Source organism: Pristis pectinata, chromosome 38 (assembly GCF_009764475.1).
Source record: "Pristis pectinata isolate sPriPec2 chromosome 38, sPriPec2.1.pri, whole genome shotgun sequence".
NCBI lineage: Eukaryota > Metazoa > Chordata > Chondrichthyes > Rhinopristiformes > Pristidae > Pristis > Pristis pectinata.
The window spans coordinates 9,062,598-10,216,030 of record NC_067441.1 but is presented as its reverse complement, the minus strand read 5'-3'; the positions used below and the strand labels follow the sequence as shown (position 1 = coordinate 10,216,030).

At 48.1% G+C, this 1,153,433-nt stretch overlaps 5 protein-coding genes across 10 annotated transcripts; 2 read left to right on the top strand and 3 right to left on the bottom strand.

The window, feature by feature from the left end:
• Positions 1-148,252: 148,252 nt before the first annotated feature.
• LOC127586939 (uncharacterized) lies at positions 148,253-186,914 on the top strand. Its single transcript, XM_052044969.1, has 5 exons — positions 148,253-148,383; positions 151,255-151,415; positions 154,644-154,757; positions 160,426-160,559; positions 186,665-186,914. The coding sequence occupies exons 1-5, from the start codon at positions 148,253-148,255 to the stop codon at positions 186,779-186,781; spliced, it is 657 nt and encodes a 218-aa protein (XP_051900929.1). The 3' UTR covers positions 186,782-186,914.
• Positions 186,915-196,838: 9,924 nt separating this feature from the next.
• Positions 196,839-209,334, bottom strand: tmed10 (transmembrane p24 trafficking protein 10). The gene is made up of 5 exons (XM_052045066.1): positions 209,005-209,334; positions 203,482-203,602; positions 200,397-200,470; positions 199,904-200,030; positions 196,839-198,350 (listed from the first exon to the last, which is right to left on the bottom strand). The coding sequence occupies exons 1-5, from the start codon at positions 209,329-209,331 to the stop codon at positions 198,229-198,231; spliced, it is 771 nt and encodes a 256-aa protein (XP_051901026.1). The 5' UTR covers positions 209,332-209,334; the 3' UTR covers positions 196,839-198,228.
• A 39,279-nt stretch (positions 209,335-248,613) lies between these two features.
• On the top strand, positions 248,614-1,108,220 carry LOC127587059 (pyruvate carboxylase, mitochondrial). 5 transcript variants are annotated; one of them, XM_052045229.1, is made up of 22 exons: positions 248,617-248,659; positions 297,094-297,182; positions 344,548-344,683; positions 353,785-353,969; positions 355,941-356,106; positions 358,445-358,590; positions 360,858-360,975; positions 364,957-365,108; positions 386,586-386,704; positions 487,865-488,027; positions 616,532-616,714; positions 889,776-889,920; positions 908,126-908,215; positions 1,005,274-1,005,495; positions 1,032,938-1,033,094; positions 1,040,507-1,040,747; positions 1,056,128-1,056,377; positions 1,074,774-1,075,018; positions 1,077,012-1,077,191; positions 1,083,566-1,083,814; positions 1,102,847-1,102,987; positions 1,107,685-1,108,220. In XM_052045229.1, the coding sequence occupies exons 3-22, from the start codon at positions 344,548-344,550 to the stop codon at positions 1,107,931-1,107,933; spliced, it is 3,537 nt and encodes a 1,178-aa protein (XP_051901189.1). In that variant the 5' UTR covers positions 248,617-248,659; positions 297,094-297,182; the 3' UTR covers positions 1,107,934-1,108,220. The 5 variants fall into 5 exon arrangements, with proteins under 5 accessions (XP_051901191.1, XP_051901189.1, XP_051901192.1 ...); XM_052045232.1 differs by lacking the exon at positions 248,617-248,659 and adding an exon at positions 343,828-343,961 and having other exon boundaries at positions 297,095-297,182; XM_052045231.1 differs by lacking the exon at positions 297,094-297,182 and having other exon boundaries at positions 248,614-248,659.
• On the bottom strand, positions 742,503-783,094 carry LOC127587061 (leucine-rich repeat and fibronectin type-III domain-containing protein 2-like). Its single transcript, XM_052045234.1, has 3 exons — positions 782,551-783,094; positions 764,510-765,974; positions 742,503-751,477 (listed from the first exon to the last, which is right to left on the bottom strand). Exons 2-3 carry the CDS (start codon positions 765,889-765,891, stop codon positions 750,643-750,645), a joined length of 2,217 nt encoding a protein of 738 aa, XP_051901194.1. The 5' UTR covers positions 765,892-765,974; positions 782,551-783,094; the 3' UTR covers positions 742,503-750,642.
• A 21,136-nt stretch (positions 1,108,221-1,129,356) lies between the features above and the next one.
• zgc:101765 (uncharacterized protein LOC450036 homolog) lies at positions 1,129,357-1,136,810 on the bottom strand. Of its 2 annotated transcripts, none has more exons than XM_052045305.1 (2): positions 1,134,309-1,135,114; positions 1,129,357-1,132,634 (listed from the first exon to the last, which is right to left on the bottom strand). In XM_052045305.1, the coding sequence occupies exon 2, from the start codon at positions 1,132,612-1,132,614 to the stop codon at positions 1,131,760-1,131,762; it is 855 nt and encodes a 284-aa protein (XP_051901265.1). In that variant the 5' UTR covers positions 1,132,615-1,132,634; positions 1,134,309-1,135,114; the 3' UTR covers positions 1,129,357-1,131,759. The 2 variants fall into 2 exon arrangements, with proteins under 2 accessions (XP_051901265.1, XP_051901264.1); XM_052045304.1 differs by lacking the exon at positions 1,134,309-1,135,114 and adding an exon at positions 1,136,684-1,136,810 and having other exon boundaries at positions 1,131,518-1,132,634.
• Positions 1,136,811-1,153,433: the final 16,623 nt, after the last annotated feature.

The window sequence follows — 1,153,433 nt, the reverse complement described above, 5'->3', positions numbered from 1 at the left end:
CGATGATTACCCCTAAACCACAAATATCTTTGTTTCTACAAAGAATGATTGCATTATTTGGAATGTTTTCACCTTGATGCCATTGACCAGGTTTACCAGGTCATGTTTTAAAATGTGGTCTTGAAATAAAGACCAGATACTGTCATGTTACTGCACCGCACCCGATGTCAGCTCTTTAGCCATTGTTTGCGGCACGGCTGTGATAACCATGGGAGCCTTGTGGTTGTGGCTATACCCAACCCAGGCAATGGTGATTTGAGGAAAGATGAGGAAGTGTCGCCTGAATGCACAGCCCATGAACATTCATAATTATCCTGATCATTGTGAGTGGACTCTGCGTGATAACAGGAAATTGCTGTGCTCTGCTTTTGTGAAGAGACACATCTGGACAATTATGGGGTCGATGTCAGTGTGATCACTGTACTTTGTCCAGAGGCTAAGGTCATTTTGAGCACAGGCCTTCAATAACGTAGCGGGAATGTTGTCTGATCGCGTAACGTTTACTGCATTTCCAGCACCCAGCAGTGACATGAATTAAATCAAAGAAACTTGACTTTTCTAATGCTGGTGACCCAATGGTCAGCTGGTCAACATATTTGCACTAGAATGCTTCAATTCCCGGTAAGGTATTCACATCTGGGGCAAAACCACTTGTGATGTTGGGTATGTTTTGAAGCCTTTCCTTTCTTTTATGTTCCAATGTCCACTTCTGGTGTGCCGGAACCGCAGAGCTTTGTTTCGATATGTTGATACCAGGTTTATCTCTAATGTCAGGGGGTGTTAGCTAGATTTTCTCTTCTTGGATATCGTCATTGCTTAGTACATTTGCTGTCCAATGTTACTTCTCACCTGTCAGCACATGCCACTGTATTATCCTGGTCTTTATACATCTAGATGTGGACTGCTTCGGTATTTGAAGTGTAGTGAACGGTGCTGAAGATTGTGCAATCATTAGCAAGCAACATTATTTCAGATATTACGATTAAACGTAGATCATGTGTAAAGCAGTTGAAGATAATTTAATGGAGGATACTACGCTGAGGAATTCCTGAAATGATATCCTGTAGCTAAGAACATTTGCCCCCAATCACCACAATCATCTTCTTTAGTGCTAGGTGTGATTCTAACCAGCGGATTCTCGTTCCCATTCATCCAGTTTGATTCCCATTGGTCCAATTTAGTCAGGGCTCCTTGATGTCATACGTGTTCAAATGTTGTCTTGAATTCAGGGACATTAGTCTTACTTACTGTCTGCAGTTAATTTATTTTGCCCACATTTGGAGCATGACCAAGAGGTTTGTAGCTGCGTGGCGTTGGTAGAAGCCAAGCTGTGCGTCTGTGAGCAGCTTGTTTCCAAGCAAGTGTCGCTTGATAGCACCATCGATCAGCCCTTCCCTCGCTTTGTTGCTGATCGAGAGTAGACTGGGGCGGTCATTGACCAGGACATACACACGTATCTTTCGACATTTCCCGGTAGATGCCAGTGTTATAGCCGCATTGGAACAACTTGCCCAAGGTCGCGGCAAGTTCTAGAGCACATATCTTCAGCAATTTTGCTGGAAAGTTGTCAGGGCCCAGAGATCTTGCTGCATGCAATGCATGTGGTTGTCTCTTAATATCACATGGACGGAATCGAATTGGCTGAAAACTGCTATTTATCATGCTGAGGATGGGTCATCCACTCGGCACTTCTAACTGAAGTTTCTTGCAAGTGCTTCAGTTTTCTATTTTGCATTCATGTCCTGGTCTCGCCTATCATTGATAATTCTGTCTGATTCCAGTATCTCTTCCAGCAGTGCCTTCAGTTATCAACCATATTTGCACAAGAGACTTTAATGTGGTTAATGCACTGCTTTTATCTAAACAATATTTTTACAACATCGTGAACAATATTCAAAAATTCAACATATTTTACGCTGCAACACATGATATTGCCCCTGTCATGGCCCCTCAGGACCTTATATGTTTCACTCAAATTACATCTTACTCCATTAACCACAGTGTGTTGTCGCGCAACTTGTCTGACCTTTCCTCAGAGGAATAGCCTTCCCTTCATCAAAAATACGGGGTGCGATGTGTTATGAACGTGATTGGTACAGGAGAAATATTAAATATCTCTTCAGGTGTTGTGCGAAAATGCAAAAACGACACACAGAGACCCAAACTTTCCCCAGTTTCGTCTGCTACATGTGCACGTGTCAGGATCAGCGCACTGGCGATTGAACAATGTAGATGTCCTCTCGGAAGAAAATGTGTAGCAATTGAAACAATTCAATCAGCAGATGCTGGGATCTGGAAAAAAAGGGAAGGCTGGAGTAACTCAGCCAGTAAACAGTGTCTATGGAAACCGAAAACACTTAACATTTCAGGTCAAAGACCCTTCCTAAACTGCGAAACACGGGATTCAGCCTAATTTGTAATTAACATAAATTGCAGAGATGATCGGGGATAACAATTGGTGGACCAAAGAATTAGTGCAACAGGGGGAATTAATAACCGTTGAAAGCACAATTCAACTCATTTGCCTGCATAATGTGTCGGAACGGTTGTGAATTCCGAATGCTGCTTTATTGTCTGGCCTACTGGGATGTGGTAGGAATACCAAACCATACGGGCAAAAGGCAAACAAAAATGAAAAGAATGCATGAATAAATGACAGGCGATGATACCAGAAGAAAGAAAGAACAAGTTCTTTGAAGTTAGATAATTCAATATAAAGTCCTGCAGGCGGTAAATTGTAAAGTCTGAGTCTGTTTCTGGAACTGCGCTGTAAAGGTGCAGCGAGCTACAGACAGAGAGTTCAGAGTGGCAGTGGGTCGGTGGAATAAAATGGCAAGCAAGCGGAACTTCTCGGTTCCTCCTGTGGACTCGGCTCAGGTTCTTCACAAAGCAATCTCTTACATTGCGTTTGGCTTCACCAATGTCGCGGAGGCAAAGTTGTGAAAGGAATGCAGTACACAAGGTAAGAAGAAGTGAAAGTCAATGGCTGATTTACCTCGAATGACAGTTTGGGTCCCTGAATGGCGGGAGAGAAGAACTGAAAGGACATGTTGCCTCTTCTTCGGTTGCAAAAGAAGTGTCAATTGACGGGAAACAGTAACTTATTTTGCTAACTGAGGAAAATAATCCAATAACCCGAATAGGAAAACACGGTACCCAGAGAATGGACAAAGGCTGTAAACAGCTTCAGTTGCAAGTAATTAATTTAAAGGAAAGTTTGATCTTTCAGGGAAATGCAACTAAACAATTGGGCTGAAACATCATAGTTCATGTAGGAATTAGGATTAGAAAGTGATCGCGTGGGGCCTTGAAACACACAGAAGGAACAAATTATGTACACCTGTTATTACATAATTTTTAAAAGAGCACAAATTTGATGACGTCAATTAATGCTCCCCAGAAAATAATTCGGCCATAACGTGTTGAAAGTGCGAACATTAATTTTCCGAGCATGGATGCCTTTATCATTCCTAACCCTTTCCCAATATGTACAGTCGTTGAAGGTCAGGTTTATCAATGTTAGAATTAATTCGTCGGTATAGTTACCCTATTAATCCCACAATTTATACTGTTTTAACTTCAGCAGTGGGATACTGATTGCCAACTATCTGCATTCCTGGGTTTGTGGAATGCTTACAAACACTAGAAGGCATTAAGAATATGTATTTGAAAAATCAACCAAGTTGCATTAAGATGGCATTCCTGTTATTTACAAAGCAATCCATTTAATGTCAATACATACTTGACTCCATTTTTCAGCTCCTCCCTGAACTTCCTCTGTGTCAGTCCATAGATGCAGGTGTTGGTGCAGGTACTGAGAGACGTTAACATAGTACCACAATTTTGAAATATATATATCGGGGTATTCATATTTTTGTCTGTGTAGGAATAATTCACCGCTTGCCAGTTCATAGAGTGTATTACATAGGGCATCCACAATAATATGAAATTGCCCGATAGAGCGAACAACAAAATAATCGATTTTCTCCGGTTTTCTACCTCCGAATCTTTTTGATTCTCACTTTTACTCCGGAGTCCCCTGCGAACTCTATTTGCAGCTATTATGTGCCTGGCTGTCAAACCATTAAATAGAAGAATTAAACAAATTGGTAATAACGGTGTTTTGATGCTGTCAAACAACTCGTACGCCTTCCACACTGATGATGTAAAGTATTCAGGTATAAAGACGCAACGCCAAGGCACATTGTCAATTATTACATAAGGCTCAATTGCAATGTAAAATGGAATGCACCTCACACAGCCCACAACACCCACTATTACGATAACGACAGTTGCTGCTCTCTCAGTACAATATCTTTTCCGAAGATTTTGACAGCAAATCGCGATATAGCGATCGAAAGTGAAAGCAACAGTCAGCCAGACGGAGCAATCCAGGCTTGCAACTTTAAAGAGAAGCGTCAGAGCACAAATCGGAGTTATTTGCAAGAAGTTGGCGTACAAGTAGAGATTATTAATCTCCTCCACAATAAAAGCAATAACAACCACTATGAAATCCGTCGCTGCCATTCCCACCAAGTAACGAGTGATACATTTGGAGAGTCCACATTTTCCACGGGACAGGATCACAATCGCCGTTAAATTGACTGCAAGGGGAAAGGAAATCAGAGCGTTAGCTTCACAAACGTTTAGCCGAATCAACTTCACTTGATTGACAAACGAGAAAGATGCTGAGGGCTCTGCGCACGCGCTGATGTCTGGAATCGCCGCGTTCGGCACCAGATCGCCTGCACTTACCAAGTCTGGATGCAAATATCATATGTAACTAATACTCCGGAACGTGGAGCTGGGAGACAGAGGGTGAAAATATTCACTGGCAGGAACGCCTTCACGTAAATTCTGCACACACCCGCAATGAAAGAAGGAGTTAATGCTGGGTCAGGTAGTATTTGTAGATCAGGGATGACGTTCCAAGTCGGTGACTCTTCTGCAAAACTAGGAATGATGGAAAACAATTTGGTGTTGTGTTGCATCGATAATGGGATGGGATGTATGGAACAAATGGATTGTCTCTGATAAGGTGAGTACATTGCTGCCGTGGGGAATAAACATCCCCACCTGGTGGAAGTAATAATATCGGTAATTATTTGCCGACACCATGTTGTTTCCTCCTCAGGGGCGTTGAAATGGAGCGACAAAATGAAAAAAAAAGTTTATAGGAGTTTCATCATTCAGAGTTTCCGGACTCACTGGGAAGGTGAGGTTGTGCCAATGGAGAGAGAAAAACATACCCAATATAACAGATGAATGAGCTGCAGCAGACCAAGGTGGTTTCTGTACGGGCAGAGAGGGTGAGGTGTCTAAAGTTAAAGAATTCCCGTCGAGGCCAGAAGGCTGCAAAGTTCCAGCCGGAGATGAGATCATGTTACTCAAGCTTGCGTTGGGCCTCGTTAAAATTTTTCAGGGGCCACAGACATAGAATTTCAGACAGGGAGTGGGATGGAGCAATAAAGCAGAAGGCAGGTGAAAGCCCAGGTTCTCCGTAAAGCACTCCTCCGATTTTACTTGCTTGCGGAGCTCATTTGAAGAATTATTTGATTCCGTCTGCAGCAGAACGGGCCAGTCATCCATCTGTGACATCAGGTCAGTTTTCCTCTCTCCATTGGCATAGAGTTACCTATTGGACACATGCTGCAGCTCTACACCTCACAATTCTTAGAGCTATCTGATTGTGTTCTCACATTCTAATTGTACAGTTTCGTTGATGTTATTTTATAAGATCAACGTTCTCTCTCTCTGCAAGGTCCTATGAACCGAACCACCAGATAACCTCATTTACAGCAGCCCTGATGTTTCCCTTATGCAGAGAGACCCTTTGTCCTATCTTTGCTTCCCTACCCTTCCGGCAACAAACATGTTTATCAATTGCCCAGTGCCGAATTAAAGTCTTCGACCTCGAGCGTTAACTCCATTTATCTTTCCACAGCTGCTGTCTAATCTGCTCTGCGTTTCCAAACTCCTGTGTTTTTATTCCAGTCTGACTGCATGTGCACTGCTTTGATTTTCATTTATAATCGTTATGGGGTCACTGACCATTGGGAAGCGTGGATCCAAACTGCCGCTTTTCCAATTTTGGTGTCCTTGCAATATCGCCACTTTATTTAAGTCCAGTCAGACAATTCACTGCAACTTTTTCCAAAATAAAATCCCGTTCCGTCTGCAGAGCAGTTCACATTTCAACAGGATTAATCTGATCTAAGAGACCGGATAATCCTGGAATGTGTCTGATGGAAACGCCGCCCGTGATTCCTCTGTACCCGCATTGAGAGAGTGAAGTAAGGTCAGAGTCAGGACCGAAGTCAACATTTCCAATATTTTAAATGGTACAATTAGTGAGTGGACAGCAGACAGAACAACCTGCAGTTAGCACTACAAATAACAGAAAGACGGAGCCAATGAAATAGTAACCAGATGCAGTGCCTTACCGGTAATGCCAACAGCTGCAAGTATCGGATAGTAAATGCTCGCTACGTCGTAAACCCTTACATATGTCATTTTCAGCGAGGAGCTGCCAGCAGTTTTTCAAAACGTTCCAACTATCCCAAGAACTGGCCAATGGTTCAAGAATCTGTTATATAGGGGAGGGAAGATCCACTGGGACAATTAATGGAACGCCTCCACACACATCAGTCACAACCCATTGAACAAGCACTTACAGTGAACTATTTTTATTCATTGTGCTATTATGCAATGCATTTAATTCCTCAATGGATATTACAAGCATTTGTTTGTGCAATTTGTTCGAATATCATGATGCAAGTTTAGTCCTTCGGACACGAGGTTCGAGTTGCTTCAATACAGCTTTTTCCTGGCATCAATGATATTTAGAACATGGATAATCACCTTCAAATAACCATCGTTATTAGATTAGGCGCAGCACATGGACCGTACAATGAGGGAAAGGGGTTCAATGTGACAGGTAAAATTACTGAAGTCCAGCGGTGGCATATTCACGTCGCCCACATCCCACACGGACGGTTTTAGTCCTGAAAGTTACCGCGACGAAAGAGATTTAACAAAACAACTTTTTTCCCCGTACGTACTTTTCTCTGATGGCGTAAATCCGCCGAAACTTCTATTTTTAATGGTTTTTCATGACACACAATGAAAGTCTGTTTGCGTGAAGCCAGGTTGAATTTGTAAGCAGATCATGCAGTACTCTCCAGCATTTAGACGCCTTCTACTTTAAAACCTGCTCGGCGAGACCTCGTTGTTGATTTTTGATGTACTCTCTTGCATCATATATTTTCAGAAATTCAGCTGTATTACATTTGCAGTAATTCCTTCTCTAATGTTACTGCGGTTTCTGACAGCTTACTTCCTGCATAAGAGCTCCCCCTATTTTCCTACATCCCGAACAATTCAGCATTGAGCAGTAACATTATTTTGCCTTATCTGCGTATGTGCAACTGAGGTTTTCTTTAAAACTACACCACAATTCATTGGTCAGATGTGTTGTCAATCACCAGAAGCAAATGTCCTTTCTTCTTCCGACTAGTCGCTGCATCAACACGTGATTAGATCTCTGCTGTTATAAGAGAAGCATGTCGAGGATAATCTTAGCCACAGTGGAGAAAATTCCACTATTCATATTACAATTTCACCAGTCAGTCTTTGAATCCTCGGGATACAAGTCATCGATTGTTTGCTGTACACTAATTTCCAACCGCAATGGATGAAAAGCTACTGTTTATGTCAGTTTTCCAGCATTATTTGTTTTTATCCATGAGAGGGTACACATAGAAAGTTGGCGGTTGGACGTTCTTTTATGCAAGGAGATAATTGTCTGGAACTATTGTGGCGTAATTATCAGTTGGAGTCACATCCACCCCAGAAACTGTTCTTTGGTCCACCGTGTACATGCTAACCACCAAGTACTGATTAAAGTAATCCGAACAGCACTTAATCAGTAGCTTACTGTGCCTTAAAGGTTCACTTGTTTATCCAAGTGCTTCTTATTGTTGAGGGATCACGTGCCTCCACCATTCCTTCTAGCAGGGCGTTCCAGATATCTGCCATCTCTGGCTAAAAGAAATCTTATTCAGATCCCAACTGTCCCTTATTCCTCGCCTTAAACTCTCGTCCTTTAGTCTTAGACACTTCTTCTACGGGAAAGGTTTGCTGCTGTTCTTGCCACCTGTGCCTGTCATAAATGTCTACACCAGCAAGCACCCCTCGGCGCACTCTGCCCCAATGAAAATAAATTTTGTTTATCCGGTTTCTACTCATCGCTGAAGATGTCCATCCATGGTAACATACTGGTGAAAATCCCCTGCACCCTCCGCTGTGGAATCACGTCTTTCCTTTGTCGTTGAGATCAGACATACTCAGAATGTCGCAAGGGTGGCCTTAACAAACTTTATGGAGTTGGAGCGTAAACTCGCTGCTTTTAAAAATGGTGTCCCGGTATTGAGAGTGAGCATACCGCATGCATTTATCAGAACCCTGGTGTTTCCACCTTCAGTAGTCGATGTACTTCTACATAAGGGCTTGTTAATTGCTCCCCAAGTCATGCAGTTTATGGGATATGTCCTACCCGAATAACACGCCACAGAATAGAACACTTCGCACTTATCGGGATCAATTTCCACCTGTTACTGTCCCGTGAAACCTACGAGCAGAGCATGTGATCACAACTGTACACAACACTCACCATGAGGTCACAACAATGCCTTATATAACTGCAACATAACTTGCCAACTGTTATACTCAGTGATCCGACTGATGAAGGCCAACGTGTCAAACACCTTCTTCACCACTCGATCTACCGGTGACACCACTTTCAGTGAACAACGTACTTGCAACGCATGTTCCATAACACACACACACAGGACCTTTTAATGCACTGTATGTCATAAAATTCTTTGATCTCCCAAAATGCAATACTTCACATTTACCTGGATTGAAAGCCATTTCCAATCCTCAACAGACATAGCTAGCTGATCAAAATTCCCCTGTAATTTTTCATGACCTTCTGCACTAGCTACAACACCATCTATTTTAGGATCATTTACAAACTAATTAACTGTGTCTTGTACATTCACCTCCAAATAGTTTACACAAATTACAAACAACAAAGGTCTCAGCACCAACACCTGTGGAACACCAAGCCAGTCTGAGAAATAACCCTCTACCATCACCCTATGCTTCCTACCACTGAGCCAATTATGAATCCAATCAGTTCTCTCACCCTGGATCTCATGCGATCTAACCTTGCAGACTAGCCTGACATAAGGGACCTTTTCAAAAGCCTTGCTAAAGTCTGTACAGACAACATCCACTGTCCTACCCTCATCTATCTTTTTGGGTACCTCCTCGACTAACTCAAAGATATTTGTCAGAGACGACTTCCCACACACAAAACTGCGTTGACTGTCCCAAATCAGGCCGAATATTGGCAGATCCTGTCCCTCAGAATCCACTCCAGTAATTTACTTTTTACCTATTTCAGTCTGACAGCACTGTATGTTCCTTGCTTGTTTTTGCTACCCTGTTGAAATAATGGTACCACATGAGCCATTGCTCTATCGTCCGGAGCCTCACCTTTGGCCAGAGATGAAGCAAAGATTTCTGCAAAGCCCTCGGCAATTTGTTCTCCAGATTCACACAAAGTGTAAGAATGCACCAGGTCGGGTCCTGGTACTTATCCACCTCAATGCACCTTAAGGCATCTGATACCTCTTCCCTGCTAAATTGTATATTGTCGAAGACAACACAACTGATTTCCATAATTTCCTTGAACTCCATCGTTTGCTCCGCGGTAAAAACTGAAGAGAAATATTCATGAAAAGCCACTTTAATTTACTTTGGTTCCAAACACTGACGGACATTCTGATCTTTCCCACGTAGTGAAGGGTTGGGTAGTGTAGGGTAATTTGTGAAAACAGCAGCGGATGAGACGTGTGTGATAGAATAGCAAACTATATATCGATATCGAAACTGGGCAAACCAAATTTGCAGTAATAAGGTGGAGAACAAATTTCGGAGGGTCCCTTTGAGACATTTAGCAACAGAGAAGAGAAATGGCAGGTTATTTTAGACCAAGTATTGTGTAATAAGAGAGGGTTGACTGATGATTTGGTAGTGAAACAGCCATTAATGAAAAGTGAGCATAATATGAAAGTATTTATTTTAACATGAAACAAGGAAATTGTATCTGAATAAACAAACATGGAAGGTATATGGAATGTTGCTGATAGTATGTTGTGTATTATGTTGAATGAGCTTTGATTTTCATCTGAAGATTTGTTGGATAGTAGACAAATAATAATATAATTTAAGATCTAATGGAAGCAGAAGTGTGATCCTGCAGTGGCTGTCAACAGAAGATAAAGATATCTCCAATATTGCTCCCAAATGTTCTTCGATTATTGGCCAACAAAGAGCTTCCATTCCAATTTGTTGTATCTGAGCGTTAACGTTCATAGAATCATAGGCAGGGATTAACTGTTAACTGTGAATTTTAATCCCTCGCTTTTTTCTGAAGAGGAAATCTATAATATAATAAACGTTAACACACATTAGAATTCAGCAAAGAATCTTGACATTGTGTGGCAACGAGAATGTAAAGAAAAAGATTCATGTCAAAAATATAATAACCGACCTGAAAAACATTTTACGGATTTGAAAAAAAGGAAATCTGAAGTGATCATCGGTCTGCTGCGGAATGAGAGAAGAGAAACTAAAATTAGGGCTGCTTGTTGTAAAGTGAGTGATCGCCCATTTAAGGCACAAGTAATGTGATTTGTCCTCCAAGATGCCCCTAGGTCTTCGAAGCTGTCCTCTTCAGAGGAGGATGCAAGCAGGTTTTGAACATTTAAAGGCAGCTGTCGATACATTCTTGATAAGCAAGGCGTGGGGTAGTGACAGAGGGTAGATGGAAACCAGGAATTGATGTTACAAGCAGATTAGTCCTGTTCTAGTTAAATAACGGAGTATGCCTGAGGTCCCTCAGTAATCTATTCTAGAATAATGCAAAATTTCGTAATTAACTGAGACTAGTCAGTATTACCTGATTATCAAACTTCACTTGTTAGTAACATTGATTTCTATCCGGACTGTTTCACCGGGAGTTTCTCATTTACCATTAACTCACTTGAGTAATGGGAAAGGCAGCATTTAATGCAAGGACAAATTCCCCATCCACAGGGTGGTCTTGAAATGTAAACAACATCCATGTTCAGTACTTTATTCAAAGGGAATCTTAACCATTATTTGGCATCCGAATAAAGACCACGAAAGAGTGGGAAATAATCATACATGAATGAATAAATGTGTAAAGGAATTGTACTCCGCTTTGAAATCAGAATTTGGGCTATATTTATTGTCTCTGGGATGAGGGGATTTTGGGGTGGTATCCCCCCAGCCTGAAAACAAAACTGTAGTCAGCGGTATCCATTATAAGGAATATCATTGCTTTACTACGCCACGGGCGTACTTTTGATACCAGCTCCCACCACAATCAACTGATAACAAACGTTGCAAAGCATGACCAACTGCATGTCAGAAAAGGTTTTATTTATTCAGGCCTTGTTTACTTCAGATGTATTTAGAACGTTGAATTTCCTCACTGAACCAGCATTGCCCAAGGTTGTGTGCTATATCTACGAAAACCCTTCAGAGTCCGTCTCTGCTTATCTGATGCCAATTGATTTCTTTAATTTATCAGTTAATTTTTCCAGCTTCCACAGGAGGATGAACACTCATGTCCCATGGATCAACAATCAAGTGAATTTCATTCTACCGATGGAACAACCAGCACTTAATTCGTCGGACTAGTTTCCCCATTTAACCAAACTAATGTTGCTTCCTGCGGTGAAATTAGCAGCCTCCTGACTGTTACCACACACTTCCATTGAGTTATGGCATATTGGCCACACCTCTGAATGATTTAGGCCATTTATTTGAGAACTCGAAGAACATTGCAACAGGACTGACACGTCATTTACAGAGTTCCCAATTTGATGTAAGCAGACACGTCACTCCATTCTTCAGCTCCTCCCTGAATTTCCTCGGTGACAGTGTGCAGATACAAGTGTTGGTGCAAGTACAGGGAAATTGCAAAATTATCCCAAATTTTTGCGGGATATATGTCGGGGTACTCAAATATTTGTTAATGTAAAAATAATTTTGCGGTTACCAGTTCATGCAGTGAACTACATAGGGTATCCACAATAAAATAAAATTCATTGATAGAGCGAACAACAAAATCACTGACTTTCTCCGGTTCTCCACCTCTGGATCCGTCTAATTCTCGCTGTTGGTTCCGTAGACTTCGGCGGACGGTATTTGCCGCTATGATATGTCTGACGGTTAAAACATTGGACAGCAGGATGAGACAGATTGGCAATAACGGTGTTAAGATACTGTCGAATGACTCATAGGCTTTCCACAGGGATGATGTATGATGTTCAGCTTTGGCGATGCAACGCCACGGTACGTGATCAATGATAACGGAAGGTTGCACTGCAAAGTAAAAACGGAACACACCTCGCACAGCTCAATACACCCGTGATTGAGATAACCAGAGTCGCTGTTCGCTCGCTGCAGTATCATTCCCGCAGGTTTTGACAAGATATTGCGATAAAGCCATCGAAAGTGAAAGCAAGCGTGAGCCACACGGAAGAGTCCATGGTCGCGATCCTCAGGGCAAGTGTCACAGCGCAGATCGGAGTAATCAGCAAGGCACTACAATACATATAGGTATTACTAATCTGCTCCAGTACAACAGCAATGACAACACCCAGTAAATCATCCGCTGCCATTCCCACCAGGTAGCGAGTGACGCATTTGGAGAGTCCGCATTTTCCCCGAGAGAGAATCACAATTGCTATATAAACTAACTGCAAGCAATGAAAAAGAAACAAAGAGTTAATTTCAAGTGCAAGAAACCCAATGCGCTTTACTTGATTTACACGTTGAAATAAGCCCTGTACCGGGCTGGATGATTCCCATTTTTCTTATCCTATACTGGGTCTGACTGGATGAGAGTGGAAATTCAGTCCTTCCTGCTCTGCCGCTGCATTCTAGCTAGACGACAACGGCGGAACGGGGTGACATTTGCGTCGACAAATCCCCAGCTCTTTACAACCGGGTCTCTGAAGTCCACGACACTTACCGATGAGCGCCTGAATTCCTCAGTAATCGAGACTTAGTCCATCAATGGAGCTGAAAATACTGACAGGAGCATTGATGGTGGTACGAAAATAGACTGAGAGGGATCACATCTTCAGGGATAACATTTCTGGAAAGTAGAACACAGATTTAAAATAAAAATAAAAAAATGGCAGAAGAATCCCAAAGGGGAAAGCGGGGAGACCTTTCACGATGATATTTCAACTCGAGACATTTGGGCAGGTGTAAAAAGGAGCTCTTATTAGCTGCATAATGACTGAAATGAGCCTGGAGTTCTTTGCAACAACAGCGCCGATGGGCAGGATTGCCTCTTCGTTCCTGCAAGTTCTAAGTTTCTGTACTAATGCAGACTCACACGTTGAAGTACTTAGACCGGTAAATCTTCGGAAAGTCGATGTCAGTAAAATGTTGGCAACAGTGCCAACATTTACATTAACTGAAGTGATGTTATTAACAAGAGAACTCGAAATCAAAACGATCAACAAACATGAAAAAATACAAATGCTTGTAGTCTGAAAATCCTTGAATCACTCATCTTGCTGATGCAACATCTGTGCAGGGTGTCAACTCATCTGTTCTACAGTGCAGCTGACGCAGCAGGAATAGGGAAACATGCAATCAGTAGCCAGCTCCAGTAACTTACCAGGGATACCAACCGCTGCAAGTATAGGATAGCAAGTTGTAAATTGCTGGATATCCCATTTTTCTGTGTGAGGCAGCGATAAGTTGTACAGAAACGTTCCAACTAAACATATGAACTGGAGACTGCTTTGACAAACTCTCATTACAGAAGAGAGGGATTGTCCAGAGAGCCAAGTAGTACGGCCACTTCATTAGGTACAACCCAGTGAACAAACAACTGGAAACAATTTATACTAATGGTGTCGTTCCTCGATGGTTTATTACAAACAATTAATTTAAATCTTGTTCGTTGACACTTTAAAAGAGACTATTGAACATTCTATTTCTTTGATACCATGTCTGAGCTTCAATCATGTTCAAATAAATATTGTTTTCTGCCATTAAGCGTAACACCCTGGGTTGGCAAAATCAGAATTAAAGCTCAGTTTCGGCAGCTGAAGTTATGCATACGACGACGAGAGATGAGGGCCGGTATGCTCATTTTACAATGAATGGACAAGTCTGGCAGACTTGGGAAATGTTAGTTAACGAGGAATACCGAGGGACTGGTCAGGAAAGAGAATGTGTATGTCAGTTATTGGTAACTGGGATCTAACGAATCCCTTGACAGGAACAAGGGATGTAGGAGAACACTTAAGTGGGGGCATAAAGAGGGCAGAAATATAACGTGAGAGTTCTTTGGGCAGATTAGTTAATGGAGAATCCTTACAGATCCTGTAAGTATTTGAAGAGCAAAAGGATAGACAAGGAGGTCTATTCAGATCAATGTGATCATCTATGCGTAGAGCCACACGAGAGGAGAAAACTCAATATTTTTCGTCTGTAGTTATCGTGTAGAAGGGTTACGGAAGCAAAGGAATTCAGAGAAGGAAATAATGTCGCCTTTAACCATATCTACATTGAAAAAGATCAGGTACTGGAGGTCTGAAAGTGCATAAACATAGAACATAGAACAGTACCGCACAGTACAGGCCCTTCGGCCCACAATGTTGTGCTGACATTCAATCCTGGCCTAAGACGATCTAACCCCTTCCTCCCACATATCCCTCCTATTTTATATTTCTCTATATGCTTATCTAGTAGTCTCTTGAATTTGACCAATAGTACCTGCCTCCACCACCGCCCTAGGCAGCGCATTCCATGCTCCAACCATTCTCTGGGTAAAAAAAAACCTTCTCTGATATCTCCCTTGCACTTCCCACTCATTACATTAAAGCCATGCCCTCTTGTATTGCGCATTGGTGCCCTGGGAAAGAGGCGCTGGCTGTCCACTCTATCTATTCCGCTTAATATTTTGAACACATCCATCCTGTCTCCTCTCATCCTCCTTCTCTCCAAAGAGTAAATCACTGGCTCCCTTAGTCTCTCCTCATAATGCATACTCTCTAAACCAGGCAGCATCCTGGTAAATCTCCTCTGCACCCTTTATAACGGTTCCACATCCTTCCTATATTGAGGCGACCAGAACAGGCCAACAGTACTAACCAGAGTTAATCTAACCAGAGTTGGTCTAACCAGAGTTTTATAGAGTCGCATCATTACTTTGCGGCTCTTAAACTCGATCCCTTAACTTGTGATATCTAACGCCCCATAAGTTTTCTTAACTATCTTATCCACCTGTGAGGCAACTTTCACCGATCTGTGGATATGGACCCCCAGATTCCTCTGGTCCTCCACGCTACCAAGAATCCTGCCATTAACTTTGTGCTCTGCCTTGGAGCTTGTCTTTCTAAAGTGTGACACCTCAACACTTCTCCGGATTGAACTCCATCTGCCAATTCTTACCCAGCTTTGCATCCGACCAATGTCCCTCTGCAATCTTAGGCAATCCTCACACTATACACAACACCAGCAACCTTTGTGTCGTCTGCAAACTTGCCAACCCACCCTTCTAACCCCCTCATCCAAGTCATTACTAAAAATCATGAAAAGCAGAGGTCCCAGAACCGATCCTTGTGCGACACCGCTAGTCACAGCCCTCCAAAATGAATGCACTCCCTCACCACAACGCTCTACTATCTACAGGCAAACCAATTCTTGAATACACATGGCCAGCTTTCCTGGATCCCATGCCCTCTGACCTTCTGAAGAAGCCTACCATGTGGAACCTTGTCAAATGCCTTACTAAAATTCATGTAGACCACATCTACTGCACTACCCTCATCAATCTGCCTAGTCGCCTCCTCAAAGAACACTATCAGGGCTTGTGAGACATGATCTACCCTTCACAAAGCCATGCTGGCTGTCCCTGATCAGACCATGATTCTTGGAATGCCCATATCTCCAATCTCTAAGAATTCTTTCCAACATTTTGCCCACCACAGACGTAAGGCTCACTGGTCTATAATTCCCTGGGCTAACCCTAATACCTTTTTTGAATAAGAGGACAACATGTGCCCACACTCCAGTCCCCGGGTACCATTTCCGTGGACAACGAGGACTCAAAGATCCTAGTCAACGGCTCAGAAATCTCCTCCGTCGCCTCACGGAGCAGCCTGGGGAATATTCCATCAGGCCCCAGGGGACTTATCTGTCCTAATATTTTCTGACAGCTCCTACAAATCCTCTCTCCTGATATCAACATGCTCTAGAACATTAACCTTACCAACACTGTCCTTAGGGTCATCAAGGACCCTCTCCTTGGTGAATACTGAAGAGGAAGTATTCATTGAGAACCTCACCCACTTCCACAGCTTCAAGGCACATCTTCCTTCCTTTATCCCTAATCGGTCTTACCTTTTCTCCCGTCATCCTTCTGCTTGTCAGATAAGTGAAATTTCCTCGGTGTTTTCCTTAACCCTATCTGCCAAGGCTTTTCATGTCCTCTCTTGCTCTCCTCAGCCCCTTCTTAAGTCCCTCTCTTGCTACCCTATATTCCTCAAGAGACCTATCTGATCCTTGCTGCCTAAACCTTATGTATGCTGCTTTCTTCTTCCTAACTAGATGTTCCACCTCCCTTGTCAGCCATGGTTCCTTCATTGCCATTCTTCTCTGCTTCAACGGGACAAATTTAGCCCTAACATCCTGCAAGATATATCTGAACAACGACTACATCTCCATAGTACATTTCCCTTCAAAAACAACACATCTTAATTCTCACCACGAAAGTTCTTGCCTTTTAGCTTCAAAATTTGCCCTTCCCCAATTAAATATTTTCCTGTCCTCTGTGTTCCTATCCTTGTCTATGACAATGCTAAATGTTAGGAAGCGGTGGTCACTGTCCTCCAAATGCTCACCCACTGAGAGATCTGTCACCTCACCCGGTTCATTACTTAACAGTAGATCTAACATGGCATTCCCTCCAGTCGGGCCCTGTCAACATACTGTGACAGGAATCCGTCCTGGACACCGTTCACAAACTCTGCCCCGTCGAAATCTTTCTACTAATCAGGTGCCAATCAATATTTGCGAAGTTGAAGTCTCCCATGATAACAACCCTGTTATTTTTGCACCTTCCCAAAATCTGCCTCATGATCTCCTCAGTATTCTTCCTGCTACCAGGAGGCCTCTAGAACACTCCCAGTAGAGTAACTGCTCCTTTCTTATTCCTAACCTCGACCCATACTGACTCTAGAGAAGATCCTGCTAAATTATCTACCCGTTCTGCAACTATAATAGTATCCCTGACCAGTAACGCCACCCCTCCTCCTCTCCCCATCCCTCCCTATCCTTTTAAAACACTGAAATCGGGCAATATTCAGTATCCATTCCTGCCTCGTGACAGCCAAGTCTCTACAAGAGCCACAATATCATAATTCAATGTATTTATCCAAGTTCTCAGTTCATCACTCTTATTCCTGATGCTTCTGGCATTTAAGTAAATGCACTTTAACCAACCACCTTCCTACTTTTAAACGCTATACTCTGCTTCTCCTACCTCAAAGCCTCTATATATGTTAGATCTAGCTTTACTCCATGCCGTTCTTCCACTGACCTATCCCTCCGGTCCCATACTCCTTGGAAACTAGTTTAAACCCTCCCGAACTACACTGGCAAACCTGCCTGCCAGGATATTGGTTCCCCTCGAGTTCAGTTGTAACACCTCAATCTGTTCAGGTCCCACCTTCCCCAGAAGAGATCCCAATGATCCAGAAATCTAAAACCTTGCCCCTTGCACCAACTCCTCAGCCACGCATTCGACTGCCATCGCCTCCTATTTTTACCTTAACTATCATTTGGTACTGGCAGCAATCCTGAGATTGCTACCCTTGAGGTCCCGTTCTTCAGCCTTATGCCTAGCTCTGTCAACTCACTTTTCAGGACCTCATCCCCCTTCCTACCTATGTCGTTGGTACCTACATGTACCACGACTTCTGCTGCTTTCCCTCCCGTCAAAGAATACTGTAGACCTGATCAGAGTCATCCTGGACCCTGACGCCTGGGAGGCAACATTCCATTCGGGATTCTCGCTCATGTCCACAAAAACTCCTGTCTTTTCCCCTGACTATCGTGTCCGCTATCACTACTGCCCTCCTCTTCTCCCTTCCCTCCCGAGCAGCAGGACCAGTCCCAGTGCCAGAGCCCTGCCTACTGCCGCTAGATCCCTGTCGGCCATCCCCCTCCAACAGCAATCCAAAGCGGAATACCTGTTTTTGAGAGGAACAGCTCCCGGGTTCCCTCTGCTCTGTCTGCCTGTTTCCCTTTCTCTTTCGTTACTCTGGCAGCCACCCATCTATCTGCCTCCCGGAACCCTAGAAGTACCTGTTCTAATTGAGATGATTGTTTGGATAACGTTTGATAAACGTTGATATATCTTTCCAAGTGTCTCCAAGGACATTGTGGGTAGAAATTTCTGGGGCCCTGGCTTGTTGTATCATCGTTAGCTACGGTTGAGGTATTGGAAGACGGGAAGATGTCTGATGTTGTTACTCTATTTGAGAAAGGCTGTGAGGACAATCCGGAGAACGACAGACCGGTGAATCTAATATCAGTGGTGGAAACGTTATGGGAAGGGATTCTGAACACAGAATCTCCTTGGATTTGGAAAGGCAAAGGATGACTATGGATAGTCATCATGGCTTTTTGCGTGGGAAATCGTTCCTCACAAATTTCATTGAGTATCCTTTGAAGAGGTGACCAAGATTGATGAGGGCAGGGAAGTGGACGTTTTCCAGATGGACTTTGACAAGGTCTCGCATGATAGGCTGGTCTGGAAGTTTAGATCATTCAGAGTGAGCTGTAAGATTGGATAAAACTAGCCTTGGTGCCAGAAGGCAGAACGGTGGCAGTGGAGTTTTGTTTTTCAGACTGGAGGCTTGTGACCAGTGGTGCATCAGATGGATCCGTTCTGTGTCCTCTTTTGTTTGCTTTCTATGTTAACGATTGGACTAGAATGTCGATGGCATGGCTGGTAAGTTTGCAGTTTGCAGTATTCGTGGTATAGTACACAGTAAAGAAGGTTATCTAAGTTCACCCCAGAACCACATCAACTGGGAAAGTGGGTCAAGGATTGACAGATGAATTTTAACTCGGATAAGTGCGATTTGTTACAGGTTGGTAAGTTAAACGCGGGCAGGACTTGCACCGTAAATTGTCGGGTGCTGGAGAGGATTGTAGAACAGAGAGACGAAGGATGGAAACATATTTTTTCCCCTGAAGTTTACAGACGGGGAGAGATGGTTCGGAAGAAGATATTTGGTATGCCTGTTAGAGTAATTACTGCGAGATTGGACATCACTTTACATGGCTAGAAGACGGTGGTGAGACTACACTGGAATATTGTGTACAGTTCTGGTCCTCCAGCTGCAGGGACGGATGTCATTAAGCTGGAAAAAGGTGAAGTAAAGATTCATACGATGCTACTGGGTCGGGGGGGACGGCTGCATTACCAAGAAGAGAGGGAATAGGCTGAGGCGTCCTTTCCTTGACCGTGGGAAGCTGAGGGGTGATCTTAGAGAGGTACATAATATCATGAGAGGGCAAAGAAAAAGTCCAGCTTTAATTGATTTTTTCCCCAGCGCTCGGGGAGTATAAAATAGAAAAAATTAGGTGGTAGAGGGAAAAAGTAAAAGGGACACCAGGGACAACTTTCTCTAGAGGATTATGGTTAGATGGAACAAGGAAGCCGTAGAAGCAGGTACAATTATAGTCTTCAAATGATGCAGGATGGGAGACGGGAAGGATGATCGGTAGTGCGGAGATGTGATTTTTTTTTGATGAATGGTTATTGACATGAAACATTAAGCTGTGTAAGTTCTCCCAGCGTTACCTGTTGGATTCGAGAGTTCCAGCATCTGTTGTATTTGATGTAAGAGTGTTGTGGATCGGACCGTTAATGGCCACATGTTTGAATGGAGCAAAGTGGTTCCTGCTTGAAATTTGGGATTGTTCTTTTGTGCAGTGGGAGATGCAATTCCCAAATGATACGAGGAACAGAACTCCAGCGAGCAAACTAGTGAACGAATGGAAACAGGGAATGTTGTTGATACTTTGGACTGAACTCGCGGTCGGCTTGTTTTAGAATATATGTATTTTAAACATAGCACATATGAAATGGGAAATTGTATCTGAATTTATAGTGAGAGTAAACACATCCATCATTTGGCCTTCTCAACTTCAGTCCGGCTTTCTGTCGCATTGATTTTTATCATTGATTGTTTTTGGCCAAAATTCAAAGCATTGTTTGGCCAGCAAATGCCAGAGGAGACAGTCCTTTTCACCTCCGATATTACATCAGGCACGAAGTACACAACCTGTCTGAGTGAGGTAGGTGGGAGGGTCTGTGGTAGACAACAAAATTTAATGAAGTTTCCTCTGTTACACAAAACATTGGGTTCACTGCTTCTCAGGTACGGTGGGTATTACAGGATTTCTAAAGCCCTAAATCAAATTTAACTTCAACACAGAACATTGAAAACGCCTTTCCTATATATTCAAAATGCTCGTTGGACTCGGACCTGGACTCCTTGGTGTGGCCGCCATCTACGTACCGTCTGATCTCTCTTTGCACTGTTCCGATCCGAGGTGTTATCTACATCTTCGAGGCAGCTTTCCCGCAGAGCAGATCGTGGAAAAAACACCACTGCAGCTACTATATAGAGAAAGTAAACGACCTGTTTACTTTTTTCCCAAACTACTTGGCTTCTGGGTTGTGCCTTTATTTGTCACTGAATAACATAACTTTACTTGACAAAACACTAGTTCCAGGAAAAGCTCAGGTTGAACCAATGAAAAGCAAGGGGCTGTTGAGCAAACGGGAGGAATGGGTTCACCGCTACCCGCAGGTATGAACATGCATCAAAAAAATACTGTGATGTTGAACCTTCTGCTCTACAGTTGACATGAAGATAGTGATGGACAGCGAGCTCCCTCCAGATCTCTTATTAAGCATTGTCTCCAGTTATAATTGGCTACAACCTCTTCAGATTGCAAGAATCTCACAACTGACCTATTGCAGTGAAATAGTCGCAGGTGTACCACCCGGACTGCCAGATAGTGGAATTCCGGATGTCAGTAAACTCTCCTCATTTCTTGTGCCACAGTGATGTTGTGTCGTGGGGACACGCAGGAGTTTCTGAGATGTACTGAAGGGGAAAGTGTTCCAAGAAGAACTGAGGCCCAACATTATTTGTTCTACCATTTGCCTGTCACATAAGGCTTTGAGACTTTGCCAAATTCTGTTCATAATACAAAGTTCCAGTCTTAAAGTGGGAGGAAGGCTAGAGGTGGCGAGGTTTATGATTCAGGTCCTTCTCCAGAGGCTCTGTCCACTTTGAATCATCTCTCACTATAGTGGTAGACTGAGGAAAATGAGCACAAAGGAGTGAACTGAGATGGCCTCTACATCAATTTCCTTAACTTCCGGTAACCCAGCCCCTACTTTTTCTTACCCACTCCCCAACTCTTCTGTCTTTAGTTATTCAGGTGGTTCCCTTCCCTCCCCCCCCCCCCCCGCCCGATGACCTGTCCATCTCCTCTCCTCCCCCCGCCATCCTTTATTCCATGGTTCACCGCCCTCCTACCGACTCATTCTTCGTCAGCCCTTTGCCTCTTCTACCTATACCTCTCAGTTTATTACATCTTCTCCCCTCCGCCACCCACCTACCTTCGCCTCTCACCGGAACTCGTCTGTCACCTGAACTCACCTACCACCTGCCTACGTGTGTTTCTACCCTCTCCCACCTTCTTATTCTGGTTTTTCCCCTCTTCCTTTCTGGTCCTGATGAAGGGTCACGGCCCGAAACGTCGACTGTTTTTTTCCCTCCAGGGATGCTGCCTGACTTTCTTAGTTCCTCCAACACTTTTTGTGTGTTGAACTGAGTAAATGTTGTGTTGCAGGCGATTTTCCAGTTGGGTTTTCGCGAACTAATGTGAGTGAACGGCGCACTAGTCATATCGGCGGAAGGGCCGGAAACATCCTGACTGCGTGGCAACAGACTACTTGGGCTCCTCGCATGTAGAATGAAAGAAATAGATCAATAAAGTATGTAAATAAGGCGTGAAATTTCCTGTGAAAAATAAGATGGAAGTAGCAACGTTCCTCCTCAGTTATGTGTCTGTGGTTGACAACATGTATTCTGAAAGATTGGCATGAGAATTTTGTTTTAAAAACAGAACGGAAAGAAAAAAAATGTTCCTCGTTTGTTCCAAGTCGTCCAGAGTTATAGGTTCATCCAGCACGGAAGGGGGTTCTTCAGCCCCAACAGGTCCACGCCGACCAGGATGCCCCATCCAACAAGAGTCATTTGCCCGCCTTTAGTCCATATTGCCCTGAAATTTTGTCTTAATGTACCTGTCCATGTACCTTTTAAAAGTGTTTCATGTGCATGAATAAACCAATTTCTCTGGCAGCTCATTCCACATATTGACCAGCCTCTGAGTAAAAAAGTTGCCCCTCTGGTTCATATTAAATCTCTCTCCTTTCACATCCCCAATGCCATCTAGTTCTTTTTTCCCCAACCCAGGAAAAAAATTGAGCGCATTGACCCTATCTGTGCCCCTCATAACCGTGTACACCACAATAAGATCACTCCTTATTCTCCTATGCTCCAAAGAAAAAAGTCCCAACCTGCTCAAACTCTCTCCGTAACTCAGTCGCGCACGTCCAGCAATATTCTTGTAAATCTGCTTAGCACTCTTTCCACTTTCTTACTGCAGGGTGACAAAAACGAACAAAACATTCCACATGCGGCCCTCACAAACGCATTGTACATCTGCAAGATAACATCCGAACTTCCATGTGATATGTTCCTGACTGAAGATGGCCAGTTTTTCCTGAAGCCTTCTTCACCATCCTGTCGACCTGCGAAGCCACTTTCAGGTAAATATGTTCTTGTACACATATGTCCCTCTGTTCTGCCAACACACCGCAGTCCCCTGCCGTTCACTGTGAATGCCCTAACAAGATTTGTGTTCTAAAATGCAGCATCTCGACTTATCAGAATTAAACTCTATATGCTATTCCTCAGCCCACTTATCCAGCTAATCAACGTACCTCTATAAATCCCGATAACCATCCTCACTGTCAACGACACGTGCAAACTTACGAAAATACCTTGTACATCCTCATCCGAAACATGTATTCAGATGTCAAGTAGCAATACACCAAGCACGAACTCTCGGGAACACCATTTGTCACAGGTCTCCAGTCCGATAACCAACCTTCCACTATCACCCTGTGCTTCCTACCATCCAGCCAATTCTGTATCCAGTGAGCAGTTCTCGCTGCATCCCATCCTTCATAGCTTTCCATTGCAGCCCACCAAGCGGAAACTGATTTAAGCGCCTGAATGAAGTCCATATCGACCACATATAAACGCCTTGCCTTCATCTATCCTCTTGGACACTTCTTCATAAAACTCAATCAAATTCTTGAGACATGTTCTCCCACGCATCAAACCGTGCTGACTATCCCTCATCTAACCCGACTTTCCAAATGCTTGTATATATTATCCATCACAGAGTCCCTTCTGGTAACTTACCAACCACGCATCTTAGGCTTACTGGTCCATCGGTCCCATATTTTTCTCTGCAGCCCTTCTTACATAAGAACACAACATTTGCAACCCTCCAGTCTACCGGCACTTCACGCGTGGGTAATGATAATTAAAACATCTCAGCCAGGGCTCCGACAATATCTTTTCTAGCTTTCCATAATGGTCTTGGATATACCTGACCAGGCCCTGGAGATTTATTTATTTTCATACGATTTAAGACATCCACTACCTCCTCTTCTCTAATGCGGACTATCCCCAAGATATGACCCTTAAGTACCTCAAGTTCCGAAGTCTTCATGTCATTCTGCACGGTGAACATAGAGGAGAAATATTCATTGAGGACCTCACTTGTTGCCCATGCTCCACAAAATATGTCCACTTTGGACTTTGAGGGGCCTTATTCTCTCAATATAGTTACTTCTTTTCCTCTGATAAGTGTTCTTTGGATTCTCCGTTATATTACTGCACAATCTCTTTCATGCCCCATTTTTTCCCTTCTGATTTCTTTCTTGAGTATATCCCTGTATCTCCCATACTCATGCAGGGATTCATTTGATTCCAGCTGTCTGTACCTGATCCAAGTGTTCTTCGTTTTCCTGACAAGATTGTCAATATTCCTCGGTCGCCGAGGTTCACTACTTCTGCAAGCCTTGCCTTTCACTTTACAGGATGGAGGAAAGTTCATCTGCAGAGTAACACGGGGTTAGATTACTGTTTTCTTGTTGAAAGGTTTGCTCGGACCGCGGATGGCGTTGCAGACTTAACGTAATATCTGACTGCATTGGCAATTTTACCAAAGGTAACGAAAGTAACTAAATGATATTTAAAGACCATGGCAACATCAACCAACATCTTCCGATCACCAAACTACATAAGATAAAGCTATAATCAAGCTTCAAGTCCTGGCCGTCAGTACCTCTCTCTGCAACTGGATCCCCGACTTCCTCATCGGCAGACCTCAGACAGTGAGGATTAGTAACATCTCCTCCCTGATCATCAACAAATGATGCAGCTCAATGTCGTCTGCTTAGCCCTCTGCCCTACACTCTATACAAACATGGCTGTGTGGCTAAGTACAGCTCTAATGCCAGATACAAATTCGTGGACGATACCACTAATGTTGGATGAATCGCAGATGGTGAGGAGTCAGAGTGCAGGAGTGAGATAGATCATTTGGTTGAGCGGTGCCGCAACAAGAACCTCTGGCGCAACGTCAGCAAAACTAAAAAATATCAGGTCTTGACTTCAGGAAGGAGAAGGAGGGAGAACATTCTCCGTCTATAATGGTGGATCAGCGGTACAGAGGGTCAGCAGCTTTAAATTCCTGGGCGTTAACATATCGGATGACCTCTCCTGGGCTCAGTACGTAGATGCTATCACAAGGAAGGCACGTCAGAGTCTTTATTTTCTCGGAACCCTCTAACAAAATTCCACATAAGTTCTGTTAAAGTATCCTGACTGGTTGCATCATGGTCTATTATGGCAATTTGGAATGCGCAGAATGTAAGACGTTTCAGAGAGTAATAGAATCAGCCCAACACATCACGGCATATTCCTCCCCACTATCGAAATTGTCTACATGAGATGTTACCTCAGGGCGGCAACATCTATCATCAAAGATCCCACCATCCGGACCATTCCATATTATTGCAACTACCACCCGCAGGAAGGGTGGAAGCCTGAAGTACCGCACGACCAAGTTAAAGAATAGCTATTTCCAGTCAACCGTTCGGTTCCTAAACCTAACTGCTCAACCCCAGTCATTACCTCAGTGTCGCAACACCATGAACAATTTGACTACTTTGCACTTCAGTGGAATTTATGGTTGTAATTTTGTTCTATCTTGCATTTTTGGGGTAGTGTACGTTAATTTGTTTTTCTCTGGATGCTGTGTCTCTAAAAAATGATGTGGCCGTGATGCTGCTGCAAGTATTTTCATTGCACCTGCGCATAAATGTACCCGTGAATAAAGTAAGTAACTGGACCTTCGATTCACCTTTCCATTTTCGACGAGTTGCTCGGACCCTTCAATGGGCAAGATCCAATATATCCAGGACGATTTATCCCTCATTGCACCTGCGGAATTAACCACCTTTTCCTTTATTTTGCAAGCCTGTGTAACACAACTATTGCTGTTATTAATGCGTGTTTGAAAGATGCAGCGCTTGTTTTATGGAAGAACAAGAGCTGTCTCTTTCTAACACGTATTAATAACGAGTTTCGTGGCTTTGTTTCGGCGGCTGAAACCTCATGACAGGGAACAGAATTTGTAATGTTATCTCCTGAATTTCTGTCGAAATAACATGGAATCAAATAGTGTGTAATATCCCTCAAAGAGTTTAATATATTACATTGCGACACAAAGAGCAAATATATATCACCATAAGTGTTTCTTCAGTGCTTTGTGGCTAATGTGATTGATGAGCGCTCTAATTAGCTTAAAGGAGTAATTGGCTTAATTTCTTGTGTATAAGAGCTCCTTGAACCGATGTATATGGGAAGTTGTTAGGTTTCATTCAACTGACCTCTGCTTCCGACGGAAAATGGGATATCCAGCAATTTACTACATAGCGAGCATCTACTATCCTGCACTTGCAGCCGCCGGTATTCCTGGTAAGGTACTTGATCTGATCGATTACTGTGTCTCTGACTTTATATTACTCTCACTGAAACGTAGATTACCCGTGTCTTGCTCTCTGGTTCCTTAGTCTATTGCATCATTAGAGTGAGTGGCTATTGCAAAGAAAACACATTGATACTATTTCGTCTTTACAATATAATTTATGTTACTATAGTGGCCTGATTCTATATGGGAATCTGAATGATATTTTCAATGCATTTACATGTGTTAATTTGTTATCCATATAAGCATATAATAGAAATCCAATGCCGTTATCTATGCCGCGAAGTACTAGAATATTCCTGCAAGCTTGCAAACTGCAGTCCATCAATTCCACACCAACATAACCTCCTGTCAAATGCAGTCAGGATTCACGGCGCTGAGGCCTGGTCACTGCTGATTCTGTTCGGTGGCATGATACCCTCTGGTCCCAGCACAGTTGTGCCCATAAGACATTGAAGGTTTGGGGGAGAACGCAGCGGGACGATTCTTGGCCCCGCTCGATTATGCCCCAAATTATCGACATCTTTTCTGGTCTCTCCCTTCAAATGAAGTTCGTCCTTTCTAGTGTTAACCGAGTTGGGAACGACAGATGTATCTAGACCATGCAGGTCAATGTCGGCTCGGTGTAAGGAGAAAAAATCACTGACCTGAATTATGTTGTCAGGGAGAACACACTGAATTCACCCCGTCGGGCCAGAGGGAAAATAACTATGGCTGTATAATGTACCATCCTTTTCCGTACAGTCCGATGACGTACAATGTTACAGTCATCCAAAGTACCTCTGTTGAATGTTTTCCGTGTGTTACCTTAGTATCTGTCATTTGGTGTTCTATCAACCACCATGACCTACTTTCCTGGGTCCTCCCTGATGGTGGAAAAAAAATACAATCAGACCAAGAAAAGAAAGATTTTAATAAGATGTCGTCTACCTGCCCCTTATTTATCTGCAAGAACAATGTTGTCCTCGCAAGCAGTGTCTGCATCCGTTTCCCCACCAGCGACTTTGCAATTTTCAATCGCGAACTTCAGCTTTTTTCCCCTGAAGGAAGAGGGAGTATACTTTGTGTCCCATTACATTATTCTTTCCTTTTCGTGGTTGCTTTTTTTTTTGTTTTCCACCTTTAACCTCGAGCTAAATTATTAGTTTCTGGTTTGCAATTTCTTGCGGATTTTCTTTGAACGGGATTGTTTCTATAATTGTCTCACTGATTATGCTTGTCCCGGCAATTTCGCCTTTCACCTCCAGGGCAGTGTCCGTTCGCAGGATAATCTCTTCCGTCCTGGGGCTCCCATGTCCGGGACGCTTCGCTGATACCTGTGTTCCGAGAGGCGTTGCTGTCAGAGAGTAAGGGCCCGTTTCAGCAGGGATGATGTTCCGCCTACCCTGGAACCGGATACCCCCATGTGTTTCTTTGACATCTCGTGAGGCCAGGAGGCATCTCGGTCTCTGACAAGCATTTCCCGTATCAGGTTTAAAGACTTTGCGTTTATTAAATAAGTAATTATGCAAGAAATCTGTTTCAACAGGTAGAAGCAATGAAGGAATATCATTTATCTCAATTAACGATTAGTCGGAATACAGGAAAGAGATAGTGTGCCTCGAGACATAGTGGCAATGACAACAACGTTTCCTTGAATGTCAGCAAAACAAAATCCCGCTCGTTGACTTCAGGAAAGGGGGCCTTGCACATGTCCCTGTTCAGATCACCAGTGCTGAGGCCGAGAGGATTGAGAGCTTCAATACTTATGGGTGAATATCACCAGGAATCTGTCCTGTTCCAACCAACTGGACACCACGGCCAGGATATCTCACCAGCTCCTTTAGCCCCTGAGGAAAGCTAAAGAAACGTGTCGTGTCCCCTTTGAAACTCAGCAACTTTATCGATACACCAGAGAAAGCATCCTATCTGGATGCATCACGGCTTTGTATGGCAGCTGCTCTGCCGGACACCGCAATATACTGCAGAGAGTTGTGGACACAGCCCAGCACAACGGAAACCAGCTTCCCTTGGTGGATTCTGTCTATACCTCTCGCTGCCTTGGTGAAGCAGCCAGCATAACCAAGGACTTCACCCACCCCGGACATTCTCTCGTCTCAACTGTCCCATCGGGCGTAGATATAAAAGCCTGAAAGAACATACTACCAGGCTCAAGGACAGCTTCTATCCCGTTGTTATAAAACTATTGAACGGTTCCTCGTTATGACCTTGGACCCTACTGTCTGCCTGCAATGCACTGTCTCTGTAACTGTTACACTTTATTCTTCACTTTGATATCGTTTTACCTTGTACACTGAATGCACTGTTGTAATTAATTGATCTGTATGAACGGTACACAAGACAAGATTTTCACTGTACTTCGGCACGTGTGACAATAATAACCTAATTTACCAATTTAAAACAATATAATTGCATCAAGTAAAATGAACTTAAAGCAAACTACTGCAATGCAGTTTCTGTTCTCCAAAGTCGCTAACCCCATTAAACAACTGAGAACACCGCTGGATAGACTGAACTTCGGGCCAGATACAAATATATCCGACCATCTGTTCAGTCCTTGGAAGAATTTCCCGAAGACGCTCGGCTCTTATTAAAACAAGGTTCCGTCACTGGATATCCTTCCTGTTGGATCACTTCACGGAGCCAAACTGGTTGATTCTCGGATATACATCGCCAGAAGGAGTGCCAGTTTTATCAGCGACCCGTTTCCCATCTCGGTTAGCGCATGCGAACTGGCACCCTGCAGGAGGCTCCAGAGGGTGGCCCAGTCCGGACTATTATACTTCGCACTGATCAGTGTTAGCTCGCTTGGTATTATTTTTTTTTTTCTTATGTCTTTTAGTCAATTTAACGGCGATTGTGTTTCTCTCTTGGGGAAAATGTGGCCTCTCCAAATGCATCACTCGCTACCTGGTGGCCATGGTGGCAGCAGATCTGATATGCGTTGTCGTTGCTGTTATACTGCAGCAGATCAATTTTATCTTTATGTTTGCTAATTTCTTCTTCATAACTCCGGTGTGTACTGTGACACATGTTCTGCGGCTCGCAACGACCGACTGGTCCGTTTGGTTGACGGTGGCTTTCACTTTCGATCGTTACATCGCCATCTGCTGTCAGAAGCTGCGGCAACGATATTGCACCGAGAGAACGGCGACTGTGGTGATAATAACAGTGATTGCAGCGGGCTGTGCCAGGTCTATTCCATTTTACTTTTCAGTGGATCCACGGCGCTGCGTTGCCTCAGCCTCATCATCGGCATGGAGCATATGAGTTCTTTGACAGTATCATGACTCCGTTATTACCAATATCTTTAATTCTGCTGTTTAATGCTTTCACTGTCAGACACATAATAGCGGCAAATAGAGACCGCCAGGGCAGTGAGCGTCAGAAGGATCCAGAGGTGGAGAACCGGAGAAAGTCCATGACTTTGCTGTTCGCTATATCAGCCATTTTCATATTATAATGGATACCCTATGTTGTGCATTCCATGAACCGGCCTGTGGAAAACTATTCCTACACAGACAGATATATCAGCACGCCGATAGATATCCTGCAACAGTTTGGATGTATGTTGCAGATGCTCAGTGCCTGCACCGACACGTGTATCTATGCATTGACGAGGAGGATCTTCAGAGAGGAGCTGAAAAATGGAGTGAAATATCTCTTCACATTAAATGAGCCGCTATGAAAATAAAATTTAATTCGATTATCACTTTATTGAACTTGAATCAACTAATGAGAAGGCTACTTATATTTTGATTTCGAACTCATTCCGTCCAATTTATTAGTTCAACGAGAGAAACCAATTCAACACATTTGGCAGCAGCGATATTATTATCATTTTTACAGACGACAGGATTAAATTCCACTGTAGTAAATGAAAGAGAGACTCAGAACTGACAATATGAAACAGATCTATCGAATTTCTGTAGCTTAAAAACGATTGACCAATGTCTTTTCCGTAAGGAAACTCTCACAAAAGCACAACTGGTTTACCAAAAGAAAAGTGAACACAAAATATTCGTCTAATCGGAAATTGTTTTGTTTTTCAGAGTCTGTTTGGCCGGAATTGTCTGTTTTTATTTCTTTGTTTTCTTCGTGTATGATATTTCCAACATTTGAGTTTTGATGTTTATAGATTCGTCTGTCTTCTGCCTGCTGTTCCATTGTACCGAATTCCTGATAATCCATCTTCATTATAAACAGGGCTGCGCCCCAAGTGTTGGAAGATGCGATTCCTCTGGCTGCCAATTAATAAACAGAGTAGGAGAGGATAGTGCGAATGGTCTCTTCTTATGTGTGCTCTGTCAGATCCCCATTGTTCAACAACGTGTGATTAAAGAGCAGGGAAAATGTTTACCCAATTACACACAGTGCTGTCGGCATTCCAGTGCACCCGAGTTCAATCCGAAGGGGAAACCCTCAATGTCTCGTGGCTTCTACTTCAATTCCCCTTCCTACACGCAGTCTGACCAATCGATTTGCACCCAAAATGCGCTTGAATATCCCCCTGAGCACTTTTAGCCCAATGTGGAATTTTGATCCGTATCAGAATTGATCATTTTTGTCTCTCGGCCATCTGTGACTTTCGTTCAGTTTCCTCTCATTGCCATTGTATAATCTGTTGCACTAACATCTCTCATGCTGTATATATTGAACAACAGGTAAAGCAAAAAAAGCGCGATCATACTGAGAGCACCACATCAATGGTTTTATTCTCACCCTATCAGAGATATTCACTTTCCTTCACCCACTCCCCCAGCATACTTTCTGAAACTAACAACGGACTTGTCAAGGGCCTTCATGCTGAAACGCAAACTCCGTTTCGGTACAACGTTCCAGTCGGATAATTCGTTCCGTTCATTCCAGCAGTTGGATCTGTTTCAAATTATTAATTTGGCTCCCTCACTGTGGGCCTGCAGCCGTGCTATCAGGCATTTTGCTGATCTTTCTCTGGGTCTCTTGCGATTTTTTAATATTTGTCTCCGGGATTCAACTTTTGGGGTCAACTGCAATGTTGAGAGCAGCGGATGACCCGAGGAACATTTGGTATCGTCCCCGGGGCTTCTTGCAAATTATTATGTTTCCTCCACATCTACAGGTTCATGTTTGTCGAATTCTGAGAACTCATTCATTTCCTAATTTTGTCAATATTATTGAATGAGTGTCAGAATTCCTCCAGCCCTGAGGAGACAACAGCTTACGTTGATTCATTGTGAAACTTGTCTGCTGACTTTGCAAACACATCAGCTAAATATTTATATATTTGAATTGGAAGTACATAGCCTCTCATGAAAAGAGAAAATAGGAAATGGCGGAAAAGCTCGGCTGTTGAGAGAGAATTAGGGTAAATATTTCAGTTGACTGGCCCTTAATAGATAGTTTCAGTCTCAATCTGAATGACTAAAGACCGAATGCCTAAAGTAAACCAGGTCAGGAAACACATTGAAATGCAGGGCACTGGGTTGCGTTGTTGATACCTTGTACATAGCTCCCGGAAAATAACAACACAGCCAGGTCGAGTGACGAAGAGTTCGCATGGCATAGTTGAATTCATCGGCGTGGCACTGAGTGCAAAATTTGGAATATCACGTTGTAGCAATTCAAGTAGTTAGTGTGGTCGCAATTGGAGCTTTGTATACAGCTTGGAGCATTCTGTGCGAGGAAACATCACCACCTGCGAGTTCCCGTGCAGTCACACGCTACTTTTATCTGCAAATATATCACTGTCTCTTCATTGTTCTTCGGTCCAAGTATGTCCATACACCACCAGCAGAGAGCAGCTCACCACTACCTTCACCGGGGTAATTTGAGATTGGTAATAAATACTGCTTTGGTAGAAACTCGGCTATCCCAAGTAATTCAATAAATAACATCAATGTGAGCGGCCCAATGTTAATCAAGTATCCCGGTAGGGCGAATGAAGGTACTGCCGACTAGAAGAATGGGGAGTAGGAATCAGGATGGAGAGCATTCGGAACAAGTGGGAGATGTTCCCACCTTCTGGGTCAAAGCAATTCACAGGAAAGGAGTCAAAAGGAAATGTATATCTGGCAGAGAGCAACACACTTCCATGGTGTTCAAAGGCTGCGAACGCGTAGTGTCCATGGTGGGGCCTTCTCCAATGTGCCGAGGGCTGTAGATCAGTGCGGGTTAACCAGTGAATGCAGAGTGGTGTATTGCATTAGGAAAACAAAATGCTCTTGACAGCTGCTGAAGCAGAAGTAAAGTAACTTGAACAGCTCCGCAGCTCTGCAATGCAATTTGGTGATGAATTGGAAAGCGAGAGGCCATTGAATGGCGAAAGCGGCCCGAGATGGCTCGTGTTTATGAGACCCAGTGCCTCGTGGACACAATGTGGGATTGTAACCTGAAAACAAGTAAGACTGGCCCGGGAAGGTATCATAGACGTGTAATCAGGGCGCGGTACTTCCAACGCAAGTACAGCGCGGGAGTGATACGTTGTCACTTTGTGCTGTTTGTTTTGTTGACTGCTAATGCGGTTCGATAATTATACAGGTGACGATTTGAAGAAAAGACACCTGAAAGTAAACAAGGAAACAGTATCAGGTCTATCTGGTGCCGAACGAGAGATCAGCGGAGCAAACAACGGATGGATCGTCGATATGAGCTAAGGCAGGCAACAAATGGCCTGTTAAGAATTGAAGTAGTATAAGAACCTGGACAAAACTAACAAAACCCATAGCGATAAATGTCTGAATCTGGAAAAAGTGAACTGCAACAATCGCCCACGTGCGAGGGGACGTGGTCAAGTCTCTCAGTGGGATAGATGCGGATGCTTCGGACCTAACGGCCCATACTGTGCTGGAAAATGTCGGTCTTCCACCGGTCCAGTTTTGTAAATAAGGATTCCGTGTGTTTATCTCAAGTGACTCCAGTATAAGTATGTCTTCTGGGGTAAGTCAATAGAGTTTCTTTTTATTACGTTAAATGTCCTCAGCTGTTTCCCTGAATTCCAGCACGAAAGACTCACGAAAGTCAAAGGGTGGAATGAATCTACCCCTTCGAGGAAGACGTGTCCTTCATTTCACCCGCCAAAGTAATGTCTTTCTTAATGTCGGAAGCCTAGTGTGCTCCGCCTAATGTTAAGAGTGGTGCCTATTTCAAGCTGAGTGTTCATGTCATAAATAATACTGATCCAATAATTATTCTATTTCAGCTACTTAAACCTTGTGTTCAAGAAACTGAATTTGCAACATTACCCTTCAAAAAAGGTTGCCGTATTTTATTTTTATAATTCATTACTTGTAATATCCCTTGGGGAACCACATTCATTACGCAGTGATACAATGAGTAAAATTATTTACCGTGTGTTTGTTCAATGGGTGTGCCTGATGTGACTGAGGAGGTGGTCACATTAATTGTCTCAGTGGAATTTACATCTCTTGTATAAGAGTTTGTTAAATCAATCGGTACACATGGGCAGTTGGAAAGTTCTGTGCAAACGGATCGGTGCCACGGAAAGAAAATGGGATATCCTGCAATTTATTACATCGCTAGCTTTTTCTATCCTTCACTTGCAGCAGTTGGTATCCCTGGTAAGATACTATAGCTGGTTTACTATGTGTGTGGTTTCCCTTTGGACTATACCTGCCGCACTGTAGACTAGTCATCTTCATGCCCGGCACAGATGATGACATTACTTGACGAGTGTTCCCAGAAATGAAGACGCTTCAAGCATCTGATTGTTTTGTTTTTTTTTATTTTAGCGTATTTTGAACTACTTGATGTCAGTTTATTTAGTCAATGAAATCAGTGCTCATTTTTACATTGGTCCAGCATTCTACTTTCCTTCCTTTTCCGATGCGTTACCGATATATGCTGTTCTTGGTTGGAGCCTGAATCAGGAGAGAAACTTAGAAATTTGCAACAACAACCTGGCAGCTCTTTCAGTGAACTTTCCAATTTCTTTTTGACAGACATGCCTTTTCTGCCATGTGTCATCAAATCAGAACACGTGTTTTATATCTGTCTGTATATCTCCTCAAGATCAACAATAAAGTGAAAGATGTCCCGGTTGTCACGCTGCTGATCTTTTACATTTTTTTTAATCTGTGGTTTACTTCACAAACATATTATGCCCGAAGGGACAGTCTCCCTGGATCCATTTGTTACCACTGCCAATGCTCCCTTCAATATTTCAGCTCTAGTAATGGACCAAATCTCGCTGACTGGGGCGATCAGCGGCTCACAGGTATGTTGTGGACTTCAAATCACCCGCTGTAAACTGCTGGAGAGTTGCCGACGAAACTGTCACTCCTATCCACCTCTTGTCCTCCAGATGGAGTGCAACGGCGAAGCCCGGACGTACTGTATTTCCTCGCTAAGATTCTCAGACAGCCGTTTTCAGCATAGGATCAGAGGAAGGGGAACCATTCGGCACGGTCCAGCGGATTTGACAAATGAAACCGATCCGTTTTTTCGTGTTTGGAATAACTCTTTTTTTTGCTTTGCAGTTAATTTAACGGCGATTGTGATCCTGTCTCGGGGAAAATGTGGACTCTCCAAATGCATCACCCGTTACCTGGTGGGAATGGCAGCAGCAGATCTAATGGTGGTTATTGTTGTTGCTGTTGTGGAGCAGACAAATTATATCTATATGTATGCCCATTTCTTGCTCATTACGCCGATTTGCGCCCTGACAATTGTACTGAGGGTTGTAACCAGGCACTGTTCCGTTTGGCTCACTGTGTCTTTCACTTTCGATCGCTTTATCGCAATTTGCTGTGAAAAGCTGAGGGAACGATACTGCACCGAGAGAAAAGCGACTGTGGTTATATTGGCCGTGGTTGTTGTGGCCTGTGCGATATGTGTTCCGGTTTACTTTATGGTGGAGCCTGAAGTCATAACTGACAACGTTCCATGGCGCTGCGTCTATACGGCCGAATACTCGACTTCATCGGCGTGGAAAGCATACGAGTTATTAGAAAGTATCTTAACACCGTTGTTACCAATCTGTTTAATTCTGACATTCAATGGTTTAACAGTCAGACACATCGTAGCGGCAAATAAAATTCGCAGGGGACTCCGGAACAGTAGTGAGAATCAGAAGGATGTAGAGGTGGAGAACCGGAGAAAGTCAATGATTTTGTTGTTCGCTATATCAGCCAATTTCATATTATTTTGGATACCTTATGTAGTGTCCTCTGTAACCTCGCAAGCACAAAATTATTCTTACACAGACATATATTTGAATACCCCGACATATATCCTGCAACAGTTCGGATATATGTTGCAAATGATCAGTATATGCACCAACACGTGTATCTATGGACTGACACAGAGGAAATTCAGAAAAGAGCTGAAGAATGGAGTGAAATATCTGTTTACATTAAATGGGCAGTTGTGTAGATAACTGACAAATCTGGTTGCAATTTGGCAGAGCATTGAAAATTAATGTTGTAAAACATCAGTGGGTTTGACAGATATGCCACTGATTCATAGAGTCATAGATTCATTGGGTTACAGACGGATACTGGCCCTCCGGCCCAACTCGTTTATACTGGCCAAGATATCTATCTATGTTAATGCCATTTGCCTGCGTTTCGCCCATAACCATATGAAAATTTCCTATCCACGTACCCGTCCAAATGTGTTTTAAACATTGCAATTGTAGGCGCCCCTACTTACCTCTGTCAGCTCATTGCATATGCCCAGTAAATTTTGTGTGGAAAATCTGTCCTTGTGATTGCAGTTAACCTGTTAAATCATAATGTCGATATGTTTCAGGATATCACAGTTTCCTCCCGGAACTCAGCAGATTCTGTGTCCTTCTCCACAGTAAATACAGGTGAACAATAAAGTCACGTTGCCGAAACATTGGTGCCTGTTATATTCACCAAAGGATTCACCATTCATTTAGTTACTTTGGAATGCAGGTGCAAAGAACTAAATGCTTACGATGAGCGTTTTGTTATTTTATCCCTGGGATAGAACTGCACATCCTTCGGTGGTTACTGGATAAATTTTCACACAGGAAACGAAAATTCGGTGTCAGGGCAACGTGTCTCTGATCCATTGCTCTCCATAGATATAGTACACAAGGATTTGACGAACGCACTTAACGAAAATAGGGTAGGAAGGAGCTTGAAATTGCGAGGTCTGTCTGAGCCAGAGATGGTTGTGTTTTACAGTTTATTTGCGAACATGTGCCGTGGGGGGGTGTGGTATCAGAATGCGCTGGTCACGTGAAAATTAAGGTTAGACATCGCAATACGGTATTGCTGGTGGAAGTTTTGTTGATGCAATCATCTCAGCGGTCGGAGTTTTTCTTTGTGGTATCTTGTACTTGAGGCAGGAATCTGGGCCAAAATATTGGTCTCAATGCGCCGCACGATCTTTCGCCTCTACGGTATTTTATGAATAAACATTTTCACTCCCTTCCCCTCAAATATGAAGACATCCTTTGCATTAATTACTTATCATTGATAGCTGTTTTCAGGCAATCACCAATCTCTGTATGAAGTGTTTGTATACCGGTTTCTAAGAATCTGGTTAAAGACCTTCTAAAATCCCCGTAGATTCCATCATAATTTTTGCCCTTGGTTCTTTAAACAGCCTGGAATAAATTTCATCCAGACTTTGTGACTCAACCTATAACATAACTGCTGACCTTGTAATATTTCAACAGTCATCCTTCTAAATATTTCACGTCTTTTTCAACTAGTTTTCCCAACCTCCGCTCTACTGAAGACGCCGTTGTGTACTCATTGAAAAACTTCTCCACACCCCAGCTTTCTTCCTTCCTAACATGCTCGACCTTGCCTTCAAGATCCTCTTTTCCCACATGTATAAAACCTTTCATAAGACAGGTGGATTTTCTTTCATTAAACTTGACCAGGTTTTCTCATGCACTTTACGTTCCTGATTTCTGTTCCAATATCGCTAGTGCACTTTTAGTATGATTGAAGTCTCCATGCTGTATTAAGCTTTACGTTCCTAACTCAACTTTTCCTTTATTGTGGTATCTTACCAATTCTACACCTTGTCATCCATATGGTTGTAAAGTTTGCCGTTAGGAATCTTTCCTTCGTTCATGCGAGCCACCAAACCAAACTCATTGTATCTTGATGGAGGCTCTCGATCCAAAACGTCGTGAATTCCTTTCCCCCGTAGATGCTGCTCGATATGCTGTGTTCCTCAAGCAGATTTGTTTGTTGGACCACATTACAACACCTGCAGTTTCTTGTGTGTTCATTGTATCATGCCTTTGATTCACTAGCATTACACAAAGACTGATATTTTGAACAGTCACTTCCAGCACAAATCACCTTCAAATATTTAGAATCTATTGTTTTATTATAAATTTGCCCTTGTGAATGAATACTTGAGATTTAACGGACATAGGTTAAATATAGAGTATGGACACAGAAAAAAATGCCCTTCGGCCTACCTAGGAACACAAACCATGCTTTCCTGCAGTAAACTCTTGAATGTTATGCAAATCATTAGAAGGGAGGAGATGAAACGGATCCTCGTTTTCAGAAAAGTTGCATGCAAATATCTGCCTTACTGGTTGTCGGAAAGGGAATCAGTTCGTTCTTCCAAAGAGAAACCAAAGGAACTCAGGCGAGAGGATGGTCTTCGGGAAAATGGGTAACATGGGATTCCCTGGATTGCGCTGCTCAGAACTGACATGAACTCTGCGGGGCGAATGGCCTCCTTCTCTGTCGGCAACCAAGAAATCAGTAAGGAGAGAAAATGTGAAACATGAAGATAAGATAGCGAATTATATCTAATAGGATACAAAAGCTTTCTTTTAGGTAGGTTAGGAGTAAAAGAGAGGAAAGGGTGGACATCGGACCGCTGGAAAAGGACGCTGGAGATAGTAATGGGGAACAAAGAAATGGCGGACGAACTGAATAAGTACTTTGCGTCTGTATTCACTGTGGAAGACACCAACAACATGCCAGAAATTTGAGAGAGTCGGGGGGGGGGGGGGAGTGATTGTGGTAGCTATTACTAAGGATAAGGTGCTTGCGAAGCTGAACGGTCTGAAGGTAGAGGGATCAACTGGAGAATATGCAATACACCCAGGGTTCTGAAAGAGGTAGCTGAAGAGATTATGGAGGTATGAGTAGTGATGTTTCAAGAATTGCTAGAGTCATGAATAGTTACGGAAGACTGGAATATCGCAAATGTCACTCCAGAGTTTTCAGAAAAGAGGGAGGCAAAAGGCAGGAGATTATAGGGCAATTAGCCTGACTTCAGTGGTTGGTAAAATGTTAGGGTCCATTATTAAAGACGAGGTTTCAGGATGTTTGGAAGCTCATGATAAAAGTCAGCATGGTTTCCTTCAGGGGAGATGTTACCTGTTGGAATTCTTTCAGGAAGTATCAGGCAGGAAAGACAAAGGAGAGCCAGTGGATGTTGTTCAGTTGGATTTTCAGAAGGCCTTTGACAAGGTGCTGCACGTCAGACTGCTAAACAAGATAGGAACCCATGTTATAACAGTAAAGGTACCAGCGTGGATAGACGATTGGCTTACTGGCAAAAGACAAAGAGTGGGAATAAAGGGGGCCTCTTCCGTCTGGCTGCTGGTGACTGCTGGAGTACCGCAGGGGTCGGTGTTGCGTCCGTTACTTTTCACGTTGTATGTTAATGATCTGGATGACGTAATTGGGGGCTTTGTTTCCAGGCTTGCAGATGATACAAAGATATGTGGTGGGACAGGTAGTGTTGAGGAAAGAAATGGCAGATGTAATACAGAGTCGGGAAGTGTATGGTCATGCACTTTGTTAGAAGGAATAAAGGCGTAGGCTATATTTTTAAAAGGGGAGTGAATTCAGAAATCGGAGGTCCAAAGGGACTTGGGAATCCTACTGTAGGATTGCAGGTTGATTCGATAGTAAGGAAGGCAAATGCAATGTTCGCATTCATTTCGAGAGACCAGAATATAAAAACAAGGACGTAATGCTGATACTTTATGAGGCGTTGGTCAGACCACAGTTAGATTACTGTGAGCAGTTTTGAGCCCATATCTAAGGAAGGATGTGCTGACATTGGATAGGGTCCAGAGGATGTATACAAGAATGATACCTGGAATGGAAGGGTTAACGTATGAAGAGCGTTTGATGGCTCTGGATATGTACTCGGTGGAGTTTATAAGGATAAAGGGGGATCTGATGGAAACCTACGGAATGCTGAAAGGCCTGGATAGAATTGACATGAAAAGGATGTTTCCAATGGTGGGATCGTCCAGGAGCAGAGGGCACAACCTCAGAACAGAAGGACACCCCTTTAGAACAGAGATGACGAGGAATTTCTGCAAGCCAGACGGTGGTGAATCTGTGGAATATACTGCCACAGACGACAGCGGAATGCAAGTAATTGGGTACACTTAATACGGAGGTAGATAGGTTCTTGATTAGTAAGGGCGTCAAATGTTAATAAATAGATTCTAACACTTATACATGGCTCTTTGTGTGTCTATTGTTGCTGGTACATAACAAACTTGGTGTGTCCGGGATTGATTCCAAGATTGACGAGAGTGTTCCGAAATCAAGACTGGTACGAGAATCTGGTTTTGAGACAAATTGGGGTTATTGGACGACTGATCGCTGGTCGGCCTGATAAATTTCTTTCTGATTGGTTTGTGTGTGTGGAACTAGCAGCAGCAATAAATATTGACGCGTTCATGGAATCACCAACCTTTGAGGGTGTCACAAAGTCAGACGAAGAGCGAGATCGCAGAAGAACCACATGCGGAACACAGGAACGAGACTGGAGTCGGGATGCTTCCTCGGTACCAAACGCAGAAAGGCGAACAGAAGGAATCTTGCCTCGGGATTCCGACACGGAAACAGGGTTTTCTAGGAGATACCGCGAAACCGGGCCTGCTCTAGATTTAACGGCTCGAAGCAGCCGGGAGAAGAAGTATACCTAGAGACAGACCAATAATCTGGCAACCAATGTTTGTGAAACCAGGGTTCTTGTACTAGTCTCCTGATGGAACTCAGGTGTGTGTCATTCCGCAAATAGTACTGCATGGAAACCATGTGCTGCACAACAAGGCTCCATCAGTGTGAATAAGGGACAGAATCGAGAATCAGCTCTCGGAGCCATGACAGAGAGATTGAAGGTGGTGATAAAGGAAGAGTTGTTGAACATTGATGAACAGTTAAACCTTGAAGCAGTAAGGCGGTCTATGAAAAAAGCAGGTACAGTATTCATAGAATAGTAGTTCGCTATTATTTAGAATTGGGGGGAATTTGAGGTGAGTGAGTTATAACAGTTTCCTGAGAGTAAACCAGTGATTTCTGAAGCCCAGGTACAACTGGCACAGAAACAGTTAGAACACAGGAGACTAGGGATGGAACATAGGAGGGTGGAGTTACATAGGGAGGAACCGGAGAAACAGCGACGGCATGCGTTAGAAATACTGAATCGTGGGGGTTCTGTTTCTGGTGGTGGTTTCATGGCCAGTAGGGAGGTTAAATTAGTCCATCCATTTGAGGAAGGTCAGGTTGATCGATATTTCCAACATTTGAAAACGTTCCTGAGAGTTCAAAGTGACCACTGGCCAGATGGGGTCTTATGTTACTGAATGTGATTAAAGGTAAATCTCAACAAACTTATTCTGCGTTGTCTGTTACTAACGTAGCTGATTAGACGAAGGTAAAACAAGCTGTGCTTAAAGCTGATGAATTAGTTCCTGAAGTTTATAGGTAAACCTTCAGGGACCTGAGGAAATCTGCGGACCAGACGTACATGGACTTTGTGACTGAAAAGAGTGTGTGTTTTGAACGATGGTGCACGGCTCAAAATATAGTTTAGGATTATGATAGACAGAGAATTGACTTTTGTGGGAGACATTAAAAATTGTGTCCCAGTTGAAATAACAATGTATCTAAACGAGAAGGAGGTGGAAACTTTGCAAGAAAAGGCAAGGTTGGCAGATGAGTTTGCCTTAACCCACAAGTCTAAGTGGGGAGCAACAAAGACCTTCCAAAAGAGTTATAAGGAAATCCAGATAAACTGGAGGTTAAATTGGGGAGTAGTCAAAAGGGGAAGGATGATCGGCAGCTATTGCTGGGGAAATCTGCTGAACGTACTTGTTATTATTGTAAGAAACCTCGTCATGTGATAGCCAATTGTTCCCTCTTGAAAAAAAAAGAAGGGGGGTAAAGTTTGTTTGGACAGAGCCTTGTTTGGAAGCATTTGAGAAACTGAAAGATATTTAATGTTACCAACCTGTGCTCAAATCACCTGACTTTGAAAAGTCATTTTCATTAGCAGCGGATGCCAGTGATGAAGCTGCAGGAACTGTGTTGTTGCAGAAGGGTGACTATGATGATATGGACCATCCTGTAGCTTACTTTTCAAAGAAATCTAATGAGCATCAAAAAATTATTCCACCATAGAAAAAGAATTATTGTCGCTTATTATAGCTTTGCAGCATTTTGATGTGTATGTTTGCACAGCTCAGAAACCACTCACTGTGTAAACAGATCATAACCCAATGGTGTTTCTTGGCAGCGTGAAAAACAAGAACAGAAGAATGTTAAACTGGAGTTTAATTTTACAAGAGTATGATCTCATGATAACTGACATTAAAGGCGAATATAACATAATTGCTAATTGCCTTTCCAGATATTATGGAAAATCTTTCTTTACTAATGCAATTTTATGTAATCGTGTCGTATGATAATTGTAAACCATAGTTTTACTAATTTTATACGCAGTTAAAAATTTTGCTCTTGCAGATCAGTATTTTTCTTGGGGGGGGGGCGATGTCCCTTTAAGGCACCTGGACAGTCGTGGAGTAGCGTGTGTGTGTGGTGTTATCGAAGGACTGCAAGATTATAACTGGAACGTACTGTCTGTTTGCACAGAGACAGAGAGAGAGAGACAGAGAGAGAGAGACAGAGAGAGAGAGACAGAGAGAGAGAGACAGAGAGAGAGAGACAGAGCGACTGCCAGTCTATGAATCTATGGATGAAGAACAATAGCTGTGTCTGTCACTGTACAATCCATGTATGGATTTCTGAAGCAATCTGTGGAATCCACTTTGTCGTAAACCTGTACTGAAAACCAGGTATTTCTGTAAGTGGCCACGTATCGAATGCCCTCGGTGTGTCTGATACATCGGAACACACTTGTCAGATACTTCGGTGATTGAGGTGTCATGTGGGTTCCATCGTGGACCATGTGGATTTCGTAAATTCTCTTTACATTCCCTCTACAATCTACTGTGGTTTTGCAAAAACCTTTGCTCATTGTTCTACCTTCTGACTTGCTGAACTGAAACTTAGAGAACTACTCCTAGATTTGTGGTTTGGGAATTTGCCACACACACACTTCAAGTTTATGTTTGGGGTCAATGTTTAATATATAAAGTTTTTTACTTTTCCTATTTTTACAGGTAGTTATTAATAAGTAGATTTTAACACTTATACACGGCTCCCTCTGTTCCTATTGTTGCTGGTACGGAATAAAATTCAATATCCTTTGCTGCTGGTTTCCACACACACAAGCCAATCAAAAAGAAATTTATCAGGCCGACCAACAATCAGTCGTCCAATGACCCCAATTTGTCTCATACCCAGACCTCTCGTTCCAGCTTCGATTTCGAACCACTCTCGTCAATCTTGGGATAAATCCCGGACAAGCCCTCAATCTTGTAACGTACCAGAGGTTCGTGGGTTTCGCTTCGGCAGAGGTCGGGACTTCGGGACAGATAAGTTTTCCTTCTTTTTTTTTGCATAGAGTTTTTATTGTAAGTTTTAGTTGAGTAAGCTTCTGTTTTATAAGTTTTTAAATAAGTTTTAGTCGGTAATAGTGGGAACTGGACTGTGCAGGCGCGTGACGTCAGCAGGTAAGGCGCGGGCAGTTTAAAAAGCAAACCGCCATATCCAGCGGGCAGCGGAGTGAGAGGGAGCAGAGTGTTCTGGGCTTTGGGTCAAAAGGTTCTGCTTAAAGGGGCGAGTAAAGGTTGGGGACTTGAGTTAAGGAAGGAGTATGAGTGCGGTTTCCTGTACTTTGTCAGATGTGGGAGTTCCCGGAGTCTCCCTGCCTCCGAGAAGGCTACGTCTGCTCCCGGTGTGACGAGCTGCAGCTTCTGAGGGACCGTGTTAGGGAACTGGAGATGTAGCTCGATGACCTTCGTCTGGTCAGGGAGAGTGAGGAGGTGATAGAGAGAAGTTATAGGCAGGTGGTCACACCGGGACCATCGGAATCAGGCATTTGGGTCACAGTCAGGAGGGGGAGGGAGAATGGGAGGAGTCAGGTACTAGAGAGTACCCTTGTGGCTGTACCCCTTGACAATAAGTACTCCTATTTGAGTAATGTTGGGGGAGACAGCCTAGCTGGGGGATGCTAAAGTGGCAGTGTCTCTGGCACAGAGTCCAGGCTGTGGCTGAGATGGGCAGGGAAGGAGTGAGGAGGGAACTAGTTATAGGAGACTCTATAGTCAGGTGGCAGACAAGCTATTCTGTGGACACAGGAATCAAACTCAGAAGGTAGTTTGCCTCCCAGCTTCCAGGGTCCGGGATGTTTCGGATCGCGTCCAAGATATCCTGAAGGGGGAGGGAGAACAGCCAGAGGTCGTGGTACATATTAGTACCAACTACAGAAGTAGGGAAAAGAATGAGGTCCTGAAAAGAGACCACAGAGAATTAGGAAGGAAGTTGAGAGCAAGACCTCAAAGGTAGTAATTTCCGGATTACTACCCTGTTCTAAGTGACAGTGCGTATAGGAACAGAATGAGGAGGTGGTGAAATGCGTGTTTGAGGGATTGGAGTAAGAAGCAGGGATTCAGTTTTCTGGATTATCGGGGCCTCTTTTGGGGCAGGTATGACCTGTGCAAAGAGAACGGGTTGACCTTGAATCCCAGGGAGACTAACATACTGTCAGGGAGGTTTGCTAAGGCTGCTGGGGAGAATTTAAACTAGAATTGTTGGGGGGGGGGTGGGATCCGTACTGGAGAGACTGGGGAAGAGGTGTTTGGCTCTCAGATAGAGGAAGATAGGAGTAAGTACCATAGGCAGGTGATAGAGAAAGGGAAATGTTCAGACAGGCTTGAGATGTGTCTATTTTAACGCAAGGAGTGTTGTGAACAAGGTGGATGAGCTTAGAGTTTGTATCAATACTTGGAGATATGATGTGGTGGCCATTACGGAGACTTGGATGGCTCCGGGGCTGGAATGGTTGATTCAAGTGCCGGGTTTTAGATCCTTCAGGAAGGACAGGGAGGGAGACAGGAGAGGTGGGGGAGCGGCACTGTTGATCAGAGATAGTGTCACGGCTGCTGAAAAGGTGGACGTTGTAGAGAGATTGTCTACAGAGTCTGTGGGTGAAGGTTAGGAACAGGAAGGGATCGATAACTTTACTGGGTGTTTTTCTCAGCCGCCCAATAGTGGCAGGGTTATTGAGGAGTAGATACGGAAGCAGATCCTAGAAAGGTGTGAGAATAACAGAGTTGTTGTGATGGGGGATTTTAATTTCCCAAACATCGATTGGCATCTCCAGACAGTGAGGGGTTTAGATGGGGTGGAGTTTGTTAGGTGTGTTCAGGAAGGGTTCTTGACACAGTATGTCGATGGACCTGCAAGAGGAGAGGCTGTGCTTGATTTGATATTGGGAAATGAACCTGGTCAGTTGTCAGATCTCTCAGTGGGTGAACATTTTGGTGATAGAATTGTGATCACTATCTCCTTTACGTTAGCACTGGAGAGAGAGATAGGAGCAAACAGACTAGAAAGGTGTTTACTTGGAGTAAAGGGAATTATGAGGCTCTCCGGCAGGAAATTGGAAGATTAAATTGGGAACAGATGTTCTCTGGGAAAAGTACGGAAGATATATGGCAAATATTCAGGGGGTATTTGTGTGGAGTTCTGCATAGACATGTTCCGATGAGTCAGGGGATTCACGAGAGGATACAGGAACCATGATGTACGAAGGCTGTAATAAATCTAGTCAAAAGGAAAAGAAAAGCATACAAAAGGTACAGAGAGCTAAGGTAATATTAGAGATCTGGAAGAGTACAAGACTAAAAGGATGGAACTTAGGAACGAGATTAGGAGAGCCAGAAAGGGACATGAGAAGGCCTTGGCGGGCAGGATTAAGGAAAACCCAAGGCGTTCTACAAATATGTGAAGAGTAAGAGGATGAGATGTGAAAGGATAGGGCCTATCAAGTGCAGCAGTGGGAAAGTGTGTATGGATCTGGAAGAAATAGTGGAGGTACTTGTTACGAACCAGCAACAAAAGAAACACACTGAGTCATGATTCAGTGTTAAAAACTATTTTATTAATCACTAATGATAATAAGAAAAATAAAAGTAAAAATGCTAGTATGTTAGAAGTAAAAATGTTAAACCTTGAACATTAACCCCAAAAACTAAACTCTTTGTGTGTGTGTGTGGCAAAGTCCCCAAACTCCAAGTCCAGGAGTTCTTAAAGTTCAGTTCAGCAAGCCGTAAGGTGAAACATGAGCAAAGGCTTCTTCAACAACCACCGTTGTCTGAAGATAAGACGTAGATGTAGAGAACATAGAGAGAGAGTAATCACGAAATCCAAATGTTCCACGATGGAACCCAAACGATGCTTCAGTGTTTACTCGGTAGTGACTTCCTCACCCGAAAAGCATCCGAATCATGGTCGTCCACACAAATACCTGTTTCCTTCTACAGGTCAGCAACAAAGTGAACTCCACCGGATTACTTCCAGTTTCAAAACGTGGATTTCAGTGGCAGACAGAGTTATTGTCTCTTATCCATCGATAGAGAAACTAGCAGGCTGGTGTCTCTCTCCCTTTTATCTCTCTCTCTCCCTCTTTGACTTCGACTGACTACTCCAACAACGTCATTACGTCCTTTATCTTCTGTTGACGTAAGCATGCGCCCCCCCCCCCCCCACACACATACACAACTAACTATATCTTAAAGGGACATTCACTGAGTCCATAACACAAAAACACACTAAGACTGCTAGAAACACACTACATCTAACGGCAAAGGAAAAAGACAAAAACAAGCTAAAACGGGCAAAGACGCACTACAACTGACGGTAATGCAAAATTACCCCATAAAATGGAGAGAAACGTAGAAAAACATGCTGAGTTGGCCGGAAACGCACTAGAACTGACAGCAACACAAACATACTAAAACGGCCAAAAACGCAGAAAATCTGAAAGCAACGGAGAATAACACAGGAACACACTAAAACAGCAACAAAAACGGACTAAAACTGAGGGCAACGCAGAATAACAGAAAAACACACTAACACGGCGATAAACACAGTAAAACTGACGGCAATACAATATAACACAAAAACATTAAAAAGGCAAGAAACACACTCCAACAGACAAAGAAAAAAGGCAAAAACAAACTGATACAGCCAAAAACACAGCAAAACTTACGACAACGCCAAATAACACAAAAACACACTAATACTGTCAGAAACAGACTACATCTGACGGCAAAGTAAAAAGACAACAAACTAAACGGGCAAAAACGCACTAAAACTGACGGCAATGCAAAATAACACCATAAAACAGCGAGAAACACAAAAAAAAACGCTGAGACGGCCAGAAACGCACTAAAACTGACAGCTACGCGGAATAACTCAAATACAAACTAAAACAGCCAGAAACGCACTAAACCTCACAGCATCGCAGAATAACACGAAAACACACAAAACGGCCAAAAACAGCAAAACTGACGGAAACGCAAAATAACACAAAAACGGCAAAACACTCACTAAAAGTGACGGCAACGCAGAACAACAGAAAACCAGTACAACGGCCAAAAACGCAATAATGCTGACAGCAACGCGGAATAACACAAAACCACACTAAAATGGCCAAAAACGCACAAAGTCTGAAAGCGAAGCAGAATAACACAAAAACACATTAAAAAGGCAAAAAACTTATTAAAACTGACGGCAATCCAAAATAACACCATAAAACGGCGAGAAACGCAGAAAAACACGCTGAGACGGCCAGAAACGCACTAAAACTGAGAGCAACGCGGAATAACACGAAAACGGCCAAAAAACACAGGAAAAACTGACGGCAACGCAAAATAACACAAAAACACACTAAAACGGCAAAAAAAACGCTCTAAAACTGACGGCAACGCGGAATAACACAAAAACACGCTATACCGGCCAACACACAAAATCTGAAAGCAACGCAGAATAACACAAAAACACACTAAAACGGCCAAAAACGCAATAAAACTGAAGGCAACGCAGGATAACATAAAACCACACTAAAACGGCCAAAAACGCAATAAAACTGACGGCAATGCAGAATATCAGAAAAACACACTAAAACAGCCAAAAACGCACTAATGCTGACGGCAACGCAGAGTAACACAAAAACACACTAAATCGGCCAAAAACGCAGAAAAACACGGTGAGATTACGAGAAACGCTCTAAAACTGACAGCAACGCGGAATAACACAAAAACACACTATAACAGCCAAGAACGCACTAAAACTCACGCAATGCAATGTAACGCAAAATCACACTAAAAAGGCGAGAAACACACTAAAACTGACATCAACAAAGAAAACAGAAGAAAAACACACTAAAACGGCCAAAAACACGGGAAAACTGACGGCAACGCCAAATAAAACAAAAACACACAAACTGCCAGAAACACACTACATCTGACAGCAATGGAAAAGACAACAACACACCAGAACGGCCAAAAACACAGCAAAACTGACGGCAACGCAGAATAACACAAAAGCACACTAAAACTGACAGAAACGCTGAATGACAAAAACACAGCAAAACGGCCAGAAACACACCAAAGCTGACAGAAACACAGAATACCACAAATACAGAGCAAATTGGCCCGAAAAAGACACTACAACTCACAAACGCAGAATGACACAAAAACACACTGAAACTGCCAGAAAAGCAGAAAAACACAAAAACACACTAAACCTGCCAAAATATCACTAGAACAGCCTAGAACACAATAAAACTGACAGAAACGCAAATCACACAAAAATATACTAATACTGCCAATAACACACTAAAACGGCCAAAAGCGCACTAAATCTGACAAACGGAGAATGACATATACTTGGAAACACAACAGGAGATTAAATACATTATAAAGGAGCTCAGAAGTTGTAGGATCATCAACGAGAAACAATTTGAATACGTGACAGGGACACAAGCTTAGGCAAGAAAGGTTTACATTCTCCCCAAAATACACAAGTAGCCAGACACTTGGACCGTACCTAGAGAAGTATATCCAGAAAGGCCCATTATATCTGACTGCCAGTGAGACCTACATGACAGCAGAATACATTGACTCCTTCCTCAATCCACTGTCACAGAAACAGCCCACCTACATCAAAGACATGTACCACTTCGCCCAAATAGTCAATTCCCTCTCAGTACTCCCTGACACCATGGACATTGAAAGCCTATACACAAATATAGAAAAAGACAGTCAGAGAGATCCTGCTGAAATACCCAGACCTAGAGACGGCAGACAAGGCAAAGTGGGAAGAGACAGTTTTCCTGAAATGTTCCAAAAAACCCATGTGCTTCTACCGATATCTAGATGACATCTGGAAGGGTCTAGACACATTTTGAGAGAGAGTTAGAAGAATTTATCCAAATCTTAAACACATATCACCCCTCCATAAAAGTGAAGGCCATCACAAGTAGAGAGAAAGTTGATTTCCTAGGCACCACCGTTTTCAAGCTAGCAGCAGAAAATGGTAGGCAGAAACTAGCGACTAAAGTCTTTTTCAAGCCAACAGACACCCATACCCTCCTGCACACAGCGAGCCATCACCCAAAACACACCTTCAGGGGCATCGGCAAATCACAACTGACCCGTTTCCACCTCATTTGCACCAGGGAGGAGGATTTCAACCAGGCCACGGCTATCCTGTACATTGCACTGAAACAGAGGTTACAGTAAACGCAGACTCAGATACATCAAATCAGATTTCTTGAGATGACTCAAACCCCAGGCCACAGAATAGGGCAACATCCAAGCTACCACAGATGACAGGGTACAGTAGGATGGCCATCAATATCCACACTAATTGAGACCTATTTCCAACAACTGAAAAGGCAGCTGAGCTCACTAGGACAATACACAATAGTGCCAGCTTTGAAAAGGGCTAAGAATCTAAGAGACCTATTAGTTCGTACCAAACTGTGCACTGCTCCAAAATGTGGTGGGAGACACTGTAGAGCATGTAAACATTTAAAAATAGCAAAAAACATACACAACAGAGCGACAGGAAAATGGGCACAGATAGAGCAGAGGATAACCTGTGGCCAGCAGAATCTCGTCTATGCAATTCAGTGAAAAGAATGGCACATCTTATACATAGAAGAAACAGGTAACAGCCTGAGGGTTAGACTCACAGGACAACTCAGTACGATTATAGGGCAAGACCAGAGCAGACCTCTCAGCAGGCATTTCCAGCAGCACGGGATACAGTCTTGAGAGATCCTGGGCCTGGAAACTAACCTAAACTGGTCAACCTCTCAGAGAAAGAAAGCAGAGAAGAAATGGATTGGGTTATTACAAACCCACTCCCCAAACGATCTAAAAGTCTTTTAAAAAAGCTAATTAAAAAACTAAAAAACACAATCATGCCTAGTAAATTAGGCTTAGAAATATGAGGGTCACACGTTTCCAATTAATTTGACTCTGACTGGGGACCCAATCCCAAGAAAGTTCTTCTGCCTCACCCGACATACACTTTCATATACTCCCACACACTCACGCCCTGAGCCAGACGGACCCACTCCCAATAGACCAGCTGACATGTACCACACCACGATCCCAAATACATTCCTATATATTTAAGTTAGGGTCCAAAACAACTTTTCCCCCAACACAGACCAGGCAATACTCATCCTTTCGGACCACACATACACTCCCGAACATTCCCCCGGAACACTTACACCTGGGTCTCAGCCGGCTCCCCCAACACAGCATATTACACGTTCCACCCTCCGCCATCCTACATACATCTCAATACACATATCCAAAATTCTCAGACAGCTTCCTCACACAGGGCATCCAATTAGGCACCCTTTCTGATTCCACACACTCCTGTACATGTCCCCCAAACACTTAGACCCGGGTCCCAAATTCACCACCAGCACCCCCAGCCCCTTCCCCTAATCCTAACATCCCACAACCCTTGTCAACTCCCTGACCAATCCCATCAAACTCTCCGTCCCACCCAAGCCAACTCCCCAACAAACCCTAGCTAATACCACCACATACCAACCCTCCGGAATCACAGGTTAACCCCCCACTCCCACCATACATACACGACTAAAATTTCTGGGACCCCTATCCCACGCCATTAAGCGATCGAGTCTGGAATAAGGTACAGATAGCAATAAAAGTGAGTCGAGTGGGGCCAGGTTAATGAAGGCGTGAGGCAAATTAAAGTGGCAGTGTCAAGTGAGACTGAATCTCCAGTAACGAAATCAATGAACACTAGAGAGATAGTTTTCCCCACTGCCCACTAACTCAAAACCTAACCCTAAAGAGCTCAGAAGTTATGGGCACATCAACCAGACAATTTGAATACCTGACAGGTACACAAGCCCGAGCAAGAAAGTTTTACATTCTCCCCAAAATACACAACCAGAGAGACACTTGAACTGTACCCAGTGAAGTACCTCCAGAAAGGCCCATCGTATCAGACTGCAGCAGTGTTGATAGCAGAATACATTGGCTCCTTCCTCAATCCACTGTCACAGAAACACCCCAGTTACACCAAAGACATATACCACTTCGTCCAAATAGTCAATTCCCTCTCAGTACCCCCTGACAACATACTTTTTACCATCGACTTTGAAAGCCGATACACAAATATAGAGACAGACAGGGGCATGGAGGCAGTCAGAGAGATCCTTCAGAAATACCCAGACCCAGAGACAACAGACAAGGCTTTAATCAAACTCCTCCAGCTGAGCCTGACAAAAAATGACTTTAAATTCAATGATGAATTCTACCTACAGGCCAAAGGCATGGCAATGGGAAATAAATTTGCCCCAGCCTATGCCAACACATACATGGCAAAGTGGGAAGAGAGTCTTCCTGAAATGTTCCAAAACAAAAACCATGTGCCTCTACAGATATCTTGATGACATCTGGAAGGGTCCAGATACATTGACAGAGAGAGTTAGAAGAATTTATCCAAATCTTAAACACACATCACCCCTCCATTAAAGTGAAGGCCATCACAAGTAGAGAGAAAGTTGACTTCCTAGACACCACCGTTTTCAAACTAGCAGCAGAAAATGGTAGGCATAAACTAGCGACCAAAGCCTTTAAGCCAACAGATACCCATACCCTCGTGCACACAGTGATCCATCACCCAAAACACACCTTCAGAGGCATCGGCAAATCACAACTGACCCGTTTCCACTGCATTTCCACCAGGGAGGAGGATTTCAACCAGGCCACGGCTATCCTCTGCACTGCACTCAGACAGAGAGGTTACATAAACAGTCTCAGACACATCAATTCAGACTTCTTAAGAGGCCTCACAAACCCCAGGCCACAGAATAGGGCAACATCCAAGCTACCTACAGTGTACAGTAGGATGACCATCAATATCCACACACTAATTGCGACCCACTTCCAACAACTGAAGGGGCAGCTGACCTCACTGGGACAATACACAATAGGGTCAGCTTTGAAAAGGGCTAAGATCCTAAGAGACCTATTAGTTGGTACCAAACTAAACACAGCTCCAAACTGTGGTGGGAGACACTGTACGGTATGCAATGGGCACAGTTGAACCTGTGGCCAGCAGAATCTGGTCTATGTAATTCAGTGTAAAGAATGCCACGTTGTATACATTGGAGAAACAGATAACAGCCTGAGGGTTAGACTCACAGGACACCTCAGTACTATTACAGGGTAAGACCAGAGCAGATCTGTCAGCAGTCATTTCCAGCGGCACAGGATCCAGTCTTTAGAGATCCTAGGCCTGGAAACTAACCTGAACTGGGCAACCTCCCAGAGAAAGAGCAGAGAAGAAATGGATTGAGTTATTACAAACCCACTCACTCCCCAAACGGTCTAAACAAAGTCTAAAAAAAAATCAATAAATATCTAAAAAAAATAAATCACAATCGGGCCGAGTAAATTAGGTTTAGAAAAACTAGGGTCACAAGTTCCCAATTAATTTCACTCTGACTGGGGACCCAATACCAAAAACGATCTTCTCCCTCACCCAACATACACTCCAACACACTCACAACATGACCCAGACAGAACCCACTTGCCATAGACCAGCTCACATGTACCACCCCCCCCAATCCCACTTACATCCCTATACATTTAGGTTAGGGTCCAAAGCAACCTTTTAGCCCACAACACACAAGATCACACATACAATCCCGAACATTCCCCCAAAACACTAATACCCGGGTCTCAGATTGCTCCCCTGACACAGCACATTACACTACCCCCCAACCCCACCGCCTCCCACCCGCAACCCCCCCCCCCCCCACAGCCATCCTACATACTTCCCTATATACATTTTCCGGTATCACAGACAACTTCCTCACAGACTAGACAATAGGCACCCCTTCTGATCCCACTTACACAACCCTGAATTTTCCCTGTTAAATAACTCCTCGACAAACCCTGGCCAACACCACCTCAAGCCAAAACCCTCCACAATCACAATTCCTAAAATTCACCATCACCCCCAGCCCTTTCCCTAACCCTAACATCCCACAACCCTAGTCAACTCCCAGTAAAAATACTAGGCCAATACACAATAATGTCAGCTTTTAAAGGGCTAAGAACCTAAGAGACCTATTAGTTAGTTCCAACCCACACAAAGCTACATACCCTACATTGAGAGACACTGTAGGGTATGTAAACATTTAAAAATAGCAAAATGCATACACAACAGAGCAACAGGTAAATGGGAACAGATGGAGCAGAAGATAACCTGTGGCCAGCAGAATCTGGTCTATGCAATTCAGCGTAAAACATGCCACATCGTATACATTGGAGAAACAGGTAACGGCCTAAGGGTTAGACACACAGGACACCTCAGTACTATTACAGTGCAAAACCAGAGCAGAACTGTCAGCAGAAGAGGAGAAGAAGCAAAACTGGATCCCTTGATGAAACACAGGAGCAGTGAAACTGGATTCACCCCCAGTCGGGAGAGAAAGCTCCAGCCAAGGACGCGAGCTGATCGACCCCAAGAAAACAAGCATCACAATAAAGGCAAGTGGAGTTGGACAAGGTTAATAAAGGCATAGGCCAGATCAAAGTGGCAGTTGTTTGTGACTGAATCTCAAGTAAGAGAGTAACAAGCACAATAGGGATCATTATGCCCCTGCCCGCAAACGCAACACCTAACCCTAACCCCAACAAATCCTAGCAAATACCCTGAAACCATAACCAACACCCCCACAAGCCAAAACCCTCCACAAACGCAATTAATCCCCCCCCCCCAACCTCACATACAGGACTACAACACCTGTAACCCCTATCCCACTCTATTAAGATATGGTATAAGGCACAGATCCCAATAAAGGCGAGTGGAGCGGGACTAGGATAATGAAGACGTGGGCCAGATCAAAGTGGCAGGGTCCAGTGAGACTGAATCTCCAGTAATGAAATCAATGAACACAGGAGGAATATTTTTCCCACCATCTGCCAACTAACAACCTCACCTTACCTGGTCAATCCCTCATAGAAAGAGAGCAGAGTAGAAATGGATTGAAACCTATTCACAAAACGGTCTAAACATGTCTAAAATTATTTTTTTCAAAAAATAAAAAAAATCATAGTTTGGTCTAGATAATTCGGCTTAGAAGATGAGGGTCATATGTTCCCTATTAATTTGACACTGACTAGGAACCTGATCTCAAAAAGGACCTTCCCTCTCACCCAACATACACTCCCATACACCCCCACACACTCACACCCTGACCCAGTCAGAGCCCACCCCCAATAGACCAGCTAACAAGTTCCAGCCCACTTTACCACATGCATCCCCAAATATTAATGCTGGGGTCCCAGGCACCGTTTTCCCCCCAACGCAACCAACCCTTCTGACCCCACATACACTCCCATACATTCCCCCTCAATACGTACACCCGGGTCCCAGTCTGCTCCCCCGATACAGCACATTACACGTTCCACCCACCCCCATCCCTCAGCCATCCCTGTCAACATGCACTGCGGTCATAGACACCTTTTCCCTTACAAAGACTAGTCAATCAGCACCCCCTACCCAACATGCACTCCCATACGTTTCCCCTGCGCACTTACCCGGGTCCCAATCAGCTTAACTATCACGGATCAGTACATGTGGTACCACACCCCACCTTTTTTCCCCTCCTTCCAATACACGTAAACTGAATCAACTTCCCCTCACACAGAACAGACAACAGGCACCCCTTCTGATCCCACATATGCTTCAGTACATTCCCTCTATACATCCACACCCTAGTCCTAGGGAGATCCCCTGTACCACCGCCCTCCATCCCACATACATCCTACATACTTCTACTGGTGTTTTGTACAGCTCCCCCCAACACACACCAGGCAACAGACAACCACATTACCCTACACACACTCTCATACATACCCCCACACTTACCCAGGAACCAAACAGCTTACCCAGTACAGATAATACACTACTGCCACACTCCCTCCCACTTTTTAACATACATCTCAATACACTCAAAGAGGGGTCCTATACACCTCCCCCTCACACAGACCAGATAAGAATCACCTCCTCTGATACCACATACATGTATTCCCCCTGTACACTACACGCGAGTCCCAGGAAGCTCTCCCTACCGCGCACTTCCCACAGACGTAGCCATCGGGGAGATCATGAGGTTTCCTGACACCTTACATCTTACAGGAGGAGAATACTACTGCCCTACCATCCTGCATATATTGAATCAGGGACAAAGGATCAACAACAAAATAAAATCTTACTTGTTCTTACCGGTTTCTCCTCACTGAAGTCTCTTTATTTTAAAGAGCTGCTGTCACTCCAAATACCTGGGGCGATTACTCTACCTGTGCACGCCGAAGCCACTTGAGGTAAAGCCTCAATTCTCCAGTCTAACACTCCATGAACGGCATCTACAGAATCGTTGCTCTGCAACTTCTTTTTATTGGCCGCTGTCAATTAGCCAATCAGCTATTAACCAACAATTTACAACTGTGGTTCTTTTCATTAAGAGAAACTCACCAGAAAGTCCCGAGACTTAACTCTTTTAAATCCTCGCAGCTCTCGCTCCAAGTTCCTGCTCCTGTTCAGTGAAACTCACCAGAAAGTACCAAGGTGCTACACTTCGGGAGGTGAAAGGAAAAGGTATACAGTGAAGTTATAACCCTTAATAGCATCGAGACGCAGAGGGACCTTGGGGTCCAGATCTATAGTGCACTCAAACTGGCCAAGCAAGTCGGTAAGGTGACAGAAGGCATATGGAATGTTTGCCTTCATTGGTAGGGGTGCTGAGTATAAGAATACTCATTTTGGTTTCATGCTTGATCTAGAAAAAAATGTAGTCAGACCACACGAGTGTAGTTCTAATTACCTCATTACAGGAAAGATATGGAGGCCGTGGAAAGGGTGCAGAAGAGGTTTACCAGGATGCTGCCTGGATTAGAGTGCATGAGCAGAAGGGAAAGGTTAGACAAACTTAGCTTGTTCTCCTCGGTGCTTAGGAGGCTGAAGAGAGACTGACTGAGGTTTTCAAAATTATGAGAGCAAAAATAGTGCAGGCAGTCAGAATCTTTTCACCAGGATAGAAATGTCAAACACCAGAGGAACTACTTTTTTAGGTTGGGAGGAAGTTTAAAGGCATCCCGAGGGGAAAGTTTATTTATGCAGGGTGTGGTGGATCCCTGGAATATGTTACTGGGGTAAGAGTGGTGCGGGCGTTTGGTTCAGTTTCAGAGACATTTAGATAGACAAATCAATATGATGTCCTCTATATGGACTTCAGTAAGGCATTGACAAGGTCCGCATGGCAGACTGATCTGGAAGGTTACATCGCGTGGGATTCAAGGGGAGTAGCGAGGTGTATTCAGAATTGGCTCGGTGATTTTAAGCAGAGGGTGCTGTTTGAAGGTCGATTCTCCAACTGGAGTCTTGTGACTAGCGAGATGTCCCGGGGTCAGTATTGGGACCCCTGTTATTCATCAGGTATGTGAATGATTTGGAAATAGCATGATTAGCAAGTTTTCTGACGATACAAATTGAGGGTCTTGTTGACAGTGAAAGCAGGTTACAATGAATTGCAAAGAGTTCTTGACCAAGTTAGGATTTGGGCTGAGGAATGGCAAATGCATTTCAACTCAGATAAGTGTGAGGTGATGCATTCTGGAAATTCAAGCCCGAGTAGGACTTATACAATGAATGACAGGGCACTGACGAGTATTGTGAAACAGAGGTAACTGGGAGTGCAAGTGTACAGTTCGCTGAAAGAGGCTGTGTTAAGTAGACAGGATGACAAAGGCGACATTTAGCATAATGGCCTTCCTCAGTCAGGGCATAGAATTTAGGAGTAGGGACATTATGTTACAGTTATACAAGTTGTTGACAAGACTGCACATAGAGTATTGTGTACTACTGTGATCACCCTGTTATAGTAAAGACTGGAGAGGGTGCATACGAAATTAACCAGGATGTTGCTTGGACTAGAAGGGCTGAGGTGTAGGGAGAGGTTGGCCACGTTGGAATCTTGTTCACGGAGCAGAGTAGTACGAGTTGGACCTCAAAGGAGTTATGAGGGGCAAGCATAATGTGGACAGTCGTGAGGGTACCGATACAAGATCGGAGGTGAGAAATTGAAAAGAGACCTGAGTTGTAACTCTTTACACAGAGGGAAGTGAGTGCATGGAATGAGCTGCCAGAGGAAGTTGTTGAGGAGGGTACAATTGCAACATTTAAGAGTCATTCAGATGGATAGATGGGGAGGAGGATCTTGGAGGGTAATGGTACGAACTGGGACTAGAAGGGAGGATGCTGTGTTCGTCATGTACAAGGTGGTCCAAAGGACCAGTTTCTGTGCAGTGAAGGGCCTGTCTCCGTACTATGACGCTATCAACGGAATAGAGGGATATGGATAATACACAGGAAGAGGACATTTAGTATAAATTGCCATCAAGATCGGCACAACAATTATTCCAAACAGATGATTGTCTCTGTTGAGCTCCCCAGGGGGAAATGGTCGAGCTGATGTGGGCTTCTCAGTTGCATTACAGATGGAAAAGTTATTCAGGGCTTGTTCAATTCTCGAACACATTAACGTTGGACAGGAGCAAGTATCAGAAACCCAGCCCTCCACTTCCTCTTCGAAGTAATGTATAAACATCACAAAGAGCAGTGGTTCCAGAGCAGATCCCTGTGGAACACCACTGGTCTCCGACCTCCAGGCAGAATACTCTCCATCTGCTGCCACCCTATACCTACTGCGGGTAAGCCAATTCCAAATCGATGCAGCCACATCTCCTAGATCCCATGCCTGTTGGGCTTCTGGACGAGTTTACCATGGGGGAACATTGCCAAAATCCATATTCACCACATCCGCAGCCCCATCTTCATCAATGTTTTGTTACCTCAGTTCAGCCCGTGAGGCACGACCTGCCCCTTAAAACCATACTGACTATCCCTAATAAGACTACGTTTCTCCAAATGCTTGTAAATCCTGTCCCTAAGAATCCTCTTCTATAGTTTGTCCACGACTATCGTAAGACTCACTGCTCTATCATTCCCAGGATTATGCCTATTACTTTCCATGAACAACATCTGCCATCGTCCAATATTCTGTTACCTCTCCTGCGTCTGGGAAGGGTGCAAAGATGATAGTAATCGCCCCAGCAATCTCTTACCTCGCTTCCCATAGTAACGTGACGTATACCCCCTCTGTACCCGGGGTCTTATCCATTCTAACGTTTTTTTTTCAGAAGCTCCAACTCTGTCTCTTTTAACTTCGACATTCTCCAGCGTATTAGCTTGTTCTACGCTGACTTCACATTCGTCAATGTCCCTCTTCCTGGTGAACACTTAAGCAAGGTATTCATTAACGATCTCCCCTACTTCCTATGCCTTCAGGCACTTGTTCATCCCTGAGCAGTCCTGCCCTCACTCTGGTCATTCTCCTGTTCTTCAAGGACGTGTAAAACGCCCTTACATTTTCCTTAATCCTACCAGCCAACGCCTTCTTATGTCCCCTGATGGCACTCCTGTCGCTTCTTAAGCTCCTTCTTGGCTGCCTTATAACCCTCAAGAGCCCTGTCTGATTTTTGCTTCCTCAAACGATGCTTTCTTCTTTATCTTGACTTCCATTTCTCTTGCCAACCTTACATCCTTTCCGTCTCAGTGTAACAAACCTATCAGAACCCCATGCAAGTGGTCGCCAAGCAACCTCCACAATTCTGCTGTACATTTCCCTGAAACATTTGTCCCCAATTTACACTCCCAAATTCCTGCCTAATACCATCGTAATTAGCCTTCCCCAATTAAAAACCTTCCCATATTATTTGCTCCTATCCTTGTCTGTGGCTATGCTAAAGGTCAGGGAGTTGGTATTGGACAGGGGGAGGCATCAGATGGCCAGCAGACTTCAAGTGGACATATGCCCAGGGTCTGATGCAGTCAGACGGTCCGTTTCTTCGTGCAAGTGTCATTAACTTCCTCAGTTACTGGCAGTATGTACCCCGGTACTGCCCACATATATGGAAAGCTTGCACTAACACTGACTAATATAAAACAGAAAACAGTAACCTCACCTCTGAATGAAGACGTTTGCTGAGATAAAGAGATCGTCAGCGTTAAGTTTGCAGATAATACAAAGATTTTAGATTGTTGTGGATAGTGTAGAAAATTGCCAAAGCATACAGCGGGATATAGATCAGCAGAGAAATGACAGATGGAGTTTCACTCAGCCAAATCTGAGGTGTTGCAACTTGAGAGATAAGATATAAAGTGACAGTACACGGTTAATTCCAAGACAGCAGTGTTGATATACAGAGTACATAGCACAGAGATGTACAGACACCAAACAGTGTTGATATAATGGGGACGTTATCCATAACTTCCTGAAAGTGTCTGCATAGGTTGATAGTGCAGTAAATAAGGTTAATGGAATTCTTGCTTTATTAGTTGAGGCACTGAGTTCAAGAGTCAGGAAGTTATGTTGTAGCTTTATAAAACTCACATCTGGAGTATTGCATTCAGTTCTGCTGGCCCCATTATCGGAAGGAAGTCGCGACTTTGGAGGGTGTGCAGAAGAGGTTTACCAGGATACTACCAGGATTAGGGGGCATGTGCTACAGGGAGGTTTGGACAAAGTTGGGTTGTTGTCTCTGGAGCTGAGGAAGCTGAGGGCAAACAAGGTAGACATTATGAGAGGAGTAGGTAGAGTAGACAGCTAGTATCTTTCCTCCAGGTTCCAAGTGTCAAAAACTAGAGGGCATGTATTTAAAGTGAAAGAGAGAGAGGGAGAGCGATCAAGGGGGAATGGTCGAGGCAATGTTTCAGGCAGAGAGTGATGGGTAACAGGAATGTGCTGCCAGGGGCGGTGTTAGAGGCAACTATGATAGACGAGTATAAGAGTCTCTTAGATAGGTATGTGAATGTACAGGAAGCGGAGGGATATGGACATTGTGTTGGCAGGGGGATTACTTTAGGTCGGCATTCAATTATGGCAGCACAAAGTCGTGGGCTGAAGGTCCTGTTCTCGTGCTGTACTGTTGTATGTTCCATCTCATGAAACCTCCGAAGGTCCAGCCTGGAAACCAAACCTTACACAATCTCCCTGCCACTTATTGTCTTTTATATGCATGCAGTATTTGACAATTTAGGTTTATGGGAATCAAGTTTGGCTACATCGTGTTTCCATTTCTTTTTCTGTTTAATGATTCTGCACTTAAATCATTACCAAATGTTCTTTTAAGCCATGTCCTATTTTTGCATTACTCAGACAGTTCTCTCTATTTATTAATCAGACACTACATGGATGTGGATTTGAGCTTGGCTTTTAGCTCAGTGAGTTGGTTAGTCCAAGAAAGACTGTTCCATCACCTATGATTATTAATAGGCAAAAGCTTCTCAGACAAATATAACAGGTATCTGTACAGCAGTGTATCATTCTGACCAAGGAGCTCAACAAGGATAAGTTGTACAATCAAATGAATGGTACCTGTCACAGTGTCAAGCGAAGAGCAAGCTCGGGGAGAACCCAAATGAGGCACACTGGTACGAGACTGGAGTCGGGATGCTTCCTCAGAACCAAATACAGGCATCAACCAGAAGGAATCTTGCCTCTGAGCTCTGAGGTGGAGTCCCAACACAGAAACTGGATGTCCTAAGAGGAACAGTGAAACCAGGACAGCTCTAGATCTGATAGCTCTAAGCAGTCAGGAGATAAAGTACACCCAAATGTTGACCAATACTCTGGTAACTAGTGCTAGTGAAACCAGGGCTCTTATGCTAGTCTCCTGATGGGGCTCAGGTGTGTATCGTTATGCGATTAGTAGTGCGTGGAATCCATGTGCTGCACAACGAGGCACCATATGGAGCCGAATCGAGGGCCAGCACTCGGAACCATAACAGAACCAAACGATTCAACACCATGAAATGCATAAAGAAGTATAGCTTCCAGAAAGTATGGTGCAGATAAGTAAAGCTGCAAAAAGAACAATGGTACCTCAGGGAACGTAGAACAAAAACAACAGGGTACCAGCAACTTAGACGCAGCATTGATTTAGCAATAAGATGCTCTTTGTAAGTTGAATGTGTCATTTGGAAATGACATTAAATACTTGGGATAGATCCCATTGCTGTCAGGTTTGTGAAACTAATTGAGGAAAGAATTAATCTACTGGGACTGTGGTCAGCAGAACAGAGAAAGCTGAGGATAGATTGAATTCAGCCTCTTAATAATCTGCTAAAGACGTTTTGTATTTATTCATGGGGTTCGTGTATCAAGTTTAATTTTGATGTCATAGGATACTTAAGGCAGTTACAAGTCAATGATAATTGAGAGCAATTAAAGTTGTGAGCTGGCCAGACCTGGTGAGGATTGTGACTCCAAGTGTTTAAACTAACCATTGAAAACTTACTCATCTGACCACATAATGCCTACAAGTGATTTTAAAGCTAATTGATAAACCACATGCTGTTGACAGTCGACGAGTAGCCTCTTGAGTGACATATTAAGAGACCTCAAAATCTCTTTACCAGATATGTTGCAGCTGTGTTTCAGATGTTGCCTTTGAAATAGAAGGTTGTAGCTTTAACCTGTGCTCTAGAGTCTTCAGTAGATAAACCACACAGGCATGTCTCGGGGTACCGAGGGAGTGCTTCACCATTGCTCTGCTTCCTTACAGAAGTACGCTAACATCCCATGCCAAAACTCCTGAATCATCTGATCTGCGTTTTGCTGACAGCAATTATCTATTCTGGGAAGAAAATCTATGCAAAGAATAGATTTCTATTAGTAGAGTTCCAGGTAGATATTAATTCTGAAGTAATTGTCTGCGCAGTAAATGAATTGCTATTTTAGAGTGTATCTTATCGCTGTTATAAATTATGCAATTTTGCTACCATAATGGATCTACAAATATGTTCGCCATCATTATCTTTTTAGAGGGAGGATAGGCAGATGATAGAGAAGGGACGTCCTCAGCCCGGTTTGAGATGTGTCTATTTTAACGCAAGGAGTATTGTGAACAAGACGGATGAGCTTTGATAAGTACTTGGAGCTACGATGTGGTGGCCATTACAGAGACTTGGATGGCTCAGGGACTGGAATGGTTGCTTCAAGTGCCGGGTTTTAGATGTTTCAGAAAGAACAGGGAGGGAGGGAAAAGAGGTGGGGGAGTGGCACTGTTGATCAGAGATAGTGTCACGGCTGCAGAAAAGATGGACGTCATGGAGGTACTGTCTCCGGAATCTCTGTGGGTGGAGGTTAGGAACAGGAAAGGGTCAATAACTTGAATGGGTGTTTTTATAGGCCGCCCAATAGTAACAGGGATATTGAGGAGCAGATAGGGAAGCAGATCCTAGAAAGGTCTGATAATAACAAGAGTTGTTGTGATGGGATATTTTAATTTCCCAAATATCGATTGACATCTCCAGACAAATGGGGTGGAGTTTGTTAAGTGTGTTCAGGAAGGATTCTTGACACAATATGTAGATAGGCCTACAAGTGGAGAGGCTGCACATGATTTGGTATTGAGAAATGAACCTGGTCAAGTGTCAGACCTCTCAGTGTGAGAGCATTTTGGTGATTGCGATCATAATTCTATCTCCTTTACGATAGCACTGGATAGAGATAGGAACAGACAGACTAGAAAGGCGTTCACTTGGAGTAAAGGGAATTATGAAGCTCTCAGGCAGGAAATTGGAAGCTTAAATTGGGAACACATTCTCAGGGAAAAGTACAGAAGAAACGTGGCAAATATTAAGGGGATATTTATATGGAGTTCTGCATAGGCATGTTCCAATGAGGCAGCGGAGTCACGAGAGGATACAGGAACTGTGGTGTACAAAGGCTATTGTAAATCTCGTCAAAAGGAAAAGAAAAGCTTACAAAAGGTACAGAGAACTAGGTAAGGTTAGCGATCTGGAAGAGTATAAGGCTAACAGAAAGGAGCTTAAGTAGGAAACTAGGAGAGCCAGGATGGGACATGAGAAGGCCTTAGCTGGCAGGATTAGGGAAAACCCCAAAGCATTCTACAAGTATGTGAAGAGCAAGAGGATAAGATGCGAAAGAATAGGGCCTATCATGTGCAGTAGTAGGAAAGTGTATTTTGATCCGTAAGAAATAGCAGAGGTAGACTGAGGGATGACATTATTTTGGTATTTAAAATCATGAGAGGTACATAGAAAGTGAATGGTCATATTCCTTTCCCAGGTGAGAGGAGGTGAGGTAACCGGGACAGGTGAAGGATCTATTGGTGGGTGAGCATTTGGGGGACAGTGACCATTGCTCCATAACCTTTAAAATTGTCATGGACAGGGACAGGTGCAGACAGGACAAGAGGTTTTTCAATTGGGGAAGGGCTAACTACGAGGCTATAAGGAGAGAACTTGGGAGTGTAAATTGGGATGTCCTTTTTGAAGGAAAATGTACCATGGAGATGTGGTCGATGTTCAGGGATCTTATGCAGGATGTTAGGGATAAATATGTCCCGGTGAGGCAGAGAAGGAATGGCAGGGTGAAGGAACTGTGGGTGACGAGAGAGGTGGAACGACTTGTTTGGGAGAAGAAGGTAGCATACGTGAGGTATAAGCAGCAAGGTTCAGACAGGGCCCGTGAGGAATATAGGGTAGCAAGGAAGTAACTTAAGAAAGGACTGAGGAGAGCTAGAAGGGGACATGAAAAGGCTTTGGCTAGTAGGGTTAAGGAAAATCCCAAGGTCTTTTTCAAGTACGTGAAGGGTAGGAGGATGGCTAGGGTGAAGGTAGGTCCGATTAAGGACAAAGGTGGGAGAATTTTCCTGGAGGCGGCGGAAGTGGGAGAAGTTCTCAATGAGTATTTATCTTCGGTATTCACCAGGGAGAGGGGTCTTGATGATGCGGAAGGGAGTGCTGGTAGGGGTAATGATCTCGAGGTTGTTGATATCAAGAGGGAGGATGTGTTGAAGTTGTTAAATAATATTAAGACAGATAAATCTCCGGGGCCTGACGGGATTTTCCCAGGCTGCTTCGAGAGGCTAGGGAGGAGATTGCTGAACTGCTGGTAAGGATCTTTGAGTCCTTGTTGTCCACGGGGATGGTGCCGGAGGATTGGAGGGTTGCGAATGTTGTCCTCTTGTTCAAAAAAGGTAATAGGGATAGGCCAGGGAATTATAGACCAGTGAGTCTCACGTCTGTGGTGGGTATGTTGTTAGAAAGGATTCGAAGGGATAGGATTTATGAACACCTTGAGAATCCTGGATTGATTAGGGACAGCCAGCATGGCTTTGTTAAGGGAAGATCTTGCCTCACAAGCCTGATAGAGTTCTTTGAGGAGGTGACCAGGAAGATTGATGAGGGCAGTGCGATGGATGTGGTTTACATGGATTTTAGTAAGGCGTTTGATAAGGTTCCTCATGGTAGGCTTCTTCAGAAGGTCAGAGGCCAAGGGATCCAAGGAAGCTTGGCTGTGTGGATTAGGATTTGGCTTGCCTGTAGAAAGCAGAGGGTTGTGGTGGAAGGAGTGCCCTCGGATTGGAAGGCAGTGACTAGTGGTGTCCCGTAGGGATCGGTTCTGGGACCTCTACTTTTTGTGATATTTATAGATGACTTAGATGAGGGGGTGGAGGGCTGGGTTAGTAAGTTTGCAGACGACACTAAGATAGGTGGTGTTGTGGATAGTGTGGAGGGCTGTCAGAGTTTACAGAGGGATATTGATAAGATGCAGAGCTGGGCTGAGAAGTGGCAGATGGAGTTCAATCCGGAGAAGTGTGAGGTGGCACACTTTGGAAGGACAAACTCCAGGGCAGAGTACTGGGTGAATGGCAAGGTACTTGGCAGTGTGGAGGAGCAGAGGGATCTGGGGGTTCATATTCACAGTTCATTGAAAGTTACCTCACAGGTGGAAAGAGCAGTTAAGAAGGCCAATGGTATGTTGGCTTTCATAAGTCGCGGGATTGAGTTTAAGAGCCGCGAGGTGATGATGCAGCTTTACAAAGCTCTAGTTAGGCCACACTTAGAGTACTGTGTTCAGTTCTGGTCGCCTCATTATAGGAAGAATGTGGAGGCATTGGAGAGGGTGCAGAGGAGATTTACCAGGATGCTGTCTGGATTGGAGAGTATTGAATATGAGGAGAGGCTTAAGGTGCTAGGGCTTTATTCACTGGAAAGGAGGAGGATGAGAGGAGACATGATAGAGGTATATAAAATATTGAGAGAAATAGATAGAGTAGACAGTCAGCGCCTCCTTCCCAGGGCATCAATGCTCAAGACGAGAGGTCATGGCTTTAAGGTTATGGGTGGGAGGTTCAGGGGAGATTTCAGAGAGAGGTTTTTCACCCAGAGAGTGGTTGGTGCATGGAATGCATTTCCTGGGGTGGTGGTGGAGGCAGATACATTGAACAGGTTCAAGAGCTTGTTGGATAGGCACATGGAGGAATGTGAGTTAGAGGGATATGCGGGAGGAAAGGGTTAGATAGTGTGAGGGTGGTCTGATGGACAGCACAACATGGTGGGCCGAAGGGCCTGTTTTGTGCTGTATGGTTCTATGGTTCTATTTAATGAATACTTTACATCAGTATTCACTGCAGAAAACGATCCGGGGGATTGTAGTGTGGACTTGCAGCAGGCTGAAAAGCATGTAGATATTAGGAAAGAGGAGGTGCTGGAAATTTTGGAAAGCATCAAGTTGGATAAGTCGCCGGTGCCGGATGGGATGTATCCCAGGCTGCTGCCGGAGGCGAGGGAGGAGATTGAAGAGCCTCTGACGATGATCTTTTCATCATTGATGGAAACGGGAGAGGTTCAAGAAGATTGGTGGGTTGCGGCTGTTGTTCCCTTATTCAAGAAAGGGAGTAGAGATAGCCCAGGATATTATAGACCACTGAGTCTTATCTCAGTGATTGGTGAGCTGATGGATAAGATCCTGAGAGGCATGATTTATGAACATTTGGAGAGGTATAATATGATTAGGAATAGTCAGCATGGCTTTGTCAAGGGCAGGTCTTGCTTTACGAGCCTGATTGAATTTTTTGATGATGTGACTGAACACATCGATGAAGGGAGAGCAGTAGATGTAGTGTATATGGATTTCAGCAAGTCATTTGATAAGGTACCCCATGCAAGACTTACTGAGAAAGTAAGGAGGCATGGGGGCAAAGGGGACATTGCAATGTGGATCCAGAACTGGCTGGCTCACAGAAGGCAAAGAGTGGTTGTTGAAGGGCCATATTCTGCATGGAGGTCGGTGACCAGTGGTGTACCTCAGGGATCTGTTCTAGGATCCTTACTCTTTGTGATTTTTATAAATGACTTGGATGAGGAAGTGGAGGGATGGGTTAGTAAGTTCGTGGATGACACAAAGGTTACAGGTTTTTTGGATAGTTTGAAGATAAGAACAGACAGACTAGAAAGGCATTTAGTTGGAGTAAAGGGAATTATGAGGCTCTCAGGCTTAAATTAGGAACAGATGTTTTCAGGGAAAAGTACAGAGGAAATGTGGCAAATAATCAGGGGAGATTTGTGTGGAGTTCTGCATAGGCATGTTCCAATGAGACGGGGCAGTTACGATAGGATACAGGAACCGTGATGTACAAAGGCTGTAATAAATCTGGTCAAAAGTAGAAGAAGAGATTACAAAAGGCACAGAGAGCTAGGTAATGTTAGGGATTTTTCTTTAAAATTTTATTTACAGCGTAGTAACAGGCCCTTCCGGCCCAACGAGTCCGCGCCGCCCATTTTAAACCGCAAATAACCTACCCGTACGTCTTTGTAATGTGGGAGGTAACCGGAGCACCCGGACGAAACCCACGCAGACACGGGAGAACGTACAAACTCCTTAGGACTGCAACAGCAATCGAACCCCGATCGCTGGCGCTGTAATAGCGTCGCGCTAACCGCTATGCTAGTATAAGGCTAACACGAAGGAGTTTAAGAAGGAAATTAGGAGAGCCAGGAGGGTACATGAGAAGGCCTTGGCGGGCAGGATTAAGGAGAACCCCAAAGAAGTCTACAAGTATGTGAAGAGCAAGACGATAAGATGCAAAAGAATAGAACCTATCAAGTGCAGCAGTGGGAAAGTGTATATGGATCCGGAAGAAATAGCAGAGGTATTTAATGAATACTTTACGTCAGTATTCACTATGGAAAAAGATCTGGGGGATTGTAGTGAGGACTTGCAGCGGGTTGAAAAGCTTGAGCATGTAGATATTAGGAAAGAGGAGGTGCTGGAACTTTTGGAAAGCATCAAGTTGGATAAGTCACCGGGACCGAATGAGATGTACCCCAGGCTGCTGTGGGAAACGAGGGAGGAGATTGCGGAGCCTCTGACGATGATCTTTGCGTCGTCCATGGAGACGGGAGAAGTTCCAGAGGATTGGAGGGTTGCGGATGTTGTTCCCTAATTCAAGAAAGGGAGTAGAGATAGCCCAGGATATTATAGACCACTGAGTCTTACCTCAGTGATTGGTAGGCTGATAGAGAAGATACTGAGAAGCAGGATTTATGAACATTTGGAGAGGTATAATATGATTAGGTATAGTCAGCATGGCTTTGTCAAGGGCAGGTCCTGCCTTACGAGCCTGATTGAATTTTTTGAGGAGGTGACTAAACACATCGATGAAGGGAGAGTAGTAGATGTAGTGTATATGGATTTCAGCAAGGCATTTGATAAGCTACCCCATGCAAGGCTCATTGAGAAAGTAAGGAGGCATGGGATCCAAGGGGACATTGTATTGTGGATCCAGAACTGGCTGGCCGACAGAAGGCAAAGAGTGGTTGTTGAAGGGCCATATTCTGCATGGAGGTCGGTGACCAGTGGTGTACCTCAGGGATCTGTTCTGGGACCCTAACTCATTGTGATTTTTATAAATGACCTGGATGAGGAAGTGGAGGTATGGGTTAGTAACTTTGATAATGACACAAAGGTTGGAGGTATTGCAGATAGTGTGGAGGTCTGTCAGAGGTTACTGCGGGACATAGATAGGATGTAAATCTGGGCTGAGAAGTGGCAGATGGAGTTCAACCTAGTTCAGTGTGAAGTGGTTCATTTTGGTAAGTCAAATATGATGGCAGGGTATAGTATTAATGGTAAGACTGTTGGCAGTGTGGAGGATCAGAGGGATCTTGTGGTCCGTGTCACAAGATCACAAGACAAGGGAGCAGAAGCAGGCCATTCGGCCCATCGAGTCTGCTCCAAGGAAAGGGAAATAGAAATGAGAAATGGGGAATGGGGGAAGAAGAAGAAGAAAAAATAACAACTATTCTAATCCCAATTACCGGCCTTATCCCCATATTCCTTGATATCCTGACTATTTATATATCTATCTATCTCCTCCTTGAACGCCCCCATTGATCTGGCTTCCACTGTTGTACGTGGCAAGGAGTTCCACAAATTCACCACCCTCTGGCTAAAGAAATTTTTCCTCATCTCTGTTTTGAAACTGTACCCTCTAATTCTAAGTATGTGCCCTCTGGTCCTGGACTCACCCACCGAGGCAAACAGCCTAGCCACATTTACTCTGTCCTTTCCTATCAATATTTTAAATGTCGCTATGAGGTCCCCTCTCATTCTTCTGTACTCCAGAGAGTACAGTACAAGAGCCAACAAACGCTCCTCATACTTAAGCCTTTTCATTCCTGGAATCATCCTCGTAAATCTCCTCTGAACCCTCTCCAACGTCAACACATCCTTCCTAAGATGTGGGGCCCAAAACGGCGCACAATGTTCCAAATGAGGCCTCACTAGTGCCACGTAGAGCCTCATTAACACTTCCTTACTTGTTTTCAATATACCTCTCGAAATGAATGCCAACATAGCATTCGCTTTCTTTACCACCGATCCGACCTGGTGGTTAACCTTTAAGGTATCCTGCACGAGTACCCTCAAGTCCCTTTGTACTTCCGTGCTTTGGATTTTCTCTCCTCCTAGATAATAATCTGCCCGCTTATTTCTGCTTCCAAAGTGTACAACTGCACATTTCCCTACATTGAATCTCATCTGCCATTTCCTTGCCCATTCTCCTAAACTGTCTAGGTCCCTCTGCAACCTTCCTATCTCTTCAATACTCCCTACTCCTCCCCCTATATTGGTGTCATCCGCAAACTTAGCCACGAAACCATTTATTCCATCATCCAAATCGTTAATGTACAAGGTAAAAAGGAGCGGCACACCACTAGTAACCGGTGACCAACCAGAACGAGATCCTTTTATTTCCACTCTTTGCTTCCTGTCAACCAGCCAATGCTCCACCCATTCTGTTATCCTACCCGTAATTCCATGACCTCTCATCTTATTAATCAGTCGCTTGTGAGGCACCTTATCAGGGCCTTTTGAAAGTCTAAATACACAACATCTACCGCCTCTCCCTTATCCACCTTCCCTGTGATTTCTTCAAAAAACAATAGGTTGGTCAGGCAGGATCTTCCCTTCACAAAACCATGTTGGCTAGGACCTATCCTGCCCTGCGCCTCTAGGTATTCCGTAACCCCGTCTTTAAGGATAGATTCCAATAACTTTCCCACCACTGACGTCAGACTAATAGGTCTGTAATTTCCTTTATGCTGCCTCCCTCCTTTCTTATACAACGTAACTACATTTGCGACTCTCCAGTCCTCCGGAACCACGCCTGAATCTATCGATTTCTGGAAAATAATCACCAATGCCTCCGCTATCTCTAAAGCCACCTCCCTCAGAACCCGGGGATGCACCTCATCCGGTCCGGGAGACTTATCAGTCTTTAGTCCATTTAGTTTTCCTCGCACCTTCTCCCTAGTAATCTTAACTGAACTCAATTCCATTTCGTGAGACTCCTGACTAACCGGCACATTGCTGATGTCCTCCACGGTGAAGACCGATGCAAAATATTCATTCAATTCCTCTGCCATCTCTCTATCGTCCATTATAATAGCTCCTGCACCGTTATCAATTGGTCCTATATAAACCCGTGTCTCTCTTTTACACCTTATGTATTTAAAAAAAACTCTTAGTATCCTTTCGAATGTTATCCGCCAACTTCCTTTCATAATTCCTCCTTTCTCTCCTAATGACCTTCTTAGTTTCTCTCTGCAGGACACTCAAAGCAGCTGCACAGGTTGACTCTGTGGTTAAGAAGGCATATGGTGTATTGTCCTTCATCAATCGTGGAATTCAATTTAGGAGCCGGGAGGTATTGTTGCAGCTATATAGGACCCTGGTCAGGCCCCATTTGGAGTACTGTGCTCAGTTGTGGTCACCTCACTACACAAGGATGTGGAAGCCATAGAAAAGTTGCAGAAGAGATTTACAAGAATGCTGCCTGGAATGCGGTGCATGCCCTATGAAAGCAGGTTGAGGGAACTCGGCCTTTTCTCCTGGGAGAGACGGAGGATGAGGGGGGGACCTGATAGAGGTATATAAGATGATGAGAAGCATTGATCGTCTGGATAGTCAGAGGCTTTTCCCCAGGGCTGAAATGGTAGCCACCAGAGGACATAGGTTTAAGGTGTTTGGGAGTAGGTATGGAGGAGATGTCAGGGGTAAGTTTTTTACTCAGAGAGTGGTGAGTGCGTGGAATGGGCTGCCGGAAACGGTGGTGGAGGTGGATACGATAGGGTCTTTAAAGAGACTTTTGGATAGGTACATGTAGCTGAGAAAAATAGAGGTCTATGGGTAAGCCTAGTAATTTCTAAGGTAGGGACATGTTCGGCACAGCTTTGTGTGCCGAAGGGCCTGAATTGTGCTTTAGGTTTTCTATGTTTCTAATAAAGATTCAACAGGACCAACCTCTCCCGATAACGCAGACCCTTTACTCCAGGTAGAATCCTCGTAAATCTCTCCCGTACCTTCTCGAGCTTGGCAATGTCTTTCCTATAAGGGCGACCAAAACTGTACAAAAAATCTCCAAGTGTAACCTCTGCAACGTATTGCTGTACTCACGACTGCTATACTCGATTCCCTTACTGATGAAGGCCAGCATACTAAACGTCTTCACCATCCTCTACCTGTCCGGTCACTTTCTGCGAACAGTATACCTGTAGTCCCAGATCCCTCTGTTCCACAGCACTTGTCAGTGCCCTGCCATTCACCGTAAAGGTCCTACACTGGTTTTAATGTCCAAGATGCATCACCTCACACTTATCTAAGTTGAAATCCATTGGCAATTCCTCAGCCCATCTCGTTAACTGATCAAGATCTCTTTGCAATTTATTGCAACTTGGTTCACTATCAACAAATTTCCATAATGTAGTATTATCAGCAAACATGTTAATCATACCTTGTACAGTCATATCCAAATCATTTACATTCATAATGAATTATAGATGTCCCACAACTGACCCCTGGGGGACCCGACTAGTCACAGGCCTCCAGTCAGAAAATCGACATTCAATCATCACCCTCTGCTTCCTATTATCGAGCCAATTCTGAACCGAGCTCGCTAGTTCCTGCTGAATCCCATGCAACTGAATCTTCCAGATCAGCCTGCCACTAAGGAACTTTTCAAAGGCCTTACTAAAGTCCATGTAGATAACATCCACTGCCCTATCCCTTAGTTATCTCTTCGAAAACCTCCAAAAGAATCTTCAAACATGACCTCCCACGTACAAAAAAACTTCTGACTTCCTAACCAGGCCTTGACTATCCAAGTGACGATAGATCTTGTCCTTCAGAATTCATTCCAGTAACTTCCCTTTAACTGAAGTCAGGCTCTCCGGCCTGTAATTTCCAAGGCCTGTCCTTGCTACCCTTATTGAAGAATGGGACAACTTTAGTGTCCCTCCAGTTTTTTGGAACTTCGCCAGTGACTAACGACGAAGCAAGGATCTCTGCAGGGGCCTCTGCGATTTCTTACTTGGCGTCACATAAGATCCAGGGGTGCACTTGTTCAGGCTCTGGAAATTTACTGACCTTAATGTGCTTCATGATTTCAAATAACTCCTTCCTAATAAGCATATGATCCAAAACCTCACAACTTATTGCTTTGGCATCCATGATTTTCTCCTTCGTAAACACAGAGGAGAAATAGACATTAAAAGTCTCATCCAGCTCCTGTGGCTCCACACATAGGCAGCGCTGATAGTCTTTAAGAGGACAGATTCCCTCCTTGGTCACCCTTTGACTTCCGTCAAAAAAACTGTTGTCAAGAAAAGAACTTCTTGGGATTATTGTTAGCCCTGCCTGCAAATCCATGTCATTGTGTTTCTTGCCCTCCCGATTGCCCTCTTAAAACTGGTTTCAAACTTCTTATATTTGCTGAGGAATTCATTCGTACCCAGCTGCCTAACACAATATATGCTTCCTTCCTTTTCCTGACCAGAAACTCGATATCTCTCGTCATCCAGAGTTCCCTGAACTAGGTATGTCTACCCTTCACCCATAAAGGAACATGCTGTCCTGGACTCTTGATGTGACCCTTTGAAAAGCTTCCCACTTGCCAACGGTTCCTTTGCCTTTAATTAGAATCGCGCAGTCAACCCCAGCCAGATTCTGCCTAATACCTTCAAAGTTGGCTCTGCTCCAGTTCAGGACATTAACCTGTGGACCAAGTCTATAATTTTCCATGATGATTTTAAAACTAATAGAACCAAAAGTTCCCCACTGTATCCCACTGCTCCCCAACTGCCACTTCAGTGACATGGCCCGATTCATTCCATAAGAAGAGGTCCAGTATTGTTCATTCCCCAGTAGATTCCTCTATATATTGCGTGAGGAAACTGTCTCGGACACACTGCACAAATTCTGCCCCACCCAGCCCTTTGCACTCTGGGTGACCCAGTCAATACCGGGAAAATTGAAATTTCCCACTAGCACGACCCTACCATTCTCACAACTACGTGAAATTTCTGAACATATCTGCTCGTCAAGTTGCCGCCTACGACAATACTATAGCTCTGCCAATATGACCATTCCCCTCTTATTTCTAAGTACCCAAATGGCCTCGTTAGGTGACTGCTCAAGAATATCCTCTCTAAGCCCTGCTGTTATGTCCCACTTATCATATAAGCAAACATCCCCTCCATTCATACCTGTTCTTCTGTGAAACTAAAAGCATCGATCTCTTAGAACATTGAGAGGTCAATCCTGCCCTTCTCTCAGCCACATTTCCGCTATAGCCACAATATCCTAGAGTCAATCCACGTCCTCAGTTCGTCCGCCTTACTTCTAAAGATACGTGCATTGAAATAAATGCAATTTAAAACAGTGGTCCTATCTGCCCTGTTACTATAAACCTCGCTATCTTGATTGCTGGGATTACACGCATTGTGTACGTACCCTTGATTCTCACTGAATTCATTCTCTCCACTCCCATCCCACGCCCAATCTAGTTAAAACCCTCCCTTGTGGCAAAAGAAAATGTCCCCGCCAGGATATTCGCCCCTCTCTGGTTCATGTGTAACCCATCCTTCTTGTCAAGTTTGCCTCTACCCCGAAGATATCCCAAATGATCCAAGAACCAGAATCCCTACACTGCCACGCATTTTTCTGGCCTATCTTTCTATTCCTGGACTCACTGCTATGTGGTATCGGGAATAATCCTGAGATCAGTGCTTGGTATTTGTATGCGTTCATTATTGTCACTTGTACCGAGGTACAGTGAAAAACTTGTCCTGCATACCCTTCGTACAGATCAATTCATTACACAGTGCAGATACATTGAGTTAATACAGAGTGCATTGAGGTACTACAGGTAAAAGCAATAACAGAGTACAGAGTAAAGTGTCACAGCTACAGGGAAGTGCATTGCAGGTAGACAATAAGGTGCAAGGTCACAAGAAGGTAGATTGTGAGGTCAAGAGTCCATCTCATCGTATACTGGAACCGTTTAATAGTCCTATCAGCGTGGGATAGAAGCTGTCCTTGAACCTGGTGGTACGTGCACGCAGGCTCCTGCCTGATGGGAGAGGAGAGAAGAGGGAATGACCTGGGTGGGCGGGGTCTTTGATTATGCTGGCTGCTTCACCAAGGCAGCGAGAGGGGTTTGGAGTCCATGGAGGGGAGGCTGGTTTCCATGGCACGCTGGGATGTGTCCACAACTCTCTGTACCCTCAAAGCCCTGCATTTTAATGTCTTTCCTCACTCCCTTTACACATTCTGCAGGACCTCATCCCTTGTTCTGCCTGTGTCGTTTGTACCACAACCTTGTTTATGACAACAACCACTTGAAGTTCGCCCTCCTCTTGTTAACCTTCTGCAGCTGCTCAAATACACCCTTGACCCTGGGACCCGGGAGGCGACACACCATCCTGATATCTCTTCTGCAGCTACAGAATCTCCTGTTTGCCCCATAACTACTGAGGCTTCCATCGCCATTACCCTGTCTGACTGTACCCTTTCCCTCTCAGACTCAGAGCCATTCACAGTGCCTGAGACCGAGCTGCTACTGCTACACCCTGAAAGAACATCCCCTTCAACAGTTTCCAAAGAAGTATACCTGCTTGTGAGTGGAGTGGCCACAGGGGAACCCTGGACTGATTGCCTACTGTCCTGGAGATCACCAATCTAGCTGAAGCCTGCACCTTGGGTGTGATCACCTAGCTCTAAACTCACCAGAAAGTCCCGAGGTGTTGCATTTTGGAAGGTGAAATGAAAGGAGAAGCTATACAACAAGGTTAGGCCCCTTAATAGCACTGAGGTACAGAGGGGTCTTGGGGTCCAGGTCCATAGTTCACTGAAAGTGGCTGCACCAGTCGGTAAGTTGATTTTTAAAAAAGGCATATGGAATGCTTGCCTTCATTGGTAGATGTGTTGAGTACAAGAGTAACGAAGGCATGCTGCAGCTATCTGAAACTTTAGTTAGACCACACGGAGTATTGTGAGCAGTTCTAATCGCCTCATTGTAGGAAAGATGTGGATATTGTGCAAAGGGTGCAGAAGAGATTCAGCAGGATGCTCCCTGGATAAGATAGCATGAGCAAAAGAGAAAGGTTGGGTAAACTTGGCTTGTTCTCCAAAGAGCGTCGCAGGCTGAAGAGATCTATAACAGGTTTTCAAAATTATGGGAGCATAAATAGGGTGGTCAGTCAGAGTATTTTTACCATGATAGAAATATCAAAGATGAGAGGAACCACTTTATAAGTTGGGGGTATCTTTAAAGGTGACCTGAAGGACAAGCTTTTCATGCAGATGCCTGGAATAGGTTACTGGGGCAATAACAGTGCAAGCAGTTTGGTGCAGTTTTAGAGGCATTTACATAGACAGTTGATGTTGTCTATATGGACTTTCTTAAGGCCTTTGACAAAGTCCCACATGGCAGGCTGATCTGGAAGGTTACATCGCATGGGTTTCAGGGGGAGCTCACGAGGTGCATTCAGAATTGGTTCGATGATAGGAAACAGAGGGTGTTGCATGAAGATCAATTCTCCAGCCGTAGTCGTGTGACTAGCGGAATGTCCACGGTCATAGAACATGGAACTCTACAGCACAGTACAGGCACTTCTACCCACAATGTTGTGCCGACATTTTATCCTGCTCTAAGAACTATATAACCCTTCTTTCCCACATAGCCCTCCATTTCTCTATCATTCATGTGTCTATCTAAGAGTCTCTTAATGTTCCTAATGTATGTTCACTCACAACCTCTGCAGGCAGTGCATTCCACACACCCACCACTCTCTATGTAAAATACTTACCCCTGATATCCCCCTTATATCTTCCTCCAATCACCTTAATATGTCCCCTCGCGTTAGCCATTGTCGCCCTGGGAAGAAGTCTCTGACTGTCCACTCGATCTATGCCTCTTATCATCCTGCACATCTCTATCAAGTAACCTCTCATCCTCCTTCTCTCCAAAGAGAAAAGCCCCAGCTCGCTCAACCTATCCTTCATTCGTATATGAATGTACGTGGCGCGATTAGCACGTTTTCAGATGATGATAAATCAGGTGGTCTTGTTGATAGTGAAACAGGTTACAATGAATTCCGAAGAGATCTTGATCAATTAGGGATTAGGGCTGAGGAATGGCAAATGGATTTCAATTTAGACAAGTCTGAGGTGCTGCATTTCGGAAATTGAAACAAGGCTAGTACTTATACTGTGAATGGCAGGGCACTGATGAGTGTTTTAGAACAGAGGGATCTGGGACTTCAAGTGCACAGTTCGCTGTAAGTGACCGCATAAGCAGACAGGGTGGTGAAGAAGATGTTTCGCATGCTGGGCTTCATCAGTTAGGGCATTGAGTTTTGGAGCAGGAACAATATGTTGCATTCGTTAATGAGGCCACATTTGGAGCACTATGCACTGTTCTGTAATGTTATTCTGTCATAGTAAGGATATCGTCAGGTTGTAGAGGGTACATAACAGGTTTATTAGGATGATACCTGGACTAGAAGGCCTGAGATATAGGGAGAGCTTGGCCACGCTGCATACGGTGGAGCAAAGGAGAATGAGGGGGGACCTCATAGAAATTTATAAAATCAGGAGGGTTAAGGATAATGTGAACGGTTTGGAGGGCACCGATGCAAGCTAAGAGGGGAGAGATTTAAAAGAGACATGATATATAACTTCTTTATCCAGAAGGAAGTGAATGTATGGAATAAGCTGCCAGAGGAAGTAGTCGAGGAGGGTATAATTGCAACATTTATGTCATTTAGATAGGTACATGGGGAGGAAATTTTGGAGGTATTTGGATAGTTATGGGCCGAACGTGGGCAACTGGGCCTGACAGGGAGGATGCCATGTTCGGCATGGACCAGTTGGGCCACAGGGCCTGCTTCCGTGCTGTATCACTCTATGACACTATGAAGGGAATGGAGGGGTATGGATGATACACAGGAAGAGGACATTTGGTATAAATTGGCATCAAGATCGGCACAACAAATATTCCCAACAGAGATAACTGTCTGTTGAGCCCTCCATCGGAATGAAAAGTGGAAATGACAAAGATGATATGGGCTTCTCAGTTGCATTAAAGTTGGATAATTCTTTCAGGGCCTGTGCAATTCTCGAACACATTAACTTTGGACAGAAGTAGGTATCATAAACTCAACGCTCTACGTCCTCTTCCAAATCATTTATAAACATCACAAAGAGCAGGGGACCCAGAACAAATCCCCATGAAACGCCACTGGTCTACGACATCCAGGCAGAATACTCTCCATCTACTACCACCATCTGCCTTCTGCGGCAAACAAATTCCGAATCCATGCAGCCAAGTATCCATGGATCCCATGCCTGATGACTTTCTGGGTGAGCCTACCATGCGGAACCTTGTCAAACACCCTACTAAAATCCATATACACCACATCCACGATCCAATGTCCATTAATTTGTTTTGTCATCTCAATTAGGTTTATGAGGCACACCCAGCCCCTCACAAAAAGATACTGACTATCCCGAATAAGATTATGCTTCTCCAAATGCTTGTAAATCCTGTCCCTAAGAATCGTCTCGAATAGTTTGCCCACCACTGACGTAAGACTCACTGGATGGTGGGCGGTAAAGGAACGGCGGAGGATGAGGGCAAACGAGATAGACGTTTATAAGATTATGAGCGGAGTAGGTAGACAGCTGGTATCTTTTTCCACAGCTTTCAGGTGTCTCAGAATGGAGGGCATGCATTTACAGAGACAGAGAGGGAGAGAGGGGGGCAATGTTTCAGGCAGAGTGTGGTGGGTGTCAGGAATGTGTTAGAGGCAACTACGACAGTATAGGAGTCTCTTAGATAGACACATGAATGTACAGGGATCGGAGGGCTCTGGACATGGTGTTGAAGATGGGGTTAGTTTAGGTCAGCGTTCAATTATGGAGGCAGAACATGGTGGGACGAGGGGCCTGTTCTTGTGCTGTACTGTTGTGTGTTCCATGGCATGAAATCTCCGAAGGTCCAGCCTGGAAACCAAGCCGTACGCAATCTCTCTGCCGCTCATTCTATTTTATATCCATTCGGTAATTAACAATTTATGTTTACGGGAATAAGTCAGATAAATCTCCGGGTCCTGACGGGATTTTCCCCAAGCTGCTTCGACAGGCGAGGGAGGAGATTGTTGAACAGCTGGTAAGGATCTTTGAGTCCTCGTTGTCCACGAGGATGGTGCCGGAGGATTGGAGGGTGGCGAATGTTGTCCTCTTGTTCAAAAAAGGTAGTAGAAATAGTCCAGGGAATTATAGACCAGTGAGTCTCACGTCTGTGGTGGGTAGGCTGTTATAAAGGATTCTAAGGGATGGGATATATGAACACCTAGAGAATCATGGACTGATTAAGGACAGCCAGCATGGCTTTGTGAAGGGAAGATCTTGCCTCACAAGCCTGATAGAGTTCTTTGAAGAGGTGACGAGGAAGATTTATGAGGGTAGTCCGGTGGATGTGGTCTATATGGATTTTAGTAAGGCGATTGATAAGGTTCCTCATGGTAGGCTTCTTCAGAAGGTCAAGAGGCCAAGGGATCCAGGGAAGCTTGGCTGTGTGGATTAGGAATTGGCTTGCCTGTAGAAAGCAGAAGGTTGTGGTGGAAGTAGTGCCCTCGGATTGGAAGGCAGTGACTAGTGGTGTCCCTCAGGGATCAGTTCTGGGACCTCTACTTTTTGTAATATCTATTGATGCCTTAGATGAGGGGGTGTAAGGCTGGGTTAGTAAGTTTGCGGACTACACTAAGATCGGCGGTGTTGTGGATAGTGTGGAGGGCTGTCGGAGCTTACAGAGGGATATCGATAGGATGCAGAGCTGGGCTGACAAGTGGCAGATGGAGTTCAATCTGGAGAAGTGTGAGGTGGTACACTTTGGAAGGACAAACTCCAGGGCAGAGTACTGGGTGAATGGCAAGGTACTTGGCAGTGTGGAGGAGCAGAGGGATCTGGGTGTTCATATTCACAGTTCACTAAAAGTTGCCTCACAGGTGGAAAGAGCAGTTAAGAAGGCCAATGAGGTTAGCTTTCATAAATCGTGGGATTGAGTTTAAGAGCCGCGAAGTGATGATACAGCTTTACAAAACTCTAGTTAGACCACACTGGGAGTACTGTGTTCAGTTCTGGTCGCCTCATTATAGGAAGAATGTGGAGGCATTGGAGAGGGTGCAGAGGAGATTTACCAGGATGCTGCCTGGATTAGAGCGTATGGAATATGAGGAGAGGCTTGAGGTGCTGGGGCTTTATTCACTGGAGAGGAGGAGGTTGAGAGGAGACATGATGGAGGTACATAAAATATTGAGAGGAATAGATAGAGTAGACAGTCAGCGCCTCCTTCCCAGGGCACCAATGCTCAAGACGAGAGGGCATGGCTTTAAGGTTATGGGTGGGAGGTTCAGGGGAGATGTCAGGGTGAGGTTTTTCACCCAGAGAGTGGTTGGTGCATGGAATGTACTGCCTGTGGTGGTGGCGGTGGAGGCAGATACATTGGACAGGTTCAAGAGTTTGTTGGATAGGCATATGGAGGAATGTGAGATAGAGGGATATGCGGGAGGAAAGGGTTAGATAGTGTGAGGGTGGTTTGATGGACGGCACTACATGGTGGGCCGAAGGGCCTGTTTTATGCTGTATGGTTCTATGGTTCTATGGAATCAAGGTTCGACACGTTGTGTTTCCATTTCTTTTTCTGTTTAATGATTCTGCACTTAAATCATTACCAAATGTTCTTTTAAGCCATGTCCTGTTTAATCATTACTCAGACAGATCTCTCTATTTATTAATCAGAAACTACATGGGTATGGATTTGATCTTGCTTTTTCGCTCAGGGATTTGGTTAGTCTAAGAAAGAGTCGGTTCCACCACCTATGATTATTAACAGGCAAAAGCTTCCCAGACGAATATGACGGGCTTCTGCACAGCAATGTATCATTCTGACCAAGGAGCTCAACGCGGACGATCAAAGTCCTGCTCTTGATACTTGGAGCCTGGGTGTTGCTTGGACCTGCCACTGCACATCAGCCGTCTCCGACTGAGATGTTAAATACTAGAGGTAAACACATATAACAATTTAGCAGAACTTTTGCCGGAATCATTTACTAATGGTTCAATACCGCGTTCAGAGAAACGAGACTCTGTTCCAATATCTGAATCCAATTTCCCAGCCCGCATTGTATGGCCTTGTGAGCGACACAGCACCGAACGAGAAAAAATTCTACCTACACTCGACCTTCGGGATGTGAATCGTGGATCCCACGGAACTTCAGGGTAAAAAGGAAACATCCCCTTTGCTACTGCTGCGTCTGATTAACAATGTCGTGTCTTTAAACTGGTTATTCAACGCCCTGTACGGGAACAGTTTTAGATCTTAGTCAATCCATTCTATGTTCCAGCTAAACTGCCCTTCCACCTCTTACGTTGGAAGTTAAAACGATGAGAATTCCTTTCGCTCGAGCGTCTTGAGTTTTGAACCCGAGAATGATGCAGACGTTGAATCGCTGCATGATTCCCAGAGTTGTAGAAATTCGTTTCGAATGTCAGACAAATGGAGTTTAAAACATTGAGTGAATTTCGAGTTATAGTAATGGGCAGAAAATGAATGGGGTGGAATACCAACGATGAAAATAAACAAAGATTTGGTTCAGGAAGCCGAATGATATCCGAGTGTAGTACTTCTAATATTGCTGATTCTCTCCTGTGTTCAATTTGGACATTCTCCTTGTTTTCTGGATTTCAGGTGAATTTTTTGGATGCTACAAAAACGGAGGAAAATGCGTACTTGGCGAATGCCTCCCGCGACAGAAGGCTGTTTTCGAAGTTTGCCTTTGGGGCTACACATGCTGCACGCATAGCCCATGAATCCCTCCGATGGACGGACGGAGCAACCACCTTTAATTTAGGCTCCCCGTGATTTGAAGACCATGTGACCCAACCCTCTTAAAATATTTCTGAATCATGAGAATAAAATGAATGCACCACACACCCCTTGACGTCAGTGATTTGTTTCTTGTTTGAAATTAAAGGTTTTGGTTGTTACGACGCGCGTTCGCTGGGAGGAAGGGATCACAGCCCTAAACAAACATTTTGGGCCACCTGGGTGCAAATGGCCTGGCATGCTCAACCATTCACAGCTACTTGAGTTTTAATTGTTTTAACAGTGAATGTGTTAACTTCTACTGGTGTGTCAGTTTTCTGCTCGTATCCCATTTCACTCTCGAGACTTTCCCTGCTGTCGCTTCGGATCAGTGTTACCCATCTCTCACGCTTTATCCCAAGGACAGAGATGGAGCCATGGGTGGGGGTTATTTCGAAAGGAGAAGGGGGATGAAGAGATCGAGAGACAAGTAAAGAGATAATTTAGAATAAATGGGTAGTAAATGGGAATGTGATATGCAACAGATAAGCATTAAACAAGGTGACGAATGATCAGGGACACTCGCACAAGGTTAGGGAGGTAAAAGGTTAAACTATGCAGAGCATTGCGCACATTTCTTGCCAACATGCCCCTCTTGCTCCAAGCAAGCCCTTATCACCGTTCATACTTGCCTACTGTATTCGGTGCTCACGATGTGGCCTATCTACTTCGGCGAGAACAAATGCAGACTTGGCAACCGTTTTGCGGAGCACCTAAGCTCTGTCCGCAGTGGCCACCTGAGCTGTCGTTTTCATGTCACTTCAATTCCCATTTCCATCCCCTCACTGACCTGTCCATCCTCGTCCTTTTCCGTTGTCGGGGTGGGATCCAACGAAAACTAGAGGAACAACAGATTATGTTCCGCAGGGCATTCGCCAACCCGATGGCATGAACATTGAGTTCTCCAATTCGAGCAACGCCATCATCCTCTGGGGTTTGCCCCTTTCTCCACTCTCTTTATGCAATTCGCCTCTGGTCCTCACTATTTTGTCCCCTTTCCCAGTCTCGCATCAACCATCTTCATCCCTCGCCCCCTCCACTCACCACCGCACACAAAATTCACCCATCACCTTCCTATTCCCTTATTGATTCTGTTCCATCTGCCGTTACCCCCTCCCCTAGTGGCTCCAATTTTCACCCCCTTTAACACTCAGATTCCAGGACTGGCAGCCCTTTGTGTTCATATTAGTGACCATCTGGTAGTTGCCTCACAGTTTGTCCTTGTCTACCTCCATCTGCCTCTGTTTCCCGGCTCCACGCCCTCCCCTTCCTGGCCCAACCTGCCTCTTGCCTCACACCCCTCCTCAATCAAGAATCACTTCGTACTGCTGTCTCACTACTCCCCTTCTCCTCCTTATGCTGGCCATCTCCCCTCGACCAATTCCAGTCCTGAATCAGAATTGCGATACGGTAAGTCCACAATGCCTTTCCCCAACAGTTGCTGCCGCACCGGCTGAGTTCTTCCGGCAGAATGGATGTTGATAACAATGACGAGACCGTTTCTATGCCGAAATATTTGCTGCCTCCGTATGTTCCCTTTCAGTACTTTTTGGGCACAGATCCAATCACTTCTCAACATCACAACGTTCAATCACTCACTGTTTAAATACTGTCCCGCGTTTCTCTCAGTCTCCACGTTATATACCATCTGTCGTGCAAAGACATTCACATTTACATACTCCTGAAGACTAGTTCCATCATCTGCAAAGCACACATTGTTACCTAGAAACTGTCACACAAAAACTTGCACATTTTATTGCCTCATCCAATTCAATGATATCAACACCAAAACCTTGTATCAGCCGAGTTCTCCTATCTCCCAAAACCATCAACACCCGCGTTTCGTCCTGTATGTTCAAGTATCATCAATGCAGTTTCCAAAGAAAACAACTTTTAATGAAGTTTCCAAAGAAAGCAACTGCTGTGCCCCATTGATGACCTTGCCCTCGATACCTAAGACACGCTACCTAATGATTCCGCCTTATCATGTCTCTAGGACACAATCTGAAAAGTATCCAACGGATTTGTTACATGTGGTTTCCCTTTTCCAAAATTCTTGTAGAATCGAGCCAGGTCCACTGTTGCTGATTTTTATTACGTCCTTGTCCTGTAAGGTTCAAATTTCTCCAAGATTTTCTGTGAGTATGTGCGTCCCCATCTCACTCTTAAATTGGCATTCTCCAGCTTCAAGATTATGAGTCATTCTCCCACAGCTATCTTTTTCCCTAGCTTGCTGTAATTACTTTGAGTTTTAAATGTCCGAATCAGCTTCATTATTTTGTGCTCTCTATTAAGTTTTAATCTGTTCCTCTTGGCTATTCTTCTATATTTGGGACCACATTCATTCTGTTGCACTAAGTCCAGACCCTTTGTTTTCCAAACCAGCATCTCCAGTGCTCTTCGGATGCTTCACGACGAACTAAATCCTGTCAATATTCTCCGAAGGAATGATCTTGTTCCTGGAATTCTTTAATCTGATATCGTTCCCAGAGTAAATTACAGAGATCATGAAACGTGGCATTTAATCGAACAAATCACTGATACAGACGAAACAACGAAAAAGGTTGAGTTGAGGCTAAAACCAAATCATCGTCAGATCTGAACTCATTGAGTGAACGAGGAGGCTCCAGGCTGTCTGCAGCTTCACGAGTAGAGTCATTATTCAGCTTGTTCTGTATAGTAAGAGAAAGACTACCCAGGAGAGATATTTGAGGTTCATATCCCGATAAATTTTAGCTCGAGGACTGAAGAGGTTGGGAAAGACGACAAATAGTGAGAGTCGGGGGTGAATCAGAGGAATAGAGCGGGGAAAGGGGAAAATAGGGAAAATCGCACCGGAGGATAGCTCTACCTTCTCAGGATTACCTCCTACAAAGAACTACGTTAGAACAAGTTACTGTCTGAAGCTTTGACGAAGCTTTGTGATACCGTTGGCGTAAACTACTCAGGATTAAGCTGTACAATCAAATAAATGTTACCAAGCGATTGAATACAATGAAATACATAAAATAATGCAATTTAGAACAGGTTACTGCACAGTTTTATTCCAGAAAGTGGCCAGAATATGAATTTATCTCATTTATCTCAATTTATCTCCATCAATCTCGTGACTGAGCTGTACAATCAAACGTATGTGACGAAACGATTCAGCATCATAAAATACAAAACATTAAATACTTCAGAAAAAAGTTACTTCATGGTTTTACATTAGAAAGGTGCAGCAAAATAAATCCATACGGTCTACATTGCAAGCACCCAAGTTTGGATGTATTCTGAGATCATTGGCACTGACTTCTCCTTATAGCACATGCCTTCTAACACTGGCACCTGAACTCGAGGGGGACCAATATCCTTGCAGGTAAGTTTGCTGGTGTCGGTCGGGAGAGTTTAAACTAATTCTCGAGGGGGATGGGGGCCAGAGGGTTAGGTCAGCGGAAGAAGTAAAGTCATATCTAACATATAGAGAGGCTTTGAGGAAGGAGAAGCAGAGTATAGGATATAAAGGTAGAAAGGTGGATGGGCAGAAGTGTATTTACTTAAATGCAGGGTGATGAACTAAAAGCTTGGATAAATACGTGGAACTGCGATATTGTGGCTCTTGCAGAGACTTGGCTGTCAACAGGGCAGGAATGGATACTGAATATTCCAGGATTTCAGTGTTTTAAAAGGGATGGGGGGGGTGGAAGAAGAGGAGAAGGCGTGGCGTTTTTGTTCAGGGATACTATTACAGCTGCAGAAAGGGTGGATAACGTAGAAGGATCCTCCCTAGAGTCAGTATGGGTGGAAGTTAGGAACAAGAAAGGAGCAGTTACTCTACTGGGCTACCCCAGGGTGAGCGGGGACAAGAACTGAGAGTCTTGCTCTGGACCATTCCGGGAGTGTCTGGGTGGAAAGGCCCCGTTCCCTGCGATGCTCATCCGATGATTCTGTCCAATGGAGCTCCCAGGGTAGGTTCATTTTGGGCTGGACTCAGAATAATAATCCAAGTGCTCTCGAATAAAGCTGTCTCGCCTCTAAACACTCCCTGCAAGGGAATGAAAATAAGGCATTAGAATGAAGACGCAAGACATGGAGCAGGAGCACATTCTCTCTTTAAACAGTTCTTGGTAACCCTTTGATATTTCTGACCTATCTCAGAGTCTTTTTAAATACTGGTGAACATCCTTAACCCTCTAAATTTTTTGTTGTACTCTTCCGGGCATTCATTATAGGGTAATGTCGACGTAACCTCTGAAATTTCAGGCACACCCATTGCAGTTATACCTTCGAGAATATTGCATTAGTCAGGGTGAGTCAAAATTGACCACAAATCGACCAAAATTCATTCTCCAAAAATGTTGTGGGGATGGCAGTGTCAAGCATGCGGTAACCTGGTAAGGAAATACCGAAGGATTTGCTGACACAAATACAATCTTTTCGCTGGGCCACTGCCGTTTGACAATTGTCTCAGTTCCCAGAATATAAAGCCAGTTACTGCCCTCTGATGATGCCTGACCCGCTGAGTCCCTCCAGCAGATTGTGTGTTGCTCCAGATTCCAACATCTGCAGTCTCTGCTGCCTCTCGTGCCTTCTTTCCCTGTTGCTGCCCATCTCTGGATATGAAGGGGTTAAATGTTTCTTCATAGCTGTTAATTAATGTTAATCTCCACGGGCCCCAGTTGTGTCACTTGAGAATTCCCTCTTACACAAATAAGGGTTCCTTTCCCTGCTCTATCGCACGATCAGTGAGAGCAGCCCCGCCGGTACCGGCGGAGATCGGCAGCTTCACAGCGATGCAAACGGGTGGTCCGGCTTTGGGTACAGAAGTTGCCGGAATGGGCCGGAATGTCTTCTGGGCGTCTCACTATATTTTTGCAAATTATGATTGGCTGACATTAGATGATCGGATCTATTGTGTACTGCGGACCATTCAACCAATTTGCTATCCAATACTCGCTATCATTGCCGTTCCTGGTAAGTCTAGTTATCCAACTTGGTAATGCTACGAACCATGTTTAACTCCATTTCTTTTGTTATTTCTACCCCCTCCTTGATTCTGTCTTTCCTGATATGAAACCCAACGCAGGTATTGATTGGACACTCGTGGTTTACAGTGGAGTCAAGGCCTGAAATTACTACGTTCGGAAATGTGTCAATTTCTGCTATTGTGCCAGACGCCGCTATCTGTTCCCCATCTCCTTAAAACTTCCAATAATGACCCGCACATCCCCCTCGCTGGTATATGTACCAACGTAGCACTGAACATTTCTCTGCATACTCTCGCCCAACTCTTGGCGTTCTGTCTCAGTCTCCATAAATTTGCCCATGTAACCGGATGCGTGCCAATCTTGGTCTAGCCCATTGCAATGTACTTATCGGATAAGTGCGCTTTATCGAGAAGTTTGTGTAACTCTGTAGAACGGAGAGAGTAGCGATAATAAACAAATGGAATGGTGCCGAAGACAAGGGTGTCACCTTCGACCCCTTCACAAATTCACCGAGGCTCAGTGCGTTGCTTCTTTCCACCCCAAGTCCCCTGTTCATCCATTTCCCCCGTGGAAGCTGCAGTTAGATTTGTCTGACCGAGTTATGAGGGCAACACGATTCACCACAAAACCTTCGGCGCTTTTACAAATGATCTTCAGCTTCTGGCCTCCGGCTTTCCTTCTTCAGTGGATAAGTTTTGTGTTTCTTAATTCATTCCATCTACACGCTTCTGTTTCCAGCTCTCCCCGAGACCAGGGAATGATGCGGGTTTCTCCAGTCTGCCCCTGCGCCGCACTCCCCGTTCAATTTCTATTCCACTGAGACACTTTTACAGCCCTCTCCCCTCCCCAGTAGCGTCTTGCCAATCCAAAGCCCAGGCCATTGGACGTTAACCGTGAGTTTTAACCCGTCGCCTTATCAATGCCTCCTGATCTCTGTCTTCCGGTTTTGTTTTTGACATTTCAGAAAATACAAGATCACGTTGGATTTTCCAGCTGTTCTGTAACCTTCAAAGGATTTTGCACATACATTCCAGTACCTTTGTGTTTGGACATTTAGAGAAATCTAATGCAGCCTCTCACTCCGTTTGATGCACTCCTATCTTTGCCAGTTTTTGTAAATTATTAAATCCGGCTCCACGCCAAAGCACGACGTCAGGTTCTCCCTCCACGAGTAACTACTGCTTTATCCACGCTGTCGGCCAGCTCCATCAAAGTGCATGGTGACACCCTGTGAAAATGTGTTGGATTCCGCTCCACCGGTGGGAAACTGTGCAGCTCCAAGGGGGCTGCAGGGGTAAAGATTGTCCATGTTGTAACCGCGATTCCTCTGGGATGTTGGTTTGAACTACAAAATGCTGGGATTCAGTTCCAAATATAATTCGGTGCCAACGAGTCAGGGTCAGGAGCAACATGTGGACGGACATGCTCACACTTACCCAGGGTCGGTCACTGGATGCTGACCAGAAGCTGGAACCTGGGCTGTTATCCGCCCACCAACCCGGGTCACTGGGGAATAATCAGGAGCCGGAACATGAGCTGATTAGTTTGCATTAATTCCCACTCCCACAACTGAAGCCTAACTCAGGCGGTATTTACTTCGTGCTGCGCCAGGTTTTACTGAACCACATGTCCAACCATCAGCGACATCTTCGTTTCTGATCACTACACGTTACCCGACCTCCAGTGGACTTCTACTTTCCATCTCCAGGATGATTCCATTGAATGGTATACCCGGTTTCCAGAAGATAACCTCTATCCCGAATGCAATGATTTGCTTAAAACTTCGAATATAGAGGAGAGGTTTTCACATCTCATTTCCTCCTCAGTGAAACTGTTAACTTTGCTCCGTCTGATCTGCATCGTATCTGTTTACTCTTTTCACAGTGAACTTGGTGACCATTGTGATCCTGTCACGGGGAAGGTGCGGCCTCTCCAAGGGTGTCACACGCTATCTGGTGCTGATGGCGACGGCGGATCTTCTGGTGGTTATCCTCGACCTGATATTGAGGCAGATCCCCATTGCTTATCCGACAGAGTTTCGAATAATGCGCACTATCCCCGTGTGTAACGTCCACGCCATCCTACTTTACGCAGCCACCGACTGCTCTGTCTGGTTCACCGTGTCCTTCACCTTTGACCGGTTTGTGGCCATTTGTTGCCAGAAGCTGAAAACTAAGTATTGCTCTGAAAGAACGGCGGCCGTGGTTCTGGGGACAGTGACCGTGCTGAGTTGTTTAAAGAACATCTTCTGGTATTTTCTGCTCAGGGGATGGTATTATCTTCTTAATAACCCATGGTTTTGTTATGGTAGAAAGAATGTTCTGTATTCACCATTCTGGGGAACCATTGAATTCCTCCATTACCTCGTCACTCCTGTGATCCCGTTTATCCTGGTCCTCCTCCTCAATGCTTTGACCATCAAGCACGTTTTAGTGGCGAGCAGAGCCCGCAGACGTCTCCGGGCTCCCAGCAATGGGGAGAGTCCCAGAGACCCGGAGATGGAGAGCCGCCGGAGATCCCTCGTTTTACTACTGGTCATTTCCGGCAATTTCATCCTTCTGTGGGCGCTCTTTACGATTTACTACGTTTGGGCCCGGCTGCGGTACTTGGGACCTGTGACTGTGTTTCCACCTTGGTCCGTGCGGGAACTGGGCTTCATGCTTCAGCTGCTCAGCTGCTGCACAAACACCGCCATTTACGCCGTGACACAGGCGAAGTTCAGGGATCAGCTGAAGGATGTGGTGAAATCGCCTCGCACCCTTCTGATAAAGTGCGCTCACTGCTCACAGGACCTGAGAAATCCTGCGCATTGCTTCGGCTGACACGGCCCCTGCTCCCCATCTCCTCGGTGTGGACACACTGCGCTCCTGTCCCTGGCTAGAGTTCCTCCCATTCCCCCGCTTCACCCCGGCTCAACCCCCTCACCTACAAATGGGAGAGGGGAGAATAGGATCAACCACAAAATAAAACCTTACCTGATCTTACCCGTGCCTCGTCACCGAAGCGTTTTTAAAGATCCGCTCTAACCCCCAACACATGGGCCAGTTACACAGCCTCTTCATGCCGAAGCCTCTTGAGCCAAAGCATCAGCTCCCCGCTCTGACACTGGCCAGCTCTCACAATATCATTAGACCTGTAAAACTCAACGTAATACATTTCAGACAAAGGAGGTCAAACGAAGGGTCTGTATTGTGTTGTATTGTTCTATGGTTCTATCGTTCTATGGAATCTGTAACAGTAAAGCAACTTAGACCAAGTATGAATCATCACGATGATTTAGTCATGTTAAGAAATTCAAAACAATTCAGCATAGAGTCATGGATTCATGTAGCACAGAAATAGGCCCACAGTGTCTCTGCCGGTCAATGAGCATTTATCAGCAGTTGGTCCATAGCCTACTCTGCCTTGCCGAATCAAATGCTGGTGCTGATGCTTCTTAACTGCTGTGTGTACCTGCCTCCACCATCCTGTTAGGCAGTGCCTTCCAGATTCTAACACTCTGGGGTGAAAAATATCTTCCTTAGATCCTCTCGAGATTAAACCCATGGCACAGATACCTCTTCAAAGAGGGAAGTGTGCTACTACCTACATAGAACACAGAACAGTGCAGCACAGAAACAGGCCCTTCAGCCTAATTAAAATAGTAATTAAATCCCTAACAAAACTTCTGCTGACAAAATAAGCATATCCAATCATTCTCTGCACATTCATGTCCCTATCCAAGAGCCTCTTAAACCCCTCTGTCATATTTGCCTCCACTACCACCCCTGGCAGCACATTCCGGGCACTCAGCGCTCTCTGTGTAAAATCCTTGCCCAGCACATCTCCTATAAAGGTAACCCCTCTCACCTTAAATGCATGCCCTCTGGTATTAGGCATTCCAAACCTGGGAAAAAGATACAGACAGTCTACTCTATCTGTGCCTCTCATAATTTTATAAACTTCTATCAGGTCTCCCCTCAGCCTCCACGTCAGGAAAAACAACCCAAGTTGTCCAACCTCTCCTTAAAAAGCATGGTGACCCGAACTGCACGCAATACTCCAAGTGCGGTCTGACTAAAGTTTTATATCGCTGCAACATGACTTGAATACTCCTATATTCAACACCCCGACCAAAGAAGGCAAGTATGTCATACGCCTTCTTTACCACCTTAGGCACTTGGGTAGAGTGCAGAAAATATTTACAAAGGTATTGCAAGGACTTGAGGGACTGAGTTATAAGGAGGGGTTGGACAGGCTAGGACTTTACTCCTTAAATCACTGAGAGGTGATCGCATGGAGCTGTATAAACTCATAGGGTGAATGCACTCAGTCTTTTCACCAGGGTTGGGGAAGCAGAGACGGGAATAACTTTTAAAAGACAGTTGGACAGGGACAGGATAGGAAAGGTTTAAGGGATATAAGCCAAATGCAGGCAAATGGGACTAGCATAGATGGGCACCTTGGTCAGCATGGACCAGTTGGGTCAAAGGGCCTGTTTTGGTGCTGTATGACTCCGTGAACTCTATACACACCCTCTAAAACCTCCACATGTTTCCAATTGTGGGGTAACCAGAATTGAATTCTATTCTCCGGATACGGCCTAAACAGGATTTTTTATATAAAGCTGCAACATACAGTAACTTCCTGACACTTCAACTCAATTCTCAATGAATAAGGGCAAGCATGCCATTCTACTTACCACCCTGTCAACCTGTGCATCCACTTTCAGGGACTCCAAGATCCCTCTGTAAATCAACGTTGTTAAGGGTCCTGCATTAACCATGTTCTGTCCCTTTATATTTGATCTCCCAAAAGTGCAACACCTCACAATTGGCCAGATTAAACTCCATCTGCGATTTCACTGCCCATATCTGCAAATTATCTATATCCCACTGTATCCTTTGGCAACTTTCTACACTATCCACAACACCACCCATCTTTGTATCGTCTGCAAACTTACCAAGCCACTCATCCCCATTTTCATTCAGGTCATGTATGTATATCACAAACAGTCGAAGTCTCAGTCCAGATCCCTGCAGAACACCACTAATCGTGGACCTCCAGCTAGAATAATTCCCTCTTTCTTTCTCTGAAATTTCCACAAGTGGGAGAGTATTCCCTTTCAGTGGGAGAACATCTAGGGAACAGTGACCACAACTCCTTAGGTTTTAAGATAGCTATAGATAAGAATGAGGATGGACCTTGCAGGAGAGTATTAAATTGGGGCAGGGCAAATTACAAGAGTATCAGGCAGGAATTAGGAAGAGTTAATTGGGAACAGCTGTTTCTGGGCAAGTCCACATCTGACATGTGGAGGGTGTTTAAAGTCCAACTACACAGAGTACAGGCCAAGTATGTTCCAGTCAGAAGTAAGGACAAGGATGGAAAAGTAAGAGAACCTTGGATGTCAAGAGAGGTGGTGAATCTATTCAGGAAGTAAAAGGACGCGTATGTGAGGTTGAGGAAGATAAAATCAAATGAAGCCCTTGAGGATTATAAAGAAGACAGAAAAGAACTCAAGAAGGAAATTAGGAAAGCCAAGAAGGACCAGGAAAAGTCCTTGGCAAGTAAGATTAAGGGAATCCCAAGACATTCTATACCGATATCAAGAGCAAGAGGATAACTCAGGAGCGGGTAGGACCACTCAAGGGTAAAGGAGGCAACATGTGCTGGGAGGCGAAGGATTTGAGCAATGTCCAAAATGAGTACTTTGCATCGGTATTTACCAAGGAGAAGGATGTGGAAGCTAGTGAGATCAGTGTGGAGTGTACTATTATGCTGGGGCATTTTGAGATAAAGAAGGAGGTCGTGTTGGGCATCAAAGAACATTAAGGTGGATAAGTCTCCAGGGCCTGATGAGATATACCCCATGTTATTGAGAGAAGCAAGAGATGAGATTGCTGGGGCCTTGCCCATGATGTTCGTGTCCTCTCTATTCACAGGCGAGATCCCAGAGACTGACGAGTTGCTAATGTTGTTTGGTTAATTAAGGAAGGAAATAGGGATAACCCTGGAAACTATAGACCTGTGAATCTCACGTCATTGGGAGGGAAGCTATTGGAGAGGATTCTTAGTTATGTGTATTTGGAAAACCATGGCCTAATTAGGGAGAGTCAGCATGGCTTTGTGCAGGGCAGGTCAGACCTAGTAACTTCCTTGAGTTTTTCGAGGAGCTGACAAAGGTGACGATGGAGGTAGAGCTGTGGATGCTATCTGCATGGGATTTTAGTAAGGCATTTGACAAGGTCTCTCATGGGAGGCTCATCCAGAAGATTAAAATGCATGGGATCGATGGTGAATTGGCCATTTGGATTGATGGGACTTACTCTGTCCATAGGGATCTGCACTGGCACCTCTGCTGTTTGTGATGTATATAAATTACCTGGATGAAAATGTAGATGGGTGCGATGGTAAGTTCACAGATGATACAAAGATTGGTGATGTCGTGGACAGTGTAGAAGATTGCCAAAGGATACAGCAGCATATATATCAGTTGCAGATATGGACAGAGAAACGGCAGATGGATACTAATCCAGCCAAATGTGAGGTGTTGTAATTTGGGAGATCAAATGTAAACAGACAATACACAGTTAATGGCAGGACCCTTAACAGTGTGGATATACAGAGGGATCTTGGTTCCAGAAAGTGCTGGAGGAGCTCAACAGGTCAGGCAGCATCCATGGAGGGAAATAAGCAGTCGATGTTGCGGGTTGAGACCCTTCATCAGGAGGCATGTGGCATGTTTGTCTTTATCGGTCTAGGCATTGAGTTCAAGAGTCAGGAAGTTATGTTGCAGCTTTATAAAATTCTAGTTGGGCCATATCTGGAGTATTGCATTCAATTCTGGTCGCCACATTATAGGAAGTGTTTGGAGGCTTTGGAGAGGGTGCAGAGGAGGTTCACCAGGATGCTGCCCGGATTAGAGGGCATGAGCTATAAGGAGAGGTTGAACAAACCAGGGTTGTATTTTCTGAGGCAGCAGAAGCTGAGGGGAGACCTGATAGTAGTTTACGAAATTATGAGAGGCACAGATAGAGTAGTCAGCCAGTATCTTTTTCCCAGGGTTGAGATGTCTAATACTACAGTGCATGCATTTCAGATGAGATGGGGTAAGTTCAAACGAGGTGTGTGAGTCAAGTTTTGTACACAGAGAGTGGTGGTTCTGGAATGTGCTGCCAGGGGTGGTGGTGGAGGCAGATACGATAGAGGTGTTTTAGAGGCTCTTAGATAGGCACATGAATGTGCAGAGAATGGAGAGATATGGACATTGTGCAGGCAAAAGGGAATAGTTTAGTTTGGTCTTTAATTACTGCTTTAATTAGTTTGGCAAAACATTGTGGGTTGAAGGATCTTTTCTGGTGCTGTTTTGGTGGTGTGTTCAATATTTGGATTCAGAGTTGGCTTGCCCATAGAAAACAGATAGTAGTGGTGGAAAGGTGATAGTCTGGCTGGAGGTCTGTGAGTTTATGGACCCGTCATGGCAGGTTAGTCTGGAAGGTTAGATTGCATGGGATCCAGGGGAATATAGCAGATTGTATTCATAATTGGCTCAGTGGTAGGAAGCAGAGGGTGATGGTCGAGGTTTGTTTCAGACTGGAGGCCTGTGTCCAGTGTCCATGTACGGAGGTATCTTGGGGTCCGAACCCATATCTCTCTGAAAGTGGCTGCACAGGTTGCTAGGGTGGTAAAGAAGGCATATGGCATGTTTGCACCTTGATCAGTCGGGGCTCCGAGTTCAGGAGTTGGGAAGTTATGTTGCAGCTTTATAAAATTCTAGTTCGGCTGCATCTGGAGTATTGCATTCAGTTCCTGTTGCCTCATTGTAGGAAGGACATTGAGGCTTTGGAGAGGGTAGAAACATAGAAACGTAGAAAAACTACAGCACAATTCAGGCCCTTTGGCCCACAAAGCTGTGCTGAGCATTTCCCTAACCTAGATATTACTAGGCTTACACATAACCCTCTATTTTATTCATCTCCACGTACCTATCTAACAGTCTCTTGAAAGACCCTATCGTAGCCGCCTCCACCACCGTTTCCAGCAGCCCATTCCACGCACTCACCACTCTCTGAGTAAAAGACTTACCCCTGACATCTCCTCTATATCTACTCCCCAGCACCTTAAACCTATGTCCTCCTGTGGCCACCATTTCAGCTCTGGGGAAAAGCCTCTGACTATTTACGCGATCAATACCTCTCATCACCTTATACACCTCTATCAGGACCCCTCATCCTCCATCTCTCCAAGGAGAAAAGGCCAAGTTCCCTCAGCCTCCTTTCATAAAGCATGCTCCGCATTCCAGGCAGCATCCTTTTAAATCTCCTCTGTACCCTCTCTATGGCTTCCGCATCTTTCCTGTAGTGAGGTGACCAGAACTGAGCACAGTAAGGGTGAGAACAACTGAGGGTGCAGAATAGGTTCGCCAGGATGCTGCCTGTATTAGAGGGCATGAGCTGTAAGGAGAGGTTGGACAAACTTTGGTTGTTTTCTCTGGAGCGGTGGGGTCTGAGGGGAGACCTGATGGAAGTTTATAACATAAAGAGAAGTTTGATGAGTTGGTCAAGCCTCTGCTCTTTTTTGTTTCTACTTAAAGTTGCTTTACTACTTTCATCGTTGTACGGGTCTCATCTCTTCTTAGGTCAACCCCGTCATCCTAACAACCTCATCAACGTGATCTGCACTCCCTCCAACACACGTCTAACATCCCATAAAGGTGGATAAATCCCCAGGGCTGGATGAGATTTATCCCAGGCTGCTATGGAAGGCAATGGAAGAGATTGCTGGGTCTCTGGCTGAGATTTTTAAACTTTCGCTGTGAAGTACCAGATGACTGGAGGGCAACAAATGTGGTCCCCTTTTCAAGAAGGGCAGCAGGGAAAAGCATCCTAACTGCAGGCCTGTGAGCCTAACATCAGTGGCAGGGAAGTTATTGGCGAGAAAAATGCTCAAAGGACAGAATTAATGATCACTTGGAAAGGCAGGGACTAATCAGAGAGAGCCAGCACTGCTTTGTCAAAGGCAGATCCTGTCTGACCAATCTCACTGTTACCTCTTCAAATAATTCAATGTTTATTGATGATGGCGGGGTAAATCTTTGACAAGGTCTCACTTGGGAGACTGGTGCAAAAAGTTACGGCCCAAGGCATCAGGGTAAATTGGCAAATTAGATGCAAACTTGGTTGGTAATGGGAGACAGGTGGTACAGAGTTGTTTTTGTGACTGGATGCCTGTGACTTGGGGTGTTCCACAGGGATCAGTGCTGGGACCCTTGCTGTTTTGTGATATACAGAAACAATTTGGATGTGGATGTCGGAGGCTTGATCAGTAAGTTCACAGATGACAAAGATCGGTGGAGTTGTTGACAGTGTGGGGGCAGTCTTTGGCTACAGGGTGACATCAATGTGTTACAGAGGCATAGAGTTATACAGCATGGAGATGGGCCCTTCGGCCCAACCCGTCCATGCCGACCAAGATGTCTATCTGAGCTAGTCCCATTTGTCTGCTTTTAGTCCATATCCCTCTAACCCTTTGCTAACCATATACTTGTTCAAATGTCTTTTAAACGTTATAACTGTACCCGCCTCTACCCCTTCCTCTGGCAGCTCCTTCAATATACCCACCACCCTCTGTGAAAAACATACCCCTCAGGTCCCCTGTATATCTTTCCCCTCAGTGCCCTCTGGTTTTAGACTCTACAACCCTGGGAAAAAGACTGACCATTCACCTTATTTACACCCCTCATGATCTTATATAACTCTGCAAGGTCATCCCGCAGCCTCCTTTGCTCCAGGGAAAAAAGACCAAGCCTGTCCAGTCTCTCCTTACAACTTAATCACTCCAATCCTGGTAAAATCCATGTGAATCTTTTAGAACATGGAACATAGAATAGTACAGTACTGGAACAGGCCCTTCGGCCCTCAATGTTGTGCTGAACAAATTGAACTGGTAATTAAATGCATAACTAAACTAATCCCTTCTGCCTACACAATGTCCACATCCCTCCATTCTCTGCAAAATCATATGCCTATCTAAGAGCCTCTATCGTATTTGTCTCCACCCCCACCCCTGGCAGCACATTCCAGGCACCCACCACTCTCTGTGTAAAATACTTGCTCCACACATCTCCTTGAATACCCCCCTTACCTTAAATGCATGCCCTTTCGTATTAGACATTTCGACCCGGGGAGAAATATACCAACTGTCTATCTATGCCTCTCATAATCTTATAAACTTCTATCAGGTCTCCCCTCAGCTATCACTGCTTCAGAGAATACAACCCAAGTTTGTCCAAACTCTCCTCATAGCACATGCCCTCGAGTCCAGGCAGCACCCTCTTCTGTAGCCTCTCCAAAGCCTCCACATCCTTCCTATAATGGGGTGACCAGAATTGAATGCAATACTCCAGATGTGGCCTAACTAGAGTTTTACTCTAAAGAGCTGCCACAGGGGGTGGTAAAGCAAGGTAAAATTCAATGTTTCAAACATTGATTTAGACAGATACATGGAAAAGGTTCAGAGGGATATGGGTCAAACACAGGCTAATGAGATTAGCATGGACAGGCAAGGCCGCTTTCTGTGCTGTGTAACTCTATGAATCTATTAGAAATATCTGTTCCTGTATCTCCTGCTGACTATTGGGAGGTCTGTAATACACCCCCAGAGAAGTGACAACACCCTTTTTGTTTCTAATCTCTACCTACGTGGCCTCGTTTGAGGAACCTTCTAGGATATCCTCCCTCAATCCTGAAGTAATGCGATCCATGACTAACAGTGCAAGACCACCTCCGCTCTCACATCTCCCTCTGTCCCACCTGAAAATTCCGTAGCCCGGGATACCGCGTCATCAGTCCTGCCCATCCTTCAGTCACATCTTAGTGATGACAACAATCGGCCCACGTCTGACCTCCTCTTGTTCCTATGCTCTCTTGTTGATGGCACCGGAACCAATCCAGAGATTACAACCTTTGAGACCCTTGCTCCTCAAACTCATGTTGTAGGACCTCCTCTCCTACCTATGTTGTTAGTACCAACATGTACCACACCCAGCGGCTGTCCACCCTCCCCCTTCAGAATATCCAGCAGCTGCTTCGTGACACACTTGACCCCAGCACCAGGGAGGAAAAATAGCATCCTGGAGTCTCCACGATATCTAAAGATAGATCTAATTGCTAAGTCTGATGATCAATCCACAAAGTGGAGCCAGAATGTATACTATTCACCTGTATACACTGAGAAGATAGATCTTGTGGTTGGAGATTTAGTTAGGGTGGTGAAATTCTGGAGCATGTTAAGCTTAAAATGGAGAAAGTATTAGATATCTTTGTGGGTAGACAGGCAGGTAAGTCCACAGGTATCCCAGACTGCTGTGGGAGGCAAGGGAGGAGATGGCTGGGGCCTTTGCACAGATATTCAAATTGTTGCTGCCCACGGTGAGGTGCCACAGGACTCGAAAGCAGCAAATGTGGTACCTTTATTCAAGAATGGTGTGCAATTCTGGTCACCCCATTACAGGAAGGATGTGGAAGCTTTGGAGAGGGTGCAGAAGAGGTTCACCAGGATGCTGCCTGGATTAGAGAGTATTAGCTATAAGGAGAGGCTGGACAAACTTGGATTGTTTTCTCTGAAGCGTCGGAGGCTGAGGGGTGACCTCAGAGAAGTTAAAGAATTATGAGAGGCATAGATTGGATAGACAGTTAGAGTATTTACCCCAGGGTAGAAATATCAAATACTAAACGACATAGCTTTAAGTTGAGAGGGGGAAGGTTTCAAGGAGATATACAAGGAAAGTTCCTTACACAGGGAGAGGTGGGTGTCTGGAATGTGCTGTCAGGGGAGGTGGTGGAAGCAGATACAATAGCAAAGTTTAAGAGGCATTTAGACAGACACAATGAAGAGGCAGGGACTGGAGAGGTACAGACTGTGTGCAGGCAGATGGGATTAGTTTGGATTGGCATCATGGTCAGTACAGACATGGTGGTCGAAGGGCCTGTCCCTGTGCAGTACTATTCTATGTCCGATGTTAAGAAGACCAGCACAGATAAACAAGGTAATTATAAGTAGATACTCTAAAATCAGTGAAAGTGAAATTATTCAAAAAAACTCAAAGGGACAGGATTAATCTACACTTGGAGAGGTACGAATTCACTGGAAACAGCAGCATGGATTTTCCTGACTAATTTAATTTGGTTGTTGGAAGAGGAAACTCAATGTATTGATGAGCAACATGTATGGTCAACATGGTCCGCATGGACTTCAGTAAGGATTTGACAAAGGTCCTTGCCGAAGAATGGAGGGATACAGACCACGTGCAGGCAGAAGGGATTACGTGTCATTATCTAAATTAGTTTGGCACAACATCATGGGCCGAAGGGCCTGTTCCTGTGTTCTAAGTGTGGTCCAAATGGTTCGAGCCCATGGGATGCAAGGCAATTTGGCAAATTGGTTCCAAACCTGGCTGGGTAACAGGAGACAGGGGTGATGGTAGAGGCTTGTTTTGTGAGTGGAAACCGATGAGCAGCAGTGGCCACGATGTTCACAGGGATTAGTGCTGGGATCGGGGGCAGGATGTCTGAGGTTACAGTTGATCATCTGGGAAGTTGGACAAGGGCAATGGCGGAAGGAATACGTTCCTGGTAAATGCGAGTTGATACATCTGGGTGGTCAAATATAAGTAGGTAAGGCTCAAAGGAGTGTTGAGGAACAAAGGGACCTTGGTGCACAAGGCCAAAGATGGTAACAAATGTAGATAGGGTGGTAAAGGTGGCATACGGGACACTTGCCTTCATTAGTCGGGGCACAGAGTATAAAGGATGTCCTGGTACAGCTTTATAAAACCTTGATAAACAAAGGACTGCAGATGCTGGAATCGAGATGAAAAACACGATGATGCTGGAGGAACTCAGCAGGCCAGGCAGCATCCGTGGAGAAAAGCAGGCAAGCGGGTCAGGACCTGCCTGGCCTGCTGAGTTCCTCCAGCATCATCGTGTTTTTCATTTACGAAACCTTGGGTGGGCCACAACTATGTCAATGAAGATCTCGCCCACGTGCTGTGGCTCCTCACAGATTGTCCCTTTGGTACCCTAATGGGCCCCATTCTTTCTCTCGTTACCCTCTTACTTTCAAACTTTACCCTCAAAATTTTTGTAAATAGCTGGGGTTCATACAGCACAGAAACAGGCCCTTCGGCCCAACTGGTCCATGCCAACAAAGATGCCCCATCGAAGCCCCATTTGCCAGCATTTGGCCCATATCCCTCTAAATCTTTACAACTTTTATGGGCAGGCACGATAATGTAGCAGTTAGCGTAACACTTTACAGCGCCAGCAACCTGGATTCCAATTCCGGCCGCTGTCTGTAAGGAGTTTGTACGTTCTCCCCGTGTCTGCATGGGTTTCCTCCGGGTGCTCCGGTTTCCTCCCACATTCCAAAGATGTATGGGTTAGGAAGTTGTGGGCGTGCTATCTTGGTGCCAGAAGCATGGCGACACTTGCGGGCTGCCCCCAGCACACTCTGCGCAAAAGATACGTTTCACTGTGTGTTTTGATGCACACGTGAATAATAAAGATATCTTATCTTAACCTTTCCTGTCCATGTACCTGTTCAACTGTCTTTTAGAAGTTGTTATTGTACCCACCTCTACCACTTCTCTGACAGTTCATTCTACATAGTTACCAACCTTTGTATAAAAAAGTTGCCCCTCAAGTTCCTAATAAATCTTTCCCCCTCACCTCAAACCTATTCCCTCTAGTTCTTGATTCCCCACTGTGCATTCACCCTATCTATACCCCTCATGACTTTATACATCTTTCTAAGATCACCTCTCATTCTCCTGTGCTCCGAGGAATAAAGTCCTAGCCTGTCCAAGCTCTCCCTATAACTCTAGTCTCTCAAGTCCTTGTAAATCTTTTCTGCACTAGTTTTAGCTTAATACACCCTTCCTATAGCAGAGAGACCAAAACTGAACACAATACTACAAGTGAGGCCTCACCAGCATCCTGTAGAACTGCACATGGGTCTTTTTCCCTTCATATACATAAAATCTCTTTGGATTCTCGTTAATCTTTTCTTTCAAAGCTATCTCATGCCCATTTTTGCCCTTCTGATTTCCTTCTTGAGTACAGTCCTGCATCCCCTATACTCTTCCAGGGAGTATTTGATCCCAGCTGCATGTACCTGACCCAGGCCTCCTTTTTCCTGGCCAGGGTCTCGATATCCCGCATCATCCAGGTTTCCCTACTCCTACCAGCCTTACCCTTCACTCTAACAGGAACATGCAGTCCTTGAACTCTCACTCTCTCACCTTTAAAGCCCTCCCACTTGCCTGTGGTCCATCTGCCAGCAAACAACCTACTCCAATCAACCGTTGAGATCTCCTGTCTCATACTGTCAAAATTTGCCTTGCCCCAATTTAGAACTTGAACCTGTGGACCAGTTCTGTCCCTTTCCATAACTAGTGATGATGCAGCTTTACAAAACTCTAGTTAGACCACACTTAGAGTACTGTGTTCAGTTCTGGTCGCCGCATTATAGGAAGGATGTGGAGGCATTGGAAAGGGTGCGGAGGAGATTTACCAGGATGCTGCCTGGATTAGAGCGTATGGAATATGAGGAGAGGCCTAAGGTGCTAGGGCTTTATTCACTGGAAAGGAGGAGGATGAGAGGAGACACGATAGAGGTATCTAAAATATTGAGAGGAACAGATAGACAGTCAGCACCTCCTTCCCAGGGCACCAATGCTCAAGACGAGAGGGCATGGCTTTAAGGTTATGGGTGGGAGGTTCAGGGGAGATGTCAGGGGGAGGTTTTTCACCCAGAGAGTGGTTGGTGCATGGAATGTACTGACTGGGGTGGTGGTGGAGGCAGATACATTGGACAGGTTCAAGAGTTTGTTGGATAGGCATATGGAGGAATGTGAAATAGAGGGATATGCGGGAGGAAAGGGTTAGATAGTGTGAGGGTGGTTTGATGGACCGAAGGGCCATGGTGGGCCGAAGGGCCTGTTTTGTGCTGTATGGTTCTATGGTTCTAGTTTAAAACTAATAGAAATCTGGTCACTGTTTCCCAAGTGCTCGCCACTCTCACCTCAGTCACCTGCCCTATTACCCAAGAGTAGGTTGAGCTTTGTCCTCTCCCCAGTAGGGCCATCTGTATATTGCCCAAGGAAATTTCCCTAAATGAACTTAACAAATTGCACCCCATCCAAGCCTTTAACACTATGGCGGTCCCAGTTTATGTTAGGAACATTAAAATCCCCTACCATGACAACCCTGTTATTCTTACAACGCTGCACAATTTCCCTGCATATTTGTTCGTCTAATTTCTGTGACTATTTGAGGGCCTACAATGTGATCATCCCCTTCTTATCTCTGAGCTCCACCCATAAAGCTTCACCGGACGACCCTTCAGTAATTTCATCTCTGATTGCTGCTGTGACATTCCCCTCAATCAAAAATGCAACTCCCCCTCCTCTCTTTCCTCCACCTCTATCCCAATTAAAGCACCTGAACCCCAGAGCCAGTCCTGTCTTATGGCCATAATATCCCAGTCCCACGTAGTTCTCCAAGCCCTAAGTTCATCCGCCTTACCTGTCCGACCTCCTGCATCGTATTAAATGCAATCCAATCCCACAGACTTTCCTCGGTCCCTGCCGTTGTCCTGCCTTCATACATATTCAACTTGCTGTCACTGACTTCTACATCACTTTCCAGCCTCTCATTTGCCTCGCTGATGCTTGGGATCCCACCCCCATCCCCGCCAAACCCTCCCTAGAAGTACCAGTAAATCTGCCTGCCAGCATATTGTTCCCCCTCCAGGTTGGGTTCAACCTGTCCCTCTTGTACAGGTCACCTCAGCCCCAGAAGAGATCCCAATGGTCCAACATTCTGAGTCCCCACACCCTACACCAATTTTTCAGCCATCCATTCATTTGCCATATCCTCCTATTCTTACCCACACTAGCACGTGGCACTGGAGGTAATGTGGAGATCACTACCCTGATTTTTAACCTGCTAGCTCCCTATGTTCACTCTGCAGGACTTCAGCCCTTTCTTTACCTACGTGATTTGTGCCAACATGCACAATGACTTCTGGCTGCTCAGCACCCTTCACACCCCTACCCACCTACCCCCGAAAGAATATTTTGCAGCCACCCCGAGACATCCTGGAGCCCGGAACCAGGGAGGCAACGTGCCATTCCGGAGTCCCTTTTGTGGCCACAGAATCTCCTGTCCGTCCCCCTAACTATCGAGTCCCCTATCACGACAGTCCTGTCTGCCTTCACCCTTCCCCACTGAGCCTGAGAGCCAGTCCTGGTGCCACAGACCCAGCTACTGCTGCCTTCCCCTGAATGGTCATCCCCCCCGACAGTGTGCAAAGCGGTGTACTTGCTTTCTAGGGCAATGGCCACAGGGGAATCCTGCACTACCTACCCTTCCTGGTGGTCACCCAACTACTTTCTGCCTGCACCTTCGGTGTGACCATCTCGCTAAACCTCCTACCTCGATGATCCTGAGTGCGTCCAGCTCCAACGCCAGCTACTCAGGGGCACTGCCAGTCTCCCTGGTCTCCTACATCCTACAGGAGGAGGATGCCACTGCCCAAACTGCCGTCCTGACGACTACAAAGGGAAACTTAAAAGAACGTCACCGCGCCTCTGCTCGCCGAAGCCTCGTGAGCCAAAGCCTCCTGACTTACCACTCAAACACTGCGCCACTCTCAGTCTGGCCGCTCCACAAAAGCTGCTTTAATCGGGCTGCTTTCCTTTTATTGACCGATGCATCTCACAACTAACCAATCAGGAATGCTTTACCAAAAAAAACTCTTTCAGCCAATCAGCAGGGCTCTTTGTTAAGCTTCCCAGATGTTGCTCCACCCTCCCAGCTCTCAGATCCTCGGAAAAAAAACATTTCCTTAATCTTAATCTGCCAGTGATATTTCATGGCCCCTCTTTGCCTTCCTAATTTCAGTAATTAAGAACCCTGCTGCACTGTCTGTATTTGATCAAACTCTTGATATCCCTTGACACCTAAGGTTCCCTGGATTTGTAATCCTCACCCTTACTGGAACATGTTGGACCTGAGTTCTTGCTACCTCACTTATAAAAGACTTGCACTTGCCGAATATGGATTTACCTGCAGGCCGATGCTCCGGTCTGTTTGTTAGGTTCTGTCTGATGATCGTGAACTTGACCTTCCCCCCAATTCAGACACTTAGCTTGCAGACTATCCTTGTTGCCTTTCAAAACAACCTTGAACCTGACCAAATTATGGACACAATCCACAGAACATAGAACAGAACAGCACAGGAACAGGCCCTCTGACCCATTATGTTGTACCGAACTAATTAAACTAGTAATTAAACACCTAACTAAACTAATCCCTTCTGCCTACACAATGTCCACATCCCTTTCATTTGCCTCCACTACAAACCTTGACAGTGTATTCCAGGCACCCACCACGCTCTCTCTGTAACAAACTTTTCCCGCACGTCGTCTTTGAATTTACCCCCTCTCGCCTTAAATGCACGCCCTCTAGTATTAGACATTTCAACCCTGAGATTTCCCCTCAGCCTCCAGCACTCCAAAGAAAGCAACCAAAGTTTGTCCAACCTCTCCTTATGGCACACGCCCTCTAATCCAGGCAGCATCCTGGCGAACCTCTTCTGCGCCTTCTCCAAAGCCTCCACATCCTTCCTGCAATGGGGTGACCAGAACTGCGGCCAAACTAGAGTGTAACATAAGCTGTAACATAACTTCCCGACTCTTGAACTCAATTCCTCAACTAAAAAAGGAAAGCATGCCATAAGCCTTCTTTACCACCCTATCAACTTGTGCGGCCACTTTCAAGGAACTATGGACTTGGACACCAATATCCCTCTGTACATCAACGCTGTTAGGGGTCCTGCCAGTAACAGTGCACTGTCCCTTTACATTTGATCTCCCAAAGTGCAACACGTCACATTTGGTCGGGTTAAACTCCATCTGCCATTTCTCTGCCCATATCTGCAGCTGATCTATATGCCACTGTACCCTTTGGCAATCTTCAACACTATCCAGTCTTTGTATCAGCTGCAAAACTATTAAACCATCCATCCATGTTTTCATCCAGGTAATTTATATATATCACAAACAGCAGAGATATGTCACAAACCACAGATTGCAGAGCAACACCAGCAGTCAAGCACTTCCAGCCAGAATAAGTCCCATTGACCGCTGAGGGAATATATAAGGGAAAGCCAATTCTGAATCGAAATGACTTAGTCACTGTGGATCCTATGCAGCTTAAGGCTATTTGTGATATACACCTCAATGAAAACATAGATGGGTGGGTTTGTAAGTTTGCAGATGATACGAAGATTGATGTACAGAGGAATCTGGGGGTCCAAGTCTATAGCTCCCTGAAAGTGGCCGCACAAGTTGATAGGGTGGTAAAGAAGGCTTATGGCATGCTTAAGGGAGGATGTGGAGGCTTTGGAGAGAGGGTGCAGAAGAGGTTTACCAGGAGGCTGCCTGGATTAGAGAGCATGTGCAATAAGGAGAGACTGGACAAACTTGGGTTGTTTTCTCTGGAGTGGCAGAGGCTGAGGGGAGATCTGATAGAGGTTTATAAGATTAGGAGAAGCACAGATAGAGTAGACAGCCAGTATCCTTTTCCCGGGATTGAAATGTCTAATACCAGAGGGCATACATTTAAGGTGAGAGGGGGTAAATCCATGTTCTGGGGCTAGTTTTTCTTTAAACAAAGAGTGGTGGGTGCCTAGAATGGACTGCCAGGGGTGGATTCACCAATTCACCTTGGATCCCATGCATCTTAATCTTCTGGATGAGCCTCCCCTGAGGGACCTTGTCAAACAACATATTAAAATCTGTCACAATGTCACACAAGATCACAGAGAACCCAAATGCAGAACCCCAGTACAAGACTGGAGTCAGGATGCTCCCTCAGAACCGAGTGCAGGCAGCAACCAGAAGGAATCTTGCCTCGGGGCTCTGAGACAGAGTCCCGATACGAAAACAGGATTTTCAAGCAGACACAGCGAAACCAGGACTGCTCTAGAGTTGAAAGCTCCAAGCAGTCAGGAGACAAAAGATACCCTGAGATGGACCAATACTCTGGCAACTAGTGCTAGTGAAACCAGGGTTCTTATGCTAGTCTCCTGATGGGACTCAGGTGTGTCATTATGCAATTAGTGGTGCATAGAATCCATGTGCTGCACAACGAGGCACCATCAATGGGACCGAATCGAGGGCCAGCACTCAGAACTATGACAAAAATCCATGTCAACAACAACCACATCTCTGCCTTCATCAGGCACCTTCATCACCTCCTCGAAAAATTCAATCAATTTAGTAAGATATGACTTTCCCTGCTCAAGCACACGCTGACCCAACAAGATCTCTTTCTTTTTTCTAAAAGCCCTAGCATTTTAGCACACTCCCCAACCCCCACATCCCTCGCCTTGGTAAATACTGATGCAAAGTAACAATCGCCCATGTCCTCCAAGCACATGTTCCCTCCTTTATCCTTGAGTGGTCCTATCCTCTCCCTAGTTATCCTCTTGATGTACGTATAGAATTCCTTGGGATTCTCTGTATTCCTACTTATCAAGGACTTCTCATGGCCCCTCAAGGCTCTCCTAATTCCCTTCTTGAGTTCCTTTCTAGCTTCTTTATAATCCTCAAGGACTTCATTTGATTTTAGCTTCCTAAACATTACATACGTTTCCTTTACCTTCTTGACTGAATTCACCACCTCTCCAGACATCCAAGGTTCTCTTACCTCGTCCTTTCACCTTACTGGAACATACCTATCCTGTACTCTGCCTAATACTCTCGTAATTTGCCCTGCCCCAATTTAATACTCTCCTGCAAGGTCCATACTTATCCTTATTCATAGCTACCTTGTGGTCACTGTTCCCTAACTATTCTCCTACTGAAAGGTCAGTCACCTGGGCAGGCTCATTCCCCAACACCAGGGCCAGTACGGCCCCTCTTCTTGTTGGACTATCTACACACTGATTTAAGAAACCCTCCTGCATGCACCTAACAAATTCTGCCCTGTCTAAACCTCTTGCACTAAGGAGATCCCAGTCTATATTGGGGAAGTTGAAGTCACCCACGACAACAACCTTGTTGTTTTTGCATCTTACCCTCATCTGCCTGAATATCTTTTACATGATGAAATGTAAAACATATTTGACAACTTTTCTCGAGCAGAGCTGATAGCTATGCCTGTAGATAGAGTGCATTTGCATTTCTAGAAGACATTTGACAAGATGTTGTATATGGTGCAGTGAATGGATGAAACTTTGCAAATGGAGTTTAATGTGTGGTTATGCACTGCAGTTAGAGGAATCAAAAGGCACTGTTGTCTGAATAGAGAGAAACTGCAAATACAGAGGGAATAAGGTATGCATAGAACGTAGAACATAGAACAATACAGCACAGGACAGGCCCTTTGGCCCGCCATGTTGTGTCAAACTAATTAAACCAATGACTCCTAGTTAATCTAATCCCTCCTTTTTCTGCATATTCATGTGCCTATCTGAGTCTCTTAAATGCTCCTGTGCTATCTGCCTCCACCACCACCCCTGGCAGCACATTCCAGGCCCCCACCACTCTGTGTAAAAAACTTGCCCCGTACATCTCCTTTGTACTTTCTCCCAATCACCTAAATCCATGCCCTTTAGTACCAGACTTGTCAACACTGAGAAAAAGATACCGGCTGTCTACTCCGTCCATGCCTCTCGTAATTTTATAAACTTCTATTAGGTCTCCCCTCAGCCTCCGCTGCTCCAGAACAAAACAGCCCCAGCTTGTTCAACCTCGTAGCACACGTCCTCCAAACCAGGCAACATCCTGGTGAACCTCTTCTGCACCCTCTCCAAAGCCTATAATGAGGTGACCTGAACTGAATGCAATGCTCTGAATGTAGCCCAACAAGAGATTTATAAAACTGTAACTTAACTTCCTGGCACTTGAACTCAATGCCTCGACTAATGAAGGCAAGCATGCCATACGCCTAGCAACCTGTGTGGCCACTTTTAGGGAGCCATGTACCTGGCCCCCAAGATCCCTCTGTTCATCAACGCTGTTAAGGATCCTGCCATTAACTGTGTACACTTCCTTTATGTTGGATCTCCCAAAGCACAGCACCTCACACTTGGCCGGATTAAACTCCACCTGCCATTTCTCTGCCCATATCTGCAACTGATCTATATAGAACATAGAACATTTCAGCACAGTACAGGCCCTTCGGCCCACAATGTGGTGCCGACATTTTATTCTGCTCTATCTATCTAACCCTTCCCTCCCACATAGCCCCCTATTTCTCTATCATTCATGTATCTATCTAAGAGTCTCTTAAATGTCCCTAATGTATCTGCCCCCACAACCTCTGCCGGCAGTGCGTTCCACGCACCCACCACTCTCTGTGTAAAAAACTTACCCCTGACGCTCCCTTTGTACCTTCCTCCAATCACCTTAAAATTATGTCCCCTCATGTTAGCCATTGTCGCCCTGGGAAAAAGTCTCTGACTGTCCACTCAATCTATGCCTCTTATCATCTTGTACACCACTATCAAGTCACATCTCATCCTCCTCCTCTCCAAAGAGAGAAGCCCTAGCTCGCACAACCTATCCTCATAAGACATGCTCTCCAATCCAGGCAACATCCTGGTAAATATCCTCTGCAGCGTCTCTAAAGCTTACACATCCTTTCTATAATGAGGCGTATCCTGCTGCGTCCTGTGGCAATCTTCTATGCCACTGATCTTTGTGTCGTCTGCAAACTTGCTCACCCACCCTACCACATTTTCATCCAAATCATTTATATATAAGGCAAACAGAGGTCCCATAACAGATCCCCTTGACTTAGAAATGCAGTTATAAGTGTACTTATGAATGAATCACAAAAAGTTAGCAGGTTAATGCAGCAAGCAGTTAGGGATGCAAAATGGCACTTTAGAACATAGAACAATACAGCACAATATAGGACCTTTGGCCTACAATGTTGTGCCGACCTTTAAACCTCGCCTAAGACTATCAAACCCCTTCCTCCCACATATCCCTCTATTGCAAGGGATTTGGAGTTTAGTAAAAGGGAAATATTGTTACAATTTTACTCTGTATTGGTGAGGCCACACCTGAGGTTTTATGCACGGTTTTAGTCCCCCGAAAGAAGAAAAAATATACTAGCCTTGGATGTAGTCCAGGAGAGATTCACAGGGCTGACACTGGGATGAGAAGTCTGTCCTACAGGAGGGTTGGATCTACATTCTTTGGAGTTTAAAAGATAGGTACCCTCATTGAAATACGTAAGATCCTAAGGGGGCATGATAGGGTAGATTTTCAAATGTCTTTCACCACTGGGAAAGTCTTGAAGAAGGGGGGCATAGTTACAAAATCAGATGGTGTCACTTAAAACTGAGATGCGAGGTAATTTTTTTTTGCAGAGAGTGGTGAATCCCTGTAATTCACCACTTCAGTCAGATCACTGACGGTACTTAATGGGGAGGTAAGACACATCTTGAAAGATCAGAAAATTCAGGGCCACGGAATCAGGACTGGAAAGAGTTGAGGCCTTGGGCACATCAACCACGATCATATTCAATAGCAGGACAGGCTTGAGGGACAGAATGGCCTTCTCCTGTTCCTATTTTCTGGTGTTCTTGAGTACAGAGTTGGAGTGAGTTGTTCGGTTACACCAGTACAGGGATTACATTCACATAACCTGTTCACCTGAGCCTGATAACCAATACACAAGGAATGAAGTTGCATTTCATTGCAACATTTGAGAATCTATCGACAGTACAAAGGTTAATAATAGCACAATGGCGCTGCTGGTAGAGCTGATGTCTTACAGCTCCGGTGACCTAGCTCAATGCTGCCCTCTGGTGCTATCTTTTGGAGCTTGCACCTTTTTCAGTGACCTCCTGGATTTGCTCTGGTTTCACCTGAGCTCCTCAGAAACCCCACCTTCAGTCACCTTCTGCAGAGACCAGCAGCTTCAGAGCCACAAACTACAGCTTACCGCCTGCCATCTGATCTGAAGTGTTGGAAGTCCTGGGGAGTTGAGGGGTGATAGACAAGTCTCTTCGTATCTTACAACATCAGATGTCAAAAGTCCAAGTAAAGTTTATTGTCATATGCACAAGTCCATGTGTGCACAGCTGCAATGAAAATCTTACTTGCAGCAGCATCACAGGCACAGAGCATCAGATAAACAGCATGCTGCAGGAAGGGTGGATAATGTAGAAGGATCCTCTCTAGAGTCAATATGGGTGGAAGTTAGGAATAAGAAAGGGGCAGTTACCCTCCTGGCAGTACTCTATAGGCCCCCGGTCGGTAGCAGTAGGGATACTGAGGAGCAGATTGGGAGGAAGTTTTTGGAGAGATGCAAAAATAACAGGGTTATTATAATGGGAGACTTCAACTATCCAAATATTGATTGGCACCTACTTAGTGCCAAAGGTTTAGACGCGGCGCAGTTTGTTAAGTGTGTCCAGGACGGATTCCTGACGCAGTATGTTGACAGGCCGACTAGAGGGAATGCCATATTAGATCTAGTTTTAGGTAATGAACCGGGTCAGGTGACAGATCTATCAGTGGGTGAGCATTTGGGGGATAGTGACCATTGCTCCATAACCTTTAGAATTGTCATGGACAGGGATAGGAGCAAAGAGGACGGGAAGATATTTAATTGGGGGAAGGCAAATTATGAGGCTATAAGGCGAGAACTTGGGAGTGTAAATTGGGATGACTTTTTTGAAGGGAAATGTACTATGGAGATGTGGTCAATGTTCAGGGATTTTTTGCAGGATGTTAGGGATAAATTTGTCCCGGTGAGGCAGAGAAGGAATGGCAGGGTGAAGGAACAGTGGGTGATGAGAGAGGTGGAACAACTAGTTAGGAAGAAGAAGGCAGCATACATAAGGTGTAAGCAGCAAGGATCAGATAGGGCTCGTGAGGAATATAGAGTAGCAAGGAAGGAGCTTAAGAAGGGGCTGAGGAGAGCAAGAAGGGACATGAAAAGGCTTTAGTGAGTAGGTTTAAGGAGAATCCCAAGGCTTTTTTCTCGTATGTGAAGAGCAGAAGGATGATGAGAGTAAAGGTAGGTCTGATTAGAGACGAAGGTGGGAAGATGTGTCTGGAAGCTGTGGAAGTGGGTGAGGTTCTCAATGAATACTTCTCTTCAGTATTCACCAAGGAGAGGGGTCTTGATGATGCTGAGAACAGTGTAGGTGAGGGTAATGTTCTAGAGTATGTAGATATTAAGAGAGAGGATGTGTTGGAGCTGTTAGAAAATATTAGGACAGATAAGTCCCCGGGGTCTGACGGAATATTCCACAGGCTGCTTCGTGAGGCGAGGGACGAGATTGCTGAAACGTTGGTTAGGATCTTTGAGTCCTCGTTGTCCACGGGGATGGTACCGGAGGATTGGAGGGTGGCGAATGTTGTCCCCTTATTCAAAAAAGGTAGTAGGAATATTCCAGGGAATTACAGACCAGTGAGCCTCACGTCTGTGGTGGGTAAACTGGTGGAAAGGATTCCAAGAGATAGGATCTATGAGCATTTGGAGAAACATGGACTGATTAGGGACAGCCAGCATGGCTTTGTGAAGGGAAGATCTTGCCTCACAAGCCTGATAGGGTTCTTTGAGGAGGTAACCAGGAAGATTGATGAGGGTAGTGCAGTGGACGTGGTTTACGTGGATTTTAGTAAGGCGTTTTCAAGGTTCCTCATGATAGGCTTCTTCAGAAGGTCAGATGCCAAGGGATCCGGGGAAGCTTGGCCGTGTGGATTCAAAATTGGCTTGCCTGTAGAAAGCAGAGTGTTGTTGTGGAAGGAGTGCATTCGGATTGGAGGGCTGTGACTAGTGGTGTCCCACAGGGATTGGTTCTGGGACCTCTACTTTTTGTGATATTTATTAACAACTTAGATGAGGGGGTAGGATGCAGAGCTGGGCTGACCAGTGGCAGATGGAGTTCAATCCAGAGAAGTGTGAGGTAGTACACTTTGGAAGAACAAACTCCAAGGCAGAGTACAAGGTAAATGGCAGGATTCTGAAGTGTAGAGGGGCTGAGGGATCTGGGGGTTCATATCCACAGATCACTGAAAGTTGCCTCACAGGTGGATAGGGTAGTTAAGAAAGCTTATGGGATGTTAGCTTTCATAAGTCAGAGGATCGAGTTTAAGAGCCGCAAAGTGATGATGCAGATTTACAAAACTCTGGTTAGGCCACACTTGGAGTACTGTTTCCAGTTCTGGTCGCCTCATTATAGGAAGGATGTGGAGGCGTTGGAAAGGGTGCAGAGGAGATTTACCAGGATGCTGCCTGGATTAGAGAGTATGGATTATGAGGAGAGACTAAAGGAGCTAGGGCTGTTCTCATTGGAGAGAAGGAGGACGAGAGGAGACATGATAGAGGTATACAAGATATTGAGAGGAATAGATAGAGTGGACAGCCAGCACCTCTTTCCCAAGGCGCCAATGCTCAAAGCAAGAGGACATGGCTTTGGTATTGGGTGGGAAGTTCAAGGGCGACGTCAGAGGGAGGTTTTTCACCCAGAGAGTGGTTGGTGCATGGAATGCGCTGCCTGGGGTGGTGGTGGAGGCTGATATGTTGGTCAAGTTCAAGAGGTTGTTAGATGAGCATATGGAGGAATTTAAGATAGAGGGACATGTGGGAGGAAGGGGTTAGATAGTCTTAGGTGTGGTTTGAAGGGCGGCACAACATGGTGGGCCGAAGGGCCTGTATTATGCCGTATTGTTGTATGGTTCTCTGGAATTTGGAGGGGATCTGAGGGGGACCTTCTTCACCCAGTGAGTGGTGAGGACCTGGAACGCACTGCCTGAGAGAGCGGTGGAGGCAGAGTCACCGACAGCATTGAAGAAGTGTCTAGGCGGGCACTTGAAACACTCAGGTATAGAAGGCTACGGGCCAAGTGTTGGAAGATGGGATTAATGTGGATGGGTCTGTACGGACGTGGTGGGCCGAAGGGCCTCTTTCCCTGCTGATGACTCAATGGCTTGATAACTTTGCTTCTATTATCTGTTTGTATCTTCCGAAGCTGCAAGCAATTGACTGTGAGTATATGCAAAGTGTATTAGCTTACACGCGCAATTGGGTAAATTACTTGAATATATTATCGGCTGTGAAGCTGAATGGAGCAACATTCAGTCTCTGGATAATGCTAAGCATGGGACTTAGAGTCTCGATGCATGCACCCCACCCTGCCTCCAATTTGGGGCAGGGTCACTGGTGGGCTGATACCTCCCACTAACCAATGGTCATGGGGTAATTATCAGAAGCAGAACTGGGTCGGTACCTTCAAACTGACACAAGATCTTGGGTCACAGAGTTACAGGCTGGTCAGCCTGACGTCAGTAGTGGGGAGGTTACTGGAGGGAATTCTGAGGGACAGGATCCACCGGCATTTGAATAGACAGAGTCTTGACTAGAAGGAGTCAGCATGGCTTTGTGCGTGGGAAGTCGTGTTTGACGAATCCTTTAGAGCGTTTTGAAGAGGGAACCAAAAGGGTAGATGAGGGGAGGGCAGTGGTTGTTGTCTATTTGGACTTTAGCGAGGCCTTCAACGAGGTTCCACATGGCAGGCTGGTCCGGAAGGTTAGGTCCCATAAAAATCCAGGGAGAGCTAGTTAGGTGGATTCAAAATTGGCTCGGAGGTAGGAAGCAGAGGGTGGTGGTTGAAAGTTGTTTCTCGGAATGGAGGCTGGTGACTAGTGGTTTGCCACAGGGTCGGTGTTGGGACCTTTTTTATTCCCTATTTATATAAATGATTTGGATGCAAATGCACAAGGCTTAGAACATAGAACATTGAACATAGAAAACCTGCAGCACGTACAGGCCCTTCGGCCCTCAATGTTATTCCAAACATGTCCCTACCTTAGAAATTACTAGGCTTACCCATAGCCCTCTTAGTTTTCTCAGCTCCATGTACCTATCCAAAAGTCTTTTGATCCGCCTCCACCACCGTTGCCGGCAGCCCATTCCATGCACTCACCACCCTCTGAGTAAAAAAACTTTCCCCTGACATCTCCTCTGTACCTACTCCCCAGCACCTTAAACCTGTGTCCTCTTGTGGCAACCATTTCAGCCCTGGGGAAAAGCCTCTGACTATCCACACGATCAATGCCTCTCATCATCTTATACACCTCTTTCAGGTCACCCCTCATCCTCCGTCTCTCCAAGGAGAAAAGGCCGAGTTCACTCAACCTGTTTTCATAATGCATGCTCCCCAATCCAAGCAACGTACTTGCAAGTCTCCTCTGTACCCTCTCTATGGCTTCCACATCCTTCGTGTAGTGAGGTGACCAGAACGGAGCACAGTACTCCAAGTGGGGTCTGACCAGGGTCCTATATAGCTGCAACATTACCTCTCGGCTCCTGAATTCAATTCCACAATTGAAGGACAATATACCATATGCCTTCTTAACCACAGAGTCAACCTGTGCAGCTGCTTTGAGCGTTCAATGGACTCGGACCCCAAGATCCCTCTGATCCTCCACACTGCCAAGAGTCTTACCATTAATACTATATTCTGCCATCATATTTGACCTACTAAAATGAACCACTTCACACTTATCTGGGTTGAACTCCATCTGCCACTTCTCAGCCCAGTTTTGCATCCTATCTATGTCCCGCTGTAACCTCTGACAGACCTTCAAACTATCCACAACACCTGCAACCTTAGTGTCATCCACAAACTTATTAACCCATCCCTCCACTTCCTCATCCAAGTCATTTATAAAAATCACGAAGAGTAAGGGTCCCAGAACATACCCCTGAGGTACACCACTGGTCACCGACCTCCATGCAGAATGCGACCCTTCAACAACCACTCTTTGCCTTCTGTGGGCCAGCCAGTTCTGGATACACAAAGCAATGTCCCCTCGGATACCATGCCTGCTTACTTTCTCAATAAGCCTTGCATGGGGTACCTTATCAAATGCCTTGCTGAAATCCATATACACTACATCTACTGCTCTCCCTTCATCGATGTGTTTGGTCACATCCTCCAAAAATTCAATCAGGCTCGTAAGGCAAGACCTGCCCTTGACAAAGCCATGCTGACTATTCCTAATCACATTATACCTTTCCAAATGTTCATAAATCCTGCCACTCAAGATCTTCTCCATCAGCTTACCAACCACTGAGGTAAGACTCACTGGTCTATAATATCCTGGACTATCTCTACTCCCTTTCTTGAATAAAGGAACAACATCCACAATCCTCCAGAACCTCTCCCGTCGCTATTGATGATGCAAAGATCATCACCAGAGGCTCAGCAATCTCTTCCCTTGCCTCCCACAGCAGCCTGGGGTACATCTCATCCAATCCCGGCGACTTATCCAATTTGATGCTTTCCAAAAGCTCCAGCACATCCTCTTTCTTAATATCTACATACTCAAGCTTTTCAGTCTGCTGCAAATCATCACCAAGATCCTTTTCCACAGTGAATACTGGTAAAGTATTCATTGTACCTCTGCTATTTCCTCCAGATCCATACACACTTTCCCACTGTTGCACTTGATAGGTCCTATTCTTTCACATCTTATCCTCTTGCTCTTCATATACTTGTAGAATGCCTTGGGGTTTTCCTTAATCCTGCCCACCAAGGCCTTCTCATGATCCCTTCTGGCTCTCCTAATTTCATTCTTAAGCTCCTTCCTGTTAGCCTAATACTCTTCCAGATCTCTAACATTACCTAGCTCTCTGAACTTTTTGTAAGCTTTCTTTTTCTTCTTGACTAGATTTATTACAGCCTTTCTACACCACGGTTCCTGTACCCTATCATTACTTCCCTGTCTCATTGGAATGTACCTATGCAGAACTCCACACAAATATCCCCTGAACATTTGCCAAGTTTGCAGGTGACGTGAAATTAGGAGGTGTTGTTGATAATGAAGGAGGTTATCATAGATTAGAGGGGGAACCTGATCAACTGGGGAGGTGGGCTGAGGAGTGGCAAATGGATTTCAATACAGGCAAGTGTGACGCAAGAGACCACAGATGCTGGAATCTGGAACAACACACACAAAGCGCTGGAGGAACTCAGCAGGTCAGGCAGAATCTATGGTGGGAAATAAACAGTCGACGTTTCAGGTCGAGACCCTTCATCAGGTCTGGAAAGGAAGAGGGCAGAAGCAAGAATAAGCAGGTCAGGGTAGGGAGAGGGGGAGGATCACAAGCTGGCAAGTGACAGGCGAGTCCAGGTGAAAGGGGGAAGGTAGGTGGGTGGGGGAGGAGGTTGAGATGTGAGTAGCTGAGAGGTGACAGGTAGAAGAGGCAAAGGGCTGAATAAGAAGGAATCCAGATAAGTGTGAGATGTTGCATTTTGCAGAGTCAAACCAGCATAGGACTTGTACTATGAATGGTAGGGCACTGCGGAGTGTAATGGAACAGAGGGACCTAGGAGTACAAGTGCATAGTTCATTGAAAGCGGTGTCACAGGTAGACAGGGTGGTGAAAAAGGTGTTTAGCACGCTGGCCATCATCAGTCAGGGCATTGAGTACAGGAGTTGGGACATTATGTTGCAGTTGTATAAGTTGTCGGTGAGGCTGCACTTGGAGCACAGTGTACAGTTTTGGTTACCTTGTTATAGGAAAGACGTGGCTAAACTGGAAAGAGCGCAGAGAAGATTTACGAGGATGTTGCCAGGACTGGAGGGCCTGAGTTATAGGGAGAGGTTGGCCAGGCTGGGTCTTTATTCCCTGGAACGTAGGAGAATGAGGGGCGACCTTATAGAAACGTTTAAAATTATGAGAGGCATAGACAAGGTGGACAGTAACAGTCTTTTTCCCAGGTTAGGGGAGTCCAACACTTGGGGGCAAAGGTTTAGGGTGAGAGGGGAAAGATTTAAAAGGGACCTGAGGGACAACTTTTTCACGCAGAGGGTGGTGAGTGTATGGAACGAGCTGCCAGAGGAAGTGGGTGAGGCAGGTACAACAGTATCATTTAAGAAGGACTTGGATAGGAACACAGAGGGGCAGGGCTTGGAGGGATATGGGTGAAACACAGGAAATTGGGACGAGCTGGGTGGGTACCGTGGTCGGCGTGGACTGGGTGGGCTGCAGGGCCTGTACCTGTGCTGTGTTGCTCTATGAATCTCAATGACACTATAACAGGAACAGGCCTTTCGGCCCATGATGTTGTGCTGAACTAATTAAACTGGTACTTAAATGCCTTACTAAACTAGTCCCTTCTGCCTACACGCGTCCATGTTCCTCCCTCCCTCCATCACTGGGTAAGGATCAGGAACGGGGAGCTGAGTTCCAACCACACTAGCCCAGGGTCACTGGGTAATGATGAAGAAAAGGATCCTCCGCTGACTCTATCACACTCGTTCAGGTTCACTCGAGCAGGAAACACCCCTGATGTCCCCCCAACCAACCCATGAGAAGCAGGGACCTGGAACGATGCTCCCTCACTAACCCAGGGGGCAATGATGAGAAAGTGTAACTCAGGCTACACAGTGTTTAGTATTTGCTATAATTATCTTTGTTGACTGGAACACATCCCCGTCCAAGCATTGGTATTTTATTTCTGATTATTAACGTGATTATTTTCCTGTGTTATTCCTGTGGTATCTGGGCCCCAAACATAAGATTATCTTCCATCTCCTGCTTGGACTCATTGAATGGTAGCCAATACCTCCAGCAGTTAACCACCGGTGCAATAGTCAGTGTCCATCTTCAGACACAGGAGCACGGAACAGAAGATTCTCACTTTCTGCCCAGCCTGATGTGCAACGTTCCAGTTTCTTTCCCTCCTCACAGTGAACATGGTGACATTTGTGAGCCTGCCCCAGGGTAAGTGTGGTCTCTCCCAAGCTGTCACTCACTACCTAGTTGCCATGGCAGCAATGGGTCTAGTGGGTGGTTTCCTTGGCCTGATATTGAGGCAGATTCTGACTGTTCATCGGATCCCTTTTGAATTCCTGCCGCCTATCCCCGTGTGTAATACCCACACCGTGCTGCTTTCTGCAGCCACCGACTGTTCTGTCTGGTTCACCATCACTTTCACCTTTGACCGGTTTGTGGCCATTTGTTGCCAGAAGTTGAAGACTCAATATTGCACCGAGGGAACAGCAGCCGTGGTTCTGTGGACAGTGACCCTGCTGAGCTGTTTAAAGCACCATCTTCTATTTTTAACAGGGTTAAATCTTCTCAATTTCAATTGAATTCCTCCCTGACACCCTCACCTCTGTCGTCCCATTTCTCCTGGTGCTTCACCACCAGTCACGTCTCAGTGACCGGAGGCTTCAGGATCCCAGCAGACGCAGAGAAGGAGGACCGCAGGAAATCCCTCATTTTACCGATCAACACCTTGGGCTATTTCATCCAGTTATGGGCGCTGTTTACAGTGTTTACTGAATACATACGACAGGGCCCCTGTGCATGACTCCAACTGCAACTCTTCGAAAGGAGGCTTCACGATGCCTCGCCAAAACCCTACAACTCAGACTACGTTCGGGGAGCAGCTGAAAGAGACTGTGAAATCTCCCCTTGTACTAACTCACTCACACTCGGTGCTGAGTCTCTCTCCCAATCCCCAAACAACCTGGATGCACTCTGACCCTTGAGGCTCCCTGCGATCCTACTACCCTTCGGATTCAAGGGCTGATCTCTCTCCAAGCAGAGTCAGACTGGCCCATTGGCAGTTCATTGCTTCTGTCTGTAAGATATGTCACACTAAAGATATTTCAAACTTTTAGAACAAGGTAACTAAGTACAGATCCACAGCCCCTTGGACCCAACTCATCCATTTGCCCATATCCATCCAAACCGTTCCAATGATCCAAGTTCAATCCTGGCCTCCTGTGTGGAGTTTGCACTGTGACCGCATGGGTTTCCCCTGGGGTGCTCCGGTTTCCTCCCACATCCCAACAACTTGCTCAGTTAATTGGCTGCTTCTGTAAGTTTCCCATCCTGTGTTGGATGGAGGTCGAATCTCGGGGAGAGGGGGAGTTGATGAGAATGTGGGAAAATAAAGTGGTGTTAGGCTGGGGTCAGTATAACTGGGTGCTTGTTGGTCGATGTGTTTCCATGCCACTGTTACCTCTAAATGTCTGAAAACAAAATGGCACTACCAACATATAAAGATCAATGACAGTAAAACACCTAGGAATTATAAAGCACTTTAAAATAATATTGCACCTCAGACCCTAAAACCATTTCAAAATAACACAGCTTCGAATTAAAAATGTTCAAGTCTATATGAAACTTCAGAGACTTCCACAAATTCCAAATAGAAACACTTTGAACTGGAAAGAATTACAAAATATTGCTGCACGTTATCCCTATAAGTTACAGAAAATAAAACAAATCTCAGACACGTAAGACACAACAGAACAAAATCCGGCTCCCCAAGGCAGCACATCTACGTCCTGTTGAGCACACAACATAACACAACAACTCAGGCTGCAAAATTAAAGCAACTGCAAATGATATAAAAATAACACAGGACCAGCCCTGAAAGCTCCCCAAAATAACATAACACACAGAGATCAGTAAAACATCCCAAAATAAACCAGCACATCAAACCTACAGATTCCCTCTAAATATTGTGGGACCTCCGACGTATAAAGCTCCACATAACACTATCTCAACTCACACCAGTCATGCATATCAAAACATTACATTTGCTCAGCCTTCTAAAACAAAACAAATGAGGCTAGGACATACACCATGAATTGTAGGACCCCAGCGAGCATTGAAGAACAGAGGGATCTTGGTGTACAAATCCATGGATCATTGAAGGTGCCAGTGCAGGTAGATGACATAGTTAACAATGCATATGGGACGCTGGCCTTCATTAGTCAGGACACTGAATACAAGAGCAGGGAGGTTATCCTCCAACTTTATAAACCATTGGTCAGACCTCAGCTGGAGCACTGTGTGCAGTTCTGGTCACCACACAAGAGGAAGGGTGTGATAGCACTGGGGAGGGTGCAGAGGAGATTCACCACAATGTTGCCTGAGATGGAGAGATTCAGTTATGCGGAGAGGCTGAGAGATGCAAGAGACTGCAGATGATCTAATCTGGAGCATCAAACAAACTGCTGGAGGAACTCAGTGCGTCAAGCAACATCTGTGGAGAGTTGTTTCAGGTTGAGACCCTGCGTCGGAAGTGGACAGGGTTCTCCATGGAGCGGAGGGGTTTAGGAGGGGGCATGACTGAGGTGTATAAAATTATGAGGGGTACAGATAGGGCAGACTGCAGGAAACCTTTCCCCAAATCAGAGGGAGATAAAACCACAAAATTTAGGGGAAGGGGGAAGAGATTTTGAGGGGATCTGAGGGGGACCTCCTTCACCCAGCGAGTGGTGAGGACCTGGAACACACTGCCTGAGAGCGCGGTGGAAGCAGAGTCACTGACAGCATTTAAGAAGCGTCCAGACGGACACTTGAATCGTCCGGGTGTAGAAGGCTATGGGCCAAGTGCTGGAAGATGGGATTAATACAGGTGGGTGCCCACTGGTTGGTTTGGACATGTTGGGCTGAATGGCCTGTTTCCGTGCTGTATGACTATGACTCTATACAAAATTGAGTCACAGTCATACAGCACGGAAACAGGTCCTTCGGCCCAACTGGTCCATGCCAACCAAGATTCCCATCTAAGTTAGTCCCACCTGCCTGCGTTTGGCCCGTATCCCTCGAAACCTTTCCTATCCGTGTACCCATCCAATGTTGCTAATATACCTGCCTGAACCACTTCCTCTGGCAGCTCGTTCCATATACTGACCACCCTCTGGGTGAAAAAGTTGCCTCTCAGCTTCCTATTAAATCTCTCCCCTCCCACCTTAAACCTGTGCCCTGTAGTTCTTGATTCCCCAACCCTGGGAAAAAGACTAAGTGCATTCACCCTATCAATGCCCCTCATGATTTTATACACCTCTATAAGATCACCCCTCAGTCTCCTACGCTCCAGTGAATAAAGTCCCAACCTGCTCAAACTCTCTCCATAACTCAGTGCCTCAAGTCCCGGTATCATCCTTGTAAATCTCTTCTGCGCTCTTTCCAGCTTAAAGGCATCTTTCCTACAGCAGGGTGACTGAAGCTGAACACAATATTCCAAATGCGACCTCACCAACATCTTGTACAACTGCAACATAACATCCCAATTTCTACTCAATGCCCTGACAGATGAAGGCCAGTGTGCCAAACGCCTTCCTCACCACCTGGTCTACCTGTGACCCCACATTCAGGGAACCATGTACCTGTACTCCTCAGCCCCTCTGTTCTACAACACTCCGCAGGGCCCCACTGTTCACTGTGTAAGTCCCAAGCCTCATTTGTCTTCCCAAAATGCAACCCTTTGCACTTATCCAAATTAAACTGCATTTCCATTCCTTGGCCCACTGACCAGGCTGATCAAGATCATGCTGTAAATCCTGATAACCACCTTCACTGTCAACGGCACCACCTATTTTACTGTCAGCTGCAAACTTACTAAGCATGCCTTGTACATTCTCATCCAAATCATTGATATAGATAACAAATAGCAATGGGCCCAGCATCAACCCCGACACACACCACTAGTCATGGGTCTCCAGTACGAGAAACAACCTTCCATCATCACTCTCTGCTTCCTACCATCCAGCCAATTCTGTATCCAATTATCCAGCTCTCCCTGGATCCCGTGCAATCCAACTTACCATGCGGAACCTTAGCAAAGGCCTTAGTGATATATAGACTATGTCTACTGCCCTGCCCTCATCACCTTCAAAAAACTCAGTCAAGTTCGTGAGATGTGATCTCGCGCAAAGCCATGTTGACTATCTCTAATCAACCCCTGTCTTTCCAAATGCATGTATATCTTGTCGTTCAGAATCCTCTCTATTAACTTACCTACCACAGATGTTAGGCTTACAGGTCTATAGTTCCCAGGTTTTTCTTAAATAAAGGCACAACGTTAACCACCCTCCTGTCTTCAGGCACTTCACCCATCGCTAACGAAGATGCATATATCTCAGCCAGGGCTCCCACAATTTCTTCTCTAGCTTCCCAGACTGTTCTTGGATATATCTGGCCAGGCCCTGGAGACTAATACACCTCCATACATACATAGAACATAGAACTGTACAGCACAGGAACAGGCCTTTCGGCCTATGATGTTGTACCGAACTAATTAAACGTAATTAATGCCTAACTAAACTAATCCCTTCTGCCTACGCAATGTCCACCTCCCTCCATTCTCTGCACATCCATGTGCCTATCTAAGAGCCTCTTAACTGCCTCGATATGTGTAAAGACATCCAGTCCCTCCGCTGCAATGCAAACTGTCCCCAAGACATCCCCACAAACCATCTCAAGGTCAGAAGTCTTCATGTCCTTCTGCACATTTAAAACAGAGATGTATTTATTGAGGACCTCCCACACCTCCACACAAAGGTGTCCTAATCTCTTCCTTTTTCCCTTAATATACTTATAAAATTGCTTTGGATTTTCCTTAATCTTCTCTGCCAAAGCTATCTCATGCCCCCTTTTTACCCTTCTGATTTCCTTCTTGAGTACACTCCCGCATCCCCACTAACCTTCCCGGGATTCAATTGATCCTAGCTGCCTGTACCTGACCCAGGCCTCCTTCTTTTTCCTGACCAGAGCCTTATCTTCCAGGGTTCCCCACTCCTGCCAGCCTTGCCCTTCACTCCAACAGGAACATGAAGATCTTGAGCTCTTGATATCTCAATTTAAAAGCCTCCCACCTGCCAGATGTCTCTTTGCCCAGAAACAACCTACTCCAATCAACTTCTGAAAGTTCCTGTCTAATACCGTCAACACTTGCCTTGCCCCAGTTTAGAGCTTTAACTTGCGGACCAGATCTGTCCCTTTTCCCAACTAATTTAAAACTAATAGAACGATGGCCCACTGGTCCCAAAGTGCTCCCCCACTGACACCTCAGTCACTTGTCCTGCCCTATTACCCAAGAGTAGGTCAAGCTTTGCCCTCTCCCTAGTGGGGCCTTCAATATATTGCATGAGGAAACGTTCCTGAATGCACTTAACAAATCTCACCCTCACACTATGGCTGTCCCAGTTTAAATTAGGAAAGTGAAAATCCCCTACTATGACAACCCTATTATTCTTGCAACTTTCTGCAATCTCCCTGCATATTTGTTCTTCTAACACCTGTTGATTATTTGGGGGTCTATAGTACAATCCTAGCAGGATCATCCCCTTCTTCTCTGCTTCACCCATAAACCTTCACCGGATGACCCTTCAGTAATTTCATCTCTGACTACTGCTGTGACATTCCCTGACTCATAAATGCAACTCCCCCTCCTCTCTTTCCTCCACCTCTATCCCACCTAAAGCACCTGCACCTTATTTTCACACTCCGGAAAACACACTAAAATAGTAAATCACCTCAGACCCAGAAAGAGACCTAAAATTGCATACTCCGCAGCCAAGTACAATATAACGCGGCAAGTCAGGCACAGCAACCACTGAAGGATAAAGCAATACCTCGGACACGTCATGCTCCTGAAATAATATAGTTTCAGACTGTAAATCTGATCAGAAGTTCAGAATTCCAGTTCATGAAGCATTAAATTACAACACTTCAGACCCACAAAACACCTCAGATAATACATCACCTCAAATCGATAAAATTCCTTGAAATATTATGACATGGTAGACTCTGAAAGCAGCCAATGATTTTATAGAACCTCAGGACCCCTACAGCACCTCACAATACCATGGTATCGCACAATTCCTCAAACACAGCACAACATCTCAACGGTAAGGGAACAGAAAGATTGTGAAGCACCCAATAATGATGTAACCACTCAGACCCATAAAGCATCAAGCACTTCGTCCGTGAGGAATGACAATAATCTTCAACAAAACAAAACACAACAAATGTCTCCAAAACAATGTTCAGTGTTCATAAGCTGCCTCGGTTCTATTACACACAGCACAGGAACCCAACACCACAGGATAATAAAGTGTCATAAATGGATAAGCGAATGAAATACTACATCGAACATAGCACAGGAATAGGCCCTTCAGCCCACCATGTCTGTGCCGACCATAATGCCAATTTAAACTAATCTCATCTACCCGCACATGGTCCACATCCCTCCATTCTCTGCCTGTCCATGTGCCTGTCTAAATGCCTCTTAAATACCACTATCGAATCTGCTTCCACCACCACCCCTGGAAGTGCGATCCAGGCACCCGCCACCCTGTGTAATTAAAAGACTTGTCTCAAACATCTCCCTTAAACTTTCCCCCTCCCACCTTAAACCTGTGCCCTCTAGTATTTGACATTTCCACCCTGGGAAAAATACTCTGTCTGTCTACGCCTCTCATAATTTTATAAACTCCTATCAGGTCTCCCCTCAGCCTCCGACACCAGAGAAAACAACCCAAGTTTGTCCAACCTCTCCTTATAGCTCATACCCTCTAATCCAAGAAGCGTCCTGGTGAACCTCTTCTGCACCCACTCTAAATCCTCCACACCCTTCCGGTAATGGGGTGACCAGAACTGCACACAATACTCCAAGTGTGGCCTAACCACAGTTTTATACAGATGCAACATAACTTTGTGACTTTACTACACAATGCCCCAACCGATGAAGGCTCGCGTGCTATACACCTTCTTTACCACCCTATGTACTTGTGTTTCCACTTTCAAGGAATTATGGACTTGCACCCCAAGACCCCTCTCTACATCAATGCTCCTAGGGTCCTGCCATTTACTGTGTACTTTTCTCTTACATTTAATCTCCTAAAATGAGACAGCTCACTCTTGTCCAGATTAAAATCCATCTTCCATTTCTCCTCCCATATCTCCGCCTGATCAGTATCCTTTGATGACCTTCCTCACTGTCTAAGACTCCACCAATTTATGTTTGTCCAAATAATTTGCTTGTACCACAAACAACAGAGGTCCAAGCACTGATCCCTGCGGAACACCACTGGTCACAGAACTCCAGCCAGAGAATCACCCCCCACCCCCCCCACCCCCCCCACCACCACTACCCTCTGTGGCCAAGACATTTTTGAATTCAATATACCAAGTCTCTGTGGATCCCATTTGTCTTAATCTTCTGGATCAGCCTACCATGAGGGACCTTGTCAGGTGCCTTACTAAAGTCCACGTAGACAGCATCCACTACCCTCCCCTCATCAATCATCTGCGTCACCTCCAAATAGAATCATAGAAACAGACAGCACAGAAATGGGCCAATCCGACCCAGCCCGTTCATGCCGACCATCTGCTCCCATTGGCCTATATCCCTCAACACCTTTCTATCCAAGTACCTGTTTGAGTAGCTTTTAAATGTTATAATCGTATCTGTCTCCACCGCCTCCTCTGATAAGTCGTTCAAGATATTCGCCACCTTTGCGTGAAAAACGGATCCCTCAAGATCTCAGCTCAGAGTTACACAGCACAGAAACAGGCCCTTTGACCCAACTCGTCCATGCTGACGTCTATCTGAGCTAGTCCCATTGCCCACATTTGGCCCATATCCCTCCAGACCCTTCCTATCCATGTACCTGTCCAAATGTCTTTTAAACATTGCAATTGTACCCGCCTCGCTGCAGAGGAAGTGGTGCCCACCATCCTCTGTGCGAAAAAGTTTCCCCTCATGATCTTTTTAAAGCTTGCCCCTCTCACCTTAAATCCTTCAGTTTTAGATTTCCCCACCCTGGGGAAAAGACTGCGACCTTATCTACACCCCTCATAATTTTATGAACCTCTATAAGTCCCTCGGCTCTGAAACTCCAAGGAAAACAGTCCCAGACTATCCAGTCTCTCCTTATAACTCACACCCTTGTGAATATTTTCTGTACCCTCTCATGCCATCCTTCTGGGTGACCAGAACTGCACACAATACTCCAGGCGTGGTCTCAGATGCATCTTCAGATGCAAATTGATGTCCCAACTCCTGTACTCAATACACTGACTGATGAAGGTAAGCGTGCCAAATGCTGCCTTCACCGCCCTGCCTACCAGTGTCGCCACTTTCAAAGAACTTTATACCTGTTCTCCTGGATCCCTCTGATCTACAACACTCTTTAGGGTCCTACCATCTCCTTTAAATTTCTACCTCTCACCTTAAACCTGTGCCCTCTAGTTCTAGACACCTCTACCACGAGAAAAAGACTGACTATCTACCATACCTATGCCCGCCTTAATGTTATAAACCTGCATCAGGTCACCGCTCAGCCTCCTATGTTCCAGTGAGAACAACCCCAGCCTATCCAATCCCTCCTTACAACCACTGCTCTCCATTCCAGGCAACATCTTAGTGAATCTCTCCAAGATATCGGTATTGGTATTGGTTTATTATTGTCACTTGTACTGAGGTACAGTGAAAAACTTGTCTTGCGTACCGATCGTACAGGTCAATTCATTACGCAGATACATAAAAAGCCACCAAAACATAACCTTAAAATACCTCAAATCATTTTGCACACTCATTACCAAAGAAGTATGTTACAACAAATTTCACAACATAAATCAGTGATAACAAACCTGATTCTGATTCTGACTTCAGAGTCAAGAAGGCCTCACAAAAATAACAGGGAACCTAAGAACTAAACAACATTAAAATCACGAAATATCTGATGCCCATAAAACACGCATCACCTCTAAATCATCTCAAATTGTGCAATAGATCAAGATCAATAAATGCCTTAAAATGGATTCATTCTATGGACTGATAATTCACTTCAGCTTTTTCCCAGCAAACAGACCTATAAATCTCCCCAGACATGCACCACCCCCCTCAAAAAATAAACCAAGTTTCGGAAGTGTATCAAAATAATACAACCTCAGACCAATAAACTTCAACTTATGTAGCTCCACAATCTCACTAAAACAGAGCTCCATCCAAAGGCTCCCAGGCATCGATAATACACGTCGAACCCAGAAACACATAAATACTTAATACCAATGAAACAGGTCAAGATAATATTACACCTGAGACCCACAGAGCACCTTACAACAGCATGGCTCTTCTGACCGATCAATAATACAACTCCCTCTTGTATTAAGACTCCTTAGTGCTTCGAAATCAATGACCCTCAGGCTCAGAATACAGAACCCATAAAGTACCCTAAATAAGACAACCTATCAGGTGCGTAAGAGACAATAGAACAGTACAGCACAGGAACAGGCCCTTCGGCCCGCCATGTCTGTGCCGACCAAGATGCCAAATTAAACTAATCCCATCTGCCTGCACATGATCCATAGCTCTCCATTCCCTGTCTATCCATGTGCCTTTCTAAATGCCTCCTTAAACACCACTGTTGTATCTGCTTCCACCACCAGCCCTGGCAGCCCGTTCACCACTCTGTGAAAAGAAACTTAACCCCAAACTCCTGCTTAAAGGCTCCCCCTCTCATCCTAAACCTACGTCCTCTAGTATTTGACATTTCTACCCTGGAAAAAAGGCTCTGTCTTCCCTATCTACGCCTCTCATAATTTTATAAACCTCTATCAGGTCTCCCCTCAGCCTCTAACACTCCAGAGAAAACAACCCAAGTTTGCCCAACCGCTCCTTATAGCTCATGCCCTCTAATCCAGGCAGCGTCCTGATGAACCTCTTCTGCACCCTCTCCAAAGCCTCTGGCAATGGGGTGACCAGAACGGAGCACAAAATGTTCTTATGTTCTATGTTCTCACACTCCAAATGTGGTCTAGCCAAAGTTTTATCCAGCTGCAACATAACTTATTGAGTAGAAGAGACTTCTACCACTTCCCTCCGTCACTGGTACGTTCCTGCCTTTCTCTCATTTTTTCTCTCCATGTTTTCCTTTCCTCTCTCTCTCTCTCTCTCTCTCTTCTGTTTTCTTCTCTTCTTTTTGTCCCATTTTTCCACCTCCTCCCTTTCCCTCTCACCGTCGCTTTCGCTTCCCCCTCTCCGCCCTTCCCCTCCTTCCTCCCTCTCTCTCTTTCCTCTTCTCCTTTTTACCCCTCTCTCTCTCTCTTTTCCCCTCTCTCTTTCCTCCCTTTCTTTCCTTTTCTCTCTCTCTCTTTTCCCTCTTTTTCTCAGTTTCTCCCCCTCTCCTTTCCCCTTTCTCACTTCTTTTCCTTTGCTCTGTCTGGTGACTTTTTCCCCCTCTCTTTCATTTCCCTTCGTTCTCTTTCCTTTGCCCCTTTCCAGTACCCAACTATTGTCTACAATAGTTCCCAGTTCCCATCTCTTCCTTTCCCGCCTCGCTCTCTCATTCCCTGTTCCTCCTCCCTCTCCTCCCCTTCAGCCTCTCTCTCCTTCTCCCTTTTAGCTGTCTCCTTTCTTTTTGTCACACTCTCTTTTCCCTCTTTTGTTCCTCCCGTTCTCTCTTTTTCCTCTCAACCTCTTTCCAGTCTTTCCCTCCTCTCTCTCCATCTCCCCATCCCTCCCCTTTCCCCCCAAACTCTTTCCTTTTCCCTCCCTCACCTCCCCCCATCGCTTTCCCCTCTTTCCTTCCCCACCGTCTCTTCCTTCTCTACCTTTTACTTTTTTCACTTCCTCTACCTCTTGATTTTCCCTTTACTCGTTCATTCTCTTTTCCCCCTCTGCTTTCTCACGTCCACCCTCTCTCGTTCATTTTCCGTGTTCCTATCTCTCCCCGCTCTGCTGATATCTTATTTTGCCCTCTCATTTTCGTTCCCCTCTCTCCTCTTTTCCCCTTCCTTTCCTTTTCCTCTTTCTTCTCCCTTCTCTCGCTCTCTCTCATTTTTCCTTTCTCTCTCTGCTCTCTCTCCACACTCTCTCCTTTCACTCTCAATACCTTTTTACCCTTTTTTCCTTCTGTCCCTCTTTCCCTTTCTGCTTTCCCTTTTCTCCCACCCTCTTCCTCTATCGCCTGCACTCTCTTTTTCTCCCCCCCTCTCTCATCTCCTTTTCCCTCATTCCCAATTTCCTATAATTTTTTTTTAAACACGGAGAGTGGTGGGCGCCTCGAACAGGCCGCCAGGGGAGGTGGTAGAAGCAGATACTACAGCAACGTTGAAGAGGCATTTAGACAGACACATGAACAGGCAGGGGACGGAGCGATAAGAACCATGTGCAGGCAGCCGGGATTAGTTTAAATCAGCTTCATGGTCGGCACAGACATTGTGGGCCAAAGGGCCTGTTCCCGTGCTGTTCTATCTTCTATCTCTTCTTTCTTTCTCCCTCCCCTCTCTCTCTCTGCTTTTGCCTCTATTTCACTGCCCTCCCTCTCCCCCCACGCTCTTTCCCTTTCCCCCATCTCTGCTCGCTTTTCGTCCTCTCATTCTTTCCTTCTTCCCCCTCTCCCGAACTCCTTTGCTTCTCTTTCTTTCCATTTTTCTCTCTGCTTCTTACCATTTCCCCTCTCGCTGATTTTCCTTGCTCACTCTTTCCTTTCCCCTCTCACTTCTCTTTCATTTTCCCGCTCCCTCTATTCTCTTGCAATCTAAACCTTTCTCCCTCTTTCCTCTTCCAACTGTGCCAATCACCCTCGCTTTCCTCAAGGAAGGATGTGGTTGCACTGGAGAGGATGCAGAGGAGATTCATCAGGATGCTGCCTGGATGGAGGACTTTAGTCCTGGGGAGAGACTGCTTTCCCTGGAGCGAAGGCGGCTGAGGGGACACCTGACAGAAGTGTGCAAGAATCTGAGAGGCGTAGAGAGACAAAATCTTTCTCGTTCCCTTCCATCACCCTCACTCTCACTATTTCTTCTTCCTCCCCCTCTCCTTCTGTCTCTCTCACCTTTCACTCTGCATTTGCTCTCTCCCTTTGCTCTCTTTCTCTCTCTCTTATTTCACTTTTTCCATCTCTCTTCATTTTTCTCTCTCTCCCACCTTCTCCTTTCCTTCTCTGTCCTCCCTCTCTCTCCCTCTCTCCCATTCTCCCTCTGCTCACTCTCTCTCCCCATCCTCGCCCTCTTTCCTGTTACCCCTGACTCTGTCCCCTTCCCTCTTTGCTCCTCTTTCCAATCTTCATCTTTCTAATTCCTCTCTCTTTCTTTCTGCTTTCTCTCTCTCCGTTCTCCCCTTCTTTCTCCCTCTTTTATTCCATCTCCCTCTTTCCCTTTTCCTCTCTCTCTTTCCATTCTTTTTCAGAATCTTTCCACTCCTCTCCCTCCTCTTCTTTCCCCATTTCCTTCCTCTATCTCCTCTTCCTTCTCATTCTCTCCTTTCTCGTTGTCTCCAAATCAATCTCACACCCCTTTCTCACTCTCTCTCCTTTCCCCGTTTCTCATTCCATTCTATCTTTCACACTTCTCTTTTTCTTTCTCTCTCTCTCTCTCTCATTTTCACAATCCCTATTTTCTTTCTCCACTCTCTCAAAGGCATCAACCTCTCCATTTGCAACGTTCATTTGTCATGTTTGGCTTAACTTCCAACCAATGGTTGTACACTACTTCTGCTAACGCAAAGAGGAATTTGAGAGCATTTTGAAATGTTTTGTCTCATTGCAAGGTTTAACGCTTTCAGTTTGTGGCCATTCTCGTTCGTGAAGCTCTCGATCTTATACATAAATACCCAACTTTCTTCAATGTTCATTTGCAATAAAGTCATAGAGTCACACAGCATGGAAGTAGCCATTCGGCCCATTGTGTCCGCACTGACCAGCGGGCACTCACCTGTACCAATCCCGCTATTCCAATGTTCATCTAGAACTTCTTAAATGCCAACAAAAACTCTGCTTCCATCGCTCTCTCCAAGCAGTGTGTTCCAGGTACTCACCACTCTCTGGGTGAAGATCCCCTCTAAATCTCCCGGCCCTCATCCTTAATCTATGTCCCCTAGTTTTATCTAACTCTGTATAGTTAATAATCTTTGTAGCATAATCTACTCTATCTTATCAAAAGGCATCTCACCAAGAGTGTAGAGCAATCTCAGCACCTCATTCACAGTCTACAAAATTATTTCAAACTTCTGCTGCGTGACAGTTTGTCATCTACTGCCCTTCATATAAAGAGCAATCCTGGGCTGCCTGGAAGATTTTAAGTCTGTTCATTTAATAACCTTTGTACTATAAATACTCCATCTAAATCAAAGGCATCTAACTGACAGGATAATACAATCTTGTTTCAAGCTGTGAAGTAACTACACATTTTATGATGGATTATAATCTGCTTTTGATTATGTGAAGTGCATGGCTGGTGTACGGATACATTTATCTCATTGTATGACACAAGTCTGTTAGTTTGCATCTAACTGAGAGTGTGGTTTCATCTACAAACCTCATTTTCAATGGATGAAGTAACTGCCAAGAACTGTGTGGTGTAACAGACTGTTCTTTGAGGAGGTGACCAGACAGATTGATGAGGGTAGTGCAGTAGATGTGGTCTACATGAATTTTAGTAAGGCATTTGACAAAGTTCCACATGGTAGGCTTCTTCAGAAGGTCAGAGGGCATGGGATCCAGGGGAACTTGGCCGTGTGGATTCAGAATTGGCTTGTCTGTAGAAAGCAGAGGGTTGTGGTGGAGGGAGTGGAGGGCTGTGACTAGCGGTGTCCCGCAAGGATCGGTTCTGGGACCTCTGCTTTTCAGGATTTTTATTAATGACTTGGATGAGGGGGTAGAAGGGTGGGTTGGCAAGTTTGTAGATGACACAAAGGTTGGTGGTGTTGTAGTGTAGAGGATTGTCGAAGATTGCAAAGGGACATTGATAAGATGCAGAGCTGGGCTGAGAAGTGGCAGATGGAGTTCAATCCAGAGAAGTGTGAGGTAGTATACTTTGGAAGGACAAACTGCAAGGCATGGTACAAAGTTAATGGCAGGATTCTTGGTAGTGTGAAGCACCAGAGGGATCTGGGGGTCCATATCCACAGATCCCTGAAAGTTGCCTCACAGGTGGATAGGGTAGTTAAGAAAGCTTATGGGATGTTAGCTTTCATAGGTCAAGGGATCGAGTTTAAGAGCCATGAGATAATGATGCAGCTCTATAAAACTCTGATTAAACCACACTTAGAGTACTGTGTCCAGTTCTGGTCGCCTAATTATAGGAAGGATGTGGAGGTGTTGTAAAGGGTGCAGAGGAGATTTACCAGGATGCTGCCTGGTTTAGAGAGTGTGCATTATGAGGAGAGACTAAGGGAGCTAGGGCTTTACTCTTTGGAGAGGAGGATGAGAGGAGACATGATAGAGATGTACAAAATATTAAGAGGGATAGATAGAGTGGACAGCCAGTGCCTCTTTCCCAATGATCAATACAAGAAGGCATGGCTTTGAAGTAATGGGTGGGAAGTTCAAGGGAGATATCAGAGGAAAGTTTTTTACCCAAAGAGTGGTTGGGGCATGGAATGCACTGCCTGGGCCGGTGGTGGAGGCAGGTACATTGGTCAAATTCTAGAGATTACTAGATAAGCATATGGAGGAATTTAAAATGGAGGGATATGTGGGAGGAAGGGGTTAGATAGTCTTAGGCGAGGTTTAAAGGTCAGCACAACATTGTGGGCCAAATGGCCCGTATTGTGCTGTACTGTTCTTTGTTCTATGTAATCTGCTCTTTTTTGTGGAGAGCAGTATTTGAAAGTGTTTATCGCATTGTAAGTTGTAACTCCATTGACTTAAAAAGCTTCATGGAAGAAAATGTTCTCTCTTATTTAAAGACATTGAGTGAAAGTGTCGTACCGTCTGCAAACCTCATTTTAAATGAAAGAAGTAAATTCCATCAATGGAATCTATTTATTTTATGATAGACTTTAATCTACTTCTGTTTGTGTGAGGAGCAATTCTGGAGTACATGGAAGTATTTAAGAAGTGTAAAACATCACTGTTTAGCCAACATCCATTGTAGTATAAAATACTCTGCATTATCTTATTATCTACATAATCCAGAGGCATCAAAATGAGAGTATAATACCGTCTGCACCCCTCATTTGCAATGTACAATGTTACTGCCATCAACATAAGATATTTAGAGTCATAGAGTTGTACAGCATGGAAACAGGCCCTTCGGCCCAACTGGTCCATGCCAACCAAAATGTCCCATCCAAGCAAGTCCTATTTGCCCTCATTTGGCCCATAACCCTCTAAATCTCTCCTATCCATGTACTTGTCCAAGTGCCTCTTAAATGTTCTTATTGTACCTGCCTCAACCACTTCCTCTGGCAGCTCGTTCCATATACATATCACCCTTTGTGTAAAAAAGTTGCCCTCTAAGTTCCTATTAAATCTCGCCCCACATTTGTCACATGATGACTGCAATTTACTTTTCTTTATGTGAAGAACAATGCTCGAGTATCTGGAAATGTTTATCTCATTGTCAGACTTAACTCCTTTTTTAGTTAATAGCCTTTGTAGCATAAAGTACTGTACATATCTTATCAAAAGGCACGGAACTGAGAGCGCAGTACCATGTGCAAACCTCATTCACAATGTATGACGTACCTTTCATCAGCTCTACCTATTTGTTGAATGACAGGTCGTAATTGACTTCTCCGCGCAGAGCAATGCTCGAGTGCCTGGAGATGTTTATCTCATTGTCTAACCTAACTCAGTTTAGTGAATAGCCTTTGTTGCATGAAGTACTCTATCTTATCCAAAGGCTGAGAGTGCAGTACCATCTGCAAATCTCATTTGAAATGTACAATCAACTTCCATCAACTGGATCTATGTTGTTGTACAATGAATTGTAATCTTCTTTAAGTGAAGTGTAGTCAGCAAAATATCTTCCAGCTACTGAATCTTAATTTCGTATGGGAGATTCAATGCTTCTCTTGGTGTAAAGAGCATTTCTGGAGCATTCAGAACTGTTTATCTCATTGCAAGCATTCACTCTGTGGAATTAATCAACTTTGTAGTATAAAATACTCCATCTTCTCCAAAGGAATCGAACTAAGATTGCAGTGCCATCTCCACATCTCATTTCCAGTTACTGAATCCTTTTGTTGTATGACAGACTGTCATCTACATCCCTTCAGGTGAAGAGAAATTCTGGGCTATTTGGAAACATTTATCTCTTTGGAAGATTTTCATCTATTTGGTTATGGCCTTTGTACCATAAATCACAGCATCTTTTCCAAAGGTATCTGACTGAGGGTGCAGTACAATCTGCCAACTTCACCCTCAAGTTACAAATAGAATCGAATAGTTTTTTGATGGATTGTAATCCGCTTTTCTTTACATGAAGTGCATTGCTGGTGTACATGGTATTATACTGACGGTATTATACTTACCTCACTATAAGACGTAGGTATGAGTTAAAACCTTTTGTAGTATAAAATTACCATTTCTATCCAAGGGCAGCTAACGGACAGTGTGGTACCACCTGCAGTCCCAGTAACCTTAGCAGCACAGGGGAAGAGCCAGCAATGTTTAGAAGTTGTTTGCGGGTAGTATAAAAGGGAGGCAGGCTCTAGCAGAGCAGCCATTTTGGGGAGCAGTCGTGTTTGAGAATAATTGCAGAGGCTTTGGAGCATGGGGCTTAGGTGAGAGGAGGCTCAGCAGAGGAACAGGTAAGAGCAGGTAACGTTTTCCTTCGAATTATTCTTCCTGTTGGAGTGGCTGGGATGGCATAGGGCAGTGGTAGGCTCCTCCTGGAGGATATGGGAGATCAGGGAGAACCCCAGTGTCCCCGAGGACTACACCTGCAGGAAGTGAGCCCGGCTGCAGCTCCAGACTGACCACGTCAAGTAAGTGGAGCTGGAGGTGGACATACTTAGGATCATCTGGATTGCTGAGAGCATCATAGACTAGAGTTTTAGTGAGGTGGTCACACCTAAGTTGCAGGCAGCAGATAGTTGGGTGACTACCAGGAAAGGTGGAGGGAGCAGGCAGACAGTGCAGGGTACCCCTGTTGCCATTCCTCTCAGCAATAAGTCAACCCCTTTGGATACTGCTTGGGGAGGGCTGGTGGGGGGTGACCCATCAGGGCACAACAGCAGCAGCCAGGTCAGTGGCACTTTGATTGGCTCTGAGGCTCGGGGGCGGGTGGGGGGTAGGTTAAAGTTAGGCAGAACAACTGTAATAGGAGGCTCGACAGTTTGGGGGACAGACGGGAGATTCTGTGGCTGCAGGAGAGACCGTGTGTTGCCTCCCAGGTGCCAGGATTGAGGATGTCTCAGAGAGGCTGCAGAATATTCTCAAGGGGGAGGGTGAGCAGCCAGAGGTTGTGGTGCACATTGGCACCAATGACATAGGTAGAAAGGGGGAAGGGGTTCTGCGCAGTGAGCAGAGGAAGTTTGGAAAGAGTCTGAAAAGCAGGACCTCGGAGATAGTCATTTCTGGATTATTCCCGGTGCCACCTGCTAGTCAGGGCAGGAATAAAAAGATAGAACAGATGAATGCATGGCTAAGAAGCTGGTGCAGGGGTCAGGGTTTCAGGGTCTTGGATCATTAGAACCTCTTCTGGGGCAGGGGATACCTCTACAAGGGGGATGGGTTGCACCTTAAATGAAGGGGAACCAATATCCTGGTCGGGAGGTTCACTAGTTCAGGAGGTTTTCAACTAGTCTGGCAGGGGGATGGGAACCAGAGCACCAGGTCAGACGTCAGGGCCAGTAAGTCTGTAGGGAAGGACAGGCAGGAGCAAGGTAATCGACATGGTGGGACAGATGGGTTGAAGTGTGTTTCAGGAGTATGAGGAGGAAGGGTGATGAACTTAGAGCATGGATCAGTACATGAAGCTATGATGTTGTGGCCATTACAGAGACTTGGTTGAGAGAGGGACAGGACTGGATACTTAATGTTCCAAGGTAGCAGTGTCTTAGAAAAGATAGAGGGAGGTAAAAGGATGGGGGGGGGAAATCACTCAGATGGAATCATACTACAGACCCCCCAATAGCCACTGGACCATTGAGGAACAGATATGCAGGCAGATTCGGGAAAGATGTAAAAACAACAGGGTTGTCAGCATGGCTGACTTCAACTTCAACATAGAGTGGGATCTCCTTCATGCAAGAGCTTTAGATGGGGCAGAATTTGATAGGTGGATCTGGGAGGGTTTCTTAAATCAGTATGTAGATAGCTTAGCGAGAGGAGCGGCCGTACTGGACCGTAACGAGCCTGGGCAGGTGACTGACCTTTCAGTGGGAGAGCAGTTAGGGAACAGTGGTAATAGCTCCCTAAGTTTTGAGATAGATATGAATCAGGATAAGTATGGACCTTGTGGGAGCGTATTAAATTGGAGCAGGGCAAATTACGACAGTATTAGACAGGAACTGGGGAGAGTTAATTGGGAAGAGCTGTTTTTGGACAAGTCCGCATCTGACATGTGGGGGGGTGTTTAAAGACCAACTGCACAGAGTACAGGACAGGGATGTTCCAGTAAGAAGGAAGGACAAGGTTGTCACTTCTGTCAACTAAATCTATTTCTGATCAGGTCCATTCCAATCTAAACTTCACATTAAGAACAATACTGGATGAATTAGAGAAGTTTATCCCAATAGAAGCATTCTATTTTGTTTAGCAGTGGGGAGACAAGATGGCCAACTGCAGAGGTCATTGCCCCCTGTGCTATAACTTCGACCAAATGAATGCATTTGGAATAAGAGGGTATCTTGAAGGCAACACGTGTTCACTTGCTGGGAGTTCATATAAGTATAACAATATAGCGGGATGTGGCTCTGGTAAAAAGTTATTTTTGTATAAAGCACTTATTCTAAGGGGTCCAAAGGAGACAAAAGCCATCTGCAAAGCTCACTCCCGGTGTGTGGATTAACTTCCATCAAGTGAATCAATTTATACTGCAAAGTTCTCTCATTCTCTTCTTCGTGGGTGGCCCAATACTGGATTCATTACAACTGTGTCCTTCAAAGTGGGATGTGACTCTGCTTTGTTCAGAGTATCTATACTGTGTGCATGTTATCTCATTCAAAGCTTGTGGAAGTTTAGAACCATAGAACACTACAGCACCGAGAAACAGGCCATTCGGCCCTTCTAATCTGTGCCAAAACTTTATTCCGCTCGTCCCAATTACCTGCACCCAGTCCATAACCCTCCAGACCTCTCCCGTCTATGTATCTATCCAATTTATTCTTAAGAGTGAGCCCACATTTACCACATCAGATGGAAGCCCGTTCCACACTCACACCACTCTCTGAGTGAAGAAGTTCCCCCTAAGCCTTTCCCCCTTCAGCCTAAAGCCATGTCCTCTTGTACTTATCTCTCCTAATCTAGGTGGAAAGAGCCTACTTGCATTTACTCTGTCTATGCTCCTCATAATTTTATAAACTATCAAATTTCCCCTCATTCTTCTGCGCTCCAAGGAATAAAGTCCTAACCTGTTCAATCTTTCCCTGTAACTCAACTCCTGAAGACCCGGCAACATTCTAGTAAATCTCCTTTGCTCTCTTTCAATCTTACTGATATCCTTCCTATAGTTAGGTGACCGGAACTGCACACAATACTCCAAATTTGACCTCACCAATGTCTTATACAAGCTCACCATAACATCCCAACTCCTATACTTAATACTTTGATTTATGAATGCCAGGATGCCCAAAGCCTTCTTTACAACCCTGTCTCCCTGTGATGTTACTTTCAGGGAATTATGTATCTGAACTCCCAGATCCCTTTGTTCCTCCGCACTCCTCAGTGCCCTACCATTTACTGTGTGTGTCCTACCTTGATTTGTCCTTCCAAAATGCAACACCTCACACTGGTCTGCATTAAATTACAGCTGCCATTTGCTGGCCCATTTTTACAGTTGGTCCAGATCCCTCTGCAAGCTTTGAAAGCCTTCCTCACTGTCCACTACACCTCCAATCTTAGTGTCATTAGCAAACTTGCTGATTCAATTTACCACATTATCATCTAGATCATTGACATAGACAACAAACAACAATGGCCCCAGCGCAGATCCCTGAGGCACACCACTAGTCACAGGCCTCCAGTCTGAGAAACGATCATCCACTATCACTCTGTCTTCTCCCACACAGCCAATTTCGAATCCAGTTTACAACCTTTCCATGGATACCTGAACCTTCTGAACTAACCTCCCATGTGGGACCTTGTCAAAGGCCTTTCTAAAGTACACGTAGACAACATCCACAGCCTTTCCTTCATCTACTTTCTTGGTAACCTCCTCAACTAACTACAAGATTCGTTAAACATGATCTACCATGCACAAAGCCATGCTGACCATCCTTAATCAGCCCTTGGTCGTCCAGATACTGGTATATCCGATCTCTCAGAACAGCTTCTAATAATTTACCCACTACTGATGTCAGGCTCACCAGCGTGTAATTATCTGGTTTACTTTTAGAGTCTTTTTTAAACAATGGAACAACATGAGTTACCCTCCAGTCCTCCGGCACCGCACTCGTGGCTAAGGACATTTTAAATATATCTGCCAGGGCCCCCACAATTTCTACACTAGTCTCTCTCAAGGTCCGAGGAAATATCTTGTCAGGCCCGGGGGATTTATCTACCTTTATTCGCTGTGAAGCAGCAAGCACCTCCTCCTCTTTAATCTCTATATGTTCCATGATCCTACTGCTTGTTTCCCTTCCTACCATATCCTCTATGCCTGTTTCCTGAGTCAATACTGATGCAAAAAAACTGTTTAAGACCTCCCCCATCTCCTGAGGCTCCACACATAGACAACCACTCTGATCTTCTAGGGGACCAACTTTGTCCCTCACTATCCTCCTACTCTTAATATACTTGTACAAACCCTTTGGGTTTACCTTCACGTTATCTGCCAAAGTAGCCTCATGTCTTCTTTTTGCCTTCCTGATTTCCTTCTTTAGTATTTTCTTACATTTTCTATACTCTTCAAGTACCTCATTTGTTCCTAGTCGCCTATACCTGCTATACACCTCTCTCTTTTTCTTAACCAGCTCACCAATATCCCTTAAAAACCAAGGTTCCCTATGCTTGTTAACTTTGCCTTTAATCCTGGCAGGAACATGCAAACGCTGCACTCTCAAAATTTCGCCTTTGGAGGCCTTCCACTTACTGAACACATCCTTGCCAGAAAAAAAATTATCCCAATCCACTCGTCCTTGGTTCTTTCTCATTTCCACAAAATTGGCCTTTCTCCAATTTAGAACCTCAACTCAGGGACCAGACCTATCCTTATCCATAGTTAGCTTGAACCTAGTGACATTATGGTCACTGGACCCAAAATGTTCACCTACACATACTTCTGTCACCTGACCTGTCTGGTTCCCTAATAGGAGATCAAGCATTGCATTCTTTCTCATTGGTACCTCTATATATTGATTTAGAAAAGTTTCCTGAGCACATTTGACAAACTCCAAGCCATCCAGCCCTTTCACAGTGTGGGAGTCCCAGTCAATATGTGGAAAGTTAAAATCCCCTACTATTACAACTTTCTGTTTCTTACATCAGTCTGCTATCTCTCTACAGATTTGTTCCTCCAATTCCCTCCGACTATTGGGTGGTCTATAATACAACCCTATTAGTCTGGTCACACCTTTCCTGTTCCTCAGCTCCACCCATATGGCCTCTGTAGACGAGCCCTCCGGGCTGTCCTGTCTACGCACAGCTGTGATATTTTCCCTGACTAGTAACGCCACTCCTCCCCCTTTCATCCCTCCACCTCTATCATGTCTGAAACGACGGAACCACGGAACATTAAGCTGCCAGTCCTGCCCCTCCTGCAACTAAGTCTCACTAATAGCAATAATGTCGTAATCCCACGTGCCAATCCATGCCTTAAGCTCATCTGCCTTACCTACAATACTCCTTGCATTGAAATAGATGCACCTGAGAACATTTCTATCATGCACAAACCTTTGATTTCTGTCTATACCTGCAGTCCTCACATGACCTTTTCCCTTCTCTACCTTACTATCTGCTCTAACACTCTGGATCCCCTACCCCGAAAATCTAGTTTAAACCCCCCAGAGCAGCACTAGCAAACCTACCAGCAAGTATGTTAGTCCCCCTCCAGTTCAGGTGCAAACCGTCCCGTCGGAATAGGTCCCACCTTCCCCGAAACAAAGCCCAGTTATCCAGAAACCTGAAGCCCTCCCTCCTGCGCCATCTCCTTAGCCACGTACTTAGCTGCATTATCCTCTTGTTTCTAGCCTCACTAGCACGTGGCACAGGTATTAATCCTGAGATTGCAACCTTGGAGGTCCTGTCCTTCAACTTTGCACCTAATTCTCTAAACTCTCTTTGCAGGACCTCCTCCTCTTTCCTACCCACATCGTTGGTCCCTACGTGGACCACGACATCTGGCTGCTCACCCTCCCTCCTGAAAATATCGAGAATTTCATCCGAGATATCATGGGCACTGGCACCAGAGAGGCAACAGTCCATCCGGGATTCTCGATCTCTCCCACAGAACTTCCTATATGAATCCCCTATCACTACTGCTCTCCTCTTTTCCCTCCTTTCTGAGCTGAGGGTCCAGTCTTGATGCCAGAGACGCGACCACTACAACTTGTCCCTGGTAGGTCATCCCCACGAACAGTATCCAAAACGGTATACTTATTGTTGATGGGAACAGCCACAGGGGTGCTCTGCTCTTTCTGTCTATACCCCTTCCCTTTCCTGGCAGTCACCCAGCTACCTGCCTCGTGACTGTTAGGGGTGACTATCTCCCTGAAACTCCTGTCTATTTCTGCCTCTGGCTCACGAATGATCCGGGGTTCATCCAGCTCCATTTCCCTAACTTGGTTTGTCAGGAGCTGCAGCTGGATGCACCTTTTCCAGGTGTGGTCATCAGGGACAAGTGTGCCATCCCTGACTTCCCACATACTGCATACGGAGCACTCGACTGCCCTAACTGCTGCCTTCATTTCCTACTCCTATGTTAATTAAATTAATTAAAGGAACTTACCCGACCTTACCTCACTGGGAGCAAGCTCGTCCTCGGCCCCTGCTCGTCGAAGTCTCTCAAGCCAAAGCCAAAGCCAAAGCCAAAGCCAAAGCCAAAGCCAAAGCCAAAGCCAAAGCCAAAGCCAAAGCCAAAGCCAAAGCCAAAGCCAAAGCCAAAGCCAAAGCCAAAGCCAAAGCCAAAGCCAAAGCCTCAAAGTTCCACTCTTACCCTGAGCCACTCACACACTGGCCGATCCTCACTAGCTGCTCCTCTTCAGTTACTTTATATTTGTCCCTGCCAATTATCTCAAGTGCTCACTCCCTCTAATCAACCAATCAACACTCTGTTTTAAATACTCAGCCCCTACCTGAGAGGGACCCGCTGCTCTAACGGCTCCTGGGCCGATTCTGTAAGGGAAAAGCCTACGGAAAACACGCTACTTTTTAAATACTCAGCCACTACCTGAGAGGGACCCGCTGCTCTAACGGCTCCTGGGCCGATCCTGTAAGGGAAAAGCCTACGGAAAACACGCTACTTTTTAAATACTCAGCCACTACCTGAGAGGGACCCGCTGCCCTAACGGCTCCCGGGCCGATCCTGTAAGGGAAAAGCCTACGGAAAACACGCTACTTTTTAAATACTCAGCCACTACCTGAGAGGGACCCGCTGCCCTAACGGCTCCCGGGCCGATCCTGTAAGGGGTCACTTGGGCTGACAAAGTGGGTTATGATTCTCCATGGCCGTTACCCCAGCTCCCGTCACACTTTGTGAGGGTCACCCATGAACTGTGGCCAATTAGTTATCCATTGTAAGTATTTACAGAAATATAATAGGTCGAAGTCTGTAAGTGGTGGTTTAAAATGATGTAGAATCTTGAGTCCAGGTAACCATTCAGTTGCATCTAATTCAAACTCTGAGTTGGCTCACAACAAGGCAGTGCAATGCCCTGGATCTTCACTCCGAATCAAGGAAATAGTCAGCAGAATAGCGGCAACAGAAAATCCAAGTGGTGTCGGCTGTGACTAGTGACTCCTGGGTTTCCCCGTGTCTGGAGGAGCCTTTGTACTTTCTCCAAACGCTGTGTCCTTAACGAAGCATGCGTTCCTGATGGATAAGCATTCTTTACTGTTTCCCTGAACCACTCTGCTGTGAACCCACACACACTTCCCCGGATGATGGCTGCTATTGCAACAAGACTACAGCCCGGATGGATTGCATAACTGATATAACCCAAGGGGTAAACTGAAAGTCGTCTTGTTAGTTATGTATCAAATATATTGAGGAGTTACAGGGCCCACTGTTATATTTGTGTTGATTCCAAGCCAACATTTGCTTGACAGATGCCTTGGTCAGTTTGTTTCCCTGGAAGAAGTGTGGAGTTGTTGATGGTCCCTTCTATGTCTTGGCAATTGAAGTGCTCATCTCGATAATTCCTAAATAGAACCATAGAACCATAGAAAAACTACAGCACAGAAGAACAGGCCATTCGGCCCTTCTAGTCTGTGCCGAAACATTATTCGGCTAATCCCATTTACCTGCCCCCAGCCCATACCCCTCCAGACCTCTCTCGTCCGTGTATCTATCCAATTTGCTCTTAGAAGTTAAGAGCGAGCCTGCATTTACCACATCAGATGGCAGCCCATTCCACACTCCCACCACTCTTTGAGTGAAGAAGTTCCCTCTAATGTTCCCCCTAAGCCTTTCCCCTTTCTGTTGTGAGATTACTTGTTTCCATCACCCCCTCAGACACTGTTCCAGATTCAAAATACTATCTACGCTCCCCCCCTCATTAATTTTCTACAACTCTGTCAGGAACCCCCTCAGCCTCCCCAGCCTATCCAGTCTCACCTTTTAACGAAACTGCTCCATGCCAGGCAACATTCTGGAGAAACAACAAACCACCGCTGGAGGAAATCAACCGGGAAGTGTCTGTGGCGGGAAAGGAATCATCAATGTTTCAGCTGTACCCGAAACATCGACAATTCCTGCAGTCCGGATTCCAGCACCTCCAACATCCTGGTGAATCTCCTCTGCACCCTCTCCAGTGCAACCATATCTTTCCATAGTTTGGTGACCAGAATGGAACACAGTACCCCAGCTACACACACAAAATGCTGGAGGAATTCAGCAGGTCAGGCAGCATCCGTGGAGGGAAATAAACCGTCCACGTTTTGGGCCGAGACCCTTCATCAGGACAGGTGGCCTGTTGCCAGTCCTGATGGAGGGTGTCGACCCAAAATGTTGACTGGTATTGGTATTGGTTTATTATTGTCACTTGTACCGAGGTACAGTGAAAAACTCGGCTTGCAAACCGATCGTACAGGTCAATTCATTACACGGTGCAGTTACATTGAGTTAGTACAGTGCATTGAGGTAGTACAGGTAAAAACAGTAACAGTACAAAGTGTCACAGCTACAGAGAAAGTGCAGTGCAGTAAGATGTGAGGTCACAAGAAGGTAGATCGTGAGGTCAGAATCCATCTCATTGTATAAGGGAACTGTTCAATAGTCTTATCACAGTGGGGTAGAAGCTGTTCCCTCCATAGATGCCGCCTGACCTGCTGAGTTCCTCCAGCATTTTGTGTGTGTGTTGCTCCAGATTCCAGCATCTGCAGAATCTCTTGTGTCTCAGTACACCAGCTGCGGCCAAATGAATGTTTTATAAAGTTGTACAATAACCTGCCTGCTCATAAACTTTATGCCCTTAGAGAATGAAGATAAGTTTCTCATATGCCTTCTTCAACACTTTATCTAACTCATCTTCAGGGATAATTGGTCCTGCTATTCCTCAATAAGCCCCAGGGTCCTACCATTCACGGTGCATGTCCGAGCATTATCAGTCCTCTCGAAATGCATCACCTCAGATTTAACAGGATTAAACTCCATGTCTCACTGCTCTGGCCATCTCTCCTTTCTCTTTCCTCTCAGTCCTGATGCAGGGTCTCGACCCAAAATGTGGACAGACACTTTTTGCCTCCACAGATGCTGTTCAACCTGCTGAGTTCTCGTGTTCTGTTTTTTTGTTGCAGACTGCAGCATCTGCAGTCTCCCTCGTCCTGTAGCCTAATTACCCTCCTCAATGTCAATAACACTATAATGTTTTGTCACCTCCACACTTGGTTAGATAGCACTGACCCCTAACAAAGCCATGCTGGCTGGATTAATGCTTGCCTTTCCAAGCATAAATTAATCTTGTTCCTCAGACTGTTTCCCAATAACTCACAGACCTGTAATTTTTAGGCTTTCTTGAACAAAGCCATTTCCTGCTGCCTTTCTTGAATACTTGCTGTCCTGCAGCAGCCACCATCTCACCTGCAGCCAGTAAAGATTGGAACATTTCTGTCAGAACACTAGCAATCTCTCCCTTGCCTCCCACAATGGACTGCGATACATCTCCTCAGGCACAGAGGGTTCAAAGGGAGGAGCAGAAATTACATTGGGCTTTGGTGATCCTGCCCTTTGAGTATAGTTTGCAGTTTTGGTCTCCTTATCTGAGGAAGATGCTCATTCTGTGGAGGGTACTGAGCAAAGGTTCATCAGACTAGGATGGTGAGAGTGACTTATGAAAGGAGATTGAGTCAGCATGGCTTCACATATTCTCCCGAGTTTAGAAAAATGAGAGGGGATATCACAGAACACCATAAAATTCATAACAGGACTGGACAGGTTAGATATCAGAAGGAGATTCCTGATGACCAGCAATCACTGTCTAAGGATGAGATTGAGATGAGGAGAATATTTTCTCCTGGGGCCTGGTTAACCTGTGGAATTCTCTTCAGCAGAAGGCAGTTAAGATAAGATTTCTTTATTAGTTACATGTACATCGAAACACACAGTGAAATGCATCTTTTGCGTAGAGTGTTCTGGGGGCAGCCCACAAGTGTTGCCACGCTTCTGGCACCAACATAGCATGCCCACAACTTCCTAACCCGTACATCTTTGGAATGTGGGAGGAAACCGGAGCACCCGGAGGAAACCCACGCAGACACGGAGAGAACATACAAACTCCTTACAGACAGCAGCCGGAATTGAACCTGGGTCGCTGGTGCTGTAATAGTGTTGCACTAACTGCTACCCTACCGTGAAGCCAACATTAATAGGAGTTAAATATTGTTCTCAGGAAGTTGGAACAGGGGCCTGAATTTGGACTGTACTGAATGGTGGAGACCACCCCACGAGTTCTATCTTTCTATGTTTCTGTCTTTAAACCTGCTGAGAAATCAAACACCTTTTTACAGAATTTAACGTCCTTTGTCCTCAGTGAATGAAAATGAGAAATATTCATTGAAGACCTCACCTATGTCCTCTCGCTCCATGCACAGCCTGACCCTATGGTCCCTCTTGAGGAGCTTAAGCCCTCAGTATATTTCTAAACTGCTTTGGGATTTTCATTAATCTCATCTCCCGATGGTACCTCATGTCCCACCTTTGCCCTCCTATTTGTTGTTAAGTCCTCCCTACACCTCGGATCCTCCTGAAGGGCCTTTCCCTTCCTGCAGTTCTCTGAACGTGCTACGTGGTTCCTTTTGTCTCTTTATCCGACACTGAATATCTCCACAGGCCGGGTTCCTTGAATTTGTTGCCCTTACCTTTCACCCTCATTGGAACACACTGGCCCTGAACGCTCACTATTTCACTTCTAAATGACTCTCTCTTGTCAGATGTAGACTTACCTGCCAGTAGCTGTTCCCAGACTATCTTTGTTAGGCTCTGTCTTAATCAGTCTCCTCCAATTCAGGACCTTAATTTCCAGCCCATCCTTATCTTTTTTCCATAGTAACCTTGAAACTTACTGAGTTACAGTCACTGTGTCAGCATAGAACAGTACCGCACTGGACAGGCCATTCGGCCCACAATGTTGTGCCGATCTTGATGCCAATTTATACTAAATGTCCTTTTCCTGTGTGTCATCCACATCCCTCCATTTCCTTTATATTCATGTGACCATCTAAAAGCCTCTTAAACCCCACCAAACTGCCTGCTCCCATTACTACTGGTAACCCATTCCAGGCGCCTGCATAAAAAACTTGCCCCTCACATCACCTTTAAACTTCGCCACCCTCCGCCCCCAACCTTAGAAGCATGTCCTCTGGTGTTTGACATTGCTACCCTGTCTGAATCTACAGGTTCTGACCGTCTACCCTTCCATAATTTTAAAAACCTCAATCAGGTCTCCCCTCAGCCTCCGACGCTCCAGAGAAAACAACCCAAGTTTGTCCAACCTCTCCTTATAGCTCATGCCCTCTAATCCAGGCAGTATCCTGGTGAACCTCTTCTGCACCCTCTCCACAGTCTCCAGATCCTTCCTGTAATGGGGTGACCAGAACTGCACACGTACCCCAAGTGCGGTCTGACTAAAGTTTTACAGAGCGACAGCATGACTGACTTACTCTTGTACTCAACACCCCTACCAATGCCGGACGCCTTCCTTATGCTCTGCCACAGGCACTGAAGCACTTAGGGAGATGCTTTACCACGGACAATTGAGCCACTTGCCTGGCTACACAGGACATCAAATCGACCCCATCTCTCCACTGAAACAACTCACTGGTTTCACTTACTAGCTCTCCCTCCACAGCCTTGCTAATTTTTCCTCACCAGACATTTATTCAATTCCCTCTTAAAGGTGACAACAAAACCTCCCTCCAGCGCATGCGCCTTCCGACCATACTGTTTACAAAGTTCTTTCCCAAGTCCTTTTTCATTCTTTTCCTCGTTATTTTACATCTGTTGCCCGTCCACCGACAAGAACAACATTTCATCTCCACTCCTTCCATCAAACTCCCCTCAGCCCTCCCTTCTCTGAAAAAATCAGACCCAGCCTCTTTAATCCATCCTTGTAAATGTACTCCCACATCCCAGGAGCCGTTCCCTTCAATCTTTTCTGAACCCTCTCTTTGCCTCTACACCATTCCTATAGCGAAGAAAAACACGATGATGCTGGAGGAACTCAGCAGGCCAGGCGGCATCCGTGGAGAAAAGCAGGCGGTCAACGTTTCAGGTTCCAGCCCTCTTCTTTCACCTAGACTCCCCCACCAGGCCTGTCACCATCCCTACACCTATTCATAGTTATCCCCAAAACATTGACCGCCTGCTTTTCTCCACGGATGCTGCCTGGCCTGCTGAGTTCCTCCAGCATCATTGTGTTTTCATCTGGATTCCAGCATCTGTGGCCCTTTGTTTCTCCTTCCTGTAACACTGCAACCAGAATGAACACAATCTTGAAGTTCAGGCCAAGTAAATGTTTTATAAATACTCCATGCCTCCATTGTTAAAGCCACAAATTGTCTCTTCACCTCTTTCTCAACCTGCCCTGTAATGTTCAATGCAGCAGACTATCTGCTGAAGGAACCCGAGCAGCATCTGTGTGGGGGGGGAAAGGAATTGTCGGAATTTCGAGTCGAAACCCTGCGTCAGGACCGGTGCCAGGAATTCGTACTTCCCCCTCTGCCCCCACCCACCCTCTACCCCAGAGATGTGGCCCGACCTGCTGTTGTTCCCGATCCCAGCATCAGCAGTCTCTCGTGTCTCCCTGCCATTTTCAATTCATCTGGCCCACAGACCCCTCGGTCCTGCTGCTCCTGCACCCCATGTAGAAGGACATCCTTTATTTTTCCTACAAAATTGCATCACCTCATGTCTCTGCGCTCAACTTCACCTACCCATTCCAGCAGCCTGGTTACATCGGCTGCAATATATCACAATTCAAAATGCTGCCAAGTGCTGGGTCATCCACACAGAGACTGCAACGAACCCGCGTTCTGACTGTAGATCAAAGAGGAATGGCCCCAACCCTGATCCCTGGTTAATTCCACCAATCATTTCCCTCTGGTCTGAAGAACAACCAGTGCCTCCCACCCCCGTTGTCTACCACTCAGCCAACATTGTATTCATGCTACAATGCCATGTGCTTCAACCTTAATTCTCAGCACGTATCTTTTTACGTTCAGGTCTGGTGAAAAAGGCCAGTCCTTCTTGTTCATCTCTAACTGCCTTGAGAAGGCGGCGGGGAGCAAAGGAAGGTTGAAGACCCAAGTGGCCAACTCTGGCTCCCAATTCACACCGAACTGCTGCAGTCCTGGTGAAAGTGCCCCCAGAGCTGTTGTTCCAGGATTTACACCCAGTGATTATATACTGGCGATTTATGGGATGTGCTTCCAGTGTCGTCTGGGCCAGTGACTGCAGTGAGTTTTGTCAATGAAGCACACTGCAGTACTGAGCGCTGTGACAGGGGGTACAAATGTCAAGGTGGTGAATAGACTCTGACCACTGAAAAATGTTCCCGGTAATGCCCACCAACTCCGATACTTCAGGGCTCCTTCTTGCCTTGAGGTCACCCTCGCCTCACCTCAACAATGAGCTGATTGGTCCGTGTCTGGGCCAAGGCTGGTATAAGGGCTGGAGCTGCCCAATCAAAAATCACATTAGACATTGGTCAGCCCCGTATCGCTTGACAAACACCACTTGAAAGCACTGAGACCAACACCTTGCATCACTTTGTTGATGACTGAGAATAAACTGGTTGGGTGGTAATGAGCGGGATTGGACAGCTGGCTAGATCAATGCAGAGTTCTTATGGGACGGAACAACCTGGCTCCCTTGGAGCACACATTTCCAGTATAAAGCCGGGATGTTGCCCGATTCCACGGCCTTTGCCCTCTGCTGTTTCCTGATACCATGTGGACTGAATCAATTGCCTGAAGACTGGTTTGTGTGCCGTCTTCTCACAGCTACCACCGGGCAGGAGGTACGGAAGCCTGAGGTCCCACACCACCAGGTTCAGGGACGGCTACTTTCCTTCAACCATTCGGTTCTCGAACCAGCCGGCACGAGATCATTTGAGTTTAGCAAAACTATGACCATTTTGATCACTTGCACTATAATAGACTTTGGTTTTTTTTGGCTCTAATTGTGTCCTTTCTTACAAAAATTGTATTTTATTTGTTTAACTTGTGTTTTTCTTGTGAATGCTGCCTATCTGATGCTATGTGCGTGTGATGCTGCTGCAAGTGAGTTTTCCATTGCACCTGTGCACACATGGACTTGTGTGACAGTAAACTCGACTTTGATGCAAGAGCTGAGGGGCTGGTCCACTCGTTACTTTGGACTGAGCGTGGCTGTAAATGCTTCAGCCTTCCCTCCCACGCTCACCACATTTGGAGATGGGGATATCCTTGGAATCCCCCTCCTCCTGTTCACTGCAACTGTCCACCGCTGCTGACCGCTGGTTGTGAGGTTGCTTCGTCCTGTCTGTGATATGCTACATTGCTGCTTGGCCTTAGCTGTGTCATCGACCCACCCAGCTTCATTTGGTTGGCACCTGGCTGATTGGGATGCCCAGCCCAGCTCCCAGCATGCTCTTCCCTGCTCATCATCGGAAGAAGCTGCCAACAGTTGCACTTTCCGGGCTCGAACTGCTTTGAATCAGGGGCACGCTCAGTGTCCCTGAGTGTGAGATCCCTGTAATCTTATTTTGACTCTGCTCTGGCACTCGCTGTGTTTAGTCTGGCCGCCCCACACCTGCGAGGCTGGGGAGTTGTCCTCCACCCGTCAAAGCACTAACGCTTTGAGTGAGGGTCCAGCACAATGGGACCATGTGACCCAGTCTGCTGCCTCCCTCAGCTTCACAGAGAAATGTCCGTATCCCAAGGTCAGCTTGGTGTGCGGCAGCAGATAAAGCTGTTCCCAGGCTGAACACAGCAACACCCACCAAAGTCTGGTGAGCATTCCCACAGACGGGGCTGGCAGGGTGAAGCAGCTGATCCCATCACTTGCTGGGGACCTGTAATCTCCATTACTGTTTGCTTTCAACGTTTATCTGTGTGCGGGAGTTATCGGCCAGGTGTGACCTTGTGAGACGGTTCTGATTGGCTTCACTTGAGCATCGGATCAACATGCGGCCTCTTCCTATCTCCCTGCTGATCTTCCTCTCTTTGGCCCCCCTGAGGACATCGCGTTTCCTTCCAGCTCCTGAGCAGCGCTCAGGCCGCACCCCCGCGCCCTCCACCGCATCCACCACAAACAGGTAAACGGATCTTCATTGCATTGTCTGCAGTCAGTGTGCAGCTGCTGGGCTGCCTGTCAGCCAGTCACCTGCGGTGTACCACAGCAGTAGGCACCAGTACTGTTTGATGTGCGGAAGGAGTGCGATCTGTCCCTGTCCTGCTCCTGAGCTCCACACCCCACCCAGCAGCCTGAGATCGCCCTTGCCCCCACTCCAAACCCACCTCCCCGCGTCCCCCACCCACGTGACGGGAAAGTGCCCTGAGGTCAAATACACAAAACAGGGGTTCAAATACAAGAACTAGGAAGAATGGTGACCTGACAGAGGTTTATTAAATCATGAGAGACGTAGGTAAGATGGAGGGTCACAGTCCTTTCCCCAGGGGAGGGGAGTCTGAGACTAGAGAGCACAGGTTTAAGGTGAGAGGGGAGGAATCTAAAACAGACCTGAAGGGAAACTTTTTCACACAGAGGGAGGTAGGTACATCAAACGAGCCGCCTGAGGTAGTGCCATAAAGTCATGGAGTCATACAGCACAGAAACAGGCCCTTCGGCCCAAATGGTCCATGCTGACCAAGATACCCATCTAAGCCAGTCCCAATTCCCCGTGTTTAGCCCATATCCCCCTAAACCTTTCCTATCCATGTACTTGTCCAAGTGTCTTTTAAATGTTGTTATTGTACCCGCCTCAACCACTTCCTCAGGCAGTTTATTCCATATACGGACCACTCTCTGCATGAAGAAGTCGCCCCTCAGGTCCCTTTTAAATCCTTCCCCTCTCACCTTAAACCTGTGCCCTCCAGTTCTTGATTTCCCCAACTCTGGGAAAAAGACTGTGTGCATACAGCGACCTATGGCCCTTGTGATTTTATACCCCTCTATAGGGTCGCCCCTCAGTCTCCTACGCTCCCGGGAACATGTGGCGTGCATTCCAGTCCCAGCAGACTGTGGAGCAGAGGGGAGGAGGCAGCAGCATTTTAAAAGCTGTTTGCAGGTATAAAAGGGAAGCAGAGCGGAGCGGCCATTTTGGAGCGGCCGTTTTTGGCCGTGTTTGAGCTCTAAGTGCCAAAGCTTCGGTGAGCAGGTAAGTGCGGGTCAGGTTTTCCTCAGAAACTCCACTCCCTGCTAGAGCAGCCGGAGCGGCAGTTCGCGCAGTGACAGGGTGTGAGAGATTCCCCATCCTCCCCCTCACACCGCCTGCTTCCTTGTCTCGTGCCACACTCCCACTCGCCTTCCTCATCCGCCCTCAACACTACGGACCACCTCTTGCACTCCCATGGACTTGTCTCTGATTGTGGTTTGTTTTATATTGCTGTTTTTCAAGTTTTCAAGTTTTGTATAATTTATATACAATTTATGTATCTATATACCTGGTGTGTGGTACCTCTGCGCCTGTTATGCCACCGCAAGTAAGTTTTTTATTGTACCTGTACCCCACCGCACTTGTGCACAGGACAATAAACTTGACTTGACTTAACTCCCATCTCACACCCACAACTGCTGGTCCCTTCCCACTCCAGACCCAGTCCCCCCTCCCCCTCACCAGCCCCCCGCTCCTCCCCGCCTTTCTCACCTTCCCATACCCGAGTACTCAATACCCTTCACTAACTTCCATTCACTCACTCTCCGTTCTCTCAGCCATGACCCCATTCCTTCCCCTCCCCTCCCCTCTCTCTGACCTGCCATCCCCACACCATGCTGTGCCTCTCCAGCCCGCCCTCCCTACAACCTAAACGTACTTGTTTACTCACTTTTCCAGTTCTATTTCTCTCCCCACAGATGCTGCCTGACCTGCTGAGTGTTTCCAGCAGATTTGGATCTCCAGTCCCTTCAATGACTCCACAGTCCCTGTCACCTCCACCCCCCACCCCACCCACTCACACACCCCTCCCTCCCCCTCACTCTCTCAGCACCCACTCACAACACACCCACTCCCTTGTCAACCCTGTCAGCTCTCCCATATACCACCCCTCTTGTCGCCAAAACCCCCATCCCTACCCTCACTCACCCCCCCTACTCCTGTTCCCCTGTCCATGCTGCCCAGTTGCCCCACCGCTCCTGGTCCTGTGGTTACTCCGCACCTGGAGCACTGTCGACAGTTCTGGTCACCACACTGCAGGAAGGATGTGACCCTGCTGAAGAGGGTGCAGAAGAGAGTCACGGGATGACTGCCGGGAGCGGAGGGCCTGAGTTACAAGCTAGACAGGCTGGGATTGTCTTCCCCGGAGCGAAGGAGGCCGAGGGGTGACCTCAATAAAATTATAATGGTCACAAATAAGGTCGACGGTCAGTCTTTTTCCCCAGAGTAGTGGATTCTAAAACCAGAGAGTTTAAGGGCTGTCCCAACAATTTCACACAGGGGGTGGTCAGTATATGAAACGAGCTGCCAGAGGAAGTGGTTGAGGCAAGGACAATTACAACATTTAAAACACATTTGGACAGGTACATGGACAGGAAAGATTTAGAGGGATATGGGCCAAATGCAGGCAAATGGGATTAGCTTAGATGGGCATCTTGGTCGGCATGGACCAGTTGGGCTGAAGGGCCTGTTTCCACGCCGTATGAATCAGAATCTAAACCATTCCCACATATGCACCCAGTTGACCCTGGCCCCTCCATTCCCACCCACCTGGCCCCTCCTCCCCTCCCCACAGTACCTCAACACCCCCACGCCCTCCCTCTCAGCCCATGCCAAGCACACACTTCATCCCCCATAATCCAGGACTTCCCCACACTGCCAGCCCCGCACCCACTCTCTCACACAGTGCCACAGTGGATGGAGTAATGGAGGTGAATCAGCTCAGACTGTGGGGAGGTTGCAAGGCATCGGCAGCCCATGGAATCCTCTGACCTTCACTCCAGTTTCCTTCATGAAAGCTATTTTTCTTTACAGAAGCAATGAAAGGACAGTGCAGCACATAAAGCACCTCCTCCTCCAAGCCTTGAATCTCCAGCACATCCCCAGAATCCACACGGAGACAGTGAAGCAGCTCCGGTCGATGTGGAGAGCAAGACTCCAGGCCATGTCCCATATTTCAGCAAGCGGCCACCCAGGCAAGTTCAAGGGCGAGTGGTGAGAGCAGACAGGAATGTGTCGGGAGTTCAGGAGAAACCCAGAGGGTTGAGAGGAAACAGCGAGAGAATAAATGAAATCAGGGAGAGAGAGGGAGGGAAAACCACGTGAGAGTCAATGAGACCAAAGACGGCTCCACTCCCTCACACCGACTCTCCTCGCACTGTCTCCCCACAGACGCTCCCAACGCACACACAGCCCCCTCAGTTCTCTGGGGTTCACTGGCTCTCGGCTCCACCTCACTCCCCCGCTCCCATTCCCTCTCCTCTCACCACCCCACACTAATTACACCTGAAACCACGTCTCCACTCGGCCTCTCAACCCTTCCCTACAGGTGTGAGAGTTTACTATCTGAGTGTGCTGTAATGTGAGTGTTTACTATTTATAGTAGAGCAATACAGCACTGAAACAGGCCCTTCAGCCCAACTGGTCCATACTGACCAAGATTCCCATTTAAGCTAGTCCCATTTGCCCATGTTTGGCCCATATCCCTCGAAACCTTTCCTACCCATGTATCTGTCCAAGTGCCTTTTAAGGCAGCTTGTTCCATAAACGCAGTAACCCTTGCATGATGTTGCCCCTCGGGTCCCTTTTAAATTTTTCCCCTCTCAGCTTAAACCTATGCCCTCTAGTTCTTGATTTCCCTGGGAAAAAGACTGTGTGTGTTCACCCTACCTATGCCCCGCATGGTTTTATACACCTCTATAAGGTGTATAAAACCATCTCCTACACTCCAAGAAATAAAGTCCTATAACTGAGGCCGTCAAGTCCTGGCAACATTCTCACATATCTTCGCTGAACTTTTTCCAGCTTAATGGTGTCTTTCCTGCAAGAGGGCGACCAAAACTGTACACAATACTCCAGGTGTGGCCTCACCAATATCTTGTACAACTGCAACATAACTTCCCAACCCCTACATTCAATGGTCTGATTGAAGGCCAGCGTGACAAATGCCGTCTTCACCACCCTATCTACCTGTGATGCCACTTTCAGGGAACCATATACCTGTACTCCCAGGTCCCTCTGTTCTGCAACACTCCCTGGGGCCCTACTGTTCACTGTGAAAGTCCTACCTTGGTTTGACTTCCTAAAATGCAATATCTTGCATTTACCTGGATTGAACACTATTTGCCATTCCTCGGCCCACTTACCCAGCTGATCAAGATCCCCTTGCAACTTTTAATAACTTTCTTCCCTGTCTATTTTGGTGTCATCTACTCACCTATTTTGGTGTCATCTGCAAGCTTACTAGCCATGCCTTGTGTACTCTCATCCAAATAGATAATATAAAAGACAAACAGCACTGAGCCCTGAGGCACACCACTAGTCACAGACCTCTAGTCTGTAAAACAACCTTCTAACTTCATCCTCTGTTTCCTACCATCAAGCCAATTACAGAGTCATAGAGTCATACATCACAGAAACAGGCCCTTCAGCCCAACTGGTCCATGCCAACAAGATGGCCATCCAAGCCAGTCCCATTTGCCCGCATTTGGCCCATATCCCTCCAGACCTTTTCTATCCGTGCACCTGCCCAAGTGTCTTTTAAATGTTGTTATTGTCCCTGCCTCAACCGTTCTGGCAGCTCATTCCATTTATGCACTAGCTGTTAAACCTCTCCCCTCTCACCTTAAACCTATCCCTCTCGCTCTTACTTCCTCAACCTTGAGAAAACAATTGTGTGCCTTCACCCTGTCTATACCCCTTATGATTTTACATACCTCTACAAAATGATAGGCACAGATTTATGGTAGAGTAGACAGCAGGAAACATTTCCCCAGAGCAGAGAATGATAGAAAAATAGAGGGCTATGTGGGAGGGATGGGTTAGTTAGATCTGAGAGCAGGATAAAATGTTGGCACAACATTGTGGGCCGAAGGGCCTGTACTATGCTGCAATGTTCTATGTTTTATGTTCTAAAACCAGAGTGTATAGATTTATAGCAAAGCTTAGAGGGTACTGAGGAGGAACTTTGTCTGAGAAGCTGGAGGCAGAGACTGTCATAACATTTAAGAAGTATCCAGAGGGTAGAGAACATAGAACAGTGCAGCACAGGAACAGGCCATTCGGCCCATGAATCTATGGTCGACCATGATGCCAATTTAAACTAATCCCATCTACCTGCACGTAGGAGGCTGCAGACCAAGAGTCATGGAGCAATACAGCACAGATACAGCGACCATTCAAAGTGTAGAGGGGATGACATGTTGTAGGAGTGCTGTTGTGAGAGGACTTGTTGTGGGTGTGGTAATATGATGGTTTACGGAGTGACTGTGCCGAACTGTAAGGTTTATAATGTGAATGTGCCAGGGTTTGTACTCTATTATGTGAGTAATTGGATCGCATTGATTTTTATGGAATTCTTGGGCCAAGGTTAAGATTCCGTCATCATTCCAGCACGGATGTTGGGAAATTCATTCCCATTCTCCGGCTCGATGAGTATTCACTGTCCTTGTGGTTTACCTGTTACTGTCCACATTCTCACCAAATTCCACCTGGGTATCCAATTCTTTAATTCCTTACAACACAGGAAGCCACTTCAGCTCATCGAGTCTATGTCAGCTCACAGAACAAATTCAGTCCCTAACTTTTCTGTAATGCATTCTCCCTGCTTTTCCATCAACTCCCCCCCCCCCCCCCGCCCCCCAGATTCTACCCCTCACTCACACACTAGAGGGTAACTCACAGCGGCCAATCAACCGACCAACCCACAATTCCTTGGAAATGTGGGAGGGAACGGGAGCACCCGGGGGAAGCTCACGCGGTCACAGGGAGAACGTGCAATCTCCACACAGACGGAGACAGAGGTCGGGATCAAACCCAGGTCGCTGGAGCTGTGAAGAACGTAGATCATAGAATAGAATCATAGAACAGTACAGCACAATACAGGCCCTTCGGCCCACCATGTTGTGCCAACCTTTAAACCTCTAACCTCTTCCCCCCACATATCCCTCTATTTTAAATTCCTCTATATGCTGATCTAGCAATCTCTTGAATTTGACCAATGTATCTGCCTCCACCACCACCCCAGGCAGCACATTCCATGAACCAACCACCCTCTGGGTGAAAAATCTCCCTCTGATATCACCCTTGAACTTCCCACCCATTACTTTAAAGCCATGCCATCTTGTATTGAGCAAGTGGCTCTAATTGCTGCACCACTGTGTCACCTGATTTGCACTGTATAATTCTGTAATATTATTTTACAGCCGGGACTGAGACACATTCTCAGAGTGAGGTGCCTGTCACCGGGACCAATGTATCCACAACACCAACTTCACCGAGACACTGCTGCCAAACTGCAGCCCAGATCTCCCTCACAGGTAATGATCAACTTAACACCGGGAGTCAGTTACTGAGACACGGGGCATCTCGGTGGCCAGTGTGTGATTCACCGAACGCCAGTAACAGGTCCTGCAGGTAACTAGGAGATACAAGAGACTGCAGATACTAGAATCTGGAGCAACACACAAATACGCTGGAGGAACTCAGCAGGAGGGAAATGGACGGTCGACGTTTCAAGTCAAGGCCCATGATGGAAGGTCTCAACCCAGAACATCGACTGTCCACTTCCCTCCACAGATGCTGCCTGACTTGCTGAGTTCCTCCAACACCTTTGTGTGTTGCTACAAGGAATTAGGAAAGCAAACAGAATGTTATTGTTTATTGCAAATGGAATTGAACACTGAAGTAGCAATGTTATACGTCCATTATAATAGGGCATTACTAAGACTACATCTGGAGTACTTGTGAAGTATTGATGTATCATCATAGAGTCTGAGAACGATACAGCACAGAAACAGGCCCTTCTGTTTAACTCATCTATACTGGCCAAAGTTCCTTCCTGTGCTGGTCCCATTTACCTGCACTTGGCCCGTATCCCTCTAAACCTTTTTTATCGATGTACCTCTTCAAATGTCTTTAAAACGTAATTGTTCCTGCCTGCACCACTTCCTCTGGCAGCTCGTTCCATATACCCACTACCCTCTGCGTGAAACTCCTGCCCCTCAGATCCGGATCCCTTTAAATCTCTCCCCTCTCACCTGAAACCAAAACCCTCTAGTTTTCGACTCCTCTGCCCGAGGAAAAAAAACTGCGACTACCAGCCTCAAATCTCCAGAGACCCGGGTTCGATCTCGACCTCTGGCCTCAGTTCAGAGACCTCAGTCAGCATGTGTGCGGTTTGCACTTTCTCCCTAGGACCAAGGGGTTTCACCTGGCTGCTTTGGCTTCATTCCCACATGCCAAAAACGTGCGGGTCGGTGAGTTAATTAGCCACTGTAAATTACCCCGAGTCTGTGGGTGAGGGGTAAAATCTGGGGGGAGTTGACGGAAATGTGGGGAGAATAGGTTACAGGGAACTTAGTTGGAAGTAGGTTTGTTCTGTGACCACACCTCATGATATTTTAAACCTCTAAAAGGTCACAACTCAGCCTCCTCCATTCCAGGGAAAAGAGTCCCAGCCTGTCCCGTCCCTCCTTACACCTCAAGCCCTCCAGTCCCGGTAATGTCTCGGCACCCTCTCCTGCTTAGTGACATCCTTCCTGTAATATGGTAACCAGAACTGTACAAAATACTCCAGGTGTGTCTCACCAACACCCTCTACAAGCTGTAACCTGACCTCACCAACACCCTCTACAGCTGTAACATGGTCTCACCAACAGCCCCTACAGCTGTAACATGGTCTCACCAACACCGTCTACAGTTGTAACATGGTCCCACCACCACCCTCTACAGCTGCAACATGGTCTCACCAACGTCCTCTACAGCTGTAACCTGACCTCACCAACACCCCCTACAGCTGTAACATGGTCTCAGCAACACCCTCTACATCTGTAACATGGTCTCACCAACACTCCCTACGGCTGTAAGGTGGTCTCACCACCACCCTCTACAGCTGTAACCTCTCATCAACAGCCTCTACAGCTGCAACCTGACCTCACCAACAGCCTCTACTGTTATAACAGTTATTTAAGGAAGGATGTTGGAAACAAGTTCGGAGAAGGTTTACCTGACTGGAATGAGCAGGTTTTCCTGTGGGGAAAGGGTGGAGGCGGAGAAGATGTTTTGTCCTTTGTGAGAATCGGGATCCTGGGTTGTCCATCTGAGTCCCAGTCAGAGTCATTGAGTCATACAACAGGGAACAGGCCCTTCAGCCCACCAAGTCTCTGCCCACCATCAACCACCAATTTGCATCAAACAGTTCTGCATTAATTCCTATTCTCCCCACATTCCCACCGACACCCCGCAGGTTCTACCTCTCATTCACACACTGAGGCGCAATTTACAGCAGCCAATTAACCCACCAACCCCACACATCTTTGGGATTTGGGAGGGAACCGGAGCACCCAGGGGAAACCCACACGATCGCAGGGAGATACACACACACACACACACACACACACACACACACACACACACACACACACAGCAGAGGTTGGGATCGAACCTGGGTTTCTGGTTCTGTGAGGCAGTGGCTCTACCAGATGCACTACTCTGCTGCCTCACAGAGATGTGGTGAAATTTTGTATCTCAGAAGGTGGAGAGTCTTTGGAACTCTTTTCCTCAAACAGCGGTGGAAGTAGAGCAAATATTTTGAAGGTAGAGAGATACTTGATAAGGAGAAGGTGAAACATTATCCCGGCTGGATGGGAATGCCTTCTAAAATGATGGATCAGACCTGGAGAACTGAGTGTCCACATCCTGCACCTAATTCATACCTAGCACCTGCAAAAGGTGCTGGGATTTGGCTTGACACCACACTCTGGGGGGGAAAGCAGACCGTATGGTTAGATTTGGCAGTGAAAGGGGCAGTTTGGAATTGATTGGACCATGAGGTATAGGGGAAGCATTAGGCCATTCAGCCCATTGAGTTTGCTCCTCCATTGAATCATGGCTGATATTTTTTCTCAACCCCATTCTCCCTCCTTCTCCCCGTAACCCTTAACCCCCTGACCAATCAAGAACTTATCAATCTCTGCCTGAAGTACACCCAATGACTTGGCCTCCGCAGCCCTCACCAGTTTCATCGCCCTCTGGCTGAAGAAATTCCGCCTCATCTCAGTTCAAAAGGGACATCCCTTTATTCTGAGGCTGTGCCCTCGGATCCTGGACTCTCCCACTGATAGAAACATCCTCTCCACGTCCGCTCTATCCAGGCCTTTCAGGTTTCAATGAGATCCCCCCTCATCCTTCTGAACATCAAGTACACAGGCCAGAGACATCAAACGCTCCTCAGACATTAAGCCTTTCATTCCCAGGATCATTCCTGTGAACCTCTTCTGGACCCTCTCCAGGACTAACACATCCCTCCTTCGATACAGGGCCCAAAATTGCTCACAATATTCCAAATGCGGTCTGACCAACGCCTTATAAAGCTTCAGCAGTACATCCTTGCTTTTATATTCTAGTCCTCTCGAAATGAATGCTAATATTGCATTTGCCTTCCTTACTACCAACTCAAACCGCAAGTTAAGGGAACTCTGAGCTGGGACTCCCAAATCCCTTTGCACTTCTGATTTCTGAATTCTCTCCACATTTAGAAAATAGTCCACACCTTTATTCTTCCTACCAACTCCTTACATTTCCCTATGCTCCTGCCACTTCTTTGCCCTCTCTCCCAACCTGTCCAAGTCCTTCTGCAGGCCCCCTGCCTCCGCGACACCACCTGTCCCTCCACCTATCTTGGCATCGTCTGCAAACTCGGCCACAGTGCCGTCAGTTCCTTCACCTAGATCGTGGAGCAGGTGGGTTCATTGAGATCGGGAGGGAGAAGGGCCATGGGATTAGTTCAGCATTGTCATTGGTTTTGGATTGATACAGAACCATGGGGAACGTGGGGTAGTAGAATAGCTTCACACTAATACAGGTCCATGGACAGAGAATGGAGCAACGGGATCAGTTTAAGGCTGACACAAGGCTCTGGGGACAGAGCAGGGTGGTGGCGTTTATACGGTGGAGACGCTGTAGCACTATAGAAGAGAACTGAGCAGTGGGATGAGCTTGGGACTGATGTAGGGAGTAATAGGAAAACCCTGGAATTGGATCAAAACCAATCCCACTCCCTCAGCTCAATTCTATGCAGCCGCTGGAACCTGGAACAAAAAAAAAACAGAACGCTGTAAGAGTTTGGCACTTCAAACAGCATCTGTGAAGGCAAGAGGTGTAAGTCAATGTTTCGGGTCCTGCAACTGGAGTCCCGATTCAGGATCACAACCCAAAACGTTGACTTACACAGACGCTGCTTGGCTGCTGAATTCCTCCAAAGTCCTGTCGCTTAATCAGCTCCAGCGTAAATGGATTCAACGTTTGCCTCGGCCGAACACCAGCTGATCACTCGGACCCTTTCCTTCCGTCTGTGATAAACTTCCCAGGAGCCTTTCTCCACCAGAACCACTGACTCTCTCCATCCTGTTGTACTGTGGCCGCAGAGTGCATCAGGTGTAACTTGATCACGTGTAACACTGCACTTCCTTCCCAAGGTTTCTTCACTAATATCCCCCAAACCTGAAAAGGCAAGAGCAACAGCAAGGTCCCCCAGTCGTGCTGCTGCTGCCTTGGAAACTGTCACATTCCTTCCTTCCCACCAGAGTAAAGCCCACATGTGAGGGCGGAGCGCACACTTTGGATGGGGATTAAGTAGGCACAACAGCCAGGTCGCAGCTTAGAATCAAAGAGCACGTTGTGCCTGTACAAGCTCAGCCACTATTCCTGCCCTCCTGCCTGTTTTCCTTCTTTATCTTCATAGATTAAAGAACAATAATAATAAATACTGGCAGGAAAGAAACTACTTCTCAAGTCGGAAACAACCTTACACCAAGGCCATAATTCCAGCACGTAAAGATACCATTCAGCCCATTGATCCTATACTGAGCCCAGTAGTATAACCTCATCAGTCCTACCCCCTGGCGCTCTCCCCATTTGACACTCACCAACCTTTACTGATGCATCACAGCTTGGTACGGTACCTGCTCTGCCCGTGACAAGGAACTGCAGAACTGGACACAGCTCAGCACATCACGGAAACCAGCCTCCCCTCCATGGACTCTGTCTACACTTCCCGCTGCCTCAGTAAAGCAGCCAACATAATCAAAGACCCCACCCACACTGGACATTCTCTCTTCTCTCCCCTCCCATCAGATAGAAGATACAAAAGCCTGAAAGCACATACCACCAGGCTCAAGGACAGCTTCTAGCCCACTGTTATAAGACTATTGAATGGTTCCCTAGTAGGATAAGATGGACTCTTGACCTCACAATCTGCCTTGTTATGACCTTGCACCTTATTGTCTACCTGCACTGCACTTTCTCTCTAACTGTTACACTTTATTCAGCATTCTGTATTGTTTTACCCTCTACTACCTCAATACACTGTGCAATGAATTGATCTGTATGAACAGTATGCAAGACAAGTTTTTCATTGTACCTGGGTACATGTGACAATAATAAACTAATTCTAATTCCAATACCCCTGTTGATTATCCTCTCTCCAGTTCCCATCCAGTTCCCTTTTCAAAGCCCTGACTGACCCTGTTTCCTCCCCCTTCAAGCAATGAGCTCCAGACCATCACCACTCTCTAAATAAAAAGACTTTCCTCACATCGCCTTGTAGCATTTCCCTTTCAATTTAAATCTGTTCCCCCTGGTCCTTGAACCATCTGCCAATGGGAGCAGCTTCTCTTCACCTCCCCTGTCTAAACCAGTCCTGATTTTGTTCCAAACTTCCTCTCAACCTTCCCTGCTCCAAGGAGAACAACCCCAGCTTCTCCAGTCCAACCCTGGAGCTGAAATCCCTCATTCCCTGAACCGTTCCTGTAAGTCCTTTCTGTAACCACCCGAGGGCCGACACAACAGTGTATTCCCAGTTTAAACCTCTCGCAGGTATATTCAGAGTTGAGTTTACCTTTGCTGTATTCCCTTTTCATGCTCAGAGACAGATATGGGCTTGCAGATTGTAACATTTCACCGCATTCATCCTGTGTTTATCTCCAGATCTAGGTTGGGAACATTGGATTCTGTACCCAGAGCAAATTACTTACGTGCACTGTGCCAGCTGCAGACACCCACGCGATGTGTCCATTCGCTGCCACCAGAACCAAACGTCCTCGAGCACAAGAGCTCACAGGGTAGGTATCGGACTCCTGCAGGATCCACAGCCTTAGTGTGACAGCAAGGGCACCGCCAGGGGTTGACTCTTGGTGTTTGAGATCAGCAAATGAGATGTTGCGAAGCCCTTCTGATTCCCCATGTGGGTTGACACTGGGAATGGGTGAATTAGTTATAGAGTGAAACAGCAGGGAAACAGGCCCTTCAGCCCAACTCATCTATGCCGATTGTTTTGCCCAGCAAGCTGGTCCCATCTGCCCACATTTGGTCCATGGTCCTCTTAACCTCCCCTATGCATGTACTTAACTAGATGGCTTCTAAATGTTGCTGATGCACCCGCCTCAACCATTATTTCTGGCAGCTCATTCCAAACACGCACCACCCTTTGTGTGGTGCCCCTGATGTCCCTTTTAAATCTCTCGCCTCTGATCTTAAACCCTCTTGTTTTTAGCTCACCCTCCCTGGCAAAAAGACTATGTGCTTTCCACCCTGTCGATGTCCCTCATGATACCTGTATCAGGTCCCCCCTCAACCTCCTACGTTCCAGGGAATAAAGTCCCAGTCTACACAACCTCTCCTTGTAACTCAGGCTCCCAAGTCCAGGCAACATCCTGGTAAATCTTTTCTGTACTCTTTCTAGTTTAATATCATTTTTCCTATAATATGGTGACCCAAACTGTACAAAATACTCTAAGTAAGGTCTCACAAATGTCTTATATAACTGCAACATAACATCCCAACTCCTGTACTCAATGCCCTGACCACTGAAGGCCAGGGTGCCAAATGCCTTCTTCACCACCCTGTCTACCTGTGACACCGCTTTCAGCAAACTGTGCATTTGCACTCCATAGTCCCTCTCCAGGGTCTCCCCAGGGCCCTATCATTCACTGTATAAGTCCTATTCTGGTTTGATCTCCCAAAATCCAAGAACTCACATTTATCTGGATTGAAAGCCATTTGCCAGTCCTCAACCCACATACCCAGCTGATCAAGATCCCCCTGTAATTTTTCATAACTTTAGTCATAGAGTCACAGAGTGCTACAGCACAGAAACAGGCCCTTCGGCCCACCTAGTCCATGCCGACTTGATCTTCTGCCTAGTCCCATCTACCTGCACCTGGACCACATCCTTTCAAACCCCTCCCATCCGTGTACCTATCCAAACTTCTCTTAAATGCTACAATTGAACCCACATCCACCACTTCCGCTGGCAGCTCGTTCCACACTCGCACCGTCCTCTGAGTGAAGAAGTTTCCCCTCAGATTCCCCTTGAATATTTCACCTTTCACCCTAAACCTATGTCCTCTAGTTCTAGTCTCCCCCAACCCGAGGGGAAAAAGCCTGCATGCATTCACCCTATCTATACCCCTCATAATTTTGTATACCTCTATACGATCTCTTGCGCTCTGGGGAATAAAGTCCTAACCTATTCAACCTTTCCCTATAACTCAGGTCCTCAAGTCTCGGCAACATCCTTGTAAATTTTCCCTGCACTCTTTCGAGCTTATTGATATCTTTCCTGTAGGTAGATGACCAGAACTGCAAAACAATACTCGAAATTCGGCCTCACCAATCTCTTAAACAACTTCAACATAACATCCCAACTCCTGTACTCAGTGCCCTGAAGGCCAAAGTGACAAAAGCTCTCTTTACGACCTTATCCACCTGTGATACCACTTTCAAGATGCCACTTATGGATCTGTATTCCCAGGTCCTTCTGTTCTACCGCACACATCAGAGCTCTACCATTCACTGTATCAGTCCTACTCTGGTTTGTCCTCCCAAAGTGCAGCACCTGCATTAAGTTCTATCTGCCATTTTTCAGCCCATTTTCTTAGGTGGTTAAGATCACTCTGCAAGCTTTGATAGCCTTCCTCGCTGTCCACTACGCCCCCAGTCTTGGTGTCATCCACAAACTTGCTGAACCAGTCTATCACATTATGATCTAAATCATTAATATAGATGATAAACAACGGGCCCAGCACCAATCCCTGCAGCACACCACGAGTCATAGAACTCCAGACAGAGAAACAACCATCCATTACAACTCTCTTCCTTCTCCCTTTAAGCCAACGTTGAATCCAATTGGCTACTTCATCCTGAATGCCAAACGACTTAAACTTCTGGACCAGCCTCCCACGTGGGACTTTGTCAAAGGCTTTGCTGAAGTCCATGTAGACAACGTCCACCGCCTTTCCCTCATCAACCTTCTTAGTAACCTCCTCAAAATACTCTACAAGATTCGTTAGACTTGACCTACCATGCACAAAGCCATGTTGGCTATCCCTAATCAGGCCCTGTCTATCCAAATACTTATATATCCTGTCCCTTGGAGTACCTTCCAATAATTTACCCACGACTGACGTCAGGCTCACCGGCCTATAATTTCCTGGCTTATTCTTAGAGCCTTTCTTGAGCAACGGAACAACACTAGCTATCTTCCAGTACTCTGGCACCTCACCCGTGGTTAAGGACATTTCAAAATATCTCTGCCAGTTTAAGTAACCACCACTTATTTTCATATCATCCACAAACTTACTAACCATGCCTTGTACATTCATATCCAAATCGTTAAAATAAATTACAATCAACAAAGGCCCCAGCACCGACCCTTGTGGCACGCCACCAGACACAGGCCTCCAGTCTGAGAAACAACCCTCAACCATCACCCTCTGCTTCCTACCACTGAGCCAGTTACGAATCCAATCTGCTATTCCCCCTGGACCCCATGCAATCTAACCTTCCAGACTAGCCTGCTGTAAGGGATCTTCTCAAAGTCTATAAATTCACAGACCTCCAGCCAGAATAACATCTTTCCACCACTACTATCTGTCTTCTGTGGGCAAGCCAACTCTGAATCCAAACACAGAGTACAGTACTTAGAATAGCACAGCACCAGAACAGGCCCTTCAACCCACAATGTTGTGCCAAGCTAATTAAAGTAGTAATTAAACACCAAACTAAACTAATCCCTTCTGCCTACACAATATCCATATCTCTCCATTCTCTACATGTTCGTGTGCCTGAGAACTTCTAAAACCCCTCTACCATATTTGCCTCCACCACCACCCCTGGCAGCACATTGCAGCACCCACCGCTCTCTGCGTAAAATACTTGACCCACACGTCTCCTTTGAACTTACCCCCTCTCACTTTAAGTGCATGCACTCTTGTACTAGACATTTTGACCCTGGGGAAAATGATACCTGCTGTCTACTCTATCTGTGCCTCTCATAATCTTATAAACATATTAGATCTCCCCTGAGCCTCCACTGCTCCAGAGAAAACAACCCAAGTTTGTCCAAACTCTCCTTATAGCACATGCCCTCTAGTCCGGGCAGCGTCCTGGTGAACCTCTTCTGCACCCTCTCCCAACCCTCCACATTCCTTCCTATATCGGGGCAACCAGAATTGAATGGAATACTCCAAATGTGATCAAAGTAGAATTTTATAAAGCTACAACATAACTTTCTGACTCTTGAACTCAATACCTCAACTAATGAAGGCAAGCATGCCATACACCTTCCTTACCACATTATCAACCTGTGCAGCCAATTCCAACGAGCTATTGACTTGGGCTCCAAGATTCCTCTGTACATCCACATTGTTAAGGGTCCTGCCACTAACAGTGTACTGTCCCCTTACATTTGATCACCCAAAGTGGAACACCTCACATTTGGACATATTAAGCTCCACCTGCCATTTCTCCGTCCATATCTGCAACTGATCTATATCCTGCTGTATCCTTTGGCAATCTTCTACACTATCCACAACACAACCAATCTTTCTATCATCTGCGAACAGGAGAGGTCCCAGTATGGATCCCTGCGGAACACCACTAGTCACGGACCTCCAGCTAGAATAAGTCCCATCGACCACTACCCTCTGTCTTCTATGAGCAAGCCAATTCTAAATCCAAACGGCCAATTCACTGTGGATCCCATTCATCTCAATCTTCTGCATGAGCCTCCCATGAGGGACCTTGTCAGACACCTTACTAAAATCCATACAGACAACATCCACAGCTCTACCTTCATCAATCCTCTTTGTCACCTCCTCGAAAAACTCAATCAAGTTAGTAAGACACAGCTTGCCCCACACAAAGCCATGCCCCCTGTCCCTAATTAGGCTATGGTTTTCCAAACGCTCATAAATCCTATCCCAAAGAATCCTCTCCAGCAGCTTCCCTACCACTGACGTGAGACTCACCAGTCTATCATTTCCAGGACTATCTCCAGTTCCCTTCTTGAACAATGAAACAATGTTAGCTACTTGCCAGTCCTCTGGGACCTTATCCATAGCTAGAGAAGACACAAAGATCTAGGTCAAGGCCCCAGCAATCTCATCTCTTGCCTTTCTCAATGAGGTGTATAGAGTCATAGAGTCTTAGAGCAATACAGCATGGATACAGGCCCTTTGGCCCAACCTATCCATACTGACCACATTGTCCACCTAGCTTGTCACCATTTCCTGGGTTCGACCCATATCCCTCTCCATGTACCGATCCAAGTGCTTTTTAAATAATACTGTTGTACCTGCCTCACCCACTTCCTCTAGAAACTCGTGCTCTGCGTGAAAAAGTTGCCCCTCAGGTCCCCTCTCACCTTAAACCTATGCCCCCTAGTTTTGGACTCCCCTACCCTGGGGAAAAGACCACAACCATCCACCTTATCTGTGCCTCTCATAATTTTAAACACTTCTCTAAGGTCTATCCTCACTCTCCTATATTCCAAGGAATAAAGACCTAGCCTGGCCAACCTCTCCCTGTAACTCAGACCCTCGAGTCCTGGCAACATCCTCATGAATCCTTTCTGCACTCGTTCCAGATTAACCAGGGTGACCAAAACCGTACACAGTACTCCAAGTGCAGCCTCACCAACGACTTATACAACTGCAACATTATGTCCTATACTCAATGCCCTGACTGATGAAGGCCAGGGTGCTAAACACCTTTTTCACCACCCTGTCTACCTGTGACACCGCTTTCAATGAACTATGCACTTGTACTCCTAGGTCCCTTTGTTTCACTACAATCCCTAGTGTCCTACCATTCATAGTATAAGGCCTGCACTGGTTTGACTTTCCAAAATGCATCACCTCACACTTACCTGTATTAAACTCCATTTGCCACTTCTCGGCCCACTTCCCTAACTGCTCAAGATCCCCCTGTAATCTACAACAACCTTCTTCACTATTAACAACACCTCCTAATTTCGTACCATCCACAAACTTACTGATCAAGCCTTGTGCATTGACATCCAAATCATTTATATAAATAATGAATGACGAGGGTCCCAACACCAACCCCTGTGGCACATCACAAGTCACCAGCCTCCATTCTGAGAAATAACCTTCACATGAGGTCCTGGGGATCCACCTTAATGTCCTTCAAGAGTCCCGACACTAATTCTTCCTTAATCTCAAAATGCCCAGCACATCTGCTCACCCCACACTGACCCTCCATGTCTTTCTCCTTGCTAAATACCAATGCAAAGTATTCAGTTAGGACCTCACACACAAGATGCTGGAGGAACTCAGCAGGTCAGGCAGCATCTATGGAGAGAAATAAACTGTCGACGTTTTGGGTCGAGACCTTTCATCTATCCAAGACCTATTCTGCTGCCACGTTGAGGCCAGACGCAGGTCGGAGGAACAACACCTCATATTCCGCCTTGGGAGTCTCCAACCTGACTGCATCAACATCAAGTTCTCTATCTTCCCGTAACCTCTCCCCTCAGTTTTCACTCCCCCCCCCCTTTGTTTGCCCTCATTGCTGTGGCCCCCCTCACCCCTTTTCTTTCCCTTCCCTCGCCCTCATGACCTCCCTCTGGTTCCCCACCTCCTTCCCTTTATTCCATGGGCTATTGTCCTCTCCCGTCAGATCCCTTCTCCTTCAGCCCTTTGCCTGTCACCTCCCAGCTTCTCACATCACTCCCTTTCACTCCCCCCCTCCCCCACCCACCTACCTCCCCCCTCTCACCTGGACTGACCTATCCCCTGCCGGCCTGTGCTCCTCCCCCTCCCTCTTTATTCTGGCTGCTGCCCTCTTCCTTTCCAGTCCTGATGAAGGGTCTCGACCCGAAATGTCGACTGTTCATTTCCCTCCATCGATGCTGCCTGACCTGCTGAGTTCCTCCAGCATCTGCAGAATCTCTTGTTTGGATCTCACCCACATCCTCTGCCTCCAAGAACATGGTCCTTCCTTTATGCTTGAGTGGTCCTACTCTCCCCCTAGTTATCCTCTTGCTCTTAATGTAGGCGTAGAATGCCTTGGGATTCTCTTTAATCCTACTTGCCAAGGACTTTCCATGGCGCCTCCTGGCTCTCCCAATTCCCTTCTTTTCCGGCTTCTTCATAATCCTCAAGGGCTCCATTTGACTTTAGCTTCCTAAACGTTACATTAGCTTCCTTTTTCTTCTTGACTAAATTCACCACCTCTCTCGACATCCAAAGTCCCCTCACCTTGCCGTCCTTATCCTTCCTTCTTACTGGAACATCCCTGTCCTGTTCTCTGTGCAGTTGGTCTTTAAACACCCCCCACATGTCAGATGTGGACTTGCCCAAAAGCAGCTGTTCCCACTTAACTCTCCCTAGCTTGTGGCTAATGCTCCTATAACTTACCCTGCTCCAATGTAATACTCTCCTGCAAGGGCCGTACTTATCCTTACCTATAGCCATCTTAAAACTTAAGGAGTTGTGGTCACAGTTCTCTCACTGAAAAGTCGGTCACCTAGCCAAACTCATTTCCCAACACCAGTATGATCCAGCACGGCCCCCTCCTCTTGTTGGACTATCTACATACTGATTTAAGAAACCCTAGTGGATGCACCTAACAAATTCTACCCCATTTGACCCTCTTGCACTAAGGAAATCCCAGTCTATATTGGGGGAGTTGAAGTCACCAACGACAACAACCCTGTTGTTTTTACACCTTTCCCGAATCTGCCTGCATATCTGTTCCTCAATGTCCCGGTGGCTATTGGGGGGTCTGTAGTATAATCCCATCAGAGTGATTGCACCTTTCTTATTTTTGAGTTCTACCCATATAGACTCAGTGAATGAGCCCTCCTTTATGTCCCCTCTGAGTGCAGCTGTGATATTATCCCTGATTAATAGTGCATCTCCCCCCCACACCCCCCACCTCCCTCTCTATCTTTTCTAAAACATCAAAACCCTGGAACATTAAGCATCCAGTCCTGTCCCTCTCTCAACCAAGTCTCTATAATGGTCACAACATCATGGTTCCATGTATTGATTCATGCTGTAAGTTTATCACCCTTACCCCTAATACTCCTAGAATCAAAATAAACACCGTCCGACCCACTGTGTCTATTACCCTGCTCTTGCTGGTCTTTCCTTACAGACTTACTGGTCATGACATCTCGCTTCCTCTCAATCCCTCCACTTTCTGACCTGGTGCTCTGGTTGCCATCCCCCTGCCAAATTAGTTTAAACCCTCCCGAGTAGCACTAGCGAACCTCCCGGCCAGGATATTGGTTCCCCTCCAGTTGAGGTGCAACCCGTCCCTCTTGTACAGGTCACCCCTGCCCCCTGCACCAGCTCTCAAGCCATACATTCATCTGTTCTATCTTTCTATTCCTGCCTTGACGAGCACGCATTCAGCCTCTTTCCTAATTCCCTGCACTCACCGCACAGGACCTCAAGTCACTGTGGATCCCATGCATCTGAATCTTCCTGATCAACCTACCATGAGGGGCCTTGTTAAACGACTTACTGAAGTCCCTGCTGACTGTCCTTAATTAGCCCTTAATTACTATTGTCACATTACCGAGGTACAGTGAAAAACTTGTCTTGCATACCGATTGTACTGGTCAATTCATTGCACAGTGTATTGAGGGAGTACAGGGTAAAAACAATAACAGAATGCAGAGTAAAGTGTCACAGTTACAGGGAAAGTGCAGTGCAATAAGGTGCAAGGTCATAACAAGGTAGATTGTGAAGTCAAGAGTCCATCTCATCGTATAAGGGAACCGTTCAATAGTCTTATCAGAGTGGGGTAGAAGCTGTCCTTGAGCCTGGTGGTACGTGCCCTCAGGCTCCTGTATCTTCTGCCCGATGGGAGAGGGGAGAGGAGAGAATGACCCGGGTGGGTGGGGTCTTTGATTATGCTGGCTGCTTCACCAAGGCAGCGAGAGTCTATGGAGGGGAGGCTGGTTTCTGTGATGTACCATGAGTTCCAATAGTTTATAAATAAATGCTGCGCTCCCCCCAGTTACCGATTGCATCATGTGGACTCTTCCACATGCGTCCAATCTGCTTCACACAACAGTGTTGGTAACCTGGATGAGGTTGAAGGGATGGCCACTCACTCTGGCCCACTGCAGGGTTATCACCATTCAGTTATAACGGACTTATTTGCTGAAGTATATTCCTTTCGCAGGGTGACCTGCTCAATCACCAACAGAAGTTAATTTAAAAATCTATATTTTGCAAAACAGCGAATGTCAATCCAGAGGGGTAAAATTCAGTCTGCTGAATAATTTAAACGTGAATAATCAGAGGAATCTCAGTGGGTACGGGATTTGTTGAGCTGGAACGATACAACAGGGCAAAATGGGAAATTGAGAAACTGAATTAAATGCTTGGATTATAGAACTCCTGCACTATACATCCCACCGCCACTGTTCCCTTTATAATTGTCAGACTGTTTTCACCATTTATACTCCTGCTTTTAAAATCAGAAATAACTCCTTCATACCCTCCTGTGAATTGTACTTTACCATCTCTATAAGAGAAAAAATAGTGAAGGTCTGTAGTTATAGAGCCATAGAGTCATAGTTATACAGCATGGAAACAGGCCCTTCTGCCCAACTTGTCCGTGCCGACCAAGTTGCCTATCAGAGCCAGTCCCATTTGCCTGCATTTGGCCCATATCCCGCTATACCTTTCCTATCCGTGTATCTTTCCAAGTGTCTTTTAAACATTGTAACTGTACCCACCCCTACAAATTCTTCTGGCAGCTCGTCCCACACACCCACCAGCGTTTGCTTTCACCTCTTTCTAAAATACAGTAAAATTCCAATAAACCAGCACGCTTGGTGGGTTCAGACCAACAGGTTTTCTGAATTATTGGATGTTACTATTAATACCCCAAAGCAATTTTTATTCACTTTCTAAACGAAGATGTCACTCAGCATTATAATATCTTTTCCAGTGAACCTGGCAAATTTAAAGGGTGTGCATAAACCAGGGTCCCAGGAGGTTTAGAGGGAGCGTGAGAAGTGGGGTCCTGGAGGGTTTAGAGGGAGCGTGGGAAATGGGGTCCCGAAGGGTTTAGAGTGAGTGTGGGAAGCGGGATCCCAGACAGTTTGGAGGGAGCAGGGGAAGTGGGGTCCCGGAGGGTTTAGAGTGAGCGTGGGAAGCGGGGTCCCGGAGGGTTTGGAGGGTGCATAAGAAACATCAACCAGTGAGCCAGGGGCCAAAGCATCAGGATTCCCAAATGTCTGGTCAGCAGATTCTTGCGTTTTTTTCAGGGAGTCATGATTTCTACAGGCTGTTGCAACCATTCCAGAATCACCAAATCTTTGGCAGATGGTAACCACATCTCTGCAGCCACCTCTGTCAAAACTCTGGGCTGTGGATTTTCAGGACCTTGGGATTTGTTGATTTTTAGGCACATTAATTTCTCTAGAGGTACTTCCTTGTTAACTCTTATTTCTCTCATTCCCTCATTTGCATTAGGCCTTTCGAACACCAGTATTTCTTCCCTGGAGACCATGTCTTGATTTAATTCCTCTGCCATTTCCTCATCCCCCACTATAAATCTTCCCGTCTCTGTCGGCCCTGGACCCACAATCGTTCTCCTTAGTCTGTTCCTCTTTATATATCAAGAGAAGCTCTTCATATCCATTTTTATATTTTTCAAACTGTTTACTCTTCATTTTTTTTATTTTCCCCTTATCTTTATCAATTTCTTGGTCAGCCTTCGCTGAATTTTAAAACTCTCACAATCATCGCACTTACTGCTTTTTCTGGCAACTTTGTAAATAGAGTCCTAGAGTCACAGAGCATGGATACAGGCCCTTTGGCCCAATCAGTCCATGCCGACCACTGTGCCCACCCAGCTAGTCCCAATTTCCTGCCTTTGGCCCATATCCCTCGAGCCCCACCCCTCCATGTACCGATCCAAGTGCTTCTTAAATGATACTGTTGTACCTGCCTCACCCACTTCCTCTGGCAGCTCATTCCATACACTCACCATCCTCTGCGTGAAAAAGTTGCCCCTCAAGTCCCTTTTATATCTTTTCCCACCCACCCTAAATCTATGCCCCCTAGTTTTGGACTCCCCTGTCCTGGGGAAAAGACTACAACCATCCACCTTATTTCTGCCACTCATGATGTTATAAACCTCTATAAGATCACCCCTCATTTTCCTACACTCCAAAGACTTAGCCTGGCCAACCTCTCCCTATAACTCAGGCCCTCCAGACCTGGCAACATCCTCGTAAATCTCCTCTGTACTCTTTCCAGTGTAACCACGTTTTTCCTATAGCAGGGTGAACAAAACTGTACACAGTGCTCCAAGTGCGGCCTCACCGGCGACTTATACACCTGCAACATAATGTCCCAACTTCCCTACTCAATGCCCTGACTGATGAAGGCCAGCGTACTAAATGCCTTTTTCACCACCCTGTCGACCTGTGACGCCACTTTCAACAAACTATGAATTTGTACTCCTGGGTCCCTCTGTTCCATTACACTCCCTAGTGCCCAGCCATTCACAGTATAAGCCCTACACTAGTCTGACTTTCCAAAATGCCTCACCTCACACTTACCTGCATTAAAATCCATTTGCCACTCCTTGACCCACTTCCCTAACTGATCAAGATCCCCCTGTAATCTACAATAACCTTCTTCACTATCAACAACACCTCCTAATTTTGTCATAGAATCGTAGAGCACTACAGCACAGAAACAGGCCCTTCAACCCATCTAGTCCATGCCGACCTGATCTTCTGCCACGTTTCATCTACCTGCACCCGGACCATGTCCCTCAAAACCCCTCCTATCCATGCACCTATCCAAACTTCTCTTAAACGTTACAATTGAACCCACACCTACCACTTCTGCTGGCAGCTCGTTCCACACTCGCACCACCCTCTGAGTGAAGGAGTTCCCCCTCAGATTCCCCTTGAATATTTCACGTTTCACCCTAAACCTATGTCCTCAAGTTCTAGTCTCACCCAACTTTAGGGGGAAAAGCCTGCATGCATTCACCCTATCTATACCCCTCATAATGCTGTATACCTCTATACGATCTCCCCTCATTCTCCTGCACTCCAGGCAGTAAAGTCCTAACTTATTCAACCTGTAACTCAGGTCCTCAAAGTCCTGGCAACATCCTTGTAAATTTTCTCTGCACTTTTTCAAGCTTATTAATATCTTTCCTGTAGGTAGGTGACCAGAACTGCACACAATACTCTAAATTTGGCCTCACCGATGTCTTTTACACTTCAACATAACATCCCAACTCCTGTAATCAATGATCTGACTTTTGAAGGCCAATGTGCTAAAAGGTCTCTTTACGACCCTATCTACCTGTGACGCCACTTTCAAGGAACTATGGACCTGTATTCCCAGATCCTTCTGTTCTACCACACACATCAGTGCCCTACCATTCACTGTGTAAGTCCTACGCTGGTTTGGCCTCCCAAAGTGCAACACCTCACACTTGTCTGCATAAAATTCCATCAGCCGTTTCTCAGCCCATTTTCTGAGCTGATCAAGATTTGTGTCATCCATAAACTTACTGACCAAGCCTTGTGCATTCACCAACAAATGATTTATATAATCATTTATATAAATAATGAATAACAAGGGGCCCAACACCGACCCCTGCGGCACACCACTAGTCACCGGACTCCATTCCAAGAAGCAACCTTCAACCACCACCCTCTGCTTCCCACCTCCAAGCCAATTTTGAATCCACCTAACTAGCTCTCCCTGGATTCCATAGGACCTAACCTTCCAGACCAGCCTGCCATGTGGGACCTCGTCGAAGGCCGTGCTAAAGTTCAAATAGACAACATCCACAGCCCTACCCTCATCACCTTTTTGGGTACCTCTTCAAAAAACTCTGTAGGGTCCATCAAGCACGACTTTCCATGCACAAAGCCATGCTGACTCCTCCTAACCAGACTCTGTCCATTCAAATGCTGATAGATCCTGTCCCTCAGAATTCCCTCCAGTAACTTCCCCACTACTGATGTCAGGCTGACCGGCCTGTAGTTCCCTGGCTTGTCCTTGCTACCCTTCTTAAACAACAGAACAACATCAGCCACCTTGCAGTCTTCAGGAACTTGACCAGTGCCTAATGATCAAGCAAATATCTCCTCAAGGGCCTCTGGAATTTCTCCTCCAGCCTTCCACAGAGGCCAGGGATGCACTCGGTCAGGCCCTGGGAATTTATCCACCTTAATGCGCTGTATGGCTGCAGATACCACCCCCCCACACTTTAGGTAATACGAATGTCCTCCAAAACATCTCCACTAGTTTCCCTAATCTCTTGAGCAACCATGATATTCTCTTCAGTAAACACTGAGGAGAAATATTCATTAAAAATCCCACCCATCTCCTGTGGCTCGAGACGTAGGTTGCCCTGCCAATCTCTAAGGGGACATACTCTCTCCCTAGCCACTCTTTTACTCTTAATATATCAATAGAACCCCTTGGGATTTTCCTTAATCTTACCTGCCAGATCCAGCTCATACCCTCTCTTTGCCCTCCTGATTTCCCCCCGTGTATTCTTAATCTTTCTATAGTCATCAAGGGATTCACTCATCACTGACCTCCTAAACCCAATGTATGCTTCCTTCTTTTCCCCGACCAGAGCCTCAATATCTCTCATCAGCGAGGATTCCCTAACCTTGCCCCAAGTTTACCCTTCACCTTAACAGGAACATGCTGTTCCTGGACTCTTGATATCACACTCTTAAAAGCCTCCCACTTGCCATTCACTCCTTTCCCTTCAAACAGACTCTCCCAATCAACCTCAGCTGGATCCTGCCTAATTCCCCCAAAATTAGCCCTGCTCCAGTTTAGGACCCTAACCTGTTGACCTGTCCTATCCTATTCCATCACTATCTTAAAACTAATAGAATTATGGTCACTAGAGCCAGAGTGCTCCCTGACTGCCACTTGTTACCTGCCGTATCTCGTTCCCTGACAGAAGGTCCAGTATTGCACCTTCCCGAGTAGGGCCCAAATCCAGGAAAGTTTCCCGGACACATTTCACCCCATCCAGGCCCTTAACACTCTGGGTAGTCCAGTCAATACCTGGGAAATTAAAATATCCCACGAATACATTGTGTGCAATTCTGGTCACCTCACTATAGGAAGGACGTCGAGGCTTTAGGGAGGGTGCAGAGGAGGTTTACCAGGATGCTGCCTGGATTAGAGGGCATGTGCTATCAGGAGAGGCTGGACAAACTTGGGCTCTTTTCTCTGGAGCAGCAGAGGCTGAGGGGGGATCTGTTGGAAGTGTATAAAATTATGAGGGGCATAGATAGGGTGGACAAGCAATATCTTTTTCCCATTATTGAGTGATCCAATACCAGAGGGCATGCATTTAAGGTGAGAGGGGGGTAGGTTCAGAACAGACGTGAGGGGTACATTTTTTACTGAGAGAGTGGTGGATGCCTGGAATATGTTGCCTGATAGGGTGGTGGTGGCAAATTCAATGGGGGCTTTTAACAGGGGCTTGAATGGGCACACGAATGAGAGGAAAATAGAGGGATATGGGCACTCCGTAGGTAGGAGGGAATAGCTATGTCGGCACAACATTGTGGGCCGAAGGGCCTGTTCTGTTCTGTACTGTTCTATGTTCTGTTCTAATACAACCCTATTACTCTTACAACTATCAGCAATTTCCCTACACATCTGCTCCTCAAGTTCCCACTGACTAGTGGGGGGGGGGGGGGGGGGGGTGGGGGGAGGGGGGTTGATATAACAGCCCCACTAGAGTGACCCTCCCCTTCTTGCTTCTAAGTTCTACCAGTATGGCCTCACTGGATGATCCCCCAAGAATGTCATCTCTAAGTCCTGCTGTTACGTCCTCCCTTATCAAAAAGCCAACACCTCCTCCTCGCTTACCTGTACCTCTGTCACGCCTGTTGCATCTGTATCCTGGAATATTGAGCTGCCCGCCTTGCCTTTCTCTCAGCCATATTTGTGTTATGGCCATAACATCCCAGTCCTCAGAGTCAATCCATGCTCTGAGTTCATCCGCCTTACCTGTTAAACCTCATGCACTGAAATACATGCAGTTTAACTGAGTACGCCTCTCCCTGCCTTTACTGTGCCCCTGGCTATCCTGATCACTAAACTTGCTCTCGTAGGCTACTGGTTTATCCCGTGAGTTGTCCCTGCTCAGTCCCACCCTTCTGCCAATCTAGGTCACACCCTCCCCTGTTGCATCAGCAAATCTTTTCCTTAGATTTAATATTATCAGTCTTTAATTTCCCTTGCAATCTGAAGTTGGACCACGTTCCTTTACGTTTTTGTGCCTTAATGAATATTTATTGCAAATCACCTATCCCTTCTCTCAATGCTGTCCATTGCCTCTCCGTCAGTCTGTCAGTCTACTAACCTAAGCCAACCCCTTACAGCTTTGTGGTTTTGTTTGGATTGAAAACCATGGTTTTGGATTGAATGATGTCACTTTTGAACAATGTAAAATTCTATCACGTTAGGGGCACTCTCTCCCAGGGACCACTTTACAACAGGGTTATTAAACAATCCTTTCTTCTTGCACAGCACGAGATTTAAAATGGTCCTCAACACACTGATTGAGAAATCCATCTGAGATACAATGCTGACTAACATTGTCTACATGGTTAAAACTCAAAGAATTTCCCAGTATGGGTACAGTAAAGTCCCCGATGATTACTGAAGAGGCACCTCTAATCCCCTCATTTATACCATGCCCTATATCTCGACTATTCAGAGACCTAAAGACAACTCCCACCGATGGTTTCTGTCCCCTGCTTCAACTACACCTAACCCGATTCTAATTCTATACCATAACCCACTGAGCCAAGATCCTTTCTCATGACTGCAATGACGTCACCTGTTATCAACCGCACGACTCACCTTTCCTTTCTTTGACTCTCTCGAAGCCAAATATTTATTGGAACTCCTCACTCCAGCTGCTTGCAGGACATCCACATCTTTTCTGAAGTCCGGTGACCAGAACTGGATGCGATACTCCAATTGCATCCTGACCAGTGTTTTAGCAGGGTCAGTGTGACCCCACAGTCTCTGCGCAATCCCGATTGCAATACTAACCATGCTCCCAACATGCCCAGTGACCTTCAAGGGTCTGTGTGCAGGTACACCAAGCTCCCTCTACTCCCACTAACTCTGTGGAAGTGCGACGTTAGGCACCATTTCTTTTCCATAACATATCACTTCACACCTCCTTGCATTCAGCAATCTCTCAATGTCCTCCCCGTCTCATCTCTTCCTCTAATTTTACCACACTTCCACGTTGGTGTCAACTGAACACTTTGAAATTTCATCCTGCAGCCACCTATACGAGACCGTGGACATCTCAGCACTGACCTTTGGGAATGACCATCACCAGCCATCCTGTGTCCCGTTTCTCTCTCAGTGCTGCCACTGACCCTTTTATTCAATGAGCCTCAAACTCGCTTATTGTCTTTTTCTGCGGGACCTGGTCAAACACCTTCTGAAAATTCACATGGATATCCACTGTTACCTCAGTAACAGTATTTCACCAGGATAATCTAACGTGACTTGCCGTGAAGAAATCTGTGTACACTCTCCCTTATTAAAGACTTCCTCAGACATTTAACTTTCCCTTGATTATTGTTTCTGAAAGCTTCCTTGGCCTTGAGACTTTACTGACCAGCATCTCAGCTGACCATGCCTCCCATCGTGGTTTTAACAAGGGGCACTAGATTAGTCCTCTGGTACCTACCCTGTATCTAGGGAGGAGTGGAAGATTCTAGGAAGCCCCTCTGCAACCTCCACGCAAAGCTCCCTCAGCAAACTGGAATGCATCCCACCTGGACCGGGTGACTCACTTATTGTAAGAGCAGCCGGCCTTTCTAGTGCCACCTCCTTGTTAATCCTCAGTTCATCTGGTATCACGACTGCTCCCCTTCAGATGAGTCCTTGCCAGCATCTGCTTGCATGCTAAAGATCAACAAAAACCACATACAGTATCCCACCAATACATCACCCCCTCCTCTTAGAGTTACAGAGCACGGAAACAGGCCCTTTGGCCCAACTCGTCCATGCCAACCAAGTTGAGTACCTGAGTCTCCTTGCCTGTGTTTGGCCCAAATCCCCCTAAACCTTTCCTATCCATGTACCGGTCCAAATGCCTTTTAAATTTTGTAGTTGTACCTGCCTCTACCACTTCCTCTGGCAGCTTGTTCCACATACCCACCGTTCTCTGGGTGAAAAAGTTACCCCTCAGGTCACTTTTAAATCTTTCCCCTCTCACCTTAAACCTGTGCCCTCTAGTTTTAGACTCCCCGACCCTGGGGAAAAGATGTGACTGTCCACTTTATCTACTCTCCTCACAATTTTATAAACGTCTACAAGGTCACCCCTCAGCCTCCTTCTCAGCCTCATCACTAACAATGAGTGATGCAAGTTTCAAGCTCTGTATTGGAAGTGGCATCGATACCAGAAAACGAGGTGAGAGAGTGGTCCCAGGTAGGACTGAAACAAGCGTTGTTCCCCACACACCACCGGTTCAGGCAGAGCTTGGGCCACAGCAGTTGTCCAGAGCTACACCTCTGATTTGGAGTAAATGAGTGGAATTAAAGGAAGAGGCCGTTCAATGTGAGAACAAGTTTAGCCTGGCAAAGGAGGGGTGGTGGTGGAAGGGAACTGGTTCAACCTTTGTTTCTCCACATTTTTTACAGACATTAAAATCAAGAGCGTGACTAGGGAGAGGGTAGGAGCGCTCAAGGATAAAGGAGGGGATTTATCCTTGGAGTCAGAGGATGTTGGCAAAGTACTAAACTGAACAAGTACTTTGCATTGGCATTGGTATTCACCAAGGAGGACGACATGGACGATAGTGAGGGCAGTGTGGGGTATTCTAATATGCTCAGGCATCTTGACATCAAGGTGTTGTGTCTCTGGGTGGATAAACCCCAGGGACTGATGGGATCAATCTGAGGTATTGAGAGAGGCGAGAGAGGGAGGTTGCCGGGGATTTGATGAAGATCTTCGTATCCTCTTGAGCCATGGGCGAAGTCCCAGAGGACTGGAGTAGCCAGTGTTGTTCAATAAGGGAAATAGGAATAATCCAGGAAATGCACGCCAGTGATAGAGAAGCTATTGGAGAGGATTCTTAGGGATAAGATTTACTCACATTTGGAAGAACATGGGCTAATTAGGGACCATCAGCATGGCCTTGTGTGGGGCAGGTCATGTCTTACAACCTTGTTTGAGTTTTTTGAGAAGGTGACCAAGGTGATAATGAGGGTAGGGCAGTGGATGTTGTCTGTGTGGACTTTAGGAAGGCATTGGACAAGGTCCCTCATGGTGGGTTGATCAGGAAGATTCAGATGCATGGAATCCACAGTGACTTGGTAGTGATTCAGAATTGACTTACCCGTAGAAGAGAGAGGGAAGTAGTCGAAGGGTTCTGGGCTGGAGGTCAGTGGTGCGACCAGTGGTGTTGCACAGGGATCAGCGCTGGGTCCTCTGTTGTTGAAAGAAAATGTAGATGGGCGAGTTAGTAAGTTTGCAGATGACACAAAGAGATGTGGACAGTGAAGGTCGTCACAGCAGGAAATGGATCAGTCACAGATATGGGCGGAGAAATGGCAGGTGGAGTTAATCTGGGGCAATGTGAGGTGTCGCACTTTGGGGGGTCAAATGCAAAGGGAGTGGCAGAACTCGAAACAGCATTGACTTACAGAGCTCCCTGACAGTGGCCACACAAGTAGACAGGGTGGTAAAGAAGGCGTACGTCATGCTTGCCTTCATCGCTCGAGACGTAGAGTATAAGAGTCAGGAAGTCACATTGCAGCTGGATAAAACTTTGGTTAAGCCACATCTGGAGTATTGCGTGCAGTTCTGGTCGCCCCATTACAGGAAGGGTGTGGGGGCTTTGGAGAGGGTGCAGAAGAGGTTCGCCAGGATGCTGCCTGGATTAGAGGGTATGAGCAATAAGGAGAGGTTGGACAGACTTGGGTTGGAGTGTCAGAGGCTGAGGGAAGAGTTGATAGAAGTTTATAGAGTTACGAGAGGCATAGATGGGGTAGATTGTCAGGCGGGCAGTTGAGGGTTCAGTCCAAGCCGGGCTTACATCTGCGCCCAAGTGTCCTTGGAGAGGGAGCACGCGGTATCCACGGAAACTCTGGAAGAATTCCAGGATGGATCCCCACCCCCACCACCCCCCCCCCCCCCAGGGATCGCGTGTGCTGTAGACAGTGTTAATGGTATTTGAATTTGAAATGGTGTGTTTTTCTGTAGTTTAGTTTGCATCTGATGTAGTTACACATGTGTATAGTTCTTTTTGTTGTAGTGCTTATTGTAGTAGTCACTGTAGTTATGCAATTATATGTCTTTTTGTTGAGCTTTTATTGATAAACTTTTGTATTGTTTGTGGAAAAAAAAGGGTAGATTGTCAGAATCATTTTCCCAGGGTAGAAATGTCAATACTAGAAGTTATAGCCTTAAGGTGATGGGAGAAAGATTAAAGGGGATGTGTTGGGCAAGTTTTTTTTTACACAGAGAGCACCTGGAACGGGCTGCCAGGGGTGGCGTTGGAAGCAGATACGATAGTGGCGTTCAAGAGGCTTTTAGACAGACACATGAATCTGCAGGGAACAGAGGGATGTGGACCATGTGCAGGCAGAGGAGATTTAGTTTAATTTGGGAACATGCTCGGCACAGACATGATGGGCCGAAGGACCTGTTCCTGTGCTGTACTGCTCTGTGTTCTGTCTTACCTCCTCAAAATAAAATCCAATCAAATTTGTCAGGTAGGATTTCCCACGATGTCCCTGATCAATCCCTGACTTTCCAAGTGAAGATTAACCTTTGTTCTCAGGGACAGAATCTGAGTTAGGAGAGCGGGAAAATTCAAGACTTCTGGATCCCATCTTATCTTAACAGCATATTCTCTCTTTGCCCATCGTCTCTTCTGTCATCTGTTCCATCTCTGGCCATTATCTTTGCTTCAAATGGCAATGGTCCCAGCCTGTACCTGCTGTTTAAGGGTTCTGTGCTTTTACTCACCAGTAAGTGGCTGCCCTGGCCAGGCCACCTCCCACCCCAATGAAGGCCCCTCCTCCAGGTCTGAAGTTCAACTTTGGACGTCTTCTTGCCCTCTCCATGACCAATCTAAACTTTACGGTCTGAAGCGGGACCCGTCGGCCCTTCGAACTCCCAGATGCAGCAATGCCTCATCCCTCTGATCAAGCAACTTCTGCCGAACGCATTCCAGAAATTCCGCCCCTTCTTTGTCCTTAATTCTGTTAACCCATTCAGTGCTGCGGTAATGGAAGTCCCTGTGTTACCAATCATCAAATTCTCTGCAGATTTGTTTTGTACAACTCCTTCTCATTACTTGGTGGCCAATAAAGTATCCCGGAGGAAGGGTGTTCCTGTTGTTCTGAAATTCTAACCAGATCAGTTCTGTTCTGAACAGCTCTCTCCCTGCCAGCCGTCTCCATTCCTTCCTTTTCTACCCTCTAACAAGGAATAATCTGCCACCTGCTCTGTTTTGAGACGTTTCAGTTCCCCAGCTACGTCACACACCCAGCTATTTGTACCTGCAGCACTCCCATCTTCTTCACAAAGGTTTGTGTGTTTTCAAACAGGCTTCGTCTTCCTGGTGTCTGTCAGCTTATTCCAACTGACACTGCCACACTTACTCGCCTGCTGTCTGACATTCCCGTTGGTGCATCGCGTTCCTCCTGCTATATGTCCATCCCCTGACCACTCCTCCAACACAAACTAGTTCCACCATGACCAGCAGTTCCTGAGGCTAATGGTTCCTGAGCTGGTACTAGTGCTGCTGCACATTCTCCCTTCAAACAGGCAACCATATTTTCCTCCCCACCCCTTTCCACCTTCCCTCCACAGCTCCCTGGTCAGTTCAACCCTCCCCACCCACCCCTCCCTGACCCCCAGCAACCGGAACAGGTGTAACACTTGTCCCTACCCCTCCTCCCTCGCCACCAGCCAGGGACCTAAATGGTCCTTCCAGCAGAGGTGGAGATTCACCTCACCTCGCCTCGCCGAAGCTGGTCTCCTGCATTCGCTGCTCCCGACACGGCCCCCTCTACATCGGCGAGACCCAGGCGCAGATGAGTTGACGCCTTCCCGTTCCCACATCAACCTGTCCCTGTTCGATGTTCTTCACTGCCAGGGTGAGGCCCAACACACACCGGAGGAACACCACCTCACTCCAGTGGTACGAACACTGAATTCTCCAATTTCAGGTCACCCATGCCCCTTGGGCTGTTTTCTATCCCCCACACCTCTCCCTCCCTCCCTCCCTCTCTCCTCCGGTCCTCCATTTCTTCTCCCCTCGAGGATCTCACCCCTTCTCCTGGTTCCGCCCACCAGCTCCCCCATCCTCCCACTCCCCACTCCTGGTTCTGGTTCCATCTGTCTCTCCCCCCCGGAATGGTTCCCTTAAATATCAGATTCCAGCAGTGGGACCCTTTGTGTTCTTGCTTATCTCCCTCCAGCTTCACCCTTTCCTCCCCCCACCTCACTCCAGTTGCCTCTCCGTTTTTCTCTGCCTCCATCACCCACATGTCTGTCTCCCAACTCCAGCCCTCCTCCCCCCCCCCTCCGCCTCCACCTTCCCTCGATCTGCCCGTCGTCCTTCACCCCTCCTCAGTCCAGCCCTCCCTCGCTGGTCATCTCCCTTCTCAATCCTGATGCAGGGTTCTGACCAAAACAACAGACGCTGAGTTCCTCCAGATCACCGATGCACCGATGTTTGTTGTTCATAGTTGTGTGACCCGGTCCCAGTGCACACCCACTTCCGTGTAAATACAGGTGGCACAGTAGCTCAGCCACTGCCCCACAGCACCAGAGACCCCAGGTTCAGTCCTGACCTGTGTGTGTGTGTGTGTGCGTGCGTGCGGAGTTTGGACGTCCTCCCTGTGACCCTGTGGGTTTCGTCCCACATCCCAAAGGCATGCGGGTTGGTAGGTTAATTGGCTGCTGTGAATTACCCCCAGTGTGTGGGTGAGGGGTAGAGTCTGGGGAGAGTTGGTGAGACAGTGGGGAGAATAAAATGGGATGAATGTGGGATTAGTGTGAATGTGGATGGTCAGCACGGACTCAGTGGGCTGAAGGGCCTGTGCCTCTGCTGTATCTCTCTCTAACTCCATGAATACTCCCAGAGACATTCACAGAATCAAGAAGAGAGGAAAGTGATCTCAGAGATCTGAGTTCTGCAGTCCAACCACATCCAGTTGGGAATGTGGGTGGACTATTAAATAGGTAAAAGGAAGAGGAGGCTCCAAAAATGTCCTGGTCCTCAGCAGAGGCTGGCGTGTGACCTGTGAAGATATGGCTGAAGTGCTGAGTGGCCGATCCATCTCAAGTTTCCTCCCGGGATCTCCTTTGTGGCACAAGGCAGTCTCCCGCCAATCCCATTCACCAGGAAGCAGCTGAGGGCATGGGAGACAGTGAAGAGATGCGACCAAGCAGCACCCCAGCTGTCGTACTGAAGACCTGCACACCGGAGCCAGCGGTGCCTCGAGCCAGTCTGTTCCAGTCCAGTTCCAGCACTGGCATCTACCCAAGAACATGGGAAACCACTCAGTCACTGAGAGATACAGGCCCCTCGGTCCACTGGCTCCATGCCGGCCATCCAACCACTCATTTCCACTAAGCCTACGATAATCCCATTATTTTGATTCTCCCACGTTCTCAACCCAGATTCCGTCCCTCACCGACAAGACGAGGGGCAATTTACAGCGACCAATTAACCTTCCAACCCCCGCGCCTTTGGGATGCGAGAGGAAACCGGATCATCCAGAGGAAACCCGCAGTCACAGGGAGAATGTGTAAGCTCCACAGTCAGGGCCCAAGGTCGAGATTGAACCTGGGTTTCCGGCGCTGAGGGATAGCAGCAATACCAGCTGGGCCACTGATGGCCCAGGTTCATGCTGTTCACAAAATGCGTCAATTCAATGCGGCTAATTGTTGCCCAGTCGGTATACCTTCAATCAAAGGGATGGAGGGTAACTGACAGAGCTGTCAGTGACACACTAACTCGAGACCTCTCCACAGCCTTGATCCAAGTACGTCCCGAAGATCTGAGTACCAGAGGTGAGGCGAGAGTGGCTGCCCTCTATGTGGTAAATCACTCCAGTGATCAGAGTCATGGCTCACAGAGGAAGCTGGTTGTTGTTGTCGGTGGTGGACCACCCTAACCCCAGAATATCAGCACGGGACCCGGGGCAGCGTCCTGGGCCAATCTTGTCTTCCTGCAGGAGGTTCGCCCCACGTCTCCCCTCTTTGACCGAGCGAGGGTGGAGAGAGCCCCTTCTGTCATTGATGTTCAAACTAGCTACGGCCACCTGCTTGTCAAAGCTACGTTAAATCCAGTCACCACCACCCTGGAGAGGGAATGGAGTCGCTTTATCCCTGTCCACTCCTTTCACAACCCAGTGAGGAACACTTGAACCAACGTCGGTCATTAGAGCCATGCCCAAGTCCCTCCTCCTCTCCAGGATGCCAGTTCCCATTGACGGTGTAACACAGAGGGTGATATGTGAAGTGAGCTGCCAGGGGAGGCAGTAGAGGCAGCTCTGAAAAGCACTTGGACAGGTACATGGATGGGAAAGGTTTAGAGGGATCTGGGCCAAACGTGGGCAAATGGGATTAGCAGAGAAAGGCACCTTGGACAGCATGGAGGGGCAACGGGAAGGGCCTGTTTCCATGCTGTACGACCGTGACTCAATGGCCTTCCCTAGGAAGTCCCAGAACTCCCTGGTGAGGTTAAGGGGAGACTTGGTAGGGGCTACAAGGGTATCCAACACCCTCACTGACTCCGAACCTCCCACAGAGTCCCCACCCTCCTCCAGGCAGTCACCCCCAGTGACCAAGACTCCCACCCCACCTGGGCAGCCGAGTCAGTTGACCCACCTCCAGTCCCACTCCCGGATCAACGACAGGCGAACCCTCACTGGATTTCCCCAGGGGTCTCTGGGTCAGCAGGTGGCGAGGGGGACAGGCAGTTTTGGGCTCCTTATTTAAGGAGGGTGCAGTTCTCGGCTCCTTATTTAAGAAAGGATGTGCTGACGTTGGAGAGGGTTCAGAGAAGGTTCACTAGACTGATTCCAAGAATGAGAGGGTTAACATATGAGGAACGTTTCACGGCTCTTGGGCTGTACTCCTTGGAGTTCAGAAGAATGAGGGGGGACCTCATAGAAATATTTCAGATGTTAAAAGGCCTGGACAGAGTAGATGTGGCAAAGTTGTTTCCCAAGGTAGGGGGGTCTAGTACAAGAGGGCACGACTTCAGGATTGAAGGGCGCCCATTCAGAACAGAGATGTGGAGAAATTTCTTTAGCCAGAGAGTGGTGAATCTGTGGAATTTGTTGCCACGGGCGGCTGTGGAGGCAAAGTCATTGGGTGTATTTAAGGCAGAGATTGATAGGTCTCTGAGTAGCCAGGGCATCAAAGGTTATGGTGAGAAGGCAGGGGAGTGGGGCTAAATGGGAGAATGGATCAGCTCATGATAGAATGGCAGAGCAGACTCGATGGGCCGAATGGCTGACTTCTGTTCCTTTGTCTTATGGTCTTATGAACCCCAGCATCAGGTCAATGGTCCCACTGTTCTCAGCTCTGGATTCAGGCAGAGGTGCTGAGGTAGGGAGGGACCACTCTCGCCTATCCCTCCAGGGCTGCAAGCTGAAAAGTGAGGGGAAAAATTTCAAGCATCAATTTGCCCTTTAGTTCATGTCGGGTCAGGCAGGTACCCTCAGGAAGGACAGTGTGAGCTTCATCAGCCGTCCCCTCCTTGCCCCCTCCGCCTCCTTTCCGTCTGCCCAGAGGAGGGGTCAGGGATTCCCCATTCGCCTCATCCCGGGACAGAGGACACATCTATCCCCCCCCCCCCCACCACCCCCACGTCCATGGTGGCACAGGTCAGGCACCCACTGCAGGGAGCTCCCTGGACTTCAGAGTCCTCAACCTCAGTACCTTCCTTCACCTTGAGGAGCGATGCAGTGCTCCAGAGACCTTCACCATCTCCAGCCTGTTCCCGTCCAGCTCCCTTGGACCTTGGCTCAGCTGCGGGGTAGGTGGGCTCCCCGGGGCTGGGCCCCGCGAGCAAGTTTGAGTTGCTCTTGCCTCTCCTCCTCGTCTTCCTTCTACCCCAGTGGTCCCTCCCCTCCTGCCAACCCCGGCTTCAGGCGTGGAACGGAGGGGGCAGCACCTCCTAGAGCTGCCCAGGCGGAACTGGTGGCCTCCCGTGAACGTGCCGCGTCTCCTTGCAGACGTGGAACCGCGTCCCGCTTGAGGGCCAGAAGACTCCGGAGGCTGGCCCCTGGAACGGGACACCGAAATGTTCTTGTGTCCACAGCGCTGGCAGTGGGAGAACACGATATCAACTGCTGCCCTGAGACCAAACAGGACTGGGGCAGTCCCTAATGACGTCACCCCCTGATGGTGCGGATGGGAGGGGGGCAACTCACCGGGTGTGAAGGACAGGGCACTGGGCAACACAACCCGCTGTCCCCCTGCCCAACCCCCAGGAACATCAGTCCCACAGTGAGCCCCTTGCTCAGCGACATAGAACAGTACAGGAACAGGCCCTTCGACCCATCATGTCGTACCAAACTAATTAAACTAGTAATTAAAAACCTATTAAACTAGTCCCTTCTGCCTACACAATGTCCATCTCCCTCCATTCTCTGCACATCCATGTGCTACGTAAGAGCCTCTTCATCGTCTCTATCGTATCTGCCTCCAACCCCCACCCCTGGCAGCACATTCCAGGCACCCACCGCTCTCTTTGTAAAAAACTTGCCCCCACACATCTCCTTTGAACTTACCCTCTCTCACAAATGCATGCGCGCGCGCGCACACACACAGACGCACACACACACGCACACATATGCACAGCCTGCCTGTGCACATGAGAGGCTGTGGAAATGACCAAGAGGCCAATAACTTCAGCCATTGCTTTTCCACAGGCCCAGCTGTCACACTGAGGTGGCCGTAACCCCACTTCTTGGCGTATCAGTATTGCTCCTGCTGCAGAACTGCACCAGGTCCTGACACCCAAGATGACGGTATGGCCATGGGCCCCACGAGCAGACACCCACCCAAGGTTAGGGATAGCGGAGAGGACGTGGGTGCAGAAGGGAAAGGAAATCCAAAGTTGGTGTTAATAACTATACAGTTTCTCTGCTGAATCTCCACCCAGGTCGGCTGAAACACGGCTGGACTTTAAAGATCATAAACGTCCTTCAGCCAGGCTGCAGTGTGGGGGTGGAACTTTGCTAAGATGAAGGCAGCAGAGTTTACCCCTCCCTCAGGAACCAGCAAGCCCACCCCTCCGATATTTGTCTCCCTGGCCTTCCTGCACAGCCACCAACCTTCCAATAGAAAATGGCCTTTTGCTTTCCCAAGAATAAAAGCTCGTCCTCTCCCGCCAGGAAAAGACATTCTAAACAACCCCTCCTCCCTCCCCTTTGTAACACACTCATGGCTGCAGCTCACACCGACTGTGGAGCGATGTTGCTAAATCGCAATCGACCAACATTGCACTTGCCCAGCGAGTGTTTGATGGGGTTTGCACCGAGGTGCTTTCCCCTGTACCTCACTTGTCCCGGAGTGTTTGATGGGGTTTGCACTGAGGTGCTTTCCCCTGTACCTCACTTGTCCCTGAGTGAAGACAGGACAAGATGGAGAGACCTTTACTCTGTTCCTGACCTGAGGGTGTTTGACCAGGGCAGGCAATTTGATGAAAATATATTTAAGCATAACTTGCTCGAATGTCAGTTTGATGCACACCCCACGTGTGAGACTGTCGACAGCGTCTTAGTTCCTTACCTGAACAAAGTTAACCAGAACAAGGTGTGAATCAAGTTTCTGCAATTAAACTCTGACTGATGATCTCCTTTCCATTCCAGAGGCACTGCTGTAAGGCAGTGAAGACTGTTTGGATTCCGATTGTGTACATGGATGAAGATCTGTCCTTGGTCATAAGCAACATTCCCCTGACCGAGGAATGTGGAGAGGAGCAGTGAGATGGGTTTGCAGAAGACGTCCATCCCCTGCACAAACATAAGTTATTCCAAATATCTGCGTTCTGATCAACTGGACTGCATCCAGGCACTGACAGAAATAACTATTTCACAGTACATTTCCTGCAGAAAACTACCCAAATGAACTCAGAATGTGTGGCTTCTGGGACAGGGGTGGGGCTGGGTGATGAGGGGGGGGGGGAAGGGGGGTGTGGGAGTCGATAAGTAGTGGAGTGCGTGGGAGTGAGCTTGTTTCTGTGTGGCGAGGTGGGAACCAGTCACTATGTATGGAGTACACTGAGAAATATTTACTTTGTGCACAATTCCTGAAAATCTGGAGTCAAAATTATTGTCTGCACAAGGGGAGGGTTGTCTGGTCAAACCACACGTGGAGGGCCACTTTCCTCGGTTGTTTCCACAGCCTCAGCTGCGGTCTCTGTGTCACTGTCATCCTCTCAGGCCTGCACTCCTCCCCTGCTCTCATCCTCCGCCCCGCAGCTCACTGTGGTCTCAGAAAACTGTAGTCTCACCCCTGTTTAACGAAAAGCCACCTTCACTCAACTCTGGTCAAATTTAGCTCCAACCTGACGTGTAGTTGATGGAAACGACACACCCCTGCCCCTACATTGTAGATATGCTCCTTACTTTCCTGTCCATACCACACAGGGCCTAGGTGTGGGAAGGACAAGGCTGAAGCGCACACAGCCATCCTCAGCTGGGGATCAAGCTCATTTCCTCGACTCCCTGACAGAGAGTACACGCCACCAAGCAGAGCGAAGGGAGGTGGCTAAAGCATTCAAGAGCATCGGATACAGCAAAGGCCGTGGGACCTGACAAACGTAACGCTGAATTATTGTGCTCCGAAACCTTCCACCTCCAGTCCAGTTGTGTGTCCGCCAGCATGGCTTTGTGTAGGTCAGGGTCTCACAAACTCGACTGAGATTTTTGAGGTGACGAAGATGATTGCTGTGGGTAGGACAGTGGACGTTAGTGAGGCATTTAACAACATTTTAAACAATAGCAACATTTTAGGTGCATTTAGATATTCATTTGAACAGGCAAGGAATAGTGATACAGTCCATGTGCAGGCAGATAGGACTGGGTTTAATTTGACGCCATGGCCGGCATAGACATCGTGGGCTAAAAGGGCCTGTCCTTGGCTGGACCGTACTGTTCTATATTCTATCCACCGAACCATGTGGAAAATCACCCAACTATTCCTGATCATAAACAGCAGTACAGATGCAAACTGGATGATTATGGACATGGTCTGAAGTTGGACCAAAGAGCTTAACTGAATAGAGCACCAGAGAATTCCAGAAAACTTGTCAATAGGCAGAGGGAAAACACTGACTAGAGTTATATCTTGAAGAAAGGAAATAGCCTTAGTTGTTGGAGGTCAATTATCCCAGGTTTGGGACATCTCTGTGGGAACCTCTCAGGACAGTATTCTGGGTTCAACCACATCCAGCCTCTTCACTAATGATCTTCTCTCACTCATTACAATTGCCGTGGACATCCTAGCTGAAGATTTCATTCAATTCCATTCCCAACTCTTACACAGAACATAGAAATTCAGGCCCCCTCAGCCCACAAAGCTGTGCCGAACATGTAGCTACCTTAGAACTTACCCATAGCCCTCTGTTTTTCTCAGCTCCATGTATCTATCCAAAAGTCTCTTAAAAGACCCTATCGTATCTGCCTGCACCACCGTTGCCGGCAGCCCATTCCACGAGATCACCACACTCTGAGTAAAAAACCTATCCCTGACATCTCCTCTATACCTACCCCCCAGCACCTTAAACCTGTGTCCTCCTGTGGAAACCATTTCAGACCTGGCAAAAAGCCCCTGACTATTCACACGATCAATGCCTCTCATCATCTTATACACCTCTATCAAGTCCTCCGTCGTTCCAAGGAGAAAAGGCCGAGTTCCCTCAACCTGCTTTCATAAGGCATGCTCCCCAATCTAGGCAACACCCTTGTAAATCTCCTCTGCACCCTTTCTATGGCTTCCACATCCTTCCTGTAATGTGGCGACCAGAATTCAGCACAGTACTCCAAGTGGGGTCTGACCAGGGTCCTATATAGCTGCAACATTACCTCTCGGCTCCTAAGTTCAATTCCACGATTAATGAAGGACAATACACCATGTGCCTTCTGAACCACAGAGTCAACCTGCGCATCCCCTTTGAGCGTCCTATGGACTCAGACCCCAAGATCCCTCTGATCAAGAGTCTTACCATTAATACTATACCCTGCCATCATATTTGACCTACCAAAATGAACCACTTCACACTTATCTGGGTTGAACTCCATCTGCCACTTCTCAGCCCAGTTTTGCATCCTATCTATGTCCCACTGTAATCTCTGACAGTCCTCCACACTATCCACAACACCTCCAAACTCATCCACAGATTTACTAACCCATCCCTCCACGTCCTCATCCAGGTCGTTTCTAAAAATCACAAAGAGTAAGGGCCCAGAACAGACCCATGAGGTACACCACTGGTCACCGACCTCCATGCAGAATATGACCCTTCAACAACCACACTTTGCCTTCTGCGGGCCAGCCAGTTCTGGATCCACAAAGCATTGTCCCCTTGGATCCCATGCCTCCTTACTTTCTCAATAAGCCTTGCATGGGGTACCTTATCAAATGCCTTGCTGAAATCCATATACACTACATCTACTGCTCTCCCTTCATCGATGTGTTTAGTCACATCCTCAAAAAATTTAATCAGGCTTGTAAGGCAGGAACTGCCCTTGACAAAGCCATGCTGACGATTCCTAATCATATTATACCTCTCCAAATTTTCATGTCCTGCCTCTCAGGATCTCCATCAGCTCACCAACCACTTAAGTAAGACTCATTGGTCTATAATTTCCAGGACTATCTCTACTCCCATTCTTGAATAAGGGAACAATATCGGCAACCCTCCAATCCTCCAGAACGTCTCCCGTCCCCATTGATGATGCAAAGATCATCACCAGAGACTCCACAGTCTCCTCCCTCGCCTCCCACAGTAGCCTAGGGCACATCTCATCCGGTCCCGGCGACTTATCTAACTTGATGCTTTCCAAAAACTCCAGCACAACCTCTTTCTTAATATCTACATGCTCAAGCTTTTCAGCCTGCTGCTAGTCCTCACTACAATCAGCCAGATCTTTTTTCCAAAGTGAATACTGATGTAAAGTATTCATTAAGTACCTCCGCCATTTCTTCTGGATCCATACACACTTTCCCACTGCTGCACTTGATAGGCCCTATTCTTTCGCGTCTTATCCTCTTGCTTCTCACATACTTGTAGAATACCTTGGCATTTTCCTTAATCCTGCCCGCCAAGGCCTTCTCATGTCCCTTTCTGCCTCTCCTAATTTCCTTCTTAATAGTCCTGTTAGCTTTTTACTCTTCCAGATCTCTAACGTTACCTAGCTCTCTGAACCTTTTGTAAGCTTTTCTTTTCCTTTTGACTAGATTCATTACAGCCTTTGTAAACCATGGTTCCTGTATCCTATCGTAACTTCCGTCTCATTGGAACATGCCTATGCAGAACTCCACACAAATATCCACTGAATATTTGCCACATTTCTTCTGTACTTTTCCCTGAGAACATCTGTTCCCAATTTAAGCTTCCAGTTCCTGCCTGAGAGCCTCATAATTCCCTTTACTCCAACTAAACGCCTTTCTAATCTGTCTGTTCCTCTCTCCAATGCTATTGTAAAGGAAATAGAATTATGATCACTATCTCCAAAATGATCTCCCACTGCGAGATCTGACACCTGACCATGTTCATTACCCAATACCAAATCAAGTGCATCCTCTCCTCTTGTAGGCTTATCTACATATTGTGTCAAGAAACCTTCATGAACGCACTTACCAAACTCCACCCCATCTAAACCCCTTGCTGTATGGAGATGTCAATCAATATTTGGGAAATTAAAATCTCCCATCACAACCACTCTGTTATTCTCACACCTTTCCAGGATCTGTTTCCCTATATGTATTTATATAGGGAAACAGTACACACACACATACACACAGTGTATATAATATTTATGTATAAAAGTGTGAAGTGGTTCATTTTGGTAGGTCAAATATGATGGCAGAGTATAGTATTAATGTTAGGACTCTTGGCAGTGTGGAGGATCTTGGCGTCTGAGTCCATAGGACGCTCAAAGCAGCTGCACAGGTTGACTCTGTGGTTAAGAAGGCATATGATTTATTGTCCTTCATCAATTGTGGAATTGAACTTAGGAGCCGGGAGGTAATGTTGCAGCTATATAGGACCCTGGTCAGTTCTGGTCACCTCACTACAGGAAGGATGTGGAAGCCATAGAAAGGGTGCAGAGGAGATTTACAAGGATGCTGCCTGGATTGGGGAGCATGCCTTATGAAAGCAGGTTGAGGGAACTCGGCCTTTTCTCCTTGGAACGACGGAGGATGAGGGGGGACCTGATAGAGGTGTGTAAGATGATGAGAGGCATTGATCGTGTGGATAGTCAGAGGCTTTTCCCCAGGGCTGAAATGGTGGCCACAAGAGGACACAGGTTTAAGGTGCTGGGGAGTAGGTACAGAGGAGATGTCAGGGGTAAGTTTTTTTTACTCAGAGAGTGGTGAGTGCATGGAATGGGCTGCCGGCAACGGCGGTGGAGGACGGATACAATAGGGTCTTTTAAGAGACTTTTGGATAGATACATGGAGCTGAGAAAAATAGAGGTCTATGGGTAAGCCTAGTAATTTCTAAGGTAGGGACATGTTCGGCACAGCTTTGTGGGCCGAAGGGCCTGAATTGTGCTGTAGATTTTCTATGTTTCTATATATCCCTCAATATCCCTGTTACTATTGGGCGGCCTATAAAAAACACCCAGTAAAGTTATTGACCCCTTCCTGTTCCTAACCTCCACCCACAGAGACTCCGTAGACAGTCCCTCCATAACGTCCACCTTTTCTGCAGCCGTGACACTATCTCTGATCAACAGTGCTACTCCCCCCACCTCTTCACCTCTTTTGCCTCCCTCCCTGTCCTTTCTGAAACATCTAAAACCCAGCACTTGAAGTAACCATTCCTGTCCCTGAGCCATCCAAGTCTCTGTAATGGCCACCACGTCATAGCTCCAAGTACTGATCCAAGCTCTAAGCTCCTCTCCTTGTGTTAAAATAGACACATCTCAAACCGTCAGTCTGAGCACGTCCCTTCTCTATCACCTGCCTGTCCTCCCTCTCGTACCTATTACTAGCTTTCTCTATTTGAGAGCCAAACGCCCCTTCCCCAGTCTCTCCAGTTTGGTTCCCGCCCCCCAACGATTCTAGTTTAAACTCCCCCCAGTAGCCTTAGCAAACCTCCCCGCCAGGATATGGGTCCCCCTGGGATTCAAGTGCAACCCGTCCTTTTTGTAAAGGTCATACCTGCCCCAACAGAGGCCCCAATGATCCAGAAATCTGAATCCCTGCTCCTTACTCCAATCCCTCAGCCACGTATTTAACCTCCACCTCATTCTGTTCCTATACTCACAGTTGCATGGCACAGGCAGTAATCCTGAAATTATTACCTTTGTGGTCCTGCTTCTCAACTTCCTTCCTAACTCCCTATAGTCTTTTTTTCAGGACCTCATCCCTTTTCCTACCTATGTCATTGGTACCAAGATGTACCACAACCTCTGGCTGTTCTCCCTCCCTCCCTCTGCAGGATATCTTGGACGCGATCTGAAACAACCCGGACCCCGGCACCTGGGAGGCAAACTACCATCCGAGTTTCCTTCCTGCGTCCACAGAATCGCCTGTCTGACCCCCTATCACTATTGTCTTCCTCTCCCTTTCCCTACCTTTCTGAGCCACAGGGCCGGACTCTGTGCCAGAGGCACTGCCACTGTTGCTTCCCCCAGGTAGCCTGTCTCCCCCAACAGTACTCAAGCAGGAGAACTTATTGTCAAGGGGTACAGCCACAGGGGTACTCTCTAGTACCTGACTCTTTCCCTTCCCCCTCCTGACAGTGACCCACTTGGCTGTCTCCCGTGGCCCCGGTGTGACCACCCGCCTTTTACTCCTTTCTTTCACCTCCTCACTCTCTCTGAGCAGATGAAGGTCATCGAGCTGCATCTCCAGTGCCCTAACGCAGTCCCTTAGGAGCTGCAGCTCGACACACCGGGTGCAGATGTGGCCGTCCAGGAGGCTGGGAGACTCCAGGAGCTCCCACATGACACCGAGCACAGAAAACCGCACTCATACTATTTCCTTTCCTCACTGAGCACCTACATCGCCTCGCCCCGTTACCGCCCAAGCCCAATCACCCTGCTACCTCTCACTCCGCTGCCCGCTCCGAACGCTGCCCGCTGGATATGGCGGTCTTCTTCAGCTCGAGCAACATCTGGACAACATTCTGGCATTGGCTGGAAGTTGCATTACACAAATGTCACAATGCGTCAGCCACACGTGGTGTTCAGTGGCATTATAACCACAAAATCTACCGTCGACATACTCAAGGTGACCACTGATCTCAAGATCAGTGGACCAGCCACATCAATGGCCTGCCTCAACAGCCACACTAAAGTGTGTTGTCCTGCATCAAGTAACTCAGCTACTCGACTCACCAAATCCTCAACATCTACCTCCTAAAAGACAAGGAAATGCACCACACCCATCCACCCTTCCAAGACGGACTTGGAAATATATCACTGTTTCTTCATTATCATTATGCCAATGAAAAGACCCTGACAAGTAAGATTGAAGCGAATCCCAAGACAATTGATAAATGCATAAAGAGGATAACTGAGGAGAGGGAAGGACCACTCAAGGATAAAGGAGGGAACATGTGCTTGAAGGTAGAAATGTGGATGAGGTCCTAACTGAATACCTTGCGTTTGTATTCACCAAGGAGAAGGACGTGGAGGGTAGTGAGATCACTGTGGAGCGTGTTAATGTGCTAGGGCATTTTGAGATCAAGGAGGAGATAGTGTTGTGTGCAGATGGGATTTACCCCAGGTTATTGAGAGACAAGAGATGAGATTGCTGGGGCCTTGACTAAAGTCTTGGCGTCCTTTCTAGCCACAGGTGAGGTCCCAGAGGACTGGTGAGTAGGTAATGCTATTCCATTGTTCAAGAAGGGAAATAGGGTTAATCCTGGAAATGATAGACTGGTGAGTCTCACGTCAGTGGTAGGGAAGCTACTGGAGAGGATTCTTGGGGATAGGATTTATGAGCATTTGGAAGACCATGGCCTAATTGGGGACAGTCAGCATGGTTTTGTGCGGGGCAAGTCATGACTTACTAACTTGATTGAGTTTTTTTAAGGTGACAAAGGTGATTTGATGAAGGTAGAGCTGTGGATGTTGTCTACATGGATTTCAGTAAGGTGTTTGACAGGGTCCCTCATGGGAGGCTCATGCAGAAGATTAAGATGCATGGGATCCACAGTGACCTGGCCATTTGGATTCAGAATTGGCTTGTCCTCGAAGACAGAGGGTAGGGTCGATGGGACTTATTCTGGCTGGAGGTCTGTGACTAGTGCTTTTCCGCAGGTATCTGTACTGAGGCCTCTGCTTGTGATATATATCTACAGTATATAAATGACTAGAAGGAAAACGTGGATGGGTGTGTAAGGAAGTTGGCAGATCGGTGGTGTTGTGGATAGTGTAGAAGGCTGCCAAAGGATACAGTGGGATATCGATCAGTTGCAGATATAGCCAGAGAAATGGCAGATGGAGTTTAATCCCACCAAGAGTGAGGTGGTCGCACTTTGGGAGGTCAAATGTAAAGGGACAGTACACTGTAAATGGCAAGACCCTTAAACACCTTTGATGTACAGAGGGATCTTGGGGTCAAAGTCCATAGCTCCCTGGAAGTGGCCACACAGATCGATAGGGTGGTAAAGGCAGCGTACGGTACGCTTGCCTTTATTAGTCAAGGCACTGAGTTCCAAGAGTCAGAAAGTTGTGATGCAGCTTTATAAAACTCTGGTTAGGCTGCACCTGGAGTATCGCATTCAGTTCTGGTCGTCCCATTACAGGAAGGATGTGCAGGTTTTGGAGAGGGCGCAGAATAGGTTCACCAGGATGCTGCCCGGATTAGAGAGCATTTGCTATAAGGAGAGGTTGGACAAACTTGGGTTGATTCCTCTGGAGCGGCGGAGGCTTAAAAGTTTATAAAATTATGAGAGGCGCAAGCAGAACAGACAGCTGGTATCTCTTCCGCAGGGTTGAAATGTCTAATACTAGAGGGCATGCATTTAACAGACTAGAAAGTTCAAAGGAGATGTGCGGGACAAGTTTTTTTTTAATTATACACCAAGTGGTGGGTGCCCAGATGGGCTGCCAACGGTGGTGTTGGAGGCAAATGCGATAGGGGCATTTAAGAGTCTCTTCAATAGGTTCACGAATGTGTAGAGAATGGAGGGGTATGGACAACGTGCAGGCAGAAGGGATTAGTTTTGTTTAATTAGTTCAGCAGATCATGATGGGCTGTGGGGCTTGTTCCCATGCTGTACTGTACCATTCTATGCTCTATCACTGGATCCAAACCATGGAAACTCCCGGTTTGTGTGGCAGCAACCACAAGGACTGCAGTGCACACCTTCTCAAAGCCTGGAGATGGGCAATAAATGCCGGGTTGACCAGCAATGCCCACACCCAAACCCGAACAGAACAGGAAAGCAGTCACCCCATACTACACACTGAGCCTCGGACATTGAGAATACAGGCGACGCCACATCACAGCTGCTCGGGCAATGGAAATTCACTGAGAGTTCACAAATCACTGCCCAGAAGTTTGATACATGGCATAAAATTCACTCAGAATTTGTGGGGAAAAAAATCAATTTTTCTTCCTGCTCATATTTCTTCACACAAGCACAGGTGACACAGCTTCATGCAACCCCCTCCCCCCCTCCATAACTCTGTGTCCACCTGTATCAGTCTCAGTCCTGCCTCTGGCCTGCATGGGATCACTCATCAGTAAACACGTGGCAAACTCTCGCTGCTTCACACGTTGTGCTATGTCCAGTTTGAAAATGTTCAAAAGACTTATTGGCATCGTGACCTCCCAAAAAGCTTCAATTTTCTCCCATGGTCCTCAGCCAGCTCCTATTGGTTCAAAGCCTGCCTCAACCACTTCCTCTGGCAGCTCATTCCATATACTCACCATCCTCTGCGTAAAAAAGTTGCAAAAAATATTTCAATTCATTTTAAATGAAGCAACACATCGAGGGCAAAGGAATCTGCAAATACCAATGGGAACATAATTTCTTTTCCTTACAAATCCAACAGATTGTCTTAATAAATGTTTAGTGTCTAAAACAATCTGTTGTTATTGTGTGGGGGGAAAAAAAATCACATCCTGACCCTCAGAGGCCTGTTTAGATGTGATATTTAGCTCGATGTCAAAGGCTGCCCCCATAACACTCTACGCAGAAGATGCATTTCACTGTGTGTTTCGATGTACCTGTGACTAATAATATCTTATCTTAAAGTCAGCAAAACAATTACGAGAAGTATCCACTGAAATTGCCTCAAAAGGCAGGATTGGGACATGCCAATCAGCCCCTAACCTTCCACATTTTGCCAATTCCAAAGGCAATAATATTCACTTGAACGTTTGTTCTGCGCTCAAGGTGCTGGGGGTGATTGTAGAGAAGGATGCTGTCCACTTACAGGAAACCAAAGCAGTTTCTCCTGTATCTGAAGACAAAAGGCATTCATGCAAATTAAGATCTCTCTTATCAAATGCCTCAAAGACAAGGCCTTCTGAAATCCAGGTCCAAATCCTGGAATTCCCTCCTCAACAGAGCAGGAGAGCATGATTGGAAGGCAGGTACATTACCAACATTTAAAAGGTACTTGGACAGGTACATGGATAGAAAGGTTTAGAGGGATGTGGGCCAAATGGGACTAGCTTAGATGGGAATCTTGGTCAGCATGGAGCAGTTGGGCCAAAGGGCCTATTCCGTACTGTATGACTCTGTGACTGCTCTTGCCCATTGTAGCACAAGTACCATCAACCGTATCTCCCATCGTCCCCTCCACAGCTCACCACATGGTCCGCCATAAAATAGGCCCAAACATCACATCCAATTAAAAGAGAATTTTATTCTTACAATTTCTGCACAAAACTATTCCCAAATAATCAAACGTTTTACAGCGGAAGACCACAGACTGACCCCGGAATGTCGCACGTCTGCAGACCCCGGTCACTCCCACCAACTAATCACACAACAGTCACCCGCAGAGAACATACAAAACAAGTGGTCAAGCAAATCAAAAGCCTCTGGCGCAGGTCTCCCTCTTTCACCAGCTCAAATCCCTGGCATCGAATCACTCAGAATCCACTCCTCCACGGGAGGGGAACCTCCATGTCTCACATTCTGGGCTGGATTGAAGGGGCAGCCAAACTTTAGTACAGTATAAATTTTGAGAAGAAATAACCCCCTTTAGCTCAATCCCTCCATACGAGCCGTGAAGGTCAGGAAGTGCCGTGCCCGTCGACTCACATAACTCCAGACACGAGGCAGTCAACCACCCTGGAGCTCAGTTTAGTCTGCTTACATCAATCTTTAAAATTCATACAGCATTATTGCAAATGGGATTAGTGTACAGTGGGTGCCTGATGGTTTGCATGGATTCAGTGGGCGAAGGGCCAGTTTCTGTGCTCCGTGACTATGATAGTATCTCAATAAAAAGAGAAATTCAAACCTCCTTGGCAGCCAAGCAGCCTCCAGAGTGTGTGGCCAGGATTCAGGGGATAAATCGCTACTTATTCCCACGGGGTTGGAGACCAGGGAGGTGGAATTGAACAGAAATATTTGACTTGAGGAAACCAGGTCACTTCTCAAAACAAGTCAAAGGTGCAGTGACCCACTGTGACTGATTCAGGTGAGACTGTACCTTCTTGAGAATTATTTTCCTGTTAAAAGGCTACTGCAGATTTTCTCTTGGACACTCAAGATGACAGCACCTTTCTTGCAAGCTATTCGTAGTTCCAGAAGATGAGAAAAAAAAAATCAAAAAAAAACTGCAGACGTTGGAAATCTAAAACAAGAACATAAAAAATGCTGGAAAACCCATTGAAAGTTTCTCTCTGCAGAAGCAGTCTGACCTGCCGAGTTTTTCCAGCATTTTCTGTTTTTGTCACAAAGTTTCAGCCTGTGGAGGTAAATTTCTACAGAACAGTTGTTGTCCAAGGAGTTCCTGTGGTCATCTTTGTCCTGGGGAGTGGTCCAAGTCAATCTGATGTAATCCTGATAAGAGGAAGCTTATTTGACTGTTCACAAGACTCAGTGGTCTCAAGCCCTGACCGTGGGTCAATTATCAACTCCAATGCTGCAAATTAAAACACAGCCCTTGTTCAAATACTTAAAGCACTCCATTTAATACAAAGAAACAATGGTAAGTTATCACTCACACGCGCCCCCTCCAAACTCAGACGCACGTACACACTCACACACACATTCTGATCACCATTATTCAATGAGTTTCTTGGCTTTGAAGAAGCGACGCAGGTAGAAAACCTGCCAGGTGGCCAGTCCAACCAGACAACACATTGAAAAAATGCTGAAGTACAGGACGCGGGCACTAGTCGACTCTGCGGAAAGAAAGGAGCTGGTCAATTGTGGCAGATGGTTCGAGGTCTGTGCTTTCAGTTTAATCATACTTTCATTAGGGCCATTTCCCTGCTGCAGGATTAGCTGAGACTGTCAAATCTTCAGCTATCAGCCTAAGCACCATTTACACTTTAAATCCCCTCCAAAATGATCAATCCTGCAAAGATCCCTTTTGCCTCTTCCCTGAATGCATTCCCTTGCCCAAAATACATTCCACAACTCTCCCCTCTGGTGTTAAAGGGACTGCACTGACTGACTGGTTGTTCAGTCCGCTGCCGAGCGCCAGGTAGAGTCCAGAGGAAGAACTAGAAACCCCATTCTTGTCGCCAAATTGGAGATCAGCAAAAGGGCAAGTTGCTTAATCTTTTCTAATCCATAGTTTTAATGCTGTTAATGATTTGTTAATGCTCCAATATGTTTTAATCAATTATTTTGCTTAGTTTTGTTTTTAAAAATTTATAATTTTAATAGGTTTAAATGATTCAGCATATTACACAGTTTCTCTCCCCACTCTTGCTTCTTGCCAAGGGCAGTCAGGGGATTCAGGAATCAGTGGTACACTTACACGAGACCTCACTCTGCCTTGCGAACCAGCGCCAGGGTGGAGAGTCAGTTTGTCCACACCTAACCAGAAAGCTGTAGGTGTGGGAAGGCAAACCCAGGTTCACTCAGTGGCATCACTCCCACCACCCCCCCCCCCCCCCCCCCCCCGAGATCCTGTGATCTATACACCCAGATCTCACGCCCTTGTGAACAGGATCACAGATCCTACTGGGCTGAAAGCCCCTCCAAGCAGAAAACTCCAAAGACGTGATCAGTTTAGGACGTGGCAGGTCCCACACTTGCAGAGACACCCACTCCCCTACACTTCCATTTTCCAAAACCGATTCAGCGTCTCAGTCATCCCCAATTTTAAAATCAAGAGACCGCAGATGCCAGAATCTGGAGCGACAAACAAGCCGGAGGAGTTCAGCAAGTCAGGCAGTACCTGTGGGGAGAAATGGACAGTGGACATTTGGGGTCGAGACCTTTCACCTGCACTGGTCCTGACGCAGTCCGGATGAAGGTCTTGACCCAAAGTGTCGACTGTCCATCTCCCTCTATAGACGCTGCCTGGCCCAATAAGTTCCTCCAGTGTCTTGTCTAATCTCTCCATCACTGGGATCCAAGGCCCTCCAAGCTCAGCTATTTATTTTCCTAAACCACTCCACATCTCCTTCCAATTTTTAAGACATTACTTAAGATCAACTGCTCTGCCCAGGGCAAGGGTCGCCTTTGCTGAGAAATTTTTCTGCGGCCAGCGATCATCTGAGTTAGTTGTGAGCATTGCTGCCAAGGCTGGCACACAGCACCAACAGCGACATTTTGTTCCGCACCTCTTTAGCTTTGAAATGGAAACTTCACCAGTTATCCAACTGTTATGAAGCAGAGGGAAGCGCTCTCAGGAAAATTACACCCCGATACAACAGTGACCGAGAAACAACCGTGCACGGGTCAGGAATAATGCAGCTTGTCTGAGCCGCACTGCTCTCACCATTGGTGTCCCTCATCTCTTCCTCTCGCTGCTTCATGTAGGCAAAGTCATTGACAATTGACTCTGACAGGTCCTCCAGCCGCCTCAGCTCCACCTCGAGGGGCTTCAGCTTCTCCGCCTTTGCGATCTGTCGGGAAGAGAGACTCTCAGAGACACAGCCCGACGATCCCATCCACCCGCAGAGAGTGGATCACCGAGCCCTACCACAGTACCCACCCCCCCCCCACCCCACCCGTCCATCCGCAAGACCAGCCCCAGCCCCAGATCCCATGGGTACACAAACGCAGCCTGCACCAGCCCTCCCGACACAGGAACGTGAACCCAGCCCCAGACACCAGCCTTCTGTACACGCACACCCCACGTGGGCCAGAGAGATCCCTCCCTTGCAAGTTCTTGCCCCACCATCACCCCCCACCCCAGCAAACATGCACACGCCCCTCCACTCCCCCTGTACCCTCACTCATGTAGAAGATAGATCTATGCAGGAACTTACATCTTCATAGTTCTTGGCTTCAACTCCATGTTTGGTGTTGAGAATGATCAGCTGGTCAGGGACCCGGAAATGGCCTGGGAATGAGAGAAAATGATCAGGCTCCTCTAAGCGGGGACCTTGCAATCTGGCTGGAGTCACCAATGATAGGCACAGTGAGAACCAACGCTGTTGGCGAGGTGCAAGGGCAGACGCTTTGGCTCGAGAGGCTGAGCAGAGGGAAAGGGGAGATCTTTTACTTACCTCCGTAGACTCAGTGGTTTAAAGGTGGCAGCCACACATCCCACCTACAGGGAGTGGGAGATCAGGGGACACCGCCGGTGCCCCTGGTGACTCCTGCAGAAAGTGTGTCCGGCTGCAGCTCCCGACTGACCACAGCCAGCGGCCTCCCTCAGGAGCATCTGTGATGCTCAGGGCATCGTAGACAGGAGCTTTAGTAAGGTGGTTACACTTAAGGGGCAGGCTGCAGGTAGTTGGGTGACCACCAGGAAAAAAGGGAGGGAGTAAGCAGAGTGTGCAGGGTTCCCCTGCGGCCACTCCCCCCAGGAACAAGTACACCCATTTTGGATACTGTTGGTGGGGGTGGCCTTTCAGAGAGCAGCAGCTGCCATGTCTGTGCTGTAGTATCTGGCTCTGATACACAGCAGGGGAAGGTGAAGACAAGGAGAACTGTAATGATGGGAGACAATAGTTAGGGAGTCAGACAGGAGATCCTGTAGCTGCGAACGAGACTCCGGGCTCGTGTGTTGCCTGCCGGGTGCCAGGGTGAAGGATGTCTCTGAGCAGTTGCAGAACATTCTCAAGGGGGAGGGTGAGCAGACAGAGGTCTTTGTGTACATTGGTATCAATGACGTGGGTAGAAAGAGGTTTGAGGACCTGCGGAGTGAGTAGAAGGAGTTAGGCAGAAGATTAAAAAGCTGGACCTCAAGGGTAGTAATCTCTGGATCCCATGCCACATGCTAGTGACGGTAGAAATAGGAAGATAGTGCATCTGAATGCGTGACTGAGGAACTAATGCACGAGGCAAGGGTTCAGGTTCTTGGACCATTGGGATCTCTTCAGGGGCAGAGGTGACTTGTACAAGAGGGACGGGTTGCACCCGAACCGGACAGGGACTGATATCCTGGCAATGAGGTTTGCTAAGATGCTACTCAGGAAGGTTTAAGCTAGTCTGACAGGGGGTTGGGACCCAAACCAGCAGTGTGGCAGATGGGCACGTTGAAGCAAACATAAATGTTAAAGCCAGCGAGTTCAGTAGACAGGACAGACAAGGGCTGGACAGACAGTGAAGAAAGGTTTGACAGACTAAGGAGCACTTATTTTGAAACATAGAACAGTACAGCACAGTACAGGCCCTTCGGCCCACCATGTTGTGCCAACCTATATAAACCCACTCCATGATCAATCTAACCCTTCCCTCCTACACAGCCCATAACCCTCCATTTTTCTTACATCCATGTGCCTATCTAAGAGTCTTTTAAAAGTCCCTATTGCATCAACCTCTACCACCACCCCCCAGCAGTGCGTTCCAGGCACCCACCACTCTGTGTAAAAACAAAACCTACCTCTGACATCTCCCCTAAACTTCCCTCCACTTACCTTAATCTGATGTTCTCTGCCACCCTGAGGAAAAGTTGCTGGCTGTCCACTCTATCGAATGCCTCTCATAATCTTATACACCTCTATCAGGTCGCCTCTCAACCTCCGTCACTCCAAAAAGAAAAGTCCTAGCTCGCTCAGCTTCTCATTAGATGTTCACTAATCCAGGCAGCATCCTGGTAAATCTCCTCTGCACCCTCTCTAAAGCTGCCACATCCTGCCTATAATGAGGCGACCAGAACTGAACATAATACTTAGTGTGGTCCAACCAGAGTGTTACAGAGCTGCAACATCACCTCAAAGCTCGTCATGCAATTTTAATGCAAGCCTGACAAGCAAGGAAAATGAACTCAGGGCACGGATTTGTACGTGAGACTGGGATATTATAGCCGTAACAGAAACATGGTTGAGGGAGGGGCGGGACTGGCACCTCAGTGTTGTTAACATGGTTACTAAGTTCGCAGATGACACCAAAATAGGTGGTGCAGTGGACAGTGAAGGAGGTTACAAACAAGATCTAGAATGAAATGGGAAAGTGGGAACGGTAGTTGGACTTTAACTTGGACAAGTGCGAGGTGTTGCATTTTGGTACGCGACACCAGGGCAGGACTTGCACAGTAAATGGTCGGGCCCTGGAGAGTGTTGTAGAACAGAGAGACCTAGGGATACAGATACGTGGTTCCCTGAAAGTGGCGACACAGGTGGACAGGGTGGGGAAGGAGGCGCTTGGCACGTTGGCCTTCATCGGTCAGGGCACTGAGTGTGTGGAGCCTGACAGAGAGCAACTAAATACTAATGATGTCACCTTGTGACTGTACAAGTCGTTGTTGAGACCACACCTGGAGGACTGTGTGCCGTTTCGGTCGCCCAGCTATAGGAAGGATGTCATTCAGCTACAGAAAAGATTCACGAGGATATCACCGGGACTGGAGGGCTCAAGTTATGAGAAGATGCTGAACAGGTTGGAACTTTTTTCCCCCGAAGCATTTTGCCCCAGACGCAGCCTGGTGCCGCCACAGCAGAAGTACGGAGACAAAGGATTGACGGGTGGAGGGAGAGGGGACATAAAACTCAGTGGGGTGGAGGTGGGGTGTGAGGTTACAGAGGCAGGAGAGGGTGGGAGAGAAGGCTTGCCGAGAAGGTGAGGGGGCAGGGAGAGTGGATGGAGAGACAGCCAGGGGTGGGAGGGGCATGGGTGGATGAACAGCCAGTGGGGTGGGTGGGAACAGCCGAGGGAGGGAGACGTCGCTCCTGATGCACTTCTATCATAAATAAAAATTGGAAAGAAAATACTGTGCAATTCCTGATCATTCTCTTTTCTATTTTAGCCTTCAGCACCGGCTGTACTTTGCCTGTGAACTTCCATCAGTTGACGTGTTGCATCCAATATTCCAACAAAATTTCGGATTGATACTTTGCTCGTCCCCACACCCCAGACCCTCTGCAGCCCAAACCACACCTGCACAATCTCTTCCCACCGTGCACTCACCTGTCGGCAGCCGACTCTCAAAGCAGATCTCAAACATGTCATAGTCGTCAGTGGTGAAGGCAAACTTCCCCTTGGTCGCCTCCTCCTTGGAGTACAGAATGTGGCCGGAGGAGTCTGTCACCTGGGAGAGGGTGCACAGAAGGACTTGATACCCTGGTTCCAGCACCATACTCAGTGGTCCACACGACAGCCCCACTCAAATCCTCCACAGCACCAATGGCCACCCTGTTCCTTCTCAACTGAACCCATCAGCTAGTCCCAAACTCCCAACGTCAACCCAACCTTGCCCCTTCCATAGCAGTCCAAATCCCTCCCAGGATCTCAGACTGACACCTTGATCCAAGCCCCACTCGTAAACTCTCAGTTCACCCAGACAACCCCTCCACACAGGCCCCACGCACTCTCCCCCACCTCCACTCCCGCCATCTACCAGAGGGAAACCCAAATATCAACAAGCCGTATTCCAGAGCAACAACAGGCTGCCCAACGGCACCGTGTGTAGTGTCGCTGCCTCAGAGCTCCAAGGACCTGGATTCAATCCCTACCTCAAACACTGTGGAGTTTACATGTGCTTCTTTTGACTGCCATTGCCCCAGAGACAAGCTAGTGGGCAGCTACATATCAGCTCTTAATGACAAAATCAATCAGAGCATGGGCATGTGTGAGAAAGAAAAAGCTGCAGGAAATGAGAGGAGCTGGACTAACGGATAAGCTCTCCTGCAGCCACCACGGACCCTTTCCCCACTTCAGCCTGAAAGGTCACCCGTCGCTCTTCCCACGTGTGCAGCCAGGCCTACGGAGTGTATGCAGCATTTCCTGTTTTCACATCTTAAATAAATGCTTTTCATGTGTGTTATTTTCATTTTCACTGAAGGGCCACGCAGTCGGAGAATTCGGGAAGGGAGATAATGGGATTCAAGAACAAATTACAACAAGAGACATTAGATGTGTTAGTGAGGCAGATAAATCTCCAGGGCCTGATGTATCTGATGAAGGGTCTTCGAGCTGGCTCTCTCCACAGATGCTGCCTGACCTGCTGAGTTCTTCGAGCATTTTGTGTTTCTGTTTCACATTTTTGCAGGGTTTTTTTTTCATTATCTCCTGATGTATCCCAGGCTACAAGGGGAGGCAACAGAGGAGATTGCTGAGGTTCCAGATGACTGGAAGACAGCGATTGTGGTGCCTTATATAAGGAGGGCAGTAGGAATAAGCCAGGTAATTACAGGCCAGTGAGTCTTACGTCAGTGGCAGGGAAATTATTGGAAAAAAATTTCTGAGGGACAGGGTTTGGAACAGCAGGGATTGATCAGGGATAGTCAGTGCGGCTTTGCAGTCCAGACTGACTAATTTGGTTGAATTTTCCAACAAAATGACTAAATATGTCAATGATCGTACAGTTGATGTTTCCTACTTGGACTTCAGCGAGACCTCTGACAAGGTCCCGCATGGGGCACTAGTCTGAGAGGTAAAAAGGCTATTGGATCAAGGGCAGTTTGGCAAAATGCTTTGATGATCAAAAGGCAGGAGTTGTTGGTTTGCGATCGGAAGCCTGTGACCAAAGGTGGATCACAACACGGGTAGTTAAAAACAAGCCAGGAAACTACCAGCCGGTGAGTCTGACATCAGTGGTGGTGGAGGTGATTCTGAGGGACATGACCTACCAACATTTGGAGAGACAGGGTCTGATTTGGGACAGTCAGCACAGCTTTGTGCATGGGAAGTCATGTCTGACAAATCCCCTGGAGTTCTACGAGGAGGTAACCAAGAGGGTAGATGAGGGTCAGGCAATGGATGTTGTCTATAAATCTTTAGCAAGGCCGTTGACAAGTTCCCTCATGGCAGGCTAGTCTGGAAGTTTAGATTGCACGGGATCCAGGGGGAGTTAGCAGTATGGATTCATAACTGGCTCAGTGGTAGGAAGCAGAGGGTGATGGTCGAGGGTTGTTTCTCAGACTGGAGGCCTGTGTCTAGATATGCCACAGGGGTTGAAGCTGGGATATTTGTTGCTTGTAATTTATATAAACAGTTTGGATGTGAATGTACAAGGCACGGTTAGTAAGTTTGCAGATGATACTACAACAGGTCGTGTTGTAGATGGTTTAAGAAGGTTATGAAAAATTAAAGAGGGACCTTGATCAGTTGGGCACGTGGGCTGACGGTTGGCAAATGGCTTTCAATCCCGATAAATGTGAGGTATTGCATTTTGGGAGATCAAACCAGGGAAGGACACATACAGTGAATGGTAGGGTCCTGGGGAGTGTGAAGGAATAGAAGGACCTAGGAGTGCAAGTGCATAGCTTGCTGAAAGTGGCGTCACAGGTAGACAGGGTGGTGAAGAAGGCGTTTGGCACGCTGGTCTTCATCAGTCAGGGCACTGAGTGTAGGAGTTGGGAAGTTATGTTGCAGTTGTACAAGATGTTGGAGAGGCCACACTTGGGATACTGTGCACAGTTTTGGTCACCATATTACAGGAAAGATGTTATTAAACTAGAAAGAGTGCAGAAAAGATTTACCAGGACATTGCCTGGACTTGGGGGCCTCAGTTATAAGGTTAGGTTGCTTAGACTAGGACTTTATTCCCTGGAACATAGGAGATTGAAGGGTGACCTGATAGAGGTGTATAAGATCATGAGAGACATAGGGTGAAAGCACAGTCTTTTTCCCAGGGAGGGGGAGCGAAAAACAAGAGGGCAGAGGTTTAAGATCAAAAGCAAAAGATTTAGAAGGGACATCAGGGGCAGCTTCTTCACACAAAGGGTGGTGCGTATTTGGAACGAGCTGCCAGAAATAGTGGTTGAGGCGGGCACATCAGCAACGTTTAAAAGCCATCTGGATAAGTACATGGATAGAAGAGGTTTAGGGGGCTGAGGGCCAAACGCAGGTGGATGGGACTAGCTCGCTGGGCAACACAGTTGGCAAGGACGAGTTCGGCCGAAGGGCCTGTTTCCATGCTGTGAGACTGTGACATAGGGATCAGTGCTGGTACAAGTTAATGATCTGGATGTGAACGTAGGAGGTATCATTGGTAAGTTCGCAGATAACAAGTAGATTAGCAGTGCTGTAAATAGTGAGGAAGGGTCTTCGTAGATGGGCACAGAAATGTCAGATGGAAATTTAATCCCAAAAGATGCAAGGTGATTTATTTTTGGAGGACTTAAGGCCCGGATATACACAATACATGGCAAGTACTGAGGAACAGAGCAACCTTTGTGTACATGTTCAAGGATCCACAAAGGTAGCAGCACTGGTAGATACGCCAGAGTCCCGATGCAGGGCTTCAGTCAAAAATATCGACAACTCCTCTCTCTCACCACCCCACCCTCCGCACCCACACCAAAGCTGCTTGACTTGCTAAGTTCCTCCAGCAGATTGTTTGCAGCACTGATAGGTAGTTGAAGTGTGCAGGATACTTGCCTCCATTAGCCAAGCTATAAAGTACAAGAGCAGAGCTCAGTGAGGCCAAATAAATCATTAGTTAGATTACAGGTGAAGTACTGTATCACGTGCTGTTCACATTGTAGAAATGATGCAGGTGTACTGGAGAGGGCAGAGGGGAGATTCCCTGGAACACTGCCTGGATCGGAGAGACTGTTTTCTTCATAGAGAAGGCCAATAGGTGACCTGATTCAGGTATACAAGATTATGGGTATAAATAGAGTAGATCGTGAGGAACTACCCCACAGCAGAGATGTCAATGACCAGAATGCACAAGTTCAAGGGAAGGGGTTGACTGGATTTGAGGAAGAGTTTTTCCCGACCAGAGAAGGCTTGAAATTTGGAAAGTATTGCCCAACGGGTGGAGGAGGCAGGTACTCCATTAGCACATAAGCATTTAGATGCATAATTGAAATACCATAGCTAAAATGCTGTGGGCTTGGAAACGGGATTAGTTTTGGTAGGTACATGATGGCCAGAGACACAAGAGATTGCAGATGCTGGAATACGGAGCAAAAAACAAACTGCCGGAGAAACTCAGCAGGTCAGGCAGCATCTGTGGAGAGACATGGACAGTCAACATTGCAGGTTCTTGCTCCACCACTTTACACTGGTGATCTCCCCTCTACCTTTCAGTCCAGCTGAAGGATCTCAAACTGAAACAACGACTGTCCATTTCCCTCCACAGATGCTGCCTGACCCGCTGAGTTCCCCCAACGGATTGTTTTGGTTCTACGAGGTGGCCAGCACAGCGGGCCGAAGGGCCTGCCTCCGGATGGCATGACTCTTCTGGCTGAGAAAAACATTTAGCAGTGAAAAGGTGCACGGGTCCTCATTGCAACATCTGACTCCTGCCCCTCACCCACCAGATTCTCTCCCCCATTCATTCTATCCTGTCCTCCCACAACTCCCTCACCTTCTCCCCTCAGCCCACTCCCCTCCCTGTTCCCTTTCCCCGAAACTCCACCACTCACTCGGTCATCACACCCCTACGCCTTTCCCCATACCCCCAGTTCCTTTCCCCTCACCCCCTTCCCCCCACCCCCCTTTCCCCACACCGCCACTTTCCTTCCCCACACCCCCACCCCTTCCCTTCCCCCCAACAGCCCCCTTCCCCACACCACCACCCCTTCCCACACATGTACCCTTCCCCCCACCCCCCACACACAGACCCTTCCCCACCCACACACACGTACCCTTCCCCCCCCAAACCCCGTTGCGCAGCCACACACACACACCCTTCCCCACATCCACACCCCCACTTCCCTTCCCCCCCACAACCCCCTCCCCCTCATTCCCGCCACACACATACCCTTCCCCTCACCCCCCTCCCCTTCCCTTCCCCCCCACAACCCCCTCCCCCTCATTCCCGCCACACACATACCCTCCCCTTCCCTTTACCCCCCTCCCCAACCCTTCCCCTCACCCCCACCCTCTCCCTTCCCCTCACCCCCACCCTCTCCCTTCCCCTCACCCCCCCTCCCAACAACCCTCCCCCTCACCCAACCCTTCCCCTCACCCACCCTCCCCCTTACCCCCTCTCCCCCCTCCCCCCCACCCAACCCTACCCCTCACCCCCCCTCCCCCCACCAAACCCTTCCCCTCACCCCCCCTCCCCCCCACCAAACCCTTCCCCTCACCCACCCTCCCCCCCACCCAACCCTTCCCCTCACCCACCCTCCCTCCCACCCAACCCTTCCCCTAACCCCCCCTCCCCCCACCCAACCCTTCCCCTCACCCACCCTCCCCCTAACCCACCCTCCCCCCGACCCAACCCTCCCCCTCACCCCCACTCCCCCTCCCCCACCCTTCCCCTCACCCACCCTCCCCCACCCTTCCCCTCACCCACCCTCCCCCTTCCCCTCACCCCCCCTCCCCTAACCCTTCCCCTCACCCCCCCTCCCCTAACCCTTCCCCTCACCCCCCCTCCCCTAACCCTTCCCCTCACCCCCCTCCCCTAACCCTTCCCCTCACCCTTCCCCTCACCCCCCAACCCTTCCCCCCCTCCTCCCCCAACCCTTCCCCTTCCCCCCACCCCTCCTCCCCGCCACACACAGACCCTCCACCCCCCCCTCCCCGCTCTCCCACCTTCAGGTCGGTGCGGCCGCCCGGCTGCTCGCTCAGCTCGTACTCGCCGGTCACCAGCACGTCCTTGTGGATCTCCTCCCGGAGACACTTCCTGGCGTTGGAGGGGAGGTGGAAGGAGATGGCGCGGGCGCCGAGGACCAGGCCGAGGACGAGGCCGAGGACGAGCGGCAGGAGCGGGGCGGCGGGAGGCGCCATCACCGAGCGCTCGGGAGCCAGGCTTCCGGCTTCGCTGGCCCGCGGACGTGGCGCCGTCCGATTGGCGCTGCCCGCCCCACTTCCTGCAGCGCCGCGCCTGCGCGCTGGCCCCGCTCCCCCGTCGCCGCGCATTGTGGGACCGTGGAGGACCTGAGGCTGGAGAAGATGGTGGACGGTTGTTCCTCCCAGTCCGGGCGGCCGGTGCGGGGCGGGTGTCGGTGTCACAGGTGTTCTCACCGGGCGAGGGGGCCGCTCCGTCCCCGCTGTCCTTCCGAGACCAACTGTACCCTGGAGCAGTGAGCGGCCTGTCCCGGCCCCAGTCCTCCCCCCTCCCTCCCCCCTCCCCCCCCCTCCCCCCTCCCTCCCCCCTCCCTCCCCCCTCCCTCTCCCCTCCCTCCCCCCTCCTCCCTCCTCCCTCCCCCTCCCTCCTCCCTCCCCCCTCCCTCCTCCCTCCCCCCTCCCCCCTCCTCCCTCCTCCCTCCCTCCTCCCCCCCTCCCCCCCCTCCCCCTCCCCCCTCCCCCCCTCCCCCCCTCCCCCCCCTCCCTCCCCCCCTCCCCCCCTCCCCCTCCCCCCTCCCCCCCCTCCCCCCTCCCCCCCTCCCCCCCTCCCCCCCCCTCCCCCCCCCTCCCTCCCCCTCCCTCCCTCCCCCTCCTCCCCTCCCTCCCCCTCCCTCCCCCTCCCTCCCTCCCCCTCCCTCCCCCTCCCTCCCCCCTCCCTCCCCCTCCCTCCCCCTCCCTCCCTCCCCCTCCCTCCCCTCCCCCTCCCTCCCCTCCCCCTCCCTCCCCTCCCCCTCCCTCCCCTCCCCCTCCCTCCCCTCCCCCTTCCTCCCTCCCCTCCCCCTCCCTCCCCTCCCCCTTCCTCCCTCCCCTCCCCCTCCCTCCCCTCCCCCTTCCTCCCTCCCCTCCCCCTCCCTCCCCTCCCTCTTCCTCCCCTCCCCCTTCCTCCCCTCCCCCTACCCCTCCCCCTTCCTCCCCCCTCCCCCTCCCCTCCCCCTTCCTCCCCCCTCCCCCTCCCCTCCCCCTTCCTCCCCCCTCCCCCTTCCTCCCCCTTCCTCCCCCCTCCCCCTTCCTCCCCCTTCCTCCCCCCTCCCCCTTCCTCCCCCTTCCTCCCCCCTCCCCCTTCCTCCCCCTCCCCTTCCCCTTCCTCCCCCCTCCCCTTCCCTTCCTCCCCCTCCCCTTCCCCTTCCTCCCCCCTCCCCTTCCCCCTCCTCCCCCCTTCCCCTTCCTCCCCCCTTCCCCTTCCTCCCCTCCCCCTCCCCCTTCCTCCCCCCCCCTCCCCCCCCTCCCCCCCTCCCCCCCCTCCCCCTCCCCCCCTCCCCCCCCTCCCCCCCTCCCCCCCCTCCCCCCTCCCCCCTCCCCCCCCTCCCCCCTCCCCCCCCTCCCCCCTCCCCCCTCCCCCCTCCTCCCCCCTCCTCCCCCCTCCTCCCCTTCCCCCCTCCCCCCTCCCCTTCCCCTTCCCCCCCCTCCCCCCTCCCCCCTCCCCCCCCCTCCCCCTTCCTCCCCCCCCCTCCCCCCCCTCCCCCTTCCTCCCCCCCTCCCCCTCCCCCCTTCCTCCCCCCCCTCCCCCCCTCCCCCCTCCTCCCCCCCTCCCCCCTCCTCCCCCTCCCCCTCCTCCCCCCCTCCCCCCCCCTCCCCCCTCCCCCCCCCTCCCCCCTCCCCCTTCCTCCCCCCCTCCCCCCCTCCCCCTTCCTCCCCCCCTCCCCCTTCCTCCCCCCCCTTCCTCCCCCCCCCCCTTCCTCCCCCCCCTTCCTCCCCCCCCCTTCCTCCCCCCCCCTTCCTCCCCCCCCTTCCTCCACCCCCCCTTCCTCCCCCCCCTCCCCCTCCCCCCTCCCCCCTCCCCCCTCCCCCCCTCCCCTTCCCCCCTCCCCTTCCCCCCCTCCCCTTCCTCCCCCTTCCCTCCCCCCTCCCACTTCCTCCCCCTTCCCTCCCCCCTCCCACTTCCCTCCCCCTTCCCTCCCCCCTCCCCCTTCCCTCCCCCCTCCCCCTTCCCTCCCCCTCCCCTTCCCTCCCCCTCCCCCTTCCCTCCCCCCTCCCACTTCCCTCCCCCTCCCACTTCCCTCCCCCTTCCCACTTCCCTCCCCTCCCCTTCCCTCCCCCTCCCCCTTCCCTCCCCCTCCCCCTTCCCTCCCCCTCCCCTTCCCTCCCCCTCCCCCTTCCCTCCCCCTCCCCCTTCCCTCCCCTCCCACTTCCCTCCCCCTCCCCTTCCCTCCCCCTCCCCTTCCCTCCCCATCCCCCTCCCCTTCCCTCCCCATCCCCCTCCCCTTCCCTCCCCATCCCCCTCCCCTCCCCTCCCCTTCCCTCCCCCTCCCCCTCCCCTTCCCTCCCCCTCCCCCTCCCCTTCCCTCCCCCTCCCCCTCCCCTTCCCTCCCCCTCCCCTTCCCTCCCCTCCCCCTCCCCTCCCCCTCCCCTCCCCTCCCCTCCCCCTTCCTCCCCTCCCCCTTCCCTCCCCTCCCCCTTCCTCCCCCCCTCCCCCTTCCTCCCCCCCTCCCCCTTCCTCCCCCCTCCCCCCTCCCCCCTCCCCCCCTCCCCCCCTCCCCTTCCTCCCCCTTCCCTCCCCCCCACTTCCCTCCCCCCTCCCACTTCCCTCCCCCCTCCCACTTCCCTCCCCCTCCCACTTCCCTCCCCCTCCCACTTCCCTCCCCCCTCCCACTTCCCTCCCCCTTCCCTCCCCCTCCCCTTCCCTCCCCCTCCCCTTCCCTCCCCCTCCCCCTCCCCCCCCCCCCCCCCCCTCCCCTCCCCCCTCCCCCTCCCCTCCCCCCCCCCCCTCCCCTTCCCTCCCCCTCCCCTTCCCTTCCCCTCCCCTTCCCTTCCCCTCCCCTTCCCTCCCCCTCCCCCTCCCCTTCCCTCCCCCTCCCCCTCCCCCTCCCCTTCCCTCCCCCTCCCCTTCCCTCCCCCTCCCCCTCCCCTCCCCTCCCTCCCCCTCCCCCTTCCCTTCCCTCCCCCTTCCCTTCCCTCCCCCTTCCCTTCCCGCCCCCTCCCCCTTCCCTTCCCTCCTCCCCCTCCCCCTTCCCTTCGCTCCTCCCCCTCCCCCTTCCCTCCCCCCTCCCGCTTCCCTCCCCCCTCCCGCTTCCCTCCCCCCTCCCCTTCCCTCCCCCCTCCCCCTTCCTCCCCCCCTCCCCCTTCCTCCCCCCCTCCCCCTTCCTCCCCCCCTCCCCCTTCCTCCCCCCTCCCCGTCCCCCTCGCCATTCCTCCCTTCCCCCTTCCTCCCCCTCCTCCTCTCCCCCACCCCTCTCTCCCCCACCCTTCTCCCCCTCTCATTTCCCCCCCCACCCCTCCCCCTCTCTCATCTCCCCCCCACCCCTCCCCCTGTCCTGACCTGCTGAGTGTTTCCAGCATTTTTTGTTTATTTCAGATTTCCAGCATTTTTCTTATAGAATAAAGAATGCTCTTCTAAAGGGGTTCAGGAGCAGAATGAAGTTGAGTTTATTGTCAGGTACAGGTGCAGTGAAAGTCTTGCAGCAGCATCACAGGTGAGTAGGTAGAGACAACGCACACAACATAAATTATACATAAATTGTACACGAACTATGGAAGGCAGTGAAGAAGAAGACTCTGCAAAACAAGAGATTTGTGCAAAAACGCAATTAAAAACAAGTCTATGGGAGTGTGGCAATACGGACTGTATATGAGCAGGTGCAAGTACACGGAGTATATGGGCGAGTAGGTATACAAGAGGACGGGTGTTGAATTGGATCCCAATTGAACATATTTCCTGTCCCATCCTTGGATCCCTATGACCCAAAATTTCATCCTGCGGTAAGGAGCAGGAGTCTGGGACTTACAGGATTGCTTTACTGGGAGCCAGCACAGACTCAATGGGCCAAATGGCCTTTCATGCCAAAAGAAATACAACGGAAATGGGGAAGGTTGTATCTCTCCCAGAAATACACAGACATGTGAACTAATGGGGACTGGGCTGTGAGGAAAGAGCCAAGAAGTACAACTGACCCATCGGAACCTGCCGTGACCATGTCCACCTCTATCAAACCTCCTTTCAACCATGTGCGGCTCCAAGGAGAGCAAGCCCAGTTCCCCAGCCTGATTGAACAGCCCCCTGGAAGAGCCAGTACATGCGGAAGGAATGAGTGGCAGCCTTGTGTTCTGTGAATCTCTGAAAAGCATTGAGTAGTGGTATTGTTCATGAAACACAAGGGCACAACAATGTAGGGCATCTACTCCATGTCAGGTGGAGACAGTGGCTGACAGATGATCTCTCCAATGCCTCAGGGTCACCAACACCGATCTCGGTCCCTTAGATCGTCACACGGAAAGTTTTGACACAAAGTAATTCCATCCACGTCGAAAGACTCTGTTGATATCCTGCAAAGATTCAAGTTCAGTCATCGCAGGAGGAAAGCAAATAAGATTGCAGAGGCTGGAATCTGAACCAAAGCCAGAAATGCTGGAAGAACTCAGCCAGTCAAGCAGCATCTGTGGAGAGAGAAACCAGTCAAGGACCCTCAGCACTGAGGGACAAAGTTCTGATGAAGGGTCTTCTACGTGAAACAAACGGTTTCCCTCTCCACAGATGCTGCTGGACTGGCTGAGTTCTTCCAGCATTTCTGTTATTGTTTCAGTCCGAGCAGTTAAAGCTTGTGACTCGGTGAGTTAACTAATGATAAATCCCAGCTGGGTGACCGGCAGAAATGGCCGGTTCTGGTACAAACAAAGCTGGGCAATGCGATATCGGTCCACACTTGCCCACCCATCCCATCTTCTGCGCCGGACTTCTACAACTGCCTGCATCCGGACCTACCTGCTTCCCCACTCACCTGCTCACACACCGATCTACGTCCGCGGTTCTCGACATCTGCCACGCACCTCACATACCTGTTTGTTTCTGCACCCCCCCACTTCCACAACTGCCCTATCTCCACACCTTTGCTTGTACACACACCACACCCGCCCTCTTGCAGACCTGCCCACCCATACACTGCCCGTATTCTGCGCCTAGTAACCAGCCTGCGCATTATAGCGGCCACATTCTACGCCTGCCACTTCGTTGACCTGTTCATTTCTGCACCTGTTCACCCACCCGACACTCCGAGGCAATTCAACACCCGTCTCTTGTACACCTACTCGCTCATATACCCCCTGTATTTGCACCTGCTCGTACATATGTCTGTCTGCTCATATACAGTCTGTATTCTGTACCTACTCACATACCAGCCATGCTCTGCACCTGCCTGTTCCTATGCCAGCCAGCTGTGACACCATCTGCCCCTCCAACACTCGCCTACCTCTGCACTCGCCCTCTTGTATACCTGCACGCTCCATGCACACCCACCTCCCACAATGCCTGTGACTCCTGCCTGCTTCTACATCCAGCCACCCACAGCTGCCCGTTTGTACACCTGTGCCCTGCTGTATCCATCTGTCCCTACGGCCAGACTCCTGTACAATCTGCCCTTTCACTTCTACCACCTGTGAGCTTCAGTGCCCACCTGCCTGATTCGACAGCAAACTGCTCCCACTCAGAACAGAGAGAACGTTACAGCAATGGACAAGCCATTCGGCCCACAATGTCGTGTCGATCTTGATGCCGATTTATACTAAACGTCCAGTATCATCCCCATCCCTCCATTCCCTTCGTATTCATGTGTCTATCTAAAAGCCTCTTAAACTGCACCAAACTGCCTGCTTCCACTGCCACCCCTGGCAATCCACTCCAGGCACCTACCACTCTTTGCGTAAAAAAGCTTGCCCCTTGCGTCACCGTCAAACCTCCCCCCTCTAAACTTAAAAGCATGTCCTCTGGTGTTTGACATTTCTACCCTGGGAAAAAGACTCTCCACACGATCTATGCCTCTCATAATTTTATAAACTTGTGTCAGGTCTTCCCTCAGCTCCAATGCTCTAGGGAGAATAACCTAAGTTTGTTCAACCTGTCCTTATAGCTCATAACCTCTAATCCAGGCAGCAACCTGGTGAACCTCTTCTGCACCCCCTCCACACCTTTCTTGTAACGGGGCGACCAGAACTGCACAGAACATTCCAAGTGCGGTCTAACTAAAGTTTTACACAGCTGCAGCATGACTTCCTTACTCTTGTCCTCAACACCCCTGCCAATGAAGGCAAGCATGTCGTACGCCTTTTTACCCGCCTTATCCACTCACGTGGCCACTTTCATTGAACAATAGACCTGGACCCCAAGATCGCGCTGTACCTCAGTGTTATTAAGGGGTCTACCATTAACCCTACATTTGACCTCCCGAAGGGCAACACCTCACACTTGGCCAGATTAAACTTCATCTGCCACTTTTCTGCCCATATCTGTAACTGATCTATATCCTGCTGTATTCTCTGATAGTCCTTTATACTGTCCATAACTCCACCAATCTTGGTATCATCTGCAAACTTGCTAATCCACCCATCTACATTTTCATCCAAATCATTGATATATATCACAAACAACAGAGGTCCCAGCACCAATCCTTGCAGAACACCACTGGTCACGGACCTCCAGCCAGAATAACAGCCTTCCACCCCTACTCTCTGTCTTCTATGGGCAAGCCAGTTCTGAATCCAAACTTGCAACTCACCCTGGATCCCGTGCATCTTTATCTTCTGAATCAACCTACCGTGAGGGACCTTGTCAAATGCCTTACTAAAGTCCATGTGGATAACATCCACTGCCTGACCCTCATCAAGCACCTTTGTCATCTCCTCAAAAAAACTCAATCAAGTTTGTGAGGCATGACCTACCCAGCACAAAGCCATGCTGACTGCCACGCCTTTCCAAATGTGCATAAATCCTGTCCCTCCAATCCTTTCCTATCTCCAATAGCCTCCCGGCCACTGACCGGGCACAATGGCCTATAGTTACCTAGATTATCCCTATTTCTCTTCTTGGACAAAGGCACAACATTTGCTACTCTCCAGTCCTCTGGGACCTTGCCTGTTGCTAGCAAGGACACAATGATCTTCGTCAAGGCCCCAGCAATCTCCTCGCTTCTTTCAATATTCAGGGATCTAGGCCACCAGGCCCTGAGGACTTATCCACCTTGATGCTTTCCAGAAGACCCAATACAACCTCCTCCTCAATCTCAAAATGTCCCAGCACATGAGTGAGCCCCACTCTGCTTTCAGTATCCTCCAAATCCTTCTCCTCGGTAGATACCGACGCAAAGTACTCAATTAGTACATCAGCCACTTGCTCTGACTCCAAGCACAAATTCCCCCCTTTATGGACTTACCCTCTCCTTAGCCATCCTCTTTTTCTTAATATGTATACAATGCCTTAGGATTCTCCTTGATCCTGCTCGTCAGGTCCACACTGACCAGCGGGCACCCATCCACACCAATCCCATCTTCTAGCACTTGGCCCATAGCCTTCTAATCGCGGGTGATTCGTGCCCGTCTAGACACTTATAGGATGCTGTCAGTGACTACTCTTCCACTGCTCTCCAGGCAGTGTGTACTCGCTACTCCCTGGGTGAAGAAAAGGTCCTCTCCAGATTTCCTTAAAAGATCTCTTTTCTAAGAGACTCTCTCTGCTTAGCAAAACTTATCCCATATGGATTTCAACTCAAGTCCCACCCTTCCCATTTCAGATGCACCCAGGACCACAAGTACGTTCAAACTACCACCTGCTCTTTACCTCTCGCAGATGAACACCAACTCACTCCGCCTCAAAGCTGTTGATGTCTGTCATCCCAGTCTGTTCTTTCCCTCCTTCCGCGCCGCACCAGGTGACTATACCTTCCTTTCAGATGTCAAAGATCACAAACTTCAACAGCTCTTGGATTCCAATAACCCCCCACTTCACTTTTCTCACCTCCACCCCCCCGCCCTCAGTTCTAACCCCGCCACGTTCCTGATCTTCCCGCCGATCCTGAATGATTCATCTGCAGCAGGCTCCTCATCTCTGCCGCCCTGCACTTTCTCATCTCAATGAACTCCAATCCCAACACGACGTTGAACTTTCCTTCCGCTGCTTTCGCCTCCATGCCCATTCCTTTTGCCAGGAGTCCCCTCCTCAGATTGCAGACCCTTTCTCCTCCAGAATTCCTCTGGCCTCTGACCCTCTCGAGATCTATTCATTGCCAACTGACCCTCTGTGATTTTTCCACTGCCCTCACTCTAACCCACCCGCTGCTGGATTTGCAATACTCCACTTACCCAGCGCCAACCCTGAAGTCAGTCAGTCACCAGCCCTGCCAACAAGGGTAGTGCTGTTGTGATCTGGCGAACTGACCTCCCATCTCTCAGACGCTTCCCTATACCTCCATCTGGACCATGACATCACCCCCCGACCCCCCACCCCCCCCCCCCCCAGTCAATTATCAGACCATGGTCTTCCACACAGTCCTGGATCTAATTTCCTCAGGAGATATTTTTGTGGGATATGTGGAATAGTCTTTGTTTTAATGCCGTCTTGGCCCATTCCCTCAGTTCTTTACCCAGTGCATCATTGGTGCTGCCTCCTGCACTGAGAATCACACTGACGTCTGCTGCCAATTTGCACCCTGCTCTCAGCCTCACGGGTCCACCTCTGATTCTCCCCCCTCCCTTTCTGGATGTCCCAGAGGATAGGTGAGCCACAGACATCCATTCAAGCCTGCGGACTCACGCAACTGTATGGCTGTAAGGACTCCATTCCATTCTCTTAGTTCCTGCATCTCCGCTGTATCTGCTCCACTGATGAGCTGCGTCTGAAATGTTTTCCTTCCTCTGGATCCATGCCTTCCCCTGTACTGTAGTGGACTGAGCCCTTGGCTACTTCTCAGCAAATGTGATACCTTTATTCAAGAAGGGCAGCAGGGATAAGCAAGGAATTTATCGGCTATTTAGACCAACGGCAGTAGTAAGGAAATTCTTCGGGCAGGATTAATGTACATTTGGAAAGACAAGGATTGATCAGGGATAAACAGCACGGATTGATCAGGGATAGACAGTGCGGATTGATCAGGGATAGACAGTGCAGATTGCTGGAAGATCCTGTCTGACTAACTGAGTTTCTCGAAGAGGTAACTTGGTATATTAAAGAGTGCAGTGTGGTCGATGTGGTTCACCTGCACTTCTGTAAAGCCATTGACAAGGTCCCACATGGAAGGTTGAACCAGAAGATTGGAGGCCCAAGGCAAGTCAGATCCAAAATTGGCTTGGTAGAGGGAGACAGAGGATAATGCTTCTGTGACCTGCGGGAACCACAGGGACCGTTGCCGGAACCCTCGCTGTTTGTTATTTTCATAACAACTTACTTACCAGTGCGGAAGGTATGATGAGTAAGTTTGCATATGACACAAAATCAGTGGTGTTGTGAACAGTGAGGAGGGTAATCTGGGGCTACAGAATGATAAGTTGGGCAGGGTAATGGCAGATGTAATTTAATATCGAAAAGTCTGAGCTGAAGCATTTTCGGATTCTAATAATGGCCAGACGCATACCATGAGTGGTGGTGCCCTGGGAAAAATTGAGGAACAGGCCCTTCAGCCCAACTCATCCAGGCAACTTGGCCTTCCTGCGCTGGCCCCAATTGCCTGCGTTTGACCCATATCCTTCTGGACCTTTCCTATCCGTGTCCCTGTCCAGGTGTCTTTTAAACATTGTAATTGTTCCTCTGGCAGCTCGTTCCATGTACCCACCACCCTTTAACTGTGACACTTTATTCTGCATTCTGTTATTTTGCCTTGTACTACCTCAATGCACAGCACCTCGGTTTTGTGACAATAAGGTAAGATATCTTTATTGGTCACATGTACATTGAAACCCACAGTGAAATGTGAAAAACTTACTTCTCAGGACTCCTTTAAATCTTCTCCCTCTCACCTTAAACCTACACCCTCTAGTTTTAGACTCCCTTACCCTGGGAAAAAAGGACTGTGACCATCCTTATGAAGAAGTCATGCAAGTTGTTGGCAAGGACAAATTTAGAGTATTGTGTGCAGTTCTGGTCACCTACCTACAGGAAAGATGTCAATAAGCTTGAGAGAGTGCAGGGAAGATTTGTGGGGATGTTGCCAGGACTTGAGGACCTGACTTGCGAGGAGGGGTTGAATGGGTTGGGACTTTATTCCCCAGAACGCAGGAGAATGAGGGGTGATCTTATAGAGATATACAAAAGTATGAGGGGTATAGACAGGGTGAATGCACGCAGGCTTTTTCCCCTCGGGTTGGGTGAGACTGGAACTAGAGGTCATAGGTTTAGGGTGAAAGGTGAAATATTTAAGGGGAACCTGAGGGGGAACTTCTTCACTCAGAGGGCGGTGCGAGTGCGGAACGAGCTGCCAGCGGAAGTGGCGGATGCGGGTTCAATTGTAACATTTAAAAGAAGTTTGGATAGGTCCATGGATGGGAGGGGTTTGGAGGGATGTGGTCTGAGTGCAGGTAGATGGGACTAGGCAGAAGATCAGGCAGCATGGACTAGATGGGCTGAAGGGCCTGTTTCTGTGCTGTAGTGCTCCATCTGACTGTCTGTCTATCTATCTATCTATCTATCTAACAAAGGGACCTTGGTGTACAATTCCAAAGATCCCTGAAGGTGGCAGTACAGGTAGATAAGGTGATGAAGATATCATAGCACGCAGGATGCTCGCCCTCTTCAAAATGGCCATAGATATAAGAGCAGGGATAACTGGTATAACTTTGTAAAACGTGTGTTAGGCCCAGCTGGGTACAGCTTGCGTGCAGTCTGAGACGCCATGCCGTAGGAAGGATGTGATTGGACGGGAGAGGGCGCGGAGGAGACTCACCAGGATGCTGCCCGGGATGGAGTGTTCCAGTTACATGGAGAGACTGGACAGGCTGGGATTGTTTTCCTTGAAGCAGGGGAGCCTGGAGGGGTGGGGGGGGGGGGGGGGGAACTGATGGAGGGTACAAGATTATGAGGGGCATAGGTAGATAATAGGAAATTGTTCCCCATGGCAGAGAGTGTAAGGCACAGAGGGCAGAGGTTTAAGGTGAGCACTCAGAGATTTAGATGTGATCTGAGGACGAATTTTTCACCCGGAGAGTGTTTGGAATCCGGAAGGCACTGCCTGAGGAGGCACTTGATGCTTGGCATAAACACGGTGGGCCGAAGGGCCTGTTGTTGTGCTGTTCTGTACTCTGCGACACTGTTCACTTTCATACTTCCCGCAGTTACATCCGCTCACTTCCACAACTGCCCCGTTACAGTTGCTCACGTCTATAGCTGCCCGCTGTAACACCGGCACACTGCTACACCGGCACACTGCTACACCTGCCCGCTGTAACACCGGCACACTGCTACACCGGCACACTGCTACACCTGCCCGCTGTAACACCGGCACACTGCTACACCGGCACACTGCTACACCTGCCCGCTGTTACACCGGCACACTGCTACACCTGCACACTGCTACACCGGCACACTGCTACACCTGCACGCTGCTACACCGGCACACTGCTACACCTGCCCGCTGTTACACCTACCCGCTGCTACACCGGCACACTGCTACACCGGCACACTGTTACACCGGCACACTGTTACACCTGCTCGCTGTTACACCGGCACACTGCTACACCTGCACACTGTTACACCTGCTCGCTGTTACACCTGCCCGCTGTTACACCGGCACACTGCTACACCTGCCCGCTGTTACACCTGCCCGCTGTTACACCTGCACACTGCTACACCTGCACACTGCTACATCGGCACACTGCTACACCTGCCCGCCGTTACACCTGCACACTGCTACACCTGCCCACTGTTACACCTGCACACTGTTACACCTGCTCGCTGTTACACCTGCACACTGCTACACCTGCACACCATTACACCTGCCCGCTGTTACACCTGCACACTGTTACACCTGCCCACTGTTATACCAGCACACTGCTACACCTGCCTGCTGTTACACCTGCAGAGTGTTATACATGCCCACTAGCACACGGCCTCACTTCCACACTTGCACACCAATGTCGCTGGTCAGGTGGAGGGACTGACAGTGGTGGGGGGGGGGTGCATTTTGGAGATTGTTACCAATACTCCGTACATTTTAAAGCGGTTTCGGAAGAGGATAGGGACGGACAAGTCTTAAATCGCAGGAAGGGCAATTTCATTATGTAAGTCAGGACCTGGCAGAGATGGACTGGACCATCTATGTGCAGGTAAGTCCACATCTGGGCAGTGGGAAGCATTCAAAGGGGAAACAGGGAGAGTTCAGGGCTGTCACGTTTCTGAAAGGGAGGGGGAGCAAATACAAGGAACTCTGTATGTCCGGGGATATTGAGGGTTGGATCAGAGATAAAATGCTGCCTATAGCAGGTACAATGATGGGGGAGTCCCGCCATGAGTATAAAATGTGTAGGGTGATGCTTCAAAAGGAATTTAGGAAGGCAAGAAGGGGTCACAGTAAGGTGGACTGGATCAAGGTAACTATGAAGTTGTTGCATACATTAAGGGCCTCAGAATAAGTAGGCGCATCAGAGCCAGCAGGGGCAATCTATGTGTGGAAGCAGAAGGTGTTGGTGAGGCCCGAGATGAATACTTTGCATCAGTATTCACAAAGGAAACGCATTGTGTAGTTGGAGAATTCAGCGATGGGGAAGGGGAAATTCTAGCGCAAGTCTCCATAAATTAAGAGAAGGTACCCAGTCCCTTAAAGATGGATAAATCCCCAGGGCTGGTCAAGGTTTATCTGCCAGTTAAAGGGAAGAGATTGCTCGGGCTCTGACCGAGATTTTTAAACCTTTGCTGCCCACAAGTGAGGTACCAGATGGCTGGAGGACAGCAGAGGTGGTCCCCGTTTTCAAGAAAGGCAACAAGGAAAAGTCTGGTGACTACAGACCTGTGAGCCTAACATCAGTGGTAGGGAATTTATTGGAAGAAATTCTAGGGGAGAGGAAGGGACGAATCAGAAACAGCCAACGTGGCTTTGTCAAGGACATATCCTGTCTGGCCAATTTGACTGAATTCTTTGAAGAGGTAACAAAGTGATGTGGCACTGCAGTAGGTGAGGCCTTTGACAAGGTCCCACATGAGAGACTAGTTCAGAAGGCCCAAGGGATCCAGGGCAAATTGGCAAACTAGATCCAAAATTGGCGTGGCAATTGGAGACAGGGTGATGGCAGGGTGCTGGTTTTGTGATTGGATGCCTGTGACCAATGGTGTTTCTCGGGGATCAGTGCTGGGGCCCTTGCTGCTTGTAATACACATTAATGACTTGGATGTGGATGCGGGAGGCAGGATCAGTAAGTTCACAGATGACGTGAAGATTGGTAGAGTTGTTGATAATATGGAAGGTCGTTTTAGGCTGCAGAGAGATGTTGATGTGTTGGTGAAATTGGGAGTATTGATGAGGCTAAGACATTCAGCAAGAATGGTAGGTTCCTAGGGAGCATTGAGCATAAATCTATAGATCCTTGAAGATAGCAGCACAGGTAGATAAGGTGGTTAGGAAGGCTATGGGACACTGGCCTTCATCAGTTGTGACGTGGAATACAGAATTAGGCAACTTTATAAACCATCGGTCAGACATCAGCTGGAGCACTGTGCGCAGTTCTGGTCACCGTACTATGGGAAGGGTGTGCCGGAGAGGGTGCAGATATTCACCCAGCTGTTGCCTGGGATGGAGTGTTTCAGCAATGAGGAGAGACCAGAGAGGCTGGGTCTGTTCTCCCTGGGGCCCAGGGGGTTAGGAGGGAATGTGGCTGAGGTGTATAAAGTTGTGAGGGGTACAGATAGGGCAGAGTACAGGGAACTTTTCCCCGTATCAGAGGTAAATAGAACTAGAGGACATAGATTTAGGGTAAAGGGGAAGAGATTTCAAGGGGATCTGAGGAGGACCTTCTTCACCCAGAGAGGGGTAAGTACCTGGAACACACTGCCTGGGAGAGTCACTGACAGCATTGAAGAAGTGTCCAGATGAGCACTTGAATTGTTCAGACATAGAAGGTCTATGGGCCAAGTGTTGGGTGATTAAAACAGAAGGGTGTCCAGTGGTCAGTGTGGACAGGTTGGGCCAAATGGCCTGTTTCTATGGTGTAAGATTCTGACTCTGACTCCTTGACAATGACCACATCTCCAAGTTTGTAAACAACACAAAGCTGGGGGAGAATGTGAGTCACAGAGTCATACAGCACAGAAACAGGCCCTTTGGCCCAACTGGTCTATGCTGACCAGGATTCCCCTTTGCCCACGTTTGGCCCATATCCCTCTAAACCGTTCCTATCCATGGAACTGTCCACGTACCTTGTAACTGTTGTTAATAAACTCAGAGTGAGCTGTGAGGAGGATGCAAAGAGGCTCCAGTATGATCAAGACAAGTTGAGTGAATGGGCAAATATGTGGCAGATGCAGTTTAAGGATAGTTAGGTGTGAGGTTATCCAGGGTGGTTCTCATCTCAGATTGTCATCTCAGAGGTGAGAAACTGGGAAGGGGGAGGGTGCAACGAGACCTGGTGTCATTGTACGTCTTCAGTGAAAGGTGCTGCAGGCAGTTAGGAAGGCATTGCAAAAGGATGAGAGGTCAGTAACAGCAATGTCTTGCTGCAACAAGGCAGGGTCTTGGAGAGACCACAGCCAGAGAGTTGGCAGCAATTCTGGATGCCTGGTCTTCAAACGAAAGGAATGGTGTCGGGGGAGAATAGCTCAAAGAGCTTAGAGACCATCACCCCCACTCCATCTCCCCACGTCCATCTCGCCATCCTTCCCCCCCTCCATCTCCCCCATCATCTACCCCCACCATCTTTCCCCTCCCCTCCATCTCCCCATCTCCCCTCTCCCACCCTCCCCCCACCATCTCCCCCTCCATCTCCGCCCCACCATATCCCCTTCCATCCCCCCACCATCTCCCCCACCATCTCCCCCCCACCATATCCCCCTTCCATCCCCCCACCATCTCCCCCTCCATCTCCCCCCCACCATATCCCCTTCCATCCCCCCACCATCTCCCCCACCATCTCCCCCCCACCATATCCCCCTTCCATCCCCCCACCATCTCCCCCTCCATCTCCCCCCCACCATATCCCCCTTCCATCCCCCCACCATCTCCCCCTCCATCTCCCCCACCATATCCTCCTTCCATCCCCCCACCATCTCCCCCCACCATCTTCCCCCTCCCTCCCCATCTCCCCTCTCCCTCTCCTCTCCATCTCTCCCCCACCATCTCCCCCAACCATCTCCCCCTCCGTCTCCCCCCCACCATATCCTCCTTCCATCCCCCCACCATCTCCCCCACCATCTCCCCCTTCCTCCCCCCACCATCTCCCCCACCATCTCACCCCTCCATCTCCTTCCTCCATCTCTCCCCCACCCTCCCCCTCCCTCCCCACCATCTCCCCCCTCCCTCCCCCCACCATCTCCCCTCCATCTCCCCCACCCTCCCCCTCCATCTCCCCATCCATCTCCCCCCCTCCATCTCCCCCCTCCGTCTCCCCCACCATCTCACCCCCACCATCTGCCCCCCGACTCCATCCACCCTTCCATTTTCTCCGCTACATCTCCCCCTACTATCTCCCACCACTCAGTCATCCCTTAATCCTTGACTTCCTGACCAACAGACCAGTCAGTGAGGATAGGCCCCAACACCTCCGGCGCGATTATCCTCAACACTGGTGCCCCACAAGGCTGCGCCCTCAGTCCCCTACTCTACTCCCTATACACTCATGACTGTGTGGCCAGATTCTGCTCCAACTCCATCTACAAGTTTGCAGATGAGACCACCATAGTGGGCAGAATCTTAAATAACAATGAGTCGTAGTACAGGAAGGAGACAGAGAGCTCAGTGACATGGTGTCATGACAACAACCCTTCCCTCAATGTCAACAAAACAAAAGAGCTGGAAATTGATTTCAGGAAGTGGGGCGGTGTACACCCTCCTGTCTACATCAGTAGCGCTGAGGTCAAGAGGGTTTCAAGCTTCAAATTCCAAGGAGTGAACATCACCAATAAACTGTCCTGGTCCAATCACGTGGATGCCACAGACAAGAAAGCTCACCAGCGCCTCTACTTCTTCAGGACGCTAAAGAAATTTGGAATGTCCCCATTGACCTTTACCAATGTTTATAAATGCACCACAGAAAGCATCCTATCTGGATGCATCACGGCTTGGTATGGCAACTGCTCTGCCCAGGACCGCAAGAAACTGCAGAGAGTTGTGGACACAGCCCAGCGCATCATGGAAACCAACCTCCCCTCCATGGGCTCTCTACATTTCTTGCTGCCTTGGTAAAGCAGCCAATATAATCAAAGACCCCACCCACCCCGGACATTCTCTCTTCTCCCCCCTCCCGTCGGGCAGAAGATACAAAAGCCTGAAAGCACGTACCACCAGGCTCAAGGACAGCTTCTATCTAGTGGTCCAGTTGTTATAAGACCACTGAATGACCCCCTTGTCTGGTCAGATGGACTCTTGACCTCTCAATCTACCTCGTCATGGCCCTGCACCTTCTGGTCTGCCTGCACTGCACCTTCTCAGTAACTAACACTTTATTCTGCATTCTGTTATTGCTTTACCCTCAATGCACTGATGTGATGAAATGACCTGTGTGGACGGCATTGCAAAACCAAGTTTTTCTCTGTACCTCGGTACAATATAAACCAATGTACCAATGTAGTTTACTGGTTCTGTCCTACTCAAAGAGACATAGAGTCATACATCATGGAACAGGCCCTTCGGCCCAACTGGTCCATGCCGACCAAGATGCCCATCTAAGCTAGCTCCATTTGCCTGTGTTTGACCCATATCCCTCTAAACCTTTCCTATCCATGTACCTGTTCAAGTGGCTTTTAAGTATTGATAATGTACCTTCCTCAACGCTTCCTCTGGCAGCTCATTTCCACATACCGACCCCACCCACTGGGTGAAAAAGTTGCCCTTCATTCCTGTTAAATATCTCGCCTCTCACCTTAAACCTCTGCCCTCTAGTTCTTGATTCCCCAATGCCCCTCATGATCTTGTGCACTTCTATGCACCCCTCAATCTCCTGTATTCCAAGAAAAACAGTCCTGGCCTGTCCAACCTCTCTTTGAGTCCTGGCAACATCCTTGTAAATCTTTTCTGGACCCTTTCCAGCTTAATGACATCTTTCCTGTATTAGTGTGACCAAAGTTGAACACGATACTCCAAGTGCAGCCTCACCAACATCTTGTAGAACTGTAACATAAAATCCCAACTTCTGTACTCAGTGCCCTGGCTAATGAAGACCAGCGTGCCAAAAGCCTTCTTCCCCACCCTGTCTACCTGTGACATCACTTTCAGGGAACCACGTATTTGTACTCCAAGGTTCCTCTGTTCTACAACACTCCCCAGGGCCCGACCATTTACTGTGAAAGTACTGTCTTGATTTGACTTCCCAAAATGCAGCAGCTTGCACTTATCCGAATTAAACACCATTTGCCATTCCTTGGCCTACCTACTCAGCTAATTCCCCTGTAACTTTTGATAACCTTCACTATCAATGATACCACCTATTTTAGTGTCATCTGCATACTTACTAACCATGCCTCTCACATTTTCATCCAAGTCATTGATACAGATGACAAGCAACAATGGGCCCAGTACCGACCCCTGGGGAACACCACTAGTCAGGGGCCTCCAGTCTGAAAAGCAACTTTCCACCATGACCCTCTGATTCTACCATCGTGTATCCAATTGGCAAGCTCACCCCGGATCCCATGCAATCTGACTTTCCTTAGCAGCCTACCATGCGGAACCTTATCAAAGGCATTAATGAAGTCCATATTGACCAGGTCTACTGCCCTGTCCTCATGAGATATGATCTCCCACGCACAAAGCAATGCTGACTACCTCTAATCAACCCCTGTCTTTCCAAGTGCTTGTACATCATATCCCTCAGAATCCCCTCTGGTAACTTATTTACCACAGACGTTAGGCTCACTGGACTAGAGTTCCCAGGTTTGTCTTTGCAACCCTTCTTAAATAAAGGCACAGCATTATCCACCCTCCAGTCTTCCGACTGACAATGATGCATATATCGCAGCCAGGGCTCCCATAATTTCACCTCCAGTTTCCCACAGTGTTGTTGGATATCAGGCCCTGGAGATTTATCTACCTTCATACATTTTAAGACATCCAATACCTCCTCTGCTGTAATGCAGACTATCTCCAAGACATTCCCATCAACTATTTCAAGTCTCCATAGTAAAAATATTCACTGTGGACCTCACCCATCTCCTGTGGCTCCACACAAAGGTGTCCCCTTTGGTCTTTGACGGGCCCTAATCTCTCCCTGGTTACTCTTTTTTTCCCTTAATATGCATAAAATCTCTTTGGATTCTCCTTAATCTTCTCTGCCAAAGCTATCTCATGCCCCTTTTTGCCCTCCTGATTTCCTTCTTGGGTACACTCCTGCATCGCCTACACTCCTCCAGGGATTCACTTGATCCCAGCCGCCTGTACCTGACCCAGGCCTCCTTTTCCCTGGCCAGAGCCTCAATTTCCCTCATCATCCAGGATTCCCTAATCCTGCCAACCTTGCTCTTCACTCTAACAGGAACATGTAGATCTTGAACTCTCGATATCTCACCTTTAAAAGCCTCCCACTTGCCAAACATCCTTTTGCCCAGAAACAATCTACTCTAATCAACTTTTGCAAGTTCCTGTCTAATACCATCAAAATTTGCCTTGCCCCAATTTAGGACTTTAACTTCTGGACCAGATCTGTCCCTTTCCATAACTAATTTAAACTTATGGTCTCTTGTCCCAAAGTGCTCCTCACTGACACCTCAGTCACTTGTCCTGCCATGTTACCCCAGAGTAGGTCGAGCTTTGCCCCCTCCTTAATGGGGCCCTCTATATATTTCCTGAGCAAACTTTCCTGAACACACTTAACAAATTCCACCCCATCTAAGCCCTTCGCACTATGGCAGTCCCAGTCTGCATGAGGAGAGTTAAAATTCCCTACTATGACAGGCAGGCACGGTAGTGTAGCGAGGAGCATAGGGTTCAATTCCGGCCACTGTCTGTAAGGAGTTTGTACGTTCTCCCCGTGTCTGCGTGGGTTTCCTCCGGGTGCTCCGGTTTCCTCCCACATTCCAAAGACGTACGGGTTAGGAAGTTGTGGGCGTGCTATGTTAGCGCTGGAAGCGTGGCGACACGCGGTTCCCCCCCAGAACACTCTACACGGAAGATGCATTTCACTGTGTGTTTCGATGTACATGTGACTAATAAAGAAATCTTATCTTATATCTTACCCCATTATTCTTGCAACTTTCTGCAGTCTCCCTGCATATTTGTTCCTCTAATTCCCGTTGACTATCAGGGAGCCATTAGTGCAACCCCAATAATGTGATTATCCCCTTCTTATTTCTCAGTTCCACCCATAAAGTCTCCCTCAGTAATGTCATGTCTAACTGCGATGTTTTCCTTCGTCAGAAATGTAACTCCCACTCCTCTCTCTCCTCCACCTCTATCCCACCTACAGCACCTGCACCCTGGAAAGTCTTTTAAAAGTTGTTATTGTACCTGCCTCGACCACTTCCTCTGGCAGCTCGTTCCACATACATACCACCCTTTGTTTAAAAAAAGTTGCCTCTCAAGTTCCTATTAAATCTCTCTCCCCTCACCTTAAACCTATGCCCCCTAGTTCTTGATTCCCCAACCCTGGGAAACAGACTGTGTGCACTCACCCTATCCATGCCCCTCATGATTTTTTCTACTTCTATAAGATCATCTCTCTGTCTCCTGCAAGCAATGAAGTCCTAGCCTGTCCAACCTCTCCCTGTAACTCAGTCTCTGAAGTCCTGGCTATATGCTTGTAAATCTTTCCTGCACTCTTTCCAGTTTAATAATATTTTTCCTACAGCAGGGCGACCAAAACTGAAGACACTTCTCCAAGTGCCCTGACTTATGAAGGCCTGTCTGTCAAAATCCTTCTTCACCACCCTGTCTTACTGTGACTCCACTTTCAGGGAACCAAGGTCCCTCTGCTCTACAACACTCCTCGGGTTTCTGTTCTGTATCAACTTCCAGTCTCCCCGTCTGCAACAGAGCTGGCTGCTGCTTTCTCCTGAACGGTCATCCCCCCCCCCCCCCAACAGTATCCAAAACAGTCTACTTGTTTTCTAGGGGAATGGCCATATCTGTCTGCCCCCTCCACCTTTCCTGGCAGGCACCCAACTACCTGCAGCCTGCACCTCAGGTGTGACCTCCTCACCAAACCTCTCATCTGTGATGCTCTCAGCATCCCGGATGATCCTAAGTACGTCCAAGTCCAGCTCCACTTCCTCCACATGGTCAGTCCGGAGCTACAGCCGGGCGCACTTCCTGCAGGTGTAGTCCTCGGGGACACTGGGGTCTCCCCGATCTCCTACGTCCTGCAGGCGGAGCCCACCACTGCCCCAGCTGCCATCCTGAGGCCAGCTTTGTACTCCCTCCCTTTCCATATGCTGCCACCTCTCCCGCTGTCCTATGACCCTTGTCCTCTTCGACACCAGTTGTCCCCCACTGTTGCCCACTTCCACCCCTGACAGATCGCACTGCCACTCCCAGCAGCTCCTGTCAACAGCCTGCTCCAATCTCCTGACCTTGGCACCGTCTCACCACGAACCCCTGTGCAGCTTGTCGGCAGATCTTTCTGCTTCTCCCTCACACGCAGTTGAATATCCTCCCATCTCCAATACGAGCAAGTAGGACCCTGGTCCAGTCCCCATCTGTGAACTGACCAGGGACGCCCCAGGGGCTGACTGGCACTGTCTTCCTGGGCCAGTCAGATTAACCCTGAGGGCTTACAACCATTCAGAGTTCTGGTAGTCCCACGAGGTGCAGTGACCGCCTACCTCTCCCGATTTCCTCACTGTGTTTTTCCTTCTCCTCACATCCTTCGCCTTTCCCTTGCTCCCTTGTTGCCCTCTCAGCAGCAGTTGGCTGTCATCACTCAGAGCAGAGAAGTGGCTGATCTGGTCGGAGATCTTTGGCTGAAGACCTTGAGTCTGGTTGACATGGTGTCGGGCACACAGAGACCCTCCGCTGCCATGCACCTCTCGGTCCAGCGCAGGGGTAGATCCCCTGCCAGTGTTCTTTCTCTCCCGTTTGCTCCTGGGAAACGTTAGGCTCCTCCAGGTGTGCAGGGTTGAACCCTTCTCGGCTTCACCGCAGTCCGGGAGGAGCTTGGCATCTTCCCCCTCACTTTCAAGGGGGCAGCTTCCCACACCTTCCGGCCCAGTGTAGAAGGCATGAGGTTCATCCAGAGAGCAGCGGGACACCTGAGAGCATACCCCACAGTTATCCTCTCTGCCCGGAGCCATTAGCTCACGATGGCAGCTCATACTGTGGCTCCTGCAGCACTTTGTAACTTTGCTCACCACAGTCATCCCCAAGGTATTTTATCAGGAGGGTCCAATGTTCAATTACACCTGGAGCACGTCAGCACAGACTACGTGCAGTTCACACTGCAAGGGAAGGACTTCTCACCTCGCCGTTTCGCACAGCAACTCAGTGCCAGTGAAATCCAGTTGCAGGAAATCCACAGCTTTAGCTTCACGAGTCCAAACGGCCGACAGCTGTACAGAGGGAGTGCTGCTCTCTCAGCGACTGCAGTACGGAGGGAGTGCTGCTGTCTCAGTGACCAGTACGGAGGTAGTGCTGCTCTCTCAGTGACTGAAGTACAGAGGGAGTGCTGCTCTCTCAGCGACTGCAGTACGGAGGGAGTGCTGCTGTCTCAGTGACTGCAGTACGGAGGTAGTGCTGCTGTCTCAGTGACTGCAGTACAGAGGGAGTGCTGCTCTCTCAGCGACTGCAGTACAGAGGGAGTGCTGCTGTCTCAGTGACTGCAGTACGGAGGTAGTGCTGCTCTCTCAGTGACTGCAGTACAGAGGGAGTGCTGCTGTCTCAGTGACTGCAGTACAGAGGTAGTGCTGCTGTCTCAGCAACTGCAGTACGGAGGGAGTGCTGCTGTCTCAGCAACTGCAGTACAGAGCGAGTGTTGCTGTCTCAGCGACTGCAGTACGGAGGGAGTGCTGCTGTCTCAGCAACTGCAGTACAGGGGGAGTGCTGCTGTCTCAGCAACTGCAGTATGGAGCGAGTGTTGCTGTCTCAGCGACTGCAGTACGGAGGGAGTGCTGCTGTCTCAGCAACTGGTGTACAGGGGGAGTGCTGCTGTCTCAGCAACTGCAGTACGGAGCGAGTGTTGCTGTCTCAGCGACTGCAGTACGGAGGGAGTGCTGCTCTCTCAGTGACTGCAGTACAGAGGGAGTGCTGCTCTCTCAGCGACTGCAGTACAGAGGGAGTGCTGCTGTCTCAGTGACTGCAGTACAGAGGGAGTGCTGCTCTCTCAGCGACTGCAGTATGGAGGGAGTGCTGCTGTCTCAGCGACTGCAGTACAGAGGGAGTGCTGCTCTCTCAGTGACTGCAGTACGGAGGGAGTGCTGCTGTCTCAGCGACTGCAGTACGGAGGGAGTGCTGTCTCAGTGACTGCAGTACAGAAGGAGTGCTGCTGTCTCAGCGACCAGTACAGAGGGAGTGCTGCTGTCTTAGCGACTGCAGTACGGAGGGAGTGCTGCTGTCTCAGTGACTGCAGTACAGAAGGAGTGCTGCTCTCTCAGCGACTGCAGTACAGAGGAAGTGCTGCTCTCTCAGCGACTGCAGTACGGAGGGAGTGCTGCTCTCTCAGCGACCCGTACAGAGGGAGTGCTGCTGTCTCAGCGACTGCAGTACGGAGGGAGTGCTGCTCTCTCAGCACCCAGTACAGAGGGAGTGCTGCTGTTTCAGCGACTGCAGTACGGAGGGAGTGCTGCTCTGTCAGTGACCAGTACAGAAGGAGTGCTGCTCTCTCTGCGGTACACTTTTGGATCTGATGTCAAACTGAGGTCCTGCTGTTCACTCCCATGGATGTAGATTGGGAGCATTACAAAGAAATGCGGTGTGTTTGTCCTTGAGTTCTGCTCAGCACTGATTACAAAGACCAAGACAGATTACCTGGTAATTATCACACTGCTGTACACATTGCTCCGCTGCATTTCCTTCATTACGAAAGTGACTGATCTTCAAACTCCAAACTACCGGTCATGAAATTTCTTGCGATGTTCTGAAGCGTAAAGTAGAAATTCAGGTCTTTGCGTAACCACATCCTCGAGGTCTCAGCAAACTCTTCATTCCCAAAATAATATTTCTAATTTTTCCCGATAAATCCAAGGAACAAGGGCTGAAGATTTTGAAGAATTCTCTGCGTAACTGCTACCAACACATCACCCGCAGCACTAGAAGTCCCAACACACTCAACCACTACTGTGCCACCAGTAAGTCTGCCGACCGCTCCATCCCTCGCCTACACTTTGGTAAATCCGACCACCTGGCTGTGCTTCTCTCGCCTGCGCTCAGACAGAGACTGAAGAGCACGGCACCAGTGAGGAGGATGACGAAGAGCAGGACAGCAGAGGCAGAGGAACGAGCTCGGGATTGCTTCAAGTTGGTGGATTGGACCACATTCGAGGATTCATCAGTGGACCCAAAGGAATACGTCACAGTCGTCTCTGACTTCACAAGGACCTGTCCAGACAAGTGCATGCCCACAAAAAGACTTCCCTGAGTCTTCCCCAACCAGAAGCCGTGGATGAATCAGGAGATTCATAATCTGCGGAGGGTGAGATCTGTGGTGTTTAGGGCTGGCGACCCAGAGTCATACAAGAAGTCCAGATACGATTTCCGGAGGCCATTGCAAGTGCAAAGAGGCAATTTCAGACTAGACTGGAATCACAGATGGACGCTCGACAGCTGTGGCAGGGCTTTCACAATATAACTTCTTACAAGGCTAGATCGGGTGGCGTACGTGGCAACAACCCGTGACTCCTGGATGAGAATGCCTTTTCTGCACGGGAGAATCATGTCACACCCACGCCAGCCCCTACATCTCTGGATGACCCTGTAATCTTAGTCTCTGAGGCCGACGTCCGGGCATCCTTCAAAGGGTGAATCCACAAAAGGTGTCTGGTCCAGTCGGTGTACCCAGCCGAGTGCTAAAGATCTGTGCGGACCAACTGGCTGGAGTGTTTACGGACATATTCAACCTCTCACTTCTGCAGTCTGAGGTTCCCACCTGTTTCAAAAAGGTATCTATTGTACAGGTGCCCAGGAAGAGCGAGGTGACCTGCCTCAGTGACGACTGTCTGGTCGCGCTTACAACAACCGTACTGAAGTGCTTTGAGAAGATGGTTATGGAGCGAATCCAACCTCAAGAGGTGACCTGGATCCATTCCAATTTGCCTCCTGCCACAGCAGGTCAACAGCAGATGTGATTTCTCTGGCTCTTCACTCTGCTCCGGACCATCTGGGCAACAGAAAGTCATGCGTCAGGCTGCTGTTCATCGACTACAGCTTGGAGTTCGACACAATCCTCCCATCCAAATTCATCATCAAGCTTCAAGAACTGGGCCTCTGCACCTCCCTCTGCAACTGGATCCTCGACTTCCTCATTGGCAGACCTCAGTCAGTGAAGATTGGTAACAACATCTCCTCCTCACTGATCATCAACACAGGAGCACCTCAGGGCTGCGCGCTTAACCCCTGCTCTACTCCTTATTCACACATGACTGTGCGGCTAAACACAGCTCCAATACCACAAACAAATTCATTGACGACACCACTGTTGTTGGACAAATCACAGGTGGTGACGAGTCTGCGTACAGGAGTGAGCTGGGACCCCTGGTTGAATGGTGCCTCAATAACAATCTCACACTCAACGTCAGTAAAACTATAAAAGCTGATTGTTGACTTCAGGAAGGGGAGGGAGGGTGAACATGCACCGGTCTACATTGGAGGATCGGCGGTGGAGAGAGTCAGCAACTTTAAATTCCTGTGTGTTAACATCTCGGACGACCTGTCCTGTGCCCAGCACATCGATGTAATCACAAGGAAGGCACGCCAGAGTCTTTACTTCCTTGGAGGGTTAAGGAGGTTCAGAAACCTGAAGTACCACACCACTAGTTCACCTTCCACACCTGATTCCTATTTGGGACTTTGTCAAAGGCCTCACTGTATCCAACAACTCCACTACCCTCACGGATATACTCAGTTACCTCTTTGGAAAAGCCAATCAAATTAGTCGGATGGAATCTTCCCGTACAGAGCCATGCTGGCTTTCATTGGTTTATTCAGCATGTTTTCCCGGGAATTAGACTCACTGTCCGAGCTCGGCTCAGCTGCCCTTCCCACACAAAGGAATCACACCTCTGTTCACCTGGAACCTCAGGCCTGGAGGTGTCAGCGAGATGGCAGCACCTGTGGGATCAGCGGCAGGTAGAATGGGAGCGGCCATCCTGGGCCATGGAAGTGCTGGGGGTGAGGTCAATGCGGCTTTGGTGTGGATCGGCCTTTGGTGGGGAGGGTGAATCATGACAAGGGGAAGGGTTCTCTTCTCTTTCTTTCTCAGTAGAAGGGACTGGAGATAAACGACATGGAAGTTACGCAGTGGTGTGCTCCTCCTGTGGTAGAGTCATAGAGAAATACAGCACGGATACAGGCCCTTCGGCCCAACCAGTCCATGCTGACCACTGTGCCCGCCCAGCTTGTCAACATTTCCTGCCCATATCCCTCTAAGCCCCACCCCTCCATGTACCTATCCAAGTGCTTCTTAAATGACATGGTTGAACCTGCCTCACCCACTTCCTCTGGCAGCTCGTTCCATTATACCCACCACCCTCTCCATGAAAAAGTTGCCCCACTTAAATCTTTCTCTTCTCAGCCTAAATCTATGCCCCCTAGTTTTGGACACACCTACCATGGGCAAAAGACTGTTACCGTCCACTTTATCTCTGCCTCTCATAATTTTATAAACCACTTTAAAGTCGCCCCTCATTCTCCTACATTCCAAGGAATAAAGACCTAGGCTGGCCAACCTCTCCCTGTAACTCAGGCCCTCGAGTCCTGGCAACATCCTCGTAAATCTTTTCTGCGCTCCTTCCAGTGTAACCATGTCTTTCCTATAACAGGGTGACCAAAACTGTACACAGTGCTCCAAGTGCAGCCCCACCCCCTCAGGGGATCGCGTGCGTGGTGGACGAGACGGATGCGATTCTGGTGTGAAGTGTCGTGCGTTTTGCGGTTGCGGGCGTAGTGTTGCGCGGGTATTGGTTTCGGCCGGGTTGTTTCTTTCTGTACTCGACGTAGCGTGTTTGCTGTTGGTTGTTTTTGTAGTGTTTTTTTTAACGAATAAACGTTTTGTACAAAAAAAGTGCGGCCCCACCAACGACTTATACAATTGAAACATGATGTCCCAACTCCTGTACTCACTGCCCTGACTGATGAGGGCCAGAGTGCTAGACATCTTTTTCACCACCCTGTCTATCTGTGATGCCGCTTTCAACGAACTCTGCACTTGTACTCCCAGGTCCCTCTGTTCCATTACACTCCCTAGTGCCCTACCATTCACAGTATCAAGCCTACGCTGGTTTGACTTTCCAAAATGCATCACCTCACATTTATCTGTATTAAATCCCATTTGCCCCTCCTCAGCCCACGAGCTGCTGGAGGAACTCAGCGGGTCAGGCAGCATCCGTGGAGGGAAATGGACAGTTGACATTTCGGGTCGAGACCCTTCATCTGGACTGAAGGGGAGGTAGTCGGTATAAAGTGGTAGGGGGAAGGGGTGGGGCAGGGGCTGGCAGGTGATGGGTGGATCCAGGTGAGGAGGGGTGATAGACGGACAGAGGAGGGGAGAGTGGGGGTGGCGACAGAGGCTGGGAGGTGATGGGTGGAGGTGACAGAGGGCTGCAGACGGTGGGATCTGATAGGAGAGGAAGGTGGAGCGTGGAATCAGGGAGAGGAGGGGACCCAGTGGGAGGGGTGTGGGGGTGACGGGCAGCTGGAGTGTGTGTGGAGGAGGGGGTAGAGACAGGGTGATGGGGCTGGGTGCATCAGGAGGAGGGAGTAAACAGACAAAGGGGGAGCAGGTTACCTGAAGTTGGAGAATTCAGTGTCCATGCCGTCGGGGTGCAGGCTGCCCAGGGGGGAATACGAGGGGCTGTTCCTCCAGTTTGCGTTTGGCCTCACCCTGGCAGTGGAGGAGGCCGAGGACAGACAGGTCGGTGTGGGGTTGGGGAGGGGGAATGGCTGGTAACCGGCAGCTGCAGAGGTAGGTGCTTGGCGAAGCGGTCGCTCGGTCTGCGGCCGGTCTCACCGACGTAGAGGAGGCCACATCAAGAGTACCGAGTGCAGTAAGCGAGGTTGGAGGAGGTTCGTGTGAAAGACTGCCTCAGCTGGGAGGGCTGTTCAGGTTCCTGGATGGTGGTGAGGGAGGAGGTGTAGGGGCAGGTGTTACACCTCCTATGGTTGGAGGGGAAATTTCCTGGGGATGGGTGGACCTGGGAGACACTGAGAGTGGTCCCTGCGGAAAGGGGGAGGGGAGAGGTGAAGATGTCGCTGGTGGTGGGAGCCCATTGTGGCTGGGGAAAATGTCAAAGAAGGATGTGCTGGATGTGTAGGCGGGTGGTGTGGTAGGTGAGGACCGGCGACTCTATCCCTGTTCTGTCGGGGTGGGGGAGGGAGGGTTGGGGTAAGACCAGAAGTGTGGGAAATGGAGGAGATGTGGGTGAGGGCTCCATCAATAACAGCGGCGGGGGAGAGGTGTTTCCTAAAAAAAGGAAGACATCTCGGATGTCCTGGAGTGGAAGGTCTCATCTCAAGGACAGATGCAGCAGAAACGGGAGGGTCTGGGAGAAAGAAATGTCATCTGTACAAGTGACAGGGTGGGAGGAGGTGTAGTCGAGGTAGCTGTGGGAGTCAGAGGGTTTGCGGTAAATATTGGTGGGTAATCTGTCTCCTGAGATGGAGACGGAGAGATCAAGAAAGGGGAGAGAGGTGTTGGAGATGGACTGAGTGAATTTGAGGGCGGGTTGGAAGTTAGCAGTGAATCCAATGAAATTGACAGGTTCTGCACGGGTGCAGGAAGCAGCACCAATGCAGTCATCAATGCAGCGGAGAAAGTGTTGGGGAGCGGTGCTGGGGTAGGTTCAGTGAGTTAGTCATGACATAAGGGCAGGCAGAGAGGAGAAGGGTGACCACCAGCGAGGGCAGTCAGGGCAAGCAGCAGTGCAGGAGTACCCTGGGTCATTCCCCTCCCCTGGGTCATATCCTGTTGTGTACTGTTAGTGGGGGTGGGGTGGCCTCCCGGGAGAGAAGAGCCCAGTTAGTGGCACCAGGGAGGACTTTGCTGTGCAGAAGCGGAGATGTAAGACTGGGAGGGCGATGGTGGTGGGAATTCTGTCGTTAGGGGGGCTGCAAACCGGACTCCAGGTTGGTCTGTTGCCTCTCTGGTGCTGGGGTCAAGAATGTCTCGGAGCTGCAAGACGTTCTGAAGGGGGAAGGTGAACAACCAGAAATTGTGGTACGCGTTGGTACCACGACAGAGGAAGGAGAAGGGGTGAGGTCCTGCAACGTGAGTTTGGTGAGGGAGGGAGAGCACAGGGCCTCGAAGGACCTCAAGTTGCTTCCAGTACAGAGAGGGAATACAGGAACAGGAGAGGTCAGATGAATGTGTGGCTGAAGCAATGGTGCAGAGGAGTGGACTTTAGGTTCCTGGGTCACTGGGACAGTTTCTGGGGAAGGTGGGACCTGTGCAAACAGGACGCATCAGACCTAAACTGGAACAGGACGGACATCCTTGTGGGGAGGTTTGCTAGTGTCGATGAGGAAGGTTTAACCTGAATTTCAAGGGAAGGGGGCTGGGAGTAGGTGTGCAGGTGGGGAGGAACAGTCACCGAGAGGAGAAAAAGTTAATGTCCAGAACAAAGAGCAGGCGGGTGCATACGAGGGGAATACAAAGCTAAACTGCATCTATTTTAATGCAAGGAATCTAACCAGTAAGGGAGATGAACTCAAAGCTTTAATTAACACATGGAACTACAATATTGTTGCCATCACTAGGACATGACTGAAGGATGGGCAGGACTGACGATGCGGTATTCCAGGGCATGGAATTTTCAGGTGGGACAGAGGGAGATGTGAGAGCGGAGGTGGTCTTGCACTGTTAGTCATGGATCGCATTACTTCAGGATTGAGGGACAATATCCCAGAAGGCTCCTCAAACAAGGCCACTTGGGTAGAGATTAGAGGCAAGAAGGGTGTTGTCACTTCTCTGGAGATAGAGGAACTGATATGTAGGCAGACATCAGAGAGAGGGAATAAAAAAGGCTGTGTCTCTTTAAGAAGTTGTGTGACTATATGAGTGTGTGGGGGCCTCATCCATTTGTCTTTTCCTTCGTCTTGTGTTAAAGTTTTTCACTGCAGAAATTGACTCTTTATTCTAAGTTTTCCAGTTATTTGCGAAGGTTCTCAACAAAGACGGGTTTAAACATGGATTTCTGTTTTGTCTTGTCTGTGTTTTCAGTTTGTGTTCTTCTATTTGTTTCCCCTGGAATAGATATGGGAGGAAGAAAGAGGCCCAGATTCCCCACCGGCCACATGGAATCCAGGTTAGGGTGTCAGAAATCTGATGAAGCTTGCTCTTCTGTATTCAAAATTCTGCTAGACAATAGAAAGTCTAGTTGGTATCATGTTCACCAAGCAAAAGCTTTCGGCTCTTGACACAATTGTCACCAGCGGTACGTCCTGCCCTGACAGAGCCTGAGTTTAATTCAGAGTCTGAGTGTCCGAGCTGTTGTCATCAAGGCAGACATAGACACGGATGGTGCTGCAAAACAGGCAACCAGTTATCCCGTGATCTCTCACTTGCAGAAGCAACTAATGCTTTTGTCTCTTCTCACTCTTTACGGTGATGAATAAAGTTTAAAGATTTAATTCTAAACTGTACATATGAGGAAAAACTACACTTCTTTCTTTTCCAGATTTACCTCGGGAATATGCCCTATTATTCTGTTATTATTACATTGCTGTTATTATTACTGTTACCTTATTTGGTTAATTACTACTGTCACTTGTTGGAAGAGAAATTACTCGGCAGTTATGTATAGCATTCAAACTACTTGTTGATTAAATCTGTTCACTGAATGTATATCTTTTACTTGTACCACAACTTCTAATCGCTCATCGCTGGTGTTCGGATTTACCTGCTGAGATAACTTGTTTGATCCATTAATTATATCGATGCAGGGGGCAGGGTTTCAGATTTGTGGATCACTGGGATCTCTTTGGGAGAAGGTATGACCTGTACAAGAGGAATAGGTTAACCTGAACTCAAGAGGGACCAAAGTCCTTGTGGGCAGGTTTGCTCGAGCTGTTGAGGAGGGTTTAAACTAGGTTGGCAGGGGGATGGGAACCAGAGTGTTAGGTCAGACGATGGAGCAGTTGGTGTAAAGGTAGATGCAATGTGCGGAGAGACTGTGAGGAAGGACAGGCAGTGGACAGGGCATAAATGCAGTCAGTTGGATGGGTTGAAATGTGTTTAATTTAATGCGAGAAGTATTAAGAATAAGGATGATGGAGCATGGATCAGTACGTGAAATTACGATGTTGTGGCCATTACAGAGACTTGGCTGTTGCAAGGGCAGGATTGGCTGCTTGATGTTCCGCGGTTTAGGTGTTTCAAAAGGGATAGGGAGGGAGGTAGAAGGTGGGGCTGGGGAGTGGCATTGCTAATCAGAGATGGTATCAAGCTGCAGAAAGGTAGGACATCACACAGGGATCGTCTACTGAGTCAGTGTGGGTGGAAACAGGAAGGGAGCGATCACTCTATTGGGAGTATTCTACAGACCTCCCAATAGCCACCGTGACACTGAGGAGCAGATAAGCAGGCAGATTTTGGAAAGGTGCAAAAATAACAGGGTTGTTGTCATGGGAGACTTCAGCTTTCCCAATATTGATTGGAACTTCCTTAGTGCAAAAGGTTTAAATGAGGCAGAACTTGTTAGCTGTGTCCAGGAGAGATTCCCAACACAGTATGTGGACAGGCCAACCAGAGGAGAGGCCATACTGGACCTGGTACTAGGCAATGAACCTGGTCAGGTGACAGACCTCTCAGTGGGCGAGCATTTCAGAGATAGTGACAACAACTCCCTGACCTTTAGCATAGCCATGGACAAGGATAGGGGCAGACAATATGGGAAAGTTTTTAATTGGGGGAGGGCTAATTACAATCGTTTTAGGCAGGAACTTGAAAGCATGAATTGAGAATAGATGATCTCAGGGAAATGCACGCAGAATGTTGAGGCTGTTTAGGGACCACTTGCATGGGGTTCTGGATAGGTTTGTCCCACTGACACAGAGAAAGGATGGCAGGATAAAGGGACCATGGTTGACAAGAGAGGTGAAACATGTAGTCAAGACGAAGAAGGAAGCATACTTAAGGTTTAGGAAGCAAAAATCAGGCAGGGCTCTTGAGAATTATAATGTAACTAGGAAGGAGCTTAAGAAGGGATTTAGGATAGCTAAAAGGGGACATGAGAAGGGTGAGTAGAATTAAGGAAAACCCCAAGGTGTTCTACACATATGTGTAGGACCACTAGGTGGATGACTAGAGTGAGGGTAGGACCACTCAGGGATAAAAGGGAAACATGTTCCCGGAAGCAGAGGAGGTAGGGGAGGTCCTTAATGAATACTTTGCTTCAGTGTTCACCAGGGAGAGGGACTTTGATGAATGTGAGGTCAGTGTAGACCAGGCTAGTGTGCTGGAGCATGTTAAGGTTAAGAAAGAGGTAGTGTTGGAATTTGTACTCCAGGTTACTACAGGAGGTGAGGGAAGAGATTGAGATTGAAGAGATTGAAGAGGGTGACGATGATATTTGCCTCCTCCCCAGCCACAGGAGTGGTACGAGAGAACTGGAGGATGGCTAATGTTGTTCCATTGTTCAAGAGAAATACTAGAGATAATCCTGGGAATTATAGATCAGTGAGTCTTGCACCAGTGGTGGGCAAGCTATTGGAGAGGATTCTTAGGGACAGGGTTTATGAGCATTTGGAGAAGCATAGTCTTACTAGGGACAGTCAGCATGGCTTTGTGAGGAGCAGGTTGTGCCTCACGAGCCTAACTGAGTTTTTTGAGGAGGTGACAAAACAAATAGAATGGACTTTAGTAAGGCGTTGAACAAGGTTCCCCATGGTAGGCTCATCCAGAAAGTCATGAGGCATGGGATCCATGGAGATTTGGCTGCATGCATTTGGAATTGGCTTGCCCACGGAGGGCAGAGGGTGTTTAGTAGATGGAGGGTATCCTACCTGGAGGTCAGTGACTAGTGGTGTTCCACAGGGATCTGTCCTGGGACCCCTGCTCTTCGTGATTTTTACAAATGACTTGGATGAGGAAGTGGAAGTATGGGTCAGTAAGTCTGCAGATGACATGAAGGTTGGAGATGTTGCGGATAGTGTGGAAGGTTACAACAGGATATAGACAGGATGCAGAGTTGGGCGGAGAAGTGGCAGATGGAGTTCAATCCGGAAAAGCGTGAAATGATACACTTTGGAAGAAGGAACTTGAAGGCAGAGTACAAGGTTTGTGGCAGGATTCTTAGCAGTGTGGAGGAACAGGAGGATCTTAGGGTCCAAGTCCCTAGATCCCTCAAAGTTGCCGTGCATGTTGATAGGGTGGTTAAGAAGGCGTATAGTGCGCTGGCCTTCATTAGTCAGGGGATTGAGTTCAAGGGCTGTGAGGTAATGTTGTAGCTCTATAGATCACGCATAGAGTATTGTGTTCAGTTCTGGTCACCTCATTATGGGAAGGATGTGGAAGTTTTAGAGAGGGTGCAGAGGAGATTTACTAGGATGCTGCCCGGATTAGTGAACATGTCTTATGAGGAAAGGTTGAGCGAGCTAGGGCTTTTCTCTTTGGAGCGACGCAGGATGAGAGGCGACTTGATAGAGGTGTAGAAGATTATGAGGGACATAGATAGTGGACAGCCAGCACCTTTTCCCCAGGGCGGCAATGGCCAATACCAGAGGACATCAGTTTGTCAGAGGAGGAAAGTTTAGGGGAGATGTCAGAGGAAGGTTTTTTACACAGAATGGTGGGTACCTGGAACGCACTGCTGGGGGTGGTGGTAGAGGCTGATACAATAGAGACATTTAAAAGCCTCTTAGATAGGCACATGGGTGTAAGAAAAATAGGGGGTAATGGGCTGTGTAGAAGGGAAGGGTTAGATCGATCATGCAGTAGGTGTTTATATAGGTCATGGGCCAAAGAGCCTGGACTGTGCTGTGCTGTTCTATGTTTTAATTATGTTGATCATGGATCAACGGGGGGGGGGGGGGGGGGTGGTTGTAGCAGCCAGAGCGATGTCAAGTATCCCATCAGGCTTTGGGAGGACACTCTGCTGCCTGGGAAGAGATGTTGGGAACCAGAGAACCAAGAGGCACAGTGAAGGAAGGTCAGGTGATCAACGCCTGGCCAATCTCAAGTGACAACATCATGGAGACAGCTTCACAGCCCTGTGGACCACCCCATTGTAAACACCCCACTGTGAGCTTTCTGGAAGGCAGGAGAAGTGGGGGTGTTTGGGACCTGACATCCTGCGGAAAGTGGCAGATGACAGATTACAAACCTCAGATAACCACTCCGGTAACTTGGGAACCAAATGGTTAAAGTAGTTGTTGGATGGTACCAGCAGCAGTTTGTATGTAAGGAAACAGATAAGGAAAAAGATAAGAATTAAAGATGTATAAAGGCAATAAAGAACTAAGCCATGTTTGGGCGGTATGTGAAGAAATATATAAAATGGTGCCTTTAGAAATGACCAGCAGCGGTGACCCTGGAGACCAACCACTGAGGGATACCCTGAGTCAGGGACACAGAGAAGAACTCGCTGGGATCGAACCCCAGCCGGGTTCATCAAGCGTGGGTGACATCTGAACACGGCTGGTGGGTTTGGGAAGCCATGAAAGTAAATCAAATAGTTGTGTAACTAAAGAGTTGGTGCCTGGAATGCGCTGTGGTGGAGGCAGATATGATAGAGGCATTTAAGAGGCTCTTAGGTAGGCAGACGGATGTACAGAGAGTGGAGGGATATGGACATAATGCAGGCAAAAGGGATTAGATTAGTAAGGCGTTTAATTACCAGTTTGATTAAGTTGGCACAACTTCGTGGGCTGAAGGGCCTGTTCCTGTGCTGTACTGTATTCTAATGAGTTGTGGAATTAAAGGGTTAAAGAGTCTTGTTTGAACGTGTAGTGAACCTTTGAATTAATTGTGATTAGTAAAGTCTACTCGTTGGGCAAAGGCCAACTCGTTGGCAAAGGCCAACAAAGTCTACTCGTTGCCTACTTTATCAATGACGATTAGTGACCCTGTTCGGCCGAATGGCTGACACGTTGCTGAGGGTCGAGATGAGCTCTCGGGCCCAGATCTCAGCTCCTTCTCCATTAGCTGCTGGCTCCATTAGCGGAGCGGCAGGTCAGAGATATCACCGTCTGATGCCCGGATCGCCAGACGGCATACGGTGAGGTTGTCGGAGGCTGGCGTCTTTGTCCATTTCTCTGTAGCTCCTTCTCTCTCCATACACACTGACTGGACAACCAAGTATTTTGTTGCGTTCCCAGTCCTGCACTGTGTCTGTTGTTCCTGTGGTGGGAAACCTCAGGTAAGGTTGGTTCTGACCAACTCCATACTGCTCCTGGTGTGTCTCTCCTCCTTTTTGGGCAGACCTTCAGTGTGGACGGTGACTTGAATCTACTTCAGTTCAGGGGTGATCGATATGGCCACTGTGGGCACCACAGACTTTGACAGTGCTTGGCAGAGCAGGTGGGTGATTTGGAAGGCAGTGTGCAGGCTTCCACAGGGAGACTTGAGGATGTTGGTGCCATCTCAGATGGTTCTGAGCAACTGAGTTCCTCCGTGTCAGAGATTCCCCCAAGTTCGTCAGAATGTTCTGCTTTGGGAACACCCCTTAAGTGTTTTCTCCATCTTCCTGGACATCATCTGTCATAAGGTCATAAGAAGGTGCAAAGGGACTTGGGAGTCCTCGTGCAGGATACCCTAAAAGTTAACCTCCAGGTTGAGTCGGTGGTGAAGAAGGCAAATGCAATGTTGGCATTCATTTCTAGAGGAATAGAATATAAGAGCAGGGATGTGATGTTGAGGCTCTATAAGGCATTGGTAAGACCTCACTTGTGTGCAGTTTTGGGCTCCTTATTTAAGAAAGGATGTGCTGACGTTGGAGAGGGTTCAGAGAAGATTCACCAGAATGATTCCAGGAATAAGAAGGTTAACATATGAGGAACGTTTGGCAGCTCTTGGGCTGTACTCCTTGGAGTTCAGAAGAACGAGGGGGCACCTCATAGAAACATTTTGAATGTTAAAAGGCCTGAACAGAGTAGATGTGGCAAAGTTGTTTCCCATGGCAGGGGAGTCTAGTTCAAAAGGGCACAACTTCAGGATTGAAGGGCGCCCATTCAGAACAGAGATGCGGAGAAATTTCTTGTTGTCACGGGTGGCTGTGGAGGCAAAGTCATTGGGTGTATTTAAGGCAGAGATTGATAGGTCTCTGAGTAGCCAGGGCATCAAAGGTTATGGTGAGAAGGCGGGGGAGTGGAGCTAAATGGGAGAATGGATCAGCTCATGATAGAATGGCGGAGCAAACTCGATGGGCCAAATGGCTGACTTCTGCTCCTTCGTCTTATGATCTTATGGTCTTATAATGGAGCTTGGAGTAGGTTTCAGGGAACCTCTGTTCTGGTCGCCTCATTATAGGAAGGATGTGGAAGCTTTAGAGAGGGTGCAGAGGAGATTTACCAGGATGCTGCCTGGATTGGAGAGCATGGCTTATGAGGATAGGTTGAGTGAGCTAGGGCTTTTCTCTCTGGAGAGAAGGAGGATGAGATCTATCATGTTGGTGGGTTCCAATCATGTCATGCTTCCTCCGCCTCTGGGAAGATCATCAGTCATCCGAAGACCCACCAGTCCTGATGGACATCAACCTCGATTCCAAGGGATGGCTGACAATGAGTCAAATGGTATCCTGATTCAAATCAGTCACTCTCACCTCATGTCTGAGTCAAAGGTTTACTTCCGCGGTCTAAGTTTGAACCAAGGCTGTAATCACCTGCAGTTGAGTGGTGTTGGTGAAACCCAGACTGAGCATCAATGAGGAGTTATGGATGAGAAATGCAGTTGGATAGCACCCGAGGATGTGCACATTAATTGGTCGTGACCAATTGCTCCTAGTGTGTGGTAGAGTGGTAGGGCAGCATAGTCTCACAGCTAGATAAGCTGCTGCCTTTCAGCTCTTGGTCCTCCTGTGATTCCCAACCTCCAGCACTGTGTCTGCGTGGAGTCTGCACCTTCTCCCTGTGACCGCATGGGTTTCCCACGGGTGCTCCAATTCTGCCACCCCCCCACCCCCCCCGCAACATCCCAAGGTCTTGTGAGTTGATGGGATAATTCGCCAAAGCAAATTATCTCTAATGAGTGGGTGAGTGTTACATTCTGGGGGAAGTTGAGAGAATAAAGTTGGAATAGGGCAGGATTAGTGTAATGGGTGTTTGAGGGTCCTTCGGGCTTACCATGACTGTTGGAACAATCATTAATGGTACATTCCTTCACTTTGCTCGAAGAGGCAGTTGACAGTTATAAGGAGTTGTTTGTTGGCTGGGTTTGTTCTCACTGGAATGTAGGAGACTGAGGGGTGACTTTCCAGAGGTTTATAAAATTATGAGGGGCATAGGTAGGGTAGGATAGGAATCTTAGGGCAGGGGAGTCTAGAACTAGAGGGCATGTTTAAGGTGAGCGGAGAGAAGTTCGAAGAAGATCTGAGGGGTAAGTTTTTCACAGAGGATGATGGTTATCTGGATTGAGCTGCCAGAGGAGGCGATGGAAGCAGATACATTTACAACATTTAAAATGTGTTTGACAGATACTGGGATAAGAAAAGCATAGACGGAAATGGGTTTAATGTGAGCAAATGGAATTAGTGCAGACAGGCATCACAGTTGGCATGGACAAGGTGGGCTGAGAGGACCTGTTGCTGTGCTGTACAGTTCCATAATTCTATGATAGTCCTGTCAATTGGCACAGTCCTCGAAAGGGAATATTTATGTATGGAAATTATTTGATATGGAAGTCATAAGAGAATGGAACTGAAAGGAATTCTGAAATTCAGCAATTTGGGGCGAGGGATCATGGCCAAGTCAGTAAATAGGCAGAATGTGATGGAGTGGTGACCTGCAAGGATCTGCCTCCGGCTTCAGCCATTCATTCTTGGTAAATGACTTGGGTCAAAATCCAAGTTTGAACATAGAACATTACAGCACAGTACAGGCCCTTCAGCCCCCCACCATGTTGTACTGACATTTTATCGTGCTGTAAGATCTATCTAACCCTTCCCTCCCACATCGCTCCCCATTTCTCTATCATTCATGTGTCTATCTAAGAGTCTCTTACTGTAAATGCCCCTAATGTGTCTGCCCCACAACCTCTGCCGGCAGTGCATTCCATGCACCCACCACTCTCTGTGTAAAAAACTTATCCCTGACATCCCCCTTATACCTTCCTCCAATCACCTTAAAGTTATGACCCCTTGTGTTAGCCACTGTCGCCCTGGGAAAAAGTCTCTGACTGTCCACTGGATCTGTGCCTCTCATCATCTTGTACATCTCTGTCAAGTCACCTCTCATCCTCCTTCTCTCCAAAGAGGAAAGCCCAAGCTCGCTCAACCTATCTTCATAAGCCATGGTCTCCAATCCAGGCAGCATCCTGGTAAATCTCCTTTCTGTTGATGCAATAACATAGGGGGGCAAAATGGAAACAGTAAAATATGAAGAAATACTAACTGGGGAGAAAAGTGGTGAATGCCATTCATCATAGGCAAATGTCACCTGAGGATAGAGAGCACCTGGAGCTCTGAACATTGGCATGTTGGGTGCAGGGACATCATTGTAATGTCGTGGACAGGTGTTGGGATTACTCAGTGAAATGCTCCCGTGTGGATGTAGAGAGCTGGAGTTCAGCACTGGGGTCCTTGGTGTGGAGACAAAGACCATTGTAGTGGGAGGGGAGGTACTCAGGGCAGGGGTCAGTGACCTGGGGGAGGTGTCAGTGTTGTGGCGAGTGACCCAGTGGAGGGATCAGACCTGGGGAAGGGGTCAGTGTTGTGGGGAGTGACCCAGGGGAGGGGTCAGTGTTGTGGAGAGTGACCCGGGGAGGGGTCAGTGACCCAGGGAAGGGGTCAGTGTTGTGGAGAGTGACCCGGGGAGGGGTCAGTGACCCATGGGAGGGGTCAGTGTTGTGGAGAGTAACCCGGGGAGGGGTCAGTGACCCATGGGAGGGGTCAGTGTTGTGGAGAGTGACCCAGGGGAGGGGTCAGTGACCCAGAGAAGGGGTCAGTGTTGTGGAGAGTGACCGGGGGAGGGGTCAGTGACCCATGGGAGGGGTCAGTGTTGTGGAGGGTGACCCAGGGGAGGGGTCAGTGACCCAGAGAAGGGGTCAGTGTTGTGGAGAGTGACCCGGGGAGGGGTCAGTGACCCATGGGAGGGGTCAGTGTTGTGGAGAGTAACCCGGGGAGGGGTCAGTGACCCATGGGAGGGGTCAGTGTTGTGGAGAGTGACCCAGGGGAGGGGTCAGTGACCCAGAGAAGGGGTCAGTGTTGTGGAGAGTGACCGGGGGAGGGGTCAGTGACCCATGGGAGGGGTCAGTGTTGTGGAGGGTGACCCAGGGGAGGGGTCAGTGACCCAGAGAAGGGGTCAGTGTTGTGGAGAGTGACCGGGGGAGGGGTCAGTGACCCATGGGAGGGGTCAGTGTTGTGGAGAGTAACCCGGGAAGGGGTCAGTGACCCATGGGAGGGGTCAGTGTTGTGGAGAGTGACCCAGGGGAGGGGTCAGTGACCCAGAGAAGGGGTCAGTGTTGTGGAGAGTGACCGGGGGAGGGGTCAGTGACCCATGGGAGGGGTCAGTGTTGTGGAGGGTGACCCAGGGGAGGGGTCAGTGACCCAGAGAAGGGGTCAGTGTTGTGGAGAGTGACCGGGGGAGGGGTCAGTGACCCAGGGGAGGGGTCAGTGTTGTGGAGAGTGACCCAGGGGAGGGGTCAGTGACCCAGAGAAGGGGTCAGTGTTGTGGAGAGTGACCGGGGGAGGGGTCAGTGACCCAGGGGAGGGGTCAGTGTTGTGGAGAGTGACCCAGGGGAGGGGTCAGTGACCCAGAGAAGGGGTCAGTGTTGTGGAGAGTGACCGGGGGAGGGGTCAGTGACCCAGGGGAGGGGTCAGTGTTGTGGAGAGTGACCCAGGGGAGGGGTCAGTTACGTGAGACGTAACCAGGGACGGGCTGATATATGGAGGGTGTGTGTCGGGGCGGGAGTCAGTGACGTGAAGGGGCGCGACTCGAGGGGGCGGGGCCAACGACGGGAGGCGTAACCGGGGGCGGGATCAGTAAAATGAGGGGGGGGTTGGGGGCGGAGTCAGTGACGCGAGAGGGGCGTGGCTATTGGGGGGCGGGGTCAGTGACGTGAGGCGTAACCGGGGGGGGCGCGGTCAGCGTTGCGGGCACGAGCTCTTTAATTCACTCTCATTGAACACGTCACATGCTGCAGGACCCGCCTTCTCAGTGATTGGCCGCCGTGTTCACCAATCGGACAGCCCGGCGTTTGGCCGCGGCCAATCGGCTGGCAGTGGGGGCGGGGCGCGCACACGCGGAGCAGATCGGTGGGAGCGGCGGCGGCAGCGGCGGCGGCGGTAAGTGGAGCGGCCCGGCCCCTCACCCGCCCCTCAGGGGCGCCTCACTGGGTCCGGACCTTCACCGTCCCCTCACCTCACCGGCCCCGTCCCCTCACCATTCCTTCAGGGGCCCCTCACCGCTCTCTCACTGGTCCCTCCCCTCACCGGCCCCCCCCCCCCCCCCACCACCCAATCCCGGGCTGAACGGCCGCTCAGTCCTTCAGACCAGTGCTGGGGAATCGGAGCAGCTGGTGTGGGGTCGGGGTCGGGGTCGGGTCTGTGCCTGGGGTCCGGATGTGGGGTCGGGGTCGGGTCTGTGCCTGGGGTCCGGGTCTGGGGTCGGGGTCGGGTCTGTGCCTGGGGTCCGGGTCTGGGGTCGGGGTCGGGTCTGTGCCTGGGGTCCGGATCTGTGCTCTGTGAGTCCCGTTGCCGGCGTGGCTGGGGATGCTGCTCTGGATTGTGCCAGTTATGGTCCAGGTGCTGGCGGTGGTCCAGGTTCTGTCCTGGTGCACAGCGGATCCGGGTCCTGAGCCAGTCTGATGCCGATTCAAACTTGGACTCATCCTGACACTTTGTTAGACCCAATTTATAGCCAGTGCTGTTTGGATCTGGTCTTTAGTTCTGGTGCTGCTGTGTGGACTTTGCTATCGTCCTGGTGATAGGGATCATCATCATCCAGTCAACTCTGGCGGAGTCCCTGGCATGATCTGCGTGTAATTATAGTCCTGGTTTAAGTTCTGGTCCTCGGGCAAGCCTGATTCTGTTAAAGATCTGATATAAACCAAATTCAGTCTTAGTCTGAAATCAGCGAATCATTTGGGGAAAGTATTGCTACAAAACTCTCGCATTAAAGTGTCCCCTCTCTCAATGTTATCATCCAGCATGTGATACATCTGATATTGAAAGTTCTTAACTCCCCCCCCCACCCCCCCCATTAAACATTGAGGAACCAAAGCCCCTGCCACAAATGCATTTACTTCACCAACAGCACCTTGTGTGCTGTCTGAGACTGACTCGAATGTTTGCAGCCCTATTTGATCTTGAGTTTCTCACAATCTTTTCATCACCAAGAGTACCTGTTTCCAGCACTCTCACATCCAATATTTTTGCTGTTACCACTGTTCATTCTGGGACTCAGCAGGTCAGGTGGCATCTGCAGAGAGAGAGAGAAATAGCCTTGTACCTGAGGTTTGTGATACTCTGTGATGCACCCAAGGCATTGACTGTGCTTCATTCCCTGCAGGTGTGTCTGGCCTGCTCAGTACTTGTAGCATTTTCACCTTTCATTTCAAATTCCCAGGATTTGCAGTTTTTCGTTCTGGAATGCACCTCCTTTTGAGAACGGAATCAGTCAGTGTCTTCAAATGGCATGAAAGAGAGAAGAATTTGCAGAGCTATGACGAAGGAACTGGGGAATGGCATTGACAGGGTTACTGGTCTCAATGTATCACAAAACATCAACCTCTGCTCTCTGATTTCATAATTGCTGTGAAAAAAAATTTCTGACTTCCCTTCTTGATACTATCTTTCTTTCTTTCTTCTATTCTATAAATAGTGTTTTTTTTCCCAGTAATTTGAGCTTTAGAAATTGACCAAGGAGGACCAACATATTGATCAGGAAAGATGAGTTAGAATCTGTGAATAAACCAGTAAGGGACATAAAAACAAAATATAAGAGATGGTTTAAAATAAAAAGGAATACTGTGTGTGTGTGGGTCCCTTGTTGAGGAATTAGGCAACTTCTTCTTCATAAAAGAAGACAAACCTGCCAGAAATACCAGAGAACCAAGGGTCTGGCACGACTGAGAACATGAATTAAATAGATATTAATGAAAAGAAACAATAGCAGAGAGGTTAGTGAAGCTAAATGCCGATAATTCCAAGGACACGATTGATGTACATCCTAGAATTTTGAGGGAGGTGGTTTCAGAGATGGTGGAAGCTCGGTTGTCATCTTCAATAGTTCTATACACTCAGGGTTCTCTCTGGATACTCTCCCATGGATTGGGCGGTAGCAAATGTGACCCCACTATTCAAGAGAGGAGGGAGAGAGAAAACAAGGAACCACTGATCCATTTGTCTGACATCAGTGCAGGGAAGATCTTGGAATCTATAACATAATATACTCTGTATTCTGTTATTGCTTTTACCCTGTACTACCTCAATGCACTGTGTAATGAATTGACCTGTATGATTGGTATGCATGTCAAGTTTTTCATTGTACCTTGGTACAAGTGACAATAACAAACCAGTACCAATGCCAATGATAGAGGCACAAGAGATTCTGAAGATGCAGTCTGGAGCAACACACAAAATGGTGGAGGAACTCAGCAGGTCAGGCAGCATCTATTGGAGTGAAATAAACAGTTGACGTTTCGGGCCGAGACCCTTCATCAGGACTGGGAAGGAAGAGGGCAGAAGCCAGAATAAAATGGTAAGTGGTGGGGAGGAGCACAAGCTGGCAGGTGATAGGTGAGTCCAGGGGAGAGGGGGAAGCACTTTGCCTCTTTCACCTATCACCTCTCAGCTTCTTGCATCATTCCCTTTCATCCCCCCTCCCCCACCTTCCCCCTCTCACCTGGACTCACCTGCCAGCTTGTGCTCCTCCCTCTCCCCCCTGCCTTTTCATTCTGGCTTCTGCCCTCTTCCTTTCCAGTCCTGATGAAGGGTCTTGACCCAAAACGTCGACTGTTTATTTCCCTCCAGAGATGCTGCCTGACCTGCAGAGTTCCTCCAGCATTTTGTGTGTATCTATAACATAGCACCTTGAAAAGAATAATAGGATTGAATGGAGTCGATGTGGATTTATGAAATGTAAATTACATTTGACAAATCTGTTGGAGTTCTTTGATGCATTAGTTAGTCGATTAAGGGGATCCTGTGAATGTGGTTTGGGATTTTCAGAAAACTTTCAGTCAGGTCCCACTTCAGGAGTATGGGCAATAAGATCAGAGCACACAGAGTTGTTAATATTGCTGAAGTCGATTGAGAATTGTTGCTAGACAGTGTGGGAATAACGGGATCCTCTTATGTTGTCAGGTTGTGTGGTTGCTTTGGCCACAGCTGTTCACTTACTACAGATGGAGGCCATTCAGCCCTTTGAGGCTTTGCCAGTTCCCAGCAGAACAATCCTATCAGTCCCATTCTTCCCTGTATTTCCCTGTATCCTAACCTCTCTCACGTGCTCATCAAGTCCTTGATTCTCCTGCCATCTACCTACACTATGGAAAATTTACAACGGCCACTTAACCTACAAGTATGTCTTTGAGGTGCGAGGAGAAACCGGGGAAGCTGGGCAGTTCCAAGTGGGTCACAGTGAGAATGTGCAGACTCCACCCAGTCAGCACCTGCCGTCAGTATGAAACCTGGGTCGCTGTCACACCACCATGTTGCACATGATCAGTATCCGTGATTTGGTCAAGGGGACCAAATGATTTCTCCAAGTTGTTGATAATACAAAACTGGGTGGGATCGTGAGCGGGGAGGAGGATGTAAAATGGCCTTGTCGTGATATCGAATGGACTAAAGCAAAGCAGCTGCAATATGATCTGGAACAGATGTGAAGGGGAATTAAACAGAAAAGCGGTGTATTTCTTAAATGGACCAAAAAAACAAACTGCAGGTCAGGCAGCATCTATGGAGGGAAATGGACAGTCGACGGTCTGGGTCAAGACCCACCATCTGGCTTGAAAGATAGAGGGGAGGTACACGGTATAAAAAGGTGGAGGAAAGGGGTGGGGTAAGAGCCGGCAGGCGATAGGCGGATCCAGATGAGAAGGGGTGATAGGCAGGTGGAGGAGGGGAGAGTGGAAATACTGACAGGCTGGGAGGTGATAGGAGGAGGCTGACAAAGGGCTGCAGATGATGGAATTTTGAACTGGCTATCTCCATTCTATTCTTTCAGTCAGATGAAGGTTCTCAGCCTGTAACATCAACTGTCCACTTCCCTTTACAGATGCTGCCTGACCTGCTGAGTACCTCCAGCAGTTTGTTTTTTTACTCCAGATTCCAGCATTTGCATTCTCTCGTGTTTCTGTTTCTTAAATGGTGAGAGATTGGGTACTGATTTTCAAAGAGACTGAGGTGACCTTGTACGCAAGTTACTGGAAGCCAATATGCAGGAGCGGCAAGTGAAAAGGAAGGCAATTGCCCTTTATCATCGAATGACAAAACGGTCACAGCACAGAGTGAGGCCATTTGGTACAATGTGTCTGCGCCTACTCTCTCCCACTGCCATTTTCTCTGCAGCCTTGCAAACTTTTTCCCACCAATTTTCTCTTGAAGGCCACAATGGGACCTGCCTCCACCATTCCGCAGGCAGTGCTTTCCAGATTCTAACCCCACATTGCGTTTAAAAATTGTTTTCCTGACGTCACTTAGTTCTTTCCCTCTTTATTTTGATCCGTGACCTCTAGTCCTCGATCTTTCCACCAAATGGAACAGCTTCCCTTTATAACATTCTGTCCAGACTGCTCATCATTTTATGTATTTCTGTCTGATTTCTCAGCCTTCTCTTCTCCAAAGAAAACAGTCCCAGCCTGTGATCTATCTTGTAATTATAGTCCCTCATCCCTAGAACCATTCTCGTAAATTATTATTGTACCTTCTCTAATGCTCTCACATCCTTGTGAAAGTAAGGTAACCAGAATTGAACACAATCTTGCAGTTAAGGACAGGTCATTGTTTTACTAAAGTTCAGCATAACATCCCAGCTTTTACACTCAGTACCTCTATTGATAAAGCTCAGAACTGTGTACACCTTATTAACTGCTTTCTCTACCTGCACTGGCACTTTGAATGATTTGTGCCCACACAACTCATTTAGGACAGTGTCGAAAAACAAACTGCTGGAAGAACTCAGCGGGTCGAGCAGCATTTAAGATTTAAGATGTCTTTATTAGTCACATTTACATCGAAACACACAGCGAAATGCATCTTTTACATAGAGTGTTCTAGGGGCAGCCCGCAAGTGTCGCCACGCTTCCGTCGCCAACATACTGTAGTATGCCCACAACTTCCTAACCCGTACGTCTCTGGAATGTGGGAGGAAACTGGTGCACCTGGAGGAAACCCACACAGACACGGGGAGAATGTACAAACTCCTCACAGACAGTGGCCGGAATTGAACCTGGGTCGCTGGTGCTGTAAAGCGTTACGCTAACCGCTACACTACCGTGCCTGCCCCGAAGAAACTGTTGACGTCTCAGGTCGAGACCCTCCATCGGGATCTGAAATGTCGACAGTTGCTTTCCCTCCACAGATGCTGCTTGATCCGCTGAGTTCCTCCAGCCGTTTGTTTTTTTGGCTCCAGGTTCCAGCATCTGCAGTCTCCTCTTTTGAACAGTGTCTTCATTCATCTTCATCTTCCTACCAAAATGCATCACCTCACATTTCTGCACCTAGTCTTTCATGTACCATATGTCTATCACAATACTTTGTGTCTCACAATACTACCAAGTTTTGTGCCATCTGCGTACGTAGAACTTGTGACCTGAACCCACAAGTCCAGGTCATTAGTGTAGATTGTAAAAGCAGTGACTCCAATGCCAGTCCCTGGGAAATGCCACTTTTCACCATCTTCCAGTCTGAAGAACAGCCAATCATCATGTTCCTCTGATGTGTCACTTGGCCAACTTCATACCCATGCTATCAACCTGACGTTATCTTGCTTCAACTTTGACAATGAATCTGTAATATGGCACCTAATCAAAGTCCTTCTTGATGTTCATGTGCACCAGATTGACAGCATCTGTTACCCCATCAAAAAATTCTATGAAATTAGTTAAACACAGTTCATCCTTAACTAATTCGCCTTGGCTTGACTTGATTTATTCATTTTCCTCCAGGTGACTATTAATCCTGTCTCCGAAAGCTTTCCCACCATCACGGTTTAACCCACTGGCCTGTAGTTATACTGTTAGGCTTATCCTTATTCTCTTTATTACAAAAGGACTTGAGTACTGGAAGGGGCTGTAAATTGTCCCTTGTCCAGGTGGGCAGCTCTCCTATCACCCACATGGACAAGGGGCAATTTACTGCAGCAATTAACTACCGACCAGCACATCTATGTAAGTAAGTCTTTCGTTGCACCTGTGCATGCATGTACCTGTGTATATGACAATAAACTCGACTTTAACAATGTTTTACAGCAATTCTCTAGGGCCTTCATGAGATTTCATACCAAAATAAGGATATCCTTGCCACAGAGAATTCACTCGACTGGTTATGGAATGGCTGTATGAGAGATTTGCTGTATGATTATCCTGATCTCTGGTGCAGTTCCTGTGAAGATTGCACATTCTCCCTGTGACGATGTTAGTTTCCCCTGGGTGCTCTGGTTTCCTCCCATATCCTAAAGATATGCTGGTTGGTAGTTAATTGGCTGCTGTAAATTGCTCCTAGTCCAGGTTGGTGGCAGGAGAACTGGGGGAGTTAATGGGCATTGAGAGAGAACAGGTCACAGGAAAATGTGTGGCAATGAGATTGATGGGATTGCTCTTGGCTGGCATTGACTCGCTGAGCTGAATATCTGCCTCCTGTGTCCTAAGGAAATAAGAGACTTAATAGACTAAGCCTGTATTCGCAGCATTAAGATAAATGAGAAGAGATCTCATCAAAACTCTTAAAAGGTGTCAGGAACAAAAGTTCACAGTCACTAAATAAGGGGTAGACCATTTAAGGCTCGGATGAGGAGAAAATGAAGGTATGATTGTCAAGTCTGCAGATGACATGAAAATTGGTGGTGCTGTTCATTGTGATGAGCTTAGTTGCAGGCTACGGGATGGAACAAAGGTAGATGGAATTTAATCCTGATAAGTGCAAGGTGATGCACTTTGGGAGAACAAATAAGGGTAAAACATACACAATGAATGGTTGAGCCCCGCAGAGAATTGAGGAACAGAAGGACCTTGGTGTACGTGACAGCCAGGTAGATAAGGTGATGAAGAAGGCCCATTCATTAGCTGGGCATATGGTACAACTTTATAAAACGTTAGTTAGGCTACAGAGAGAGTACTGTGCATAGTTCTGGTTGCCACACCATAGGAAGGACATGATTGTACTGGAGAGGATGCAAAGAAGATTCACTGGTATATTGCCTGGGATTGACTGTTTCAGTGATGAGAGACTTGGGTAAGCTAGGTTTGTTTTCCTTGGAACACATGAGGATGAGGGAAGATCTGACGAGGTACAGTGAGAAACTTTTCCTCATAATAGAGCTATCTAATACCAGAGGGCTTAGGCTGAGCATAAGGTGTGAGAGATTCATGGGGGATCTAAGGAACAATTTTACGTGGTTGCAATCTGGAACATACTACTTGAGTAGATCATCAACGCTCGTACTCCCACAACATTTTACGTAGTGTCTAGCTGAGCACTTGAATGGCTGAGGCATAGAAGGCTATCGATCAATGCTGGTATATGCGATTAGCGAGGGCAGGTACTTGATAGCTGGCATGGCCATGGTGAGCTGAAGGGTTTGTTTTGGTGCTGTTTGACACTGACTCCATAAATCTCTCCAGGCAGAGGGTGGGAGTATTTGGAATTTTCTATCCTGAAAGGCTGTGGAGGCTTAGTCATTTGTAGATACTTAAGGAATCAGAAATATCGGGGTAATGCAGGAAATAAGCTGTGTGATAGAAGCAGAGCTGACTCAAAGGGCCAGATAACTGGCTTCTGTTCCATTTTTTTGTTTTAGCTCCTGTCCTCTTACTGCCTTCCACCTCCAGAGACATGACCTCAACTAGAAATATCCAAACTGGCACAAAGGTGACATTAGTGGAGGAATGGCTCCGTTAATTAATGATGCTCCTAGCTCAATATAGAGAGATGAACTAAGTTTAGGAAACCAGGATATAGTTTAGGTGCAGATAAGAAATACTAAAAGGTGGTTAAGGTGCTAAAGAAGGCATATGGTGTGCTTGCCTTCATTGGTAGGTGTTTTGAGTATAAGAGTAAGGAAGTCATGCTGCAGCTATCTAAAACTTTAGTCAGACCGCACTTGGAGTACTAGGTGCAGTTCAGGTTGCCTCAGCATAGGAAGGATGTGGAGACTGGAAAAGGTGCAGAAGAGGTTTACCAGGATGCTACCTGGATTAGAGGGTATGAGCTACAAGGACTGGTTGGACAAACTTGGGTGTTCTGCTTCGAGCGTCAGAGGCTGAGGGGAGACCTGAATAGAGGTTTTTAAAATTATGAGAGGTTTAGACAGTCAGAATCTGTTCCCCAGGATAGAAATGTCAAACACCAAACGTGCTTTTAAGGTTAGAGGTGAGAAGTTTAAAGGCGATGTGAGGGGCAGGTTTTTTAAGCAGAGAGTGGTAGGTGCCTGGAATGGGTTACTCGGGGTAGTAGTGGAATCAGGCAGTTTGGTGGAGTTTAAGAGGCCTTTAGATAGGCGCATGAATATGAAGGGACTGGAGGTATATGGATGATAAACAGGAGGAAGACATTTAGTATAAAGCAGCATCAAGATAGGCACAACATTGTGGGTTGAATGGCCTGTCCAGTGCTGTACTATCCTCTGTTCTAAAAGCGGTAATTCACTTGTGGGATGGGTGTTCAGGCCCCCTGACAGTAACTACAAAGTGATCTACATATTGATTAGAAAAATCAGATCAGGTAGGTGGCCCAGATGTTTTCAGGATCGTTTTCGTAGTGTTTTCAGAATCGTTTCTTACGACGGTATATTTTTCAGCCAACTCAAGAGCAACTTACGACAGATATGGCATTGTGCAACACGGTAGGATTAATTAATAGCTGCATTGTGAATGCACCCCTGGGTAGCAGCAATCATAATATGATTGAGTTTTGAATTCAACTTGTGAGGGAGAAGAATAAGTCCAAGACTAGTGTTTTAAACTTAAATAAGGGCAATTATGAGGGCATGAAAGCAGAGCTAGCTGAAGTGAACTGGCAAGTTAGGTGATCGGTCAGTCGTGATGCAGTGGAGGAATTCCAGGGCACAAAGGGTTCAGAATACAACAAAAGGATCCAAAGGGAAGACCCACCATCTGTGATTAAATAAAAAAAAACAAAGATAGTATCAAACTTAAAGAAATAGCATCTAATCATGCAATGGAGAGTGGGAGGTTAGAAGATAGGACAGAATGTAAAAAGCAACAAAGAATGATGAGAAAATTAATGAAGAAGGAAGAATTAGGTATAAGGATGAAGCTTGCCAGCAATATGAAAAATATATTTGGAAATTTTATAGATATTCAGCAAAGAAAGATTAACAAGGTGCAGGTTAGATCCTGAGTCTGGGGAATTAATAATGGAAAACAAGGGGATGGCAAATGAATTAAGCAGATATTGTGCATCAGGTTACAAGTAACATCCAAGTAATAGCTGCAAATCGGGAAATGGAAGAGAGGGAAGAACTCAGGAAAATTACGCTCACCAGGGGAGTGACACTCAGCAATAGTTGGGGCTGTGATCTGAGAGTGCTCTGGGTCCATAGCACCATAGAACAATACAGCACAATACAGGCCCTTCGGCCCACCATGTTGTGCCATCCTTCATACCACACCTAAGACTATCTAACCCCTTCCTCCCACATATCCCTTAAATTCCTCCACATGCTTATATAACAATCTCTTGAACTTGTCCAATGTATCAGCCTCCACCACCACCCCAGGCAACGCATTCCATGCACCAACCACTCTTTGGGTGAAAAACATCCGTCTGACATCTCCCTTGAACTTCCCACCCAATACCTTAAAGCTTTGACCTCTTGTTTTGAGCATTGGCGCCCTGGGAAAGAGGCACTGGCGGTCCACTCTATTTATTCCTCTCAATATCTTGTATACCTCTATCATGTCTTCCCTCATCCTCCTCCTCTCCAATGAGAACAGCCCTAGCTCCTTTAGTTCTCAGTGAGAACAGCCCAAGCTCTTTCATCCTTTATTGTTAGGTGTTTTGAGTATAAGAGTAAGGAAGTCATGCTGCAGCTATCTAAAACTTTAGTCAGACTGCACCTTGGACTTCATTCAATGGTTTTAAAAGAAGTGGCTGTTGAGAAAGTTGTGTTAATTGTAATGTTTCCAAAATTCCTCAGATTTTTGTTATGTTCCATTTGATTGGAAAATGGAAAAGGCAGCTCTTTCATTCAAAAACAGGGAGACAGAAAGTGGGAAACTACAGGCCAGTTAATCTCTGTCATAGAGAACATTTAGAAATTTGAAGGTGGTCTCTTGAAGTCAGCATGGATTTATGAATGGAAAATCATGTTTGACCAACTTATTGGAGTTCTTTGAAGAAGTGACAAGAACTATAAGTAAGGGGGAAATGGTGGGTGTGCTGCATTTAGAGAAGACTTTTCTGCATGAAAAGTTATTATACAGAGTAAAAGCCCATATTGCTGTGGATGGAACATTGAGTGGCTATCAAGTAACAGAGCCGTAAATGGGTCTATTTCTGGTTGGCAAGCAGTAATGTGTCACTGAGATTAATGCTGGGCCCTCATTCTTTTACAATTTGTATGCAGACACCAAGGGTTGCTAAATTTGTTGATGACAGGTAGGCAGAAAAGTAAGCTAAGAAAACAACAAGACTAACAGATAGATTAAGTGAGTGGGCAAGAATTTGGCAAATGGAGTATAATGTGCAAAAATGTGAAATTGTCCATTTTAGCAGGAAGAAAAACAGCTTATTATCTGATGGTTTTCAGAGAGCTCCATGGAAGGATCTGGGTGTCTGAGTGATTAAGAAATCTAACAATGTTATCATTTATTGCTGAAAGAATCGAATACAAATAAAATAAGGTATCTTTGTTAGTCACATGGACATTGAAACACACAGTGAACTGCATCGTTTTGCGTAGAGTGTACTGGGGGCAGCCCGCAAATGTCGCCACGCTTCCGGCGCCAACATAGCATGCCCACAACTTCCTAACCTGTACGTCTTTGGAATGTGGGAGGAAACCGGACCATCCAGAGGAAACCCACATGTGGTGTTTCAGTTTTACAAGGCATTAGTGAGACTGTACCTGGAGTACTATGCACAGTATTGGAAGGATATTAATGTATTGGAAGCTATTCAGACTGATACCTTGTCTTCTGAGGAAAGGTTAGACTTTATAGAATCATAGAGAGATACAGCACTGAAACAGGCCCTTCAGCCCATCAAGTTCATGCCAATCATCAGCCACCTATTATGTAGAAGAGGGAGGGGGGATGATTCAAACATCTGAGGTCCTGAGTGGTGTTGACAGGATGGATGTGGAGAGGATGTTTCCTGCTGCAGGAGAATCTAGAACTAGGGGTCACTGCGTACAAGACAGAGGTGAGGTGATGTTTCTTCTCTCAGTGCTGCAAGTCTTTGGAATCTGGCCCTCAAAGGGTGGTGGAAGCAGAGTATTTGAATATCTTTTAAGGTTGGAGTAGATAGCTTCTTTATAATTGAGAGGATGAAGGGTTATCGCAGATGGGCAGGAACATGAAGTTGAAGTTTTATTCAGATCAGCCATGATCTTATTAAATGGCTGAGCAGGCTTGAAGGGCTGAGGTGATCTGCTTCTCCTAATTCGTATATTTGTATCTGAGAACTGACATTGTTCCTGAGTATCTGGTGGACACAATTTTCATCGGCAAGGTATCAAACAGCGAATGATTTCTCTAGCTACTTGTGGGGTCAGAGGAAGCCACTCAACCTGCTGCATCCGTGCCAACTTATTACAGGGTGATCTGATTTCATATCATACCATATTGCCTTAGAAATTAGTCCAAGTGCATGGCCAATTATATTTTAAAAATTCCTACCAAACATGATTAGAGTCACAGAATCATAGTAATACAGTACAGAAACAGGCCCTTTGGCCCAACTCGTCCATGCCAACCAAGTTGCCTGCCTGAGCTAGTCCCATTTCCCAATGTTTGGCCCATATCCCTCTAAACCTTTCTTATCTGTCCAAATGTCTTTTCAGTGTTGTAATTATACCCGCTTCTACAGCTTCCTCTGGCAGCTTATTCCATATACCCACCACCCTCTGTGCGATAAAGTTGCCCCTCAGGTCCCTTTTAAATCTTTCCCTCTCACCTTAAACCTGAGCCCTGTATTTTAGACTCCCCTACCCTGGGAAAGAGACTGTGGCCATTTATCTTATCTATGCCCCTCATGATTTTATAAACCTCTATAAGATCAACCCTCAGCCTCCTTCGCATCAGGGAAAAAAGTCCCAGCCTATCCATTCTCTCTATGTAGCTCAAGCCAGTAACATCTTCGTGAATCTTTTCTGCACCCTTTCTAGCTTAATGACATCCTTCCTCTCCCCAGGAGACGAGAACTGTACGCAGTATTCCAAGTGTGGTTTCATCAAGTGTGGTGGCAGCACATCCACCATTTCACTCTTACTTATAGTTCTTGCTACTTCTTCAAAGAAATCCTAGAAGTTGGTCAAACATGATTTTCCATTCATAAATCCATGCTGACTTCAAGAGACCACCTTCAATTTTTCTAAATGTCCTCTATGACTGAGATTACCTGGCCTGTAGTTTCCCACTTTCTGTCTCCCTGTTTTTGATCCAAAGGAACATTGCAATGTGGATCCAGAACTCGCTGGCTCACAGAAGGCAAAGAGTGGTTGTTGAAGGGTCATATTCTGCATGGAGGTTGGTGACCAGTGGTGTACCTCAGGGGTCTGTTCTGGGACCCTTACTCTTTGTGATTTTTATAAATGACCTGGATGAGGAAGTGGATGGATGGGTTAGTAAGTTTGCGGATGACACAAAGATTGGATGTGTTGTGGGCTGTCAGAGGTTACAGAGGGACATAGATAGGATGCAATGTTGGGCTGAGAAGTGGCAGGTGCAGTTCAACCCAGAAAAGTGTGAAGTGGTTCATTTTGGTAGGTCAAATATGATGGCAGAATATAGTCTTAATGTTAGGACTCTTGGCAGTGTGGATGATCAGAGGGATCTTGGAGCCCGAGTGCATAGGATGCTCAAAGCAGCTGCGCAGGTTGACTCTGTGGTTAAGAAGGCACATGGTGTATTGTCCTTCATCAATTGTGGAATTGATTTTAGGAGCCGGGAGGTATTGTTGCAGGTCAGACCCCACTTGGAGTACTGTGCTCAGTTCTGGTCGCCTCACTACAGGAAGGATGTGGAAGCCATAGAAAGGATGCAGAAGAGATTTACAGGGATGCTGCCTGGAATGCGGAGCATGCCTTATGAAAGCAGGTTGAGGGAACTCAGCCTTTTCTTCTTGGAGTGACGGAGGATGAGGGGGGACCCGATAAAGGGATATAAGATGATGAGAGGCATTGATCAGGTGGATAGTCAGAGGCTTTTCCCCAGGCTGAAGTGGTGGCCACAAGAGGACATAGGTTTAAGGTGCTGGGGAGTAGGTATAGAGGAGATGTCAGGGGTAAGTTTTTTTACTCAGAGAGTGGCGAGTGTGTGGAATGGGCTGCCGGCAACGGTGGTGGAGGTGGATACGATAGGGTCTTTTAAGAGACTGTTGGATAGGTACATGGAGCTGAGAAAAATAGAGGTCTATGGGTAAGCCTAGTAATTTCTAGGGTAGGGACATGTTGGACACAGCTTTGTGGGCCGAAGGGTCTGAATTGTGCTGTGGGTTTTTCTATGTTTCTGTGTTTCTATCAACGTCTTGTACAGCTGTAACATGGCATGCCAACTCTTGCCCTGACCAATGAAGGCAAGTATGCCAAATGCCTTCATCACCACGCTGTCTACCTGTGTCTCCATTTTCAGGGAACTATGGACCTGTACCCCTAGGTCCTTCTGTTCTACAAAACTTTCCAGTGCCCTAGCATTTCCTGTAAAAGTCCTGCCCTGGTTTAATTTAACATAGTGCAACCCCAGTCTTTCATGTGGTTCCATAATTTAGCAGTCTTTTGTGGTGAAGTACAAAGCATAAATGTTGGAAAGGTCACTGGGTGAAACAGGGTCAGTGCCTGGATTCATTCTTACCTGAAAGCCACGAGGATGTTGCTTGGTTTGGAGGGTTTCAGTTAGGAGAGAGACTGGATAGGTTGGGTCTATTTTCCTGGAAGTGGAGAAAGCTGGGACGGGGGAATGGTCAAAGTATACAAAATTATGAGGGACAGAGATAGGGTAGATGGAAGGAAACTTTTCCCCACAGCAGATGTATCTAAAATTAGAGGGCATATGTTTAGACCTGGGGTGAAAGAGGAGGAATCTGAGGAAGAACGTTTCCACTCAGTGCTGGTGGCAGTCTGGAGCATTTGAGTGTGTGGTGGAGACAGAGATTCTCAGAACATTTAAGTATTTAGATGAGCACTTGAGTTACCAAGGTTACGGACCAAGTGCTGGTAAGTGGGATTAGTGTGGAAAGGAACTTAATGGTCAGCATGGACATGGTGGGCCAAAGGGCCTTTTTCTGTGCTGGATAACATTATTGAGATCCTGTCAGCCTAGATTATTGGCTTGAACCGTAGTCTGAATCTGAGATGAAAGTAATACCGTGGGAGCTGAGCTAACACGAGTTTTCCTGGAGGATCGATTACCATGCCACCTTTATTTGGTATCCATTGACACCCATCCACAGATCATTCTATCGATCCCCAAAGCAGAATTGAGCACTGTACTAAACTGTGGTTAATTAAAGTGTAGCTGCTAGTCATCGGAAGTACTGAATGTGTTGAACATGTTCTTACAAAGCAAAAAGCAGGTTCTGAGCCAGAGTGAAATTGTAGCTTTTATTAATCTAGTGTGGATGAACTATTGTAAATATTGACTTAGGGGGCTTAGAGTGTCTTTTCCACATTGGCAGAATTGAATGGATATCAGATGTTCAGTACACATTATTCCCACTGAACACATGTTGCATGATTGCATTCAGTGAGGCGTGAGCCTAGGTTGCCACCCAGTCCCATGAGCAGAGTCACAGAGCAAAACCGCACGATACAGGTCCTTCAGCCCGACTAGTCCATGCTGATCATGGTGCCCACCCAACTAGTCCCGATTTCCTGTGTTCAACCAATATCCTTCAAAGACCCTCCCCTCCATGTACTATCCAAGTACTTCTTAAATGATACTACTGTACCTACCTCAACCACCCTCATTCCATTTACTCACCACCCTCTGCGTGAAAAAGTTGTCTCTCAGGTCCCTTTTTAATCTTTCCCCTCTCACCCTAAATCTATGCCCCCTAGTTTTGGACTCCCCTACCCTGGGGAAAAGACTGCTACCGTCCACCTTATCAATACCACTCATGATTTTAGAAACTTCTATCAGATCTCCTCTGGTGGTAGAGGAGACTGTTTGACCTGAGGGATAATCATTGACAGGGGCACTTGGGATGAGCTCTGAAGTCGGACTTGAACCCATAACAACTTCACTCAGGGAAGGGTCTTAAAGACACATCTGACGAATATTAGCACCTGCCAATACTGGCTGTATTGAGCCAGATGGTATTTCTAATTCTGAATTTGTAATTCCTTTCCCTGACCTACTCAATCTTTCCAGTGACCACAGCTGTCGAAAGTTGTAGTTTGAAAAAATAATACAGTTGACTCTCACAGTGAAAGGCCCATTTGGTGCTAGTGCATCTCACGTTCTATGGCTTTGAATTGTGGCTGTGGAATTGAAACCAGCAATCAATTCCTTGCTTTAGTCAGGAAGCACATTTCTCTTACTGATCTCATATCTTCTTTTTCCAGAAGGCTGAGACAGGATTGAGACAGACAATTTAATGTTAAATGAGCGTATATATTGATGTGAAGTGCACTGAGAAGCAGAGATCAGATCCAGGTTTTTGAAAGTATGTATGGTTTAGGCAGAAGTGGTTGGGAGAATTTCTTACCCCTGGCAAAAGTGCCAGAATTGCACTGAAATTCTAAAATCCAAGGGGAATTTTTTTTGATGTAGAAAGTTTTATTCCAATAGTTTCATACTGGGGTTGTCAAAAGATTTTTTAAAAACATAATCATAATTAATTGATAGATTAAAATAGTTGTGATTAGTCAGGGTTTTATTTACATTATTGAGTAAAATACTCAATAATCAATAATACTGAGTAAAATAGAGGGCTATGGGTAAGCCTAGTAATTTCTAGGGTAGGGACATGTTCGGCACAGCTTTGTGGGCCAAAAGGCCTGAATTGTGCTGTAATTGTTCTATGTTCTATGTTCTATGTTCTATTGAACAACAGTAGAATAAAATATTTGGATAATCAATTAAGAGTCGTAAAGTGATAGCGTCGTACAGCACAGAAACAGGCTGCTTGGCTCACCATGTCCATGTCAATCATTCTACTTCTGTATACCAGTCCCATTTACCTACATTTAGTCTACGGCTTTCTCTGCCTCGGCAACAAAAGTGCTTGACTAACTGCTGCTTAAATGTTGTCAGAATCTCTGCCTCCACCACCTCCTCAGCCAGTGTGTTCCAGATTCCACTCTGTGTGAAAAATAATCCCCTTCAGATCCCCTCTTAACCACCAATCTCTCATCTTCTGCCTCTGCCTTCTTGTTTTAGATACCCCCACTATGGGATAAAGATTCTTACTGTCTGCCCTATCTATCCCCCTCATAATGTTGTGTATTGGGTCCCCCCTCCGCCTCCTCCACTCCAGGGAAAACAAACCCAGCCTGTCCATTCTCCTTAAAATGCTCAAATCCAGACAACAGCATGGTTAATCTCCTCTGCACCCTGTCTAGTAGAATCACATCCTTCCTACTGTGTGGCATATACAGCATTTGTGGAGAGAGACAGCATAAAACAGGCCCTTCAGCCCACCAAGTCCTTGCTGACCATTAACCACCCAGTTAAGCTAATTGTACATTAACATCATTTTTTTATTCTCACAATATTCTCATCAACTCCCCCCACCCCAGATTCTACTACTCACCCAGACACTTTACAGCAGCCAATTAACCAACCAACTTTGGGATGTGGGAGGAAACCGGAGCACCCAGGGGAAAGCACACAGTCGCAGGAGAACACAGAAACTCCACACATATAGGACCAGAGGTCAGGATTGAACCTGAGTCTTCAGGGCATCAGCTCTACTAACTATGTCACGGTGCTGCCCAAAAGGATGAGGGAAGTGTAGTGTGCTTTGGTGTCATAAATCCTACTTAAAAGCGGTTCAAACCAACGCTGACACCATAATATATGGTGCATTGGCTGGGAATTGAACCCAGGCCTCCTGTGTGACTGCAACAAATCTACCTCTGAACCACCCGTGCTGTCAAAGAACCAAATGAGCACCTCCTCCTCTCCTGTAATGATTCTATGATTGAATAATTCATCAGTTCATGCATTCAGTAAATCGGATGGGGACAACCCAAATTTATTTCATGCAGCTCATTCTAATTAAAGACATGATTGGATTATATTTTTTATATTTTACCTAACAAATTACTGATGTAACAAGGTAATTATTTTTAATCTATTGGATTCTTTCAATCCAATAGTTGCTAGAGGGGTAATAATGGCAGTCAATGGAGAGGTGTGCTCCACTTGTGAGATATGGGAGGTCAGGGAGAAGTCAAGCGTCTCTGACGACAATACATAGAATATAGAACATAGGACAGTACAGCACTGGACAGGCCATTCGGCCCTCGATGTTGTGCAGATCCTTATGCCAATTTATATTAAATGTTCGTCTCCTATGTATCATCCGTATCCCTCCATTTCATTCATATTCGTATGTATATCCAAAAGCCTTTTAAAACTCCACCAAACTGACAATTCCCCTACCCCACAAATGCTGCGTGACCTGCTGAGTTCTCCTTGAAAAGGGAATTAAGGTAGAAAGTTAAAAAGCAGGACATGTAGAGTTATAATCTTGGGATTACTCCCTGTGCCACTTGCTAGTGAGGCAAGAAATAGGAAAGTATAGATGAATACATGGCTAAGGAGTTGGTGTAGGAGGGAGGGCTTCAGGTACCTGGATCATTGGGATCTCTTCCAGGGTAGGCAGGACCTATATAAACTGGAGGGAAACCAATATTATTACAGGGAGGTTTGCTTAGTGCCACTCAGGAGGATTTAAACTATGTGGCAGGGGGGTGGGAACCAGAGCAGTAGGTCAGCAAGTGGAGTGATTGGGAAGAAGGCAGAGGTTAAGTCAGGTAAGTCTAATGGGAAGGACAGGTAGGGTCAGGTTAATGAGCACGATGGGACTGACGTCTGAAGTGTATTTATTTTAATGCAAGGAATACAGTGGTTGAGGCAGATAAGTTTTGAGCCTGGTCCAGTACATGGAACTGCAGTGTTGCAGCCATTATAGAAACGTGGCTGAGGGAAGGGCAGAACTGCTCCAGGGTTTAAGATGTTTCAGACCTGATAGAAAGGAATGTAAAAGAGGTGGGGGAGTTGCATACTGATAGGGAAAATGACACAGTTGCACTTAGAGAGGATGTCTTGGAGGACTTATCCAGCAAGGCCATATGGGTGGAATTCAGCAATAATAAAGGTACTGTCATGATGATAGGGTTATAATCTAGGCCCCCAATAGCCAGCGGGAGACAGAGGAACAGATATGCAGGCAGATTATGGAAAGATGCAAAAACAACATGGTTGTTGTAGTGGGAGAAAGGGTGGTAAAGAAGGTGTGTGGCATTGAGTATAAAAGTTGGTAAGTCATATTGCAGCTGTGTAAAACTTTGGTTAGGCCACATTTGGAGTATTGTGTGCAGTTCTGGTCCCCTCACCATAGGATGAATGTACGGGGTGCAGAGGTTTACCAGAATGTTGCCTGGATAGAGCGTATTAACTGAGAGGTTGGACAAACATGGATTGTTTTCTCTGGAACATTGAAGGCTGAGGGTTGACCTGATAGAAGTTTATAAAATAATGAGAAACATAGATAGGGTTTCTAGTCAGTCTTTTTCCCGGGGTGGACATGACTAGAGGGCAGAGGTTTAAGTTCAAAGGAGATGTATGAGGCAATTTTGTTTTACACAGAGAGGGGAGGTGCCTGAAGCATGCTGCCAGGGGAGTTGGTAGAAGCACTTACAATAGCAAAGAGGCATTTAGATAGACGCATGAAGAGGCAGGGAACGGGAGGGATACATAGCATGTGCAGGTAGGTGTGATTAGTTTAGATTGGCATCATGGTTGGCACAGAGGTGATAGGCCGAAGGGCCTGTTCCTGTGCTGCACTGTTCTATGCAATAATTAGGTTCACCTTTTATATTCTTAAAAGTCTGAGAACAATTTGAAAAGTATTAACTTCCTTCTGCTGTTCAAATTTTTTCAATAAACTGAATGTTTTAAATTATTTGGTTATTATAATATTAGTAACTTCAAATATTCATGGCTTTTTAGGTGTCAGAACCAAAGCAGAACTGTGGATAATCTGACAAGTCCCTCATTTATCATCAAGGTTAGAATTGGTGATGAATAGCACAATGGCAGATATATTCACATTTATTCAGTAGTCCATGTTAATTGTAATGTTTTCATGCCGTGAGCCTTTGCTAATCAACAGATGGAGGCAGTGAGGGTTTGCTTGCCTTGTCAGATTGCTCAGTGGTGCAGCCATTGTGCATATTTTTAAAGCAGTCAGATGCTGTCATTCCATTCAGCTGTCAACCTGATCTTGGTGATATTAGCTTCCAGTTAAAGCAACTTGATTTAAGCCAATTGCACATAACCAGCTTCATTTCACATTGAATTACGGCTGCACTGTTGGTGACTCTATCTTCTGCTGGCAAATGCCTGAGCTCTAGAGTTCTTCCCTAAAATCTCTGCCTCATTTCCTTCCCTTGCTCCTTTATTGAAACCCTTTAAAACCTTTGACCAAGCACTTATAATAGAGTCGTAGGGTTATACATCATGGAAGCAGGCCCTTCAGCCTAACTCATCCATGCCAACCAAGTTACTGAGTTAGTCCTACTTGCCTGCTTTTGGACCCTTTCCTATCCATGTACCTGTCTAAATGTCTTTTAAATGTTGTAATTGTACCCACCTCTGCCACTTCCTCTGGCAGCTCTTTCCACATACCCACCATGCTCTGTGTGAAAAATTGCCTCTTAGGTCCCTTTCATATCTTTCTCCTCTCACCTTAAACCTGTCCCCACTGGTTTTAGACTCCCCTACCCTACTCTGAGAAAAAGACTGTGACCAATGACTGCTGTAACATGACATAGAAACTCTTCTACTTAGTGCTCTGACCAATGAAGGCATGTGTGCCAAATACCTTCACCACCCTGTCTACCTGTGTCATCACTTTCAGGGAACTATATACTTGTACACCTGTTCTACAACACTCTCTGGGGCCCTGCCATTTACTTTGTAAGTCTTGACGTGGTTTAATTTCCCAAAATGCAGCACCTTGCACTTGTTCTAGTTAAATTCCACCTGCCATTCGGTGACCCACTTTCCCAGTTGACCTAGATCCTGTTATTATCTTCATCGTCCACCATACCACCAATTTCGGTGTCATCTGTAAACTTACTAACCATGCCAACTATATTCTATCCAAATCATTAATATAGATGACAAACAACAGTGGACACAGCATCAATCCCTGTGGCACACCATTGGTCACAGGTCTCCAATCTGAAAAACAACCCTCCACCACTGCCCTCTGACTCCTACATCAAGCCAATTGTGTATCCAATTGGCTATCTCACCCTGAATCCCATGTGGTCTAACCTTCAGGACCAGCTGACCACCCTACAATGCGGGATCTTGTCGAAGGTCTTGCTAATGTCCATATGGACAACATATATGTACCTCCCTGCCCTCATCATTCCTCTTGGTCATCTCTTAAAAAAAACTCAGTCAAATTCATGAGGCATGATTTCCCAGGCACAAAGCCATACTGACTATCCCTAATCAGTCACCTTTCCAAATGCAGGTAGATCCTGTCCCTCAGAATCCCCTCCAGCAACGTTCCCATCTGCCTGTTCACCAGTCTGTAGTTCCCTGGCTTGTCTTTGCAGCTCTTCTTAAATAAAGGCACATTAACCTTAATGTTTTCTTGTCAATACTCAATGTCAAACTTTCTTTGGAAACTAATCTGGCTAAAATGTGGCACACATTAAAGTGGCTATATAAATCCAAATTGTTGTTGGATGTTGATCCCCAGTTTTCCTCTAGCTAGAGCTAGACAGTGTGTTCCAGCATGATCTGTCTTCATCCCATTCATCCTCTGTGAAGTCTGTAATTTGTCTATAGGCAAGCTGTGAACATTTCTGAGTATGTTTGAAGTATTGCAGATTTCATCTCTGTTCTGTCAGCCAGAATTGGTTGTTTATTTGTCTGATGCTTGTATTATTTTTGTTACAGATTTCTTGCACTTCTATCTTCCACAAAATGGAGCATTATTCTCTCTCTTCCATTATAAACGTCCACCTCACAGGGCTGATTTATAAAGCCTTGACTTTTATCTAGTGCCTCAGAATACCATGCAATGAGAACTGAATTCACACATCCAGCAAACTGGGATTAGTGGCTTCAGGATATAAACAGGTTGGTGGAGTAGGCAGATGCATGGCAGATGATGTTTAATGTGAAGTGAAACATTTCAGTAGGAAGAATGAAGGGAGGCAATATAGAATAAAGAATACTTTACTAAAAGGGAGCAGAAGTTATTAAAAGTGGCAGGGCAGCTTGAGAAAGCAGTTTATGTTCTTTACCAATTGAGACATGGAGTTTAAAAGCAGGGAGGTCATGCTGAACCTTTAAACACACTGGCTTCACCTCATCTGGAGAACTGTGTTCATTTCATTACAGAAAGGACGTGAAGACATTGGAGATGGTCTGGAAAAAATTTCTGAGAGTGGTTCCTGGAATGAGGGACTACAGTTACAAGGACAGGTTAGAGAGGCTGTGATTACTTCCTTTAGAAAAGAGAAGGCTGAGGTGACACCTGAAAGAAGTACATAAAATGATAATGGCCAGGAGAGTGTGGAGAGTAGGAAGCTCTTCCTGTTGGTGGAGGGATTGAGGACTTGAGGTCACAGGTTTAAGATAAAGCAGAAGAGAATTAGGGTGACAGGAGCAAAATTATGTGGTCTGTGGTTGGAATCTGGAATGCAAAGCCAGCAGATGTGGCGGAGACAGGTTCCGCTGTGGCCTTCAAGAGCGAATTGGATAAATATAGGGTGAGGGAATTTCTCCCATGGGAGGGCAAACAGCCAGAAGTCATTGTACATGTTGGTACAAATGACATAGGTTGAACATGGGATGAGGTTCTGCAGAATGAGTATAAGGAGTTGGGTAAGAAGTAGAACCTCGAGGGTAGTGATGTCTGGATTACTCCTGATGCCATGTGATAGCGAAGTCAGAAATAGGATAGGCCAGATGAAATCGTGGCTGAGGGGCTGGTGCAGGGGGCAGGGATTCAGGGTCTTGGACCATTGGGATCTCTTCTAGGGTAGAGACGACCTGTACAAGAGGGACAGGTTGCACTTGAACCAGAGAGGGACCAATATCCTTGCAGGAAAATTTGCTAGTGCTACACGGGAGGGTTTAAGCTAGATTGGCAGGGGGGTGGGACTCTGAGCAGAAGCAAGTCGTAGGATAAAGCAGTAGCCAGCAAAGGCAAGTTTAGTAATCAGGATAGCCAGGGGCACAGTAAAGACTGTGAAAGGAATACTCAGTTAAACTGCATGTATTTCAGTGTATGAGGTTTAACGGGTAAGGCGGATGAACTCAGAAAGTGGATTGGCCCTGAGAACTGGGATGTTATGGCCATAACACAAACATGGCTGAGAGAAAGGCAAGACGCGCAGCTCAATATTCCAGGATACAGATGCAACAGGCGTGACAGAGGTACAGGTAAGCGAGGAGGAGGTGTTGGCTTTTTGATAAGGGAGGACGTAACAGCAGGACTTAGAGATGACATTCTTGGGGGATCATCCAGTGAGGCCATATGGGTAGAACTTAGAAGCAAGAAGCGGAGGGTCACTCTAGTAGGGCTGTATTATAGGCTTCCCCAGTAATCAGTGAGAACTTGAGGAACAGGTGTGTAGAGAAATTGCTGATAGTTGTAAGAGTAATAGGGTTGTATTAGTGGGAGATTTTAATTTTCCCGGTATTGACAGGACTATACAGAACGTTAAAGTCTGGACAGGGTGGAATTTGTGAAATGTGTCCAGGAAAGTTTCCTGAGCCAATATATAGAGGGCCCTACCAGTTGAGGGGGCAAAACTGGGCCTCCTCTTAGGGAACGAGATAGGGCAGGTAACAAGTGGCAGTCAGGGAGCACTCTGGCTCTAGTGACCATTATTCTATTAGTTTTAAGATAGTGATGGAATAGGATAGGACAGGTCCACAGGTCCACAAGTTAGGGTCCTGAACTGGAGCAGGGCTAATTTTGGGGGAATTTGGCAGGACCTAACAGGTCGATTGGGGGAGCCCGTTTGAAGGGAAAGGAGCGAATGGCAAGTGAGAGGCTTTTAAGAGTGTGATGTCAAGAGTCCAGGTCAAGCATGTTCCTGTTAGGGTGAAGGGTAATCCTGGCAAGTTTATGGAACCTTGGCTGACGAGAGATATTGAGGCTCTGGTCAAGAAAAAGAAGAAAGCGTACATTGGGCTTAGGAGGTCAGTGATGAGTGAATCCCTTGATGACTATAAAAAGATTAAGAATATTCTTAAGAGGGAAATAAGGAGGACAAAGAGAGGGTATGAAATGGATCTGGCAGGTATGTTTAAGGAAAATCCCAAGAGGTTCTATCGATATATTAGGAGTAAAAGAGTGGCTAGGGAGAGAGTAGGTCCCCTTAGAGATCAGCAGGGCCACCTATGTCTCGAGCCGCAGGAGATGGGTGGGATTTTTAACGAATATTTCTCCTCGATGTTTACTGAGGAGAAAATCATGGTTGCTCAAGAGATAAGGGAAACTAGTGGAGATGTTTTGGAGAACATTCGTATTACCAGGGAGGAGGTATTTGCAGACTTACAGCGTATTAAGATGGATAAATCCCCAGTGCCTGACCGAGTGTATCCTATGCCTTTGTGGGAGGCTAGAGGAGAAATTGCGGAGCCCTTGAGGAGTTATTTGCTTCATTGTTAACCACTGGTGAAGTTCCCGAAGCCTGGAATGTTGTTCTGTTGTTTAAGAAAGGCAGCAAGGACAAGCCAGGGAACTACAGGCTGGTCAGCTTGATATCAGTAGTGGGGAAGTTACTGGAGGGAATTCTGAGGGACAGGATCTATCAGCATTTGGATAGACAGAGTTTGATTAGGAAGAGTCATCATGGCTTTGTGCATGGAAAATCATGCTTGATGAACCTTTCAGAGTTTTTTGAAGAGGTAGCCAAAAAGGTAGATGAGGGTAGGGCAATGGATGTTGTCTATTTGGACTTTGACAAGGTCCCGCATGGCAGGCTGATCTGGAAGGTTAGGTCCCATGGAATCCAGGGAGGTCAATTTAGGTGGATTTAAATTGGCTCGGTGGTAGGAAACAGAGGGTGGTGGTTGAAGGTTGTTTCTCGGAATGGAGGCCGGTGATTAGTGGTGTGCCGCAGGGGTCAGTGTTGGGACCTTTGTTATTCATTATTTACATGAATGATTTGGATGCAAGTGCACAAGGCTTGAACATTAAATTTGTGGATGACATGAAATTAGGAGGTGTTGTTGATAGTGAAGAAGGTTATCGTAGATTACAGGGGGATCTTGATCAGTTAGGGAAGTGGGCCAAGGAGTGGTAAATGGATTTCAATACAGACAAGTGTGAAATGATGCATTTGGAAAGTCAAATCAGTGTAGGATTTATACTATGAATGGTAGGGCAGCATGCAGTGTAATGGAACAGGGGGACCTAGGAGTACAGTGCATAGTTTGTTGAAAGTGGCGTCACCGGAAGACCGGGTGGTGAAAAAGATGTTTAGCATGCTGGCTTCATCAGTCAGGGCATTGAATATAGCAGTTGGGACATTATGTTGCAGTTGTATAAATCATTGGTGAGACCGCACTTGGAATACTCTGTACAGTTTTGGTCACCCTGTTATAGGAAAGATGTGGTTAAACTAGAAAGAGTGCAGAAAAGATTTATGAGGATGTTGCCAGGACAAGAGGGCTTGAGTTATAGGGAGAGGTTGGCCAGGCTAGGTCTTTATTCCTTGGAGCATAGGAGAATGAGGGGTGACCTGATAGAAATTTATAAAATCATGAGTGGCAGAGGTAAAGTGAATGGTAGCAGTCTTTTCCCGAGTATAGGGGAGTCCAAAACTAGGGGGCATAGATTTAGGGTGAGAGGGGAAAGATTTAAAAGGGACCTGAGGGACAACTTTTTCACCCAGAGGGTGGTGAGTATATGGAACGAGCTGCTAGAGGAAGAGGTTGAGGCAGGTAAAATCGTATTATTTAAGAAGTACCTGGACAGGAACATGGAGGGGTGGGTCTTAGAAGGATATTGGCTGAACACAGGAAATTGGGACAAGCTGGGTGAGCACCACGATCGGCATGGACTGGTTGGGCTGAAGGGCCTGTATTCATGCTGTATTGCTCCATGACTCCATGAAAGATTTGCAAGAATTGAGTGGATGGAACTAGTGAGTTCCTGGTACAGACATGATGGGCTGAATGGCTTTTTCCATGCTGTAAATATTCTTCAGTTCTTTGTAGAATTGCCAAAGTCTCAATGGGGTACATCAGATGAACTTCCCTGATCAACCCTCCCTGTTACCTCAAAAAATTCAATGGAGTTTGTCAAACATAACATTTCCTTAACAAATCCATATTGATCGCCCCGATTGAACTGAGCCTTTCTAAGTTAAGGTTTGTGCGGTCTATTAGAATGGATTCCCAATGCTACAGCTTGTCTGTAATTACTTGATTCTTCACATGTTAAACGGCATAACCTACAGTTTCCTCAGTTATCCTTGTGCTCTTTATGTATTTAAAAAACAATATTGGATGTTCTCTGATTTTATTCTGCACGTCAAGGGTAGGCGCTTTTACTCTTCACATTCAGTTCCCAGCTATCAATATCTGTGGAGTCAGCATTGGCCAGAAACTCAGAGAACCAGCAACATAAATACTGTTGCTGTTGGAGCAAGTCAATGTTTGAGTATCCTGTGGTGAGTGACTAACCTCCTGACACCCTAAAGTCCTTCTACTATCTACAAGGTAGAAGTTAGGAACATAGAACAGTACAGCACAGGAACAGGCCCTTTGGCCCATAATGTCTGTGCCGAACATGATGCCAAATTAAACTAAACCTCTTCTGCCCGCACATGATCCATATCCTTCTATTCCCTGCATATTCATGTCTATCGAAAAGTCTCTTAAATGCCATTCTTTTATCTGCTTCCACCACCACCTTTTCCATCCCTCCCCACCCCCCAACTTCTCGTTGTTACTACCGTTAACCGAGACTCATCACCCTCCCTCACCTGGTACCATCTGCGCGTCACCCACATACCTATCTACCTGGGTTTCTTTTGTCTTGGTTCACCTTTCCATCTGGTTCTATCTGCCCATCATCCCTCTCTTATCTGGGTCCACCTATCACCTACCAGCCTACGTGTCACCGCTCACCGTGGTCGGCATGGACTGGTTGGGCCGAAGGGCCTGTATTCATGCTGTATTGCTCCACGACTCCATGAAAGATTTGCAAGAATTGAGTGGATGGAACTAGTGAGTTCCTGGTACAGACATGATGGGCCGAATGGCTTTTTCCATGCTGTAAATATCCTTCAGTTCTTTGTAGAATTGCCAAAGTCTCAATGGGGTACATCAGATGAACTCCCCTTATCAACCCTCCGTTACCTTAAAAAATTCAATGGATTTTCTCAAACATAACATTTCCTTAACAAATCCATATTGATTGCCCCTGACTGAACTGAGCTTTTCTAAGTTAAGGTTTGTACAGTCTATCTTCCCTCTATACTCTCAATCCCGATGCAGGGTCTCGACCCGAAATGTCGACCATCCCTTTGCCTCCACAGATTCTGCTTGACCTGCTGAGTTCTTCCAGATTTATTTTTTGCTCCAGATTTCAGCATCTGCAGCCTCTTGTGCCTCCATCCTAACCATTCATTCTTTCCACTGTGTGTACCATCTTTAATGTACTTGCAGTTACTGGTCAATGCTACTTTGCTAACACCTCCCAGACCTGAGACTTGTATCTCCCAGAAGGCTTTGGGTGCCTGTGATGATTTACCACTAGTTCTTTGCTCTGTGTCCCATGGCCCTAACATGGTTTATGTCCCCGCACACCAATTGTATTCTGTTCAATGTACTTCTTTCTATTAAATTTCATTTCTTTTATTTCTCAAAATGCATTGCCTTGCAGTTTTTCTTCTGAAGGTACCACTGACAGATGCCCAACTGCTCTCTGATCTGGGGCTTCCTTACTCTTTCTCAGTCCCTACCACAGATGTTGAGAAGGTGTAATACATCATTTTGCCAAATGCAACATTAGATTACCACATAACTTTGCTCTTTTGGTTGGCATTGCCATTATTCCAAAGTTTCGGGAACTGTTCCTTGGGCAGTGCTGCCAACAGCGTGGAGGAATAGGACCTCACTTGGTGGCTTGTACCTTCCTGGCTGGATAGTGTTTAAGGCTCATGAGTTCCACATCTACCTGGAACCACAGAAACATACGAAAATAGGAGCAGGAGAAGGGCATTGAGCCCTTTGAGTCTGTTCGACCATTCATTGTAATCAGGGCTGATTCTCTATACCATATTCTTGCTCTCTCCCCATATCCTTTGATGTCTTTTGTGACTCAAAGTCTATCCTTCAATTTATTCAGTGACTTGACCTCCACCACCGTCTCGGTAGAGAATTCCACAAGTTCTGAGTGAAGAAATTTCTTCTCACCTGAGTCCTAAATGTCCTAGCCATTCTGATTCTGTGATCTCCAGTCACAGAACCACCAGCCAGGGGAGACATCCTTCCTGCAACCAGTCTGTTGAACCTGGTCAGAATTTTGTATATTTCAACGCAATCTCCTCTCATTCATCTAACCCCTAAGTAAATACAGACCACTTTAATCCAATTTCTTCTCATACAGCAGTTCCAGAAATTAGTCTGGTGAATCTTCTCTGCACAATAGCAAATATATCTCTTAGGTAAGGACATCAAAGCTCCAGGTGTTGGTCGCATAATAATTGTAGTCAGACATCCTTGCCTTACACTCAAAATATCTTGCAATCAAGGCCAACTTATCATTAACTGCTTGCTGCATCTGCATGTTTGCTTTCAGTGACTGGTGTACAAGGACACCCATATAGCTTTGTACATCAATATTTCCCAAACTACTGCCATTTAACTAATTCTCTTCATGGTTTTCCTACCCAGGTAGATAGTTTCATATTTATTTCTGTGAAACAGTATCTGCCATTTATTTTCCCACTCATTTGACTTGTATAAGTCACCTTGAAGCCTCTTCGCACCCTATTCTCAACTCACAATATGATTCCACTGAGTTTTATCTTGTCAGCAAACTTCAAAATATTACTTTGGTTCCCTTACCGGATAATTGATGCAAGTTGTAATTAAGTGGGATCTGAGCATGGATTTCTGTGGTACTGAGCCAGTCACTCACCATCACTGCAGAAGACCATTTATTCCTACTGTCTTAAAGAAAATGCTGGAAAGCCTTTGCAAATCAGGCACTCTCTGCAGAAAGAGAAACAGAGTTAACATTTCAGGGTGAAGACCCTTCATCCAAACTAGGAAAGAGAGAAAACGTTAGTTTTAAGTTGTAGAGAGGGTGGGAGAGGTATGGATAGGACAAATGCGACATCCCTGATAAGGTGAGGCCAGGGTTGCCATTGGAGGGGATAAGTTGTAGATGAAGTTACCGAGTTGATCAGTTAATGAGGGCTGCTGCAGAACCCTTTACTGTATCTCACCTATTTCCCACACCTCTATTCTCAACCCCTCTCCTGTTGGATAAAGCAAGGATAGAGTTCCCCAGAGGCTAACCTTCCACCCCCACCCCAGTGTCCACTTTCAACAGATCACTGCTGCAACCTTCAGTGAGATTACTGATTACCTTCAACGGATATGCCACCTGACACCTCCTTCCCTCCGTCCCCTCTCAGTATTCTGAAGGGGTTGTTCCTTTTGCAACTGTGGTCTGTTCTTCTGCTCCACCAACTAGTTTCCTTCTAATGGCACTTTCCCATGCAACTTCTTCCCTTCCATTGCAAAACCATTCCAGTTTTTCCAGCTGAGGCAGTGATTCACTTGCACTTCTTCTAATCAAGTGTATTGCGTTCAGTGTTCACAGTGTGCTGTCCTCTACGCTGGAGAAATCACTCACAGATTGGGTGACTACATTGAGGAGTACTGCACGTACACCATCATACGACCCTGAGCTTCCGGTTGCCTGCCTCTTCAACATGTCACTCCCACCCTGACATATCTGTCTGTGGCCTCCTGCACTGTTATGAGCTCCAACACAAGCTTGAACACCGCATCATCTTCCATCTAGGTATGCTGCAGCGTTGCAGACTCAATATTGAATTCTACATCTTAGAACAGAGAACAGTACAGCACAGAACAGGCCCTTCGGCCCACAATGTCGTGCTGACGTAGCTATTCCCTCTTACCTACAGAATGCCCGTATCCCTCTATTTTCCTTTCATTCGTGTGCCCATCCAAGCCCCTCTTAAAAGCCCCCTTCAGATGTCATTTCCTCTGTCTGTATCAGAATTGGCCAGTTGCGCTATAGGTCATCCATCTCATAGTCATTGAGTTATGCAGCATGGAAACAGGCTCTTCACCCCAACTCGTCCACGTCAACCAAGATGTCTTTCCAAGCTAGTCCCATTTGTCTGTGTTTGGTCCACATCCCTCTAAACCTTTTCTGTATGTACCTGTCCAAATGTCTTTTAAACATTGTAATTGTACCCACCTCTACAGCTTCCTTTGGCAACTCGTTCCATGTGCCCACCACCTTCTGTTTCCTGTTGTCTTTCTCTTCTCTTTTCATATGGTGGGGTTTTTCCACCCTGCAGTCCACAGCACCCATTCCAAAAACTGTAGAATTTTTGAAGACAGTTCTGAAGCCTAATTTCAGCAGATGAAATGCGGGCAGTCAGAAGTGCCAGGCTGCCCAAAGGATGAACACTACATGGCAGGAATGTCAATTTTCTACCATTTGGGTGAGATGCACCTTTTATTTAAAAACTGCAATTCTCACCTGATGCCACAAGTCATGCAACTTTTGGAGAAAAGTACTGATTAATTTTGTCAAGAAATGTGGGCAAATGGGATTAGTGTAGATAGGCAAGTGGTTGGCATGGACATGGTGGGCTGAAGGGCCTGCTTCTGTGCTCCATGACTCTAAGAAGTGACCATTGAATCTGATGGATCACATTCTGAAGAAGATATCTGAAGAAAATCAGGGCAACTCTGCCCCATTTCCCATCAACATTTTCCCCCACCTGCTTCAGTCATTATCCCCATGGTCCTTTGGTCATTATCACGTTACCTTTTGTGGGAGTGTGATGTGCACAAACTGGTTGCTGTGTTTCTGACGGTGATTGTATTCCGTTGGATGTAAAGCACCTTGTGGTATCCTCAGGTTGTGGAAGGCACTTCAGAAATGCAAGATTTTTACTTGTGATTTGCACTGAAAGTGGTCTAGTGTTTAGCACTAAGTCTGCATCTTGCAGTTGTTACAGTGAGGTTAATGATACTCCAAGCGGTTTCATTACCTTTCGGATGTTGAGTCATTGAGTGCTGTTATTCATCCTGTGATTAGCGTAGTCTCTTTATAATGTCTTGGAACAGTGTGATCCTGCTTAATTTGATCATAACCATGAGTCTTCAAAACCCTTTTTTGTTTCATGTACATAACTAGGCATTTTTCCAAGAAATAGCTGAATCAGAATCAGAGTCTGAAATTTGTTGTTTTGCGGCAGCAGTACTGTGCACAGACATAAAAATTACCATAAATTTAAATAATAAATAAATAGTGCAAAGAAAGGGAATAATGATGTTGTGTTCATGGATTGCTCATAAATCTGATGGTGGAGGGGAAGAAGCTGTTCATCAATTGTGAGCCTGAGTTTTCAGGCTCCTGTACCTCCTCCCCAACGGTAGTAACAAAAAGAAGGCATGGTGAGGGTCCTTAATGATGGATGCTGCCTTCTTGAGGCACAGCCTCTTGAAGATGTCCTTGATGGTGGGGAGAGTTGTGCCCATGATGGAGCTGGCTGAGCCTACAACCCTCTATAGCCCCTTGCAATCCTGCGCATTGGAGCAATATTGAGAAAGTAAACAAAGTTACAGGGGTTAATCACAATGGGGTGAATTCTTGTAATAAGCAGAATCCTAAATGGGCACATGAAATACCCTTTTAATATTTCAGTGTGACACGAGATTTTTCAACAAAATACGCAATAGGATCAGGAATACACTATCCGGCTCTTCAAACCTGCTCCACCATTCATTGCTAATCTTTTGTCTCACACCATTTTGCAGTGTCATCACCATGTCCCTCGATTCTCTTAATATTCCGAGATCTATTGATCTATTGAAGAGGTTGGACAAACTTGGATTGTTTGGAGCATCTGAAACTGAGGGGAGACCTGATAGAGGTTTATAAAATTATTAGAGGCATAAATAGGATAGACAGAGTCATATTTATTATATTTAAAGCAGAGCTTGATAGGTTCTTGACTAGTAAGGGCGTCAAAGGTTACGGGGAGAAGGCAGGAGGACGAGGTTGAGAAGAAAAATTAAATCAGCCATGATCGAGTGGTGGAGCAGACTTGATGGGCTGAATGGCTTAATTCTGCTCCTGTGTCTTGTTTGGTACAGACATCATGGGCCAAAGGGCCTGTCCCTGTGCTGTACTGTTCTATGATCTTTGAAAATCAAAAAAACAGCATTCGCCAGAAATCTGAAATAAAAACAGAAAATGCCGGAAACAGTCAGGTCAGGCAACATCTGTGGAGAGAGAAGCAGGGTTAACACTTCTGGTCCGAGCCTCCTTTTCAAATGAGGACATTTAGACCTGGGACATTAACTGATTTGAATGAACACAGCCACTGAGCCTCCGCGACGCTATGGGGTAGAGAACTCCAAAGGTTCACCTCCCTCGGATTTCTATTCATTTCAATTCTAAATGGCCGAGCCATTATTCTCAAACTATGTCCCCAGGTCCTAGGCTCCTCATTTGGGGGAGACACCCTCCCTACATCTATCCTGTCAAGCCTTTTACCCCTTTCAGAATTTCATAAATTTCAATGAGATCCTCTCCCATTTTTCTGAACTCTACAATCAATACTTAAAAAATTGATAATAAATGGTTAGGCCAGAAAATGGTCAGTTGATTCTATGTCATGTGATCAACCTTCCAGAAATACAATTGTCAATCATACAGTAATTTTGTTTCACAGACCCAATTCGCCTCACCTCCTTGGTGACATTATTGCCCCCTCCTGATGAAAGGTCATTAACCTGAAACATTGACACGGTTTCACTTTCCACTGATGCTCCTGACCTGTTTCCAGCATTTTCTGTTTTTATTTGAAATAACCTTCTATGTTTCCAAGATCTGCTTTTCGGTCGATTATTTTTGACTTCTTTAAATCAGTGTGGCATTGTAGAAGTTCACGCACAGCCACAGGTAACGTGCATATTTGGATTCTAATTAGTAAAGGCCTTGAGCTGCCTCGGAAATTGTATGTGAGCTGATGGAATTCACAGAATGTCTGTGAAGACTGGTAGAACTCAAACACTGATAAATCCCATACCTTTACTGGAAAACAGCAGGACAGAAACTAAAATACCTCAATTTAGGCTGCAGTGGTCAAACTGGATTTTTTTATATGTAATGTAAATCTTAAAATTACATTGAATGGTAGATGCACTGATGTCATTTTTATTGTGACAATCAAAGTTAAATGATTAATAATTTTCACTTTGTTTGCTAACCTTTAATATGCTGTGGGTTTTGCAGTACATAGGAGAGAACTATGATGATGTTTGAAAGAGGGTAAGAGGTTTGTTTATATTCCACGGAGAAAACAGATGCGGTTATTCCATAAGCCAGTTGAAAATTAATCAACATCATGTTGGAATGTCAGTCCTCCTTTTGTGCTGATACTTCTGAAATTGATTTGAACCCACATTCTTCTGACTTGGAGCAAGAAAAAAGAACATAGGACTGAATACAGCACTGGACAGACCATTCGGCCCATGAAGTTGTGCCGATCTTGATGCCAATTTATCCTAAATGTCCTCCTGTGTATTGTCCACATCCCTCCATTCCCTTCATATTCATGTGTCTATCTAAAATCCTCTCAAACTCCACCAAACTGCCTGCTTCCACGACTACCCCGGTAACCCATTCTAGGCACCTACTGTAAAAAAAGACTTGCTCCTCACATCACCTTTAAACTCCCCCGTTCCCCCCCCCCTCCCCCCCGCCAACCTTAAAAGCATGTTCACGGGCGTCTGACATTTCTACCCTGGGGAAAAGATTCTGACTGTCTACCCTGCCTATGTCTCTCATAACTTTGAAAACCTCCATCATGTCTCCCCTCAGCCTCCAACGCTCTCGGGAGAATAACCCAAGTGTGTCTCCTTGACCAACATGAAATTCAAAGGAGCATAATAAGTTGTGTATTTTACACTTTAGTTTATTAGTTATAAAAATATCGAAGAAGGGTATATTAAAAATGACTGAAAATGTTCAGCAGGAAATGCTGGAAATGTTCAGCAGGTCAGGCAGCATCTGATGAAAGACATAATATGTCAGGTCGAAGTCCTTTGATTGGAGCTAAGAAAAGTTACAAAGCGGAGGGATGGAGAGAATAAAGTGGATGTCAGATGGGGTGGAGATCAAGAAAGACTGAACATGAAAGGAGGTGATGCAGGATGAGAGGTCGGTGAAGGCTTGTTAATTGCAGCTGATCTGTACAGAGGAAATATAAACAGAAGGAGATGAATGAGAACGGAGAAGGGAGAAATAAAGGGTCCTGGAACTGTGAAATATACAGTGCTGCAGTTGCTAGACATGTGAGATTAAAGAGAATGCTGGAAATGCTGGTGTCGTGCAGCACCCCCTTTTAACATCTGATAAGAAACCGGGAAGGCCGGTAATGTGAAGTGGAGTCCTAAGGGCTGTAATGCATGTGATCAGAATAGAGACATTGTTGGAATGGTCAGAGGCCAGAAGCAGAGAGGTCAGAGTGTGAATAGGATGGAGAAGTGATGGGTGACCCGTGTGGGCCGAGCAAGGTGATCTGCAGAGGAGTCACCCAGTGTAGTAAATTGGAAGAAGTACAGATGAATTGCTGCTTCACCTGGAAGGAATGTTTGGGTCCCTCGATGGAGTGAAGGAAAGAGGTGAAAGGGCAGATGTTGCATTGTCCGTGATTGCGAGAGTGGGTGCTTTGGGAAGGAGAGAGGGTGTTGGTGGAGGGGAAAGCATGAACCAGAAAGTCATGGAGGAAGAGTCATGGTGGTCCATCTGGAATGCTGAAAGTTGAGTGGGCAGGGGGCGATGCGTCTGGTGATAACATTGTGTTGAAGCTAGTGGAAATTACCGGGGATGAAGTTGAGGACAGAGACAACCCTGTCCTTGCTCTGGGTGGGATGAGTGCAGGTGAGAGCAGAAATGTAGGAAATGGTGCCGATGTGGTTGAGACATGTCTATGGTGGAGAGGAAGCATCTTGGAAGATAAAAAGAAGCATCTTGGACGCACCAACATGGAACGTGTCACCATCAATCTCTTTCCTTCTCCAGCTTGACCCAAATCTGCACCTGTCTCAGCTCATCTGTTCATCCAAGCCCTTATCACCCCACCACTCCACTGGCTGGGCTTCCACCTTGCATCCTCTGTAAACTGCTCATCATTCATTATTAGCTTGTACTCAGATATTTAGACCTTAATTTTAAAATTCTGCTCCTTGTGTGCAAATCACACCGTGAATTGTCCTTTTTCTATTCCTCTGACCTTTTCCAGCCTCAAAACCCACCGCAACCTCTTCACTCTTCTAATTTCTGTGTTCTTAAGCATCCATAATTTTCATCTTTCCAACCTCGTCAGCTGAGCCGTTTAGCATAGGGTGGCCAGGAACACCATTCCAGTAAACTGCTGCAGTAATGTCCTGGAACTAAGTTAATTGGCCTCCACGTCCACACCCTTTGTGTGAAGTATGATCCCAGCAAGTGGAGACTGCTTCTTCTAGTTCCCAGTTTTACCTGTGCTTTGGATGCCCCCGTTAGTCAGGTGGTTTCCTCATTCAAGGGCAGCCACTCTCACCTCACCTCCTGAATTCAGTTCTTTGGTCCAAATTTGAACCAGGTCTAATCATCTGTTGCTGAATGGACCTGCAGTGCTGAGGAAATGCAGCTTGATGTTTCATCACTTTGCTGGAAGAGGCAGTCGTCAGTCTTATTGACCAGCGCACCCTTGGACAGGGAAGTGTCTGCATACGGGACGCTGTGAGATGTTTGATGGAAAGACTGGAACTGAAAGGAGTTCAGGGGGAGGGATCATGGGCAAGTAAGTGAATAAGCAGATGTGACGAGTGGCAACCTGCAAGGATCTGCCTCGGAACTGCAACCACGCAATCTTGGCAAACAACTTGGGTCAAAAGCCAAGTTTGTTGATGCATTACCATAGGGAGTTAAAATGGAAGCAGTAGATTATAAAGAAGCATTAATAGGTTGGGCAGAACAGTGACAAATCCTTTCAGTGCAGGCAAAATGCAGATGAGCTGTGAGAAGCTAGAAGAAGAAGCACCAAACATTGGTTTATTGGGTGTATGGAGATCATTGTAATGTCTTTAACAGGTGTGGAGATACTCAGAAAGATCAGTGAGGTACTCCCTATAGATCCAGAGAACTTGTGTAGAAGCTGCAGCCACAGGAACTCTGGTTAGATTCCACCTGGAATACTAGGAGCAGCTTTTTTAGAAGTTAGAAAAATATGTTAGCCTCAGATGGAGTGGAATTATCACAGTGCAGGAGTAGGCCATTTGACCCATCAAGTCTGTGCCTGCTCCAGGTGGAACAATACAAACAGTTCGTTTCTCCTGCTCTTTCCCCACAGCCCTGTAAGTTGTCCCTTATGTCTATGCAGTTCCCTTTTGGAAGTGGTCCAATGTGATCCCACCACCAATCATTCCCCACCCCCCCCCCCCAACTCCCCACTTCCGCTTTCCGCAGGGACCACTCTCTTCATTACTCCCTAGTCCACTCATCCCTTTATACTCATCCCTGCCTGTTCCCAGGAACTTTCCCCTGTAGCTGTAGGTGGTGTAACGCCTGTCCCTGCACCTCCTCCCTCACCTCTGTCCAGGGACCTAAACAGCATTTCCAGGTGAGGCAGATGTTCACCTGCACCTCTTCCACCTGGTCTACCGTATTCGGTGCTTGCGATGTGGCCTCCTCAACATAGGTGAGACCGAGTGTTGACTAGACGACAATATCGCCGAGCACCTGCGCTCTGTCTCCAATGACCATTTCGAGTTTCCAGTTGCATGTCATCTTAACTTTCCTTCTCATTCCCACCCCGACCTGTCTGTCCTCTGCATTCTCCACTGCCACAGAGAGGCCGAACAACATCTCATGTGCGATGTTCATACCATTAGAACCCAATTCCCCAATGGTATGAATATTGAATTCTCCAATTTCAGGCAACTCAGGTAATTCAGGTGAATGCACAAGGCTTGATCAGTAAGTTTGTGGATGATATGAAATTAGGAGGTGTGGTTGATAGTGAAGAAAGTTATCATAGATTACAGGGGGGTCTGGATCAGTTAAGGAAATGGGCCAAGGAGTGGCAAATGGATTTCAATACAGATAAGTGTGAGGTGATGCATTTTGGAAAGTTATGGCAGGACCTAGGAGTACAAGTGCACAGTTTGTTGAAAGCGGCGTCACAGGTAGATAGAGTGGTGATAAAGGTGTTTAGCACGCTGGATTTCAGTCAGGGCACTGAATATAGGAGTTGGGACATTATGTTGCAGTTGTATAAGTGATTGGCGAGGCCATACTTGGAGTACTGTGTACAGTTCTGGTTACCCTGTTATAGGAAAGACATGGTTAAACTGGAGAGAGTGCAGAAAAGATTTATGAGGATGTTGCCAGGACTAGAAGGCCTGAGTTATAGGGAGAGATTGGCCAGGCTAGGTCTTTATTCCTTGGAACATAGGAGAATGAGGGGTGACAGGGTGAGAGAGGAAAGGGACCTGAGGGGCAACTTTTTCAGGGAGAGGATGGTGAGTACATGGAACAAGCTGCCAGAGGAGGTGGTTGAGACAGGTACAGTAGTATCATTTAAGAAGCACTTGGATAGGTACATGGAGGGGCGGGACCTGGAGGGATATGTGCCAAACACAGGAAATTGGAACTAGCTGGGTGGATACCGTAGTTGGCATGGACTGATTGGGCCGAAGGGCCTGTATCCGTGCTGCGCTGAATTGCTCTATGACTCTAACTCTCAACCCCAGTGATCTCCTCCCACACACACACATCAGCCCATCTAGTTTTCTTCTCCCTTTGTTCACCTTTCCCCCCGCCCCCACCTGGTTCTGTCTGCCTGCCATCTCCTCCCCATCTGGTTCCACCTATCACCCACCAACCTCTATCCCAACCCTCTTGTACTGCTGTATGCTGGCAATCTTTCCTCTTACCTCTCAGTCCGACCCCAAAATGTTATCTGATACTTTTTGCCTCCGCAGGTGCTGATTGATCCGTGAGTTCTTCTAGCTTTTTGGGGGTTTTTTTGTCCACTTTGAAAGTCTTCGTTGGTCAGAATGATTTATCGGAATGATGCCTGGGGTTAAATTATGAGGAGGGATTATACAAATTAGGTATCTCCTGGCATTTAGAAAGTTAACAGGCAATTTGTTTGATGTTTTCCATATATGAAGGGGAACTGTTTCTATTGATTGGGGTGCCCAGGATTAGGCATAACCTAAAATTTGGAGGCAGATTGAAATTGGGAAATAAACCTGTATCCAGAGAATGGTAGAAATTTGGAACTTCTCACAATTAACAATGGTGGCTTGGTCAGTTTTTAATTTTCTATCTGGTATTGTTAGATATTTGATAATAAAATGCGTTCGAGGTGTGAGGTAAAGACTGGTACATGGTGTGAAGTCACAAATCCACCACAGTCTCTTCAAAAGGTTGAAACCGACTTGAGCAGGTGAACGGGTTCTGCTTCTTCTACTTGTCGAATCTCGCAGTACTGAAGGAGGCCATTTAGCCCAGGTGGCACAGTGGGGTAGCAGTGAGTCTTGCTGCTGCACATCTGCAGTGACCTGGCTTCAATCCTCAACTCAGAGATTCATAGAAACATACAGCACTGAAATGGGTCCTTACTGCCTACCTTGTCCGTGCTGACTGTGACGTCTGTCTAAAATAATCCCATTTGCCAGCATTAAGCCCAATTCCCTCCACCATCCAAATGCCTTTTAAGTGCTCTAATTATATCTGCTTCCACCACCTCTTCGAGGAGCTCATTCCAGAAGTTCACCACCCTCTGTGTAAATTTCTCCCCTCTATCATCTTAAACCTGTGGCCCCTGGTTCTAGATTCCCCTGCCCTGCGCAAAAGCAATCTATCCTATCTATGCCCCTCATAATTTTATAAACCTCTATAAGGCCACCCCTCAGCTTCCTACATTCCTGTGAGAATAGACCCAGTCTACCCAATCTCTCCTTGTAACTACAGCCCTCCATTCCAGGCAACATCCTGGTGAAGATTCTCTATTGCTACTGTGTCCTTCCTGCTATAGACCTATACAGCATAGAAACAGGGCCTTGAGCTTACCAAGTCAATGCCGACCATCAACCACACATTTACACCAATCCCATTTTATTCTCCTCACATTCCCATCAACTCTCCCCAGATGCTTGCAGTCACCTACACACCAGGGGCAATTTACAGTGATCAATTGTCTTTGGGATGTGGAGGAAACTGGACTACCTGGAAGAATCCCACACAGTCCCATGGAGAACATGCAGACTCCTCACAGACAGCATCGGAGGTCAGGATTGAACCCAGATTCCCAGAGCAGTGAGATTGCAACTTTATCAGTTGTACCACTGTTCTGCATGACCTCCCAGTGACCATGTGGATTTCCCTGGGTGCTGCAGTTTCCACCCATATCCCAATTCTATTCCCACCTATCTGCACTTGGGGCAATTTAACGATTGGTTAATTGGCTATATGAGAGAAAATAGATTGCAGAATAGAGGCCTGCTATGTTGTAAGAAAATATGGAAATATGAGAAATGCACATGCCAGCTTTCAGGAGTATCCTTGCAAGTGTTTCCTTTGCAAGTATGTAAGAAATACATTTTTGAAAGTTTCCATTGAATCTGATTACATTTTGTACTTCCAGACCATATGTAACTAGAAGGGATCAGATCCTGCAACATGTGTTTCGGGAGCTAGGTTTAAAGAGCAGTACGTCAAAGGTTGTAATCTGTGGATTGATTCCAGTACCACGAGCTTGTGAGTATAGGAACAGAAGGAGTGGTCAGATGAATGCGTGGCTGAAGGGATGGTGCAGAGGGATGGGCTTTAGGTTCCTGCATCATTGGAACAATTTCTGGGGAAGGTAGGACCTGTACAAGTGGTTGGGGACCAACATCCTTGTTGTGGGGGGAGGAGTGCTGGTTTGCTAGTCCTGATGGGGAAGGTTTAAACTGAGTTGGCAGAGGAAGGGGCCTCAGAGTGGATGTTCAGATGTGGAGGAGCAGTCACATAGAAGAGAAAGTGTCAGTAAATCCAGTTGGCAGAGCAGGCAGGTATACGTGAGGGGAATACAAAGCTACATTGCATCTATTTTAATGCAAGGAGACTAACCAGGAGGTGAACTCAAAGCTTTAATTAACATATGGGACAATGGTATTGTTGCCAGCACTAAAACATGATTGAGTGATGGGCAGGACTGATAACTCAGTATCCCAGGATACAGAATTTTCAGATGAGGCGGACGGCAATGGCATTGCATTGTTAGTTAAGGAATGCATTACTTCAATATTATGGGACAATATCCTAGAAGCCTCCTCAAATGAGGCCATGTGGGTGGACATTAGGAACAAAAAATCCTCTTAACAATCAACAGGAGATTGTGGAATAGATATGCAAGTAAATAGCGAAGAAATGTAACAAAAATAGGGTTATTTTGGGTTTTCAATTTCTTTAAAAGGATTGCCTAACATAAAAATTCAGAGGTGGCAGAATTTTTGCAGGGTGTCTAGGAGAGCTTTTGGACACAGTATGCAAATAGATCAACGAGGGAAGGAGCATTTCTGGACCTCATCTTGGGGACTGACATGGAGGGCGGGTCAGTGGGGGAGTATTTTGGAGATGATGACCATAACTCCATCTATTTCAAAGTGGTTATGGAAAAAGACAGGGATGGGCCAGAAATAAAATTCTTAAACTGGGGGATCCAAGTTCACTAAAATAAGACAGGACTTGGCAAAGGTAGACTGGGAGCATCTGCATGCAGGTAAGTCTATGTGGGAAGCATTCAAAGGAGTAAAAGGAGAGTTGGGCCAATATGTTTCTGTAGGAGTGAAAACCAAGGGTAACAAGTAGGGGAAACCCGGTGTGAGCACCAGAAGTGGATGGATGCTGGAGAAACTTGCCTGTATGTGAGGACAGTGGGGTGGCCAGGAGAGTGATATAAGGGGTTAGCTGTTTGGGCAAGAAAGTGTTTGTGCTCTTTCTGCTCTCCAGTCAGAGATAGATTTCAGGGGCATTTTTGGCTGATGAAAACATAACCTCGGTAATGCTTGGTCTGACAGTGCAGTAGACGAGACACAACAAGGTGGCACAGGCTACAATCCTTGAAAGCTGAAGTATAATTGCTGAAGTAAACTGCCATCTGGAGCTAAAATTAAACCTGTCCAGATATTTAGTCGAGAACGGAAAAGTAACTACAGATAATGTGAATATGGATTCCTAGGGGAGCGGAGAGATTCCGTCCCTGGTCTCTGTCTGGCTTGTTGCACGTCTTCTGTGGTCAAACAGGCTGCCCCCACCCTCCCCACTCCTCTCCCCAACCCTTGTGTAATATGACTGGGTTGTAGGGAGAGATTGAACAGGCTGGGACTTCATTCATTGGAGCCTAGGAGACTGAGGGGTGACCTTATAGAAGTATATAAAATCATGAGGGGATAGGGTGAATGCACACAGTCTTTTTTTCAAGGTTGGGGAACCAAGAACTAGAAGGCACAGGTTTAAGATGAGAGGGGAGACATTTAATAGGAGCCTGAAGGACAACATTTTCACCCACTGGGTGGTCAGTATATGGAATGAGCTGCCGGAGGAAGTGGTTCAGGCAGGTACATTAACATCATTTAAGAGGCACTTAGGCAGGTACATGGATAGGAAAGGTTTAGAGGGATGTGGGTCAAACGCAGGGAAGTGGGACGAGCTTAGAAGGGCATCTTGTTTGGCCTTGACCAGTTGGGCTGTAGGGCGTGTTTCTGTGCTGTGTGACTCAGTGACTCTGAGTGAAACGTGATGCTTGATTCCAGCATGCTGGGAAGGTTTTCGACACAAAAAATTACATATTAAAAGGTGTGGAGAGTTGAGTTGACTTTAAATTTGTTATAGCATGTTTTATGTCACAAAATATCCATGGATAGTTATCAAATAAAAACAGAAAGTGAAAGCATTCAACAGGTCAGGTAGGACTGTAGAAAGGGAAACAGACAACGTTTCAGGGCAAAGACACATGAATGATAGAGAAATGTGGGGCTATATGGGAGGGAAGGGTTAGATAGATCTTAGAGCAGGATAAAATGTCAGCACAACATCTTGGGCCGAAGGGCCTGTACTGTGCTGTAATGTTCTATGTTTTATTTTAATGCACGCCAGACGAACGGGGGGTGTTGATGGATGTGGTAATGTGATATTGTTACTATCACAGAGATATGGTTGAAAGAAGGGTAGGATTGGTAACTCAACATTCAGGATAAAAAACCTTCAGGTGTGATGGGAAAAGTGGGGAATGTAAAAGAGGAGGTAGCAGTATTAATGAAGGAGTCCATTACTCCATCAATGAGAACGATATCTTAGGTAGGATCATGTGGGTAGAGAAAAGTGGGATGGAGTGGGGGTTGCACTACAGGTCTTGTAACTGTTAGCAGGAGAAAGGATGGCAGATATGTAATCACACAGAAGTTTAAAAATAGGTAGGCAATAGTAGTAGGGGATTTCAATTCCTCCAGTATAACTGGGGTCATTTTACAGTGTGTCCAGGGGAGCTTTTTGAGCTAGTATATAGAAAGTCCAACCAGAGATATTCAACCTAATCTTTGAGAACATAGCTGGGTATGTGGTGGGAGTGACTGTGAGAGAGCATTTTGAGGATAGTGATCTTTGAATTCCAGGGCAGTTATGGAGAAAGACAAGGTCCAGAAATTAAGGATCTGAAATGGGAGAAGGCAACCTCAATGTGACAAGGAAGGACCTGGCAGAAGTAGACTGTGAGCAGCTACTTTCAGGGAAGTTGTGAGTGTGACCAGGGGACTTATTCAAAATGAAATAGTGAGAGTTCAGGGCAAATGTGTTCCCTAAGAATGAAATGCAAGGCCAACAGGTCTAAGGATATTGAGGGTCAGATAAAGAAAAAATGTAGCTTATGGAACAGAAAACTGAAAACAGAAGAGGCTTACAATAGTGTTGAAACTTTAGGGGTAGTACTTACAAAAAAGAATTTGGAGAGCAAAGAGGGGGCATAAAATATCACTGGCAGGCAAGATTAAGTATGTTATGGGCTCAAGACTAACCAGGGAAACCATTAGGGAGGGAGTGGCAATCTTCTGTGAAAGCAATTAAAAGGAAGGACAAGATTGTACTGGAGGGGGTGCAGAGGAGATTCACCGGGATGTTGCCTGGGGTGGAGTTTTTCAGCTGTGAGGGGTGTTTGGATAGGCTGTCTGTTTCCCTTGGAATGGGGAAGGCTTAGGGGAGACCTGATTGAGGAATTCACAATTAAGAGGGGCAAAAATAGGGTAGGTAATTTGCAGATGTGTATGTGTCTAGAGAGCATAGATTTCAAGTAAGGGGTTGGAAATTTAGAACACAGAACAGTTCAACACTGGACTGGCCATTGACCCACGATGTTGTGCCGATCTTGATGCCTATTTATACTAAATGTCCTCTTCCTGCGTATCATCCATACCCCTCCATTCCCTTCATATTCATGTCTATCTAAAAGCCTCTTAAACTCCACCAATCTGTCTGCTTCCACTACTACTCCTGGTAACCCATTCCAGGCGCTCACCATTCTCTGTGTAAAAAAACTTACCCCTTATGTCGTCTTTAAACCTTCCCCCTCTAACCTTAAAGGCATGTCCTCTGGCGTTTGACATTTCTACCCTGGGAAAAGATTCTGACGGTCTTCCCCTATCTATGTCTCTCATAATTTTAAAAACCTCAATCAGATCTCCCCTCAGCCTCTGCTGCTTCAGGGAGACCAACCCAAGTTTGTCCAACCATCCCTTATAACTCATACCCTCTAATCCAAGCAGCTTCGTGGTAAATCTTTTCTGAACCCTTCCCACAGTCTCCACATCCTTCCTATAACGGGGAGACCAGGACTGCACACAGTACTTCAAGTGTGGTCTGACTAAAGTTTTATATAGCTGCAGCATAACTTCCATACTCTTATACTCAACACTCCTACCAATGAAGGCAAGCACACCATATGCCTTCTTTACCACCTTACCTACTTGCATAGCCACTTTCAGTGGACTATGGACCTGGACCCCAAGTTCCCTCTGTACCTTAATGCTATGAACGGGTCTACCATTAACTGTATACTTTCTTCTTTCATTTGACCTCCCACAGTGTAACATCTCACACTTGGCCAGATTAAACTCCATCTGCCACTTCTCTGCCCATATCTGTAACTGATCTATATTCTTTGATAGTCCTTTACACTTGTCCATAACTCCGCCAGTCTTGGTGTCATCTGCAAACTTGCTATCCTCTCATCTACTTTTTCAAACAAATCATTGATATATATCACAAACAACAGAGGTCCCAGCACCGATCCTTGTCGTACACCACTGGTCACGGACCTCCAGCCAGAATAACAGCCTCCCAACCCTACTCTGTGTCTTCTATAGGCAAGCCAGTTCTGAATCTAAACTTGCAATTCACCGTGGATCCCGTGCATCTTTATCTTCTGAATCAACCTACCATGAGGGACCTTGTCAAATGCCTTACTAAAGTCCATGTGGATAACATCCACTGCCTGACCCTCATCAAGCACCTTTGTCACTTCCTTAAAAAACTCAATTTTGTAAGACATGACCTATCCTGCACAAAGCCATGCTGACTGAGAGAGATTTAGAGGAGATTTGAGGATTTTTTTTCCATTCTGAGAGTGGTTGAATGCTACACCATGCACTGCCTGAGGAAGTGCTGGAGGCATTTAAGAAATATTTTGATGCCAGTAACTCCTAGCTATGCCATAGAAGGCTGCATGCTGGAAAATGTGATTCACTCTTGTTGGCCAGCACGGACACAGTGGGCTGAAGGGCTGATTTCCATGCTGTGTGTGACTCAGTCAGTTGCGTGGGAAAGTGCCAGTAGAAGGGGAATGGTTGGTTTAGGTGGAAGAGTGGACCAAGGAGTTGTGAAAGGAATGGTCCCTTTGGAATGCAGAAAGGAAAGGGAAAGGAAGGATGTGTCTACTGGTAGAATCTCATTGAAGCAGAAATTGTGAAGGAGCCATTGAAGGCAGAGGTGGTTGGGATGGAAAGTAAGGGCCAAGGGACTCTGTCCTTGCTCTCTTCAGGAAGAAGGGATGAGCGCATAGATGCAGTCAATGGCTCTGTCAACTAGGAAAACATCTCAGAGGCTCCTGTCAGAGCAGATGTGACAGAGACAGAAGAACTGCGAGGATGGAATGGAGGCCGCATGGGAGGATAGTTATGGGAAACTGTGGACGTGATGGATTTTGTTGCTAGCATAGGTCCTAAGATTGAGGCAGAGATCCAGAAAGGGGAGAGTCAGAGATGGATCAAGTTGAGAGCAGGGTGGAAATTGGCAGCAAAAGTGATGATACTTTTGAGTTCTGAGTGTAACAAGCAGAACCAATAGAGTTACTGATATACCACGAAAAGAGTTGAGAGAGGGTCTCTGAAGCAACAACTGTTCCACTTATCCCACAAAAAGACAAGTGTACCTTGGGCATGTATGAGTTCTCAGGGCTGCATTTTTGAGCTGGAGAACGTGAGTTGAAGGAGAAGCTGTTCAATGTCAGAGACACAAGAGACTGCAGATGCTGGAATCTGGAAGGAATTGCCTGGTGCTGAAGTGTCGACAATTCCTTTCCCTCTGCAGATGCTGCTCGAACCACTGGGTTCCTCCAGCAGTTTGTTTCTTATTCAATGTCAGAACGAGTTCTCCAGATGTGTGAGTGTATTGGTGGAGGGGTGCAGATTGGGCCTTTGTTCAATGAAGAAGCAGAGGGCCCTCACAGGGTCCTGGTGTAGGATGGTGATATACCTTTCTGTGGTAATGATTAGCTTGAGAAACAAAGGACTACAGATGCTGGAATCTAGATGAAAAACACGATGATGCTGGAGGAATGCAGCAGGCCAGGCAGCATCCGTGGAGAAAAGCCGGTGGTCAACGTTTTGGGTCAGGATCTTTTTCAGGACCAGCGATGGGCTTGGTTGGTACCGGGGAGTTGGGAGAGGTCACGGATGTATGCGGGAAGTGTTTGGGCTGGGGAGAAATAATGGAGTCTCTGGTAAGGACTCCATCCCATTCTCCTCGTTCTTCTAGCTTTGTCATATCTGCTTTGATGATGAGACTTGGCAAAGATGCCTTTGGGATAACTACTGGTTTCTCCATCATAATTGGCAGAATCCTTGATCACATCTCATTTATTTGCTGCATCTCTGCTCCCATTCCTGGACAGGATGCAGGCGCTCCGCAAAATAGTTACCTAGTCTGTGCTTGGTTTCTTCTTTGAACTGCTTTCCAATGCCTTTGAATAACGAAACCAAAGCTGTATGCATTATTCCATGTATCATCTCACTACAGCCCTATGCAGTTGTTATAAGGCTTGTACATCATCCTCATTTGCAATAAAGGACAAACTCCCTTGCCTTCCTACGCTTGCACATTAACCTTGAGTTTCATGAGTGGGAATTCCCAGATCACTCTCTGCAGCAGCATTCCATAACCGCTTCCTTTTAATAATATTCTGCTTTTCTGCTCTTCCCACTATTTCCCCATGACATAATTTTTCCATTAATTTAACCTACCTGTATCCTCTATGCACTCCTCACAATTTGCTTCTGCCTCTATTTTTGTATTGCCAGCACATGTGGTTGCAGTACACTCTGTCCCTCCAGCTGAGCTATATTTTAAGTAGCTGAGCTCCCACCCTGGTTCCTGCGGTACATTTTGCCAACCTGAAAATGACCCACTTATCCTGTCTGTATTCTGATAGAAAATCCTTATATATTACACACGCTAACAAATTATGTGGCACCTCATCAAAAACCTTTTGGAAATGTAGATACACTACATTTGTTCCTTTCCTTTTATCCACCCAGGTCATTGTATCTTCAGGAAATTTGTCAAACATGATTTTCCTTTCATTAAGCCACGTTGGGTCTGGTTAACTGTGTTATTTTCTAAATGTTGCCCATTCTCTCAATGAAAATGTTATATCTTCCTGCTTTCACCATCCCTCCTCCTAAACTCCAGTAGGCCCAGTCTGTTTAATTGTAACTCGATCACACATAGAATTGACCTGGTAAACACCCTCTGCACTAACTCCAAGGCAAACATATTCTTCCTTAAATAAGGAGACCAGTGATAAGTCAGTGACCAGCTCCTTCGTTTTGCTGACACCTCCCCTCCCAGGAGCCATGGGCAGATGTCAAGGTGACCTTGGGCGAGGGGTAGAATATGGGAAGAGTTGGTGGGAAGAAAGTGGCACTGGTGTGAATGGGTCGGCACGGAACTGTAGGGCCGAAGGGCCTGTTCCCGTGCTGGTAGGAACTACAACAGAGACCAAAACGGTATGCAGCATTCCAGAAGTTGTTGCAACAACAAACTTACTACAAAGTTTAAAAAGTCAGTTGGTCACAGAATCCTGAACACACCCCTTCTGTTCATAGCCCAGATTTCAGACACAGTGGCGGTGCAGTTGTTAATTACCTGCCTAGTAACGCAGGGGCTGGACTAATAATTTGAACTCCGGTCTGGAATGTGGTTATCAGCTTTTCGGAATCGGAGCGTCTCGGGAGGTGAGACAATCCAGACTTCAGTTCAAATCTCATCATGATTTAAATGCAGTTAATAATCTGGAATTTAACAAAAAAAACCACATTAGCAGTGATGACAACAAGACTACCAGATTGTCATGAAGACCCATCTTCAGGAGAGGAAATCTTCCATCCTTATCCAGTTTGGCCTATGCAGGATCCAAGGCCCTCCAGTGTGGTAGACTCTTAAATGTCCCTGACAGGTCCAATGTGGACGCTTGTTCGATGACATTTAGGGACAGGTAATAACTATTATCCTTGCTAGTGACACCTAGATCCTGAAATATGAATTAAGATTGTGCTGGTGGGCCTTGTCTTGCTTTGAAAGAGAAGAATTCTGACTCCTTCACTGCACTGGGCGATTTGGCACAAATTTCTGGTCTTATATCTCTGGAGTAGGACTTCAACCCAAAACCAACTCAAGGCTGAGAGAGTGTGTTACCTGTCGGTCACAGTTGACACCTATCAATGATGCAGTAGTGAAATACAGTGCAGCATAGGGTTGAGGAGATACTTTTAGCTTGGGTGGTTGCCGTGGTGAACTGCGAATCAGAGGCCGCTCTCCCTTTCCTGAGCAAATACTTGGAAGAGCTTATCAACTGGCTTCACAGTGGAAGGAACACTGGAAACAGGACAAAATGTGGAAGAGTGAAATATGATAAGTGATCTACTAATGTAGTACACTGTGAGGGATATCTGACAGCAGTGGACTTTCACTCTCTAAAGGCATCTTGGACCAGTAATCTGCTTCTAGGGCGGCCCATAACATCTTGCACAAGAAGAGAAGATTGCTGCAAGTGTCCCTTACCTTGCAGTAGATGGGAAGAAATCTGGTCTGTTGTGATGATGGCAAGGAGCGAAGAGTTTATCTGCTGGGTGTGCACTCTTGTCAGACAGATGGCTCTGAGCTGAGTTTGAGTTGAAATTTCTCTTCATCCATGGGAACTGCTTCTGTATATGAGCTTAGTGGCTGTATTAGCTGCTATAATTTTTTGCAAATTTCTGTTCTCATATGTTTTACAGTTCATTCTTCTGCAGCTTTTGTGAGGATTTAGTAATCTGCTCAGGTCAGTGTTTTGATCAGCAACTTGAAGGGACTGTTTCTCTGCTGTATGACTGACTATTTGGACGAGTACATGGATAGGAAAGGTTTAGAGGGATATGGGCCAAATGCAGGCAAATGGGACTTGCTTAGGCGGGCATCTTGGTCGGCTTGGACAAGTTGGGCCGAAGGGCCTGTTTCTGTGCTGTATGACTCTGTGACTCCATGACTTTGAATAACTATGACTCTATGACATTTGTGTGCTTCAGTGAACGAGTCGAGGTGATATGTCATCTGCATGCTGCAGCTCGATGACTGAAGTTGGACCAAACTTGGTTCTGGAGTGAAGGCAGCGGAGGTAGGACAGTTTCCCATTTGCCCTGTAGATTAACTATGATCCATTGGGAAGCTTGATGGAGGTATGACAAGAAAGACGGAAGACTGTCAAGGTGATGACCCAGTCTGCACTAAGGTTGGCTCTGCTGTGGACCTTTCGGGCTTGTGTGCCATCATGGAGCAGATGTCAGTTGAAGATGAGTTTCTGCTGACAGCTGAATTTGAGGAGGATGCTCCACCATTGCTCTCAATTGATTTAAGTGACGTCAAAAAAGGCCGTGTACAGTTGTTGTTGCTGCTCTCTTGGCACTGTCACGAGGTGAACATCATGCCCATTGAGCCCCTGGATGGAAGGAATCCGCACTACGACTGGTCACCAGCTCTCGGGCCAGTGGGAAGAGGCAATCGAAAAGGACCCTGGCATTGACTTTCCCTATGGCAGATGGGCCTGTGTAGATACTGAAGTTAGATTTATCTTGTTTCTTGAAGATGCTTGCGATTGTGGAATCTCTGAGGTCTCCAGGCAGTTCCTCCTCTTCCCAGATATGGGAGATGAGGTTGCAAATTCGTGACTGAAGTACCTCTTCACTGAGTTATAGAACTTTGGAATGCTCTGAAGGCCCTGTTATTTTTCAGTTGGCCTATGGCTTTTCTTGACTTGCTGACTGGACTGGATAGTTTGTTGTGGAATGGACTCAAGGGCGCTTATGTCAAGGACAGAGGCACAGTTGAGGACATCTTTGAAGTGTTTCTTCCAGTGTGCACCGAGCACTTCTGTGTCATTGATAAATTTATCTTTGTATTTAGGCAAATATTTATCCCACAACCAATATCATTGAAGGAAATGATTTGATCATTAGCACAGTGCTCTTTGTGGGATCCTGGGTGCAATTTTACTAACTGTGTTACAACACTGACACTTTAGAAGTGCTTTATTGATTGTAAAACCATTTATGATGTTTTAAGATCAGGAAAGATGTTGTACAAACACAGTACTGTCTACCTTTTTCCACACAGTACCAATGTTAAGGGTATGAGAATGTCCTCACCACCAAAAATTATTGAACATTAAAAGGGCTTGCATTTTTAGAGTGGCCATTATTAATCTCATGATGCACCATATCACCTCGTAGTCAATAAAGTTCAGATTGCCAACTTTATTTACTAGTTACCATCATCACAGTTGCTGTTTTGTCTTATTTCCAAATTTATTTAACTAACTGTCTTAAATCTCCCAACCACTGAGTGAGATTTGAACTTCAGCCTCTGGATGATCAGTCCAGTTACATAACCACAATACAACAGTCCGTCACTTTGACCATCTTGCATTGATCTGCTTTATCCAACTTGACCAGTTTTTAACCTTTCCTGTTGTCAGCCCTTCCATTGTTCTTTAGAGCATCTCCTCTGCTGACCTTGCCTGACACCTATGAATCTAACAGTAGGCTGAGCATCTCTCTCCTTCATCTCATTAGCCCATCAAAGATCCATTCTCTTTCTCCTGCTGAGTTTGACAGCACCATAAGTAGATATGATAATTGTGCACCTATGTTGATAATAGTTCCAGCTCTCTACCACGTATCTTTGACTCCACCAGTGTCTGGTCACAGATGAGGTGCAGATTCCTGCACCTGTCATCTTGCTGACAGAATTAAAGAAGTGTCCAGATGGGCACTTGAATCACCAAGGCATAGAAGGCTACGGGCAAAATGCTGGAAGATGGGATTAGTTCCTCCGGCGACACAAGGGACTACAGATGCTGGAACCTGGAGCAACAACCAAGATGCTGGAGGAACTCAGCAGGTCAGACAGCATTTGCGGAGGGAAATGGACAGTTGACCTCAAGGGTCCAGATAAAGGGTCTCGACCCGAAACGTTGACTGTCCATTTCCCTCCACAGATGCTGTCTGACCTGAGTTCCTCCAGCATCTTGTTTGTTAATTCCCCTAGCAGTGCATTCCAGGCACTACCACTCTACGCGTAAAACAACTTGCCTCGTAAATCTCCTTTAAACTTTACCCCTCTCACCTGAAACATACTTCCTCTAGTATTTGACATTTATATCCTGTGAAAAAGCCTTTGACTATCTACCCTATCTGTGTCTCTCATAATTTTATAAACTCCTATCCGGTCACCCCTCAGCCTCCAACACTTCAGAGAAAACATTCCAAGCTTGTCAAACCTCTCTTTGTAGCTAATACTCTCCAATCCAGGCAACATCATGGTCAACCTCCTTTGCACCCTCTCCAAAGCCTCCATACCCTTCCTGTAATGGGGTGACCAGAACTAGACGCAGTAGTCCAAATGTGGCCGAACCACTATTTTATCCAGCTGCAACATGACTTCCCAACTTTTATACTCAGTCCCCTGACCAGTGAAGGCAAGCATGCTATATGCTGCTTTGCGAACCGATCTATTTCTGTTGCCATTTTCAGGGAGCTATGGTCTTGCATCCCAAGATCCCTCTGTACATCAGTACTCTTAAGGGTCCTGCCATTTACTGCATACTTTCCTCTTGCATTTGACCTCTAAAAATGTACTCCCTCACACTTCTCTGGATTAAGCTCTATCTGCAGTTTCTCTGCCCACATTTACAACTGATCTATATCCTGCTGTATCCTTTGACAATGTTCTTTATCCACAATTGCACCAATTTTTGTTTTGTCTGCAAACGTATTAATCAGGCAACCAACATTTATATATTTTACAAACAACAGGTCCCAGCACTAATCCTTGCAGAATACCACTGATCACAGACCTTCAGTCAGATAAACGCCTTTCTACCATTACCCTCTGTCTTCTATGGCCAAGCCAATTTTGAATCCAAACTACCAAGTCACCATGGATTCTATGTGACTTAATCTTCTGTATCTACCTACCGTGAGGAACTTTGTCAGAGTCTATGTAGACAATATCCACTGACCTTCCCTCATTAATCATCTTTGTCACTTCCTCAAAAAACTACATCAAGTTTGTGGGACTTCAGTGCTCTAATTACTCAAACAAACTTGGTTTATTTGGTATCCCTATGTCTTGTACTTGTCTAATACTTGTGAGAATGTATTACATTGAAGCAGGACAAATTACAAGAGTAGTAGGCATGGGCCAGGGAGAGTTAAGTGGGAACAGCCGTTTTTGGGAAGTCCACATCTGAAACGTGGAGGGTGTTTAAAGACCAACTGCACAGAGTACAGGACGGGGATGTTCCAGTAAGAAGGAATACAAGGTAATGGAACCTTGGATGATGAGAGAGGTGGTGAATTTAATGAAGAAGAAAGGAGCATGTGTAAGATTTAGGAAGCTAAAATTAAACAGGACTCTTGAGGAATATAAAGAAGCCAGAAAAGAACTCAAGAAAGGAATTAGGAGAGCCAGGAGGGGCCATGAAAAGTCCTTAGCAAGTAGGATTAAAGAGAATCCCAAGGCATTCAATACATACATCAAGAGCAAGAGGATAACTCTGGAGAGGGTAGGACCATTCAACGATAAAGGACAGGACATGTGCTTGGAGGCAGAGGATGTTAGCGAGGTCCTAAATGAGTACTTTGCATCAATATTTACCAAGGAGAAGGACATGGAGGAGAGTGAGACCAATGTGGAGTGTGCAGAAGTGTTACGGCATTTTGAGATAAAGAAAGAGGTGGTGTTGGGTCTCTTGAAGAACATTAAGGTGGATAAGTCCCCAGGGTCTGATGGGATTTACCCCAGGTTATTAAGAGAGGCAAGAGATGAGATTGCTGGGGCCTTCACCAAGATCTTTGTGTCTTCTCAAGCCACAGGTGAGATCCTGGAGGACTGGCGATCAGTTAATGTTGTTCCTTTGTTCAAGAAGGGAAATAGGGATAATCCTGGAAACTATAGTCTCGCGTCAGTGTTAGGGAAGCTGCTGGAGAGGATTCTTAGGGATAGGATTTATGAGCATTTGGAAGACCATGGCTTAATTAGGGACAGTCGGCATGGCTTTGTGCGGGGCAAGTCACTAACTTGATTGTGTTTTTCAAGGAGGTGACGAAGGTGATTGATGAAGGTAGAGCTGTGGATGTTGTGTACACGGATTTTAGTAAGGTGTTTGTCAAGGTCCCTCATGGGAGGCTCATCCAGAAGATCAAGATTCATGCGATCCGTGGTGAATTGGCCGTATGGATTTAGAATTGGCTTGTCCAAGGAAGACAGAGAATAATGGTTGATGGGACTTATTCTAGTTGGAGATCCGTGACTAGTGGTGTTTCACTGGGACCTCTGCTGTCTGTGATATAAATGACCTGGATAAACACGTGGATTATTAAGTTTGTAGACGACACAATGATTAGTGGTGTTGTGAATAGTGTAGAAGGTTACCAAAGGATACAGTGGGATATAGATTAGTTGCAGATATGGGTGGAGAAATGGCAGTTGATGCTTAATCCGGGCAAATGTGAGGTATTGCACTTTGGGAGATCAAATGTAAAGGGACATAGTTAATGGCAGGACTGTACATAGTTAATGTACAGTGTACAGTGTTGATGTACAGAGGGATCTTGGGGTCCATAACTTCCTGAAAGTGGCTGCACAGGTTGATAGGGTGGTAAAGAAGGCATATGGCATGCTTGCCTTTATGAGCCAAGGCACTTGAGTTCAAGAGTCAGGAAGTTGTAAAGCAGTTAGGCCGCATCTGGAGTTTGGCATTCAATGCTGGTTGCCCCATTATAGGAAGGATATGGTGGCTTTGGAGAGGATGCAGAAGAGGTTTACCTGGATGCTGACTGTATTAGAGGGTACGTGCCATAAAGAGAGTTTGAACAGACTTAGGTTGTTTCCTATGGAGTGGCAGAGGCTGAGGAGAGACCTGATATAAGATTATAAGATTATGAGAGACAGGGTAGGTAGTTGGTAGCCTGTGTCAAAATGTCTAATGTGAGAGGGCATGCATTTAAGGTGAGAGGGGGTAAGTTCAAAGGAGGTGTCTGGGGCAAATTTTTTACGCAGAGAGTGGTGGGTGCCTGGAATGCGTTGGGTGGTGGTGGAGGCAGATATGATAGAGGTGTTTAAGAGGCACATGAAATGCAGAGAATGGAGGGATATGGACCATATGCAGGCTGAAGGGATTAGGTGTCATTAGCTTAATTGGTTCAGCAGAGCATCATGGGCCGAAGGGCCTGTTCCTGTGCTGTACTGTTCTATGTTCATCAGAAGATTATACATTCTGATCTCGAGTTCTGAGTTTTCAAGCCAACTAACCTTCCCATTGCAATACCAAGGAAGTACTGTGGTGTCAGAAGGGCTGTCTTTCTGATAAGATACTAAGCTGAGGCCCTGTTTATCCTCAACCCAAAGTTCTAAAATGAATGCATTAGCACAAACATAGAGTTTCTCTGTCCTACATTTAGATATGCTATGTTTTTTTTGGGTTTCGCTAAGCGGGGAAGTGGTTTGTCCACAGAAACTAGGGTTTTGATGATTGAAATAGACTTCAAATAGAGCAGAGTGATCAATGGTTTCTGCTGAGATAAGGATGGAGAGAAAAATTGTGTGTGGAAAGATTACCATCTTTATATGTGGCAAGGTCACCCTGTTATAGGAAAGACATTGTCAAGCTAGAGAGGGTGCAGAAGAGATTTAGAGAATGCTGTCTGGACTAGAGGTCCTGAGTTATAGGGAGAATTGGCCACGCTGGATCTTTATTCCCTGGAGTGCAGGAGAATGACGGGTGACCTCATAGTTTATAAAATCATGAGAGGTATGGATAAGATGGATGGTCATAGTCTTTTCTCCAGGGTTGCAGAATCCAAAACTAGAGGGCACAGATACAAAGTAAGAGGGGTGAGATGTGAAAGAGCCCCGAGAGGTAACTTCTTTACACAGAGGGTAGTGAGTACCTGGAATGAGCTGATAGAGGAAGTGGTCAAGGTGGGTACAATTGCAACATTCGAGGGGCATTTGGACAGGTACACGGAGGGGAGGGGGCTTGGAGGGTTATGGGCCGAATGCGGGAAACTGGGACTAGCAGGGAGGATGCTGTGGTCGACATGGACCAGTTGGGCTGAAGGGTCTGTTTCCGTGCTGTATTACTCTATGACTCTATGATTATCACATCCAATATTTCCTTGATGTGCATAGCACAACTTGAAGAATAACTGGGGATTCTTCCTCATGTCCCAGGTCCAGATCTTATCCCTCAATAGGCATCGCTAATGTGGTCAGATATTAAATGCATTACTCTTTCTGAAGGAGCTTGCTGCTTGCAGATTGTTTGCTATGTTCCCCTATGTTATGAGAGTATTACAAGCTGCTCCAAGTGTACAGGAGACAAATGGCGTTGCAGAAATTCACCCTCACAGAATTCCTAAATCACTACTCAGAAACTTGAGACACAGAATAAAATTTGCTCTGATAGACTTCATGTGAAAAAAGGTAAGTAAATCAACACAAAATTCAGTTTTGTTAACTTGCATTTCTTCATGTATGCCCAGATTATGTGGTGTTACGGGAAATCATGATATGGACTGTTTTCTGGGAACGCAAACCCCCCCGCCCTCAGTAACGCAAGAGCACCTGTACTTAATTGGCAGTAAAACTCTTGAGACATCCCTGAGTGAAAGCCTCTGAATCCATGCAAGCCTTTTACATCATCACCTTGTGCGTTTGCTACCTCAAAGTAATTTCTTGCTTCCTTCATGTGTGAGCTAAGAATGTGAAGGAAAACTACTAATGGGGCACCGTTTTTCTTCAGAATCATACAAATTTTACTCTGCAGATAGTATGACCATTCTGCCCACCTATTCCATGCCAGCACAATGCAGAACAATCCCGTCAGTCCCACTTTTCACATAAGCCTGCAAGATATTGTCATCCAGTGGTTATCCTTTAGAAGGCCCCAATTGACACCATTTCCACTGCCATGCACTGAATTCCAGGGTCAACTACTTTCTGCTTCAAAAAAAACTTCCTGCTTCAAAAAAAACTTTTTGCTCTCATACCCCTTGTATCTTTTGTCCTAAATTGTAGATTTGTGTGAATCATTCACAAATGGAACAGCTTCTCTCGATCTACTTATTTAAATCAGTCATGATCTTGCCCAGCTAAATTAAATCTTTGCTCCAAGGAGAACAACCCCAGCTTTTCCATTCTAACTTTGCTGCTGAAATCCCTCAGATTTGCAGCTATTTGAATAAATCTCTCTTGCAGCCTCTCAGAGATTTTCATGTTCTTTCTCAAGTGAAGAGCAGCACAGTGACGCAGCTGCGTGTGCAGCTTGCACATTTTCCCTTGTCCTTGTGGGTTTCTTCCTGGTGCTCAGGTTTCCTCCCTTATTCCAGAGACCAGGAAGTTGGTGGATTAATTGACTACTGTAAGTTGTTCCTCACGTGCAGGAGTGGTAGAATTTAGTAGGACTACTCAGTGGGAATGTGGGAAGAATGTGGAGGAACAAAGGGATCTTGGGGTCCACATTGATAGATCTCTCAAGGTTGCTGCGCAGATCAATAGGGTTTTTAAGAAGACGTATGGAGTGTTGGCCTTCATTAGTTGGGGTATTGAGTTCAAGAGCTGCGAGGTCATGTTGCAGTTCTATAGAACTCTGGTCAGACCACACTTGGAGTATTGTGTTCGGTTCTGGTTGCCTTATTATAGAAAGGATGTGGAAGCTTTAGAGAGGCTGCAGAGGAGATTTACCAGGATGCTGCTTGGATTGGAGAGCATGTCTTATGAGGATAGGTTGAGCGAGCTAGGACTTTTCTCTTTGGAGAGAAGGAGGATGGGAGGTGACTTGATAGAGGTGTACAAGATGATAAGAGGCATAGATCGAGTGGTCAGTCAGAAACTTTTTCCAAGGGCGACAGTGGCTAACATGAGGGGGCATAATTTTAAGGTGATTGGAGGAAGATATAAGGGGGATGTCAGGGGTAAATTTTTTACACAGAGAGTAGTGGGTGTATGGAACGCACTGCCAGCAGAGGTTGTGGGGACAGGTACACTAGGGACATTTACAGTAAGAGACTCTTAGATAGACACATGAATGATAGAGAAATGGGGAGCTATGTGGGAGGGAAGGGTTAGACAGATCTTAGAGCAGGATAAAATGTCGGCACAACATTGTGGGCCAAAGGGCCCGTACTGTGCTGTAATCACAAGATCACAAGACAAGGGAGCAGAAGCAGGCCATTCGGCCCATCGAGTCTGCTCCAAGGAAAGGGAAATAGAAATGAGAAATGGGGAATGGGGGAAGAAGAAGAAGAAAAAAAAACTATTCTAATCCCAATTACCGGCCTTATCCCCATATCCCTTGATATCCTGACTATTTAGATATCTATCTATCTCCTCCTTGAACGCCCCCACTGATCTGGCTTCCACTGCTGTACGTGGCAAGGAGTTCCACAAATTCACCACCCTCTGGCTAAAGAAATTTTTCCTCATCTCTGTTTTGAAACTGTACCCTCTAATTCTAAGATTGTGCCCTCTGGTCCTGGACTCACCCACCAAGGGAAACAGCCTAGCCACATTTACTCTGTCCTTTCCTATCAATATTTTAAATGTCGCTATGAGGTCCCCTCTCATTCTTCTGTACTCCAGCGAGTACAGTCCAAGAGCCGACAAACGCTCCTCATACTTAGGCCCTTTCATTCTTGGAATCATCCTCGTAAGTCTCCTCTGAACCCTCTCCAACGTCAACACATCCTTCCTAAGATGTGGGGCCCAAAACGGCGCACAATATTCCAAATGAGGCCTCACTAGTGCCCCGTAGAGCCTCATTAACACTTCCTTACTTTTATACACTATACCTTTCGAAATGAATGCCAACATAGCATTCGCTTTCTTTACCACCGATCCGACCTGGTGGTTAACCTTTAAGGTATCCTGCACGAGTACCCCCAAGTCCCTTTGTACTTCCGTGCTTTGGATTTTCTCTCCTCCTAGATAATAATCTGCCCGCTTATTTCTGCTTCCAAAGTGTACAACTGCACATTTCCCTACATTGAATCTCATCTGCCATTTCCTTGCCCATTCTCCTAAACTGTCTAGGTCCCTCTGCAACCTTCCTATCTCTTCAATACTCCCTACTCCTCCCCCTATCTTGGTGTCATCCGCAAACTTAGCCACGAAACCATTTATTCCATCATCCAAATCGTTAATGTACAAGGTAAAAAGGAGCGGTCCCAACACCGACCCCTGCGGCACACCACTAGTAACCGGTAACCAACCAGAACGAGATCCTTTTATTTCCACTCTTTGCTTCCTGTCAACCAGCCAATGCTCCACCCATTCTGTTATCCTACCCGTAATTCCATGACCTCTCATCTTATTAATGTTCTATGTTCTAATAAAATGGGATTAGTGTAGGATATTAATAAATGGGTGCTTGATGGTCTCATTGGGCCAGAGGACCTATGTCCATTCTAGATCACGGTATGAAGCTCTGTGACTCGGAAGAGCCAGTGAACTGTCATGATCAGAACTAGGCACAGTATTCCATTTGTGCCTTACACCGCTTCACCATACCACCTACTATTGTACTGTGTGTCCATTATTGAATCCCAGGATCCCTGATCCTTTTCTCTCTCTGACACTTTCAGGAAGACCTAATACACATACAGAGCCAGGTCCCTCAGGTGCGCAACCTGTAATCTAGTTTTTATTGCCTCCCTTTGTTCTTCTTGTAGCACTTCACACTTCTCTGTATTATGTTTTCATCTGCTACTTGTCTGTCCATTCAGCCAGTCTATCTGTGTGTTTATACACTCTGTTACATACATTGATCACTATATACTGCTCTTCCAAGCTCCATGTCATCCACAAATGTGCAGATTTTGCCCAGAAGCATTTGTAAGTTAAAATGAAAGTAGTGGTCCCAGTTCTGGCTGCTGGGGAACCCTATCTTCCACTCTAGAAAAACAACCTGTTTACCATGAAGGGTCCTGATGAAGGGTCTCAACCCGAAACGGTGACTGTTTATTTCCCTCCACAGATGCTGCGTGACCTGCTGAGTTCCTCCAGCATTTTATGTGTGTTGCTTCATTTGTGTGCAGCATTTCAGCATCTGTAGAATCTCTTGTGTCTCCGTTTACCATTGCTCTCTACTTTGTTTTTATCCAGTTCCCCACTCTTGCTGCAACTAATTATTGGACCTTAATTTTGCTCTATCAGTTTCTGTTTGGGATTTCAGAAGGTGTGGCTTGAATTCAGGATTGTAGATAATTCACCCTTACCTGTTTATTAATATTTCTACCATGTCATTTCCTGTCAAAGGTTGACTAATGATTCCTTGCAGAGTGTGAGATTCATTTCGTGTAGAGTTTTCATGTTTGAATCCTGAACTTTGCTCTCATCCTCTGCCTCTCTTTGTCATTGACCAGAACATGCGTGCTTGCTGTATCTGTGCAGTTATTAACAATGATAAGATTTCTCATTATGGGCATGAAGGAAACAGTGTTTGATAGTCTTTCCAGAATGACCTTTCTTTCCATCCTTATCTCAAATACAGCTATTGATCGCTCTGGCCGCATTGTAGATTATCATCAAAAAACTTGCTTCTGTACACAAACTCCTGATCCACCCCTTCCCCCGCAAGTAAAACATGGTGTATCCAAAGGTCAGAATGAAAATCCATTGATGTTTGTGCCAAAGTACTTATTTTGGGACTTGACTCCTTTTTATCGGTGACAAGGTGAGAATATTTTACAGGGAGTTATTCAACCCTGAAAGGAGTAAAGTTGATTAGGTGGAGGAATTTGTTGCTGAGTTTCTCTTGACCTCTTGGGAGCAGGCTAGATTCAGGCAGCCTGAGCAATAGCTGGCAGGGGTGGGAAATTGCTGGTGATTATTCTAAGGCTCAAAACAATCTGCTGGAGGAACTCAGCAGGTTGAGCAGCATCAGTGGGGGGGGGGGGGGGGGGGGGGGGGGGGGGGGGCGGGGGGTAGTGGAAGGAATTGTTGACGTCTTGGGTTGAAACCCTGCATTAGGATGAAGAGGAAGGGTGAGTGGCGAGACTTCTCTCCACCAGTATAAAGAAGAGAGCAGGAGTGGTCAAACCTCTCACTACTCCCCCTCTCCACTTTATACTGGCTATTTGCCCTTTCCACAATTAGTCATGATGCAAGGTCTCGATCCCAGACGTTGACAATTCCTCTTCCCCCACAGATGCTGCTCGACCCACTGAGTTCCTCCAGCAGACTGTTTGCTGCTCCAGATTCCAGCATCAGCAGTCTCTTGTGTCTCCATTACTCTAAGGCTAACAAACCCACTTTCTTTGATCTGAATTTTAAATTTCTTTTCCCTGTGCGACTTTCTGGGGCAGCCTGAGGAAAAGCGATGTACCTGGGTGCTGCCTTTCCCCTGCGTGATTTAACTGCTTTTGTCTTATGAGGACATGTTAGACAGGCTTGGCTGGTATTTGCTAGACTTTCAACTTATTTAAAAGATGTGAGTAATTAAGTAAATAAGCTGCTGAAATTAAATTTTTCATTTCACCTGTGCATACATGTATTTGTGCCTATGACAATAAACCAGACTATGACTATGACCTGAGGGGATTTTAACGGGGTGGTTATCAAGAGGGTGTTTCCTCTCCAGAAGGATCTGGAGCTAAGTTCTCTGTTTAAAAATGAGTCAACTATTTCAAGTGAAGTCAAGTCGAGTTTATTGTCCTGTGAAGAAGTACATTGAGGTACAGGTACAGTGAAAGTCTTGCAGCAGCATCACAGGCACGTAGGTACAGACAACACACAGAACATAAATTATACATAAATTGTACACAAACTATGCAAGATAGTGAATAAAAGTGTGCAAAATAATTCATTAGTATAAAAAGGATACAATCAAGAGACAAGTCCATGGCAGTGCAAGAGGTGGTCTGTAGTGTTCCGTTGCTGAGGTAGGGGTAGAGTATGTGGCGGTCGGTTCAAGAACCTGATGGTTGAAAGGAAGTAGCTGTTCCTGCACCTGGTGGTGTGGGACTTCAGGCTTCTGTACCTCCTGTGCAACGGTAGCAGCGAAAAGAGGGCATGGCCCAGAGTGGGGGTCCTTGATGATCCATGCCACCTTCTTGAGGTAGCGCCTCCTGTAGATACTGTCAGGTGGGGAGGGCTGTGCGCATGATGGACTGGGCTCTGTCCACTACTCTCTGCAGCCTCTTGTGTTCCTGTGCGTTGGAATTGCTGTACCAGGCATGATACAACCGTGCATTTATAAAGGTTTGTTAGAGTATTTGGTGACATGGCGAATCTCCTTAAACTTCTAAGAAAGTAGAGGCACTGTGGTGCCTTCTTTATGACTATATCTATGTGCTGGGCCCCGGACAGTTCATCTGAGGTGTTAATGCCTGGGAATTTGAAGCTGCTATCTCTCTCTACCTCTGACCCACCAATAAGAACTGGCACATGGTCTCCTGACTTCCCCTTTCTGAAGTCAACGGTTAGCTCCTTGGTTTTGTTGAAGTTGAGTGTGAGGTTGTTATTGTGGCACTGGGTGTTCTACCTCATTCCTGTATGCTGACTCATCACTACCCATGATTCGGCCAGCAACAGTTCTGTCATCGACAAAATTGTAGGTGGCATTGGAGCTGTGCTCAACCACACAGTCGTGGGTGTAAAGAGAGCAGAGCAGGGGGCTAAGCACGCAGCCTTGAGGTGTACCTGTGCTGATGGTCAGAGAGGAGGTGATGTTGTTACAGAGCCTGACGTACGCATGCCTAGTGTCAGGATGGTTCAGAACAGAGTGGAGAGCCAGTGAGATAGAATCTGCTGTTGACCTTTTGTGGTGACAGGTAAATTGAAGTGGATCTATGTCATTTCTGAGGCGGAGATGAGGTGATTGTTTTTCCCTCAGAGGCTTGCGAGTCTTTGGAGCACATTCCTTCAAGGGATGATGGAAGCAGTGTCTTTGAATGTTTTTAAGGCAGAGGTAGATAGATTCTTTAGAAGCAAGGGAAAAAACAAGTTATGGGGGCAGGAATGTGGAGGTGAGGTTACAGTGAGGTCTATTCCTGCTCCTAATTTGTAGGTTGGACAAATGTTTAATGAACTAAAACACTCTGGGTTGTTCATGGGATTTTCAAACTGGATTTGACAGCAAATGAGACATTAGGGAAAATGCAAAAAGTTTGTTGAAGGTGGCAGGTCATAAGGGGAGGGAGGGAGAGAGATGATGTGAGAGGGAATTCCAGACATTGGCACTGTATTGGCAGGGATGAAGGCTGAAATGAAAACCAGGTGTGTAAAGAACCTCAGAATTGGAAAAGCTGGACATCTCGGTTGGGGAGTTGGTCTGGAAGAGCTTATAGAGAAGAAAGAAGGAGGCCATTGCGGAATTTGAAAACAAGGAGTCTTTTGAGGTGTTACAGGATCAGGAACCAGTGGTCTAGTATGGCTTGCAGCACATTGTCATTGAGCTCTGGTTAACCAACTCTCTGGCAGATCTGAAGAAATCATTCTCACAGAAAGATAACATTTGGTCTTCCAGAACACATACACACTCGGCAAGTGGATAAAGGAAGTATTTTATTTCTACAGCACATTCAGCATTTTAGTGACTTGGTGTTTGTGGCAAATACATGTGCTGCCTCATGTAAGTTCTCTGCATGTGTTAACAGGGAAATGAGTGGAGGAATGGGATTGCTCTGAGAACTGGCATGGACTTGGTGCAGTGAGTGTCCTTCATAGAATCGTACAACATAGGAACAGGTCCTTTTGGCCCACCTTGTCCATGTCAACCGTGATACCCATCTTTATTCCAGGAAAAAAGACCTAGCCTGACTAATCTCTCCCTATAACTCAGGCCCTCTTGTCCTGGCAACATCCTCATAAATCTTTTCTGCACTCTTTCCACTTTAACTATGTCTTTCCTATAACAGGGTGACGAAAACTGAACACAGTACCCCAAGTGCAACCTCACCAACGAGTTATACAACTGCAACATAATGTCTCAACTCTAGTGTTAAATGCCCTGACTGATGAAGGCCAGCATGCTGAATGCCAGTTTCACCACCCTGTCTACCTGTGAAGCTGCTTTCAATGAACTATGCACTTGTACTGTAAGGAGTTTGTACGTTCTCCCCATAACTGTGTGGGTTTCTTCCTGGTGCTCTGGTTTCCTCCCATATTCCAAAAGTCGTATGGGTTAGGAAGTTGTGGGCGTGCCATGTTGGCACCGGAAGTGTGGCGACACTTGTGGGCTGCCCCCAGAACACTCTATGCAAAAGATGCATTTCACTGTGTGTTTTGATATACGTGACTAATAAAGATTTCTCTTATCTCTCAAATTGGCCGAGGACTTCCGAAAAGCTAGGTTTTTTTTCTCACGATTCGGGGATAGAAGGGATAGACTGCGCAGGCGCGTGACGTCAGATGGTAGCACGCGAACAGTTTAAAAAGAAGACCGCCATATCCAGCAGGCAGCGTTCGGAGTGGGCAGCAGAGTGAGAGGCAGCTGAGTGATTGGGCTTTGGCTCAACAGGCTTAGGTAGTAATGGGGTGAGGGGAGGTAGGTGATTTGAGGAAAGGAAGTAGTATGAGTGCGGTTTTCTGTGCTCGGTGTCAGATGTGAGAGGTCCTGGAGTCTCCCACCCTCCCAGACGGCCACATCTGCACCTGGTGTTTCGAGCTACAGCTCCTAAGGGACCACGTTAGGGAAGTGGAGATGCAGCTCGATGACCTTCATATGGTCAGGTGGTCACACCGGGGCCACGGGAGACAGGCAAGTCGGTCACAGACAGGAGGGGGAAGGGAAAGAGTCAGGTACTAGAGAGTACCCCTGTGGCTGTACCCCTTGACAATAAGTTCTTCTGCTTGAGTACTGTTGGGGAAGACAGCCTATCTGGGGGAAGCAACAGTGGCAGTGCCTGTGGCTCAGAAGGGTAGGGAAGGAGAGAGGAGGGCAGTAGTGATGGGGGGCTGTATAGTTAGCGGGGGCAGACAGGCGATTCTGTGGATGCAGGAAGGAAACTCGGATGGTAGCTTGCCTCCCAGGTGCCGGGTTCCGGGATGTTTCAGATCGTGTCCAAGATATCCTGCAGAGGGAGGGAGAACAGCCAGAGGTCATGGTACATACTGGTACTAATAACATAGGTAGGAAAAGGGATGAGGTCCTGAGAAAAGACTCTAGGGGGTTAGGAAGGAAGTTGAGAAGCAGGACCACAAAGATAGTAATTTCAGGATTACTGCCTGTGCCACGCGACAGTGAGTATAGGAACAGAATGAGGTGGAGGTTAAATACGTGGCTGAGGGATTGGAGTAAGGAGCAGGGATTCAGATTTCTGGATCATTGGGGCCTCTTTTGGGGCAGGTATGACCTGTACAAAAAGGAACGGTTGCACTTGAATCCCAGGGGGACCAATATCCTGGCGGGGAGGTTTGCTAAGGCTACTGGGGAGAGTTTAAACTAGAATCATTGGGGGGTGGGAACCAAACTGGAGAGACTGGGGAAGAGGCATTTGGCTCTCAAGTAGAGAAAGCTTGTAGACAGTATGAGATGGAGGATAGGCAGGTGATAGAGAAGGGATGTGCTCAGACTGACAGTTTGAGATGTGTCTATTTTAACGCAAAGAGTATTGTGAGTAAGGTGGATGAGCTTAGAGCTTGGAGCTACGATGTGGTGGCCATTACAGAGACTTGGATGGCTCAGGGACAGGAATGGTTACTTCAAGTGCTGGGTTTTAGATGTTTCAGAAAGGACAGGGAGGGAGGCAAAAGAGGTGAAGAGGTGGGGGGAGTAGCACTGTTGATCAGAGATAGTGTCACGGCTGCAGAAAAGGTGGATGTCATGGAGGGACTGTCTACGGAGTCTCTGTGGGTGGAGGTTAGGAACAGGAAGGGGTCAATAACTTTACTGGGTGTTTTTTATAGGCCGCCCAATAGTAACAGGGATATCGAGGAGCAGATAGGGAAACAGATCCTAGAAAGGTGTGAGAATAACAGGGTTGTTGTGATGGGAGATTTTAATTTCCCAAATATCGATTGACATCTCCATACAGCAAGGGGTTTAGATGGGGTGGAATTTGTTAAGTGTGTTCAGGAAGGTTTCTTGACACAATATGTAGATAAGCCTACAAGAAGAGAGGCTGTGCTTGATTTGGTATTAGGAAATGAACCTGGTCAGGTGTCAGATCTCTCAGTGGGAGAGCATTTTGGAGATAGTGATCATAATTCTATTTCCTTTACAATAGCATTGGAGAGAGATAGGAACAGACAGATTAGAAAGGCATTTAGTTGGAGTAAAGGGAATTATGAGGCTCTCAGGCAGGAAATTGGAACCTTAAGTTGGGAACAGATGTTCTCAGGAAAAGTACAGAAGAAATGTGGCAAATATTCAGTGGATATTTGTGTGGAGTTCTGCATAGGCATGTTCCAATGAGACAGGGAAGTTACGATAGGATACAGGAACCGTGGTTTACAAAGGCTGTAATAAATCTAGTCAAAAGGAAAAGAAGAGCTTACAAAAGGTTCAGCGAGCTAGGTAACGTTAGAGATCTGGAAGAGTATAAAGCTAACAGGACTATTAAGAAGGAAATTAGGAGAGGCAGAAAGGGACATGAGAAGGCCTTGGTGGGCAGGATTAAGGAAAACCCCAAGGCATTCTACAAGTATGTGAAGAGCAAGAGGATAAGACGTGAAAGAATAGGACCTATCAAGTGCAACAGTGGGAAAGTGTGTATGGATCCGGTAGAAATAGCGGAGGTACTTAATGAATACTTTACATCAGTATTCACTATGGAAAAAAGATCTTGGTGATTGTAGTGAGGACTTGCAGCAGGCTGAAAAGCTTGAGCATGTAGATATTAAGAAAGAGGTTGTGCTGGAGCTTTTGGAAAGCATCAATTTAGATAAGTCGCCGGGACCGGATGAGATGTGCCCTAGGCAACTGTGGGAGGCGAGGGAGGAGACTGCGGAGCCTCTGGTGATGATCTTTGCGTCATCAATGGAGACGGGAGAGGTTCCAGAGGACTGGAAGGTTGCAGATGTTGTTCCCTTATTCAAGAAAGGGAGCAGAGATAGCCCAGGAAATTATAGACCAGTGAGTCTTACTTCAGTGGTTGGTAAATTGATGGAGAAGATCTTGAGAAGCAGGATTTATGAACATTTGGAGAGGTATAATATGATTAGGAATAGTCAGCATGGCTTTGTCAAGGGCAGGTCCTACCTTAGAGCCTGATTGAATTTTTTGAGGATGTGACTAAACACATCGATGAAGGGAGAGCAGTAGATGTAGTGTATATGGATTTCAGCAAGGCATTTGATAAGGTAGCCCATGCAAGGCTTATTGAGAAAGTAAGGAGGCATGGGATCCAAGGGGACAATGCTTTGTGGATCCAGAACTGGCTGGCCCGCAGAAGGCAAAGTGTGGTTGTTGACGGGTCATATTCTGCATGGAGGTCGGTGGCCAGTGGTATACCTCAGGGATCTGTTCTGGGACCCTTACACTTTGTGATATTTATAAACGACCTGGATGAGGAAATGGAGGGATGGGTTAATAAGTTTGTGGATGACACACAAAGGTTGGAGGTATTGCGGATAGAGTGGAGGGCTGTCAGAGGTTACAGTGAGACATAGATAGGATGTAAAACTGGGCTGAGGAGTGGCAGATGCAGTTCAACCCAGATAAGTGTGAAGTGGTTCATTTTGGTAGGTCAAATATGGTGGCAGAATATAGTATTAATGGTAAGACTCTTGGCAGTGTGGAGGATCAGAGGGATCTTGGGTTCCGAGTCCATTGAACGCTCAAAGCAGCTGCACAGGTTGACTCTTGTGGTTATGAAGGCATATGGTGTATTGTCCTTCATCAATCATGGAATTGAATTAGGAGCCGAGAGGTAATGTTGCAGCTATATAGGACCCTGGTCAGACCCCACTTGGAGTACTGTGCTCCATTCTGGTCACCTCACTACATGAAGGATGTGGAAGCTATAGAAAGGGTGCAGAAGAGATTTACAAGGATGCTGCCTGGATTGGGGAGCATGCCTTATGAAAACAGGTTGAGGGAACTTGGTCTTCTCTCCTTTGAGTGACGGAGGATGAGGGGGGACCTGATAGAGGTGTATAAGATGATGAGAGGCATTGATCGTGTGGATAGTCAGAGGCTTTTTCCCAGGGCTGAAATGGTTGCTACAAGAGGACATAGGTTTAAGGTGCTGGGGAGTAGGTACAGAGGAGATGTCAGTGATAAGTTTTTTACTCAGAGAGTGGTGAGTGCATGGAATGGGCTGCCGGCAACGGTGGTGGAGGTGGATACGATAGGGTCTTTTAGAGACTTTTGGATAGGTACATGGAGCTTAGAAAAACAGAGGGCTGTGGGTAAGCCTAGTAATTTCTAAGGTAGGGACATGTTCGGCACAGCTTTGTGTGCCGAAGGGCCTGAATTGTGCTGTAGGTGTTCTATGTTTCTATGTTTCAAATCATTTATATAAATAACGAATAACACCAACTCCTTCAGCACACCACTAGTAACTGGTCTCTATTCTGAGAGACAACCTTTAACCACCACTCTCAGCTTCCTACCTCTGAGCCAGTTTTGAATCCATCTAACTAGCTCTCTCTGGATTCCATGAGATCTAACCTTCCAGACCAGCCTGCCATGCGGGACCTTGTAGACAACATCCACTGTCCTACTCTTTTGGTTACCTCTTCAAAAAACATCTAAAAGATTTGTTAAGCACGACTTTCCACACACAAAGCCTTGCTGACTCCCCCTGATCAGACTCTTGTCTATCCAAATGCTGATAAATCCTGTCCGTCAGAATTCCCTCCAGTAACTTCCCCACTACTAATGTCAGGCTGACCTGCCTCTCGTTCCCTGGCTTGTCCTTGCTCCCCTTCTGAAACAACAGAACAAGATTAGCCACATTCCAGTCTTCAGGAACTTCACCAGTGGCTAACGATGAAGCAAATATCTCCGCAAAGGCCCCCCATGAAGTTTGAATATGTACTCGGTCAAGTCCTGGGGATTTATCCACCTTAATGTGCTGTAGGCTGCAGTACCTTTTCCCTGGTAAAGTGAACTTTCTCCAAAACATCTCTACTTTTTTCCCCTTATCTCTTGAGCAACCATGATTTTCTCCTCAGTAAACACTGAGGAGAAATATTCATTAAAAATCCCACCTCTCTCCTGTGGCTCAAGACGTAGGTGGCCCTGCTGATTTCTAAGCGGACCTACTCTCTCCCTAGCCACTCTTTTACTCTTAATATAGCTGTAGAACCTCTTGGGATTTTCCTTAACCTTACCTGCCAGATCCATCTCATACCCTCTCTTTGCCCTCCTGATTTCCCCCCAAGTGTATTCTTAATCTTTTTATAGTCATCAAGGGATTCACTCGTCACTGACCTTCTAAGCCCAATGTATGCTTCCTTCTTTTTCTTGACCAGAGCCTCAATATCTCTCATCAGCAAGGATTCCCTAACCTTGCCCCAAGTTTACCCTTCACCTTAACAGGAACATGCTGTTCCTGGACTCTTGATATCACACTCTTAAAAGCCTCCCACTTGCCGTTCGTCCCTCTCAAGTTTTGAGACCTTAACCTGTGGACATGTCCTACCCTTTTCCATCACTATCTTAAAACTAATAGAATTATGGTCACTAGAGCCAAAGTTCTCCAGTGACTGCCACCTCAGTTACTTGCCCTGCCTTGTACCCCAAGAGGAGGTCCAATCTCGCACCCTCCTGAGTAGGTCCCTCTATATATTGACTCAGGAAACTTTCCTAGACACATTTCACAAATTCCACCCTGTCCAGACCCTTAACACTCTGGGTAGTCCATTCAATACCGGGCACTAATTCAACCCTGTTATCCTTACAACTATGAGCACTTTATCTGCACACCTGCTTCTCAAGTTCCCACTGACTATTGGGTGGTCTATAATACAGCCCCACTAGAATGACCCTCCCCTTCTTGTTCCCAAGTTCTACCCATATAGCCTCACTGGACGACCCTCCAAGGATGTTGTCTCTAAGCACTGTTGTTACGTCCTCCCTTATCAAAAAGGTAACAACCCCTCCTCACTTACCTGTACCTCTGTCATGCCTGTAGCACCTGTATCCTGGAACTGTGAGCTGTCAGTCCTGCCCTTCTCTCAGCTGTGTTTCTGTTATGGCCATAACATCCCAGTCCTCAGAGTCAATCCACGTTCTGAGTTCATCCACTTTACCTGTTAATCCTTGTGCATTGAAATAAAAGCAGTTTAACTGAGTATTCCTTTCCCGCCCTTTACTGTGCCCCTGGCTATCCTGATTACTAAATTGCTTTCAACCAAACTGTACACAATACTCTGGTGCGGTTTAACCAATGTTTTGTACAGCTGCAATATGATGTTCTTACACTTATACTCAATGCCTTGGCCTACAAAGGCAAACACACCAAATACCCTTTTCACTACCCTGTCCACCTGTGCCACCACCTTCAGGGAGCTAAGGACTTGCCTCCTTCTTATGTTGTAAGGAAATATGCCAGAGAATGTATGAATTTTATTTGCTTTATGTAAAATACCCTATCTGTCTTTTGTATTTGCGGTAAAAGTGTAGAAATTATTTGACTGTCACACAGAGACAAACAGCAGGTTTAAGTGTCTGTGGTCTTTTGTCTGAAAATCTTGTTTTGACTCCAGCCATATTCCTGAATTTGAGAAATGATTCCAGGTTGATGCTATTAGAGCAGGAGTTGGCCCAGTCCTGTTCCAGTCAATATTTATCCTTCACTTAATGTGACTAAAAACAGGTTAAACGATTATTATTCCACTGCCCTTTGTGGGAACTTGTGCAAATTAGCAGCTGACTTCCTACATAACAAATAAGAAAATATGATGCTGGAAGTACTAAGAAGGTTAAGCAACATCTCTGGAAATTACAGAGATGCAAGAGACTGCAGCTGCTGGAATCTGGAGCAACACACAAAGCACTGGAGGAACTCAGTGGGTCAGGCAGCGTCTGTGGAGGGAAATAGTCAACGTTTTGGGTCGAGACTCTTCATCAGGACTGGTCTAGAGGGGAGTCCAGCTGAAGGGTCTTGACCCAAAACGTAGACTGTCCATTTCTCTCCATAGATGCTACCTGAGTTCCTCCAGCGCTTTGTTTGTTTCTCTGGAAATTGTATCTTAAAAGGACTTCATTGGATGTTGAAGTGCTTTCGTAGTCCTGAATGGAATGTGTGAGGTGCTATAGAAATGTTTTTTTAAGCAGAGCAAGTTCTTTTCATTGGGTCAATGAAGGATTATTGATCTGTGATATTAAGTGATTACTACCAGCACTGCCTGATCAGCTGAGCATTTCCAGTTTCCTGTTATTATTTTATTCCTTGATACCTGCCGTTTCATTTGTAGTTGATGATCTGGTTTGTATTTAGAGTAACTGATCAGCTTTTCAATCAATTTTGTTGTTACCGTTTGGAATATTAAAAGACCCATGTACACAGCAACTTAGAAAATTCTTGATCTGTTTTTGTTCATTAATATGATTTGGCGTTGGTGACAAGAAAGGCATTTATTGCATTGTGGGAATAATCTGAGTATTCGCAAAATGCTGGGACGATACCATTCATAATCATTAGGTCTAAACACAGGATTCAGCATGTATTTAAAAAGGCTTAGTCCTGCAACCGTGAGTTTTGTTCATAGTGCTGAAAGAAGGTCCTTCTCAAGGAAGAGCCTGTGCAACTCACTTTGAGATTGATTGTGTTCCGTCAAACCAGATGGCCAAGTTCTGGACTCCAAAGCCAGGTCCCCAGTCCCCATCCAGCGATCATTTTCTGGATGTTGAGGGATGAATGAGTTCCAACCCTCACTTCCCACGCTGTCCACCCTGGAACATCCAGCAGGTGTCCGGTGAGGTGGAGCAGGATCCAAGTCAGGCTACATCTCTTAGCTTCTCTCTTTAGGGTCATCAGCTCTGGTTGCCCCCACTGGTCCTCCCACCTCCAGCTGCCCTCATTCTCTCACCTTTGGTCTCCTGACCTGTCCATCCAGACGATGCTGTGGCTTTCCAGGTTAACTGGGAAAGAGCACTCCCTGGTTGGATGAAAATCAAAATCACTGCAGACGCTGGAAATCCAAAATAAAAACAGAAAATGCTGGAAAAACTCAGCAGGTCAAGCAGCATATGTGGAAAGAAAAACACTTAACTGTTTCTCTTCTGTTTTTATATCTGATTGGAAGATTTTTTGACTAGTAGACAGTCAAGTTTGAGATTACATGTAAAGCCCTTCCTTAACTGTTGGGATAGCTAAGGTTACGTGGTTCAGATTCTAATGCCAAATGTGGATTGCAACATCAGTCCAGTATCTGAATGGGACCAAGTCCACATGATTGACCAGAATGTTCTGGAGCTGGCCTGTAGTGTCCTCTCATCCTGTCCTTTCTCCAGAGGGAAAGGTGAACTGACTCTCCACACTTGACGGGCTCCAGCAAGGAGAGTGAGCTCTTGAGCAGCAGATGGACACCGTGCTGCCTCTCTGGAGGCCAGGGACTGGCTCCACAGCTGTGAAAGGCTTTTTCAGTGTTTCTCTGATCGAGACATTGGAAAACCATTGGGATAATTAAATAAAAATTTCCATTCAAATTAATTTTAGTACATTTTAAACTCATTAGAACACAAACTGAACAAAATAACTTGTGAAATAAGTAAAACAGCTTCCCTTTTCATCCGCCTTCGGGTTGAAAAGCTGAGGGTTGAGTGTGAAGAACGTCTGGTTGCTTTCAATCTGCCACTGGTCTCAATGGTGAGATGTGCTGGTAACAGAGCTGATGGCTGGCAGTTAGTTCCTGGCAGCTGGCCTAGTCCAGCCCAGTATCCTTAAGGGGTAAAGATGCTTGGAAGTAAACAATACTACTGTGTGGGTGCTCCCTGGTTAGAGTCATAATCCAGTTCCTTTCCAACCTTGCCTTGTTTTATGCTGTGTTTGAGAAAAGCTTGAGATTTCTTTTTGGTTTGTGGTTCACAACCTCTAGTCTGTGTGATATGTGATTGTGAACCAAAACTTCCTAAAAGCTGTATATCATCTACAACAGTCAGTGCCAGTTATTTACACTGCTGCGTTTATCCACACTACCCAGGAACCATTTCCCAGTGAGGCTGTGAAAGCAAGTCAGGTGCCAGGAGGCTGTGCATCTTGTTGTTTTGGCAAGCAACCAAACCACCGTATCAGCTGAAGCACCCTTCAGACTCTGTATCCAAGAGCATCCTCAAAATAAGCAACGTTTAACCCTCCCATTGACAAAAACAAAAAGAACAAGCCATGTGGGCTGTGACTTGGGTTTCCAGGTTACTGAGTGAGACGTGGGTGGGCTAATTTCAGTTAAGAGTTGAAAACCAACATTAGCAGAGAAATTGGAAGAGATTTGGGCTTTGAGCGCTAAAGTGTGCTGCGTCTTCTTGCATCTGAAGGATTGCTTGAGGTTGGACAGTGATGCACCATCCAGCAGCTGTGGCATTCACCAGAAAGAAACAAGAAGTAGGAGTGGACTATCCGGCTGCTCCATCATTTCAAGGAGACCATGGCTAATCTTCCACCCCAACATCATATTTCAGAACCAGTACCATATATCTTGATTCTCTAGATATTCAGAAGTCGATCAATCTGTTGTGAATGAACATAATGACAAAATCGTAGACAGTTCCAAAAATCTACCACACTCTCAGTGAAGAAATTTCTTCTCATCCAAATACCAGACAATATGCCCCTTATTCTCAACCTTTGTCCCCTGCCTCTAGATTCCTCAGACAGAAGAAGCATCCTCCATGCATTGAGCTGTCACCCTTTAAGTATTTTATAATATTCTGTAGAAATATTGTCAGCCTACATTAAAAAAGGAAAAGGTACATACATGTTTATAAGATAATTTATATAGTTGTCCTTGTTTCGAAGCTCTTGAATCGTCATCTCACCCCCACCTAAAAGGTAACTAAAATTGGAAGTGCTGGAAATACCCAGCAGGTTAGGCACCATCTGTGGTGAGAGAAACACAGTCTTTCATCAGGAAAATGAAGTGCAGGCACTGCAGGTGGCAAGTGTCATCACCAGGCCTTCTATGTCACCTGCTTTAGATTCATTGCTTCAGCGTTGTTTTGACACACTGAGTTTCTTTTAACACTGAATATTTTAAAGTTATAAGGAGTGCACAGTCAGTGTCGGTGCTCTGCCACTCCCCCTGCTCACTTATCACTGGAGTCACAGAGTGCTACAGCACAGAAACAGGCCCTTCGGCCCAACTAGTTCATGCTGATCTGATCTTCTGCCTAGTCCCATCTACCTGCACCGGGACCATATCTCTCCAAACCCCTCCCATCCATGCACCTATCCAAACCTCTCTCAAACCTCTCTTGTTACAATTGAACCCGCATCTACCACTTCCGCTGGCAGCTCGTTCCACACTCACACCACCCTCTGACTGAAGAAGTTCCCCCTCAGATTCCACTTATATGTTTTACCTTTCACCCTAAACCTATGTCCTCTTGTTCTAGTTTTGCCCAACCTTAGGGGAAAAACCCTCTGTGCATTCACCCTATCTATACCCCCCATATATCTCTATAATAAGTTCCTTTCCTTCTTCATCCCCACCTAATCTAAAAATGAAGACTTAGTTTCTGTAGCAATTACTAATTCTGGAAGTATTTCCATTCCTCATTCTATTCTGTTCTCAGTTCTCAATTTCCTACCTTTTAAATTAGTAACTATGACCTTTTGCTATTGATCCTTCAGTCATCTGGTTCTATCTACTATCTACTCAAACCATATTTTAATTATTATGCAGCTGATTTACTAATCTGACTATTTGAAAAAATATTCCAGCTTCTCAAGTCTTCATCTTGCACTACCTCATAGAAAGCAATAAAATAATGAATCTGTGTTGCCCCATCTCTGAAGGCTCACTGGGGAGATTCTCCGATGCAGAATGCTGCCTGGATGAGAGGGTATGAGCTTTAAGGAGAGGTTGTCCAAACTTGGGTTGTTTTCTCTTGAGCGATGGAGGCTGAGGGATGACCTGATAGAAGTTTATAAAATTTTGAGAGGCACAGATAGGGTAGACAGTCAGAATCTTTATCTCAGGGTAGAAATGTTGAATACTAGAGGGCATAGCTTTAAGGTGAAAGGGGGAAGGTTTAAAGGAGATGTTCAGGGCAAGTTTTTTTACACAGTGGTGGGTATCTGGAATGCGCTGCCAGGGGTGGTGGTGGAAGCAGATACAATAGTGGCATTCAAGAGACTGTTAGATATGAATATGCAGGGAATGGAGGGATATGGATTATGTGCAGGCAGAAGGGATTAGTTTAATTTGGCATTATGTTCAGCGCGGACATAATGGGCCAAAGGGCCTGTTCTTGTGTGGTACAGTTTTATGTTCTTTGATCACGAGCCACTTGCTCTTGGCATGCCTTCTAGTTTAGTCTTCTGCAGGGAACCGAGCTTGTCAGCATGGCAGAGTACACCATTGTCAGGGAACCATGCTGTGATCTCCCCTTGCCGAGTGAGTTACTGTTCGTAGCAAAGCTGCTGGCTTGGTTTGCTCAAATGAATCATAGCTCCTAGAAACTTTTGTATAGTTCTACAGAACAGAGGTCCTGGTTCAAAGAGATGGGCTTTTGCCTCAAGCCAGAGTTGGAGCGCTGCTGATTTCCTATGAATGGGATAATTACCAGGGAATACATGGAGCAAAGAATGCCAAAAATATTACTTGTTTTCATATGGAGAAGGGGCAGTTTTTTCAACTAAAGAGAGAAACACTCTATTACAAATTTACAAATCAAAAGATTTTTTTGAATCATTCTGCATGGTTCTTGTTTAATGTAGTAGCTCAATGGAAAAGATGAAATAAAACATGAAGAAAGTTGTTGCCTTAAGAATTGGTAGGCACTTACTCTTGCTGTGTAAGGGAACATTCTGCATACTTCAGCATCCAACCCAGGAACAGATCCACATTGTTTAGCACTATCATTCAATCTGATAATGTGGAGATTTTGGATTCAGTGAAAGCAACTTGGAGTGCCTAGTGTGTCACAGGTTTCAAGTTCCAAAAACTTCTGGTTCTTTGGGCTGATTGCCAGTCAACAACTGAATAACGAGGGCAGGTTTGTGCCAAAGTCCAGATGCACAGTTGGAAGTTTAATGCAAATGACGATTAAACTTGGAGAGCTGTGGTTTCTCCTGTCATTCCAAGCATAGTATCAGGAAACATAGCAAGCACCAATTTCTGAACCATTTATGTCTCCAAGATACCGGAATTGCTGTGTTCAATCCTAAAACAGTAACCCGGATATTCTGCTGTTGCTGCTCCCTAAAGTAGGCGGAGTGACTTACATGTTGAAAACGTTGAGGATGTCCCATAGTGCTATTATGTTGTTCCAAACTCTCATCACTTTTTCTACTATATAAGAATTATCTGGCTAACATGAGCGCTGTAAGCTTGAAATTGCCCAGATAACTGAAATAGTCAGATCACTGATTTTAGGTCTTCAGTGGGGATAAAAGCTGACTGAGCAAACTTTTCTGCTCTTCAAAAGCGTGTTGTTGATCCATTACAACATATGAAGGGACTGATGATACCTCAGTTCAACTTCTCATTCCAAAGAGCACCTGCTTTTTCAACAATGCATTTCTTTGTCGTCACTCCTACAGTGCAGCTTTCTCACATTGCTACCGCTCTGGTAGTACAGCTGCCTTCAATACTGCAGCATTGCAGAGTTAGTACTGTGTCTCTGAGGATGTGTGGCATTCCTTCAGCACTGCCCTCCCACAGTACAGTACTCCCTCAGTACTGCCCCTCCCACAATGCAGCGCTCCCTCAGTACTGCCCCTCAACACAGTGCAGCACTCCCTCAGTACTGCCCCCCCCACAGGGCAGCACTCCCTCAGTACTGCCCCTCCCACAGGACAGCACTCCCTCAGTACTGCCCCTCACACAGTGCAGCACTCCCTCAGTACTGCCCCTCCCACAGTGCAGCACTCCCTCAGTACTGCCCCTGCCACAGTCCAATACTTCCTCAGCACTGCCCCTCCTACAGGGTGGGCTCAGGTGGGCACTGGAGCTGTGTGGCGGCAGAACTAGCTGCTGCTCCAATGCATTGGCCAATTTTTATTTATTAATTTCTCACGATGTTGGTTTCGTTGGCAAGGCCAGCATTCAATACCCAATGTAACTGCTCTATTGAATTGCTGCAGTTTTGAGGAGGTAACTAGGAAGGTTGAAGTCAGCAGGGTGGTAGGTGTCTGTGTGGACATTAGTGAGGCTTGACAAGGTTCTGCATGGTAGGCTGGTCCAGCACATGAGATCCAAGCTGACCTAGCAAGTTGGATCCAAACTTAGCTTGGTGATAGGAGGCAGAGGGTAGCGGTAGAGGAATGCTTTCATGATTGGAGGGCTGTGACCAGGGGGTACCACAGGGATCGGTGCTGGGACTCTTGTTGTTTGTGAGATACGTTAAGGAATTGGATGTGGTTGTAGGTCATATGATTAGTTAAGTATGGAGATGACATGAAAATTGGTGGTGATGAGGAAGGTTGCCTGAGGACACAGCATGGTGTAGATCAGATGGAAATTTGGGTGGTGCATTGACAGATGGAATTTACTCCGGACAGGTGTGAGGTGATGCATTTTTGGAAGTCAAATAGGGGTAGGATTCATGAATAGAGAGACCTCGGGGTCCAAGTTCATAGTTCCCTCCCTGAAAATGGCAACATGGTTAGGTGGGTGGTGAAGAAGGCATAAGGCATGCTTGCCTTCATAAGTTGGGGCATAAAAGGTAGGAAGTTACATTGCAACTTTATAAAACACTAGTTAGCTTGGAGTTTTGTGTGCAGTTCTGGTCACCACACTATAGAAAGGATGTGATTGCACTGGAGAGGGCATAGAGGAGATTCACCAGGATGTTGCCTGGATTGAACGACTTGAATTATGTGGAGAGATTGGATAGGCTGGGCTTGTTCTCCCTGAAGTGAAGGAGGCTGAGCAGTGACAATAGACTGTGAGAAGCATAGATAGGGTGGGATAGTCAGAGTCAAAAACAAGAGGGCATAGGCTTAAGGTGAAAGAAGGAGTTTTAAAGTGGATCTGAGGGAAAATTTTTTTACACAGATAGTGATTGATATCTGCAATGCACTGCCAGAGAAGGTGATGAAATCAGATGCAGTCACTGTGTTTAAGAGGCATTTAGACAGATACTTAAATAGGCAAGGGATGGAGGGATATGGACCTAATGTGGCAAATGGGATTAGTGTAGATCGGAAAAAAGGCCTGCATGGAGATAGTGGGCTGAAGGACCTGTTCCTGAGCTGTAGAACTCCATGACTTGGTCCTTCTGGCGAAGGTGCTCCCACAGTAGTGTTAGAGGAGTGCTAGGATTTAGACCCAACAATGATGAAGGAATGGCAGTGTATTTCCAAGTCAGGAAATGTTTAGAGGGATATGGGCCAAATGGGGCAAGCGTAGATGGGCTTCTTGGTTGGCAGGGGTGAGTTGCACCAAAGGGCCTGTTTCTCTCCTGTATGACTCTATGGATGGCAATCTGCAGAGGGATGTGTTCCGTTGTGCTTTCTGTCTTTGTCCTCAGTGGTAGAGGTTGTGGGATTGAGCAGAGCAATTGGAGTAGCCTGGGCAAGTAACTGCAGTGTATTTTGTAGAAGGTACACACTGCAGCCACTGTGCGAATGAGTGCTTATGGTAGTGGATGTGCCACCAATCAAGTGGAATGTTTGTTCTTAATGGACTTGAGTTTCTTGAGAACTATTGGAGCTATAGTCATCCAAGCGGATGGAGAGTATTCATTACACTCTTGACTTTGCCTTGTAGATGGTGGAAAGATTTTGGGTTGTCAGTCTCTGGGTGGTTCCACTGAGTCAGTGGTGACTTCAGAATGTTGAAGGTTGGGGACTTGGAAATGGAAATGCCATTGAGTATCAAAAGTATATCTGTGGCCACTTATCAGCCCATGCCTGAAAGTCTTGCTGCATAAAGGCATGGGCTGTTTCATTTGCTGAGAATAGACACATGGAATAGGTATATTAGGCAATTATTAGCGAACATCTTCACTTCTGAGCTTATGATGGAAGGAGGGTCATTTATGGATCAACTGAAGGTGGTTGGGCCTTGGATGAACACCCAAATGGACGTCCTAGGACTGGATGATTCATCTCTGACAACCATGGCCACCTTTCTCTGTTTGAAGTATTACTCTGGGCAGTGGAAAGATTTAAAAGGGAACTGAGGGGCAACTTTTTTACACAGAGGGTGGTAGGTATATGGAACAAGCTGCCACAGGAAGTGGTAGAGACAGGTACAATTACGACATTTAGAATATAGAACAGTACAGCACTGGATAGTTGTTGGTCATTTATATTAACGATTTGGATGAATATGGAGGTGGCATGGTTAGTAAGTTTGTGAATGAGACTAAAATCAGTATTATTGTGGACAGTGAAGATTATAATGGTGTCTTGGCCCAACTTGGCCAGTGGGCTGAGGAATGGCAGATGGAGTTTAATTCAGATAAATGCGAGGTGTTGCATTTTGGTAAGACAAACCAGGGCAGGACAGTAAATGGTGAGGCTCTGGGGAGTGTTGTAGACAGAGACACTCGGGGTGCTGGTACAGAATTCCTTGAAAGTGGCGACACAAGTAGACAGGGTGGTGAAGAAGGCATTTGGAACATTTACCTTCATCGGTCAAGGCATTGAGTACAGGAGTTGGGACGTCATGCTACAGCTGTACATTTGGAGTACTGTGTACAGTTCTTGTTGTCTGGCAATAGAAAAGATGTTACTAAACTGGAAAGGGTGCAAAAAAGATTTATGAGGATGTTACTGGGATTGGAGGGTTTGAGTAAAAAGGAGAGACTGGATAGACTAGGACATTTTTCTTGGAGCATAGGAGGCTGAGGGGTAACCTTATACAGATTTATAAAATCGTGAGGGCCACAGATAAGGTGAACAACCACTGTCTTTTCTCCAGGGCAGGGAAGTTCAAAACTAGAGGGCATATGATAAAGTGAGAGGGAAAAGCTTTAGAAGGGATCTGAGAGGCAACTTTTTCACACAGAGGGTGGTGGGTATATGGAATGACCTGCCACAGGAAGTGGTAGAGGTGGGTACAATTACGACATTTATAGCATAGAGCAATATAGCACTGGACAGGCCATTTGGCCCACAACGTTGTGCTGATCTTGATGCCAATTTATACCAAATGTCCACCTCCTGTGTATCATCTATATCCCTTCATTTGGTTCATATTCATTGGTCTATCTAAAAGCCTCTTTACACTCCACCAAACTGCCTGCTACCCCTGGTAACCCATTCAAGGTACCTACCATTCTCTGCATAAACAAACTTGCCCCTCATGTTGCCTTTAAACTTCCCCCCTCCAACTTTAAAAGCATGTCCTCAGGTGTTTGACATTTCTATCCTGGAGAAACAATTCTGACTGTCTACCCTTATCTATGCCTCTCAAATTTTAAAAACCTCTATCAGGTCTCCCCTCAGCCTCTGATGCTCCAGGGAGAACAACCCAAGTTTGTCCAACCTTTCCTTATAGCTCTAATCCAGGCAGCATCCTGGTAAAACTCTTCTGCACCCTTTCCACAGTCTCCACATCCTTCCTATAATGGGGGTGACCAAAACTGCATGCAGTACTCCAAGTAGCTGCAGCATGACTTCTTTATTCTTATACTCAATACCACTGCCAATAAAGGCAAGCCTCTTCGAATTGGGTGGGCATTTATAAGACATTTGGACAGGTTAACGGATAGGAAAGGTTTAGTGGGATATGGGCCTTGCAAACGGTTAGCAACTTGGTCGACATGGACGAGTTGGGCTGCAGGTCCTGTTTCTGTGCTGTGTAACTGTATGACTCTATGTAAAGAGATGATAGAGGTGGACAAGCTCATGATTAGTTTCTATCGGATAAAAAGAGATAAGTTGTTCCCCTTGAGGGGATGGTTCATGGGCCAGAGCCATGGATTGAAAAGTTTTGACCAAAAATCATTTGAGGATTTTTTTTTAAACACAGTGTATTTATGATTTGCTGCCTGTGAAGATGGTAGGAACAGATTAGGTCCAGGCCTCCAAAGGGGAATTAGATTTGTATTGGAAGCTGACAAAATCTTGTCAGGCTGAATGGCCTCCCCTGTACTGTGGAATCATTGAATCACTGAATTGTTAGAACATAGAACAGTACTGTACAGGAACAGGCCCTTCGGCCCACATTGTTGTTTGCCTATGAGTCCACATCATTAGGAGGGAAGTTATTGGAAAAAATTTGTGGGACAGGATTAATCTACCCTTGAAACAGCAGGGGTTGATGAGAGATAGTCAAGTGTGGCTTTATTAGTGGGAGATCTTGTCCAACTAATTTGATTGGATTTTTTGAAGAAGAAGCAAAATATACTGATGAGAGCAGAATCAGTCAGAATCAGGTTTATTATCAGGAAATTTGTTGTTTTGTGGCAACAGTACAGTGCAAAACATAAAGGCATAAAAATTACTATAAGTTACAAAAATAAATAAATAGTGCAAAAGAGGAATAACGAGGTGGTGTTCATGGGTTCATGGACCGTTCAGAAATTTGATGGCGGAGGGGAAGAAGCTTTTCCTGAAACATTGAGTGTGGGTCTTCAGGCTCCTGTACCTCTTCCCCGCTGGTGGTAACGTGAAGAGGGCATGTCCTGGTTGGTGAGGGTCCTTAATGATGGAGGCCGCCTTCTTTAGGCACCGCCTTTTGAAGATGACCTCAATGGCAGGGAAGGTTGTGTCTGTGGTGGAACTGGCTGAGTTTACAACCCTCTGCAGCCTCTTTTGATCCTGCACATTGGAGCCTCCATACTAGGCGGTGATGCAACCAGTCAGAATGCTCTCCACCGTACATCTGTAGAAATTTGCAAAAGTCTTTGGTAGAGTGCTGGCATGCCTTCTTCATGACTGCATCAATGTGTTGGGCCCAAGATAGATCCTCTGAGATGTTGACGCCCAGGAACTTGAAACTGCTCACCCTTTCCACTGCTGACCCCTCAATGTCTACTGATATGTGTTCTCCTGACTTCCCCTTCCTGAAGTCTACAATCAATTCCTTCATCTTGCTGACGTTGAGTGTGAGGTTGTCGTTGTGACACCACTCAACCAGCCGATCTATTTCACTCCTGTATGCCTTCTCATTGCCATCTGAGATTCTGCCAACAACAGTGGTGTCATCGGTGAATCTATAGATGGCCTTTGAGCTGTGCCTAGTCACACAGTCATGAGTGTAGAGAAAGTAGAGCAGTGGGCTAAGCACGCATCCTTGAGGTGCGCCTGTGTTGATAGTCAGTGAGGAGGAGATGTTATTTATTACACATTCGCACTGACTGTGATCTCCCGATAAGAAAGTTGAGGATCCAGTTGCAAGGGGAGGAATGGAGGCCCAGGATTTGAAGCTTGTTGATTAATACTGATGGGATGATGGTGTTGAACGTTGAGCTGTAATTGATAAATAGCAGCCTGACGTATGTTTTGCTGTTGTCTAGGTGCTCCAAAGCCGAGTGAAGAACCAGTGAGATTGCATCCGCAATAGGCGAATTGCAGTGGGTCCAGGTTCCTGCTCAGGCAGGAGTTAATTCTAGCCAAGACCAACTTCTCAAAGCACTTCATCACAGTAGATGTGAGTGCTACCGGGCAATAGTCATTGAGGCAGCTCACCCTGCTCTTCTTGGGCATCGGTATGATTGATGTCCTTTTGAAGTAGGTGGGAACCTCCGACTGCAGCAGTGTGGTTGACGTAGTCAGCATGGATGTCTGTCCCACGTAGGAGGCTGGTCCAAAATATTTGAGCCCATCAGAACCTTTGCACGTTGGCAAATTGGATCCAAAGCTAGCTTGGTAACAGTAGACAGAAGATTATGGTGGAGAGTTACTTTTGTGGTTGGAAGTCTGTGACCTGTCATGTACCGCAGGGATCGGTCCTGGGACCCTTACTATTTGATATATACATTAACAATTTGGATATGAATGTTGCAGATGAAAATTTGTGGTAGTGTTGATAGTAGGTCAGAGAACAATGTTGGTTAGCTGGTAATTCAGCAGTAGACTGGGAGATGAACTTTAATCCCGATAAGTGTGAAGTGATGCATTCTGGGAGATCTAATAAAGATAGTCAACACCTCATTGGCAGGTGCCATAGGGGGTATTAAAGAACAAAGGGCATTCAGTTCGATAAACCTTGACAACACATTGATGGCAACCAGTAAGGTGTTGAAGGAGCAGTATGGGATATTAGCCTTCATTAGCTGGGACACAGAATATGGAGGTCATGATACAACTTTGGTTGGGCCACAGCTGAAGTATTGCGTGCAGTTCTGGTCGCCACATGATCGGAAGGACGTGGAGACCCAAGAGGCTTCAGATGCTATAACCTGGAGCAAAAAACAAATGACTGTAGGAGCTCAGTAGGTCAAGAAGCATCTGTGGAGGCAAAGGGATGGGTGAATGTTTCAGGTTGAGACCTTGCATCAGGACCAAGAGTAGAGGGGAGATGGCCGGTATAAAGATAAGATATAATAAGATAAGATGTCTTTATTTGGTCACATGTACTTCGAAACACACAGTGAAATGTATCTTTTTGTGTAGAGTGTTCTGGGGGCAGCCCACAACTGTCGCCACACTTCCGGCGCCAACATAGCATGCCCACAACTTACTAACCCGTACGTCTTTGGAATGTGGGAGGAAACCGGAGCACCCGGAGGAAACCCACGCAGACACGGGGAGAACGTACAAACTCCTTACAGACAGCAGCAGGAATTGAACCTGGGTCGGTGGCGCTGTAATAGCGTCACGCTAACCGCTACACTACCGTGCCTGGGCACAGTGAGAGGGAGGGGTGAGGCAGGGGCTGGCAGGTGATAGGTGGATCCAGCTGAGGAGGAAGATGATGGGCAGATGGGGACGGGGGAGAGTGGAGGCGGGGACAGAGGCTGGTGGTTGATGTGGAAACAAGAGGCTGCAGATGCTGGAATCTGATAAGTAAGGAAGTGGAACCAGGTAAAGGAGGGATGAGGGGCAGATGGAGCCAGGCGGTGGAAGGCAGTGAAACTGGGTGACAGCAGTGGAGGGGGGGGGGGGGTGGGAAACCAGAGGAGAAAGAAGGAACCGCAGGGAGGGTGGGTTACCTGACATTGGAAAATTCAATGATTATACCGTAGTTGTCTGGGTAGTTGTCGACTACCCAGGCGGGATATGAGCTGCTGCTCTTCTAAATAGGAAGGATGTGATTGCACTGGAGAGTGTACAGAGGAGATTCACCAGGATGTTGCCTGGGATGGAATGCCTCAGTTATGAGGAGAGACTGTACAGGCTGGGTTTGTTTTCCTTGGAGTGGAGGAGCCTGAGGTGGGATTCGAAAGAGGCATACAGAACTATGAGCGGCAGAGATTGGATAGAGAGAAACTTTTCCCATAACAGAGACAACTAAAATTAGAGGGCGTGGGAGAAAGAGGGTTAGAGGGCATCGGAGGAAAACCTTTCTTCACCCAGAGGCTGGTCGCACTGCTTGACGAGGTGCTGGAGGCAGAGCCTCTCACGGTATTTAGAAAGTATTTGGAGAAGCTTGGAATTGACGAGGTGTAGAAGGCTACAGACCAAGTGCGAGAAAATGGGATTAATTTAGGTGGGTATTTGACAGTTGGCATGGACATGATGGGCTGAAGGGCCTGTTTCTGTGCTGTGTGACTGTCTCACTCTGTGACCTGGAATTGCATACCTGTCACAACTCCTCTCACATGTTGTGACGGTGTATTTCTTCTACCACATGGCCAAGCGCACTTTTAGATGCTGACCTGCTGCTCATAGTTCTTTAAAATGTATTTATTCATGGGTTGCGGATGTTGCTGGCAAAGCTGGCATCGATTGTCCTTCCCTGATCTCTCCCAGTACCTTGCTGGTTGTTGGGTCGGCAGTCATGTAGCCAAGACCAGGAAAGGAGGAAAGATTTTCTTCTCTAAAGGAGAACACAGTTGGTTTTATGAATGGCTTCATGGTTACCATCCCCAGCACCAGCTTTTACTCCACACTTATTTAGTGACATCAATTTAAATTCCCCAGCCACTGTGGTGGGATTGGAACCCATCACCAGTTGTACAGGCCTGTGGCTAATAGTCCACTAGATTAGTGGCTTTGCTGCCAGGCCTACAGGCTATTTAATAGATGAGTGTTTTTCATCACTTCTGTTTGATTTTGAACAGGCATTTTATGATTTCCTCGAATCCCTGGAACATATATAATGGCTTTTTCTCTTTGACAGTTTGATTATAAAGTCTGCTCAGCTGCACTACTAATTATGATGTGTTTAGATGGAGTTAGAGATAACAGGAAGCATGATAATGAGAAATACTTCACAGGAGTGACGTGTTGTAATTAGCATTGTAGTATCTGAAACAGTGATGGAAGCAGGTTTAACTGTAAATTGTAAGCACTTGGAGGGCCTGGAGGGAAAATCAGGGGAGTGCAGTGACTGGACAAATAACTGTGTACAGTGATCATCAGCTAAATGGGATCCTGGTTGTCAAAGGTTGTGATACTGTCAAAGTCCTGCTCATTCAATGAAAGTAAAACAATTTGAGTCTAATTCCATCATGCACCATTGTAAAATTGATCATGAAGAAAAGTTAAGGGCCTACAGTGAGCTCCACCAAATTCCTTCTGAGTTTAATGGATTCCTTCTGGGATAGAGAGATCGGCTCTGTATAGTTCATCCAACAGTGAGCAGCCTGTGTCAAGACACCACTTCCGCAAGTTCAGGTAACATCCATGGTCTGTGGACTGCTCACCAGGTATCTGAGGCCAACTACCACGTATCTGAGGCCAACTACCACGTATCTGAGGCCGACTACCACATATCTGAGATCGGATCAAGTGAATCCCTGGATGCAGGAAGGAAATCAGAAGGGCAAATCAGGGGCATGAGACAGCTTTGGCAAGGTACCACAGTGAAAATTAAGGAGAATCCAAATTAAGGTGTATTAAGGGAAAAAGAGTAACTGGAAAGAGAATAGGCCCCCTCAAAGTCCAAAGTGGACATCTTTGTGTGGAGCCACAGTGGGTGGGCAAGGTCCTCAATGAGCATTTCTCCTCTGTTTTTACTGTGGAGAAAGACATGAAGACTTTGGAACTTGACATAGTTAATGGCGATGTCTTGAGGATAGTCTGTATTACAGCAGAGGAGGTACTGGACGTCTTAGAGTGTACGAAAATAGATAACTTCCAGGGCCTGATAAGGTATATCCAAGAACACTCTGGGAAGCTAGAGGAGAAATTGTAGTCGTCCTGGCTGAGATATATACATCAATGTTAGCAACGGGTGAAGTGCCTGAAGACTGCAGGATGGCTAATGTTGTGCTTTTATTTAAGAAGAGTTGCAAAGAAAAACATGGGAACTAAAGACCAGTAATCTTTACATCTGTGGTAGGTAAATTACTAGAGGGGATTCTGAGGGATAAGATATACAAACATTTGGAAAGACAGGGGTAGGTCAATGAGTGCAGGACAGCTGATGTAGACTGTATAACTTCAGTAAGGCCTTTGATAAGGTTTCACATGGTAGGCTGGTGTGGAAAGTTAGACTGCACGGGATCCAGGGAGAGCTAGCTCATTGGATACAGAATTGGCTTGATAGTAGAAAGCAGAGGGTGATGGTGGAAGGTTGTTTTTCGTACTGGAGGCCCATTGCTATGGTTGGTGCTGGGCCCATTGCTATTTGTCATTTATATCAATGATTTGGATGAGGATGTACAAGGCATAGTTCATAAGTTTGCAGATGACAGTAAAATAGGTGGTGTTGTTGACAGTGAAAATGGTTATCAGGATTTACAGCTTGATCTTGATCAGCTGGGCAAGTGGGCCAAGGAATGGAAATGGAGTTTAATTTGGTTAAGTGCAAGCTGTTGCATTTTGGGAAGACAAATCAGGGTAGGACTTTCACAGTGAACGGTAGGGCCCTGGGGAGTGTTGTAGAGCAGAGGGCTCTTGGAGTACAAGTACATGTTTCCCTGAAAGTGGTGTTTGCAGGTAGACAGGGTGTTGAAGAAGGCATTTGGCATGCTGGCCTTCATCAGTCAGGGCGTCGAGTATAGAAATTGGGATGTTATGTTGCAGTTGTACAAGACGTTGGTGAGGCCACATTCCAGATGTCAAACTGTTCCTGAGTCCTGGTCTTCTGTTCGATAACAGAATCAAATTTAACATTTTTGTAAAAGAAGCAACTCAAACATTGCCAGATAACCTTATGTGGAAACATCTAACCTCTGCACAATAACTTTGGAAATAAAGATAAATAGTTATGAGTAAACTCTAACCAATGCCCTGGATTTCATGACTGAAAAAGTGAATGACTGTGAACATTTATTTAAATGCAAGCTTTTGTTTTAGTGTGGAGCATCTGCAGTTCTGGGCCATTATTACTTCATGACCAAGAGGTTTCATAATGTGTTCTCATATACTGTATTACTATTCTGACATTTGCATTTTCTATTGAGAAGTGTGCAAGGACTTCTATGGGAATTTCAAGGTAGAAGTGAAGTCCCCACCCAGACTACTTATATTTTGATTTAATTATTTAAATCTATTTGAAGAGGTTTAAAGTGAGCATTGACCTGGCATTTTGGCTTTGGTGTCAATGGACGGGAAGCAGCTGATTCGTGGGTGCTGCCCTGGGTAAGGAAGGCTCAGGAGCTCCATTCTTCTTCCCCCCACATTTCCTGTCCAATCTTATGGATAAAGAACAGGGAACATGATCAGACATATTTTACTTTAAACAATCAGTGCATCGGCACAGTGGAACAGCACAGTGGTGCTGCTAGTAGAGCCACTGCTCATAGCTCCAGCAACGCAGGTTCAATCCCGACCTTCGGAGCTGTCTGTGTGGAGTTTGCATATTGTCCCTGTGACCACATGGGTTCCTCTAGGTGCCCTGGGTTCCTCCCACAGTAGATTGCCTCTGGCATGTAGGGGATTGGTAAAATCTGGGAGGAGTTGATGGGAATGGGGGGAGGGGGAGGATAAAAATGGGTTAGGGTAGGATTAATGTGAAAATGAGTGCTTGATGGTCAGTACAGACCCAGTGGACCGAATGGCCTGTTTCTATGCTGTGCTATGACTAGAATATCAGGCACTTCTGCATTTTGCCAACAATCTGTAGGTACTGTTGACAGGATTTCTGATGTCGGTCTGATCCCTGACTTGTACCATAACTCTCATTAGTGCGTTGGAGTAGCCCAGTTATAGGCACACCTCTCAGCAGGTAAGCTTGTTATCACTTTGCATGCAGGTGTGGAGAGACGGCATGTAACAGCAACTCAAAACCTCAGGCAGTGCACAAATTTGAGATCAAACACTGCCTTTGTACTGGCAGAGTGCAGCTTGTTAAAGAGAGACAAGGTAGAGCCCTACTGCATACTTGGCACACATGAACCATTGCTCATGCTGGTAATGAAGTTGGGGAGGTGGGATCATAATATTTTGCTTTGGTGTCCTGAATGCACTGGGGATCATTTGTTTGCTGCACAATCATGTGTGAACTTTGACGTAAGTGGACCAGGGGTGGCCTCATCATGACATTATTGCCGGAGAGCAAACATGTTCCGTAAATGTTTTGTGGAGGTTCTCTTGGCAAATAGAAATGGCATCATTATGTCTCCCAAAGACCTACTGCCTGGTGGAGCCCGTGAATGTTGACACTTAATGAGTACATATTTAGTGGGTGTGGTAAGCCAGTCAGCCAATGGGGAAAGGAAGGTGTCATCTGCAAAGTAACAGGGTGGGGGGCAGTCGGCACTCACTGAGCCATGAGGGGGGAGAGGTGAACTGTAGCACTATACAGTGGCGGTTAGTTCAAGTCAGAGTGGGGAGATGGGTTGTGTCTAATCTGATCGCCTTTAAGAGAGGAAATGCTGAGTAACATTTAAAAACAAAAATAAAAATGAGAAAAGTGACCTATGTTTTTGCTGCATGTGTACAAAAGTTATGGTAAACAATTATTATGCTAAAATTAAATAGCACAGTTGTGCAGCAGGTAGTGTTGCTGCCTCAGTTCCAGTAGCCCGGGTTTGATCCTGACCTTGGGTGCTGTGTGTGTGTGTAGTGTGTGTGTGTGTGTGTGTGTGTGTAGTGTCTGTGTGTGAGTGTGTGTGTGTGTAGTGTCTGTGTGTGTGTTTGTGTAGTGTGTGTGTGTGTGTGTAGTGTCTGTGTAGTGTCTGTGTGTGTGTGTAGTGTCTGTGTGGGGAAGCTGCATGCTTTCTCTCTCACCGCATGGGCTTCCCCCGGGTGCTCCAGATTCCTCCCACATCCCACAGGCATGGTGGTTGGTTAATCGGCCATTGCATGTGTGGAACTGAGGGCATGTGAGAGAGAATAGGTGGCAGGAAAGTAAGGTGTGGAATGGGAATCTCTGAGGGCCCCAAACCTCTGGCCGAGTGACCTCCTCCTGTGTTGCAGGGAAGTATGAGGGAATACAAGAGAACAGAAGAAAATCAAGATACCAGGTTGACTCATTATTTGCTCCAGATAAAGCTGAGGTCTGTTTGGCTAGTTGACAACAGATGCGTGTACTGAGCCCATATAGTGTGCTCCATAGAGGAGGGTGGGAGCTGTTGTTCAGAGTTCACATGTGGCTGAACCTCTTTATATATTACTGACCAACATTTCGCTCTCTACTGCTGGCTGAGACTTTAAAGTTCAGAGTAAGTAAAGAATATCATCTGCTGCCACTGTCTAAAGGTTATAGAAGTAGAGGGTTGAAATTGGCCTGTTGGATTGAATTGCTGAATAGCTGTGTATTAAAACTGACTTTACTTGTGATGCACGAAATGAGTACATTTGACTGAACTGGTTGACCTTGATTGCAACTTTGTGGGTATTTTGGCACCATGCTTTTGTAAAGGTCTTGGAGAGTGTCAAAGGAAATTTATCAGGTATGAGGAACTTAAGGATGGAGAGTCTGAAGGTTAAATCAGCTCAGCAAAAAATGTTTAAAGGGAGTCTGAATAGTTGTGTGCACGTGTGTGTGAGTGTGCTTGGGTGTGCATGCCTTTATTGTGTTCTTTTTGAATGTCTAAAGAGGATGTCCAATCTTCCTCTTCAGGCTTGCACAGACTATTGTGTTCTGCTCCTGATTATTTCAGTTCTTCCTGGTGTGGCATACTTGTTGTTATTCCCAACTTTCCTGTGTAAATTAAAGTCAAACATCCCTAGTTCCTCTCCTAACTCCCTTTGACCCCTACCCTCGGTTCATCTACTTCACTTGACCCATCTTCAGGTCTCTTCACCCTATTATCTCTGAAATACAGACTGTTGGAAGGAACAGGAGAAACCATTTGTCCCCTTGAGCGTACAATGCCACTCGATTCCATCCAGGCCAAGCTATGTCTTAACTCTGTTCAGCTCCCTTGATTCTGTAATGACCCTCCACACAACTATCTGATGTAAACGTATAAATCTCAATTTTGCAATGTTCAATTGATCCCCAGCCTCTGTGGTGATTTGAGGGGGAATTCCGGACACCCCCACCCTGACTCCCCTTTGCTTTTGCTCCCCCTTGTTCTGGAGCCATCCCTCCAGAAGAAATAGTTTCCATCTAACCTAGCAATTTCTTCAGTGACCCTAATCAAAACATCCTTTCCTCACATTGATATTTTAAGCTGATGCTTCACCTCCAGGACTGCCTTCCATTCTTTTAAATCTGCAATGTCAACCCTCCTGAAAAAATTCACCTTGGTGCATCTGTCTTTGCAAGGAAGTGTCAGCTGGGAGGGGATAGCAATGGATCCACAAAGTGATGATAAAACACCACTGGAAGAACTCAGCTGGTCGAGCAGCATCCACGGAGGCAAAAGGTGGAAGTCGACGTTTCGGGTCGAGGCCCTGTATCAGGACTGAGGGAAGAGGAAAGATTGCCAGTGCATAGGAGTACGTGGGGGGGGGGGGGGGGGGTGGTGTGAATAGAGGCTGCCAGGTGGTAGGTGGAACCAGATTGGGAGGGGATGATGGGCAGGTGGAATCGGGTGTAGGGAGGGGATGGGAGGGATGAACAAAGGGAGAAGAAACGGAGTGGATAGGTGCGTGTTGGAGGTGTGCAGTTTAGAAGGAGAAGAAATCTCACTGAAACAGAAGATTTTGGAAAAGGTTGATAGACAGATGCTGAAAAGTGTTTCTTTGGACAGGAGTCTGTTTCCCATGGTAGAGGTGTCTAAAACAAGAGGGAAGAGGTTTTAGGTGAGAGGGAGAAAGCCTAAAGGGGATCTGAGGGGTAAATTTTTCACACAAAGACTGGTCAGTATCTGGAATAAGCTGCCAGAGGGGGTGGTGGAGGCAGGAACAGTAACAACGTTTAAGAGGCATCAGGACAGCTGCTTGAATGAGCAGGGCATGGAGGGATATGGAATTAATGCAGATGTGGGATTGGTGTAGATAGGCGTGATGGTTGGCATAGATGCAGTGGGCCGAAGGGCCGATTTCTATGCTGTACAGTTCTATGACCCTCATAGAGTCTGGAACCTGGGATAAAGATTCAGGATTAGGGATCAGCCTATGTGAGATATGAAGTTTCCTTACTCAGGAGGTTATGATTGGAGCTGAACCAAGCTCTTAAGGCAGAATCAAACTCATCACAAACACAGCTTCCTGTTTGGCCTAAACTGAGCTGCCAATCCCATATCTTTCTGCGTAAAAGATCACATGAAGAGTAGTTAAGCGCTCCCCAGTACCCTGGCCAATATTTATACTTCAATCAATATAATAAAGGAGAAACCATGTGCACTAAATGGCACTGTGAAAAAATGTTTGTGCATATATCTTTGAAATGCAGGCATATTGGTAATTGGTTTATCATTGTAACATGTACCGAGGTACAGTGAGAAACTTTGTTTTGCATGCCATCTATACAGATCATTTCATCACATCAGTACATCGACGTAGTACAAGGGAAAACAATAACAGAAAGCAGAATAAAGTGTTACAGTTACAGGGAGAGTAAAGTGCAAGCAGACAATAAGGTGCAAGATCACGACGAGGTTGATTGTGAGGTCAAGAGTCCATCTTATTGTACTAAGGGACCATTCAATAGTCCTATAACAGTGGGATAGAAGCTGTCCTTGATCCTGGTGGTATGTGCTTTCAGGCTTTTGCACCTTCTGCCCCATGGGAGGGGGGGAGAAGAGAGAATGTTGGGGGTGGGAAGGGTATTTGATTATGCTGGCTCCTTTTTGGAGGCAGCAGGTAGTGTAGTCAGAGTCCATGGAGGTGAGGCTGGTTTCCATGATGTGCTGAGCTGCGTCCACAACTCTCTGCAGTTTCTTGTGATCTTGGGCAGAGCAGTTGCCATGCATCTGGATAGGATGCTTTCTATGGTGCATCTGTAAACATTGGTGAGGGTCAACAGGAACATGCTGAATATCCTTAGCCTCCTGAGGAAGCAGAGGCGCTGGTGAGCTTTCTTGGCCGTGACGTTTACGTGGTTGGACCAGGACAGGCTATTGGTGATGTTTATGCCTAGGAAACTGAAGCACTCAACCATCTCCACCTCAGCACCATTGATGTAAATGGGAGTGTGTGCACTGCTCCACTTCCTGAAGCCAATGACCAGCTCTTTTGTTTTGCTGACATTGAGGGAAAGGTTGTTGTCATGACACCATGCCACTAGGCTCTCTATCTCCTTCCTGTACTCCAACTCATCGTTATTTGAGATCGGCCCGCTATGGTGGTGTCATCTGCAAACTTGTAGATTGAGTTAGATGGAGTATATTCAGAGGCTGGGTAGCAAAACATATGGGGTCCAGGAATTCAGGGACAAAGGTAGAGGGCACAAAAGCAAGGATGTTATGTTAAACCTGTCCAAAACACAAGTTAGGCCACAACTAGACAATTCCTTTCAATTCCAGTCTTTAGGAAGCACGTGAAGGTCCCTGAGAGACTGAGAAGTAGTTCCAGGGAGGAGGGATTTCATCTCTCGGGTTAGACTGCAGAGGCTGGGATTGTTCTCCATGGAACAAAGATTGAGGGGAGATTGGAGTGAAGTGAACGTGACTGGTTTAGAAGGGTAGGTAGAGCAAATGTAGAAACAGGAGTTGACCAATCGGCCTCTCAAGCCTGTTCCACCATTCGGTAAGAACATGGCTGATCGACTCTTAGCCTCAGCACCACATGCCTGCTCTCTCCTCATCCCTCAACTCCCTTTTAGTTCAAATGTCTGTCAGTCTGCACCTTAAGTGTATTCATTGACTCCACCGTCACAGCTCTGTGGGGCAGAGAACTCCAAAGTCACAGCCCTCTGAGGGGTGTCCTCATTTCCCTCAGAAATGGGCAGCCCCTTTTTCTGGAACTTTTCCCTCTCTTTCTAGACACCTTCAGCAGGGGAAACATCCTCAGAGCAGCAGTCCCCCTCAGCTGTTCCCATTAGCAGATAGCTGAAGGATTAAGGAACACTGATTCAAAATTCTGGAAGAAAGATACTCAGAAAACCAGAACGAACTCTCTGCCTGTAGAGTGGGGGATAGAATGTCCTACTAGGAGCTAGCATAGACTTGGAGGGCCAAATGGCCTCCTGAACTGTAGAATTGTTACAGCGCAGTAGGAGGCCATTTAACCCAACAAGTCTATGCCAGGGACTCACCATTTATTGTGTTGTATCTTTTATTGAGTCCATCTTATTCTGTGCATGAACACATTGTGGTCACAAGATCACAAGACAAGGGAGCAGAAGCAGGCCATTCGGCCCATCGAGTCTGCTCCAAGGAAAGGGAAATAGAAATGAGAAATGGGGAATGGGGGAAGAAGAAGAAGAAAAAAACTATTCTAATCCCAATTACTGGCCTTATCCCCATATCCCTTGATATCCTGACTATTTAGATATCTATCTATCTCCTCCTTGAATGCCCCCATTGATCTGGCCTCCACTGCTGTACGTGGCGAGGAGTTCCACAAATTCACCACCCTCTGGCTAAAGAAATTTTTCCTCATCTCTGTTTTGAAAACTGTACCCTCTAATTCTAAGATTGTGCCCTCTGGTCCTGGACCCACCCACCAAGGAAAACAGCCTAGCCACATTTACTCTGTCCTTTCCTATCAATATTTTAAATGTCGCTATGAGGTCCCCTCTCATTCTTCTGTACTCCAGCGAGTACAGTCCAAGAGCCAACAAACGCTCCTCATACGTAAGCCCTTTCATTCTTGGAATCATCCTCGTAAATCTCCTCTGAACCCTCTCCAATGTCAACACATCCTTCCTAAGATGTGGGGCGCAAAACGGCGCACAATATTCCAAATGAGGCCTCACTAGTGCCCCGTAGAGCCTCATCAACACTTCCTTACTTTTATACACTATACCTCTCGAAATGAATGCCAACATAGCATTCGCTTTCTTTACCACCGATCCGACCTGGTGGTTAACCTTTAAGGTATCCTGCACGAGTACCCCCAAGTCCCTTTGTACTTCCGTGCTTTGGATTTTCTCTCCTCCTAGATAATAATCTGCCCGCTTATTTCTGCTTCCAAAGTGTACAACTGCACATTTCCCTACATTGAATCTCATCTGCCATTTCCTTGCCCATTCTCCTAAACTGTCTAGGTCCCTCTGCAACCTTCCTATCTCTTCAATACTCCCTACTCCTCCCCCTATCTTGGTGTCATCCACAAACTTAGCCACGAAACCATTTATTCCATCATCCAAATCGTTAATGTACAAGGTAAAAAGGAGCGGTAGAGTTAATTGCTTTGTTGCCAGAGTGGTTCATGGAAAGGAGATCGAGAACTTCAGGCATCTGCACCCATTGATTGTCCAGCTTGATATCAAATACTGTCAACTCTGATAGTTCATTTACTTATTTCATAGCTTTATGTATCACAGGAGAACGCTGTTTGGCCCATCAAGCCTATGCTGGCTCCCGGAGCAGTCCCATCAGTCCCATTCCCCCATGGATTTCCCTGTAGTCTCCTCTCTCTCTCATGCGCAACAATTCCCCCTAGCCGGTCCTGCCACACAGCCACAGCTGCGACAACTTACCATGTGGGAGCAGGCACGTGCGACCATGGGAAACCCATGCTGTCACTGAGAGAATGTTCAAACTCCACTCAGACTGCACCTGAACCAAGGATTGTACCTGGTCACTGGAGCAACTTAAACAATTCCCATGTGTTGTCAATTTGGATATCAAATCCAAATCTACAGCCAGAAAAGCGGATTAACCTTTCTGTGGGGTCAGACACTTCAACGTGCTTTACTCTGGCATATGCAACTGTCTTCATGTGAGTCTGACCAATCAGTTCATTGACCCTCCAAATACTTGCAAGCCCACATTAATTTTAAACACATTAGGCTGCCCCCTTGTGTCTGTGCCTCAACTTGTAGTTTAAACCCTCCATCGAAAAGTTTAATCAAGGAGCGTTCATGTAATCAGGTCAAGGTAAGATTTCATGCAAATTGTGGAAAGTATTCCAGCCATTGCATAATGTGTCTGATTGTGATTTGTTCTCTTTCCCTCTCTCAGAAACACACACACACACACACACACACACACACACACACACACACACACACACACACACACACACACACACACAAAACAGACACAGCACGCGTTCATGCACCACACACATCACACTTCATAAGCACCTCTTCAGCACCACAGTGCACCCACAGCCCACACTCCCCAAACCTCAAACACCACACAGTCCACAGCCGACACTTCCCAAACTTCAAACACCACACAGTCCACAGCTGACACTTCCCAAACCTCAAATACCACACAGTCCACAGCTGACACTTCCCAAACCTCAAACACCACACAATCCACAGCCCACGCTCCCCAAACACCACACAGTCCACAGCCCACACTCCCCAAACCCCAAATACCACAGTCCACAGCCCACACTCCCCAAACCCCAAATACCACAGTCCACAGCCCACACTCCCCAAACCCCAAACACCACACGGTCCACAGCCCACACTCCCCAAACCCCAAACACCACACAGTCCATAGCTGACACTTCCCGAATTCCAAACACCACACAGTCCACAGCCCACACTCCCCACACACTGGAGGTGGCACAGTGGCACAACTAGCAGAGCGTCTATCTCATGGCTACAGAGACCCAGGTTCAATCCTGACCTTGCGTGCTGCCTGTGTGGAGTTTGCACATTTTGCTTGTGTGTTGGTAGGTTAATTTGCCACTGTAAATTGACTCTAGTGGGTAGGTGAGTAGTAGAATCTGGGGGAGCTGATGGGAATGTAGGGAGAATAAAATGGGATTACTGTAGCATTAGTGTAAATGGGTGATTGATGCAGAACTCCAGCTTCTGTCCGAACCTGTTTTTTGTACAGGTTTAACGTAACACTATGATAGTGTTCTGATGTTCACACAGTCTCTTTTCCAAGGAAAGGTAACCAAAAACTAGAGGCATAGGTTTAAGATGAGAGGGAAAAGATTTAAAGGGGAACTGAGGGGTAACTTCTTCACATAGGGGGTGGTGCGTACATGGAATGAGCTGCCAGGGGAAGTGGTAGAGGTGGGTACAATAACATTTAAAAGACACTTGGATAAGTACCTGGATAGGAAAGGTTTAGAGGGATATGGACCAGATGTGGAAAAATGGGACAGCTTAGGTGGGCACCTTGGTCAGCATGGATGAGTAGGGCCGAATGGCCTATTTCAGTGCCGTATTACTCTGACTCTATGACTAAAGATCCCTTATTTGAAATGTTGACTCTGTTTCACTTTCCACAGGTGCTGCTTGACCTGCTGAGGGCTTCCAGCGTTTCCTCCTTTAGCTTTGCACTCCCGCCATCTGCAGCTTTATGCGACAATTACTAACCAACATAAGTTCTCTGCCTTTGAATCCTAAGCCTCTATTTTAAAGGGTAATACCCCATGTACTTCGCTGACTTTTATCACGATATCCTGCCACATTTAAAGGTTTTGGACACATCACCATCCAGATACTAACAGCAGTGAGAGACAGAGGTTGCCATTGGACAAGAGAAAAAGACCACCCCTCAAAGAAACCTAACTCTTGTCTCCTACCTGTCTCAGATGGCAAGAGAATAATTAATATTAGTATTTTTTGCAGAGCATGGTCAGATACATTGTTTGCACAGTGATCATCTGTTTGCTGAGACAGTTAATCTTTGTGATGGTGTTTGTCGTCCAATATTTCTCTCCAGTTTGACTGCCAGTGAATGGGTCCCAGCAGGTTTCTGAAAATGGCTCAGGATGATTATTATTCTCCCAAGTTTATATCACAGGGATCAACAATTTGACATTCCTGCCTGTGGAACATATTCACTCTGCACTCTCTCAAAGCCTGTCTTGTAGCTGGCTGACTTTGAGTCTGTAATTGGTAAACATTTGTATTAATAATAACTGAGATGCAATATCTCATGGCTGCATTGCAGGAGTTGGAATGGAATGTTAAATATTTGATGCATTGTCTGTCTTTGATTACAGATGCTTCAGCTGCGAATTATTAAAGGGGGCTTCAGCCTCCTGGGGGTGAAGCAGATTACAGTACTCAATGCTCGTTTTCAGAGCACTCGAAGTGTGGACTACAAGCCCATCAAAAAAGTGATGGTGGCAAATAGAGGTAAGAAGGGAAACCTTGTTATGAGGACTAGAAAGAAGCAGTCATCTCCGAGGCCCAAATTATTACCGCCAACATACAATTGAATTAAGATATTGGAGAAAATTAAAGAATTCAATAACGTCAATGAAAAAAAAACATTTTTGGTACGGGAGTTCAACATTTGGGTGCATAACTTTATAATTAATGGTTGGGTTAAGGAGCTGGAGAAGTTACATGGAGACCAGCCATTATCGATTAGATACAACAGTGGGAAAGGGGTGAATGGCTTCCTCCATTTCTTCCTAATTTGCTTAATTCGGGATGGAGGACGCAGCAAATTCTGTGCAGGCATTCAAACAGACAGCAACTAAGAGCTGAAGGCTAGCCAGCGCTGTGGCTCAATTCCTGTGGCCAGATTAGGGACCTTGCTCCATGATGATAGTGGAGATATGAATATAAACGCAAACAATTTTATCTGGTGTGAAAAGATTATGAGGGACATAGATAAAGTGGACAGTCGGTATCTTTTCCCCAGGGTCAAAATGTTTAATACTAGAGGGCATGCATTTAAGTTGAGAGAGGGTAAGTTCAAAGGAGATGTGTGGGGCAAGTTTTTTACACAGAAAGTGGTGGGTGCCTGGAATGTGCTGCCAGGGGTGGTAGTGGAGGTAAATATGATGTGGCATTTAAGAGTCTCTTAGTAGGCACATGAATATGCAGAGAATGGAGGGATGATGTGCTGGGGCTCTGAATGAAATTCTCAAATCTTCTCTGGCTACAGAGGCTCGAGATGCCTAATCTGAAAGTGGTTGTGTACCCTGTTCAAGGAAGGCAGCAGGGATAAGCCAGGTGATTAAAGGCATGTAACATCAGTGCTAAGGAAATTGTCTGAACAAATTCTGAGGGACTGGATTAATCTGCACTTGGAGAGGCAGGGATTTATCAAGGATAGTCAGCATCGCTTTGTTAGGGGGAGATCCTGTCTGACTAATTTCACTGACTTTTTCCAGAGAGGTAACGAAGTTTGCCGATAACAGTAGTGCAGTTGATACAGTTTACATGGGCTTCAGGAAGGTCCCATGTGTCAACTTGGCAAATTGGATTTGAAATTGGCTTGGTGATGATGAGGGTTATATTTGCCATTGTAAGTCAGTGGCATATTGCAGAGATTGGTGCTGGAACTCTTGCTGTTCATTACAAGCATTATTGATCTGGATGTGAATGTAGGAGACATTAAGTCTGCAGATGACACAAATCGGTGGCATTGATGATTGTGGGAAGGATCATCTCCAGCTACAGAACGATATTGAAGACTTGGTAAGATGGGCAATCGCAAGTGGAAGTTCATCCAGAAAAATGTGAGGATAAATAAGGCAATGAATATGATCACAAGATCACAAGACAAGGGAGCAGAAGTAGGTCATTCGGCCCATTGAGTCTGCTCCAAAGAAAAGCGGAAAAAGCAAGAAAAAAGAAAGGGAAAAAAAAAGAAAAGAAAAAGAAATGAGAAATGGGGGGAAAAGTCTGCTCCATGAGCAAAAAAAAACCTATTCTAACACCAATTTCCGGCCTTATCCCCATACTCCTTGATACCATGACTAATTAGTTATCTATCTATCTCCTCCTTAAACGCCTCCAATGATCGGGCCTCCACTGCTGCACGTGGCAAGGAATTCCATAAATTCACTACCCTCTGGCTAAAGAAATTTCTCCTCATCTCTGTTTTAAACCTGTACTGTCTAATTCTAAGATTGTGCCCTCTGGTCCTGGACTCACCCACCAAGGGAAACAGCTTGGCCACATCTACTCTGTCCAGTCCTTTCAACATTTTAAGTGTTTCTATGAGGTCCCCTCTCATTCTTCTGTACTCCAGCGAGTACAGTCCAAGAGCCAACAAACGCTCATCATACGTAAGCCCTTTCATTCCTGGAATCATCCTCGTAAATCTCCTCTGAACCCTCTCCAACATCAGCACATCTTTCCTAAGATATGGGGCCCAAAACTGCACACAGTATTCCAAATGAGACCTCACTAGTGCCCCGTAGAGCCTCATCAACACTTCCTTACTTTTATACACTATACCTCTCGAAATGAATGCCAACATAGAATTCGCTTTCCTTACTGCCGATCCGACCTGGTGGTTAACCTTTAGGGTATCCTGCACGAGGACCCCCAAGTCCCTTTGTACTTCTGTACTTTGAATTTTCTCCCCTTCTAGATAATAATCTGCCTGTTTATTTCTGTTTCCAAAGTGTACAACTGCACATTTCTCAACATTGAATCTCATCTGCCATTTCCTTGCCCATTCTCTGAAACTATCTAGGTCTCTCTGTAACCTTCCTGTCTCCTCAATACTCCCTACTCCTCCACCTATCTTGGTGTCATCTGCAAATTTAGCCACAAAACCATTTACTCCATCATCCAAATCGTTAATGTACAGAGTAAAGAGATGCGGCCCCAACACCGACCCCTGCAGAACACCACTAGTAACCGGTAGCCAACCAGAACAGGACCCTTTTATTGCCACCCTTTGCTTTCTGCCAACCAGCCAATGCTCCACCCATTCTGTTATCCTACCCGTAATTCCATGACCTCTCATCTTATTAATCAGCCTCTTGTGCGGCACCTTGTCAAAGGCCTTTTGAAAGTCTAAATACACAACATCTACCGCCTCTCCCTTATCCTCTCTATCTGAGATTTCCTCAAAAAACTCCAATAGGTTGGTCAGGCAGGATCTTCCCTTCATGAAACCATGTTGGCTTGGACCTTCCTTGCCTTGCACCTCTAGGTATTCCATAACCTCATCCTTGAGGATCGATTCTAATAACTCCCACCATCAATGTCAGACTAATAGGTCTGTAATTTCCTTTATGCTGCCTCCCACCTTTCTTATACAGCGGAACTACATTTGCGACCCTTCAGTCCTCCGGAACCATGCCGGAGTCTATCAATTCCTGGAAAATTATCACCAGTGCCTCCATGAATGGTCAGAACCGAGGAAGAACTGAGGAACAGAGAGACCTTGGTATACATGATTAATGGACCTCGGGCCTTTCCCGAGACCTTTATCTGCCATGCTTCCCCAGACACACATGACTGCCATGTGAAATGGCCTGGCAAGCTACTGAGGAAAGGCATTACATGCCAGCCTTGCCTGCAGTCTCCACATCATGTCAATGAGGAAGCCTCGGATTATGTACAAAGGAGGAGGCCACGGAGTCCATGCTGGCTCCCAATGGAGCAATTCCATCTGTCCCTTTCCTTCTCTCATTATTTCCCTGCATCCCTGTATTTTTTTTCCCCTCTCACATATGTCCAACAACTCCCCTCTGAATCTTTTGCTACTTACCTATACTTTACAGAGGCAACTAACCTACCAGCCCATTTTTGGATAAGCCCATGATTTTCCAAATCCAAGTAAATCCTGTCCCGAAGAATCTTCACCAGCAACTTCCCTACCATTGATGTAAGACTCCCCAGCCTATAAGTTCCTGGATTATCCCCATTGCCCTTCTTAACAAAGGAGCAACATTGTCTGTTCTCCAGTCTTCTGGGACCTCGCCTGTGGCTAAAGGGGAAAATAAATGGGGGAATAAGACTTATAGTATTAATGGTAGGACTCTTGGCAGTATGGAGGATCAGAGGGATCTTAGGGTCCGAGTCCATAGGACGCTCAAAGTGGCTGCGCAGGTTGACTCTGTGGTTAAGAAGGCATATGGTGTATTGTCCTTCATCAATCGGGGAATTGAATTTAGGAGCCGAGAGGTATTGTTGCAGCTATGTAGGTCCCTGGTCAGATCCCACTTGTGCTCAGTTCTGGTCGCCTCACTACAGGAAGAATGTGGAAGCCATAGAGAGGATGCAGAGGAGATTTACAAGGATGCTGCCTGGAATGCAGAGCATGCCTTATGAAAGCAGGTTGAGGGAACTCGGCCTTTTCTCCCTGGAGAGACGAAGGATAAGGGGGGACCTGATAGAGGTGTATAAGATGATGAGAGGTATTGATCAGGTGGATAGTCAGAGGCTTTTCCCCAGGGCTGAAATGGTAGCCACAAGAGGACACAGGTTTAAGGTGCTGGGGAGTAGATATAGAGGAGATGTCAGGGATAAGTTTTTTACTCAGAGAATGGTGAGTGCGTGGAATGGGTTGCCGGCAACGGCGGTGGAGGCGGATACGATAGGGTCTTTCAAGAGACTGTTAGATAGGTACATGGAGCTGAGTAAAATAGAGGGCTATGGGTAAGCCTACTAATTTCTAGGTTAGGGACATGTTCGGCACAGCTTTGTGTGCCAAAGGGCCTGAATTGTTCTGTAGTTTTTCTATGTTTCTATGTTTGATAGAAATGCTGTAAGAACCAGCATGGATTTGATGGACTGATTGGTCTCTTGTATTGGAAGAATATTTGAAAAATATGAGCACTGCAGAATGACAGAGAATACAGATGTGGTGCAGATGACTTTAATGCCCTTGAGACAACGCTTATGGGTTGTGAGAAATACGGAAATCATTCAGCAGTGAACCGGTGGCACAGTTGGATGCTGAGCTGGTGGTTTTCCCCTACTGTCTCTGGCATCCCATGGTCACACACTCACCTGGCCTTCCTCAGCTCTTGTTTCCTTGGAGCAAAACTCAAGCTGCTGGAGGAACTCATCAGGTCAGACAGCATCTGTGGAGGCAGAGGGATGGTCAATGGTTCGGGTCGAGACCCAGCATCAGGTGGGGATAGTGATGGACAACTGATGAAGGAATCTTCCCTACAGCATTTTCTGGAGCCAGCTATTTGACTCTGAAATTTGCACTCAAGAGATTTTTGTCATCTTTTATTCCTTCATCTGCTTTCATCATGTGCTGGTGTCCTGCAATCAACTTTCTCGTGCATGATTAACCTTCACAGTATCTGGATGCATCCATGTTCTTGATGTCCAGAAGCATTTGCTTGAACTTAGAACATAGAGTATGGAATGTATATTGCTTGAACATAGAACATAGTACAGCAAAGGAACAGGCCCTTTGGCCCACAATGTTGTGCTGAACTAACTAAGCTAATAACAACTAATCCCTTCTGCCAGCACATGGTTCATATCCCTCCATTCTCTGCACATTCATGTGCCTATCTAAGAGCCTCTTAAATGCTTCTATCATATAGGCACCTCCACCACTGCCCGTCCAATGCATTCCAGGCACCTAGCACTTTCTGTGTAACAAAAAAACTTGCCCCATACATCTCCTTTGTACTTTCCCTTTCTCACCTTAAAATGCATGCCCTCTAGTGTTAGAAATTTCAAACTTGAGAAAAAGATATCAGCTATCTATGCCTCTCATAATTTTATAAACTTCTATTAGGTCTCCCCTCAGCCTCTATTGCTCCAGAGAAAACAACCCAATTTTGCCCAACCTCTCCTTATAGCACATGCCCTGTAATCCAGGCAGCATCCTGGTGAACCTCTTCTGCGCCCTCTCCAAAGCCTCCACGTCCTTCCCGTAATGGGGCGACCAGAATTGAATGCAATACTCCAGATGTGGCCTAACCAGAGTTTTATAAAGCTGTAACTTCTCACAACCTTTTGCACTGCACTGACTGCTCACTGTGTGGCATCCTGTACATTGGGAAAACCAAACCCAGATCGGGTGATCATGGAACACCTCCATGCATCCACACTGGTGACCTCAAGCGTCCAATTTCCTGTCACTTCAGTTTTCCAACCAACTCTCTCTGACTGCTCTCTGCCTCCAGTACTCCCAACACAAGCTCAAGGAACAGCCTCTTGTTTTTTGACAAGAGGGCACATTGTATCCTTATGGACAGCACTGAGTTCAACAATCTCAGGTTTTGCATCTCACATTTCCGACAGTAATGGCTTTCTTTCCTCTTCTCTATCCTGTTGGTAATTTCACCTGTTCATTTGCCTTCACTTTACACCTTTCCTTATCAACTGGTGCTTTTACTGGACTCCTTCACCCTGCCCTCATCCCTTTCACAGAAGCCCACCATTTGTTTTCTCCTCTTCCCCCCTTGCATTATCAACTGGTTTTCTCTAATTTTTCCAGATGAAAGCTCATTGAGCTGAAACAAATGCTTCCCTCTCCAGAGATGCTGCCTGAACTACTGAATATTTCCACCATTTTCTGTTTTATTCGAAACCTCCACCCCGTCTTAAACATAGAAACATTGAAAACCTACAGCACAATTCAGGCCCTCTGGCCCACAAAGCTGTGCTGAACATGTCCCAACCCTAGAAATTACTAAGCTTACACATAGCCCTCCATTTTTCTCAGCTCCATGTACCTATCCAACAGTCTCTTAAAAGACCCTATCGTATCCGCCTCCACCACCGTTGCCGGCAACCCATTCCACGTACTCACCACCCTCTGAGTTAAAAACTTACCCCTGACATCTCCTCTATACCTCCTCCCCAGCACCTTAAACCTGTGTCCTCTTGTGGCCACCATTTCAGCCCTGGGGAAAAGCCTATCTACCCTATCAATACCTCTCATCATCTTATGTACCTCTATCAGGTCCCCCCTCATCCTCCATCGCTCCAGGGAGAAAAGGCCGAGTTCCCTCAACCTGCTTTCATAAGGCATGCTCCGCATTCCAGGCAGCATCCTAGTAAATCTCTTCTGCACCCTTTCTATGGCTTCCACATCCTTCCTGTAGTGAGGTGACCAGAACTGAGCACAGTACTCCACATGGGGTCTGTCCAGGGACCTATATAGCTGCAACAATACCTCTCGGCTCCTAAATTCAATTCCCCGATTGATGAAGGACAATACACCATATGCTTTCTTAACCACAGAGTCAACCTGTGCAGCCGCTTTGAGCGTCCTATGGACTCGGACCCCAAGATCATTCTGATCCTCCACACTGTCAAGAGTCCTACCATTAAGACTATATTCTGCCATCATATTTGACCTACCAAAATGAACCACTTCACACATCTGGGTTGAACTGCTTCTGCCACTTCTCAGCCCAACTTTGCATCCTATCTATGTCCCTCTGTAACCTCTGACAGCCCTCCAAACTATCCACAACACCCCCAACCTTTGTGTCATCCGCAAACTTACTAACCCACCCCTCCACTTCCTCATCCAGGTCGCTTATAAAAATCACAAAAAGCAAGGGTCCCAGTACAGATCCCTGAGGTACACCACTGGTCACCGACCTCCATGCAGAATGCGACCCTTCAACAACCACTCTTTGCCTTCTGTGGGCCAGCCAGTTCTGGATCCACACTGCAATGCCCCTTTGGATCCCATGCCTCCTTACTTTCTCAATAAGCCTTGCATGGGGTACCTTATCAAACGCTTTGCTGAAATCCATATACACTACATCTACTACTCTCCCTTCATCGATGTGTTTAGTCGCATCCTCAAAAAATTCAATCAGGCTCATAAGGCAGGACCTGCCCTTGACAAAGCCGTGCTGACTATTCCTAATCATATTATACCTCTCCAAATGTTCATAAATCCTGCCTCTCAGGATCTTCTCCATTAGCTTACCAACCACTGAGGTGAGACTCACTGGTCTATAATTCCCTGGGCTATCCCTACTTTCTTGACTAAGGGAACAACATCCGCAACCCTCCAATCTTATGGAACCTCTCCCGTCTCCATCGACGATACAAATCATCGTCAGAGGCTCTGCAATCTCTTCCCTCGCCTCCCACAGCAGCCTGGGGTACATCTCATCCGGTCCCGGTGACTTATCCAACTTGATGCTTTCCAAAAGTTTCAGCACCTCCTCTTTCCTAATAGCTACATGCTCAAGCTTTTCAGCCCACTGCAAGTCCCCACTACAATCCCCCAGATCTTTTTCCATAGTGAATACTGACGTAAAGTATTCATTAAGTACCTCCACCATTTTTGCCGGATCCATACACAGTTTCCCACTACTGCACTTGATAGGCCCTATTCTTTCACATCTTATCCTCTTGCTCTTCACATACCTGTAGAATGCCTTGGAGCCTTCAATCATTGATTATGTTGCTGACCCGTTTGTTGCATTGTCAGTGATACATATCAAGTGAAACAGCCAGTCAGTCCCCAACTGAAGTAAATGTGTTCATTTCTGAGTTGCACCTCCCAATAGACATTTTGGCCTTTGAGGAGACCGAGGACAGATTCACCTGGCTTATACTGGCGTTCAAAGAGTTAAATCCTAAGGATAAGTTTTGTGCTCCAGACTTTCATTTCTGAACTATGAGTTAGTCTAATTAATACATTTGTGATAAATGAATAGAAACTACTACTGGCAGAAGAATCCAGTCCTAAAATTAGTCATGGAGTCATTGAGTAATACAGCACAGAAACAGGACCTTTGGCCAAACTCTTCCATGCCGACCAAGATGCCCATCTAAACTAGTCCCATTTGCCTGTATTTGGCCTGTATCCCTCTAAACCTTTCCTATCCATGTACCTGTCCAACTGTATTTTAAATGTTATTTTACCAACCTCAACCACTTCCTCTGGCAGCTCATTCCATATATGCATCACCCTCAGTGTGAAGAAATTACCCCCAGACCCCTTTTAAATCTCTCCCCTTAAACCTATGCCATCTAGTTTTAATCCCTTTTCATGGGGAAAAGAGTGTCTGTATTACCCCTATCTATGCCACTTCACCTCTATACTGTTACCCCTCAGTCTCCTATGTTCCAAGCTCTCCCTTTAACTCAAACCCTTAAGTCCTGGGAACATTCTCATAAATCTCCTTTGCACTCTTTCCATCTTAATGATATCTTTCCAATAACAGGGTAACCAAAACCATACACCGTACTCCAAGTGTGGCCTCACCAATGCCTTGTAGAACTATAACTTAACGTCCCAACTCCTATACTCGATGCCCTGACTGATGAGTATAGTGTTTCATGAGTTTCAAGCATTTCTCCACACAGTCGGCAGTGGACCTAGCTCTCCAAAAGCTGCTGAAGTCAAGGTGGTCAACAGCATGCTTCAGAACTGGGACTGATAGATTCTTGTCAGACAGGATATAGAAGGTTTTGGAGCCAAGATGGGTTGAGGGCCTTCAGTTCGGGGTAATGTTTAGATAAGATACGATTAAATGGTAAAGCAGTTTCCTACCTAACGACATGCTGTGCTGCCTGATGTTTCTCCCTGTGATTAGGTGAGATTGCGATCAGGGTCTTCCGAGCATGCACCGAGCTTGGGATCCGCACCGTGGCAGTCTACTCCGAGCAGGACACGGGACAGATGCATAGACAGAAGGCCGACGAAGCCTACCTGATTGGGAAAGGACTGCCTCCTGTTCAAGCCTACTTGCACATCCCTGACATCATTAAAGTGGCCAAGGCAAGTATCGTCTTCACCACTCAATGGCCATGTCCTACTCTGGTAATGCCTTGGACGTATTGAACTACAAGCTGTTTCAGTTACTTGCTGTGATAGTTCTGTACAAAGAGCATTTGGTCCCGTTAATCCCAACCATAAAATGACTGGATTGTCAATCTAAGAATAACATCTGGTTCCCTGATGTCCTTTAGGAAAAGAAATCTGTGGCCTGTACCAGGTCTGGCCCATACATGACTCCCATCTCAGCAGTGTGGTTGTTTGTTATCTGCCTCCTTAACTCAGGGAGAATTAGGGATGGACAATTAATGATGGTGTTGCCACCAGTGACTGTATCTCTGTGAATGTACAAAATAATTAAAAATAACAGTATTCATGCACGTAGCCCAATGGCCTCCAGGCACTCAAAGGAATCCTAGTGACAAGGATGGGGAGATTAACTTTCCTGTCAACCTCCGACTGTGGTTTGTACCTTCTTGCACTGACCGGGCGGTCTAGTTTGAGAGGTTCTGGTACAAATGGTGGGGCTGGAGAGTTGAGTGGTGGCAATGAGGAGAAATGGCAGGAGCTCATTACAGTTCCATTTCACATTCAGCGGCTGTCGAACAAGACAGGCAGGAGTGTGGGGGCCATGGCTTCCTTAGGAATGAGGAGAGGGGAAGACCAGGAGACCAGGGGTATGGTGTGGAGATGGAGGGGATAAGATGAGTGCTCAGGAAGGGCGAAGATTGGATCAGCTGGGATGCGGTGGGAGGAGGTGTTGGGTCTGTGGTTTAGTGGGTAAAGGGAGGGAGAGGTGATTACAGGGCGGGGTGGGATGTTGTATGGTGGGGGGGAAGAGGGTGATCAGGAGATGGAAAGGCATCCACTGGGGCTGTGGTACTTTTTGAGTGGGTGGGTTGGGGGAGAGGGACGGTGTAGAGGCTTGTGTGGTGTAGTCTGGGGAGAAAGAGAGGCTGAGAGTGTGGTGTGGAATACGGTTTGGTGTGTTGTGGGAAGTGGGCGGGGGTTGGCAAGGAGGGAAAGGCCAGAGATCAGGGCTGAAGAAGTGACGTGGAGGATGGGTAAGCAGCAGTTATGGTGTAGGGATGTGCACAGTGAAGGAGAGAGCCAACTGGGAGAAGGATGTCATGACGCTGAGGCTCAGGGGAAGGGAAAGATGCAGGTGGTGGCGACTAGGAATGCACGGTGTGGTCCTGTGATGATCTGCTTCATCACTGTGAAATGATTGAAAGAAATTCATCATTCCTCCCCTGTGGCAGCTGCGAAGATGATATTTCCCCTGGCGATGTGACTGGAACTAGGGCCACAGTCTCAGAGTAAAGGGTTGGCCAATCAGGACAGAAATGAAGGGAGATTTCTCCACCCGAAAGGCACTGAATATTGGAACTGTTGACCCAGAAGGGCTGTGGAGGCTCTGTTGTTGAGTACATTCGCGGCAGGAATTGATCCCTGTCATATGCATGAACAGAGGCTTTTTCCCTTCAGGTTGGGTGAGATTAGAACTAGAGGTCATAGGTTTAGGGTGAAAGGTGAAATATTTAAGGGGAACCTGAGGGGAAACTTCTTCACTCAGAGGGTGGTGCGAGTGTGGAACGAGCTGCCAGCAGAAGTGGTGGATGCGGGTTCAATTATAACGTTTAAGAGAAGTTTGGACAGGTGCATGGATGGGAGGGGTGTGGAAGGATATGGTCTGAGTGCAGGTAGATGGGACTAGGCAGAAGGTTGGCATGGACTAAATGGGCTGAATGGCCTGTTTCAATGCTGTAGTATTTCATGACTGCATGACTCTATATCCAACAATATATCAAGGGACACAGAGTGAGTGGGTGCGAGTGGTGCTGAGGTAAAAGCTCAGCGGTGTTGTACTGAATGGTGGAGCTGACACGAGGGGTTGGTTTCTTTGGTTTAGTGAGACACACTTCATTGTTTGTTCAAACTTCTCATTTACTCCTTGATGCTGACCGCTTTCAGGAGAATGAAGTGGATGCGATTCACCCGGGCTACGGATTCCTGTCAGAGAGAGCGGACTTTGCACAGGCCTGCGTGGATGCTGGAGTGCGCTTCATTGGACCCTCCCCCGACGTGGTGCACAAAATGGGTGACAAAGTGGAGGCTCGTGCCATTGCCGTCGAAGCTGGTATCCGTCACTGTTCCCTTCTCTTTTCCTGGCTCTCGCTCTGTTAGTGTTCTTGTTTCTGTCTTTACCAGCTGTACACAAGTGGAATTATTCAAGGATATTAGTTCTAGTTTTTGGGAAGTTTGAGGGCAGTCAAAGCAGTTTTCCTTCGGCAGCATTGATCCTCACCATTGCATGGTGGTTGCAGTGTTCATTGGGGAAAAAGTCTCAAGCTGCAGCTTTGTAGGCAAAATATGTACTCGCAGTTCACTGACGACACAAGGATTGGCAGAGTTGTGCAGTATGGAATATCCAGGGTTATATCGATGTGTTGGTGAAATGGGCTGAGAAATGGCAGATGGAGTTTAATCTAGACAAATGTGAGGTGACATGCTTTGGGAGTAATAATGAGGCTAGGACATACACCATGAATGCTTGGGTCCCAGGGTACTGAGGAACAGAGGGACCTTGGTGTACAGGTCCAGATACCCTTGGAGGTGGTAGTGCAGGTAGATAATGTCGTTAGGAAGGCATATTGAACACTGGCCTTCATTAGTCAGGATACTGAATACAGAAGCAGGGAGGTTATTCTCCAACTTTATAAACCATTGGTCACACCTCAGCTGGAGTACTGTGTGAGTTCTAACCACCACCCTATAGGAAGGATGTGACAGCACTGGAGAGGATACAACAGAGATTCACCCAGATGTTGCTTGGGATGGAGTGTTTTAGTTATGAGGAGAGACTGGAGAGGATGGGTCTGTTCTCCCTGGGAGTAGAAGAAGTTGAGAGGACATGATTGAGGTATATAAAATTGTGGGGTATAGATAAGGTAGACTGCCCATATCAGAGGTAGATAGAATGATAGATTTAGGGTAAGATGGGAGAGATTTAGATGGGATCCAAGGGGGACCTAATGCTGGGAGATGGGATTAGTGGGTATGGTTCAGCATGGATATGGTGTGCCAAGTGGCCTGTTTCCATGCTGTGCGTCTCTGTGAACCAGTGTTCACCATTCCTTTATTGTGATCTGTGGTACTAATGTGGTTTCCTGATTTGTACCTGCTGAAAACATCCCAAGCCTGGAAAAAACTTGTTCAACATGTACATTCAGCCTCAAGTGCATTATTCCGGTTTATGAGCAGGGTGGTGTGCCAGAGCTGTACCTGCTGGGGCATGTGTCTCTCATGTAGTTAAGTCTTTGTGTGCCTCTATATACTACAGACCCCCCAGTAGCCACCAGGATATTGAGGAAAGGATATGCAGGCAGATGAGGGAAAGGTGCAGAAACAACAGGGTTTTTGTAGGGGGTGACTTCAACTTCCCCAATATAGACTGGGATCTCCTTAGTGCAAGAGGGTCAGATGGGGTAGAATTTTTAGGTGCATCCAGGAGGGTTTCTTAAATCAGTATGTAGATAGTCCAACGAAAGGATGGATCATACTGGTGTTGGGAAATGAGCCTGGCCAGGTGGCTGACCTTTCAGTGGGGGAACATTTTGGAAACAGTGATCACAACTCCTTAAGTTTTAAGATAGTTATGAGTAAGGATAAGTATGGACCTTGCAGGAGATTATTAAATTGGGAGAGCTGTTTTTGGGCAAATCCACATCTGACATGTGGAGGGTGTTTAAAGACCAATTGCACAGAGAACAGAGTTCCAGGAAGAAGGAGGAACAAGGATGGCAAAGTAAGGGATCGTTGGATGACGAGTAAAGTTGTGCATTTAATTAAGAAGATAAAGGAAACATATATAAGGTTTGCGAAGTTAAAATCAAACAGGGCCCTTCAGGCATATAAAGAAGCCAGAGAAGAACTCAAGAAGGGAATTAGGAGAGCTAGGAGGGTCCATGAAAAGTCCTTGGCAAGTAGCATTAAAGAGAATCCCAAGGCATTCAATACATCAAGAGCAAGAGGATAACTCGGGAGAGGGTAGGACCATTCAACGATAAAGGACAGAACATGTGCTTGGAGGCAGAGGATGTTAGCGAGGTCCTAAATGAGTACTTTGCATTGGTTTTTACCAAGAAGAAGGATGGAGGAGAGTGAGGTCAGTGTGGAGCGTGCTAATGTGCTGGGGCTTTTTGAGATAAAGATGCATACTATCCCATATACCAGGTCCGTAGCCATCTACGACTTAATGATTCAAGTGCTTGTCTAGATACTTATTAAACGTTGTGAGAGTCCCTGCCTCCACCACCTGCTCAGGAGTTGTGCATAGTGCTGCTCTGATGCAAAGCTCTCTGATAGCAAGTGTCAGACCAAGTTATCCACTTTACCCCTTGATGGCAAACATACCAAAGGGACAGGCACAAGAAAAGACCATGTGTGAGATGCAACACTATCCTTTCACTTTCTAGGTGTTCCAATTGTACCAGGATCCTCAGCGCCTGTAACATCTCTGGCTGAAGCCCAAGAATTCGCCAACACATATGGCTACCCAATCATGTTCAAAGCTGCTTATGGAGGTGGTGGCAGAGGAATGAGAGTGGTCCGTGACTATGAGGTAAGGTGCTCTCAATATCATTGTGTGGGTCAAACATGAGAAACATATTTGGGTTCAGGGGCAAAATTAAAAAGCAGAATAAGAAAATGGCTGCGGTATTAAGCAAGTATTCTGTATTTGCAAGCACTGTAGAAGACACAGTAAATAGAGGAACTAAAGGTCGAATGAGAAACCAAATAGTAAAGATGTAATAGTAGATTCAAAGCAACCAAAGATTCAAAAGGAGGTGTCTGAGGTGATATCAGATGCGTTACTGGCGACCTCCCAAAGTTCTTGAGATCCTGGAGAAGTCTGTAGGAAGATAGAAAAGAATGGAAAAAAGGGGAAAATAAAGAACGATAGTTATTGATCCAACATTTGTGTGGAAAGTGCTGGAATTCATTACTGGAGTGGGTAATAGGGCATGATAGATCTTATGAGGATAAGGCAGAGCTGGCATGATTTCATGAGAGAGACAATCTGATAAATCAAGGAGAGTTTTTGGTGGATAGAACTAACAGGATAGATGGGCCACCAGTGGATGGAATGTATCTGGCTGATCATGGGAGATTAACCCACAACTGTTGATTGAAAAACAGCTGAAATATCAGCTATAGAGCCTTAAAACAGTAGAGAAACAGGCCCTTTGGTGCACCATTTCTACGGCAACCATTAAGTAATCCCATTGACCAGGTTTGGTCCATAGCCTACTGTGCCTTGACTATTGAAACGCTTGTCTAGGTTGTTCTTCTGCTGTGAGAGTCCCTTCCTCCACCACCACTCAAGCAGTGTGTTCCAGATTCCATCCCTCTCTGGGTGAAGAAGTTCTTTATTTTGTCCTCTGTCAACCTCTTATCCCCTTAAATTAAAACTCTGGTTTTACACATCTCAGTTATGGGGGAAAGTTTCTTACTATCTACCCTATCTATGCCCCTCATTTTGTACACCTGTATCATGTCTCTCCCTCAGCTTCCCTCGGTCCCAGACTATTTGGTTGCTCCTTATAACTAAAGCCCTCTACTCCTGGTGACAGTCTTGGGAATCTTTTCTGCACCCTCTCCAACTTAATGACATCCTTCCTATTGCTAGGCAACCAGAACTGCACACAATACTCCAAGTGTAGTCTCACCAATAACTTGTTTAATTGTACTATGATGTCCCAGCTCCTGTACTCAATACTCTGGCCAATGAAGGCAAGGGTGCGAAAAGCCTTCTTCACCACCCTGGCTACGTATTGCCACTTTCAGAGAACTGTGTACCTAGGTACTGGGTGTCCCTATTCTACAACACTCTCCAGAGCCCCACCATTTACTGGGTAAGTTCTGCGACTGGGTTCAATTTCGGCCGCTGTCTGTAAAGAGCTTGTACGTTCTCCCCGTAACTGCGTGGGTTTCCTCCGGGTGCTCCGGTTTCCTCCCACATTCCAAAGACAAACGGGTTAGGAAGTTGTGGGCATGCTATGTTGGCACAGAAGCGTGGTGACACTTGCGGGCTGCGCCCCGAGCACTCTACACAAAAGGTGCATTTCACTGTGTGTTTCGATGTATATGCGCCTAATAAAAATATCTTATCATTATCTTACCTCGCACTTGTCTGAGTTAAATTCCTTCTGTCATTCCTTGCCCAACTTGCCCAGTCCATCTAGATCCTGTTGTAATCATAGGTAACCTTCTTCACCCGTCCACTGTATCACCAATTTTGGTGTCATCCGCAAATTTACTAACCATGTCCACTACATTCTCATTAATATAGATGACAAACAGCAGGGGACCCAGCACCAATCCCTGAGGCACACCACTGATCACAGGCCTCCAATCTGAAAAGCAACCCTCCACCACGACCCGCTGACTCCTTCCACCAAGCCAATTTTGGATCTAATTGGCTGTCTCATCCTGGATCCCATATAATCTAATCTTTCAGACTATCCTACAATGTGGGACCTTGTCAAAGGCCTTGCTGGAGTACGTGGGAAGTTATTGAAAGAGTGGAGTGAAAGAGAGGGAGAGAGAGAGGGAGTGACAAGCAACAGTGTAAATAAATCATAATGAAGGGTTGCATCCCTCTGGCCTCACAGTACTTCTGCCAATTCAATTTTATAAGAATACCCATGGGATCCAATGGGCTGGATGCTGGTTTTCAGTGGGGACTGGGTGCCGGAGGCAAGTCCCCGCAGAGAGAGGAAAGCACAAAACACGCCTGGAAAGAATGTGGTCATGGCTTGAAGTCAACTCCTTAAGACTGCGATAAGTTCAGCATTTTAAATTTTCTGTGATTGCTGTTTTCTGTAGGAGCTGGAGGAGAACTACCAGCGAGCTTACTCTGAGGCCCTGTCTGCTTTTGGAAACGGAGCTCTGTTCATCGAGCGGTTCATCGAGAGACCCAGGCATATTGAAGTACAGATACTCGGTAAGCCTGATTTAAGAATAAACAAATTCTGAGCAGCCTTTGAGAGAGAAGATGGTCAAAAGTCACATTTTTAGGCTTTCATAGGCCTCATAGATGCCATATACCCTCTATAAGTGACTGGCTAGTGAGAGACTCTTGAATGAGGGGACACAGATACAAGGTGGGGGGGTGGTCATTTGGAACTGAGGTGTGTGGGAACCACTTCTTGCAGAGGGCGGCGAACCTCTGGAAATCTGTACCCCAGATGGTGATGGAGGCTGGATCACTGGAGAGATTTAAAGAGGAAGAACGTAGATGAGGAGATGAAGCCTTAGGTAGATCAACCGATCAAATTGAATGGTGGGACAGCCTTGAGGGGCCGAGTGGCCTGCTCCTCCTCCTGGTTTCTGATGTTTTGATCTTCTCTCAAGCTGACCCATGTGAGTATTTCCCATGTTCAATGGTTGAATTGTAAGGGAAGCCAGATATTGTGATATTTATCACCCAAAGGGAAGCCACAATCCAAGAGCAAGCACAGCTTCTCCACTTCTCCCTCCTGTAGAACTTTTTAGTGGCAATTGTAGTTTTATTGCTCAATTCAATCCAACATATTAGGTTTGAGAAATTCGTCCTGTGTTTAAATCCTCCAATGGCCTTGGCCATTCCTGTCCATGCAACCTCTTACAGCCACCCAAGATTCTCCAATTCTGGCCCCTAAAAAGCTCACAATTTTAATTGTTGTCCCTTTGACTGCCTAGGCCTTGAACTCCACAATTCTCTCCCTAAACATCTCCACCTCTATTTCCTCCTTTATGACACACAATAAACCCTGCCTCCTCGACCAAGTTAATATTCTTCTTGGTTAAGACTGCGACGTGCATTGAATGGAGATGAATTTCTCCAGGCATCCAAGTTTGAGAAGAATGGTTTGTCCTGATTGATGGAGTCAAAGGCTGTTATGAGGTGAAAGATAGGTCATGTGTAGTGGGTGTTGTTGCATTCTGAATTACTGTTGGGCTAACTTGTCCACAACAGACCCAATCTCAATGCAGGCTGATGTTAAGCAAGGCTGCGTCACAGCCTCACACAGTTACTTGGGGCACATCTCACCAGTTCCCAGAATTTTATCCACCTTTAAGCCCACTAATTCCTCTTCCTTTTTAAAAATAACATTTTAGAATTTCACTGTCTCCCTCCCTTCTCCTTCCCTTTGGTGAATACAGGTGAAAAGTTTTCACTTAAGATCTCTCCTACATCCTCTGGCTCCACACACTTTTGTCCCTTTTGGGCCCTAACCTTTCCCTGGTTACCCCTTGCCCTATATGTACTTACAGAATGCCTTGGGATATTCCTTAATCTTGTCCTCTAATGATATTTGAGTCCCCTCTTTGCCCACCTGACTTCTTTTTACGTACCCCACCCTGAAGGGTCCTCCTGCTTTCAGTTCTCTATACTTGAAATACTTGGAATATGCTTTCTTTTTGAAATTTATGCAACCCTTGATATCCCTTGACATCCAGGGTTCCTAGACTTGCCATCCTTACCTTTCACCCTTAAGCAAAATCTTTGGCCCTGAGTGCATATTGTTTCATTTTTGAATGTCTCCCACATGTCAGATGTAGACCTGCCTGCTTTAGCCAGGTCCTTCCCCCAATTCAGGATCTTAATTCTTGAAACATCCTTATCCCTTTCAATAATTACCTCGAAGATAACAGAGTTTAGGTCACTGTCTCCAAAATGCTCTCCTACTGACATTTCAACCACTTGCCTGACTACATTCTCTCAGAATAGGTCCAAAACTGCCCCTTCTTTAGTAGGGCTATCTACCTACTGGCTCAAAAAGAGCTCTTGGACACAATGGAAAAATTCCTGGCAGAGAAGGTGAAGGAGAATCTCAATTTATCTCACATACATTCAGAACAGGAGGATAATCAAGGAAAGAGGAAGCCACCTAAGGGACAAAGGGACATGTGTGCCAGGGGATATGGATGAGGTCTTAAATGAATACTTCTCATCTGTATTCACTAAGGAGAAAAACACAGTAGTTGGAGGGTCGAGGGAGAGGTTTGGTGATATTCTGGTACATGTTAGCATTCAGGAGGATGAGTGAGATACTTTAGACCATATAAAGATTGATCAATCCCCAGAATCTATGGGAGACAAGGGAGCAAATTGCTGAAGCCCTTACAGGAAATGTTTGCATCTTCATTAGCCTCAGGTGAGGTAACTGATGACGGAAGGTTAGCAAATGTGATTCTTTTATTCAAGAAGGGCAGCAGGATAAGCCAAGTAGTTACACCCAGTGAATGGCAGGGAAACAATTAGGATTTATTTCCACTTGGAAAGGCAAGGATTGATTAGGGATAATCAGCACGGCTTTATTCATCGAAAGTCCTGCCTAAGTTGATTGAATTTTTTGAAGAGGTAACCAAGTATATTGATGAGGGCAGTGCAGTAGATATTGTCCATATGGACTTTAATCAGGCCTTTCACAATGGTAGGCCGATCCAAAAGATTAGAGCCCATGGGATCCAAGGCAAATTAGCAAATTAGATCCAACATTGAGTTGGTAATAGAAGGCAGAAGGTGGTAGTGGGTTGTTTTTCTGAACAGAAGTGTGTGACTGATGGTGTACCACAAAGCTCGGTGCTGTGACCCTTGATGTTTGCGATGTACATTCATGACTCAGATGTGAATATAGGAGGTATGATTAATAAGTTTGCAGATAACATGGAAATTGGTAGTGTTGTTTATGGTGAGGAGGGTGGCCTTAGGCAATAGGATGATACCAATCAGCTGGAAAGTTGGATGGAGCAATGGCAGAGGAAATTTAATTCTGACAGGTGTGAGGTGATACACTTTGGGAAGTCGGGTAAGGGTAGAAGATGCCAGTAAATGGTAGGGCCCAAGGGGGTGTTGATGAACAGAGGAACCTTAGGGTACACCCATAGGTACCAAGTGCTATAGGTACCAACTAGCAAGTGGCAGCACAGGTGGAGAAGATGGTGAAGAAGGGCACATGGGATTCTTACCTTCTTCATCAGCCATGGACCAGAATGTAAGAGCAGGGATGTTGTGTTACAACATTATAAAATGTTGGTTAGGCCGTACTGAGTACTGTGCACAGTTCTGGTCGCCGCACTGTATTGCACTGGATAGAGTACAGAGGAAAGTCACTAGGATGTCGCCTGGATTGGACCATTCTGGTTATAAGGAGAGATTGGATAGGCTGGGTTTGTTTACTGTGGAGCGGAGGAGGCTGAGGGGGACCCGACAGACATATACAAAATTATCATGGGGATAGACAGGGAAGATAATAAAAGTCTTTTCCTCTTGGTGAGGTACCTAAAACAAGAGGACATAGGAACAAGGTGAGAGGTAGGAAGCTTAGAGGGGAGCTGATGGGGGAATTTTTTAACACAATGTTTGGAATCTGGAACACATTGTCTGGGGCGGTGGTGGAGGCAGAGGCTCTCACAACATTTAGGAAGTATTTAGATAAGCATAGAAGGCCAAGGACCAATTGTGGGTAAATAGTACAGTCAACAGTCAGCATGGACAAGGTGGGCCGAAGGTTCTCCTCTGCTGTGTGACCCCGTGACTCTGTGGTGCATTGCTGACTCTGGAGGGAATTGACAGCTACAAAGTGAATAACTCACCGGCAGTTCTCGCACTCCAGCATGAGAAGACCAGACTGTCCGAGAAGTGCCCAATGACCGCCCCTGCTCCCCCACCCACCCCTGCTCCCCCACCCACCCCAACCCCAGGACAGGGTGGTCCGAGTTACCTGCAGTGTTGTGACAGGAAACCACCAGGTTTGCAGGAGTGCAGGATGCAGGAGTGACTCACAGTCAAGTTTCTGGAGCGACCCGAAATCCAGCAGAAATGGTTAATATCAGGTCTCACTTCCTGCAGCTCCCCAGCACTGAGAGTACAGCATCATACCATCGAATTTCTTGACACAGATCTGTCTGATCATTCGAACTGTTTTTACTCCTCTAGGCGATAAGTACGGGAATGTGATCCACTTGTACGAGAGAGACTGCTCCATCCAGCGACGTCACCAGAAGGTGGTGGAGATAGCCCCTGCGGCTCAGCTGGACCAGCATTTGAGAGACCGGCTCACCTCCGACGCAGTCAGACTGGCCAAACGGGTAAGGGTTGTGATTCAACATCTTAAGGGACATCGATGTTGATAACCTCCGGCACAGTGGTGCAGCCAGTCGATCTGCTACCTTGCAGCTCCAGTGACCTGGGTTCAGTTCTGACCTTGGGTCTTGTCTGTGTGGAGTTTGCACGTTCTCCCTGTGATGGCGTGGGTATCCCCGCCCAGTGCTCCAGTTTCCTCCCACATCCCAAAGATGTGTGGCTCAGTAGGTTAATTGGCAGCTGTAAATTGCCCCTCGTGCAGATTAGTAGTAGAATCTGGGGAGAATTAATGGAGCTGAGAGAGAATAAAATAGGATTAGTGTAAATGGGTGCTTGATGGTTAGTGTGGGCTCAGTGAGCCGCAGAGCCTCTTTCTGTGCTGTCTGACTGTATGACTACTCGCATTTGAAAAGGACAGACGGACAGTCAGCATAGCTTTGTGTGGGGGAAGTCACGTCTCACAAACTTGATTGAGTTTTTTGAGGAGACGATGAAGGTGATTGATGAGGGTAGATCCGTGGATGTTGTTTACATGGACCTCAATAAAGCCTTCCACGAGGTTCCTCATGGTAGCTTGATCCAGAAGATTAAGTCACATGCGATCCACAGTGAGTTGGTAGACTGCATTTAAAATTGGCTTGGTCACAGAAGAGAGAGGGTGTTTGACTGGTGGTCTGTGACTTGTGCTTTTCTACAAGGATCAGTGCTGGGACCTCTGTAGTTTGTAATATATACAAATGATTTGGACAAAAATGTAGGCAGGCTTATAGTAGTTTGCGGACAATACAAAAATGGGTGGACATGTGGATAGTGAAGAAGGTTGTCAAAAGATTCTGCAGGATATAGACCGGTTGGGAATTTGGGTGGAGAAATGGCAGGTAGAGTTTAATCCGGACAAGTGTGAGGTGTTGCACTTTGGGAGGTCAAATGCAAGAGCAAAGTATACAGTAAATGGCAGGAACTTTAGGAGCATTGATGTACAGAGGGATCTTGGGGTGCAAGTCCATACATCTCTGAAAGTGGCAACACAAGTGGATATGTAGGTTGAGTATAGAAGTTGGGAAGTCATGTTGCAGCTGTATAAAACTTTGGTCACATTTGGAGTATTGTGTGCAGTTCTGGTCACTCCATTACAGGAAGGATGTGAGGCCTTTGCAGAGGATGCAGAAGTAGTTCACCAGGATGTTGCCTGGATTGGAAAGTATCAGCTATAAGGAGGCATTAGAGAAACTTGGATTATTTTCGCTGGAGTGTTGGAGACTTGATGGAAGTATATAAAATTTTGAGAGGCATAGAGAGTGTAAGAATATTGTTTCCTCAGTGTGGAAATGTCAAATACGAGACGACGTAGCTTTAAGGTGAGAGGGGGAAAGTTTAAAGGAGATTTACAAGGCAAGTTTTTTTCTTCACAGGGTGGTAGGTGCCTGGAAGGTTCTGCCAGGGAGGTCGTAGAAGCAGATGCGATAGCAATGTTGAAGAAGCATTTAGACAGGCACATAAACAAGCAGGGAATGGAGGGATACACACCATGTGCAGGCAGATGGGATTATGAATAGCATCATGGACAGTCCAGACAAGATGGTCTGAAGGGCCTGTTCTTGTGCTGTACTGTTCTATCTTGTTCTCTTCAATGTTATGACTCTGTCCAGTGAGCATTTGGTGCACAAGTTTAATTATTGGTAAGCACCAAGATATATTTTTGCTTCCGGAATTATGCAGTCTCCATTTAGTTGCACTGAAAGCTTTGAGCCTGAGGCCCAACTGGGGTTTGCATGGTTTCAGTGGAAGCTGATGCTTCGCAGCAGGGAGGCACCTGGTGAGGCGTAATGAGCTGGCAAGTAGGTCTCCGGTGGCAACTGCTAAGGCTCTTCCCCTGAACATCCCGATGGCCCGTGGCAGAAGGCGAGGCTCAGTCAAAGCCTCGCCTCCTGTCAAACCTGTCAAGACTTGTAAGAATTTTTAAATGTCTCATTCAAAAGCCATTCACATTCTTTGAATAACTAAAATAAAATTACATTTTTAATTGATTCAAAAATATAATTAAAGATATTAAAAGTAAGTAAAATGAATAAGGAAAATGTATACACTTTTTTTCTTCCAAATCTGTGGATCAGTATTTCCCGTTCAGGATCCCCAGCCAGGATTCTGGTGCTGTGTCACATCTGGCTGATGCAAGGTGCAGTAACGTTGGGCAAACCCAGCAAGTTTAAGGTCTGCTGTAAGTTCAGGACTTACCTGTGAGCAGGTAAACATCAGTGATTCCCCTTGGGACCAGCAACTGTGGCCGGCACAGTCTAGCCACCAGCAACTCCATCTCACCATTACACCCCTTGTTCAGGCAGAGTAGCAATTCTCATTTGTGGCATCATATTTCAGCCTGAGCTACATTTCAGCTGAATATCCTTTCCTGGAGTCCTTGAGCAATACAGCACAGAAACAGGCCCTTCAGTCACGTAGATCAACCATCCATTTTTCACTAATCCGACACGAACCCATTTCATTCTCTCCACATTCCCATCGACTACCCCTGTGGGTGCAGTTTACAGCAGATAATTAATCTACCAACCCAGATGTCTTTGGGATGTGGGAAGAAACTGGAACACCCAAGGGAAACCCAGACTGTCACAGGGAGAACATGTAAACTCCACACAGACAGCGCCGGAGGTCAGGATTGATTCCAGGGTGCTGGAGCTGTGGGGCAGCTCTTCCTACAGCACTGTCTTTTTGTCTGTAGATTGTCGTACGATCAATGGAATAGTGTGTTAGAACATGTTATCTAAGATTACAATGGGATCTTGTTCAACTGGGCCAGTGGGCTGAGGAATGGCAGGTGATTTAATTTCAAAAAATGTGAGGTGTTCTGCATTTTGGTAACATGAACCAGAGCAGGACTTGCACAGCGAACGGCAGGGCCCTGGGGGATGTTGTAGTACAGAGGGTAGAGGTACATAATTACTTGAAAGTGACAACACAGGTAGACGGGATGGTGAAGAAGGCATTTGGCATGCTGGTCTTCATCGGTCAGAATATTGAGTACAAGAGTCGGAATGTGATGTTACCACTGGACAAGGCACTGGTAAGGTCACATTTGAAGTACTGCATGCACTTCTGTTCGCTTTGCTATAGGAAGGATGTCACTAAACTGGAGAGGGTGCAAGAAAGATTACGAATATGTTACTGGGACTGGAGGTTGTAAGGGTTGTAAGGAGTGGCTGGATAGGCTAAGATTTTTTTCCCTGGAGCGTAGGAGGCTGAGGGGTGACCTTAAAGAGGTCTGTGAAATCGTGAGGGGCAGAGATAAGGTGAATGGTCAGTCATTTTGCCAGAGTAGGGGAGTCCAAAACCAGAAGGCAAAGTTTGAAAGTGAGAAGGGAAAGATTTAAAAGGGACCTGAGGGGCAACTTTTTCACACAGAGGTGGGTACGTGGAATGAGCTGCCAGAGGAAGTGGTAGAGGCAGGTACAGTTACAATATTTAAGAGACATTTGGACAAGTATAGGGATAGGAAAGGTTTGGAGGGACATGGGCCAAACACAGGCAGATGGGACTATCTGAGTTAGGCTATTTCTTTAGCACAGACAAGTTCGACTGAAGGGCTTGTTTCCGCGCTGTGTAACTCTATGCCTCTAGCTCTATGTAGGACATAGAACACTACAGCACAGTACAGACCCTTCGGCCCACAATGTTGTGCCGATATTTTATCCTGCTCTAAGATCTATCTAACCCTTCCCTCCCACATAGCCCCTATTTTTCTGTCATTCATGTGTCTATCTAAGAGTCCCTTAAATGTCCCTAATGTATCTACCCCCACAACCTCTGCAGGCAGTGCGTTCCACGCACCCACCACTCTCTGTGTAAAAAAGTTACCCTTGACATCCCCCTTATACCTTCCTTCAATCACCTTAAAATTATGTCCCTTCATGTTTGTGTTGGTCATTTTTACAACAGTAGCTTCCATTATGTAGCTCCTTTATATAGTAAACAAGTCGGTTCACAGGAGTGTAAACAAATAAAATTTGTTGGCACTGACCCACAGAAGGACACAATGGGGCATTTGACCAAAAACATGAATGGATCTTAAGCAGCTGTTTCAAGGCAGAAAGGGAGGCAACAAGAGGGACAGTTTTAGGATGGGAATGATGGGGCAACTAAACGCAGGGTGAACAAGACCGTGAGAAGTGCAGCTATCTCAGAGCTGTGGGGGTGTGCGGTTACAGAGAATGGGAGAGGACCAAGTAATGAGGGACTTGAAAACAAGTGTGAGAATTTAAAGGTCAAGCTGCTGCTTAGCCGGTAACCAGTGAGGCTCAGTGAATGGAGGCGATAAAGTATGAGCAAGACTTGGAGCTAGTTAGGAACACAGATGGTCTTCAGTCTACAGAGAGTAGAACGAGGGAAGCTTGTCCAGAAGGTATTGTGTTAAACAAATCACAGAGATAAAGGCATGGTTGAATGTGCCAACAGTACGAGTTGAGGCAGGGATAGAATCTGACTATTTCATGGAGATGGGACCAGCCATTCTTAGCGACACTTGGATTGAGTTCCAAAACCCAACATGTTGGTCATAAGCAACACCAAGTCTTGTTCAGTTTCAGACAGTTGTCAGGGGGAGTGGAAGAAAGTGGAAATGGGACCAAAGTGAAATCATTGACATTCCTGAATGTGCAATGGCAAAATATGATTGGTTAGATATGTTCCCTTATTATTTCAAGGTCACTGAGTACAGCTCCTCACAGTGTGTCAGCAGACTGGGTTTACTCCATAATCTGTGTGAATTAATTCAAAGCTGCTGTTTGATTTAAATTAGCTGCTGCTCTGAATGACTTAGTTTGTAGAGAAAACATTTGTACTAATCCACTTTGATGCAGTTTGTTTCAGCCAATGTTAATCAGGCCTGCAGTGACATGGGTGAGTGTCGATCCAGCAGTGTGCATTCTGAGCCACAGAGAGCCTGGTCACAAATAGGACTGACAGGCACAGCTCACTTTCACTGAGTCAGAGCATGGAAACAGCGTGTCCATGCTGACCAGTGGGCATCCCTTTGTATTAATCCCATCTTCCAACACGGCCTGTTGCCTTCTATTGCCGAGGCACTTCAAGTGTTCATCGACAGACTTAAACGCTGTCAGCGACTCTGCTTCCACCACTCCCTCAGGCAGTGTGTTCCAGGTCCTCACCGCTCTCTGGGTGAAGAAGCTCCCCCTCATATCCCTTCTTACCCTTACCCTGAATTCATGTCCTCTAGTTTTATTCATCTCTGACTGGGATTTCCATAGTGCAAGAAGCTTAAAAGGGGCAGATCTTCTTCAGTGCATTCAAGAGGGTTTCTTGAAACAGTATGTGGATAGTCCAACAAGAGGAAGGACAATACTGGACCTTGTTTTGGGAAATGAGCCTGGCCAGACGACTGGCCTTTCAGTGGGAGAGCATTTTGGGAACAATGATGACAACTCCTTTTAAGGTAGTTAATAAGGATACGTCTGGACCTTGCGGGAAAGTGGTGAGCTGGGGGAGGGCAGATTACGACGTTATTAGACAGGAGCTAGGGGGGGAGGGAGTTAATCGGGAGCAGCTGTTATCGGGCATTGCCACTTCAGACACGTGGCGGGTGTTTTAGGATCAACTGATCAGAGCTCATGTCCCAGTAAGGAGGAGGGACAGGGATGGCAAGGTAAGGGAACCTTGGATGATGAGAGAGGTGGTGAATTTAGTCAAGAAGAAAAAGAAAGCATCTGTAAGGTTTAGAAAGCTAAAATTAGACTTGGCCCTTGAGGAATATAAAGATAGCAGGAAAATGCTCTGGCACGGGATAAGGAAGGCCAAATGGGGTCACGAAATATCCTTGGCAAGTGGGATTAAAAAGAATCCCAAGGCATTCTATACATAGATCAAGAGCAAGAGGATAACTAGGAAGAGGGTAGGATCACTCAAGGATAAAGGAGGGAATTTATGCTTGGAGTCAGAGGATGTGGGGGAGGTACTAAATTAGTACTTTGCATTGGTGTTCACCAGGGAGAAGGATCAGTGTGGGGCATGCTAACAGGCATTGTGAGATCAAGGAGGAGGTGTTGCTGAGTCTTTTGAAGAACATTAAGGTGGATAAGTCCCTGGGGTCTTATTGCATAATATCCTAATTAATTGAAAGAGGCAAGAGAGGCGATGGCTGGGGCCTTGACAAAGATCTTTGTATCCTCACTAGCAACTGGCGAGGTCCTGGAGGACTGGAGTGTAGCCAGTGTTGTTCCTTTGTTCAAGAGGAGAAATGTGGATAATCCAGGAAATTATAGGCTAGTATAGACAGTATAGAGGGCTGTCAAAGGATATAGCAGGATGTACTGGAGATCAGTTACAGGTATGGGCGGAGAAATGGCAGATGGAGTTTAATCCGAGCAAATGCGAGGTGTTGCACTTTGGGAGGTCAAATGTAAGGGGAAAGTAGACTTAATGACAGGGTGTACAGAGGTATCTTGTGGTGTAAGTTCATAGGTCCCTGAAAGTGGCCACGCAAGTAGATAGGGTGGTAAAGAAGGCATATCAGTCTTGTCTTCAGTGGTCAGGGCACTGAGTATAAGGAAGTCATGTTGCAACTGTATAAAACATTGGTTAGGCTGCACTTGGAGCATTGTGTGCAATTCCGGTTGCCCCATTACAGGAAGGATGTGAAGGCTTTGAAGAGAGGGTGCAGAAGTTTACCAGGATGCTGCCTGGATTAGAGGGTACGAGCTATAAGGACAATCTTGAGTTGTTGGACAAACTTGTAGCATCGGAGGCTGAGGGGAGATCTGATAGAAGTTTATAAAAGAGGCATAGATAGGGTAGACAGCCAATATTTTTTTTCTCAAGGTAGAAATGCCAAATACCAGAGGGCATGCATTTACGGTGAGAGGAGGAAAGGTCAAAGGAAATGTGTATGGGAAGTTTTTTTCCACACAGAGTGGTGGGTGCCTGGAACGGGCTGCCAGGGGTGGTTGTGGAAGCAGATACAATAGAGGCTGTTCGATAGACATATGAATATGCAGGGAATGGAGGGACATGGATCATGTGCAGGCAGAAGAGATTTAATTCAGCATCGTGTTAGCTGCAGACATGGTGGGCCGCAGGGCCTGTTCCTGTGCTGTACTGTTCTGTCTTCTATGTATGTTCTATGTTTCTTGCAGTCGACCCTTCATAATCTTACATGCCTCAATCACGTCCCCTCTTAATCTCCTCCACTCCAGCTTCTCCAGTCTCTCCACCTCAGGCACATCCTGGTGAATCTCCTCTGCACCCTCTCCAGCACTATCACATCCTTCCTACAGTGTGGTGACCAGAACTGCATGCAGTACTCCAGTTGAGGTTTGCCCAACATTTTATAAAGTAACCTCCCTGCTCTTGTATTCAATGCCCCGTCTAATGAAGGCCAGTGTCCCATGTGCCTTGCTAACCATATTATCTACCTGCCTTTCCCACACTTCCCTGCTCACTCATCCTGCCCGACAACGTCCCTCGACTGCCCGACCTCGCCCCGCCACCTCACTGCTTTGCAGCCTCATCCACAACTCCCACCCACTGACCCCTCACTGGCCTACACCCTGCAGCTGCCAGTCCCCTATTTCCACTCACCACTGCAATCCCATGCTTTTGCTGTTCCACACTCCTACTGCCCCTGCACATAGACGCCTCCCAAACTGCTCCAGCACCCCTCACTACCTTCCACCCTCCACTGAACCCACATGTTACCCACTGCCCCACACCTCCCCCAGCACTCACCTACACCGTCCTGGCTCCCCACCTTCACAACACTACTCTCACTGCAACACCCTCATGGTTCTGCACCCATTGCAACCTCACAATGGAATAGCTGCAGAGTAATCACAATGCTGCCTCTCTCCCACCACTGCCCACGGCGTTGGGTTTGAGCCAGATCACTGTGCTGACTACATTCCTTGTTCTGTGACTCAGAGATCATGGCTTAAATTCATTTACCTGCCCATTAAAGTCCTGGCTTGCAAATACCTTTCCATCTCAAAATTAAAACTATGAATTGAGTTAGTTAGCTTCTACTTTTCTGGGAAAGCTTTCCACTTTTCTATCAACTGTGTGTGTTTCCGAGTTTCTCTCCTGAAAGGCCTGGCTCTGATTTTGTTTTGTTGCCTTATCCCAGATTTACCTAGCAGCAGGAAAAGCATTCTCCCATCAATTCTTGTCATATTCTGAAAATCCCCCTTAGGCTTCTGTACTGCAGACAATATGAGCCTCAATGATGTAATGTTTTCTCCTAATCTAATCCCCGGAGCCACAGTAATTTTCTGGATAATCTGTACTGCACGCCTTCCAAAGCCAGTAGATCCTTGTTAAGGTGCACAGTATGTCAGATATACCATAAGCAGAGCTTTGAAAAGCTGCAGACAAACTTTCTTTATATTCTAACAATACTGAGTGAGTCAAAATCTGGTTCAGATTGTAAACTACATCATTCCATAGTGGCTAAAATAGGATGATGGCATTAATAAGTTGCTCAACACAATTCGTACAACAGCGATTAAGAAACTATAAATCACTTGGGCATAAGAACATTCGTCCTCTTGAGCTTGCATTATCCTGGTTCCATAACTCTCTCGATTTGCCTAAAGATCTCTCTATTCCAGTGCCAGCACTCTCAGCTGGGTCATGTGCACAGTCTTCTGATTGGGGCAGTTGTACTCAGCTGAATTTAGATGTCTTTTTTCATCATCTGTAGTCGGAAGGCAAGCAAGGTTTGACTGTCCGAGTCTTGTTGCTGAAGCTGGTGATGGGTCTCTTTGCACACTTGATGAAGGTCCTCACAAGGGATTGTTAGCAAATATGAATGCTCATGGAATTAAAGGTATCCTTTTGACTTGATGAAAAACAAGATGATGCTGGAGGAACTCAGCAGGCCAGGCAGCATCCGTGGAGAAAGACAGTCAACGTTTCGGGTCAGGACACTTCTTCAGGAAAAGGGGAAGGGGAAGCCCAATGTATAGGAGGGAAAAGCAGAGCAGTGATAGTGGACAAAAGAGGGGACAAAACAGTGGACAAAAGAGGGGAGGTGGGGTGGGCACAAGGTGGTGATAGGTAGATGCAGGTAAGCGATAGTGATGGGCAGGTGCGGGGGAGGAGGGGAGAGCAGGTTCACCGGGGGATGGGTCAGAGGTAAGGAGAGAAAGGAGAAAAAGGTAGAAAAAAAGAGGCTCGGAAAGGGAAGAAGAGAAGAAGCATGGTGGGGGTTACCTAAAGTGGGAGAATTCAATGTTCATGCCGTTAGGCTGCGAGGATCCAAGGCAGAAAATGAGGTGCTGTTCCTGCAGTTTGCGCTTGGAATTCTCCTGGCAGTGGAGGAGGCCGAGGGCTGACATATCAGTGATGGTGTGGGAGGGGGAGTTGAAGTGACTGGTAATGGGGAGATGCAGATTGTGGTTACGGACAGAGCGCAGACATTCTGCGAAATGGTCACATAGTCTGCGTTTGTTCTCACGAATGTAGAGGAGGCCACACTTGGAGCACCGAATGCAGTCGATGATATTAACGGAGGTGCAGGTGGATCTCTGTCTCACCTGAAAGGACTGTTTGGTCCCTGGATGGAGGTGGTGTAGGGGTAGGTGTTGCACCTATGGCGGGGGCAGTGGAAAGTTCCCGGGGTGGGAGCAGGATGGGTGGGGGGGGGGTAATAGTGAACTAGGGAGTCATGGAGAGCGCGGTCCCTGTGAAAGGCAGAAAGGGGTGGGGACGGGAAGATATGCTTAGTGGTGGGGTCCCGTTGGAGATGGCGGAATTGGCGTAGACTGATGTGTTGGATACGTAGGCTGGTGGGATGAAATGTGAGGACAAGGGGGACCCTATCCCCCTTGGGTCTGGGAGGTGTGGAGGTGAGAGCGGAGGTGCGGGAAATGCAGAGATACGGGTGTGAGCACTCTTGACCACAGTTGGGGGGAAGCTGAGTTCCTCCAGCATCATCGTGTTTTTTATCTGGATTCCAGCATCTGTAGTCTTTTGTTGAATTGGAAGTTGATTGGGACGTAGGAGATAAATTGTGTGGATACTTTCCAGGGATATTTATTACTGAGTTTTTTATTGTCACCACCAGATCAACCAGTAAGTTGGGGGTGCACCCAGGGGAAACCCATGGTGTCACAGAGAGAACACTGTCCCTGTTGTTCATTCTTCACCAAGACTTTGCCTGAAAAATGTTCACTCTTTCATATCTTTAGCCATTCCTCGTAACCTGATGCACCTTTCAGAAAACTCCTGATGCACCATCTTGACTTGAAACATTGACCATCCCTGACCCACTGAGTTCCTCCAGCAGATAGTTTGTTGTTCCAGATTCCTGCATCTGCAGTCTCCTGTGTCTCAAAAAACTCCAACCACTTCCCTGCCATGTTTTCTGAATTTGTAAATGGGTATCATTTATTGTCACGTTCTTTCCAAATTTAACACAGAAAAACTTTGCGTTTAAGATGTATCTAGATGAGCACTTGACTCGCCCAGGCATAGAAGACCAAGTACGGGGAGATGGGATTACTATGATTGGGTGCCCAGTGGTTGGAGTGGACGAGTTGGGCCAAATGGCCTTCTTCCATGATGTACAATTCTATGACTGTAACATGCAAACTCCACACAGACAGCACCAGAAGTCAGGATTGAACCCAAGCTCTTCCAGCAGTGCCACTGTGCTGTCCTCACTAAACAGAACTACCTCAGAAACTTTCAGTTAAAGTTCTCTACAGCTGTCCACTGAAGACTTGAGTTATTTTAGCTGTGAGGAACTTGCAGCAACACCAAAGAATTAAAAAAAGCAGTTGCAATAATCTCTTTGCTTCCAAAATAGATCTGCGTTATTAATGTTATAGATCATAGGCTCTTCCTCAGTGTTGATAAGAAGTCTTCAAGCTGAAATGTTAGCTCTGTTTCCCTCTCCATAGAACCATAGAACAATACAGCACAATACAGGCCCTTCGGCCCACCATGTTGTGCCGACCTTCAAACCTCACCTAAGACTATCTAACCCCTTCCTCCCACATATCCCTCTATCTTAAATTCCTCCATATGCTTATCTAACAATCTCTTGAACTTGACCAACACATCAGCCTCCACCACCACCCCAGGCAGTGCATTCCATGCACCAACCACTCTCTGGGTGAAAAACCTCCCTCTGACATCTCCCTTGAACTTCCCACCCATTACATTAAAGCCATGCCCTCTCGTATTGAGCATTGGTGCCCTGGGAAAGAGGTGATGGCTGTCCACTCTATCTATTCCTCTTAATATCATGTCTCCCCTCATCCTCCTTCTCTGAGTAAAGCCCCAGCTCCTTTAGTCTCTCCTCATAATCCATACTCTCTAATCCAGGCAGCATCCTGGTAAATCTCCTCTGCACCCTTTCCAATGCCTCCACATCCTTCCTATAATGAGGCGACCAGAACTGGACACAGTACTCTAAGTGTAGTCTAACCAGAGTTTTGTAAAGCTGCATCATTACTTCGCGGCTCTTAAACTCGATCCCCTGACTTATGAAAGCTAACATCCCATAAGCTTTCTTAACGACCCTATCCACCTGTGAGGCAACTTTCAGTGATCTGTGGATATAAACCCCCAGATCCCTCTGCTCCTCCACACTGCCCAGAATCCTGCTGTTTACCTTGTACTCTGCCTTGGAGTTTGTCCTTCCAAAGTGTACCACCTCACATTTCTCTGGATTGAACTCCATCTGCCACTTGTCAGCCCAGCTCTTCATCCTATCAATATCCCTCTGTAAGCTTCGACAGCCCTCCACACTATCCACAACATCACCGATCTTTGTGTCATCTGCAAACTTGCTAACCCACCCTTCCACCCCCTCATCTAAGTCATTAATAAATATCACAAAAAGTAGAGGTCCCAGAACTGATCCCTGTGGGACACCACTAGTCACAGACCTCCAATCTGAATGAACTCCCTCCACCACAACCCTCTGCTTTCTACAGGCAAGCCAATTCTGAATCCACACGGCCAAGCATCCCTGGATCCCATACCCTCTGACCTTCTGAAGAAGCCTATCATGCGGAACCTTGTCAAATGCCTTACTAAAATCCATGTAGGCCACATCTACTGCACTACCCTCATCAATCTTCCTGGTCACCTCTTCAAAGAACCCTATCAGGCTTGTGAGGCAAGATCTTCCCTTCACGAAGTCATGCTGGCTGTCCCTAATCAGTCCATGATTCTCTAAATGCTCATAGATCCTATCCCTTAGAATCCTTTCTAACAGCTTACCCACCACAGACATAAGGCTCACTTGTCTGTAATTCCCTGGACTATCCCTACTACCTTTTTTGAATAAGGGGTCAACATTCGCCACCCTCCAATCCTCCAGTAATATCCCCGTGGACAACGAGGACTCAAAGATCCTAGCCAGTATCCTCCACAGATATTGCCAGACCTGCTGAGTGTTCCCGGCATTTTGTGTTTGTACTTTCCCAGCTTTTTTAGTTTTTTTGACTTTTACCCATTGTTGAAATATGTGGACAGTTGAACAACTAACCAAAGAGGATGTCCCCCTCATCCTCAACAATGGTCGGGCCCAGCAAGTGAATGCAAAGACAAGTTTGAAGCAATCTCAGCAATGTTCAGCCAGAAGTGTTGAATGGATGCCCCATCTTGGCTTTGTCCTGAGATCCCCACCATCACCAACGTCAGTTTGATTTACTTCACAAGGTACCAAGAAACAGGTTGTAGTTGTAGAGTCATTCAGCACAGGAACAAGCCCTTTGGCCCAGCAAATCTACGATGACCATCAAGTACCCGTCTGTACTAGTCCCCTTCACCAGCACTTGATCTGTAGCCTATCATTCCTTAGTGAGTCAAGTGCTTTCCCAGATGCTTCTTAAATGTTATGAGAGTCTCTGCCTTCACCACCCCCTCAGGCAGTGCGTTCCAGATTCCAACCCCGCTCTGGGTGAAAAAATTCTTCCTCAGATCCCCTCTAATTCTCACCTTAAACCTATGCCCTGAGTTCTTAAATACCTCTGCAATGGGGAAAAGTTTCTTACAATCTGTTCTATCTATGCCTCTCATAATTCTGTACACCTCTCTCAGGTCCCCCAGAGCCTCCTCTGTTCCAAGTAAACCAAACCCAACCTATCCTGTCTCTCCTCAGGACTGAAACCGTCTATCCCATGCCCTGGGTTTAGGTGAATGCTGGAATCTGGGACGGAGTAGGTAGGAACGTGGTGGGAATAAACTGGGATCAGTATAAGATGGTGGCTGATGGTCAGAACAGACTCAGTGGGCCGAAGGGCCTGTTACCATGCTGTCTTCTGAATCTTTTCTAACTTCATATTTGGGATAATTATTTTTCCAGGTTATGGCACATGTTTTTTCTGAGCTGGTTTAAAAGTAATTGGTGTTTGGGATTTTCCTCAGGGTGGAACCTGAGTTTATCGCAAAGCTCCACACATTTTCTCCTTTATCTGCCTGTGACCTGCTGCTCAAGCAGCTGATACCAAAGGGCTGCTGCACTGAGGATTAGCTCAGGCCCGATCCGAGGCAGGATTGCTGCAGGTTCACTTATTAAATTGTTCATTAAGATTATGCTTAAAAGGCTCTAATTGATTGACTTGAAGTAACTTAGATTTAATCACAGCACAAAACTGAATTCTATGTGGAATTTTATTTGAATTTAAGAATACTCATTTAAAAAAAGATTGCATTTTTATGTAATATCTAACCTCAAGGTATCCCATAATGCTTGCCACATCGAACAGACTTAGACTCAGGAAATGAAACCTGTCATCCCCACTTGGATTGGCTTGTGTGTGACTCCAATGGTATAGTGTTGTCAGAGCAACAGGTGAATGGGCAATGAATAAGGAGCCTGATGGAGAGTAACTAAATACTAAAGATGTCACATTACAACTGTACAAGTTGTTGGTGAGACTGCATTTGGAGTATTGTGTGCAGTTCTGGTCACCTAGCTATGGGACCAGAACTGTTATGGATGTCATTGAACTGGAAAGGGTGCAGAAATGATGTTACTGGGATTGGAGGGGTTGAGTTATCAGGACAGACTGGACAGGCTGGGACTGTTTTCCCTGGAGTGTAGGAGCCTGAGGGGTGACCTTATAGAGGCTTATAAAATCATGAGAGGCAGAGATAAGGTGAATGGTCACAGTCATTTTCCCAGGGTAGGGGAGTCTAAAACTAGAGGGCGTAAGTTTAAGAGAGAGGGGAAAGATTTAAAAGGGACCTGAGGGGTAACCTTCACACAGAGGGTGGTGGGTGTATGGAACGAGCTACCAGAGGAAGTGGTAGAGGCGGGTACAAGATTTCCCTCTTTACAATATTGCTATTGAATCATGAAAAAAAGTACAGAGTACATGCATCAAGAAAGAGAATAAAAATACTACTGAGTATGTTGTATTAAATCATACTTAGATTACAATACTCTAAATTAATAATCACGTATAGTAGTTAGTTAAAAAAGGAAGAAAAAATTGAAATATTTTATTATTAAAAAAAAATCTACTCCCACTACCAAAACCCGAAGCTGTTAAATGGAAAAAACAACAAGGGAAAACTTTTAAAAACGTAACCGTGTCAGTCAATATCTACATTTTAGTCCCCAAATCAGAGATTTTGAAAATAATTCAAAAAAGGTCCCCACAGGGTTTGAAAGTCTAGGTTAGGTTCAAAAACTGACCAGCGAATCTTCTCTAGATTCAAGTATGACGTAACATCCCGTAACCATTGAGCATGAGTAGGCGGAGTAACTTCCTTCCATTTAAGCATCACAGCCCTCCTGGCTATAAGAGAAATAAAAATCAGAAGCCTTCAAAGATATATCTTTTTCTCCTACAATCCCAAATAGTGCAAAGGATTAAGTTTAAAATTTATTTTGAAAAGTACAGAAAAAGTATGAAAGACCTCTGTCCAATATTTTTTTAAGACTCTGACACGTCCAAAACATGTGAATTAAGGAAGCCACTCTGTTATTGCATTTGTCACAGTAAGGAGATATGTCAGAATAAAAATGGGATAATTCATCTTTAGACAAGTGAACTCTATGGACCACTTTAAATTGAAGGAGAGAATGACGAGCACATAATGACGAAGTATTAACCAACTTGAAAATTTCATTCCAAGTTTCCTCAGAAACTGACATCTGCAAATCTTGTTCCCAAGCGTTTTTAATTTTATCTAGTGGCACCTTACTCATTCCTAGTAATCTGTCATAAATATTAGATATTGAGCCATCCTGGAAAGGTTCCAAATTAAAAATTACATCTAATAAATTCTTATCAGGACTCAAAGGAAAAGATTGTAATTGAGATCGAAGAAAATCTCTAATTTGTAAATATCTAAAAAAATTGAGTTTTTGGTAAATTATACTTGGTAGACAATTGTTCAAACGAAGAAAGGTTTCCTCCAACAAACACATCTTGAAAACAAGTAATACCTAATTTGTCCCACTCTTTAAAAACTACATCAGTCATAGAAGGTTTAAAAAAGTAATTAAAGAAAATGGGACTGGACAAAGAAAAACTCAATAAACCAAAATATTTTCTAAATTGTAACCAAATCCTCAAAACATGTTTAACTGCTAAATTATCTGTTAGTTTATTTAATGATATTGGAAGTGAAGAACCTAACAAAGAGATAATAGAAAATTTTTTAACAGAATTAATTTCTGAAGAGACCCATACTGGAGCAGCCTCTTGATTAATGTAATGTAACCAAAACATAAGATTTCGTATATTGACTGCCCAGTAATAAAATCTAAAATTAGGTAAGGCTAAACCTCCGTTCTTTTTAACCTTCTGAAGGTGAACTTTATTTAGTCTAAGGTGTTTATTATTCCATATATAGGAAGAAATAATTGACTCATGAGAGTCAAAGAAAGATTTGTACAAGATTCAAAAGACATTTAGCTAGGTTAATGGATAGAAAAGGTTTAGAGCGATAAGGGTCAAACACAAGCAAATGAGACTAGCTTAGTTAGGCAACTTAGCATGGACGAATTGGGTCGAAGGGCCTGTTCCTATGCTGTATGACACTATCACAGTATGACTGAGGCAAATTCTTCCTCAGAATGAGTTCTTGAAATCCAGGATGGTCATGCCACCCTGATCCAGGCAGCAGATAGCCTCCTCTCTGCCAGCATTTTGCCTGTTTTAAAGATGATGACAGGGACTTTATCAGATTTCAATCACAAGCTGTGATCTGAGGACATGCCCCTACATTTTACCAGAGGCTAATAAGAGCCCAGCAATGTTCCAGCTGATTCTTAGGCCCATCACATCCCCCCTCCATTAGTGGTGCTTTAGACATCCACAAGCCCCATTTAATCAAAAATATGTAGTTCTGCTTCTCTTCACTGTGTGGAGCTGAAGGCAAACTCTGGCATTCAGTTGTGCTGTGTCAAGGATGTGCTTTTTTTGCCACTGGGTGGGAGTGTACTCCAAAGAAACAAAACAAGATCTAAAATGTGAAACAACACAGAGTGGAGAGAAATGGTGGAGAAACGTGGCCGGCTTCAGGTGGAGATGGTTCATGAACAGAATCAGATGTAACAGTGAACATTAAGCATGGGAGGGGTTGTGGGGTGAGGACAAGAGTAAGGTATCAGAGTCCTTCATCCTCATCCTCATCACCATTGGCTCTTTATCCTTACCTCCATCCTCAGTATCACTTTTTACAGAGTTACAGAGTTATGCAGCATGGAAACAGGCCCTTTAGCCCAACTTGTCCATGCTGACCAAGTTGTCTACCTGAACTAGCTCCATTTGCCCACGTTTGGCTCATATCCCTCTAAACGTTTCCAATCCATGTACCTGTCCAAATGTTGTTATACCCCCAGGATTCTTTGTTCTGTGTCTGTGTGTGTGCATATGCATGCATCAGAGACGGTGCATATGACCCGTCCTGGGCCCAGCACATAGATGCAATCACGAGGAAGACGCACCAGTGTCTTTACTTTCATAGGAGGTCACGGAGTTTCAGCTTGTCACCAAACACTTTAACAAACTTCTACAATGTACTGTTGAAAATATCCTGACATGGTCTGGTACGGAAGTTCAAATGCACAGGAACATAAGAAACTGCAGAGAGTAGTGGCCTCTGCCCAATACATCATGGGCACATCCCTCCCCACCATCGATAGTATTGATAGGAGGCACTGCCTCAAGAAAGCAACATCCACCAACAAAGATCCTCACCATCTGGGCCATGCCATCTTCTTGCAGCTACCATTGGGCAGGAGGTACAGAAGCCTGAAGTCCCCACACCACCAGGTTCAGGAACAGCTACTTCCCTTCAACCGTTAAGTTCTTGAACCAACCAGCAAAACCGTAATCACTACAGTTTAGCGACACGATGACCACTTTGATCACTTTGCACTAAAATTAACTTTTGTTCTAATTGTGTTCTTTCTTGTATAAATTGTGTACAGTTTATCTCTAATTTATGTCTTTTTTGTGAATGCTGCTTATATGCTCTGTGCTTGTGGTGCTGCTGCAAGTAAGTTTTTCATTGCACCTGTGCGTATGACAATAAACTCAACTTTGACTTTGACTCTGCAGGGCCCTACCACTTACTGAGTATGTCCTGCCCTGGCTGAACCTATCAAAGTGCAACACCTCACGGTTGTCCAAGTTACATTCCATCTGCCAATCCTTGGCCCACGTTCCCAGTTGATCTGGATCCCATTGTAATCTTAGATATCCCTCTTCACTGTCCATGGTGTCATTCGCATCTTGTTCTAACTCTTGGTGGCACTGTTCACACCTTGCCTTCCACCTTGAGCAAGGCATTTGATGGTACCCTCACCACTCTGTCTTGTTCTCTGCCCACTCGCTGTCACTCTCGATCCTGTCCTCAGCTGCCCTCAACCTTGTCTTCAGAAAAAGCCTTTAAGATGTGAGTGTGTGTAGTCATTGAAAATGTTCTCCGGGTATGTACACTGAGGCCATTGGCAGACAGATCAACTGTGGAGCTACAGTCAGAAAACAAAAATCCTCAGATGTTGGAAAGCTGCAACAAAAGAAGAACATACTGCAGATACTGAGCATCTGAGGGGTTAACTGTTTCTCCCTTCACAGTTAGTTCAGTCCTGTCCTCACTTAATGTCCATTTCTTCAACTGTTGTCTGGGACAGGCATTTAAGAGAGAGCTTTGGCTTGTAACTTGGATATAGCAGGATTGTACTCCCTTGAATGTTGAGAAGCAGAAGCGGCTGATCGAAGTGTTTTGGGTGATGAAGGGCAGTTCTTTGAGAGGCAGTCCAGAACAAGGGGGCATGAGCTTTAAATCACAGGCAGACCCGTTCTTGGGGGGGTTGGGGCATGGATGGAGTGTCAGAGGGGAAGGGAAATCTAGAACTCTTCCCCCAACCTAGAAGTGTGGAGGCTTGAGGGTTCATTAAAAATCTCAGCACTGAAATTGTAGGGTAAGAATGCACTGGAGAAGGTGCAGAGAATATTGCGTGGGATGGAGTGTTTTAGTTACCTGGAGATGCTGGGTTTGTTTTCTTTGGATCGGAGGAGGCTGATAGAGGTGTATAAAATTCTGAGAAGGATAGATAGGATAGGTTGTACGAAAATGTTCCCTATGACAGAGGCATCTAAAACTAGAAGGCATTGGTTTAGGGGAAGGGGTAAGAGGTTTGATGGGGATCTGAGAAGTTTTTCGCCCAGAGGGTGGTTAGAACCCAGAATGCAGTGCCTGAGGGGCTGAAGAAGGCAGAGACTCTCACAACATTAAGAAGTATCTATCACTTGAATCACCAAGGCATAGAAACCTACAGAGTAAGTGTTGGTAAATGGATGGTTGGCATGGACATGGTGGGCTGAAGGGCCTGTTTCTGTGCTGTGTTTCTACGACTGAGAGTATTGAGGATAATGGCACTGAGACGGACAGAGGTACTTGAGGCTGAAAGATTCCTGTTTACTTGTACACCCTGCCCACAATCCCCCACCCTCCAGCATCCTGTGATAAAGGCTAGCACTTCTGCACCATGTTCTGAGGAGATGAATTGGTCCCTGTACAGTAGAAGGCAATATCTTTCCTCATGTACTTCTCAACAAAGTTCTTTAATATATAACTCTTAATTTTCACTTGGTTATTTAAAGGTCATGACGTTCACTGTAACGAGTATTCAATTCTAACACCCTGGTTCCACGGTGTAAATAAGGTTAAAGTGTAGGGCGAAATAAATTGGATCAGATAGTTCAGTGAGATGGAAAATAATCCTGGTCATGTCATAAGTGCCTTGAGGTGCATCGTGGTTGTTCCCTCTCTCTAACAGTTTTATTATTCATAATGTACAGTTTGGTAATTGAGGGATTCTTGCCTTTATTCTTTCTGTGTTCTCTAATTAGCTGTGTCAGCGATTGCTAAGTGGAATCACTTTTATGAGCACTCCAGGGCTTGCACAAAGTCCAAGCCAACACTCCTTGGGGCAATACTGAGGGCTTCTGCACTGTGAGAGGTGTTGTTTATGGAGGCCCGTTTCCCTCACGAGTGGAGCACAAGATTCCACGGCACAAATTCATAAAAGAGCAGGATGGATGTCACTGGAGAACCACCAGTATTTATCCTGCATTCAGCATTTCTAATCGGTCCTTATCACATTGCTGTTCCTGGGAGCTTGCTGCGTGCTATTTTTCCTACTTTACAGCAGTAACCAAATTTAGAGCACTTTGGGATGTCTTGAAAGGGAAGTGAAAGTTTCTTCGTGAGTACTTTAATTCCTCTGTTCCTCACTTTCACTAGACGCTTGGTTCCCTACTATTTCTGGCCTGTTCTTTGTTTCTCCCAACTGCAAGGTCAGGTATAAAATATTCATTTAGCATCTCTGCCATTTCCTTCTTCCCATTGTAACTTTCCCATGTGTGTGACCCAATTATACCCACTTGCTAATCTCTTTTTTGCATCCCTGTTAGAGCTCTGTTTTTACAATTCTTGTCGAGTTACTCCACCACTCTATTATGTCCCTCTCCTGTATATTGCAGTGTACAGATTAGAATGCCACTTCATCACAAACTGTACTGTACTGGATATTGTGAGATTGTGAACAATACTATATTAATGCAAGCTTTTCTTCTTAATTCCTGGAATTTAAAATTAATCTGATTAGCCTGTAAAGATTATACAATTAAAATCCACAGTCTAATGACCCATCAATTTTCTGTTGACAGACTCTTCATGTGATTACAGTTATCCACATTTAATGCCATCGTTCATATGTCCCAGCTCTGCAGAGGTCTCTGTAACTCTTCTGAACTGTCAGTGATGAAAGATGCACTGAACAAAGCTGTATGCAGGGTGTAGAAAGGCATCCTGTGGCTTGCACCAGCAGTGCCTGGGTGTTGTACAGTACTTTTGAAATTTAGTTCTTTTGGGAGATAGTGCAGTGCACAGGCTTTGCTATGTGTGAGGGTTCAGTGCAAGCAACTGTGGACAAACTTCCAGCTACTCAACTACTCAACCCTCCAATCCTTCCTCATCCAAATCTATCAGCGGAACCCCATTTTCTCTTTTCCCATTTATGCTTGTACAGATTCCTCTTTAATGTATCTATACCATTTGTCTCGGCCTCTCCCTGTGACAGTGAACCACTCTTACTACTCTTTAGCTGAAGAGATTTCTTCCAGATTCCCCAATGGATTTTTTTTGATGGTAGTTTTAAATTTGGCAAAAAACAACTGGGCAAACTGTCTGAAGATGTTTCATGAAAGCATCAATGATGAATGTTGAGATGGAGCTCAAGAGACACAAGGTGCTGAAAGGCAGGTCAAACACTAATCTTCAACGCACTGACACAGCAAGTAGAGCCACTGCCTCACAGCTCCGGCGACCTGGGTTCGATCTCAACCTCTGGAGCTGTCTGCATGTGGAGTTTGCACATTCTCCCTGTGGGTTTCCCCCAGGTTCTCCTGTTTCCTCCTACATCCCAAAAATGTGTGAGTTGATAGGTTAATTGGCCGCTGTAAATTGCTGTGAGTGTGTAGGTGAGGGGTAGAATCTGGGGGGAGTTGATGGGAATGTGGGGAGAAATAAATGGGTTAGGGTAGGATTAGTGTTAAGAGTGGGTGCTTGATGGTCAGTGCAGACTCAAAGGGCTTGTTTCTGTGTTGTATTTCTCAATGACTAATAAGGCAGGGAGGTAGACATGCCTGGGATAAAAATTCCTTCCCTTTGGGCCTGGGCAGTTGAAGGCACAGCCAATAACAGTGGGGCAAAAGAAGCAGGGGACAAGCAAAAAAGAATTGGGGGAAATGAGAAATGTTGGAGGTTGGATTCCTAGGTTGGGTGAGGTCACAAGGGAAATAGAATATATGCGCAGGAAATTTGAAAGGGACCAGCCAGCGAGCAGAAGTTATTTGTGATCAGGTCTTGGGCTGAGAGGAGGGATCTTGATGTTTTCATTGGGTTTGTGAGGGTGCGCAGATTAACTCCCATGTGTGTAACTGCAGTAAAATTCATTCTTTTTGTTTCCCCATATCCAGGTGGGCTACGAAAATGCCGGCACCGTGGAATTTCTCATCGATAAGCATGGCAAGCACTTTTTCATCGAGGTCAACTCCAGGCTTCAAGTCGAGCACACTGTTACTGAAGAAATTACTGAGTAAGTGGTTCATCGCTAATTAATGATAATGGCTAACTCTGCAAGCATTTTAGGTGGAGTTAATGAGGTGATTGTATCGCCATGAGCCACTTGAGGAAATAGATTCTGTGATCACAGTGCAGCAACATGAACGCAATCAACTACAGCTCATTTCTCCTGGGAGAGCCCTATATGTAACACTGCTGCTCAGGCATTTTGTTTTTCCTTTGCATATGTCTTTTTTTTTAAGAATTGAATGTTTGCTAGCAGGCAAAATGAAAGAACAGAATCAGGAATTTATTTTCCTGTTTAGGTGCTAAACATTTAATTATATACTGTGATTTCTTTTCCCTCTTCCATTGTCTGGTAAATGAACACAGCCACACTGTTCCATTGGCGATAAATGGAGCTGTCTGCTTGATAGCTATGTGTGTTTGCTTGTTCTGACTTATTAAGCAGCTTGTACAAATTTGCAAATTAGTCTGTATGTCAGGAAATGTGTTAATTTTTGCAACCAATGAATCACTCGCCTTGAAAAGTTTACCAAGCCAGTTTGAGCAGCGTTTTTGCCATTTCTTCTAAGTGGGGCTGTGGTAACACGGGCAGATCAGAGAAGCAGGAATTGGTCTCCAAGAAGGTTATGTGGACATTTAATGGATGCTCTTGAAATTATTGTCGAGTAAGTGAGGAACTCCTTCCTATTGCACAGGAGACAATAAACAGAGAATCCTTCCAAAGTAATTGGCAAAAGGACTCAAGGCAACAGAAGGAATTTTTATGCAGTGTTGTGAATGTGTTGTCTGAAAGAGAAACACATTCAATGGTAAACTTTGAAAAAACAATCACAACAAAAGAACCCTTCTCATCAGTTCTCCAGTTTTTTTGTCAACTACATTGAACCTGTGTTCTTTGGCAGGACCCTTAACAGAGGGATTGGGGTCCAAGCCCATAGCTCCCTGAAAGTGGCAACACAAGTAGATTGAATGGGAAAGAAGGCGTACGGCACGCCTTCATCGGTCGGGGCATTGAGTATAAGAGTCAGGAAGTCATGTATAAAACTTTGGTCAGGCCACATTTGGAGAATTGTGTGCAGTTCTGGTTACCCCATTACAGGAAGGGTGTGGAGATTTTGGAAAAGGTACAAAGTGATTTACCTTGATGCTGCACGGATTAGAGGGTATGAGCTATAATGAGAGGTTGGACAAACTTGGATTGTTTTCTCTCAAATGTCAGAGGTTCAGAGAAGACCTGATAGAAGTTTATAAAATTATGAGAGGTATAGATGGGGTAGACAGTCAAAGTCTTTTTCCCAGGGTAGAAATGTCAAATACTAGAGGACATAACTTTAGGGTGAGAGGGGGAAAGGTTAAAGGCAATGTGTGAGGCAAGAGAGTGGTGGGTGCCCAGAATGTGCTGCCAGGGGTGATGGTGGAAGCAGATACGATAGTGGCATTTAAGAGGCTTTTAGATAGGTACATGAATATGCAGAGAATGGAGGGATATGGATCACGTGCAGGCTGAAGGGATTAGTTTAATTTGGCATCATTGTCGGCACAGACATTGTGGGCCGAAGGGCCTGTTCCTGTGTTGTACTGTTCTATGTTCCATGTTCTGCTTTTGGCCTCAAATCCATCTATTGTTTGCTTATTAGATTACACCCAGATTTCCTGGAATGGGTTTAAATTTCCACAGTTTAGCACCGGGATGTCAGAAGCTGCCCTCTGCCTCCTGTGGAATAATTTCAACTACTCTGGCTTGAAATTAGCCACTTAACTCAGGGTGAACGTGCACTTGGATTCAGGTGGCTGGTGCAAGGCTGGGAACTGAAGCCGGGGAGTTGGATAGAGATGTTCCCGAAAGCTGCAGCTGGGAGGGCCAAATCACGCTGACCACCAGCTCTCAGCTGTCAGGACTTCTTAGGTTGCCAAGCCTGTGGGCCAGTTGCAGAATTCTTGGAGGTGCTGGAAATAGGTGCATCTCCCTGTCCGTTCTGTTGGTGGACTGATGCCCAACAGCAGAGCAGTGATTTGCTGAGGACAGGGTCTGAATGCACTTGGCATTTGGACTCTGCTAAGGCACAGTGTGGCTTGGCACAGTGTTTCAGCAGTTTGCATTGACTACGATGAGTGGATTTTAGTGAGAAATAATTGACTTAATTCTAAATATTCATTTGTTGGGTTTTGCTGTTAGATTCTATTACGCTTTTGTTTCTTAACCATATGCTTTCACTTCCAGTGGTAAGCAAAAAGTGAGGAGTTGCACACCAGTGGTAACTATGTGTGCAAGGTAACCTTGCAAGGTTAACTAGGTAACCAAGAACTGGTTAACTGAAGTTACTGTCAGATGACTCAGAATATGTGGTACCTGAGAAACCGTGGGTTCTGCTAAAACGCAGTGTGTACAGTGCCCAATGAATGCAGTATCTGTGGTCTAGAGGAGTAAGGGACTTTGGCGATGCAAGTGCAATGGTGCAGTTTTATATTTAAATGATTAATTAAAGGAAATAATTCTGGTTTCTGCTTTGTGAGCAGACACCCCAGACCTGTGCAGTGTATATCCTCTGCCATGTGGGAACTCCAGCATGCTTTCCGTGTCCCGGGCAACCACGGGTGCAGGAAAAGCTCCATGCCACGGTAGTGTAGCAGTTATAGCGTGACGCTGTTATAGTGCCAGTGACCCGGGTTCAATTCCGGCCACTGTCTGTAAGGAGTTTGTACGTTCTCCCAGTGTCTGCGTGGGTTTCCTCACACAAAGGCATACAGGTTAGGAAGTAGTGGGTGTGCTATGTTGGCGCCGGAAGCGTGGCGACACTTCCAACACCCTATGCAAAAGATGTATTTCACCGTGTGTTTTGATGCGCATGTGACTAATAAAGATATCTTGTCTTATCTTAATGTGAGCAAAAGCTGACGATGCTGCGGTCCATCAGTGAGGCTGGTTGTTTTGTAGACAGCATGTAGACAGCAAGGGGGTGGTCACCCTGCAGCTCCAGAGAGTGTGGTCTGAGAGTGAAAGGATGACTGCTAGACAGACAAAAAAGTGTGGGCAGGTAGCTGAGGAGACCTCTGAAAGCACCTTGCTCTCCATTCAGTATTCAGTTAATTCAGAGCCAAAGCCATAACAGCATGGCTGGCTGAGTTGTACAGGGAGGGAGGAATGTCAAGAGAGTGACACATATAGGCAATCCTACACTTGGAGGAGGAGTTGGTCTACAGTTGAAGATGTGATTCCAGGACGGTGCAGTGCCTCCCTGGTACAAGGGTCAGTCGCAGAAACTTTGAGAGGAGGCCAGAGATTCTGGTGTCAATACTAGGTAAAGAGATGAGGTCCTGCAGGTAGTTTCTCAGGAATTAGAAAAGAGATTAGGAAGCAGAGTAATCTTCACTCCCAGTACCACACACTGCGGAAATAGGAGAACAGCGCTGGTGAATATGTGGGCGAGGAGATGGGGCAGGAGAGAGAGCTTCAGGTTCCTGGGCTATTAGGAACTGGTTCTCAGAAAGGCGGGACTGGAACGGGCCTGGCTGTTTCCACGGCAACAGGACAAGGCCCAATGTCCTCACAGGCAGATGTACAGGCTGCTCTGGGGGTAAACCAGGTTGGCAAGGTGATGGGAGGCTGAGCAAAGATTCAGAAACGAGCAAAACAGAGCCAGAAATGGGAGGGAGGAGATTAACCAGGGAATTTGAAAGGCAGTGAATACCAAAGTTAGAAGGAGATTAGTTGGCATGTGGAACACACTGCTCGAGTGGGTGGTGCAGGCAGGTACTCTCACAATGTTTAAGCAGCAGCTGGACATGTATTTGATTTGCCAAGGCATGGAAGGCTATGGGCCAAATACAACTAAATGGGAATAGTGTAGATAAGTACAGGTCCTAACTCTTTCTGTGCTGTACAGCTGTATAATATGCTGGAAGGACCATCAAATGAGGCTATATGGTCCTCATTTAAGGAAGACATTAATACATTGGAAGCAATTCAGAAGAGGTTTGCTGGACTGATACCTGGAATGAGTGGGCTGTCAAGTGAAGAAGTTGGAATGGCTATGCTTGAATACAGCAGGGTTTAGAAGATTGAGAGGGGACTTGATTGAAGATAAAAGTTCCTGATGAGTGGTGACAAGGTGGATATGGAGAGGATGTTTCCTCCTGTGGGAGAATCTGGAATAAGGGGTCACTATTTAAAAATAAGGAGTTGCCTAATTAAGGCAGATTAGATGGAATTTTTTCTCAGAGGTTTGCAAATTTTTGGCACTCTCTTCCTGAATGAGCGGTGGACAGTCTTGGAATATTTTTATGACAGAGGTAGAGAGGTTCCCGATAAAGAAGGGGGTAAATTGGTTTATTATTGTCACATGTACCAAGGTACAGTGAAAAACTTTGCTTTGCATGCCATCCATGCAGGTCATTTCATTACAAAACAGTGCACTGAGGTAGTACAAGGGAAAACAATAACAGAATGCAGAATAAAGTGTTATAGTTCCAGAGAAAGTGCAGTGCAGGCAGACAATAAGGTGCAAGGGCCACGACGAGGTAGATTGTGAGGTCAAGAGTCTATCTCATCGTACCAGGGGACCATTCAATAGTCTTATAACAGCATGGGCAGTTGGGACTATGGAGCTGAGTTTGCAATCGGATTGGCCAAGTTTTACTAAATGACAGAACAGGCTTGGGGTGCTGTGACTTATTTTTGCTCTGAATTTGTAGGTTTGTTCTTCAATCACCCAAATTTGAACTGGGATATCACAAATGTATGGAGGGCACAGAATTCCTCAGTTGCAATCAGAAGAAGTATTTTTTAGCCAGTGTGTTGAAAGCCCTCAGAGGATCTGGGACAGTTCTGGACATGATTCCAAAGAATGAAGCTGGGCAGATGGTGGAGTGTCAGTGGGAGAGCAGTGATCATAATTCAGTTAGATTTAGCTTAGTTATGGGAAAGAGAAAAGATGAAATAGGAGGAAAGATTCTAAATTGAGGCCTGACTGTGAAGTGATTTAATAAAAATGGACTGGAACCAGCGAGTTGAACATAAATCAGTCTCTGTGCAATGGAAGGCTCTGAAGAAGGGGATTCAAGGGGTTCAGGGTAAACATGTTTCCACAAAGATAAAGGGTAGGACTGCCAAATCTAGAGCCCCTTGGATAACAGGGTGTATAGAGGAAAAAAGAGATGACTATGTTAGGCATTGAAAGGTTAATATGGCAAAAAGCCAGGCTGTTATAAAAAAAACATGAGGGAAATGCACAGGTTCTGACTGCTATTTTTCAGTCCATTTGGCTACAGGAGTGGTATCAGAGGATTGGACAAATGCTAACATCGCACCATTTTGGAAAGGGAGGAAGGGATATACCAAGTTACTACAGGCCAGTTAGTTTCATTTTTGTGGTGGTTAAATTAAAAAAAACACAGATTAATCAGGTACAGTCAGCTAGGATTTGTTAAGGTAAGGTTGTGTCTGACTAAATTGATTGACTTCTTTGAGGAGGTAACAAGGAGACAAGCGTATTTGATGTCACCTCGGTTGATTTCTGCTTTTGACAAGGTCCCACATAGTAGAGGAGATTCATCAGAATGTTGTAGGGATCGATAATTTCAGTTATGAGGAGGGACTGGACAGGCTGAGTTTGTTTTCCTTGGAGTGGAGGAGGCTGAGGGGGAACCTGACAGAGTTGTATGAAATTATGAGGGGCATAGACGGAGTGGATAGTGAGGAACCTTCCCCTTTGTGGAGACATCTAAAACCAGAGTGCATAGGTGAAGAGTTTAGAGGGGTTCTGAGAAAATATCTTTTTCACCCAGAGAATGGTTGCAATTTGGAACACACTGCCTGAGAAAGTGGTGGAAGCAGAGATTCTCACATCATTCAGCAGTAACTGGACAAGAACTTAGCCATAGAAGGCTGAAGTCATGGTAACTGAGATTAGTTGGGATAGTCATGATGGGCCGAAGGATCTGTTCCTGCGATGAATGTCTCTATAACCCTATGATAGCCTGGTCAAAAAAAAGGCCCATGGAATCTAAGGGAAAGTAGCGAAGTGGATTGTAAACTGGCTCATTGGCAAGAAAGTGGCTGGTGGGTGATTCAGTGACTGGAAGGATGTTAGCAGTGGTGTTCCACAGGGCTCTGTATAAACTAATGGTTCAGACCTAAATGTAGAAGTTTGCAGATGATACGAAGATGGGTTGTAAGGTTGATAGTGAAAAGGAAAGCTTTAAACTGCAGAAAGATATTTAGAAGAGAATTATGCTTCTTTGTCTGTGTCTTGTGTTGCTAATAGCAAGCTGGACTATACTGGAGGAGAGAGAAAACTGAGCCAAAGTCACAGACGGATAACTGGCAGAAATTCTGAAATAGTTCTGAAGGAAAGTGCTGACCTAAAGTGGAGAAGAGATTTAGTTCAATTTGGCATTGTGTTCAGCACAGACATCGTGCGCTGAAGGGCCTGTTCCTGTGCTGTACTGTTCTATGTTCTATATCAGCAGATACCAGTCTGGTCAGTTGGGCACAAAGCTGGCAAGTGGAACTTAAGCTAATGCATTTGGACAAGTGCATGCAGCAAGGTAAGAGGTTGTTGTGGAGGAACAGAGGGACCTTGAAGTGTATCCTCACAGATCCTGAAAGGCACAGAGCAAGAAGGTAATGCTAGATCTGTGTACAGCACTGCCTACAGTCCCCATCGCCACATTGCAGGAGAGACGTGAACATCAGAAAATACTGCAGATGCTGAAAATGTGAAATAATAGGGGCGGCACGGTAGCGTAGTGGTTATCACGACACTATTACAGCGCCAGCGATCGGAGTTCGATTCCCTTCGCTGTCTGTAAGGAGCTTGTACGTTCTCCCGTGTCTGCGTGGGTTTCCGCCGGGTGCTCCGGTTTCCTTCCCACATTCTAAAGACGTATGGGTAGGTTAATTTGGGGTTTAAAATGGGCGGCGTGGACTCGTTGGGCCAGAAGGGCCTGTTACCATGCTGTAAATAAAATTTTAAAAAAAACAGAAAATGGTAGAAACACTCAGAAGGTCAGGCAGCATCTGTGGAAACAGAAACAGAGTTAATGTTTATGTCTGACACCTTTGATCAGGACTGGAAAATAGAAAAAAAATGTTAATTTCAGTTACAGGGAAGGTGGGGGAAGGATGGGCAGAACAAAAGGAATACCTGTGACAGGGTGAGACCAAATGCATTACTGTGGTAGATAGAGGCACATTTTGCTTCTTTATTTGTTGCTAATAGCAGGCCAGACTATACTGAAGGAGAGAGAACATTGAGCCAAAATCACAGATGGATAACTGGGAGAAAATTTGAAACAGTTCTGATACAGACTGAAGGAAAGTGCTGACCTAAAGTTGTAGAATTCGATATCGAGTTGGGAAGGCTGCAACGTGCCCAGTGAAAGACAAAGTGGTGTTCCTCAAGTCTGTGTTGGGCCTCATTACAGTGCAGGAGGCCACTGATGGGTAGGTCAGACTGGGATGGAGTGAAGTGGCAAACAAATGGAAGATCAGAGTCATGGCCGTAGACTTAAAAGTCATTCGCGAGGCAATCACTCAAAGAGGAAAGGTGTAATTGCTCTGGATGGGATGCAGAAGAGATTTATGAGGATATTCCGAGGACTGGAAAATTAAGGATAGATTGGATAGAGTGGGATTTCCTACTTCACGTACAGGTGGGTGGGGAGAATCATTCGAAGTGTTCAAATTATGAAGGGCATGGTTAGAGTAAATAGAAAGGACCAACTTCCCTTAGCAGAGGGATGAAAAGCCATGGGGAGTAAGTTTAAAGTCATGGGTAGAAGTCACGGGTAGCAGCTGAGGGAACCCAGAGTTCCCGAACTCACTGCCTGATAGACTGGTAGAGGCAGAAACTCTCAGTGCCTTTACCAGTAGTTGGGTATGAACTGGAACTATGACCTGCAGGAGTGCTGACCCAGTATTGGAAGGTGGAATTAGACTGGTTGGTTCTTTTGTGACTGGCGCAGGCTGACTGACCTCCCCTTGGATGATAAATATTCCATGATTCTGTGAACCGTCAGCTTTAGCCAGGGGCGGTTGGCAGAGCAAAAGCAACCTTGTTCATTGGATGGGACTACTGACACTGTGACACTGTGGAGAAGAGTTATTTAACTTCAGATGAACTTTGTAACTATTTGATAACTTGAATGGTACCCATAATTAAATTCAGCTTTTTTCAGTAATTTTTAAGAAAATATTTAGCTCTATTTGCATAATGTTAAGTTGACTATCAGAGGTGTTGACAGTTTAAGAAACATTTCACTGTGGCGAGTCAGGTTGATCTAGGTCAGGGCCTCAGGATCCTGTGCCTGAGGGTTGCACTCTGCTCGCAATCCACTCCATTCCCAGCTCACCACCTGGGTGTGAAGGGTTACCGCATCTGCATCCAGAGAAGAGCAGTAGGCTGAGTCCAGCATTGCACAGTGAACTATTGAGAGAAAAGTGAAGGGGCAGGTTGTTGCTGGGTCAACAAGAGTTTTCCTCGTTCTGGTTCTGAGTGCTTCACAACTAGATTCACATTGGAAGGTCCCTTGAAAGCTGTATTAATGGTTCTGTGTGTACTTGGACAACGTGAATATGTATTACAAGACATAAAGCCTTGCATTTGCGTAGTGCCTTTCCTAAACTTGGGGTGGCCCAGGGTGCTTGACCAGACAAAGAAATAGTTGTACTGTAATTGCTGTGGTGAAATAGAAAGCACTATTACCACAAAGTCCACTACAGCACACCTTATTAGTGAAATAGTTCATGTTGATGAAGGGTTAAATATTGGCCAAGGCACATGTCCACATGTATAAGAGATTTACCTCTGAAAGCAGGAGAAACATTATTGCACATGGTTGAAAGGCTGTGCAGTACGCTGCTGGAGTTGGTCATTGAAGCAGAGACCAGGTCAGCCTCTTAGAACAGGTTAGGTAAGTGATTGAAAGAAATGCAGGAACAGGATGCTATTAAGATGTGCAGAATAAACCTCATGCCTCTTTCCAACTAATTATTAGGTTTCACAAACTGCAGGCTAAAAATTCTGTACGGTTGCTACTGTGGTGAACCAATGAATTTTGACTAAGGGACTCTCACTCCAAGTTTCCATGGTGCCCAAGATCCAGGACAGGGATGAATGATTGTTGACCCTGCTGGGACTTTAAATTAATTTTTAAAAAAAATTAAATTAAATTTTATTTACAGCGTGGTAACAGGCCCTTCTGGCCCAACGAGTCTGCACCGCCCATTTTAAACCCAGTTAACCTACCCATACGTTTTTGGAATGTGGGAGGAAACCGGAGCACCTGGAGGAAATCCACGCAGACATGGGAGAACATACAACCTCCTTACAGACAGCGACGGGAATCAAACCCCGATCGCTGGCGCTGTAATAGCATCGCGCTAACCGCTACGCTACCGTGCCACCCTATAGTTGGGTTCTAGTTGGCATTGCAACACTAATAACTGGTTGTCCCAGGAATAACAGTTACTGACATGACCCATGCTGGGAACTGCCAAGTCAAACTCTGAGAGTGGAACAAAGTGACATTTCACTCCATGGTAAGTACAGTTTTATTCATCTAACTCTGGAATGAACAATGTTAATGATTATGTTTAGAGCCCTTCACTTTCTGTAAGATTGACTCGGAGGTAGAAATGAGTGATGCAGTAACAGTTTAGCATTATGTTCCTCCTCCAAAACTCAGTGCCATTGATTTCAACAAAATCAAATTTCACAAGCAACTATAACATGCATCAGCTACTACATGGTAGGTTTAGTGCTTACAACCTGGGATAAATATCTGCCCCTCTGTTTCCATCGTTCCAAACCACCTCGGGTCATCGGCTGATGCAATGGATTCTGAAACTCAAGGTGTTGATCAAATTCCAGAATCAGAATCAGATTTATTATCACTGACATATGTCATGAAATTTGTTTTACGGCAGCAGTACAGTGCAAGACATAATGACATAACATTTACTATAAGTTACAGAAATAAATAAATAGTGCAAAAGAGGAACAATGAGGTAGTGTTCATGGGTTCATGGACCGTTCAGAAATCTGATGATGGAGGGGAAGAAGCTGTTCCTGAAATGTTGAGTGTGGGTCTTCAGGCTCCTGTACCTCCTCTCCGATGGTAGTAACAAGAAGAGGGCATGTCCAGGGTGGTGACAGTCCTTCATGATGGATGCCACCTCCTTGAGGCACGCCTCTTGAAGATGTCCTCGATGATGGGGAGGGTTGTGCCCATGCTGGCTGAGTCTACAACCCTCTGCATCCTCTTTCAATCCTGCACATTGGACCCTCCAGTGATGCAACTAGTCAGAATGCTCTCCGCTGTACATCTGTAGAAATTCGCAAGTCTGGTGACATAGCAAGTCTCCTCAAATCCACGTGGCTTGAGAAATGGAATTTGATGGATATGGGCCAACTGTGGGCAAATGGGACTAGCTCAGGTAGGCGTCTTGGTCGGCATGGACAAATTGGACTGAAGGGCCTGTTTCCATGCTGTATAACACTATGACTCTATAACCTCCCAGGACAGACAGTGGCACTGGACTCTGGGTTGAATTAACATGGGAAACTCAGCCCTTTCCTCTAAATCTGGCAGGGTCTCAGCTGCTCCAGCTAACCTCACTTATCTGTTACTGCCTGAACCTTCTTAGCCTCCCTGTAAACACTGGAGGCAGTATGTCCAGTAGTACAGTAATCAACAACTTAATTGGATGGTAGAGCACCTAGCCAACAGTGCTGTCAAACACCATCTTTACCCTGAACCACGTCCAGCTTGCAGGTCCTGGCACAGAGATGCTGAGGGTAGTGCAGCTGTCTCACAGCACCAGTGACCTGGGTTCAATCCTGACCTTAGGAGTTGTCTATGTGGGTTTGCACGATCTCCCTGTAATTGTGAGGGTTTCTCTGGGTGCTCTGGTTTCCTCTCACATCCGAAAGATGTGCTGGTTGTCAGGTTAATTGACCATAGTGTGGAATATACCTGTGGAATAAGTAGCTGTCTAGAGAATTAGTGGGTGTAAATGGGCATGTGCACTGGAATAAATTACAGGGAAGTACATGACCTCCTTCCAATGTAGTCAGGAAACATGACAAAAATCTCAGCATTCCTCCAATTCTTGCTCCCAGCTCCAATGTCCTAAATTCTGGGATTCCTGCCCTAATCCACCTTAAAACCTGCCTCTTTGACCAGAATTATTAATGTTATCTCTTTATGTACGCTGTTGTCACTTTTTATTGCTATGTTAAGGATGCCGTATAAAAACAAGTTGTGGGTTTGTTGTTACTCTGCCCCACTGCACCAGTTGAGAAACAGTCAGGTGCTGAGTCAACAGGGCTTCTTGGCCTTCAAAGAAGAAATTTCAGATATAGAAGAGAATAAACAGTTTGGAGGTGTGAATGACATTGCTTCCAAACCAGTGTGTGACTCAGTTAAGGGGGACAGGTTTGAATTGGTATGGTTAGGACCGGATTCAGGAAGATCTTCCTGTGGTTACACGCTCAGCTTGGCTGTCTTTGATCTGAGCTTGATACCAGTTTTCTTTTAACTCAGTCTGCAGGATGTGGACTTGTGTGGCAGAGATAGTACTTATTGTATATCCACAATACTTCACTGGCTGGTCCAGTTAGGTTTGGCATCAATGGTGTGCCAAGATGTTGATGACGGGGCCCTCAGTGATGGTAATGCCACTGAATTGCTGCATATCTATTTATTTTGGCCCCACACACTGAGATTCAGTCCCTAAACTTTACCACTCTTCTCACTTCAATATGTCCTTTCTGGCCTCTGTCCCAGAGGGTATTATTCTTAGAGGAACAGAGGACCACAGATGCGGGAATCTAGATGAAAAACACTACAATGCTGGAGGAACTCAGCAGGCCAGGCAGCATCCGTGAAGAAAAGCTGGTGGTCAATGTTTCGGGTTAGGACCCCACCTCAGGACTGAAGATAGGAAAGGGGGAACCCTGATACATAGGAGGGAAAAGCAGAGTAGTGATAGGTGGACAAAAGAGGGGAGGCGGGGTGGGCACAGGGTGGTGATAGGTAGATGCAGGTAAGAGATAGTGATAGACAGGTGTGGGGGAGGAGGGGAGAGCAGATCCATCGGGGGATGGGTCAAAGGTGAGGAAAAATGGGGGTAGAAAAAAGAGACAGAGGCTAGGAAAGGGAAGAGAAGAAGAGCCATGGTTGGGGGGGGGGGGGTGGGGGGCAGGATTTGTGGTGATTACTTAAAGTGGGAGAATTCAATGTTCACGCCATTAGGCTGCAAGGTTCCAAGACGGAAAGTGAGGTGCTGTTCCTCTAGTTTGTGCTTGGACTTGTCCTGGCAGTGGAGGAGGCCGAGGACTTACATACCTAAATTATTCCTCCTGTCCCATTTCTGTAAAGAGCTGTGGAATTTTTTTTCTTTGTTCACATCTTTACAAGGAGTCCTTTGAGGGTTTTCTTCTTGTCATGTTTCCTGTCTGAATGTAATTAAATGTGTGTAATGAAGCCACTGTCAAACTCTGTACCCTGATTGGTAGGAATGTGCCCTTTATTTTGTAAGTTCTGCTTTTCTCTGCATTACCATCCTGTGGAGAATTGTATATCACAGAGCACAGGCATTCAGTTTATTTGCTAGTGCTGGCTCTTTGAAAAGATATCCAATTTATCCTCTTACACTGCTTTTTTCCTGGGGTCAGAAGGTTACGGATTCAAAGACCTCATGGATTCAAGTGCACCATGTATCTGGAACTCCATGCAGTACCAAGGGAGCTCAGCATTGTCAGAGGCTTTCAGACGAAGCATTTACATCTCTGGTAGATGTACAGAATTGCTTGGTGCTGTTTTAAGAAGAGCAGGGAAGTCTGTTTGATAGCTCAGCTATCCTTTCTTGCTCAGACAAGTGTATTACCTGCTTGTTCATTTTGTCACAACTAATGGGACCTTCCCGGGTGCAAATTAATGTCCTGTTTCCCTGCACAGATGCACTGCAGGCATTGTCGGAATTCTAAATGAGTTAATCCTTGCTCACTGTCAGTTCCTGGGCACAGACAAACAATTGACACATGTTCAGTTGCACAGCTTACTGTGGTGCTATTCCTTCTCAGAGGAATGTAAATTGTACCTTTTAAAGAGATTTTTCTGCCTCTTCAAGTGATGATGTAGGATCAACGGCTTTTCAGACACAAATCATTAGTTAAACCCCACTACCAAACAGAGAAAAAACTAAAACGGAAGCTTTTTCTTTGTTCTACCCCAGTCACCTCTCCTGGTACCACCTGCACCCTTCCCTCACCACAATGCCTTGAGGCCTTTTGTGTACTTTCAGGTTGTAAGTTAATAATGCAATAGAAAGAGAACTGAGGCAAGCATCTGAACGAGTCTGCTTTTGATCCTAAGAATGCTGGAATGTGGGCTGGGTTGTTAAAGCTACCAGACCCATCACGTGTTCATCCTGTGGGCATCAGAAGTGCACTGAGTGTCCCCTGGGAAATGGGGTCTAATTGGAGGAAGCTGCCAATATCTCAACGGGAGCAGAGATAATGGACGGGGTGAAAATTAATGAGGAGGACGTCTTCCTTTGGTGGTCCCTCGGAGTGGAGATAGAGTTCCCCTAGCCTTTGCTTTTCACCCTACAAGCCTCTGCATCCAGCATATCATCCTTTGCCATTTCTGCCAGCTACGGAAACCCGGGTGCAGGGTAATGTGGAAGCGCATCACGGACACCAGCCTCCCCTCCTTGGACTCTGTCTTTACCTCTCGTTGTCTTGGTGAAGCAGCCAGCATAATCAAAGGCCCCACCCACCCGGGACATTCTCTCTTCTCTCCTCTTCCATTGGGCACAAGATACAGGAGATACAAGATACAAGATACATGTACCACCAGACTTAAGGACAGCTTCTACCCTACCGTGATAAGACTATTGAATGGTTCCCTTATACGATGAGGTGGACTCTGACCTCACCATCTACCTTGTTGTGACCTTGCACGTTATTGCACTGCACTTTGTCTGTAGCTGTGACACTTTACTCTGTACTGTTATTGTTTTTACCTGTACTACATCAATGCACTTTGTACTAACTCAATGTAACTGTACTGTGTAATGAATTGACCTGTATGATTGGTTTGCAAGTCAAGTTTTTCACTGTACCTCTGTCCAAGTGACAATAATAAACCAATACCAAATACCAATACCAAGCTGGTGCACTCCTCTGGCGGTTTCTGGTGGACCTCCATCTGCTCCCAATCCATGGGTTTCAGCTTCTCACCGCCATCCCAAATGGTCCTCCTCCTCTTTGATAATGGGCCAGGGATTTCCCAGAGTTGGTGCGTTATTTTATGGATGCTTTGAGAAAGCCCTTAACTTATTTACTCTGCCCAGGTAGATGCCTGGTGACCTCTTGCCACGATGGAGCTCGAAGCGGAATGCCTGTTTTGGGACCATTGTTAGGGATTAGAGCTGGCTGAGGAAAACAGGACCTTGATGCTACCAGTGCTTCAAGTCCCTGCTGTGGGTGGTCCATATTTTTAGAAGCACATGGGAGGCCAGAGATCACTGCTGTGTCGTGACTCTTAGCTTTGCGCTGTGTTTGAGGTATTGATCTTTGAGCACTCTTTTCAAATGGTCAAAGGCTGTGCTGGAACACTGGTGGTGATAGTGAATTTCATCATCAGCATCTAAGCGATGTCTCCTGAGATATGGGAAGTGGTTTACTTTTTCCAGGGTCTCCTCTTGGACACTTTATTGTTCTGGGACATCATTGTGCAGTGAGGGCAGGTTGGTATTAGGACCTTTGTTTCACAAACTTTGAATGTAAAGCCCACACTCTCATGTACTTCATTGAACACAACAACATTAACTTGCAGCTCAATCTCTGAATGTACACATGGAGTCACAGAGTCACACAGCGTAGAAACAGACCCTTCAGCCTTACTCGCCCATGCCGACTGTGTTGCCCAGCGAGCTAGTCGCATCTGCCAGTGTTTGGTCCATAGCCCTCTAAACCTCTCCTACCCATGGATTTATCCAGATGGCTTTTAACTGCTACTAATGTGCCTGCCTCAACCACTATTTCTAGTAGCTCATTCCAAATACACACCACCCTTTGTGTGAAGAAGCTGCCCCTGATGTCCCTTCTAAATCCTTCACCTCTGACCTTAAACCTATGCCCTCTTTTTTTTTGCACCCCCTCCCTGGGAAAAAGATGATGTGCTTTCACCCTGTCTATGCCCCTCATGATCTTATATACCTCTATCAGGTCCCCCCTCAATCTCCTGTGTTCCAGGGAGTAAAGTCTTTGTCTATGCAACCTCTCCTTGTAACTCATGCCCTCAAGTCCGGGCAACATCCTGGTAAATCTTTTCTACACTCTTTCTAGTTTAATAACTTCTTTCCTAGAACAGTGCGACCAGAACTGTACACAATACTCCCAAGTGTGGCCTCACCAATGTCTTATACAACTGCAACATAACTTTCCAACTACTATACTCAATGCCCTGAATGATGAAGGCCAGCGTGCCGAGCATGTGTAAGCATTACCTCCTCACTCCAACACAATGGCTGAGGTTGAAGTTACCATGGTTCTAGAGTTGAGACACTGTAGGTAGAACAGTTTCCCATTTGTCCTGTAATTATTTCCACTCCTACAAGAAGCATGTTGGATGGGAGGTGCTTTGTTGTGGCGAGAAATATGAAGAAAGATATTGGAGCGACGATGTAGTAGAGGGGGAATAAATGGATGGGGTAGCTGGACTTAACATGCACAAGTCACCCGGTCTGGATACATCCAAGATTGCTGAGGGACAGGTGGGGCTAGAAGTTGCAGGACGGTGTGCCATAATCTTCCAATTCTGCCGGGATACAGAGCGAGTGTGAGAGGACAGGAAAATGGTAAATGTGACACCTTTGTTCAAAAGGGGGTGTAAAGGTCTTCCCGGCAACCACAGCCCCATTATTCAACCTGTGCTGAGAAAGCTTTCAGAGACAGTAATGTGGGGGGAAATAATAAGTATCTGGAGAAGTCTGAGTTGATGAAAAATGGAGTACACAGACAGGAGAATACTGTAAAAATCACTTGAGTGTAACTTTCACAAAGCAGAAGTCTCAGATCAAAGGCTTGTTTCCAGAGTGTTCAGTGGCAACATGGATTGATGACAGAAACCAAAGGGTCTTGGTAAACAGTTGCTTTTGAGACCGAGGGATGGCAGACATTGGTGTTTCCACAGGTCAGCGCTGGGACCATTGATTTTTTTAAATGTATTCCAGTGACTTGGACCTGGCATGTAGGGTAGCGAGAGTTCAAATTTTACAGGCAACACCAAACTTGGAAGTGTGGAAAACAATGAAGTTAGCAAAAGACTGCAAGAGGACTTAGGCTGTTTGTGACAAATGAAAATGAATACACAGAACGACAAAGGGAGTGACACATCTTAGCGCAAAGAATGGGGAGAGACAATAGAGGTGAAATGGTAACAGATCCAACGAATGTCAAGGAACTGAGGACCTGAAGGAAGCAGGACATGTTGAGAGAGTGACTAAGAAAGCTAAGTGGATGACTTTGTGCCAGAACAGGAAAGGCTGGTAAACCGAAATTGTCAAATTCAATATTGAGTCCCGAAAGCTGCAACATGCTCAAAGGGAGATGAAATGCTGTTCTTTGAGCTTATGCTGGGACACTTTTGGAGGCCAAGGGAAAGAGAGATCAGAGTGGAGCTGGGATGAAGAATTGAAGTGACAGGCAACTGGAAGTTTTGCGTTCTGCAAAGTGGTCACCCAGCCTACGTTTGGTTCCTCCACACTGTGAACACCAAAGGTAATGCACTAAATTAGAAAAGTGCATGTGCTTTCACCTGAAAGCAGTGTTCACTCCCTGGATGTTGGAAAGGTAAGTGTTGGGGTAAGTGCCCTGAGGCATGGATTGCTGGAGATGGAAGAGTATCGGGGAGCAGCGGAGGGAATGATCCCTTTGGAATCCTGAGAGGGGAGGGGAAGATGTGTCTAATGGTGGAATCTCGTTGAAAGTGGCCAAAATTACAGAGGTGATCTGTTGAATGTGGAGGCTGAAGGGGAGGAAGGTAAGGACAAAGGGCACATTATTTACTGTGGATGGGAGAGAGGGGATAAGAGTCAAGGTGTGAGGAATCGAGCGGACTGTGTTGAGAATCCTGTTAACTGTGGTAGAGGGGAGCCCTGGTTAAGTGAAAAGAAAGACATCTCAGAAGCCAACTGGTGTAGAATAGTACAGTTATTATGGAGCAGAGAAACTGGGAGTACAAACAGAAGGGAAGATATGTTGAGCCTGTATAAAACACTGGTTAGGCTACAACTGAAATATTGCATCCAATTCTGCTGCTTGCACTTTAGGAAGGGGGTGAAAGTCCTTCAGGGTACAGGAGAGATTTCTTTGAATGGTTCTGGGGATGAGGGATTTCGGAGTGGAGAAGCTGGAGTTGTCTTTAGAGCAAAGAAATTTGAGAGAAGATTCGAGAGAAGATTCGAGAGAGGTGCTGAAGGTCATGATAGACGTAAGCTGAGAGAAATTGTTCCTGTTAGCAGATGGTTCGAGGATCAGGGAACGTGGACAAGTAACAAGGGGGATGTGAGGAGAATAGCTATCATCTGGTACTGTCTGCCTGTAAGGCTCTTGAAAACAGAATCAATCGGAGATTCCCAAAGGCAACGGGGTTGGTACAGGAGAAAATAATTTTCAGGGCTGTGGGGAAAGAGTGGGAGTGTATAGATTGCTGAACACAGAGCAGGGTCTCGATGGACCAAATTGCTGTTGTCTCTGCCGTTAGGATTCTGTATGACAGCTATTTCCATTTAATTGATTTGCAATCCTTGACAAATCTGTTTGAGAATTTCAGCTGTTATGTGATGTCCTCGCTAATGTTTACAAACTGCGGTTTGCTGCTGTTGGGTGATGTGAGAATGGCAGACGTGATGGTGTCACTGGACTGGTGCAGCAAGGGGGGAGTTCTGGACAGAGGGGCAGCTGTGGGGCTGGGACAAGGGCAACCACACAGAGAGGTTAAACTCATAGAGTCATACAGCACAGAAACAGGCCCTTCGGCCCAACCTATCCATGCTGACCAAGATGCTCATCTAAGCTGGTCCCATATCCCCCATCTCTGAAGCAACCTTCCCTCTTTTACTCGTACTGCATTACTGAAGGATAAGTGTGGAGAAGTTCCAAACATGGAAATTCTCATTTCAAAGGCATGGGTCCATTTAATGAGAGACAGGGATGGAAGGTGTGCTGAAAGGGTGAGTCTCAGCACAGCACATTGGGGCTCACTCCCTGCATACTCCTCTGTATACTCAATGTCATGCTTTAACCCAGAGTATACTGACCACCCCACAGGAGAAATTGTTGAGTTCCATTTTGATTTTGAGAGTGTGTGTGTGACACTGCTGGTTGTGCCATAATTCAGAGTTCTGGGCTCCCTTTACTCTTTCGAAGAAACTTTCTAATCCAGCATGACATCAGAGAGCAGAGATACCTAACAGCTTCCTTTCAGTGAGACGGAGAGGATACCTGCTGTCCCCTCCTGAACCCCTGACGGAGGTGAGGTACTGATGTCCTTTATTTTAACCAACACACAAGAAACTGGAGGAACTCAGTGGGTCAGGCAGCATCTGAGGAGGGAAATGGACAGTGGACATTTGGGGTCCAGACCCTGCATCTGGACCTTCATTGTAATATTTTTTTTATTTTTTTAAATTTTTTTTATTTACAGCGTGGTAACAAGCCCTTCCGGCCCAACGAGTCTGCGCCGCCCATTTTAAACCCAAATTAACCTACCCGTACGTCTTTGCAATGTGGGAGGAAACTGGAGCACCCGGAGGAAACCCACACAGACACGGGAGAACGTACAAACTCCTTACAGACAGCGACGGGAATTGAACCCCAATCGCTGGCGCTGTAATAGCATGGCGCTAACCGCTATGCTACGGATCTGGACGCCACCAGAAAGGCCAGCATTTATCCCCATCCTTCACTTGCCCTTGGAAAGATGGCAGCGAGCAGCCTTCCAGAGCAACAGCAATCCTTCTGGTGAAGCAACTCCCACGGCACTGTTGGAGAGGGCGTTCCAGGATTCCAGGGCAGGCATGGTAGAGGGCAGGCACGGTAGTGTAGCGGTTAGCGTAACGCTTTACAGCGCCAGCAGCCTGGGTTCATTCCTGGCTGCTGTCTGTATGGAGTTTGTACGTTCTCCCCATCTCTGCGTGGGTTTCCTCCGGGTGCTCCGGGTTCCTCCCACATTCCAAAGACGTATGGGTTAGGAAGTTGTGGGCATGCTATGTTGGCGCCGGAAGCGTGGCGACACTTGCGGGCTGCCCCCAGAACACTCTATGCAAGAGATGCATTTTACTCTGTGTTTCGATGTACATGTGACTAATAAAGATATCTTAAAGATATCTTAGATATCTTGGTTCCAGTGACAATGAAGGAGCAGCAGTGTATTTCCAAGTCGTGATGGTGTATTCTTTACCAGCAAGATGGAGACCATTTGTACATTTGCCTCTCGGCCTGCCCCCCCACAAACTTTACCTTGCTCTTTGTTGACCTGCTTGCACTAGGTCCCCCTCTGTCCCAGTCCTGAACCTGAATCTTACATGTATCTTTCATCATGCTCTTTCCGACTGTCTTGTATCTGAAACCCACCTTAAGCTCAGCTGTGAAGTTACCTCCCTGAACTCCTCTCTGTCTCTCTTTCTCCTTAACAGTGCTTCTAAAACTGACCTTGGTGACAATGCTTTGGCCACCTTATATGGGACAAGTGTTATCCTGAAAGGGGCCTTGGGATGCTTTGTCAGATTTAAAGCAGTATATAAGTGGAGATTGTTCCTGCACTAATGACACATTCCTGTGATTTGGAACCTCCACTGAAGTCATGGTAAGTTTTATTTCCACTGGGAGAGCATGTTTACTTTTCAGGCATCTCAGATAATCTGCAGGCAGAGGTTGGGATATGGTTCTATTAATTTTTACAACCAAAGCAGGCACTGCTGTAAGTACATGGTACACAGTGTTGTCTGATGCTTAGCACCTGCTGTGTGTTTATTTTGCTGCAAGAATGGCAAACAGTGAAGCTTGTGTTTTATTGAACTGGATGGAAGCTGCTGGTTGGAGCTAACGTGCTTTCTGTTGGAGATTAAAGAGGAGTTTTAAACCCAGTGTTCCTGGGAGGAAGCTGTTGCTTCCACTGTCTGTAATGTGCTATGTGTTTCTCAGCAGTTCTGTGAGCACTTTGGTGTGGGGCATTGATCTTGTAGTAACTGTGAATGCAAAGACAGAGAGTAGTACACATCATCCCCACATCATGCTGGCTGATAGCTAGTCGTTGTGTTCAAGCCTCAGCGCATCTGCGCATTCACCGTGGAAGGCGGGAGTCTGAAACGAGCTGGAGGTCAGGTGCTGGCACATGCGACTGTCATCTTCATCACTGGACTCACCAGTGGGCCCAGCAGGGGAGCACTGATACACTCGAGGATCTGGATGTACTTCCTACTCATCCCTCAGCTTTATATCAGGAATGTCCGGCCTATGAATGGGGTCAGCCACCCTGTGGAGAAGTATAAATGACTTTGTTTAATGTGCTTTGGCTTTTCTTTTAATATTTAAAATAATTTTTGGTTAATGATTTGAACAGTTCTTAAATATTTCTATCAGAGATATTTAACAAGTCCTTGTCAGCCAGTGAGCTGTTCAGAATCCCAGGCGAAGGTGTGAACTCCACACAGACAACAACTGAGGTCAGGATAGTACCTGGGTCGCTGGAGCTGTGGGGCAGCAACGCTAACTGCTGTGCATCGTGCCACCCTTTCAGAAGAGAAAGTTGAGGAGAAATTTAGTAAAAGCTTTTGAAATCATGAGAGATTTTGACAGAACAAATGAACAGTTTCACTGGCAGGAGAGTCAATATCCAAGTAGGTTAATTACCCAAAGAGGAGGGGTGAGGAGTGGACCTCTTTTGTTAAAGCATCAAGTTGTGATCCGGAATGCACCACCAGAAAGGATGGTGAAAGCAGATTCAATAGCAACATTTCAAAGCAAACTATAAATGGAAATAAATGATAAGGTAATGAGGAAAGAGCAGGTACGTGGGATTAATTGGACTCTATTTTTTCAACTTGAAAAATAAAGTTTATTCATAAAAATATATATGAGAAATACAAAACAGTACATGGCTTTCTTCACAGTCATGCTGTCAAGTCATGGTGTTGTCAATACATTTGTCATCTCATCAAGTTAATACATTCTGTGTACAAAGCACCTATGCCACTGTGAACATTGAATTCTCCCACTTTAGGTAATCCCCACACCCCTTCCCCACAACCACCCCCCCCCCCCCCCCCCCCCCATCCACCATGCTTCTTCTCTTCTTCCCTTTCCTAGCCTATTTCTCTTCTTTCTACCTCCCCTTTCTTTTCCTTTTTATTTCCTTTCTCTCCTTCCCTTTGACCCATCCCCCAGTGGGTCTGCTCTCCCCCCCTCCCCCACACCCACCTATTACTATCTCTTGCCTGCATCTACCTATCACCACCTTGTGCCTACCCGACCTCCCCTCTTTTGTCCACCTATCACTGCTCTGCTTTTCCCTCCTACATATTGGGCTTCCCCTTTTCCTATTTTCAGTCCTGAAGAAGGGCCCTGACCCGAAACGTTGACCGCCTGCTTTTCTCCATGGATGCTTCCTGGCCTGCTGAGTTCCTCCAGCATCATCATGTTTTTCATCTGGATTCCAGCATCTGCAGTCCTTTGTTTCTCATACCAATGCCACTCACGTAGCCTCTTTGAACCATACACCTTTCAAGTGTTTGTGGGGCTGTTAGATGGGAACTGGCCTCTTGGTGTCCAGTGGCAGTGGGACCTTGAGCTGCAGTTCTTCCCCACAAAGCCTTTGCGTTAGCTGCACCAAGCTTCAGTTGTTCTTTAGCACATACTCCTGCAGCCTGGAATGTGTCAGCCAGCAGCATTCCCTTACGGACATCTCAGTGTACTGGAAGACCAACGTTTTGGGCAGACTAAGTCCGTCTTTCACTAGCCGATGATACTCCCAGTGTGCATCCTTGGCATCAGACTGTAGACCAACGTCCTCTGTATGCAGCTGCTCAGGATGAACCTCGAAAAGGACCCTTGTGTCCTTTTCCAGATCTTCTTTGCAAATGCACAGTCCACAGAGAGATGGACAATTGTCTCATCTTCATCCCAGATGTCTCAAGGTTAGCGTGTATTGGGAGTGAGACTCTGACCGTGCAGGAAGAATCTGACAGGGAGAGCCCCTCTCACTGCCAGCCAAGCAAGGTCTCAATATCTGTTGGTGAGTTCTGGCAATGAGGCACTCTGCCAAATGGTTTTGACGGGGAACCATCCCACTGGATCCATCGTGTCTGTCTCCTGCAGAGCGTTCCATGCTGACCACTGACTGGTGGACTTGTGGTCAAAGGTGTTTCCCTGAAGGAGCTTTTCTGCGAAGGACAGGTAGTGTGGCAGTGTCCAACTAAATGGAACATTGTGCGGCAAAGAGGGCAGTCCCATCCTTCGCAACACCGGGGACAGGTAGAACCTCAGCACTTAGTGACACCACGATTCTACAGGCAGCTTGATGCAGCCCACACACAGAGATAGCCATCAAGACAAGGGTAATGTTGGGCACGCTTCACCCCATAAGGATCGGTTTGTAATTCAGGTGAATGATAAGGATGTGGCTGTAGGAGGCAGGATCAGTATGTTCGCAGATGACATGAACATTGGTGGAGTTGTTGATGTGTAGAGAGTAGTCTTAGGCTACAGGGTGATATCAATGTGTTGGTGAAATGGGCTGAGAAATGGCAGGTGGAGTTTAATCCTGATAAATGTGAGGTGATGCGTTTGGGGAGAACTCATGAGGTCAGGGTATACACCGTGAATAGTAGAGTCCTCAGGAGTATCGAGGAACAGAAGGACCTTGGTGTACAAGTCCATAGGTCCTTGAAGGTGGCAGTGCAGGTAGATAATGTGGTTAAGAAGGCACATGGGCTACTGGCCTTCAGTGGTTGGGGCATTGGGTGCAAAAGTAGGGAGGCTACGCTCCAGCTTTATAAAACATTGGTTAGATCTCAACTGGAGTACTGCATGCAGTTCTGGTCACCACCCTGTAGGAAGGATGTGATAGTGCTGGACAGGGTGCAGAGGAGATTCACCAGGATGTTGCCTGAGGTGGGGCAGTTCAATTATGGAGACACAAGGGACTGCAGATGTTGGGTTCTGGAGCAACACACAAAATGCTGGAGGAACTCAGCGGGTCAGGCAGCATCTGTGGAGGGAAACGGACAGTTGACATTTCAGGTCGAGACCCCTCATCTGGACTCCAGCGTTTTGTGTGTTGCTCCAGTTCAATTATGAGGTCTGCTCTCCCTGGAGTGGAGGAGATGGAGAGGGGACATGATTGAGGTATATAAAATTATGAGAGGTATAGGTAGGGTACAGTGGGAAACTTTACCCATATCGGAGAGAGGTAAGACTAGAGAGCATAGATTTAGGGTAAAGGGAAGAGATTTAGGGATCTGAGGGGGACCTTTTTCATCTGAAATACAAAGCCTGAGAGAGTGGTGGAAGCAGAGTCGTTGTCGGCTTTGAAGGGGTGTCTGGTTGAACACCTGAATTGCCAAGGCATGGAAGCCTGTTTCCATGCTGTATGTCTCGCTGACTCCACTCCAGATATGGCCTTACCTAAACTTAAATAATGAAAACGTAACGTCCTTATGTCTGTATTTAACTCTGGCAATAATGACAACTTCCCGTTATGTCTCCGAATTACTTGCTGTATCTCCATGCTAGCTTTTTGGGAAATATGCACTAGGACTCCCAGTCCTAGCTGTGCAGTATCTCACCATGGAAATAACATGATTTTTTTATTATTGTTCATGTTTTCTAACATTATACTCCATTTTCAGCACCTTTTGCCCACTCAAGTAACCTATCTAAATCCTTTAATAGCCTCCCTGTGCCCTCTCCACAACTTCCCACCTATGTCAAATTAAGCCTCTGTACCTTTGGTGCCTTCATCCAGTTATGTGAATTGTATAAGGTTGTCATATCAGTCATTGCATCTTGAAAAGGACTTAATTACGCCTCGAGTCATGGAGTCACAGAGGTATACAGCACGGAAACAGGCCATTCGGCCCAACTCGTCCATGCTGACCGAGTTGCCGAATTGAACTAGTCCCATTTGTCTGCATTTGGCCCATATCCCTTTAAACCTTTCCTATCCAATAACTGCCCAAATGTCTTTTAAATGCTGTAATTGTACCTGCTTCTACCACTCTCTCTGGCATCTCATTCCACATACCCACCACCCTCTGCGTGAAAAAGGTTCCCCTCAGGTCCCTTGTTAAGTCTTTCCCCTCTCACTTAAGTTTTAGACTCCCCAACCCTGGGAAAAAGACCGTGACCATTCACCTTATCGATGTCCCTCATGATTTGATAAACCTCTTATAAGGTCACCTCTCAGCCTCCTTCGCTCCAGGGAAAACAATATCCAGTCTCTCCTTATAACTCAAGCCCTTCAGTCCTGATAACATCCTTGTGAATCATTTTTGCACCCTTTCCAATTTAATAACTTCCTTCCTGTAGCAAGGCAACCAGAACCATACACTGTACTCCAAATGTGGCCTTATCAACATCTTGTACATGACGTCCCAACTCCTGTACTCAATATCCTGATCAATCAAGGCCAGTGTACCAAGCGCCTTCTACACCACTTTGTCCCTATCTGTGCCACTATTTTCAGGGAACTACACCCCTTGGTCTCTCTGTTCTACAACATTCCCCAGGGACCTCCCACTTACTGTCTTAAGTCCTGTCCTGGTTTGCATTACCAAAATGCAACACCTTGCATTTATCTGAATTAATCTCTATCTGCCATTCCTCGACCCACTGGCCCAGTTGATCAAGATCCAGTTGTATTCGGCCTACTTTCTGTTTCCTTTTGCTGGTCTGCTGTCCATACTGTATGCTGCTTGCTGCACCCTGACCTTTTACTTTCTACAATAACCTTTGATATGGCACCTTATCAGTTGCCTTCTGGAAATATCAGTCCATCCACAAGTTCCCTTTAATCCACAGAACATGTCACTTCTTTAAGGAGCTTCAATAAATTGGCTAAGCATGATTCCCCTTTCACAGAACCATGTTGATTTAGGCTGATTACCTTGATTTTTTTCTATGAACTATAATGTCTTTAATAATAGCTTCTCACATATGACAGACATAAAGTAACTAGCCTGTCATTTCCTGCTGTCTCGCTCTCTTTTTGAATGAAAGAATTATAAATAAAATTGTATTTATGTAACACCTTTAATTTAGTGAAATTTCCCAAGGTGGTTCACAGGAGCATTAGGAAGCAATGTGTGAGCATTGTGTGGATTTGCCAGGTCAAAGGTGGGGGCAGAGGGGGATAATAACACCGAGTACAAATACAGATCCTCCCTGGGCGTTTGGGAGACCAGGTGGATGGATGGGCTGTCAGTGGAACATGTGAGTAGGTGGGCACAGTGGTTGGCCCAGGACAACCTGATCCAATGGTGTTCTGGTCAAACTAGCACCAGCACATGTTGTTGCACAGACTTTGCATCATGGAACATAAAGCCATCCAGCTAAGCCCACTGTTTGTTCATTAATTTTTGTTCAGGTTATTCCAAGAGGCACAAGAGCATATAATGAGGATCATTCATCTTGTTAGTATCACCCTGAAGTGTACATTTCAAGCTTTTTTCTTGCTGAAGGATGGTAGATTCATCAATTAAAAGGAGATAATACTTTGAACTATTTTAATTTAGTTGTAGATTTTCTTTTGTCCCCTTTGATGATGTGATGTTAGCCAGTGTAGTCTCGGCACATAAAAGCAGAAGGAACCATTTAGTCCCTCAAGCTTGTTCAATTAGATTATGGCTGATGATTCTAATGGAACATATATTCCATTTTGTTCAGCCTTTCTTACACAGTCTAAGCAATAACCTAAATGGAATATCTTATTCTAAAATCAAAATGCTGCAGATTCTGGAAATCTGAAATAAAAACAGGGAATGCTGGAAATGCAGCAGGTCAGGCAGCATCTGTGGAGAGAGAATCAGAGTTAACGTTTCAGATCCATGACTTGTCATCAGAACCAGCAGAGTTCAGGTAGAAGAAACCAAGCTGTGCCGTCTATAATTTTACACACCTCTTTTGGAAAGTGTATATATACCTTGAAGAACCCACACAACCTGAGGCCAGGGTGAAGAAGGGCAGGTGGAGTTGGACACAGCATTGCCAAATGGAGTCATAGAGTTATTCAGCATGGAAACAGGCCCTTCAGCTGAACTCGTCCATGCTGACCAAGACGCCCATCCAAGCTAGCTTCCACCTGCCCACGTTTGTCCCATATCCCACTAAACCTTTCCTATCCATGTACGTGTCCGAATGTCTTTTAAAGGTTGTTAGTGTACCTGCCTCAACCACTTCCTCTGGCAGCTTGTTCCACGTACACCACCCTCTGTGTGAAGAAGTTGCCCCTCAGGTTCCTTTTAAGTCTCTCCCCTCTCACCTTAAACCTGTCCCCTCTAGTTCTTTAAATTTTTTTAAAAAATTTATTTACAGCGTGGTAACAGGCCCTTCCGGCCCAACGAGTCCACGCTGCCCATTTTAAACCCCAAATTAACCTACCCGTACGTCTTTAGAATGTGGGAGGAAACCGGAGCACCCGGAGGAAACCCACGCAGATACGGGAGGACGTACAAACTCCTTACAGACAGAGACGGGAATTGAACCCCGATCGCTGGCGCTGTAATACGCTACCATGCCACTCCCTTTTGATTCCACAACCCTGGGAAAAAGACTGTGTGCATTCACCCTACCTCTGCCCTGCATGATTTTATACACCTCTAATAGGAATTACCGATGAAACCAAAGGTCTCAGGAGACACAAAGACCAAACTATTGTCCTGCTGTCTGCAAACGGTATCTCTTGATTTTTCCCGGGTGCTCCGGTTTCCTCCCACATTGCAAAAACGTACGGGTAGGTTAATTTGGGTTTAAAATGGGCGGCGCGGACTCATTGGGCCGGAAGGGCCTGTTACCACGCTGTAAATAAAATTTCAGAAAAAATTTAATTTAAATTTAAAATTTAAATGGATTCTCACTTCATCAATACTGCCCAATCTGAGTACTTCCATCATTTTCCTTTTTGCTCCTTTTTCCAGATAATTGATAAAGATCATGAAAAGAAACTGATCCCTGAGAGATTCTGACTAGGAGTCACTTAAAAGTGAATTAATAGAGTACAGGGCCAACATGATCCCTGAGAGAGTGTAAGGGGAGGACACTGTCCAGGGAACCTGGGAATACCAAGCAATATGAAGGGCTGGATAAAGAATGTGGCAGGAGCAGAGAACTGAAAACAGGAGAGGCTCTTCTGGAGTGTGGAAGGGAGAGGGGAGGGTACTTCAAAGGAAATTAGGAGGGTGAAGAATGGGCATGTAATTTTACTGGCAGACCAGATTAAGAAACATCCCAAAGCTTTTCATAGTTACATATATTAGACGCAAGAGGATAATCAGGAACCTCCCCCAGACAAAACCACGCTGACTGTCTTTGGTCAGTGCCTGCCTTTCCAAGTGGAGATTTATCCTGTCTTTTTCAAATAACTTCCCTATCTCTGATGTTAGATCCACGGGCCTGTAATTCTTCATCTCCACTGCCCTTCTTAAATAAAGACATCACATCTGCTGCCCTCCAGTTACCTGCACCTCACCTGTGACCAGTGAACCTCCTCAGTTGCCTCCCTCAGCAGCCTGGGTAACAGCTCATCAGGCTCCGGGGTGTTATTAAGCAGGGGCCCATAAGGGACCAATGTGACAGTCTGCGTGGAGGCAGTTGATGTAAGTGAGGTCTTAAATAAGTCTAATCAGCATTCACTCTTGTAGTTGGAGAACCCAGGGAGGGGGACAGTGGAAGTTTAGATTACGTTGCCATTAAAAAGGAGGCATTAGTGTGCTTAAATCTTCACTGGCCACAGGTGAGGTGCCAGATAACTGGAGGGCAGCAAAGGTGATGTCTTTATTCAGAAAGGGCAGCAGAGATGAGCCAGGAAATTGTAGGCCTGTGCATCCAACATCAGAGGTAGGGAAGTTATTTGGAAAAAGTTCTAACAGACAGGATTAATCTACATTTAGAAATGCAGAGACTGAGCAAAGGTAGTCAGCATGGTTTTGCTTGGGGGAGATCCCATCTGATCAACTTGATAACATTTTTCATAGAGGTAACGAAACATATTAATGAGGGGCAGTGAGGTTGATGTAGTCAACTCCATTAATACCTCTGGCAAGGTCCCACAGGGAAAACTGGTCCGAAAGATCCATGGGATCCAATGCAGGTTGGAAAACTGGATCTAAAGTTGGCTTGGTAACAGGAGGCAGAGGGTTGCAGATCGGCCTTGGGATCCTTACGGTTTGTTAAATACAATTTAGATATGAATGTAAGAGGTATCATTAGTAAGTTTGCCAATGACATGAAGATTGGTGGTGTCCATAGTAAGGAGGATATTCTTAAGCTACAGAATGATATTGTTCAGCTGGTAAGATGTGCAGAGTAATTGCAGATGAAACTTAATGCTGATAACTGAAAGGTGATAGGAGGACTAATGGACAGGATGTACACAATAAATGGTTGGGTTTAGGGACTGTTGAGAAAGAGAAGAATCTTGGTGTAAAGGATGTCTAAAGATGGCAAATAGGTGGTAAGGTGGTGAAGGTGGCAGATAACATACTTGCCTTCATTAGCTAGGGCATAAATTTGTAAGAGCAGGGAAGTTATGGTATAACTGTATAAAACACTGGTTATGCCACAGATCTGTATACAGTTCTGGTCACCACACTATAGGAAGGACGTGATTGCATTGGAGAGGGTGCAGAGGAGATTCACCAGGATGTTGCCCGGGATGGAGTGTTTTGGTTATGAGGAGACACTGGATAGTCTGGGTTTGTTTCCCTTGGAGCCAAGGAAGTTGAGGAGAGACCTGATAGAGGTAGGGGCTGAAGCCAGGTAATGAATGGGTTCCATTTTTACAGGTGAATTTTGTAAACGTGTTGATTAAGTAGGACAATAGACAAAAATCACTCGATGGTAAGCACACCTCCACAGTTTGTAATGAATGGCTTCAAAAGCTGATAAGAAGGAATAAGTTACTAAAAGAGAAGAGAGCGAGAGGAAACTAGTTCTGCCATTCGTTAGGAACGAACGTGTCTACATTTAATGATATTTATGGGAGCTCGCTCGTATGTTGGGTAGGGGGTCCGTAAGTTGGGTGTTTGTGACCCAGGGACACTCTGGATACAAAATTATTAGGGCATAAGTAGGGTAGGTAATGGGAAATGTTTCCCTGTAGTAGTCTAAATCTTGAGGGCATAGATTTATGGTGAGAGGTGGGTGTGGAAGGAATATGAGGAAGAACTTCCCCCCCAGAGCATAGTTGGAAGCTGGAGCGCATTGCATGAGGTGGTGGATACAGAGACTCTCACAACGTGTAAGAAGCATTTGGGCAAGCTCTTGAATCATCGAGGCTGGATAGGCTATGGAACAAGTGCTGGTATGTGGCATTAGTGTACATAAGTACTTAATGGTCAGCGTAGACGTAGTGGGTCGAAGGGTCTGTTTCTGTGCTGTGTGACTGTCTGATGCTAATGATAGCTGGTCCCTTACATCCACAAAGATGCAAACAGTCCCCAGACCCACCTTAATCCAGCAGCACTAACTCATTAGTCTCTGGCACAGTCACTTGCCACAGGCTTCCACTTACCAAGATGTACCTTGGCATCCTGGATTCCTGCTTCCACCAAACTGGTGACCTCCTTAAAACATTCAACCAGGTTGGGTAATCCAGGATCTTCCCTTCTAAGAGTCGTATTACTATTCAGTAATTTCCTTATAAACCGCCTCCCACCCCCGTTGAGCTCCCTGCATGAAGAATCTCCCATGATCACCATGCTGACCAAGTTGTCTACCTGAGCTAGTCTCATTTGACTGCATTTGGCCCACATCCCTCTAAACCTTTCCTATCCATGCACCTGTCCAAATGTCTTTTAAATGTAATATGGATCATGTGTAGGCAGAAGAGATGTAGTTTAATTTGGCATCATGTTTGGAGCAGACATAGTGGGGCAAAGGGCCCGTTTCTGTGCTGTACTGTTCTGTGTTAACTTGTCTATAACCAAATTCAAACCAATGGTTCTGACTTGCAGTTCTTTTTTTAACACTGGCAGCCTCTGCAGGAGCAAGAGGCTCACAATTGAGCATCTTTCAGTAAATGGCATCACAGCCAACAGCCTGATTTATTTGCAGAACACTTAATCAAGCCAGAAGTGTATCTGAATTCACTTTAACAATGTTTAGTTGTAACATCAGTTTTAAGATGTATCACTTGCAGCTCAGTTTTATCATCAGCAGTGAGGACTCATGCAAATAGCTATGGAAATCGTGAATCTGCCTGAGAAATACTTAAATGACCCTCTATAGTACTTAATGGTCCTCTTATTCCAAACATTTCTGTTATTTCTAGATCTATTCCTTTCCCCATTGTCTGCTCTGTGAGGATCTTTTGCTACGTTCACCTGGATTTTGTTCTGAGTCCTTTCTTCTGTTGGTTATTTTCTTTTGGCTTTTAAATCTGTCTGACTGATTCATCTTTTGGGTGTGAACAGATACATGGAGAGATACATTGAACCACTGCTGTCCTTCCAGGGCTATTGAGGAGGGAGTTCCAAGGCTTAGACCCAGCAATGATGAAGGAACGGGAGAAACCAGCAGGTGGACCTACGGACAATGGTGTTCCCATGTGCTCTTTCCTCCTTCTTGGTGATAGAGGTAGAAGAAGATCAAAAATCTCCCAAATTGGTCCGCTTATCCTTCCAGTGACTTTGCAGGGTTTTGAGGAGACAGTGTTATACAGCCATAGAGTTATACAGCACGGAAGCAGGTCCTTCGATCCAACTCGTCCATGCTGACCAAGTTGTCTACCTGAGCTGGTCCCATATGCCTGGGTTTGGCCCACATCCCTCTAAACCTTTACTGTCCATGCACCTGTCCAAATGTCTTTTAAACATTGTAATATGGATCATGTGCAGGTCGAAGAGATTTAGTTTAATTTGTCATTGTGTTTGGCGCAGACATGGTGGACTGAAGGAACTGTTCCTGTGCTGTACTGTTCTATGTAATTGTACCTGCTACTACCACTTCCTCTGGCAGCTCGTTCCATGTACCCACCACCCACTGTGAAAAGTTTGCCCTCAGGTCCCTCTTAAATCTTTCTCCTCTCAGCTTAAACCCATGCCCTCTGGTTTTAGACTTCCCTACCCTGGGAAAAAGACCATGACTATCCACCTTATCTATGTCCCTCATGATTTTATAAACCTCTTTAGGGTCACTCCTCAGCCTCCTTCGCTCCAGGGAACTCAGTCCCGGCCTATCCAACCTCTTCTTAGAACTCAAGCCCTCCAGTCTTGGTATCACATTCATGGATCTTTTCTGCACCCTTTCCGGCTTAATGACATCCAGTTGGTGGAATCTCCCCAGTAGGTTGAGGTGTCTTCTGTAGATGGTACAGAAACCGGAGATCACTACTGCCTGGTTGACTCTGTACCAGGTCTGAGATCTTGACCTTTAAGCATCATTTACCTCAGTTGACCAAAAGTGTGCATTGATGCATTGATGAAATTTTCCATCACCTTCACCAACGTTTGCCTTTGCAGAGGGTGACTTCTATGAGAAATGGTCCACGTTTTCACATGAACTTTGATTGTCAGATGGCAGGAAAGACAGTATCCAACAAATATTGTTCTGCAAGTGGCATGACAGCAAGACACACATGCCTTTAGTCTCCATAGCAACAAATCCTTAGAGATGGCATATGGTTTAAAAAAAAACATAGAATAGAGACACAAGAGACTGTAGATGCTAGACCTGTTGACTATCCATTTCCCTCCGTAGATGCTGCCTGACCCACTGAGTTGATCCAGCAGTTTGTTTTCTGCAAAATATAGACTTTATAAATTGGGGAATATAACAACAAAGTGAAGACAGAACTTTATAAATGACTGGTTTTCAAAGGAGTCAACACAGTTACATAGAGCAAAATGGGTTTCTGGGAGAAGGCCACCTACTTTGTCTTTCTACAGGAAGATCACCCACTCTGTCTTTCTCCAGGAGGACCACCCACTCTGCCTTTCTCCTGGAGGACCACCCACTGTGTCTTCCTCCAGGCGGACCACCCACTCTGCCTTTCTCCTGGAGGACCACCCACTTTGTCTTTCTCCAGGCGGACCACCCACTCTGCCTTTCTACAGGAGGACCACCCATTCTGTCTTTCTCCTGGAGGACCACCCACTTTGTCTTTCTCCAGGTGGACCACCCCCTCAATTTTTGCAGAAGAATCTACCCTGATTGATTCATTTCCTTGTGCCACTGAGTGGCACTGTTGGGGTATCTGGCAATGCAGTGGCTAAGTTACTGGACTAGCAGCCGGAGTTCTGACCCATTGATCCTGAGACGTGAGTTTGAATCCCACCAAACTGCAGGATATAAATTCAAGCAATTAAATAAAACCTGGTCCCAGTAATGATGACCATGAAACTACCAGATTGTCATAAAAATCCCCATCTGGTTCACTAATGTCATCAAGGAAGGAAATCTATTACCTGGAACTACTACCTAGTCGCTTTGAAGTTCAGGACAAGGAGTGCTGCTCTTGTCAGTGCTGGCCACATCCCATCAATAAACAAAAGAAAAAAGTCTGCTTGAGGACTATTCTGGTCTCCACGGTTCAGGAAGGACAGCTGGGTATTGCTAAGGATGACGGACTTCATTTCGAAGAAGCAGAGAAGATTAAGAGGTGACCCAATTAGAGGCTTTCAAGATAATGAGAAGTTTTGATAGATTAAAGAGAGAAAAGCTACTCCCTCTAGCTATAGAGTCAATAACCAGAGGTCATCAATTTAAAATCATTGGCAAAGATCCAGAAGGGAGTAGAGAGATGTTTCCACTAAGAGAATTGTTACAATACGGAATACTTCCACTGAAAAGGCAGCGAAAGCTGAAACCGTCAATACTTTCCAAAAGTACGAGGAGCTCACATGATTGCGGACAAGAAGAGTATGTGGGATGAAGCTCTTCCAAAGGCCAGCACAGGCACAAAGGGCCACATGGGCATTGAACGTCAAGGGGAGGTGGTTAGATTCTCACTTGCTGGGGATGGTCATTGGCTGGACTACTGTGGCAGAATGTTACTTGGCACTTTCAGCCCAAGCCTGAACCTTGTCTGGGTCTTGCTCTGTGCAGGCATTGACTGCTTCAGTGGCTGAGGAGTTGCATATGGAATTGAACATCGTGCAATTATCAGTGAGCATCCCTACCTCGGACCTTATGACAGAAGGAATGTTATTGATGAAGCAGTTGTAGATGGTTGGGCAACCAACTGCCTTGAGGACCTTCTGCAGAGATGGGATGGTCAACTTCCAACAACCACAACTACCATTCTTGGTGCAAGTAACCACTGGAGTGTTTCCATCTTGATATGCATTGTCTTCAGTTTTACGGGGGCTCCTTGTGCCACACTTGGTCACGTGCTATCTTTATTTCAAGGGCAATGACTCAAAGGACTGCAGATGCTGGATTCTGGAGCAAAAAACAAACTACTGGAGGAACATCTGGTCAGGGTCAGGCAGCATCTGGGGAGGGAAATGGACAGTCGAGACCCTTCATCTGGATTGCCAGAACTGAATTGGCTGGCTTAAGGCTGAACAAGGCTGCGAGTGCTTCAGCCATTTAGCATTCCAGCAATGCCCACCCTATCCCTCTGCCTCCACAGATGCTGCTCAACCCACTGAGTCGCTCCAACATTTTGTTTTATTTACCCTTGAAATTCAATGGCATAACCCTGTATCTCCCACCATCATCATACCAGGCACATAGAGCAGGTCAGAGGCTGGATATCCTCATGGAGTCGTTCAGCATGGACACAGGCCCTTCAGCCCACCACATCTCTCTGGTATTCCCACTTTACAGCACCTGGTCCGTAGCCTTCTATGCCATGGCATTCCAAGTGCTCATTTCAATACGTCTTAAGGGTTGTCAGAATATCTGCCTCCACCTCCCCCTCAGGCAGTGCATTCCAGATTCCAACTGCATCTTGATGAAAAAATTCTTCCTCAGTCTCTGACTAAACCTCCTACCCTTTAGCCTAAACCTATGTCCTCAACTTATATTGGTATTGGTATTGGTTTATTATTGTCACTTGTACTAAGGTACAGTGAAAAATTTGTCTTTCATACCGATCGTACAGGTCAATTCATTACACAGTGCAGTTACATGGAATTAATACAAAGTGCATTGATGTAGTACAGGTAAAGACAGTAACAGTACAGAGTAAAGTGTCACAGCTACGGAGAAAGTGCAGTACAATAAGGTGCAAGGTCACAACAAGGTAGATTGTGAGGTCAAGAGTCCATCTCATCGTATAAGGGAACCGTTCAATAGTCATCACAGTGGGGTAGAAGCTGTCCTTAAGTCTGGTGATACGTGCCCTCAGGCACCTGTATCTTCTACCCGATGGAAGAGGAGAGAAGAGAGAATGCCCCGGGTGGGTGGGGTCTTTGATTATGCTGGCTGCTACACCAAGACAACAAGAGGTAAAGAGTCCAAGGAGGGAAGGCTGGTGTCCGTGATGCACTGGGCTGTGTCCACAACCCTCTGCAGCTTCTTGCGGTCCTGGGCAGAGCAGTTGCCGTACCAAGCCTTGATGCATCCAGATAGGATGCTTTCAATGGTGCATTAGTAAAAGTTGGTGAGAGTCAAAGGGGACAAACCAAATTTCTTTAGCCTCCTGAGGAAGTAGAGGCGCTGGTGAGCTTTCTTGGCCGTGGCATCTATGTGATTTGACCAGGACAGGCTGTTGGTGATGTTCACACCCGGGAACTTGAAGCTTTCAACCCTCTCGACCTCAGCACCATTGATGTAGACAGGTGCATGTACACCGCACCCTTTCCTGAAGTCAATGACCAGCTCTTTTGTTTTGTTGACATTGAGGGCAAGGTTGTTGTGATGACACCATTCCACTAAGCTCTCTATCTCCTTCCTGTACTCCGACTCATCGCCGTTGGAGATACAGCCTACAACGGTGGTATCATCTGCAAACTTGTAGATGGAGTTAGAGCAGAATCTGGCCACACAGTCATGAATGTATAGGGAGTAGAGTAGAGGGCTGAAGACGCAGCCTTGTGGGGCACCAGTGTTGAGAATAATCGTGCCGGAGGTATTGCTGCCTATCCTCACTGATTGTGGTCTGTTTGTTAGAAAGTCAAGGATGCAGTTACAGAGGGAGGTATTGAGTCCTAGGTCTCAGAGTTTGGTGACAAGTTTGCTTGGAATTATTGTATTGAAGGCAGAGCTGTAGTCAATAAACAATAGTCTAACGTATGTGCCTTTACTGTCCAGATGCTTCAGAGCTGAGTGTAGGGCCAGGGAGGTGGCATCCACTGTAGACCTGTTTCACCGATAGGCGAATTGCAATGGGTCCAGGTTGTCTGGTGGGCTGGAGTTGATGCGTGCCATGACCAACCTCTCAAAGCACTTCATGATGGTGGATGTCAGAGCCACTGGTCGGTAGTCATCGAGGCATGTTACCTTGCTTTTCTTTGGTACCGGGACAATAGTAGTCTTCTTAGAACAGGAGGGAACCTGAGATTGAAGCAGGGAGAGGTTGAGTATATCCGCAAATACTTCTGCCAGCTGGTCAGCACAAGATCTGAGCACGCAGCCCTGGACACCATCTGGGCCAGGTGCTTTCCTCATGTTCACTCTCCGGAAGACTGATCTTACGTCCTCCACTGTGATCACAGGTTCAGCTGCGTTGGTGGCTGTCAGGGTGGATGGTGATAATCCACTTCCCTTTTGTTCAAAATGGGCATAGAATGCGTTAGGTTCATCAGGAAGGGATGTGCTGTTGTTAGCTATGCAGTCCGGCTTCGTCTTGTAGCCTGTTATGGCATGTAAGCCCTGCCATAACTGGCGGCTGGTCAGGGACTCTATTTTGAGTTGGTATTGCCTCTTGGCATCCCTGATAGCTTTCCAAAGGTCATACCTCGATTTCTTGTACAGATCAGGATCACCAGATTTGTGGGCAGCAGTCCTCTCCTTCAGTAGGGAGTAGATCTCTTGGTTCATCCATGGTTTCCTGTTTGGGAACACCCATATTGTCTTCTTTGGTACACAGTCCTCCACACACTTGCTGATAAAGTCCGTGATGGTGGTGGCATACTCATCAAGGCTGGCAGCTGAATCTTTGAACATGGACCAGTCCACTGTCTCAAAGCAGTCACGTAGGAGCTCATCTACTTCCTCAGACCAGCACTGCATGACCCTCCGTACCGGATCCTCCCGTTTCAGTTTCTATTTGTATGCAGGGAGAAGGAGCACAGCCTGGTGATCTGATTTCCCAAAGTGAGGACGAGGGGTGGCTCAGAAGGCATCTTTGATGGTTGTACAGCAGTGGTTAAAGGTGTTAGCACCCCTGGTGGAGCAGGAGATGTGCTGATAGTATTTTGGTAACACACTCTTGAGGTTGGCCTGATTGAAGTCCCCTGCAATGATGAAGAGGGCTTCAGGGTATCCTGTCTCAAGGTTGTTGACCACAGAGTGTAGCTCATTGAGTGCATGCTTCATGTCCGTCTGTGGTGGGATGTAGACTGCCATCAGGATAGCTGAAGCGAACTCCCTTGGCAGATAGAATGGTCGACACCTCACTGTTAGATATTCCAGGCTGGGTGAGCAGGGGCTTGCCAGGACCATCACGTCTGAGCACCACAAGTTATTGATTAAGAAGCAGACCCCTCCACCTTTAACTTTGCCTGAGGACTCTGTACGGTCCATTCGATGAATTGAGAAGCCGTCAGGTTGACAAGCAGAGGCAGGTGAGGCAGGTGTGAGCCACGTTTCAGTGAGGCAACATTCCCTCAGTTCTCTTTGGTAGTACAGAGTGTTAGTACAGAGTGCATTTATGTAGTACAGGTAAAAACAATAACAGTACAGAGTAAAGTGTCACAGCTACAGAGAAAGTGCAGTGCAATAATGTTGCAAGGTCACAACAAGGTAGATGGTGAGGTCATAGTCTATCTCATTGTATAAGGGAACCATTCAATAATCTTATCACCGTGGGGTAGAAGCTGTCCTTGAGCCTGGTGGTATGTGCCCTCAGGCTCCTGTATCTTCTACCTGATGGGAGAGGAGAGAAGAGAGAATGACCCGGGTGGGTGGGGTCTTTGATTATGCTGGCTGCTTCACCAAGACAGCGAGAGGTAAAGACAGAGTCCAAGGAGGGGAGGCTGGTTTCTATGATGCACTGGGCTGTGTCCACAACTCTTTTCAGTTTCTTGTGGTCCTGGGCAGAGCAATTGCCATCGGCTGAAGGAAAAATGTTCCTCACTGTCTGCCCTATCAATGCCCTGCTTAATTTTGTATTCTTCTTTCAGGTCCCCCCTCAGCCCCCTCTAATCTAAAGAAAACAAACCCAGCCTCTCCAGTCTCTCCTCAAATCTGAAACACTCCATCCCAGGCAACATCCCGGTGAATCTCCTCTGCTCCTTCTCCAGTGCAAACACATCCTTCCTATCGTGTGGCGACCAGAACCGTATACACAGCACTCCACCTGTGGCCTATAGGGTGTAGGGCATAGGGTTGCACAATAACCTTGGTGCTATTGTATTCTATGCCCCAGCTAATGAAGACAAGTACCCTGTGTGCCAATTGCCTTCTCCTAACTACCTTATCTACTCATGCTGCTGTCTTCAGCAATCTTTAGGCAATTCACCAACGCAGTACTTCCTAGGGTCCTACCATTCATGTCCTAGCGTAATTAGTCCCCCAAGATGTATCACCATGCAGTTACCAGGATTAGACTCCACGCACCATTGCTCTACCATTTACTAACTCATCAATATTGTTCTGTAGCCAAAGACAATTTTCCTCACTGTCAACAAAACTATGAGTCTATCTTTGTTTCACCTGCAAATTAACTAATCATACATCCTATAGTCACTGCCAGGTTGTTAATGTGTGTAACAGCAGGGGTCCCAACACTGATCCCTCTGCTCACCGGCTTCCAATTACAAAAACAACCCTCCACCACCACTTGCAGCTTCTCCTCCAGGTCGCAGAGCCTTATTTGTAATTACATCTGTTCTTCGTCACTGCTGGGTTTAAATCTAGAACTGTCCCGGCAATAGGACTGCATGAGCACCTTCACCAGAAGTACTGCAATACTTCAAGAATCAGCTCGCTGCTACCTTCTCAAGGGGAATTAATGCTCGCCTTGCCAGTGATGTTAATATCCCAAAAATGAATTTTTTTTCAACAAACCAAAGTTTGTTACAACTTTTTGCAAGTAAGACCATCCAGTAAATCTTCCTTTAAGAATCTTTCCTGGTGTTCATTACAACAGTGAACATCTGTATTCTGGTGTTTGAAGGACTGTAATTGAACATTAGTTTTACAAGAGATGTTATCACTTGTTTGACATTGTTACTCCCATTGGTGCAGCCTACGTTGTATATTGGTTGTAATGAAGTTTCAAATATCAGTAGCCCTTATATCATAGAGTCAGACAGCACAGAAACAGGCCCTTTGGCCCAATACGTCCATACCGACCAAGATGCTCATCTCTGCTGCTCCAATTTGCCCGTGTTGGCCCATATCCCTCTCAAAGTTTCCTATCCATGTACCTGTCCAAGTGTCTTTTAAATGTTGTCAATGTACCTGCCTCACCCACTTCTGGCAGCTCATGGATCACCCTCTGGGTGAAAATGTTGCCCCTCAGGTTCCTATTAAATCTCTTCCTTCTCACCCTAAACCTGTGCTACCTGGGACGAGGACTGTGCATTCACCTATATATGCTCTCATTATTTTATGCACCTCTGTAAGATCACCCCTCATTCTCCTACACTCCAATGAATATAGTCCCAGCCTGCTCAACCCCTCTCCATAGCTCAGTTCCTCAAGTCCCGCTAACATCCTCGTAAATCTCCTCTGCATTCTTTCCAGTTTAATGGCATCTTTCCTATAGCAGGGTGACCAGAACTGAACACAATACTCTGTGTTTGGCCTCATCAGCGTCTTGTTCAACTCCAGCGTAACATCCCAACTTCTATACTCAATGGGTCCAGTTGACTGGATACTGTGACATGGGAGAGCCCTTCTTATACTTTGGCATTGCAGATCCTACTGCGTTAAACATTGGAAATATTGTGGAAAAATATTATTAGTGGACACAGGGAAGGTGTATTCCACTGATGGTCAAGTGCATGACATGAGCTATTTCCCATCCACTCCCTGCACAGCTTTACTCTGATACAACGTTTATACAGCACGGAAACAGGCCCTTCGGCCCAACTCATCCATGCCGACCAAAATCTCTATCTGAGCCAGTCCCATTTGCCTGCCTTTGGCCCATATCCCTCTGAACCTTTTCTATCCATGTACCAGTGTGTAGATGTCTTAAACATTGTGATTGTACCTGCCTCTACCACTTTTCCTCTGGTAGTTTTCCATACACCCAGCTCCCTGTGTGAAAAAGTTGCCCCTAAGGTCCCTTTTAAATCTTTGCCCTCTCACCTTAAACCTGGGCCCTCTAGCTTTGGACTCCTCTACCCTGGGAAAAGGACTGTGACCACCCATCTAATCTACGCCCCTCATGATTTTATATACATCCACATCTCATGAATGAATATATTTTTTAAAAAGGCTTCTTTGGAAACAATTATAAACTATTTTGAGATCCACAATTTGGAAAGGACAGGGGAATATTGCCAGGGATGAGGGATTTTCAGAGGAGCAGAGAAGGTTAAAAGATGGCTCAATTAGAGGCTTTAATAATATTGAAACATTTAGATAGGTTAAGTATAGGTAGAAAAATCTACATGTAGAGTCAATCGACAGTAGTGACCATCACTCTTCAGCTGTCATTTCATCTGAGCTCGTCACAAGGGATTTCTATTTTGGTAATCCAGAGCAGCAAAAGTTGTGTGCGTGAACCTTTCTGCCAGTTGGAACATATTTTTATTACGGACATCTGAAAAACTGTTAAAAACCACCTGTGTGAATTTACTTCTTTTTTATATACCATGTGGGATCAGGATTTAGCCCCTCAAGCCTGTTCTGATATCTTAAAGTGGAAATCACTGATTTGTGACCTAACTCCATAACCCTCTGACTTAGTGGCAAAAATCTATAAATTAACCCAGCGCTAATATCTTATTGGGAGTTGAAAATTTCTGTCGCTCTTTACATGTAGAAGTATTTCCTGACTTCACTTCTGAAAGGTCTTAATTTTAAGCGAACACCCCCAGTGCCAGACTCCCAGATTTTAATGAAATCACTCCTTCATCTTTTAAGTCCCAGATAATGAAATCCAAGTTTGTGTGAATCATCTTAATTTATCCCTTGTAGTCTGGTTTTCATTCTAGTGCACCTACAGCCCTTTGAAGACTGATATTTCCTTCCTCGGGTATGGTACCGAGAACTGCACTGAGTGTACAGTGCCAGTGTCTAACCAAGGCTTTGTATTGTATTCTAGTCCTCTCAACCTCAAGGCTAACGCTCTATCAACCTTTTGATTACATGGCATTTTAGTAATCTATCTAAGTGGACTGTTGAATCTCCTTGGATCCCCTCTCCACTTCTCTATTTTCACCATTTCAAAAGTACTCGAACTCTTTGTAATTAAATGCCATCTATCTATGTATCATCGGCAAACTTGGATAAATCTCTTTCTATCCCATTATCAGTTCTAAATTAACATGGTGAATAACTGCAGCTCCAACCCAGATCCTTGTGGGACCACTGCTTTAATTAACTCCTGAAAAAAATAATTTAGATTCATCAGGCATCCATCTACAAAACCATGCAGCTTTTCCTGATCATCAGAAACTTCCAAAATCTTTAGTCTTTCAAATCTTTTATTAGAAGTTCAGGGTAAATTCCTGATGACGGCTGTTCGGCTAAGGAATCCGTTTCTTCGGTTTCCACACACACCCCGCCCCCATCCCCTCCGAACCCCTCCTCACCTTCCTCAGGTTACAGAGTGGCGTGGATAATTTTCCGATTTAAAGGACTTGTTTCTGAATTAAGAGAACTTTGGTCAGTGATAGAGTCACAGAATCAGACAGCACAGAAACAGGCCCTTCAGCCCCTTACGTCCATGCCAACCAGCAAGTACCCATCTATACCAACCCCATTCACCAGCACTTTGTCCAGATGCTCCTGAAGTGCTGCGTGAATCTCCCTCCACCACCCCCCTCAGGCAGTGCGTTCCAGATTGCAAGCAGCCTCTGAGGAAATAATTTCTTACTTAAATCTTTTCTAAATCACTCCCCCCACCCCCACCTTTACCCCAAACCCTAATATCCTCTGGTCTTAGACATCTCAGAGTTGCAGAGTAATACAGCACAGATATAGGCCCTTCAGCCCAACCAGTCTATGCCGACCACAGTGCCCACCCAGCTAGTCCCAATTTCCTGCGTTCGGCCAATATCCCTCCAGGCCCCGCCCCTCCATGTACCTATCCAAGTGCTTCTTAAGTGATAATGTTGTACCTGCCTCACCCAACTCCTCTGGCAGCTCGTTCCATATGCTCACCACCCTCTGCATGAAAAAGTTGACCCTCAGTCCCTTTTAAATCTTTCCCCTCTCACCCTAAATCAATGTGCCCTACTTTTGGACTCCTCTACCCTGGGGAAAAGACTGTTACCGTCCACCTTATCTATGCCTTACAAAATTTTAAACATTTCTATAAGGTCACCCCTCATTCTCCTACGTTCCAAGGAATAAGGACCTAAACTGACCAACCTCTCCCTGTAACTCAGGCTCTCTAGTCCTGGCAATAACCTCATAAATCTTTTCTGCACTCTATCCAGTTTAACCACTTCACAGGGTGGCCAAAACTGTACACACTTAGAGAAATACTCCAAGTGCGGCCTCACCAGTGACTTATATAACTGGAATATAATGTCCCAACTCCTATACTCAATTCCCTGACTGATGAAGATCAGTGTGCTAAACAGCTTTTTCACCACCCGGTCTACCTGTGACGCCGCTTTCAATGAACTATGTATTTGTATTCCTTGTCTCTCTGTTCCATTACACATCTCTGCAAGGGGGAATAGCTTCCTCCTGTCTATCCTGTCTCTGCCCCTCACGATTTTGTACACTCCTATCAGGTCGCTTCTTGGCTTCCTCAGCTCCTTGAAAACAACCCAACCTCTCCAGTCTCTCCTCGTAACTGCTCCATTCCAAGTAACATCCTGGTGAATGCCTTCTGCACCCTTCGCACAACATTCCGATCGTGTGTTCACTCGAACTGAACACAGTACTCCAGCTGTGCTCAAACAAGTGGCTCATATCGTTGTACTGTAACCTCAGTGCTCTTTGCCTTCCTAATTAAGTGCCCTTCCTACTTAGTAAATTGGTTTATTATTGTCACATGTACCGAGGTACAGTGAAAAACTTGTCTTGCATACCGTCCATACAGATCAATTCGTTACAACAGTGCATTGAGGTAGTACAAGGGAAAAACAATAACAGAATGCAGAATAAAGTATTACAGTACAGAGAAAGTGCAGTGCAGGTAGACAGTAAGGTGCAAGGTCATAACGAGGTAGATTGTGAGGTCAAGAGTCCATCTTATCGTACTAGGGAACTATTCAAGAGTCTTACAGCAGTGGGATAGAAACTGTCCTTGAGCCTGGTGGTACGTGCTTTCAAGCTGTTGTATCTTCTGCCCGATGGGAAAGGGGAGAAGAGAGAATGTCCGGGGTGGGCGGGGTCTTTGATTGTGTACTTCTGTTCTGTACTTTGTGAAAGGTCTGCTCTGTTGTCAGTTCTCTATACCTGTATGTGCTTGCTGTTTTTTTCTTTACCCAGCCATCCATCCCTTGACACCTAGGATTCCTTGTGCTTGCCTTCCCATGGGAACATTTCGGCCCTGAACTCTCAGTATTCTACTTTTGAACAACTCCCACTTGGAGCTGCTCCCAGTCTCCAATAGCCAAGACATGTTTTCTGATATTGAAATTGGCTCTAATGGTGCTCTCACCCACTTCCTCTATCATCTCGTGATGTTACTGCCTGGTCATGGAGATTTTCTGGACGACTCCATCAATTGCAGAGCAGTTGGGGGGGACCCCATTTTCTGAAAAAGAAGGACATTTTGGATGCCCTGGAGTGGAAGGCCTCATCCTGAGAACAGATGCAGTGGAGACAGGGGAACTGACAATAGGGAACAGCGTCCTTGCACGTGACAGGGTGGGAGGAGGTGTAGTCAAGGTAGCTGTGAGAGTCCGTGGGCTTGTAGTAGGTGTCACTGGATAATCTGTCTCCTGAGGTGCAGAGAGATCAAGAAGGGAGGGAGGTGTCAGTAGCGAAGAGAAGTTGGTAGCAAAGTTTATAAAATTGATGAGCTCTGCACTGTCAAGTTGAGGACCACCAACATTAGATTAACTGGTTTATGATCACCTGGCTTATCCCTGCTTCCCTTCTTGAATATAGCTCTCCAGTCACTTGGTACCTCATCTGCAGCCAGTGAAGGTTTAAATATCTCTGTCAGAGCCCCAGAAATCTCCTCCCTTGCCTACCATAGCAGCCTAGGATGCATCTTCTCAGGCCCTAGGGATTTATCCACCTCTATGCCCACTAAAACATCTTATACCTCCTCCCTTATTATCTTAATCTGCTCTAGAATTTCACCATCCCAACTGAAATCTTCAGTTACAAAGTCTTTCTCCTTATTGAATATAGATAAAATTTCAGATCTCACCCACTTCCTCTGACTCCACACACACATTGCCCCTTTGGTCACCAGTGGACCTCACTCTTTCCCTGGCTCCTCTTGCTCTCGGTACACTTATAAAATGTCTTGGGACTTTTCTCAATCTTCTCTGCCAGTGATATTTCGTGGCACCTCTTTGCTCTCCTAATTTCTTTTTTAAGCACCCTCTACATTCTTATACTTGATTAAAGGTGTTGAAAAGAAGTGTTGTTGTCTAATAGTGCCATGTTTTATCTGCTGCTCAGGACTGTGTCCTGGAAATTAACCCTTAGTGAAACCCCAAATCAGTAATGCTGGCTCATCAGTGCTAAATATGATACTTTCAGAAGAGGAGGGAACGAGGAGGATGGGTGAAAATGAGACGTTAATTTCGCAGGACAAATTGTTTTGGGGAAAGAATTTACGCCCTCAGCTTGTAACAGCATTTTGAACTGCTTCTGATGTGAGAATGATTCACACAAACGGTGTCAGCCCTTCTCAAAAACTTGCACCAAACTGTAACCGGAGGAGGCAGCCACAGTTCCTGGCTCGGCACTTGTCTCACATTTTTCTTTCTTTATTGATAGAAGGCATTAGAAGAATGAGTCTTGGGTGTCTGGGGTCACGTCTGGCTCCAGTCTGCTTTTTCCTCCTTTATACGGTGACACTGCCTATTGATCACACAGTAAAACACTGCCAAAACTAACAGTGGAATGATTGGATTAACCTTTTGAAATTTTCACTGTTCCTTACTGATTGATGCGGCTCAATCCTGATGTGCTTTGTACAAAGCTTAACAAAAATCTTGAGAAGAAAGGACTTCTACTGATTTATCAGTGCTGTTTTGTCTTCCCTGTCTGCTCAAATCCCTGGTATTTTGCACATCAGATTCACTGAGATGTACAGTATGGAGGGAGCCCTTTCAGGGGCCATAGCAGACTTTTCAGACCAATACCACTTCCAGCTCCTGGACCAGGGACCCGCAGGTACCTTATGTCAAGCGCTCAAATAGGTGTTGTTTAAATGTGGCTTTCTGCCTCCGTCACTCTTTCAGGCAGTGAGTTCCAGACCCCCACCACAGTGTTGAGTGACGGCTGACAAGGAGACCGAGGGGAGACCTTATGGAGGTGTAGATAGGGTGAGTGCATGCAGTCTTTTTCCCAGGGAAAGGCAATCAAAAACTAGAGGGTATAGGTTTAAGGTGAGAGGGGAAAGATTTAAAAGGGACCTGAGGATGGTCCGTATATCGAATGAGCTGCCAGAGAAAGTGGTACATTTAAAAGACACTTGGACAGGTACCTGGTTAGAAAAGGTTTATAAGATAAGATATCTTTATTAGTCACAAGTACATCGAAACACACAGTACAGTGTTTTTGCGTAGTGTTCTGGGGGCAGCCCGCAAGTGTCGCCACACTTCCGGCGCCAACATAGCATGCCCACAACTTCCTAACCCGTACGTCTTTGGAATGTGGGAGGCAACCGGAGCATCCGGAGGAAACCCACGCAGACACGGTGAGAACGTACAAACTCCTTACAGACAGCGACCGGAATTGAACCCGGGTCGATGGCGCTATAAAGCGTTACGCTCACCGCTGCACTTGTAGGCCAAACACAGGCAAGTGGGACTGGCTTAGTTGAGCAACTTGGTCGGCATGGACGAGTTGGATCGTAGGGTTCATGGCTCTGTGTTGATCAGAAATATTTTGCTCAGCTTCTCTCTCTTCGATCCACCCAGGACTTCAAACATAATCATTCGTGTGACTGCTAAAGGAAATGCTTCTTCCTCTCCACTTTCTTCTCACACGCCTCTGTTCTAGAAGAAGCAAACCTCACCTCCCTATTGCTTGTCATAAACTCAGCCCTGCCGGCCCGTTAATGGCAAACCTTCACAAACCTCTGCATCCTCTCCAGTGCCCTCATGCCCTTCCTGTGATGTGATAAGCCCACTGTACACTCGTATGCCGATCAACAACGCTTCCTGCCTCTGGTTCTGCTTGTTAATATTCTCTGCCCTTTCCATGTTTTTCATTATCTTTCCACTTTGTAGCAAATGATTAGAAAGGCTCACAATATGTTGGTCTTTATAATGAGCTGATTTAAGTACAGGATTGAAGATATCTCACTGTAGTTTTGTGGCGGTTTGGTGAAACCACACACCTGGAGTATTGCAAACAGTTTTGGTCTTCTTACTTAAAAGTGGATATACTTGGCACAGAGGGAGTGAAGCAGAGATTCAGAAGCCGAATCAGAATCATGGACTGGTCATCCATTCCCCATCTCCTTCCCATGGTCTACTGCTGTCTCCTACCGGATTCCTTCTTCTTCAGCCCTTTACCTCTTCTACCTGTCATCTCTCAGCTTCTCACATCACTCCCTTTCACCCCCCCCCTCCCCCACCCACCTACCTTCCCTCCCTCACCTGGACTCACCTATCACCCGCCAGCCCGTGCTCCTCCCCCTCGCCCCAAACTTTTTATTTTGGCTTCTGCCCTCTTCCTTTCCAGTCCTGATGAAGGGTCTCGATCCGAAAACGTCGACTGTTTATTTCCCTTCACGGATGCTGCCTGACCCGCTGAGTTCCTCCAGCACTTTGTGTGTGTTGCTCCAGATTCCGGCGTCTGCAGAATCTCCTGTGTTTCAGAATCAGGTTTATTGTCACTGACTTATATGTCATGAGATTTGTTGTTTTGCAGTAGCAGTACAGTATAAAGATATAAAACAATTATAAATTACAACATAAATAAAGAGTGCAAAAAAAGAGGAATAACAAGGTAGTGTTCATGGGTTCATGGACCGTTCAAAAATCTGATGGCAGAGGGGAAGAAGCTGTTCCTGAATCGCTGAGTGTGGGTCTTCTAAGGATAGTGGGCTTGCCTTATGAGAAGAGGCTGGGACCGTATTTTGTTGAGTCTAGAAGAGTGAGAGGTGATCTCAGTGAAACTCATAAGTTTTTGCAGGGCCTGCAGTAGGGGAGTTAATGGGATGGCTGCAGGGTTGGACAGACCGTGCTGGCTGGAACTGGTTTAGACAGACCCCAACCACAAGCTGCTGGCTCAAGTGACATAGTAACCCCATGCCTGGATACTGCATAACAACCATCCCCTAACCTCCTGAGCTGGCACCTCACCATTGTGTACATAAGGTAAAAGCGGAACTGCCCCCAGCTCATGTACTCTACCGGGCACTGAAGCTTGGTGGTGTGAAACAATTACCTTGCTCCTTGCATTCACAGAGCACACATGGTAGAGATAAAAAGAGGAGAAAGTAGATAAGAAATGCTATAAGAGTACTAGAAATTTTAGACCAGGGAGCATTTGTTCCAGGTAAGTGACTCCCCTGTTCGTGTTAGCTTGTTATGAAGCTTCGTTCTGAAGGTAAACTCCAGACTTAGTGTGAATTCTTCCCGTCTACAACTTGACCCTGCCAGTCAGTTCCAGCCAGCATAGTCTGCTGACCCTGCAGCCATCCCACTGCCTCCCCTACCGCAGGGTCCGATTGGCTGGATATGGGGAGGCCGTCTTCTAGAACCAGGGGTCACAGAATAAACTGTGGGCATTTAGGACTGAAACGAGGAGAAGTTTCCTCATGCAGACGGTGGTGAACCTTCGGAGTTCTCTCCCCTGGAGTCATTGAGTTCATTCAAAACAGATTGATAGATTTCTTGACATTAAGGGAATCGGGAACAGTGTGGGAATATGGTGCTGAGGGAGGACATCAGCCACGGTCTTGACAAATGGTAGAGATTTGTTGTTCTACTCCTGCTCCTAGTTCTTATGTTGTTTACACCATCGGGGTCATTTCAATAATTCATTTTGCAGATCAATGTGCAAAATGTCTCTGAAGTGACTGATGGCAACTGTTGATTCTCCCCCTTCCTTCTTGCCCTGACTCTCTAATTTTTTTTCACAGTCTCTGTGAAATGCCATTCACTCCTCAGTCTTTGCCTCTGATGACATTCCCAAAAGTCAATGTCACATCTGTTCCTGTGTATTACAACATTAATATTTTAATCTTTGCTGTGTCTCAGTATCCTGTCCCTGCATGCCATTCCAGTCACGCTCTGGATCTAAAATTCTCATCCTTGTATTTAAGCCTCCTCCTCCTTATCTCAATAATCCTCTCCAGTGCTCCGTTCCTCCAGTGAAACCTCAATATCCCTTGCTCCACCATTGCTGACTATGGCTTCCCCTGCCAAGGCCCCAAGCTCTGTAGTTACCCCAAACCTCTCAGCCTCTCCATATCTTTGAAACTTTCTGCTTTGGCCAAGTGTTTAGTAATTTGCCCTCATTCTCAACATCAATGTTGCTGAGGTCAAGAGGGCTGAGAGCTTCAAGTTGCTAGGAGAGGACATCACCAATAATCTGACCTGGCCCAACCACATAGACGCCATGGCCAAGAAAGCTCACCAGCACCTCTACTTCCTCAGGAGGCTAAAGAAATTTGGCATGTCCCCTTTGACACTCACCAACTTTTATCAATGCACCACAGACAGCATCCTATTTGGATGCATCACGGCTTGGTATGGCAACTGCTCTGCCCAGGACTGCAAGAAACTGCAGAGAGTTGTGGACACAGCCAAGCGCATCACGGACACCAGCCTCCCCTCCTTGGACTCTGTCTGCACCTCTTGCTGTCTTGGTGAAGGAGCCAACGTAATCAAAGACCCCACGCACCCGGGTCATTCTCTCTTCTCTCCTCTCCCATCAGGCAGAAGATACAGGAGCCTGAGGGCACATACCACCAGGCTCAAGGACAGCTTCTACCCCACTGTAATAAGACTATTGAACGGTTCGCTTATACGATGAGGTGGACTCTTGACCTCACAATCTACCTTGTTTGACCTTGCACCTTTTTGTCTACCTTCACTGCACTTCCCTGTAGCTGTGACACTTTACTCTGTATTCTGTTATTGTTTTCACCCTGTACTACCTTAATGCATTGTGTACGAATGGTATGCAAGACAAGTTTTTCACTGTACCTTGGTACAAGTGACAGTACTAAACCAATACCAATACCAATGTCTCTAATCTTGCTCACTTGGTTACACCGTTGTAGAGTCATAGAATCGTACAGCATGGAAATGGGTCATTCAGCCTAACTTGTTCATGCCAACCAGTCAGCACCCATTCATATTAATCCCATCTTCCAGCACTTGGCCAGTAGCCTTCAGGGTGATTCAAGTGCTCATCTAGATGCTGCTTGACCCCAGAGATCTTCCAGCAGTTTGTTACTTGTGCTCTGGATTTCAGCATCTCCAGTCTCTTGTGTCTCTGTGGAGAGAGAAACAGGTTCCACTCTTCAGGTCAATGACACATATAAGAACTAGAAAGGTGTGTCTTAGGTTGCAGCGAAGGGTGAAGTGTGGAAAGAACAGAGGAAATGCTTGCGATAAGGTGCAGACCAAACTTGGCAAGGTAATGGTTACTTTAAATAACTGCAGTTAGTGAGAGGAAAGGGAAAAAAGGCATTTTTTTTGTCACGCTCCACAGATTTTACTGGATTTTGGTTTTAATTCATTCCTTTGTTTGTTTTCCTTTGTTTGTTTGCTGTTTCTAACTGAAAGTATCAGATGTAACATTTACCTTGACAGTTTTGGTCTGCATCTTTTCACAGACACCCCACTTTCTCTTATGATCATTGACCTAAAATGTTGACTCCACGGATGTGACCCAACCTGCTCAACGATTCCAGTGTTTCAGATTTTCAGCATCTGCAGTTTTTACTTCTGATTAGGAGGAGTCATTGAATCATAGAGTGATACAGCACAGAAGCAGGCCCTTTGGCCCAACTCATGCATGGTGCCCACCTAAGCTAGTCCCATTTGCCCACATGGTTTTGTGCAGGGGAGATTATGTCTTGCAAGTCTGATTGATATTTTTCTTGAGGTAGCTAGGAAAATTAATGAAGGCGGAGCGGTAGACATGGTTCACATGGACTTCAGTCAGGCTTTTGACAAGATCCCACATGGTAGGCTAGTCCAAGAAGGTTAAGGCTCATGAGATCCGAGGCATGGTGGCAAACCCGATCCAGAATTGGCTTGGTGATAGGAGACAGAGGGCGGCAGTGGATGGGTGTTTTTCTGACTGGAAGTCAGTGACCAGTGGTGCGCTGCAATGTCATAGTGTCATACAGCACGGAGACAGGCCCTATCAGGGAATTCCTCGGTCTCCTCCACTCCATGGAAAACAAGCCCAGCCTACCCAGTCTCTCCACCTGAATATCATCCTCCAATCCAGGCAACATCCTGGTGAATCTCCTCTGCTGCAGAAATAATTAAGGGACTTCCTGAACTGCTGTGAGCACTGGGCAAGTGACCTGTCAGATCTCAGGAAACTCAAGCATGTCCTGTTTATGCTGTGCCGAGAGGAATTAAAATGGGAAGACCACTGTAATGGCCAACATGAAGTTGTGCTGGCAGGCAGCTCCCCCTCTCCAGCTGCATTGCATAAAATAGTTCTCAATGCATTGAAGCCATTGTGCTTATAGAGACCAAAAGCTGACACATCTCATGATAGAATAACTTTATAAGAGCTGAGTTTGTCGAACAATAATTAAAAACTGGTTCCAGCTCGTGCCTGCTTTTTCAAAACTAAAGTCAAATAATTCAAACCCAAATCATCATCACACTACAATGATAGCAACTATTCCATTTATACAGAGCCTCTAATGATATCCTTTAGGAAAGAAAGTGAGGTGGAGATGTTTGGAGAGGGAATTCCTAAGCTCAGTACCCTGCACAGTACTGTAACTGTGGTCTTACCACAGACTGATATAACTTTGGGCCTTCAGTCTTCTGAGCAGAAATAGCAGTGGGAATGCAGATAAGCTCTTTGCTGCACAGTGCATTAAATTGACAATAATGTCAAGAGGTGATGTTTAAGCTGGTGCTGGAAGAAAACCAGTGAACCTTGAAGCTAAGTTGATAGAAAGTCAGTGCTTTTGCCTGCATGACTTTGAATTAGGAGTGATTTAGCTTGAATTTCAAAGGCAGCTCATCACTTGGATTTTCTATTGAGCAGTTCTCGGGTGAGTTCAGGTATTGAGTGGATGGGGAGTTTGGTAATGGGTGTTGCAGTGGATGCAAGGAGGAAGAATAAATATACATCTGGGATGATTTATTCCTCTGTGCAGTATTGCAGTTTATTGGTATTTAATAAACATAGACTAATGCAGCACAGGAACAGACCCTTCAGCCCACCACGTCCATGCCGACCATGATGCCAACCAAACTAATCCCATCTGACTGCACGTGATCCATATCCCTCCATTCCCTGCCTGTTCAAGAGTCTGTCTAAGTGCCTCTTAGACATTGCTGTTGTATCTGCTTCTACCACCTCCCCTGGCAGCCTGTTCCGGGCACCTACCATTCCAAATAAAAACCTGCCTCACACATCTCCTTTAAACTTCCCCCTCTCACCTTAAATCTATGGCCTCTAGTATTTGACATTTCTACCCTGGAAAAAGGACTCTGACTACCTACCCTATCTATGCTTCTCATAATCTTATATACGTCTATCAGGTCTCCCCTCAGCCTCTGACTCTCCAGAGAAAACAATTCGTTTGTCCAACCTCTCCTTACAGCTCAAATACTTCAATCCAATCAACATCCTGGTGAACTTCAGCACCTTCTCCAAAGCCTCCACCTCCTTCCTGTAACGTGGTGATCAGAATTGCATACAACACTCCAAATGTGGCCTAATGAAAGCTTTATACAACTGAAACATGACATCCTGACTTCTATACTCAATGCCGGGAAGCTATAGACTTGCACCCCAAGATCCCACCGTATACTTCTTGGGTATATTGATGCAGAACTGGTCAACCACTGATGCTGAAGCTACACATTGAAGATTTGCCATTAAATGCCATATCAGAGAGACACAGAGGCAAAAATCACAAAGAACAAACATGTAAAAATAACAGATTGCAGATCAGCACTGAGGTTAGACTGAAGAAGCAGGGTTCTTGGAGGCATGGAGGAGATTTGATGGAGGTGGACTCGATCGTGACTTGGATTGGGTAGGGTGGAGTCCATTAGCAGATGGACTTCAAATATTGTGGAGAATTTTTTTTACACGGAGCAGTAATGATCTGGAGCTTACTGAGTTCGGCAGAAGCAGAATCAATCAGGGCTTTCGACACTGGTGAGAGACGGGGTTGCGGGGAAGGAGTAGGAGGAATGGGATTGAGTGGATTGCTCTACCTGGAGAGCATATGCTCGATGGGCTGAATGACCTCTTGTGCCCTAACAATCCTTTGAAATGCTGGAAGGTGGACTCTTTGTCTCTCATTGCCTTGGTGAAGCAGCCAGCATAATCAAGGACCCCACTCTTCTCTCCTCTTCCATCAGGCAGAGGATACAGGAGCTTGCGGGCATATACCACCAGCTCAAGGACAGCTTCTATCCCACTGTGATAAGACTATTTGAATGCTTCCCTTATACAATGAGATGGACTCTGACCTCACAATCTACCTTGTTGTGACCTTGCACCTTATTGCACTGCACTTTCTCTGTAGCTGTGACACTTTACTCTGTACTGTTATTTTTACCTGTACTACCTCAATGCACTCTGTACTAACACAGTGTAACTGCACTGTGTAATGAATTGATCTGTACGATCGGTATGCAAGGCAAGTTTTTCACTGCACTTCGGTACAAGTGACAATAATAAACCAATACCAATAGCAAAGCAACCTGAAAGCTCAAGCCACTTAACATTGGAATTTGAGGCAAGCAAAATCAAATGGGAAGAGAATAATGCCTAGGTGAACGTCTCGAGCTGAAACGTCAACTGTTCATTTCACTCCACAAATGCTGCCTGACCCGCTGAGTTCCTGCAGCAGTTTGTTTTTTGCTCCAGATTCCAGGGTCTGTTGTCTCCTGTGTCTCCAGAGAGTAGTGTCTCCTGTTTCAGGTGATAACTGTGAACTGTACTGACCAAAAACTAGGAAAACTAATAGTTGATGTAAAAAGATCATCTCAATGAGGAATGAAAATATATTAAAAGAGCAACACCCAACTCACCGTGCAAAGATATGGAAAGGGTTCCGGGGTGAACAATTACTACAGCGTGGGACACTAATTCTTGTTAAAGCAAAACAGGCTGAGGAGGTTTGATGGATGAGTTAATTATCATGAAAAGTTTAAAAAGGGTAAATTAGGAAAAGTTGATCCCAGTGCCTGAAGCGTTGATAACCCAACAGTAGGGATCCAAAGTGATTTGCTGAAGAAGTGATGTGAGGGAAAGATTTTCCATGCAACGGCAATTATGATTTGAATGTGCTGCCTGGTAGGGAATGGGCTGGTGGATACAGACAAAGCAACGACTTACAAGTGAAAGCCTGAAGAGAAGATTAACTTGAAGCTGTTAACATCAAGGTTCAGAAGTAGGGCAGGGTTAAAGCTCTTGTCGCTGGAGTTTACAGTGAGTTTGGTTCGGACCAAGGAGTTATGCACCGATGGTGAGATCAGAGAAGAGGGCCAGTGAGTCCCTGAGTGATCACTGGGAGTTACGGTGCTGAAAGTCACTGAACGGTGCATAACAGAACGAGGTCACCTCTGTGCAACAGGCGTGCACTTGGTCCCACAGCCACCCTCTTTCCACTTATATTTTCTCCTTCAGCATTTAACCATAAGATAGTTGACAGGTTTATCCCTCTCCCCTCTTGAAGTAGGCATATAACTTCTGCAGTTCTTCAGTCTCCAGGTACTAGCCCCATGGTTGAGGAGGATTGGAACACTGCATGCATTGATTGAGTAGTGCAGCAACAGTCGTGCATTGCCCTCTGCTTCCTAACATTGGAGCCAGCAGCACATATTTACTCCTGCCAAGTGAGAAGAAGTTTCCATTCCGGTGTACACCCAGCCATATAGGAAAGCAGCAAAGTTGAAACTATGCTCCTTACCAGGTATTGCTCACTACCAGTCCATCCTTACAATCAGTGCTATGGAGCACCCAGTATTGTGTCTCCCTGACCTGAGCTGTGTTACTGTGAGGTTATGTGAATGCTGGTGTGCACCTGAAAATGACTGACAAAGAGAGACTAAGTTATTGTCCAATTGTTATTGAGAATCACATCCAAAGGAAGCTTTAATCATATGTCTGCAAGCATGTATGCCCAAAGTACACAGTAGTGACATTTATTCTAGGGTTGATGTTCTAGGGTTAAGTGTTGATCAGACTGCATTTGGAATATTGTGAGCAATTCCGGGCTTCGTATCGAAGGAAAGATGTGCTGGCCCTGGAGAGGGTCCAGAGGAGGTTCACAAGAATGATCTCAGGAATGAAAAGCTTAAAATATGAGGAGCGTTTGACCTCTCTGGGCCTGTACTCAGTGGAATTCAGAAGGATGGGGCGGTGGGGGGGCGCGAGGGGTTCTCATTGAAACTTACCGGATGCTGAAAGGTCTGGATAGAGCGGACGTGGAGAGGATGTTTCCATCAGTGGCAGAGTCCAGGATCCAAGGGCACAGCCTCAGAATAAAGGGACGTCCCTTTAGAACTGAGATGAGGAGGAATTTCTTCAGCCAGAGGGTGGTGAATCTGTTGAATTCGTTGCCACAGAGAGCTGTGGAGGCCAAATCATTGGGTGATGTAAGGCAGAGATTGATAGGTTCTTGATTGGTTATGGGATTAAGAGGAGAAGGTGGCAGAATGGGGTTGAATAAAACATCAGCCATGAGTGAATGGCAGTTCAGGATCAGTGAGCCAAATGGCCTAATTCCTTCCTATGATCTTATGACCCCCACATCTGAGTTTGCATTTGCAACAACATAAATATTCTACTCTAAGACCAGGGAGTTCCTGTCTAAATATAGAACATCACAAGTCAGGGCACATATGCAGATTTTCAGCAACACAGACGATCGGGATGAGATGGACATCATGTATGTGAACCTGGAACTCCTTGTTAACTGGAAAGGCTGTCAGTCAGTCCATGTGCAGGGGATGTATAACCACTGGTGCTGCATCCTTACCCAGTCAGCATCATCACCCAGGGCGCCCCACATGAATCTTTCATTCCACAGTAGTTGCTGTGACCACTACTCCGGTCGGTCAGATGGTACCTGGGGAACAAAGGCTGACTCTCTATTCTTGGCTCATTGCTTAGTCCACTTCCAGGAAATGCTGAAAGAACTGACCTACAACTGAGCCATAACAGCCCTTTGGATCTCTCCAACTAAGATTCTGATACAGAGAGGCTCTTTGCTGTGTGCTGAATCCTCCACTGCTCGCTTCGGAAGAAGTTCAATGCCAACCACTCTCCCACAGCAGTAGGGAGAAGGGGCAGATGAAGGAAAAGAGAGCTTCTTTTGGGCAAACTGAGCCTCAGCTGAGAATTGTACTCCACTGGTTCAGTCGCACAGAGAGGCAATCTGTGCCTGAATGCAACAAGACCTTAGCATCACTTGGACTTGGAATGTCAAGTCATGGAGTTTATTGCCATATGCACAAATACGGTGATGTACAGGTACAATGAAAAACTTGAGACACAAGAGACTGCAGACGCTGGACTCTGGAGCAACACCCAAGATGCTGGAGCAACTCAGCAGGTCAGGCATCGTCTGTGGTGGGAAATGGACAGTTGACATTTTGGGTCGAGACCCATCTGGACTTCAGACAACTGTCCATTTCGCTCTGCAGATGCTGCCTGACCAGCTGAGATCATCCAACATCTTATGTGTTGCTTGACAATGAAAAACTTGTTTACAGCACATCACAGGCACATAGATTCAGACAGCACCACACAGAACATAAGTTACACATAAATTACTTGACAGTGAAAAAAGACTGTGCAAAACAAGACATTAGTGCTAAAAACAACACAATCAAGGATGTACATGGTGGTCCATAGTGTTCTGTTGCTGAGGTAGGGTTAGGGTTGTGCAGGTCAGTTCAAGAACCTGATGGTTGTAGAAGAGTAGCTGTTCCTGAACCTGGTGGTGTGGGACTTCAGGCTTCTGTACCTCCTGCCTGACAGTAGCAGCGAGAAGAGGGCACGTCCTGGATGGTGGGGATCCTTGATGACAGATGCCGCCTTCTTGTGGCAGCGCCACTTGTAGATGCTGTCAGTGGTGGGGAGGGCATAATGATTCAGCAGGTTGGCATTATTCCACACCAGTCTCTGGCAGTGACCACTTCCATCAAGTCAAAGTGTCGCCAGTGATACTTCCTGACATTCAGTGAATTACCAATGCCTGTTTCCCTGCCAGCAGCACTCCTGGGCATCACCTTCCACCATAAACTGACCTTAAACAGGCGGTTAGTTACCATGGCTTCTTACAGGGGGTGCACATTGTAGCAAGGGACTTAACTCTTCAATTTGCAAAGCCCTTTACTCATGTACAAGGCAAAGTTACACCTGTGAGAGGAACTCTCACCAGCCCTTGAGGAATTCTTTCTACTTGCCTCTATGAGTGCACCTCCAGAGACTGAGGATCTTCATCATAGATAGGACAAAACAGTGTACTCCATTGGTCCCACTGCTCAACCATGTTCTGGTTCATCAGAAGAAGTTCTGGGGTCAAACCTTGCCCTACAGCACCTGGAAACAAAGCCTTTACTTGAAGACCAATTCCCTCCCACCCCTCACTTTTTCTGCACCTGTGTACCTGCCCATTCACTGTGACACAAGAAATTCTGCAGATGCTGGAATCTGGAGCAATACCCAAAAAGTGCTGGAGAAACTCAGCAGGTCAGGCAGCATCCACGGAGCGAAATAAATCCATGGAGAGTCCTGATGAAGGGTCTCGGCCCGAAACCTCGACTGTTTATTTCCCTCCATGGATGCTGCCTGACCTGCTGAGTTCCTCCAGCACTTTTTGTATATTGCCCATTCACTGTGTTGGGAGTTGCCCCATACCAGCACTCTGGGAGTTTACACAGTGGGTCAGGAACCTCAGTGACAACTCCGATCACCAAGTGCTGCTGACACCCCATTAACACCCACCACTTGTTTTTGATAATGGACAAGACTTACCTCCTTTGCCGTGGTGACCACAATTCCTGTGTTGGTAATACCCTGTTACTGATTACCTCCCTGCCCCACTCTGCGCAGATCCTGACAGTGGAGAAAGAGGCCATTTGGCCCATCTTGTTCATGCCAGTGCCCCAGCAGAGCAACTCGCTCACTCCAGCCTTTCCCCCCACAACCCCTCCGACCTTGCAGAATTTTCCCGACCAGATCAGCTGTTGAGTTGGGCAGTGCAATGGCAGCTGGAGTTTAATCCTGGCAAGTGTGAGGTGATGCATTTTGGGGTGTCAAATAAACATAGGATATACACCAGGAATATCGGGGACCTATGGAGTACTGGGAAACAAAGGGGCCTTGGTGTACAAGTCCAAAAATTCCTGAAGGTGGCAGCACAGGTAGCTGGAGGATGAAGAAGGTGTACAGGATCTTTGCCTTCATTAGCTTGGGCAGAGAATATATATGCAGGGAGGTCTTGGAACAACTTTATAAAACATTGGTCAGCCAACAGCTGGAGTACTGTGTACAGTTCTGGTCGCCACACTATAGGAAGGACGTGATTGCACTGGAGAGGGTGCAGAGGAGATTCACCCGGATGTTGCCTGGGATGGAGTATTTCAGCTATGATGAGAGACTGGAGAGATTGGGTTTGTTTTCCTTGCAGCACAGATGTATGTTCTGTACTGTGGTTTCATAACAATGGGAGATCAATGCACTTGTCCTCAGGGGCAGAGATACTGCAGGTGGGGCTTTGATCATGTTCTGTAAATGTCTGACCCTGTTCCCTTTGTCTCTCAATGTGTATTTCTCTGTCTTCTCTCCCTTTGCCTGACATAACCTCTCTCTCCCTCTCTCTGGAATAGACATTTGTCCTTGGGTGCATGCTCACGCACCGTGTACTGCATTTCCAAAATTCCTGAAGCCTGTGACCAAGACACATTTCTGCTCCTCTGTCTGTTCCCTCTGTGCACACAGCTGTTTCTTTCTGGTTTCTGATCTATTTTCCTTCTCACTTCTCTCTATTTATTTTTATATCTCCTCTCCAGTCTCTTTCTCCCCTCACCTTTCTCTCGCTCCCTTTCCTTCACCACTTCCAGTTCCCTCCCTCCCTCTCTCCTCTGTTTCTCTCTTCTATTCTTTCTCTTCATGGTGGTTTTCCAGCTGATTTGATTCATATGTTTCCTGCCTCGTTAAATCTGAGTTAGTGCTGATTTATATTGAACCAACTGACAAGGAGTGACAGGAAATTTTACAGGGTTACAGAGACAGGAATTACAATAATCACAAGTTGTAGTATAAGGATGGATAGATTTATGGTTCCTGGGTAAGGTGATTTGTGATCTTGGTATTCTGGGGAATTTACCAATATCTTGGGACCAAATTCTGAGATTCTGTTCAATTTTCCATATAACCTGTGAAGTTTTATTTTACATGCTCTTGGTTTTAACAACTTTGCAAAATCTCTAGGTGTTCAGATAGGTGATGGTTTGAAGGAAGTACCACTGAGAGTTGCAGAATGGGAGTGTTAATAGAAATTCACGGCGTAATAGGAGACTTGTCAACCCATCATGTCTGTGCCAATGAAAAATGGATTTTAAATCTCACATCCCATTTCTGGGTCCGTACCCTGTGGGTCATGGCTCTTCGAGGGTCCGTCCCCATGCTGTGTAAGTGTGAGAAGAATTACTGTCTCCACCCCCCGTTCAGGCAGCGAGTTCCAGATCCCCAGTGCTCACTGAGTGAAATAATCTTCCTCATCTCCCTCTAACCCTTCTGCCAATTAACATAAATCTGTACCTCCTGTTTATTGGCCTCTGTGCCAAGGAAAATCAGTCCATCCTGTCTGGACCTTTCATAACTTTATACACCTCAGTAAAATCTCTCTCAATGTCATTCGTTACTAACAGTCCCAGGATGAACAGACCCTCCTCATAACCAGTGTTCTGCACCCAAGACAACACTTCCATAAATTGGTATTGGTTTATTATCATCACGTGTCCCAAGATACAGTGAAAAGCTTTTGTTTGTGTGCCATCCAGACAGATCTTGCCATACATAATTACATCGAGGTAGTACAGGCAAAAAATGCAGAATATAGTGTTGCAGTTACAGAGACAGTGCAATGCAGGTAGACAAATAAAGCGCAAGGGCCATGATGAGGTAGACAGGGAGGTCAAGGGTTCATCTTTTGTCATACAAGAGGTCCATTCAAGAATTTGATAACAATGGGATAGAAGCTGTCCGTGAACCTGGTGATATGTGTTCTCAGGCTTTTGTATCTTCTGCCCGATGGGAGGGGGGAGAAGTGAGAATGTCTGGGGTGGGAGGGGTCCTTGATTATGTTGGCTACTTTCCTGAGGCAGTGGGAAGTGGGGATGGTCTCAGTGGAGGAGAGGCTGGTTTGTGTGATGGACTGGGCTGTGTTCACAGCTCTGCAATTTCTTGTGGTCTTCTTAATCTTCTCTGCAAATGTGAAATGACCAAAATGGATGGACTGTGTCCTGGTAGAATGGAGCTGGTGCTGTTGTAGATTGGCAGTCCCCTGAAGCTCAGCCATCGGGCTACAGGGAAATGTCACTGACACTTGAATGTTCTTGGAGGCTGAACTCTAAGCCATCGTTGCCTTGTTCACTGAGGCATATGAGAGGATGGGCCTTATACTGAACATCAATAAGGCACTCCTCCACCAACTTGCCTCTACTGTACAACAGTGCCTTCCAATAATAAAGGCTCACAGCGAGACCGAGAACACCCATCTCAGGAGCCACCTCTCAGTGAAGCCAGACATCGATGGTGAAACTCACCATGAACTTCCATGCCTCTGGCTGTCTGAAGAAGCGAGTGTTTGAAGGTCAAGACCTTGGACCTGGTTCAGAGTTCGCCATCTACCACGCAGCAGTAATCCCTGTCCTCCTCCATCCCCCTGACACCTGGACTACCTCGAGACCACCAGGCACCTCAAGGCACTGGAAGGATACCTCCAACAAGATACCTGAGATGCAGAATCCTCCTAATTTTCTGGAAGGACAAGCGAACTGACACCAAAGTGCTCCCCCAGGCCAACAGAGAGGCACTAGGTACACTGAGCTGGCTGCATTGGGCAGGAGTTGCAGTCTGTGCTCAAAAAGATGCAGTATCCCCCGAATCATGGCACAGGTACCAGCCCTTTGGCCTACTGAGTCCATGCCGACTTTTAAGCACCCATTTACACCAGTCCTACACAATTCCCACATTCCAATCAACTGCCCCCAGACTCTGGCCCTCACACCCACACACCAGGAGCAACTTATGGCAGAGAAATTAACCAACCAACTCACAGGTCTTTGGGATGTGGGAGGAAACCGGAGCACCTGGGGGAAACCCTCGCGGTCACAGGGAGAACGTGCAGACTCCACACAGACAGCACCTGAGGTCAGGATCGTCGGTGTGGAGCAAGTTCAGTAGAGCAATGCCTGAGGTCATTGCTCCACTGTGCTGCCTATTCTTTGGAATAACTTCCCCTGACTGCTCAGAGTGAAGAAGGAGTGCTCAGGATGATACAGAGATGGTTGGGTCCATGCTTTGAGAGCACATAGAGGCAGTGTGGAAGTGGTGCTGGGAACTACCAGCTCACATATTACTGACTCCCTCAGACACCTCCTGTCCCATTGTGGAAGGCTCTGCCTCCCCACATCGGCCTGATCATTCTCCTCAGATACCACAGGAGTGGAAATAAGACATCCTCAATCCCAAGGGTCTGGACTAGAAGGAACACACAATGAGAAGAAAATCAGAGGACTGCAGATGCTGGAATCTAGATGAAAAACACGATGATGCTGGAGGAACTCAGTAGGCCAGGCAGCATCCGTGGAGAAAAGCAGGCCGTCAATATTTCGGGTCAGGACCCTTCTTCAGGAACACACAATGTAAATAATGACATCCAGCTGTGTGGGCAGTGTGTACTGGGATCTGGGAATACTGGCTTATCAGTGTGGGGATGGTGTCAGAGAGACGCACAGCATGGAAACAGGCCATTCAGCTCACCACCTCATGCCAAGCAGTGGGCAACCACCCGTGGCTTCTGCTTCTGCCCTCTTCCTTTCCTATCCTGATGAAGGGTCTCGGCCTGAAACGTCGGCTGTTTATTTTCCTCCATAAATGCTGCCTGACCTGCTGAGTTCCTCCAGCACTTCTTGTGTATTGCTCCAGATTCCAGCATCTGCAGAATTTCTTATGTCCCCATATTGATCCCATCTCCCAGCACTTGGCCCGTAGCCTTCTATGCCCTGGTGACTCAAGTGCTCATCCAGACATTTCTTGAATGCTGTCAGTGACTCTCCTTCCACTAATCTCTCAGGCAGTGTGTTCCAGGTACTCACCACGCTTTGGGTGAAGAAGGTCTCCCTCAGATCCCCTCTAAATCTCTTCCCCTGATCCTAAATCTACGTCCTCTAGTTTTATCTCCCTCTGATATGAGGAAAGGTTTCTTGCAGTCTACCCTATCTGTACCCCTCATAATTTGATATACCTCAGTCATGTCCCCTCTTAACCCCCTCCACTCCAGGGAAGAGAGACCTCATAACTGAACTGCTCCATCCCAGGCAACAACCTGGTGAATCTCCTCTGCACCCTCTCCAGCATGGTCACCAGAACTGCATGCAGTACTGCCTCATTGGTACTCCCAAAATGCAGCACCTCACACTTACCTATACTGAACTGCATCTGCCATTTCTCAGCTCACTTCACCAGCACATCGATATCACTGCAGCCTAAGACATTATCCGTGATTCCACCAATCTTCATGTCACCTGCGAACTTAACAACCATGGTGTTTGGAAATAGCGGGAGTGGGTTTAGAAACAGAGGGAGTGTCCTGGGATTCAGAAACGCTGGGACTAAGTTTCCCAGTGTGGGAGAGGGTCTTGGGATTTGCAAGCATTGGAATGCTTTACAGGATGGAAGAATTCTTACCATGATCTTGCAAACCCAGGAGCACCTGGAGTGACAGGGAGTTTGGGATGTGGGACCATTGACAACATTGAGCTTTTGTGTTTCAGCTGCGTTTTGCAGGTCAGGGGTTCCAGAAGCGGTAAGTTCAAAGGAGATGTGCAGGGCAAGTTTTTTAACACATAGAGTAGTGGGTTTCTGGAATACACTGTCAGGGGTGGTAGTGGAGGTAGATATGATAGAGGTGTTTAAGAGGTTCTTAGATAGGCACATGAATGTGTGGAGAATGGAGGGATATGGACATTGTGCAGACAGAAGAGATTAGTTAGGCATTTAATTACTAGTTTAATTAGTTCGGCACAATCTGGTGGGCTGAAGGGCCTGTTCCTGTGTTCTTCTTTGGTACTGTCGGTGGAGTGGGTGATCCACCTCAGCCGCCTCCTCATAGCCCCCTAATCTTCAGTCAAATCAATCTATCATAATCAGTCAATTCACCTCTCATAATATCAAGGGTCAGTGGAGAGCACCAAAGGCTATGGGACCAGATAACATCCCAGCTGAGGGTTGGAGCTCCAGAACTAAGCTATTCCAGTGCAGTTACAAAACTGGCATCTACTGTAGCTCGTCGAAAATTGCACCAGTATGTCCTGTTAACAACTAGCAGGAAAATCCAACCAATTAATTATACTCAATCATCTGCAAAGAAATGAAGTTGTCATTGACAAGGCTACCAAACAGCACTTACTCATCAAAGACCTGCTCACCAATGTCCAGTTGTGAATTTGCGAGAAGCATTCTCTTCCTGACTTCAGTGCTGCCTTGGTCCAAACATGTGCCAACGAGCTGAACTGCAGACATGAGGTGAGAGTGTCAAGACTGCACTTGAACAAGTGTGGCATCAAAGAACCCAGTCAACCTGAAGACAGCAGGCATCAGGCACATCAGAAGTGTGACAAAATGATTTTCAACCTGCCTGGATGAATACAGCTCTGACAACGTTCAAGAAGTTCAAAACCATTCAGGATAATGTCACCCACTCAACCACCCTGAACATTCATTCTCTCCACCACCGCTACCGTGTGCACCACTTACAGTTACTCACCCAGGCCGCACCTCCCAAACCTGTGACCTTTATCACCAAAAAGAACAAGGGCAGCGGGTGCAGGGGTCACCATCCGCCGGAAGTCCCACTGCAAGTTGCACTCTGTTCTGACTTGGAGTGGTATCACCAGTCCTTCGTCGTCACTGGACGCAAATCCCAGAACTCCACCGTAATGTGGGAGTACCTTCACCAGAAGGACTGCAGTGGTTCAGAAGGCAGCTCCCCATCACTTTATCAGGGATAATTAGGGGTGTGCAAAAAATACTGGAGCTCACTGGAGCCCCCAGGATTCATGGTATTGGATCCTAGTGCTCGAGGAAAGCTTCCCAGGAATATCCAATTAAGTGTTAGTTGAATGAAAGTAAATTAATAGTGTTAAATTGGGTAAATAATTACCACAACTGTATAATGAAATATGCTGATAGTAATAATACACTGCAAGCAAAAAAAATGCATTGTGTAACTAAATACACTGGAGCTCTAATGAGTAAATAGGAGGAAAAAAAATCAGGTTCATAAAATGATTTAACAAGAAGCATCAAAATTCTTCAGTGATTTTTACTTCATTATGGTGGAGCACAGCTTAGAAATAGCAAATCCAGACTGAATGCTCTTGCTCTCAATCAAACATTTTGCCGATTCCATCTCTCGAGATACTATTTAGTTCACATTAAAAAGCCTCAAGCGTTATTTGGATTTAAGCCTCTGATTGCAGCGCTGTGCGCTTGGCTGTCAGACAGGAGAGTTTACAGGCAATGGTGCCAGCTTTTTCAATATTGGTTCAACACAGAGGTGGGAGAGGGGTGGGGGGAGAAAAGGAGATCTTTAAAGATATTCAGAGCCAGAGGGAGGAGAGACGTCAGCCAAATGGGAGATACTTAATGAGTCGACAAGGGCCAAGTCTGTCATTCAAATCCATCTTGTGGTGAGGTTTAAACAAATAAGTGTTGTTGTGACATTAGACTACTGTCAATACTGGCAGGGTTGGTACCAGTAAGAAAGTAGCCGACACAATCAGTCCAGATCAGTACCTGAAAGATCAGCCCTGGTTCTATGCCATCTTTGAAGGAACGTTGTTCTGTTACTGCTTCTCTCTGTCTCTGCTGCGTTGGTGGGTCAGCATCAGATATGGGTGGCGTAGCTGGTAGAGCCGCTGCCTCACAGCTCCAGGGACCTCCGGTGCTGTCCATGTGGAGTTTGCACATTCTCTCTGTGACTAAGTTTCCTCCCACATCCTAAAGACATGTGGGTTTGGTGGGTGAATTGGGTGGGTGAACTGTAAGTTGCCTGAGTGTGCAGACGAGGGGTAGAATTGGAGAGGGGGGGGATTTGATGGGAATGTGGGGAGAATAAAAGAATGGGATTGGTGTAACTGGGTGCTCGATGGTCAGTGTGGACGATGGACCTGCTTGGTGCTGTACGATTCTATGACATTGTTAGAGTCACAGTCATTCAGCACAGGAACAGGCCCTTCGGCCCACCATGTCCATGCTGACTGTATCTACAGTAATTCCATCTACCTGTGTATGTCCATGGCCTTCTGTGCCATGTCTATTCAAGGACTTGTCTGGATGCTTCTGGATGTTTTTCACCCAGAGAGTGGTTGGGGCGTGGAATGTGTTGCCTGGGGTGGTGGTGGAGGCTGATACGTTGGTCAAGTTCAAGAGATTGTTAGGTAAACATATGGAGGAATTTAAGATAGAGGGATATATGGGAGGAAGGGGTTAGATAGTCTTAGGTGTGGCTTGAAGGTTGGCACAACATGGTGGGCCGAGGGGCCTGTATTGTGCTGTATTGTTCTATGGTTTTAAATGTCATGAGGGTGTATGCCTGCACCATGTCTTCAGGTAGCACACTTCAGACTCAAGCCACCCTCTGTGTGAAAAGATTCCCTCTAAATCTGCTACTACTCACCTTAAACTTATGCCTTCTTGACTTAAACACCCCCAGCATTAGGGAAAAAAATTACAATTTACTCTATGTCCCTCATCATTTGATATACCGTCAGGTTACCCCTCAGCTTCCTTCACTCCGGCAAGCAAACCCAGACTATCCACCCTCTCCTTACAACTACAGTGCTTCAATCCAGGCCACCATCTTGGTGAATCTTCTCTGCACCCTCTCCAGTGCAGTCAGATCTTTCCAACAGTGCGGCAAACAGAAATGCACATGATACTCCAAATGTGGTGTGACTTATGTTTTGTAAAATTATAACATAATCTCCCAACTCTGTGTCACAGCCAGTGAAGCCCAGCCTCCCATACGCCTTCTTCACCACCTTATCCCCCTGTTCTGCCACTTTCAGGGATCTATGGACATGTACCCCAAGGTCCCTCTTTTCATCAACACCTCAGGCCCTACCATTTATTGTGTATGTCCTACCCTTCTCTGCATCACCTCGCACTGGTTAGGATTGAATGCCATTTGCCAATGCTTTGCCCAACTTTTCAGCTGACCCATATCATGCTGTAATGGTAAACAACCTTCCTCACTATCTACAACACCACCAACTTTCGTATCATCTGCTAACTTACTTATCATACCTCGTATACTTACATCCAAGATGTTAATGTATATCATAAACATCAAGGGTCCCAGCACCGATCCTTGTGGTACACCATTGGCCACAGACTTCCAATCAGAAAAACACCCCTTACCACCATCCTGTTACCAAGCCAGTTTTGGATTCAATTTGCAAGTCTGCATTGGAGTCCATGGGTTTGAATCTTCTCAACCAGCCTATCATGTGGGACCTCCTCAGAGGACTTCAGTCCATGTAGACAACATCTACTACCCTGCCCTCATTAATACACTCATTTACCTCCTCTAAAAATTCAAATTGAGACAGGATTTCCCACAAACAATGCCATGCTGACTATCCCTAATCAGTCCCTGCCTTTCCAAGTAAAGATAAGTTCTGTCCCTTAGAATTTTTTCCAATAGTTTCCCTTCCACTGATGTAAGACTCACTGGTCTGTAGTTATTCGGCTTATCTCTGCCGTCCTTCTTGAATAAAGCAACTACATTTGCAGTCCTCCAGTCATCAGGAACTTCACCCAAAGATGCAAAAATCTCCACCAGGGCTCAAGTAATCTCCAAAGCAGCCTGGGATATATCTCATCAGGCCCTGGGGATGGATCCACCTTTACGTGCCCCAAGGCACCTAATTCAGAAATCCGCATCGTTCTATATATTTTGTGATTAAGTCTCCAGAGGAGACTGGAGCAGACAATGTTTGACACAGTGGTGGAATAGCAACTGAATAAGTATTGGTTAGGATTCAAGGGAGAGCACTGAATTTTAGCACGGTACCTCACAGGGGAAGGCCGAGACCTGAGTTTTGAAAGATGATGCTCTTCCTCCATCATGCAGTGATTTTTTTCCTTTTTGACAATTTATCAAATTCTTTTTTGTTGCTTCTTGTTTTACAGCTATCTTCCATCTGTTTCTCCAGTTACCAATCCTTCCTGTGAAAACAGTTTTCCCTTATTTACTCCATTCTGTGCCACTCTATCATATCTCTCCTCAACCTCCTTGAAGGAAAACTATTTTGATTTTTACCCCTGGTCATATTCTGGTAAATCACCTCGACATCCTTTCCAACTCTCTAATAACTTCACCAAAGTGCAGAGCTCACAGTTGACCACAGAACACCAGCTGTGTTTTATATCCTTTAGTATACCCTCCTTGCTTCTGTACTCTGTGCTCTGTAGTGCCTGTTTAACTGTGTTCTCAGCTTGTCCTGCCTCCTTCAAAGGTGTGTTTGTAAGCAATAGATTTACACTCCATTTTGAATATAGGATAAGATAAGGCATCTTTATTAGTCACATGTACATGGAAACACACAGTGAAATGCACCTCTTGTGTAGAGTGTTCTGGGGGCAGCCCGCAAGTGTCGCCACGCTTCCAGTGCCAGCACAGCATTCCCACAACTTCCTAACCTGTACGTTTTTTGGAATGTGGGAGGAAACCGGAGCACCCGGAGGAAACCCATGCAGACATGGGGAGAACGTACAAACTCTTTACAGATAGCGGCGGGAATTGAACTCGGGTCACTGGCGCTGTAATAGCATTGTGCTAACCACGACACTACCGTGCCTGCCCCATGTACTGCAAGATTGAGCCTGTTACACCAGAGCTTTGTGTTATCTGAAAACTTTGAAATGACTTGCAGTATAGCCAAGCTCAGTGGTCTAAGGATGGCTGGTGTAACCTGCCCTTGTTCTGTGTGTTTGTACTGCCGTTGTCCCTTTAATCCAATGCACCTCAGTACAAAACTTCAATAATCCACTCTCTGACCATTCAGAAGTCCTGATGGATCAGCATCAAGGTCACCAGGTTAGATTTGTAATTTTCACTCCTTGGGTCTCAGGTTCTCCTGCTCCGTCCCACTCCCCGTTCACACCTTGGGGCTTCAGGTCTCATGCTCCCTTTAAAGTTCACCAGATTCTCCTCCCTTTAAACTTAACCAGTTCGCTGATAAGTTACTGCGTAACATCTTCTAAAAAGGTGCATCAAAGTATGTTGGAGCATTAATAACATAACATCCCATAATCAGGAAAATCTGCTGGTTCGGTCCCATCCATGCCCCGTGTACTGAATCGACAGGGTTTTACTGCACCACTGACAAACACTTCTCAAGATAGTGCCGTGGAGTTTTTCCATCTCCTGATTGTTGTAAAAGGACGGGTAACCAAGCTGCTCTCCAGAGGTGAGCCATCAGTTTACATGTGATAGTGAGGTTACCTGCCTTAAATCTGAGTGCCAGGTTTGGCTTTTCTGGGGTTTCGAGACCCTGGAAACTGGAGAAAGGCAAGAACTGGCGAGACCCATCTTCCCAGCATTTCCTCTCGGGACTAGGGTACAAGTGCTCCCCCTCAAGTGTAACTGTTTCTCTCCTCTCTGGTGGACAACTACCTGTGCGACCGATCAGCTGATTCCTCTCTCTCTCACATTCCTTGAACCTCGCCCCACTCACTCTCCCTGCCTCTGACCTGCTATCCGTTACCTTTTCAAAGTGCTTTGTTACTGCTTGGCTGAACCTGACGGTGTGCAGTTGTTGTAGTAAACTCACCACAGAATATTAAATCTTGGCATTTGTTCAGAGGACCTTTTTAACTGTCGGTACATTAATTCTGAAGTGTTGATGGTCAATTTATCTGCCACTGAATATTAATTATCATGTTGAGTCTCATTCCTTCAGCTTTTAAGTGTTGTGCTATTACAAAGTTTAGTTCCCTTGCTCTTCTCTCTCCTTAATCTGTTCCAACTTTCCTTCTGTTTCTCTTTCTGTATCTGATTTGACAACCCCTCTTGTAATCTTTTCACTCAGCTCTCTTTGCTGCAACAACGCTGCTTTGCCTTTTCAGCAACTTACCACACAAAAAGAATTAAAAACCTGAGCTGGCAGGGGCTTGTCTGAGGGCGGACATTCAGTGACAGCAAATTCTGAGACATCTTGTCTCTCTACCCAGTGTGTACTGCACACCAATGAACCGAGCAAACCTTGAAGTGATGTCAACCATTGCTTCCAATTGAATAACTGAGCAAATGTGCTCAGGACTATGCTGTTTTTATTTTTATCAGGACTAATATAATTCTAATGGCCTCCCCTTGTATTACAACTTATAATTCTTGTAACTCAGAATGAAATTATATGAATAATTGTCAAGAATTCGTCTGCATTGAACTGATAAAATACAGCTCGGGGTGAGCCAAATAAAAACTCCACTACTGTTCTCATTTCTCCAATATCTACAGTTTCAAAAAAAAATTCCATTAACATTATGATTGCAGTTATAACGTTATTAGAAATGGTGTTTGAATTTCAGCCTGAATGCTGTTTACAGTTATCATACAAGACCATCTATCCCTCCAAGAAGTTTAACAGTAATTGGAAATTGCTTTAATATCAAACAATTGGTAGAGTCATTTTGTTTCTGTAAGAAGAGTTTCAGGTCCCTTGACAAATATAGGGCAAGGAATAAGGCACCTCACTGAATTCCACACTAAGGTAAACTTGGGTTCAGTTTTCAGGCTAAGATATATCTTGCTGAACCAGGTTCAGAAATAATTAGGGAACACCTTCAAACCTCAGACCAATGCCCTGTAGTTAGGCAGGGTTTCGGAAGGATGCGTGGATCACCCTGAACTGTATGAAAGAATGGTCTACTCCTGATACTGTGCTCCCTCACTTGTGATGGGCTCAACCAGACGAGGGTAATTAGCATGCCTGCATTTCTTCCGTCAAAGGAATTTCCACGTTGCTGGATGCTCTGCACCCTTGACTGAGGTCATTCAACCATGCTGAAGACCAATCCAATTAGTACCACGCCCCTATCCTATCCTCTATCCCTGCCGCGTTTTCACAGCTCCAGAGACCCGGGTTCGATCCCAACCTCTGGCACTGTCTTTGTCAAATTTGCACGTTCTCCCTGTGACCGCGTGGGTTTCCTCCGGGTGCCCTGGTTTCCTCCCACATCCTAGAAACTTGGTAGTTAATTGGCCGCTGTAAACTGGCCCAAGTGTGTAGTGAGTGGTTGAGTGGGGGAGAGAGGGGTGGGAGGTGATGGGAAATGGGGTCAATGCAGGATTAGTATAATGGGGTGCTTGATGGTCGGCATGGACTCATTGGGCCGAAGGGCCCATTTCTGTGCTCTGTGGCTCTTGGAATCTGTATTCGCACCCCCCCCCCCCTCCACACCCATCAGGCAGTAGGTTTCAAATCTGAGCCACATCTGAAAAAAGTTTAACTTCATATTGCCTCTGGTCCTTCTGCCAATCAACCTAAAATCTGTGCCCTCCAGCTGCCCTTTATTCACTTCATTTTAAACACTGCCAGATCTCGGACAACCTCGTCATATCTGTTAACTTTCTCCAGTCTATGCTGAGTGATCTCCTGTATCTTGCCTGCACATGCCCATGTTATGTCCAGTGAAGGAGCCAGCAATTGAATTAGTGAGAGGAAGGAATGATTATGCATCAACTTGTCAAAGGTGGAAGGAAGTGACACTAATGAGGGGTCTCCGACTGGTATCTGCACAGCTGTCGATCGATCAAGAGTAGATTTTAATAGACAAGCTTCAACCTTGCAATAAAAGGGAAAAAACTATATTTCAAATCAATATTTGCTTCCACATTGATGCTCGTTGTTAATTGATCTTCCTTGATTTATATCCCCGTCTTGTTCATTTAAAGGCCATTGTTGCTTTAGCTTTTCAGCTGATTCTTTTCATATGCCAATAATTTATATTATCCAAGATAATGCAACATTTCCCACCCTTCAGAATCAGATTTCATATCACTGACTTATATGACGTGAAGTTTGTTGTTTTGCAGCAGCAGTGCAGTGCAAAGACATAAAATTACTATAAATCATAAAATTAAATAAACAGTGCGAAAAAAAAAGGAGTAATGAGGTAGTTCCCTTTAACTACAAGGTAACAGGGTGAGTGAACAGTGCGTTTCGAGAAAATATACTCTTCTTCAAGTTTGAATCACATCAGTGAAAGTAAAATCCTCCAGAGCATGCAGCCAGTGCTTTCTTTGGTTGTCAAGTCTGGGAAGAGCCAGGTATGGTCCCACCACATTTATATCTCAATAAAGTCATTGCAGGGTAGATATCACAGCCATTTGTAGAACTATTCAGGTATCAGGGATAATGTAAATCACTCCATTGTTATTAAGACACTGTCACCTTTCTTGTCATTTTAGGTGGTTTCCCAGAATTCAGAAGGTCTAGAGGGGGTTTCCTTTTTGTTATAATTATTCTTGTTTTGGGTTCTGGACCAGTTGAGTTTCTGGTTAATGGTGATTCCTAGAATGGTGGGGGACTTGGCGAGGGTAATGCCACAGAATGTCATGGGTTAGACTCTCTCTTGTTGGAGATGGTCATTGCCTGGCACTCTTATGGTGTGAGTGTTACATAGAGATTTCAGATTTTGTGGAGGCTTTAGAGAGGGTGCAGAGCTGTCTGGATTAGAGGGCATGGGCTATAAGGAGAGGTTAGACTGGCTTGGGTTGTTCCTCTGGCACGGCGGAGGCTGAGGGGAGACCTGATAGAAGCTTATAAGCTAATGAGAGGCACAGATAGAGTAGACAGCCGGTGTCTTTTTTCCCAGAGAAGAAATATCTAATACTAGAGGGCATGCATTTAAGGTAAGAGGGGGTAAATTCAAGGAAGATGTGCAAGGCAAGTTTTTTACACAGAGAGTGGTGGGTGTCTGGAATGCACTACTGGGGTGGTAGTGGAGGCAAATACAACAGAGGTGTTTAAGAGACTCTTAGATAGGCACATGAATGTGCAGAGAATGGAGGGTTATGGACATTGTGTAGGCAGAAGGGACTAGTTTAGTTAGTCATATAGTTACTAGTTTAATAAGTTTGACACAACATGGTGGGCCGCAGGGCCTGTTCCTATGCTGTACTGTTCTATGTTCTATTTCAGATTCTAACCCAACAGAAAGAATAACAAACCTTTGTATCTTATGCCCAAAATGTCAAATATGTGTCTCCCAATCCTTGAACATCTACTGATGGGAACAACTTCCCTCCTCCCCTGTCTAAACTAGTCCTGATCTTGTCCACCTCCATCAAACCTCCTTGCAAGCACAGCTTTTCTGGTCTAAAGTCAGCCAGTGTCTGTGAGAGAAAGTGAATGTACATCAACCCGAATCATTAGTTATGTTTCTCTCTCCACAGATGCTGCTTTAATGGCTGTGTATTGCCAGTATTTTTTGTTTTTAGTTCAGATTTCCAGCATCTGCAATATTTTGCTTTTTGGCCTCCAGCCTATCCTTATCACTGAAATCCTGAAAACACTGGGGCAAATCTTCCTCCTGTCTTTTCTGGAACCTCTTCTTCTTAAGCTGTCCATTGGGCTCTAGGATGGTTTGAGCTCGATTGGGTTGGAGGACTCCACTGCCGTGGGGAGTCCGTTGCACACCAGCTCCTGAATGGGCTGGGACAGGGACTTGGTCAGGGTGGAGGGCGTTCCAAGATGATTGGAGAGCAGGTTCTAAGCATGCACGCACACACGAAAGAATGCATGTACGCATGCACGCATCAGGCGCAAACACACACGCGCGCGCACACACACACACACACACACACACACACACACACACACACACACACACGTATATTTGGTCATTGCTCTAATGTCTGTGCAGAACCCATTGCAGTTAGAACCTTCATGGGCAGAAAAGAAACATCCCAACTTCTCAAATGGGTTGAGCCCAGGCCACATTATAGGGAGGCCCCAGTAGGCGGATGACGTGAGGGTACAGATCACCCATGATTGAATGAATGCAGCAAAAGGCCCGAGAAGCCACAATGCCTGTCCCTGCTCCCAGATCAAATGCGTTGGAATATGGAGCCATCATGTCCATCAGGTAAGAAGGATGCCATTCAGCTCATTGAGCCTCTGCCAGCTCATTGTAGACCAATCTATTTACTCCCATCCTTCCCAATTATTTGCCTTCACCAGGATGTCCTATCTCCTTTAGAAGCCCTGATTGGCTGTTTCCACCCTCCTCAAATATTTCCTTGCGTCCTGTGTCATTATCTAAACATTTTGACAGTTTAGTAGAAATGCCACCTGCAGAAGGAATGAGGATGTTCCTGAGATTCTTCTGTCAGGTACTAACCTTGGAGTAACAGATCTTGGACCGTGACACCATCCATACACACGGAGGTGTGCTACAGAGTGGGGAGCATTCAATGTCACATCTGGGTATGCAGTAAAAATCCATCTTTTCAGATTCATGGGGTCTGTCTGATGCAAGTAGTCCTAAAAGTCTTTCTTATAAGCTTTGAGGACTTGTTGGTGGTCTCCTGTGGAGCGAGGATGGGAGACTGGAGGTCAGGTCATGTTGTGTGTTAAGTTCACACTTATCGTTGAATGTGCAGCTTTCAGCCCAACAAGTCCGTGCTAGCTGTTGGCTTCACTTGGGCCTCCACCCAAGCATCTCGCCCACTAACGTAGCGCTACTTCAAATGCTTGCCTTCAAGTGCATTCATGCTATTCGTCTGCCCCCTGCAGGAGTGAATACCACAGCATCACCACTTTGATTATCCTGAAGAGTTTGTTCAGTGACATGGGCATCGTTATCCCTGTTTGCTTGCAGTTTGTGCTGTTGCCAATTTGAAAGCATTTTTACAGTACGCATCAGAATGTCTTGAAGCACTTTACACTCATTAAAGGACATCAGGATAAACTCAGCGATGACAGAATGGGTGGACACTGATGCAGTGAAGTGCAAAACTAAATAGTTTGGGAGGAAGATTAATGAAAGACAACATGATAAATAAAGGATAAAATTCTAAAAATAGAAAACCAGTGAAAAATTTGGGGGAAGTGGGACCGGATAGAATGGAATTGAAGACTGTTCCACGTATCCCACAACAGGGCAGGTGTAGCTTGAGACCTGAGGGAATCACGGTCCGGAGGGAGGTATGAGGTCTGGGAGCTGCTGCTTGGCCTCTGTGAGATAGAGGCTAGTTTACCAGACCATCTTCTTATTTCTCTCTTCTTATTAATTTCCTACTGTTTGATCTTACAAAATAGAATAGGTAGTGTTAAAAGATTTCTCTTATAGCTCTCACTCCCTGAGCATATGATAAACCTGTTTGGCAATTAAAGCCTCAGGCAATGGCTGGAGTCTGGACACTGTTGTTTTCTGAAGATGAGAAATATCGTGTAAAGTCACCTGTCACTGGAACCTGTTGAAAAGGGATTTTTAATCATTCTGCTGAGCACATTATGAAATTTATCCAGCTATCGAGGCAAGTAAACACTTAGGGTCAAAGCCCAAAATAAGTAAAGGGAATACAAATGAAGAAACCTCCAAAATAGACTTTAGAGTTAGGAAATCCATGGGCTCCATCCATTCAGATAGGTAATTCTAGCAGTGCAGTGCTTTGGAAATGGGAAATGGAGCAGAATAGGTAGTCAGAGTGGTAAAATGAAAGCATTAAGTTGCAAAGCCATTAAGCGAATGGGAAAATCTGCGGCAAATGAATTTCACTGTAACATTAACCAGTTGTGAAGATCATCCATTCTGGCTTTAGAAAAGATAAAGTAGTTTTATAATAATGAATAGCCAGAGGTGATCCAAAGAAGTCTGGCAGGGGTGATAGGTCCACACTAATCGATCACTGAAGTGTCATAGATTAGTGTAAAACTCTGGCCTATCGTATCCACATTTCACATTTAACACAGAATTCACAGGGTTTTCCAAATATTTGGGGAAATCGATAGGTTTTATAGACGAAATAAATTTGGAATAAAATCTAATGGTGGACAGATTGTCATAAAATCCCATTTGGTTCACCACTTAGAACATTACAGCACAGTCCAGGCCCTTCGGCCCCCGATGTTGTGCCAACCTTTTAACCTACTCTAAGATTAATCTAACCATTCCCTCCCACATAGCCCTCCATTTTTCTATCATCCGTGTGCCTGTCTAAGAGTCTCTGAAATGTCCCTAATGTATCTGCCTCTCCCAACACCCCTGGCAGCACATTCCACGTGCCCACCACTCACTGTGTAGAAAACTTACCTCTTATACCCCCTGGTGACTGTTCGGGACAAAAATCTGTTGCCTTTAGTCCAGCATTTATAAGACTCCAAATGTGCAATAATAAACTTGGTCTGAAGTGCTCTCAGAAATCACCCAACATCGCATGGCATGTTGATATGGCCAGTAAATGTTGGCTTGTCATCGCCCTTGTCACAGCAATGTTCGAGGAAAGTTTGACAATCAAACTACAGTTGATACTGGTTCCATTTTTAATGCTGCATTGCTGGAGTATATGGAAGTCAGTTGCAGACCTCATTGAATGGTTGGAGGGTTATATGGCCTCCTGCCCCATGTTCATAGAAGTGGCAGTGGGGGGAGGGAGGATAAGGTTGGGTTTTGTAACTGGGCGATAACAATTGGAGGAATTAGCAGAGGGAATCTTGGAGAGAGAGAGTGTCATAGAATCTTGCAGTATGGAATTCAGCTTGTTGTGTGCATCCCATCATCTAGTGACCACACACTGAAAAGGTTTACAGACGATGGTTAATGTCACAAGGGATGAGATGTGCCTGGGGAGTGGGCTGGTGCTAAATGTCGTTGACCACGGGACCACAGGGGGTGTGGAGGAGCCGGGTGGCAGGGATTGAGTAAACAGGACTGACGTGATTGGAGACACAGGAGTCTGCAGATGCTGGAATTTGGAGCTAAAACCACACTTCTGGAGGGAGTCCACGTGCTGCTCAACCCGTGAGTTCCTCTGGCAGTTTGTTGTCTTTTAAGACTGATGTGATTAGTAGCCTCAAATCCGGCCGAAAGCAAAAGAAAGCATTTGTTGTTTATGTAGCACCTTCCAGTTCCTTGGGACATGCTAAAACACTTACACACATTGTGGCAAACATAACAGCCAACTGTCACAGAGCAAGCTCCCGCAAACAGCCAGAAAGCCTCAAAATGGAAAGAAAGAAGAACAGCAAATGGTGAAGCTACCCAGCAGGTCAGTGAGGAGAGGAGTGTTAACTCTGTTTCTGTCAGTCAGAAAACCTGTTTTTGGTTGTTGTTGATTGAGGGATAAATATTGATTACAGATTGGGGTTATTCTTGGAAGAGAAAGGTTGAGAAGAGATTTGATAGAGGTCAGTAAGAGGGGAGATGAAGGGAGGTTCTTTCCATTAACGGACGGTTCAAGGACCAGAACATGAGCAGCGGGGATAGGCTGTTCAGCCCCTCAGACTGCTCTACCATTCAACAGGTGACCTAGTGCAATAGACAAAAGAACACCTTGATAATAGCTCAGTGTGTTTGTGTCTTCTAAAAGTGAAGGACATGTCCTCCTGCTCTACACTTTGTAACTCGTTGCACAAAGCGGCTGCAAAGGTTGACTCTGTGGTTAAGAAGGCATGTGGTGTATTGTCCTTCCTCAATCGTGGAATTGAATTTAGGGGCCAGGAGGTATTGTTGCAGTTATATAGGACCCTGGCCAGACCCCACTTGGAGTACTGTGCTCAGTTCTGGTCGCCTCACTACTGGAAGGATGTGGAAGGCATTGAAAAGGTGCAGAGGAGATTTACAAGGATGCTGCCTGGAATGCAGAGCATGCCTTATGAAAGCAGGTTGAGGGAACTCACCCTTTTCTCCTTGGAGCGACGAGGATGAGGGGAGACCTGATAGAGGTGTATAAGATGATGAGAGGCATTGATTCGGTGGATAGTCAGAGGCTTTTCCCCAGGGCTGAAATGGTGGCCACAAGAGGACATAGGTTTAAGGTGCTGGGGAGTAGGTATAGAGGAGGTGTCAGGGTAAGTTTTTTACTCAGAAAGTGGTGAGTGCGTGGAATGGGCTGTCGTCAACAGTGGTGGAGGTGGATACGATAGGATCTTTTAAGAGACTGTCGGATAGGTACATGGAGCTGAGAAAAATAGAGGGCTATGGGTAAGCCTAGTAATTTCTAGGGTAGGGACATGTTTGGCACAGCTTTGTGGGCCAAAGGGCCTGAATTGTGCTGTAGGTGCTTCTATGTTTCCTACATTCTTCTGTCTATGTTCTCACTCTCTAACTGTTCCTGTTCACTAACTGACCAGATTACCTGTTTACAGCCGATCTCTGTGGTCACCCTGATTTTAACCCCCTTCCTCACCCTTCCTGTGGCTTCCTTTGTCTCCTTCCCGGTTCTGATGAAGGGTCTCCAGCCCGAAACATAGACTCTGTTTCTCTCCCCACAGATGCTGCCTGACCTGCTGAGTGTTTACAGCATTTTCTTGTCTTTATTTTAGGTTTCCAGCAGTTTTTTAAACATTTTCACTATTTCATCTTTGACCTCAGTGCCATTTTCCTGCCCCGCACCCATTCCCTTGATGTAATATCTAGAAATCTGGAAACAGTCCCTGTTTTGAATGCAAACCTCGGAAGAATTTTTTATGTTTCAATGTCACTTAAAGAATCAGAATCAGTTTATTGTCTCTGTCTTATATGATGTGAAATTGGTTGTTTTGTAGCAGCAGTATAGTGCAAAGACATAAAATTACTATAAAGTACAAAATAAATAGTGCAAAAAAAAGGAATATTAGGGTAGTGTTCATGGGATCATGGACTGTTCAGAAATCTGATGGCGGAGGGGAAGAAACTGTTCCTGAAACGTGAGTGTGGGTCTTCAGGCTCCTGTACCTCCTCCCTGGTGGTAGTAACAAGAAGAGGGCATGTCCCGGATGGTGAGGGTCCTTAATGACGGATGGCGCTTTCTTGAGGCACCGCCTCTTGAAGACGTCCTCAGTGGTGGGGAGGGTTGTGCCGTGATGGAGCTGGCTGAGTCTACAACCCTCTGCAGTCTCTTGCGATCCTGTGCGTCAGAGCCTCCATACCAGGCGGTGATGCAACCAGTCAGAATGCTCTCCACCGTACATCTGTAGAAATTTGCAAGAGTCTTTGGTGACGTACCAAATCTCCTCAGACCCCTAACAAAGTAGAGCCGCTGGCATGGCTTCTTTGTGATTGCATCAATGTGTTAGGCCCAGGACAGATCCTCAGAGATGTTGACACCCAAGAACTTAAAGCTGTTTACCCTTTCCGCCACTGACCCCTCAATGAGTTCTCCCGACTTCCCCTTCCTGAAGTCCACAATCAATTCCTTGGTCTTGCTGATGTTGAGTGCGAGGTTGTTGTTGTGACACCACTCAACAAGCCGATCTGTCTCACTCCTGTACACCTCCTCGTTGCCATCTGAGATTTTACCAACGACTGTGTCATCTGTAAATTTATAAATGGTGTTTGACCTGTGCTTAACCACACAGTCATGGGTGTAGAGAGAGTGGAGCAGTAGGCTAAGCACGCATCCTTGAGGTGTGCCTGTGTTGATTGTCAGTGAGGAGGAGGTTGGTCTCCCAATGGGGAAGTCAATGATCTAGTTGCAGAGGGAGGTACAGAGGCCCAGGTTTGGAAGCTTGGTGATTAGTACTGAGGGGATGATGGTTTAAACTATAGAGAAGAGCCTGGCATACTCAATGTCTCCTTGTGAAAGACATGCCATCCCAGGAACTGATGAGTCTTTGATGCATTGCATCCATAGTGAGTATATCCTTCCTTAGGAAAGGAGATGAAAGCTGTATATAATAGACCAGGTGTGGCAGTACAACTGTAGTAATGCAGATTCACTCGTCTACTCAAAGCCTCTTACAAGGAAGGCTAATGCACCATTTGTGTTTCTAATTTCCTGCTGCGTTTGCATGTTTGCTTTCAGTGACACTTGATTCTACACTTGATTCCCTCAGTTGAATCATTGATGTAGAATGGAAATAGGGGCCAGAGCACAGATCTCACTTGCCACAGCACGCCAGCCCAAGAAAAACACATTTATTCTCCATCCACACAGGTATATCACCCATCTTAGTTCCGTGTACTTTAACGTTGTTCAGCAACCTTCAGTGTGGGACCTTATTGAAATCCTCCTGAAAATCCACTTTCACTGGGTCGTCCTCATCTACGATATATGTTCAATGGATTAATCAAGCGAGATTTTACTTTCATCAATTCACCTTGGCTCTGCTGAATCATATTATTATTTTTCTGGATGACTTGAATACTCACATCCTTTATAATAGATTTCAGTTTATCCCCAATTGCGCTGTCACAGAGTCATGGAGTAATACAGCACGAAAACAGGCGCTTCAGCCCAACTGGTCCATGCCAACCACCGCGTCCTCCCTGCTAGTCCCAGTTGCCCGCATTCAGCCCATAACCCCCCAAGCCCCCTCCCCTCCATGTACCTATCCAAATGCCTCTTAAATGTTGCAGTTGTACCCACCTCGACCGTTTCCTCTGGCAGCTTGTTCCAGGTACTCACCACCCTCTGTGTAAAGAAGTTACCTCTCAGATCTCTTTCAAATCTTTCCCCTCTTATCTTGTATCTAGTTATGGACTCCCCAACCTTGAGGAAAAGACGATGACCGTCCACCTTATCCACACCCCTCATGATTTTATAAACTTCTGTGAGGTCACCCCTCATTCTCCTACACTCCAGTGTGGTCAACTCTCCCTATAACTCAGGCCCTGTAGTCCAGGCAGCATCCTGGTAAATCTCTTCTGCACCCTCGCCATCTTGACAATGTCTTTCCTATAACAGGGTGACCAGAACTGTACACAGTACTCCAAATGCAGCCTCACCAACGACTTATATAACTGCAATGTAATGTCCCTACTCCCAAACTTAATGCCCTGACTGGTGAAGGCCAGCGTGCTAAACACCTTCTTCACCAACCTGTCTACTTGCATGGCTGCTTTCAGTGAACTGTGCGCCCGTACTCCCAGGTCCCTCTGTTTACACTCGTCAAGGCTCTGCCATTCACTGTATAAGTTCCACCCTGGACTGTCCAAACCTCACACTTATCTAAGTTGAAAACCATTTGCCATTCCGGCCATGACAGGTTGGTAGTCCACCTTTCTCTTTCCTTTCTTCCTTAAACAGTGGGGTCACATTCACTACATTCCAATCCACAGAATTTTGGAAGATAACAGCCAGAGTATCCACTATCTTTTTTTACCTCCTGTCTCTGAGGAATCTGGGCTGTAGATTATCCAGTCCTTGGGATTATCAGTTTTCACACTCATTCACTTCTCCATACTGATTATTTTATGTACTTCCTCCTTTGAGCTGGACCCTCGACTCTCCAGTATTTCTGAGAGTTCTTTTGTGTCTGTCTTCATGGAAAAAGGCAGCAAGTTTTTGATTCATTCCTCTGCCATTTCCTTAACCCCCATTATAAATATCCTATCTCCTGTATGTACACACCATCTGCCTTTGCCTGTCTTTTCCTTGTTCTGTACCTGAAGGAATGTTAACCCATTTCTTCCAGCCAGAAAATCTGTTCTTTATTGATATTGGTTGAGAGACAAATGTTGGTTCGTCAGTGAATTCAAGCCTTCATTTAGCAATATACCGTCTTCACCTGCACGTACTCTTGGTTGGACTTCCAATCTTTCCTCCTCCAGGAAGGGTGTCATGATGGCTCAGCTGGTAGAGCCGCTGCCTCACAGCTGCAGCAACCCGGCTTCAATCCTGACCTCTGATGCTGTCTGGGTGGAGTGTGCAGGTATTCCCTATGGCCGCATGGGTTTCCTCCGGGTGCTCCGGCTTCCTCCCACATCCCACTGAAAATTGCCACCAGTGTAGGAGGTAGAATCTGGGGGAGTTGGTGGGAATTTGGGGAGAATAAAATGGAATTAGTGCAGGATTGGTGTGAGTGGGTGATTGGTGGTCGGCACAGGCTCGGTGGGCTGAAAGGCCTCTCTCCATACTGTATGACTGAGGAGTTGTGTATTCCACTCTCCTTTCTTCCTTTTCATTCTAACCAGTGCATCAAAACCCTGTAATTTTAAGCTTTTGCAGTACAATGACATATCTAATCAAAGCCATCCCTTTCATAACTGGATGGAAGGCCGTTCCTACTCAGCGTGTGTTCTTTATTAATGGAATTCAGCTTAGATGAAACGTTTTGATGATTTTGGAGAAAAGAAATAAGTTCTTGTCCATCTAAATTCTGGTTAATGCAATTCTGGGGGCTTTGAGCCGACACAATTACTCTGCAGACTGATGCCATTTAATGATTTTTCACATTTTCAATAGTTTGCGTTGCTACTTTTAGTTCTATGGTTATTTTTCGCAACCCAGACCCAGGCACCGACAACACCCTGAGGTCCTGCATATCTGCTGTGACATGTCACCCTGCTTCCCAATGTTTTACTCTGTGGAGGGCCCGCCTTCGCCATGGGTTATCCCTGTCTCCTCAATCCTGGAAGAGAAACATAGAGTCAATCTTTAGAGTCATAGAGTTGTACAGCAAGGAAAAAGGCCCTTCGGCCCATCTGTGTCCATGCTGACCAAGATGTATATTCAGCTGGTTGCCCCTCAGGTTCTTATTAAAACTTTCACCTCTAACCTTAAAACTATATCCTCTGGTTTTCGTTTCCCTAACCCTGAAAAAGAGATCGCTCACCCTATCTATGCCCTTCATGATGTTTTACATCTCTATGATATCACCTTTCAGTCTCCTACACTCCAAGGAGTAAAGGCCCAGCTTGTCTAGCCTCTCCCTATAACTCAGTCCCTTGAGTCCCGGCAACATCCTTGTAAATCTTTTTTGCACTCTTTCCAGTTTAATCATATCCTTCCTATAACAGGGTGACCAAAACTGAACACAATACTCCAAGTGTGGCCCCACTAATGTCTTGTACAATCGCAACATAACCTCCCAACTTCTATACTCAGTGCCCTCACTGATGAAAGCCAGCGTGCCAAAAGCCTTCTTCACTGCCCTGTCTACTTGTGACTCCACTGTAAGGGAACAATGCACCTGTACTCCAAGGTCCCTCTGTTCTACGATAGTACCCAGGGCCCTTCCGTTCAATGAAAGAGCTCCACCTTGATTTGTCCTTCCAAAATGCAACACCACATTTATCTGAATTAAATTCTGTTTGCCGTTTCTCAGCCCACCCACCCAGCTGATCAAGATCCCACTGCAATTCTTTACACTCTTCTTTACTGCCTGCAACACCGCCTATTTTAGTGTCATCTACAAACTTACTAACTATTCTTTATATAATCTCATCCAAATCATTAATATAGATGACAAATGACAAAGGGCCCAGCACCGACCCCTGGGGCACACCACTGGTCACGGACCTCCAGTCTGAGAAACATCCTTCCACTATCACCCTCTGTTTCCTGCCATCCACCCAATTTTGTATCCAGTTTGCTGACTCTCTTTGGATGCCAGGCGACCTAACCTCCCAGAGGAGGCTACCATGCAGAACCTTATCAAAAGCCTGACTGAAATCCATATATACGACGTGTACCGCCCTCCCCTCGTCAAGCTTCCTCGTCACTTCATCAAAAAACTCAATCAGATTTGTAAGACAAGATCTCCCAAGGCACAAAGCCATACTGGCTACCCCTGATCAATCTCTACCTTTCCAAATGTAAGTATATCATCCCTCAGAATGCTTTCCAGCAACTTACCTACCAGGGATGTTAGGCTACCGGGTCTATAATTAAGATAAGATAAGATATCTTTATTAGTCACATGTACATCGAAACACCTTATACATAGAGTGTTCTAGGGGCAGCCCGCAAGTATCGCCATGCTTCCGGTGCCAGCATAGCATGCCCACAACTTCCTAACCCATACGACTTTTGGAATATGGGAGGAAACCAGAGCACCCGGAGGAAACCCATGCAGACACGGGGAGAACGTACAAACTCCTTACAGACAGCGGCTGGATTTGAACCCGGGCCGCTGGCGCTGTAAAGCGTTACGCTAACCGCAACACTACCGTGCCTGCTGTCTTACTATACCGTTACTAGGTCTTTTCTTACTGTCCTTATTAAATAAAGGCACATTTGCTATCCTCCTCTCTTCCTGCACCTTGCCAGAGGATAGCGATGTTGCAAATATCTCAGTGAAGGCTCCCACAATTTCTTCTCTAGCTTCCCATAGTGTTCTTGGATATACCTCGTCCGGAACTGGAGATTTGTTTACCTTCATACATCTTAACACATGCAACACCTCTTCTATGCAAAAGATGCATTTCACTGTGTGTTTCGATGTACATGTGACTAATAAAGATATCTTATCTCTACTGTAATATGGACTGCTCCCAAAACATCTCCGTTAACTTTGCCAGGTTTCCAAGTCTTCACATCTTTCTCCATGGTAAAAGCAGAGGAGAAATAACCATTGAGAACTCTGCCCACCTCCAGTGGCTCCACACATAGATTTCTGTCTTGGTCTTTGAGGGGCCCTTTTCTCTCCATAGTCCATGCTGATGCTTCTAGTTCTGGGACTCTGGTGGTCAGTTGATTTCACTGGATTCCACACGTCTGTGTAGCTCCAACAGGCTGCATTGCCCTGTGTGATCCCTTGAACCCAGGCACAGCTGATTTTTCAGTTAGCAATGGTGGGGACTGTGTCAACTTTATGATTACCACTTGGATCTAACCTTACAGCACGAAAGAGACCATTCAGTCATTGTAGATCTGACTGGCTCTTTGAAGAAGCTATCAATTAGTTTCACTGTCTTGTTCTTTCATCATATTCCTGTAGTTTTTATCTTTTCAAGTATTTATTCAATTTTCTTTTGAAGGTTTCTATTGAATCTGGATCCACCATCCTTTCAAGCAAAGCATTGCATTTCACGTCTGCTGACTTTGTAAAAATATTCTCTCTGTTTCTTTTTAACCAATTCCTTAAGTCTATATCTTCTGGTTATCAACCCTCTGGCCAGTTTCTTCCTGTCAAGAGCCTTGATTTAATAAAGTGTCTTTATTAAGTCTCCCTGTAACCCTCTCAATAAGCAGAACAGTTCAGGATTCTTTTATCTGCCATATAGTTGAAGTATGTTCAAGTAAATCTCCACAGCATCCTTTCCAAAGTCTTGCTATCCTTCCAAAAATGGGAGAGTGGCAGAATATTCCAGAGGAGAGCCGAGGGAGTATAGTAGTAAAATGTTCTTGTAATACATTACACCTGTGTAGCCAGAAACCCCATAGCCTTACTAATACTGCTGCATCAACTTCTTTGGTACTTTTAGAGATTTGAGATAAGACAAGATAAGATAAGATATCTTTATTAATTACATGTACATCGAAACACACAGTGAAATACACCTTTTGCATAGAGTGTTCTAGGGGCAGCCTGCAAGTGTCGCCATGCTTCCGGTGCCAACATAGCATGCCCACAAGTTCCTAACCTGTATGTCTTTGGAATGTGGGAGGAAACCAGAGCACCCGGAGGAAACCCACGCAGTCATGGAGAGAACGTACAAACTCCTTACAGACAGTGGCTGGAATTGAACCTGGGTCGCTGGCGCTGTAATAACGTTACACTAACCGCTACACCTCCGTGCCTGCCATTTATGTACAAATGCCTCCAGTAACCCTTTCCCTAAAACCATTGGGGGAAAGGGACTATTCAGCTTATATATCCAGGACCTCAACATTTACTCCTGAATTAACAACTGGGTTGATTAATCAGTCTTTTGCGTTTGCCATTTCATTTTATGTTCATGTCATTTTGAAAATAATGAAACGGAACGAGAACAAACAAGGCCACACTACCTTGGCTAAGACATCCTGTATCCAGACACAGCTGCAGAACTGATCCTTCACCCCAACCGATCCACATTGGTGTTTTTGTTGTGTGGACTCCCTCCCACTCAACTTCACCCTTAAGTTTCCTCTTAAACACACCTCTTTTATTCTGCTCACCACTCCTTGGTGGTGACAATGGCAACTTCTTCTCATTCTCTGGGTAATGTCTTTTCTCCTGCATTTGTTTGGTGACTATTAGGTCCTCTAGTTTTGGGCAGTACTTCAGACTGATGCCAAAATGTTCATCCAGCAAAGGATGAATTGTAGCTGCTTTTATGTGCATATTTATTTTTAGTTCTTCTGCCTGCGAGCAAATGATTAACATTAAGGACAGAATATTATGCTGTCCTAACAGTAGTGACCCCACTAAGTTGGGTGCAGTTGCTCTTTGCTTGGCTGGTTGCTGCATTCGACTTTCCAGTGGTATCAAGGGACAAGAATTTGCACTGTAAATGTCCTACAGTCAGGCAATGGTGGGAGCAGACCACAGAGGGACAGGGACATACAGAGGGAGGCAGAGTGTTTTGGGAAGCAGCCTTGGTAATGGTGAGAAGAATGAGTAAAAGGCCAGAGTGGGAGGAACAGGAGTTGGTTGCAGTTCACCTTTGGGTGCACAATTAATGGTAAAGGAAAGCTGAGAAGAATATGGAATAGAAGTGGGTCACCAAGCTCGCTCCACCGTTCAATAACATCAGGTCAGCTCTGATCCTGGCCGATGCTCACATTCCTGTGTGATCCCAATAACTTCATTTCCCTAAAAATCCATCTAACTCAGTCTTGAATACTTTGGTTAACTTAGTCAATGTCTCTTGTACACAGTCTCCTTAACAGCACCTGGTTCGATTCACTGCAATGGAGTATCAGTGGGTTACAATGGGCTCTGCTACTTCTGGACTCATACAGCACAGAACCAGGCCCTTCAACCCCCCGCATCCACCATCGAGTACCCATCTGCACTAATCCCATTTACCACACTTCGTCCATAGTCTTTTATATCTTGGCGATTCAAGTGCTCGTCCAAGATATAAAAGGCCTTTTTAAATGCTGTAAGAGTACCTACCCTTCTTCTCAGGCCTGAGTCCCAATGCAGGGTTTTTGACCCAAAATATAGACACATCCTTTCACCCCACACCCCCCCCCCCCCCCCACAGATGCTGCTCCACCCGCTGAGTTCCATCAGCAGATTGTTTGTTGTTCCATCTTCTCAAGCAATGGGTTCCAGATTGCAACCATCCTCTGGTTAAAAAAAAGCTTCCCTGTAACTGTATTAATGCTCATAAATTTATGCCTTCTGGTTTTAGATGTCTCTGTTAGAGGGAAAGGTTTCCTACTATCTACCCGATCTATACCCCTCATAATTTTGTACACCTCTATCAGTTTTCTCCTGAGTCTCCTCTGTTCCATGGAAAACAATCCCAGCCTATCCAGTCTCTCTTCATAACTGAAATGTTCCATCCCAGGCAGCATTCTGGTGAATCCCTTCTGCACCCTTTCCATGTCTCCCCTGTAGTGTGGCAAACCTCTCAAAGCAGTTCGGCAGCAGAAATCAAAGATGAGTTTCCACCCCTGGATTGGAGAAGGTCGGAGAAGGGCAAGGTTGTGAATTTGACAGAAGTAGATCTGGATGTTGTCAGACAAAATATGAACGTTGATGCCATTATCTTCAGATGAAGTCACAAGAGGCTGCACGCAGAGGCGGGGGGGTGGGGTGAATGCTGACTACGAGGGAGACTGGAGTTGTAACTGTATCGGAGCAGAGGGAAATGTGGCCAATGATAAGGGCTTGACTTCTTCGGTTCAGTCCCAGGGTTTGGTTCTAATTTGTTGGTCTTCAGTAAAATCAGACATTTTCAGTTATAGAGTCATAGTGTCATACAGCATGGAAACAGGCCCTTCGGCCCAACTCGTCCATGTCAACCAAGCTGATCATCTGAGCTAGTCCCATTTGCCTGCTTTTGGCCCATATTCCTCTAAACCTTTCCTATCCATGTGCCAGATATTCTGGACATCCCATTAAATTGGTAAGTTGGTTTATTATTGTCCTATGTACTGAGGTACAGTGAAAAACTTTGTTTTGCATGCCATCCATACAGGTCACTTCATCACATCAGTGCATTGAGGTAGTACAAGGGAAAAGCAATAACAGAATGCAGAATGAGGTGTTACAGTTACAGAGAAACTGCAGTGCAGGCAGACAATAAGGTGCAAGGCCATGACGAGGTAGATTGTGAGGTCAATGGTTCATCTTATCATGCAAGGGAGCCGTTCAATAGTCTTATAAAAGCGGATAGAAGCTGTCCTTGAGCCTGGTGGTACGTGGTTTCAGACTTGAGTATCTTCTACCCCATGGGAGGGGGGAGAAGAGAGAATGTCTGGGATCAATAGGGTCTTTGATTATGCTGGCTGCTTCACCGAGGCAGCAAGAAGTGTAGACAGAGTCTATGGAGGGGAGGCTAGTTTCCGTGATGTACTGAGCTGTGTCCACAACTCTCTGCAGCTTCTTGCGGTCCTGGGCAGAGCATTTGCCATATCAAGCTGTGATGCATCTGGATAGGATGCTTTCTGTGGTGCATCTATAAAAACTGGTGAGGATCAACAGGGACATGCGGAATTTCTTTAGCCTCCTGAGGAAGGAGATGTGCTGGTGAGCTTTCTTGGCTGTGGCATCCATGTGGTTGGGCCAGGACAGGCTATTGGTGATGTTCACTCCCAGGAACTTGAAGCTCTCAACCCTCTCGACCTCAGCGCCATTGATTTAAACAGGAGCTTGTGCACTGCCCCCATTCCTGATGTCAATGACCAGCTCTTTTGTTTTGCTGACATTGAGGGAAAGGTTGTTGTCATGACACCATGTCACTAGGCTCTCTGTCTCCTTCCTGTACTCTGACTCATCATTATTTGGGATACGGCCCACTACGGTGGTGTCATCTGCAAACTTGTAGATGGATTTAGAGCAGAATCTGGCCACACAGTCATGAATGTATAGGGAGTAAAGTAGGGAGCTGAGGATGCAGCCTTTTGGGGTACCAGTGTTGAGGATAATCGTGGCAGAGATGTTGCTGCCTATCCTTACTGATTGCAGTCTGCTGGTCAGGAAGTCAAGGATCCAGTTGCAAAGGGAGGTGTTGAATCCCAGGTCCAGGAGTTTGGAGATGAGTTTGCTTGGAATTATCGTATTGAAGGCAGAGCTGTAGTCAGTAAATAGTAGTCTGACATAGATGTCTTTACCATTCAGAGATGAGTGTAGGGCCAGGGAGATGGCGTCTGCCATAAACCTGTCTCAGTGGTCGGTGAATTGCAGTGGGTCGAGGTTGTCTGGGAGGCTGGAGTTGATGCGTGCCATGACCAGCCTCTCAAAGCACTTCATGATAGTGGATGTCAGAGCCACTGGTTGGTAGTCATCAAGGCACATTACCTTATTTTTCTTTGGTACCAGGATGATCGTGGTCTTCTTAAAGCTGGTAGGAACCTCAGATTGACATAGAGAGAGGTTAAAAATGTCTGAAAATCCTCCCGCCAGCAGGATCTAAGGACATAACGGGGGACTCCATCTGGGCCAGATGCTTTCCATGGGTTCACTCACTGGAAGCCTGATCTGACGTCTTCAACGGTGACTTTGGGTACAGGTGCATTGGAGGTTGTTGGGGTCGGTGGTGACATTCCAATCCCCTGTTCAAAATATGCCTAGAAGGTACTAAACTCATCGGGATTACAGGAAGGATGTCACGGCTTTAGAGAGGGTGCAGAAGAGGTTCACCAGGATGCTGCCTGGATTAGAGGGCATGAGCTATAAGGAGAGGTTGGACAAACTTGGGTTGTTTTCTCTGGAGCGGCGGAGGCTGAGGGGAGACCTGATAGGGGTTTATGAAATTATGAGAGGCATAGATAAGGTCAGAATCTTTTTCCCAGAGTAGTACTAGAGGACATGCACTTAAGGTGAAAGGGGGAAAGTTTAAAAGAGATGTGTGTGGCAAGTTTTTTACACAGAGTTGTGGGTGCCTGGAATGCAGGTGTGGTGGTAGAGGCAGCTACGATAGAGGCGTTTAAGAGGCTGTTAAATATACACATGAATATGCAGGGAGTGGTGGGATATGGACCATGTTCAGGCAGAAGGGATTTAGATTAATTCAGCATCATGGTTGGCACAGACATGGTGGGCTGAATGGCCTGTTCCTGTGCTGTACTGTTCCATGTTCTATGCTCTATGTTCTATATGCATCACCTTTTATCTCTGTAACCACAGCGACATGGAAATAGATAATAATTTCAGACTGCTTCAGGTTTATCTTAATTATTTCTTGAACAGAATTTTCGTTTCCTGTCACATAATCACGAGCTCCTTTTATTTCTTGTCCCGTTCCTACCTGCAGGTTTACTCTTTTGCCCTATTTAACCATCGCAGGTCACTGACCTGGCAATCCCACAAACAAATGGACTGGGTCATTAGTCGAAATGAGCAATTTGAAAGTCAAGTGTGGCATTCTTAAAGCAGAATCAATAAAAATGTAAATTCTGCATGCTTGACATTTATTGCCAACAGGGAGTTTTATTGGTGGAAAAAGATGAAATCGGATTTGAGTCAGGTGGGAGCTGGTTTCCTCTGGTGTTTATCTGTCAGATCACTGCAAGAATCAGTGCAGACGAGAGTCAAGAGAATGAAGGGAAGGTGTCCCACTCTGGAGGAGGGTTGTTGGATGGTGCAAGAGATTGCAGAGAGGATGAGGGGGATTGTCTGTCATGGTCACTGCCACCTGGAATGTTATCGGTGGCTTTAATTATGGCCGGTTCACCTCCATGAAAGGGCAGTCATAAAGATAGGTGTGGATTTGGGAGGCACTTGTGAAGGAAGGAGGTTGGAGCTGGGCAGGACTTTGCAAGGACTGAAGGTGATATTACAGAAGCTTATAAAATTATGAGAGTAGACAGCCGGTATCTTTTTCCCAGGGTTGAAATGTCTGACGCAAGAGGGCATGTATTGAAGGTGAGAGGAGAAAGTTCAAAGTGCGGGGCAAGTTTTTTTTTAACACAGAGAGTGGTGGGTGCCTGGAATGTGCTGCCGGGGGTGACAGAGGTGCTTAAGAGGCTGTTAGATAGACACATGAGCATGCAAAGAATGGAGGGATATGGACCATGTGCAGGCAGCAGGGATTAGGCATTATAAACTTAATTAGTTCAGCACAACATCATGGGCTGCGGGGCCTGTTCCTGTGCTGTACTGTTTCACGTTCTGTGTTCTGTTCTTGGCACGGTGGCACAGAGCTTCAGTCTCACAGTACACTGATAAACCTGTTGTGGGTGGACAGTCCATGGCTGGATTTCCTGAAGGCAGAATGGGTTCCTGTTTGAACATAGGACTTAGAACATTACAGCACAGTACAGGCCCTTTGGCGCACAATGTTGTGCCAACATCTTATCCTGCCCTAAGATCTATCTAACCCATCCCTCCCACATAGCCCTCCATTTTTCTTTCATTCATGTGCCTATCTAAGAGTCTCTTAAATGTCCCTGCTGCCTCCAACCTCCTCTGCAGGCAGTGCATTCCACACACCCACCACTCTCTGTGTAAAAAACTTACCCCTGACATCTCCCTTACACCTTCCCCAATCACCTTAAAATTATGCCCCCTCATGTTAGCCATTGTCGCCCTGGGAAAAAGTCTCTGACTGTCCACTCGATCTGTGCCTCTTATCATCTTGTACACCTCTGTCAAGTCACCTCTCATCCTCCTGCGGTCCAAAGAGAAACGCCATAGCTCACTCAACCTATCCTCATAAGACATGCTCTCCAATCCAGGCAGCATCCTGGTAAATCTCCTCTGCACCCTCTCTAAAGCTTCCACATCCTTCCTATAATGAGGTAACCAGAACTGAACACAATACCGCCCTTTGTCTTCTATGGTCGAGCCAATACTGAATTCACACAGCCAAGTTGCCCTGGGTCCCATACCTCCTGACTTTCTGAATGAGTCTTCCATGAGGAACCTTGTCATGTACACCACATCAACTGCTCTACCTTCATCAATGAGCTTTGTCACATCCTCAAAGAATTCAATCAGGCTTGAGAGGCACAACCTGCCCCTGACAAAGCCATGCTGACTGTCCCTAATCAGCCTATGCTTCTCCAAATGCCCATAAATCCTGTCTCTAAGAATCTTCTCCAGTAATTTGCTCACCACTGAAGTAAGACTTACTGGCCTGTAATTCCCAGGGTTATCCCTACTCCCTTTCTTGAACAAAGGAACAACATTTGCCATCCTCCAAACATCTAGCGCTACTCCTGTAACCAGTGAGGACGCAAAGATGATCGCCAAAGGTGCAGAAATCCCTTCCCTCGCTTCCCGTAATAACCTTGGATATATCCCGTCCTGTCCCAGTGATTTATCCTAATGTTTTTGAGAAGTTCCAGCACATCCTCTTCCATCACATCGACATGCCCTCGCGTATCAGCCTGTTGCACACATCCTCACAAACGTCAAGGTCTCTCTCACTGGTGAATACTGAAGCAAAGTATTCATTAAGGACCCTCCTCCCTCCTCCAACCCCAGGCACGTTTCCTCTTTTATCCCTGATCATTGGTCCTACCCTCACTCTAGTCATCCTCCTATTCTTAACATATGTGTAGAACACCTTCGGGTTTTCCTTAATCCTACTCGCCAAGCCCTTCTCATGCTCCCTAATTCCATTCTTAAGCTCCCTCCTGGCTACATTGTAACTCTCTAGAGCCCTGTCTGATCCTTGCTTTCTAAACTTTCTTTCTTCCTCTTGACAAGATAGAAGGTGATGTGAAGTTTTAAAGAAAAGCAAATCACCCAACATAGAAACATAGAAAACCTACAGCACAATTCAGGCCCTTCGGCGCACAAAGCTATGCCGAACATGTCCCTTCCTTAGAAATTACTAGGCTTACCCATAGCCCTCTATTTTTCTCAGGTCCATGTACCTATCCAAAAGTCTCTTAAAAGACCCTATCGTATCCGCCTCCACCACCGTTGCCGGCAGCCCATTCCACGCACTCACCACTCTCTGAGTAAAAAACTTACCCCTGACGTCTCCTCTATACCTACTCCCCAGCACCTTAAACCTATGTCATCTTGTAGCCAACATTTTAGCCCTGGGGAAAAGCCTCTGACTATCATATTTCATATTTATTTCACATCCAAATGACATAGAGGGAGGCCATTCAACCCATCATCTGTGCCAGCTCTCATGGCAATCCCATCATTTTCCTTCAACCCATTCACAGCTCATTAGCACCCCCCCCTCTAATTCTCCCAACACCTACCTACACCAGGGTGAATTAACCTAACAGTCAGCAGGTCTTTGGGATGTGAGAGGAAGCTGGAGCGCCAAGGGGAGAATCCACAGGGAGAGAATTGAACCTGGGTCCCCAGAGCAGTGGTGGCACCTCAATTGATCACGCAAAAGCTTGGCGTGGGTACAAGAGAAACAGATCTGTACAGTAAGATAAGGAGGCAGCGATGGACTTATTGCTGAATTGTCTTTGCAGCAGGAAATGGAACACAAAACACTAAATGAAAAGAGCTCTGCCTGGGCAGAATAGGGTTTCTGTTGGCTTTGTTGCTGGAGGTGAACAATCCTGGCCTTGCTCTCTGGTTAGCATCACAGAGTTGTACAGCACAGAAACAGGCCCTTCGGCCCACCATATCCATGTTGGTTATGCTGCCCATCTACACCAATCCCATTTCCCCACACTAGGACCGTATCCCTCTATACCTTGCCTATTTAAGTATCTGTCTAAATGCCTCTTAAATGTGGTAACTGTATCTGATTCCACAACCTCCTCTGGCAGCACGTTCCAAATATCAACCACTCTCTGTGTAAAAAAACCTACCCCTCAGATCCCCTTTAAAGCTCCTCCCTCTGAAATCTATGCCCTCTTGTTTTTGATACCCCTACCATGAGAAAAAGATTCTGTCTATCTACCCTGTCTATGCCTCTCATAATCTTATCTACTTCTACCAGGTCACCCCTCGGCCTTCTTCTGTCCAGGGACAACAAGCCCCGCCTGTCCAGTCTCTCCCCATAACTAACGTCCTTCAATCCAGGCAACATCCTGGTGAATCTGCTGCACCCTCACATACTTCTTATGGTGTGACAACCAGAACTGCAGTCATTGGTTGTTGGTTCCTCCAGGTGTGTGACTTTCCCCAACACATTGAAAAGCGATCAGACTGATTGTTTTCCAAATGGTCTTCCCCAGACCTTCACCAGGATGTCACCTGGATTAGAGAGTATTAGCTGTAAGGAGAGGTTGGACAAACTTGGATTGTTTTCTCTGGAGTGTCGGAGGCTGAGGGGAGACCTGATAAAGGTTTATAAAATTATGAGGGGCATAGGTAGGGTAGATGGAGTCTCTTTCCCAGGGTAGAAACATGAAATACTAGAGGGCACAGAGAGTGGTCAGTGCCTGGAACACCCTGCCAGGGGAGGTGGTGGAAGCAGAAGTGATAGAACATGTAAGAAGCATTTAGATAGGTACACTAACAGGTGGGGAATGGAGGGTATTGGTATTGGTTTATTATTGTCACTTGTACCGAGGTACAGTGAGAAACTTGTCTTACAAACCGATCGTACAGGTCAATTCATTACACAGTGCAGTTACATTGAGTTAGTACAAAGTGCATTGATGTAGTACAGGTAAAAACAGTAACAGTACAGAGTAAAGTGTCACAGCTACAGAGAAAGTGCAGTGCAATAAGGTGGAAGGTCACAACATGGTAGATCGTGAGGTCAGAGTCCATCTCATTGTATAAGGGAACTGTTCAATAGTCTTATCACAGTGCGGTAGAAGCTGTCCTTGAGCCTGGTGGTATGTGCACTCATCACCTGTATCTTCTACCCGATGGAAAAGGAGAGAAAAGAGAATGTCCCGGGTGGGTGGGGTCTTTGATTATGCTTCACCAAGACAGCGAGAGGTAAAGACAAGAGTCCAAGGAGGGGAGGCTGGTATCCATGATGCGCTGGGCTGTGTTCACAACTCTCTGCAGCTTCTTGCGGTCTTGGGCAGAGCAGTTGCCGTACCAAGCCATGATACATCCAGATAGGATGCTTTCTATGGTGCATCGGTAAAAGTTGGTGAGAGTCAAAGGGGACAAACCAAATTTTTTAGCCTCCTGAGGAAGTAGAGGCGCTGGTGAGCTTTCTTGGCCATGGCATCTACGTGATTTGACCAGGACAGGCTGTTGGTGATGTTCACACCCAGGAACTTGAAGCTCTCAACCCTCTCGACCTCAGCACCATTGATGTAGACAGGTGCATGTACACTGCCCCCTTTCCTGAAGTCAAGGTCCAGCTCTTTTGTTGATATTGAGGGAAAGGTTGTTGTCATGACACTAAGCTCTCTATCTTCTTCCTGTACTCCGACTCATCGCTGTTTGAGATACAGCCTACAACCGTGTATCATCTGCAAACTTGTAGATGGAGTTAGAGCAGAATCTGGCCACACAGTCGTGAGTGTATAGGGAGTAGAGGACTGAGGACGCAGCCTTGTGGGGCACCAGTGTTGAGAATAATTGTGCCGGAGGTATTGCTGCTTATCCTCACTGATTGCAGTCTGTTTGTTAGAAAGTCAAGGATCCAGTTACAGAGGGAGGTGTTGAGTCCTAGGTCTCGGAGTTTGGTGACAAGCTTGCTTGGAATTATTGTATTGAAGGCAGAGCTGTAGTCAGTAGACAATAGTCTAACATATGTGCCTTTACTGTCCAGATGCTCCAGAGCTGAGTGTAGGGCCAGGGAGATGGCATCCGCTGTAGACCATGTGCAGGCAGATAGGAATAGTTTAAATTGGCATCATGTTCAGCGTGGACATTGTGAGCCAAAGGGCCTGTTCCTGTGCTGCACTGTTCTTTTTTTAGATATTTATTTATTAGTCAGATGTACATCGAAACACACAATGAAATGCATCTTTTTTCATTACTGAGAATGTGCTGGGGGCAGCCTGCAAGTGTCACCACTCTTCCAGTGCCAACATTGCTCCTAACCTGTACGTCTTTGGAATGTGGGAGGAAACCGGAGCACCCGGAAGAAACCCAGGCAGACACGGGGAGAACATAGAAACTCCTCACGGACAGTGGCCAGAATTGAACCCGGGTCACTGGCGCTGTAATAACGTTACGCTAACCGCTACACTATGTCAGTCAAATAGCTCCTGGTAAGAAGAGCTGTGGGTAGATAAGGCATATGGGTACTTGTCGTCATTGGCTGAGACATAGATTATAAGAGCAGAGAGGTCATGCTGGAACCGGATAAAACACCAGTAAGGCCACAGCTGGAGCAAGCACCCAGTTCTGGTCACATTTTACAGGAAGGATTTGATAGCACTCGAAGGGAGGCAGCAGGGATTTACAGGACAGTGCTGCGGGGTTTTAGGAATGAAGAGAGACTGACCAGGCTGCGTGGTTTTCTCCGGAACAAAGGAGACTGGGGAGGGATTTGGTATTGGTATCGGTTTATCATTGTCACATGTACCGATACCAATACCAAATCCCTCCCCAATACCAAATGATCTGTACAGATCATTTTAAAACATAAGTACTTTGAGGTGATACAAGGAAAAAGCAATAACAGAATGCAGAATATAGTGCTACAGTTACAGAGAAAGTGCAGTGCAGGTAGGCAGTAAGTCAAGTTTATTGTCATGTGCACAAGTCCATGTGTGCACAGGTGCAATGAAAAACTTACTTGCAGCAGCATCACAGGCACAGAGCATCAGATAAGCTGCATTCACAAGAAAAACATAAGTTAAGCAAGAAGTACACACAATTTTTACAAGGAAGACCACAATTAGAACAAAAAAAACAAAGTCTATTTTAGTGCAAAATGGTCATATTGTTGCTAAACTGTACCTCCTGCCCGATGGTAGTTGCAAAAAGATGGCATGGGCCAGATGGTGGTGATCTTACATGATAGAGTTGTCTTCTCGACAATAAGGTGCAAGGGCCATGACGAGATTGAAATGATAAAGCCAAAGCCTGCAGATGTTGGAAGTCTGAAATAAAAACAGAAAACACTGGAAATATTGAGCAGGTTAGGCAGTATCAGTGAAGGGAACCAGAGGTAAGAGTTCAGATTGATGACCTTTCATCAGGTTCAGGGGTTTTTAAATTTAAATTTAAATTTTAAATTTTAGATTTTATTTACAGCGTGGTAACAGGCCCTTCCGGCCCAATGAGTCCGTGCCGCCCACTTTAAACCCAAATTAACCTACCCGTACATCTTTGGTGTGGGAGGAAACCGGAGCACCCGGAGGAAACCCACGCAGATACAGGAGAACGTACAAACTCCTTACAGACAGCGACGGGAATCGAACCCCAATCGCTGGCGCTGTAATAGCGTGGCGCTAACCGCTACGCTACTGTGCTGAAACGTAAACTTGGTTGAAAATCCAAATATTGCAGATGTTAGAAATCCGAATTAAAAGCAGCACGTTCTGGGAATGCTCAACATCTGGTAGTATCTGCAGAAAAAGAAACAGAATTAACATGAACAGGAATTTTAATGGAGATGCACAAAGTTATGAAAAGCCTAGAGAGAGCAAATAGAAAGGACCACTTTCCACTAGAACAGAGGTCAGTCACGGGGGGACACAGATCAGAGGGAGGCTGAGAAAATTTCAGTCATTGGGAAGTGGGGTCTGGAACATGCTGCTTGAGAGGGTGTCAAGGCTGAAACTGTCCCTGTGTTTAAGCTGCACTTGGATGCCTGTTCGAAGTGCCATAAACGGCATGGTAACACACACAAAAAGCTGGAGGAACTCAGCAGGTCGAGCAGCACCTATGGAGGGAAATAAACAGTTGACATTTTGGGTCGAAACTCTTCGTCAGGACTGAAATGGCAGGGTGATGGATTAACCTAAAGACCTCTTTTGACTGGAACGGAAAGAATGGCTTCCATCTGTGTTGTAATTCTGTGATACTACAAACAGCAAAAATGTCACAGCCAGTAAATGGAAATATTTAGTGTGCACTTTTCATTGAAAATGTTGTTTGGTGCCTGAGAAATCCCCCCTGTGTTTGTTCCTTCCCAACAGGCTCTGGAGACTTGAGGGTAATCCTGAAGCTCTAATAACTGCCACACAGCTCACAAGCATCACATGCAACTAAGCCTCGATTTTACTTTGGCCTGTTTGTTTGTAATGACACAAAAATAGCCCTCATTCCAATATAGATGATCTTTCGGTGTAATTATATACCTACCCACACATTTAATCAAAATTTAATCCTCAAAGAAATAGATAAAATTATTCAGCTCAGATAAATGGATTTGCAAAGCAGATATTTGTCTTTTTTTAATCTATTCATTTCTGTAACGTGGGCAGTGCTGGCAAGGTCTTTATTTATCGCCCATCCCTGATTACCCCTTGGAGGGTGGAACTGAGCTGCCTTTCTGAACCATTGCAAACCTTCTGGTATGACCCCCCCCCTCCCCCCCCCCCCACATTGCTGTTGCTTATAAAGCTCCAGGATCTCGACCCAACAACCACGAAGGAAGGGAAGCATATTGCCAAGTCCAGATGGTCTGTGACCTGGAGAGGAACCTGCATGTGGTGGTGTTCACATTTGTCTCCTGTCCTTGTCCTTCTTGGTGGTCGAGTTCACCTGGTTGTGAGATTCTGAGGGAACAGCCTGGGCAACTGGAGTATATTTTGCCCCCACAGTGGTGGAGGGAATGGTTGCCCATGATGGTGGGTAGGGTGCTTTGTCCTGGATGATGTCAAGCTTCTTGGGCATAGTTTGGAGTCCACTGGTGGAGGCTGTTCCATGGCATGTTGATGGAGGAAAGGCTTTGGAGTGTCAGGAAGGTGAAATACAGAAAACCCAGCCTTTGATCTGCTCTAGAGACTGCAGATGCCGAAATTGGAGCAACAGACAAAAAGCTGGGGGAACTCAGCGGGTCAGTATTTGTGGAAGGAAATAGACAGTTGAAGGGTCTCATCTGGAGTGACAGGTAGAGAGGAGATAGCTGGTATAAAGAGATGGGGGAGGGGCTGGGGCAAGAGCTGGCAGGTGATAGGTGGATCCAGGTGAGGGGGGGTGGAGACAGTGATAGAGGCTAGGGTGACAGGTGGAGGTCTGCAGATGATGGAATCTGATAGGAGAGGAAGCTGGAGCATGGAATCAAGGAAGGGAGGTGGGGAGGGCAGATGGGAACAGTGGGGGGAGGAGACAGTGGGAGAGGTGTGGAGGTGATGGGCAGATGGACTGGGTGGAAGAGGGGAAAGAAACAGGGTGATGGGGGCTGGGGTGGGTGTAGGAGGGATTGGGTGGATCAGGAGGAGAGAGAAAAGGGACAGAGGGAGAGCAGGTTACTGGAAGTTGGAGAATTCACTGCCCATGTTGTCAGTGTGTAGACTGCCCAGGGGGAATATGAGGTGCTGTTCCTCCAGTTTGCATTTAGGCTCACCCTGGCGGTAGAGGAGTAACTAGTTCAGTTGGGTTCCTTGTCAATAGCGACTCAATGCTAATGGTGGGGGATGTGTGACGGCAATGCCATTGAATATCAAGGACCGGTGATTTTGTTCGCTCCTATTGGAGGTGGTCGTTACCTTACACAGGCGAACCCTCAGCACGTCAGGCAGCACCTGTGTGGGGAGAATCGGGGTTAATGTTTCAGCTCAAAGGCCGTAAGAACTGTGAAGAGAGGAAGCGAGTTAGTCTTAAGTTAAGCAGCACAGAAGGAAGGGAAGACAGAGCAGAACTGTGGACTACAACGGTTAATTTTCCCTGAGTGCTGTCCCAGCTGCCTGTGTGGTTGTGTGATACAAACTTTCCACAAGTTCGATTGAAAAACCACTCAGCTGGGATTTATTTCTTTACATTTTTGAAATTATGTCCTGTGTTTCACAGTAAATGGTTAAAAAATGCTCACTGGGAGAGTGGTCACACAATAGACCACAAGTGAGAGGTTGGACTAACTTGGGCTGTTTTCTCTGGAGCGGTGGAGGCTGACGGGAGACCTGACGGAGGTTTATAAGAATATGAGAAGCATAGATAGTGTAGACAGCCGGTACCTTTTCTCGGGGTCAAAATGTCTAATACTAGAGGGCATACATTTGAGGTGAGGGGGATCTTTTCAAAGAAAAGGTGCCCAGAATGTGTTGCCAGCTATATGAATGTGCAGAGTATGGAGGGATATGGACATTGTGTCCGCAAAAGGGATTAGTTTAGTTCAGCACTTAATTACCAGTTTGATTAGCTCGGCACAGCACTGGAACAGCCTGTTCCTGTGCTGTACTGTTCTATGTTCATTGAGTGCTGTTAATCCTTAAATAAAGAGAATCTATTTTAATTGTCAGGTGATACAGCAAACTGTGGGCATAGATTTCACAAAGCTGGCAAATATTGAGCTGACTGACAGGAATGCTTCAGTGTAGGGACCCCTGGCTACCAGCTGCTCACAGCCCATCCCGTCCTGGTCACCTGCACATACTTGGTCAAATGCAGTCTGGTGCTGGCATGTCTGACCTCAGCGCTGGTCCTGGACTCCCACTGAGACCAGTGGAGGCACACTGATGTTCTGGAGAGAAGCTCTGGGATACACTTCACACCCAGCCCTTCACATTAGGGAGAGGTGGATTGTGAATGGGATCACTGATCTCTGGGGAGAAGTAATGCAGGGAGCTGTCTGAGTTAGGAAACTTCATTTTACTTCAATTATTTGTTAAACAATGCAATTTTTTTTACTTTTTAATACAGTTTTAATAGTTTTTAGATTTTTATCAGAAATGTTTAAAAATAGTTAAAAGTGATAGACAACATCAAAGGCCCAATCAGGGTGTCCTTGGGATATAGTGCCTGATGCCCACTTGTTGCTTGGAGCCCACTCCGCCTTGCCAGACACCCAAGGGTGCAGAGTCGACATCCAGTCGTATGCATGAGGACGGGAAATGTGAACGAATGCCACAGCAAGTGAGTCCGGACCATGGCACCAGCACCTTCGTGTCAGAAGACATGGGGAACATTGTGCACATTGAGGTACCGAGACTTGAGGTGCATTACCCGAGGGGTGTTGAAGACAGTTTGGGTGTTGACCTCTCAAAGGGCAGTATGATAACAACTTGAGGGGGAGGTGATTGCAAACCAACGGACAAAGAGCAAGAGTCATAGGATCATACAGCACGGAAACAGGCCCTTCGGCCCAACTTGACCATGCTGACCAAGATGCCCATCTAAGCTCATTCCATTTTCCTACATTTGGCCCATATCCCTCTAAACCTTTCCTATCCATGCACCTGTCCAAATGCCTTTTAAATGTTGTTAACCATTTCCTCTGGCAGCTTGTTCCATATAATGACCACCCTCTGGCTGAAGAAGTTGCCCCTCAGGTCCCTTTTAAATCTTCCCCCTCTCACCTTAAACCTGTGCCCTCTAGTTTTTGATTCCTTTTCCCTGGGAAAAAGACTGAGTGCATTCACCCTGATGATTTTATACACTTCCCTAATGTCACCCCTCAGTCTCCTACGCTCCAAGGAATAAAGACCTAGCTTACCCAACCTCTCCCTATAACTCAGGCCCTCAAGTCCTGGCAGCATCGTTGTAGATCTTCTTTGCACCCTTTTCAGCTTAATGCCATCTTTTCTATAACAGGGTAACTAAAATTGCACACAATACTCCAGGTGCTGCCTCACCAATGTCTTGTACAACTGCAATAGAACCTCCCAACTCCTATACCCAATGCCCTGACTGATGAAGGCCAGCGTGCCAAAAGCCTTCTTCACCACCCTGTCTACCTGAGGCGTGGAATAATTATTCAGCGCTTTCAAAGTTACTACTCTCATGATAGGCTGACCATCCTCCTCCTGTGGTGTGCCATCCAATATGGATATTAAACTTCAACTGTTTTTGAACAATGTATGTGATTTGTAAACATTTGACAGGGAGTTCTGTATGAGCAATGTTTTTGAAGTGTGTAAGTAATCCTGGTTTGTTGTTTAGCTTGAATGATTTTTTTTTAAATCGCTTGATATTTTAAATTTTAGTGCCCTTTTACACAAGGACTATTTTGTTTACTGTGTTTTCTATAAATGTACCAAAGCCACAAGGGGGTGGGAATTTCTCTTCTCACTTGGCAAGTTGTGACCTGGAAGTTGCTACGTGAAAGAGAGGTGGATGTAGATTCCGAAGAGACATTTAAAAAGAATTGAATCAATATATTTGGGGAGAAAATCTGCTGGGCTACGGGGAAAATTAGGATCGGTACAGTGTGGCTTATGACTCTATGACTTCTGGGCTTCCAAAAGAGAATTGGGTTGGTACAAGAGCAATTAATTTTTCAGATCTGTGGGAAAAGGGTGGGGAATGAGACTAACGGGATTGCTCTACTGGGGGTTCACCGAGTGCCCACTAATGAGAAAATTAAAAATAAATCATTTCATTCCCCTTTGTGTTTGTCCCCTGAATTACTTGCAACACTTTTCCTGAGATTAGTCTTTGATAAGGGAGTGTTGCCTGAGACTCACTCTGACTCTGGATCTGCTGGGTTGGGGGACAAGCTGCAATCCAATCACATTCTTTACTGTAAGCACTGAGGAAGTGCCTCTCTCAAATGATGTTAAACCGAGGGCCGTTCACTCTCCCATAGATGTAAATGTTGCTGTAGGTCTGCTGAGGAGAAAAGCATGAAAGTTATTCCTGGTCTCCTGACCAATATTAATCCCTCAATCAATGTCACTGAAGCCGCTTATCACTGGTCATCTTCAGCTTGCTGTTTGTGGGCACTTCCTAAATTCCCCAGGCAACAGGACTTCAGAAGTACTTTGCAGAGTCATAAAACGGTTTCAGCATGGAAAGTGGCCATTCATTCCATCAAGTTTGTACTGGCTCCATGTAAGAGCAGTCAAGCTACTTTCCCACCCTCTTCCCATTGTAAAGTACTTCAGTATAATCTGAGAGGGACGTGAAAGATGTTGTAGAAATCCCATTCCAGAATACTGTAGTAGCCCTGGGTGACACAGGTTTATTTGATTGGATTGGTGTAAAGCAGGATGCTTCTGTTACTAAAACAACAAAATTAATGGTGGAAAGAATATTTTCTTGTTTGAATTCAACATCACCTGTCACTTGGCCATTTTTAAAGCCATTCTGTTGTGCTGGTTTGTGTTCTAGCAAGGGCTGGTGGCCTGATTTCTGCTCTTGTTTCCCCCTCAGTGTTGACCTTGTCCATGCCCAGGTACACATCACCGAAGGCAAGAGTTTACCCGACCTGGGCCTGAAGCAGGAAAATATCCGAATCAATGGCTGTGCCATCCAGTGCAGAGTTACAACCGAGGATCCAGCACGCGGCTTCCAACCCGACACCGGTCGTATTGAGGTAACGGAAACTCGCCACTGCGTCAGCACAATGCACAGTCAAATTTTAACTTAACTTGGCAGGTGATGTGTCCAACATGTGATCAGGGGAATAGTGACCTCACACCCCCAACCACTTTCAGTGGAAGAGGAGAATCTCCTGAAGGTCTGTTTTGGAAGTCTGGTGTTGGGCATAACCTAGCAGAGCAGAGAAACAAGGAGCAATCCTGATATTGATGGGAATATTCTTTCCCATTTATCCATTTGTTGGGATCTAGGCATCTCTGGCAAGGTCAGCATTTATTGCCCATTGCTAATTACCTCTTGAGAAGGTGGGGGTGAGCCACAAACTGCTGTAGTCCCTCTGGTAAAGGTGCTCCCACAGTGCTGTTGGGGAGGGAATTCCAGGATTTCGACCCACTGATGATCAAGGACTGACTGTATGTTTAAAAATCAGGATAATGTGTGCCTTGGAGGGGAACCTGCAGGTGGTGGTGTTCACCTGCTGCCCTCACCCTTATTTGTTGTGGGTTTTGCAGGTTTGGGAGATGCTGTCGAAAGAGCCTGGATGAGTAACTACAGTGCATTTTGTGGACAGTACACACTGCAGCCACTGTGTGCTGGTGGTGGAGGGAGATACTGTTTACAGTAATGGATGGGTTGCTTTGTCCTGGATGGTGTCGAGCTTCTTGAGAGTAGTTGGAGTTGCATTCATCCAGGCAGTTCCATCACCCCACTGACTTGTGCCTTGTAAAGGCTTGGGGGTGTCAGGAGGTCCATCACTGGTTGTAAGGTGCCTAGCCTCTGACCTGTTCTTGTAGCTATGGTGATTATGTGGTTGGTCCAGGTGACTTTCTGCCCAGGATGTTGGTGGGGGATTCATCAACGGTGATGTATTGAATGTCAAGGGCAAGTGGGTAGTCTTTGATATTCATTGCCTGGCACTTTGGAAGCAAGAATATTACTTGCTGGCTGCTTAGACCTATACCTTGTGTATGCATCACATAACCTCTACTCCATCTACACCCCATCTTTGTTTACCCACATGTCTATCTGAAAGTGGCCTTCTTGTGGACAGTCAAAATAAATACCCCAACCAGCTGACCGTTGACTGTCATTTACAGCCTTTCCTCTCCATTTCTCGTGATTTTTTATGAAGCAGAATTATTCAAAAGCTAATTCAGGGATCCAGGTGTATATGTGTGTGAGTCCTTGAAAGAGGCTGAACGTGTTGTAAAGCCCATGGGATCTAAGGGTTCATGAATAGAAGCACCGAGGACAGAAGCAGGTAGGTGATACTGAACCGGTGTGAAACATCGGGTTAGGCATCAACTGGAGCACTGCGTCCAACTCTGGTCACCTAACCTTCGGAGGGATGTGAAGTTTTGGAAAGGGTGTTAAAAGAATTTACGAGAATGATTTTAGGGGCGAGGAATTTCAGCTCACAAATCAGACTAGGAAAGATGTAGGTAGTCCACATGGTAGAAGGATATAAGAGGGCAGAGATCACTGGTTTTGTACCCTGACCTCGATCAACCAAAGGCTGTACTGGTGCATTGAAGGCAGAGGTGAATTTCATCGTGGATGTTTGTCTTCGCCGAGAGAAGGGAAGTGGCTCATGTTTTCCCGGAGTCTTGCCGTGATCCTTGTGGAAGAGCAGTGTGGAGCACCAGGAGTGGGCTGGTGGAGGACCTCGGTCCTGTAGATATTTACTGTGGTGCTCATCCTCTCATGTGCTTTGGGAACGAGTTGACGACGCCTTGGGGCTTGGTCTCAGAGCACGTACAAATGCGAATGTTGTCTGCCGACTGCAGCTCAGTTACTGAGGTCTGGGTGACCCTAGTTCTGGAATGCACTTACCATAAGTTAAGCAGTTTCCCATTGGCTCTGAAGCCTAATGTGCTGCTCAGAGAGGCTGGCAGTCTTTCGACATTGTCTGAAGCGCAGTTTATCTCGTGCTCAGGGATTGGACAGTCATTACTGACAACAACACAGAAGAAGGCCATTGTGCCCATCGGGTCAATGCCAGCTCACAGCAGAGCAACCCTTGCACTCCTATTCCCCCTCCCACTTCCCTGTAGCCCTGCTCCTTTTGTCCATATATGCCCATTGAACCCTATCAACAAAATATCGCTGCTTTGATGTGATTTCCTTCATGTTAACAAAGGACTCCTTCAGTGAGCCGCAGAACGCTCTGAAGCTGCATTTTGTGTGCGCCACAATGGAAGGAGTGAGTGTAATATGGTTTAGACTTATAAATGCTGAACTAGTATTTGTGTGAGAATTAGTATTTCTTTCCACTTCAGTGCAGTTCAACAACAAAAGCAATTTACATTTATATATTGTCTTTAATAGAAAAATGCCCCAAGGCACTTTCCAGAGCAGTAAATAAAACAGACACCACACCAAGGAAGAAATCAGGGGTGTGACCACGAACTTGAATGTTTAAGGAGCTGCCATAAATCTCCCAAATCAGGCATGCTTGCAAAAACAGAATTATAAAAAAACCAGTCATTTTCCTCTTGTCTATAAATTCCTGCACTTCCAGCCCAGTGATCATCTCTTTGTTTAAGGATACTCTGAGCAAGAAGGAGTCATTCTAGAGTCACTGAGCAATACAGCACGGATACAGGCCCTTCAGCCCAACCAGTCCATGCCGACCACGGTGCCCACCCAGCTAGTCCCAATTTCCTGCATTTGGCCCCACCCCTCCATGTACCTATCCAAGTGCATCTTAACTGATCCCAGTGTACCTGCCTCACCCACTTCCTCTGGCAGCTCATTCCATGTACTCACCATCCTCTGCGTGAAAAACTTGCCCCTCAGGTCCCTTTTAAATCTTTCCCCTCTCACCCTAACCCTATGTCCCCTAGTTTTGGGCTCCCCTACCCTAGGGAAAAGACTGTTACCGTCCACCTTATCTATGCCTCTCATAATTTTAAATATTTCTATAAGGTCTCCCCTTATTCTCCTATGTTCCAAGAAATAAAGACCTAGCCTGGGCAAGCTCTCCCTATAACTCTGGTAACATCCTCTCGGGAATGTTCATGCTTGAATTGAGCTGAGGAGTACAGGAATATATTCCCTCTCGGGAACATCCTCTCGGGAATGTTCATGCCTGAATTGAGCTGAGGAGTACAGGAATATATTCCCCCTCTCTGGGACTCTCTTCCTGATTCCTTTTGGTGAGTCCCACTGTGTGTGGAGAATGTATGCTGTTAGACAGGTGGATTGATGCTTGCTTCAAGTGACTGGGAGACATCTGCCAGTGCACAGGCTGAGACTTATCCCGGTGACCCTCAGGATGTCCCAGTTCCAGTGCTGGCAGTGACCTAAATTGGTGGCGTCTTTCTCCCAGCTCTGGCAGCTACAGCTGCCCCTGTGCCAATCCAGTGTGGGTTCCTCTGTCCAAAGGGGCAGCAAGATTGTCCATGGACTCTCAGCTGTCAGGCAGTCCCCACAATAAGTGAATGTGCTGTTATAAGGCCCAACCTAAGTTTGAGGAACAGCACCTCACCTACCATCTGGGCAAGCTGCTGCCTTGTGGAATTCTCCAACCAGCTAACTCACTCTGTTTCAGAACTGGCCACTTCTGCTGTGAAATTCTCTCTCCCTTGACTCGTCTGATTTACTGGGTCTGCCCCACAGCCCGATATTTGATGCTTTAAGTGTGGATGGGCGATAGGATCAGCATGGATATGGTGGGCTGATGACCATATAACCTTCCCACGGTCCTGTGCCCGTACTCTCACACTCTACCGTCATATCTTTGGTTCTAATTTTTCTCTCTGGCTGTTCCCACTAACCCATTGACCGGGTGATTTTTACAACTTATCACCACTGGCTTCACTCTATCAGACAATCCCTTTGTCCTGTCAAATCTTCCCTTCTCTTTGCAACTGAAAACTAATTTGTCTTCTCTCTTTCACAATTAGAATCATGGTCAGACAGCACGGAAACAGGCCCTTTGGGCCAACTTGTCCATGGTGCCTAATTAAACTAGTCAGTTTGGCTGCATTTGGCCCATATCCCTCTAAACCTCTCCTATCCATGTACCTGTACAAAAGTCTGTTAAATGTTGTAATTGTACCCGCCTCTGCCACTTTCTCACAACCCTCTGTGTAAAAAAACTTGCCCCTTTAACTCCAACCCCCTCACCTTAAACCTATGCCCCCTAGTTTTAAACTTCCCTACCCTGCAAGAAAGAAAACTGATGAAGGGTTGTGGGCCTGAAATGTTAATTCTGATTGCCTATTTTATCTGTTAGTTGGATGGCAAAAAAGTATCTGGATCGCTTTGGTCAGCTGCCTCTCATAGACATTCCCTTCTCTACAGACCCCCCTCTCTGCAGCACTTGTTTTTACTTCTGATGAAGGGTCATCGACCTGAAACATTGACTGTTTCTCTCTCCACAGATGCTTCCTGAGCTGCTGAGAGTCTCTAGTGTTTTCTGTTTTTATTTCAGGTTTCCAGTATCTGCACTTTGTTGATTTTCACGCTGGGTTTGCTGTTGCACTTCCTTTCCTGTCTTTAAATGATCACCATGGATTTAAAGGGTGAACCTCAACAAACTCCCCACAGCTCCCTGCTCCTCTGATGACAGTGTTGTACTTCCACAGGGGTCCTGCCCATGGCCTGAATTATTCAGCCTGAAGTGTTGACTTCCAGTGGCCGTGCTGGGTACAGAGCCTTAAAGTGCCCCAAAATAAACCCCCTGTTGGAGGAAGCAAGAGTTGAGAATTCCAACCTCAGTTTCAGAAGTTTAATTAATGTTTTCAAAATCGTGAAGGGTTCTGGTAGAGGAAACGAGGTTGGATTATTTCCCCTGGCGAAGGGTAACCGGATCGTTGGCCAAAGAGTCAGAAGCATCGTCATCAGGTCCAGATGAAGGGTCTCGACCCGAAACGTCGACTGTCCATTTCCCCCCCACAGATGCTGCCTGACCCGCTGAGTTCCTCCAGCATCATGTGTGTTGCTCCAGATTCCAGCATCTGCAGTCTCCTATGTTTCCAGAAGCGTGTTCACGCTGTTAGAGCTGGAGCACCCTCCAGGCCGTCCCTGGGTAGTGAACCGGTTTCCATTTAACAAACGTCCTGAAGTCGATTTTATCCATAAATCAGAAAGTGCACAAAAATCAGTCGACATGGTAACTACACCTCCACAGTATTGTAGTGGATGGCATCAAAAGCACGAAACTGATAAGAAAGAACAATTACTGAAAGTGGAGAGAGAGAGGGAGGAAACTAGTTCTGCTGCTGGTAGGAATGAACGTTTGTATGTATGTCGGACTTCTGAATTTAATAATATTATGGGAGCTCGTTCACATGTCGCGGCGTCCATGAGTCAGGTGTTCATAACCCAGGGACAGCATGTACACAAAAAGGAGCAGATTTGATAGAAACTTTTAGATTAGTTAATAACAAAGGAAAACTTTCAGAGAGCTAGCACAAGCAGAATGGGCCAAGTGGCCTTTGTGTCCTCTGATTTGATGGAATGTGGAGGTTGTTACTTTAGTCCTATGTGGGGGGGCCATATCACCAGACCGGACGACCGGACTAGTGGGCCCCACACTGTTAGATGCCCTTCTCCTGCATAGGGGTTTATATTCTGTCAGTGTGGATATGAACAGGAGGCCCTTCAGCCCTAAGAGCAAGTCCTGCTGTTGGAACAGTTCATGGGTGGTCTGACTTCATCTTCATCTGCCCTTGTGGGAGGGTGATGGACCACTGGAAACCAGGGATGGACCAATTCCAGCAGGGCAGGAGAACTCTGCTATGGGCGTCTGTGGGTTGGGGCAGTAGAACAGTGGCCCAGTGGAATTTTGGCGGGATGGGTTGCTATGGAACCTGGCACATTGCAGGGACTATGGATAGTGGGAATTGGACTATGGATAATGGGAATTGAACAATGACGCTAGAGAAGACCATGGAACCAGGGCAGGAAGTTCACATGAATGGCGCCTTGCTGTGTAAACTTCGAAGCACCAACAGAGTTGTAGGGAAGGGATGCAACCCGACAAAATGTGTCACCCTTTGCTGTTCCTGTTGGTCAGCCCAGAGATTTGGTCACCATTTACTTGTCAATGGACCAGTGGTGGAGAAAAGGACAACTTAACAAACTTCGAGAAAAAGTTAGCATTAAGGTTGTAGCTCTGGTCGGGAGGAAAGAAGCAGGTACCTGAGAATCAGTCCTGGTGAAGGGTCTCGACCTGAAACGTCGACTGTTTATTTCCCTCCATAGATGCTGCCTGACTTGCTGAGTTCCTCCAGCACTTTGTCTGTGTTATCTGAGAATTAGTGCTTTGCTTGATGTTCACCTGGCCTTGGTTGGTCAGCATCACCAATTCTACCCATATTCTGCTTCTGATATTGGAAGCAGAGTACAATCTCCAGGGTATACAGACCCAACCTCCTCAGTCTCTCCACATAACTGAAGCATATGTAGTATGATTAGAACCTGTAATCAGTGGCAGCTTTCTCCTCTGCAGTCTCATACTAGCTGTCCGTTCTGTGCACTAACCATATTAGATGAATTGCTTCTCTGTGGTGTCTAGAGTCATACAGCATGAAAACAGGCCATGCGGCCCACTGCGAACATGCCGACAGTGGGCACCTCTCTGTATTCATCTTCCAACACTTGGCCCATAGCCACCTATGCCGAAGCAATTTAAGTGCTCATCTAGGCACTTCTTAACTGCCGTCAGCAACTCGGCTTCCACCACTCTCTCAGGCAGTGCATTCCAGGAACTCAACACTCTTTGGGTGAAAAAGGTCCCCCTCAGATCCCCTCTAAATTGGTCGCCTCATTTTAGGAAGGATGTGGAAGCTTTAGAGAGGGTGCAAAGGAGATTTACCAGGATGTTGCCTGGATTGGAGAGCATGTCTCCAATTGAGTGAGCTAGGGCTTTTCTCTTTAGAGAGAGAGAAGGAGGATGAGAGGTGACTTGATAGAGGTGTAAGATGATAAGAGGCATAGATCGAGTGGACAGTCAGAGACTTTTTCCCAGTGCGGCAATGGCTAACATGAGGGGACATAATTTTAAGGTGATTGGAGGAAGATATGAGGAGGATGTCAGGGGTAAGTTTTTTACACAGAGAGTGGTGTGTGTGTGGAACACACTGCCTGTAGAGGTTGTGGGGGCAGATACATTAGGGACATTTAAGAGACTCTTAGAGAGACACATGAATGATAGAGAAATGGGAGGGCTATGTGGGATGGAAGGGTTAGATAGATCTTAGAGCAGGATAAAATGTCAGCACAACATTGTGGGCCAAAGGGCCTGTACTGTGCTGTTATGTTCAATGTTTCTATGTCTCAATAAATCTCTTCCCCCTCACTATGTTCTCTAGCTTTATCCAACTCTGATAAGGGGAAAGGTTTCCTGTACCCTCTCTATATCCCACTGCACCATCTCCAGTGCAGTCACATCCTTCCCACAGTGTGGTGACCAGAACAGCACGCAGTACTCCAGCTGAGGTCTGACCAATGTTTTATAAAGTTGGAGCATAACCCCCCTGCTCTTGTACTCAATTCCCTGACTATTGAAGGCCAGTATCCCATGTGCCTTCCTAACCATGTTATCAACCTGCGCTGCCACCTTCAAAGATCTTTGGACTTGTACATCAAGGACCTTCCGTCCCACAGTACTCCCCAGGACCCTACCATTCATGGTGTGTGTCCTAGCCTCATTAGTATTCCCAAAATGCATCACCTCACATTTGTCCGGATTAAACAGCAGCTGAGTGATGGAAGGAGTGACATTGCAAAATAGCAAAAGCCCAACGGAGGTAAAAATACCTGATGATTACTGACATTACCAAAGAAATTTGGAAGGAAAATTTCAATTAAAATTAGAACTGAAACATGAAAGCTCTCGTTAACCGGAAGCAAGCGTAGCATTTTGTGGAAAGAATTTCAGATTTCATCTAGGTTGAGGGTGAAGCTTTGCTTCCTGGCTTCATTCCTCAAAGTCTTCTTGTCCTATCAGAGAAAAAAAACTTACTGTCTATCCTTTCAAACCCTTGATTCATTTTAAATGTATCAATTAGAATGCCTCTCAGCCATCTAAACTCTAGGGAATACTGTCCTAGTTTCAACAGCCGCTTCTCATAATTTAACCCTTTTATCATTCTAATACCCTCTCCAAAGCCGGTAAATCTTGCCTAGAGTTTGGTGCCAAAGCTGAGCTCAGCTCTTTACTCTGGCCCATTTTCCAACCTTTCTGTACTCCTCATGAATTATCCAGTAGCTTTCTGAATATCATAAATGATTCAGTATTTATAAATGATTTGTTATTGATCACCTCTTGTCATAAAATATTGGTCATTCTGGTAACTCTTCCCTGAAAATAGTCCTGGAGTGGAGATTGTGTTTACTGTGTCTATTTCCCCCTGCCTGCCTGTTTCAGGTTCTACCTAAATCTGCCCGCTTGAGTGAGTAAAACCCCAGGTGCTCCTGGGCTGATTGGGGAGCGTTTCGTCGAGCACCTTCGCTCCGTCCGCCGTAATGGCCGGGATCTCCCGGTGGCCAGCCGTTTTAATTCCACCTCCTATTCCCACACCGACATGTCTGTCCACGGCCTCATCCACTGCCAATTTGAGGCTAGATGCAGATTAGAGGAACAGCACCTCATATTCCGCCTTGGTGGTCTCCAACCTGACTGCATCAACATCGATTTCTCTAACTTCTGGTATCCACTCCCCTCTGTTCCGCCCCATTTTTGTTTCCCTTGTCCCACCTGCCCCATCACCCGTTCTCTAACCCCCTCACCACCCTCTCGATCTGCGCATCACCCACACACTCCTCCCTCCAGTTCCCCTCCTCACCTTTATTCCATGCTCCACTGTCCTCTCCTATCAGATTCCATCTTCTTCTGTCACTTCCACCTATCACTTCCCAGCTTCTTACATTATTCCCACTCTCCTCCCATCCCTCACCTGCCTATCACCCCCCTCACCTGGATCCATCCGCCAGCCCTTGCTCCAGCCCCTCCCCCTGCCCTTTTATACCGGCCATCTCCCCTCTTTCTTTCCAGTCCTGATGAAGGGTCTTGACCCAAAACGTCGATTGTCCTTTGCCCTGCACAGGTGCTGCCCGACCCGCTGAGTTCCTCCAGCATTTTGTGTGTTGCTCCAGATTTGCAGTGTCCGCACTCTTTCTTCTCTCTTGCATCTCCCAGGTGCTCCTGTTTGCCTTCAACACTCACCCCCGGACTCCTAAATAACATATTTCACCAAAATTATCATTCCATGATTGAATTAAATAGAAAGTTTTTGAGCACCAGTTGCAGCTTCATTTCAGCTGCTGACTGTCATTTTATTGAATTGCTCTGCCTTCTGGGTTGGGGAGATCTCCTTTATTTATTCAAGAGGAAAAGTGGAATTGAAATGTCACTGGAAATGCATCTAATCCTTTAAACTGTTGATCTAAGTTTAGAGAATGCCACTGCCAGCATAATGGAATTGGGCAGTGCTCCAGAGAGTGAGTATCAATGGCAATTATCACTAGAAAATGTTTACAGGAATAATTCCAGGTGCTTCTCTGCACTGCCTGTAACAATGGCATTTGGGTGGAAGACCATTTACTTTGGTGCTCCTGGATTTATTGTGAAATTAGCCTTTAATCACAGAGAGAACACTGAGATGGGTGTTAACACTTAGGGCATTTGTTGAATAGATCTCTTTTCTTGCCATTGACAGTTTATGGCTCATAATTGCAGCACTTTTCTGCTAAATAGCACTGAGAGTGCTTATGCTAATGCAAGGCAATTTATGTAAATCAAAGTGGCGCTGTGATTATCCAGCGTCTGGATATCTGGAGATTTTTGTGGCTACAGCCGGTTTGTTGAACAATTGCTCTGTATGTTGCTCCCCCCTAACCCCCTCCAACACAGATGGAACGATGGCTTTTATCACCAGGTGGGTGGAGGTTTGTGGCAACTATACAGGGCATGAATGAGACCACACCTGGTAATTGGTTTATCACATGTACCGAGACACAGTGAAAAGCTTCTGTCTGTGTGCCATCCAGACTGATCATTCCATACATAAGTACATCAAGATAGTAATAAGGGAAACATGTGCAGGTAGACAAATAAGGTGCAAGGGCCATGATGAGGTAGATTAAGAGATCAGGAGTTCATTATCGTACACGAGGTCTGTTCAAGAGTCTGATAACAAGCTGTCCTTGAGCCTGGTGGTACGGGTTCTAAAAATTTTCAGCTCGATGGGAGGGGGGAGAAGAGAGAATGACGGGGGTCAGAGGGGTCTTTGATGATGTTAGCTGTTTTCCAGAGGCAGTGGGAAGTGTAGACAGAGTCCACGGAGGGGAGGCTGGTTTGCGTGATGTGCCTGGCTACAATTTCTTGCGGTCTTGGGCGGAGCAGTTTCTGTACCAATAGGATATTTACCCAATAGGATGCTCTCTATGGTTCATCTGTAACAAGTGGTGAGGGTCATTGAGGACATGCTGAATTTCCTTAGCCTTCTGAGGAAGCAGAGGTGCTTGTGCACTTTGTTGGCCAGAGCGTCCACGTGGCTGGACCAGGACAGGTTATTGATGATATTTGCACCTAGAAACTTGAAACTCTCAACAATCTCTTTGTGCGGGGCAAGTCATGTCTTACTAACTTGATTGAGTCTTTTGAAGAGCTGACGAAGCTGATTGATGAAGGTAGAGCCGTGGATGTTGTCTGCATGGATTTTATTAAGGCGTTTAACAAGGTCCTTCGTGGGAGGCTCATCCAGAAGATCGAGATGCATGGGATCCATGGTGACTTGGCCGTTTGCATTCTGCTGGCTTGCCCATAGACGACAGAGAGTAGTGGTCAGTGGAACTTATTCTGGCTGGAGGTCCTTGACTGGTGGTGTTCCGCAGGGATCCGTACTGGGACCTCTGTTGTTTTGTGATATATATAAATGACCTGGATGAAAACATAGATGGGTAGGTTAGTAAGTTCACAGACGATATGAAGATTGGTAATCTTCTACATTATCCACAACGTCGCCAAAGGATACAGCAGATAAAAATTAGTTGCACATATGGATGGAGAAATGGCAGATGGAGTTTAACCCGGCCAAATGTGAGGTGTTGCACTTTGGGAGATCAAATGTAAAGGGACAGTACACAGTTAACGGCAGGACCATTAGCAGTGTTGATGTACGGAGGGATCTTGGGGTCCAAGTCCCTGGCTCCCTGAAAGTGGCCACACAGTTTGATAGAGTTGTAAAGAAGGTGTATGGCATGCTTGCCTTCATTAGTCAAGGCACTGAGTTCAAGAGTCAGGGAGTAACATTGCAACTTTATAAAACCCTGGTGAGGCCGCATCTAGAGTATTGCATTCAGTTCTGGTCACCCCATTATAGGAATGATGTGGAGACTTTGGAGAGGGTGCAAAAGTGGTTTACAAGGATGCTGCCTGGATTAGAGGGTGTGAGCTAAAAGAAGAGGTTCTCTGGAGTGGCAGAGGCTAAGGGGAAATCTGATAGAAGTTTATAAGAGATGAGAGGCATAGATAGGGAAGACAGCCGGTATCTTTTTCCCACGGGTCGAAATGTCTAATGCCAGAGGACATGCATTTAAGGCGAGAGAGGGTAAAGTTCAAAGGAGATGTGCAGGTCACGTTCTTTTATACAGAGTGGTGGGTGCCTGGAATCACTGCCAGGGGTGGTAGTGAAGGCAAATACGACAAAGATGTTTAAAAGGCTCTTAGATAGGCACGTGAATGTTCAGAGAACGTAGCAATATGGACATTGTGTCGGCAGAAGGGATTAGTTTAGTTAGGCGTTTAATTAGTTTGGCACAACATGGTGGACCCAAGGACCTGTTCCTGTCCTGAACTGTTCAATGTTCTATATCTCCACCTCAGCACCATTGATATAAACAGGGGCATGTACTCCGCCCCACTTCCTGAAGTCAATGACTGGCTCTTTTGTTTTGCCGAAATTCAGGGAAAAGTCATTGTCCGTGGAGTGTTGCATGGAGCTTTAGTCTCTTTCATCAGTGAAGAATATGTTGTCTTCCTTAGAAGCAGTGCAGAGAGGGTTCATTGGATTGATTGTTTTAGGGACTGGGACATCTCTGCCAAGACCAGAACTTATTGCCCATCCCTAGTTGCCCTTGGTGAGTGAATTTCTTGAGTCTTTGCGGTCCTTCTGGTGAAGGTGCCTCTCAAATGCTGGTGCAATGCTGTTGAAAGTCAGGATGGTGTGTGACTTGGAGGGGAACAGGCATGTGGTGGTGCTCACAGATTCTAAGGTCACTTATTTGGGAGTTCCTGTGGAAATAGCCTGGACAACAGCAGTGCCTTTTGTAGATAGTACAGATTGCAGGCACTGTTCACCAGCAGTGGACGGAATACCCATCAGACAGACTACTGGATGCTGTCCGGCTTGTGTGGGTGTTGTTGGAGCAAGTAGAATATGCCATCACACTCCTGCCTTACAGAAGGTGAAAATGCTTTAGGATATCAGGAGATAAATCAGTTACTGTAGGAAAACAAATCTCTGACCTGCTTTGGCAGCCTCAGTACTTTTGGTTTTGCTCAGTGGTGGCCCCCAGGATAGGGTCAGAGTAGCACAGCGCAGATGTGCCCAAGATAAGATAGTCATTTATTAGTCACATGTACATCGAAACACACAGTGAAATGCGTCTTTTTGTGCAGTGTTCTGGGGGCAGCCCGCAAGTGTCGCCACATTTCCGGCGCCAACATAGCATGCCCACAACTTCCTAACCTGTACGTCTTTGGAATGTGGAAAGAAACCAGAGCACCCGGAGGAAACCCATGCAGACACAGGGAGAACGTACAAGCTCCTTACAGACAGCTGCCGGAATTGAACCTGGGTCGCTGGTGCTGTAATAGCGTTATGCTAACTGTTACACGAGTGATGCTGACAGCAGGTGGTTTGGTGACAGTAATGGCAGTGAACATCAAGGATAGGTGCTCAGATTTTCTTATGTTGGAGATAGTTATTGTGGGGCACACTTGTAGTGCGAATGCTACCTGCCGGTTATCAGCTGACTCCTGAACATTGACTAGGTCTGGCTGCATGCAAGCACAAATGGTTTCAGTTGCTGAGCCGTTGTGAATGAAACTGAACATTATGCAGTGATTAGTGAACACCCCCATTTCTATCATGATGGAAGGAAGCTCACTGATGATGGACACTGTCCCGAGGAACTCCTAGGTCAGGATAATTGACCTCCAGAAACCACGACCATCTTAGAGTCATAGAGCACTACAGCACAGAACAGGCCCTTTGGCTTATCTAGTCCATGCCGGCCTGGTTTTCTGCCTATTCCCATCTAGCTGCACCCGGACCATAGCCTCCATGCCTCTCTCATCCATGCACCTGTCCAAACTTCTCTTAAATGTTACAATTGAACCCGCATCCATCACTTCCTCTGGCAGCTCGTTCCCCACTCGCACCACCCTCTGAGTGAAGAAATTCCCCCTCAGGTTCCCCTTGAATATTTCACCTTTCACCCTAAACCTATGACCTCTAGTTCTAGTCTCACCCAACCTGAGGGGAAAAAGCCTGCATGCATTCACCCTATCTATAGCCCTCATAATTTTGTATACTTCTATATGATCTCCCTTCATTCTCCTGTACTTCAGGGAATAAAGTTCCAACCTACTCAACCTTTCCCTATAACTCAACTCCTCAAGTCCTGGCAACATCCATGGACATTTTCTCTACTTTTTCAAGCTTATTGATATCTTTCCTGTAGGTAGGTGACCAGAACTGCACACAATACTCTAAATTTGGCCTCACCAACATCTTCTACATCTTCAACATAACATCCCAACTCCTGTACTCATTGCCCTGATTTATGAAGGCCAATGTGCCAAAAGCTCTCTTTACAACCCTATGACGCCACTGTGATGCCATTTTCCCAGCTGGTCCAGATCACTTTGCAAGCTCTGATAGCCTTCCTCGCTGTCCACTACGCCCCCAATCTTGGTGTCATCCGCAAATTTGCTGATCCAGTTTACCACATCATCTAAATCATTAATATAGATGATAAACAACAACAGGCTCAGCACCGATCCCCAGGGTGCATCACTAATCACAGGCCTCCAATTAGAGAGACGACTATCTACTACCACTCTCTGGTTTCTCCCGCTAAGCCGACATTGAATCCAGTTGACTACTTCATCCTGAATGCCAAGCAACTTAAGCTTCTGGACCAGCCTCCCATGTGGGACTTTGTCAAAGGTCTTGCTAAAGTCCATGTAGACAACACCCACCGCCTTCCCTTGATCAACCTTCCTGGTAACCTGCTCTAAGATCTCTAAGATTGGTTAGACATGACCTGCCACGCACAAAGCCATGTTGACTATCCCTAATCAGACCCTGTCTATCCAGATACTCATATACCTGTCCCTCTTCATTTTTGCAGGGTATGACTCCAGCAAGTGGAATGCTTTTTCCCCGTGATGCCCATCGACCGGCTTTACCAGGGCTCCTCAATGCCCCACACTCAGTCGAACTCTGCCTTAGTGTGCAGGACAGTGACTCTCAGCCACCCCTGCACCTCAACTCTTTGCATCACATTTGAACCGAGCCTGTGATCAGGTCTGAATACAAGTGGTCCTGGTGAAGTTCAAACTGGGCATCGCTGATATCACACCACCCACGTCATTGCTGATGTCTGAGAGCAGACTGATGGGGCATCACTAACCAGGCTGGTTTTGTCCTGCTCTTTGTGAATAGGGCAGATTTGGGCACCACTGAGGATGGGGACATATTTGAAGCAGCCTCCTCTGTTTAATTCTTGACCAGATGTGGTAGGACTCGATCTGATCATTTGCTGTGCGGTTTCTCAGTGCTGTCCATTGCGTGGAGTTTTTGCTGTGTAGTGCACAGGTCGTCCTGTGTGGCAGCTTCTTCAGGTCGGCCCCTCCCTCTTAGGGATGGCTTATGCTGCTCCCAGCACGCCCTTCTGCACTGCTCATTGAAGCAGGTTGATCCCCTGCTTGGTAGTGATGACAGAGTGAGGGATGTGCTGAACTGGAAGGTTACACATTGTAGGGACATATAGATTTTTGTTACTGCTGATGGTCCATCGTGTCTCAGGTGTGTCCAGTTGAAGCTGCCCATTCTATTCTGTGTCTCTCCCATAGCAGGCTGTTCGACACAATGCAGGGTGTCCTCGGTCTGAAGATTAAACTGTGTGGTGGTCACTTCCACCAATGCAGACTGGACAGATGCATTGGCCAGAGGTCCAGTAGGTTTATCCTCATGTTGAGTTAACCCTCTACCTGTCGCAGAGCCAGTCTGGCAGTTCTGTCCTTCAGGACTCAGTGGTGCTGCTACCAAGTGCCACTCCTGACGTACGCTCTGTGTCCTTGCTGCTTTCAGTGTGGCTTGTTCAACATAGAAAAGTACTGTTCCATCATCTGAGAGAGTTTGGTAATCAGGAGGAGCATGTGACCAGACTGGTATTCCACCCTTGCTCTTATTTCTTGTGTAAACCAAATGAATTAATATGTAATTCTGCTTCATTTATTTGCCAGCACAATTAACCTGCAGGCCTGCTTTTTGGCTGAGTAGATATCCTGATCTAGCCATCAGCCCAAATGATGGGACACATCTTCCGAAGAAGTGTTTCCAGGCACTTATCTTCCAATACATCAGCTTCAGTGAAAAAACAAACTGCGAGAGGAACTCAACAGGTCAGGCAGCATCTGTGGAGGCAGAGGGATGGTTCACATTTCAGGCCTGATGCTGCCTGACTCGCTGAGCTCCTCCAACAGGTCGTTTGTTGCTCCAGATTCCAGCGTCTCTTGTGCCCACACTTACCAGCTTCTCTCCTCAGGTCTGCACTCCTGTGCAGGAGCCTGGCAGAGCTGGAATGCCAACTTTCTGATTGACTGCCCGCTGATCCCAGAGTCCCTGCACTTTGAGCTTAGTGCTCTGGTGCTAACTCCCTTCCCCTGTGCCATTCAAAGGCTCTCTACTCATCAGTCTGACAGCTCCAGACTGAACTGGTGCAACCTTGTACTGTGACATTTCTGACGGGGTGACTTAAGCAAAGGCAGAGAAGTTACAAACTGACAGGTTTGCTGTACTGCCACTCAGATATTGACCCAACACGGGAGGAACATCCTGCTTGTAGTTCCCTGCGTCGCACTGCCCCACCAGCTCTTGCAACCTGCTGCGCTGCAGGGAGTGTGTGTGTCCTGAGGTGAAATGTTGTTGTTTCAGGTGTACGGGTGCATAATCCATAAAGCACCCAGGCATGTTGAGGCAGTGCCCAGTAAACTGTGGATCTCTGGAATTCATAACCAGTTGTAGTGTTGAGAGAAAAAAGTGAAAATCGAAAAAAAACTCTGCCGTATATAAAATTATGCGAGGCAGAGATAGGGTAGACAGTCAGGGTCTTTTTCCTAGGGTAGAAGTGTCAAATACTAGAGGACATGCATTGAAGGTGAGAGGAGGTAAGTTCAAAGGAGATGTGTGGGGCAAGTTTTTTTTATATATACACAGAGAGTGGTGGGTGCCTGGAACGGGCTGCCGGGTGTGGTGGTGAAGGCAGATACGATAGAGGCTGTTAGACAGACACATGAATATGCAGGGAATGGAAGGATGTGGATCATGTGCAGGCAGAAGGGATTTAGTTTAATTCAGCATCGTATTCGGCACAGACACGGGAGGCCAAGGGCCTGTCCCTGTGCTGTACTGTTCTGTGTTCTATGTAGATTCCTGAATGTTATTCAGGAATGTTGAAAATTCATGAAAATCCAAAGGAAACCTCAGATGCTGGAAATTGAAACAAAACCCGTAAATGCTGGAAGTACTCAGCGTGGGCCGAATGCAGGAAATTAGGATGAGCTGGGTGGGCATGGACTCGTTGGACTGAAGGGCCTGTATCCGTGCTGTATTGTTCTATGACTCTATCAGAACAGACCCCGACCGGAAATGTTGACTCTGTTTCACTTGCCACAGATGCATCCAAACCTGTTGAGTTTTTTTTGCCAGCATTTTCTGTGCCTGCTGAAACCTTCCTTGCTTCTCTTCCGGTGTCAGCAGGGGATCATGTAGAAGCAAGAAAGAAAGACTTGAATTTATATAGCACCTTTCATGTCTGTTTCAAGACATCCTGTGGTGGTTTGCAGCCCAGCTCCTGTACTGAAACAATTCCATGATTCTGTGACTCATTGGCTGTGAAGTTGATGTGTTGATGCTGGGTGCCAGCAGAAAGCTTTAATTTCCAGGCAAAGGGGTCTAGTTGCAGAATGACAAGTGTAAATATGGATTTGGGAGTTGAGGATGCACAGCTTCTGATAAGAATGCACAGGGGTAAAATCGTTATTGTATTAATAGACAATGAATCAATATTAAAATCCACAGGAGACCCATTTGTGACAAAGATACAAGGGTGAGGTCATATGATATTAAAGAAATTGTCCAGAATGAGACAGGTTTCAAATGTGTTGAGGGTTCTCTGTCAGAGAATTGATTGAATAAATTGATTTGATAATGCATTTGGTCCCTGTGATCTTTGCATTGTTCATTGGATTATGTGTAGAGCTGCTGGTGATCATTACTGTCTCATGTACATGAGTTTAGACTCTCCTGCCTGAGTGGTTTTAGTTCTTTAAAAAGTATAAAAATGATATTCTGTTAAAGTTGGAGGAAATTACTCATGTACTTAACTAAAAGCATTAAATATTAAACAAGATTAGATCTGGTTCCCGTTGGCTTGTGGGATATTTTCCCCAGCAGCAGATGACAAGAACGGGCTGTTCATAGTTACATTGGAAATAAGACCACAAGATATAGGAACAGGGTTAGGCCATTCAGTTCGTCAAGCCTGCTCTGCCATTCAATCATGGCTGATTTTCTTTTCCCCCCACTCCATTCTCCTGCCTTCTCCCCGTAACCCTTAACCCCCTTATCAAGACCCCATCAATCTCTGCCTTAAACACACCCAATGACATGGCCTCCACAGCCCTCCATGGCAATGAATTCCACAGATTCACCACCCTCTGGCTGAAGAAATTCCTCCTGATCTCAGTTTTGGTGGAATACCAAGTCTTATCTGGGAAGATGATAGTTACTGTGCTCAATAACGATCACGTCCACACACAAGCATTTCTGTAGCACACTCCATACCCACTTCATTGTTGGTAAATTGGTTTATTGTTGTCACATGTACCAAGGTGTAGTGAAAAACTTGCCCTGCTTACTGTTCATACAGATCAATTCATTACATAATGCACTGAGGTAGTACAAGGTAAAACAACAACAGAATGCAGAATAAAGTGTAACAGTTACAGAGAAAGTGCAGTGCAGGCAGACAGTAAGGTGCAAGGCCATAATGAGGTAGATTGTGAGGTCAAGAGTCCATCTTAACGTACTAAGGAATTGTTGAATAGTGTTATAACAGCGAGGTAGAAGCTGTCCTTGAGCCTGGTGGTATATGCTTTCAGGCTTTTGTATCTTCTGCCCAATTGGAGAAGGGAGAAGGGAGAAGAGAGAATGTCTGGGGTGGGTGGGGTCTTTGATTATGATGGCTGCTTCACCGAGGCAGCGAGAGGTATAGACAGAGTCCATGGAGGGGAGGCTGGTTTCCATGATGCGCTGGGCTGTGTCCACAACTCTCTGCAGTTTCTTGCAGTCCTGGGCAGAGCAGTTGCGTTACCAAGCCATGCTGTATCCAGATAGGATGCTTTCTATGGTGCATTGATAAAAGTTAGTGAGTGTCAAAGGGGACATGCCAAATTTCTTTAGCCTCCTGAGGAAGCAGAGGCACTGGTGAGCTTTCTTGGCCATGGCATCTAAGTGGTTGGACCAGGACAGTTATTGGTGATGTTCACTCCTTGGAACTTGAAGTTCTCAACCCTCTCAACCCCCAGCACTGCTGATGCAAGGCAACATCTGAAGCAGTGTCTGGGCCTAGACTCCTCATTACAGGAACAATGTGATGTCAGTGAAGAGGGTGCAGTGGAGATTATGGTGAATTATGCCAGGACTGAAAACTTGTAGCTGTAAGGAAAGACTGGATGTGCTTTTCTTTGGAACAGAGGATGTTGATGGGTACAGGCTCAAGCTGTTGTTGGAACGAGTTCCTGTGAAGTGAGCTGGTCACTTTGTGATCTCCACAGGTGCTGACATTGCTGCTTCATACAGGAGCCTGAGGGCACATACCATCAGACTTAAGGACAGCTTCTACCCCACTGTGATAAGACTATTTAATGGTTCCCTTATACGATGAGATGGACTCTAACCTCACAACAACAACCTTGCACGGCACTTTCTCTGTAGCTGTGACACTTTACTCTGTACTGTTATTGTTTTGACCTGTACTACCTCAATGCACTCTGTACTAACTCAATGTATCTGCACTGTGTAATGAATTGACCTGTACCATCAGTATGCAAGACAAGTTTTTCACTGTACCTCAGTACGAGAGACAATAATAAACCAATACGCCTTTCATTTTCTCTGATGGGATCCAGGAGTCCAGAAAGCTATGGAACATGAGGCCTTTTTGTGAATTGCTAACGTGAACAGTTTGTGATGTGGTGACACAAGACACTGCAGATGCTGGAATTTGGAGCAAGACAACCTGCTGGAGGAACTCAGCAGGTCGAGCAGCAGATGTGGGAGAGAAAGGAATTGTTGATGTTTTGGTTCAGAACCCTGCATCAGGTCTGAGTTTATTGCTAACCTCAGGAGCCACAGTGTCTTTTATCTTTCGAAAAGAAGTGCACGAGTCCTAGACAGGAGGTTGAAACTGGTGAAGTTACAGAAAACCAAAAAAATTGCGGATGCTAGAAGAATTAAATAAAAACAAATTGCTTGAAATACACAACAAGTTTTACAGCATCTGTGGAGGGAGAAATAAAGTTTCAGGTCAATGACCCTTCATCAGAACTGAAAACTGAGGAAACAAGTGCTGCAGAGAGGGCGAGGCTGTAGAGAACAGAAGGAATGTCTACGAGAGGGAGCAGACCAAAGCGATCCAGATGATTTTGTGTCATCGTATTAATAGATTAAAGCGGCAACGAGAGGAAGCGAGAGAAAATCAAAAGAACATGCTGTAAGTGTGAGATACAGAACACAGCAGTTGCTGGAAATCTGAAACAAGAGAGTGCTGGAAATAGGACATAGAGCACATAGAAACAGTACAGCACAGGAACAGGCCCTTTAGCCCACCATGTTGTGCCAAACTAAATGCCCAACTAAACTAATCCCTTCTGCCTACACAATGTCTATATCCCTCCATTCTCTGCATGCTCATGTGCCTAAGAGCCTCTTAAACACCTCTACTGTATCTGTCTCCACCACCACCCCTGGCAGTGCACTCCAAGCACTCACCACTGTGTGTAAGAAACTTGCCCCACACATCTTCTTTGAACTTACCCCCCTCACCTTAAGTGCCTGCCATCTAGTATTAGACATTTTGATCCTGGGAAAAAGATACTGTCTGCCTCTCATAATCATATACAGATAGAAGATCCAGTCTCCCCTCAGCCTCTGCTGTTCCAAAGGAAATAACCCAAGTTTGTCCAACCTCTCCTTACAGCTCAAAACCTCTAATCCAGGCAGCATCCTGGTAAACCTACATCCTCTCCAAAGCCTCCACATCCTTCCTATAATGCGGTGACCAGAATTGAATGCAATACTCCAGATGCAGTCTAACCAGAGTTTTAAAGCTGCAACATAACTGCAGCAGTGGGAAAGTATGTATGGATCCAGAAGAAATATCAGAGGTACTTAATGAATACTTTACATCAGTATTCACAACGGAAAAAGATCTGGGGGATTGTAGTGAGGACTTGCAGCAGGCTGAAAAGCTTGAGCATGTAGATATTAGGAAAGAGGTGATGCTGGAACTTTTGGAAAGCATCAAGTTGGAAAAGTCACCGGGACCAGATGAAATGTACCCCAGGCTGCTGTGGGAGGCGAGGGAGGAGATTGCAGAGCCTCTGACGATGATCTTTGCATCATCCATGGAGACAGGAGAGGTTCCAGAAGATTGGAGGGTTGCGGATGTTGTTCCCTTATTCAAGACAGGGAGTAGAGATAGCCCTGGAAATTATAGACCAGTGAGTCTTACCTCAGTGGTTGGTAAACTGATGGAGAAGATCCTGAGAGATTTATGAACATTTGGAGAGGTATAATATAATCAGGAATAGTCAGCATGGCTTTGTCAAGGGCAGGTCCTGCCTTACGAGCCTGATTGATTTTTTTTTTGAGGATGTGACAAACACATCAATGAAGGGAGAGCAGTAGATGTAGTGTATATGGATTTCAGCAAAGTATTTGATAAGGTACCCCATGCAAGGCTTATTGAGAAAGTAAGGAGACATGGGATCCAAGAGGACATTGCAGTGTGGATCCAGAACTGGCTGGCCCATAGAATGCAAAGAGTGGTTGTTGAAGGGTCATATTCTGCATGGAGGTCAGTGACCAGTGGTGTACCTCAGGGATCTGTTCTGGGACCCTTACTCTTTGAGAGTTTTATAAATGACCTGGATAAGGAAGTGGAGGGATGGGTTAGTAAATTTGCAGATGACACAAAGGTTGGATGTGTTGTGGATAGTATAGAGGGCTGTCACAGGTTACAGCAGGACATAGGATGCAGAGTTGGGCTGAGAAGTGGCAGATGCCGTTCAACCTAGATAAGTGTGAAGTGGTTCATTTTGGTAGGTCAAATATGGTGGCAGAGTACAGTATTAATGGTAGGACTCTTGGCAGTGTGGAGGATCAGAGGGATCTTGGGGTCCAAGTCCATAGGACGCTCAAAGCAGCTGCACAGGTTGCTTCTGTGGTTAAGAAGGCATATGGTGTATTGTCCTTCATCAATCGTGGAATTGAATTTAGGAGCCGGGAGGTACTGTTGCAGCTATACAAGACCCTGGTCAGACCCCACTTGGAGTACTGTGCTCCGTTCTGGTCGCCTCACTACAGGAAGGATATGGAAGCCATAGAAAGGGTGCAGAGGAGATTTACAAGGATGCTGCCTGGAATGCAGAGCATGCCTTATGAAAGCAGGTTGAGGGAACTCAGCCTTTTCTCCTTGGAGAGACAAAGGATGAGGGGGACCTGATAGAGGTGTATAAGATGATGAGAGGCATTGATCAGGTGGATAGTCAGAGGCTTTTCCCAGGGCTGAAATGGTGGCCACAAGAGGACATAGGTTTAAGGTGCTAGGGAGTAGGTACAGAGGAGATGTCAGGGGTAAGTTTTTTTACTCCGAGAGTGGTGAGTGATGAAGGACAATACACCATATGTCTTCTTAACCACAGAGTCAACCTGTGCAGCTGCTTTGAGCGTCCTCTGGAATGTTCTACTGGCAATGGTGGTGGAAGCGGATACGATAGGGTCTTTTAAGAGACTTTTGGATAGGTACATGGAGCTGAGAAAAATACAGGGCTACAGGTAAGCCTAATAATTTCTAAGGTAGGGACATGTTCGGCACAGCTGTGTGGGCCAAAGGGCCTGAATTGTGCTGTAGGTTTTCTCTGTTTCTATAATATCCCGACTCTTGAACGCAGTTCCTTGACTAATAAAGGCAAGCATGCCATATGCCTTCTTTGCCATCCTACCAACCTGTGCTGCCACTTTCAGGGAGCCATGGACTTAGACCCCAAGATCCCTCTGTATATCATTGTTAAGGGTCCTGCCATTAACTGTGTACTGTCCCTTTACATTTGACCTCCCAAAGTGCAACACCTCACTTGTCTAAATTAAATTCCATCTGCCATTTTTTTCAGCCCATTCTCCCAGCTGGTCCAGATCACTTTGCAAGCTTTGATAGCCTTCCTCACTGTCCACTACACCCCCAATCCTGGTGTCATCCGCAAACTTGCTGATCCAGTTTACCACATCATCTAAATCATTAATATAGATTATAAACAACAGGCCCAGCACCGATCCTTGCAGCATACCACTAGTCACAGGCATCCAATTAGAAAGACAACCATCTACTACAACTCTCTGGCTTCTCCCACTAAGCCAATGTTGAATCCAAGGGATTACTTCATCCTGAATGCCAAGTGACTTAACCTTCTGGAGCAGCCTCCCACGCAGGACTTTGTCAAAGGCCTTGCTAAAGTCCATGTAGATGACATCCACTTCCTTCCCTTAAACCTTCCTGGGAAGCTCCTCAAAGAACTCCAAGATTGGTTAGACATAACCTGCCACACACACACACAAAGCCATGTTGACTATCCCTAATCAGGCCCTGCCTATCCAAATACTTGTACATCCTGTCCCTCAGAATACCTTCCAATAATTTACCCACAACTGACGTGAGGCTCTCTGGCCTATGATTTCCCGACTTATTCTTAGAGCCCTTCTTAAATAACATTGGTCTCCAATGCCTCACCTGTGGCTAAGGACATGTTAAATATCTCTGCCAGGGCCCCCGCAATTTCTGTAATAGCCTCCCACGAGGTCCAAGGGGACACCTCATCAGGCCCTGGGGATTTATCCACCCTAATTCGCCTCAAGACAGCAAGCACCTCCTCTTCCGTAATCCAGATATGGTCCATGACCTCACTACTCTTTTTCTTCAGTTCTATAGAGTCTGTCTCCTGAGTAAACACAGATACAAAATTATCCATTTAAAATCTCCCCCATCTCTTTCAGCTCTGCACATTGGTCCTCTTGAAGATCAGTCTGGTCATCAATTTTGTCCCTTAACTATCCTTTTGCTCTTAATATAGCCATAGAAACCCTTTGGATTTTCTTTCACCTTGTCTGCCAGAGTAACATCATGCCCTCTTTTAGCCCTCCTGATTTCTCTCAAGCATCCTCTTGCATTTCTTATACTTCAAGCACCTCATTTGATCCTAACTGCCTATACCTGATAGGCACCTTCTTTTAATTAAAAAGCCAGGACCTCAATATCCCTCGATAACCAAGGTTCCCTAAACCTGTTAGCCTTGCTTTTATCCTAATAGGAACATACAGGTTCTGTACTCTCAATATTTCACTCTTGAAGGCCTCCCACTTACCAAGCATCTCTTTGCCAGAAAACAACCTATCCCAATCCACCCCTGCCAGGTCCCTTCTGATGCCATCAAAATTGGCCTTCCTCTAATTTAGAATCTTAACCCTAGGACCAGTCCTACCCTTTTCCATAATTATCTTGAAACTAATAGAACTATGATCACTAGATCCAAAGTCTTCCCCTACACTTACTTCTGTCACCTGCCCTGTCTCATTCCCTAGGAGGAGATCCATTATCACATTCTCTCATTGGAACCTCTACATATTGATCAAGGAAATTTTCCTGAAAACATTTGATAAACTCGATCCCATCCGGTCCTTTTACAGTACAGGAGTCCCAGTCAACACATGGAAAGTTAAAATCACAACTTTATATTTCCTGCAACTGTCTGCTACCTCATTTGCTCCTTTAAGTCCCACTGACTATTGGGAGGTCTATAATATAGTCCCATTAATATGGTCATCCTTTTTTTATTTCTCAGTTCTATCCAAATTGCCTTAGTAGTTGAGCCCTCCAGTATGTCCTCTCTGAGCACTGCTGTGACATTTTCCCTGATGAATAATGCCACTCCTCCCCCATATTCATGTCTAAAACAACAGAACCGCAGAACATTGGGCTGCCAGTCCTGCCCCTCCTGCAACCAAGTTTCGCCAATGGCTACAACATCACAATTCCACATATGGATCCACATTAAGTTCATCTGCTTTACCTACAATACTCCTTGCATTGAAATAGACAGAACTCAGAAGATTAGTCCCACCACACTCAACCTTTCAGTTTCCATGTTTGCTTGTAGTCTTAAGATCTACTTTCCCCTCAGCCTCTCCACTTGCTGTACTGCCACTCTGGTTCCTATCCCCCTGCAACTCTAGTTTAATCCCCCACCCCACCTGAGCAGCACCAGCAAACCTTCCTGCAAGGATATTGGTCCCCTTCCAGTTTAGGCTCAAACCATCCTGGTTGTACATATCCCACCTGCCCTGGAAGAGAGCTCAATGATCTAAAAATCTGAAGCCCTCCCTCCTGCACCATCTGCTTAACCACATGTTAAACTGCACTATCTTCCTATTTCTTGCCTCACTAGCACATGGCACAGGTAGCAATCCTGAGATCACCACCCTGGATGTCTTGTCTTTTACTTGGCACCTGACTCCCTGAATTCACTTTGGAGGACCTCGTCACTTTTCCTGACTATGTCACTGGTACCAACATGCACCACGACCTCCGGCTGCTCCCTCCCCCTTAATGCTATGGATTCAATCCGAGACCTCTCCAACCCCGGCACCTGGGAGGCAACATTCTCATCCACAGAACCTCCTGTCTGCTCCCCTAACCAATGAATCCCCTATCACTACCACTTGCCTCTTCTCCCCCCTTCCCTTTTGAGCCAAAGAGCCAGACTCAGTGCCTGAGACCTGACCACTGTGGCTTTGCCCTGGTAGGTCATCCCCCCAACAGCATCTGAAACAATATACTTGATATTGAGGGAAACAGCCAAGGGGGTACCCTGCACTAACTGCCTATTCCCTTTCTCTCTCCTGATAGTCACCCAGCTACCTGCCTCCTGCAACTTAGGAGTGACTACTTCCTTGTAACTCCTGTCTATCAACCCCTCAGGCTCCCATATGATCCAAAGGTCATTCAGCTCCAACTCCCTAACACAGTCTGTAAGGAGCTGCAGCCAGATGTGCTTCTCACAGGTGTAGTCATCAGGGACACTGGAGGCCTCTCCAACTTCCCACATCATGGAAGAGGAGCATGCCACTGCCCTGGGTATCATTCCCACTGCCCTACCTGTGCAATAATAAAGAATAGAAGAGAACTTAACAGTAATGCACCTTAGCCTCCACCTCTTCACACCAAAGCCTCGCCTCGCCACGCCATGCCACACCACTTTACCCTGCCTGTCTTTTTTTGGCTGAGTTGCCACACACTTAGCCAATCAGAAACAACTTAAAAAAAAAGCTGCCAGCTTCTCCCCTCTTCTGCTCTGGCTGCTGGAACTAAAAAACAAAACATTAAAAAAAGAATCTGGTTGATTCTTAAGTGTTCCCTCAGTTCAGTGATGGGCAATAACTTGCTAGCAAGTAAATAAAAGTGTGACACAAATGGAATAATTATGAAAATGTTGTAGGTCGACAGTGCCACCTTGATGCTCCGACATACAAATCATTAAAGGTGCTGAGATAAGTTGATAAAGTAATTGAGAAAAGATGTAGGTTAGTTAGATGTAGGAACAGCAGCACTTTGTTGGTTTTACACATGATGTGGGCACAGCCAACTGAATTTGCCCTGGAAGTCATTAGCTTGCTCAGCTGTTTCAGAGGACGGATGGTCAACTACACTGCTCTGCCTACAGAATTACCTGTTGACCAGGCTGCAGGAAAACCAGAGCTCATTAATGAACCAGAAGGGAATACAATACAAAAGCAAAAAAATTCCTGCTGCAATATCGTAACTCACTTGTTGGGCTACAGATGGAAGATGATAAATAGTTGCGGGTCCCTGTTGTGTGAAATCGTTCTTATCTGTCTTAAGGATCAAGAACTCTGGACACGAGCTTTGTAGACCAAAACTAGTTTAATCACAGAGGCAAACGCAAGACAGAATGGATGGAAACAGACACACGCTCACTCACGCACAGGATACCATGAACACGAGAGGGGATTGCAACTGGGGTAAAGTACACTCACTCACACACACACACACAATAACAATGTACAACTTCAGGATATAACACTTCAATGCCTGTCCCACACTAGCACTGGCCCTTAATGCTCCCTGACCATGTGGTGATACACTCTTACCAGTGATCTCTGCAGCATTGTCTCACTACTCCTGGAGTCATCAAAGAGGAAGGGCTAGGGGATGCAGCCCTTTTTATGGTGCTAGGAGGCTGGGTGGGGCCTCACTGTTGTGATTTAAACAAGCCAATGGTGTGGAAGTCAAAGACAAAGGTTCCTGCCACAGCCAATGGTCAGGCAGGTTCAGAGACAAAGGGTACTGGTCAGGCAAGTTCAGAGGCAAAAAGTACTCTCACACCTGAGGGGTGGGTGGAGCTGCACCTTGATTGACAGTAGTATCACTTCCGATCAGAGGAGCAATTGTCCTCCGGTCAGTGGGGGTCAGTGTCGTTACTGGCACGTGACAGCCATGTGGATTTCTCACAACAGTCACAACAACTCCAGGAAGGGTTTATGTGCTTTCAGCAGCACAGACAAGAGTTGCTAAGGTGTTACCAGCACTGTACTGCTGCCACAAAAACAACACATCTCACGACATATGTCAGTGATAATAACCCTGATTCTGATTCTGAAGGACTTCCATTAGGAGGGGAATTTGGGATTATTCTTGCAACTTGAAAGGTTAAAAGGGGATGTAAAGAAGGTTTTCAATGCAGTGAAAGATTTTGATAGAGTGGATCGAAAGAAATAAAAGGCTACCTTAAAACAGCACTTTTGAGCAGAAGTGCCTGAAGCTGTCACTCACGAAAATATCACTTTTTATTTTCTTATTTGAAGGAATTTTTTTTAAAAACTTTCCCAACAGAAACGTCTATTTCAAAAGGATGACTTTGCTGGTCAGGTTTAAAATGAGTACTCTTTAACTTTAAAGTGCCACATAACAGGATTGGCAGTAAAGTGATTAATTATCCCTGAATTGGAAGCATTTGCCTGTGAGCTAATTATCATCGAGGGCAGGTTTGTATCTGTGTTCAACAAAGAGGGGAAAAAATAATTAGTATTCTTGTCTTTAAAACATTGTACAGATGGGAGTTCTGAGTGATAAATTTAAAACAAGGCAGCACAAAGGAACATTGTGTTTTCCTTTCAATTAATTTGTGAACAAGAGTTTGCATGTGGGTTGTTAACTCTCCAGAGACAGCTCAACCTTTGGCACCAGGACCTTCACTGCAGCTTGAATTCCTTGCATTAGAGTCATCTTCGTAGAGTCCAGGAGTCATAGAGAGAGACAGCAGGGAAACAGGCCTTTGGCTCACTGAGTCCACACTGACCCTCAACCACCCCTTTACATGAAAACTTTAAAACTTTATTTATATAGCGCAGTAACAGGCTCTTCTAGCCCAACAAGCCCGTGCCACCCAATTACATCCACGTTAACCTACTAACCCACATGTCTCTGGAATGTGGGAGGAAACTGGAGCACCCGGAGGAAACCCATGCAGTCATGGGGAGAATGTACAGACTCCTTACAGACAGCGGCAGGATTTGAACCCCAATCGGTGGCGCTGTAATAGGGTTACACTGACCACTATGCTACCGTGCCACCCATTAATCTCACATTAATCCCACATTCTCATCAGCTCTCCCCAGATTCTGCCCCTCAGCCACACACTAGGGGCAATTTACAGCGGCCATTTAACCCACTGACCTGCGTATCGTTGGGATATGGGAGGAAACTGGATCACCCGAGGGAAACCCATGCAATCACGGGGAGAACGTGCAAACTCCACACGCAGACAGTGCCAGCGGTCGGGATCGAACCCGGGTCCCTGGAGCTGTGAGGCAGTGGCTCTACCCACTGCGCCACCGAGTTGTCCAGCTTGTCAGTCTAACTCACTTCCCAATGAGCAACCTGCCCTAATCTCACCCTTCTGACTGTGTCGCGGGAAGCTCTGGCCCACATTGCATCAAAGTCCCACCATTGGCAGCTGTACCATCAGCAGCTGATTCCGCACTTTACCGGCTCTCTGCATCTCCAGGACACTTCTTAAAACCCACCCCTTTGACCAAGCTGTCCGTGGGTGACAGGGTCGACACCTGCCTGATTTTTGCTGCTGAGAAGGACTGTGGAGTATTCCACTGCTGTATAGGCACTACTTAAATGCAGGTTGTCTTTGCTATTCTTCAGTGCCTGCAGTTCCTTTAGCATGCATTGAAACATCTTACAACTGCGCACCACTGTACAAGCACGTAATACCGTTTGACCAATCCGCCAGGGTTGGCAGCTACCCGGATTGTCCAGGAGTCTCCCAGATTCCAACCTGCTGAAGGGTAGAGTTTCATCCCTTCCCACAGACGATGTGTGGTCAGTATGGGCACCTCCACATGCCCTCCCTGCTGCCCCTCCCTTTCTCATTCCTTAAACCCTTGCCTCAATGCTTCTCACAGCAGCCGGTCACCGACTGACAGTCAGCAGCCGAGACCGACCCGTGCCCCTCCCTCAGCCCTCACCCCCTCCCATCTGCAGTATCTGTGCTTCACACCAATCAGCAGCACTCTGATCATTAGTTTTCCCTGGGCTCCAGGCCCCTTCCCCAGCAGCCCTACCCCCACCACCACCCTCCCCTGGTCTCTAGTTCTCCTTCTCCCCCAGTCTCCTGGCACCCTGCCCCAGTCTCCAGCCCCCTCCGCAATCACCGGACCCCTGCTCAACATCCTGCCCTCACCGATCACTAGTCACCGCCCTCCCTCCTCCCCAACCCTGATTGCCTTCTTGCCTTTGTAGACCCCCTTGAGCTGGCCATGAAGCAGGCGATCCCCCTGACCCCTCCGTCATCTGTGCTCTGGGCAGGAGTCACCCCTCAACCTGCTGTGGAGGTTGGCAATGCTCCGTCTTCCCATTCTCACTGATCTCTCTGCCGCTCCATCAATATTCAGACCAGTGTTCAAATCTCTCGCCTCCTCTCTCTCTCCCTGGAGGCCTTCTGTATTTTTCCCTTGTCATTTCCATTTTAATTGCACTATTCATTTATTCCAACAATGGTTTGTTTGGCTTCTGTCCATTTATCCAGAGCATTCAATGATCCTGCCTGGTCCACACTAAGATTTAAATCTTTTTCACCTCTCCTACATCGGCACGCCCTTCAGTAATAACTTACACTTCATTTTTAAATTGCATCTTATTCTTCTGTCGTTTGTTGCTTCAAATCAAGCTTCTGCTCGAATCTATTGCTAATGTTTCTCCAGTGAATGCCACGATGATTGAATTTAAGTTGAGCTGTATTTGTACCAGGTCAGACTTTATCACGTTGGTCATAAACCAGTCATTACATTGGCCAGGTTTCATTCTGAAGCTGTGCAGCAGAATGGTGGATTTATGTTGGAGAACATAGAAACAGGTTGGGCAGTACTGCCTCTCGCAGCTGCTATACCATTCAATGAGATCATGGCTGAAGTAATCTTGGCCTCAGCTCCAGTCTCCTGCCTGTTCCCCCATAACTCCTGCAAGTCAAAGATCGTCAGCCTCAGCACCTATAGCTAGAGAAACAAAGGACTGCAGATGCTGGAATCTGGATGAAAAAAACGATGATGCCGGAGGAACTCAGCAGACCAGGCAGCATCCGTGGAGAAAAGCAGGCGGTTAAACATTTCGGGTTAGGACCCTCCTTCAGGACTGAAGATAGGAAAAGGGGAAGCCCACTGTATAGGAGGGAAAAGCAGAGCAGTGATAGGCAGACAAAAGAGGGGAGGCGGGGTGGGCACATGGTGTGATGGATAGATGCAGGTGAGAGATAGAGATAGGCAGGTGCCTATTGCTCTCTGGGTAGAACATTCACAATCCTCTGAGAGAAGAAATTTCCCCTTCTCTCCATTTCAAACATTTATCCTTGATCTCTGCCCCTCTCCTCTTCCGTATTCCCACACTAAGGGAAATATCCTCAAAGCGGCTACTCTCTTAAATCCCCCCTAGAACCTTGTATGGTGTAAGATCACCTCTCATACAAAGAGTATAGACCCAATGAGAAAAACAGAAAATGCTGGAAACTCTCAGCAGGTCAGGCAGCATCTGTGGAAAGAGAAACAGTTAACGTTTCTGGTTGAAAACCCTCAGAGAAGCTCAGAGATAGATTATTCAGCTTGTCTACCCCATCCCACTCCCATCATCACTATTCCCCGGACCTTACCCCATAACTCCGGGAATTATCCTCTGTTTGAACGGCTGCACTGTGCTGCAGCATTTGGTGCTTCTGACAAAGGGTCTTCGATCTGATCCATTAACTGTCTCTCTGCCCACAGATGCTGCCTAACCTGCTGGGTGTTTCCAGCATTTACTGCATTCTGGTTCAGATTTCCAGCATCTGCAGTTTTTACATTTTGGAGAATGAACCCTCTCTGAACTGGTACCCCAGTGAGAATATTTGAAGGACACAGAAAACTGTGTGCATAACTCCAGGTGTCTCAACAGTTCCCAATAAACGCTAACCTTCTCTTGCCTTGCTTACACCTTGCTGAAATTACGTGCGGAAGTCTGTGCTTGAAGTGAATCATGATCATCACTTACTTACCTTATATCACTTAAACTATTGAAAACTTTATCATACACAAGTTAAAGCCACTCAGCCCCATAGACTGCCTTGGCTTTGACCCAGTGAGTGCAAAGAATCTAAGTCACCCTGCAGATACATTTCATGGCCTCACATTCCTTGCGTAAAGTTTATTCGATTGGCAGCTGTAAACTCTTGCATTCGCTGATTCTGGCCCCTAATTCTGGAGCCTGGGGACAGTCTGCTTCTACCTAACCTGTTACAAAATCAGTAAACAAAGAAGGAGGCCCATCGTGACCATGCCGGCTCTCTACACCAGAATAACTCATAAGTTCCAGCCCCATTCCTTCTCCCTAGCCTTGCACATATTTCCTCTCCATCCTATCATGAAGGATGCTACCTGGATTAGAGGGCATATGCTATAAGGAGAGGTTGGACAAACTTGGGTTGTTTTCTCTGGAGCAGCGGAGGCTGAAGGGAGACATATATATAAGATATCTTTATTAGTCACATGTACATTGAAACACACAGTGAAATACATCTCCTGCATAGAGTGTTCTGGGGGCAGCCCGCAAGTGTTGCTACGCTTCCGGTGCCAACATAGCACGCCCACAACTTCCTAATCCGTATGTCTTTGGAATGTGGGAGATAGGGTAGACAGTTGGTATCTTTCTCCCAGGGTCGAAATGTCTAATACTGGAGGGCATGCATTTAAGGTGAGAGGGGGTAAGTTCAAAGGAGATGTGCAGGGCAAGTTTTTTACACAGAGAGCGGTGGGTGCCTGGAATGCACTGCCAGAGTTGGTGGTGGAGGCAAATGTGATAGAGATGTTTAAGAGGCTCTTAGATAGGCACATGAATGTGTAGAGCATGGAGGGATATGGGCATTGTGTAGGCAGAAGGGATTAGTTTAGTTTGACACATCATGGGCCGAAGGGCCTGTCCCTGGGCTGTACTGTTCTATGGTTCTAAAGCCACAATGGAACCCGCCTCCATCACATCTTCTGGCAGTGCGCTCCAGGTTCCAACCCCACGTTGAGCAAAAAGGTTTTCAACATATCACTCTTAATTCTCTTTTGTACCTCTAGTCCTTGATCCCCTCCACCAAAAGGGACAGCCTCCCACTATCCACTTCATCTACACCCGTCATTGTTTTGTATACTTCTGTCAGATCTTCCCTCATTGTTTTCTCCAAAGAAAATAGTCCTACCCTCTTCAATCTATCCTCAAAACTGGAGTCCCTCATCCTCAGAATCATTCTCATAAAAATGCTCTGGACCTGTTCAAGTCCTCCACATCCTTCCTCTAAAGAACTGAGCATGTTTCTGCAGCTGAATCAGGACCAGAGTTTCCTGAAGGTTCAGCATGATGTCTCTGCTTTTATTCTCGATGCCTCCATTGATCAAGCTCAGAACTGTGTCTGCCTTATTAACTGCTCTTTGAACCTGTCCTGACACTTTCAGTGAATCCTGAACCTACATCCCCAACTCTCTCTGCTTGTGCACCCCTTTTGGAACAGTAAACTTCATTCTATATTGCCTCTCCTCATTCAAGAGAATGAGACAAGTGATTTCCAACTGAGCTATATCCTGCTGTATCTTCTGACAACCTTCCTCTCCATTAATAAACTCCACTAATTTTCATGTCCCTTGCAGACTTACTGATTAGACCACCTACACTTTCATCCAGATCATTTATATATATATAAAACAAACAACAGAAATCCCAGCACTGATCCTTGAGGAACACCACTGGTCACAGACGTCCAGTCAGGATAACATCCCCCCACCACTACCCTCCGTCTTCTATGACTAAGCCTATCTTGAATCCAGTTTACTCACTCACCACGTGAGTTAATCTTCTGGACCAGCCCACCAGGAGGAACCTTGTTGAAAGCTTTTACTAAAGTCTACATAGACAACGTCCTCTACCCTACCCTCATCACCTCCTCAAAAAAACTCAATCAAATTTGTGAGACAATACATGCTGAGTATCCCATGCTTTTCCTAGTTCCCTCAAAATCCTAGGAGGCATTCCGCCTGTCCTGATAAAACTTGGTGCACTTTACCCACTTCATTGCCAAAGCCAGATTCAGTAACGCCTCCTTTCTTATGGTCCAGGAACACGCTGCTCTACAAAATCATCGTGGACATAGAACATAGAACAGTATAGCACAAAGCAGGCCCTTCAGCCCACAACATTGTGCTGACATACTGTAGCTCATCCCTCCTTCCTACAGAATGCCCATATCTCTCCATTTTCCTCTTGAATGTGCCCATCCAAGCCCTTCTTAAAAGCCCCCAATGAATTTGCCTCCACCACCCTATCAGGCAACGTATTCCAGGCCTGCACCACTCTCTGAGTAAAAAAAACTTACTCCTCACGTCTGTTCTGAACCTACCCCCTCTCACCTTAAATGCATGCCCTCTGGTATTGGATCGCTCAATAATGGGAAAAAGATATTGCTTGTCCCCCTATCTATGCCCCTCATAATTTTATACACTTCCAACAGATCACCCCTCAGCCTCTGCTGCTCCAGAGAAAAAATCCCAAGTTTGTCCAGCTGCTCCTGATAGCACAGGCAGCATCCTAGTAAACCTCCTCTGTACCCTCTCTAAAGCCTCGACACCCTTCCTATAGTGAGGTGACCAGAAATGCATGCAATATTCTAAATATTTTAGAAACTCTTTACCTCTCTACCCTTGACACTGTTACTATCCAAAGATCTGTCCTTTGATCCTTTGAAGGTCCTACGATACTCCCACCAAACAAAAGCTCCAGTTCTTCAGTTGATTACAGAGAGTTCTGATTCTCACCTGATCAATTCTCTGCTAATAACAACAGGAATTTATATGCATCCCTTGGCCAACTAAAGTGGCCCATGGTGCTTTTCAAGCAATATGATACACCAGGCTATGTAAAGTGACTGATTTCAGGTTTTAAGGAGCATCTTGAGAGAGACCGGTGAGGCAGAGAGAGAATTCCAGTGTAATCTGTCCATGGAAGGGGCCAGAATCAGAGGTTTGCAGAGACCTTTGAACGAGTGGGGATTTGGAAGAGTTTACAGATCTAGGGAAGGACATGACCATGGAGCGATTTGAAAATGAGGATTAAAGTAATTTATGCTTTGTTCTGCACTCGTGTGACTGAGTGTCTGATCACGTTTACAAGTATGAGCATTGGACCCCAACATGAAAGAGGGACTGGTGGTGAGAGGCTTCAGAGATGCTTCTGGCAAAGCCTTGGAGAATCTCTTTGAATCTTTTCCTTCCTGGCTTCATTTTTTTCCCCCTGTTAAATATTGCTGAAGCGCCTTAGGAAAAGCTCAGCATCGGAAGTGCTCCTATAAGTGGTTACTGCAAGGAGATAATTATAATCAGCACTGAAAATGGTTTAGCTCAGAGATGCTGCTGCCTTTACTCCTCCGGCTCCCACACAATGGCCTTCAGCTATTCCATCCACTCCCACTGAACCTGCTCTCCTTTTCAGCAGATACTTTAACAATATTAGTTGCTGTTTAAGTGAAGATTAATTCCTGGATATTTATCTGTGTTAAATTTACTTGTCAGGAAGCTCTGTTTATGTATTGGCCCCCACTTTGCAAACTTAATTTGAAAGAGTACCTGAAGATGTTAAGCTTCTCTCCTCTCTGCTTCAAACCTGCACTGTCACTGCTCTCTCCCTTTGTCCTGTAAACCTCCAACCTCACCTTAAAAGTGCTTCCACCTCCTTGTATCTGAGCACTGTCCGAGCCTGCGCTGCTCTTCGGTAAGGTCATGGCCTCAGCTCCATTCCCCTGTCGGTTGTCCACAACGCTTGAATCACCATTGTCCAAAAACCTCTCAGCTCAGCTTTGAATCTAGCTGAAGAATGAGCACTCTGCCAGCCACATACCTGAACCAGCAGGTATTGGAGTCACCAACAATAATCTCTGTGGTAACCTAGCCCTTGTGGATAGAACAGAAAATGTAGAACAGCAGAGCACAGGAACAGGCCCTTCGGCCCACCATGTCTGTGCTGAAAATGATGCCGAATTAAACTAAATCCCTTCTGCCTGCACATGATCCATATCCCTCCATTCCCTGCATATTCACTCGTCTTTATAACAGCCTCTTAAACACCTCTATCCTATCTGCATCCACCACCATCCCTGGCAGCCTGTTCCAGGACCCACCACTCTCTGTGTAAAAAAACTTGCCCCGACATCTCTTTTAGACTTTCCCCTCTCACCTAAGTGCATGTCCTCTAGTATTTGACATTCCTACCCTGGGAAAAAGACTGACTCTCTACCCTATCTGTACCTCTCATAATTTTGTAAACCTCAGGTCTCCCCTCAGCCTCCGCCGCTCCAGAGAAAACAACCCAAGTTTGTCCAACCTCTCCTTATAGCTCATACCCTCTAATCCAGGTAGCATCCTGGTGAACCTCTTCTGCACCCTCTCCAAATTCCCCACATCCTTCCTGTAATGGGGCAACCAGAACGGCACACAGTACCAGAATTACACTCAGTCTGGGGCCGTTGGACTATTGGACACAACCTCACCTCACCATTCGGCCCCAAGTAGACTGACAGCATTGTTTTTTCACCCACTGTGTCCAAAGGCATTCTCTGCATGAAGAGCTTGCTATGAGGGCTGGGGAGAGGGAGGGAGTTGGAGCCAGGGCAGAGTTGCTGATCAGTTATGTGGCGGGCGAGGGACCTCCATTTGGGGAGAATGGTGGTCTGTCAGACGAGCAGGAGAGTGGGCGGGGGAGATAGGAGTGTTGAAAATCAATAGACAGCAGATGTCTGATATAAAAACAGAAAGTGCTGGAAACATTCATCAGATCAGGCAGCACCTGCAGAGAGGGAAACGGTTAACCTTGTAGGCTGAAGACCTGACAGGAGAGCTGTTGGTTTGGATGTGACATAATGCTCGAAATGAAAACTCTTCCGTTTTCTTTCTTTGGCAGAAGGAGTTCATGCTTGAAAACATTTTGTGTCTGCAGCTCCTGTGGTTATGCTCATGGGAATATCACTGTTATAAATCTGTCATCTGAGTCTGTTAGGAACACCTTTCATTGCTTAATTTGAGCAATGTGTTTGTTTACCACCATAATTACATAAATATGCATAATGTGTTGTAAGTCTTCAGCGTGCGGCACACACACCCTCTGATGCACATGTCTACATGCCCCCAGTGCATACATGTGCACACAAGCATCCTTTGATACACACGTACACACTCATATTTAATCCGCCTCTGCACACATATCAAGTCAAGTTGAGTTTATTGTCAGATGCACAAGTCCACGTGTGCACAGGTGCAATGAAAAACTTACAGCATCGCAGGCACACAGCATCAGATAAGCAGCGTTCACAAGAAAAACACAAATTTAACTGAAATTATACACAATTTTTACAAAAAGCACAAATAGAACAAAAAAAAACAGTCCATTTTAGTGCAAAGTGATCAAAGTGGCCATAGTGTTGCTATACTGAGGCAGTGATCAGGGTTACACCAATTGGTTCAAGAACCAAATGGTTGAAGGGAAGTAGCTATTCCTGAACCTGGTGGTGTGGCACTTCAGGCTTCTGTACCTCCTGCCCGATAGGAGCTGTGAGAAGTTGGCACGGCCCGGATGGTGGGGATCTTTGATGATGGATGTTCTTTCTTGAGGCAGCATCTTCTGTACCAATGGTGGGAAGGGATGTGCCCGTGATGTATTGGGCTGTCCGTTACTCTCTGCAGCTTCTTATGTCCCTGTGCATTTGAATTGCCATACCAGACCGTGATGCAGTCAGGATACTTTCAGCAGTACAAGTTTGTTAGAGTGTTCAGTGACAGGCCGAACCACCTTAACCTCCGGAAGTAAAGGCACTAGCGTGCCTTCCTTGTGATTGCATCCATGTGCTGGGCCCAGGACGGGTCATATGCACCACTTCTGATGCATGCATATGCACACACACTCACACACACGGAAACACACACGTCCACATAGACACACACACACACACACACACACACAGAAACACACACACATGCAGATGCACACACACGCACACAAAAGCACATACACACACACTCGCACATATAAATGAGTGCCTGTGCCCAGTTGCTCCCAGCTTTTTTATCATTAACAAGGATGGAAGATGCAATTACAATGTGATAAGTTTATTGAAGCTGTTTCTGTTATAAATGAGAGAAAGAGATTTTTGTAATGGAAATGTATAAGAACAAGGAGAAACTTCAAAGTGATCACCGAATTGCATCTCTCTGGTCCAATTATTCCCTGACATCTAACCTCACCAGCTGGAGGTTCCACATATTCTTGATCTGTCTTATAACATTGCCAATAGGAATTTGGCTAATTTATTTTGTGTTACCAGTTGGTGAGTTGTAAGGTGTGCTGGATCATAACCAGAGCAGCACACCACGTCAAAAAACAATAATATACCTATTTGTTCAGTTCTGGTCGCCTCATTATAGGAAGGATGTGGAGGTGTTGGAGAGGGTGCAGAGAAGATTTACCAGGATGCTGTCTGGATTAGAGCGTGTTGAATATGAGGAGAGGCTTAAGGTGCTAGGGCTTTATTCACTGGAAAGGAGGAGGATGAGGGGAGACATGATAGAGGTATATAAAATATTGAGAGGAATAGATAGACAGTCAGCACCTCCTTCCCAGGGCACAAATGCTCAAGACAAGAGGGCATGGCTTTAAGGTTATGGGTGGGAGGTTCAGGGGAGATGTCAGGGGAGGTTTTTCACCCAGAGAGTGGTTGGTGCCTGGAATGCACTGCCTGGGTGGTGGTGGAGGCAGATACATTGGATAGGTTTAAGAGCTTGTTGGATAGGCATATGGAGGAATGTGAGATAGAGGGATATGCGGGAGGAAAGGGTTAGGTAGTGTGAGGGTGGTTTGATGGACAGCACAACATGGTGGGCTGAAGGGCCTGTTTTGTGCTGTATGGTTCTATGGTTCTATGGTTCTTATAAAGCTATAAAACACGGACTAGTAAATAATCAGTGCACAAGTTCATTAACCATTTTTTTCAGGCTGGAGATCGATACAAGCATTTTATTTATACAACAACACTTAATGCAGCAAAATATCCAGGGCATTTACAGTAGTGTTATCAGCAAAGTTTGACACCAACCCACAGAGGGAGATATTACAGCAGGCAATCTAAAACTTAGTCAAAGAGGTAAATTTTAAAAGAGTCTCTTGCAGGATGAGAGAGAGGCAGGGATGTTTAGAGAGGGAATTCTGCAGCTTGGTGCCCAGGCAGCTGTGCTCGTGGCCGCGAGTGGTGGAGGAAGACAAAGTGGGGAAGATCAAGAGAGTGGAACTGGAGCAGAGCAGAAATGGTGATGTTCTAGGCGTGGAGGGGATTGCAGAGAAACGGAGGCTGCAGGGTACGGAGGGATTTGGAAACACAGATGGAACTATTGAAGTGGAGGCCCTGTGGGACAGGAGGCAGAACAAGTGAGGGAGCACACAGTGGGTGAGGGAGCACGGTGATGGTGAAGGAGCACACAGTGATGTGAGGGAGCACATGGTGATGTGAGGGGGCACATGGTGATTGGGGAGGGAGCACATGGTGATGTGAGGGAGCACATGGTGATGGGTGAGGGAGCACACGATGGGTGAGGGAGCACACGATGGGTGAGGGAGCACGGTGATGGTGAGGGAGCACACGGTGATGTGAGGGAGCACATGGTGATGTGAGGGGGCACATGGTGATTGGGGAGGGAGCACATGGTGATGTGAGGGAGCACATGGTGATGGGTGAGGGAGCACACGATGGGTGAGGGAGCACGGTGATGGTGAGGGAGCACACGGTGATGTGAGGGAGCACATGGTGATGTGAGGGGGCACATGGTGATGTGAGGGAGCACATGGTGATGGGTGAGGGAGCACGGTGATGGTGAGGGAGCACACGGTGATGTGAGGGAGCACATGGTGATGTGAGGGAGCACATGGTGATTAGGGGAGGGAGCACATGGTGATGTGAGGGAGCACATGGTGATGGGTGAGGGAGCACACGATGGGTGAGGGAGCACGGTGATGGTGAGGGAGCACACAGTGATGTGAGGGAGCACATGGTGATTGGTGAGGGAGCACATGGTGATTGGTGAGGGAGCACATGGTGATGTGAGGGAGCACATGGTGATGGGTGAGGGAGCACACGATGGGTGAGGGAGCACGGTGATGGTGAGGGAGCACACAGTGATGTGAGGGAGCACATGGTGATGTGAGGGGGCACATGGTGATTGGGGAGGGAGCACATGGTGATGTGAGGGAGCACATGGTGATGGGTGAGGGAGCACACGATGGGTGAGGGAGCACACGATGGGTGAGGGAGCACGGTGATGGTGAGGGAGCACACGGTGATGTGAGGGAGCACATGGTGATGTGAGGGGGCACATGGTGATTGGGGAGGGAGCACATGGTGATGTGAGGGAGCACATGGTGATGGGTGAGGGAGCACACGATGGGTGAGGGAGCACGGTGATGGTGAGGGAGCACACGGTGATGTGAGGGAGCACATGGTGATGTGAGGGGGCACATGGTGATGTGAGGGAGCACATGGTGATGGGTGAGGGAGCACGGTGATGGTGAGGGAGCACACGGTGATGTGAGGGAGCACATGGTGATGTGAGGGAGCACATGGTGATTGGGGAGGGAGCACATGGTGATGTGAGGGAGCACATGGTGATGGGTGAGGGAGCACACGATGGGTGAGGGAGCACGGTGATGGTGAGGGAGCACACAGTGATGTGAGGGAGCACATGGTGATTGGTGAGGGAGCACATGGTGATTGGTGAGGGAGCACATGGTGATGTGAGGGAGCACATGGTGATGGGTGAGGGAGCACACGATGGGTGAGGGAGCACGGTGATGGTGAGGGAGCACACAGTGATGTGAGGGAGCACATGGTGATGTGAGGGAGCACATGGTGATTGGGGAGGGAGCAGGAGGCTGATGAGGGAGCACGAGTTTTAGCAGTTTTGTTTTTTATTGTCCGTGCTTTATTTTGTCATCCCGTGACCTTTGCTGGTCCCCACGCAGTGGTTAATTTTGATCTCCAGTTTTTGTTTTTGACCTTTGCTCTCCTCTTGAGCAGTGGTGCAGGGGAGTGCTGTGTCCCAGCCCGGTCACCGAGGGCCAGAACACTGAGGCATGGCGAGGGCACTGATCCCCGACGGACTGTGTGCAGTGGTTGTCAGGGAGCAGTGTGAGGAGTTACAGAGGGAGGCAGGTGTGTGAAGTGCTGGGGGAGAAACACTGAACCGTGCCTTCACTCTGTTCGTGCGGGACAGCAGGTTCAAGCCAAGTCACTTCAGAACTGACCTCCTTACAAAATATCACATCAACAAACTGAATGGGGTCAAAATAGAATCGAAGAGTGCTGGCTTAGATTACATTAGTTTATTGTCATATAAACTAGGGTGCAATGAGATTCCTTGCTCGTGTGAAGCTCACAGGGTAAACAGTGTACATGGTAACAATAAATACAACAGTAAGTACAGCGAGGAGCACAAAACAACAGCATGGTGCAGAGACTGTAGCGCAGCCTGAAGTAGTGCAAAACGAAACACTAAAGTGACAGTAACCGGAATAACCGCGAGGGGAAGAGTTAAGATGATGTTAAGAGGATGCTGTTGGGATCGTTTTCAGAATTCTCCACCCTGGGTTGTACTTGCCAATACAGAGGGTTATAGAGGCCAAGGCTAGATCAGTGGGGAATTGAGAGCTATGGGGAACTGCACTGAAGAGCAGGGGAGAGATTTAATAGGAACCTGAATGGCAACTTCTTCACACATATGTGGAAGGAGCTGCCAGAGGATGTGGGTGAGGCAGGTACATTGACAACATTTAAAAGACACTTGGACAGATACATGGATAGGAAGGGTTCAGAGGGAGATGGGCCAACTGTGAGCACATGAGACTAGCTTAGAAGGGCATCCTGGTCAGCATGGACCAGTCAGGCTGAAGGGACTGTTCCTGTGCAGTATGACTCTGTGACTTCAGGAGATGAGACCTGGGGCAGATCAGACATGGCAGGTCAAGGTAGAGGGGCTGAGTGGTCTGCTTTTGCTCCAGTTGTGTTGTGTTGTTATAATCCTGTGTTGTTGCCGTGGTCTGTGCAGGTGGGTGTGAATAGGCAGATACGTCTCTGAACCCTCACTGGCCACAGAGAGCAGTGGAAGGTGAGGGGGCCATTGGCAAATGCCTAGTCACTGGGTTGGAGGCAGGCAAGGACTGTCTGGAAACTGAAACACAGACCTGTCTGCTTCTACCATGCAGGATGCATATTTTAACATCTCATTCTGAGCTGCAAATGCAAATAATGTCAATGCTTCTAATTTAGTTAATCTGATTGCTCTGCTGTACAAAGGTTATATTTACTATAGGCTACAAATAATTTAAATAGAATGTTGTATTGATTTTATTTTAAGAGATTTTACTTTCTCTTTTTGTTTAAGAGGCTTTTCTCCCCATTTTTATACAGTGAGAGTATTTAGCTTTGACATCAATAGTTAGACTGCCTCAGCGTGAGAATTATTTTCCAGCAGTGCAGATTGCATGAAATGAAAAGTTAATCTGTTGTGTAATACGTGCATGGAGCTGTTGTATGATCAGAGATTTCACTGGAGACAGAGCTCACTGCCTCTATATAACAATAGCAACTTGCATTTACATAGAGCCCTGAACAGAGCAAAACATTGTGGTAACGTTAACAAACAAAATGACACCAAGCCAGTTATTCTTACAGTAACCAAATTCGTGGACAGAGGTAAAGGGACATATTTAAGGATAATTTCAGAGAGGGAGAGAGAGAGAGAGAGGGAGATGATACAGGGAGGGATGATTTCATTTACTCATGTATGGGATGTGGGCGTCACTGACAAGGCCTCACATTTATCACTGTAATTGCCCTTGAGAAGGTGGCAGTGAGCTGCATTCTTGAACCGTTGCTCCCACCCTGCTGTTAGGGAGGGAGTCCCAGCTATGATGAAGAAACATCACCTCCATCCAGGGACCCAAACAGTCCTTTCAGGTGAAACAGAGATTAACCTGCACCTCACTTAATACCATCTACTGCATTAGGGCTCCTCTACATTGGTGAGACCAAATGCAGACTAGGTGACCGTTTCACAGAACACCTGCGCCCTGTCCGTAACCGCGATCTGCATCTCCCCGTTACCAGTCACTTCAACTCCCCCTCCTGCACCATCACTGATATGTCAGCCCTCGGCCTCCTCCACTGCCGGGAGAATTCCAAGCACAAACTGGAGGAACAGCACCTCATTTTCCATCTTGGAACCTTGCAGCCTAACGGCATGAACATTGAATTCTCCCACTAAGTAACCCCTCCACCCCCTACCGCCCCCCCCCCACCATGCTTCTTCCAAGCCTTTTTTTTCTACTTTTCTCCTTACCTTTGACCCATCCCCTGGTGGATCTGCTCTCCCCTCCTCCCCCCACACCTGCCCATCACTCTCTCTTACCTGCATCTACCTCGCCTCCCCCCTTTTGTCCACCTATCACTGCTCTGCTTTTCCCCCCTATATATCGGGTTTCCCCTTTTCCTATCTTCAGTCCTGAAGAAGGGTCCTGACCTGAAACGCTGACCACCTGCTTTTCTCCACGGATGCTGCCTGGCCTGCTGAGTCCCTCCGGCATCATCATGGTTTTCATCTAGATTCCAGCATCTGTAGTCCTTTGTTTCTAGAGTATATTTTCAGGTCAGGTTTGCGGGTGGTAGAGGGAGCCTTGCAGATGGTAATGTTCCCATGTTCCATCGGTCCTGGTTTTCAAGGATGTTTCTGGGTTTGGGAAATGTTGCTGAAGAAGCCTTGGAAAGAGCCTACGGCAGATTCGTAGACGGTATTTCAAAGTGTAAAGCCATAGCAGCTGGTGAAGGGGCAATAAATGTTGGGGCTACACCGGAGCTGGACTGTAGGAAAGCTGATACAGTGAGGAACAAAGGACTGCAGACACTGGAATCTCAATGAAACACACAGCGGTGCTGGAGGAACTCAGCAGGCCAGGCAGCATCCGTGCAGAAAAGCAGGCGGTCAACGTTTTGGGTCAGGATCCTTCTTCAGGACTGAGGATAGGAAGAGGGGAAGCCCAATATATAGGAGGGAAGAGCAGAGCAGTGATAGGTGGACAAAGTAGGGGAGGCGGGGTGTGCACAGGGTGGTGATAGGTAGATGCAGGTGATAGGCAGGTGCGGGGGAGGAGGGGAGAGCAGATCCACCAGGGGAGGGGTCAAGGGTAAGGAGAGTGAGGTTAAAAAAGGCTAGGAAAGGGAAGAAGAGAAGAGATGGGGGGGTGGGTTTGTGGGGACGGGGGGAGTGGGGATTACTTAAAGTGGGAGAATTCAATCTTCATGCCATTAGGCTGCAAGGTTCCAAGACGGAAAATGAGGTGCTGTTCCTGCAGTTTGCTCTTGGAATTCTCCCGGCAGTGGAGGAGGCCGAGGGCTGACGTATCTGTAATGGTGTGAGGGGGGGAGTTGAAGTGACAGTTGAAGTTCCCCCTCCCACACTATCACTGATATGGCCATTTCATAGTGCTTTTCATCAAAGCTGATATGGCGACGGGTTAAAGTTTGGAAGACATTACAGAGACGGGGGAAAGAGGTCATGGAATGATTTGAACACAAGGGTGGGAATTTTCAAGTCATTTTGTCACAGAGAGACACAGCACTGAAACCAGCCCTTCTGGCTCACTAAGTCCGCACCGACCAGCCATTACTTTAAACTCGGAATGGTGCTGGACAGAACCACTGCCGCTCAGTATGGACGGGGTCGATGGTACGAGGTATGACACGAGGTTTGGACACGAGCCTCTTTCTCCAGCTCTGTAACTGTGCCAACAGGATCAACAGGCGTCTGGGCTCTGTGAGCCAAAGTCAAAGTCGAGTTTATTGCCACGTGCACAAGTCCATGTGTGCACAGGTTCAATGAAAAACTTACTTGCAGCAGCATCACAGGCACGCAGCGTCAGGTAAGCAGCATTCACAAGTAAAACAAGAATTAAACATAAATTATATACAATTTTTACAAGAAAGAACACAATTAGAACAAAAAAAAGCCAATTTTAGCGCAAAGTCATAGTGTCGCTAAACTATAGTGATTAGGATTTTGCCGGTTTGTTCAAGAACCGAATGGTTGAAGGGGATTAGCTGTTCCTGAACCTGGCGTTTCAAGTGCAGAGATAAAAACCAAGGCATGGCTGGGTTGTCAGCAGACATCTGAGAGGAGGAAATATCAGAATTCCAGCCCTCCGACACCTTCCTACAGACCGTGTGTGATGCGTCTCAGTGTGTGGGTCAGAGTGCAGAGGCGAGGGATGGATGATGTGAGGAAGGACTTAGCTTCCTGCCACAAACTGTCAGCTCACACTATCACATCACATACAGCGTGCTTGCAATACCTGGGACACTTCAGCTTGAGAGCTGGTGTCATGGTAACCCTGAAATGATGTCTGATGTATATTATCACAATCTTGAACACCCCATTAAATCTTCTCTTCTTCGGCTGGGAAGATTACGTGTACAGCAATTTATAAACAGTATATTGGTGATCCTGTTTGATGGCTGTAGCAATGACTTTGCTAATTATTTTTGCCTTTGTTCATGGATGTCAGGATCGCTGACAAAACTGGCCCTCGTTAGTGGGTCTGGAGTCACGTAGAGGGCACACAATAGGAATGGCAGGTTTACTTCCCTGAAGGACACTACTGAGCAAGATGGGTTTTCATAACAATTATGTGTTTCATGGTGACCATTTTGTTTTAATATTCCCGATTTATTTAATCACTTTAATTCACCAAGCTCACGACTCTGAAAATGCTGGACCAGGCTGCATCTGTGGTGAGATGGACACACACAGAGGCAAGGGTTTGGGTCAAAGACCTTTCATCAGAGCTGGGGAAAGTGAGACGTTGGTTTCAAGATGCAGAGGGGAGGGGAGGAGGGAACACAAAAGAAGGTCTGATAAGGTGGAAGGCTGGAGAGATTAGATGCCAAGCTGTGATGATGAAAGATGGTGGTGAAGTCTTTGGGCTGGAAGATACTCACCTTTGGCCAGTGCATCTGACCCCCTCGCAGCTGCTGGAGGCTGCACTGAGTGTGGGGCAGAGCTCAGTTGTGCTGAGCACAGGTGTTGGGTGCAGTCATCCCTGCCCTAAATGCCTTGCCCTGTCCCCTGACCCCTGGTTCGAGACTCCCTCAACTAAGGAGAGCGTCCTCGCCTCTACCCAATTCTGCCATCCAGGTCTGGCGAACCTTTGCTCCACTCCCTCTCGATACTCTGGGTATGGTCTCACCAAGGTCCTGTGTAATCGCAGCAAGACTTTCCCTGCTCTTGTACTCTGATCCTCCTGCAATGAAGGCCAGCATGCCATTTGCCTTACACGGAACATAGAGCAGTACAGCACAGGAACAGGCCCTTCGGCCCACCATGTCTGTGCTGAACATGATGCCAAATTAAACTAATCCCCTCTGCCTGCACATGATCCATTTCCCTCCATTCCCTGCATGTTTATGTGCCTATCCAATATGAATTTATGCGCCTTCTTAACTACTTGTTGCATCTGCAGCTTTGCTTTCAGTGACTGGTGCACAATGATCACTAGATCCCTTTGTACATCAACATTTCTCAGTCTATCATCATTTAAATAATAATATCTTTCTGTTTCTCCTACCGGTGCATAAGTTCATGTGTATCCGCATTATTGTGCACCTGCCTTGTATTTGCCCACTCACTCAACAGAGCCTCTTTGCATCTTCCTCACACCTCTCAGTTTTGTGTCATTAGCAAACTTACACATATTGTAAGCAGTTGGGGCCCTAAGTATTGATTCGATATCTTTGATACATATTTTTTTGATATCTTTGTTAGTCACATGTACATTGAAACACACAGTGAAATGCATCTTTTGCGTAGAGTGTTCTGGGGGCAGCCCGTAAGTGTCGCCACACTTCCTGCGCCAACATAGCACGCCCACAACTTCCTAACCCGTACGTCTTTGGAATGTGGGAGGAAACCGGAGCACTCAGAGGAAACCCACGCAGACACACGGGGAGAACGTACAAACTCCTGACACACAGCGGCGGGAATTGAACTGGGATCGCTGGCGCTGTAATAGTGTCACGCTAACCTTCGGTCACCATGTGTCTGCTTTTTGTTTCCTGCCTGCAAACCCCATTTTCAATCCATGCCAGGATATTGGCCCCCGATTCCATCTGCTTTAATTTTATACACTGAGCTGTTCGGAGGAACTTCATTACGGGTAAAAAAAAGTCAACAGAGTAAGTGATCCAGGCACTGCTGTCAGAAGAAGTTAAAGATTGTATCTCATTCCATTACCAAAAGCGGCCTGAGGACTGGGAAAATTTCCGATTGAAGGAAATGAGAGCCCAGGCGTTGATAAGGACAGAGAAAGTAGAATTTGTGTGCCATCTATCAAAAATAGAAGGAGACTGTGAGAGCTTCTGTAGATATGAAAAAGGAAAAGATTAGCAAATGTTATTGTGGGTCTTTTCCAGACAGAGACAGGAGAAATTATACTGGGAGGTAAAGAATGGCTGGAGAAATTATATATTTTGTGTCTGTCTACATGGAAGAAGATGCAGAAAACCTCTGAGAAAAAGTGGAGAGTGCGAGAGGGGCTGAATGAAATGATCATTCATAAAAAAAAGATAGTATTGGTGGAATTAATGAGACAAATGCAACAAATGCCCAGCCCCCATCACCCTGTTTCTTTCCCTTCCCCACCTACTCCATCTGCCCGTCACCCACACACCCCTCCCACTGGGGCCCATCACCCACACACCCCTCCCACTGGGGCCCATCACCCACCCACCCCTCCCACTGGGGCCCATCACCCACACACCCCTCCCACTGGGGCCCATCACCCACACACCCCTCCCACTGGGGTCCATCACCCACCCACCCCTCCCACTGGGGCCCATCACCCACACACCCCTCCCACTGAGTCCCCTCCCCCCACTGTTCCCACCCGCTCTCCCCACCTCCCTTATTTGGTTCCAGGCTCCACCTTCCTCTCCCATCAGATCCCACCATCTGCAGCCCTCTGTCACCTCCACCCATCACCTCCCAGCCTCTGTTGCTACCCCCACTCTCCTCTCTTCCTTCTGCCCGTCACCCCCTCCTCGACTGGATCCACCTACCACCTCTTGCTCCACCCTTCCCCTCACCTCTTAATACTATCTCCCCTTTATCTTTCAGTCCAGATGAAGGGTCTCGACCCAAGTCGTCAACTGTCCATTTCCCTTCCTAGATGCTGCCTGACCCGCTGAGTTCCTCCAGCAGCTCGAGGTTTTGCCCCAGGACCTAGTGACCTGTATGCCAGGGTTTTGAAGGAGGAAGTTATGGAGATAGTGGCAATTATCTTCGGAAAGTCCACAGTGGGTGCAGAGAGTGATGGGCGGCAAACATAACCTCACTGTGTCAGCAAGGAGGGAGGGAGAAAGCAGGGAGCCACAGACCAATTACCCCAACATCGGTTGCAGGGAAAATGCTCAAATCTATTGAGGAAATGGTAACAGAGCATTTGGGATCTATTAATAGGATTGAGCAGAGTTGGGCAGATGATACAGAGTGGGAGTCGGTCTGTACTCTGTGAGGGAAATCGAGGTGGGTTCAGTGAATGGAAAGAACAAGACAGGTATGTTCCAGTGAGAAGGAAGGACAAGGACGGCAAGGTAAGGAAACCCTGGATGTCGAGGGAGGTGGTGAATTTAGTCAAGAAGAAAAAGGAAGCGTAAATATGGTTTAGGAAGCTAAAATAAAAGGAGCCCTTCAGGATTATAACAAAGCTAAAAAAGAACTCAAGAAGGGAATTAGAGCCAGGAGGGACTATGTAAAGTCCTTGGCAAGTGGGATTAAAGAGAATCCCAAGATATTCTGTACATACATCAGAGCAAGAGGATAACTAGGGGGAGGGTAGGACCACTCAAGGATAAAGGAAGGAACATGTGCTTGGAAGTGGAAGATGTAGGAGAGGTCACAAATACAAAGTGATACTTTGCATCGGTGTTTACCAAGGATACGGACGTGGAGGATAGGGAGATCAGTGTGGAGTGTGCCAATGTGCAAGGGCATTTTGAGATTCAGCTGTCCATACTGGGACCTCTGCTGTTTGTGATATACATAAATGATCTGGATGAAAATGTGGATGGGTGGGTTAATAAGTTTGCAGATGATACAAAGATTGGTGGTGTTGTGGATAGTGTAGAAGACTGGCAAAGGATACAGCAGATATAGATCAGATGCAGATATGAGCTGAGAAATTGCAGATGGAGTTTAATACGGCCAAATGTGAGGTGTTGCATTTAGGGTGATTAAATGAAAAGGGACAGTACACAGTTAATGGCAGGACCCTTAACAGTGTTGATGTACAGAGGGATCTTGGGGTCCAAGTCCATAGCTCCCTGAAAGTGGCTGCACAGGTTGATAGGCTGGTAAAGAGGGCGTATGGTTTGCTTGCCTTTTTTAGTCGAGGCACTGAGTTCAAGAGTTAGGAAGTTATGTTGCAGCTTTATAGAACTCTAGTTAGGCCGCATCTAGAGTATCGCCTTCAATTCTGGTCGCCCCTTACAGGGAAGGACGTGGAGGCTTTGGAGAGGGTGCAGATGAGGTTCACCAGGATGCTGCCTGGATTAGAGGGCATGTGCTATAAGGAGAGATTGGACAAACTTGGGTTTTTGTCTCTGGAGTGGTGGAGGCTGAGGGGAGATGCAATAGAGGTTTATAAAATTATGAGAGGCATCGATAGAGCAGACAGCCAGTATCTTTATCCCAGGGGCTAATACTAGAGGACATGCAGTTAAGGTGAGAGGGTTTAAGTTCAAAAGAGATCTGTGGGGCAAGTTTATTTTTTACAGAGAGAGTGGTGGGTGCCTGGAATGTGCTGTCAGGGGTGGTGGTTGAGGCAGATACAATAGAAGTGTTTAATAGGCACATGAATGTACAAAGAATAGAGGGATATGGGCATTGTTTAGGCAGAAGGGATTAGTTTAGTTTGGTATTTAATTACTAGTTTAATTAGTACAGCACAACATGGTGGGCCGAAGGGCCTGTTCCTGTGCTGTACTGTTCTATGTTCCAACATGGTAGTTGGAATCCAACATAGAAAGGGATGCAAGGTCATCCACTTTGATCGGGAAAATCAAAAGGCAGAGTAAGATAAGATATCTTTATTGGTCACATGTACATCGAAACACACAGTGAAATGCATCTTTTGCGTAGAGTATTCTGGGGGCAGCCCGCAAGTGTCGCCACGTTTCCGGCGCCAACATAGCACGCCCACAACTTCCTAACCCTTGCGTCTTTGGAATATGGGAGGAAACCCACGCAGACGCGGGGAGAACGTACAAACTCTTTACAGGCAGTGGCCAGAATTGAGCCTGGGTCGCTGGCTCTGTAAAGTGTTATGCTAACCGCTATACTCCCATGCCTGCCCGTGTATTTTTAAATGATGAAAATTCGAAAGATGTAGGTTTTCAGAGAGACCTTGGAGTTTTTTTATGTGAAGCTCTGAATGTTGACAGCAGGTATACCAAGCAATTAAGAAAGCAAACAGTGTGTTGGCCTTTACTGCAAGAAGACTTGAGTGCAGGAGTAATGAAATCTTGCTCCAGTTCCGTAGTCCTTGGTGAGACCGCATCCGGATTATTGTGCACGGGTCTGGTCTCCCTGCAATCGAGGCTCCTGTAATTCCTGGTTTGGTGGATTTGTGATATGAAGGGAGTTGTGGAGTCAGACAGCATGGAAACAGTCCCTTCAGCCCACTGGGGCTGTGCTATCAACCACCCATGTACAGTAATCCTACATCAACCCTTTTTAAATTATTCTGCGCACATCCCTATCAACATCACCCCCCCCCCCCAGGTTCTACCCCTCACTCACATACTTGGGGGGCAATTTACAGTGGCTAATTAACTGAACAACCTGCATGCCTTTGGGATGTGGGAGGAAATCGGAGCACCCGCGGGAAACCCACAGGGGTCACAGGAGGAACCTGCAAACTCCACACAGACAGCACCAGAGGTTGGGATCGAACCTGAGTCTCTGGCGCTGTGAGGCAGCGGCTGCATCACCTACACCACTCCGCCACCTGTGCCCTCCAGAGTTTCGAAGAACGAGAGGTATTCTCTATAATGTAAGAATTCTCAGAGGACTTGACAGTAAAGATGCTGGGCTAGTGTTTCCCTCTGGTTGATGTGTTTAGGACCAGGAATGATGCTTTTAGGATTCAGGATAGAGAATGAGAAGAAATTCCTTCATGCAGAGGGTAGTGCATCTTTCTGCCTGAGAAGGCTGTGTCTTCAAGTCCTAGATCTTTAGATATTAAAGGATTCAAGGGATATGTGGTAAGTGCAGGAATGTGGTGCCAAGGAAGATCAGGCAGTGAGCAACAGGCTGAATGGTCTACTCCTGCTTACATCTCTTATGCTCATGTCCCTATGTAATATGCCTGGTTGGAACACTGGCCTCATTATCACGCAGCAACACGCAAAACCCTGGAGGAGCTCAGCGGGTCAGGCGGCATCTGTGGAGGGAAATGGACAGTCGACGTTTCAGGTCGAGACTCTTCATCTGGACTGAACGATAGAAGGGAGATAGCTGGTCTAAAGAGCTGGTGGGTGATAGGTGGATCCAGGTTGAGGTGGGGGGTGGGGGGGAATGATAGGCAGATGAGGGAGGGGGGACAGGAGCTGGGAGGTAACGGGCGGCTGAAGATGATGAAATCTGATAGGAGAGGAAGGTGGTGCGTGGAATAAATGGAGAGAAGTGGGGAGGGGAACCAGTGGGAGGAGTGAGTGGGTGATGGGTAGAAGGAGAACGAGGGTGGGGTGGGGAAAGCGGTATGATGATGGGGGTCAGGTGGATCAGGAGGAGACAGAGAGGGAGCAGTTAACCGGAAGTTGGAGAATTCAATGTGCGTGTCGCCAGCTTGTAGACTGTCCAGACGGAATATGTGCTGTTCCCCTAATTTGCATTAATCACTTAGCAGTAGAGGAGGCCGAGGACAGACATGTCAGGATGGGAATGGGAAGGAGAATTGAAATGACTGGCATCCCGGAGATCCGGGTGGCTCTTACCATCCACTCCTTTATGCCCTCCTCTACCCCCCCGCCCACCTTTCAATCCAAATGAAGGGTCTTGACCCAAAACATTGTCCATTTCCCTCCACAGATGCTGCCTGACCTGCAGATTTCCTCCAGTGTACTGTGTGTTGCTCCAGATTCCAGCATCTGCAGTCTCTTGTGTCTCTAGTTTATTGTCACACATACCAGGATGCAATGAAATTCCTTGCTTGTGTGAAGCTCACAGAGTAAACCATGTACATGGTAATAATAAATACAGCAATAAATGGAGCTACAAGCACAAAACAACAGAATGGTGCAAATTACGGCCGTGCACTCTGAGGGAGTGCACAAAGAAACGCTAACGTGACAGTTACGGAAGAGGGAGAGTGAGGAGTCTGAGAACGTTGCAGCACCACTGGGAAGGGCATGTACAGAGGTGAATGGTTCAGGAGTCTGACAGCAGTGGGGAAGAAGCTGTTCTTGAGTCTGGTCATCCGGAGCTTTCAAACTCCTGTATCTTCTCCCAGAAGGTAGAAGAGAGAAAAGGGAAGGGCCAGGGGGGCAGGTACCCCTGACAATACTGTTTTCCTTCCTGAAGCAACGCACAGTGAAGGTGGACTGGATGGAAGGAAGTGACGAGTCTGATGAACTGTTCCTTGAGCTTGCTTGCATGTGTTTTTCTGTCTCTGGCTGAATGGTCCAGGAACATAACCAGTGTCCCCCACTAACTCCTGATTGGGAGGAGTGAGACTGGGGAGGATGCAGTCGGGTACTTGGGCATCCCTGCCCATCACAAGTCAGGTGCCTACCCTACCGAACTGCTGTCCTTGGGCTTTGCAGATATCTTTACACTGGTCCTTCAGTGCTTCATTGTGGGAGTGTGAGTGTCGTTGATAGTAATGAGATGTGTTTGAACTAAAACACAGATGGTGTGCAATGCTAAAGGCAGTTGTAATTCTGAACCATTTTGTGGAGGTGCCCTTATTGTGTTGCATGCACTGAAACATTTAAAGGGCAGAGCAAAATATTAAGATGTAGCTAAATCTGCCTAAGACTGATCTGAATATCCTTCACTCTCCACAGGCCCACTGCAACACATGGCTACAGTTAGCATAATGAGCAAAAGCAAGATGATTAAGATTATCATTCCTCTTAAGTAGCCTCCTAATAAATCACCATATTCATGGATCTTCTTACAAGCACATCATGTAATACAATATATCAGAAGTTGCTTCAATAAATGCTGTAGTCAGCTTATTGACTGCAGTCACACAAAAGCCCAACTACAACACAACAGCTTCAGTGTTAGGGGAAGGAACACAGACAGAAAGTGACACTGAGACAGAGACTTTAGAACTAGTGACTAACAACTTGGGCAAAAGAGGTACATTTTTCATAACAGTGAAAGAGGAGAGATTGAGAAAAGAAAAACAATTAGGAGCAAGAGTTTTGTCGGTCTTCAGGAAGCAGTGCCATAATTTGTCACGTCAGCTGAAAACAGATTTTAAAAAAGTCTCAGTCTCTGCTGGTTATTGTATTGAAGGTCACTAAGTACAAGATATTCCTAGAATCATAGAATATAAGATCTCTTTATTAGTCACACGTACATTGAAACACACAGTGAAAAGCATCTTTGCATAGAGTGTTCTGGGGGCAGCCTGCAAGTGTCACCACGCTTCCGACACCAACATAGCATGCCCGCAACTTCCTAACCCGTACGTCTTTGCAATGTGGGAGCACCCGGAGGAAACCCACGCAGACACGGGGAGAACGTACAAACTCCTCACAGACAGCGGCTGGAATTGAACCCAGGTCGCTGGCGCTGTAAAACGTTACACTAACCACTACACTACTGTGCTCAACAGGAAGCGATTTGACCTACTATGTCTGCAAGAGGCCATCCCACTGCTCCCTCACTCTCTCCCAGCTCTGGGTCTGTAGCCTGTGCTCCGCAGCGCTGTCCACGTGCCAACGGGGAGCAGTTCCACACCTTCACCGCTGAGTAAAAGAAACACTCAACTACCAGCTCTCCACACCGATCTATCTCCCCTTTAAATAAATCTACCCTCGATGTTAACCACCACCAAAAGCGGAATATTCAGCATGTCTGAGCTTCTCCAAATTTCACACACTCCCGTTTGTCTTCTTCACCACCCGATTGCCCCCAGACTTGGTCGTGAATCCCACCATCACTGTTTTATTGGGCGTGGTGCAGGGGATTAGGAGAGTCGCAGACAGAATTGCAGAAAAAGCGCAGCACAAATGGAAGTCATTTGGTTCATCCAATCTGTGCCACAATCAAAAGTGACTTCATTTAGTCCCACTTTTGACATTTTGCTTTCACTTATATTTTTGGGATCCAGGTATCACTGGCGAGGCCAGCATTTCTTCCCCATCGCTAAGTTACTCCTGAATAGGTGGGTGGCGAGCTGTGGTGGAATCACTGTTGTCTGCTGAGGAATCTCCACTGTGTTGTTGGGGAGAATGTTCAGCAGGAACATTCCACCCTCCCCACCCAGTATATCCCCATCTCTAATATCTCCACGAGGATTGTGCGCATCTCGGAGGGAACCTGCAGGTGGTGGTGTTCCCCTGCACCTACTGATGATGGAATTCAGGGTTTGGGAGGTGCCGGCTGTGTGAGTGAGTGCAGCACATTTTGTAAGTTGTACACACTGCAGCCGGAGGGGGAGGGAAGGTTCAGGGTGGTGAATGCCCTACCGTTCAAGTGGCACTCATTTCTTCTGGGTCAGAATTGTGATCTTGAACACAGTGACTGAAAGGGCAGATTTAATTGTGACTTCTGAAAGCCAATGGACTGATGCAAAATACTCATTAAGGACCTCACCCACATCCTCTGCTTCCAAGAGCATGTTCCCTCCTTTATCCTTGAGTGGTCCTACCCTCTCCCTAGTTATCCTCTTGCTCTTGAGGTCTGTATTGAATGCCTTGGGATTCTCTTTAATCCTACTTGCAAGAACTTTTCATGGCCCCATCCTGGCTCTCCCAATTCCTTCTTGAGTTCCGTTCTGGTTTCTTTATAATCCTCAAGTGCTCTGTTTGATCCTAGCTTCCATACTTTTTCTTCTTGCCTTAAATTCACCACCTCTGTCAACATCCAAGGTTCCCTTACCTTGCCATCCTTGTCCTTCCTTCTTACTGGAACGTACCTGTCCTGTTCTCTGTGCAGTTGGTCTTTAAACACCCTCCACATGTCAGATGTGGGCTTGCTCAAAAACAGCTGTTCCCAATTAATTCTCCCAGTTCCTGTCTGGGAACTTGATAATTTGCCCTGCTCCAATAATGCTCTCCTGCAAGGTCCATACTTAACCTTATCTATAGCCATCTTAAAGCTCAAGGAGTTGTGGTCACTGTTCCCTAACTGTTCTCCCACTGAAAGAATACCAGGTCCAGCATGGCCCTTCCTCTTGTTGGACCATCTACATATTGATTTAAGAAACCCTCTTGGATGCACCTAATAAATTCTGCCCCGTGTAAACCTCTTACATTAATGAGGTCCCAGTTTATATTAGGGAAGTTGAAGTCCCCCACAACACTATTAGTTTTACACCTTTCCCTAATCCGTGTCCATATCTATTCCTCAATGTCCCAGTGGTTACTGTGTTGGGGGTGGGGGGGGGGGGAAAGAGGGCACGGGGGGGTGGGGAAGGGTAGTCCAATCCCATTGAAGTGCTTAGACAATTTTGAGTTCTACCCATATTGACTCAGTGAATGAGCCCTCCATTATGTCCCCTCTGAGTGCAGCTGTGATATTGTCCCTTATTAGTAATTCATCTCCCCCCACCAACCTACCTTTTACCTCCCTCTTTTGAGAAATCAAACACACAGTAGCGTAGCAGTTAGCACAATGCTATTACAGTGCCAGCGATCGGGGATCGATTCCCATCGCTGTCTGTAAGGAGTTTGTGCGTTCTCCTGTGTCTGCGTGGTTTTCCTCCAGGTGCTCCAGTTTCCTCCCATATTCTAAAGATGTACGGATAGGTTAATTTGGGGGTTTAAAATGGGCAGCGTGGACTCATTGGGCCAGAAGGGCCTGTTACCACACTGTAAATAAAATTTTAAAAACCTTGGATCATTAAGCACTCAGTCCTGTGCCTCTCTCAACCAAATCTCAGTAATGGCCACAACATCATAGTTCTGTGTACTGATCCTAGCATTCGAATACATACACTTCAAACTGTCCATCCCATTGTGTCTGTTACTTTGCTGCTGCCCGTTTTCACTGGCCCTGACATTTACCTTCCTCTCAATCCCACCACTTTCTGACCCAGTGCTCTGGTTCCCATCCCCCTGCCAAACTAGTGTAAACCCTCCCAAGTGGTACCAGAAAACCTCCTGGCCAGGATATTGGCTCCCCTCCAGTTGAGGTACAACCCATCCTTCTTGTACAGCTCACCCCTGCCCCCAAAGATCCAAGAATTTAAAACCCTGTCCCCTCCACCAGTACCTCAGCCACTCATTCATCTGTTCTATCATCCTATTCTGCCCCAACTAGCAGGTGGCACCAGGAGTAATCCAGAGATTACTACCTCAGAAGTCCTGCTTTTCAACCTCTTTGCTAACTCCCTTTACTCCCTGCACAGGACCTCTTCCCCCTTTCTACCTGTGTCATTGGTGCCAATGTGCACCACAACCTCTGGCTGCTCACCCTCCCCCTTGAGAATATTCCACAGATGCTCCGAGACATCCTCAACCCCCACACCTGGGAGGCAATGCATCATCCTGGTGTCTCTTTCACAGCCACAAAATTTGTCTGTCCCCCTAACTATCAAGTCTCCTATCACTATTGCTCTGCCTGACTTTACCCTTCCCTGCTGAGCTACAGAGCTGGCCACAACGCCTCAGACCTGGCTGCCGCTGCTGTGCCCTGATAGGTCACCCCAACCCCCCAGCAGTATCCAAAGGGGTAGACTTGTTGCTGAGGGGTACGGCCACAGGGGAACCCTGCACTGACTTCTTACTGCCTTTACTTCTCCTGGTGCTCACCCATCTATCTGAAGCCTGTACCCTGGGTGTGACCACCCTCAGTAAAAGTCTCATCTATGATGTTCTCAGATGATCCTGAGTGCATCCAACTCCAGCTTTAGTTCCTTGACCTGGTCAGTCAGGAGCTCTAGCTGGGTGCACTTCTCACCAATATAGTCATCAGGGAGATGAAGGTTCCCTGACATTCCACTGCCCTAACAGCCATCCTGGCTGCACTGAATCAAGGACAAAGGATTTACAGACAACAAAATAAAGACTTTATTTGTTCTTACTTGTACCTTCCTACTGAAACCTCTTTTTTTTCCCCTCCAAGAGCTGCTCACACTCTCCTCACCAAGGTCACTTACTCAGCCTCTTCTCACCAAAGTCTCTTGAGCCAAACCTTCAATCCCCACTCTTAACACTAAACCACTCCAACAACAGCTGCTCTGTTTAACCAGAGCTTCTTTTTATTGGCTGCTGCCAATTATCTAATTAGCTAATCATTACTAACAATATGCAAGTGTGCCTCTTTAAGGGTCCTGCTCACTGAAAAAGAACACCAAGCACAGAGACCACCGCTTTCGAAAACTCCCGCCTCTCGTTCCAAGTCCTGGCTCCCACTCACTGCCAGGGATGTACTGGGCGGGTAGGGCGGGTAGGGCGGGACGGGGACGTACTGGGCGGGTAGGGCGGGACGGGGACGTACTGGGCGGGTAGGGCGGGACGGGGACGTACTGGGCGGGGAGGGCGGGACGGGGACGTACTGGGCGGGGAGGGCGGGACGGGGACGTACTGGGCGGGGAGGGTGGGACGGGGACGTACTGGGCGGGGAGGGTAGGATGGGGACGTACTAGGTGGGGAGGGTGGGACATGTACTGGGTGGGGAGGGTTGGGACGGGGATGTACTGGGTGGGGAGGGCAGGATGGGGACATACTAGGTGGGGAGGGTGGGACATGTACTGGCGGGGAGGGTTGGGACGGGGATGTACTGGGTGGGGAGGGTGGGACGGGGACGTGCGTGGAGAGGGTGGGATGGGGGCGTACTGGGTGGGGAGGGTGGGACATGAAGTTGATGGGGAGGGTAGGATGGGGACGTACTGGGTGGGGAGAGCGGGACAGGGACATACTGGGTGGGGAGGTTGGGGAGGGTAGGACATGGATGTACTGGGTGGAGAGGGTGGGACGTGGAGTTACTGGATGGGGAGGGTGGGACGGGGACGTACTGGGGACATGGATGTACTGGGTGGCTACCTGTGCCATACATTCTGTGACTCGAGCTTTAGTTTCCCTTTTCTGACCCTACAATCCAGTGGCACTGACATCCCCTCTGATGGATACTTTCCAACATCTCGCTCAGGCCATCTGCAAGCCTGGAATCCCAGTTTGGGTCAATCTTGTCACTTTCTGTCAAATTTCTGCTGGTGGGTTTTGTTTTGTCTTAATCAGTATGCCGAGCTTGCAGTTGGAACTCCTGCAAATTCCATTCCAACAGCTGCTAAACACGACTTTATGGGAAATATTGCAACTACCGCCTGACCCCAGAGCAGATGCTGCTTCTGATCTCTCGCCAAAGCTGTCTCCTCCAACTTCTGTCAATTCTCTTCACAATGTCCCTTCCTTCCAGAAGGCTCCATTACCAGCTGCCCTAAAGAGAGAGCTGACCTGTGTGGGTCACTTTTCTCCTCTGAGTCTCCCGTTGATGAACCTGGTAATGAACCACACTCCTCGCTTAACTATTAAGACTGACTTCAAGCTCTCCCTGCTAATACAGTATGACACTCCGTCTGTTGAGTGCAGATTGCTTCACTTGACATCATGCCTTTAAAGCAGGAGATTTTTACAAAATTACCCACAAGAACACAAGAAAATAGGAGCAGGAGTAGGCAGTCAGGGAGAGAAGAATGACCTTTAAACAAGGGCAATCTTGACATTATGAATGTAAGTAAGCAACTGTTGAATTTGCACAGGCAGATAAGGACATACCAGATATCCCAAGGAACCTCTTATCAAAGCAGGCATGCTGACTCACCAACATTAACAAAACCAGGAAAATATTGAGAATGGATTTCTCCACGATAGGACTGCATCCCAGAGCCCTAAAGGAAGTCCTGGCGCTGACAATAATCTTCCAGGGTTCTCAGAACTCAGCAATGGTTGATTCCAATTGGAAAACTGCACGGATCACTTTGCTGTTTCAGTAATGTGACAGAGGGAGAGCAGGCACTCATCGAGTGGCTCATCCCACATCTGTTGTGCAGAAGTTGCTCCGAGGTGTAATAAACGATAGAGTGAGTGACACTGTGGAAGTCAGCAGCTGATCAGGGGTTTGATCAGCTGATGAACCCAACTGAGCTTTGTGAAGAGATGACTAAGATGGCAGGTATGGACATCCATAGCTGCTATTGTATGAGCCAGAAAACAAACCGCTGGAGGAACTCAGGGTCAGGCAGCATCTGTGGAGGGAAATGGACTCCAGATGCAGAGTTTCGACCTGAAGCATCAATTGTCCATCTCCCTCCACAGATGCTGCCCGACCCGCTGAGTTCCTCCAGCAGTTTGTGTGTTGCTCCAGATTCCGGCATCTGCAGTCTCCTGTGTCTCCATGTAATGATCTGGACATCCTTAGCCACTATTTTAGCTTGGATGCATTCAGTATTGGCCCTCTTAGGAGAATGATAGTAAAGATGAACCTTGTGTAACAGTGAAATAAGTTGAATGGCGGGAGGCAGAGGACGGGTCGGGTGATGTAAGAATGTAACAAGTGGCCACTCAGCCCCTCAAACCAGCCCTGACATTCTATAAGATCGAGGCTGATCTGATCTTGGACTGAACACCACTTTCCTGCTCTCTCTCCATACCTCTTGACTCCCTTGTAGTTCAAATGTCTGTCAGTCTTCATCCTGAATGTGTTCAGCATCTCCACAGCCCTCTGGGGTAGACAATTCCAAGAGCCATAACCACGTGAGAGAAGAAATTCCTCCGCAGCTTCATCCTAGAACGGGTGACCCTTATTCAGAAATTATGCCTCCCAGCTCCAGATAGCCTCACTGGAGAAAGGTCCTCTCAGCACCCACCCTGTCACAGAGTATAAAACAGTACAGCACAGGAACAGGCCTTTCAGCCCAGAATGTTGTGCCCAGCTAATGAAGCTAATGACACCTAGTTAAACTAATCCCTCTGCTTGCACATGGTCCATATTAATCCCTCTCGTTCTTCTAAACTCCAGTAATCTTTGGCCCAACCTGGTCAGCACTTCTTCGTGTTTCAATCCCTCCATTTGAGGAATCAACAGAGTGACCTTCTCTGCACTTCCTCCAATATCACTATATCCTTCCTTACGTTATGAAGGCCAGAGGTGTATCCAGTCCTCCAGCAACGGTCTCAACTGTGCCCTGTAAAGTTGCATCAAACTTTCTCTACTTTTACACTCCTTACAATAAGGGCCAATGTTACACCAGCCTGCCAATTACTTGCTAATGACTTGCATGCTAACATTTTTTGTTTCATTTACTAGGATCCCCAGAATCCTTTGTACCCCAATACTTTGTGGTCTCGTTCCATTTCAGAATCAGTAGCAGATTTATTGTCACTGACGTGAAATTTGTTGTTTTGCAGTAGCAGTACAGTGCAAGACATAAAATTACCATAAATTACAAAAATAAATAAATTGTGCAAAAGAAAGGAATAACGAGGTAGTGTTTATGGGTTCATGGACTGTTCATAAATCTGACGGTGGAGGGGAAGAAGCTGTTCCTGAATCGTTGAGTGTAAGTCTTCAGGCTCCTGTACCTCCTCCCCTATGGTAGTAAAAAGAAAAGGGCATGTCCTGGGTGGTGAGGGCCCTTAGTGATGGATGCCACCTTCTTGAGGCATCACCTCTTGAAGATGACCTCCATGGTGGGGAGGGTTGTGCACTTAAACAATACTTTTTTAAAATTTTCTCTTTCAAAGTAGACAACTTCACATTTTCCCACATTACACTCCATCTATCAACTTCTTACCCATTCACTTAAAGTATCCATTTTCAAGGTCTTTATCTCCTCCAAAATGTCAGTGGACGAATAATCCAGAGTTTTGGTCTATAACTCCAGAAATGCGAGTTCAAATTTCACCCTGGGCTTTTGTGGACTGAATTCAGTTAATCAGATAAATCCAGGTTAAGAGGCTCCATTAGTAATAGTGACCGTAAAGTTACTAGTTTATTGTAGAATCAGATTTCTAAATTTGACAGGATTATCTGAAAACGCGCATTACTCTGTTGATGATATCTCACCTCCCCTTTTCTTGACCCCTCCACTGACTTCAGGTCTGGATGAACTAACTAGAAAGACCAAAGCATTCATCTTCAAGTCCTGTCACAGGTTCATTCCCAAAGTGTCTCAGATCAACAGCTAGCAAGAGCTCCAAATCAATCTTAACATAGAGTTATACAGCACAGAAACAGGCCCTTCAGCCCAACTTGTCCATGCCAACCAAAATGCCTACCTGAGCTAGTCCCATTTCCCCACATTTGGCCCATATCCCTTTTCTATTCATGTACCTGTCCAAGTACCTTTTGAACATGCTTGTCCAACAGAGAAAGTTCACGTGAAAGGCAGATATTGTGGCAGATAAATCCAAGGTATCACAGCAATGGCATCACAGAGATCCTCCAATCCTAGAGCTGGGAGGATCGGACAAGAAGAGACATTGTGGTGTGATGGTTCAGAACACCCGTCAGTCATTGTTCCTGCTGTGAGAATTTGGTGTCTGGTAACCATTCAGTTTGATGTCAGCAGCTCGTCTTTCCCTAAAACACACGACTGTTTGATGTGCCACAGCCACTTCAAAGAGGTAGATTCAAGACCTTGATGCCCAAATGAATGTCAATTGTCAACCCAAGACTGGTGACAGAAATCTCAGTCACCAGCACTAAGAGTGCAGCTGTTAATCCTTTGAGACTGCCTGCCTGCCACAACTGACCTTGCTCTGGATGAGTTAATTTGTTTTACAGGAGGAATGACCATCATATCAGCAAAGCCTCCTGGGTTGTCTGATATACTGAATTCCAGTTTAGCAGATCCTTACAAATTACAGCACACGAGAATGCATCAAACATATCTGTGATATGTGTGTTTAACTCTGCTCTGCAATGAGTTCTCAGTCTGTCTTCTCCTTTGGTGACCCTTTGGGATTGAGGTTGACTTCCTTCCACTGAAGAGTTGTAAAGAATGCAGAGAAGATTTACGAGAAAGTTTAAGCTGGAAAGACTGCAAAGAAGATTTGTGAGAGTGATGCCAGAACTCGAGGGCCTTAGTTTAAGGAAGAGGTTGGACAGGCAAGGACTTTATTCCTTGGAACATAGGAGACTGTGGGGTGACCTTATAGAGGTGTATAAAATCAGAAGGAGCATAGATAGGGCGAATCCACGCAGTCTTTTTCCCAGGATTGGGGAATCAAGAACTACAGGTGTATAGGTTTAAGGCGAGGAGGAAAGATTTAAAGGGGACGTGAAGGGCGACTTTTTCACACACAGGTTGGTGGGTATACTGGAACGAGCTGCCAGAGGAAGTGATTGAGGCAGGTACCTTAATAATACTTAAAAGACAGTTGGACAGGTACGTGGATAGGAACGGTTTAGAGGGATATGGGTCAAATGTGAGCAAATAGGACTAGCTTAGATGGGAATCTTGGTCAGCATGGACAAGTTGGGCTGAAGGGCCTGTTTCTATGCTGTATGACTCTATGAGTGGAAGGTTTGATTGTGTGATTTCTTTAAGATGGGTTTAGATGTTGCACAGCAGCTTCTTCATGGTCCTTAGAGTTATATAAGCACAGAAACAGGCCCTTTGGCCCAACTCGTCCATCTTGACAGAAGCAAAAGCTTAAAGAGGTGGCAAGGAAATCCAAGACAATTGGAGACCAGGCTCTATTGCACAGACATCCTCTGATCACTTGCTGACCATGGACACAGAACCATAATTTTGCACAGACTCTTCTCTTCCCTCACCCCTTCTCCCCATTCAACACAAGATTCTGGAGCAGCAGGCAAGCTGCTAGAGGAACTCAGCAGGTCAGGCAGCATCTGTGGAGGCAGAGGGATGGTCAATGTTTCAGTCAAGACCCTGTATCAGAACTGAGAGTGTAGAGGGGAGATAGGCAGTATAAGAGGTGAGAGGGTGGGATGAGGCAGGGGCTGGCAGGTGATAGTGGATCCAGGTGAGAATGGGTTGGTGGGCAGGTGGAGCCAGGTGGGGGGAGGGAGGGGTGGAGTTGGGAGACAGTGGCTTGGAGGTGATAGGGCTGGAGATCCGGGAGTTAATGAGAAAGGAAGGTAATGAGTGGAATCAGATAAAGGTGGGCAGATGGGAGCAGTAGCGGGAGGGGGTAGGGAACCATGTGGGCTGAGTGTGTGGGTGATAGACAAATGGAACCAAGAGCAGAAAGAATCTGGGTAACAGGGAGCTGGGGAGGAGTTTGGAAAGAAGGGTTTGTGTGAGACAGCCAGAGTGGATCAGAGAGAGAAAGGAACATTTTTCATTGTTGTTCCAGTAATAATCAATAACTCTCAAAGTTTTCCATAACTCGGGAAAACTTTTACGAGATTACCCCTTCCCCACCGTTTGGCCTTGTTTATTCCAGTGAAATAGCCGTGATTTTTCAGCCCTCCCCGACTGTGCCAGAATGCAACCAGGTTCTTCATTGGCATGTGTTCTCACTGTTAATTACCATCACCTCATGCTGTGCATATCCCTAACTTGTTGATATTCTGGGATCGATGGTTGTCTTTGTTCCTGGATGGGCATCCTTCCAGCAGGTCATTCAAAGCGTTTGGAACTGATCCATATCATTACAAGCGTCCTTTGAGGCTCTTTGTGTGTGTTTGGCAGCTGTCTTTGTGAAGACAAACATCATTTCGAATACTATATCCTATTGCAAAAAAAACAGGAGGGAGTCTGGATCTGTTGGAGGTCTGAGTGAGTCAATGGAATCCATGGCAGAGGAGCCAGGCTTCAAGGATTAGTTTAATGTTTAAGGAGAACCCAATTTGTTGTTTCAACATTGATCATTGCTGTTTAAATACTGTTCATTAACCTGTTTGATGATAAATTAATCCATCCAGTGTTGTATGCTCTAAGTTGCTCTTTATTACACAGTACATTCTCCCATATTTCAAAGATCTGGTAGCAACATGTAATTAATTTCAGTGAGCTGAGTAAGCTGAGAAGGGATCTGTGTTCGATCCCTTCACTTTGTTTATGTAAGTAAAAGGCACACGCAGGTTCACAATGGACAGCTTTTGCAATCTAAGGGAACAGCCGGGGTAAAAACATAACACTGTCTATAACCCTCTGATTCCTGAGTGCCCTTTCACATGGTGCCTCGATCTATCACGCAAGCTACATAAGAGATTCAATCAATTTAGCATTACTTTTTAATAGATCCAATTTGTGGTTTATAGCCCAAGATGGTCTGTAAACTAAAATGGGGTCAGTGGAAAGAGGAGATCTCCCGGGGCAACAATGCTGCTGTTGTTATAAATTTATATCAGAGGTGCTGGAAGTACTCAGCAGGTCAGGCAGATCTGGGGAGAGAGAAACAATCAGCATCTCAGATCCTCCAACACCTCTCGTCAGAACTGGGGAAATATGGACTTATTTCACTCTCTGCAGTTCTCCTGGTGTCTGAACCAACGTTCTGCTTGGAACGCCAACAAAATCAGGTGACTTTCAAAATCAGATTTACGAGGATGTTGCCGGGAGTTGAAGGCCTGAGTTATGAGGAGAGGTTGGGCAGGTTAGGACTTCATTCACTGGCGCTTAGGAGGCTGAGGGGTGACCTTATAGAGGTGTATAAAATCATGAGGGGCATCGATAGGGTGAATGCACACAGTCTTTTTCCCAGGGAAGTGGAATCAAAAACTTGAGGGCACAGGTTTACTGTGAGCGGGGAAAGATTTAAAAGGCACCTGCGGGGCAACTTCTTCACACAGACGGTGGTGCATACATGGAACAAGCTGCCAGAGGAAATGGTTGAGGCAGGTACAATAACATTTAAAAGCCACTTGGACAGGTACATACATGGGAAAGATTTAGAGGGATCTCTTATGTAGCTTGGCGTCTCCATTATGTGATAGATCGAGGCATGTTGTGAAAGGGCACTCAGGGATCAGAACGTTATAGGTAGGGTTGTGTTTTTACCCTGGATGTTCCCTTAGATTGCAAATGGGAACGGCTTAGGTGGGCATCTTGGTCAGCATGAATGAGTTGGGCTGAAGGGCCTGTTTCCATGCTGTATGCCTCTATGACTAGAACCAGGTTCACTGGATGTGGAGCACTTTGGAATCTGTCTCTCCTTCTCCAACCTAAGTTCTGGTAAATGGGTTTGATGTATATTTGATGATCGGAGTGGAGAGCTGTTCTGTGTAACTTCATGACTCTGCGACTCTTTTACTTTCCTCTCACTCTCTGATGACTGCCAGTACTTACCTGGGTTGTTCATCCGATTGATTGAAGCAGAATGAGTGAAAGGCGGTGGTGAAAAATGCGCTGCCAGAGAAAATCATCATTGAAGTTCAGGCTGCTTTTCCCAACATGAAACCCATTAAAGTTCAATAAAACTGCCTGTTCAAATCAGATCCGTGAAAATCTGATGACAGCCATGTTGTTTCAGCAGCTGTGTAAATTCCGAGTTGCAGCTTACAGTGTGAGAAACACAAAATGCTCTCGGAAATATATCCAATAAGTTTTGTCCCGGAGGTTTGGCTTTGTGTCAGGTAACGTCATCTTCACCTTTCCAGATGTCCTTGGGGCAAAACCTGTTGAGAGAAGGTTTGATGGAGGAGTTTTCATTCCTTCGCACGATATGGACTTCACCAGTAATGCCAGCACTTAATGCTTCCCTGCCCCTGAAATGAAGAAACAGTTAGGAATCACCCACACCGGTGGATCATGAGTCACATATTATGTGAAGGAGAGCGGGTTTCCTTTCCCGAAGCACATTAGTGCCTCACGTGGGTTTTCACAGCAATCCAGTCGTTCCATGAATACAATTACTGATTCAAAAATTCCAAATTTAATGACTTGAATTTAAAAACCGCAGCTGCTCTTCTGGGATTTGAACCCACGTTCCCGGATCAATGGTCCAGGCTTCTGAATACTAGACCAATAAATGAATCACTGTGCTACTATACGGAAACAAATGAAACTGCAGATGCAGGGATCTGGAACAAAAACAGAAATGCTGGAGGGACTCAGCCAGTCAAATCGCATCTGTGGAAAGTGAAACCAGTCAATGTTCAGTCAAAGACCCTTTGTCAGAACCTATGGCAGATACTAGTCCAGCTAACCTTCTCTGAACTGCATCCAACACACCAACATCCTTCCTTAAGTAAGGACACTAATACTGTACACGGTACTGTTGATGTGATTTCACTAATGCCTACATAAATGAAGCGTACTTTTAGCATACGTGTAGCGGCACAGCAGTGTAGCGGTTAGCGTAACGCTATTACAGCGCCAGTGTTCAATTCCTGCCACTGTCTGTAAGGAGTTTGTACGTTCTCCCCGTGTCTGCGTGGGTTTCCTTTGGGTGCTCGGGTTTCCTCCCACATTCCAAAGACGTAGGGGTTAGGAAGTTGTGGGCATGCTATGTTGGCGCCGGAAGTGTGGCGACACTTGCTGGCTGCCCCCAGAACAATCTACACAAAAAGATGTATTTCACTGTGTGTTTCGATGTACATGTGACTAATAAAGAGATCTTATCTATTGAATTCCCCTGGCCATAAATGATATTCTGTTACATTGACTCATAGAAACAGGCCCTTCAGCCCACCATGTCCTCCCCAACCATTGTGCCCACTCCCTACCATCTACTCTGTATGTCCTACCCTTGCTTTCCTTCCCAAAATACATCGCCTCACACTCATCAGGATTAAATTCCATCTGTCATTGCTCTGCCCGACTTTCCGGTTAATCCACATCTTGTGGTAGTCTGATACAGCCCTACTCACTGTCTCCAACACCAATCTTCATATTATCTGAAGACTTACTAATCATACCTAGGTCATTAATGTATATCGCAAACATCAAGGGTCCCAGCACCGACCCTTGTGGTACACCACTGGTCATAGACTTCCAACCCTCTGCCTCCCATTACTAATCCAATTTTGGATCCACTTTGCCATCTTGTCTTGGATCCCATGACCTTCACCTCCTGAACCAGCCTAGCATGTGGGACCTTGTCAAAAGCCTTACTGAAGTCCACATAGGCACCATTTATCACACTGTCCTCATCAATATACATGGTTACCTCTTCAAGATATGCAATCAAATTAGTGAGACAGGATTTCCCATGAACAAAGCCACGCTGTCTATCCATACTTAATCCTTGTCTTTAGAGTGAAGGTAAATCCTGTTTCTGAGAATTTTTCCTTCCATTGATGTATAAGAATCACTGACCTGTAGTTACCTGCCTTGTCTCTGCTGCCTTTCTTGAACAAAGGAACAACATTTGTTGTCTCCAGTCACCTGCACCTCACCCGTGGCTAACGAAGACACAAAACTCCTCTGTAAGGCCGTAGTATCTCATAAGGCCATGGGGATCTACTACCCATCAGTATTTATCTTCTCCAGTAGTTATGATGAGGTGCCTTATCAAATGCCTTCTGGAAGTCTACATGTAGTACATTCACAGGTTCCTCTTTATCCACAGCACATGTCGCTTCTTGAAAGTATTTCAGTGAACCGGTCAACCATGAGTTCCCTTTCACAAACCACATTGACTTTGCCTGATTACCTTGGTGTTTTTGATGTGTCCTTAGGGTGAAGCTCATCAGGCTGGGGACTTGCCAGCCCCCAGCTCCAACAAGTTGCTCAGCACCACTGCCCTGATGATTGGAATTTTCCTGGGTGCCTCCCTCCCTTCCAATTCCTGACTTACAGCTATTACCTGCTTACTTCACCTCCCGTCTTCATGTTTTCCATGATCAGTTCCCTGCATTCACTTTCTATCGGACCAACGCTCACCTTATTAACTAAATATCAATGGAAACTGTTTTTACATTTCTGACTAGCTTTCTCTCGTACTTTAATTTTCCCTTATTAATCTTTTTGCCATTTGCTACTGTTTCTCTGTCCAATCTTCTCACCTGCCACCTGTACTTGTGCAATTAGATGCTCTTCCTTTAAGTTTGGAACAATATTTAACTCTTCTATTTATCGATGGATGGTGTATCCACCCCTTGGAATTCTTTGTGTTCTGAAAGATTCTCAAGCATCTCCACTGCATCGTGACTGATTGATCCCGTGACCTAATCTGCCAGCTCACCTCGGCTATATCCGCTTTCGTGTCCTTATTTAAGTTTCAAATACCAGTCTTGGGCCACTCTTCTTCATTCAATCACTGCTACAAAGGTGTCCCTTCGCTGTACTGTCATTACCAGAAGCCAACACAGACACAGTGGGCTGATTGGCCTCCTTCTGTTCCACAACAATTCTTTGTTTCTTCTTCCTGTCGCTTGAAACATTTCCTCAGCAACTTGCCCATTGCTGCCTGGATTTCACTCACCAACAAGGCTTGTTATCCCTTAATGGTTTAAGTGTCCGTTGTGGCACAGCTAATATCACTCTTGCTTTGGGTTTGTTAAGAGGAATGCCTCCTGGTTACCTTTATCTTTTACCCAACATCACCAAGTATATCAGCTTGTCTGGCCGATACAGCATGGAGGTTTGAGGACCTCGCGACACTCACGTAGACAGCCGCATTTCCAACAACACTGGCTGCAACTTGAAAGGAATTCCATTGACTCACTTTGCTGTGCAGCTGGGAAAGGTGATGGGCAAACACCAAAAGCTGCTGATGCTGGAACGCCAAAATAGAACCAGAAAATGCTGGATGTACTCAGCAGGTCACTCAGCGTCTTTGGAAAGACAAACAGAATGAATGACCTTCCATCAGAATGGACTGCAGTCACTCGCTATCGAAGTACCAGTTCTTTCCTTTGCTTTCACTTTTGTTATGGGCCTTTACATCTGGTTGTCATGTGATCGTGCTGGAAAACTAGCATTGATTCAGTCTGCACGTCCCAGGTCATGGATGTTCTCAGCACTTACCACAGAGGATTGTCGTCCCTCCACAAGTTCCTCCTGGCAGAGGGAGGAGAGCAGATCACTGCCTTCCCTTCCACCTATGGAGGCTGTAAGATTGAAGCAGTGCCTTGCCCGTGAACACCAACCACGTTCACACCAATGAGCTTCAATACTCCAGATCCAGGCATGTTCTTTGAAGTGCGGAGGACGGAGTGTTGGGAGAGCGGAGAACCTTCTCACTGCGGGGCATGGACCCCAGCTCCACAGTTAGGTCATCAGAACTGGTCTGCCGCTTCTGAGTGTGTGGGGTGATTAAGAAATCCTGCTTCTTTGCTGCGAGGTTTACAGAGTGGGGTTTGAAATGCTCTGCAGTTACCTCAGTGCAGTTCAACAGCCTGGAAATACTTACTGCCGTAACAACCTGATTCTACGAGAGGCTGTGAACACTCTGCTCTTCTGTAGCATAGGGTCATACAGCCAGAACCAGGCCCTTCGGCCCAACTCATCCATGCTGACCAAGGTGCCCATCTAAGCTAGTCCCATTTGCCCAGACTTGGCCCACATCCCTCTAAACCTTTCCTATCTATGTACCTGTCCAAATGTCTTTTAAACGTTGTTAATGTTCCCACCTCTACCACTAACCCGGCAACTCGTTCCATATATAGACCACCCTCTGGGTGAAAAAGTTGCCCCTCAAGTTCCTAGTAAGTCTCTCCCCAAAGCTGTGCCCTCTAGTTCTTGATTCCCCAACCCTGGGAGAAAGATTGTGTGCATTCACCCTATCTGTGCCCCTCATAAGGTCACCCCTGTAAGGTCACCCCTCAGTATCCTATCCTCCAAAGAATAAAGACTCAGCCTGTCCAACCTCTCCCTGTAACTCAGGCCCCCGAATCCTGGCAACATCCTTGTAAGTCTTTCCACACTCTTTCCACCGTAATGGTCTATCGAGTCTGCAAAAAGTGACCCCCAGGCAAGCACCAGAAGTTCCACAACTTCATCCTTTTCTTTAGATGATGGACAGAACCAGTCTGTCATCACTCCGCAGTTCAAACATCTAATGCTCACCGCAGTCCTGCCATTACTCTACACGTCACCAAACCTCAGCTGTGAACCTGTGCTCCATCCTTCACTCTGCCCCCCGCCCTCGCTCCCTCATTCTCTCCCCTCACTCTCTTCCCCCCCTCCCACACTCTCCCCCCCGCCCTGTCTGCCCCCTGCCCTCACTCTCCCCCTCTGTCTGACACCCCTCACTCTCTCCCACATTCTCACCTCACTCTCCCCCACTCACTCTCTCCCCTCGCTCTCCCCCCTACTCTCCCCCCACCCTGTCTGCCCCCGTCCTCACTCTCAGTCTGACCCCTCACTCTCTCCCACACTCCCGCCTCACTCTCCCCCCCTCACTCTCTCGCCTCACTCTCACCCTCCCCCTTCACTCCGACCCCCCTCCCCCGCCCTCACTAAACCCTTCAGCCATTGCTCTGCATGTTTTTTGCCTCTGCACGTTGCTGCTTTTGCCGGCCAGTTATAACTCTACACCCGAGGTACGATTCCCCTGCCTTCGTTACAACAACAGTAACGTTACTGTTCATTTATAACCACAGCTCACTGTTACTCTCGGTTATTATTTTGTCCCTTGGTGGTAACCAGCAGCCTGGTGACCACACTGCATCTTGGTTACTGCTTTACACCCGTGGCCTCTCAGTTCCCCCTGAACCAAGGCAGATAATGTGAAGGTATAGATCAGCAATGCTGTGATGAAATAGCCAAGCAGGTTTGAGGGTCTAGGTGACCCTATCCTCCCTCTAGTCTCCATGCGGTGGCTCAGATATCAACACCACACCCCATAAAGCCCAAGAGCATTTGAAAAGCAGGTTTCACAGTCACTACTGGCCGACCTTTATTCATTGACCTGGACTGGTCCTGACCGAGCATTGCTTCCGCTTTCAAATCTGCCTGGTCTTCCTCCTCCCCGTCCCTTTCATTCCCTCCAGCCCTCCGTCCCTCCGAGGTCTCCGAACTCCATCAATCACAGCAACTATTGACAACCACACCCCTCAGCGGCCGTAGAAGTGGAGAATTGTTGGAGAACAGAAGACGGCCAGTCAGCCATCTGGTCAGTCCCACTCCCCGGCTCTTGCCCCACCGCCCTGCAAATTAGTCCCTCTCCAGTGCCCATCCAGTTCCACTGTGACAGCCCAGGTTGGCTCCCCCTCCACAGCCCGACCATCACCAATGTTTCCCCAACATTCCCCTTGTACCTTTCACCCAGGATTTAACGTAGAACATAGAACACTACAGCACAGAACAGGCCCTTTGTGCCTCATAGCTAATCCCCCCTACCTACAGAATGCCCATATCTCTCCATTTTCCTCTCATTCATGTGCCCATCCAAGCCCCTCTTAAAAGCCCCCAATGAATTTGCCTCCACCACGCTATCAGGCAACGCATTCCAGGCATCCACCACTCTCTCAGTGAAAATGTGCCGCTCACGCCTGTTCTGAACCTACCCCCTCTCACCTTAGATGCATGCCCTCTGGTATTGGATCGCTCAATAATGGGAAAAAGATATTGCTTGTCCACCCTACCTATGCCCCTCATAATTTTATAGACTTCCAACAGATCCCCCCCCCCCCCTCAGCCTCTGCCGCTCCAGAGAAAAGAGCCCAAGTTTGTCCAGCCTCTCCTGATAGTACATGTCCTCTAATCCAGGTAGCATCCTAGTAAACCTCCTCTGCACCCTCTCTAAAGCCGCTACATCCTTCCTATTGTGAGGTGACCAGAATTGCACGCAATACAAGTGCGGCCTAACCAGAGTTCTATAGAGATGCATCATAACTTCTTGACTCCTGTACTCAGTACCCCGACTAATAAATGCAAGCATTTCATAAACCTTCTTAACCACCCCGTCTACCTGTGTAGCCACTTTCAATGAATCATGGACTTGCACCCCAACGTCTCTCTGCTCTTCAACACTGTTAAGGGTCTTGCCCTTAAGAGCGTACTGCCTCCTGACATTAGTCCTACCCCGGTGCAACACATTCAACCCTTCAGTGACTGCAGAGTTGTTGGCTCCAAGTGGAGAGTTGCTGGTGGTTTCTGCTCCTGGCCAGAGCCACTAATCTTGGGCTGTTTAGGTGAGAATGCTGCCAGGGGCAAGACCTTCAGTGCTGCAGCTGACTGCTCAGGCATGTACAGGAGCCACAGTAGAGTCCAGCTGGCACCAAGCAGTCAGCCAACGCCTGCAGCCTTTGGGAGAGGGGGATTGCTGGCCTCTCCCTGCAATTTTCCAGAAACATGGACTGTTAACAGGGATACTCACCTGTGAAAACAGACCCCGGGTCAATTCCCCAGGTGGGTATCCCTGTTGACTGTTAAAGGAATCTGTCCAGACACTGGCTGACTGAATCTCTGGGCACTGATTGACCAGGTCTCTGGGCACTGGCTGAATCTGTGGGCACTGGCTGTCTGTTGGCTCTGGCAGTGCATGCACTGTCTGAGTCTCTGGGGTCTGGCTGAGTGTGTGGGCACTGGCTGTCTGTGGGCTCTGGCTGTCTGTGGGCACTGGCTGTCTGTGGGTACTGGCAGTGTGGGCACTGGCTGTCTGTGGGCACTGGCTGTCTGTGGGTACTGGCAGTGTGGGCACTGGCTGAGTCTGTAGGCACTGGCTTTGGGCACTGGCTGAGTCTATGGGCACTGGCTGTGGCCACTGGCTGATTCTGTGGGCACTGGCTGAGTCTATGGGTACTGGCTGAGTGTCTGGGCACTGGCTGAGTTGGCACTGGCTGAGTCGGCACTGGCTGAGTCTGTAGGCACTGGCTGAGTGTGTGGGTACTGGCTGAGTCTCTGGGCTCTGGCTGAGTGTGTGGGCTCTGGCTGTCTGTGGGCTCTGGCTGAGTCTCCGGGCACTGGCTGAGTCTCTGGGCTCTGGCTGAGTGTGTAGGCTCTTGCTGATTCTGTGGGCACTGGCTGAGTATGTGGGCACTGGGCTGAGTCTGTGGGCTCTGGCTGAGTCTGTGGGCACTGGCTGGCTGCTGTGTGCAGTAGCCAGAGGTCTGTAGCCTGGGTTTGGTGGGGGATGGGGTTAAGTGGGGGGTTGGGGGGGGTTTGGTGGGCTGTGGGATGGGGAGCTGGGGAGATGGAGGGTGAGGAGCTGTGGTCCCATTGTAGTACAGAATAGTAATAGGCCCTTGGGCCCACCACATCCAAGCTGACCCTTTTGCCCATGTGCACTAATCCCATTTCCCCAGTAGGGCAGAGACTGAGGGGTGAGGGGCAAAGACTGAGGGGGAGGGGCAGAGACTGGGGGGAGGACAGAGACTGGGGGGAGGGGCAGCAGGTAGGGGAGGGGCAAGTCCGGGGGGGGCACTGGGGGAGGGGCAGAGATGGGGGGGAAGAGTGGGGGAGTGGCAGAGATTGGGGGCAGGGTAGAGACTGGGGGAGGGACAGAGTGGGGGAGGGGCAGGGGTGGGGTGAGGGTGGGCAGAGATGGGGGCAGAGATGGGAGGACGGGCAGACTGGAGGAGGGGGCAGAGAAAGGGGAGGGGCTGAGACTGTGGGGGAGGGGCAGAAGGGGGAGGGGTGGACGGGGCCAGAGATGGGAGCAGAGATGGAGGAGGGGCAGAGACGGGGGGAGGGGGGCAGAGGGGGGAGGGGCCAGAGACTGGAGGAGGGGGAGGAAAGGAGATTATTGGAGGGGTTCTGTGTGAGACCTGGGAGGAGGGTGGAGGGGCTGCAACCTCGAGGAGGGGGGAGAGGGCTGCAGTAGTGCCAGCGAGTGATCGGCTGTGGTCTGAGGGGGTGAGATTTTCTGTGGCAGGGGTTGAGTGGGTTGGAGAAGCTTTGCTGTAGCATTGGACGGTTTAGCAGGAGGGGGACAATCGGGAGGGCAGCCTACTCAGGATCGGATTGTGAGCATTGCCCTGCCAGAAGTTGTGTCAAGCTCTCCTGGACACATCACTGGTCCATAAAACATTTTTTTTGCCATTTTGAATCAGCATTGGCTTTTATTAAAGTTGGTAATCAAACACGCTCTTGGCTAAGGATGTCAGCAGAGACACAGGGACTACTGCAGAGCGCCTGTAATTAATTCTCATGTGTAATGTTTGTCTTTACCTAAATATAATTGGTATCCTTTGTATGCTTGTACTTGGTTAATTTGGCCCCTCATCCTTCCCCCTCCCAGCAGGCAGGATCACTGGCCTGTTGTGTACATTATACATTGAGGACCTGAGGGTGTCTCAGATCGTGGAGACAGTATCGAGCTGTCAGTGACAACAAGAGGCTTGAGGGCTTTAATATTTTAAAAAGATTTGATGGGATAATGCAGAGAAGAAAGTGTAAATCCATTTGCACAGTTCCGAAAAGATTAATGTTGTTGTTATCAATTAACAACCCAATCGGGAGCAATTATGCAGTCATTTCCACTTGTCCTGGCACCCAGTTTGGTCCCTAAGCATCTTTTTCCCAGCATGCAAAACCCCCAGATCATTCCCAACAGGAATGCAAAAAGCAAAGTTAATTTGCATTGATATTTAACCTCACTGATCTGAAACAGAAACGGTTCTTATTTACTCATTGAACTAAACTGAGCTCCCCTGAAACCATGCCACTTATAGGGGCAACATTCAAACTGCACCCATGGTCCTCACTGGAATGTCCTGGGCCCTCAACTGCAATGGCCTGCACTGGTCAGTGTCTGGGGTCAGGATCCCTGTCACTCAGCTCCCTAGCCGGAGTACCGTTGCATAATGCCATCTCTGCCACATCTCATAGTTTGCGGCTCGCTGCTGTGCTGGGGGCTCAACCAAGCCCCACCCTCAAGGAGAGCGGAACCATCTCCAACTCATCCACTGCTCGACTTTCTTTGCCTGCCTCCATCTATCATCTCCCAGTTCCATCCCCGCTCCCCTACCTGGCACAACCTGCCCATCTTCCTTCACCCTGCCTCAGTCCACCCATCGCATCGGGGCCCCTGTCTCACCACTCGCCCTCTCCTCTCCCCTCTCCACTCTCAGTCCTGAAGGAGGGTTTCAAACTCGAAACGTCAAACAATTCCTTCTCTCCCCACAGATCCTGCTCGACCTGCTGAGTTCTTCCAGCAGATGGTGTGTTGCTTCATCGTCTTTTCCGCAGCACGGTGTGGTGGAGGGAACTTGCCCACATTGTAGACTTCCCCTAAGTGCAGGCATTCAGCAACAAAGTGGGCAGGCATGGTAGCATAGCAGTTAGCGTAACGCTATTACACTGCCACCGCTGGTGGCTTCTCGATTAGAAGCATACAGCACGGGGACAGGCCCTTCGGCCCACCATGTCTGTGCTGAACACAATGCCGCATGACAGCAGACGTCACACAAGAATGGACAGAGTTTCTCTCCTCTGTGTGCTTGTTTAGTCCCCTGGCTACAACCTGCGACTGGGTGAACTCCAATGACTTTTCTTACTGCGTGACACCACGGGAGCTTTATCCTGCTGCACTCACAACGGAAGTCTGGTAAATCTGGTGAATCTCCTGTGTGAACAAACTTCTTTATTCTGATTAGAGCAGGGACACAGGCCCTTTGGCCCACCGAGTCCTCACTGAACCAGCGACACACCCACCCACACTGATCCTTCTCTAACCCATTTTATACTCACCACACTCCCATCAACTCGCCCCAAGTTCTACCCCTCACCTGCACTCTAGGCGGGCAATTTATAGCAGCTGATTAAACTGCTAACATGCACATCGTTGGGATGTGGGAGGAAACCGGAGCACCCGGGGGAAACCCACGCGGTCACAGGGAGAACGTGCAGACTCCACACACCAACAAACACACACACACACACACACACACCACACACACACACACACACACACACACACACACACCAACACACACACACACACACACACACAACGCTGGAGTTTCTCTTGGAGCTATGAGGCAGTAGCTCCACTAGTCACTGTGAGGCAACACTTGATTGCTTCATGTTGTGAATCGGTGACAGGTGAAACATTTTAAAGAAGACTAATGGAGTCAAAGTCGAGATTACTGTCACGTGCACAAGTCCATGTGTGCACAGGTGCAATGAAAAACTTACTTGCAGCAGCATCACAGGCACAGAGCATCAGATAAGCAGCATTCACGAGAAAAACATGAATATAAGTTGTAAACAATTTTTACCAGAAAGAACAGAAATAGAACCAAAAAAAAGTCCATTGTAGTGCAAAGTGGTCATAGTGTTGCTCTATTAAGGTAGTGATTAGGGTTGTCCAGGTTAGTTCAAGATCCAGATGATTGAAGGGAAGTAGCTGTTCTTGGACGTGTGGGACTTCAGGCTTCTGTACCTCCTGCCCGATGGTAGCTGCAAGAAGATGGCACGGCCCGGAGGGTGGGGATCTTTGATGATGGATGTTGCCTTCTTGAGGCAGCGCCTCCTGTAGATACTCCCGATGGTGGGGAGGGATGTGCCTGTGATGTATTGGGCTGAGTCCACTACTCTCTGCAGCTTCTTACGTTCTTGCGGATTCAGATTGCCATCCCAGACCATGATGCAACCAGTCAGGACACTTTCAACAGTAAATCTGTAGAAGTTTGTTAGAGTGTTTGGTGACAAGCCAAACGTCCTTAACGGAATGTAAAGACACTGGCGCACCTTCCTTGTGATTGCATCTATGTACTGGTCCCAGGACAGGTCATAGAGCTGTACAGCGTAGGAACGAGTGCAACTTTAGTTGACACCTACCTGTTATCGGAATTCGAGACCTGCGAGACTGGCATGATGCAAAATAGCAATGATGTTGGGTGGGCTAAGCTGCCTTTTAATTGTTTCCTGAATATGTCAGCATTAGAAGGCAGCAGATGGCTATAATGGCTCAGTGTGATGAATGTGCATCATTAGATTAGATCACAAACCTTGTGTTCTAATTGCTTTAATATCTACACATTCTGAACTTGATTTGAATGCAAAACGCAGGCACGCATTGAGATGTGTGCTGAGTCTTGCAACAGTTGGAAACTGCTAACTAGACCTTTGTGGAGCAGTGGAATTGGGCGGTGGGATTGAGGGGAGCAGATAGATGAGTCGACTGCTTAGCCCAGGAGGAAAGTTGTGATTCGATTTCAATGCTTCAATGAGCCAGCTGTTGAAATATTGCTCTGAAAGGCAGTCATTATCATAGTTATGCGCCTGTCAACAGAAGCCCAAGCTTAACTTGTTTGGAAATGCTCTTCTGGGAACTCGTATGCAACACTAGATCATTGGGGTGGTATCAGCAGTTAACATAAAGTACCAGAGTGCTTATGCCTTCATCCCCTTACATTATATAAATCAACAGCTGGTTTTCCTTCCGATTAACTCTTCCTATGAATTAAAAAGAAAGCTCTTTGACTAACAATGCTGGAAAAGCTCAGCAGGCCAGGCAGCATCTGCGGAGAGAGAACAGTTAATGTTTCAGGTCTGAGACCCTTCACCAAAACTCCTTCTGAATTTATCCAGCATTTTAGAACATAGAACATAGAACAATTACAGGACAATTCAGGCCCTTCGGCCCACAAAAGCTGTGCGGAACATGTCCCTACCCTTGAAATTACTAGGCTTACCCATAGCCCTCTATTTTACTCAGCTCCATATACCTATCTAACAGTCTCTTGAAGACCCTATCGTATCCGCCGCCACCACCGTTTCCGGCAGCCCATTCCATGCACTCACCACTCTCTGAGTAAAAAACTTACCCCTGACATCTCCTCTATATCTACTCCCCAGCACCTTAACCTGTGTCCTCTTGTGGCCACCAATTCAGCCCTGGGGAAAAGCCTCTGACTATCTACCCTATCAATACCTCTCATCATCTTATACACCTCAATCAGGGACCCCCCTCATCCTCCGTCTCTCCAAGGAGAAAAGGACGAGTTCCCTCAACCTGCTATCATAAGGCATGCTCCGCATTCCAGGCAGCATCCTTGTAAGTCTCTGCACCCTCTCTATGGCTTCCACATCCTTCCTGTAGTGAGGCGACCAGAACAGAGCACAGTACTCCAAGTGGGGTCTTTTATTTCCATTTTCTAGTCTCTGCCTTTTTAAAATTATTTTTATGGACTAACAGCGGCAGAGTTGAGAGTTCCCATGAGATTGTGACGAATTATGGAGGTCCCAATTATACTTATCTACAGTTTCTTCAGGTCCGAGATCCGAGCCAAAGAGTCTCAAATGTTGGTCGAGACATTTTTAAGGAAGGGAAAGATAAAGACCGGTTCGTTGTTACCATGTACAAAGTGTTGGACTCAGTAATGTAGCCACCAGGGGCAAGCCAGAAAATCAGAGTGTGTGTTAATATCTTGGGTACACAAAGCTTCTTCTTCCAGTTTCTAGATGACAAAAAAAACTGTGAGTGTTGGCAACAGGGAGAGTTCAGATAGGCGTTGACATAATAGGGAGCTGGCAGTCAGATGAAGTTTTAGTGGCAAGCAAGTAGGAAGATTGACAGCGTGCACAGAGGCAGAGAGACTTAGTGCAGAAGGTGGCAGGGCAGGTTGAGAAGGTCATAACAGAGAGACTTTATACTATTCATAAAGGGTTTGAGTGTAAAAGCAAGGAAATTATGTCAAACCTCCTTGGCCCTAACGGGATTATCATAGCTAGTTAGACCACTACAGTTTCGGAAGGATGTTAAGACTTCCGACATGGTGAGGGAAGATTCGCCAGAATGGTATCAAAGCTGTATCCCACACAAAAGCTCAGCATTAGTATAAATTTTCTGAATTATTATCAATGTGATGGGAGTTTGCAGAACTCTTGAGGTGCAGAGGTGTCTGGGTATCCTGGTGCAACGATCAACAAAGACTGGAACACAGGTACAAGCAAGTAATTAGGGAAGCAAATAGTGTTGTTGTTTGTTGTTGAGGAAATTATACATGGTAAGGAGGCTATGCTTCAGTTACACCAGCAAATTGGTGAGACCACAGCTGGAGTATGTGTACAGTATTGGTCTGCTTACTGAAGGATGGATGTTAATAACTTGGAAGCAGTTCAGAGAATATTTACAAGATTAATACCTAGAATGGGCGGGTTTTATGCAGACAAGTTGGACATGCTTGGCTTGTATTCATTGGAGTTCAGAAGAGTGACAGGGGATCTGATTCAGGCATATAAGAGGGGTATTGATAGGGTAGGTGTGGCAGAGGTGGTTTCCCCTTGTGGGGCCACACATGTCAGGGGTATTTTTTGTTCTCTCTCTGAAGGTTGAGTGTCTTTGGAAGTGTAGTCCTCAAAGGGCAGTAGAAGTAGAGTAAGGGTATTTTAAGGCAGAGGCAAATAACAAGTGCAAAGGATGAAGTGGGTGGGGAGGAAGGTTACAATCAGATCAGCCATGACGTTACTGAATAACAGAGCGGGCTTGAGGGGCCGAGTGCCCGACCGGGGAAACTTGCGATCTTGTCAAAACACGATGATGCTGGAGGAACTCAGCAGGGCCAGGCAGCATCTGTGGAGAAAAGCAGGTGGTCAATATTTCGGGTCAGGACCCTTCTTCAGGACTGAGGACAGGAAAAGGGGAAGCCCAATATACAGGAGGGAAAAGCAGAGCAGTGATAGGTGACAGAAGAGGGGAGGCGGAGTGGGCACAGGGAGGTGATAGGTAGATGCGGGTAAGAGACAGTGATAGGTGGGTGTGGGGGAGGGGGGGAGAGCAGATCCACTGGGGGATGGGTCACAGGGAAGGAGAGAAAGGAAAAAAAGGGGCTCGGAAAGGGAAGAAGAGAAGAGGCATGGTGGGGGGGGGGGGGGGGGGTGGTTGTGGGGGAAGGGGGTGGGGATTACCTAAAGTGGGAGAATTCAATGTTCATGTCGTTAGGCTGCAAGGTTCTGAGATGGAAAATGAGGTGCTGTTCCTGCAGTTTGCGCTTGGAATTCTCCTGGCAGTGGAGGAGGCCGAGGGCTGACATATCAGTGATGGTGCGGGAGGGGGAGTTGAAGTGACCGGAAACGGGGAGATGCAGATCGCGATTACGGACAGAGCGCAGGTGTTCTGCGAAACGGTCACCGAGTCTGCGTTTGGTCTCACCAATGTAGAGGAAGGCCACACTTGGAGCACCGAATGCAGTGGATGATATTAAGGGAGGTGCAGGTGAATCTCTGTCACACCTGAAAGGACTGTTTGGGTCCCTGGATGGAGGTGGTGTAGGGGCAGGTGTTGCACCTATGGTGGGGGCAGCGGAAAGTTCCCGGGGTGGGAGCGTATTGTTGGGGGTGGGGGGTGGGGGGGGGTGGAGGAGTGAACTAGGGAGTTGGGGAGAGAGCGGTCCCCTGTGAAAGGCAGAAAGGGGCAGGGAGGGGAAGATATGCTTGGTGGTGGGGTCCCGTTGGAGATGGCAGGGAAGTGGCGGAGAATATGTGTTGGATACGTAGCTGGTGGATGAAAATTTGAGGACAGGGGACCCTATCCCTGTTGGGTCTGGGAGGGGTGGGGGTGAGAGCGGAGGTGCGGGAAAATGGCAGAGGTGCGGGTGCGAGCTCTCTCGGCCACAGTTGGGGGAAGACCCTATTAGAAAGAGTTGGACATCTCAGATGTCCTGGAGTGGAAAGCCTCATCATGGGAGCAGATGCGGCGGAGGCAGAGAAAATTGAGAATAAGGGATAGCATCCTTGCAAGAGACAGGGTGGAGGAGTCCTGAAGAAGGGTCCTGACCTGAAATGTTGACCACCTGCTTTTCTCCACTGATGCTGCCTGGCCTGCTGAGTTCCTCCAGCATCATCGTGGTTTCATCTAGATTCCAGCATCTGCGGTTCCTCTGTTTCTCTTGTGATCTTGTCACTTCTGGCTGTGACCAATATAAGTGGGTGATATGGAGCAGGCTTTTCCGAGCAGAATTGCTGAAAATTCCCAGCATCCTGTGAAGAGATAGGACAGGTTAAAATTTTCAGATATTAACCTTATGTCACAAAGATTAAGGCTTAACACTGGAAGAAGTAACTTGTCCTTTCTGTTCAGACACTGGAACATGTACGATGTTTTTACAGTATTTTCACTGATGAATCCCTCCATCAACCGTAACCTTTATTAGGCTTCTCCTCAATGCAACATGATCTTTGACATTAAGTAATCTTCAATGAGTATCGTCTCTACCGATCATAATGGATGCTGAAATTCACATCTAATTGTAGTTTTCACAGAGGTCTGTGTGTATTGTCTGTAATCTTCAGTGAGATTCACATCTAGTTGTAATCTTCACTGAGGTTCCTATTTTACGGTAATTTTCCCTGAGATTCACATCCATTGACTGTAATCTTCACTGAGATTTGATTGTGATCTTAGCCTCACTTTCATTGATTGTAATCTGCACAGATCCCCTTCCTGCGTCGATCGTAATCTTCACTGAGATTATGTGCCATCAGCTGTGATCTTCACTGAGGTTTACCTCCAGCGATGGTGCCACTCAACTGTTGCACTTCCATCTTGCTGTTCTGCCTTCCCAGTTTGTTTGAATGAGGGGGGCTTGAACTTGTACCAGTACATACTGCAGGAGTGGAGAGTGTTAAGCAGTCACCTATTCTCCACTTGAGAAAATATTTGGACTTACCAAATAATTACTTTGTGCACCTGTAGAAGCTTTCAAATTCATTTCATCGGAAGGACAGCTTTATCCACATCAAGCGGTGGGAGTTATCTCGCTCTGTTGATGTCCTTTGACAGCACAACATGCTTCTGCAGGCTAAATATTCAGCATTTGTGAGGAGTCAATTTGTGCAACACAGCTCTGCTGACAACTGCCTGACTCACAGAAGCAATCTGGATAGAAAGGCTCACCAATCCTGACAATAAATCATACAGGCTTTAAAATTTATAGGCATCAATTTGTTTAGTCCTGTTTATTTTCCCAACAATGTCAAGATTTATTTCATTGAAGCAGTGGAAAAAAGATCTAAATGTTTGAGAGTAAAAGCTTACTTGACAATCATAGGGTGAGTGTTTATTTGAACCAAGTCTGCTCCCTCTACTTCAATTGGGGAAGGAGGAACAGAGGGGAATCCCATTTGAAATTTCATTGAGGATTGGTGAACTGTCAACTTGAATTGAAGCAGTCAAGGTCAAACAAGGAACAGATGTTACCATCGAAGGCAGCAGGACATGTTGAGAAGGTTGTTTCCATAAGCAGAAGTGATTCTGTGGTTTTACAAGTAGATGCATCGATATAAATGCCTCTTCCCACTGCCAGAGGAAGTGTGGAGGCAGATATGGTAGCAAACGTTAAGAGGCATTTAGACAGGCACATGAACAAACAGGGAATGGAGGGATACAGACCATGTGCAGGCAGGTGGGATTAGTTTAGCTTGCATCACGGTCAGCACAGACATGGTGGGCCGAAGGACCTGTTCCTGTGTTGTACTGTTCGATGTTCTATGTTGTAAACGCTGAGCCTGCCGGTTACTGGTTGGACTTCAGGTTAAGACCCTCTGTCCAGTTCTGTCCATTAACTTTACAAAGGATGTGTTGAATTGCTGCAGTGTGGCAGGCTGGGAGGTAATTGTGCCATTTACAATGGTGCACACAGCACCGTGGTGCACCAGTGGCAGAGGGATTTATTATTGGGGTTAGGAATGGGGAGCCAATCATCTGATGCTTCGACTTGGACGGATTCAAGCTCCTTGAGAGATTTTGGAGCTGCTTTTCGTCCTCATGTTTCATCGCAGTCTTGATCCGTGCCTTGTTGGGTGAAGGCTTTGGGATGTCAGGAGATGAGTCACCTACTGCTGGATATGCAGCCTACGTGCTTTACTATTCAATGATTTCATTCAGTTCCTTCTAATCTACAAGTACAGTGCCAGCAGCCTGGAAGGATTTACCTCAGTGGAGCCACAGGAGACTGCAGATGCTGGAATCTGGAGCAACACACAATCTGCTGGAGGAACTCAGCAGGTCGGGCAGCATCTGTGGGGGGAAAGGAATTGTGACGTTTCAGGTCAAAGCCCTGCATCTGGATTTATCTCAACTTCACATGAGCTGAGCTGGGCACTGCTTTCACCGCAGGATTGGCTGCTGTTCTTATTTGTGGAGGAGAACTGTGGTTGACTTTGTGGGTTTGAAATTCACAGCACCAAATGTGCAAACAAGACACTTTGAAATGCCCACTCCTGTCTCTGAATGGTCTCCACCAACACACCAGTTACAAACACAGTCATCTCTTTGATATTATTCTCCCTCTGAGCTTTTAAACCAGATCAGCAGGTGATTTTCAAGCAAGTGAACACTGCAGCAAATCTGTTGTGGGAAAGGTTGGATGTTTTGGCCAAGTGGGCTCCACATACATGGTGTTACTGACCAATGGGGCATTGAGCTGCTTAGCTAACAGTGGTTTAGCTCCTTCCACATTATGCATCAAATAATTAATCTATTGATTGCAGATTAATAACTAAATGGGAAAATAAGCTCATCTTTCCATTGCGAAAGGATGCACCAAATCATATAAACTGGGTTTGAAGTTCATGAGACCCTAAATGGCCTTCTCAGAGAGAGAAAGAGTTTATCTCAAATATATCCCTGTCAAATTTGTATCGAGGGATGGAGTTGCCCATTGTGTGATCATGTTTAGTGCATTCACAGACATAAGAAGTAGGAGCAAGAGGAGGCCATCTGCCCGTTGTTTGGTTTGCTGAGGTTTGGTTTGCTGCTTATATACTGTGGTCACATTGTCCTGTCCCATTTGGATCTTAAAACATAGAACATAGGACAGTATAGCACAGAAACAGACCCTTTGGCCCACAATGCTGTGCCAAACTAAACTAGTGGCTAAGTGCCTAACTTCTGCCAGCACAATGTCCATATCCCTCCATTCTCTGCACATTCAAGTGCCTATCTAAGAACCTCTTGAAAGCCTCTATCATATCTGCCTCCACCACCATCCCTGGCAGCGCATTCCAGGCACCCACCGCTCTCTGTGTAAAAAACTTGCCCCGCACATCTCCTTTGAACTTTTCCCCTCTCACCTTTAGCGCATGCCCTTTAGTATTAGACATTTTGATCCTGGTGTTTTGATCTTGTTTAAAACTGCCCGGGTCCTTCGAGGCAGTTGAGACCCAGGGAGCATTGCCGCTTGGTCTTTGAATGCATTCCTTGCTGTGGATTGTGTACTTGTCACTGTTGAAGTTGACGAGGAGAGGGAAGCAGGACCAGAAACCTGAATTATTGGGGCGGGGACGACGATTGTGGGTGGTGGGGGAATGCAGAGAGGCATTGGCAGGTAGTTCTCTCACAACCTCTCCATGTCTCACAGCTGTGAGGAGGGGTGACACTGCGAAGTGCTTGGAGCCATTGATTTGGAGTCAACTTTTAACCAAATAAAAAAGTGAAGAGCAATCTTCATCTTCCTGCTTTTAGTTCAGTCGAGTCCCCGTTTGGCAGAGCTTTGCCTGTGGCTTGGCTCTGAGCAGCCTCACGTTGAGCAGCCAAGCCCGTTGTTTACCACGGAGCCCACACTTGCTTCACTCTGAGACTTGCTGCCCCCTCAGTGGTGAAGTGAAGCTAAGGAGGGTGAATAGACAAGGAGGGGACTGCAGGGACTGGGGGTGGTCAGCAGCACCTGTGGGGAGCAGCAAACAGTCGGACAACCTCGTGTCAGGACATTAAAGTCGCAAGAGACTGCAGACTCTGGAATCTGGAGCAAAAAACAAACTGCTGGAGGAACTCAGCAGGTCAGGCAGCATCTGTGGAGGGAAATGGACAGTCGACATTTCGGGCTGAGACCCTTCATCTGGACTGAAAGATAGAGGGGAGACAGTCAGTATAAAGAGGTGAGGGGAAGGGGTGGGGCAGGGGCTGGCAGGTGATGGGTGGATCCAGGTGAGGAGGGGAGAGTGGGGGTAGCGACAGAGGCTGGGAGGTGATGGGTGGAGGTGACAGAGGGCTGCAGATGGTGGGATCTGATAGGAGAGGAAGGTGGAGCGTGGAATAAAGGAAGGGAGGTGGGGAGGACAGATGGGAGCAGTCCGCTGTGGCCATCTGGAGCTCCCGGTTACCAGCCATTTTTAATTCCCCTCCCCATTTCCTCGGCTTCCTCCACTGCAGAGTGAGGCTAAACTAGAGGAACAGCACCTCATATTCCCCCTGGGTAGTCTACACCCTGACAGCATTAACACTGAATTCTCCAATATCTGGTAATCTCTGTCCCTTTCCCCTCTCCCGATCCACCCAGTCCCCATCACCCTGTTTCTTTCCCCTCCCCCACCCACTCCACCTGCCCGTCACCCACACACCCCTCCCACTGGGTCCCCTCCCCCTATTGTTTCTGTCTGCCCTCCCCCCCCCCTTAGTACCACCCCTCCTCATCTGGATCCACCTATCACCTGCCAGCTCTTGCCCCACTCCTTCCCCTCAGCTCTTTATGCCGACTATCTCTCCTCCATCAGTCCAGATGAAGGGTCTCGACCTGAAATGTCGACTGCCCATTTCCCTCCACGGATGCTGCCCGACCCTCTGAGTTCCTCCAGCGTCTCGTGTGTTGCTGGTATCAGGACGTTGCTTGTCCTGCTGTTGCAATGATACAGAAATTGTATATGGTGGCATTGTGGATTGTGTAGAAGGTTGCCAAGTGTCTGGTGGGAAGACCAAGCCTTGGAATTCACTGAGGTTGGGTTGTGTCAGATCCTCACCCCAGCCAACAACTGCAAACACTTCCTCCAGCCAAAGGATAAAGCTTTGGCCCCACTGGTGGCCATCCCTTCTACAATCCTGCACATTTCAGGATGGTGCGGAAGTGGGAGAGTGTCTCAGGGCCAGAAGAACCCTGCTGTTCCTAAAAACTGCTGCATTATTTTTGCATGACTTACCAATTCTTCACCGTCTCACTGAGAGCAAGAGCCTAGCTTAAATTTAAACATAAGCAATGACTAAATTTTAAAATTCTCATCTTTTTTTAAAATCCTTTCTTGTCTCTAGAGCTCCCTCCAGCCCAACAATTATATCCATAAAATAATTATCTGCACATCTTAGCAGATTGCTCAGAATTTTTTCCACCTCAAGGTCTGGGCTCTGCTCATCTCTGAATTTAATGGCTCCCTTTCCACAGATATTGTTTGACCTGTTGTGTGTTTCCAGCATTTTTTCTTTTCATTTTAGATTTTCAGCAAATGCAGATTTTTAGTTTTAATGGCTCCACCTTTGGTTGGTAATGTCATGGCCAAGGCTCAAAGCTTGGGGATTTTCCCCCTGAACCTCTCCTCCTCTCTCCACCTTTTTCTCTTAAGACCCAGGGATGACGTAATATCAGAAATCTTGAATTGCTCCAAGAACAAAGAAGGATAAAAGGGAATTAATTCCTGTTTTCAACTTTAGTGGCTTTTGATATCTTCTTGACCAAGCCTTTGGTCATCATTCTGAATCTCCCAATCTACTCAGTATTAAATATGATAATTCCCTTATAAAGCACTGAGGTATGTTTTTGCTCTGGTTAAGCTGCTCTACATGTCTGGCCTGGGAGTTTGGATTAGGACAAAAGTAATGAGCTTGTAGCAAGAGATTCTTAGATGAGTCCTGATGAAGGGTTTTAACCCGAAACGTCGACAATTCCTTTCCCCCCACAGATGCTGCTCGACCCGTTGAGTTCCTCCGGCAGATTGTGTGTTGCTCCAGATTCCAGCGTCTGCAGTCTCCTGTGTCTCCATCCTTAGATGGTGCCTGTTTTAAAATGCTGCCCTTTTTTATTGGAACATAGAACAGTACAGTACAGGAACAGGCCCTTCAGCACGCCATGTGGTGCTGAACTAATTAAACTAGTAATTAAATGCCTAACTAATCTAATCTCTTCTGTTTACACAATGCCCGTATCCCTCCATTCTCTGCACATCAATGCGCCCATCTAAGAGCCTTTTAAATGCCTCTATCATATCTGCCTCCACCACCACCCCTGGCAGCACATTCCAGGCACCCACCGCTCTCTGTGTAAAAAACTTGCCCCACACATCTCCTTTGAACTTACCCCCTTTCACCTTAAATGTACTCGACATTTCAACCCTGGGAAAAAAAATACTGGCTGTCTACTCCATCTGTGCCTCTCACAATCTTATAAACTTCTGTCAGGTCCCCCCTCAGCCTCCGACGCTCCAGAGAAAACAACCCAAGTTTGTCCAACCTCTCCTTATAGCGCATGCCTTCTAATCCAGGCAGCATCCTGGTGAACCTCTTCTGCACCCTCTCCAAAGCCTCCACATCCTTCCTATAATGGGGTGACCAGAATTGAATGCAATACTCCAGTTGCAGCCTAACCAGAATTTTATAAAGCTGCAACATAACTTCCTGACTCCGGCACTCAATGCCTCAACTAATGAAGGCTACCATGCCATATGCCTTTTTTACCACCCTATCAACCCGTGCAGCCACTTCCAGGGAGATATGGATTTCAACCCCAAGATCCCTCTGTACATCAACACTGTTAAGGGTCCTGCCATTAACTGTGTACTGTCCCTTTACAGTTGATCTCCCAAAGTGGAACACCTCACACTTGGCCAGATTAAACTCCATCTGCCATTTCTCTGCCCATATCTACAACTGATCTATATCCTGCTGTATCCTTTGGCAATCTTCTACACTATCCACAGCACCACCATTTACAATTTCTGTATCGTCTGTGAACCTGCTAACTCACCCATCCACTTTTTCATCCAAGTCAATTATGTATATCCCAGCAGAAGTCCCACTATGGATCCCACCACTGGTCACAAACCTCCAGCCAGAATAAGTCCCATCGACTACTACCCTCTGTCTTCTGTGGGTAAGCCAATTCTGAATCCAAATGGTCAAGTCACTGTGGATCCCATGCATCTTAATCTTCTGGATGAGCCTCCCATGATGGACCTTGTCAAACGCCTTACTAAAATCCATGTAAACAACATCCACAGCTCAATCTTCATCAATCATCTTCGTCATCTCCTCGAAAAACTCAGTCAAGTTAGTAAGGCACGGCTTGCCCTGCACAAAGCCATGCCGACTGTCCCTAATTAGGCCATGGTCTTCCAAATGCTCATAAATCCTATCCCTAAGAATCCTCTCCAATAGCTTCCCTACCACTGACATGAGACTCACCGGTCTCTCGTTTCCAGGATTATCCCTATCTTCCTTCTTGAACGATGAAACAACATTAGCTACTCGTCAGTCCTTCAGGACCTCGCCTGTGGCTCGGGAGGACACGGAGATCTTGGTCAAGGCCCCAGCAATCTCATCTCTTGCCTCGCTCAATAACTTGGCGTATATCCCATCAGGCCCTGGGGACCTATCCACCTTAATGTTCTTCAAGAGACCCAACACTACCTCTTTCTTTATCTGAAAATGCCCCAGCATCTTAGCGCCCTCCACACTGATCTCACTACCCTCCACGTTCTTCTCCTTGGTAAATACTGACACAAAATACTCATTTAGGACCTCACCCACATCCTCCACCTCCAAGCATATGCTCCCTTCTTTGTTCTTGAGGGTCCTACCCTCTCCCTAGTTATCCTCTTGCGCTTGATGTATGTATAGAATGCCTTGGGATTCTATTTAATCCTACTTGCCAAGGACTTTTCATGGCCCCTCCTGGCTCTCCCAATCTCCTTCTTGAGTTCTTTTCTAGTGTCCTAATAATGCTCAAGGGCTCTGTTTGATTTCAGTTTCCTAAGCCTTACATATGCTTCCTTTTCCTTCTTGGCCAAATTCACCACCTCTCTTGACATTCAAGGTTCCCTTACCTTGCCATCCTTGTCCTTCCTTCTTACTGGAACATCCCTGTCCTGTACTCTGTGCAGTTGGTCTTTAAACACCCTCCACATGTCAGGGACTTGCCCAAAAACAGCCGTTCCCACTTAACTCTCCCTAGTTCCTGCCTTATGATTTGCCCTGCCCCAATTTAATACTCTCCTGTAAGGTCCATACTTATCTTTATCTGTAGCTGTCTTAAAACTTGAAGAGCTGTGGTCACTGTTCCCTCACTGTTCTCCACCTGAAAGGTCAGTCACCTGGTCAGGCACATTTCCCAACACCAGGTCCAGTCTAGTTTGACTATACTGGTTTAAGAAACAGTCCTGGATGCATCTAACAAATTCTGCACAGTCTGAACCTCTTACACTAAGGAGATCCCAGTCTATATTGGGGAAGTTGAAGTCACCCACGACAACAACCCTGTTGTTTTTACACCTTTCCCGAATCTGCCTGCATATCTGTTCCTCAATGTCCCAGTGGCTATTGGGGGGTCTGTAGTAATATCCCATCAGAGTGATTGCACCTTTCTTATTTTTGAGTTCTACCCGTATAGACTCAGTGGATGAGCCCTCCATTATGTCTTCTCTGAGTGCAGCTGTGATATTGTCCCTGATTAATAGTGCAACTCCCCCCACCCACACCTCACCTCCCTCTCTATCTTTTCTAAAGCATCAAAACCCTGGAACATTGAGCATCCAGTCCTGTCCCTCTCCCAACCAAGTCTCTGTAAAGGCCACAACATCATGGTTCCATGTTCTGATCCATGCTCGAAGTTCATCACCCATATCCTTAATACGCCTAGCATTCAAATCTGTCCCACTGTGTCTATTACCCTGCTCCTGCCTGTCCTTCCTTACAGACTTGCTGGTCATGACACCTAGCTTCCTCTCAGTCCCTCCACTTTATTGCTGAACTCCCTTTATCTTTCTTCAACCTTTACATATGATTTGCTTCCCATTTCTGGCTCTTGGTTGGCCATAATTAATATAATCTTTGTTTCCTCTGCCAATCCCTGTCCCTAACCCTGCCCTGTCTCCCAAGCAGGTCTATTCCTCCCTAAATCCTCTTCTCAGGTCTGCTGTTCACTCCCTGGCTGTGAAGTTACTTTTTAATTATAAAAGGACTTTAATAACCAAAAGTGTTCATTTGTAAAATCTGTACTTCACCTACAGCCGTCTTCCTTCCCCCGAATCATCTAACAGTTGAGTGAATTCAGTTTCTTAATCCTCTCAGAAAACAAGCTGATTAATTATAAATGGAATTGGGAGAAATATTTTAATCCTTTTGCTGTCTTGAATCTGTGAATTGTTTGAATGGTGGTCTGGGGGATATACAAGATTGATGGACGAGAGTAGTTGGGCACAAGCTTGCTCTGACAATCTTCAAGAGAACAAATTTAAATCAGACAATTTTCATACTCTGTATGTATCCGGAAATAATTTTCACCCTGCATGCAAGTTTTATCAAAGATATTTCCAAAGAAGAGCCAAAGGCCTTGCACTTACATTTAGCAAGGCTGAAGCTCATGAAATTCAAGGTAATGTTCAGATATAAAATCGACTGAGGAGAGAAAGCAGAAACTATTGATGAATGTTCATTTATCAGGCCAGAGGGGAGTACCTAGTGGTGTTTCCTGGGGTTGGGATCGAGCCCACTGTGACGAGTAATAGATATTAATGTCCCAAGCTTGGGAATACAGATGACAGAATCCGGAACATAGGAAACGAGGGGGATTGTTGAGAGATTGGAGATGTGAAATGGACAGTTTACAGTATACTGTGGTGGAAGCAGCAGTTTGTAAGGTAGGATGGGAAAAAGCAAAGTCAACTCAATCGTAACATTTGAAGATGACAGGACTAGTTCTGAAGGCTGTTAAAAAAAGCATAATGAGATTCTTTATAAATAGACAACAAGAATGTTATACTCAAACATTTGTCATTCCCTGGTCGATGCTCAGCTGGAGTATTCTGTCCAATTCTGAGCACTATCATTTCGGGAAAACGTCAAGCCCTTGGAGAGGTTGCAGAGAAAAGTGAAACAATAATATTGGAAGGTAGTATGAGAAGAAGGCAGAATGGTCTCCTCACTGCAGCGCGGGAGAACGGGATCCCAGCTATCTGTGGAACAATGAGTTCCATCCTCCTCTGTGACGTAATCAGACAAGTTTATCTCTCACAAGGACCTCTCCAATTTCTTTTGGAAATCGTTGACCGTCTCCACTTCTATCATCCGAGTAGGCAATGATTTCCAGATCACTGCCACTTTCCGAGTAAAATGGCCTTTCTCACATCGTCCAAAGCTCTCACCCAAAAGTCATAGAGTCACACAGCAAAGAAACAGGCCCTTCGGCCCACCATGTCCATGCTGATCATCGAGTACCCACCTATACTAATCCCATTTACCAGCACTTGGTCCATAGCCTTTCATACATTGGCGATCCAAGTGCTCGCCCAGGTACTTGTTAGATGTTGTGAGATTCTCTGCCTCCATCACCTCCTCAAACAGTACGTTTCAGATCTAAAGTCTTCATTATATCCCTTCTTAAAACCTAAACCCTTATCCTAAATACATGCCCTCTTGTTTTAAACACTTCTGATAATTCCCTCGTCCTTGTACCATCAGCTACTGGGAAAGGTTTTTCTTTTCTGGATAAATCAGTCATGACCTTTTCGAGCTCCATCAAACCTCCTCTCAACCTCTTCTGTTCCAAGGAGAACAAGCCCAGCTTCTCCAACTCATTCCGCGGCTGAAATCCCTCATTCCTGTTCGCATTCCTGTAAATCTGCTCTGCACTGACTGGAGTAGAGGTTGGGGAAATGGATTGTTCCCCTGAAAGCAAAGAAGGCTCAAAGGGATTTATTTAAATTGTTCCGTTTTGTGAAGGTTTTGATGGATAACAAGAAAAATCAGTGGAGACTCAGGAGACTGCAGATGCTAGAATCAGGAGCAACAAACAATCTGCTGGGGGAACTCAGCAGGTCGAGCAGCTCTGTGGGAGGAAGGGAACTGTCGACGTTTCAGGTCGACAATTCTTTTCCTCCCACAGATGCAGGGTTGATGCAGGGTTTCGACCTGAAACGTCGACAGTTCCTTTCCCTCCCCACAGATGCTGCTCGACCTGCCGAGTTCCTCCAGCAGATTGTTCGTTGCAGGAAGAAGCAGTTCCCACTGGCTGGTGGGTTTGAAGCCAGGGGACACAGATTTAAGGTGATTAACAAAAGAACTAGAAGGAAGATGCTGTTGCAGTCTTACCTGCAGTGCTCTCAAAGTCAACGGTAGGGTCACCCCTCACTGAGGAACTTTGCCTCAGGATCCTTGCAGTCCATCTGCACTAATATATGCTACACATTACACTTTGCTACTCCTTGCTGCATTGCAGAAATCAATAAAGTATCTCCTAACAAAGTGGGAAACTTCTTCCTTGGATAAATGGATATTTTGTTCTCACACCTAGACGGGGTGCTCCCTTGCAGGGGAAGGTTCCCAGTCCCATGGCCATTTGTAAAGGCCGCTCGTGCCGTCATGGACACCCTGCCTGTCAGTGTCTTGCAATGGATGCACCTTACATTGATGTTGAGAAGCCTGTGCCAGTTCCTCTCTGCAACCTCTTCTCACTATGACATGCATTCACCCCTTGCCAATGCTCCCCACTAGCTGAAAGAGATGACTGGACTAGCAATCCGGAGACCTGAGTTCAAGTCCCACCACAGCAGCTGTGGAATTTAAATTCAATTAATTATCCGTAATTTGGAAGAACAACAATTAGCCTTGATAACAGCGACCACAAAAGCTACCAGCTTGTCAGCAAAACTGCTCTGGTTCAGTGGTGCAGGGAAACTTCCAGCCTTCCCCAGGGATTACCTGCTTGTGACTCCAGACCCCACCCGCGAGGCTGGCTCCGTAACGCCGACAGCCAAGGCCGAGGAAGGCAGATCACCTCCTCCTTCAAAGGCAGTGAGGGACGGACAATAAATGCTGGCCTTCAGGTCCCGAAAGGCTAATAAACTCAAATGAAAACCAGAGAGGCGAGACTGCAGGTGCTGGAGTCTGGAGGAACACACAAGTGAATTAAAATGAAAACTAGCTGTCTAGCCTCTAGAAAACTTGTCCAATTCTGTGTTCAGGAAGGAAACGATGAAACATCACTGCAGAAACACTGGATAGGCTCCAGAGCAAAAAAGTTAATTCTTAAAAAACAGGTTATATAAATGAATGACTGGAAAGTGATTTCAACTTTTCCGTGAATTAATACATGATAATAATTGATCCTGGATTGTTTTCCGCCTCTTGGAAAGCTGGAGCCCTGTGATTAGTCACCATTGAGTTTTCCTGCAGTGATGCCTATGCGAGTGTTGAGCGTTGAGGGGAAGTGACACCACATTGTCCTCGGGGTGTACGTCCTAGGAACCAGGTGAACGATTTGGGAGCCCTGAAGTACGTCCCTTACCCTGACCCTGTGAAATCCCCTCCCCTCCCCACTCCCTAGCCAATGTCCTGGCCTCCAACCCTTCCTTTCTCCCTTCCCATACACTCCAGTCCAGTCCCTTCCCAAGCATCTTCACAGTCCAACCTGGGCTGGTCTCCTGAGCTCAGGGACATTGGAGCGGGGTGGGAGGGGGGAGCAGGTGACATATTTTTAAGGGGAAGCACTTGGTCTCCTGCAACAGAGACCTTGCCCTTGATTGCAGCAGAACTTAGATGTGGTGGGACAACAAGCAAAGTGGTCCCGTCACACCTGTGTAACTGTTGGCGTGCACCCTTTAGAGAATTTCTCAGCAAGGATGCTTGCCACGATAAAGGGTTTCGTGGATCGATAGGCCGGTGGGAGATGGTGCTAACAACAAAGTTAAAGCTATTCCACACAGGGGAGTGGAATTCTGGAATTCTTGTCCCAGAATGTTGTCGAGGCTGGAGATCAGTTAAAGCTTTCAGAAGGGAGATTGGTAGGTTTTCAGAACTGACGTATAAAGAGCAAGGTTCAACTCAGCCACTTGCCGCAGGTTAGAGCAATGAGAGGAGATCTCATACAACCGGAGAAAATTCCATCGGGACTGGGCAGGTTAGATGCAGGAAGGATGTTTCTGATGACTGGGGGCTCCAGGACCAGAGGTCTGAGATGAGGAGAAATTTCTTTACCCACTGACTTGGTGAGCCAGTAGGATTCTTTCCCACTTGAAGCCAGGTCATTAAATATCTCCAAGAAGGAGTTGAATGTTTTTCTGTAAGCTAGACAGACTGAGGGGAGAAAAATGGAACGGCAACTGAATTTGGATAATCAGCAATGATCATGTTGAGTGGTGAAGAAGACTAGAAGGGCCGAATGGCCTATTCTGCTCCTATTTTCCTGTGTTTCTTATCTCATTACATAATATAAGGAGGTCATTTGGCCCATTGGGCCTGTACCGGCTGAAGATTGTGAGGGATACAGAACCAGGCAGGGTTCATGCAGTTAAGATGCAGATCACGCATCTTGAAGAGCTGGAGGGCTTAGCCCACCTGTAGTGTGAGACTCTAGTTATTGACTCTAACAGTGACCTCCAGTATCTTAATTTTTTTTTATTTACAGCATGGTAACAGGCCCTTTCGGCTCAACGAGTCCATGCTGCCCATTTTAAACCCCAAATTAACCTACCCGTACGTCTTTCTTTTGATAATGTGGGAGGAAACTGGAGCACCCGGAGGAAACCCAAGCAGACACGGGAGAACATACACACTCCTCACAGACAGTGACAGGAATCGAACCCCGATCGCTGGCGCTGTAATAGCGTCGTGTTAACCGCTATGCTACCGTGTTTTTGAGTGAAACAGAGAAGATAAATCACAAATCCTTCTGAAAGCCTTCCTGGTTTTCTCTTGGCAGCCGGATTCTGGATGTTAATCCTTGGGAACTCCGGCAGAGGACTAGCCAGACCTTGAATAAATGAGTTTCTCCAAAGTCCTGCTGCTGATGCCCTAATTCAGACCCTCCTACTTATCCTTCACACCCCTGCTCTTCATCCTCAGCTCCTCATTGCAGAACCTCGCAACTCGTGGATGCCCCGAGCCCTTGTTCCTCTCCTCAAGCCTTCCGTCCTTTGACATCACTGCCGCTTACACATCCCCAATTATCATCTCTACCTCACTGGCTGCCGTAGGCTCATGGTATCATCAAGTCATAGAGCACAGAAACAGGCCCTTCAGCCTAACTCGTCCATGCTGACCAAGGTGCCTACATGAGCAAGTCCCATTGGCCATTATCCCTCTAAACCTATTGGTATTGGTTTTAGTTTATTATTGTCACTTGTACCGAGGTACAGTGAAAAACTTCTCTTGCATACCATTCGTACAGGTCAATTCATTACACAGTGCATTGAGGTAGTACAGGGTAAAAACAATAACAGAATACAGAGTAAAGTGTCACAGCTACAGGGAAGTGCATTGCAGGTAGACAATAAGGTGCAAGGTCACAACAAGATAGATTGTGAGGTCAAGAGTCCATCTCATCGTATAAGCGGGATAGAAGCTGTCCTTGAGCCTGGTGGTATGTGCCCTCAGGCTCCTGTATCTTCTGCCTGATGGGAGAGGAGAGAAGAGAGAATGACCTGGGTGGGTGGTGTGTTTAATTATGCTGGCTGCTACAGCAAGGCAGCGAGAGTTTATAGACAGAGTCCATGGAGGGCAGGCTGGTGTCCGCGATGCGCTGGGCTGTGTCTACGACTCTCTGCAGTTTCTTGCAGTCCTGGGCAGAGCAGTTGCCGTACCAAGCTGTGATTCATCCAGATAGGATGCTTTCTATGGTGCAACGATAAAAGTTGGTGAGTGTCAAAGGGAGCATGTCAAATTTCTTCCGCCTCCTGAGGAAGTAGAGGCACTGGTGAGCTTTCTTGGCCGTGGCATCTACATGGTTGAACCAGGACAGGCTATTGGTGATGTCTACACCTAGGAATTTGAAGCTCTCAACCCTCTCGACCTCAGCACCGTAGATGTAGACAGGTGCATGTACACCACCCCCTGTCCTGAAGCCAATGACCAGCTCTTTTGTTTCGCTGACATTGAGGGAAAGGTTGTTGTCATCACACCATGTCACTGAGCTCTCTATCTCCTTCCTGTACTCCGACATCGTTATTTGAGATACGGCCCACTACAGTGGTATCATCTGCAAATTTGGAGATGGAGTTAGAGCAGAATCTGGCCACACAGTCATGAGTGTATAGGGAGTAGAGTAGAGGGCTGAGGGCGCAGCCTTGTGGGGCACCAGTGTTGAGGATAATCGCGCCGGAGGTATTGCTGCCTATCCTCACTGATTGCGGTCTGTTGGTCAGGAAGTCAAGGATCCAGTTGCAGAGGGAGGTGTTGAGTCCCAGGTCTCGGAGTTTGGTCCTATCCTATCCTTGTACCTGCCCGAATGTCTTTAGACTTCCTTTCCTGTACCTCTCCACTCCCCCTTTAAGATGCTCCTTAAAGTTTACATCTTCCCTAATGCAGCACTAGAGCGTGTTTAAGAGCACTGGTGTGCTGGCTTGCGATCCTGCGGATGGTGCAGCTAGGTGACGCAGTGGGGCAGCTAATGGAGCCACTGCCTCACAACAGCTGAGACCCTGGTTCGATCCTGACCTCGGGCACTGTCTGTGTGGAGTTTGCACGTTCTCCTTACGACTACATGTGTTTCCTCCCACCTGTCAAAGTCATGCCAACTGGTAGGTTAGTTGGCTGCTGTAGGTTGTCCCTAACGTGTGGGTGAGGGGTAGAATCTGAGGGGATGATGGGAATGTGGGGGGAGGAATCAAAAATGGCAGGATCAGTGTAAATGGGTTGTCGATGGTTGGCACAGACTTGGTGGGCCGAAGGGCCTGCTTCACGCTGGACTTCTCCATGATGCCCCACTACATTAAACGTGAGGTTGAAAAGCTTGTTCAAGCCTTTGAAACAAAGAGGCAATGCTTAGAGGACATTGGTGAGTTGTGATCTGGAAAACGCTGCCTGAGTGAATTCAGGAGGCCAACTGCTGAGTGACTTCCAGAGATTTGCGCACAGTCCCAGGACAACAGAGGAAGGATAGAGCTGGTATGGGGCAAGTGGTGGCCTCTTGGGATAATGGGCCAAAGATGTGAGGAAAATCTTTTTATTGCACAGAGGGCATTTATGATCTGGAATTGAATGTCAAATAAAAATCTGCAGGTGCTGGAAATCTGGGAGCGAACAGAAAGTGCAGGAAACACTCAGCAGGTCAGGCAGCATCTGTGAAGAGAGAAACAGCGTTAGTCTTTCAGATCAGAGAACCTTCATCAGGACAGATCTAGACTCACTGCCTGTGGGGGTGATGGAAACAGAATCAATCTGGACCCTCAAAAGGGGAATGGCACCGGAGAGAGAATAACGTTGGGGGGTGAGACAGAGGCAATGGGACTAGAGGGGATCGGGAAGGATAGAATCTATGGGCTGAATGGCATTCTCCTGTGCCGCTGCAATTCTTTGATTCCATGCATCGTTCTGTGACCCTTAATATACATATTTGATAGTCTAATCATGCTGAGGATGTGTTGTGAGCCTTGAGCGGCGAATCCTACTCCTGTTGTCTGTACAACTGTGGCAGAAACTGTTGCCTGAACATCCAGCCGTCAACAAGGAAAACAAACTTTGATATGTTGCCTTTAGCCGTGAACCCTTCCAAGATATTTTCTCAAAAGGTTGCCTTGACAACAGCTCCCTTACACCAGGATATTCAGCTGGTGATCGCTTGCTGAGCTGACTTCAGTGACTGAGGCTACGACAGCTTTTGGGCTTAGCTCAGGCTTCCATGGAAGTCCACAGCCCAGCATGGCCACAGTGGGCCATGTGGTCACAGCGGGCCATATGGTGTCCGCCTTTGCTGTCAATTTGTAGAGGGGAGAAACTCATCCTCAGTTCTGACTGTCAAACAACTTCAATGGAAGCAGATGTTGGGGGTGGAGTACGAGCTGTGGCCTGTTTAGTGCATGTTTAGTGTTTGAATTCCAACCGCAGTTGCCTCATGGAAGCTTTCTGGGCTTCCCAGTGCTTGGGAAGGTTGTGCCCTCGAGCAAGGGACCTCTGCTCACTGTGCTGACCTCTAGATCAGTATCCCAGTTCCATGGATGATCCAGTTAATTTTCACACTTGTCTGTGGGAGCCTGCAGTGCAAACATTGGCTGTCATTTCGCAACCATAAGGGGCAGACTCAGGAGGAGACTGTTTGGCTGTCATTCCTTTTCCGTCATTCACTCTCAGGGCTGAGACCCCTCTCTTTCTCCTTCTTCCCCATATCCCCTGATTTCCTTAGTGTCGAAACGCTATTGTTGTTGGCCTTGAATGTACTCAATGACTGAACATTAAAATCCTCATGCCGAGAATTCCGGTATACGTCAGTTAAAGCCAACTCCCTACACTGAGATCATAGAGTCATAGAGTCATACAGCACGGAAACAGGCCCTTCAGCCCAACTCGTCTGTGCCGTCCAAGACGCCCACCTAAGCTAAACCTATTTGCCCACATTTGGTCCACATCCCTTTAAACATTTCCTATCCACGTACCTGTCCAAATGTATTTTACCACTTCCTTTGGCAGCTCGTTCTTTGTACTGACCACCGTCTGTGTGAAGAAATTGCCCCTCAGGTCCCTTTTAAATCTTTCCCCTCTCACCTTAAACCTGTGCCCTCTAGTTCTTGACTCCCCAACCCTGGGAAAAAGACTGTGTCCATTCACCCTATCTATGCCCCTTGTGAATTTATACACCCTAAAAATGACTATAAGGTGCACCATGCCAGTGGTATAGACAACCGGGAGAAAAGCCTTTCAGCATCAAGCCTGTCAAAGAGTGTTTGTCTCAATGGACCAACCTTTTTTTCTCCAATGAGTATTGGGCAATCTTACTCAGTTTCCCCCATGACTGAGCTTTCCTTCATCTGCCTTAAAACCACAGACTCTTTACAGCACAGAATTTCAAAGCCAAGCTAATCATCAGCAATAATGACCACAGACCACCAGATTGTCCTCAAAACCCATCAGGTTCACCACTGTCCTTTAAGACAGAAATAACGCCCTCCTTATCCACTCATGTTACAACTGTACAACCGGTTGGTCAGACCACAGTATTGAGTGCAGTTCTGGTCGCCCAGCTGTAGGGAAGATGTCATCCAAGCTGGACAGGGTACAGAAAAGATTCACAAAGATGTTACCAGGATTGGAGGGCTTGAATTATAAGGAGAGGTGGATAGGCCAGGGCTGTTTTCCCTGGAGCGAAGGAGGCTGAGGGGTGACCTTATGGAGGTTTATAAAATCATGAGGGGCATCGATAAGGTGGACGGTCATGGTCTTCTTCCCAGGGTAGGGGAGTCTAAAACTAGAGGGCACAGGTTTAAGGTGAGGGGGAGAGATTTAAAGGTGACTTGAGGGGTAACTTTCACGCAGAGGTTGGTGAAAATGTGGAACGAGCTGCCAGAGGAAGTGGTAGAGGCGGGTACAATTACAATGTTTAAAAGACGTTTAGACAGGTACATGGATAGGAAAGGTTTAGAGGGATATGGGCCAAACGCAGGCAAATGGGACTAGCTCAGGTAGATATCTTGGTCGGCATGGACGAGTTGGGCTGAAGGGCCTGTTTCCGTGCTGGATGACTCTATGACTCTACACTTGAGTCATGCTATTTTGGGTGGGAAGCACTGGGATACCCAGAGGTTGTGAAAGGTGATAGATACTGTAAGTGCACATGTTCTATCCACATCTCTCTCACTTCCCTCTAAGTAGACTGGGGCTTATATGTTCAGAAGAATGGGAGAAGATCTTCACAAGATCACAAGATCACAAGATAAGGGAGCAGAAGCAGGCCATTCGGCCCATCGAGTCTGCTCCAAGGAAAAGGGAAAAAGAAATGGGGTGGGAAAAAAAGTACTAAATTAGTACTAAAAGTACTTCTTGAAACGTACTAAATTCTGAAAGGGATTGACAGGCCCAGATGCAGAGAGGATGTTCCCGTGAGTGAGGAGTCCAGGACAGGTGGTACAGTTTGAGAAGGAGGGATGAGGAGAACATTCCTCACTCAGAGCATGGTGAACCTTTAGAACTCCCTACCTCTAATCAGCCATTGTGTTCATTCAGAACCGAGATCGACAAGTGTCTGGATACGAAGGGAATCGGGGATGTGGGGAGAAGGGCTCGGAGGTAGGAAATCTGCCATGATCTTGCTGAACGGTGAAGCAGACCTGAAGGCCTCCTCCTGCTCCTATCTCTTATGTTCTTCTGTAAACCTCCGGTTCGTGTGGAAGAGCAGTTTTCCTTATCATGCCTGTGCCTGACGGGTTGAAGGTTCGAGAGGGCGTTTTGTAAGCTTGAAGTAGTCTGATTAATGTCTGCAGGCGGACATCTTTGGTGCTGATCGGGGCCAACTGTTGCCTCGTGCCGACAGCCGGCTGTCTTTCTGCAGGACTCAATTGCTCCCACAACCTACATAAAGCAGCTTGTCCTTCAGATACACAGCTGCTCGAGAGTTGTGCTGATGAATTTCCTGGGGCAATATTGTCACCTTGGTTTTTAGCATTAAGGTTAAAGAGCTCTAGGACCTAAAGTAGGAACACAGGAGAAAGCTATTCGGCCCATCGAGTGTGTCCCACTGCACAGCAAGCTCAAAGAGACTGCAGTTGCTAGAATCTGGTGCAAAAGACAAACTGCTGGTGATCTCAGCGGGTCAGGCAGCATCTGTGGAGGGAAATGGACAGTCGACATTTCGGATCGAGACCCTTCAACTGGACTGAAAGATAGAGGGGAGACAGTCGGTATAAAGAGGTGAGGGGGAAGGGGTGGGGCAGGGGCTGGCAGGTGATGGGTGGATCCAGGTGGGGAGGGGTGATGGGCAGTTGGAGGAGGGGAGAGTGGGGGTGGCGACAGAGGCTGGGAGGTGATGGGTGGAGGTGACAGAGGGCTGCAGATGGTGGGATATGATGGGGAGGAAGGTGGAGCATGGAACCAAATAAGGGAGGTGGGGGGGGCAGATGGGAACAGGGGGGGGGACCCAGTGGGAGGGGTGTGGGGGTGATGGGCAGATGGAGTGGGTGGGGGAGGGGAAAGAGGGTGATGGGGGCTGAGGTGGGTGTAGGAGGGACTGAGGACATCAGGAGGAGAGAGCACAGGGACGGGGGGGGGAGCAGTTTACTGGACATTGGAGAATTCAATATCCGTGCCGTCAGGTTGTAGACTTCCCAGGCGGAATACAAGATGCCGTTCTGCTCAGAGCTGAACATCGTCACCCTGCCTTGTGTCCATCTCCCTCTGTCCATAGGCCCCAGTTGTGAATGGTGCAGAAATGCTGCCCTCACAGATTTTCAGGAGAGAGATTTTCGCTGCCTTTGGTGTGTAGGAATTTTTACCCTGACAGATCCCTGTCTGCCAGGAGCGGGAAGCGGAATTTGAGTGCAAATTCGGGAACGAGAGTGCAAATTCGGCACAGAGAGGCTGGAGGTGATTTAAACCAAGGGGCAGCAGCTAACCCAGGTAAAACCAGTTAATTAGTTAGATTTAAAGTGATGAGGTTATTATTAAATGTAAAGAGGAGCTGTGGTTCCCAGACTTTTCAAATAAAAGTTCCAAATTAATGTTTGGTAAAATATATCCTCATTGTCAACTATCTACAGTTAAGCTCCTTTTCAGGAGGTGGGGCTGTCCCGGGGATTCCACAGACTGGCAGCACTATGAATGGAAGAGTTAGCGTGCTAAGTATATTGTTAAATTTTTGTGAACTTTCCAACTAAGTTCCCTCAGTATTATTAACACATCTGTGGAGAGGGAAACAGAGATAATGTTTCAGGTTGATGACCTTATGTGCAACTGGAAGAGTTAATAATCAAGCAAGAGGTAGTGTTGGAGCTTCTGAAAAACATGAGGATAGATAAGTCCCCGGGGCCAGATGGGATATACCCCAGGTTATTACGGGAAGCAAGGGAAGAGATTGCTGGGGCGTTGACGATGATACTTGCATCCTCCCTGGCCACAAGAGTGGTGCCCAGAGGATCAGAGGAACGCAAATGTTGTTCCCTTGTTCAAGAAAGGTAATAGGGATAATCCTGGGAATTATAGACCAGTGAGTCTATGTCAGTGGTGGACAAGCTACTGGAGACGATTCTTAGGGACAGGATTTACAAGCATTTGGAGAAGCATAATCTTATTAAGGATAGTCAGCATGGCTTTGTGAGGGGCAGGTTGCGCCTCACGAGCCTATTTGAGTTTTTTGAGGCAGTGACAAAACAAATTGATAAAGGTAGTGCGGTGGATGTGGTGTACATGGACTTTAGTAAGGCATTTGACAAGGTTCCCCATGGTAGGCTGATCCAGAAACTCATGAGGCATGGGATCCATGGAGACTTGGCTACGTGGATTTGGAATTGGCTCGCCCACAGAAGGCAGAGGGTGGTAGTAGACAGAGAGTATTCTGCCTGGAGGTTGGTGACTAATGATGTTCCACAGGGATCTGTTCTGGGACCCCTGCTCTTTGTGATTTTTATAAATGACTTGGATGAGGAAGAAGAGGGATGGGTTAGTAGGTTTGCAGATGACACGAAGGTTGGAGGTGCTGTGGACAGTGTAGAAGATTGCCGTAGGTTACAGCAGGATATAGACAGGATGCAGAGTTGAGCGGAGAAGTGGCAGATGGAGTTCAATCCGGAAAAGTGTGAAGTGGAGGCTGATACGATAGGGTCTTTCAAGAGACTGTTAGATAGGTATATGGAGCTGAGTAAAATAGAGGGCTATGGGTAAGCCTAGTAATTTCTAGGGTAGGGACATGTTCAGCACAGCTTTGTGGGCCGAAGGGCCTTAATTGTGCTGTAATTGTTCTATGTTCTATGATACACTTTGGAAGAAAAACTTGAAGGTGGAGTACAACGTAAATGGCAGGATTCTTAGCAATGTGGAGGAACTGAGGGATCTTGGGGTCCAAGTTGATGGATGCCTCAAAGTTGCCGAGCAAGTTGATAGGGTGGTTAAGAAGGCATATAGTGTGCTGGCCTTCATTAGTCGGGGGATTGAATTCAAGAGCCGCGAGGTAATGTTGCAGCTCTATAAAACTCTGTTCAGACAACACTTGTATTGTGTTCAGTTCTGGTCACCTTATTACAGGAAGGATGTGGAAGCTTTAAGAGAGGGTGCAGAGGAGATTTACCAGGATGCTGCCTAGATTAGAGAACATGTCCCATGTGGAAAGGTTGAGCAAGCTAGGACTTTTCTCTTTGGAGCAACACGGGATGAGAGGCAACTTGATAGACGTGTATAAGATTATGAGGGGCATAGATAGAGTGGACAGCCAGCACCTTTTCCCCAGGGCGGCAATGGCGAATACCAGAGGACATCAGTTTTAAGGTCAGAGGAGGAAAGTTTAGGGGAGATGTCAGAGGAAGGTTTTTTACACTGAGATTGGAAGGTGTCTGGAACGTACTGCCTGGGGTGGTGGTAGAGGCTGATACAATGGGGACATTTAAGAGACTCTTAGATAGGCACATAGGTGTAAGAAAAATGGAGGGTTATGGGCTGGGCAGGAGGGAAGGGTTAGATTGATCATGGAGTGGGTTTATATAGGTCGGCACAACATGGTGAGCCGAAGGGCCTGTACTGTGCTGTCCTGTTCTCTGTTCTGTGTTTTAGGTCAGAGGAGGAGGAGGGGTGGAGAGGACGAAGGGGGTGTCTGTGATAGGTGGAGAGCGAGGGAAACTGAGTGACAAACGGCAGTGCTGCTGCCTGGGAGTGGGTGACGGAGGCCTGGTTATTGCCGCTGAGTTGTCTGGAGAAAGTACAGAGAGAGGGGGATAAATGCAGGAAGGATGAGGTGGCAGTAGAGAGGGTGCAGGAGAGATTCATCAACATGTTGTCTGAAATGGAGGGCTGTGGTTACAAGGAGAGATTGGACAGGCTGGGTGTGTCTCCCTAGAATATCGGAGGCTGAGGCGTGACCTTACAGAGGTTCGTAAAATTATGAGAGGAATAGATAGGGTAGATTATCATAGAGTCATACAGCATGGAAACAGGCCCTTCAGTCCAACTGGTCCATGCCAACAGCATCCTCCCTGCTCGTCCCAGTTGCCTGCGTTCGGCCCATAACCCCTCAAGCCTCACCCCTCCATGCACCTATCCAAATACCCCTTAAATGTTGCAATTGTACCCGCCTCGACCACTTCCTCTGGCAGCTCGTTCCAGGTACTTACCACCCTCTGTGTAAAGAAGTTACCTCTCAGGTCTCTTTGAAATCTCTCCCCTCTTGTACCTGTGCCCTCTAGTTATGGACTCCCCAAGCCTGGGGAAAAGATGATGACCGTCCACCTTATCCATACCCTTCATGATTTTATAAACTTCTGTGAGGTCACCCCTCATTGTCCTACACTCCCAAGGAATAAAGATCCAGCATGACCAACCTCTCCCTATAACTCAGGCCTTCTAGTCCAGGCAGCATCCTCATAAATTTCTTCTGCACCCTCTCCAGCTTGACAATGTCTTTCCTATAACAGGGTGACCAGAACTGTACACAGTACTCCAGGTGTGGCTTCACCAATGACTCGTATAACTGCAACATAATGTCCCTACTCCCAAACTTAATGCCCTGAGTGGTGAAGTCCAGCGTGCTAAACACCTTCTTCACCACCCTGTCTACTTGCATGGCCGCTTTCAGCAAACCGTGCACCCAGGTCGCACTGTTCCACAAACACTGAAATAAGAAATAATTTCAGCGGAACTCTGAAATGAAAGGGGACGCTGGAAGCTCTCGGCATCTGTGGGGATTGACAGGCATTACAGGGTGATCGTCCGTCATCAGAACTGGTCAGGTCCGGAAAACAAGCAAATTGTCAAACCCATTGACGAGATCGAGGGCTGTGTGTAACAGGTTTTCTCACCTCCCCGCGGATACCGCCTGACCCACTGAGGACTTCTGCTGGTTTCCGGTTTGTTTCGGATTTCTGCATTTTTTTGCTGAACAAGCAGTGGACGCAGCTTCCGTAGGAAGTTCCCAAAGGGAATTTGATTAATACTGGAATGGAAATGCTTACAGGGAAAGTGCACAAAGTGATTAATTGAATAGCTCAACTTACCAGCCAGGACCATAACATCTCAGTATCTGCCTTGTCAATCCATCGCTGAAAATGTATTTATACATTTTATCTGCATATCAGGAGACCAAAGTTTTATATTTAGGTGGGATGACTAAAACTGTACTCAGTGCTGCTGGTGTGGCCTCATTAAGTAATCACAGCAAGACTTGCACTCCAAGAACCTTTGCAACAAAACCAAGCATGCCATTTATCTTCCTCACCTTCTGCTGTACCTACAGGGATCACTCTGGACCCTTGCAATGCACTTTCTTCCAGTGTGGTACTGAGTCCAATCCTCTGGCTCCCGGCTCATGGGCGAGGCCCAGGGCTGCGCTCTCTCCCAATTTCTCAGGTGGCTTCCACAGCTGGTGTGACCCTATCAATGCTGCTGCTGCCTTGTGCTGAGTCACAGCTTCTCAGCCCAGGTCAGAATTTCTTGGCAGGGAAGCTGCACTTCAAAAGCTAAGCACAGGAGAGGCTGTGGCTCCCAGTCCCAGAAATTGCCCACATATGGATGGATGGGGGGGGGGGGGGGGGGGGGGGTGTTCAGAGGGATATGGGCAAATGGGACCAGCTTAGGTGTGCGAATTGGTTGGCATGGATCTGTTGGACCAAAGGGCCTGTTCCCGTGCTGCATAACTCTGTGGCTCTATGATCATCCAGAGTGCTTCTTCTCCACTTCGACAGTTATGGGCTGACTCGGGAAACAGACTCTCTAATGCCATGGAAAGAGATTAATAAAAGGACAGTGAAGAAGGCTCAAGGATGTGTTCAAAGCCTCCTTGAAAAATAGTACAACATGATTCACAGGAGGGTATGAAGGAGTTATTTCTGATTTTAAAAGCAGGAGTATAAATGGTGAAAACAGTCTGACAATTATAAAGGGAACAGTGGCGGTGGGATGTATAGTGCAGGAGTTCTATAATCCAAGCATTTAATTCAGTTTCTCAATTTCCCATTTTGCCCTGTTGTATCGTTCCAGCTCAACAAAGGCTTGTAATCCCGTACCCGCTGAGATGCCTCTGATTATTCACATTTAAATTATTCAGCAGACTGAATTTTACCACTCTGGATTGACATTCGCTGTTTTGCAAAATATAGATTTTTAGATTAACTTCTTCTGTTGGTGATTGAGCAGGTCACCCTGTGAAAGGAATATACTTCAGCAAATAAGTCCATTATAACTGAATGGTGATAACCCTGCAGTGGGCCAGAGTGAGTGGCCATCCCTTCAAACTCACCCAGGTTACCAACACTGTTGTGTGAAGCAAATTGGACACATGTGGAAGAGTCCACATGATGCAATTGGTAACTGGGGGGAGCGCAGCATTTATTTATAAACTATTGGAGGTGACAGTACAACTAGTGTAACGGTTAGATTAACACTATTACAGCACCAGCAACCCGGGTTCAATTCCGGCCGCTGTCTGTCAGGAGTTTGTACGTTCTCCCCGCGCTTGCGTGGGTTTCCTCCGGGTGCTCCGGTTTCCTCCCACATTCCAAAGACGTACGGGTTAGGAAGTTGTGGGCATGCTACGTTGGTGCCGGAAGCGTGGCGACACTTGCGGGCTGCCCCCCAGAACACTCTACGCAAAAGACACATTTCACTGTGCGTTTCAATGTAAATGTGACTAATAAAGATATCTTATAAAACTTTGGTTCGATCAGCTGGAGTTTTGTATATCTAATTGCCACTCTACGGAAAGGATGTGACTGCATGGGAGAGGGTGCAGAGGAGATTCACCCAGATGTTGCCTGGGATGGAACGCTTAAGTTACGAGGAGAGACTGGATAGTCTGGGTTTGTTTCCCTTGGGGCGGAGAAGCTAACGGGGAACCTAACGGGGAACCTGATATATAAAATGATACGGGGCATAGATAGGGTGGACAGTGAGAATGTATAAAACCAAAGGGCATGGGTTTAAGGTGAGGAGGAAGAGGTTTACAGGGGATCTGAGGAAAACCTTTCTCACCCAGAGGGGGGTCGGCAGGCTGCCTGCATTCCCTCACACTTCTTTCTGTCCTGGTGGGTCGACAGCCCAGCACAGCTGGAGTGGACACTGATAAGATAAGGTATCTTTATTAGTCACATGTATATCAAAACACACAGTGAAATGCATCTTTTTGCGTAGAGTGTTCTGGGAGCAGCCCGCAAGTGTCACCACACTTCTGGCGCCAACGTAGCATGCCCACGACTTCCTAACCTGTATGTCTTTGGAATGTGGGAGGAAACCGGAGCACCCGGAGGAAACCCATGCAGACACGGGGAGAATGTACAAACTCCTTACAAACAGCGGGGGGAATTGAACGCGGGTCGCTGGCGCTGTAATGGTGTTACACTAACCACCTGATAATGGGTGCTGTGCACGTGGGTGGGAGGGGAGGGTGCTGCCTATGGGGGTTGGAGGGGAGGGTGCCCTTGAACATTGGGAAGGGTCAGGATGTGAGGGGTTTGTGATTTTGGAGGATGGGAGGGTGGGGTGTCCTGTCAGTGGGTGGAAGTCAGTGCCCTGTAGTTGGGGAGGGGTAGGGATGGGGTAGGGGGTAGAGCCTTGTATTTGGGGAAGGGTTGGGATGGGGGAAGAGATGGTGGCGGGGGGGTTGGGTGGAGGAAGGGTTGGTGGGGAAGGGGTTGGGGTAGGGAAAGGGTTGATGGGAGGATTGGTGTGGGGGAAGAGTTGGTGGGGGGGTTGGGGTGAGGGTAGCATTGGTGGGGGGGTTGGGGTGAGGGTAGCGTTGGTGGGGGGTTGGGTGGGGGAAGGGTTGGTGGGGGGTTGAGGAGGGTAGGGTTAGTTGGGGGTTGGGGTGGGGGAAGAGTTGGTGGGGGGTTGGGGTGGGGGAAGGGTTGGTGGGGGGTTGAGGAGGGTAGGGTTAGTTGGGGGTTGGGGTGGGGGAAGAGTTGGTGGGGGGTTGGGGTGGGGGAAGAGTTGGTGGGGGGTTGGGGTGGGGGAAGGGTTGGTGGGGGGTTGGGGTGGGGGAAGGGTTAGTGGGAGGGTTGGGGTGGGGGAAGGGTTGGTGGGGGTTTGGGGTGGGGGAAGGTTTGGTTGGGGGGTTGGGGTGGGGGAAGAGTTGGTGGGGGGGTTGGGGTGGTGGAGGGGTCGGGGTAGGGGAGGGGTCGGAAACCTGTTGGAATGGGGTTGGGGAGTTGGCCTGTGGATGGGTTCGATTCCCTCTCTGAGTTGGGGGAAGGGGTTGGGGTGGGGTACGGGTCAGATCCCCGTCGGGGTGTGGGAGGGGCGGCTTACTGAGGGAGGGGGGAGGGTTTGGGATGGGGGAAAGGTTAGTGTTGGATGGCATGGAGGTGGATGTGGTCAGATCCCTTCGGTGTTCTGTGTGGGACGGGCAGGGGGAGGTGGTTTGTGCTATCAGTGCCTTGTTGAAGGGTGCTGTTTGCACAGGTCCCGATCCAGTTCTGCAACGCCCGGACACATTGCTCCCGAAGCATCCAATCCCAGCCACTGCCTCAGCAACTTGGTGCAAGTTCGGTGCTGATGACTGCCGAGGTTCCCTGTGTGTTGGTGCATCAATGGTGTGAGGTGTGTATGGGTGACTCAGCCCCCGGACGTGCCCAGTTGCCTTCCCACAGCCTCTGGAACTTGCGGCTTTTGACTCCAAGTGGGATCAGTTTTCATTATGCTGGTGCAAACAGTGACCTGCTGTTAGCTTCCAGCCGTTGACTCCCTCGGTGTCGCTGAATCCTGGGACACAGGTGGAGGTTCTTCCAGCCTGGTTCAGGAATGTTATCAACCAAGGGCTGGCTCCGACTGACATCTGAGGCCAGCTTCCTAATAGAAATAGCTCGTCCTCTGAGTTCATGAAAAAATGAACACTAAGTGACAAAAAATACTACAATTCCCTGATTGTGATTTGCATCCCTGCGCAAGTTGTGTTGGAAGCATCAGTTTCTGCTGTCTCTGGCCTGATCGCCGCACAATCAGAAGGACACGACTTCACTCAAGAGGTTGCAGAAGAATTCTGGGGTGGAACGTTGCAGTCATGGGCAGAGACTGGATGGGCTGTGTTTGTTTTCCTTGGAGGAGGGACCTGACAAGAAGTGTACAAAATTATGAGGAGCATAGGTAGTGTTGGTAGTGAGAACCCTTTGATCATGCAGTTGATATGTGATGGAGGAACAAGAGAGTCTGCAGATGCTGGAATCTGGAGCAACACACATGATGCTGGAGGAACTCAGCAGGTCAGGCAGCATCCGTGGGGAGAAACAGACAGCCGACATTTCGGGTCGAGACCCTTCATCAGGACTGAAAGATGGAGGGGAGGTAGCTCAGTGTAAAGAAGTGAGGAGAACGGATGGAGCAAGAGGTAAGTGGATCGTCTGCATGAGAGTGTGGTCGAAGAGCAGGAGAGAGGGCGCAGTGAGAGGGGGTCTCACAGATGTCTACCGAATGCTGGAGTATTGGCCTAGACCAGACCATTCTGTATATAATTTGATCTACAATAAGGATTTTTGACCAAGAAACTATCACAAAGTAAAAGACCAATATCCTCCTGCCTGTCCTGAGTGCTGGAACTCATCCTGATCTCCACTCTGATGACAAGTTTGACCCTGCTCTGCCTCCCTCCACGGATGCTGCCCAATCTGCTGAGCAATTCCAGCATTTTCTGCATTATTTCTGACTCCCAGCAGCCTGCGGTATCGCGTTTTTGCAGTAATCCACAACTGGTTAACTGATGAAGGCTTTCTGACTCTCCTGCATCTATTTCCAGTATTTCAAAGACCTCTGTCTCCTACTCCAACTAGATTAGCTCTGCTTATAACCCCAATACATCTTCCCTTATGCCACTAGCCAAAGGAAATGAGGATGTCTATGGAGATGTCATCCATTATTCACATCTAGCAAAGTGCTGCTGCTCAACAGATGTAGAAGAATACAGATCTCTAATGATAGATGGACAGGAATCTGATGACCTTGCAGAGCCCTGTAGGCTGGAGAGACTAACACGAAAATCTATGTACTGCAGGGGACTGGAGGAGATGAGCGATTGATTCTGTTTGTTCTTCCTGTTGCTGGACTCCGATCTGGAATCTTAATGATTGCATAGAGGAATACTCCAGCAGGGCAGAGCAAATGACTAACATAACCAGCTCCAGTTGGAGTTGAGGAAGGAGCAGGCTTTGTTTGCAGCAGCGCGGCGTTAGACCATTTGCAATTAATGGCCTTGTCTTCGTGTGTAGCAATACAAAGCAGAAGTTGCTCACCACACACGACGTTGTCTTTTCTGATTTCTTGTTGAGCTGGCATTGTGTGGAGCAGGCACCTCTATCGAACTCCCTGAGTAAATGGGCTACCACAGCCTTACTTTCCTGTGGACCACTTTATGACTCTGGTCATGAACTGCGGGCAGTCAAGTTAGAAACGTCACCTTGCTCCTGTTTTTATCTCAGTCATCACTTCTCACCTGACAGCACAGAAACCAGAGCAGGAGAGGAACAAGAGGAGGAGGACATTCGGCCCCTCAAACCTGCTCCACCATTCATCAGGGCTGATTTTCCAGCACCATCTGCATATTCCCGTCATTCCCTTAATCTCCAGATGTCCATTGAATTGTGTTTTGAATGAGCAGAGTGTCTCAGTTTCATTGGCCCACCAGGGTCGAGAATTCCAAATGTTTGAGTGAAGAGCTTTGGAATATAGAACAGTACAGCACAGGGACAGGCCCTTCGGCCCACCATGTTGTGCTGAACTAATTAAACTAGTAATTAAATGTCTAAATAAACTAATCCCTTCCGCCTACACAATGTCCATATCCCTCCATTCTCTGCACATCCATGTGCCCATCTAACAGCCTCTTACTCGCCTCCATCGTATCTACCTCCACCCCCACCCCTGGCAACACATTCCAGGCACCCACCACTCTCCGTGTAAAAAAACTTGCCCTGCACATCTCCTTTGAACTTACCCCCTTTCACCTTAAATGCACGCCCTCTGGTATTTCTGCTCATCTCAGACCTATCTGGCCGACTCCTCATTCTCAAACTGTGCCCCTGGTCCTGGATATCTCAACCCAGGGAGGGGGGCGGGAGAGGGAAGACCTTCCCCACACACAGTCTGTCAAGCCCACTGAAGAATTTTGCAATGTTACAATGAGAAAGCTTCTCATTCTTATAAGCTCCAGAGAATACAGTTCCAGTCCACTTGATCTCTTGCATACAGCAAACCTGACATCAAAGCAAACCCGTCTAGTGAATGTTCACTGCATTCCTTCTGTGGCCAGTACATCCTTCTGTTGGTGAGGTGCCCTAAGCTATAAACAGTACTCAAGTGTCAAACTTGCCATTTAAATTAAATGTCTGTGGCATTAACAAATAATCAAAATCATTCACGAACTAAAATAATTAATTTTAATTTGAATTGTACTTCCCTTTCTCTTGCCAGCTGATTTGCCTGGGTCTACAGTCAGTGGTAGGGAAGTTATTGGAAAAAGCTCAGAGGGACAGGATGAATCCATACTTGGGAAGGCAGGGATTGATCAGCAATCGTCAGCGTGGCTTTTTTGGTTGGAAATCCCGTCTCATTAACCTGATTTTGAACAAATTACAAAAGATATCGATGAGGGCAGTGTGGTTTATGTAGTCATTGTGGAGGGTTTGACAAGGTCCCATGTGGAGGTTAGAGCCCATGGGATCGAAGGCATGTTGGCAAATTGAGTCCAAAGTTGGCTTGGTAATAGGAGTCAGAGTGATGGCGGAGGGTGGTTCTTGTGATCCTGTGACCAGTGTGGGCTTCATCCACCGGAGAGACAGGAAACCAAACCCAACCTGTGCAGTCTGTCTTCACAAGTAGAACCATCCCTCCCAGGAACATCTTGGTGAATCTCCTCTGTCACATCTCCAGTACAATCACACCCTTCCTGTGTAGTGTGGCGACCAGAACTGCACTAAATGTGTACCACAGGGATCGGTGCTGGGATCCTCTCTGTTTGTTATATCTATTAACGATTTGAATTTGAATGGAGGAGGTATGAATAATAAGTTTGCAGATGACATGAAAATTGCTGATGTTGTGGATGGTAAGGAGGATAGTCTTGGGTTGTAGAACAATCCTGATTGGTGGTTGGAGCAATGGCAGATGGAACTTAATTCCCATAAGTACGAGGTGATGCACTTTGGTTGGTCTATATGGGGTAGGGCATACACCATTAATGGTGGTGCCTTAGGGAGTATCAAGGAACAGAGAGGCCTTGGCGTACAAGTCCATAGATCCAGAAAGATGACAGCGCAGGTAGATATTGTAAAGATGTCTGCCTTCATTCATTGGGCATAGCATATAAGAGCAGGAAGACGTTGGTATAACTTTATGAAACTTTGGTTAGACCCCACCTATAGTATTTTGTGCAGTTCTGGTCGCCACGCTACATAGGAAGGGTGTGATTGTACTGGAGAGGTGACAGAGGAGATTCACCAAGATGTTCCTGGGAGGGATGTTTCCTCTTGTGAAGACAGACTGCACAGGTTGGGTTTGATTTCCCGTCTCTCTGTTGGACGAAGCCCACACTGCGATTCCGAGTGGTTGTGGAAGATGTGACCCCTCTGTGGTTACCTTGGTCAAGTGCATCTTTTGTTTCTGTGTTAAATCTGTGCACAGCAACTGCTTTTAGTCTGTGGTGAGATGCATCAAAGGTCTCTGCAGGTCACTGCTGGAGAATAACTAATTCTGTTGTGTGCCTGCCCGATCGCTCTCATTACTCACAGTGGGTTTGGGGATCTATCATTTAACACTCTGCAGTACATGATGCTTTCTTCTCTTCCTGAGGTGGAACCACATACACCGAATCCAATTAACTAAACAGGGCCTCAAACCAGTCGAGTTTAATTAATGTCTGCTGACCACATCATACAGCTTGGAACTGATTGCTTGTTTGAACCTCTGCATAATGTGCCCAGCACTAAATGACTGCCTTCCCTTTGCATGATTTCCATAAGAACAGGAATAGGCCATGGAGCCCCTTGAGGCAGTTCCACGTCCGATCAGGTCTGGGTTGTTTCTGTGCCTAAGGTTCCACGTTTGCCAGCCAATTCCCCAATCCCGTGATTTCATTCATGCCCCCAAAATCTGCCAGTCTCGGCCAGGCATCCACTCAATGCAGCCATGATCAGCTGGAGATCCAAGGATTCACAGCCCTCTGTGGGCAAAGCAAAGACCCAAAGGGCAAATCCCTTAACACATGAATAGCTTTGTCTTCCCAAGGCTCAATCTAATGCAAAAAAAAACTGTGTCCTGTAATCTACGTGTGATCACACCAAAGCGCTGTTTGAAGTCAGTCTGCACAGTTATACTGGTTTTATATCATAGTGAGTGTTGTCCCAGTGGGTACTTGGAGTCCCAATGACATGGTCTCCAGCCCATTTCCAAAGACTTGAGCTCAGGATCCAGGCGGACAGTCCCAGCACTTTACCAAGAGAATCCTTCAGACATATCAAGTTGAGGATCAAATAAAAATATTTCCAGCATTTTCCATTTTTTATTGTACAAGATGTTGGTGAGGCCACACCTGGAGTTTTGTGTACAGTTTTGGTTACCTCAGGTTGGTCAGTATATGGAACGAGCTGCCAGAGGAAGTGGTTCAGGCAGGTACATTAACAACATTTAAAAGGTCTTGGACAGGTACATGGATAGGAAAGGTTTAGAGGGATATGGGCCAGATGTGGGCTTTTCTCTTTGGAGAGGAGGAGGACGAGAGGTGACTTGATAGAGGTGTACAACATGATAAGAGGCACAGATCGAGTGGACAGTCAGAGACTTTTTCCCAGGGCGACAATGGCTAACATGAGGGGACATAATTTTAAGGTGATTAGAGGAAGATATAAGGGGGATGTCAGGGGTAAGTTTTTTACACAGAGAGTGGTGGGTGTGTGGAACGCACTGCCTGCAGAGGTTGTGGGGGCCGATACATTAGGGACATTTAAGAGACTCTTAGACACATGAATGATAGAGAAATGAAGGGCTATGTGGGAGGGAAGGGTTAGATAGATCTTAGAGCAGGATAAAATGTAGGCAAAACATTGTGGGCTGAAGGGCCTCTACTGTGCTGTAGTGTTCTATGTTCTATAAATGGGACTAGCTTAGAAGGGCATCTTGGTCGGCACAGACCAGTTGTGCCGAAGGACCTGTTTCCATGCTGTATGATCCTATGGCTCTGCCTTGTTGACGTCATTAAGCTGGAAAGAGTGCAGAGGAGATTTTCAAGGATGTTGCCAGGACTCGTGGGCCTGAGTTATAGGGAGAGGTTGGCCAGGCTAGGACTTTATTCCTTGGAGTGTAGGAGATTGGGGGGTGACGTTATGGAGGTGCATAAAACCACGAGGGCACAGACAGGCTGCATACACACAGTCTGTTTCCTAGGGAAAGGCAACCTAAAACTAGAGGGCAGAGGTTTAAGGGAAGAAGACCTTTTTGATCTGGGAGGTGATGGGTGGAGGTGACAGAGATCTGCAGATGGTGGGATCTGATAGGAGAGGAAGGTGGAGCGTGGAACCAAATAAGGGAGGTGGGGAGGGCAGATGGGGACGTGGGGGGAGGGGACCCAGTGGGAGGGGTGTGGGGGTGACGGGCAGATGGAGGAGGGGAAGAAACAGGGTGGTGGCAGCTGGGGTGGGTGCTGGAGGAAAAAGGAGGAGAAAGAAAAGGGACAGAGAGGGAGCAGTTTACCAGAAGTTGGAGAATACGATAGTCATGCCGTCAGGTTGTAGACTATCCAGGTGGAATATGAGGTCACCTTCGCCTCTCACCTCCCAGCCTCTGTCACTATTTCTACTCTCCCCTCCTCCATCTGCCTATTCCCCCTCCTCACTTGGATCCACACATCACCCGCCAGCTCTTGCCCCCCCCCCACCTCATCTTTCTCCCCTGCCTCGACCCAAAACATTGACTGTCCATTTCCCTCCAATAGATGCTGCCTGACTCGCTGAGCTCCTCCAGGGTTTTGTGTGTTCTTCCACATTTAAAATGGACCTGAACATAACTTGGCCTCATTTCCTCTTGAGAACTGCTGCAGACCATATGGTGAAAATCTCCAGTAAAAATAGAAAATGCTGGAAACGCTCAGCAGGTCAGGCAGCATCTGTGGGCAGAGAGACAGAGTTAACGTTTTAGGTCAAAGGTCGTTCATCAGGACCGTAGAAAAAGAAAATCCCAGTCTGTGTGGCGTTAGATAGCAAATTCCGGGATTTGACCCAAGGACAGTGAAGCAAACAGTACTTTGTTGAGCTGGGATAGGGGGTGTCTTCAAGCTGGTCCTCGAGCAGTTCCACTCACTCCCTCATCCCTGGGGCTACCAGACAGGTCAGCTTCCTGTCACTTCCATCGTCTCGCACCATATCCGTCCCTGCTCATTGAAGCAGCCTTTTCTCCTTCCAGTGTTCTTACAGCAAATAAAAGTAAGTGTTCAAAGAGGGAGAAATAACAGCCTTAGATTTTTTTCCCCTGGTTGTTGCTTGCAGCAGAGTCCCAGAGATTAATTACTCCTTGAATATTCCAGGCCGGTTCTGAAGGGCTGGCACAATGCCTGCTAGATTCAGGAGCTCAGTGTAAGTGACACTTGTCACCACTCCCGTGTGCTCCACACTTAATTCATTGTACACATTTGCATTTAATTTGTTTAATGCTCCCGGCTTGCTTGAGTTCTATCTGAGCCGCTGCTTTTGAATAAGTTTATTTATAGCTTTGGAGGCCACCCCACTGGGTGAACCCGTTCACTGACTTGCTGCTTGCCTGACCATTGTGGGATGCAAGGGCTGCCAGTGACCGTCCTTACACGGAGTGAAGCATCACTGTAATGTGTTAGTACGTGAAGAAGGATCTCTGTCGAAAATTCTGCCTTCTATTTCTGATAGGACAGGGGGAGGGGAGAACAAGACTGGAACAGTCAGTGTCCCAAAGCGCGGCAGATACTGGTGGTCAGTGTCCTGAAGTGCGGCAGATACTGGTGGTCAGTGTCCTGAAGTGCGGCAGATACTGGTGGTCGGTGTCATGAAGTGCGGCAGATACTCGTGTATGTTGCAAATTCAAACCACAGTGATCAAAAAGGTTGCTTTCAGATTTGCAGTGTTCAGCCCCCTCCCTCCTCATTGTGTCCTTCCCTCTGATCTTTTGTTCCTTTTCTGCAGCCCAGGCAGCGATTGGTATTGTCGCTCCGTGAGTGTTTGTGTCCACGTGCATGTCTGTGCGTGCGTGTGTGTGCGTGCGTGTGTGTGCGTGCGTGTGTGTGCATGCACGTCTGTGCGTGCGTGTGTGTGCGTGCGTGTGTGTGTGTGTGTGTGCATGCCTGTGCGTGCGTGTGTGTGTGTGCGTGTGTGTGCATGTGTGTGTGCGTGTGTGTGTGCATGTGCGCGCGCGTGTGTGTGTGCGCGCGTGCATGTATGTGTGTATGTGTGCGTGTGTGTGTGCGTGTGTGTGTGCATGTGTGTGTGTGCGCGCATGCATGCGTCCGTGTGTGTGTGCGCATGTGTGCACGTGCATCCATGTGTGTGCATCTTTGTGTGTGTGTGTGTGTGTATGTGTGTGTGGTTGCTTAGAATCAATATGCGTGTGTGCTTAGAATGTGTGTGTGTATGTGTGTATTTGTACATGTGTGTGTGTGTGTGTGTGTGTGTGTGTGTGTGTGTGTGCAGAATGAGTGTGTGTTCAATGAATTCATGCAGAGACATCTTCCACTGTCACAACTGGAGTGGGTGCAAATCATTCTCTATCCAAGCATCACCGTGTGGTTGGTTAAACCACACATGCAGTTCAGCTGTCCAGGCCCAAAGTTCTGGATTCCCTCCCTCAACCTCTCTGCTTCTCAGCTCCTCTCGCCCTGAGGAGTTCCTGATGGAGCTCCCTCCACCCATTGTCCATGCCCAGTAAAACAATCCCCTTTGTCCTGTTCCTCTGCTCCTTCCTCATAGTCCTGTTAATTATTCCCTGTTGGCTACCAATCCAAATCCTTGCTGAGAGGCCGACAGTTCCAGGTCGTAACAACTCTCTACATTTAAAAGAAGCTTTTCTTCACACCCTCCTATAACTTTTGCCAAAATGTTAAACCTGGAACACCTGCTTCCTGATCCATTCACAGATAAGAACAGCCTCCCTCCACCTCCAAGTCTAACTCAGTGCTGATGCTGTCCACCTCACTCAAACCTCCTCTCGACCTTCCCTGCTCCAAGGAGAACAACCCCAGCTTCTCCAGTCCAACCCTGGAGCTGAAATCCGTCATCCCTGGAACCGATCCAACAACCTTTCATCTGACCTTTTTATTATATGGCTAACTGTCATGTACTACCACAATTAATGTGCTTTAAAAATGCAAATTGTCGTTACTATTTTACGATTCTATAACAAAATACATAGCTGCCACTCTTACTGGCAGTAAACCGAGTCCAATATCCGTTTACTACAATATATCAGTGGATTTGGTGGTGCCTCTGGGAGTCTTAAATGCTAGGACAGCAGGGATTAGCCAGGTAATTGCAGGGCAGAGACACAAGAGACTGCAGGTGCTGTAATCTGACATTGGACTCACCGTCCTGTAATTCTCAGCCAGAAACAAACTGCTGGAGGGACTCAGCGGCTCGAGCAGCATCTGTGGAAGCTCAGGGGTGGTTGACATTTCGGGCTGAGACCCTGCATCAGGACTGAGGAACATTGACCATCCCTCTGCCTCCTCAGATGCTGCCTGACGGTGAGAAGATGGTTTTGCGATTGGAAGCCCGTGAGCAGTGACGTACCACAGAGATGGGTGCGGCGACCCTTACTGTTCCTTAGAGACATTAATAATCTAAATATGAACGGAGGAGGAATAATTAGTAAGTTTGAGATGACAGGAACATTGGTGGTGGTGGTGAGATTGATGGGCACAACAATGACAGAGAGAGTTTAATCCTGAAAACTGTGAGGTGATGCAGGTTGGGGGGACTGATCAGATACTTTATAATCATAACCCAAAAAAGTGTGAAGTGATACACTTTGGAAGATCGAATTTGAAGGCAGAATACAAAGTTAATGGCAGGACTCTTAGCAGTGTGGAGGAACAGAGGGATCTTGGGGTCCACGTCCATTGATCCCTCAAGGTTGCCATGCAGGTCAATAGGGTTGTTAAGAAGGTGTATGGTGTGTTGGCCTTCATTAGTCAGGGGATTGAGTTCAAGAGCCACGAGGTAATGTTGCAGCTCTATAGAACTCTGGTCAGACCACACTTGGAGTATTGTTTTCAGTTCTGGTCACCTCATTGTAAGTAGGATGTGGAAGCTTTAGAGAGGGTGCAGAGGAGATTTACCGGGATGCTGCCTGAATTGGAGAGCATGTCTTATGAGGATAGATTGAGTGAGTTAGGTCTTTTCTCTTTGGAGAGAGGGAGGATGAGAGGTGACTTGATAGAGGTCTACTAGATGATAAGAGGCATAGATTGAGTGGTCAGAGACTTTTTCCCAGGGCGAAAGTGGCTAACACAAGGAGGCATAATTTTAAGGTGATTGGAGGAAGGTATAAGGGGGATGTCAGGGGTAAGTTTGTTGCACAGAGAGTGGTGGGTGCGTGGAACGCACTGCCGGCAGAGGTTGTGAGGGCAGATACATTAGGAACATTTAAGAGACTTAGATAGACACATGAATGATAGAGAAGTGGGAGGGAAGGGTTAACATTTGGGAGGGAAGGATTAGATGGATATTAGAGCAGGATAAAATGTCAGCACAACATTGTGGGCCGAAGGGCCTTACTATGCTGTAATGTTCTATGTAATAAGTATTTATTAATAATCACGATGACGAGTAGGACCTCAGGGAGTACTGAGGAGCAGAGAGAACGGTGTGCGTGTCTGAAGGCATCAACACAGGCAGATAATGTGGTGAAGAAGGCACTCAGGACACATGCCTTCATAAGCTGGGAACAGAGAGTATAGAAGCAGGGAGATTATGCTACAACTGTGTAAAACATGAGTTACACCACATCTGGAGTACTGTGTACAGTTCTGGTCACCACGCTGTAGAAGGGACATGATTGCACTGGAGAGGGTGCAGAGGAGATTGTCTGGGATGGAGTGTCTCAGTTACGAGGAGAGACTGAATAGTTTGGGTTTGCTTTCCTTGGAGCAGAGAAGGCTGAAGAGAGACCTGAGTGAGCTATGCAAAATTATGAGGGGTGTTGATCAGGTGGAGAGTGAGAAACCTTCCCCTTAGTAGAGGGCATAGGGTAAGATCAGGAATGAAGGGGACTTGAGGAAGAATTCTTCCCCCAGAGGGGTTTGGAATCTAGAACGCACAGCCTGAGGGGGCGGAGACCCTCACAGCATTGAAGTGTCTAGGTGAGGAGGACACAAAAGGTTTGGGCCGAGTGCTGGGAATTGGGATTCGTAGGGATGGGTAGCTGACGGCTTTCACAGATACTGTGCAACCCTGTGACTCCAATCTCCGTGTCCTGGCTTGTGGCTTCCATCGGAGATCAGTCCTCCTCCTCCTCCTGCAACCACTCCCATCGGCAAACAAGTTGAAGTTCACTAGAAGACGATATGGTTTGGGCTTATCTAAAGACCCAGACCAATAACTTAGCAGAAAAGAATATTTAAAATGCCAGCATCCAGATATAAAGAACGCACATGATTAATGCACCAAACTAACTGATATTACTAAATAAATTTTGAATTATGACGGAAGGCCAGTCTCAGTACTGGATTGTCACTAAACTCGCCTGGTTCACTAATGTTCTGCAGGGAGAGGACCTCTTCAACCTAGTTGTACATATACGTGACTCCAGGCCCACGAATGTGGATGACTGGTATCTGTCTCCTCAGTTCTGGGCCAGTGAGGGACAGACTCACACATTTGATGAGTTAATATAAATATAGAAATTCATAAGACAAGGATTTGTTCGGTCTTCTGTGTGAAGAATTGTTGACACCAGCCCCAGTTCCCAGTCCTTACTCTGGACTACAGTGGTGAAGTAGAATGGTCTATGAACCCAGCCAACTGCACCGTGAAGAATATCAGTCAATGCCACTGCAGAGAGTGCCTTGATACTATTTTCTTACTCCAAATTTATGTAATTGCATGTTTAAATTCCCCAAGCGACACGACTTTCAAACTTGTCTTCCAATCATTAACATGGACCTTCAGGTGATCCAAGTGCAGATCCGGGTATTTCGTCCCCTGTGCTCAGGGTTTCTGCCTGAGCCACCACTTCCGGCACTGAGTTCTTTGCACAGTGGTTATGTTCCAGAGAGTTGTCCAGTGGTCAGCGTTATTAATCTGGAGACGCGTTTGAAGACTGTGGTGCTTGGGAAATGTAAATACACAGTTGCGAAAATCTGGAATAACAGTCTATAATCACAACTGCTGTTTGCAGCCCTGATATCTAACACTCCTCACAGTGCACATAGCTGGGCCTAAATAATCTGTATTATATTCCCCCAGTGACATTGCATACTTTGCCTAGTCACAGCTCCCAAATAGATTTTTGAGAGACTTGAACTGTGTGAAAACTTGTATTTGTCCTGCCTATCCCAATTGTGACCAAGCATTAAGTATCTTCCTTGCCGAGGCAAGATGTGAATGGTAATGCTTAGTGTGCAGCTAGAAATCTGAATTGTCTCTGTCCTCCGTGACAGCTGAGTGAGGCTAATACCTGAACTAGACAGGTCCTCGGTGCCTCGGGACGCTGCAGATGATTGATGAGCAACAGAACAACCCACAGCTCAGCATGCATTACTTTTAAATAATATTTGTGAGAGAAAGCTCAGTGTGGAACTGTACATGTTTCAAATGTTTGCAGAAGAAGTGCCTCCTTGTTCTGAGTCAGGGTCCTGGCTAATACTTGCATGGCCTGATAACATTTACCAATAGCATGCTACTTGCCAAAGCACACCAGATGTTGGCTGCCTGCTCAGCCTCAATCCCTCTCTATAACTCAGTTCCTCGAGTCCTGCCAACATCCTCGTAAATCTCCTCTGCACTCTTCCGGCTTGATGGCTTGATAGTGATCAAAATTGTACGCAATACTCCAAGTGCAGCCTCTCCAACGTCTTGTACAATTGCAACATAACATCCCAACTGCTATACTCAATGCCCTGACTGATGAAGGTCAGCGTGCCAAATGCCTTCTTCACCACCCTGTCTACCTGTGTCACCACTTTCAGGGAACCATGTACCCGCGCTCCTAGATCCCTCTGTTCTGCAGCACTCCCCAGGACTCGATCGTTCGCTGTGAAAGTCCTACCTTGATTTGTCTTCCCAAAATGTAACACCTTGCACTTATCTGAATTAAACTCCATTTGCCATTCCTCGGCCCACGTACCCAGTTGATCAAGATCCCACTGCAATTCTTAACAACCAACTTCACTTTCTATGATACTATCTGCTGAAGAAATCACCAGATGTTGCCAGCATCACTACTTGTGGAGGTGCTGAGACACTGATATCTTGCCAAGCTGGCTGAGAGGTGCAGGAAGAGGAATAGACCCGGACACTGACTGGTGTTGTAGAATTTGGGCAAATGAGATGTAATAGAATGCAAAACCATGGGATGCTGGAAATCTCCCTTGAACCAGAAAATCCTGGAAAGCCTCAGCAAGTCAGGCACCTTCTGTGGAGAGAGACACAGAGGTAATGTTTCAGGTTGATGGTCTTTCACCAGTAAAGGAAATAGAGATTTGAGATGGAAGAGAGCAGGGAACAAAGAGGAAGGTCTGTGAGGCGGGAAGCAGGAGAGATTAAGTGATAGAGGACATGGTGCAAGGTGAGAGGTGGCAACGTTTGGTATTGGTTTATTATTGTCACTTGTACCAAGGTGCAGGCGCGGTAGTGTAGCAGTTAACATAACGCTATTACAGCGCCAGTGACCCGGGTTCAATTCTGGTCGCTGTCCGTGAGGAGTTTGTACGTTTTGCCCGTGTCTGCGTGGGTTTCCTCCGGGTGCTCCGGTTTCCTCCCACATTCCAAAGACGTACGGGTTGGGAAGTTGTGGGCGTGCTATGTTGGCGCCGGGAGCATGGTGACACTTGCGGGCTGCCCCCAGAACACTCTACGCAAAAGATGCATTCCACTGTGTGTTTCGATGTACATGTGACTAATAAAGAAACCTACAGTAAAAAAACTTGTCTTGCATACCGTTCATACAGGTCAATTCATTACAGCAGTGCTTTGAGGTAGTACAGGGTAAAATAATAACAGAATGCAGAATAAAGTGTAACAGTGCTCTGTTACTGTCTTACTTTGTACTACCTCAATGCATTATGTATTGAATTGATCTGTATGAACGGTATATAACAGAACAAAGATCAGTCAGGAGGAGGTGTAAATACAGAAAATGATCCAAAGCTAAAAGCCAAAGCCGAGTTTATTGTCATGTGCACGGGTACATGTGTGCACAGGTACAATGAAAAACTTACTTGCAGCCACATCACAGGCACACGCCAGGAAATGCAGAGTGACAACCAGAAATAAAATTGCTGGGAGTCATCTGAAATGGATGAACTCATCGTTGAGTTCGAGCAACTGTAAAATACCCAGTCAGAAGATGAGGTGCTGTTCCTCATCGAGCTTTGTGGGAAGTCAAGGTCAGAGAGGAGTGGAAACGACCAATCGGAACTCTTGGTACATAACACGGCATCACAAGAGTGGATGCAACTCAGATGAGGAGGGAGCCGAGATGTCCTTCACCCTCCCTCTCACCCCTACACTGAAATCAATTCTTTATATTGAAGATCTCGGGCACCAATTTGCCTTCTCTTGAATATTTTTTATTTATTAAGAAAATAGATTCTTGCGCTGATGCAACAATGGTTTCATTATATTTTCATAATTTCTCAGGGGGCATCACAGGGAACAGGGGCAATTAAATTTTCAGACACACCAGAGGTGATTAATTATTCGAAACATAAGTGTATTTCTCACAGGGCAGAGAACACCGAACTGTACAGCTATTGATCCGAGACATAGTGCCAGAAATAACCGAGAGCCACGGAACCATGCAGAGAAGGTGGAGGGTATTGATATTAGTATTGATTTATTATTGTCACTTGTACCGAGGTACAATGAAAAACTTGTCTTGCATACTGTTCGTACAGGTCAATTCATTACACAGTGCAGTTACATTGAGTTAGTACAGAGTGCATTGAGGCAGTACAGGTAAAAACAATAACAGTACAGAGTAAAGTGTCACAGCTACAGAGAAAGTGCAGTGCAATAAGGTGCAAGGTCACAACAAGGTAGATCGTGAGGTCAGAGTCCATCTCATCATATAAGGGAACCATTCAATAGTCTTATCACAGTGGGGTAGAAGCTGTCCTTAAGCCTGATGGTACGTGCCCTCAGGCTCCTGTATCTTCTACCTGGTGGAAGAGGAGAGAAGAGAGAATGGCCTGGGTGGGTGAGGTCTTCGATTATTCTGGCTGCTTTGCCAAGGCAGTGAGAGGTAAAGACCAGGGAGGGGAGGCTGGTTTCCATGATGCGCTGGACTGTGTCCACAAGAGTAGGCAAGTGACATGTTGGCCTTTACTTCAAAGGGGTAAGAGGTTAGAAATAGGGAGGTGTTTCTACAGTTGTGCAGGGTGTTGGTGAGGCCACACCTGGAATACCATGCACAGTTATGGTCCCCTTACCTTAAAAAAGGATATAGTGGCGTTGGAGGCTGTCCACAGGAGATTCACCCGGATAGTTCCTGGGATGAGAGAGAGGAGGCGAGACGGTTTAGGTTTGTGTACTTGCTGTTTAGAAGAACGAGGGGTGACCTGATTCAAACATAAAAAATCTTAAGGGAGCTTACCGGGGTAGACTTTGAGATGCTTCCACTACGAACACAGAACATGGAACAGTACGGCACAGGAACAGGCCCTTTGGCCCACCACGTCTGTGCTGACCATGATGCCAATCTACACTAATCCCGTCTGCCTGCACATGGTCCGTATCCCTCCATTCCCTGCCTGTTCATGAGTCTGTCTAAATGCCTTTGGAATGTTGCTGTAGTATCTGCTTCCACCACCTCTCCCGGCAGCCTGTTCCAGGCAGCCACCACTCTCTGTGTAAAAAAGAGCTAACCTCACACATCTCCCTTCAGATTTTCTCCCTCTCACCTTAAGGCTATGTCTCTTACTGGAGTTTGACATTTACACCCTGGGGAAGACTCTGACTCTCCACACTATGTACGCCTCTCATAATTTTATATACTTCTAGTAGGTCTCCCCTCAGCATCTGATGCTCCAGAGAAAACGACCCAAGTTTCTCCAACCTCTCCTTACAGATAAGGCTCTCCAATCCAGGCAGCAGCCTGGTGAACCTCTTCTGCACCCTCTCCAAAGCCTGCACATCCTTCCTGTAACGACCAGAACTGCGCACAATACTCCAAGTGTGGCCTGACCAAAGCTTTACACAGCCGCAACGTGACCTCCCGGCTTTTATGTTCAACACCCCGACCAATGAAGGCAAACAACTAAGGGAACACAGTTAACAGGCTAAGGGGCCGGTTGTTTAAAACTGAGGTTCTCTCAGAGGGTGGCAAATCTCTGGAATTCTCTGCCTCCAAGGATGCTGGAGGCCGGATCATTGGATATGTTTAAGTTGGAAACAGATAAAGATTCCAAAGATCGGGGAATTGAGGGTGATGGGGGACTGGCACAGGAGAAGAGTTGAGGCCAATGTGGATCAGCTGTGATTGGATTGAATGGTGGGACAAGTTTGAGGGACCAAGCGGCCTACTCCCGCTCCGATTGTCTTGGGAGTTCCCCTCACACCTCCTCCTCCTCGTGACCTGTCCCCTCTCACCCCTCTGTCCTCCTCGTGACCTATCTCCCTCATGGTCCCTCCCCCTCACAGCCCCTCACTCCTCACAACCCCTCACCCCTCACTGACCCTCCCCATCAGTGACCTCACTGACCCTCACCTCACTGACCCTCCCCCTCACAGCCCCTCACCCCTAACTGATGCTCTCCCTCACTGACCCTCAAAGCCCTTCACCCCTCACTGACCCTCCCCCTCACAGCCCCTCCCCCTCACAGCCCCTCCCCCTCACAGCCTCTCACCCCTCACTGACCCTCCCCCTCACAGCCTCTCACCTCACTGACCCTCCCCCTCAGTGACCTCACTGACCCTCACCTCACTGACCCTCCCCCTCACAGCCCCTCACCCCTCACTGTCCTTTGTCACAGCCCCTCACCATGGACCTTCCCCCTTAAACCCCCCATGGCCCCTCACCCCTCACAGCCCCTCACCCCTCACTGCCCCTCACCCCTCATAGCCCCTCCCCCTCACAGCCCCTCCCCCTCACCGACCCTCCCCCTCACCGACCCTTCCCCGTCACAGCCCCTCACCTTTCACGGACCCTACCCGCTCACAGATCCACCACAACCCCCATCACAACCCCCTCCCCCTCATTGCCCCTCCTCCCTCTCAGCTCCTCTCCCTCTGCGCACAGTCAGTACTCAGGTGCCCCTCACACCTGGTCAGCTCCCCCGGACCCAGTTACCACTCAGGGTCCCAGTGGCTGCCCTGCCCGGCTGCACCAGGAGAGGTGACACAGTGCTGGGCTGTTCCCGCACAATAACATTGTGAAGGAAATTGCTTTCCCTTCAGGCTGGTTCTCAGCCGTAAATCCATCCCCTCTGATCACTGACCCTGCAGCACCAGGAAGGGAGTTTCTCACCATTTACTCCACTAAAACCTTCACGATTGTGAGCACTCCTATCACATCCCATTTAACAGTCTGAACTCCCTCGGTCTCCCCTCCGATCACTGCCCTCCTTAGTCAGAAGACAAATTCTTCCTGTACATCCAACGTGGGTGAGTCATTTCACTTTTCAAACCACCTGCTGCCTGCCCCACAAGCTTTTATTGCAATACTCGAAGATTGTTAGTGGGAGGGTTAACAACTCCTTCGAACTCCTGACTGACTTTTCCTCTTAGGCATCCTGCCAAGTTATTAACCTCTGCTCCTTGTCCCCCTGTCTGTTCTCTGTGACGTTGTTCTTTAGGAATTGCATCAGAAAATGCTGGGAACTCTTGGAGGGTCAGGCAGCTTGTGCAGGGAGAAACTTCGAAGTTTCAAACCCTAAACTGGAGTCTCTCGAAAATATCTTGCACTCAGAGCATTGACTCTGCACCCTACAAAACAGTAGGGAGATCCACTGTTTGGAAATGTTTAAAATAATTGGTGCAAGGATTGGAGGGGTGCTGAGGAAAATGTTTCCACTGGAGTGGTGGGGTCTAAAAGTGCAGTGATGCCAGAAATTCCCATTAAATCGCTGCGTTAAAAATTCTCTTCCTCTTGTCTGTTTTTCTCCCACAAGTCAAGTTGACTTTATTGTCCTGTGCACAAGTGCAGTGAGGTACAGGTACAGTGAAAAACTTGCTTGCAACAGCATCACAGTCACATAGGTACAGACCACACACAGAACATTGGTATTGGTATTGGTTTATTATTGTCACTTGTACCGAGGTACAGTGAAAAACTTGTCTTGCATACCGATCGTACAGGTCAATTCATTACACAGTGCACTTACATTGAGTTAGTACGGAGTCCATTGAGGTAGTACAGGTAAAAAGAATAACAGTACAGAGTAAAGTGTCACAGCTACAGAGAAGGTGCAGTGCAATAAGGTGCAAGGTCACAACAAGGTAGATCGTGAGGTCATAGTCCATCTCATCATATAAGGGAACCGTTCAATGGTCTTATCACAGTGGGATAGAAGCTGTCCTTGAGCCTGGTGGTACGTGCCCACAGGCTCCTGTATCTTCTGCCTGATGGGAGAGCGGAGAAGAGAGAATGACCCGGGTGAATGGGGTCTTTGATTATGCTGGCTGCTTCACCAAGGCGAGAGGTATAGACAGAGTCCAAGGAGGGCAGGCTGATTTCTGTGATCGGCTGGGCTGTGTCCACAACTCTCTGCAGTTTCTTGTGGTCCTGGGCAGAGCAGTTGCCGTACCAAGCTGTGATACATCCAGATAGGATGCTTTCTATGGTGCATCAATAAAAGTTGGTGAGTGGCAAAGGGGACATACCGAATTTCTTTAGCCTCCTGAGGAAGTAGAGGTGCTGGTGAGCTTTCTAAATTATACATAAATTATACATAAAATATACAAAAATTATACAAGAAGAGAAAAAAATACTGCAAAACAAAACATTAGTGCAAAGAAAGCACAGTTAGAGACGCCCATGTGCAGGCACAAGGGATTAGTGTAATTAAGTGTCATTAGCTTCGTTAGTTCAGTACAACATCATGGGCCAAAGGGCCTGTTCCTGTGCTGTAAAGCTCCATGTTCCATGTCTACATCCATGGGAGTGCAAAAGGTGGTCCGTAGTGTTCCGTTGCTGAGGTGGGGTTAGTGTTGTGCAGGTTGGTTCATGAACCTGATGGTTGTAGGGAAGTAGCTGTTCCTGAACCTGGTGGTGTGGGACTTCAGGCTTCTGTACCTCCTGCCCGATGGGAGCTGCGAGAAGATGGCACGGCCCGGATGGTGGGGATCCTTGATGATAGATGCCGCCTTCTTGAGGCAGCGCCTCCTGTAGATGCTGTCAGTGGAATTAGTGGCCTCTAGTAGATAAACTGAACTCATCAACTCTTTCAAAATTGTTCATGGTTCAGTATTCTGAGGGATTTTATAGACTTGGTGGGGACAGTGTCAGGAGAGTTGACAACCACAGATTGAAGAAAATTGGCTGCAGAAACAAACCATCAAAACTGTCTGCAAGGAGAGAGGCTGATCGGCGGAGTACAAAGATATATATGTAGGCTCCTCCCTGGTCCCAGCCTTGGGGGAGCAGGAAGGGTGGGAAGCAGAACACACCAAGTTGAGTCAGAAGTACCAGCGATGAGATGAATGCAATGAATTGGTGTCAGATGGTGCTGGAAAGGGCAGTGGAAGCAGGTTCAGTTGTCGCAGTCACAGAGTTGTACAGCACAGAAACAGGGCCTTCAGCCCACAACGTCCATGCTGACCTTTCTGTCCATCTACACTAATCCTGTTTTCCCTCATTGGGGCTGTGTCCCTCTCTGCCTTGTGTCTCCAAATGCCGTATCTACCCTGTCCATTCCTATCATAATATATTTCTGCCAGGTCAGTCAGACGAGTAAGTACTTGCAGAGGAGATAGAGATCTAGTTAGACTGCTCTTTCAAAGGCAGTTTGGGCCCAGACTCCTTTCCAGTACTGAGAGCGCTCCTCCGGTCACTGAAGTCTGTGGCCCAGAGGTTTATGATTTCTCTATAGAAGTCTAGTCAGACCACACTTGCAGTATTGTGTTCAGTTCTGGTCACCTCATTATAATAATAAACCAATACCAATACCAATATCAATAGGAAGGATGTGGAAGCTTTAGAGAGGGTGCAGAGGAGATTTACCAGGATGTTGCCTGGATTGGAGAGCATGTCTTATGAGGATAGGTTGAGTGAGCTAGGGCTTTTCTCTTTGGAGAGGAGGAGGATGACAGGTGACTTGATAGAGGTGTGCAAGATGATGAGAGGCATAGATCGAGTGGACAGTCAGAGACTTTTTCCCAGGGCGACAATGGCTAACACGAGGGGACATAATTTTAAGGTGATTGGAGGAAGGTATAAGGGGGATGTCAGGGGTAAGTTTTTTACACAGAGAGTGGTGGGTGCGTGGAACGCACTGCCGGCAGAGGTTGTGGGGGCAGATACATTAGGGACATTTAAGAGACTCTTAGATAGACACATGAATGATAGAAAAATAGGGGGCTATGTGGGAGGGAAGGGTTAGATTGATCTTAGACACATGAATGATAGAAAAATAGGGGGCTATGTGGGAGGGAAGGGTTAGATAGATCTTAGAGCAGGATAAAATGTCGGCACAGCATTATGGGCCGAAGGGCCTGTAATGTGCTGTAGTGTTCTGTGTTCTTTCCCAGAAGTTGTTGGGGGGAATCAAGCTGTTCACTCCACCTAATTTAATCAAGGTTGAAGTGAATAGTTACGTCATATAGCATCACAGAGTCATACAGCACGGAAACAGGCCCTTCAGCCCAACCTGTCCATACTGACCAAGGTGCCTACCTGAGCTAGTCCCATTTGCCTGCATCTGGCCCATATCCCTCTAAACCTTTCCTATCCATGTACTTTGTCCAATTGTCTTTTATATGTAACTGTACCCACCTCAACCACTTCCCCTGGCAGCTCGTTCCATTAACACTCCAAGCTGTGTGTGAAAAAGTTGCTCCTCAGGTCCCTTTAGATCAAGGGGGTTCTAAAACCAGAGTTCCGCCCAATCTGCGATGTGCCGTTAAAATTGCCCCCATGGTGTGTGAGAAGGGGTATAAATCCTGGCGGGATGTGGCTGATTCCAATGTCCCCAGCTGTGGCTCACAAGGACGCAGTGAGCCAAGGGATAGACAACTCAACCCAAATGACATTTGTCAGCACACAGTGCTGGAACACTGTTTCAATCGGCTTTCTTTTGTCAGGTTTTCCGCAGTGGAGAAGGAATGGGAATCCGCTTGGACATTGCCTCGGCGTTCCAGGGGGCAGTGATCTCACCACATTATGACTCGCTGCTGGTCAAGGTGATTGCTCACGGCAAGGATCACCCCACGGCTGCCTCCAAGTTGAACCGAGCCCTTGCTGAGTTCAGAATACGAGGGGTCAAGGTAAGATCCTCCACTTGCTGTGATGCGTTCGGAGTGAACTCTATGTTTGACTGGAGCCAAGAAGGAAATTGTGCTTTGGACGAGACTTGTTTCTCAATGGAATATCGATCGGAGTGTCCCTGCCTCTGGCAGGGGAGCTGACAATTACTGATGGTCTTATCTGGTGTCTGGTTCCTAATGGCCGATTCTCCGAATTGAAGCAGGTTTTAATGCTGTTTACTTGAGAGGATTTAATGCACTTCAGGCTGAACGGCAGCTGTGTTTGTGTTGGTGAAAAACAACTTGAATGTCAGTGCTTTCAAAAGTTTTTTAATGGCTGTAACTTTGCAGTCTGTGGCATTGTGTACAGGAACTGTTCTACAACTCAACGGCCTAAGATTGGTGCTCAATACTAACCTCAGCGTTGGCCTTGTGTCCTGACTGGGAAAAGGGCCCGGTCCAGGCGACAGTTGGAGGAAATGCATGGAATGGCTGTGATTGACCACAGGTACAGCGATGGAGAGGTGGTGGACTCAGTGAGTGAGAGGAGGCCAAAAAATGCAAGGAGGTCCTGATATGAAGGAATGTGGGCTTATCCCTGATCTTCACCTCTGTAAATTACTTGCACACACTGTGTGAAAGTGTTTCTATCCTGAGAAAGCAGTAAATAAAATACTAATCAGCCCTCGGGTGCCCTCTCTACAGGTCATCCGATCATGAGTCGCGTGTGATGTTTAGGCAGTTGTGAAGAGCCATATCCTCACTGAGGGTCCTGTGGTGTCGGGCAGAGATAGTTAAGGGGCCCCAGGCTTTATTTGAATATTTCCCCCTGAATGTCTGGAGTCCTTTTGGCTTATGGATTCATGGGATCGACCAGAATTTTCAGTCTAATTTGTGTAGTAAGGTTTAAGTCCAAGGGGAATCGTCAGTGGTGACTCAATATACTGGTAAAATCAACAATGTTTTTTGCTTACTCCAGACAATCAATGAGTAGTAAAGAATGCAACAGCCCTGAAGGAGAATCAGTGGGTCACACACAAGGTTGTAAAGGCTTGCTTCTAATTTCATTTTTCCCCCAGAATGGTAGACTCCTCCCTGCCAACTTCAGTGCCTGAAGTTAACAACTTTAAACGCTGGTCGTGGCAAAATTACACTTCAGATTCCAGCACTTGTAACCTTCGTGTCCCCACTTATCACCCTCTAGTCCCTGTCTCCACCTTCACCCTCCCCTCCCTGTACTTGGCTCTACCCACCTCCTTGTTTGCCTTGCCTGCCTCCCACCTATCTCCCAGCTCCAGCCCTCCCTCTCCCCCACCTGGCGCCTGCTAATCTAGAACATTCCAGTGCAACATTTCAAAGCAGCAGTCATAACTCCTGCCATTTGTTGTGTGCATCACTCTGCCCTTGGACCTTTGAGGGTTGATTTTGAGTTTCTTCAAGAAGTAGAATTAAATCCAAAATTCATTGAAGTAATGGGAGAGGTGAGAAAGGGTGGGGAGGTGAGAAGGGTGGGGAGGTGAGAAGGGTGGGGATGCAGTGGTTGAGAAGTGACAACGGCTGTGTGAGAGCTGAGGGCAGTATGTGACGTTATAGGGACAGTGCAGAACCGTGCCTCACTTATCCACCGCTCTGCACTACCCCTCGGCAGAGGAGATTTACCTCTGAGGGAGAGACTGGAGAAACTAGTGTTGATCTGATGTGGAGAAGGTTCGAGGGGGAATTAACAGAGACAATCAGAATTATGAGGGGTTCACGGTGTAGATTGGGGAAAACTGTTTCCATTCGTACAATGACTAGAGGAAACACATTTAATTAAGCTGTGAGGTTCTGTGATAAGGACTCCTTTATTACCCAGTCTCTATTTCAACACACTCTTGTTTAACATACCATCAAACTTCACATGTGGACTTGGCAGTGCCACCCTATCTTATCCCTGATCTTTCGGTTGTTTATCTTCCATACATCACCTCATGTGTGATTGGCTTGCAAGAGCACAGAGGGCTGTAAAGAGGGATATTTGGGCAAATCTTATACAGGTGACCCTTGTGTTACGGAGGGCGTTGTGTTCCCAGATTGTGTTGCGTTTTCCATTAAGTGAAGCTGTGCCATCGGCTCACGCCTCAAGACATGCGAGTTGAAAAAAAAGTACATTTTGTTTGTTTACTCTTTTTCACATAATTTCCGTGAGAATGAATTTTATTCCCGGGCAGTGGTTTGTGAATTCTGTCAGGGTGAATTCCCGTTAGCCGGGTGACTGTGGCGCAGCTGTGATATAATCCAGAGAGGATCATCTCTGGAGCAGGAGAAGTTCTGGGATGGAAGGCCCTGGAGATGAAGGGTGGGAGTGTGTGTGTGTGTGTGGCGGGGGTAGTTCCGGCCTTGGAGGAGGTTCGGGATGAGGAGGAAAGGCGGAGGGTGTGTGGAAAATTCAAGGATCGGTGGGAGATTGGGAGGGAAGTTCTGGGGGGGAGGGGGAGGGGATACAGCCACTGAACTGGGGCGGAGTGTCCAAGATGGAGCTTGGGGAGTTGGTTTGGAGTGGGGAGGTGGGCTGTTGATGAGTGGGGATGCTTGCACTCAGTACTAGAGATGGAAGGCATGTGTCGCCCAGATACTGTTCAGGACCCGAGCTGCCACGTCAGACGTGTATAATCCGTGCCGCGCAGCCTGGTAGCCGTCTCACGTGGTGAGCTCCCATTAAGTATCATAAGTGTGTAATTGTCATTTTGCAGACTGTTTGATTGATGACAGGTTCATCAAAGAATACTGGCATCATGTCCCACGCTGCATCTTACACTGTTAGATAACAAACTGCTTTCCTGTTGAAATATAATCATCAATGTCCACACCAATAAATGGATTTCAGTTTAAAAAAATTAAATTGTTCAATTTTTATTTATCCTGCAGAGTAAACTAGTATTAAACCTGTGAACAAGCGCTTGGAAACAATAATTATTCCTGTTGTGCCCAATCAAGTGACTATTTACTGATGTTAGTGTTGGAGACATGCCACAAACAGCATGAGATGGAAGAGAAATCGGAAAATGAAACGCGAGGAGATTATTAATTATTTGCAATAGTTGAAGCAGTGATTTTAATCTCTGAGTCAACAGTGGCCCCAAGAATATCTCTTTGAATTTCAATGATATAAGCTGCTGCGTTTTTGTGATAAATGCTGGCTCGTCAGGAGCTGAGAGCATCCTCTCTGCCTTTTGTTTTGTGAAGACCAGATAATACCAACTCCCCGGTCCTGACCACCCTGCCTGCGTCTGAACTCACACCAAACCCCGCTACCCCTTGGCCTTGTTCCAGCTCTGCCTCAGGCGGGAAACAATCAGCATGTCCAGTAGCAGCTGTGGAGGGAGAAACAGTTAATGTTTCAAGTCCCGGACCCTTCATCAGAACTGGGAATGAGAGAAACAGGGTAGTTTTTGGCAGCAGAGAAAACAGGGGAGGGGTGGGGAGAACAAGGCAATATCTCCGATGGGGCGAGACTAGAGAAATTCAGAGAAATTCTCCTGGTTGCATCCATTTCTCTCCCCCACCTTCCTCCATTTCCCTCCTTTTCTTTAAGGTGTGAAGGGAATAGTTGTGAACAATAGGCTGAGAGAATGAGGGGCTGGAAGAAATTAGTAGTCGTGAAGAGATGTCACTGGAGAGTCAATGTGACTAACAGCCAATAAACCCCCTGGATAATAATATCTCCAATCCATGCTTGCACTGATACAAAGCCAGGTGGAACTGTGGACTGTGGGGGAGATACAGGAGAATTCAGGGGTATAGAGACAGTCCAAATGAAAGGGAAAGTGGAATATGAAGTAAAAAAATGTAAGGTCGTTCACTTGGGGTGAGTGGGATATTTATTCTGTGGTGAAAGGTGTGTGTACAGAGAAACCTGGAGATCTTTGTGCACAAACCAGCAGCCATGGGTTCAGAGGCAGTGTGGGAGCCAGCGGCCACTGGGAGTAGTGGAGTGGTCTGTGGGATTAACAGAGGTGGAAGATTGAGACCTATGGGTTAGAGGCAACGTGGGAAACAGAGCCTCGAGGACTGGGCTGTTGAGACATCCACCCGTAGTTTTAGTCAGTTTTAGGTGCTGGTGAGGTGCTCCCACTGCAATGGGTGAATCTCCCCCCCAGTGGCCTGAGAAACAGTCATCCAGCACCAACGCAGGCCGCAGTCGTCTTGGACCCAGTCGCCATGGCACCAAGACCTCATTCTGTCAGGTGGTACAGGCGTACGATGACCAGCCAATGGTAAAAGAATTCACGCTGTGACATGTCCTGCCCCCTCAGAACTGGTATCCTTCACCCTGAGGATATGCCTTGTCACTCCTTTGGATGTCTGTGACACCCTTGTTGAGTCACTGCTTATCCAAAGAATCAATTATGCATTAAATTGAAGGTCTGTGTTAAATGCAGTGAAAAGTTTACACTGTGTTTGTAATCTCTCATAAGACGCCTGAAAAATTTTATCTCTGCTGGTTAACGTTGACGCTTAACACATTGGTTAAATGATGCCTCCGAGCTTGTTCCAGACTGTGATGTGCTTTTAAAACAGAGGGAATCCTGTTTTAGCAATTGCAAGTTTAATGCTGTGTGGTATGTACAATTCCAACCTGGCTGTCTTGATGTTGAAGCTAATGGACTGTGCAAACCACATTGCAATGTGGGCCCAGTTGGTACACGGATTATCCCCAGAGGTATTGATGTTTAATGGTCTAGTCAGGATTTCTAGTGTGTCCCAGACCATGTATGTGCTACTGCAGCCTGCAATTATTGTTCTTCTATGGTTAATGGAACGTGCTGTACACCATATTGGGAGAAGTGGAGCTTGTGCTGCTTTGTACGTATGTGAATGTGTGTTTGTGTGCATCTGCTGCTGAACAATCCTGCAGCACGTGCATAACTTGTACCGGTAATACATTCACCAGTCATTCTCCACAGGGACATGAATCCAACTGAAGGGGCTTTATCCGATGAACTTCCTCATTTCGTCTTTAACTCCATGTTACACAGCACTCCCTCTCCATCGCAAGCACCAACACATCTCCACTAAACCACACCATCCCCATCTCTAGTACTAACTGTCCCTCTCAGTAATACTCCCCATTCCCTCTGTGTAATAAACAGTATCCCACCTCCATAGTACACCCCATTCCCTCTGTGTAACACACACCGTTTCCTCTGTGTAATACACCCCACTCAGTCTGTCTAAAACTCACCATTCCCTTCTGTGATACGCACCATTCCCTCCATAATACACAACGTTCATTCTCCATTGTGCACACGTGGTCTGGTCTCTATAACCTGCACCACTCCCTCTCCACACGACACACCTCTCTTTCTCCATCTCCCCCTTTCCCTCTGTGCAGTACACCCATTTCCTCTCCGAAACAACATCATTCCCTCTCTGGAATGTGCACCATTCCCTTCCACTGAAAGACTCCCTCTGATTGCTTTCATATTATAAATTTGTCTCAGATTACTCGTGTGAAACAAACGCTTACTTCGGGGCAGTCGTCGCATTGCCCTCCAGTCGTGTTTCCCTTCTGTAGCAGGATGCTGCTATTGAGGGGTTCTGTAAGGATATGACTGAATTAGTGTATTTTGTGTAATCAGAGTAATAGATAGTCATAGAGTCACACAGCACGGAAACAGGCCTAGATGCCTGTTCAGGCTAATCCCATTTGCCTGTGTTTGGCCCCTATCCCTCTCAACCTTTCCCATCCACGTACCTGTCCAAGTGTCTTTTAAACAGTGTAATTGTACCCGCCTCTACCACTTCCTCTGGCATACACCCACCACCCTCTGTGTGAAAAAGTTGCCCTTCAGGTCCCCTTTAAATCTTTCCCCTCCCACCTTCAACCAATGCCCTCTGGTTTTAGACTTTCCTACCCTGGGAAATATGCTCTATCTACCTTATCTACGCCCCTCATAATCTTATAAACCTCTGTAAGGTTATGTTATGATTTTCATCTTAAATGTTTTATGAAGGAAGTTCATTCCCCGGTGGGCTCCTTTCTCCAATGACCTGTTGGTAGAACATAGAACATAGAAAACCTACAGCACAATTCTGGCCCTTCGGCCCACAAAGCTGTGCCGAACATGTCCCTACCCTAGAAATTACTAGGCTTACCCATAGCCCTCTATTTTACTCAGCTCCATGTACCTATCCAACAGTCTCTTAAAAGACCCTATCGTATCCGCCTCCACCGCCGTTGCCGGCAGCCCATTCCACGCACTCACCACTCTCTGAGTAAAAAACTTACCCCTGACATCTCCTCTATATCTACTCCCCGGCACCTTAAACCTATGTCCTCTTGTGGCCACGAATTCAGCCCTGGGAAAAAGCCTCTGACTATCTACCCTATCAATACCTCTCATCAACTTATACACCTCTATCAGGTCCCCCCTCATCCTCTGTCTCTCCAAGGAGAAAAGGCTGAGTTCCCTCAACCTGCTTTCATAAGGCATGCTCCACATTCCAGGCAGCATCCTTGTAAATCTCCTCTGCACCCTCTCTATGGCTTCCACATCCTTCCCGTAGTGAGGTGACCAGAACTGAACACAATATTCCGTGGGGTCTGACCAAGGTCCTATATAGCTGCAACAATACCTCATGGCTCCTAAATTCAATTCCCCAATTGATGAAGGACAATAAACCATATGCCTTCTTAACCACAGGGTCAACCTGCACAGCCGCTTTGAGCGTCATATGGACTCGGACCCCAAGATCCCTCTGATCTTCCACACTGCCAAGAGTCCTACCATTAATACTATATTCCGGCAACATATGTTCAGTGTTCAGTGGTATAAGATATCTTTATTAGTCACATGTACATCGAAACACACAGTGAAATGCATCTTTTTGCGTAGAGTGTTCTGGGGGGCAGCCCGCAAGTGTCGCCACACTTCTGGTGCCAACATGGCATGCCCACAACTTCTTAAACTGTACGTCTTTGAAATGTGGGAGGAAACCGGAGCACCCGAAGGAAACCCACGCAGACACGGGGAGAACGTACAAACTCCTTACAGACAGTGGCAGGAATTGAACCCGGGTCTCTGGTGCTGTAATAGCATTACACTAACAGCTACACTACCGTGCCTGCCCCTTAGTGACTATGGATTTGACCAATGACCCAGATACCTCAACTAGTAATCCAGGGACATCAGCTTTGTTCTCAGCTTGGCATCTACAGAATGTAAATTCAAATTCAAAGTTTTTTTAAATTCACATTTAATGAATCTTAGTTGAGGAAGGTCATGATTACAGGATGTAGCTTCAAGTGAAGAGTTTTAGCTGTGGGCTTAGTGCAGGAGAGTTGCAATAACAAAGTTTTGAAGAAGTAAGAGGGAGAAGGGGCAGTTAATGCTGCTGCTTCACAGCTCCTGGCACCAGGGTTCAATCCTGACCTCGGGTGCTGTCCGTGTGGAGTTTGTGATCGTCTGGGTTCCCCACTGATGCTCTGGTTTCCTCCCACAGCCCAGGGGTTGATAGATAGATAGATAGATATCTTTTATTAGTCACATGTACATCGAAACACACAGTGAAATGCATCTTTTGCTTAGAGTGTTCTGGGGGCAGCCCGCACCTATCTTACGGTAGGTAGGTTGCCGTAAGATCCCTCTGTACATCAGTGCTCCCAAGGGTCCTGCTGTTTACTGGATACTTTCCTCTTGCATTTCACTTCCCAAAGTGCATCACCACGCACTTGTCCAGATTTAACTCCATCTGCCACCTCTCTGCCCACATTTCCAACTGACCTGTATCCCTCTGACATCCTTTGAGAACCTTCCTCACCATCCACAACTTTGTCAAGTTTTACACCATCCGCAAACTTCTCATCAGCCCGCCGACATTTTCAACCAAATCACATCACAAACAAAAAAGGGCTCAGCTTGGATCCCTGTGGAACACCACTGGTCACAGACCCCCAGTCAGAACAACACTCCTCCACCACTACCCTCTGCCTCCTACGGCCAAGCCAGTTTTGAATCCAATCTACCAAGTCTCCGTGGATCCCATGTGCCTTCATCGTCTGGATTAGCCTACCACGAGGACCCTTGTGGAAAGCTTTCCTGAAGTCCATGTAGACAACATCCACTGCCCTCCCCTCATCAGTCATCTTTGTCACCTCCTTAAAAAACTCACTCATATTGGTATTGTTATTGACTTATTAGAACATAGAACAGTTCAGCACAGAACAGGCCCTTCGGCCCGCAATGGTGTGCCGACATAGCAAATCCCTCCTACCTACAGAATGCCCATATCCCTCTATTTTCCTCTCATTCTTGTGCCATTATTATTGTTCATTATTGTCACTTGTACTGAGGTACAGTGAAAAATTTGTCTTGCATACCGTTCGTACAGGTCAATTCATTACACAGTGCACTGAAGTAGTACGGGGTAAAAACAATAACAGAATACAGAGTAAAGTGTCACATATTTGAGGAATGAGAGAAGAATGTTTCACCCAGGGGATGGCAGGAGTCTGCAGCTCATGCCTGTAAGGGCAGTGAATACAAACCCCTCATCACTTTTAAACAGTGTGTACTGTGGACCGAGTGCTGGAAGGTAGGATTAGGCTGGATTCAGCCAGCACAGACACGACGAGCTGAATGACCTCCCTGTGCCGTGGAATGTCTACAGCTCTCTGAATTAACAGTCCAGAATTTTAAAGGAAGTATCAGTTGCTCATGGTGACGGTGAAGCTACCAATTGTTATCCAACCCATTGGGTTAATGCCCTCCAGGGAGGGGAGCCCATGCTCCTCCCTTGAGCTGGCCCAGATGTGACTCCAGACCCCTGCCAGAGTGGGCTTGGCTCCTCACCGCCCAGCACAGTCGGAGCAGACGAGATATTCTGGTCAAGGGGAGGCATTTCGAATATGAGGGTGGAGAATGAAGGCTGCTCCCTCATCTCATGAAGGAGTAACACTGTCAGCTTCCTCCATCTTGAAACAAGTTGGATTCTTTTTTTATCAAGATGTTAGTGCCTCATTATTTCCAGAGAAAGGTCATCCACTGATGGAATCCTCGTTTTATGTGGTGGAAACAAGCATCTTCTGCGGGCTGTCCCGACCCGAAACGTCAACTGTCCATTTCCCCCCACAGATGCTGCCTGACCTGCTGAGTTCCTCCAGCGCTTTGTGTGTGTTGCTCCAGATTCCAGCATGTGCAGTCTCTCTTGTGTCTCCATCTTCTGCAAGCCACCTCTCCTTGGCCTGAGAGCTGGTGTCGAGCCTGACACAGATTTTCTAATAAGGCTTTAAACCTTGGCCGTGGAAGTTGTCAGTGTGCTAAACAGAATACCCAATATGGTTATAACAACAGAGCAGACATTTCAGTTGGTCAAAGGGTTAAATCAGCTAGCTGTGTGTCCAAGGGTTTATATGACCAGCAATCATAGAACCATAGAACCATACAGCACAAAACAGGCCCTTCGGCCCACCGTGTCGTGCCGTCCATCAGACCACCCTCACACTACCTAACCCCTTCCTCCCGCATATCCCTCTATCTCACGTTCCTCCATATGCCTATCCAATAAGCTCTTGAACCTGTTCAATGTATCTGCCTCCACCACCACCCCAGGCAGTGCATTCCATGCACCAACCACTCTTTGGGTGAAAAACCTCCCTCTGACATCTCCCCTGAACCTCCCACCCATAACCTTAAAGCCATGACCTCTCGTCTTGAGCATTGGTGCCATGGTGTATTCTGATTATTTTTGGCTTGTTTGGGAGTCTTGGGTTGGATCTGCAGACCAAGTGAGGCAGAAAAGAGGAATAGTTTCAGGAGTAGGTCACATGGAACTAACAAAGGTTTAACATGAGAGAAGGAGAGCATTATGATTTATTTCCAAGTTGCTCCAAACTTTTCTAATTAACCTTTCTTGTCTTGTTGAGAGCTTTACAGCCATCATTACCTGTAGGCTATAATCACCCAGCTGTCATTGTCTGATAAGACATAAATGGCTGCCTTCAGATTAATGGATTAATCTATAAGAAGCCTTGAGAAAGATTGACTGTTAACGTCAAGTCTTTGTACTGGGCATGACTTGATGATCTATTAGTCATGCACTTGGAGTAAGCTTCAGCCACGGTTCCCACAGAGGTTTATTGAATAGAGCAGGGAAGATGTGGGCAATTAGTCAGGATGTTGGTCAGCACTGTTGTTTTCTCAGAGGATTGCGACTGTGGTACGGAACTATTGCTGGGGCTATAATTCACACCTCCTCTGAGTCTGGTCCAACTGAGAGATCATCAACAAGAAGGTCAAGGTTCAAGCTGAACCATTGCTTCTCTCTCCACAGCTGCTGGCTGACTTGCTGGGTACTTCCAGCACTTTTGCTTTTATTTCAGGCATCTGCAGGTTGTTATTTCTGAGGTCAATATCTCTGCCCACAGGGCAACGAGGAACCAGAAATGATCCACTCCAGTGGGAACTGGTTGTCAGGGCTGATCAGTCCCACGGACTCTGACCCGTTCCCATAATATCTACGGACAAGCCACTGACAACATCACAGCACCTATCACATCGGTGACCCGCGCTCACCGCGTCTCTCTGCAACAAATGGACTTTGTAGAATAACCAGGACACAGTGGAACACTGCACTTGCCTGGCACAGAGCAACTCCAACGGCTCTCAGCAAGCTCCAGTCAGAGAGAGAAACAGCACGGAAGCAGGCCCTTCGGCCCACCGAGTCTGTGCCGATCACCAAGTCCGCACCGACTACCGTCCCCACCGATCACTGTCCCCACCATCCCCACCGATCACTGTCCCCACCGTCCCCACCGATCACCGTCCCCACCAATCACTGTCTCCACTGATCACCGTCCCCACCATTCCTACCGATCACTGTCCCCACCGATCACTGTCCCCACCGGCCCCACCGTGCCCACTGATCACCGTGCCCACTGATCACCGTACCCACCGATCACCGTCCCCACCGTCCCCACCAATCACTGTCTCCACTGATCACCGTCCCCACCATTCCTACCGATCACTGTCCCCACCGATCACCGTCCCCACCGGCCCCACCGTGCCCACTGATCACCGTACCCACCGATCACCGTCCTCACCGTCCCCACTGATCACTGTCCCCACCGATCACCATCCCCACCATCCCCACTGATCACTGTTCCCACCAATTACAGTCCCCACTGTCACTACCGATCACCATCCCCACCGACCGTCGAGCACCCATTTACGCTCATCCGACACAAATCCGATTTTTCCTTTTCCCCTCATTGCCATTGCCATTGCCCCTGCCCAGACTCCACCCTTCACCCACACACTGAGGGTGCAACGAACCCACCGACCCCGCACATCATTGGAATGTGGCGGGAAACCAGAGTACCCGGGGGAAACCCACACAGGCACAGAGAGAACGTGCCAACTCCACACAGACAGCGCCCTGAGTTAGGATCGAACCCGGGTCTCTGGTGCTGTGAGACAGCGACTCCTACTAGCTGCGCCATAGTGACGCCCTTAAGATCAGCGTCATCCTTGACATAACTATTCCCGTGTTTGCCACCCCAACCACCTCAGTGAGCATACTTTCTCTCTGCCACTTATTTTTTACAAATGTTTTTTTAGCTAAAAGCACTCCAAAAGGACATCCAGTGTCACAATACTACAACTAATACAGAAAGTAGAAGAAAAATTCTGCAAACTACATTACTACAGCAATAATGCTAACTAACACCCGCTAAACGCACACGCAACACTTCAGATAAGAATCACATTTTCACCGTCCACAAGACACCGATCGCGGAGCTCAACCAGGGTGCCTGCGGATTCTGCGTGCTCCCTTCTCTCTGCCACTTTTTTTTAATATATAAACATGTATTAGCTAAAAGCACTACAAAAGGACAACCAGTGTCAAAATACTACAACTAATACAGAAGAGAAGAAACAAACTAAGCATCTACATAACTACAGCAAAATAACGCGAACTGAACACCCGCTAAATGCTCACGCAACACAGCAGAGGGAAACACCCGCTCAACACACACGCAACACTTCAAAGAAGAATCACATTCTCACTGTCCACGACACATGCGATCCCCTGGGGGGGGGGGGAGCGTCCACCGAGCGCAGAACTCTACCAGAGTGCCCGCGGATACTGCGTGCTCCCTCCTCTCTGCCACTGGTGCACAGTTGGCTACAGTGCGTTCCATCTACTCAGTGCACCCCACCCAGGCTACTCCGACACCACCAAGAAGAGTGCAGGCAGTAGCCTGCCCAAATCATGCACCATCCCGCCATGGAGATATATGTTCCTTCATTTTTATTGGGTGCAAATCCTGCCCCCTCCCCATCACTTTGTGGCAACACCTTTACCTGAAGGACACTGGTGGTTCAAAGCGGAGGCTCACCATTGCCTTCTCAGAGGCAGTGAGACGTGGACATCAGATGGCAGCTCTGCGAGTGATGTCCTCATCCTGACAGTGAATGAGCTCCCCTGACCACAGTAAACAGAAGGAGGAAAGTAAGGAGGGGAGGTAATCTCGGTTACTCCTCTCCAACCTCACTCGTGAACAGAACAAGCCCGGGGGAATCGCAAGTGACGGAGAATTGCATTAGTGTGGCAATCTCCAGGATGTCCCAAAGCACTTCACGGCTTCTGGAGCACTTTTTGAAATGCTGAGCATGAGTTAATTGTTGAATCACTTACCTTTCGTACAATGTGATCATTGCTGCAGCCAAGATCCAGTCCAAGAAAGACTTCTGGCTGGTGACCTTAGTTCGATGATACAGATCTTGAAGCGTGCCAGACCTGGCACGGTCTTGCGTCTGAACCAAGCTCGTAGTGGAGCCTCCTCGCTGCCGTGCACTGAAAGAGAAGTGAGCCGAGAAGCAGGGTCTGTGTCTTCCCGGCGTATTTGGACCATGTCGACTTGAAGCATCAATTACTTGCTGTTTAATGGCCGGTATTTCATCCCCCCTGAAATTACTTAGCAAATGGCAATAGTTATTAGATGAATTCTGGAGCCTTGCTGCTGTGTAGTAGCTGTTAGCTTTGTTTGCCCATTGTCATTCTTTAATCGAGTGCATGAAATATTGATTCTGCGGGCTGTGAAATCACCATTGACACCCATGGAATGAAGATTGTTGTTGCACAACCAGCATTTCTGCAGTGAAGTCCTAGTCAGAAGCCTGTGTATCTCAGCAGAACATGATATAACTTGGAAACACACATGTTTTTTGATAAGTACTTTCTGATTTATAATGTAAATGATACAGAGTTCCTGAGCCGTGGCAAAGGGTTGCTCTACTAACAGTCAAGCACCAACATGAGTGCACTCCGTAGGCTGAGGTCGAGGATTATTCTAAATATCCTCACTCAGGGCTGAACATTTTCTCTGGTTACACACTTAGAATAAAATGTTCTCATTTGCACACAGAACAAATTATTCCCATTTGCACACTTAGTTTGGACAAATTGTTCCCATTTACACGCTTAGTGTGAACAAATTGTTCCCATTTGCACGCTTAGTTTGAACAAATTGTTCTCATTTGCATGCTCAGAACAAATTGTTCCCATTTGTGCACTTAGTTTAAACAAATTGTTCTCATTTGCACACTTAGCTGGAACAAATTGTTCTCACTCAGAACAAATTGTTTCCATTTGCACACTTAGTTTGAACAAATTGTTCCCATTTGCACACTTATTTAGAGTACATTGTTCTTATTTGCACACCCAGGATACGTTGTGCCAAGTGCAAATCATTACAAATGTGCTACTTGCACATTGAGGATATATTGTGCTAACTTGGCAGATGCGGTGCCTTTGCACACTCATGGTCGGAGAGTCTTTCAGCACAGAAGCAGGCCCTTCGGCCCATCACGTCCATGCCGACCCGATCTGCACTGAACTCGTTTACCAGCACTTGATCCGTAGCCGTCTAAGCCTTGGTGCTTCAGCTGCATTGCATTCATTTTGTATCATTGTCTCCCAATTAATAAGAAGACCGAGGCTCCCAGTTCCCATTCCCGATGTTCACACGGTCCAAGGAGGGAGGGAGAGGGAACAGTACAGCTGGAAGGTGCGTGGGGTGCCGGCCAGTGTAGGGTGGCAATCAGGGGGGAACGACACCTGCTGCTGCCATTTTCTCCCATCCTGCCTCCTTCTCCCCTCATGGTTTCCCTCCCCTTCCCCCAGATTCCCTTCCCTCCCCCTCATTTCCCCTCCCTTCCCCTCTGGTTCCCCTCCACCCCAGTTTCCCCTCACCCTCTGCTTGGATTCACCTCCACACTTCCCCTCCCCTTTCCTCCTTTCCCTCACCTATCCGCTCCCCCTCCCGGTTTCCCCTCCACCCCCTCAGTTTTCCCTCACCTTCCCCTCAGCTTTCCCCTCCACTCTTCCCCTCCCCTCAGTTTCCTCTCTCCTTCCTTCCCACGATTTCCCCTCCTTCCACCCCCTTCCCCCCCCCCCCCCCCCCGGTCCCTGAACCATAAACAAATGGAAGCAGTTTAATTCCATTTTCATAACCACTTTAAATTGACCTGATCTATGAGCCATGATCTCACACCGATTCCCCCAGATTCATTCCCTGTAACTCTCTAAAACTCCTCACTGCCTCCCCAATTCCTGGCCTTGCGACAGCTCAGCCATACAACAATGTTAGAAATTCTATGTCGTCTCCTTAGCACTGACTTGGTCTCATTTAAGTTGAAACCCCAATATTGCTTCACCGTTCCTCATGCACCTCAGAGGAAGGGTGTCATTAAGATAAAATGTCTCCATTAGTCACATGTACATCGAAACACACAGTTAAATGCATCTGTTTGCGTAGAGTGTTCTGGGGGCAGCCCGCAAGTGTTGCCACGCTTCTGGCACCAACATAGCATGCCCACAACTTCCTAACCCGTACGTCTTTGGAATGTGGTAGGAAACCGGAGCACCCGGAGGAAACCCACGCAGACATGGGGAGAACCTACAAACTCCTTTTGAACCCGGGTCGCTGGCGCTGTAATAGCATTATGTTAACCGCTACACTACCGTGCCTGCCGGCTACACTACAAGACCTTCGGTGGAAAGGGTGCAGAAAAGATTTACAGGGATGTTGCCGGGACCAGAGGGCTTGAGCTATAAGGAGGGACTGGACAGGCCGGGACTGTTTTCCCTGGAGCGAAGGAGGCTGAGGGGTGATCTTATAGAGGTTTATAAAATCATGAGGGGCAGAGATAAGGTGAATGGTCACACTTTTCCCCAGGGTAGGGGAGTCTAAAACCAGAGGGCACAGGATTAAGGTGAGAGGCGAAAGGTTTAAGAGGACCTAGAGAGCAACTTTTTCGCACAGAGGGAGGTGGGTGTGTGGAACGAGCTGCCAGAGGAAGTGGTAGAGGCCGGTACAATTACAACATTTAAAAGACTTTTGGACGTACATGGATAGGAAATATTTAGAGGGATATGGGCCAAACGCAGGCAAATGGGACTGGCTTAGATGGGCACCTTGGTCGGCGTGGACCAGTTGGGCTGAAGGGCCTGTTTCCTGTTTCACTCTATGGCTCATTCGTCCATCTCCCTGTGTCTGTTTCGGGACGGTGTGGGGAGGAGTGGGGCTTGTCCTTCATCGGCAGTCCCCAGGGATCAGGAGCAACTGGCTCCCCTTCAGACTGGGCGTGTTCTGAGGTGGCTGATGAGGCTGATGAAGGACCCACAGACTGGTCCACAGATGGAGCTCGAGGTGACAGAGTGGACGAGTGGGTAGTTTGTGCACACCTCTCACCTTTACACTGGAGTTCAGTGTGCTGCTGATGCACAGGCTCTGGCATCTCCAACTCTCAGGAGCATACAGGAGGCCAGGGATCCCTGCTGCCCAGAGACCATGACTCGGGGCCAGGACTAAGATCTTGACCTGGCACAGCAGGTAGAGCTGCTGCCTCCCAGCTCCAGAGACCAGGGTTCGATCCTGGCCGCCGACGCTGTGTGTGCGTGTGTGTGTGTGTGTGTGTCTGTCTGTCTGTCTGCATGTATCTGTCTGTGTGTGTGTGTGTGTGTGTGTATGTGTGTGTGTCTGTCTGTCTGCATGTATCTCTGTGTGTGTGTGTGTATGTGTGTGTGTCTGTCTGTCTGTCTGCATGTATCTGTGTGTGTGTGTGTGTGTGTGTGTGTGTGTGTGTGTCTGCATGTATCTGTGTGTGTGGTGTGTGTGTGTGTGTCTGTCTGTCTGCATGTATCTGTGTGTGTGTGTGTGTGTGTGTGTCAGTGTGTGTGTGCGTGTGTGTCTCTGTGTGTGTGTGCCTGTGTGTGTGGAGTTTGCACCTTCTCCCTGTGACTGCGTGTGCTTCCCTCAGGTGCTCCGGTTCCCTCCCACATTCCGGATGTGTGTGGGTCGGTGGGTTAATGGGTCAGTGTAAACACTCCTCGCGTATAGATGAGTGGTAGAATTCGGGGGAAGTTGATGGGAATGTGGGAAAATTAGTGGGGAATGGGACTGCACTGTGAGCTAACATGAACTTGATGGGCCAAAGCATCCTCCTTCTCGGTCGTAAGGTAACAAGGAAACAGGAAAGTCCCTGGAACCAGGAGCTGCCCTTCCTGCCCCTTTAACCATACTTCACAGCACATTCCTTTGCTCTCAGCTCAAACATCTTCTTCATTTAAAGCATTTTAACATCAAAATATATTACATCCACTGCAATGGTCAACTCGCTCGGTTGCATCCTCAAGGAATTCCTTCCAGTCGGACTCTGTGTTTGTTCCTATTTGCCTTCATAATTGCATTTTTTACTTCTCTCTTAACCTTCTTGTACTCCCTTTTGACCGTCTCCCACCAGGGTAAGCCTTCACAGTGAGTTCCCTTGTGTCTTTACCCAGCCATGGTTTCTCATTATTTATGAGCCTGTCGTTGTTTATTTCACTCAATATATTCTCCTGATCTCTATTGATTGCCGTTCTAAATATTTCTCGCTGCTCTTGCATCTTCTATCGCTGTCAATTTCCTCTTCATTTCCTACCTGGTTCCCTGAGATTCTCACCCAGTGTCCTTGTGGCACAAAATGTGCAAAGCTGCTCAACAGAACCAGGGCTGACAGAGAAATGTGCACTGGGTGCTGTGTAACTGGGTTTGCCTTGCACCTCCCGTGCAGTCTGTACAGGAGAGTTTTCATCCAGTGGAGACGCAGGAGACTGCAGATGCTGAAATCTGGAGCAACACACAAACTGCTGGAGGAACTCAGCGGGTCAGGCAGCATCTGTGGACAGTCGACGTTTGAGGTCGAGACCCTTCATCATGAACGTGGTGGGACTCTGTGCCGTATGACTCTTGACTCGATAACAGTGCCTATAATGTGCAATAGGTGTCTATATCCTTCACAGACCTCAGCATTATGAGGGACTCTGTATGCTGCCCATGATGCCTGGAGCCTGCAGTGGGATCTGTACCCTGCCGTACCTCTCAGTCTCAGTTCCTCCAGCAGCCTGATATTTGCTCCAGTTTCCACCCAGTGCTTTGATGGGGTGTTGTTGCTTGAAGTTGTAGCTATTGAGCCAGATAACACCCTCTATTCTAACCTGGACGAGATGCATTGGTGAAATCTTGTCGAGCCTCTGGATCCTGGTGGTGTAGGGTAAGAGACAGCAGGGACTTGGGCAACGCAAACCTCGGGCGCTGCAAACCTGGGCTCCATCCCTGAATACCGCGACTGGCTTTGACGTTTTTCAGGAATACCTCCTCAGCACCCCTGCATTAGTGACACTTTCCACCAAGATCACCACATCCTGCATTTCAGAGACACCCCCCCAACACCCATGCCACCCCCTCACAGAGACACCTACCCCCCAACACCATCTCACCCCCACATTTCAACATCACAACCCCCATTTCACAGGATCTGTCCCCTTCCCCCAATCCCCCCCACAACACTTCACAGAGGTACATTTCAGTCAAATAAAAACAGAAAATATTGGAAACACTTTGAATGTCTTTGATTTTCCCCAGGCACGGTAGTGTAGCGGTTAGCGCGACGCTATTACAGCGCCAGCGACCGGGGTTCAATTCCGGCCGCTGTCTGTAAGGAGTTTGAACGTCCTCCCCGTGTCTGCGTTGGTTTCCTCCAGGTGCTCCGGATTCCTCCCACATTCCAAAGACATACGGGTTAGGAAGTTGTGGGCATGCTATGTTGGCGCTGGTAGCGTGGCGACACTTGTGGGCTGCCCCCAGAACGCTCTACGCAAAAGATGCATTTCACTGTGTGTTTCAATGTACATGTGACTAATGAAGAAATCTCCTATCTTAGTCGCTGTGCCCCAGAGAACAACCCTGTCTTTCCAGCAATCAATCCAGCGAATCTGTTCTGCTGTACTTTGGGTATGAAACCAAGTCTTCACTGAGTACACATGATTTCATCATACCCATCTATTGAGAATGATTTCCTTATTCTTATATTCCAACTCCTTCTCATTGAAGACCAAGGCACCATTTGCCTTCCTCTTTGCTTGCTGCTCTTGTTAACTCCCTGTGTTTTGTGTAACAGGACTGCAGATCTCTCTGATTTATTATTGCCCTTACTATTCTTCCTGCTGAAATAAATTGCCTCCCACTTCCCTCAATGTGCTCGATCTGACACCTCCTTACCCACAGAATTGATCAGTCTGCAGCTCCTTGGAGACGAAAGTGAGATGCAAAGAGGGTTTTGGAGGGGGATTCCTGAGCGAGAGTCCGCAATGTTGGAGCGATTAAAAGTTCAAGGGACCAATATTTCACAAAGTACACTGCGGTTATTTTGTGGGGAAAAAACTGTTTTCAGTAATGTTGGCTTGTCTTGAGATTTTCTGTCTTCCTGTAATCCCGAACGTTTTCCTAATATCCGTTCTAAGGATGTGAATGTCGCCAGCAAAAGCCAGCATTTATTGCTCATCCCTAATTGTCTTCGAGTGGCTGGAGCCTTCGTGTCAAAGGTACTCTCGATGCTGTTATCTGGAGTTAATTACGGTCTAATCTATAGTTCAGGAGTGTTTAAAATTGGATAGGTTTGCGCCTGATTATGTGTGCCAAGATGTGCTACTTTATTTTAATTAGTGACCTCATTGACAATCTTATTAAGTGTTCCCTGCTGTTTTGCTATGTTAATTTACACGGGAATTAACTATCACTATCTGGGAAGCAGTTCAGCTTTATCCTTGGTGCTGAAGATCAGTTTCAGTTACAGCGAGCATTTATTCCTCTCCATCCATTGGGAAATGCTTTGATTTGTAAAATTCTCCTCCTGGTGTTTAAATCACTCAAGGCGTCTCCCGAGCTTGAGAAATGTAAAACAGTCACAGAGTTATACAGCACAGAAACAGACCCTTCAAGCTGACCATTAAGTTCCTGATGAAGGTAGAGCTATGGATGCTGTCTACATGGATTTCAGTAAGGTGTTTGACAAGGTCCCTCATGGGATGCTCATCCAGAAGATTAAGATGCATGGGATCCGTGGTGAATTGGCCGTTTGGATTCAGAATTGGCTTGTCCACAGAAGACAGAGGGTCGTGGTCGATGGGACTTATTCTGGCTGGAGGTCCATGGCTAGTAGTGTTCCGCAGGGATTACTGGGACCTCTGCTGTTTGTGATGTATATAAGTGACTTGGATGAAAGTGTAGATGGATGGGTTAGTACGTTTGCAGATGATACAAAGATTGGTGGTGTTGTGGATAGTGTAGAAGATTGCCAAAGGATACTGCGGGATATAGATCAGTTGCACTATGGGCTATGAAATGGCAGATGGAGTTTAACCTGGCCAAATGTGAGGTGTTGCACTTTGGGAGATCAGATGTAAAGGGACAGTACACAGTTAATGGCAGGACCCTTAACAGTGTTGATGTACAGAGGGATCTTGGGGTCCAAGTCCCTGGCTCCCTGAAAGTGGCCGCACAGGTTGATAGGGCGGTAAAGAAGGCTTATGGCATGCTTGCCTTCATTACTTGAGGCACTGAGTTCAAGAGTTGCCAAGTTATTTTGCAGCTTTATAAAACTCTAGTTCTGGTCGCCCCATTACAGGAAGGATGTGGAGGCTTTGGAGAGGGTGCAGAAAAGGTTCACCAGGATGCTGCCCGGATTAGAGGGCATGAGCTCTAAGGAGAGGTCGGACAAACTTGGGTTGTTTTCTCTGGGGCAGTGGAGGCTGAGGGGAGACCTGATAGAAGTTTATAAAATTATGAGAGGCACAGATAGACAGCCGGTATCTTTTTCCCATGGTTGAAATGTCTAACACTGGAGGGCATGCATTTAAGGTGAGCGGGGGTAAGTTCAAAGGAGATGTGCAGGGCAAGTTTTTTACACAGAGAGTGGTGGGTGCCTGGAATGCGCTGCCAGGGGTGGTGGTGGAGGTAGATGCGATAGGGGGGTTTAAGAGGTTCTTAGACAGGCACATGGATGTGCAGAGAATGGAGGGATATGGATCATGTGCAGGCAGAAGGGATTAGTTTAGTTGGGTGATTAATTCCCAGTTTAATTAGTCCGGCACAACATTGTGGGCTGAAGTGCCTGTTCCTGTGCTGTGCTGTTCTGTGTTGTATGTGCCTATCTATACCAACCTTATTTGTCCTTCACCTTCTATGCCATTATCTAGATACTTCCCGAACGTTCTGAGAGCACCTTTCTCCCCCACTCCCTCGGCCCGTGCATTCCAGATTACATCCACACCCTGAATAGAAAGGTTCTTCCTCACATCTCCTCTGCACCTCTTACCCCTGATCCTAAACTACTATCTACCCTATCTTTGCCTCTCATAATATTGTTCACCTCTATCAGGTCCCATTTCCCTGCCCCCCGCCTCCCCCACCCCACCCTCAGACTCCTCCACTCCAAGGAAAACAAACCCAGTCTCTCCTTGTAACTGAAACACTCCATCCCAGGCACCATCCTGGAGAGTCTTCTGTCCCGTGCAATCGCGTTGTTACTATAGTGTGGTGGCATGAACTGTACACAGCACTCATGCTGTGGTCTAACCAATGTTTTATAAAGTTATAGAATCATAGAATTGTACAGAAACCGGCCATTTCGGCTCTCCTCATCCATGCCAACTGTAATGCCTGTCTTCGCTATTCCCATTCACACGTTCCTCCAACAGATTGTTGCTCCAGATTCCAGCATCTGCAGTCTCTTGTGTCCCCGTGCAATCTGCGTGGATGGGCCAGGGAAAGAGATGTGGAAGTGATTTGGGTCATAGCTTTATTAAAGACAATATGGGAAGCTCCGAAAGTGAAGGAAACGGAAGAGACACATCGGAAGTCCCATCAGAGAAAGGAGAGGAAAGCAAAACAGGAAAGAAGTGGCTGTAAATTCAGCAACTTAATGAAAACAAGTTGCAGATGCTGGAAATCTGAAGTAGGAACACAGAATGCTAGAAACACTCTGCAGGTCAGGCAGTATCTGTGGAAGAGCAGGACAGTTAACTCTGCTTCTCTCCCCACAGATGCTGCCTGAGCTTCTGAGTGTTTCCAAAAATGCGAAAACCTCGGGAAGAGTGTGGAATGGTGCCAGGGTTTTGCAGAGAGATGAGAGAAGCTGGGTTGATTCTCCATCCAAGGTTCAGGGGTGGTTTAATGGGGTTCAAGATCATGAAGTCTTTTGATTGAGTAAACTTTTGCCACTGGCAGGCAGGTCAGAGGCAGAGCACACGGATTGAAGGAATTTGGTCAAAGAACCAGTGGGGAGATGAGGAAAGTTTTACGAATCCACTGCTTGGGAGGGCAGTGGGAGCAGCTAATTCCGAAGGAAATTGGGTAAATAATTGATGGGGAAAGGGCAGGAAAGTGGGAAGAATTGAACGGTTCTTTCGAAGAGCAATCATAGGCACATTGAGCCGAATGGCCTTCTCTGGCACTGTCTCATTCTGATTCTGTGAGGCAGACTGTGATGTGTCATGGTTGGTTTTTGTATTTCAGCAGTCTTTGTGTTATCGAGCCATGACCTCACACATCCACAGTTCCTTTTTCTGAAATCGTGCTTTGAGCTAAAAGAAAATCATTTGCTGATCACTGGGGTATGAACATCCTCCATCTCCACCAGAGAACAACAACAGTTCCCATTTCAACAGCTCCCTGAACAACAAGAGCTGGATTCTCTCAGGGAGTGTCTCACAGGATGGCAGTTTCTCAGGGTACCAGAGCAGAGGGTTTACAGAGCGTTGTAGGACTTGAGATGGCCATAGGGGCAAGGTAGGGAAGGTGAAGCAGCTGAGGAAGGGATATTCATTGTATGGGGTGTCGTCAGCTGCAGGTATGGCCTCCAGTGGTGCAGTAAAAATATCAGAGTCATGAGTCATTCTGGCTGGAGGTCTGTGACCAGTGGTATTCCACAGGGATCAGTGCTGGGAGCTCTGTTGTTTGTGGGCAGGCACGGTCGTGTAGTGGTTAGCGTAACGCTATTACAGCGCCAGCGACCAGGGTTCAATTCCGGCCGCTGTCTGTAAGGAGTTTGTACGTTCTCCCTGAGTCAACGTGGGTTTCCTCTGGGTGCTCCAGTTTCCTCCCACATTCCAAAGATGTACAGGTTAGGGAGTTGTGGGCGTGCTATGTTGGCGCCGGAAGCGTGGCGACACTTGCGGGCTGCCCCCAGAACACACTACGCAAAAGATGCATTTCACCGTGTGTTTCAATGTACACGTGACTAATGAAGATATCTTAAAAAAAAATGACTTGGACGAAAATGTGGATGGGTTGGTTGGCAAGTTTGCAAACGACACAAGAATTGGTAGAGTTGTAGATGGTGAAGAAGCTCGTAAGAGAAATGGCAGATGGAGTTTAATCTGGGCCAGTGCGAGGTGTTGCACTTAGGGAGGTCAAATGTAAGGGGAAAGTAAACGGTTAATGGCAGGACCCTTAACAGCGTTGATGTGTAGCGCGATCTTGGGGTCCAAGTCCATAGCTCCCTGAAAGTGGCAATGCAGGTAGATATATTGGTGAAGAAGGCGTACAGCGTGCTTGCCTTCATTGCCAGAGGCATCGAGTATAAAAGTCAGGAAATCACGTTGCAGTTGTCTAAACCTTTGGTTAGGCCACACTTGGAGTATTGTGTGTAGTTCTAGTCATCCCGTTACAGGAAGGATGTGGAGGCTTTGGAGAGGGTGCAGAAGAGGTTTACCAGGATGTTGCCTGGATTAAAAGGTATTAGCTACAGGGAGAGGTTAGACAAACTTGGCTTATTTTCTCTGGAATGTCGGAGGCTGAGGGGAGACCTGATAGAAGCTTATAAAATGATGAGAGGCACAGATAGGGGTAGACAGTCAGAATTTTTTTCCATGTAGAAATGTCGAATACTAGAGGGCATAGATTTAAGGTGAGGGGGGAAAGTTTAAAGGAGATGTGCGGGCAAGTTTTTTTTACACAGAGTGGTGGGTGCCTGGAACAGGCTGCCAGGGGTGGTGTTAGAAGCAGATATAATGGTGTTAGACAGATGCATGAATATGTAGGGAATGGAGGGATATGGATCATGTGCAGTCAGAAAAGATTTAGTTGAAATTGGCATCGTGTCAGGCACAGACATGGTGGGCCGAAGGGCCTGTTCCAGTGCTGTACTGTTCTATGTTCTATGAGACTGTCTAGGCTGAGAGTCGGTTTAAGAATAAGGAGTGCTGCAGCCATTGGAGGTAAAGTTTCTGTCAGATTGTCCTGGACTTCTCAGTGCAATTTGTACAAAATTGTCTAAACCAGGGCAAAACATTGTGTCAAGCACAAATTAACTCCAGTACAATCAGGTTCTGCAATCTTCTGTGATGGATTAAAAGGCACAGGTTGACTCAAATAAGACCATGTCCCAGGAGCGACTTACACACCAGGGAGATTTCCTTGTTGGGCTCTAAAATTAAGCCGACTTCTTCAGGTGAAGGAATATGAATATGTAAGGTTTTAAACATTAAAAAAAATCTGATTGTTGGCCACAACCAAGCAGTACTGACTTTTAATTTGCGTAGTCAATATCCCCAAATTTCCTTTGCAGTGTGTGAGAGAGGTTTTGGAAGCAATGAGGAGTGAGTGATTACAAAGTGGGAAACAGTGAAAAGATCTAATTTGCTCCGGGAGTAATGTGATCTCTCCTGTCAGTTAGGAACACTTTTACTGCATGATTCAGCCACCTGCATTCTGCATGAAGAATTGTTCCGATTTTCCCCTCTCCTGACTCTAGGTGTGATCTATTCCAAGACTAAAGCCACTGGCTCCTGGCTAGAAGCCTTCTTGGGGGCAAAATAGGAGAACGTGCAAACTCCTCACACACACACACACACACACACACACACACACACACACACACACACACACACACACACACACACACACACACACACACAGCGCCGGAGGTTGGGATCGAACCCAGGTCTCCAGAACTGTGAGGCAGCAGCTCTACCCGCTGCGCCACTCTGCCATCCACATTCCAGTTTCTTCTTGTTCACCAACTTCAATTCCTTTTCATATTGCCGACAAGGCCAGGAGTCCCGGTCTTGTGTGGCAGTCTCCCTCTTCAATTTCTTGGTTATTCTTCGCCTATTTGTAAAATCCTTCCAATTCTCTTCATAGGAACACTGTAATCTAGACAACTTTGTTATTCTTCAAAAGAACATATGTTCATTGTGAATTAGAACTTATTCTTCCAAATGTTTAGTCTTGCTCATGTACCATCATATCTCACCAACTAATTGCCCTGTCTGCTAGAGCCACCATTGTTTAAATTTAAGACCACAGATGTCTGAGTTGGACAAGGTGATTGGAGATTGGCGTTGGACGAGGAGTGGGACTCAGCTTTGGGCTGTGGAAGTGGTATTATTAAGGGTGGATTGGTGGTGGGCTTGAGCTTGGTGCAGTGACTGACAGGCCAGGAGGGCAGTGGTCAGAGTCACACTGGGAGGGTGCTCCGTGTTGAAATGGGGTAGGTGCTTGGCAATAGGTTGGGGAGATGGTCAATGCGGAGCTGGTTGAATGGTCGGTGTTAAGCTGGGGTCAATGTTGAGTTGGGCTGTGGTCAGTCTCAGAATGGGTCAAGGAGGGTTGTCAATCTCAGAATGGGTCAAGGAGGATGGTCAATCTCAAAATGGGTCAAGGAGGGTGCTCAGTCTCAGAATGGGTCAAGGAGGTGGTTAGTCTCAGAATGGGTCAAGGAGGGTGGTGAACCTCAGAATGGGTCAAGGAGGGTGGTCAATCTCAAAATGGGTCAAGGAGGGTGGTCAATCTCAAAATGGGTCAAGGAGGGTGGTCAACCTCAGAATGGGTCAAGGAGGTGGTTAGTCTCAGAATGGGTCAAGGAGGGTGGTCTGTCTCAGGAGGGAATGGTCAGTTTGATCAGAAGGTTGGGCGATGGAGATCTGGTCTGCGGAAGGTCAGATTTGGGCCGGGGTTTGTTCCATCTCTGTTCTGGGTTGGGGTGGTTATTGTGTCAGCCTGAATCTTGTTACAGTTGCAAGATTAGATCAGGACTGAGTTTGTATCCAACCGCCTTTGAATGAAATTTTTATGCTTCAGTGAAAGGTCAAACGGAACCCTTGGTTGCAGTGCAACCAGTTCATAAAAGAATATTTTCCTCATTTCATGCCCCATTTCTTTCTATACCATGAGGCCTAAAGTGTAGTTTTGACAGGAGGATTTTGGAGGAAGCTCAGAACTTTCAAAGCATAAATAATGAGGCTTCAGCTTGAAGTTGCAGGTTTATCAATTATTAACTCATCTTGTGGTTCCTTCTGTCTATTTTTATCATCTGTGCAAGAAAATACTCAGTGGTTTTGGTCTACGGTGTGGGGACGTTTGAGATGATCCACAGGCCTGTATCCAATCAGGGAGAGCAGAATAACAAGTGCGCCAGCAACTGATGACATGAGCACTTAACTCACAGTATAGAATCGTATGCCTCCACAGCTCCTGTCTTATAATGACACCGAAGAAGGCCATTGGGCCCATCACATTTTTGCTGGATCCCAGAGGAGTAATTCCATTCATCCCATGCCCATCTCCCCGTACCCCTGCAATTTATTCTCTCTCAACTATGCCCCTCAACCCCTCCTTGCTTCTTTCTGCTGTTAACCTGCATTAAGGGGGAACTTGCAGTCACCACTTTGTCCAGACAACACTCCCCAAACCCCAGACATTTTACCACAGAGAAGGACAAGGGCAATGGCTCAGACAGAATCATAGATTCATACAGCATGGAAACAGGCCCTTCGGCCCAACTCATCCATGCTGACCAACCAAGGTCCCTTCCTAAGCTAGTCCCACATACCTGCCTGTGGCCCATATCCCTCTAAACCTTTCCTATCCATGCATACCTGTCCAAACGTTTTTTAAATATTGTATTGTACCCACCTCTACCACTTCCTCTGTCAGCTTGTTCCATATACCCACCACCCCCTGTATGAAAAACTTGCCCCTTTAAACCTTTCCCCTCTCACCTTTAACCAATGCCCTCTAGTTTTAGACTCCCCTACCCTGGGAAAAAGACCATCCACCTTATCTCTGACCCTCTTGATTTTATAAACCTCTATGAAGTCACCCCCTCAGCCTCCTTCGCTCCGGGGAAAACAGTCCCGGCCTGTCCAGCCTCTCCTAATAACTCGAGCCCTCCAGTCCCAGCAACATCCTAGTGAATCTCTTCTGTACCCTCTCCAGCTTGACACCATCCAGAGCTGAGTCCTGATGCAGGGTTTCCACCCGAAACATCAACAATTTCTTTCCCTCCCCACAGATGCAGCCCGACCCACTGAGTTCCTCCAGCAGATTGGGTGTTGCTCCAGATTGCAGCTTCTGCAGTCTCCTGTGTTCCCAGCCCTGGTGTGCAACAGTTACCCCACACTGAAAGACATTGCACACACTCCACTTGATGTGGAGGAACTGGAGCGTTAAGACACTCATGGACAAAACACTTTCAGGGAGCCAACAAAGGCACAGTGAGCCAGACAGCTTCCTCTCGTGCTGTTTCATTCCTTGTTTCCATGTTGCTTCACGTACGGTCCTTGGGTCAATTGTTGGACAGTCAGCCAGTCAGCTGCTAGAGGAAGTGGTTGAGGCAGGTACAATAACACCATTTAAAAGACACTTGGACAGGTACACATGGATAGGAAAGGTTTAGAGGGATATGGGCCAAATGCAGGCATGCGGACTAGCTCAGGAAGGTTGTTCAGCACGGATGTTGGGCCCAAGGGCCTGTTTCCATGCTGTATGACTGTCAATTGTTGGACAGTCAGCCAGGTTTGGCGTTGACCCCTGCCCTGTGAGAAATACATGGACGCTTCAAATCATTGATCATCTCTGGTTAATTGCCCCTGTTCCCTGTGATGCCCCCTGAGAAATGATGAAGATATAATGAAACCATTGTTGCATCAGTGCAAGAATCTATTTTTTAGTAGATTCTAAGAGAAGGCAAGATGGTGCCCGCGGTCTTTAATATAAGGAGTTGATTTCAGTGTAGGGGTGAGAGGGTGAAGGACATCTCAGCCATTGTTGAGTTGGAGATATTGTACACACAGCCTTCTGACCGGCTGTGTGTACAGTATCTCCAACTCAACAATGGGTTCAACCACTTCAGATAATTCCCAACAATCTTATTTCAGATTTCCACAGTCATTCCACGTTTCCCCGGCAACTTCAGACCATTTTCTGCGCTCACACCTCCTCCAGACTGACCTTTATTACCTATTATCACAACCTTTCCCCTTGCACTATGATGTCTTTGTTACTTAAAGTCTCTTGCTTCCCCCATCACAAACCTTCCCTTTCATTCTCCATTCACTTCCCACATTTCAGGATGTCTTAAAATAATTTTTTATGGGTGACTGGTCCAAAAGATAGTCCTTTGGGATTGAAGGCGAGTGGCAAATTGGATCGAAAGTTGACGTTACGATAGGACGGACAAGGAGATGGTGGAGGGTTGTTTCTGTGATTGGAAGCCCATGACCTGATTCACTAGGATGTTGCTGAGACTGGAGTTATAAAGAAAGATTGGACAGGCTGTACACCACAGGGACCCTTACTCTTTTTAAATACGTTAATAACTTGGATGAGAATGTGAGAAGTGTGTAAGTTTGCAGATGACGTGAAAATTTCAGGTGTAGTTGACAGTGAGGAGGATTGTTTCAGGACATTGGTCAGCTGACGAGTCAGGCGGGGCCATGACAGATGGAGGTGAATCTTGTTAAGTATGAGGTGATACGTCTTGGGAGGACCAGTAACACAATACACAATGCCCTGGGCCGTACCGAGGAGCAGAGGAACCTTGGTGTACAAGTCCACAGATCCCCAACTCGGCAGCACAGGTGGGTGAGATGGTTGAAGAGGACACAGGGATGTCTTCCTACATTAGCTGGGGCATAGATTGCCTTGGACGCAACTTTTCAGTTGGGAGGAGAGATTGGATAGGCCGCACTTGTTTTCCTTGGAGCAGAGGGGAAAGCTGACAGGGGTAACACAAAGTTAGGAGGGGCATAGATATGGCAGATGGTGAGAAAGATAAAGGAGACCAGAGGACATAGGTTCATGGTGAGGGGTGAGGGGGTTAGAGGGACTGCAGATACTGGAATCTGGAAGGAATAAACAGAAGGCTAGAACTTCGGCAGGGCAGTCAACACCTGTGGAGGAAAAAGGTGTATTGATATTGGTATTGGTTTATTATTGTCACGTACCGAGGTACAGTGAACGTTTTGGGCCAAAACCCTGCGTCGGGACTCGAAAGAGGATTGGAGGGGATCTGAGGAAGAATTTTAGGGTGATTGTAATCTGGATCGCACTGCCTGAGGGGGTGGTGGAGGCAGAGACTCTAACAGCGTTTAAGAAGTATCTGAACAAGCACTTGAATCTCCAACACATAGAAGGCTACGGGTCAGGTACAGATGAATGGTTAACTTGGAGACGGTGGGCTGGAGGGTCTGTTTCTGTGCTGAGTGACTCAGTGACTCTAAATCTATTACCAGGACGAATGAAAGGTCCAAAATGCTGCCTGATTTTTTTCTTCATTTGTTCATCTACTTGGAACCCGGGCCTACCCTCTCTCAAAGAACGTAAAACATAGACCATAGGAGCAGAATTAGGCCATTCAGCCCATCGAGTCTGCACCACCATTCGATCATGGCTGATTTATTTTTCCCTCTCAACCCCATTCTCCTGCCTTCTCCCCGTAACCTTTGACGCCCTCACTAATCAGGAACCTATCAACCTCTGCTTTAATGCTTTAATGCCAAATCTGCCCAATGATTTGGCCTCCACAGCCGTCTGTGGCAATGAATTCCAGAGATTCACCACCCTCTGGCTGAAGAAATTCCTCCTCATCCTCATCTCGATTCTAAAGGGACGTCCCTTTATTCTGAGGCTGTGCCCTCTGGTCCTAGACTCTCCCACTACTGGAAACATCCTCTCCACGTCCACTCTATCCAGACCTTTCAATATTCGGCAGGTTTCAATGAGATCCCCCCCCCCCCCCCCCATCCTTCTAAATTCCAATGAGTACAGGCCCAGGGCCATCAAACGCTCCTCGTGTGTTAACCCTTTCATTCCCAGGGTCATTCTTGTGAACCTCCTCTGGACCATCTCCAATGCCAGCACATCCTTCCTTAAAATATGGGGCCCAAAACTAGAACATAGAACTGTGAACAGTGCAGCACAGGAATAGGCCCTTCAGTCACAATGTTGTGCCAAACTAATTAAACTAACAACTAGATAGTCAGTGTCTTTTTCCCAGGGTGGAAATGTCAAATACTAGAAACCTCTGCAAAGTCACCCCTCAGCCTCCTTCAGTCTGGGGAAAACAGTCCCAGCCCATCCAGTCTCTCCTCATAACTCAAGCCCTCCAGTCCCAGCAACTTTCTTGTGAGTCCTTTCTGCACCCTCTCAAGCATAGTCACACCCTTCCCATAGTATGGTTCACATTATTCCTCATGCGGTCTCACCAACATCTTGTACAGCTGTAATATGACATCCCAGCTCTGGTCCGATGAAAGCAAGCCTTCTTCACCACCCTGTCTACCTGTATCAACACTTTCAGAGAACTATGCACCTGTACCCCTTGGTGTCTCTGTTCTACAACACTCCCCAGGGCCCTGCCACTCTCTGTGCATGCCTTACACTGGTTTAACATCCCAAAATGCATCACTTCACATTCACCTGAGTTAAATTCTGGCTGACATTCCTTTGTGCACTTTCCAAGTTGATCCAGACAATCTTCTTCACTGTCCACCACACCACCAAACACCTCACACCACAGCAAACACCTCACACCACACCACACACCACACCACACACCACACCACACCATTAAACACCTCACACCACACCACACACCACATCACACACCAAACCACCGCACACCACACCACCAAACACCTCACACCACACCACACGCCACACCACACCACCAAACACCTCACACCACACCACACCCCACACCACACACCACACCACACACCACACACCACACCACACACCACACACCATACACCACACCACACCATCAAACACCTCACACCACACCACACACCACACCACACACCAAACCACCACACACCACACCACCAAACACCTCACACCACACCACACGCCACACCACCAAACACCTCACACCACACCACACCACCAAACACCTCACACCACACCACACACCACACCACACACAGGTCCATAGCACTATGAATCACTTCTGTGCAAGGGCTTCCACAAGTCGCTCTGAGCATTACAGATGGCGTCTGCTTCATCTGCCTGTTCAGAGTGAATGACACAGTTCCCGATAACCTTCCAGTAAACGAATGAGCCCTTCCCTCTCTCATCTCCACCCAATTATCTCTAAGTATCCTGAAAGCCCCTGAAAGTCGTCTCTTAACCTTCTATGTTGCAGGAACAATTCCAACTTTTACAACCATATCTGTTAGTTTCATCCCCCACCCTGTGACACCCTGGTTAACTTCCCCCACAACCCGGTCCTTTACATCATGCTTGGAGAAGGGCATCTCGCCACGCGCCTCTGCGCAGAAGTACACTGTAAGCACCCCATTCACTTCCAGGTTTGCTGCTACCTGTACCTGAGGCTGTTTGTAGAAATACAGAGCAATGGACCAAAACTGGCCACCCGGACAAAATCCACTGCAAACCAGCTAGCAGGCTGAAGCACTTTCATTTGGCACCACCCTCGGCTTCCTGTCGCTGAGCCAGTTCTGTATCTGATCTGCCAGCTTCCCCAGTGACACAGATAATTTAATCCTTCGCAGTGACCCACTCGTGCAATTTACTGCATGCAGCTCCTCACTGAAGCGGCAGCTGGCCTGGCTTTCTGTGGACTTTTCTCATTTCAAGGCTTGCTCATTCAATAACAGTTTGTTTAGAGCAGTGTGGTGTCTGAGCTGGGCAGATATTCTGATAGTGTGACCCACACGGAGGCCCATTGTGGTACAGGAACACACACACACACACACACACACACACACACACACACACACACACACACACACACACACACACACACACACACACACACACACACACACACACACTGGTATTGGTTTATCATTGTCACTTGTACCGAGGTACAGTGAAAAACTTGTCTTGCAAACCGATCGTACAGGTCAATTCATTACACGGTGCAGTTACATTGAATTAGTACAGAGTGCATTGATGTAGTACAGGTAAAAACAATAACAGTACAGAGTAAAGTGTCACAGCTACAGAGAAAGTGCAGTGCAATAAGGTGCAAGGTCCAAACAAGGTTGATCGTGAGGTCAGAGTCCATCTCATCATATAAGGGAACCGTTCAATAGTCTTATCACAGTGGGGTAGAAGCTGTCCTTAAGTCTGGTGTTACATGCCCTCAGGCTCCTGTACCTTCTGCCTGATGGAAGAGGGGAGAAGAGAGAATGACCCGGGTGGGTGGGGGCTTTGATTATGCTGGCTGCTTCACCAAGGCAGCGAGAGGTATAGACAGAGTCCAAGGAGGGAAGACTGGTTTCCGTGATGCGCTGGGCGCACACACACACGCACGCACGCATACACACACACACACACACACACACATGCGCGCATGCACACAACTGCTCTGGGCTGATCCCATCACCCTAGCAGAACGGAAGAGAAAATTGAGTGCAAAGGGTCAAAGAGAAACGACAGAAAGATTGGGCTCTGGGCTGTTGCTTTCGTGAGATTTCTTTAAGCAAACTGCAATCTGTGACAGAAACTGACATTTACTGAAATTTCTTCTTTCACCTTTTGTAACCCTTATCAAATTTTTATGTGTATATAAATCTCAGTCTGTGTGTGTGTGTTTGAGAATTTAGCATCATCCCTTTAACGAAAGATGAGTTGCTTCATTGCCTAGTTGGCTGTTGGGGGTGACATTATCAGAGGGATGAACATGCCAGGCAGCTGCTACTGAACTCTGGGCCAAGTGGTGTAACCTTCAGGGAAAGGTGCAGTCCGAGGTGGTACCCCGGGACTTCGTGTGTCTGCGTGTGTGTCTCTGAGTGTGTCTGTGTGCATCTGTGTGTGTGTGTGTGTCTGTGTGTGTGTGTGTGTCTGTGTGTGATTGTTGTGTCTGAGTGTGTGTGTGCGTGTGTGTCTGTGTGTGTCTGTATCTGTGTGTATCTGTGTGTGTTTATGCATCTCTGTGTGTGTATCTCTGTGTGTTCGTGTGTGTGTGTGTGTCTGTATCTGTGTGTGTCTGTGTGTGTATCTGTGTGTGTCTGTGTATCCTCGTATCTGTGTGTGTACGTGTGTATATGTGTGTATCTGTGTGTATCTGTGTGTGTGTGGTGAGTATGTGTGTGTGTGTCTGTGTGTGTGAGGGTGTCTGTGTGTGTATCTCTGTGTGTGAGTGTGTGTGTATCTGTGTGTGTGTGTGTGATGAGTGTGTGTTTGTGTGTGTATCTGTGTGTATATCTTTGTATCTGTGTGTGCGTGTGTGTATCTATGTGTGTGTGGTGAGTGTGTGTGAGTGTGTATCTGTGTGTGTATCTTTGTATCTGTGTGTGTGTGTGCATGTGTGTGTATCTGTGTGTGTGTGTGTGTGTGAGTGTGTATCTGTGTGTGTATCTTTGTATCTGTGTGTGTGTGTGTGTACATGTGTGTGTATCTGTGTGTGTGTGTGTGGTGTGCGTGTGTGAGTGTGTATCTGTGTGTGTGTGTGTGTGTGTGTGTGTGTGTGTGTGTGTGTGTGTGTGTGAGAGGGGTGGGCCATGTACCTGCTCTCCTGATGAACATTTCCCGACATCCACTTTACCTGAACAAAGTGCTGCTCTGCCGCACCACCTTCTCCTGAGCTCTGCACCCATTGAACTCACCAGCCTGTCTGTCTGCGGCCCAGGTCTGGACGAGCAGGAATTTCCTTCCTACTAAATACCACGAGGACAGAAGCCATTACCTTCATCCTTCATCGCAAGTTCATGACCCTGGCCACTGACCTCATCCTTCTCCATGGCAACTGTCTACACCTGAACCAGGTAATTTGAGATATTTGACCTGAGTTAATGCAGGACCTTGTAATTCAGAACTAAAATTGTCTGCCTCCACCTCTGCTGAATCCCCTTTGATATCTCCCTTATGTCCAAGTGGCAATTCCAACACCCCTGCCCTCCTGCTGATAAATGTCACTGACTCTGCTGCCTGTGTGCACATTCACACCATCCAGCCCTCTCACCGACCTGTGCTGGCTGGACGTTGCAGCTCACTCCACAATACCTTTGATTTAAAATCTGTTTTCCTGGAGAGACTTGCCCCTTTCCTGTTTGTGTAATCTCCACCCTTCGATATATCTGCTTCATCAACTCTTGGTCACCCTCAAACTGTGTAATAGTGCTTAAGGACATTTTGCAATGATGAAGACATCATATTAGTAGATTGGTATTGTTGTTGTCAATGGGAGCTCTGTGTGTGTGTGTGTGTCTGTCTGTCTGTGTGTTTGTGTATGTGTGTTTCACATCTGTGTGTGTCTCACATGTGTGTCTCACATCTGTGTGTGTGTCTGTGTGTGTGGTCCACATCTGTGTGTGTGTGTGTGTGTGTGTTTCACATCTGTGTGTGTGTGCGTGCATGCGTGCGTGCGCGTGTGTGTGTGTGTGTGTGAGGGCTTGTGAGTATGTGTCTGCACAGAAGGGCTTGTGCGTGTGTGTGCACACGTGTGCAGTGGTGAACACATGAATATATTGGTATTGGTTTATTATTGTCACTTGTACTCAGGTACAGTGAAAAACTTGTTTTGCACACCGATCTCACAGGTCAATTCATTACACAGTGCATTGAGGTAGTACAGGGTAAAAACAATAACAGAGTACAGAGTAAAGTGTCACAGCTACAGAGAAAGTGCAGTGCAATAAGGTGCAAGGTCACAACAAGGTAGGTCGTGAGGTCAGAGTCCATCTCATCGTATAAGGGAACCGTTCAATAGAACCGTCCAATGTGCACAGAGAGTATGCATGAAGGCAAGTACACGTGTGTACACACAAGAATGAGTGCAAGGATGTGTATCTGCAGGCTTGGGTGAATGTATGGGTGCCTGTGGGTGTGCAAGGGAAAGTGTGATGGGGTGTATGGTTGGGATCTCCTCATGTCTTCAGTCCAGAATACATTTGGGCTGGGCTACACTCCCCCCCACACACCCTCCCCCCCACCACCACCACCACCCCCCCCCACACTGAGCCTCAGTTACCTCTCAACCCCCCCAGCTGCACAGAGGCAGCACACACAGTCTGGTCTCTCGCTGAGGCCGACCTCGAGCTCCACGATGCACCCGTCACTGGGAGCTGTGGGGAAGGACTGGAGAAACACAACGCACAAGAATTAAGAAGAATGCAATCAATGCAAGTGAATTGTTAGCTAATGGTGACTGATTTAAATGCAAATACAAGAGTAATTACCACAATTCAGATGAAGATAGACAATCACTGCCAGTTTAAATGATTGGATTGATTTAATTTAGAGACCAGATTTCCTCTTTTTAGGCAGTGGGGACCAGGAAAATGTCACCATTGAACATTTTGCTGGGATCACAGCCCGGAGTTCTTCCCGCAGAGCCCAGTGATGTGACCCAGTATGGAAACAAAACTCTGGCAAAGGGCTGAGACTTGAGCCAAGATGCGTTGGTCTATCACTTTCAATTTGATAATGAGCATTAAAAAATCATCATCTTGGGTTAACTGTAGCACCTCTTCACTAATCACTGTGCTGGAATGGTGGTGTGAAACATGTGCAAGTTAAGATCAAATGTGCCTTAGTTGCCAGGAGATTTTTTTTCATTTGCTTTTAAATTTAAATTGATCATAAATTTGGCTTTAATTGGACTTGAAATGGAGCAGGGAAAGAGAGGTGAAACTTTGATCAGTTTCCTGAGGAAGCTGCAAGTGGAGAATTTTCTCTCCCAACTTTTCACGTCCCCATAGGACTTCCTGCCATTGAACAGCCACTTCATTAATTGCAGTGATTCTCGGATGCTGACGAATGTTTGTAGCATGTCTGATATCCCAGCAGCAGTGTACGTAGCAGGCATGGCAGTATAGCGGTTAGCGCGACGCTATTACAGCGCCAGCGACCCGGGTTCAATTCCGGCCACTGTCTGTAAGGAGTTTGTATATTCTCCCCATGTCTGCGTGGGTTTCCTCCGAGTGTTCCGGTTTCCTCCCACATTCCAAAGACGTACGGGTTAGGAGGTTGTGGGCGTGCTATGTTGGCGCCGGAAGCGTGGCGACACTTGCAGTCTGCCCCCAGAACACTCTACGCAAAAGGTGCATTTCACTGTGTGTTTCGATGTACATGTGACTAATAAAGAATCTTATCTAATATCCAATGTTGCACCCTGTGAATGCTTTATCTCTCCTTGCCCATCTCTACCTACCGCCCACCAGCCGCTGTCTCCCAACTCCACCCCTCCCCCGTCGTCTCCCTCCTCACCTGGATCCACCTACCTCCTGCCAGCCCCGGCCTCAGCCCCTCCCTCTCACCTCTTCCCACTGGCTCTCCCCCCTCCACACTCTCAGTCCTGACGCAGGGTCTCCACCCGAAACGTCAGTCATCCCTCTGCCTCCACAGACCCGCTGAGTCCCTCCAGCAGTGTGTTTTTTGCTCCCAATTCCAGCTTCCGCACATGCTGCCTAAATCCGTGTACGTCTCCTGCCTTGCCTGCTGTCACGCCGCTGCTTTTGGTCTTGTGCTGTGACCTAATCCTTTGATCTCTTCCTCCCTCTGGGCCTTGCTTCCTTTTGAATGCCCCTGATTCTGCCTCCTGTCACTTTCTTGGGGGGGGGGGAGGCGGGGGGGGGGGGTGGGGGGCGCGTGGTGTGTGTGTGTGTGTGTGTGTGTGTGTGTGTACATTGAGTGACACTTTCTGACCACACAACACAAAGCAAGCCAGTCGGCATCTGTAAAGTAGCTTGAAATACAGAATGGTGCTTATATAGCACCTATAGAACATAGAACATTACAGCACAGTACAGGCCCTTCGGCCCACAATGTTGTGCCGACATTTTATCCTCCTCTAAGATCTATCTAATCCTTCCCTCCCACATAGCCCTCCATTTCTCTATCATTCATGTGTCTATCTAAGAGTCTCTCAAATGTCCCTAATGTATCTGCCCCCACAACCTCTGCCAGCAGTGCGTTCCACGCACCCACCACTCTCTCTGTAAAAAAACTTACCCCTGACATCCCCCTTATACCCTCCTCCAATCACCTTAAAATTATGCCCCCTCGTGTTAGCCATTGTCGCCCTGGGGAAAAGTCTCTGACTGTCCACTCGATCTATGCCTCTTATCATCTTGTACACCTCTATCAAGTCACCTCTCATCCTCCTCCTCTTCAACAAGAAAAGCCCTAGCTCGCTCAACCTATCCTCATAAGACATGCTCTCCAATCCAGGCAGCAATCTGGTAAATCTCCTTTGCATCCTCTCTGAAGCTTCCGCATCCTTTCTATAATGAGGCAACCAGAACTAAATACAGTACTCCAAGTGTGGTCTAACCAGAGCTCTAGGGAGCTGCATCATTACCTCGCGGCTCTTGAACTCAATCCCCGACTAATGAAGGCCAATGCTCCGTACGCCTTCTTAACAACCCTATCGACCTGCGCGGCAACCTTGAAGGATCTATGGGGGTGGACCCCAAGATCCCTCTGTTCCTCCACGCTGCTGAGAGTAGTTTGCCTTTAACCTTGTATTCTGCCTTCAAATTCGATCTGAAGTGTATCACTTCACATTTCTCTGGGTTGAACTCGATCTGCCACTTCTCAGCCCAGGTCTGCATTCTATCAATATCCTGTTGTAATCTACAGCAACCTTCTACACCATCCACAACACCAGCAACCAACTTATATCTCCTTGAAACAAAGTATGGTCAATGCAGCTGGAATGCAATGTGGAAAGGAGTGGGTACTGAATGTAATTCATATAAGAGGAAAGGGGTTTAACTGGCGAGTTAATGGACGTGTTTAAAATTATTTTGTTCCATTCGAATAAATAGACGGAAACTGTTCCCAGCAACAATAAGATCAGAATGACAGACAAAGGCAAAGTAATTGAGAAAGGAACCGAGGGAGATGGTGATGTTTTATTTATGCCTAAAGTTGTTGTAGTCTGGTCTACACAGTCTGAAAGGGCAGTGGAAACAGACTCAGCGGGAAGTTTCAAAAGGGATTGGACACATACTTGAAGGCGAGAAACTTACAGCGCCATGGGGAAGGAAGGGCGAAGCGGGATTAATTGGCGAGCTCTTTCAAAGAGTTGCCTGGGGCATGATGGGCTGAATGGCCTCCTGTGCTGTGTGATTCTATTCCCATGTTGCACCTTGTGCATTAAATTATGTTCCTCAGATTCACTCACGTGGTCCGATATCACTTGTACTCACCTCATGCAGTTGGAATGTGAAATTCTGCTTTCAACAACCTTGTCCACAAATGAAGCTATTCCCAGTGTTAGGCAGAATAGTGCAGACTGAGGCATTCTTGAAACATATGACCATCTCCCTGTTGACATTCAATCTTGGTTGGTGGTGTCCTCTCTGTCCCTGTGTGATGCAGCACCAGGAGATACACTGCACACCCTGGGACAGCGAACAACCTCTGCACAATCCTTCCTTCACCCAAAGCTCAGCAGCAGACTTAAAGCAGAGAATGCTTTTCATGGTTAGAGCTGGACTCGTGGCTTTGAAAGGAGGGAGGAAGAGGGGAAGCAGTCACCTTGCAAGTTGTTCTTGTCGAGTGGAGCAGAGATACGGGATGGAAACTAAAAATATCTCTTAATTATTAAGTGCTAAGAAAGCTTGCTGCATGACTGGGTGTACAGTGCAATACATTAGCTAAACTAATTGGCCCCAGTAGGTCAGCGGTGAAAAAATATATTAACACAGTTAGTCAGAATCTACTGCTTTGCAAATGCGATCGCAGTGATGCATGCTGCTAAACCTGCATGTTTATTCAAGCTCCATTTCTGTACCTGAAATATGTATTATAGCAATCAGCTCCTGCCAAAGGTTGGTGTCATTTTGTTCTGTCAGCAGAATTTTCTGATGAATGGGTTTTTATGAAAAATTATACTTTAATAGTTGATTGCCATGTTTTTGGAAATGAAACTGTCATATTCTTAAGGAATAATAAGAAAACTTTTCAATAAGCAATATTATTAAGGAATGGTAGATTTGAGATGCAGTTGGCGGAAGGTTTAATGATAAATTGCATTTCATTTATTTTCCGGGTGCTGGTTACTTCATTACACCTTGAGGTCAGAGGGAGTGCCACATCAGTCCTTTCCTCTTGCGTGAGCAAAGGTTCTTTTGCCCTCAAAAAGTCCGAGAGTCATACAGTCTCTTGCATTTTAAAAATCCAAAGGCCTTGCGTACAAAGTTGGTTGCTCTGACACAGAGAGTCGCAGAGTTGTACAGCATAGAAACAGGCCCTTTCGTCCACTGTGTCAACGCCGATCATCATGTCTATCTGTACTAATCCCACTTGCCTGCATTAATTCCAGATCCCTGTATGCCCTGCTCATTCAGGTACATGTCCTTACATCTTGTCACTGTCGCTGCCTGCAGTCGAGGGGAGGAGTGTCTGGTGCCTGGCTTACATGGCAGATTGTGGAGGAGAGGAGTGGAGATGACGGGAGACCTGGTGTCATCTTCTCTAGGTCAGGAGGAGGTGCCAGAGTTTCGGAAAGTGGCAAATGTTTCTCTGTATTCAGAGAAGGGTGCCAGGAGTTTCCTGGTTACTGCAGGCTGCTTGACCGGTGACTGACAAGGCCTAGCTCCCCTTCAGAAGCCTTGAACCACCACAGTCCTTATGCTGCTTTTGGGGAGGGGCTTCTAGGAGTGAGACCAAAGGACAATAGAGGACTGAGGATGTACTTCCAAGTCACCATGGGGGAACCTGCATGACTCTTCCATGCACCTGCTGCCCTTGTCCTCTGTGGTGGGAAAAATAATGGGCTTGGGAGGTGTCAGAGATATCTGGTGCACTTAGTAGATGGTGCAGGCTGTGGTCAGTGGGAGCTGGTGGTGGAGGGAAGGAATGGTTAGAACGCTTGATTGGCCCCAATCAGATGGTTGCCTTGTCCCTGATGTTGTTGAGCTTCTTGGGGACAGAGCAGCTGGACTCATCCGGACTCGTGAAGTGTTCCTGATGTGCTTTATAGATGGTGAAAGGCTCTAGGGTGTCAGGAGCTACTCATGGCAGGACTCCTAGCCTCTGACCTGGTCTCGTGGGCACAGTATTTCTGTGGCTGATCTTGTTGAGTTTCTGGTCGACGGTGACCCATTGATATTCATGGTGGGGCATTTGGCAATGGCATTGAATGTCCCAAGTAGGTGGTTTCACACTCTCTTGTTTAATGGCACAAATGATACTTGCCACTTATCAGCCCATAGCTGAATGTTGACTGGATCTTACTGCACGCCAGGGTGGGCTGGTTCATTCATTGAGGAATTTGCGAATGGAACTGTACAATCATCTGCAAACATTCCCATCTTCAACCTTTTGAAGGAAGGAAGGTCACTGATGGAGCAGCTGGAGATGGTTGGGCCCAGGAGCTCCTGCAGTGCTGTCCTGGGACTGAGATGATTGACCTCCCTTTGTGCCAGAGCGATGTCCAACCACTGGGGTGTTTTCCCTCCGATGCCCATCGACTTCAGGTTTACCAGGACACTGTGACACCACACTCGGTCGAATGCTGCCTTGTCAAACACACGCACTCTCACCTCACCTCTGGAATTCAGTTCATTGGGGCATGTTTGGACCTGGGCTGTCATGAGGTATCACACAGGTATCAGGGCACTGAGTACAGGAGCTGGGACGTTGCAGTTGTACAAGACGTTGGTGAGACTGCATTTGGAGTACAGTGTAGAGTGTTGGTTGCCCTGCTATAGGAAAGATGCCATCAAGCTGGAAAGAGTGTAAAGAAGATTTACAAGGATATTGCTAGGACTTCAGGGACTTAGTCAGGGCAGGCACGGTAGTGTAGCAGTTAGCATAAAGGCTTTACAACACCAGTGACCCAGGTTCAATTCTGGCCACTGTCTGTGAGGAGTTAGTACGTTCTCCCCGTGTGTCTGTGTGGGTTTCCTCCGGGTGCTCTGGTTTCCTCCCACATTCCAAAAGACATACGGGTTAGGAAGTTGTGGGCATGCTATGTTGGCGCCAGAAGTGTGGCGACACTTGCGGGCTGCCCCCAGAACACTCTACACAAAAGATGCATTTCACTGTGTGTTTCGATGTGACTAATACCTTATACCTTACCTTATAGGGAGAGGTTGGGCAGGCTAGGACTTTATTCCTTGGAGCGTAGGAGATTGAGAAGTGGCCTTATAGAGGTGTATAAAATCACAAGGGCACAGATAGGATGAACACACTCAGTTTTTTTCCAGGGAAGGGGAACTACAAACAGAGGGCCTGGGTTTAGGGTGAGAGGGGAAAGATTTAAAATGGAACTGAGGGGCAACATCTTCACGCAGAGGGTGGTGGGTACGTGGAACGAGCTGCCAGAGGAAGTTGTTGAGGCAGGTACAATAATATTTAAAAGACATTTGGGGAAGTCAATGGATAAGAAAGATTTAGATGGATATGGGCCAAATGTGGGTGTGGGACTAGCTTGGTGGGCACCTTGGTTGGCATGGACAAGTTGGGCCGAAGGGCCTGTTTCCATGCTGTATTACTCTATGACTCTATAAAGTGTATTGATCCTGGACAGGATGGAAGATGGAGCGATATGGGGGGAGAGGGTGAAGGTGGAGACAGCTGTTGGTTCATCAGTACAGTTGAGGCAGTTGATCAGTGACAGTTTAGGCACAAAGTTTTCTAAGTTACAGGCAACAGGGGTTGGATAAATATTTTCCTTTCGGACTAGGAAGGTGAACACTGGCGTTCTCCAGGGAACAGTATTGTGATCTATATTAATGATCTGGTCTTGTGGATACAAGCGACAGTTTCTAAATCTGGAGATGTGACAAAGTTTGTCCGTATTGTGGATGGTGACAGATAGCAACATGTACCAGGGGGGTAGGGAGGGGGCAGAAGTGCGGCAGTCGGGGTGTGACATGGAGAACGGTGAGGTGATGATTTTTGGGAGGAAGAATGAGGCGAGGCCAAATAGAGTACAGGATGCTGTCCTAACCAGGGGTGCAGGAGTAGGGAGATCGGACAGCTTGTGTGCACAAACCGTGGAAAGTGGCAGGGAAGGTTGAGAAATCAGTCCACACACTATTCTGGCCTCTGTCAACTGAGACAGGCTGAACTTTAATAAAACACTGGCCGGGTCTCAGCTGCAGTAACCTGTCCAATTCTGGTTCTCTCATTACAGCAAGCATGTGAAGGCTTTAGTGAGGGCTCAGAGAATATCAACAGCAATGGTTCTGGGAATGAGGGACTACAGTTACAAGATGGATTGGAGAGGCTGGAGCTGTTTTCTTTGAGAAGAAAATGCTGAGGCGAGATTACATAATGTTGAGGGGTCTGGTCCGAGTGCAATGGGGGAGGCTGATTGGTATTGGTATTGGTTTATTATTGTCACTTGTACCAATGTACAGTGAAAAACTTGTCTTACAAACCGATCATACAGGTCAATTCATTACACAGTGCAAATACATTGAGTTAGTACAGAGTACACTGAGGTAGTACAGGTAAAAATAATAACAGTAAAGTGTCACAGCTACAGAGAAAGTGCAGTGCAGGTAGACAATAAGGTGCAAGGTCACAAGGTAGATCATGAGGTCAGAGTCCATCTCATCGTATAAGGGAACCGTTCAATAGTCTTATCACTGTGGGAAAGGAGCAGAGCTCACAGGTCTAAACTGAAAGAGAAGAGAACTCAGAATCAGAATCAGGTTTATTATCACTGACATATGTCGTGAAATTTGTTGTTTTGTGGCACCAGTACGGTGCAAGACACAAAAATTACTGTGTTACACAAAAAAAAGTGCAAAAGAGGAATAACGAGGTCATGTTCATGGGTTCATGGACCATTCAGAAATCCGATGGCGGAAGGGAAGAAGCTGTTCCTGAATCATTGAGTGTGGGTCTTCAGGCTCCTGTACCTCCTCCACGGCGGTAGTAACGGGAAGAGGGCATGTCCCGGATGGTGAGGGTCCTCAGTGATGGATGCCACCTTCTTGAGGCACCACCTCTTGAAGACGTCCTCGATGGTGGGGAGGGTTGTGCCTGTGATGGAGCTGGCTGAGTCTACAACCCTCTGCAGCCTCTTGCGATCCTGTGCATTGGACCCGCTGTACCAGGCAGTGATGGGCTCTGTAGAAATCTGTAAGAGTGACAGGAGGCAAAAGTGCTTTATGCACTGTGTGACTGGAACCTGGATCACACTGTCAGCAGAGTGATTGAAATTGAGGCTCATGGAATAGAAGGGTCAGTCATATCTCCTAAGGGTCAGCACTGTGACCCCAGCTTTTTTATTAACTATGTATAAAAGACTTTGGATATTACTATTATGAATAAAACTTTGCTAATGATGCCATACTTGAAGGTTTATCAGTTAATAGAATGATACTAAATGGAAATTTTAAAAAAATGCAGATATCATAGAATCATCCCACACAGGAACAGGCCCTTTGGCCCACCATATCCATGGCTACCGTTATACGATCTACACTAATCCCATTTGGCTGCATCTGAAATGAAAACAGAAAGTGCTGGAAACACTCGGCAGGTCAGGCAGCATCCATGGAGAGAGAAGCAGAGTAAATGTTTCAGTTCGAAGACTCTTCGTCTGACCACGTCAAAGGCCTTTACTGAAGTCCGTGGCCTTACATCAATCGCACGATCCTCACTGTCACACTGAGCCACCTCCTTGAACAATTCGATCAAATTAGTCACCCCTTAATAAAGCCATGCTGACTATCTTGATTAATCCTTGCCTCTCCAAGTGACATTAATCCAGTCCATCAGAGTTTTTGTCCAATAATTTTCCTGCCACTGATGCTGGAATTGCCCTGCTAATACTGCCTTTTTTGAATAAAGGCACCATATTCACTGTCCTCCAGTCATCTGGCACCTTTTCTGCAGCCAGAAAAGATTTATCTTGTGTGCTATAAATACCAATTATCTTCTAAAATCAAACCTTCCAACCCACCATGAGAATTTGCCATCCTTACAGTATACATTTCATGTTGAAGGACATTGCACCCAGCATGTCCCATGCGCTCAGCTTGGCCTTGATCCTAACAAAGAGAAGATTCTAAATATACCCAAGGTTACTGTAAAGGCTGGACACTTGGAATTATAGAAGGAGGCCATTTGATCCATTGGATCTGTGCCAGCTCTTCTGAAGAGCAATCCAGATAATGCTCATTCCCCTGCGAACTCTGTGGTTCCCAGCTCTGTAGCTTTGAACGTGCATCAACCATTCACCAGATGGGAAAATTTACCGTCAGATTGTCACAGGTTCATCGGAAATTTGTGCCCTCTGTTTACCGATCTTTCCACCACTGGAGAGCATTTCTTTTCAGTCACCCCAATCGGATTGCCTCTGGACCTTCATTCAATAAGGTTACACTGGCCTTCCCACAAGTCCCGAACCCCTCACTGGTCTGCTGTGGGACATGGTCACTGATGGTTCTTTTGTGGGACTAGAACTGAGGCAATGCATTTCCCAACTACTAGTCCATTCCCTGGGTCACAACCATGGCAACGCTGCTGAAGCCCGTCGGCAATGGGATATCAGGGTTCAGATGTAGAAATGAACCTAAGGCAGTCTGGAAGAGTGGCTGCCTGAAGAAAAACTGGCTGGTGCTTTTAAATGGCAGGGATTGGAAGCAGCCCTCACTTACCTTGCTTCTGTTGCCCTGCTGACAGGACCGAGAGACCCGTGCATTGTCTTGAGGAGTCACCGCACTGTCAGAAAGCACTAACGAGGGAGCACTGTGCTGTTAGAGAGGCAAAACTGAGGGAGCGCTGCACTTTCAATGGTGTACTGAGGGAGCACTGCACAGTTGGAGGGAGCAGAGTAGGGATGGAGAGCCAGTAATGAGGCCACAAAGCTCTGTTTAAGGAACTGTCAGAGGTGTTGTCCTTTATATAAGATTTTAAACTAACTTCCTACCTCTATCAAGGACATATAGAAGATCTCCACAGGCAAGGGGATTAGTGTCTGTGGGCAATTTATATTCCTCAGATGAACTGGTTACTGTTTATGGGAGCTTGCTATGCACAGATTGGTTATCATGTTTTCAACATTCAGATATTGACTATGCTTCTAAAGTTTGCTATTGGCTTTTGGGTGCTTTAGCACATACTGAGGTCAATATAGGTGCTATTCCATAGAACCATACAGCACAAAACAGCCCCTTCGGCCCACCGTGTCGTGCCGTCCATCAGACCACCCTCACACTACCTAACCCCTTCCTCCCGCATATCCCTCTATCTCACGTTCCTCCATATGCCTATCCAACAAGCTCTTGAACCCGTTCAATGTATCTGCCTCCACCACCACCCCAGGCAGTGCATTCCATGCACCAACCACTCTCTGGGTGAAAAACCTCCCTCTGACATCTCCCCTGAACCTCCCACCCATAACCTTAAAGCCATGACCTCTCGTCTTGAGCATTGGTGCCCTGGGAAGGAGGCGCTGACTGTCTACTCTATCTATTCCTCTCAATATTTTATATACCTCTATCATGTCTCCTCTCATCCTCCTCCTTTCCAGTGAATAAAGCCCTAGCACCTTAAGCCTCTCCTCATATTCAATACCCTCCAATCCAGGCAGCATCCTGGTAAATCTCCTCTGCACCCTCTCCAATGCCTCCACATCCTTCCTATAATGAGGCGACCAGAACCGAACACAGTACTCTAAATGTGGCCTAACTAGAGTTTTGTAAAGCTGCATCATAACCTCGCGGCTCTTAAACTCAATCCCGCGACTTATGAAAGCCAACATCCCATTGGCCTTCTTAACTGCTCTTTCCACCTGTGAGGCAACTTTCAACAAACTGTGAATATGAACCCCCAGATCCCTCTGCTCCTCCACACTGCCAAGTACCTTGCCGTTTACCCTGTACTCTGCCCTGGAGTTTGTCCTTCCAAAGTGTACCACCTCACACTTCTCCGGATTGAACTCCATCTGCCACTTGTCAGTGGCAAGTGTAAATGTAAATTTTCCCTTCTGTCTTCCCCTCCTTGTTGTCCCCAGCAAGGAGGAAAATAAGCATCATTAGACCTTGCTGTGTTAATAAAACCAAGAGAAAATTGTGGGCTGAAGTGCTGAGTGTTTGCTGTGTGTTGTCCTTGCAAACAGAAGTTAAGGGATCTGGGAAAATCTGGATAATTACCAGGTTGCAACAGTCACCTCCCCCAATGTACTCATCTACCTCTCTCTCTCTCTCTCTCTCTCTCTCTCTCTCTCTCTCTCTCTCTCTCTCTCTCTCTCTCTCTCAAACCATTTGTCTCTCTGTTTCTGTTTCTCTCTCTCTCTCTTTCTCTGTTTCTCTCTCTTTCTCCCTATCTTTCTCTCGCTCTCTTCTCATTCTCTCTCCCTCTCTCTCTTGCTCTCCTTATCTCTCTCTCGCTCTCTTTCTCTCTCTCTGTCTCACTCTCCCTGTCTACTTGTCTCTGTCTCTCTTTCTCCCTATCTCTCTCTTGCTCTTCTCACTCTCTCCCAATCTCTCTCTCTCGCTCTCTCTCCCTCTCTCTTTCCCTACATCTCTCTCTCTCCCTATCTCTCTCCCTCTCGCTCTCACTCTCTCTCTTTCGCTCTCTGTCTCTCGCACTCTCACTCTCTGTCTCTCGCTCTCTATCTCTCGCTCTCTCTCTCTGTCTGTGTCTCTCTCGCTCTCTCTCTCGCTGCTTCCAACATACTGTATACAATTACAAAGCAGGAAGAAACACACCTGTCTGAAAAAGAAGAGCTATCAGAGCTTCAGTAACTGATTCTGTGGGTCAACTTTGGGTTCACACCCGGAGAGACCAAGATGGACAGAGAACGGAGATCTGGAATGTTACAGGACTGTACTCTCCAGCAGACACAATGAGTCAAATGACCTCCTTCTGTACTCAGAGGTTCTGTGATTCTGTGAAGATGAAACAACATTTTCAACCTACCAGAACCATGAGGTTGGCTCTGTACAGTAGCTGAAGTGACCAGCAGGGTTCCAGTGGAGCCTGAGGTAGCCCGAGAGGGTGGAGTCATTTCACACGGAAACAGGCTCTTCGGCTCACTGAGTCCATAGAATCATAGAGTACTGCAGCAGAGACCCACCTTCGGCCCATCTAGTCCATGCTGACCTGATCTTCTGCCTAGTTCCATCCATCTGCACCCGGACCATATCCCTCCAACCCCCTCCCGTCCATGTACCATATCAACAACTGATCCTCCGCTGATCCCATTTTGTTCTCCCCAGATTCTCATCAGAACACCCCCTCCAAATTCTACCCCTGACCTACACACCAAGAGCAATTTACAGCGGCTAATTAACCCACCGTCGTTGGTAGGGAACCGGAGCACCTGGGGGCGAAACACAGGAAGAACATGCAAACTCCACACAGACAGCACTAGAGGTCAGGATTGAACCCGGGCGCCAGAGCTGTGAGGCAGGGGTTCTGTCAGCTGTGCAGTCAATATGTCGACGACTTGCCCAGGAAAGGTTCGGAACAGTAACACCGCACCCAGTACTGTAACCAGAAGAGGGTGTGTCTGGTAAACTGGTGTATTCCACAATTGCACTGCACTCCTGCAGGAAGGATGCGATGTTCCACTCAATCATTTGCTCTGTGTTCAGAGCTAGGACACAACGACATGCCTGTGGAATCCCTCTTGCATTATTCACTTCGGTTGGTTGTCATCTGCCTGTTATTGGCACAGATAACCAAGGTACCTGATGACCAAGGTCCCACCTGGTTCGGCTGGTCCAGAATGTTAAGGCTCAGGGGATCCAAACCATGTTGGCAAACTGGATCCAAGGTTGACAGAGGGTAGTGTGGAAAGGTGCTTTTCAGACTGGACATCTGTAACAAGTGGTGTACTGCAGGGACTGGTAAGAATGACTCGGATGAGGACAAAGATGATCTGATTAGTAAGTTTGCAGATGACACAAAAATTGGTGGGTTGTCCAAGGACACAGCACGACATAGATCAGCCGGGAAGTTTGGGCAGAGCAGTGGCAGATGGAACTTCATCCCAGACAATGTGAGGGAATGTATTTGGGGAGGTCAAATTCTGGTTGGACATACAGAGTGAAAGGCTGGGACCTTAGGAATGTTGCTATCGAGAGAGACCTTTGGGTGAAGTCCATAGATCCCTGAAAGTGGCGACCCAGGTGGATATAGCGGTGAGGAAGCCATTTGGTATGCTTGCCTTAATAAGCAAAAGCATCCAGTATAAGAGCTTGGACAAACTTGGGTTGTTCTCCGTAGATTGTTGGAGGCTGAGGGGAGACCTGATAGAACCATAGAACCATAGAACAATACAGTACAATACAGGCCCTTCGGCCCACCATGTTGTGCCGCCCTTCATACCACACCTAAGACTATCCAACCCCTTCCTCCCACATATCCCTCTAATTTCAATTCCTCCAGATGCTTCTCTAACAATCTCTTGAACTTGTCCAATGTATAGTTAGGAACAAGAAAGGGGCAGTTACCCTCCTGGGAGTACTCTATAGGCCCCCCGGTAGCAGGAGGGATACTGAGGAGCAGATTGGGAGGCAGTTTTTGGAAAGATGCGAAAATAACAGGGTTATTATAATGGGAGACTTCAACTTTCCAAATATTGATTGGCACCTACTTAGTGCCAAGGGGTTAAACAGGGCGCAGTTTGTTACGTGTGTCCAGGACGGATTCCTGACGCAGTATGTTGACAAGCTGACTAGAGGGAATGCCATATTAGATCTAGTTTTAGGTAATGAACTGGGTCAGGTGACAACCAGTGGGTGAGCATTTGGGGGACAGTGACCATTGCTCCATAACCTTTAGAATTGTCATGGACAGGGATAGGAGCAAAGAGGATGGGAAGATATCTAATTGGGGAAAGGCGAATTATGAGGCTATTGGGAGTGTAAACTGGGATGACATTTTTGAAGGGAAATGTACTATGGAGATGTGGTCGATGTTCAGGGATCTGTTGCAGGATGTTAAGGATAAATTTGTCCCAGTGAAGCAGAGAAGGAATGGTAGGGTGAAGGAACCATGGGTGACGAGAGAGGTGGAACAACTAGTTAGGAAGAAAAAGGCTGATACATTGGACAAGTTCAAGAGATTGTTAGATAAGCATATGGAGGAATTTAAGATATCCTTCTTATATCCTTCTATGTGGGAGGAAGGGGTTAGATAGTCTTAGGAGTGGTTTGAAGGTCGGCACAACATGATGGGCCGAAGGGCCTGTATTGTGCTGTATTGTTCTATGGTTCTTTGAGCCGCCACCACCACCCCAGGCAGCGCATTCCATGCACCAACCACTCTCTGGGTGAAAAACCTCCCTCTGACATCTCCCTTGAACTTCCCACCCATTACCTTAAAGCCATGCCCTCTTGTATTGAGCATTGGTTCCCTGGGAAAGTGGTGCTGGCTGTCCACTCTATCTATTCCTCTTAATATCTTGTACACCTCTATCATGTCTCCCCTCATCCTCCTTCTCTCCAAAGAGTAAAGCCCTAGCTCCTTTAGTCTCTCCTCATAATCCATACTCTCCAATCCAGGCAGCATCCTGGTAAATCTCCTCTGCACCCTTTCCAACGCCTCCACATCCTTCCTATAATGAGGTGACCAGAACTGGACACAGTACTCTAAGTGTGGCCTAACCAGAGTTTTGTAAAGCTGCATCATCACTTCACAGCTTTTAAACTCGATCCCACGACTTATGAAAGCCAACATCCCATAAGCTTTCTTAACCGCCCTATCTACCTGTGAGGCGACTTTCAGTGATCTGTGGATATGAACCCCCAGATCCCTCTGCTCCTCTACACTGCCCAGAATCCTGCCATTTAGCTTGTACTCCACCTTGGAGTTTGTCCTTCCAAAGTGTACCACCTCACACTTCTCTGGATTGAACTCCATCTGCCACTTGTCAGCCCAGCTCTGCATCCCTCTGTAAGCTTCGACAGTCCTCCACACTATCCACAACACCACCAATCTTTGTGTCATCTGCAAACTTGCTAACCCACCCTTCCACCCCCTCATCTAAGTCGTTAATAAATATCACAAAAAGTAGAGGTCCCAGAACCGATCCCCGTGGGACACCACTAGTCACAGCTCTCCAATCCGAATGCACTCCCTCCACCACAACCCACTGCTTTCTACAGGCAAGCCAATTCCGAATCCACACGGCCAAGCCTCCCTGGATCCCTTGGCCTCTGACCTTCTGAAGAAGCCTACCATGTGGAACCTTGTCAAACTCCTTACTAAAGTCCATGTAGACCACATCCACTGCACTATTCTCATCAATCTTCCTGGTTACTTCCTCAAAGAACCCTATCAGGCTTGTGAGGCAAGATCTTCCCTTCACAAAGCCATGCTGGCTGTCCCTAATCAATCCAGGATTCTCTAAATGCTCATAGATCCTATCTCTTTCCTTTCTGACAGCTTACCCACCACAGATGTAAGGCTCACCGGCCTGTAATTCCCTGGACTATCCCTACTACCTTTTTTGAATAAGGGGACAACATTCACCACCCTCCAATCCTCCGGTACCATCCCCGTGGACAACGAGGACTCAAAGATCCTAACCAACGGTTCAGCAATCTCCTCCCTCGCCTCACGAAGCAGCCTGGGAATATTCCATCAGGACCCGGGGACTTATCTGTCCTAATATTTCCTAACAGCTCCAACACATCCTCTCTCTTAATATCTACATACTCTAGAACATTACCCTCACCTACACTGTTCTCAGCATCATCAAGACCCCTCTCCTTGGTGAATACTGAAGAGAAGTATTCATTGAGAACCTCACCCACTTCCACAGCTTCCAGGCACATCCTCCCAACGTTGTCTTTAATCGGACCTACCTTTACCCGAGCCATCCTTCTGCTCTTCACGTATGAGAAAAAAGCCTTCGGATTCTCCTTAACCCTACTCGCCAAAGCCTTTTAATGTCCCCTTCTCACTTTCCTCAGCCCTTCCTTAGGTTCCTTGCGTGCTACTCTATATTCCTCACGAGCCCTGTCCGATCCTTGCTGCTTACACCCTATGTATGCTGCCTTCTTCTTCCTAGCTAGTTGTTCCACCTCTCTTGTCACCCACGGTTCCTTCACCCTACCATTCCTTCTCTGCCTCACCGGGACAAATTTATCCCTAACATCCTGCAAGAGATCCCTGAACATCGACCACATCTCCATAGTACATTTCCCTTCAAAAATGTCATCCCAATTTACACTCCAAGTGCTCGCCTTATAGCCTCATAATTTGCCTTTCCCCAATTAAATATCTTCCCGTCCTCTTTGCTCCTATCCCTGTCCATGACAATTCTAAAGGTTATGGACCAATGGTCACTGTCCCCCAAATGCTCACCCACTGATAGATCTGTCTCCTGTCCCGGTTCATTACCTAAAACTGGATCTAATATGGCATTCCCTTGAGTCGGCCTGTCAACATACTGTGTCAGGAATCCATCTTGGACACACTTAACAAACTCTGCCCCATCTAAACCTTTGGCACTAAGTAGGTGCCAATCAATATTTGGAAAGTTGAAGTCTCCCATTATAATAACCCTGTTATTTTTGCATCTTTCCAAAAACTGCCTCCCAATCTGCTCCTCAGTATCCCTACTGCTACCGGGGGGCCTATAGAATACTCCCAGGAGGGTAACTGCCCCTTTCTTGTTCCTAACTTCCACCCATATTGACTCTAGAGATGATCCTTCTACATTATCTACCCTTTCTGCAGCTGTAACAGTGTCCCTGACCAGTATCGCCACCCCTCCTCCACTACTCCCCCCCTCCCTATCCCTTTTAAAACACTGAAAACCAGGACTATTCAATATTTTGCAATTATGAGAGGCACAGATAGGGTAGACATTCAGAATCTTTTCCCCAGGATAGAAATGTCAAACACCAGAGGACATGCTTTTAAGGTTAGAGGGGGGAAGTTTAAAGGCAACATGAGGGGCAAGTTTTTTACATAGAGAGTGCTAGGTGCCTGGAATGGGTTACCAGGGGTAGTAGTGGAAGCAGGCAGTTTGATGGTCTTTCAAAGGCTTTTAGATAGACACATAAATATGAAGGGAATGGAGAGGTATGGAGGAGGAGGACATTTGGTAGAAATTGGCATCAAGATCGGCACAACATCGTGGGCTGAATGGCCTGTCCAGTGCTGGACTGTTCTACGTTCTAAAGAGTAGGAACACCACGTTACAGTTGGTTGGACCACACGTGGAGCACCGTGTACAGTTCTGGTCACCACACTACAGGGAAGATGAGACAGCAACAGAGAGAGTGCAGGAGAGACTCACCAGGGTGTTGCCTGGAATGGAGGGCTGTGGTTATAAAGAGAGATCAGGTAGGCTGGGTTTGTTCTCACTGGAATGTAAGAGACTGAGGTTTATAAAATCATGAGGGGATAGACAGGAAAGATAGAGTTTCCTGACAGGATCGCTCTTCAAGGAAGTGGGACTGACTCGATGGCCCGAACAATCTTCTGTGCCATTATGATTCTGTTACTGTCACCAAGACTGCCATTGGCAGTTGCAGCTGGAACTGGTGGTTTCAGGAACAGCTCCTTCCCCTCCACCATCAGATGTCTGAACAGTCCATGAACCCATGAACTTATTCCTCTTTTGCACTATTTATTTAATTTTGTAACTTAGAGTAACTAGTACATCTTGCATACTAGTTTCACGACATATGTCAGTGATAATGAACCTGATTCTGATGAGGAACAGCTCCATGTTTCCATGCTGTGTCACTCGATGACCATGAAAGCCAAGGTTTGTTCCTTGTGTTGGTCCTTTCATCACCTGCTGCAGGCTCAGTTTGGCAGTTATATTTGAAGGCCACGTCCAACTCAGTTGGTAGTGGTGCCACCGAACTAATCTTTACCCGCCTAGAGCATGCTCCATGTCGTAGAGACAGAGTTATACAGCACAGAAACAGGCCCTTTGGCCCAACTCGTCCATGCCAACCAAGATGCCCATCTAAGCCTGTTTGACCCATATCCCTCTAAACCTTTCCTATCCATGTACCTGTCCCGACATCTTTTCCTACCGCACTTACTACTTCTGAGTGTTGTCAAACATGTTGTCAGCTCTGATTCGTTGGCTGAGGCTATGGGAACCAGGTTTCCTTGGCTCTGTTGGACTTGATTTAAGGCCATGCTCACCTATTCCAATCTCTCTTTACGTAGCTTGGCGTCAAATTTTTGGACGTGTTGCCGGGCAGAAGTGAAAGTTCCTGTTCCATTTATAGCCAGACTGAAGTTACCAACTTAATACGTGAGCCTATTCCCAACATAGCATCCACTGACACATTTGACTTGCTCTAGGATTCTCAAGAGCTGTTCCCTTGAAAACAACCTTGAGGAGAGTGATTTAATTTTGATATTTGGCTGGGAGTGATAGAATAATGAGCAGCTTATTGTGATTTCGAGCTGTGACAGTGTGCTTTATCTGATGGGCACAGTGACTTGATCTCCAGAAGTGTAGCATTCACCACTGCGAGGGAGAGATGCAATTGTTGATGCAGTTTTATGGCTTTGTCCGAGGTGTTATGCAGGACCGAATGAATAATGATGTTCACTATATCAAGGCCTTGAGTTGTATGTAAAGACTTCTCTCTCCAAAAATAAACAGCATCGGGTCCAACTGGGACACAAACAGCAGAAGTGAGGGTTTCGTGGTTTGGTTTTGACTTTTAATTAACAGGTCCAGTTGAATAGCAGACAATGTTTAAGATGGTTGGTTGGGTTCCAGCCAGAGAACCGTGTTCATTTCTGGAATCCATATCTCAGTAAGGGTCCGAAGGAGAAGGAGAATGGCTCCAGGAATGAGGGATTTCAGGTCTGTAGGGAGCCTGCAAGTTACTTTCCCAAGAGCAAAGGACACTGGAGAGAGATCACATAGAAACATCCAAAATCATGAAGCTTGTTAATAGAACAAGTGAGGGGAAACCTTTTCCACTGATGGGGTGGGGAAGCTAAGGAGACAGATTTACAATAACTGGTCAAACCTAAGTGTGCAGGAACGTTGGGAAGTTAATTTTTGTTTATCACAACCTGGGACGTGATATCTGGAAGGCTGGTGAAAGAAGGTTTCTCAGTAACTGTCTGAAGGGAATTGGATAAATACCAGACTTTGAAAATCCTCTAAGACTAAAAATATTACGGAGACCTGGGTTCATCCCTGACCTCGGCTGTCTGTGTGGTGTTTGCACGTTCTTCCTGCAAAGTGTTCCCTGGGTGCTCGAGTTTCCTCCCACATCCCAAGGATGTGAGGCTTGGCAGTTAATTACATAGAACATAGAACAATACAGCACAGGAACAGGCCCTTCCACTCACCATGTTGTGCTGAACTCATTCAAGTAATATTTAAATGCCTAACTAAACTAATCCCTTCTGCCTACACATGGTCCACATCCCTCCATTCTCTGCACATCCATGTGCCTATCTAAGAGCCTTTAACGCACCTCTGATGTATCTGCCTCCACCCCCAGCCTTGGCAGCACATTGCAGGCACCCACCGCTCTCTCTGTAAAAAATTGGCCCGCACATCTCCTTTGAACTTACCCCCTCTCAGCCTCCGCCGCTCCAGAGAAAACAACCCAAGTTTGTCCAACCTCTCCTTATCGCACATGCTCTCAGGCATCCTGGTGAACCCCTTCTGCACCCTCTCCAAAGCCTCCATGTCCTTCCTGTAATGGGGCGACCGGAACTGAATGGACGGTGTCCTGACGAAGGGTCTCGACCCGAAACGTCGACTGTTTATTTCCCTCCACAGATGCTGCCTGACCTGCTGAGTTCCTCCAGCAATTTTGTGCGTGTTGCTCCACATTCCAGCATCTTGTGTGTCTCCCTAGAATTAATGTAGGATTAGTGGGTGGTGATGGTTGATGCAAAAGGGCCTGTTTCCCAGCTGCAAATCTCTACGACTTCAAAAGGAATAAGAATAACCATGCTATATGAAGAGAGTAATTGTGCTAATTAAACAGCTCATTGAGAGAGCCAGCACACAGATAATGGGCCAAATGGCTTTCTACTTCCTTTCATTCTATGATAGGGAAATCCTTCATTCTATATAAGGTTAATGGCAGGACTCCTAGCAGTGTGGAAGAACAGAGGGATCTTGGGGTCCAAGTCCATAGATACCTCAAGGTTGCCACGCAGTTCAATAGAGTTGTTAAGAAGGCGTATGGTGTGTTGGCCTTCATTTGTCGGGGTACTGAGTTCAAGAGCCATGAGGTAATGTTGCAGCTCTATAGAACACTTGGAGTATTGTGTTCAGTTCTGGTCGCCTCATTATAGGAAGGACGTGGAAGCTTTAGAGAGGGTGCAGGGGAGATTTACCAGGATGCTGCCTGGATTGGCGAGCACGTCTTATGAGGATAGGTTGAGTGATCTAGGGCTTTTCTCTTTGGAGAGAAGGAGGATGAGAGGTGACTTGATAGATTGTACAAAATGATAAGAGGCATGGATCGAGTGGACAGTCAGAGACTGCTTCCCAGGGTGACAATGCCTAACACGCGGGGACGTAATTTTAATGTTATTGGAGGAAGGTATAAGGGGGATGAAAGGGGTAAGTTTTTACACAGGGAGTGGTGGGAGCATGGAACGCACTGCCGGAAGAGGTGGTGGGGGCAGATACATTACAGACATTTAAGAGACTCTTAGATAGACACATGAATGGGGGGTTATGTGGGAGGGAAGGGTTAGATAGATCTTAGAGCAGGATAAAATGTCGGCACACCATTGTGGGCCGAAGGGCCTGTACCGTGCTGTAGTATTCTATGTTCTATAGTGTTCAGGGAAAGAGAAGGAACCAAAAATGCTGGAAATCCTCAGCAGGCCAGGCATTAGCGGTGGAGGGAGCAGCAGTCAAATGTTTCAGGTCAATAACCCTCCATCAGCGGTGGAAAAGTGGGAAGACAAGTGTGCTTCTGGTTGCAAAGAGGGTGAGAGAAGAGGGACTGTCTCTGCAGGGTGGATACTAAGGTTGTCCGGAGACACGGATGCTTTTGGTACTGTCTGAGAGAGGGATCTGAATGCTTGTTAATCATGGATGACTTATCTGAAGTTGTGTGTACAGAGGGAGGTGAATGAGAGCAGAGGAAAGGAGAAAAACAGGCTGGAATTGTGAGATGCAAAGTAGTTGAAATAAGAGAGAATGCTGGATATACTCTGAGTTCATGGCACAGATGGATCAGAATTATTTAAAACACGGTTGCTCACTTTCCCAGTTCTAATTGACCTGAAGCATTAACTCTGCTCCTCTTCCCACATCACCTCCTGAGGCCCCTATACCTCGGGGCGCCGGAGCAGGGGAACCCCATCACATGAAAGTTCTCCTCCAAATCTGTATCGTCCCAACTTGGAAATTAATCACTGTCCCTTCGTCGTCACTGAGTCTGAATCCTGGATCCCTCAGCACCTTCACCACACGAACTGCAGTGGTTCAAAGAGGCAGCTCACCCCTCCCCCCTGCCCCCGCCAACCCCCCTCCCTGCCCACCTTCTCAAGGGGAACTTGGGCAATAAATAGTGAGTTGTACATCTGAGTTTGCAGTTAACGGTGTCAGGAGGGACAGTGAGTTGTGTTGACGGGAGCAGAGTGTTGCAGAGCATGTTGTGGGCAAAGGTGTGGCAGATGGAGTTTAATGTGGAAAATGTAACAGCATCGATCCTGGCCCAAAGCAAGGCCAGTAGAAGGATTTTCTTCAACGTAGCTGGTCATGTGTTCGAGATCACTGTCAACATCTGGTTGAATGGTAGACATTCTCATTCTGGATGGTGGATTTCATTGTCTCCAGCTGAAAAAGCCTCATCAAACCTCAGACCTACCTTCCAATGTGACTCTCGGGATTTTCTTCAACGTAGCTGGTCATGTGTTCGAGATCACTGTCAACATCTGGTTGAATGGTAGACATTCTCATTCTGGATGGTGGATTTCATTGTCTCCAGCTGAAAAAGCCTCATCAAACCTCAGACCTACCTTCCAATGTGACTCTCGGGCTGATGTCACAGAGATGTAGAATCACATAACAGGCCCTTCAGCCCATCACATCCATGCTAGCATCAACCACTCATCTACCAGAATTTGGTCTCCTTGGGTAGCACTTTAACCATCTAACCCTCTTGCCCCTTCCCTTAAACCTATGCCCTCTGGTTTTAGACACCTCCATTAGCAGACCTCCCAAAACACATCAGAACATAGAACATAGAACACTACAGCACAGTACAGGCCCTTCAGCCCACAATGTTGTGCCGACATTTTATCCTGCTCTATCTAACCCTTCCCTCCCACATAGCCCCCCATTTCTCTAGCATCCATGTGTCTATCTAAGAGTCTCTTAAATGTCCCTAATGTATCTGCCCCCACAACCTCTGCCGGCAGTGCGTTCCACGCACCCACTGCTTTCTGTGTAAAAAACATAGCTCTGACATCCCCCTTATACCTTCCTCCAATCACCTTAAAATTATGTCCCCTCATGTTAGCCATTTTCGCCCTGGGAAGATGTCTCTGACTGTCCACTCGATCTTTGCCCCTTATCATCTTGTCACCTCTATCAAGTCACCTCTCATCCTCCTTCTCTTCAAAGAGAAAAGCCCTAGCTCACTCAACCTATCCTCAGAAGACAATAAGTAAATCTCCTCCGCACCCTCTCTAAAACTTCGACATCCTTCCTATAGTGAGGTGACCAGAACTGAACACGATACTCCAAGTGTGGTCTGACCAGAGTTCTATAGAGCTGCAACATCACCTCGCAGCACTTGAACTCAATACCCTGACTAATGAAGGCCAACACACCATATGCCTTCTTAACCACCCTATCAACCTGCGCGGCAGCCTTGAGGGATCTATGGACATGGACCCCAAGATCCCTCTGTTCCTCCACACTGCTAAGAGTCCTGCCATTAACCTTGTACTCTGCCTTCAAATTCGATCTTCCAAAGTGTATTACTTCTCACTTCTCTGGGTTGAACTCCATCGGCCATTTCTCAGCCCAGCTCTGCATCCTATCAATGTCCTGTTGTAACCAATGACAACCTTCTACACTATCCACAACACCACCAACCTTCGTGTCAGGATTAGACTCTATTTGCCATTGCTCAGCCCAATTTAGCAGCTGATCAATATCATGCCATAACCCAAGACTGTTCTTCTCACTGTCAACAACACCACCAATTTTCATGTCTTTTGCAAATGAGGTGGCATTCAGATCTGTTACGTGATATGAATCAAGAGCAGGAAACAATCATTGGTGCCTTTTGCTCTGCAATTTTCCAGTCAAAAAGCTGAGTTATACAGAAGGTCACTGAGTGGAGCTCAGTTTCGGGACTGTACAGACTCTGTGGAGCTGCCCTGCAGCCTCTCCCTGCTACCCACCCATCCCCACCGCATCACCTCTCCCCACCCCTGCCCCACCTCTGCTTTCCGTCCCGCAATCCTACCTCCCCCGCACCCCACGCATTCTCCGTATCTCACCCCTGCCCTTGATCCACCCCATTCCCTGATCTACCCTCATTCCCTGTCCTACTCAGACTCAGAATCAGGTTTATTATCGCTGACATATGTCGTGAAATTTGTTGTTTTGCATCAGCAGTACAGTGCAAGACATAAAAATTACTATAAGTTACAAAAATAAATAAATAGCGCAAAAGTGGAATAACGAGGTAGTGTTCATGGGTTCATGGACCGTTCAGAAATCTGATGGCGGAGGGGAAGAAGCTGTTCCTGAATCATTGAGTGTGGGTATTCAGGCTCCTGTACCTCCTCCCTGCTGGTGGTAACGAGAAGAGGGCATGTCCCAGGTGGTGAGGGTCCTTAGTGATGAATGCCGCCTTCTTGAGGCGCCACCCCTTGAAGATGTCCTCGATGGTGGGGAGGGTTGTGCCCATGATGGAGCTGGCTGAGTCTACGACCCTCTGCTGCCTCTTGCGATCCTGTGCGTCGGAGCCTCCATGCCAGGCGGTGATGCAACCAGTCAGAATACTCTCCACTGTAAATCTGTAGAAATTTGCAGGAGTCTTTGGTGACATACCAAATATTCTCAATCACCTAATGAACTGGAGCCACTGGCGTGCCTTCTTCGTGATTGCATCAATGTGTTGGGCCCAGGATAGATCCTCTGAGATGTTGACACCCGGGAACTTGGAGCTGCTCACCCTTTCCACCGCTGACCCCTCAGTGAGGACTGGTGTGCGTTCTCCCGACTTCCCCTTCCTGAAGTCCACAATCAGTTCCTTGGTCTTGCTGACGTTGAGTGCAAGGTTGTCGTTGCGACATCACTCAACCAGCCGATCTCTCTCACTCCTGTACACCTCCTCGTCGCCATCTGAGATTCTGCCAACAACAGTGGTGTCATTGGTGATTGCGTTTGAGCTGTGCCTAGCCACGCAGTCATGAGTGTAGAGAGAGTAGAGCAGTGGGCTAAGCACACACCTTTGAGGTGCGCCTGTGTTGACTGTCAGCGAGGAGGAGATGTTATCACTGATCCGTACTGACTGGGGTCTCCCGATAAGGAAGTCGAGGATCCAGTTGCAGGGGGAGGTTCAGAGGCCCAGGTTTTGAAGCCTGTTGATTAGCACTGAGGGGATGATGGTGTTGAACACCGAGCTGTAATTGATAAACACGAGCCTGATGTATGTCTTGCTGTTGTCTAGGTGCTCTGAAGTACATTGCGTTTGTCCCATTCTCTGTCCTACTCTCATTCCCTGATCTACCCCTATTCTGTCCTGTTCCCATCCCTTAATCCACCCCATTGCCTGTCCTGCTCCCTATCCCTGCCCTGATCTCCTCCTTGCCCCACATTGCCAACCACACTGTAAGTCCTCCATGGCCCCTCCCTGCCCCACAGCCCCTCGTTACCCCCAGCCCTTCCCCTCACCCTTTGTCTACCTCCCTCTACTGTAACACAGTCCCTCCCCGCCCCCAACCCCACCACTGCCCTTTCCTCCATCCCTTCACCTCACCCCCTCCCTTCCGCTGCCACCCCTCCCATGCCTCTCACTGTACGTAAAGCACCAAAACCCGTCCTTCCTGACAAACAGTTGTGGCATTTTCTGTGTCCTGGGCCAACAGGTGAATAGCAACTCGAAAATCAAATGAACAGGTCAACATTACATTGCTGTTTGTGGTACCTTGCTGTGTACAATCGGCCGACTGCGTTGCCAATCCTCCTGCAGCGGATTAGCTGTAGGGTGCATCTGTCAGCCAGAGATGTGAAAATCACAGCAGAAATGCTCATCATTTTGAAATAAAATCCTTCCATGTCAGGAGTATATTCTTAGCTCTGAGGCAGGAGGGCAGGGCATCAGCCCCTGGCACAAAAGCGTATGATTTCCAGCTTTGTTAAACAGATGAAAATTGTTGGAGAATGTCTAATTGCTGCAAACACAGTAATTGCAAAATTCAGCTTGTTAATGAATTGAGAATCTGGTGTGTGGCCAAAGATCTGATACTGATGATAATTATACCGTCCGCCATTAAACAAGTCCCTCCTTGAAGTTAGAAAACCCTTTGCATGCTGATTGCCTTCCATTATGTGACGGCCTCACAATTACCTTCCCTACATTGACATTCAAGCAGAATGCCTCTGCATCAGGAATTTCAAAGTGAAATTCTGGCGATTTGTGCTGAGCCTGTTTGAAGACTCTCACGGCTGCAGAGTCGCAACGTAACTCCCGTTTCAGCTGCCTCTGGTTACTCCCTGGAAGAATTGCAGTTCATGTACCCTCGAGCGCTGTGGGCAAAAATATCCAGGCTGCGGTTCCTCGGCCAAATCTGTGGGAGCACTCTGGTGTCAGAGTAGCAATAGAGTGAGACTTTTGGAGTTCTGAAGATCGATGCAGTGTGGGAGGGGCAGTACTGAGGGAGTGGCACGTCATGGGAGGGCAAGTACTGAGGGAGTGTCACATTGGGGGGGGGCAGTACTGAGGGAGCACTGCCCTGTGGGAGGGGCTACTGAGGGACTGTTGCCCTGTGGAAGGGGCAGTACTGAGGGAGTGCTGCCCTGTGGGAGGGGCAGTACTAAGAAAGTGCTATACTGTGAGAGGGCGGTACTGAGGGAGTGTCACACCGTGGGAGGGCGGTACTGAGGGAGGGTCACACCTTGGGAGGGGCAGTACTGAGGGAGTGCTGCCCTGTTGTTCACTGACTGCACTGAACCTATTCTTCCCAACTTATCAATGATGTCAACGTACTGCACATGTACCGCAGCCCAGCTGATGAACGCCCGCATAGTGTGGTACTTGGGAGGGAATCTGTGGGCGCTCTCCTCGTCCCTCCGCCTCTCACATTTGGAAGGTGTTATTGAAGAATCTTGTTGCGCACGCCGCAGTCACAGTGCACCTGTGGCAAAGGGAAGGAATGCTGCAGGTGATGAATGGGATGACAATTGAGCAGACTGCCTTGATGCAGGAGCTGTTGAGCTTTTGGAGAGTAGTTGAGCTGCATCCGGGCAAGCAGAAAGTATTCCATCACTCTCCTGACTTTGTGCTTTATAAATATGGAAATGCTTTGGGGAGTCAAGAGGTGAGACCGTGTTACATCATTGGCACTTCAAGCCTGCTCTGTAACTCAGTAAGATCATGGCAGATCTGATCTTGGCTCCACTTCTCTACCCCCTGATTCCTTCACTGTCCAAAAATCCATCAGTCTCGAATATAAGCTTTCACAGCTCTGGGGAAGAGAATTCTGAAGATCCACAGCTCTCAGAAAAGAATTTCCTCTCATCTGTCTCAAACGGACAATCCCTTACCCTGAAACAATTCCCCCTAGTTTTAGATTCCCTGTAAGAGGAACATCCTCTCAGTCTTATCCAGAGTCACTCAGCACTGATGCCCCACCTCTGGAAACAGGTGGGATCCATCTGGGGCATTGCTTCACCTGTCTTGGTGCACTCAACACCAGCATGGTCAGGAGCCACCACACTAACATGATGGATATCCAGGATGTATCACGGCTTGGTACGGCAACTGCTCTGCCCAGGACCACAGGAAACTGCAGAGAGTTGTGGACGCAGCCCAGCGCATCACGGACACCAGCCTCCCCTCTTTGGACTCTGTCTTTACCTCTCATTGTCTTGGTGAAGCAGCCAGCATAATCAAAGACCCCATCCACCTGGGACATTCTCGCTTCTCTCCTCTTCCATCGGGTAGAAGATACAGGAGCCTGAGGGCACGTACCACCAGACTTGACAGCTTCTACCCCACTGTGACGACTATTGAACGGTTCCCTTATACAATGAGATGTACTATGACCTCATGATCTACCTTGTTGTGATCTTGCACCTTATTGCACTGCACTTTCTCTGTAGCTGTGACTCTTTACTCTGTACTGTTACTGTTTTTACCTGTACTACATCAATGCACTTTGTACTAACTCAGTGTAACTGCACTGTGTAATGAATCGACCTGTACGATCGGTTTGTAAGACAAGTTTTTCACTGTACCTCAGTACAGGAGACAATAATAAACCAATACCAATACCAATAGATAACAGTTTAACTCACTAAAGTTGTATTCACCACATGCCAAGTAAACATCAAACATCACAAAAGCCATCTTTAATTTGTGCAGAGAGATTAAACTATAAACTGCTTGGGTTACCAATGGATAACACCTCGTTGTTTTTCAACAGCCTCCCCCCATGGACTCTTGTCTACACTTCTCACTGCCTCAGTAAAGCAGCCAACATAATCAAAGATCCCACCCACCCCGGATATTCTCTCTTTTCCCCCCTCCCATCAGGCAGACGATACAAAAGCCTGAAAGCACATACCACCAGGCTCAAGGACAGCTTCTATCCCACTGTTATAAGACTATTGAACGGTCCCCAGTACGATAAAATGGACTCTTGACTTTATAATCTACCTCGTTATGACCTTGCACCTTATTGTCTGCCTGCACTTCACTTTCTCTGTTACTGTACCACTTTATTCTGTATTCTGTTATAGTTTTCCCTTGTACTACCTCAATGCACTGCGTAATGAATTGATCTGTATGAACGGTATGCAAGACAAGTTTTTCACTGTACCTCGGTACATGTGACAATAATAAACCAATTTACCATGTGGATTATCTCTATGGTACCAAGACCAACAGAGCTCACGTGGCTTCCTATACTCATCCAAACTGAACCTCCTGATGTCCTCCACCAACGAAGCACATCAACTGATGAAGGACCTTAAACCATGGTCCCCTTCCTCCACCCACCTACTTGGCACCTACTGCATCCAGACTGACGGTCCTACCTCTCACTGCTGACTACGGTTACCATTTTTTTGGCAGGCGTGGTAGTGCAGCGGTTAGTGCAACGCTTTTACAGCGCCAGTGACCCGGGTTCAATTCCGGCCGCTGTATGTAAGGAGTTTGTAAGTTCTCCCCGCGTCTGCATGGGTTTCCTCCGGGTGCTCCGGTTTCCTCCCACATTCCAAAGATGTACGGGTTAGGAAGTTTTGGGCATGCTATGTTGGGACCAGAAGCATGGCGACACTTGCGGGCTGCCCCCAGAACACTCTATGCAAAAGATGCATTTCACTGTGTGTTTCGATGTGCATGTGACTAATAAGGATATCTCATCTCATCTCAATGGTGCACCTCTTAGATTGTCACCAACATCACTGGTAACTGACCCAAGTCCAGGATTTAATCTTCCAAGGAAAACTCGGACAACTGTCAAGTGCCTGTGGACATGCCGAGGGAGATGTGGAAGGTGTGGACAGTCACCAAGCACTGACCATCACCCACAGACTGAACTCCCGACATGGGATACCCATTCCTGGGGCTTTTGCAGCCATTCACACTGCCTCACCTGAAGCACTGAATGGACTGCTAAGCCTGGCATCAAACTGTGACCACTTCCTGGCCATTCAAACACATATACCCAGCTTCTGACCTGCTCTTGTAACCATGTTGTTTATGCAGCTGTTTCGGCTGAGTTTCTGGTCACTGGTGACATTAGTGGAGGGACCAGACAAGGGAAATGGAACTGAATGCCAAAAGTGAATTTTAGATCCTCCCTTGGTGGAGATGGTCATTGCTGTCTCGTTGATGTTCGTCCCCATTTGTCAGCCCACGGTTGTCTAAATCCTGCAGTCACAGAAGCAGACCTTTCAATCCATCATCTCCATTGTGGCAATCAACCAATCAACTCAACCGTTACCATTTACCAGAACTTGGTCCAAATCCTTCTCTGCTTTGACCATTCAAGTGCTCATCATTTTTCTTTATATATGTGGGAGTGTCTGCCTCCACCAACTTCTCGGGCAATGGGTTCCAGTTACCAGATGAAGATTTTCCTCAGACCCCCCCCACCCCAACCCTCTTATTCTTCACCTCAAATCTCTGCCCTCTCTATTACAGGGAAAACTTTCTTACCATCGGCCCTATCTTCATAATTTTGTGCACCTTTATCTGGTCCCCCTCTGCTTCCTTCGCTACAAAGGAAACCAACCCTGCCCGTCCGGTCTCCCGTCATTGCTGAAATGCTGCATCCCAGGTGAATCTCCTCCTCACCCTCTCCAGTGCATTCACGTCCTTCCTGTAGCGTATGACACACAGTGAGAGTGCCAGCACTGCTGGTCACAGGCTTCCAATCACAGAGGCGACCCTCCATCATCGCACCCGACCCCCCCCCCCCCCCCATCTGCTCTTTCCAAGCCAACTTTGGATCCAACTTGCCAACTTGGAGGCTCTAACCTTTTTGGGACCTTGTCAAAGGCCTTACTGGTGTTAACGTGGGAGACTGCAGATGGAATATGGAGCAACGTGCAATCTGCTGGACGAACTCAGCGGGTCGAGCAGCAGGAATTGTTGACGTTTGGGGCTGAAATCCTGATTCTGATCCTGGTTTTGACTCCAAGCGTCGCCGATTTCTTTCCTCCCACAGATGCTGTTCAACCCGCTGAGTTCCTCCAGCAGACTGTTTGTCGCCCTACTGACATCAATGTAGATCACATCAACCACACTATCCTTATCAATATATTTTGTTCCTTCTTCGAAAAACTCCCATTAAATCAGTCAGACCAGATCTCCTGCCGACAAAGCCACACTATCAACCCCTGCCTTTCCAATTGTAATTGAATCCTGCCCCTCAGATTTCATTTTCCAATAACCTCCCTCCCACCAACCTTGGACTCAGAACCCAGTAATGACCTAAATAAAGATACCTCATCAGCTGTCCTCCAGTAACCAGGGGCCTCACCTGTGGCCAGGGAAGATTAAAGTATCTTGATCAGGGCCCCAGCAATTTCCCCCTTGCATGGACCGGTTCAATTTGCCGAGTTCATTTGCTGGGTGGTCATCACCCAGCCGGACCTTTCGGTGGAAGGAGAGGTCAGTGATGTAGCAGTTGGAGATGGCTGGGGCTTCGACACAGCTCAGAGGATCTCCGGTATCCTGGGGCTGGGATGACTGGCCTCTAACAGTTACCACCGTAGAAATGTAGAAAATAGGAACACAGAAGCAGGAGACTACAGACACTGGAATCTGGCTAACAATCCGCTGGAGAAACTCAGCGGGTCGAGCAGGACCTGTGGGGGGAAAGGAATTGTCGACGTTTCGGGTCAAAACCCTGTTGGGACAGACTGTTCGAACCTTCGAACTTGCTGATTGTGGCTGTCATCCAGATTCAGTCGGCATAATCTAATTCCTTGGTGAACATGCTGAATGATTTGCCTTCAAGTGCACTCTGTGGTGGAGAAGTTCACAGCTTCACCAGTCTGCGGGAGAAGAGATTTCTCCTCGCTGCGGTTTCCCTTTGTTGGCCTTTGACGCAGACTGACTTTCGCTTTACCCGTGTCTCCTTGCTGCCACACTTATCCAAACGCTGTCTTGATGTCAGAGGCAGTCACTCGCACCTCACCTTTGGAATTGAACTCATCGGTCACTGCTTGGACCGAGGCTGGAAAGAGACCTGGAGTGGAGTGGTGCAGCAGAAACCCAAACTGGACAGTTATGGTTGCAAGGTCAGTGCTGAGGAATGGGAGTTGACTGGGTGTTGGATTTGCCTTGCTTTTTATGGGTGGAACATTCCTGGATTATTCGGCACAGTGCTGTGTGAATGTCAGTAGCCTGAGGGCACGTACCACCAGGCTCAAGGGCAGCTTCTACCCCACTGTGATAAGACTATTGAACAGTTCCCTTATACTATGAGATGGACTCTGACCTCACGATCTACTTTGTTTTGACCTTGCACCTTATTGCACTGCACTTTCTCTGTACCTGTGACGCTTTACTCTGTATTCTGTTATTGTTTTTACCTGTACTATCTCAATGCACTCTATACTAACTCAATGTAACTGCACTGTGTAATGAATTGACCTGTACGATCGGTATGCAAGACAAGTTTTTCACTGTACCTCGGTACAAGTGACAATAATAAAGATTTTAAGATCTTTATTAGTCGCAGGTACTGTCAAAACACACAGTGAAATACATCATTTTGCGTAGAGCGTTCTGGGGGCAGCCCGCAAGTGTTGCCATGCTTCCGCTGCCAACATAGCATGCCCGCAACTTCCTAAACTGTTCATCTGCTTGGAATGTGGGAGGAAACCGGAGCACCCGGAGGAAACCTACGCAGACACAAACCAATACCAATACCATACTGAAAAGGGCCTGTCAAGGGGCACAGCTAGTTCTGCAGCACAGGCCTTCAGCATAGGTGCTCCCACCATCCCATGAAGCTCGCGCTTCCAGTGTTTCGGAACAAGATTGGGGCCCAAAGCCCGAGATGTGCCGAGCGCTCTTTGTCAGCTACTGACGTCAGGTTGTGGGGCGGATCAAACTGGGTGCAATCTGCCGTCTGTAATGGCGGGGATCTGCAGAGATCCACGGCAGTTCTGGCTGGTGAAACAATTCCGCAGGGTTTCACGAGACAGCTGCTGATCTGGAGAATTTCCTTTGCCCAAGCGGTGCAAGGGATGCGGAATGTGTGAAGTGGCAGAGGCAAGCAAGATGGATACAGAAGGGGAATCCAGTTATCCTCACCAGGGAGAAAGAGGGGTTCGAAGGAGAGGGTCCCAGGATGATGTCGGGGGGAAAGACAGGCACTAGAGGGGCATTTTTGGACCACGGGGTTATGGGGAACAGGCAGGGAATGGAACTGAAGCCAAGCTCAGATTAACCACGATGTTACTGACAGAGCAGCTCAAGAACAAGCACAGGCCCAAGGCCACTTCAGGTCTGTGTGGCTTCACTGAAAGTTTCGGCTCTCCACATACCTGAAGCCATGAATCCCTGGTACACGGTCTTCCTCTGTGCTGCCTCCAAGACCTTGACATCCTCCCAAATATTTGATCTTCCTTTCAAATTCCTCAAATTTGTTATGAATGATTTCAAAACCATTTCTCCGAACTGCGCTTTAAGATCGAGTCACCGTCCCCTCAAAGGCAGACCAGACTGTATTTATAACCTTCGAGTTTGGGAGTCTGTAGCAATCAGGAAGTGCCATTGTGTGCATTGGATCTCGCTCCTGATTTATCGAGGCTCATTACTGCAACACATCGTCTGTGGCTCACAGCTCTGGGCTCCCAGCTCTGCATGTTGTGGGCTGTCAGAGCTAATAACGACACCAGGGAGAGCCATGAGGGACTGAGGATGGCAGGCACGATGGTGTAGTTGGTGACTGATAGGTTTTTTCCTCTTAGCTTGACTGCTCTTGTTGCTGCTAATGTATGATTTGAAGAATGCACCCAGCTGATTCAATAGCCGATGTGAATAATTTATATCTTCACAATGTTGACCCGCAGTGCTGTATAATTACTAATCCACGTTTCTTTGTTTAAAGAATTTATTCTTCTGCCTTTTCTTTATGCATTCTGTTAAGATTTTTGGTTCGACCAAAGTAATTTAGTTTGGGAACCTGTTTCCAGTCTAACAGTGTGCAGTGTAGACTGAACACAACACAGCTGTTAAACTGGCTCGATAACTCTCATTCAAGAATGGGGCTTAAATTCAGGTGTGTCAAGGATCCCTTCAGGGAATGCTGATCAGACGACTGTGGAATGGATGGATCTGTTCGGAGCTCACACAGAGCCTGATCCATTTTGTCCTCACCTGTTCACGGACGGGACTGGAGACAGGAGCAAGGACCTTCTTCGCAAATTGAAGTCCATCCACGGCTGAACCTGGGCACCTGTTGGGGAAGCAAGAAAGCAAGTACACTTGCATCTCCGCCATGTCCTTCACAACCCCAGGATGTCCCCAAGGGCTTCACAGTCAAGACCGTACTTCAGAAGCCCCAGCCACCTCTATAATATGGGAAATGCCACAGTTAGATGAGGTTTAGTAGGAACCTGAGGAGCAACTGTTTCAATGGTCAGTATACGGAACAAGCTGCCAGATGAAGTGGGTGAGGCAGGTACATTAACAATATTTACAAGGCACTTGGACAGGTACATGGATAGGAAAGGTTTAGAAGGATATGGGCCAAATGCAGGCAAATGGGACTAGCTTAGATGGGAATCTTGGTTGGCATGGACCAGTTGGGCTGAAGGGCCTGTTTCCATGCTGTATGATCCTATGGCTCTAAGATCCCACACAACAATGTAACAACAACCAGATAGTGGGCCAGGAGAGGCTGGACGACTTGGGCTCTTTTCTCCGGAGTGCCGGAGGCTGAGGGGGGATCTGTTGGGAGTGTATAAAATTATGAGGGGCATAGATAGGGTGGACAAGCAATATCTTTTTCCCATTATTGAGCGATCCAATACCAGAGGGCATGCATTTAAGGTGAGAGGGGATAAGTTCAGAACAGACGTGAGGGGCACGTTTTTTACTGAAAGAGTGGTGGATGCCTGGAATGCATTGCTTGATAGGCTGGAGGAGGCACATTCATTGGGGCTGTTTAAGAGGGGCTTGGATGGGCACATTAATGAGAGGAAAATAGAGAGATGTGGGCATTTTGTCAGTAGGAGGGATTAGCTATGTCGGCACAACATTGTGGGCCAAAGGGCCTGTTCTGTGCTGTAGTGTTCTATGTTCTATGTTCTACAAGAGAAGGATTTTCAGTCTGTCAGCCAGGCTAGGCTACATGTGGAAGGATGATCCAGGTGTCACCCTCCAAGCTTCCGGCAGCGACTAGGCCTCAAGTGTCCTGCTGCTGAGACCCCATGCAAGTTGGCATTGAAGGCCTTCGATTGGGTGCAGGGCTGAGAGGGCAGATTTTTAAAATTTTTTTTTAATTTTTAAAAAAATTTTTAAATTTTATTTACAGCGTGGTAACAGGCCCTTCCGGCCCAACGAGTCCATGCCACCCATTTTGAACCCATATTAACCTACCCATACGTCTTTAGAATGTGGGAGGAAACCGGAGCACCCAGAGGAAACCCACGCAGACACGGGGAGGACGTACCAACTCCTTACAGATGACAGGAATCGAACCCCGATTGCTGACGCTGTAATAGCGTCGCGCTAACCGCTACGCTACCGTGCCGCTACTAACTGCAAACTATTAATAAATTAAATTTTCTTTTCATTTTTGGATGCATTAAAGCATATTAAAATACTAAAAATAATTTAAAATGAATAAAAAATAAGTGAAAGTAAATATTTTAGCTTCCTCTGAATCTCTGAGGTGGTAATCTAATCCGACACAGGTAGAGCTGCTGTAGGGTTGGAGAGATAGTAGAGTCACAGAGTGGTATGGCACAGAAACAGGCCCTTCGGCCCACCACACCCATGCTGACCCTTTTGCCAGGAAGCTGAGCACTTTCAGGCTCCACTGTTGGACTCGGTGTGGTCCAGTCACGGAGCGGAGGGTCAGTGACTGGCTCTGTCACCCTACACATCCTGGACATACGAACCTGTGATAGACTCAGCGCCCCTGGTTCCCTGCAGAACCACCGGCCGTGGCCAGCAAGATCTGCTGGTCAGTCTGCAAGTTAATTCTGTTCCAGAAGCATCCCCTGAGTACTTAGTCACCATGGCAAATTGAAAAGAGATTTTCTCCGCTGCTAATTCTGCAAGGTTCCTTGTACGTAAGAGGTGATTTGTGACCTTATGGGTCATTCTGCACAATTTCGCCAGCTGTGTGGACCAACCTTTGGTCAGTCCTCAGCTGAAGTACTGCATGCAGTTCTGGTCACCACACTATAGGGAGAGAGGTTGCAGACAGGATTCGCCAGGATGTTGCCTGGGACGGAGCGGTTCAGTGATGAGGAGAGACTGAAGAGGCTGGGTCTGTTCTCCCTGGGGCAGAGGGGGTTAAGAGGGGACATGACTGAGATATATAACATTATGAGGGGCACAGACAGGGCAGACTGCAGGAAACTTTTCCCCTTCTCAGAGGTGAATAAACCGAAAGGATACGGATTTAAGAGGAAGAGATTTCGAGGGGATCTGAGGGGGACCTTCTTCACCCAGAGAGCAGTGAGTACCTGGAACACACTGCCTGAGAGAGCGGTGGAGGCAGAGTCACTGACAGCATTTAAGAAGTGTCTAGGCGGGCACTTGAATCATCCAGGTATTGAAGGCCACGGGCCAAGTGTTGGAAGATGGGATCAATAGGGTGGGTGCCCACTGGTTGGTGTGGACACGTTGGGCCGAATGGCCTGTTTCCGTGCTGTGTGACTCGATAGCCCCGTGATCTTGGGTGGAGTGCAGGAAGTGGCAGTGCTCCGGTTTCCTCCCACATTCCAAAGACGTACAGGTTAGGAAGTTGTGGGCATGCTATGTTGGCGCCAGAAGCGTGGCGACACTTGCGGGCTGCCCCCAGAACGTGACGCAAAAGCTACATTTCACTGTGTGTTTCGATGTATGTGACTAATAAAGATATCTGAATGTCAAATACTAGAAGACATAGCTTTAAAGTGAGAGGGGGAAAGTTTAAAGGAGATGTGTGGGGCAGGTTTTTTACACAGAGAGTGGTGGGTGCCTGGAATGTGCTGCCAGAGGTGGTGGTGGAGGCAGATACGACAGAGGCGTTCAAGAGGCTGTTAGATGGGCACATGGACATGCAGGGAATAGAGGGATACAGGCAGAAGGGATTCGGCTTAATTTGGCATGGTGTTCTTCACAGACATGGTGGGCGGAAGGACCTGTTGCTGTGCTATACTGTTCCCTCTTCTATGTCCTCAGATGATGACGGTCCATCCTGATTGTTGGGAGTGGTTTGAAGGCAGCTCAGTGTCGAGCTGACGACTTCTGGTCCTCTCTGCTGACCTTTAGCTGCAGGCATTTAACAGAGCTGCAGCCTCTGTCAATGGAATGAAACCCTTTCACGGGAGAGCTTCATTGTTCCGACATTCAAAGGTTAAAATTCACACCAACGCCCGTGGGCTCTGGTGGAATCTCTTACTTTTAGTCAGTGCGATGGTAATTCATCACAGGCACTGAATGTGCTGGCGATTGCATGTTGTACTCTGCTTCTGAGGTTTGGTTCCAGAGCGAAGTGATGGGATTAGTGCCCATGGTTGGGTTAGGCTCAGGGTTTGTATGGGAGGTCTAATCACGGGATATCGTTCATCCAAGCTGTTACGGCGTTGAATCCTGTTAGACTGAAGATGAAGAAGGAAGTCTGTCTCATCCCATCAGCAACACACTGGGAGGTCCTGCCACGCCCAGGAATCTGGTGGGGTGGTGCTGTCAAGCTCAGCTCCTACTGAGGCTCGAAGCCTTGGGCATGGCATTGGGCGCAGGGAAGTCCGGTTCTCCTCTCCCAAGTCCAGCCCGGATAACTGAGACGCAGGTTCCACCGGCTCTTCCTCTGCAAGGTGAGAGAACAAGCAGAGGCTGGGAATGGGAGGAGGAATGGGCCCAAATGTCACCTGCGAGTAACTAGCATCGTCCCGTGCACGGCTGACCTAGAAATCACACTGGCTCCGCAAGGTTGGCTCGTAGCCCGGCCGAATTTTCCAAAATGACCTGGAATAGTCGTTTCTCCATTTTGTGGAATAAGCAGTGAACTTCCAGGCCATAAGGCAACAAATATTATCTATTCGTTATATTTCCTTCTGACGTGGAAGGAGGCCGTTCCTACACTCACTTTGTAAAACCATTTTAAGGCTGGGAACACAGTGTCCAAGCTCAGTCCCGGCTCCTCTCTGCTCCTGGCCAGTCCTGAGGAGTTGCAGTTGGTTCTCAACTGGCGTCTGAGTGGTCTAGCAGGGCGCTTGGCCTCTGCTCTTTGGGATGTTGCTATTGGTATTGGTATTGTATTGGTTTATTATTGTCACTTGTACCGAGGTGCAGTGAAAAACATGTCTTGCATACCGTTCGTACAGGTCAATTCATTACACAGTGCAGTTACATTGAGTTAGTACAGAGTGTATTGATGTAGTACAGGTAAAAACAATAACAGTACAGAGTAAAGTGTCACAGCTACAGAGAAAGTGCAGTGCAATAAGGTGCAAGGTCACAACAAGGTAGATCGTGAGGGCAGAGTCCATCTCATCGTATAAGGGAACTGTTCGATAGTCTTATCACTGTGGGATAGAAGCTGTCCTTAAGCCTGGTGGTACGTGCCCTCAGGCTCCTGTATCTTCTACCTGATGGAAGAGGAGAGAAGAGAGAATGACCCGGGTGGGTGGGGTCTTCGGTTATGCTGGCTGCTTCGCCAAGGCAGTGAAAGGTAAAGACAGAGTCCAAGGAGGGGAGGCTGGTTTCCATGACGTGCTGGGCTGCGTCCACAACTCTCTGCAGTTTCTTGCGGTCCTGGGCAGAGCAGTTGCCATACCAAGCTGTGATGCATCCAGATAGGATGCTTTCTATGGTGCATCGATAAAAGTCGGTGAGTGTCAAAGGGGACATTGATGTCACATTGCAAGAATGGATTTATTAAATCACGAGGGAAGAACCTTAACTTCTCCTGAATGAAAAACACGACGATGCATCCGTGGAAAAAAGCAGGCGGTCAACGTTTTGGGGTCAGGATCCTTCTTCAGGACTGAAGATAGGAAAAGGGGAAGCCCAAGAGACAGGAGGGAAAAGCAGAGCAGTGATAGGGGGACAAAAGAGGGGAGGCGGGGTGGGCACAGGCTGGTGATAGGGAGATGCAGGTAAGAGACAGTGATGGGCAAGTGTGGGGGAGGAGGGGAGAGCAGATCCACCGAGGGATGGGTCAGAGGTAAGGGGAAAAAAGAGGGGGCTAGAAAAAAGAGAGATAGGCTGGGAAAAGGAAGAAGAGGCACGGTTGAGGGGGTTGTGCGTGGGGGGTGTGGGGGGGGGAGGTGGTGGTGGAGATCACTTAAAGTGGGAGAATTCAATGTTCATGCCGAGACTGGCAACGGGGAGATGTAGGTCGTGGCTAAGGACAGAGCGCAGGTGTTCTGCGAGATGGTCACCTAGTCTGCGTTTGGTCTCGCCAGTGTAGAGGAGGCCACACTTGGAGCACCAAAGACTGGCAGCGGGAGATTTTTCTTCACAGATGCTGCCTGGCCCGCTGAGTTCCTCTGGCATCATCGTGTTTTTCATCTGGATTCCAGCATCTGCGGTCCTCTGTTTCTCTAGTGAACTTCTCCCAGTCTCAGTTACCAACAGGCTCAGGCCCAAAGCAGGGACTGGACAGGCTAAGTTTGTTCTCCTCGGAGCAGAGGAGGCTGAGGGAGGACCTGAGGGGGGTGTACAAAATAATGAGGGAGGTCGATGGGATAAAAAGTAGGGAACCGTTCCCCTTAGCAGGAGTATCCATAACCATAGGATTCAGCTGAGGGTTTGGAGGTTCCGAGGGAATCTGAGATTTCACGCAGCATGGTTGGACTCAGGAACACACTGCAGAACTCTCACAGTACCACAGAGGTACAGTGGACCCAAGAGTGCACCAGTGTCGGTGCTGTAACCCCTGTGTCAGCTGTGGAGCTCCCTCCTCATATCTTGCTGCCTTTCCAGCACACTCTTCATCAAAGCACCCTCGTAAACCTGCCTCTTTGATCGAAATTCTGGGCAACCATCCCAACATCTCCTTGTTCCTGGTGTTTGATAATGCTTGTGTGAAAGCTTCAGAGTCTTGGATTACATTCAATATACATCGTTGTTATTGCATTGAAGTAGTTCTCTCAAATCACTTGTCCTATCTGGTTTCACACTTTATGCAGGTTTACATAACACCCTCCCCACTTCCCTTCAAGACAAGGGTTCACTGATACCGGTGGCTGTTGTTTAAGCTCTGTCTGCAGTACGTAGGAATTGACTATTCCCTGACGGTTTGTGATTTGGAGCAGCCATTTTGACTCCATCTTGCCCGATTAATCTCTGTGGCAATCTGCATAGCGAGCTGTGTGCAATGTCAGCGAGGGAGTGGGGCATCTGGAATCTGAGTAAACGAGTTAGGCGGAAGAACTGAGGAATCAACAGCACCAGGATTGTATTACAGTGGCTGAATTCAATGCCAGAAGAACAGAGAGGAGCGAGGAACACGTAAAAGCACACTTAAACTAACTGGCCCAAGGACCAAGAGGGAGGGAGATGGTAGGTGGGGAACTATGGGCCAGTTCCTTTAATATCTGTTATTGGCAAGACAATAATCAAAGAGGAAGTAATTAATCATTTAGGGAAGCTGAATATAATCAAACATAGTCAACATGGTTTTATGAAAGGTAAATCACGTTTGACAAATTTGCTGAAATTCTTTCAGGATGTGACAGGGAGGGTGGATAGAGGGGGACCTGTAGATGTAGTGTATTTAGATTTCCAAAAGGCATTTGACAAGGTGCCACATAAAAGGCTTGTGCAAAAATTAAGAGCTCCAAGGTATTACAGGAAGTATTGGCATGGATTGCACACAAACTCGATCTGTGGTTTATCCAAAGTGTTATAAAGTTTACCGTGACCTCACACTTTTATAGTCTATGCCGTGACTGATGGAGATCGACACCATCTTCACCACCTTAACTACCACCTTTAAGAATCTATGGATTTGTACATCAAAGTCCCTCAGTTCCTCAATGCTGCCTCGGGCCTACCGTTCATGGTGTATGTCCTACCCTTGTTTGTCTGCCCAAAGTGCGTCACCTCACACTCATCAGGATTAAATTCCATCTGCCATTGCTCTATCCAATTTATCCAATCAATATCATTCTGTTTCCTGCTACTACCCTTCTCGCTGTCAACAACACCACCAATTTTCCTGTCCCCTGCAAACCTTCTAATCGTGGCTTCTACGTCCTTGTCCAAATTATTGACACACGTGACAAACAGTAAGGATCCCGGCACTGGTCCGTGTAGTGCAAGCCTTCCAATGACAAAAACAACCTCCCCCATCACCCTCATCTCCTATCACCAAGCCATCTTTGGTTCCAATTGGCCGTCTTGCTTTGCATTTCCATGGGCTTGAACTTTTTAATGAAGTAGATAGATTGCCAGGTTAACTTCAGCCTTTGCAGTAGTTTGCCACGCTCAGTAGAATTTGACTAACAGTCCATCATTCAATCAGTCATTCTGTCAGGAGGATTTAGGCACAGCCAATTCTGGGAATAATTCCCCCTCAGTAGATTGGAGAATGCTGACACAGAATGTGGCTGCCAAATGCTGATTATGCGTACCTGGAACAAAGAACAAAGTAACTGAGTTTAGATAAACCCAAGAGGATAAAAGGGCCATGGCAACTGTGAGAAATTTATTGACCAGAATTTGCTTGAGACAGTTCCCTCCCTGGTGGTTATGGCAATGCCTTATTGATTGCCTCATAAATAGTCTCCCATGGATAAGCACATTTGGAGACAAGACAACATTATCTTTGTATTTAACACAGAAAAGTGTTATGCAGTGCTTCCAAAGCATTTTCACCGAGCCAGTGAAGGAGCTGTTTGTTTTAACTAGGGGAAAGGGGAAGAGAGAGGGAGAGGCCATGAGATATGGTGAGAGTTCCCCAGGCAGTTTCTCAGCAGAGGGAAGAGAGGACAGAAGGCACACAAAGTCAAGCCAGAGGTGTGGGAACGTTAGAGGGCTGTTGGGCCAGAGGAGGTGACTGCCACTGAGACAGTTAGGGCAGAGGGGTTTAAGTCGAGGCTTTGAGTGTCAAGGAGGGCAGTGGTGGTGGATGACTTGTCAGGGGTTTATGGAGAGGAGGCCAGTTGGGAGAGCTTTAAAGGAACCCAGTCTTGTGAAGGCAGACAGAAGAACAAGTCGGGTAGTGCATAGAAATCACAGCACAGGAAGCCAGTCAGTCCGCCCTCCATGAGTGTTTTGATCCACTAACTCCTTCATTCAAGGACCAACCTCAGCTGTTCAGTCTCAACACCCTCACCACTTCAAGATGCTCAAAAAAGGAAAAAACGCGGCTGTGGAGCCGCTTTTCCTGATTGTGGTCTGCCGCTAGCAATGAAGGAAACATAGGGCCCAATGTTTGCCCAGCAAGATCCTAGCGAGTGCAGCGACCGGGCGGAGTGCTTTAAGGTGATGGTGCTTGAATAATAAATGTTGGCTGGGAACTGCGGAGAGCTCGCATGGTTTCCTTCTGGTCACAGGATTAGTGAGGCCCACACTGGTACACAGGTAGGACCTCGTCTTACATCTCAGCTGAAAGACGGCACCTGCCACAGTGCAGCGCTCCCTCCCTCCCCACCAGAAGTTCCCTTCACATCTGCCTGCTGATTTTTGAGTCACACAGCACAGAGACAGGCCCTTCAGCCCACTGTGTACAGGCCAACCTGCTGGTACCCAGCAACACTAATCCCATGAACCTGTCTTTGGTTGAGAGCCTTCTCTACCTTGGCGGCTCAAATGTCGTGAGAGTCTCTGCCTCCAACCGCCCCAAAAACCCCCTCAGGCACCGTGTTCCAGATTCCAACACCCTTCAGGTGCTAAAATTCTTCCTCAGATCCCTTCTAAATCTCTCACCCCTTATCCTAAACCTATGCCCTCTGGTTTTATGCATCTTTTTAAAAACTTTATTTATACAGCACGGTAACAGGCCCAATGAGCCCGCCTTGCCCAATTACACCCACATTAACCTACTAACATATTCTTTGGAATGTGGGAGGAAACCGGAGCACCCGGAGGAAACCCACGCAGACACGGGGAGAATGTACAAACTCCTTACAAGCAGCAGCGGGAATTGAACCCCGATCACTGGCACTGTAATAGTGTTATGCTAATCGTGCCTTTCTCACTGCCCACCCTTCCTAAGCCCCTCATAATGGTGTGTGCCTCTATCAGGGGTCCCCTCAGCCTCCTCTGCTCCAAGGAAAAATAAAATAACCCGTCCCATCCACTTCTCCTCTTAACTGAACTATGCCATCCCAGGCAATATCCCAGGGAATCAGAATCAGGTTTATTGTCACTGACTTATATGTTGTGAAGTTTGTTGTTTTGTGGCAGTAGCACAGTGCAAAGGCATAAAATTACACACTACTCCACTGTGGCCGTTCCAGTGTTTTATAAAGTTGTACCATAACCCTCCTGCTTTCATATTCCATGCACCAGCTAATGAAGACAAGTATGCAGTATGCCTTCAGAGATCCTTGGACCTGGACAGCAAGATCCCTCTGTTCTTCAATACTCCCTGGGACTTAACCACTCATTGTGTATGCCCCAGTATTATTTGTCCTCACACTTACCCGGATTATATTCCATCTGTCTTTCCCTGCCCTTTCCCTATCAATATCATCGTGTCCACGGCTATCCTGCTCACCGTCACCAACACCGTCTGCAAACAGACTAATCATACCTCCGACATTCACATGTAGATCACTAATGTCTGTAACAGCACCATTCCCTGTGGTCACAGGCTTTCTAATCAGGAAAGTAACCCTCAAGTCAATTCTGGACCCACTTCTGGCTTCTGCCCTCTTCCTCTCTCCAGCCCTGATGAAGGGTCTCGACCTGAAACGTCGACTGTCCGTTTCTCTCCATAGATGCTGCCTGACCCGCTGAGTTCCTCCAGCACTTTGTGTGCATTGTTTGGACCCAATTTGCCAACTTGCCCTCACTCAACGATTCAGGAACAGCTTTCCAAACAGTCCATGAACCATAAACACTGCCCCATTATTCCTTTTCTTTCTGCACTATTTATTTATTTTGTAATTTAAACTAATTTTATGTCCTTGCACTGTACTGTTGCCACAACAAATTTCACGTCATAAGGCAGTGATAATAAACCTGATTCTCATTCTAATTCTTTGTGCAGGTGAAGTCTTACAAACTTGGTTGAGTTTCTTGAAGAGGTGACAAAGTTGATTGATGAGGGCAGGGCGGTGGACGTTGTCCACATGGAGCAACACACAAAACGCTGGAGGAACTCAGCAGGTCAGGCAGCACCTGTGGAGAAATCTCCTCCAGATTCCAGCATCTGCAGTCTCTTGAGTTTCCATTTTGTTGTCTGCATGGACTTCAGTAAAACTACCTACAAGCTCCGTCATGGCAGGCTGATCCAGAAGAATAAGGCACATGGGATCCATTGGTGGATTGGATTCAAAGTTGGCTTGGCCGTAGAGGACAGGGTAGTGGCGAAGGGGTGTTTCTCTGACCGGATGCCTGTGACCAGTGGTGTTCCACAACGATCAGTGCTGAGACCTCTGTTGTTTGTGATATATATGTGTATATAAATGATTTGGATGAAGGAAGTAGGTGGGCTGATTAGTAACTTTGCAGATGGCACAAAGGTTGGTGGACGTGGATCGTGTCAAAGGTTTCAGGAGGATACAGATTAGTTGGAAATGTGGGTGGAGAAATTCAGGAGGTAAAATGTAAGAGAAAAGTATACAGTAAATGGCAGGACCCCGAGAAGCACTGATGGGCAGAGGGATCTTGAGGTCAAAGTCCACAGCTCCCTGAAAGTGGCAACACAAGTGGATAGGATGGTAAAGAAGGTGTACGGCACACTTGCCTTCATTGATTGGGGTATCGAGAATAAAGGTCAGGAAGTCATGTTGCAGCTGCATAAAACTTTGGTTAGGTCGCATTTGGAGTACTGTGTGCAGTTCTGGTCGCCCCATTACAGGAAGGACATGGAGGTTTTGGAAAGGGTGCAGAAGAGGTTCACCAGGATGCTGCCTGGATTAGAGAGCATTAGCTCCAAGGAGAGGTTGGACAAACTTGGGCTGTTTTTTCTGGAGCAGCGGAGGCTGAGGGGAGACCTGATAGAGGTTTATAAAATTATGAGAGGCACAGACAGGGTCAGAGTCTTTCTCCCAGGGTGGAAATGTCAAATACCAGAGGACATAAGTTTAAGGTGAGAGCGGGAAAGTTAAAAGGAGATGTGCGGGGCAAGTTTTTTTCACACAGAGAGTGGTGGGTGCCTGGAACACTGCCAGGGGAGGTGGTGGAAGCAGATACTATAGAATATTTAAGAGGTGTTTAGACAGACACATGAACAGGCAGGGAATGAAGGGATACAGACCGTGTGCCGGCAGATGGGATCTATTCAAAGTTGCATCAAGATCAGCACAGTCACGATGGGCTGAAGGGCCTATTCCTGTGCCGTACTGTTCTACGTTCTGTATTAATGACCTTGATAGATTTTTGGATGCTAAAGGAATCGAAGGAAATGGGGATCAGGCAAGAAAGTGAATTTATACAATGTGGCAGAGAAAGAGGCCATTTGGCCCATTGAATCCATGCCCACTCCCCCTAGAGAAGTGGCCCTGGCCCCTTTCCCCTGCCTTCTCCCATTGTCCTGCAGATTAGTTCTTGGAATATGGACGTGCATCCCAGGAGCACCTCACACTGGGGCTCCATCCTGGTGAAGCCACAACAGAGGGCTACGTTTAATTTTCTCTTCTTCTCAGGCAGACCCCCGGAGGTAAGGATGACCTGTTTTCACTCCATTTCTGTGGGTTCCAATGTGGCTGATGAAGGGGTCCACAGACAATTCCAGGAGTGGAGTGAAAAACAGGCTGCTGGGGGAACTCAGCGGGTCAGTCAGCATCTGTGGAGGGAGATGGACAACCGATGTTTTGGGGGGAGACCCTTCATCTGGACTTACTCCAGATTCCAGTTTCCGCAACCTCTTGTGTCTCCGATCCTTCAAATGGGGCAGGAGGTGTTTGACAGATGGTTTGCGATAAGGTGCACTCCTTCCGATGTTTTCGATGGGCTTTCACATGCTCCCTTGGAGGAACTCAAGGCCATCCTGAGAGCCCCTTCTCCACTTTAGGTGATCCTAGGCCATTCAGTTTGGTCTGTGTGACATCAAAAAATGTTGAGAACACAGGATACCCCAAAGGCAGTGGAACCAGATAACGTCCCAGCTGCACTGCAGAAGAACACAGAACACTACAGCACAGTACAGGACCTTCGGCCCGCAATGTTGTGCCGATGTTTTATCCTGCTCTAAGATCTATCTAACCCTTCCCTCCCACATAGCCCTTCATTTCTCTATCATTCATGTGTCTAAGAGTCCCTTAAATGTCCCTAATGTATCTGCCCCCACCACCTCTGCCGGCAGTGCGTTCCACGCACCCACCACTCTCTGTGTAAAAAACTTACCCCTGACATCCCCCTTATACCTTCCTCCAATCACCTTAAAATTATGTCCCCTCGTGTTAGCCATTGTCGCCCTGGGAAAAAGTCTCTGACTGTCCACTCGATCTATGCCTCTTATCATCTTGTCACCTCTATCAAATCACCTCTCATCCTCCTACTCTCCAAAGAGAAAAGCCCAAGCTCATTCAACCTACCCTTGTGCTAGACCAGTTTGGCTGCACTACCAGTTTGGCTGCACATTTACCAAATGTCCCCCTGGGTAAAGCGTGCCCGCAAAAAGCAGGACAAACGTCATCCAACCAGTTTAGCCCCACACCAGCCCACTCCCAGTCTCAGCGGCACTGGATGGAGTCATCACATGGACTTCAGTGGTACAACCAGTTAGCTCACCACTACCTTCTTGGGGCGCCTAGGATGGTCAACAAGTGTTGGCCCCACCAGTGAACAGATGAAAGAGTACTGGCCGTGATTGTCCGGGGCTGTCCAGCGTTGATCAGCCTTGCTCAGTTTTACTGGGTGCCGCTCATTCCCACCAACAACATTGGCTCCACTTCCTCCTCTTTCCGTGCTGCTGAGTTTCGTTCCTGGAACATTATCTGCGGAAGCTGAAGGTGAAATCTTTCAAATGCTCCTCTCCCTTCCCCACCCCTGAGCCCAGCTGTGTTTCAGCTAATCGGATTGCTTGTGACACCACTCCTGTTCCTTTGCGCCCCCGTAAACAATACAGAGCTCTCTCCTTGATCGAGCTGCTTAATCGGGTGAGACTAGTTCTAAATGGCATGTCAATAGAAGTGCGCAAATGCAGTGGCGATATTTTGTCACATTAACGTTGAGTGGCGTTTGCACCGAGCGGATCACAGTGAAGGAGAGGGAGGGGACTGGGAGGGACCTGCACAACTGAGGGAACAGCCGTCTGCCTGAACTTCAGCTGTTATGTGAAATGGCACTTAATCCACAAACTGATCTGGAGGAATGGATTAAATGCTTTGTAACAAGAACTGGATTAATCTCTATTCTCCACCCCCCCCAGTTCCGTAGCTCGTCCTGTCGTTCAGTCATCTCACTAGACACGTGCGGACACAACCTGACCTCGGGCCCTGGCTATCAATGATGTCTCCAAGTTTGTTGGAATGCCGGCAGCTCAGGATTAAAATAACAGAACATGCCATTCCCAATTCAACCTGATGCATCGCACTGAAGGCTTGAATTACGCAAACTGACTTTTCGTTTTATTAAAAAGTGGCTTTAAAAACGAGGAGCCGTTGGCAGACTTGCTAATGGAATAAGTGGATGCAGAAGGAAACTCATCTTTTCTCCAGTTATTCGCTGGCACCAGTCGTGTGGTGTCTGATTGGCTGACACCAGTCCTGTAGCTTTGGACACAGCTCGTCTTGTGTTTTGTGGACCAGGCTGCAGCAGTGATGGTTTCCGATGGGCTGCTGGGACCGGCACCAGTCCCAGGTTTCAGCCTCTGATCGGGCTGGATTAGTCCTGTGGTTTCTGATTGGGGGGGTACTGGTATTGTGGTTTCTGATTGGATGGGTAAGAGTGTTGTGGTTTCTGATTGGGCGGGTACTGGTGTTGTGGTTTCTGACTGGGCAGGTACTGGTGTTGTGGTGTCTGATTGGGCGGGTACCAGTGTTGTGGTTTCTCTGATTGGGCGGGTACCGGTGATGTGGTTTCTGATTGGACAGGCACAGTGTTGTAGTTTCTTACTGGGCAGGCTTTAAATCTTAAGGTACTTTCTATGCTTAACCCCAGTGCCAAGACACATCCATTTAAGTACCAGCAATAGTATGACATTCGGGATCTGTAAACTCAGTTAGAATTATCCACAGTTTGGACTTCCGATGTGTTTTCCATTTGTGCTGCACCTGAGCTACCTTTGTCTGTAGTTGGATGTGGTGCAGTTACACTTTGGGAGGGTATAATCTCATGGCTGCACCGTGGTCCCCTCCTGGAAAGCAGAGAGCCGGCAATCTCTCGCTCCCAGTGATGCACACAGAGCTAAGTGTGGAATTACCATCAGAGGTGAACAGCAGTGAAAGAGGCAAAAGCATTAATTGGATGTGATGCAGGACTGAATAACGTGCAGTTAGAGTCCTACCTACAGTGAACGATCTGTTGCATTAGCAGTGGGGATAGGGCAGAAATCTGAAAAGGCTGGAATGCTGCAGAGTTCGACATTAATTAAATTTCACCTGTATTGTCACATACAGAGCAATGAATCGTCAATGAATCGCAGGATATTGCTGTTCCTGAGAGAATTCTGCGTCAGTTTTCCGGAACAAAGCCCAATGTTAGTAATTGAAGGAAGTGCACTTGTTTATCTTGTGTTAATCTAAATTTTTGCAAATTGTGGTTGGGCAGTTACTCACTGGTAAAACTACAGTGGGCAGAACAAGGAGCAGGTAGTACCACTGCCTCTCACCTCCAGTGTTACAGTGCGATCCCAGCCTCTGGCGCTCTGTGTGTGTGTGTGCGTATGTGTGCACGTGTGCGGAGTTTGCACGGTCTCCCTGTGACCGCGTGGGTTTCCCCCGGGTACTCCAGTTCCCTCCCACACCCCAACGACGTGCTTGTAGGTTAATTGGCTGCTGTAAATTGCCGGTTGGTGCCGGTAACTGGCAGGAGAGTCAGAAAGGGAGGTGGCGGGACACGTGAGAGAGAATGAGAAATGAGTGGGTGAATGGGATTGATCTGAGAGCCAGATGGGTTGATCTGAGATCATGATGGGTTGAATGGCCTCCCCCATTGTCATTGTGAAAATATGAAACTTCAGATTTGATGGGGAGTCCGTAAATTATTGAAGGAGGAAATTCAGGGTGTCAAGCAGCAACAGAGTGTGAGTAAGTGAACTGGCAGCGTAGGAAGAGACGTTAGGGAATGAAGGGATTGACCTGGTAGAGTCAGGGACAGACAGGACAGATCTCAAGTGAAGGAGTGATGCTCCTGCGCTCTGACAGACTGTCCCAGGGACACACTGTTAACTTGTTTTGTGCATATCTTGGAGCAGGAGAGGTCATTGAGCAACTTGACCTTTCCTGAATGGTCCATGAACCCATAAACATTACCTCATTATTCCTTTGTGTTTGCACTTTACTTATTTAAGATAAGATTTCTTTATTAGTCACATCAAAACACACAGTGAAATGCATCTTCTACGTCAAGTGGTCTGGGGGCAGCCCACGAGCGTCACCACGCTTCCGGCGCCAGCATACCATACCCACAACTTCCTAACCCGTACGTCTTTGGAATGTGGGAGGAAACTGGAGCACCCAGAGGAAACCCACACAGACACGGGGAGAACGTACAATCTCCTTCCAGATGGCGGCTGGAATTGAACCCGGGTCGCTGGCGCTGTAACAGCGTTGCACGAACCACTACACTACCAAATTTATAGTAATTTTATGTCTCTGCACTGTACTGCTGCCGCAAAACAACAGATTTCACAACAAATAAGTCAGTGATAACAAACTGATTCTGATTCTGATTCTGATGCTTAGCTTGACCAGGGCGGCACGGTCGTGGAGCAGTTAGCGTAACGCTATTACAGCGCCAGCGACCTGGGTTCAATTCCGGCCGCTGTCTGTAAGGAGTTTGTACGTTCTCCCCGTGTCTGCGTGGGTTTCCTCCGGGTGCTCCGGTTTCCTCCCACATTCCAAAGGTGTACGGGTTAAGAAGTTGTGGGCGTGCTCTGTTGGCGCCGGAAGCGTGGTGACACTTGCGGGCTGCCCCCAGAACACTCTACACAAAAGATGCATTTCACTGTGTGTTTTGATGTACGTGTGGCTAATAAAGATATCTTATCTTATGGTTGTGAAGCATCTCAATTCATTTAAACACCTTCCTCTCATAATGTATGGTAACCCCCATCGAGCAAAAGACCTCAGGTTAAATACTTATGCACATGGACTCATCAGACTTTGAAGCTTCCAGTAACCTCCCATTTTGCCTCGAAGGCAAGGTCTAAAATTAGCACCAGAATTTTTAATGGCAGGAAGCATTTATTCACAGAGCACCTTGAAAACTCCCCCCCATAAATGTTGGAAATTGATTAAAAGTTCTGGAACAGGGAACTGATAAATATTTTAGTTCTGGGGATTAATAGTTATTCAACGAAGATGAAGCAATGATCTTCAGGTACGGATCTGCCATAATCTAACTGTTCCACGGCAAGCTGTCTGAAGAGGTTCACTGGCACCTTTCTTCCAGTTCACACCTGCACTGCTCCTGACAGCCGGCTTCACTCCGTTGTAGTCCGTCACCGAGAGCACAGAATCGAGCCAGTAACCAGAGTGACAACCAAACTCAAGGGTTGCTGCAGCAGAGCATCCGTCAGCAGCAGGCTGGATCTGACAGGATGAATGAACTCCCGGGATTTGTGAATGGCATCCCTTGTGGACAGCTGTTGTCTCACTGCTCTGGTTAATTCCCCAGGTATCATCCCTGCCTTAACAGGCAACATTTGTGGAGGGAGATCCAAAATGAAGATCTGATGGAGGCTGATCTCAGAGGTGGTGGGGATTGAATCTTCATATGAAACTTTCGTTAGGCCGCACTTGGAGTATTGTGTGCAGTTCTGGTCACCCCATTATTGGTATTGGTATTGATTTATTATTGTCACTTGTACCGAGGTACAGTGAAAAGCTTGCCTTACAAACCGATCATACAGGTCAATTCATTACGCAGTGCAGTTACATTGAGTTACATTACAGGAAGGATGTGGGGGCTTTGGAGAGGGTGCAGAAGAGGTTCACCAGGATGCTGCCTGGATCAGAGAGCATAAGGAGAGGTTGGACAAACTTGGGTTGTTTTCTCTGGAGTCTCAGAGGCTGATCGAAGTTTATAAAATTATGAGAGGTATAGATAGAGTAGACAGTCAGGGTCTTTTTCCCAGGGTAGAAATGTCAAATACTAGAGGACATGCATTTAAGGTGAGAGTGGGAAAGTTTAAAGGGGATGTGCGGGACAAGATTTTCACACAGCAAGTGGTGGGTGCCTGGAACAGGTTGCCAGGGGAGGTGGTGGAGGCAGATACGATAGAGGGGTTGAAGAGGCTGTTATGCGGGGAATGGAGGGATGTGGACCATGTGCAGGCAGAAGAGATTTAGTTTAATTCGGCATCATGCACGGCACAGACATGGTGGGCCGAAGGGCCTGTTCCTGTGCTGTACTGTTGTATGAAAATCTGTGAAGTAGGAGCAGAAGCTGGTGTGAGCTGAGATCCCACATCCCAACAACAGAGGAAGGGTTGTGAGTGAGTGGACGGCAGGAGTGAGGCAACGTGTTAACAGTGATGCTCCATGGGTCCAGGGTCGGACATGGAATAATTCAGATTGCGCAGACCTATAGGTTCTCATGAGCAGCTGCAACTGTGGGGCGATGATTCCCCTCTTCCCCATCGCCGTGAATCTAATGGAGGATGGTGCAGTGATTGGCAGGAAAGGTTCCCTCAAACTTCAGGAGACAGTAAATGCAGCTCCTTTGACTGATTGAAATGTCTCCATATAACCTCCTGCATTAGGATGTGCACTTTCACCGTGACCTCCGTGTTCCTCAGTTCCTTGTGTCTTGCAGTGGGTGCAGAGTGCAGCTCCCTGCTCTAACTCAGTGGCACGCTCTCCCATAAGTGCAAGCAGTAGCTTTCTGCACTTCAGGCTTCACGTCACACCCAGCAAGCTTCCACTTACAGGCAGTGTTGTCCCAGCATGGGCACAGCCTTGTGTGTCGCTGGGGAAGATCGGGCCCTTACCCAGTTCTGGACGACTGACTTTTCTGAGGATCTGGTTTCTCAATCCTGTGCTCCCAGTGAGGACCTGCAGAAATTCAGCTAACCTATCCACTTCACACCGTGACTCAAAGAGCAGTCAGAGCCTGACTCATCTCCAGACATCCTCAAGCCTTCTCACCATCTGCACAGGCAGATCTCCACTCGCCTGGATGAGTGCAGTTTCAATATTACCCCAGCTCTGCTCCATCGAGGGCACGAAACGTTCTTTCCCTTCAACACAGCACACTGCGACTGCTGTGTGGGCCATCCACTGCAGCAACTTGCCAAGACCTCTTTGACAGGACCTCCCGAACTCCCGAGCCCTAAACCCAGAAGGACAGGACCACACCCCTCCCTCCTAACCCTCCACCTGTTCCCCTCCAGCTCACACCCCATCCTCACTGGGAAATGTACGTTCCTTCATAAACACTGGGTCTCATTTTCGAAGCTCCCTCTCCACCAGCCCCTTTGGAACCACCCTAACCTGGACTGCCAACAGCTCACCACCACTTCCTTAGGGGCATTAGAGTCAGGGGGCCGCTGCCTCACCACTCCAGAGACCCAGGTTCGATCCCAGCCTCCAGTGCTGTGTGTGTGTGTGTGTGTGTGTGTGTGTGTGTGTGTGTGTGTGTGTGTGTGTGTGTGTGTGTGTGTGTGTGTGTGTGTGTGTGTGTGTGTGGAGTCTGCACCTTCTCCCTGTGACAGCGTGGGTTCCCCCCCTCCCCGGGTGCTCCAGTTTCCTCCCACATCCCAACGACGTGCAGGGTCAGAGTGTTACTTGCCCCAAGTGTCAGTCGGTGGCAGGAGGATGGGATAGTGGGAGGGTTGATGGAGAGATGTGACATCAGGAATAGAGGGGTGCGTAATGCTCGGCACAGAGGGGCTGCAGGACTCGATGGCACTGATAAGTTTGAGCAACGTCCACACCCTGTAAATGAACAAAAGCTAATTCGAGGGAAGCAGAGGTTGGAGTATCTGGGCGATGGTGTTAGATTCTGATCTCCAGCCCATGTAGCTTTAACAGCACCCACACTCTCGAGACACAGAACTGTTCTGACACTAGAATACTGATTTACACCCCACTGATCGCTCTGGGCTGCGTTGCTCAGGCACTGCGTGTCTGCAGAACTGATCCTCCATTTTAAATTAAAACCAGCTCAGGTAATCCTGGTTGGACTCCTGGTGTAGGTTGGCTCTTTATCAGTAAATGTTCCGACAAGAGTGCAAGCATTTACCACGAACAGTTGGCTTGCTGGAGAAAGAAATGATTGTCACATGTAGAGGATATATGTTTCCCAGCCGTAGCTCAATGTCTGGCACCTCTCCTCTCTTCTGAGTCAGAACCACACGGCAGGTACTTAAGGCCGGAATCTGGGCCAACATTCCCAGTGCAGTCCTGAGGGAATGCTGCACTGTCAGAGGTGTGCAGACTTTCAGATGAGGCCTTAAACTGGCCTGTCCCCTGACATGGATGTCGCGGGCCCCACAACATTCCCGGGATTGGTCTTCATGCTTGCAGCTGTCGGAGTGGTGGGGAATAGAACAGAAAATGCACAAGACTTCCTTGTTCATCAGTAAAAGTCGGGAAGTCACGTTGCTAAAACTTCGGTAAGGCCACATTTAAGATAAGAGACAAGATATCTTTATTAGTCACGTGTACATCGAAACACACAGTGAAATGCATCTTTTGCATAGAGTATTCTGGGGGCAGCCCTCAAGTGTCACCACGCTTCTGGCGCCAACAACTTCCTAACCTGTATGTCTTTGGAATGTGGGAGGAAACCGGAACACCCGGAGGAAACCCACGCAGACACGGGGAGAACGTACAAACTCCTTACAGACAGCGGCCGGAATTGAACCCGGGTCACTGGTGCTGTAAAGCATTACGCTAACCGCTACACTACTGTGAGTATTGTGTGCAGTTCAGGAATCGGGAGGCTATGTTGCAGCTTTATAAAACTCTAGTTAGGCCGCATCTGGAGTACGGCATTCAATTCTAGTCGCCCCGTTACAGGAAGCATGTGCAGGCTTTGGGGAGGGTGCAGAGGAGGTTCACCAGGATGCTGCCTGGATTAGGGGCAGGCACGGTAGCGTAGCAGTTAGTACAATGCTATTACAATGCCAGCGACCAGGATTCAATTCCCGCCGCTGTCTGTAAGGAGTTTGTACGTTCTGCCCGTGTCTGTGTGGGTTTCCTCCGGGTGCTCTGGTTTCCTCCCACGTTCCAAAGACCTACGGGTTAGGAAGTTGTGGGCATGCTGTGTTGGGACCGGAAGCGTGGCAACACTTGCGGGCTGCCCCCAGAACACTCTACGCAAAAGACGCATTTCACTGTGTGTTTCGATGTACATGTGATAATAAAGATCTTATCTTAGAGTGTATTAGCTATAGGGAGAGGTTGGACAACTCAGATTGTTTTCTCTAGAGCATCAGAGGCTGAGGGGCGAGTATATAAAATTAGGAAAAGCATCCACAGGGTAGATCACCAAAGGCTTTTTCCCAGGATGGAAATGTGAAATACTGGAGGGCACAGGTGAAGGAGAGAGGTGGAAAGTTTAAAGAAGATTTATGAGGCAAGTTGTTTGTTATACAGAGAGCGGTAGGTGCCTGGAACGGGCACCAGGGGAAGCAGATACAATAGACATGTTTAAGTGGCATTTAAACAGACACAAGAACAAGCTGGGATTGGAGGGATACGGATCATATATGTACAGGCAGATGTGCTGTTTAATTTGGCATCATGGTCAGCACAGACATGTTGGGCCGAAGGGCCTGTTCCTGTGCTGTACTGTTCTGTGTTCTAACCTGGAAGTGCCGCGGGGTCTGTTACATCCCTCTCGGGGGCGAGCCAGTTAGTGTTTGAGCACAGTCCCTTTACCAGACTTCCCGTCGGGAGTGGTCTCCACAACCCCAGAGCAAATTGCAGCTCCAGTACCCTTCCTGAACTCAAGCGATTCCCATCCACACAGCTTGTGCCAATAAGGGGACAGGGATTGCTTCCTCTAGGAGGCTTGGCAGAATCCAATCTCATATCCAATGCTCGATAAACTGGGACCAGAGAGAGAGAGAGACGGGTGTGATTGTTTGACAGAGGAGGACTTGAGGCCTATCCTGAATCCTGTGACAGAGCAGTACTGGGACTGTTGACCAATCCCAGCAGTTAGGCAAGGTAGGAGCTGACACATTGCGAGGTGACCTCCATGGTGGAGCATGTGGGAGACCAAGGCAGCAGAACTTGCCGTTCCACACCACACAACTCAAACCATTCATAATCGGTGCTCCAAACTGCTGCTTGCTGACATACAACATGGAACATTACAGCACAGTACAGGCCCTTCGGCCCACAATGTTGTGCCGACATTTTATCCTGCTGTAAGATCTATCTAACCCTTCCTTCCCACATAGCCCCCCATTTCTCCATCCATCTTCTGATGTTCTAATAATCTGCTCCCACCTTCTCCCCGAGACCTTTGGACCAGGTCAGCACGCTGGAGTATTGGCCTGGATCTCACACCCTAAAGTCAGTGCTGGAGCTGAGATTGACCCACCGACGTCCTGCCCTGGTGTGGGCTGGAAGCTTCAAAGGCTTCCCAATGGCAGCAATGGCTTTGACACCTGATGTGTCTGAGAGGGCAGGGCCTCACTGGCTGTCATCTTTAATTTGGCCCATCGTTCCCATGCTGGTTCTCTGAGCAACCACATCAATCCCATTCCATCGCTCCTCTCCTGGAACCCATTCTCTCTCACGTGGCCATCAACTCTGCACTACTACCTGATGGCGGTCAATTAACCCACGGACCTCGCATGTTGTTGGGGTGTGGGAGGGAACCGGAGCACCCGAGGGGGGGAACCCATGGGGTCACGGGGAGAAGGTGCAAAAACCCCACACAGACAGTACAGGAGGTCGGGATCGAACCCGGGTCTCCAGAGCTGTCAGGCACCGCTGTCGGTGCTGCTGGCTGTTGTGTGGGGACTGACTCCACACTGACAGGCAGGGAGCAGGGCTCCCTGTAGAGGACTGCACCCGTGGCCATACTCAGAGAAGCCAAGGGCAGCACTCTCAGCCCCTCAGTTTTGACAGGGTTCTGACTCTGAGGTATTAAGCCCTAATCCCGCAGATGGCAGCTTCACACCATTGGCTCCTCAGCCAAGCATAGAACGCAGAACAGGACAGCACAGGAACAGGCCCTTCGGCCCACCATGTCTGTGCTGAACACGGTGCCGAATTAAACTAAATCCCTTCTACCTGCCCATGATCCATATCCCTGCATTCCCTGCACATCTCTGTGTCTAACAGCCTCTTAAACCCCTCCATCGTATCTGCCTCCACCCCCACCCCTGGCAGCCCCTTCCAGGCACCCACCGCACGCTGTGTAAATAACTTGTCCCGCACATCTCCTTTAAACTTTCCCCCTCTCACATCCTCTACTGATTGACATTTCTGCCCTGGGAAAGTACCTGCACCACATGTCCAAACCTGCCATTCCTCTGGTACTGAGCGAGATCTGCCCTCTGGTTTTAGTTTTGAACTGACCCTCCTTCAAGTGTGGGCTGATTCTCCTGCTCTGCACAAAAGTGACACAGCTGGCTGCAGCCTTGACCTTCAAGAATCCCAACAGCTATCATCACCTATTTAATCACCTCTCCACTAAAACGGAACATGCCCATTTTATACAAATCTCTGAAATCCAGTCCTTCCAACCACTCAGTTATTGTGTTGATGTCTTCTCCGTCCACTACACAACCAGAGCCAGAACCACACACGAGGTTTGATGGGGCAGTGCTGGCAGAGCACGAGGTTCATTCATTGCTTGAGGCAGGCAGTACCAGAGAGAGGGAACCTGGAAAGTGTAGCCCTCAGGCAGACTGAATCAAGAGATTACAAGGTCAAGTCAAGCTATACGCTGTGCCAGAGTATCAGGACTGAAGGTTGCATCACGAATGGAAAGTCAATAGAATTTACAACTTTTTGACAACTTAACAAGAAAAGTATTTACAGTTTAATCACTGGATGTGGCAGCTCCCTGTTATAGGGTAATCTTCTAATCCCAAGCCAGGGTGAAGTGCAGGGAACCAAGCAATCCTGTGAAATTCAAGAGAAAGCCTTCTCTGAGTGGAAAAAGTGACCCTGGATGATGGCAGATGTGGAAAGAGATGGAGGTGTGACACTTGATCGACAGATGGAGAGAGATCACGGGAAAGCAGACAACATAATCAAGGACCGTTGCCCCCCGCCATCCCCCACCACCACCCTGATCTCTCGTCCCCCTTCCTGTCAGGCAGAAGATACAAAAGCCTGAAAGCACGTACCACCAGGCTCAGGGACAGCTTCTATCCCGCTGTTATCAGACTCTTGAACAGACCTCTCATACGCTAAAAGATGAACTCTTGAATACTTGATCTTCCAATCTACCTCGTCGTGGCCCTTGCACCTTATTGCCTGCCTGCACTGCACTTTCTCTCTAACTGGAACACGATATTCTTCATAATGTTTTCTTGTTACTACATTCGACGTACTTCTGTATGGAATGATCTGCCTGGATGACGCGCAAAACAAAAGCTTCTCACTGTGTCTCGGTGCATCTTACCAATCTGATTTGCGACAGGATTGAATGAACAAAGAACTAGAAGCAGGAGTAGGTGGTCAGGACCTCGACTCTGCCCCGTCACACAACATGGCACATCTTCTACCTCAGTGATGTTTTCCTGCACTGACCCATATCCCTTGATCAGACTCAGATTCAGGTTTATTATCGATGTGAAATGTGTTGTTTTGCAGCAGCAGTACAGTGCAAAGACCGAAAATTACCACAAATTACAAAAATAAATAAATAGTGCAAAAGAGGAATAACGAGGCAGTGTTCATGGGTTCGTGGACCGTTCAGAAATCTGACGGCAGAGGGGAAGAAGCTGTTCCTGAAGTGTTGAGTGTGGGTCTTCAGGCTCCTGTACCTCCTCCCCGATGGTAGTAACATGAAGAGGGCGTGTCCTGGGTGGTGAGGGTCCTTAGTGATGGATGCCGCTTTCTTGATAAGCTTAATATCCAGAAGTCTGAGTGAACTCAGTGACTGAGACGCCTCTCTCCTCTGCCTGTCTTGAATGGCCAACTCCTGGTTCCAGTCACCCCTGGTTCCAGACAGCCCAGCCTACATCCACCCTGCTGAGCCCCATACTGAAGCACCCCAGTCAACCTCTCTTTCTTCTAAACCGTAGGAAATATTAGTCCAGTCTGCTATTTTAGGACATTCCCAAGACTCAATCTAGTGAACCCTCATTGCATGTTCTCTATCCCAAGTATGTTCTTCCTTGGATAGGACATTGACACCCATTTCAGGCCCTGAAATAATTGCAGTAAGAGGTCTTTATTCTTGTACACAAATCTTCTTGCAATAAAGACCAACAAACCATTTACTTTCCTAATTGCTTGCTGTATCCGCACATTAGCTTCCAGTGATTTGTGTACAAAGAAACCAGATCCATCTGAACACCAGCTCTTCTCAGACTCTGACTGTTTAAAAAATAATCTGTGTTCTCTATTTTTCAATTAAAATGGATGACCACACTTCCACATTATGCTCTATCTGTCTTGACTTCCTCCATCCATTTAACCTGTCTGTCTCCCTCTGAAGCTTCTCAGAACTCCCACATCTGCCCAGATTGTTATCAAGTATACTGTACGTTATACTTGATTCCCTCATCCACATCATTGATAATGGTTGTGAACAACTCAAGCACAGCACTAATATCTGCTGATCAGTCCCAATCCCAAAGTGATTCCCAATCCCATTCCTTTCAACAAGAAAACTGCCTGCTGGAGAACCTCAGCCGGTCGAGCAGCCTCTGTGGAGGGAAAGGAATCGTCGATGTTTCGGGTTCAGTTACCAGTCCACAAACCCAACCATGGGCTCTAATTTTGTTTGATAATCTCTTGTGTATAAAACTTGCCCGCACATCCTCTTTGAATTTTCCCCCTCTCACCTTAAATGCATATCCTCTACTACTTGACATTTCGACCCTGGGAAAGCACATGCATCAAATGTCCAAACCTACGGTTCCTCACTTACTGAGTAAGATCTGCCCACTGGTTTTAGTTTTGAGCTTTTGAGTGCGGGCTGATTCCCTGGCTCTGAGTGAGGTGACACAGCTGGCTGTGACCTCGTCCTTTGAGAACCCCAATAACTATCTAACCAACCTAATGTGCTTTAAGTGTGCACACCGACCTCTTGTGCGATCTCACCAAAAGCCTTCTGAAAGATCACATCCACTGGTTTTCCTTCATCTATTCTCACAGTTACATACCTAAAAAAACTCCTGCACATTTGCATGCCTTCCCTTCAGTCTCTGCTGCTCACTTTGTCAAACCAATTAATGCTCTCCAAGTGTTCTGTTACTGCACCTTTTATAACAGAATCGACCATCTTCCTCACTACTGACCTATTATTCTACTATTCTAGTTTTTTTTTCCCCCTTCAGTTTTTAAACAGTGGTGTTACATTTGCCACCTTCAAATCTGTAGGAAGTGGTCCAGAATAGGAAGAATTTTGGAAGGGTACCATTGATGCATTTACTATTTCCAAGGGCAATTTCTTTAGTCATAGAGGCATAGAGCACGAAAACAGGCCCTTCAGCCCAGCTAGTCCATGCCGACCATGGTGTCCACCAAGCTAGTCCCACTTCCCCATGTTTGGCCCATACCCCTCTGAACCTTTCCTTTCCGTGTACCTGTCCAAGTGTCATTCAAATGTTGTTATTGTACCTTCCTCAACCAGCTTGTTCCATACACCCACCACCCTCTGTGTGAAGAAGTTGCCCCTCAGGTCCCTTTAAAATCTTTCCCTCTCACCTTAAACCTCCGCCCTCTAGTTCTTAGTGCTAGTTCCCATCCCTGGGAAAAAGACTGTGTGCGTACACTCTACCTATACCCCACATGGTTTTATGCACTCGCACCCATCAAGTAATCTCGGATGTAGATCGTCAGGCCCTGGGGATTGGTCAGTTTTAGCCCCATTAGTTTCCCTGCTACTGTTTCCTAACTAATACTGATTTCTTCAGTTCTTCTCTTCTCTGGAACCTTGTTTCCCCGACATATCTGGGAGCTCAGTTGTGTCTTCCCTTGTGAAGACAGACCAAACTCTTCTACTGTTCCTTTGTTCCTAATTATGATTTTGCCCATTTCTGACTGTTGGGAAACTACATTTGTTTTCATTAACCTTTTTTTCTCTTCACATTTTTACTGAAACTTTTGCAGTCAGTTTTTATGTTCCCTGCGAGTTTGCTCTCACAGTCCATCTTACCCCTCTTAATTCACCTTTGCTGAATTCTAAACTGCTCCCAGTTAACAACCCCATTCACCTTTCCTGGCAATCCTCCATGCCTCCTCTCTTGATCTCACATAGTCCCCAAGTCCTTACATAAGCTGAGCCGGTTCCTCTGACTTGGTTCTGTGCCGTGCGGGCATGTGCGACTTAATGAAGGAAAGGCGGCAGGAATTTGTTAAAAGCAAGTTGTGCTTTAGTGCCAATTGAATTTTTTGATGAGGAACATTTGTCGTCAAAAATGTCGTCTTTCAAAGGTGTTTAATGAAACGCCAAGTAATGAGTTTCTCCGCAAAATTGGAAGTGGCAGCACAGACTCAAAAGTGGCTTTGGTAATGAAGAACATTGTTTACTGGGGATGGAAAAGGATGCTCACTTGATTAGTCTGGATGCATAATGATAGTGTGGACAGGGCACCATTTTAACATTTGCTGATGTACATGGAACATAGAACACTACAGCACAGCACAGGCCCCTCGGCCCACAATGTTGTGCCGACATTTTATCCTGCTCTAAGATCTATCTAACCCCTCCCTCCCACTTAGCCTTCTATCATTCGTGTGTCTATCTAAGAGTCTCTTAAATGTCCCTAATGTATCTGCCCCCACAACCTCTGCGGGCAGTGCGTTCCACGCACCCATTACTCTCTGTGTAAAAAACTTACCCCTGACATCCCCCTTCTACCTTCCTCCAATCACCTTAAAATTATGTCCCCTCGTGTCAGCCATTGTCGCCCTGGGATAAAGTCTCTGACTGTCCACTTGAGCTATGCGTCTTATCATCTTGTACACCTCTGTCAAGTCACCTCTCATCCTCCTTCTCTCCAAAGAGAAAAGCCCTAGCTCGCTCAACCTATCCTCATAAAACATGCTCTCCAATCCAGGCAGCATCCTGGTAAATCTCCTCTGCACCCTCTCTAAAGCTTCCACGTCCTTCCTATAATGAGGCGACCAGAACCGAACACAATACTCCGAGTAGGAAAATACTTGGGGAAGTGTGGGGAGGGTAGTGACAGGATTCAGGGGATGGACACAGGCTTGTGGTATAGGTGGGCACATGGCAGAGGCGATCTATTGCAGAGAACTGCAAAATGACTCACCATGATAAGCAGAAAGCCAATATAATTCACAGAATCTGGTGCAGTAACACAGAGACCTGGTGTACATGTGCACAATTCTTTGATGACTGCAAGACAAGTTTGGGAAGGAATTAAAAACGTACAGGGTGTTATAAATAGAGACATGAAATGCAAAGGCAGAAGTGATGTTAAAACTGCAGAATCACCGATTCAGCCCGACTGACAGTCTTGCATACAATTCCGTCACTGTGGATAAGAAGGATGCAAAGATCTTAGAAAAGGTGCAGAAAAGATTTACCAGAATAGTTCCTGGGAAGAGCTACTTCAGCTATGTGCTTAGCCTCTAGAAGCGGAGATGGTTAAGATGCGATTTGAAAGAAGTGTTCAAAATCATCGAGGGTCTGGACGAAGAATGAAAGGGAAACTGCATTCATTGGCAGGGGGACTCCTGAGGAACAAAGGGTGTCCAAGCAAGTGGGCTTAACAAGTCTGGTGATGAAGCAAGTGGGACCAAACAATACAATACAATTATGAAGTGTTTGACAGCAGAGAGAAATATCAGAGGGCCGAGTTCTAGATTACAGAAGCAAAGAAGTTAATGCACAAGCTGTTGCTGGTTTTGAGTCTGTTATTGATTTTGACCTAGTTACTGGTTCTGAGTTTGTGTGTGTTACTGGTTCACAATATGCCATTCATTCAAAGTTTGAGTATACTCCAATTTTGAGTTTATTATTGATTTATAACTTGAGTCAGAGCCTTACAGCACAGAAACAGGCCCTTCAGCCCATCTTGTCCATGCTGACCGTGATGCCTATCTATGCTAATCCCACATGCCTGCATTAGGCCCGTATCCCTCTAACCCTTTCCCATCCAACTACCTGTTCAAATGCCTTTTTAACACTGTAATTGTACCGCCTGTTACCTCCTCAAAGTATTCAATAGTCCAGCAACATCTTTTTTCCTTAACAAAACCTTATTACTGATTCACCTCTACCACTTCCTCTGGCAGCTCGTTCCATATCCCCACCACCCTCTGGGTGAAAAACTTACCCCTCATATCCCCTTTAAATCCCTCAGCCCTCACCTTAAACATCTGCCCTCCACTTTTAGACTCCCCCACCCTTGGAAAAAGGCTCTATCTGCACTATCTATGCCCCTCGTAATTTTATACACCTCTATAAGGTCAGCCCTCAGCCTCCAACATCCAAGTGAGAACAAACCCAGCCTACCCGATCTCTCCTTATAACCACAGCCCTCCATTCCAGGCAACACCCTGGTGAATCTCTTCTGCACTGTCTCTTGCTCCACATCCTTCCTGTAGTGTGGCCACCAGAATTGTACACAATACACTTAATGAAGCCTGAGGATATGGTGTACAGCAGGAACAACGAACGTCTCAACTCTTATCCTCAATATCTCAGCCTGTGAAGGCAAGCAGACCAAGTACTTCCTTCACTGCCCTATCCATGTGCATCGCCATTTTCAAGCGATGATCCTGTATGCCAATGTTGTTCTATGTATCAACACTCTTGAAGTCCTTGCCATTTACTCTAAATGTCCTGTTAGTATTTGCCATCCCAAAGTGCATTCGGTCACATTTGCCTCTGATGTTGTAGAAGGAAGTGATCTCGCCCAACAGACACCGGGGTTTTCTCAGGAAGCAACCATGTGTGTCGATTCGACTGAAACCTTTAATATCGTGTCACGCCAGAGGCTGTAAGGGAGGGAGATGGAAGTCCCAGCAGGCTGAATGAGGCTGCTGTGTGATGCCGACGGTTGCCAGAGGTGACTGTTGCCCCGGACTCTGTACACATGATTGGGAGACGCTGGCAGAGGAATAATATTAATGATGCAGGTTTAGAGTGGGAACAAGGGAAAGAAATAGAAGAGTAGATTGAGAAGGGTTGATTTGCAAGGGGACAGTGTTTGGGAAGGGAGATACAAGGATGGAAAAATGCAACAGTGGGATCTGGGAAATTCCCTCATTCCCCTCGAGCCGAGGAACACCACAGTCTCCCTCTCTCCCTACCTGCTGCCCTGGGCCTGCCCGCTCTGTACACCGATACCTCGAATCTCTCCCCTTGCATTCCCTCTTCTACATACAAGACAAAATGTGAGGCAGCGTTTTGAACAGTGCAGAATTTATCTTGCGTCGCACTGTCAGGATCCTGAATCATTCCGAGAGATCATCTCCGGACCATCTACAGCATCAAGGCTCTTGCCTCCTGCTGCTCCTCATTACGCGTGTGTTGTTCCAGATCTCTCTCTAGCTGAGCTTCGCTGGGCTTTCCCCAGTATCTGCGTCTCTCCGCTCCAGTGAGCAGAATCGTACGTGGCCAGTGCCCTGTACCAAATGGACCACTTCTGAGCTGTCGGTGATGGCTGAGTGAAGAACATTCTCTCCCTTTTTGCCAAGTGATTGTGGGTTCAGGATTTTGAACCCCACAGATCATGTCCAACATCAGTATTATGCAAGTGTTAGAGGTGCCCTCTTCCACATGATTAACTAAGGACCAATCTCCTCGCAGCGGGCGATCCCATGAACCTGTCTGAGGAACGACACTATCTATTCATCGGCCAGTGGTTATCAGAACATCGGGACCTTGCTGTGCTTGACATTACTGTTGTGTCTCCCACAGTGAGTACAGAAGTACTTCCTTGGGGGTCCTGATTACTGGGCAGGCATGGTAGTGTAGCGGTTAGCGTAACACTATTACAGCACCAGTGACCCCCGTTCAATTCCCGCCACTGTCTGTAAGGAGGTTGTACGTTCTCCCCGTGTCTGCGTGGGTTTCCTCCGGGTGCTCCGGTTTCATCCCACATTCCAAAGACGTACAGGTTAGGAAGTTGTGGGCGTGCTATGTTGGCGCCAGAAGCGTGGCGACACTTGCGGGCTGCCCCCAGAACACTCTACGCAAAAAGGTGCATTTCACTGTGTGTTTCAATGTACGTGTGACTGATAAAGAGATCTTATCTGATCTGAATGGTGCCTGACAATGCAAACCAAGTGTACTTTATCCTTGAATTCCCTCCGTGGTCAACTCCGCCTCTCACTGGAGGGGTTCAATCTGGTGGGAATTGGATCAAAAATCCAGAGTACAAGCTGAATAAATCACTTGGTCTGAATCTAGTACCTCATTTGTTTACCTGTACTGCACTTTCTCTGTAGCTACAACACTATATTCTGCATTATGTTTCCTTTTAACTACCTTGATGTACTTATGCGTGGAACAATCTTCCTGGATGGCACGCAGAACAAAAGCTTCTCACTGTAACTGACAATAAACCATCTAACTCAACAGTTGAACAAGGAGTGTTGAAGGGTTTAAGCTCAGGGTTACGCTGGGCCTTGGGAGTGCATTGCCATACCTGTGAAGTGTGCAAGTGCTTTGGAGTGGGGTCTTTGAACATGTCCAGGTCACTGAGTTCAAGCTAAAACTTTGATTGCAACAGGCTTCCGGATTTTGACCTTGGCTGAGAGATACCAAGCTGAACCAAATTAATACGAGCCTGTACTGTGAGTCGGGTGCAAGGTTACTATCATTGTCGGAATAATGTGGTTAAATACGATCAAGGGGTTTCGACTGCAGTCGGTGCCACCTTCAATTAAAATGACTTAGACAATCTTAGTCTGTAGCTATCGATTGGAACAGGGAACAGGGAACTAGGCACTGCGCACAGGAATGTGTGTATACATTATTTAAAAGCCCATCAATGTTGTCAGAAGCTGGAAGACAGATGCTGTCAGCCGGGCTGGTGATATGAGCTGAGGAATCTGGCCACGCGCCCACAGCAGTTCGCAGATCAAGTGGAATGACTACGCAGAGGGGTCAGGGTGGGCAGTGGGAGATGACAAACAGAATTAGATTAGCACTGGTGGGTGATCCAGGATCATTGAACAGAGAGAAAGTAGGAGGGCAGTCAGATCCGTGAACCTCTAGTCTGTTCTTGTCACCTAAGATGAAGTTTGATAGATCAGCTTCATGATTTTTTTATATAAGAAATCCCAATCTCACTGCTTCTTTGAGAAAACACAGGAAGGTTCCAACTGTGCATAGGTGCCTGGAGTGTGCTGCTGGGGGTGGTGGTGGAGGCAGATACGACAGAAGCGTCTAGGAGGTCATGAAGTCATCTTAAGGGGTGTCTAGGAGGTCATAAGAGGCTCATGAACGTGCAGGGAATGGAGGGATATGGATCACGTGCAGGCAGAAGGGATGAGGAGACATTATCTTCAGTAGCTCAGCACAACATCATGGGCCGAAGGGCCTCTTCCTGTACTGTACTGTTGTGTGTTTTATTAGGTTGCTCACCTTGCACAGGTTAGAGGCTACACAATCAGCATTCAGTGAGGTACCCCAGGCCTGCGTGGGGGTAGGTAGCACCCCCCTGATCCGCGGTGGGTGTGGGTTTGCCCGTTGCCATGTTTGAGCTGTTCAGACCCCGAACACCAGCTCAGTACAAGCAGATACAGTGACAGAGCGAGGGCCCACATGGACCGTCCCGCCTGCTCTGCCAGACAATGAGACCATGGCTGGTCTGACTGTAGTCTCAGCTCCACGACTCCCAGTCCATTTTCACCCCATCACATCGTACCCCTCCACCTCTGCCTTAACAATCCTCGAAGACCCTGCTACCACTGTCCCTTGAGAAGGAGCGTTTCAAAGACTCATGAACCTCTTGTACTGAAGGAGACCACTTGGCCCATTGGGTCTCTGCCAGCTCCCTGGGCAAACCCATCAGTCCCATTTCCCCCTCTCCTTATTTCCCTGCGCACCTGCGGCTTATATAGAACATAGAACACTACAGCACAGCACAGGCCCTTCAGCCCACAATGTTGTGCTGACATTTTATCCTGCTCTAAGATCTATCTAACCCTTCCCTCCCACATAGCCCCCCATTTCTCCATCATTCATGTGTCTAAGAGTCTCTTAAATGCCCCTAATGCATCTGCCCCCACAACCTCTGCAGGCAGTGCGTTCTACACACCCACCACTCTCTGTGTAAAAAACCTACCCCTGACATCCCCCTTATATTTTCCTCCAATCACCTTAAAATTATGCCCCCTCGTGTTAGCCATTGTCGCCCTGGGAAAAAGTCTCTGACTGTCCACTCGATCTGTGCCTCTTATCATCTTGTACACCTCTATCAAGTCACCTCTCATCCCCCTTCTCTCCAAAGACAAAAGCCCTAGCTCGCTCAACCTATCCTCATAAAACATGCTCTCCAATCCAGGCAGCATCCTGGAAAATCTCCTCTGCACCCTCTCTAAAGCTTCCACATCCTTCCTATAATGAGGCGACCAGAACTGAACACAATACTCCAAGTGTGGTCTGACCAGAGTTCTATAGAGCTGCAACATCACCTCGCGGCTCTTGAACTCAATCCCCCGACTAATGAAGGCCAACACACCATACGCCTTCTTAACAACCCTATTGACCTGCGTGGCAACCTTGAGGGATCTATAGACGTGGACCCCAAGATCCCTCTGTTCCTCCACACGTGCCCACCAACCCTTTGATTCGTTTTGCCATTAACTGACGCTATTTTACAGCAGCCATTTAACCAACCACACACCATTGGGATGTGGGAGGAAACCGGAGCACCCAGGGGAAACCCACACGGTCACAGGGAGAACATGCAGACTCCACACACACACACGCACACACACACACACACACACACACACACAGCGCCGGAGGTCGGGATCGAACCCGGGTCTCTGGTGTGTGAGGCAGCGGCTCTACCTTTCTGTCTTAAAAGGTCAACACCTTATTTTTAAATAGTGACCCTGAGTTTTAGATTCTCCCACAAGAGGAAATGTCCTCTCCACATCCACCCTGGCAAGACTCCAGGATCTTACATGTCTCAATCAAGTCCTTCTTCACTCTTCGAAACTAATGGATACAACCCATCCCACCCAACCTTTTCTTATAAGATAACCCACCCACTGCATTCCATTTCAAAACCTGGGCCTCTGTACCTCCCTCTGCAATTGGACCCTTGACTTCCTTCTCTGGAGACCACAGTCAGTGCGGATCGGTGATAACATCTCCTCCTCGCTGACAGTCAACACAGGCGCACCTCAAGGGTGCGTGCTTAGCCCACTGCTGTACCCTCTCTCTATGCTCATGACCGTGTGGCTAGGCACAGCTCAAACACCATCTATAAATTTGCCGATGACGCTACTGTTGTTGGCAGAATTTCAGATGGCAACGAGGAGGTGTACAGGAGTGCGATAGATCGGCTGGTTGAGTGGTGTCACAACAACCTCGCACTCAATGTCAGCAAGACCAAGGAATTGATTGTGGACTTCAGGAAGGGGAAGTCTGGAGAACACACACCAGTCCTCACTGAGGAGTCAGCGGTGGAAGGGGTGAGCAGCTTCAAGTTCCTGGGTGTCAACATCTCAGAGGATCTGTCCTGGGCCCAACACATCGATGCAATCAGGAAGAAGGCACACCAGCAGCTCTACTTTGTTAGGAGTTTGAGGAGATTTGGTATGTCACCAAAGGCTCTTGCAGATTTCTATAAATGTACAGTGGAGAGTATTCTGACTGGTTGCATCACCGCCTGGTATGGAGGCTCCAATGCACAGGATCGCAAGAGGCTGCAGAGGGTTGTAGACTCAGCCAGCTCCATCACGGCACAACCCTCCCCACCGTCGAGTACATCTTCAAGAGACGGTGCCTCAAGAAGGTGGCATCTATCATTAAGGACCCTCACCATCCAGGACATGCCTTCTTCTCATTACTACCATTGGGGAGGAGGTACAGGAGCCTGAAGACCCACACACAACGATTCAGGAACAGCTTCTTCCCCTCGTGATTAGATTGCTGAACGGTCCATAAGCACCAACCTCAGACCCCTGGCCCAGTGATTTGCTCCCACTCCAGCTGTACAAAAACATTGGTGAGGCCGCACCTGGAGTACTGTGTACAGTTTTGGTCACCCTGTTGTAGGAAAGACGTCATTAAGCTGGAAAGAGCACAGAGAAGATTTATAAGAATGTTGCCAGGACTCGAGGGCCTGAGCTTTGGGCAGGCTGGGACTGTATTCCTTCGAGTGTAGGAGACTGAAGCATGATCTTATAGAGGTGTATAAAATCGTGAGGGGCATAGATAGGGTGAATGCACACAGTCTTTTTCCTGGGGTAGGGGAATCAAAAACTAAAGGGCACAGGTTTAAGGTGAGAAGGGAAAGATTTAGAAGGGACCTGAGGGGCAACTTCTTCACGCAGAGGGTGGTGGGTATGTGGAACGAGCTGCCAGAGGAAGTGGTTGAGGCAGGTACAACAACAACATTTAAACAGTACTTGGACAGGGACAGGATAGGAAAGGTTCAGAGGGATATGGCCAAATGCAGGCAAATGGGACGAGCTCAGATGGGCATCTTGGTCGGCATGGACCAGTTGGGCCAAAGGGCCTGTTTCCGTGCTGTGTGACGCCATGACTCTTATTCCCCTCAACCACTCACCCCCAATCTTCAAATGACTTTCCCACCCCGCAGACCAACACTGTTTGCCTTTCCCTATTGAAACCCCACCCCGGGCAATCCATCTGCACCTCACCCCATCTGATGACCTAAACCCCCTTCCCAACTGTTTCCCTGATCTCAACCCTACCCCATTTTATGGTGACAGTTTAATCTGCTTGTCAGGCATTGACTGGATTCTTTCCTCCAACATCCATCACTTCACATTTCTCTGTGTTAAACTGCATCTGCCATTTCTCTTGCCCATCACCAGTCCCCATCAGTCTGGTCTGGCACTGTGCCCTTCAATGTTTGTTACACTTCTGAGTTCTATACTTGTCCAAGACCAGGTGATTATCACACTGAACACTGCCCAAACAGTGCGCATTTGGATAGTACTCTAGTTCAGAACATGTGAAGATGAGAACTTGGTCGTAAGGTGATCTGTACCATGACATCCTCAGTGTGTTAATGAGAATACAACAGTAACTTTCTGGATGCATCAAGGATTCCCCAGAGGCCAACTTCAGAAAGCAGAAGAGAAAGCATTCTGTCAGTCTGGATTAGACTGCAGCCTGAGCAGCTCTGTTTAAAATTGTGGATAAACAGCAGGAAGAGCAAAGGAGATTACAGATTGTCACAGAAGTTGTGACTCATGAGAGAGAGTGAATAATTCCAACATGTCTCTCACCCTACTGATACTAAACCTGCATGGACATCTGCTTCAGTGCAGTCTCTCGGCCTTGGACTTGCTACACATTAAGTCCAGCAGAGACCCGGTGACATGAATGGCCTTCGTTGGTGCCGTTCCCGTGAATCTCTGAGGTCCCCCGGCACAACCCCACGATGCGGTTTGGATTTGTTATTGAAGATCCTCCCCACCAGTTGTAGAACTTCAGCAAGGAAGCCACCTGCTCTGGAGGCCTTGTTGTCTTTCAGTTGGCACATGGCCTGTCTGACTTCCCTGTCTGAGGCGGCGGTGAGACTGGATCGGATGATTCGCTGTGGAACGGAGTCAAGGGCATTCATGTCAAGGACAGAGTTGTGTTTGGGAAGGTTTTACGTAAGAACATAAGAACTAGGAGCAGGAGGAGACCATCTCGCCCATCGAGCCTACTCTGCCATTCAATAAGATCATGGCTGATCTGGCTGTGGACTCAGCTCCACCTACCTGCCTTTTCCCTATAACCCTTAATTCCCCTACTATGCAAAAGTCTATCTAACTGTTTCTTAAATATATTTAATGAGGTAGCCTCCACTGCTTTCCTGGGCAGAGAATTCCAGATTCACTACTCTCTGGGAAAAGCAGTTCCTCCTCATCTCCATCCTAAACCTACTCCCCCGAATCTTGAGGCCATGTCCCCTAGTTCTAGTCTCACCTACCAGTGGAAACAACCTTCCTGCCTCTATATTATCTATCTCTTTCCTAATTTTGTATGTTTCTATAAGATCCCCTCTCATTCTTCTGAATTCAAGTGAGTATAGTCCCAGACGACTTGATCTCTCCCCATAGGCTAACCGCCCCCCATGAGGAGAGTTTGAGTCGCCTGGGATTATACTTGCTTGGTCAATGTTTAGGACAATGTTTTTGAAGCGTTCCTTCCAGCTGCCACTCTGTCCTTGATAAATTCACCTCTATTCTTTGGTGGGATTGTGTCTTGGGTATAAGGGCTGCAGTTGGCCCTGACAGCACTGAAGGATCCACATGTCCTAGTGTTGGTCAATGACTTGTCATGGAGAGATACAGCACACAAACAGGCCCTTCCGACCACCTAGTCTGTGCCGACCCTCAACTACCCATTTACACTGATCCTACATTAATCCTGTTTACTATTCTCGTCGGCCACTGGAGAAGGTCATCTCAAGATACAGAGGGACATAGTTCAGCCGGAAAGTTGGGCAGAGTGGAGGCAGATGGAGTTTAATCCAGACGGTTGTGAGATAATGCACTGTGGGAAGTCAAAAAAGTTGGACAGATCCTAAGTGGCAGGGACTTTCAGAGTGTGGATGCACAGAGGGACCTTGGCGTGCAGGTCCAGAGCTCCCTGAAGATGGCAAGTCAGCTGGATAAGGTCGTCAAGAAGGCATTCGGTGTACCTGCCTTCACTGGTGTGACTCTGGATGATGTTGTAGAGGCATCACCTGTACTTTGCCCACGACAGCGGGCAGTGCAGGTCTGAGGGACATGTAGAAGGGCGGAGATCACCATTTCCCCACAGACCATGAATTATGTGCTGGGTCTGAGGTCTTGATCTTCAAATGCCCCTTATAATCGACAAAAGGCAGCCATGGTGAACTTCATCATTAGCGCTCACCATGACTGAGATGCAGCTCCGGAGATATGAGAAGTGGTCCACATTGTGCTGAATCTCATCATGAATCCTGACATCAGAGGATGTCATGGTGAGGGACGAAGAGGTTGGCAGAGGACATTTGTCTTGTGGATGTTAAGACCCACCCTCCCCTACGCTTCAGTGAAGGCGTCGAGGATGGCTTGGGGCTGTACAAACGCAAGTGTTGCCCGTATACCACAGCTAGACTACTGATGTTTGGGTAAGCTTGCTTCTGGAGTGCGGTCCCTGTAGGCTGAACAGCTTCCCATTAGTTCTCAGGGTTAGTTCCACCCCTGCAGGGAGCTACAACATCACAGCAAGAAAGATTGAGGACACGGTTGCCTGACACTGGTCTTCACTGAGAATCGTTCCGTTGTGGATCCACTGGAATATCACGGCAAGTCTTAATGTCCATCTTCTGCTTGCTCCACTATGGCATGGGAGCCGTGATGTTTACCACCTTAACTCTCAGATTGCTTATTAACCCTTTCTCATTGCACAGTACTGTTCCTCCATTCGATCTTCATTGGATTGCTTTACAACCCACCCCGGACACACTTCATAATTACTGCTAATTTGGTTTGCCTGTCAATGATTAGGTAACATGCACCTCTAATTTCCTGACTGATTCCATGCCCTCCATTACTACTACAGTTTGGAGGTCTGTAGACAACTTCCCACAATGTTTTCTGTTCCAGGCCGTTTCCTTAGCTCCCCCCAAGCTGATTCCCCCTAAGCTCCTCCCTCACTTCAGCCTTCTTTTACAATTAGCCCTCTCTTTCCATCTGTAAAATTTACATAGAACATAGAATATAGAACACTACAGCACAGTACAGGCCCTTTGGCCCACAGTGTTGTGCCAACATTTTATCCTGCTCTAAGATCTATCTAACCCTTCCCTCCCACATAGCCCCCTATTTTTCTATCATTCATGTGTCTATCTAAGAGTCTCTCAAATGTCCCTAACGTATCTGCCCCCACAACCTCTGCTGGCAGTGTGTTCCACACACCCACCACTCTCTGTGTAAAAAACTTACCCCTGACATCCCCCTTATACCTTCCTCCAATCACCTTAAAATTATGTCCCCTCACGTTAGCCATTATTGCACTGGGGAAAAGTCTCTGACTGTCCACTCAATCTATGCCTCTTATCATCTTGTACACCTCTATCAAGTCACCTCGCCTCCTCCTTCTCTCCAAAGAGAAAACCCTATCTCGCTCAACCTATCCTCATAAAACACGCTCTCCAATCCGGGCAGCATCCTGGCAAATCTCTGCACCCTCTCTAAAGCTTCCACATCCTTTCTATAATGAGGCGACCAGAATATCCTGGGCTATTTAACTCCCAACCCTTCCGTTTGTCTTACTGACGCCAGAGTCCGAGGTGGAATATCTGCAGTGGCGTGTGATACCTGGGAGAAGGTTGGGACACTGACAGCCACTCGTCTCATTCAAGTTCAACCGCAAACCCTTTAGAGTTAACTTGGCCATTTTCTCCTTGCACTTTGTGGAATCCTGCCACGTGGTTGCCATGTTTCCTGCAGTCCAGCAGTTACTACACTTCAGTCAAAGGCTGCGGTGCTTTGTATGTCCAGGAGCAGTGCAAGGAGCGGTGATAAAGGATTCAAACTTAGGATAGACCCAGAGACTGGCAGAGGCTTATAAAGTTATAGAGTTATAGAGTCATACAGCACGGAAACAGGCCCTTCGGCCCAACTTGTCCATGCCGACCAAGATGTCTACCTGAGCTAGTCCCATTTGCCTGCGTTTGGCCCATATCCCTCTAAACCTTTCCTATCCATGTACCTGTCTAAATGTCTTTTAAACATTGTAATTGTACCCGCCTCTACCACTTCCTCTGGCAGCTCATTCCACATTTTCACCAACCTCTGCGTGAAAAGTTACCTCTCAAGACACCTTTAAATCTCTCCCCTCTCACCTTAAACCTGTGCCCTCTAGTTTTAGACTCCCCTACCCTGGGAAGAAGACCGTGACCGTCCACCTTATCGATGCCCCTCATGATTTTATAAACCTCCATAAGGTCACCCCTCAGCATCCTACACTCCAGGGAAAACAGTCCTGGCCTATCCACCTCTCCTTATAATTCAAGCCCTCCAATCCTGGTAACATCCTCGTTATGAGAGGCATCAATAGAATAGAGAGTCAGAGGGCATGGCTTTAAGGGGGAAAGTTTAAAGGAGATCCACGAGGCAACAGAGAGCGATGGGTGCCTGGAATGGGGCGCCAGGGACATGGTAGAAGCAGATGCAATAGCAACGTTTAACGGGCATTTAGACAGACACATGAACAGGCTGGGAGTGGAGGGATGTGGACTGTGTGCAGGCAGATGGGATTAGGTAAAATTGGCTTGGTTGGCACAGACATGGTGGGCCGAAGGGCCTGTTCCTGTACCGTACTCTTCTAGGTCCTTGCTCCACTCTGTGTGCTCCCCTCTTTCCTTGTTCAACTCTATCAACGTGTCCCTCTATTCCCTTCTCCCGTAAATACTCATCCGAGCTCCTCGTCAATGCCTCCGTTGCGTTCGCCTCTGTGGCAGCAAGTTGCACATTCTCGCCGTTCTTTGGGTGAAGAAAATTCCTCCCGAATTCCCGATTGGATTTCCAGGTGACTCCCTTCCACCGGTGGCCTCTGGTTGCACTCTTGCCCACGAGTGGAAGCGTTCTCTCCCTTCCCACTCCCGGCAAACCTTTCTATCAGGTCACCTCCTGATGAAGGGTCTCGGCCCGAAACGTCGACTGTTCGCTTCCCTCTGTGGGCGCTGCCTGACCCGCTGAGCTCCTCCAGCATTCCGTGCATGTTGCTCCAGATTTCCAGCATCTGCAGAATCCCCTGTGCCCATCATGTCACCCCTTGCCTCTCAACCCTTCCTCTCTCTCTCTCCCTCTCCCTCCCCCTGTCTCTCTCTCTCCCCCTCTCCCTCTCTCTCTGCAGAATGGAGGCACACTTCAGCCGAGCCAAATAAAGCCTGGGAAAATGTATCTTAAATAAAAGCCTTCAAAAGCCTAAAATGTCACTCTTTGAATGTTTTTCTCCAACCAAGCTCGGAAAGGCTGACAGCTGTGGAACATTATACTCTGCAATCATTGATCAGATTCACTTCCACTGATACTCCGCGACCTTCAAACACTTAGAAGGACTGCATTAATGTCAGCCCACATTTACTTGACAGTGAGTCATATGCTTTCAGTCAATCACAGGACTCTACATCTAGTCTTGGAAGTTTTTGGTATGTTTGTAAGGTGCAGCAATGGACTGATAAAAGGGAATTTCATCTGAAGATGCCAGAAGGGGAGAACCTTCAAACTGGAAGTACAAAATGGTTTTCAAATTTTCATTTGGCTTGAAGCAAAGAGGGCAATGTTCATTAAGTCAGGGAGCTTTAAGGAAGGCCATTAAGCCCATCTTGCCTGCGTAGCTCTTTGAAAGAATTATCCATATATTTCTTTCACCAAAACCCCAAACGATTTTCAATATCAATATTTATCCAATTTCCTTTCAAAGGTTTTTATTAAATCTGCTGCCTTGGGTATGTAACATGCTGCATTCCAGATCGCAACAGCCTGTTTGTGGACTAAAGCTTCCTCCTGGTCTACTTGCCGATTATTTTTAATCTATACTTATTGAGCCATCTGCCTGTGTGTTTCTCCTCATTGACTCTCTCGGAACAAAATTTTCAACACCTCCGTCAAATTTTTCCGTTAACCCGAACAGCCCTTCCAGCTCAGGCTAAGGTCCACGCGCACCTCCCCTAACGTGGTCCACAGCACTCGGTGCTCTTGACGTGGCCTCCTCTGCATCAGGGAGACCAAGGACGGACTGGGCCACCATTTTGCGGAACACCCGCACTCTGTCCGTAGCGGGCATCTGGCGCTCCAGGTTGAAGGCCATTTCATGGTCCCCTTCCCACTCTCACGCCGAACTGCCCGTCCTCCACTGCTACAGAGGGGCCAGGTGTATAATGGAAGAACATCTCATATCCTGCCTGCGTGGTCCACGTCCCACTGGTATGAACATTGAATTTTACGGTGTCAGGTAACCTGCACCTCTCAGGCTCCCTTTCCCCTCCCTCTGATATACTAAGGTTCTCGCCCCACCTTTTCCCAACTCCCCCAACTAGTTCTATCTGCCCATCACCTACACACCATTCCTGCTGGGTCTCCTAACCCTCCTAACCTCTCTGCCCACTGTCCCTCCCAAACCTGGTTCCCCTTATCCCTTTCCTTACATCAGATTCTGGCACCTGTAGCCTCTTGTGTCTCCAGCCCACCTCCAGCCCCTGTCTCTACCCACCATCTGACTCCACCCGCCCATCGTCCCCCACCTCACCTGGATCCACCTCTCACCCACCAGCTCCTGCCTCCTCCCTCCCCGTCACCCCTTTATCCCCACCACCTCTCCTCTTCACTCTCAGCCCAGATGCAGAGCCTCGACCCGAAACGTCGACCATCCCTCTGCCCCCACAGACACTGCCCGACCCGCTGAGTTCCTCCAGCAGTTCGTTTTGTTGCTCCAGGTAACAACATCTGCAGGTCCCGTGTGTCTTCAATTAACCTCCGCTGCTCAGAGAACCACCTCTGGTCTCTCCGTACCACTGACGTTCCTCATCCCTTGGACTGTTCCAATAAATCCCCACCTCTCCAAGGTTTGGACAACATCTGAAGTGTGTGGCCCACAAACTCACACTCAAAGTACTGACAATAATGATTCTTTCCAGTAAGTGGGATAATAATACTGTCATTTTTCTGACAGGTAGATGGTGGTTGACCTTCTAACAAAAAATATGAGTGAGCTAACACGGCAATATGGTTGAGTTTAACACGGATGGGAGCCCACTGGTTGGTATGGATGTGAAGGCTTGTTCCCATGCTGTATGCTCTGTGGTTCTAGGCTGACATGAGTAAATGACTGAGGCTTGGTTCTCCACCCTTCACCTCTCTGCATTGACTGAGAGCAGACACTATGTCCATTTGGACTGATGTCCTCAGAATCAGAATCAGGTTTATTATCACTGACTTATATGATGTGAAGTTTGTTGTTCTGTGGCAGCAGTACAGTGCAAAGACATAAAATTACCTTAAATTACAAAAGTAAATAAATAGTGTATAAGGAAAAAGAACAACAAGGTAGTGTTCATGGGTTCATGGACTGTTCAGAAATCTGATGGTGGAGGGGAAAAAGCTGTTCCTGAATCGTTGAGTGTGGGTCTTCAGGCTCCTGTACCTCCTCCCCGATGGTAGTAACGGGAAAAGGGAATGTCCCGGATGGCGAGCGTGCTTAGTGATGGATGCCGCATTGTTGAGGCGCCGCCTCTTGAAGACCTGCCGAACCTGCTCAGTGTTGGGATGCTGCATATGCACGGACACGGCCTTGTTGCACCACTGCTTGATGTTGTGGCCTTGGATTGGCTGCCAAAGTAAAGGCAGTTCAGTTGTTAACCGATCCATCCTCCAGCAACTTGGGCGAGGGAGAATTTCCTGAGTTGTGAATCGTTGCAGGTTTACCACCAGCTTCACAGAAGCGACAGCTCACCCGCAGCTTCCCCACCGCTTCAGGAAGGTGCCGCACTTCTCCCGAAATTGTCCACTGCGTTCTCTGTGGAGAGGTAGGGCTGGAACCTCGGAGTGTAAGGATCACTTCAATGGGCAGATTTATTATCCCGCATACCACAGGTACATGGATCAAAAAAGGTTCGGAGGGATATGGGCCAAATGCAGGCAAATTGGACTAGCTCAGACATGGTCGGCATGGTTGAGTTGGGCCAAAGGGCCTGTTTCAGTGCTGTGTGACTGTACGGCACTGAGCCTCTCTGGCCTCTGTATGGATAAATAGGTTGTACATCCTCGCACCTGCATGTTGTAAGTCATTCTGAGAGACCGTGATACCTTTCTCTTCATAGTACCTTGCCCTCTTAATCATTCCTTCTTTTAATTCCTCGCTCTTCATCGTTCGGGCTTTCCAGCTGTGATTCTTCCTCAGCCCTTCAATCTCTATGGTTAAGGATACCGTGCAGGAAGGCTCAAAGGCAAAGACATTTTGGCACTCAATCCCTCAAGCAAAGTCCAGAGACAGAATAAACTGAGCAGAGTTCCTGACGGGTGGCAAATAACTTCAATGTCGACAAGCACAAGCTGATTGGTGAGAAGGATAAGGCTCTATTGCCCTTGGAGATGAATTGCCTGCAGACGGTGTGATGTGGGGATTGAATGGGCAGCTGTTGGCGTCACCCACTGTCCAGTGATATGGTTTGTTCGCTCTGGTCTGCTCTGTCTGAAGCATCAGCTGAGCGAGGTGTTTAGCAGTGTTCAGGATCACGAGGCGATTGCAGGCAAGACAAAGGTCGTCAGCCCCCTTTTGACTGAAGTATTTCCTCCCATTTTGGAGGACAAATTCCCACTTTGAGCTTCATCACCAGCTCCCCACAAACAGGCGAAACAAGAGGAGATGTTTGGGCACATTTGAGTGCATTGGGACTGCCCAGATTCCCGACTGAATGCACCCTGTGACATGGTGAACACTTGCCCCTCCCACAAAGGGACTGCAGTACCTGAAACGAGTACATTTATGCATTGTATATGTACACACACCTTACGCACGCACAGATATGCCGCACATGCACACACACACGCACCCACACATGCACTCCCACATACACACACGTACACACACACACGTACACTCACACACACACCCACACATGCACTCCCACATACACACATGTACACACACACACACCCACATGCACACACGTGCACCCACACACGCACACCCCGATGCACACATGTACACGCACACACACACCCACACACGCACAGATATGCCGCACATATACACACACCCCCACACACGCACACCCATATGCACGTACTTGCATGCGCGTGCACACACACACACACACACACACACACACACACACACAGACGTAATTGTTTCTCTGATTATCCTCACCAACTTTCTATCTGGATGCATCACTGTCTACACTTCTTGCTGCCTCGGGAAAGCAGCCAACATAATCAAGGACCCCTCCCACCCCAGACAATCTCTCTTCTCCCCCCTCCCATTCGGGCAGAAGATACAAAAGCCTGAGAACACGTACCACCAGGCTCAAGGACAGCTTCTATCCCGCTGTTATCAGAATCTCATACGCTAAAAGGGGCAGCACGGTAGCGTAGCGGTTAGTGCGACGCTATTACAGCGCCAGCGATCGGGGTTCGATTCCCACCGCTGTCTGTAAGGAGTTTGTACATTCTCCCGTGTCTGCGTGGGTTTCCTCCGGGTGCTCCGGTTTCCTCCCACATTACAAAAGACGTACGGGTAGGTTCATTTGGGTTTAAAATGGGCGGCGCGGACTCGTTGTAAATAAAATTTTTTTAAATATAATAATAATTAATTAATTAGAATTAAAATCTGAACTCTTGACCTCACAATCTACCCCGTCATGCCCCTTGCACTGCACTTTCTCTGTAACACTATATTCTGCATTCTGTTTTCCTTTTACTATCTCAATGTACTTATGTACAGAATGATCAGTCTGGATGGCACGCAGACAAAAGCTTCTCACTGTATCTTGATACATGTGACAATAATAAACCAATATGCAGACACACAAATGAATATTATGCCTGCGCACCCAAATGCACATGTGCAAACCTGCTCATGTATGCACAACACACACATTACACATGCACAATATTACCCCTGCATGCGAACATGCACACGCATGAGACCGACATACACACAGACACGTGCGCACACACACACACACTCACACACCACACGCACACACAGACACACACGCACACATACCATACACAGACATGCACACTCACACAGACACACACATGCACACTCATGCGCACATACACACGCACACACCCGCACACACACACACACTCACACACATAAATGCAAACACACATATCACAGCTGCACTCTTGTGGGTCAGACTGACAGGAGTGGGGCGAACATTACAAGGCACAAACAGTGGAATATAGGTCAGCAAGAAGAGGCTATTTTTGCAGTCCTGGCTGCAGAGGACGTGTGTGAGTGGTTGGGTGATGAATGAACAGTGATTACTAATGGTGACCCCTGTGGTCTCCCGGTGTGATCCGACATTCAGTTGCCTTTTGCTGTTCCGTGACAACGTGACTTGCTTCGTTTTGTCACCGTCGGAACTAAGGCTGTGACTGACATTATACAGTCATCAGCAGATCCGCTGATGCTTGAATCGGCCCCCCCACCAGGGGTGGCCTGTTGTCTTCAGGAAGCGAGGATTGTTCCCTTGGGCGAAAAATCACTGTATGGTGAAAACAAAATAAAACCTTCTTCAACAGCCGTCAGGAGTCATCCAGTCAGGATGTGGCTGTTCAATTAGTCTGGGAAGGCAGGACTGTGATGATGGACATATTGGTTGACCAATGATGGGACACAGGGGCACAGCCATTGGAGGGAGTTAAGGGGGCACCAATGGACATGTGAGTGAGAGGAGGTAACAATAGTGATGAGAATGTTGTGAGAGATAGCGTGGTGGTTAATGGCACGAGAATGTGTGAGAAACAGAAGAGATTACTCCAACGGCACGTCCCAAACCCACAACCATGGAGAGGTCCGCCAATGGCAGCCGGCAACACCCTGCGCATTCCCCTTCAGTCACACACCACCCTGCCTCAGCCGTCCATCCCCCTCGCCTCCATTGTCGCTGGGCCTAAGTCCCGGAACTCCCTCCCTGGGAGCACCATGGGAGTGCCTTCACCAGGAAGGACCCTGGTGGTCAAGAAGGGGCCTCACCCCTGCCTGCTCAATGGCAGCTTGAGGGTGGGCAATAAATGCTGTCCTGACCGGTGGCAGCCACGTCCCGTGGGAGAAAAATAAGGAAGAAAATATGAGGGATTCGATCAAAAAGGTTTAAGGAGTGGCTTAAAGGAGGTCAGGAGATTGAGGGAGGGAGAGGGGTTTGAGGGAGGGAGAGGGGTGTAGAGGGTGAGGGAGGGAGAGGGGTGAGAGGGAGCGAGAGGGGTGTAGATGCTGAGGGAGGGAGAGGGGTGTAGAGGTTGAGGGAGGGAGAGGGGTTAGAGGGAAGGAGGGGGTGTAGATGCTGAGGGAGGGAGAGGGGTGTAGAGGGTGAGGGAGGGAGAGGGGTGAGAGGGAGCGAGAGGGGTGTAGATGCTGAGGGAGGGAGAGGGGTGTAGAGGGTGAGGGAGGGAGAGGGGTTAGAGGGAGGGAGGGGGTGTAGATGTTGAGGAAGGGAGAGGGGTGTAGAGGGTGAGGGGTGGTGTTAAAGGGAGGGAGGGGGTGTAGATGTTGAGGGAGGGGTGTAGGTGAGGGAAGGAGTGAGGTTAGGGGGAGGGAGAGAGGTTAGAGGTTGAGGGTGAGGGGTGGGGGGGAGTAAAGATTGAGGGAGGGGGTTAGAAACTGGGGAACAGCATTCCAGAGCTTGTCAGCAGTGAAGGTGCAGCCATGGTGGTCGAGAAATGGGATAAATAGGGAGACAGGGAAGGGTCAGACCACGGTGGCATTTGAAAAGGATGGGGGTGAGGGTGTGGAGGAGACGTATGTGACAGTACACGGGCAGCCGACTCAACATGGTGAGACGGAGCAGGCGCACCTGTCTGGTAGTTAACTGATGTCCCTGTGTAGTAGTTAACCGATATCCCAATGGTGGTTAACTAATGCCCCTGTGCATTAGTTAAGTGACATCCCAGTGGTAGTTAACTAATGCCCCTCTGTGTTAATTAACTGACATCCCAATGGTAGTTGACTAATGCCCCTGTGCGTTAGTTGACCGATGTCCCAGTGGTAGATAACTAATGCCTCTGTGCGTTAATTAACTAATGTCCCAGTGGTGGTTAACTAATGCCCCTGTGCATTAGTTAATCGTAGTTAGTTAACTCCAAGTGCGGTCTCACCATTGTTTTGTGAAGTTACAACATAAGGTCCCAACTCCTGTGCCCCATGGAGGTCAGCGTGCCAAACACCTTCTTCACCACCCTATCGACCTGAGTTGCCACTTTCAGGGAGCTATGGATTTGATTCTCGAGGTCTCTTTCTATTCCTTCACACCCTACCTCTGTTTAACTTCCCAAAACCCATGACCTAGCACTTGTAGGGATTAAATTCCATCTGCCAACACTCCGCCCAACATTCCAACTGATCTGCATCCTGCTGTAGCTTTAGACAACCTTCCTTACTCTTCACAACACCACCGATTTTCGATTCATCTGCTAAATGATTAAAACTGCCTCCTACTTTCACATCCAATATATATCACAAACAGCAAAGAACATGGAACGGTACAGCACAGGAACAGACCCTTCGGCCCACAATGTGCCAAACTAGTTAAGCCAATGATAACTAATTAAAGATCCCAGCATCGATCCCTGCAGTACACCAAGGTCCCAGAACTAATGGCACTATCCAGCAGGAAAGCTGCTGGTAGGTAAGATAAGATCTCTTTATTAGTCACATGTACATCGAAACACAGTGAAATGCATCTTTTGCGTAGAGTGTTCTGGGGGCAGCCCGCAAGTGTTGCCACACTTCCGGTGCCAACATAGCATGCCCACAACTTCCTAACCCGTACGTCTTTGGAACATGGGAGGAAACCGGAGCACCCGGAGGAAACCAACGCAGACACGGGGAGAATGTACAAACTCCTTACAGAGAGCAGCCGGAATTGAACCTGTAATAGCATCACGCTGACCACTACACCACCATGCCTGCCAAGGGATATGGGCGAAGTGCAGTTCACTATCTCTGTGCAGCTGTGCATTTCTTGCGATTCTGTTTAATCTGCATTTTGATAGCAGGCAGCAAAGACCAGCCCTGGTTTGTTTGCTTGGAGCTCTGAGACGAACTGGGTGTGCAATGGCTGTGAGTCGTGCCTCAGCCGCGAGGCACATTCGCCCTCTCTTCTGTTTCTTAAGGCTGTGGCAGCCAAGATGAGGCTGATGAAGTCTGCCTTAAATGTCAGGACTGTGTGAAGTACAACTTGAATTGAACCTGAACCTCCCCAATCCAGACCAGTTGTGTCACCTCAGTGCTGTGGACTTGCGGCAAGTGCCGTGACCTTTTTGAAGTGCTTCATGTCATTCTGCTAGTGCCATCCTTTTACACATGGTTGGGATTCGTTTCTAAGAGCAAGGGCCTGCCATCAAGGCTGTGTGTTCTTCCTCCCTGGGCTTGGGCTCTGCCAGACTGTCTCGCACCACAGCCTCATACACACAGGAGCTGTCAGTGCAATGTTATACTGCTGCTCCCGGCACGTCACCAGACAGAGGTGTCCACGTGACGTACTCCTTCGTTCTTCTGCTTTCCAACAGAGGAGCACTGGCCTATTAACTTTGTTTTCCTGCAGCCACACACACGTGAAGCCGGGGGGGTTGGGGGGGGGGGGGGTGGGGCGGGGAGCGCAGTGGGGCAGGCAACATCTGTGGAGGGAAGCGGACAGTCAACTGACCCGCTGAGTTCCTCCAGCTTCTTGTTTGCTGCTCCAGGTTCCAGAATCTGCAGCCTCTTGTGTCTCCAATTTTTTTTCCTCTGACGGGTTGTAACCAGAGGACACAGAATGAAGATAATTTGCAAGAAAGCCGGCTGAGGATTTTTTTGCATGCAGAGCGTAAGAACACGAGGCAACAGGAGAAGGCCACTCAGCGTAGGCCACAAACCTGTCCTACCATTTAATAGGATGGTGGCTGATCTGCCCCAGGCTTCATCTTCTCTTCTGTGCCAGTTCCCCACAGCCCTCAATTTCCTATCCTTTCATAAATGCATCCATCTCAGATGATCCGGCCTCCGCGTCCCCCGGAGTGGAGAATCCCAGAGACTCACCATCCTCTGCGAAGAAAAAATTGCTACACACCTCGGCTTTAAACGATGCCCCTCCGTTCAAGATGGAAACGTCTCCACATCTACCCTGTCATGCCTGCTAAAGATCTTATGTTTCAATAAGGTCACCCCTCATTCTTCTGAACTCCAAAAAGCACAGACACAGGCTGCACGAGATCGGATAGACCCCTTATCCCAGGAGTTGTCATATCTCAAACATCCTGTCTAATTGTGTGGTGGCAGAAGGTTCAGTAACCTCCAAAAACGATTTGGACAAATACCTGCAAAGAATTGCAGGGCTGGAGTAGGTTTTGCTATGAGCTAGTACAGCCAATGATGGGTGAATAACTTCAGCCAACACCTCAGCTTCACATGGAACGAGAAGAGGTTTTGTGATTGTCTTTATTTGTTCCTGCCTCATTCATTATAAACCTGAGCCTGACGACCAAGGCATTAAGACATGGTTAAAACCTGCAGTATCAGGGGAATGTGCTGATGACTGACAGGTATTCATCCTTATTTACCAACAGATGGGCTGTGTGCTTTTGGGAAGCTGCAAACTTCAGTAAATAAAACTTGAACTCTTACCCCTGCAGAACGGGAGCACGTATTTGCAAAGCACACCTCAAGGAGCCTCGACATTTCCGCTGTACTGCCCTCACCCATTGTGCATTATACAGTGACTGCAATTTTCTGTCATCACCAGCTTTTACAGCTGCATAATGAGTCGGGTGACTCACCTTAAACAAGATGTATGAGTCGCGTCAAGTTATAGCCCATGTAACATGACGCCTGTGTTCAGATATTCACAAGGCTCTGTTGCAAATGGACATGATCTGAATCTGCGGCAGGGGTCCCCGTTTCATGTGTCAGCCCAGCTGCGGAGTTGGACAGCTGAACTGATCCCATTATTCCTGTCATGCTCCAGAACCGTGTGAGACTGACCAGCAGGAATTTAGCATTTTCTCCGCTTCTCGGTATTATCAATGGGCCAACTGGGTTTCTGAAAGCCATCGTCTCACATTCATAGCACACAAGGCGCAGACAAGCACAACACCCCTTACAGCTATTTAAGAAAACAAAATGTATCAACGCACTGATATTAACCTTGGTATAATGTCAGTGGAATACTGCGGCAATTTTACAGGCAATTAAGAAGCGATTTTCCTTATCTACTATGCTGAAAATGTCAAGCATTTAGAGTGTTTCCAAAAGACCATGGGCTTATAGATTTTGGTGAGACTGTTTGCAGTGGAAGCTGAGTAAATTATTAAAAAGCACTTGCAGTAGCTTTTAACATGTGAATACTTGAATAGTTCTGGGGGCACTGTTGAAACAGAAGGCAGTGCTTGGGTTCAGCAACGCTGAACCAGGTTACAGGTCCTTTTTCTCAACAGAATCACGCAGCACTGAGACCATTCGGCCCACTGTGTGTGTGCGAGCTCTTTGGAAGAGCTCGCCAATGAATCCCACTCCCTTCCTGCTAACCTTTGCTAACTTATATTTTCTAATATTTTTCTAGTTCCCTTTTTACTGTCACAAGTAAATCTGTCCCCACTGGCAATTCAGGCAGCGTAAGCACCATCCTCTTCCCCCTCTGGTCTGTTGCTTAGATCTGCATCATCTGCCAGTGAGGTTGTTGGGGAAAGGGTTCTCTTGGTTTCTTCAGTTTGACAATGAGTTTTAACCCCTCCATTAAATCTCCCCTTAACCTTCCTCACAACACCAGTTCTCCAGTCACTTTGGTGAACTTTGTCACTATTATTTTCTTGCTTGATGCCCCCAATTCAAATGTAAAACTATCATCCACATTACACAAGCATTAGATTCAGGATCGTCTGATTCCAGGAAGGAATGGAAGTGATTTTCCTCTGATCATAACCAGTCTGTGATGTTAGCCCACTGTTCGAATCGGCAACAAGTGTGCTGAGTATCAGTGGACACATTACACAGGAGAAGGGGTTCCATTACATTAGTGGCAGCGTCAGGAACGAGTTGCCTGAATTGGTCCCCGTTCCCTGCTCCCTGCCCATTTCTCCAGTATTTATCCAAATTATTTTGGAAATTACTGTTAAATCATATGTAGTGCTTTCCCAGATCACAGCTCACGCCATGCAGTGATGTGGACGTTATGTTACTGGAGGAGTGATCCAGAGGCTTGGACTAACAATCCAGGGATGTGAGTTTGAATCCCGCCACAGCAGGAAGATGGGATTAATATGGATGGGTGCCCAAGGGTTGGCGTGGACCTGGTGGGCTGAATGGCCTGTTTCCATGCTGTCTGATTTTGTGAGCAGCTGGGAAACTTAAGTTTGGTTACTTAAACAGAGTAGAGAGCCATTGCTACTCGCAACCACCGGAGTGGCCTTCAACAACTGACTCACACGCGTCACAAAACCATCAGTAACCTGGTTGGCTCTTATCTGGTGAACTGGTGAAGCCAGGCGATCTGTTGTACCAAACTGCTTCAGGAAGGTGGCTCAGGGGTTAATTGGAAAGGCAGTAACTGCTTCCCTTGCCAGGGGTGTAGACGTCCAGCGAACTCGTGGTTCAGTTAGCGGTCTGAAGTTGGCAGTCAGAGTAGCTGGACTGTTGATGGGATGCTCCTTCTCCCTGACAGACCCCGTTAACGGACACGATGGTGCCAGCTTTTCTCCAGGGCCTGTCCAGATCACCCAAAGGCTCGCCCTCCCATGAATGAAGGGACAATCCTGTCAAGGTCCTTTAACACAAAGCAACAAGCAATCTGCAGGAGGAACTCAGCGGGTCGAGCAGCATCTGCGGGGTGGGGGCAGAGAGGAAGGAATTGTCGACGTTTCAGGTTGAATGAAACCCTGCATTGAACGTCAACAATTCCTTTCCCCCCTCCACAGATGCTGCTCGACCCGCTGAGTTCCTCCAGCAGATCACGTTGCTCCAGATTCCAGCATCTGCAGACCCTTGTGTTTCTTGGAGGAGTGGGAATGGTGGAGAGACAAAAACTCTTTCCTCTAGTGAGGGAGGCTGGAACAAGGGACACAATCTGAACATTACAGCCAGGATTTCTAGGTGGTCATGAAGCTCTTTGCATGGAGCAGTGGAAGTCTGGAATTCTCTTCCCCCACCGCCCCCCCCCCCACCCCTCCAAAGAGCTGAGGCTGGGGGAAGTTGACACAGTTTTAAAGATTGAAGGACTTCAGGCAAGGGCGGTAGGCACTGTGGAACTGGTGGGCAGAGGGAGCTGAGACGTGGACATTTTTGGTACAGGAGGAGGCTGCTTGGCCTAGACAGGCTTCTGCTAGACTGTCCATCAGCCCCATTCCTCTGCCTTTTCTCCACAGCCCTGTCAGTTATTCTCCCTCCAGTGCCCATCCACTTTTGAAAGGCCTGTCTGACTGTTTCCACCACTATGGGCTGTCTGTGCAAAACGGTTTTTTTCTCATATTCCCCTTTTACCTAAATTTTTAAGCCGGCGAAGCGTCCGCCAATGGGAACAGCTTCCCTCCGGCTCCCCCAACTAAACCAGTCCTGATCCTATTCCAAACCTCCCCTCACCTTCTGTGCTCCAAGGAAAACAACCCCAGCTTCTCCATTCCAACCCTGGAGCTGAAATCCCTCATCGTCCCCGGAACCGTTCCTGTAAATCCCTCCCAGACCTTCACATCCTTCAGAAGGTTCTGTAACTAGAATTGGGTGCAATACTCCAGTGTTCAGCACTACATCCTGCTTTTGTCCCTGTGATCTCTGCTTCACATCAGAGTTTGGACCTGAAACTCCCTCATTGTCTGTGCACAGTTATGAAAGGTGGCCAGCGCGTTCTGGTGTGTGTACACAATCCCAGGAAGCGCCAAAGCCGTCCAGGACCGGTGAACTACTTTTGAAATGTAATTGCGTAGTTGGAAAATGTGAGGACATGGGTTGAGGGTGAGGGGCAAGAGGTTTGCGGGTGGTCTGAAGAAAGACTTTCTCCCACAGAGGGAGGGTTGGAATCTGGAACACACTGCCTGAGGGGGTGGTGGAGGCAGAGACTCTCACTGTGTTTAAGAAGTATCTGGATATGCACGAATCACCAAGGCAGAGAAGGCTATGGACCAAGCGCTGGTAAACGAGATTAGTATAGAGGGGTAGTTGGTCAGCAAGATGGGCTGTATCTGTGCTGTGTGACTCTATGAACATAGAACAGTACAGCACAATACAGGCCCTTCGGCCCACCATCTTGTACCGACCCTTAAACCTCGCCTAAGACTATCTAACCCCTTCCTCCCATATATCCCTCTATTTTAAATTCATCCATATGCCTATCTAGTAATCTCTTGAATTTGACCAATGTACGTGCCTCCGCCACCACCCCAGGCAGCGCATTCCATGCCCCAACTACTCTCTGGGTGAAAAACCTCCCTCTGCTATCTGCCTTGAACTTCCCACCCATTACTTTAAAGCCATGCCCTCTTGTATTGAGCATTGGTGCCCTGGGAAAGAGGCGCTGGCTGTCCACTCTATCTATTCCTCTTAATATTTTGTACACCTCTATCATGTCTCCTCTCATCCTCCTCCTCTCCAAAGAGTAAAGCCCCAGCTCCCTTAGTCTCTCCTCATAATCCATACTCTCTAAACCAGGCAGCATCCTGGTAAATCTCCTCTGCACCCTCTCCAACGCTTCCACATCCTTCCTATAATGAGGCGACCAGAACTGGACACAGTACTCTAAGTGTGGTCTAACCAGAGTTTTGCAGAGCTGCATCATTACTTCGTGGCTCTTAAACTCGATCCCACGACTTATGAAAGCTAACAACCCATAAGCTTTCTTAACTACCCTATCCACCTGTGAGGCAACTTTATGACATGTATGACATACATACTCAAAAACAACAACATTAAATACACAGCATCTGTTTGAGTTATGCTTAAAAAGCTGGAGGAACTCAGCAGGTCAGGCAGCATCCACGGAGGGAAATGGACAGTTAATGTTTGAGCTGTTGGGGTGAGGACTGCATATTGACCAGGACCAAGGTGCATTCACCCACTGCTCTTCTTCAGAGAGAAGCCACAAGATCACAGGAGTAAGGAGGTCTAACTGCAGTTGTACAGGACCCGGGCGTGACTGTGTCTGGGGAATAGTGGACAGTTCTGGTCTCTGAGATAGAGGGAGTGCTGGGAAGGTTCATTAGCCTGGTGCCAGGGATGGTGGGTTTGTTGTATGAGGACTGAGTTAACAAAGAAAAAAGATTTAATAGGAACTTGAAGGTCAGCTTTTTAGGTGGTGAGTATATGGAACGAGCTTCCAGAGGAAGTGGTTGAGGCAGGTACAATAACAACTGTTAAAAGACAGTTGGACAGGTACAGGGATAGGAAAGGTTTAGAAGGTTATGAGCCAAACACTGGCAAATGGGACTAGCTTAGATCTTGGTCGGCATGGACCAGTTGGGCCAAAGGGCCTGTTTCCGTGCTGTGCGACTCTGTGACTTCCTCAAAACTTCCAAAATCCTTTAAAAGCTTGAAAGGTTTGAAGCAGGGAACACTCGCCCCCGTCTGAGGAGACTAGAACTGGGGCAAAAGTCCAAGAATAAGGGATTGGCCACTCAGGCTGAGGTGAGGGAAGATCTCTTCACTCAGAGGGTGGTGAGCCTTTGGAGTCCTCTGCCCCAGCGGGTGGTGGAGATTCAGTTGTCGTGTTCATTCAGTTCAGATCTCTGGGCACGAAGGGAATGGAGGGAGATGGGGATAGTGCAGGAAAGTGGCAATGAGACTGAAGAGCAGCCGTGATGTTGGTGAACGATGGAGCAGGCTCGAGGGACCAGAAAGGTTGTTTCCTATCAGTTACATCTGCTCCAAGGTAAAACCCTTCCTATCCCTGTACCTGTCCAACTGTCTTTTAACAGTTGTTGTTGAACCTGCCTCAACCACCTGCTCTGGCAGCTCGTACCATATACGCACTACCTCAAAAGTTGCCCCTCAAGTTCCTATTAAATCTTGCCCCTCTCACCTTAAACCTATGTCCTCTGCTACTTGATTCCCCAACCCTGGGAAAAAGACTAAGTGCATTCACCCTATCTATGCCCCTCATGATTGTGACGGGCATGGTAGTGTAGCGGTTAGCGTGACGCTTTACAGCACTAGCGACCCAGGTTCAATTCGGCTGCTGTCCGTACGGGGTTTGTACGTTTTTCCCCGTGTCTGCGTGGGTTTCCTCCGGGTGCTCCAGTTTCCTCCCACATTCCAAAGACAAACGGGTTAGGAGCTGTGGGCATGCTATGTTGGCGCTGGAAGTGTGGCAACACTTGCGGGCTGCCCCCAGCACATTCTCAGTAACGCAAAAAGACACTTTTCACTGTGTGTTTCAATGTACATGTGACTAATAAATAAATATCTTACCTTATTCACCTATATAAGATCACCCCTCAATCTCCTACTCTCCAAGGAATAAAGTCCTCGCCTGCCCAATCTCTCCCTATAACTCAGGCCCTCGAGCCCCGGCAACATCCTCGAAAACCTTCTCTGCACTCTTTCCAGTTTAATAACGTCGTTCCTATAACAGGGCGACCAAAACTGAACGCAATGCTCCCAGCGCAGCCTCACCAGTGTCTTGGACTGCACTGTCAGAGACTTTCAGACAAGTCATTAATTCAAGAACCCATCTGCCCCCTCAACTGGATGCAAAAGATGCAATGGCCACTGTCAGAGGGCTTGTCCTAGCCCACGGCTATCCCTCCCTACCATCCCTGACATGGCTGCAGATCAGCAAACAGAGGAGCTGGTTGCCAGCTCAGTTTGTGGAACTTGCTGTGTGCAAATTGTCTGCGTTATCGCAGTGAATATACTGGAGGTAAATGATTGGCTGCAGTGCACTGGGCTGGCGAACAGCAATTCTTCCTTAGTGCCCACTGGGGGAGTGAAGGCTACAACAAATGGCCTTTCATTAGCAAGAGAAGAGGGTTAGGATGTTACCACTGACTAATCACCAGAAGCATGAAGCCGTTTTCAACAAGCAACATTTCAAGAGCACTGAAATGAACATGATTTGCAGAGCTGAATGCATCTGAATGATCATGTCCAATTTATGTTCCCTTGTAAACGCAGGTGCTCTCTCTCTCTCCCTCCTTCTCCCTCTCTCCTCCCACTCTCCCCTTCCATCTCTCTCCCCTCGCACTGTCTCCCCCCCACCCTCCCATCTCTTCTTCTCTCTCTCCACCCCTCTCCCAACCCCTCTCCTCTCTCCCCCTCATCCTCCCCCTCTCCTCTCTCTACCCCTCTCACCCTCCCCCTATCTCTCCTTCTCCCTCCCCCCATCTCTCCTTCTCCCTCTCCCCTCTCTCACCCTGCCCCATCTCTCCTTCTCCCTCTACCCCCTCACCCTCCCCCATCTCTCCTTCTCCCCGTCTCACCCTGCCCCATCTCTCCTCCCTCTACCCCCTCACCCTCCCCTATCTCTCCTTCTCCCCCTCTCTCTCACCCTCCCCATCTCTCCTTATCTCTCTCTACCCCTCTCACCCTCCCCCTATCTCTCCTTCTCTCTCTCTCTACCCCTCTCTCTCCTTCCCCCTCCCCCGTGTCTTTATAGCTGGGCCCAGTAGTTTGCTCTCTCGCTCTGTAACATTCCCTGGAGACATTTTAGTTTTGTTTTCTCTTTGTAGAAAGCGCTCAAATTAAACAAGCTCTAAGTGCATGTTTGTCCACAGCACACTCCGAGTTGGAATGAATCTCTCTTTGGTTCATTTGCACCTGCTGCCCCTTGAATAGTCTGTGAGGCTTTTTGTTCACGACAAGGGGGAAATGCTCAAAGACGTGGCTCCAAAGCAAAACACTGATCTGCATAATAACAAGAGAGGTTCACCACTGCCAAATCCCTAACCAGGAGAGTTTGAGCCAAGCTTCTGAACATATTGTATTGTTGGAGTTCACACAGGGAACTCTGTCAGTGGGGGGGGGGGCAGTGGCGTCCTATCCCTTTCCTTCATCAACCTCCGTCCGCTGTGCGGGCTGGAATGTTGTCCCCAGTCTGAGCATCAGGAAAGGACGGAGGGGATGGCGGACCAGAATAGAATGTAGTCCAGTGGCTGCAATGTAGTCGTCATGGCAAAGGAAGGGAGGTTTGCTGGAAATTATGAGGGGTTTTGATGTAGTTAGTCAGGAGAAACTGTTTCCTGTGGTGTGCAGTTCAATAACCAGAGATCACAGATTTCAAGTAGTTGGTGATCACAGAGTCACAGAGCAATACAGCACGGATACAGGCCCTTTGGCCCAACCAGTCCATGCCGACCACAGTGTCCACCCAGATAGCTGCAATTTCCTGCATTCTGCCCATATCCCTCCGAGCCCCACCCCTCCATGTACCTGTCCAAGTGCTTCTTAAGTGATCCTGTTGTACCTGCCTCTCCCACCTCCTCGTTCCACACACCCACCACCTTCTGGGTGAAAAAGTTTCCCCTCAGGTCCCTTTTAAACCTTTCCCCTCTCACCCTAAATCTACACCCCCTAGTTTTGGACACCCGTACCCTGGGGAAAAGATTGTTATTGTCCACCTTATCCATGCCTCTCATAATTTTAAACACTTCTGTAAGGTCACCCCTCATTCTCCTACGTTCCAGGGAATAAAGACCCAGCCTGACCAACCTCCCCCTGTAACTCAGGCCCTCCAGTCCTGGCAACATCCTCGGAAATCTTCTCTGCACTCTTTCCAGTTTAGTCACGTCTTTCCTATAACAAGGTAACCAAAACTGTACACAGTGCTCCAAGTGCGGCCTCACCAATGACTTATACAACTGCAACATAATGTCCCAACTCCTACACTCACTGCCCTGACTGATGAAGGCCAGCGTGCTAAACACCTTTTTCACCACCCTGTCTACCTGTGACGCCGCTTTCAATGAACTCTGCACTTGTACTTCTAGGTCCCTCTGTTCCATTACACTCCCGAGTGCCCTACCATTCACAGTACAAGTCCTACACTGGTTTGACTTTCCAAAATGCATCACCTCACACCGAGAGGAGTGGTTGGTTACACAGCAAGCTGTAACCTGGAACGTTACACGGTACAGGGGAGGCACAGTAGCATAGCGGTTAGCGCAATGCTATTACAGCGCCAGCAATCGGGGTTCGATTCCCGTCGCTGTCTGTATGTTCTCCCGTGTCCGCGTGGGTTTCCTCCCACATTGCAAAGACGTATGGGTAGGTTAATTTGGGTTTAAAATGGGCGATGCGGACTTGTTGGGCCAGAAGGGCCTGTTACCACGCTGTAAATAAAATTTTAAAAAAATTTACTACCTTTAAGGATAAGGGGAGCAGAGTCAATCGGGATGTCCAATCGGGAACAGAACGATGGAGACACAGGATACTGCAGATGGGGCAAAAGACAAACTGCTGGAGGAAGTCAGCGGGTCGGGCAGCATCTGTGGGGGGAAATGGACAGTCGACGTTTGGGGGCAAAAACCTTCATCTAACACAAATGTTTGATGTGTCAAAGTTTCCAGAGGAATGGGGAAAGGTGGAAATTGGAAAAGGATCACAGGTCTCCTGTACCTGATGATTCTGTCAGCCCAAGTTTGGAAGGAGGTCACTTGGCTCAGCTCACACGTTGGCATAAGCCTGGACTTAGACGATGATATGGTGTGATCCCATGGACGTCACGCTCTCATTAGTCCAACTGAGAGCCGCTCTGGCAAAGAAACTGGGAAATACCTCTTCAGGACACAGGAAGACCTGTGACGGGGATTCAACGAGTCATAGAAATCAGAACAGGCCCTTCGGCCCAACTCGTGCATGCCAACCAAGTTGTCAACCTGAGCTAGTTGCATCTGCCTCAGGTCCTCTTTAAGTCTTCCCTGCCCCCTCCCCTCACTTTAAACCTACGCCCTCTGGTTTTAGACTCCCCTACCCTGGGAAAATGACTGACCATTCACCCTATCTCTGCCCCTCAAGATTTTATAAACCCCTATAACGTCACCCCTCAGCCTCCTTCGCTCCAGGGAAAACAGTCCCGGCCTATCCAGTCCCTCCTTATAACTCAAGCCTTCCAGTCCCGGCAACATCCCTGTGAATCTTTCCTGCTCCCTCTCCAGCTTAATGACATCCTTCCCACAGCTGGGCGAGCAGGTACTCCACGTGTGATCTCACCAACCACGTGTACACTTGCACCATGACATCCCAACCCTGTGTACTCAAAGCCCTGACTTTCACTTTCATACAGCAAGATATCGGCACGCACCTCAGCAAGCTGTGATAAATGGCAGCAAGGCTGAGGGAAGTGAGCAAGCACAAGTGTTGTGAGAGAAGTAATGTGAAATGGCAGAGCCAGGGGTTTAGGGAGAGGACTGAAGGTGTGAAGATGGCAAATTAGAACAATGGGAAAGGAGAGCAGAGTTTTCTGGGCTTGGGAACCCTGGGGAAACGTGAAGAAGATTTCTCTGTCGATCTTGCTCTTTTGTTTTAAGCTTAAGCATTCAATGTAAAACTCCACTGACCCACAGACTGTGGGGTGCTCCCGGGTGTGCAGGTGAATCCATGCTGTCTGTCGCACTTCTTCCCCAAGTGTGACTCTAATGGAAACCACAATGTGGCACGGTAGTGTAGCAGTTAGCGTGACGCTATTACAGCGCCAGTGACCTGGGTTCAATTCCCACCGCTGTCTGTAAGGAGTTTGTACGTTCTCCCCGTGTGTCTGCGTGGGTTTCCTCCGGGTGCTCCGGTTTCCTCCCACATTCCAAAGACATGTGGGTTAGGAAGTTGTGGGCATGCTATGTTGGCGACACTTGCAAGCTGCTCCCCAGCACATTCTCAGTAACGCAAAAAGACGCATTTGGATGTACATGTGACTAATAAATAAATATCTTACAATGTGCAGGGAGTTCACTGAAGAGGGAATAGGCTTTAAATAGTCCACAGAAAAATATTACACGTTAAAGGGTCTACCAGTTAGTCCACCATTAAATATACAGCACTGATGAGACTACCAACCGCTTATATTGACATTAATCATGGAAGCACAGAAATCTGTGTCACAGGAATGGGCCGTTTGTCCTGTCACATCTGTCTAGACCAACAGTGCTATCTGCAGTGTTGTCCTATCAGCCCAATGGTGTAATGACCGGAACTGAATGCAGTACTGTAGTTGTGGGCTCACTAGTGTTTGCACAGATTGAGCACAACCTCCCTGCTCTTATACGTCATCCATAAGTATCGCAAATGCTTCCTTAACCACCTCATCTGTCTTTCCGGCTACTGTTGGGATTTCTGGAGATACAAGAGACTGGAACCTGGAGTGAAAAACTGCTGCAGGAACTCGGCACGTCAGGCGACATCTGTTTGGGGCCGGGTAAGGAAATGACCATGTTTCAGGTCGACACCTTGCTTCAGGACCATTGGGATTTATTCCTGTTTACTTCAGGACCCATTCCTCGGGCACTTCTGTTCCCGAGGGATTTTTGTGGATTGAGTTTCCTTGTCGCTCTTCTTTGCCGCTCTCCCTGGACCCCTGTGGCTGTTGTTTATCTGACCAAGCTTCCATCTGGGACCTTGTCAACATCTGTGTGTGTTCCATCAAACCCACCACCCTCATCAACCATCCTTCCCCCCATGTTAGAGTCACAGAGTCATACAGCATGGAAACAGGCCCTTCGGCCCAACTCGTCCATGCCAACCAACTTGCCGACCTGAGCAAGTCCCACCTGCCTGCATTTGGCCCATATCCCCCTAAACCCTTCCTATCCGTGTACCTGTTCACGTGTCTTTTAACCATTGTAATTGTACCGCCTGTTATCTTCTCAAAATATTCAACAGTCCAGCAACATCTCTTTTTCTCAACAAAACCTTGTTACTGATTAACTCTTGCTCTCCACTGAGGATGTTACCAGAACTGGAGGGTTGTAAGGAGAAACTGGACAGGCCAGGACTGTTTTCCCCAGAGCGAAGGAGGCTGAGGGGTGACCTTATGGAGGTTTATAAAATCATGAGGGGCAGAGATAAGGTGGATAGTCACGGTCTTTTCCCCCGGGTAAGGGCATCCAGAACTGGAGGACAAAGGTTTAAAGTGAGAGGGGAAAGATTTAAAAGGGACCTGAGGGGCAACTTTTATACACAGAGTGCGGTGGGTGTGTGGAACGAGCTGCCAGAGGAGGTGGTAGAGGCGGGTACTATTACAACATGTAAAAGACGGGTACATGGACAAGAAAAGTTTAAACAGATATGGGCCAAACGCAGGCAAATGCCACTCACTCAGTTTGGCAACTTGGTCAGCACGGACAAGTTGGGCTGAAGGGCCTGTACAGCTTCATGACTCTAGGACACTGATATGGCCTGTAGTTACCTGGTTACACAGCACCTTTCACAAGGCAAAACATCCCAACACATTTCCCAGCAGCAGTCACAACTAAAATTTGGCACAAACCACAAAAGGAGACATTAGATCAGGTCATAGAGTCACACAGCGCAGAAACAGGCCCTTCGGCCCAACTCGTCCATGCTGACTGCGTTGCCCATCTGCCCACGTTTGGCCCATGACCCTCTAAGCTTCTCCTATCCATGTACTTATCCAGACGGCTTTTGAACGTTGCTGATGTGCCCGCCTCAATCATTATTTCTGGCAGCTCGTTCCAAATACGCACCACCCTCTGTATGAAGAAGCTGCCCCTGATGTCCCTTCTAAATCTCTCGCCTCTGATCTTAAACCTCTGCCCTCTTGTTTTTAGCTCCCCCTCCCTGGGAAAAAGACTTTCACCCTGTCTATGCCCCTCATGATCTTATACACTTCTATCAGGTCCCCCCTCAATTTCCCGTGTTCCAGGGAATAAAGTCCTAGTCTACGCAACCTCTCCTTGTAACTCAGGCCCCCAAGAGCAGGCGATGTCCTGGTAAATCACTCCTGCACTCTTTCTAACTTAATAACATCTTTAGTTATCAGAGTTACTAGAATGAGTATTAGAATTAGTGTACAAGATGATAAGAGGCACAGATCAAGTGGGCAGTCAGAGACTTTTCCCCAGCGCGACAATGGCTAACACGAGGGGACATAATTTTAAGGTGATTGGAGGAAGGTATAAGGGGGATGTCAGTGGTAAGTTTTTTTACACAGAGAGTGGTGGGTGTGTGGAACGCACTGCCGGCAGAGGTTGTGGAGGCATGTACATTAGGGACGTTTAAGAGACTCTTAGATAGACACATGAATGATGGAGAAATGGAGGGCTATGTGGGAGGGAAGGGTTAGATAGATCTTAGAACAGGATAAAATGTCGGCACAACATTGTGGGCCGAAGGGCCTGTACTGTGCTGTAGTGTTCTACGTTCTAATTCGTCATTGCAGGGAAACAGGCCCTTCAGCCCATCTTGTCCACGCCAACCATCTAAGTGAGTCCCATTTGCCCTCGTTTGGTCCATATCCCTCGAAACCTTCCCTGAACTTTAGGAGAAAGAGAGGTAATCTCACTAAAACACAGGGCTATGAGAAGAATCGACAAGATATATTTCAGAGGTTGTTTCCTCCCACATGAGAGTCCAAAACCAGGGAGACAGGATAACAAGTGGGTCCTTTGGGACTGAGATGAAGGAAAACTTTAATGAGGGAGTTGTACATCTGCAGAACTCCTTACTTCAGGAGTCTGTCCGTGAGAACGTTCTCTCCTGACACTGATGGATGTTTGGACATCAGGGAACGCCGGGGGTGGGGCAGGAGCAGCCGTGACCCTCTCGAATGCGGGGTGGGAGGGGGTGCAGGCTGGAGCGGCACCGGCGATGTGAACCCCCTGCCTGAAAGGTGGTGGGTGAACGTTCAGTGGTAGCTTTCAAATGGGAAAGATCCCGGAGGGGTAAATATTTATAGATCTGTGGAGAACTGGCAAAGGGAGCCAATGACTCTTTCAAAACACTGGCGTGGGCCAACCGCCCTCGAACTTTGCTGTGATATTCACCATGTTTTTGGTCGCTTACTGTCCCAATGAGGAGCTTTTCCAGTTCGGGGGATCTGGGTTAAATCTACCTGGGCAGTGGGGAATCCCTGAGGTCCCTGGAAGGAGCAGGTGATGTCTCCAGGGTTAACAGCAACATTAAGGACTGTAGAGCTAACGAGAGGAGTTCTGTCGAGCTCAGTAACTGCGGCACAGATGATGGAGGTGTAACAGAGCAACCCGAGTGCACGGAGCAGTTTGATAAGGTGGGCATATCTGCTGTATTTTAATTCCCATGCCCACAGTTTAGTAATGACTGCAACTTGTTTTTCTCAGAATCGCCAAACAGCAAAATTAAAATTCTCCCATCCATGACATGGTGCTGATACCACACGGAGAGGCTCTGATTGTCCTCTTTTTTCCAGCAAACACGATGCAGGGATTTCATGGATGGATGCTGGGGTAAAGCAGGAGCTACTTCCACTTGTAGTGCAGACCAGAACTGGGGGGCCATCGATGAGAGACCGTCGCCCAGAAACCTGGTGGTGAATTCGGGAGAGACTTCTCTAAGGGCAGGGAAGAGTGGGGAAATGGCGATCACAGGGATGGGGTGAGGTATTTATTGGGAACCTAGGTGGCACAGTGGCGCATCAAGTGAGCCATTGCCTCACAGCGCCAGAGACCCAGATTCAATCCCAACCTCCGGCGCTGTGTGTGTGTGTGTGTGTGTGTGTGTGTGTGTGTGTGTGTGTGTGTGTGTGTGTGTGTGTGTGTGTGTGTCTGCACGTTCTCCCTGTGACCGGTGGGTTGTCAGCTGTAAATTGCCCCTCGTGTGTGGGTGAGGCGTAGAATCTGGTGGGGTGCTGGTGAGAATGTAGGATTAGTGTAAATGGGCAGTTAACAGTTAGTGTGGACTCGATGGGCCGAAGGGCCTGTTTCCATGCTGCATCTCTCCAGGGCCCTATGAGTGAATAAAGACACGAGGCAGGAAAGGAACGGATGGATGTGGTGAGGCTAGGAGCACGGAGCACTACTGTAGTGCCGATTAAATGGCCCATCTTCGTAATTCTGTGACACGCGATATCCTGGGTTTACCTGGCTGGGTAACTGCCTCCCCTCCTCGTACAGACAGTGGGCTCAGTGCCTCCCTCCCCTCCCGGAGGCCCCCTGTGCGACTTCATCGCCTGGACTGCAGAGCTTCGGGGAAAACAATTTCAGGACAGCCGAGTTGGCTCAAATGCAAGCATAGGCTGCCTGGATCAGATGGGATGCTGCTGTGTAATTCTGCGCTCAGTCATGCCCTTGCCTTTCACTTCCGACCACTGAGGTTGGGGCTGTTCTCCTTGGAGCGGAGAGGCTAAGAGGAGGTTTGACCGAGGAGGCCAAGATCAGGACTGGTTTGGACAGCGGGAAGCTATTCCCATTAGCACTTGGTTCAAGGACTGGGAGACAAAGGTTTAAAATTCCGGGGAGACAGATACAAGGGGACCCTCAGGGAATAATTTTACCCCGAGAGTTGTGATGGTCTGTAGAGGGGGAAGAAAAAGAGCGAATCAGAGCTTTCAAAAGGGAATTGAATGAGCACCGGAGGGAGAAGTTTGCAAGGGCTGTGGGGATAGAGCAGGGAATGGGACTGAGGACATGGCTCCACCAGGGGCTAGCATGGCCAGGATGGGCTCAATGGGCTGCAAAAATTCTGCAGTTGTACAGGGTCATCTGCAGGTGAACGTGCTGCCGTGCAAGTTCTCCACAAGACTCCTGGGCGAGTTTAATTTAGAGCTAAAGAACACCTTGGCTTTCACACCTGCTGCTGGGTCTCCACCGCTGAGTAACCCTTGGGTACTCAGAGGGCTTCCCCTGGGATTACAGCTGCCTTCCCGTGACCTGGGGGTCCTAGTTCCAGGTAGAAGTAGCCCATGCTTAAACCCCCAATCTCCAGAGAAGACGTTCAATTTCGAGCGCAAGCCCAGGGTGGAGAGGACAACTCATTTCCCTGGGAGTCACGGTCCTCTGGTACTCACTGGCACTTAGTGCACAGGATCCTACCTCTGTACCCTCAGTAAGTTGCCCTGGCTCCCAGCTGGCCCATAGCTCACACCCGGTGAATTGTCTTTGTGGATAACTACTCAATTCCTGATTAGCTGACAAGTCACGAGAGTAGTGTCGAGAATTTTTTCCCCTAATTGACACTGGAACTTTGGTCTAATTGATTTTTTTTTTTCATTTCCCTCTCCCGGTACATCAAATTGTTGCAAAGGAGGTCTCCAGCCAATCCCTGTGCAGGGTGGAGGTGTGGATCATTTCCACTGCCCATCACTTTTATAGATCCCAACTGATCTAAGATCTCAACAACCTCTATGCCAGTCGCCTGCAAGAACATAGAACAGTACAGTTCAGGAACAGGCCCTGCGGCCCACAAGGTTGTGCCAAACCAATTAAACTGATAATGAAACGCCTAACTAAACTATTCCCTTCTGCCTGCACAATGTCCATATCCTTCCATTCTCTGCACATTCAGGTACCTAAGAGCCTCTCAAACGCCTCTATCGTATCTGCCTCCAACCCCACCCCTGGCGGCACATTCCAGGCACCCACTGCTCTCTGTGTAAAAAAACTTGCCCCGCACATCTCCTTTGAACTTACCCCCCACCACCTTAAATTCACGCCCTCCAGTATTAGACATTTCGACCCAGGGAAAAAGATACCGGCTGCCTCCCCTATCTTTCCCCGGTGGAATTGAACAGGTTTCAGACTAGCATTTGTATTTTACATTCGTATTATATTCACGTCTGCATTGATGTTATCTCGAATCAACCTGTACACAGGTAACTTTGGCAAATGGATAAAACCAAACTGGTTAGATAAAATGTGAAAACAACACCTCAGAATTAACATTCAAATAATAGACAGTGGCATATCCATTTCAGGAGCACCTCAGTTCCAGTGTGTATTGACAAGTTATACATTACAGATATGAGCTGAGCACTCTGTTCCTTGGCACAATCCAGCCCCGGATCCTTTGTCAGGACAGTGAATCATCCGTGCTCATCGGTGAAAGTACAGGAGTTCCAGAACTGCCATCAGCCCATCCACTGGGTGCTGTTTCCACTCTCCCACACTCGGTTACTGTCAGACCTGTAGCATCGCCAATCTCAACGTACATCCATCCACTCTTGCTGCCCTGTCGGTTCCACCAATGACCACAGAACGGAAACTCCTTTACACACAGATATAAAATGTAAGCAACCAGGGCTTCCCGCAGAACAATCCCTGGGACAGATTGCCACACTCCCTCTCAGTGCCTCCCGGAATGTCTGCTGTGCCAACCCAGAAGTGGGGCTCCTTCTACCCCCCATCTCGTGGCACTTGACAGGGCAGAACTGCTCCTCGCAGAGCAAGCTGGGGCTGCCTGGTTCTCCTCCTCCGACGTTCCCTGGCTTAGACGATACTCTCTTCCAACTCCTCGGAGCTGTAGAAGCTGGTTCTCTTGGCCGCCACCTCAGCCTCGGCGTACTGCAGCAGCATACCATGCACGGACTGACTCCGCTTAGTCCAGATCACGCTGAAGCGTTTGGCATAGCTGTAGCACGTGGCGGCGGCGATGTCCCCCATGTCCAACGAACAGCTGCGCTTGGCTCTGGAGATGGCCGCCGTCGGGCAGAGGGGGCCGCTGGGGGGCGACTTCCCCCCTGCCTCCGGGCCTCGCTTGGCCCGGGCCTCGCCTCCCGCCTCCGCCTCGGGCCTAGCCTTGGTTCGGAACTTCCTCCCCGGTGGCTTTGCCCGGTGCCGAGGCACCGAGTGTCCGGGAGCAGCGACGGGGGGGCAGCGGGAGGAGGAAGGGGGAGGAGGAGGAGGAGGCACGGCCTTGCCCATTGACTGCCCTTTGGAGTGGAGAACCATCATCCTGCTGCGGGGCAGCATCCCGTTGGCCACGGGCTGGTTGCCATTGGTCTGCGAGTACACGTCACTGACCTTAGGCGACTGGCTGCTGCTGCAGATCTTGTACTTGACCATCATGACCACTGTGAAGACCAGCAGGGTGACGACGATGATGCCACCCACAATCACCGTCAGTGTGCCACCCAGGAAGTGGGCGTGCAAGAGGTGGCAGTGCGGGTACTCCTCCTTGGTGCCAAACTGGGCGCACCCGACCACCCTGGTGGCTGCCAGCTGGGTCACCGCGTCCCCGTATATCGCCAGGATGCATAGGTCATAGTCCACGCCTGAGATGAGGTTCTTCAGGACGAAAGCTTTGCTGGTGGACGGGATGATCCTGCAGGGGAGGCACAGGAGAGAGCAGTTTGGTCAGCACACCCAACTCACAGAGCATGGCACAGAACTTCGAACAGTACAGCAGAGCAGCAGGCCCTTCGGCCCAACCCATCCATGCCGACCAAGGTGTCCATCTACGCTAATCCTGCCCGCCTGCGTTTGACCCATATCCCTCTCAACCTTTCCTATCCATGTACCTGTCCAAATGTCATAATTGTACCTGCCTCAACCACTTCCTCTGGCAGCTCGTTCCACATACCCACCGCCCTCTGTGTGAAGGCAGGCACGGTGGCGTGGCAGTTAGCACAACGCTATCACAGCACCAGCAACCTGGATTCAATTCCGGCCGCTGTCTGTAAGGAGTTTGTACGTGCTCACCATGTATCTGCGTGGGTTTCCTCCCACATTCCAAAGACGTACGAATTAGGAAGTTGTGGGCGTGCTATGTTGGGACCGGAAGCGTGGCGACACTTGTGGGCTGCCCCCAGAACGCTCTACACAAAAGATGCATTTCACTGTGTGTTTCAATGTACATGTGACTAATAAAGATATCTTAAAAAGTTGCCCCTCGGGTGCCCTTTAAATCTTTCCCCTCTCACCTTAAACCTACGTCCTCTAGTTTAAGAGTCCCCTACCCTCAACATTATCTATGCCCCTCATGACTTTATAAACCGCTATAAGGTCACCCCTCAGCCTCATACACTCCAGGGAAAAGAGTCCCAGCCCATCCAGTCTCTCCTTGTAACTCCAAGTAGCCCTGCAGTCCCAGTAACTTTCCTGTGCATCTTTTCTGCACCCTGTCTAGTTTAATCACATCCTTCCTTTAGGGAACGGGACAGACTGCATGCATACAGATTTACTGGACTGGTTCCAGGAATGGGGTAGCTTGGTGATCAGTCCTGGCTTGGTGCGTGATTTGCTTCTCGATTTTCTGAGGCTCTGCTCTACATCAGGACCCTGTGACATGCTGGCTTTCGGCAGCTTTTGACTAACTACAGAGGCCGGCTCCACACCTCAGCCCACTGAACCCACTGAAATCTGCAGATGCTGCAAATCCAATGCAAAAACAGAAAATGCTGGAAACACCCAGCAGATCAGGCAGCATCCGTGGGGAGAGAGGTAGAGACAACGTTATGGATTGGGGACCCTTCGTCAGGACTGGGAAGGAGACAAAGGAAGCTGCAGGGAGGGTGTGGTGGAGAAGGGGACTGTCTCCGATGGGGTAAAACCAGGGTGACCACGGGAATCAGCTGTAAATGAGGCGGTCGGGTCAGTGAGTGAACGGGAGCGGTTGAAGAGTGAGCACACAGAGAGAAGCATGTGGGAGTTATGAAATGCAGAGTAATGGGGATGAGCCCGGCAGGTCAGGCTGGGAACGACCTCCACTCCCAGAGAGAAAAAAAAGCAAGGTGAAAAGACCAGCTGAGCTCAGAGATGGATGAGTGAAGCGGACTGGACCAACCTTCCCTGCAGCTTCTTTCGTCTCCTTCCCAGTCCTGACTGGGCACCGACACTGCAGTTGTGGGTTTAACTCTGTGGTCTGATACACACTGTCAGCTCCCCTCCCCGCCCCTGATCCAATCCTCCTCGCACTGCTAAATAAAATGCAAAGTCACTTCCCACAAATTACTTCTCAGGGGCATCGATAGGGTGAATGCGCACAGTTTTTTTCCCCCCCCCCAGGATTGGGGAATCAAGAACTAGAGGGCACAGGTTTAAGGTGAGAGGGGGAGATTTAATAGGAACCTGAGGGTTGACTTTTTCATTCAGAGGGTGGTGAGTAAATGGAACGAGCTGCCAGAAGAAGTGGTTGAGGCAGGTACATTAACAACATTTAAAAGGTACTTGAACAGGTACACGGATAGGAAAGGTTGAGAGGAAGATGGGCCAAATGCAGGGAAATGGGACCAGCTCAGAGGGGCATCTTGGTCGGCATGGACGAGTTGGGCCGAAGGGCCTGTTTCCGTGCTGTATGACGCCCATGACCCTACGTCGCCAAAATGCCCCAATTTTCGCGTTCAAGCTGACTGGAAGATGAATTATTTTATGCCTCTGGTTTATTGCCCATTTTTTTTTAAAGTGGGATTACAACCAAGTATAGGTGAGAGGAGGGGGTAGTATATCGAAGTATGTACAATTAGACGAGTTCCCACAGGCCCGAAGCTGTGAACTTGTCCAGTGCCCTGACCTCTATCCACCTCTCCAGCAGTTATCACTGAAACAGGCGTACTGACCATATATTCCAGTGTCACCCGTGGGCTCTTGCTGAGCCTACATTACCGACCAGTGGACGGCTCCTGGTGACTGAAGGTATCGTTGGCTGAAGGTACAGGCCATTCAGACCCTCCAACCTGTTCCCCACTAAGCAGATTTGCTCAGATCTGTGGTCTAAAGGTGGATGTAGAGAAACAAAATGGAGAATGCAGCAGGAACTGTGCCCAGATGTGACTGATAAAGAGAATACAGAACAGTACAGCACAGGATCAGGCCCTTCAGCCCTCCATGTTGTGCTGACCATGATGCCAAATTAAACTAAACCTATCTCCCTGCACATGGTCCATGTCCCTCCATTCCCTGCCTGTACATGTGCCTGTCTGAATGCCTCTTAAACATCCTGCCTGCTTCCACTACCTCCCCTGGGAGCAGCTTCCAGGCACCCACCACTCTGAGTGTACAAAACCTCATAAACCTCATTTAAACTTTCCCTCTCTCACCTTGAACCTATGTCCTCTAGTATTTGACATTTCCACTGACTGTCTACCTTACCTACGCCTCCCATAATTTCACAAACTTCCATCAGGTCTCCCCTCAGCCTCCAACACTCCAGAGAAAACAGTCCAGTTTGTCCAACCTCTCTTTGTAGCCAATACATTCCAATCCAGGCAGCATCCTCCCCAAAGCCTCCACACCCTTCCTGTAATGGGGCAACCAGAACTGCACTCAATACTCCAAGTGCGGTCAAACTAAAGTTTTATACAGCTGCAAAAACTTGCACTATCAGACCACTAAAGGGTCTCACGATTAGTCCTGTTGACTGGTGGTCATTGACTAGAAGATGTTTTTGATTTTGGGAGGCGAGTGTGGTTTTCGTTATCTGGAATTACCCAAACATACATCACAGAAACAGGCCATTTGGCCCAACTTCTCCCTGCTCCACAAGAGCCTCCTTCCACCCCACAGCACCTCACTCCATCCACAAGGCACTGAGTCAAACACACGATAGCGGTCTGGTGTCAGAATCGATCGACACACACCACGTCCCTTCATAGAACATTACAGCACAGTACAGGCCCTTCAGTCAACGATGTTGTGCCGACATTTTATCCTGCTCTAAGATCTATCTAACCCTTCCCTCCCACATAGCCCTTCATTTCTCTCTCATTCACGTGTCTATCTAAGAGACTCTTAAATGTTCCTAATGTATCTCTCCCCACAGCCTCTGCAGGCAGTGCGTTCCACGCACCCACCACTCTCTGTGTAAAAAACTTACCCCTGACATTCCCCTTACATTTTCCTCCAATCACTTTAAAATTATGCCCCCTTGTGTTAGCCATTGTCGCCCTGGGAAAAAGTCTCTGTCCACTCGATCTATGCCTCTTATTATCTTGTACACCTCTATCAAGTCACCTCTCATCCTCCTTCTCTCCAAAGAGAAAAACCCTAGCTCGCTCAACCTATCCTTATAAGACATGCTTTCCAATCCAGACAGCATCCTGGTAAATCTCCTTTGCACCTTCTCTAAAGTGTCCACATCCTTCCCATAATGAGGTTACCAGAACTGAACACAATACTCCAAGTGTGGTCTGACCAGTGGGGTTGTTGTGGAGGTGGCTGGATCTGCCCAGCTCTGCTCCCCTCGGGGGCCAATGTACTTCACAGCTTGCTCTGGTGGGGATTTAATCCTGCTTTACGTGTGCGACCATGAGACCACCTGACGCACCTCCACCCCGTGACATCGTCCCAGTGGAGCTAATGAACTAGGGGTGGAAAATCCATTTTGCAGCCTTTTAGATACTGTTACACCAATAATATTGGCAGGTCAGTATGATCAGATCAAATGGACAATCAACTCAGTGAGAGGCAGCGTTAACAACAGCTGTCACTGAAAGTAATCTCACTCTTGGGCTCCCGGCACTATTTGGCTGCAGGAGGTTGAAGCACTTCCCCTTCCAGTCTCCCCCATGGAAATACCTGCAGTAATACCCCTGTTAATACACCAGTGCATCACCAATACCCCCATTACTAGGTCTTTGAGGCTGTCCTGTTATATCTTCAGTAGCAGCCAATTAATATCCCCCACTATTCCTACTGCTCAGTCTCAGTAATATTTCAGCCACCAGTCAGAATATTGAGTGCAACAGTTGGGATGCCATGTTACAGCTGTACAAGACATTGGTAAGGCCACGTCTGAAGTACTGCATACAGTTCTGGTCGCCCTGCTACAGGAAGGTTGTCATTAAGCTGGAGAGGGTGCAGAAAAGGTTCACAGGGATGTTACCGGGACTGGAGGGCTGGAGTTATAAGGAGGACTGGATAGGCTGGGGCTTTTTCCCTGGAGTGTAGGAGACTGAGGGGTGACCTTCTGGAGGTTTATAACAACAAGAGGGGCAGAGATAAGGTGAATGGTCACAATCTTTCCCCTGAGGGAGGGGAGTCCAAAAGCGGAGGGCACAGGTTTAAAGTGAGAGGGGAAAGATTCAAAAGGAACCTGAGGGGGAAGTTTTTCACACAGAGGGTGGTGGGTATATGGAACGAGCTGCCAGAGGAAGTGGTAGAGGCAGGTATAATTAGGATGTTTAGAAGGAATTTGAACAGATACATGGAATGGAAAGGTTTAGAGGGATTATGGGCCCAATACAGGCAAATGGGACTAGTTTAGGTAGACACATTGGTTGGCATGGACGAGTTGGGCTGAAGGGCCTGCTTCCATGCTGTATAACTCTATGACTCTAATATTCTAAGTAATAAACCTCAGTAGAACCTCAATAACATGCCATAATGATATACTCCAGTAATGCCTCAGTACTCCATCCATCACCCCCAGTCCCTGAATATTCTTGAAGAAAATCACGGGGCTCGGGAGTGTATTTTCCACATCAAGTTCAGTTTGAGGAATGGAAGCTGATTTTTCACATCCCAGTGCTCATTTGAAGACAGACCTGATTAAACCATTCAAAAATCTCTCAGGAGTGAAAGGATGTCGGCAGATGAGACATCCAAACAGATGCTGTTGCTATCGGTAATGACTTGGACTTGGTTGAATGCTCAACATCAGCATGCCTTTCCAAACACACGGAGCTTCACACTTCGATTAGCATTAGGCAAAAAAAAGATTTAAATCTAAAATTAACATAAGGCCAGGATTCCTGAAACACAATATCTAAAATAGCACTGGAGTTATGTAATGTGTTTAACAATTCTCCAATTTACTTTGTTACTTATAAAGGATCTGTAATGTTTATCTTATTACTTCAGTGGCATAATTATGAGCAGACTAGCTGAAGGCTGCTGTTGTGTATAGGTTTTGTTACTGGATTTGTAATCTGGCATCCTGTTCTAATAATCCGGGGAATGTCAGTTCTAATCCCACTGTGATCAGTTTGAGAATTTGAATTAAATTTTAAAAGCAAATCTTAACAAGAAAACTAAAAAGCTGGGGTACATAAAACTGGGGGTGGATTGTGGTTAAAAACACAGCCTCTTCACAGATCTGCTGGGAGACAGGCCCCAGAGGCAGCTCTACACAAGTGAGGGAGTGTTGTTCTGTCTAAGGTGATAACACAAGGCCCTGGCAGATTTTAATAGTTCCCTGACATTATTCGAAGGTGTGGGTGGGGAAGGGATGGGCAGCCCCTCAACGGCACCACAGAAATGCTGTAACTTGGGATGCAAGATTCCAAAAACTGGGATTCCGGCTATTATCAGAGTGTGGTTTTCGGAATCATGCATCCCAAGTTACAACAGTGGCTCAGCTTCAAATGGAATCAAAGGAATTAGGAGCAGGAGTAGGTCATTTAAGCCCACGCTGCTATTCAGTACGTTCAGGCACAGTAGTGTAGCGGTTAGCGTAACACTTTACAGTGCCAGCAACCCGGGTTCAATTCCGGCCACTGTTTGTAAGGTGTTTGTACGTTCTCCCCCGTGTCTGCGTGGGTTTCCTCCGGGTACTCTGGTTTCCTCCCACATTCCAAAGACATACGGCTTAGCATACGTGGCGGCACTTGCGGGCTGCCCCCAGAGTACTCTGCGCAAAAAGGTGTATTTCACTGTGTGTTTCGATGTACATGTGACTAATAAAGATATCTTATCTTATCATGGCTGAACCAAATTTCTCTCATGTTCTTCGACCTCTTTAGCCAGTGAAACCATATACTTGGAGTCACAAGGTCACTCTGGCCCACTGTGTCCATACCGACCTTTGAGCACCCCCCTATAGTAATCCCATTGACCAGCACTTGGTCACCCTCTTCTCTGCCTTGGTGATACAGGTGCTCGTCCAGATGGTGTGAGAGCACCTGCCTCCACCCCCTCGGACAGTGCATTCCAGATCCTAACCGTCTTCCATCTACCCTATCTATGCCCCATAAATACAACTACCTTAAGAAGTCCCTCCTAAGGTCCAACAAAAAACAAATCCTGACTATCCAGCCTCTCCTCACAGCTGAAACGCTCCACCCTTGGCAACATCCTCCCCAGTGCAAGCATGTCGACCCTATTGTGTGGTGGCCACAACTGCACTCCAGCTGTGGCCGCACCATTGCTTTATAAAGTTGTACCATTGCATCCCTGTTTGCATCAATTAACGCAGGCAAATGCCTTCTTCACCACCTGCGACAATCCTTGGACTTGTACCACCAAGGTCCCCTGGTAGGATGCAGACCTAGGCTGAGAAGTGGCAAATGGAGTTCAACCCAGAAAAATGTGAAGTGATACACTTTGGAAGATCAAATTTGAAGGCAGAATACAAGGTTAATTGCAGGACTTAGCAGCATGGAGGAACAGGGGGATCTTGGGGTCAAGGTTGCCGCGCAGGTCGATAGGGTGGTTAAGAAGGCGTATGGTGTGTTGGCCTTCATTAGTCGGGGTTCTGAGTTCAAAAGCTGCCAGATAATGTTGCAGCTCTATAGAACTCTGGTTAGACCACACTTGGAGTATCGTGTTCAGTTCTGGTCGCCTCATTATAGGAAGGATGCGGAAGCTTTAGAGAGGGTACAGAGGAGATTTACCAGGATGCTGCCTGGATTGGAGAGCATGTCTTACGAGGATAGGTTGAGTGAGCTAGGGCTTTTCTCTTTGGAGAGAAGGAGGATGAGAGGTGACTTGATAGAGGTATACAAGATGATAAGAGGCATAGATTGAATGGACAGTCAGAGACTGTTTCCCAGGGCGACAATGGCTAACACAAGGGGACATAATTTTAAGGTGATTGGAGAAAGGTATAAGAGGGATGTCAGGGGTAAGTTTATTATACAGAGAGCGGTGGGTGTGTTGAACGCACTGCCGCAGAGGTTGTGGGGGCAGATACATTAGGGACATTTAAAAGACTCTTAGACAGCCACATGAATGATAAAGAAATGAAGGGCTATGTGGGAGGGAAGGGTTAGATAGATCTTGGAGCAGGATAAAATGTTGGCACAACATTGTGGGCCAAGGGGCCTGTACTGTGCTGTAATGTTCTATGTTCTAAGGTCCCTCTGTTCCTCAAATCTCTCTCAGGTACTACCTTTCATTGTGTATGTCCCAGTTATATTAGTTATACTTATCGTATTAGCCCTTCCAAAATGTATCACCTCACACTTATCAAAACAAAATTCCAACTCATCGATATGCTGTGGCCAAAGATTACCCTCCTCACGATCAACAACAATTTCTTGAATAGATTTAATGATTTGGTCTCAGTTGCCTCCTTGGTCAAGAATCCCACAGGTTCATCAGTTTTTGGGTGAATAAATTTCTCCTCATCCCAGTCCTAACCAGCCTGCCCCTTATCCTTAGGTTATGATCTCTGATTCTGGACTTCCTCAAGAACACCCTCGCTCTATCCTGTCCAATCCTGTCTGGATTTTATAAGTTTCAGTGAGGTCTTCCCTCATCCTTCTAATTACCGTGGAAACAACCATTACAGCAAAGTCGCAAGTATTTTACCTCGTAAAGTTCATTAGTTCCCTCCCAGCAATATAGTTTGGAAAACACTTATTCATTCGATTGATGTGGGTGATTCAGTGGATATCTTTTAGATTTCTTTATTAGTCACACGTACATCAAAACACACAGTGAAGTGCATCTTTTGCGTCGAGTGTTCCGGGGGCAGCCCGCAAATGTCGCCCCGCTTCCGGCACCAACGTAGCATGCCCACAACTTCCTAACCCGTACGTCTTTGGAATGTGGGAGGAAACCAGGGCACCCGGAGGAAACCCACGCAGACACACGGGGAGAACGTGCAAACTCCTTACGGACAGCGGCTGGAATTGAACCCAGGTCGCTGGCGCTGTAATAGCGTTGCACTAACTGCTACACTACCGTGCCTGCCCTAATATAAGCTAATGGTCCCAATCTCTCTTCATACAGCAGTTCTGCCATCTCAGGAAGCAGTCTGGTGAACTTTCTGTGACGTGCATTGGGATGCTGTTAGGTTGTGCAAAGTTCTGAGAAACACACGTCTCTCTTTCTATAAAGAAGCAAGTCAGCTGCCCTTATCCCAGGAGGCTTTATAAGGCTCTAGCTCCAGATACAGGGGATCAAAACCACCCACATCAATAGAATGAATAAATGTTTTACAAACTACATTGCTGGGAGGGAACTAATGAACTTTACAAGGTAAAATACTTGTGACTTTGCTGTAATGGTTGTTTCCACAGTGATTGTGTTCAACATTTATGGAGTAAGTACATACAGCTTAGATGTAGTGCACCGTAATCTGGCTGAGGTTACCGACCACAAGAAGCAGGGGCCGTTTCTACCAATAACGAGGCCTAAAATGGAGCTTACAAATCAGAACCTGTGCACGGCCTTTGCGTTCCACAGACACAAGTGTGCGTGAGTGTTGGAACAGCCTTTGTATTTAAGCTGTTTTTGTTGCTGGATCCAGGTATAACTGTACAGTAGAAAGTGGAACTGAGGTTAAGGATAAGCAGTTGGTGAGCCTACTAGCTGAGGTTGCAGCCTCTAGGATTACCACATCGAACAGTACTTCACAAGAACAGGCCCTTCGGCCCAAGATGTTCTGCTGAACTAATTAAACTAGCAACTAAATGCCTAACTAATCCCTTCTGCCTACACCACGTCCCTATCCCTCCATTCTCTGCACATCCATGTTCCCATCTAAGAGCCTCTTAAACACCTCTATCGTATCTGCCTCCACCCCCACCCCTGGCAGCACATTCCAGGCACCCACCACTCTCTGTGTGTAGAAAAACTTGCCCCACGTCTCCTTTGAGCTTACCCCCTCTCACCTTAAATGCATGCCCTCCGGTATTAGACATTTTGACCCTGGGAAAAAGATATCGGCTGTCTACTCTATCTATGCCTCTCATAATCTTATTATCAGGTCTCCCCTCAGCCTCCGCTGCTCCAGAGAAAACAGCCCAAGTTTGTCCAACCTCTTCTTATAACACATGTTGTCTAATCCTGGCAGCATCCTGGTAAACCTAGAGACACAAGAGGATGCAGAGGCTGGAATCTGGAGCAACAAACAATCTGCTGGAAGAACTCAGTGGGTCGAGCAGCATCTGTGAGAGGAAAGGAATTGTCAATGTTTTAGGTCAAAACCCTGCATTAGGGAAAATTTCTTTCCTCCCACAGTTGCTGTTTGACCCACTGAGTTCTTCCAGCAGATCGTTGATCCTGGTGAACCTCTTCTGCAGCCTCTCCAAAGCCTACACATCCTTTAATGGGGTGACCAGAATTGAATGCAATACTCCAGATGCAGTCTAACATAATACTGTCTTCTCTCCCCTGACCTCTAGTGACAACCTCCGCTCATATCCTTGTATTCCACCCCCCCCCCCCCATATCTTTGAGCCAGAATTTTAAGTCTGTTCCCCCTGGTCCTTGAACCATCTGCTGATGGGAACAGCCTCCTCCACCTCCCCTAATCTAAACCAGTCCTGATCTTGTCCACCTCCAATAAACATCCTCTCAATCTTCTCTGCTCCAAAGAGAACAACCCCAACTTCACCTATCTATAATATTTCTTAAACACTCATGCACTAGGTACAAAAAAAATCTTTAGGAAAATGTCTGGAACTAGATAAGATCCCATCAAGCGAAGGGCAGGATGCTCTTGGGAGAGGATGTTGGGAAGCCAATGAAGGGCCAAAGGGTCTGCTTCTGTGCTGTCTGAGTTAATGAACCACTGATTTTGGCTACAACTGTAGCATTGTGTCCAGTTTGAGCACCACAATAGGAAGATGTAAAGGGTCTGATGAGGGTCCAGAAGAGATTTATTGATATGATTCCAGGAATGAGGGGCTTCAGTTATGTGGATAGACTGGAGAAGCTGCAGTCGTGCTCCTTCAAAGAGTTTGTGAGGAGAGGTGGTAAGAGGGATGTCAGATCGTGCAGAGATGATAAAGGGAAACTGTTTCCATTGGCAGACTGTGAATGGCCTCCTTCTGTGCTGTTGCCTGTCTATGATCCTGTGCTTCACGAGGACATGATCAAATTATCAACAAGGTTTGACACTGAGCCATAAAGAAATGTTAACAGGTGTATTCAGGAAGGTAAGTTTTAGGGAGGTTCCTAAAGGCAGAACATTGGATAGAAAGGCTGGGCTTTAGACAGGGACTTGCAGAGCTTTGTCAAGGAGCGAAAGGCAAGCTTGGTGGAGCACTCAAAGTCAAGACTGGTCCACAGGCCTGACCGAGGAGCCGAGGAAGGCTATACGGCTGCGATGGTCACAGAGAGGGAAGGGACAAGGTGCTACAGGAATCTGAGATAAAGGGCGGGATCTGAGATTGGGATATTGCCAGGCCCAGGACAGTCAGGGAGCTCAGAGGTGATGAGTGGACAATGTCAGTGAGAATCTGAGTTCAGAGGTTTAGATGTTACATTTATTGAGGGTATGAAGGCAGGAGGGAAGGCAGAAAAGTTTAAGGTAACAGTGAGGGCTTCTGCTCCTGATGATATTATGGAAGTGGGAATCGTGTGGATATGGGGTGCGAAACCTCCCCCCTCAGGGTCAAATAAGACCAAAGTTTTCATTTCTCCACTCTTAACTTTTCTAACTTTTGATTTCTATGACAACATTTAGAATGGAAATAGAACACAGAACATTACAGTACAGTACTGGCCCTTCGGCCCACGATGTAGCACCAACCTTTTAACCTACTCTAAGATCAATCTAACCATTCTCTGTAGTGGTTAGCGTAACGCTTTACGGTGCCAGCGACCCGGGTTTAATTCCAGCCACTGTCTGTAAGGAGTTTGTATGTTCTCCCCATGTCTGTGTGGGTTTCCTCCAGGTGCTCCGGTTTCCTCTCACATTCCAAAAGATGTACAGGTGAGGAAGTTGTGGGCATGCTATATTGGCGCCGGAAGCGTGGCGACACTTGCGGGCTGCCCCCAGAACACTCTACGCAAATGATGCATTTCACTGTGTGTTTCGATGTACATGTGACTAATAAAGATACCTTATTTTACCTTGCCCCTCCATTTTTATATCATCCATGTGCCTATCTAAGAGTCTCTAAATGGCCCTAATGTATCTGTCTCTACCAGCACCCCTGTTCTCTGTAAGTGTTCTCTGCAAACATGTCTGGCTGGTGAGAGAATGTCATTACCAGAGGACAAATCTACTTAGGTATGTCCCATATAAAAATACAGACAATGCACAACTCCAGCACGAAGGGGGAGTGGGGTATAGACTGAGGAGTACCTCACAGCAGAAGGAAAAAAATTCCAGGGATATAGAGCATCTCTGGGTTGTGTGACATTGACCTTTGGTGGAACCCCTGTTGTGTTCTTCTGTCTTTCCCAGACTGACTCTGGGACTGTGTTGACAAGTGTGGAGGTGGTGAGTTATCTGATGGAGGGATGCAGAGGAGCTTGGAGAATCAAAGTAAAGTATGGAAGGAGTCCATTTCACAGTGCCAGACAGGAGAGTCTAACCAACTATGCTTGGCATTCAGTGGAGTTACCAGCAATGAGTTCCCTGCCTTTAACATCCTGGAGGTCACCATTGACCTAAACTCAATTGGATTAGCCACGTAAACACGGTGCCAAGGATGAATGTCCTGTCGTGAGTGACACACATTTTCTCCATCCACTTGCCTGGATGAGGGCAATTCAAGTAACATTCAAGCTCACAACCATCCAGGACAAAGCAGCCTGCTTTATTTGACACACCATCCACCACATTAAATGTTGAGTTACGGGTGCACATCCTCAAAGACCATCTCAGCTACTCCAACAATACCTCCCACATTTGTAAGAAGATTGAGGGCTTCAGACACATGGCAACACCACTACCTGTGGGTTCCCCTCCTGACTTGTAAGTACATCATTGGTCTTCACCGTCACTGAGTCTAAATCCTGGAACTCCCTCCCCAACAGCACTTCACCAGAAGGATTGCTTTCAGGATGGGCACAAACGCTAACCTTGCCACTGACACCCAGATCTCAACAAGTAGAGAAATAAGTAAATCGGCCTGTCGAGTCTGCCCTGTCCCTTTACTGGAGCAATCCAGCTCGTTCCACCACCCTGCCCTCTCCCCAGAGCCCTGAAAGTTCATCCACTTCCCCTTTCCACCCCATCTTCTGCCTCTACCGCCTCCCACCCTGCCAGTGTTCGAGACTGGGTAAAATAGACCTTTTGGCCAACCACCTTCATTCAGTGGTCTGCAGTTCGAGACCCTTTCACCAATGGAAACAGTTCCCCTCTCTACTCTGTCTAGACCCTCCATCTTGCAAGGAGAATCACCCTAAGGAGGACCACCCTGAGCAGGACCACCCCGAGGAGATCCACACCAAGGAGGACCATCCCGAGAAGGACCACCCCAGCTCCTCCGGTCGACCCATCGGGGAGCGCCCTTACCTGTAGACCAGTGTCTCGTCCACGGAGGAGTTGTACTGGATCTGGTACATCCACACGACCTGCAGGGACTTGGCCCCGGCCCAGCGGACCAGCGCGGTGGTGGCCGTCACGTCCACCACCGAGACGGCCTTGTCCTGCTCCCGCCGGACGTCGGTGCCGTTGACCAGCGGCTTGGTGGAGGTGCTGATGTCGGACGAGCCCGGGTCCCGGTGCAGCACCCGGACGGTGCCGTTGCCTCGGTGGGGCAGCGGGATGATCTTGAGGTCGGCCTGCGCGGTGGACTCTCCCGCCGCGTTGGTGGCGAAGCAGGTGTAGGAGCCGTCGTCCCTGACCGTGGTCACCAGGATGTCCAGCGTCCCGTTCCTGTACGAGGTGAGGCGGGAGGAGTTGGAGATGATCTTGTCCTGAGGGGACACCCAGTGGACGGCGGGCTCCGGGTCCCCGATGGCCCGGCACTTCAGCGTGGCCCTCTGCCCCTCCAGGATCCACACCTTGTGGGTGTGCCGGGTGATGAGAGGCGGCTCGCACACGAACTCCTCCTCGGGGATGTACCAGAAGTACTTTCCCGCCAAGTGGGCGGGGGTGGCGCACGTCTCCATGTCGTCCTCCCGCATCAGGCGCCGCAGCCACAGCAGCTCGCAGTTGCAGTGCAGCGGGTTCCCGCCGAAATTGAGGGCGATGGTGGGCGTGAAGGGCGTGGGGTTGATCACGCCAGTCTGCGAGCGGGCGAACAGCGAGTCCGGGGGCAGCGTCTGCAGCCGGTTGGACGTCATGTCCAGGCGGGCCAGCTTGAAGAGCTCGGCGAAGGTGCCGGCCATGATGTGCTCGATGAGGTTGTGGTCCAGGTTCAGGGTGTGGAGGTTGTCCATCCTCTGGATGGCCTCCCAGGGCACCTTCTGCAGGTTGTTGAAGGACAGGTCCAGGTCCTCCAGCGTGAGGAGAAAGTCGTCGAAGGCCGTCTCCACGATGCTGATCAGCTGGTTGTTGTTGACGATGAGGTGCTGGAGGTTGACCAGGCCGCTGAAGTTGTCGTCCTGGATGGCGGTCAGGCGGTTGCTATCCAAATGCAGCGAGCGCAGGCTCTCCAGGTCCCCGAAGGCGAAGGGTTGGATGAAGCTGATGGTGTTGCGGGACAGGGTGAGGTCCACCAGGCCCGACATGTTGAGGAAGTCCTGCTGCTCCACCACGCGGATGAAGTTGTCGGCCAGGCGCAGCTCCACCGTCCGCCGGTCGATGTTGAGCGGCACGAAGAGCAGCCCCTTGTTGGCGCACAGCGTGCTGAGGGACTCGGACAGGTTCTGGCAGGTGCAGTGGAAGGGGCAGGCCCAGCCTCCGGCGGCCAGACTTCCCACCAGCAGCCAGCCGACGAGCAGCCCTCCCATCGTAGATCGGTCGGTGGGATGGGGTGGGGGGGTTGGGGCGGGGAGGGGGGGAGCGCCGCCGCTAACGACCACCCAAGCAAGATCTGTGTGTGGGACAGAGAAACATGCTCAGCTCCGGCACAACCATCAGTCGCGGTCCACAGCCCTCACCCACCGCCTCTTTATTCCCCCCTCCACCCTCAACTGTACTGAGGAGGCAATGAACACATCACTGACTGGGTAAGGATTTCCTCCCCAAAAAATATGTGAACCAGATGGGTGGTTACAACAATCCAACAGTTGAAGGGCCTCCGTTCCTAATATTGGATTGTTTTACTTAATTCCAGATTTATTTAATTCCTTGAATTTCGGTATTGGAATTGGTTTATTATTGTCACTTGTACCAAGGTACAGTGAAAAACTGGTCTTGCATACCGATCGTACAGGTCAATTCATTACACAGTGCAGTTACATTGAGTTAGTACAGAGTGCAGGTATAAACAATAACAGTACAGAGTAAAGTGTCACAGCTACAGAGAAAGTGCAGCGCAATAAGGTGCAAGGTCACAACAAGATAGATCGTGAGGTCAGAGTCCATCTCATCATATAAGGGAAGCGTTCAATAGTCTTATCACAGTGGGGTAGAAGCTACCCTTGAGCCTGGTGGTATATGCCCTCAGGCTCCTGTATCTTCTGCCTGATGGGAGAGGGGAGAAGAGAGAATGACCCGGGTGGGTCATGCTGATTATGCTGGCTGCTTCGCAGAGGGGAGGTTGGTTTAAATCATCCAGCTGCCCTGGGACTTGACCTCGTGCCTCTGGATTGGTATCGATTTATTACCGTCACACATAGTAGTGGAAGCAGGCAGTTTGGTGGAGTTTCAGAGGATTTTGGATAGATGCATGAGTTTGAAGGGACTGGAGGGATGGGGAATGATACATAGGGGGAGGACGTTTAGTATAAATTGGCATCAAGGTTGGCACAACATCATGGGCCGAATGGCCTGTTCAGCACTGTACTGTTCTGTGTACCGAGATACAGTGAAAAGCTTTTGTTTGCATGCCATCCAGACAGATGATTGCATACCTAAGTACATCAAGGTGGTAAAAGGGAAAAGCAGAATACAGTGTTGCAGTTACAGAGTTCAGGCAGACAAATAAAGTGCAAGGGCCATGACGAGGTAGACTGGGAGATCGAGAGTTCACACTGGAGACATAACCACAAGTCTACTGTACTACTCAGCAGCAGTACCTCTCTTCCTCTCCAGTTTTACCCTGCTTGTTTACAGCTCTTTGACTGAGCTTTCCCTCATTTGCCTTAAGACCACAGACTCATTACAGCACAGAATTTCAAAGCCAAGCTAATCATCAGCAATAATGACCACAGACCACCAGATTGTCCTCAAAACCCATCAGGTTCACCACTGTCCTTTAGAACAGAAAACCCGCCCTCCTCATCCGCTCATGTTACATCTGTACAACCGGTTGGTCAGACCACAGTATTGAGTGCAGTTCTGGTCGCCCAGCTGTGGGGAAGATGTCATCCAAGCTGGACAGGGTGCAGAAAAGATTCACGAGGATGTTATCAGGATTGGAGGGCTTGAATTATAAGGAGAGGTGGATAGGCCAGGACTGTTTTCCCTGACCTTATGGAGGTTTATAAAATCATGAGGGGCATCGATAAGGTGGACGGTCACGGTCTTCTTCCCAGGGTAGGGGAGTCTAAAACTAGAGGGCACAGGTTTAAGGTGAGAGGGGAGAGATTTAAAGGTGTCTTGAGAGGTAACTTTTCATGCAGAGGTTGGTGAAAATGTGGAACGAGCTGCCAGAGGAAGTGGTAGAGGCGGGTACAATTACAATGTTTAAAAGACATTTAGACAGGTACAGGGATAGGAAGGGTTTAGAGGGATATGGGCCAAACGCAGGCAAATGGGACTAGCTCAGGTAGACATCTTGGTCGGCATGGACAAGTTAGGCCAAAGGGCCTGTTTCCGTGCTGTATGACTCTATAACTCTGCTCTATGGGTGACTCTAGGCCCACGGTAATATAGTTCATTCCAAGGAGCAAAGCAGGGGCAATGAGAGACCGACAACAAGTGCTTTGCCAGCGCTGTCTACATCCTGAAAATTAATAAATTAACAAAAAAAAACAGGGTGGCATTTGTCCCATCATGGAGGTGCGAGCTGTTTGAAAGTCCTCTCCAATTGGTCCAGCTCCCCAGAACCTCACAAGTTCTTTCTCTGCAAAGTTACCATCCACTCAGTTGGGGGGGGGCGGGGGGGTGGGTGGTGTAAACCATGCCCACTTCAACACTCCTTGACGTGCAGAGCTGGTTTACCTGCTCAGCGCAGCCGGTTATTGATCTCGGTTCTGTTATAAGATGCAGCTGGGTCATGAACAGCAGAAGTTGTTTCAGAGGTAATTTTTTTTTTCTCCAAGCTGTTCATTCATAACATGAGTAATTCCTGGATTCTGCTATTAGTGTCAAGTAAGACGGGTAAAATACACTGTGAAACAGACTAATAGCAGTCACATTGACAGATCACTTAAATTAGGATTGTCAATACTCCCCTTCGCTATTGAGAAGCTCAGCCATGACCACTGTAGGAACGCTGAGAAATATTACTTTGCCTTGCACGTGTTGTACAACAATTAAGAATTGCCAGGCAGAATATTCCATAACTGCAATAAATGCAGCAAGGGATTTGAAGATGAAAGTAAATTACTTCAGTATTGTCTGTGTGAATAAGGCCTCATTGGAACATTCTTTGCTTTAAACGGTACTGCCTGTTGGGAAGCTGACAGGATCAGGTACTGCCTGATGTTTTTTTTCCCAATTGTTTGTCTTTCCGACTGAAGTTAGCTGGGAGTTAACATATAACACTTTGGTTTGGAGTACTGTGTGCAGTTCTTGTTGTCCCATTACAGGAAGGATGTGAGGGCTTTGGAAAGGGTGCAGAAGAGGTTCACCAGGGTGTTGCCTGGAGTAGAGGGCATGTGCTATAAGGAGATGTTGGACAAGCTTGGATTGTTTTCTCTGGAGCGTCTGAGGGTGACAGGAGATCTGATAGAAGTTTATAAAATTATGAGAGGCACAGATAGGGTAGACAGCCAGAGTCTTTTTCCCCAGGGTAGAAATGTCAAATACTGGAGGACATGCATTTGAGGTGTGAGGGGGGAAAGTTTAAAGATGTGTGGGGCAAAGTTTCCGCACAGAGAGTAAAAAAGGTGGGTGCCTGGAATAGGGTGGCAGCGGTGGTGGTGGATGCAGATATCACAGTGTTTAAGATAAACACATGAATATGCCGGGAATGGAGGGATGTGGATCATGTGCAGGCAGAAAAGATTTAGCTTAATTTGGCGTTGTGTTTGACAGAGACAAGGTGGGCTGAAGGGCCTGTTCCTGTGTAGTGGTTTCTAGTGTTCTGTGTTCCAGTTGTTCTTCTTTCCCATTGAAGTCAGCTTTGAATGTAATTCTGCATGCAGAAGTAGACTTCCAGTGGGTCCCTGGGAGTTGCTAAAACTGCCTCTCCGCATCCCCTGCTTTGTAAACTGGCGAACATCTCACAAGTTTTCTGCTGGTTGGGGAGGAGCTGTGGCTTTCACATCTCCTCTCGCTTGCCCTTCCTCCTCACGGGCGTGAGGCACAGAGCACAGACTGTGATTCAGCTCCCTCCCTCCCACCTCCACCGACTGCTCATGGGCCACATCCATTAGCCTCTCTCTCACTGCTCCTGCCAACTCTCTCAAATGTCACAGCCTCCTGACACTCACGCTGCCTGTCATAAACATCTCCAGTCAGCACCTACTGTCAGCTGGAGGGATGCTCAATTATTTCAATGTGGGTGTGGAGGCTCAGGCCAGAGGAAGCATATTGCACCAAATGATGCCAGGGTACATTGGGTGTACTGGGAGAGGTGTGTATGGTTCTTACAAACAAACATACCAACTCAGCCCCTCTAACCTGCTACACCTCTAGGTAAGATCATGGCGGGTCTGATTATAAGATAAGGTTTCTTTATTCGTCACATGTACATTGAAACACACAGTGAAATACATCTTTTTGCATAGAGTGTTCTGGGGGCAGCCTGCAAGTGTCGCCATGCTTCCGGTGCCAACATAGCACGCCCACAAGTTCCTAACCCATATGTCTTTGGAATGTGGGAGGAAACCGGAGCACCCAGAGGAAACCCACGCAGACACGGGGAGAACTTACAAACTCCTTACAGACAGCGGCCAGATTTGAACCCGGGTCGCTGGCACTGTAAAGCGTTAACGCTGACCGTTACACTACCGTGCCTGCCCAACCCTCAACCCTCAACCCTGCCTTTCATGAAGTAACCTCTCACCCCCAGCTTATCGGGAACCATTTCTCCTCGAGCAACAAACAAGATGCTGGAGGAACTCAGTGGGAAGATGCTGGAGGAACTCAGTGGGTCAGGCAGCATCTGAATCAGAATCACATCTATTCTCACTGACTTAATGTGACGTGAAATCTGTTGCTTTGGGACAGCAGTACAGTGCAAAGACATAAAAGTGCTACAAATTACAAAAATAAATAAATAGTGCAAAACAAAAAGGAATAAAGAGGTTCGTAGGTTCACAGACCATTCAGAAATCTGATGGCAGAGGGGAAGAAGCTGTTTCCCTGAGGAGGAAATGGACAGTTGATGGCTCGGGTGGAGACCCTCCCTCTGCAGATGCTGCCTGACCCACTGAATCCTTCAGCATCTTGTTTCTGTTGCTGCAGATTCCAGCATCTGCAGTGTCGCCATTTCTCCTCTCGCACATGATGGTTCTCTTGGTCCAGGCTCTATTTCTGCGCATTTAGGTAACTCAGTGCTTTGCATTTTTGCTCACAGCCCTCCTTGTCTTGCTTTTTCCAAATGCATTTCTTTTTTGGAAGCAATTCCCCAGACGATTGTTTCAGCAACATCCACTGTAGGCACTCTCAGCAAGATTTACAATATTCCTTCAACACAGTAGAATTTTGCAAGGTGTTTCCCAGGAACATTATGAGAAAACAAAATCTGGTAGCAATCCCCACAGAGGTAATAAGGAGGGTGAGTTTGGTCAAGGGCATTTTAAAATAAAGCAGAGAGGCGGAGAGGTTCGGGTGGGGAATTCTGCAGATTAAGCCCAGGTGGGCAAGGGATTGTCTCCCAGTGAGGATAATCAGGCACATTCCAGAGACCCGATCTGAGGAGCCCAGGAAGTGGCAGGCAGCGCCTCCTCTGCTGTTGCATCTCCTTTCCTGGACTTTAACTTTGCTCCCGTTTTCCCAGCGGTGTTTGTGGGGGAGCCCAAACCTAGGATCCACAAGTATAAGACAGTCCCCGGTAAATCCAAGAAAGAATTCAGGAGATATTCCTTTCCCGGGGAGCAGTGAAAATGAGGACCTCACTGCCATGGAGGGTGGTGCAGGCAGTAAGCACAGGGAAAGGTAGACACTCCCAGCGGTGAAAGGAATCACCAGTCATGTTGGCAAGGCAAGGGAGAGGAAGTTCATTAGGAAGCTCTTCATTCTGTTTAGTTCCAGTAGCTTTTAAATGTTCCATAATAACAGACTCATTTGGACACAAGCCAGTTTTGCAATCCAGCCGCTGCCCACTCAGTTTCCCATCATTGAGCTGGTCCCAAGATCTCCAGCCATGCAGGTAGGCGGAGGGCCGTGAAATGGAGGCCCTTTCACTGCCCTGTCAGACTTTACTTTCCGCACATTTGTGGAAGGGGAGGTCAGTGAAGTGTGAGTGTGTGCAGCGCTGAGAGAGTGCTGCACGGGTCGATGGTGCCATCCTTTGAACAAGATGTTACACTGAGACCCAGGTTCTGCCTGACCCGCTGAGTTCCTCCAGCTCCCTTGTGTGTTGTTCCAGACTTCCAGTGCCTGCAGTCCCTCTCATGCCTCCAGTTTGTGGGATCTTACTGTGTGCAATCTCCCACATTGCAACTTGGGAGGAGAAAAAAAAGGCCACTTTGGTGCATTGGGTTACTCTGTTGGTTAAAATATTATCCTCGGTCAGCGAAGGTCATTCTGCCCATCGAACCTATCCTAGCATCGGTCCCATCCCCCCCACTTATTTCCCCATTACTTATTCCCCCTCATGTACCCGTTAACTCCACACTGACTCCCACACTAAGAGTAATTTACAGTCACCATTTAACCCACCAACCCACGTCATTGTGATGTGGGAGGAAACCGGAGCACCCGGGGGAAACCCACGCCATCACAGGGAGAACGTGCAAACTCCACAGAGGCAGCATGCAGGGTCACCGGAGCGGAGGGAGCAGCACAACAAAATAAAGTCAAAAAACCTGCAGATGCTGCGAGTCTGAAATAAAAACAAAACACTGGAAACACTCAGCAGGTCAGGCGGCATCTGTGGAGGGAGAAACAGTTAACGTTCCAAGCCAAAGGTCTTTTATCGATTCTGACAAAGGGCACTGGAACTGAAACTTAAAGTGTTTCTCTTTCCGTAGATACTGCCTGACCCGCTGAGTGTTTGCAGCATGTTTTGTCCTTGTTGCTGCGCTGCAGGGCTGCCCTAATATTTGCTGGTAACTGCCGATGAGTGGCTGGGGTATCCTGGGAAAGGTGGGCAGAAAATCACAAAAGGCTTTTGGAAGAAAGGCAACGCATCGCCTTGCCTGTCCCTGAAGCGCAACCTAGCAGAAGAGCTCATTGAGGACTGAGCACCGATCTTCACACGTGAGCAGGGAGCCCTCCAGCAGATGCAGTGCCAAGACCTTTATTGCTCTGGGAGAGCAGTGCAAGCACTTTGAATAGGGAGCTGATTATACACAAACTGCTGAGGCAAAGAAACAAATTGGGACACTGCAATTATCAGGCAAATTGTGTCACTTTAATATACTGAAGGAGCTGTTTACAGAGCTTGGGGATGAGAGCAAATGTAGTGTAGCTGATTTCCTTTGTAGATCCCTGTATTAAATATTAAATTCTGCATTTACCTTGAGACGTTAGCTCTGTTACAAGAGAGGGATTGGCACTGTCTCCACTAACTCTGGGCCTGGATTTAAACAATTTATTGTTTTAGTTCTACTGTGGTTTTTTTTTTCCCCAGATTATGATGCATTTCAGAGGGTTTGATTTGGGGATTTGCTTCTCTCTGATGTTCCTTATCACAGGCTGCCCACTCCCCCTCAACTGCAATAGATCTGTCCCAGCTAAGATGGTTCAACAATAAGCACCGCTTTCCCAGATTCAGCTCCAGTGTAGATGATCAAATTGAGGTCATTTTGAAGATTGCAGGATTCAACAGAGGGAAGACAACTTTTCCTCTGAATGGGAAGTCCAGAACAAGGGAGAATAACCTTATGGTTCAAACCAAGAGAGAGATCAGGAAGCAGAGGTGGTGGGAACCTGGACTCTTTCCCCCACCCCCTCCCCCCATAGATTGGAAATTGATTGAAAAGTCCCAACCTAAGATGGATTCAAGTACAGATAAGGCGTGGACACAGTGAACAGACTGGAGGGGCCGAATGGCCTTCTGATCCCATCACCCACAGCTTCTTGATGGGATCATGGGGCAGGAGGCAAATCAAGAACCTGCAGATGCTGGAAAGCTGAAACAAAAACAGAAAATGCTGGAAGCAGGCGGGCAGCCTCTGTGGAACGAGGAAGAGTTAACGCATCGGGTCCAAGACCCTTTGACGCTGCCTGACCTGCTGGGTGTTTCCAGCATTTTCTGATTTTGTCGCAGTACAGAATAGTGTGCAGCCATAGAGAAACGTAGAGTGGTACGGCACGGAAACAGGCCCTTCAGCCCAACTCATCCATGCCGACCAAGACACCTACCCAAGCTAGTCCTATTTGCTCACGTTTGGTCCCTATCCCTCTATTCCTTTCCCATCCACGTACCTATCCAAGTGCCTTTTTAACTACACCCGTCTCTACCACTTCCTCTGGCATCTCATTTTATTCACCTACTGCCTTCTGTGTGGAAAAACATGCCCCTGGAGTCCCCTTTAAATCTTTCCCCTCTCGCCTTAATCCTGTGCCCTCTAGTTTTAGACTCCCCTCCCCTGGGAAACAGACTGTGACCATCCACCCTATCTATGCCGTCATCATTTTATAAACATCTATGTCACCCCTCAGCCTCCTCCGTTCCAGTGAGGATGATCCTACCCTATCCAATCTCTCCTTCTAACTGGGGCCCTCCATTCCAGGCAACATCCTGGTGAACCTGTCACCAGGCCAGCTTTCAGGGGCAGGCACGGTAGTGTAGCGGTTAGCATAACGCTATTACAATGCCAGCGACCCGGGAGTTTGTACGTTCTCCTCGTATGTCTGCATGGGTTTCCTCCGGGTGCTCCGGTTTCCTCCCACATTCCAAAGACATACGAGTTAGGAAGTTGTGGGCATTTTGTGTTGGCGCCGGAAGAGTGGCAACACTTGCGAGCTGCCCCCAGCACATTTTCAGTAACACAAAAAGACGCATTTCACTGTTTGTTTCGATGTACATGTGACAAATAAATAAATAAATATCTTAAACCAGTTCCCCTGTCACAGCTTTCAGACTTGGCTCAAGAGGTTGTACAGGGTCCCAGCTTTGCTGATGAAGCCGTGAGCCTTGGTTTTCTCTAACCCCTGCACCGGTCACTGGGTTTCCTTGCAACACTGCACTCTCCCATTGCCCTCCAGCCATTCATACTTCTGCATTTGGGCTAGTTTACACCGATTCCCCAACCTTGGACCTCAGAATCGAACTGTTCTAACACCCAGAGGGAACTGAAAACCAATCAGATGCTCAACAAATCTGTATTAAATTCTCCCGAGTTCAACTCTGGCTGTATTGTTCTATGGTTTTATGTTAGATAGTCTTAGGTGTGGTTTTGAAGGTCGGCACAACATGGTGGGCAGAAGGGCCTGTATTGTGCTGTATTGTTCTATGGTCCTATGGTTCTATGGTTCAACTCTACGGATAATCAATCCCAAGTAATTTGCTTCCCTTTGAGGTCGCAGGTAACCACGTGAAGCATCAGCACAGTCCAGTGCTGTTCATTAATAATTATAGGTTTCACTGTAACTAGCCTGGGATTTCAGATGGGGCATAAAGTTTGGGGAAGAGTTGTCAGGGAAATAATCTTTCAGGGTTGGCCGCTGGCATGGACTCATGGGCTCTTTGGACAACTGGGACACTTTGGTCGATGCACTCAGAAGGTCCAAGGGACAGTACTGAGGGAATGCAGCACTGCCACAGGAGCCATGTTGTCAGAGGGCAGTACTGAAGAGGAGCTGCGCTATCGGAGGGGCAGTACTGAGGGAGTGCTGCATTGTTGGACGGGCAGCACTGAGGGAGTGCTGCATTGTCAGAAGGGCTGTACTGAGGGAGTGCTGCATTGTTGGACGGGCAGTACTGAGGGAGTGCTGCATTGTTGGAGGCGCAGCACTGAGGGAGTGCTGCATTGTTGGAGGGGTGGAACTGAGGGAGTGCTGCATTGTTGGACGGGCAGCGCTGAGGGAGTGCTGCATTGTTGGAGGGGCAGCACTGCTGTATTGTTGGAGGGGCAGCGCTGAGGGAGTGCTGCTCTGTCAAAAACGCAATCTTCCAGATATGACATTAAATCAAGTTTAACCTGAGGAAAAGTTCCATGGCATTGTTTGAACTAGAACAGAATTTGACCAATGTTTATCTTTAGTCAACATCTTTAAAACAAATTACACAATTAATATCTAACTTAACCAGCTGCTTAATATAAATGTTTTAGAAATCTGCTGGTTGCTGTCAAATCTCCCCAACATAAACCACGTGGCCACACTTATAGTGTCAGCAGCCTGTGTAAACAGGTCACACTGTAATTACACACTCCCCCAGCACAGACGCTCCAATGAATTGCTATTGGTAAGACCTTGCACTCTACAAATTAAATGTATTACAACTGTAACCACACTTTGGAAGTAATTAGTTGTCGTGAAATGCTTTGGGATGTCCTGGAGTTGTGAATGCCACCATAGAATTTCAACTTCATTTTTCTAATTGGACTGGAGTCTCACAGCATGGAAACAGGCCCTTCGGCCCAACTCGTCCATGCTGACTGTGTTGCCCAGCAAGCTAGTCCCATCTGCCCTTGTTTGGCCCATAGCCCTCTAAACCTCCCCTATCCATGGACTTATCCAGACGGCTTTTAAAATAGTGGTTGAAGCGGGCTAATGTGCCCGCTTCAACCACTATTTCTGGCAGCTCGTTCCAAATACGCACCACCCTTTGCGTGAAGAAGCTGCCCTTGATGTCCCTTTTCAATCTCTCACCTCTGATCTTAAACCTATGCCCTCTTGTTTTTAGCTCCCCCTCGCTGGGAAAAGGACGATGTGCTTTCACCCTGTCTATGTCCCTCGTGATCTTATACACCTCTGTCAGGTCACCCCTCAACCTCCTGCGTTCCAAAGAATAAAATCCTCTCCTTGTAACTCAGGGCCCCAAGTTCAGGCAACATCCTGGTAAATCGTTCTCATTTAAATCTGTTTTCATTTCAAGACAAGCTTTTCATAAATTATTTTTATGATTATAAGTTTGGCTCATCCTTGTTGGATTAAATTGAATAAACTGAGAGAATCAAAATGGGCGTGCCTGTAAGTATTGGAGCTCACGCCTATTTTGTGTGTAGTTAGCCAATCCGCCATGGTATTGCATTGACAGGGTGAAGCCTGTATATGATGCAAGGGTAACGAGTGGGCTGGTGGAGAGGAATGAACTGACCACGGTGCACAGGCACACACCAGCCCACATGTTGAAGATGTACGGCCTGCCCTTGCTGTTTCACATCCCTGAAGAATCTAACAGCACAGAAGCACGTCCGTTGGTCCATTACGGACACACCGACTCGTGGAAGGAGCTGTCCAATTAGTCCCACTGTTCCCCTGTAGCTCTGTAAGCGCTTCCTTTACAGATAGAGATACAATTCCCTTTTGGAAGTTGAATGTGCTTCCAGGCATTTCATTCCGGAACAAAGCAACGGACTGCACAAAGCAAGTGTTCTCCTCACCTGGTTCTTTTTGCCAATTATCTCAAGGTCTGTGTCCTGTAGTTACCACCTCTCCTGCCCATGGAAGCAGCTTCTCTCCCATCATAATGTTGAACACCTCTGTTCAATCCTCCCCTTAGCTCAATCGCAGCAACTCCCATCTCTTGTGACGGGATTGATAAACTCTCTGTAAGCCAGCCATACTCTTATTAAATGTTTGGCAGTGATGCTTTGGAGCACCCCTGTTGGTGGGAGTATAAAATTACAGCGTGTCTTGTTTACATAGGCTGCTCCCATTATAAATGCTGTCACGTGGTTTATGATAGGGATCCTGTCCATCACTATTCCTAACAACCACCTATTTAATATAAACATTGTAGAAACCTGCTGGTTGCTGTCAAATCTCCCCATCATAAATCACGTGGCCACATTTATAGTGGCAACAGCCTAATGTAAACAGGTCACACTGCAATTACACACTCCCCCAGCACAAACACTCCAATGAATTACTTTTGGTAAGACCTTGCACTCTACAAATTTGCTGTATTGCAATTGTGACCACACTTTGGAAGTACTTATGGATGAATGAAGTGTGTGGACTTCTGATATATTTATATTAAATAGCTAGAATCATGAGAAACTCTTTCTCACAAGAGACTCACACGTCTCAGTTTGGGGATTTAAGAAACTGTTTGTGTTCAGTGTATGAACATCTGTTTCATTTGAAGCCAGAAATCTGTCTTTCTCTCTCTTAATTGCTTGTGTTCCCTATCAGAGCCTGGCAATTTCTGCTGTTGGATTTGCTTCATAATTTCATGAATGAAAAGGATTTAAATGAAATTTCTTTAGAGTCCCTGTCAGAACCTATTTTGACCTTCAAATGTTTCCTCTGCAAATGAGTGTGATCTATGCCAATTTGCATTAATTTAACAGCACTTCAGTACACTGAAGCGGTTGGAACCACTTGGGACATTGTTCTCGAAATGAATTAACCACTTGAGGTTCTGGAGATTTTTTGATTCCCGTGCTTATCCATCCATTCCCGTGACAATTACTTTAACCGACTGAGTGTAATTGTACAAAATCCTTAGACAGGGATGCCGTTTCCCTCAGTCGAGTCTCGGGATAGTTAAGACTGAGGTGAGGTAAAGTCCCTTCATTGGAACCGTGGATCTTCAGAATTCCCTGAAGGACCTGGATGCTCAATCAATGAATAGATTCAAGAATAATCATCAGTTTTTTGAGCACTGAGAGTGCCAAAGGATATGGGAGTGGACTGGGAAAGGGGATGTGGTGCAGGGTTAGCATTCCGTGAGTTGTGGAACAAGCTTGATGGGTCACCCTGCTCCGATCTCCTATTTTCCGTTGTAAGTTCGCTGACTGAAGCTATACAACCTCACCTCTCACCTTTTATTGCATATCATTTGTCTATTTATATTTTATAAATTGCCCGCCTGCATTGAACTGCTTGACACGCCTCAGTGCACACAGTCTCCGAGCTGTTTTCGCAGACCTTGCCCATTTTCTTATCCTGTTCCTATGTCTTCAATTCCTTTAGTGGCCAACAGTCTATTGATCATAGTCATGAACGTATTCTTCGATTAAGCATCCAGTCCTTCAGAGAGTTCCAGAGTTCTACAACTCTTGAAGTAAATATAATTATTGCCTAGCTCACTGATCTTGCAGAGCTGGATTTAATGATCTTATTCTGAATGGGGTGGTTTACTTGAATTAACACGGGGACGGATTCTTGTGCAACTTGCTGATTAGAATGTAGCCTAATAAAATCCTGAATATTGTGTCATATTCAGAATGATGTCTCTTTGAAACCGGTCCACGGTTTAGATGAGCTAAAGTGGGAAGGATTCCCGTCTGACAATCTTGTAGCTCATTAGAATGTGGCCTTATAGAATTCAGACTATTGCACCAGTTATTGTTATGAGCTATCCTTGAAGAAGACATAATGTTGGTACTCTGGAGTAGGCCTTACACAAGATGTGATTGTACATTGTGTGTCCTTGTAAATATTGGGGGTATCCATTGTGCACCCCACAATGTATATACAAGCTGCATGTTATCCTTGCTTTGAATATGCTGTGTTTGCTTTCTGAATATTGTATGGTAGAGTGTGTGTTGTACCTGAAGATGGTGATGTGAAGTCCACGGTGTTGATATTGTAGGGTGTGCACTGTGTGCTCATGTTAGCATTGTGAACTGTACATTATGTGTGAATGGCAGTATTGTGAGGTGTATATTATGTGTATATGCTTTGTTGTACAATGTTTTATTGTGGCATTTGTGTAAATTTGGTATTAGGCTTACATTCTGTGCTTTGTTTATGGTTTAGAGGGAAATGGGCCAAACTTGGGCAGTCGGGATTAGCTCAGGTGGGCATCTTGGTCAGCATGGACGAGTCGGGCTGAAGGGCCTGTTTCCGTGCTATGACTGTATTCTGGGTGGAGCTTTTGTTGAGTGTACACTGTTAGTGTGTGTGTCACTATGAGTGTACACTGTGTATGTCACTGTAAGTGTACAGAGTGTGTCACTGTGAGTGTACAGTTTGTCACTGTGAGTGTACATTGTGTGTGTCACTGTGAGTGTGTGTGTCACTGTAAGTGTGTGTGTGTATGGGTGACTGAGCGCGGCTAACGGTGGACATGGGGGACTAGCTGACAGTGGACATGGGGGGAGGGCACAGGCTGATGTTGGACACGGGGGGTGCGTGAGCTGATGGTGGACACGGGAGGGAACTGACGGTGGACACGGGGGAAGCGCAGGCTGTGGACGCGGGGGGTGCGCGGGCTGACAGTGGACATGGTGGGAGCTGACGGTGGACACGGGGGGAGCATGGGCTGACGGTGGACACGGGGGGAGGGCGCGGGCTGACGATGGACATGGGGGGGGCGGGCGGTGGACACAGGGGGAGGGCACAGGCTGGTGGTGGACACGGGGGGGCGGGCTGACGGTGGATACGGGGGGAGGGCGCGGGCTGACGATGGACATGGGGGGGCAGGCGGTGGACATGGGGGGAGGGCACAGGCTGATGGTGAACACGGGGGGGCGGGCTGACGGTGGACACGGGGGGGGCTGACGGTAGATACGGGGGGAGGGCATGGGCTGACAGTGGACATGGGGGGGTGGGCTGACGGTGGACACAGGGGAGGTCACGGGCTAACGGTGGACACGGGGGGGCGGGCTGACAGGGGGAGGGCACAGGCGAACGGGGGCGCGGGCTGACGGTGGACACAGGGAGGGCACGGGCTGACAGTGGACACGGGGGGGGTGGAGCTGATAGTGGACGGGGGGGTGGGGGGGTAGCTGACGGTGGCCACATGGTGTCAGGTTGTAGGCTTTTCCACAGCCTGGAAGGGGAAGTATGGTGTATTGTGGGGGGGGGGGGGCGGTGGTAGAGGGTGGTGTACTGGTAAGGGGTGTTAGGTGAGGCGGGGTGTGGTGAGCTGGTGTGCTGGTGTGGGTTGGGAAGAATGTGTGGGTGGGGGAGAGTGTGTGGGGGTGTGATTGGGGAGTGCATGGGGTGGAGTGTGTGGGTGGTGGGTGGGGGGTGTGGGTAGGGAGTGTGATTGGGGGGTGTGGGGGGAGTGTGTTGGGGGTATGGGTGGTGGGTGTGAGTGTGGGAGGGGGAGTGTGTGGTGGAGTGCTGATGGGGGTGTGTGGGACTGCGGGTGGCGGAGTATGTGAGTGTGTGTGAGGGGAGTGTGAGGGTGGAGTGCGGGTGGGGGGGTGTGGGAGTGTGGGTGGGGGAGTATGTGGGTGGGGGTGTTTGGGGGGTGGAGTGCAGGTGGGGGGGGTGTGGGTGGGTGTGTGTGTGTGGGGGTGGAGTGCGGGTGGGGTGTGGGGAATGTGGGTGGGGGTGGAGTGCTGGTGGTATGGGTGGGGGAGTGTGTGGGTGGAGGAGTATGTGGATGTGTGTGAGGGGAATGTGTGGGGGTGGTTCGGGTGGGTGTGTGTGGGTGTGGGTGGGGGAGTATGTGGGTGTGTGTGTGGGGGGTGGAGTGCAGGTGGGGGAATGTGTGGGTGGGGATGTGTGGGGGTGGAGTGTGGGTGGGGATGTGGGGGTGGAGTGCAGGTGGGGGAGTGTGTGGGTGGGGATGTGTGGGGGTGGAGTGCGGGTGGGGGGGTGTGTGGGTGGGGATGTGTGGGGATGGAGTGCGGGTGGGGGGGTGTGTAGGAGGGGAGTGTTTAGGTGGGGGAGTGTATGAATGGGGAAGTGTGCGTGGGAATGTGTGTGGGGTGTGGGTGGGAGGTGTGAGTGGGGGAATGTTTGTGTGGGGGGGTAGAGTGTGGGGGAGGGGTATGGGGGGAATGTCCCAGTGTAAGGCCTAGCTGTGGGATCGTTACACCTTGTGCAGCTGCGGTGGGTGTACAACCTGCGTTACACGAGACTGCAGGGTTGAACATATTTTGGTGCTGTATGTACAGTGTGTTTGCTGTGGGTGTACATTTTGTTACTGTGGATATTATGCTGGGCATTGTGTGTACTGAGGGCTCTTCCTTCTGTATATTCTAACTATGGTTGGACTGTGCACTTGTTCTGTGGGCTGACATTCTGTGCATACACTGTAGAAGTGGATTACATGTGGACGTTACTGTGGGAGTGTGTTATACTAGTTATTGAAGCATCCTACCAGCACTGCTCTCAATATCAATCCCCCCTTTAATTTATCTGTTACCCTGGAGGATGCAATGAAAGATTAAGGAAAAATGAAGATTGTGTGTGTGTGTGTGTGTGTTTGTTTTGAATCTGCACTAATTCTTTATGCGTTTCCCTTGATTAAAGGGTGCCACATACTCACTGGTGAAACAATTTTTAAACAGTATTATTGCCTACTGAGTACAATTGGGTTGCTTAGGTGTGAGATTTTGCCAAGAATTTTGGGGAAGGCAGGGATAAGTTGTAGTAATTTATTTATTAATTTTGCTCTTGTGATAAAAGAATATTGATGAACTTGCCTTGTGGGAAGGTATGGAAGGAAAAATATTAACGTGGATGTTAGCAAAAGGGAATTGAGAAAGATATGTGTGTGTGTGTGTGTGTGTGTGTGTGTGTGTGTGTGTGTGTGTGTGTGTGTGTGTGTGAACTGTTTAATATTTCTGAGAAGCTGTAACAGAAGCATAATTGCATCTTGAGCAGTTTTATACATTGGCAAGGAATTCTAGCTGAACCCCCAATAAATCACTTGCCGTTACTACAATTGTAATGCAGCAAATATTATTTATTAACACAACCCAAGTCTCAATCTTTTGCGAGACTGTTTAGCATGCAGCACTGACCTGCTTTATTTAAACATGCTTAAACAAATTGATCCAAGCACTTGTCATATTCCGAAGACTAAGATCTGATGCAGGTGGGGCAGAATTCAACGAGCCTTCTCTTTGGCTGTCGTGTGACTTGAAGGCACAGTGCAAAAGGAAAATGCTTGTGAGCGAGTCTGGCTAGCAAGCAGCAATGCAAGGGTTAAAACCTCTGCACAAGCACAAACACAGCCACAAACGCACACTCGTTGTACAAAATCAAAAACTAATTTCGGAGTAACTCCTGTCATTTTAAAATGACCTTCACATGATAATGGCACCACACAGAGACATCACTGTTAATCTAATGCCCTGTGGTGTGCCTTACACGGAAATACACTTTTTATTGTTATTTTATTTCACTGTGCTTTTTATTAAGTTTACCTTTTTCTGGAGGGGCGTTTAGCCCTGTAACGGTGAGCGTTTGGCTTCCACATTCCCAGGCACTGTCTGTCCTGTGTTCCTGCACGACGGAGCCTTGTGGTCCATTTTCAGCTGGTCCTGATGCGATGCAAGTGTGTGTGTGTGTGTGTGTGTGTGTGTGTGTGTGTGTGTGTGTGTGTCCTCTCTTTTCAGTAGATCCTTGAAATGTAGCTTAGCATAACTCGAGCTGTTCAGTGGCCAGGCTCCAGAGAATCCTCTGTATCTCTGTCGGTGACTGAAAGGAGCAGAGACCCACTCCAAAGGAACCTGTTCATTGCCTTACATTCTTGGCTCTCCAGCTTGTCTCTCTCCCTCCTTCTCTCTCTCTCCCTCCCTCTTCTCCTTCTCCCCCTCCCCCCCCCCCCCCCCCCCCCGTCTCTCTGTCTATCTCTATCTGTTCCTTTCCTCCCCCTCTCAGGTTCTCTTGCTCTGCTCCCTCTTTCCCATCTCTGTGTCTTTCTCTGCCTTTCTCACTCTCTATGGATCTCTCTCTTCCCCCCCCATTTTTTTCTCTCCCCCCTCCCTCCCACCTCCCTCTCCCACTCTCTCTCTCTCCCTCCTCCCCCTCTCAACCCTCGTTATATCTCTCTCCCCTTCTCCCCTCTCTCTCACTTACTATCTCACTCCCCCTGCCTAGTACCAGGGCAGCTTCCACAGCACAGTAGATGGGACAGACAGATCACATTTCCTTCGGTACGCCAGTCCTCTGCACTCACAGCTTCCTCCTCCTGTCTGGGTCTGTTGCTCTGCACCGTGACTCCGGGAGCATTCAATCCGAGGGTCTGGGCGGCCTGTCATTCTTCAGACCTGGCTCTGCCCAGCTTGTTCTTGTGCTCTCTCTCTCTCTCTCTCTCTCTCTCCCTCTCTCTCTTTCTCCCTCTCTCTCTCCCTGGCTTCCCTTGTTGTCAGGAGATTAACGCCTGTGTAATCACACTGCAGACTGCAGTCCTGACTCCCTCCGATGGAAAGTAGAGGGACCTGCTGCTGTAACGCATTCAGTCTCGGAGAATGACAGCCCTTCTCTCAGTGAAGGGGAAGGGAGAATGAGAGTCGGCGGTGAATACTCAGGGGGACAGTTTGGAGAACAATGCGGGAGAGGGACCCAGCTGACTGTACCACGATGGGCTGAATGTCCTGCTGTGCTGAGCAATTCGACAAGTGCCAGACACACTCCTTGGGGCGGGGAGGCTCAGGTGGAAGCCCAGTAACACCAGGGCTGCAGGGGTTACACTGCAGGAGCCGGTGGCATGGTTGGCTTCTCCGCCGAGTGCGGAGATTAAGGAGATGATCTAATCGAAGCGTTTGCTGTGGGCTGGCTGGACAGGAGTTCGTCGAGCAGACGAACTGGAACCATTTGCTCTGGTTGGGGGTGGGATTCAGGACATGGGGGCATCAACGCAGAGCCCTCCTTCTCGGGGGGGTGGGGGGGTGGCACACTCAGTGGTGGTGTCAATGGACGAGAGCCCTGCCTCACACGCAGCAGAGCGGGCAGCCGGAGCCAGCTCCCCCCACAGCCAGAGGGGCGCACTGTTGAAAGCGGCCGAGCAGTGATGAGCACTGACAAAGGGTAGGGTGTGGGTGAGGTGTTGGAGTGAGGTGCCTCTGCCTTACTGAAGTCTAGAAAAGCCACTGAGGGGCTGAATGGCCACCTGGATGGATCAAGTTTTGCACGCTTGAAGCTCAAGGCAGCGGGAAGAGGAGGAGACCACTCGGCCCCTCGAGCCTGCCCTGCCATTCAACGCGATCACGGCTGGTCTCTCCTGCGCCAGATCCCCATGGCCCTCAGTTCCTCGATCTTCCAAATATTTATCCGTCTCCACAAACACACACAATGATCAGGCCTCCAACGCCCTCGGGGGGGGGGGGGGGGTGGTGGGAGCAGAGAGTTCCAGACGTTGCCCACCCTCTGAGAGAAGACATTTCTGCACACCATGGGTGACCGGTCCCTTCTCCGTGACTCTGCCGCCCTGGTCCAACCCAGCAGTTGCTGTTCTTTGGCATCCTCTATCAGAACAGAAGCGTTTGCTGGCGAGGCGGGGAGTGTGGTGGGTGGTGATGGGGGAGCGAGGCGGGCAGTGTGGTGGGCGGTGGTGATGGGGGCACGAGGCAGAACAGAGGCAGCACTTTCTCATACACGGCGATCCCTGAATGATCAGTGTGCGGGTGTCTGCAGTTTGGGATTGCTTCCCCCAATGTTAATAGGGGGAAAAGCCGTCCTGCAACACCTCAAACCTTGCCTCTTTCCCAGGGCACCAATACTCAATGCAAGAGGGCATGGCTTTAAGGTAATGGGTGGGAAGTTCAGGGGAGATGTCAGGGGGAGGTTTTTCACCCAGAGAGTGGTTGGTGCATGGAATGCGCTGCCTGGGGTGGTGGTGGAGGCTGATTCGTTGGTCAAGTTCAAGAGATTGTTAGATAAACATATGGAGGAATTTAAAATAGAGGGATATGTGGGAGGAAGGGCCTGTCTTAGGCGAGGTTTGAAGGTCGGCACAACATGGTGGGCCAAAGGGCCTGTATTGTGCTGTATTGTTCTATGGTTCTCTGGTTGCCGCACATTGCAGAGGTTGTCCAAAAGAGGAGCTAGAGGTCTGTGGCTTTAAAGTGGCAATGTCATAGAGTTATACAGCATGGGAATGGTCCGTACCCATCTCCAGGCACCCATCCCCACTCATCCTACCCCCATCCCATTTTATTCCCCCCACGTTCCCATCAACTCTCCCCAGATTCTACCCCTCACCCACACACTCGGTTGGGGGGGGGGTGAGGGGAGCGTGGTATGCGACTTACACCTGTCAATTAACACACCGACCCCGCAGGTCATTGGGGTGTGGGAGGGAACAGGAGCACCCGGGGGAAACCCACGCAGTCACAGTGACAACGTGCAAACTAGACAGACACACACACACACACACAGTGCCGGAGGTCGGGTCTCTGGAGCAATGAGACAGTGGCTCTACCAGCTGAGTCAGCTGTGCGGCTTGTCCTCATTCCTGACAGTCGGACCCTCACTCCCCGACAGTCGGACCCTCACTCTCCAACAGTTGGAACCTTACAACCGGACAGTCGGACCCTCACTCCCCGACAGTCGGACCCTCACTCTTCAACAGTTGGAACCTTTCAACTGGACAGTTGGACCCTCACTCCCCAACAGTCAGACCCTAACTCTCCAAAAGTCGGACCCTCACTCTCCAACAGTCGGAACCTTACTCCCAGACAGTCAGACCCTCACTCCCCAACAGTCCGACCCTCACTCTCCAAAAGTCGGAACCTTACTCCCGGACAGTTGGACCCTCACTCCCCAACAGTCAGACCGTCACTCTCCAAAAGTCAGAACCTCACTCCAGGACAGGGACCCTCACTCACCAACAGTCATACCCTCACTCCGCCAGCAGTCAGACCCTCACTCCCCAACAGTTGGACTCTCGCTCTCCCCGACAGTAATGCCGTGCCGAGACTATTGATCCATAAATCCCAATCCCCTTTTAATGGAATATTGCAGTGTCAATTAAATCTAGGTATTGACCATCAGATCAATAGAGACGTTCCTGGGGACTGGAATGTTTTGGCATAATCGCAAGTGTTGAAGCGTGCACTGTTTGCATTCTGTGCTCCAGGTCCTCCCACCCCGGCGTCCGTGTGTTTCACAGGTCGGGTCGCTGTTCCGATTACGTTTCGAGTCACGGACCCTCAGCCTCGGGTGAATGTGGAAGATCCCACATACACCTCTGGGGTAATAGAGGCAACCGTCAACATTTACCCCTCGCCCAATCGCACCGATTTCTGGTTTGGATCACGTTACTGTTGGGACCTTGTGGTACACACTTTACTCAGTCCCAACAGTAACTGCTCCAATAGTCTCTGTGTTGTGGGAATTGGGGATATCCCACGCAGAAGGTGTGTAAATCCAAATCTTTTTTTTCCAGGGGATGTACACAAAAAATTCAAATCGTGGAAGAGAAATATTGATAAGGCCATACACTGACTTTGGATGATGTGAAAATGTGTTTTTAAAGTATGTTTGCTTCTGTGAATCTGTCTCTGACTCTCTCTCTGACTCTCTGTGTGGAACCAGTTCTGTCTCTCCATCTACCCATTTGATTCTATTAGTCTTTTACATTCTCTCTCTCTCTCTCTGTCACTTTCATTTTGTCTCCCATGCTGTTTGACTCTTGCTCTCTTGCTCTGAGTCACTCTCTCTGTCTGACTCTCACTCTCACATTCTCTCCTCCTGTTCCTGCTTCTCTTTCTCACCGTAGGTCTCACCGTAGGTCTCAGAAACTATGAAGTGTCTAGTTCCCACATGCTGCATTGTTAACACCACACCATGAAAGATCAACAATTTATTCACTTTTTAATGAACTCCTCCTTGGAAGGGACAAAGATATCAACTGCTGGAAATACTCAGCAGGTCAGGCAGCGTCTGTGCAGAGAGGAACAGGACTAACTTCTCAGGTTCGGTTCATGACCTTTCAGAACAGGCAACATTCAGAAAGGAAATATGTTTAACCTTGTAGAGAAGGGAGACGGGGTGAAGAGAACTGAAACTAGAAGGCACAGGATTAAGGTGGGAGGGGAAAGATTTAAAGGGGACCTGAGGGGGGAGTTTTTCACACAGAGGGTGGTGGGTGTGTGGAACAAGCTGCCAGAGGAAGTGGTAGAGGTGGGTACAATTACAACGTTTAAAAAACATTTGGACAGGTACACGGATAAGAAAGGTTTATGGTATTGGTTTATTACTGCAACTTGTATTGAGGTACAGTAAAAAAACTTGCATACTTTTCATACAGATCAATTCATTACACAATGCACTGAGGTAGTACAGGTTAAAACAATAACAATACAGGGTAAAGTGTCACAGCTACAGGGAAGTGCATTGCAGGTAGACAATAAGGTGCAAGATCACAACAAGGTAGATTGTGAGGTCAAGAGTCCATCTCATCGTATAAGGGAACCGTTCAATAGTCTTATCACTGTGGGATAGAAGCTGTCCTTGAGCCTGGTGGTACGTGCCCTCCGGTTCCTGTATCTTCTGTCTGATGGGACCAAACATGGGCAAATGGGACCAGCTCAGCACGGAGGAGTTGGACAAAGGGCTTGCTTCCGTGCTCTATGACTCTATGACTCCATGACTGCAATGGGGTGGACACCAAGAGGAGATAGAGGACTGGGACCAGGTGCTGAACAGCTCTCAGCTGTCTGGAGGGAAGCAAGAAGAAACCACACAGTCTGTGGGAACCATGAAATGCAGAGCACACAGCAGCTGCAGGAAAGCTGAGATAAAGTAAAATGGCCACAGGTCAGGCAGCGTCCGTGGAGGAAGGAACACTGAGTCACATCAGAACTGGCCTGGGACAGAGCAAAAGTCCGCAGATGCTGGAAATCCAAAACTAAAACAGAAACAATGCAACACAGAACAGTACAGTACAGCACAGGAACAGGCCCTTTGGCCCACCGTCTCTGTGCCGACCATGATGCCAGTCTAACTGATCCCCTCTGCCTGCACACGGTCCGTATCCCTCCATTCCCTTCCCGTTCATGTGCCTGTCTAAATGTCTCTTAAACACCACTATTGTATCTAATTCCCCCATCTCCCCTGGCAGCCTATTCCAGGCACCTACCATTCTCTGTGTAAAAAAACTTGCCACGTAAATCCCCCTCCCACGGTGATAAGACTATTGAACGGTCCCTTATATGATGAGATGGACTCTTGACCTCACAATCTACCTTGCTGTGACCTTGCACCTTTTTGTCTACCTGCAATGCACTTCCCTGTAGCTGTGACACTTTACTCTGTACTGTTATTGTTTTTACCTGTACTACCTCAATGCACTCTGTACTAACTCAATGTAACTGTGTAATGAACTGACCTGTACAAAAGTATGCAAGACAGGTTTTTCACTGTACCTCAGTACAAGTGATAATAATAAACCAATACCAATAATACACCAATGCCAATACAATTACAACATATAAAAGACATTTAAACAGGTACAACCAATAGAAAGGGTTTAGAGGGACATGGCCAAACACAGCAAATGGGACTAGTTCGATAAGACATCTTGGTCAGTGTGGACCAGTGGGGTCGAAGGGCCTGTTTCCCTGCTGTACAACTCTGTGACTCTGCGAGCTGATGTTGTGCTTTGTTGGAACAGTGTAAGAGGTCAAAGGCAGAGAGGTCGGAGTGGAGCAACCATAGAACCATAGAACTATACAGCACAAAACAGGCCCTTCGGCCCACCATGTTGTGCCGTCCATCAAACCACCCTCACACTACATAACCCCTTCCTCCCGCATATCCCCCCATCCCACATTCCTCCATATGCCTATCCAACAAGCTCTTGAACCTGTTCAATGTATCTGCCTCCACCACCACCCCAGGCAGTGCATTCCATGCACCAACCACTCTCTGGGTGAAAAACCTCCCCCTGACATCTCCCCTGAACCTCCCACCCATAACCTTAAAGCCATGCCCTCTCGTCTTGAGCATCGGTGCCCTGGGAAGGAGGCACTGACTGTCTACTCTATCTATTCCTCTCAATATTTTATGTACCTCTATCATGTCTCCTCTCTTCCTCCTCCTTTCCAGTGAATAAAGCCCTAGCACCTTAAGCCTCTCCTCATATTCAATATTCTCTAATCCAGGCAGCATCCTGGTAAATCTCCTCTGCACAAGGATGGAGGATTAAAGTGACAGGCAACTACTGTTTAGGAAGAAAGTCGAAATAACTGCATCGCCAACCTGAAGTGTTAACTATTTCTCTTTCCACGGATGCTGCCTGACACTACTGAGGAAGGTGTTACCTCCCTTCCCCAGGCCCGACCACTCTGAACCCTCCACCCACATCTTAACGTCTGCTTTAGAATTTCACAGACAAGAAGACTAAAGCTACAGTTCTTGCTTTCAATTATCCTCCTTCACTCTGACAAAGAGACTATCGTACAATGGGAAAAGTTAACACACTCTGAGAGAACAGTGGAGTGATATGAAATCAAGTTGATTAGGGAGAAGTGCTCACATTAGATTTTTAATAAGATGTGGATAGATGTTGCAAGATTGTTTTAATTCAGCCAGCACGTATTGACTTCAGTGCAATTTGAACAGCAGAACTAATCACATTTAATCACTTAAGGGAGAGATATGCTTCAGAGTTCCTTGATTCATATTCAACATGGTTGGGAGTCGGTGTTGGGAGGACATGGTGTAGAAAGAGAAACCTGAAATTAGCATCTTCTGTCTTCCCCTGCCTTTGTCGAGCCAAGAAGGGATCACAAAATCCTCGATAAACACCACAGTGTACCCAAGGTTCTTTGTTATCCCAAGAACAGCCCTCACATGGTTTGATGGCCTTGTAAACAAGTGTTAACAACCGGAAAGAAAGAGCTGGCAGTTGTTTTGGAAGCTGGTGGTTCTGGCTGTGCATTAGGGCACAGCAAGGTGCTGCAGCAGATTAAACAGTTAACTTTTTCTTAGTGGCTCAGAGGGAGGCAAGGAGGACAAAGGATCTTCTCTTCTGCCTTTGGTTTAGCATCTCATTCAAATCAGCTCACAGCTCCTTCAGCACGGCCCCTTTTTGTTATGAGTATACAAAAGCTGGTTCGCCAAGCGCACTACAAAATGACATGCCCTGTCAAAAACTACAAGAAAAAGAACTTCACAGACGCAGAACTACATTAGGTGAGACCAACTAAACTACCGCAAAACACACCACTTCAGATCAGAATCCCGTTCGCACCGTCCATGACACGCGCGATCCCCTGGGGGGCCCACCAATCGCGGAATTCTCCCAGGGTGCCCACGGATACCGCGTGCTCTCTCTCCAGGGACACCCGGGCGCAGACATAAGAGGCCCGACAAGCAAGTCCGGCCGAGCGTGTGTCAGCGCGGCCTGGACCGCTCCGCACCCCCGACGCCCGGGATGGATCAGTACCGCTCCTTTTTTTATGAACGTACAAAATTTTATTGACTAAAAGCATGACAAAATAACATCCAGTGTCAAAACTACAGCAACTGACACAAGAAAGAAAAAACCTATGCAGACAGATTCTAACCACAGCAGGTAGCGCTAATTAATGACCGCTAAACGCACCACTTCAGATAAGAATCTCGTTCACACCGTCCACGACACACGCGATCCCCTGGGGGGCCCACAGATCGCAGAACTCTCCCAGGGTGCCTGCAGAGACTGTGCGCTCCCGTTCCAAAGACACCCGTGCGCACATGTAAGCGCAGAAGACGGGCAGGCAGGCTGACCTGCCGGAACCCTCGGCCGCCCGCCGCCACATCCCATGGACGGCCAGCTTGGCCAAGCCCAGCAGAAGACCCACCAGGAGATCCTCCGCGCACCCTGCCCTGTGCCGCACTGGGTGCCCTTAAACCAACAGTGCCGGGCTGAAGTGCAGCCAGAACCTAAGCAGCAGCCCCTGCAGATACTCGAAGAGGGGCTGCAACCTCTTGCACTCCGCGTACACGGGGTACACCATCTCCTCCCGGCCGCAGAAGTGACAGGCGGCCAGGGTGTCGGTGAACCAGCTCAGGAAATGGTTGCACAGCACCGCCCGGTGCACCGTCCTCCACCCCAGGTCCCCGATGTAAAGGGGGAGGACTCCCGCGTAGAGAGACCTCCACCGGAGACCCCACCCCTCGATGGCAAGACGGACCGCCACAGCGTGTCCGGCTGGCAGACCAGGGTGAGGAAGTGAAAGGTGTGCAAGAGCAGCCCATACAAGAAACGCAACGGTGTCAGTGCAGCACTCTGTCAGTGTGACCCCTCCAACAGTGTGACACTCCCTCAGTACCGCCCCTCCCACAGTGTGATACTCCAGAAGACCAGGGTAAGCACGAGGGCTCCATCACTAGTGGTGACGCAGGTGGACAGGGTGGTGAAGGTGTTTGGCATACTGGCCTTCATCGTTCAGGGCATTGGGTACAGGAGTTGGGACGTCATATTGCATCTATACAAGTTGTTGGTGAGACAGCACCTGGAGTATTGTGCGCAGTTCTGGTCTCCCAGCTATGGGAAGGGTGTCATTCAGCTGGAGGGCTTGAGCTATAAGGAGGGACTGGACGGGCTGGGACTGTTTTCCCTGGAGCGAAGGAGGCTGAGGGGTGACCTGATAGAGGTTTATAAAGTCATGAGGGACATCGATAAGGTGGATGGTCACGGTCTTTTTCCCAAGGTAGGGGAGTCTAAAACTAGAGGGCATAGGTTTACGGTGAGAGGGGAAAGGTTTAAAAGGGACCTGAGGGGCAACTTTTTCACACGGAGGGTGGTGGGTGTGTGGAATGGGCTGCCAGAGGAAGTGGCTGAGGCAGGTACAACTACAACGTTTAAAAGACATTTGGACAGGTACATGGATAGGAAAGGTTTAGAGGGATATGGACAAATGGGATCAGTTCAGATAAACTACCTGGTGGGCATGGACCGGTAGAGCCGAAGGGCCTGTTTCTGTCCTGTACAACTTCATGACTGTATGGTCTCAATGCTGTCTTGTGTCAGCAACGTGGGATGTCGAAGCAGGAGTTAATCATTCAGTCCCTCCTGCCAGCTCCATTCAGGTGGCTGGGGCTGTGCCTGGTCCATATTCCTTCCCTGTCGTCCAATTCCAAATCCAGCTGGGATTTGCAGTCTCGGAGGAAAGACCCTTCTCCTTAGTCCAAAATGGCCGTCCGCGGACCCGGAGACAGTGTCCCCAATGTCCCACTTTCTACCCTTTCTCTCCCTCAGAGTCTCGTACGTCCCCACAAGATCACCTCTTGACCTTCCAAACTCCAGTTATAAGACCAGGGTCCAGTTTCTTCAGCTGGGACATCCCCCTCACCTCCGGAATTGACAGAGTGAAGCTTCACTGTACTGCTTCAGGGCAAGTAGATCCTCAAACAAAAAATGAGACCGGGTCCATTTAAGGATGGTACAGTGGGTGGAGTTGCTGCTTTACATCACCAGAGCCCCAGGTTCAATCTCAACCTCCGGCACTGTCTGTGTGTGGGTTTGTGGTGTGTGTGTTTGTGGTGTATGTATGTTGTGTGTGTGTGTTTGTGGTGTGTGTGTGTGTATGTTGTGTGTGTGTGTGTGTGTGTGTGTGTGTGTGTGTGTGGAGTGTGTGTGTGTGTGTGTGTGTGGAGTTTGCACCTTCTCCCTGTGACCGCGTGGGTTTCCCCCGCGTGCTCCAGTTCCCTCCCACATCCCAATGACATGTGGGGTCAGTGGGTTAATTGGCCCCCTTAGTGTGTGGGTGAGGGGTAGAATCTGGGGGAAGTTGATGGGGATGTGGGGGGGGGGTAAAATGGGATCTGTGTAAATATGCTGCATCTCTCTCTGTGGTACATGACGGAGACGGGGATAGACGTTACATTGATGGCATGAGTGAGATCAGTAGGTCGGACAGTACTGGATTTTCCGTGTAATCTCACGTAAGCCAAGTTAAGTGAGATGTGAAGTTCCCAATGGCTGAACTAACATAATTACAGTGTTGTGCAGTGAATGATTACAGATCAGTGGCATGCACTAACTGCTCAATGCCTGTACGTGTTAATATATGGCGTTCATTTTTACTCCAGCAAGTAATTTAAAAGCATTTCATTTTGACAGCTTCCTCTAATAAATAATCTGGCTAAGAATTCATCGGTGACTGCCAGTATTAGCCTGATGTTGGAGTACGTCCTCCCGACATTTGGGACCATTGTGTTATCCCTGCCTGCCTCATTGGTGGCAAGCCTGGTGCTTCAGTGGAAAGTGGTGATGAGCTGCTTGCTCCCTGTTTGTGGAAATGTGTCGGCACAGTCTGGCCATTCCACAGGGCAGTTGTGTCAGTCACACTGGGGGTTCCGCAGCCTCAGCCAGACTGGGAAAGGCGGGCGGAATTCCTTCCCAGAAGGATGTCAGTGAAGCCACTGGGTCTAACTCAACATCCACACACAGGGCGCTGGAGGAACCCAGCGGGTCGGGCAGCATCTATGGAGGGAAATGGATAGGCGACGTTTCGGGTCGAGACCCTTCATCAGGACTGGAAAGAAAGAGGGGAGATGGTCAGTATAAAGAGGTGGAGGGGGGGAAGGGGTGGAGCAAGAGTTGGAAGGTGATAGGTGGATCCAAGTGAAGGGGGGGGTGATAGGCAGGTGAGGGGTGGGGGGGGAGAGTGGGATTGATGTAAGAAGCTGAAAGGTGACAAAGGGCTGAAGAAGATGGAATCTGATAGGAGAGGACAGTGGACCATGGAATAAAGGGGAGGAGGTGAGGAGGGGAACCGGAGAGAGAAGTGTGTGGGCGATGGGCAGATCGAGAGGAGGGAAGAGAAGGGGCAATGGGGGCCAGTGGGATCCTCTCTTCTCTGGGTTTTATTCAACAATCCAGCTGTTTCCTTTCCAAACCTTGGGAATTTAATGCTAAATCCTTCAGCTGTACTTCAAAATAAAGAACAGAAGAGATACGGCCCCACAAACCTGTCCACCATCAGTGTGGACATGGCTGATTGGACCTTGCCTGAACTGCCCTGCCTGTTCCCCAGAGCCCTCGACTCCCCCATAGACCGGTAACCTTTCTAGCTCAGCCTTGAACTCCCTCAATGCCTCCAACTCCACAGCTCTCTGGGATGGGAACTTCCAAAGATTCACCACCCTCCGAACAGAGAAATTCCTCCTCTACTCTGTCTGTAATAGGCAACTCCGTCTTCTGAAACAGTGGCCCCTGGTTCCAGAACCCCTCAGGATTTACCCCGACAAGACCTCTCAGACTCTTGCATGCTTCGGAAAGAACACCACTCACTCTTCTCCGCTCCAGGAGTATCGGACCAGCCCGCTTGACTTCTGTTCTCAAGGGATCAACCTCGCGAAGCTCTCTGATCTGCCTCCACGGCCCCAAAATATCCCTCCACACACAAGGAGTCCAGCACTCTGTGCAGTACTCCTGGTGTGGACTTCCCCGCTTTGATATACTATTCCCTTTGCAACAAAGGCGGACGTCTCTTCTGCCTTCCTGATTGAACTGCTGTCCTGCAGAGCACTGCTTCGACACAGAGATGTTGCTTTACCAGTCCAACAGCTCACAGTTTTATACCCCGCTGTACTTTACAAGTTATATCCCTGTGGCTGCACACACAAACTGTTGGAGGAACTCAACAGGTCAGGCAGCGTCTGTGGAGGGAAATAAACAGTCAACATTTATTTCCCTCCATGGATGCTGCCTGACCTGCTGAGTTCCTCCAGCATTTTGTGCGTGTTGTTCCAGATTCCAGCATCTGCAGAATTCCTTGTCTATCCCTGTGCTGCTTCACACCCTTGTGTAAACCCTGCCCTCCCCACTGCCCCTCCTGGCGCAAACCCCCCACCTCCTCCCTTTATACCGGCCATCTCCCCTCTCCGCTCTCAGTCCTGACACAGGGTTTTGACCCAAAACGTCGACAACTCCTTCCCCACCACAACACAGATGCTGCTCGACCCGCTGAGTTCCTGCAGCAGACTATCTCTTGCTCCAGATACCAGCCTCTGCTGTCTCCTGTGTCTCCAACCTTCTCCACTTGTTGTGCCATCCTGAAGTTCTGCAGACATCCAACCCCTAGCTATGTCCCTGCACCCCTCCAAAATCAGTCTTGTTTAGCGTATATTGCCAGCAAATACACCAGCAATTCAGGACGCAAAGTAAACAGATTTATTCTGTAGAGCTTCAACAGAGGGATTTCTCCTGTGAGTTAAATTTAACGTGCCTTCCATGTGTCCAAGAGGTGGCTTCACGGGTGCCCTGACATCTGACCTGCCGATTGAGCAGTGCAGCCAGCTTGAGCTCACTTCCAATTAACCAGCCGAGGTTAGTAAAGAGAAGCTCATTCCCCACTGGTGGCCAGAGGGTGAGGGGACAGTGTGCCTTGAACCAGGAGCTCTAACGGCTGTATGGGTGATGGCGTCAACTCCCTGAGCCCACTCAACAAGGCGGTTGCCAAGCAGCCTATCTCCAAGTGGATTTGCTTTTTAAAAGTGTACAAAGTGGTGTGAATTCCGTAGCTGCCTGTCAGAGAAACATTTCAAGTCTTTGCTCCATCAAGCGGTTGAGATATTTTATAAATCACTTTAGCACCGTACGTGGTGTTTGAGGAACATTGTTGCTTTTGACTATGTGAGTGAATCCACTGTCAAAAGCTTCCTCAGATACCCAGGCTGCCTGAGCAGAGTGCTTGATGTCCTAACTAATGTAATCCTTCAGTGCCATTAGGAATTATATCTCTTGAAAAAGATCAGCTCATTGATGAAGCTGATTCCCCCCGGGGATGTTGCACTGATGTGTGTACACAGGTTAAGTGATGGTGACACAGAGTGGTGGGTCCCTGGAAAGTGCCGCCGGGGGAGGTGGTGGAGGCAGGCAAACAGGCGGGGAATGGAGGGATACGGACCACGCACAGGCAGATGGAACGAGTTTAGAGTGACATCATGGTGGACATTCCTGTGCTTGTACAGTCCAGATGAAGGGCCCCGACCCGAAACATCGACTGTCCATCTCCCTCCACAGATGCTGCCCGACTCACTGAGTCCCTCCAGCGTCTTGTGTGTTGCTCCAGATTCCAGCCTCTGCCGTCTCCTGTGTCTCCACGGTACTGTGTTCAATGTTCATACCCTCTGGTGACCTTCACCCAGCTTTGTGCATCTGGCTGAAGCTTCAAAGGTCTGGGCCCAAGCATCAGCATCGGGACCAAGATGCTGCAAAACCCTGAGGGCTTTTCCTACGGACAAGCTAGACAATCCACATGGGTACTGCGGAGGCCAGCACAGATCACCTGAGCCAGGTGTGTCGAGAGGAGACCGACAGCCATGGTGAAAGATGGCCGATATACCTCCAAGGCAAGAAGGTGTGTGACGTGGAGGGTGACCCGCAGCTGGTGGCTGCCCCCCATGTTTCACTTGGTGGGGCGCGTGGATATTGGGAAGGGGAGGATGCTGCAGGTGGAGCTGGGAGTGGCGTCGAGCTGGCCTGTGTCTCGAATGCCGCTCGTTCTCATGTAACCACTGCTCCACACTCCCCCCCCCAAGTGGGTCAAAAGAAAGGACGAGTGACTTGCATTGTTGTTGCACCCTCCACAGTGGGACGTCCCAAAGCACTGTACAGCCAGTCAGGTATCTGTGAAAGGTTGCTGGGACACAGGGAATGCACAGCAAGCTCCCACAAACAACACCGCAGTTCGGGCAAGGTATCCCATGGCACTGCAAACAGTCTGCTGGAGGAACTCAGCAGGGCAACCGATTCCCTTCCCTTCCACAGATGCTGCTCGACCCGCTGAGTTCCGCCAGTAGGTTGTGTGTTGCATCAGAGAGACAGTGTGGCACTCCCTCGTTGTTGTGGATTAGATCATAAGATTTCTGTATTAGTCACATGTACATTGAAACAAATGTTTTGCAGCCAAGAGTCCGTCATTCTCACTGGAGTCCTCGACATCTCCTGGACCCAAGGTTGGGAGCAGCTTGTCAGGGGATGGAGCTGGACAAAGCTCCATTTAGTTTTTTAAAAGATATCTTTGTTAGTCACATGTACATTGAAACACATAGTGAAATACATCTTCTGCGTAGAGCGTTCTGAGGGCAGCCCACAAATGTCGCCACACTTCTGGCGCCAACATAGCACGCCCACAACTTCCTAACCCGTACGTCTTTGGAATGTGGGAGGAAACCGGAGCACTCGGAGGAAACCCACGCAGACACGGGGAGAACGTACAATCTCCCTACAGGCAGTGGCCGGAATTGAACCCAGGTCGCTGGCGCTGTAGGGAGCCTGGGGTTGTTCTCCTGGAAGAAAGTTAAGGCAGCTTTGAGAAGAGGGTGTTCGAAGCCATAAAGGACTTCAGTAAAATATAGGACACTGCTCAAGGGGCAGGGGCGTTCACTGATCAGCGAACAGAGTTGACAGAGATCTGACTGGAGATTAGATTGCCTTTACGCACCATGGAGTGATCTGGAATGCACTGCACGATGGTGGTGGAAGCAGACTCAGTGACTGGGAGCTGCCAGATACTGGAGGAGGAGGAGATGTTGTCCTGGGGAGAGGGGATTTATTGACAAAAGGCAAGTTTAGAAGGCATTTGGACAGGTGCACAGATAGGAAAGGTTTCGAGGGATATGGGCCAAACACGGGTATTGGGACTGGCTGAGGTAGGCACCTTGGTCAGCATAGACGAGTTGGGCTGAAAGGCTGTATTATTGTGTCTCCATGATGATAAGAGAAGACCAGATTTCTTTATTAGTCACATGTACATCGAAACACACAGTGAAATGCATCTTTTGCGTAGAGTGTTCTGGGGGGCAGCCCACAAGTGTCGCCACGCTTCCAGCGCCAACATAGCATGTCCACAACTTCCTAACCCGTACGTCTTTGGAATGTGGGAGGAAACCGGAGCACCCGGAGGAAACCTACGCAGACATGGGGAGAATGTACAAACTCCTCACAGACAGCGGCCGGAATTGAACCCAGGTCGCTGGCGCTGTAATAGCGTCGCGCTAACTGCTACACTACCGTGCCTGCCCATTACTCCCAAGGTGATGACACAGGCGCGGACCTCTCTTGTGTTGCTTCAGTCTGTGGTTCCCGTTCTGTGACACTGAGGCGAGAAGCTCCAGTGAAGGGCCTGACTGACAGTTTCTCCTTCCTTAAACACTTTAACCTTAAAATCACAGCCCTTCAAGGAGATACGTTAGAAAGCCCGCGGAGACAGTGGGAGCACGGAATTTGCTGGCGCAGGAACTAGTCAGGACTTGCTCAATTAATTATCTCAAGCCTGCAATTTTTACTGCCCAAGGGTATTAAGGGAGGTGGGTAAATAAAAATGTATATGAACATACAAATTAGGAGCAGGCATAGACACTCAGGCTGTCAAAACTACTGGCATTTAATAAGATCACGACTGTAACCTTGACCCCGCATTCCAGCAACCCTTGGTAACCTTTCACCCCTCTAGTAATCAGAATTCTATCCACTTATACCTGAAATACTCAAGGACTTTCCCTCCACAGCATGGTGGCTGTTCTGGGACTCTGGGCAGAGGTCACACAGCGGAGGACAAGTTGCTGGAAGAGGGGGAGCAACCGGTGGCCACATCCACTCAGTATTCAGCAGACAGTTGTCCAACCTGAACCCCAGTGAGGAGCAGTGTGAGAGATAGCCACACCTTAATAAGGATCTACTGACTGGAACTCACCAACCAGTGGAATCGCAACTGCAACCCCAGAGCAGGGCAAGGACCACATTGCTAAAGAGATCTCAGGGTCATGATGACAATGAATGTTTTTATGCATCTGGCTCTTCCCAGATGGAGTTAAAGTGAATTTCAACATTTAACAGATTGCTGCCCATTGTCAGGCACAGTAATGTAGCAGTTAGCATGACACTATTACAGCGCCAGCGACCCGGGTTCAATTCCCGCCGCTGTCTGTGAGGACTTTGTACATTCTCCCCGTGTCTGCGTGGGTTTCCTCCCACATTCCAAAGACGTACGGGTTAGGAAGTTGTGGGCATGCTATGTTGGCACCGGAAGCGTGGCGACGCTTGCGGGCTGCCCCCAGAACACTCTATGCAAAAGATGCATTTCACTGTGTGTTTCGATGTACATCTGACTAATAAAGAAATCTTATCTCATTGTTGTATAAAGGTAATTACTGAGGAGTTTATTTTTCATTGAGAGCTGGAAAGAGTGCAGAGGAGATTTACGAGGATGTTGCCAGGATTCAAGGGCCTGAGTTATGGAGAGAGGTTGGGACTTTTCTCACTGGAGTGTAGGGGAATGAGGGGTGATCTTATAGAGGTGTAGAAAATCACAAGGGCCATAGGTAGGGTGAATGTACACAGTCTTTTTCCCAGAGTTGGGGAATCAAGAACCAGAGGGCACAGGTTTAAGGTGAGAGGGGAGAGATTTAATAGGAACCCGAGGGGCAACTTTTTCACCCAGAGGGTGGTCTGTATATTGAACGAGCTGCCAGAGGAAGTGGTTGAGGCAGGTATGTTAACAACATCTAAAAAGTACTTGGGCAGGTATATGGCTAGGAAGGGTTTAGAGGGATATGGGCCAAATGCAAGTAAATGGGACCAGGTTAGATGGGAATCTTGGTCAGCATGGACCGGTTGGGCCAAATGGCCTGTTCCCGCATTGTGTGACTCTGTGACTTCATGAGAGCTGATTGCATTTCATTCAGTTTGACCAGTCAGCAGTGGGAGCATGTGGTTCTGTGAAGATTGAGCGCCTCCCCATGGCGGGGGATGACTGACTGCACATACATCACTTGGCATGTGTTGGGTGTGAACATCGCAGTGTAACGGGGGAGCCCCTCCCACAGATGCTGCAACGTCCAGTCCATTCCTGTCTCACTTTGCTGTGGTCAACTGAACCCATCTTACAGCCGATATCATTAGCACTGAATGAACCTGCTCCCTCATTTGAAGTAAAATTAATATAATTTTGTTCACAGAAATGTTTCAAAATTGGTGCTATATTACAGTCAAACCTCATTAACTTAAACTCCAGTAAAATGAACACAGTCCAAAAGGGCAATCCATCTCAACGGGCAGGGATTTCACACCTTCATCACTTTCTGCCTTCATTAACTCTTCAAGTTCAGGCTGTTAATGCAGCTTGTTAGTGAGTCTTTAATTAAAAGGCTCAAGAACATAGAACACTACAGCACAGCACAGGCCCGTTGACCCACAATGTTGTGCCGACATTTTATCCTGCTCTAAGATCTATCTAACCCTTCCCTCCCACATAGCCCTCCATTTCTCTATCGTTCGTGTGTCTATCTAAGAGTCTCTTAAATGTCCCTAATGTATCTGCCCCCACAACCTCTGCCGGCAGTACGTTCCACACACCCATCACTCTCTGTGTACAAAACTTACCCCTGACATCCCCCTTATACCTTCCTCCAATCACCTTAAAATTATGTCCCCTCATGTTAGCCATTGTTGATGCCCTGGGAAAAAGTCTCTGGCTGTCAAGGTTCACTTTCTACCAGGTCTTTGCCCCTGGTTGTGGAGGGGGGGTCTGAGACCAGGCTGTGTAACTGAAGCCCAAGGATGACCTCTCCTTTCCCTCCCACACTACCCAACACGCCTGTGCTCACTGCCCCCACACTGGTTCTTCGCCAGATCTGGCGATACCACCACGTACCTACTGGCCGAGGGGAGAGAGGATGAAGTGCCCAGAAGTGTCTGTAGGATACGGGCCCCTGGGTCTGTTCCTGACACACGGGACTTCACAGTAACCCACAGGTTTCAGTCACATCTCAGCTTTTATTGAAATGGAATGGCGGAGAGGGTGTGTAGGGTGTGATGTGTGTCCATTGTACCAGGCAGGAGAAACATCTTTACTGGGTGGAGCTAGGTCCGGCAGGGAGGGGTTGAAGGGATAAGTTCATGTGTTGAAGGAGCAGGTGGAGAGCACAGGAGGGAGAAACCCATCACCCTCCAATGTCCATTGGACCCAGCCCCAACACAAACAATAGCCCCTGACCCACAGCCCCTGACACAGCAACAGGCCCTGACCCACATCCCCTGACACACCAACAGTTTCCCCATAACCAACAGTCCCTGACACACCAACAGCCCCTGACACAACAACAGGCCCTGACACACCAACAGCCCCTGACACAACAACAGGCCCTGACCCACATCCCCTGACACACCAACTGTTTCCTCATAACCAACAGCCCCTGACACAACAACAGGCCCTGACCCACATCCCCTGACACACCAACTGTTTCCTCATAACCAACAGCCCCTGACACAACAACAGGCCCTGACCCACATCCCCTGACACACCAACAGTTTCCCCATAACCAACAGTCCCTGACACAACAACAGGCCCTGACCCACATCCCCTGACACACCCACAGTTTCCCCATAACCAACAGTCCCTGACACACCAACAGCCCCTGACACAACAACAGGCCCTGACCCACATCCCCTGACACACCAACTGTTTCCTCGTAACCAACAGTCCCTGACACACCAACAGCCCCTGACACAGCGGGCCCTGACACACCAACAGTTTCCCCATAACCAACAGTCCCTGACACACCAACAGCCCCTGACACAACAACAGGCCCTGATCCACAACCCCTGACACAGCAACAGTTTCCCCATAACCAACAGTCCCTGAAACACCAAGTCTCCCCATAACCAACAGTCCCTGACACACCAACAGTCTCTCCATAACCAACAGTCCCTCACACAGCCAACAGTCCTGGACACAACCTACAGCCACAACCAACAGTTCTTGACACATCAACAGTTCCTGACACAACCTACAGCCCCTGACACAACCTACAGCCCCAACATAACCAACAGTCCCTGACACAACCAACAGCCCCTGACACAACCCACAGCCCCTTACACACCAACAGTCCCTGACACACCAAGTCCCTGACACACCAACAGTCCCTGACACAGCCAATATCCCCTGAAAGAGCCAATAGCCCACATATCCCTGTTGCAGCCAATATTTCCCTGACACAGTTGAAAACATCTGACAGTCCATAGCCCCTGGCACAAGCCTTGTCCTCCATGTCCCCCTGCAGGATCAGTGCGCTCAGCTTCTGACTGACTGTTCGCTGGGCAGTGCCCTCGTGGGTTTGAGAGCTTCTGTACGTCATAAACCAAGCACCCAACGTACAAACCTTCGCATCACAGATTCCTCCAGCTCTTGCCCATCCATTGACACAGTATAATCCCAAATACAAGTTTGATTCAAATACAAGTTTGACCTATCATTTGATTGGTTATTTTCAAGACACTGGGCAGGTACAGTAGTGTAGCGGTTAGTGTAATGCTATTACAGCGCCAGCGACCCGGGTTCAGTTCCTGCCGCTATCTGTGAGGAGTTTGTACGCTCTCCCAGTATCTGCGTGGGTTTCCTCCGGGTGCTCCGGTTTCCTCCCACATTCCAAAGACATACGGGTTAGGAAGTTGTGGGTGTGCTGTGTTGGCGCCGGAAGCGTGGTGACACTTGCGGGCTGCCCCCAGAACACTCTGCACAAAGGTGCATTTCACTGTGTGCTTCAATGTACATGTCCAGTGCAGCCCTGGGTGAGGATTGAGGCTGCAGTTTATTGCCGGTGTTAACTGACCTTTTGGAGCCTGATGTGGCATTGGTCTTGGCTATCATTGCCTGATGTTCTTTAATGTACAATACAGCCTGAGAAATAGGAATGATGGAGACAGGGTAAAATAACAGGGCACTGGCCATGGTAATGAAATTCTCACTGCAGCTTACAATGCAGCAATCAGTTGGGCTAAAGAAAGAAGCCGTATTTTTAGCCACTTCCACAACCAAGACGTGTTTTGAAACCAGCTGGGTACTTTCTGGATGATAGTCACTACTGTAATGCAAGGAGTATGGCCATCTGCAGCTCCGCCGGTTACCAGCCATTTTAATCCCCCTCCCCATCCCCACACTGACCTGTCTGCCCGTAGTGTAGCGGTTAGCGTGAGACTATTGCAGCGCCAGTGACCCGGGTTCAATTCCTGCCGCTGTCTATAAGGACTTTGTACGTTCACCCCGTGTGTCTGCGTGGGTTTCCTCCAGGTGCTCTGGTTTCCTCCCACATTCCAAAGACGTACGGGTTAGGAAGTTGTGGGCATGCTATGTTGGCGCCGGAAACGTGGCGACACTTGCGGGCTGCCCCCAGCACATTCTCAGTAACGCAAAAAGATGCATTTCACTGTGTGTTTCAATGTACACGTGACTAATAAATAAATATTTTGTCTCATCCTCCACTGCCGGGGTGAAGCTAAACACAAACTGGAGGAACAGCACCTCATATTCCCCCTGGGCAGTCTACACCCTGACGATATGAACACTGAATTCTCCAACTTCTGGTAACCTGCTCCCCCTCTGTCCCTTCCTCTCTCCTGATCTCCCCAGTTCCTCCAGCACCCACCCCAGACCCCATCACCCTGTTTCTTAACCCTCCTCCACCCACTCCGTCTCTCTCCACAGATGCTGCCTGACTCGCAGAGCTATAGAGTCTCACAGTACAGAAACAGGCCCTTCGGCGCAACTTGTCCATGCCGACTGTGTTGCCCAGCGAGCTAGTCCCATATGCCCACGTTTGGCCCACAGACCTCTAAACCTCTCCTATCCATGGACTTATCCAGACGGCTTTTAAACATTGCTAATGTGCCCACCTCAACCACTATTTCTGGCAGCTCGTTCCAAATACGCACCACCCTTTGCGTGAAGAAGCTGCCCTTGATGTCCCTTTTCAATCTCTCACCTCTGATCTTAAACCTATGCCCTCTTGTTTTTAGCTCCCCCTCGCTGGGAAAAAGACAATGTGCTTTCACTCTGTCTATGCCTCTCATGATCTTATACACCTCTGTCAGGTCACCCCTCAATCTCCTACATTGCAAAGGTCTATGCAACCTCTCCTTGTAACTCAGGCCCCCAAGTCCAGGCAACGTCCTCCAGCATCCACCACCCTGTACATCCACTCCAGTGCACTGTGGCTGCAATGTGTCCCGTGTTCCTGAAACATTGATAGTGGGTCTTAAGGCTCCTGTATCTCCTCCCCAATGGTAGTAACGAGAAGAGGGCATGTCCCGGATGGTGAGGGTTCTTAGTGACGGATGCTGCCTTCTCGAGGCACCGCCTCTTGAAGATGTCCTCGATGGTGGGGAGGGTTGTGCCCGTGATGGAGCTGGCTGAGTCTACAACCCTCTGCAGTCTCTTGCGATCCTGTGCATTGGAGCCTCCATACCAGGCGGTGATGCAGCCAGTCAGAATGCTCTCCACTGTACGTCTAAAGAAATTTGTAAGAGTCTTTGGTAGCATACCGAGTCTCCTCAAACTCCTAACGAAGTAGAGCCGCTGGCATGCCTTCTTTGTGATTGCATCAATGTGATAGATCCTAAGGGGTCTGGACAGGGTGGATGTGTGGAGAATGTTCCCTCTTGTGGGACAATCTAAAACTAGGGGTTCAGCTTCGAAATAAAGGGTCATCTACTTCAGGCAGAGGTGAGGAGAATTTATTTCGATCAGAGAGTCCTTGGAACTCTCTTCCTCAAAGGGCAGTGGATGCAGTATCTTTGAATCTCTTTACGGCAGAATTTGATCGATTAACAGTGGGCTGAAAGGTTACCGAGGGCGGACGTGACTGTAGAGTTCAGGTTACAGTCAATTCAGCCATGATCTGAATGTTTGGTGAGGAGAACTGAGGTGTTGTTTGTGCTCCTAGCTTGTATGTTCACCTGACCATCTCTGATGGACCTTTCTCCTCTCCCCTGGTGACAGAGGCCAAGGGTTGGGCTCAGTATCATAGAACATCGCACACTACAGCACAGTACAGGCCCTTCAGCCCACAATGTTGTGCTGACATTTTATCCTGCTCTAAGATCTATCTAACCCTTCCCTCCCACATACCCCTTCATTTCTGTATCATTCATGTGTCTATCTAAGAGTTTCTTAAATGTCCCTAATGCATCTGCCCCCACAACCTCTGCCGGCAGTGCGTTCCACGCACCCACCACTCTCTGTGTATAAAACTTACCCCTGACATCCCCCTTATACCTTCCTCCAATCAGCTTAAAATTATTGTTGCCCTGGGAAAAAGTCTCTGACTGTCCACTCGATCTATGCCTCTTATCATCTTGTACACCTCTATCAAGTCACCTCTCATCCTCCTTCTCTCCAAAGAGAAAAGCCCTAGCTCCCTCAACCTATCCATGAACTTGGATCATCCATAAGTGTTTCTCAGTTCCCACTCCGTCAATCAAGGTGCTGCCTCGTCCGTGGGACCCTGCATTATTACAAAGAATGCAAATCCAGGAGCTGCTGTGCTGTGATATCCATAAAACTATAGAATAACACAGCACAATACAGGCCCTTCGGCCCACCACGTTGTGCCAACCTTCAAACCACTCCTAAGACTATCTAATCCCTTCCTCCCACATATCCCTCTATCTTAAATTCCTCCATATGCTTATCTAACAATCTCTTGAACTTGCCCAACGTATCAGCCTCCACCACCACCCCAGGCAGCGCATTCCATGCACCAACCACTTTCTGGGTGAAAAACCTCCCTCTGACATCTCCCTTGAACTTCCCACCCATTACCTTAAAGCCATGCCCTCTTGTATTGAGCATTGGTGCCCTGGGAAAGAGGTCCACTCTATCTATTCCTCCTAATTTTTTATATTTTGTTTTTGTATTTTGCCCGGTCTGCAGGAATTTGCCATAGAATCGTACAGCACGGAAACAGGCCCTTCAGCCCAACTGGCCCATGCTGACCTAGACGCCAATCCAAGCTAGTCCCATTTGCCCCAACCTTTCCTATCTGTGTACCTGTCCAACTGTCTTTTAAGTGTTGTTGTTATACCCACCTCTATCACTTCCTCTGGCAGCTCGTTCCACATACACACCACCTTTTGTGTAAAAAAGACCCTCATTCCTTTTAAATCTTTCCTCTCTCACCTGAAACCTATGCCCTCCAGTTCTCAATTTCAAGAGGTCTGCTGTACTGTGTTGGAGCCTTGTGGGGAGGAGGCGTCAGCCTTAACCAGGAACCCTCCCCTGGGCCATCCAGCCATTCACTTCAAGGAGCAGTGAACCAGCAAGATCCTGATACATTTGCACTCATCTCCAGCAGCTCCCTGTAGGTGTCCTCTGATTAGTCTGGTTTTATTTGACATGTAAATTAGTTTATTATTGTCACATGTACCATGGTACAGTGAAAAACTTCTTGCATGCCATCCATGCAGATCATTTGATCACATCAGTCGAGTCACTGAGTCACAGAAACAGGCCCTTGGGCCCAACTGGTCCATGCTGACTGAGATGCCCATTCAAGCTAGTCCCATTTCCCAGGGTTTGGCCCATATCCCTCTAAACTTTTCCTATCCATGTACCTGTCCAAAAGTTGTTATTGTACCTGCCTCAACCACTTCCTCTGGCAGCTCGTTCCATATACCAACCACTCTCTGTGTAAAAAAAGTTGCCCCTCAGGTTCCTATTAAATCTCTCCCCTCTCACCTGTGCCCTCTAGTTCTTAATTCCCCAGCCCTGGGGAAAAAGACTGAGTGCATTCACCCTATCGATGCCCCTCATGATTTTACACACAAGGGAAAAACAATAGCGGAATGCAGAATACAGTATTACAGTTACAGAGGAAGTGCAGTGCAGATGTGACATTGTTGGACAGGCCAGCCTTTATTGGTGATTGGTATTGGTAACTGGTTTATTGTTGTCACGTGTACCTCAATGCAGTGAAAAGCTGCTGTTTTGCCTGCCATCCAGACAGATCATTCTGTACAGGAGGACATCAGGATGTAGAAAGGAAAACTTACTTAAGTTCAGCAGTCATTCTGGTGAAGGAGTGCAGTCGGGGAGGGAGTTCCAGGGCTCAGTCCCAGTGACAGTGACGGAAGGGCAATGCGTTACTCTGTGGCTGCTGCCCTCGTCTTTCTTGGTGGCCTTGCCTTCGGGAGGTGCTGTGGGAATAGCCCGGGAGACCAGCTGCAGTGGATTTTGTAGAGGGTACATGCTGCAGGCACTTGTGTGAAGACGGTGGAGGGAATGAATGTTTAGTGTGGTGGTTGTTACAGGGATGTGACATTGAAACACGCGGTCCATGTTAGAAAAATGGGACATGGAGGGCTGTGGAGGCCAGTCAATGGGTGTATTTAAGGCAGAGATCGATAGGTTTTTAAGGGTTATGGGGAGAAGGCAGGAGAATGAGGGTTGGAAAAAAATCACCCATGATTGAATGGCGGAGCAGACTCGATGGGCCGAGTGGCCTAATTCTCTACCTGTACCTTACAGTCGTACAGAGACTCCTCTCCCGAACTTGGGTGCTGGGCAGGGAGGACTCCTCAGTGGGGCGAGGGGTCCCTGAAGGGTGGAGGCTCCCAACCGCAGGGGTTCTCCCAGTGAGAGGGTTAGCCCGAGAGTTCATTGATGGCAGGGATTCACTGTAACACCGACGAGCAGCTCATGGCGGTGGTGAAAGTGCCAACCTTCATTGAACGAGGTTCGCAAACCAGGAACCAAGCAGGTCGTCGGGTAGGAGCGCTACCGTTGTCTCACACACGTACGCTGAGTTCTGGGGTGTGTGTCAGCCACGGCAGAGGACGTGTTATATGAGCGTGGTGTGGTGATGGATGAGGTCCTACTTGTCTGTCTGGTATCTGCAGTCAGTACAGGAGCTGTACATATAGGATAACTGATAGCAGGCAGTAAGTTACAAGGCAGTAATTCAATCGAATGACTCTGATATCTGTGTACTTTATGCCTGTCACCTGAACCTCAGAACAGAATTGCTCAACTCACTCGCACCACTGGGTCATTTAACACAGACTGCAGGCTGAGTTCAGTGGTTAAGCAATGTTTTGTTAACGTTGTGCACCGGTTATCCTCGTAGTGAAGTGCGAGGTTATGGTGACAGCTGCTTGCACCATCCTGCTTATTACAGCGTAACAACCAGTGGGTGAAACGCTGGGGGCAGCGGTGCTCAATGTGCCAGGATTAGCGGTACACAGGAGTCAGGCACCGTCACGTGTGAGATCCTGTAAACAATGACACGTAACATTCTGTGCACCATGACGTGTGAGGTCCCGTGCCCATGATGTCTGTGATTCCTTGCCCATGACGTGTCACATCCCATGTACTGTGACATGCCACATCCTATGTACTGTGACGTGGAACATCCCATGGACCGTGACGTGTCGATATCTGCCCCAGTGTGCACAATACGGAGCAATGTGGGGTGTAAAACAGTCCAGTGCCAGGTACCTCAGGGTTCTGTCAGTGACACCCCAGGGTGCAGGGGTTCTGTCAGTGACACCCCAGGGTGCAGGGTTTCTGTCAGTGACACCCCAGGGTGTAGCGGTTCTGTCAATGACACCCCAGGGTACAGGGGCTCCTGTCAGTGACACCCGAGGGTGTCGTGTCCCTGTCAGTGACACCCCAGGCGCAGGGGTTCTGTCAGTGACATCTCGGGATGTAGGGGCTCTGTCAGTGACACCCCAGGGTGTAGGGCTCCTATCAGTGACAACCCAGGGTGCAGGTGTCCTGTCTGTGTCTTCACAACCAGCTTTTGACCACTATTTCACAGAGTGTCTCTTAGAATCCTGAATTTACTTGTGCCTTTGCCGAGGAAGTGTTGTACCCTGAGTGCCTCTGCTGAGATTAAAAATCAGTTTGGTAATCAGATCATCGTCTCCCATTCTGGGGGCACAGTTCCCACAACGTGCCTTTTTGCAAAGGGCAGTTGAGAGTCCTGCCTTTGTTTTTATTTCCATTCCAAATCTGCATGAAGTGTATTCTCTTGGAATGTTCCCATTTGAGTGCCGGTGTCTCTGGGCTACAGACGGCGTTACTGAATCATCCCTTTGTCTCTGCTGTACGCTGGTTCCTGCCAAAGTCCTGGCCAGTCACAGAGAAAACCACCTGCAGGCTCATCAAAGCAGGGTTCTGTCTTGTTGAAGTGGGATCCGGCTAACCCCTGGAACAGGAGGTGTGTGTGTGAGACTGTACACACACAGTTACCCTGGAACAGGAGGTGTGTGTGTGACTACACACAGTTACCCCTGGAACAGGAGGTGTGAGTGTGACTGTACAGACAGCGACCCCTGGAACAGGAGGTGTGTGTGACTGTACACACACAGAGACCCCTGGAACAGGAGGTGTGTGTGACTGTACACACACGGAGACCCCTGGAACAGGCATTGTGCGTCTGTGACTACATTCCCCGGACTCTGTGGAGGAAAGGCTGGTAGCATAGTGCAGCCGGTAGATCTGTCAATAGCCGAGCATGTTATTCTCCTGTGATGTGTAACGTTGTCGACCTCCCCACGCACGCCACACGCAGCAGTGTTGTGCTGAGCCCCTCGCACTGCCCCACTCACCCATCCTCCTGCTGACCTAACCTTCTGCAATGTTACAACTCAGACCACCCCACCAGCCCCTCCCCTCTCCACCACTGAAAGCTCCCTGGCCCGGCCCTGCACGTCCCATCAGCTGATCCCCAGCCATACTGGGACCGGACCCCTCCTCTGCAGTTCCCAACCTACCCCTCCCTTCCTCCCCTCCTCGAAAAAGCTTCAGAGAACCAAATCTCACCCGTGCCAAACCCTCCTGTGGTTTGGTGATGTCTTGTATCCTGGCGCCCTGGTGACGTTACACCAAGTGACAGCACGCAACGCCAGATCGCTGGTGGGAATTTACCACATTGTCACCTGGAATTTCAGCTGCTGCTTTTCCAGGATCTTTTAGTGTCCCTCGGGAATTCCGACCGGGCACTCCCCGTTTGACCCTAGCACTGCTGACTTAATTCCAATCCAGTCAGGTGGGATGCAGCGCTCCTTGTGGGGAACTGCTGGTGATCCGGGAGTGCACTGTCCCATCGCTGGTCTCTGCAGGGATCCCCACCTTACAAGTAGGAGCCCACCAGGGTCGGAACGTACTCAGTACATCCTTGCACCCCTCCCACCTACTGTGGTAAAATACCCCTCAACAGCCCTGGGTGGGACCCCCATCACTGCCTGGAGCCCCACACACGCTCTCCACTCTCCCCCCAAGGCCCCAAAAGTAAACTCTGTCCATCTTGCAACTAACCCTCTTGTTCAAGTTCTGGCCTCGAATCACAGCCCCAGACCCACCAAATAGCTGAGACCCCACTCCCCCGTCACACCCCCACCCACCCAGCAGCAGAGAACACCCCCCAATGTCACAGCCCCAGGGGGGTCCCATCCAATTGCAGAGACCCCATCCTGAGTCCCCACCTCCAGCCAGCCTCCCTTCCGTGGACTCCGTCTACACTTCCCGTTGCCTCGGGAAACCAGCCGACGACATAATCAAAGACCCCACCCACCCTGGACATTCTCTCTTCTCACCCCTCCTGTCGGGAAGAAGATACAAAAGCCTGAAAGCACGCACCCCCAGGCTCAAGGACAGCTTCTATCCCGCTGTTATAAAACTATTGAACGGTTCCCTAGTACAATAAGATGGACTCTTGACCTCACAATCTACCTTAGATTGGCCTTGCACCTTATTGTCTGCCTGCACTGCACTTTTTTCTGTAACTGTAACACTCTATTCTGCATTCTGATATTGTTTTCCCTTGTACTACCTCGATGTACTGATGTGATGAAATGATGTGTGGAGTTTCTCACTGTACCTCGGTACATGGGACATAATATCCTCGCCCTGTCCCCCACACCCAGCCCACTCCACCAGGACAAGGCTGCTGCAGAACCACCAAGTGCAGCCTCAAGGCCTGGCCCCACCCTCACCCCCATCCCGTCCCCCAGGGAGGCCGGCGACTGTCCGCTGGGCTTGGCCCTGGCTCCGCAGTGGTCCCTGCGGGTGGCAATGAGGATAACGAAGCCAGTCACAGCACCCGTCCGACCTCTGAGCGTCGGGTGCCGGCCTGGCTTTCTCCTGCTGCCGGGCACCACTTGAGTGAATACTCTGCGTCTTGAGCTGCCTCATCTGATAAAGAGCAGAAAGCCAATTAGGCTCAGGGTGCTCTCAGGCTGAGAGAAAGCAGCTCAAGGTTTAATATGACAAGAATAGATTGCATTCAGCGGTTCAACTTATGAATATCAATGATTCTTTTTGTTGGCAGAATAACTAGCCTCATTTGTGCTTGTGATCTCCCATCCCAAAGCATTGCCTGCCCAAACTTTTCCCCTGGTCCGTCAGCTGGTCTCAGTGGAACCAGGAACCCAGTGACAGCTCTCACACACACACACACACACACACATACACACACACACACACACACAGAGAAGACTTCAAAGTGCACTCACTGCAGGAACACGGGAAATCCAGCAGGTAGCTTTCACATAAAAAGATCCCACAAACACCTCCCAAGCTCCAGAGCCCCAGGTTCGATCCCAACCTGCAGCCCTGTCCGTGTGTGTGTGTGTGTGCGTGCGTGCGTGCGTGCGTGCGCAGAGTTTGCACATTCTCTCTGTGACCGCATAGGTCCCCCCAGGGTGCTCCGGCTTCCTCCCACATCCCAAAGTAGTTCATTGGCGGCGGTAAATCACCCCTTCGTGTCAGAGGGAGGGGAGTTGACGGGAATGTGGGTGGGAATAAGTAGCAGGGGAATAGGATGGGATTGGTCTAAGAGTTGGCATGGACTCGATGGGTGGAACTGACTCCTTCTGCGTCGCCAGGAAATGTGTGTTTATCACATGAGGGGCAAGTTCTTTACACAGAGAGCGGCGGGTGCCTGGAATGCGCTGCCAGGGGTGGGGGTGGAGGCAGATACAATAGAGGCGTTTAAGAGGCTCTTAGATGAGCTCATGGATGTGCAGGGAATGGAGGGAGATGGACCATGTGCAGACAGAAGGGACTAGTTTAGTTAGTTCAACACAAACATGGTGGGCCGAAGGGCCTGTTCCTGTGCTCTACTGTTCTATGTTCTACCTGAAAGCAGCAGTGACATTGAAGGAGATCTCTACTTCTCTTCCCAAGGTATGGTGGGAACTTTCCCCTCCATCTGTGAGTGCCCACAGACCCTCGGCCTAACACCTCATCCAGAGAATGTCCCCCAGCAGCAGGGCAGCCCCCCTCAGCAATGCATGGGACAGTTTGTGGGCCCAGTGTGTGAGTCTGATTCTCTGGTTTTCCAGTGCTTTCTGGGGATTAGCAGCTGCACGATGTCTTCAGAATCAGCATCAGGTTTATTATCACTAACATATGAAAACATAGAAAAAACAGAGAAAAACTACAGCACAATTCAGGCCCTTCAGCCCACAAAGCTGTACTTGTGCATATGTGAAAACATATGTCATGAAATTTGTTGTTTTACAGCAGCAGTACAGTGCAGGAGATAAAAATTACTATAAATTACCCAAAAAAAAAGAACAAAATGGTGCAGAAGAGAAATAACGAGGTAGTGTTCATGGGTTCATGGACCATTCAGAAATCTGATGGCGGAGGGGAAGATGCTGTTCCTGAATCATTGAGTATGGATCTTCAGGCTCCTGTACCTCCTCCCTGATGGTAGTAACGAGAAGTGGGCATGTCCCGGATGGTGAAGATCCTTAGTGATGGATGCTGCCTTCTTGAGGCACCGCCTCTTGAAGATGTCCTTAATGGTGGGTAGGATTGTGCCAGTGATGGAGCTGGCTGAGTCTATAACCCTCGGCAGCCTCATGCGATCCAGGCGGTGATGCAACCAGTCAGAATGCTCTCCACTGTACATCTGTAGAAATTTGTGAGAGACTTTGGTGACGTACCGAATCTCCTCAAACTCCTTATGAAGTAGAGTCGCTGGCGTGCCTTCTTCGTGATTGCATCAATGTGTAGGGCCCAGGATAGATCCTCGGAGATGTTGAAGCCCAGGAACTTGAAGCTGCTCACTCTTTCCACCGCTGACCCCTCACTGGTGTGTGTTCTCCCGACTTCCCCTTCCTGAAGTCCACAATCAATTCCTTGGTCTTGCTGCCGTTGAGTGCTTCCCTTCACCTCCAGGCTGGGGTGCGATAGACGCAAGTCGGGTCCCTCAACGGCAGAGGATGGCAGGCTTCGTTCTGTCGTAGTCTTCATGACAATCCTTCTCCCCGGAGGCAGTGAATCTTGGGGATTCTCCTCTCCCGAGAGTGTTGGAGGCTGAGTCACTGAATGGGTTCAAGGCTGAGGTAGATCATTCGCCCACAGGCGATGGGAGCTTATGGAGATCGGGCAGGAAATCTTCTTTCTCTCCTTTGCACTCTTTCCAGCTTAATAACATCTCCTCCAAGTTTGCCTTCAGCTCCCTTTAGAGGGATGTGGGCCAAATGCAGGAAAATGAGACCAGCTCAGATGGGAATCTTGGTCAGCATGGACCAGTTGGGCCGAAGGGCCTATTTCCGTGCTGTGTGACTCTGAGGCTCTGGGAATCCCTACCGATGCGCTCTGCCTCTCTTCCCTTTTAAGACCTTCAGATCCTCTTGTCCTTTTAGATTTACGAGGGTGTTGCCGGGACTCGTGGGCCTGAGTTCTAGGGAGAGGTTGGGCAGGCTAGGACTTTATTCCTTGAAGCAGAGATTGAGGGGTGACCTTGTAGAGGTGTATAAACTCATGAGAGGCTTAGATAGGGTGAACGCATACAGTCTTTTTCCCAGGGAAGGAGAACTAAAATGTAGAGGGGATGGGTTTAAGATGAGAAGGGAAAGATTTAAAAGGGACTTGAGGGGCAACTTCTTCACGCAGAGGGTAGTGAGTGTATGGAACGAGCTACCAGAGGAAGTGGTTGAGGCAGGTACAGTAACAACATTTAAAAGACATCTGGGTAAGTACATGGGTAGGAAAGGTTCAGAGGGATTTGGGCAAAACGCAGGCAAATGGGACTAGCTGAGTGAGCACCATGGTCAGCATGGACAAGTAGGGCCGAAGGGCCTGTTTCCATGCTGCATTACTCTGCAACTCTTATGAAAACCAAACCAAACTTCACATCACTTGCCCTAACTATTTCTCGCATTGCCTTTAATAACACTCCTCTGAAGCTCCTGGATATATTTTACAAGCATTATTGTGGTCATAGTCAGGGAACTTATTAGGGTGCTAAATCAACTCTCTTGTGCCTTAGGCCAAATAACAAGCTCATCCTCACTTGTAGAGCTGAAGTCAGGAAATGAGAAGGGCTGGGACGGATCAATCTACCTTAAATATGCTGTCTTAATGGACCAAGGAACTACCTTGTATCATACTTTGCTTAAAAACTGTTCCCAATACATGTAGAAGAATGTAATTCAACAGAGTACCAGGAACCTTGTTGTGTGGGAGGTATAATGGGGGAGCTAGTTTGCAGCCGCTTCCAATAACACTGGAGATTATCCTTCCATCACGCCAAACTTTAGGCCGAAACCGATTCATGACAGGGAGTGGATCCAAGAGAGGCCCTTTCACTCCTTGGAGACTCAAGCCACGCTAGTCCAGTCACGATGATTGTAACCAGTCCCTGGGTTGAGAATGGAATTGGCCGTTGCAATTGGTGTCTTGGCTGGCAGAGGATTGTTTATTTGACCTGAAGTCTGTAGCCGGTGGCGTACTGTAGGGCTCGGTGTTGGGACCATTGCTGTTGGTCAAATGTATCGGTGACTTGGATGAGAATGTCAGCGGTCTGATTAGTAAGTTTGCTGACGATACAAAAATTGGGGGAGTTGTGGACAGTGAAGAAGGTGCTTCAAGGATATCGATCAGCTGGAACGTTGGGCGGAATTTAATCCAGGCACGTGTGAGGTAATGCATTTTGGGACCTTGAATGCTAGCAGGACATATACAGTAAATGGCAGAGACATTAGCAGTGTTGATGTACAGAGGCAAGTTTAAGATAAGATTTCTTTATTAGTCACCTGTACATCGAAACACACAGTGAAATGCATCTTTTGCGTAGAGTGTTCTGGGGGCAGCCCGCAAGTGTCGCCACGCTTCCGGCGCCAACATAGCACACCCACAACTTCCTAACCCGTACGTCTTTGGAATGTGGGAGGAAACCGGAGCACTCGGAGGAAACCCACGCAGACACGGGGAGATCGTACAAACTCCCTACAGACAGTGGCTGGAATTGAACCCGGGTCACTGGTGCTGTAAAGCATTATGCTAACCGCCACACTACTGTGCCTGCCCAGTTTACTGTTTACAGTTTGGGTGCACATTTATAGTTCACTGAAAATGGTGATGGAGGTGGATGGGGCACCAAAGAAGGCACTTGGCATGCTTGCCTTCATAGGCCAAGACACTGAGTGTAAAAGTTGGAATGTAATGTTGCAGCTGTACAAAGCATCGGTCAGGCCGCACATGGAGCACCGTGTACAGTTGTGGTCACCACACTACAGGGAGGATGAGGCAGCAACAGAGAGAGTGCAGAAGAGATTCATCAGGGTGTTGCCTGGAATGGAGGGCTGTGGTTATAAGGAGAGATTGGGTAGGCTGGGTTTGTTCTCACTGGAACGTAGGGGTGATCTTTTCAAGGTCTATAATATTAATGGGGGGGTGTAGATTGGGTAGTTGGTCAGAACCTTTTTCCCTGAGTAGGGGAGTTTATAACTGGAGGACACAGGTTTAAGGTGAGAGGGGAAAAGTTCAAAGGGGGCCTGAGGGGCAAGATTTTCACGGACAGGGAACGAGCTGCCAGAGGTGGTGGTGAAGGCAGGTACAATTACAATGTTTAAAAGGCATTTGGCCAGATACTTAGATAGGAAAGGGTACGGGACTGTTGCGGGCAAGTGAGACTAGCATGGATGGGCGTCATGGTCAGGATGAAGGGGTTGGGCCGAAGGGACTGTTTCTGTGCTGTTCTGTGACTCCATGGATGAGTCATTTTCGCTCGGAGTTCTGTGTCCCGAATACGATCTTTGGGGGCAGAACGGAAAATGTCAGCAGCCCCACAGAGGCCAGGAGAGATCGCAAGCAGGACAGAAAATGCTGGAGATACTCAGCCGGCCAGCCAGCATCTGCGGAGAGGGAATCAGGGGGGGGTCAGTAACCTTTCGTCAGAACGGACAGAAGTCAGAATCCCAATGTGCTTTGAGTTACAGACAAGAGGTGAAAGGAACAAATTGAAAGTGACAATGTGGAGCCCACAAGAGATTGAATGGCACATGGCACAGTTAGGTTTCTGATAAAGGAGATTGTTTTCTTTAGTCATAGTTCGTACACGAGCATTCCCTCAATAAATCTTTTTCATTCCATGAGCCCATCTGCTATTTTGTTATAAATATCTTGTGACAATGACCTATTCATTTGCCTTTCTGTCTCTGTACCTGCACCAAGTAGAACAGACAGCCAAGACGTGGGCAGACATCTGCAAATAAAATGCAGTGCAGATCAGTGAGGAGGCACCGCACTTTGGAAGGAAAGTGGGTGTTGCTGGATAATGTGATGCAGAAGTGGTCCCAGGAGGGGTCCGGGTAGAGAGACAGATAGAATCGTCTAGCGGAAGTGAAGGAACAGAATTGAATGCTGGGCACCTGTAGATGCATTGGAGGAGGTACAGAGAGCTGCACCTTGGGGATTGTGCCCCTGTGCGGTTCCCAGGGCACAAGACTTGAGGCAAGGAAGGGAAACAAAGAAGAAAGGGGGCCGAGGAATGCCCTTCCTCAAAGAGCAGTGGAAACAAGCAGATGGATCCTCAGTGGGGACACAAGAGACTGCGGATGCGGGAATATGGAGCAACATACAAAATACCAGAGGAACTCAGCGGGTCAGGCAGCATTGGTGTGGGGGGGGGGGGGGGTGGGGGGGGTGGAAATGGACACTCGACATCTTGGGTCGAGCTCAAAATGTTGTCTGTCCATTTCCCTTCACAGATGCTGCCTGACCTGCTGAGTTCTTCCAGGGCTTTGTGTGTTTTAGATAGATCCTCATTTCATCCACTCCCCATGGAACAAGCTTCACATCCTCACCGCTCCATGGATAAAGGAGTTCCTTCCAAATTCCCGACCGGATTTCTTGCTGACCACTTGATACTGTTGGCCTTTGATTGCACTTGTCCCACACAGAAACCCTCTCTCAATATCTGCTATCAAAACCTTCCATCATTTTAAAGACCTTCATGTGATCACCCCTCAACCTCCTTTACCCAAGCCGTTCCTGAGGTGTGTGCTCTGTCCTCTGCCCTCTCCAGTGTGTCTGGGTGGATAGCTACATACACCTGGGACCACCTCTGCTCCCCTTCATTGCCGACTAATGGTCCACAAACATTTTGTGAATCAGGGCCAAGTCTACAATGCAAGCCCTACCTGAGCTGAACTGTGCCTTGGTCTAACATCCACAACTAGATTTTCTGGTATTTTCAGTCCTGTTTGCAAAATGGCCAACAACTCAGATTTATTAACAAGGATGTTTCTGTACCAGACACCGATAAGCCAATGGTGGTTTCCTTAAAAGGCAGGGAGTGTGATTTGTGTGTATTTTGTATGTCTGACAGCACAATTTGCTTGGAAATATTGTTCTTCTTTGTCAGTTCTGGAGCTTTAATAACAGTGTGGATTTATATCCAAGCAACTCATTGTGGATTTAAAATATCTGCTGCTTTACAAAGTAAATTAAATTTTAATTATTAAAACATTATGTAGTTTCCAGTTCTCTCCAACCACTTCCCACCACCCCCCCGCCCACAGAAAAAAATCCCATGCCCAGTTTTAATCATTTAGGTCACCTGTCTGCCCCTCCATATAAAAAAAATTGCACCATCTATAATTGGTCGGAAACTGAGCTGGTGACAAATGTGGACTTGTAGAATTGTCGTTTGTCATGCTGTCCGCGGCATCTTCCCCATCCTAACCAAGCAAGCTTACAAGCAGGTTGACAGAGGAGTGAGCCCCTGCTGTTATAATTCCTGAACGTATCCAGGTGGAATGGAACTGGAAAGGCTCATTCTGCAGTACAAATGGCAGTCACCTGCAACTTCCATAAAAAACCAGCCTGCGATTCTCTTCACTGCTTCATCTCCTTTAATGTTAAGCATTTTTCGCCTACACAGTCTCTGTTTGGTTTTGAGCACCAATCGCTCAGGCGATTATTTGGAAGAGTCAGTTCCCATGGGCACAGGTGATCAGTCCGCACAAGTTGATAACTTTGCCTGAAATTGTCTTCCCTTATAGTACAGAAATGACAATTTGATTACCACAACCATACCCCCACATTAGTGTTGGAATTTGTTTATTATTGTCACTTGTACCAAGGTACAATGAAAAATTTGTCTTGCATACCGATCGTACAGATCAGGTCATTACACAGTGCATTGAGGTAGTACAGGGTAAAAACAATAACAGAATACAGAGTATATTATGTTATAGATTCCAAGATCTTCCCTGCACTGATGTCAGACAAATGGATCAGTAGACACGGGGAGAACGTACAAACTCCTTACAGACAGTGGCCGGAATTGAACCCGGGCCGCTGGCGCTGTAAAACGTTACACTAACCGCTACACTACGATGCCTGCCCTCTGGGCCTGATGAGATGTATCCCAGCTGTTTGGGGAGTCAAGAAAGGGGATTGATTGGACTGAGAGTTTCGAATCTTCTCTGGCCATAGAAGAGGTGACCAGAGGACAGCAAATGTGATACATTTATTCAAGAGGGCAGAAGGGATAAGCCAGGGAATTACAGGCTTAACATCAATTGAAGGAAATTATTGGAAACATTTCTGAGGGACAAGATTAATCTGAAGTGCAGGGGTCAAGTGGAGTTTATTGTCATGTACACAATTGTGGTGAGGTACAGGTCCGGTGAAAAGCTTGCTTGCAGCAGCATCACAGGCACGTAGGTACAGACCACACACGGAACATAAATATACATAAATTATATAGTGCAGAGAGAGAGAGAAAAAAGACTGCAAAAACAAGATATTAGTGCAAAAAAAGACCCAACCATAGATAAGTCTGTGGTAGTGCAAGAGGTGGTCTGTAGTGTTCAGTTGCTGAGGTGGGGTTAGGGTTGTGCAGGTTGGTTCAACAACCGAACAGTTGAAGGGAAGTAGCTGTTCCTGCACCTGGTGGTGTGGGACTTCAGGCTTCTGTACCTCCTGACTGGCGATAGCAGTGAGAAGAATGGTTGACCAGAGATAACACGGATCTGTGGTGGTGGTGGTGAATCTGGAGGGTTCTCCAGAGGGTGGTGGACCTGTGGAATTCATTGCCACAGACGTCTGTGGAGGCCAAGTCATTGGGTGTATGTAAAATGGAGGTTGATAGGTTCTGGATTAGTGAGGGCGTCAAAGGTTACGGGGAGAAGGCAGGAGAATGGGGTTGAGAGGGAAAAATAAATCGAATGGCGGAGCAGAGTCGAAGGGCCGAATGGCCTAACTCAACATCCTGCTGCAATCTTTCACCATTTAAATAATAATCTGATCTTCTATTTTTCCTTCCAAAGTGGATGACCTTGCATTTACCAACATTGTACTCCATCTGCCAGGCCCTTGCCCACTCACTTAATCTATCTACGTATCTCTCTGGAGAGCATCCTCTGCTACATCTATTTCTTGGTTTATTGCCTGTGCCACTATAATGTTATTATTTGGTGGCCTATAGACAACTCCCACTAGTTATTTTTTCCCTTTACTATTCCTAAGGGCAGGCACGGTAGTGTAGTGGTTAGCACAACGCTACTACAGCGCCAGAGACCCGGTTTCAATACCGGCCGCCATCTATAAGGAGTTTGTACGTTCTCCCCGTGTCTGCATGGGTTTCTTCCGTGTGATCCGGTTTCCTCCCCCCCCTTCCAAAGACATATGGGTTAGGAAGTTGTGGGCATGCTATGTTGGCGCCCAGAACACTCTATGCAAAAAAAGATGCATTTCACTGTGTGTTTCGACGTACATGTGACTAGTAAAGATACCTTGTCTTGTGTTATGGTCTGTTGAGGGGAGATTCCGTCTACTGATTCGAAGAATTTTTTTGGGGAAGTAACCAAGTGTGTCAATGCCAATCATGTGGTTGATGTTGTCTACACGGACTTCAGTAAGGCCTTTGTCAAGGTCCTACATGGGAGATTGGCCCAAAAGATAAGAGTTCATGGGATCCAGGGCAATTTGCCAATTGCATCCAAACCCGGCTTGGTGGGAGGAGGTAGACTCAATGGTGAAGGGTGGTTATTTTGAATGGAAACCTGTGTCCGAAGGTGAGATAGCAATTGCTGCTGGGACCCTGATGTTTTTAACATCTCTAAGCAATCTGATGTGAGTGTAGGAGGTGTGATTAGTAAGTCTGCAGATGACACAGAAGTGTGTGGTGTTGGTGGTTGTCAGGAAAGTTATCTTTATCTGTAGATGGAATTTAATCCTGAAAAATATGAAGTTATATAGTTTGGTAGGGAGGTGATGGAACAACGATATAAAGCATTATGGAGATACAAGAGACTGCAGATGCTGGAATCTGGAGAAAAAAAACACTGCTGGAGGGACTCAGTGAGTCGGGCAGCATCTGTGGAGGCAGAGGGATGGTCGATGTTTCGGGTCGAGACCTTTCATCGGGACTGAGAGTGTAGAGGGGAGATGGTGGGGATAAAGAGGTGAGGGAGAGGGGCTGGCAGGTGATAGGTGGAACCAGGTGAGGAGAAGGTAACCTCCTCTCTCTCCTTCTGATGCACCCAGGTTCTCTCACTCCCCTGTTTCCAGCCATCCCCCTTCCCCACCACCCGTTACCCAGTTTTATCCCACTGCCCCTCATAGCTCCCTTATCTGATAAGTATTAGTCACACATACATCGAAACACACAGTGAAATGCATCTTTTTGCGCAGAGTGTTCTGGGGGTTAGACCACAAGTGTCGCCACACTTCCGGCACCAACATAGCATGCCCATAACTTCCTAATCCGTACGTCTTTGGAATGTGGGAGGAAACCCACGCAGACATGGGGAGAACATACAACCTCCTTACAGACACTGGCCGGGTCGCTGGCGCTGTAATAGCGTCACGCTAACCGCTACACTACCGTACCTGCTGGTTCCACTCATCACTTTCCTAACCCGTACATCTTTGGAATGTGGGAGCCGGTATCTTGTTCCCAGGGTGGATATGTCAAATGCTAGAGGGCATAGCTTTAATGTGAGGGGGGGGACGTTTAAAGGAGATGTGTGGGACAAGTTTTTTACACAGAGAGTGGTGGGTGCCTGGAACGGGCTGCCAGGAGAGGTGGTGGAGGCAGATGTGATATAGTTATTTAAAAGGCTGTCAGGTAGACACATGGATATGCAGGGAATGGAGGGAAATGGATCACGTGCAAGCAATAAGGATTTAATTTAATTTGGCATCATGTTCGGCACAGACATGGTGGGCTGAAGGGCCTGTTCCTGTGCTGTACTGTTCCATGTTCCAGTGTCACACTGTGGCCCAAAACATTTCAAGTTGGATCTTCCCAAACTGCCCGAGGGCCAAATGTAGTTGCCTGCATTTGGGGATACAAGAAGAGATGTTGGACAGAATATTCCATCAATGTTCGTTTTTGCACGTTCCAACTACTGCTTGTCACCGATCCATAAACAGCACTCGTGTATCTTTGATTCTTTGTCAGTGAGCTGGAGTTCTTCCTGACCCCTGCTGTGCCACTTTAGAGAGGGTAATTGGTCATTGGTTGATTATTGTCCATGTACCAAGGTACAATGAGAAGCTTTTGCATGCCATCCATGCAGATTATTTCATCACATCAGTGCATTGAGGTAGGACAAGGGAGAACAAGACCAGAATGCAGAATATGGTGTTACAGTGACAGAGAAAGTGCAGTGCAGGCAGACAATAAGGTGCAAGGGCCATGATGAGGTAGATTGTGAGGTCAAGAGTCCATCTTATCATACTAGGGGAACTTATGTCTTATTGTACTTATGTCCAGTTCGGTTCGACTACACTTGGAGTATTGTGTTCGGTTCTGGTCGTTTCATTATAGGAAGGATGTGGAAGCTTTAGAGAGGGTACAGAGGAGATTTACCAGGATGCTACCTGGATTAGAGAACATGCCTTATGAGAATAGGTTGAGTGAGCTAGGGCTTTTCTCTTCGGAGAGAAGGTGGATGAGAGGTGACTTGATAGAGGTTTACAAGATGATAAGAGGCATAGATCGAGTGGACAGTCAGAGACTTTGTCCCAGGGCGACAATGACTAACACGAGGGGGCGTAATTTTAAGCTGATTGGAAGAAGATATAAGGGGGATGTCAGAGGTAGCTGTATACAACTGAGGTACAGTGAAAAACTTTGTTTTGCATGCCATCCATACAGATCATTTCATTACGACAGTGCACTGAGGTAGTACAAGGGAAAAGCAATAACAGAATGCAGAATATCGTATTACAGTTACAGAGAAAGTGCAGTGCAGGCAGACAATAAGGTGCAAGGGCCATGACGAGGTAGATTGGGAGATCAAGAGTTTGTTTTTATCGTACAAGAGGACCGTTCCAGAATCTTATAACAATGGAATAGAAGCTGGTCCTGGTGGTACCTGTTTTCAAACTTTTGTATCTTCTGCCCAATGGGAGGGGGGAGAAGAGAGAATGACCAGGGTGGGAGGGGTCTTTGATTGTGTTGGCAGTGATCAGGTGTGTGCTTCACTCTTTGCTGGGACTCGAGTTGGACCTGTGCTTGACAAGAAGTGGAGGCTCTTGCCGTGAATTGATTGCTGCTGATGAACAGGCCACAGAGCTCACGTGGACACTGAATCACTGGAAGGCGCAAAGCTAGAATGAACTTCATGCTTCCAAGTGACGCCCACAATGTTCCCATTGCAAGTTAGCTGCAGACAACTTCAGTCAGCTGCAAGACGTGCTGTGTATCTGGCTCACATTTTGTCGTCAAATTTCATAAAAGAACAGTTAGAATTTAGGTGTGGAACTGGGAGCCAACCTCCAGCCAGTCAACAGAGCCTCTCTCCTGCCTAGGTGCCATATCAGAGACTCAGAGACAGGCTAGTGAGAGGTTTCCAGCTGAATGTGGCCTCTGTGTCAAATTTCAGGTACCCCTGTTGTAGGTTAGAAAGTGCACAGGAAGATAATCGCAATGCACTGGATTCATTAATCCAGCTCAGACTCCGGAGAAGGACATTGCAGATGCTGGAAGCTGGAGCAACGCATAAAATGCTGGAGGAACTCAGCGGGTCAGGCAGCGTCTGTGGAGGGAAACGAACAGTCAAAGTCTTGGGACAGAGAGCAGTGGACACAGCCCCAGTCCATCACAGGCACAGCCTTCCCCACCATCGACACCATCTACAGGAGGCACTGCCTCAAGAAGGCAGCATCTATCGTCGAGGATCCCCACAAGTTTTTGCACACTTTTATTCCCTCTCTCTTCACTGTCTTGTATAACTTATATTCTGTGTGTTGTCTGTACCTAGGTGCCTGTGATACTGGTGCCAGCAAGTTTTTCATTGTACACGTACCTCACCATACTGGTGCACATGACAATAAACTCGACTTGACACTTCATCTGAACTGACATTTCAGGTCAAGACCCTTCAGCTGCACTGATGAATGGTCGCGACCCGAAACACTGACTGTCCCATTTCCCTCCACAGATGCTGCCTGACCCGCTGAGTTCCTCCAGCGTTTTGTTTGTTGCTTCAGAGAAAGACATTGCATCATTCAAAAATGTTTCTTTCACATGGATCCTATGGTGGTGACTTGTTCCCTTGCTTCTTGCTCTGTGCCTGAGACCACAACCAGCCAAGGGGAGGGGAGACTTCTGTCCCAAGGGCAAATGAAGGTCCAAACAGGGAGAGTGACTGTCACACCCACACTGTGGCATGAAATTGGATCAAGAGAGAAAGGGGCACCTTTGTACATTGCAGGATCTTGGTGTAGTTGGCATGGCCAACAATCAGTACCATTCCCTGTGGTGAAGCGCTGTTGGGGAGGGAATTCTCAGGGATGATGAAGAAATGGTGATGTATTTGTGAGTCGGGATAGAGTGTGACTTGGGGGAGACGCTACAAGAGACGTCTGCCTGCCTTGTAGTTCCAGGTGGTGGAGATTATGTGTTAGTAGTTTGGTTTCCATCAGGTCGACGTGTCCTGCGCCCCAGAAGGCCTCAGCATTACCACATGTATATATTGCCCTTGATCAACATTGGGTGTGTATCTAATGTCGGGTACGGCCAGGTATGTGGTGGTCAGTATATGGAACGAGCTGCCAGAGGAAGTGGTTGAGGCAGGTACATTAACAACATTTAAAAGACACTTGGACAGGTACATGGATAGGAAAGTTCGGAGGTATACGAGCCAAACATGGGCAAATGGGACTGGCTTGGTGGGCACCATGGATGAGTTGGGTTGAAGGGACTGTTTCCGTGCTGAATGACTCTGTGACTCCATGACTCCAGGCATGGAAATAGTGATGTCCTATTGGGACTCCAGTTTATCACACAGTTGCAGTTCGGTGAGCAGAGGGAACCTGTCACGACACAGTCATACATGTCTTTGCACCTCTGCGTGTGTCTGTTGATGTGCATCCACATACAGCTGTTTCTGCCCACCACTCACTGCCCCTTGAGAAGGTGGGGGTGAGCTGCCTTCTTGAACTGCTCCAGTGTGGATGGGGAGATCCAGGACAAGACTGCGATGCATTTCCAAGGCAGGATGGAGTGTGACTTGGGAGGGGAACCTGGAGGTGGTGGTGTTCTCTTACGCCTGCTGCCCTGGTCCTTGGTGGTGGGAGAGGTCATGGGTCTGGAGGATGATTTCGGAGGAGCCTGGGTGAGTAGCTGCAGGGCATTCTGTAGATGGTACACTGACCCAGTGGGTGAGGTAATGAACCAAGTGTGTGGAGTTCAAACCGGCACAGAAAACTCAAACAGAATCCCTTTTATCTGTTGGCCTCGGCTGATGCCAGTAAAGTGAGCACAGAGCTGTTGGGTTGTCACAATAAATCAACTGATCCACCAACACCTTTAGGCCTCAGGCCTTCCCTCCAGGCTCCAGGCCTTCACGTGACTCCAGTCTCGCTGCCCTCAGGTAGCTTGGGATTGGCAGTGAGCTCAGCCTTGCCAACATCAGCCATACCCGAGAGCAACAACGTCAACAGTCGACCTGAAGGAGCTTCTGAAAACTTGGCATGTGTCTGCGAAACTAGGAAAGCAATTGTCTGAGCCGCTCTCCAGGAGAAAGCCTCAGATTGCTTTCGAGGAAGTATTCCCAGCAGCAGGACCTGTGATGATGAAGCAAATGAAGTGATCTGGCCCCGAATTCTGCTCCTCTCAAGGTTGTGACTGAATCAGAGGAAGAAGCTGTTCAGAACTGATATTCCGTTCCTTTCCTTCAGGGTGACCCCCACCTCCTGCCCTCTCCCGGAGATCTGGGCGCTCTTGCCCAGCCCGATCTGTCTGCCTGTGTTGAAATGTTCCAGCCTCGGCAGCTTTCTGTGGGAAAGGATTTGGGGTTTCCGGTCCCCTTTGCGTGAAGCAGATTGTCCCAACATCACCTGGAACAGCTGCCTTGAACTTGCGGGTTGTCTGCCTTTGTGATACAGAGTCATACAGCGCGGAAACAGGCCCTTCGGCCCAACTGGTCTATGCCAACCAAGGTGCTCATCTAAGCCAGTCCCATTTGCCCGTGTTTCCCTCTAAACCTTTCCTATCCATCTACCTGTCCAAATACCTTTTAAATAAGATAAGATAACTTTATTAGTCACATGTACATTGAAACACACAGTGAAATACATCTTTTGCGTAGAGTGTTCTGGAGGCAGCCCGCAAGTGTCGCCACGCTTCCGGCGCCAACATACCATGCCTGCAACTTCCTAACCCGTACGTTCTTGGAATGTGGGAGGAAACCAGAGCACCCAGAGCAAACCCACGCAGACACAGGGAGAACGTACAAACTCCTTACAGACACTGGTTGGAAATGAACCCAGGTCGCTGGCACTATAAAGCATTACGCTAACCGCTACACTACCTGCCTCAATCACTTCCTCTGCCAGCTCCTTCCATATACTGACCACCCTCCAGATGAAAAAGGCTCCAATTAAATCCCTCCCCTCTCACCCTAAACCTTTTCTTCGGATGCTCTTGGAATGGGAGAATTTTTGGGATCTTGGTGTGTTGCTGGCAAGGCCAGCATTTATTGCCTATCCATAACCGCTCGAGGAGGTGCTGGTGAGCTGCCTTCTTCAACCACTGCAGTCCTTTTGGAAAAGGCGGGAGTTCCAGGATTTAGACCCAGTGACGATGAAGGAACACTGTTATATTTCCAAGTCAGGTTGGTGTGTGACTTGGAGGGGAAGCTGCAGGTCGTGGTGCATCTGTTTAGGCTGCATTTAGAGTATTGCCTGCAATTCCGGTCACCTCACTACAGGAAGGATGTCAAGGCTCTAGAGCGTGTGCAGAGGAGGTTTACCAGGATGCTGCCTGGATTAGAGGGTATGTGCTATCAGGAGAGGCTGGACAAACTTGGGCTCTTTTCTCTGGAGCGGTGGAGGCTGAGGGGTGATCTGTTGGAAGTGTATAAAATTATGAGGGGCATAGACAGGGTAGACAAGCAATATCTTTTTTCCCATTATTGAGCGATCCAATACCAGAGGGCATGCAGTTAAGGTGAGAGGGGGTAGGTTCAGAATAGACGTGAGGGGTAGGTTTTTCACTGAGAGAGTGGTGGATGCCTGGAATGCGTTGCCCGATAGGGTGGTGGAGGCAAATTCATTGGGGACTTTTAAGAGGGGCTTGGATGGGCCCATGAATGAGAGGAAAATAGAGGGATATGGGCATTCTGTGGGTAGGAGGGATTAGCTATGTCGGTATAACATTGTGGGCCGAAGGGCCTGTTCTGTGCTGTACTGCTCTATGTTCCCCTGTGTTTGTTGCCCTTGTCCTTCTTGGTGGTAAAGATCACAGGTCTGGGGTGGGGTGTCGGAGCAGCCTGGATGAGTCATTCTATCTAGTCCACAGTGGCGGAGAAGAGTGAAGTGTTCAGGGTAGTGGATGTGGTACTAATTGAGCGGCGTTGAACTTGGGAGTTGTTGGAGCTGCATTCACCCAGGCAAGTGGAGGGCATTCCTGTGAGACTCAGGAGACTGCAGCTGCTGGAATCTGGAGCAAAAATCAACTCAGTGGGTTGGGCAGCGTCTACGGGGGACCCTGCATCAGCATGTTCCACCATGCTCCTGACTGGTGTCTTGTAGATGATGGGAAGGCCTTGGGGTGTCAGGAGGTAAGTCACTTGCCACAGGACCTTTTACTCTTTGGAGAGAAGGAAGATGAGAGGAGACATGATAGAGGTGTACAAAATATGAAGAGGAATAGATAGAGTGGACAGCCAGCGCCTCTTTCCCAGGGCACCAATGCTCAATACAAGAGGGCATGGCTTTAAAGTAATGGGTGGGAAGTTCATGGGTGGTGAAGGCAGGTACATTGGTCAAATTCAAGAGATTACTAGGTAAGCATATGGAGGAATTTAAAATAGAGGGATATGTGGGAGGAAGGGGTTAGATAGCCTTAGCGGGGTTTAAAGGTTGGCACAACATTGTAGGCCGAAGGACCTGTTCTGTGCTGTGCTGTTCTATGTTCTATACCTAAGTAACTCACCAACTGGTATTTATGTGTCTACTCAAGTTGAGTTTGTGCTGGGGGACTCAGTGACAGGAATTCCACCAAAAGTCAAGGGCGGGGTGATCAGAATCACTCTTGTCGGAGACAGTCATTGCCTGACACTTCTGTGCCACAGTTATCACCTGCCATTTATCAACCTCTTGTTATTCAATTCTTGCTGCACGCAGGCAGGGGCAGTGAAGTGGGCTCCCCACCAGAGGAAATTATAACCATCAAACCCCCACTGAATCCTCTGTTGGATGAGACAAAGGAAGTGAGTGTAATTTCTATGTGCTTTGTTGGACTCCCCGCAGTGGGCCCGATGTGATGGGAAGGTGATATTTTCTAGTGCTGCTCTGTATGAAGATAACACGAGGTAGTAAACCAATGTGTTGACTAGCTCCACTATAGTAGGAGCTCTACTCATTAATCATCGCCCCTCCTCCTTGCTGTCAGAACAAAAGGAAAAATCAATTTGAGAGCATCAGAGCAAGAGCATCATGCTCTGTTTACTGACTAATGCCATGCAATGCTTTCTCAAGGCAGCATGCAAGACATTGTCTCCGCAGGATTAACACATGTAAGGGAAACTAAGCTACCTGATGATTAAAATTAAAAACGGGTTTTTTTTTGCTTGTTTGAGATTTTCTGGCTTCACAAATGAAATCATTATCCTTCCCTTGCTGCCTTCCTCGGTGTACGAGTCAGTACAAGCAGAGAGAGTAGGCACGGGGCTGTGGGTTAGCAAGGCCGGTGCGCTTGTTGTTAACAGCAGCCACTGAAAAACAGAACAAGCGTTAGCGTGAGCCTCAGGATGCCCCAAAGCACTCTCCAGGCAATGACATGGGGTTTGGTAACTGTTGCAGCTGGAAGTTTAACACATAAGCTGCAATGTGATAATGGGTGAGTTTAACAATGTTTGGTTGTGGGATGAGCACTGGGCCAAAACACAGGAGTAGCCTCCTCCTCTTTCGATACCAGCCACGGGATCTTTTCCTTCCACTCCAGGCCAGACAGTTGACCATCACATCTCAAAGGCAGTGCCACCCTTCCCCAGCCTGGACCGTGAACTCAAATCTCTGGAGTGGGACTCGATCCTGCGACCTGCCATCTCAGTGACAGGCTCGACCAAGCTCGATAAGGTCTCAAGGGGCAAGGAGTTTCAGGGTGTCCTGGGACGTGAAAGGTGCCATATAAACGTGGGTGCTTGATCACAAGGAGGTGACATTGCCCTCTTTATCTAGGAATAATGTGCCGAAGGAGCCAAGACAGCCCAGTGGAAGGAGTGTGACTCAGATAAAGCAACTCCTGACACTCACCAGCAGCCTTGAGATTGATCGGCACTCTTCAATTATGCATTGCCAGTGGAGAACACTGATGGTTCTGCAGTGTTTTGATCCTTGTCCAGGTTATACGTTGGTTTTAGCTGTGCCCCTAAGTTTGGTGAAGCCAGTAATGATTGCAGGAGATCTGAGCATTGTGGGATTTGGGTCACACCGCTCCATATCTACTTGAACTCAGTGACAGCGAAGTGTCATCCTCTGTGCTCAGTAGTGTAGCTGTTGCCCTGGATAAATTGTTTTGACCTGGGGGATTGCAGTGCTTGAGGAGACAGTCTTGCTGTACAACCTTCAGCCCTTTTACACAAATCCGACACTAGTCATGGTTTAATCTCCTCGCATTCCCATCAACTTCCCTCTGATTCTAACCTTCACATATGCGCTAGGGGCAATTTATAGCAACCAATTAATCCACTGACCCGCACATCATTGGGATGTGGGAGGAAACCGGAGCACCCGGGGGAAACACACGCGGTCACAGGGAGAATGTGCAAACTCCACGCACAGGCAACGCCGGAGGTCAGGTTCGAACTCGGGTCTCTGTGGCCATGAGGCACCGATTAAGTTTAAGCTCTAAGTTTAAGTTTATTAATTATTGTCATCTGCACAAGCCCATGTGTGCACAGGTGCAATGAGAAACTTGCGACAGCATCACAGGCACATAGCATCAGATAAGCTGCATTCACGAGAAAAGCATAAATTAAACATAAATTATACACAACATTTACAAGAAAGAACACATTTATAACAAAAAAAGTCACTTTTAGTGCAAAGTGATCAAAGTGGTCACAGTGTTACTAAACTGTAGTGATTAGGGTTGTGCTGCTTGGTTCAAGAACCGAATGGTTGAAGGGAAGTTGTTGTTCCTGAACCTGGTGGTGTGGGACTTCAGGCTTCTGTACCTCCTGCCCGATGGGAGCTGTGAGAAGATGGCACGGCCCAGATGGTGGGGATCTTCGATGATGGATGTTGCCTTCTTGAGGCAGCGCCTCCTGTAGATACTATCGATGGTGGGGAGGGATGTGCCCGTGATGTACTGGGCTGAATCCACTACTCTCTTTTTTACCTTTTCCGATGGATTCAGTGATTACGGCAGCACATCATTGCAATACTACAGTATACCACGATTCATACTATTTACAGTCAATAATTTCATATTATAATACAGTCATCTCCATCCAGAATGCACTCAAGCCCCAGTAACGGAAATCCCCATTGTACCCATGGATATCGCTTGCTCCTTCTCCAGGGACACACGGGCATGGATGTAACCCCAGAAGAGGGGCAGGAAATCGGCTCGAGTAGAAGAGTCCGCTACTCTCTGCAGCTACTTACGTTCCTGGGCATTCGAATTGCCGTCCCAGACCATGATGCAACCAGTCAGGACACTTGCAACAGCACATCTGTAGAAGTTTGTTAGAGTGTTCGGTGACAGGCTGAACCTCCTTAACCTTCTAAGAAAGTTTAGGTAATTGGTATTGGTTTATTATTGTCACTTGTACCGAGGTACAGTGAAAAACTTGTCTTGCATACTGTTCGTACAGGTCAATTCATTACACAGTGCATTGAGGTAGTACAGGGTAAAAGCAATAACAGAATACAGAGTAAAGTGTCACAGCTACAGGGAAGTGCAGTGCAGGTAGACAATAAGGTGCAAGGTCATAACAAGGTAGATTGTGAGGTCAAGAGTCCATCTCATCAACATAAGGGAACTATTCAATAGTCTTATCACTGTGGGATAGAAGCTGTCCTTGAGCCTGGTGGTATGTGCCCTCAAGCTCCTGTATCTTCTGCCTGATAGGAGAGGGGAGAAGAGAGAATGACCTGGCTGAGTGGGGTCTTTGATTATGCTGGCTGCTTCACCAAGGCAGTGTCCACAACTCTCTGCAGTTTCTTGCGGTCCTGGGCAGAGCAGCTGCCACACCAAGCCATCTGGATAGGATGCTTTCTGTGGTGCATTGATAAAAGTTCATGAGTGTCAAGGGGGACATACTGAATTTCTTTAGCCTCCTGAGGAAGTAGAGGTGCTGGTGAGCTTTCTTGGCTGTGGCATCCATGTGGTTGGACCAGGATAGGCTATTGGTGATGTTCACTCCAAGGAACTTGAAGCTCTCAACCCCCTCCACTAACTATGCCACTATGTAGTGTTTATCAATTACTTGGACATGCTAAAATTAGCTTAAAGCTGAGCCTCTGTATTAAAGAAATTTGCTTTAAAAGAAACTTTAAAAGTTGCTCGTATTTCCAGACTCTCTGTGTGGGCCAGCAATCCGAAAATCTAAATTGTGACATATCCAGTCATCCAATTATAGATTGTGCTCTTTCACACAAGTTGTGGCTGAAGAGAGAAAGTTGGGCTGTATTACATGAAATATTGCTCAGTCCCAGGCGGTTGTCATGCTGGGACCAATTTAAGGTGATGATTTGAGAATAAAAAAAGGAATATTTGCATTTATACAGTGCCTTTTGTGACCTGGAGTTGTCCAAAAATGCTTCATAGCTAATTAAATACGTTTTGGAATTTAATCACTGTTGTAATTTCTAGAGTTGCTGCATGTTTAAGTGTGTGGGCTTCAATGCTTCGGATCCAAATCCTGCAGACAAAGCAACTTTTCATGAAGTATGAGGGATACAGCACGGAATGAAGCAATCCGATCCCAACCCTTTCACCACTGTGTTATAGTTTTCCTTTCAACCACTTTTCCAGCTCTATTTGAAGGCTGATTTTGAATCTGCTTCCAGGACTCTTTCAAGCAGCATGTTCCACATTCCATCAAAGAATTGGTATTGGTATTGGTTTATTATTGTCACTTGTACTGAGGTACAGTGAAAGACTTGTCTTGCATCTGGATCGTAAAGGTCAATTCATTACACAGTGCAGTTACATTGAGTTAGTACAGAGTGCACTGAGGTAGTACAGGTAAAAACAATAACAGTACAGAGTAAAGTGTCACAGCTACAGAGAAAGTGCAGTGCAATAAGGTGCAAGGTCACAACAAGGTAGATCGTGAGGTCAGAGTCCATCTCATCGTATAAGGGAGCCGTTCAATAGTCTTATCACAGTGGGATAGAAGCTGTCCTTGAGCCTGGTGGTACGTGCCCTCAGGCTCCTGTATCTTCTGCCTGATGGGAGAGGGGAGAAGAGAGAATGACCCGGATGGGTGGGGTCTTTGATTATGCTGGCTGCTTCACCAAGGCAGCGAGAGGTATGAGAAGCTATGAGCTGAAGGGTGATGGACCCAGCACAGGGTTGAGTCACTCCTTTTTAACCAGCACCGGCATAATGAGCCAAATCGCCTCCTCCTGCACCCTGCTCTTTCAGTCATTCCCCGAAATGTCTCACTTACACTAGACAGAATTTATCCTGTGTGTGTCAGTGAACTAACCCACTGTCTCTTTTCCCCTTTAACCACCAGTAGATAGCAAATTCCAGATCACTCTGTACTCCCGTCGTGCAGGCCTGACGTAACCATAACAACTGGCGCTAATGACCCAGCTGCACACAGGGAACTCCGAGCAGCCCAGACCCTGCACTGATAGAACGTGCATGATTAAAATACACCAAACCGCCAGGAAACTGGAGCACATCCTTTGTAGAAGAGGCATTCTCAGAGGAATAGAATCTGCTGCCTCTGCCCGTTATAACCTGTGCGGTTCTCATGCACTTTAAACGTGTTCCCTTTGAAAGAGTAATGAGCATCCTGGAAAAGAAGCTGTTAGCAACATAGTGGTTTGCTTGTGTCGTCAACCTGTGTAACTCAATCACGGAGCGAGTTGCATTAGATGGCTTGCTGTGTAACATTCAGAGGCGAGGTGTTACTGTGGGTTCTTTCAGGGAATCAAGGGTTACCATCTTGGTTACTGCCTTGGTTCTTGCTAAGTCATGGACCGTGCAGCACAGAGCTGGCCCTTCGGCCTGTCGTGTCCATGCCAACCCTTTTGCCCAGAAGTGGGTGAGCGGGGGATTTGGTGAGTTGCTTTGCCACCTTGTCTTTGCATCTCTCCATAGATGGCCAACGTAGCCTTGTGTAGGCCGTGAGGGGAGTTTGAAACAACTATCTGCTGGCCGTTCAGGTGCCCAGGGGAGAAGTTGGGCTTTGGTGAGCCCGAGCTAAGGGCAGCAGAGGGAGCATTGCCAGCACCTACACAGGTGGAGGCTTGTGTCCGGCTTTGCTTTCTCTGCAGGCTGTTGGTCAGTGGTCCCAGGGAGGGAGCCCGAAAGGACATCAAGATCGGCCCCAGTACTGTGGGCCACAGGGAGCTGGCGCGGACGGAGATACGCACGTAGAAGGCTGGCTCTGTTAACGCGAGGAGGAGCACAGAAGTGGGAGACACCAGAGACTGCAGATACTGGAATCCGGAGCAACACACAATCTGCTGGTGGAACTCAGCAGGTCGGGCAGCGTCTGTGGGGGGAAAGAAACTGTCGACGTTTTGGGTTGAAACCCTGCACCAGGACAATTCTCTCCACCCACCCCCCCCACCCCCCACCCCCAGATGCTGCTCAACTCACTGAGTTCCTCCAGCAGATCATCTGTTGCTGAGGCTGATCTGATGTGGGGGTGTGCGTGGGCTGCCATGGTGATGTTTAAGGGGTCCAGCCTTACTGCGGCAGCTCCAAGTCTCCCATCTTCTTGCAGACGGTTTCAAGCTTTGGCAGCTCCTGATCACTCTCATCCCCTGAGCTCAGGCCCCAGTGCTCAGTGCAACGTTTAAACGTGTGTTTGTCACAAATTCTGGTCCACTGAACTTGGAGAAGGGTTGGAAAAATTGGACCTCTTCGTCAGAATTGTACAGCATGGAAACAGGCCCTTTGGCCCACTGTATCTATGCTGACTGTCACACCCATCTACACCAATCCCACCCGCCTCCATTAATTACCTCTCCCTCTGGGCCCTGCTCAATTCAAGTACCTGGCTAGATGCCTCTTAAGTGTCGTTACTGTTCCTGCCTCCGCTCCCTCCTCTGGCAGCTTGTTTCCAGATACTCTTTGTGTGAAACATTTACCCCCTCAGATCCCCTTCAAACCTCCCTCCCCTCCCCTTAAACCTGTGGGTTTTTGGGACATCTGTTCACCAGCTGCGGTCGGAAGGCTGCAGTCCGCATGGGGATGGGGGTCAGCCCAGTAACTGTGACAAGCCGTGGCTGAACCAGGGCAGTCCGTGCACACATGGTACCACTCGGGGATCTTCATCCTTGTGGAGGAGGTCGATGAGCTGATGTGGAGGGGGGCTTCCTGCAGCCGCCGTGCGCAGGCGGTCGTGGCTTTACACTGTCGAGTGTGGCAACGAGATCCCCCAGCCAGGGGTGACCGTTCTAGTGCTCCGCTGCTCCACGACCAAGTCATCGGTGTTTCCTTTCACCCAGTCACACTCCGCCGGATGTTTCACGTCCTGGATCAGAGTCGTGGGTTGGAGTTGTAACTGAAGCACGAAGTCCGGGCCATCACTCCTGCTGTGATGCAGTGTTGCTGGAGAAGTCTTAACTTGGTGTAATATGTCCCACATCCAGTAAAGGGAAAGAGCTGAGCACCCCTATCCTGCACCAATCCCTGCCCCTCACACCCTGGACCAATCCCTGTCCTTCATGTACTGGACCAATCCCTGTGTCTCACACCCTGGACCATTCCCAGCCCCTCATGCCCTGGACCAATCCCTGTCCTTCATGCCCTGAACTAATCCCAGCCCCTCATGCCCTAGACCAATCCATGCCCTGAACTAATCCCAGCCCCTCATGCCCTAGACCAATCCCTGCCCCTCATGCCCTGGACCAATCCATGCCCTGAACTAATCCCAGCCCCTCATGCCCTAGACCAATCCCTGCCCCTCATGCCCTGGACCAATCCCTGCCCCTCATGCCCTGGACCGATCCCTGGCCCTCATGCCCTGAACCAATCCCTGCCCCTCATGCCCTGAACCAATCCCTGCCCCTCATGTCCTGGACCAATCCCTGCCCCTCATGCTCTGAACCAATCGCTTCCCTCATGCCGGGACCAATCCCACAAACCTTGCTGAGTGCTCAATGTGTTTTGCTGCATTTGGTGCAGTTTTCCAGTGTCGACTGCCGTGTGCCTTGGGAAGCCTGTGGTCACGCAGGGGGCTATATAAATGCAAGTCTTTCTAAGTGCCACTTGTTGTACTGTGATTTGGTTCCCTTTTAATGCTGAGGTTTAATATTTTGTTGGTGGAGTGGGTTTGTGCTGATGTCTGTTTGACAGTTGAATGATTAATGGAGTTTCTACTCATTACTTTCTGCAGTTTTTACATATCTATCTCACTCTGCCTTCACTCAGGTTCCCAAGCACCTTTTCAAAATTACCAACTCCACCAGAATTACAATTGCAAATATCTGGAAAGGTCGCTGCTGTCGCCAGCGTTTGCATTTATTGGTGTCTGCTTCAGCAAGCTAGCTGGAGCCTGAACAGGAAGGAGAGAGAGAGAGAGAGAGAGACACACACACACAGGAGACTGCAGATGCTGGAATCTGGAGCTGCACACAAAGTAGCTGGAGGAACTCAGCGGGTCGGGCAGCGTCTGTGGAGGGGAAACGGACAGCTGACGTTTCGAGTCGAGAGCCTTCATCTTCATCCAGATGAAGCGTCTCGACCCGGAACAGGAGGATCCCACGAGCAACGCTGCGCTCGGTGATCAGATAAAGCCACTCATTGCACAACAGTAATATAAATGTAGGTGGGCTGATCAGTAAGTTTGCAGACGACACAAAAGTTGGCAGAGTTGTGGATAGTGAGGAAGGTTGTCAAAGGATTCGGCAGGGTATAGACTATAAGGTATAAGATAAGATTTCTTTAGTAGTCAAATGTGCGTCAAAACACACAGAGAAATAAATCTTTTTGCGTAGTGTTCAGGGGGCAGCCTGCAAGTGTCGCCACGCTTCCGGCGCCAACATAGCACACCCACAACTTCCTAACCCATACGTGTTTGGAGCACCCGGAGGAAACCCACGCAGACACGGGGAGAACGTACAAACTCCTTACACACAGCGGCCAGAGATCTAGTTGGAGACGTGGGAAGATGGAGTTTAATCCGGACAAGTGTGAGGTGTTCCACTTTGGGAGGTGAAATGCAGGAGGAAAGTAAATGGCAGGACCCTGAGGAGCATTGATGTACAGAGAGATCTTGGGGTGCAAGTCCACCACTACCTGAAAGTGGCAACACAATTAGATAGGGTGGTAAAGAAGGCGTACAGCATGCTTGCCTTCACCGGTCAGGAGATTGAGTATAAAAGTCAGGAAGTCATGTTGCGGCTGTATAAAATTTGGTCAAGCCACACTTGGAGTACTGTGTGCAGTTCTGGTCGCCCCGTTACAGGAAGGATGTAGAGGCTTTGGAGAGGGTGCAGAAGAGGTTCACCAGGATGTTGCAAGGATTAGAGAGTTGTAGCTGTTAAGGAGAGGTTGGACCAACTGGGCTTCATCCCCTCTCTTTCTTCTAAACTTGCTTGACCGTAGGCCTAATTCTTCACAGGTCAGTACGGCTGACCCAAGGATCAGTCTGGTGAAAAGGGAAAGTAGGAGGGTATCACACCTGCTGATTCACCACCAGAGATGCTGAGTCATAGAGTCACACAGCTCGGAAACAGGCCCTTCGGCCCAACTGGTCCATGCTGACCAAGATGCCCATCTAAGCTAGTCCCATTTGCCCGCGTTTGGCCCATATCCCTCTAAACCTTTCCTATCCATGGACCTGTCCAAATGTCTTTTAAATGTTGTTAATGTACCTGCCCCAACCACTTCCTCTGGCAGCTCATTCCATGTACTCACCACCCTCTGTTTAAAAATGTTGCCCTTCAGTTTCCTATTAAATCTCTCCCCTCTCGCCCTAAACCTATGCCCTCTGGCTCTTGATTCCCCAACCCCGGGAAAAGGACTGTGTGCATTCACCCTATCTATGCCCCTCATGATTTTATACACCTCTATAAGATCACTCCTCATTCCCCTACACTCCAGTGAAAAAAGCCCCAACCTGCTCAACATCTCTCCATAACTCAGTCCCTCAAGTCCCAACAACATCCTTGTAAATCTCCTCTGCACTTTTCCCAGCTTAATGGCACCATTCCTATAGTGGAGTGACCAGAACTGAACACAATGTTCCCAATGTGGCCTCCCCAACGACTTGTACAACTGCAACATAACCTCCCAACACCTGGATATTGCCTGGGATGGAGTGTTTTATTTATGAGGAGAGACTGGACAGGCTCGGTTTGTTTTCCTGGGAGTGGAGGAGGCTGAGGGGGGACCTGATTGTAATCTAGTGTGTATGTGTGTGTGAGTGTGTGTGTGTATGTATGTGTGTGTGTCTGTGTGTGTATGTATGTGTGTCTGTGTGTGTGTGTGTGTGTGAGTGTGTGTGTCTGTGAGTGTGTGTGTGTTTGTATGTGTGTGAGTGTATGAATGTGTGTGTATGTGTGCGAGTGTGAGTGTGAATGTGTATGTAAGTCTGTGTGTTTAAGTGTGAGTGTGTGTGTATCTGTGTGTATGTTTATGTGTATCTGTGTGTGTGTGTGTGTGTGTCTGTGAGTGTGTGTGTGTTTGTATGTGTGTGAGTGTATGAATGTGTGTGTATGTGTGCGAGTGTGAGTGTGAATGTGTATGTAAGTCTGTGTTTAAGTGTGAGTGTGTGTGTATCTGTGTGTATGTTTATGTGTATCTGTGTGTGTGAGTGTGTGTGTGTGTGTGAGTGTGTGAGTGTGTGTGTGTGTGAGTGTGTGTGTGTGTGTGTGTGAGTGTGTGAGTGTGTGTGTGTGTGTGAGTGTGTGTGTGTGTGTGTGTGTGAGTGTGTGTGTGTGTGTGTGAGTGTGTGTGTGTGTCTGTGTGTGTGTGAGTGTGTGTGTCTGTGAGTGTGTGTGTGTTTGTATGTGTGTGAGTGTATGAATGTGTGTGTATGTGTGCGAGTGTGAGTGTGAATGTGTATGTAAGTCTGTGTGTTTAAGTGTGAGTGTGTGTGTATCTGTGTGTATGTTTATGTGTATCTGTGTGTGTGTGTGTGTGTCTGTGAGTGTGTGTGTGTTTGTATGTGTGTGAGTGTATGAATGTGTGTGTATGTGTGCGAGTGTGAGTGTGAATGTGTATGTAAGTCTGTGTTTAAGTGTGAGTGTGTGTGTATCTGTGTGTATGTTTATGTGTATCTGTGTGTGTGAGTGTGTGTGTGTGTGTGAGTGTGTGTGTGTGTGTGTGTGTGTGTGTGTGTGTGTGTGTGTGTGTGTGTGTGTGTGGAGTTTGCAGCTTCTCCCTGTCACCACATAGGTTTCCCCAGCTGCTCCGGTTTCTTTCCCACACCCCAGCGATGTGCGGGGTCGGTGGGTTAATCGGCTGCTGTAAATTGCCCCCCAGTGTGTGTGGGTGAGTGGAGAATTGGAGGAGACATGTGAGAGAGGATAAGTTACAGGGTAGAGAGACTGAAGGGAGTGCACTGAGAGATGGCATAGGTTCGATGGGCCAAATGGCCTTTGTCAAAGGAGAGAATGATCCAAAGATTGAGGATGGGGAGTGCGAAGAAAAGGTTAAAGAGAAATTGAATGGAGGTGTTCGACAGGAACAGGGAAAGCGGGACTTACAGCACGAGGCCTCTCGGCCCATCTCTTCTCAGGCAATCCCCCGCTGTCGAGGGTGACTGACGTGTGGGTTCTGAAGTGACTGATGAGGCCGTTCCAGGAGCCACAGCTGGGGCAGGTGTAGGCTGACGGCCGCCAGTTTGCCAGCAGCAGGTCCCAGATTATAACCAGGACTCCCCATAAACGTCCAACGGATACCAGGTGTAGTAGATGATCATAACCTGTTTCTGTGTGTATCCAGGGTTGTATCCTCTGGAACGAGCTGCCAGAGGAAAATATAGATGTAGGTTCAGTTATAACATTTGTATATGGCATTTAGACAGGTACGGGGATAGGAATGGGCCAAATGCGGGCAAATGGGACCATCTTGGATGAGTTGGGCGGTAGGGCCAGTTTCCGTGTTCCACGAGTCTATCAGTGGTTGGGAGATGTACCAGAGAACACCTGAGGAGTTGGCTGCCCAGAACCAAGCTGTTGTCACCTGGATCTTGCTGCCTGGAAGCCTGGTGAGCGAGATTCAGTCGTAACCTTCAGTAGGAAATTGGACATAAACCTAACAACTGGCAGAGCTCTAAGGGGAAAGAGGAAAGGGAGTAGGATTAAAGCATAGAACAGTACAGCACAGGACAGGCCCTTCGGCCCACAATGTTTTGCCGACATAGCTATTCCCTCCTACCTACAGAATGTCCATATCCCTCTATTTTCCTCTCATTCATGTGCTCATCCAAACCCCTCTTAAAAGCCCCCAATGAATTTGCCTCCACCACCCTATCAGGCAACTCATTCCAGGCATCCACCACTCTCTCAGTGAAAAACGTTGCCCCTCACTTCTGTTCTGAACCTACCCCCTTTCACCTTAAATGCATGCCCTCTGGTATTGGATCGCTCAATAATGGGAAAAAGATATTGCTTGTCCACCCTATCTATGCCCCTCATAATTTTATACTCTTCCAAAACTCCCCCCTCAGCCTCTGCCGCTCCAGAAAAAACTACCCAAGCTTGTCCAGCCTCTCCTGATAGCACATACCCTCTAATCCAGGCAGCATCCTGGTAAACCTCCTCTGCACCCTCTCTAAAGCCTCGACATCCTTCCTGTAGTGAGGTGAGTTCTTTAGTGAGAGAGTTCTTTCAATAGCAGCCAGATGGTCTCCATCTCCACAATATGATGGCGCAGTTATCACACACGAGCCACAGTTGTATTCTGGCAGCAGAAGGTGACTAAGCTTTGGGTAGCTCTGCATTACATTTGAATCACATTTGCTGTCAATGAGCGTAACTCAAATCCAAGCAGTGGAAGGACAGTGGATTGGAACCTGCGGCCTTTCCCCACTATCACTGGAGAGGGTGCAGAGGGGATTCACCAGGACGTTGCTTGGGATGGAGTGTTTCCATTATGAGGAGAGGCTGGAGAGACTGGGTCTGTTCTCCCTGGATCGGAGGGGATTAAGAGGGGATATGACCGAGGTATATAAAATCATGAGGGGTATAGATAGGGCAGACTGCAGGAAACCTTTCCCCATATTAGAGGTAGATAAAATGTAGAGGTGTCTCATATCATAGAGGTGTCTTATATCATGTTCTAGAGATTCATATAGAGGTGTGTAGAATCATGAGGGGCATAGATCGAGTGAAGGCACGGTAGTGTAGTGGTTCACGTGACGCTATTACAGCACCAGCGAGCCGGGTTCAATTCTCGCCGCTGTCTGTCAAGTTTGTACGTTCTCCCCATGTTTGCGTGGGTTTCCTCCGGGTGCTCCAGTTTCCTCCCACATTCCAAAGACGTATGGGTTAGGAAGTTGTGGGTGTGCTATGTTGGCGCCGGAAGCGTGGCGACACTTGCGGGCTGCCCCAGAACACTCTACTCAAAAGACACATTTCACTGTGTGTTTCCATGTACACGTGACCAATAAAGACAGCTTTTCTTCCCAGGGTTGGTCAAGAACTAGAGTACACAGGTTTAAGGTGAGGGGGAGAGATTTAATAGGGACCCGAGGAGCAACTTTTTTACACAGGTGTATGTGGAACGAGCTGCCGGAGGAAGTGGCTGAGGCAGGTACAATGACAACATTTAGAAGACGCTTGGACAGTTCCCTGGATAGGAAAGGTTCAGAAGGTGATGGGCCAAATGCGGGTAACTGGGACTGGCTTGGATGGGGCATCTTGGTCGGCATGGACCAGTTGGGCCGAAGGGCCTATTTCCGTTCTCTATGATCCTATAAATCTATCGGGGGAAAGGATCTGAGGGGGACCTTCTTCACCCAGCGAGTGGTGAGGACCTGGAACACACTGCCTGAGAGCGCAGTGGAAGCAGAGTCACTGACAACAGTTATGTAGATGGGCACCTGAATCGTCTGGGGATAGAAGGCTACGGGCCAAGTGCTGGGAGGTGGGATCAGTGCGGGTGGGTGCCCACTGGTCGGTACAGACCTGGTGGGCCGAAGGGCCTGTTTCCGTGCTGTATGACAAATTGCCGGCGTCTCCCCCAGGATTCTCCAATGTGGAAGTGCCGAACCTGCTCGCCACTCTTCACTGGCGTTGTCTGGGTGCCCTCTGGTGACACACATCTAATGGTCCCAGTGGAGGAGCACAATGTTTCCTCTTTCCTGGCGAGGAGTGACGAATCTGCTCACCGAATCGGGATGGACTGACAGTGCACCCGCTCCCTTTCAAAGGAGAGGGACAGCTGTGAAGGAGAAGGGTATCCGTCAAACATTAGTGGTTTGAATTAATTTTAGGCAGGTTTTTGTCATTGTTTTTAAGTGTTTAAATCTCATTGTTTCATTAATTTTACTCTGTGCCTGGAGAGGGTGTATAAACAGATACACTAAAACAGCTCCAGGGTAATTGCAACGCTGAATATATTTGCCAGAGATTTGAATAGAGCAGTAGCTGTGACTGTTGTGAAGGTCCCAGAGGGGGAGCAGAAGAGATTTATTGGAAGGGTTCCAGGAGGATGAGGGATTTCAGGTCCAGGGTTAGACAGGAGAAGCTGGGGTTGTTCTCCTTGGAAGAGAGTAGGTTGAGAGGATGTTTGGAACAAGATCAGGACTGGTTCAAACAGGGGGCGATCGAGGGAGACTGTTCCCATTAGTAGAAGGTTTGAGGACTAGAGCACACAGGTTAAAAATTTGGGCATAAGACAGAAGATGGCATAGTTATGTACCAGTGGGAAGGGTGGAAACAGTCAGTCAGGGCTCTGGAACAAGAATTGGATGGGCATTTTACAGGGCGGTGGGGAATGGAACCAACAAGGTGCTTCACAAGGAGCCTCAAGGATTCTACTGACCCTGAGGCAAGAGGTTTCACAGAGGCAAATCGAGGGGTGAGGCCCAGCTGGCCGTCAGTCATTTCTCAGTGGTGTCATGGGCGCGGCTTGTTCTGACTCCACCTCTACCTGCGAGCATGTACCTACCACACTGGCCTGCAACAAGTGTGGGTCACTGGGAATTCTTACCCCTCCCCTCTACAATACAAATGCTTTCTTTTATTTGCACTCAACTATTTTTAGACAGCAGGCTTGCTGTGGACCCTGCATAATGATAAATCCAGCGACGTTATGTGATTACTGGAGAGAATCTTTTTTAAAATACATCACCAGGGAGCTATGAACGTCAAGTCTCTGCACATCAGAGAATGTCCCCCCCGCTCAGTTTTCATCCCTTTCCACACCCATTCCCCATCTCGACTGTGGGATGTCACTTTTCACAAGGCATCTCCCTGCAGAGTGGGGCAGGGAGGAATTCACGTTGAAAGGTTAGATGAAGTTTAAATTTCTGCCTGCACTTGCAGGACAGTTGCTTGCTGGGATCGTACGTCGGAGGGGATGAAGTGTCGCTGCAGATAACAGCACCCTGTTCATCAAATCCCAGGAAGTGTGGGCGCTTTAAAGACTGGATTATTTGTTTGTGTGTGATTCGGGGAATTATACATCCAAATTGATGGTATTATTTCCAGCATCGACAGTACTTTGCTTTCAAAAGGGTATTAGCTCGGCTCTCCAGCAGAAGTAATTGGCAGGTTGTCAGGGCAGGATGGAGAAATGGCACTCAACAGATAGCTCTCCCAGGGGGCTAGCATTGAAGTGGGCAGGCTGAATGGCCTGCTGCGCCACAATGACCTGTATCTGGCAGATGTACCAGGTGTAACTAGTACTTCATTCTCTCCTCTCCCCTCTCCCATCAGGCAGAAGATACAGGAGCCTAAGGGCACGTACCACCAGGCTCAAGGACAGCTTCTATCCCACTGTGATAAGACTATTGAACGGTTCCCTTATACGATGAGATGGACTCTGACCTCACGATCTACCTTGTTGTGACCTTGCACCTTATTGTCTAACTGCACTACACTCTCTCTGTACCTGTGACACTTTACTCTGTATTCTGTTATTGTTTTTACCCTGTACTACCTCAATGCACTGTGTAATGAATTGACCTGTACGATCGGTATGCAAGACAAGTTTTTCACTGTACCTCGGTACAAGTGACAATAATAAAACAGAGGAGACCGCAGAGGCAGAAAGCTGGAGCTACAGACAATCTGCTGGAGGAACTCAGCATCTGTGGAGGAAAATGGACAGTCAATGCTTCAGGTCGAGACGCTTCATCAGGACTCTGGGCAACTCGTTGCGCTGGGAGAGTTGGAAACCAGATCAAAGGGTGGGAATAGTGAACGGGGGGCATTCCTTATTCCCGCCGACATTTAATTCAAGAATCAAAGACTGCAGGGTTAAAGGCACTGGAAGTTATGGGGTCATGGAGTAACACAGCAAAGAAGCAGGCCCTTCGGCCCACCATGTCCATGCCGGCCACCAAGTACCGGTCTCTACCATTTACCCACACTTAGTTCATGGCGTTCTCTGCCTTGGTAAAATGCGACTGTCCGTTTCCCTCCACAGACGCTGCCTGACCCACTGAGTTCGTCCAGCACTTTGAGTTTTGCTCCAGATTCTGAATTCTGTTTTGTTTTTGACATACTTACTTACGGGGTGATCTGTCTGGATGGCACGCAGACGAAAGTTTCTCACTGTATTTCAGTACATGTGACAACAATAAACCAATACCAATACAGAATGGGGCCATTTGGCCAGTCTAGTCTATTCTGGCTCTCAGCGGAATGACCAGACGATTTCGCATGAGAATAAGGAGGGAAGGTTTGATGTGAAAGGGAGGAGGTTGGAGATACCAGTAAGTGATGACAATTTTTCTTGCTGTCTTGGGGCAGTGACATCTAACCTCAGATACTGAGGCTGAGCTGGTTCATCCAACGTCTAGCCTAGTGTGCTGCCAAGGGCTAACCCTTATGCCAAGAGGCCAGGTTTCACCTTGATCCTGAAGGAACTAGAGGCAGCAATTGTGGCTAAATTTGCCGGTGGAATCAAACAGTTCTTGGGCCGCAGGGGGTGTGGAGTGAGGAGCTGTGCTCAGGGTGAGAGGGAGGTGACTGAGATGTCGGCGGTTAAAGCTGGTGAGGGAGGGGGTGTGGTGGGGAGGATGGAGGCAGGCCGCTCTGTTGGTCTGAGAGAGGAGAGGGAGGAGAGAGGAGAGGGAGGAGGGGAGGAGGGGGAGGACATCAGCAACAACTGCTGGAGTGGAGGACGAGACTTGCAGGAGGGGCAGGGAGTGGTTACTGAGCCCAAGTCTGATGGGACGGGACGGGACGGTGGGTTCGGGCCAAGCCTGCTGCAGTGGACATCCTGAACACTCGGCTTCGATCTGGCCACAGCTCAAGGCAGGGCGTTACCCAGGGCAGGGGGTTTACCCTGGACAGGGGGGGTTACCCTGGGCAGGGGGTATTTACCCAGCCCAGTACTTTACCCCAGGAGGGGTTATTTACCCAGCCCAGTGCTTTACCCCAGGAGGGGGTATTAACCCAGCCCAGTACTTTACCCCGGGAGGGGGTATTAACCCAGCCCAGTACTTTACCCCGGGAGGGGGTATTTACCCAGCCCAGTACTTTACCATGGGAGGGGGTATTTACCCAGCCCAGTACTTTATCCTGGGAGGGGTATTTACCCAGCCCAGTACTTTACCCTGGGAGGGGGTATTTACCCAGCCCAATACTTTAACCTGGGAGGGGTATTTACCCAACCCAGTACTTTACCCTGGGTGGGGGTATTTACCCAGCTCAGTACTTTTACTCCAGGTGGGGGTATTTACCCAGCCCAGTAATTTTACCCCAGGAGGGGGTATTTAGCCAACCCAGTACTTTACCCTGGGAGGGGTATTTACCCAGCCCAGTACTTTACCATGGGAGGGGGTATTTACCCAGCCCAGTACTTTACCCTGGGAGGGGTATTTACCCAGCCCAGTACTTTACCCTGGGAGGGGGTATTTACCCAGCTCAGTACTTTTACCTTGGGTGGGGGTATTTACCCAGCCCAGTACTTTTACCCCAGGAGGGGGTATTTACCCAGCTCAGTACTTTTACCCCGGGCAGGTTGAACCCCTGGGGCAGAGCTGTGAATTGTGGGTGAGGGGTAAACACTCTGACATGTGCCTGGAACCAGGGCAGTCCGAGGCATCAGACCACAGGGCACTGGGTGGATGAGAAGGTTGGCAGGATATCAGCATTCCCGACATCGCAGCCGGTCGGTGCTCAGTGATGTGATCCTGTGGGGCTGGACTGTGAGTGTCGTGTCATGGGCAGGTTGGTTGAAGGAGTGTTAAGAGACTATAGTGTTCAAAACATCTGAAAGTGGACATTCTTTTCAATACATCAAAACCAAAACTAAACCACCGTAACAAAGCCAACCCTCGTATGTTAAAGGTATCAATAACTATTATCCTTTTACCACACGTTAATTCCATCCCCATTCAGTCCACCTCTCAGTGGTTGCACTCTCTCACCTCTGGGTCAGAGGGTCAGTCGATCTGCTTAGCCAGTGCATCGGGGGCAGGTAACACAGAACATGGTTACAGTGTGAGAAAGGAGGTCATAATAAACAGTGCCTCATGTGTGCTGAGTGTAGGTGACCTTGCATCTATTATTTCCAGAGCCCTGCACACGGCAGACGTTCTTCACCTCGTGTGTGGGCCTGCTGAGGACAGACAGAGGGAGATCAATTGATGGTGTTAGTCACTGACACACTTATTGCTGTCTCCAGCAATGGGGACATGCTGGTTGTTCACTGACAGCACCCACGTCAGTCCCAGAGAGGACAGTCGGAACACAGACTTCACACAGTAATGATGCAGAACCAGAAACATCTGAAATGTGGTATAGTTATTGTGGTGAACATTCGCAGAGCTGTAGAGACATGACAAGTGGAGTGGGGAATGGGCAACTTCACTGGGGAGTTTACTACTTCACTGGGTAGTGGTCTACCTCACTGCAGAATGGGCTACCTCAATGGGGAATGGGCTACCTCGGGAATGGGCTACCTCACTGGGGAGTTTTCTTCTTCACTGGGGAGTGGGCTAACTCACTAGGGGATGGGCTACCTCACTGGGGAGTGGTCTACCTCTCTGCGGAATGGGCTACCTCAATGGGGAATGGGCTACCTCACTGGGGAATGGGCTACCTCACTGGGAAGTGGGCTACATAAGAACATAAGTAGGACCCAGAGGAGACCATCTGACCCATCGAGCCTACTCCGCCATTCAATAAGATCATGGCTGACCTGGCCGTGGACTCAGATCCACCTACCTGCCTTTTCCCCATGACCCTTAATTCCTCTACTATATGAAAATCTATCTAACTGTGTCTTAAGTACATTTAATGAGGTAGCCTCTACTGCTTCCCTGGGCAGAGAATTCTACAGATTCACTCCCTCACTGGGGAGTGGGCTACTTCACTGGGGAGTGGGCTACCTCACAGGGGTGTGGGCTATTCCACAGGGGTGTGGGCAACCTAATAGGAGAGTGGGCTACTTCACTGGGGAGTTTTCTACTTCACTGAGGTGTGGGCTACCTCACTGAGGAGTTTTCTACACTGGGGAGTGGGCTGCCCCACAGGGGCATGGGCTACCTCAGTAGCTCCTTCAGAGACACAAAGGGCAGGATGGCCTCTCCCTGTGCAGCGTGGCTCTGGATGGAATGAGGTGGGGGGGGTGGGAAGACGGTGGTGTTTACCATTCGCATGGTCTCCGTGCCAGTGGACTACCTGGCTGACAGTCCGTGTATCGGGATGCCTGACAGCTCAGGAAGTACTGAGGAGGGCACTGGTGAACCCAGGGAGGGTGCAGGAGGGATTTCCTGGATCTGTTCCAGGGGTTGAGGGCTTTCAGCTCCACGGTTGGATTGGAGAAGCTGGGGATGTTCTCCTTGGGGCGGGGAAGGTCGAGAGGAGGTTTGACAGAGGTGGAGAGGATCAGGACTGGTTTAAAGTGGGGAGGTGGAGGGAGGCTGCTCCCATTAGCAAATCAGAGCAGAAGAGGCCTTTCAGCCCTTTAAGCCTGGTCTACCACTCACTACGATCGTGACTGATCATCTAAATTCGGTCCCCTCTTCTCCCGATATCCCTTGATCCCTCCAACCTAAAGAACAACTCCTTCTTGAACATATTTAATGATTTGGCTTCGACTGCTCACTGTGGGAGAGAAAGCCACTGGTTCACCAGTCACTGGGAGGAGAAACTCCTGCTCATCACTGTCTGAAATGCCCCAGACCCTGACTCCTGGTCCTGGAGTCCACAGCCATTGGGGACGTCCTTCCTGTGACGAACCTGTCCAGTCCTGAGAGAAGTTTGCAGGTTTCCATGAATTCCCCTCTGATTCCTCTACTGAAAATATCATTGAACAGCTCTCTCCATGTACTCTCTATTTTACCTTCTACAAGTCCTGGCGTCCCAGCATCAGTCTGGTCAAACTTTGCTGAACTCCCTCCAGAGCAAGAACATCCTTCCTCAAATAAGGAGACGAAAACCGCGCACAGTACTCCAGCAGCCGTCTCACCAAGGCCCTGTACACTTGCAGCAATCCCTGCTCCTATATTTGAATCCACCTGCTATAAAGGCCAGCAGACAATTTACCTTCTCAGTCGCTTGCCTTGCCTTGATGCCCCCTCCCTCCCAATCTATCGCCATTCAGATAATAATCTGCCTTCCTGTCAACTGCCACCAAAGTGGATCACCTCACATTTATCCATGTTAAACTGCGTCTGCAATGTGTCTGTCCGGTCCTGCTGCCTGCCCAAATCAATCCAGAGCTTCTGGTGTCTCCTGGTTCAAGATAAGATAAGATTTCTTTATTAGTCACATGTACATCGAAACACACAGTGAAATACATCTTTTTGCATAGTGTTCTGGGGGCAGCCCGCAAGTGTCGCCACGCTTCTGGCGCCAACACAGCATGCCCACAACTTCCTAACCCGTACGTCTTTGGAATGTGGGAGGAAACCAGAGCACCCAGAAGAAACCCACGCAGGCACAGGGAGAACAGGGACACAGGTTTCATACTCAGGGCAAAAGATACAAGGGAGGTGAGGGGTCATGATCTGTGGTTCAGCTTCGAAGAGGGGATTGGATAGGCGCTTAAGGGAGGATACCTTACTGGGCTTTGGGGGAAGCAGGACAATGGATTCACTGTGTTGCTCCACTCCGGGTTGTAGACTCAGTGAGTCGAATGGATTTCCTCTGGGCAGTCACAGAGAGCCGGTGGCATTATATACCACTGCTTCTGCTTGAAACCTGTCTCCAGAACCCATGGCTCTCCTCAGCTGCCTGTTCAGACTGGTTCAGGCAGTGGGTAACTTTCTGATCTTGGTTAACTCAGAGCTGAACCTGCTCCCCACATCACGTCTGTCTCCACCTGTGGGCAAGGGCTGGTGTTCACTAAGAAACCCTGTCACTGTTACCCACAGACTCTTTGTTGCCATGGGCAGCTGTGGAGGCAAAATTATTGGGTGTCTTTAACGCAGAGATTGATAGGTCTCTGAGTAGCCAGGGCATCAAAGGCTATGGTGAGAAGGCGGGGGAGTGGGGCTAAATGGGAGAATGGATCAGCTCATGATAGAATGGCGAAGCAGACTCGATGGGCCGAATGGCTGACTTCCTCTTTTGTCTTATGGTCTTACTCCAGTACCTCCTCAACCCAAGCCACCTTCTCCATTCTCCAGTGCAGCCACTTCCAAATCCCTAAACCTTAGCTCCGGATCTTATCGGCTTGTTCTGCCCTACCTTCTCCTGTGGTTACACCCCCTCGAGCTCTCCGCCTTTCTCCTCCTGTGCAACTGCCTTCTCAAACTTCCCCACGTGCCATTTCTGTGAAACACTGGTGAACGCCGCGCTGCGTGGTCCTGATCTCCACACTGTAGGAAGGATGTGGCTGCGCTGGAGAGGGTGCGGAGGAGACTCACCAGGATGCTGCCTGGATTGGAGGACCATAGTTATGGGGAGAGGTTGGCCAGGCTGGAGCGGAGGGGTGGGGTGACATGATAGAGGTGTATAAAGTTATGAGACACACAGATACAGTGAACAGAATCATTTTCCCAGTGGAAGGTGTAGGTTTAAGGTGATAGGAAGGAGTGTAAAGTGTATTGGTATTGATTTATTATTGTCACTTGTACTGAGGTACAGTGAAAAACTTGTTTTGCATACCATTCGTACAGGTCAATTCATTACATAGTGCAGTTACATTGAGTTAGTACAGAGTGCATTGAGGTAGTAAAGGTCAAAACAATAAGATCTTTAAGATATCTTTATTAGTCACATGTGCCTCGAAACACACAGTAAGATGCACCTTTTGCGTAGAGTGTTCTGGGGGCATCCCGCGAGTGTCGCCACGCTTCCGGCGCCAACATAGCATGCCCACAACTTCCTAACTCATACGTCTTTGGAACATGGGCGGAAACCGGAGCACCCGGAGAAACCCACGCAGACACGGGGAGAACGTACTAACTCCTTACAGACAGTGGCCGGAATTGAACCTGGGTCTCTGGCACTGTAATAGCGTTACGCTAACCGCTACACTACTGTGTCTACCTTAACAATACAGAGTAAAGTGTCACAGCTACAGGGAAGTGCATTGCAGGTAGACATTAAAGTGTAAGGTCACAACGAGGTAGGTTGTGAGGTCAAGAGTCCATCTCATCGTATAAGGGAACCGTTCAATAGTCTTATCACAATGGGGTAGAAGCTGTCCTTGAGCCTAGTGATACGTGCCCTCAAGCTCCTGTATCTTCTACCTGATGGGAGAGGGGAGAAGAGAGAATTACGCAGGTGGGTGGGGTCTTTGATTATGCTGGCTGCTTCACCAAGGCAGCGAGAGGTAAAGACAGAGTCCACGGTGGGAAGGCTGGTGTCCGTGGCGCGCTGGGCTGTGCCCACAACTCTCTGCAGTTTCTTGCAGTCCCGAGCGGAGCAGTTGCCGTACCAAGCCGTGATGCGTCCAGATAGGACGCTTTCTATGGTGCATCGATAAAGGTGATCTGAGAGAGTGTTGAAGGCGCTGCCAGAGGAAGTAGTGGAATCAAGTTCAGTCGCTACATTTAAAAGGCATTGAGACAGACACTCAATAGACAAGGTATAGAAGCTTATGGTCCTACTTATGGTCCTAATGTAGGCAATAGGGTTGGGAACAAAGGTCGGCATGGAAGTACAGCACAGAACTGGACGCTCTATGATCCTTTGTCCCATTTCTATTCCTTCTGTCCTTCAGTTTCTCCCGCCCTCCTTCCCTGTTACTGACCTCCCCTTCAGTCCCTCGTCCAATTCATGCCTTTCCTGCCTCTAACATCATCGACCTGAAGTGTTCTCCTTCTCCCCCCTCCACAGTGGCTGGTGGTACTGCTGAAGATTCCCAGCACCCGCGGCCTGTTGCCGCCTGGTATTCCCAACCATCTCGCTCTGCTAGCGCCTTCACAAACTCCATGAGGCGGTGGTGCAACGGGTAGAGCCACTGCCTCACATCCCCAGTGACCCGGGTTTGATCCCGATCTCCGGTGCTGTCTGCGTGGAGTTTGCACGCTCTCCCTGCAAACTGCATGGGTTTGCCCCCTCATCCGCCCGGGTGCGCCAGTCCCCTCCCGCATCCCAACGACATCATGGAGTTATACAGCACAGAAACAGACCCTCCGGCCCAACTTGTCCATGTCGACCAAGAAGTGCGGGTCAGTGGGTTAATTGGCCACTGTAGATTGCCCCCAGTGTGTGGGCGTGGGGTGGAATCTGGGGGGCAGTTGATGGGAATGTGGGGAGAATAAAAAACAGTTGGATTGGTACAAATGGGTGCACAGCATTGGTGGGCTGAAGGGCCTGTTTCTGTGCTGTATCTCTCTATGACTCTACAACTCCATCACTGCAACTATCTCGTGGCCATTGAAGCAGCTCTCTCTAAAATGCTGGGCTCCTCTTGAAGTGCCTGGAGAACTTTTCTGTTGGAAGCACCATAGGTACAAGTTCTACAAACGCTCTGGGAAGAAGGCGGCCCAAGAATAATTCATATTGACATGGTCACTGGGTGGAGAGGTGGAGCAAGAACTCAATGTGTGGGTACAGTCGTGTAGTGCTCACATTCCTGGACTAGTTAATAATGACCCGGGGATGTGTTGAAATCTCACTGTGACAGCTAGGAATGTAAATTCAGTCAATTAAACAAACCTGAAATCAAAAACTCAGCCACCATGAAGAAAACAGGTTGTCATAAAACTCCATCTGGTTGACTGATGTCCTGTGGAGAAGAGTTTGTGCCGTCATTACATGGTTTGGCCTGTTCATGACTCCAACCTTACATCAACACTCTCCAAAATAATCTGTCACGTTAATGAAAATCAAGGAAACAGCAGATGCTGGAAATCTGAAATTAAAACAGAAAATGCTGAAAACACTCAGCAGGTCAGGCAGCGTCTGTGGAGGGAGAAACAAAGTCAACGTTTCTGTCAAATCAGCTGTCATGAACGTGAGACCTCACCACAGTTCCCATTCCACTAATGGTTTAAAAAGGATTGACAGGGAAGATAGGGGAAAGATATTTGCTCAGCTAGGGATTGTTGACCCAGACGTCGCTGTCTCAGAGTGAGGACGGGGGATTTACGATTGAAATGAGAAGTTGTCTTCACTCAATATTTGACTCAGTTCATTCAGAAACGAGAGGAGTAGATTTCTGGATATGAAGGAGATGAGAGAGATGAGGGGATGTGGGGATAGGGCAGGAAAATGGTCCTGCGTCATAGAGTCACACAGCACGGAAACAGGCCCTGCGGCCCAACTCATCCATGCCGACCAAGATACCCATCTGAGCCAGTCCCATTTGCCAGTGTTTTGCCCATATCCCTCCCATCCATGTACCTGTCCAGGTGTCTTTTAAATGTTGTTATACCTGCCTCTACCACCTCCTCTGGACTCAGCTGACCCAACACCACAGACGGACGACAAACACACTCAGCAGTCAAGTTACCTGAAGCCGTGGAATTCAGCAGTGAGTCCAGAAGGCTGCGGCGTGCCCAGACAGAAGATGGGATGCTGTTCCTCATCCTCGCGTTGGGCCTCCCTGTAGAGGAGGTCACAGGCTGGTGGGTGAGGGAAGGGGAGTGGGATGGGGAATTAAAGTGACAGGCAACAGGGAGCTGAGGGTTGCCCCTGTGGGCTGGACATGGGTGTTCCGCAAAGTGACCACCCAATGTGTGTTTGGTTCGTCCGGTGCAGAGGAGAACGCAGTGCGAACAGCGAATGCAATGCCCTCGGTTGGAGGAAGGGGAGGTGAGTCGCTGCCTCACCTGGAAAGACAGACCAGCCCTTGACTGATCCCATCACCTCCACTTACTGCAGGCAGTCCTGAATAATGAGATGTCTGCTGTTTCACACACCCACTGGAAATGCAGGCCGTATCTGTGGAGAAACAGCGACCAGAAACGCTGGCACAGTTTCTCTCCCCACGGACGCCGCCTGACCTGCCGAGTGTTCCCAGCCCTTTCTGATTTTATTTCAGATTTACAGCATCTGCAGTTTTGTTTTTTGCTTTTTGAATTAATGAATCACCATCTGTGCTGCGCATTCAAGTCCCGTCTGTGTCTGATGAGTGGGTTAATGTTTTCACAATGTCTTCAGTTGCTGGATAGGAATCAAGGACATCCTCATAACTACTGTTTAACCGCTGAAAGACAGGCAGTGAGTAACGACAGCCCTGCGTGCACACAGTCAGGGACAGGCAGGGCACTGGAACCATCTGTCCATCCTCCCCCTGTTGCTCTTTGAAGCACTCCCCACTAGAATCTCCCTCCCCTCCTTTTTCCTGCTATCCTGAACACTTTTCCTCCTTTTTACCTCCTTGGCGAAATTCATGTCAAATCCGCTTCTACCGCCCTCTCCCCGAGTTCCAGATCACAACTCCCTGCGTCGAATAACTCGAATCGAGGAGCCATACTTCACGGAAGCAGGCCCTTTGGCCCATCACATTCATCCTCACCACCTGTACTAATCCCATTTGCCAGCCTTGGCGATCCTTTGCTGTCCATTTGCCAGTTCCCTTGGATGCGTAACTGCCGATCTCCCTTCCAGTAGGTTTTGTTGACTCCAAGACCCTTCATCATTTCGACCACCTGGAGTCAGGTAGCCTTTTGGTCCACTTGTCCATTCTTGGGATAGTCCCAATTGCCCGCGTTTGGCCCAGATCCCTCTAAACCTTTCCTATCCATGTACCTGTCTAAATGTCTTTTAATGGCAATTGTACCCGCCTCTACCACTTCCCCTGGCTGCTCGTTCCACACACCCACCTCCCTCTGTGTGAAAAAAGTCGCCCCCCTAACCCCCTTTCAATCTTTCCCCTCTCACCTTAAACCTGTGCCCTCTCGTTCTAGACTCCCCTCCTCGGGGAAAAGACTGTGACCCTCCACCGTATCTCTGCCCCTCATGATTCTATGCGGTAACCCCTCAGCCTCCTTCAGAGAAAACAGTCCCAGCCTATCCAGTCTCTCCCTACAACTCATTCAGAAAGTCAGGAGGCATGGGATCCAGGGAAACTCGGCTGTGTGGATTCAGAATTGGCTCACTCAGAGGGTGGTAGCAGATGGAGCGTATTCTGCCTGGAGGTTGGTGACCAGTGGTGATCCACAGGGATCTGTTCTGGGACCCCTGCTCTTTGTGATTTTTGTACATTACTTGGATGAGGATGTGGAAGGGTGGGTTAGTAAATTTGCTGATGATACAAAGGTTGGTGGTGTTGTGGAGAGTGTAGAAGGTTGCTGTAGATTACAACAGGACATTGATAGGATTGCAGAGCTGGGCTGAGAAGTGGCAGATGGAGTCCAACCCAAAAAGTGTGAAGTGATACACTTCGGGAGATCGAATTTGAAGGCAGAATACGAGGTTAATGGCAGGACTCATAGCAGATTGGAGGAACAGAGGGATCTTGGGGTCCACATCCATAGATCCTTCGAGGTTGCCACACAGGTTGGTAGGGTTGTTAAGAAGGCGTATGGTGTGTTGGCCTTCACTAGTCATGGTGTTGAGTTCACAAGCCACGAAGTAATGTTGCAGCTCTGTAGAACTCTATTAGACCACACTTAGAGTACTGTGTTCAGTTCTGGTCTCCCGATTACAGGAAGGATGTGGAAGCTTTAGAGAGGGTGCAGAGGAGATTTACCAGGATGCTGCCTGGATTGGAGAGCATGTCTTATGAGGATAGGTTGAGCGAGCTAGGGCTTTTCTCTTTGGAGAGGAGGAGTATAGTGTACAAGATGAAAAGAGGCATAAAAGTGGACAGTCAGAGACTTTTTCCCAAGGTGACAATGGCTAACATGAGGGGGCATAATTTTAAGGTGATTGGAGGAAGATATAAAGGGGATATCAGGGGTAAGTTTTTTACACAGAGAGTGGTGGGTGTGTGAAACACACTGCCTGCAGAGGTTGTGGGGGCAGATACATTAGGGACATCTAAGAGACTCTTGGATAGACACATGAATGATAAAGAAATGGAGGACTATGTGGGAGGGAAGGGTTAGATAGATCTTAGAGCAGGATAAAGTGTCGGCACAACATTGTGGGCCGAAGGGCCTGTACTGTGCTGTTGTGTTCTATGTTCTACATTTTAACTCCAGCCCTCCAGTCCTGGGAACATCCTGATGAATCTTTTCTGCCCCCTCTCCAGCTTCCTGACATCCTCCCTATAGTATGGTGACCAGATCTGCACGCAATAAAACCACCATTAAAATTAAACCACTAATAGTCAACCTCCTTTGAACTCTGCATGCTTTAAAGTGGAGGACGCCAGCCTGCCCTATATATCTGAACTCCCTCATCATTGATATCATTCCAGTGATCCTCTGCACCCTCTCCGATGCCCTCCATCTTCCCTGAAGGATAGTACCTCGAACCAGGCACAGTAGTCCAGCTGTTTTCTGAGCAACTTGCACTTGAACTCTGTTGGTTCAAGGACCAGGGAAACAAATTTAAATTTCGGGCCATCGATGCACAAACCATGTCTTTTTTCCGTTCATTCAGGAATGTGGGCTTCACAGGCTGAGCCAGTAGTTAATTTACCAGGATACTGTCTGGATTAGAGGGGATGAGCTATAAGCAGAGGTTTGACAAACTTGGGTTGTTGATATTGGTATTGGTTTATTATTGTCACTTGTACCGAGGTACAGTGAAAAACTTGTCTTGCATACCGATCGTACAGGTCAATTCATTACACAGTGCAGGTACATTGAGTTAGTACACAGTGCATTGATGTAGTACAGGTAAAAACAATAACAGTGCAGAGTAAAGTGTCACAGCTACAGAGAAGGTGCAATGCAATAAGGTGCAAGGTCACAACAAGGTAGATCGTGAGTCATAGTCCATCTCATCGTATAAGGGAACTGTTCAATGGTCTTATCACAGTGGGATAGAAGCTGTCCTTGAGCCTGGTGGTATGTGCCCTCAGGCTTCCGTGTCTTCTGCCTGATGGGAGAGGGGAGAAGAGAGAATGACCTGGGTGGGTGGGGTCTTTGATTATGCTGGCTGCTTCACCAAGGCAGCGAGAGGTAAAGACAAGAGTCCAAGGATGGGAGGCTGGTGTCCGTGACACACTGGGCTGTGTCCACAACTCTCTGCAGTTTCTTGCGGTCCTGGGCAAAACAGTTGCCGCACCAAGCTGTGATGCATCCAGTTAGGATGCTTTCTATGGTGCATTGATAAAAGTTGGTGAGTTTCAAAGGGGACATACTGAATTTCTTTAGCCTCCTGAGGAAGTAGAGGCGCTGGTGAGCTTTCTTGGCCGTGGCATCTACGTGATTTGACCAGGACAGGCTATTGGTGATGTTCACTCCCAGGAACTTGAAGCTCTCAACCCTCTCGACCTCAGCACCATTGATGTAGACAGGTGCATGTACACCGCCCCCTTTCCTGAAGTCAATGACTAGCTCTTTTGTTTTGTTGACATTGAGGGAAAGGTTTTTGTCATGACACCATTCCACTAAGCTCTCTATCTCCTTCCTGTACTCCAACTCATCGCTGTTTGAGATACGGCCCACTATGGTGGTGTCATCTGCAAACTTGTAGGTGGAGTTAGAGCAGAATCTGGCCATGCAGTCATGAGTACATAGGGAGTGGCGTAGAGGGCTGAGGACGCAGCCTTGTGGGGCACCAGTGTTGAGAATAATCGTGCTGGAGGTATTGCTGCCTATCCTCACTGATTGCGGTCTGTTGGTCAGAAAGTGAAGGGTCCAGTTGCAGGGGGAGGTGTTGAGTCCCAGGTTCAGAGTTTGGTGACGAGTTTGCTTGGGATTATAGTATTGAAGGCAGAGCTGTAGTCAATAAACAATAGTTCAACGTAGGTGTCTTTACTGTCCAGATGCTCCAGAAATGAGTGTAGGGCCAGGGAGATGGTCTCCACTGTAGACCTGTTCTCCATGGAGCGGACGAAGGCTGAGGGGAGACCTGATGGAATTTTATAAGATTATGAGAGGCTTAGAGAGAGTAGACAGCCGGTATCTTTTCCCCAGGATGGAAATGTCTAATAGTGGAGGGCATGCATCTAAGGTGAGAGGGGGAAAGTTCAAAGGAGATGTGCGGGGCAAGTTAGTTTACACAGAGCGCGGTGGGTGCCTGGAACGGGCTACCAGGGGTGGGGGTGGAGGCAGATACAATAGAGGTGGTTAAGAGGCTGTTAGATAGGCACGTGGATGTGCAGGGAACGGAGGGATGTGGACCATGTGCAGGCAGAAGGGATTAGGTGTCATTAATTTAATTAGTTCAGCACATCATGGGCTGAAGGGCCTGTTCCCGTGCTGTACTGTTCTGTGTTGTTAATTGCCCTTGAGAAGGTGGTGGTGAGCTGCCTTGTCGAACCACTGCAGTCTTTGTCCCCGCAGTGCTGTTAGAGAGGGAGTTCCGGTACTCTGACCCACCGACTGTGAAGGAACGGCGATGTATCTCCTAGTCAGGATGGTGTGTGGCTCAGAGGGCAACTCCCAGGGGGTGGTGTTCCCCGGGCTTTTGCTGCCCTTTGTCCTTCTGGCTGGGGGAGGTGGTGGGTTTGGAAGGTGTTGTCTGAGGAGGCTTGGTGAGTTGCTGCAGTGCACCCTGCAGATGGTACAACCGGCTGCTACTGTCTGTTGGTGGTGGAGCGAGGCCCTGGGAGAATTCCGCGATCGGTGGGACCCCCAGGGGATCGCGTGTGTCGTGGACGGTGTGAGCGATATTCTTATCTGAAGGTGTGCGTTTTGCGGTAGTTTAGCGTTATCTGCTGTAGTTATGCAGTTAGGATATCTCTGCATAGTGTTTCCTTCTTGTATCAGTAGTTTTGATACTGGATGTCATTTTGTAGTGCTTTTAGAGAATAAACTTCAGGAAAAGAAAGGTGGTGGAGTGTGTGAACGGTTGTGAATGGAGTGCCTGTCAAATGAGCTGCCATGTCCTCGAGGGTGTCAAGCTCCTTGAGTGTTGTTGAAGCTGCACTCGTCCAGGCAAGGGGAGATTGTTCCGTCACACCCCTGACTTGAGCCTTGTAGATGGTGAACAGGCTGTGGGGAGTTAGGAGGGGAATTCTTTGCCACAGGATTCCCAGCCTCTGACCTGCTCTTGTATCCACATGGTATATATGGCTACTCCAGATCAGTTTCTGGTCGTAGGCATCCCCCAGGTTATTGACAGTGGGGGATTTGGTGATGGGAATGCCATTGAACGTAAGATAAGATATCTTTATTAGTCACAGGTACATCGAAATACACAGTGAAATGCACCTTTTGCGTAGAATGTTCTGGGGGCAGCCCGCAAGTCTCGCCACGCTTCCGGAGCCAGCATAGCATGCCCACAACTTCCTAACCCGTACGTCTTTGGAATGTGGGAGGAAACCGGAGCACCCGGAGGAAACCCACGCAGTCACGGGGAGAATGTACAAGCTCCTTACAGGCAGCGGCTGGAATTGAACCTGGGTTGCTGGCGCTGTAATAGCGTCACACTAACCGCTGGGTGATAGTTGGACTTTCTCTGGTTGGATATCACCCTTGCCTGGCACTGTGTGGCGTGAATGTTACTTGTCACCCGTCAACCCAGGCCCCGGTCTTGCTGCATTTGGATGTAGACTGCTTCGTTATCCAAGGAGTCGTGAATGTTGCTGAACTGTGAGGAGAGCAGAGCTGGTGTCCATCAGGGCTGCACAGAAGGGAATTGGATGGGGGAGGCAGAGAGAATAATGGGGAAAGAGTGTAGGATGGGACTTTCAGGGGCTAGCTTAGAATCAGCAGACTGAACAGCCACCTTTCATACTGCAACAGTTCTGTGCTTCCCGGCACAGTAAGCCCTGAGCCTCTTAAGAGATTCCAACTTATCCTCCCACCCTCAAAGAATTGCATCTGCCCACCCCCCCACCCCCAGCTCTCCCCGTTTCTGCTCTGACACACCCCCTACGTCTTTAATGGTTTCCATTTAATTTATATTGCCTCTTCTTAATCTTCCCACGGAAATCCACCACCAGCGCAGTGTGTTTCGGACAACAAAAGCAATGATTAAAGTGGCCACTGATCACAAGGTGTCAGTGGCATTGATTGGGAGCCGGGAGGGAGGGGAGCCGCTGGCTTGGCACTGTCGGTGTACGGACGGCGTGCTGCTGTTGGCGTGGGGGCGCGGTCAGGGGCTGGCACTCCCGCGCAGTGCTGGGGAGCGCATCAGGGGTGGGCGTTGTAGACCCAGTGCCACAGTCCGCGGAGGGGGTGAGAGACGGGCTGCAGTGGAGACCGGTGTCGAGCTATCGAAACAGGAACTGGTGCCTGATGCTCCCCGACCTCTACCCCCCCCACCACCCCTTGTCATCAACCTCCCCCCCCACCCCGCCCCACACCGTCCACAAAACCTGCAGCTCCCAGTACAGCCGCCCGTCAGGCCCATTCTCCTGCTCTTCCCCCACAGCCTCGGCCGATCCCCACCCAGTTCTGGTTCTGCCCCCTGTCCCCTCCCCCACCCCATCCCCACCACCACCCTCTGGCTGACAAAACATCATTTCCACATCCCCATCCCCACCCCCCCACAGCTATCTTCTGTCCGTCTTAAATCTGTGCTCCAGCTGTGAAACTACTCGTGCTGACATTTCCTCTCTATTCCCACCCACCCACTGACTGACCCACCCACTGACCCACCTACTGACCCACTGACCCATCCACTGACCCACTGACCCACCCACTGATCCACTGACCCACCTACTGACCCACTGACCCACCCACTGACCCACCCACTGATCCACTGACCACCCACTGACCACCCACTGACCCACCCACTGATCCACTGACCACCCACTGACCACCCACTGACCCACCCACTGACCCACTGAACCACCCACTGACCCACCCACTGACCCAATGATCCACCCACTGACCCACCCAATCTCCCACCATACAACCTCCTGTGTTTACACAGTTGCCACAGAAATGTGCCTCGCCACTCTCTGGATCCTAAGAAATCTCCTCAATTACTCACTGGTGAGAATCTTTTATTAATGACCCCTCGTTCACAGCTCCCTCTCACGTGGGAACATCCTCTTCACATCCTCCCTTGGCTAACCCCAGGTCCCCTTTCCCATTATCTGAGCACACCTGTTCTCTGTCGCTGCAGCCTCTTGTTTTGTGCCTCATCCTTTGATAGACGCTGTGTGATTTATTGACTCTGTAAGATTTTCACATGTTTATTTATTTATTCAAATGCCTGTATTTTTAACTTTGGTTCCAAGAAGCATGGCATTTGTGTACAGTCTGTCGATGAATTTTTAACAAAAGCCACACAGCCTGATTGATGTTAACTTTGCAATCAATGCAGCACTCATATCGTCATGAATGAAGGGCAGCTTCCTTTCCCCATCTGCTCAATTCAAGCTCTGCGCCAAACACCTTGCAGATCGGTCGGTCAGCGAATGAGGCCATTCAGCCCGCTGCTGGCTCGCTGAAGAAGGTTTGGAGGCGCTGCTGGTTCCTTCTTGACCGAGGATGTTGGCCGTGAGGGGTTCAGGTTGCCCCTTGAGGAGTTGCAAGGGTTGAGCTTCCTTTGCAGGAGTTCCTGAGGCCTTCAGTGTTGACGGTTGTGTTGCTGTTGCTGTTTGGGGATCGGCTGGGGGACAGTCCAACAGTGGGGAGAACATTCAGTCCTCGTACACTTCTAGGTATTGGTATTGGTTTATTATTGTCACTTGTACCGAGGTACAGTGAAAAACTTGTCTTGCACACCGATCGTACAGGTCAATTCATTACAAAGTGCAGTTACATTGAGGCAGTACAGAGTGCATTGATGTAAACACAATAACAGTACAGTAAAAACAATAACAGTACAGAGTAAAGTGTCACAGCTACAAAGAAAGTGCAGTGCAATAAGGTGCAAGGTCACAACAAGGTAGATCGTGAGGTCATAGTCCATCTCATCATATAAGGGAACCATTCAATAGTCTTATCACAGTGGGATAGAAGCTGTCCTTGAGCCTGGTGGTACGTGCCCTCAGGTTCCTGTATCTTCTGCCTGATGGGAGAGGAGAGAAGAGAGAATGACCCAGGTGGATGGGCTCTTTGATTATGCTGGCTGCTTCACCAAGACAGCGAGAGGTAAAGACAGAGTCCGCGGAGGGGAGGCTGGTATCCGTGATGTGCTGGGCTGTGTCCACAACTCTCTGCAGTTTCTTACGGTCCTGGGCAGAGCAGTTGCCGTACCAAGCCGTGGTGCATCCAGATAGGATGCTTTCAGTGGTGCATCGATAAAAGTGGGTGAGTGTCAAAGGGGACAGACCAAATTTCTTCAGCCTCCTGAGGAAGTAGAGGCGCCGGTGAGCTTTCTTGGCCATGGTATCCTCGTGATTTGACCAGGACAGGCTATTGGTGATATTCACTCCCAGGAACTTGAAGCTCTCAACCCTCTCGACCTCAGCACCGTTGATATAGACAGGTGCATGTACACTGCCCCCTTTCCTGAAGTCAATGACCAGCTCTTTTGTTTTGCTGACATTGAGGGAAAGGTTGTTGTCATGACACCATGTCACTAAGCTCTCTATCTCCTTCCTGTACTCCGACTCATTGCTGTTTGAGATACGGCCTACGACAATGGCATCAGCTGCAAACTTGTAGATGGAGTTAGAGCAGAATCTGGCCACACAGTCGTGATTGTATAGGGAGTAGAGTAGAGGGTGTTTGCTTGTCTAGTTCCATGTTCACTCAACATCAGTTCCTCAGTGGCACCAGGTTCGAGATAGCAACGTACACCGTCTCTGACACCCATTGTCTGGGATCTGGAGCAACAAACAGTCTGCCAGAGGAACTCAGTGGGTCAGTGGGCTCCTCCTGTGGATGATCTCCACTCCAGAGGAAGCTTGTTGGAGGTGTTGTGCACTATTGGAGATGGAAATTTGAGAAGCAATGCATTGGCCTCCAGCGTATGAATCAGTCAGGTCCACATGTCATTATCAACCAGATGTGGAATGCCCGAGAAGAGCCAAGATCGACCATGGTTCTCCAAAGTCCTCGACTGGTGGGAACAAAGGTGATAAAGGCCATGTACAAGGATTGGCTTTTCCTTGGATTTGTCGCATGGTCACGTGTCGTGTATCTGATGCTGGACAGTGTCCACATTGTGACAGGGAGCAGATCTTCAGCCAGTGGGAAGAGGCAGTTAGGGAGGAACCATGTGATGACTTTCCACGTGGTGGTCAGCAGGGACGTCTGTCCCTTTCCTCCCTCCTCCTGATCTACCCAGTCCCTCCCACACCCACCCCAGCCCCCATCGCCCTGTTTCTTTCCCCGCCTCCGTCCACTCCATCTGCCAATCACCCCCACACCCCTCCCGCTGTTCCCATCTGTCCTCCCCACCACCTATCACCTCCCAGTCTCTGTCTCTACCTCCACTCCCCCCTCCTCCATCTGCCCAGCACCCCTCCTCACGTGGATCCACCCATCACCTGCCAGCCCCTGCCCCACCCCTTCCCTTCTCTTTATACTGACCATTTCCCCTCTATCTTTTAGTCCAGATGAAGGGTCTCGACCCGAAACGTCGACTGTCCATTTCCCTCCATAGATGCTGCCTGACCTTCAGGCACCTTGTGTGCTGCTCCAGATTCCAACATCTGTAGTCTCTGGACTCTGTAGTTCCTCATCGGGATATCTCATTTCTTAATGACATTTCATGACTGTGAAATCTTTAGGATCATCTGGAATCTCTCCTCTTCCCAGATGATTTTGTACCGACTCCATCCTTGGTCGTTCAGCATTGAAGATGTCAGGTCCAGAGGCCTTGCAAGACTCCAGCTGTTGGTGACCTTTCTGACCTTTTGCAAGCCTGGGGTAAAGCGGTTGTGCGCTGCGGGATGGAATAAGGGCACTCTCATCAAAGGCAGAGCCTTGGTGGAGAAAGTCTTGGAAGTGGGGAGATCTTCCCACGCACACGTCCAGAGTGCGGAGAAGATTTATGAGGATGCTGCCGGGACGCGAAGGACTGAGTTACAGGGAGAAGTTGGGCAGGGTCTGACTGTCATTCCTTGGAGTGCAGGAGAGTGAGGGTTGACCTTACAGAGGTGTATGAACTCATGAGGGACATAGATAGGGTGAATGCATGCAGTCTTTTACCCAGGGAAGGGGAACTAAAAACCAAGGGATGCAGGTTTGAGGTGAGAGGGGAGAGATTTAAAAGGGACCTGAGGGGCAACTTTTTCATACAGAGGGTGGTGAGTATATGGAACGAGCTGCCAGAGGAAGTGGGTGAGGCAGGTACATTAACAACATTTAAAAGGCAGTTGGATAAGTACATGGGTAGGAAAGGTTTAGAAGGATACAGGGCAAGCACAGGCTTGGTGAGTAGCATGGTCAGCATGGACCAGTTGGGCTGAAGGGCCTGTTTCGACGCTGCATTAATCCATGACTATTACTTCCACCTGGACAGTATGGAAGGAGATGATCTTGGTGAAGCAGAGGGTGAGGTTAGACCTTGTCGACTGAGCAGGAAACATGAGGCACGGGTTTTCATTGTGTTTCTTCTGCAGGAAGGTAGAATTTGTGTGAGAGTACAATCTGGGAGCAGAACAAAGTCAGGTAGTCCCTCACTAAGACTGAGTGAGACTGCTAATTGTTTTAATATTGCCACATGTACCGAGATACAGTGAAAAGCTTTCGTCTGCGTGCCATCCAGACAGATCATTCCGTACATAAGTACATCAGGGTGGCAAAAACGAATGCAGAATATCATGTTCCACAGGAAAAGTGCAGTGCAGGTAGACAAATAAAGTGCATCAAATAAAGAGATCATGGCTGACTATTTCCTTGTCTGTGATCCAAAGCCTAACTCACTTTTGAATATATTCAGTGGCGCAGCCAAGGATCCTCGACCCTCTTGAGTGAAAAAGATCTTCCTCATCTCAGTCTTGGCAGCCATGGTGTTACCCTGAGTACGCAGCCTCGAGGTCTCAGTTGTACACCTGTCAGGATGTGGCTGTAGATTATACTCCCGAATCTCACACATGAGTGCTTCAAAACTGATCCACAGCAAGCAAATTTGCTTTGAAAGTCGTTGAGTAATTGTCTTGATTTTCATTGGAGTCCTCTTGCTAAAGACATTAAAATGATGAATGTTCTCTTGTTTGTGGCACTGTTTTCAGGCTGAAGCCAATATAAAATTCATGAAATTTTCAAATTAATCTGCCAGAGCCATGCAAAATGCCTGGACTGCTCTGTATTGTGTATTTAAAAGTTAAACTAAAATTATTGAACACTAACTGATTGGGCATTAAACAATGTAATACTGATGGAGGAGAAATTCAGAGCTCATTTATACAGGTTTCTGAGTAGTTCTGGAGAATAACAGGCGTTGTTGGGACCAGGAATTTTTAAATAATTTTCTTTGAGAAAAATGACCTAAAACTGGAAAGTGTCATTTTTATTTCTCTCTTTTTGAGATTTATTTTTTATTTTTGAACTTAACTTTCAAGCATGTCAGTTGTTCTGTCATGGAGCAAAATATTTATGGAGGGATAATGGTTTGGCTCTGCACTGTGGAAGGAAGTTGAGAATTAAAGCCCTGGCTTTGCTAATTGGTGGTATCGGTCCGGATTCTGCATTAAGAACGGTGCTGAGGCCGTGTGTGTCACTGTTATTATGTAGAGAAACAGATTATGTCTTCTCGCCTGCGGATGGTAGTAGTAGCTGTCTTGAATGATGTGGCTTCTCCATAAGCTTCACTTTAGCGGCATCTTGCCAGGAGACTCAACATTAGCACTGTGAGATAGAGCTTGCTTTTATGCTGTACATCACATCCCAGAGCACTCTGCAGCCGTGAAATACTTTGAAGTGTTGTCAGTCTTCACCGGACATGACAACACTTCACTGGAGGAACAGCGGGATCTTGGGGTCCACGTCTATAGAATCCTCAAGGTTGCCATGCAGGTCGATAGGGTTGTTAAGAAGGCGTATGGAGTGTTGCCCTTCATTAGTCGGGGGATTGAGTTCAAAAGCCACGAGGTGATGTTGCAGCTCTATAGAACTCTGGTCAGACCACACTTGGAGTATTGTGTTCAGTTCTGGTCGCCTCATTATAGGAAGGATGTGGAAGCTTTAAAGAGGGTGCAGAGGAGATTTACCAGGATGCTACCTGGATTAGAGAACATGCCTTATGAGGATAGGTCGAGCGAGCTAGGGCTTTTCTCTTTGGAGAGGAGGATGAGAGGTGACTTGATAGAGTTGTACAAGATGATAAGAGGCATAGATTGAGTGGACAATCAGAGGCTTTTTCCCAGTGTGACAATGGCTAACAGGAGGGGACAAAATTTTAAGGTGATTGGAGGAAGGTATAAGGGGGATGTCAGGGGTAAGTTTTGTACACAGAGAGTGGTGGGTGTGTGGAACGCACTGCCGGCAGAGGTTGTAGGGGCAGATACATTAGGGACATTTAAGAGACTCTTAGAGAGACACATGAATGATAGAGAAATGGGGGGCTTTGTGGGAGGGAAGGATTAGATAGATCTTAGAGCAGGATAAAATGTTGGCACAACATTGTGGCCCGAAGGGCCTGTACTGTGCTGTAGTGTTCTATGTTCTATGAAATGAAATGACAGTTACCCAGATAACACCTTGGAAACACAGCAGAAAGTTAGGACTGGTCAGTTCATGTGTGAGTGGATTACTCACACCATAGGTACCAAACAACCCCTCTGACACTAAAAATTCCCTTAACAAATGTGGAGTCTCATTCCTGTACATTTTGGATATTTCAATAAATGATTCTATGGTTCTAATTAAATGTATAAAATATTCTAATCGTCAAATGCCTTTCTGCATTTGAACTTGAATTCATCAGTCTAATTTTTAGTCGGATGCAGTAAGCAGTTTGATTGATTAAGGAAGAGCAGTGTGGCTTTCCCTGTTCAAATGCAAGAATGGGTTCAAAGATGGGGGGGGGGGGGAGGTTTATGCTGCAGGGTTAGGGTTAGGCTGTAGTTTGGACCTGTTAGAAGTTTATAAGATTATGTGAGGCACAGATAGATCTTAGAGCAGGATAAAATGTTGGCACAACATTGTGGGCTGAAGGGCCTGTACTGTGCTGTAGTGCTCTGTGTTCTATGAAATAGACAGCTGGTATCTTTTCCCCAGGGTTGAAATGTCTAATGTCAGAAGGCCTGCATTTAAGGTGAGAGGGGTTAAGTTCAAAGGAGATGTGCGGGGCAGGTTTTTTACACAGTGAGTGGTGGGTGCCTGGAACAGGCTGCCAGGGGAGGCAGATACGATAGAGGTGTTTAAGCACGTGGGTGGGTGCCTGGAACAGGCTGCCAGGGGAGGCATACGATAGAGGTGTTTAAGCACGTGAGTGTGCAGAGAATGGAGGGATATGGACCTTGTGCAGGCAGAAGGGATTAGTTTAGTTGGGCGATTAATTCCCAGTTTAATTAGTTCGGCACATGGAGGTCTGAAGGGCCTGTTCCTGTGCCGTATTGTTCTTTGTTCTATCTGCAAAATGCACTGCAGAAACTCACCTCACTTACACCAACAGCACCCCAAAAAACAACGGCACCAGGCACATGGGAACACCACCACCAGTTGGTTCCCCACCTCATTAGCACATCATCCTGATTTGAAATTCTGTTGCCGTTCCTTCACCGTCACTGGGTCTGAATCCTGGAACTCCCTGCCTAACAGTGGTGTGGGAGCAGCTTCACTAGAGGGACTGTAGTAGTTCAAGGGCAATTCGGGATTGGTATTGGCACTGGTATTGGTTTATTACTGTCTCATGTACAAAGATACAGGGAAAAGCTTTAGTATGCGTGCCATCCAGACAGGTCATGCCATATAGAAGTACACTAAGGTAGTTAAAAAAAAACAAAATGCAGAATACAGACTTACAGTTACAGAGAAAGTGCAGTGCAGGCAGACAATAAGGTGCAAGGACCACGATGAGGTAGATTGGGAGATCGAGAGTTCATCTTTTAGTGTGTGAGAGGTCCGTTCAAGAGTCCAATAACAGTGGGATAGAAGCTGTCCTTGAGCCTGGTGGTACGTGCTCTCAAGCTTTTGTATCTTCTGCCTGATGGGAGGGGGGAGAAGAGAAAATGTCCAGGGTGGGAGGGGGTCCTTGATTACGTCGGCTGCTTTCCCGAGGCAACGGGAAGTGTAGACGGAGTCAGTAGAGGGGAGGCTGGTTTGTGTGATGGACTGGGCTGCGTCCACAACTCTCTGCAGCTTCTTGCCCTCTTCATTCGGTGCACGTTAAAGGAATGTGAAAGTGGCTATAGAAATGCAGGGCTTTTCAAGCCTGTTCAAATTCTTGGAAGCTCCTGCTTGTGTTTAATTGGCAGGGTTTGCAGCCCAGCTTCTCTTCGGTTTGGCAACTTGTGAGGAAGCTGTTGTTGTTTAACAAGATGCCTTTCCATCCATTGTTGGTGAGATGCCTGTAAGTGTGGCTACACCAAAGCTTTATTACTGAGCAGGAATCTGAGACTAACTGTGCCCAGTAAACAGGGCTTAACAACCGGTGCAGAGAGCAAATGGGTTCGGAATTTCCAATTTCTCTTCACTAAGTTGAAGTGTTCCCCTCTGAATGATTCGCCTAAGTGATTGTCTTGTCATCCGTCTCTCGAACTAGTGCACCTCAAGGAGCAGGATGAGGCGTCAGTCATAATGAAGCCCTAATGGTTCTGTGAACCCTTCAGGTAAAGGGCTGTAATAATGGCCAAGAGAAAATCTATAATGAATTGGTGTCACTTCCACAATGGAGAATGTTCCGGCAATCGGGCTGCGTCAGTCAGTGCTGGAGCTGACTTCTCCTGCCGGTGGCTCATCTGTCCTGTAAGCCACACGTGAAATATGGGCAGCACTTGTCTTTGAAGTAAAGTCTTGCAAAAAATCTACTTCCATCACACCTTTCATGTCCCCAGGTGGTCTAAGTGCACGTTACAACCAGTGGAGTGATTCTGTGCGTGAACTTTGCTGTAAGTGGGCACACGCCAAGCTCCCAGCAACAGCAGTGAGATGACTGCTCAGGGACTGTACACAGTAGATTGAGGGGCAACTTGATAGGGGTGTATAAGATCATGAGGGGCACAGACAGGGTGAACGCACAGAGTCTTTTTCCCAGCGAGGGGGAGCTAGAAACAAGAGGGCATAGGTTTAAGATCAGAGGCGAGAGATTTAAAGGGGACATCACGAGCAGCTTCTTCACACAGAGGGTGGTGTGTATTTGGAATAGTGGTTGAGGCAGGCACATTAGCAACGTTTAAAACCACATTAGCAACATTTTAAAAAAATCGTCTTAATAAGTACATGAGAAGTTTAGAGGGCTAGGGGCCAAACGCGGGCAGAGGGGACTAGTTCTCTGGGCAACACAGTCTCTGGATGAGTTGAGCTAAATGGCCTGTTTCCGTGCTGTGTGACTCTGTGACTGTATGACGTTGATTTGAGGGACAGGTCACAAGGAGAAACACCTCCTCTTCAACGAAAGAGTGTGACAAAGCAGCAATCAGTCACACTGAAGGCAAGAGAGCCAGCGGAACCCCAAATACCAAGCTGGTAAAGGAACAGAAACCTGGGTGAACTAAAGCATCACAGATGTTGCAAAACTGAAATAAAGCAGAAAACGGTGGCAATACTCAACAGGTCAGGCAGCATCTACGGAGAGAGAAGTGGAATTTGCATTTCAGGGAATGACTTGCCAAGAAGCATCAAAGTTTTCTCTGTTTTTCTCTCTCCACAGGTACTGCCTGATGTGCTGAGTGTTTTTCAGTAGGGATACACAGTTGTTTTAAATTTTTTAATTTTTTTAAAATTTTATTTACAGTGTGGTAACAGGCCCTTCTGGCCCAACGAGTCCACGCCGCCCATTTTAAACCCACATTAACCTACCCATACATCTTTAGAATGTGGGAGGAAACCGGAGCACCCGGAGGAAACCCACGCAGACACGGGAGAACGTACAAACTCCTTACAGACAGTGACGGGAACCAAACCCCAATCGCTGGCGCTGTAATAGCGTCGTGCTAACCGCTACGCTACCGTACTGCCCCACTAAGGACTAGAAGATGTATGTCCCAGGGTTTGGTTATTATTACTGTTGTTGTGAAGCAATGATTTAGACTTGGGACAGGGGATGGTTTTGAAGTTTGCAGTCAATACAAAACTTGGTATAGCGATAGGCTTCAAACACAAGAAGTAATTATTTGAACAGGTAGACACATGGAAGATAAGATTGGAGTCAGAGAAGTGTGATCCATATTTTCATAATCGTACAATTTTAAAGAGATTTCAATGTTAGGTAAATCTTGAAGATGTAAGGAAGTGATGTTGACTTCACTTTATCACATACTTGTTATTCCTGGCAAGGTCCATTAGCGGGAGGTATTGTATCGTTTTAGGAGAGACCTTCAATCTTCAAGGCCAGAGTGGGTGTGGAAGAAATTCATTAGGTTGGCTCAGGAGGTGAGGGAGTTCACATCTGCCAAGAAGCTGGGATGGTTCTCTGTCTGAACAGAGATAGTTAGCAGGAGACCAGACAGAGTCCTTCAAAATTTTGAAGGGGTTTAATGGAGTAAATAAGGAGACACTGTTCTCAGTGAGAGCGGGGTCAGTGACCTGAGGAGATAGATTGAAGTTGGGAAACAATATGAGGATCTTTTATGAGTTGCTGAGATTGGAAATGTGCTGTGTGTAAGGGTGGTGGATACAGATCTAACAGGAACTGTTGAAAGAGAATTGCATCAATATTTGAATGAGCAATGGGGAGAGAGCAGGGCGGTAAGTCTGGGTGCACAGCTGGACCAGAGCTATGATGAGCAACCTTCTGTGAGGTACCGTTCTGTCAGCAGTGCCACTGACTTATAATCTCATCTTCGAGACACCGTCTGCAGCATTCCCTCAGTGTCAGCGTGAGAGTGATCTCACTGCAGCTCTCCCGATATCCATATAATGCCTTTGATGTAGTGAAAGGTTCTCCAGACAAGTTATCAGTGTAACCAAAGGGAACAAAATCAGAACATGCCGGAAATACTCAGCAGTTCAGGGAGAATCTGCAGAAGAAGAAACAGTCAATGCTTCAGGTCACAGACCTTTCATTAGAACAGAACGGTTCTGAAATGTTAAATCTGTTCCTCTCTGCCTGACCTCCTGAGGGTTTCCAGCATTTTCTGATGTTTGCATTGTTTTTTTTTAATTTTTACTAGCCCTGAAAATGGCTAAATTGGTAAATTGATTTATTATTGTCACACATCCAAGGTACAGTGAAAAACTCTGTTTTGCATGCCATCCATACAGATCATTTCATCACATCAGTACATCGAGGTAGTACAAGGGAAAAGCAATAACAGAATGCAGAATGAAGAGTTACGGTTACAGAGAAAGTGCACTGTAGGCAGACAATAAGGTGCAAGGGCCGCGATGAGGTAGATTGGGAACCATAGAACCACAGAACAATACAGCACAATACAGACCCTTCGGCCCACCATGTTGTGCCGACCTTCAAACCACACCTAAGACTATCTAACCCCTTCCTCCCACATATCCCCCTATTTTAAATTCCTCCATATGCTTATCTAACAATCTCTTGAACTTGACCAACGTATCAGCCTCCACCGCCACCCCAGGCAGCGCATTCCATGCACCAACCACTCCCTGGGTGAAAAACCTCCCCCTGACGAACTTCCCACCCATTACCTTAAAGCCATGCCCTCTTGTATTGAGCATTGGTGCCCTGGGAAAGAGGCGCTGGCTGTCCACTCTATCTATTCCTCTTAATATTTTGTATACCTCTATCATGTCTCCCCTCATCCTCCTCCTCTGCAATGAGTAAAGCCCCAGCTCCTTTAGTCTTTCCTCATAATCCATACTCTCTAATCCAGGCAGCATCCTGGTAAATCTCCTCTGCACCCTTTCCAATGCCTCCACATCCTTCCTACAATGAGGCGACCAGAACTGGACACAGTACTCTCAGTGTGGTCTAACCAGAGTTTTGTAAAGCTGCATCATTACTTCGCGGCACTTAAACTCGATCCCACGACTTATGAAAGCTAACATCCCATAAGCTTTCTTAACGACCCTATCCACCTGTGAGGCAACTTTCAGTGATCTGTGGATATGAACCCCCAGATCCCTCTGCTCCTCCACACTGCCCAGAATCCTGCCATTAACCTCTACTCTGCCTTGGAGTTTGTCCTTCAAGGGTCCATCTTATCGTACGGAAGGTTTGAAGGAGCTTCTTTAAGGAGGTGGAGAAGTGTGGATGTTTTAGGCGGGAATCCAGAGGTTTGGCCTTTGCCAGGACCATGGGTGGGGTCATGGGAACCGAGGGTACTTGGAGGGTGCCGGCATTGGGGGAGGCCCCAGAGACAGTGGGGGGATGACACTTGACAACAAAGTATGAAGATCAAAGTGTTCCCTATCCGTGTATAAGTTCCAGTCCTATCTCCCTCCTGTTTATCTCGTTCCTTCATTAGCACATCGCTGCTCCTTGTCCCAACAACTTCCTATGGGTGTGACTTCCACATTTTCACCATTCAGGGAGAAGAGATTCCTTTTGAACTCCCTGTCGAACTTATTAGTTACCGACCCCCAGCTCTCAACAGAGGGAGACATTTTCTCTACCTCTGCATTTCAGTAATTTTAAGTTCAAGTTTATTGTCACGGGCACACATACCCTGGGTATAACTGCCATGAAAATTAGCTTCTTGCAGCAGTGGCACAGTACAGTTACGACAAACATAAATGACATAAGCTTGAATTAACATAAATTATACATAATTTATACAACAGAATAAACATAACAGCATTAGTGCAAGTTGAGGGGATACAGTCCGAGGTAGTGTCACGGTTTTTCAGGTGGGTTCAGGGACCTGACGGCAGTGGGGAAGAAGCCGTTGTTGAACCTTGAGGTGTGGGGTCTTCAGGCTCCTGTACCTCCTGCCTGATGGCAGCATCGAGAAGAGGGCACGGCCCGGATGGTGGGGGTCCCCAATGATGAATGTTGCCTTCCTGAGACATCGCCTCTTGTAGATGTCCTTGATGGTGGAACTGGCTAAGTCCCACGGCACTCTGTAGCCTCTTGTGCCCCTGTGCACTGGAGTGTCCACACCAGGCCATGATGCAACCAGTCAGACCACTTTTTGGCTGTTCCTATTTTGGCTTCCCTGACATAGTCTCATTTCTAGTATCTGCAGTTATTCTGTGCGGTCGAAACCCTTTCTATAAGGTGATGACTAATGGTGGGCACACTTTCTGTGAAGACCTGCCTCAGGAAGGAGAGGGAAGGAGCAGCGTCAGTCCATTCTCCTACCATTTCCAGCCACAGATCTTGCTGAACACTGCATTTCATTCCTTTATTGTTTTAAGCAGGGTGCTGAGCTCCGTTCCCTGTCCCAGCTCCCTACGTGCTGTCGTTTCAGCAGTTGTTCCCATGGTGATATTTAGCAACGTCACTGTTTTGTCTATGAAACAGCCACCGTTACGGCGACGTGCATTACATTGATGTGTGTTGTCGGTTTAATAACTGTGACCACTTGTCAAAGTTGGGGGTCTGCCACTTTCCCTGTTGATCGAGATCCTGCTGTAATCTTGGAGAACCTTGTTCACCGTACCACCAATTTTGGTGTCATCCACAGGCTTACTAACCGGGCCATCTCCATTCCCATCTAAATTGTTAATGTAGATGATAAGCAACAGGGGGACCAGCACTGATCCCTATGGGACAGTGCTGGTCCCCAATCTGAGAAACAACTCTCCACCACCGCCCTCTGACTCCTACCTACAACTGGCTAGCTCATCCTGGATCTAACTTCCCAGACTAGTCTTGTGCCTAAAGATCCCCCTCCTGCAGGATTTCAAACTTCAGCAGGGATACCCAAGGTCTCATTGATTCTTGCCCATCAGTGTGGCAACAAGACAGGAGCTGATGGTTGGCTGTGGGAGGAAGTCACAGGTGCACATGTAAAGTTTGAGGAGTTCTTTGTAGTGTTCCTATGTGTGACTGTCTCCCTGGCCTTGATGAGCTCAGGTCTTCTCGGCTGAATGTGTCCGTGATAACAAACAATACTGTGAATGGTAGGGCACAATGGAACAGAGGGACCTAGAAGTACAAGTGCATAGTTTGTTGAAAGTGGCGTCACAGGTAGACAGGGTGGTGAGAAAGGCGTTTAGCACGCTGGCCTTCATCAGTCAGGGCAGTGAGTACAGGAGTTGGGACATTATGTTGCAGTTGTATAAGTCGTTGCACTTGGAGCACAGTGTACAGTTTTGGTCACCCTGTTATAGGAAAGACGTGGTTACACTGGAAGGAGCGCAGAAAAGATTTACGAGGATGTTGCCAGGACTGGAGGGCCTGAGTTACAGGGAGAGGTTGGTCAGGCTGGGTCTTTATTCCCTGGAACGTAGGAGAATGAGGGGCGACCTTACAGAAACGTTTAAAATTATGAGAGGCATAGATAAGGTGGACAGTAACAGTCTTTTTCCCAGGGTAGGGGAGTCCAAAAGTAGGAGGCATAGATTTAGGGTGAGAGGGGAAAGGTTTAAAAGGGACCTGAGGGGCAACTTTTTCATGCAGAGGGTGGTGAGTATATGGAACGAGCTGCCAGAGGAAGTGGGTGAGGCAGGTACAACAGTATCATTTAAGCAGCACTTGGATCGGTACATGGAGGGGCAGGGCTTGGAGGGATATGGGCTGGGCACAGGAAATTGGGAGTAGCTGGGTGGGCATGGACTGGTTGGGCCGAAGGGCCTGTTTCCGTGCTGTATGACTCTATAACAATCTGATTCTAACAAGGACCTCACCAGCATGAAATAAAAGAGGGCAACGATTGATCAATCTGTGTAGACTTTTACTGATCCTGGATTAGTCTGTGAATATGTGTTGACACCCAGTCCTGATCTGTAATCCAAGGAGCTTTCACTATTGATTACAGCTGTACGTGGGCCTTCAGGGCTTTGTACAGACAGGAAAAGACTTAACCTGGTGATTGGGAACTGGTTAGCAGATTGTCAGGGTTCATTACACGGAAACACAGAGCATGCCAGACACAGGGGGTGGAGAGATCAGAACATGATGAATTAGCTCGAAATGCGTGCTTTTAATTGGATGCTGAATTTTAATTTAAAGTTTTATTTTCTGTTACATTAATGAGCTTGTTTGGTGAAGAACTGTCCACCACCTTGTCATTCCCAAAGCTTCGAGGGGAGTGAGTGAACAGTGGGGTAAAGTGTGAGGAATTTACGCCTTGGGAGAAGGAACAGGGATTTAAATGATGAGAGACCGAGTAGTGTCGATAATCCTTGAATACGTCACTGAAAGCTGAGGAGCAGCACGGTGACACAACGGGTAGAGCCACTGCCATTCTCCCTGTGACCCCGTGGGCTCCCCCGGGGTGCTCCAGTTCCCTCCCACTTCCCAACGACGTGTAGGGTCGGTGGGTTAATCATCTACTGTACGTTGATATTTTGTGAGACTCGGAGGGGAGTTCAGGAGAATATGGGGGTGGTCAGCATGGGCAGTGGGCAGAGGGCCTGTTTACATGTAATGACTCTAAATCGCAGATGCAGCAGGTCTGCTGGCCTTTATTGTTACAAGATTTCAGTACAGGAGTAAGGATGTCTCACCAATACTGTATCGGACCTTGGGGAGATCACACCTGAAACAGTCTATTCAGTTTTGGTCTCCAGTGTAGAGGGAGCTTCACTCTGTGCCTGACCCCGGCAGTTTGTGATGGGACGGTGTGGAGGGAGCTTCACTCTGTGTCTGACCCCGAGAGTGTGTGATGGGACGGTGTGGAGGGAGCTTCACTCTGTGTCCGACCCCAGGAGTGTGTGATGGGACGGTGTGGAGGGAGCTTCACTCTGTGTCCGACCCCGGGAGTGTGTGGTGGGTCGGTGCGGAGGGAGCTTCACTCTGTGTCCGACCCCGGGAGTGTGCGATGGGACATTATGGAGAGATCTTTACTCTGTGAATAACGTGTGCCATCCCTACCTTGAAAATGTGTGCTTGATAGTGTAGAGTGAGCTTTAGTCTACATCTGAACTGTGATGTCTCTGCCCTGGGTGTGTGTGAATGGACAGAGCAGGGGGAGTTTCTCTCCATGCCTTGCCCTGGGAGTATTTGACTGGATTTTCATTTACTAACATAACTATGGCACCAATTTTACAATAAGGAAAAGAGCATTTTATGAGAAGATGCAGCTTGATACATATTTTAAGAAGGCCGTTGTATACTTGTGATGTTTTGGGTTAGGTTGCCGAGCATCCATTGAATTTATTGTGGTAATAGATGTCAGATATTATGCAATGTACTGTGTCAGGGCTGTTGTACAACTAATCCAGGCAGGTAAAGACCCTCGATTCCACCCAGCCTCACCCACGCCAAAGTGTGTAACTATCTCCTCCATCCATACCTCAAAGAAATTCGAGGGAACTCCTCTCCAAGCTCACTCCCAACTCCAGACGTTTGAGTCTATTTATCTGTGGCCCAGATAATTCCTTGCAACACCCACCTCGTAACAGAGGTGAGTTTTTGCCTCAGTGATGATAAAATAAACATATTTATTATTAACAAGATATATGTAGCAAGCCTTACACCTTCAGCTGTATAATTGGAGCTCTCTATTTATGGCGCAGTGTGCCAGAGTGACTGTATCTTTACACCACAGATTGATTAATCTGGTTGAATTTGTATTCTGTGCACAGCTAGATCATCAAATCTCAGTTAAGGTCTAACAAATGTGTTGCAGAACTTTTGGAAAAAAAGGCTCTTAGATGTGTTGTCATGGATGTTGAATTTCCTTTCTGGTGCTGCAACTGATTATATTCCTGGCATTTTTGATTAAATCGAGGGCTGGTACTGCCAGCGCACATCGCCCAAGGCCGTGCTTCTCCTGTTGTAGTAAAATAATGTGTAATAATTCTTAATTAAATTATGTCACACGATTGACTTCAATTTTGTTCAACGAGCTCTCTTGGCCAAGTGAACTCTTTCGACTGTGCAAGTAAATAAATAACTTTTCCGAGGGGGAGAACGGCTGGCAAAAGGGTTCTTCGGATCTTTATTTTGCAATATTTGCCTCTGCTGTGTGTGTGGTCAGCTGACCCATACATTGAGTGTGGGGGGGGGGGAGGCGGAGAGAGAGGAAGAGGGGAAGAGGGGCAGGATGTGGGGAGATGGAAAGAAAGAGATGGAGAGAACAAGACAGAGGAGGAGAGGAGAGGGAATAGAGAGAGAGGGGAGAGAGAGGAGGGGGGATGGAGAGCGCGAAGGAGGGTTAGATGGAGAGAGAGAGTAGAGAGAAGAAACTAAAGAGTGAGAGAGAAAGAGGGGTAGATGGAGATAGAGAGAGAGACTGGCAGGGAGTCTAGCACAAGAGTTGGAGCCAGGTCGTTAGGCAGCAGCACCTCCCGCAGAAGAGGGGTCAGAGATCTGGAGGTGAGAGCCCAGCCCCATGCCGTGGGCCCGCAGAGTGTGTGAACCTGCGAAGCTGAGATGAGGAGACTTATCCTTGGGCAGGGGGACGGTGGGATACAGAACCGGGACACGGATCTACCACGTCCTGACGGAACGGTGGAACAAGCTGGAGGGAGTGATCAGACGCTGATGCAAATCCCGGGGCCGAATGAAAGGAAATTGTACCCCGACAGGCCATTCAGCACACTGTGCCCATTCTGGTTCTTTGAAAGAGCGATCAATCTCCCTCTTCACTTTTTGTCTGTAAGTTCTCCATCGCCAACAGCCTCTTCTGTCCTCGTTTCATTCCTTGCTGTACGGGGCCAAGACCGGGGTCCTGTTTGAGGAAAGGGCAATAGTTTGCAGGGTTTTTGAGCTTGGGGGCCGGGGTCAGACAGACCTGGTGCCCGTGGATTGATCCTAATCTTAGCCCGAGCTAGCTACTGTCCCTTAAAACCGTTGAGGAAGGGAGACTTCCTCAGAGCATCGCAGCCGGTTGTCCATTGGCAAGGATGTAGTTGGAGGAGTGGCAGTCAGCTCTCCCCACACAGGCAGTGCCCAGACAGTGACAGGGCAAACACTGGCCCATGCACCAGGGGAACCGTCTTCTTGTTGTGGTCAAGGGGATCTCCTGCATCTGTCCACAAAGGAAGCTGGGGGCTTGGTTTATCGCCATGTCTGAGAGACGATAATGTGATGCACTGTGGGAGGGGTTAGCCGGAACTGTGGGGGGGGAACTCAGATCTCCTGGTTGGAACATGCTGGCGCAGGTGAACGAGAGACGGAACAAGCCGTGGCCTTGAAAATAAAAACTAAAACCAGAAAATGTTCAAACTGGTCAAGTCCCGTCTGCAGGAAGAGAAACTGAGCTTCTGAGAAAGGGTCGCCCGTCTCCAGTGCCGTCCCCGTTCCCTCCCCGCAAGGTGCGGCCTGACCTGTCCAGTATCTCCAACATCTGCTTTTGTTTGAGGTTTCCAGCACTTGCAGATTTTGTTTGATTTTCACTCAACTGACACATCAGTACCCTTTACAATTCATTGTGTTAACACCCTGAATTGATGTCAGCTCCCTGACACTTCTCTCTTCACCATTCTGCCTGATTTGTCTGCATCAGATTTATTTCATTTTCTATTGTTTGATCTTCAATGAGATTCGCTGCTTAAGGTTTTATTTTCAGGTAGGGATTTGGTTCAGAATACTATGTTATCATAGCGATTAAAACGCTGGACGCCTGACATGGTGATCCAGAGGCATTCAGATCCCGCCACTGTGACTGGAGCGCTGATGAAGACGGGAATTTCGGGATCCAGTGTCGGTGATGGTGATGATGAAGCAACGTTATTGTTGTATAAGGCCAAGCTCGAGCTGCTGGGGAAACTCAGCGGGTCGGGCAGCATCTGTGGAGAGAGAAGGGGCGGTCGATGTTTCGGGTTGAGACCCTGCAACGGGGCTGAGAGAAGAGCAGGGAGATGGTGGGGATAAAGGGGTGAGGGGGAGGGGGGAGACAGGGGGCTGGTAGGGGGAACCAGGTGAGGTGGGGGACTATGGGCAGGTGGGGGGGAGAGGGGAGGGTGGAGTTGGGAGACAGGGGGCTGGTGGGTGAGGGAGGGGGTGTGGAGACAGGTAAGAGGAGAGCAAAATGGGGCATATGGATTCAGGTGGGAGGAGGGAAGGGGCTACGCTTGGTCTCGCTGATGGACAGGAGGCCACATCGACAGCATGAATACAACAGGCCAACTTGAAGGAGGTGCAGGTGAATCTCTGCCTCACCTGGAAGGGCCGTTCCGTCCCTGGATGGTGGTGACGGAGGGGGTGTAGGGGCAGCTGTTACACCTCCTGTGGTTGCAGGGGAGGGGTGGCTGGGCCAATGTTAGATCGGTGGGTGGTTTGTCTTGGTGTTGTAAACGTCCCATTGGTTATGTGCTGCGCACACCGCGCACACCGTGCACACCACGCACACACACCACGCACACACACCACGCACACCACACACACACCACGCACACACACCACGCACACCACACACCACGCACACACCACGCACGCCACACACCACGCACACACCACACACCACACACACACACCATGCACACACCACGCACACACACCACGCACACACCACGCACACACCACGCACACACCACGCACCACGCTCTCACACACCACACACACACCACACACACACCACGCACACACACACCACACACATACACACACACCACGCACACACACACACCACGCACACACACCACTCACTCTCACACACACCACGCACACACACACCATGCACACACACACGCACTCTCACACCACGCACACACACACACCACACACCACGCACTCTCACACACACCACACACACACACACCACGCACACACACACCACGCACACACACCACACACACACGCACTCTCACACCACGCACACACCACGCACACACACCACGCACACGCACACCACGCACACACACCACACACACACGCACTCTCACACCACGCACACACACCACGCACACACACACCACACACACACACACTCTCACACACACACGCACAGAACACACACCACACACACACACACCACGCACACACACACCACGTACACACCACGCACACACACCACACACACCACGCACACACACACTCACACACACTACACACATACACCACGCACACACACACCACGCACACACACATGCACTCTCACACACACACCACACACACACTCTCACACACACCACGCACACACACCACGCACACACACACCACGCACACACACCACGCACACACACACGCACTCTCACACACACCACGCACACACACACCACGCACACACACCACGCACACACACACGCACTCTCACACACACCACGCACACACACACCACGCACACACACCACGCACACACATGCACACACACACTCTCACACACACACACCACGCACACACACACACCATGCACACACACACACCACGCACACACACACCACGCACACACACACACCACACACACACACCACACACACACACTCTCACACACACCACGCACACACACACCACGCACACACACCACGCACACACATGCACACACACTCTCACACACACACCACGCACACACACACACCACACACACACACAACGCACACACACCACACACACACACACCACGCACGCACACACCACACACACACCACGCACACACACACGCACTCTCACACACACCACGCACACACACACACTCTCACACACACCACGCACACACACACACACGCACACACACCACGCACACACACACTCTCACACACACACCACGCACACGCACACACCATGCACACACACCACGTGCACACACCACGCACACACACACGCGCACACACACACGCACTCTCACACACACCACGCACACACACACGCGCACACACACCACACACACACACTCACACACACCATGCACACACACACGCCCTCTCACACACACCACGCACACACACAGACACACACACACACACGTGCACACACACGCACACAGACACACACACATGCACCACACACACAGCACATGCATGCACACAACACATACGTGCACACACAGCACACACGCCACATAACACACATACACACACAGACCACACACTCACACACAACACACATGCATGCACACACAGCACACACCACACACACAGACACACACACACACACCACACACACAGCACACACACCACATAAGACACACCACACACACACAGCACACACATACACACAGCGCGCACACACACACACACACACACATATCCTATTTCTGTGTTCAGTGCTCTAGCCAATGAAGGCCAGTGTCCCGTGTGCCTCCCCAACCACGCTATCTACCTGCACTGCCACCTTCAAGGGTATCTGGACCTGTACACCAAGGTCCCTCTGTTCCTCAGTACTCCTGAGTACCCTACCATTCACGGTGTATAGCCTCATTACTACTCCCAAAATGTGTCACCTCCCATTTGTCAGGACTAAACTCCATCTGCCATTTCTCAGCCCATTTCACCAACACATCAATATAAACCTGCCCCCCCCCCCACACTGTCGACAACTCTACCAATCTCCATGGCATCTGTGAACTCACTGATCCTGTCTCCCACACCCACGTCCAAGTCATTCACCTATACCACGAGCAGCACCGATCCCTGTGGTACACCACCGGTCACAGGCATCCAATCACCAAATACAACCCTCTTCCATCACCCTCTGTCTCCTGTCGCCAAGCCAATTGTGGATCCAGTTTGCCCACGATCCCATGGGGCCTTGGATCAGAAGGAATAGAACCTGGGAACCATGGAGAAGTGAAGGGATCTGGGAAGGAACTCTGCCTCCTTCACTTGAACGATACACCAATGAGGTTGACTCTTCATCTGACTTTGAATCACAGGGCCAGGCAGTAAATGCTGGTCTTGCCAGTGACCCCTCCACCCCAGAACATAAACACACCGTCCAGAGCTGGCAAAGCGATTGTGCGGGTTCAAATGGTAATCAGAAGTGGCAGGGAGATATTGGGCTTTACGTCGGTGGGGTTGGAGTACAAAGGAAAAGAGGCTTTGGTTCATTTGTGCGGAGTTCTGTTTCAAGCTGTTGGCTCACGGCACAGCGGGCTGAGATGATCTGAAACCTGCACTCTGAAAGGGTAGTGGAGGAAGGTTTAATAGCAGCCTTCACAAAGGGAATTAGATCTGTCTTGAGAAAAGAAAAAGATTGCTGGGTTGTGGAGAAGAGGAATGGGTGAGACTAATTGGACGGCGAGGAGAGGTGCTGAGCCAAGCAGACTCCGAGCTTCAAACACTGCACGACCAAATTTTATTTTTGATTTGGAAAACGAAAATTAATGTCCCCGGCTGCGTGAAGAGTGAGCAATTTTGTTTTAAAGGAGTAATTTGTTTTAACTGGATTAGCAACATTCCCTCCAGTTGGATAGTGGAGGCAGATTCAACAGTAGACAGATCTCTGTGCGAGAGGCTATGTATTGGTATTGGTATTGGTTTATTATTGGTATTGGTTTATTATTGTCACTTGTACCGAGGTACAGTGAAAAACTTGTCTTGCATACCGTTCGTACAGGTCAATTCATTACACAGTGCAGTTACATTGGGTTAGTACAGAGTGCACTGAGGTAGTATCGTGCCGGCGGTATTGCTGCCCATCCTCACTGATTGTGGTGTGTTGGTTAGAAAGTCAAATATCCAGTTACAAGAGGAGGTGTTGAGTCCTAGGTCTTGGAGTTTGGTGACAGGTTTGCTTGGGATTATTGTATTGAAGGCAGAACTGTAGTCAATAAACAATAGTCTAACGTATGTGTCTTTACTGTCCAGATGCTCTACAGCTGAGTGTAGGGCCAGGGAGATGGCGTCCGCTGTGGACCTGTTTCGGCGATAGGCAAATTGCAGTGGGTCAAGATTGTCTGGGAGGCTGAAGTTGATGCGTGCCATGGCCAACCTCTCAAAGCACCATGATGGTGGACGTCAGAGCCACTGGTCAGTAGTCATTGACGCGTTTGGGGCTGGGGTGTGGCCCCGGTGTGAGTGAGCATGCAGACGTCTTCACTTGGAATTGGAGGGGATGCTCCAGCATGGATATGTCATGTGGTGATTGAGAGTGAGTGGCATCACCCATGCGCTCCGTCCAACCCTGAGTCTGCAGTCTCTTCGGGGAGAGAAGTATCAACTTCTCCTGGTGGGTAGGTGGAACGAGCTGCGGAGGAGGTGGTAGAGGTGGGTACAGTAAAGACATCTAAAAGACACTCGGACAGGTACATGGTTAGGAAAGGCTTGGAGGGATACGGGCCAGACGTGAGAAAATTGGACTGGCTTAGGTGGGAATCTTAGTCAGCATGGACTAGTTGGGCCAAAGGGCCTGTTTCCGTGCTGTGTGACTCTATGACCCTGTGTCCCTCAGCTCTCCTGGGAGGTTTGGCTTCAAGTTTATGTAATGGTGAGATCAGAGTCATAGAGTTACACGGCACGGAAACAGGCTCTTCACCCAACTGGTCCATGCCGACCAAGATTCCCATCTAAGCTGGTCCCATTTGCCTGCGTTTGGCCCATATCCCTCTAAACTTTTCCTATCCATGTACCTGTCCAAATGACTTATAAATGTTGTTAATGTACCTGCCCTCAACCACTTGAGAAACAAAGGACTGCGGATGCTGGAATCTAGATGAAATATATGATGATGCTGGAGGAACTCAGCAGGCCAGGCAGCATCCATGGAGAAAAGCAGGCGGTCAAAGTTTCTTCAGTCCTGAAGAAGGGTCCTGACCCGAAACGTTGACCACCTGCTTTTCTCCACGGATGCTGCCTGGCCTGCTGAGTTCCTCCAGCATCATTGTGTTTCTCATGCCTCAACCCCTTCATCTGGCAGCTCGTTCCATACACCCACCACCCTCTGTGTGAAAAAGTTGACCCTCAGGTCACTTTTAAATCTTTCCCCTCTCACCTTAAACCTGTGCCCTCTAGTTCATGATTCCCCAACCCAGAGAAAAAGACTGTGCACATTCACCCTATTTATGCCCCTCATGATTTTATACACCTCTATAAGATCACCCCTCATTCTCCTACGCTCCAATGAATAAAGCCTCAGCCTGCTCAGCTTCTCTCCATCACTCCGGCCTTCGAGTCCTGGCAACATCCTTGTAAATCTTCTTGGAACTTTTTCCAGCTTAATAATGACTTTCCTATCACAGGGTAACCAAAACTGTACGCAGAACTCCATGTGTGGCCTTAGTGACCCTGAGAGACCTCACATAGAACATAGAACAGTACAGCACAGGATTGATAGAAAAATAGGGGGCTATGTGGGAGGGAAGGGTTAGATAGATCTTAGAGCAGGATAAAATGTCAGCACAACATCGTGGGCCAAAGGGCCTGTACTGTGCTGTAGTGTTCTATGTTCTAACAGGCCCTTCAGCCCACCATGTCTACGCTGAGTATGACGGCAAATTAAACTAAACCCCTTCTGTCCGTGCAAGATCCCTCCATTCCTTGCATACTCATATGTTGATCTAACAGCCTCTTAAACCCCTCTATCGTATCTGCCTCCACCACCACCCCAGGCAGCCCGTTCCAGGCACCCACCGCTCTCTGTGTAAAAAAACTTGCCCCACACATCCCATTTAAACTTTCCCCCCTCTTGCCTTAAATGCACGCCCTCTGGTACTTGACATTTCTACGCCGACTGTCTACTCTATCTGCGCCTCTCATAATTTTATAAACTTCTATAAGGTCTCCCCTCAGCCTCTGACTGATCCCTGATGATCCACGATATTGTGGCGGTCGCCTGTAAATCCAGAAGGAATTGCAGGAGAATCTGTTTTCTAAGGAGTGGTGGGAAGCGGGAGGGGATCAAGAGACGTATTGAAGGGGAGGTGATGGGTGAGCAGGGGTGAGGTCGGCGAGACTTCGAGCATAGCCAAGACTATTTCTGAGCTGGAACCTCTCACCATTCTGCCTCCTCCAACACAGCTCTCTTGTTATTTTGACTCACACAAACCATGACTGTTCGAAACGGGAGAGGGAGTGCGATCAGCAGAGGGTGGTGCTTTCTAAAAGCAGCTATTTCTGATTCAGGGGAGTGACTCAAAATATCACCCCTTGCATTAAACTGGCAAGCATCCTGTGTGTGAAGGCTGGTGTAATGAGCCTTGTTCACTGGCGTGGGATGGGATTAATGACAGTGACAGGGAGAGAAATGATTTTCTGCCCTACGTTTGACTTTCAGTAATGAGCACTAAGTTTATCTGGCTATCGGTAACAAGGCTTTCCTTCATGTTGATGAATGTTTCTATTTATTCATTAACAACCCGACTCTGGGGTTGTGGAACTGAAGGGACGGGCTCCGTCTGCAGCTTGGATGGGAGCAGCACCTCGAGGGGCTTCATCAGAAGCCACTCGCTCAATGTTGGCCGCTTGTTGCTTCCGAGCTATTGGGTCAGATCAGAGAGAGGGAAAGTGTGGTCACTCGGGGGTCACAGGCAGTGGTCACTCAGGGGTCCATCACTGACTGGGTGGTCACTCAGGGGTCGCAGGCCATGGTCACTCAGGGGTCACTGACAGTGAATCACTCAGGAGGTCACAGGCTGTGGTCACTCAGGGGTCACAGGCCATGTGGTCACTCAGGGGTCACTGATCATGTGGTTACTCTGGGGTCAATGACAATGTGGTCACTCAGGAGTCAGTGACCATGTGGTCACTCTGGGGTCACTGATCATGTGATCACTGTGAGGTCAGTGACCATGTGGTCATAAGGTCATGGTTATACAGCACAGAAACAGGCCCTTCGGCCCAACTAGTCCATGCCGACCAAGTTTCTCATCTAAGCGAATCCCATTTGCCCGCGTTTGGCCCATGTCCCTCGAAACCTTTCCTATCCATGGACCTGTCGTTAAGGACAGCCGTGGTCCTCCAGCCATCTTCCTAGAGTCCCCCAGTGGCCCTAGCCCATCATTGACTGTGTCCCCAGAGATTGAACTGCCTGGGTACACAGAGTGGTTGGCCCACAGCGCAGTGACAGACCCGCCTCCTCAGAACATGGAGCGAGGGAAGGAGGCCATTTAACCCATCCTGTCTGAGCCACAAATGTACTTTATGTGGGTCACGGCTCTTCGAGGGCCCGACCCGGCACTGTGTAAATGCTGGGGGTGGTTTCTGCCTCCTGCCCACCTTTCAGGCAGTGAGTTCCAGACCCCCGGCGCTCACTGGGTGAAATAATCTTCCCCCGTCTCCCCTTTGATCCCCCCACCCGTTCACTGCAGCCAGTGCCCCCAGTTACTGCCCTCTCTGCTGAGGGAGATCGGCCCTTCCTGTCCCCCCTGTCCCCTTCCTCAGGGTCTGACCCACTTCAGTTCAACCCCTTTGACCCAAGGAAACACCCCCAGCCCAGTCTCAGTACAACCCCTGCCACAAATGTGATGCCCCCTCAGCACTGCCCCCCCACAGTGTGACACTCCTTCAGTACGGCCCTTCTGTTTTGTTTTTTTTACAAAACGTTTATCAGCTAAAAGCACTACAAAAGACAACCATTATCAATACATTACATCTAATACAGAAAGAAACAACGAAGCAACTACATAACTACAGAGAATAATGCAAACTAATACCCGTGAAACACACATACAACATTATGCCCGCTACCGCCACACACGACACTTCAGATCAAAATAGCATCGGCCTCGTCCACGACACACATGATCCCCTGAGGGGTCAGTACGGCCTTTCCCACAGTGTGACACCCCCCCCTCAGTACCGCCCCCTCCCACAGTGTGACCCCCCCCCAGTACTGCCCTCTCCTCAGTGTGATCCTCCCTCAGTATGGCCCCTCCCACAGTGTGATGCCCCCTCAGTACCACCCCCTCCCACAGTGTGATGCCCCCTCACCCCCCCTCCCTTCCCTCAGTTCTGCACCAGACCGACCTCCTCGATCTCTGTGCCGGAGCCTCCCACAACCTCCTGACTCCCCTCTGAGCCACGGAAGCCACAGAAGTGCCGTCTGATTCATTCAGGAAACGGCCAGGACAAGTCAGGAGCCCAGAAATGTAGTTAAGATAGCATTTGATTTTCTATTTTCAACAGAACAAGGGCTGTAATACCAGGAGTAATCAGAGCGAAACCTCTCCATTTATAACCATTTCCTGCACCCTTTCTGATGTGCAGTAATTGAAACTGTGGTTTAAATACTAATGCCACTGTGCAGCCCAACAAGAGGGTCATTCTCTTTTAATGCAGTCCCAGCAGCCCTCATCACATTAGTTTTGTTCTGTGTCTGTTTGATTCAGTTGACAGGTTGAATAATCTCAGTGGCTCTTTGTTCAGTCACACAGATGACACACGAAGTCTGCACATTCTGATATGTGGTGGTGAGTGGGTCTGAGATCAGGGGCTGTTGGGGAGCTGGGGGGGGTGGGGGGGTCACCTCGCCTCACTGATGTTCCTGGTCACATGGAACAACGTGGCTGCTTTTATATCTCGGTCGGAGATGCAAGATAAGCAACAGACAAGATGCAGGAGGAACCCAATGGGTCAGGCAGCATTTTTACAGACGCACCGCAGAAAGCATCCTATCCGGAAAACTGCAGGGAGCTGTGGACACAGCCCAGCGCGTGACGGAAACCAGCCTCCCCTCCACTGCCTCTGTCTACACTTCCCGCTGCCTCGGGAAAGCAGCCGACATAATCAAGGACCCCCTCCCACCCCAGACATACTCTCTTCTCCCCCCTCCCGTCCAGCAGAAGATACAAAAGTTTGAGAACACATACCACCAGGCTCAAGGACAGCTTCTACCTTGCTGTTATAAGATTATTGAACAGGCCTCTTGTATGATCAAAATGAACTCTTGACCTCACAATCTACCTCATCGTGGCCCTTGCACTTTATTTGTCTGCTTCCACTGCACTTTCTCTGTAACTGTAGCACTATATTCTGCATTCTGTTATTGCTTTTCCCTTGTACTACCTCAATGTACATAGATAGATAGATAGATAGATAGATAGATAGATAGATAGATAGATAGATAGATAGATAGATAGATAGATAGATAGATAGATAGATAGATAGATAGATAGATAGATAGATAGATAGATAGATAGATAGATATCTTTATTAGTCACATGTACATCGGAACACACAGTGAAATGCATCTTTTGCATAGAGCATTCTGCGGGCAGCCCGCAAGTGTCACCACGCTCCTGGCGCCAACATAGCACGCCCACAACTTCCTAACCTGTACGTCTTTGGAATGTGGGAGGAAACCGGAGCACCCGGAGGAAACTCACGCAGTCACAGGGAGAACGTACAACCTCCTTACAGACGGCGGCGGGAATTGAACCCGGGTCGCTGGCGCTGTAATGGCGTTACACTAACCGCTACACTACCGTGACGACACTTAAATGTATGGAATGAACTGTCTGGATGGCAGGAAAAGCAAAGCTTTTCACTGTACCTTGGTACACGTGACAATAATCAACCGATTACCAATCTGTGGAGGGAAGTGGACAGCTGACGTCCAGATGAAGGATCTTAACCTGAAACCTCGACCGTCCGTTTCCCCCTCCAGATGCTACCTGACCCGCTGAGTTCCTCCAGCATCTTATACGTTGCTTTGTATCTCGGTTCCTTGTTGGGTTTTACTTGGTAATGTAACACTATATCCTGCATTCTGTTATTGCTTTTCCCTTGTACTACCTCAGTGTACATAGATAGATAGACAAGTTGATGGCTGAGTGGAATATCTTTGCGATCAAGGGCTCATCTTCCCCAACAACATGGCTGCAGTGTGCACTGTCTACAAAATTCACTCACCCAGGCTATTCCGAGCCCAGCTCCCATGAAAGAGCAGGGCAGCAGGTGCATGGGAGCACCACCACCTACAGGCTCCGTTCCAAGCTGCCCACTGTTCTGACTTGGAAGTATCTCGCCACTCCTGACTCTAAATCCTGGAACTCCCTCGGTGGGAGCACCTTCACCAGAGGGACTGCAGCGGTTCCCAACCTTCTCCAGTTAGGAACGAGCAACCCTCACCACTTACAATCAGCGAGTACACGGAACCATTCAGCCCAGATCCATGAGGAGTTGCAGACTCTCGACTCAAGGTGCGGGGGTTGAGGTGAAGCATCGTATAAGCAGGATTACAGGCCAGGAATTTGAGGAATAGTTCATTGACGTGATCAGTGCAGGGATGACACAGTGACACAGTGGCACAGCGGGTCCAGCCGCTGCCTCACAGCTCCAGAGACCCGGGTTCGATCCCGACCTCCGGCGCTGTGTGTGTGTGTGTGTGTGTGTGTGTGTGTGTGTGTGTGTGTGTGTGTGTGTGTGTGTGTGTGTGTGTGTGTGTGTGTGTGTGTGTGTGTGTGTGTGTGTGGAGTTTGCACCTTCTCCCTGTGACCGCCTGGGTTTCCCCTGGGTGCTCCGGCTTCCTCCCAGATGTGGGAGCAAAATGACTCCCAGAGTGTAGGTGAGGAGTAGAATCTGGGGAGAGTTGTTACAACTTTAAAACTTTTTAAAACTTTATTTATGCAACCCTTCTGATCCAACGAGCCCGCGCTGCCCAATTACACCCATGTTAACCTACAAACCCGTACGTCTCTGGAACGTGGGAGGAGACCAGAGCACCCGGAGGAAACCCACGCAGTCATGGGGAGAACGTACAAACTCCTTACAGACAGCGGCCGGAATTGAACCCTGATCGCAGCGCTGTAATTGCATTACGCTAACCGCTACCGTGCCGTGCTTGGGAAAGTCTGGAGAATAAAATGGGTTAAGATTCATGTAAAGGGGTGCTGGATGGTTTGTGTGGACTCAGTGGGCTGTTTCTTTGCTCTGTCTCTCCATGAGTCTAATGTACCTGCTTCTTTGCACATCCATTGTTTCTTAATAATTTAGGAGCTTTTGTGTTTCTATTATGCAAAGTATTAGAGCAACGTTTTATAGCAACAGGACTTGTAGTTATGTCACATCTTTAATGTGGAGGAAGGTCCCAAAAGGCCCTTCAATGGAGTGTTATTTGACATTAATGCAAATGTTGGTCAAAGAGGTCGGTATCAAGGAGCAGAGAAGTTAATGAGGGCAGCCCACAGGTGAGGGCTCGGGAGCCGAGGGCACTGCCTCAAGTGGTGGCATGATGGAGGTGGGCATCCTGAGGCGATGGAAGCGGAGGAGATGAGAAGGCGTGTGTGGCTGGGGGAGGTTGCTGGGATGGAGGGGGTTGGTGGCCTGTGAGCTTGTGAATGCGATGCAGCGGCAAATGCTTCACTGGGCCCGTCCCCCACCGCACTTGTGCACGTGGCCATAAACTCGAGAAATAAAGGACCGCAGATGCTGGAATCTAGATGTAAAACACGATGACGCCGGAGGGACTCAGCAGGCCAGGCAGCACCTGTGGAGAAAAGCAGGCGGTCAACGTTTCGGGTCAGGACCCTTCTTCAGGACTGAAGATAGGAAAAGGGGAAGCCCAGTATATAGAAGGGAAAGGCAGAGCAGTGATAGGTGGACAAAAGAGGGGAGGTGGGGTGGGCACGGGGTGGTGATAGGTAGACGCAGGCAAGAGATAGTGAGAGGCAGGTGTGGGGGAGGGGGGGGAGAGCAGATCCACTGGGGGATGGGTCAAAGGGAAGGAGAGAGAGGGGCAAAAAAGGCTCGGAAAGGGAAGAGGCAAGGCATAGGGTGGGGGGGGGGGGGGGGGGTGTGTGGGGAAGGGGGGTGGGGATTACCTAAAGTGGAAGAATCCAATGTTCATGCCGTTAAGCTGCAAGGTTCCAAGACGGAAAATGAGGTGCTGTTCCTTCAGTTTGTGCTTGGAATTCTCCCGGCAGTGGAGGAGGCCGAGGACTGATAGTGTGGGAGGGGGGGAGTTGAAGTGACCGGCAACGGGGAGATGCAGGTTCCTGACTTGAGCTGAGGTCCGTACGAGCAACCCCAGCGTCACGGGGTGTTTTGTGTTCCCAGAAACCGGCCCATGCCGCGATTTTCCGCAACGCCAAGCTGAATCATCTGCCCGCGTGTCAAGGAACGCGAGTTGATTTATTTATTTACTTTTCCCCCATTAATTCCGGGAGAGTGGATTTTACTCCATACCTCGAATTTTTGAGTAGTAATTTGTGAATTAGGGTGGGGACGGAGGCAGATGCATTCGATGTTTAAGAGACTCTTAGACAGGCCCATGGAGCTGCAGGGAATGGAGGGACACTGACACTGCGTGGGCAGAAGGGATCAGCTTAGTCAGGCGTTTAATTAGTACGACACAACGTGGTGGGCCGAAGGGCCTGTTCCTCTGCTGTTCCTCTGTTTGTCCTTGGAATTCTCCCGGCAGTGGAGGAGGCCGAGGACTGACATATCAGTGATGGTGTGGGAGGGGGGAGTTCTGTGTTCTATGAATTCCATGAGGACAAATGTCCCTTATCCAAACGGGAAGAGCCTGCCTCAGGATGGGAAGCAGGATTATAAAGCCTGAACGCATGTGCCTGACCCATGACAGGTCTTGCCGGTGGCCCACAGCCCCTGTATTTATCACTCTTCCACCATCTCTCTGTGTTTCAGACCAATATCCCGTTCCTGCAGAACGTGCTGAGCAACGACCAGTTCCTCTACGGCATCGTGGACACTCAGTTCATCGACGAGAACCCCGACCTCATCCTCCTGAGGCCCGTGCAGAACCGAGCCCAGAAGCTGCTGCACTACCTAGGTGAGAGGCTGCGCGCGCGCGCGGGGTGGTCCGTCCACAAGCCCCCCCTTCTCCGCAGTGGGGGGTCTGCACCATCAGCGGCCGGCCAGGGGATGAAGGGAGGCCGTTCTCATCCCCCGTTGCTCTGTGGCTTTCCTCCCGGCCGGTTGGCGTGGTGCGGACTGGGGCGGGGTTGAGATGGCGGGGGAGGCTTGTGTCACAGGGCTGAACCTTGCTGGTCCAGGCGAGGTTTGCAACGTGAAGGAGGCAGGGAGAAGCACAGAACAGAATCACTGTTCCATCACCCCCACAGTCAGAGCACACGTGCCGATGCTTGGCACACAAGCCAGAGGAAGCTTCATCAAGGAGGAAGGAGAGGTGTCCATAAGACAAAGGAGCAGAAGTTGGCCATTCAGCCCATCGAGTCTGCTCTGCCATTCTATCATGAGCTGATCCATTCTCCCATTTAGCCCCACTCCCCCACCTTCTCACCATAACCTTTGATGCCCTGGCTACTCAGAGACCTATCAATCTCTGCCTTAAATACACCCAATGACTTTGCCTCCACAGCCGCCCGTGGCAACACATTCCACAGATTCACCACTCTCTGGCTAAAGAAATTTCCCCTCATCTCTGTTCTAAATGGGCACCCTTCAATCCTGAAGTCGTGCCCTCTTGTGCTAGACTCCCCTACCATGGGAAACAACTTTGCCACATCTACTCTGTCCAGGCCTTTTAACATTCAAAATGTTTCTATGAGGTCCCCCCTCATTCTTCTGAACTCCAAGGAGTACAACCCAAGAGCCATCAAACGTTCCTCATATGTTAACCCTCTCATTCCTGGAATCATTCCAGTGAATCTTCTCTGAACCCTCTGCAATGTCAGCACATCCTTTCTTAAATAAGGAGCCCAAAACTGCACACAGTACTCCAAGTGAGGTCTTACCGATGCCCTATAGAGCCTCAACATCACATCCCTGCTCTTATATTTTATTCCTTGAGGAGAAGGTGTTCAGGGAGGGAACTTAAAAGGCAAGGCCGCCATTGGTGGATCTTCCACAAAGCAACAACAGACAGACCGTCTGATAACATAGTTGGCCACTCGAAACCCCAGCCTAACCTTTCAGCACCGGGTCCATCCCTGCACAATGTATTGTATTGGTTTATTATTGTCGCTTGTACCGAGGTACAGTGAAAAACTTGTCTTGCATACCGATCGTACAGGTCAATTCATTACACTGTGCAGTTTCATTGAGTTAGTACAGAGTGCATTGATGTAGTACAGGTAAAAACAATAACGGTACAGAGTAAAGTGTCACAGCGACAGAGAAAGTGCAGTGCAATAAGGTGCAAGGTCACAACAAGGCAGATTGAGAGGTCATAGTCTTATCACAGTGGGGTAGAAGCTGTCCTTGAGCCTGGTGGCACGTGCCCTCAGGCTCCTGCATCTTCTGCCTGATGGGAGAGGGGAGAAGAGAGAATGACCCGGGTGGGTGGGGTCTTTGATTATGGTGGCTGCTTCACCAAGACAGCGAGAGGTAAAGATGGAGTCCAAGGAGAGCAGGCTGGTGTCTGTGACACGCTGGGCTGTGCCCACAACTCTCTGCAGTTTCTTGCGGTCCCGGGCAGATCATCCAGATCATGTCATACGTAAGTACATCGAGGGAGTAAGAACAAAACAGACTGCAGAGTATAGTGTTCCAGTTACAGAGAAAGTGCAGTGCAGGCAGACAAATAAAGTGCAAGGGCCACGACAAGGTGGACTGGGAGATCGAGAGTTCATCTTTTAGAATATAAGACGTCCATTCAAGAGTCTGATAACAGCGGGATAGAAGCTGTCCTTAAGCCTGGTGGTACGTGCTTTCAGGCTTTTGTGTCTTCTGCCCGACGGGAGCGGGGAGAAGAGGAAATGACGGGGGTGGGAGGGGTCTTTGATTATGTTGGCTACTTTCCCGAGGCAGCAAGAAGTGGAGACAGAGTCTATTTAGGGGAGGCTGGTTTCCTTGATGTGCTGAGCTGTGTCCACAACTCTTTGCAGTTTCTTGCGGTCTGGGACAGAGCAGTTGCTGTACCAAGCTGGGATGAATCCGGATAGGACGCTTTCTGCGGTGCATCTGTAAAAATTGCCAAGAATCATCGGGGCATGCCGAATTTCCTTAGCCTTCTGAGGACACAGAGGTGTTGTTGTAATGGACCTTTGAGTAAACTCCCACGTACTGTTTAACCATGGGGAGGGGTCTTCCCTCTCCCACCCTTTCAGGCCAGGGTTCCAGACCCCTAACGTGTTTCCCCGTCTCTTCTCTCATCCTTCCACCAACTACGTTAAGTCTGTGGCCCCTGGTTTTTGACCCTCTGCTGAGGGTAAAAAGCCCTTTGCCGTTTACTGGGCCCTTCAACTGCCTCCTCGGTTGCGGAGAAAAGAACCCCCGCCGATCCAAGCCTTCTTCGGGTCTGGAGTGTTCCAGTGCGAGCAATGTCCGGGGAATGTCCTCTCCAGCCTCTGCTGTGAAGACGTTTTCATTCACGATAAAGCAACCAGCTAAGTTAATCCACCACCTTTCCTCAGTAGTTACACGTTCACCCCAGCTATCACATCCCAAGTCCACTCTCGCTCATCCTGTTGCCTGTACCTCGTGTCCGTCCATTCCGACCCTTCCCGTCTTCACCCAGGATCACCTGACCTCCGCTCACTCGGAAGCCCAGGTCCTTCAAGCTCCTAAACCTCACTGTTTCTGTCGCTCTGTGATACCCACCTCTACTGTAGTCTGTTGTGTAGCCGTTCTGTGGAACAGGAGGAGTTCGTGCCTGAGTAAAGGTCAGCACGTTGTAAACAGCAAGACTCACTGAGGCATCGTGGAGAGGACCGGGGATGGAAGGGTCTATCAAACCTCGGGAATTAGAAACAAAGGAAGACTTAGACACTAGAGCAGAAAATATTCATAATCCCCAGCACATGGGTGAGAGATGGAGAGAATAGTAGAAAACATGTGAGAGGGAGAGGGCGAGAGAGAAAGGGAGAACAAAAGAGAGAGAGGAACAGACAGACGGACAGACAGAGACGGAGAGAGAGGGAGAGAAGTAAGAGGCAGATAAAGCAAGAGAAAGGGAGACAGAGGCTGAGAGAAAGAGACACAGGCACAGAGCAAAAAGAGAGAGACAGACAGACAGACAAATACAGAGACAGACAGAGAGAGAGAGGAACAGACAGACAGGGAGAGAGGGAGAAAGAGAGAGAAGCAGAGAAAACAAAAGGGGGAAGAGAGGCAGAGAGAGAGAGACACAGACAGAGAAAAAAGAGAGAGACAGAGAGAGAGACAGAGAGAACGAGAGAGAGGAACAGACAGAGAGAGGGGGAGAGAAAGAAAAAGAGGCAGAGAAAACGAGAGAGAAAGAGAGACACAGAGACAGGCAGACAGAAAGAAAAGAGAGTCAGAGAGAGAACGAGAGAGAGAGACAGAGAGAGAGACAGAGAGAACGAGAGAGAGAGGAACAGACAGAGAGAGGGGGAGAGAAAGAAAAAGAGGCAGAGAAAACGAGAGAGAAAGAGAGACAGAGAAAGAGAGACAGGCAGACAGAAAGAAAAGAGAGTCAGAGAGAGAACGAGAGAGACAGATAGAGAGACAGAGGGAGAGAGACAGAGAAACAGAGAGAGAGAGTCAGAGAACATGAGGGAAAGAGGGTCAGAGAATGAGAGAGAGCCAAAGACTAAGGAAGAGAGAGGAGCAGAGTGTAGCTGAGACACTGACAGATAGAGACAGTGAGAGATAGTGGGATAGAGAGCGAGTGATTGAGAGCGTGAGAGAAAGCGAGGTCCATTCAGAGAAGTAGATGCAGACAATAACCAAATCAGAGAGAGTGAACAAGACAGTGACAGAGAAAGTGAAGCCAAAGGAATTAGAGACAGGAAGGCGGGTGATATATTGCCGGAAGAAAACTTCCCCGATGTTTCTCTGAACAGCGCCACAAGGGACCAGCTAGTGAAAGTTCCAGAGTTTCTTTCCTGGTCTGTTAATTAAAGTTCTGTAATTTCCTCCCCCAGCACACTGCCTTCAGCAGCACATTCCCATCACTTCAGTTGCCTCTGTAATCATTTAAGGTTTGGAATTGTCACTGTAAGTGAACCATTAATACGAACCAGTCTCTCTCTCTGTTTTGCTGTCAGCTCTGTAGCAACGATGATCTTTTCTGTGGCCTCAGATCCTCTGCAACGTCTGCTGTAATGGATCAACAGCGCCAGCCTTCAATTACTCTAACTGGGCCTCTTGCTGTTGGTCCTGATAGATCCTAAGTTTGCCTTTGCTAATTTAGGATCTATCAGGAGCACCCTTAATTTGATCTCACTGTTAATATTAGTATTGTTCTCACTTCCCACACACTGACTGTCAAATTACGGATATAAATCCTGTTCACGACCACCAGGAGCAGCAAATATCCCCACTCCTTCACCCTCTTCCCTCTCTTTCCCGTGCGCTGAGCTATTAAAGGGGATTCTAGAACCTGTTATTGGAAGCGAGAGCCTCATTAGGGAAGTCCGCAGTTCTGGTCGCCCCGTTACCGGAAGGGTGTGGAGGCTTTGGAGAGGGTGCAGAAGAGGTTCACCTGGATGTTGCCTGGATTAGAGGGCATGAGCTATAAGGAGAGGTTGGACAAACTTGGATTGTTTTCTCTGGAGGCTGAGGGGAGACCTGATAGAAGTTTATAAGATTATGAGAGGCATAGATAGGGTAGACAGAGTCTTTTCCCCAGGGGGAAATACCAGAGGGCATAGGTTTAAGGAGAGAGGGGAACTATTTAAAGGAGATTTACGTGGTAAGTTTTTTCACAACGAGAATGGTATGTGCACTGCCAGGGGAGGTGGAAGCAGATACAATAGCATCATTTAAGAGGGATTTAGACAGGTGCATGATCAGGCAGGGAATGGAGGAATATGGACCATGTGCAGTTTAAATTGCTATCATGGTCAGCACAGACATTATGGGCCAAAGAGCCTGTTGTTGTGCTGCACTGTTCTATTTTCTTGTGAAGCCAAAAGATAAGTGTGGTGTCCTGAATTCACCAGGGAGAAGGGTAGGGAGGATGGGGAGTGAGGGGAGGTGTATCAAGAAAGAGGAAGTGTTAGAGATATTGATGCACATTGAGGTAGACAGATCCCCGGGGCTTGATGACATCTATGGGAAGCAAGGGAGGAGATCGCTGGGCTTCTGATGGAGATTCATGCGTCATCTTCAGCCAAGGATGACGTACTGGAAGACTGAAGGGTAGCTTACGTTGTTCCCATATTCATCAGGGATAAGGCAGGACACTATAGGCTTGTGACCCTTATGTCAGTCGCAGGGAAACTATTGGTAAAAAATTCATAGGGAGAGGATTTCAGTTCACCTGCAAAGGCAGGAAAGAACGAGGGAGAGTCAGTTTGGTTTTGTGCAGCAGGGATACTGCTTCACAAATCTGAGTGTAAACTATTTCATCCAAAGAACTGCAGTGAATCACTGAGGTTTCTGAGAAGGTTACTGTGAAGGCAGACCGGTAGATGTGGTGTGGATGCACTTTACTCTAGAGGTGCTATACGTAGATTTTATTCTGGAGGTGGTATACATGGACGTTATTCTGGAGCTGGTATACGTGGACTTTATTCTGGGGGTGGTACACACGGATTTTGTTCTGGATGTGGTATATGTGGACTTTATTCTGGAGGTGGTACACGTGGACTTTATTCTGGAGGTGGTACACGTGGACTTTATTGTGGAGGTGGTACACACGGACTTTATTCTGGAGGTGGTACACGTGGACTTTATTCTGGAGGTGGTAACGTGGACTTTATTCTGGAGGTGGTAACGTGGACTTTATCCCAATGCTCTCCTCCAACCCTCTCATCCAACACCCTCCCACCAATTGCCTCATGCACTCATTCACCCTTCACCCTCGATAGACAAGTCCAAGGGTCTCTGAAGGAGGCAACAGTGAGATAAGGTGGTGAAGAAGGCATCTGGGATCCTTGACTTCATTAACTGGGGCATAAAATATAACAGCAGGGACATTAGAGTACAGCTTTATGAAACTTTGGCTCGGACTAATTTCAATTCTAGCTACTGTGGAAGGGATGTGATAACACTGGAGAGGGTGCAGAGGAGATTCACCAGGATGTTGCCTGGGGTGGAGTGTTGCAGTTACAGGGAGAGACTGGATACGCTGGGCCTGCTTCCTTGGAGTGGATGGGGCTGAGGGGGGACCTGAGATGGGGATACAAAATTATGAGGGACATGGATGGGGTAGACATTTGGAGAGGTGACTTAGTGACTAAAAGTGAATGGCATAGGTTTAGGGTAAGGAGTCTAGAAGGAATCTGAGGAAGAACCTTTTCACCCGGAGGGGTTTGGAATCTGGACCTCACTGCCTGAGGGGGTGGTGGAGGCAGAGACTCTCACAACATGGGAGGGGAAAGGGGTTCAGAGAAGATGTTGAGAGGTACAGTCACCTGGAAGAGAAAAAGCTAATGTCTTGTTGACAGAGCAGGCGGGTGCTCACTAAACTGCGTCTATTTTAATGCAAGGAGTCTAACCAGTAAGGGAGATGAACTCAACACTTTAATTAACATGTGGGACGACAACATTGTCGTTGTCACTGAGACATGACTGAAGGACGGGCAGGACTGACGACGCAGTATCCCGGGGTATGGAATTTTCAGGTGGGACAGAGGGAGATGTGAGAGCGGAGGTGGTCTTGCACTGTTAGTCATGGATCGCATTACTTCGGGATTGAGGGAGGATATCCCAGAAGGCTCCTCAAACGAGGCCACGTGGGTAGAGATTAGAAACAAGGCGTTGTCTCTTCTCTGGGGGTGTATTACAGACCTCCCAACAGTCAGCAGGAGATGTAGGCAGATATCAGAGAGACGTACTAAAGATAGGGTTATAGCATTCGGGGATTTCAATATCCCAAATATTAACTGGGATTGCCTAATGTTAAAGGCGCAGAGGGCGCGGAATTCTTGAGATGTGTCCAGGAGAGCTTTTGGACCCAGTGTGTAGATAGACCAACGAAGGAAGGAACATCACTGGACCTTGTCATGGGGAATGTAGCTGGAGGGATTGTCACTCGGGGAGCGGGGGTGGGAGGGAGGTGAGGGAGGCATTCTGGAGAGGATGACCATAACTCTGTATCTTTCAAAGTGGTTCTGGAAAAGGGTGGGGTTAGGGTTGGGCAGCGTGGGAGGGGGGAAGGCCAATTTCATTAAAATAAGACAGGACCTGGCATAGGTAGACTGGGATCATCTATGTGCAGGTAAGTCTATATCTGGGCAGTGGGAACCATTCAAAGGGGAAACAGTGGGAGTTCAGGGCCAACACATTCCTGAAAGGGTGCAAGCCAGAGGGAGTATGTACAGGGAACACCGGATGTCGAGGGATATCGAGGGTTGGATAGAGAGAAAAAACAAAGCAAATGGCAGGTATGGACAACTAAAGATGGGGAGGGGAGGGGAGGGGCATATGATGATCACTTGGACAAACAGGGAGCAATCAGAAATGGCTTTGTCAGGGGCAGATTGTGTCTGACCAATTTGATTGAATTTTTTGAGGAGGTAACAAAGTGTATCGATGAGGGTGGTGTAGTAGATGTGGTTTACACGGACTTCAGTAAGGCCTGTGACAAGGTCCCACATGGGAGGCCGGTCCAAACATTTAGGTCCCATGGGACCCAGGGCAAGTTGGTAAATTGGATCCAAAGTTGACTTGGCGACAGGAGACAGAGGGTGATGGAGGAGGGTTGTTTTTGTGATTGGATGCCTGTGACTGATGGTGTACCACAGGGATCGGTGCTGCTCGTGATGTACGTGAATGACTTGGACGTGGGTGTGGGAGACAGGATCAGTGAGTTCACAGATGCCATGAAGATTGGTGGAGTCGTCAACAGTGTTGGGGGGGGGCGCGGGGGCAGGGTGATGTCAATGTGTTGGCGAAATGGGCTGAGGAATAGCAGATGAAGTTTAATCCTGATAAATGTGAAGTGACACACTTTGGGAGTAGTAATGAGGCTAGGGTCTTCAATGGTAGGGTCCTGGAGAGGAAAGAGGGACATTGGTGTGCAGGTCCATGGATCCCTGAAGGTGGCAGTGCAGGTAGATAACGTGGTTAAGAAGGCACATGGGCTACTGGCCTTCATTAGTCAGGGCGTTGAATACAGAAGTAGGGAGGTTATGCTCCAATTTTATAAACCATTGGTCAGACCTCAGTGGGAGTACTGTGTGCAGTTCTGGTCACTGCACTACAGGAAGGGTGTGACAGCACTGGAGAGGGTGCAGAGGAGATTCACCACGATGTTGCCTGCGATGGAGCGATCCATTTATGTGGAGAGGCTGAGAGATGCAAGAGACTGCAGATGCACTAATCTGGAGCATAAAACAAACTGCTGGAGGAACTCAGTGCATCGAGCAACATCTGTGGAGAGTCACCATTTCAGGTTGAGACCCTGCATCGGGAGCAGAGAGGGTTCTCCCTGGAGCAGAGGGGGTTAGGAGGGGGCATGACTGAGGTGTATAAAATTATGAGGGGTACAGATAGGGCAGACTGCAGGAAACCTTTCCCCGTATCCGATGGAGATAAAACCACAGAATTTAGGGGAAGGGGGAAGAGATTTCGAGGGGATCTGAGGGGGAACCTCCTTCACCCAGCGAGTGGTGAGGACCTGGAACACACTGCCTGAGAGCGCGGTGGAAGCAGAGTCACTGACAGCATTTATGTAGACGGGCACTTGAATCACCCGGGTATAGAAGGCTACGGGCCAGGTTTTGGGAGATGGGATCAGTGTGGATTGGTGCCCATTGGTCAGTATTGGTATTGGTTTATTATTGTCACTTGTACTGACGTACAGTGAAAACTTGTCTTGCAAACCGATCGTCCAGGTCAATTCATTACACAGTGCAGTTACATTGGGTTGGTACAGAGTGCATTGAGGTAGTACAGGTAAAAACAATAACAGTACGGAGTAAAGTGTCACAGCTACAGGGAAGTGCATTGCAGGTAGACAATAAGGTCCAAGGTCACAAGGTAGATCGTGAGGTCAGAGTCCATCTCATCGTGTAAGGGAACCATTTAATAGTCTTATCACAGTGGGATAGAAGCTGTCCTTGAGCCTGGTGGTACGTGCCCTCAGGCTCCTGTATCTTCTGCCTGATGGGAGAAGAGAGAAGAGAGAATGACCATAGAACCATAGAACAGTACAGCACAATACAGGCCCTTCGGCCCACCATGTTGTGCCACCCTTCAAACCACACCTAAGACTATCTAACCCCTTCCTCCCACATATCCCTCTATTTTAAATTCCTCCATATGCTCATCTAACAATCTCTTGAACTTGACCAATGTATCAGCCTCCACCACCACCCCAGGCAGCGCAGTCCATGCACCAACCACTCCCTGGGTGAAAAACCTCCCTCTGACATCTCCCTTGAACTTCCCACCCATTACCTTAAAGCCATGCCCTCTTGTATTGAGCATTGGTGCCCGGGGAAAGAGGCTCTGGCTGTCCACTCTATCTATTCCTCCCAATATCTTGTATACCACTATCATGTCTCCCCTCATCCTCCTTCTCTCCAATGAGTAAAGCCCTAGCTCCTTTAGTCTTTCTTCATAATCCATACTCTCTAATCCAGGCAGCATCCTGGTAAATCTCCTCTGCACCCTCTCCAACGCCTCCACATCCTTCCTATAATGAGGCGACCAGAACTGGACACAGTACTCTAAGTGTGGCCTAACCAGAGTTTTGTAAAGCTGCATCATTACCTCGCGGCTCTTAAACTCGATCCCACGACTTATGAAAGCTAACATCCCATAAGCTTTCTTAATGACCCTATCTCCCTGTGAGGTGACTTTCAGTGATCTGTGGATATAAACCCCCAGATCCCTCTGCTCCTCTACACTGCCCAGAATCCTGCCATTTACCTTGTACTCCGCCTTGGAGTTTGTCCTTCCAAAGTGTACCACCTCACACTTCTCCGGATTGAACTCCATCTGCCACTTGTCAGCCCAGCTCTGCATCCTATCGATATCCCTCTGTAAGCTTCGACAGCCCTCCACACTATCCACAACACCACCGATCTTTGTGACATCTGCAAGCTTGCCAACCCACCCTTCCACCCCCTCATCTGTCATTAATAAATAACACGAAAAGTAGAGGTCCCAGAACCAATCCCTGTGGGACACCACTAGTCACAACCCTTCAATCCGAATGCACTCCCTCCACCACAACCCTCTGCTTTCTACAGGCAAGCCAATTCTGAATCCACACTGCCAAGCCTCCCTGGATCCCTTGGCCTCTGACCTTCTGAAGAAGCCTACCATGCGGAATCTTATCAAACGCCTTACTAAAATCCATGTAGACCACATCCACTGCACTACCCTCATCAATCTTCCTGGTCACCTCCTCAAAGAACCCTATCAGGCTTGTGAGGCAAGGTCTTTCCTTCACAAAGCCATGCTGGCTGTCCCTAATCAGTCCATGATTCTCTAAATGCTCATAGAGAATCTCTTAGAATCCTTTCCAACAGCTTACCCACCACAGACGTGAGGCTCACTGGTCTGTAATTCCCTGGACTATCCCTACTACCTTTTTTGAATAAGGGGACAACATTTGCCACCCTCCAATCCTCCGGTACCATCCCCGTGGACAATGAGGACTCAAAGATCCGAGCCAATGGTTCAGCAATCTCCTCCCCCACCTCGCGAAGCAGCCTGGGGAATATTCTGTCAGGCCCCGGGGACTTATCTGTCCTAATATTTTCTAACAGCTCCAACACATCCTCTCTCTTGATATCTACATGCTCTAGAACATTAACCTTACCAACACTGTCCTCAGCATCATCAAGACCCCTCTCCTTGGTGAATACTGAAGAGAAGTATTCATTGAGAACCTCACCCACTTCCACAGCTTCCAGGCACATCCTCCCAACGTTGTCTTTAATCGGACCTACCTTTACCCGAGCCATCCTTCTGCTCTTCACGTACGAGAAAAAAGCTGTGGGATTCTCCTTAACCCTACTCGCCAAAGCCTTTTCATGTCCCCTTCTCGCTCTCTTCAGCCCTTTCTTAAGTTCCTTGCTTGCTACTCTATATTCCTCACGAGCCCTATCTGATCCTTGCTGCTTACACCTTATGTATGGTGCCTTCTTCTTCCTAACTAGTTGTTCCACCTCTCTCGTCACCCATGGTTCCTTCACCCTGCCATTCCTTCTCTGCCTCACCGGGAAAAATTTATCCCTAACATCCTGCATAAGATCCCTGAACATCGACCACATCTCCATAGTACATTTCCCTCAAAAATGTCATCCCAGTTTACACTCCCTAGTTCTCACCTTATAGCCTCATAATTCGCCTTTCCCCAACTAAATATCTTCCCGTCCTCTTTGCTCCTATCCCTGTCCATGACAATTCTAAAGGTTATGGACCAATGGTCACTGTCCCCCAAATGCTCACCCACTGATAGATCTGTCACCTGACCCGGTTCATTACCTAAAACTAGATCTAATATTGGCATTCCCTCTAGTCGGCCTGTCAACATACTGCGTCAGGAATCCATCCCGGACACACTTAACAAACTCCTCCCCGTCTAAACCTTTGGCACCAAGTAGGTGCCAATCAATATTTGGAAAGTTGAAGTCACCCATTATAATAACCCTGTTATTTTCGCTTCTCTCCAAAAACTGCCTCCCAATCTGCTCGTCAGTATCCCTACTGCTATCGGGGGGCCTATAGAAGGCCAGGAGGGTGACTGCTCCTTTCTTGTTCCTAACTTCCACCCATATTGACTCTAGAGAGGATCCTTCTACATTATCTACCCTGTCTGCAGCTGTAACAGTGTCCCTGACCAGTATCGCCACCCCTCCTCCTCTTCTCCCCCCATCCCCATCCCTTTTAAAACTATTCCTCCCCTGATGTCAGCCATGTCTCTATAATAGCCACAATATCGTAGTCCCATGTACTTATCTAAGCTCTCAGTTCATCTCCCTTATTCCTGATACTTCTTGCATTTAAGTAAATGCACTTTAGCCCATCCACCTTACTACTTTTATAGCCTGTACTCTGCTTCTCCTTCCTCAAAGCCTCTCTACCTGTCAGATCTGACTTTTCCCCATCCCCTTCTTCCTCTGACCTACCCCTCTGGTTCCCTTCCCCCTCGCAATCTAGTTTAAACCCTCCTGAACCACCCCAGCAAACCTGGCCGCAAGGATATTGGCCCCCCTCAGGTTCGGGTGTAACCCGTCCTCTCTGTACAGGTCCCACCTTCCCCAGAAGAGATCCCAATGATCCAAAAATCTAAAACCCTCCCTCCTGCACCAAGTCCTCAGCCACGCATTTATTTGCCATCTCCTCCTATTGCTACCTTCACTATCGCGTGGCACTGGCAGCAATCCCGAGACTGCTACCCTTGAGGTACAGCCTTCTGCCTAGCTCGCTAAACTCACTTTTCAGGACGTCATGTCTCTTCCTACCTACGTCGCTGGTACCAACATGAACCACAACTTCTGGCTGTTCTCCCTCCTGCTCTAGAATCCTGTGGACCCGACCAGAGACATCCTGGACCCTGGCACCTGGGAGGCAACATACCATCCGGGATTCATGCTCACTGCCACAGAACCTCCTATCTATTTCCCTGACTATCGAGTCCCCTATCACTACTGCCCTCCTCTTCTCCTCCCTTCCCTTCTGAGCAGCAGGACCGGTCCCAGTGCAAGAGACCTGGCTACTGCTGCTTGATCCCTGCAGGTCATCCCCTTCAACAGCCTCCAAAGCGGAAAACCTGTTATTGGGGGGAACAGCCTCCGGGGTCCTCTGCTCTATTTGCCTGTTCATTTTCTTTTTCATTTTCTCTCCCCTGACAGTCATCCTTCTATCTACTTCCTGGACTCCAGAAGTACCTGTTCTAAGGGGGGGTGACTGTCTCCTGATGTACAGTATCTACATAACTCTCCCCCTCCCTGATGCTGCGCAGTGTTTGAAGCTGCAAATCCAGCTCATCGATTCTGAGCCGAAGTTCCTCCAGCCTCCAGCACTTACTGCAGATGTGGTCACCGTGCACCACAGCAAGGTCCACGGGCTCTCACATCAAGCAGCTGCAGCACACCATCATGTTCTCCATCTGAAAGTGGGAGTGGGTTGGGTCTTTGATTATGCTGGCTGCTTCACTGACTTCACCGAGCTTCACCGAGGCAGTGAGAGGTAGAGACAGAACGGACAGGTACGGATGTGGTGGGCCGAAGGGCCTGTTTCCGTGCTGTACAGCCCTCAGTGTTCCGGGAGGTGTCGGGGCTGCCAGGGGACAGATTTTGAGCCGGGAAGGACGCGGTAGGCTGATTCTACTGGAGCGTTGACTGAGGAGAGGGTGTCCAATGTTTTCGCCCGTAATTGGCCACAGATCTGCGTGAACCATCCTCGTTCTGCCGTCGACCTGGGCTCTGAGGGATGTCAGTTCCTCTGTACGGTTTCACTGTACGGAAGGCTGCCTTAGATCTCTGGTTAATAACTTGCTGGCTCGAGTTAATTATCGTCTAACAATAATAACATGTGTGAGCAGCGCAGGGCCTCAATCATTAATGGCTCCATCAGGAATCGTGAGCGGCGTTTGCGAGGGTCTCAGTGAGCGAGATGTGACTCAGTGACACACGTCCATCACCGCCCTTGCTCGAAGTTACCACGAGCCCAAAAATGAGCTTTTCCCTGCTCCGGGTCAGAACTGTCAGCCAAGGAATGAGAGTTCACACTGCAGAGTGAAGCATGAATTTTTAAACTAGACGTATGTGGGTTTCTTCAGCGGAGTTCTTGGATCCCGATTGAAGGCTCCTGCTCAAAACTGAAGTGCGGATGCAATTTTTATTTTTCCCAAGACTTCCTGACGTGAAGGAGATCCATGCTCCTTCACCCGAGGCACCTCGACCCCGTTTACTGAGGCTGAGGGAACCTCCTCCCCTTGGGGCTGATCTGGAACCATTTAAAGGGATGGGAAATGATGGCCAAAGGAACATGGCGCATGCTGTCACCCGTCCCATCCAAAGCCAGCGGGGGGGTGCGTGCAGAGTTCAGTGCTTATTGAGTGGTACAGCACAGGAGCAGGCCCTTCAGCCCACCCTGTCTATGCCGACCACCGAGCCTATGCTTGCCTGCATTAATTCCATCTCTCACCACCGTGCACTTCTACATAAATGCTGGCGGCTCTTCCTCCCACTGCTTATGTCTGTAGAGACTTATCACAGACAAAACGATGGTCCGAGGGCTGGGAATAATGCCACCCAATAACTCCACAGTGGCCCAGTGATGCAGCTTGTAGAGCCGCTGCCAGAGGCCCCGGTTCGATCCCCTCTTCTGGTGCTGTGTGTGTGTGTGTGTGTGTGTGTGTGTGTGTGTGTGTGTGTGTGTGTGTGTATGTGTGTCTGTGTGTGTGTCTGTGTGTGTGTGCGTGTTTGTGTGTGTGTGTGTATGTGTGTGTCTGTGTGTCTGTGTGTGTGTGCGCGTGTCTGCATGTGTGACATGATAGAGGTGTACAAAATATTAAGAGGAATAGATAGAGTGGACAGTCAGCACCTCTTTCCCAGGGCACCAATGGGTGGGAAATTCAAGGGAGATATCAGAGGGAGGTTTTTTACCCAGAGAGTGATTGGGGCATGGAATACACTGCCTGGGGTGGTGGTGGAGGCAGGTACATTGGTCAAGTTCAAGAGATTACTAGATAAGCATATGGACGAATTTAAAATAGGGGGATACGTGGGAGGAAGGGGTTAGATAGTCTTAGGCAAGGTTTAAGGGTCAGCACAACATTGTGGGCCGAAGGGCCTGTATTGTGCTGTACTGTTCTATATGTTCTATATTCTATGTTCTACGAGTCCACCCAGCAGGCATGGACACGATGGGCCAAATGGTCTCCTCTGTTCCACACGCTTACACGATTCTTTCATCTTCTGGTCATTGCTCCCTGGGATTCTTAACCGGTTGGTTTCAAGGTATTTTAGAAGAAGGAAAAGCCTCACAGTATTGAGGGGACCTCCTTATTTTGAGCCCAGATGTTCGCAGCTGGGGCGTTCTGCTCTGCTTGGGATCCCCATCCGACCTTGGGAATTCTGGAGTGTAGTCCCTCTGCCGTCCCAAGATCACTGGGCTCCTGTGGCTCTGTTCCTGGCTGTGTGGCCACAGCCTCCGACTTCCACGGGGAACCTGTCTCACTGGGGGAGTCCGCGGCAGTGTAGGGGCTGTCCCAGTGCTGGGGTCGCTGTGCTGATAACGTAGCTCCAGCAGTCAGTGACGCCCAGCTCCCAAGCTCACTGGCCGAGAACCTCAGTCATAAAAATTCAACATCACCGTGGACCTGTTTAAAAGCAGTTAACATTACTGAAGTAGATAAATGTTGAAAGGCCAAGACACTCACACATCACACACCACCGAAAGCCAATTAAAGACATTGAAATTAAATGAAATAAAAAGTTGGACTCACTTTGCTCCCAGCAACTGATTGCTCCTCATAGAGTCACAGAGACATACATCCCTTCGGCCCAACTGGTCCATGCCGACCAAGATTCCCATCTAAGCTAGTCTGACTTACTCGCATTTGGCCCATATCCCTCTAAACCTTTCCTATCCATGTACCTGTCCAAAGGTCTTTTAAATGTCATTAATGTACCTGCCTCAACCACTTCCTCTGGCAGCTCGTTCCACATACGGACCACCCTCTGGGTGAAAAAGTTGCCCCTCAGGTTCCTATTAAATCTCTCCCCTCTCACCTTAAACCTGTGCCTTCTTGTTCTTATTCCCCAACCCTGGGAAAAAGACTGTGCGCATTCACCGTATCAAAGTCCCCCATGATTTTATACACCTCTATAATATCATCCCTCAGTCTCCTACAGTCCAATAAATAAAGTCCCAACCTGCCCAACCTCTCTCCATAACTCAGTCCCTTGAGTCCCAGCAACATCCTCGTAAATCTCCTCTGCACTTTTTCCAGCTTAGTGGCATCTTTCCTATAGCAGCATGACCAAAACTGAAAATAATTTTCCAAATGTGGCCTCACCAACGTACAATACTATACGATATCTTCATTAGTCACATGTATGTCGAAACACACAGTGAAATGCATCTTTTGCATAGAGTGTTCTGGGGGCAGCCCGCAAGTGTCGCCACGCTTCTGGCGCCAACATAGCATGCCCACAACTTCCTAACCCGTACATCTTTGGAATATGGGAGGAAACCAGAGCACCCGGAGCAAACCCACGCAGACACGGGGAGAACGTACAAACTCCTTATAGACAGCGGCCGGAATTGAATGCAGGTCACTGGCGCTGTAATAGCATTACACTAACCACTACACTACCGTGCCTGCCTGTACATCTTGTACAACTGCAACATAACATCCCAACTTCTATACTCAAGTGCCCTGACTGTTGAAGGCCAGTGTGCCATACACCTTCTTCACCACCCTGTCTACCTGCGACACAACTTTCAGGGAACCAGGTACTTGTAGCTTGCTCCTGTTTGTCTGAATCATCCCGCTGTGCATGGCCAGGAGACCTGCAGACATTCACGCTGCCTTGTTGTACGCCTTGAGGAGTCTCGCAGGGTGATGTGCTGAGCCACGGGTTACACTTCTGATTGTGCCGACGGATAACCCAGTCACAAGCACGTCAGCTGCCAGGTCCATCCAGGTCTCAGTGGAAGATGTTGTCGGTTCAAAATCCAGGCTCTGCAAATGCTCTGAGCTTTTGAAATGGAAAATAGGGGAACAAACAGAAGAAAAACAGTCAATTCCTGCACTTTTTTTGAGAAATATATAATCAAAAATAAACTTACACTCTTTATTTTACTCAAAACTAAATCAGTTTTCTTCATAAAAAGAAATTGAGTGATTTCTCAACAATGTGCGAAGCCAAATATTGATATAACGTTTTCACCTTATAAAAAATTGCAATAAAAATGGAAGTTTTATAAAAGGGTGATACAGACAGAAGATAGGTCCAGTTTTAATGTCTCCCAAGCTACAGATCAGTCGGAGCGTAGTCACCAGGTAAAGACAAGAATGCAGGTCATGTACAGTAGAGATGTTATTCAGTATCCGTTTTCTAATGACTCATTTCATAGTTTGATAAACTATTTGATAAGCTTTGTAAATTCCTTAATGTGGTACTTGGTTCCATGTTATTAATTATAGTGAATAGCAAAACTTATTAGAAGCAGAGGAGCAAAATGAATTGGATCAAACCTGCCAACATGAAGAGGCAGGAGCGCCACAGCACTGTCAGTGGCAGAAGGCTGTAATTACAGTGTGTAATGTTTACATAGGAAGTTTCCATTTTAAATGTGGTCACAGCAATTTAATTGTGGTGTTCATATTTGTAAGTTAGTTTATGTGGATGGGTCAAGTCAAATCAAGTTTATTGTCCTGTGCACAAGTGCAGTGAGGTACAGGTACAGTGAAAAACTCGCTTGCAGCAGCAACACAGGCACGTAGGTACAGACCACACACAGAGCATAAATTATACATAAATTATACAAGGCAGTGAAGAGAGAGAAAACAAAAGACTGTGCAAAAACAAGACATTAGTGCAAAAAAAAGACACAATTGGAGACAGTCCACGGCAGTGCAAGAGGTGGTCCATACTGTTCTGTTGCTGAGGTGGGGTTAGGGTTGTGCAGGTCGGTTCCAGAACTGTTGTTGTTTTTACCTGTACTACCTCAATGCACTCTGTACTAACTCAATATAACTGCACTGTGTCATGAATTGACCTGTACGATCGGTATGCAAGACAAGTTTTTCACTGTACCTCGGTACAAGTGACAATAATAAACCAATACCAATACCAACCTGATGGTTGAAGGGAAGCAGCTGTTCCTGAACCTGGTGGTGTGGGACTTGAGGCTTCTGTACCTCCTGCCCGAGAACCTCATACCCAGTGAGAAGAGGGCATGGTGGGGATCCTTGATGGTGATATTGTGCCTGTATTTAATGAATCAGAACAGGGTTATGGCTTTGATGAACTTGGCATCAACATACTGATCTTGGTGGAGAATGTCCAAGCAGTTGTGGAGTCTGTACACTGGAAAGGTGGGCAGCCTGCTCACCAGACGAAGCTGTCACAGACCTACAAGAAAACTGATGAACCGTTGGACTCCCTCCTGTGACCTGCCTCACTTCAGCTGTATGTTGCCCGTGGTCGGTGCGTTCTAACGTGCCCTTGTCTCTGCCTTTTCTCCAGGTCATGTGATGGTTAATGGACCAGTGACTCCAATCCCAGTCATGGCAAAACCCTCTCCTGTGGACGCCATCATCCCCCAGGTTCCTCTGGGTAAGTCCTGACCTGCTAAGTATTTCTTTACCAGTTTGTTCCTCTGGCCCGACTCCCCTGTGTCACTTTCTGCATTTGTCCTCTGAACCTTGTACATACAAAAGCTCAGCCACTCTGGAAGGTTTTGGTTGGCCAAATCTCTGCTCCCTGCCATTCTTGGAGCAGTAACCTCAACCCTCCTCACAGATTCACCCTTTCCTTTCATGGTCTCTGCCAAATTTCAGAGTCATCATCGGACGGAAATGTTAATCATAATTTAAGAATGTCAAATAATTTGTTGCCTCCTTCAGGAGTCATCCACAAGTACTGTATATGAAAGTGTCAACCTAATTCAACCCCAACAGTGGTACCTCAGGTGTTGCTGTAAGCTGGAGCTGTGTTTAACCTCGCACTGTTTGACATGGGTATCTCTGTGCATTTCATTCCCCCCAACTTTACTGCAAAGCCTTGAAGACTCACCCAGTCAAATAGTTACGATAACTAATGCAAGATAACTAGTCACATGTACATCGAAAAACAGTGAAGTGCATCTTTTGTGTAGAGTGTTCTGGGCGCAGCCTGCAAGTGTCGCCACGCTTCCGGCGCCAACATAGCATTGCCCACAACTTCCTAACCCGTACGTCTTTGGAATGTGGGAGGAAACCGGAGAACCCGGAGGAAACCCACGTAGACACGGGGAGGACGTACAAACTCCTTACAGACAGCAGCCGGAATTGAACCCGGGTCGCTGGTGCTGTAATAGCGTTAATGTGTGGTCTCAAGCTTCATTTGGAAGTTGCTGGGATGGCATTTGTTTTGGCTCCTAATGAAAGTGAACATTACAGAGGGAGAGGATGTAACACGGGAACAGTTTGGAACTTCCCCATCAGGACATTCAGAATAGGCATTATGTCCTCTACATGGACAACAGCAAGAAAGTATTAGGAATGGTAAACTCTCCAAAGATCAGTAGGGATAAAAACAAAGCCTGGATTTGGGGGCCTGAGTTACAAGGAGAGGTTGCGTTGACTAGGACTTTATTCCCTGGAACGTAGGAGATTGAGGGGTGACCTGACAGAGGTGTATAAGATCATGAGGGGCATAGACAGGGTGAAAGTCTTTTTCCCAGGAAGGGGAAGCTCAAAACAAGAGGGCAGAGGTTTAAGATCAGAGGCGAGAGATTGAAAAGGGACATCACCAGGGGCAGCTTCTTCACGCAGAGGGTGGTGCGTATTTGGAACGAGCTGCCAGAGATAGTGGTTGAGGCGGGCACCTTAGCAACGTTTAAAAGCCATCTGGATAAGTACATGGATAGGAGAAGTTTAGAGGGTCATGGGCCGAACGCGGGCAGATGGGACTGGCTCACTGGGTGTGGTGGAGCCACTGCTTCACCACACGCTGGAGACCCAAGTTCAATCCTGAACTCGGGCGCTATCTGTGTGGAGTTTGCATGTTCTCCCTGTGGACCTTGCGTGGTCCCTCCCCAGTGCTATGGTTCCTCCCACGTCCCAAAGACGTGCGGACCAGGAGGTTCACCGGCCACTGTAAATTGCCCCCCGGCCCCCCCCCAATGTGTGGGTGAAGGGGCAGAATCAGATGGGGACGGCAAGAGCTGATGAGAATGTGAGGGAGCTAAAAACAAGGGACTCAGTGGGCCAAGGGCCCGTTTCCGTGCTGTACCTCTGCATGGGACTCTGCGAATGGAGGAACTCAGCGGCGTCAGGCAGCATCTGTGGAAGCAGTCCTGATGCAGAGTCTCGATCCGAAACGTCAACCATTCCTCTGCCTCCACAGATGCTGCTCGACCCCCTGAGTTCTTTGCTCCCGAATCCCAGCATCTGCAGTCTCTTGTGTCTCACTACAAATCGTGAAGTGCCAGAGGCATTTAGGGGGAATGGAAGGATGTGGAGGCAGACGGGAGTGGTTTAAACTGGCATCAGACACAGTGGGCCGAAGGGCCTGTCCCTGGGCCCGAGAACATGGGAGCAGGGAGAATGAGCACAGACCAGAGGAACACTGGGAAGAGCGGGCAGAATCCAGGGTGGATATTACCCGGAGCGATAGGAAGTGATAGGACAGAGGAAGGCCTTTGGATGGATTAGCCCTGTCATTGGTTAGTGGGGGGTAGAACTGCTTCACCCAGGAGATGGTGAGAAGTATCACAGAATGACAAAGGTAATGTGGGTCAGGGTCGGGTTAGTTCGGAAACGGGCGCTCGGTGTGCCGAAGGGGCCAGTTTCCACGCTGTGTCACTGGAGCGAGGTGGAGAGGATGGGGGGGAGGAGGCAGGTGAGCACTAGGCCGGTTTCTGCGCTGTGTCCTCCGCGTGGAAGGGGAGCTCGCGGGGGTCGCTGATGTGGGAGGGGCAGCCATGGGCCTCCCTCACTGGAGGTGAAGGGGTGAGCACTTCCAGCTGTGGCGTCCTCGAGGACCGGCACGGGAGCTTCGCCCCGCCAGCGGAGGGCTTTGTGGGATCAGCGGCTGCATAAAGGAGATATCCGTCCCGTCAGCCCCCTGATCACCTCAAACACCTTGGAGGGAACACAGGCCCAGTCCGTGCAAAGTTAGCCCTTCGTCTGGTGAACGGGCCTCACACTTTGAGCACTTTCCCCTCACTCCCCCTGCACTCCCCTCACCCTCCCCCCTCACTCCCCTCACCCTCCCTCACTCACTCCTCTCACTCCCCCTCACCCTCCCTCCCTCACTCACTCACTCCCCTCACTCCCCCCTCACTCCCCTCTCCCCCACTCCCCTCACTCCCCCCGCACTCCCCTCACCCTCCCCCTCACTTCCCTCACACTCCCCTCACTCACTCCTCTCACTCCCCCTCACCCTCCCTCCCTCACTCACTCCCCCTCACCGTCCCCCTCACTTCCCTCACACTCCCCTCACTCACTCCTCTCTCCCCCTCACCCTCCCTCCCTCACTCACTCACTCCCCCTCACCCTCCCCCTCACACTCCCCTCACTCACTCCTCTCACTTCCCCTCACCCTCCCTCCCTCACTCACTCACTCCCCCTCACCCTCCCTCCCTCACTCACTCACTGCCCCTCACCCTCCCTCACTCCCCCCTCACTCCCCTCTCCCCCACTCCCCCTCACTCCCCTCACCCTCCCTCACTCCCCTCTCCCCCACTCCCCCTCTCCCCTCACCCTCCCTCACTCACTCCCCTCACCCCCCCCTCATTCCCCTCACTCCCCGTCACTTCCCTCACTCTCACATCACTCCCCTCACCCTCGCTCCTTCATTCCTCTCACTACCCTCACTCTCCCTCACTCTCCCCTCTCGCCCCCTCACCCTCCCTCCCTCACTCACTCCCTCTCTCCCCTCACCCTCCCTCAACTGTCCCCTCTCTCCCCCTCACTCCCCTCACCCTCCCTCCCTCTCTCCCCTCACTCCTCTCACTCCCCCTCACTCTCCCTCCCTCACTCCCCTCACTCCCCTCACCCTCACTCACCCTCCCTCAGTCCCCTCACCCTCCCTCACTCTCTCCCCTCTCTCCCCCTCACTCCCCTCACCCTCCCTCACTCACGCACTCCCTCACTCCCCTCACCTCCTCATTTAAAGGACCATCGAACAACTAAAGGTTGGGCGTAGCTGGTGACAAGCAAGAGGTACATCTGGGGAGACGGAAAGCGGAGGCCAGGGGACAGGCGGTTACCGACAGGGGAGGAAGGGGCGAAAAGATGTCAGGGGTTGGAATTATTGACTGTCTGGAATTGTTGAATTCAATGTCCTCGATCTTGCAATGGCCTCATAGGAGCAGTGTAAGAGAGGGAGAGAAATGGAGAATTATAAGTGACAGGTAACTGGAAGCTTGGGATTGAATACCTGTCTTCTCCAAGGGCGCTGCAACCCCTTTCCGTTTTATCGTAAGTCCTGGATGGAGCGGACGTGGGGAGGATGTTTCCATCAGTGGGAAAGTCTGGGATCCGAGGGCACAGCCTCAGAATAAAAGGACGTCCCTCTAGAACTGAGATGAGGAGGAATTTCTTTTGATAGAGAGCGGTGAATCTGTGCCACAGCGGGCTGTGGAGGCCAAGTCATTGGGTGTATTTAAAGCGGAGGTTGAAAGGTTCTGGATTAGTGAGGGCGTCAAAGGTTATGGGGAGAAGGCAGAAGAATGGGGTTGAGAGGGAAAAATAAATCGCCCGCGGTCGAATGGCGGAGCAGACTCGATGGGCCGAATGGCCTAATTCTGTTCCTATGTCTTATGGTCTTTATTTCAGATTTCCAGCATTTGCAGTATTTTGCCGTTGGATACATCTCATTTGCCCAGTTGGAAATCCCACTTCCGCATCCATCCCCTCACCAAAGCCTACTCCAACCTCAGCACCTTCCTTGATCCCCTCTTGTACTTGCCCCCACTGTCATTCAGCCCCTTGGTACCCAGGCCAGCACTTTGAAAACCTGTCCGGTTCAGTTTAGGACTGAAACAAACCGCGGGAAGAACTCAGCGGGTCAGGCAGCGTCTGTGGAGGCAGAGGGATGGTCGACGTTTTGGGCCGAGATCCCGCAATCGGGCTGCAAGGCCTCGACCCGAAACGTCGACCATCCTTGTGTCTCCACAAATGCTGCCTGGCCCGCTGAGTTCCTCCAGCAGATTATGTGTTGCTCCAGACCCCAGCATCTGCCGTCTCCTGTGTCTCCAACTCAACTATCATACTTGCCCCCTTCCCTCCAACTTTTAACATAGAACATAGTTTCAGAAAGGATTAGTTTAGTTAGGCATTTAATTACTAGTTTAATTAGTTCGGCACAACATGGTGGGCTGAAGGGCCTGTTCCTGTGCTGCCGACCTAATTAATCTAGTAATTAAACGCCTAACTAGTTCCTTCTGCCTGCACATGGTCGACATCCCCCCATTCCCTACACATCCACGTGCCTATCTAACAGCCTCTTAAACACCTCTATTGTATCTGCCTCCACCCCCACCCCGGCAGTGAATTCCAGGCACCCACCACTCTCTGTGTAAAAAAACTTGCCCCTCACATCTCATTTGACCTTGCCCCCTCTCACCTTAAATGCACGCCCTCTAGTATTTGACACTTCAACCCTGGGAAAAAGATACCAGCTGTCTACTCTATCTATGCCTCTCATAATCTTATAAACCTCTATCAGATCTCCCCTCAGCCTCTGTCACTCCAGAGAAAACAACCCAAGTTTGTCCAGCTTATAGCACGTGCCCTCTAATCCAGGCAGCATCCTAGTGAACCTCTTCTGCACCCTCTCCAAAGCCTCCACATCCTTCCTGTAACGGGGCAACCAGAAGTGAATGCAATACTCCAGATGCGGCCTAACCAGAGTTTTATAAAGCTGCAACATAACTTCCTCTGGAGACACAAGAGACTCTGCAGATGCTGGAATCTAAGATAAGATCTCTTTATTAGTCACATGTACATCAAAACACACAGTGACATGCATCTTTTACGTAGAGTGTTCTGAGGGCAGCCCGCAAGTGTCACCACGCTTCTGGCGTCAACACAGCGTGCCCACAACTTCCTAACCCGTACGTCTTTGGAATGTGGGAGGAAACCGGAGCACCCGGAGGAAACCCACGCAGACACACGGGGAGAACGTACAAACTCCTCACAGACAGCGGCCGGAATTGAACCCAGGTCGCTGGCGCTGTAATAACATCATGCTAACCGCTACACTACCGTGCCTGCCCTGGAGCAACACATACAAAATGCTGGAGGAACTCAGCAGGTCAGGCAGCATCTGTGGAGGGAAATAAACAGTCGACGTTTCGGGTCAAGACCCTGCACCAGTTCCTGATGTCGACTGTCCATTTCCCTCCGTAGATGCTGCCTGACCTGCTGAGTTCCTCCAGCATTTTGTGTGTGTTGCTACGTAACTTCCAATATAACTTGTCATATAGTTATAGAGTTAACATTGAATGCAGCTCTACCACCTGTCTGGCATTGTAAACCTGTACATAAACAAATCTCTTCTTCCCACTGCATCCCCCACCATATACCTTGAATACCGTCCCTCAGTTACTAACAGATCCACAACCCACGCTACTGCAATGCCTAGTTTTAATGCAGTATTGAATTTTTTACTGTTTTTGATGCTTCCAGTTCATTGTCCGTATCAACATCTGATTCTTTGTCTAAGCCAAGCATTAAATGACTGGAATCTCATTAACTCATCCCTAAATCAGGGTGTTAATCCCATTTGAAGATCTTGTGCAACCAATTCCATTTAACCTCAAGGCTCCCTGGAGTCCCGTGGATCAGAACACTAATAACACTGTTTTGTTTGGGAACTGAAGCATGTGTCAGGTATTCGTCTAAAACTGCTTGCTTTCCTCAACTGATTTTATCACTGCATCCGGCTGTAGAAGCTTGCCAATTAAACATTACAGCCAGGCCTTATAAGCACAAATCAGTACAGAATGGTGTGTCGTTACTTCTGGTGCAAACTGATCCTTTAATTAAAATCATAGGATCATGTAGAATCGTATAACTCTTCAGACCACGCCGTCCATGTCAACCGTGATGCCTGTCCGCACTAATCCAATTTGCCTACATGAGGCCCGTATCCCTCAGCACACCTTTCATATCCATGTACCTGTCCAAACGCCTCATAAATGTAATTGTATCTGCCTCCACCACCTCCTCTGTCAGCTCGTTCCACACACCCACCACCCTCTGTGTGAAAAACTTGCTCCTCAGATCTTTAAGTTTCTCCCCTCTCACCTTAAACCTCTGCCCTCTAGTTCTAGACCTGCCCTGGAGTATTGTGTGCAGTTCTGGTCGCCCAGCTGTGGGAAGGATGTCATTAAGCTGGAGAGGGAGCAGGAAAGATTCACAAATATGTTGCCGGGACTGGAGGGCTCGAGTTATAAGGAGAGACTGGACAGGCCGGGACAGTTTATAGGAGGCTGAGGGGTGACCTTATGGAGGTTTATAAAATCATGAGGGGCATCAGTAAGGTGGATGGTCACAGTTTTTTTCCCCAGGGTAGGGGAGTCTAAAATTAGAGGGCATAGATTTGTTGAGAGGGAAAAGATTTAAAGGGACCTGAGGGGCAACTTTTTCACACAGAGGGTGGTGGGTGTATGGAACAAGCTGCCGAAGGTGCCAAATTAAACTAATCCCTTCTGCCTGCACACAATCCATATCCCTCCATTCTCTGCATATTCATGTGTCTGTCTAACAGCCTCTTGAATGCCACTATCGTATCTGCCTCCACCACCACCCCTGGCAGCACATTCCAGGCACCCACCATCTTCTGTGTAAAAAACTTGCCCCACACATCTTTAAACTTTCCCCCTCTCACCTTAAGGCTATGCCCTTTAATATTTGACATTTCCACACTGGGAGAACGATTCTGTCTACTCTGTCTCTGCCTCTCATAATTTTATAAACCTCTATCAGGTCTCCCCTCAGCCTCTGCCGCTCCAGAGAAAACATCCCAAGTTTTTCCAACCTCTCCTCAGCGCCAATGACCCCGGTTCAATTCTGGCCACTGTCTGTGAGGAGTTTGTACGTTCTCCCCACGTCTGCGTGCGTTTCCTCCGGGTGCTCCGGTTTCCTCCCACATTCCAAAGACGTACGGGTCAGGAAGTTGTGGGCACGCTATGTTGGCGCCAGAAGCATGGCGACACTTGCGGGCTGCCCCCAGAACACTACACAAAAGACTCATTTCACTGTGTGTTTTGATGTACACGTGACTGATAAAGAAATCTTCTTATACCGCCTAATCATGCCAGCATCCTGGTAAATCTCTTTGGAACACTCTCTTTCCTGTGACGGGCTGACCAGAGGTACATCCAAGATACCTGTGTCTGTCCTCTGCCCCAAGTCGCAGGGAGTGGAATTTAACTCTGCTCCAGGTGAACTGGTGCCCGTAATGTTGGTTCCACTTACAGGATACTCTGATGGAGCAGGGTCCTCAAACTCCCCTCAGCCTCCAACGCTTTGACCATCTACAGAATGAGGAGGGCGATGGAAAGGCGAGATAAGTGAGAATCCTTTTCCCATGGTGAGGGGGGGGTCTAAAACTAGAGGACATAGGTAGTGGTGTTAAGAGGGGACTTGAGGGGGAGTAAGAAAAGCTATTTATTTATTAGTCACATATACATAGAAACACACAGTGAAATGCATCTTTTGCTTAGAGTGTTCTGGGGGCAGCCCGCAAGTGTCGCCACGCTTCCGGCGCCAACATAGCACGCCCACAACTTCCTAACCCGTACATCTTTGGAAGGTGGGAGGAAACCGGAGCACCCGGAGGAAACTCACGCAGACACGGGGAGAACGTACAAACTCCTTACAGGTAGCGGCGGGAATCAAACCCATGTCGCTGGCACTGTAATAGCGTCATGCTAACCACTATGCTCAGGGGGTTTGGAATCTGATGGGGGTGGGGTGGGGGTGGTGAAGGCAGAGCATTTAAGAAGCATCTGGATGAACACTTGAATTGCCAAGGCATAGAAGGCTACGGGCCAAATGCAGGCAAATGGGGCTGGTAGAGATAAGTACAGGGGTCAGCATTGACGCAGTGGGCCAAAGTGAGGCTCATATGACCACTATCGTCCGATGGACTGGCATGTTCTGACCTGACGCTGAGGGCAAGTAGTATTGAAAGTGCAAGGAGTATTGAAAGTGAGGGTTCAGCTATGTTCTCTATGTTCAGAGGGCGTGCTGTCGCAGTGACATAATGCAATGTTTTAAACTTGAAATTTACTGCAAACTATTACTGTATTCTGTCAGTAAAAGCACAGAGCTGGACATTTCTGGTTTATAAATATGCGCCTTTCACTTGGATCATTTCATACCTTGACTTTGGAAGGTATATTCTTTCTGAAGCTGACATGCTTGATAAATTATTCTCACAGGTGGGTAAGAGGAAGCAGTTTAATAAATCTGTCGACTGTCGGCTTCCCAGGGGCTGTGCAAGAACACAGATCCTGTGCAAATTCTCCTGGCACTTACTGGCACAATTCATGTTGCAAGTGGTCAGAGGCAGCCTGCAGCACTTTGCCGCTGATCTCCAAAGGCTCTGCCAGAATTAAGCAGCCACTTCGCCAGCAGAGGATTTGCTTCAGAACTTGGGCAGCTCAGAGGACTGTAGTCGATCCGGGAAGTGAGTTCTCGGATCTGCGGTTTGATGCTGCTGCTGTTATTAGAGCAGGCGTCTGTGTGAGACCGAGGCAGACGGGACACAGCACCCAATGTCAGTCTTCCTCCCTCCCGCCCAGCTCACAAACCCCTTGTACCTGTAAAACTCCGGTAATCCCACATCCAATGGTTCAGAAACTCCCTACAGTCTGGCGTCAGGCTCGAGTGTGAGCCGGGAGGTCCGGCGTGGGGGTTGCAGCCAGATCCAGGGTCCAGGGGTGCGTCTGGAGACAGATGTGGGATCTGGAATCCAGGATTGAGGAACAGGGGTGGGGTTGTGGCCAGGGTCCAGAGCGCGGGTAAATTAGGCTAGTGCTTTATTGTTGTCACATGGACTCTGACCTCACGATCTACCTTGTTGCGACCTCGCACCTTATTGCACTACACTTTCTCTGTAGCTGTGACACTTTACTCTGTATTCTGTTATTGTTTTTACCTGTACTACCTCAATGCACTCTAAGATAAGATAAGATTTCCTTATTAGTCACATGTACATCGAAACACACAGTGAAATGCATCTTTTTTGCATAGAGTGTCCTGGGGGCAGCCCGCAAGTGTCGCCACGCTTCCGGCGCCAACATAGCACGCCCACAACTTCCTAACCTGTACGTCTTTGGAATGTGGGAGGAAAGCGGAGCACCCCGAGGAAACCCACGCAGACACGGGGAGAACGTACAAACTCCTTACAGACAGCGGCCAGAATTGAACCCGGGTCGCTGGCACTGTAAAGCGTTACGCTAACCACTACACTACCGTACTAACTCAATGTAACTGCACTGTGTAATGAATTGATCTGTATGATTGGTATGCAAGACAAGTTTTTCACTGTACCTCAGTACAAGTGATAATAATAAACCAATTCCAATACCAATACATGTACTCAATACAGTGAAAAACTTTTGTTTGCGTGCCATCCAGTCAGATCATTCCATATATAAGTACATTGAGGTAGCAGCAAGAAAACAGAATGCAGAATATCGTGTTACAGTTATGGAGAAAGTGCAGTGCAGGCAGACAATAAGGTGCAAGGGCCACGACGATTGGGAGATCAAGACTTTTTCTTTTAGCTTATGTGAAGTCCATTCAAGAGTCTGATAACAGTGGGATAGAAGTTGTCCTTGAGCCTGGTGATATGTTTTCTCGAACTTTTGTATCTTCTGCCCAATGGGAGAGGGGAGCAGAGAGAATGACGGGAGTGGGAGGGGTCCGTGATTACGTTGGCTGCTTTCCAGAGGCAGCAAGAAATGCAGACAGAGTCCGTAGAGGGGAGGTTGGTTTCCGTGACATGCTGGGCTGTGTCCACAGCTCTCTGCAGTTTCTTGCGGTCCTGGGCAGAGCAGTTGCCGTACCAAGCCGTGATGCATCCTCTAGGATGCTTTCTGTGGTGCATTGATAAGAGTTGGTGAGGGTCATTGGGAACATGCTGAATTTCCTTCAACTTCAGAGGAAGCAGAGGTGTGGGTGTGCTTTCTCAGCTGCAGCGTCCATGATTTCTCAGTCATTTTAAGCTCACCGGATTCATTGTAAAACTGATTCTACTGCTGTATAACATGTAAAAAAGGGAAATAATTGTGTGCTTGGATATTCATAAGAGTGGCATCCAAAAGTCCAGAAATCTGCTTGTCCACCACCAAAGTCCCAAGGGTGCTGGATTACCAGAGTAAAACCATACACCTTACAACCTTAGTGAGGCATAGATAGGGCAGACTGTCAGAATCTTGTTCGCAGGGTAGAACCAGAACATAGAACATAGAACAGTACAGCACAGAACAGGCCATTCAGCCCACAATGTTGTACCGACATAGCTAATCCCTCCTAGCTACAGAATGTCCATATCCCTCCATTTTCCCCTGATTCATGTGCCCCTCTTAAAAGCCCCCAATGAATTTGCCTCCACCACTCTTATCAGGCAACGCCAAATGTCAAGTACCGGAGGGCACAGCTTTAAAGTGAGAGGGGGAAAGTTTAAAGGAGATGTGCGGGGCAGGTTTTTTTACACAGAGAGCGGTGGGTGCCTGGAACGGGCTGCCAGGGGTGGGGTTGGAGGCAGATACGATAGAGTCGTTTAAGAGGCTGTTAGATATGTGAATGTGCAGGGAGTGGAGGGATGAGGACCATGTGCAGGCAGAAGGGATTTAGTTTAATTTGGCATCGTGTTCAGCACAGACATGATGGGCCGAAGGGCCTGTTCCTGCGCTGTACTGTTCTATGTGTTGCTCTCCCCCTACCTCAGTCTTCCCCAATACACTTCCCACCAACACATCCCTCACTACCAAACCTCAATGGAGGACCCACCCTCCCCCCCCCTCCCCCCACTCCCCGTGCTCTTAATCTAGTGGTCTCCTCCTCACAAGGGCACAGGTGACACCAGCCATCTTCCCCCACCCTCCCAAGTGATCTGTTGGGCAGTTGAGTCTCAGTCCCTTTGCTGAGACAGGAGTCACGTACATCACTGAGGACAGGGATGTGCTGTACTGTGGCTTCCTGCTCTCCCACTCCCGTCCATGGGCCAAACCTTTGGTGGAACCTAACCTTCCGAGCTTCTGATTGGATGCGAATCAGCCAATCGTGTGCGTCATTTGTGGTCAACCGGCTGTGACCTCACTAGGCCCCGGGCTCAGTCGTCCTGTACGAAGCTCGGACTCGCTACTACAAGGACCGTTCCAGCCACAACTGCTTTTTAATTCCACAGTAACGAGCCGGACTTGCGCCACGAGTCGTGTGCGAGTCACTGGGTCGACGGCTCGTGGTTCCACTAACCGACCCCCACCTTCAACTGTCCTTCTCACTGCCTGCCCGCACCACTTGCCTTTCGCTTGCCAGTCAGAAGGGCAAGACTCTGCAATACCCTGTGTTCCCTGGTGTTTAGAAGAACAAGGGATGACCTGATTCAAACAGATAAGATCCTAGAGGGGCCTGACAGGGGATGTTGCCACTCATGGGGGAGCCCAGAACAAGGGGGCAGTCGTTTAAAACTGAGGTGTGAATCTCTAGAATTCTCTGCCCCCGAGGGTGGTGAAGGCCAGATCATTGGATATATTTGCGTACGGTGGGGATCGATGAAGGAATTGAGGGTGATGGAGAACTGGCACAGGAGAGGAGTTGAGGCCAGCGTGGATCAGCCGTGATCGTATTGAATGGCGGGGCAGGTTTGAGGGGCCTGTGTCTCGTGATCTGTTGGATTAGCCTTCAGGGGCAGCAAAGCATTGCTTCTTCCCAGGTCAAATTCCCATTCCTCCCATCAAATGATGGTCTTCCAAGGCAATGAACGAACGCCCGATATCGTTCGGCAGCCACCTTGACCAGGATCCGGCCCCAACTGATGTCGGTCGGGGATGTTTTCCCAATCCCAACCCTTGTTCCCCAGCGAGCGGGGAGAATGTGGGAGCATTCCTAGCTTGGATGGGTACCATGGTCGGCATGGACCAGTCGGGCCGAAGGGCCTGTTTCCGTGCCGTGTGACTCTAACTCCCTCAGGGAGTGCCTGAGGTAAACACGATTGGTGCATTCAAGGAGGAACTGGAGGGAGGAAGAAGTAGAAGGACATGGGGTGAAACACTTTAGAAGAGATATTAGAGGAATGCAGGAACAGACGGACCTCGGTGCACATAAATCCTTGAAAGAGACGGTGTGTGCTCGGAGGGCAGATCGTAGGTACTCAGGACCCGTGGATTCAACAATAGAGGCAGAACGTATAAAAGCAGGCAGATTGTGTTGAGTTACAAAGAAACTGCACTGGAAACACTCCACAGGTCAGGCAGCATCTGCGGAAAGAGAAACGGGGTCAATGTTTTCGGAAAAAGACCCTTCGTCAGAACTGGGAAAATAGTTTCGAAGAACAAACCACCAGAGGAACTCAGCAGGTCAGGCAGCATCTGTGGAGGCAGAGGGATGGTCAACGTTTCGGGTTGAAAGCCTGCAGTCTCTTGCGTCGCCAGGGTAGTCTTAAGTTGCAGAGAGGGTCGGGGAGGAATGGGTGGGTGAAGGCGTGGTCAGTCCTCAGCTTCGGTCCCTACACCCACCCCATCAAAGATATTCCTTCCCCACCAATAACTTGTTTCCTCTCTTCCCCAGTTCTGATGGAGGGTCTTCAACCTCAAACACGAACTCTGGTTCTCTCCCCGCAGTAGCTGCCTGACCTGCTGAGTGTTTCTGATTTAATTGCAGATTCCCAGTGACATTTACAGAGGTAATATTGACCCTGCGCAAAGCACTAGTTCGTCGACAGTTGGAGTGTTGCCTCCCATTGTGGTGACCGCACTTTGGGAAGGATGTGACGGAGAGATTCACTGGAAGGGTTCCAGGGGATGAGGGATTTCATCTCCAGGGATGCACTGGAGAAGTTGGGGTTGTTCTCCTTGGAGCACAGAAATGGACAAATTGTTTTAGACAGGGGGAGAAGGAGGGAAGCTGTTGCTATTCTGTTCTGGGACCCCTACTCTTTGTGATTTTTATGTGACTTGGATGAGGAAGTGGAAGGGTGGGTTAGTAAGTTTGCAGGTGACACGAAGGTTGGTGGTGCTGTGGATAGTGTAGAAGGTTGTCGAGGGTTGCAACAGGACATTGATAAGATGCAGAGCTGGGCTGAGAAGTGGCAGATGGAGTTCAATCCGGAAAAGTGTGAAGTGATTCACTTTGTAAGGTCGAATTTGAAGGCAGAATACAAGGTTAAATGGCAGGACTCTTAGCAGTGTGGAGGGACAGAGGGATCTTGGGGTCCACGTCCATAGATCCCTCAGAGTTGCCTTGCAGGTTGATAGGGTTGTTACGAAGGCGTACCGTGTGTTGGTCTTCATTAGTTGGTGTATTGAGTTCAAGAGCCGCAAGGTAATGTTGCAACTCTATAAAACCCTGGTCAGACCACACTTGGAGTATTGTGTTCAGTTCTGGTCGCCTCATTATTAGAAAGGATGTGGAAGCTTCAGGGAGGGTGCAGAGGAGATTTACCAGGACGTTGCCTGGATTGGAGAGCATGTCTTATGAGGGTAGGTTGAGCGAGCTAGAGCTTTTCTCTTTGGAGAGAAGGAGGATGAGAGGTGACTTGATAGAGGTGTACAAGATGATAAGAGGCATAGATCGAGTGGACAGTCAGAGACTTTTTCCCAGGGTGACAATGGCTAACACAACGGGACATAATTTTAGGGTGACTGGAGGAAAGTACAGTGGGGATGTCAGGAGTAAGTTTTTCACACAGAGAGTGGTGGGTGCGTGGAATGCACTGCTGGCAGGGGTTGTGGGGGCAGATACATTAGGGACATTTAAGAGACTCTTAGATAGACACATGAATGCTAGAGAAATGAGGGGCTATGTGGGAGGGAAGGGTCAGATAGATCTTAGAGCAGGATAAAATGTCGGGACAACATTGTGGGCCGAAGGGCCTGTACCGTGCTGTAATGTTCTATGTTCCATTAGCAGAGGGTTAACGGACCAGGGGACTCGGATTAGGCAATGTTTAGGGGAACATGGGAAAAATTTCTCATGCTCACGTGGACCACAGATGTTGGAAAGGACCACTTGTTTGTGTGTCGTGGGATTGGATGCCCAGCGGGGGTCTCTGAGTGCTCACGTCCCATTGAACACTCTTGCACAATGTCCTTCCCTTGCCAGCAAGTACTCCGATGGTTGCAAGCAAATCTGAGAGGATTTTTCTTGTTTGCTCCAGTAACTTCATAAACTGAAAGGGAATAAAATGATTGGTCTCCAACATAAATGCGGGACGCATCATTGCACTGTTGAAATATTCAGCTGCTTTGTCCTTAATATTTCTCACCACTGAACTGTTGATTTGTGGAGCCCATGGTCAAATATCATTCCATTAACTCCAAGAAGTCCATTTATATTTTATTGAAGGACATGCCCCTGACTGAACTGACTTCCGTTGCTTGATTGACGTGATTGTTCTGGTCCCCGTGAAGGCTCTTCCCGTGAAGTATTAGTGCATGTAAAATTAATCATAAAAGTTGCTCATCATTCCAACCTCTGCACCTCAGCCAGAGTCCTTTCTGTTTATCCTTTCCCGGTTTGTAGATGTTGCTGCCTGTACCAGCATTTATTCCCCATCCCTGATTATCCCCTTGTGGAAGTCAGTCCACGCTGTAATAAAGTAGACAACTGCAGAACCCAGAAGCATACAATTAGTGCTTTATTATTTAACGCTAGCGGGAGTGAGGGATACAGAGAAAGAGTAAACAGTGTAGCCCGAGCTCTGTACTGATCCCCACTCAGAGATTTACATGTTTGTGTCCCTCCTTTTATACCTAATCCAAAGATGCCTCCATGCAGAGTTGCACATACTTGGGCAGTTACTTACAGCAAACTTTAGCAAAACAAGATATGCCGTAAGCACTTCTTTGTTTCACCCAAGCGCCTGCACATCTTGCAGTCATAACTATAGTTGCGCCGTGGTTGAAGCAATAACAGCTGCACACCATTAACCCTTACTTTTCCAGTTACTTTTTACACCCTGACCTGACAAGGAGCCACATGGATGGGCCCGGAGGTAAACACGGGGCAGACAGAGTAGGGAAGACAGATCTCCTCCCCGCGGGCACTGGAACCTTCTACAAGACCAGTGTTTAAATTCCAGTGTTACATAATAAGAACTTAAACTCCCTTCAAATCCCTCCCTAAATGGTCCTGAACTCATGGTCCTGGCCTTAGATGCTAGTCCAGAAATTCAGCCATTGTATTACTGTACCCTCTAAACCCTCATTAAAGACCAGTGAAGAGGCCATAATTTTTTTGGATTCATGCCTAGCATTAGCCTTCTGAATGGCGGTGGTGAGATTTACAAGGAATGTTGCCAAGACTTGAGGGCCTGAGTTACAGGGAGAGGTTGGACAGGCTGGGACTTTATTCCTTGGAGTGTCGGAGAATGAGGGGTGACCTTACAGAGGTGTATAAGATCATGAGGGGCATAGATAGGGTGAATGCACTTAGTCTTTTTCTCCAGGGCTGGGGAATCAAGAACTAGAGGGCACAGGTTTAAGGTGAGAGGGGAGAGATTTAATAGGAACCTGAGGGGCAACTTTTTCACCCAGGCGATGGTATGTATGTGGAACAAGCTGCCAGAGGAAGTGGGTGAGGCAGGTACATTAACACCACTTAAAAGACACTTGGACAGGTACACAGATAGGAAAGGTTTAGGGGATGTGGGCCAAACACGGGCAAATGGGACCGGCTTGGATGTATCATTGGTCAGCATCAATGAGTTGGGCCGAAGGGCCTGTTTCTGTGCTGTCTGACTCTGTGGCTCTGTGACCTGCCTTCCTGAGCCGGTGCAGTCTGTGTGTAGTTGGGGAGGAGGGGTTTAGTCCAGATTTAGACCCAGTGACAATGAAGGAATATTGTCCTTCATCGAAAATTTGGAGTGGTATTGCATCTTGGGAGGGGAGCCTGCCAGTGGTGGTGTTCCGGTAGCTGATGCTGATGCGGCACGGTAGTGTAGTGGTTAGCGTAATGCTATTACAGCACCAGCGACCCAGGTTCAATTCCCGCCACTGTCTGTAAGGAGTTTGTACGTTCTCCCCATGTCTGCGTGGGTTTCCTCCGGGTGCTCTGGTTTCCTCCCACATTCCAAAGACGTACGGGTTAGGAAGTTGTGGGCATGCTATGTTGGTGCTGGAAGCGTGGCGACACTTGCGGGCTGCCCCCAGAACACTCTACACAAAAGATGCTTTTCACTGTGTATTTCGATGTACATGTGACTAATAAATAAATCTTATCTTACGTTGGGGGTGGCGGTTGAGGCCAGAGCAGTATTGGGGGGGTGGGTGAGGCCAGAGTGGGTTGTAGGCAGTGCGTGGGTGGTGAAGGGATGGGTTGGCAGGATCGCGGATGGGTTGCCAACCGTGCGAGCTGCTTTAACACGGATGGCGCCGGGCGGACCTCCTGTCTGCCCTCTCTTCCGGGCTTACGTCTGCGCCTGGGTGTCGCCGGAGAGGGAGCACACGGTATCCGCTGGCACCCTGGGAGAATTCTGCAATTGGTGGGCCCCTCCCCAGAGGATCGCACATGTCGTGGACAGGATCCTGATCTGAAGTAGTGCGTCTTGCGATAGTTCAGTTGGCATCACCTGATATAGTTCTGCGTCTGCGTAGTTCTTTCTTGTGTTAGTTGCTGTAGTTTTGACACTGCATGTGATTTTGTCACACTTTTAGTGAATACACCTTTTATATTCATATAAAACAAAATACGGCTGGTCCCATTGGAGCTGCAGGTGGATTCTCCTGCCTTGTGTCTTGTCGGGCTGTCAAAAGGTGAGCCACTTTTTTTTAATACAAACATTTATCAGCTAAAAGCACTACAAAAGGACAACCTGTGTCAAAATACTGCAACTAATACAAAGAAGAGAAGAAAAACGAACTGAGCATCTACATCACTGAAGCAATAATGCTAACTAACACCTGCAAAACGCATATGCAACACTTCAGAGAAGAATCGCATTCTCACCGTCCACGACACACGCGATCCCCTGAGGGGCCGAGCCGAGCGCGCATCTCACCCAGAGTCCCCGCGGATACCGCATGCTTCCTCTCCAAGGACACCTGGAAGGCGGGCATGCAGGCGGCCCGGCCGGAACCCTCGGCCGTCCGCCACCCAGACCCATGGATGGCCAGCTTGGCCAGGCCCAGGAAAAGGTGAGCCATTCACGCAGGTGTGCCAGCCTCAGACCTACTCTCGTGTCTGCACTGGTCATTGCCCGGCAGTTGTATAAAGCAGGCTTTACCCTCAGCTGCTCAGCCGAAGTCCACACATTGGCCAGCCTTGGTGTGTGGAGACACCAGCCGCTCAGTCACCCGAGGAGCTGTTAGTGAAAGGTGAACCACCAGTTGCCAAGGCCCCAACTTCTGACTTCTGTGGGAGGGATTGACGAATGAATTGTCCTGAGGGACTGCTGAAGAACTGAAGACCATTGACCTCCAACCACCCTCCGCCTTTGCGTGCAGAGGTTCTGCCCAGTGACTTAGGACCTTAATAAAAGAATCCCCTCGCCTTTCTGGGTTCCAGTGATGGAGAGTTCTCTCCCCCTTGCTTTTCTCGGAGCCTGGGAACCATGGCTAATAAAGAGAATCAAGTGTCACTCAGTCTGGAACAAGGAAAGATTTGGTATTGGTATTGGTTTATTATTGTCACTTGTACCGAGGTACAGTGAAAAACTTGTCTTGCATACCAATCGTACAGGTCAATTCATTACACAGTGCAGTTATATTGGGTTAGTACAGAGTGAATTGAGGTAGTGCAGGTAAAAACAATAACAGTACAGAGTAAAGTGTCACAGCTACAGAGAAAGTGCAGTGCAATAAGGTGCAAGGTCACAACAAGGTAGATCGTGAGGTCAGAGTCCATCTTATCATATAAGGGAACCATTCAATAATCTTATCACAGTGGGGTAGAAGCTGTCCTAGAGCCTGGTGGTTTGTGCCCGCAGCCTCCTGTATCTTCTGCCTCACGGGAGAGGGGAGAAGAGAGAATGATCCGGGTGGGTGGGGTCTTTGATTATGCTGGCTGCTTCACCAAGGCAGCGAGAGGTAAAGATAGAGTCCAAGGAGGGGAGGCTGGTTCCCATGACGTGCTGGGCTGTGTCCACAACTCTCTGCAGTTTCTTGCAGTCCCGGGCAGAGCAGTTGCCGTACCAAGCCGTGATGCATCCAGATAGGATGCTTTCTATGGTGCATTGATAAAAGTTGTCAAAGGGGACATACCAAATTTCTTTAGCCTCCTGAGGAAGTAGAGGCACTGGTGAGCTTTCTTGGCCATGGCATCTACGTGATTTGACCAGGACAGGCTGTTGGTGATGTTCACTCCCAGGAACTTGAAGCTCTCAACCCTCTCGACCTCAGCACCATTGATGTAGACAGGTGCATGTACGCCCCCGTTCCTGAAGTCAATGACCAGCTCTTTTGTTTCGCTGACATTGAGGGAAAGGTTGTTGTCATGACACCATGCCACTTAAGCTGTCTATCTCCTTCCTGTACTCCAACTCATCGCTGTTTGAGATACAGGCTACAGAGATCAGAATCAGGTTTATCGCCATTGACCTACATGACGCGAGATAGTAGAAGCGGGAAGAATTTGGGGGAGAGCAGGGTTAGTGTAGGCATCCACCCCGCACAGTAGGAGACCTTCCCCAGTGACTGGGAGGGGAGGCGGGTTTGGGGAAAGGTTGGCAGAGGCGGAGGGAGGGATGTTGACCTACAGGGGTTCAGGAGGATGCCGATGCCTTCCGTCTCCAAAGATACGGCCAGGGATACACATCGACTGGGAAATCAACAAAGGCAGCAGATGTGTTTTATGACCGACATTTATGTGTGTGGGGGTTAGTGTATTAATACCGTTACAAATTCTGTGCAGATACAGTCTTAGTGCTTCTGGGTACATGGACATATTTTAGTTTCAGTCAAGGGCACTTTATGGAGATATGATAAAGAATTACCTTCAAAGCATGTAGTAAGAGTATAATTACAGCCCCATTCTTTACTCGATTAATCCTTTTTCTTGTTCTATTGATTTTTACTGGTTGCTTGCAGCCTTCAATGCATTCAGTAATGAGAATTAAGGTTTAATCCAGCGTAATGCCAGATAAAGAGGTTCTGTGCGAGCAAGGCCATCAAAGGGATTTCAGCTGCAAACCAACAGAGAAAGAAATCTTCCATTCAAAACCTACCCACCGGAGAATCTCTAGAATCTTCCATTTGTATTTTTAATGGAATCCACAGCGAGAATGAACTCTTTTGGAGAGAGCTCAGTAACTCGCCGCGATCTGCCACTTCCCCAGAAACAAACAGAGTATTTAGAATGAGCAGGGAGCAGATGTTTCCAGTACTGCCTGCGCCGACTGTACTGTAACTGTACGGTCTGTGCGCCCGCAGTACGGTGTGTGTCCAGGTGTGTACACAGTACGGTGCGTGTCCAGGTATACGCACACAGTACAGTATGTGTCCACGTGCCCGCACACAGTATGGTGTATGTCTGGGTATGCACACAGTATGGTATGTGTCCAGGTGCCCATACACAGTACGGTGCGTGTCCAGGACTCTGTCTCGTACTGCATGTGTCCAGTGCTCTGCATACAGTGCAGTACATGTACAAGACTCTGTGCTTACTGTACTGTAGTTGTCCAGGAATCTGTATACCGCAGTTCATGTGATCAAGTGCAGTACCATCTGTGTCCTTGTCTCTGTACATACAGCGGTGTCCGTGCAGACCATACTGCATACATCCAATACTCTGCATACTGGGTTGTGCGTCCAGAAGTCCAGCTGCACTGTAGTTTGTGTCATGTGTTCAGTTTGCTGTGCACACAACACTGTAGTGTGAGTCCAGTCCCACATGAATATTGCTCTGTGCATTCAGTTCCACATGTGGAATCAGGGTGAGCCAATGAGGGTGTGGGCAGAAATATCCGATCAGTGGAAGTGGGTGGTTGGTGGTCCAGCAGCAACTCAGTGGGCCAAAGGGCCTGTGTCTGTGCTGCATCTGTGTGTGTGTGTGTGTGTGTGTGTGTGTGTGTGTGTGTGTGTGTGTGTGTGTTTGTGTGTGGTGTGTGTTTGTGCGCGCGTGTGTGTGCATTGCACGTGTGCGTGTGTGCGCGTGTGTGTGCATGTGTGTGCGCATGTGGTGTGCTTGTGTGTGTGTGTGTGTGTGCCTGTGTGTGTGTGCGCCTGTGTGTGTGTGCGTGTGTGTGCGTGTGTGTGTACGTGTGTGTGTGCATGTGTGTGTGTGTGTGTGCATGTATGTGTGTGCATGTGTGTGCGCGTGTGTGCGTGCATGTGTGTGTGCGTATGTATGTGTGTGTATGTGTGTGTGCGTGCGTGTGTGTGTGCGCATGTGTGTGTGTGCATGTGCGTGTGTGCACGTGTGTATGTGTGTGTGCGCACGTGTGTGTGTGCGCGCATGTGTGTGCATGTGTGTGTGCACGTGTGTGCATGTGTGTGTGTGCGCGCATGTGTGTATGTGTATGTGTGTGTGCGCGTGCTTGTGTGTGTGCGCGCGCGCGCGCGTGTGTGTGTGTGTGTGTGTGTGTGTGTGTGTGTGTGTGTGTACAGTGCTCTGTGCAGAACTACATGTGCCCAGTAACCTGTGTTTCGAGGAACTGTCCTTGGAGAATTCGATGTGTCTTCTCCTCTGAAGCAGTCCTCCAGGGTAGAGGCTGATTTGTTCACAGGAGGCTGAGGGGTGACCTTGGAGAGGTTTATAAAATCAGGAGGGGTATAGATAAGGTGAATGCCCCTCCTTTCCCCAGCAGAGAGGGAGTCTAAAACGAGGTCACAGATTTATGGTGAGAGGGAAAAAATTGAAAGGGGCAAGTTTTTCACCCAGAGGGTGGTGGGGATGTGGATTGAGCTGCCAGAGGAAGTGGTTGAGGCAGGTACATTAACATTTAAAAGACACTGACGGGTACATGGATGGGAAAGGTTCAGAGGGATCTGGGCCAAACCCAGGCAAATGGGACTAGCTCAGGAAGACATCTTGGTTGGCATCGATGAGTTGGGCCGAAGGGCCTGTCTCTGTGACTCTGACTTCTGGAAGGTGAATTGCAAACCGCCCATTTTCCAAACATTGTATCCTGCAGAGTATTTCCTCCTCGTCTCCAAGCGAAGGGCTTGAACCAGTAATTCAGGTCCCCACTAAGCCGAGGCCTTCACTTGGCTGTGAAGGAATCCCACTGTCTGCTGGCAAACCCTCAGTCCAGTGGACATTCACCAACCAGCACCCTCACCGAGCTAAACTGCGGCCCGACAAGTCTCGGGGTCCCGACGGACCTCCTCATGGACAGTGGAAGAAGTGGCCAGCGAGATGGTGTGCCTGTTGGGTCAACTTGTACAACGTATTGGAGTGTCCGAGACCACAGCTATACCCTGCTCATGGAGGGGGATTCCTCCCTCGGCTACAGACCTTACTCACCGTGGGACGGGACCCGAACCTGCGATGGAGGGCCTCTGCTTCCCGACTCCCTGGACCCATGGGCACTGCTCCTGCTCCCCCGTCACATGGGGCAGAGTCTTGCCTCCCCTCCGGGACCCAGGTTGCCCACTCCCCACCCCACACCTCCCCCGCCACTCACTAAACCTCTGGGACTCATCCCCTCCCATTCCCCAGGACTCAAATCTCCTGTCCTTATCTCTACGACCTGGGACACTGTTCCCTCCCTGGTCCTGAAACTCTCGGCCTCTCCCTCCCCCCCACCCAGGGACTCACTCTGCCCACTTCCGTCCCCAGATCCCAGGATCAGTCTCCCCCCCCCCACCCCATCCCCAAACCCCAGGGCTCTGTCTGCTCCCCATCCCCAGACCCCAGGATCAGTCTCCCCCCCATCCCCAAACCCCAGGCCTCCATCTCCCCCCCCATCCCCAAACCCCCAGGACTCCCATCCCCCCGTCCCCAAACCCCAGGGCTCTGTCTCCCCTCCATCCCCAAACCCCAGGACTCCATCTCCCCCTCCCATCCCCAAACCTCAGGACTCCCTCCACCTTCCTATCCCCAAACCGCAGGACTCCCTCCCCACCATCCCCATACCCCAGGACTCCATCTCCCCCCATCCCCAAATTCCAGGACTCTGTCCCCCACCATCCCCAAACACCAGGACTCCCATGCCCCATCCCCAAACACCAGGACTCCCATGCCCCATCCCCAAACCCCAGGAATCCATCTCCCCACCATCCCCAAACCCCACAGCCCCTCCGTCTCCCGTGACCCACAACAAGGTGCTGAGAAGGGAACAGGCCCGGATTGATGGGAAAGAAGGAACAACACAGTGAGCACCAGCATCAGATTACGGGAGCAGAATCACGGCCCACCAAGGATGTCCCAGCAGTCCATTTGGCCCATCATGCCACTGCTAGCTCTCTGGTAACGTTCTGCGCAGCAAGCAGAACAAATAAAGCCAGACATTGCTGGTTAAAATTGTGCTGCTCCATCAGTAGGGAACAGTGCGGCCTCTCCTTTCCATCAGCGCCGCCCTCCCACAGTAACCACGGTAACCAAACGCTGAGACCCCTCACAGGAACCAGGCCAGGAACACGGGTAAAGAAGGCCTGCTTCCCGAGTCCGAGTCCAAAAATCCCTGCAAGGAGGGAAGTTGGCGGGACGATGTTGGAAGCCATTTGGGTTAAAACTAATGAGATACATCACTGCCCTTTGTTCTGGGTAATCAACCAAAGCAGGTCAGCAGCAAGAAGATGGGAGGGGAGCCGGAGAAGATTAATCACTGGATAGTTAGCTGTAAAGTTCAGCGAGAGAGGGAGAAAGGGAGCACTGTTGACTGATCAAATGCAGACAGTGGAATGACCTGGGGGAAACTGGACAGGGGAAGCTAAACGAGTGCAACCATGGGAAATATTTCAGTCAGCGTTGGTCCAGCTCTGTGCTGGAGCACCTAGAGTGCAGCAAAGTTCGGATCGTTGGGTCGCAGACTGGGCAGGAGGCAGAGCGGAGATGCTGGTGTACGGATGGAGCCAGCAACGTGGGACGTCTCCGTCTCTGCACCACCTCCCCTATTCTGTCCGTCTGCAGCGCAGAGACATCTAAGGTAAGATAAGATTTCTTTATTAGTCAGATGTACATCAAAACACACAGTGAAATGCATCTTTTGCATTGAGTGTTCTGGGGGGCAGCCCGCAAGTGTCCGCCACGCTTCCGGTGCCAACGCAGCATGCCCACGACTCCCTAACCTGTACATCTTTGGGAATGTGGGAGGAAACCGGAGCACCCGGAGGAAACCCACGCAGTCACGGGGAGAACATACAGACAGCAGCCGGAATTGAACCCAGGCCACTGAAACCTTCCCTCAGTCTCCTCCATCCTTGGAACCGAGGGGTGACCTTACAGAGGTGTATAAAACCATGAGGGGCATGGACAGGGTGAATGCGCACAGTCTTTTATCCCCAGGGAAAGGGGGCCACAAACTAGGGGGCATAGGTTTAGGGTGAGAGGGGAAAGATTTAAAAGGGACCTGAGGGACAACTTCTTCACCCAGAGGGTGGTGGGTATATGGAACAAGCTGCCAGAGGAAGTGGTTGAGGCAGATACATTAACAACGTTTAACAGACACTGGGACAGGTCCATGGTTAGGGAAAGGTTTAGAGGGATATGGGTCAAACACAGGCAAATGGGACTGGCTTAGATGAGCATCTTGGTTGGCATGGACCAGTTGGGCTGAAGGGCCTGTTTCCGTGCTGTATGACTCCATAACTGTATGACACTCCCCTCCTTCAGTACCCAGCACCTTCCCCCAACACAGTCACCTCCCACAGCCCCCAACACCCCAGCCCCCCACACGCTGCTTCTAACCTTGCTGATCAATCTCCCTGTGTTGGACTTCATCCAAAGTTGGCCGCAGAGCACCTTGGGATCTGGTGAAGGGTATGGTGTAAATTCCAGCATCTCCATCCCTTCAGCAGAGAAGATTAAGAGGAGATTTGTTGAAAATTTTCAAAACAATATCAGGAATAGACAAGATAAATATCAAATAATTTCCATTGGGAGGTAAAGAGAAGGACACGACCTCAAAGTGAGCATCAGACACATAGATAGGAGGGGGAGTCGAAGGAAACTCTTCAGACGGAAAGTTATCTCAACGTGGAACAGTTTACCAAAAGGGATTGATATTTATTTAAAACCGGTGTACAGGATAATTACTTCAGGAGTGTGAGAAGGATGTAGGAAAGTGGGATTCATTTCAAGACAGAGAGAGAAAGAGAATGTCTTCAGAGGCATCTGAAGTAAACGGCCAATCTTCTGCTGCCCGTAGTCTGGAGACAATAGACAATTAATTATTATTCTGTACCATTAAATCACAAACTGTGTGGATTCATAAACATGTGGATTGAACGTGGGGCAGGAGAGTTGCTGGCAATTTTGTTGGCATAAATTTAACCTTTTTTTTCCATGCTCCTGTATCCTATCATTGCTTAAACCCTGGAATTGGATGACCTAACTTTATCAGCAATGATTATGTCGTTTGACAGTAATCCAGAAACCTGAGGTAAGTAAGACGGGTTAGGTGGGAGAGAATGCCACTGTAAAAACCACAAAGAAGAAACAAGAGACGTGAATAAAGGTCAGGCAGAGATACAGGAGGAAAACAGCCCCATTATAGCCACAAATACAGAACTCGAGCATAAAACACCTCATCAAAATGAAATGAGTGGCAAAGTTAATAAAAAAGAACAAATTAACCTGCTTGTGGGGTGCCGTGACCAGCATCCGAAGCAGCCCAGAAATACTGGAGGCAATAGTGGCAGTGAGGAGAGGTGCAGCGGGGGAGCTAAAACTGGCCCACGCAAAGGACAGAGCAAGCTGGAGAACATCACAGAACCTACTTCCGAAGGCTGGTCAGAAGAAGGGTAGGGAAGTGACTGGAGGGAAGGGGTCAGATTTAACAGTAAGGTAGAGACAGAGTCAATAAGAATTGATTTAAAAAAAAGTTTGATCATGTTGGCGGTGTACGGCACTGTTTTTTTGAATTTTAAAACGTTTATTAGCTAAAAGCCCTACAAAAGGACAACCAGTGTCAAAGTACTACAACTAATACAGAAAAGAGAAGAAAACAAACTAAGCATCTACGTAACTATAGCAACAATGCTAACACCCGCTGAACGCACACGCAACACAGCAGAGAAAACACCCGCTAAACGCACCACGCAACACTACAGAGAAGAATCGCATTTTCACCGTCCACAACACATACGATCCCCTGAGGGGCCCACCGAGCGCGGAACTCAACCAGGGTGCCCGCGGATACCGTGTGCTCCCTCTCCAAGGACGCCCGCGCGCGGGTGTAAGCCCGGAAGACGGGTGTACGGCACCGTGGTGCAGAGGCAAGTAAAATCATCGAATCATACCGCACAGGCCATTTGGCCTACCCGTCCATGCCGACCGCGGTGCCTGTCTACACTAATCCTATTTGACCGCATCAGGCCCCCTACCCCCTACAATTTTCTTATCCAAGTACCTTTTAAACGCTGTAATTGTATTGGCTTCTGTCACCATCCTCTGGCTGCTCATTCCAGATACCCTCCACCCTCTGCTGGGAAAACTTGCCCCTCAGATCTCCTTTAAGTTTCTCCCCTCTCTCCTTAAACCTGTGCCCCCTAGATCTAGACTCCCCTGCCCTGGGAAAATAACTATCTACCCTATCTGTGCCCTTCATAATCTTATAAATCTCTAAAAGGTCACCCGGCGTACCGGTGACAACAACCCCAGCCTACCCAATCCCTCCTAAAACCCACAGCCCTCCATTCCAGGCAACATCCTGGTGAGTGTCTTTCTGCACCCTCTCTGTTGCTGCCTCATCCTTCCTGTAGTGAAGTGACTAGAACTGACCCCAAGGATAGTCGAACCACTGTTATTTGCTTCCTTTCACAAAGGTGGCTTATTCAGTGATTACACAAATCACATTAATATGATATTACAATACTTACTGGTACACACGATTCACAGTTTCAAATTATAACATGGTCATCACTATCTGGAACGTGCTCGAGCCCCCATGGTGCCCACCTGTCCCGGGAAGCCCCTGTTGAATGGAAACAGGCCCTTTGGCCCAACTGGTCCATGACGACCAAGATTCCCACCTCAGCTAGTCCCATTTGCCCATGTTTGGCCATATCCCTCTAAACCTTTCCTGTCCATGTACCTGTCCAAGTGCCTTTTAAATGTTGTTAACGTACCTGCCTCAACCACTTCCTCTGGCAGCTCGTTCCACATATTCACCAACTTCTGGGTGAAAAAGTTACCCCTCAGATTCCTATTAAATCTCTCCCTTCTCACCTTAAACCTATGCCCTCTAGTTCTTGATACCCCAACCCTAGGAAAAAGACTGTGTGCATTCACCGTCCTGGTTTTATACACCTCTATAAGATCATCCCTCATTCTTCTAAGCTCCAATGAATAAGTCCCAACCTGCCCAACCTCTCTCCATAACTCAGTCCCCCAAGTCTTGGCAACATCCTCGTAAATCTCCTCTGCACTCTCTCCGGCTACAGGCTGTTCTGTAGAGCTAGTGCCTCCCACTCCAGTGACCCGGGTTTGATCCCGACCTCCGGCGCTGTCTCTGTGGAGTTTGCACGTTCTCCCTGCGATTGTTCGGGCTTCTCCCAGGTGCTCTGGTTTCCTCCCACGTCCCAAAGACATGCAGATCGGTGGGTTAATTGATCACTGTAAGTTATGCCAAATGTAGGTCGGTGGTAGAATGGAGTTGGGGAGGCATTGAGGGATATTTGAGAAAAAGTGAGTTACTGGAAATGAGGGGGAGAATGAAATTGATGCTCTAAGAGCCAGCATTGTGGGCCAAATGGCCTCCTCCGTTGAGATTTATCAAACATGGCTCTTGTATAAACTCCACAGAAGAAGAAAACTTTAGGCCAATTAAAGAGACTGAATAATAAGCAAAGATATTTCAGCCTACCTTAAGATACTGACAAAATCAAGTAGAAAAAAGGGTGTGGAAATGGAACGGTTGCATTGCGTGTAGTACTTCTGACGCAGTCCGTGAAAGCCCAATAATCAAGGGAACACTACTGGGCCCAGTAATGGGAGGTGAACCAGAACAGGAGTAAGCATGGGGAGTATCTACGCAAAAACGATCATAATAAAGTTAAGAATTAATGGGAAGGGTATTTATATGACCAAAGTAACCAGTTGGTTGAAGCCTAATCCACGGAGGTAAGAGTGAAGGTCAAAAGAATTGGAAAAGTATCTGAAACTACTTCACATAGTGATTGATCAAGTTCAGGAGAAATGCTAGAAAATAAAATTGAACTATTAAATACCGACGTGGCTGTATAAATAAAGAGACAAGGGAGAAACTGCATTAAATGATAGTGCAACACAGGAAATGCACAGAATATAGAAAGAACAACAAATGGATTACGGAAGGTCGATAAAAGGCTAAGTGCAAACCAATTGGAAAACCAAGAAGAAGATAAATGAATGAATATAAAAATACTGAACTCCGTAGCCACAATAATAATAAGATAAGTTAGATAAGTATCCAGGACCGGATGAGATGTACCCCAGGTTGCTGTGGGAGGCGAGGGAGGAGATTGCAGAGCCTCTGACGATGATCTTTGCTTCGTCCATGGAGACGGGAGAGGGTTCCGGAAGATTGGAGGGTTGCGGATGTTGTTCCCTTATTCAAGAAGGGGAGTAGAGATAGCCCAGGGAATTATAGACCGGTGACTCTTACCTCAGTGGTTGGTAAGCGATGGAGAAGATCCTGAGAGGCAGGATTTATGAACATTTGGAGAGGTATAATATGATTAGGAATAGTCAGCATGGCTTTGTCAAGGGCAGGTCCTGTCTTATGAGCCTGATTGAATTTGTTGAGGATGTGACTAAGCACATCAACAAAGGGAGAGCAGTAGATGTAGTGTATATGGATTTCAGCAAGGCGTTTCATAAGGTACCCCATTCGAGGCTTATGGAGAAGGTGAGGAGACATGGGATCCAAGGGGACATTGCAGTGTGGATCCAGAACTGGCTGGCCCACAGAAGGCAAAGGGTGGTTGTTGAAAGGTCATATTCTGAGTGGAGGTCGGTGACCAGTGGTGTACCTCAGGGATCTGTACTAGGACCCGTACTCTTTGTGATTTTTATAAACGACCTGGATGAAGAAGTGGAGGGGTGGTTAGTAAGTTTACAGATGAGACGAAGGTTGGGGGTGTTGTTGATAGTTTGGAGGGCTGTCAGAGGTTACAGGGGGACATAGATAGGATGCAGAGTTGGGCTGAGAAGTGGCAGATGCAGTTCAACCCCAGGTAAGTGTGAAGTGGTTCATTTTGGTAGGTCATATATGTTGGCGGAATATGGTTTTAATGGTAGGACTCTTGACAGTGTGGAAGATCAGAGGGATCTTGGGGTCCGAGTCCATAGGACGCTCAAAGCAGCTGCACAGGTTGACTCTGTGGTTAAGAAGGCATATGGTGTATTGTCCTTCATCAATCGGGGAATTGAATTTAGGAGCCGTGAGGTATTGTTGCAGCTATATAGGTCCCTGGTCAGACACCATTTGGAGTACTGTGCTCAGTTGTGGTCGCCTCACTACAGGAAGGATGTGGAAGCCATAGAGAGAGTGCAGAGGAGATTTACAGGATGCTTTCTGGAATGCGGAGCATGCCTTATGAAAGCAGGTTGAGGGAACTCGGCCTTTTCTCCTTGGAGAGACGGAGGATGAGGGGTGACCTGATAGAGGTGTCTAAGATGATGAGAGGTACTGATGGGGTAGATAGTCAGAGGCTTTTCCCCAGGGCTGAATTGGTGGCCACAAGAGGACATAGGTTTAAGGTGCTGGGGAGTAGATATAGAGGAGATGTCAGGGGTAAGTTTTTTGACTCAGAGTGGTGAGTGTGTGGAATGGGCTGCCGGCAACGGTGGTGGAGGATGGATACGATAGGGTCTTTCAAGAGACCGTTAGATAGGTACATGGAGCTGAGTAAAATAGAGGGCTATAGGTAAGCCTAGTAATTTCTAAGGTAGGGACATGTTCGGCACAGCTTTGTGGGCCGAAGGGCCTGAATTGTGCTGTAGGTTTTCTACGTTCTATGTTCTAAGCTTAAAACAAGAATAATTTTAGAACACCTAAATAATGCTGAATATAAATTCATCTGTAAAGAAGGGAAATTACAGACAGATGGAAGAATAGTTTTGTCTCAGTATTTACCAGGGAGACTAACATAAGGGATGTGACAGCACATGAATCGATCAAAAAAGGATGCAGGGGTATTTATTCAGAAGGAAGAGCAATAAAGATGAATTCATCTGAGTAGCCTGATCCAGATATTGAAAATAAAACCATGGGCTGAATTAACAGAGAGACACCAGAAGATGTAAGTGTAAAACTCATTAGAGAAGGAGAGGACATCAGAAGACTAACAGGTGACAAGTGATCCCTGCTTTCAGAAGGAAGTAACTACAGGGACTATTGACAGGTTAACTTCACACGAAGGCAGACAAGCAAGTGCAATTCTTACTCAAAGATGCAACTGAAGCACATCTAGAAACCGCAAACGGAGAATCCAACCCAGGTTTCAAAAGTGCTCAACCACATCGATTCCTTAAAGGTGCAACAGAGGAGACAAGGTGGGGTGCTGTTGATGTGACAATTGAAGCCTTTGAAGAGTCATAAAGTCACAGAGCAATTCAGCACAGATATGGGCCCTTTGACCCAACCAGTCCATGCCGACTGCTGTGCCCACCCAACGAGTCCCAACTTCCTGCGTTCGGCCCATATCCCTCTAAGCCCCTGCCCCCCTCCCCAAAGTGCTTGTTAAATGACCGACTTGAACTTGACTGAATAAGATGAGACCATGTGGAGATAGGATGAGTATCAAAGTTGATAGCGAGCTGGCTAGAGTCATTAAGTGTTCTAATTGTAGCCGCCTCTACCACTTCCTCTGGCAGCTCGTTCCACACACCCACCACCCTCTGTGTGAGAAACTTACTCCTCAGTTCCCCTTTAAATCTTTCCCCTCTCACCTTAAACCTGTGCCCTGCAGTTCTAGACTCCCCTGCCCTGGGAAAAAGATTCTATTTATCCTATGTATGCCCCTCATGATTTCATAAGTGTAGCGGTTAGCGTGACGCTATTACAGCGCCAGCGACCCAGGTTCAATTCCTGCCGCTGTCTGTAAGGAGTTTGTACGTTCTCCCCGTGTCTGCGTGGGTTTCCTCCGGGTGCTCCGGTTTCCTCCCACATTCCAAGACGTACGGGTTAGGAAGTTGTGGGCGTGCTATGTTGGCGCTGGAAGCGTGGCGACACTTGCGGGCTGCCCCCCAGAACACTCTACACAAAAGATGCGTTTCATTGTATGGTTAATAAAGAAATCTTATCTCAAGTCTTATCCCCAGTGAGAACAAACCCAGCCTACCTGATCTCTCCTTATAACCACAGCCCCACATTCCAGGCAACACCCTGGTGAGGTCCTCTTCTGCACTCTCTCTGTTGCTGCCTCGTCCTCCCTGTAGTGTGGTGACCACAACTGTACATGGTGCCCTAAGTGCGGCCAATATTTTGGACAGTTTGCAATAAAGGTGCAGAACGATGTGATTCCATGATTTAGAACCCAGGGATAGTGAAGGCCAACCAGTGATAGAAACCTTCCTGATGGAGGAAGAGGCCAGTTGGCCCATCGAGTCTGTGCCAGTGAGAACAGAGCCACCCAGCCTAATCTCAAACCCCAACACTAGGTGCAAGGTGGCTTGTCGACACCATAGCCACGACAGTCACAGTGTGGGCGCTGGTCTGGGGCGGTGTGATTGCTTCTCTTTCAATAGCTGTTGAGTACCTCCTGCCCTCACACACCACAGCCCACAGCCGCAGTGAGATGGACTGGGTGTGGAGAGAGTAGACACTGTGGCGGGCATTAGGTGACCTCACTCAGTGTCCATCATGGTGTGGAGGAGGTCGCTGGTGTTTATGGACACCATGGGGTGGATAGGGGGATTTCCTTTCCACCGCACTGGGGGGGGGGGGGGGGGGGGGGGGGGGGGGGGGGGGGGGGGGGGGGGGGGGGGAGGAGAGCGGGGATGTGAATCTCTGGAATTCTCTGTCCTGGATCACTGGGGGTACCGGGAGAGGAGCCAGGATTGGGGAAGTGAGGGCTGCGGGGATCTGGGGTAGGCCTGGGCCAGATCAGTCAATCGCATTGAACGGTAGGGCAGGCTTGATGGGCCGAGTGGCCTACTCCTGTCCTATCCTCCTGCGTTTGGTGTCCTCATGCTGCTTGCGGGGAAGGGGATAGGGGTAGAGTCTCCATCTCGGCTACAGAGGGGGCGGGAACTCTTCACCTTCTCTCCACTTGCAGTAACTGACGTAGGGTCATTTAAACCTGACACTGATAGATGTTTGCTACCCAGTGGTATTAAGGGATCAAATATTTTAATTCACTTTGCAGATCAGCAGTGACTTCATTCAATGGTGGGGAGATGCAAAGAGCTAAATCCCATGGTAATTCATAGAGGCACAGTAAGCCTCCTGGCTGATCTGATACATCCTGACTCTTTGCAGAACATAGAACACTACAAGCACAGTACAGGCCCTTCGGCCCACAATGTTGTACCGACATTTTATCCTGCTCTGATATCTACCTAACCCTTCCCTCCCACAATAGCCCCTCATTTTTCTATCATTCATGTGTCTATCTAACAGTCTCTTAAATGTCCCTAATGTATCTGCCCCCACAACTCTGCCGGCAGTGCATTTCACGCACCCACCACTCTCTGTGTAAAAAAACTTACCTCTGACATCCCCCTTATACCTTCCTCCAATCACATTAAAATTATGTCCCCTCATGTTAGCCATTGTCGCCCTGGAAAAAGTCTCTGACTGTCCACTCGATCTATGCCCCTTATCATCTTGTACACCTCTATCAAGAACAGCTCACCAGTTTTTCCCAGTAACACACAGAGTGCTGGAGAAACTCAGTGGGTCAGGCAGCATCCGTGGAGGGAGACAGACAATCTACATTCCCTTTTTTGGGACTGGTCCGGATGAAGGGTCTCAACCCGAAACGTCGACTGTCCGTTTCCCTCCACGGATGCTGTCTGACCCGCTGAGTACCTCCAGCATCTTGTGTGTTGCTCCAGATTCCAGCATCCGCAGTCTCTCTTGTGTCTCCAGCTTTTCCCCGAAGCCTTGCAAATTTTCCCTCGTGTCTCTCCAGCTGCCTTTTGAAAGCCGCAGTTGAATGCATTTTCTCCCCAGGCAGTGAATCCCAGATCACAGCCACTTCCTGTGGAAGATGGTTTTTATTGCATTACCCTTGTGTCTTTTCCTTGACTCTGTATCCTCGAATCATCAGCCTCCCTCCACCTCTCCTGTCTAAACCTCTTGTCCTCCTCCATCAAACCCCCTCTCGACCTTCTCTGCTCCAAGGAGAACACCCCAGCTTCTACAATCCAACCCTGGAGCCAAAGTTTAGCGAGATTTAGTTTAATCTGGCATCGTGGTCAGTACAGACATTGCTGAAGGGCCTGTTTCCTGTGCTGTACTCATGGATTCTCAGAGTCATACAGCACGGAAACAGGCCCTTCAGCCCAACTCATCCATGACAACCATACTGACCCATCTGAGCTGGTCCCATTTCCCCACGTTTGGCCCATATTTCTCTGAACCTTCCCCATCCGAGTGTCTGTTAAACGTTGTTAATGTTCCTGCCTCACCCACTTCCTCTAGCAGCTCATTCCACATATGGACCACCCTGTGGGTGAAAAAGTTGCCCCTCAGGTTCCTATTAAAACTCTTCCCCCTCGCCCTAAACCTGTGCCCTCTTGATTCCCCAACCCCGGGGAAAAGACTGTGTGCATTCACCCTATCTATGAACCTCATGTCTATGTTCTATGAAATCCCTCACCGCTGTAACTGATCCAGGAAATCCCTCCCACACTCTCTCTGGGACCTTCACACCGTCAGGGCATCAAGTACAGGAGTTGGGACGTCACGTTACAACTGTACAAGTTGTTGGTTAGAACGCATTTGGAGTATTGTGTGCAGTTCTCCTCGCCCAGCTATAGGAAGGGTGTCATTAAGCTGGATAGGGTGCAGAAAAGATTCACCAGGATGTTACTGGGACTGGAGGGCTTGAGTTATAAGGAGAGACTGGACAGGCTGGGACTTTTTTCCCTGGAGCGAAGGAGGCTGAGGGGGTGACCTTATGGAGGTTTGTAAAATCATGTGGGGCAGAGATAAGGTGGATGGTCACAGTTTTTTTTCCCCAGGGTTGGGGAGTCTAAAACTAGAGGACATGGGTTTTAAGGTGAGAGAGGAAATATTTACAAGGGACCTAAGGGGCAACCTTATCATGAAGAGGGTGGTGGGTGTGTGGAACGAGCTGTAGAGGCAGGTACAGTTACAACACTTGGACAGATTGGCCAAATGCAGGCAAATGGGACCAGCTTGGATAGGCATCTTGGTCAATATGGATGAGTTTGGCTGAAGGGCCCATTTCCGTGTTGTATAACTCCATCCTTCCAGACCAGAGTTGGACACAGTACCTCTGTTGTAGCCCGACTAGTGTTTTGTAGAGATTCAACAGAAAAGGTTCCAAGTATCCCCCGTTTATGAATCCCATGACCCTTATGCTTCTGTCAACATGCCCGACTGCCTCCAGGAGTTCATGCGCACAAACACCCAGCTTCCTCGGCCCCTGTATACCAGTATGTATCGTCTGTCCCTACCCTTCCTAGCAGAATGTAGCACTTTGCACCTTTCTATGTTAAACTGCCTGCCACTTCAGACAGCTATCTCTGTCCGCTTGTCCTCTGTCACTGCCCTTCTCACCAGTTATCCCTGCCTACCTGTGAACCAGGATAACCACCAACTACTGGCCACAAATCTCTGCTGTCTGACCCCAAGCCAATTTTCTTATTCAATCTTATTCTCTGGGTTTCAGTTTGGCTGAACAGTCTTTTATGTGGGATTTTATCAAAAGCCTTCTGAAAATCCATCTTCTGAATTCCTTTCCTAATTCTTCTCTGTTATCCCATCAAAAGATCCAGTATTATTCAAAGGTGATTTTCCTTTAACAGTGCTAGCTCCCCATTATTCGTTCAAATCCTCAAGGTGACCACCAATTTTTTCTCTGACCATTGATCGCAGACTGGATCATCAAATTTGTGGATGACACCAAGATAGGGGGTGTAGTGGACAGCAAGGGAGGCTCTCAAAGCTTGCAGGGTGATCTGAACCAGCTGGGCAATGGGCTGAAAAATGGCTGATGGAACTTAATGCAGACAAGTGTGAGGTGTTGCAGTTTGGGAGGACAAACCAGGGTAAGACTTACACAGTGAATGGTAGGGCTCTGAGGTGTGCAGTAGAACAAAGGGATCTGGGAATACAGATCCATAGTTCCTTGAAGGTGGCGTTGCAGGTAGATAGGGTCGTAAAGAGAGCTTTTGGCACATTGGCCTCCATAAATCAGGGCATTGAGTTGGGATGTTGAAGCTGTACAAGGTTTTGGTGAGGCTGAATTTAGAGTATTGTGTGCAATTCTGGTCACCTACCTACAGGAAAGATATCAATAAGCTTGAAAGAGTGCAGAGAAGATTTACACGGATGTTGCCAGGACTTGAGGACCTGAGTTATAGGGAAAGGTTGAATAGGTTAGGACTTTATTCCCTGGACCACGGGAGAATGAGGAGAGATCTTATAGAGGTATACAACATTATGAGGGGTATAGATTGGGTGACTACATGCAGGCTTTTTCCCCTAAGGTTGGGTGAGACTAGAACTAGAGGTCATAGGTTTAGGGTGAAAGGTGAAATATTTAAGGGGAATCTGAGGGGAAACCTCTTCACAGAGGACGGTGCGAGTGTGGAACAAGCTGCCAGCGGAAGTGGTGGATGCGGGTTCAATTGTAACATTTAAGAGAGGTTTGGATAGGTACATGGATGGGAGGGGTGTGGAGGAATATGGTCTGGGTGCAGGTAGATGGGACTAGGCAGAAGATCATGTCGGTATGGACTAGATGGGCCAAAGGGCCTGTTTCTGTGCTGTAGCACTCTGTGACTCTATGACTGTATGACTATGGCATTGTTTGGAGAAGGATCAGGTTTAAACTGAGCAGCCCTTTGATCCAGGTATCTCTCCTCAGGCTCCTTTTCGAACGATTGTGTCACACTTACCTTTCTCTACCCCTCTGTCACCTCCTATGTACCTGTGTAGGTTTAAGGTGAGGGGGGAGAGATTTAATAGGAAACTGAGGGGCAACTTCTTCACCCACAGGGTGGTCCGTAAATGGAACGAGCTGCCAGAGGAAGTGGTTGACGCATGTACGTTAACAACATTTAGAAGGCGCTTGGACAGGTACATGGATAGGAAAGGTTTAGAGGGATATGGGCCAAACGCGGGCAAATGGGACTGGCTTAGATGGGAATCTTGGTCGGCATGGACCAGTTGGGCCGAAGGGTCTGTATTTGTTCTGTATAATTCCATGACCATGAAAAACTTGTGAGGCCTGAAACTGGTGATAAAGGACTGGTTAGTCTGAGAGCACGTAATACCAGGCTCAAGGACAGCTTCTACCCCACTATTAAAAGGCTATTGAACGGACCTCCTGTACAATAAGATGGACTCTTGACCTCACAGTCTATCTCATCATAGCCTTGCACTTTATTTGTCTGCCTGCACTGCCTGCCTTTCTCTGTAGCTGTAACACTACATTCTGCATTGTTTTCCTTTTTACTGCCCTGATGTACTCACGTACAGAATGATCTGTCTGGATGGCACGCAGACAAAAGCTTCTCACTGTATCACGGTACAAGTGAGTACATCACGATACCCAGCCTCCCCTCCGTGGACTCTGCCTACACTTCCCGCTGCCTCGGGAAAGCAGCCAACATAATCAAAGACCCCCCCCCCCCCCCCACCCTGGGCATTCTCTCTTCTCCCCTCCCCCATTGGGCAGAAGATGCACAATGCACGTACCACCAGGCTCAAGGACAGCTTCTATCCCACTGTTATAAGACTATTGAACGGCCCCCTAGTATGATAAGATGGACTCTGACCTCACAAGCTACCTCGTCGTGGCCCTTGCACCTTATTGTCTGCCTGCACTGCACTTTCTCTGTAACTGTGACACTTCATTCTGCATTCTATTGTTGCTTTTCCCTTGTACTACCTCGACGCACTGATGTGATGAAATGATCTGTACGGATGGCACGCAAAGCATTACGTGTGACAATAATAAACCAATTGACCAATTTACTATGACTCTAAAATGGAGAACTTGCTGCAACTTTACCCACTCCTCCCTCAGGTACTGCCTACTTTAAACACATCCAGTGATTACTTTTACCCCAAATCGATTCCCATCCCATCCTTTCCCACCTGCCTCACCACCGACAACATCCTTCTCCTTTGCAGAGCTCAATACAAAGTGCTCATTAAGCACACTCACTGCGGAGATCACCACTTTGGTCTCTAAACAGTTCCTACTGCCTGCCTGATATTTACATAACGATAGAAGACTTTGGGTTCCTTTTTATTATCTGACGCTCTATTGCTATTTTATCTTTGCCCTCTGAGCTTTCTATATTAAGCCTGGTTCTCGGGTGTATTACCAACCAGTCAGTATCTCTGCCTCTTCTGTCGTCCAGGGAGCTCCAGCCTTTGTTACCAGAACAAGAGGACATAAGATTAGCCTTTTGACACAGAGGGTGGTCTGTATGTGGAACGAGCTGCCAGAGGAAGTGGTTGAGGCAGGTACAATAACGACTTTAAAAAAAAACACTTGGACAGGTAGATCGGTAGGAAAAGTGTAGAGGGCGATGGGCCAAACGCGGGAAAATGGGATGAGCTTGAATGGGGCATCTTGGTCGGCATAGGCCGGTTGGGCTGAAGGGCCTGTTTCCGTGCTGTGTGACTCTACGACTCTTTAAGAAGTTGACCATTTAGGTCTGTGATGAGAAACTTATTTACCTGGAGGATTATAAATGTTTGGTACTCACTCACTGAGTGTACGCAAGAGTGGGGTCGATGGATTTCTGGATGCCAGGGGAGCCAGACACAAAGGAATCTCATTTAAAATCTGTGGGGATATCAACGGAGGAGACTCAAGAGCTCTAAGGCCTTCTCTTACTTGTTGAGGCACCGTACTCAGACTGTACTCTACCTGAACTCTTTTCTCTTTCATAGGGGCGGCATAGTGATGTAGCGGGTAGAGCTGCTGCCTCACAGCTCCAGAGACCTGGGTTCGATCCTGGCCTCCGGCATTGTGTGTGTGTGTGTGTGTGTGTGTGTGTGTGTGTGTGTGTGTGTGTGTGTGTGTGTGTGTGTGTGTGTGTGTGTGTGTGTGTGTGGAGGGGTGGGGGGGGGTGTTTGCACGTTCTCCCTGTGACCGCATGGGTTTCCCCCTCGGGTGCTCCGGTTCCCTCCCGCGTCCCAACAACATCCGGGGTCGGTGGGTTAATCGGTGTAAGTTGTCCCCCCTGGTGTGTGGGTGAGGGGTAGAATCTGGGGGAGAGTTGCTGGGAGTGTGGGGAGAATAAATGGATGGTTGATGGTTGGCATGGACTTGATGGGCCGAAGGGCCTATTTCCGTTCTGTATCTCTCTATGACTCTATGTGCTTTTAATTAGACAAAGGACGTAGAGTGACACAACATGGAGACAGGCCTTTGGTCAGCACCCGTCCACACTAACCCTGCACAAATCTCATTTTCTTTCATTTTCCCCACATTCCCATCAACTGTCCACCACTCACCTACATTAGGGGCAGTTTACAGCGGCCAATTAACTTCCCAGCCTGCGTGGTTTTGGGATGTGGGAGGAAACCGGAGCACCCGGGGGAATCCCACAAGGTCATAAGGAGAACATGCAAACTCCACATACTCAGCACCCGAGCTGAGGATCGAACCCGGGTCCCTGGAGCTGTGAGGTAGCAGCTCGACCCAGCGTTGCCCAGTGACGCTGGGGATCCTGGCCTACGACAGGTGTGGAAGCCAGGATGGCCGAGGAATTCTGTGTGTTTGGTGCAGCATTAGTGTCACTGGAAGGGTCTGAAGATGGCTCGTACTTTGTGCTTCACGGGTCTCTGCCTGATATCTGGGAACGTTCACAGGGAGACAGTGATACCCCTCGGACAGGCAGGTGAACACGGATGAGATCTGCAGCAGTTTTCCCCTCAATTGAAATGACATTTTCAAGGTTGGGCTCTGTCTGATTCAGTCAGTTTCTTCATTCATATTCTACGTTTAAAACCAAGGTGGATTTCTCTTGTTGTCTGCCCAGTTGACAGAACCACTCCCTGGTGAATCAATTCCCTCCTGTCTCAGTAACTGCTCTGACTGATTCTATGGATACTGGAATGCTTCCTGTGGATTAGAGAGGAGTAATTGTGAGTCCAATATGTAAGAAAGGGCAGAGAGGGGAAACAGGGACACCTTGATAACAGAACACCTTGAAAAGAATAACAGGATTGAACAAAGTCAGTATGGATTTCTGAAAGGAAAATTATCTTTGACGAATCTGCTGGAGTTCTTTGAGGATGTATCTGGTATTGGTATTGGTTGGTGTTGATTTATTCCTGTCACATGTCCCGAGACACAGTGAAAATCTTTTGTTTGCGTGCCATCCAGACAGATCATTCCATACAGAAGTACATTAAAAAGAAAAACAGAATGCAGAATACAGTCTTACAGTTACAGAGAAAGTACAGTGCAGGTAGACAAAGTACAAGGGCCATGATTTAGTCGTGCAAGGCATGTGTGATTTATGTTCATTTAAGTTTATGTTTGCTTATGTTTGTCATGCTTGTACTGCTAGAAAAAGCTAGTTTTCATGGCATTTATACCCTGTGTATTTATACCTATGACAATAAACTTGAACTTGATCTTGACAAGGTAGATTGGGAGATCAAGAGTTTGTCTTTAGCATCTGAGAGGTCCGTTTGAGAGTTTGATAACAGTGAAGAGGCATTCCATAAAGTCATGAGGCATGGGATCCATGGAGACCTGGCTGCATGGATTCGGAATTGGCTTGCCCACAGAAGGTAGAGGGTGGTAGTAGATGGAGCGTATTCTGCCTGGAGGTCGGTGACCAGTGGTGTTCTGCAGGGATCTGTTCTGGGACCCCTGTTCTTTGTGGTTTTTACAAATGACGTGTGAGGAAGTGGAAGGGTGGGTTAGTAAGTTTGCAGATGACACGAAGGTTGGAGGTGCTGTGGACAGTGTAGAAGGTTGTCGTAGGTTACAACAGGATATAGACAGGATGCAGAGTTGGGCAGAGAAGTGGCAGATGGAGTTCAATTCGGAAAAGTGTGAAGTGATACACCTTGGAAGATCAAACTTGAAAGCGGAGTACAAGGTTAATAGCAGGATTCTTAGCAGTGTGGAGGAACAGAGGGATCTTGGGGTCCATGTCCATAGATCCCTCAAAGTTGCCACACAGGATGGGGTTGTTAAGAAGGAGTATAGTGTGCTGGCCTTCATTAGTCAGGGGATTAAATTCAAGAGCCGCGAGGTAATGTTACGGATCTATAAAACTCTGATTAGACCACACTTGGAGTATTGTGTTCAGTTCTGGTCACCTCATTATAAGAAGGATGTGGAAGCTTTAGAGAGAGTGCAGAGGAGATCTACCAGGATGTTTCCTGGATTAGTGAACATATCCCGTGAGGAAAGGTTGAGCGAGCTAGGGCTTTTCTCTTTGGAGCAACGGAGGGTGAGAGGCAACCTGATAGAGGTGTTTCAGATTATGAGGGGCATAGACAGAGTGACAATGGCCAATACCAGAGGACATCCATTTAAGGTCAGAGGAGGAATGTTCAGGGGAGATGTCTGAGGAAGGTTTTTTACCCAGAGAGTGGTGGGTGCCTGGAACACGTTGCCTGGGGTGGTGGTAGAGGCTGATACAATGGGGACGTTTAAAAGACTCTTAGATAGGCACATGGGTGTAAGAAAAATGGAGGGTTATGGGCTGTGTAGGAGGGAAGGGTTAGATTGACATAGGTCAGCACAACATTGTGGGCTGAAGGGCCTGTTCTGTGCTGTACTGTTCCATGTTCTATGCAATAGTGGGATAGAGCCTGGTCGTATGTGTTCTCAAACTCTTGTACCTTCTGCCGGATGAGAGGGGGGAGAAAAGAGAATGGCCAGGGTGGGAGGGGTCCTTGATTATGCTGGCTGCCTCCCTGAGGCAGCGGGAAGAGTAGACAGAGTCCATGGAGGGGATGCGGTGCTTTGGATTTTCAGAAGGATTTTGATAAGGTCCCACAAGGAGGTTGATGAACAAGTTAGAGCACATGGTGTTGGGGTAATGAGTTGATGTGGGTTGAGAACTGGTTATCCAACAGAAAGCAAGGATTGGGAACAAGGGGGTCTTTCTAATGTCAGCAGCTGTGGCTATTTGGATATGGCAGGGTGGTGGTTGGGCACCAGCTATGTACAATCTATAACAGTGACTTGCCTGATGTCCGACTTTGCTGATGATACAGAACTAGGAGTGCACGTACGGAGGATGATGTGGAGCGGGACCTGGACAAGCTGAATGAATGGGAGAGAAGTGATTAAAATTAAGAGAGGCAGAGATAAGGTGGACGGTAACAGTCTTTTCCCCAGGGTAGGGGAGCCCAAAACTAGGGGGCATAGGTTTAGGGTGAGAGGGGAAAGATTTAAAAGGGACCTGAGGGGCAACTTTTTCCACGCAGAGGGTGGTGAGGAGATGGAATGAGCTGCCAGAGGAAGTGGGTGAGGCAGGTGCAATAGGCTCACTTGAGAAGCACTTGGATAGGTACATGGAGGGGCGGGGCCTGGTGGGATATGGGCCGAACTCAGGAAGTCGGGACTAGCTGAGTGGGCACCATGGTCAGCATGGACTGGTTGGGCCGAAGGGCCTGTATCCGTGCTGTTTTGCTCCATGACACGATGACTCCATAACATGGCAGGTGGAATAGAATGTTCTAAAATGTGAGGCCTTCCATGTTGATGTACATAACTTGGTAAATGGTGCGAGATTGGGTGGTGTTGATATTCAATGTGATCTGGGTATCTTTGTACACAAGGCACCTAAAGTCAACTGACAGCTTCATCCAGTGATTAGAAAATCAATGGTGTATGAAAGAGGATTTGAGTCTCAGAGTAAGGATGTCTTACTGCAGTCATACACGGCTTAGAGAGGTCACATCCAGAGTATCGTGATCAGTCTTGGTGTCCTTACTGAAAGGACGTCCCTGCCAATTTCTGGGCAGGGAATCAAGGGACATGGGACAGGACAGGGAAACAGCACTGAGGTAAAAGGTCAGGCGTGATCTCATGAATGGGGCAGCAGGCTTGAAGGGCCAAATGGCCTCCTCCTCATTTCTTATATCCTTATGTGGCTAGTTCTCACTCTGAGTCACTATTTATTGCCCGGGTAATGTCCACATTTCCTCCCTGGATTTAGTCTCTGTCTTCATCTAACTATCCGTCCATGTGTCTGTCTATCTTTCTATCTGTCTATCTGTCTATCTATCTGTCTATCTATGTCTGTCTATCTATTGATCTGTCTATATCTATCTATATATCTAGCTGTTTATCTATCTATAGCTATCTATCTATTTATCTGTCTGTCTATCTTACCTATCTGTCTATCTATCTATCTATCTATCTACTAAGATAAGATATCTTTATTAGTCACATGCACCTCGAAACACACAGTGAAATGCATCTTTTGTGTAGAGTGTTCTGGGGACAGCCCGCAAGTGTTGCCACACTTCCAGTGCCAACATAGCATGCCCACAACTTCCTAACCCGTACGTCTTTGGAATGTGGGAGGAAACCGGAGCACCCGGAGGAAACCCATGCAGTCACGGGGAGAACGTACAAATTCCTTACAGACAGCGGCGGGAATTGAACACGGGTTGCTGGCGCTGTAATAGTGTCACACTAACTGCTACACTACCATGCCTGCCGTCTATCTAGCTATCTAGCTGTCTGTCTGTCTGTCTGTCTATCTATCTATCTATCTATCTATCTATCTATCTATCTATCTATCTATCTATCTATCTATCTATCTATCTATCTATCTATCTATCTGTCTGTCTGTCTTCTATTTACCTGACTATTGATCTAGCTAGCCATCTATTCATTTACTCCTCTTACCTTTTCTCTCTAGGTCTCCTTCTCAGCTTTTCTCTCTCTCTCGCTCTTTAAATGCCTCACAGCTCCCGGACCTGAGTTCGATCCCGACCTCAGGTGCTGTCTGTGTGGAGTTTGCATGTTCTCCCTGTGGAATATGGATTCTCCAACCACCCCCTCCCCCCCCCACCGTTTCCTCCCACGCCCCAAAGACGTGCAGGCAGGTTGATTGGCGACCGTAAATTGCTCCGAGTTTAGATGAGAGGCAAAAGAGTCGGAGGGGAGTTGACGGGTGTGTGAGATTGGCAGGGTGCAGGGGAATGGGGTAGGTCGCATGGGACTGATGGGTTTGCTTAGCTGGGAGTGGGCATCAATAGGGAGGTATTGATGCCCACTCTGATAGGGAGGTATTGATGCTCTCTCTGCCTCTCTATTTGCTTCTTGCTCTGTCTCTATCATTGTATCTATCCCTTTTTCTCTCTTACACTCTGCAGCACTCTCTCTCTCTCTCTCTCTCTCTCTCTCTCTCTCTCTCTCTCTCGTTTCACCTGTCTGTTCCTCCGACCTCTCTTTGTTTCTGCCTTTTTTTATCTCTCTCTCTCTGTCGGTGTCTGTTTCTCTTCTCATTTGCTGGCCCAGAGGCTCCTTTGCTTTATTTAGTGTCTCTGTATTGATTTGGCTTTCAGCTTTGTTCTCTTGTACCTTGGTGCATTTAGTGTTTGGAACTGTGTCCTCCCATCAGTCGATCTCTCTCCCCTCCCCGTCACCACCCTGCTTCCCCTCTCTCTGCCTCGGTCTCCATTATTCTTTTTGTCTCTCAGTGCCTTTGTGTGAATGCATTGTGCATTGCTTTGAGGATCCATCTGTGTGTGAAAGCATGAGGTAGCTTGGTGCGTGGGTCTGCACATGCAGTTCACTTTGTGCCTCTGGTGTGCATGCATGAGGGTTACTTTGTGCATCCATCTCTGTGCACCTGTGCATACCTTTGTGTGTGAATGCACTCGGGCTACTTTGTGCATCTATGTGTGCATGCATGTGTCAAATGCATGCCTGTGTCCATGCCTGCGCAGTCTGCCTGCATTTTATGGTTTCACAGTGGCTGGGGACTGTTCATAAGCCCTCATTACTGTATTGCTCAGGCTGCATCTGTCACCCATCCCTCTTTGATTCTCCAGCCTGCAGTACGAGGCAGACCATGCATTATATCAAACTGTCGCTTAAGCTGCAGCCTTTGCCACAGGTTTTACCGAGTACACGGTGGCAGATTTTCAGATGCTCAATATAACCATCTCCCACTCTTGTGCTGAAACAAGATGTCAGATGCCGTGCGACAGTCAGCCTCCGTGAGTTTTGTGGCTGATCCTGTGAGTGGTCCTGAGCCCACGAGTCTCTGAACTCTCACTTGTTGTGTACTATCAGTCATCGAACTGTACAGCACAGAAGCAGGCCCTTTGGCCCATCACGTCCATGCTGACCGTGGTGCCTATCCACACCAATCCTATTTGCCTGCATAAAGCCCGTATCCCCCTACACCTTTCCTGTCCACATACCCGACCAAGTGCCTCAAACGCTGTAGCTGTATCTGCCTCCTCTAGCCACTCATTCCAGATATTCACCACCCTCTGTGTGACAAACCCTCCTCTGATCTTCTCCCCTCTCTCCTTTAGTTCTGGACTCCCCCACCCCAGGGACTCTGACTGTCTACTCTATCCATGCACCTTATAAACCTCTCTATGGTCTCCCGTCGGACTCCTGCATTCCACTGAGAATAACCCAGCTCATCCAATCTCAGAATCAGGATCAGGTTTATTATCACTGTCTTATATGATGTGAAATTTGTTGTCTTGAGACAGCAGTACGGAGCAACAACATAAAAGAACTATAAATTACAAAATTAATAGTGCAAAACAAAAAGGAACAATCAGGCAGTGTTCATGGGTTCATGGACCGTTCAGAAATCTGATGGCAGAGGGGAAGAAACTGTTCCTGAAACGTTGAGTGTGGATCTTCAGGCTCCTGTACCTCCTCCCCGATGGTGGTAACGAGAAGAGGGCATGTCCCGGGTGGTGAGGGTCCTTAGTGACGGATGCCGCTTTCTTGAGGCACTGCCTCTCAAAGATGTCCTCGATGGCGGGGAAGGTTGTGCCCGTGATGGAGCTGGCTGAGTCTACAACCCTCTGCAGCCTCTTGTGATCCTGTGCATTAGAGCCACCACACCAGGCTGTGATGCAACAAGTCAGAATGCTCTCCACCGTACATCTGTAGAAATATGTAAGAGTCTTTGGTGACATACCAAACCTCCTCAAACACCTAATGAAATAGAACCGCTGGCGTGCCTTCTTCGTGATTGCATCAATGTGTTAAGCCCAGGATAGATCTCTCACAATCACTCTCTTGTCCCATCCCAGTGAAGGGGTATTCTGACACTTGACCCTCCTGAGGGTCCTGAGTTTTACCATTAAGTATGTCCCATTGGTGATGTGACCAGAGTCCTCACTGACAGTTCTCCCCATTTCGTCAAATTCTCAGTCTTTTGATCAAAAATGATCATTAGTTTAAAAAAAAATGGGGGAAAGAAAGAGACAGTCAAAAGAATTAATTCAACATTCCAGTGATTTCACCATCATATTTGTAAATGGAAAGAAATTAACTAATATTGATGGTTCTTTAGAGTCATAGAATCATATAGCATAGAAACAGGCCATTCGGCTCATCTGCTGTCTGCTGGGACCCATCCAAATTAATTCCATCTTCCAACACTTGGCCCATACCCTTCTATACCTGGGCAATTCAGGTATCCGTCTAGAACATTTCTTAACTGTTGTGACTCTGCTTCCACCGCTCTCTCAGGCAGTGTGTTCCACGTACTCACCACTCTCTAGCTGAAGAAGGTCCCCCTCAGATTCCCTCGAAGTCTCTTCCCCCCGACCCTAAACCTGTGCCCCCTCTAGTTTTATCTCCCTCTGATGTGGGGAAATGTGATGCAGTCTGCCCTATCTGTACCCCTCGTAATATCTCACACAATCTTGTGATAGATTGGCAGGATCCCTTTTTATTCATTTCTCAGAATCTGGGCATTGCCAGCAGGGCCAGAACTTCTTGCCCATCCCTAGCTGCCCTGAGAAGGTGGCGAAAAGCAACTGTAGTCCGTCTGGTGAAGATGCTGTTGGGGAGGGAGTTCCAGGATTTTGGAGTTAAGGGGCATTTTGTCCAACAGTAAATGATGACTCCATGGGAAGTATCTCAGGTATGGTGGTGATACATGAGCTACTAGTAATCCAAAATCCAGAGCCGTGAGTTCAAATCCCACCATAGCAGTTATGAAGTTTAAATTCAGCTAATAATCTGGAATTATTTAAAACAAACCAAGCAGTCATAATGAAGACAGAAAGAAAAATCTCCTGGATTGTCATGAAAACCCATCTGGGTCAGTAACATCCTTCCCAGAAAGAAATCTGCCCACACCCCCACCCCTTACCTGTTTGGCCCATATGTGAGGCTGTCCCATCAATGTGACCCCGTAGATGCCATCACGTGGATGCCACGGCCAAGAAAGCTCACCAGTGCCTCTACTTCCTCAGGAGGCTAAAGAAATTTGGTTTGTCCCCTTTGGTTCTCACCAGCTTTTACCGATGCATCCTATCTGGATGTATCTCGGATTGGTACGGCAACTGTTCTGCCCAGGACCGCAAGAAAGTGCAGAGAGTTGTGGACACAGCCCAGCGCATCACGGACACCAGCCTCCCCTCCTTGGACTCTGTCTTTACCTCTCGTTGTCTTGGTGTAGCAGCCAGCATAATCAAAGACCCCACCCACCCAGGTCATTCTCTCTTCTCTCCTCTTCCATCAGGTAGAAGATACAGGAGCCTGAGGGCACGTACCGCCAGGCTCAAGGACAGCTTCTATCCCACGGTGATAAGACTATTGAACGGTTCTCTTATACAATGAGATGGACTATGACCTCATGATCTATCTTTTTGTGACCTTGCACCTTATTGCACTGCACTTTCCCTGTAGCTGTGACACTTTACTCCGTACTGTTATTGTTTTTACCTGTACTACCTCAATGCACTCGGTACTAACTCAGTGTAACTGCACTGTGTAATGAATTGACCTGTATGATCGGTATGTAAGACAAGTCTTTCACTGTACCTCGGTACAAGTGACAATAATAAACCAATACCAATACCCATCCTCTGAAATGGCCCAGGAGTTCAAAGGCAGTTCGGGATGGACAATAAATTCTACCTTCGCCAGCAATGCCCAGATCCTGAATAATGACTGAAAACTGCGCTAGATGTGGGCACGCCTCTGATAAGTTAGTTATTGATACATCCAAGTGGGGAGGGAAAGCTGTCTGATTGACAGCTGTGAAATGACCAGTCGGATAACGTAGTTCCTGATTACATTATCCGAATGGGTATTTCACAGCTGTCCATCAGATTGGTCGTGGTGACCATCGAACCGTCACGGAAGCTATTTGGTGTTTCCTCCCAATGGTTGACAGGCCTGTCCGATGTTGACCTAGTCTGCTCCTAGCTCAGACCAGACCAGCTCCCCGTTGTACACAGGCTTGTTCCAATGGTGCAATCCCTCTCCATAAGCTTCAAGATAAGATCAGATCTCTTTATTAGTCACATGTACATCGAAACACACAGTGAAATGCATCTTTTGCGTCGAGTGTTCTGGGGGCAGCCCGCAAGTGTCATCACACTTCATGAACCAGAACAACCTGGGGGTGGTCCGAGATGATGCAGTGCCACTTAACTACCGAGTATTGTTGTCCAGGACTTCTGTGATCCTTGGTGGAAACTAGTTTCCTGAAACAAAGCTCGACCGGATAAAAATTCCCAGCCTAATTCACCCTGTTTTCCACTAAATTATGCATCATGTGGTTATGATGCAGGAAGAGATGTAACACTGAGTCCTCTCATGTATTCAGGCCTCCTTTTGACTGCTGACTATTAAGGATTAGATATATGGTATATGGCACAGACTGTCTCTCCTGAACTAATGAGCCTCTTCGTCGTTCTGTTTCCAGTTGATAGTTTAGTTTAGAGGAGGCTGATGTATAACCCGTTCCTGACAGGCACACAAAGGAAGCAAACTGAAAAGCAAAAAAAAACTGCGGATGATGGAAATCTGAAATAAACTGAAAATAAGGTTCTTGCTTCTTCAGCAAACACGGCGCCAAGTGTTCATCTTGGATCTGACTGCTCGTTTGCATCTTCCTCCTGTTAGTCCGATGAGGAAAATTCTGCAGGTTTGCAAAGATGGCGCATCAGGGCAGAGAGTTACTGAGAGCAACGCACAAATCTTTTGGAGGAACTCAGGCGGTCAGGCAGCATCTGTGGGGGGAGAGGAAGTGTCGATGTTTCGGGTCGAAACCCTGCATCAGTTCCCTTCCTGCCCCCCCCCCCCCCCCCCCACAGATGCTGCTCGACCCACTGAGTTCCTCCAGTGATTGTTTGTTGCTGCAGGTTCCAGCATCAGCAGCCTCTCCTGTCTCCGAGTTACCAAGAGCACCGGTTGCTTGGAGACTTTTGGAGGATCAGTAAATACCCTGTTTTATTCTATTGATGCATTTAGCTTGGTAGGGTTGCTGTTAAATCCAGTGACATATTTCCACTAGGATAACCATATTGGGATGGTCTCACTGCACAGTCCTGGTCACCTCTTCTGCCCCTCTTCTCTTTATTTATGTAGAGACTGTCGACATCATTGGCAAGTCCTTGCCCTGTGCAGTGAAAGGGCTCCAACGGCACTGTTGTAGATGTAGATCCAAACAGCAGCGAGTTAATGTGGGTTGTGAGAGCAAGGAATCAGAGATGGATATGGGGTCTCCCAGGGTGGGAGGGGGTCTCCCGGAATGGGATCAGAGCATCCGAGAGTGAGATGGGGTCTTCAAGGTTGAGATAGGGGGAGCCACCAAGAGTGGGCTGAGACACCTCCGCGAGTGAGATAGGGCCCCTAGGAGTTGGCTGGGAGTCTCCAGAAGTGGGACAGGTGAGTCCCAGAGGGAGACGAGGGTCTCGACCAGGAAGCCGTGCCCTCACTGTCCCAGATTGGAGCAGTTAAACTTCGCAGGGCACTCCGGGCCCTGACGGTGTGTGACCTGGACACATGGTCCTCTCCATCTGACTCGTAATGAAGCAGAAAACCCAGCGGGTCACTACCGATTTACCCGCATGCTGCCTGGGGTTGATACTGGGAAGGAACAGGCTCCCGCAGTGGGGGAGAGCAGTGAGGACACTGTCGGCATGTTGTGGAGACGGTGAAGGCTCCCCTCCTCTCTGACGCTGTGTGCCGTCAGATCCTGGACACCAGGAATCCAACATACACGGAACAGTACAGCACAGGAACAGGCCCTTCAGCCCACCATGTCTGTGCCGAACACGACGCCAGATTAAACTAAATCCCTTCTGCCGGCACATGATCCATGTCTCTCCATTCCCTGTGTATTCATGTGTCTGTCTAAAAGCCTTAATAAAAGCATTAACTTTATTAAATAAAAACTGACACGTGGATTTAGGAAAGGAAAAATAAGAGGAAAAATAGAATTTTCTAAGGTTGTAACCAGCAATGTACAATAAAAGGGAAGATAAGATTTCTTTATTAGTCACATGTACATCGAAACACACAGTGAAATGCGTCTTTTTACATAGAGTGTCCTGGGGGCAGCCCGCAAGTGTCGCCACGCTTCCGGCGCCAACATAGCACGCCCACAACTTCCTAACCCTTACGTCTTTGGAATGTGGGAGGAAACCGGAGCACCCGGAGGAAACCCACGCAGACACGGGGAGAACGTACAAACTCCTGAGAGAGAGAGAGAGAGAGAGAGAGAGGGCAGTGAGTGCTGGTGATGGAGGTCACAGTGTTGTAGCCCCAATCCCACTGCTTAAGGGGCTTCCTTGCCTGGCCCTGCTCCTCCCTCTCCAGTGGCAGAAGAATCCTAAACTGTAGTCCTTCCCCACTGAGCCTTTGTGCTGGCTGCACCCAGCTTCAGTGCGTCCCTCAGCACGTACTCCTGCAGCCTGGACTCTGCCAATCAGCAGCATTCCCCTACGGACATCTCGCAGTGCTGGGAGACCAACAAGTTTCGGACAGACCAACGGGCGTCTTTCACTGAGTGGATGACCTTCCAGCAGCAGTTGATGTCCGCCTCTGTGTGTGTCCCCGGGAACAGCCCATAGATCAGAGAATCCTCTGTTACGCAGCTGCTGGGGATGAACCGTGACAAGGACCCTTGCATCTTCCGCCACACCCTCCTTGCAAACCCACAACCCGCAAAGAGATGGGCGACCGTCTCGTCCCCAGCGCAGTCCTCCCGGGGGCAGCACGCGCTGGGAGTGAGGTTCCGACCATGCAGGAAGGATCTGACTGGGAGGGCCCCTCTCACCGCCAGCCAAGCGAGGTCATGGTGCTTGTTGGTGAGTTCTGGCAATGAGACATTCTGCCAGATGGTCTGGACAGTCTGCTCAGGGAACCACCCCACAGTATCCATCGAGTCCTTCTCCTGCAGTTGTCTGCAGGATGTTCCGTGCTGACCACTGCCTGATGGACTTGAGGTCAAAGGTGTTGGTCTGGAAAAACTTGTCCACGAAGGACAGGTAGCGCGGCAGCGTCCAGCTGACTGGGGCGTCGCTCGGCAACGGGGCCAGGCCCATCCTTCGCAACACTGGGGACAGGTAGAACCTTGGTACGTAGTGACACTTGGTGCTCACGTACTTGGGTTCCCCGCACACCCTGATGCAGCCACAGACGAAGGTGGTCATCAGGATGAGGGCGACATTGGGGACACTTTTGCCCCCACTGACCAGGGACTTGTGCATGGCGACCCGTTGGACCCGCTCCATCTTGGATCCCCAGATGAACCGGAAGACCGCACGGGTGATTTCCAAGCTGGAGGAGCGACGAACAGGCCACACCTGTGCCAAGTACAGCAGCCCTGAGAGCACCTCACACCTGATGATCAAGTTCTTCCCTGTTATCGATAGGGAGCGCCGTTTCCACAGTCCCAGTCTCTGTTTCACCTTCCCAATCTGCTCCCGCCAATTTTTGTTGCACGGCCCGGCCCCTCCGAACCAGATCCCCAGCACCTTCAGATAGTCAGGCCTGACGGTGAAGGGGACGTTGGATCGGTCGGGCCAGTTGCCGAAGAGCATGGCCTCGCTCTTCGTGCAGTTATCTCTGGCCCCTGATGCCAACTCAAACTGGTCGCGGATGCTGATCAATCTGCGAACTGACCCTGGGTCTGAGCAGAAGTGCCCCCGCTGCCTGGCAACATCACCCCTCTGATGTTGTCGTCCTTCCTGATGGATTCAGCAAAGGGTTCTATACAGCACACGAACAAGACAGGGGAGAGAGGGCAGCCCTGCCTGACCCCAGACTTGATGGGGAAGCTGTCTGTTTCCCACCCATTGATTTGGACTGCGCTACAGATGTCTGTGTAGAGCAGTTGGATCCAATTCCTGATTCCCTCCCCAAAGCCCATTTTGGAGAGCACGTCCAACAAGTATGTGTGTGATATCCTGCCGAAGGCCTTCTCCTGGTCCAAGCTGACCAGGCAGGTGTCCACCCCTCTGTCCCGCACGTAGGTGATGGTGTCTGTGAGCAGCACGAGGCTGTCAAAGATCTTTCTGCCAGGTACAGCACAGGTTTGGTCCGGGTGGATCACCTGTCCCAGAGCAGACCTGGCCCTGTTGGCAATGGCCTTGGACAGGATCTTATAATCAAATTCATCCAGATAGAATGCTTTCTATGGTGCATCGATAAAAGTTGGTGAGAGTCAAAGGGGACAAACCGAATTTCTTTAGCCTCCTGAGGAAGTAGGGGCGCTGGTGAGCTTTCTTGGCCGTAGCATCTACGTGATTTGACCAGGACAGGCTGTTGGTGATGTTCACTCCCAGGAACTTGAAGTTCTTAACCCTCTCGACCTCAGCACCATTGATGTAGACAGGTGCATGCACACCACCCCCTTTCCTGAAGTCAATGACCAGCTCTTTTGTTGACATTGAGGGAAAGGTTGTTGTCATGACACCATGCCACTAAAGCCGTCACTTCCAGGAGTTTTATTTGAATCAAGGGAATGGACGGAGCCAGTCAGCTCCTCCAGGGTCAGTGGCTGGTCCAGATTCCCGCTGACCCTTGCCCGGAGACAGTTTGTGCACAGATCAGACCCTGCGTAACCTGAGGACGCAGGTGCGTAATCCTGGACGGCTGAGCTGCACAAAGGCTTCGGGGTGAACAAGGTAAAAAAATTTTAAATGAGTAAGCAAGCCAGACATTAGCTCCTTAAAAGCTCTTTGAGTTGCAGATAGTAGCATTCATGTCAAGTGTCTTATATTAAATTATTCATGTAAAGTACATAATTGCATTGGTTAGAACATGACCCACGCAATGCATTTAATACTTTTCAGCATAATGATGACAAATCTCGTTTCAGTGTAGGCAATTTCTCAAGGGTACTCTGGCTGATACTTACGGTGCAGAGGCTGAATTAAACGGACAGCTCCCTCCCCAGCCCAATTACGACAATTTGCAAGCATGCATTACGTGAGCTGATGGTGCTATTGACAGGTGGACCCACTGTCAGCTGCCACTCCCTACTGACAGGCAGTTCCGCGGGACACTCAGGGTTTTGATATCCCCGGGGCTTGTCAGCAGCCACCCCCCCTTCCCCCACCCCCACACAACACAGGGCGCTGGGCCTCCCTCCGCCGTTTCCATCGAGTTCTGCGCTCTTCTTATGCCTCCTTCCCTGCCCCACCGCTGACAGGGACCTGTTGAGTCACGGGACCGTATAACGCAGGAGCGGGCCCTCTGAAGCCCACCTCGGCCGTGCTGACGGTGACGCCTGTCCGCGCTAATCCCATCCGCCTGCATGAGGCCCGTGTCCCTCCACACCTTTCCCATCCAAGTACCTGTCGTTGTACCTGCCTCCTCTAGCAGCTCATTCCAGATACCCACCACCCTCTGTGTGAAAAGCCTGCTCCTCAGATCTCCTTTAAACTTCTCTCCCTTCCTATCCCCTTCTCTGGAAACTCATTCCAGTCCAGCTGCATCCTCCAGTCTCACCAGAGCTCTGTATAATACGTACTCCTGCACTGAGTCTACTGTTTTACCTTCCTAGTTCACTTGTTGTCTGTGCATGTTAACATTTGGTGATTAGTGTACAGAGACATCAGCCCCCAACCCACCCCACTCAATCTCTTACAATTTAACAACACTCTGGTTGTTAAGCTGTTCCTGAACAGCGTGGGTCTTCAGGTTCCTGTACCTCCTCCCCAATGGTAGTAACGAGAAGAGGGCACTCAGTTTTTCACAGTGTGTTCCATCTGCTGTGTCTTGCCCATTTACTGAGTCTATCTATATCCCCCCACCCCCCCCCCAAAACTTGCCTGCATCACCCTCATTACCCACACCGCCACCCAGCTCTGCATCATCAGCAGACCCAGATACATCGACCTTCTCACCCAATCCAATGCCATGGACCGAGAAAGGCTCTCCCAACAGTCCCTCACTGCTCACGGCCTCCCACCTCTGCTCTCTGTCTGTTAACCAATCCAGTCCATCCGGCCCAGCGCTCCCATTTTGTTCAATAATCTCTTGTGTGGCACCTTATCGAACGTTTCCTGCAAATCCAAACACACGTCAGCTGGATCCACATTATTTATTCTGTCACTTACAACCTTAAAGATCGCTAACAGATTTGTCGAACATGATTTCCTTTTCATAAATCCACGATGACTCTGCCCAATCCTATTATTTTCTAAGTGGCCCATTACCAATTCCTTATTAGTAGTGTCTAGTTCTTTCCCGACTGCAAATGTCAGATGGTCTGGTCGAGACTTTCCTGGTTTTCCCTCCCCCTCCTTTCCCACAGAGTGGATGCCAGTCAGTGTAACCACTCCCAACATTCGCACTCCCTACCGAACCTAAGACTGTGGATCATCAGGTCCCAGGCATCAGAATCAGGTTTATTATCACTGACTTGTATGGTGTAAAATTTGCGGCAGCAGTACAGTGCGTTAAATCACCCTAAGTTGCAAAATGAATAAATAGTGCAAAAGAGGAATAACGAGGTAGTGTTCATGGGTGCGTGGACCGTTCAGAAATCCGATGGCGGAGGGGAAGAAGCTGTTTCTAAGACGCTGAGTGTGGGTCTTCAGGCTCCTGTACCTCCTCCCCATAGTAACGGGGAGTAACGAGATGGTAGTAAGGAGAAGGGGGCATGTCCCGGGTGGTGAGGGTCCTCAGTGATGGGTGCCGCCTTCTTGAGGCACCGCCTCTTGAAGATGTCTTGGTGAACATAGAGACACAGAGCTGTACAGCACAGAAGCAGGCCCTTCGGCCAACCCTGATGCCTCTTCAGACAAATACACCAATGAAGACCAGGCCCCTCGAGCCTGCTCCCCTGTTCAATAGGTCACGGCTGCTCCGACTGTGACCTCAGCTCCACGTTCCCACCTCCCCAGATAACCTCTCACCCCTTGTGTATCAAAATCTATTTACCCCCACAATGTTCAAAGGCTCGGTCTCCACTGCCTTCGGGGGCAGAGAGTTCTCATGATTCACAGCCATCTGACAGAAAATAAAATGTCACTCTCATCTCTTTCTTATCTGAATGAGCCTCCCCCTCCCTCATCGTTAAACACGGAGCCTGGTTCTAGGTTCTTGCATAGGAGGGAACGTCCTCTCCACATCTCATTCCCCCCACTTCTCGATCTGATCCTCCCTCACTCTGCAGATCCTATCCCTCTCTCAGCCTCTCACACCGAGGACCCCATCCCTCCCACCCTCCCCAAGGACCCTGTCCCTCGTTCCCTGTCCATCCCTCACTCCCTGCCAAGGAATCTGTCCCTCATCCCCTCACTCCCGAGGACCCTGTCTGTCCCTCCCTCCCTCCCTGTCCCTCCCTCCCTCTCAAGGACCCTGTCCCTCCCTCCCTCCCTGTCCCTCTCACCTCTCTCTCCCAGGACCCTCTACAGACGGTCAACACATTAATTCGGTTTTGGAAAGGCCACGATGTCCTGAGCTCCCAGTCCACTTGTTCCCCAACCCCTACTCCCTTTCCATTGTGAAATCCCTGCTGTAGTGCAGAAAGTGTAGCAGTTCTCCACCACCTGTGGCTGATGAGGGAGCTGGGGCGTCACGGAGGTGGCAGAGTCAGTGTCAGTTCTCTTGGGTGTCTTCCCCTCACCCTCACCCCATCACTGTGGGCCGTGCTCTCAGCTACCTGGCCCCCAGGTGCCAGACCTCCCTGAACCTCTCTGCCTCTCTCCCCACTCCTTCAAATCTCTGAATGTGACGGGTCCTCAACATCTCGTGCCACAGCGCCAGGTCGTCTGCAGCCCTTTATCGCCTCCACCTATCACCTCCCAGCCTCTGTCACCAATTCCCTCAACAGATGCTGCCTGACCTGCTGAGTTCGTCCAGCAACCTGCTTGTTGCTCCAGATTCCAGCATCTGCAGTCTCCTGTGTCTCTGGTCTATGACTCTATGAATATTGGAGAAAGCTCCAGAATAGATCTGACAGTGATGGCATACCTACTAGTGTTACAAGTTTTTCACTGTACCATACGTGGGTTCAATTCCCACCGCTGTCTGTAACGAGTTTGTACGTTCTCCCCGTGACTGCGTGGGTTTCCTCTGGGTGCTCCGGTTTCCTCCCACGTTCCAAAGACGTACGGGTTAGGAAGTTGTGGGCATGCAATTTGGCGCCGGAAGCGTGGCGACACTTGCGGTCTGCCCCCCAGAACATTCTACGCAAAAGATGCATTTCACTGTGTGTTTCAATGTACGTGTGACTAATAAAGAAATCTTATAATAAACCAATACCAGTACAACCAAGATATTTTCCAGCCAGCTCCAGGAATGCTGGTGAATTCTACATTTAAGCCCAGTATTCATCTCTCCCACAGCATATTGTTGTGAGACCTTGCAGGCTACAAACGAGGAGAGTGATTTCATACACACAACGCTCAGTAATATGGGCTTGCCCAGGGCCAACAGTAGCTCTCATTGCTGTAATACCTTTGCGGAATTAACACAGACCTTTCCTGTATTTTCTGCTCATCGAACCACAGAATAGTAAGCACTCAATCAGTTTGTGTAATGTGGTCTGTTTCACAAATCTGGTTTATTTAAAGTAAAGGTTAGGGAGCAGCTGAGAAGCATGCCAGCCTGATTTCCCCTGAATGAAGAATTCTTCAGATATATGGCAATCATAAAAGATTCAACCCAAGACACATTAATGCCAAATATGGATCTGCATCTGGTTCATAATTTTGCTCTTCACCAGCCCCTCAGCCTCAAGGGTGACTTCTTCAACTCCATCTCTGTGGGCTCTGAGATCAACCATGGGTCCTGTGTGGGACCCTCAACTCTCTGCCACATAGGGTAGGCTGTTTGCATGACTCTCTGCTCCTGATACTTTGGCTGGGCGCCCAGGTACTCCTGGCGGAGGGACTCGAGGTGATCGCGGCCCTCCTGAGTGCCCCTCCTGCAGCCTCAGCAGTTGAGGGATTGAGTAGGTGAGGGTAATGCACCTTCTCGAGGAGCGGTGAAAACTTCCTAATCGCAACACAACTTAGAGTAGGCTGCTGGGGTCGACATGGGGATAATGTGGAGGTCTGGAAGGTTCCCCACTCTGGGACATTCCCCATTGGGAAATTCCCCACTAGGACAATCCTCACTCTGGGACATTCCCCACCCCGGGACATTCATCACTGGGACATTCCCCACTCTGGGACAATACCAACTCTGGGACATTCCCCACACTGGGACATACCCCACTGGGACATTCCTCACTCTGGGACGTTCCCCACACTGCGACATACCCCACTGGGACATTCCCCACCCTGGGACATTCCTCACTCTGGGACATTCCCCACTGCAACGTTCCCCACTGGGACATTCCCCACACTGGGACATACCCCACTGGGACATTCCTCACTCTGGGACATTCCCCACACTGGGACATACCCCACTGGGACATTCCCCACCCTGGGACATTCCTCACTCTGGGACATTCCCCACTGCAACGTTCCCCACTGGGACATTCCCCACACTGGGACATGCCTCACTGGGATATTCCCCACTCTAAGACAATCCTCACTGGGACATTCCTCACTCTGGAACATTCCCCACTGCAACATTCCCCACTGGGACATTCCTCACTGGCACATTCCCCACTCTGGGACAATCCTCACTGGGACATTCCTCACTAGGACTTTCCCCACACTAGAACATTCCTCACCGGGACATTCCTCATTCTGGGACATTCCTCACTGGGACTTTCCCCACACTGGGACATTCCTCACTGGGACATTCCCCACCCTGGGACAATCCCCACTGGGACATTCCCCACCCTGGGACATTCCTCAATGGGACATTCCTCACTCTGGGACATTCCCTACTGCAACATTCCCCACTGGGACATTCCTCACTGGGATATTCCTCACTGGGACTTTCCCAACACTGGGACATTCCTCACTGGGACATTCCCCACTCTGGGACAATCCTCACTGGGACATTCCTCACTCTGGGACATTCCCCACTGCAACATTTCTCACTGGGACATTCCCCACTGGGACATTCCTCACTCTGGGACTTTCCTCCCTGGGACATTCCCCACTCTGGGACCTTCCCCACTGGGACATTCTTAACTCTGGGACATTCCCCACTCTGGGACATTCCCCACTGGGACATTCCGCACTCTGGGACAATCCTAACTGGGACATTCCCCACTGGAATATTCTCAACTCTGGGACATTCCCCACCATGGGACATTCCCCACTGGACATTCCCCACTGGGACGTTCCTCACTCTGGGACATTCCTCACTCTGGGACATTCCCCACTGGGACATTCCTCACACTGGGACATTCCTCAGTCTATAAGCTGCCAATTTGAAGTCTGCAGCCCACCAACACACTGTCTGAGACAGGCCTGGATCTGAGGGTGCGAAGTGGGGAAACAAGGCCCTTCAGCCCAACCAATCGCACTGACGTCTGTGTCCTCTGTGACCCACCTCCCCCACTGTCACCTGCCTCGTGTGTTTACCCCGAATCCCTTCCGTGTGCGCACTCCGCACCACTCCACTGCCTGACATCCACGTCCTCTCCAATCGTGGACTGAGAACCCCATCCTCAATTTCCTTTTGGATTTATTCGTGACTATCTCCTGTCTCAAAGAGGAGCGAGAGCGGTTAAAAATAGGACAATGACTAGTTGGTCTGGCTTCACTTATCAGGGAAATGCTGGAAGTGGCAACAGAGCACTTGGAAAATTATAATATGATTAAACAGTCTCAACAGAGCTTCATGCGAGAGAATTTATTCGATAACTCATTTAATCAGGCTCCTTGAGGAGATAACTAGCGGAGCATATAACGAAAGGACAGCATACCTGGAATTTCAAAAGGCTTTGATAAATGCCACATGAAAAGGTTGTTATTCAAAATAAGAGCTCACGGGTCGGGAGTATATGTTAGATCGGGAATTAGAAAGCAAAAAGGAAAACTGAAAACGCCGGAATTCCAACATAAAAACAGAAACTTCTGGAAATTGTGAGCAGTTTTGGGCTCCCTGTCGCGAGAAGGTTGTCATTTAAGCTGGGAAGTGTGGAGAGAAGATCTACGGGGATGTTGCCGGGACTCGAGGGCCTGAGTTTCAAGGAGACATTGGGCAGGCTGGGACTTTATTCCTTGAGTTGTAGGAGATTGGAGGGGGATCTTATAGAGGTGTATAAAATCATGAAGGGAATATAGTGAATGTGCACAATCTTTTTCCCTGTGTTGGGGAATCAAAAACTAGAGGGCACAGGTTTAAGGTGAGAGGGGAAAGATTTAAAATGGACCCGAGGGGCAACTTCTTCACGCAGAGGGTGGTGGGTTTGTGGAAGGAGCAACCAGAGGAAGTGGTTGAGGCGGGTACAATAACGACATTTAAGAGACATTGGGATAAGTACATGGATAGGAAAGGTTGAGAGGGATACGTGCAAGTGGGACTAGCATAGGTGGACATCTTGGTAGGCATGGACGAGTTGAGCCGAAGGGCTTCTTTCCGTGCTGTGTGACTATGACTAAATAATTCAAGTGGACACCCCTCCATTGGAGTATCTCCACAGATGCTGCTTGACCTGCTGAGTACTTCTAGCCATTTGGTTTTCCCGTTAGATTGGGAAAGTTGAGATAAATGTTAATTTGAAACATACTTCAGTCTTGGATGGTCTGAGAAATAACCGCAAACCTTGCGTCTCTGTGGCAACATTCCCGTCATTGTCCGGCTGTCTTAAAGGGAATTACAACCCATGAGGCTGCTTCGAAGGTTAGCCACTGTTATCATGTAGGAAAAGTTGCAATGTGCACAGCAAGATCCCACAAACAGCATCATGGTCATGTTTCTAACCGTTGAATGAGGAGTAGATGTTGGTCAGGGACAAGCAGAAATGTCCGTTTTTGAAAGAATACCTCCTGTAGAAAAGTGGGAATGTACATGCCCCTCAAAGGGGGAGGGGTGGGTGGGGGAGTCAGTCGGGAGATCTCCTGGGCAGTTTGCTCGCCAAGGTGGCCATTCACAGGTCCAAGTAGTGGCCAGTCAAGGGTTCTGCCCGAGCCGACTGGCTGCCCCTTTTCTGGGGTTATCTCCATACCTGCATGTCCCTGGAGAAGGGGCACGCGGTATCCACGGGAACAATGGGGGCCTTCTAGTCCCAGGGGGCACCACAGGGGCCCGGGTGTGTTCTGGATAGGGCTGGACTGTGTGTAGTCTGAAGTAGTTGATCGTAAACTGTGTGAATAGCAGAATGGTGAAGTAATGTGAGAAGATGGTGCTGTCGACACTGAATAAATCTTTGAAAAGGAAAAAAAAGGCTGTAGATTTGTCACACAGTGAAGCTCCCTCCACACTGTCCCATCACACACTCCCGGGGTCAGACACAGAGTGAAGCTCCTTCTACACCGTCCCATCACACACTCCCGGGGTCAGACACAGAGTGAAGCTCCCTCCGCACCGTCCCATCACACACTCCCGGGGTTAGACACAGAGTGAAGCTCCCTCCGCACTGCCCCGTCACACACTCCTGGGGTCAGACACAGAGTAAAGCTCCCTCTACACCGTCCCACCACACACTCCCGGGGCAGGGACACACCCGGTGCAGCAGGGGACTTGGAAAGAATTGGGAATGGGAGTGTTGGGAAGGTTATGTCAGGGATGGTGTGGTTGGGTTGGAGGGGCGGGGGGAGCAGGTTGATAATGAAGTGAATTGTGGGCAGTGTTGTGGAGGTGAGAGGTGGCAGTGTTGATCCGGTTCCATGCTTTACCACACGCGTGTCCGTGACAGTATATATTATGTATTCAGTCCCAGAGTTTCCACCCAGAGTGCGGTGGGGGGTCTGGAACTCCCCGCCTGAGGGCATTTGCGAGGAGGGACCCTGCCCACACCCACACCCCCTCTTCCCCACGGGGGTGAGCACGAGAGTCGCAGACCTGTGAAGTAACGAAGGCGAGTGAGATGCTCGAGGGAAAAGCTCAAGTGTGGAGGAGGCGCGGAGGCTGGGATCCGGAGCAGCGCACAGAATTTCCTTCTCCCCCCACGGATGCTGCTCGAGCCCCCCACCCTCCCTGCCCCCCCCCCCCCACCAGCAGCAGATTGTTTGTTGCAAGTGGGGAGGAGCTGGGAAGATTGAGGAAACGCAGAGGGAGGGAAGGGATTATCTTCAAGGGGACGGCGTTACACAGGAACCCCTTTGTGTCCTCACTGTGTCTGCTGTGCACACTGTGTTTGTTGGAAGGCTTCCTGGCTGATGTTGTGTGCTCCCAGCGGTCCAGCTTGTTCGGAGTTATTGATGACCCACTGTAATGTCCTTTGAATGTAATAATGTTTCAGCGTGGACTCAATTATATCTTGGCAAGGGCGGGCAGCAGCCAGCAGCTGCAGTCGATGAGCTGTGGGGCTGGTGGCTGGGGCATTCTGCAGCTTCATCTGCACAGACAGGCTGGGCAATCCATCACAAAAGTTACGCCGGTCACTTCACAGAGGTCATCACCCCTGCCTCTGGTGGGCATCGGCACCCGCTGCTGCACAATCCCATTCTGTACCGCCCACCCCAGTGGGGGCAGGGCAGGGTCAGAGCCCGGGGGCTCAGGCAAGTTCCCAGGAGTGAACATCACCAATAGCCTGTCCCGGTCCAACCACGTAGGCACCATGGCTAAGAAAGCTCACCGGCACCTCTACTTCCTCAGGAGGCTAAAGAAATTTGGCATGTCCCCTTTGACACTCACCAGCTTTTATCGATGCACCATAGAAAGCATCCTATCGGGATGTATCACGGCTTGGTACAGCAACTGCTCTGCCCAGGACCGCAAGAGGCTGCAGAGAGTTGTGGACACAGCCCAGCGCATCACAGACACCAGCCTCCCCTCATGGACTCTGTCTATACCTCTCGCTGCCTTGGTGAAGCAGCCAGCATAATCAGAGACCCCACCCATCTGGGTCACTCTCTCTTCTCCCCTCTCCCATCAGGCAGAAGATACAGGTGCCTGAGGGCACATACCACCAGGCTCAAAGACAGCTTCTACCCCGCCATGATAAGACTATTGAACAGTTCCCTTATACGATGAGATGGACTCTTGACCTCATGATCTACCTTGTTATGACCTTGCACCTTCCTGTCGACCTGCAATGCACTTCCCTGTAGCTGTAACACTTTACTCTGTATTCTGTTATTGTTTTTACTTGTACTACTTCAATGCACTCTGTCCTAACTCAATGTATCTGCACTGTGTAATGAATTTATCTGTACAAACAGTATGCAGGGACAAGTTTTCACTGTACCTCGGTACAAGTGACAATAGTAAACCAATACCAATACCAAGAGACCAGCAGGGACAGAACATCGATGTGGTGATGATTCCAGTGGTGGACTAGTCACCCTCTGAAGGGAGAGAGGAGCATACAATTACAACGTTTAAAAGACATTTGGACAGGTACACGGATAGGAAAGGTTTAGAGGGATACGGGCCAAATGCAGGCAAATGGGACCAGCTTAGATGGGCATCTTGGTCAGCATGGACCAGTTGGGCCGAAGGGCCTGTTTCCGAGCTGTGTGACTCTATGTCTAGCAGCGGGAATCACTAGAGTCAGGAATGGTTCCGGAGGACTGGAAAATCGCAAATGTCACTCCACTCTTTAAGAAGGGAGGAAGGCAAAAGCCAGGAAATTATTGGCCAGTTAGCCTGACTCCAGTGGTTGGTAAGATGTTAGAGTCTATTACTAAGGATGAGGTTTTGGCACATGATAAAATAGGGCAAAGTCAGCATGGTTTCCTTAAGGGGAGATCTTGCCTGTTGGAATTCTTCGAGGAAGTAACAGGCAGGATAGACAAATGAGAGTCAGTGGATGTTGTTTACTTGGATTTTCAGAAGGCCTTTGACAAGGTGCCACACATGAGGCTGCTAAACAAGATAGGAGCCCACGGTATTACAGGAAAGGTACCAGCAGTGGACATGGAGAGGATGTTTCCAGTAGTGGGAGAGTCTAGGACCAGAGGGCACAGTCTCAGAATAGAAAGACATCCCATTTGAACAGAAATGAGGAGGAATTTCTTTACCCAGACAGTGGTGAATCTGTGGAATTCATTGCCACAGCGGGCTGTGGAGGCCAAGTCATTGGGTGTATTTAAAGGGGAGGTTGATAGGTTCTGGATTAGTGAGGGCGTCAAAGGTTACGGGGAGAAGGCAGGAGAATGGGGTTTGAGAGGGAAAAATAAATCAGCCATGATCGAATGGTTGAGCAGTCTCAATGGGCCGAATGGGCTAATTCTGCTCCTTTGTCTGATAGAATTTGCCCCTCAAATCTGATCTGCCTCTCAATGAGACCATGGTTGACCTGGTCTTCACAGTTGACACCACTGTCCCTCCTCACTCTTGACTCCCTCGCAGTCCACCTATCTCAGCCTGGCATGCACTGAGCTACGCAGCTGCCGCCGTGGGTAGCACTGTGACACAGTAGGTAGAGCCACTGCCTCTCAGGTCCAGAGACCCGGGTTCGATCCCGACCTCCGGCACTGCATGGAGTTTCGACCCGAAACGTCGACTGTCCATTTCCCTCCATAGACACTGCGTGGCCCACTGAGCTCCTCCCACATTTTTCACCATGATGTCAGCACAGATCCAATGGGGCGAAGGGCCTGGTTCTATCCATTAGAACTCTGTGACTCTCTCTCGACCAGCACAGATGTAACGGGCCAAATGGCCTGAGTCTGAAAGCCTCTATGATTCTTTATATGTGGGGCCAGGATCAGAGCTGTGAAAAGCAGGTGTGTACAGGTGAGCGAGGGTTAGTCCTGTCCAGGTGTGTACAGGTGAGCAAGGGTTGTCCTGTGCAGGTGTGTACAAGTGAGCAAAGGTTGGTCCTGTCCAGGTGTGTACAGGTGAGCAAGGGTGGTCCTGTCCAGGTACGTACAGGTGAGTCAGGGTGGTCCTGTCCAGGTGTGTACAGGTGAGCGAGGGTTGGCCTTGTACAGGTGTGTACAAGTGAGCAAGGGTGGTCCTGTGCAGGTGTGTACAGGTGAGCGAGGGTTGGCCCTGCCCAGGTGTGTACAGGTGTGCGAGGGTTGGCCCCATGCAGGTGTGTACAGGTGAGCAATGGTTGGCCCTGTCCAGGTGTGTACAGGTGAGTAAGGGTGGTCCTGTGCAGGTGTGTACAGGTGAGCAACGGTTGGCCCTGTCCAGGTGTGTACAGATGAGTGAGGGTTAGCCCCGTGCAGGTGTGTCCAGGTGAGCGAAGGTTGGCCATGTGCAGGTGTGTACAGGTAAGCGAGGGTGGTCCTGTGCAGGTAATTCAATAATGTGCCCAAACTCCTGCACGTCGCATTATCTGCACTGAGTCCAGTGCATTCAGCCGCGTCGCAAAAAACAACTGCCTAACACCTCACTCTGATCCCTCCTTGTTACTGCAGTTTCCTGCTGCTCACTTTATGGGTGCCTCTAAAAATAGATTCATCACAAAGATTTCACCACACTGTGATTCTGCTCCCACTCCCATGTGCTGCTTCGTACCCGAATCATACTGTTATGGGACAGGGGAGGCCACTCCGCCCATCGAATCTGTGCCAGCATCCTGGTAGACCGTTCTCGCACTCTTCCCCCACAGCCCTGCAACCGATCCTCTCTCCAGTGCCCACCTGTATACTGGCTAAAATGGAGGGAAATGAAGCCAAAGGCTCAGAACATGGTACAAACCTTGCTCAGTGCCCCACGGAGACACAGGAGGCTGCAGAGGCTCGAATCTGGGGCAACACACAAACTGCTGGAGGAACTCAGCAGGTCAGGCAGCATCTGTGGAGGGAGATGGACAGTCGACGTTTCGGTTTGAGATGAAGTCCTAATGAAGGGTCTCGACCCGAAACATCGACTGTCCGTTTCCCTCCACAGATGCTGCCCGACCCACTGAGTTCCCCAGCAGTTTGTGTGTTGCTCAGTGCCTTGGAACCTTCCAATAAGGACCTCTTTTCCGAAGCAGAGAATATAATCCAGGTTTGTCCGACCGCTCCTGTGCTCGTAAACGGGATGAGAATAGATGGGTGTTTGATAGCATGGACATGGTGGGCTGAATGGCCTGTTCCTGAGCCGTCTGACTATGGCTTTGAAAAATATTCAAGGAAGGTGTGGAAACGATAAAAGTTCTGTAGGGTCTTGAGCAACAATCAATCTGCTGGAGACAATCAGTCGAAATCCAAAATGCTGACAGTTCCTCCCCCTCAGATGCTGCTCGACCCATTGAGTTCCTCCAGCAGATTGTGTATTGCTCCAGATTCCAGTGTCTGCATCCTGTTGAGTCTCCCTCTGTGGAGTCAGGTAGGCTGGGAAACATGCCAATTAAACGTGATCTTTCCTTTCCTTGTTTCTCACGTGCAAATGGATGGCCAAACCTCCCCGGCCAAGCTGACAGAACTGGGCAGCCGGTGTGAGTGATCACACAGAGAGACAAAGGACCACAGATGCTGGAATCTAGATGAAAACCACGATGATGCTGGAGGGACTCAGCAGGCCAGGCAGCATCCGTGGAGAAAAGCAGGCGTTTGATGTTTTGGGTCAGGACCCTCCTTCAGGACTGAAGATAGGAAAAGGGGAAGCCCGATATATAGGAGGGAAAAGCAGGGCAGTGATAGGTGGACAAAGGGGGGGAGGTGGGGGTGGGCACAGGGTGGTGATAGGTAGATGCAGGTAAGAGAGACAGTGATAGGCGGGTGCGGGGGAGGAGGGGAGGGCAGATCCACCGGGGGGTGGGTCAAAGAAGGAGAGAGGGAAAAAAGGCTCAGAAAGGGAAAAGAGGCATGGTGGGGTGGGGGGGGGGGGGGGGTTGGTGTGGGGACGGGGGGTGGGGATTACCTAAAGTGGGAGAATTCAATGTTGGTGCCGTCAGGCTGCAAGGTTCCAAGACGGAAAATGAGGAGCTGTTCCTCCGGTTTGCGCTTGGAATTCTCCTGGCAGTGGAGGAGGCCGAGGGCTGACGTATCAGTGATACTGTGGGAGGGGGAGTTGAAGTGACCGGCAACGGGTAGATACAGATCGCGGTTACAGAGCGCAGCTGTCCTGTGAAACGGTCACCTAGTCTGCGTTTGGTCTCACCAATGTAGAGGAGGCCACACTTGGAGCACCGAATGCAGTCGATGATATTAAGGAGGGGTGCAGGTGAATCTCTATCTCACCTGAAAGGACTGTTTGGGTCCCTGGATGGAGGTGGTGTAGGGGCAGGTGTTGCACCTATGGCGGGGGCAGTGGAAAGTTCCTGGTGATCTCACAGCCTGGGACCCCTGTACGTCCTCTGTTGTCTGGTCAGGGTTCAGCTCAAGACTCCTGACTGACAGTCCGACATGCACTGCTGCCCCTAGTCCTAGTCCTAGTCCTCCGCCGTTTCACAAACTTGTTTGTGCTCAAAGCCTTATTCCTTCAACGTGAGTGTCCACGGGTTTCCATGACAGCACCCAGTTGGAGAGAGAAAGAGTAGATAAACCACTGGATAGTTGGAGGGAGTTATTTTTATCTGGCTGTTGAGGACGTCCTGGGTGGAGGTTAGCGATGGAAGGCTTCAGTTGTACTGCAAGAGCTTCTAGAGAGAGGTTGAGCTCAGTCTGTAGGAGACTGAGGGGTCATTATTCCTTCACTATTTATTTGTTTTTGTAATTTATAGATTTTTATGCCTTTGCACTGTACTGCTGCCGCAAAACAACGTTTCACATCATATGTCAGTGATCATCAGTCTGATTCTGATTCTGATCTTATAGAGGTGTATAAAATCATGAGGGGCATCGACAAGTTGAATGTACACAGTCTTTTTCCCAGGGGTGGGGAATCAAGAGCTCGAGGGCACAGGTTTAAGGTGAGAGGGAAGAGATTTAAAAGGCACTTGAGGGGCCACGTTTTCACCCAGAGGGTGGTGAGTATATGGAACAAGCTGCCAGAGGAGGTGGTTGAGGCAGGTACATTAAATGAAGGATTCATAAGAAATTCGAGGGATTTGGGCCAAACGCAGGCAAATGGGACTAGCTTAGGTGGGCATCTTGGTCGGCATGGACCAGTTGGGCCAAAGGGCCTGTTTCCGAGCTGTGTGACTCTGGCATGCCACACCCTTTGTTGGGATGTGGGAAACCGAAGCACTCGGGGAAACCCCACGCAGTTACAGGGAGAAGGCGCAAACTCCTCACACGCACACACACACACACGCACGCACGCACGCGCGCGCACGCACGCACGCACGCACGCACATACAGCACCGGAGGTCGGGATCAAACCCAGGCCTCCGGTGCGATGAGATAGCGACTCTACCCGCTGCACCAGCCCTAATTGACTGCTTTCATGGCCCTCCCAGCCAGTGTATGTTAACAACTTGCTGCGTTAAAACATTCCTCACCTCCTCTTTCATTTGCCAATTATCTCAAATCCGTGTCCCGCATGTGCTTGTCCCAAGAGTGGAAACTCTTTCTGCCAGAACCTACCCGATCAAAGGCCCTTCACAACTCCTTGGCGTCAGTGGAAACCAGGGCCTCGTTGCCTAGACACTCACTGTAAACCACTCCGGGACCTGTGGTATCACGAACCCTCTGATGAAAGCAGTCCCGGAGAACTGTCGTCAATTAAAACACATGTGCGACCTCAATGGAAATGGAGTGATACTTGGCTCTCCATCCTCCCTGCAGCAAGACATCTCCAACTGACAGGCCGTTCTGAAAATAACCTGCTACGAATGAACTACAAGTCTAACAAATGGAATTGTGAGACTGAGCCCTGATAAATGTAAGCACCGCAGGGCTGACTGTAACCCACATGAAACACCATCACTCCTGAGCTGTCCAATTAGACTCACTTCTGTGCAGTTGTGTTTCTAGGACAGATTTGGCTCTCCGTTGGTTCCTAGGACATCAAACCGTACAGCACAGGAGCAGGCCATTTGGCCCACCATGTCTGTGCTGACCGTGATGCCAATCTAACTAATCCCTTCTGCCTGCACATGGTCTGTATCCCTCCATTCCCTGCCTGTTCACGTGTCTGTCTAAAAGCCTGTCTTATATCTGCCTCCACCCCCACCCCTGGCAGCCCATTCCAGGCACCCACCGCTCCCTGTGTAAAATAACTTGTCCCACAGATTTCCTTTAAACTTTCAACCCCTCACCTCAAACCTATGCTCTCTAGTATTTGACTTTTCCACCCTGGGAGAAAGGTTCTGACTGTCTACTCTATTTATGCTTCTCATAATTTTATAAACCTCTATCAGGTCTCCGCTCAGCCTCTGCCGCTCCAGAGAAAACAACCCAAGTTTGTCCAACCTCTCCTTATAGGTAATACTCCCTAATCCAGGCAACATCCTGGTGAACCACCCTCTCCAAAGCCTCCACACCCTTCCTATTCTGCCTCCTCAATAGCTTTTTTCAGTCTCAGTCTGAAGAGGGGAGGGGGTAGACTAACGTCGTGGGGAGGGGCAAGTGAGACCGAGGGGAGGGGGAAGACCAAAGATGTGGGCAGGGGCACAAAGACAATGTAAAGTCCGTCAAGAACTGTATGACTTCGTGGTGCCCGATCCTCTTCTCTCTCTATCGGTTTCACATTGGTCACCTAACTATAAGAAGGATATCAGTAAGATTGAAAGAGATTTACTAGAATGTTGCCGGGTCTTCAGGAGTTGAGTTACAGGGGAAGATTGAACAGGTTAGGACTTTATTCCTTGGAGCGTAGAAGAATGAGGGGAGATATGATAGAGGTTTACAAAATGATGAGGGGTATAGACAGAGTAAATGCGAGTAGGCTCTTTCCACCTAGGTTAGGAGAGATAAGTACGAGAGGACATGGCTTTAGGGTGAAAGGGGAAAGGTTTAGGGGGAACATTAGGGGGAACTTCTTCACTCAGAGAGTGGTGCGAGTGTGGAACAGGCTGCCATCTGATGTAGTACATGCGGGCTCACTCTTAACCTTTAAGAATAACTTGGATAGATACATGGACGGGGGAAGTCTGGAGGGTTATGGACTGGGTGCAGGTAAATGGGACTAGCGGAATAACGTTTCGGCACAGACTAGAAGGGCCGAATGGCCTGTTTTTCTGTGCTGTAGTTTTCTATGGTTCTATTGCAAGAGAGAGGGCTGGAGGAAAAATAGTTACGGCAATGTGCATTAATATTTTTGCCAACTACAGGACTGTGGGCAATGACTGAATGATGTACCTCAGAGAGAAGACAGTCAGCAATATCCTAGAAAGATGTATGATCACAGGGAGGGTTAATGTACGGGGGGAGGGGGGGGGTTAATCTGCTGAAGAATGGTGCTTTAATGTTCTTGGTGACAGATGTACTGAGGTACTGGGGTGGGAGAGTTCATGTACCTTGGGACAGAAGGGTTAATGGGATTGGGAGGGTTAATATGCAGAGGCGAAGTATCGAATCCAATATCTTCTGTTTTTAATAAGCAATGTCAAAGTTCCACATCGAGGTTACTGTCACAGGCACGTCCATGTGTGCGCAGGTGCAATGAAAAACTTACTTGCAGCAGCATCACAGGCACACAGCGTCAGATAAGCAGCATTCACAAGAAAAACATGAATTAAACATAAATTATATGCAAATTTTACAAGAAAGAACACAGTTATAGCAAAAAATCAAAGTTCATTGTAGTGCAAAGTAGTGTTGGTATTGGAATTGGTTTATTATTGTCACTTGTACCAAGGTACAGTGAAAAACTTGTCTTGCATACAGATCGTACAGGTCAATTCATTAGACAGTGCAGTCAGTGTTGCTACACTGAGGCAGTGATTAGGGTTTTGCAGGTTGGTTCAAGAACTGAGTGGTTTGAAGGGAAGTAGCTGTTCTTGAACCTGGTGGTGTGGGACTCCAGGCTGGGAGGGTTTAAATACAGGGGATGGAAGGGTTAATCCATAAGGGAATGGAAGGTTAATGTAGCCGAGAGTGTGTTGCCTCACTGAAGCAAAGACATCCTGGTGTAGACGGAGTGCAGTGAAGGTTCACCAGACCGAGGTGTATTAGGAGACACGGGCACGGACTCACTTAGACCAACGAGAGGGGCTCTCATTGCACAAAGTTCTGCGACAGGCTGGATTAAGGGAGGATGCTTCCCCTGACCAGAAGGTCTGGAACAAGGAGTTACAGTCTCAGGACACAGGGAAAGGTAACAGAGACTGTGGTGAGGGGAAATGTCTTCAGTCAGAGGCTGGTGAAACAGTGGAAGTCTCCAGCACTGAATCTACTCAAGGAGAGATAGGTTTCTAGACACAGAAGACAGCAGGGGGTGTGGGGAGAGAGAGCAGACAGAGGGTACTGAGATTGGAGCAATGAATAGCAGAGCAGGTTTGAAGCGCTCCTGTTCTAGAACATAGAACATCGAACACTACAGCACAGTACAGGCCCTTCGGCCCACAATGTTGTGCCGACATTTTATCCTGCTCTAAGATCTATCTAACCCTTCCCTCCCACATAGCCCCCCATTTCTCTATCATTCATGTGTCTATCTAAGAGTCTCTTAAATATCCCTAATGTACCTGCCCCCACCACCTCTGCAGGCAGTGCGTTCCACACACCCACCACTCTCTGTGTAAAAAACTTACCCCTGACATCCCCCTTATACCTTCCTCCAATCACCTTAAAATTATGCCCCCTCGTGTTAGCCATTGTCGCCCTGGGAAAAAGTCTCTGACTGTCCACTCGATCTGTGCCTCTTATCATCTTGTACACCTCTATCAAATCACCTCTCATCCTCCTCTCCAAAGATAAAAGCCCTAGCTCACTCAACCTATCCTCCTTAGATATGGTCCATGTTCTCCTGTGTTGCAACATTCTATGACAGAGAGGTTCCAGAGCTAAAGTACAAGGGGATGGGAGGGTTAATGAGCTGCAGGTTGGAGGGAGGGATAACACTTTGGGAATGTGCCAGTGGGTTTAACATACTGGGGAATGGGGAATGTGCCCCAGGGAACGTGAGGGCTAATGGAACTGGAAGGACTGGTGTACAGGGGTTGGGAGGACTCATGTACAGGGGTTGGGAGGACTGATGTACAGGGGCTGGGAGGACTGGTGTACAGGGGTTGGGAGGACTGGTGTACAGGGGCTGGGAGGACTGGTGTACAGGGGTTGGGAGGACTGATGTACAGGGGCTGGGAGGACTGGTGTACAGGGGTTGGGAGGACTGGTGTACAGGGGTTGGGAGGACTGGTGTACAGGGGTTGGGAGGACTGGTGTACAGGGGTTGGGAGGACTGGTGTACAGGGATTGGGAGGACTGGTGTACAGGGGCTGGGAGGACTGGTGTACAGGGGCTGGGAGGACTGGTGTACAGGGGCTGGGAGGGCTGTTGAACAGGGGTTGGAAGGACCATGCACGGGGGTTGGGAGGACTGATGTACAGGGGTTGGGAGGACTAGTGTACAGGGGTTGGGAGGACTGATGTACAGGAGTTGGGAGGACTAGTGTACAGGGGTTGGGAAAACTAGTGTACAGGGGTTGGGAGGACTAGTGTACAGGGGTTGGGAGGACTAGTGTACATGGATTGGGAGGACTAGTGTACAAGGGTTGGGAGGACTGATGTACAGGGGTTGGGAGGACTAGTGTACAGGGGTTGGGAGGACTCGTGTACAGGGGTTGGGAGGACTGGTGTACAGGGGCTGGGAGGACTGGTGTACAGGGGTTGGGAGGACTGGTGTACAGGGGTTGGGAGGACTGGTGTACAGGGGCTGGGAGGACTGGTGTACAGGGGCTGGGAGGACTGGTGTACAGGGGTTGGGAGGACTGGTGTACAGGGGTTGGGAGGATTACCTTGTCAGGGCTGGGAGGGGTTTGGCGCAGAGGTGTGTTAAGATTAAATTTACCGATGGATGGGAGGATTATATCTCTGGGACTAAAATGTTACTGTAACTGGGGGTGTGAGGGTTAATGTACTGGGTGATGTGAGCATTCATGGGGATGTGAGGGTTAATGCACTGGTGGGGCTTAATATTGCTGAGGATCAGAAGCTTAGTTTCCATATCTACGTACGAGATGGATTGCCCATGGACTCTGCCGAATCACAGAACGATCCCATTGCCCCACGAAATCTCCCTGTCACCTACTCTCCCCATATTCCATGAGCCTGCCCCCCACTACACCAGATGCAATTCAGTATGGCTAATATAACCCACCGCCCCACACATTGTTGGGATGTGGGAGAGAACCGGAGCAGCCGGGAGAAACGCACACGGTGACGGAGAGCGTGCAAGCTCCACACACACACACACACACACACACACACACACACACACACACACACACACAGCGCCAGAGGTCAGGATCGAACCTGGGTCTCTGGAGCTGTCAGGTGCACCATTCTGCCTGCATTGTGAGTTTTATCTGCTGGAGGTTGATACGTTTAGCGTCCTGGGCAATGAAACTGGGTATTGGAGGGTTAATGTACCTTGTTCTCTTTCCTAAATCATTCTCAACTTTAGATTTCTATGTAACGTACTTGGGGACTGGAAGGGTTAATGAGCAGGGTTAATGAGGTTTGAAGCACCTGGACATGAGGAGGTTAATATAGAGAGGTGACACAAGAGACTGCAGATGCTGGGATCTGGTGCAACACACAATCTGCTGGGTTACTTTATAAAGGGATGGGTGGACTAATGTACCTGTGGGTGCAGGCAGAAGATCAGGCCGGTATGGACTAGATGGGCCAAAGGGCCTGTTTCTGTGCTGTGAGTACTCTGTGACTCTATGGCCTGGAATCGATGTTAAAAATGCATCCAGGAACGGGAGGTCCCAGGGCACAGGATGGTTTGTCCTCAGGCGATGGAAGGGTTAACGTACTGTAAACTGGGAGGGTGAATGTGTTTGGGTATAGGAGGTTTGATGTTGCTTCAGGAAGGTGACCAGAGGGTTAATGTACTGACTGATGCGAGGGAGTTCTCCTTTGGTTTTTTTCCCTCTTGATAGGTCTCAGAGCCAGTTATTCCATCTCCTTCTGTACATACAATGCTTTCCATCCTCCACAGGGTTAATTGCTGCTGTAAACCATATAATAGTGGATCAAGATACATTTCATCGCGTTAAGTAGATTTCATTTTTAATTCCATGCAAATAGCAGTTTAACGAGACCAATAAATAATTAAGTAAGTTTCAGACTGAAATCTATTTTTCAATTACTCTGACGAGTTTCTCCTCTTGATTTAGTAGAACTAATTATAACGAGGGTATTTCACTGAAATAATGTTCCTTTACTGCAATTTACCATCCACTTGTGAGATGCATGTGTAGGGTTTGTTCCAGTGTCAGACATGAGGTCTCTCTGCGTCTGCGCCGTAAATACTTGTTCATTGAGGGATGAGGTTAATCCACTGTTCCAGCGTGCATCCCTCAGGAACACTCCACTTCCCAGCCCATCAGCGTTGCCATAGCTTTTTGGTTCAGTTTCTGCTGATCTCTCCTCTGACCACTGATAACTCCGTCTCCAGGACTCTCCGCATCACCAGCTCCCTCTCGGACACAAGCAGGCCTTTTGGCCCACTTGGTCCATACTAGACTCACCTCAGGTGAAAGGGGGGAAGTTCAAAGGAGGCGTGCGGGGCAGGTTTTCTTTTACACAGAGAGCGGTGGGTGCCTGGAATGAGCTGCCAGGGGTGGGGGTGGAGGCAGATACGATAGAGGTGTTTAAGAGGCTCTTAGACAGGCACATGGATGTGCACATAATGGAGGGATATGGACCATATGCAGGCAGAAGGGGTTAAAAATCATTAGCTTAGAACATAGAACACTAGAGCACAGTACAGGCCCTTCAGCCCACAACGTTGTGCCGACATTTTATCCTGCTCTAAGATCTATCTAACCCTTCCCTCCCACATAGCCCCCTATTTTTCTTAAATAATAAATACATAGCTCAATTAGTTCAGCACAACATGGTGGGCCGAAGGGCCTGTTCCTTGGTATTGGTATTGGAATTGGTTTATTATTGTCACTTGTACCGAGGTACAGTCAAAAACTTGTCTTGCATAATGATCGTACAGGTCAATTCATTACACAGTGCATTGAGGTAGTACAGGGTAAAAACAATAACAGAATACAGAGTAAAGTGTCACAGCTACAGGGAAGTGCATTGCAGGTAGACAATAAGGTGCAAGGTCACAACAAGGTAGATCGTGAGGTCAAGAGTCCATCTCATCGTATAAGGGAACCGTTCAATAGTCTTATCACAGTGGGGTAGAAGCTGTGCTTGAGCCTGGTGGTACGTGCCCTCAGGATCCTGTATCTTCTGCCTGATGGGAGAGAGGAGGAGAGAGAATGATCCGGGTGGGTGGGGTCTTTGATTCTGCCGGCTGCTTCACTAAGGCAGCGAGAGGTAAAGACAGAGTCCACGGAGGGGAGGCTAGTTTCTGTGACGAGCTGGGATGTGTCCACAACTCTCTGCAGTTTCTTGCAGTCCTGGGCAGTGCCCGCGGGACACCTCTGGTGCTCTCTCCTGTGGCAATCCAGCCCTCAGGGGTTGTTTGGACCGGGCTGCTGAGTTTGCAGACAGGCTGCCCGGCGTGGTTGCTTCCTCAGCACTGGGACGGTTGGGGATGGACAATGAACGATGACCTTGCCGATGACGTCACACCCCGTGTGAGTCAGTAAGCAAACATTCTGTCCATTTGAAAGCTCGGTCACATTCTGGACAGCGGGACAAACTTGTTCAGTGCCCGCACTGGGATAGCCTCCCAGCCACCTACAATGCACCATGCCTGGACACTCTGAGCGTCAGCCAGTGGCCATGGGTGTACAGATCTGGTCCCCACACTACAGGAAGGAGGTGACTGCACTGGAGAGGGTGGGATTGCTTTCTCTGGAGCGGAGGAGGCTGAGGGAGACCTGGTAGAGGGGTACAAGCTGTGTTGGATCCTAAAACCAGAGGGCATAATTTAGGGCAAAGAGTAAGTGGTTTCGAGGGGGTCTGAGGAAGAACCTTTTGACCTAGAGGGAGGTTGGAATCTGGAACGTGGTCCCTGAGGGAGGACTGGAGGCAGAGTCTCTCACAGCATTTAAGGTAGAACGCAGAACAGTACAGCACAGGAACAGGCCTCTCAGCCAAACATGATGCCAAATTAAACTAAATCTTGTCTGCCTGTACATGATCCATATCAGAATCAGGTTTATTATCACTGACTGTTTCAGTGGCAAGAGAGCAGAGAGAGCCAGAAATTAACGAAGAGTGAGTGTTTTTTGTTCTCAGCGTTCGGGATAGCGGCGAGTGACTGCGCAGGTGCGTGACATCACTCGGAAGCGCGCGGGCAATTTAAAAGTTAGAGCAGTACCTTCAGCTTTCTGTTTCGGCAGCGAGAGAGCGGAGAGAGGGTGATCAGCCAGAAGTCTTGGTACACGTAGGTACCGATGACATAGGTAGAAAAAGAGGTCCTGAAGGAAGAATACAAGGAGTTAGTTGAGAAGCAGGACCTCTAAGGTGGTAATTTCAGGATTACTGCCTGTGCCACGTGCTAATGGAAGTAAGAATAGAAAGATCTGGCAGATGAATGCGTGGCTGAGTGACCGGTGCAGGGGGCAGGGCTTCAAATTTCTGGATCATTGAGACCTTTTTTGGGGGAGGCATGACCTATTCAGTAAGGATGGGTTACACCTAAACTACAAAGGGTCCAATATCCTGGCGGGAATATTCAATTTAGTTGTTGGGGAGGGTTTAAACTAATCTGACAGGTGGATGGAAACCAGGATGTTAGGATACAAGATGTTAGGGTAGAGGAGAAGGTTTATAGAACCAAGTCCGAGATAGTGTGCAGTGAGGATGGTAAGAAGGACAGGCAGGTGAAAAGTCAGGATAATTTGCTGAACAATAGAAGTACAACAAAATCAATATCAGATGCTGGACTAAATGTACTATATTTAAATTCACGTAACATTAGGAATAAGGTGGATGACCTAGTGGCACAACTAAAGATTAATAAATACGACATTGTGGCAATCACCGAGTCATGGCTTTATGACGGATGTGATTGGGAACTCAATGTCCAGGGGTACACAGTGTATAGGAAGGAGATGCGGGTAGGCAGAGGGGGTGGTGTGGCCCTGATGGTTAGTAATGATATAAAATCAATAGAGAGGAAGGACATTGGGTCAGAAGAGGTGGAATCCTTATGGGTGGAGCTAAGAAACAGCAAGGGTAAAAAGACAATAGCAGTTATATATAGGCCCCCTAATAGCAGTCAGGAAGTGGACCATAAGTTGCAGTTAGAAATAGAAAGAGCGTGCCAGAGTGACAACGTGAAGATAATTATGGGGGATTTTAACATGAAGGTGGACTGGGAAATCCAGCAAGGCAGTAGATCTCAAGAGAGTGAGTTTGTGGAATGTCTACAGGACGGCTTTTTGGAGCAACTTGTCGATGAGCCCACCAGGGGATCGGCTGTTTTGGACTGGGTGCTGTGTAATGAACAGCATGTGATTAGGTGATTAGGGAACTAAAGGTAAAGGAACCATTGGGAACAAGTGATCACAATATGATTGAGTTCAGTTTCAAATTTGAGAAGGAGAAGCTGGTAATTGGTGTATCGATATTTCAGTGGAACAAAGGAAATTACATTGGCGTGAGAGAGGAGCTGGCCCAAATTGATTGGAAGAGTAAGCTAGCTGGAGGGACAGCAGAGCAGAAGTGGATGGAATTTCCACAAGAAATAAGGAAAATGCAGGATAGATATATACCAAGAAGAAAGAAGGTTTTGAATGGAAAAAAGGCACAAATGTGGATAACAAGAGAGGTGAAGGCTAAAATAAGAGCAAAAGGGAGGGCATACAGGGAAGCAAAAATTAGTGGGAAAACAGAAGACTGGGAAACTTTTAAAAACCTGCAGAAAGAAACTAAGAATGTCATTAGGAAAGAAAAGATGAATTATGAAAGGAAGTTGGCAGATAACATTCGAAAGGATACTAAGAGTTTGTTTAAATATATGAAGAGTAAAGGAGAGACACGGGTTGCTATAGGACCAATTGAAAATGGTGCAGGAGAGATTATAATGGATGATAAAGAGATGGCAGAAGAACTAAATGAGTATTTTGCATCGGTCTTCACTGTGGAGGACATCAGCAATATACTGGTTAGTCAGGGGTCTCAAGGAATGGAAGTTCAGTTAAGATTACTAGAGAGAAGGTGCTAGGAAAGCTGAATGGACTAAAGACAGATAAGTCTTCCAGACCAGATGAGGTGCATCCCCGGGTTCTGAAGGAGGTGGCTTTAGAGATTGCGGAAGCACTGGTGATAATTTTCCAGGAATCGATAGACTCTGGCATGGTTCCGGAGGACTGAAGGGTCGCAAATGTAGTTTCACTGTATAAGAAAGGTGGGAGGCAGCATAAAGGAAATTACAGACCTATTAGTCTGACGTCAGTGGTGGGAACGTTATTAGAATCGATCCTCAAGGATGGGGTTATGGAATACCTAGAAGTGCAAGGCAAGATAGGTCCTAGCCAACATGGTTTTGTGAAAGGAAGATCCTGCCTGACCAACCTATTGGAGTTTTTTGAGGAAATCTCAGGTAGGGTGGATAAGGGAGAGGCGGTAGATGTTGTGTATTTAGACTTTCAAAAGGCCTTCGACAAGGTGCCGCACAAGAGGCTGATTAATAAGATGAGAGGTCATGGAATTACAGGTAGGATAACAGAATGGGAGGAGCATTGGCTGGGTGGCAGGAAGCAAAGGGTGGGAATAAAAGGATCCTGTTCTGGTTGGCTACCGGTTACTAGTGGTGTTCTGCAGGGGTCGGTGTTGGGGCTGCTTCTTATTTACTTTGTACATTAATGATTTGGATGATGGAGTAAATGGTTTTGTGGCTAAGTTTGCGGATGACACCAAGATAGGTGGAGGAGTAGGGAGTATTGAGGAGACAGGAAGGTTGCAGAGAGACCTAGATAGTTTCAGAGAATGGGCAAGGAAATGGCAGATGAGATTCAATGTTGAGAAATGTGCCGTTGTACACTTTGGAAACAGAAATAAACGGGCAGATTATTATCTAGAAGGGGAGAAAATTCAAAGTACAGAAGTACAAAGGGACTTGGGGGTACTTGTGCAGGATACCCTAAAGGTTAACCACCAGGTCGGATCGGCAGTAAGGAAAGCGAATTCTATGTTGGCATTCATTTTGAGAGGTATAGTGTATAAAAGTAAGGAAGTGTTGATGAGGCTCTATGGGGCACTAGTGAGGCCTCATTTGGAATAGTGTGTGCAGTTTTGGGCCCCATATCTTAGGAAAGATGTGCTGATGTTGGAGACGGTTCAGAGGAGATTTACGAGGATAATTCCCGGCTTACATATGATGAGCATTTGTCGGCTCTTGGACTGTACTCACTGGAGTACAGAAGAATGAGAGGGGACCTCATAGAGACATTTAAAATGTTGAAAGGGCTGGACAGAGTAGATGTGGTCAAGCTGTTTCCCTTGGTGGGTGAGTCCAGGACCAGAGGGCACAATCTTAGATTAAAGGGCACAGGTTTAAAACAGAGGTGAGGAGAAATTTCTTTAGCCAGAGGGTAGTGAATTTATGGAATTCTTTGCCACGTACAGCAGTGGAGGCCCGATCATTGGAGGCATTTAAGGAGGAGATAGATAGGTATCTAATTAGTCAAGGTATCTAGGGATAAGGCCGGAAATTGGGGCTAGAAAGGAATAGTTTTTTTTTGCTCATGGAGCAGACTTTTTTCTTTTTCCCTTTATTTTCTTTGGAGCAGACTCGATGGGCTGAATGGCCTACTTCTGCTCCCTTGTCTTGTGATCTTGTGACTTATATGTTGTGAAATGTGTTGTTTTGCGGCAGCAGTAGAGTGCAAAGACATAAAATTACTATAAGTTATAAAATAAGGAATAACGAGCTGGTGTTCAGGAGTTCATGGACCGTTCAGAAATCTGATGGCGGAGGGGAAGAAGCTGTTCCTGAAACGTTGAGTGTGGGTCTTCAGGCTCCCCGATGGTAGTAACGAGAAGAGGGCATGTCCAGGGGGATGAGGGTCCTTAGTGATGGATGGCACCTTCTTGAGGCGCCGCCTCTTGAAGACGTCTTCGATGGTGGGGAGGGTTGTGCCCGTGATGGAGCTGGCTGAGTCTACAACCCTCTGCAGCCTCTTGCGATCCTGTGCATTGGAGCATCCGTACCAGGCGGTGATGCAGCCAGTCAGAATGCTCTCCATACACCTATAGAAATTTGGTGACATGCCAAATCTCCTCAAACTCCTAATGAAGTAAAGCTGCTGTGTTCCTTCTTTCCTGCATATTCATGTGTCTATTTTAAACCCCACTATTGTATCTGCCTCCACCACCACCCCTGGCAGCCCATTCCATGCACCCACTGCTCTCTGTGTAAAAAACTTGCCCCTCACATCTCCTTTAAACTTGCCCTCTCTCACCTTAAATGCATGCCCTCTGCTACTTGACATTTTGACATTGGGTAAAAAGACTCTGTCGACCCTATCTATGCCTCGCATAACTCAGTCAACTTCGATCAGATGAACACTTGAGTTGCCATGGCCACAGCCCACGTGCTGGCCGGTGGCATTAGTGGAGCTAGGTACAAACATGATGGGCCAAATGGCCTGTTTCTGTGCTGTACGACTCCTTAGGGGCGGGTACTAGGTATCCTGGAGTGGGTCGGCTGCTCAGAGGAGATATCTCACCACAGGGTGGTTCCAACACAGAGCGTCCCAAGTTCAGATCCCTGCCTTGACGGGTTATGAGATTGGCTCCATTAGGTCTTGAACCCCACCGCAGAGATGGGAGCCCATTACGGACTGTGGCACTGGACGAGGTGTCGCAGGTCAGATCCGACATTAAACAGAGGCCCTTGCATCCTCTCATGTAGAAGGTCCTGCAGCGCTATGTTGTCGGTATTTATCCAAGAAGAAAGGTCACCAGGACCAGTGACCTGGTCTTTGTCACACTGCTCTTTGTGCAGCCTGTGTACAAGGCGCGAGATGACATGGAAGTTGGTGGTGCTGTGGATAGTGTAGAAGGTTGCTGGAGGTTAAAACAGGACATTGATAGGATGTAGACCTGGGCTAGAAAGTGGCAGATGGAGTTCAACCCAGAAAAGTGTGAACCAATACACTTTGGAAGATCGAATTTGAAGGCAGAATACAAGGTTAATGGCAGGACTCTTAGCAGTGTGAAGGAACAGAGTGATCTTGGGGTTCACGTCCATAGATCCCTCAAGGTTGCCGTGCAGGTCGATAGGGTTGTTAAGAAGGCCTATGGAGTATTGGCCTTCATTAGTCAGGGTATTGAGCTCAAGAGCCGCGAGGTGATGTTGCAGCTCTATAGAACCTTAGTTAGACCACACTTGGAGTATTGTGTTCAGTTCTGGTCGCTTCATTATAGGAAGAATGTGGAAGCTTTAGAGAGGGTGCAGAGGAGATTTACCAGGATGCTGCCTGGATTGGAGAGCATGTCTTATGAGGATAGGTTGAGTGAGCTAGGGCTTTTTTTGGTGAGAAGATGAGAGGTGACTTGATAGAGGTCTACAAGATGATGATGCATAGATCACGTGGACATTCAGAGACTTTTCCCCAGGGCAACAATGGCTAATACGAGGGGGCATAATTTTAAGGTGATTGGAGGAAGGTATAAGGGGGATGTCAGGGGTAAGTTTTTTACACAGAGAGTGGTGGGTGCGTGGAACGCACTGCCGGCAGAGGTTGTGGGGGCAGGTACATTAGGGATATTTAAGAGACTCTTAGATAGACACATGAATGCTAGAGAAATGGGGGGGCTATGTGGGAGGGAAGGGTTAGATAGATCTTAGAGCAGGATAAAATGTCGGCACAACATTGTGGGCCGAAGGGCCCGTACTGTGCTGTAGTGTTCTATGTTCTTGTATTGTCACCGCACATTCTGCGCCTCAGGCTTCTGGCTAAGCAACGCACTGGGCCACTTGGAGAGCTCTTCAAAATGAAAGATTAATTGCAAGCCATTAAATAAGTATGATTTAATTCATTATGCACGTTGGGTTGTAATGGATGGACACTTGGAATGCGAGCGTTTCAGCTGAGTTCATGGTTTCTCTTCACGCTGGTTATCCACTCAACAGGGAGTAATTCTGTCACGCCTTGGAAATGTGAAAGGAGCAACCTCCCTCAGCTTAATACCGCGGCAGAGAGAGTTCTCACTGGAAACAGGGGGGAAGTAATTACCCTTGTCTGCTGGCTCACTCACATCTGGCGGGGTAGTGGTGCAGCTTGCCGACCCAGGTTTAAAATTTTTTTTTAAATTTTATTTACAGCGTGGTAACAGGCCCTTCTGGCCCAACGAGTCCACGCTGCCCATTTTAAACCCAAATTAACCTACCTGTACATCTTTGGAATGTGGGAGGAAACCGGAGCACCCAGAGGAAACCCACGCAGACACAGGAGGACGTATAAACTCCCTACAGACAGCGACGGGAATCGAACCCCGAACGCTGGCGCTGTAAAAGCGTCGCGCTAACCGCTATGCTACCGTGCCGCCTTCAATCCCGACCTCCGGCGCTGTGTGTGTGTGGAGTCTGCACCCTGTCCCCGTGACCCAGTGGGTTTCCCCCGGGTGCTCCGGTTCCCTCCCACATCCCAACGGCGTGTGGGGTTCGGTGGGTTAATTGCCCCTCAGTGTGTGGGTGAGGGGTAGAATCTAGGGGGAGTTGATGGGAATGTGGGGGAGAGTAAAATGGGATTAGTGGGTGGTTGATGGTTGGTGTGGACTCCATGGGCCGAAGGTCCTCTTCCCATGTTGTATCTCCCTGTGACGAAGTGCAGAACAGAACAGTCCACCTTGACCCAGAAGCCAAGCACCAGTGAGTTGTGCTGAGTTGTCCGTGAGCCACACTGACCCTTCTTACATAAGAGTTAGCAGTACACATCGGACATTCGGCCCTTTGCACCTCCTCTACCAGTCTACAAGAGCAAGACTGATCTTTGACCTCAGTGCCACTCGCCTGCACTCACCCCACACCTCTTGATTCCCTTATTATCTAAAGACCTAGCAACACTTGCTTGCAGTTCCGGTCACCCCATTCCGAAGGGTGTGGAGGCTTTGGAGAGGGTGCAGAAGAGGTTCGCTAGGACGCTGCCTGGATTAGAGGGTATGAGCTACAAGCAGAGGTTGGACAAACTTGGGTTGTTTTCTCTGGAAGGTCAGAGGCTGAGGGGAGACCTGATAGAGGTTTATAAAATTATGAGTGGTGTTGGTAGAGTAGACAGAGTTCTTCTCCCAGGGTGGAAATATCAAATACTAGAGGACATAGCTTTAAGGTAAGTGGGGGAAAGTTTAAAGGAGATGCGCAGGGCAAGTTATTTTACACAGAGAGTGGTGGGCGCCTGGAACGAGCTGCCAGGGGTGGGGTGGAGGCAGATACAACAGTGGTGTTTAGACAGACACATGAACAAGAGGGGATAGAGGGATACAGAGCGTGTGCAGGGAGATAGGTTTCGTTTAGTTTGGCATTGTGTTCAGCACTGTACTGCTGTTTGCTCCATATATTGATATATGGACTGTTTATCGTATCGATAGAGCAAGGCCACAGGTGTATGGGAGATGGGAGCCTCCGTGTCAAACCTCACAGCCTGTTCCTCTGAATCCACACCACCCCAACCTCTGTCACCGCTGGGTCAAAATCCTGGCATCCCATTGCCAATGGGACCCTGCATCAGGACCTGGAACATCAACAATTCCTTCCACCGCCCCCCCACAGATGCTGCTCGACCCGTTGAGTCCCTCCAGCAGATTGTTTGTTGCTCCAGATTCCAGCGTCTGCGGTCTCCTGAGTCTCCGTAAGATTTTCCTCAAACCATCATGTATGTTTTGCCCGAATTTTAAACCTGTGTCTCCTTGCCCTTGAACCATCCACTGATTCATATTTCACGTGACATAGAAAGAGGCCCTTCGGTCCTCAAGTCTCTGCCAGCTCTCGGGCCATTTTCAATCTCACGTATTTTCCGGTACCACGTTCTCACGTATCTGTCAACTGGGAACACTTCCCTCCGTCTCCCTTCTCCGAACCAGTCATGACCTTGCCCACCTCAATCAAACCTCGACTCCACGAAGAGCAATAAGTGTGATTTAATCCATGAAGTGCATTGGGTTGTAATGGACGGACACTTGGAATGTGAGTGCTTCTGTTGAGTTCTTCTCTGCTGTACTGTTCTATGATTCTATGACTCTTTGAATCACGCTCACCTACCTAATATACCAAGTGTAGCTGAGCAACAAAAGAATCAAAAGTGGGGAGAGAATACAGTGCAGGGGAACAGAGATATAAGAACTGATAGGATTGCACTGCTGGGAGCTAGCGTGAACACGATGACTGAATGGCCTTTCTCTCTGTGCTGCAGTAAATAAGTTTTCAGAGACGATCAAGTCCAAGTCGAGTTTATTGCCCTGTGCACAAGCGTAGTGGGGTACAGGTACAGTGAAAGACTGGCTTGTAACAGCATCACAGGCACCTAGGTACAGACCACACACAGAATAGGAGCCGTGAGGTATTGTTGCAGCTATATAGGACCCTGGTCAGACCCCACTTGGAGTACTGTGCTCAGTTCTGGTCACCTCACTACAGGAAGGATGTGGAAGCCAAAGAAAGGGTGCAGAGGAGATTTACAAGGAGGCTGCCTGGATTGGGGAGCATGCCTTATGAAAGCAGGTTGAGGGAACTCGGCCTTTTCTCCTTGGAGAGATGGAGGATGAGGGGGGACCTGATAGAGGTGTATAAGATGATGAGAGGCATTGATCGTGTGGATAGTCAGAGGCTTTTCCCCAGGGCTGAAATGGTGGCCACAAGAGGACACAGGTTTAAGGTGCTGGGGAGTAGGTATAGAGGAGATGTCAGGGGTAAGTTTTTTACTCAGAGAGTGGCGAGTGCGGGGAATGGGCTGCCGGCAACGGTGGTGGAGGCTGATACGATGGGGTCTTTTAAGAGACTTTTGGATAGGTACATGGGGCTGAGAAAAATAAGGGCCTATGTGTAAGCCTAGTAATTTCTAAGGTAGGGACATGTTCGGCACAGCTTTGTGGGCTGAAGGGCCTGAATTGTGCTGTAGGTTTTCTATGTTTCTAATATAAATTGTACAAGACAGTGAAGAAAAAGTGTGCAAAACAAGACATTAGTGCAAAAAGACACAATCCATGAGAGTGCAAGAGGTGGTCCGTGGTGTTCCGTTGCTGAGGTAGGGTTAAGGTGGTGCAGGTCAGTGACGGGGCTCACTGAATGAGTCCGTTCCTGAGGCAGCCCAGCCACGTCATTGCCATAGTCAGTGCCACTGGGGAGGAGCAGGGAGTTGTCATTAGATTGAGGCGGCGCCTCAAGAAGGCGTCATCCTTCACTAAGGACCCTCACTACCCGGGACATGCCCTCTTCTCGTTACTACCATCGGGGAGGAGGTACAGGAGCCTGAAGACCCACACTCAACGATTCAGGAACAGCTTCTTCCCCTCCGCCATCAGATTTCTGAACGGTCTGTGAACCCATGAACACTACCTCGTTATTCCTCTTTTTATGCATTATATATGCTCTCACGTCCCACAGCGCAAGCGGGAGAAGTCCTGGGGGTCTCCCCCCACTATTTATTTATTTTTGTAACTTACAGTTATTTTTATGCCTTGCACCATACCGCTGCCACAAAACAACCAGTTTCACGACGTACGTCGGTGATAATAAACCTGATTCTGATTGTGACAGATCCGAAAGCTGGGACGACGCTCCCACTTTAGGTAAACCCCACCCCTCTTCCCCACAGAGGGGTGGTTGAAATGTGGAACGCGCTGCCAGAGGAGGAGGTGGAATCAGATACAGTCAATACGTTTAAGAGGCATTTAGACAGACACTTGAATAGGGATGGTATAGAGGGATATGGGCCTAATGCGGGTAAATGGGATTAGTGTAGGTGGGCACAGAGGTCAGCATGGGCATGATGAGCCGAAGGGCCTGGTTCTGTGCCGTATGACTCCCCGACCAACCTCACCGGCGGTGAACCAACCCTTCCTCAGGACACTGCTGCTCCCCTCGATGGTGAGTCCAGCGACAGAGCAGGAGGTCAGATGTTCCATCACCGGAACCTCCACGCCACCACCCCCCCCCCCCCCAGCCCGAACCGGACCTCCCATGCGCACGCGCAGGTCCGCGGTGGGCTGGCGACTCCTCACCGTCAGCTGGCACGGCATCAGAGAATCACATAGAGCACAGAAACAGGCCCTTCGTCCTGCCATCTCCATACTAACCATCGAGGGAACATCCAATCCCATTGACCAGCACCCGGTCTCGGAAGGTTCCCCTGGCAGTACAGACCCTCCCTGCCTCTCACCTCCCACAGCGCAAGCGGGAGAAGTCCTGGGGGTCTCCCCCCACCCCACACACCCCTGGTATCCGGGCAGTGGTTATCCATCGGCCAACAGCTGAGGTGAGGTGATCTGGTCCCCTCACGTCAACGTGTGGGGCAGGCACCCCGAATCAGGAGCCCACGCCAGTGGGCGGTGCTCTGTGGTGGGAAGGACAACGCTGTCCATTACTCATGCCAGCCTGCGTGCACGCAGGACCACAGAGGACTCTGCATTTGACAGAACTGTGTAAAACGCTGGTGAGTGATGTGCGGGACAATGCTTTTGGACAAAACCCGGCAAAGTGACTGGAGTGACGTGAGAACCAACAGATCAGCAGAAATCAAATCTGCAGAGTTCATTGTTATCAGATTCTATGATCCTGCTTCAAGAGCAGTGTTGCCATGGGTACGGGCAGAATCTGAAGCTGAACACCAGAGAATAAAGGCGGCGAAGGATGTACTTCCCACAGAGGCAGTGCCACTGAGATTCACCAGACGGGTGCCAGGGATTGCGTAGACTGGGTCTGTATTCCCCACCAAGTGAGGAGAGATCTCATTGAAGCTTCCAAAATATCTCCAGGCTGGATCCCGGGAGGGTGTTTCCCTGGCTGAGGGGTCTCGGACTGGAACTGAAGGGTTGGCTCTTTGGGATTGAGATGGGGAGAAACTTCTTCATGAAGAATACAAGGTTAATGGTGGGGCTCTTAGCAGTGCGGAGGAACAGAGGGATCTTGGGGTCCACGCCCATTAATCCTTCAAGGTTGCTGCGCAGGTCGATAGGGTTGTTAAGAAGGCGTATGGTGTGTTGGCCTTCATTAGTCGGGGTATTGAGTTCAAGAGCCGCGAGGTGATGTTGCAGCTCTATAGAACTCTGGTCAGACCACACTTGGAGTATTGTGTTCAGTTCTGGTCACCTCATTATAGGAAGGATGTGGAAGCTTTAGAGAGGGTACAGAGGAGATTTACCAGGGTGCTGCCTGGATTGGAGAGCATGTCTTATGAGGATAGGTTGAGCGAGCTAGGGCTTTTCTCTTTGGAGAGGAGGAGGATGAGAGGTGACTTGATAGAGGTGTACAAGATGATAAGAGGCATAGATCGAGTGGACAGTCAGAGACTTTTTCCCAGTGCAACAATGGCTAACATGAGGGGACATAACTTTAAGGTGGTTGGAGGAAGGTATAAGGGGGATGTCAGGGGTAAGTTTTTTACACAGAGAGTGGTGGGTGCGTGGAACGCACTGCTGGCAGAGGTTGTGGAGATGGTCACATTAGAGACATTTAAGAGACTCTTAGATAGACACATGAATGATAGGGAAATGTGGGAGGGAAGAGTTAGATAGATCTTAGAGCAGGATAAAATGTCAGCACAACATTATGGGCCGAAGGGCCTGTACTATGCTGTAGTGCTCTATATTCTATGTTCAGAGGGCGGTGAATCTTTGGGATGCGCTATCCCAGAGGCTCTGTGGAGGCTTGCTCACCGAGGTTCTGTCAAGGCAGAGTTTGGTAGAGTTCTGGATCGTAAGGGAATGAAGGGATGTTGGGTCAGAGCAGATTGGCCGTGTTGTGTGGAGCGGATGGTCCAAACCTGTTCTGACGTTCTTACGTTCAGCCTCCTCTCCACGGCCTGACCCTGCTTCTGCCTGTGTCACACTGAACATGGAACAAAAAGCAGTACAGCACAGCAATAGGCCCATCGGCCCACCTCGTCTATGCTGACCTTGATGCCAAATTATATTGAACCATGGTCTGTATCCCTCCACTGTGCCCGTCTAAATCCCTCTTAAAGTTTGCTATCATATCTGCTCCCCATATCTGCTCTGCTGGCTGGGCATTCCAGGCAGCCTTAAACCTCTGCCCTGTAGCATTTGACATTTCCACCCTATCTATGCCTCACATAACTTTATATACTTGTGTAAATGGGCGGTCAGTGCAGACTCGATGAGCCAAAGGGCCTGTCTCCGTGCTGTACCTCTCTGCGGATCTGGAAGCCCTCATCCCTGGCCCCATTCCAGTATAATCCAGGACCCTCTCCGCGACCTCCGCAACCTCCCTGGAGCATGGGGGGGGGGGTGGGGGGTGCGTTGGTGGGGGGTGGGGTGCCAGAACGGTAAATGATCCTGAGACTTGGATGGGATCCGGGCTCCGGCGTTGGGGCCTGGCTCTGATCTGACCCAGGTCTCCCCTCTCTCCAACCTGTGGGTCCGTGGCGGGAGCTCCGGGTGAGCGAGGGAGCCACCCAGTGCCGGGAACAAGTCCCGGAAATAAATACCCACCCGGCAAGCAGAGAGGGTGGATCTGCGGTGAAAAACCTTTGGACCTACGCAGGATTACTGACTGTTACCATGGCAACAGGGTACCTGAACATAGAACAGTGCAGCACAGGAACAGGCCCTTCGGCCCACAATGTGTGCCAAACTAATTAAACTAGTAATTAAACACCTAACTAAACTAGTCCCGTCTGCCTACACAATGTCCACATCCCTCCATTTCCTGCTCATCCATGTGTCTAAGAGCCTCTTAAACGCCTCTATCGTATCTGCCGCCACCACCACCCCTGGCGGCACATTCCAGGCACCCACTGCTCTCTGTGTAAAAAATTTGCCCCTCACGTATCATTTGAGCTTTTTCCCTCTGACCTTAAATGTGTATGTGGGAAGCCCTTGTATAATGAGGCCTGTGATTACAACCCAGTAACCGGAACACCGGGGGAAATGTCCGGCAGTGTCCCTGCCTGCAAAGGACCATCAGAACCCATTCCCGCTCTATGTCCGTTCGTGCTGAATGCCCGTCGCGGCAGAGCTTTCGGGTTCTTTTCACTGCCCCGCAGAGCGTTACCGAACTAACGTAGACTGGGAGCATCAGGGGAAACACGCCTGCTTATTGTGGCAGTCAGCAGAACCTGAAGTGTTGCTGGAGGTAACCAGGTGACATGGTTTTGTGGAGTAATAGAGTGGAGTCCGACAGCACAGATACAGTACCTTCGGCCCGCCATGTCCATGCCGACCAAGGGGCTCCCACCTGTACTCATCCCATCTTCCAGTAGCCTTCCATACCCGGGCGATTCAAGTGCCTGTCTGGACACTCCCCAACTGCTGTCAGTGACTCTGCTTCCACCGCTCTCCCTGGCAGTGTGTTCCAGGTCCTCACCACTCTCTGGGTGAAGAAGGTCCCCCTCAGATCCCCTCGAAATCCCTTCCCCCTGACCCTACGTCTGTGTCCTCTGGTTCTATCTCCCTCTGATCTGGGGAAAAGTTTCCTGTAGTCTGCCCGATCTGTAGCCCTCGTAACTAAATAGCTTCCTGCCAGCAGTGGGCACAAGGCTGGTGTACGCAGTGACACGGGGAGAACACACGCACACGCACGCACACATGCACACTGACACGCGCATGCACACGCGCGCATGCACACACACTCCCGTGCACACACACAGACATTCACACACATGCACACACATATGCACATGCGCACACACACGCACACACATACACAAGAACATATACACAGACATGCACACACACGCACAGATGCGTGCGCACACACATGCATGCACACACACGCATGCACACATGCATGCGTACACACATGCATGCACATGCACACGAGTACACACACGCACGCACGCACGCAGCGCCGGAGGTCGGGATCGAACCTGGGTCTCTGGAGCCGCAAGGCAGTGGCACTACCCGCTGCGCCACCCTGCCTCCGCTTTCACATAAGAGCTGAGAGCGTGGAGGTGACAATCTGATCGGAAGGCAGGTGCCTGCCCCTCAGGCCTGGCACGGAGCCTCGCCATCAGCTGTGCACTCCTGGCACCGAAGTGGGGACCGAGCGCACGGCTTCTGAGCCACGACGCACCATCAAGCTGACAGGATATCCTTCTTTTGTCCAAAGTTGTCTTTTTTGTTTAATTCAATAATGAAATTTTTGAAAGAGAGGCAAGTTATTTTTCCTTAATTTGATGAATATCCTTTAGTTAGTTGCTTGCCCTGTTCTGAGTCCGGCAGAGTATGCAGTTTTTCATCTCCCTGACAAGGACAGTTCCCCTGAGCCAACCAGCACCACTCACTGAATCAATTGTAATACCGCCATAATTTGGAATTCTGCTGCTGTGTTTTGTTGGCCATTAATATCCATAACAGAATATTTCAACAGTGGCGTCTGTTAACTGGCATTTTTACACTAGAAGACCCATGGTTTATCAATTTAAATGAAACCATTCAGAGCATTTTGTTGTTACAATAATTTGCCAGTTAATAGAGGGAAGGCACATCACATTCTGTATAAATTATTTGTAAAGTTCTCCCTGCATCAGCTAACAACTGCTGAATCCCTGAAGCCCACTGCTTTCTCTCTGCTCTGCAATTTACTCTCTCTCTGTCTCTGTCTCTCTCTCTCTGTCTCTTTGTCTCTCTCCCTCATTCTCTGTATCTCTCTCTCTGTCTCTCTCTCTATCTCTCACTCTCTCTCTCTCTCACTCTCTCTCTCTTGCTCTCTCTCTCTTGCTCTCTCCCCCTCTCTTGCTCTCTCTCGCTCTCTCTCCCCCTTTCTCTCTCCCGCTCTCCCTCCCTCCCCCTTGCTCTCTCTCTGTCTCTGTCTCTCTCTCTCTCACACACACACATGGACTCAAGTAGATTTTGCTTTATTATTATTAATCATTTGCAGGGAGTGGCTGTCGCTGGCGTTCGCTGCCTCGCAGCTAATTGCCCTTCAGAAGGAGCTGGTGAGCCTCCACTCACCTGCCACCTCTGTCCTTCTGTGTGGCGGGGGCGTCACAGGCTTGGGGGGTTGTCAGAGGGACCTCTGAGAGTTGCTGCAATGTTGAGGTGTGCTGCAGCCTCGGGCACTGGTGTTGGAGGGTGAGTGCTTAAGCAGTGCCAAGCAGTGTTAAGTGCCAATCATGCGGGCTGCCTCGTCCTGGATGGCTTTGCTGGGAAGGAGGTTTACGAGGATGTTTCCAGGACTCGAGGGACTGAGTTATGGAGAGAGAGGTCAGGCAGGTTGGGACTTTATTCAACGCAGCGTAGGAGAATGAGGAGTGATATTAATAAAGGTTTATAAAACCATGAGAGGCATAGACAGGGTGAATGCGCACAGTCTTTCTCCCGGGGTTGGGGAATCAAGAACTAGAGGGCATAGGTTTAAGGTGAGAGGGAAGAGATTTAATATGAACTTGAGGGGCAACTTTTTCACCCAAAAGTTGGTCCGTAAATGGAATGAGCTGCCAGAGGAAGTGGCTGAGGCAGGTACACCAATAACATTTAAAAGGCACTTGGACAGGTACACGGATAGGAAAGGTTTAGAGGGATGTGGGCCAAATGTAGGGAACTGGGACTGGCTTGGATGGGAATCTCGGTCGGTATGAACGAGTTGGGCTAAAGGGCCTGTTTCCATGCTTTGTGACTCTTAAGTGCAGATTATGTGAATAACCTTGGGTATTTGTAATCAGAAAACTGGCTAACGTTGCACTTGGCATTAAAGAGCATTTCTGGACACTGCCCAGACTCACGAGGGTTACCACATGTGAAGTCTTTCATGAAGTAGTGTGAGCAGGCACTTCAGTATAGCATCATTGTCTATCTCTTAATTTTTTATTTAAATATAGTCCTTGATATTTTTAACAGTAGTACTATTAGTTTTAATAAGACGTGATATATTTTTAGAAGTCTATCCAAGTCAGCTGATTGTAAAATCACTGAAAGTTATTTAATTAAAACAGTACTGAACCATTTGCTGGTTTCATCAGTGTACTGTAGATGGCTTCTCAGGAAATTAAATACCTCTAAAAATCTAATTAAACTCAAGCCTCTCAGCCCCTGCCTGCCTAACAGAAGAAGACTCCTCCTTGGTGAATTTTTCTGGAAAGCCACAAGTGGACGCCGCAAATTTCACAGGTAGTCCTTTGAGGACTGCCGATCCTTGGTTCACTCGACACCGCACGTGTAAAGTTGCCCTGGTCCAAACCAACGACAGCGGCAGCACACAGAACTGCACCTCCTGAGTCACAGTGCATGACCTATTCGGATACTCAGGGTCGGGGAAGGAGGGGGGTGAGGTTCGGCTTCTGAGGTGACAGGACCAGGGTTATGGGGCACAGTCTTGTCATGTTACAGTATAGAAGGAGGCCATTCAGTAGGGCAGACTGGTCTGGCTGTCTGGCGGGCACTTGCAATGTGGTGCAAAGCTGTTTTTACTGGCTGCAAATGTGGCCTTCGAAACCACAGAGAGCGCACAGCTTGACTGAAGGTTGAGGGCGTTTACTTCCCTGATGAAACAGAATTTTATCTGGGTGAAAGATGTGCTTATGTACACAAGGCAAAGAACAATACCGTCAATTTTTTAAAATATAAACGTTCATTAACTAAAAGCACTACAAAAGGACAACCAGTGTCACGACACTACAACTAATACAGAAAGCGAAGAAAACAACTAAGCATCTACATAACTACAGCAAAATAACGCGAACTAAACACCCGCGAAACGCACAGACAACACAGCAGAGAAAAACAACCACTAAACGCACCCCCGCAACACTTCACAGAAGAATCGCGTTCTCGCCGTCCACGACACACTCGATCCCCTGAGGGGCCCTCCGAGCGCGGAACTCAAACCAGGGTGCCCGCGGAGACCGCGTGCTTCCAAAATACCGTCACTCCTGGTGGTAAACCAAATAAAACCCTTGTCATTTGGGGTAAGTGACCCATTCCCATGGTAACAGTGGCATGGTCTGTGCTAAATTCAGAAGTAAGCTGCCTACAAAGGCTATTGGGACAGGATTCGCGCCATGCTGTGCCCCATCAAGAATCTGAAACAAGGCTGTAAATAAATAGCTAAAATGGTCTGAAAGAAAAAGGAGGCCATTCAGCCCATTGAGTTTTCAGCCCCTGTCAGACCAATTCCATCTGTTCCTTTCCCAACCGTTTCCCCACCAGCCCTGCAGATTATTCCCGTCCCATTCACTTTGACAGCCCTGCCTGACTCTTTCCACAGACCATCACCCCTCTGTGTGCAACACCATTTTGTCCTCACATCCCCTTGTACCTCAAGCCTAGGGTTTTAAACTTCCCTTAAGGGAGGTGACCAGAATTGGACGCAATACTCCAGCCGTGGCCAAACCAGTGTTGGAACATAGAACATAGAACACTACAGCACAGTACAGGCCCTTCAGCCCACAATGTTGTGCCGACATTTTGTCCTGCTCTAAGATCTATCTAACCCTTCCCTCCTACATGGCCCCTACTTTTCTATCATTCATGTGTCTACCTCTCTTAAATGTCCCTAATGTATCTGCCCCACCACCTCTGCCAGCAGTGCGTTCCACGCACCCACCACTCTCTGTGTAAAAAACTTACCCCTGACATCCCCCTTATACCTTCCTCCAATCACCTTAAAATTATGCCCCCTCATGTTAGCCATTGTCGCCCTGGGGAAAAGTCTCTGACTGTCCACTCGATCTGTGCCTCTTGTCATCTTGTACACCTCTATCAAGTCACCTCTCATCCTCCTCCTCTCCAAAGAGAAAAGCCTTAGCTCGCTCTACCTATCCTCATAAGACATGCTTTCCAATCCATGCAACATCCTGCTAAATCTCCTCTGCACCCTCTCCAAAGCTTCCGCATCCTTCCTATAATGAGGCGACCAGAACTGAACATGATACTCCAAGTGTGGTCTGACCAGAGTTCTATAGAACTGCAACATCATCTCGTGGCTCTTGAACTCAATCTCCTGACTAATGAAGGCCAACACACCATACGCCTTCTTAACAACCCTATCGACCTGCGCAGCAACTTCTGGGATCAATGGGCGTGGACCCCAAGATCCCTCTGTTCCTCCACACTGACATTAACTTTGTATTACTGCCTTAAATTCAATCTCCTGAGGTGTATCACTTCACACTTTTCCGGGTTGAACTCCATCTGCCACTTCTCAGCCCAGCTCTGCATTCTATCAATGTCCTTTGTAATCTACAGCAACCTTCTACACTATCTACAGCACCACCAACCTTTGTGTTCTGTGCACATTTAGCATAACCCTTCTGCTTCAATACTGTCCTCCTCTATTTAACAATACCAGGACCTCACTGAGTGCAGGACTCAGTCATGAGGTCTTTCCTGACCTCTGCTGAGTGCGGGACCTCCCAGTGAAGGTAATGAGGATCAGCCCCCTTCACCTTGCAGGGAACCACTGGTGTGGGAAAGGCAGTGGCCTCGGAGAGTGAGACTACAAGGTCAAGTTGCATGGGCTTAGTGCTCTGTGGTTCCTTGGGCACAGGAGACCCACCGGAGGCACTCACACCCCACTTGTTCATACGTTTGTGGCTGACACCAAAACTGGTGGTGTAGCAGACAGTGAAGGGAATTGTCTATGGTGACAACAGGATCCAGATCATCTGGGGAAGTGGGCTAAAGAATGGCAGACAGAATATAACTCGGACAACTTGGGAAGTTAAAACAGGGCAGGACTTGTGGATGGCCGCAGTCTTTTCCCAGGGTAGGGGAGTCTGAAACTAGAGGGCACAGGTTTAAGGTGAGAGGGGAAAGATTTAAAGGGGACCTGAGAGGCAAGGATTCACACAGAGGGTGGTGGGGTGTACGGAAAGAGCTGCCGGAGGAAGTGGTAGAGGCCGGCACAATTACATCATTTAAAAAGCATTTGGATTGGCACATGGATAGAGAAAGTGTAGAGGGACATGGGCCAAACGTGGGACTGGCTCAGGAAGGCACCTTGGTCAGCATGGACAAGTTGGGCCAAAGGGCCTGTATCTGTGCTGTATAACTCTAAAGGCACGTATTTCCACACCCGTAACTTTCAGCAAGATTGTGATCGGGGCAGGGGCCATCTCTTCCAGTGTTCCTCAAGTCAAAGGTCGCCTTGGTTGACCTTGACTTACACAGTAAACGGCGGGGCTCTGGAGAGGGCTGTAGAACAGAGAGACCCAGGGGTGCAGGTACATGGTTCCCTGAAAGTGGCGACACAGGTAGACAGGGTGAGGGTTGCACACTCCTTGTGAAATGAATAACTAAACAAAATTAGGTTACCTCACTGATTTCTTAAGGTAGATGATTTTTATATAAACAGTTTGGATGTGAATGTTCAAGGCATGGTTAGTAAGTTTGCAGATGACACTACAATAAGTGGTGTTGTAGATAGTGTAGAAGGTTATGAAAAGTAACGTGATCAGCTGGGTATGTAGGCTGAGGATTGGAAACGGCTATTTCACTCCAGATAAATGTGAGGTATTGTATTTCAGGAGATCAGTCTAGGGCAGGACTTGTACAGTGAATGGTAGGGCCCTGGGGAGTGTGATGGAACAGAGGGACCTAGGAGTACAGGTACATAGTTCACTGAAAGCGACATCACAAGTAGACAGGGTGGTGAAGAAGGTGTTTGGCACGCCGGCCTTCATCAGTCAGGGCACTGAGTGTAGGAGTTGGGACGTTATGTTGTAGTTGTACAAGTCGTTGGTGAGGCTGCATTTGGAGTACTGGGTACAGTTTTGGTCACCATATTATAGGAAAGATGATAGAAAACTAGAAAGAGTGCAGGAGAGATTTACCCGGATGTCGCCTGGACTTGGGGGCTTGAGTTACAAGGAGAGGTTGCGTAGACTAGGACTTTATTCCCTGGAACGCAGGAGATTGAGGGGTGACCTGATAGAGGTGTATAAGATCATCAGGGGCGTAGACAGGGTGAAAGCACACAGTCTTTTTCCCAGGGAGGGGGAGCTAAAAACAAGAGGGCAGAGGTTTAAGATCAGAGGCGGGAGATTGAACAGGGTCATCAGGGGCAGCTTCTTCACGCAGAGGGCGGTGCGTATTTGGAACGAGCTGCCAGAAATAGCGATTGAGGCGGGCACATTAGCAGTGTTTAAAAGCCGTCTGGATAAGTCCATGGATAGGAGAGGTTTAGAGGGCTGTGGGCCAAACACGGGCAGATGGGACTAGTTCGCTGGGCAACACAGTCGGCATGGACGAGTTGGGCCGAAGGGCCTGTTTCCCTGCTGTGAGACTCCACGATTCTAAGATGATCAAAAGTATTGATAAGGCCGATAGAATCAGTGGGTGGTCAAGGAGTCAGAGAGCTGTACCGCACAGGAACAGGCCCTTCGGCCCTCTGCACCCATGCTGACCTACGCTAATCCCATCTGCCCGCACTAGGACCATGTCCTTCTGTGCCCTGCCCTGCCCATTCAAGTGTCTGTCTAAACTCCTCTTAAAAGTGGTGATGGAATCTGATCCCACCCCCTCCTCTGTCACCGACTTCCAGGGGTGTGGGGAAGTCCGGAACAAGGGAGTAGAACAAAACCACGTTTGGCTGTGTCAGCAGGGAGCATTTCTTCAGGCAGGGGAAATCCTATCCACTCCTCCAGAAGGCTGACCGAGAGGTTCATTGACGATTTATAACTTACAACTGATTGATTTGTGTCAGTGGATGAAGCTTCAAGCTGCTGAACAGCACATGACTGTTTCTGCGGGTCAGGCAGCATCTGTGGAGGGGAACTGACAGTTGACGTTTCGGGTCGTGCCCCTTCATCAGGCCCGGTCCACATGAAGCGTCTCGACCCAAAATGTCAACTGTCCGTTTCCCTCCACAGATGCTGCCTGACCCGCTGAGTTCCCCCACCCTGCTGTGCATTGCTCCAGATTTCCAGCACCTGTGGTCCCTCCGAGTGTTTCTGCAGGACGGGGCCATATCTGACTTACTTGCTCAGGACGTAAGGAGAGGCCATTCAGCCCAACCCTGTACCGTTCCCCCGCTCATTTCCCTGTTCTCCCCACATCCCCACCAACTCCCCCCACCGGATTCTACCCCTCACCCGCGCACTAGGCAGGCAACTTACAGCGGCCGGTTAACCCACCGACCCCCGCACGTCGTCGGGACGTGGGAGACGGCGCCGGAGGTCAGGATTGAAGCCGGGTCTCCGGAGCCAGGAGGCAGCATCTCTACCCGCTGCGCCACAGTGCTGACTTGTAGTGATGATAACTTTATTCACAATTACTATTGATAATTTTGGCATTCAGTTGGTGTCCACAGGAGATTACCAAACCTTGAGTCGTAACACAATCTACATTTAAAATTTCTCCTGGTCTCGGCTCTTTTCCACTGATTACACCAAAGCGATCCACTGCAAACCCCACCTCCTGAGCTCAGGACGGCACCTCACACCGACAGAGGAACGGTACTGAGGCGCACACAGTGACGCCTGCTGTCGTCTCAGTCCTCTGGGGTTGTTCAGGGACAGATATCCAACCAAGAAGTCCGAGCGCTGAGATAATATTACAAAGAATTTGGGATATATGTTTCACCCAGTCCTTATAATGAAATAAATCCCAAGATCAGTTGGAATTATTTTGTCTTTATTCTGTAAAATGCTCACTGAGTGGTGAACTCCAAGAGACTCAGTTTTGTACTCAGAGTTCAACCTTACCCAATGTACAAATTCCCTACTTTTACTTGGCCCTCGTTCCCCGGCTATGGATCCCAGGCTAACACAGGGCAGGGTGACGGGTGAGAATCCAGTCGGAACATTCAGCTCCTCAGCTGTGTTTCACCTTCATACCCTCTGTCCAACATCAATCCATTTCAGCTTTAAAATTATCTTGTGGGCCTTTTGGGGGAAGCAAGTCCCAGGTATCCCACGGCTGTTGTGTGAAAGGTGTTGTTCCTTGCCCTCACCTGGCTGGTCCATCTGTTTGTTTGTGTCAGGGCATGAATGGTCTGTCTGTACATTCATGTGAAGGTCTGGTTCCTGACATCACACCCGGACTGTCCGCCTGTGCACTGTGTGAAGGTCTGGTTCCTGACATCACACCCGGACTGTCCGCCTGTGCACTGTGTGAAGGTCCGGTTCCTGACATCACACCCGGACTGTCTGCCTGTGCACTGTGTGAAGGTCCGGTTCCTGACATCACACCCGGACTGTCCGCCTGTGCACTGTGTGAAGGTCTGGTTCCTGACATCACACCCGGACTGTCCGCCTGTGCACTGTGTGAAGGTCTGGTTCCTGACGTCACACCCGGACTGTCCGCCTGTGCACTGTGTGAAGGTCTGGTTCCTAATGTCACACCCGGACTGTCCGCCTGTGCACTATGTGAAGGTCTGGTTCCTGACATCACACCCGGACTGTCTGCCTGTGCACTATGTGAAGGTCTGGTTTCTGCTACCGTCTTGCCATGTCCCCTCCACCCTGTGTGTCCCCCGTCCCCCCCTCCCTGTGTGTCCCCCTCCCTGTGTGTCCCCCTCTGTGCCCCCCTCCCTGTGTGCCCCCTCTCCCTGTGTCCCCCCCGTGTGTCCCCCCCGTGTGTCCTCCTCTCCGTGTCCCCCCTCCCTGTGTCCCACCCTCCCTATGTCCCCCACCCCTCGTCCCCTCCGTCCCTCCCTCTTTCTATGTCTAACTTTCCAGATCTGATTGAACGGCTCCCCTCTGCACAGACGCTGCCTGACCTGCCGAGTATCTCCCGCACTGTACACGTGAGGCGGACCCCGGCACCCACACATTTCCGCCCATTGCCGTAACTCTCTGTTGCCTTGCGATTCCCTAACCTCCTCCCTCCATTCTCCAGGTGACCCTCCGGCAGGATTCCGCGACATTCTCCTGAGGGAAGGTCCAGAGGGCTTTGCAAAGGCGATCCGGAAACACAAGGGGCTTCTCCTGACAGACACCACCTTCCGAGACGCCCACCAGTCGCTCCTGGCAACCCGTGTCCGCACACATGACCTGAAGCTCATCTCCCCCTACGTGGCTCACAACCTGCACCGGCTCTTCAGCATTGAGAACTGGGGAGGTAAGGGCGGAGGCAGCGGTTCTGCGGGGCACCCTGCTGCCGAAGGAGGCACCAGCTCGAAGCTCAGGGTTGGTTCTGGAAGCGCACACCTCCTCGAGGGGCCTGGAGTCACAGAGTCACGGAGTCACGAAAACAGGCCCTTCGTCCCAACTCATCCATGCCGACCAATGTGTCTTCCTGAGCTGGTCCCATTTGCCCGCATTTTGACCATATCCCTCTAAACCTTTCCCATCTGTGTACCTGTCCAAGTGTCTTTTAAATCTTGTAATTGTACCCGCCTCTACCACTTCCTCTAGCAGCTCGTTCCACACACCCACCACCCTCTGTGTGGAAAAAGTTGCCCCTTTAAATCTTTCCCCTCTCACCTTAAACCTGTGCCCTCTCGTTTTAGACTCCCCAACCCTGGGGAAAAGACTGTGGCCATCCACCTTATCTCTGCCCCTCATGATTTTATAAACTTCTGTAAGGTCACCCCTCAGCCTCCTTCGCTCTGGAGAAAACACTCCCGGCCTGTCCAGTCTCTGCTTGTAACTCAAACCCTCCAGTGCTGGCAACATCCTTGTGAATCTCCTCTGCACCTTTTCTGCCTTAACGACATCCTTCCTATAGCTGGGTGACCAGAACTGCGCACAATACTCCAAGGGTGGTCTCACCAACGTCTTGTACAGGTGTAACGTGGCATCCCAACTGTATGAGGGGAGCCAAGATTTCCAAGAGAACTCACCACTGTGTAATTTAACCGAACACAGAACAGTACAGCACAGGAACAGGCCCTTCAGCCCATCGTGTCTGTGCCAAACATGATGCTGAACTAAACTCAGTCTCTTCTACCTGCCCATGATAAGATAAGATTCTTTATTAGTCACATGTACATCGAAGCACACGGTGAAATGCATCTTTTGCGTAGAGTGTTCTGGGGGGCAGCCCGCAAGTGTCGCCACGCTTCCGGCGCCAACATAGCACGCCCGCAACTTCCTAACCCGTCCGTCTTTGGAACGTGGGAGGAAACCGGAGCACCCGGAGGAAACCCACGCAGACACGGGGAGAACGTACAAACTCCTTACAGACAGCGGCGGGAATTGAACCCGGGTCACTGGCGCTGTGATAGTGTTACGCTAACCGCTGCGCTACCGTGCCTGCCCATGTCCCTCCATTCCCTGCATATTCATGTGTCAATCTAACAGCCTCTTCAACCCCTCTATCATATTTGCCTCCACCCCCCACCCCTGGCAGCGCATTCCAGGCACCCACCACTCTCTGTGTACACAAAAACCCATCCCACACATCTCTTTAAGTTTTCCCTCCTCTCACCTTAAGAGGGGGGATGTTTAAAGGTGATGTGTGGGGCAGTTTTTTCTGTATGCCCTCTAGAATTTGATATTTCTACCCTGGGGAAAAAGACCCCGACCGTCCACCCTATCTCTGCCTCTCATAATCTTATAAAGCTCAATTAGGTCTCCCCTCAGCCTCCGCTGCTCCAGAGGAAACAACGCAGTTTTGTCCGACCTCTCCTTACAGCTCATGCCCTTCACTGTGTACATCCTAACCTTGTTAGTATCCCAAAGTCAGTCACCCAGCACTTATCAGGATTATATTCCACCTGCCTGTCCATTGCTCTGTCCAACTCGTCAACTTACCAATTTCCCGGAGCTACATCTATCTACATTACCATCGACACCAGCAATTTTTGTGCCAACTGCAAATTTAGTAATCATCCCTCCTACATTTATATCTTCAAACACCTTAGTCAGCCAGGGGCTGTACTGGTGCATTGAAGACAAGATGAGCATCATTAGCGAGGGTTCTCTTCGCTGAAACTTAGCTCTTGGATAATGGTCCACGTTTTCCCCTTCTAATGTCAGGCACGCTGCCGCCAGGGCAGGTGAGTTGGACCCTTGCCTTGGGGATGTTGAGTGTGAGCCCCACCCTCTTGCGTCGAAGGCAACGAAGTGAAGAGCTGCCTCTGTACTGCAGCTCGTTCAAAGTTTATTGCCATGCCAGGAAAGTTAGCGTTTCACAGACATGACTAACAGAAATTAACAGAAGTAAGATAAGGTTTCTTTATTAGTCACATGTACGTTGTAGCGGTTAGCATAACGCTGTTACAGCGCCAGAGACCCAGGTTCAATTCTGGCCACTGTCTGTAAGGAGTTTGTACGTTCTCCCTGTGTCTGCGTGGGTTTCCTCCAGGTGCTCCGGTTTCCTCCCACGTTCCAAAGACGTACGGGTTAGGAAGTTGTGGGCGTGCTATGTTGGCGCTGGAAGCGTGGCGACACTTGCGGGCTGCCCCCCAGAACACTCTGCACAAAAGATACATTTCACTGTGTGTTTCCATGTACATGTGACTAATGAAGAAATCTTATCTCGTCTTAATTCTTAAGGCCCCGATCGCTACAGGTCTCTCCCTCCTCTTCCTCCCCCCCCCCCCCCCCCCCCCCCCATGCAGTAGAATCACTCACTGTGTCACACTCCGGGCTCCTTCTCCCAGCTCCCCATCAAGCGTCCCAGCGAGGTTTTGGCAGTGAGAGGGAGCCACACACTCCTGACCTGCTTCTCCTACCCTTTGCCTGATGGCTGTCCCGACCCTTTCTGCCTGATCGCTCTCGATCTGCGTGGTGACCACCTCCCTGAGCCTGCTCTTCGTGAAATCCTGGACTCCATGGATGCGCCACACTGACTCTGGACATTGTTCCGGCTCCGCAGTACGGAGTCTCAAGCTGCTGTACGCGCGGCAGCATGCAACACTGCAATCGGCCGTAGCATCCCATACGATGCAGGAGATGCATTGGACCGGGCCACAGTGGTTCGCAGGGCCTCGCGCCCCTGCCCACCCCCCCGCCCCCCACTGATAACCTGCAAGCTCCTAAAGAGCCAGGGAAGATCCGTCAACCAGTGCCACGCGTTGGGATTCCCCACACCCTGAGGACTCTCACTGAAGGGGGAATGACAACGGACATTGTTGGCGCTCCCACAACTACCCGGAGTTCCCAAAGCAGCAGCGGGCAGCTGGCGGTCCCCATCCCAGCCGCCTGCGCCCATCTTGGACCTCCTGCCTACCTTCTGCACTCCCCCCCAGCCCCTGGTGTCCACCTCCAACCCCGACTCCTCTCCCTCCCACACTATTAGTATTGGTTTATTATTGTCAATTGTACTGAGGTACAGTGAAAACTTGTCTTGCATACCGATCGTACAGGTCAATTCATTACACAGTGCAGTTACATTGAGTTAGTACAGAGTGCATTGAGGTAGTACAGGTAAAAATAATAACAGTACAGAATAAAATGTCACAACTACAGAGAAGTGCATTGCAGGTAGACAATAAGGTGCAAGGTCACAACAAGGTAGATTGTGAGGTCAAGAGTCCATCTCATCGTATAAGGGAACAGTTCAATAGTCTTATCACAGTGGGGTAGAAGCTGTCCTTAAGTCTGGTGGTACATGCCCTCAGGCTCCTGTATCTTCTGCCTGATGGAAGGGGAGAGAAGAGAGAATGTCCCGGGTGGGTGGGGTCTTTGATTATGCTGGCTGCTTCACCAAGACAGCGAGAGGTAAAGACAGAGTCCAAGGAGGGGAGGCTGGTTTCCGTGACGCGCTGGGCTGTGTCCACAACTCTCCGCAATTTCTTGCGGTCCTGGGCAGAGCAGTTGCCGTACCAAGCCGTGATGCATCCAGATAGGATGCTTTCTATGGTGCATCGATGAAAGTTGGTGAGTGCCTAAGGGGACATGCCAAACTTCTTTCACCTCCTGAGGAAGTAGAGGCACTTGTGAGCTTTCTTGGCCATGGCGTCTACGTGGTTGGACTAGGACAGGCTGTTGGTGATGTTCACTCCTCGGAACTTGAAGCTCTCAACTCTCTCGACCTCAGCACCGTTGATATAGACAGGTGCATGTACACCACCCCCTTTCCTGAAGTCAATGACCAGCTCTTTTGTTTTGCTGACATTGAGGGAAAGGTTGTTGTCATGACACCATGCCACTAAGCTCTCTATCTCCTTCCTTTACTCCGACTCATTGCTGTTTGTGATATGGCCCACTACGGTGGTGTCATCTGCAAACTTGTAGATGGAGTTGGAGCAGAATCTGGCCACACAGTCATGAGTGTATAGGGAGTAGAGTAGAGGGCTGAAGACACAGCCTTGTGGGGCACCAGTGTTGAGAATAATCGTGCCGGAGGTATTGCTGCCTATCCTCACTGATTGCAGTCTGTTGGTCAGGAAGTCAAGGATCCAGTTGCAGAGGGAGGTGTTGAGTCCCAGGTCTCGGAGTTTGGTGATGCATTTATTTGGAATTATAGTATTGTCAGCACCATCCCTATCGCACATCCCTCATCCTTCGGCCCAACTCACCCATCCGGACCAAGATGTCCATCCGAGTTGGTCCCACTTGCCTGCGTTGGGCCCATGTCCCTCTAAACCTTTCCTATCCCTGGCCCCGCTGACTCTCCTCGCTGCTCCGCCACCCACCACCCCCTTCCATTTGATGTAAGGCGCGGCATGGGGCTGTGAAGCCCCCATTGCCACCCTGACTCCACCCCGTCACGGTAAGGCCCTACTCAGAGCTGTTCAAAGTATCCCTGCCACACTTCTGACACAAGTTTCCTGTGTCTGTAATCTCTGACACTGAGTTCACCCGTTCATAGCTCAAGGCCTCCCCTCCCACGTCGGGCGATTGTGGTCCTGCCAGCAGTATGCTGCTAATTCCTCAGGTGTGAGTATTCTCTAATTGTACCTTTGCTATCTCTTCAGCATGCGCAGGCGCAGCCCACCCAGGCAAGGGAGAGAACCTCTCCAGGTTTGGTTCGTTATCTGCCCCTTGTTTTGCCTCTGTGTGTTTACCAATCACTTCCCTGAATGCATGCCCACTGCAGTAATGTCATCGCTGAACACCTAGGTGAAGTACCCATTCACTATCCCTGCCGATTCAGTTCCCTCACACCTGAGTCTGTCCTGCGCACCCGTCAGACGGCCTGCCTTTACTTTTCTGATTTACGTGCCTGTAGAATACAGATTGGAATTGGTTTATTATTGTCACTTGTACCGAGGTACAGTGAAAAACTTGTCTTGCATACTGTTCATACAGATCAGTTCATTACGCAGTGTGTTGAGGTAGTAGATAGATAGATAGATGGATAGATATTTATCAGTCACATGTACATCCAAACACAGAGTGAAATGCATCTTTTTACGTTACTGAGAATGTGCTGGGGGCAGCCCGCAAGTGTCGCCACGCTTCCGGTGCCAACATAGCATTGCCCACAACTTCCTAACCCGTACGTCTTTGGAAGGTGGGAGGAAACCGGAGCACCCAGAGAAAACCCACGCAGACACGGGGAGAACGTACAAACTCCTTACAGACAGCGGCCGGAATTGAACCCAGGTCGCTGGCGCTGTAATAGCATCACGCTAATCGCTACACTACCATGCCGGGTACATACGGGGTAAGAACAATAACAGAATACAGAGTAAAGTGTCACAGCTACAGAGGAAGTGCAGTGCAATAAGGTGCAAGGTCATAACGAGGTAGATCGTGAGGTCAGAGTCCATCTCATCGTATAAGGGAACCGTTCAATAGTCTTATCACCGTGGGATAGAAGCTGTCCTTGAGCCTGGTGGTACGTGCCCTCAGGCTCCTGTATCTTCTGCCTGATAGGAGAGGGGAGAAGAGAGAATGACCCGGGTGAGTGGGGTCTTTGATTTTCTGCTCTTTCTTGAATTTTTGTTCCTATTTGTCTTCCAAACAGACTTTTCTCTTCCTTTGCCTCTTCCTTGTCCGTGCACATAAGTGCAGGCCCTTTTCTTCTGGTTCAGCCTTGCTTTGTTCATTATTGGCAATCTTCTTCTAGTTTCTCAAAGAAATATATTTGTCCTGCAATCTATCAATCACCCCTCCAAATATTTCCCACTCCTCCCCTGTCTCCTTGTTAGAACATAGGACAGTACAGGAACAGGCCCTTCGGCCCACCAGGTCGGTGCTGAGAACCGCTCTTGTTTATTTCTCCCCTCTACCTCAGACCTATCTTTCTTCCACATGGTACTCTGGCCTGGACATCCAGAGGTCGAGACCTTTGGTAGGTCAGGGACTCAGGGTGGAAGGTTAGAGGTGACAGCTGAGGCAGAGATTGTCCACGGGTCAAGGGCCAAAGGGGCATCAATAGAAGGTCCCAGCTGATGGTGAAATTGAGGCTAAAGGTGGATCGACAGGAGGTCAGAGGTTAGGAAGGCAGAGATTGTTAATGGCTCAGGAGCCCAAGGTGGATCACAATGATTCTCTCACTGCCTCCCCGCAGTGTGACCCTCCCTCGGTACCACCCCTCCCACAGTGTGACCCTCCCTCAGTACCACCCCTCCCGCAGTGTGACCCTCCCTCAGTACCACCCCTCCCGCAGTGTGACCCTCCCTCAGTACCACCCCTCCCACAGTGTGACCCTCCCTCAGTACCACCTCCCCACAGTGTGACCCTCCCTCAGTAACACCCCTCCCGCAGTGTGACCCTCCCTCAGTACCACCCCTCCCGCAGTGTGACCCTCCCTCAGTAACACCTCCCCCGCAGTGTGACCCTCCCTCAGTAACACCTCCCCACAGTGTGACCCTCCCTCAGTACCACCCCTCCCGCAGTGTGACCCTCCCTCAGTACCACCTCCCCACAGTGTGACCCTCCCTCAGTACCACCCCTCCCACAGTGTGACCCTCCCTCAGTACCACCCCTCCCACAGTGTGACCCTCCCTCAGTACCACCCACCCCACAGTGTGACCCTCCCTCAGTACCACCCACCCCACAGTGTGACCCTCCCTCAGTACCACCCCTCCCACAGTGTGACCCTCCCTCAGTACCACCTCCCCGCAGTGTGACCCTCCCTCAGTACCACCCCTCCCGCAGTGTGACCCTCCCTCAGTACCACCTCCCCACAGTGTGACCCTCCCTCAGTACCACCCCTCCCACAGTGTGACCCTCCCTCAGTACCACCCCTCCCACAGTGTGACCCTCCCTCAGTACCACCTCCCCGCAGTGTGACCCTCCCTCAGTACCACCCACCCCACAGTGTGACCCTCCCTCAGTACCACCCCTCCCACAGTGTGACCCTCCCTCAGTACCACCCCTCCCACAGTGTGACCCTCCCTCAGTACCACCCACCCCACAGTGTGACCCTCCCTCAGTACAACCCACCCCACAGTGTGACCCTCCCTCAGTACCACCCCTCCCGCAGTGTGACCCTCCCTCAGTACCACCCCTCCCGCAGTGTGACCCTCCCTCAGTACCACCCACCCCACAGTGTGACCCTCCCTCAGTACCACCCACCCCACAGTGTGACCCTCCCTCAGTACCACCCCTCCCGCAGTGTGACCCTCCCTCAGTACCACCCCTCCCGCAGTGTGACCCTCCCTCAGTACCACCCACCCGCAGTGTGACCCTCCCTCAGTACCACCCCTCCCACAGTGTGACCCTCCCTCAGTACCACCCACCCCACAGTGTGACCCTCCCTCAGTACCACCTCCCCACAGTGTGACCCCCCCTCAGTACCACCCACCCCACAGTGTGACCCTCCCTCAGTACCACCTCCCCACAGTGTGACCCTCCCTCAGTACCACCCCTCCCACAGTGTGACCCTCCCTCAGTACCACCTCCCCACAGTGTGACCCTCCCTCAGTCCAACCCACCCCACGGTGTGACCCTCCCTCAGTACCACCCCTCCCGCGGTGTGACCCTCCCTCAGTACCACCCCTCCCGCGGTGTGACCCTCCCTCAGTACCACCCACCCCACGGTGTGACCGTCCCTCAGTACCACCCCCTCCACAGTGTGACCCTCCCTCAGTACCACCCACCCCACGGTGTGACCCTCCCTCAGTACCGCCCCCTCCACGGCGTGACCCTCCCTCAGTACCACCCACCCCACGGTGTGGCCCTCCCTAAGTACCGCACTGAGTTGGCGACTGAATGGTGCTGGGCTGGAACGCCAGGCTGTTGACGGAGGGTTGGGAACCAGTGACACGCGGGGCCCACAGTTGGTCCGGACGGTTATCCTTCTGTCAATGGTGGGGTGGGGGCGAGGGCTGCACACCTGCAGCTTGATCCACAAGGCCAGGAGTGCTGTTGTGAGAAGTGTTGCCACTTAGGATCAATTAACTGAAAAGAGCTTTGTGCAGGACGGAAAGGGCTTTGATTTGTGCCTGCACTGGCAATAGGGGAGATGTGCTGTTAAATTATTGATATGTACTGATGCTGCTAGGTTTAATTCATGTAAATCACACGCCGCAATGCTTAAAGGTTAGGAAATTTAAATGTAGCTTTTTGTTGTTTAGTATGTTTGTCTGTTATTAATGTGGGTCTGTGTGTGCATAGTGTATACGCCTGTTCATACATGTCTGTATCTGTGTGTGTGTTCATATTTGTGTGTATGTGTACAGTATGTCTTGGTGTTATAGCTGTTTGTGTTTAAATTTATGGTAGAAGCCACATGAGTGAGGCAGAAACCTTGTGTGTGTGTGTGTGTGTGTGTGTGTGTGTGTGTGTGTGTGTGTGTGTGTGTGTGTGTGTGTGTGTGTGTGTGAGAGAGAGAGTGTGAGAGAGAGAGTGTGTGTATGTGAAAGTGTGAAGAGTGTGTGTGAGAGTATGTGTGCATGTGAGAGAGTGTGTGAGAAAGTGTGTGTGTGAGAGTGTGTGTGTGAGAGTGTGTGTGTGAGGGTGTGTGTGTGTGAGAAAGTGTGTGTGAGTGTGTGTGTGAGAGTGTGTGTGTGAGGGTGTGTGTGAGTGTGTGTGTGTGAGAGTGTGCGTGTGAGGGTGTGCGTGTGAGGGTGTGAGGGTGTGTGTGTGAGTGTGTGTGAGAAAGTGTGTGTGAGTGTGTGTGTGTGAGAGTGTGCGTGTGAGGGTGTGTGTGTGAGGGTGTGTGTGTGAGTGTGTGTGAGAAAGTGTGTGTGAGTGTGTGTGTGAGAGTATGTGTGTGTGAGAAAGAGAGGGTGTGTGAGAGTGTGTGTGTGTGAGGGTGTGTGTGTGTGAGAGTGTGTGTGTGAGTGTGTGTGTGAGAGAGAGAGTGTGGTGTGGGTGGGTTTGCAGGTCTAAATTATTCTCTCTCCATGCACCTCTTTCTCTGTCTTTCCCCCACCCCACCTCTCTCGCTCTCTGTTTTGCTCTCTCCATTTCCCCCCCTTCTCTCTCTCTCTTTCTCTGTCTGTCTGTCTGTCTCTCTCTCTCTCTGTCACTTCGTCTATCTCTCTATATGTCCATCTCTATCTATCCATCTGTCTGTCTGTCACTCTCTGGTTGTCTCTCTCTCTGCCCAGGTGTGTGTGCGCGCGTGTGTGCGTGTGCGCACATGTGTGTGCACGTGTGTGTGTGCGTGTGCGCATGTGTGTGTGCATGCATGTGTGCGCGCGCGCGTGTGTGCGCGTGCGCGCGTGTGTGTGCGTGCGCGCGTGTGTGTGTGTGTGTGTGCACGCGCACATGTTGTAGTTGTGCTGATGTTGCCGTGCTGTCTGACAGAAGCTTTGAACAAGGTATCATCTCTGTGTAATGAGATCTGCTTTAGTTCCCCCCCCTCCCTGCTGAGCTGAACACAATGCAAATCTCTGGCTCACTCCTGCCACTTCATTCACATTAACAGAGCGTTATCATGCGGGACCCACGGAAATAATCTGTCAGTCACTGAGGTGATTGGTTGCGTTTGTTTTTCATCTCCCCACTTTAGAGGAGGGCAGCCTCGAAGTTTCAGGGAGGAGACGTCCCAAGGAAACAAGTGGCGAGGGGCTGGGATCAATCGAATCCTTCGCTGTCTTTGTACTTGTTTGATTATCAATTTTAGAACAACAGGAGATGGGGACAGTGGCTGGCAGTCAAGGGCGACTCCCATTGGGTAGCAAAGAGGCCGTTTGCCTTCCCATTGGCCAGAGAAAGGACCAATGGCGAGTGTGTGGGCAGTGTAATGCAGGATGTCATGTGATTCAACCTCCAGGATGGCAGCCAATCAGGTAGGGCGCTCAAAAGCCAGCAGTGGGAATGGGGCCCCTGAAGTTAAGGGGTTCAAATCCCTCGCTGGGGAAAACAACGGAAACCTTTCTTATTAATTTGTGAGGTGTGATAATTCCAGACTTATACAATGCTAATGGAGTCCATTTGGTCCATCAAGCCTGTGCTGCCCACCTCTGTCCCAACAACCCATGAGTTATCGCTCCCTCCACTGCCCATCCAATGGATGACACTGAACGATTGTCACGGAGTCATAGAGGACTGCAGCACGGAGCCTGGCCCTTCGGCCCATTGAGTCCGTGTCAACCATCAACAACCCATTCACACTGATCCCATTTTATCCCCCCCCCACATTCCCATCAGCTCCTCCCAGATTCTACCCCTCTCCCACACATGGGCAAATGGGGAGGGGGTCAACTTACGCGCCCAATTAACCCACTGACCGCACATCTTTGGGATAGGCGTAGAAGTACAGTACAGCAGAGGAACAGGCCCTTCGGCCCACAGTGTCGTGCCAAACTAATTCAGCTAATGGTGCCTAATTACGCAAATCCCTTCTGCCTGCACGTGATCCACATCCCTCCGTTCCCTGCACATCCATGTGCCCACCTAAGAGCCTCCATCGTATCTGCCTCCACCCCCACCCCTGGCAGCACGTTCCAGGCACCCACCGCTCTCTGTGTGGAAAACTTGCCCCACACGTTTCCCTTGAACTTTCCCCCTCTCACCTTAAACGCACGCCCTCTAGTATTAGACATTTCCACCCTGGGGAAAAAGATACCGGCTGTCTACTCTGTGCCTCATAATTTTATAAACTTCTATCAGGTCTCCCCTCAGCCTCCAGTTGGTAACAGAATTGGCTGGCTTGATCGTTGGGTCTCTCTCCATCCACAGACGCCGAATGACTTGACAAGTGCTTCCAGTGTAGTTCTGATTTTATTTCAGAATTCCAGCGTCTGCATTTGTTTGGCCCGTTGATGTGCACGGGCACTGTTGTCAGGTAGGGTCTGCCAAATTCCTGTCAACAGGATCACACGCACGTCCAAATTGAAGAGAACTGTCTGTTTGTCCGGTGGCAATGGTTCAGGGGGAAATCATGGGCCCGGGACAAGACAGGACTCAGCCATCCTTCCAGGGAGCGAGGGGATCCCAGACCTCCTGTTGGAACCTCAGCCTGCACCTCTGACGGTACAGCATTCCCTCAGTCCCTCACCAAACCCTGAGCTCTCCCCCTTCAAGCAGGGAAACACACCTCTGTCCCACCGTCTCTGCCCCCCATCCCTTCTCATTCTACTCCTCACATTCAGGGCTGCACTTCTCACAGCGTAATGCACAGGCAGGGCTGTGTTTCTTACTGAGTAATACACAGACAGGGCTGTGTTTCCTACTGGGTAATACACAGGCAGGACTGTGTTTCCCACTGTGTGTCTGCATGTGTGTGTGTGTGTGTGTGTGTGTGTGTGTGTGTGTGTGTGTGTGTGTGTCTGTCTGTCTGTCTGTCTGTGTCTGTGTGTGCCTCTGCGTGTGCCAGTGTGTCTGTGTGTATCTGTCTGTCTCTGTGTGTGCCTGTCTGTGTGTGTGCCTGTGCGTGTCTGTGTATGTGTGTGTGTGTCTGTGTGCCTGTGTGTGTGCCCGTGCTTGTGTGTGTGTCTGTCTGTGTCTGTCTGTGTGCGTGCGTCTGTCTGTGTCTGTGTGTGTCTGTTCGTGTGTGTGTCTGTGTATGTGTGGATGGAGTCTGCACCCTCTCCCTGTGACCACATGAGTTTCCCCCGGGTGCTCCGGTTCCCTCCCACATCCCGACGACATGCAGGTTAATCGGCCGCTATGTGTGGGTGGGGGATGGAATCCAGGGTGAGTTGATGGGAACATGGGAAGAATAAAGTGGGGTCAGTGTGCAGGTCATCACCAGTTTACGCCGGCGTTCTGTTCCCAAATAACTCCAAAGTCAGCAAAGCCCAGCAATATATTTCAATAAAAACATCGGCCGTCCAAGGACAACACACAGACAAACACCAGGGTATTTACCTCAACCAATCAGACCTCTCTGCAATGATATCCCCACCCCAGCAGAAGGTGTCTGCACTCCACAGCATCCAGCAAATCCATCTCTCCCGTCTCCCAAACGCTCCCTCATATGTACGAGCGGCCCATAAGTCGGGGTGTGTAACCTGGGGAGGACCTGTAACTGGGTGGTTGGTGGTCAGCATGAACTCGACGGGCTGAAGGGCCTGTTTACATTCTCTGTCACAGACCTCCTCCTAAGCACTGCTGTGATAAAGCTGTGCCCCCTGTTCTCACTCTGATCAGCACTTACTGAGGATATAAACCTTTCCTTATTCCACTGTTATCGTGAATCGGGATTCCTCTAGCAGCTTGTGTGTCTACATTTCTATATCGCCAACCCCCCCTCCTCACTTCTCCCACTCAGGGTAGCTATCCAGAGACTAGAGTTGGGTAAGAGCCATGAGGGTTTAGGATGTGACTGCACTGGAGAGGGTGCAGAGGAGGTTCACCAGGGTGTTGCCTGGGATGGAATGGTGCAGTTATGAGGAGAGGCTGGGGTTGTTCTCCCTGGGGGCAGAGGGGGCTGAGGGGGGACCTGACAGATGAGGCATAGATACACTTCCTGCTGCCTCAGGAAAGCAGCCGACGTAACCACAGACCCCTCCCACCCCGGTCATTCTCTCTTCTCCCCCCTGCCATCAGGCAGAAGATACAACAGCTTGAGAACACATACCACCAGGCTCAAGGACAGCTTCTATCCCGCTGTTATCAGACTCTTGAATTGGCCTCTGACATGCCAAAGATGAACTCAATCTACCTCGTCGTGGCCCTTGCACCTTATTGTCTGCCTGCACTGCACTTTCTCTGTAACTGTAACACTTTATTCTGCATTCTGTTTTCCTTTTTACCACTTCGATGTACTTTATGTGCGGAATGATCTGTCTGGATGGCACGCAGACAAAAGCTTAGAACCATAGAACCATAGAAAAATACAGTACAATACAGGCCCTTCGGCCCACAATGTCGTGCCGACCTTCAAACCACACCTAAGACCTAACACAACCCAAACTCTGGTAAACTGTCCCAGTTTGCTTGTTGGCATTTCAGCAGCATCAGAACAAATTGCAGACATTTGTGGAGCTGCTGTAGGAGGACAGCGGTGTATTGGGCCGTGGAAACGGTTTAATTATACAATAATTAATGCCTCCAGAGACGCACGGCACAGGTAGACGCAGGGACTGAAGGGAGGATGGGCAGCGGACACCCGGGATACACCAGCCACTTCTCTCGGAGTGCACTGGTGCTCACAGCCTGTGTTGTAGAACCATAGAACAGTACAGCACAATACAGGCCCTTCAGCCCACCATGTTGTGCTGCCCTTTAAACCTCGCTTAAGACTATCTAACCCCTTCCTCCCACATATCCCCCTATTTTAAATTCCTCCATATGCTTGTCTAACAATCTCTTGAACTTGACCAATGTATCAGCCTCCAGCACTACCCCAGGCAGCGCAGTCCATGCCCCAACCACTCTCTGGGTGAAAAACCTCCCTCTGACATCTCCCCTGAACTTCCCACCCATTACCTTAAAGCCATGCCCTCTTGTATCGAGCATTGGTGCCCTGGGAAAGAGGCGCTGGCCGTCCACTCTATCTATTCCTCTTAATATTTTGTACACCTCTATCATGTCTCTCCTCATCCTCTTCCTCTCCAAACCTAGCTCCCTTAGTCTCTCTTCATAAAGCTTCTCATTGTGTCTCGGTACACATGACAATGATAAACCATTTCCAGTTACCAATTGGATAGGGTAGATCGTAGGACATAGTTCCCCACAGCTGAAACCAAACGGCATAGGCTTAAGGAGTCAGAGGCTATGATATCTGAGGAAGGTTTTTCCCTCGGAGGGGGGCAGGAATCTGGAACACGCTGCTCGAGGGGGCAGTGAGGGCAGAGAGTGTCACAACTTGCTACAGAAGCAAAGGACCAGGGTCATTTCCCTGCCAGAAGCACGATTGATGCGCCCCTCTTTAATGCTGCGATTTATAACCAGGTACCTTGTCAGAGTTTCTAACGGGAAAGCCCTGTGTCAAAACTTAGACTGCGATGCTACTTATAATAGCAAACGCTATGTAACATTTATGATGGAGGAACTCTGACTGAATCATTCCTCAGCTTAAAATCCATGTCAACATCCAAAGTGAACAGTTGTAATCCCACATTCCAAAGACGTACGGGTTAGGAAGTTGTGGGCGTGCTATGTTGGCGCCGGAAGCGTGGCGACACTTGCGGGCTGCCCCCAGAACACTCTACGCAAAAGATGCATTTCACCGTGTGTTCCGCTGTACATGTGACCAATAAATAAATATCTTGTCTTATCTTAAACACCGTTGCAACATTTATAACAGGAACTGCCCACCCCACAGTACACAGTTAATGGCAGGACCCTTAACAGCGTTGATGTACAGAGGGATCTTGGGGTCCGAGTCCATAGCTCCCTGAAAGTGGCCGCACAGGTCGACAGGGCGGTAAAGAAGGCGTATGACACGCTTGCCTTTATTGGTCGAGGCACTGAGTTCAACAGTCAGGAAGTTATGTTGCAACTTTATAAAACTCTAGTTAGGCCGCATCTGGAGTATTGCATTCAGTTCTGGTCGCCCAGGAAGGACGTGGAGGCTTTGGAGAGGGTGCAGAAGAGGTTCACCAGGATGCTGCCTGGATTAGAGAGTATTAGCTATAAGGAGAGGTTGGACAAACTTGGGTTGTTTTCTCTGGAGCGACGGAGACTGAGGGGAGATCTGATAGAAATCTATCTATGAGGCATAGATAGCAGCATCTTTTTCCCAGGATCGAAATCTCTAATACCAGAGGGCATGCATTTAAGATGAGAGGGGGTAAAGTTCAAAGGGGATGTGCGGGGCAAGTTTCTTACACAGAGAGCGGTGGGTACCTGGAATGTGCTGCCAGGGGTGGTGGTGGAGGCAGATACGATTGAGGCATTTAAGAGGCTTTTAGACGGGCACGTGGATGTGCAGGGAATGGAGGGATGTGGGCATTGTGTAGACAGAAGGGATTAGTTTAGTTAGGCGTTTAATTACTCGTTTAATTAGTTCGGCAAAACATGGTGGGCCAAAGGGCCTGTTCCTGTGCTGTACTGTTCTATGTTCTACGTTTGATAATATTTATGAAGATTTAAGAACAAGATTTTTATTAGTCACATGTACATTGAAATACACGGTGAAACGCATCTTTTGCATAGTGCTCTGGGGGCAGCCCGCAAGTGTCGCCACAACATAGCATGCCCGCAACTTCCTAACCCGTACATCTTTGGAATGTGGGAGGAAACTAGAGCACCCGAAGGAAACCCACGCAGACACGGGGAGAACGTACAAACTCCTGACAGGCAGCGGCCGGAATTGAACTCGGGTCGCTGGCGCTGTAATAGCGTTACGCTGACCACTACACTACCGCACCTGATAAGGGGACCTTGTGGACATCTACAGTGGGAAACCCTTGTCAACATTGATAATGGAAATAGCTTTATTAACACTTCCAGCCAGAAATCCTCACCGGCATTAGACAGGGGAAACTATCTGCCAACATTTCTGGGAAATCTCTGTCAATGCTTACAATGGGAAATCCGAGTGTTAACAGTTGTAATGGGGAACATGCGGCCAGCGTTTATACTGAGATAACCCCCATGTCAACCCTATCCCATGAGGGCCGGCAATGTCTGGCAGCCTGCCTGCTTCTCCCAACACCGTCTGCTGTTGGGTGCCCGGCCACCGTGGCGGAATATCGCAACCAATCAGATCCTGCCGTCCCCGGCTGCACCAGCTGCCAAAGCTGCCACTGCTGTTGAAACTCAGTGCTTTCACCTTTCCCAAACACTTGCATCATGCAGGCCCTGTTAAAATGTGAATGGTAAGAAAAATAAAATATTTAAGAAGTTCACAAGTCAAAAGACTAAAATACCTGCATTTAGAGTAAGTCAAATGCTCTCTTGCCCTCTCTCCGGTGGCTGATTCCTCCCAGACATTCCCATGTTCTGGTTTCTGCCCATGCGCTGATCAGTGGGTTAATTGACTGCTTTACATTGCCCCCCAGTGTGTGGGTGAGGGGTAGAATCTGGGGGGAGTCGATGAGAAGGGGGGAGAATAAAAAGATGGTGTAAATGGGTGAACAGAGAACGTAGAACAGAACTGCACAGGAACAGGCCCTTCAGCCCACCATGTTGTGCTGAACTAATTAAACTAGTAATTAAACGCCTAACTAAACTAATCCCTTCTGTCTACACAATGTCCATATCCCTCCATTCCCTGCACATCCATGTGCCTGTCTAATATCCTCTTAAATGCCTCTATCGTATCTGCCTCCACCACCACCCCTGGCAGCGCATTCCAGGCACCCACCGCTCTCTGTGTAAAAACCTGCCCCCACACATCTCCTTTGAACTTAGCCCCTCTCACAAATGCACGCCCTCTAGTATTAGACACTTCAACCCTGAGGAGAAAGACACTGGCTGTCTACTCCATCAATGCCTCTCGCGATTTTATAAACCTCTATCAGATCTCCCCTCAGCCTCGGCCGCTCCAGAGAAAACAACCCAAGTTTGTCAACCTCTCCTTATAGCACCTGCCCTCTAATCCAGGCAGCATCCTGGTGAACCTCTTCTGCACCCCCTCCAAAGCCTCCACACCCTTCCTATAATGGGGTGATCAGAAATGAAGACAATACTCCGGATGCGGCCGAACTGGAGTTTCTTAAAGCTGCAACATGACTTCCTGACTCCTGAACTCAGTGCCTCGACTAATGAAGGCAAGCACGCCGTACGCCTTCTTTACCGCCCCGTCAACTTGTGCGGCCACTTTCAGGGAGCTGTGGACATGAGTGGTTGATGGTCGGTATGCACTCAGTGGGCCGAAAGGCCTGTTTCTATGCTGTAACTCTGTGATTGACAAAACGCCACACCGGTACATACCATGGGAAAATCTTGTGTCAACATTTATAATTTGAAACTTTATGTCAACATTTTAATGGGAATGCCTCAGTCAACAGTTATAACAGGAAGACCTAATGCTAATATTTATGTCAATACCATGTCAATACTACAAGCTCGTGGCTAATCGTGTCCTGTTCCGGCACTCTCCCTCATCTGCTTGGGGTCTGTGATACCTGCCGTATTAGACAGAAGTTTGTTTCCTCAATCACTGAGCTACAGTTACTGGACAGAAAGAAATCGGCCCTGGGTTAGTTTGTCCATCCAATGGCGTGACCTGGTGATGGGTCTGACCCACCCTGAGGTGACCCTGAGCTATTTCTGTCAGTCTAAATCTGAATTTGAATAACCTTGCATCCCTTCTCAGATTACCACAGTTTGGTCATCTGAATTTCTCATTGCTGGGAAGAAGCTAACTCATGACCCGAAACGTTGACCGCCTGCTTTTCTCCGCGGATGCTGCCCGGCCTGCTGAGTTCCTCCAGCATCATCATGTTTTTCGTCTAGATTCCAGCATCTGCAGTCCTTTGTTTCTCTTCTTTAAGCTAACTCATGTTGGACGTCCTGGGAGTACATAGAACATAGAACACTACAGCACAGTGCAGGCCCTTCGGCCCACAATGTTGTGCCGACATTTTATCCTGCTCTAAGATCTATCTATCCCTTCCCTCCCACATAGCCCCCTATTTTTCTATCATTCCTGTGTCTATCTAAGAGTCTCTTAAATGTCCCTAATGTATCTGCCCCCACAACCTCTGCAGGCAGTGCGTTCCACGCACCCACCGCTCTCTGTGTAAAAAACTTACCCCTGACATCCCCCTTATACCTTCCTCCAATCACCTTAAAATTATGTCCCCTCGTGTTAGCCATTGTCGCCCTGGGAAAAAGTCTCTGACTGTCCACTTGATCTATGCCTCTTATCATCTTGTACACCTCTATCAAGTCACCTCTCATCCTCCTCCTCTCCAAAGAGAAAAGCCCCAGCTCACTCAACCTATCCTCATAAGACATGCTCTCCAATCCAGGCAGCATCCTGGTAAATCTCCTCTGCACCCTCTCTAAAGCTTCCACATCCTTCCTATAATGAGGCGACCAGAACTGAACACAATACTCCAAGTGTGGTCTGACCAGAGTTCTATAGAGCTGCAACATCACCTCGCGGCTCTTGAACTTAATCCCCCGACTAATGAAGGCCAACACACCATATGCCTTCTTAACAACCCTATCGACCTGCGTGGCAACCTTGAGGGATCTATGGACGTGGACCCCACGATTCCTCTGTTCCTCCACACTGCTGAGAATACTTGGGGCGATCAGCTCACAGTTCAGCTGCAGCCTTGGAGAGTTAAGATGTCTTTTTTTCTAAGGTTTCTTTATTAGTCACATGTATATCGAAACACACAGTGAAATGCATCTTTTGCGTGGAGTGTTCTGGGGGGCAGCCCGCAAGTGCTGGTGCGCTTCCAGCGGCAATGTAGCACGCCCACAACTTCCTAACCCGCACGTCTTTGCAATGTGGGAAGAAACCAGAGCACCCGGAGGAAACCCACGCAGACACAGGGAGAACGTACAAACTCCTTACAGACAGCGGCCGGAATTGAACCCAGGTCGCTGGCGCTGTAAAGCATTACGCTAACCGCTGCACCACCCTGTCTGTTTAACCAGAGGAGGCTTTTATTCCCAGCCCCCAAGTTCTGTCTGAACTGCCAAGGGCCCCCTGAAAGATTTTGGCCCCCACCCCCAAAGCCCCCTCTCTCTGGCCACGTACATACAGGCTGCCCCGGCTAACAAACAGGTTCCGTTTTTACAGACGTCCATAAGTCGAAAAATAGACAAGAAAGGAAACCACTGGATATGGTCACCACACCTCCACTTTACGGTAGTGAATGGCACCAAAAGTAGACAGGAGGCCGTGGAGAGAGAGGGGGAAGTAGTTCTGCCGTCAGTAGGAAGGAACGTTGATTCAGTACAACATGGTGGGCCGAATGGCCTGTCCCTGTTCTCTGTTCACCCATGTACACTGGTCCCCTTTTTTTATTCCCTCCACATTCTCATCGACTCCCCCCAGATTCTACCCCTTACCCACACACTGGGGGGGGGGCAAGGTAAAGCAGTCAATTAACCCACCGATCGGCACGTGGGAGGTAGCCGGAACATTGGAATGTCTGGGCAGGAATGTCTGGGGGGAAGGGCCCTTTGCAGTTCACACAGAACTTGGGAGCTGAGAATAAAAGCCTCCTCTGGTTAAACTCTCCAAGGCTGCAGCTGAACCGTGGGCTGGGAGCCCCGAGTACTCCCAAGACGTCCAACATGAGTTGGCTTAGAGAAGCAGAGGAACGATAGATGCTGGAGTCTGGATGAACAACACATCGAGATGCCAGAGGAACCTACGTCAAACTTTTGAATCCAATAATATCGTTGGAGCTCATTTGTATGTGGGGGGGAGGGGGTCCATAAGTAGGGTGTTCATAACCGGGGATGGTGTGTAGTCTGAAATGTGAGTTGTGAAGGTGAGTATGTTCACAAGTGAGAGCATGGAATGGGTTGTAGCAACACTACTGGCTGCCTGACCTCCCTCAGCTGGGGGCTTCATCATTGGAATTGGTTTATTATTGTCACGTGTGCCGTGATACAGTGAGAAGCTTTTGTCTGCGTGCCATCCAGACAGATCATTCTGTACATAAAGTACATCAAGGTAGTAAAAAATTCTCAAAGAATTGAATCAGGCTCGTGAGGCACGACCTGCCCCTCACAAAGCCATGCCGACTGTCCCAATCAGCCTATGCTTCTCCATAAATCCTGATCCAAGAATCTTATCCTTCTTGAGGCCGCTGCTCCTGTAGATACTTCCAACGTGCCCGTGATGTATTGGGCTGCGTCCACTACCATTCCCTGACTGATAAAGGTCAACGTGCCAAACCTGTGACATTTGGCTGAAGCATGTTCCCAATAAATAACATAGAAGTGTGTTCTACAGATGTACTCTTGTATCCTGATGGGTTGCATCACGGTCTGGGACGGCAGTTCGAATGTACAGGAACGTAAGAAGCTGCAGGGTGTAGTGGACTGTGTCTAACCTGTGCTGCCCCTGCTCTGGGAACACGGTTGCCCCCAGTCAGGATGGTCTCAGCCTGCCGAGGAAGGCATTCTAGTTGCCCAGGTAGGCAGATGTAGGGATGTACAGAACAGTGGAGGAGCAAGGTGCTCCTCTTTGAGGCTCGTGGCCAAAGCCTTGTCCCTGTGGTTGTCAAAGGGGTTCAGCTCTGATTCACTGAATCTGATTCTCTGGTTCACTGATCCCGAGTGAGTTGAATCGCCCCTCGTCCAGAACCTCCTGTCCAGGCCCAGGCCCTGAAAACCCCCACCCCCCCCCACCTCAGGAGGCAGTCCTACACAACACCAGCCACAGTACTGCGTGGAGCATTCCTTGCGGGCTGTTCCTTCACATTCTCCAATTCCTCGCCCTCGTCTGCCGTCTGGAGACGCCCTAGCAGTCCGGCGGTGTGGGGGGTCCCCGGTGGAGGTGTCTCTATGCGGGAGTCCTCCCCCTTTACATCGGGGACCTGGGGGGAAGGGGACAACATTGCACAGAGCGATCCCATGTAACAGATGAGTATGTTCATTCTCTCCAAGGCTACCTGCATTTCTGCGGCTTGGAGGAGTCCGTGTTCCATCTATATACCACGTGTGGGAAGTGTCAGCCCGTCTGAGTATCTGAAGGGACTCCTCCTCAAGTTCTAGCCGCACTTTAGCCCCCACACTCCTGAACTTTGGACACCTGGTGTGGAGGCGGGGGAGGAGGTGTGGGGTTGGGTCGGTCAAGGGAACCTCCCCGTCAGTCTGCCTGCCCCTGGGCCTGGCCAAGATGGCCCTTCACAGGTCCAGGCAGTCGGGGGGTTCCTCCCGAGCCGACTGCCCATCCCTCTTCTGAGGATACGCCCATGCCTGGGTGTCCCTAGAGAGGGAGTACGCGGCATCCAATGGCTCTCTGGAGGCCTTCCAGGACCGGTGAGAACGCCAGGGGCTAAAGTACATCCAAGGCAGGGAGGATTGCAGTTTAATATAAAGTGTGACAAAGTTATTTTTACTGAAGGGAGGTGCAGATGGAGCTTCACTCCATGTCAAACCCATGCTGGCCTTTTTTTTCCTGTTATAAAAGGAGATTTATTCAATGATTACAGCATCACATTATTACAACAGCAACACATAGTGTAGCGGTTAGCGTAACGCTATTACAGCACCAGCAACCCGGGTTCAATTCCGGCTGCTGTCTGTAAGGAGGTTGTACGTTCTCCCCGTGTCTGCGTGGGTTTCCTCCGGGTGCTCCTATTTCCTCCCACGTTCCAAAGACGTACGGGTTAGGAAGTTGTGGGCGTGCTATGTTGGCGCCGGAAGGGTGGCGACACTTGCGGGCTGCCCCCCAGAACGTTACACAAAAGATGCATTTCTCTGTGTGTTTTGATGTACATGTGACTAATAAAGATATCCTATAAAGCGATCGGGGAACTCAGCAGGTCAGGCAGCAGCTGCAGAGGAAAATGCACAGTCGACATTTCGGGTCAAGACCCTTCATCTGGTCAGGTCGAAACGCCGACTGTCCATTTCCCTCCACAGATGCTGCCTGACCCGCTGAGTCCCTCCAGCATTTTGTGTGTGTTGCTCCAGATTCCAGCTTCTGCAGAATCTCCATTTTACTATATTCCACTATTTGCACAATTTACAGCTTCAAATCACAGCACAGTGATCTTTATCCAGGACACTCTCCAGCCCCTGTGGTGCCCACCGGTCCCGGAAGGCCCCCCCAATGTACCTCTCCCGCATCCTGAGCTTGCGCCAACGTGTGTGACAGAACAGTGTTAGTCTGCATCTCACATCTCTCTCTTTCCTGTCCAGACTCATTCCGTCTTCCTTCTGTTTCAATCTCTGTTGCAGAAACCTCCTGATAGACTTGTGATAACACAGCACAGTCCTAATACCTGGGGGATTCGGCAGATTAAGGGCCTATTGATCAACTTGACCGAAGGTATAATGTGTCAGCAGGTTCTGTAAGCACTGTTGTGCCATTAGCAGTGGAATCCAATTTAAACGAGATTGGATTGAATCGCTGCACCAGAGTGTTCAGTTGAGTACCACCGACGAGGCCTGCATATAATGAGAGCTGATACTCCCCTTGCAGTACTGGGGGAATGCAGCAATGTCAGAGCGACAATGTGTGGCCAGCCACTGAGTAATACAGCACACAAACAGGCCCTTCGGCCCAACCGGTCCGTGCCAACCGCAGCATCCTCTCTGCTCGTCCCAGTTGCCCGCATTCGGCCCATAACCCTCCAAGCCCCTCCCCTCCGTGAACCTATGCAAACACCTCTTAAATGTTGCAATTGTACCCGCCTTGACCCCTTCCTCTGGCAGCTCGTTCCAGGTACTCACTACCCTCTGTATAAAGAAATTACCTCTCAGGTCTCTTTCAGACCACACTTGGAGTATTGTGTTCAGTGCTGGTCACCTCATTATAGAAAGGATGTGGAAGCTTTAGGGAGGTTGCAGAGGAGATTTACCAGGATGCTGCCTGGATTGGAGAGCACGTCTTATGAGGATAGGTTGAGTGAGCTGGGGCTTTTCTCTTTGGAGGGAAGGAGGAGGCGAGGTGACTTGATAGAGGTGACAAGATGATAAGAGGCATAGATCAAGTGGACAGTCAGAGACTTTTTCCCAGGGTGACAGTGGCTAACACGAGAGGACATAATTTTAAGGTGATTGGAGGAAGATATAAGGGGGATGTCAGGGGTAAGTTTTTTACACAGAGAGTGGTGGGTGCGTGGAACGCACTGCCGGCAGAGGTTGTGGGGGCAGATACATTAGGGACATTTAAGAGACTCTTAGATAGACACATGAATGATAGAGAAATAGGGGGCTATGTGGGAGGGAAGGGTTAGATAGATCTTAGAACAGGATAAAATGTCGGCACAACATCGTGGGCCAAAGGGCCTGTACTGTACTGTAATGTTCTATGTTCTGTGGCTAAGGAGAGAATAGATCCCCTTAAAGATCAGCATGGGCGTCTGTATGTGGAGACACAGGAGATGGGTGAGGTTTTTAATGGAGACCTCTCATCAGTATTTACTGCGGAGAAGAATCTGCAGTCTCTTGTGTCCCCTTCCGCACACTGAGTCTGCGTCAACCATCACTCACCCATTTCCACTGATCCTACACTGGCCCCATTTCATTCTCTCCACTGTCCCGTCAACTCCCCCCCAGATTCTACCCCTCACCCACACCCCAGGGGCAACTCAGAGCGGCCAGTTAACCCACCGACCCCGCACGTCTGTGGGAGGAAACCCGAGCAGCCCACACCGTCACAAGAGGGAGCACGCAAACTAGTGCCAGCAGTCGGGGTTGAACCTGGGTCTCTGGAGCTGTGAGGCTGCGGCTCCACCCGCGCCGGAGATATTGTACATTGAAGCTCATTTTCCCATGTAACAGGTCAACAAGACGGCAAAGCCCAGCTGTCTTTTACCAGTTGACATCCACACCGGCAATTTATTATGGATGAAACAGAGATCTTGTTCCGCCTTTGGAAAGGATCATATCAAAGCTGGGCTGACTGTGGCACTGTTACTATGCAGTGGTTTCCAAGGAAACTGACGATCGTTTTCATTCAATTAAGGTTTCTAAAATCCAGAGACAGTGGGATGAGTGATTTTGCTTTTTTATGTGTATGAGATGTGGGTGTCACTAGCAAGGACGCGTTTAATGCCCAGCCGTAGTTGCTGAGAATGTGCTGGTGAAGGATTCGATGGAAGCTGAGGGTCCTCCCGCAGGGCTGATGTGGAGGGAGAGGCTCTCTGTATGTGGACCCTGCAACCTCAACATCAGTGTCATACAGGCCCTTCAGCCCGTCGAGTCTATGCCGACCGTCAATCACGCATTTACACTGATCCTACGCCCAATCCCATTTCATTCTCCCCACGTTCCCATCAACTCCCCCCCAAATTCTACCCCTCACCCACACACGGGGGCAACTTGTAGTGGCCGATTAACCCACCGACCCCACACCGGAGCACCTGGGGGAAACCCGTGTGGTCACGGGGAGAAAATGCAAACTTCCACACACACATGCATACACGCACACACACGCACGCATGCACACATGTGCGCACACATGTGCACACACACATGCAAAACATGCACACTCACACACACACATGCATACACACGCGCGTGCACACGCGCACGCACTCACACGCGCACACACACACACGCACACACACACACACACAGAGCGCCTGAGGTCGGGATCGAACCCGGGTCTCTGGAGCTGGGAGGCAACGGCACCACCCGCTGCGTTGAAACACAAGCAACAGAAACTGGACCTCCCTGCCCGCAGAGCTGGAAACAGTCAGCCAGGGGTCTGGAGAGGGGAATTGAATGCAGGAAGAGTAATTTGCTGGGATGTGCAGCAAGAGCCAGGGAATGGGATCACAATGTCATACAGCCCGGATACAGACCCTTCAGTCCAACTTGCCCAACGGAACTAGTCCCATTTGATGGGATTGACGGGATTTCTCTACCAGGAACTGACACAGACTCAGTGGGCCAAATGGCCTCCATCTGTGCCTTAACAGTTCTGTGAATCATGCAGGTCAGCTCCCCACCCGCCCAACGGAAGTCACACTGCCTTCATCTAAAGCAGTCCAGTGCCCCTTCCATCTGATCCGTGAGGGCAAATCCATCGCGTCGTGGTTTGCCGGGCACTAACCTTGCTGACGACCTCCTTGTGCCAGGAGGATGCGGACGGGATGGGTGCAGAGGAGGATCCCGAGGCTTGCCAGTGACGGAGAACTGTACTTACGATGGGCTTGTGTTCTCCGGAATAAACGAGAGACTTCACTGAGGTGAATTAAGGCAGGAATGGCGTATTTCGATTGGCAGACTCAGTGAGCACAGAACCAAGTTAGGGTAATCGGGAGAAGGCCCTGGAGAGGGCGCGGAGGAGATTCACCAGGATGTCGCCTGGGGCGAAGTGTTTCAGTGGTGTGGAGAGGCCGGACAAGCTAAGTTTGTTCTCCTTGGAGCAGAGGAGGCTGAGGGGGAGACCCGACAGAGGCGCACAGAACTACGAGGGGTGTAGATCGGACGGATCATCAGATACTTTTCCCCATAACAGAGACGTCCAAACCCAGAGGGTCAGACCTGCGGAAAACCTCTTTCAACTGAGGGTGGTTGGAATCTGAAACGCACTCGCCCGAGGGGTGGGGGAGGGGGGTGGAGGAGGCGGAGACCGTCACATAGTTTCTGGGTGAACCTAGACCATGGACCAAGTGCTGGTAAATGGGATGAGTGTAGGTGTGTGCCTGATGGCCGCATGGACGTGAAGGGCCGAATGGCCTGGTTCTGTGCTATACGACTCCAGGACTATGACTGAGGGTTCAGGAGAAGTATTTTTACCCATGGGTGGGGGCTTGGAACCCATGGTCTCGGATCCAACCTCCTCTGTGGTGAGACACTGGTGAACCTTCTCACGTTGAGCCATGCTTCTGTTGACCGCCTGCTCTTCTCCACGGATGCTGCCTGGCCTGCTGAGTTCCTCCAGCATCATCGTGTTTTTCATCTGGATTCCAGCATCTGCAGTCCGTTCTTTCTCTTCTGTTTCCCAGGAATGGTTGTAGACCAGGTAGCTCCTCCAGTCGTGCCTCCCAGGAGAGGTACAGGTTGGCGGTAACTGGTGCTGGACACTCCGGGCGTGGGTCCTTCGCTGGGGAAGGGCGCCGAGTGTGCCAGTGGTCTAGTGGGCGGGCACCACGGAACCGGGGCACTCTCTCGGTTCCACCGACAGGGCACAACAGAATGGTACCTCGCAGTCACACTATGGCTGCTCAGTCATTGGGAATATGAGGAAAAACCTGGACGTTTTGGGAGGGGGATGATGAGGAGGTTGCAGAGAGCTAAAGGGGGATAAGTCTCCAGGGCTTAGGAAGGAGATGTTGAAGCTTCGACAGAGATATTTATACCTTTAATGGCCACAAATGATGTGCCTGATAACTGGAGGACAACAACTATAGTACCCTTATTGAAGAAGGGTAGCAGGGATAAGCCAGCTAATAATATATCTGGGAGCCTAGCGTCATTAGTACAGAAGTTATCAGAAAAAAACTCCGAGGGACATGACTAATCCCCTCTTGGAAAGGCGGAGACGAATTGAAGATAGCGCGGTTTTGTTTGTGGGAGTCCTGTCTGAAAAACCTGATTCCATTTTCTGAAGAAATAACGAAATAGATTGGGGGGGGGCGGTCAGTGTGACTAACACTGCCTACATGGACTCCCGTAAAGCCTTTGACAAGTTTCCCTGTGGGAAACTGGTCCAAGTGGTTCTGAAGATGGCTCTGTAATAGGAGGTGAAGGTGGAGGGTTGTTTTGGTGACCGGATTCCTGTGGGCGGTGGTGGGACCCTGAGTGTTTGTTGAATAGGGATGTAGGAGATGAGATATGATAAGTAAGACACTGGTGAGGCTGCAGCACTGTGTACAGTCCCGGTCACTACACTACAGGAAGATGTCACTGCACTGGAGAGGGTGCAGAGGAGATTCCCCAGGACATTGCCTGGGATGGAGCATCTCAGTTCTGAGGAGAGACTGGAGAGTCTGGGTCTGTTCTCCCCGGAGTAGGGGAGGCCGAGGGGGCGGCCTGAGAGAAGTGATGAGACAAGGGGCAATATAGATGGCAGAAAACTTTTCTCCAGAGCAGAAGTGTGTAAGACCAGAGGACGTGTTTAGGGTAAGTGGTAGAAGTTTTAGGAAGTATCTGAGGAGGAACATTTTCACCCAGAGGCGGGGTTGGAATCTGCAATGCACTGCCTGAGGGGACAGTGGAGGCAGAGACCCTCAGTGTTTAAGAAGTATCAAGAGAAACACTTGAATGGCTGGAAATTGGGATTAGCACAGGGGGGCCACTCAAGGGCAAGCGTGGAGATGGTGCAGCGAAGGGCCTGTTTCTGCGCTATATGACTCTTTGAAAGTGGAGCGAGTTTGAAGAACAGCAAAGAGAGAGAAAGAGGTTGAGAGATTTCTTTATTGGTCACATATACATGGAAACACACAGTGAAATGCATCTATTGCGTAGAGCGTTCTGGGGGCAGCCCGCAAGTGTCGCCACACTTACGACGCCAGCGCAGCATGCCCACAACCCGTACGTCTTCAGAATGTGGGAGGAAACCGGAGCACCCAGAGGAAACCCACGCAGATACACAGGGAGAATGTACAAACTCCTCACAGACAATGGCCGGAATTGAACCCAGGTCGCTGGCGTTGTAATAGCGTCACGCTAAACATTACGCAGGACAGAAGGAACAGGGTCAAGTTAAACCAGCTGATCACAAAATAGTGACCCGCCTGTGCTGATGTTGGGTCAGAGTTCGGCGGTGTGGGGTTTGAGTCGGACGGTGATCCCATTTTGCGCACTGACCCGTGTCTCTGCTGCCCTCTCCACAGGTGCGACCTTTGACGTGGCAATGCGCTTCCTGTATGAGTGTCCCTGGAGGCGCCTGCAGGAGCTGCGAGATCTCATCCCCAACATCCCCTTCCAGATGCTTCTGCGGGGCGCCAATGCGGTCGGTTACACCAACTACCCCGATAACACCGTGTACAAGTGAGTCAGCTCCTTTGTCCCAGAGTACCGCATGCAGTTCTGGTCACTCCACGATGGGAAGGGTGTGGTTGCGCTGGAGAGGGTGCGGAGGAGGTTCATCAGGGCTTTGCCTGGGATGGAGCATTTCAGTTGTACGGGGAGACTGGAGGGGCTGGGTCCATCCCTCCTGGAGAACAGGAGGCTGAGGTGGTGGGGAGGGGGAACCTGACAGACGTTTCCTACAAGATTATGAAAGGCACAGACAGGGTAGATAGTCAGACCTTTTCAAGAGTGTGTAGGTTTACAGTGAGAGGGAGGAGTTTTAAAGGGAACACGAGGGGTAGGTTGTTTACCCAGAGAGCGGTTGATATCTGGAGTGCGCTGCCAGAGGAGGTGGCGGAATCGGATACAATCGCTACGTTTAAGGGACACTTCGACAGACACTCACACAGGCGAGGTGTAGAAGGATACTGCAGGCAACTGGGATTAGTGCAGGTGGGCACAAAGGTCAGCATAGACGTGATGGGCTGAAGGGCCTGGTCCATAAGACCATAAGAAATAGGAGCAGGAGGAGGCCATCTGGCCTGTCGAGCCTGCTCTGCCATTCAGTAAGATCATGGCTGATCTGGCCATGGACTCAGCTCCACCCTATAACCCTTAATTCCCCTACTATTGCAAACATCTAACTGTGTCTTAAATATATTTAATGAGGTAACCTCTACTGCTTTCCTGGGCAGAGAATTCCACATTCACTACTCTCTGGGAAAAGCAGTTCCTCCTCATCTCCATGCTAAATCTACTCCCCCAAATCTTGAGGCTATGTCCCCTAATTCTAGTCTCACCTACCAGTGGAAACAACCTTCCTGCCTCTATCGTATCTATCCCTGTGCTGTACAATCCCTGTGCTACAAAAGGCCTCTCTTACCCTCACATCTGGCTCACTGTGACAGTACTATAGGGATGTAGAGACTAGTTCCAGACTGCCCAAGCAGCAGGGAGCACATCCCAAGTTTGTTCAGCGTCTCCTCATGATTCTGGCCTGCGCCTGGACTCCTGGGTGCCTTCGGAAGTGGCCAAGGACGTTCAAATGCTGGCCTTGGCAGCGAACGCTCGGAGCCCAAAGGAATGAAAAAATTACCCTCAGAGTCCAGTTCAACCCACACTCTGCTAACTGTACCTCCTCAGGTGTGGACCCCACAATTTCCCAATGATCCAAGCAGGACTTCCCTGTGGCAGATCTTCTGCCCAGACGTCAGCTTTCCACAAACCTCATTAGTTATTTTCTGTGCCTTTCTACGTTTTAATGATGTGTGGGTGCTTCTGTCTGTTCACAGACTGTGTGACCTCACTGACAATGACGTTTATTGCCCATACCTAGTCACCTCGTAACTGAGCAGAGTTTACCACAGTCAGTAACATAGGCCGGACTGGGTAAAGATGGTACAGTTCCTCCCCTGAAAGATATCAGTGGACTGTAAGATATAGGAGCAAAATCAGGCCATTCAGCCCATCAAGTCTGCTCCGCCATTCAATCATGGCTGATTTTTTTTTAAACCCCATTCACCTGCCTTTTCCCCGTAACCCTTAAGCCCCTCACCCATCAAGAACCTATCGATCTCTGCCTTAAACACACCGAATGACTTGGCCTCCACAGCTGTCTGTGGCAACGAATTCCAGATTCATTACCCTCTGGCTGAAGAAATTCCTCTTTAGCTCAGTTCTGAAGGGATGCCCCTTCATTCTGAGGCTGTGCCCTCAGATCCTGGACTCTCCCACTGATGGAGACAGTGGCCTTAATTGAACCTGGGTCGCTGGCACTGTAATAGTGTTACACTAACCGCTACACTACTGTGCACCCCTTACACTACTGTGCAGCCTGATTTCGAGGGGATCTGAGGGGGACCTTCTTCACCCAGCGAGCGGTGAGGACTTGGAACACACTGCCTGAGAGCACGGTGGAAGCAGAGTCATTGACAGCATTTAAGAGGTGTCCAGATGGGCACTTGAATCACCCAGGTATAAAATGCTTTGTGAAGGTGGAATTAATGTGGATGGGTGCCCACTGGTCAGCACAGACGTGGTGGGCCGAAGGGCCTGTTTCTGTTTTGTACAACTCTGTGACGATCACCAAGTCCACACTTAAACTAATCCCATTTCTGTTGTCTCTGCATCCGCGCTAACTGGCACTGACCTACTCACCAGATGTAATTCACAGCAGCCAATTAACTCACCGACCCCGCACATCGTTGGGGTGTGGGAAAAAACCAGAGCACCTGGAGGACAACGTGCAAACTCCACACGGACAGCGCCCGAGGTCACTGGAGCTGTGAGGCAGAAGTTTTGCTAACTATTCAATTCCGGCCGCTGTCTGCAAGGAGTTTGTAAGTTCTCCCCATGTATGCGTGGGTTTCCTCCGGGTGCTCTGGTTTCCTCCTGCATTCCAAAGATGTACGGGTTAGGAAGTTGCGGGCGTGCTATGTTGGCGCCGGAAGCGTGGCGACACTTGCGGGCTGCTCCCAGAACACTCGACGCAAAAGATGCATTTCACTGTGTGTTTCGATGTACACGTGACTAATAAATGAATATCTTATCTTATAAATCCCTTCCCCCCCTTACTCCCGTAATCAAACCCTGTCTAACATGACATTTGCCCCCTTCGTTGCCAGCTCCACCTGCATGTTGGCCTTCAGTAACATGTGTGCTAGCACACACAGGACCCTTTGAACATCAACACTACCCCATCTCTCACCATTTAGCAAATACTCTGCTTTTGTGTTATGCTCAGCAAAATGGATCAGCCCTTACTATTTGTTTCTAAACGGTCCACAATGCTCCCCAGCATCCTATTTTTCCTAATTCTGAGAGATTTTTAGAACCATACGGCACAGAAACAGGCCCTTCGGCCCACCATGGCCATGCCATCCTTTTTGTCCACCTACACTAATCCCATTGCCAACATTAGGACCGTGTCCTTGTTTAAGTGCCCGTCTGAATGCCTCTTAAACATAATGACTGCATCTGACTCCACCACCTCCTCAGGCAGCGCGTTCCAGATGTTAACCACCCTCTGTTTAAAAAACATACCCCTCAGATCTCCCCCCTCACCTTAAACCTACGCCCTCTTGTTTCTGCTACCCCTCCCATAGGAGAAAAAGGCTTTGACTATCGACTCTATCTACGCCTCTCATAATCATGCGCCTCTATCAGGTCGCCCCTCAGCCTCCTCTGCTTCAGAGAAAACAAGCCCAGTCTGTCCACTCTCCCCCGCCCCATAACTAAAGTCCCCCAATCCAGGCAACGTCCTGGTGAATCCCTTCTGCACCCTCTCCGGCACGTTGGATTGGGTTGCTCATATGGAACTGACAGGCCAAATGGACTTCTTCTGAGCTCTGTCCGCCCTGCAAACCAAAGTCCTGTAACAATTCTTTGATTCTATCTTTTGATATTTCTCTGTCTGTGAAACACTATTTCTTTTTTTTCCTTCCTGTATAACTTAATTTTGTCATTTCTTGCTGTTTAATTGTTCTCTTTACCGAACTCCAAATCTTTTTCCGATTCCCTTTTGTCCGATTTGCACTTACACTACATTTCTCCCAGAATTTTAATTGTCCTTTATTCTCTTTCCTTCCGCAGCGTGTGCGGTTACTGACTGGTTTGTTTTGCCTTTTAATGGGATGTATTTCCCTTTGTAATCCCCAGCTGAAATGTTTCCTTCTAATTTATACTGCAAAGTTTTTCCAGTTCACTTTGCCTGTCTTTTGTTGTATCCCTTTGAAATAACAACTTCTCCATTTTATTAATCCTAAGACTAACGTCTCCACTATCTTTATATTCAACAGTAAAATTTGTTACAGTCGCTATTGCGCAGATGCTCATCTTTCTGCACTATCCCCATTTCCGATTATTCCCTTAATATCCAGGAATCCATCAGTTCCTGTCTTGAATGAATATGGGCAGCGCAGAAGGAGATTAAGTCCATTATATCTGTGGCTATTTTTTGGAAGTGCTATCCATGTAGTCCACTTTCTCTCTGTAATTATTTAATTCCCCACTGACACTACCATTGAATCTGCTTCTATTGCTTAGATCTCTTTGCAACAAAGTCTATGTTCAAACAGAGCATGTCACATCATAACTCACGTGTAAAACAAGATACCCTCTCCCTTTGGGCTGTTGGTTAATTATCAAAATTCTAATTACCAATATCTGTTGAGAATCCAGTATAATTTTGTTTTTTTACAAATGAGAAACTTTTTTTACACAGACAGTGGTGGGTGCCCGGAACAGGCTGCCAGGGGAGGTGGTGGAGGCAGATACGATAGAGGTGTTTAAGAGGCATTTAGACAGGCACATGATCATTCAGGGAACGGTGGGGTACGGATCATGAGCAGACAGATAAGTTTCGTTTAATTTGGTACTATTGTCGGTACAGACATAGTGGGCTGAAGGGCCTGTTCCTGTGCTATACTGTTCTATGTTCCAGGCAATCTCCTCATATCTTCTCTAAGAAGACCTTCATTAGTTGAAGTATTGAGTTCAAGAGCCGCAAGGTGATGTTGCAGCTCTATAGAACTCTAGAGCTCTATAGAACTCAGACCACACTTGGAGTATTGTGTTCAGTTCTGGTCGCCTCATTATAGGAAGGATGTGGAAGCTTTAGAGAGGGTGCAGAGGAGATTTACCAGGATGTTGCCTGGATTGGAGAGCATGTTTTATGAGGATAGGTTGAGCGAGCTAGGGCTTTTGTCTTTGGAGAGAAGGGGGATGAGAGGTGACTTGATAGAGGTGTACAAGATGATAAGAGGCACAGATCGAGTGGACAGTCAGAGACTTTTTCCCAGGGCGACAATGGCTAACATGAGGGGACATAATTTTAAGGTGATTGGAGGAAGGTATAAGGGGGATGTCAGGGGTAAGTTTTTTACACAGAGAGCAGTGGGTGCGTGGAACGCACTGCCGGCAGAGGTTGTGGGGGCAGATGCATTAGGGACATTTAAGAGACTCTTAGACACATGAATGATAGAGAAATGGGGGGCTATGTGGGAGGGAAGGGTTATATAGATCTTAGAGCAGGATAAAATGTCGGCACAACATCTTGGGCCGAAGGGCCTGGACTGTGCTGCAGTGTTCTATGTTCTATTGTGTGGCAGAAATGTTACTTGCCACCTGTCAGTCCAGCCCCAAATATTGTCCCGGTCTTGCTGCATTTGGTTCCTATATCTCTGAGCATAGAATAAGGCCAATCAGCCCGTCTATTCAAGCACTCACCAGAGCCATCCTATCAATGCTGTTTCCCTACCATTCCCCACAGCCCTGCAAGTTATTCTCTGTCCAGTTCCCATCCGACTCCTTACTGAAAGCCCTGATTAACTGTGTCCACCCTGCTGCAGGTGGTTAGTTCCAGATCTTAATACTTCCAACATAACAAGAAAAATTTCTCCTCCCACCCTTCTTGTGTCGTGTGCCCAGAATTGTAAACCTGTGGTGTCGGTTCTTGAACCATCCGCTCCTGGGTACAGCTTCCCCCCTGCCTCCCCCATTTAAATGCGTGAAAGACAATCCTCAGGTTGAAAATAGGTACAGAATGTGTGGAAGAGGGACGGGATCAGCCTACAGATAAAGTCCACAAGTGGGGAGTAGAGTCACGGCACTGAAACAGGCCCTTCGGCCCAACTCGTCCATGCCGACCAAGATGGCCACCTAAGTTGGTTCTAGTCGTCAAGTCATAGAGTCACACGGCACGGAAACAGGCCCTTAGGCCCATCTCGTCCATGCCGACCAAGAGTCCCATCTAAGCTAGTCCCATTTGCCTGCGTTTGGCCATATCCCTCTAAACCTTTCCTATCCATGTGCCTGTCCAAGTGTCTTTTAAATGTTGTCAATGTACCTACCTCAAACACTTCCACTGGCAGCTCGTTCCATGTATGGACCACCCTCTAGGTGAAGAAGTTGCCCCTCAGGTTCCTATTAAATCTCTCCCCTCTCACCTTAAACTTGTGCTCTCTAGTTCTTGATTCTCCAACCCCGGGAAAAAGACTGTGTCCATTCACCCTATCTATGCCCCTCATGATTTTACACACCTCTATAAGGTCACCCCTCCTACGCTCCATGGAATAAAGACCTAGCCTGTCCAACCTCTCCCCATAACTCAGTCCCTCGAGTCCCGGCAACATCCTTGTAAATCTTAATACTCCATCATACTCCTGCCATCCCTTGTAAATGTGGAATTAAAATATAATTCAACATTGGTTGGTAATAAATCCGTGCCTGCAGCCAGGAAGAATAAGGAGGTCATATACTGTTTGGAAAACAAGCATCTGTCTCAGAGAGAGAATCAGGGAAACAGATACACAAATCGATCATCGTGGCCCTGTATGTTAATGAGGCCTTAAATAAAAGAAAGCAAACACTGGCATTTATTTCAGCATTAAAAAGCAGAGAAACGATGTCAAGTACATTTGAACCATGGCTACACCCCATGGGAAATGGAATAGTTTTAGCCTCTGTGTTATAGAAAGGATTTTGGTACACAAAGTGTGACCAGCTCTTAGCGGTTCTGAACGGGCTGGGGATATTTCCTGTGCAAGAGAGACTTGCTGGAGGGCTTCAAAGCGTTGGTGTGATGGAACCGGAGATGATGCTTGTGCTGGGGCAGTGAGGGGTCCAAATACACAGAGTCACGCGTAAGGGGCGGCAAGGGGGAACCTTCACCCTGAGAATGAGAGGGGAGTGGGGATTACTCCCACGGGGAAGCAGAGGCACGGGAGCTCACGAGGGGAAGCTGGGCAGGCACTGAGAGGCAAGGGTACAGGCACATGGGGAGATGATGCGAGGAAGTCCAAATGGAACATTGACACTGCCGTGGATCAGATGCGGCTGTATAAACCTTTGGTCAGGCCGCGCTTGGAGTATTGCGTGCAGTTCTGGTCGCCCCATTACAGGAAGGATGTGGAGGCTTTGGAGAGGGTGCAGAAGAGGTTCACCAGGATGCTGCCTGAATTAGAGGGCATGAGCTATAAGGAGAGGTTGGACAAACTTGGGTTATTTTCTCTGGAGTTTCAGAGGCTGATAGAAGTTTACAAAACTGAGTTGTGTAAATAGGGTAGGTCGAATTTTTCTCCCAGGGTGGAAATGTCAAATACGAGACGACTTAGCTTTAAGGTGAGAGGGGGAAAGTTTAAAGGAGATTTACGAGCCAAGTTTTTGTACACGGGAGTGGTGGGTACCTGGAACAGGCTGCCAGAGGAGGTAGGGGAAGCAGATATAACAGCAGCGTTTAGGAGGCATTTGGGCAGGCCGGGAGCGGAAGGACAGGGACCATGTGCAGGCAGATGTGCCGTCGTGGTCAGCACGGACACTGTGGGCCGAAGGGCCTGGAGTTGCGAGTGGGCCAGTCGCGGGGAGGTGTAACACCCTCGTTCTGCATCCGCCAGGTTCTGCGAGGTGGCCAAGGAGAACGGAATGGACATCTTCCGTGTGTTCGACTCCCTGAACTACCTGCCCAACATGATCCTGGGCATGGAGGCAGCGGGCAATGCTGGCGGGGTGGTGGAGGCCGCCATCTCCTACACCGGCGACGTCTGCGACACCAGCAGGACCAAGTACTCGCTGGACTACTACCTGAAGCTGGCCGACGAATTGGTATCTGCCGGCACCCACATCCTCAGCATCAAGGTAAGGACAACCCCGTCATTCGGCAGAGTCAGGCTCCGAGGGCAGGGGCAGGAAGACAAGAGGGTAGAGGGACTGAGGCAGCCAGCACGAGCTCAGTGGTGCCACTGCCATACAGACCACCAAGTACCTCTGTCGACTGATCCCATTGACCAGCACCTGGTCCGGAGCCCCCATCGCCTTGGCGATCCAAGTGCTCTCAGTCATTGAGTCACACAGCACAGAAACAACCTTCAGCCCAACCCATCCATGCTGACCCAGATGCCCATCTAAGCTCGTCCCATTTGCCTATATCCCTCTAAATCTTTCCTGTCCGCACTGCTCTCATGGATCATTCTTAAATGTAGTTAGCGTCTCTGCCTCCAACACCCTCCTCAGGCAGTGCGTTCCAGATTCCAACCTCCCTCTGGGGAAAAAAAAATCATAGAACACAGAACAGTACAGCACAGTACAGGCCCTCCGGCCCGCAACGTTGTGCCGACATTTTATCCTGCTCTAAGATCTATCTAACCCTTCCCTCCCACATAGCCCTCCATTTCTCCATCATTCATGTGTCTATCTAAGAGTCTCTTAACTGTCCCTAATGTACCTGCCCCCACAACCTCTGCCGGCAGTGCGTTCCACACACCCACCAGTCTCTGTGTAAAAAACTTACCCCTGACATCCCCCTTATTTAAATTAAATTAAATTTTTAAAATTTTATTTACAGCGTGGTAACAGACCCTTTTGGCCCAACGAGTCCACACCGCCCATTTTAAACCCCAAATTAACCTACCCTTATGTCTTTGTAATATGGGAGGAAACCGGAGCACCCGGAGGAAACCCACGCAGACACGGGAGAATGTACAACTCCTTACAGACAGTGACGGGAATCGAACCCTGATCGCTGGCGCTGTAATAGCGTCGCGCTAACTGCTACGCTACCATGCTGCCTCCAATCACCTTAAAATTATGTCCCCTCGTGTTAGCCATTGTCGCACTGGAAAAAAGTCACTGACTGTCCACTCGATCTATGCCTCTTATCATCTTGTACACCTCTATCAAGTCACCTCTCATCCTCCCTCTCTCCAAAGAGAAAAGCCCTAGCTCGCTCAACCTGTCCTCATAAGACATGCTCTCCAATCCAGGCAGCATCCTGGTAAATCTCCTCTGCACTGTCTCTAAAGCTTCCACATCCTTCCTATAATGAGGCGACCAGAACTGAACACAATACTCCAAGTGTGGTCTGACCAGAGTTCTATAGAGCTGCAACGTCACCTCACAGCTCTTGAACTCAATACCCCGACTAATGAAGGCCAACACTCCATACGCCTTCTTAACAACCCTATTGACCTGCACAGCAACCTTGAGGGATCTATGGACATGGACCCCAAGATCCCTCTGTTCCTCCACACTGCTAAGAGTCCTGCCATTAACCTTGTATTCTGCCTTCAAATTCGATCTCTCGAAGTGTATCACTTCACATTTCTCTGGGTTGAACTTGATCTTCTACACTATTCACAACTCCACCAATCTTGGTATCGTCTGCAAACTTACTAACCCATCCATCAATGTACTCATCAAGGTCATTTCCACACATCACAAACAGTGTACCAGGGACCTTTAGATTTTTCATCAGGTCCCCTCTAACCGCCTTGCTCCTCACTTTAAACCTCCACCCCTCCGGTTTCAAACAGATCTTTTCTATGTTCATTCAGAGGGACATGGGCTAGCCAGTGTTTAATTGTCCCGTCCCTGGTTGGCCTTGAGAAGGCGGTGGTGAGCTGCCTTGTAGAACCACTGCAGTGCCTGTGGTGGGGAAGGGTCCCTTCCGATATGTGCCCTTCATAATGTTGTAGATTGGTTTCCCTTCATACTAGAGGGAACAGCTTAGAGATGGAGGGGGGAGGGGCTCAACAGAGATGGTATTGGTATTGGTTTATTATTGTCATTTGTACCAAGGTGCAGTGAAAAACTTGTCTTGCATACCGATCGTACAGGTCAATTCATTACACAGTGCAGTTACATTGAGTTAGTACAGAGTGCATTGATGTAATGCAGGTAAAAACAATAACAGTACAGAGTAAAGTGTCACAGCTACAGAGAAAGTGCAGTGCAATAAGGTGCAAGGTCACAACAAGGTAGATCGTGAGGTCAGAGTCCATCTCCTTATAAGGGAACCGTTCAATAGTCTTATCACCGTGGGCTAGAAGCTGTCCTTAAGCCTGGTGGTACGTGCCCTCAGGCTCCTGTATCTTCTACCCGATGGAAGAGGAGAGAAGAGAGAATGACCTGGGTGGGTGGGGTCTTTGATTATGCTGGCTGCTTCACCAAGACGGTGAGAGGTAAAGACAGAGTCCAAAGAGGGGGGTGGGGGCTGGTGTCCGTGACGCGCTGGGCTGTGTCCACAACTCTCAACAGGTTTTTGCGGTCCCGGGCAGAGCATTTGCCGTACCAAGCCGTGATGCATCCAGATAGGATGCTTTCTATGGTGCATTGATAAAAGTTGGTGAGAGTCAAAGGGGACATACTGAATTTCTTTAGCCTCCTGAGGAAGTAGAGGCGCTGGTGAGCTTTCTTGGCCGTGGCATCTACTTGATTTGACCAGGACAGGCTGTTGGTGATGTTCACCCCCAGCAGCTTGAAGCTCTCAACCCTCTCGACCTCAGCACCATTGATGTAGACAGGTGCATGTACACCGCCCCCTTTCCTGAAGTCAATGACCAGCTCTTCTGTTTCGTTGACATTGAGGGAAAGGTTGTTATCATGACACCATTCCACTAAGGGAGTGTTTTACACAGAGAACGATGGATGCCTGGGTGCTGCTTGAAGCAAGCACGATAGTGGTGTTTGAAGGCACTTAGACAGGCCCATGAACAGGCAGGGAATGGGGAGATATGGACCATGTGCAGGCAGATAGGTTCAGTATAATTTGGCATCATGGTCAGCACAGACATGGCGGGCCGAAGGGCCTGTCACTATGCTGCTTTCTGTTCTATGACTGTGGTGAAAAATGCTTTAAAAATGCATGGGAGAAGTTGCGCAGGGTCCGATTTCGTCAGGTCATCCGTAACCCGGGGGGAGCTCCTGTAGTTCTTGCACATCCCCACGGAGAGAGAGCTGAGGAAGCCTCGCCTCAACTTGGGTCACTGGCGCTGTAGTAGCGTCATGCTAACCGCTACGCTACCGTGCCTGCCCTTTTCCTATCTTCAGTCCTGACCCCGAACGTTGACCGCCTGCTTTTCTCCAGGGATGCTGCTTGGCCTGCTGGGTTCCTCCAGCATCATGGTGTTTTTCAAACAAAGAGTCGACGTTGCGGGCCGAGACCCTTCATCAGGACTGGGTAGAACCAGAATAAGAAGGGGGGAACATGGGAAGGATAAAACGGGGCTAACGTCGGAGACACGGAGGAGAGCTGGAGTCTGGAGCAACACCCAATCTGCTGGAGGGACTCAGCGGGTCATGCATCGTCTGTGTGGGGGGTGGAGAGGAATTGCCAACGTTTCAGGTCAAGTCCCTGCCTCAGGATTGGTGTAAACGGCTGGTTTGATGGCCAGTACAGACTCTGTGGGCCGAAGGGCCTGTCTCCGTGCTGTATCTCTCTACAGGTTGACGAGCCACCGATCCACAGTTGACACACGCTGACTGCGACGCCAGGGATGTCAGCCCGACATATGGGGCAGAGATGCTCTCCTGACTACCTGAAGTGAGCGGTTGTCACTTCAAACCCGACCAGCTGTGTGCTCCCTCCTTCTCACTGCCTCCTGGCTAAGATCCTCAAATATTTCCATTGCAGGGAACAAAGAGCTGATTGATAGTGCTATTGTATTATTTAAGCTCTGTTTTCTCAAAGAGACACCTACATCAATATGGCAATTAAGATGGTTAGCATGAAAAATTCATCACTGCTCACTGCATGCAGGCAACCCTACAAAGAACAGCAACACATTAAAACAAATCAGGCTCAGTCCTGTCCTGTGTGCAGGGAAAAGGCTCCAGCATTTTCACTTCATCCAGTCACACAGCACGGAAACAGGCCCTTCGTCCCAAATGGTCCATGCCGACCAAGATGCCCATCTAAGCCAGTCCCATTTGCCCATGTTTGGCCCATATCCCTCCAAACCTTTCCTACCCATGTACCTGTCCAACTGTCTTTTAAATGTCGTTATTGTACCTGCCTCTGCCACTTCCTCTGGCAGCTCGTTCCACCCTCTGCGTAAAGAAGTTGCCCCTCGGGTCCCTTTTAAATCTTTCCCCTCTCACCGTAAACCTGCGCCCTCTGGTTTTGGAAATCCCTTTCCCTGGGAGAAAGACTGTGCGCGTTCACCCCAGCTACGCCCCTCGTGATTTTATACACCTCTGAAAAGTCACCACCCCTCAGTCTCCTGCGCTCCGAGGAATAAAGTCCAAGCCTGCCCAACCGCGGAGAGACACAGCACTGAAATAGGCCCTTCAGCCCAACAACTCTGTGCTGACCGTCGATCAAAATCAGAAACAGAAAATGCTGGGAACACTCAGCAGGTCAGGCAGCATCTGTGGGGAGAGAGACAGTTGACGTTTCAGTTCGAAGATTCTTCGTTAGAACTGAACAACGCTTCTTCAACGTGAAGTGTCAATTCTATTTGTATTTCAGGCCACCAGTCTAACACTAATCCCATTTTATTCTCCCCACATTCCCAACAACTCCCCCGGATTCTACTCCTCACCCACACACTTGGGGGGGGACAATTTACAGCGGCCGATTAACCCACCGACCCCGCACGTCGTTGGGACGTGGGAGCACATTCTCCCTGTGACCATGTGCATTCTGTTCAGGTGCTCTGCTTTCCATCCTCATCCTTCAGCTAACAACACGGCCCTCGAAGGTGGAGTGGGACTCAGAGAGGCAGGAGGGGAGAGAGCTGGAGGAGGGCCGAGATTTTGGAGGGTTGCGGGACTGGAGGAGGGAGGGACCGGACCGCAGAAAGGTTCAGACACAAAGGCGAGCGTGAACCCTATATTCGCCACTTCCAGTCGGTCCCAACTGTTTGGCCTGGTTACCGTCTTGTGAAGGGTTTGGGAGGGTTCGCACTGCCTGTGTGACATGAAGTGTGTGAGAGAGAAGGTCTTGCAAAGGCAGAAATGCCCCCACCGCGGACAGGTCCGTTGTAACGTGCAGTGCCGCTGAGGCAGCACCAGAGAGTTGCTCTGCTCTGTAACAAACTGCCTGAGACAACGATGGAAGCGGTTGGCACAAACCTTCCAAACCAAATGGATAAATATTTGAAGTGGAATCATTTCCCAGGCTGTATAAAGAAGCCGTTCCTTCCCAGAGTCAATGCATTCCCAATGAGCTGAGCTGCCAACTTCAGGATGGTTTCTCAGAGAATCGTTTATGTCAGTAGGAGTGGGTGGTGGGGCTAGCCATGCTCCAGTGTGTGTGCGTCTGTGTGTGTTGGTGTGTGTGAGGGTGGTATGTGTTTGTGTGTGGGGGGGTTGGAGGTGTGTGTTTGTGGTGTGTGTCTGTGTGTGTGTCTGTGCATCTCTATGTTGTGTGTCTGTGTGTGTGGTGTGTGTGTGAGGGTGGTGTGTGTTTGTTGTATGTGTATGTGTATGTGTGACTGTGTGTGTCAGTATGTGTGTGTCCATGTGTGTAACTGTGTGTGTGTGTGTGTGTGTGTGTGTGTGTGTGTGTGTGTGTGTGTGAGTGGTGTGTGTTTGTGTGGGGGGTGAGGGTGTGTGTTTGTGGTGTGTGTGTGTGTGTGTGTGTGCGCTCTGTTTGTGTGTGTGTCTCTGTCTGTGTGTGCCTGTGTGTGTGTCTCTCTGTCCATGTGTGTGTCTGTGTGTAAGAGTCTGCAGTGTGTCTCTGTGTGTGTATTTGTGTATGTGTGTGTTTGTGTGTGTGTGTCTATGTGTGTCTGTGTGTGAGGGTGGTATGTGTTTGTGTGTGGGGGGGTTGGAGGTGTGTGTTTGTGGTGTGTGTCTGTGTGTGTGTCTGTGCGTCTCTATGTTGTGTGTCTGTGTGTGTGGTGTGTGTGTGAGGGTGGTGTGTGTTTGTTGTATGTGTATGTGTGACTGTGTGTCAGTATGTGTGTGTCTGTGTGTGTAACTGTGTGTGTAACTGTGTGTGTGTGTGTGTGTGTGTGTGTGAGAGTGGTGTGTGTTTGTGTGTGGGGGGTTGAGGGTGTGTGTTTGTGGTGTCTGTGTGTGTGTGTGTGTGTGTGCGCTCTGTTTGTATGTGTGTCTATGTGTGCTTGTGTGTGTGTCTCTGTCTGTGTGTGCCTGTGTGTGTCTCTCTGTCCATGTGTGTGTCTGTGTGTAAGAGTCTGCAGTGTGTCTCTGTGTGTGTATTTGTGTATGTGTGCGTTTGTGTGTGTGTGTCTATGTGTGTCTCTGTGTGTTGGTGTGTGTGAGGGTGGTATGTGTTTGTGTGTGGGGGGTTGGAGGTGTGTGTTTGTGGTGTGTGTCTGTGTGTGTGTCTGTGCGTCTCTGTTGTGTGTCTGTGTGTGTGGTGTGTGTGTGAGGGTGGTGTGTGTTTGTTGTATGTGTATGTGTATGTGTGTGACTGTGTGTGTCAGTATGTGTGTGTCTGTGTGTGTAACTGTGTGTGTGTGTGTGTGTGTGTGGTGTGTGTGTGAGGGTGGTGTGTGTTTGTTGTATGTGTATGTGTATGTGTGTGACTGTGTGTGTCAGTATGTGTGTGTCTGTGTGTGTAACTGTGTGTGTAACTGTGTGTGTGTGTGTGTGTGTGTGTGTGTGTGTGTGTGAGAGAGAGAGAGAGAGAGAGAGAGAGAGAGAGAGAGAGAGTGAGAGAGAGAGAGGGCAAACACAGACCCGACCCTAGGATCAGACAAAAGCAGCCTGCGGGTGGGGCTCACCTGTAAAAGTCTGGCCGGCTGCCCCTGTCAGGACGTGAGCAGTGGCCTCCTGCCTTCAGCTGAAGCCACGTTGGAGTCGGGGAGTAAAGCGGTGATGAATTTTCCAGGGTATTTTATAGCCTGCCCCTGTCCCAGTGTGCGGATGGGACTCTAGCTGTCTCCTGTCACTGTACAGTCTGCCCTGAGAACAGGACAGGCTCTCCCTGCCGTGTTTCATCAAAGTGCTGGCAAGAAAATCTTTCCCGAATACCTTCTCACCCAAGGATGTGCGCGACTGCGTGCGATTTCGGTCGCCCCATTGCAGGAAGGGTGTGGAGGCTTTGGGATTGGAATTGGTTTATTATTGTCACTTGTACAGTAAGGAGAGGTTCACCAGGGCGCTGCCTGGATCAGAGGGGATAAAGAGAGGTCGGACAAACTTGGGCTGTTTTCTCTGGAGCGGAGAGGAGACCTGATAGAAACATATAAGATTGGGAGAGGCATAGATAGAGCCCTCTTCCAGGGTGGAAATGTCAAATACCAGAGGGGCACGCAATTTAAGGTGAGAGGGGGAAAGTTCAAAGGAGATGTGTGGGGCAAGTATTTTACACAGAGAACGGTGGGTGCCTGGAATGCACTGCCAGGGGTGGGGGTGGAGGCAGATATGATGGAGGCGAGTAAGAGGCTGTTAGATTGGCTCATGGATATGCAGAGAATGGAGGGGTAGGGACATTGTGCAGGCAGAAGGGATTAGTGTAAATTGGCATCACGGTCAGCACAGACACGGTGGGCAGAAGGGCCTGTTCCTCGCTGTACTGTCCTGCGTTCCGAGCCGGCAAACGGCCGGAGTGCCGGAGATTGGAGCCGGAGAGGGTGGCAGCAATGCAGAGGAACAGCCGGCCGTTTAATATTCATGTCGGTGTGCTGCCGGCATCTGTTGTCAGCCGGCCGGCTCACTGCTGGCTGAGTGTGAAACGGTGGCAGGTGTGGGACCACCCCAACCCGACAGACCGTCCCGACAGACCCTCCCCACAGACCCCTCCCAACAGACCCACCCCACAGACCCTCCCCACAGAACCTCCCCACAGACCCTCCCCACACTCCCCTCCTCCCTCCCCACACTCCCCTCCCCCCTCCCCACAGACCCTCCCCCTCCCCACAGCCCCTACCCAGACCCTCCCCACAGCCCCTCCCCACAGACCCCTCCCCACAGACCCTCCCCACACTCCCCTCCTCCCTCCCCACAGACCCTCCCCCTCCCCACAGCCCCTACCCAGACCCTCCCCACAGACCCCTCCCCACAGACCCCTCCACACACTTTCGACAGGAGAAGCCCCTCCCACACTGTGAGTGACAGGACAAGCCCCTCCCACGCTGTGAGTGACAGGACAGACCCCTCCCACACTGTGAGTGACAGGACAAGCCCCTCCCACGCTGTGAGTGACAGGACAGACCCCTCCCACACTGTGAGTGACAGGACAAGCCCCTCCCATGCTGTGAGTGACAGGACAAGCCCCTCCCACGCTGTGAGTGACGGGACAGGTCCCTCCCACACCAAGGGGCAGCTGCAGGAGGTGTGCTGGCCAGTATCTATCCCCCCTGCAAGCCTGATGTTCATTCCTCTCCCCACAGGCGCTGCCTGAACTGCTGAGTATTTCCAGCATTTTCTGTTTTTAATCTTAGATTTCCCACATTTTACGTTCCTGTTGTCGCATTGCTGTCAGTGGGATCTTGCTGTGCATAAATATGACTTGAACCACCCATACTTCCTTGTCCTTGGGGCTTTCCCAAGCGGACACCTCAGCCTCCCTCTCCACTGTGGTACCAGACTGGACATCGAGAGAACCCTGGTTCCTTGGACCTCGGTCAGCCCATTCCCCCCCAGCTCCTCCCACCATCTGTGTCCGATTAGCTCCCTCCCTCTGGTTCCATGTCTGGTTCCTTGGCACTGAGCTCGGGGCTTGTCACCTCTGAGGTCCACCAGATGCCATGAATATTGCCATAGTCCTCCACCACAGAGCCCAGGACTGAAGAGAGACATCACTCACTTCCCAGCGCCAGATGGCTATGAATTGAAAGTACCGAGAGTGCTCAAGCGTGCTGACAGAATGATTAGCAATACATGAAGAATCCTGGGGTTAACAGGCACAGGTTACACAAGCAGGGAGGTTGTGTTGAACCTGTACAGAACCCTGGGTACAGACTACAGCCGAGGTATTGCCCCTGGTTCCTGCGCTCTATCGAGGACGTGAAGGTCCCCCAGACGTCGCGAAAGAGAGTTCCTGGAACGGTTCCGGGGGATGAGGGATTTCAGCTCCAGGGTTGGACTGGACAAGCTGGGGCTGTTCTCCTTGGAGCGGGGAAGGTTGACGGCGGTGGACGAGATCAGGACTGGTGTGGATGGGGGAGGTGGAGGGAGACACAAGAGACTGCAGACGCTGGAACCTGGAGCAACACACAAACTGCTGGGGAACTCAGCGGGTCAGGCAGCATCTGTGGAGGGAAATGGACAGTCAACATTTCGGGTCGAGACCCTTCATCTGGGCACGGATGGTTGAAGGACCAGGGGACACAGATTTAAAAGCCGGGGTGCGAGCTGCAGGGGGGATGTGAGGGAAATGTTTTTGTACAGAGATGGTGATGGTCTGGAACTCACTGCCTGTAGGAGGGCAAAATCAGTCAGGCAGGACTTTCCAAAGGGAATTGGATGGAAACTGGAGGGAGGAGAATTTGCAAGGCTGGGACAATTGGACTGATGGGATTGGGCAAGTAGGGTCTGGCAGAGATTTAATGGGGCTAAATGGCCCACCTGTTCCATGGGTACGATGAGTTGGCCATTCCAGAAACCCACAGCCACAGCTATTGGCTGAGAAGGCAAGTCAGTCCTGACGCAGGGTTTAAACTCGATACGTCAACAATTCCTCTCCCCCCCCCCCCCCCCCCCGGCAGATAAGATTTCTTTATTAGTCACATGTACATTGAACACACGGTGAAATGCATCTTTTGCGTTGAGTGTTCTGGGGGGCAGCCCGCAAGTGTCGCCACACTTCCGGCGCCAACATAGCATGCCCACAACTTCCTAACCCGTACGTCTTTGGAATGTGGGAGGAAACCGGAGCACCCGGAGCAAACCCACGCAGACACGGGGAGAATGTACAAAGGCCTTACAGGCACTGGCCGGAATCGAACCCGGGTTGCTGGTACTGTAACAGCGTCACGCTAACCACTACCTCCAGCGCTTTGTGTGTTGCTCTAGATTCCCAGCATCTGCCGTCTCTCTTGTGTCTCCATCTGGATTAATCCCTTTCCTTTGTTCTCGCCGCACTCTCATTGCTTCCCCCCCCCCAGACTCTACCCCTCACCCACACACCAGTGGGCAATTTACAGCGGCTGATTAACCCACCAATCGCGCACGTCATCAGGACGTGGGAGGATAGATAAAGTACATAGAACATAGAAGATTACAGCACGATACAGGCCCTTCGGCCCACAATGTTGTGCCGACATCTTATCCTGCTCTAATATCCATCTAACCCTTCCCTCCCACATAGCCGCCCATCTCTCTCTCATTCATGTGTCTATCTAAGAGTCTCTTAAATGTCCCTAATGTATCTGCCCCCACAACCTCTGCTGGCAGTGCGTTCCACGCACCCACCACTCTCTGTGTAAAAAACTTACCCCTGACATCCCCCTTATACCTTCCTCCAATCACCTTAAAATTATGTCCCCTCGTGTTAGCCATTGTCGCCCTGGGAAAAAGTCTCTGACTGTCCACTCGATCTATGCCTCTTATCATCTTGTACACCTCTATCAAGTCACCTCTCATCCCCCTTCTCTCCAAAGAGAAAAGCCCTAGCTCACTCAACCTATCATGCCCTCCAATCCAGGCAACATCAGATAATGAGAACTGTTTACCCTTAGTACAGAATCAGAGGGCACAGATTTCAGGTGGGGGGTAGGACATTTAGGGGGGATCTGAGGAGGAATCTTTTCCCCCAGAAGGTGGTTGTAGCCTGGAAGGTCCTGTCTGAGGGGGTGGTGGAGGCAGAGGCACTTGAGCTCTTGAATTCCCAAGGCATAGAAGGAGATGGACCAACTGCTGGAAAATGAACGAGTCCGTACTGACCATAAACCATAAGACCATAAGATAAAGGAGCAGAAGTCGGCCATTCGGCCCATCGAGTCTGCTCCGCCATTCTATCATGAGCTGATCCATTCTCCCATTTAGCCCCACTCCCCCGCCTTCTCACCATAACCTTTGACGCCCTGGCTACTCAGAGACCTATCAATCTCTGCCTTAAATACACCCAATGACTTTGCCTCTGCGGCTGCCCGCGGCAACAAATTCCACAGATTCACCACTCTCTGGCTAAAGAAATTTCTCCGCATCTCTGTTCTGAATGGGCGCCCTTCAATCCTGAAGTCGTGCCCTCTTGTGCTAGACTCCCCTACCTTGGGAAACAACTTTGCCACATCTACTCTGTCCAGGCCTTTTAACATTCGAAATGTTTCTATGAGGTCCCCCCCTCATTCTTCTGAACTCCAAGGAGTACAGCCCAAGAGCCGTCAAACGTTCCTCATATGTTAACCCTCTCATTCCTGGAATCATTCCAGTGAATCTTCTCTGAACCCTCTGCAACGTCAGCACATCCTTTCCTAAATAAGGAGCCGAGAACCGCACACACTTCCATTTTTTTCTCCCCACACTCCCAGATTCCACCCCTCACCCGCACACTGAGGGGCAATTCACAGCTGGCAGTGAACCCAGCGAGCCTTTGGGATGACGGAGGAAAACCGGAGCACCCGGGGGAAACCCACACGGTCACAGGGAGAAGGTGCAAACTCCACCCAACCGTTGAAACCTCTCGTCCCAGAGCCCTGTCCAGTGTCCTGTGAATGCTCTCCAAACTGTGGCGTCTGTTTGTGTGAGCCTTGCACACTGGGGTCTAACCAGTGTTACGTTTTAGCCTGGAGTACCACCTACCAGTGTGTCATACAGGTGGTGGCCAACATGCTCATTAGCACTGAATACAGGCTCCTCACTTGTCTCCTCACTTGATGGGTTGGTTCTGGTTTATCTTCAGCCTTCTTGGGCTGCAGATCGCAGACTTCTCCCTACACCTGCAACGGTCTCCAAAGTGGAAGCTCAGACCTTGTGGACTAGCGGGGGAATGGTTTCACCCACATACAAACACTCTGTGTGCCTCAAGGTCGAAAGAAAGACGATTTCATCCAAAAGCCTGATTGCATAATGAATTGTGGGAGAAGTAGATTCTGTGTGAAGACTTGTTTCAGCCCTCGAGGCTGAAGCTGCTTTCTAACAAACTTTAAATATTTCTACCGACAGTAATTCATTATAGCCGGGTGCTCCCGTGGATATTTTTTTTGGAAATACATAAATATCAGTTGATCCGTTTTGTGGTGAACCTGGTCACATATGGAGGGAGATCTCTGATGTGGAAGCTTTAGAGAGGGTGCAGAGGAGATTTATCAGGATTGGAGAGAATGTCTTATGAGGATAGGTTGAGCGAGCTAGGGCTTTTCTCTTTGGAGAGGAGGAGGATGAGAGGTGACTTGACAGCGGTGTACAAGATGATAAGAGGCATAGATCGAGTGGACAGTCAGAGACTTTTCCCCAGGGCGACAATGGCTAACACGAGGGGACATAATTTTAAGGTGATTGGAGGAAGGTATAAGGGGGATGTCAGGGGTAAGTTTTTTACACAGAGAGTGGTGGGTGCGTAGAACGCACTGCCGGCAGAGGTTGTGGGGGCAGATATATTAGGGACATTTAAGAGACTCTTAGATAGACACATGAATGAGAGAGAAATAGGGAGCTGTGTGGGAGGAAAGGGTTAGATAGATCTTGGAGTAGGATAAAATGTCGGCACAACATTGTGGGCCGAAGGGCCTGTACTGTGCTGTAGTGTTCTATGTAAGAGCAGCAGCCTGTGTTTGCACAGGAGGCTCCCACTGTGCTGTGGGGCGGCACAGTTGCACAGCGGGCAGAGTCGCTGCCTCCCAGCTCCAGAGACCTGGATTCAATCCTGACCTCTGGCGCTGTGTGTGTCTGTGTGTGTGTGTGTGTGTGTGTGTGTGTGTGTGTGTGTGTGTGTGTGTGTGTGTGTGTGTGTGTGTGTGTGAACGTGTGTGTGTGTGTGCCTGTGTGTGTGTGGGGGGGGGGTGGGCGGTGGGTTAATCGTCCGCTTTAAATTGCCCCCCTCAGTATGTGGGTGAGGGGTAGAGTCTGGGGGGGGGGGGGGGGGACGACAATGGGAGTGTGGGGAGAACAAAGGAAAGGGATTAATCCAGACGGAAACACACAAGAGAGACAGCAGACGCTGGGAATCTGGAGCAACACACAAAGTGCTGGAGGAACTGGTGGGCTGAGGTGTGCTGTGTGACTCTGTTGGGTGCAGTTCTGGTCACCTCACCATAGGAAGGATGTCGAGGCTTTAGAGAGAGTGCAGAGGAGGTTTACTTGACGCTGCCTGGATTAGAGGGCATGTGCTATCAGGAGAGGCTGGGCAAACTTGGGCTCTTTTCTCCGGAGCGGCAGAGGCTGAGGGGGGATCTGTTGGAAGTGTATAAAATTATGAGGGGCATAGATAGGGTGGACAAGCAATATCTTTTTCCCATTATGGAGCGATCCGATACCAGAGGGCATGCATTTAAGGTGAGAGGGGGTAGGTTCAGAACAGACATGAGGGGCACGTTTTTTACTCAGAGAGTGGTGGATGCCTGGAATGTGTTGCCTGCTAGGGTGGTGGAGGCAAATTCATTAGAGGGATATGGGCATTCTGTAGGTAGGAGGGATTAGCTATGTTGGCACAACATTGTGGGCCGAAGGGCCTGTTCTGTGCTGCACTGTTCTATGTTATTCTATGTTCTATGATGTAAAATAACAGACTGTATCCCCTTACACTTTTCCGATCCAAGTACCTGTCCAACCACCTTTTAAAAGTTGACAATTGTATCTGTCACTTCCTCTGGCAGCTCGTTCCAGATACATACCACCCTCTGTGTTGATAAATTTACCCCTGAGATCTCCTTTAAGCTTCTCCCCTCTCACCTTAAACCTGTGCCCTCTAGTTCTAGACTCCCCTGCGCTGGGAAAAATCTAGCCTATCCGTGCCCTTCATAATGTTATAAACCACTGTGAGGTCACCAGACAGCCTCCCATGCTGCAGTGAGAACAAACCCAGCCTACCCGATCTCTCCCTATAACCACAGCCCTTCACTCCAAGTAACACCCTGGTGAGGCTCTTCTGCGCTCTCTCTGTTGCTACCACGTTGTACAAGCCTTTGGTGAGGACTCACTTAAAATATTGCATTCAGTTTCTGACACCCTGCTATAGGAAAGATGCCACTAATCTGGAAAGAGTGCAGAGGAGACTTACGAGGATGTTGCCGGGACTCGAGGGACTGAGTTATGGAGAGAGGTTCAGCAGGTTGGGACTTTACTCCTTGGAGCGTAGGAGACTGAGGGGTGATCTATAGTGGTGTATAAAATCACGAGGGGCACAGATAGGGTGAACGCACTCAGTCTTTTTCCCAGGGTTGGGGAATCAAGAACTAGAGGGCATAGGTTTAAGGTGAGAGGGGAGAGATTTAGTAGCAATCTGAGGGGCAACTTTTTCACCCAGAGGGTAGTCCCCGTATCTAAGGAACGATGTGCTGGCATTGGAGAGGGTCCAGAGGAGGTTTGCAAGAATTATCCTAGAATGAAAGGGTTAACGTGTGAGGAGCATTTGATGGTTCTGGGTCTGTACTCGCTGGAGTTTAAAAGGATGAGGCGGGAATCTCATAGAAACCTACCAGATACTGAAAGGCCTGGATAGAGCGGACATGGAGAGGATGTTTCCATCGGTGGGAGAGTCGGGGATCAGAGGGCACAACCTCAGAATAAAGGGACGTCCCTTTAGAACTGAGATGAGGAGGAATTTCTGCAGCCAGAGGGCGGTGAATCTGTGGAATTCGTTGCCACAGCGGGCTGTGGAGGCCAAGTCATTAGGTGTATTAAAGCGGAGGTTGATAGGTTCTTGATTAGTGAGGGCGTCAAAGGTTACGGGGAGAAGGCAGGAGAATGGGGTTGAGAGGGAAAAATAAATCAGCCACGATCGAATGGCGGAGCAGACTCGATGGGCCGAATGGCCTAATTCTGCTCCTATGTACTATGGTCTTATGTGTCCATCTATGGAACGAGCTGCCAGAGGAAGTGGTTGAGGCAGGTACATTAACATTTAAAAGGCGCGGGCCAAATGGGACCGGCTTGGACGGGGCATCTTCATCAGCACGGACCAAGTGGGCCGAAGGGCCTGTCCCCGTGCTGTGGAACTCAATGATTCCATCCCACGCCTTACCCCGCACGATCCCTTCCCTCGGTCCCCCCGACACCGCCCCCACACGGCCTCCCGTTCTGCCTCTAACCTTGCTGGCCAACCTCTCCATGTGGGACCCCGCCCAGAAGCCCACACACATCCCGCCCCCCTCTTCCTTCTGGGGGAGGGCAGTCAGAGGGCGTGGGCATGAGCACCCCTGACTCATGCCGCGGTTTGTGTGTTGCAGGACATGGCGGGATTGCTGAAGCCCAACTCGGCCAAGCTGCTGGTGGGAGCGCTGCGGGACCGCTTCCCGGACATCCCGCTCCACATCCACACGCACGACACGGCCGGCGCTGGGGTGGCCTCCATGCTGGCCGCAGCCGAGGCGGGGGCGGACGTGGTGGATGTCGCCGTGGACGCCATGTCGGGCATGACCTCGCAGCCCAGCATGGGCGCCCTGGTGGCCTGTACCAAGGGAACGGAACTCGACACAGGTAGGACTCCGAGATGCGTGTCTCTCAGTGTGTGTGTGTGTGTGTGTGTGTGTGTGTGTGTGTGTGTGTGTGTGTGTGTGTGTGTGTGTGTGTGTGTGTGTGTGTGTGATGGGAACAGTGGGGGAGAGGGGACCCAATGGGAGGGGTGTGCGGGTGACGGGCAGATGGGGGAGGGGAAGAGACAGGGTGACGGGGTCTGGGGTGGGTGCTGGAGGGACTGGGTGCGTCAGGAGGAGAGAGGAAGGGACAGAGGGGGAGCAGGTTACCTGAAGTTGGAGGATTCAATGTCCATGCCGTCAGGGTGTAGACTGCCCAGGGGGAATATGAGGGGCTGTTCCTCCAGTTGGGCCATACCCCGGCAGTGGAGGAGGCCGAGGACAGATGGGTCGGGGTGGGAATGGGGAGGGGAATTAAAATGGCCGGCAGCTGGGAGCTTCGGACGGCCACGGTGGACGTGTGACTTTAATGTTGAAGCTGCTGCCAAACTGGGAGCCAGCAGCAACACACGAACCACCGGAGGAACTCAGCGGGTCAGGCAGCATCTGTGGAGGGAGGTGGACGGTCGACGTTCCGGCCGAGACCCTTCATCTGGGAGGGTCAGAGCACAAGCAGAAGAAGGCTGGAGATTCACTCCGAAATGGCCCAGATGTTTGGATTGAACTTTTGTCTTTTCTGTGGGGAGGGAGGGGGAGGAGGGGGAGGGAGGGGGATATATTCCTTAGAGCAACAGAAAAGTGCTGGGATTAGATATCGCCCTTTGAAGAACGGGTACTCTCATTGTTAACTAGTTTCGAGGAGCTTGATTATCCAGATGGGATTAAGGAATGTTGTGTGAAGCATAGTTTCATCACTTGAACCGTTCTCCTCACTGAACCGTTTCCTCCAGCACTGCCATTGATATTTAAATCATCCTGGTGTATTTTCAGCAGTAGAATCTTTCTGCTTAATCACCTCCCATCTCCGATCTCCTGTTTAACTCTTCACAGTGTCCCTAACACAACTGCTGGTTTGCAGTGGCAGAACAGAGCCAATCCCAAATCCCGTGTGGAATTTGGGAATTCTGCTGGTCCTGGTCTGTTCCCCCAACAGGACAACAGTCGTTGTTGGGGGAAATGAGTGACTGAAGAGTCACAGGAGGCTGAGGTGGAGAAAGGGTGTGTGTGTGTGTGTGTGTGTGTGTGTGTGTGTGTGTGTGTGTGTGTGTGTGTGTGTGTGTCTGTCTGTCTGTCTGTCTGTCTGTCTGTCTATGTGTGTGTGTCTATGTGTGTGTATGTCTGTCTGTCTATGTGTATGTGTGTCTATGCATGTGTGTTGGTGTGTGTGTCTGTGTGTGTGTCTATGTGTGTGTGTGTCTGTGTGTGTGCCTGTGTGTCTGTGTGTGTGTATGTCTGTGTGTGTCTGTGTCTGTATCTGTCTATGTGTGTGTATATGTGTGTGTGTGTCTGTCTATGTGTGTGTGTCTATGTGTGTGTCTGTCTGTCTATGTGTGTCTGTGTGTATGTCTGTGTGTGTGTGCTGTGTGTGTGTGTGTCTGTCTATATATGTGTGTCTGTTTATGTGTATGTGTCTGTGTCTGTCTGTCTGTCTATGTGTGTGTGTCTATGTGTGTGTGTCTGTGTGTGTGTGTGTGTGTGTGTGTGTGTGTGTGTGTGTGTGTGTGTGTGTGTGTGTGTGTGTGAGATGTGACAGAGCAGGAGGATGTTGCCTGGGGCAGAGCGTTCAGTGATGAGGAGAGGTTTGGTCCCTTTCCCCTGGAGTGGGGCAGGTTAAGAGGGGATGTGACTGCATGTTATCAATGCACCATTGAAACCATCTTATCCAGATGCATCACAGCTTGGTATTGCAACTGCTCAGGGCTCAGTCCATCACGGAAACCTGCCTCCCCTCCATGGACTCTTACACATCCCGCTGCCTCGGTAAAGCAGCCGACATAATCAAGGACCCCTCCCACCCCGGACATTCTCCATTCTCCCCCCTCCCATCGGGCAGAAGCTACAAAAGCCTGAAAGCACGTACCACCAGGCTCAGGGACAGCTTCTATCCCGCTGTTAGCAGACTCTTGAACAGACCTCTCATATCCTAAGGATGAACTCTTGACCTCACAATCTACCTCGTCGTGGCCCTTGCACCTTATTGTCTGCCTGCACTGCACTTTCTCTGTAACTGTAACACTATATTCTGCATTCTGTTACTGTTTTCTCTTGTACTGCCTTGATGCACTGATGTGGTGAAATGATCTGTATGGATGGCAGGCATTTAGGGATGAGCCGTAGTTAACGTAACGCTATTACAGCGCCAGCGACCCGGGTTCAATTCCCACTGCTGTCTGGAAGGAGTTTGTATGTTCTCCCCGTGTCTGTGTGGGTTTCCTCCCACATTCCAAAGACGTACGGGTGAGGAGGTTAACGTGGGTGTAATTGGGCGGCACGGGCTTGTGGGGCCGGAAGGGCCTGTTACCGTGCTGTATAAATAAAGTTTTAAAGTTTACGACAATGTTTGTTGCTGGATCTCGGTACATGTATACAAAATGATGAGGGGAAACTGTGGGGTAGATCAGAGGTAAATAAATCTAGAGGACACAGATTTAGGTGTGGATATTGGTTTATTATTGGCACATGCACCGAGATACAGTGAGAAGTTTTTGTCTGACGTGACACGCAGACAGATCGTGCCATACATAGGTACATGGAGGTCGTAAAAAAGAAAAGAAAATGTTGAATGAAGTGTTACAGTTACAGAGAAAGTGCAGTGCAGGCAGACGATAAGGAGCAAGGGCCACGACGAGGTAGATTGTGAGGTCAAGAACGAAGAGGTTTGGAGGGGATCCGAGGGAGACCTTCTTCACCCGGAGGGGGGCAGAAGCAGACTCACTGACAGCGTTTACAAGGTATCCAGATGGGCAGTCGAATCACCCAGGCATAGAACGCCAAATCCAGGGTGCGGGTTAGTTGGGGTGGGCTGAATGGCTTGTTTCCACGCTGTATGACTCTATGACACAGATGACGGACAGTTGAGGACCATGGACAGATGAGGAGGCATGCAACAGGGATGGGTGGGGTAGGAAGGACACGGAAAGGTCCCGCTCTTCGTCCGCCCACACTGCCCTGCCCACAGGCCAGTGTCAGCCACTGCTCAGGGCGGCCCGGTTCCCCTGAGCCTCAGACACAGCCCAGGCCCTGTGGCTTTACGTCCTATCCCAGAGCCTTGAGCCTGGCCCAGGCCAACACAGCCGGCACTGTGCTGATGAGGCGTCTCTGCGGAAGTCTCCTCTGTCATTTCATGTAGAGACAGGGAATCCTGAGGCACTGGCTCAGAGAGCAGGGAGTCTCCCTGGGTGCCCAGGGCAATATTTCTCCCACAGCGACATCATTGGGTTATTCTGGTGGGGAGACCGGGGCAGTGGGATCAGTTTGGGGACTGATACAGGGCTGTGGGGAGAGACGGGGGGCAGTGGGATCAGTTTGGGGACTGATACAGGGCTGTGGGGAGAGACGGGGGGCAGTGGGATCGGTTTGGGGACTGATACAGGGGCGTGGGGAGAGACGGGGGGCAGTGGGATCAGTTTGGGGACTGATACAGGGGCGTGGGGAGAGCACGGGGCAGTAGGGTCAGTTTGGGGACTGATGCTGTGTGGAGAAGATGTAAAAGTGGATCCAGTTTTAAATCATTCAGTCTGGGTGTATGGGACCAAATGGTGTCTGTGTGCACCATCTCCTGCCCTGATCACACCGCCTGCACACTATACGCCCAGATGTCTCTGAAATAGTTAACTTCTGGGATCTTAGCCGACGAAATGGCAGCAAATGCACATAGCTCCTTGGAGCCAAGAATTAAGATAATTAATGGGTAAAACACAACCCAAACTCTGGTAAACTGTCCCAGTTTGCTTGTTGGCATTTCAGCAGCATCAGAACAAATTGCAGACATTTGTGGAGCTGCTGTAGGAGGACAGCGGTGTATTGGGCCGTGGAAACGGTTTAATTATACAATAATTAATGCCTCCAGAGACGCACGGCACAGGTAGACGCAGGGACTGAAGGGAGGATGGGCAGCGGACACCCGGGATACACCAGCCACTTCTCTCGGAGTGCACTGGTGCTCACAGCCTGTGTTGTAGAACCATAGAACAGTACAGCACAATACAGGCCCTTCAGCCCACCATGTTGTGCTGCCCTTTAAACCTCGCTTAAGACTATCTAACCCCTTCCTCCCACATATTCCCCTATTTTAAATTCCTCCATATGTTTATCTAACAATCTCTTGAACTTGACCAACGTATCAGCCTCCACCACCACCCCAGGCAGCGCATTCCATGCCCCAACCACTCTCTGGGTGAAAAACCTCCCCCTGACATCTCCCCTGAACCTCCCACCCATAACCTTAAAGCCATGCCCTCTTGTATCGAGCATTGGTGCCCTGGGAAAGAGGCGCTGGCTGTCTACTCTATCTATTCCTCTTAATATTTTGTACATCTCTATCATGTCTCCCCTCATCCTCCTCCTCTCCAATGAGTAAAGCCCCAGCTCCCTTAGTCTCTCCTCATAATCCATACTCTCTAATCCAGGCAGCATCCTGGTAAATCTCCTCTGCACCCTCTCCAACGCTTCCACATCCTTCCTATAATGAGGCGACCAGAACTGGACACAGTACTCTAAGTGTGGCCTAACCAGAGTTTTGCAGAGCTGCATCATTACCTCGCGGCTCTTAAACTCGATCCCACGACTTATGAAAGCTAACATCCCATAAGCTTTCTTAACTACCCTATCCACCTGTGAGGCAACTTTCAGTGATCTGTGGATATGAACCCCCAGATCCCTCTGCTCCTCTACACTGCCCAGAATCCTGCCATTTACCTTGTACTCCGCCTTGGAGTTTGTCCTTCCAAAGTGTACCACCTCACTCTTCTCTGGATTGAACTCCATCTGCCACTTGTCAGCCCAGCTCTGCATCCTATCAATATCCCTCTGTAAGCTTTGACAGCCCTCCACACTGTCCACAACACCACCGATCTTTGTGTCATCTGCAAACTTGCCAACCCACCCTTCCACCCCCTCATCTGTCATTAATAAATATCACGAAAAGTAGAGGTCCCAGAACTGATCCTTGTGGGACACCACTAGTTACAGCCCTCCAATCCGAATGAACTCCCTCCACCACAACCCTCTGCTTTCTACGGACAAGCCAATTCTGAATCCACACGGCCAAGCCTCCCTGGATCCCATGCCCTCTGACCTTCTGAAGAAGCCTACCATGTGGAACCTTGTCAAACGCCTTACTAAAGTCCATGTAGACCACATCCTCTGCTACTACCCTCATCAATCTTCCTGGTTACTTCCTCAAAGAACCCTATCAGGCTTGTGAGGCAAGATCTTCCCTTCACAAAGCCATGCTGGCTGTCCCTAATCAGTCCATGATTCTCTAAATGCTCATAGATCCTATCTCTTAGAATCCTTTCCAACAGCTTACCCACCACAGACGTAAGACTCACTGGTCTGTAATTCCCTGGACTATACCTACTAACTTTTTTGAATAAGGGGACAAAATTTGCCACCGTCCAATCCTCCGATACCATTCCTGTGGACAACGAGGACTCAAAGATCCGAGCCAATGGTTCAGTAATCTCCTCCCTTGCCTCACGAAGCAGCCTGGGGAATATTCTGTCAGGCCCCGGGGACTTATCTGTCCTAATATTTTCTAACAGCTCCAACACATCCTCTCTCTTGATATCTACATGCTCTAGAACATTAACCTTACCAACACTGTCCTCAGCGTCATCAAGACCCCTCTTCTTGGTGAATACTGAAGAGAAGTATTCATTGAGAACCTCACCCACTTCCACAGCTTCCAGACACATCTTCCCACCTTTGTCTCTAATCAGACCTACCTTTACTCTCATCATCCTTCTGCTCTTCACGTACGAGAAAAAAGCCTTGGGATTCTCCTTAACCCTACTCGCCAAAGCCTTTTCATGTCCCCTTCTTGCTCTCCTCAGCCCTTTCTTAAGTTCCTTGCTTGCTACTCTATATTCCTCACGAGCCCTATCTGATCCTTGCTGCTTACACCTTATGTATGCTGCCTTCTTCTTCCTAACTAGTTGCTCCACCTCTCTCGTCACCCACGGTTCCTTCACCCTGCCATTGCTTCTCTGCCTCACCGGGACAAATTTATCCCTAACATCCTGCAAGAGATCCCTGAACATTGACCACATCTCCATAGTACATTTCCCTTCAAAAAAGTCATCCCAATTTACACTCTCAAGTTCTAGCCTTATAGCCTCATAATTTGCCTTTCCCCAATCAAATATCTTCCCGTCCTCTTTGCTCCTATCCCTGTCCATGACAATTCTAAAGGTTATGGAGCAATGGTCACTGTCCCCCAAATGCTCACCCACTGATAGATCTGTCACCTGACCCGGTTCATTACCTAATACTATTTGGCATTCCCTCTAGTCGGCCTGTCAACATACTGTGACAGGAATCCGTCCTGGACACACTTAACAAACTCTGCCCCATCTAAATCTTTGGCACTAAGCAGGTGCCAATCAATATTTGGGAAGTTGAAGTCTCCCATGGCTAACCCTGTTATTCCTGCACCTTTCCAAAATCTGCCTCCCATCTGCTCCTCAGTATCCCTGCTGCTACCAGTGGGCCTGTAGAATACTCCCAGTATAGTAACTGCTCCTTTCTTGTTCCTAACTTCTACCTACTTCACAGTGGTCTACTTTACAGGCTGTGGCACTCCTTCAGCTGTCTGAGTCCAGAGTTGGTTGGTTGAGACGGGGGTGGGGGTGTGGGGAGCGTTAATGAATCACCCTCGAAGCTCCTGCAGTCTCCAGCACTTTGATCAGCAAACTTGAGACTGTTCGGCCCCTCAAGTGTATTCTACCTTTCAGTGGGATCGCCAGGAGTCTCCACCCCACCCACACACCTGGAGCCCCCTGATCTCCTGGGGGACTCACCCATCAGTCCCATCCTCCTCTCGCCCTGGGAGACCGAGACCCTTCCAGAGACGTATTTTGGACCCACCACATCAGCCAAACTGCTCTCAGGTCAACTCTCAGCCTCCCCCGCTCCGGGGAAAACAGTCCCAGCCTGTCTGCCCTCTCCTCGTAACTCAAGCCCTCCAATCTTGGCGACATCCGCGTGAATTTTTTCCGTATGCCCTCGAGGACTGCGCATGGTACTCCAGGCGTGATCTCACCAACGTCCCGTACAGCTGCAACATGAAGGATGTGATTGCTCTGGAGAGGGTGTGGAGGAGATTCACCAGGATGTTGCCCGGGGTGGAGTGTCTCAGTGGTGAGGAGATAGTGAACGGTCTAAGGTGCTGCGTTCAGGTCGCAGTCTTCACTGGAGGCTATGGGTTCAAATCCCACTCCTGACAGTTAAGTATTTTATGGCAGACACGGTAGTGTAGCACTTAGCAATTAGTGTGACGCTATTACAGCACCAATTCCCAGGTTCAAATCCCGCTGCTGTCTGTAAGGAGGTTGTACGTTCTCCCCATGTCTGCCTGGGTTTCCTCCGGGTGCTCCGGTTTCCTCCCACATTCCAAAGACGTATGGGTTAGGAAGTTGCGGGCGTGCTATGTTGGCGCTGGAAGCGTGGCAACACTTGCGGGCTGCCCCCAGAACACTCTGCGCAAAAGATGCATTTCACAGTGTGTTTCGATGTACATGTGACTAATAAATAAATATCTGTACCTTATTTGTTTTCCTTGGAGCAGAGGAGACAGAGAGCGGCTGTGGGATCCTGATAGATTCATGCAGAGTTATGGGGAGCATCGATAGGATAGATGGAGAGAATCTCTTCCCCGTAACGGAGACATCAAGAACCAGCAGGGGGAGAGGTTCAAGGTGAGGGGAAAGAAGGTCGCAGGGGATCTGAAGAAGAAATTCTTTCCCACAGAGGGGGCTTGGAATGTGGAACGCACGGGCCGAGGGGGGTGATGGAGGCAGAAGCCCTGACATGTGCAAAGTTATCGAGTCATGGAATCGCTCAACACAGGAACAGGCCCTTCGGCCCGTCACGTCCATGGAGACCTTGTTGCCCACCTGCACTGATCCCATTTGCCCGCACTGGGACCACGCCCTTCTGTGCCTTGCCTACTTGTCTGCCTAAAGGCCTCTTAAACGTGGTGATTGTGTCTGGTTCCAGCTCTGATGAGCCTTTGAATCGCCAGAACGTAGAGAGCCACAGACCCAGTCCTGGTAAATGACATATATGGATGGTCAGCATGGACCTGTTGGGCCAAAGGGCCTCCTTCTCTGCTGTGAGACTCTGTGACTCCACCTGCCAGAGGTATAAGGTATCTTTATCAGTCACATGTACATGGAAACACACAGTGAAATGCATCTTTTTGCGTAGAGTGTTCTGGGGGCAGCCCGCAAGTGTCGCCACGCTTCCGGCGCCAACATAGCACGCCCACAACTTCCTAACCCCTACGTCTTTGGAATGTGGGAGGAAACCAGAGCACCCGGAGGAAACCCATGGAGACAACGTACAAACTCCTTACAGACAGTGGCGGGAATTGAACACGGGTCGCTGGCGCTGTAATAGCGTCATGCTAACCGCTACACTACGGTGCCTGCCCTGTAATGGCAAGGATGAGAAAGATAATGGTACAAACAGGCCATAAGTCAGCAGGTCTGAGTACACAAAGGCTAACTTCTGATCTCCCAGTGGGCCCAAGTTTCTTGCACAGTATTATTTATTAAGGCACTATTCATTGCTTATTGGTATTGGTTTATTATTGTCACTTGTACCGAGGTACAGTGAAAAACTTGTCTTGCATACCGATCGTACAGATCAATTCATTACACAGTGCAGTTACATTGAGTTAGTACAGAGTGCATTGAGGTAGTACAGGTAAAACCAATAACAGTACAGAGTAAAGTGTCACAGCTACAGAGAAAGTGCAGTGCAATAAGGTGCAAGGTCACAACAAGGTAGGTCGTGAGGTCAGAGTCCATCTCACCGTATAAGCGAACTGTTTAATAGTCTTATCACAGTGGGGTAGAAGCTGTCCTTGAGCCTGGTGGTACGTGCCCTCAGGCTCCTGTATCTTCTGCCTGATGGGAGAGGGGAGAAGACAGAATGACCCGGGTGGGTGGGGTCTTTGATTATGCTGGCTGCTTCACCAAGACAGCGAGAGGTATAGACAGAGTCCAAGGAGGGGAGGCTGGTGTCCGTGACATGTTGGGCTGTGTCCACAACTCTCTGCAGTTTCTTGCGGTCCCGGGCAGAGCAGTTGCCGTACCAAGCCATGATGCATCCAGATAGGATGCTTTCTGTGGTGCATTGATAAAAGTTGGTGAGGGTCAAAGGGGACAAACCGAATTTCTTTAGCCTCCTGAGGAAGTAGAGGCGCTGGTGAGCTTTCTTGCCCGTGGCATCTACGTGATTTGACCAGGACAGGCCGTTAGTGATGTTCACACCCAGGAACTGTGTGGTGTGGTGAATTCACCGGTACCTGACGCTTGTGACACCATAACTTGTTGGCATTGAAGAGCACACTTACTGACCTTGACGTGAGGTCACTGAATTTTTTTTTAATTTTTAAACAATTTTTTAAAATTTTATTTACGGCGTGGTAACAGGCCCTTCCAGCCCAACAAGTCAGCACTGCCCATTTTTTAAACCCAAATTAACCTACCCGTACGTCTTTGGAATGTGGGAAGAAACCGGAGCACCTGGCAGAAACCCACGCAGACACGGGAGAACGTACAAGCTCCTTACAGACAGCGACGGGAATCGAACTCCGATCGCTGGCGCTGTAATAGCGTCGCGCTAACCGCTATGCTACTGTGCCACCCCACTGCACACTGCACCGCGACACTGTTTATAGGTCCCCCAGGCGTGGTTAACCACTGCCATTATACAGCCAAGTCCGATGTCCCAGGCATCATACCCCTCAGTCCACGGCCACCCAGCCTGTCCCAGACACTGACCCCTCCCACCCGCCCCTCTCCCCCCTGCGCTGCGCCATTCCGTGGCCGCGGTCGCCGCCCTTCCCCCCGTGTCACCCAATTCCTGGAGGCCAGCTCTGGTTCTGGAACAGCTTGCAGCCACCGCTCACCCACCACCCAGGTCGGTCCAGGAGGCCATTCAGCCCGTCAAGACTATTCTGGCTCTCCATCGCTCATGCCTCGGGTGGAGTCAGCAGGGCAGGCCTGGCGGAGCCCTCCCCCGCTGGCGGGCTCAGATCCGACCACAGACACGGCATTGAACAGAGCGACAGGCAGCAAAGTGTCTGGCAGCCTGGTTAATGTTTCAGACAGAGAGTTTTCAACGTTACCCTTGTCTAAACACTCTCACCCAAAAGCCATTTACTTCTCAAGCAGGATGAGTGTTGTGACATTTCCTCAAAATATTATTCTCCATATCTTGCCAATTGTATCACCCATTCAAACCTGCAGCTCAGAAGATGGGCTCAGCTTCGTCAGAGACAGGTTTAAGGCAGACATGACAGTCTTTGGGGATCCTACCAATCAATAGGGTTCCCTGAAGCCCATTGTGAAGCGGTATTAACAGCATTGAAGCCAGTTTGCTTGTAGACAGAGAAGGAACCGTCATCTATACATTTACATCAGTACTAGTCTCAATTACCCACCTTAATACCATAATCCAGCAAGAAATATTGAACCACAAGCAAGGTGTGGCCCATTGGAAATAAAACAGAGAATGATTGGCAGTGCCCACCACATCAGGCAGCATCTGTGGAGAGAGAAACAGACTTATCGTTTTAGGTGAGTGGCCAAATGAAACAGCCCGGCCTCAGGGAGGCTGCAGGAACAGTGGAAAACCAGGCGTATGTGAGCGTCGATCCTTGAATGTGGCAGGGCACATGGAGGGATTCGTCAACAGAGAACTCAAGAGCAGGGAGGTTGTGTTGAATCTGAATAAAGCACAGTTTGGGTCACAGCTGGAGGACTGTGTCCGACTCACCGCACTTTGGGGAGGATGACGAGGGTGAAGGAGAGATTCACTGGATCATTTAGCACATTGAACAGTGCAGCACAGGAACAGGCCATTCAGCCCATGATACCAGTCTAACTAATCCCTTCTGCCTGCACGTGGTCCGTATCCCTCCATTCTCTGCCTGCTCACGTGTCTGTCCAAATGCCTCTTAAACGTCGCTCTTATACCTGCTTCTACCAACTTCCCTGGCAGCCCGTTCCAGGCACCCACCACTCTCCGGGTAAAAAAAAATCTCCTTTAAACTTTCCCCCTCTCACCTTAAACCTATGCCCTGTAGTATTTGATATTTCCACCCTGGGGAGAAGACTCTTACTGTCTACCCCAACTATGCCCCTCATAAGTTGATATTCTATATCAGGTCTCCCCTCAGCCTCTGACGCTCCAGAGAAAACAATCCAGGTTTGTCCAACCTCTCCTTATAGCCTCTCCTTCTCAGGGCACCAATGCTCAAGACGAGAGGGCATGGCTTTAAGGTTATGGGTGGGAGGTTCAGGGGAGATGTCAGGGGGAGGTTTTTCACCCAGAGAGTGGTTGGTGCATGGAATGCACTGCCTGGGGTGGTGGTGGAGGCAGATACATTGGACAGGTTCAAGAGCTTGTTGGATAGGCATATGGAGGAATGTGGGATGGGGGGATATGCGGGAGGAAGGGGTTAGGTAGTGTGAGGGTGGTTTGACGGACGGCACAACCATGGTGGGCCGAAGGGCCTGTTTTGTGCTGTATGGTTCTATGGTACACTCTCCAATCCAGGCAGCATCCTGGTGAACTTCTTCTGCACCCTCTCCAAAGCCCCCACACCCTTCCTGTAATGGAGCACACAATATTTCAAAAGTGACCTGACCAATATTTTATACAGCTGCAACGTAACCTCCCAACTTCTATACTCAACACCCCGACAGATGAAGGCAAGCATGCTGCACGCCTTCTTTACCACCCTATCCACTTGTGTTGCCATTTTCAGGGAGCTGTGGATTTGTACCACAAGATCCCCCTGTGCGTCAATGCTACTAAAGGTCCCTGTCATTTACTAAATACTTTCTTCTTACATTTGACCTCCCAAAATACAACACCTCACGCTTGTCCAGATTAACCTCCATTTGCCATTTCTCTGCCCAAATTTCCAACTTTCCAGAGGAAATGGTTGAGGCAGGTACAACGGTATCATTTAAGAAGCACTTGGATGGGTAGATGGAGAGGCGAATTACGCCCCTCATGATTTTATAAACCTCAGTCTCTTACGTTACAGTGGGAACAACCCAACCTACCCAATCTCGCCTTGTAAGATAAGATTTCTTATTAGTCACATGTACATCAAACACACAGTGAAATTCATCTTTACGTAGAGTGTTCTGGGGGCAGCCCGCAAGTGTCGCCACGCTTCCGGCGCCAACATAGCACGCCCACAACTTCCTAACCTGTACGTCTTTTTTGGAATGTGGGAGGAAACCGGAGCACCCACGCAAACACGGGGAGAACATACAAACTCCTTACAGATAGTGGCCGGATTTGAACCCGGATCGCCGGCGCTGTAAAGCGTTACGCTAACCGATACGCTACCGTGCCTTTAACCACAGCCGTCCATTCCAGGCAACCTCCTGGTGAGTCTCTTCAGCACTCTCTCTGTTGCTACCACATCCCTCCCGTAGTGCAGTGACCAGAACCAGTCACGGTTCTCCAAGTGCGGTCGAACCAACGTTTTCCACAGCTGCGATGTGTTGTCCCAACTCTTAGGCTCAAGGCCTCGGCCTATGAAGGCCATTCCCCTGCGTTGGATCTTTGGCTGGGGCAGGGCCCCTTCTGTTGGGTTAGCCCGTGGCTGCTGAGGCCTCATTCAAGCCTTGGACTTCAAACAACCCTCCTCCCAGCCGACCTGGCGTTCCAAACGCCTTCTTCACCACCCTGTCCACATATGTCACCACTGTCAGGGAGCTATGGACTTGTGCCCCAAGGTCTCTCTGCACGTCAAAGTTGCTTATTTACTCTAAATGTCCTACTAGAATTTGACCTCCCAAAGTGCACTACCTCACATTTGCCTGGATTACATTCCAACGTTCACCGTTCTGTCCAAATTTCCAACTGATCTGTATCCTGTGGGTTCTAGGGGATGAGGGATTTCAGCTCCAGGATTTGATGGAGAAGCTTGTGTCGTTCTCCTTGGGGCAGGGAAGGTTGAGAGGAGGTTTGCAACAAGATCAGGACTGGTTTAGACAGGGGAGGCAGAGGGAGGCTGCTCCCATTGGTGGATGGGTCAGGGACCGGGAGACACAGGTGTAAAATCTTGGGCGGAAGGTTCACGTGGAATGCTTTGCGCACAGAGCAGTGATGGTCCGGGTTTCCTGCAGGAAGCTCACCACATATCTCCCTTCCCTGAGGACAACTTCTCAGCTGCTCCTTAAACAACGTTCTTCAGTCCACCAATTTTTACGTCATCTGTGGACTTACCGATCAGACGACCTTATCTTGTCCGAGTCATTAATATATATTTGACAAGGTCCCCAGCACCGATCCCTGTGGTACACCACTGGTTACCGACTTCCAGTCAACCTCTGTGTGGAAAACCTGACTGCGGAGAACTCGGTTGTTCATCCCTGTTGCTAGGCAACTCATCCGTACTGACACTGCCTCTTTACTGAGAGTTAGCAGCAGGCAAATGTTGGGAAATGAACAATAGCATATTCCAATCATGTTTGGCCACTGTGGCGTGTCTAGTCTCCGAGGATGTCGTTAGCCTGTCAGCTGCTCAGTCAGACTTGGCGCGGCTGGTTACATGAAGTGACAGATCCTGCCTCGCATGTGAATCAGCGCTCACTGAATCAGACGCGTTCTGTGAAACTTCACGAGGATTTTCAGTTGTCCAGAAAGGAAGTCAAGCAGCCTTTTTGTCAAAAATTAGAACCTGAGAATCCCACAGGCCAGAAGGTGGCCATTCGGCCCATTAAAACTCTACTGGCAATTTGAAACAATTAGATCCTCTCCTGCTCCTTCCCCGTATCCCTGCTCGTGTTCCCCCTTCACGATCCCAACCTCTCATCGAGTCGTAGATTTACACAACACGGAACCAGGCCCTTCGGCCCAACTTGTCCATGTTGACCAAGGTGCCCATCTGAGCTGGTCCCACTTGTCCACATATCCCTCCAAGCCGCAGAGACCCAAGAGACTGCAGACGCTGGAATCTGGAACAACAAGCGATCCATTGGAGGAACCCAGCAGGTCGAGCAGCATCTGTGGGGGAAGAGAAATTGTCCACATTTCGGGTTGAAACACAACATCAGGGCTTGACCTGATGCAGGGCTTCGAAGCAGAACGTCAATAATTTCATGCTGGTTAACTAGCTCATTTGAACTTCTGCTGTCTGTTTCCCATTCTGGTTAAGTAGTGCCTCAATCTTAAGATGCTTTTCAAATCTCTCCATGGTCTTACTCCCACTTTCCTCCTCTGTAATCTCCCCATTTCTCGACCAAGTTTTCTTACTAATTCTCCTGAGAAGATGATTGGGATGTTTCACTATGTTGGGGTGACTCAGTGGTGCAGTGGGTAGAGCCGCTGCCTCACAGCTCCAGAGACCCAGGTTCGATCCCGACCTCCGGCGCTGTGTGTGTGTGTGTGTGTGTGTGTGTGTGTGTGTGTGTGTGTGTGTGTGTGTGTGTGTGTGTGTGTGTGTGTGTGTGTGTTTCATGTTCTCCCTGTGACCGCGTGGGATTCCCCCGAGTGCTCCGGTTCCCTCCCACATTCCAACAACATGTGGGGTCGGCGAGTTAATCGGCCGCTGTGAATGGGCCCTCGTGTGTGGGGGAGTGATGGAATCTAGAGGGGTTGATCGTAACAAGAGTCGGACAGCACGCAGACAGACCCTTCGGCCCAACTGGTCCATGCCGACCAAGGTTCCCATCTAAGCCAGTCCCATTTGCCCACATTTGACCCATATCCCTCTAAACCTTTCCTATCCGTGTACCTGTCCAAACCCTGGGAAGAAGACTGTGCGCATTCACCCTGTCTACACCCCTCATGATTTTATCCACCACTATAAGATCACCCCCTCAGTCTACTACACTCCAAGGAACAAGTTCCTAGCCTTTAACCCAGTCCCTCAAGTCCTGGTAACATCCTGCACTCTTTCCAGATTAATGGCAACTTTCCTATAACAGGGTGACCAAAACTGAACACAGTACTCCAAGTGCGGCCTCACCAACGTCTTGTACAACTGCATCATCCCAACTTCTGTACTCAGTGCCCTGGCTGACGAAGGCCAGCGTGCCAAACGCCTTCTTCACCACGCTGTCTACCACTTTCAGGGGACCATGTACCTGTACCCCTAGGTCCCTCTGTTCTACAACACTCCCCAGGGCCCTACTGTTCACTATGAAGGCCCTACCCTGGTTTGACTTCCCAAAATGCAAATCCTATGTGGAATATGGGGAGAATAAAATCGGGTTAGTATTGGGTGAGTGTATTTGGGTGCTTGGTGGTCAGAATGAACACGGTGGGCCGAAGGGCCTGTTTCCATGCTGTATTACTCTATAACCATGAATGGAAAGGGCCACATGAATGCAGGTTGTTCAATGGAAGAAATTTGTTGCAATATATATCGAGCATTTCTTTTTACAATCTCCATACAATGTATAAATTTGAGATAATGCACTGTTATCAATAATTTATAGTGTGGCTGCAGGGGACCTATTCATAAGATTCCGAGTCCAGTTTGGATCAAAGCGACATGTTTGGAGCTTGTCAGAGTAGAACAACAGTTTTTCCAAGAGCTATGAGTGATGAGTAAACTGCTTCAAATGTAACCACTCTCCCGTGGCCTTGCTCAGGAATGAGGCAATATTTGGTGTTGACGTGAAGGACGTGGATTGTGGCAAAGTGTCTTTGATCGGTCTGCAGAATACTTGAGCCAGTGAACATTTAATTGATTCACAGGGACTTGGCATCAAAGTCAAAGTCGAGTTTATTGTCAGATGCACAAGTCCATGTGTGCACAGGTGCAATGAAAAACTTACTTGCAGCAGCATCACAGGCACAGAGCATCAGAGATACAACATTCACAAGAAAAAGCACAAATTAAACATAAATTATATAAAATTATACAAGAGAGAACACAATTTAGAACAGAAACAAAGTCCATTGTAGTGCAAAGAGGTCATAGTGTTGCTATACTGAGGTAGTGATCAGGATTGTCCAGGTTGGTTCAAAACAGGAGGTAGCTGTTGTTGAACCTGGTGCTGTGGGACTTAAGATTTCAAAGTCATGGGTATACATCAAACTCTTCATTATACCCACTATTGCAATGTTTTATGGCTGTTTTAATTAACTTCTCGGCGTTAGGGATAAAAAGTATATGGTGGCAGAGGGACCATTTAATGATTTTCTAATCTATTCTTAATCAGGTTTGGAATAGGAAACATATTGCTCCACTCCTGAACCACATTCACTAAACCATCCACTGTTTGAAAGGTTAGCATCATAGCTTCACACAGCACAGAAGGAGGTCATTTGATTTATAATTCTTTGAAAGAGCTCTCTAATTAACACCATACCCCTTTTCCCCCATGGCTTCATAATTCTTTTTTAAGTGTTCAAACAACATCCTCTGAAAGTTCCTGTGGAATTTGCTTCCACCGTCCTCTCAGATCAAAGAAGATCACTGCAAACCACAAAAGTCACATCACCGCATCCTCCCTACCTTGCCGGTTCTTTGGCTGTTGTTGAGTCCCTCTGTGGTTACTGACCCAAGTGCCATCATCTTATCATTTCCTTCATTGAAACCCTTCATGAGTTTAAACTGCTTCATCAAAACTCTTGTTCTGAGGGATACAAACTCAGTCCCGAAACCTTAGAAAGGACGTGAAGGTCCCAGGGAAGGTGTGGGAGGGATTTCCTGGAACGGTTCTGGGAATGGGGGGAGTTTCAGCTCCAGAGTTGGAATGGAGAAGCTGGGGTTGTTCTCCTTGGGGCGGGGAAGGTTAAGAGGAGGTTTGATGGAGGTGGACAAGATCAGGACTGGTAAACGAGGGGAGGCAGACTCCATGATCAAAGGACCGTGGGGCAGAGATTTAGAGTTTGGGCAAAAGGTACAAAATGGGATGTGTGGGAAACATCTCTTGCACAGAGAAGCTGATGATCTCGCCGTCTGTGAGCAGTGGAGACAAGGTCAATCAGGGTTTTAAGACCATAAGATATAGGAGCAGAATTAGGCCATTCAGCCCATCGAGTGTGCTCTGCCATTCAATCCTGGCTGAATTTTTCAACCCCATTCTCCCTGTAACCCCTAACCCCCTTACCAATCCAGAACCTATCAATCTCTGCCTGAAATATGACTTGGCCTCCACAGCTGTCTGTGGCAACAGATTCACCACCCTCTGGCTGAAGAAATTCCTCCTCATCTCAGTCCTAAAGGGACGTCCCTTCATTCTGAGGCTGTGCCCTTGGATCCTGGACTCTCCCACTGATGGAAACATCCTCTCCACGTCCACTCTATCCAGGCCTTTCAGTATCCAGTAGGTTTCAGGGAAATCCCACCCCACCCCCATCCTTCTGAACTCCATTGAGTACAGGACCAGAGGCATCAAACACTCCTCATACGTTAACCCTTTCATTCCCGGGATCGTTCTTGTGAACCTCCTCTGGACCCTCTCCAGGGTCAGCACATCCTTACTTAGATAAGGGGCCCAAAGTTGCTCACGACATTCCAGGTGTGGTCTGAGCAAATTCAAAGTCAAAATAGAGTTTATTGTCACACACACAAGTCCACGTGTGCACAGGTACAATGAAAAACTTACTTGCAGCAGCATCACAGGCACAGAGCGTCAGATAAGCAGCATTCACAAGAAAAGCATAAACATAAATTAAACAATTTTAACAAGAACACATTTAGAACAAACAAAAAACAAAGCCCATTTTAGTGCAAAGTGGTCCCAGTGTTGCTGTACTGAGGTGGTGATTAGGGTTGTGACAGTTGGTTCAAGAACCGAATGGTTGAAGGGAAGTCGCTGTTCCTGAACCTGGTGGTGTGGGACTTCAGGCTTCTGTACCTCCTGCCCGATGGGAGCTGCGAGAAGATGGCACAGCCCAGATGGTGGGGATCTTTGATGATGGATGTCGCCTTCTTGAGGCAGCGCCTCCTGTAGATACTCCCAATGGCGGGGAGGGATGTGCCCGCGATGTATTGGGCTGAGTCCACTACCATCTGCAGCTTCTTACATTCCTGCGCATTTGAATTGCCGTCCCAGACCGTGATGCAACCAGTCAGGATACTTTCAAGAGTACAGCGCCTTTAAAAGGGAATTGGACGGGAAGTGATTTCCAGGGCTGTGGAGAAAGAGCCGGGAATGGGACTGACGGGACATGGTTTTCCAGGCTGATATAGAGTCCCCGGTGCCCAGTACTGAGCTAACTGCCACCCTGCTCTTCACCACAGGCATCAACCTGGAGAACGTCAGTGACTACAGCGAATACTGGGAGATGACCCGGCAACTGTACGCTCAGTTCGACTGTACGGCCACCATGAAGTCCGGCAACTCGGACATCTACGAGAACGAGATACCCGGCGGTCAGTACACCAACCTCCACTTCCAGGCCTACAGCATGGGCCTGGGCAACAGGTTCAAGGCTGTGAAGAAGGCTTACACTGAAGCCAACCAACTGCTTGGAGATTTGATAAAGGTGAGGGCAGAGGAGGCCATGCTGAGTTCGAACCCAAGCTCCCGGTATGTTGGGACTGTTTGTGACTCCAGTCTTTGTTCGTCTGAAAGGAGAGGCTGCTTATCTGCAGCCATTTCCCTTCCCTGTTCCAGAGGAGGTTTATTCAGTGATAACGACATCACATGGGTACAGTACCGCAATATTCCACGATGCGTGCTATTTACAGTCAATAGCTTCCAATTACAATACGATCATCTCTATCCGGCCCCCGAGGCACCCACTGGTCCCGGAAGCCCCCCCATTGTTCCCGTGGATACCGCCTGCTCCTTCTCCAGGGGCACACGGGCACGGGAGGTAACCCTGGAAGGGGGGGGGGGGGGGGGGGGGCAATCAGCCTGGGCTGAACCCTCGACTGCCCGCCTTGGCCAGGGCACAGGAGCAGACTGACCAGGAGATCCCCACTGACCGACCCACCCACCGCCCCCCACCATCCACACCCCCACCCCCTCCCAACCCCCACCCCACCCTCCCACACAGCCCCATCCACACCCCCATCCCCTCTCACCCCGTACCCCCTACCCCCATCCACACCCCCCACACCTCCCACCCCATCCCCTGCCCCCCACCCCCCACACCCCCAACACTACCACCCCACTCCCAACCCCCACCCTCCCAACATCCACCCCCACTACACCCCATCCATCCCCCCACCTCCCCCCACCCCACCACCGCCCTCCACTCCCCCACCCCTCCCCACCGCCATGCCCCACCCCCAACCACATCCACCTCCCTTGGCAGGTGACGAATCATCGCCGCTTTCTTATTGGCTGCCGGAAAGCAGCAGCGCCGCGGGATTGGGTGGTGCAGCAACCAATGGGACAAGAGCGTACCTCATAGGTGCAGGTGGAGCTGCCAACCCTTGTTGTCAACTGGTCCGCCCGGGCTCTCTGCCCATTGGGTCCAGAGCTTCGTCCTTGGGATCCCATGGACAACAACCCCCCTCCCCGCCGTCCCCACCCCAACCCCCATTCCCACCCCAACCACCATCCCCACCCACCCCCAGCCCCACCATCCCCACCCCAACCCCCATCCCCACCCCAACCCATCGTCCCCACCACGCCCCCACCCCAACCCTGTCCCCATCCCACACCCACCCCCACCCCAACCCCCACCCCAATCCCACCCCAACCTCCATCCCCACCCCACCCCCACCCCAACCACCATCCCCACCCACCCCCAGCCCCACCATCCCCACCCCAACCCCCATCCCCACCCCAACCCATCGTCCCCACCACACCCCCACCCCAACCCTGTCCCCATCCCACACCCACCCCCACCCCAACCCCCATCCCCACCCAACCCCCATCCCAACCCCCACCCCAATCCCACCCCCAACCCCCATCGCCACCCCCACCCCATTCCGAAAAGCTCGGTGGTCAAGTCTATTCTGCTCAGACCTGGGGCCTCGTCGAGAACTCGGGGCCAGGATCTCCGGATACGGACTCACCCACTTACGGGGAACTCTCCTCCCTCATGGATGCTGAGACGTTGGAATCCTCTCCTCTAGAGAACCGGGGAGACGATCCTGTCGACCCGAGGGGAGTCAAGGGTGGAGCAGAACAGGTTGGCAAGTGGAGCTGAGGCTGAGAACTTTGTGAGCTGAACCTCATTGATTATCAGCCAGACTCCAGCTCCTTTTTGCTGAAGCCCCAGGGAGAAAGAAGGAGCTGGAGTCTGGCTGATAATCAATGATTGGACCAGGGAGTGTGGGTGGGATTGGACCAGGGAGTGTGGGGGGTGAGATGGGGCTATGTGGGATTGGACCAGGGGGTAGTGGGGTGGAGGGATGGGTAGGATTGGGCCAGGGAGTCTGCGGTAGAGGGGTGCGTGGGTTTGGGCCGGGGGTATGCGGAGGGCGGCCATTAAGCACGCGGCGGGTCTCGGCTTCCTTCCTGCCGGCTGACGTCTCTCCCTCCTCCACCCTCCCCCTTCCCCATTGTTCCTCTGCGGACAGGTGACCCCTTCCTCGAAGATCGTGGGCGACCTAGCCCAGTTCATGGTGCAGAACAACCTCAGCCGAGAGGACGTGGAGGCTGACGCCGAGGAGCTGTCCTTCCCCCAGTCGGTGGTGGAGTTCCTGCAGGGGTACATCGGGATTCCCCACGGGGGGTTCCCCGAGCCCTTCCGCACCAAGGTGAGGCCCCGCCCTCAGCACCGCTCCACAAGGACACCTTGCGTTCAGGCCCCTCCCAGGGCTGACCCCTGCGCCCCCCACCCCCCGTCTACAAACCCCAGCAGCGGCTCAGCATCCTCTCTCTCTGTCCTGCCTCTCTCCTCGTCCTTGCCCCTCTCTGCCCACCTCTGCCATCCTCTCTGCCTGTCCCCTGCCCCTCTTTTCCCCTCTCCCTGTCCCTGCCTCTCCTTGTCCTTGCCCTCTCTGCCCCTGTCTCTGCCTTCCTCTCTCTCTGCCCCTCCCCTGCCCCTCTCTGCCCCGTCCTCTGTCCCTCTCTCTGTCTCTGCCTCTCCATGTCCTGCCCCTCCCTGTACCTATCCCTGCATCTTCTTGCTGGGGGGTGGGGGGATCCACTCCAGTGGCTGGAGTCAGGAAGGTGGGTGTTGGAGGTCAGTAATCCCAGTGCCGGGACATCACTGCAGGAGTTCCTCAGGGCAGTGTCCTGGGCCCAACCACCTTCAGCTGCTTCATCAGTGACCTTCCTCCCATCGTAAGGTCCGGCGTGGGGATGGTCACTGACCATTCCACAACGGTCAGTTCCGTCCACAGCTCCTCAGACGACGAAGCAGCCCGTGGCTGCGCCCAGCGAGACCTGGACAACACTCAGACATGGGACTGGCAGGACTGGTCTGCTAGGAGCTGTCATCAGTTCGATGATCCAAGGTGATTTGAATTAACGTGTGCAGAGAACCCAGTCTCCAATTGAAGTGCAGTTGAACCAGGCCTGGTATTAATTACTGAGACTGTTATTGGATTCTAACCCAATACGTTCAGACTCAAACACCTCCCATCAGTTAAACTGCGATACGTGCAGTTAATTTTTTATTTAAAGGGTCATTTACATTGAGTGCTAATGTGAACAAAATGAACCACCCCATATTTCCTTCCTGGGTCGATCACATCAATCCCTTGGTGCAGGAGACCGCGCCCTGCATCAAGTGGACCAGCTCAAGCTCCTGTCACAGACATGCTGTTTAATCGTAGATTTTAACAAGCACTTATCCGTTCCGCCTTCTGCACAAGGGAATAGCTCCAGAAAGATTTAAGGAGCGATTGGGTTGGGATCCCAGGGGTGAGTGGATGGCTCAGACCGGACCCCAGAATTCACGGTTTCCCAAATTAGCTGCTGAATCTGTACAGGGCTGCAAAGCACAGCTCGTTTACTAGTGCCCTTCCCTGCCCTTTGCCCCCTCTGTGTTCCCTGCTCTCTCTGTGTTCCCTGCCCCCTCTGTTCTCTACCCCCCTGTTCTCTGCCCTCTCTGTGTTCTCTGCCCTCTCTGTGTTCCCTGCCCTCTGTGTTCTCTGTCCCCTCTGTGTTCCCTGCCCTCTGTGTTCTCTATCCCCTCTGTGTTCCCTACCCTCTCTGTTTTACCTGCCCTCTGTGTTCCCTGCCCTCTCTGTGTTCTCCGCCCTCTGTGTTCTCTGCCCTCTCTGTGTTCCCTGCCCTCTGTGTTCCCTGTCCTCTCTGTGTTCCCTGCCCTCTGTGTTCTGTCCCCTCTGTGTTCCCTGCCCTCTGTGTTCTCTGTCCCCTCTGTGTTCCCTGCCCTCTCTGTTTTACCTGCCCTCTGTGTTCCCTGCCTTCTCTGTGTTCTCCACCCTCTGTGTTCTCTGCCCTCTCTGTGTTCCTTGTCCCCTCTTTGTGTTTTCTGCCCACTTTATTCTGCGTTCTGTATTGTTTTCCCTCGTACTACCTTGATGCGCTGTGTACTGAAATGATCTGTGTGGACGGCATGCAAAACAAAGTTTTTCACTGTACCTCGGTACATGCGACAACGATAAACCAGGTTACCAGTTTACCCCCGCCGTGGGTGGTGAAAGGACGGTCAGAGGTGCTGGTCTTCGGTGTTCGGCCTCTCCCGGGGTACAGGTAACAGATGCCATGGCACTCAGCTGTGGGTGCGCAGGGGAGTTATCCCCGTCTCCATGGCCAATAATTAAAGTCATGTCATCACTGTCTGTGGGATCTTCCTGTGCACACACGCCTCCGTCACCGCAGTGACTCCTCCCCAGAAGCACTTTGCTTGCCGTGAATTGCTTTTGGGGTGTTCCGGAGGGAGAGGGAGCCACTCATTCCACTGGCTGATGGGATGTCTGGGACACTCAGCAAACAAACACAGCAGCTACATCTTCGGACTTATTATGGGATTGGAATTAGAACATAGAACATAGAACAGTACAGCACAGAACAGGCCCTTCAGCCCACAATGTTGTGCTGACATAGCTAATCCCTCCTACCTACCAAATGCCCATTTCCCTCCATTTTCCTCTCATCTCTGCCCATCCAAGCCCCTCTTAAAAGCCCCCAATGAATTTGCCTCCACCACCCTATCAGGCAACGCATTCCAGGCACCCACCACTCTCTCAGTAAAAAACCTATCCCTCATGTCTGTTCTGAACCTACCCCCTCTCACCTTAGATGCATGCCCTCTGGTATTGGATCGCTCAATTATGGGAAAAAGATATTGCTTGTCCACCCTATCTATGCCCCTCATAATTTTATACACTTCCAACAGATCACCCCTCAGCCTCTGCCGCTCCAGAGAAAAGAGCCCAAGTTTGTCCAGCCTCTCCTGATAGCACATGCCCTCTAATCCAGGCAGCATCCTGGTAAATCTCCTCTGCACCCTCTCTAAAGCCTTGACATCCTTCCTGTAGTGAGGTGACCAGAATTGCACGCAATACTCTAAATGCGGCCTCTCCAGAGTTCTATAGAGATGCATCAGAACTTCTTGACTCCTGTACTCAATACCCCGATTAATAAATGCAAGCATTCCATAAGCCTTCTTAACCACCCCGTCTACCTGTGTAGCCACTTTCAATGAATCATGGACTTGCACCCCAAGGTCTCTCTGCTCTTCTACACTGTTAAGGGTCTTGCCATTAAGAGGGTACTGCCTCTTGACATTAGTCCTACCAAGGTGTAACACTTCACATTTATCCGGGTTAAACTTCATCTGCCATTTCTCTGCCCACATTTGCAACTGATTGGTTTATCATTGTCACTTGTACCGAGGTACAGTGAAAAACTTGTCTTGCGTACCGATCGTACAGGTCAATTCATTACACGGTGCATTGAGGTAGTACAGAGAAAAAACAATAATAGAATACAGAGTCACAGCTACAGAGAAAGTGCAGTGCAAGCAGACAATAAGGTGCAAGGTCATAATGAGGTAGATTGTGAGGTCAAGAGTCCATCTTATCATACTAGAGAACCGTTCAATAGTCTTATAACAGTGGGATAGAAGCTGTCCTTGAGCCTGGTGGTACGTGCTTTCAGGCTTTTGTATCTTCTGCCCAATGGGAGAGGGGAGAAGAGAGAATGGGTGGGGTCTATGATCATGTCGGCTGCTTTACCGAGGCAGTGGGAAGCGTAGACAGAGTCCATGGAGGACACAACTCAGCACATTACAGTTTCCGTGATATGCTGGGCTGTGTCTGCAACTCTGTGCAGCTTCTTGCGGTCCTGGGCAGAGCAGTTGCCGTACCAAGCCGTGATGCATCCGGATAGGATGCTTTCTATGGTGCATCTATAAAAATTGGTGAGGGTCGATGGGGACATGCTTTAGCCACCTGAGGAAGTAGAGGTGCTGATGTACTTTCTTGGCCGTGGCATCACGTGGTTGGACCAGGACAGGCTGTTGGTGATGTTCACTCCGAGGAACTTGAAGCTCTCAACCCTCTCGACCTCAGCACCATTGATGTAGACAGGTGCATGTACACCGCCCCCCTTCCTGACGTCAATGACCAGCTCTTTTGTTTTGCTGACATTGAGGGAAAGGTTGTTGTCATCACACCATGTCACTAAGCTCTCTATCTCCTTCCTGTACTCCGACTCATTGCTGTTTGAGATCCGGCCCACTACGGTGGAGTCATCTGCAAACTTGTACTTGGAGTTAGAACAGGCTCTAGCCATGGAGGCGTGAGTGTATAGGGAGTAGAGTAGAGGGCTGAGGACGCAGCCTTGTGGGGCACCAGTGTTGAGGTTAATCGCGCCGGAGGTATTGCTGCCTGTCCTCACTGACTGCGGTCTGTTGGTCAGGAAGTCGAAGAACCAGTTGCAGAGGGAGGTGTTGAGTGGAGTTCACTTCTGATAACACTGCCTGGATCACATATAAGATAAGACAGGATATCTTTATTAGTCGCATGTACATCGAAACACACAGTGAAGTGCATCTTATTTGCGTTTCCTCCGGGTGCTCCAGCATCCTCCCACATTGTGTAGATTCTGGGGGCAGCCCGCAAGTGTCGCCACGCTTCCAGTGCCAACATAGCACGCCCACAACTTCCTAACCCGTACGTCTTTGGAATGTGGGGGGAAACCGGAGCACCCGGAGGAAACCTACGCAGACACGGGGAGAACGTACAAACTCCTCACAGACAGCGGCCGGAATTGAACCCGGGTCACTGGCGCTGTAATAGCATCACGCTAACTGGTTCATGCACACATGTGTTCATTGTACTGTTCATACATGAACCCACACACATGCAGTTCATTTAAACAGACATGCATTCATCCAATCAGACTGCTAGATTTGCAGTTATTGATCTGTACACATGCACGGGTGTTCAAACGCAATGACATAGACACATGTACACGTGATCACAAACATTTTCATTCACACAGGTAACTCTGTCTCTCAGTACTGTACACGCTCAGGGACACATGTCGTCCATGCGTGCCCACGTATAGACACACACTGAAGAATCAAATCTCGGTGTCTCAGCAGCTTAATTTGATGTGACTGCAGTTGTCAGCCCAGCCTGTTACTGAAGCAGAGTTCTCTATCTGGAGAAGATAATTAGGAGTTGCAATTTACAGCAAATTAAACGTGCGTTAAAAATCAGCAGGACTGTCAAACACAGCGATATTAACAAGGTCTTCACACACACGCACATGGAATTCCCAAACAGAAGGGTTGGGGGACTGGAAATCCCGAATCACGGTTTGCCACCGATCCTCTCTTGGGCTAGGTGAACTCAGACGGACTGAGTGGCCGTCTTCCTCGCCGGTTGTTTGAAACAGCCGGTCTGATTGTCTTCACCCTGCAGCACTCCGAACTTTTCCCTCACTGTGAGATTCCATCCTCCCAGGAGAAAGGCAATCCATTTATCCCACATTCAATCCGACTATTAATACACACGTTTAACCATGTTAGAAAGCTACTTTAGCAGCCTTGAATCCATTACCACCTAATTAGTTATTCACATAGATTCAATTTGGGTGGAAAATCATTTAATCAGATCCATTAAGGTTTAATTTTAAACGAGGCACATTTATGGATGTGAAGTTTAGTGGTATTTAAACCTGCCAGGAGCTAATCTTCTGATGATGCAGTCATTCCATTCAAGGGAGAGTCTTTAGGGATAACATTGCTTGCTCTGGCCAGTTTTACCCCAGCTCCCAGGTGAAGTTTCTCCTGGATTATTCATTGCTCTCTGTTTCTGGAATTAGCTCGGGCCGCTGTTTCACTGTAGGGCTGCTGGCCCTGCCTCCTGGGAAAGCCCTTCCTGCCATGGTGTGAACCAGAAGGAGGCTCCCTGTGGCATGTGGGCCACGAACCCACGAGCACCGGGAGGCGTTGCTCCTCTCCCAGCGTTTTCCAGAGACGTGTCACGGTATCTCAGAGTCATAGGGTGATGCAGCACGGAAACAGGCCCTTTGGCCCAACCGGTCCATGCCGGCCAAGATTCCCATCCAAGCCAGTCCCATTTGGTGCAGGATGTTGCCGGGAATGGGGGGCTGTAGTTAAGAGTCCTAGAGTTATTGAGCCGTACAGCACGGAGACAGGCCCTTCGGCCCAACCAGTCCATGCTGGCCACGGTGCCCACCCAGCTGGTCCCAATTTCCTGTGTTCGGCCCATTTCCCTCCAAGCCCCGCCCCTCCATGTATCTATCCAAGTGCTTCTTCAGTGATGCTCTTGTACCTGCCTCGCCCTCTGGCTGGGGAGGGGTCCGGGCTGTGAGCCAAGTGTGTGATCGGGAGCCAGGTGTGGGATCGGGAACACCAGGAGTCAGGAATGTGGGGTGGGTGTGCACTTTGAACCAGGGTCCGGAGTGCCTGTATATTTCCCACTCCCTCTAATCTCACCGGATTCACTGGTAAGTTGACTCTATTACTGTGGAACAGGTAGAGAAGGGTGAAATAACTGTGTCACCCATGGAGGGAAATGGACAGTCAACGTTCCGGGTCGAGACTGTCCAGCCGACTGTCCATTCCCCTCCACAGATGCTGCCTGACCCGCTGAGTGTTTCCAGCGTGCCCTGATTTTGTCTCGGGGTCGCAAGCGTCTGCAGGTCTCTGAGCATCAACAGCCTCTGGTTTTCACCCCGACAGGTGCTGAAGGATCTGCCTCGGATTGAGGGCCGGCCGGGGGCCTCTCTCCCGCCCCTGGACTTTGAGAACCTGGAGAAGGATCTCCGACTGCGGCATGAGGACGAGATCACGCCTGAGGATGTGATGTCCGCCGCCATGTACCCCAAGGTCTTCGACGAGTACAAGGACTTCACCGCTCAGTTTGGGCCTGTGGAGTGTCTCAACACTCGCCTCTTCTTGGAGGGACCAAAGATCGCCGAGGTCTTCCAGGTATGCAGCTCCCGAGGGTTTGGGGGGGGGCAAGTACAGGCCATTCGGCCCATCGTGTTCCTCCTCTGCCTGCCTTTTCCCCACCTCCTCCCACCGCTTCGCGCTTCCACGGGAGACAGCGGACACTGGAATCTGGAGCAAGCAACAGACCGCTGGAGGAACTCAGCGGGTCAGGCAGCATCTGTGGAAGCAGAGGGTGGGGGGGTGGTTGACGATTGGGGGGGGGGGGAGGGGGGGGAGGGGGTGCCCACACGGAATGGCTGACCGTCCCCCTGCCTCCGCGGATGCCGCCCGACCCGCTGGGTTCCTCCTGCTGTCCGAGCGACGGTTTCACACCTGTGGCTGGTTGACCCAGGAATCCTGACTCCTCCTGTGAGCTGATCGGCTTCACTCTGTGGAGAGGGCCGGGGTTCCAGTGCCCCGACATCTTCCGAGTGGAAGGCTCCAGGGTGAGGGAAGTTTTCAGCTCCAGGGTTGGACTGGAGAAGATGGGGTCATTCTCCTTGGAGCGGAGAAGGTTGAGAGGAGATACCAAGGACCACAGATGCCGAAATCCAGATGAAAAACACGACGATGCTGGAGGGACTCAGCAGGCCGGGCAGCATCCGTGGAGAAAAAGCAGACGGTCAACGTTTCGGGGTCGGGATTGAAGATAGGAGAAAGGGAAGCCCGATACATAGAAAAGCAGAGCAGTGATAGGTGGACAGAAGAGGGGAGGTGGGGTGGGCACAGGGTGGTGAGAGGTAGATGCAGGTAAGAGATGGTGATGGGCGGGTGCGGGGGAGGAGGGGAGAGCAGGTCCACTGGGGGAGGGGTCAGAGGTAAGGAGAGAAAGGAGAAAAAGGTAGAAAAAAAGAGGCTCGGAGAGGGAAGAGGCAAGGCATAGGGTGGGGGGGGGGGGGGCGAGGGTTGTGGGGAAGGGGGGTGGGGATTACCTAAAGTGGGAGAATCCAATGCTCGTGCCGTGAGGCTGCGAGGTTCCAAGACGGAAAATGAGGAGCTGTTCCTCCAGTTTACGCTTGGAATTCTGCCGGCAGTGGGGGAGGCCGAGGTGGGGTTGGGAGGGGGGGGGGGGTGGTTGCACTGACTGGCAACGGGGAGATGCAGGTCGCTGGAGCAGAGGGTTGGGACAAGATCGGGACTGGTTTAGACAGGGGAGATGGGGAGAAACTGTTCCCATCAGTGGACGGTTCAAGGACTATGGGATAGGTACAAGAGGCAATCCTTCTTTCTGCAGAGAATTGCAGTGAGGCAGTCTGGCCACAAGGTGGTGCAGCGAGCAGAGCCGCTGCCTCACAGCGGGAGAGACCCGGGTTCAATCCCAACCTCCGCCGTTGTCTGTGTGACTGTGTGTGTGGGTCTGTGAGTGTGTGTGTGTGTGGGTGTGTCTGTGAGTGTGCGTGTCTGTCTGTCTGTGAGTGTGTGAGTGTGTGTGTGTGTGAGTTTGTGTGGGTGTGTGTGGGTGTGTGTGAGTGTGGTGTGTGTGTGTGTCTGTGATTGTGTGTGAGTGTGTGTGTGAGTGTGGGATGTGTGTGTGTCTGTGAGTGTGTGTGCAAGTGTGTGTGTGTGGGTGTGTGTGTCTGTGAGTTTGTGTGTGTGAATGAGAGTGTGTGTGGGTGTGTCTGTGAGTGTGTGTGTGTGAGTGAGTGTGTGTGTGTGGGTGTGTGTGAGTGTGGTGTGTGTGTCTGTGATTGTGTGTGTGTGAGTGTGGGATGTGTGTGTGTCTGTGAGTGTGTGTGCGTGTGTCTGTGAGTGTGTGTGTGTGGGGTGTGTGTGTGCCTGTGTGAGTGTGGGGTGTGTGTGAGTGTGTGTGGGTGTGTGTGTGCCTGTGTGAGTGTGGGGTGTGTGTGAGTGTGTGTGGGTGTGTGTGTGCCTGTGTGAGTGTGGGGTGTGTGTGAGTGTGTGTGGGTGTGTGTCTGTGTGTGTAGGTGTGTGTGTGGGGGTGTGTCTGTGTGAGTGTGTGTGTGTGAGTGTGTGTGTCTGTGAGTGTGTGTGTGTCTGTGAGTGTGTATGTGAGTGTGTGTGGGTGTATGTGTGTGCCTGTGAGAGTGTGTGTGTACGTGTGTGTGTGGAGTTTGCACGTTCTCCCTGTGACCCTGTGGGTGTCCCCCGGGCGTTCCGGTTCCCTCCCACATCCCAACCACGTGCGGGGTCGGTGGGTTAATCGGCCACTGCAAATCGTTCCCCTCCCCCGATGTGTGGGTGAGGGGTAGAGTCTGGGGGGGGGGGGAGTTGGTGGGAATGTGGGGAGAATAAAATGAGATGAATGCTTGATTAGTGCAGGTGGGCACTGGACAGTCGGAGAACACGGGAGACCGCAGAGCCTGGGGCAACACCCAACCTGCCGGAGGAACCCAGCTGGTCGAGCAGCGTCTGTGGGGGATGCCCTCTGTCGACAATCCCTCCCCCCCCCCCCCCCCCCCCCACAGACACTGCTCGACCAGCTGTTCCTGCAGCAGATGGTTAGTATGAGCACGGTGGACCAAAAGGCTGTTCCCCTCCGTACAGCCCGACTGTCTGGGAACTGACTGGGCTCTTAGGCAGGGAATTGGACGGGCAGTGGAGGGCAATAACCAGCGGGGCTGTGGGAGGAGCGCAGGAGAATGGGACTGGCGCTGTCGCTCCGCATGAAGCCAGCGCAGGCATACTGGTTTCTCATTGTCACAGCGAGAAGCTTTTGCTTGCGTGCCATCCAGACAGATCATTCGTACACAAGTGCATCGAGGTGGTAAAAAAGAACATAGAGTGTTCCAGTTACAGAGAAAGTGCAGTGCAGGCAGACAATAAGGTGCAAGAGCCACGACGAGGTAGATTGTGAGGTCAAGAATTCACCTTTTAGCGTATGAGAGTCTGATAACAGCGGGATAGAAGCTGACCTTGAGCCTGATGGTACGTGTTCTCAAACTTTAATATCTTCTGCCTGAGGGGAGGGGGGAGAAGAGAAGGATGACCAGGGTGGGAGGGGGTAGTTGATTATGTCAGCTGCTTTCCCAAGGCAGCGGGAATACAATCATGGAGGAGAGGGCGATGGAGAGAGAGAGAGAGAGAGAGAGAGAGAAAACAGAGACTGAGACAAGGGAAATGAGGGAAGGGAGAGCTAGAACGTAGAACACTACAGCACAGTACAGGCCCTTCAGCCCACAATGTTGTGCCGACATTTTATCCTGCTCTAAGATCTATCTAACCCTTCCCTCCCACATAGCCCCCTATTTTTCTATCATTCATGTGTCTATCTAAGAGTCTCTTAAATGTCCCCAATGTATCTGCCCCCACAACCTCTGCCAGCAGTGCGTTCCACGCACCCACCACTCTGTGTGTAAAAAACTTACCCCTGACATCCCCCTCATACGTTCCTCCAATCACCTTAAAATTATGTCCCCTTGTGTTAGCCATTGTCGCCCTGGGGAAAAGTCTCTGACTGTCCACTCAATCTATGCCTCTTATCATCTTGTATCAATATCAAGTCACCTCTCATCCTCCTCCTCTCCAAAGAGAAAAGCCCTAGCTCACTCAACCTACCCTCATAAGACATGCTCTACAATCCAGGCAGCCTCCTGGTAAATCTCCTCTGCACCCTCTCTAAAGCTTCCACATCCTTCCTATAATGAGGCGACCAGAACTGAACACAATACTCCAAGTGTGGTCTGACCAGAGTTCTATAGAGCTGCAACATCACCTCGCGGCTCTTGAACTCAAATCCCCCGACTAATGAAGGCCAACACTCCATACGCCTTCTTAACACTACTGACCTGCGCAGCAACCTTGAGGGACCTATGGACGTGGACCCCAAGATCCCTCTGTTCCTCCACGCTGCTAAGAGTGGAGAGAGGGAGAGGCAATATCAGAGAGAGCTGGGAATATCGGAGAGGGAGTGGGAAGTCAGAAAGAGGTGGCACAAGCCGGTGATATCACGGAGAAAGGAATGTTGGAGGCAGAGAGAGTCGGCATCTTATTGTAAGTAACGCAAACGGTGTTACAGAGAGCAAGCCAATCCCACAGAGCCTGAGCTCATTAACTGCGCCAGTGAGCTGCTTGAGTCAGACAGTGACATCATGGCTGCCCTGGAGATCCCTGTTCATCGCTCATGGAACCTGCTCGCTCTCACAGGGCCCCCGGCATGTTCCCTGCTGTCTCCACCGCACAGCTCGGGCTGATCTTCAAGGGTTACCAAGCCTCCTCAGCCTATTTCCAAGATGTCATTCACCTGGTGACCTGCCCACAGGCAGGGTAGCGCCGGCCTCGGTCTGCACTCACTTCCGTTCTCCGAGAAGACCAGGTACCACATTGTTTCCCCGAGAGCGGCGTCGCAGATGGACAGGGTGGCGAAGAAGGCATTTCGCACACTGGTCTTCATCGGTCAGGGCGTTGGGTACAGAAGTCGGGACGTTATATTACAGTTGTACAAGACGTCAGCGAGGCCGCGTTTGGAATATTGTGTTCAGTTTGGGTCACCCTCCTACAGGAAAGATGCCATTAAGCTGGAAAGAGCACAGAGGAGATTCACGAGGATGTTGCCGGGATGCAAGGGAATGTATTACGGAGAGAGGTTGGGCAGGTTGGGACTTTATTCACTGGAGCGTAGGAGAATGAGAGGCGATCTTATAGAGGTGTATAAAATCATGAGGGGCATAGATAGGGCGAATGATCACAGTCTTTTTCCCAGGGGTTGGGGAATCAAGAACTAGAGGGCATAGGTTTAGGGTGAGAGGGGAGAGATTTAATAGGAACCTGAGGGGCAACTTTTTCATCCAGAGGGTGGTCAGTATATGGAACGAGCTGCCAGAGGAAGTGGTTGAGGGCAGGTACATTGACAACATTTAAAAGGCACTTGGACAGGTACATGGATAGGAAAGGTTTAGAGGGGGATGGGCCAAATGTGGGCAAATGGGGCTGGCTCAGATGGGCATCTTGTTCAGCATGGACCAGTTGGGCTGAAGGGCCTGTTTCTGTGCTGTGTCACTCTGTGACTCTAACCCCAGCCGATCTCCGCCAACATCACCTCGACAGATTACTCGAGGCCGTTACCCTGGAGATGAACTGTGTGATCTTCCTGTGCACAGTCCAGTTGCAATGTTCCTTGCTCCAGTCAGATACTGAAGTTGCCCCAGGATGTTCACAGGTGGACACCCCTCACGGGCCTCCTCTAACCGCATCGTAAACCTCCCCCCCAACCTTGACGTGGAGCCAGCCCACCCCCCCCACTACCCCCTCCACACCTCCACCCCCCCTCCTCTTCAAGCTACCAGATCCCCCCCACACCACCACCCCACCCTCCTCGACCTCCAGGACCTCAGCACATCCCGCTGAGGGAGGGTGGGCAGAGCCAGGGGCGACCCCGCTGTCAGACCGAACCATCCCATCTGAGAGCCACACAGCGCACAAACAGGCCCTTCGGCCCACTGAGTCCGTGCTGCCCCACGAACACCTATTAGCAGCCTGGTAGTGTAGCAGTTAGCACAACGCTATTACAGCGCCAGCGACCCGGGTTCAATTCCCGTTGCTGTCTGTAAGGAGTTTGTACGTTCTCCCTGTGACTGCGTGGGTTTCCTCCGGGTGCTCCGGTTTCCTCCCACATTCCAAAGCCGTACAGTTTAGGAAGTTGTGGGCATGCTTTGTTGGCGCCAGAAGCGTGGCGGCACTTGCAGGATGCCCCCAGCACATTCTATGCAAAAGATGCATTTCACTGTGTGTTTTGATGTACATGTGGCTAATAAATAAATATCTTTAATATGCATATATATCACCCTGTTATATCCTTCCCATTAACTCACTCCTCGCCACACACTGGGGACAACTTACAACGGCCAATTAACCCCCTGACCCTTGCCCTGTGCTGAGTCTATAAGGGGTCACATGTGTTTATTCAACCTGTGGGGTTATGGGATTGGTGACTTCAATCCGAATCGGTCCGAACAGAAAACATTACCTAGTAAACATTTCACTCTCTCTACCTGGCACCTGTCCAGTGTTCCTGTATTACTGAAGTCAAACAAACTCCGCTGTAATGATGTGCTTCAGGAACACCCCAATTCTCTTCTCACTCAGCGCGGAGTGATTCAGGCTGTCTCAGTGGGCACAGAGACCTGCATCCCTCAGCCCCCCGCCTCACATCCAGCCCCCCCGACCCCCATCACCTCAGTGCCCCCGCTCCCCCCCCCCCCCCCGTGAGGAACCCCATCTCGATTTGGTGTTGAAGACCTCCTTTGAACAGAGAGCGGCCGTGGTGCATTCCTGCAGCGCCTTCAGCTTCACGGGCCATGAATAAAGCAGCTTGCAGAGCCGTCCAACCACTCCACCCACCAGCTAGAGGGATGGAGTTATACAGCATTGAAACAGGCCCTTTGCCCCATCACGTCAGTGCTGACCGTCACACCCATCTAGACCAATCCCATGCCTGCATGAATTCCCTCTTCCTCTGGGCCCTGCTCATTCAGGCACCTGTCCAGATGCCTCTTAAATGTTGTTCCCGTTGGTATTGGAATTGGTTTATTATTGTCACTTGGACCGAGGTGCAGTGAAAAACTTGTCTTGCATACCGATCGTACAGGTCAATTCATTACACAGTGCAGTTACATTGAGTTAGTACAGAGTGCATTGAGGTAGTACAGGTAAAAACAATAACAGTACAGAGTAAAGTGTCACAGCTACAGAGAAAGTGCAGCGCAATAAGGTGCAAGGTGACAACAAGGTAGATCGTGAGGTCAAGAGTCCATCTCATCGTATAAGGGAACCATTCAATAGTCTTATCACAGTGGGGTAGAAGCTGTCCTTGAGCCTGGTGGTACGTGCCCTCAGGCTCCTGTATCTTCTACCTGATGGAAGAGGGGAGAAGAGAGAATGACCTGGGTGGGTGGGGTCTTTGATTATGCTGGCTGCTTCACCATGGCAGCGAGAGGCATAGACAGAGTCCGTGGAGGGCAGGCTGGTTTCCGTGACGCGCTGGGCTGTGTCCACAACTCTCTGCAGTTTCTTGCGGTACTGGGCAGAGCAGTTGCCGTCCCAAGCCGTGGTGCATCGATAAAAGTTGGTGAGTGTCAAAGGGGACATACCAAATTTCTTTAGCCTCCTGAGGAAGTAGAGGTGCTGGTGAGCTTTCATGGCCGTGGCATCTACCAGTTCAGGCTATTGGTGATGTTCGCTCCCAGGAACTCAAAGCTCTCGACGCTCTCGACCTCAGCACCGTTGATGTGGAGAGGTGCACGTACACTGCCCCCCTTTCCTGAAGTCAATGTGCTGCCGCCACCTCCTTGGGCAACTCGTTCCAGGTACCGACTATTCCTTCTGTGAAGAATTTACCACACAGATCCCCTTTGAGCCTCTCACATTAAATCTCGATTTTTAGACACTCCTATCATGCCTCTCATGATTTTATATACTGCTAACATGCCACCTCACAGCCTCCTTCGCTCCAGGGAAAACAACCTATTCAATCTCTCCTTCCATGCCGACCAAGATTCCCATCCAAGCCAGTCCCGTTTGCCCATGTTTGGCCCTTATCCCTCGAAACCATTCCTACCCACGTACCTGTCCAAATGTCTTTTAAATGTCGTTATTGTACCCGCCTCTACCACTTCCTCTGGCAGCTCGTTCCATGTACGGACCACCCTCTGAGTGAAAAACTTGCCCCTTGGATTCCTGTTAAATCTCTCCCCTCTCACCTTAAACCTGTGCCCTCTAGTTCTTGATTTCCCAACTCTGGGGCCTATCTATGCCCCTTGTGATCTTATACACCTCTATAAGGTCACCCCTCAGTCTCCTACACTCCAAGCAATAATGTCCCAGCCTGCCCAACCTCTCCCTATAACTCAAGCCCTCGAGTCCCGGCAACATTGTGATGCAGAATGAGGCCATGGCTCCCAACAGAGCCATCCCCCTCTCGTTCCTTCCCTGCACCTTCACAACTTCTTGTCTCTCACCTGCCCACCAACTCCGCCCAGACTCCACCCCTCACCCACACGCTGGGGAGGGGCCAATTAACCCACCGACCCCGCACGTCGTCGGGATGTGGGAGGGAACTGGAGCACGCGGGGGAAACCCACGCGGTCACAGGGAGAAGGTGCAAACCCCCCCCCCCCCCCCCACACACACACACACACATATAACACAGGTACACACAGAGACTCACGCTCAGACACACACACACACACTCACAGACACACACGCACACACTGATGGACACACACACACTGACAGACACACAGAAACACACACACAGACACACACACAGGTACTCAGAGAGAGAGAGAGAGAGAGAGAGAGACACACACACACACATAACACGGGTACACACAGAGACTCACGCTCAGACACACACACACACTCACAGACACATACACACACTCGCACACACCCACAGACACACACGCACACACTGATGGACACACACACACTGACAGACACACAGAAACACACTCACACAGACACACACAGACACACACACACAGGTACTCAGAGAGAGAGAGAGAGAGAGAGAGAGAGAGACACACACACACACACACAGAGACAGACACACACACAGAGACACACACGCTCACACAGCGCTGGAGGTTGGGATCAAACCCGGGACTCTGGATCCGGGAGGCAGCAGCTCGACCCGCTGCACCACTGTTCTGCCAGTTTACTGTGACTTTTCCCTTTAATGCTGTCTGAGTGTTTGAGAACATACAGAATTCACAAGAAGTGAAATTCACTGCCAGCTTTGTCAGCCGGTAAACCTGGGGGCAGGGCCTCACCGGCGGTCACAGGCGTTCTGGAAGCACAGCGGGCAGCCCTGCCGGGGGTCCCCTCTGATCGGGTGGGAGAGAGTCGGCCGGCAGAGGACTGTTCCCCGGACCCCACTGGTGGAAACGGGTGGCGGCGGAGGACTGCACGTCTATGGGTCCCTAGTCGATCGTGCAGCGACATAGGGAGTGATATGCAGGGAGTGGGGATTGATCTGAAGGTGCCTCTCTGGTTTATTCCAAGAATGTGGGAGTGTGGGTGGTGCAGATTGTAGGAAACCTTTCCCCAGAACCGATACTTCTAAAACTAGAGAGCACAAGTTTAGGGTAAAAGGTTAGAAGGGATTCTAAGGAAAGTCATTAACATAGAGTCACAGTGTCACACAGCACAGAAACAGGCCCTTCAGCCCAACTGGTCGGTGCCAACCAAGACACCCCACTTAGCTAATCCCATTTGCCTGCGTTTGGCCCATATCCCTCTAAACCTTTCCCATCCATGTACCTGTACGAGTGTCTTTTAAATGTTGTTAATGTACCTGCCTCAGCCACTTCCTCTGGCACACACAGATACACGTGGGCACACACACGCACGCACACAGACACGCATACACTTACACACAGATGCACACACACACACACACACACACACACACACACACACACACACACACACACACACACACACACACACACACACACACAGCGCCGGAGGTCGGGACCGAACCCAAGTCTCTGGAGCTGTGAGGCAGTGGCTCTGCCCGCTGTGCCACCCAGTTGTCTCACTGCCATTCTCTGTACAAAGAAAGTTTGTCCTGCAGTCCTCTTGTACCATGACCGTCCCGGCATATTGGAGAACTTCAATTCTCCCTGAATGGGCAGAGTTTCACAACAGAAATATGTCTTTTAATTGAGCTTTAAACTACAGTGCTTAGTGTATTTAGTGCAGTAACATTCTGGGACAGGTTTATCAATGCAGCCTAGAATGGGTTTGCATCAAAGAATGATCTTTCTTAGTCTGTTGGGGAACAATCCAATTTTAAATTACTGCCAGTCCTTCATAAAATTATACAGAGCCATTTTCATTAGGATACAATTGTGGGTTTATTAGTAAATGAGAAATAATTAATATTTAAAAGCTTTTAAATTGGACCTGCAAAGAACAAGTTTAAGACTTCCCTGGAGACCCAAGGGCAAGTGCATTCAGCGGGAATGCACCGTGCTGATTAACCGGGGGTGCTGCCGGTTCGGAGAGGGGTTGATTTCTCTGGCAGGGAATTTTAAACCCCCAGTGCAGAAGATTGCAGAATTGCAATTTGCACTGGGCAAACGGAGCTGGTGGAATTACTGCCTCACAGTTCAATCCCGACCTCCGACACTCTGTGTGTGTGTGTGTGTGTGTGTGTGTGTGTGTGTGTGTGTGTGTGTGTGTGTGTGTGTGTGTGTGTGTGTGTGTGTGCGCGCGCATCTGTCTGTGACTCTGTGTGTGTGTGTATGTCTGTCTCTCTGTGTCTGTGTGTGTTTGTGTCTGTGTGTGTGTATGTCTGTGTGTGCCTGTGTGTGTGTGTGTGTGTGTGTGTGCCTCTGTGTGTGTGTGTGTGTGTGTGTGTGTGTGTGTGTGTGTGTGTGTGTGTGTGTGTGGAGTTTGCACCTTCTCCCTGTGACCGCGTGGGTTTCCCCCGGGTGCTCCAGTTCCCTCCCACGTGCCGACGACGTGCGGGGTCGGTGGGTTAGTCGGCCGCTGTAATCTGCCCCCGGTGGGTGGGTGTGTGGGAGAAGAATCAGCAGAGTTGATGGGAATGTGGAGAGGGCAAAGTTTACAGGGGCATCAGTAGGGGAAACGGGATCGATGGGATAGCCCTGAGATCCAGCCCGGACCCGATGGGCCAAGTTGCCTCGCGTGTCCTCAGGGGATACAAGGAAACGAGGCACAGCAAGATCCCACCATGCGAATGGCAGCCAGCTGAGGTGCAGCTTCCGTCAGGAGTGTGGGTCCCAGCCGCGCAGAGCTGCCACGCCAGACGTTTGGGTGTTGGCCCCTCGTTGGTCTCCCCTCCCGGGGGCTTTGTCAGGCAGCCCACCTTCACCCTCTGTGGCCCCCACGTACCTGCTGCACCGAGTCAGTCCCCTGTCTTGAAGAAGGCTCCGAGTAGGGCCTGTCTGGGGCGCCCTGGTGTACACTGCCTCCCACTGAGCAGTGGGCACCCCTTCACACTCACCCCCTCTTCCTGTAGCCTCCTATACCCTGGCGATTCAAGTGCCCATCTGGACACCTCTTAAATGCTGTCAGTAACTCTGCTTCCACTGCGCTCTCAGGCAGTGTGTTTCAGGCCCTCACCGCTCTCTGGGTGAAGAAGGTCTCCCTCAGATCCCCTCGAAATCCCTTCCTCCTTACCCTAAATAGAGCCATAGAGGCACACAGCACGGAAACAGGCCCCTCAGCCCAACTCCTCCGTGCTGGCCGAGATACCCATCCAAACTAGTCCCATTTGCCCACATTTGGCCCATTTCCCTGTCCACATACCTTTTAAATGTTGTTAACGTTCCTGCCTCTACCACTTGCTCTGGCAGCTTGTTCTATGTACTGACCACCCTCTAGATGAAAAAGTTGCCCCTCAGGTCCCTGTTAAATCTCTCCCTCTCACCTATGTCCTCGAGTTTTTGATTCCCTTTCTCTGGGGAAAAAACTGTGCGCATTCACCCTATCTATGTACCTCGTGGTTTTATACACCTCTATAAGGTCACCCCTCAGTCTCCTGTGCTCCAAGGAATAAGACCGTAGCCTGTCCAACCTCTCCCTATAACCCAGGCCCTCGAGTCCCGGCAACATCTATGCCCTCTCAGATCTGTGTCCTCCAGTTTTATCTCCCTCTGATTTGGGAAGGGTTTCACGCAGTCTGCCCTACACAAACCTTGTTGCCATTGAGTTGGCATGAAATCTTTTTAAGGTGAAAACCACAATGAGGCTGGAGGGACTCAGCAGGCCAGGCAGCATCCGTGGAGAAAAGCAGGCGGTCAACGTTTCGGGGTCAGAACCCTTCTTCAGGACTGAAGATAGGAAGAGGGGAAGCCCAATATATAGGAGGGAAAAGCAGAGCAGTGATAGGTGGACAGAAGAGGGGAGGTGCTGTGGGGAAGCGGGATGGGGATTACCTAAAGTGGGAGAATTCAATGTTCATGCTGCAAGGCTGCAAGGTTCCAAGACGGAAAATGAGGAGCTGTTCCTCCAGTTTACGCTTGGAATTCTCCTGGCAGTGGAGGAGGCCGAGGGCTGACGTATCAGTGATGGTGTGGGAGGGGGGGGTTGAAGTGACTGGTAACGGGGAGGTGCAGATCGCCGTTACGGACAGAGCGCAGGTGTTCTGCGAAACGGTCACCTAGTCTGCGTTTGGTCTCACCGATGTAGAGGAGGCCACACTTGGAGCCCCGAATGCAGTGGATGATATTAAGGGAGGTGCAGGTGAATCTCTGTCACACCTGAAAGGACTGGTTAGTCCCTGGATGGAGGTGGTGTAGGGGCAGGTGTTGCACCTACGGCGGGGGCAGTGGAAAGTTCCCGGGGTGGGAACGGGATGAGTGGGTTGGGGGGGGGGGTGGAGGAGTGAACTAGGGAGTTGGGGAGAGCGCGGTCCCTGTGAAAGGCAGAAAAGGGGTGGGGAGGGGAAGATATGCTTGGCGGTGGGGTCCCATTGGAGATGGCAGAAGTGGCGGATACGTAGGCTGGTGAGATGAAATGTGAGGACAAGGGGGACCCTATCCCTGTTGGGTCTGGGAGGGGTGGAGGTGAGAGCAGAGGTGCAGGAAATGGCAGAGCTGCGGGTGCGAGCTCTCTCGGCCACAGTCGGGGGGAAGCCCCGGTCAGTAAAGAAGTCGGACATCTCGGATGTCCTGGAGTGGAAAGCCTCGTCGTGGGAGCAGATGCGGCGGAGGCAGAGAAACGTGTCCATGAGGAGTTGAGACAAACCCATCCCTGATTGGATCCCCCTGCTGTCCGTCACAGTGACAGGCATCCTCTTCACTGCCTTCTCCTACTGCCAGAAAGTCATGGAGTCACACAGCACGGGAACAGGCCCCTCGGCCCAACTGGTCCATGCTGACCAAGATTCCCATCTGAGCCAGTCCCATTTGCCTGCATTTGACCCATGTCCCTCTAAACCTTCCCTATCCGTGTACCTGTTCAAGTGTCTTTTACCACTTGCTCTGGCAGCTCGTTCCACACACCCACCACCCTCTGTGTGACGAAGTTGCCCCTCAAGTTCCTATTAAATTTTATCTAGTTCTTGATTTCCCCAACACTGTGAAAAGACTGTGTGCATTCACCCTATCTACGCCTGTCATGATTTACACACCTTGGTAAGATCTCCTACGCTCCAGTGAATGAACTCCTAAACCTGCCCAACCTCTCTCTATAACTCAGGCCCTCAAGTCCTGGCAACACTGTGACACAGAATGAGGCAACATCCTCGTAAATCTCTGCGGTCTTTCCAGTTTAATGGCACCTTCACCAAAACTGAACACAACATTGCAAATACAGCTTCACCGATGTCTTGTACAACTGCAATATAACGTTCCAATTTCTATACTCACTACCCTGACCGCTGAAGGCCAGCGTGCCAAATGCCTTCTTCACCGCCCTGTCTAACTGCAACACCACTTGCAGGGAACCATGTACCTGCACTCCTAGGTCCCTCTGTTCTACAACATTTTGTCTACCCAGTGTGATAACTCCCAAGTGCTTGCCTCTGCTCCAGGGCAACTGGGGATGGGCAATTAAATGCTGCCTCAGCCTGCAAACAAAAGATAAATAGTCTAAGTCAACTCATTCACTGAAGCACACTCAATATCTAAGATAAAGTAAGATAAGATATCTTTATTAGTCACACGTACATCGAAATACACAGTGAAATGCATCCTTTGCGTAGAGTGTTCCGGGGGCAGCCCACAAGTGTCGCCACACTTCCGGCACCAACATAGCACGCCCACAACTTCCTAACCTGTACGTCTTTGGAACGTGGGAGGAAACCGGAGCACCCGGAGGAAACCCACGCAGACACGGGGAGAACGTACAAACTCCTCACAGACAGCGGCCGGAATTGAACCCAGGTCGCTGGCGCTGTAATAACGTCATGCTAACCACTGTTTATGAGGCATTTGGACAGGCACATGAACGGGCAGGGAATGGGAGGGTGCTGACACACAAGAGATTCTGTGGATGCTGGAATCTGGAGCAACACACACACACAAAATGCTGGAGGAACCCAGCAGGTCAGGCAGCATCCGTGGAGGGGAATAATCAGTCGACATTTCGGGTGGAGACCCTTCATCAGGATTGGGATCAGGGCTACTGACCATGTGCAGGCAGATGGGATTGGGATCATGGGTCAGAACAGACATTGTGCGCCGAAGGGCCTGCCCCTGTGCTGTACTGTTCTATGTTTTTGGACAACCTACAGCAGGCACGGGAGAGGTCCCACCAACACTTTCTCCACAAAGGGCAACACCTCCAGCAACAGAGTCCTCGATACACTTAGTCTACTCCACTGGGTGGGCCAGGTCATTCACACGCCCAGCATCTTACCCCAAAACACTCGCCCTGCTCCGAGCTCCCTCACAGGAAGAAGTTCACAGGCAGACGGAGGACAAAACCTTCTCAAAGTTTCCTTTAAAGCTATGCAGCCTCCCCTCTGATTGCCGGGGATCCCTGACCCATGGCTGCTCAACGTGGAGGGGGAGCATTTGGGACGGTGTTGAGAACCTTGAGTCTGTGTATCAGGAGCACACAAATACACTGCGTAACCAATGAAGGAGCACACCACCTAACAAGCTACCCACCCACCCTCTGCCAGGGCAGATACTTCCTGCCCATCTGTGACCGAATCTGTGGGACCCACACTGGCTTCATCAATCACCCACAGAATCAGAATGCAAGCAAGTTACCTTCAAACTGAGGACTCGGTAATGGCCGCCACGAGACCCACAATGCATTGCACTCCAGAAAGTGCTCCATCCACCCTGCAATTGTACCATAACTTGCAGCCAATTAATTCTGAGACCACTGTGTGGTGCAGTGTAGAACAGTACTGCATAGGAGCAGGCCCTTCAGCCCATCAAGCTGTGCCAAACTAATTAAACTGCAGAGGAGCAGGCCCTTCAGCCCATCAAGCTGTGCCAAACTAATTAAACTGCAGAGGAGCAGGCCCTTCAGCCCATCAAGCTGTGCCAAACTAATTAAACTGCAGAGGAGCAGGCCCTTCAGCCCATCAAGCTGTGCCAAACTAATTAAACTGCAGAGGAGCAGGCCCTTCAGCCCATCAAGCTGTGCCAAACTAATTAAACTGCAGAGGAGCAGGCCCTTCAGCCCATCAAGCTGTGCCAAACTAATTAAACTGCAGAGGAGCAGGCCCTTCAGCCCATCAAGCTGTGTCAAACTAAATGCCTAACTAAACTAATCCCTTCTACCGACACAATGCTTGTACCCCTCCATTCTCCGCACATTCATATGCCTGTGTTAAGAACCTCTTAACCACAAATAACTGTACCCTTGAAGTGCATACTTTCAGAAACAGTAGGACTAATTGAATGAGGGAGACCATAAGGCCCATTGCACCTGTGCTAGCTCTTTGAAAGAGCTATCCTAAGAAAGCCCTCTCTAATGCCAGTTCTGCAAGTGTTCTTTTGCTGATAGTGCAAGTCTATTCACTCCCAACAAACTCTGCCAGAGAAGCCCAGTCTTGCCTGCCAGTTTGAATGTTTCCCCAGTTCACATGGCTGCAGAGACCTCTGGTTTAACACTGCACTTCCTCGGGGGAATAGATCACATGGTGTTAGCACAATCACCTCTCTCACTTTTCCACAAAAGGATTTTTTGAGTTATCCAATCATTCAAAATAAGCAACGTAATCAGTGCTAAAAAAAACATTCAAATTATCGGCTGCTTCAAATTGAGCGAGTTTTAAATAACTGACGAGATTATATCGGTAAATTGAGATAAAGGCAAATGATTCAGAATGATTAAAATGTACAGGCCGTTCTGAGGGAGCATTGTTTAAACAGCTCAGGATGTCCTGAGTGCAGTCACTACTGTGGGAGATACGAGGGCCGGTCTCCGCTTGGTGGGGACCCACAACAAACGGGGAGTGTTCAGTGATGTTTGAGGGACGATAACTTTCATGTGCCTGCTGCAACTTAAGTCTCCGTTCTACAACACAATGATGACAGCACAGTGGCGCAGTGGGAAGAGGCGCCGCCTCACGGCTTCAGAGACCTGGGTTCGATCCCGACCTCCGGCGCTCTGTGTGTGTGTGTGTGTGTGTGTGTGTGTGTGTGTGTGTGTGTGTGTGTGTGTGTGTGCGTGTGTGTGTGTGTGTGTGTGTGCGCGCGCGTGTGTGTGTATGTGTGGGGTTTGCACCTTCTCCCTGTGACCGCATGGGTTTCCCCCGGGTGCTCCGGTTCCCTTCCACATCCCGACGACGACGTGCGGGGTCGGTGGGTTCATTGGTTACACTGAACGTCTGTAGGTGGTAGACTCGGGCTGGGGGGAGGTGGTTGATGGGAGTGGGAGTGCGTTACAGGGAAATAAGTAGGGGAATAATGAGATTGTACTGAGAGCCAGCATAGACTGGATGGAGTGAGTGGCCTCTCCCAGTGTCATTAAAAAAAATCTGAGCTTATACCATGTGTGGGGTCAGTGCTGTGGGAGGGGTGGGTCATAGAGTCTTACAGCACGGAAACTCGTCCATGCCAACTGTGATGTCCCTTTTAAATCTCCTGCTTCTGATCTTAAGCCCATGCCTCTCTTGTTTTTAGCTCCCCCTCCCTGGGAAAAAGACTGTGTGCTTTCACCCTGTCGATGCCCCTGATGATCTTATACACTGCTATCAGGTCCCCCCCTCAGTCTCCTGCATTCCAGGGAATAAAGTCCTAGTCTACACAACCTCTCCCTGTAACTCAGGCCCCCAAGTGCAGGCGATGTCCTGGTAAGTCTCTCCTGCACTCTTTCTAGTTTAATGACATCTTTCCTATGACCAAAACTTGGTCAGTGGTGACCAAAACTGTACACAGTGCTCCAAGTGCGGTCTCACCAACAACTTATACAACTGCGAAATAATGTCCCAACTCCTGTACTCGGTGCACCGATCGATGAAGGCCAGTGTGCTGAATGCCTTCTTCACCACCCTGTCTACCTGTGACACTGCTTTCAGTGAACTATGCTCCTAGGTCCCTCTGTTCCATCACACTCCCCAGGGACCTACCATTCACTGTACAAGTCCTGCCTTAGTTTGATCTCCCAAAAGGCAATACCTCACATTCAATGCACTCTGTACTAATTCAATGTAACTGCACCGTGTAATGAATTGACCTGTACGATCGGTTTGCAAGACAAGTTTTTCACTGTACCTCGGTACAAGTGACAATAATAAACCAATACCAATACCAATCTGGATTGAAAGCCATTTGCCAATCCTCAGCCCACATACCCAGCTGATCAAGATCCTCCTGCAATTTTTATAACCTTCCACACTGTCTACAACACCAGCTATTGTAGCATCATCCACAAACTTACTAACCATGCCTTGTACATTCATGTCCAAATCGTTAAAATAAATTACAAACAACCCAGCACTGACCCCTGTGGCACACCACTGGACACAGGCCTCCACTCTGAGAAACACCATCACCATCATCAACCATCACCCTCTGCTTCCTACCACTGAGCCAATTATGAATCCAATCTGCAGTCTCCCCCGGGTCCCGTGCGACCTAACCTTCCAGACCAGCCTGCCATGAGAGACCTTGTCAAAGGCCTTGCTAAGGTCCTTGTAAACAACATCTACTACCCTACCTCATCTGCCCTCTTGGTTACCTCCTCGAAGAACTCCAAGAGATTTGACAGCCACAACTTCCCACACACAAAGCTGCGCTGACTGTCGCAAATCAGACCCTGTCTCTCCCAATGTTGGTCGATCCTGTCCCTCAGAATCCCCTCCAGCAATTTACCCACCACCGACGTCAGACTCACCCCTCTGTAGTTTCCTGGCTTGTTTTTGCTCCTCTTTCTAAACACATTAGCCACTCTCCAGTCCTCCAGAACCTCACCTATGGCCAGAGGTGAAGCAGATATCTCCGCAAGGACCTCCACAATTTCTTCTCCAGCTTCCCACGCGATCCGAGAATGCACCAGGTCAGGCCCCGGGGATTTATCCACCTGAATGCACTTTGAGCCCTCCAATACCTCCTCCCTGCTAATTCATATGTGGTCCAAGACATCACCACTCATCTTCTCCACAGTGAAAGCTGAAGAGAAATATTCATTAAAAACCTCTCTCGTTTCCTTTGGTTCTACACACAGACGGCCATGCTGATCTGTAAGGGGACCCATTCTCTCCAGACACCCCTTTTACTCTTCATATACCAAACAATATCTTGGGATTTTGCCTCGCCTTGCCTGCCAGATCCTTCTCATATCCTCTTCTTGCCTCCTGACTTCACCCTTGTGGTCATCAAGAGATTCACTAGCTCCCAGTTGTTTATGCACAGTGTATTCCTCCCTCTTTTCCTTCACCAGAGCCTCAATATCTCTGGCCAGCCAGGGTTCCCAAACCTGCCGGCCTTGTCCTGCACACTATCAGGAACGTGCAGGCCTGGACATCACACGGTTAAAGGCCTCGCACTTGGCAGAGGCTCCTTTCCCAGCTAACGATCTCAGCCAGTCAACCTCTGCAAGATGCTGCCTAATGGCTCCACAATTTGCTCTGCCCCAGTTCAGGACCTTACCCCAGTGTGGGTGATATGTGGGGGGGGGGGGGAGGTCAGTGGTGTGGGAGGGGTGGGTTATATGTATGAGTGGGGTCAATGGTGTGGGGGGGGGGGGGGTGGGTTATACGTGTGGGGATGCCCGTGGTGTGGGGGAAGTGGGTTATATGTGTGAGAGGGTCAGTGGTGTGCAGGGGGGCCAATGGTGTGGGAGGGGGGTGTGCAGACTATCCCCAGGGTTTCCTGCCGCTCCACTGGACACGGCGGACATCCCATGTCGCCCCGTCACCGGGGGTTTTAAGAAAGGGCGGAAAATATCTTTGGACACGCAAAGCTCTCCTGATGGGACAGAGACAGAGGGAGACAGAGAGCTGCCTCAGGGGGAACCCACCATGGATGGACGGTCAGACCCCGGTCCAGGCGGACAGGTAGCGGGACAGACGGACAGTCAGAGACAGACGGGGACACAGCCGCGGACAGCTCGGTGCCGGGGAATGGTCACTGGGGGCAGACGTGAGGGAGTTCAGGCCGCTGACGGTTCCCCCGTCTCTCTCGCTGACAGGTGCAGCTGGAGAGAGGGAAGACTCTGCACATCAAGGCGCTGGCCCTGGGAGACCTCAACATGGCGGGCCAGAGGGAGGTGTTCTTCGAGATGAACGGGCAGCTGCGCTCAGTCTTGGTCAAAGATACGCAAGCCATGAAGGTATGTGGGTGCTGGGTGCTGTGTGGGTGCTGGGTGCTGTCGGTGTGGGTGGGGAGTGGGTGCTCCCCTTGTTGGTGGGGGGGGGGGGGTGGGTGCTCTCCCTGTGGGTGTGGGTGGGGGTGGGGAGTGGGCCGGTGGGTTAATCGGCCACTGTAAGTTGCCCCCCTCAGTTTGTGGGTGAGGGGTAGAGTCTGTGGGGGGGGGGGGCAGGGCAGACGTTGGGGATGTGGGGAGAATAAAACGGGGTTGGTGTCAGGGGAGGACACGGACTCGACGGGCTGAAGGGCTGTGGTCGTGAGGAGCAGGAGGAGATCATCCAGCCCTCTGTTCCTGCCTTCTCCCGCTGAGAAACACGTCTCCCTGCCCTCGAATACACCCTAATGCCCACCTGTCCCCCATCGCCCCAGCTCCGGGTGATGACGTTCCTCCTGACCTTGGTTCTAACAGGGGCGGGCATCCCCCACCTCCCGAATCTGTGAGCCCCCAACCACAGGGGCTGCCCTCCCTGTGTCCAGCCTTTCCCGTCCCTCTGGTACCTGGTAGTTTCCCGTGAGATCCCTTCTCATTAGAGCGTAGAACACGGAACAGTACAGATCAGGAACAGGCCCTTCGGCCCACAATGTCTGTGCCAACCCTGACGCCAAATTAAACTACATCCCTTCTGCCTGCACATGGTCCACATCCCTCCACTCCCCGCACATCTATATGTCTGTCGAACACCTCTATCGTATCTTAAACTCAAGTTGACTTGACTTGCCTCTGCCCCCACCCCCGGCAGCCCATTCCAGGCACCCAGCGCTCTCTGTGTTAAAAAAAATTTGCCCCGCACGTCTCCTTTAAACTTACCCCCTCTCACCTCAAGTGCGAGCCCTCTAGAATTTGACATTTCCACCCTGGGAAAAAGACCTTGACTGTCTCTCTGTGCCTCTCATAACTTTATAAACCTCTATCAGGTCTCCCCTCAGCCTCCGGCGCTCCAGAGAAAACAACCCAAGTTTGTCCGACCTCTCCTTATAGCTCATGCCCTCTAATCCAGGCAGCGTCCTGGCGAACCTCTCTTGCACCCTCTCCAAAGCCTCCACACCCTTCCTGTAATGGGGCGACCAGAACTGCACAGAATACTCCAAGCGCAGTCTAACCAAAGTTTTATACAGCTGTAACATGGCTTCCTGACTTTTATACTCAACGCCGAGACCGATGAAGGCAAGTGTGCCATACATTTTCTTGTCCACCCTATCTACTTTCAGTGAGCTAGGGACCAGGACCCCAAGATCCCTCTGTACGTCGCCACTCCTACGGGTCTTGCCACTGAGTGCCATGCTCTCCCCTCTCATTCCTTTACCTCCAGTGGATATTAGCCTAACTGCCCCCGTCCCTCCCCAGTCAGCCTGCCATTCCAAGAATCAGTCCAGTTTTCCCTCTGCTGGGACGTCCTCGGAGAAGCACGGTTGCCGACCCAACTCCAGAGGGGGTGGAACAGCGGGGGTGGGGGGGGCGGTCTCACCAAGGCCCTGTGTGTCTGCAGTAAGGCACCTTGCCCCGGTACTCGCTCCCTGCATCTTTCAGGGGACATCACCACCTCTGTCGTCTCCCCGGAGCCTTGTCCCATTCAGGGAGTCCCTCACTGAGGCATGAGGCGATTCACCGGCTGTGAGTCGCTCGGGCAAGTCTGAGGGTTGGGAAGGCAGTATAGAAATGCAGGTTTGCTGCATCCTTAACAGTACAGCACGGAACAGGCCCTTCGGCCCACAATGTTGTGCTAACATAGCTAATCCCTCCTACCCTATGCCCATATCCCTCTATATTCATTCATGTGCCCATCTTAAAAGCCCCCAATGAATGTGCCTCCACCACCCTAGCAGGCAAAGCATTCCAGGCACCCACGACTCTCTCAGTAAAAACGCCCCTCACGCCTGTTCTGAACCTACCCCCTCTCACCTTAAATGCATGCCCTCTGGTATTGGATCGCTCAATAATGGGAAAAAGATATTGCTTGTCCACCCTATCTATGCCCCTCATAATTTTATACACTTCCAGCAGATCCCCCCCCTCAGCCTCTGCCGCTCTGGAGAAAAGAGCCCAAGCTTGTCCAGCCTCTCCTGATAGCACATGCCCTCTAATCCAGGCAGCATCCTGGTAAACCTCCTCTGCACCCTCTCTAAAGCCCCGACATCCTTCCTATAGTGAGGTGACCAGAACTGCACGCAATACTCTAAATGCAGCCTAACCAGAGTTCTATAGAGATGCATCAGAACTTCTTGACTCCTGTACTCAGTACCCCGACTAATAAATGCAAGCATTCCATAAGCCTTCTTAACCACCCCGTCTACCTGTGTAGCCACTTTCAATGCAGAAACAATCTAGAACTGATTAACTGAGGTCAGGTGAAGCAAAGCTTCATAGATTCATAGAGTAATACAGCACGGAAAGAGGCCCTTCAGCCCAACTTGTTAGGGGGATACGTTCAAGATTCAAGGGTAATCCACTTGGGCACAGTCCTCGACTGAATAAGATCCCGATCTGATTGTAACCTCAGCCCTACGTCTGCCTGTGATAACCTTTCACCCCCTCACTTCTAGTCGAGCTGCTTTGGCCCTCAAGTGTTCAAAGACCCTCCTTCCGTCAGCCTGAGGACGAGAGTTGCAGCGACTCGGAGGACAGGCGTCAGCTCCTTACTGTCTCCCACGGGCCAGCCCTTTATTGTTAAACGTAGAGTATCGAACACAGGACAGGCCCTTCGGCCCACCATGTCTGTGCCGAACATGATTCCCAATTAAACTTAATCCCTTCTGCCTGCACACGGTCCATCTCCCTCCATTCCCTGTACATCCATGAGCCTGTCTAACAGCCTCTTAAACCCCTCTATCGCATCTGCCTCCACCCCCACCCCTGGCAGCACATTCCAGGCACCCACTGCTCTCTATGTAAAATAACTTTCCCTCTCTCAAACTAAGTGCGTGCCCTCTGGTATTAGACAGTGCTACAGCTGCTGCAAAGCAACAAATTTCACGACATATTTCAGTGATAATAAACCTGATTCTGATTCTACACCTCTCATGATTTTATAAACCTCTATCAGGTCTCCCCTCAGCCTCCGACGCTCCAGAGAAAACAACACAAGTTTGTCCAACCTCTCCCCATAGCAAATACTCTCTAATCCAGGCAGCATCCTGGTGAACCTCCTCTGCACCCTCTCCAAAGCCCCCATACCCTTCCTGTAATGGGGCGACCAGAACTGCACACAATACTCCGAGTGCGGCCCGACCAAAGTTTTATACAGCTGCAACATGGCTTCCTTGGCCCTCGTTGCAGGTTGTCCCCTGAGGAGAAACGTTCTCGGCACGTTCATCCCTCTGGATCTGAGGGGAGAGCTCCCTGTTCAACAGCACTCAGCGGAGTTAGGCGGGGGATCTGAGTGGCCCAGAGTGTGACTGTACACGGCTGGTGCGGGTCATCCTGTCCTGGGCTATCCCAGACCCTGGAGCATCTCTGCCCTCTGGTGGCCACAGGCAGAGCGAGCGAGCCTGCCAACCTCGGTCATTGAAACCCAGTTAAAATCAGAATCAGGTTCATTATCACCGACTTCTATGTCGTGAAATGTGTTGTTTTGCGGCAGCAGTGCAAAAAATTACTACAAATTACAAAATAAATAAATAGTGCAAACGAAGGAATAACAAGGTGGTGTTCATGGGTTCGTGGGCCATTCAGAAATCTGATGGCGGAGGGGAAGAAGCTGTTCCTGAATCGTTGAGTGTGGGTCTTCAGGCTCCTGTACCTCCTCCCAATGGTAGTAACGAGAAGGGGGCATGTCCCGGGTGGTGAGGGTCCTTAGTGACGGATGCCACCTTCTTGAGGCACCGCCTCTTGAAGATGTCCTCGATGGCGGGGAAGGTTGTGCCCGTGATGGAGCTGGCTGAGTCTACAACCCTCTGCAGCCTCTTGCGATCCTGTACATGGGAGCCTCCGTACCAGGCGGTGGTGCAACCAGTCGGAATGCTCCCCACTGTACATCCGTAGAAACCTGTAAGACTCTTTGGTGATGTACCGAATCTCCTCAAACTCCTAACAAAGTAGAGCCACTGTCTCCCTCACCAGCCCATGGCCATGCATGATGCTGCTCGGGGCAACCGTTGCCATGGCTTCCATCATTGAATATCGAACACTACAGCACAGTACAGGACCTTCGGCCCACAATCTTGTGCCGACATTTTATCCTGCTCTAAGATCTATCTAACCCTTCCCTCCCACATAGCCCCCCATTCACGTGTCTATCTAAGAGCCTCTTAAATGTCCCTAATGTATCTGCCCCCACAACCTCTGCCGGCAGTACGTTCCACACACCCACCGCTCTCTGTGTAAAAAAACTTACCCCTGACATCCCCCTTATACCCTCCTCCAGTCACCTTAAAATTACGTCCCCTCGTGTTAGCCATTGTCGCCCTGGGAAAAAGTCTCTGAGGGAGACTGGGGCAGTACTGAGGGAGGGTCACTGTGGGAGGGGTTGGTAGTGAGGGAGGGTCACACTGTGGGAGGGGCGGTGAGGGGGGAGATCCGCACTGTGGGTCAATCAGAAGCAGACACGATCTGACCCACCCTCCCCTGCACCCCCTCACCCGTCTCTGTGACCCCAGTGGAGGTGAGCTGAGGAGGGGGTGGCCGAGGAAACAGTGTAACCCGCCCCTCCCTCTCACCCACAGGAGATGCATTTCCACCCCAAGGCCCTGAAGGACGTCAAGGGTCAGATCGGCGCCCCGATGCCGGGCAAGGTGATCGACATCAAGGTGAAGGAGGGCAGTCGGATCGAGAAGGGTCGCCAGCTGTGCGTGCTGAGCGCCATGAAGATGGAGACCGTCGTCAACTCGCCCATGTCCGGCACCGTGACCAAGATCTATGTCACCCGCGACATGCACCTGGAGGGGGACGACCTGATCCTGGAGATCGAATAGCGGAGACCGGGGGCCCCCCACCACCTCCCCCCCGACACTCCCGCTCCCCCCTGCCCCACCGCAGGGAGGGACTGTCCCTACACCCTGGCCTAACGTACTCACTCACAGATCCCCGACAGAACAGGGTCCTTCCTTCGGGATGGGCGATCCCTCCCGTGCCCACCTGCCACTCCCTGAACCACCATCACCTCCCCCTGACTGCCAAACACCTCCCCCCCCCAACCCCACACACACACACACACACACACACACACACACACACACACACACACACACACACACACACAGTGTCGCTAACCAACTCCATTGCCTCTCTCGCAGGAGGTCGTTAAGTGATTGTATCTGATACCCCTTGTGCCCTTGGCGTCTGACAGGACTCTGCCCACTGACGTGCGGCACCTTGTGAGTTATCGTCAGACATAATCTGCCTTTAAACATTAAAAACATCTACTGAAGTCAGTGAACTGATCAGCATCCCTGTGAAGCTGCATCTGTGAGCAGGTCAGTGCTGTATTCCCTCCCATTGCCGGGACACCTCGGCTGCCCATACACCTCACAGCCGGACACCAGCGCTGTGAGAGTCTGGCTGTAGACATCACAACGTCCTGGAGACTGTAGGTTGTCCCCGCCCTCACCGGAGGGTTTCCTGGCAGCCACTCCTGGAGTGGAGTGGTCGGGGTTAGTGTGTCTCACCCCGCCCCATCCAACACACACCAGGTGACTCACCCTGACCATCTGACCCAGGAACCCTTCCCACCCCTCTGGTAGCGACACCGCCCTCTGTACCCGGCGACACGCTGAGCGGGAGAGGGGAACGGGGCTGTGGCTGGGGGGGGAGCGGGCAGATCGCGGGGATGCTCGGCCACAGCAGGCTGCACCGGGCAGTCTGACTGTTCCTGATCCACTGGTGCCTGACCTGTGGGGTCACCCCTTCACCGGGACTCTGCAAGAGCTGCAGGGTCACTGCCCCAACCCCAACACACGTCGTCTGCACCCTCTCTCCCCTCCCTCCCTCCCTCCCTCCGTCTCACCGCCTCCCTCTCTCCCCTCCCCCTCACTCCCCCCCCTCTGCCCCCACTCTCCCCGTACACCCACCATTCCCACTTTCCCCTTACCGTCCCACTTCACTTACCCCTTTACACCCTCATTCTGCCCCTTCCCTTCCCCCTGCCTTCACCCACACCCCCGACCCTCTCCCCGCTCCCCCTCTGCCGTTTGCCACCTGCCCCAGTGCTGCCTGGTGTTGAGGGCAGCGTTTTCCACACCTTCTTGCGGTGATCAGTCAGTGGGGTTCGGGGGTTGTGAATAATCCGGTAATCAGCCGCGTGTGATGTCCTGTCCCCCCCGTGTGATCGATGTTCCCGGAACAGAAATACGGGGACGCTGTACTCCCAGCCCTCCCCATCGAACCACCTCCCGGTCCGCGTGATGGATTGAACCTTCCCCTCTGATTCCTGCCCCAGCTGCCTGTCTGTAACCCAGCCCCCAGGGTCCCCGTCGTCTGCTCCCCGCCCTCCCCCACCCTGACCCCACCCTCCGTGACCCCTGACCCACACTCCCCGTGACCCTGTAATCCCCAAACACACTCCCTGACCCAGTAACCCCCAACCCCGCACTTCCCATGTCCCAGTAACCCCTGACCCCATGCTCCCCGTGAGCCAAACCCCTGACCCCACGCTCCCCATGTCCCAGTAACCTCTGACCCCATGCTCCCCGTGAGCCAAACCCCTGACCCCACGCTCCCCATGTCCCAGTAACCTCTGACCCCATGCTCCCCATGACCCTGTAACCCCTGAACCCTCACTCCCCATGACCCTATAACTCTCAGTGCCCCTGACACCCCCCCCCCCCCCCATCCCTGGGAATCTCTGAAGGACAGGAGCCTGTGAACGGATGTCCGACCGCAGCCCAGGCAGGGCGGCGGGAGTGTTGCCCCTCAGTGATGATACCACGAGCCCCCCTGCAGTGGGACCCGGTGGGCGCGAACCCACCTGGAGGAGCGGCCGCCGTACTGAGGGAGACCTGTGAATGCTTCCAATGCACAGCCGACTGCGGGATGTACAATCCAACATGCTGCAACTCGGTTTTAATGCTGCCTGGATTACCAGGACTAACAATGTTCCACACGGTGAAACAAAATGCAAATGTATCATATTAGTAGCATGGAGATTAGCAATAAAACCTATCGTACAAATCTTGTGTGATGTTCCAATCAAAGTCGAGCTTATTGTCAGATGCACAAGTCCATGTGTGCACAGGTGCAATGAAAAACTTACTTGCAGCAGCATCGCAGGCACAGAGCAGCAGATCAGCTGCATTCACAAGAAGGACAATAAATTAAACATAAGTTATACAGCAAAACACAATTAGAACAAAAAAACACAGTCCACTGCAGTGCAAAGTGGTCCCAGTGTTGCTGTACTGAGGCAGTGATTAGGGTTGTGCCGGTTGGTTCAAGAACCGAATGGTTGAAGGGAAGTCGCTGTTCCTGAACCTGGTGGTGTGGGGACTTCAGGCTTCTGTACCTCCTGCCCGATGGTGGCTGCGATGGTGGCTCATTTGGCTGAGTGGATAATTTACCACCAGTGGCCAACATTCCTCCTGAACTCAGTCACTCCATCAACCAGAGAACGTCACAGCTTAAGTACAGCACCGGTCGTCACAAGAGCAACCGGACCAGCCACGTCAATCAAGAGCAGGTGAGGGGCTGGGGATCCCGCAGTGAGGGACTCACCTCCTGACGCCCTGTATCGTGAAGGGTCATGGCTGTCATGTGACACCTGGGTCAAAAGCCACATCACTGTCAGTCAAGGTCTGGCTCCACCTACCCATTAGTGCACACCCTTGACTATTGGTCCCTGTAAACACCTTTGTACCTGGCCCTGAACCATTGGCTTGTTTGAATTACCTGGGCTGGACCACCCAGCCCTCCAGCACTATAAAGAGTGCCACACGTGTGTGGCTCACTCCCTTTTGATTGCTCCAGGAATTGTGAGACAACGCTGAAGAGACCATCGGTAAGAGTGTGCAATTCCACAAGGGTTAGGAGCGTCCTAAGTCGATTCCCGGAGGCGTAGAGCCGATGCTTGCACTGAGTCAAGGGGCGGCAGGCACTTTATTGTTCTTTCCCTGATTTGTTTGTACCCAGTTTGGTGTGTGTGTGCATCTCACCCTTGTTGCGATTTCCCCCACGTTCGCGATCACCCGTGTGTGTGTGTGAGTGCATTCCTTCCTGTTCATCCTGTCCCGCGTTTGTCTTTGTGAATAAATCATTTTAACTCCAAAGACTGTGCCCAGAGTCCTTGCCCTTTGAGACCTTGTCTTACAACACGCCCCAAGGCCTCTCCACCACCTACAGGTCAGGAGTGTGACGGGACACTCCCCACTGGCCTGGGTGATTGCAGCTCCCAACAACTCTCGAGGAGCTTGACACCATCCAGGACGAAACAGCCCGCTCGGTCAGCACCCCCCCCCCCCACCCCCAAACACACCCTCCCTCCACCACCAGCGCACGGTGGCTGCAGTGCACACTGTCTACACAACGCACCGCAGTTACTCGCCCGGGCTACTCTGACAGCCCCTCCCAAACCTGCCACCTCTCCCACTGAGGCCGGGGGGACACCACCACCAGCAGGTTCCCCTACCCCTCTCACACACACACCGTCCTGACTTGGAAATACATCGCTGTTCCTTCACCGTCACTGGGTCCAAACCCTGGAGCTCCATTGCCTTCTCAAGGGCAACGAGGCATGTGTCTTGCCAGCAACGCACATCTGAGAAAAACCAATGAATGAGAGATCACTAGACCTATCACGTCTGCAATGACTCTTTGAAAATTGGGTGCTCCTCACAGGACTGAGCCTGGTGCCAGGTGGAGGAGTCAGGCAGCACAGGAACAGGCCCTTCGGCCCACCCTGTCCATGCCGACCATCGTGTACCCACCTACACCAATCCCATTCACCGGCACCTGGTCTGTAACCTTCTCTGCCTTGGTGATTCAAGTGCTCGAGGAGCTACGTCTGCAATGTTGTGAGGGGTCTCTGCGTCCACTGCCCCCCTCAGGCAGTGTGTTCCTGACTCCAGCCACACACTGGGTGAAGGAAATTGGCAAATTGGTTTATTATAAGATTATTAGTCACATGTACATCAAAACACAGTGAAAGGCACCTTTTTGCGTCGAGTGTTCTGGGGGCAGCCCGCAAATGTCGCCACACTTCTGGCGCCAACATAGCACGCCCACAACTTCCTAACCCGTACGTCTTTGGAATGTGGGAGGAAACCAGAGCACCCCGAGGAAACCCACACAGACACGGGGAGAACGTGCAAACTCCTTACAGACAGTGGCCGGAATTGAACCCAGGTCACTGGCGCTGTAATAGCGTTACACTAACCGCTATTGTCACATGTAACGGAGGTACAGTGAAAAACTTGTCTTGCACACTGTTCGTACAGGTCAATTCATCACATCAGTGCATTGAAGTAGTACAGGGTAAAAACAATAACAGAATACAGAGTAAAGTATCACAGCTACAGGGAAGTGCAGTGCAGGTAGACAATAAGGTGCAAGGTCACAACAAGGTAGATCGTGAGGTCAGAGTCCATCTCATTGTATAAGGGGACCATTCAATAGTCTTATCACCATGGGATCGAAGCTGTCCTTGAGCCTGGTGCTTTCAGGCTTCTGTATCTTCTGCCTGATGAGAGGAGTTTCCTCAGATCCCCTCTAACCCCTCACCTTAAATCTGTGTCCTTCAGCTTTCAATCTCGCTGCTCTGGAGGAAAGCTTCTCACTATCCACACTCCTCATAATGTTGTACACCTCAGTCAGGTTCCCCCTCAGCCTCCTCCACTCCAACTTGCTCTGTGAAATTTCCTCAGTCATTCCCCCCACCCCTGTTCCTTTAAGAAATACCTTGCGTCTGTCTCGTCTCATCAACCCTTCCTGTACAGGAGACAGCTTCGCCCTATTCGCTCTATCCAACAGGACTTTAACACCCTCGATCGAAGAAATGGAAATATTCCCTTCATCGGTTAGGGCACAGAGTACAGGAGTCGAGACGTCATGTTACAGCTGTCCTAGGCATTGGTAAGTCCACCTTTAGAGTACCGTGCGCGGTTCTGGTTGCCCAGCTATAGGAAGGGTGTCATTAAGCTGGAGAGGGTACAGAAAAGATTCACGAGGATGTTGCTGGGACTGGAGGGTTTGAGTTATAAGGAGAGACTGGACAGGCCAGGACTGTTTTCCCTGGAGTGAAGGAGGCTGAGCGGTGACCTTATAGAGGATATAAAATCATCAATAGAGTGGATCGTCAGTCTTTCCCCCAGGGCCGGGGAGTCTAAGACTAGAGGGCACAGGTTTAAAGTGAAAGGGGAAAGATTTAAAAGGGACCTGAGGGGGAAGTTTGGGTGGCGAGATGGAACGAGCTGCCAGAGGAAGTGGCAGAGGCTGGTAAAATTATGTATAAAAGGCATTTGGACAGGTACACGGATCGGAAAGGTTTTGAAGGATATGGGACTAGCTTAGATGGGTCAGTATGGTCGCCATGGATGAGTTGGGCTGAGGGGCCTGTTTCTATATGACTCTGAGACTGGAACGGTACGGCACAGGAACAGGCCCTTCAGCCCATCATGCCTGTACTGACCGTGATGCCGATCTAAATTGCACACCTCGCATCTGCCTGCACATGGTCTCCATGAGGTAAGGAAGCTCCCTCCCCCCCCACCCCAGCTTGTCCCGACTCCCAGGATCATGCTGGTGGGTCTCGTCCATGCCCAAGTCTGAGGTACCCAATGTTCTCCACCTGTCCAGTGCCCAGAACTGGACCCAGGTCTCCAGATAGGAACTACAGGCCTGTGGGCCCGGTATCAGTGGTGGGTCGGTTACTGGAGGGGATTCTGAGGGACAGGATCTACCAGCACTTGGATAGACAAGGACTGATTAGGGACAGTCAGCATGGTGTTGTGCATGGGAAATCGTGTCACGTGGATCTGTTAAGAGTTTTTCGAAGAGGTAACCAATCGAATTGATGAGGGAAAGGATGTTGTCTACATGGACTTTAGCAAGGCCTTTGACAAGGTCCCAGGTGGAAGGCTGGTGTGAAAGGTTAGATCGCAGGGGATCCAGGGAGAGCTGGCTGGGTGGATACACACTGGCTTGGAGGTAGGAAGCGGGGTGATGGTGGAAGGTTGTTTCTAGGACTGGAGGCCTGTGACGAGCGCTGTGCCTCAGGGCTCGGTGCTGGGCCCATTGTTTCAGCTATATCTACGATTTGGATGAGAATGTACAAGGCCTGGTTAGTAAGTCTTCAGATGAGACAAAAAAGGTGGTATCGTAGACAGTGAAGGTTATCAAAAATGGGTATTGGAATTGGTTTATCATTGTCACTTGTACCGAGGTACAGTGAAAAACTTGTCTTACATACCGATCATACAGGTCAATTCATTACAGTTACATTGAGTTAGTACAGAGTGCATTGAGGCAGTACAGGTAAAAACAATAACAGTACAGAGTAAAGTGTCACAGCTACAGAGAAAGTGCAGTGCAATAAGGTACAAGATCACAACAAGGTAGGTTGTGAGGTCAGAGTCCATCTCATCGTATAAGGGAACCGTTCAATAGTCCTATCACCATGAGATAGAAGCTGTCCTTGAGCCTGGTGGTACGTGCCCTCAGTTGCCTGTATCTTCTACCTGATGGAAGAGGGGAGAAGAGAGAATGACCCGGGTGGGTGGGGTCTTTGATTATGCTGGCTGCTTCGCCAAGGCAGTGAGAGGGAAAGACTGAGTCCATGGAGGGGAGGTTGGTTTCCGTGACGCGCTGGGCTGTGTCCACGACTCTCTGCAGTTTCTTGCGGTCCTGGGCAGAGCAGTTGCCGTACCAAGCCGTGATGCATCTTGATCAGCTGGGTAAGTGGGCCGAGGAGTGGCAAATCCAGATAACCGCGAGGTGTCGCATTTTGGGAAGTCAAACCGGGGCAGGACTTTCACAGTGAACAGTGGGGCCCTGGAGAGTGTTGTAGAGCAGAGGAACCTAGGAGAACAGGTACATGGTTCTCTGAAAGTGGCGTCACAGGGTAGACAGGGTGGTGAAGAAAGCATTTAATGCACTGGCCTTCATCAGTCAGGGCACTGAGATTAGAAGTTGGGATGTTCTGTTGCAGTTGTACAAGATGTTGGTGAAGCTGCATTTGGAGCAATGTGTTCAGTTTTGGATACCTTGTTGGAGGAAAGCTGTCTTTAAGCTGGGAAGAGCACAGAGGGAATTTACAAGGATGTTGCTGGGACTCGAGGGACTGAGTTACAGAGAGGTTGAGCAGGTTGGCACTTTATTCATTGGAGTGTAGGGGAATGAGGGGTGATCTTACAGAGGTGTATAACATCATGAGAGGCACTCAGTCTTTTTACTAGGGTTGGGGAATCGAGAACTAGAGGGCACAGGTTTAAGGCTAATAGGGAGCAGAAGGGCAACTTTTTCACCCGGAGGGTGGTCCGTACATGGAACGAGCTGCCGGAGGAAGTGGTTGACGGGGGTCTCGTCTCCTCTCTGCATCAATTCCCCACAGCCCTCAATTCCAACCATCTTTCAAATATTCATCTCCCTCCTCCTTAATTCCCCTCAGTGATCCAGCCTCCACAACCCTCTGGGACCGAGAATTCCAGAGATCTCCCCCCTCTGCGGAAAGGTGTTCCTACCCACCTCCGTTTGAAACAACCGCTCCCTCACCCTGTAACTGTCCCCTCGTTCGAGACCCTCCCACCAGTGGAAACATCTCCATGCCTCCCCCGTCAAGCCCTCTAAGGATCTTGCATGTTTCAATAAGATTGCCCCTCATTCTTCTAAACTCCAAAGAATACTTCCACGATGAGATGGACTCTTGACCTCACAATCTACCTTGTTTGACCTTGCACCTTATTGTCTACCTGCACTGCACTTCCCTGTAGCTGTGACACTTTACTCTGTATTCTGTTATTGTTTTTACCTGTACTACCTCAATGGACTCTGTACTAACTCAATGTAACTGCGCTGTGTAATGAATTGACCTGTACGATTGGTATGCAAGACAAGTTTTTCACTGTACCTCAGTACAAGTGACAATAATAAACCAATTCCAATACCAATAATCTCCTTCACGGCTGGAGATAGGACAACTCTCTCATCCCGGGAATTAGCCCAGCGAAACCACAGACAATCTGCTGGAGGAGCTCAGTGGGTCAAGGAATTGTCGATGTTTCAGGTTAAAACTCTGCTGAACCTCACTTGGACTGCCGATAAAGCTGGAATATCCTTCCTTAAATGAGTGGACCAAAGCTTTGCTCAGTACTCCAGCTGTGGTCTCGCCAATAAGATCTTTAATAGTCACAGGTACATCGAAACACAGTGAAATGTGTTTTTCTTTTGCATAGTGTCCTGGGGGAGGTGGGGGGCAGCCCGCAAGTGTCGCCACGCTTCCGTCGCCAACATAGCATGCCCGCAACTTCCTAACCCGTACGTCTTTGGAATGTGGGAGGAAACCGGAGCACCCGGAGAAAACCCAGGCAGGCACATGGGGAGAACGTACAAGCTCCTTAAAGACAGTGGTGGGAATTGAACCCGGGTCGCTGGCGCTGTAATAGGGTTACGCTAATACTCGGTACAATTGAAACCACATCTCCCTGTTTCTAAAGCCCAACCCTTTTGCCACGAAGGCCAATGTGCCATTTATGCATCAGACATCCTCTGTACTTCACTCACCTGAGATCTTTCACTGTTGCGATAACAACCTGCCTTCAGATTCCGCTCACCAAAGTGCATGATCTCACACCTTCCCACAGGGAACTCCATTTGCCATGTTCATCCGACCCATCCGCATCCAGTTGCACAGTCAAAATATCCTCGCCAAAACCAGCCCTTTGGCAAACTTGGAAACCTTACATTCTTCCTCTTCCTTAAATAATTGAGGGTAGAAACTGAGGTGTCCCTGAAAGTCCCGTCCCATCCCATGGTGAGAGAGAGATCAGTAAATCATCCAAGGTCTGGATAAAGGGGCCCACCATCCTTGGGCTGCCGTGCACATGGAACACAGACCTCAGTGACCAGGGGAGGGGGCTAAATGTCATTTTACAAATTAATTAGTTAGTTCAGTTTTACAGTTAAATTTTCCAGACCCTGTGGTTTTAAATTGCAGTGGTAGGCAAGTAGATTCACTGTCCCAGGGAATAGAACATAGAATAGAACAATACGGCACAGAACAGGCCCTTCAGCCCACAATGTTGGGCTGACATAGCTATTCCCTCTGACCTACAGAATGCCCATATCCCTCTATATTCCTCTCATTCATGTGCCCCTCTTAAAGCCCCCAATGAATGTGCCTCCACCACCCTATCAGGCAACGCAATCCAGGCATCCACCAGTCTCTCAGTAAAAAAAAAACGTGCCCCTCACGTCTGTTCTGAACCTACCCCCTCTCACCTTAAATGCATGCCCTCTGGTATTGGATCGCTCCATAATGGGAAAAAGATATTGCTTGTCCACCCTACCTATACCCCTCATAATGTTATACACTTCCAAAAGATCACCCCTCAGCCTCTGCCGCTCCAGAAGAAAGAGCCCAAGTTTGTCCAGCCTCTCCTGATAGCAGCATCCTGGTAAACCTCCTCTGCACCCTCTCTAAAGCCCCGACATCCTTCCTATAGTGAGGTGACCAGAACTGCACGCAATACTCTAAATGCAGCCTAACCAGAGTTCTGTAGAGATGCATCAGAACTTCTTGACTCCTGTACTCAATACCCCAACTAATAAATGCAAGCATTCCATAAGCCTTCTTAACCACCCCGTCTACCTGTGTAGCCACTTTCAATGCAGAAACAATCTAGAACTGATTAACTGAGGTCAGGTGAAGCAAAGCTTCATAGATTCATAGAGTAATACAGCACGGAAAGAGGCCATTCATCCCAACTTGTCTATGCTGACCAAGATGCACATCTAAGCTAGTCCCATTTGCCCGTGTTTGGCCCATATCCCTCTGGACCTTTCCTATCCCTGTACCTGTCCAAGTGCCTTTGAAATGTTGTTACTGTAGCCACCTCTACCACTTCCTCTGGCAGCTCGTTCCACACACCCATCACCCTCTGTGTGAAAAAACTTGCCCCTCGGGTCCCCTTCTTCCTCCTAACTGATAAATGGGAAAGTAAACTTGAGGCACCAGCGCACTTTGGTGAGGAAGGGACTTGGTGAGATAACAGCGATGGTGACAGAATGAATCAATTTAATTAAACAGACATTCCTAGAGGGGCAGGTAACATGTTGCGGCTGGAGTGTGTGGGAGCCAAAGGGACCCATTGAGTTCTGTTACCAGCACGTCTGCTCTTCAATGGACTCTGTCTCAGAGCTGATGAGGTTTGGACACCATGATACATCAGGGGGTGATTGATACCTGGAGTTCATTGTCTGTAGCGGGTGGAAACAGTATCAGTCAAGGCTTTCAAAGTAGTGTCGAATGACTAAGAAAGAGGATGATTTGCAGGATTGTGGGGAAGGAGCAGGGAAATAGGACTATTTGCAGCTAGTACGGACTTGATGGGCCAAATGGCTTTGTAAGCGTACGAGAGGCGTAGACAGCCAGTATCTTTTTCCCAGGGTCAAGATAGCTAATACTAGAAGGCATGCATTTAAAGTGAGTGGGGGTAAGTTCAAAGGAGATGTGTGGAGCAAGTTTTTTTTTACACAGAGTGGTGGGTGCCTGGAACAGGCTGCCAGGAGTGGTGGTGGAGGCAGATACAATAGGGGTGTTGGAGAGACTCTTAGACAGGCACATGGATGTGCAGAGAGTGGAGGGATGTGGACATTGTGTAGGCAGAAGGGATTGGTTTAGTTAAGCACTTAATTACCAGTTTAGTTAGTTCGGCACAGACATGGTGGGCCAAAGGGCCTGTTTCTGTGCTGTACTGTTCCGTGTTCTATGTTCCGTGTTCTGTATCTACGTTCTATGTTCCGTGTTCTGTGTCTACGTTCTGTGTTCTATGTGCAACAACTCTCCGATTTCTATAATTCTCTCTGTGAATACGGACGAGAAGTCATCAAACTAACCAGCTGAGCAACCCCACACCCTGTGATGTGGGGACACCCTGTGGGCAGACAACAAACTGCACCCATCTCTCCCTGGGAACGTTCGGGGAAAGAGGGAGCAGAAATGTTCCAGGGAGGATCCTGCTCTCCCTCCCGCCCACGTGGCTAGTCGTTCCCAGCTGAGGTTCCCATGGACTTCTTCAAACAGCAACCGGGATAATAGCAATGGTTTCCCTGCTCCCAGTGAATGCCTGTCGACGGAGCGGGAGTCTTCCGTTCACATGCGCCCTCTGGATCTCCCAAGGCAGCCAGCAACGTACCTCTCCAAGGGGAAGATGGCAGAAATGTGGGCAATGGCATCTTCCTGAAACAGTCATAAGTTGTCCCATGATAAGCCTGTCATTAAAATTGAAGCCTTTGGAATAAATGGGATTGTAGCAGCATGGATATAGAGCGGTGATTCGCTGCCACAGTGGGCAGTGGAGGCCAAGTCATTGGGTGTACTTCAGGCAGACATCGATGGATTCTTGATTGGTGAGGGGCTGAAGGGTTATGGGGAAAATGGGGTTGAAAAACAAATCAGCCATGATTGAATGGCGGGGCAGACTCGATGGGCCGAATGGCCTATTCTGCTCCTATATCCTATGGTTTTATTGAGTCACACAGCAAGGAAACAGGCCTAAACTTACTTCAGGTATCAATACTAATGAGTCAACCTACTTGAATTAACCAATCCCAGCTGGCTACTCAATCACATGGGAAACCAAAGTCTGTTCCACCACTCATTGAGCTGGTAGCTATTTTATATTGGCCTCAGTTCCATCAGTCTCCACACAGCCCTTGGCGTCACTGCAAACCAAAGTTCTCGTCAAGTCACACAGCAGGGGAACAGGCCATTCGGCCCACCAGGTCCATGCCAACCAGTGGGTCCCCAACCATGCTCCATAACCTCCTTGCCCTGGCATTTCAACGCCCCGACTCATGAAGGGCAGTGTCTCATGTGTCTTCCTATCTACCTGTACTGCTACCTTCAGGGATCTATGGACCTGCACGCCAAGGTCCCTCTGTTCCTCTCCAGGACCCTACTGTTCAAAACCCTAGCCTCATTAGTACTCCCAAATACATCACTTCACATTTATCAGGATTAAACACCGCCTACCATTCCTCAGCCCATTTCACCAACACATCCACATCACCCTGGCCCCCCACCCCACACTGTCGGCAACTCCTCCAATCTTCATGGCATCTGTGAACTCACTGATCCTGTCTCCCACACCCACGTCCAAGTCATTCACGTACATCACGAGCAGCACCGATCCCTGTGGTACACCACCGGTCACAGGCATCCAATCACAAAAACAACCCTCTTCCATCACCCTCTGTCTCCTGTCGCCAAGTCAACTTTGGATCCAATTTACCAACTTGCCCTGGATCCCATGGGACATAAACGTTTGGACCGGTCTCCCATGTGGGGCCTTGTCGAAGGCCTGACTGAAGTCTGTGTAAACCACATCTACCACACCGCCCTCATCGATACACTTTTACCTCAAAAAATGTAATCAGATTGGTCAGACACAATCTGCCCCTGACAAAGCCACACTGGCTATCTGATCAGTCCCTGCCTTTCCAAGTGATCATTAATCCTGTCTCTCAGAACTTTTTCCAATAAATTTCCTACTACTGATATTACTACTACTGCAATTACCAGGCTTTTCCTAGCTGCCTTTCCTGAAAATTGGGAGCACATTTGCCGTCCTGGTACCTCACTTGTGGTTGGCGGACACTTAAAATCTCAGCCCCAGCAATCCTTTCCATTGCCTCCCACCGGATAAATCCCATCCGGTCCTGGGGATTTATCCACATTTAAGCCTGCCACGGCATTGAGCACCACTGTCTTAGCCTCCAGATCCTTTATCCCCAATACTATAAGAAAGATTTTTTAAAAAGTTACCTTATCACTAATCCCCCTCCTCACCAAAGCCGACACTTTGACCTCACAGCCTCTCTCAAGATGGCCGCCCACAAGATGGCTGCTCCTGTTCTTCCAGGAGCAGATTTTCTTCCAGGAGGCAAATTTCTTTAGCCTCCTGAGGAAGTAGAGGCGCTGGTGAGCTTTCTTGGCCGTGGCATCTACATGGTTGGACCAGGATAGTACAGTGTGTGGCTTGGATGGGAACCTGCAGGTGGTTGGTGTTCCCTGTGCTTTTTTTTGTCCTTCTAGCTGGTAGCTGTGGTGGGGTTGGAAGGTGCTCTCTTAGGAGTCCCAGTGAGTTGCTGCAGTGCCTCCTGTAGATGGTACAAACAGCTGCTACTGTGTGTCGGTGGTGGAGTTAGTGAGCGGTTGTGGATGGGGTGCCTGTCGACCGGGAGGCCGTGATGTTGTGTTGAGTGCTGAATGTGGTCTCGCGCTTCTTCAGTGTTGTTGGGGGCTCCACTCATCCAGGCAAGTGGAGAGTATTCCGTCACACCCTTGATGAGCTCAGTCACAACACCGGGAGTAATTCTGAGATTTCTACCTTTGAGGTCCTGTTATTTATTGGTATTGGTTCATTATTGTAACTTGTACCAAGGTACAGTGAAAAACGTGTCTTTCCTACCGATTGTACAGGTCAATTCATTACACAGTGCAGTTACATTGAGTTAGTACAGAGTGCATTGAGGTAGTACAGGTAAAAACAATAACAGTACAGAGTAAAGTGTCACAGCTACAGAGAAAGTGCAGTGCAATAAGGTGCAAGGTCACAACAAGGTAGATCGTGAGGTCAGAGTCCATCTCATCGTAACTCCCTATATTCTACTTGGAGGACATCATTCCCCCTTCATAACTTACGTAGTTGTTACTGTTGTAGAGTATGACCATTGTCTGTTCACCCACCTCCTGCAGAACATCCTTGAGCCTGGCACTGGGGGGGGGGGGGGGGGGGGGGATGATCACATCTACAGTCAGAGAGAAAGTCCCCCACTGCCAGGAGAATTCCAAGCGCAAACCGGAGGAACAGCAACTCATTTTCCATCTTGGAACCTTGCAGCCTAACGGCACGAACATTGAATTCTCCCACTTTAAGTAATCCCCACCCCCCCGTCCCCACACCCCCCTCAACCATACTTCTTCTCTTCCCTTTCCAAGCCTATCTCTCTTTTTTCTATCCCCATTTCCTTTCTCTCCTTACCTTTGACCCATCCCCCGGTAGACCTGCTCTCCCCTCCTCCCCCACACCTGCCCATCACTCTCTCTTACCTGCATCTACCTATCACCACCCTGTGCCCACCCCGCCTCCCCTTTTTTGTCCACCTATCACTGCTCTGCTTTTCCCTCCTATATATTGGGCTTCCCCTTTTCCTATCTTCAGTCCTGAAGAAGGGTCCTGACCCGAAACGCTGACCGCCTGCTTTTCTCCACGGATGCTGCCTGGCCTGCTGAGTCCCTCCGGCATCATCATGTTTTACATCAAGAGAACTGCAGACAATATTCCAACTGTGACCCAACCAATGTTTTATAAAGCTGGGCCATAACTTCCCTGCTCTTATACTCCATGCCACCTGTATGCCTTCTTCTCTGAATTCTGCCATCTAAGATTTTTTTATTAGTCACATGTACATCGAAACACACAGTGAAATGCATCTTTTGCGTAGAGTGTTCGGGCAGCCCGCAAGTGTCGCCACACTTCCAGCACCAACGTAGCATGTCCACAACTCCCTAACCTGTTCGTCTTTGGAATGTGGGAGGAAACCGGAGCACCCGGAGGAAACCCACGCAGACACGGGGAGAACGTACAAACTCCTTACAGACAGCAGCCAGAATTGAATGCGGGTCGCTGGCGCTGTAATAGCACACCGCTAACCACTACACTACGTGCCTGCACAGGTCTTTAAGGATCTGTGGACTCGTACATGAAAGTCCCTCTATTCCTCAATACTCCCTCAGACCCCACCATTCACTCCAGCACTGTTTTCATTTCAGATTTATAATGTCTACGTTTTCTTTGATTTTTGTGGATGGGAAGTGTTAGGGATTATTAGGTGTGGGCCTTCTTTCAGGAGTTATGGAATAAAGGAAGCAGCTAGTTAATTAAAACGAGAAATAGTCTTCAGAAAAAAAAACTGTTCACATGTAACCTCCCCACAGTAGTTAAGACAGACACCAGTGTCTGTTTAAAATCACAGGCTGCCAGTCCACAACGGGAGGCCACTTAAGAGATTTGCTTTGGCAACTGACAGGGCAATCACTTCTATGGAGACACAAGAGACTGCAGATGCTGGAAATCTGGAGCAACACGCAAAGTGCTGGAGGAACTCGGTGGGTCAGGCAGCATCCAGATGAAGGGTCTCGATCCGAAACGTCAACTGTCCATTTCCCTCCATAGATGCTGCCTGACCTGCTGAGTTCCTCCAGGGCTTTGTGTGTCGCTTCTATTGACACTTGTATAGTGATATTTCATGAAACAATGCAATATCCACTGATACTTTAAGGCCACGGAACCCAGCCATTGAACGTGGAAGTTCCTGATTCTAACCACAGTAAGTATTGGAATTGGTTTATTATTGTCACTTGTACCGAGGTACAGCAAAAAAACTTATCTTGCATACTGATCGTACAGATAAATTCATTACACAGTGCAGTTACATTGAGCTAGTACAGAGTGCATTGATGTAGTACAGGTAAAAACAGTAACAGTACAGAGTAAAGTGTCACAGCTACAGAGAAAGTGCAGTGCAATAAGGTGCAAGATCACAACAAAGTAGATCGTGAGGTCAGAGTCCATCTCATCGTATAAGGGAACCATTCAATAGTCTTATCACCGTGGGATAGAAGCTGTCCTTGAGCCTGGTGGTACGTGCCCTCAGGCTCCTGTATCTTCTGCCTGATGGAAGAGGAGAGAAGAGAGAATGACCTGGGTGGGTGGGGTCTTTGATTATGCTGGCTGCTTCACCAAGGCAGCGAGAGGTATAGACAGAGTCCTACGAGGGGAGGCTGTGTCCACAACTCTCTGGAGTTTCTTGTGGTCCTGGGCAGAGCAGTTGCCGTACCAAGCCGTGATGCATCCAGATAGGATGCTTTCTATGCTGCATCGGTAAAAATTGGTGAGAGTCAAAGGGGACATACCGAATTTCTTTAGCGTCCTGAGGAAGTAGAGGCGCTGGTGAGAAAAGTAAGCAGAGGAAGACAATAAATAAATGCTTCTGTTAATCAGCCCTCATTGAAACCCCCATGATGAGATCAGGCATTAAGTCGCCATCGCCTACATCAACACACCCCTGGAAAAGTTTAGAGGGATATGGACCAAATGCAGGCAAATAGGACTAGTTCAGGTAGGCAACAAGGTCAGCATAAACAAGTTGGGCCGAAGGGCCTGTTTCCTTGCTGTTTTACTCTATGACTTTAATGAAGACATTACCCTACTATTTAATACACAGTTTGGGACATGTCTGTTTTCTCAATTAATATTCTGGCTGTTTGTATATCCAGCGAGCCATCCCTCAGCAGGGATATTTCGGGTGTCTTTGTCCGCAGACTAGCCACAGGTATCTGAATATTCAAAGGGGTTCTTGCTATTTCAGCAGTGTTCCCGTTGTAAATCAGTAATGCTGCAAGGTTACCTGTCTACACTCAAGATGTTAGCATTAAGTAGGTAATTAAAACACTCAAAACTGTATTTAATTGCTTATTGTTACCTTTGTGTTTGAAAAGTATAAAACATTGCTGTTCTATTGCGTGTTGGGAGAGGAGAAAAATATTCTCCAGAAGACCTGCTCGTGCTGAACAAAGATCTTTTACATCTATCGGCTTCAGTGTGGCTCAGTACAACAACTATTCTTTTAGGACCTCACCTACTTCCTACAGCTCCAGATCGTCAATTTCTGGATCATGGCGACTCGTTGCAAGCTGCTCTCTACAGGTCTATTCATTACCCTTACTATAATCGTTCTGCACTTTTAAACTTAAATTACCTCAATGCACTCTGTACTAACTCAATGTAACTGCACTGAGTAATGAATTGACCTGTACGATCGGTATGCAAGACAGGTTTTTCACTGTACCTTGGTACAAGTGACAATAATAAACAAGATGAGATGTCTTTATCAGTCACATGTACATTGCAACACGGTGAAATGCATCTTTTGCGTAGAGTGTTCTGGGGGCAGCCCGCAAGTGTTGCCACGCTTCCGGCACCAACATAGCATGCCCACAACTTCCTAACCCGTATGTCTTTGGAATGTGGGAGGAAACCGGAGCACCCGGAGGAAACCCACGTAGACACGGGGAGAACGTACAAACTCCTTACAGACAGTGGCGGGAATTGAACCTGGGTTGCTGGCGCTGTAATAGCGTCATGCTAACCACTACGCTACCGTGCCTGCCAATACCAATATAAAATGCACTGGGATTTTCCTTAACCTTGCCTGCAAGTCCTCTCCCATACCTCCTCTTTCCTCTCCGTATTATTTTATGATATTGAACTCTTCTACTAAATCTTCCCTTAATCTCCTCTGAAGAGGAGGGCCTCAACCTCCCCTCTGACATCCCTCATCCTGGGATCTCTGCGGCCCCCTCCTCAACACAAGCTTCCATCAGGGAGATAGAAGGCTGTTGTCTGTGATAAAATGAATCCAGTGAATTCTTTCTCTCATTGTAACTTGTGTTGAACCAGTTCCTTTCTGAGCTATTTTACAAAGACAATATTGCTAAATCAATATTATTCATCCCTATTCTTTTCAAAAGCTCTGTTAAAATTTTGTTACAGTAATAGTTAAACTCAATGTTCCAAAGAAATTACAGACGTTACTTCTTTTTTTGTTATTGCCTTTAGGATAAGAATTCTACCTTCATCTGCAGTCCCTACTTAATAAGATTCATTTCCTTTCCTAAGTTGAAAAGGCCGTGAGAGATGTAAATCTCCATCCAAATCTTTTTTTGATATTTCGTACACTCCTGTTTTTTGATGGGACACTGTGGAAGTGGGAGTCCTTCGCTCTTCTCATCCCCGACCTTGGCCTCTGCCCTTACCCTTGTCCTGCCCCACTTCTTCCACTCCCTCCCCTCCACTACCCCTGCCCTCCCCACTCACCTCCTCTTGCCTCCCACTCACTCCCCTTGCCCCTCTGTTACCCCACTTCCCCGTCACCCTCCTCCACCCCCCATTCCCTGACCCACCATCTCCCCTTCCTTCTCTCCCCCCTTCCCCTCCCTCCCAACCCCCTTCCCCACCCTCCCAACCCCCTTCCCCACCACCCCTCTCAATTCCCTCTTCTCCCCTCTACAATTCCCCGTTGCCCTCCCTCCCCCTCCCACACTCCCCCTCTTCCCCACACTCTCTCAAGCGATCCCCTCCTTTCTCCAACCCCTCCTCCAATCTGCCCCTCACCCTCCCCTTTTTTCCCCATTGCCCCCCCTCCCCCCCTTACCCACTCCCAGCAAAACTTGACAGCCACACAGTCTGGGGTGTACTGAACTGACTGGTTTAACTCTCTGAATGAATTGGAAAATCGCTGACATCTGCAGGGCTTTTTATATTCATTCAAGCGACGTGGGCTTTGCAGGCTGAGCCAGCAGTTAATTGCCCTTGAGAAGGTGGTGGTGAGCTGCCTTGTTGAACCGCTGCAGTCCTTGAGGTGTGGGTGTCCCCGCAGTGCTGTTAGGGAGGGAGTTCCGGTACTCTGACCCACCGACTGTGAAGGAACGGCGATGTATCTCCTAGTCAGGATGGTGTGTGGCTCAGAGGGCAACTCCCAGGGGGTGGTGTTCCCCGGGCTTTTGCTGCCCTTTGTCCTTCCGGCTGGGAGAGGTGGTGGGTTCGGAAGGTGACTTGCTGCGGAGAACCCTGTAGATGGTACACACTGCTGCTACTGCGAGTGAAGGGGTGTGGATGGGGTGCCTGTCAGACGGGCTGCTATGTCCCAGATGGTGTCCAGCTTCTCGAGTGTTGTTGAAGCTGCATTCGTCCAGGCAAGTGTACCTTGTTATGACCTTGCACCTGATTGTCTACCTGCACTGCACTTCCCTGTAGCTGTGACACTTTACCCTGTACTAACTCAATGCACTCTGTACTCACTCAGTGTAACTGCACTGTGTAATGAATTGATCTGTACGATCGGTATGCAAGACAAGTTTTTCACTGTACCTTGGTACAAGTGACAATAATAAACCAATTCCAATACCAAGTGGAGAATGTTCCATCACACCCCTGACTGGAGGGTTGTAGATGGTGGACAGACTTTGGGGAGTCAGGAGGTGAGTTACTTGCCACAATACATGAACAAAATTGCTTCCATTGTGATACTGTATCAGATGGAGATCTTAGTGGCATAGTGTCATGACAACAACCTTTCCCTCAATGTCAACAGAAGAGCTGGTCATTGACTTCAGGAAAGGGGGCGGTGTACATGCACCTCTCTACATCAACGGTGCTGAGGTCGAGAGGGTTGAGAGCTTCAAGTTCCTGGGACCGAACAAAACCGATAGCCTGTCCTGGTCAAATCACGTAGATGCCACGGCCAAGAAAGTTCACCAGCGCCTCTACTTCCTCAGGAGGGTAAAGAAATTCGGTATGTACCCTTTGACACTCACCAACTTTTATCGATGCACCATAGAAAGCATCCTATCTGGATGCATCACGGCTTGGTACGGCAACTGCTCTGCCCAGGACCACAACCAACTGCAGAGAGTTGTGGGCACAGCCCAGCGCGTCACGGAAACCAGCCTCCCCTCCTTGGTCTTTACCTCTCGCTGCCTTGGTGAAGCAGCCAGTATAATCAAATACCACACCCACCCAGGTCATTCTCTCTTCTCTCCTCTTCCATCAAGTAGAAGATACAGGACCCTGTGGGCATGTACCACCAGGCTCAAGGACAGCTTCTATCCCACGGTGATAAGACTATTGAATGGTTCCCTTATACGATGAGATGGACTCTGACCTCACAACCTACCTTGTTGTGATCTTGTACCTTATTGCACTGCACTTTCTCTGTAGCTGTGACACTTTACTCTACTGTTATTGTTTTTACCTGCACTACCTCAATGCACTCTGTACTAACCCAATGTAACTGCACTGTGTAATGAATTAACCTGTACGATCGGTATGCAAGACAAGTTTTTCACTGTACCTCGGTACAAGTGACAATAATACCAACAGACAAAGACGTCCCTGGAAAAAAGTCATAAGCTTTGGGCCTGCTGATGGAACGGTGATAAGAATCAAAAAGTCTGCAGATGCTCAAAACCCAAAACAAAACTGGCTGGAAACACTCAGCAAGTCAGGCAGCATCTGTGGAAGGGGAAACAGCTAAAGTCTCCATCCAGGTACTTTGCAGGGCTGTGGACCTGGGACAGGGCTGGTGGTGGAAGCAGATACAATAGTGCTGTTCAAGAGGCCTTTAGAAAGGCACATGAATCTGCAGGGAATGGAGGGATATGGATCATGTGCAGGCAGAAGGGATCAGCTTAACTTGGCATCATGGCCAGCACAGACATGGTGGGCCGAAGGGCTTGTTCCTGTGCTGTACTCTTCCGTATTCAGACAGTCTGGGATATACTGAACTGACTGGTTTGACTCTCCCAATCAGTTGGTCAGCCCCTGACATCTGTATGAGCAGAGAGAGAAACGGTGCTCGAATCAGATGGCCAGCAGACAGAAAACAACTCAGTTGGTCGGGCAGCATCTGTGGAGGCAGAGAATGGCGATGTTTTGGGTCGAGACCATGCACCAGGACTGGATGGTGTTCGACCCGCTGAGTTCCTCCAGCAAATTGTTTTTTTTTGTTCCAGATTCCAGCATCTGGGGTCTCTGGGAGGAAGAGTGAGTGAGTCACCTAAAGCTGCAGAGGCATATGGAGTGTTGGCCTTCATTAGTCGGGGTATTGAGTTCAAGAGCTGCGATTTAATGTTGCAGCTCTACGGAACTCTGGTCAGACCACACTTGGAATAATGTGTTCAGTTCTGGTCCCTTATTACAGGAAGGATGTGGAAGTTTTAGAGAGGGTGCAGAGGAAATTTACCAGGATGCTGCCTGGATTGAAGAGCATGTCTTATGAGGATAGGTTGAGTGAGCTAGGGCTTTTCTCTTTGGAGAGGAGGAGGATGAGAGATGACTTGATAGAGGTGACAAGATGATAAGGGGCGTAGATCGAGTGGACAGTCGGAAACTTTTTCCCAGGGTGACAATGGCTAACACGAGAAGACATAATTTTAAGGTGATTGGAGGAAGGTATAAGGGGGATGTCAGGGGTAAGTTTTTTTTTACAGAGAGTGGTGGGTGCGTGGAACGCACTGCCGGCAGAGGTTGTGGGGGCAGATACATTAGGGACATTTAAGAGACTCTTAGATTGACATATGAATGATAAATAAATGGAGGGCTATGTGGGAGGGAAGGGTTAGATAGATCTTAGAGCAGGATAAAATGTCGGCACAACATCGTGGGCCGAAGGGCCTGTACTGTGCTGTACTGTTCTATGTTCTACTGTAATTGATAGGTTTTTATGTCTTTGCACTGTACTACTGCCGCAAAACAGCAAATTTCACATCGTATGTCAGTGGTAAAGAACCCAATTCTGATAATATAGCAGCCAAACGGAACACCGCAACAGCAATGGAATAATGACAAGACAACCTGTGCTTTGGGAATGTCGGATCCGTGATTAATGGTGGCCAGGGAGGGCCTCGTTTAACGTCTCACTGAAGAAGACAGCTCTGCTTCCCTCAGCCCTTGCACTGGAACTGGATTATGAAAAGCAAAATGACTGCAACCGCAGGTCAGCCAGTGTCTGTCATGGCCTGGATTGTGAGCTCAAGTCCCTGGCGTGGGACTTGGACCCATGATCTTCTGACTCAGAGGGCAGAGGGGGAGAGAGGTTCCAAACGGGTCACAATTGACACCTATGGTACAGTAACCGGTGATGTGCCTTATATTTTAGAACTGTGTCCATAAACTAAACAGATCGATAATGAGTCACTCCGAGAGGCTCTTGAAGTGTTCCACTTTATGCGGCCTTATAAAAACAGAAATAGTGGCAGGAGTAGCCATTTGAGCCTGATCAACCGTTCAGTATGAATAGGACTGATCGTCCAAATTCATAGAGAGTTGGGGTCATACAGCTGGAAACAGCCCACCGAGACCATGCCAAACATGGCACCCATTTACCTTGATCCCATTTTACTCTCCCCCACATTCCCATCAACTCCCCCCAGATTCTACCCCTCACCCACACACTGAGGGGCAATTCACAGCAGCCAATTAACCCACCGACCCCGCACATTGTCAGGATGTGGGAGGGAACAGCACCACCCAGGGTAAACCCACGTGTTCATGGGGGGAATGTGCGAACTCCAGACACACAGACACAGCGCCGGAGGTCAGGATTGAACCCTCTAGTCTGAAGAACAATATGCAGCTCATTCTTGAATATATTTAATGATTTAGCTTCGACTGCTCACTGTGGGAGAGAAAGCCACTGGTTCACCAGTTGCTGGGAGGAGAAACTTCTCTTCAGCTCCATGTGAAACAGCTCAGACCCTGACCCCTGGTCCTGGAGCCCCCAGCCATCAGGAACACCCTTCCTGCGTCTAACCTGCCCAATTCCATTAGAATTTTGTCGGTTTCTGTGATATCCCCCTCTATTTTTTTAAACCTGAATATAAACCTAACGGACCCACGGACCCACAGACCCAATCCCTCTTCAAATGTCAATCCAACCACACCAGGATTCAATCTGGTGAACCAAAATCAGATGCGGGCTGGGTGTTGCACCCTGTTTAGGGACAAATTGGGGGGGGGGGGGCAGACTGTCGGACTGAACCCTGTTCCAGATGAAATCCAAATCTATGCATTGCAGAATCATAGCTTCAGAGTGACATAGCAAAGAAACAGGCCCTTCAGCCCAACTTGTCCATGCTGACCTGAGCCACTCCCATTGTCCTGTGCTTGGTCTATGTCCCTCTCAACCTTTCCTATCCATGTACCTGTCCAAATATCTTCTAAATGTTGTTACTGTACCTGCCTCACCCACTTCCTCTGGCAGCTCGTTCCATATACGCACCACTCTCTGTGTGAATTGTACTCACTTCTACCACTCCCATCAGCAGCTCGTTCCATACACCCACCACCCTCTGGGTGAAAAACTTGCCCTTTAAACCTTTCCCCTCTCACCTTAAACCCATGCCCTTTTAGACTCCCCGACCCTGGGGAAAAAAGACTGTGACCATCCACTTTATTTCTGCCCCTCAAGATTTTATAAACCTCTATCAGGTCACCCCTCAGCCTCCTTCGCTCCGGGGAAAACAGTCCCGGCCCGTCCAGTCTCTCGTTATAACTCAAGCCCTGTGAATCTCTTCTGCACCCTTTCCAGCTTAATGACATCCTTGCTATAGCTGGGCGACCAGAAGTGCACAGAGTACTCCAAGTGTGGTCTCACTGTACAGTTTAACATGATGTCCCTACTCTTGTACTCAGTGCCCTGACCAATGAAGGCAAGTGTATCAAACGCCTTCTTCCCCATCCTATCCACCTGATTATGAATGTAAGATAGCCACTGATGCATCAACTAGTGAGTTCAGAATTTCTTTACTCAGAGTTAGAAGGTGTATTCGCTATTGCCAAGAATCAGTGGAGAAAACCATCAGGCACACCAAGGATTACAATGCCATGTCATAGATATCCAATATGATGAACTGTAGAAGGAAGATAGCATAATCCTGGAGGTGAAGGTGCAGTGGGTGAAAATCCTGGTGGGTGAGACAGTCTGATTAGGGTGCTGTAGAACGCGACCGGGATCCCAGCAAATTCAAACGTTCAGACCACGTGTCTGGGATCCCAGCAGTACCGGGTGTCCGAGTGCATCCCGTTCAGGACCTCCATGTCCTCCTTGCCAAGACTGAAATCAAAAAGCTGGAAGTTCTGGGCAATCCGCTCGGGATTCGAGGATTTCGGGATGACGCCGATTCCCTGCTGCAGGGCCCATCGCAGCAAGACCTGGGCAGGGGTTTTACTGTATTTGGTAGCCAGAGCTTCAACCTTTGGCTCTGTTATCAGATATCCAGTCCCCAAGGAGGAGTACGCTTGCAAATGGATACCATTTGCCAGGCAGAAGGCTAGTAGCTCCTCCTGCACCAGATGTGGGTGATATTCCACTTGGAGCACAGCTGGCTTGACGTGACATCTGGCCAATAGCTCCTGTAGGTGGCCTACCGTGTAGTTGGACACCCCAATAGCCCGGAAGCTCCCACTCCCGTATAACCTCTCCATTGTTTCCCAGCTTTCCTGACGCCAGGCTGGGTTCTGAGAGTCCTCGCTCTTGTGGCCCTGTTTGCCAGGCCAGTGAATGAGGTAGAGGTCCAAGTACTCACAGTCCAGCGCCTCCAAGCTCCGCAGACAGCCCGCCTCCCCTTCCCGCCCGTGGTCCTTGGGGGCCAGCTTGCTGGTGATGAACAGGTCCTGCCGGGACAGCCCGTGTTTCGGGAGTAGGTCCTTCAGAGCCTTGCCGATGTCCGCTTCGTTCTGATAGACGCTTGCGGTGTCGAAGGAGCGATAGCCGTGTGCCAGAGCGGCATCCAGTGCCTGGTACACGATGTCGTACCCTCTCAGCTTGAAGGTCCCCAGTCCTACCAGTGGCATCTCAATGCCATTGTTCAGCCTCACCCTCTCCATCCCTCTCGCCTCAATACAACCTGAACAAAACAAGAAATATGCTTTGCAGTGGCACAGATCTGGGATAAACAGTGTACTGACTGAATCCAGTGTCTCCCTCTATGTGGAGGGTTTAAGCTATAAGGAGTGATTGAATAGACCAGGAACAACAGAGGATGAGGAGTAACCTTTCTAGTAAGATAAAATGGACTCCTGACCTCACAATCTACCTCGTTATAACCTTGCACCTTACTGTCTACCTGCACTGCATTCTCTCTGTACTGTGACACTTTACTCTGCACTCTATTATTGTTTTACCCTGTGCTACCTCAATGCACTGTGTAATGAATTGATCTGTATGAACGGTTTGCAAGACAAGTTTTTCACTGTACCTCGGTACAAGTGACGATAATAAACCAATTTAATTTACCAATTTAATTTAATTTATAAAATTATTTTTAAGATCTTAAGCCTGGTGGTATCTGCCCTCAGGCTCCTGTATTTTCTACCTGATGGAAGAGGAGAGAAGAGAGAATGACCCGGGTGGGTGAGGTTTATAAAATCATGAAGAGCAGAGATAGGGTAAATAGTCTTTTTCCCACGGTAGGGGAGTCTAAAACTGGAGAACATACATTTAACGTTTAAAGGGGATCTGAGTGGCAAATTTTTTTACACAGAGGATGGTGGGTATATGGAACGAGCTGCCAGAGGAAGTGGTAGAGACAGGTACAATTGCACCGTTTAAAAGACCTTTGAATAGGCACATGGATAGGAAAGGGTTAGAGGAATACAAGCCAAACGCAGGCAAATGGGATTAGCGTAAATCGACGCCTTGACTGGTGTGTACAAGTTGGGCCGAAGGGCCTTTTGCCGTGCTGTACAACTCTATGAATCTCGAAAAGCCAAGCCATGTGCACTTAACAATGTAAGGGTATTACCAGGCTGGGTGTTCACTGTTTCATTGCCATGGACAGCAGAGAGCCCCAACAAAAGCTATCGCAGGAGCTGCTCCCTCAATGTCAACACAACGTCAGAGGCCCAACACATTGATGCAACCATGAAGAAAGCACACCAGTGGCTCTACTTCATTAGGAGTTTGAGGAGATTTGGTATGCCACAAAGATATTTCTACTTATTTCTACAGATGTACAATGGAGAGCATCCTGACTGGTTGCATCACAGCCTGGTACGGAGGCTCCAATGCACAGGATCAGAAGAGGCTGCAGAGGGTTGTAGACTCAGCCAGCTCCATCACGGGCACAATCCTTCCCACCATCGAGGACATCCTCAAGAGGCAGCGCCTCAAGGAGGCAGCATCCATCACTAAGGACCCTCACCATCTGGGACATGCTCGTTACTGTCATCAGGGAGGACATACAGGAGCCTGAAGACCCACACTCAACGATTCAGGAACAGCTTCTTCCCCTCCGCCATCAGATTTCTGAATGGTCCATGAACCCATGAACACCACCTCGTTATTCCTTTCTTTTTGCACTATTTTTTAAATAGATTTTATGTCTCTGCACTGTACTGCTGCCACAAAACAACACATTTCATGTCATATAAGTCAGTGATAATGAACCTGAATCTGGTTCTCTACTTCATCAAGGGGGTGTTGCACTGGTTCCAGATTGTTACCATGGTGTACATCTGGCATGTGTATGTGTGCAGTTAAATGTGGACAATCAGTCGTTGGCCTTACAGATCGCCTGTACCTTATCGAATGTCCCAGCACTGCTATCGTTATGATGGGGTGAAGTAGGGTACCCATCTATTTGTTTGCCAAGAAAGAATTAGTGAGGGCTGGTTCATCTGGAAATAATTGCATTTTAAACACTTGATTATTAATAACAACTGTTCAATAACCCCTCTGGTCCTTAAAATTTAATTTTAAAAGAATGACATTTCATTCTTTCAGAAATGATGGAAATCATTTTTTGCTTCTTCTTACTGTCTTATTCATGTCCCCCAATATCATCCGTGTCCAAACATTTATTCTGTTTTCTATACTTGATTTAAATCTAATTTATGGCTTGGTCTGTGTGGCTTGGATTTTTGGTTGAAGATCCTCGATATTCCCTGATCTGTGTAAAAGCGCAACAGGTGGCTGGAGATTCAATACTAAATTTGAGCAAACGTACTCTAAAGTGTGGAAAAACTTTGCATGCAGTTGCCTGTAGTGAAAGTTGAGCATCATTCCTTTACAACTAAAGGTCGAATCTCACCCATTAGACAAGGACTAAGCCCGCAAGTGTCGCCATGCTTCCGGCGCCAACGTAGCATGCCCTCAACTTCCTAACCTGTACGTCTTTGGAACGTGGGAGGAAACCGGAGCACCCGGAGGAAACCCACGCAGACACGGGGAGAACGTACAAACTCCTTACAGACAGTGGTGGGAATTGAACCCGGGTCACTGGCGCTGTAATAGTGTTCGGCTAACTGCTACACTACTAAGCCTCTTAAACTCCACCAAACTGCCTGCGTCCATGTCTACCCCTGGTGACCCATTCCAGGCACCAACCACGCTCCACGTAAAATACTTGCCCCACACATTATCTTTAAACTCCCACCACACCCCCCCAACCCTAAAAGCACGTCCTCTGGTGTTTGACATTTCTACCCTGCGGAAAAGACCCTGACTGTCTACCCTGTCTATGCCTCTCATAAGTTTAAAGACCTCTATCAGGTCTCCCGTCAGCCTCCGATGCTCGAGGGAGAACAACCCAAGTTTATCCAACCTATCCTTATAGCTCAAGAGCCAGGTCACTTTAAGGAGGGATTTACACAGTTTATGCCATATGATTGAAAGTACAAATCAGTCACTTGTGCCATCTTCCTTCTGACACTTTGAACACGGGATAAAATCAATTAACTGACGTAAAGATTTAAGGTGGAAATAGCTTCAAGAGTCCAAAGAAACTCTTGCTCTTTTCACCAGAACATGGTGAAGGGCGTCAGTATTATGGAAGTAGAAGCAGAGGTGGCCTCTGGTCCTTCAAACCTGCTCCACCATTCACCAGGGTCATGGCCGTTCTTCTACCTCAGCACCATTTTCCAACCCTATCCCCACATCCCTCGATACCCTTAACGTCCAGAAATCTGTCAACCTCCATCCTGAATGAACTAAGCTTCCGCAGCCATCCCGGAGAGTGGATACCCAAAGTTCACCAGTATCTGTGGTCAGGAAATGTCTCAGTTCTTTTTCTTTCTTTTCCTCCTTCTCCTTTCCTCTTTTTCTCCCTCCCCTCTATCCCTCCTTTTTCTCCTTCCCCCTCTCCCACCTTTTTCTCTCTCTTCCTTTCTTTCCCTTCTCCCTCATTCCCTCCCTCCCTCCATCTCTCTCCGTCACTTTCTCCCTAACTCCCCCATTCTCTTCCCTTCCCTCCCTAATTCCCTCCGTCTCTCCCACCCCCCCTCTCTCCCCCCTCCGCCCCCTCCCTCTCTCTCCCCCTCCCCTCCCTCCCCTCCCCTCTCCCCTCCTCTCCCCCCTCCCCCTCCTCCTCCCCCCTCCCCTCCCCCCTCCCCCCCCTCTCCCCCCCTCCCCCTCCCTCTCCCCCCCTCCCCTCCCCCCCCTCTCCTCCCCTCTCCCCCCTCCTCCCCCCCCCTCCTCCCCTCTCCCCCCCTCCCCTCCCCCCTCCCCCCCCCCCTCTCCTCCCCCCTCCCCCCCTCTCCTCCCCCCCCCTCCTCCCCCCTCCCCCCCTCTCCTCCCCCCCTCTCCCCCCCCTCCCCCCCTCTCCCCCCCCTCCCCCCCCTCTCCCCCTCTCCCCTCTCCTCTCCTCCCCCCTCCCCCTCCTCCCCCCCTCCCCCTCCCCCCCCCTCATCCCCCCCTCCCCCTCCATCTCCCCCCTCCCTCTCCCCCCCTCCCCCTCATCCCTCTCCCCCCCTCCCCCTCATCCCTCTCCCCCCCCTCCCCCTCATCCCTCTCCCCCCCTCCCCCTCATCCCTCTCCCCCTCATCCCTCCCCCCCATCCCTCTCCCCCCCATCCCTCTCCCCCCCATCCCTCTCCCCCTCATCCCTCTCCCCCCCTCACTGCCCCCACCTCACTGACTCCCCCCCTTCACTCCCCCCCCCCCCCCCGCCTTCACTCACCGGATCTCCCCTCCGCTCACACTGGAAATCATCCCCGGCCGGAGACGGATCGATTGACAGTCGCGCGGACCAATCAGCTTCATGATCTGAAAGGCGGGACGCGCTGTACCTGCCCCTGACAAGGGCGTGGGAGCAGTGAGCATGCGTGCGGCGCGGGGCCCTCTGGGAGTTGTAGTCCATCTTCCTTGAGGCCTGGTCATGGCCAGAGCCTGCCTTTCCTTCTGCAGGAGGAAGGAGCTGGAGGTGGGACTGGGTCTCCCTGGCCAGCTGTCTGCTTAATGGTTCCTCAGCCACCTCTCTCCACCGTCCTCATTCTCAGAGACACTGTCCTGCACTCCGTGGAAAAGAGCCACATTTTGCCTGAGATACAAACCTGGAGCAGGAGAAGACCATTCGGTCCATCTGGACCAATTCTATCTTAATTCCTTGTCCTCACTGACTCCAGAAAGTGTTTACCCACTTGTTTATCTAGCGGTTAGCATGACACTTTTACAGCGCCAGAGACCCGGGTTCAATTCCCGCCGCTGTCTGTAAGGAGTTTGTACGTCCTCCCCGTGTCTGCCTGGGTTTCCTCCGGGTGCTCCGGTTTCCTCCCACGTTCCAAAGGCGTACGGGTTAGGAAGTTGTGGGCGTGCTGTGTTGGCGCCAGAAGCGTGGCGACACTTGCGGGCTGCCCGCAGGACACTCTACACAAAAGAGGTATTTCTCTGTGTGTTTTGATTTCTCTGTGTGCTTTGATGTACACGTGACTAGTAAAGATCTTATCTTTTCTCCCCCTCTACCTTTCAGTCCAGGTGAAGGGTCTCGGCCCGAAACGTCGACTGTCCATTTCCCTCCACAGATGCTGCCTGACCTGCTGAGCTCCTCCCGGATCCAGCGTCTGCAGTATCTTGTGTCTCTACTGAAGAGATGTGGGGAATGCAGAGGGAGTGGCACCAAGCGGTGCTCTTCCAAAATAAATAAATAGCTTATCAAGTTTCTCTCCACATCTGCTGTAAGAATATTCAAAGACTTTTCTTTCACTGCCAGTTGAAGAGAACGCAGATTCCTCCTCCTCCTTTTACCCACTTACGTTCCCCCTTGCCCTCCATGTTCCCTCCACCTTCTAACCTCTTTCTTCACCCACCGATTCCCCTCCCCCATCTAGTTCCATCTTCCCATCATCTCTACCTTAATGGATCCCATTATCACTTTACGTATCTGATTGCAGTACTGGTAGCCTTTGTGTTCCTGCTATCACTCTCCATCCTCTTGTCTCCAACCTCGCCCTCCCTTCCCCACTCCTAGCTCAATCAGCCCTCTTCTTCTCTTGTCAGCTTCCATCTATCACCCACCTGTCCATGTCTGCCAACCCCACCTCTCCCCCACTAGGCCCCTTCTGCCCATCATCCCTCACCCCTCCTCAGTCCTGCTATCAGCTACTGGTATTGGTATTGGTTTATTATTGTCACTTGTACTGAGGTACAGTGAAAAACTTGTCTTGCATACCAATCGTACAGGTCAATTCATTACACAGTGCAGTTACATCAAGTTAGTACAGAGTGCATTGAGGTAGTACAGGTAAAAACAATAACAGTACAGAGTAAAGTGTCCCAGCTACAGATAAAGGGCAGTGCAATAAGGTGCAGAACAAGATAGATCGTGAGGTCAGAGTCCATCTCATCGTATAAGGGAACTGTTCAATAGTCTTATCACAGTGGGGTAGAAGCTGTCCTTAAGCCTGGTGGTATGTGCCCTCAGGCTCCTGTACCTTCTACCCGTTGTAAGAGGAGAGAAGAGAGAATGTCCTGGGTGGGTGGGGCCTTTGATTATGTCGGCTGCTTCACCAAGACAGCGAGAGGTAAAGACAGAGTCCGAGGAGGGGAGACTGGTGTCCGTGACGCGCTGGGCTGCTTCATCTCACCCCTCTCTTCTTTCATAAGAGTCATAGAGTTATACAGCAGGGAAACAGGCCCTTCGGCCCAACTTGTCCGTGCCAACCAAGTTGTCTACTTGAGCTAGTCTCATTTGCCTGCTCTTGGCCCATATTCCCTCTAAACCTTTCCTATCCGTGTACCTGTCCAAATGTCGTAATTATACCTGCCTCTACTACTTCCTCTGGCAGCTCGTTCCATATACCCACCATTCTCTGTGTGAAAAGCTTGCCCTTCAGGTTCCCTTTAAATCTTTCTCCTCTCACCTTAAACCTATACCCCTTAGTTTTAGACACGCCTACCCTGGGGAAAAAGACTACTGGCTATCTTCCCTCTCCACTCTCGATCCTGACAGAGGATTTCAACCTGAAACATTGACCATTCCTCTCCCTCCCTCCCCCCCTTAGATGCTGCTCGACCCGCTGAGTTCCTCCAGCAGATTGTTTCTTGCCAAAGGTTCACCATCCTCTGAACTAAAGACTTCCATTAGCTCCAGTTCCGGGTAATCACCTTGCAAAATGTCAGTGCCAACGTGGCTCATTACTGGGACCACTCAAGGATGAAAGTTAGCTGAAACGGTGTAACAGAAAGAAAATGGCTGACGCTATGTACAGGTAAAAAATCTTATGCCACCATGCTAGTTAGAAATTTAAGTTCTTTTCACCCATGGTGAATCAGTGAATAGTGAGTCCAAGTTAACTGATCATACACTCATAGAATCATGATGAAGAGGAAAGTTTTAGGAGGGATATGATTGTACTGGAGGGGGTGCAGAGGAGATTCACCAGGATGTTGCCTGGGATGCAGTGTTCCAGTTTTGAGGACAGACTGGAGTGGTAAATTGGTTTATTATTCTCACATGTACCGAGGTACAGTGAAAAACTTTGTTTTGCATGCCGTCCATACAGATCATTTCATTACATCAATGCATCAAGGTAGTACAAGGGAAAACATTAACAGAATGCAGAATGTAGTGTTACAGTTACAGAGAAAGTGCATTGCAGGCAGACAATAAGGTGCAAGGTCATAACAAGATAGATTGTGAGGTCAAGAGCGTAATGCTTTACAGCGCCAGTGACCCGGGTTCAATTCCGGCCACTGTCTGTAAGGAGTTTGTACGTTCTCCCCATGTCTGCGTGGGTTTCCTCCAGGCGCTCCGGTTTCCTCCCACATTCCAAAGACGTGCTGGTTAGGAAGTTGTGGGTGTGCCATGTTGGCGCCGGAAGCGTGGCGACACTTGCGGGCTGCCCCCAGAACACACTATGCAAAAGATGCATTTCACTGTGTGTTTCGATATCTTATCTTATCGTACTAGGGGACTGTTCAAAGGGATTGTTTAGCTTGGAGTGGAGGAGGCTGAGGGGGGATCTGATGATAGTGTACTAAATTATGAGGGGCAGAGATAGGGTGGATAGTGAGATCTATTCCCCATAATGCAGACATCTAAATCAATCCAGGAGACATAGATTTAAGATGAGGAGGTGAGAGGGTTAGAACGAATGGAAGATTTGTTTTCACCCAGAAGGTGGTTGGAATCTGGGACAGGCAGCTTGAGGGGGTGGTGGAGGCAGAGAGTCTCACAACGTTTGAGAAGTACCTGGATGAACACTTGAATTACCAAGGCTTCGAGAAAGCTACAGACCAAGGCTGGTTCATGGAAGTAGTGTAGATAGGTACTTGATGGTCCTTGGGGACACAGTGTGCCAAGGGGCCTGTTTCTATACTGCATGACTCTTTGACTCTAAGAAAGAACATAGCATATAGGAGCAGAATTAGGCCATTCGGCCCATCGAGTCTGCTCCGCCATTCAATCATTGCTGATTTTTTTTCTCAACCCCATTCTCCCCGTAACCCTTAACCCCCCCTTACCAATCGAACCTAGCAATCTCTGTTTTAAATACATCCAATGACTTGGTCTCCACAGCCCTCTGTGGCAACAAATTCCACAGATTCACCACCCTCTGGCTGAAGAAATTCCTCCTCATCTCAGTTCTAAGATGTCCCTTTATTCCTGTGGATATCAGGAAGATTTCCAGCATCTGCAGTACATTGCTTATGGATTATAGAACATAGAACAGTACAGCACAGCACGGGCCCTTCAGCCCACGATGTTGTGCCGACCTATATAAACACCTGCTCCCCGATCAATCTAACCCTTCCCTCCTACACAGCCCATAACCCTCCATTTTACTTTCTTCCATGTGCCTATCAAAGAGTATTTTAAATGCCCCCATTGTATCAGCCTCCACCTCCACCCCCAGCAGTGTGTTCCAGGCACCCACCACCCCCAGCAGTGTGTTCCAGGCACCCATCTTCCTCTAATATCTCCTTGAAACATTCCTCCTCTGACAAACAGATGTCCTCTGGTATTGGCCATTGCTGCCCTAGGGAAAAGGTGCTGGCCATCCACTCTATCTATGCATAATCTTATACACCTCTATCAAGTCACCTCTCATCCTGCGTCGCTCCAAAGAGAAAATCCCTAGCTCGCTCAACATTTCCTCATAGGACATGTTCTCTAATCCAGGCAGCATCCTGGTAAATCTCCTCTGCACACTCTCTAAAACTTCCGCATCCTTCCTATAATGAGGGGACCAGAACTGAACACAATACTCCAAGTGTGGTCTAATCAGAGTTTTATAGAGCTGCAACATTACCTCGTGGCTCTTCAACTCAATCCCTCAACTAATGAAGGCCAGCACACCATACGTCTTCTTAACCACCCTATCAACTTGCTCTGCAACTTTGTGGGATCTATGGACTTGGATCCCAAGATCCCTCTGTTCCTCCACACTGCTAAGAATCCTGCCATTTACCTTGTACTCTGCCTTCAAATTCTTTCTTCCAAGATATATCACTTCACACTTTTCCGGATTGAACTCCATCTGCCACTTCTCCGCCCAACTCTGCATCCTGCCTATATCCTGTTGTAACCTACGACAATCTTCTACACTGTCCACAGCACCTCCAACCTTCGTGTCATCTGCAAACTTACTAACCCACCTCTCTACTTCCTCATCCAAGTCATTTGTAAACATCACGAAGAGCAGGGGTCCCAGGACAGATCCCTGCAGAACACCACTGGTCACTGACCTCCAGACAGAATACGCTCCATCTACTACCACCCTCTGCCTTCTGTGGGCAAGCCAATTCCGAATCCACGCAGCCAAGTCTCCATGGATCCCATGCCTCATGACTTTCTGGATGAGCCTACCATGGGGAACCTTGTCAAACACCTTACTAAAGTCCATGTACACCACATCCACCGCACTACCTTCATCTATTTGTTTTGTCACCTCCTTGAAAAACTCAACTAGGCTCGTGAGGCGCGACCTGCCCCTCAAAAAGCCATGCTGACTGTCCCTAATAAGACTATGCTTTTCCAAATGCTTGTAAATCCTGTCCCTAAGAATCTTCTCCAATAACTTGCCCACCACTGACATAAGACTCACTGGATTATCCCTATTACCTTTCTTGAACAATGGAACAACATTTGCCTTCCTCTGATCCTCTGGTACCACTCCTGTGGCCAGGCAGGACGCAAATATCATCGTCAACGCCCCAGCAATCTCTTCCATCACCTCACATAGTAACCTGGGGTATATCCCATCAGGCCCCGTGGACTTAGAGCTTCAACACTACCTCTTTGTTAACCATTAGATCTATGCTGAGGTCACATTCGTCAAAGTCCCTCTCCCTAGTGAACACTCAAGCAAAGTATTCATTAAGGACCTCCCCTACCTCCTCCACCTCCAGGCACATGTTTCCTCCTTTACTCCTGAGCAGTCCTACCCTCATTCTAGTCATCCTCCTGTTCTTTATATACACGTAGAACGCCTTGGGGTTTTCCTTAATTCTACTTGCCAAGGCCTTCTCGTGTCCCCTTCTAGCTCTCCTTAGTCCCTTCTTAAGCTCCTTACTGGCTATCTTATAATTCTCAAGAGCCCTGCCTGATTTTTGCTTCCTAAACCTTAGGTATGCTTCCTTCTTTCTCTTGACTAAATGTTTCACCTCTCTTGTCAACCATGCTTCCTTTACTCTACCATCCTTTCATCAGAAAATTATGAATGTACAGGTGTGGTGGAGAAGTGGAAAATGTAGTTGAACAGATGAATCAGGAGTGGGTGTAGGTCATTCAAGTCCCGGAGTCTGCTCCTCCATTTGGTAAGGTCATGGGTGATCTGGTTATGACCACATTCCGATCTACCCCTAGTAATTCCCCCACCCCTTGCTGATCAGAAGCCCATCTGTCCACATCAAGTCTGCGAAGACTCCTTGGGATCTTACACATTTCAGTCATGTCTCCTCTCACTTTTCCAGATGCCAGTGGACACAAGGCTCATCTGTTCAACCCTTCCTCACAATACAACTCACCCATTCCAGGTATCCGTTTAGTGAACCTTCTCCCCCGTCCTTCCTTAAGTGAGAAGATCGATCCTGGACAAATACTGAAGATGTGGCCTTACCAATACACCATAGAACTGAACCACAACCTCTCTACTTTTGTATTCTATTCCCCTAGCAATAAAAAACATTATGTTAGTTTTCCAAATTCCTTTTGTGAGCCATGTGATCCCTCTGCATGTCTGAGCTCTGCAATCTGAGACACGGTGGACAAATTCACATTTCCCCACGTTATGTTCTAGATCTCTGTCCTCTCACTTAACCTATCTATATCCCCTTTGTAGCCTCCTTCTATCCCCTTGCAACCTCAGTTAGAGAGCCAAACAAGATATCTTTATTAGTCACGTGTACATCGAAACACACAGCGAAATGCACCTTTTGCGTAGAGTGTTCTGGGGGCAGCCCGCAAGTGTCGCCACGCTTCCTGCGCCAACATAGCACGCCCACAACTTCCTAACCCGTACGTCTTTGGAATGTGGGAGGAAGCCAGAGCACCCGGAGGAAACCCACGCAGACACGGGGAGAACGTACAAACTCCTCACAGACAGCGGCCGGAATTGAACCCGGGTCGCTGGCGCTGTAATAGCGTCGCGCTAACCACTACACTACCGTACCTGCCCAAGAAGAGAAAAACACAATAAGTGATAAGGTACTGAGAAGTGGGCATTACACTGGTACAGCGGGTAGAGCAGCTGCCTCACAGCTCTAGTGTCTGGGTTCAATCCTAACCTCCGGTGCTGTCTGTGTGCAGTTTGCATGTTCTCCTTGTGACGATGTGGGTTTCCTCTGGATGCTCCAGTTTCCTCCCACATCCCAAAGATGTGCGTGTTGCTTGATTAGTTGGCCACCGCAAATTGGCCCTAGTGTGTAGGTGTCTGGATGAGTCTGGGGGTCGTTGATGGGAATGTGGGGAGAATAAATTATAGGGTCTGTATAAATGGGTGAATGAGGAGGAGAAAGAGAGGAAGGAACAGAGAAGGAAATAAAGAGAGGGATAAAGAGAGGAGAAAAGAGGGGGGGAGGGAGAGAGACAAGGAGCAAAAGGAGGCGTGGAGGGAGAAAGGAAGAGGTGAAGGGAGGGACTGGTGGGTGAGACAAAGGGCGGCACGGTAGTGCAGCGCCAGCGACCGGGGTTCAATTCCCCCCGCTGCCTGTAAGGTTCTCCCCGTGTCGGCGCGGGTTTCCTCCGGGTGCTCCGGCTTCCTCCCACATTCCAAAGACGTACGGGTTAGGAAGTTGTGGGCGTGCCATGTTGGCGCCGGAGGCGTGGCGACACTTGCGGGCTGCGCCCCAGAACACTCTACGCAAAAGATGCATTTCACTGTGTGTTTCGATGTACACGTGACTAATAAATAAATACCCTAATATCAAAGGGCCTGTTTCTGGGCTGTATGATTCTTTGACTCCAAGGGTAGAGAAACACTTGGCATGCAAACTCACAGCTCGCTGAAGGTGATAGCATAGGTGAGTAAGGCACACGGGATACTTGCCTTCATCGGCTGAGGCATACGATTCAAGGACACAGCTACACGGTGGCACTCTCAACCGTCACGGACACCACAACTCAGGAAGGATGTGATTGCACAATGCAAGGTGCAGAGGAGATAAGAGGAACTTGCCAGGCCTTACTTCAGTCGTGAGTAGAGATGGGCTAGCCTGGTAGTTTTTCGAATAGAGGAAGCTGAGGGAGACGTAATTGAGGTGCATGAGCCAACACTGTTTGTTAGGGACAACCTTTTACATTTAGCAGGGACGTCAATGAATGTGAAGATAATTCGTCAAGATATTGAGGAGTTTTTACTTTCACCCAGAACATAGAATATAGAATAGTACAGTTCAGGAACAGGCCCTTCGGCCCACAGTGTTGTGCCAAACTAATTAAACTAGTAACTAAACGCCTAACTAAACTAATCCCTCTGCCTACACACTGTCCACATCCCTCGATTCTCCACACATCCATCTGCCTATCTAAGAGCCTCTTCATTGCCTCTATCGTATCTGCCTTCACCACCACCCCTGGCAGCACATTCCAGGCACCCACTGCTCTCCGTGTAAAAAAACTTGTCCCTCGCATCTCCTTTGAACTTTCCCCCCCTCTCGCCTTAAATGTGTGCTCTCTAGTATTAGACATTTTGACCTGGGAAAAAGATACCAGCTGTATATCTATGCCTCTCATAATGTTATAAACCTCTATCAGGTCTCCTCTCAGCCTCCACCGCTCCAGAGAAAACAACCCAAGTTTGTCCGACCTCTCCTTATAGCACACACCCTCTAATCCAGGCAGCGTCCTGGTGAACCTCTTCTGCACCCCCTCCAATGCCTCCACACCCTTCCTGTAACGGGAAGCTGAACCACTGCTCCTAGAGGCCAGGCCAAGGGGAGAGGGTACACAGGGATGAGCAGCCTGTTCCCCGCCCGGACAGAAGCAAGAAGTGGAGCAAATGCTGGCACCAGTTGAAGGAGAAGCACACTGGAGGAGAGGGAGGAGGTGGGGAAGGGTTCAAGAGACCACTGCCCGAGGTTCCAATTCCCCAGACTCCCAAGTCCCCGACATGGGACAGGGTGCTGATCATGTATCCGGCCCACTGTGGTTTGTTGGTATTGGTATTGTTATTGGTTTATTTTTGTCACTTGTACCGAGGTACAGTGAAAGACTTGTCTTGCATACCGATCATACAGGTCAATTCATTGCACAGTGCAGTTACATTGAGTTAGTACAGAGTGCATTGAGGTAGTACAGGTAAAAACAATAACAGTACAGAGTAAAGTGTCACAGCTACAGAGAAAGTGCAGTGCAATAAGGTGCAAGGTCACAACAAGGTAGATCCTGAGGTCAGAGTTCATCTCATTGTATAAGGGAACCATTCAATAGTCTTATCACAGTGGGGTAGAAGCTGTCCTTGAGCCTGGTGGTACGTGCCCTCAGGCTCCTGTATCTTCTACCTGATGGAAGAGGAGAGAAGAGAGAATGGCCCGGGTGGGTGGGGTCTTTGATTATGTCGGCTGCTTCACCAAGACAGCGAGAGGTATAGACAGAGTCCAAGGAGGGGAGGCTGATTTCAGTGACGCGCTGGGCTGTGTCCACAACTCTCTGCAGTGTCTTGCAGTCCTGGGCAGAGCAGTTGCCGTACCAAGCCGTGATGCATCCAGATAGGATGCTTTCTATGGTGCATTGATAAAAGTTGGTGAGAGTCAAAGGGGTCAAACTGAACTTCTTTACCCTCCTGAGGAAGTAGAGGCACTGGTGAGCTTTCTTGGCCGTGGCGTCTGCGTGATTTGAAACAGAAGGCGAGATCAGCAAGGATGCTTCCCAAAACACCCAGGATGGGATGGCCATCACCAAGGAGATGGGCCAGGCTACCTTCCGGCTTGTGAGCATGAGGGGTCAGGACCTCACCATCTGACACTAGATCCTGCCTCACCAATCGGCTGGGGCTGGTCTTCCCCCTCGGGAAGCTGCCTGGAGGCAGGCTGGAGGTAACAGTATGCTCCAAATGGTGTGGGACCTGCAAGTTCAGGCAGCAAGTTGGTCATCGGGGGAGGTCTGTCCCAATGATGTTTATTTGTTTGTACAGAATATTCAGTCAGCAGGGCGCAGACAGCACCTTCATCATGGATCATAGAGTCCAGAAGCGTCAATTGTCCATTTCCCCACCACAGGTGCTGCCTGACCTGCTGATTTCCTCCAGTGTCTTGTTTGTTGCTCCAGATTCCAGCACCAGCAGTATCCCATGCATTCGAATGCACAGGAATGTAAGAAGCTGCAGAGAGGAGTGGACTCAGCCCAATACATCACAGGCAGATGCCTCCCCACCATCAGGAGTATCTACAGGAGGAACTGGCTCAAGAAGGCAACATTCATCATCAAAGATCCCCACCATCCGGGCCGTTGCATCTTCTTGCAGCTCCCATTGGGCAGGAGATGCAGAAGCCTGAAGTCCCCACACCACCAGGTTCAGGAACAGCTACTTCCCTTCAGCCATTCGTTTCTTGAACCAACCAGCACAACCCTAATCACTGCCTCAGTACAGCAACACTGGGACCACTTTGCACTGCAGTGGACTTTTTTTGTTCTAATGGTGTTCTTTCTTGTTTGATTTACGTTGATAATTTTCTTGTGAATGTTGTGTATCCGATGCTCTGTGCCTGTGATGCTGCTGCAAATAAGTTTTTCATTGTACCTGTGCACACGTGGACTTGTGCATGTGACAATAAACTCGACTTTGACCTTGCCTCTGCCTGAAGTGGGATTGGCTCTGATCAAATTGTGCAAAATTGAGAAAAATTCTAACAGAGCATAAAAGGAGAAATTCTTTCCCATGGCTAAAGCTTCCAGCCAAAAGTAATCCTGATAAAAGTGGTCTATGTAGAATCCAGGGAGAAGAGCCCTGAATCCAGCTGACTCTTCTCCTGCACTCCTGAGGATACAGACTGAAGGCAAACAAACTAAAATATCCAAGAGCAAATATTTCATTCTTGGCAGCGATCAGGAACACACTGACGAAGTGGTGGAAGCAGATTCCATGGTAACGTAAAAGAATCTCATAAATCATATTTCCTCATCGGATGAAAGGAGGCCATTTGGCCCAGAGAGTCCATTCTGGCTCTCAGAACATCGATCCTATTGAAAGGGAAATGGGATAAACGTCAGAAGAAAGAAGACAGCTCCAAGCTTCCAGAGGAAGAGCAGGGCAGGGATGATGGTCCCGTCTGCACCATGTCGTTTGATTCCATCCATGATGTTTATCCGTGAGTTGGAAGCTGTCTTATTGTGACAGTTTCACAGAAGGACTCTTGACCTAGAAGCTGTGCTCCTTTCATAGAACAGTACAGCACAGGAACAGGCCCTTCAGCCCACCATGTCTGTGCCGACCAATCTGACAAATCCCATCTGCCGGCACAAGGTCCGTATCCTCCGTTCCCTGCCTGTTCATGTGTCTGTCTAAACACCTCTTAAACGTTGCTATCGTATCTGCTTCTACCCCTTCCCCTGGCAGTGCGTTCCAGGCACCCACCACCATCTGTGTTAAAAAACTTGCCTTACACATCTCCTTTAAACATCCCCCTCCCTCGCCTTACAGCTGCACCCTAGAGCTATACTGCATTTAAACAGACCTGTGTACTTCCATCCTCGGTAAAAGACTCTCTCTGTCCATCTCATTATTTTATAAACTTCATGAACCTCCACTGCCAGGAGAATTCCAAGCTCAAACTGGAGGAACAGCACCTCATTTTCCATCTTGGAACCTTGCAGCCTCCTGGCATGAACATTGGATTCTCCCACTTTAGGTAATCCCCACCCCCCCGTCCCCACACCCCCCTCAACCATACTTCTTCTCTTCCCTTTCCAAGCCTATCTCTCTTTTTTCTATCCCCATTTTCTTTCTCTCCTTACCTTTGACCCATCCCCCGGTGGACCTGCTCTCCCCTCCTCCCCCGCACCTGCCCATCACTCTCTCTTACCTGCATCGAGCTATCACCACCCTGTGCCCACCCCGCCTCCCCTCTTTTGTCCACCTATCACTGCTCTGCTTTTCCCTCCTATATATCGGGTTCCCCCTTTTCCTATCTTCAGTCCTGAAGAAGGGTCCTGACCCCGAAACGCTGACCGCCTGCTTTTCTCCACGGATGCTGCCTGGCCTGTTGAGTTCCTCCAGCATCACGGTTTCCATCGAGATTCCAGCATCTGCGGTCCTTTGTTTCCCTTCCTATTCTTTTCCTGATGTTTCGATCTCCCAGTGGACAGACTGCCATCTTCTGCTCATGGTTTTTCATTTATTAAATTTGCATCAACTGTCTAATCCTAACTGTTCCTTGAGAAGATGGGTATGAGCCGCCCCCTTGAACCGCTGCAGTCCTTCTGGTGAGGGTGCTCCCACCAGGCTGTTGGGGAGGGGGGGTCCCAGGTTTAGACGCAGTGACGGTGAAGGATGGGTGATATATTTCTAAGTCAGAACGGTGAGCAACTGATTGGTGTTCCCCTTTGCCTCTTTCTTGGAAGTAGAGGCCGTGGGTTTGGGAGGGGCTGTCAGAGTAGCCTGGGTGAGTAGTCAGGAGTTAGTTTGGTAGATGGTGTACCACTGTGCTTCAATGGTGGAGAGAATGAATATGTGGGTTGTCGAATGGTGCATCAGTCAAATGGGCTACTTTGTTCTGGATGGTATCAAGCTTCTATAGAGTTACTGGAGCAGCCATCATCCAGGGAAATGGAGGAGATTCCTTCACATTCCTGACATGCGTTGTGGATGTTTGGAAAGGCTTTGGGGTGGTCAGGAGATAATTCATTCACCACAAGGTATCCGGACTCTGACATAAGCCTCTGTACTTATGTCACTGATCCAGTTGAGTTTTTGGTCAATGGGGGGAGTTGCGCTATGAATCAGGGGCAATATCACAGCTGCACTCAAGGGGGAACATAATGGAGGGCTCGTCCACTGAGTCAATACGGGTAGAACTCAAAAATAAGAAAGGTGCAATCACTCTGATGGGATTATACTACAGACCCCCCCAGTGGCCACCGGGACATTGAGGAACAGATATGCAGGCAGATTAGGGAAAGGTGTAAAAACAACAGGGTTGTTGTCGTGGGTGACTTCAACTTCCCCAATATAGACTGGGATGTCCTTAGTGTAAGTGGTTTAGGTGGGGCAGAATTTGTTAGATGCATCCAGGAGGGCTTCTTAAGTATGTAGATAGTCCAACAAGAGGAGGGGCTGTACTGGACCTGGTGTCGGGAAATTATCCTGGCCAGGGGACTGACCTTTCAGTGGGAGAACAGTTAGGGAACAGTGATTACAACTCCCTAAGCTTTAAGATTGCAAGGGACAAGGTTGGCAAGGTGAGGGAACCTTGGATGTCGAGAGAGGTGGTGAATTTGGCCAAGAAGGAAAAGGAAGCATATGTAAGGTTTAGGAAGGTAAAATCAAACAGAGCCCTTAAGGATTATAAAGAAAGTAAAAAAGAACTCTGGAAGGGAATTAGGAGAGCCAGGAGGGGCCCTGAAAAGTCCTTGGCAAGTAGGATTAAAGAGAATCCCAAGGCATTCAATACATATATCAAGAGCAAGAGGATAGTTCAAGGATAAAGGAGGGAACATGTACTTGGAGGTGGAGGATGTGGGCGAGGTCCTAAGTGAGTACTTTGCATCAGTATTTACCAAGGAGAAGGACATGGAGGGTAGTGAGATCAGTGTGGAGTGTGCTAATGTGCTGGGGCATTTTGAGATGAAGAAAAAGGTAGTGTTGAATGTCTTAAAGAACGTTAAGGTGGATAAGTCCCCAGGACCTGATGGGATATACGCCAGGTTATTGAGAGAGGCAAGAGATGAGATTGCTGGGGCCTTCACCAATATCTTCGTATCCTCTCTAGCCACAGGCAATATCCCCAGAGGACTGGTGAGTAGCTAACGTTGTTCCATTATTCAAGAAGGGAAATAAGGATAATCCTGGAAACCATAGACCAGTGAATCTCACGTCAGTGGTGGGGAAGTTACTGGAAAGGATTCTTAGGGATAGGATTTATGAGCATTTGGAAAACCATGACCTAATTAGGGACAGTTAGCCTGACTTTGTGCGGGGCAAGTCATGACTTATTAATTTGATTGAGTTTTTCGAGGAGGTGACGAGGGTGATTGATGACGGTAGAGCTGTGGATGTTGTCTACATGGATTTTAGTCAGCGTTTGACAAGGTCCCTCATGGGAGGCTCATCTAGAAGATTGAAGCGCATGGGATTCACGGTGACTTGGATGTTTGGATTCAGAATTGGCTTGCTCATAGAAGACAGAGGGTAGTGGGACTTATTTTGGCTGGAGGTACATGGCTAGTGGTGTTCTGCAGGGATCTGAACTGGGACCTCTGCTGTTTGTGATATATATAAATGACCTGGATGAAAATGTAGATGGGTGAGTTAGTAAGTTTGCAGATGATACAAAAATTGGTGGTGGTGTGGATAGTGTAGAAGATTGCCAAAGGATACAGCAGATATAGATCAGTTGTAAATATGGGCGGAGAAACGGCAGATGGAGTTTAACCCGGCCAAATGTGAGGTGTTGCACTTTGGGAGATCAAATGTAAAGGGACAGTACACAGTGAATGGCAGGACCCTTAACAGTGTTGATGTGCAGAAGGATCTTAGGGTCTAACTCCGTAGCTCCCGGAAAGTGGCTACACAGGTTGCTAGGGTGGTAAAGAAGGCGTATGGTTTGCTTGCCTTTATTAGTAAAGGCATTGAGTTCAAGAGTCAGGAAATTATGTTGCAACTGTATAAAACTCTAGTTAGGCTACATCTGGAGGATCGTGTTCAGTTCTGGTCGCCCCAGTACAAGAAGGATGTGGAGGCTTTGGAGAGGGTGCAGAAGACGTTTACCTGTTCCTGCTCTATGTTCTCATAGGGACTCCCAAGATGGTGATACAACATAGAACAGTACAGCACAGGAACGGGCCCTACAGCCCACCATGTTGTGCCAAACTAATTAAACATCAAACTAAATTAATCCCTTCTGCCTGCACAATGTCCATATCCCTCCATTCCCTGCACATTCATGGGCCTATCTAAGACCCTCTTAAATGTCTCTATCGTATTTGCCTCCACCACCACTCTCTGTATAAAACAAACTTGCCCCGCACATTTCTTTGAACTTACCCCCTCTCACCCTTAAATGCATGCCGTCTAGTATTAGACATCTCGACCCTGGGGAAAAGGTACTGGCTGTCTACTCTATAACCTTATAAACTTCTATCAGGTCTCCCCTCAGCCTCTGCCACTCCAGAGGAAACAACCCAAGTTTGTCCTCCTTATTGCACACGCCCTCTAATCCAGACGTCATCCTGGTGAACTTCTTCTACACCCTCTGAAAGCCTCCACATCTTCCTATAAAATTCCAGCTGCCATTTCTCCGCCCATATCTTCAACTGATCTATATCCTGCTGTATCCTTTGGCAGTCTTCAACACCATCCACTAACCCCACCAATTTTTGTATCGTCTGCAAACTTACTCTCCCAGCAATCTACATTTTTATCCAGGTCATTTATATATATCACAGACAGCAGAGGTCCCAGTACAGATCCCTGTGGAACACCAATAGTCATGGATTTCCAGCCAGAATAAGTCCCATCGACCACTACCCTCTGTCTTCTGTGCATAAGCCAATTCTGAATCCAAACAGCCAAGTCACCACGGATCCCATGCATCTTAACCTTCTGGATGAGCCTCCCATGAGGGACCTTGTCAAACACCTTACTGAAATCCATGTAGACAACATCCACAGCTCTACCTTCATCAATCACCCTCGTCACCTCCTCAAAAAACTCAATCAAGTTAGTAAGACACGACTTGCCCTGCACAAAGCCATACAGTCTGTCCCTAATTAGGCCATGGTTTTCCAAATGCTTATAGATCCTATCCCTAAGAATCCTCTCCAGTAGCTTCCCTACCACTGACGTGAGATTCACAGGTCTATAGTTTCCAGGATTATCCTTATTTCCCCTCTTGAACAATGGAACATTACCTACTCACCAGACCTCTGGGACCTCACCTGTGGCTAGAGAGGACGCAAAGATCTTGGTCAAGGCCCCAGCAACCTCATCTCTTACCTCTCTCAGTGACCTGGGGTACATCCCATCAAGCCTTGGGGACTTATCCACCTTAAAGTTCTCCAAGAGACCAACACTACCGCTTTCTTTATCTCAAAATGCCCCAGCATCTTAGCACGCTCCACACTGATCTCACTATCCTCCACCTCCTTCTTCTTGATACATACTGATGCAAAGTACTCATTTAGGACCTCACCCACATCCTCTGCCTCCAAGACCATGTTCCCTCCTTTATCCTTGAGTGGTTCTATCCTCTCCCTCTTGCTCTTGATGTGTGTATAGAATGCCTTGGGATTCTCTTAATCCTACTTTCCAAGGGCTTTTCATGGCCCTTCCTGACTTTCTAGCTTCTTTGTAATCCTCAAGTGCTCTGTTTGATTTTAGATTCTGAAACCTTACATATGCTTCCTTTTTCTTCTTGACTAAATTCACCACCTCTCTCGACATCCAAAGTCCCCTCACCTTGCCAACCTTGTCCTTCCTTCTTACTGGAACATCCCTGTCCTGTACTCTGTGCAGTTGGTCTTTAAACACCCCCCACATGTCAGATGTGGACTTGCCCAAAAACTGCTGTTCCCAATAAACTCTCCCTAGTTCCTGCCGAATGCTCTTGTAATTTGCCCTACCCCAATTTAATACTCGCCTGCAAGATCCATACTTATCCTTATCTATAGCTATCTTAAAAACTTAGGGAGCTGTTATCACTGTTCCCTAAATGTTCTCCCACTGTAAGATCAGTCACCTGGCCAGGCTCGTTTCCCAACACCAGGGCCAGTACGGCCCCTCCTCTCATTGGTCTATCTACACACTGATTTAAGAAACCCTCCTGGATGCACCTGA

Coding starts and splice junctions, on each gene's coding strand:
- LOC127586939 (XM_052044969.1), top strand. CDS start 148,253: ATGCGGCCTCTTCCTATCTCCCTGCTGATCTTCCTCTCTTTGGCCCCC. Junction 151,416..154,643: donor TTCAGCAAGCGGCCACCCAG/GCAAGTTCAAGG, acceptor ATTATTTTACAG/CCGGGACTGAGACACATTCT. Junction 160,560..186,664: donor CGAGCACAAGAGCTCACAGG/GTAGGTATCGGA, acceptor TTTCCATTCCAG/AGGCACTGCTGTAAGGCAGT.
- tmed10 (XM_052045066.1), bottom strand. CDS start 209,331: ATGCGCGGCGACGGGGGAGCGGGGCCAGCGCGCAGGCGCGGCGCTGCA. Junction 200,031..200,396: donor AAGCCAAGAACTATGAAGAT/GTAAGTTCCTGC, acceptor TCTTCCCGACAG/ATCGCAAAGGCGGAGAAGCT. Junction 198,351..199,903: donor AGAGATGAGGGACACCAATG/GTGAGAGCAGTG, acceptor TTCTTTCCGCAG/AGTCGACTAGTGCCCGCGTC.
- LOC127587059 (XM_052045231.1), top strand. CDS start 344,548: ATGCTTCAGCTGCGAATTATTAAAGGGGGCTTCAGCCTCCTGGGGGTG. Junction 488,028..616,531: donor CCGACACCGGTCGTATTGAG/GTAACGGAAACT, acceptor TTCTTTTGTCAG/GTTTTCCGCAGTGGAGAAGG. Junction 616,715..889,775: donor TCAGAATACGAGGGGTCAAG/GTAAGATCCTCC, acceptor TCTGTGTTTCAG/ACCAATATCCCGTTCCTGCA.
- LOC127587061 (XM_052045234.1), bottom strand. CDS start 765,891: ATGGGAGGGCTGCTCGTCGGCTGGCTGCTGGTGGGAAGTCTGGCCGCC. Junction 751,478..764,509: donor GACGAGACACTGGTCTACAG/GTAAGGGCGCTC, acceptor CCTCCCCTGCAG/GATCATCCCGTCCACCAGCA.
- zgc:101765 (XM_052045304.1), bottom strand. CDS start 1,132,614: ATGGAGAGGGTGAGGCTGAACAATGGCATTGAGATGCCACTGGTAGGA.